Source organism: Periplaneta americana, chromosome 14, assembly GCF_040183065.1.
Source record: "Periplaneta americana isolate PAMFEO1 chromosome 14, P.americana_PAMFEO1_priV1, whole genome shotgun sequence".
NCBI lineage: Eukaryota > Metazoa > Arthropoda > Insecta > Blattodea > Blattidae > Periplaneta > Periplaneta americana.
Window position 1 is genome coordinate 49,315,161 of NC_091130.1, and position 962,500 is coordinate 50,277,660.

The 962,500-nt window shown below is 35.2% G+C and overlaps 2 protein-coding genes and 1 non-coding gene across 4 annotated transcripts; 2 read left to right on the forward strand and 1 right to left on the reverse strand.

Annotated features, from left to right (window-relative positions):
- Positions 1–140,473: 140,473 nt before the first annotated feature.
- On the forward strand, positions 140,474–724,701 carry LOC138712998 (glutamate receptor ionotropic, NMDA 2B-like). The gene is made up of 16 exons (XM_069844679.1): positions 140,474–140,498; positions 162,036–162,214; positions 167,268–167,455; positions 324,457–324,602; positions 336,728–336,811; positions 404,435–404,615; positions 521,566–521,710; positions 534,924–535,153; positions 582,299–582,446; positions 605,360–605,543; positions 658,277–658,386; positions 667,854–668,090; positions 689,066–689,226; positions 702,117–702,298; positions 713,081–713,355; positions 724,291–724,701. The coding sequence occupies exons 1-16, from the start codon at positions 140,474–140,476 to the stop codon at positions 724,699–724,701; spliced, it is 2,886 nt and encodes a 961-aa protein (XP_069700780.1).
- A 65,814-nt stretch (positions 724,702–790,515) lies between these two features.
- LOC138713269 (glycerophosphodiester phosphodiesterase 1) lies at positions 790,516–813,069 on the forward strand. Of its 2 annotated transcripts, none has more exons than XM_069845232.1 (6): positions 790,516–791,302; positions 797,125–797,300; positions 797,655–797,760; positions 800,476–800,568; positions 803,376–803,605; positions 810,777–813,069. In XM_069845232.1, exons 1-6 carry the CDS (start codon positions 790,976–790,978, stop codon positions 810,928–810,930), a joined length of 1,086 nt encoding a protein of 361 aa, XP_069701333.1. In that variant the 5' UTR covers positions 790,516–790,975; the 3' UTR covers positions 810,931–813,069. The 2 variants fall into 2 exon arrangements, with proteins under 2 accessions (XP_069701333.1, XP_069701332.1); XM_069845231.1 differs by lacking the exon at positions 803,376–803,605 and adding an exon at positions 803,102–803,331 and having other exon boundaries at positions 790,926–791,302.
- Positions 813,070–833,212: 20,143 nt separating this feature from the next.
- Positions 833,213–833,285, reverse strand: TRNAY-AUA (transfer RNA tyrosine (anticodon AUA)). Its single transcript has one exon. It is a non-coding gene; the product is annotated as a tRNA-Tyr (tRNA).
- Between the last annotated feature and the right edge of the window lie 129,215 nt (positions 833,286–962,500).

Consider the following 962,500-nt stretch of genomic DNA (forward strand, 5'->3'; position numbering starts at 1 on the left):
ATATTCATGTGGTATGTAACGGATTAGTTTGCGTATATCGTCAAGCTCCTCTCTTTGAATTGGCACGATTTTGTCTAGGATTGCCAATGAAGAATATACATATGGTATTCTCCTTTGTACTTACAAGCAAACATTCTCATGGGGGCATATAAAAAATATTTTTTTTCTTCCATCATTTTAATAATGTCAGAAGAAATGCGTACACAAATTTTGGTCACTCAAGCGCAATTACAATGAATATGAGGAAGGTGGGATATGATGATAGATTAATCTTGCACAGGATAGGGACCGATGGCGGGCTTATGTTACGGCGGCAATGAAGCTGCAAGTTCTTAAAAAGCCATTTGTAAGTAAGTAAGAAAATAACAGATTTTAAAACTGAAAATCAAACTGACTCTTTTTACGTAGCCTATTATATGTCAGATTGTTTCATATCACTATTATACCGACTTATTGAGAGCACAGAAAAGAAAATTATCGTCTGAAAATTGGAAAAATTTATATTTCGTACACAAAGTACAACTACGGACAAATTTTGACATACACAAAATGTACTTTCATTCATTCATTTATAGTGTTCTACCCAAGGACACGTCTTTTACTGCAAACCCAGCAATCTCCAGTCTTTCCTATTTTCTTCCTTCCTCTTTGTCTCCGCATATGAGCCATATATCTTAATGTCGTTTATCATCTGATATCGTCTTCTGCCCCGAACTCTTCTCCCGTATGATGAAGGACCGGTAGACCGGAGAGAAATTCTCTCCGGGACAGGGATTCGAACCCGGGTTTTCAGTTCTACGTGCTGACGCTCTATCCACTAAGTCACACCGGATTCCAATTCCGATGCCGGATTTAATCCTCTCAGTTTAAGCACCACCTCTTACTTTCCCTTTATTGGCCAACCCTTATGCACTCTGTCACAGATGTGTGACAGTGGGACAATGTCCAACACATTAATGTGCAGAGGTGCACTCATTACGAGTGACTAAGTGGCCGGGATCCGACGGAGTGCGCATCGTCTTAAATCACTGAGTGATTATATGCGCATATCATATTGTTGGGATTACCGAAGTACAAATCATATTTCCGTCCAGGAATTCTGCGTTATCATACGATAAAGGATCGGTGGAGCGGAGAAAAATTCTATCTAACATCGGGATTCGAACCCGGGATTTCAGTTCTAAGTGCGGACGCTCTATCCACTAAGCCACACGGACTCCAAATCCGATGTCGGATTGAATCCTCTCAGTTTAAGCTCCACCTCTAAGTTTCCCTTTATTGGCCAACCCTCATGCACTGTGTCACAGATGTGTGACAGTGGCACAATGTCCTACACACTAATGTGCAGAGGTGCACTCATTACGAGTGAGAATTTTTCTCCGCTCCACCGATTCTTTATCACATGATAACGCAGAATTCCTGCACGGAAATATATGTACTTCGGCACATCGCAACAATCTTCTCCCGTAGTTTTTTTTTTTGGGGGGGGGAAGGTAAATAAGGTAGTTTCCCGTTGCTTTCCGCACACCATTCTCTCTTTCTCATCTTAAAAGATCCCAGGGGGCCCCAGCGTGGAGGTGAGGAGAGTAGATTTGACTAATTAGGCCCTCCGGACTTCACCGAAATACGCCACGAGGGTTAAATATCTGTTCTATCAGTGTCTTTCACCCGATCAAAGACCGGGAAATCCCAAATAGCATTTGCTCCCCATAAAATGTACTGTGTGCTAAAATATCAATCAGCCCATTGTATGAAAATTGGGTAATTATCTATATTAGGGAGCTCAGTGTTGTCAATCTATAGCTAGTGATATCAGGAATTATCTAGATTGCATGGGATTGTTTAATAATATCATGGTAATTATGCTAGGTTAGGTATGGTTTGGTTTGTGCCTGTTTGCAGTTGGAGAGGGACGAAGCCCTCAAGATTTATTATGTAAACAGCTAGTCGCATAAAGCCACGTCATTTAGATAATTACCGAATTATTCGATATTTGAATCTTTCACGCACAATACATAGCATACCTCTGATTGTAGGCTTCACAATGCACTCAAATTCATTAAATGTGGTATAAAACATATATATTTTTATAGATGTTGGTATTCCGAAAAAACTAGTTCGATTAATTAAAATGTGTCTCAGTGAAACGTACAGCAGAGTCCGTATAGGGCAATTTCTGTCGGATTCTTTTTCAATTCACTGCGTGCCAAAACAAGGAAATGCACTATCATCTTTACTTTTAAACTTCGCTCTAAAATATGCCATTAGGAACGTTCAGGATAAGAGAGAGGATTTGGAATTGAACGGGTTACATCAGCTTCTTGTCTATGCGGATGACGTGAATATATTAGGAGAAAAACCCACAAACGATTAGGGGATTAGGGAAAACACGGGAATTTTACTGGAAGCAAGTAAAGCGATAGGATTGGAAGTAAATCCCGAAACGACAAAGTATATGATTATGTCTCGTGACCAGAATATTGTACGAAATGTAAATATAAAAATTGGAAATTCGAGGTAGAAAAATTCAAATATCTTGGAGCAACAGTAACACATATAAATGACATTCGAGATGAAATTAAACGCAGAATAAATGTCGGAGATGCATATTGTTATTCGGTTGAGAAGCTTTTGTCGTCTAGTCTGTTGTCAAAATATCTGAAAGTTGCAGTTTATAAAACAATTACATTACCAGTTGTTCTGTATGGTTGTGAAAGTTGGACTATCACTTCGAGAGAGGAACAGAGATTAATGGCGTTTGAGCATAAGGTTCTCAGGAAAATATTTGGGCTGAAAGAGATGAAGTTACAGGAAAATGGAGAAAGTTACACAACGCAGAACTGCACGCATTGTATTCTTCACCTAACATAATTAGGAACATTAAATCCAGACGTTTGAGACGGGCAGGAAATGTAGCACGTATGGGCGAATCCAGAAATGCATATAGATTGTTAGTTGGGAGGCCGGAGGGAAAAAGACCTTTGGGAGGCCGAGGTGTAGATGAGCGGGTAATATTAAAATGGATTTGAGGAAGGTGCCTGCAGCAGAATTTTTATATTGGGTTTCAAAATTTTAAGATGAAAAACTATGTTTCAAAAATTAATTTTGGAGATACTTTTATGGAAATGTAGGGGGGGGGGGGTTGTTTTTTAAAAAGTTTTAATGTGTATTCCAAATATCATGTTTGTAGCGTTAAGAGTTCCGAAGATATAATTATAACCTTTCATATGAGAATGAAGGAAGCGATTAAAGCTCCGGGACACTGCAATAAAATTTTGTCATTTAAAATCCCTGTGCATTAGAGCTTTAAAAATGATGTCACAGCAGCTAACAAGGTCATAAATGCGCATTAAATGTTACGGTAAACATTGGTAAATTCGTGATAATTTCATGAAATTAATTTAAAATGCAAATGTGTAAATATATACTTGTTCCGAATTTTTCATCTAAACGACGATGATTTGCTGTACAAAATATGGAGACATAAAACATTGGGCACGTTCTTGAACTAGTACCAAAAACCACTTTTACAACTTAAGCTAAAGGGTTGGTTATTTCGTGATAACGTTGGTAATTTCGTGATATTACATTAATAATTTCGTGAGAGGCAGAAAAATTGTGGAAAAATTCATTAAAGTCAACTGAAATTCTCATTTATTGTTACAAGACTTCAAACGTAGTAATTCCGTCTAATATTCATAGCAAGAAAACATAGAAATACATATCAACACATAATAAGAATGAAATCAAAGTAAAAATTGAAATTGAAAAGGGATCTTCTTTGCCCTGAAAAGGTGAACACTTTTATTACGGACTCTACTATAGCCTATATTAATTAGGGTAACTCTAAAAGTAAAGCATAACATATGTTTAAGAATTATATTTTTATCCTACAGCTTTGCTATTTTCACAGAATGTAGATGCATCCTTCAGGAACAAAATGTCACTTTTCCACATAATCCCTGTCCCTTTCAACTGCCTTACGTAACCTAGGAACGAGGGCCTGTAGACCAGCACGGTAAAAGTCTGGACCAACACATCTGAGCCACTCTTTAGCAGCGTGTACAAGGGAGTCATCTTCTAACCTCGTTCAGCGAAGGGATCCTTCAGTTTACCAAAGAGATGGTAATCGCACGGTGCCAGTTCAGGACTGTAAGGCGGGTGTTTCAGTGTTGTCTATCCAAATTTTCTGATCTGGTCTGTGGTCTTGTGACTGACATATGGCTGTGCGCTGTTGTGCAATAGCAGAACTTCCTGCTTCTCCCGATGTACTAATTGTACTACTTGTAATACTAATTGTAATTTTATTCTTCATATTATAGTTGGAATCTCCTGGTAGAGGGGCAGAGAAGGCCTGACGGCCTTATCTCTACCAGGTTAAATAAATAAATAAATAAATAAATAAATAAATAAATAAATAAATAAATAAATAAATAAATAAATAAATAAATAAATACTAATGTCGTCCAACACGACTCAGTCGGGCTTGAAGTTTCTTGAAAGTTGCAACATACGCGTCAGAATTAGTGGTGGTTCCGTGTGGCATGATGTCCACAAGGAAGTCCTTCTGAATTGAAAAACACAGTAGTCATAACTTTTCCTGCCGAAGATGTACTTTTGAATTTCTATTGTTATGTTATGTTTTATTTAACGACGCTCGCTACTGCAGAGGTTATATCAGCGTCGCCGGATGTGCCGGAATTTTGTCCCGCAGGAGTTCTTTTACATGCCAGTAAATCTACTGACATGAGCCTGTCACATTTAAGCACACTTAAATGCCATCGACCTGGCCCGGGATCGAATCCGCAACCTTAGGCATAGAAGGCCAGCGCTATACCAACTTGCCAACCAGGGCGACGAATTTCTATTTCTTTGGTGAATTTGCATGATGCCATTCCATTGTCTGCCTCTGTCTCCGGTCCAAACTGGTGAAGCCATGTTTCATTTTCTGTCACAATTCTTGCAAGTAAGTCATCTAGCACTTATCATTGGCACTTAGCATGATAACAAATCAAACAGAAGCTACACCGAACCCATTGCGTGTCGCTTTTCTTTTTTGTTATCACATCTTATCTTCAGATTTCTAAAATTCGTATTGTAGTACAATTTTTAAAATAGTATAAAATGTAACGCTTAATGCTCAACAAAATTTCGCCTCAAATAGCTAAGATTTCTATCATTAAAGCTAAGCCTATATGGCGACTGCAGCTGTATCTAAAATTCCAAAAACATTTCCTAAAATTTCATAAAGATACAATAAATCTTTGTACCAAGTATCATATGCTTACCTTTAGTAATAAGCCTGTAATGTAATTACAAACATACACACACTTTGTACGCCTGAGAAATCGACGCTACCTTGCTCTCTCCAAACATAAAAGCTCACTGAAGCAGTTACAATAGTCACACAAAGCATAGCTGTATGTTTCTGGAAACCGGACAACATAATAATCCCTTGGCGGAAATTTGAATCTCGTAAAACCATTGGTTAGGTCACGAAAGAGCAAAGAAAAAGTATCATGAAATAACCACTGTCACGAAATTACCATGTTTACACTATTTAATATATTTTTTAACACATTAAAAATTATTTTAAATAAAACATATGAAAACGTACTGGTTTTCTACTATATTTTACTACCCTTATTTCTCCTTTAAGTACATGTCCACCAGATCTTTAAAAATAGGTTCGCAACACCTGACAAGGGCATAAATTCTCATTAAATTTTATATAACAATACTATTTTTCACATTCTAAGTGTATTTTAAAGCAAAGAATTCATTTTATGAATATTAACTGGTTTTCCACAACATTAAACCATACTGCCTCCACAAAATTTTGGTCAAGTCACTGAATATTCTTTCAGATATTAAGGAACATTACTTAACCTTTATTAAAAGCACGTGCATTTATGTACCGTAGATCTTAAAAATTGTAAACAATAGTATTAATATTATGATTACAAAAATCACTAAAATAGTAAATCAGTATTGTAAATTTTTCACTCCTGTGTGCGTTGTTTTCAACAATAATGAAGATTTCGTTCAGAAAATAATTCACTTCTTTCTCCGGCAGTATCAACGTAAGTAATGAAACCAGACTTTCTCCTGAAAACTGACAAAATGATATATTGAACGCAATAGCTATAGATAGTTATCAGAATTTAAATTTACTTCCATGAAAAGTAGAGCAATTGTAATGTTTCCACGGTGAACCATCCCACGCATTGATTTTCTGAGAATTTTTGTGTGCTTGTGCCATACAATGAGGGTTGCCAGGAGACCAGCATCGACTGTCATAACGATTGACATCGTCTAAACAGAAAGTTGCCACATCTGAAAATATGACATGTCTCATATGTTTTGAGTACAGCCCGGATATTTGGCAAAATGCTTTTTCTTACTGGGTGCAAGTAAATCATTATTTTCATAGATATAAATGTGAATAAATCAAAATGAAAAGGCCAATTTTTATTTGCCTATTTTGCCTTTTTTTACTAATTCAATAACAAATGCCTTTTTTTTGTCATTTTAAAACAATATGTATTGTTTATTTGAAATTTTCTAATTAATTTGTAATGTAATCTATATGAAATGTAAATATGTGAAACATGACCACCTTTACTAACAATAGTACCTAAAAGTAATTTATTTCGGTGCTTAATATTCTAATAATCGTGCTAAAATAATATCTAATCTTAAACTTGGTGAGATTGCCAAAGATAAAGAATGTTAAACAGTGACATTTAATGTGTGACATTAAAAATGTCTTACAAAAAATTGTTTACAATAAACTGAAATTTACAGTAGATAATGTTTTACAATAATTAAAATTTGCAGTACGCCTAAAATAAAAAATACAGACAAAAATAAAATGTGTGTGCCTAATGCCTACCTACTTCACTTTGCATAATTCGGGTTCCGCATACTGCGGATAGATGGCAGGACTGTGACCCATTTACAAATTGCACACCACTTTGGCGGGCCACGTTATGCATGATGTGTATCTGTGAAGAGTTAGCCTATGTCTTGTACTAGAGTGAATGTATGTTAAGTGTTCGTGTAAGTGTAGTGTAGGGAATGAGTGAGAACGATGATGAAGGGAGAAGGGAAAACCCGGTGCCGGCACGTAGCCTACTCCTGTCGAATAGCACCATGGGGGCAACCAGATTTAACGTCCTCATCCGACGGACGAATCACTATCAACAGTGACATATGCCTAATGAGAAAATTCAATTGTAATTTGAATTTAAGTACAAGTGTCGCCGTAAAATCTGTAGAAAACCCTTCAAAGCTATCATAGAAATTTCTTTAGTATTGTTGTTGGCACTCCTAATTTATGACAGAATGACACTAATTGGTTTGTTATTGGTGTAATATGAATAATGATCGACAATCCATAGTTACAAATATAATATTGTCATGTCTTCACAGAACCAACGATCGGATTTATAATTTTGAATATTAAACCCGTTCCCATAGAAGTTGTAACGTATAGGTATCCTATAAGCAAAACTCAGCTCGGTTTCCTCGCGGCGCGCATGCTATACTTCTCTTTACTGCCCGCAATAGGCGTGAGAGCCTACTGGGAACGGGAGCATATATCATCTGCGCGAGACAGTCACGTCCGCTGGTTTCTGCGCACTGAGTTTTCCTTGTTGGGTGCCTTTAGCATTTTGAATTGTTTACTTTCATATTTTCAATTCTTACTGTTACAATTTTGTGCTACATGTGTTTATTATTGTAGGAGAAAGAAATTTGAGTCAGGAACAGTCAGATATTTTCAGGTGACAGAAGGTATAAGATCGGTTAGCTAGAATGCCTAAATTCAGTAAACCATTGCAAAGTAAATTTCATGCTAACGTTAATGAATTTGGTGCCCATGTGTTTTCAACCGATGGAACAGTTATGTTATGAAAGGTTTGTGAAAAGACAGTTAATCACAAAAAAAAGTATTTTATAAGTCAACATGTGTGAACTATGAAGTAAAAATGTGATTTATATAGATATAATTTAAACTATATTGTTATGTAGATAAATACAATATAATATTTGTTACTCAGTCAAATGGCAAATCAATGTAAAATAATGACTTATATTATATGGTCATTAAGTTTTATACACATAAATTACATATTGCAACGTTTTCACCCATTCAGGCATCTTCAGGCACAATTATACAATATCTCAATATCAAACTGTATAGTCATTACATTGGTGGTAGATAAACTGTTTAAAATTAATGATGTACAACATCTCTTAATTAAAATGTAATATTACAGGTCATAAAATTAAAATAATATTAAAATTGGAAACAACGTAGTGTTATGATTTAAACTTCATAATATTCTGTGAAACTCTTGTTCAGCAAAGTCCAATGATTGATGGGTCTACTGAACAAGAGTTTCACAGAATATTATGAAGTTTAAATCATAACACTACGTTGTTTCCAATTTTAATATTATTTTAATTTTGTGACCTGTAATATTACATTTTAATTAAGAGATGTTGTACATCATTAATTTTAAACAGTTTATCTACCACCAATGTAATGACTATACAGTTTGATATTCAGATATTGTATAATTGTGCCTGAAGATGCCTGAATGGACGAAAACGTTTGCAATATGTAATTTATGTGTATAAAACTTAATGACCATATAATATAAGTCATTATTTTACATTGATTTGTCATTTGACTAAGTAACAAATATTATATTGTATTTATCTATATTAATTGACAATCTAAACAATTTTCATCATGCTCTCTAAGTTTATATTGTTATGTCTTTCTAAAATTTATAATACCCTTTTGTTAATTTATTAAGTCTTTTTCACTTTTGGTCTAATAGATTTTTGTTTTTTCTTTACGCTTCTGTTTCGTTGAATTTTTGTACTGTCCTCAAAATTGTTTCGTGTGTTTTGTTTATATCTGGGTGAACGTCGTTGTACAAATCAAATACCTGTTGTCTTTTCTCATTACGTCCGCATAATAAAATATCATTAGTATGTCTATTCTATCCATTTTTGTTAAGAAAATCATGATCAACGATTTTGAGCTCAGAAATAATAGCACGTCTGTTCTTTCCCTTTCTATCAAGATAACCATAATGAATGATTTTGAGCTAAAAAATTAAAAACGTTATTACCATTAATTATTTTTTTTGTGGTTCTCTTTCCATATTATTTGTGTATCGTTTGGTTTCATGACCTACTCTATCTACATTAACACATTACTTATTTGCATATGATTTTATGGCTGTTGAATATATTTTATTAATATTTCAAAGATTATTCAGTGATATGAATAAAATGTTTATGATTCCATGCATGAAATTTAAAGCAGACTCAAAATACGTAAAAATGAATATAGAGTGCCACTTATAAAACTTTGTTACACACTGTATGCCTATGTTATTAAAAACACATAATATTACTCTCTTTCCAACTATATAACTTTCATAACTTAACATGCATGATGAAAATAAAATTAAGAAAATCATGTGTATTTTTCCATACGATCAAAGCATGTGGCAAAGAAACAAGGTGTGCCTGACAAGAGGAGGGAGAAAAAGAGTAACTAAAGAAGATACAGGTTAACATTAGTGAAAAATACTGGATATAATATGTTTTATAGTAGCTCTTCCTTGTATTATGACATATGATTGATAAATACTAAGTAATCAGCAACTCCTTTCAAGTGTTTGAACATGTACAGTGAGAAAGAAGATAAACTAATATGTGAAAAACGAAGCATGCCGGCTCTGTATTCTCCTAGGCTCTGTGAGTTTCTTATGTTATCGGTTACGATTTCAGTGAACTTGAGATTACTGACGCAAATAAGCAGCGGTCTTCACTGTCACATGGCTTATATTACGAGGCGCATCCAGAAAGTAAGTTTCCCGATTTTTTTCCCTTGAAAGTAAACGTAATTAGCCGTGTCAATTGCGCATGCGTAACAGATCTATGACGTATCAATCATATGCCAGCCGGACAGGTCCCGCCTGGTGTCAGTAGCGTGGCAGCAGTGGTCCGAAATGGAAGCTCTTATTCCTTCTCCCGCCGCCTGCTAGGTTCGGTCGGTGATAAATTCTTTAATGCACAAAGCATTGCGTCAATTGAAATTCATCGGCAGCTCTGATGGGCCGAACATCATGAATTAGCAGATGGTGCATCGCTGGTGTAGGCAGTTTTCCGAAGGTCGTCAAAGTGTCCATGATGAAGAGCGCAGTGGGCGACCGTCCCTCATCAATGATGATCGTGTTGAGCTGGTGCGGCAGTGCATCATGGAGAACCGTCGCTTCACGATTACGGAGCTGAGCAGCCATTTACCGCAGATATCGCGATCCTTGTTGCATGAGATTGTCACTAAGCACCTGCTGTTCAAAAAAGTGTGTGCCAGGTGGATGCCGAAAAACCTGACACCCGAAAACAAAATGTAACGTTTAGGAGCAGCACTGACATTTCTGCAACGGTATCACGATGACGGCGACGAGTTCCTCGACAGGATCGTCACGGGCGATGAGACTTGGATTTCGCACTTCATCCCGGAAACCAAGCAGCAGTCAATGCATTGGCGGCATAGTGGATCTCCGGTCAGGACGAAATTCAAACAGACGCTGTCGGTACGGAAAGTGATGTGCACGGTGTTCTGGGACAGGAAGGGCATTCTGCTCATTGACTTCCATCCAAGAGGTGAAACAGTGAACGCTGACTGTTACTGTGAAACACTGCGAAAATTGCGACGTTCCATTCAAAACAAGAGGCGTGGAATGCTTACTGCAGGTGTTGTGCTCCTCCATGACAATGCTCGTCCACATACGGCTCGGCGCACAGCAGCTGTTTTGACGGAATTTGGCTGGGAGTTGTTTGATCACCCACCCTACACTCCTGATCTTGCTCCCAGCGATTTTCACATTTTCTTGCACCTCAAGAAATTCCTGTCCTCCAGTGAGCGTTTTGGCAACGACGAAGAGCTGAAGACGTCTGTCACACGCTGGTTCCATTCACAGGCGGCAGAGTTCTACGACAGAGGGATACAAAAGTTGATCCCACGATGCGACAAGTGTCTCAATTGTGATGGTGGCTATGTTGAAATATAGCTGAAACATGTACCTGTTCCCAATAAATGTTTTCCTGAAAGTGTGTGTTCTTTTTTTTAATAGGGAAACTTATTTTCTGGATGCGCCTCGTATATTCCCCGCTGATCTTGAGGATTGTAGGATATTATTAAAATATGTACGAATTCATAAGACAAATCATATGAAGTTAAAATTAAACTTAATTACGTGACAGAATCAACAAAATTACGTGCAATTCAAAACTCAATTTTAAAACTATCTACTTATAAAATCGAATTACGTACAATTCATAATGAATTTATATGTAATTTTGCTAGGATCTACAAACAAGAATTACATATAACTGGGTTACGCGTAACCTTCCTCCAACTGTGGTTAAATTGTATTTTATATCGGGTTATTGAAACTAGTGGAATTACACTTCGTGGAATATCACTCGAAACAACAAATAATAACACAGATCAGAGTTGGGTTGCGGTTGTGCTGAATCCTTAGACCGAGCTGGATTGTAGGGAGCAAGTATGTGTTGCTTACGTCAAGTAACAGTAGCGAAACAGATTCTCTGAACGCGAGTTCCATTCCAGCGACTATCCTTGACGTTCCACATTACCATGGATTCCCAAGTGACACTTAAGTGCCTATACAGGCTACGTGCGACACCAGGGTTTGAGAGAGCAATGCGAGAAGTCTTCTGGCAGCCGTATTAAACAATAGTTTAACAAACGTGACAGCAACCTGCATTCTAATGCTCGAATGTGCTGTTAAGGCAAGCATACAAAATTAATAATCTTAATAATAATAATAATAATAATAATAATAATAATAATAATAATAATAATATGATATGATATGATATGATATGATATGATATGATACGATACGATAAGATACTATATGATATGATATGATATGATATGATATGATATATGATATATGTATGTGTATGTATTTATTCACACTGCAAGTGGGCAAGCACCCGGTGTCAGTGGTATACACAATATAAACAATACACAATAAAATGACAATACACAATACAATAAGAATACAGAATACAATTTAACACAATAATTAGAATTAATAATAATAATAATAATAATAATAATAATAAAATAACCTAATTAATAAATGAACCTACTTTTACAATACAACCTTCATATGTATAGGCTCTACATATGTATAGACCCTACATAAGTTTCACATTGGTGCTGATAATAGTCTTTCACTTTACTCTCGTCTCACTCACTGTAGTGGCACTATGACGCATTTCACTGACACTTTAGGACACATTTCACTGACACTCTAAGTCACATTTCACTGACACTATAGAACACATTTCATTGACGCTATAAATTATCACTGATCGGAACTATTCACTGCACTGTAAAACCATAACTTCACTGACTCGCCTCGCTTCACTGATACAACAGCTCAAATAAGACAAATAATTACTCCCTTATGCATACTTATAAACAGGAATACATTTAAGCTGAACACTTCTAGTCTAAGACACTCTTACACGCTATTTTTAAATAATTTACAATTCAAACCAAGGGAGTAACTCGTCAGGCTAAATAAATACATGTCATCTTAAATATTAAATGTTAAATGTCACCTTAATTTTAATTTGCACTTTATACACAACGTTTTAAGTTATTCTTGAATATCCTTAAGGAAGGACAGCCCTCAAACATCGCTGCAGGTAGGTCATTCCAATCATTTATAGTTCTATTTAAAAATGAGAATTCACCTACATCCGTTTTCTGTTTCCTACATTTGATTTTAAAATCATGATCGTTCCTACCATGATATGATATGATATGATATGATATGATATGATATATGATGTGATATGATATGATGTGATATGATGTGATATGATATGATATGATATGATATGATATGATATGATATGATATGATATGATATATGATATGATATATAATATGACATGATATATTGATATGATATGATATGATATGATATGATATGATATGATATGATATGATATGATATGATATGATATGATATGATATATAATGACATGATATATGACAGGACACGACACAACACGATACGATACGATACGGTACGATACGATACGATACGATATGATACGATACGATACGACATACGATATGATATGATATGATATGATATGATATGATATGATATGATATGATATGATATGATATGATATGATATATGATATGATATTATGTATGATATGATATATGATAAATAATATGACATGATATATGACAGGACACGACACAACACGATACGATACGGTACGGTACGGTACGATACGATACGATACGATACGATATGATACGATACGATATATGATATGATATGATATGATATGATATGATATGATATGATATGATATGATATGATATGATATGATATGATATGATATGATATATGATATGATATGATATATGATACGATAGACGGGACGCGATATGATATAAGATGTGATGTGATGTGATATGACTAGAGCCCGGATTTCCATGCAAATGCATGTTTTTATTCAGTATAGGTAAGCTTTACAAATTTTCAAACTTTGCAAATACTGTATTCGTTTTATTACTTATCGATTCCAAATAACCCTACCTTTTCCGTACATTTTTGCAAAACAATATTACCTTACGTATTCCGTCGAAAAATACAAGAGCCCAAAAAACGTTTCTATAACAGAAGTTCAAAATTTCTTTCACCAGTGTCCATATGCATAAAAAATGTCAACATTCATGGCTGCGAATTCGAACCTTTCAATATATGGATTTAGTTTGCTATTAGCAATGACTTATCACTTCTCTATTCTTTCATAAATTATACTTAATTTTCATATTCATCCAGTGATTAACATTACAATTTAATTTACTTGCTTTAATTTTATTATTATTATTATTGTAAATTAAATTTACTTCTGTTTATTCCCTATTATTGTATCACTTGTGCTGGGCTATCATTGGCCTATGGCTGTTGACGAGTACATTAATATTATAATAAATAAATAAAGTAAAAATCAACTTACAATAAGTAATTAAGGTGAAAGAAGTGATAAAGTGATAATTACATACTTTTGCTAAATCACACTTATGGTTTAATGTTAGGTACGGTACCCAGAATCATCAAAAACTTGAATTTTTTGTTTTTAACGGAAATGAATTCTGTCAATGTTCTTGATCAAGAATATATATAGTTTTATAATGTTGCGATGTGTTTAACCTACAAAAAACAGATTTTAATTGAAACGGGCGTCTCTTTAAATCAGAAGTGCTACGCCCCTTCACTGAAATGTGCAAGCGAAAACGTTGTGTAGGATGTAAATACCAGTAGTGATAGTGTTGTAAATTAACAATAATGATGTAGGCCTAAATAGTAGTGGTAATATTATAATTAGTGTAGATTTGTAAGTAAGTCAGAAATTGATGTTAATTTTTAAACGCAGTTTTCTTAAAACAACATTTTTATGTAAGTATATATGCACCTACTTTATATCTCAGAAACTATTAATGTTACAGAGTTGAAATTTTTCACGCTCATTGTACATCATATAATAACTTAATGGTAGCACTTTTACATTGATATAACATGTATTACAATATTTAGATATATATATATATTTGTGTTGAAAATTTCAGGTTTTTTTCGGTAGAATTTTTATAAAATTTATATATAAATTTTTAATTGATAAAATCGAGCTAGGTCTATAATTTTGGTTGTGAACGTAGATAAGTATATTATAAACATGTATGAAAAATTTTAGCCATGTACATTGACCAGTTTTCAAGAGAAAGGTGCATATTTTAACATTTTTTCTTCTTCTTTCATTTGAACACAATTTTTTAAAACTCAATTATAGCAGTTAATAAAACAAACTAACTACCAATATAATCCTAAAAGCATGTAGAATAACATGTAAAAATTTGAAAATAGGGTAACAGATTTCAAGCGCAATAATTAATAGGTCCCTAATAGAAACAACAACAACCAAATTTCTTGGCTTAAAAATCGATGTGTTCAATTTGATAAATCGTATTAAAGAACTTACCCCCTAACTAAATTCAGCATGTTTTTCTATTAGATCTATGCAAAAAATAGTAAATATCAATACCTTAAAAACAATATACTTTGCATACTAAGTTTTGGAATAATATTCTGGGAAAATCCCACAGATAGTAATACTGTAGTATATTTCTACTACAAAAGAGAATAATTAGAATAATAGGGTCTAGTAGATGCCAAATCTAGGGAAACATATCGGACTATTTTCAAAAACTTAGAAATAATGCCCATGGCTTGTCAGTATATTTTTTCGCATGCAGAGAAATATGGGTTTGTTAGTGTAAATCTTCCAAGTCGGAAAATCGTCGTATCTAGGGCTAAAAACGCGATTTTGCATAAACGTTAATAAAATCTATAAATTGAAACCGATAGTGCTACTTCTTTCAGAAAGTGTTTAATATGTGTTTTATACAGTATTCTATCACTCGTTTGGATTTTCCACTCAAACAAAATTTTTCTGAAAATTTAGTTTTTGCGAGATTTTAAGCTTCATAAACATGAATAAAAATTACAAATCCCATCGGATTTTTCTAATTTCTTAAAAAAAAAAAAAATGTTAAATTCGAATGTATGCACCAATTTCTATCAAAACATTCATGGTCGCATGCGGAGAAATATGGGCTTGTTAGTGTAAATCTTCCAAGTGGGAAAATCGTCGTATCTCGAGCTAAAAATGCGATTTTGTATAAACGTGAAAAATATCTATAAATTCCAACCGATTGTGCCAATTCTTTCAGAAAGTGTTTTATATGCGTTTTTATACAGTATTCTATCACTTGTTTGGATTTTCCACTCAAAAAAATCTTTTATAAAAATTTAGTTTTTGTGAGATTTTAAGCTTTATAAACATGAATAAAAATTACAAATCCCATCGGATTTTTCTAATTTCTTAAAAAATATATTAAATTCGAATGTGTGCGCCAATTTCTATCAAAACATTCATGGTCGCATGCGGAGAAATATGGATTTGTTAGTGTAAATCTTCCAAGTGGGAAAATCGTCGTATCTCGAGCTAAAAATTCGATTTTGTATAAACTTTAAAAAGATCTATAAATTGCAACCGATTGTGCCAATTGTTTCAGAAAGTGTTTAATACGTGTTTTATACAGTATTCTATCACTCGTTTCGATTTTCCACTCAAATACATTTTTCTGAAAATTTAGTTTTTCGAGATTTTAAGCTTTATAAACATGAATAAAAATTACAAATCCCATCGGATTTTTCTAATTTCTTAAAAAAATGTTAAATTCGAATCTATGTATTAATTTCTATCAAAAGATTCATAGTCGCATGCGGAGAAATTTGGGTTTGTTAGTGTAAATCTTCCAAGTGGGAAAATCGTCGTATCTCACCTTTTATACTTTCGGAGAAATAACCACTTAAAATCAGCATTGCGCAGTATGAAAACACCTAGACTACCTTGTCCCTTTAAGTGACTGAGCTTCAACAGGTAACAATTGAGAATCATTCCTGCCAAACACTCTTGTTAAAATGTTAAGTACCATCACTCAGTCAGCAGTGCCGGTGTAGGTCTGCAAATTCGTACGATGGAAACATTGAGAGCCTGCATAAAGCGAAATGGAGCTGTGCATCTGCCTACTCTTACATGAAGGTAATTTGGAGGTTTGTTACCACACGTGCCTAACGAACTGGGTACTGATGTCAGACAACGTTTATTAAGCCATGCTTGTTTACCTGCCGTAATCACGACTCGTTGGGCACGGTATGTTAACTACAGCCAGGGCGTTTCAGATAATTAGTTTGTGCGAACCCAGCGACACTACAACGAACCCTTTAGAACAGAAGAACATCATCAAACATGCACTTTTTTATGTCACAACAGATTTAATTAACAGAAGTTGCTTACATAAATGCTATGATGGAAGTTAACCACTAACTGCTGTTCTATTGCAACAGGTCTGTCCGAATGATTGTTATCTACAAAGGAGTAACTTGTTATAAAACGCTTATATTTACATTTTAATTAAAGATTTAATGCGAATTACGCCCTAATTAGTGTTGCATTACTAGATACTAGTAATTATTCTGTTTTAACGTTAATAGTTAAATAAGGATGATATTATTGAAAAGCGCTAACATAATCAGATAATGCTCATGGTATAATAATAATAATAATAATAATAATAATAATAATAATAATAATAATAATGGTTTATTTTAACTGGCAGAGTTAAGGCCATTCGGCCTTCACTTCTACTCAACCAGTATGATAGAAAATTACTACAATGCTATGAATATAACATGATTAATACAATACAATACAATACAATACAATACAATACAATACAATTCAAAGCAATACAATACTACAATACAAGACAATATAATACATAATTAATATGTACCCTACAATGACAATTCTTTTCATCTTCACAACACCAATAAAATAATTATGTAATAGTAATAATAATAATAATAATAATAATAATAATAGTAATAGTAATAGTAATGATAGTCATGCCTAAATTAAATTAAATTATTAAACTCGATCACAATTATAACTTCAATTTGACTGCGCCCGTAAGAAATCGTTTAGCCTTTTCTTGAAAGTGGTTATTATCTGGCAGCCCCTAATCTTCTGGGGTAGAGAATTCCATTCACGGGGGAATGAGACAGTAAAAGAGGATGAATAGTGGGATGTTCTATGGGCAGGAATTGCTAGGATTTGGCTCTACTGTGACCTGGTGTTTAGATTGTGATTGGAGGATAAGTAGTTAAACCGGGAACGAAGATAATTTGGAGTAGAAGTGTGGAGAACTCGAAACAGAAAAGAGAGCGAATGTAGTGTTCTACGGTTACTAAGGTGCAGCCAGGATAAAGATTTGAACGAGGGTGTAATGTGGTGAAATTTGTGAGCATTGCTGATGAATCTGACACACATATTGTGCACACGCTGCAGCTTGTTCGAAAGGTCAGTTGTCAAGTCTGTTACGTCGCAATAGTCAAACAGTGGTAGTACGAGGGTTTGCACTAAAGTCTGTTTTAATTCTGGCTGGAGGACGTTTCTGAATGGGTTAAGAGAATGCATGGTATAGCACATACAGTTCTATGAGAATATCAGAGGAAACTTGTTAATTAAAGAGTATCGCCACTGACGAAAGGCGAAGAACTATAAATCAATAATAATAATAATAATAATAATAATAATAATAATAATAATAATAATAATAATAATAATAATAATTATTATTATTATTATTATTATTATTATTATTATTATTTATAAAGCTACATTCAGTTAAAATATATAAAAAATAACTTAGGACACTTTAGAATCCACCTCTTCAATTATATACATTAAGATAATTCAATTATTGAAAGAAATTATGAAAGAAACCATGATTGAAGGGGACAAGTCAAGAATGAAAGAAAGAAATGAAAATTGAAGGGGAACATATGCAGAATGGAAGAAAGAAGTCAATAATGAAGAAAAGAAATCAAGAGTGAAAGAGAGAAACTAAGATTGGAGGGGCATGTCATGCAGAATAAAAGAAATAAATCGATAATGAAGGAAAGAAATCAAGAATGAAAGAGAAAATGATGGTTGAAGAGGGAGATAGTCAATGAGAGAAAGAAATGAATAGTGAAGGTAATATATCAAGAATGAAGGAAAGAAATGAAGTAGAAATCAAGAATGAAAGGAAGAACAGAAGGTAAGAAAACATTAATCAATGAGTTAAAGAAATCAGAAATGAAGGAAAGAAGTGAAAGAAATCAATAATGAAAGAAAGAAATGAAGACCGAAGAAGAAAGATATACAGAATAAAATGGAGAAGATATGTAGAACAAAATAAATAAATAATGAAAGAAGAAACGAAGATTGAAGGGGGTGAGATATACAGAATAAAAAAAAGGAATTAACAGTGAAGGAAAGAAATCAAGAATGAAGTAACGAAATCAAGAATGAACTAAAGGAATGAAGAATGAAGGAAAGAAATCAAGAATGGAACAAAGAAGGAGATAAGGGAAGAAGGAATTAAAAAATGAATGAAAGAAAAAAAAAAGAAATCACGAATGAAGAAAATAATTCGAGAATAAAAGAAAGAAATGAAGAATGAAAGGAAAGAATGAAGATTGAAAGAAAAATACAAAAAGAAGGAACGAAATCAATAATGAAGGAATAAAGGTAAAAATCAAAAAGGAAAGAAATAAATAAGACTGAAGGGAAAAATGCAGAATGAAGAAAAGAAGTCTAGAATGAAGGAGAAAATTCACAATTAAAGAAAGAGATCAATCGTGAAGCAAAAAATAAATAATGAAGTAAAAAAAGAGAATGGCATACAGAAATGAAGACTGAAGATACAGAGTAAAGAAAGGAAGAATGAGGGAAGTGTAGGGAAAAATGATTGATTGATTTGTTGGTTGATTGATTGATTGATCGATCGAAGGAAAGAAAATGAACAAATAAAAATGGAGAGAAATAATAATGGAGGAAAGAACGAAAGACTGTAACTATTGACGAAAATATTACAGAAGAAATTAAAGAAAAAATGTAGAAATATATGAATATGAAAGGTGTGAATGAAAATGGAAAATAAAAAATGGAGAATAAAAGAAAAAGGTGGAAGAGAAGAAAGAAGGAAGACGGAAAAAACAAAGTCATAAATTACAAAACAGAAGTCATAAATTACAAAACAGAAGTCATAAATTACAAAACAGAAGGGAAGGGAAGGGAAGGGAAGGGAAGGGAAGGGAAGGGAAGGGAAGGGAAGGGAAGGGAAGGGAAGGGATGGGATGGGAAGGGATGGGAAGGGAAGGGAAGGGAAGGGATGGGATGGGAAGGGATGGGAAAGGAAGGGGGAAGGGAAGGAAAGGAAAGGAAAGGAAAGGAAAGGAAAGGAAAGGAAAGGAAAGGAAAGGAAAGGAAAGGAAAGGAAAGGAAAGGGATGGGAAGGGAAGGGATGGGAAGGGAAGGGATGGGAAGGGAAGGGAAGGGAAGGGAAGGAAAGGAAAGGAAAGGAAAGGAAAGGAAAGGAAAGGAAAGGAAAGGAAGGAAAGGAAAGGAAAGGAAAGGAAAGGAAAGGAAAGGAAAGGAAAGGAAAGGAAAGGAAAGGAAAGGAAAGGAAAGGAAAGGAACCTTTATACACGACCCTTTAAAACAACGGTCTATCCAAAGTTCATGTTATAAGTGGAGCAATGGAGGTAATATATGAATAAATAAAGTTAAAGCTAGACTGTACTCATTATTTACATTACACAATGTGGCTGGGATCCAACTTCGGTACTTTTGGAGAGAAGTCATCAGCTGACACGAAGAGGGTGGTGCACAATATTCTAAATAAGGCACTGCGGAAACTGGCACTGTTTTCTCATAATGTATTTTCTTTGACGTTCTTTAAGGAGTTCAGAAAACTGTGGGGAGCAGCATTCAACCCCGATATTTCAACTTTCTAAGAAACTCGTATATTTCATGCATTTCTTTTCTTCCTGTACTTTGACGTCCTCCCTGCTGTGACAGGAATCCATGCCTTTTTCTTCGATCTCTATGTCAGGTCTGACAAGTCCTTGTTATTATTCTCTACAGATCAAACTGAGAGGTTGCGACACATAACAGTAAATGCAGCAAGAGAAAACATAACTTTTGGCTCCTCCCTCGCAACCCTATTTCGAATGTAAAGGCCTGGCCTTAATAGGGGGGATAGGTGAAATTTATATTTTCTACAATTTTTAAGCTACATACTTTTTTTTTTTGCACATATCATTCTCCTACTAAAGATAAAATTGCATATGAGGGGATGAGAAGCAAAGGGGTATAAGTGCACTGAAGTTATTTGTGAGAAAATGTGGTTGAAAGTATTTAAGATTTCGTAAATTCCGTGAAATTTTTTATTTCAATTTTAGTGTGCGGTGTGGTTAAAAGATGTAATCCTTTGCCACTAAAAGTTTAGATGTTTTAGCCTGCTCTGGATGCATTTAATTCATGTTCTTATACCTTGACCAATACTACTTCCGACTTGACAACTTACAGAGAAGGGGAAGCAGTGTTGTCATGTTGCCCACCTTTCGTGTAAACGAGCGCGCTGCCGATAGAGTACAGTAATGAACGGCTGACATAAACACAGATATTTCTAACCAATTTGTTGAACACTAGGCATTAAAATTGGCGCACATTATTATTTTTATTAGTCTATTATTATAAGTAGTAGTAGTGGTAGTAGTCTTCAATGTAATACCGTTAGAAAAGCGTCGAAGGGACTGTAAACTTAAAAACAGGTTTAAATTTAATACGAGGCATTTACTTTTATGAGTGCCGGTATTCCTCAATGTAATATTGTTAGAAAGACGTTGAAAAAATTGTAAACTGTAAAAATATTTAGGATTAAAAATCTACACGGCCTTATTTTCCAATATCGATACCAGTGCTCTTATTAATTTTAACACAAACAGCAGTTCTCATTACGACTTGCGTCAAAGGTAAAAGAGGCCCGCCATTATCTTTTTTCGCTCTCAAAATACTCTCTTACATTACACACCATCTCTCGCTTGATTCTTTAACGAGGCACCTTGTCCTATATTCTACGTTCTCCGCCTGTCTTTCCTTCCTTCCGACATTGCACAAGTTACCTGTTCAGAATATCTCGCAGAAACTAGAAAACATACACTAGTCACACACTCCACCAATGACAACGAAGATAATATGTGTAATATAATTTTAACACAATACTTATTGCTACACTAAAACAATAATACAACAAAATAACATTTTAAGGGGAGAGGATGGTATTTTTTAAAACCTTTTTTCTATTTGGTGTAAAATATTAATTTTTTGTATGTAGAGAGCTCATAGCTGTAGCAACTCAACCAAAAATAAATATTTTGAAAAAAAAAATTATTTGGGGGCTCAGATTTGAAAAAAATATACCCAATGCAAGATTTTACTAAAACCGATATATCTAAACCATTTTTAAAGATACATTGATCCAGTTTTTTGCAATGTACTTGCAAAAGCATGATCTGTCTGTAACAGAATTTTGATATTTGTCCTTACGTTTGTAAAATAAACAATTAAAATTTAATAACACTTTTCTGATTTCCTTTCTTGCAAACAAACGGACGTAGTTTTAAAATGAAATCAATTAACAAAATTATTTACAGAGAAATGTTTCTTAATAGTCTAAAGAATGTGTGTTCTAAATTTAAAGCATGTATCTTTAATAGTTCAGAAGTTATATCCATTTTTGTCTGGCAATGTAGCAAAAAAATGAAGTTACCGTAAACGATTAAAGGGGGCAGGAAGTTTAAAAATGGCGTCTCAACATCCGATAAGGGCACAAATACACACGAAATCTTATGCAATGCATTTCACACATATCAAAGAGTATTTTAAAGAATTTTTTTTAATTCAATTTACAGGAAACAATAATAAAGGGGGCGAGTGATTTAAAAATCCATAACGCAGGATGTTCAAAAATGGCGTCTCAACATCTGATAAGGGCACAAATACCCACAAAATATTATGCTATGCTTTCCACACATCACAGAGTATTATAAGAATTGTTTTTTAACTTACTCATTTTTCACCAAAAATACCATCCTCTCCCCTTAATTTCACACAAAGCACGCGCTAATCTGCCAACTCAAAGTCATATATAACGTCCTTGTTCCGGCTACTGTATTCACCACTAGACCGTGGTATTCACGTCCAACTTGTAAACATAGACAAGGCAACACCGTCCCGTTATCATGCTTACGCGTCTCTCGTGATTCGTTGATTTGAATGGTTGCCATGGTAACATGCCACAACTTCAATTTGTCAGGTCGGAAGTGGTTTTCAACAGACCATAGAAATGTCACTTGTACCTCTTTGATTCTAACCCCCTCAATATCTTTCATCATTCTCAGTTAAATATATTTTTAGATATTAAAATTAAATACGAGGGTCGTTTCATAAATAATGCACATGTTGGTAGAACTGTGAAGTGGAAGAAGCAACACCAATGCAAATTACGTCAGTTGTAGTTGAAGGCTTGAGAACAAGCATGTGTGTTCGTTTCGTCCATAGCATACTATGTGTTTAGGTAACAAGAGCTAGAAATGGAGCCTACACATGTCTCGGGTATTGTGACAATAAAACTGAAGATTAAAGCTCAAACCTTTACATGGCAAAAGTCCCACAGAAATCCACAATGTTTTGAGTGCAGTTTGTAATGAACTAAAGTAGATCGAAGTACAGTAGTTTCTCGTTGGGCTACTCGTTTTCATGCTGATCGTGTCAGCATATACCAGGAAGGTCAAAAACATCAACAGACGGACAAAGTGTGAAACTTGTAGCGGATACTTTTGAAGAAGATCATCTAGGGACGTAAGCTACGGGGATTCCACAACTTCAGAATTCAGTATTTTCACAAATGATTTGAGGAAGACACAAATTTCTGCGCGATTGGTCCGTCACTATTTAACTGCTTACAGCAGTAAATTTTTTGGAAATATTCAACATTTTTTTCTCCATTACTGTGTCTTGTACAATAATGGAAATTGGTATGAGTAAACACTGTCCTTCTGCTATATGAAAAAAGTACTTTTACTCGTAAAATTCTTATCTTTTTCATGGTCTGTCTCTTTTATTTTATTTCTTAAACTCTCGTTTACAATATAATGCTCTTTCAACTACTTTCCTTAATAAATAAAATACTGTATATATTTTTTTATTTTGTGTTACAAGAAAATACTGATATTTGACCATTTTTAAAATTAATTTATTTTTTATCAGACAATCTATCAAAGGTACAGAAGTGATTTTGCATTATGTTGTAGATATGACATGGATACATATACACAAACAATTTCATCGTGAAATGTTGGATAGTTCTTGAGTTATGAGGGAAATGCTTCATCACTGCACAGTGAACTGCCACCATTTTGAATTAAAAAAAAATATATATATATATTTTTTAAATCATAAGAATATCTTTTCATATAGCAGAAGGACAATATTCTACACATACTAATTTTCATTATTTTACAAGATAAGTTGGATACTGTAATGGATGAAAATAATTTGAATATTTCCAAAAATTTACTGCTGAAAGCTGTACCTAACCCCTTAACAGAAACAGAAACGTCTGAACATTGCAAACTTACGGAAACAAAGATTCGACGTTGAAGGTCAAGCATTTTTTCTTTATATATATATATATATATATATATATATATATATATATATGTTTAGAATTGCCGCTATTTATAAAGAGCGAAATACATACTTCGAGCCGGGGTTGAAATCAGAGTCAAATGAAAATTGATAAATGAGTTCTATTCAGTCAATACTTAACATAAAACACAATAAAACATGTTATAACAACATTTAAACAGATTTAAAAACAAACGTTTTCGCCAATTTTGATTGGCATCTTCAGGTCGTGTAGGTCGAATAGAACATGTTATAATAAGTGAACACTTGGAATATGACGTTAAAAACAAAAGTTAAAACTGTAATTCACTTAAAAACAGAGAATAGAACGTAGCAAAAAGCCACCACGACGTGTGTAGAAGCACTGTGTTGAAAGAGGCGTATGTGACCCAAGGGAACAGCAAAACTCTTCTGTCATTGCAGGTACAGTTTTCAAGACAGATTTGAAGATGCTACGAACAGGTCGGTCGTGTGGCCGGTTATGGAAAGCAGGAAAAATCCTGTAAATTGCAGGGATTGAATGAAAGAGTATTTAGAAGCATTTAAGTATTATTTAAATCTTCTAAAACAATGCTTACAAAAAATTGGAAGAACGTCTTGAATCCATGAGGGCGGCGACACGACTGAACTTTACATTAAGTGGTAGTGTATGAAGAAAACTGTATACCTGGCAAGACTAGTGGATGAGTGAAAGTTAGTTGCGTGTGATCTTAAACAGCGGGTTATTTGAATTTGGGTATTGTTCGTTAAGGAGCGGGCTATCATTATTATTATAATAGGTGGTAATGTATAGTTCCTCCGCAGCATTCATATAATTATGATTGTTAATAGTCTTCAAGACATGAAGGGTTTCTTCTATGCCAGTGAGTTCGTGATTAAGGGAAATGAGATGCGTGGCTTTTTGCTATGTTCTATTCTCTGTTTTTAAGTGAATTACAGTTTTAACTTTTGTTTTTAACGTCATATTCCAAGTGTTCACTTATTATAACATGTTCTATTCGACCTACACGACCTGAAGATGCCAATCAAAATTGGCGAAAACGTTTGTTTTTAAATCTGTTTAAATGTTGTTATGACATGTTTTATTGTGTTTTATGTTAAGTATTGACTTAATAGAACTCATTTATCAATTAACATTGAACTTAACGGAACCAATATGCCTTTAAAATTAAGAGTCAAATGAGTTTTTGCCACGTAAAGATTCGATATGATGATGATGATGATGATGATGATGATGATGATGATGATGAAACTCTAAATTATTACTTTTATTCGCCTCACATTTACAACGAGATACTAAAGAACCTTTGCATCATTGTCATATTTTCCTCATCTTCTGTATGCACGTCATTACAACATTTTCTGCAGTCAAATTCGTCAGAAAACGAAAGCTTTTTGGCAGATCTCCTCAGTTTTGGGACCAACAAGAGGAAGAGGTCACTTCAACCGATCAAAGAGTCTCGTAGCCGACATGAGGCAGGGAAATCAAAAGGTTCACTTTATCCATATGCAACTTTAACCACAAAGCGAACATGAACTACAGTCTACCTGCATGTATTGTTCTGTCTCCTATGAAAAAGCTCCATAGCGGTAATTCGTGTGCGATAATTACGTCACTGTCGTCTGTGTTACCAAACGTATGTTATTTAGGATTCCGTGAATTATATATTACTAGATGTAATGTGGTGAAGATGTGTTTTAACCATGCATTAAAGTGCACTAGTGAATTCAAAAACGTCGTAACTCCACATTTTGACGAAATTAGCTTTACATCACATACAATATACTCGTATATAGAAATCACTTTAGATTCGTAATTTTACGTCCAGATAACGTTCCGAATCCAAACGGAAAATCTGCATTAGGGTGGTCTTAAATTTGTGTAAAATAATAGCCGAGATCACCTACAGATTGCTCATCGATATGTTAAAATCGGTTGCACTTTGAAGAGAACAACCGCCAGGATTGCCACCCGTCCGCCGTAAACGAACACGAGATGGCAGTACAGTTTCTAATGCAATTCAAATGGGAGTTATGACGTGACTCCTTATGTAATAACTACTGGCTGTTCATTTCAAAGTGTGTCATGGCTCGCTGTATGCCGTCATGTGGCTAGTCGATGAGCCTAGAGAATTCAATCTTCCTACACTTCCGCAGAGGTGCATTACTTATGTGCCAGAGAAGTTGCCTAGCAAGTACGGCGTTCACTCAGAAGAGTACTTACCGATACGTACGGCGCATATTTTTGCCCAGCATTTAAAAATTAGTGACTGAAAGAAAACTGAGAACTCATTTATTCATAATGTTCTGCTCAAGGATTGGTCTGTCTTTCACTGCCATCACAGCATTCTCCAATCTTTCCTATTTTCTGCCTTCCTTTTAGTCTCCGTATACGATTCATGTACCTTAATGTTGTCAATGGTCTGATACCTTCTTCTGCTCCGAACTTTTCTTTCGCTCACCATTCCTTCCAGTGCATCTTTCAGCAGGCAGTTTCTTCTTAGTGAGTGACCAGCCAATTACTTTGTCTCTTTCTGATCATTTTCAGCATTATTCTTTCTTCATCTACTTTTTCTATCACAGCTTCGTTTCTTATTATGTCTGTCCATTTCACTCGATCCATTCTTCTCCATATCCACATTTCAAATGCTTCAAATCGTTTCTCTTCACTTTTTCGTTATGCCCATGTCTCTGCCACATATAATTCCACACTCCACACAAAGCACTTCACTAGTCTCTTTCTTAGTTCCTTTTTTCCAGAGGTCCGCAGACGATGCTCCTTTTTCTATTAAAAGCTTTTTTGGCCATTGCTATCCTCCTTTTCATTATCTGGCAGCAGCTCATGTTATTACTTATAGTACACCCCACTTGAAGCTGTTCACTTGTTCCACTGCCTCATTTAGAATTCGGAACTTTAACTTCTTCAGTTATTTAGATACCGGAGTTCATTTTACAAATTTATACTCCACATTCTTTGAATAGAGCATCGATGTACAAATTAAATTTATTTATTATTTATTTATTTATTATTTTGCTAATATGTAACATAAATTATAAAATATACAGAGAAACTTTAGCTCGCCCCTGAAAGAGTAGAACTCGTGTTCAGGGGCGGATTCCTGAATTGAAATTAATAATCATACAATACAATTATATTTAATAATTATACAATACAATTTTCAATTATAGTATATAAATTTTAATTTACAATTTTTCAATTTTTATAAAATCCATATATAACTTTTTTAATTTAATACTAGGACTATTCGAATTGACAAGATTAGGATATTTAAATATAAATTTGTTATATATTTTTGGGGCTAAATTACTACTATGATTAAGTACTGTAACAATGTTGCATTTTGGTTCAAATAATCTTAAAGAATTCATACCTTTTGTTTCATAACTATGAGAATACAATTCAAAATTATTTCGATTTTTATGTATGAATTTTATTAATACAATATAATAAATTTGTCTTACGTTGTTAAGTACATTAAAGTCTATAAACAAATTTTGAGATGGAAAATCAATAGGTTTATGAAGACATATTTTAATTATTTTCTTCTGAAATAAATAAAGTTGATTAAAATTGGATTTAAATGAGCTACCCGATCCTATAATTCCATACATAATTACCGATTGGAATAAAGTTAAATATATTGTGCGTAATAAACATATTGACAAGTAATTCCTCAATAAAACGAAATAATATACTATTTTACGTAATTTATTACAAAGGTAATTAATGTGTTGGTTCCATTTTAAATGATTATCGAAAATTATGCCTAAATACTTAACTTCAGAGGACTCTTTAATAATCGGACATTGACACTGTATAAGACAACAATCAGAATTATGTAATTTTATACTTAATATAGATGTAGGAGGTTTGTTACATTTTTCAGATAATGAGAATGGTATAATGATGGTTTTATTTTCTTTGATAGAAAGATAATTTATGTCAAACCATTTTTTTATTAATTTAAGTCCATTATTTGAATTATTATATGCATAATGCCAGGTTTTTCCACCAAGAAGTAAAACTGTGTCATCTGCATAAGAATAGTCAACACCATTGTATTATTGTAAGTCAATTTTTAAAAAGTCATTAATATATATTAAAAATAAAATAGGGCCTAGAACTGTGCCTTGGGGAACACCTATATTAATAGTTAAAGGTTCACTTGAATAATTGTCAATTTTCGTTATTTGAATTCTGTCGTTAAGATATGATTTTATTAAGTTTAGAGCATTACCTTTGATTCCTAATAAATCTAATTTCTCAATTAAGATGTCATGTGTCACTGTATCAAATGCTTTTCTTATGTCCAGGAAAATACCAATACATTTGTTACCTTGATCAAATTCTCTAACAATTTTTTTAGTAACTTGATATACTGCATTATCTGTACTGAATTTTTTTCGAAAGCCAAATTGATTATCACTTAATATATTATGTTTATCAAGATAGTTCCTTAATCGAACTTTAATACATTTTTCTAGTAATTTTGAAATACATGAAAGTAATGATATTGGTCTATAATTGTTCATATTTCTTTCGTCTCCTGTTTTAAAAATAGGTTTCACAATTGCATTTTTTAATTTATTTGGGAATTTGCCATTTAGAAAACATAAATTAAAAATATGAGTTAGAGGTTTGGCAATATAATTTATAAATAATGCCAGTGGTACTATAATCCTTGTTGGACACTACCGTTTATAGTAAAACATTTTTACAAATAAAGGCGAAGGTGTTTGTACATTTGAAGAATGCCCCAAAGCTAACTACTGAATCTCCTCTAAAAAGTGTCTTTCGTCCTCGGAATACATCAATGCTATCAAGATGTCTTGCAACGTCACCGCAGTGAGATCTGTCCCTAGCAGAACCTTCAGTACTACCCGTTGTCGCCATCCCGGCTGCAGCGAGACTGAAACATTTGGCCACTTACTGGGGTTCTGTAAGAAGAGAGAGCTACTGCGTAACAACCGACACCATCGTGCCCGTACAGGAATTGCCAACCTGCTAAGAAACAGAGGATGGGAAGTACGTGAGGAGATTCATTGTGTGTCTGAAAATGATTCTCATAGAAGAGTCGATATAATTGCCATCAATAGAGGAACCCAGAAAGCGATGGTCTTAGACCCTACGATTTGCTCTGAACGAGACACGAATCCAGCACTGCAGATAAATGAAGACAAACGAGCTAAATACGTACCTTGTCTTCCATACCTCAGTGAAAAATATGGCATTTCGCTTTACAACTAGGATGTTGCAGGCTTACGATTTGGAGCGAGGGGTTGTTTACCAAAATTTACATGTAATATTCTTAAAAACTTTCAAATTCCCTTTTATGAGGTTCAGAAGATTGTAATGGAAATTCTGAAGGCTTCTCTTCAAATTGTACACTATCATCTATATGTTAACACGTAAATTTTTGTTTTAATGTACAAATCGAATCAGTATTTTGCTCGTTTCATTTTCCTTTATCTTTTATAATTTGTTAATTCCGGATCCCAGTGGTCAACCTCAATTGAGGACGGATGATTTGAAATCTTAGTAGTATCCTTGTGAATACACATTTTCGTTTTTCTATGGAGACTTCTTATTGCTCGTGTGGTGAGGCAGAAGGCCCTTATCTTTCCAAATATATTCCATAATAATTGTCCGTTATGGTTATTAAAGACTTGTTCCAAATAAAAAAAAACAAACTAGGCCTAGTTCCTAAATGAAAATTTTGTTCCATCCGAAGTAAATTTTTCAACAGTCTAATCTCACTGAGGTTTCGATTTATCCAGAGAAAATCAAAACTGGAGTGGGATTTAATTGACTATTACACGATTAGAAGAAAGTATATAAAGATTTGAAGAAATGAAGTACTCTAATACAATAAAATGTTAATTGACTTACTGAAATTTTATTTCATTAATGTTAGCTTCACCAAAACGTTTGAACGGAGCCGCCATTTTCAGTTGACTGTCTATGCTGGAAACGAATGACGATCACAAAGCATGCTTTATAGTATCGTAAAGAATTTGCAGTTTGAAATGTTGGCAAACAAAGAAACAAATGATAAGGAGGTGATAGAAACAGAAGAAAGTATGTAAACTTTATTTGAAATAAATAGTACTCTAATACAATAAAATAGATATTAATTGACTTACTGAGATTCTATTTCACTAATGTTACCTTGACCAAAATGTTTGACCGCAGCCACCATTTTCAGTCGCCTATCCATGCCGGAAAAAATTACGATCGCAAAGCATATTTTATAGTACCGTAAGGAATTTGCAGTTTGAAATGTTGGCAAACAAAGAAATATGCTAGGGTAGTGATAAAAACAAACAGATGCTAGGGAAGCGATAAAATTAAACAAATGCTAGGGAAGCGATAAAATTGTGCGATAAGCAACTATGATTGGTTGAAAGACGTCCTTTTGTAGCGTTTTATTGATCAAAAATAGTATGACGTAATAAAAGTGTAATAGCGTAAAAATACCATCACTGCAAAATGTTTCGTTTCTGAACACATTCTCTTCCTCCGAATTAATATTGTGGATATGCATTGAGGATTCTTAGTTAAAGTTCCGTAATGACTGTATAAGCTGCATTTATTAGACGAATGCCGCTATAGTTCATACATGGAGATGGGAACGATATATCGGTTTTTACGAAATACCGATATTTTCGTTTCGATATATCGGTATCGAAATTTTGATTCAATATATCGTATAATATATCGGTTTTTCTCATAAATTTATCGCTTTTTTTTTCTGGAATTATTATCATTATCAACAACTAAATATATACTATAGTCCGTCCCAGGAATCTGTAGAGTATAAAGACGAAACAACACCTCTGCGCAAGTGGTATGTGGGAGGGCTAGGGCCAATGATCGCTCTGAGGGGAAGTGTTGATTGCTTGCAGGGATTAGATCATTTCTATCTGAACTCTGCTCTACCTTCTATCATGAACATCTTACCCCTTAGCGGCCTCGAGCTGATGCTGCCCGCAATACACTCCGGCACAGATAGACTGCGCCCCCATATGTGTGATGTTATGTACTCCACAGGTTCCTGGGATGAACCATAGACAACCTCGATAATTCCCTGAGACATAGCGCAGTTGCATAATAAAACTGTGCAACCTTTAAATGTCCAATCCAATCAACACCTTGCTCTGATTGCCTGGACTGGGATTGGAATTCAAAACTGTTTAATATGCAGCACCAAATTCAAAATGCAACGTGTCAGAACTTGAGACTAAAACGGGAGATTTATCTAGAATACTACTGTCTTAGTATTAATTTTATCCAAGGCAGGAGCAACTGCCACTCTGAAAAGGAATCGTCCGACTTCAAAACGGCTATCAAAACTTTTATTTCTATGTTCTAAAATGGAAAGAGAAACAAGGATTTTAAACCGGTATAGTCGACCTGGGTAGCGCGTCGTTAGCTGCAGGTCTTCTGTGCCCGAGATTGCGGGTTCGATCCCGGCCCAGGTCGATAGCATTTAAGTGTGCTTAAATGCGACAGGCTCATGTCAGTACATTTACTGACATGTAAAAGAACTCGTGCGAGACAAAATCCCGGCACATCGGAGACGCTGATATAAGCTCGGCAATTGCAAGCGTCGTTAAATAAAATATAATTAAAAATGATTTAATACCATATGACATTTGTTTACAGCTGTACTGAGATTCTGTCTTCTTAGTATATCTTTTAGTGCATAAAAATTCTATTCCTATCATCACCATTGATGTTTGGAATGTTGAAGTGTAACAGTAACTTGTAATGGGAACTTACAAAAGAAAGATTGTATGATATCAATTGTGAAGTTAAAACTTGTAACATTGTAAGTACTGTTTACTTATATTTAAAAATGATTACGTTGTCAGGTAGAAAATATCATTATAATTGTGTCCTGGACTGAATCCTACATAAAATTAGAAATTTAATTTTATATCTTTTCCATTATATCATTTAAGCTCACCTTACCTCCACCACAATTTTCATTTAGGTTAGGAACTAGATAATATGGTATTGAAAATGTGTTGTTTATCGTTACAATTTTACATTTATGCTTTTGATTGTTACGTTGTTAATTTCAATGCTAATAAGGAATATTACACTTTAAGTAAGTTTATTGTAATAAATGTAGACCTGAAAATGTAATTGCTTTAGTATCTATATTAATTTTCTAACGGAACAACGATATTTTCCGTAACCTATGAAATTATAAAGTTATTGAATGAATGAATGAGGGGGAAGTGGGAGGAGAAACTTTAAAGGTACGTGAAAACACTTCCTTGCAAGGGGGGAGTTGGGGCTGTGAAAAACTAAATATGTGAGTTCCAAGCCTCTTGGCCACTTGTCTCACTTCGGGTTTCGCCGCCCCAGTGAAGGTGCGCTAGAAATTTCCAGTGGGTAAGCCGAAAATGGACGTAACTGATTAGCTACAACATACGGGGGGGGGAGGAGGGGCAGAAGTACAGCGACCTGATCCGGAGGAGAGATGCGATGGAGGAGAAGTCTAGGCACGAAACGGTAATAGCCAGTTTGGCTGTTTGAAGATTCGAACGCGTAGGGATTAATCTTACAATAGCCAATTGGCTCTTTGATGATTTTTCTCAGATCAGGAGACCAGCCAATTGGCTCTTTGATGACTCCAGTGATCTGTACAAGGGGACGATTGAATTCTGTTAGGGCCCGAGTTCGATGTGAATAATCATTAATTTTGAGCCGTCACCAATGTCTGGCCCATTTCTTTTAGGGCTCATCCCGACATTTGTCTTAACGCCTTAGGAAAACCACGGAAAAACCTTAGGCAGGATGAGATAAAGTTATTATCTTCTCGTGGATATTTAAGTACTCGTCCCGGACCGACAAGAAAACACTACATAGAGTGACTCATAGTCTTGAACTGTATGCGTGCTTCAAAATCAATAACTTATACAGGAAGGAACGTAAGGTAGTACATTAATTTTATTGTACGATGTGATTCCTTGAAATAGCCTATAACGAACAAAAATCTATAATACAATTTTGCTTGTTTTTGCGAGTTTTTGAAGAAATAATACTTTTATGCCGACATTTCGATGGCGAATTTTAGGAATACTGTTTAAAATACGGTTTAATTTCTTGTACAGGGATATAATTTTATTTTTACTTCAATTTTTATTGTACCTGAGTTTATGAATGTACTTCGCTCCCCCCCTTCTACTAATGAAGTTCAACCGTCCTCCACACAGATCCAAGACCACATGTACAGTCATAGTAGCCTTACGGTCATAGTAAACAGTACGTTCCAAAATATGTTGGCGTTTTCCAGTAATGAAAGGGCTTTCAATATTGAATCATTTTCACACAGGTACTCCCGTCCATTTGCTTACGTCGCATTCCGGTTTTCCTCACCAGCTTCTATTCGCCTCTCTGTAAAGGCTAGTGGCTGGGCTGTCTTAGCTCTTTTCTGAGAACATTAATTACTGTTAGGAATTGGAGGTCTACGTAATATTATACCCATACAACTGTTTAAAATAACTCATATAAAAGGGCCTCGTTAAGTAATTAACTGTCACGTGATTTCCTCCCTTTCTACGATCCTGCGACATAACCACTTGGACGGACAGTAGATAGCATGTCTGAGTAATTTTATATTTTCGGATCGAGCAGAAGTGAAGATTGAATTTGCTGTATGTAAGGTACTCTTTTACAAATTAGGTACAAAATTATTTCAACATGAGTTACTAGTACGAAGGACGAAACTGGTAATTGGAATTACACACATTAGAACTGAAGCCTGTATCGAAATGAACGGCCAACATTTTGAAAAATGTATTTCATTATCCATATTATGATTATCTTTCAATGTAACTTCATTCTCTATAGCGTACGCTAATGTGCTATAGACAGTATAATATACACTGCATAATGAATATGTCCCCATGGACAGCTCAGTTCGTGAGTAAAAGCACTCATTGTTAATACTGTACTGTATTTTGATTAAACAAAAACCTAATGGAAATTATCAAACTCAAAAGCGTGATATTTCCTAGTTTACGTAAATGGATGAACTACTTTTCTTCCCTCCTATACCTAGTAAAGTGATTTGTTTTATATTACGCCAGTATCATCGAACTCTAGTCGTGGAAGGGGGTAGCAAACGGTGTTTCCGGTTTTGAAGCTTGATCCAAAGGTATAGCCAGGTTAATATTAGCAATGTTAGTAAAAATAAAATGATGTCCCTGTATAACAACGAAGAGAACGTTTATTATGTTCACGTTGAAGCAGTATTTTAAATAGAAAATTCACAGATTTCGAACTAATCGATTGAAGGAACATTGGAAACATTGATTGTCGGGTCATGTACAGAAGATCTAAAAGTCTGGCATCGCTGTCCGGACGGCAGACAGTTTGCCTAGTACTCGCAACTGATCAGTTGTTGTGATGTTTACATTATATTAGTGTGCAGTTAGACATACAGCGATACAGTTTAGTTTATTTAAAAACTACGAGAAGCCAGAGTTCACAAATCGTGAGTACTTAGACATGATCCAGGCTACGGAAGAAATTCGGAACAGTGAAGAACTACTGGCCAGAGTTCGTCATAATTGGACTAGAAGATGTGAAAGCTGCACGCACGCTGATGATGGACATTTTGAACAGTACCTGTAAGATGTGAGTGGAATGTGGTTTACAGAGTTTATTACTCTATATTTCATTATTAACGCCTAGAATTAGTGATTTGTAAAACAACAAACTGTAATGTTAATTACATCTTGTTCAGAAAGTTACATCAGTTTTATTTTTTCATTAATTGTAACTGAAACTTCAATCCGAAGTGTTTTCACTAATTTGGACATAATTTCCTAATTTTCACGTTATTTAATATTATTGCTGTACATATTACTTGCTTACATTAAAATTACTCGTATTACGCCATACTTAGTATGGAATTGTTAGTGCATTGCATTGTAAGTTGATCATTCTGCATTCATTGTTGAATTGCGCCAGGACACGAGCTATTTTGTTCATTCGGGTTATTCATTTACATTTTCTGACATTAAATTACACAAACTAAACAAATAACAGTTACGTCCCTATTCCGAATTTACGTAGGTCATTTTTGTGCGAAGATTTGGTCCCCAGATTAGCTCGCAAAGCATTGTACCGAAGCTCAGTACAAATTTTGTGCTGCCGTCCTCCCCTCACCTACTGCAAGATACACGGTGAAAGGTAGTTGAACTTAACCCACTCCCTTCAAGTCGCTAAACGCATGGGTTGTGGGGTGCTACTTATGCGGCGTTGAGACATCTTGCAATTACCGTCAGCGCTTTCGAAACACTTGTAATTATCTCACTATCCCTAAGTCCTATAATTTTTTTTATTTGACAAAACTTACTCTAAATAATGAGGTCTATGGCTCCTGTCAATTAATGTACTACCTTACCTTCTTACCTTCCACCCTGTATACGGAATTAAGTTTATGACTGTGATATGTGGAAAATATGGGTATTAGCGACCCGTACTCCAATAAGAGACACGAATAGTATTTGTGTTATAACTGCAGTGCCTGGGAAAAGTGACATAAGTCAATTTCCACAAACCTTTTTTGATAATTTATTGACAACTTACACTGGTTTATGTCGATTTGATTTTTTTCTGTATGGATTATTGTAATGGGAGAAATACTTATCTCTCTTTTTCCAAGCGAGCGAATTAACATAACGTACAGTAATGAAAAGTGAAAATTAAACAGGAAGAAATTGTGTACCAGAAATATAATTGCAATTATTTGATTACCCTATTCACAAAGGCCGTACGGTGATAATTAGAGTCCTGCATTTGGTTACCTAATGCATTAGTGTAGTTATGTATGGAGTGCAGCTGCTTAGTTCAGGTCTGCTGTTCGGTGAACATACCCACACAAAACAAAGCTATGTGGTTGGAAATGAGTGCTCCAATAGAATTTCTTAGCATGCACGTCATTAGGAAAGAAGAAAATGTATTTTATCAGAAAGAAGAAAAAAATTTTTCATTTTAAACTCTCGAAATTGATTGTAATGTATAGAGACTCGTAAAACACGCACTCATACTGTGTTCTAAACAACAATATTCACTTTGCTGAAATTCGTCAGGACAAACTATTGCCGAACTCTGTACAATGTACAGCTTGATTTAGGGATTTTGGCTCCTGCAAAAAGTAAGTAGGAAGACTAAGAGCGAGTATCACTACTGGCGGGCAGGGTCGCATAGGCCAGGCCGCACAGTCATAATACCCAACAATTTCTTCTTATCGTGTCGCTGTACACTCCGTTTTAAAAACATAATATAATCTTTCACACATCCTGTTACTAACCACTACGTCTGTTGACTACAGAGTATTCGGAACTAAAATTGCAGTACAACCCTTATGGAGCACGTTGTTGCGAAGTCAACTGCAGAAGAATGCGCGCAAGAGTGGCTTAAGCGAAACGTCACAACTACTGTATATAAGCTTATCTATGAAACGTTTCTTCTTAATTTGAGAATCAATTTTACACCCTGATAGCTTATAGGCTTATATCTTATTTTATCTTGCACAAGTTTTAATTTAAGAAACTACGCACAAGTACAAACATACACACAAAATTACTATCCTTGCTTGTACAGGGACATCATTTTATTTTTACTAACATTTCTAATATTAACCTAGCTATATCTTTGGATCAACGATTAAGAACCGGAAACACGTTTGCTACCCCCTTCCACGACTGGAGTTCGATGATACTGGTGTAATATACAAACATATCACTTTACTAGCTAGGTATAGGAGGGAAGAAAAGTAGTTCATCCATTTACGTAAACTATGAAATATCGCGATTTTGAGTTTGATAAATTTCATTAGGTTTTTGTTTAATCAAAATACAGTATAGTATTAACAATGAGTGTTTTTACTCACGAACTGAGCTTTCCATGCGGACGTATTCATTATGCAGTGTATATTATACTGTCTACAGCACATTAGCGTACAATATAGAGAATGAAGTTAAATTGAAAAATAATGATAATATGGATATTTAAACACATTTTTGAAAATGGTGGCCGTTCATTTCGATACAGGCTTCAGTTCTAATGTGCATATTATCGCACTATAGACTATTGTACGTAATTCCAATTACCAGGTTCGTACTTCGTATCAGTAACTCATGTTGAAATAATTCTGTACCTATTCTATAAAAGAGACCTCACGTACTGTAAATTCAATCTTCACTTCTGTCCGATCCGAAAAGATAAAATTACTTAGACATGCTATCTAGTGTTCGTCCAAGTGGTTATGTCGCAGCGTCGTAGAAAGGGAGGAAATCACGTGACAATTACTTAACGGGGCCCTTTTATTTACGTTATTTTAAACAATGGGTATAATATTACGTAGACGTCCAATTCCTAACATAAATTAATGTTCTCAGAAAAGAGCTAAGACAGCCCAGCCACTAGCATTTACAGAGAGGCGAATAGAAGCAGGTGGGGGAAACCGGAATGCGATGTAGGCAAATTGAAAATGATGCAATATTGAAAGCTCTTTCGTCACTGGAAAACGCGAACATATTTTTGGAACGTACTGTTTACTATGACCGTAAGGCTACTGTGACTGTATATGCGGTCTTTGATCTATGTAGGACGGTTGAACTTCATTAGTAGAAGGGGTGGGAGTGAAGTACATTCAAAAACTCAGGTACAATAAAAATTGAAGTAAAAATAAAATGATTTCCCTGTAGTATATAATTGGATATATGGCACTATAAAATTACTTATGATCGTCAATGCACGTGACCGTTTCAAAATTGAAAATATGTATATAACTGCATGATCTCCATAAGGCAAAATTCGAATGTGTGTACGTTGTACGATAGCTGCAAGAGCTATCTCGGCGCGTCAAAACGAAACAGAACAGATATTCACACTTTCCTAAATCATAAATCTGGAACTAAAATATGAGCTACAGACTTGGGGTTTGTTTTAAAAATAACTTCCATCTTCGAAGGGCATTTCTCCCGCTTTGACGCCATGTATAGACAACACCGAAGAAAGTTTTCCGCTGGCTGACTTTTTCGTATTTTCATGTAAAAATTTCTGACTATGACTAGAAAGAAAGAGACATTCTGCATTTTGTTATCATTCAATTGTAGATATTTTAAACTTACTCTACGTACGTGGAGAGTGAATGTCTCTTTACAAAAGAAATCGCACAAATGTGGTATGCAACAACTTTACGTCGCAGGGTGGAATTTTTTAATAAACCAAGCTGCAATGGTGTACCCACTTTTAACTTGGGAGCTTTAAATTTATTACAGGAAAGGCTCAAGGCGTTGAACTGTAGTTTAATTAATGTACTGTAATTATAACAAGAGGGTGATTAGTTGGTACAAAATAAACTTTCTGTATTGTAATGAAATAATAAACGTAATGACATCCCTAATGAATCATTATCAGCACATACTAATAATAATAATAATAATAATAATAATAATAATAATAATAATAATCATGATCATCATACCCTAGATCATATAAAGCCTTATAGGCTTTGACGGTAACAACTTTTGTCAGGTTTACTATGCAGCCATCTAGTTGTTACATAAGGAATCATGTCACAACTCCCATTTGAATTGCGTTAGTGACTGTACTGCCATCTCGTGTTCGTTTACGGCGGACGGGTGGCGATCCTGGCGGTTGTTATCTTCAAACAGCTGCCAATTTTAACACAGGAATGAGCTATCTGTTATGGTATATGGGTACGTGATCTGGGATCATACTAATCGTAACCAGTAGATCTATCTTTTTTCAGCTGCAGAATAGAGTTTGCAAGCGTCACTCTTACATTTATGGTGCAGGGCCTAACCCCATCTGATTGAGTTCTTTACCAATTTTTTCCACATATATTAGGTAACTCGTCCCAACTAGGATTTGAATACAAACTGCTCGTTTCACAGTTAGGCATGCTAATCGCTACTCCACAGCGGTGGACATGTGAACAACATACTCTAAAATATTTAACGTACAGGCGTAACGTATAGTTTATTTAAAAATATTATTAATAAATTTAAAAAAATTCTAAGTATGCCTTTTAAGGAACCCTGAGATTCATTGCCGCCCTCACATAAGCCCGCTATCGGACCCTATCCTGAGCAACACTAATGTAGCCTCTACAACAGGAAGCGTCAAGTGACTACACTCTCGTTCTTACGTACAAACCCTCAAGCCCTTACGTACGGCTGCGGGCAAGGGTAGCTGCTTCCACAGTGGCGGAGCTAACAACTTATACTGTATGTGAACCGAATTTGTGACAAGAATGTAAATTAATTTCAGTTTTTAATTGAAGCACACTTTCACTGATAATACTGCACTATACTGAAAACAGTACTCTATACAATTTGGTACAGTTAACTAACTGTATATACGAAATAAATATTTGCATGTTTGCACAACATTGAAACAAAACAAAATATACACTTTTATACAGATTAACATACTACGAAATAAAACTGTTCACTGTTTGTCTTCTTCTCATTGCTATACAGTTCAATTAACAAAATAAAACAACAGTACAAACGTTGTTATTCAAATCTCTAATAATAGTACTTTTTCTTATACATCAGAGATCCTCGGCGATTTTTGCAGTTTTCTGTTACTAAGCAGCTTTTCAATTCGTGGAGCTATTGTTTTAGTACCACCCAATCGCAAACATGCTTTCAAGTGTCCAGTGTTTCGCATACGTAGGTTGTCCCGAACATTCACAACGTTCTTGCAGCGAGATTGTGCAGTTTAGGAAATCTTTCCCGTGGAAAACAAATATAGAAATGGTTAATACTTTTTCTGTTTTGATACTTATCCTTTAGCTCAATATCATTTTGTAAATCAAATATTTCTAATTGTAGTTCAACAGAAATATCGAGGACACTCACTGGAAAAGGTGTTGCAAATATCTTAAATTTTTGTTCAAGTTCTCTATTTCCTATATTTACGTTCGAAGTCTTCGCATAATTGCTGCATTATTCTTGTATATTCTTCCATGTCCAAGGCTTCTAACAGGTGTCCATGTACATCCATAAATAAGGCAATTTCATTCCTAAGTGGGAGAAAACTTTTCCTCGACTTAACCATACTTACTGTTAATATCATCAAGCAGTGCCCTGAACTCCCTGTGATTAAGTTCTTTAGACCTCATGAAATTAATTGCTCGCACAAAAACATCCATTACATTGCTAAGGTTAATGTTCTTAGCACATAAATATTCTTGGTGCAAAATGCAGTGCACCGGTGCCCCCAAGCGACCTCGATAGCTTCCACCACTGATAGACTGCAGTGTACAAGTGTACTGCCCGCAGTGGAAGCCGTAAGCAGGCCTGTACGCCCTCTCGCGATCTTGAGTCGACGTGGTGGAGCCTGCTCTACAATCAAATCCCATCTCCCTGAAATCCATTTTAATACCAACCTCCCATCTATGTCTCGGCCTCCCTAAAGGTATCTTTCCCTGCGGCCTCCGAACTAACACTCTATATGCATTTCTGGATTCGCCCATACGTGCTACATGCCCTGCCCATCTCAAACGTCAGGATTTAATGTTCCTAATTATGTCAAGTGAAGAATACAATGCGTGCAGTGCTGCGTTGTGTAACTTTCTCCATTCTCCTGTAACTTCATACCCTCTTAGCCGTAAATATTTTCCTAAAGACTTTATTCTCAAACACCATTAACATCTGTTCCTCTTTCAAAGTGAGAGTGCAAGTTTCACATCTATACAGAACAACCGGTAATATAACTGTTTTATAAATTACAACTTCCAGCTTTCTTGAGAGCGGACTGGATGACAAAAGCTTCTCAGCAGAATAATAACAGGCATTTTCCCACATTTATTCTGCGTTTAATTTCCTCCCGATTGCCATTTCTTTTCGTTCCTGTTGCTCCAAGATATTTGAGTTTTTCCACCTCTTCAAAGGATAAATTTTCAATTTTTATATTTCCATTTCGTACAATATTCTGGTCACGAGACATAATCATATACTTTGTCTTTACGGGATTTACTTCCAAACCTATCGCTTTACTTCCTTCAAGTAAAATTCCCGTGTTTCCCCTAATAGTTCGTGGATTTTCTCCTAATATATTCAAGTCATCCGCATAGACAAGCAGCTGATGTAATCCGTTCAATTCCAAACTCTCTCTGTTTTCCTGGACTTTCCTAATAATAATAATAATAATAATAATAATAATAATAATAATAATAATAATAAGAAGAAGACGAACAAGAAGAAGAAGAACAAGAAGAAGAAGAACAAGAAGAATAACAACAATAATAATGCCACTGTTTGCACAATGGATTAATTTTTTCTCTGAAATATTATAATTTTTATTCTTCAATATTTAAAGTTCCTTTGAAATGACCCCATATTTTCTTATATTCATTATGATGCAAGAAATTTAATGTTATATCTTTAATTTCGTTACGTAATAAGTAGGGCTGAAAAAAAGAATTGGTTATCAGGTAAACTGCATTACAAAATGCTTGTGTACAAGCGTAACTATTAACGGTACAGTCCGGTCCGTATGAATTAACTCATTATAGAATTTACATTTACAGGATTACGTGTGTTTCAAATTAATTAACTCGGAACAAATATTACATTTACAAAAAATATCATTAATATCAATGAAGTCAAACACAAGGCTTAAGGACCTTACTAATAGATGGTAATTATACACAGTATTTAAAGGGTGTAAATGATATGTTGTTATTGAAGTGTTGTATCAGTGAAGAATTATGTTGTGTCAGTGAAGTGTGTTGTATCAGTGAAGAAGTATGTCGTGTCAGTGAAGTGTGCTGTGTAAGTGAAACGTGTTCCTGTCAGTGAAGCTTTATAGTTTATAGTGGCAGTACAAAGAATTTGAACAGTGAAATGTTTTTGAAGTGTTAGTGAAATCAGGATAGAATCAGTGAAATGTGTCGTAGTTCCAGTGCAGTGAGTGAGTTGACAGCGAAATGAGTGTAATGTTGAAAGGTACTTGGCAGATATGAACATATACTCGTGGGTTTTAGTTCGATCTTAGTTTTATGATACAAATTAGAATATTTGAAATCTTATTTTAAGTGATCGTTTCATTTAATTTAGTGTATTCCCTGTTGTTATTATTATTATTATTATTATTATTATTATTATTATTATTATTAATTATTAGTATTATTATCAATTGTATTTTTAATTAATAAGTTTATTATTGTCATTATTGAGTGTAATTAGTTACCACTGCCACCGGGTATATACCCATTGCAGTGTGAATAAATACATACATACATACATACATTTTCCCCATGTTCTGAATTCAGTCGCCTCATTATCTGTTCTTTGTTGGATTTTTGTTTCGGCATTATGATACAACCTCACGTCACGTAGACAGGTCTACTATTGAGGAGTGTCGAATGTTCATTTTCTGTGCTCCTTACAGACAATATAGACACCCTGCAACGAGACCCATTTTTTCAAACAATGTAAGCCTATATAGAAATTATTTATTACCCTGATACCAATACTTTTCTTCAGCCTTAGTAATAAGAATTCATCTTTGGAAATTAATTCGGTTATAGTTTTCTTTCACGATGTCTAGATAAACATCTGACCAGATTAAGTACGCAGGGGTTATACATTACTTCTATACATTACTGAACATTGTTGTAGCTTTCAGGCTATATAATTTGCGTGGAAACAGACATGTAATTCCACTTGTTGTGACCTGTAGTTAACGTCACATAGCTGCGGTACATACCTCACTTAATTTACTGCCTACAACACATACTTTGCAATCCTAGTACTCGCGTGGCACACATGCTGCATTGCTATTCCGTCTAATGTACATCTATATATCGAATAATACACTATGAATCCTTGATCTAAAATATGTTTAAGCAAAAATATTACTTTAAATCCAAGTTTAAGTTTATTAATATTATGTACTACATATCATTTGTATTTTTATCGTTAATGCTGTAAATGCACCGAGTTCAAACTTGGGAATAAAAGTCTTGCACTTTAAACTACTTGTTTTGTAGCAAGCATAATCTTATTTTTCTTCTTTTGGAGGGTTAGACTATTCAGTTCCGATACTCATTTCTTCTTCAGTACCTAAATCCCTTTCCATTTGGAGCGTATTTCACGGATGTTGTAGTTAGTCTATTTTCTTACTTTCTAAATTTTTACTCCATAATATAAAGTTTTCTGCCTAATATTGATTCCGCCTGTACAAAAATTCTTGCCTCTCTTCTACATTCCACATTCCTTTTTTTCTACAGAGTGATTTATATAGAATTAACACATTTTTTCCTTTAGTTATTTCAAAACGAATGATGATAGCCACAATTTGTTATACCTCAAATTTAGAGCATATTTTGGAGATTACTAACCTCTAAAGCAAATGTTGAAAATTCTTTATTTAATCGGCTGGAAATTTGTTTAATGACCAGTTTTTAACGTCATATTAAAAAGGAGTTTTGATTCCCTGTCACGAGATGCGCAGATGTTGTATTATTTCTTCTGTATATTTATTGTCATCAAAATTATTATTCTTTCAGAGATCCAGTTGTTTCCAATTTGTTTACCAGTCCCAGTATTGTTTCTTTGGGGGGACTACGAACACCAAATTTTCTCTGGTATGCAATTTGAGTAGCTGTAATTGAAATCGTAATCCTGTATTTCTCCACAAAGAAGAGACGTTGATTTAATGTGTACTGCGTTTTCAGTGACTAAAACAAAATGTCGAAAACAGCTGCCAACAATAAGGAATACAGAATAAACATCTGCGCATCTCGTGACAGGAAATCAAACCTCCTGCTTAATTTGACGTTAAAAACTGATCAATAAGTGAATTTCCAGTCGATTAAATAAAGAATTTTCAACATTTCCTGTAGATACATTTAATGTACCGAAGTACATATGATATTTCCATGCAGATATTCTGCGTCATCATACGATGAGAGAGTAATGGAACGGAGAACTAGTCACTCATAACGAGTGCACCTCAGCACATGTGTGGACTTCAGTCCTACGTTCATAGATGTCTATGACGTAGTGCAGAAGGCGGCCACTAGAGGGAACCCAAGAGTTGGAACTTAAACTGAGACGATTCTGTCCGACGCCGGGGTGGGTATCCGGTGTGGCTTAGTGGATAAAGCATCAGCACGCACAGCTGAAAACCCGGGTTCAAATCCCGGCGCCGGAGAGAGTTTTTCTCCGTTCCATTACTCTTTCATCGTATTCCCTGTAGAGGTTAGTGATCTCCCAAAGAGACTCTACATTTGAAGTATAACAAATTGTGGCTAGCATCATTCTTTTTGGAATAAAGAAAGAAAGAAAGAAATGTGTTAGTTCTATATGAATCACTCTGTATCTTGTAGGGTGTATTCCAAAGTACTTCTTACAATAATTTCGTTTCAAGAGTCCGAATTTTTGCTTTATTTTTTTTTTCTGTTCCTACTGTATTTTCGCTTCCGTATGTTAGAACTGGCACTGTAACGCTGTTGAAACCCCCTATACGATTTAGCAGAACATGAGAGGATACTAAAGACTATGGTACTGGAGCTAAATAACAGTTGTGAGCACTATAAGATGAAGATAAATGCAAAGAAAACGAAGACCATGGTCACAGGAAGAAAAATAAAGAAGGTAAACTTGCGAATTCGAAACGACTGTAGAACAAGTGGACAGCTTCAAATACTTGTATTGTAGGCCTACTGTAAGATGCCAGGAAGTCCAAAGGAGGATAGCAATGGCAAAGGAATATTTTAATAAACAAGGAGCATCTTCCGCGGAGCTCTGGAAAAAGTACTAAGGAAGAGACTAGTGAAATGCTGTGTGTGGACTGTTGCGTTTTATGGGGACAGAAACATGGTCATTACGGCAAGATGGAGAGAAGCGACTAGAAGCATTTTAAATGTGGATATAGTGAATCAAAGAAAATGGAAAGAATATCTTTTTCTTGCAGTTCTCAGATATCACTGAACAACGAATTTTTACTTCTTTTCTTGCTCCGAAATAAAAATAAGTGAATATTACTAATATGTGTGCCCTAAATCTGAATTTAAAATCCACATTGCCCCATCACGTACCATTTTCCGGAGAAAGTGAATTTAATTTTTTGAATGAAAAACTTCTCTTTTCTTATTTTTCACTGCTACTGATAAAATTACAACACACTAGGGATTCAAATGCTCATAATACTTGAAAAATGTGTAGTGGATACAAAGATGATGTTACATAGTTTAAAACAGAAAAAAAAAACACAACAATAAAAATATGTATGCGTATGATGTGAAAAATCTCGGAATTTAAACTTATCATTTAAAAGAATTTTCTGGATGACTTCCGTTTATAACTAGATCCGGGGCTGTCTTTACAAGGCACTAACAATAGTCTGCAAGCATGCTGGATGATGATCTTCCTTTATATCGCCTTTCCATTTCAGATATTTATTGATGAAATCTTTCCCCATGCTCGTCGCTTACCGCTCCAAGGTTAGGAGGAAAGAAATCCAAAGGAGAATGCAAAAAATATATTTTGAGAGATATATTACACTCCATTTTGTCATATGCACTTAACATGGTTCCTACAAATTCGATGTAGTTGTCTTCCCTAGAATTCCCAAGGAAATTTGAGAAAACATTTGAAAGCATGCCATGCCATTTTTTCTATAACGGAAAGTTTTTCCTCAAACAGTTAGCCATAACTTTGTGAATTTATGGACCGATGAAAATGCCATGTTTCAATTTGCCTTCACTCGCACTGGTAAACGTTTCTCTTAAATACTGAAAACCACATTCTTGTTGGTTCACTGTGTAGATCTCACTTTCAACAGTTACTAAATTTACTGTTTACTTATTAGAAGCACAAAATAATATGCCAACCACAACACATCGGAAAAATATTCATAAACTCACAAAATGCATTAGCTTTAGTTTTGGTTTACAACCCCCAACCCACGCCGATGTTTCCTGGGGGAGCGCTTAACGAAAAGTGATATCATAGTAGGCCTATATCTAAAAAACGAAGAAGAGAGATACTTTTTCGGATTCAGCGCACAACAAACCATAGGGGACATATTATTTTAAGTCGATGCAAAATTCTTGTTGTTCAGTGTATCCTTCGTTTTACTTACTTACTTACTTACAAATGGCTTTTAGGGAACCCGAAGGTTCATTGCCGCCCTCACATAAGCCCGCCATCGGTCCCTATCCTGTGCAAGATTAAGCCAGTCTCTATCATCATACCCCACCTCCCTCAAATCCATTTTAATATTATCCTCCCATCTACGTCTCAGCCTCCCTAAAGGTCTTTTCCCCTCCGGTCTCCCTACTAACACTCTATATGCATTTCTGGATTCGCCCATACGTGCTACATGCCCTGCCCATCTCAAACGTCTGGATTTCAAGTTCCTAATTATGTCAGGTGAAGAATACAATGCGTGCAGTTCTGTGTTGTGTAACTTTCTCCATTCTCCTGTAACTTCATCCCGCTTAGCCCCAAATATTTTCCTAAGCACCTTATTCTCAAACACCCTTAACCTATGTTCCTCTCTCAGAGTGAGAGTCCAAGTTTCACAGCCATATAGAAGAACCGGTAATATAACTGTTTTATAAATTCTAACTTTCAGATTTTTGGACAGCAGACTGGATGATAAGAGCTTCTCAACCGAATAATAACACGCATTTCCCATATTTATTCTGCGTTTAATTTCCTCCCGAGTGTCATTTACATTTGTTACTGTTGCTCCAAGATATTTGAATTTTTCCACCTCTTGGAAGGATAAATCTCCAATATTTATATTTCCATTTCGTACAATATTCCCGTCACGAGACATAATCATATACTTTGTCTTTTCGGGATTTACTTCCAAACCGATCGCTTTACTTGCTTCAAGTAAAATTTCCGTGTTTTCCCTAACCGTTTGTGTATTTTCTCCTAACATATTCACGTCATCTGCATAGATAAGAAGCTGATGTAGCCCGTTCAATTCCAAACCCTGCCTGTTATCCTGAACTTTCCTAATGGCATATTCTAAAGCGAAGTTAAAAAGTAAAGGTGATAGTGCATCTCCCTGCTTTAGCCCGCAGTGAATTGGAAAAGGATCAGATAGAAACTGACCTATACGGACTCTGCTGTATGTTTCACTGAGACACATTTTAATTAATCGAACTAGTTTCTTGGGAATACCAAATTCAATAAGAATATCATATAATACTTCCCTCTTAACCGAGTCATATGCCTTTTTGAAATCTATGAATAATTGATGTACTGTACCCTTATACTCCCATTTTTTCTCCATTATCTGCCGAATACAAAAAATCTGATCAATAGTCGATCTATTACGCCGAAAACCGCACTGATGATCCCCAATAATTTCATCTACGTACGGAGTTAATCTCCTCAAAAGAATATTGGACAAAATTTTGTACGACGTCAACAAAAGTGATATTCCTCGAAAGTTACCACAGTTGGTTTTGTCCCCCTTTTTAAAAATAGGTACAATTATGGACTCCTTCCATTGTTCTGGTACAATTTCCTTTTCCCAAATAGCAAGTACAAGTTTATAAATTTCGCTATATAATGCACTTCCACCCTCTTGTATTAATTCTGCTGGAATTTGATCGATACCTGGAGACTTGTACTTTTTCAGATTTTCTATCGCAATTTCGACTTCTGAAATCGTGGGTTCGGGTATAAATGGCTCAGCAGTTTGTATTTCAATATCGTCTCGATCATTTCTATTTGGCCTATGTACATTTAGTAGTTGCGCAAAATAGTTTTTCCATCTGTTTAGGATTGATGAAGAGTCTGCAAGCAAGTCACCATTCTCATCCTTGATCACGTTTACCCTTGACTGATATCCGTTCTTAAATTCCTTTATACCCTTATATAAATCTCGAATGTTTTTATTCTTACTATTTGTTTCTACCTCATTCAGTTTTTCCTTCAAGTAACCTCTCTTTTTATTCCTAAGTGTACGACTTGCTTCCCGTCTTTCATTGAAATAATTATCTCTATTCTCCTCACCTGGATCCTGTAAGAATTTCAATTTTGCCTGTTTCCTTCTTTCTACTACCATGCAACAATCTTCATCAAACCACGGTTTCTTTTTCTTAGTTTCATAATAACCTATGCTCTGCTCAGCTGCAATTTTGATACTATCTCTGATATTTTCCCACACGCTATTAACATCTAATTCTTTCTCAACTTCGTCGGAACTTTCTAAAGTGGCAAACCTATTCGAAATTTCGACCTGATAATTTTGCTTAGCTTCCTCGTCCTTTAATTTCAAAATATTGAATTTAGTAATATTAACTTGTTGCTCTACTCGCTTGGCTACTGATAATCTTTCTCTTAATTCTCCAATCACCAAATAATGGTCAGAATTACAGTCTGCACCTCTGAAAGTTCGAATATCTACTATACTAGTATGTCTCCGTTTATCTATCAAGATGTGATCTATTTGGTTGTGTGTCAATCCATCTGGAGAAGTCCAAGTATATTTATGTATATCCTTATGGGGGAATGTTGTACTTTTGACAATTAAATTTTTCGATGTGGCAAAGTTGACTAATCTAACTCCATTGTCACTACTAATTGCGTGTAGGCTCTCTTTTCCAATAGTTGGTCTAAAAATATCCTCCCGTCCTACTTTAGCGTTGAAATCCCCCAATAAAATTTTCATATGATATCTAGGGAACTGATCAAAAGTATGTTCCAATTCCTCATAGAAGCTATCCTTTATATAGTCGTCTTTCTCTTCTGTTGGGGCGTGAGCATTTATAACTATGATGTCGCACCATCTACCCTTAAGTACTAAATATGATAACCTGTCACTGATAAATTCGACCTTTTTTACTGCTGATTTTATTCTTTTATGTACAAAGAATCCTGTTCCTAATTGGTGATTATTGTTTCCTTCCCCATAATACAACAAGTAATCTCCTATTTGTGATATGCCATTCCCATCTAACCTAACCTCTTGTACTCCCACAAAGTCTATTCTATATCTAGCTAGTTCTTTTGCTACTAATGTTACCCCTCCTGTTCTATAAAGACTAGTTACGTTCCAAGTGCCAAATCTCAAAACCTTATTCCTTTGCTGTGGTCGTGCCAGAGAATCAGTCCTATTCCGAGGCTTACTGTAGGAGTTCGTAACAAGCTGTTTTTTACGGTGATGGGTTGTTAGCCCTTCGCCCAACCCCCAAGCTGGAGGACCACCCCTTATCGGCTGTCCACGACTGCTTATTCAATATATTCGCAGCTACCCTCCATATCTGGAGGCCGTCTCCTCTATCCGCAACCTGAGGACGCGCCATGCCGTGGTGATAGGGACCCACCATACATGGTCCTTCGTTTTACTAAAATATATAAATATATATATATATATATATATATATATATATATATATATATATATATATATATATATATTCCTGAAAAGAAAAATTTTCGAAACGCCATGACATTTATTTTTATGTCACCTGCAGTGGAAATTCGACCTGAAACTCGTCAGAAGAGTACATCATTAATTTCTCCTTCATTTAAAATGAAGTCCGTGTTTCTGATTATTACATCTGGCACTCCGAAACAATTCTTTCCCATTTTCACATACGTTACATGAACATTATCCCAGTAACACATTTCCTGAAAGTAATTCCCCCCCACTTAACTTATTCATTATCTCCTTCATTTAACCGAGGCGTACTGACAAAGACTGTAAGGCGACATTTTCACTTTGTCTCTCGCTACAAGAAACTGCACATTTCTACAATTTGGCACCACGTCTCCTTGAAACCAATTTCATTTCGTATTCTCGTGACCTAAGGGAAGGCAAGCGACAAACGTTTTGAAAGAGAAATAAATATTTAAAAAAACTCAATTATAATTCTTTGTTATAACTGCTTTCTCAAAAGAATCAATTATGCTCTCCTTTCTACCTTGCGAGTATTAAAAGAACCAACGCAGCCTATAGATTTAAACGTCTCTTTCAAATGAAGACAATCTTCAGTTCCTAAAGCTATTGTTTTATATGTCTACATCTCCAAGGTTCGCGTCGAAGAAGACATTTCATCAAACCTCCGATGTTATCGGCGAAATTGTCTCTCTCTTTCTATCTCTCTCTTTCATCTTCTCTGAGATAATTTTAATTATCGAATATTAAAAAGAAAAAAAAAATCTATTTTTGACTGATTCATTGATCTATGTTTACTGTGTTCGAGAAAGAGACACTTATCTCTCATGACACAAGTTTGTCACCTCCCATGACATTCTTCTCTCGTGTATATTACTGTACTGACAATTTATGTTATATTCTCTCAATATCGGGTCAGTCATCTGTACTTTATTTGTGCGAAACTATACAATCTGAAATTTCGAATCTGTAAACACAATGGCTATAAAAAAACTGAAGTACAAAAGACAACTTTGGCTAAACACCATCTCTGCTACTTAGGGCGTACAGCCATTAATGGTAAACTTGAGAGTTCCAATCTCACACGAAAAGATGTTCCTTAATTTACGTGTATCTATGTGAAAACTAAGAAATATTCCAATCAATTCTTCGCTAATGATTCTGCGCCATTCCAAATTCTTCCAGAAACCTCAGGATATTAGGCTAGATCATTTAACCTTTTGAAACACAGAACTCTTAATTAACAAATTTGAGGTGGATATTGATGCAATGAAATAAAACACATCAAATAGAGATGAAATTTGCAAACAACTTGTATTTTCATAAATTTGAATACAAATTAGGACATTAAAACAAAATAGAAGGTGTGGTGGATTCAAATGTCATAAAAGTGCAGCACTTACACATGGTGCTAGTATCGGCCCAAGACTTTATAATAAAATTACAAACCATTTTCTAAATTTGAAATATTTTAAAATTGAAGCTTTTAAAAAAGAAAATTATAAACTTATTCATGACATCTAATATTAACAAATGTGTGTATTTTTTACCTTTTATTTCTGTCGACTATATTCATGTTTTTATTGAATATCACTGGTTTGTGTCTGATTGTCAATTTATATCAATGTGTTTTTTTCTCTCTCTTTCTCTTTCTTCTATTTTTTTTTTTGCTCTTGTGTGTTATTTATTGGTTTGAATTAAGTTACTGTATTTAGTAAACTGTCCTTGTAAATTTTATGTTATATTATTGGCTAAGATCACACCGTACACGAGCCTGGCTCTTACGGTACTGGCCAGAAACATTTTTGTTTTACAATTTCAATTTGTACTAACTAGCTAGCTAGATGAATGAATGAATGAATGAATGAATGAATGAATGAATGAATGAATGAATGAATTGATTAATTAATTAATTAATTAATTAAATCACAATGCCTCAAAGGGTTACAAGAACAAAATGTCTGCCGCTTGCAATTCTAGTCGAAACTTTGCTACTTGTCGGGTTTAGTATATTGAAGATATATCGTGAACACCTTGTATGATCAATCTTTTGAGCATGTATACAGAGTGGAAGCAATATAATTGTGCAGATTTTAGCAGCGTATTCCTTGGATAAAGTACAACAAAAAATCCAATACCATATTAGTCCCAAATTAATACTTTTCTCACAAAAGAACAATTTTATCCTTAATGTTAATGTTAATGTTAATGTTAATGTTAATGTTAATGTATGTATGTATGTATGTATGTATGTATGTATGTATGTATGTATTTATGTTTGTATGTATGTATGTATGTATGTATGTATGTATGTATGTATGTATGTATCTTATATACTAGCCAATTGGCTCTATGATGATTCCATCGATCGGTAAGAGAGGTACTGTTGGGGAGTGATTTTGTTTAGCTCAAGTTATGACAAGGTCATTTCAAAGCGGTTGCACTATCCAAGGAGTCTCATAGGGTGCTGCTATTCATAGACATTTCGCAGCACGCGCTACGAGCGTACTAAGCTAGCCCCGGCTATCCACTGGTTACTTGTACAGAATTCAAATCATATCCTATCGCTAACACTGGTTTATGAATACGAAAAACGCTGATCATCCACCGGAAGCCCGCGCCATAAATGTCTATGAATACGGCCCTTTGAGTTTAGACGTCACTACCGAAACCTGGGAGTGACGCCGGCCTCCCTGTCCTCCTGTCTCAAAAACATAAAGGAATGAATTATTTTTGCAAGTTCAAAGGTTTTATTGCCATTAATACAATACATATTAACACACACACACACACACACACACACACACACACACACACACACACACACACACACATATATATATATATATATATATATATATATATATATATTAATGGCGGCTGTGAACAGCTTATAACGAACTTTTATCTTTGAAGTCCAACATCCTACCCACTCTCAACTGAACTGTTGAGGGGCAATATAATAATTATGCAGTGGTTGGAAGTAATGGTACATTCTTCACCAGTTACAATATTGAAGAAAGACCAGCCAGCAAGGTAGTAATCCTCCCACGCTTTTTCCTTTAGACGACAAAAGATGTTAATTGTATTCAATTAGAATTAGAGTCTCGCTGAGCGGAAGAGAAGGTCTACTGGCCTTAGCTCTCCCAGATTAAATAAATAAATAATTAAATTATTATTATTAAATTATTATATTATTATTATTATTATTATTATTATTATTATTATTATTATGTTAGTACAGTAATTTAGTTTATGCTTTGGCATTGTTTGTGAAGTTCGTAGTGTTGTACTGTGATGGCTATTGTGGAGAGCAAACGTAAGGATTTAAGCATTAAAGAGAAAGTTTCAATTATAGAACGTTACGAAAATTGACTGAAATGAGTCAACGTAATGCAGCAATGGATGTAACGGCCTCACAGACTCGCAAATGGAAGGAGAAGAGTAAGGGGCAGAAGAAGGAGATGATGACGATGCCAATGAAAAGACTCAACCGCCAACGAATGCTGAAACGCGGCAAGCATTAGATGCTTTGCGACGTGATGTTAAGTACAAATGAGTGGACTTTCGAAAACATCATGAGCATAAAAGATTCATTAATTAACTCCTGCGAGAACATAAAAAGTAAACAACAATTTATGACAATTTTAACTGATTGAAAGAATTAATTATCAGTGATACAGTGTTTATAACTTAGTTATATTAATGATTGTAGTGTAATTATAAGAGCAGTCCAAAGTCTCTATGCGGGAACTATGATCAGAATTAAAAAATGGAAACAGATAACTCAATATTAATATCGAGATAAACCAAGGAGTCAGACAAGGATGCCTTGTATCACCTGCTCTTTTTAACATAATATACTGACGATGTCTTAAGAAAATAGCAACATATTTTAACACAAAATTTTAAAGTTGATAATACAAAACTACATAGGCTTCTTGTACCGATGATCGGGCAATAATAGCATCAGACAAGTATAGTTTACAACGAGCCATTTTTCAACTAGAAAAAATTGCTACTGAATATAATTTAGACATATCACCTGGTAAAAAAAGTAATGGCATTCTGTGGGGAAAATCCAATAAGACCAAATATCGTAGTGAATAATCATCAGGCTTCGAGACTTTGGACCCGATACAATAAGTTTACTGTGCATGTACTATAGGTTGTTGACTCACTGCAGGTAGTGAAAGGTACAGATGTGTTAAGGTAACAACGTTGCTATTTAGAATAGAGTTGGATAGTATGGGGAAACACACACAATATGTACATTCTGAAAATAAATATACATTACACAATGACAATGTCAAGAGAATATGAAAAGCATTTATTCTCCTGTATTTTATAAGCATTTGTGATTAATTATACCCAGTGTTAATGGTGAAAATAAACATGTATCAATTTTAATTTCTTCATCTATCCTATTGGTCGTATTTAGAAAGTGCAGTTACAGTACCGAATTGCAATGTACTACAAGTTACATTTTCAGTGTCTCAAACGTAAATCTTTTTCGGTTATCCGCCAAATACAGTTTGTACTGTGAAAAGCTGCGCTTTACGTCGCATGACGTGATAGGAGAAAAACGAAAAAAACTAACATCATTGCAGTCTCTAAGAGACAGTCCTTTATTCTCGGGTGACTCCATGTCCAATAATTTGCAATTTATATTACACAATGTTCCATATCCGTTATTTTTACATAAAATTGGTTTACACTTCTGTTTTACACGTTCAGTAACCGCTGTACTTGGTGTCTCGTTAATTCTTTGTGTCATTTCCACAATTAATTTGAGGGCTTCCGGCATCTCTTGCTCTGACTTTTCTAACCGTGTAATAGTTTCAGACACAGTTTGAAAATAGGTTTGTATGAAAACCAAATTATTCTTCAGAACCTTCAAATCTGGAACGTTTTTCTTTGCGTATTTGTCGGCATTCATTCTACAGTATCCCCACCCACTGTAGCCTACGCTTTACCTCTATACTCAGTACGCCGTTATGCGGATTTCCCACTGAACTGCTCTATTGGGTCCGAAGTCTCGAAGCCTTATAATCATTTAGTAGAACAGGTTATGGATTTCAATTACTTGGGAGTTTTCGTAGGTAATGACAGAACGAAAGATGTCAATAGAAAACTAAATTTATGCCAAAATATCTGTCGTACTGTTAGAAGGAAATTAGCAAGTGTGCGAAGAGAAACCCTACTTAAATTCTATAAAGTTTTAGCTGTACCGATTCTGGTATATTGCTCTGAATGCTGAACCGTAAACAAAAATTTAGCAAGACGAATAGAAGCAGCTGAAATTAATTTTTTACCGACATGTGGCAGGATAAACACTTTTGGATAAATAAAACAATGAATATATCCATAGAGAATTACGAATAGCATTATTAATAAAATTTATTAATATAGACATCTGCTCTCAAAAAATCTGAAAGTTACAATTTATAAAACAATTATATTACCGGTTCTTCTGTATGGTTGTGAAACTTGGACTTTCACTTTGAGAGAAACAATTTGAGAATAAGGTGCCTAGGAAAATATTTGGGGCTAAGAGGGATGAAGTTACAGGAGAATGGGTAGACATAACGGCTCGGTTAGAGTAGTAGTAGTAGTAGTAGTAGTAGTAGTAGTAGTAGTAGTAGTAGTAGTAGTAGTAGTAGTAGTAGTAGAGTTTAAGAAGGGCGCGTCAGCTACTATGGCTATTTGCGCCCTTATCTAAAATTCTTAATATAACAAAGACATAAATAATATAATAATCAGAGTGCTAAAAGAACTAAAAAGCGTTGTCACGATAAAACGAAGCACACAAATGCAGTATACATAAGGTGATTTCTACAGAATCACAAAAGTGAGCAATTCTACCACACTAGGTGGTATTCAAGACGAACAAATAAAACAATAAAACTAAGGCCACCAGAGATAACTTGTGAATCATATTTTAAAACAATAAAATTTTATAAAATATTCGGATGTATAAAGTCCGAAATGTCAACAATGTAAAATCAAATATAAAACAACAAATGTCCGGATATAAAGAGTCCGGAGGATAAGTAAAACAGATCAATAAAAAACTAAATCACCTTATCCAAACCTGTATTTGATAAAAATCTCAGAACTGCATTTGTACAATTAAAATCATTTCCAAGAGCGTCACGTAATGTCGGCCGAATTCCATATTGCCTCCGTGCATGGTCATATTTCCTGCAACGCAATAAAAAGTGTTCCACCGTAAGTGGAACATGGCACATATCGCACTCCGGCTGAGTTCGCCACGTAGGAGATGGCCGTGTGTCAGATGACAATGGCCAATCCTCAACCGGGTGAGTAAATCATCCTCGTGTCGCGACGCTCTTGTAGACGAATCCCAAACTCGAACAGTATTCTTTACATTTCGTAATTTGTTTCCATCTTGTGCAGACCATTCTCCTTCCCATTGCCACCATATTTTATATTTCAAGTAGTTTCGAATGTCCTGCCACCTCTCGCGCCAATATACCAGAGAGCCATTCAGTGCGCCAGCCCTGGCTGCAGCATCCGCGGCCTCATTTCCTGGAATCCCTACATGACCAGGAATCCACACTACTCCAATCTCATAATCAGAGCAAAGGAGAATATGGAACAGCTGCTGAGTTCTTGAGACAAGCGGATCATCACAATTAAAAGACTGCAAGGACTGGATGGCACTTAAAGAGTCGGAACAGATAAGGAATCTACCCCGAGGTTGCCTAATCAAAAACAATAAAACTCTGTAAAAAGCATAGAGTTCAGCAGTAAAAACACTAGTATATTGGCTTAGTCTGTATTTAAATGTCTCTCCATTTGTAACGAAGGAACAACCAACACAACCATTTATCCGGGATCCGTCAGTAAAAACTAATGAATAATTTGGATATCGGGATAAAAGTTCACTAAAACGAAGTCTATAAACAAAAGCTGGTGTAAAATTCTTACAACATCGGCTCAGACTTACATCAAACATGGGACGTCGCATAATCCACGGTGGAGTGGTGGTATGCTCGGTTAGAGAAGCCAATGTACTATGGTAGGAACGATCATGATTTTAAAATCAAATGTAGGAAACAGAAAACGGATGTAAGTAAATTCTCATTTTAAATGGAACTATACATGATTGGAATGACCTACCTGCAGCGGTCTTTGAGGGCTGTCTTTCCTTAAGGAGATTCAAGAATAACTTAAAAAGTTGTGTATAAAGTGTAAATTAAAATTAAGGTGACATGTATTTATTTAGTCTAACGAGTTACTCCCTTGGTTTGAATTGTAAATTATTTAAAAATAGCTTGTAAGAAGGTCTTAGAGTATAAATGTTTAGTTTAAATGTAGTTCTGTTTATAAGTATGAATAAGTGTGTAATTTATTTATTTATTTATTTATTTATTTATTTATTCGAATGACAGGTACATAGATAACTTATCTTTTACCTAAACACAACCTCAAGATTAAAAAAAAATAACTTAAAATTAAATCTAAAGAAGGAACTAAACAAAATCCTTGAAGAACTAAAAACTAAGAACTAAACAGAGGCATGAGGCTTCTCGCTTCCCGGTATCTGGCACATTCAGTCAGTGATTTTAGAGCTGGACAGCGTTGGAGATGATCCCTATTCATCGCTTCTGGAAGGTCACAAAGGGTACAGGTTGGATGTTGATAAATACGGAAACGGTGGAGATGCTGCGCCAAGCAGTCATGTCCAGTTGCAAGGCGGAAATGCGCGACTGCCAATCTTCTTGGTCCGTTAGGTATTGATAGAAGGCCCCTTCTCCAGTGTTTGTCATATGTTCTTTCGGCAATCTGATGGGAGTGGATGTTGTGGGCAACTTTTTTGATGTACAATTTTATTGTCTGGAAGGTGTTGGTTTAGGAGATGTTTGTAAAATTTTAGCACCTTTTTTTGCCAAGGCATCGGCCTGCTCATTGCCAAATAAGTTGCAGTGCCCGGGGACCCACTGTAGTACCACGATTTTGTTTTTGCTTGTAATAGTTGTATGGCATTTTGACAGTCTTGGATTGATGAAGACTCAGGGTCTGAGGAACCTACAGATTCTATGGCTGCTTTGGAGTCTGAGTAATTGTTTGTCTTATTTGAACTGTTGTATCAGTGAAGCGTGGTGAGTCAGTGAAGTTATGGTTTTACAGTGCAGTGAATAGTTCTGATCAGTGAAAATTTATAGTGTGTTCTATAATGTCAGTGAAATGTGTTACATAGTGTCAGTGAAATGTGTTCTAAAGTGTCACTGAAATGTGTCATAGTGTCAGTGCAGTGAGTGAGATGCGAGTAAAGTGAAGGGTTATTATCAGTACCAATGTGAAACTTGTGTAGGGTCTATACATATGTAGGCCGTATTATAAAATTAGGTTCATTTATTAATTAGGTTATTTTATGTATTATTATTAATTGTAATTTTTGTGTATAATTGTATTGTGTATTGTATATTGTAATTTTATGGTGTATTGTTTATATTGTGTATACCACTGCCACCGCGTGCTCGCCCACTTGCATTATACATACATACATACATACATACATACATACATACATACATACATACATACATACATACATACATACATACATACATACGTACATACATACATACATACATAGAATGGCCACCAACGTAGCTCGGTCGGTTAAGGCGCTTGCCTGCCGATCCGGAGTTGCGCTCGGGCGCGGGTTCGATTCCCGCTTGGGCTGATTACCTGGTTGGGTTTTTTCCGAGGTTTTCCCCAACCGTAAGGCAAATGTCAGGTAATCTATGGCGACTCCTCGGCCTCATCTCGCCAAATATCATCTCGCTATCACCAATCCCATCGACGCTAAATAACCTCGTAGTTGATACAGCGTCGTTAAATAACCAAGTAAATAAATACATAGAATGGAGAAAATTACACAACACGGAACTACATGCATTTTATTCGTCACCTGACATAATTAGGAGCATTAAATCGAGACATTTGAGATGGGCAAGGCATGTATCAGGTATGGGCGAATCCAGAAATGCACATTGAGTGTTAGTTGGGTGGCCGGAGGGAATAAGACCTTTAGGAAGACCGAGACTAGATGGGAGGATAATACTAAAACGGATTTGAGGGAGATGGGATATGATGGTTGGGACTGGATTAATCTTGCTCAGGATAGGGACCGATGGCAGGCTTATGTGTGGACGGCAATGAATCTCGAGTTCCTTAAAAGCCATAAGTAACATAGACGAAGCTGGTTTGAACATGTTAATAGGATTGATTATGAAAAGCTGCCCTACAGAATCTTAAATTACAATCACAAAAGACACAGAAGCCCGGTTCGACCAGTTAAAAGATGAAGTCAACAACTGTAACAGGAGCCGAAACAGATCACTGAGTGATCTAAACTATGATAGATGATGATGATGATGATGATGATTTTTTTTATTTTATTGGGTTATTTTACGACGCATACCAACATCTAGGTTATTTAGCGACTGAATGATATAAAGGTGATAATGCCGGTGAAATGAGTCCGGGATCCAGCACCGAAAGTTACACAGCATTTTCTCGTATTGGGTTGAGGGAAAACCTCGGAAAAAACCTCAACCAGGTAACTTGTCCCGACCGGGATTCAAACCCGAGCCACCTGGTTTCGCGGCCAGACGCGCTGAACGTTACTCCACAGGTGTGGACGATGATAATGATGATGATGATGATGATGACGATGATGATGATTGTAATTTTAGGCTATGAATATGAATGAATGTATATTAATTGTCACCAAAATAATATACAATTTGTGTATCATTAATTGTTAATGGTAATCCTGTTACTTTTCTATTTTCCAGGAAACCACCCTTAAGTACATTTTACTCTTCATAAATATTACTATATATTCTATACTACATGTAATCATTATAGTTATTTATTAACAAAAACTCTTTCCATTTGGTTACTGTTTCATATATTATATTCATATGTTTATATTTCAGTTTTCCCTTCCCTTTTTTCTTCACTTTATACACAAATTTTCCGAGTTCCCTCAATTTTATTCCGTTTACTGTTCTATACAATTTCTTATATGCTATTTCTACATTTGGTTTTAGTAATTAGCCTATTCCTAAATAAAAATGTTTCTTGTTCTTTCATTTTCTGGATAAAACAGCAAAATATGTAATACGTCTTCTCTATTACATAAAGGACATTGCCTATGTCTTTTCCTACGTCTCTTCTTCTATTTTTAGGGTCCAAATTCCCCATCTCCACCACGCTGGTCCCATCCTTTCTTCCCTGTTGTTAACTTTTGTATATTCTTCCTGTCCCCATATGGTTTTCATTGCGTCTGGCTGCGAAACCAGGTGGCCCGGGTTCGAATCCCGGTCGGGGCAAGTTACCTGGTTGAGGTTTTTCCGGGGTTTTCCCTCAACCCAATACGAGCAAATGCTGGGTAACTTTCGGTGCTGGACCCCGGACTCATTTCACCGGCATTATCACCTTCATATCATTCAGACGCTAAATAACCTAGATGTTGATACAGCATCGTAAAATAACCCAATAACATAAAAAATAAAATACGATTTTCATTTCTTTGTAATTTATTAAAGATTTTAAATTATTTAAATTGCTAAACATTTCCTGTCCCACTATCTCGTTACTCCTCTCCATTATAATTTTACCTATCAAATTTATATTAATTTCTCCAAATTCTTGTCATAACCAATTTAATCCTAAAGTGCTTACATTATTTTCTAATTCTTTTATCCAATTTGACTTAATTTTCATCGTTTGTAGGTATCGTAAACACCTTTTCAAGATATCATTTTCTTCTTTCTCCACGATATAACCCAAAAATTTAATTTTCCTAACTAATATTGTTCCCCTACTACCCTCCATCCCCATTTCCAATCTGGTTGCTATATTTGAGGCATTCCATGGGATCCTTATGAATATGTAGTAAATATAGCAATTTTAGTTTTAATTTTTCGGATACTGTTATGAATTAGTTAATGTTATCACTATATAGCCCGAATGTTTAGGTATTTATAGGCACTAAAATAGTAAAATAGGCATTTATTAATCATGGAAACAGACAAAAAATAGACAAATACTTAATAAACTATCCCATACGGTACTCGCTTTCCTTGGTTACATGTCACAAGATGTTTTTTAAGTTGTCAACTGTCCTAGTGAGCCGCCTGTTAGAGAGAACGTTTTCCATAGTGGAAAAAATCTTTCTACTTCTATTGAAGTGACTGGAGCAAACTTAAGACAGCTTATTTCAGAAGGACTGTCTTTACTTTCTTTCAGAGATCGGGAAAATCCGACTGTGTATTGTCTCAAAAAGAGGGGTGTGAGAAGGGATTAGAGACTTTTAAGTACGCGTAACTTGTGCGTGCAAGCGACAACAGTAACGGGACCTGGAGACTTGCTTTTAATACTTCCCTCATCTCCTTTCTTTCGCTGATAAACCCCGAAGTGACCTGAGCACTGAGGATTATACTGTTCAAACATCTTTGTTAAGTGACATAAAAGATGTAATCGGTAGGGGAGAAAAGTTTACGACTTCTTGGAGACATATGTATTGCTGGAGTATAAGATTCTCAGCAAATATTTATGTGAGGTGAATACATATTTTTAATTTGTACAACAGTTCTTTATTGTTTTTATATAATTTATGTGCGGTTTATTTTAAATGCATTAAAAATATAGAAAATGTATAGTAACGACGTAAAAAGGCTAAAAAAAAAGGCCTTTAACCTTAAAATAGGCAACGGGAGCTAAAATAGGCAAAAAAGGCAAAATAAAAATTGAGCCTATCGTCCCCAAACGTGTGGAAACGTGTTTATCTCTAATAGGTCTTTCATACATACACTCAGTTTAAAAAAGGCATTTTGCCTAACATCCGGGCTCTTGTTATGAGATTATCTGGATCCCAGAATGATCATAATAAGCGGTATTCGCTGTATTCATGAGAAAAAAAAACACATTGAGATAAAAGGATGGGGGAAAATGATCAGGAAGAGACTGGACAGATGAGTAATATGATTGAGTGTGGATTTATGAGTGTGAGGGCTTGAGCGAGTGCGAGAGAATGCGTCAGCCAGCGACTGAACGAGTCTGATTGTCAGCGCACCTGCTGCCGTCGAATTTAAGTGCGGGCGATCCTATTGCGCCACGTCGTTATTCTGGTCTTTTGGCCCGTGTTTTGATTACGGTTGAGTGGACGGACAGAGATGTGGCGTTGTACAAAGGGCGGCGACAGAGTCTGAGCTTTCCCAAGTCCATTAGTTGAGTGCGTGGTGGATGGATAGAGAGCGGTGACGACACGACTGATACAACGCAGTGACGGCCTCAGAGCAACAACGGAACATAGCGCAGCTCTGGACAGTTCTATCCGTACCATGCGGTCAGACTGGGTTGCCAAACACCACGGAATTGAGAAGTAATATGAATGCACTGGAAGGAATGTGAATGGGAAAAGAGTTCGGGGTAGAAGAAGATATCAGATCATAGACGACATTAAGATATACATGGTGTTAAAAAAAAGTATCCAATATTTTGGGAGGTGATAGTATAGGAAGGTCATGAGCAGATGGATATTTTACTATGAAACTGTTATTAGAAAACACAAAGAATTGAATATTGAGACACATATGGCTTTTGTCGATTTCAAGAAAGCCTTTGATAAAGTAGACAGATCAAGGTTAATACAAATTTTAGTAGACGACAATGTTCCACAACAGTTTATCCACAATATTCATAACATATATAACCAGGGGCGGTTCTACAATAACGACTGCAGAGCTGCAGAACCGCCATTTAAATGGACCTGAAAAAATTAAAAATGTAAAACGTGATTTTATGTAATCTAGTTCACTGTTTCATTTATTTTACAAATTCATTTTCCTTCGATTCGATTCGGTGGCTCCTTCTGTAGGTGCCTTGAACTACTCGAGAATTTTAGCTGTAGTGTACTTTTCGGATCTGTGATCGGCAGCTGCTGGAGCTCAACGTAGGATAGTCGGCAGCAGAAAACTGGTTTTCTTCACCGTCCCATAAGGCTGCATTAGAGCTGCAACCGAAGCAGATCTCTCCGAACATACAAAAAAGAACCGTCAACACCCTCATCTCCTTATGACCTGCGTTAGAACACATATGCTTCTGGACTACTGTATATCATTACAGTGCCAGTGTGTTATAGTACTGTGTGTGTGGTGTGATGTGATGTGATGTGATTAGTCAGTGTGTGAAAGAAATATTTTATATAAAAATGAATGGAATGAAAACTTAATCGACCAATCCTTTTCGAAATTAAAAGAGAAATTGCAGGTTAACTTAAGAAATTAGGACGTCCTACACAAAAAATATTGAAATTTCTGGAAAAATTCGAGGAAATCGTGTAGCCTACTAATCATTTTAATACCGAAATATGTAATGGAAACGATTGGTTTTTTGCTGCGCTCATGAAAACGCTTTCTTCCCCATCCATGTATTCTGTTTAGAGGAGAAAATACATGGATAAACACCTGAGCGAAGGATTTAGTTAATTTGGCTTAAAAATCTAGAAAAGCTTGTGGGGCACATTTCCACTACGTGACTAGTTGTACCAGGTGGGAGAGGTGTAGCGCACGGATGGTTGGAGTACAATTTCGGGTGCACAGTCAACTTCGAGAAAGGGCTGTAATTACACGCTTTATTCGATTTAGATGCAATAAACAGCACGCGTTTGCTAAATACACTATTGTTCATGAACAACTGCCAACCTTTGTAACCGCGGGCCGCTACTGTATATAACCAAAATAAAATAGCAATTAAACAAGATGGTAAGCTATCATCTTGGATACCCATCAATACTGGTGTAAGACAAGGATGTGGATTATCACCCATTCTCTTTATTATTTATATGAACCGAATAATTAAAGAGTGGAAGCAAACTCGCCATGGATATATAAAAATTAACAGACACCTTAAATTGGATTCAATTCTCTTTGCAGATGATTTGGTATTATTAGCACTTTCAGAAGACGACCTCCAAAGGTCAATATATAATTTGCAGCAAGTAGCATCCACATACAATATGGAAATTTCAACAGATAAAACAAAAATTATGGCATTCTGTGGGAAATACCCAATACAAAGTAAAATTTGTCTCGATAATAAAATATTAGAAAAATGTAATAGTTTCCCATATTTAGGTTACAATCTTTCCATTTTTGAAGAATTGGACATATCTCAGAAAATTAATAAATATACAAGAGCTATGGGCATTATAAATAGTGTCATGAAATCATCCTTGGTTCAGAAACACACCCGCATACATCTCTACAACACATTGGCATGACCGATGCTCAGCTATGGCAGCGAAGCATGGACACTGAGGAGAGCAGATAAAAGCAGAATAACGGCTTGTGAAATGCGATTCATGCGAAGAACAGCGGGCTATACTAAATGGTATCTGAAAAGAAATTGTGAAATTTTAAAGGAACTAAAAACTCAACCAGTTTTAGATTACATTGTTCAATATCAGTCTAATTGGAAACATCATTTGGAAAGAATGAGTAACAGTAGACTCCCAAAGGCAATTTATGATTATGTACCACATGGCCAAAGATCTGTGAGTCGTCCTGCTAAGAGATGGCGTGAAAATTTTATGTGAGACCGTAACAGGCCTTGTGGCCTAACACTTGTCAGGCAGAAGAAGAAGAAAAGGAAAAAATATCTAATAAACATGAGCACTACAACACATACTTTCTGAAATCTGAACTGTTCATAGGAGGTGCTCAGGTGACGTCAATTCATGACAATGCATTTTTCTGCCCTACAATGCAGCACATTACCATATAATCATACTTTAGTTGACACCTCTGGCATGGAATAATGATACATCGCAAGGAATACTGAAAGCAAAGGTTTGGTTGCGGATATGAGCGGGGTTCAGCGGTGTTGGTGTTGTGAATTTTCGTAATCAGCATGTGTAGGATGATGAAAATCCCCATGCAGTTGAAGAAACAATGTATCAGCACCGATTCTCAATCAACGTATGGGCAGGCGTTCTTGGCGATAGATTAAGGGCAATAATAATAATAATAATAATAATAATAATAATAATAATAATAATAATGTGTTATTTTCGCTGGCAGAGTTTGGGCCATAAGGCCTTCTCTTCCACTCAACCAGCCTTAATCAATACAATACATAAATTTAAATTGTAAATATTTTCACTACACTTAAAAGGTTCTCCAGCAATAATCTTCACTACACATTTATTTAAATTTAGATAAATCTATAACGTAAAGTAGTAACTTAATTTATGAGCTAATTTAATTCAATGAAATATAATTAATTTTATATTTGAGATAGCTAGTAAAATGATGAAAATTAATTTAATATAAGCTTACTAGGACTATGTTACAGGGAGAATATATATATATATATATATATATATATATATATATTTCTATTTCTATAATGAGAATATTAATGTAATTGCCATTAGAGGTTTTGTGAATCTATTTAGAGAAATTAAAGATAATAATAATAAGAATGGACAGATGTTAGTTTCATTATAAGTAACAAATATTAATCAGCAATTCATCTGTTAAGTAAGAATTTATGTAATTTTGACCTAAATGAAGCTATTGTCCAACAACCCCTTATATCACTCGGAAGCGAGTTCCAATTTCTAGCAACTGAAACTGTATAGGATGAAGAATATAAAGATGTCTTGTGGTAGGGTATAATGAGTAAATTGTTATAATGAGATCTTGTACTTAGCTGATGATATGCGGATAAATTTTGAAAACGAGAAGCCAAATATATTGGGGTAGCGGTGCGCAGAATTTGAAACAAGAGAACAAGAGAATGCAGGGCTCGTCGATCGCTTAGCCTTAGCCAAGACAGAGTTTGGAAAGACGGGGAAACATGATCATACTTACGAATATTACAAATATAACGGACGCACGCATTATGCACACGTTGTAGCCTGTTGCTTAAATTTTCATTTAGGTTACTTAATATAATATCGCAGTAGTCAAAGTGTGGCATCACGAGTGTTTGTACAAGGATTAATTTTAATTTATCAGGAAGAAAGTTCTTCAGTCGCTTTAATGAGTGAATAATGGAAAATATTTTTTTGGAAGTGTGATTCACTTGTTCATTCCATTCCAGGTGACAATCCATATAAATACCAAGGTTCTTCACAGTCGTACTGTATGGAATAGTAGTACTATTTACAATTATCGGTGGCAAATTTTGTTTGTCACACTTCGATCCTTGATGTTCTATTAAGATTGCCTGCGATTTACTTGCATTTAAATTAAGTCCGTGGGTTTTCGACCATATGGATACAGAATTCAAGTCATCATTAACTTTAGTTATGGTGTCATTTATGTAGTTAGGTCGAGTATGCAGATAGATTTGTATGTCATCAGCATAAATATAGTGTCGGCAGGATGTTAGATTAGAAGAAATATTATTAATATAAATAGAAAATAGTAAAGGTACTAGGACAGAGCCTTGTGGTACGCCAGTCTTCGTGGTACGCCAAGTGGAATAACGATTATTAATAGACACGCACTGTTGGCGTTCACGAAGATAGGAGTCCATCCACGCTAACGCATTATCAGAAAAATGCAGTACTCTTAATTTTGCAATTAGTAAGTCAACATCTACAGTGTCGAAGGCTTTGGAGTAGTCAAAGTGTTAGTATTGTGATCTGTCCTTTGTCTAAAGCTTCACGTATATCCTCAGTCACTTTAAACAGTGCAGACGATGTGCTGTGTCCCGTTCTGAAGCCTGATTGGTAAGGGTCAAGAATATTGTGAGTATTGAGGTAATCTATCAGTTGTTTGTGCACAATTCTTTCCAAAGCTTTTGAGAGAACAGGAAGAATACTAATTGGTCTATAGTCATTAGGTGTTACAGGTAACTTAATTTTAGGAAGGGGACGAACAATAGCCTTTTTCCATATGTCTGGGTAATGTGAAGTCATTATAGATGCAATGAATATATGGGTTAGTGTCGGAAGAAATATGTCCATAATTTTGTTCAGAAGTTCTATATTTATATTGTCTACTCCTTGTGATTTTGACTTGATGCGCTTTAGTGCTGATTTTATGTCAGAAGGTGTTATGTAGGAAAAGAAGAACTTGTCTCGTGCTGGGGCGGGTGTAGAGATTAATTCATTAATAGTCTGTTGTTTCGTTGCGGCGTCAGGTGCGTGGGTAGTGGTGGATGTGAAGTAATTGTTTAAATCATCTAGACAAATAGTATTGTCTATTTGTGATTTAGATTGTCCCAGTCCCATTGACCTAACATTTCTCCACATATCGGATGCTCTAATATCAGGTTCAATGAGGCCATACGTGCTACTACAGAGGTTAACTGGGACTCGTTATCAGGACTTTCTTATTTACGTATTGCCTACCTTGCTGGAGTATGTGCCATGTCAGCAAAGACTACAGATGTAGTTCATATGTGATGGCACACCAGCACATTTTTTCCGAAATGAGCGTGAACACCTAACGCTGACATTTCAGGACCGCTGGATTGACTGGGGAGGCCCCACACCTTGGCTTGCTCGTTCCCCAAACCTAAACCCTTAGACTTTTGGTTATCAAGAACAACCAGGTCAATTTCAAAGAGTGCGTGATCCCTTACGTCGAAGGACAAAGGAACTGCCACGCCACATTTAACACCTCCTACAAACAAGTGTTCAGATCTCAGAAAGTATGTGTTGTAGGACCATGTTTATTCGACATTTTATTTTTGTTTTGATGTATACTGATACCTCCTAAAATATTGGATTTTTTTTTTTTAAGATCCTATATATGGATCATATGAGGAAACGAAGAGGAAGGCAGAAAATAGGAAAGATTGAAGAAAGCTGGGTTTGCAGTGAAAGACCTGCCCAATGAAATGAATGATAAATGCAACCCGCACACCATTATCGCAGAGAGAGGGGTGGAATGGGTATCTCCTCAGGCAGTGAATGACGAACTGTGACCAGAAAACAAAAACAGTATGATATTCCTCTATGTGAGGGAGCAGAACTGAGGCTTTTTCAGTACTCGAGGCTACGACAATCAGATTTGAGGCTCTCCCGGGAGCCGAGTACGGAAAGGTGAGGTGTCTTCGGTTCTTGTAGCGAACAGAGCGTGGCGCGGGCCATGTAAAGGCGAGATATTGGCGAGATTTGCGGACTAAAGAGAAGAAATTGAAATATTTTTAAAGAAAAAAAAATTCGATGTACCGGAATTGGAAGATGACGTTTGGTGGCAAGACTTTGGATTCCTGTCCGACATGTCTACCAAATTAAATGACCTTAATGTAAGTCTTCAGGGAAACGTTTCGCTGGTACCAGATTTACGTGACAGTCAAAGCGTTTAGTCTTAAACTGTCCTTGTACAGCATACAGCTAAGTGCAAATAATTTAGAGAAACTCCCGACACTTCGATTATCTTGTTCATCTTTGGATTCATCCAAGAAGAAAAATGTTATGAGTCATTTGCACAGTCTGTCTGAGGAATTTAAGCAACGTGTCTGTGTTTTTGATCGAATGACAAAGAAGTTTTTACTATTCACTTCCTCTTATACAGCAGATCCATTGTCCCAGGATTATTCGGGAGATTTTGCTTCAGAAACTTATAAAACTACAGTGCGACTCTGCATTGGAAGATAAGCAAAAGACATCAACGATTGACGAAGTTTGGGAAGCTACTGCAAGAACGCGACGATTTCTTACGTTAGGTGCTTTTGTTGCAAATGTGTTTCCATTGTTAACGACGACTTATGTTTGTGAAGCTGCATTTTCATTAATGAAATTAACAAAGTCACACATTCGTAGCAGAATGTTGGACAAACACTTGTCTGATTATATTCGGTTGATGATGGCTAAGAAAATTGCTGCAGTCCAGAATTGTGGAAATGACTAACAGTGAAATATATGGAAAAGTAATATTGTTAAGTTGTACATATACCAATCCAAGTCATAATAGTTATTAAAGCAAATATGAAAAGTCTCCTTGAAAAGAAATATGCGTTTAATATGATGTGTCGCATACGAGATGTACTATTAGATTGAAAAAGCTATTGTTCATTTGATGATACTGTACAGTAAGAAATACTACTGTATTATATTTTATATTTGCTGGAGTCACATCTTTGACAATTTTCCGCATACAAATAGTTTTCCCTCAACATAGAAGGAAGATTTCTTTTGATAAACTAAAAAAGTACATTATTAAGTACTGTAACAGGTCCAGAGATGTATCATATTGTATTTGATTAGTTACTTCTATACGTATGCATAAATTATTTTAGACTTAACTTTACGAATATTCTAATTTGACAATTAGTGTATTTTTACATTAATTGTTTACTCTGTTTTTGTTCTATGGTCATGGACCATTTGTACAAAGACAAGTTTGGTTACCACCTGATTCTAGGCTACATGTTTGTTGTGCTAGTTTTCTTGACGTTTAGAGATGCGTTACTACTGTTAATTTCGTAAAGATATAGTTCAAGCTCACACAACTTAACAGTTTTGGTACAAACTTCCTAGCTCTGGTTATTACCTATGTTAACTTTTTTCCCTCCTATTTTGTATTTTTAGTGTCAATAATAACACTTTGAAATTCCTTTTCCTTTACAGAACGAAGAATTACATTTGCTCGGATCAAATATCAACATATTTAAAGCACAAAACTAAAATTATTTTAATAATTTATTACCATTTTTATTTTATTTTATTTTATTTTATTTAACACGTTCCCTAAACTGGGATTGCCTAGAAGATAAAGTATACCATTTACAAAACAAAATTTTGAATATTATATATTACATGGATAATTTGTTATGAACATAAAACCAATGCAAGAAAGAGAAAAAGAAAGAAATTACAGTGCAATGTCTTTTCTGAGGTGATTTGTTAACAATACAATCGAACCTTTCAACGCAAGTAAACAAACATTGGTAATTATAGATGATGGATGGCAAATGAAAACCTTACAAAAATCAACAAACTGCTTCGGGATGGATCCTCTTGCTCCGACCATCAAGCCTATTACGTCTATCTGCTGTAATTGATATTTCTCTTGATAATACGGGATTGTTCGTTCATAGATGAAATGTTTTTCCTTGTGGACATCTTGCGATTGGCTGTTGTAAGTCTCGAACGAACTGTAGGGTCAATTATAAAACCTCGCCGATGGTCCTGGAAAGCGATATCTATCCTACGAGTGCTGCCGGTGGTTGATAGACCATGAACCTTTTCAAAAACGGTAAACCCCGTATTACGTAGTGCTTGAGCAATGACGCTTCTTACTTTGTGGTGTCTGGTATTGCTTAAGGCCTCGCCATGCGGGCAAGAACGTGTGGGAGAGTTTCAATCTCGCTTGTCACAATGATGGCAGCGGTTGTTGTCCATGGTTCTCCCCGGTATGGCACGAGCTGCTTTCTTAAATTGACTGACTTCATCGGCAATTAAATCAATGGCTTTCGCAAAGCGCGCTGTGAAATATTTCGTACAAAACAATTATCTCGAAAAGGAAGCAAAAACGAGCAAAATTGTTTTAAACTTTTTTGAATGAAATATCTCAAAGAATAATCCCCTCAAATTCATTTCTTTGCTCCGGTTCAATCTGTATACGTACATCATCACACGAGAATCGGTTTTCGAAATGGTAAGTGAAGACCATTGATAGTAATACGCGAAGAGATAATGAATGGAACATATGTGATATTGGGAACATGTGACGGTATTCAACTTACGCCCACTAATTTCCTACAATACCTGGACTAGAATGGAACCCTTGCGTCCTTCTTCTGCTGCGGCGCTACCTGACGTTAAATGAACAAAGAGAATTCACACAAACTCTCATAACAGAGAAATGTTTCAACTAGCACATTTATTTGTTCAGGCGCCACTTGAAAGGACTTTGTGACTGGAGATCAAAATTAAATTACATTAATTGTCATCTTGTGTTACGAATACAAATATCATTCACAGACTTTATTTCATTAAAACAACGTATTATACGATTTGATGTTGTTTAGCCAGACCTCAGTTTATTATCTCATTTCTTCCACAAGAGATCAGGATTTCAATCCCTGGTAGATTCAATGGGATATTCTGTCAACGGAAACAAAAACGGAGCTGTAATGTCCGAATAATTCAACTGTTCCTGCATCTTTTATATCTGGTAATTTTTGTTTGCAACACTCAGTTTTTTTTATTACTTCTCTCTCTCTCTTCTTAAATGACTTAAAACTATGCGCAGAATGACCACGCACTGGTCTAAAGTTGCGTTGTATGCATATAACTGATTTTGATTTTGTGAGGCATAAAACATAATAAACTTTTGTTCAATCGTTGCTATAATTTTCAAATTCGTTTAACAAATGAATGTGTTTATCCGCAACAGTGGTATTGTTTTGAAACGTGAAGCTACATTTTTCCACTGATCTCTAAGTCGAATTGCGACTGTTTCTTAAAACGACTAAACCACTAATCTGACTAGTTAACACGGAAATCAGAGAAAAGTCGAGTAAATTTCGTTCCTTAAATTTATTGACAAGCTTGTCAAGTGACTGTATTTGACTAATTTGACAAGTAAGATGACATGTCATAATATAGCATTGCTTCATAAAATCAAAGGCGAAAAGAAAATTATTTTTGATGCATATTCGTACAAAAAATAACATAAGATTGAACAACTTAAAAGTTGAAGAAAATTGCTCTGTTTGCTGATAAGGCATTAACTTGAATTAGCTACATTTAAACGCTCTTCGAACTTTGTTTAGATCAGGCATGGGTACTACGTCCCCGTGCGGGCACTACATAGACCAGGGCTGGGCACATTACGTGATTTTGAGAAATGAGCGCTTTGTGCTTTAAAGAGCGCGCCTTACGAGCGCTGTGACGTAAGCATACTGTACGTCATTCAGTGTCGGTGCAGTGGTGACTCTGCAGTATGATGGCGAACTTTGAAGACGGAGCTTCCGCTCATACACTAAAGCGTCATGCTATTCCCAGTGCTTTTAATGTATCATGGGAGGAGGAGTTCTTTTTGGAAGAGAGCAGTGGATTAGCAAAGTGTTTAATTAATTTGGCATAAAACACTTCAACTTATTAAGAAGTTCAATATTCAGCGACATTATTCTTTACAACATGCTACTGAATATGACATAAATTAATACAACTTAAAGAAAATGTTTCTCAGGCACATTATATTAGAGTATCTATTTGATATTTACATTGCATTATAAGTTATTATATATTTAGTAATACATCATTTTAAATTATACAAGTATTATGATATATCATAATATAGTATATTACAGTTCATGATATATCATATTATATATCATGAACTGTAATATACTATGCTATGATATATCATAATATTTGTATAATTTAAAATTATATATTACTAAATGTACTATAATAACAATATCGAATAGATACTCTAATATAATGTACCTGAGAAACATCTTCTTTAAGTTGTATTAATTTATGGTCATATCATATCATATATCATATCGTATCGTATCATATATCATATCATATATTATATATTAACAGGATGACAATAATGCACTTAGTGAATCGGCTATGAGAATTAGCTACAAAATTTGCCACGAAATTGCAAAGGAATTGAAAACACTGGACGAAGGTGAATTCATAAAGCGATGTTTAATTATATTGGCAGTTGAACTCTGTCCACAGCAAGTAGGGGAAGTGGAAGCCATATGTCTGTGTCGTAAAACCGTGGTGAGGAGATAGCAGTATGTGTGTATGGGTTATGTAAATAAGCCTAATGATTTGTGCGTGTGCATAGAGCGAAGTTTATTTCATTAAATTAACAAGAGTGTTATAAATTCTGTAATGTACAATGGATTGATGGAATATTCTTATAAACTATTATGTACTGACAGACTGAATGACTAGAACAACCGTGGCTCTTGTTATATTAATGCAGGGAAGGTATCAGTAATGCGAGTCCGCCACTGCGTGAGCGTTCTGCTCTGGCTTGGAATTGAAGTGCCTTGCGGAGCGAGAGCAGCTCTGGCCGACTAAATGGAGCCGCTCTCATGCCCGGCCCTGACATACACCATCCCTTCATCTCTCCCTCCACAAATATTCTACACTAACAGTCTTATTAATAAACCGTGTATAGTTTTTATACGAGACTTATGCAGAGTTGAGACAGAAAACGTTACTAATAAACCATGCATAAGCGTTGGATGTATAAATAGTCTGTAACTATACAGTGGGAATTGCTTTGCAGTAGTTATATACACGAAGCCCCTTGTTGAAGCGTTGTATATAGAGACAAAATAGCCGCCCCTCTAACAGCTGTTCGTATCGACTGTCATTTTATGATGATGGTTGTCTTGTAACCACAGAAGAACAAACCAAAGAGCACAGAATAATTAGAATGATATTGCTGCAGCTTGTACTCTTTGACCAAAATATAGTATGGTAATCGATTAGAGCCAGTTGTACTATCGATACTTAACACGTCACACTAGAGCGCTCTACCGGATGCAATAGAGAACCTCAGATATTCTATTACCTTTCGTAACGAAGTAATGACGAAACTATGACGTAGCTGTGTAACAGTTGTACTGTTATACACGACGTATGTAATGATTATTAGTAAGGAATTTACACACGACGTATAAATGAGCTACTCACTGTATAAGTATAATACAGTTAAACGTCTGTATATAGAGTTTTTATTAGTAAGACCATAAGTAGTCGCCTGGAATCTGAAAGGATAGCGGCCATTAGCTTCGTCTGTAAAACAGAGAGTGCACATGCGCGAGCATATACTACCTGTACTGCTTCTACTCATCGCGTGACGTCACTCATGCTTACAGATCCCAGGCGGTAAGTGTACATGTCGGCGTGTGCATACAGTAAGCAGAGGTTGAACTCGGTACAATAGCGTTCTAATCAGGGGTGTGTAAATTAGTGGAGTATGGGGAATAACGTGTAGATTTTTTGTTTTAATGTCCAAGAAACATAGGAACAAGCCTAATTTGTTATTATGAATAAAGGTAAAGCTCAATGCCTCAACTGTTCAGCTGAGATTTATATAAAACATTATGATATCAAACGACACTTTGATCTTAAACATAAGAAGGATTTTTGCAAGCTTAAAATTACAGGTAAAAGTTTAAAATAAGATCGTTAAAAATGGTTTGTTTAATGAATTATTTGTTACATGCGATAAAGCAATGTGTTATTTTAATTTAATTGGTTGCATAAGTTTATATAGTGAGATAGTTTTCAGGAATTTACAAGAATAATTTGTTAATGAAAAAAACCAACCCACAATCACTACCAGTTGGAAATGAGTACGATCAATTTATCGTATTTCAAACACATAGGTAAGTCATCGAGAACAATACCCTTTGTCAAATGTCAGTTAAAGCCGGAAAGGAATTGTATGAATTATCAAGTCTCATAACTTACGTAATTTCGTAGCTTAGATGCTAGCAATATTTGAATCCACATATGTCTGCGTACAAAGTTTTTTCTCAAATGAACCTGATGAAAAACATTGCGCGCGCACATCTAACAGCCTATCATCTCGTAACTGCTTTACCTTTATGTAGTAATCGTATTCATCCTAATACAAACAGACTCGTCCTGACTAAACAGTTCAGGCGATCTACAGCTTATAAGTTATTATTTGCAATGAGTACTAAGCCATATTTACTATGTACTTTTACAGGTTTTCCCCTTTCCAGTGGTTGCTTTATGTTCCTGTTCCAATTCTCCATGATGTTCTATCTTGCCACAGTCCCTCAGCTATTCAGTTTGTTGTCTTAATGTCGACATCAGTAACCTCAATACGAAATATATTATATGAAATAGTTATTACGTGAAAGAGGACCTAGAATTAAATATAAATATGTCTGTTGTAAAAGAATAATTGGATGAATATAACAGCATGGACGATTTATATACTCTTGTTTATTGTAAAATTAAAAGAGAATTTAAAATTTAGTAAGTAAATAAGATTTAAGGTTTAAAATAAACGCGATTGGTTGAAACTTTCACTAAAACTAGACGTAAGTGCAAGTTAAACCAACATAAATTGAATAGCTGTAAAATAGAAAAGTCGTTATTAAACTGTATATGTTTTTTTATTTACGAAGGATATTTAAATTAGTTATAATTTTTTGTGTATGTAATATTTTCTTGTGAACTATTAATAAATTATTATTATTATTGTTATTATTATTATTATTATTACTATTATTGTTATTTTAATTTTTTATTTAAATCTCAACGGAAGATTTACGGAAGACAGTGAATTATAAAATATATACTCCATTTTATAACTGTGAATTAACTCCGCCAGGTCTCCAAGTATTTCTTGGAATCTGCATTCAGTATCTGAGTTAAGCAATATTGTAAGCACTTTAATTAGCATAACATGTAGGTTTAGTTGTATTTCTGTTTGAACTAACCATACATAATGGATTAAACAGCAGAGGCGATCAATACAGATCTTGAGTGATACCATCCTGATGCTGCAGAATACATTACTAGTTCCGAAACATTAGACATATTTAATCTAAATTTACGGTTGAAAATCTATTCTTTACTCATATGAAACCGAATATTATTGAAGTGTTCGGATTTCTATTTTGTGAAATCGTATCATTTGTTTGTTTTCTATTTAATATTTAATCTTCCTCAACTTGGTGAGGTTGCAAAAGACAAAGAATGTTGAAAAGTAACATTTAAGATGACATTAAAAATGTCTTACAACAAATTTGTTTACAATAAATTAAAATTTGCAGTAGATAATGTTTCTCATAGTTAATGAATTTCTTATTTACTGTACATCTTATCAGGTCTTCAAGTCATAATATTATTGTTATATCCTCTTTCTCTCTTACTGCTTATTTGTATTTGTGTTACCTGTGCTTATCAAAGTTCCTCTGTGATTCTGTTGATCATATAGGATATTAGAATGTAATATAATTTTCGTTATTTATCTTCACTGTTTGTATATGCTATCTGGTAGGATGAAAAAGAAGGACCTATGGCCTTAATCCTGTTAGATTAAATACAAAAGAAAATAATTAACAAAATAAGTGAAATAAATAAAAATAAATAAAATAAAATAAATAATCAAATAAATAAGTAAATAAGCAAGTAAATAACTAAATAAATGAGTAAATAAATAATTAAATATATAAATAAAATAAATAAGTAAATAAATAAATAAGTACATATTAAACAAATAAACAAATAAATCTTAATATATAAAATTGAATGTGGGTATGTATGTATGTGTGTGTGTGTGTGTGTATGTTCCCTATACAAATCTACACGCTTTGACCGATATGTGCCAAAGATTGCACATTTAACCTTCATAACCAGGAGAAGAACATAGGCTACATTAAAATTGTGCAAATGGAAGTTAAATGAATTAAAATTATAAAAAATAAAAATAAATAGATCAAATCTTCATGCATAATATTAAAATACAAAATCTTCTACAGTCAATTGTTTTTTAATATTGTCTGTTGTATTCAACATCGACTTTCACGAGGCCATGGAAATTTTAACACGAAATTAAATTACCCATACATTGTTGTTACAGATCATGAAGGCTAAAATTAGATAATTCATGCATTATGTATCTTTACGCAGTCCAGGACCGTATTATGAATTCCTCGATGCAGTTTTGTAGATAGTGAGCAAACTGTTTCATACAACTGAATTCTAGAATTCTTTGAAACTACAAGGATTGCTACCACATAATTTAGTTAATAATGAATTACCAATAGTAATATTTACCCACCAAAATTATGCACGAATAAGAATTGGTGTGAAAAACTCATACGAAACTTAATAGAATTGGCAATATTAACTGCAAAAATAAAAGGAGATGTTTTTATTCCACGTATTGCTAGGATACTTATTCAATTTTAAGCAACTGCAATTTCAATGCCACTAGCATTTGTAATGGCCATATTAAAATGAAGTTCAAGGACAGTCGCTCAAAGTTGCAGACATTAACTTAAAAACTGCGTGTTTCTCACATCAACTATATTTTATACAAAGAAGTGAAAAAAAAAACAAAACAAAACAAAAATTTACACATATCAATAAGCAATTCAATGATACTTTTGTCATGTTGCTAATGTAGTATGTGAATGTACATAAGCCCACTGAAAATAACATTGTATTCATTCTCAAAATATTGTTGTTCACGTTGCAAATTTAGTATGTTAAGCGTTGTGGAAATAAAAATATCTTAATTTCTAAAATACCGGTAGGTCTATACGTTTCTCTCTTAGTCTTTATGTTAAAAAATAACTTATTGTGAGTTTATATTGTATCTGTATTCTGTGTATAAAATTAGAAAAAATATATGTTCTGAATTTATTAGATATAGTTTCAAGTTATATTAAAAAACTGGGTATGATATAAGTGGGTGTACAGCAGTCAAGAGCTAAAAAAATCTTCCAATATAAATTAAATTATATATGCATACATTGATTCGATGCTGAAACTGATCAGAAAGAGGAGAAGGGATTATATTTTCGTTGGGTTTTACTTTGTTTATAGTTTGATTTTTCTATTACTTTATTTGTATTTCTGGCGGTGTGAAAGAGAAGGCCTAATGGCCTTAACTATACCAAAATAAATAAAAACAAATAAATAAATAAATAAATAAATAAAAATCAATTTAAAACAACAGTTTAACGTCAGGCACATAATGAAATGTTTTCTTTTCGGTGCCTGATTTACAACTGTTTTAAATTGACTTAACCCTGGCAGGCATTCGGCTAAGGAGTTCATTAATTCATGTAAGTGACGTTAAGTAAAGATTCATCTTTATGGGCGAGGAAAGCATAGTAAAGACAATTCGTTTTGGTTGTGTATAGTTAGGTTTCCGAGATTTCCGAAAATTGAATAACCTGTTTAATTAAAAATAGAAGCAGAAAGGAAAACCCAGGCAACACCGGGTGCATTCAGCTAGTATTACTATAAAATAATTAATTAATTAATTACATCCTGTACTATTCTGCAAGGTTGTCAACTTAAAACAGCCACATGCGGAAAAGAAATGAAAACGCAAAAACTTCTCTAGTACAATTTTTCCAGTGGTGACTTGTCCATAAGAGCTAGAGCTGCAGCTGCAGCTGCAACCTCCCCCCCCCCCCCGATATTTTAAGGTATACCTGCACAAACAGCGCTCAACGAGCACGCGCGCTCTTTCCGAGCGGGAGAGCTGTGTTTACCGCTCGCCGAATCGGAGAGGAAGGTACTTCAAAATGACATAGACTTGCTATAGATAGAGGAGAGGGAAACGACCACTCAACTATCTAGTGGAGTGCAGTGCGTATTCTCAGTAACTGTTTCACGTTGCTTACCTACTGCTACAGTACGGTATGGAGGAATCTAAAAGACGGAAAAGTAGTCATCAGGCAAATTCTTTCAATGTTGCATTGGAAAATGCTTATTTTTTCATAGCTGCTGGAGGAAATACTCAGTGCTTTATCTGCCACAACATTTTTAAAGATAGAAAGAAACATAACATAATGCGTCATTACGAGTCCAGACATAAAGATACTAAAAATATTAATCTTCAACAATTTTAATATCTCTCTTCAGGGAAAAGGCCAGCTCAGTTTGATATGTTGAATAAATTACGGGATTTGAGTCGTAAACTTACACTTTTCGTAAGTCAGTTTCGGGAAGGTAATATGGCTTACTTTCGAACGATAGAAACTGCTCGTGATGAAGCCAAGTTAAACGATTATATGCAAATATTAATTGAAATTCAAAATGAATTTAATTCTAGGTTCCAAGATCTTGTCTTAAGGTCCACACCTGTGGAGTAACGGTTAGCGCGTCTAGCCGCGAAACCAGGTGGCCCGGGTTTGAGTCCCGGTCGGGGCAAGTTACCTGGTTGAGGTTTTTCCGGGGGTTTCCCTCAACTCAGTATGAGCAAACGCTGAGTAATTTTTGGTGTTGGACCCCGGACTCATTTCACCGGCATTATCACCTTCTTCTCATTCAGACGCTAAATAACATAAGCTGTTGATAAAGCGTCGTAAAATAATCTACTAAAAATCTTGTCTTAATTGGAAAGAAGTTTAAAGTTATCATAATAAATTCTTCAACACCAGTTGAAACAATGCCATATAAGTTACAGGTGGGCCTGGTTGGCGCAGTTGGTATAGTGCTGGCCTTCTATGCCCGAGGTTGAGGGTTCGATTCCGGGCCAGGTTGATTGCGTTTAAGTGTGCTCATATAACCTCAGCAGTTGCGAGCGTCGTTAAATAAAACATAACATTTAACGATTTACAGCTCGGACGTATTGATCTTCAATGTGACCTAAGGGCTAAAGATCGTTTGAATAATACTACTAGCCTGGTTGAGTTTTACAAGACTAAACATTAGCAATAATATCCACGACTACACAGGCTGGCTGTGAAAATGATTGCTATGTTTGGCTCAACATTTATATTTGTGAGCAACTGTTTTCTATAATAAACTTTAATAAAGGCAGGAATCGAACATCTGTAACGATCATTACGATCAGTAGGCTACTGTTCCTTTCAGCTGCCAACAGCATAAAACCTCGTTTTCATGTACTGATAAATAAAAATATAACAAAATGATATTGTACATTTAAGTAGGTATAAAATTTCTATTATTTCTGTAAAATAAATATTTCTGTATTAATTAATAAGTCCAAGATAGTTTTGCAAACACTGAACGGGAATTCATTTCATAAACACTCGTACTGGTACTTCCCTTTTGTGTATATTTTGTACGAGATGACCCCTTCTTCCAGTCCACCCTATACTGAGCGCAACTAATATCTGCATTCCGCTCATGAACTGTGAGCCGGCTCGGAGAGCGGAAACCTTGTGCAGGCCTGTTTTAAAGGAACACTAAGTACCGTATTTGAATAGTTTTTGGAAATTATGTACTGTATATTCTTTAAAGATAGATCTATATAAGTAAATTCTTATATTTGCATTCTGCAATACTTTTTTTATAACTGTCGTGTAGATAGTTGTGTTTGTGTACAACTGTTGAGCTGTATACAGTTCGGGCTGTGTATGTCCTTCCTAGAAAGAACTTCGCGTAGCATCTGGGCGGTAAGTTGACAGAAAGAAGTGAGGAAGAATGCTTCTAAATACGGCAAACGAGGATTTGCATTTAGTGCAGCCCGTATACGGATATGGATGGGTTCCTTAATTAAACATATGTACGGTATCGGCTCTGTACCAATTACAAGCCCGAGGATTCTGTACTGTGAACTCAGTTACTCCCTGTATAATGGTAGATATTCTTTTTGTAAAGCATTGCATCATATGATACCATATTTCAGACATCATATTTAGTAACATCTACGTAAGAGTTTCTTAAACTTTTTTCCTCACATTACTTTAGTGTGGCCCCTGTTTTAAGATGTAGAGTACAATTTTAGAACACAGCCATATAAAATTTAATTGCGTTTTTTAAAGCAAAATAGTCGAATGTTTAAGCTTCCATAGAACAAATTTATTATTATTATTACTAATGATTGATAAAATTGACAAACTTACAAGTGTTAATTATATAAGCACGTGTGGCTTACAGCTGTTTCGGTGTATACTATGTGCATCATCATCAGAGCCTACTAGATACTGGCGTCATCTTGATATCGCTGCCTGTTGTAGGGTTGTGTTTGCGTGTTGAAAAGTGGACTCAAATAGTGAGTGTGTTCTGAAATTAATATGTGTGTTGAGAATTTGATTAGGGTGTGTTTTAGTGTGTTTGTGTATTTCATATTGTTCTAGTGTGTCGAGTTTTTGGTTTTTGGGTTGTATGTGTAGGATTTCCATGTCTGTATTTATGTATTGTGTCCTCTGGTTATTGCTTTAATGTGTTCTTTGTAGCGTGTTTGGAATGATCTGCCTGTCTGTCCAATATAGAACTTGTCGCAACTATTACATATGAGTTTGTATACGCCTGTGTGGTTGTATTTATTGGTTTGTGTTGTTTGTGTATTGAGATGTCTTTGCAGTGTGTTTTCTGTTCTGTATGCTATGTTGTATTTCATAAATACAGACATGGAAATCCTACACATACAACCCAAAAACCAAAAACTCGACACACTAGAAAAATATGAAATACACAAAGACACTAAAACACACCCTAATCAAATTCTTAACACACAGATCAATTTCAGAACACACTCACTATTTGACTCCACTTTTCAACACGCAAACACACCCCTACAACAGACAGGAATATCACGATGACGCCAGTATCTAGTAGGCTCTGATGATGGTGTACAATATACACCGAAACAGCTGTAAGCCACACGTGCTTATATAATTAACACTTGTAAGTTTGCCAGTTTTATCAATCATTTGTATTTAAGTGTTAAAAGTAGTGTACCCAAGATTCAAGATGGATATTATTATTATTATTATTATTATTATTATTATTATTATTATTATTATTATTATTATTATTAGACAGCGGAAAAAGTCATTCGGATGTGAAGGTAACTACAATGCGAGTAGTTTGTCTCGTCAGATGGTTGTTGTTTACGTAAGCACAGTAGGTACACTCGAGGCGCGTGCGGATAGGCCTACAGGTCGGGGAAAATGTAAATTGACACACGGATTAATCACTGAATATTGGTTGTACGTTGATATAACTATTGTAATAGCATATTGTCATAGCTACTTATGTGAAACGAACAATTCTGATGATGAATTGCAGTATAAATATTACGACAATTTACATATACAAACAAATACACATACTACTATCTACTTACCTCCAAAGAGGGAAGATAGTCATGTCATCCCACGTCCTGGGTCGGATTCACATTGCAATGCACAACAATATACTTCCGAAAGTTATCCAATATGAATTTTTCTCCGAATTCGTAAACAATGTTTGTATTGTGAAAACTTCTTTCAACATCACATGATGTGATTGGAGCATATTTAAAGTATAACACGTCAGTAGTGTTGATTCCTAGTTCATTTAGCTGTTATAATTGTTCGTTAACAACCAAAGCACGTCTGATGGAACACACTGCAGAGTAACCAACATTTTTTTCAAGAACACTATTAAACTGAACACAAATGAATATGTTTACGTATCTCAATGTTCTCTGTTCACGTACGGACGAGGACTGACTGAGAACGCAGAGTGGCAGTTGTTTTCGGTGTTCGGTTGGTGCTCTCTGCGGACGGTACCGTGTTGTAGCTACTTGGGATACGTGCACATCTCATGCGTACAGTACTTGTAAACCGTAAACATGACTTTTATTTGACTTTTTCCGCTGTCTAATAATAATAATAATAATAATAATAATAATTATTATTATTATTATTATTATTACTATTATTAAGGCCTATTATTATTATTATTATTATTATTATTATTATTATTAAATTCATGGTCCCATTTACTGCTCTTCGGAACCCTAGGGACTATGAGTCCTCGACTGAAAATTACTAGTCTATATACTATAGCTAGTCGGCGAGGTATGAAATGAAAGAGGAAAGGAACTGACCACCCTACCCCATTATCTCCTGGCCCAGTTCTGAAAAACCAAGTCTTGAACGAAAACAACATGAACAAGATTAGTTCCGAAACCGTCACACTAATGGATTAGAAGTCTTTTTAAACATCATAGATTTTTAACGTTTAAAATAAAGACGATGAGGTGTAGTTTGGAGCATCATGTGTCAACGGAACGATAGAGGAAAGCGAGTAGATTCAGAAACTACTGTTAACAAAATTTCATCCAAAAAATGGATACAATAGTTTTTGGAATCTGATGCTTCATATCTTCGGTATGCAATCCTGGTTTTCGGCATAAAGACACCAGTAACGCTCACACTTGCACTAAGAACAATTACCCCAAAACCTTTCCAGATATTTGCCTCCACTTACTAAAACTGTAGCTCTCTGTTATCTTCTACTTAGAATTCGTGGATTCAAATCCAACCGAGGGCGATGACATTATTTAGCATGTCATCCTTCGCGCAAAAGAAAGAGAGCTTAGATGTCCTTGTACATTTATGGCAGAGAATGAATTCTGGTTTTTGAATTAGTAACCATCTCTCAACACAGAAAACCCACATGCGCTTGTTTCATCCTCCTACTGTAATTCATTCAGTTCTTTGTCTGCTACAAATTAGACTCATTCTCTCTCATTTTATATTACATTAATTCATTCATTCACTGTATCCTGTCAAAGGGCAGGTCTTCCACTGCAAACAGAGCATTCTCCAAATATTTCAAGGTATTCACTTGCTTTACTGCCTCATTTAGAATTCGCACGCTTAACTTCTCTATTTTTCTTCCGATAACCACAATCTTCGTTTTCCTTGCATTTATCTTCATCCCATACTGTTCACAGCTATCATCTGGCTCCAGTACCATATCCCTTAGTATCGTCTCCTCTTCTGCTAACAACCCCATATCTTCTGCAAGTCTTGTGCACGTTATTCTTCTTCATCCTAGTATCACTTCTCCCATGTTGTGAGAACAGTTCTTCACTAAATTCTCCAAGTACATGTTTAACAGGGAAGGTGATAAAGGGCATCTTTGTCGTAGTCCTCTCCCTATTTCACTTTCTTCTGATTTTCTTCTCCTATCCTCCCTTTGACTTGTTTCGTATAAAAATTACTGAACAGCCTCTCTCTTTCCAATCAACACCTGTTTTCTTCAGGATCCCCATCAGTTTATCCCAATCCACTCTGTCAGACACCATTTCTAAGTCCACAAATACTACCATATACTTCTTTATTCTTCTATAGGTATTTTACGTCGGCTGTTCGCAGCAGTACAATTGTATCTCTAATGTATTTTCCCTTCCTGAAGCCAAACTGCTCTTCTTCCAACTGTTCTTCTATCTTAGAGCATAAACGTCGATTCAGTATTCGCAAGAGAATCTCCGCCTAGTGTGCTATCAGACTGATAGTCCTGAGCTCATAGTTAATAAATGTACTAATTTACAACAAAAATCAACTTTGTTGGGAAAGAAAATGATTATAATCCATACTACTGTATTATTCTTTTCTCAGACTCTTAAATGACACCAGAGTTCAGAAAAGTCACTGTGAAATAGGGTTTTCAGGTTACCTTATTGTGCGGAATGTCCCGAATTTGAGCCATACCTGTGCATGGTTATTTATACAGTACGAGTAATTGTTATTGCATTGTGTACTCTCCAACCACGAGAAAGTCTTTGCGGAATGAAACGCAGCGGGGTAATGCTGTGAATGAAAGTTGATGTCATAAGGTCACACACGTGGGTACTCATATCTCTATTGGCTCGCTCTTACAGCACAAACAATAACATTGTTACAACACACATTTACACTACCCTAGTTACAAAATTAGATCACTGTTAATCTCCAGGTCTTTTAATCCCTCCATGTAGGAAATAACATATGCAGGAGAGCGCATGGTTTTTAAACTGACATTATAACGATAATATTATCTACTTAGCTCCAATAGATAACGCAATAGTAAGCACATTCCTTTCACGGTTGATCTCCTGGTTGGAGAACAGTAGTATATGTGAAGATGCGAAAAATTTCTCAAACGAAAATGAGTGTTTCTACTCCGCTTGAAATAAAGAAGATATCTTGCATTTAAAAAACATAATTTTCATTGAATAGTTCTATGAACACTATCTTTAAAATTATCTCTTCTCCAACTACATCATTAATGTTCCTTGTAAATTTTATGAATACTAATAAATTAATTGTTAGAAACACAATAGCTTACATGGTGCTTCATCCTATTAGTACTCTTTTACGGGTGGGACAAGTGCTGGGGACTACTCTCGCACGTAAGTCGCTTGGATGGATCCATTGTATTACCCCGGAAGAAATGGTATGCATAGCCTAAACGTCTCCACGCTATAGATTCCCCTTGTGGTCGCCTCCGAACTCCCCTACAGCTTATCTCTCCGAGTACGCTTCACAGCGGCCCCTCTACCTCGGTCCCATGAGCATCCATTAGCTCAGGGAAGTGTCCACGGTACATAGCACTACCACCAGCAAATAGTGATCACTAGAGAGCGCATTTGGGGTTTGTAAACCGTAAGGCTGCAACATCGATTATAGCAGCACGTAAGATAGTACAGTATACTGTCCTCACACAGTCAGAACCACAACTAAACTTAGCGATACAGTCGTTTAAACTACATATTTATAGTGTTCCGTGATTACACTTTAAAATATTTAACCACCTATTGCTTACATTTTACATTAAGTTATCACGTTTATTTATTCACAATATACACAACTCAATGTGTTACAGAAATATACAGAGTGTTATAGAAAAGTACCCAATATTTTAGGAGGCGACAGTATGTATCAAAACAAGAAAATAATGTCTAATAAACATGGATCCTGCAACATATACTTTCTGAGATCAGAACACTTGTTGGTAGGAGGTGCTCAATGTGACGTCCATTTATGGCAATACACTTTTCTGCCCTACAATGCAGAAGACTGCCAGATAATCATACCGCAGTTGACACTCTTGGCATGGAATATTGATACGTCGCAAGGAATACTGAAAACAAAAATTTGGTTGCGGATATGAGCGGAAATGGTGTAGTGAATTTTCGTAATCAGCATAAAAATCCCCATGCAGTTGAAGAAACAGACATCAGCACCGATTCTCAATCAACATATGGGCAGGTGTCCTTGGTGATAGATTAATAGGACCATGCGTGCTACCACAGAGATTAACTCTGCAGTGCCTGGGAAAAGTGACATAAGTCAGTTTCCACAAACCTTTTTTGATAATTTATTGACAACTTACACTGGTTTATGTAGATTTGATTTTTTTCTGTATGAATTATTGTAATGGAAGAAATACTTATGTCTCTTTTTCCAAGCGAGCAGGTGTTCCGTAAGTCAATAAATTATCAAAAAAGGTTTGTGGAAACTGACTTAAATGTCACTTTTCCCAGGCACTGCAGACCTGGGAATCGTTATCAGGACATTCTTATTAACGTATTGCCAACATTTCTGGCGTATATGCCATGTTATTAAAGACTACAGATGTGGTTCATGCACGATGGGACACTAGCACATTTTCTCCGCAATGTGCGTGAACACCTGACGCTGACATTTCAGGACCAGTGGATTGATCGGGGAGGCCCCACACCTTGGCCTGCTCGTTCCCCAAACCTAAATCCTCATAGACTTTTAGTTATAGTAAATTTCAAAGAGTGCATGATTCCTTACGCCGAAGGGCAGAAGAATGCATTGCCATGAATGGATGTCATATTGAGCATCTCATATAAACAAGTGTTCAGATCTCAGAAGATGTGTGTTGTAGGATCCATGTTTATTAGACATTATTTTCTTGTTTTGATGAATACCAGTACCTCCTAAAATACTGGATACTTTTTTAAATATCCTCTATATAATACACATATTTACAATGAGCAGACAGTTAACCACATAAAGAGAATATATATTATCTTACTTTGCACTAAACGGAGAAACAAATGCAGCTTCAAATACCGAGATTTATTTGTTATACCAATCAGTGTTGCCAACTCAGAATTCCATTTACCGCTGCACAAGCTTAAAAAACCGCTAAACTGTAGTTGAAAAACTCCAGATTTTTCTTAATACAGCACTTCTAAATTTGAAGTACAAACTGTACAGTTTTAGGAACTGGAGAATTTTATAAAAAAATGTAGACTAAATTATGGAAAGTGTGTATCACTTCGTAGGCTCTATGTTCTATGCAAAATCGCACGGACAATTAAATCTGAATATTTTGCATTCAATATCACCTTACACCATTTACATCGAGCTTTCCAACTATCACCGGCAACTTCTTCCACCCAATCTTTTCACACATTATGTTTTTTGACACATTTCTAAACTTTTTTACGTATGGAGTTTTATGCAGAGGCGGCTTTTCAGGTGAATCAAGTGAAGCACAACTTCACGTAGAAATTTAAAAAATTAAAAAGTTCGCTTTAGATTTACTGTACATCACAATGCGACTTATTTTATGATATTTATGTTTATGTACGTTCAAAAATCGCGCCACGCTGAAGAATTAACGAACGTAGCGCCGGTGAATCCACTTCTTGCGTTGCGACTTTCTATTTCGCTTGGTTCGTAGCAACAAGACTCCGATACGTTTAAGTTCTGCGCTGGTGAAGTGAGCTCCGTTCTTATCCTGTTGATGTTTCACTCAGCTGTGGTTACCATGGAAACGAGCCTAAACCCCTCGCCCCCCAACAACAGTTAGGATCATGGCTTTGTGCAGACGTGAAATAGTAAAAGAGACGAATTCACAACGTTCCGCCAATCAACAAGGGGACAAATCAGAGTAGCCAATTGTAACAATGAAAATTACAGAAATTTAAAAGCGTACAATTAATTTCGCCCATAGGAAGTATATAATAAATGAATATGTTTGTAATTTTTAAAACTGGCTTGCTAAAGAAGCAAGCACGAGTCTTAAGGAAAGTGAAAATGTAATATAAGAGGAATTGAAAAAAAACTTGGTTATGTTGTCAGCGTTTTACTGTTGTAGCCTATATACAAAGTTAAATTTTGCCGCGGTTACGTGAGCGATTGTCCATTAAGATCGCATTGTGATTAGCTCATTAGTTTCTCGACTGTTCTTATTAGGCCTACATTAGATATTATTATTAATTTAAGAGTGATATTCATAGAATCAGTGTGCTTTACGAATTTAGTGCCGTTTATATTATCAGTAAATGGACACTGTGTAATACTTGTGAAATGGAACCACACAACGATAAGTTATTGTGTGTAGTGTTTTAGAAACTCAGTTTTTCCCGTTGGACTGATGAAGATAAGAAGGATGTGTTGGTTAAAGGAAGGCCGACTCCTGTACTGGACAAAAACAGAACTAAAGTAAATCCATCTACCAGAAAAAGTTACACTAAACACTTCAACAATGATTGGTATAGTGATAATTCATGGCTGTGTGGGTGTGCATATTTAAATAAATTATTCTGCTGGCCGTGCCTTCACCTTGGCGTCAATAAACACAATTGGAATAAGGTAGGATTCTCAGATTTGTTCAATATATCCCGTAGCCTTCGCAAGCACGCGGACGGCGGAACATCTAAAATGTGCGCTAGGACTTTAGCGACTTCAAAAAAATCTTAACACAGAAGGAAATTGTGAACAAAATTATGAAGAATCAACCTTTCCACGACGATGTGACCGATAAATTCGCTGCCATGAAGGACGGAAGGATTCAAGTTGTCTTCAAAAAATAGGTATGATTACGTATTACTGTTAATTTTTTATTATTTTATTATTACTAGGCCTATCTTCATCATCATCATCACATCAAAGTCACGTATTTTTAATAAACTGGCACTTAATATACATAGGCATATAGGGTAAACATTGGTAATTTCGTGATAATTTCATGAAAACTAATTTAAAATGCAAATGTGTAAATATATCTTTATTCCGATTTTTTCATCTAAAAGAATATAACTTGCTGTACAAATCTGGAGACCTAAAAGATTGGATACTGTCTTGAATATAAGCTGAAAGGTTGGTTATTTCGTGATAACCTTGGTAATTTCGTGATATTGCATTGATAATTTCGTGAGAGCTAGAAGAATTGTGTAAATATTCATTAAAGTCAAATTAAATTCTCATTTATTGTTACAAGACTTCAAACATAGTAATTCCGTCTAATATTCATAACAAGAAAACATAGAAATACATATCAATACATAATAAGAATGAAATCAAAGTAAAAATTGAAATTGAAAAGGGATCTTCTTTGCCCTGAAAGGGTGAACACTTTTATTACGGACTTTACTATAGCCTATATTACTAGGGTAACTCCAAAAGTAATACATAACGTTTGTTTAAAAATTATATTTTTATCCTACAGCTTTGCTATTTTCACAGAATGTAGATGCATCCTTAAGGAACAAAATGTCACTTTTCCACATAATCCCTGTCCCTTTCAACTGCCTTACGTAACCTAGGAACGAGGGCCTGTAGACCAGCACGGTAAAAGTCTGGACCAACACATCTGAGCCACTCTTTAGCAGCGTGCACAAGGGAGTCACCTTCTAACCTCGTTCAGCGAAGGGATCCTTCAGTTTACCAAAGAGATGGTAATCGCACGGTGCCAGTTCAGGACTGTAAGGCGGGTGTTTCAGTGTTGTCTGTCCGAATTTTCCGATCTGGTCTGTGGTCTTGTGACTGACATATGGCTGTGCGTTGTCGTGCAATAGCAGAACATCCTGCTTCTCTCGATGTCGTCGAACACGACTCAGTCGAACTTGAAGTTTCTTGAGAGTTGCAACATACCCGTCAGAATTAATGGTGGTTCCGTGTGGCATGATGTCCACAACCAAGAGTCCTTCTGAATGGAAAAACACAGTAGCCATAACGTTTCCTGCCGAAGGTGTACTTTTGAATTTCCATTTCTTTGGTGAATTTGCATGATGCCACTCCATTGTCTACCTCTGTCTCCGGTCCAAAATGGTGGAGCCATGTTCCATCTTCTATCACAATTCTTGCAAGTCATCTAGCACTTATCATTGACACTTAGCATGATAACAAATGAAACAGAAGCTACACTGAACCCATTGCGTCTTCGTTTTCTTTTTTGTTATCACATCTTGTCTTCAGATTTCTAAAATTCCTATTGCAATACATTTTATACTATTTTAAAAATTGTGACACTTAATGCTCAACAAAATTTCGCCTCAAACAGCTAAGATTTCTATCAGTAAAGCTAAGCCTATATGGCGAATACAGATGTATCTAAAATTCTAAAAACATTTTCTAAAATTTCATGAAGATATAATAAATCTTTGTACCAAATATCATATGCTTACCTTTAGTAATAAGCCTGTAATGTAATTACAAACATCCACAAAATTTGTATGCCTGAGAAGTCGACGCAAACTTGCTCTCTCCAAACATAAAAGCTCACTGAAGCAATTACAATAGTCACACAAAGCTTAGCTGTATTTTCTGGAAACTGGACAACATATGCAATCCCTTGGCGGAAATTTGGATCTCGTAACACCATTGGTTAGTTCACAAAATAGCAAAGAAAAAGTATCACGAAATAACCACTGCCACGAAATTACCCATGTTTACCATACATGATTTTTGTTGTTATAAAATTAAAAGTCGACCCAACACTGCTGCACGTACTTTTTACGTCATGAGCCGCCACTGGTTTTATGTGGCATATTTCTTCAAAATTGAATGAAGTACATCAAGAATAGACACTTCGGAAACAATCACATTCACAATCACACCAGTCCGTTCGAAATCTGATTTCACACTGAGCTGGAGACGTGCCTGCCGACAATGAGTACTATGGTTTTAAGTTTTAAGTATGCTTATGTCTGTGTTACATACGGAATGACAATGCGGAATGACAAATTTAAAAATATATAAGACGACATTAAGATAGATCATAATTATGAGGAGACAAAGAGGAAGACAGAAAGTAGGAAAGACTGGAGAATGCTGGGTTTGTAGTGAAAAATCTGCCCATGGGCAGAACAGTATGAATGAATGAATCATAATATAATTATCATAAATTAAAATAATTGAGATCAATTCATTTACAAAACCAATGCATACAGTTTAACGAATATGGCATACCTTGTTTGCACAACAACAGAGGCAGGAAATGGATGTGGTTGTATCAAATCGAGTTAACATACAGTAGAACATTGATATTTTATACTCGTACAATGAAAAATTGTGATAATACCATATTAATCTCTGCTCTATGATTAACTAATATTGTTGTCGACAAGTAGGGGAAGCTCGGCAAATTTGGCAATATGGGAAAATTGGCAATATTCTTGTATTTCGTGTATTGCCAAATTTCCTCCAGAGTTTTAAGAAGTTCAGTGACACCTTCATAGAGTGCAACATCTGACTGTACTTTTAGTTTTTGTTTCATCCAAATCTGCGCATTATAGTGGTAGATATTGCTACTAATAGAAAGAAGTGTTGAATACTTTCTGTTGACGTGGTGGTTGTGTGGACGTGTGTATACAAAGACGGAAATAAAGTGTTGTTCATTACCTACGTTTGTTTGTGCATTACATATCAAAAGCTGAGATTCCATATTATAAGGTAAGCCATTTATATAATTAATATTTTCTGTTAATAACTCATCAGGCCTTAGCTCGTTTTATGTTCTTCTTAGCAAAAAATGTCTTCTCCAGGGTAGTGTGAATTAGCCATTTTCTTTTATAGTGATATACTGCTGTTCTTTTTTAACAAGAATGTGCACTCGATGGTAAAATTTAAGAGTAGGGACGTCTGAGGGATTTTTAGTCTTCAATGCAGCACTGTGTATGGTGTGTTGCAGATATGCCAAGGGAACGAGGACATTATTCTGAAAAATATTCCAAAGATGATTTGCGGGCTGCGGTTGGGAGTGTTTTGAAAGTTAGATGGTCGAATTATAAGGCATCTAAGAAGTACAATGTGCCATTTAACAACTTAAAGAGGATTCTGTATGCATCCTCAGGATCCGATGACGTTGTCATTCCCAAGAAAGGACGACCCCTAGCTCTAACCGTTGAGGAAGAGCAAAAACTGGTGACATATGTAATCAAAATGCAAGAACTTGGATTTGGGCTATCGGCAAAAGAAATTTGAAAACAACCCTTCAATATAATTAATGAGTGGTCAGAAAAATCCATTCAATTCTTTTTTTCTTTTTGCTTTTGTTTTGTGTTTATGATATTTAGTGACTTATTGTCCCAGTAATTTAAGTCTTATAAACCTTGTACCACTGTTTTATTTGGAAAAAATTACTTTATAAGCCTATTGCCGAATTACCCCTGTGATATTGGCAATTTATCCTGATGAAGTACCAAACCTGGAAACATGTCATTTGTTATTTATTAGTATGTTACGTGTAAAGTAATTTAGATTTGTAGAATTTTCTTTCAGAGGTTTATTGGGATTTAATGTTTAAACACATTCCATAATAGAGGAATATTTAATTTCAGAATATGCAACTACAAACTGTGTCAAAATACAAATGTTGCCAAATTAGACGAGTCTCCCCTACTTATAAAACAATTATAACATCTTTACAGAAAAAAAAAATTAAAAATATCGTCTCCCTCTGCCCTGATCATGAAAAAAGCCAAATAAATAGCTAGCCGCTGATGATAAAATTCTGTTGCTCACCATAGTCCTGAAAACACCAGATTTAGCTATAAAACCGCTGACTTGGCAACACTGATACCAATGTTTTGGTATAAAGGTAAGTATATGATACAAAATCAAGTAAGGAAGTACGCAAATAAAGGAAATTACGATGAGTAGGAGTAAAATGCTGTACGTAGCGCAATGTACAAATAAAGAAGTGAAGACGTGCAGATGAATGTGAGAAACTAAGAGAGGAAGAAGAAATATGCCAGCAAGTGTAGAAGTACGGGAGTAACCAAAGAACTGTCGAAGAATGGCAAATAAATGCTACGAAATCACGTCCACTACCAATGAGTTGTGAGCGTAAAATCAATGTATCTGAGAGGTGCAACTCCACTCGCACTCCTGACGTCATTAAGTCAGTCTGTGTAGTAAACTTGTATTCTCTGAATACGCACCCATTTCCATTTTTTAATGATCACATGCCACAGCGACCAAGTTCAGTGGCGGCCCGCACCCGACTCCATTATTCTAGTAGGTTATTTTACGACGCTTTATCAACATCTCAGATTATTTAGCGTCTGAATGAGATGAAGATGATAATGCCGGTGAAATGAGTCCGGGGTCCAAAACCGAAAGTTACCGAGCATTTGCTCATATTGGGTTGAGGGAAAACCCCAGAAAAAACCTCAAACAGGTAACTTGCCTCGACCGGGAATCGAACCCGGGCCACCTAGTTTCGTGGCCAGACGCGCTGACCGTTACTCCACAGGTTTGGACGCCGACTCTACATCGAAGCAAGCCCGAAATCTGGAAAAAAAAACGGAGTTGATGATGAAAGAGGGGCAGTGTAATTATGATATGGCGAAATGAGTCCGAGGTCCAACGTGGAAAGTTATCCAGCAATTCTGAAGGGAAATCTCGGAAAAACCTCAACCAGGCAACTTTTTCCAACCAGAATTTGAACGTGGGCCCGCTCCTTTCACGAACAGACATGCTAACCATTACTCCACAGCGGTGGATTTCAGTGATGTAAGACTAAATTATTTTCCCTTATACAGTATATCCGCAGAAACCCTTCGTGATTATAAACAGCTAGAATTTCGTAACGGTGTCCATTAATAACTTTATACTAGTCTCATGAGAAAGAACGACTCAAAGAATTGAAGCAGTGAGATCAAAAACCATTCAAGTCCATTTACACAAGTTTCGAGAAAAATTAAATAAAAAAAAAACGCTTTTATTTCATTTCTTGCCGAATTATTATTTTTTGCACGTAATATTTCTGGTTGTTTCAGAGACCAAGACAAAGTAGTATACCAACTTTTTAAAAGCGTAACACTTGCAGAAATATACAAAATTTAATTTCAAATTTGCAAAAAATGAATGACCAGAAGTGGACTTGAATGGTTATTGATCTCACCGCTTCAATTCCTGTTTTGAATATTGCGGTATATCTAATTAGCGGCAAAAAGAATAGATGGTAGTAGAAGCAAATAGAAGTTATTTTTAGTAGGTTATTTTACGACGCTTTATCAACATTTTAGGTTATTTAGCGTCTGAATGAGATGCAGGTGATAATGCCGGCGAAATGAGTCCGGGATCCAGCACCGAAAGTAACCCAGCATTTGCTCATATTGTGTTGAGGGAAAACCCCGAATAAATCTCAACCAGATAATTTTCCGCGACCAGGAATCGAACCCGGGGCTACCTGGTTTCGCGGCCAGACGCGCTAACCGTTACTCCACAGGTGTGGACTAAAAGCTGTTAATATGGATTTCCTTTGTTCGAGTTTGCCAGGCTTTTATTATTGTTGTATTGTAGCAAATGTTAGTGAATATCTTAACAAACAATTGGCAGGATGGTGACTGGGCGCGTTAGAGAGCAAGACGTCTTCTGCAAGTGGCCACCGCGGTCCCCCGACTAGAATGTCTGTGATTTCTTCTTTTGGGGTAACATAAAATATTGTCATCTACTGTATCATCGCCTCAGACTCTTCAAGAGCTACGACATTGTATCTTCGGTGTCACAGAGTGTATTCCAGTAAATATGTTGGGTCGCGTGTGGCGTGAGTGGGAATATCGTTTTGATGTATGTTCTGTAACACGTGGGGTGCATATTGAGTGTTTCTGAGGTTTGCACTATAAACATTTTAGTTTTTTTAGTGCCATCATTTTCATGTACAGTAGTGGCAAAAAAAAACTTGACCGACTCTTGTAGCTGATTTCAGAGCCTTGTTCACTCCAGAGCACGATAGACTGGTAACTAAGACTTTCGTGGTTCGAATCCTGCCTGGGAACGAAACTTGTTTTTGTTCCTTATTCAAATTTATTCCCAATGCTTTTCCATTGCTGGTAAAATTCATGTTCTGGGAATAATAAGTTAATTAAGTAGTAAACTATCGCTGCAAATCGAAAAATATTGGGAATAAATTTGGATAAGGAACAAAAAAAAAGTTTCCTTCCCAGGCAGGATTCGAACCACGAAAGTTTTAGTTACCAGTCTATCGTGCTCTGGAGTGAACAAGGTTCTGAAATCAGCTACAAGGGTCGGTTCGGCCTTTTTTTTTTTTTTTGCTACTGCTGTACATACGACTACGTACAGAGACGATATACACGTTTATAATCACGGAGATTTTCTGTAGACACGCTGTATTATGTTTTAACGATCTAGTATATGCTCTGAGATGGTTCTCACTAATTTCTCTCTCTTAGAAGTTCCTCTTATTTTCGAGTTAAATATTGCAACTGTGTCTTATTTACATTCTGAAGACCTGGCAACTCTACTGTGGAAGTTAAAAGTGGTTTCTGAGAAGACAGGAGACATTCGTTGTTAAAAACCTAGTCGCCAGATATGTACAATATCGGTATAATGATTAGTGCAAAAGAGTGTAATAATATGTGTTTACAAAGTCAATTTTCAGTACTCAATAATTCCTGGAATGTTCATCGTTAATTTATAGATCAAGTTACAGTGCACTTAAAGCTAATTTCGTTCCCTGGAAAGTGCTGTTAATTAGTAATTATATAGATATTGATTCGATTACAATTACAGATAAATCACATTACAGATCAGTAAGTTTGCCCAATGAACGTAATAAATGTGTTTGGTAAGGCATTAAGCTGAAAATATATTCCATTATGTATAAAATAAGAGCTAAAACTGTTTGAATTGTGACATTACACAAAACAGACAGTTCTATTCCCTATACACTGGCGTTCGAAGATATCTGACCTAGAACTTTACGCTCGTGTTAGCGAGCTTTGTAACCACGGGATAAGACAGAACGAAAGATGGCTATAGAAAATGGACAAACTTTGAAATAGTTCCGATAGTTCTCAGTAGGTGACATTATTAAGACGGATAAAAAAGTGTTTTGGGTAAAGGTTGGTGTAGATTAAGTATGAATTATTCTCAAAATTGACAATATCAGCGTTTTCCCGTTAAAGCTAATGTTCTTTAAAATAATAATAATAATAATAATAATAATAATAATTATTATTATTATTATTATTATTATATATTTATTTATACTGACAGAGTTAAGGCCATAGGGCCTTCTCTCACACTCTACCAGGTCACAAAGTATACAAGCAGTTAAAAAAAGTTAAAGAACAGAATACTAACATATTACAAATAATAATAATAATAATAATAATAATAATAATAATAACAATAATAATAATAATAATAATAATAATAATAATAATAATAATAGCATAACAAAATATACACTAAACAACATGAAAATAATACTGTGGCAACCATGCTGGAAGGTTCTCGCTGCCTCGGGAGTCGAACGCGCGTCCGGCAGAAGGGAGGGAGCGCGGGAAGGAATGCGGCGGAGAGAGGAGACACAAGTTGGCGGGCGCTGGGCCGCGGCAGAGAGGGGGGAAGGAAACCGACTGCAGCGGAAGTAACGAAACGTCTGGAGATCGATTCTTGTAGCAACTTCGGGACACAGTACATTCGAGAATGTGTGACCTGATAAATAGAAGGGGCAAGTGAGCCGCAGAGTTTACTTCAGTTGAGCCATTCTGGTTAGACAGTCAGCTGCGAGAAAGCTAGTTAGCGGAGACGTATCCAGTAGAAGTCTTGGGTTCGAAGTAGAGTGAACTTAAGTGAGTACTGTGGCAGCGTCCAGGCGAGGGCAACGCGTCCGAAGTTCTTGGGTTCGAAGTGCTGTGAACTGACTTTGGAAGTCTTGGGTTCGAAGTGCAGTGGACTGTTATCTGGAAGTCTTGGATTCGTCGTACCGTGAACTTGAGTGAGTGAGCTAGAAGAACTAGCCAACGCGAACGAACTGTGAACTGAGAACTGACAGTTTTGTTTTGTAAATAGTGCTTTGTGAACATTGATTGAAATTAGGAGTACATTGTTGTTCTTCTCAATAATAAATGTGAATAGTCATTGTCGTTCTGTGGACTGCAATAACGACTACTGTGTTGCAGTGTTGAGTGGAATACCCATTGTTGACGGGTGTGTGGTTGTTGTAAATAAAAGTAACATTATTGCTGAGTTAAAAGTTACAATACCATAATAGAGAAAATAATGAAAAATATAGTTCTAAAGAATGGATTATTATAAAAACAACTTAGTTAGTACAAATAGTTAATAGGAAAAACATAATGAAGAACGCAACAAAATGAAATATAATAACATAATAATAAGGAAGGAAAATACGAAAAATCAAGTAAAATCAACAATAAAGAGGAAATGATAATACATTCATCCGGTGAACAAGAGAACAAAAAGAAGAAAGGAAGAAAAATAAATATATATATTTTCACATAACATTCAGAGAGAAAAAGAGCTTATAATTGAAAGGAATCTGAATTGAAAAAAAGTGCAATTTGAGTTTATTTTTGAAAATACGAGGCGCGTCCGTAAAGTAACTTTCCGACTCCTCCCACAGCTTGCAAACCATATGTTGCGCGAAGCGACTGCGTGTGCGTGATAGAGTAATGTCCTGGCATGACGCATGCGCTAGCGGAACTTCCCGAGTGTTCTCAGTAGCTTCGTTGCTTGGTTGAAGATCGACGTTCCTACTCCAGTTCCCGCCGCGTGAAATGCGGTCAGTGATAAAGTTTTTGAATGCACAGGGCATAGCGCCGATTGAAATCGATCGTCAGATGTGCCAAAGGTTTTCATCATTTGGATTGTCATTCTGTTCCCCATGGATCCCACCGGCATCTTTTGTCTTTATATATATTTTTTGCCGAACTCTTTACATCGTTGTCGTACACTATTTTTTGCGCGTAATACCGACTTAATTTATTTTCATGAAATATTCTTCCTGTACACAGAGGCCAATATTAAAAGAGAAAACACAAAATCTGTAGTCCTTTTAACTCTTAGTGGACACTTTTCCAGGCGGAAGCTGACTTTTAGTATACACTTTCGAACCATTCGTGATCACATCGTGATCTGATAGTTGTTCTTCTGTAAACTCTCCGAAGATAGGTTGGAGCATCGTGATACCAGTAAGGCATCACTCATAAGGCAATTAAGCTAGGAGATAATGGGGTAGGATGACTAGTTCCTCTCTCCTCCACTCCATACGACTAGTAACATCTTTCACTAATTATAGCCTACTTAATATGATCTGACACTTAATTACTTACTTACTTATGGCTTTTAAGGAACCCGGAGGTTCATTGCCGCCCTCACATAAACCCGCCATCGGTCCCTAGCCTGTTCAAGACCAATCCAGTCTCTAGCATCATATCCCACCTCCCTCAAAGCCATTTTAATATTATCCTCCCATCTACGTCTCGGCCTCCCCAAAGGTCTTTTTCTCTCCGGCCTCCCAACTAACACTCTGTATGCATTTCTGGATTTGCCCATACGTGATACATGCCCTGCCCATCTCCAACGTCTGGATTTAATGCTCCTAATGATCTGACACTAGGCTATATTACTATAATACTCATTATGTATATGTTACATTTCTCCAGTCAAATTATTTTATTCGTGTGACTATAAATAATTAATCTATTTAAAATAAACGCTTGCCAAGTGAATTGTCATGGCTTTTTATTAAATTACTTCCATAAAAATAATTTATTACATCTTGGAGAAAATCATGTAAAATTATTTTTTACTACGCGACTTAAATAGTGTATTATTTATGTAAAATATATATAATGTACAAATCAAGATTTCAGGTATAACTCCCTGTAAAGTTGATTTGAATAATTTCGAGGGAAAAATTGTTCCGGAGCCGGGTATTGAACCCGGGACCTTTGGTTTAACGTACCAACGCTCTACCATTGAGCTACTCGGGAACTCTAACCGACACCGACACAATCTTTCCCTCTATATCCACAGACCTCAAGTGGGCTGACAACCGTCAAGCAACCAACTTCGAGTGCACACTAACTCTGTGTGACTTAAATTGTGGTTTTCTGTTCACGAACAGTGACGTATATTATGCAAATCAAGATTTCAGGTATAACTCCCTGTAAAGTTGGTACGTTAAACCAAAGGTCCCGGGTTCGATACCCGGCTCCGGAACAATTTTTCCCTCGAAATTATTCATATATAATGTAATTTATGTGGCCAACCTGCATGCAGGTCTTTGGAAGCCAGTGACTGATGACACAGAATCTTTCCAAGGACATTAGGCATTCACTGAAGAGGCTTATCTACCACTCATCCCCTAAAAGGAAATACGCAAGGTTGATCTATGACAAGAATTGCCATTGGAATTTAGAATGGTGCATACCTTAGGAAGATCACTCCTGACAAAATGTCGCCGTATTTTACGTTGCTGTTGTTTGGAAATGCACATAATTCCAAAATAAGGACAGTTACAGTTTGTACCTCCCATACGAGTTGGCACGCTATTTGTGAGTCCATAAATCCTTGGAATTGCTGTCTGTTCACAGAGAAAATACGAGCACTTGACCCACAGTACATTGCGACTCATCAAAATTAGAGCACGCAAAATATTACGTAGGCCTATTAGGTTACCATTTTGTATGTGGAACGTAAACAACGGCGCTGCGATCTTATGTTGTTACTCTGTGCGAGAGAGAAAAACATTGTCTATGACTAGAATAAGAGAGCCATCGTACTGCAGAAATGACTGCCGTTCCACAAAGAGAAGGGCCGGGTAATATCTGCAGGTGAACGGAATTTGTTTGCGAATAGATGAGACATAAATTTTACCTCATTGCAATCTAGTTACCGGTATAAATTAATCAAAGATCGTAGTTTCTTCTCGCCTGCTACGGTGTTTTCCTGGTGATCGAACGCAAGACATTCCTTGTACACAGGGTGTAAGGGGTATAAGTGCCGTCCTTTTCACAGTCGTCGGGGACAGTCTACAGCAGTAGTGGCGAGCACGTGACTCGAGAGACATTGTGGTTCGCAGTGATAGCTCTCCATTTCGCTTGCTTCTAACCTCCGCCAACCCCCACCCTCTCACTCACTGGAGTCAAATTCCGTTCCATTTGTATTTGTCTCTGACCTGCGAGTGGCATATGTCTCTCTCGAAACCATGTACGAAAGTTTCAAATAGGATGGGTGGACGCATTTTTTTGCTATCAATATGATGAGAATATTGAATGTATGATTTGTTCACAAGTATTACGAGGATAACGATTGTATAACATAAAACGGCATTATACTACAAGTTACTGATGAAACATTAAAAGGTTAAGTGTTATTGTTGTTGTTATCATCATCATCTTCATCTTCATCTTCATCTTCATCTCTGTACGTCGACCCTTTTTCAGCAGATTTACGAATAATGCGGTTATCTCTTCAATCTGAACTCAATGATTTACTATGTGATGTCAAATTAAAGCTAGATGTAAGGACTTGACAAATGTTGAACTTTCAAATCTTTGCGAAAAAATAAATATCCGAAGCTTCGTTCTTTCGCTTGCTCTGTTGAAGCCATGTTCGCTACAACTTACGTTTGTGAATAATTATTTTCAACAATTAAAATAGTAAAAACCAAATTTAGATCACGACTGACAGACAAATACCTTCGTGATCAACTACGACTGGTAGTAAGTGACATAATTCCTGATTTTGAAACTTCGTCGCAGAGACATTCTGAAGACAGTTAATTTTAGGTTGTGATATTGCTAATTTATTGTTCATTTCTTTCTTCGTTACACGTACTAAACATTAGTTTGTATAAAACTGTACTGTATAAAGTTATATTTAAGTGTTTGACGTAAGGAAAATGAAAATCCGTTAATAAGTCAGACAGTTTCTTCACTTCCCCTTCGGGTGTCCGCCAACATCCATAGGTGCTATGCACGTTGCAGGTTACACAGTGGCTCGGCGCACGATTACATTTTCGCCACCGCTGGTGTACAGGATCAAAATATGTCCATATAACTTGATATTTTTCCCAGAAAAAATATTTCTTCTCTTATTTTATTCGCGTTATACTGCTTATATTGTTAGTAAAATTACGAAAACAATTACATCAGTAGATATATGTAGCAAAGACTTAATATTAGTTTAAATACGTAGGCCTATTTGTGTGTTCTATTACGTTTCCGTGAAATTAAATAAAATTACATGCTTAAATTTTTTAATATTCTGGCGTGAGAGACGTGGCAACGTGTTGAGCAGGCAGAACTCTGCACAGACGTATGTACATGTCACCTGAGTTCTTCCTGTCCCTGTAACCTAACATTACCTACACAACCTAATCTAACCGAACCGAACCTATTGAATGGTTTTATTATTTTCAGTCCATGACATCATAGGAGCAGTTCCTTTATATTATAAATTTTGTTGTTTATATTAACGTTTTCATCGGGCCTGCGACATCATCAGTTACATTCTTACATTATCCAATATGTAAATTTCATTTTCAATGTGCACAAGCATAGTGAATATCAGATATTAATAAAAACAAAGGTTAAAAATTAAAAATTAAAAGATACAAAGTAAAAACATTTAAAATATGTGCTACGAGCTTTCAGTTACATTTTTGCAATTATTTTGACCTGTATTTGTGACTGATCATGCAAAATTTGTACAAGTTATTAATCTCATTAGTGTGAGTGAAGACTCGTTTACAATTTTTATTTACCTGATGTGAAATGTATAGACCATGTTACATTTTGCATCTATGTTCGTCATTTAGTGCGGTATTGTTTTGTGGTTGAATATGTGGTTGCTCTCATGTGTCTGTATGTTAAGGTTTATATTTGGAATTATGGGCCGATGTTGAAATATTATCTAAAATAGAAGAAATATTACACATGTATTGAATTAATTAAGCAAGGACTATCCTGCCAATTATCTGTCCTAAATCCATCCATTAACTGGAAATTAAAAGGGTATGGTAAAGACAAAGTTTTAAATAATGCATCTGTTTGGATAAATTGAATTCGTCAACATAACGTGTTGTCACCCACGGCGTAATTCCTAAATAATGCAGCGGGAGACCACAGGGCTTTATGCCTCCACCAAGTTATTCATCCCCAGAGTGTAGTTAGGGGTTACGATTCACAAACCACTACATTGTAACAGTGTCGAAATTTGATGTCAAATGATGGAAAACATGACGCAGATTAAACTTCATACATATGTAATATTTTATGCAACATAATTCAATAAAAGTTAATGAAGCGGAAACAAAAATTAATCATTTACATATTTGACTAGATGACATTGATATGCAAGACTGTAAAATTTGTAAAATTAAAGCGAGGACATGCGTCTATGGTGTAAAACTATAAAGCCTGGTCATCATCAAAGCTCGGAACTTGGGGACTTGTGTCTTTGAACGTGGCTAAGCGACCGGACTTCAATGTCAACAAACTCCCGATTCCAGCACAGAGGTACTGTCAGGTCTGCTATAAAAGTGGTTCCTGGCTGGAACAACATAATGATAATATTATGATAGGTTGAAACACCTAATGTTATAGCATATATATATATATATATAAACATGCAAAATACATCAAATTTACAGTTCTGCTCTGTACATTTTATTACAGTGTATGACTACATGCATTCGAAGATTTTTGAACCCATAAATTCTTCGTCTGTTAGTTAAACATGATTTGAAACGAAGGAAACTTATTTCCACGTCACATGAAGTGACGGGAGCAAACTTAATTTTTTTATTTTATTTACTTTAACTAGCTACCTAGTGAGTAAAAATTGCATTTATAAAATAAAAATGTTTCTAGCCACTATCGTAAGAGCCAGGCTCGTGTACGGTGTGGTCTTAGTGAATAATATAACATAAAATTTACAAGGACAGTTTACTAAATACAATAAGTAACTTAATTCAAACCAATAAATACAACACAAGAGCAAGAATAAAGAAGAAAGAGAAAACGAGAGAAAAATACACATTTAATATAAATTGACAATTCGACAGAAGCCAGTGATATTCAATAAAAACATGAATATAGTCGATAGAAATGAAAGGTAAAAAAAGTACATTTGTTACTATTATATATCATGGATAATTTTACAAATTTCTTTTTTAAAAGTTTCAATTTTAAAAAATTTGAAATTTGGAAAATGGTTTGAAATTTTATTATAAAGTCTTGGGCCTAAATAAAATACTGAATATTTTCACTGTCACTGTTTCCTGTTCGATTTTCAGCAGATCTCGTATCTGAGAAAGATAAGTATAGCCTAAATTTTTCTCGCAAATAATTTTCAATTAGTGTATCACTACTAGTGAAAGTCCCTCTACGACTTGATCCGTGGCTATGGACAAATTTTCCATCAATTTAAAGGACTGCAATATCTTTCAATGAATGCCCGTTTCCAGCTCTAGTTTATGTGTGGCACAACTTACAAAATATAAACTCTGCATTAGAAGGAAATAATGTATCTCCTCAGAATTCCTCCACGAAATTCTGTACCTAAAATTTAAGAAATGTATCTTCAAACTTCCATAACACCCATTCGAATAACACGTATTTTCTCATTCCTCAGACAGACCATTTACCTGTAATTATCTTAATGTCATTGGCTTCGACATGACACAGTTTCCTCGTCCGTCTTCCTGTCATTCGATGTGACCACTTTCTCAGTACATACGACTGTCCCTGAGCACTTGCAGCTTGAGCTTTGTGTACGCTGTACCTGTAACCTTACTCAAGCGCACGACACACAAGTCCCTAAGTTCCGAGCTTTGGTCATCATATAAGCGTACGTAAATCGTACCAATAAGAGATATTAATCTTCCGGCTGGCGCGAAGGCGCACGGTGTGTGCCATGCCGTGATTTTCCGGTTGTGTGTGGAGGGGGTAAGTTCCTAATTCTTCTGCGCGCGCCTATTCCTCCATTCGAGTGTTCGCTTTGTATTAAAATATAATAATAATAATAATAATAATAATAATAATAATAATAATAATAATAATAATAATAATAATAAAGCGTATGAGAACGCTCTTTAAAATATTCAGTCAACATTATAGAAAAGGTCGTTGTTAATGAAAAACTGTGTGGCGCACAGTGTGCTCCGCGCGCCTGGTCGTGTCACCAGAAAAGACGCGCCCGGCGAAGGGCTAAATATACATCTTTAAAGTAACAGCACAGTCTACTATATACAGTCGCGAAGCTTGAGGTGATTGTTTGCAAATCTCGTGATAAAGCGCTCCAAGCGGTTAGTAACTAGAAACAATAGACTGTCCACGGTCGACTTTGGACTGTGTCGTATTTCCATCGAGTGCTAGCTCATTGCGTATGTCACATTGATGCTTGTGAAATGTTCGTTATTGGTTGTAATGAAAATGTTAATGGCTAAAATACAATTAATTGTAATAATAATACGTATTTTACTAGAGACGCAGAAAAATTAAGTTTTGTTTTAATGAAATTTATTGATCACGTTTTATTTTCAATTTTGGTGGGATTATTATTGCTTAGGCATACTTTTTTTTCAAAGGATATGTTTTTAATTATAGCTGTTAATTTTGTTGTTATTTTTATTTGTTACTTTACTAGAGACGTAGAAAAAGTCTGTTACAATAAAATTTATTTCCAATTCTGGTGTGATTATTATTGCTTAACCTCATCCCACTTTATTAACTACGTAAGCCTACACTACATGTATCGGTACACGTAAGTTACTCCATTAATTCATATTTCCATTATTATTGCTGTAAAGGGAAATGCAAATTAATATTTATTGGTTTCATAGATAATTATCGCCATAATATTGAATGAGTGAAGCGATTATAGTAAATTTCAGTTCGTTTTGCACAAACAAAAATAATATTAACATATTTCTTGCAGGTATCTTCGAGTTTATGGTGGAATTTAATATACTTCATTAAAATAATAAATTAACTTTATGCATTTAATATTTCAATAATGGAAGGAAGGTGTTAATTTTTCCAAAAGAACACGACAACGAAAGTGTAACATATTTTGTCGTCTGCTAGGAGAGAGATCTGCGATGATGAGGCGATAGTAGCGAGCCTAGTGGTGGGCAACTACCCATGTTGGCATTTTTACTACATATTGAGCTACGCGACTGTATATAGTAGACTATGGTAATAGACCTTAAGAGAAACGTCAACAAATTAAACATTTCTGTAAGTACCATAAAGGAATCTGGACTACTGTAAAACAAGAAATTTGGTTTAAAGGCGGGATGAAATATTTTGTTCTACTAAACCGAAAGTCTCAGTTAGAATTTATAAAACAGTTATATTACCGGTTGTTCTTTATGGTTGTGAAACTTGGATACCGGTTGTTCTTTATGGTTGTGAAACTTGGACTTTCACTTTGAGAGAGGAACATAAGTTAAGGGTGTTTGAGATAAGGTGCTTAGGAAAATATTTGGGACTAAGAGGGATGAAGTTACAGGAGAATGGAGAAAGTTACACAACGCAGAACTAGACGCATGTATTCTTCACCTGACATAATTATGAACATTAAATCCAGACGTTTGAGATGGGCAGGACATGTAGCACGTATGGGCGCATCCAGAAATGCATATAGAGTGTTAGTTGGGAGGCCGGAGGGGGAAATACCTTTAGGGAGGCTAAGACGTAGATGGGAAGATAATATTAAAATGGATTTGAGGGAGGTGGGATATGATGATAGAGATTGGATTAATCTTGCTCAGTATAGGGACCAATGGCGGGCTTATGTGATGGCGGCAATGAACCTCCGGGTTCCTTAAAAGCCAGTAAGTAAGTAATCCCAAAGTTCCAAATAATTAATCTAACAGCCTATATAAAGAAACAGAATTAGTGACGGATATCAAGTTTAGGAGATTTGAATAACTGGACCATGTGATCCGAGTGAAGAAAATGAGAATTTCAAAACTTGCATATTAGATTCAAAACTAGACAGCAAGAGAAATGTTGGAATATTAAAGCTAATATGGTTCACATAAACAACTCTCAGTATATATCCATAACTATGGATGGATAACTTTCGTAACTACATTACAGCAATGTGCACAGTAGGGAAGCAGTTTCATTACGTGCTAAAGTTTGCAGCGGAGTTGTGCTGTTCAGTGAGCGGTTTTTAACATGGCAGAATTTAAATCTCCCAATCACACGAAGTTCAATACAAAACTTCAAAATTTACTGGTAATCATACAAGCCTATCTTCAAATGAAGATACATATTACGTGAAAATTATGGACTGTGCTTGCATAATGCAAAGAAGGAATATTATTTCAGGGACGCTGTAATACAATTATTTATATGGAATACTTTTCTTTGCATGGGGGATACAACAATCAAGAGACACATTCTAGTTTAAAATTTGACTCAAAATAGACATAATTTTATACTTTCTCGACCTATGTATGATGTTAGTATGCTTCAATATTCCTTCAAACAATTGCCTGCAGCAGACTTACTGCTGCAGTCCAGAAATATAGAAATGACTGATGCCGCGAGATGTGGAAGAATAATTCTTTGGTCGGCGGGAAAAGGCACTTAAGTCAAAAAGAATAATTTTTCAGGAGAGACTTTCTTTTTAATTTACTCTCAACTGAATATATAAGTATAATAATGAAATTCGTGTATGTTGGTTAAAGTAAAGTCCTTTTCAATTTAAAATACAAGAAATGTTATTAATTAAAAAATTAGAAAAAATACTAGACTTATGTGATTAGGTACATTAGAAAAATCGACTTTTTTTTTCTTACGTGCCTTTCCCGCCGACCAAAGAATTATTATTCAAATATATACACCAATGTGCAGAAGTTCCAAACAGTCATTAAAGCAAAAAATGAAAAGTGTTCTTGAAATGAATCATAGGTTTAATGTGATACGGCATATACGAAATGCACTATCATATTCACAAAGTTGTTGTTCACTTGGTGATACAGTAATGAGTACTATATCTGTAATGCTCGGGAAAAGTAGCACAATTCAAAAACGTTAATTTTACAGGAGAAGGAAAAAAACTGTCTTCACACTGGTTTATGTCGATTTGATTTTCTTCTGTATGAAATATTGTAATGGGAGAAATACTTATGTCTCTTCTTCCAAACAAGCAGATGTTCCGTAAGTTGTCAATAAATTAATAGAAAATGTTTGTAGAAACTGACTTACGTATGCCACGTTTCCCAAGCACTGCAGATATTATCTATTTCATATTTGCTCCGGTTATGTCTTGTGACGTAGAGCGAACATTTTCAGGATAGAAATATTATTTTTCTGAACATAGGAAAGTATATCCTTGATAAACTGAAATGTAAATTATTATTAATTTTAACAACGTTAGATTCATATTAATTATTACATATTTTGTTTGTTATTCTTATACTTTATGTATGGGTAAATTATTTTATATTGAAAATTACAAAGAGTGTAATTGCCAATTATTGTTTTTTTACACAATATTAATTGTTCATTTACTATGAACGAAGAAACGGTATTAAACCTGTTTCAGAATTAGCTGCTACTATATGACAAAGCATAAAATTGCTACTATAATAATAATGGCTGTGATAATGCTTGGAGCGAAATAAGTAAATTAACAGAAATATCAGGTAAAAATTAAAATCCCAGGAAACGCAAAAGAAGGGAGTTTTGTTTCGTCTCTCAGAAGATAGTCAAAGTGTAAAATTCTATATATATATATATATATATATATATATATATATATATATATATATATATATATATAGTTACAAATATCATGAATCCTTTATTTTCTTTTCTCGTTTTGGATATTTATTCTCTTTCCGTTCATCACGTAACTGCAAGCTATTATGCGATCCATTTTAAACTGCAACACGATTCGGTTCGGTTCGGTTCGGTTCGATTCGATTCCACTAGATGTGAGCGGCGGCAAACGTTTCTTTTCGATTCGATTCGGTTCGATTCCGCTAAATAGGAACGGGCCTTTTGGTGGAACTTTAAGAACTGTAAAACCGAAGAAGAAGAAGAAGAAGAAGAAGAAGAAGAAGAAGAAGAAGAAAAGAAGAAGAAGAAGGTTCCTAATTCGATTCAACCAGCAAAACATCAGTGCTCCTTAGTGGCAGTGGGTCGACGAAGTACTAAACCTTATTATTGGACAAAAAAATAAAATTAAGTTTGAATGTCATCATATATGTAGGCCTATTACATTCGAGATATTACCAAATACCTTACTATAATAATACCGGACAGCTGTATACTAGCAGCAGTGAGTGCGAAATATCGCGGACCTGACATGTAGCGGAGCGGCGTGGAATTACGTCCACAAATACAATTATTAACATAGCGGGATTCGGACTATTGTTTAAAACGTGAGTTACTAATGCGGAATAATATATGAAACACTTAAGAAATGTTGAATAGTATTTAATGTAAAATTATTATCTTATATTAAAGCTGTATATTATGAGAAATATTGCATTCTTCATATTACTTTCCGTAATTGTTATATATTTTTTCTTTGATATAGTGAAACAAAATCAGTTCTGATATTAGGAATGAATTTACAATAATGCTTTATATACGCATTGTTCACAACTGCAAAGATAAAATTGATAGTAGTTTGATGCTTGTAATAATTAGTAAAGGGATGTGAACAACAATAAAACTTGATTTGATAAAACCTTAAAATTTCCGATACCGTGCATTTTAACTTCTATACATTTATTAGGTCTAAATAAAAAAAGCTAATTTGTATTTTTCTATCAACACAAAGACGAAGGAATTAGGCCTACTAAAGACCGTTGTTGACTCACGTTTTATGATCCCTCGGAAATCGAAAGTACGATGTGGAGCACTTTGTAATGCTGTAATTTTGTAGCAATTATTATAAACAGCATATATACGCCCTGACATTTTAACACAGCACTAATATTGATAAAACTACAGTATTAACTAGCCCAGCAACAATATACATTGCAGTTGATTATAACTTGTTTCGCGAGTATCGCCACACCGGCCGCCTAGGTAGCAGCACCAGCGTCGTTCGCGCGTAGAACTGCTAGCTGTCTGGTATTATTATAATAAGGTATTTGATATTACTACTTGCTTTAGCAATGAATGTTATTTTAGTTGCTTTTCTAACGATGCTGTATCAACTACTCGGTTATTTAGCGTCGATGTGATTGGTGATAGCAAGATGATATTTAGCGAGATGAGACCGAGGATTTGCCATAGGTTACCTGACATTCACTTTGCAGTTGGGGAAAAGCTCGGAAAAAATTCAACCAGATTATCAATCCAGGTGGGAATCGAACCCACGCCGAAGCGCAATTCCGAATCGACAGGCAAGCATCTCTGCTGACTGAGCTACGCCGGTGGCTCAGCGAATGTTACATTTAAATTCTTACACTGGTTACGATAGAAATTAAAACTTCAAATTCCTTGTTTTATTTATTTTACAATTTTTTTTTTGTTTCAGATAAGTACGCTATAGTAATGATATATAAAGGTTTATTATCAATCTTAAGACTTATCTATTTCGATTATATTAACACGTAATGTTTTACATGTTAAGTATCAATATAATATTTGTATTGACATTTTCGCCTGATATGGCATCTTCGGATACAGTTTTGGCAATATCTATTTCGTCTTAATTAAGCAGTAGCGGACAGCTGATGAGAAGTGGTCCTCCAGCTTGGGGGTTGGGCGAAGGGATAACAACTCATCACCGTAAAAACAGTTTGTTACGAAACCTTCAAATAATAGAGACTGGATTAATCTTGCTCAGGATAGGGACCAATGGCGGGCTTGTGTGACGGCGGCAATGAACCTCCGGATTCCTTAAAAGCCAGTAAGTAAGTAATGTTCATTTATCTATGTTCACTTATAGTTATGTACGAAATTATAATTATGGTCATGTCAGATGTTAAATACATAAATTGCATTAATAAACACTTAAATTAGTATTGTTGTTAGGCTTATTTTCACAAAGTTTTATTCATATGTTGTTATGTTATCTACAAATATTTGATATTATTACCTTGTCTAATTATTTGAACTTATATATTATAAGAACTACAATTTCATTTATTAATATCGTTAGGATGTTCAAAATTAGTCTAAAATTGTCTTAGTTATCAAAATGTTACGTTTCTATTGTATATTACCTATGGTTATATAAATAGAAAAAAAAACAATTCTCAAATAAATTTCCATTTCTAAGAAATATAAAACATAACGTTAATACCTTTTTACTTGAGATTGCACACTTGATCTCAAACATATGAAAAGAAAATTCCTAGCCTTTTAATAAGGGCCTAGTAATTAAATAAAGACTGGGGAACGGATTATTATACACTGAAAGGTAGAGATGATGTTTCAAATGGGGTACTTGATCGTTTATACCTATATAACAGTTGTAAAAGTAGATAAAAGTTCAGTCAGGTATAAACAACTGTGGCGATTCAGGGCTGCTTGACGTTCGGGACTTCGGGAGTGATCAATCTCGGAGTCTCGAAACACTCACAAGCAGTCTTTACGTCAACGACGTGACGTATAGAACATTGTCGTTCGGGTTTTCGGCTTTGCGGGTGCTGTTAGTCTTGCTTTCTCGATCGTTGTTCATCTCTAATTTGTATGATATATTTTGTGCTCACGACTATTTTGTTGTATATGATTTTTAACCTTTATTTCCACTATTATTTGTCATAAGTTTGGTGGTTTATAAAAGTCTTCTATATTTTTGTAAGAATGTGAAGGAGATCAACATAATTTATTAATGATGCTCTTGTTTTATGATTATTCTAAGATGGTTCTCATCAAGCGGTTACTTGCGATTATTTTAAATCACTTAAACGTTTCACTCAATTATATGGATTTTATTAATCCCTTGTCATCCCTTTTTAAACAATTCATTCGCTAAGAACGGACCTTGAACAATTTTGGAAGAAAATTCTTGTTATGGATCACAATATAGACGACCGAAGCAAATATAATTTAAAAATTGAAGTCGCAACGGAGTCCAGTGGTCGAAGAAGGAGATTTCGATGTGAATATTGATAATTATGATTTTAATGGTGATAAAATAATTTTAAGATAGTGTTCATTACGTTTTAAACACAAATTTCACAGAGATTAATATTCTGGGATGAAATATAACGAGGTATTAATAAGTTACTGCAAAATGAACTTCATATATTAATTCTAAAGCGATGCAATGATAGAAATCAACACCACGTTCTGGAAGCAAGAGATATACAGATGTAGTGATTTGCTGTAAGCTCGTATCAAATTGGAATTACGAGGTATTGCGGTCATTTCGCTATTATAAGCTTGCAAGGATGTTGATAGCTTCGCTCCATTGATACTGAATACCGATACGTTGGCTTATACCGCTTCATTCCGGATCAATTCATACCGTGACCTATAAAGCCAGGGATTATTTAACTCACATTCGTTTTCCGTGACATCGGAAGGATAAAAAAAAAGCCGTTAGTGGGTATGAATGTATATCCGAAATCACGAAATGCTGCATAAAGTTTGCGGAATAAATTACAATAATTCTTAACATGTGGTCATTTATTGCTCCTGTGAAAATTACCTGAACGGAATTGATGGGTTTTAATTATTATTGCTATTCATATCTTTACTGGCTTCATTGTTTCATACATCCCTGGTGAAACAGCGATTATTATTGTTCTATATAGCCGTTTTCACAATACAAAATTCTGTCACATAATTTGGATATAGCAATAGACATCCAACAAGCAAAACTCAGTGCGCAGAAACCAGCGGGCGTGACTATCTCACGCAGATGACGTATGCTCCCGTTCCCAGCATGCTCTCACGCCTATTGCAGGGGAGTAAGAGGGGTGTAACATACGCACCGCGAGGAATCCGAGCTGAGTTTTGCTTGTAGAATACCTAATACTACTGCAAGGTAAATCATGGATAGTATGGATAGTCAAGTAATTTCGTAGGATAACAAAATAGTGAACAATTTTTCTCAATCTAATGCAAAGACATAGAATATGTTTATCCCGACGTAAGTGTTGGTCGATCATTATTCCGAGATACTTAACTTGAGGAGATTCATTTGAAATAGAACAGTTACAATTACAAAAATAAAAATTGGTTGTATGGATTTTTAAATAGAAGAGCGAATCAGGAGATTTCATAACAGATGTTAACGAAAATAGTGCAATCGTAGTTTTAGTACGATTTAAGACAAGTAGGTTGAATGAAACCAATTTTTAATCAATGTAATGCCATTATTTGCATTAAGGGGTTAGATACAGCTTACAGCAGTAAAATGTTTGGAAATATTGAAATACTGTAGGCCTATCTTGTGCAATAAGGAAAATTGGTAAGTGTAAAACACTGTGTTTCTGCTATGTGAGAAAAAAAATATATATTTACGATTTAAAAAGAATTATTTATATAGTTTTTTTCAAAATTAAAAATAGTGACAGTTTATTGTGCAGTGATGAAGCGTTTCCCTCATAACTCATAAACTTGTTAACTTTTCATGTTCTCTCTCTTTTATTTATTTCTGAAACTCACGTTTACAATATCATGCTCTTTTAACTACATTCCTTAATAAATAATATACATTTTTATTTTGTGTTAGAAGACAATACTGATGTTTGATCATTTTTAAAATGAATTTATTTTTTATCAGTGATCTTGTATTATATTGTAGTTATACCACATGCACAAATACACACAATAAATTCCATCACAGAATGTTGGATAGTTTTTGAGTTATGTCGGAAACGCTTCATCACTGCACAGTGAACTAAATTTTGAAAAGAAAAAAAAATGTAAATAATTTTTGTTAAATCGTAATTTTTTTTCATATAGCAGGACAATTTTTCAGACATACAAATTTTCATTATTGTAAAAGATACAAGAATGGAAGAAAAAAATGTTGAATATTTTCAAAATTTTACTTGCTGTAAGCTGTACCTAACCCATTACGGTAGGTATCATCTCATCACTTTGAAAGAGGAACAGAGGCTAAGGGTGTTCGAGAATAAGGTGCTTAGAAAAAATATTTGGGGCTAAGAGAGATGTACTTCAGGAGAACGGAGAAAGTTATACAACGCAGAACTGCACTCATTGTATTCCTCACCTGACATAATTAGGAACATTAAATCTACACGTTTGAGGTGGGCAGGGCATGTAGCACATATGAGCGAATCCAGAAATGCATATAGTGTGTTAGTTGAGTGGCCGGGAGGAAAAAGACCTTTGGGGAGGCCGAGACGTAGATGGGAAGATAATATAAAAATGGATTTAAGGGAGGTGGGATATGATGTTAGAGACTGGATTGATCATGCTTAGAATAGGGACCGATGGCGCGCTTATGTAAGGGCAGCAATGAACGTCCAGGTTCCTTGAAAGTCGTTCGTAAGTAAGGTATCACCTCAAGTTTTTCCTGCAAAAATAACAATGAATCATTGTCTCCAATGGCGATTTTAATACTGATAATAATAATGATAATAATGATGTCAATAATGATATAATATGAATAATGATGATAATAATAGTGATGATGTTAATAATGATAATATGAATAATGATGATAGTAATAATGGTAACGATGATGATAATAATAATACCAATAATTATGATAATAAAGGTGTCTATAACAATGATGCTGATTACAAAGGTGATTATAATAATAGTAATAATAATAATAATAATAATAATAATAATAATAATAACATGGTACTACTACTACTACCGATGATAATAATAATAATAGTAATAATAACAATAATAATAATAATAATAATAATAAAATTTAAAGCACGACTTTTAAGGAACCTGAGATTCATTGTCGCCCTCACATAAGTCCGCAGTACCTATCCTGAGCAAGATTAATCCAGCCTCTACCATCATATCTCACCTCCCTCAAATCCATTTTAATATTATCCTCCCATCTATGTCTCGGCCTTCCCAAAAGTCTTTTTCCCTCCGGCCTCCCTACTGACACTCTATATGCATTTCTGGATTCGCCCATACGTGCTACATGCCCTGCTCATCTCAAACGTTTAGATTTAATGTTCCTAAATAGTAGTAATAGTAGTAGTAGTAGTAGTAGTAATAGTAGTAGTAGTAGTAATAATGATAATAATAATAAACTAAATTTTACAATTAAAAATCTAAACATAATTGCTTTTTTTTTTACGAACAATGGATGTTCGAACATGATGAATACTTAGTTACAATCTTCATCAAATTCTTTCTATTGTACTGTACGCAACGTGCAGCATTTAGATAGCTGTAAACACTGGAACTGCACGTAATTTCCCGCACATCTTCCATAATCACACCCTCCGTTGAACCAAACTGATGACTGCATCATCATATATTCCGGAGAAACGTATCCTTTGATCCATGACACAACTATAGACACCTAATTGGGGCTGTGCATGCCAGTGTTCGGAATAGTAATGACTGCGTGCAGGAGTGGCCCAAAATACACTTAACCAGCAGAATAATTATGTAAAACAATTGTTACGAAAATGTCTCATATGCGTTCTTTATCTTTGCGAATGATAATATGTTTTATAACACCTTAACGTAAAGTGGGTCTTATACAAACAGCAGATTGTATATTAAGAGGCTTTTGCTGAACTCTGTTAAATAAATAAACAATTGAATGTTCGTTCAGTTAAGTACTTTACCACACGGAGTGAGATTCATTTTAAGTATCACTATAATAAAACTTGCTCTAAAATTTTATTAAACAGGAATAATACTCAACATTGTTTTATTAGTGATGTTTGCACTCTATGCAGTATTTATGGTGTTATTAGTAACATAAATAATGTATAGGCTATAACTGGAAATTGTAACGAATTAGAATTTAATATATTTTACACATAATTAATGCTCAACTTGTTTTATTAGTGATGTTTACACTCTATGCAGTATTTATGGTGTTAATAGTAACGTAAATAATGTATAAGCTATAACTGGAAATTGTAACGAATCAGAATTTAACATATTTATACATAATTAATAAAGCCTACACAGTGTACTTAAAAGAATATAGCATTTATAGTCGTTATATTATCACTCATATGAGGCGTAGAAAGTGTTTGTAGGCTCAAATGAAAGAGGAAAGAAGATTGTTTTAGTTGTATGCATGCGCAGATACTGTGTAACCACCAGCTCAGCGTCCCTGGCTGGAATGCGGCGACTGCCTGCTAGTAAGACAAGGACAGAGCTATGTTGTTGTGAAACATGCATGCTACTACCTGAATAGAAAATATTACTCACATTGTATTGCTCATGACGAAAGTGGTGTTACTAGATCCGATAGGTCCGACATGCGCAGATGTGAAGAAGTCTGATCATCACTTGTATCACAGTTATCACTATCATCACTATCACTATCAGTTCTGAAACCGTTTCCAGAAATGATAATTATGTCGATAACATCAGGTAGTCGTCCATCTGTTTCCCAGTATGAGTCCTCCAGTTTCTTCACGTGGTCACAGCAGCGTTTCCAGTCGTCTTTCGTTTTGGACGCTATTGCATATTTTGCAATATTATTCAGCGCCTGTAACGACAAGTCGCCTCTAACATTATTTTCTCGCACTATGTGCTTCATTTGTGCCCAAATGAGTTCAATTGCACTAAGTTCACACATCTAAGGGGGTAGTCGCAATACAGTATGACCATGTGAAGCAAGCATGGTGTCTATTTTATAGGATTTCTGCGCTGGTTTGTTTGCAAGAACTAATTTGTAAAGGTCTTCCTTCCGCGTGGATAAGTCACAGTGCACATTTTTATTCTGCAGCCATGATATAATATCCTGTTTCACAGCACACCGTGATGGAACTTTGTCAATTTGGATACTGTGATATGGAGCGTTATCCATAATCACTACAGCTTGGGAAGGGAGATTTGGAATTAGTTTTTCCGTAACCCACTTCTCGAAATTAACATGGTTCATTTGACCAGTCCAGACCTGTGGAGTAACGGTCAGCGCGTCTGGCCGCGAAACCAGGTGGCCCGGGATCGATTCCCGGTCGGGGCAAGTTACCCGAGGTTTTTTTCCGGGGTTTTCCCTCAACCCAATATGAGCAAATGCTGGGTAACTTTCGGTGCTGGACCCCGGACTCATTTCACCGGCATTATCACCTTCATCTCATTCAGACGCTAAATAACCAAAGATGTTGATAAAGCGTCGTAAAATAACCTAATAAAAAAATTTTAAAAATTCATTTGACCATGATAGTCACCAGTAGACGTACCTGCCTTATAAATCAACTCAGCATTTTGAATGAAACCGTTGCTACTGCCGCATGAACAACGATTAATCTGTTTTTGGCATTTACGTCCATATGAATACCTATATCACTATCATCTTGCCAACATTTCCTGAAAGTCAAGTTACTGTCGATCCAACTTTCGTTCAAGTAAACCAGCTCACGGCCATCTTCCCTATAACGCCGAATTTGAACTAAATATTCGTGCCGCCAACTCAGAATATCAGGTCTCTCTAATAACACTTTACGTTGACTTCGACATTTTTTCCACTTAAATCCCATCCTCTTCATAAGAGTTTGGAGAGATGATTTACCCCATGGAAAATGTATTTTCTGTCGAATAATGGGCAGCAGTTTCTGCACGGTTGGAACTTTCTTCTCTTTTAAGTAGATGTCGTGTACAGTCCTGCGAATGACACATTGATCGAAGTCATCTACTTGCATTGTCGTATGAGGTGGTCTAGTTTTGCGTTTCTTTCCTGGAGTAGACAGAGGTTCATTAGAAGAATTTATTTCTCGCAATTTATTCTCTTTACGTATATTTTTAATTGTAGTTTCCGATTTATTGCAATATAATGCTGCCCTTTTTGTTGCCTGATTTATAGGAAATGAAAGAGCATTATTCCTAGCTTCTTCATCGCACTGCTTAATAACGGAACTGATAATTTCGCGGCCTTCGGAATTGATCACTTTACGCTTCTTTTCTGGCGGCATTTTAACATTACACCGTTTCAATATAGCTTACTATTTTATTTATAAGTCACAATCACAAATAAACACAAGAAGAGAAAAGAGAAAATGAAAATACACACATTAAGAACCACACTATCGCTATATAGCACGCTGGCCTGCTGGTTGAGACAAGTGTTTTTGCACGAATACTACAGTCACCACTACCCCAGCTAACGGTACTGATAATCTACCCCTTACTTCCCCAGCTCTCAGAGGTGTCGAGCTGCTGGTCAGACAGTAGCTTTCCTTTGTTTCGTTTCCTTGGCAGCGATAATAACAAAGATGGCGACTCCTCAACAGAAAGCATTTTGTTTTGAAGTTTGAGAGTTGTAAATCGGTTATAACAGTTCAATTTGCGTTTCCTAGACAGTTCAGACGTCATCCCACAAATGCCAACAACATCCAACGATGGCATAAGCCAGTGATGTCAAAGCAAGCGCATTTTTCTGACCTTGACGTCGTGCGCGGGCATTAAGCGCTAAGTATGCTAGGAGGAATAAGCAGCCCGTTGGATTAAGAAAACAGTGGTGCACAAACTTCAAACGGAACGTGAAATTTTATGTCGTTATTTTTATAGCCTATGGCTTCTTTCTGTTTGTTATTTTCTATATTGTCTGTAAAACAGAAGTACTAACACCTATTTCTTAGCCTAATATTGCAGTTGTGGTTTAAACGTTAATAACATAGTAAGGAGTAAAGAAGGAATATTCACACAAATTCCATAATAACTACAACTATACTGTACTGAGTGAATTAAACACATCATTCATAAAGAGTTATCCCAAAGAAAGACACTGAATATGAAATAAGTTGAAATCGATATTGATGGTATCTTTAGCCTTATAAAAGTAATCAAAACAATATTATAGTACAAAGCAAAGTTGCCTAGGTATATGTTTTTTTTTATTTTATTGGGTTATTTTACGACGCTGTATCAACATCTAGGTTATTTAGCGTCTGAATGATATGAAGGTGATAATGCCGGTGAAATGAGTCCGGGGTCCAGCACTGAAAGTTACCCAGCATTTGCTCGTATTGGGTTGAGGGAAAATCCCGGAAAAAACCTCAACCAGGTAACTTGCCCCGACCGGGATTCGAACCCGGGCCACCTGGTTTCGCAGCCAGACGCGCTGACCGTTACTCCACAGGTGTGAACTATATGTTTTAACTGTAACTAATATTACATAATAAAACTCTTATCGCATTATGCTTTTAGGTGATATTGGTGCGCAACTTTGTGTTATCAGAATAGGCTATTAAATTATCTCGAAATCTGCTGAAACTATAGAGCTGACGTTTTACCAACACATAGGCACATATCTTTTGTTTGTGATGTAACAGTATTTGCTTTGTTAATTCATTTCCTTACAAACATTTTCCATACGAATATTTTCAAACATTTTAATACACTAATTCAGTAATAAGTATTTACGATATATTAGATTTACGAAAACATTGTTTTAGTACCTGTAAGGCTACCAAACAAACATACGTGAAAATTTCACTTTTCTGTAAAAAAAAGTTGAGAAAATATTCCTTTTGAATAAAAAAGCAAACTTGTGAAAAATGATCATTAAAATTAAAACTTACATTCTTATAATGCATTTATACTTCTCAGACAAATCTAAAATTAACATGGATACAGTTTTAATAAGTTCTTTTCCCTTCATCCATTGAATCAGTGCTGGCCATCCCTGTATATAGCTCGACAAAGCGGCATATACTACCTCTTTCGTCTGTCTCTTTCCTTTCCGCTGTAAAGCGCTCAGGCTCTCCTGGGCTCTAAAGCGCGCGCTTGCTCCTAAGGGCATCAGTTGACATCACTGGCATAAGCAATTGGCAATGACCGGTTGTCTGTGTAAAGGTAAAAGTGTGGGACGACCAAGACTGTCTGAGGAGAATGTTCAGCGCGTTCGGGACTCTTTCTTACGAAGTCCTAGAAAGTCAGTTAGGAAAGCTAGTCGTGAACTTGCAAAGTCAGTGATGACCAGGCTTCGAGACTCTGGACCCGATACAATAAGTTTACTGTGCATGCACTATAGGTTGTTGACTCGCTGCAGGTAGTGAAAGGTAGAGATGTGTTGAGGTAACAACGTTGCTATTTAGAGTAGAGTACGGTAGTATGGGGAAACACACACATGTACATTCTGAAAGTAAATATACATTACACAATAACAATGTCAAAAGAATGTGAAAAGCAATTATTCTCCTGTCTTTTATAAGCATTTGTGTTTAATTATACACAGTGTTAATGGTGGAAATAATCATGTAGCAATTTTAATTTTTTCATTTATCCTATTGGTCGTCTTTAGGAAGTGCAGTTACAGTACCGAATTGCAATGTGCTGCAAGATACATTTTCAGTGTCTGAAACGTAAATTTTTTTCAGCTATCTGCAAAAGTTTGTACTATGGAAAGCTGCGCTCTACGTCGCATGACGTGATAGGAGCAAAACGGAAAAAAAACATCATTGCAGTCTCTAAGAGACAGTCCTTTATTCTCGGGTGACTCTATGTCCACTAATTTGGTGTTTATGTTAAACAATGTTCCATATCCGTTATTTTTACATGAAATTGATTTCCACCTCTGTTTTACACGTTCAGTAATCGGTGTACTTGGTGTCTCATTAATTCTCTGCGTCATTTCCTAAATTAATTTGAGGGTTTCCGGCATCTCTTGCTCTGACTTTTCTAACCGTTTAATAGTTTCAGACACAATTTGAAAATGGGTTTTTATGAAAACAAGATTATTCGTCAGAACCTTCAAATCCAGAGCGTTTTTCTTTGCGTATTTGTTGGCATTCATTCTACAATACCCCCACACACTGTACGCTTTACCACTATACTCAGTACGCCGTTATGCGGATTTCCCACTGAACCGCTCTATTGGGTCCGAAGTCTCGAAGCCTAGTGATGACAGTATGGAAAATCTTAAGAAGACGCTTTACATATGCGTCCCTACCGTCTACAATTGTTACAGCCTTTAAAGCCTATTGACTACGCTATACACTTCAACTTCGCGCTTGAAATGATGCAGCAGGAAAATGATGACTTTCTTGATTGTGTTGTGTTCAGTGATGAATCAACATTTCATCTTGGTGGAAAGGTTAACACGCACAATGTCAGAATCTGGGGATTGGAAAATCCCCATGAATTCGTACAATCCGAACGAGAATCCCCAAAACTTAATGTGTTTTGTGCGCTTTTCCAACGAAAGGTTTATGGACCGTTATTTTTCGTTGAAGCTACTATAACTGAACTTACAATTTAAACTAGAGATGTTACTCTTTCATTTAATATGAGTTTTGTTATGTCACAGTTAGTTAGTTTAAGTTTCATTAAACACCTTTAAAATCGCTATATACTTTTATATACATTCTTCGCCGATGACTTATAACTTTACATTTACTCCCGAACTTTTACAATCAATGACTCTGTGACCAGAATTAATGAAGATCTAGTACCTGTAGCTCAATGGGCCCAAAATTTGGACTCAGACTGAATCGAAACAAATCGCAAACTATATAATAATGACACACAAACGAGCATTAAACATTGTATCGAACGCGAAAATAAATAATGAATAACATAATCACATTATAGCAAAACAGTAAAAAAATAGGGGTGTAGGCCTATTTAGATTCAAATTTAACTTTTCAAAGTCAAGTGACCTACGTATATACTATAGAAGAAAATTTTCATATAATTCATTTCCTCAAACACTTGACCAACATTCCAGCTCTTAGGCTCAAAAAGAATCTCATTCAAACAATAGTGATGTCACATGGAAAAGGTTTATAAGGAAATGAATTAAAAAAGCAATTACTGTTACATCATAAACAATGATATGTGCCCATGTATTGTAAAAACGTCAGCTCTATAGGTTCATCAGATTTCGAGAAAATAATTTAATATTTCGATGATAGGAAGTTGCGCACTAATATCACCTTAAAATCATAATGCAATAAGGGTTTTGTTATCTAATATTAGTTACAGTTGAAACATATATCTAGGTGACATTGCTTTGTACTGTAATATTGTTTTGCTCAGTTTATTGATTACTTTTATAAGGCTAAAGGTACCATCAATATCAATTCCAACTTACCATGTCATACTTAATCCCTTTCTTTGGATTATCACTTTCTTTATGAATGATGTTTCATTCACTTAATATAGTATAGTTTAACTACTATGATATTTATAGGAATATTCCTTCTAAACCCTTTATTATTTTATTAACTGCAATATTAAGAAATTGGTATTAGTACTTTTGTTTTACAGACAATACAGATAATATCAGACAACAAATAGACATATAAAATAACGACATAAAATTTCACGTTCTGTTTGAAGTTTGTACATCACTGTTTTCTTAATTCAACAGGCTCCTTATTCATATACATAATCCTTGCTCCTTCCATATCTAGCGCTTGATGCCCGAGCACGACATCAAGGTCAGAAAAATGTGCTTACTTTGACATCACTGCTCTAGAACATAATGGAACTGATGTTAGGATGAGGATTGCTATGTTTTTATTTTCTCCATGATATCTATGACCTTGTGCACCTTAAATTCATGTCAGAAAGGGTTAATTTTAGGATATAACTGCTTTTGCTAATGGCCAACTCGACTGTACTTTATTAATATAACCGGAAAATTTAGCAGTGCATATTATTGCACAAAATACTAATTAATGAATTACAACCAAGCGACAAACAATTCTTTCTTGTATGTTCAAAACCACGGACCGACATATAATGTGAATTGGTCAAATGATATTGTGTCAACCTGTAACAGCGTAATAATAATCTCAAACGCATGCCTCTGACCTACAATCAGCAGACTTCATCGGGTTTCCGAATATCATAAAAGCATGGTTGGAAATTGGCAGATTTGATTAACTCGAATGAGAAATTTCAAAACAGTATTGACAATTACTGTAAATGAAAGGTGTATGGCACATATGAATTCGATATGAGAAAAAGCAATTAATTGTGATTAACTATATACTATGGAGACTAGCTAGTTTACATAGCTTCTGTGATTCGAACATATTTTGATAATTATCATTTTCAATGACTGGAGATTGAATTCGTTGTATGAAATTGAATTGTTCAACCGCTTGCATATTTATCAGTAAGTATTTGCATTTGTTTATACTATATATCACCTCTTTGCCGACGACCTACAACTTTACATACATTCCAGACCCAATACGATCAATGAATCAATTGACAAGTTGAATTGTGACCTAGCCACTGTCTCCACTTGGGCGGCCAATTTCGGACTCGCACTTAATCCAAGTAAGACTCAAGCTATAATTATTGGCCATAAAGCGTTTAGTTAACTCTTTTAATAACAGTAATCATTCAGTTGTCAACCTTAACAACACGCTAATCTCGTATTCATCTGTCGTAAAAAAATCTTGGCTTCTGTTTCGATAATAATCTAAATTGGAATTTTCAAGTCAAAGAAAAGATAAAAAAAATCTAATTAATTGATTACCTATCGGACTTACTCGTGTTAATTATATAAGAATTGTGCGGGTTACAGCTGTTACAGTGTTTCACGCACTATCCTCAGAGCCTACTAGATCTCGGCCTCATCTCGAACTTTTCTGCCTGTTATGTGGGTGTGTTTGATTGTTGAAAGGTGTTGAAGAGTGGAGTCAAATAGTGTGTGTGTACTGAAATTGATCTGTGTGTTGAGAATTTGATCGGGGTGTGTTTTAGTGTGTTTGTATATTTCGTATTGTTCTATTGTGTTGAGTTTTTGGTTCTTGGGTTGTATGTGTAGGATTTCCATGTCCGCATTTATGTTATTGTATGTATGGTTAGCATTGGTTATGTGATCGGCGTATGTAACAGAAAGCAGACTACAAAGACATCTCAACACACAAAAAACACAAACAAATAAATACGACCACACAGGTGTATACAAACTCACATGTATTAGTTGTGATAAGTCCTACATAGGACAGACAGGCAGATCATTCCAAACACGCTACAAAGAACAAATTAAAGCAATAACCAGAGGACACAATACATCTACATACCCCGATCACATAACCAATGCTAACCATACATACAATAACATAACTGCGGACATAGAAATCCTACACATACAACCCAAGAATCAAAAACTCAACACACTAGAACAATACGAAATATACAAACACACTAAAACACACCCCGATCAAATTCTCAACACACAGATCAATTTCAGTACACACACACTATTTGACTCCACTCTTCAACACCTTTCAACAATCAAACACACCCACATAACAGGCAGAGAAGTTCGAGACGACGCCGAGATCTAGTAGGCTCTGAGGATGGTGCGTGAAGCACTGAAACAGCTGTAAGCCGCACAATTCTTACATAATTAACACGAGTAAGTCCCTAGCTAATCTATTAATTATATTCAAGTGTTAAAAGTAGTGTACGCAAGATTCAAAATGGAAAAAAAATCTGTTCCTCCATTCACTGTTTGAGTCGCTTAAGAAACTTCTTGCCCAAGCAAATAAAACTTACCCTACTACAAACCCTAGTAATACCGCACTTCGATTATTGTGACGTTTTGTTAAGTGACCTAAGTTCTGATCTGTCAGTCAAGTTACAGCGAGTTGAGAATATGTGCGTCAGATACGTGTGCAACACCCGACGATATGATCACATATCACCGTCCTTCGCAAATCTTTCGTGGCTCCGACTTAAAGAACGTAGAACTTTACACTCTTTGTCTTTACTCTATCGAATTCTGAACACTTCAACACCAAATTACATTTCGTCGCGTTTCTCTCATCTATACTCTAACCACGACGTAAATACCAGATCACTTATCTGTGGAACGTTAAGTATATCACTTCATAGAACATCTCGTTATTCATCATCTTTTACAGTATCCACCTCGCGACAATGGAATTCCTTGTCACAAAGTATTAGGGGCTGCAAGACAATAAACACTTTTAAAAGCAGCTTAAAAGATAACCTTCTTAGCATTTCACTCAAATCATACTGACTTAAACTATCACTGTCTACATTCTTACTCCTTTCTTTAGACATGCATCCTGATAGTGCTGTATTTTCAAAATTGTCTCATAATAATCTATTCCTATTATCTAACATTCATTCATTCATTCATTCATTCATTTTATTCCATAGATCTTACATGAGCAATGAAGCTTTAAGATGTGGAACAAGTCAAAATTTTACAATATTACAATTATAATTTTTACAGTTTTACAATTTAGTAATTTTCCACAATTTTTACAATTTTGTGCAATTTTTTACAATATTTTGGCGAGATGTAGTGAGATGAGGTGAGGTCCAACGATTCGCCAAAAGATTACCCGGCATTAGCCTTTTGGTTGGGAAAAACCTCGGAAAAACCCAACCAGGTAATCAAATTATTATTTGAAATATATTATTATTATTATTATTATTATTATTATTATTATTATTATTTGAAATATATTAACATTGTATGTATTTTAGCTTAATTCTGCTACATAGTTTGTATTTCATGTTTAATTAATAGTTCAAAGCATTTTATTGTTTAATTCGTAAATAACTCCTGTATATATGTAACTCTTATCTAAATCAAATTGTTCAATTCTTTGTAAGTTCATATGTATGTATAGTTTTGCTGGTTGAGTGGAAGAGAAGGCCTTACGGCCTTAACTCTGCCAGCTAAAATAAATTATTATTATTATTATTATTATTATTATTATTATTATTATTATTACGATCATCATCATCATCATCATCATCCTTTCAGGGTTTAAAACTCAAGATTTTTTCCGTCTCTCATTTTCTTTCCATCTTGTCCTAGGTCTTCTGATTGTAGTATCCTCTGGGTTGATAATCACATATTAATTTTGATAGCTTCCATAACTGTGATTTACCCAGTTTTGTCTGTAATGTGTTAATTTATGAGTAAATCTTCTAATATTTTATTCGTCGTTTAGGATCTTGCCTGTTAACTTCAATCCTTTCACAGTTCGTAGAAACCTCATATCGGCTGTCTCAATTCTTTTCAGGTCTCTTATATTAACTACCCATGACTCACTTCCATAAAGTAAAGTTGGTAAATCCATATCATTATAAAATTTCAGTTGGGTTTCTTTTCTTGTTTGAATGTTTTTTTTTAGCCTTCTCCTAACTTAACTTCTGTATCATCTCTATAATTGGCCACCATACCCTTTATCTCTTGCCTTACTTGCCTCATGAGTGATGTCTTATTTATGTCACTCAAGAGGTTCAAACCTGTCTTCGGACAGTTGACTAAATAACAACAACAATCTGTTTATCATAATATGTTATTAGTGTACAAGATAGTTGAAAGACGAGACTTGTTCCAAGACGATATCCAATTATGATTTTACATCTAATGGGGTATTTGCCTCAATCTTGTTTGAGATTTTTATTCGTCTTGATTACATACCTTTAACACTTTATTTCATACTGTCTCATCCCATTATTTTATGGTCTTACAAAATGGGCGACAAACAGAATATTCACAAAAGGGACGCCACTATCACTAACATATGAATAAACCATGGCAAACTTAATTAGTAACTTAAAAATTAAACAAGTGGCTTAGTGGATAAAGCATCAGCACGTAGAACTGAAAACCCGGGTTCAAATCCCAGCGCCGGAGAGAATTTTTCTCCGTTCCATTACTCTTTCATCGTATGATGACGCAGAATATCTGCATGGAAATATATGTACTTCGGTACATTAAAATAATATATATGATATGCGTAAATCACTTCGTGCATTAAGACGGCGCTTATTCCGTCGGATCCCGGCCAACTAGTCACTCATAACGAGTGCACCTCAGCGCATGTGTGGACTTCAGTCCTACGTTCATAGACATCTATGACGTAGTGCAGAGGGCGGCCACTAGAGGGAACCCAAGAGTTGGAACTTAAACTGAGAAGATTCTGTCCGACGCCGGGGTGGGTATCCGGTGTGGCTTAGTGGATAAAGCATCAGCACGTAGAGCTGAAAACCCGAGTTCAAATCCCGGCACCGGAGAGAATTTTTCTCCGTTCCATTACTCTTTCATCTTATAAACAAGTGAAGGTACCGTAGAAGTGGATAAAGTCAGTCAGGGTGCCTATAATCGATCATTTGCGATTATTATTGAAAATTATTCTCTCAGTTACTTGTTACAATTTTGTTATGCTGGCTTTATTGCCTGACATTGCAAATGTCAGCGAGAGGGACCACAAAAAGCCTGCGCATGCCAACAATGGGAACACAGTGTCATTACCGTTAAAGTGAAAACTGTTATTCTCAACTTTTTTTCTCTTAAACGAAAACAAAGTCATACATACTCTAAATCAGTGGTCGTCAGCACTCGCTGAAATGTGCAATGGGTACGCGGTCCCGTCCCGTATGCACCGTCGTGCAACAGGGAGAGATAGACAGCATACCCGCTAGCAGCTACGAGAGCACTATAGTGCATTGCGTTTTCCGCGGGTAAGAGAGGCTAGCCCCAGCGTGCTCTGTGCTGACGACCCCTGCTCTAAATTATAGTCAGCAGTGAAAGGAGACAGTAAGTATACATAGGCCTAAGTATTTTTCGTTGCGATTGTATACTGAAATAACAGCTTTGCAGTTCGTAAATATAAGTATTGAAACTTTTTATTTTAAGAAAACTTATACCTTTGTAGGGTTAAGTCGATCATGCTATCGACCTACTCGAAGCAGATAGGACCAACAGAAAAAATAATTCACCGAAATACCTCGAACTAACACTTATTGACAGAAAAGTGTCATAGTATAGCTTATATTGATGGGATAGTGGGAAAAGAGGAAGACGGAATTATGATGAATTTCTTGCGTAAGAGAAGTGCTGCCAAAGAAACATATTTTGTATATCCCTCTGTACCTGACGATGGGAACAACATAGTTTCTGAAGTGACTGCTAATGACATGAGGAGGGGAAGATTTCAAATAACATCTGACATAAACCTAAGCAATGGTGAATAGCATTTTAGATTATAATTGAAGTGTGGTATTTAAATGCAAATTTTGAATTCTTAAATCTTTGTTTATTGGTATGTGAAGTATTAAAATGTGTTTTTATGTTTTATAAATTGGTAATCATAGTCAAGTTTTTAAAGTGTACATCTATAGGCCTAATTGTATCGAATTGTACCAACATAGTAAGAAAAGATGCACTATATAATCCTATATATTGTAGATTATTATTGTTTTCTACACCCCTTATAATAAATAAAATATATGTAAAACACTTAATTTGTTTTTAAAAACATCAACAGTGATCGACTTCACTCTGCAACATTTTAAAATCGATCTCAAACTAAAAATCTGGTGATCGATTTTACCCTACTTAAGAGGTAACTTCGATCACAAGTCAAATAAAAAAAATCGGTCTTTGATAGATTGTAATTCGTTTCTTGTAGCGTGCCTTTCATGAGTGAAGGATATGACGACAAAATGCTATATTCTTAGGAACTTCGCTCCATTGCATAACCTCAATATCATAAAAAATGCAAAATTCTGATCGACTTTACCCTCTTCTACGGTACTCAATAAAAATTATACAGACAAATTTCCCTTAATACTTTCAAATTATTTTATCACATTCCAAAAGTTAATGTATTGCATTTAATATTTACATTAAATGCATGCTGTATTTGTGTTTAATTTTCGAAGACAGGATTCGATCTGAATACAAATGATTCCTTCACCAATATAATTGACACTCTAGGACACAGTGACACTGATATTGGGCCGGCCCCTCATAAACATGTGGCATCACATAGATAATGAGCTTAATCTTGAAAGATTTTTGAATTCATGACCATCCTTCAACATTTAGTACATCAACATTTACTACAACTAATATCGACAAATATACTTTAAAGTCAAGAAAATTTATTGTTTTTCAAAAGAATGTTTTTCTGCTGGTATTTTACATTCAGCATATTAGAGCCGATAACCATAATCATGAAACAGCAGTGAACAAGAGCTCAGGCTTTCTTAGTATAAGCTTTACCTAAAACAATCAATGCCAAGATTGTATAGATTGTGTACACAATGAACCACGCTGGAATGACTTTCGCATTGAAACTGCTGCTTCCAGTACAATTGTATCTGCAGTACGGTTAAAACTCCGGATTCAATGCTTGTGTATATCACCCGAGACAATCTATTTTACTGTACTCCACAGAATAAATTCACGGGCATAATCTGGACCAGCAACTCTCATCATATTCTGTGTAGTCGATGGAATTCTATTTATGTATTAAAATTTAGAAAGGGACGGGAGATGACTCATTTGTGAAGTGTTCGATAGAGTATGAGCAATATTTATTTGAAGCTGATAAGGAAATGTAATTGTTATATTTAGAAATACATTTAAAATTCCCGGAAGAAAATCCAAAATATGTTGCCTTACTGCATTGATGTCACAGCAAGAGCATTTTTCTGACCTTGACGTCGTGTGCGGGCATTAAGCGCTAGTATGGAAGGAGGAAGGATTATGTATATGAATAAACATCCTGTTGGATTAAGAAAACTATTGTGTACAAACTTCAAACGGAACGTGAAATTTTATGTCGGTATTTTTATATGGTTTCTTTCTGTTTGATATTATCTATATTGTTTGTAAAACAAAAGTATTTACACCAATTTCTTAATATTGCTGTTGGGTTTTAACCTAATAAAGATTTAAGATGAATATTCACATAAATTTCATAGTAGTTTAACTATACTGTACTAAGTGAATGAAACACATCATTCATAAAGAAAGTGATAGCCCAGAGAAAGAGATTGAGTATGACATGGTAAATTGGAATTGATATTGATGGTATCTTTAGCCTTATAAAAGTAATCAATAAACTAATCAAAACATTATTACAGTACAAAGCAAAGTTATACGTATATATTTTAACTGTAACTAATATTACATAACAAAACTTCTATCGCATTATGCTTTTAATGTGACACTGGTGCGCAATTTACTATCATGAGAATATTAAATTATTTCTCGAAATCTGCTGAAGCTATAGAGCTGACATTTTTACAAGACATCGTCACATATCGTTTGTTTATGATGTAAAAATAGTTGCTTTCTTAATATTCATTTCCTTACACACATTTTCCATGCGAATATTATCAAAATTTGTAATGCACTATCTTCAGTAATACATATTTACGATATACAATATTAGATTTACGAAAACATTGTTTCAGTACCTGTAAGGCTACTAAACAAACATATATGATAATTTCACTTTTCTGTAAAAAAAAATAGAGAAAATATTACTTTTAAATAAAAAAGCATTAAAATGAGAACTTACATTCTTATAATGAAATTATACTTCTCAGACAAATCTAAAAATTAACATGATGGATACAGTTTAATAAGTTCTCTTCCCTTTATGCATTGAATCAGTGCTGGCCATCCCTGTATATAGCTCAACCAAGCGGCATATACAGACGTGGACAAATTATTAGACTAAATTAATTATATGTGCAACGAAGCTGTATTTATCGGTAGAAATAATTAACAAAAATGTATTTTGCACAGATATAATGAAGAGAAAATTGAGTATTGAGGTTATTAATATTTTGTGAACATTCCCTTATTCTTTATTAACACGTTGATTTTGTCAGGGATGCTGGAAACCGAAGTTTGACACTTTCTTTGAATATCAGCATCATTTAGCCAGATATAAGACGGTGCTTAAATGAGTTCATGTTTTGTTGTAAGCCTCTTTTTATTCACTTCCTTCTTCAGTATAGATCACAGATTTTCAATTTCGTTCATGTCCGGTCTTCTTGCAGGCCATAGGATAATATCTTCTGAAGTATATAATTAAAACACCAGTAGTGCCAACATAGAAAAAATATACTTAACCATTGGAAAAATATACCACAATATATGAACAATCATATTTACAACAATAGAAACCCTGTGAATTACATTGATAGTTGATATGACGAATTATATTATGTTTCCAAGAAAAAGTTTTAGTATAATAATTTGTCCACGTCTGTACTACCTCTTTCGTCGGGCTCTTTCCTTTCCGCTGTAAAGCGCTCAGGCTCTCCTGAGCTCTAAAACACGCGTTTGCGTCTATGGGCATCAGTTGCCATGACTGTCTTACTGCGTCTTTAAAAATATGAGAGTTTATATTTAGAATTTTTATTTAAAATGAAATAAACATTGTTATCATTAGTGATAATAGTAAGTCTTACAAGAGAATCTTATAAAATAATCACACTGGAATATATTGCGAATGAATCAAAGGCAAATTTTGAATATTGTTGATCGATACGAAAATTATCACGAAAACAGTTATGTCGATTTCCATCTTCGGGCAATAAGTTATAAAATTAAATTGTACACCGAAGATGTCTAGGATGTTTGTCAAGAACAAGCGTAAGAAAATGTGTATCAGAAAGCTATTTAAAAAAACGAATTTGTATAGAATTTTTAATGTATAGGTAGGCTACAATAAACGAACCACAAATCTTCCTTCAATACGTTTTATTTAATTTAAAATGCATGCCTGATGTTATTGGATGTGGACGGAAATATATCATAGGCGGGAAAATAAAGTGGACAGATTTATCGCTCACGAGAGAAAAATGGACAAAGTAGCAGTGGACCAAATCTATGAGTGGAAAAAAATAATGACGACTAATACGTTTGTGGACGGTATACAGTGAACAAAATAGTAGCGGACATCAATAATTGTGGACTGAAAGTCATAGTGGACATAAATATTTCATGGACGATAGAGAAATGTGGACGAAATTTCAATGGACGTAGGGTCTGGGGAACTCTTTTCTCATCAGCTATGTCTGTAGGACTATAATATAGACATATCTTCGACATTCTTTATTATATTTTTATTATTATTATTATTATTATTATTATTATTATTATTATTAGGTTATTTTACAATGCTGCATCAACATCTCAGGTTATTTAGCATCTGAATGAAATGAAGGTGATAATGCCGGTGAAATGAGTCCGGGGTCCAGCATCGAAATTTTCCCAGCATTTGCTCGTACTGAGTTGAGGGAACACCTCGGGAAAGAACCTCAGCCAGGTAACTTGCCCCAACCGGAATTCGAACCCGGGCCACCTGGTTTCGCGGTCAGACGCGCTAACCGTTACTCCACGGGTGTGGACATTATACTGTACTACTACTGCCAGTGAGAGTGGGTAATTTTCTAAAAGTGTCCCACGATGGTTCATAGTAGACAATGACTTAACTTACGACTTGTAAACAAATGTATTTTCGTCTGCTACAGCGTAAGGCCTGTCGAATCCAATTATAGGATATTAGAGAGTCTGAGAGGAAAAGATCAATTGACGGAACTGACGTATAGAGTCCTGCGTTTGGTTATCTAAAGCGTCCAAGCGACCCGCAACAGTGTAGGTATGTAGGACTTTAGATCGGCGGCACTAGACCCTACTACACAGTTCAGGTCTGCTCTTCGATGAACATGCGAAAACAAAACAAAGCTACGCGCTTGGAGATCAGTGCTCTAATAGGAGAATTTAGTAGACAGCTATCCATTAGAGAACAACATGTATTTTCTCAGAATTTGGAAGAAATTTTTCGTTTGAAACACTTAAAATGTTTACCGTCATAGATTGTAATGTGCAGACACTCAAAAAGCATACACTAAATATTTCAAATTAGTGCTGACATTTATGTTCTTTTCATTTCTTAGTTTCAACCTTTAATTAGCTGTAAAGTATCTAAATGCGTTTTACTTGTTGCAAAAATCGGGGGTAGACAAATTCCGAGCAACATGTAGACACGGCGACTCAAATTTTTATGTGGTGCCTGATTTGGTTATTGAATCCAAATTTTGTTTAAGACTTCGATTTCTTTTATGTCACTACGACAAATACATAATGTTAACAAAAGTGGTTGTAGGAAGAAATTTGAATATGCTTTTTAAATCAATATTATTACATTTGTTCCGCATCTCAAGTTATTTTCACTACATAGCTTCGGAGAGTCTCTGAAAGCGTGTGTTTGCATTGAATATATATATATACTTTAATATATTTTAGTAAATTTTATCTTTATCTTAGCTCGAATGGTTTTTCTGATTGCATGTGAGGGCAAAAATAAAGGGGCAGGCTCTCAATAATTTTTAATTTCGTCTAACCGCGGTAAAATAGTAATATACGTTACAAGAGCGGTATGTTGACGTTTTCATGGTCGAGGAAAAGATTGAAAAAGCGAAACGTAGTTGAGCTTTTTTTAATTTCCGAGAACATGAAAACAAACATACTGCTCGTGTATCGTACATTATTTTGTGCGAAGATCGTTTATTACATACCTGAAAAACGAATTTCTAATTAGTTGCAATGAAATCTCCATGTTGGTTTCTGTTTAATGACGGCAACTTCGGAAATCCAAAATATCTTTCTTCAACATTGTTGCTATAAAATGTTTTCTGTGTTTACTATACTCCAGCAGGCCGTGATATACGTCTGTCTTTCCCCCCCCCCCAGTCTATAACTGCGAACTTAAAACAAACGGTAAGGTTATGTAATGATTTATTTTTCATTTTAATATTTTAAAAATATTATTTATATAACATATTGCAGTAATAACATCCGCATCTGGAATCTTGTTGGTTTTTTTCACGGCTTCCTTAATGTTACTTGTATCAGGAATGCAATAAGTTTCGTGGAGTAGTAGACTTTACTTAATTTTTGAAAATATTTAAAAGCAATAATTAACATTGCAATTTAGGTGAAATTGCAGTGGTAAGTTTCCAATTTATAATTATTACTATGCTAAACGTCTCTAAAAATAATGTGTTAAAAGCCTAAAGCAGTAAAATGAATGTCGCGCTTAAGCGGTAAGAAGAGGGAAATGGTTATGTGTGTTGCGTTGGGAATACTGAATGTGGTATTTCACACTTACCGCGTATTGGTTCTGTGCGGAAAACAAGTAAATACGCACGATCTCGCACAAAATATATTTTATTTCATAACAGCTATCTTTAAATAAATACTTCCTTGTTATTGTTGTTATTTGCTCTCCGTTGTACAATAACGGTTAGCATGCCTGACCGTGAAACGAGCCGGTCCAAGTTCAAATCCTTGTTGGGAAAAGTTACCTGGTTGAGGCTTTTTCAGGAGTTTTCCCTCAAACCATTAAGAGCAAATGTTGGATAACTTTCGGCGCTGGACTCTGGACTCATTTCGCTGGCATTATCACCTCCACATCATTCAGACGCTAAATAATCATAGTAGTTGATAAAGTGTCATAAAATAGGCAATTAAAGAAATTATTGTTATTAAATCCCAGTGGTATTTTGTACATAGGTACCATTTCTGTTTTCCGGTTCCAGACTATCTCCAAGAAGGCGACTGGCCAAAACGGTATCTCAGATCAAAATCAAGTAGTATGAAACACTAAGAAACGGAAACAAGCGACGGGAGGGAAAATGAAAGTAAATGAGACAATAGATGAGCACGGAAATGTAAAAAAATAGAAGGAAGTTATATATTTAAAATTAAAGCCATAATATAACTTAATGTAACCATTACCGATACGTTACTTGAAGCAAGCAAAGCGATAGGTTTGGAATACCTATGATTATGTCTCGTGACCAGAATATTGTACGGAATGGAAATATAAAAATTGGAAATTTATCCTTCGAAGAGGAGGAAAAATTCAAATATATAGGAGCAACAGTAAATGACACTCGGGAGGAAAATAAACGGGTAACAAATATGCAAAATGCCGGTTATTATTGGTTAAGAAGCTTTTTTCATCCACTCTGCTGTCAAAAATTTGAAAGTTAGAATTTATAAAACAGTTACATTACCGATGTTCTGTACGATTGTGGATTCTCACTTTGAGAGAGGAACAGAGATTAAAGGTGTTTGAGAATAAGGTTCTTAGGAAAATATTTGGAGTTAAGAGGGATGAAGTTACAGGGGAATAGAGAAACTTACACAACGCAAAACTGCATGCATTTTATTCTTCATCTGACATAATTAGGAACATTAAATCCAGACGTTTGAGATGGACAGGGCATGTAGCACGTACGGGCGAATCCAGAAATGCATATAGAGTGCTGTTGGGAGGCCGGAGGGAAAAAAACCTTTGGGGCGGCCGAGATGTAAATGGGAATATAATATTAAAATGGATTTGCGGAAGATGGGATATGATGATGGAGACTGGATTAATCTTGCACAGGATAGGGACCGGTGGCGGGCTTATGTGAGGGCGGCAATGAACCTGCGGGTTCCTTAAAAGCCATTTGTAAGTAAGTAAGTAATTATTATTGGTACATCAGTGTCTGAGTAATACTTCTACTTGTTGTTAACGCAGGACATCTTTACATTTTTTTATGCTCGACCATGCAAAAATGTAGTAATTATACACCTGGTAGCAGCAGACCTTTAATGCATATCATTAAAGTACACCTCCTCATTAAAGGTCAGGTCTTTCAGCCAATGACGACTCAGGTTACAACTGTTCAGCCAATGACAGGTCAGCTTTCTACCGTTATAAAACCGCAAGTATCGATTATTCTCGGATATGCAATCGAAAGAGAATTAGCGAAAAGTCACGGAGGCTGGAAATGCAATACTGTCGCAGAAGGTTATGTTCTATTACTATAATAATTAGCGTTAATTGTAAATAATAATCAAATAAATTCAATTTGTCATCTCGTTTTTCAATGTCTAATTTAATTTCAATGTTATCTCTGTAGGTTCTTATGGCCTAGCAAGGTCAATGTGGACATCTGTTCCTCGGAAAAAATCAATACTTTCGCGTCTGCGCACATCTCACAACATACGGGACATTGCTAAAAAATTAATAATGTCAAGTTAGAAATATGGTCGAGCATAAAAAGTCGTATGAAACTCGCCTATAATGGTAATTAAGAAGCTCGTATGAAAATTATGAAACTCGCTTGCGCTCGTTTCATAAATATCCATACTCGCTTCTTAATTACCTTCATTATAGGCTCGTTGCATAATGTACTATTATTGTTACAAGATTCGTATTTCTTAATTTAACAAGTACTCATTAAATTTTGGGGCGCGCTTTGGTGTCGCAGTTAAGGCATTACCCTGCAAAGCCGAAAGGTCGTGGGTTCGATTCCACATTGGGGTAATGGATTTTCTCCATTGATCGAATCCTTCCGGCCTTACTGTGGCCTTATGGTTTATTCTGCCTCTAACCGAAATGAGTAGCAGGAGTATTTCCTCGAGGTAAAGGCGGCGAGCACGTAGTAGAGACATCCCTAGTGCCATTAATGCCGACTGTAAATGTGGGAGCTTAACCTCCATTACCTTCTGGGTCGACTTTATGTTTAGCATTAAAACTTAAATTAGTCTATACACAAACAATAGGCCTATTATATAAGTAACATTTCATTATCATGTAGCTATAGCCTACAGAATCATATTATGAACTATTATTAAAATTCCATTACTAGCCAAATAATTTTACTAATAAGATTAGTTCATGAATTACATTAATTAATATCAAACCATGTTTGTTATTACTTAGTTACTATACGAGATAATAACAAAGTTAATTTATCTCACGTGAGCAACATATAGTCTGTCACACTAATTGCATAACGCTGCAGGCTTAACATTAAAAGTTTCATCAACCTCCTATCTCTGTCGACCAAAATTCGAAAATCCAGTCTACCTAGATTGGTGTACGTTAATCTACAAATACAATCAAATTCCTAAAAATTGTTTGTGGACCTACAAAGGAAGAGCGTACAATGCTTTGTGTGATATATATTTCGATTGCATTTGATCATTTGCTGTGTTACATGTTGAACGGATCATATGAAAATAGGCATTTGAAGAGTGTGATGAGTAAAACGGCATTACTATTACCATTTATCTTTACTACAACAATATACAGAGTGGAAGGAAAAATACGTTACATTTATATTCAGATGTGGTTCCAAGGAGTACGACGAATAAATTTGTATAGAATTTATATTTTGTTACATTGCACATTTTAGAAAATAAATAATACCTGTAAGTTATTTACGATTATGTTTTTGAAGTAGTTTCATCATAAAACGTACATGTTTTAATTAATCATCCACGAAGGTTTGTTCATTCATTCATTTCTTTCATTCATTCATTCATTCATTCATTCATTCATTCATTCATTCATTCATTCATTCATTCATTCATTCATTCATCCATCCATCCATCCATCTATTTATTTATTTATTTATTTATTTATTCATTCATTCATTCTGGTGTAGTTAAGGCCATCAGGCCTTTTCTTCCACAACACCAGGAATACAAATACAATAATAGAAATAAACAGAAAAAAAAACTATATACAAACTAAAGCTACACAAGAAATAAAGAGAGAGAGAGACAGAGAAAGAAAACACTATACACAAAGTAATGCCACACAAAAATATACGCAGGTTGCAGTCACACAAACTTTAGATGAGTGATTAAGTATCATAATTAATTGTATCCTAACTAATACTAGTGGAAACACTAGTAATGCCCCACTTCGATTATTGTGATTCTCTACTGACCGACCTCAATGTCAACCAGTCGCAAAGATTACAACGTGTTCGTAATTCTTGTGTTCGCTTCGTCTGCGATATCTGTCGCGCTGACCACATTACCCCATCCTTCCAAACTCTAAACTGGCTACGGCTTAACGAACGTAGAAATTTTCATTCTCTTGTTCTCCTTTTCCAAGTCCTTCACACCTCTACACCTACCTACCTTGACTCCCGTTTCAGTTATCTGTCATCATATCATAATCTCTTCACACGCACGCAAAATAGCCTCATACTAGCCATACCAACACATAAGACATCGTCGTATTCATCATCATACACAATCTCGCTTTCGCGGTTGTGGAATACCCTACCCAGTGACATCAGAGACTGTCGGAATTTAGTAGCGTTCAAAAGCAAACTTATTAAGCATTTTCTTACTGCGTAGTGTAGGTTTAATTTTTACTTAGTTAATAAAAACAATTCTCTCTCTTCTTAATTTTTACAATGAACTGTCTAGCTTTTATTAGTCTTTTAATTTTTTAGTAGTTTGATTTTTATTGTATTTGTAAATTCAATATTAATTGTAATTATAATTGTAACTGTATTCTTAATATTGTAGTTGTAATCCCCTGGTAGAGGGGAAGAGAAGGCCTAATGGCCTTATCTCTACCAGGTTAAATAAGTAAATAAATAAATAAATAATAAACAAGAAACTTGGAATTTTAATCTAGATTAAAAAAGAAAAAGAAAAAAAACACAAATCAATACTTCTAGGAATACCTAAAAGCATTAACTAAGACAAAATTTTCCAATTTAATTTTGAATTGTGATAAAGTCCGGCAGTTCATGACGTCATTAGGTAACGAATTCCAGAGGCGAGGTAGTTCTACAGTATAGGAAGATGAGTATACAGACGTTCTATGATGAGAGATAGAAAGAAGTGCTTGATGTCGGTTTCGAAGAGTTGTAAGAAATTGAAAGCGCTATAACAGATAATTCGGAGTAGAAGTATGCATGATCCTGAATAGAAGAGACAATGAATGTATTGCTTTTCGTTCCTTCAGACGCACCCATGAAAGTAACTGGAGGGAAGGCGTTATATGGCCAAATTTACGAGTATTGCAGATGAATCGTTTGCACACATTATGAACACGTTGTAGTCTCATCGTTCGGGCAAAAGTCAGGACAGTTATTTTAGTTTTCAAAGCAAAATGGTGATATCCAGGGTGCGAATTAAGATTTCTGATGAGGAAGGGGATACAGTCCTATATAGAGAATAAACATACATAAAATTATTATTATCCTCATTCGATACGGCTCAACGCTTGGTCGCACTGAGTTGCTTGTCTTGCATCTTGATCATAATAATAATTATATCCATGAGCAGGCTTAAGATAAGATGTGTAATTCCTAAGTTATTGATTGTTGTCAACTTGCCGGTGATGATAATATATCAATACTATTTTCTTTGCTTACTTTATACTTTATAATAAAGTAGCTATATTTGTATTAAAATAATAAAATTATATTTTCTGAGGGTGGAATAGAAGTTATCCCTCGAAGGAATGTTAATATGAATTGATGAGAGGGGGATAACTTTCCAACAGGGGGGAATCCCCCACATACCCCCCCCCCTGTTAATTCGCATCCTGGTGATATCACGAGATATAGTATAGCACCCATACTATGTAGTATGTGACCGCATCACTAGATGGCAGTGTGATGTATGGTTATCGCGAAGAGAGCAATGTGAATTCAGTTGTGAGTCGACCGCCGTTCCGTGCATTCATAATAAAAGCATCTGGTCCCATCACTACGGGAATGACAATGTGAAATGGTTATCGAACTAGAGAGCTGTATTTTGAGTAATGCATAATGCAGTTGTGAATCGACCACCGTACAGAATGACTGTGACAGAATGAGTCTTTAGGATGGATATGTGTGCTGTAATGCTATTCAAACTACCGTAAAGGACACAAGTAGGGTGATGCTGTGTAGTTCATGGATGATTGATTACTACACTGCCCTACTAATACGCATACCCTGCCCTTTCATTTGGGAATTTATAAATTTCGAACTACGTCCTCATTCTCTCAAAAAAAAAATAGTTACCATAACTTATGATCCAGCCCTTGTATAAAGATATTTCATATTCCTCGCAACTGCAGTACCGTGGCTGTGGAAAGCCGGGAACGTTGCAGGCAGGGTATCTCATGTTAGCTTGTTTACAACTGAGCTAGTATGTTTAATAATCTTCCTTTGTCTCTTTAATTGATTCCCTTTAATTATGCTCTACTGTACTAAGTTTTCCACCGCTGTACCTCCTTAAATGAGCCGTTCAGAGCAGAAGTGGTTTAAGTCAATTTTGACTTACACCACTTTTGCTCTGAACGGCTTAAATAAATAATATACAAAATACAATTCCTACTTTCTCTTTCTTTTTTTTTTCTCTCTCTCTCTCTCAATCTCTCTGTTCATCGTATATATATTTACAGGCAAAATATATATTCATGTCATTTAAATTTGTATAATAACGACCGAATCATTAGCCTAGTTTATATGAGCCGTTCAGAGCAAAAGTGGTGTAAGTAAAAACTAACTTACACCACTTCTGCTCTGAACGGCTCAAATATTGATAATTGGATCTATATTCATATGGCATTTCTTCTTCAAAGTGTCATATAGAACAGATATTTAGTTAATCACCCTGTATATTTAATATTTACATATTACTCTTTATATTACTGAATTTAACACATTTTATTAAATTTATATTCTTGAAGAGAAACTCAGGAAGCACTTTGCCAGTATCGGTGGCAATATTGTGAAGAATTGTGCTTAACCAACGAAGAGTGTGACTACTGCATATCTTATCTGATCTACATAACTTTCCATTCCTTCGCTGAAACATCACTCCTAAGTATAAACTTGTTAATGGGACAAACTAATGATATTGAACATTGTGTTTAATAACTGGCTTGCTGGTGTGAAGGTTAAAACTTTGTTACGAGGTCATTCGTTACGTCGTGAAACGAAATTAGAGATGAACAAAACTAACTGCAGCTCTCGCTCACTGTGTTCGTTGCATTTGTCTTCCCAGTCTTGACTCATCATCAGGCTTCGAGACTTCGGACCCGATAGAGTAGTTCACTGGGAAATCCGCATAACGACGTACTGAGTATAGTGGTAAAGCGTACAGTGGGTGGGGGTACTGAAGAAAACGCAAAGGAAAACGCTCCGGATTAGAAGGTTCTGACGAATAATTATTTGGTTTTCATACAAACCTATTTTCAACCTGTGTCTGAAAAGTCAGAGCAAGAGGTGCCGGAATTCCTCAAATTAATTGAGGAAATGACACAGAGAATGAATGAGACATCAAGTACACCGGTTACTGAACGTGTAAAACAGAAGTGGAAATCAATTTTATGTAAAAATAACGGATATGGAGCATTGTGTAATATAAACAGCAAATTGGTAGACATAGAATCATTCGAGAATAAAAGACTGTCTCTTAGAGACTGCAATGATGTTAGGTTTTTTCGTTTTGCTCCTATCACGTCATGCAAAGTAGAGCGCAACTTTTCACAATACAAACTGTGTTTGGCAGATAACCGAAAAAGATTTATGTTTGAGACACTGAAAATGTATCTTGTAGTACATTGCAATTCGGTACTGTAACTGCACTTCCTAAAGACGATCAATAGGATAAATGAAGAAATTAAAACTGCTACATGTTTATTTCCACTGTGTATAATTAAACACAAATGCTTATAAAACAAAGGAGAATAAATGCTTTTCACATTCTTTTGACATTGTCATTGGATAATGTATATTTACTTTCAGAATGTACATATGTGTTTCCCCATACTACCGTACTCTACTCTAAACAGCAACGTTGTTACCTCAACACATCTCTACCTTTCACTACCTGCAGCGAGTCAACAACCTATAGTACATGCACAGTAAACTTATTGTATCGGGTCCAAAGTCTCGAAACATGCTCATCATTCTCGGCGCTTCGAAATAGCATTTGGTCGGCGTGGAAAGATTTCGTAACTTTGCATAACATACATCATTGAAATAAATAAGATAAAAATGTTTAAATGAGACGAAAAGACAAAACAGAACAGTATCTTAGTTATCAAAATGTTCTGTTCTATTACATGACATTACATATGGTTATATAAATAGAAAAAAAAACAATTCTCTAATAAATTTTCATTTTTAAGAAACATAAAACGTAACACTAATATCTTTTACTTGAGATTGCACATTTGATCTTAAACATATGAAAATAAAATTCCTAGCCTTTTAATAAAGGCCTGATATTAAATAAATACTGGGGAACGGATTATTATACAATGAAAGGTAGAGATGTTTCAAATAGACACTTGATTGTTTATACATATATAACAGTTGCGAAAGTAGACAGAAGTTCAATCTGGTATAAACAACTGTGGCGATTCAAGGCTGCTTGACTTCAGGAGTCATCAATATCGAGTCTCGGAACACTCACAACCTACGTCAAGGAAGCAACGTAATACAACATTGTCGTGCGGGTTTTCGGCTTTGCAGGCGCTGTTAGTCTCGCTTTCTCGATCGTTGTTCATCTCTAAACGAGATGCAGGCGTGCGCCGTATCTCATGGTAAGAATCATAAGGGGGGGGGGGTTAGTTTCCTAGCCAGCTGCAAGTGGAAGAGCAGCGATGGAAGAAAGACTTGCAGTTCACTTTCTTTTTCTCCTGACGTGCTAATTGGTTTCACGAGATAATGAATGACCTTTCCCCTGAAATAAATCACAATTTAGAATGCGAGGTACATTCCTTATCGTATTATTCTTTTTTCAGTAAATAATAAAGGAAAAAAAATATTTAGAATAAATTTTAAATTACACAAAAACATTTTAGAATTAATTTTAAATCACTGTTTTATTAAGTGTTTGCGTAACAGCTTCAAACAATAAATATTTCCTTCATAGAGCCATTTGATTTAATCTGAATTTTTAAGGATAAAATGTATGCGAATAAATTCACCTTTTGCTTATTAGAACATGAGGGAAGGTCAAATAAGCAGTTTCCGTGAAAAAAAAAATGATTTATTTGGTATTAGAAAAAATGATAAAAATGTGAATTTTCTCGGAAAATGACAAAAAACTTATTTGTGAATTAAAATACCTTTTTTTTCTCCATTTTAGTAGGTTATTTTACGACGCTTTATCAACATCTTAGTTTACTTAGTGTCTGAATGAGATGAAGGTGATAATGCCGGGGAAATGAGACCGGGGTCCAGCACCGATAGTTACCCAGCATTTGCTCATATTGGATTGAGGAAAACTCCGGGAAAAACCTCAACCAGGTAACTTACCCCAACCGGTAATCGAACCCGTGCCATCTCGTTTCGCGTCCAGACGCACTAACCGTTACTCCACAGGTGTGGACTTTTTTATTCTTCGTATAAGGATTAAACAAATGGTAATTGTTTCAATCTAAAAATTGTAGCCAACGAAAATTTGTTAAAATCTATTCTTAAATCATCGTTTTATGTAGGCCTAATATATTCGCAACGGCTTCAAATAATGTATTTATCCTTTGTAGGATTACTAAGTTTCATCTGTATGTTCCAAGACTAAATGAATGTGGACAAAATTCGTCCATTACTTTACCAGAAAATGATATAAGTTCAAATAGGCAAATTCCATGCCACAAAAAATTTGTTTCTCAATTAGAAAAGAAGGTGAAGATGTGTATTTGAAACTATCGAATTGGTAGTTATTTGTGAAATTTAAATATCTCATTTATGCTTCGCATGACGAGTATACAAATCATAAATAAAAACATAAACGAGTAGCTTCTAAGTTCAATAAAATCTCTATCTCGTTTCTTCTGGATAAAAATAACCCGCATACCATTCACAATTTCCCAGAGATAATCTCTGTTGAATTCTGCATATTGTGATGTTAAATTTATGTAATTTAATACCGAAATTTTCTTTTTTGTTTCCGTTCTAAAGATAGATAATTGTTATGGAAGAGTTTCTGTCAAATACACATTTTACTCTCTTACATTTCCTACCCTCAGAACTTCATTACGAAGTAGAATTTAATGACAAAGTGATGAACGGAACGAGGAAAAACGGTAGTAAAATTTTAATGACTGTGTACATCGTTACGATGTAAAATAAAGAGAACAAAAGATGAACAAGCCGTAGCCATAGATAAGTCAACAATGAAAGAACCAATTAAATCCTTTAAGTCTCGGACGACTATTACGTCAGAGTCTTTGTTCACAGCTTTCTATCGGCAATGCTTGCTTGCTCTCAAATTATTATTAAAATGCATTGTCTCTTTTCAAAATTAACAATCAAACTCCTTTATTCTATAAAATGAGTTTCTTTATAAAGATCGATATAGTGCATGAATCACATAGTTTCTTTACAGTCTAATATAATATAATTATGTTGTGTAATTCATATTGATCGTATCGCTATGCTGGAGAATTACCACGGTAGCTTTGAACCGTGCCGTTACGTTTACCACCAAATTTAACTACATACACAATGTTGCCAACATAAGAACATGATTTTGGTGTCGTTAGAAGGAGAAATTTATTTCTTTTTCTCTCTATCTCCTTCATTCTGAACATTACTGAGAGATAGCACCACTGTTACTCTTATCTATTGCAATGATTTTTCCCTGGACCACCAATTTGCTTGGACGACATTTCTACATAGAAGATTAAGACAGATCTTACAAGCGATCTCCAGTTATTAATAGTATGGTCATCAAAATAGTGTGTCCATTTTATCTCTAACTAAAATCTCTCTCGCATTTTCTTTTGTTTCATCACGGCCAAATGGATTTATCTCTTCGGTATCGATGTTTCTAATCAGTTATGGCCCTTATGACAGTTTTTGTTTCGTAATATTAATAGACGGTAATATAATTAAAGCGGTGAATAATTTCATGGCCCCTAAAAGTTTTTTTTTCCGTAAAAGGATAGGTATTTTCTCTAGGCCACAAATAAAACTGCAACGCGGTCATAATGATGTATTTAATGTTTTGGCGAACATTAACCGGAAATTTACTTTCCGTTACTTAAATGATATTCATTGAACCACACCTTTTCCCTCCTTATTTCGTTTTTATAACCTACTTTAACCCTTTGAAGCGCAGTGGTTACAGTACATAACCACCTTTTAAATTTCAGTTTCGTGCCCATTTACAGTGTAATTTTTATTTCAAAACTACTGCGCTGCGTTGACTGATCCCTAGTAACTGCAGAAGAATTTTATTTTCCCTATATTTGTGTTGCACCACTAAGATAGCCGATGTTGTTGTGTAAAATTGGAGTGTGGAAGACTCGCTACGTGTTTTTATTTCAGTTGTATGCTAAAATATCACAGTTACGTAAGTTTCTATTTAGTATTATTCGTCTTTCGGTTTTTTAGAACATATTTCAGTAACAAGATTGTAATTTCTTCGACACATGTGGCGTCAATATAGAAATAATGTGGTGGTTTCAAAACGTAACCACTACGCAAACAGGGTAGTTATGCTTACCATATCCAACAAAATGTTCCATTTTTGTGTCGGCTTATTCATCATGGCTACAAGGAAGAGATCGTTGGTGACAATCACAGTGTTTTTGACAACTTTTTCACAAGTTTCACATGATACAGTTAGACATGGGCGTATTGGTTTACCACACGACGAAAGAAGAGACAGCGACATGAAACGTGATGAGAGTGATGCCGTACGTCATATGCTGGAGTGTTCTGGCTCAAGTGGAAGGATAGAAGGTCCATTTTTTTCCTTTCTAATTACCACGCAACACATGTGAAGTGGCACTTTGCCTTCATGAAGCCAGAAACTGTTTCCTTTTGTAGCATTCACAATAAGTCTGAAGACATTGTGTTCTGCAGTATTGCATAGTGGTTTTACCATGAAACCACCCATTTTCTGTGTAAAAAATGGAAGTTTTTAAAATTGGAGGCACTTCTCTTAGACAAATAAAAGTTTAATTTGATTGCAAACACAATTTTGTATTTCCTTCCCAAATGCGTGCATCAAAGGGTTAAGATCTTACTACATAAGCATTTTCTATTAATGCATTCAAAACATCGTCGTTGTACGGCATAAATCTTGCACTTGACTAATAGAGTGATTTATTTAAGAATATAGTCGTGAATTTTACTTCCACCATTTCGATTGTCTTCTGTTTGACACGGCTCGGTACGGCCCGGTGACTAGTGGCCAGCGAGTAACGTCGACTATCGACATTGCTCTGCCGTGGGTATTATCCAGTTGTTCCATTTTAGGTAATAGCGATACACGTGACATTCTTCAGAATTATTTTCACTGTTATACAAGGTGGGTCCGTCAAACGGAATGATTTTATGGGAGTATACTGTTCATATGGAGAGGGTGAGAATGAATACAACCGTCTCTTCTCTACCTACTACTTCACAATTTATGACTCCTTAGGCGGTGATGTCACTATTTCCGCGATCCTTAGTAACCAAGTTGTTTGTCTCTACTATGTTTTGTTAAATGCTGCTCATCGTTACTGCAAACTGCAATTAATTAATATCAATGGTCATGAGAAACCTCTCCATGTCCAAAAAGTAACGGTACGGTGCTCTGTTTCATCAACTGGAATAATCAGCCCATTCTTTTTTGAGAATGAGGCCGGAAATGCAGTGATTATTAATTCAGTGCGATATGTTGAAATGATACAGAACTTTTTTACGTCACAACTTGCCCATTTTTGAATCAATGAAAACGCATTGTTTCAACAGGACGGAGCAACAAGCCACATCGCAAGAATTTCGATGGATGCTGTGAATGCTTTGTTCCCGGGCCGCGTCATTTCTCGGAAAGGGGTATCGCTTGGCCGCCTAGGTCACCTGATTTGACGGTATATGATTTCTTCCTATGGAGACACCTCAAAATGAAGGTGTTTGGGGGCAATCCTCCCAGAACAATTCCAGCCCTAAAACAACGTATACGAGAAAAGGTCGCTGCTATACCTGTCAATATGCTGAGAGGGGATATGCAATAGTTCGTGGCCACACTCGAAGAATATGTGCGTTTCAATGGAGGTCACTTGGTTGACGTAATTAAGATATTTTTTTTTCTTGTTGCATACGTAATGGTTATTCATGTACTTGTCATTTCTACTCATTAAATTGATATAATAGTAACTTTTCATTCTTTATCTGCGCCTTGAATTCTTTCTGTTTCACTGGCTCGCCCTTTATTTACCTTTCCAGATACCTAAAACAACATATTTAAGCAAAATAAACTCGCGAAATTGCACAATGCTGCAGGCTTAACATCGAAAGTTTCATCAACCTGCTAGCGAAATTTGGATTATTGTGAGAAATATGTCAATAATAATATACAGTATTGCCGATATTACCTATATGCCGACGACCTACAACTTTACATACATTCCAGACCCAATACGATCAATGAATCGATTGACAAGTTAAATTGTGATCTAGCCACTGTCTCCACTTGGGCGGCCAATTTCGGACTCGCACTTAATCCAAGTAAGACTCAAGCCACAATTATTGGACATAAGCGTTTAGTTAACTCCCTTAATAACAGTAATCTTTCAGTTGTTACCCTTAACAACACGCTAATCTCTTATTCATCTGTCGTAAAAAATCTTGGCTTCTTTTTTGATAATAATCTAAGTTGGAATTTTCAAGTTAAAGAAACGATTAAAAAAAATCTGTTCCTCCATTCACTGTTTGAGTCGCTTGAGAAACTTTTTGCCCCAGCAACTAAAACTCACCCTAGTACAAACCCTAGTAATGCCGCACTTCGATTATTGTGATGTTTTGTTAAGTGACCTAAGTTCTGAACTGTCAGTCAAGTTACAGCGAGCTCAGAATATGTGCGTCAGATACGTCTGCGACATCCGACGATATGATCATATATCACCGTCCTTCGCAAGTCTTTCATGGCTCCGACGTAAAGAACGCAGAACTTCACACTCTTTGTCTTTACTCTTTCGAATTCTGCACACCTCAACACCAAATTACCTTTCGTCTCGTTTCTCTTATCTATACTCTAACCACGACATAAATACCAGATCACTTACCTGTGGCACGCTAAGTATACCTCTTCATAGAACATCTTGTTATTCATCATCTTTTACGATATCCACCTCGCGTCAATGGAATTCCTTGTCACAAAGTATTAGGGGCTGCAAGACAACAAACACCTTTAAGAACAGCTTAAATGATTACCTTATTAGCATTTCACTCCAATCATACTGATTTAAACTATCACTGACTACATTGTTACTTTTTTCTTTAGACATCATCCTGATTGTGCTGTATTTTCAAAATTGTCTCATAATAATCTCTTTCTATTATGTAATATTATTTGAAATATATTAACATTCTATGTATTTTAGCTTAATTCTGCTATTCAGTTTATTTCAGTGATTAATTACTAGTTCATAGTATTTTGTTGTTTAATTTGTAAATAACTCTTGTATACATGTAACTCTCATCTGAATCGAATTGTTGAATTCTTTGTAAGTTCATGCATATGTATATACACTTTTTGCTGGTTGAGTGGAAGAGAAGGCTTTACGGCCTTAACTCTGCCAGCTAAAATAAATTATTATTATTATTATTATTATTATTATTATTATTATTATTATTATCATTATCACGAAATATGCCCCCCTCTATCGCAAAAACTACGAAATATGCAGCAAAATTTTATTCTATACTGTTAAAAATCACGTTTGTAGCTTTTGTTTCAGTTAATTTGTCAATCACTTAGTAATGGCAGTGTTTCTACAGTCTGATCTGTTTGGGTACGGATAATATTAATTGATTATTATGAAGCTATTATGACAGCGGGAAAAATTTCTTGATTGGTTATATTATGATTCAAAGATGGGAGTTTCCATATATGACAATCAAAAATGCATAATCTGAAAGAAGAAATGAAAATTGTAGATGATAAAAATAGCTACTATAAATCAACAGCGGGCACAATATGTTCTTTGGTATGCTAAATTTGAGAGTGTTAAAAGAGTTCAAAGTGAATTTCGACGTGAGTATGGTGTGCGTAATGTACCTAAATACGATTCCATAATGTTGTGGTATAGAACATATGTAGAAACAAGTTCTGAGCTTAAAGAACATGCAGGAAGACGCAGGCGAAACCCAGTGCGAGAAGCAGCTATCTCTTGGCTTGGTCCCAAACTCCCCAGATCTAACCCCTCCTGACTTTTTCGTGTAGGGTTTTGTTAAAGACCTTGTCTATTCACAGAAATCCAGGAACATCGATGATCTGAGAGTAAAAATTACTCAAGCTTTTCAACAAATCACCCCTTTTATGTTACAACGAACAATGGCTGAATTGAATCACCGTTATGAGTTGTGCAGGGCGCGCAATGGGGGTCATGTTGAGCTCTGAGGAATCTTCCATATTTCAGTGTTGTATGCACAAAGTAAATGTTTTACGGTATTTTTATTTTATCCATACCCAAACGAATCACCCTGTATATTTTCTCTATGGATATTGTGTACACTCATTTTTACTCTCTCTATGGATATCGAAAAAATGATTGATTTCTATAGTCGAGCAGCTACAAAGCTTGACGAATACGGTATATAACATACTGTATACTATTTCTCAATCTTCGCTGCAGTATGTTATGCACCGAATGCTACATTTTGAAGGGAAGAGGTTTTGGAGGATTAGTAGAGGACCACGATGTGATTTGGTGTGAATTGTTTGCAGGCAGTGTGGTTCCTGCATTTAATGTTGACAGTCAGAGAGGCTTTAGTAAGCACACAAAAATACCCACTGGAGCACAAATCTTCGTGTACACAACATAGAAACCATGCTTAGTTTATATTTTGGGGGTTCTGATATGTGTAAGCAAAAAGAAAAAAGTAACAAAACGTTTTATATTCAACGCAACATAATACATAAAACTGACAACTTATTTCACGAAATACCTATCGAATTGACAACATATTTCACGGAATACCCATCGAAATGGTAGCAAATATAACACCGAAATCATGCATTTTATTTGACCAAAAATTACGGTCCCTAGTATTTGGACGTTACTATTTATTTTAATAATTAATAGTTATTCATGTATTACTTAAAGTAAAGTTACAGATCTTAAATTTAGCTTTGATAGGAAATATGATGATTTTTATGGAAACATCAAGTTTTTGGGCATTTTCATTGAATGCGGTTTGGGCTGGAATAACCACATCATTATGATTTCTGGCAAAATATCCAAAGGTATATTCATGTTAAGATGTTTGTCTAAATCTGTGGATAGAAAAGTGCTATTAACTGTATATTATGCATATGCTCATAGTCATCTTCAATATAGTATTTTATTATGGAGGAATATTATAGTTCCTCTTTCAATATTTTCAAATTACAAAAGAAAGCTGTGAGAATTATTTGTGGTGTTGGCCAAAAGAACATAGTCTCAAGTCTTCCATCGCTCTATAATAAACTCTAGTGTTTGTTATATTTTAAATTCAATATTAATAATTTTTCATTGAGCTTGAATTATCATTAACATCATACCAGAAACAGTAATTAATCGTATATAAGATTTGAATTGTGCAGAAGTTGAGGAAGAGTTAGATGTTAATACCGTGTGGGAATATATAGGAGATAATAACAAAATTGCAGCTGAACAGAGCATAGGTTATTATGAAACTAAGAAAAAGAAACCGTCGTTTGATGAAGATTGTTGCATGGTAGTAGAAAGAGGGAAACAGGCAAAATTGAAATTCTTACAGGATCCAGATGAGGCGAATAGAGATAATTATTTCAATAAAAGACGGGAAGCAAATCGTACACTTAGGAATAAAAATAGAGATTACTTTAAGTAAAAACTGAATGAGGTAGAAACAAATAGTAAAAATAAAAACATAAGAGATTTATATAAGGGGATAAAGGAAAACTTGGACTCTCACATTGAGAGAGGAATATAGGTTAAGGGTGTTTGAGAATAAGGTGCTTAGGAAAATATTTTGGGGCTAAGAGGGATGAAGTTACAGGAGAATGGAGAAAGTTACACAACACAGAACTACACGCATTGTATTCTTCACCTGATATATGTAATTAGGAACATTAAATCCAGACGTTTGAGATGAGCAGGGCATGTAGCACGTATGGGAGAATCCAGAAATGCATATAGAGTGTTAATTGGGAGGCCGAAGGAAAAAAGACCTTTGGGGAGGCCGAGACGTAGATGGGAAAATAATATTAAAATGGATTTGAGGGAGGTGGGACATGATGATAGAGACTGGATTAATCTTGCTCAGGATAGGGACCAATGGCGGGCTTATGTGAGGTCGGCAATGAACCTGCGGGTTCCTTAAAAGCCATAAGTAAGTAAGCAAGTATGGTGAACGGGAGGAGAGTTCGGGGTAGAAGAAGATATCAGATAATAGACGATTTTAAGATATATGGATCAAATGAGAAAACGAAGAGGAAAGCAGAAAATAGGAAAGATTGCAGAAAGTTGGATTAGCAGTGAAAGACCTGCCCTTGGGCAGAAAACTAAATTAAATGTTGAAAATTATGTCCAACTTTCTGGATGCAAGAATCAAATCGGAGAAACTTGCATATATATTTAGGGAAGAATGCAACCAAGTCCTAGGAAATCTTCAAGCCTATCAGCACAGGAATGCGACATGTCACAAAGATCAGCATTTAGAGGACTGAAAATGCAGCTATTTTATCCTTATAGAGTTACAGTGGTTTATCGATTACAGCAAGAGGATGAAGCCATTCGCGTGGATGTTGTAATCGGCTCATGAGGATAATGTTGATCCATCTCAATTAACAATGACGGACGAAGCTTGGTTCCATTAAGCGGTTATGTCCATTCTCAACATACAAGGCACTGGGGTACTGAATAGTCCTCCTGTACAGCATGAAGTCCCTCCTCACGATCAGAAAGTTGGTGTGTGTTCTGGAATATACTGCACGCCCCATTTTCTTTTTTGGCACAGTCCACTCACGTTATGTGCGAGACATACTAAGGCCTTTTTTTTCAATATTGACTGTAGATCAAAAACAATATGCTTATATTCAGCAGGATCATGCCACTGCACGTAGAGCTGCTATATTGGTGTTCATTTCAAAGTATGTCATAACGTCACTGTTGTGAGTCAGCGATTTGAAGCGAGTTTCAGCTTTTATATCAGAGAAGTTGCCTATTAATCAAGGCGTTCAATCTGAACTTGAGAACGTGTACGGTATAACTTGAATGTCGTAGCAATAGACGGCGGTCTGTACGGTCTGTGTGCTACCATAACCTCTTTCGAACTGTGTTTTGCGGGGGCAAGTCGTCACAGGGTATTTGTTATCATCGATTGTGTACGGCAACATTCCACAACACAAATCAAATGCTCCGTGTCCATGTTGACCGTCGAAGTTAATGTCAACAAATACGTAAGTAATCGTCTTAACCCTCTCCCCATATCCCGACAGTAAGAAAAAAAAAACTCATCTCAGTACATGTTTCCAAACGGTCCACATTTCTCCCACTATCTGGCGTTACCGTACGTATCGGTAAGTACTCTTCAGAATGAACGTCGTACTTGCTAGCCAACTTCTCTGGCACATAGGTAATACGCCTCTGCGGAAGTGTAGGAAGATTGAATTCTCTAGGCTCATCGGCTAGCCACATGACGTCATACAGCGAGCCATGACACATTTTGAACTGAACACGCAGTATTGTTAGAAGAATTAGAAATATGTTTGATGATCGCGTAACTGTGAATGTTCTTCAGCTCGTTCTCTGGATGTAAACGTTTTCCATTTTTATCTGTGAGGGAATTAAAAGCAGAAAGTATATGAGTCGCCCATTTCCAGAAACCGTTAAGTCCACAAAAATTCAAATTTGAGTTTTGTACATCATCTGATAACTGGCATTGTCTTACACATTTTAAGCCACATTTACAGGTGTTATAGACGTTGTTTCCTATTCAAATTTACGACTGAATTTTTACTACAGTTCCAGAACCCGTTAAGTCCATGACTGTTACAGGTCCATAAAACTTTATGTCCATAAGTGTATACAGGAGCAAAGCCTGTTAAGTCCAATGGAAAAAAATTGCATTATAGAAGATACAGTTTCAATCAACGTTACACTCACACTTTTTTAATCCACCATTTCTGCTACAATTAATAAATAAGAACCACATTATGTCAGGTATGCAATCTCCTGGATAGCCAAAGAATCTCCAAAAACTACCAAGAATATTATTCTACTTTTCCTTATTGTTGACCATTCGTTTATACCTACCGATAGAGTGTTTGGTCACGTAGAGGAGCAAGTTAAAGCAAGAAGCCTTATCTTGAAACCTACTGACTATGAACAAATTATATTAATCAATTTGGGACTATAGTAAAACTGGGAACAGATGTACAGGTGTCTGATTGCAAATCAGCTGTCAAAGTTACAGTAAAGCCTTTTTCAGCTTGGACTTTCCAGTTAAAGATGTTAAAGTAACATTATTAAGAAGAAAACCACTACGGGCTCAGTCAGTAACTCTTCAAGGTCAGCAAAGCTGCAACCTTGATGATGGAGTAGAAAAACGTATCTGCAGAAGAGAAAATTCATTCATGGAAACTCAGCCCACAGAAATTGAAAAGGGTGTAAAGCTAAACAAAGACAAAATGAAAGATATCACAACCCACTTAAATAAACACAATGGGCCTGAATGGAAGAGTTACGAGGATCTTCTATTTTACAAACATTTAACACAACAGATAGGAGTTGAACAGCCAGAAGAATAGTGAAATAGGTGAACTACCAAATCAAGATGATACAATGATAAACCTTTAAGTGAAAAGTGTAAAATAATTATGATCCATTATAAAAACAGAATCATAAAAAATATATTTATTTTCTTAGCTTTTATCCACGTTATCGTATTAACTGTTATTTTTTTGCTAGTGATAAACCGATGCTAATATACTAAAGTAACAGACTAATTCTATTCTACGTTTTTTTTAATAACAAATCAGTAATTAAGTCACTTTTATTTAAAATGTCTTGAGTATTCTCCCTTGTTTTGTGCCATCTTGAATACACTTCCAAAGCCTGTTACATCTCAGTTACAGAACTTAACACCGTTAAGTCCAACTTAAAATATTTAATTAAAAAGAAACTATTACAGTATAAATTCAGTACTTTATGTAGATCAGATGGAAATAAATTACCATATAAAACTAAACAAAGAAATTACAGAAAAGCGAATTTGGAAACAAATGACAGTTTTTCCTGATTTCTGTAAAATTTTGTTGGAAGGACTTAACAGGATCGGAAATGGACGACTCATATGTGAACAATTCAGAAATGCTTGAAGAACTGGAGAATGAAATCAGGCGAGTGCTGAATAAAATTTCAAATAGAGATTTGCAGAAAGTGCTTCAGAATTTTCTATACCGATATGATTCTTGCACCCAGAAGAATAGATATTATTTTCAACATATGCTTTAATGAAATGTAAGATCAGTAACGGTTTTCTTATTACATCTTATCGTGATTAATTTGTACGAGATTTTAAATCCAGGTCATCAACATGCACCACCGATTCGTTTTCTTCCTTCGCGAGGTGCGGTCGGATCTCTCCACTGAACAGTCGCATTACGACTGATTATGTATGCCGAACACTGCATCTGTATACACATCTTCTCAATTTTATTAAATATGACATTATATTCGTGCATGTATGCGGCACACTTGCTTCGCGCTAACTTGATATACAGGAACATCATTTTATTTTTACTTCAATTTTTATTGTACCTGAGTTTTTGAGTGTACTTCACTCGCACCCCTCTACTAGTAAATTTCCAACCGTTCTCCACATAACCAAGGCCGCGTATGCAGTCAGAGTTGCCTTACGGTCATAGTAAACAGTACTGAGTTAGTGAGTATAGAACGTTCCAGAAATATGTTCGCGTTTTCCAGTGACGAAAGAGCTTTCAATATTGAATCATAGTTTCGCACAGCTATGTCGTCTATTTCCCTGCGTCGCATCCCGCCACCCGCTTCTGCTCGCCCCTCTGTAAAGACTAGTAGCTGGGCAGTCTTAGCCCTTTTCTGAAAACATTAATTTCTGTTAGGAATTGGACATCTACGTAATATTACACAACTGTTTAATATAACTTAAATAAAAGGGCGTCGTTAAGTAATTAACTGTCACGTGATTTTCTCCCTTTCTACGACTTTGCGACAAAACCACAGCAGATAGCATGTCCGAGTAATTTTTCTTTTCGGATCGAGCAGAAGTGAAGATTGAATTTACAGTACGTAAGATACGTACTCTTTTATAGAGTAGGTACAGAATTATTTCAACGTGAGTTACTCGTACGAAGGACGAAACTGGTAATTGGAATTAGGTACAGTAGTCTATAGTGCGATAATATTCACAAAAGAACTGTAGTCTGTATCGAAATGAACGGTGTCGGGTAGAGTTTCCGGGTAGCTCAGTGGAAGAGCGTTGGTACGTTTAACCAAAGGTCCCGGGTTCGATACCCGGCCCCGGAACAATTTTTCCCTCGAAATTATTCAAATTAACTTTACAGGGAGTTATTCCTGAAAGCATAATTTGCATAATACACGTCACTGTACGTAACAGAAAGCCACAATTTAAAGTCACACAGAGTTAGTGTGCACTCAAATGTTGGTTGCTTGACTGCTGTCATCCCACTTTGAGGTCTGTGGATATAGAAGGAAAAATTGGATTGGTGTCGGGTAGAGTTCCCGGGTAGCTCAGTGGTAGAGCGTTGGTACGTTTAACCAAAGGTCCCGGGTTCGATACCCGCCCCCGGAACAATTTTTCCCTCGAAATTATTCAATGTGTTTTAATATCCATATTATGATTATTTTTCAATTTAATTTCATTCCCTATATTGTACGCTAATGTGCTGTAGACAGTATAATATACACTGCATAATGAATATGTCCGAATGGATAGCTCATTTCGTGAGTAAAAACACTTATTGTTAATACTGTACTGTGTTTTGATTAAACAAAAACCTAATGAAAATTATCAAACTCAAAATCGCGATATTTCCTAGTTTACGTAAATGGATTAACTATTTTTCTTCCCTCCTATACCTAGTTAAGTGATTTGTTTGAATTTTACGCCAGTATCATCGAACTCCTGTCGTGGAAGGGGGTAAGGTAATCCAAAGGTACAGCCAGGTTAATATCGGAAATGTTAGTAAATATAAAATGATGTCCCTGTATTATTTATAAGTGAGATGACGTCACAGCAGACTATGTAACAGTCTTCTTCAATAGATAAAATTTATTAACAATTTAAATCGGTGCCATATCCACTCATGGCTCGTGAAACAATTTTTGGAATTCTCCAAACACACTGAATACAAAATTCTGTAGCATTGTCATTGTAGTAATACTGACTATATGTTGCACAACAGGTTTTCTTATTGTCCTCTACATACAATCGAGCATTAGATTGCTTCCATCTGTGAGAAAGTCTAACTTATTTTTGCTGTTCAGTCTCCTTCTGCTGTTTCCTATAGTTTTCACACGATATTAACGTTTGAGTCTTGCAATTTTCTTACTCTTTTGCCACTAGATGAAGTGCTAGCAGCAGATCTGACGACAGTTCCTCAAAGGAAGTATCAGTAGGTGAGGAATTAGGCAGGTCTAAATGTCCTTGTGCAGATGATGTCTGTGGTGTTGTTGGTGGATTGGTAATGTCTTCTTCAACGCTAATTCACACCAATTCTCGGCTAGAACCAGATCTTACTCAAACATGTTAACCTGCAGTATGTCAGAATGTCAATTCTCTTACGCCATTAATTGTTAATCCACATAGCCTTTAGGATCAAGGCGAAGAATATGTCTAACTGATTGGTCTTCCATGTTTGTATCGAGAGTTGTGACCTTCCCTATTTGTCCGATATCAATGAAAATTAAAATATACAGTTAAATTAAGATTTACTGAATGGAAGATGAGTCGTTTCATGCATTCAGACAGACACACAGAGAGAAAAACAGATATACGGACAAAGTGGCACTAAAAACTCTATAAAGAATTATAAACTTTCCTAAGACAAAAAACACAAACATTTTTATAGAGACAGTCCTTCAGGTCATATAGCAAAATCGACAGACGTCGAAATCTTCCCAAAACACTATGCCAAAATCTCCTCTAGTTACACCTTCATTCCAAAAGACGACAGCAATCTCGAAACATAGATAATTTTTTTAGAATAATCACTTTGGCCCCTTTACTAACCTGTAAAATGTGTATACGAGGCGCATCCAGAAAGTAAGTTTCCCGATTTTCCCCTTGAAAGTAAACGTAATTAGCCGTGTCAATTACGCATGCGTAACAGATCTATGACGTATCAATCATATTCCAGCCGGATAGGTTCCGCCTGGTGTCAGTAGCGTGGCAGAAGTGGTCCGAAATGGAAGCTCTTATTCCTTCTCCCCCCGCCTGCGAAGTTCGGTCGGTGATAAAGTTTGATAAAGTTCTTTAATGCACAAAGCATTGCGCCAATTGAAATTCATCGGCAGCTCTGTCAGGTCTATGGGCCGAACATCATGAGTAAGCAGATGGTGCGTCGCTGGTGTAGGCAGTTTTCCGAAGGTCGTCAAAGTGTCCATGATGAAGAGCGCAGTGGGCGACCGTCCCTCATCAATGACGATCATGTTGAGCTGGTGCGGCAGTGCATCATGGAGAACAGTCGCTTCACGATTACGGAGCTGAGCAGCCATTTTCCGCAGATATCGCGATCCTTGTTGCATGAGATTGTCACTAAGCACCTGCTGTTCAAAAAAGTGTGTGCCAGGTGGGTGCCGAAAAACCTGACACCTGAACACAAAATGCAACGTTTAGGAGCAGCACTGACATTTCTGCAATGGTATCACGATGACGGCAACGAGTTCCTCGACAGGATCGTCACGGGCGATGAGACTTGGATTTCGCAATTCACTCCGGAAACCAAGCAGCAGTCAATGCATTGGCGGCATAGTGGATCTCCGGTCAGGACGAAATTCAAAGAGACGCTGTCGGTACGGAAAGTGATGTGCACGGTGTTCTGGGACAGGACGGGCATTCTGCTCATTGACTTCCTTCCAAGATGTGAAACAGTGACGCTGGTTCCATTCACAGGCGACAGAGTTCTACGACAGAGGAATACAAAAGTTGATCCCACGATACGACAAGTGTCTCAATTCTGATGGTGGCTATGTTGAAAAATAGCTGAAACGTTGCTGTACCTGTTGCCAATAAATGTTTTCCTGAAAGTGTGTTCTTTTTTTAAATAGGGAAACTTACTTTCTGGATGCGCCTCGTACAATAATTTGTGCATTTATTATCACGCATGTCCAGTCAAAGTATCCTAATAAACTAAAGATGGTATCTTATATTTCATGATCGAAAAGAAAAATGTAACTCACATGTATTGCGTTTATTCTCTTCTGTGAACGTAAAATATAAGTTGGAGCCACGAGACTCACTTACACAGAGATCACAAACACAAACACAGATTTCATATAGTTCGAACTTTTTTCAAGAACAGTGCTCACAATGGCTTACTTACATACTTACTTACAAATGGCTTTTAAGAAACCCGCAGGTTCATTGCCGCCCTCACATAGGCACACCATCGGTCCCTATCCTGTGCAAGATTAATCCAGTCTCTATCATTATATCCCACCTCCCTCAAATACATTTTAATATTATACTCCCATCTACGTCTCGGTCTTCCCAAAGGTCTTTTTTCCCTCCGGCCTCCCAACTAACACTCCATAGGCCTATGCATTTCTGAATTCGCCCATACGTGCTACATACCCTGCCCATCTCAAACGTGTGGATTTAATGTTCTTAATTATCTGCTCAGAATGACTACTTTTCTTAAAAGTGTCGAGATCTCCCAGAATGATCCTACATTTTATGTCTAGCGCAGGCAGGTAGGAAATGTTATTCAGCGTTAAAAGCAAAGAATTTAATGAGAAGCATAATAATATAATTATTAATTATTAGTAAAGAGAAATATGTCCTAAATTTTTCTACTCGGGCAAATTTTTATTGTAAATATAATATTATATTATGCAAATAATAATTAATAATTTCTCAGACAAAGCAAAGTTGAGACATACGACTATTACCTACAACTTTTAACACTTCATCTTCTGCAATAAATAAAATTTAAATATCATAAAATTGATTTAGATTACATGGTAACTGTGTGTCATTATTTTAAATACTATTCAACTACAAAGTTGTTCATACAGGATGCAAATGTAAGTTAATATTCTCTATTTACCAATCTACCTACCTTATCTGGAAGGAACATACCAGAGCGTTGTGTGTTACATTGTAAAATGATATTTACTTATTAAGAAGAGGAATGTATGGCGTAATGTGAAGATGCGTTTAATTGATATCGAGAGGCAAGAGATTGTGCTCCAATGTTCGGAAAAATCCTCACTACATTTACAATCAGATCTCATGCTTAACTGGGGGAGGTGTGACTAAATAAATTCTTGTAACAACGACAGTAGAGCAGGTTTAGCGTGGCTAAGATTGGGGTATGGAAGGGTAATAAAATTGCCAACGAAGAAGGGGAGCGTCTTTCCTCGCTTTGCAAAGAAAAGGACTCCTATAAACATATTTTATTACAGTGTGTCGAATTGGAACATGTACGGAGAAAATATCTACCACCCTCGATGCTAAGTCAGAATAGGAGTTCGCTTGCATGTCTTGACCTCATGGGGATTAGAGAATGGGAACAAAAGACTGGATTGTTCCTCTTAAAGGCGAGAAAGATTAGAACTTCAGTTGTTGAAGTTTGTGACGCGAACTGAGGAAGGGATAACAGTATTTACCCAACTGTACACTTTTATGTCTTTTAGGTCAGGATATATTATACAATGTGTTTTATTGTGCCATATCCATTTTAATATGTGTGTTCTTTTAGAGAGTAGTTGGATGTAATCATAGGTGGGGGGGAACCTACAAAGGAGGACTTGTTTTGGGTACAAAGCACGTACGGTCAGAAGACCCGTGCATTGGATTTTAGAGACAATTATGATATGCCTAATATAAAATGTGTATGTATAATATTACTCAATAAAGCCATCTATCTATCTATTAAGAAGACTATAACAATTTAGTTTTTGCCAGTGCCCTATTGAAAGCCTATCACGGTTCTTTTAGTCTCATTTGAGTTATGGAATTTTTCTGTGCAGTGTCCTGCAAAATATGTTCTTCTTCGTCTTAAAAAGCTCTGCGTATTCTTAAGTTTGTGGCCCAAAGAGAATGCTGTTCAATTAATTTAGAATTACGTTCCTTCATTGCATACGTTTGCTACGTGATGTTCGTATATGAACAGTTACATAAATATGATTATGGTAATATGGTACATTCTCAAGAGACTAGAAAAAAACATAATCTAAATGTAAATTAGCCAACAGCCATTTCGTTGTGGATATGAAAGCTTTTAATAAAATTCCTCCTAACATTAGAAATATTAATAATAAAATTTTTTCAAAGCTGAATTAAAAGACATATTCTGTAGTAAAAGCTTTTACACAGTACACAAATATTGGTATTTAATGTATATTTAACTAATTAGTATGTAAATAGATTCAATTTTGTATTATTTAATGGATTTTAAATAAACTAAGCTAAACATTATGAACGTTAGTTTATCTCGTGTATTTGAGCAATAATTTACCCAGTTTTAAATCTAAGGAGATATCTATAGTATGTATAAAGCTTTATAGGAGATGATGAAATTCATTTTGTAACAGTACAAAACTAATTACACTTTTTACATATTATTAACTACAAATACCGCTGACATTAAAACTCGTTTCAAAATATTACGGTAAAAAGTTTTGTTTTTAGAGTAGAAACGTGACGAAAAATCGCAATTTGAGCTTTGTTACCGTTTTATCTATTATGTATGTATCTTGTCTTTCTCTTACACGTTAGCCAGAGCTTCATATCTGATACTCACGGATCATTAAACTTTAATTTTCCTAATGGTTTTCTAGGCAAGGATTTACTTTTTTATTATATAAATATCACGTCTCCCGATATGAATTACACAACAGCACAATGGAAGACGTGGAGCCTCCTCGGTAACGCTTCTACCAGAATTAATGAAGGAATTTAAACCCGCCGAGCTCTGTGATACAATTCAGAGACCACTTGCATTTAGGAAGGTAGCTAAAAACAGATTTGAGGCTTCCAGTGTAATTATAATACCATTTGGATGTAAGGCTCTTCTATATACGATTTATTAAGCAAAGTAAATATGAAATTACAAAAATGCAGGGTGACTGAGTAAAAGATGCATTATTTCCATGCAAAATATTTAGGAATAATTTATTACAGATAAACATTTAAGATAGATTATGCCTATTATAACTTGTCTTTATTCAGATTACATCGCATTATTTGAGTCATATAGAAATCAAACTGCATTTCCTCCAAATTTATTAAAAATGCAAGTAATATTTGCACTTGCCGAGATATGAAAGTTTGAATTTTGCTAAATTTGTGTGCCAGCCAAAGGTGTTCCTCCCACTTAAAAGGACTGTCATTAAATATTTTTTATCCTGTTTAATGATAAGAATGTTAGATAACTCCTGAAGTAACGTAAAGTGCAAATTATTATATTATCAACAGTAATCTAACTAGAGGTTTAGATTTATCTAGAGAAAATCAAAACTCGAATGGGATTTAATTGACTATTACGCGATTAGAAGATATTACATAAAGATTAGAAGAAATAAAGTACTCTAATACAAGAAAATATTAATCTATGCTAATAATAAATCTGTAGCCAAAACTGTTCTGGTAATTTTCGATTTTCCAAAAATAATTGGTATTAACATGTATAATTAACCATCCTGAAACCGAAAATCGCTTTTTTTTAATTTTTGTTTGTATGTCTGTCTGTCTGTCTGGATGTTTGTTACCTTTTCACGCGATAATGGCTGAACCGATTTATATGAAAATTGGAATATAAATTAAGTTCGTTGTAACTTAGATTTTAGGCTATATGGCATTCAAAATACTTTATTTAAAAGGGGGGTTATAAGCAGACCTGAATTAAATAACTCGAAATATCTCGCTTATTATTGATTTTCATGAAAAATATTACATAACAAAAGTTTCTTTAAACATAATTTCCGATAAGTTTTATTCTATACAAAATTTTTATAGGACTGATATTTAATGAGATAAATGAGTTCTAAAACTACAATAACAACGCCATTTAAGGCGCTGTACTGAAATAAAAACAAATGACTTCGTCTATAAGGGGCCTTGAACAACAACAATCGAAAGCTATTAAACATAGCGAGAATGTTTCTGTGTTTGCATGAAGTAATATCGAAAGCTAATTAATTGTTTAATTATTATTTCACCATTGGAAAATGTAATTTCTCTAGATGGACATAATTCTACAATGTTATTACAGTAACTTCTGAAAGATAAAGCAAGTAATATAAAGTAAACACATTAAAACCAAATGATATGTCACTGTTCATTAAACAATGGTTGCATGTAATAACAATTAAGAAACATGCTAAAGGAATTGTCATTGCACCAAATGATTGCTCTCTGGATCAAAATGATCGCATTTTAATTAATTATTTAAATAAAATTTAAATTAAGTAAGATATTAAACGATTTATCCTTCTATCAATCAAGAATGTTCCCTGGATCAAACGTACTATTTTAATTATGTAATTACTTTATATTTATTTCTAACAGGTGCAGCGGAGCGCACGGGTACGGCTAGTTCACTTACTAAAATTCTATTTCACTAATGTTAGCTTCACCAAAACGTTTGAACGGAGCCGCCATTTTCAGTTGACTATCTATGCGGTAAACAAATGACGATCACAAAATATGTTTTGTAGTACCGTAAAGAATTTGCAATTGAAGAGTCCACTGCAAGAATGATGGATGTCACTTTCTTGTCGAAAATGAACCAAGATGTCAATGCACAGCTTAAGACATATAGAATGTACATAGAGAGTTATATGGCATTAACACTGATAGTCATTGTCCAGTAATGATCGGAAAATCACATTTAAGCTTTGAGCGCCAAGCATTTCAAACTTTCAATTGCTTCTCCTGAAAAATGTATTCCAAATGACATCCATCATTTTTGCAGTGGACTCTTCAATTTAGAATGTTAGTAAACAAAGAAACTAATAATGAGATAATAAAATAGAAGAAAATATATAAAGATTAGAAGAAATAAAGTAGTCTGATACAATAAAATAGCCATTAATTGAATTACTAAAATTCTATTTCACTAATGTTAGCTTCACCAAAACCTTTGAACTGTGCCGCCATTTTCAGTTGATTATCTATGCGGGAAACAAATGACGATCGCAAAGCATGTTTTATAGTACCGTAAAGAATTTGCATTTTGAAATGTTGGAAAAACAAAAGAAACAAACGCTAGGGATGAAGGATGGGTAGAACGGAGAAAAATTATCTCCGGCACCGAGACTCGAACCCTGGTTTTCAGCTCTACGTGCTGTCGCTTTATCCACTAAGCCACACCGGATTCCAGTTCTGATGCCGGATTGAATCCTTCTCAGTTCTACCTCTCACTTTCCCTTTGGTGGCCTACCCACATGTACTGTGTCACAGAATGCATGACAGTGGCACAATGTCCAACACACTATGTACAGAGGTGCTCTCATTACTGGTGACTAAGTGGCCGAGATCCGACGGAATGAAAGCCGTTTTAAATCACAAAGTGATTACCTATGCGTATCATATTATGATGTACCGAAGTACATAATTATGATATTTCCGTGCAGTAATTCTGCGTTACCATATGATGAAGGATGGATAGGAAAGTTATTTCTGCACTGAAATATCATGTGAACTTCGGTACATCATAGTAAAATGCTACGGAAATGTTGAGAACAAACAAATGCTACGGAAGTGATAAAATTGTAGCGATAAACAGCCATGATTGGTTGACACACGACCTTTGGTACCATTTCATTGGTCAAACTTAGCATGACGTAGTACAAGTGTAATAGTTAATGTAAAATAAATTAATTTGTAATATAAATTAGAATACATCAAAGTTTTACTCACATACTATTGTTATATTTCTGTTACAGGGATTCTGGACAACTTGTGCAAGATTTTCATTGCTAGCAATGTGTCCACCATCTTGTTTCTCACTAATTACGAGACCTACGGGAGGGAGACCGCATCGGCGCAATACTTTCTACAACTAGCTGGATACCTCGGGATTCCGGTGATTGCTTGGAACGCTGACAATTCAGGACTGGAACGGGTAAGCGACACTTTAATTAATACAGATGAAAGTAAAGAAATGGATGAAAGTCCCTTTTAATTTGGAACAAAATAACATCCCCTCTCACATACATTACACAAATTTACAGAAACAAATACCTATCCTTAATTTTGTCCCGTCTCTACAAATTACACATCCAATAAAAACATATTGCATTTCGTTTCATAAAGATGTGTCTAATCCAGTGTTGTCAGATTTACTTCAGACAAAAATGTCTACAGATGTTCAAAAAATCCCCATTATAATTTAAAAAATTCCTACGATGGTCAAACCAAAGCTCAATGGTCCCATTTGGTATCAATTTATTAATTCGGCCAATACAAGATGGTGGTAAATAGAAAAAGTTGTTTGTACTTACAGTTATAATTAGACTTGGGCTTCCTTGCCATTTGCCACCTCTCTTTCACCCAGTGTCCAAAAATGTCGTCCTTTCTTTGGCCCCGTTTCTATATGCTTTCATTAAATAATTGAATCATTTCTTATGTTAGAGGATAGTCATAGCACACCTATTTCATGTTGCGTATGTCTAGTTCTACACGCAAAAATGGTAAAACAGTGCCCGACAACAATTAAATTATTTATTTATTTACTTATTTATTTATTTACTTATTTATTTAATTATTTATTTATTTACTTATTTATTTACTTATTTATTTATTTACTTATTTTATTTATTTATTTACTTATTTATGTATGTATTTATTTATTTATTTATTTATTTATTTATTTTAATCTCAGGCACCATAGAAAATACGGGTTCCACAGAAGCATTAGAGTGCCACAGAAAAAGAAAAAGTTTGGCAATTTTCGCTACATATTGAAACATGAGTTGAGATTTCAATTTTGACATTCTTCAATTTCTTTCCAAAATTGCAGAACTGGTAGCTTTAAACAATTATGGCGATTTTTTCGGCAAAGGAAAAATTGGGCGAAAGCAAACACTTCACTTGCTCTCTTAATTAACAAATTTGAGGCAAAAATAAATTTGGAAATTGTACAAAATACTGTAGTCTGACTTTGCGAATAGAGAAGCAGACAAGCTCTTATGTGACTGTGACTTTATGAGTGAAAGACAGAGAGAGAGATATTCCTGAAATGCTGCTGAATCCACAGACCAATACAGTATGTTTATTTGTACGTTAGGCTTCTTGCTGCATTTTAAGAGCATATAATTGTCCCTGAGCAATAAACAGGCAAAAAAAAAACACACACATATACACACACACACACACACACACACACACACACACACACACACACACACACACACACACACACTGAAAATCCTTACATTTCTGTTATTATTCTTTAAAAATCCCTACATCCCTTTTCGTGTGAAAAATCTCTACGCCGAATAATGAATCCTTGCACTTATCAACACTGGTCTAATCCATTATGCTAAAGTAGTAGTTCAAACGACTACCCAACAATACTGCACATTGATATAGCATAATTTACAGAATTCAATAAAGAATCTTTAATAGAAAATGAAGAATAACAAATATTGAATTGAAAGATAGGAAATGGGAGAAGAAACTTTAAAAAGTACGCGAAAACGCGTCCTTGAAAGGGAGTTTGGGGCTGAGAAAACTGAATATGTGAGCTCCACGCCTGTTGGCCACTTGTCTCACTTCGTGTTACGCTGCTTCACTGAAGAAGCTCTAGAAAATGTTGAAGGAAAAAAGTCGAAAATGAACGTGGCCTATTAGCTACCACGTACGGGGCGGAGGGGGCGATGTGTTAGAGGAGCCGACTGCAGGATCGGAAGAAGGTTCAGTAAGGTTCAGTGACCTTTTTCATATTCAACTAAACAAATCCAGTATTTTGTTTCGTCTTATCCGTTCCTTTTATCATACGCCATTTACCCACATCTAAGTGATTTAGTCAGGAGGTAGCTGTATTCATTGGGATCTTCAGTTCTCTCGGAAAGACAATTATCCAAAACTGAAAACTTAACCCGGCGGATCTCGCACATATTTTCCCTACGTAAATGCTCGCTCCGGGACTGTCAGACCCAATATAGTTATTAAAAAATGATGATCTTAAGGTTATTATACATTTTTTTTTTGGTAAATGAGAGTTTAACTATGTTAAACAGTACACAGTAACGTAGAATATGTACATAAACTATGTATTTGTTCTGAGAGTTAATCAATGAAAGGCGAAACCGTCTGCATCCCAACAAAGTGGAAATGCTTATTTCAATGGGAAACCTCTCCTTGGAGCAATGGTCACATGTTTAAAAAATCATATTACCGGTAGCTAATTTTGGGACTAAGAACACATTATGACATTGTGTGTGATTAGTATGTAATTCAGAATCAATTAGTATGTATTATTAGTTTAATAATTCAGTGCACATTTAGATATTAATTCAGAAATATATTTAGTTTATAACTAGTGCTGTTGATCGATCAAAATATTTAATCGATTAACTATTTCAATTTAATCGATTAATCGAGTTTTGATCGAGTTGAAAAAATGTTTTAATATACTGTAATACACAATTATTATTAAATTTAACTTGTGTTCAGTGATAAGCATAAGTATTAAATATTGTATATCTGTATATCGTTCGTCCAGTTCAAAAGTGCGACAACGAAAAAATTGCCATTTTTTAGTTATTTATACTACTGAAAGCCCCTTTCGGAGCTCTTTCCAATTCAGTATTGAGATAAGTTACATTTACAACCAAAAAAATAAAACGAAATAAACTGCTTTAGAAATAATTATAACTATGGACTTTACTAATTCATTATTAGTACATTTCGATATGTATTAATAATGAACTGGAAGATTTTGATATACTCGTCCTGAATACTGACTCATTTCTAATTGTCGTGGTTATGAACCAGAACTCTGTTCCTTTCTAGGTGATTTATTTGAAACATTCAACTGAAGATATCTCAAAACTTGTTTCTTTGAGTTGTCGCACTTTTGAACCAGACAACCGATAGATATATTGTATCGTTATATTACAAAACAACTATTTCAATTACTTACTAACATATTTATTATGAGGCTTATAATTTATTGTGTCAATTTCTCCTGAAATTTTTTAGACAAACATAAATAACAAAAAGTATGAAGACACACCTAGTTAATACTGCCCCATTCATGATTTTAAACATGTGAGTGCATTCATACGCTCCGAATTAAGTGCCGCTCTACGTTTAGTAACAGTGTTCCCTGCATCACTAAAAACGAAAAAACTTTTGTGCGAGATCGTGCGTATTTGCTTGGTTTCCGCACAAAACCTACCTGCGGTAAGTCTAAAATTCCACATTCAGTATTCCCAACCGAACACACATAACAATTTCCCTCTTCTTACCGCTTAAGTGACATATTGATTTTACTGCTTTAGGCTTTTAACATATTATTTTTAGAGACGTTCAATATAGTAATAATTATAAATTGGAAACTTACCACTGCAATTTCACCTAAATTGCACTGTTAATTATTGTTTTTAAATATTTGCAAAAATTAAGTAAACTCTACAACTCCACTAAAGTTACTGCATTTCGTGATGCATGTAACATTAACGAAGCCGTTTGTTTTAAGTTCGCATTTATAGACTGGGGGAAAAAAAGACAAACTATATCACGGCTTGCTGGAGTATAGTAAACACAGAAAACATTTTAAAGCAACAATGTTGAAGATAGATATTTTTGTTTTCCAAAATTGCCGTCATTGAACAGAAACCAAGATGGAGATTTCATTGCAACTAATTAGAAATTCCTCTTTCAGGTATGTAATAAACGATCTTCGCACAAAATAATGTACGATACACGAGCGGTATGTTTTCTTTCAATTCTCGGAAATTAAAAAGCTCAACTACGTTTCGCTTTTTCAAACTTTTCCTCGAACATGAAAACTTCAACATACCGCTCTTGTAACGCATATTACTATTTTCTGTCAAGTACTTCTACACGTTCGTTCAATTTAAATCCAAACATTTCACCGAGTTTACCTCTGAAATTCTCATATGATATAATGGAGTTTACACTTTTCACAAACCACAGAAAACTGATTTTTTTTCTTTATCAAACTAAACACACAACCTTCATATACAAACTCAGTACAGAAACTGCAACTGCAGTCGAAACAGAAGATTGGCCCCTATTGCAATCTAATTACCAGATTTTAGAAAGAGAAGAAGGTAGTTACGCTCTCACTTGCACACAGTGTAGACATGGCTATTTTATAAAGGATGAGGGGGCGATTCCCAGAAAAGTATGAATTTCATATGCTAGGAAGATGAGCTGACAATAAGGTGGAAGTTTTCTTGGAAAACCATAAAACTTAATAAGGGTTTCGTATTGTGTTTCAACTTTGAATAGAGGTAGACTAGGTCACTGTCCTCATATCTCCATCTCTTTCTGAAGTGATTGTGCAAAGATTTTAACTACTCTACCTGGTTTACAGTTAGAAAATTACAATACTATTGTGCTTTTAAGTAAGCAATTTCCGAGAGAGAAATATTGTCGAAATTTTAGTACGCATTTGTATTAACAAAATAATAATTAATATCAACTACAACCGATTAATTTTAATCGACTCGATTATTCGATTAAATAAATTGATCGATTGATCGATTAGATTAATCCATTAAATCCCACAACACTATTAATAATCAATTTTACAAAAAAAAGTTTGTAATGACTATTGATAGTAGGCCTATCTAGTCTATAGTTTTGATTATAACTATCGATAGTAGGAAAAACTATCGATAGTATCGATAGTACGAGAGCTATCGTAAGTGATTATCTCTTAAGGTAAAGATGCTAAAGAGCTGTCACATTAATACCTTTCAAAGCGCAGCTGTAAAATAGAAGATGAAGTTCATACAGACATATTGACCACTAATGTAGCATTGAGTAGTACTGTACATTCGATTACATTGTAGGAACATATTCCCCAAAGTGAAAAATGGACTTCCTGTGTTCCAGTGAACCGACAGGTAACAAGCTCAAAATAATCCTGTTACTCACCAACACGGCTTCAACATTTTAGTTCATTTTCTTTTTCCCAGAGAGCATCGCAGTCAAGTCTCCAGTTGCAACTCGCTCCATCCCTGGAACACCAGACAGCTGCCATGCTGGGCATCCTGGAAAGATACAAGTGGCATCAGTTCGCCATTGTTACAAGCCAGATAGCGGGGCATGACGACTTTATTCAGGCGGTTCGAGAGCGCACCATGCAGATATCGTCGCAATTCAAGTAAGTATGATATTGCCACACCACACAAAGGCCTACATCTTTATTACAGCGTCTTTTAACTGATATCGCTTTGGAACCAATGCAGCAAAATTATACTTCATCGTTGTTGTCATCATCATTTTCACCATCATCATTATCATCACAAACGACACAAATTTGCACAAACTCCGCTTCCATTTGCGAATAAATTTACAGTTATTTTGTAATTGCAGCGTTTTTGAGTGAATACGTTTGTAAGTTCGGTCCAGTACTAGGTTGCCATCGCAGAAGGACGACTGAAAGATTTTCAGGCAAATTTTTGTCGCACCTACAATTTCTAAACTACATCACATATTCCTATGCAGTAAACGGAGATCGACAAATGAAGAATCAATGTAGCCAATGTGACCTTGAGTTGGAGCCGGTGACGTTATCTAGCGATACGCGGATGGAGGGAAGTTGCATGAATTGGTGTGTCGCGCGCAGGCACTGTAACTCGAGAATGCTAAGCGATAGAATGTTCGAAATGGTGTCAAACGATTCGTAACGAACAAGGCTACAACCTCAATTGAGCAATAATCGGCAGTAGACAAGTTAAAATTGGAAAGTCGCAATATCCAGTCATATGCAGCGCAAGTCGGCGCGGGCGTATAAGCAATGGGCAACAAATGATAGCGTACTATGGTTACTATAGCAACATTCATGTTTACTCCCAATGCATGCGGTATGGCTACCCCCAGAGTCCCAGCAAAGCTGAGATGTGCAGAGGTTTTCAGGATATCTGGAAAGAGGAGATGACTGTTACTGCCGACGTTAACCTTGAAAGCAATTTTATCAGCGACGTATTCACGCATAGAAATTGCGCCTGCATCTCCGGATTTTTTTCATCGTCCCACTTTCGTTCTCAATCTATGTTGAAATTAAACATCTGATACAGAAATAACAGAGGGTGCGAGATCACGTTTCCTAGATGAGCTAAAAACTGTCTAATTCAGCGGTCATCAGCACAGAGCACCCTCGGGCTAGCGTCTATTACCCGCGGATAAGAGACTATATTATGGTGCGCCGTAGCTGCTGGCGGGTATGCTCCCTCCCTCTCTGCCTGCTATACGTCGGGGCATATGATGTTGCACCGAATACCCTTTACCCATTTTAGCGAGTGTTGACGACCACTGGTCTAATTAATGGACAAAATAAAAAGTGATACGGAATTTATGAAGTCCCTTGGAATGCATCAAACACCTTTTTTACTCTTAGTATGTAATTTTCAGGTTAGGTAAAGATGAATGAATGAATGAATGAATGAATGAATGAATGAATGAATGAATGAATGAATGAATGAATGAATGGGGAGAAAAAAGTAACGTAAATTAAAAGTACACGAGTTCGCATCGTTGCAAGAGCTCTTGAGACTTATCTTAACATTTGTGTGAGCTCCTACCTATAATTATATGGTCTGGCGAAATAAAATGATACGATTTATTTTGAGCTTCGCATTAATTTTAGGTACACGAATCATATCGCCAGGTAGCAGTAGTACTTGCTTATTTCAATTTGGTGCCCTGAAGCGACGGTTGCTCCGAGGAGGGTGGGGGGTAAGCACATTCGAGGGGGCGGAGCGTAAAGTTGTAGCTCCGCTTAGTTTAGTTAGCATCATGGAGTGGATGAAGGTGGAGCGCGCGTTCACTGTCGAGGCATACTTTTCTAACGGTCGCTCAATCATCGCCACGCAACGTGCATTCCGCACCCATTTCAATATTGCGCCCCGTGGTCGTTTTCCTGGCCGACAGTCGATTGTTTCATGGGTAAACAACATCAGGGAAACTGGTAATGTGAAGAAAAGAAAACCTGGGCTTCCACGAACAGCAAAACATTGATATGGTAAGACTTTCTGTTGCGCGATCCCCTCGGCGCTCTGCTCGCAAACACGCAGCTGCTCTTGGGTTGTCTGCTCGTTCTGTGAGGCGAATCCTTCATGAAGAACTGAAATTTCATCCCTACAAATTGGCGGCAACACTTCCCAGGACGCCTCATCTCCTTGAGGGGCGATCTGCACTGGCCTGCACAGTCGCCTGATTTAGCCCTCTGCGACTATTTTTTATGGGGCTATCTAAAATCACTTGTTTACAACGATCGTCCTAGGACCCTGGCTCATCTGAAGAACAACATTCGTCAAGCTGTTGCCAACATAACCGTCGATATGCTGGAAAGAGTTGAACGAAACTTCCGACTTCGATTAACGCAGTGTATTGAAAATAATGGACGCCATCTGCGTGATCTCATATTTAAAACTGTGTAAACATAAAATTTACATGTTGTACTTGATGTTGTTCAAAGAATGAAATATATATCTGCATTATTTTTGGTTTAATTGAATTTCTAAATAAGCAAGTTGCTCTGCCCCACCCTGTACTTCATGACGCCTTTTATATCGATATCAGACACAACAGACGCAGGAACACTGTACACGCTCGCGTCTTGTTCGTTCTGACGCTTGGCTTTAAGATGTTGCCTATAATGTATACAACGCTCAGCGAAAGCGAATGTGATATTATCTCGTGCATAATTAATTATATCCTCTACATCACTGGTCGTCAGCACTCGCTGAAATGGGTAGAGTGCAAGCGGTGCAAGAAATTAGGCCTATGCTTCGTCGTGCAGAATGGATAGGGAGACAGCATACCCGCCAGCAGCCACGATTGCACGCTGGTGCTGTAAGTGACCCGCGGGTAAGTGACGCTAGCCCAAGAGTGCAGTGTTCTGGCGACTGCTGCTCTACACGATGGTAAATGTCACTTAAATCTAGGTTGTATAATACAAATCTGGCTTTCAGGTAGTAGCTCCCTGTAAAGCAAGTTCGAATAATTTCGAAGAAAAATTGTTCCGGGGCCGGGTATTGATGATCCCGGGACCCTTCGCTTAGCGCACGAATGCTCTCCCGACTGAGCTACCCCAGGAACCATACACGACACCATCACAATTTTTCCTTCATATCCACACAACTCAAATGGGCTGACAAGTCACACAGAATTTGTGTGTACTCAAAGTTTGGTTCTGGCGTCTTGTCAGCCCATTTGAGTTGTGTGGAGTTATTGAGTTATTTTACGACGCTGTATCAACATCTATGTTATTTAGTGTCTGAATGAAATGAAGGTGATAATGCCGGTGAAATGAGTCCGGGGTCCAGCACCGAAAGTTACCCAGCATTTGCTCGTATTGGGTTGAGGGAAAACCCAGGAAAAAACCTCAACCAGGTAACTTTTCCTGACCCGGATTCGAACCCGGGCCACCTGGTTTCGCGGCCAGACGCGCTGACCGTTACTTCACAGGTGTGGACAGTTGTGTGGATATAAAGGAAAAATTGTGGCGGTGTCGTGTATGGTTCCTGCGGTAGCTCAGTCGGGAGAGCATTCGTGCGCTAAGCGTAGGGTCCCGGGATCGATACCCGGCCCAAGAACAATTTTACCTTAAAATTATTCTAGGTTGTATAGTTTCTGACATAGGCTATAAGCGTTGACCACGGTGTGTCGAAAAGTGTCACGTGTCGTTTTCAAACTGTCAGCCACACCTCGGTGTAAAAGAATAGGAGTATCCACGTCAAAATGTTATTTTTTAAAACCAACATATTACAGTGTTAGAATATTATTTCGAGTTTCAGGAAAGAGGTGATGTTCTGTAAAATTCAGCGTTGAATTGTATACTTTTTTGAAAAGAAAAACATTAAAATCCTAACAATTATAAGAGAAAACTCCAATCGCCTTGTATCGGTGAGTATGTGCTGCTACGATTTATTTTCTTAACGCTGCACCTCTAAGTACAGAATACTTCGTATATGGCGACGTAGAACGTACAGAATCATTTCCTGTCACAGTGTCGCCTGTCCTACACACTGATGTTCAAGGCCATTTGTCTGGTACTGCATGCGTACAGTTCACCTCAGTCTGTTGTGAGCTTCCACAGGGATTACTAATGTCATATTCTAGAGAAAAGTTAAGAAGTAAAGGTGATAGTTAGAGTCCTATGTTTGGTAACCTAGAGAGTCTGAGGAATCCGTAAGAGTGTAGATATGTACGAAGTATAGAGCGGTGTATATACTTTAGGTCTGCTGAGATATTATTGCTCTAATAGAAGGATTTGGTAGCGAGTACTTCATTAGGAAAGGAGAAAATTTATTTTGTCAGAAAGGAGGAATTTTCCATTTGAAACACTTAGAATGTTTACAGTCAAGGCTGGTTCACAATAAACCGGGAACGAGAACCAGAATGAAAACGAGAAGCAGAGGATGTGAATATGAAAATTTTTGATTCACAATAAACCGAGAATATAGACGACTATGCACATCGATATGCATGTCAATAACGATATGTAAAGTCGATATTACGCATTCTGATGTTATTTGTGTATAATTGACCAATGAAGTTCTCTCATGAGTACAAGACAGCCAACATAAACACAGGTTAACCAACTTCGAAATTTCAACTGAAATATTTCATTTGGTACGGCGCTATAAATATGCCCATGCATCTTTATTATCACAACCTATTTTAAGTCTACCATAACGTAAAATAATTAGAGAAGAAATATTTGTAATAGAACAAAAATGAACACAACAGTAGTTATTGAATTTAAGCATGAATATGTAGTGTGTAATACAACCAATACAGTAATAAAATATGATTCACTTACGATCGGTGTTCAAAGATGCAGCTATTGAAAGCTACGTATTCTCCTTCATTTTCTCATCTTTATACGAGGCGCGCCGCTTATCGTAAACGTGAGGATTTTCCTCAACACTCAATATTAGAATCTCATCAAATAAAACTTGCTCCATGATGCACAGCACAGAACAAAATAATGCATAGGTTATGTTACGGTCTTCTTGCTACAAAATATATGACGACAAAATAGCTTTTAGATGAATCTAGTGGGCTGTCATCGGAAACGTGAACGCCTAAGTTGAACCTTGGCCAACTCTCCGTTCCCGATCCTGGGCTCCGGCAAGCTTTTCGTTAATTGTGAATGCTCACATTTAAATGTACACATTTTAACAATTTTACCGTTTTCGTTTTCGTTCCGATTCTCGTTTCCGGTTTATTGTGAACCAGCCTTTACTCAAAATGTGTAGGGACTTGTGAAGCAAGTAGTCAGTGTAAAAGATTTTGCTTTTTACTGTGATTTATTGTATTATTGTAATTTCCACTATTTATTTATTTGTTTACTTATTCATTTATTTGTTTATTTATTTATTTTTTCATTAATTCATTTACTCATTTAGTCATTCATCCATCCATCAATCCATTTATTTATTTGTGTATTTATTTATTTATTCATTTATTTATTTATTTGTAGATGTGTACATATTATAGGCTGTGTCCAGTTACAATGTTCACTTGTAAAACAAGCCGATTTGATGCACTACACTATGGAGAATATGACTAAAGAGCCCAAGAATGTTTTCGTCAAGGTGGTGCTCATCTGTGGAATGTGATAATCAAACGATGAACATAGTGCTGAACTCCTGTATTTTGGCTATGAGTAGAGGGCGAATTTTTAGACTCGTTTAGCATAGACTGAAACATTTCCTAAATTTACATAGTTTTAGGCATTATCTTCGCTCAAGAATGTTTTGTGTTGCACACATTTAGGGATTTTTACATAAAATCGCTGCAACCTACCTTATTCGAACCTAAAAATCAGAGGACTGGTTATGAGTTACATATAGTGCTTAATAAATGTGCTTCTTTCATTCCTAGAATTAGTCATTTGAAATGTGTCCCACCGATATGGTCCACTCTGTAGTGTAACTACATCATAGGTGTAAAAATGTGACTCAAAGAGTGATTTCCCCTCATTACCTCCTCCTATCGATTTAGGTGCGCGCGATGGATTTGGAGGGGGATCGCATGGCTTCGACATAAACAACCCCTCTCTCAGTGTCACATCAGTGCATTAGGCTGGTAAGGATGGGGATAATACGTCACGCACGATTTCTCTTCATTTACATCCTTGAATTACATGAATGCCTACTATAAACTGTGAATTGTAATATTTTGAGGTAGGCCTAATAATCTAGAATAGGGCCTAATAAAGAAGGTCGAAAACAGAATAATTAATTTAATTTAGTAGTCTGACCCAATATTTTGGGTTTGCCCTGCGACATAGAATAGCTCACAATAAAATTTAAAATGAAAAATTATACAAACCGGTTTCAGACAAAAGTGAATAATACATAAGAAAAAAAATAGAACCACCTGTAATTTAAATTGAATGTACACCATAAAGATGCTGACGAAATATCGCTACAGAAAATTTTATTATGGTGGTGACAATGGCATCTTGAAGATCTCTCGTCAGCTTGTATTTTTCCCTCCACTTTATAAAGGCTTTCGGAATGGTGCCTCTCGCTCCGAAGAAGAGACCGGTAACTGTGAATTTTTCTATGTTGTATGTCGCCGATAGGTACTGAATCGTGGGCTCGTAGATCTTCTTTTTCTCTTCGTTCACTTCAGATGGTTGAGTGGCTGAGATTTCAAATCCGATGGTAGGATCAATTATTTCGGCTGTCTGTTTATTCCTATTTACAGCTATGATATCGATCCTACAATTGCTTCCATCATCAGCAATACAATGAACTTCTTCGTGAACGTATACTTTTTCTACAGCTCTTGCTGATAAGACAATGTTTAGGGAGAGCTATATCAGGTTTGCTACAGCGGTTTGGCAGGAAATCTCTTCAAAGGCTTGTTTTACACTAGGCCTATTTATACTATTTTTATGCTCCAGTGTTCTAGTACATATTATTATATGTTTGTAAATTTAAAAAATACTTCTCCACATTTATACGTTCTAGAACAGTGTTACTCAACCGTCGGGCTGGCATCAATTATACCAGACCGCGAGATATTCTTCTGGGTTTTGTCATTTTAGTATTTCTCACGAATAAAATATATTTTATAGTGGACACATTCTTAGGAGAATAATTTTCGTAATTACATTGAAAAGTGCCTCCTACCGGAAATTGAGATAGTTTAGGACAACAGCGGAGTACATAGGAATGGCCAGAAAAGAATACGATCAAAATATACAAATTTACGTAAAATTTTATGGATAAAATTATTCGAACTTTTAAACGTTTTGAAGCATTTGTCAAAAATGTATTACTTCATTCATTCATTAATTCACTTATAGTTCTCTGCCAAAGGACAAGTCTTTCAGTGTAAACCCAGCATTCTCCAATCTTTCCTATTTTCTGCCTTTCTTTTTGTCTCCATGTATGATTCATATATCTTATGTGTGTGTCTATATATATCTTTGAGGGGCGATCATAAGAGTACAAGTCAATTTTTGGCGAAATTGAGATATGTACAGTTTTGTCATCATCGGCTCGATATCTATGTCTGGTAAAAAGAGTACAAGTCAAAACCTGCTGTAGAACGCCACATTCTCTGATGCACATAAAATAAATCTTCAAAATCATGTACGATGTTAAACAGTTTTTTTTTTTTGCTCTCCTGTAAAATAAGATTTTTTGACTTGCACTCTTATGATCGCCATCAAAGATATACATACATACATACATACATACATATATACAGGGTGATTCACGAGGATTTATGGTCACATATGGCGTTTATTTCCGAAGACATTCTGAGCAAAAAATGTCATATAAACATTTGAAGAGTCCACTGCAAGAATGATGGATGTCATTTGGAATACATTTTGCAGGAGAAGCAATTGAAAGTGTGAAATGCTTAGCGCTCAAAGCTTAACTGTGATTTTCCGATCATTACTGGACAATGACTATCAGTGTTAATGCCATATAACTCTCTATGTACATTCTATATGTCTTAAGCTATGCATTGACAGTCTTGGTTCATTTTCGACAAGAAAGTGACATCCATCATTCTTGCAGTGGACTCTTCATTTGTCCTGATCTCAATATTTTCAAGTTACACTAATTTGAAGTTGTTTGTAAAATACCTTTTTTATTTAGTTTTAAGGGTAAAAGAATATTACAAATAGAGAATGAAATATTCAGAAGTAACATTTCTTCAATTGGTTAGTGTTCTGAAGCTTAAAATGTGTTGTCAGTTGCCTTGTACAGAGTTTGTTTTTCAATTTTTAACTAAAAAATACATCATTCTTACGCACTTAACACAAATATGGTTACAAATCATACGACTTTAGGAACTTGATTCTTTACAGTTTAATTATGCATCCTAATGTACAGTCTTGAAGAATTTACAAGATTGGCGTGATTTGTAGCAATTGTTGGGATAAATACGTAAGAAAATGTAATTTTGTAGTTAAAAATCGAAAGAAAAAAAAATCCGTACGAAGCAACTACGGAACTCGCAATATAATTTTAACTTCAGAACATTAGTTAATTAAAGAAATGATACTCCTGAATAGTTCATTCTTTATCTGTAATATTCTTTTACTCTTAAAACTAAAAAAAAAAATGGAATTTTACAAACAACTTCAAATTAGTATAATTCTACAAATATTGAGATTAGGACAAATGTTTGTTTGAAATTTTTTGCTTAGAATGTCTTCGGAAATAAGCTCCATATGTGACGATAAATCCTCGTGGATCACCCTGTATATATTATATATTATTAGTTAATATTACAATTGACCACAAGCTTTTGATATTGATGTAGGCTATAACAAAATGAAAGACAATAAATTTCGCTTTGAGGCTAGAACGTTCGCTATTGAAGTGGAAATTTTATTGGCCCATGTAACACTTTTGCGTTGATGTAGAGTTATACAGAAAATCAATCAGGCGCAAAGTTGATACAGAAGGAAACAGCTGCTATAGAGAGAGACAGATGACAGACAGACAGACAGACAGAGAGTATTGAGTTCGAATGATACCACGTGCCCGCGTATATGTAGGTTTAAGAGAGAGAGAATGAAAGAGTCTCCTTGAATGAGGTAAAGCCATTCATTCAGTCTGAAGAAATTGCAGCCAGTTGAGTGACCAAAAGCTAAAAACATGCAGCAGACTTTCCCTGGTCTACGCACTTGTTCCAGTTAGGAATGACTCACCCAGTTTCACTTTGTAGACCACAACTTTTACTGACGTGAACAGTTTTAATTGATTACAACTTTCCATTTCCAGTCCATCGCTATGGTTACGCTTCTTCGGTGCCAGGGTTCGATTCCAGCCCACATGCAGATACATCTCACTACAATTTTAACCACAACTGCTATGGTGCTTTGTGAATGTGTTACAAACTTGAAAATATAAAATATAAAATTTATCTCTATTACAGTCTAGGATAGCGGAAGGTGAATGAAAAGTACAGGATGTTTCAAAAGTGATGATCAATAATTTACAGAAGTAAAGTGCAAACTGAAATAAGCAAGAAAAAAGCGATATTTCCTTAGGCAGAGGAGGGCCTGTACCGTGGCCTCCTAGATCACCGGATTTAATCCTTTGGTCTCCTAGGTCACCAGACTTACATTCGATTAGATTTTAGTGTTCGGGATCATATAAAAAGCATGGTTTACACTTCTGATGTCAATATACTTCAAGAATTACGGTTTCGGATTGAACTTTCCTTTCAGCAAAAGAGGAATGATCCAGGACTGCCCAAGAGGATTCGCGTATAGGAGCATAACGTTGCGTTCAGATCCATGAACAGCATTCGAATATCTGTTTTAAGTAGAATTCAGTTAGAGATGCCTACGTCTGCTCTTAGTCAGCGAGATATCTCAACAAAAAATGTTCATTATCTCGACAACAGTTAATTTGCGGAGCAATGAGTATTGGAGATTCTTTGTTCGGGTTTGTTTGTACTTTTCATCTGTAAATTAATAACCATCACTTTTTAAAATCCCTGCGCAGGCATTAATAGCTGCAGGGATATCTGTCATACGTGCTTGCCGCCTTTATCTCCAAGGAAAACTCCCTGGTACTCACTTTATAATTTATATATTTGTGGTTGCGATCGTGTCACATCATTTCCTAGAAAAGATAATGATATGGTATTTAAAGTTAGAGGAACAGACTTGCATTCTTGTATGAATTGCATTTCTTACACTGTACAACATGAAATTTGTCCTTTTTTATATTATATATATATATATATATATATATATATATATATATATATATATATTCGATGTATTTTGTGGTCGCAAAAACGAATTTGCAGTTGGTTTTTGTCCAGCATGTACTGGTTCTCCAAAATAAAAAGTTATTTAATGTTCGTGAAATGCTGCACTACTTTCACCTTATGGGATGCAACATGTCACTGAAAGTACACTTTCTTGACAGCCACCTGGACTTGTTTCCAAACAGTCTTGGTGCTGTAAGCGATGAACACGGTGAGAGGTTTTCATCAAGAAATATTTACCTTCGAAAAGCGCTTCGTGGAAAGTGGAATGCAACTATGCTAGCTGAATATTGCTGGTCACTATTAGAGAGATTGCAGAACTGCCTACAAACGTAAACAATAAAAAAATACTTTTTATTTGTGAATTTTGACCAAACAAACGTTGTTTTATGTGCTAGTGTAACAAATTTGTGTAAATAAGAGAAGTGAGTGTACCATAAAAATGGTATGTGTTAGAAAATTGTAGTTTTCAGAAATGAACTCAGCACCTCTCATTTAGTTAAAATTATAGTTTCATCTAAAGGACTGAAACTAAGTTTAAATTTGTTGTCTAGTGTTATTTCTCTTATCACAGATCCAAACTACGGGCTCTCCAGCAAACCAATTCAGATGAAAAACAATAATTCCACTCTAAATGCTTGTACAGATAAATGGTATATATTCAAGAGGAAGTAAAACAATAATCATTATTAATGCTATACATAAATCGTATTAAATTTATGTCACAATCATTTTCACTCTTATAAATAAGAACCAATTCTTTAAAAAAATAACAACCAATTCTTTAAAAAATAACCAATTCTTTAAAAATCTTAATGTGACAACACCCAACTCAGAGCATAAATGTTTCTTCCAATTAGAGAGAACGTACCTATCCTCTGTCACATTTTCATCTTAAAGATTACACAGAAGTGGCCAAATTATTACACTAAAGTGATTACATATGCAACAAAGCTGTACTTATCGGCAGAAATGATCAATAAAAATGTATTTTGCACTGAAATAATGAACAAAAAGTTGAGTCTGGAGATTAGTAATATTTTGTGTACATTCCCTTATTAATAATTGATTAAATGGCGATCTTACTCGTGTTAATTGTGTAAGGATGCGCGGCTTACAGCTGTTTCGGTGCTTCTTCACACCATCCTCAGAGCCTACTAGAGGATGGTGTGAAGAAGCACCGAAACATCTGTAAGCCGCACATGCTTACACAATTAACACGAGTAAGTTCGCCATTTAATCAATTATTTATATTCAAGTGTTCAAAAAAATGTGTACGAACGATTCAACATGGATTCCCTTATTCTTTATTAATATTCTGTTTTTTTTTTTTTTTTTTTTTTTTTTTTGGCAGGGATGCTGGATAACAAAGTTTGGTACTTCCTTTGAATATGAGCATTATTTAGCCATGTATCAGACAGTGATTCAATGAGTCCATGTTTTGTTCTATTTTTTTTTTAGTTTCTTTTTCGGTATAGACTACAGATTTTCAATTGGGTTCATATTATCCTTCCTATTTGCAGGCCATGGAAGAATAGGCTGTTGAATATCTTCTTCATTATTCAATTAAAACACCAATACTACCAACAGAGTTAGACAAAAGATATCCTGCCGTTGGAAAAGTATACCAGAAGATGTAAACAACAATTCAGACTCTGTGAATTATAGTGATAGTTGATATGACGAATTATATTATTCTTCAAAGAAAAACATTTTAGTCTAATAATTTGGCCACCTCTATATTGTCGGTTGCAACTTTGTAAATCGCTTTTAAATTACACTATTTGTGTGAAAAATTAAAAGGAATTTTTAATATGAATCTTTGAAAATTTCACTTGTAGGCAAATTTTCAAACTGTCCTTCATTCGATATTGTAATATCGAGGGGAAAATAAATTAATTTCTCCAGCAAGAATTCTATTATATTAAATGTAATAAAAATCGTTATATTGCATATTTTATAAAATTTCTGTCACTGTTTCATTAGACTATTATTTGCATCCATTTCCGGGTTACATGAATCAGCAATGGCGTAATTAGAAACTCCATTAATTGTGCCTCAAAAGGCACGTAAACTCATTATTGAACATAAACACAAAATAATTAAAGAGTAAATAAATATTAAATGAAAAGCAAACAAATAAATTTCTCAGTTATTATATATGATAGCAGAATTCATAATTTTAAGAGCATATTGAAACATCTCAGCTATAACGTAGTAATACACAACAAACTCGTGAACACATTTGTGAACCCCAGCTGTTCAAATTCCAGTGCTAAATATATCATTCTGATTTAATTGAAACTACCATCCGAGCGACGACATAATCGCCGCAACATAACCTCTATTTCATTTTAAGATATACGGCTGTCACACATGTGGCAACGTCGTCAACTGAATTCACCATGGAATTTTTTTTAGAGCATACCGAGATAAAAAGAAAATAGTAAAACTGTGTATTTTTCTTGCTGAACTCAACCAGAGATCGATATTTAACTACCGATGAGCAGAATCGAATAATTCTAAGAATCGACTCATCTGTTCTCGAATAATATTAATAAGCGAATAGTTTATTCGACTAAAAGTTCTGGAATACTTTTATCTTTTGAATAACGATTTGATTAATCAACCGGTAGCATGGCGGAAACATACTATGTTTCCACCATGACCGGCAGGTTCTCGCTTCTCGGTTCTGTTATCCAACATCCAGCATGACAGCGATAACCATAGCAGTGATATCAGTGTGTTATGCAAGCACAAGAGTTTATAATAATAATAATAATAATAATAATAATAATAATAATAATCCGTGGCGCTACATCCCACGAAGGGACAAAGATCGACCACCAGGCTGCTGGCCTCACGGCCACATGCCGAAGCAAAGGTGGACGATCATCCAACCAGAATGGAGGTATCGTGTGGTTAGCACGATGAGCCCCCCAGCTGGTTTGCGTAACCGGTTTTCGCTACCTATCGTAGCTGCCCAAGTGCATCACGATGCTGGGTGTTTCACCGGCCCATTATACTGGCCGAAATTTCATGAGAAAATTTCTTCCCCCATGAGGACTCGAACTAGTGGGCATTCCTTAACGCAAGTCCCAGACAGGATGCCTTAGACCACGACGCCACGGCGCGGGACACAAGAGTTTATAGCTTTTATTATTCTAATCACATGCTGTAGTTATCTGCAACTCCCGATACGGATGTTGTATTTCTGCATTACGTCATTAGACGATAGTAAGAAAGACGAGAGAGAAAGAGAGAGAGAGAGAAAAACGATCTGGGACAAATCTTTATTGCACGCAACTACCGTGAGGTTAGCCCAGGGGTGCTCAACCTTACGAATACTGCAGGCCATTTTTTTAAATGTTTTTTGGAGGGCCGAAGATATCCTCCAATAATACAGTAACAATTTACATAAATGTCTTGCTAATTAGTGGTTACTGTAATTTATAGTAATTAATAATACAGGTCTGTTCAAATATTTTTTCAAATTTTTAAGTTTGAAACTCTACTATCAGGCCGCAGCAAACATAGGTACTGGCGGGCCGCATGAGGCCCACGGACAGAGGGTTGTAACCCCTGGGTTAGCTGAATGTATACGATTAATAAGCAATCGGTGTTCTCGAGAACTTTCTTCTCTATACTGTTTATTTCAGTTCTCATTCTTCACTTCTCGAAACATCTACCATCTGAGCAAAGTATTCGAATATTTCTGTACCCGGCTCTGGAACTATTTTTCTCTTGAAATTATTCGAATACTTATTCACGATTCGAGATCTATCTCGAGAACTTACAAGAATCAAGTAATTTGTATTGTTTTATTCGAATATGCTCATCACTAATATTAACACAAATCCATATCTGGCATCAGTTGAATAATGTAATGTAGGGCCTAATGTATTTGTTTAAATATGTTTTCAATTTTATTAAATGCTAAAGTGTATTCGCTCGTGCATATCAGGAGTTTCACAATTATAGGTACAAACAGCAGAAATTGCTAGAAGACAATGAAACAAGACAAAAAAAGTCCTAACAAATATAGGTCCGGAAACTAACGGTTGGTTTCCGAGATATATCGTCACTGTGGCCACCAATATAATACACTTCACATATTTGCAACCTCGCAACTTCATTCCTTACTTCGCAGTCTTAATAGTCGTGCGTACCTCCATTTTTGCAACATGAACTACGCGGCCTATTGGCAGATAGGCTATACTTTCTTGGGAAAATCAGTTGCTGTAGGCAATACATGACGGAGCACCGGCTCACTTTCTTTTGAACGTTCGGGAGTTCTTACGCAAAAGCTTTCATAAGTGTATTGACAGTGGCTTACCAAAACCATGGCCTCCCACGTCCCCCGACTTCAACCCCTGAAACTTTTTCTTTAATATATTTTAAATATTTTGTGTTTTCCAATCCTATTGCTAATGATAACGAACTCTGGAAACGCACTGTTAGTGATTGTCAACGAATTCGAGACACGCCAGGGAAATCCGAACGTATACGATTGTCGATGAGGAAACGTGCTTATACCTCCCTTATCGTGAACGGTGGTCATATTGAGCACATATGAAACGCTCTTTTTCTCCAATGCATTTCGGATTTGATTTTACCCCAGAGCACCTCTACTGACGTGACAATAATCCATAGATTTCGGAAACGACTGGTTTCTGAACCTATTATTATTAGGACTTTTCACCTCATTGACCTCTTCATATCTATAATAATTATGAAACAACATCCTGTAGGCCTCGCCAAGCTTAGATGGCCTCACTCACATTACTCTTCAGAATTGTGCCCGACCCAAAACGTAATAAATCATTCAGTGCATGACTGTAATGTAGCATTGTTACGCTTTTTTAATAGAACTAGCCAAGAAGAAGAAGAGGCATATGTAAATTGCAAAATATGAGAAAAAAAAACTATCCACGTACAGTCGCCGCACAGTCCCTCTCAGGTGAGAACCGACGACACACGACACAGACCCGAATAGTTCCCGTAGAGCAGCGGTCACCAAAGCGGGTGTCGTGATTACATCGTGTAATCAAAGACATTCATACTGATAAGGTAAGTTTCCTGTACATTGGTCTCTGTCTCGCTTACGTACTGAAGGTAAGCAGTGTCGGTACCATGTCGCTCTACAAACCCTCTGTCTCTACGAGCAGGAACAGAAGGTTTCGTACAGAATGAGAAGAGGAATATTTATTCGCTGCTCTGTCGGAGAAAATGTAATATGTTGCTTTGGTCAATGCTTCAATTTGTAGTAGTATATAGAAGCGACATTACAGGCCATTACGCTGAATACACAGGCAAAATAGGTATTATTATTATTATTATTATTATTATTATTATTATTTATCACGAAGTGTTACCATAATTCTTATATACGTGCCTCAATATATTATAGACCTACATCTTCCCTTCTATGGTAAAATACTCGTAATTACTACGCCATATCTCCATTTTAATTTACTTTCTTAATTTTCTGATGACTATTATCAGTTATTTACTAGTTATTGATTTAATAATAATAATAATAATAATAATAATAATAATAATAATAATAATAATAATAATTTATGTATTTTATTGGATTATTTTACGACGCTGTATCAACATCTAGGTTATTTAGCGTCTGAATGATATGAAGGTGATAATGCCGGTGAAATGAGTCCGGGGTCCAGCACCGAAAGTTACCCAGCATTTGCTGGAATTGGGTTGAGGGAAAAACCCCGGAAAAAACTCAACCAGGTAATTTGCCCCGACCGGGATTCGAACCCGGGCCACCTGGTTTCGCGGCCAGACACGCTGACCGTTACTCCACAGGTGTGGACAATAATAATAATAATAATAATAATAATAATAATAATAATAATAATAATATTATTATTATTATTATTATCATTATTATTATTATAGAGAAAGTGATTGAATATTACGTGCTAGTGTGTTAATGAGACGAGCTATTAAACTCCAAGAACTGAAATCAGCCTTAAATCATCGTCATGAAGAGAAAAATGACATAAATAAATATAAGGAAGCCAGCTATCTAGTCGCGAACGAAATGGTGGCTGAAATAATTTGTCCAATGAAAGTTGTTAATTGATTTTGAAAAACTGCGCTTTTCTCGACTAAATATTCAAAAGAGAATTCAGGAAATTTGTGATTGTGTTAATGAGGAATATTTATAAAAGGCAAGAAAATTTGTATATACTTCTAATTGGTGCTTTATGACAATAATGACATTACTGATACAGCAAAGCTTGAGATTTTTATTCGCGAGGTTGAAGAAGAACTAAGAACCACCGCTGGTTGTACTGTCCGTTACTCAGGAGAAGACGAGCGGAAAGAATGTGACCTTCTTGACTATCGCTGTTGATTATTATAAACATCGCTCAGATAAGCATCCCAGTAGCCAGGTTATTACTCGTGCAGGAAACATGAGTAACAATGCGTATGGAAATTAAAGCTAAGTTGAACAGAAGGAGACCTAATGTTTCCGCTTACTGCAGTACAAATATTGCACGTGTTGTCGTACGTTATCTGTTCACATCCCTTCCTCCTCAGTTCGCTCTCGTTTTCTCCTGAGTCACCGACAGTAATTTTCATGCCATGTACCTCTCCCTCGTCTCCTTACTTCATAGACTGTCTCTCGCGTGTAATCACTACCGTTCGAGTTTTGGTAACCGCTGACGTACTCGTAGAGTGAAAATCGACCTTTGAAAGTTAGTATGCATATTTCTCCGTTATCGTCGCTTGTGTAGGCCGAGACATAACAACACAAGTCAAAGAACAAATATTTATTTTTATATGAGGAAGGCGAAACTTCCAGTTCTCTATCAGGAATGCAATCCAGTCCAATACAATTGTAGCTAGAAACGCTACCAGTTAAGCCATATCAAAACAAACAATAAAACGAAAACACGATATTGTCCCCCCTTGATGATTTATTTATTTATTTATTTATTTATTTATTTATTTATTATTTTGCAAATAACTGAAACATAAAATATAATATATACAGAAAAACTTTAGAGTAGAACTCGTGCTCAGGGGCGGATTCCTGAATTGAAATTAATAAGTATACAATACAATTTGTCTCATGTCTACTGTTCAATTATAGTACATAAATTTAAATTTACAATTTTTCAATTTTTATAAAATCCATACATAATTTTTTTAATTTAATACTAGAACTATTAGAATTGACAACATTAGGATATTTGAATGTAAATTTGTTATATATTCTTGGGCCTAAATTACTACTATTATTAAACACTGTAACAGTGTTGCATTTTGGTTCAAACAATCTTAAAGAGTTCATACCTTTTGTTTCATAACTATGAGAATAAAATTCAAAATTATTTCGATTTTTATGTATGAATTTTATTAATACAATATAATAAATTTGTCTTGCGTTAAGTACATTAAAGTCTAGAAACAATTTTTGAGATGGAAAATCCATAGGTTTATGAAGATATATTTTAATTATTTTCTTCTGTAATAAATAAAGTGGATTAAAATTGGATTTAAATGAGCTACCCCATCCTATAATTCCATACATAATTACCGACTGAAATAAAGTTAAATATATTGTACATAATAAACTTATTGACAAGTAATTCCTCAATAAAACAAAATAATATACTATTTTACTTAATTTATTACAAAGGTAATTAATGTGCTGCTTCCATTTTAAATGATTATCGAAAATTATGCCTAAATACTTAACTTCAGAGGACTCTTTAATAATCGGACATTTACACTGTATAAGAAAACAATCAGAATTATGCAGTTTAATACTTAATATAGATATAGGAGGTTTGATGGAGGACTATTCCCAATTACATCTGAGAAATATAATATTACGGTGATACAATGCCGTAACCCGCGGAAGGATATTAATTGCACACAACACAGTGTAAATCCAAGTACTGGACCAATTGATTCCACTTCCTCGTCTGCAAACCAATTCTCGAACGGCGGATATTCCGATGGCGTTATCTGCCCCACAGACACTGTGGTAACAGGTGCAATTCAATAGCACACCGCAATTTTGTGTCAATACTATTGATTCCCATATCAAGTTACAATTGTCTAACTAAATGGCAATACACGGAATGTTCGGAAACCCCTCAATATCAGCATTTGGGCGGCGTATACAGTGTGTTCCACTTACTAACTTTATGCCTGACATGAAAAATTTACTAAGAAATAGGCCTAATTTTATGCCTATGAGTTACTGACACTATTGAATGTGTTATCATTACAGAAAATCCCAGCATTCCGGAATTCATCGAGTTTAAGTGATTTTTGCTTTATTCTAAAGTCCATCCACTCTTAAAGTGATCCTAACATAAACAAACCCCAATTGTATCCTTCCGCCATTCGCGCCGCAATTAGTCACATTGACAGGGAGCACGTGTGACGTACATAATTATGGCGTGTGATGTAAGTACGGTACGCAGTATATTAGCGTAATAAACTAAGTAAAATACAAATACATACTCTACATAGAATTACTTACTATTAATAATATTAATAATAAGTTAGTAAGTTTTAGCAGAACAATTAGTAGTTTGAGCATCAACATTTTCATCGGAAAAGAAAAAATAGGTATATCTCAAACAACCCCAATAATTAATGGTCTTTCGGATCACGATGCTCAACTCCTAAGTATAAATATTAACACATCATCAAAAAAACCAACTAAAATGAGATTCAGAAATATAAACATATATAAAATTTAAATCCTGTCCAAATTCAACGTCGCAAACTTCTAGCGCAATAATTAACAATAGATCCCTATTAGAAACAACAACAACAAAATTTCTTGGCTTAAAAATCGATAATGTGTTAAATTGGAAAAATCATATTAAAGAAATTACCCCCAAACTAAATTCAGCTTGTTTTACTATTAGATCTATGCAAAAGATAGCAAATATCAATACCTTAAAAACAATATACTTTGCATACTTCCACTCGGTAATGAGTTTTGGAATAATATTCTGGGGAAATTCCACAGATAGTAACAATATATTTCTATTACAAAAAAGAGTAATTAGAATAATAGTAGGTGCGAAATCTAGGGAGTCGTGTAGGACTATTTTCAAAAAACTACAAATAATGCCCATGGCTTGTCAGTATATCTTTTCGTATGTAATCGTGAAAACTTTGTAACTAATTCAACAGTTCATAGCATAAATACACGTCAAAAAAATGACTTTCATACTCCATCGGCAAGTCTATCGTGCTATCAAAAAGGAGTGCGTTATATGGCAGTAAAAATTTTTAATAGCCTCCCTATCGATATAAAAAAGTGAAACTCAAAACATAAGATTATTTAGGGCCAAATTAAAGAAGTACCTAATTTCTCACGCCTTCTATTCTGTAGGTGAATTCATGACATTCAATAACACTTCATGAAATTGATACTAAAACTATGTGTTGTACTAGTAGACTATATTGTAAATCTCGTCTGTATATATTTCATCTAGACTGTGACTATAAATTAAGATTTTATAATAGTACTAAGTTTTTTGACTTGTTCCATATTCTTGCTGTAAGCATGTATGAATACCATGGAATGTTAACAAATACAATACAATACAGTATATTATATACACGGTGAGAGGGCATAACATTGAAAAAAGTGCTATGATCGCATTGTGACACTATTATTGAAAAACTGCCCTCTTTTCCGTTGGCAGACCGTTGATTAAATTTGAAGTGATTGTTGCCAATGTCATTCATATCCTTTTCATTGTGCGTTTAAGTTCATGTACTCTTTTAAAGAGTGATGAATAAAATTTACCGGGAGTTACAATCTTACCAGTTTTTATTTTTTCTTTCCGAGCACTATTAATAATGCTTGTACACGACACACCGGTAAACTCAGACATTAAATTATATCTTTTATCGGAAGTTCTGGATATTTTTCACTGAACTTGTGAAATACATTTAAAATAACTGTTTTTGGCCACTAGTCAAAGGTTTGCTGATTTATGTTTTACAAATTTAGTTGGCGACACTGCAACAGAAGGCTCAGCACCTTCTCCCATTTTGTTGCATCACAAGCGACTGAAGTGCTACTGCCCTCAAATCCGTAATACCTATGTAATAATAATACATTATGCAACGAGCCTATAATGAAGGTAATTAAGAAGCGAGTATGGATATTTATGAAACGAGCGCAAGCGAGTTTCATAATTTTCATACGAGCTTCATAATTACCATTATAGGCGAGTTTCATGCGACTTTTTATGCTCGACCATGTTTCTAACTTGATATTATTAATTTTCTTTGTATCTGACCTTGGCCAATGTCCCGTATGTTGTGAGATGTGCGCAGACGCGAAAGTATTGATTTTTTCCGAGGAACAGATGTTCACATTGACCTTGCTAGGCCGTAAGAACCTACAGAGATAACATTAAAATTAAATTAGACACTGAAAAACGAGATGACAAATTGAATTTATTTGAATATTATTTACAATTAACGCTAATTATTATAGTAACAGAACATAACCTTCTGCGACAGTATTGGATTTCCAGCCACCGTGACTTTTCGCTAATTCTCTTTCGATTGCATATCCGAGAATAATCGATACTTGCGGTTTTATAACGGTAGAAAGCTGACCTGCTGTCATTGGCTGAACAGTTGTAACCTGAGTCGTCATTGGCTGAAAGACCTGACCTTTAATGAGTAGGTGTACTTTAATGACATGCATTAAAGGTCTGCTACCAGGTGTATAATTACTACATTTCGGCATGGTCGAGCATAAACTATTTTAAATTGTAATTATTGATCTCAGAGTGATTAGGTACATTTTATAATCATTTCTATGTTATGGATATTATTATTTCAATTATGGAAGAATAACAAGTATATTCAGGGGACATATTTTTAATTCAATGAAGGGATCTACTTTTTCGCGCGCTTATTGCTTATACATTGTGCTTCGGTGCCATAGCCAATGAAACGTGAGGTGGTAACATGGGTTTGTTTTGGCGCGGATCACTTTATGAATGGATAGGGTTTAGAAACCTTAATAATATGTCCTCTAAGGTCTAAGGCGTCATGTGTAGGACTTGCGGTGCGGAGTGAGTGCTGGTTCGAGTTTTCAACGTCAAATTTTCTTATGAAATTTCGGACGGTACAATATGCGACCGCGACACTGTTATGAATTTAGGGAGCTAAAGTGAGTAGCGAAATCCGATTTCACAAGATAGTTATGACCATAGATAGTAAGTTCGTACCAAAACACTAGATTTCAGTTGAGTACAGCGAGGAGTAGCCTATAGATGTCACCCGCGCCTCGCCCTGCTCAGAGTCCGTGGATATACCAGAGTAGCGCAATCACCGAGGCGGCCGCCATTGTTATTCCTTTTCATTACGCGTGGGATAGGAATATTTAAAGTAAAACTCAGATATTTTTAATTTGAAGGGCAAAAACTTCTGAAGGATCTTCTTACATTTTAGAACATTATTGTCAGTCAACATACTAATGTATAAAAACTTTATTTAATAATTATTACAGCATAAATATACATTTAAGTGTTCAATACACTCCTTCATAAACGTCACAGTATAAGTATTACAGCAGCATGAACAAAAATTCTGGACAAAATAGTATGAATTTTTGAAAACCTAAATTTACACAATTTAAAATTACAAATTAAAAGTACAAAATTTCATAGATCTACCTAGAATAGTTTAGAAAATTGAAATTTCACATCAGTCTAACCTTAATAGGGTTTCTAGTTTCTACGGTCCTTGTATTTTCCAATCGAGCCAAACAATACACTCTTGTCTCAAGAATGAATTCAGAACTTCACAAATATATTAGGCTATGTCATTCTTGCAAATAGCAAATAGGATTTAATTCAGAAATGCTTGATTTGAAAGGGAGAAGATGGTAAAAATTTGACACTGATCCTAATTGGTACGTGATTTTCATTTGTTTTATGTAGAAATATCGTTGCTGAAACAACTTTAATTCTAGATTAGTTTAATAAAAATATTTTGGGGCCCAAACTTTGAAAAAATAAATATCAAAATACAGTCATTCATTAATCTCACAATGTATGCTCGCTTAGGTAGCGGATCGTTCCTTTTTATATTTATAGTCACTGGTTTCCTTTTTCCTTATTTCTTTCACCCTGTCACAGAGAAAACAAATGTGCCTTTTTTTTCAGTTCTCTGTGAACAGTTCTGAACACAGCAGAACTGCATTTTTTCGCATTTAAATTACTTTCTTTCCCTATACAACTGTATACTGCATAGCGCGCGCTGGACTAACAATGGCGGATTTGTCGGCATTTGCCGGCTCAAACGATTGCGGTACTCTGGATATCCACGGACTCTGGCCCTGCTCCCGCTCGCTACAGACAATACGCAGGTCACATATATTAGGGGTTACGAAGTTTATAATTACAAATTATTGTTTTTTTATTAGTCGTTTATTATTTTCTTGTTCTAAGGCTGTGGACGATTGTAGCACATGTTTGGTTACCACCCGGCTGTACATGTCTGTCGTTCTGGTTCAATGACATTGAGAGTTGCGCTACTACTTTTCATAGTCCAAGCTCACACAACTTAACAGTTTTGATACCAAGTTCTGGTTATAATGATTATATTATATTTATTTATTGGTATACCTATTTGATTACATAGCAAAACTTAATTTATGTACCAAAATTCACACATAGAACAGCTTTTCCAGCCAGGATCAAAATATTTAACAGCACCTCATACAGAAGCCAATGCTGTACGAATACAAATAGGTCTCCTGAAAGCGAAGTATAATTTTTTCGCTGTAAGAAAAATCCTAATGTAAACAATAGCACGTGACTGAAGTGAGGCTTCATTGGCCGCTGTTTGGCGCCATAGATTCTCAGTATATGTTCCCGCCTACTGTTGTACATTCTGTTTCCAGTGGCGTAGCATGAAATTTTGAGCACGGGAAGGTAACTCAAATTGTCTTTCATGCAATATGAGAAAACGTATTACAAAAATACAGTCTTAAAATAAATAGTAGTCAATGTCAAGTCAGCAGTCGAAGATTGGTTGGAACATCGTAAGTAACACCAATAAGGCATGACCTCAAATGGTACGTAGTAAAATATGATTTCACGGTTTACACATATCTCTTAACAAATAGACACGTATACGTATAACATTAGCTCACTCCCTGTCATACTTAGAGAAATCACAATATTAGTATCATTACGTAAGTATGCGTCTGTCTTTTGGTTGTGTCCTTCATTGACAGCAAGGGAGTCGGTCATTTGTTTTTTAAATCACACTTTTGTTCGTAAGTCAGTCTTGATAATATAATTCTCCTAAAATATTCAAGTAAATTAGTGTCAGGAACTGATATTTCGCTCATTATTTATTATATCAGCCACAATGCACACTAACACCTCAACTGAACACAACTGACGAAAAGGGATAACTCGGAAACTACTTATTTTAAATGTTAAAGCTAGCTTCTTACGAGTCTTGCGACTAGGGTAGTTTAGTTAGAAAAGGATGGAAAATCTGCGGGATGGATTACACAGAAGAAACCAGTCTGCTTGGAAGCTGGTGTGTGCAGGTTTCTTGTTTACTGCTGCATCACAAATCATCCTGAGCTGCCGCATCACAATATTTAACGCGTAAATATAAATTCTATTAAAATTAATAAATAATTTTCTCCATAAACTGCAGGTTTATTATGAAATTATTATTAACTGGGGAAGCTAAGCTTTTTAGCTTACATTGACGCTACGCCACTGTGACTGTTTTATGTTAAACATTTCCCGTTACTCATCAAGTAGGTCTAACCTCACTACTATGCATTCGTTTGCTTAGGAAACATTTATTTTATAATTACTATAATTAAATTATTTTTAAGTCTTATGTCTTCACAATGGACAGTTGAGGATGCAAAAGCCATACTTCAGTACCACGTGCTTACGTGAACAACTACGAGCTCAAGTGACGCCAGCTTGTTACAAGAACAGACTACCTAGGTATTACTGTTGGTATTCATCCGCGTTCATAGTACATAACAAAATATAAAAGTAAGTTTTCTTTTACATAGCGTTTTACATATCATTAAAGTTAAATGTTTCATCGTATTTAACAACTAGAATTCAATGTTTTATTTTCAAATAATACAAGATTGTGGTTTCCAAATACGAACTATACTTTCCTGCGTCATGGGAGTGTTTCGACTGGGAGAAAATGAAGGGTATGGCAGCAACGTGCTTATGTTTACATTAGGATTTTTTCTTACAGCGAAAACAGCTTCATTTTCAGGCCAAAGGGTGTGCTGTTGGGGTAGTAGCGAGCCACGGTAGCACGAGGCTTGCCATAGCCACCAGTAAGTAACCTTGACATCCCGGTCAAATGCAAGGAATTAGATCTTTTTAGGTTCCGATAAGGTGAAAAGGCAATTTTAGATACTAACCATCGGTCTATAAAATTTAAGTATGTTATTTGTTTGTTCATAAAACGAAAAGGCAAAGTGACATTTCGAGAGTAACAAGATAGCAACCCAAGAATCTAGGGCTTGGTTACGACTTAATTTACACTTTCCATACAATAACAGTAGAATATGCCCTTTATCGCCTACCCCGTTCATCATCTATTTGGAGGATTTAGTGAAGAACTGTTTTCAGAACATGGGAGGAGTGATAGTAGGAGGAAGAAGAATAAAGTGTGTAAGATTTGCTGATTATATGGCGTTGTTAGCAGAAGAGGGGATAATACTAAGGGATATGCTACAGGAGCTAAATGACAGCTGTGAGCAGTATTGAATGAAGATAAATGCAAACAAGACCAAGACCATGGTCATAGGAAGAAAAATAAAGAAGGTAAACTTACGAATTATAAATGAGGCAGTAGAGCAAGTGGACAGCTTCAAATACTTGGGGTGTACTATAAGCAGTAACATGAGCTGCTGCCAAAAAGTCAAAAGGAGAATAGCAATGGCAAAGGAAGCTTTTAATAGAAAAAGGAGTATCTTCTGCGGACCTCTGGAAGAAACTAAGAAAGAGACTAGTGAAGTGCTTTGTATGGAGTGTAGCAATGTATGGGGGCAGAAACATGTACATTACAACGAAGTGAAGAGAAGCGAATAGAAGCATTTGAAATATGGATATGGAGAAGGATGGAGCATGTGAAATGGACAGAGTAAGAAACGAAGCTGTGTTGGAAAGAGTGGATGAAGAAAAATTATGCTGAAACTGAACAGAAAAAGAAAACTGGATTGGCTGGGCCACTGGTTAAGAAGAAACTGCCTACTGAGGGATGCACTGGAAGGAATGGTGAACGGGAGAAGAGTTCGGGGCAGAAGAAGATGTCAGATGATAGACGACATTAAGTTATGTATGAGGAGACAAAGAGGAAGGCAGAAAATAGGAAATACTGGAGAATACTGGGTTTGCAGTGAAATACCTCTCCTTGCGCAGAACACTATGAAAGAATGAACAATAGAATAACGATACAGTTTCGCTCCATTCACAATTACTACATTACAGTTTAGTTTAAATGATGTGATGCTATCGCTCACGATACTGTAGGCCTAATGAAAGAATCTCGCTCCTTCTTGGAACGGCGGCGTTCTTGGAATGAAATATTTTATCGTCATGAGCAAAGTGAACAGTAGGCTATCGTAGCAAGAGCGTTATGAAAGTGTGCAGCGAAGGATTTTCATTTCTTGTGTACTAGTCAGCGGTTCGTAAATGTGGCCCAGAAGAGAATAACTGGATCCTGAAAGCATTATTTAAAAAGTTGTGACTGCGAAAAACTAATATTTTTGTTCATCATGTAGCACAGCATTGTCAGAGACAGCCTAAACGGAGCGGAGCGCTCCACTATAACTCGTTGCGTGCTCCGGTGCTTCCACAGACATAAGCAAGTTCACGCTCCTACTGGACGTCTCTAGCACCACAACCGGTTTCGGAGCTTACAACTCTGACACTACTGATGTAGCAGCTTAGGGCAGTGTTTCTCACCCTTTTTTTATGATAATGCCATCTGGCCTACTATGAAGAGTAAAGCAGTGATTTTCAACCGGGGGGACCGTGGCCCTTAAGTGGACCAAAGAGCAGTTAAGGGATGAAATGGGTGAAATTTCTATTTTGTACAATTTTTAAGATAGGGATTTAATTTTGTTATACTTTTTAAATCATTTACTTTATCTTAAAAAAGTCTGGAATTTTGTTCCACAGTCTTCAGAACATGTAGTAAAAATTTGAACTTCTTAGATGAAATTCTTTGCGATTTTGTAGTACTGTTTTCAATGTGAGTAAATGCAGTAAAATTAAAGTGTTGAAAAATGACTTCAGGATGTCGATTTTCTGTCACGAGAACTTGTTTATAATTATTGTGAAATATAGGTAACTAAAGCATGAATTCTGAGGACGATTTGTTGACAAAATTGGCCAGTACAGAAGTGAAAGATCAATGATTTTATTATTTCTGCAAAAATCAAAAATGGGTTTTATTCTCAAAAAATTACCAACGTATCACTCATCTTTTCCCTTCATTGGGAATTGTAAACAAAATAATAATAATAATAATAATAATAATAATAACAACAACAACAACAATAACCAAAGTAATTATATCTATTATTATTATTATTATTATGATTAATATTGTATTTATTACGAAGAATAATATTATTGCCAAATATTATGCCCATAAACCCTTCTTCTCTCAAGGCAATATCTCTCAGTGAGCCAAGCAATTTTATTGATGGGGGGACAGCCTGAGAGGTGAATGAAGACGTAGGGTTATCCCTTGTATTGACGTGCCGACAGCTATATTATAGATAGCAACCCTACGTAAATGCTCCAGAGATTACATCATGTGAACTCTGATATACAGAGGTGGCTGCAACACGATAACGTCATCAGAGGTTACTATGAAATCCCATCAGCCCACATACAAATTGGAATCCGACGATTCTGAGCACCATAACCAATTTGAACTAAATAATAACTCAGGACCAGTGGCGGTGCGTTATACGAGTTCAATAGTTCAGAGAACCCCCCCAGGACAAACAAGGAGAAACTGTTTGTTTATTTGTAATTTACATTATAATTCTTTGTTTCTTGCTCATCTTCAATAAGTTTACTTGCGGCTGATGTATTTTTGTCGTATGAAAATCTATGATCCGCATAGATACCACACAAATACGAATATATGCTTACGAGTGCTTTCGAGGTTCAATTTCTCCTCTGAACCTTGTCGAGTCAACTTCTGGACTTGTGTGCGGGGCGAGAGGTAAGGGGAAATGCTGCATGGCAACCGTGTGGTTGCGCTGGTGTTTGGTACCAGCGCAGCTGTAGTCACGTGATCGTGAGACAGCCGACACGTGAAAGACTTCGTGATGCAAACCGGAAGTTAGCTCCAATCTGTAGCTGAGATTACGCTTTTAGCACATGTACGTGTGTGTTATTGATCGTTGTATATATTAATGGTTTCTTATAGTCCTTTAAATGTCCATTTAGTCTTTCTTGGTGTTTTAGTCTTAGCCTAATATATTCATCTGTCAGTGTGATCAGTGTTCGTTCCTAAACAAAATGAATAATGTTCAATATATTTTACAAACAATTTTTTAGTTTTAATCTTCAAAGATAAGTGTAAAATAAATAAGTTTGGAAGGCCGTTACCTCAACTCGATTTAAAGCAAGTACAAACAAGTGTAGGTAAGACATTTTTCAGGGCTTTCAATGTAAAAAAAAAAATATGAAAGAAACAGCTGGATTTGAGGTTGTGAATCTATAAATCAATTATTTTATTTCCCGTGCCTGCTATTTGTTAAGGTTAAAGATACGAACTGAACATGCATTGGTGTGTCCGATTTAAGCCATTTGATACTGAAAATTAAGAAGTGTGAGCAATCCATCGCTCATAAAAATTTTTGCCTAGATTTATTAGTCCTTGAAAAAACAGAAATTAGACAATGGCTCAGCTCAGCTTTCAGGCAGAATATTGAAAGACAGAATGATAACGTAAGGAAAAATTGGTAGGCCTATGTCCTGTCAAAGATAATTCATCATCATTATCATCATCATCATCCTCATCATAAAGCTCATCTACTTTAAAGAACTGTAGTATTTTTTTTATAATTTTTCAGAAATGAGATATTGTTTAAATTGTTGGAAAACTATGTAATATCATAAAAGTAGTGAATCCTTTGTCATTTTAGACACAAACCGCCACTGCTCAGGATCCATTCAGATTCTAATAAATTAATATCTGGAGTTCTCTCTCTCTCTCTCTCTCTCTCTCTCTCTCTGGTGACTCTTCTTTTAAACAAAGTCAGATGCTTCATAATTCACAAGTTACTAGTAACAAGAAAAAAATCTCCTCTTTGTTTACTGTTAAACTGTAGTCCTCTGAGTTGCAGTGATTTTCACCACAGCGATATTAAAAATTCTGATGGATTTAAAGGGAACTGGGTAGAATATGTTACCAAAAATATGCAGAAATCACATTTTTGATTAAGCAGATGTACTTAAAAATGCAAATTGAAGGGTATGTGTAATTTTATTATTCGTTTTGTGCAATGAAGTTCACTTAAAGACATAGGCTTTATAGGTAAAGAACAAGTAAGAACAAGCATTGTCGTAGGTGATTCTATTTTAGAACAAGTAGAACATCTTAATTATTTGGGATGTCATGTTACTTATGAAAGTCCTAATGATGTAGGCAATAAACTGCAATGGTATCAGCAATTAGTATGGACAATTGAAGAAAATGTAATGAAGAAGGTACGGAAATATATAATTTTAATAGTACATTATGCAACGAGCCTATAATGATAGTAATTAAGAAGCGAGTATGGATGTTTATGAAACAAGCGCAAGCGAGTTTCATAATTTTCATACGAGTTTCTTAATTACCACTATAGGTGAGTTTCATACGACTTTTTATGCTCGACCATATTTCTAACTTGAAATTATTCAGATAAGTTACATTTTATTGTATCTGACAAGATCGGAAGTGATCTTGTTCTAGGTCGTGAATTGTGAGATGTGCGCAGACGCGAAAGTATTGATTTTTTCCGAGGAACAATAATGTCATTGACTTTGTGTAATCCCGTTAAACTTGGTATAACCTTGATTACTGAATTCGACATTGAAAACCGAGATGACAAATTTAATTTATTTGAATATTATTTACAATTAACGCTAATTATTATAGTAACAGAACATAACCTTCTGCGACAGTATTGGATTTCCGGCCTCCGTGACTTTTCGCTAATTCTCTTTCGATTGCATATCCGAGAATAAGCGATACTTGCGGTTTTATAACGCTACAAAGCTGACTCGTTATTGGCTGAACACCTGTAAGCTGAGTTGTCATTGGCTGAAAACAACTGTACTTTAATGAGTAGGTGTACTTTAATGACATGCATTAAAGGACTGCTACCAGGTGTATAATTACTACATTTCGGCATGGTCGAGCATAAAATTATATAAAACCATGGCACTCTCAACATTATTATATGGCTCCGAAATATAGACAATTACAAACCAACGGAAGAAATAAATTGAGCAGCAGAAATGAGATTACTGACAACTCTTGCGGGACTTTGGTCGGAAAACGAACCTCAATGACGCGTGTTAACCCACCATTAATTTTTTAGTAGGTTATTTTACGACGCTTTATCAACATCATAGATTATTTAGCATCCGAATGAGATGAAGGTGATAATGTCGGTGAAATGAGTCCGGGTCCAGCACCGAAAGCTATCCAGTATTTGCTCATATTGTGTTGAGGGACAACCCCGGAAAAAACCTCAACCAGGCAACTTGCCGCGACCGGGAATCGAACCCGGGCCACCTGGTTTTCCTGCCAGACGCGCTAACCGTTACTCCACAGGTGTGGACAATAATGGAATAAGACAGACTGTTACAGTAAACGGGGAGCGCTACTACAGCATGTTACAGAACTTCGTCATCCCTAGACTGAGGAATCACGATATGGAAAACATAATCTTCATGCAAGATGGCGCTCGACCCCAAATCTTTATCCCTGCAAAACAATTAATTACACAGCTGTTTGGCGATAGTGTCATCAGTAGGCACTTCCCAACAATGTGGCCTCCGCGATCTCCAGATTTCAATCCAGCCGACTTTTGGTGAGGGGTTACCTTAAAGAACGAATTTTCCTGACATATTCAACAACGCTACTGCAACTCAAAGATGCCATCTCGCAAGAAATTGCCAATACTCCTAGACATTATCTGCAAAATGCTGTGCATTGTGTCGCAGACAGAATGCTGCACGTTGAACAAGAGAACGGCGGATATCTTCCCAATGTTTTGTAAACCCCGTTGTTTGCCCAACACTGTGATATTTTTGCTTTTTTCTTATCTCAAATATTATAATATTTATAACGGTTTAATGATTGAACTGACTTTTGAAATACCCTATACATTTCAACAAAATTAGTGATACGTCGTTTTCATTTAAAATGTATCACTATTTCCTACAAGAAAAGAGTGAAGTAAGTCGCTTTCGTAAATGTGTGTTATATATTTGTTTTAGTCACCAGATTATTCCGAACAATGTTTTAATTCCAACATAGAAGTGCCCGACTCCTGCGGTGGCTGAGTGGTCAAAGCTTCAGTCTGTCACTCAGGCGGCTCGGGTTCAAATCCCGGCCAAGTCTCGGATTTTTCATTTAAAAAATCCATAGTGACACTTGTGGCGAACAAGGTCGCAGTTTGGTTTTCTCGGGATTCTCCCGTTCTTCCACATATTAGGCATCTACATCATTCCGTCATCGTTTCTCCATTTCGTCATCATTTCTCCATTTCGTCATCATTCTATAGCATTCCCCGAACGGCGGCTGGCGACGCAGGGAGGGGCCTGGCCTGGGTACGCAGCGAACCTTAGTGTAGTAGGCCGGTGTGGGTTTGGGAATGCGCCTAGCTTTAGTGTTAGCGCAATAGATCATAAAAGTTCACAGTCTTGGGTCATAGTGGCACCAGGGGGCATACGCAAGGGAGGTTACCTGGTTTGAACCCCTCTTTACCTAAAAAGAAAAAAAAAACATATTTAGATTTGATTATTTATTTCTATTCATAATCATCATCCCTTCTCTAATTTTTCATTGTCAGAGTAACAAAATCTACATCGACATAAGGCATAGTCCCTGTGCTTGGTGCTGCGGCACGTTCGTGTTATAACAAGGCTATCTTTATTATAGAGACCTACAGCCTAGTACCGACCTTGTAATAAAATGAAGCCGACACAAAATGAAATTTAACTTAAGCATATTTAAAAGGCTGTTTTTACAATATTCTGCAGTGCAGATGTTAAAAATATTGTGCATTAATTATATTCTAAATATAAACTTCACATTATCGTTCCGGACTCTTTGATACTGTATGTCTAAGCGACCGCAAAGCTCAATTTTACAATTTCTTTTCAGCAAAAAGTCGCTTTGTGATTCTCGCGAGGTTAGCGAAAATTTTACATTGTCAAATGACATGAGCATTTTCTATTATACAAAATCAAATTTTGTTAAAAATTGGATGTCTGTTAAAAAAGATTTCATAAGAATGTTCTTGAATATGTTCTACCAGAACATAGCATAATATTAATAAATATAGTGTAACATAATAATAATAATAATAATAATAATAATAATAATAATAATAATAATAATAACACAAAATTTAAAATACCAACAATATAAATTTTAAACAATTTTAATAATTGACAAAATTCAACTTACGTCACTGAGTGCCCCTCTCCTGAAAGTTCCATTCCATTCTATCGCAGTAGAAGCTAAACATTGTTTGAACAACCTTCAAATCGATGGAACTGAACACCTAACTTCTACGAGAGGAGTAATAAACACCAGAAAAATTAGGACCGAATTACGCCAGCGAGGTTGCAACTTACCTCAAAAGGGAAAAGGCGTTATTCTGTACAGTGAATTCACTCCCTCTAACAAATGGATAACTAAGCCCGATGGAATGACTAGCGGTGAATGGAAGGAGGCTATCAAGATGACTGCCAACGTAAGTGCTGTAAGAGCCAGACCAGGTAAGTCTCAAGACAACCACTGCAGGCGATGCCTCAGTGAGATAGAAACCCTTAGACATGTCCTGGGAGCCTGCCCTTATGGCGAAACATTGCGTATACATAGGCACCATGCAATTAGAACTAAACTGGCCGATGCCCTTAGAAAACTAAAATACACCATCTCTGAAGAAGTCCACGGAACTGCCGACAATGGCAGTAACAGACGAATTGACATAATCGACATTAGCGAATCCCAGTCTCAGGGTATGGTAATCGACACCACCATCAGGTTTGAAACGTATAAAGGACAGCCTGAAGACGTACATGAGGAGAAACGAGCAATCTACGTTCCAACCATCCCGTATTATAAAGATAAATACCAACATCACGATATCAGTGTTACGGGATTGATGTTTGGAGCAAGAGGAACGATACCTAATTTCTCTTCTCAATTCTGTAAGATCCCAGGACTGCACAAATCGTTTCTGAATGAACTGGCCCTCCTCATAATTAGAGTGTCAGTCAAACTTTTACGGAACCACCTATATGGACTCTAATTCAGTGTACTGAAAAAACTGACGCACCATTATCATTTTTCTTTCTCTTAGTAGCTTTCATTGCTTCTTTACTTTTAATTTTTTTTTATTCTGTATACTGCCTTTGTTTGTTTGTTTATTTGTTTGTTTGTGTACTTATTTACTTATTTTTCTTACTCTGTTATATTTCATCATCTATTTGTACTTGTATTGCTTTGTATGCTTTGTCTAATGGCAGCCTCTAATTTGAGGAAGCTCTAGTAAATAAATAAAAAAATAATAAATATACCGTAAAATAATAATAATAATAATAATAATAATAATAATAATAATAATAACAATAATAATAACACAAAATTTAAAATACCGACAATATAAATTGTAAACAATTTTAATAACTGACAAAATTTTATGTACGCCACTGAGTGCCCCTCTTCCGAAAATTCCATTCCATTCTATAGCAGTGCTCTCTAGAAGTCTCTGTACTACCCAGAATTGAACAACACTATTGTATTGTATTGTATTTATTAACATTCCATTCTATTCATACATGCTTACAGCTAGAATGTGGAACAAGTCAAAAAAACTTAATATTATTATAAAATCTTAATTTATAGTCACAGTCTAGATGAAATATATACAGACGAGATTTACAATATAGTCTACTAGTACAACACAAAGTTTTAGTATCAATTTCATGAAGTGTTATTGAATGTCATGAATTCACCTACAGAATAGAAGGCGTGAGAAATTAGGTACTTCTTTAATTTGGCCCTAAATAATTTTATGTTTTGAGTTTCATTTTTTATATCGATAGGGAGGCTATTAAAAATTTTTACTGCCATTTAACGCACTCCTTTTTTATAGCACGATAGACTTGCCGATGGAGTATGAAAGTTATTTTTTGACGTGTATTTATGCTATGAACTGTTGAATTAGTTACAAAGTTTTCACGATTGCATACGAGGAAGATTATTAATGAAAAGATATACTGACAAGCCATGGGCATTATTTGTAGTTTTCTGGAAATAGTCCTACACGATTCCCTAGATTTGGCACCTACTATTATTCTAATTACTCTTTTTTGTAATAGAAATATATTGCTACTATTTGTGGAATTTCCCCACAATATTATTCCAAAACTCATTACCGAGTGGAAGTATGCGAAGTATATTGTTTTTAAGGTATTGATATTTACTATCTTTTGCATATATCTAATAGCAAAACAAGCTGAATATAGTTTGGGGGTAATTTCTTTAATATGATTTTTCCAGTTTAACACATTATCGATTTTTAAGCCAAGAAATTTGGTTGTTGTTGTTTCTAATAGGGATCTATTATTAATTATTGCGCTAGAAATTTGCGACGTTGAATTCGGACAGGATTTAAATTGAACTATGTTAGTTTTGTTACAATTTAATACTAATTTATTGACTGAGAACCAGTCACATATTTTGAAGAGAATTTCCTCTGTTGAAGATTGGAATGTGTTGAGTTATTAGCTGTAATTACTATACTTGTGTCATCTGCAAATAATATGGGATGACCTACATCTTTTGTTAGGGGAGCAAGATCATTTATAAACACTAGAAAAAGTAGGGGACCTAATATTGATCCTTGAGGAATTCCATTATTAATAGTTCCCCATGTCGATGCAGATTTCACAGTTGTATTGATTTCAACTATCTTTATAATACGCGACGTAGCCTACTTAATTTAATAGGTTCGGTGTCCGAACTTCCATCCCTACTAATGATTCATACCCTATTACAAAGATACGCATTTACAAGGGAACTCTGCTTCATGTAATCATTCTAACAGAATGAATTCATTCAGCACTTACTGAAACAAATATTGCTGCCGGTCTGCGGTGACTCAGTTTCTTACCAGTAAATATCCTCTCGCTCTCCGACAATTTATTCGTATCCAAATACATTATACGAAATGTTTACTGGAATATCCCTTATTTCGTTTAATTATAATAATATTCCACGTGTTTAATAAAAGTTTAGTCAGAGATGTATTAACTTCTCTATGAAAATTAACCATAATATTGTGATGCAGAGAATACTCACAGGGAAATATTTGTGTGAAATCCCTATTATTTTAAATTCATCACCAGTAAGCTCATTTCAACATATAATATTCAGATTTATAGGATTTGTCAATTAAAAGCTTTCTGAAAGCAATGTATTCATCTCGTGAAATAATAATGGATTTACATAATCTGTTCCACTTCATGTAAAATGTAAAAATTATGAGTACATAATTATTTTCCATTAAAGAGTTTGAGTTTAGCCCAAGTTCTGGGTTCCTGCCGGAAGGGATAATTACTGAAAATTGACCGCCATAATAAAATTCGCATCAATGTTTGCCAATGAACTTCGCCGGGCTGATAAGCATCAGGTGTATGAGGAAACTGGGTGCCCTTTCGCCGACGGATCAACTAGAAGAGCAGATATCATTGTTTTAGACCGAAAAAAAAAACTGTGGACTCATTCTAGATCCCACACTCCGTTTTGAGAACAGCGAGGAACAAACTAGAAAAGTCTGCAAAGAAAAACAGGCAATTTTTCTGCCATTATGCAGTGATTTGGAGACCAAATATAACATCAAGACATGGGACGTTATAGGAATTATGACTGGGGCTAGAGGCACAATCTCACGGGAGTCCTTAGAAGTCTTCCGAAAATTAAAAGTTCCTGACAGCATCCTGGAGATGATATCCTCAACTACACTGAAGTCATCGATTTGCATAATTAATCATAATTTATATTCTTTATAAAATGTAATTTGTGTTGTAGCCTAAATTGTCTCTTGTATTTCCAATAAATTTTTCAATGATAATCTACCTAACTAGAGTTTCTATTAAAAGAAAACATTGAATTAAATAAAATATATTAATTTAAAATTGATTAGGAGGCCGATCACTGAACAACAGGAATTTTTCCCCGACTTAAAACAATGTGTCCCTTATGGTTTGATGTGCACTGAATCCGAAAATGCTTCTCTTTTCTTCGTATCACGTAAGGTTTTTAAGATATACTATGATTTCACTTATCGATAAGCGCTCCCCCAGAAAACATCTGGCGCGGGTTGGGGGTATAAACCAAAACTAAAGCTAATGCATTTTATGAGTTTATGACTTAAATTCCGGTTTCTTATGGCTGTTGGCACGTTCTTTTGTACTTCTAATAAATAAAGAGATATTGGTCCCTTCTATTAAGTAAATTTCATAACAGTTCAAAGTGAGGTCTATGCAATGAACAAACAAGGGTTTGGTTTTCAGTATTTCAAGGAAAAGTTTACCAGTTTGAGTGAAGGAAAATTAGAATAGGGCATTTTCATCTGTCTACTAATTCACAAAGTTATGTCTGACCCTTTATTTGAGGAAAAACTTTCTGTTACGGAAAGAATGGCACGGCGCGCTTTCAAAGAAGTTTGCTCAAATTTCCTCGGAAATTTTAGGACAGAGAACTACATACAACTTGTTGTGGAAACCATGTTAAGTGCATATGACAAAATGTAGTGTAATACGTCTCTCAAAATAGACTTTTTACATTCTCATTTGGTTTTCTTTCCTCCTAACTTTGGAGCGGTAAGCGACGAGCATGGGGAAAGATTTCATCAAGAAATATCTGAAATGGAAAGGCGATATGAAGGAAGATCATCATCCAGCATGCTTGCAGACTATTGTTGGTTCCTTGTAAAATACAGTCCCGGGTATAGTTATAAACAGAAGTCATCCAGAAAATTATTTTTATTGTAAGTTCAAATTCTGGGATTTTTCTCATTATGCGCATGAAATATTTTTATTGTTGTTCTGTTTTAAACTATGTAACATCATTTTTGTAACCAGTACACATTTTCAAGTATTATGAGGAATTTCGAATTCCTAATGTGTTGTAATTTTATCAGTAGCAATGAAAAATTAAAAACAAATAAGTTTTGCTATAAAAATTCAATTCATTTTCCCCGGAAAACAGTACGTGGTGGGGCAATTTGGAATTTAAATTCATATTTAGGGCACACATATTACTAACATTCACCCATTTTTATTTCGGAGCAAGACAATAAGTAAAAATTTGGTGTTCAGTGATTAAATCCTGGTTGAGACGGCTATCAAATATCTATGTGATGTGTTTTACGCAAAAATTAAATTTCATTAATGCCATACAAACAAAATCAGAAACAGATAGGAAGGAATATAAATATAGAAGTGCTATAGTTAAAAGAGAGATACGAAAATTAAATAGACAAAGTTGGGACATTTATATAAGTAATATAGAATACGATGTACATGGAGCACAAACAATGGCTTATAAAGCCTTAAAGTATTTGAATAAAGAAGAAAGAGATACTGTAGCACTAAACAATATAAGGACAGAAGATTGGCTTCAATATTTTAAGGAACTATGGACAACTCAAAATTATGAGACAAATTTGTATGATGACAACAATACTTCTGTTCCAGAGCCTGTAAGAGATGTCGATCTCATCGAGTATGAGGAAATGGAACAAATCCTACAATCCTTCCACAACAATAAATCTCCAGGTAGTGATAACTTAAACATAGAATTATTGAAATATGCCTCAAGAAGTATAAAACAACGCATATTAAATATATTGAATATTTGCTAGACAACTTATAAAGTGCCAGAAGAATGGGCAAAAGCAATAATAATCCCAATATACAAAAAGGGGGATCGTGACAACCCTAATAACTATAGGGGTATCAGTTTATTAAACTCCGTATACAAATTGTATGCAAAAATATTAACTCGACGCCTAAATATTATTAGTGAAACAAAACTAAATGAAGTACAATGCGGGTTTAGAAAAGGAAGATCATGTTCTTACTGTGTTTTTGTGATCCAGCAGATAATTCAGAAAAGAAGGGAATTTAATCTCCCAACATATATATTGTTCATAGACTATGAAAAAGCCTTTGATAAGGTCTTAACGAACAAATTATGGAAAATATTGTATGAAGAAGGATATCCCAAACATTTGGTAAATATCATAAAAAGCTTATATGAGACAAAATATCGATAAGAGTAGGTAATCAGATAAGCAATTCAGCAATAGTAAACCAAGGTGTGAAGCAAGGTTGTCCGCTATCTCCAACATTATTTAATATATACCTCAATAAAGCCATAGAAGAATGGCAGAATAAAATAGCATTTGGTATAAATTTAGGAACAACTGTATTAAATACAATGCTTTTTGCCGATGATCAAATATTGATCGTAGAATCTGAGGATGATCTACAAATGGCAACTTACCAGCTCCAGCTAATAACAGAAGGATATAACCTAAAAATTTCTAATAACAAAACTAAAACAATGGCTTTCAGAGGACTTAACCATAGGCGATGTAAAACAGTTATTAATCAAGGAACTATACAACAGATATCTTCTTTTAACTACTTAGGCTGCAATATATCTTATTTGGGTGAACAGGATGTTAACAGTAAGCTGAGCAAATTCCAACAGATGTGTGGAACAATAAGAAGAACTTTAAGAAATAAAACACAGCGCTCAACACAATTAAAATTTTACAAAACCCTAGCAGTTCCATTATTAACTTACGGCTCAGAAAACTGGTCATTAAACAGCGCATCAAAAGAAAAATCCAAGTAAGTGAAATGAAGTTCCTACGAGGTGTTGCAGGTTATACTTTATTGGATCGTCAAAGAAACGAAAATATCCGACAATTATTAAATATTTTTAATTTAGAAGAAAAGATTAAAAATCAGAAACAAAATTGGTACCAACATATTACAAGAATGAGTAATGACAGATTACCAAAACAAATTATGGATTATGCACCAACAGGATATAGAAATGTCGGAAGACCGAAAATAAGATGGACAGATGATTTAAGACTTGAAGACGGAACAGGCATTGGCCTGTTCCCTGTAGCTGAAGAAGAAGAAGAAGAAGAATAAGAAGACGAAGATTAATGCCATTAGCTCTCGCTTCATCATTTTTTTCTTCTTCTTTCTTAACTCTGATCTCCGTTCTTGCTATATTAATCCTAGAATGCAATCGTACGTACAATAATTTTGAAGTATAATGGGTATACAGCTCACCCTCACTACTTTTCCCGCCAAGCGAACTCCTCTTATGCCTTCATCTATCAATTGCTATCAGTCGTGACAGCAAGTCATAACTTTGACGCTCAGCTGAGTTAATAATATAAGATATATTTGAAAGTGTACGTCATATTTTCGTATCAATAGTATTAATAGAACATTTTCTATCAGTGCAGTTTATTTATTTTCTTATTAGTGTGTTTTATTCAACGAAATAACACTGAATGAAAACTTACGTGATGATGCTGACACAACTCTGAAAATTATAGATTAAAAGTTCAGATGATGGTGCTAAAGGTAATGTAAAGGCTGAATATGAAGCTTGTAACAGTGACAAGAATCCAAACTACACACCGGGCTGAAGTTGCAGCTCAAAGATAAAAAATTAATGGATAATACCGTAGGAAATATGGAGAATAATTATAGAAAAGAAGCGAATGGAGAAAGAAGAAAAAAAGAAAGAAAGCAGGAAAAGGGAAACTCACCATGTATTCCTCTACCGAAGAAAAGAAATGAATTAATAAAATTATTGTATTCTGAAATATCTTTTGTAGTTAGATTTATATGGTTTTTTGTTTCCTGTAAATTTATTTTGATATAAATAGAAATTAGAAACAAATTTTTTTATTGGGTTATTTTACGACGCTGTATCAACATCTAGGTTATTTAGCGTCTGAATGATATGAAGGTGACAATGCCGGTGAAATGAGTCCGGGGTCCAGCACCGAAAGTTACCCAGCATAATTAGAAACAAAAAAAAAAAACTAAACTAAAGAAACAAAATAAAAATAATATTCATAAATATTTTCTTATAGTTAGGTCTATATGATGTTATATTTCATATAAGTTTATTTTCATGAAAATAAATATTAGAAACAAAAAAAAGTGATTTAAACAAATAGAACTACAAAGAAAAAATAAAACTTATATTCCGAAACTAATAAAGAGCCTATTACGTCATTTTTACGTATCGATAAGGGAACTGTCCACCCTACCCCATTATCTCCTGGCCTAGTTGCCTCATGAGTGATGCCTTATTGGTGTTATTTTTGAGGTTCAAACCTGTCTTCGGACATTTGACTAAACAAACTATAACATTACAGTACTACACAATGGCGACAGCATTCTAGGGTTAAATTCCGTAAAAATAAGTACATTATCACAGATCAACAATCATTTTTATAGAAACTGAATTTTTCTCTCATACCATTTCTTTACAAAATGCGCAATAACATATCGCATGAACTTATGACGTGAAAAGTCTGCATACGACATACAAGTAAAGAAAAACCGTTACTTTTGACAACATCGTGTCTCATGATTTTCAACGTGTATCTGATGATGATGATGATGATGATGATGATGATGATGTGATGGTGATGATGAGATGATGATGGTGATGATGATGATGATGGTCCTACATAGTGCTATTACCAACAACGAATGACGACATATCCACGGGGTCCAAGTTGGATTGGGTGTACTCATCCTGCCTGTAAGTAATATTGAATTAATCCTTAATTCCATCCTTACATAATCTGATAATTCTTTTTCTGCTGTATGGATTAGGCTTCAAAACCTGTTCCAAATCAATCTTCACCCAGTTGCTGTGCTGCCATACAAAGTTTATTTGCTTCATTGTGCCTCTAGGGAAATGAGCAGTGCCTCAGAAACTGGTTTCGAATATAGTCTGTTTATATTTGTTTCAATTTTAAATATACTTTCTGTGCATTTAACAGTAACTAGTGGGGTAGGCCTAATGAAATTCGAGCTTCAGTCATGATGATCCTTCTAGCCGAACAAGTCAGACAGCTATTAGTTTACTAGTAGTGTAACAGATAGCGCATAGCCTGTGTAAAATACTTCATGTTACATTGTTACGTAATAGGGATATCTTATGCGAAGTTTTACCGTTAGATGGCAGGAGCGTTCCATGCGGTACAGGGCTATATTACGTCATATGCAACAGTTCCTTACGTTCTCCCTCTTGTTTTTTTTTTCTGTGCGTGTCAAAATTATATTTACAATTATTTTGTATAACCTAGTATAATTTAATGTAATTCAGTATTTTCTTACCTCATAATATAATTTAATTTACAATAAATAATAACGTAAACTTCTATAATACTGAGCTGTTCTCCTTAAGAAATGGATGGGGAAATTTGCAGTATGCAGATTATAGATTTGAGTAAATTGAATGTTTATGAAACTAAACGAGAACTTTGAGAACGAGGTGCACGAATAAAAAAATAAGGGTCTTTGTCGAAGGTCAATATTACCTCTTTAACCATAAGTATTGTAAGTAGGTACCGTACTCGATAAACAGGATATGCAGCCACCAATGTCTTTTTTTATAGGGAAGAAACTATGGAGCTTGAATTCTTCGTAGTTTTTTTCTCTAATTGCAGAAAGAACAAATGCAATTTTTAATAGTATGATACAACATAATCGCAGTAGTATCACGATTATTCGTGCGTTTTGTAGGTTAAGGACACGCTGTTTTGAATACTATGTATGATGATTTTGAAAATTTGAAGTTAAAACATGGTTTCAACAAATTACAGGCCTATATATTTATTTTCAGTACGGATCGTCCTAGATAATAAACTTCCCAGTTCATTGAGAGTTTACTGTAGGCCAAGTACCGTTCCATTCTAAAATGCAGTCGTAAACTTCGGGGACTCCTTCAAATACTGCATTGAATCTAAGCTAACATAGTTTGCTGTCGAGGTTGCATAATATGTTCTTTTTTTTTCTTTGTCCTCTTCCAAAATGAAACTGTAGCCAGTAATTCCTTATTTGAAGTAGTTATTTTTTTAAGGTTGAAAGCATACATTCAGAATTTTTCGGGACCTGACTGAAGACAAAAAGCTTTCCCTGGTTTTTACATATAGGAACACAACAAAAATTTGACATTTTGAGTTGTTTTTAAGACTATTTAATATACTAATACACTACGTAAATCCTCAATGTTTATATATTGGAAAACAAATGCTCACGCAAAGCGCATCCCTCAAAGTACACGCGCGCTATCTATTGGTGTTAGTTCAGGATATCCCTATTGAGTAGTCCCCATTTTATACCTTTCCGATTAGCAGTAGTAATAGTTGTACCAGTATCACTTGTGCAATGGTGTTCTACAAAACCATTTTGGGGCAACATGCCTAAGATTTGTGAAGTTCTACGTCAATGGACTTATATAATATGCACATTGATGACACATCATGTGATTGGTTTCTTCTCAGAATCGAGGCTAGAAGAGGCCTAATCATTATATCAGCCAGTCATAATTCTTTCAACACGCAAAACTGTCCGTCCTCGTTAGAGCTTTCTTTTCAAACTGAGGAAGTTTCTCCGGATTGGATATCTCGCTATTCCAAAATAACTTTCGCTCCGTGTTACTAGCACGACGTCACATGTCACCATCTCGGCTGCCACGGAGTTAGAGACGTACGTGACCCGAAGAAAGGTCTGACGCGAGAGCAGATCATTTTAGAAGAGTGACGAGGGCAGGTCAGAAGGAAATTCTACTCACAAATGCACACACCGAAAATACTAAAGAAAATAAATAGCAACTAACTTGTACTGTTAAAATTATTTACCAATATAAATCCTTAAGCAGTCGAGTGTTTTCATTTAATCATAGATTTCTGCTCAGGATCTGTCACTGCAAACCCAGAATTTTCCATTATTTCCTACTTTCTACCTGCCTCTTAATATCTGCATACGATCCACATATAATATTCCCTCTCATCTGATATCTTCTTCTACCTTCTTAGCCAGTGACCCAACCAATTCCTTAATATCTTCCTAATCAGCTTCAGTATTATTATTTCTTCACCCACTCTTTCTAGCACATTTTCATTTCTTATTCTATCTGGCCATTCTTCTCCATAACCACATTTCAAATCCTTCTAATCATTTCTCTTCACTTCGTCGTAGTGTCCATGTTTCTGCCGCATACAATGCCACAGTCCACATAAAGCACTTCATTATTCTCTTCCTTATTTCTTTTTCCAAAGGCTCGCAGTAGATGTTCCTTTTTCTATTAAAAGTCTTCCTTTGCCATTGCTATCCTCCTTTTGACTTCCTGGCAGCAGCTTATGTTACTACTCATAGAACACCCCAAGTATTTGAAACTGTTCACCTGTTTGTTTTACTGCCTTATTTCGAATTCGCGCGTTTATCTTCTTTATTTTTATTAATATTATTATTATTATTATTATTATTATTATTATTATTATTATTATTATTATTATTAAATATTAATTCTTTATTTTTGTTTTGTCAGTCATGATCTCAGTTTTGTTTGCACTTATCGTCGGCTGATGCTTTTCACATTTCTCACTTAGCACCAGTAGAATATCATTTAGTAACTATCTCCTCTCCAGTTAACATCTAGAAGTGTTCTAATATTATTTTTTTTGTAGCTTTGTTTAGTAGCCTACCATGGATATCCGCCATTTTAAGAATCTTCCTTATTTCGTATATGAACGCTTGTATAAAGCAATATTTTACTAAAATTACTGCATTTTAATTTAGCTGTATTTATTTCGACCAATTCGTTTAGAGGTTAGCAACAAGAAAGTCTCGCATTCAATTTCCGACCTGTCTATCTTTTGATGTCGCGTAACTCCTAAACGAGGTATCGGAGAACATGGAGTGTTGCACGAAAAATGATCCTTACTGCGTGATCTATCGATCCCCAGAGTTTGTCGGAGAGGTCCTGGTTTTAATTGGTCATTTTATGACGATTTATCAACTGCTATGGTTATCTAGCTTCCGTGTGAGATGAAGGTGACTATTCAACTTATAGGATAAATGTACGATATTGGCAAATAACGTTTCAGAACCCCCTTAAAATCAACCAATCACAGTTTTGTTTCTTAATAAGACGCCTCGTACAATACTTCACAGAAAATTAAGTAATGCCAGCAAAATTTAACTTTGAAAATTATGTTTTCAATAACTGTAACTTAAAATAATAAATAAATGAGTGTAAAAACATTTCGTGTTTTTATTCTGTTAATGTAACATTTCAGTTTATCTTACTTTTGAGGTTAAGTATTGTTGTTTCGTATTTCCGCTCGAAGTAGTTGGCAATAGTATTTAGTATGCCATAGTAGATAATAGTTTTTTAGCTTTATTACAAGGAAACATAATAATGTATTATTGCTGTGTTTTATAAGAATTATTATCATTTACGTGTTTAATTCGGTTTTGCGTGTAATTTAATTTTATTCGTTCAATAATCTTATTCAACTGCACTCATATTTTCATCATATTAACATAATTTCATTCTTCTTTCGGTCTCGTGACATTTATTAGGACTATTTCGTGAATAAAATAACAATGTAAATAATATATCCCTGAAATTCGATCAAAAAATGTTAATAATTGTATATTTACGAATACTTAACCTATTCAGACATTGTTAAGTTGAAATAGATGAACAGATGAATACTTCAACAAAGGAATTCGATATTATTATTCAGTAATGCCAATTGAGAAAAGCGAAATACATGTTTAACAATGCTAATTACATGTACAGCACGTTTCTCTTATTATTATAACATAAATACATTTTCATTATCTGCTGAAATCACAATATAATTTAAAATCTCGTAATTTAATTACAGTAACCTGATAATAATGCTTATGTATTCACAGCCAGACATGTTGCTACACAGTGAAGACATCTCTGTATAGATAATTAAAACACGAATTTTATTTCGCTATACGAAAGGCAGTTTGATCAAAGACCTTGTATATATTACTATACAAGGTCTTTGTGCTTGATATGCGATGATGTTACATAAATTTGAACATCTGATTTTTCTATTAATTGTTTAATTTCATTCACAAAATACAAATTTTATGGGCTACAATATAGGTTAAGTTACCTGTGGGAGCAGGACCAATATTAGCTGTGCCTTATTTCGACCGTTACTCGTGCTACAGGAAAGCATTTTTATAGCTCGACAAACGCATTCTCGCCGTAGTGTGTAACGTGTAACGGATCTAAATCTGCATCTACACAGTTCAATATTCCAATCGCGTATGCGTGCAATCTGGAAAGAATCAAGTTTAAAAGGTACGTTCAATTAAGATGCATGAAGATTTTGTGTCTATATGGTGCGCCGTTTTGAATGTCGTCTTCACTACGTAAATATATTAATTAATATTAAATATCAATATTGCATTCATTGCTTTAAAGTTAAAAGAAACGTTTAACCGTGTAGTTGCATCTTAAAGTATTCATGATCATCAATTTACGGGGAAACAGTTGGCGACAACGACTAAACAAAAGAACGACCATGCGATAAATTTATAGCGGTAAATCTAGCTGCAAAAGTTATCGCAAAGTGTGATTGTGATTGGTTGGAATTCAAAATTTCACTACACCTCACTGGTCGAAAATGGAATGACGTCATATAAACGAAATAGTCAATAAGATGAAACAGCACTCGTGCAATTACTACAGATAATGCTAGCGAGATGAGTCCAGGGTCCAGCACTGAAAGTTACTCAGCATTTTGTCTTAAATGGGTTGAGAGAAAACCCCGGAAAAAAACTCAACAAAAGTAACTTGTCTGAACCAGGATTTGAACCCGAGCCCGCTAGTTTCAAGGTCAGACGTGCTAACCGTTACTCCACAGCGGACAGAGGTCCTGAAGTATTATACTCGAATCCTTTTCTAGCAACAAATAAAAAGATCTTAATTATAGTTCACTATGGGACTGTAGGCAGTCGATGCAAGTATTCCCGACGACGCTTATCCGGGAGAGGTCGCTACATATAGTATCGTTCGGGTGGTCGCATGCCCAGAATTTTGCTGACACTAGCGCAGCATTGGATTTTTCCTGTTATATAGCTTTGAAAGGGATGAAATATCGAACTGAAATAAGAACACGTGTTTTCTTAAGATTTGGGGCTATCTTTTGACGTATCACAATACCACATAGTTTGTTGGAAAAGAATGTCTACATCTGTTATAACACTTCTCGACTCTATTTATGTTTAAATGGCTTTTGTACTGCAAAATACATGTTTTTGTTTTCTTTGAGGAAGGGATAATTTTCCTGGCGAAATATCTGCATCCAAAGGAAGGGTTAGAAACTTTTAAAAGGAATTACGGTAATAAATAGAGATCGGAAGTTAAGGCACTAAAAATGGTATTTTAGCCTCCTAAAAAGGCACTAAAAATTGTATTCCGGGCACCTAAAAGGTAATAAAAATGAAAATTTAAGGAAAATTAACCACTGAAAATTTATTCCACACACACTTAATCTGGGCTATTTCCTTACACGATGTTTTAATTAAATGCCAGTATTCGCTTTTCTGTTCATTACTGTACTCCAACCACGAGAAAATCTTTGCGGAATGAAACGGAGCAGGGTAATGCTGTGAATGAATGTTGATGTCATAAGATGTCATAAGGTCACACACGTGGGTACTCTTATCTCTATTGGCTCGCTCTCACAGCACAAACAGTAACATTGTTACACACATATTTATACTACTCTAGTTACAAAATTAGATCACTGTTAATCTCCTGGTCTTTTAATCCCTCTATATAGGAAATAACATATGCAGGAGAGCGCATGGATTTTAAACTGACGTTATAACGATAATATCTATCTACTTCGCTCCAATAGATGGCGCAATAGTAAGCACATTCCTTTCACGGTTGATCTCCTGGTTGGAGAACAGTATGTATACACAGTAAATTAACATAACACTGCATGACAACTTAAAAAAATTAGATAAGTGGTATTTGTCCTACAGAATGTTTAATTTAGTGTGCACTTATTCGTCTCCATGTTCATAATTTGAATGACAGTACACAACAAGCAACTTTTCAAGATTAAAACACTCGCTCTTGTAACGTCTATTGGATAAAATCTGTTTATATGCCGAAAAGGATCTCTCAACATGCACTGAAGTGACTGGAACATGCTTATACGGTACCATCCTGGACACATTAAACCCCTCAGGAAGCTTACCACCGGTCCCACTTAGAACTTTATACACAGAATTAATGGTTTCATATCCAGGATTTCTTGAAATAACACTTTTTAGCTTCTCATATATTTGACCAGCATACTTGCTAGGAGCTACACATAATCTTGTTCTTTGCATTCAAAAACAGGGACATGGATTCACAAAATGACAGACTGCTGGATTCCAGTTGTTGAATGCTATCTGCTACAAAAGTGAAATGCGCATCGATATATATGCTAATTCTTTTTTGAGTCCTTTTTCATGAAACACACACTGAGCTTCTTTCATTGACAGTGAATCATTCTCTGGAAATTCCTTAACAATTAGTGCTATTTGTTCAAAGGTATTAGCATAGTATTTTACTGCTCTCAACCTCGTAACAATAGGCTCAGGGGATAGGGGAGTGTCAGGTAACTTCTCTCTAAATACAAAGATAATCCTAGACTGTGTGCTTCAAACAGATACGTCGTCTATGTTATGCAAGACAATAGATAATAAAGTATATATAAATAAATAGATAATAAAGTAAACCGTTATCTGAACTCAAGACTGTGACTGGTCGGTATGAACGATGGGACTAGTTAGGTAGAGGGTCTTAAGAATTCCATTACAATAGTATCCGAAATCTTTGTATAATATAAGAACTATCAGCTTTTTTTTTAGTTTCGAACAAAAAAATTAATAATGAGTTCTGTTAACTATACAGGGTGTTTCCGGGCTAGTGTCACAAACTTTCAGGGATGATGGGGAAGGGCACACGTATGAATTTGAGATAAGGAACCCTGGTCCGGAAATGACTGAGTCGAAAGTTACGAGCAAAAATAGTTGTGTGGAAATGAAATAATTTTATTCCTCTGTACACTTTATTTATGTGTATTTGTCTGCACATCTTACACATACTGTATTCATCTGACGTTGCTTACGTTGTCTACTTACAGTATTCCGTTCAGTGAGCTGTCTGTAAGGTGGGGACAGGAAGCTACACTAAAGCAATGCAGATAGCGTAATGTGTAACGGACATGGTCGGTTCTGATACGCACGTCTGTAGACAGCAGTTTATGTGTATAAGTTGCAGTGTCCAGTCGATCAGTCCTAGTGAAATGGATAATTACACGAGAGCGGAATATGCAGACATGAATTTCGAATACCGATGAGCCAATGGGAACAGTAGACAAGCTCACAGATTGTATTGGGACATGCACCCACGTAGGAGACATCCGGGCCATACCATCTTTCCACGACTGTTCCAAGGGATAAGGGAAGGAGGGCACGTGGTGCCAAATTACAATTCCATTTCCACACAACTATGTTTGCTTATAACTTTCGATTCAGTCATTTCCAGAACAGGGTTCCTTATCTCAAATTGATACATGTGTCCTTCCCCAGCATCCCTGAAAGTTTGTAACACTAGCCCGGAAACACCCTGTATATGCCTAACAAAAACGGGAAAAAAGAACAAATAAAAACAAAAAAGACACAAACTGTGAAGAAAAGCCAAATATAGGCAACATAAAACTTCACCACAACATTTGATTTTTCGTGATTCGCATACATAAATTAACAGCCTTAAAATACGTACATTCAAACAAAATAGGTATTTTCCTTAACTTCCAATCTCTAGACAAAAAAAAAAAAAAAAAAAATAAGGTTAGAAAATCATTCACTTTACGAAGACATGACAGTAATTATTCCATCATACCTGAGCTACTGACAAATTTTTCTAAAGAGTTGTATCTTGTATTGTTCGAAAAAGTTCTTCTAGCAGGTAATAATCAACACAAAGTCAGCTAGAAAGAGGGACAAACATTCAACTCCTACCATTATATACATCTTGATTACACAACTTTTAACACTGTATCACTTTTATTTTAGTGGGTTATTTAACGACGCTGTATCAACTACTAGGTTATTTAGCGTCGATGAGTTTGGTGATAGCGATATATTTGGCGAGATGAGGCCGAGGATTCGCCATAGATTACCTTGCATTCACATTACAGTTGGGGAAAACCTCGGAAAAAACCCAACCAGGTAATCAGCCCAAGCGGGGATCGGACCCGCGCCCGAACGCAACTTCAGACCGGCAGGCAAGCGCCTTAACCGACTGAGCCACGCCGGTGGCTCACTGTATCACTTCGGAATATGTATGATAAGAACTTTCTTGTGTTAAATTTTAACGTACCTTGTTTAGATGTTCGACCTATTTTCGGTCATCTTCAGAACTGTTCGTTGTTGGTCTTGGCGCCTCTTGTTTCCTGTGAGGGTACGTTCGTGGTGTAGAGTCAAAGAGTGTATGTGTTTTGAAATTGAGTTGTGTGTTGAGAATATTGTTGGGGTGTGTTTTCGTGTGCCTGTATATTTAATATTGTTCTAGTATGTTGAGTTTCTGGCTTTTTGGTTGGATGTGCAGTCTTTCCATGTCTGTGTTGATGTCTCTGTAGGTGTGGTCGGCATTTGTGATGTGTTCTGCATATGTGGAGGTGTTAACATAGGAAACTAGAGGCGCCAAGACCAACAACGACCAGTTCTGAAGATGGCCCAAAATAGGTCGAAACATGTTAACAAGGTACGTTAAAATTTAACACAAGAAAGTTCTTATCATACATATTCCTTCCATTTTGCGGTGATCATAATTTCAATTAGATATTTACCAAAATGCAGATAGCGACCAGCGCTGGATTAAGTATATGAAAGTCATGAAAGAGAAGACTTTTGTGCCGCTTCTTCCAGTTCGCAAGAGAGTTGGATTCAGTACATCAATCGCTATTGACAGAGTTGTGCACACGTATTCTCAATTCGCATACACGCCGGCTGGTCTCATTGAGTTGCTAACGTCCGCTTCATTACATGTTTACGTTTTGAATTTTGATGGGGGTGCTCGTTAGCACATAGCTGTGGTCTCCATAGGAATGCCATGCTTACCAGAGTTTACGCATTGCCCGAAGCGTGCATTCATAAACTATTGTTTTCATTGCTGTTAGCTTACTTCCTCTAGTTCGCTGTATAACATTCTCACGATAGACCATTTCCACCGTACATTGGATGATAAATCAAGCGTACAGTATAAAGGCGAATAATTCCCCAATCTTTACTGTGGAAACATATTTAAAAAAATAAAATCCTTAGGCTCATATTCATTCATTCATTCATAGTGTTCTGCGAAAGAGCAGGTTTTTCACTGCAAACCCCCATTCTCCAGTCTTTCATATTTTCTGCCTTCCTTTTTGTCTCCTCATATGATCCACACATCTTAATGTCGTCTGTAATCTACCTTCTTCTGCCTCGAACTTTTCCGCCGTTCACCATTCCTTCCACTACATCCTTCAATAGGCAGTTTCTTCTCAACTAGTGACCCAACCAATTCCTTTTTCTCTTTCTGATCAGTTTCAGCATCATTCTCTCTTCATCCACTCTTTCCAACACAACTTCATTTCTTATTCTGTCTGTCCACTTCACACTCTCCATTCTTCTCCATATCCACACTTCAAATGCGTCTATTCGTTTCTCTTCATTTCGTCGTAATGTCCATGTTTCTGCCCCATACAATGCCACACTCCACACAAATCACTTTACTAGTCTCTTCCTCACCTCTATTTCCAGAGGTCCGCAGAAGATGCTCCTTTTTCTATTAAAAGCTTCCTTTGCCATTGCTATCCGCCTTTTGACTTCCTGGCTACAGCCCATGTTACTGCTTCTTATAGTACACCCCAAGTATTTGAAGCAGTCCACTTGCTCTACGGCCTCATTTAGAATTCGCAAGTTTACATTCTTTACTTTTCTTCCTATGACCATTCTCTTCGTCTTATTGGCATTTATCTTCATTCCATACTGCTCACAACTGTCATTTAGCTCCAGTAGCATATCTCTTAGTATTATCTTCTCTTCTGCTAACAACGCCATATCATCAGCAAATCTTATACACTTTATTCTTATACTATCACCCCTCCCATGTTCTGAAAACAGTTCTTTACTAAATCCTCCAAGTAGATGTTGAACAGGCTAGGTGATAAAGGGCATCCTTGTTGTACTCCTCTCCCTATTTCACTTCCTTCTGATATTTCTTCTCCTATCCTGGCTTTGACTCGTTGTTTCATATAAAGGTTACTAAACAGCGTCCTCTCTTTCCAATCCATACCAATTTTCTTTAGGATCCCCATCAGTTTATTCCAATCCACTCTGTCAAACGCCTTATCTAGATCCACAATTACACACACACTTCTTTATTCTTATCTATGTATCTTTCGCCGATTGTCCGTAGCAGTCCAATTGCAGCTCTCGTATCTTTTCCCTTCCTGAAGCCAAACCATTCTTCTTCCAACTGTTCTTCCATCGTAGAATATAAACGTCGATTCAAAAATTTGCTTGTAACGAATTTTAAAGCCTTAGGAGACAGCAATTTTTTTGACATTACTAGTATTTATTTTTCTTCTCTCTTTTGTTTCTTTTTACTGCATCTCCGAGCACGAGCTCTGCTCATTCGGGAGGTATTATTATTTAGTCCTTTTTGCTTTTATTACTACACTGAAACCTCTGTATGTTATACACTTCACTATATTGCACATATTTTCTTGGGGACGGACAAATTTCTATGCTTTCACATGGCTAATATATCCTCTATGTTGGACATCCCTTAATCCTGGAAACTCCTTATATAGTAGTTCTATCTTGGACGATTTTCTCGTTCTATTGTTAATTTTTGCTACCTGTTTTGAGTTGAGTTTTATTGAACCCATGTGTTTTACAAGAACTATTAGCACAGTGAAATGAGAGGGGGTTTTCCTTGTATAGTACAGCAACTGTGAACCTCTTTCTACTTAGGACCTCAATGTTAAATTCATGGGAACAAAATTGCAGTGGGGAAAGAAAAAGAGTTGCAAAATTATTATTGACGAACTAAATGACAAAGTGTTTGAGAACTGCAGGTCCTTAACATTATGTACAGCTCGATTCAGCGTTAATGGCCCCTGCCCTTGGTTGTTTGGCTAGTGAGCGAGTTTAATCACAAATGTGCTTAGGAGGGGAAGAGGGAAGAGGAAGAATGAAAATAATATCTATGCTCGAAGCTGAGGGACACTCACGTCAAGAAAATATAAGTTATCATGACATTGTTTAGTCAACAGACGTAGTGGTTAGTAACGGGACGTATGGAAGAATATTGTATTTCAAGTCGGAGTATAACGCGACATGATAAGAAGGAAGTGTTAGGTGTTATGACTGCGCGGCCTGACCTGTGTGACCCAGCCTGGCAGTAGTGATGAGTAACTCGCTCTTAGTCAGTCTACTTACTGTTCTCCAACCAGGAGATCAACCGTGAAAGGAATGTGCTTAATATTGCCTCATCTATTGGAACGAAGTAGATAGATCATATTACCGTTATAACGCCAGTTTAAAAACCATGCGCTCTCCTGCATATGTTATTTCCTATATGAAGAGATTAAAAGACCAGGAGATTAACTGTGATCTAATTTTGTAACTAGGGTAGTATCAATATGTCTGTATCAATGTTATGGTTTGTGCTGTGAGAGCTAGCCAATAGAGATAAGAGTACCCACGTGTGTGACCTTATGACATCTTATGACATCAACATTCATTCGTCTCATCCGGCGGAGACTTTCTCGTGGTTGGAACACAGTAGTTTTACAGGGGCCAAAAATCCCTGAATCAAGCTGCACAGTAATTTCCTTTCCATTGCATGCTGAAAACATTTTTACTTCCCTCTACCTTGGACACCCCGTTAGGTTGGACAATTTTTTTATTGAACCATACGTGTCAAGGTTAGAAACGTTTCACTGGATTTTGTTAAGTCCATTTATATACGCTTTAACATCTGCGATCATATCCCGTATTATCTTTAGCTATATCAGTAGGCCGTTTTACTATATAACTGAGTTCCTGTTTCTATTGTCGCTTGTTATAAATGGTTTGTATTCATGTAACTGATTTTAGATTTTATTGTTTATGATATTGGTTTCAGGCAGTGGATAAATCATGGTATGTAAATTTCCATTCCGGCATTTGCCTTTGTGACTGAGAGAAACCATGAAAAACCCCAGTCAGAGTGGTCAGTCAGGAACAAGCTATGTATACAGGATCAGCCGTAAGTAATGTAATTAATTTCTGGGTGTATTCTTTGTGATATTTCAAAGAAAAATGTTTAATACAATTTTATTTTTCTCGTTTTTGCTTCCTTTTCGAGATGAAAATTCTTTATATAAAAATTGCATAGCGTGTTTTTGGATAGCCATTGACTAAATTCCCAATAGGCTTACAAGCAAACGTTCTGATGGGTACAGATAAAAAAGTTACTTTTTTTTCTTGTACTATGTTAATAATGTCAAAAGAACTGCTTATATAAATTTTGGCCTCTCGACCGCAATTACGAGGCCGTCCAGAAAGTGATTTTCCATGGGGCCGTTTATAGAAAAATGCACAATTGTATGGAAATATTTATTGAAACAGGTACAGCAATTGTTGAGCCATTTGTCAACATATGCCCCATTGGAATTGAGACATTAGCCATGCAATGGGATCAATTTTTATGTCGTAGAAGTCAGCCGCCTCATATCCAAAGCTCGGAACTTGGGGACTTGTGTGCCGTGCGTATGAGTAAGGACAAATCTCACGCTGCAAGTGCTCAGGGACAGTCGTATGTACTAAGAAAGTGGTCACATCGAATAACAGGAAGACGGACGAGGAAACTGTGTCATGTCGAAGCCAATGACATTCTGAGAATTACAGATAAACGGTCTGTTTGAGGAATTAGAAAATACGTGTTACTCGAATGGATATTACACAAGTTTGAAAATATATTTTTTAAATATTAGGTACAGAATTTCGTGGAGGAATTCGGAGGAGATACATTATTTTCTTCGAATGGAGAGTTTATATTTTGTAAGTTGTGCTACACACAAACTAGACGCTGGAAACCGGCATTCATTGAAAGACATTACAGTCCCTTAAATTAGTGGAAAATTTGTCCATAGCCATGGATCAAGTAGCAGAGGAACCTACCGTAGAACAAATTGAAAACTATTTTTGAGAAAAATTTAGGATATACTTATCTTTCTCACATACGAGATCAGCTAGCAATTGCTGAAAATCAACAGAACACAGTGACAGTGAAAACATTCAGTATTTTAAGTTTGCTCCCGTCACTTCATGTGACTTGGAAATAAGTTTTTCTTGTTTCATATCAGCGAAGAAGTTATGGGTTTGAAAATATTCGAATGTACGTAGTCGTATACTGTAATAAAATGTACAGAGCAGAACAGTAAATTTGATATATTTCTCATGTTTATTTTTATTATATATGCTGTAAAATTACGTGTTTCAACCTACCATAATACTATCAATATGTTGTTCCAGTCAGAAACCACTTTTATAGCAGACCTGACAGTACCTCCGTGCTGGAAGCGGGAGTTTGTTGACATTGAAGCCCGGTCGCTTAGCCACGTGCAAAGACACAAGTCCCCAAGTTCCGAGCTTTGCTCATATCGGAACCAGCGTTTGACTGCGTCTGCATCTCTCTCTCTGTCGATCCCATGATATGAGAAATGTCTCAATTCCGGTGGAAAACATGTTGAAAAATAACTCAACAATTGCTGTGCCTGTTCCAATAAATTCGTCCAATGAAATTGTGTTTTTTTCTGTTAACGGCCCCTCGCGAACTTATTGTATAAGCCCTTCTTTTGACATTATTAACATGGTGGAAAAAAAAAATTAACTTTTTTATCTGCCCCTTCAGAACGTTTGCTTGTTAGTCATTTTAAGACAGCAGTGTATTATACTAAATTATTGAAAGAATTTTAGTTTTGTTCTATAAATGTGCAGAAATCTGATCCGAACAAAGATACGGGTAACATTATAAAATTCCTCTGCAGAACGAAAAATTACATTTGTTCGGATCAAATTACTGCACATTTAAAGGAGAAAACTAAAATTCCTTCAATCATTTACTATCGTAATACACTAATCTCTTAAATTAACTGAGCATATTGGGAATTAAGTCAAATGGCTATGAAATGTTTCATACAAAACATTTTTTATCTCGAATGGGAAGGAAAAACAAGCATACAGTAATTGTATTAAACCTTTTTATTTTAAGTATCTCAAAGAATAAACCCCTGAAATTAATGACATCACTTACGGGTCAACTTGTATATTTACCAAAATCTAAGCTAATTTCTAGTGGAATACTCATTTTACTGAATTCGAGTCAATTTCATCGATATGCGTTGACTTGCTGTTATTATGGTTTCCATATCGTATATTAAAGGCACATTCTTATACAGGGACATCATTTTATTTTTACTTCAATTTTTATTGTACCTGAGTTTTTGAATGTACTTCACTCCCACCCCTTCTACTAAGGAAGTTCAACCATCCTCCACACAGATCCAAGACCGCAGATAGTAAGCAGTACTGAGTTACTGAGTATAGTACGTTCCAGAAATATGTTCGCGTTTTCCAGTGACGAAAGAGCTTTCAATATTGAATCATATTTTCGCACAGGTCCTGTCCGTTTGCCTACGTCGCATCCCGATTTCTCCCACCTGCTTCTGCTCGCCCCTCTGTAATAGCTGGGCTGTCTTAGCTCTTTTCTGAAAACATTAATTTCTCTTAGGAATTGGAAGTTTACGTAATATTATACAGCTGTTTAATTTAACTTAAATAAAAGGGCCTCGTTAAGTAATTAACTGTCACGTGATTTCCTCCCTTTCTACAATCCTGCGGCATAACCACTTGGACGGACAGTAGATAGCATGTCTGAGTAATTTTATATGTTCGGGTCGGGCAGAAGTGAAGATTGAATTTACAGTACGTAGAGTAGGTACAGAATTATTTCAACATAAGTTACTAGTACGAAGGACGAAACTGGCAATTGGAATTAGATGCAATAGTCTATAGTGCGATAATATGCACAAAAGAACTGAAGCCTGTATCGAAATGAACGATTTTCAAAATTGTGTTTAAATATTCATATTATGATTATTTTTCAATTTAACTTCTTTCTCTATATTGTACGCTAATGTGCTGTAGACAGTATAATATACACTGCATAATGAATACGTTCGCATGGATAACTCACTTTGTGAGTAAAAACACTTATTCTTAATACAGTACTGTACTTTGATTAAAGAAAAACCTAATGAAAATTATCAAACTCAAAATCGCGATATTTCCTAGTTTACGTAAATGGATGAACTACTTTTCTTCCATCCTATACCTAGTAGAGTGATTTGTGTTTTACGCCAGTATCATCGAACTCCAGTCTTGGAGGGGGGAGCAAGCGGTGTTTCCGGTTCTCTAAAGGTATAGACAGGTTAATATTAAAAATGTTAGTAAAAATAAAATGATGTCCCTGTATAACAGAACAAATAAATGGGAACTAAGAAAAGCATAGACAAAAAAGGAGAGAGCAAGAAAGAGTACTATAAGTACAACAGATGAATAGGTGAGCTTAGTTACTACGATTCGGTTGACGAATTCAAATACTATATTAGGCTTATTACTACCAACACAAATAATAGTAATAATAATAATAATAATAATAATAATAATAATAATAATAATAATAATAATAATAACCATTCCGGTTGAAGTAACAGTCCGGATTGTAGTAAAAATCGTCAATGACCACGGGAATATACAGACAAATATACAGACACAAACAACAACACCGTCGGCGAAAATGGAACCAGCAGCTGACGCACACAGCCGCTAGCGCTGCAGAGTGTCCGATCGAACAAGCCGGCCTGCGGTTCTCAACTCTTTGTCGACCACAATACAAACAACTCGACGACACAGCAGAGAGGCGGCCCCAAGCAAGGCTGAACTAGACACACATGTCTTCTCAGCCAATGAGCCAAGTCTGTCCTACTCGGACATTCTCAACAGCATATTGCCAGGGAACCGATCGAACAAGTGTAGTGTTACATTTACAGTAAATAGCAGGGAACATAGCATGTGAAGTTGATGGACGCTGAGAAAATGTTACTTCGACATTTACGTGGGAGAATGGACGAACGGACTTTTGGATGGACGCACTGAAAAAAAAAAATTATAGACGCGTTGATGGAGATCGTATGGCTGTTGGATGAATTAGTTAATATTAATGGGTTGGTGAGAAGATGCTATACTGTTTCCGCTGTAAGAAAAATCCTACTGTAAACACAAGCACATGGTTGTCATACCCGTGATTGGCTCACAGTCGAAACAATCACACGATTCAGGAAAATATAGTCTGTATTAGGAAAGTATCATCTTGTATTGTTTGAAAATAAAAAATTGAATTCTAGTTGTTAAATACAATGATACATATAACTTCACTCTCATGTAAAACGATATGTAAAAGAAAAGCTACTTTTATATTTTGTTATGTACTATGAACGCGGATAAATACCAACAGTAATACCGAGGTAGTCTGTTCTTGTAACAAGCTGGCATCACTTGAGCTCGTCGTTGTTCACGTAAGCACATGATACTGAAGTATGGCTTCTGCATCCTCGGTGTGTGTGGTTATTAAACATAAGAGTAGGAACCCTCTCAAAAGCGGAGAAAAACAAGTAGGCCCTAGTCTTAAATATATATAATAACTTATGTGAATTTTAATTACAGTAATTATAAAGTAAATGTTTCCTAAGCAAATGAATGCATTGTAGTGAGGTTAGGCCTACTTGATGAGTAACGGGAAATGTTTAACATGAAACAGAATATACAACAGTAGGTGGGAACATGTACTGAGAATCTATGGCGCCAAACAGCGGCCAATGAAGCCTCACTTCAGTCACGTGCTATTGTTTATATTAGGCTTTTCCTTACAGCGAAAGGATTATAGATGCGTTAGAGAAGTTCGTGGCCTGACACACAGATGGCATTGAAAACGTGTCAACAATGCCGCCATTGTTAGCGGCCATTTTACATTAGTTCCAGCACGAAAAATCACAATTTTCTGTTGACTACGTTTTGTGTAGTTTAATTTTGAAGTTAGTGCGCCGAACAGATTGGCAAAAATGGCTAATATCGAGCTTCGTTCTGTCCTTAAATATTTCTTAAAAAATGAGTCCAACAGAAATTAAAGCAGACATGGATGGGACCGGTGCCCACAAAGCATCGTGATGTACAGTAGTGGCAAAAAAAACCGGACCGACAATTGTAGCTGATTTCAGAACCTTGTTCACTCAGAGCACGATAGACTGGTAACTAAGACTTTCGTGGTTCGAATCCTGCCTGGCAAAGAAACTTTTTTTTGTTCCTTATTCAAATTTATTCCCAATACTTTTCGATTGCAGCGATATTTTACTACTTAATTAACTTATTATTCCCAGAACATGAATTTTTACCAGCAATCGAAATGTAATGGGAATAAATTTGAATAAGGAACAAAAAAAAGCTTCCTTCCAAAGCAGGATTCGAACCACGAAAATCTTAGTTACCAGTCTATCGTGCTCTGAGTGAACAAGGCTCTGAAATCAGGTAGAAGGGTTGGTTCAGTTTTTTTTTGCCACTACTGTACTTGGGGAGCTACGATAGGTAGCGAAATCCGATTACGAAAATCAGCTGTAACGGCTGGGGGATCATCGTGCTAACCACACGATACCTTCATTCTGGTTGAATGACCGTCGGCATGTGGATGTGAGGCCAGCAGCCGGCTGGTCGGTCATGGCCTTTCATACGCTGTCGTGCCTCGGATTATGGATGTTACACTGAGGGAATCCGCTTAAATGTTTTAGACTGTGAATAAATGGGTGGCACTATTTAAACATGGTGGAGGGAATATGGAAGACGACCCCCGCAGTGGACGTCCAGTAACAACAACAATTGAAGAAATGTAGATAAATTCTACGATGACAGTAGAATGAAAATGCGGGAAATTAGCAAGGTTATACGTATCTCAACTGAACGGGTGCGTCATATTTTAGTGAAAGTCTTGGGGATGTCCAAAGTCTCCGCAAATGTGGGTTCCGCGTTTGTTAACACTGCAACAAAAGCACATCCGATGTTAAATTTCGAGTGATTGGCTGGCTCGATTCGAGAAAAATACGCCCGAAATTTTGAGGCGGTTTGCGATTACTGATGAAAACTACTACATACTAGAGACAAAACAGCAATCGAAACAATGGAAGCACAGTGATTTTCCGCCTCCAAACGAAGCAAAAGCTGTTCAATCAGCTTGGAAAGTCATGGCGTCCGTGTTCTGGTCTCCTAAGGGGATAATCATGATTGACTATCTAGCAAGAGAATATTAGTCAAACCTCCAGCAGCACTTGAAAGAGAAAATTCCCGAGAAGAGACCGGGTAGGCCAAAAATAAACTGTTGTTTCATCACGACATAGGCGGAGTTATGGGGGGGGCCATGGGGGGCACTGCTCTCCCCCAAACCTGGCCGAACTCTTTTTTTTTTTTTTTGTTCTATTAACATTAGAAAATATCGAATTTAAAAAATTTCTGTTGCTTTTTTATCTGATCAACTTTCTGTGCTTAAATTTACGAATTAATATCTTCAGATCTTGTGTTTGGACTATAATATTTATTTTAAATTTCTGAATATATAAGAATTTCTATAAGCCTACTCATTTGAGGAATGGAAGCACTGTACTGTTTTTTGTAACAGCCTGTACTGATGTGTTAGAACTCTGCAGTGTTTAAGCAGCCACTTGAAAAAATATGAATAACATACTGCACAACAATGCAGAAAAAAGAAAAGTGATCCCGGTATAATGTGTAAACTTAAAGACGAGATTAAATAAAATAATTAGAATTTACATATTATTTGATATCTCGCTTTTTTAAATAAACAGATAAAGTAAATGTAAAATTGGTCCACCGCTGTTTAGTAATGGTTAGCACGTCTGTCCATGAAACGAGCGAGCTCAGGTTCAAATCATGGTTGGGACAAGTTACCTGGTTTGGGTTTTTCCTCAACCAATTGAAACAGAATTGCTGGGTAATTTTCGGTTTTGGACCTCGAACTCATTTCGCCATCATTAATTCACATATCATCCATACAATAGCCCGGGTTAAATTCACGGTGCGGCGTGCTGTACTTGTACAAGAGCACTGCCGTTCGGCTACCCAATCATTCACAGAATAGGAGTGGTAAGCACAACAAGCCTCAGGCTGCAGTGCAAGCCTTCGGGTTTCTCCGAGAGAAAAAAAAAGTAAAATCGTCTGTATATTTTTTTTAAATTGTACTTTATTTTACAATACCTTTATTAAATGATCATATTCCGACTTACTGTACAAAGGTCAAGCTATAACGGGGTGAGGAGATAAATGATGTCCTCCATAATCTCGTTATATCGGGATTGTATGGTTTTGCTTTGCCCCCCCCCCCAAGGAAATGGTTCTCTCTCTGCCTATGCATCACGACAATGTACCTGCTCACACGTCTGCAATCGCGGTTGCTAAACTACACTAACCACAGTTCGGATTGTTGTCGTACTCCCTTTCCCTACTCACCAGATCTCGCACCCCAGACTTCTTTCTTTCCCAATTCTCTAAACTTACTTACTTGGCTGGGAAGAAATTGTCGTCAAATGAAATCGCAGCAGCAAAAGAATTTTTTGCAGACCTCCGAGGAATTTGTGTTCAAGGAACGTATGTCAGCATTCCAGCATCGGTGGACCAAATGTGTGAATAACAGGAGGGATTATGTGGATAGATAAAATTGTTTCAGAGTAATCCTACTTTAATTATTGTGTCAGGCTATGAACGTTTCAAGCAACCCTCGTCATCATCATCATCATCATCATCATCATCATCGTCCTATTCAAGTACTAGACCTAGTGATCTGTTACGATCTCAATGGTCTCATGCCATCTTTTTAATGGTCTTCCAACAGATCGTTGTCCAGAAGGGCGGTAATGTAGCACTGCCTTTGGCCTTCTTAAATCCACCATTTGAGACTTCACTGTAATTGAATTTTCCGAGAATAGTTTACAAGACTATCGCCAGGTAAGTCCAGTGGTGGAGCTGTCACCTTATATAGCCTCTGGACAGACATTACATGGCATTTCCTCCATGTCATTGGAATAGCTATACCTCTGTAACTCTGTCCCCAGAGCCTCGTTAGTTAAAGCAGGTTGCACCACGAGCAGGTGAGGATGGGAACTGGGTAGGAGAGGCTATTTGAGAAGTATTGAGCGTATTCCGAATCTCAGCAATCTGATGGCATCACGGTGTTTTGAATTTCAACGACGACGTCACTGATGCTCCACCGGTGTCGCACCGGTTCCATCAGCTTGCAGAGGTGGTGGCAGTATCCATCAGCCCCCATCAGTGAATCTGATTGGTTCTTGTATAGGGCGGGAATTAGCAGACGAATGACATCGTGCACTGTTGTGTCATGGCGGTGTGTTCTGCTTTAGTTCTGCTGTATTGTTTGTAATGAGCACAACGTAAAAACAATATGTTAATGACTTATGAGCGAACATGTCAACGGACCAGTTATTACTACCGGTTCAAGAAATAAATTGTTTATGCTCTCTTTTCTTTGAACGAGATGACAGTGCGGAAATTTCGTAAAATCTTGCTAGCGTAGCACAGACAACAACTTGTATAGTCGCCATGATAGCCATCGAAGCATCCAGCAGTTTTGTTCCTATTTCGCTGCAGCGTGACGTCATTGTTGTCCACCGGTCCGGTGAGATTCGGAATACGCTGATTACTACCCTTTACGAACTAGAACCCACGTATATAGATAAATGCATTGGTGAGTGAGTGAGTGAGTGAGTGAGTGAGTGAGTGAGTGAGTGAACTGATGGACGGTGTATTTGTACATTGATGAGTAGTTTGAAAGATGATGGACTGAGCTTGGATAAATCCGTAGATGTGTGGTTGACTTGATGAATGGGATGAGCATACCAATATTTATGATTGAGTGAACAGATTGATTGGTAGACGAATGGATTGATTGATGGATGTATTGGTGAATGAAAGAGTGGATAGACAAATAGACGTATGGATTAATATCATTAATTTATTAACAAGAGACAGAAATTTTTAGGAAGATAATTTTAAAGTTTCATGTATAACAGTGTTATTCCGAGGGCCTTCAACAGTGATAGAATGTGAATAGACCTCCAACCCTATTCGCCAGTTATTTAATGAGTGCAGTAAGAGTGTAGGCTATATGTTAAAGTTATCTGTGCTAATACCTAAGTCGTTATAAGCCCGAAAAAGGAAATGTGTGAATTTATAACAATGTTTTAAAAAGGAGCATAATATCTTGCTTCATAGTCCATTTTTATATGGATCAGTCTTGCGCTTTATGAAAATCGCAGAACGTCTCAGAGAAGTCTAGTAGTCTTCTCTGAGAAAGAGGAGAGCTGTTGCTGCAGAACTGCCGCTTCTACATAATTACTTGACCTAGTAGAAAATACACTTGAACCTCGAAGTTTACTACAACATGTACCATAGAGGAGAGATTTAATATATGAGGATACGGGGAAGGGAGCGAACAAGCAGAGTGTAAACGCATTTCTCGGTATAGTTAAGTGAATCAAGCAGAAAGTAACAAACACACTTGGACTTTGTAACCACTAAGGGTGCTATTCATAGACATTTCGCAGCACGCGCTACGAGCGTACTAAGCTAGCCCCGGCTATCCACCGGTTACTTGTACAGAATTCAAATCATATCCTATCGCTAACACTGGTTTATGAATACGAAAAACGCTGACCATCCACCGAAAGCCCGCGCTAAAAATGTCTATGAATAAAAATGTCTAAGAAACTTAAAGTATACCTATCTCTATCGTTTATGTTTATTATGTTTAACCTACTTACTTATTTACTTACTGGCTTTTAAGGGACCCGGAGGTTCATTGCCGCCCTCACATAAGCCCGCCACTGGTCCCTATCCTGAACAAGATTAATTCATTCTCTATCATCATATCCCACCTCCCTCAAATCCATTTTAATATTATCCTCCCATCTACGTCTCGGCGTCCCTAAAGGTCTTTTTCCCTCCGGTCTCCCAACTAACACTCTATATGCATTTCTGGATTCGCCCATACGTGCTACATGCTCTGCCCATCTCAAACGTCTGGATTTAATGTTCCTAATTATGTCAGGTGAAGGATACAATGCGTGCAGTTCTGTAACTTTCTCCATTCTCCTGTAACTTCATCCTTCTTAGCCCCAAATATTTTTCTAAGCACCATATTCTCAAACACACTTAACCTATGTTCCTCTCTGAAAGTGAGAGTCCAAAATTCACAACCATAAAGAACAACTGGTAATATAACTGTTTTATAAATTCTTTCAGATTTTTTGACAGCAGACTGGATGATAACAGCTTCTCAACCGAATAGTAACAGGCATTTCCCATATTTATTCTGTGTTTAATTTCCTCCCGAATATCATTTATATTTGTTACTATTGACTACAATAAACTTACAAAAATCATAACATAAAAATCTATGTGTTATCAACTTTGTTACTACAAACAATAAATGTACCTTCTAAAATTCTGAAATATAAAGCTCCATCCATTGTCGCTCAAACAATATTGCACAGAGTAAAGCTTCCTCCTATACAGAGTTTAAGGGGTATAAGTGTCGTCCTTTTCACAGTCGTCGGGGACGGTCTACAGGATCAAAAATATTCCTACAACATAGGGTCAAAACTTGATAGTTTTCCCAGAAAAAAATATATATGTCTTTTCTTATTTTATTTGCGTTATACTGTTTATATCGTTAGTAAAATTATGAAAACAATTACATCAGTAGATATATCTAGCAAAGAGTTAATATTAGTTCAAATAAATATTTGTGTGTTCTATTACGTTTTCATGAAATTAAATAAAAATGCATGCTTACATTTGTTAATATTCTGACGTGAGAGACGTGGCAACGTTCAGCAGGCAACGTGCCAGTCGAGTTCAAGTTCCCTGTCCATACTCTACTGTCGAGCGGATGGCACTTCAGTACAGGGTATTCGATAAACAAGTTACAATGTCATTCACAGTTTAGAAATATCATATGTTATTAATTTATGGAGAAAGTCGTCGTACTTCAAGTGAGGCAAGAAGGATGTATCGTCAACGTTTTCCTCAAAGAAGGTTACCTAATCGGCGAAATTTTGTAGCAGTTTCTCAACGATTATTATAAACTGGGAGTCTCTCACTCCGTTTTGAAAATCACACAACGAGAAATTTCTTTAAAAATGATACTGCTCTACGGAAGCGGGAGAGATTAAAATTTTGCATTAGAGAAATAGTCCGTGTGATTTTATGCAGTAAACCATTCGGGTGCTATTCATAGACATTTCGCTAGCCCGCGCTACGAGCGTGCTAAACAGAATTCATATCATATCATATAGCTAACACTGGTTTATGAATACGAAAAACGTTAGTTCGCTGATCATCCACCGAAAGCCCGCGCTAAGAATGTCTATGAATACGGCCCTTATTGTTTTATTTTTTAGACGTACAATAAAAAAATGGAGTAATATTGCTACATGAAATTTAAATTTAACATGATGTTCTATTAATGAAATTGAAAGTGGGTATTTGCTGCTCATTTTATTTAGACAACAGTATTGTTGTGGTCGCTCCTGCATTAGAACAGACCATCTGTTTTGTACCCATATGTCTGCACCCGCTTGACCTGTATGTTTACTTCTAAACACTCTCCTCCGTGCTTGAGCTGTACTATGTACTTCTAAACTCCCTCCTCCCCATCAAGCAATGTTGTAAAACGTATATTATTGTAAACTTTAATAATTAGTTAAATATTGCAATTAGAAAAAAATTGCAAAGACATTTTTTCTTCCTTATGACATTATTAATCATCAGTTAAAATATTGACACTTATATCCCTACACTCTGTATAATTAAGTAAATAAATAAATAAATAGTAAGTAAATAAATAAATACGTATTTATAAATATTTGCTTTTTGGCATTTTTTCTTTATAGAATACATTTTGTCTTTGTTGTGGTAAAAGCATTTTTATACAGGGTGATTCAAAAGTCACGCGACATAGGACATCTCCGTTATTAGTGTAAGTACAAAAAATAGTTTCAAATAAATGTTTTAGATATTGGTACGTGTAGTTCATGTGCAAAATTTTAAGAAAATCATAAGAGCCATTTTTGAGAAAATTGCAACAAACCTGTTCGCGTTTCAAGTAAAGTATCAGTTTGGTTAGGAAAAACGCGTCCAAAACTGAGATGTCACATCTCTGGAGCGTACTAAACTTAAATTAGATATGTGGTTTAAGTCGCGCGCCGTAATTAATAAATTGTGTTTTTTGTGTAGACAGGTGAGTAAGTGCTAGTTTCACCAATGAACCGGGTAGTAACAGAAAATGTACACAATTCCTGAGAGGGTGGAAATGGTTCTCATCCATGCGGAAGGCCTGAGTCTACGGGAAACAGCAGAAGAATATCACAGACGTCATCCAGATCAACCTACCCCACATCACGGAAGCACTCGTCGTTTAATGGAACGGTTCAAGACAGCAGGCAGTATCCACGACAAAAAAAACGTTCAGGGCGGCCTCGTAGAGCAACAGGGGATGCAAACGCAACTAGTGTACTAGCTAAGCTGGTAGTCAGTCCATCACGGTCAGCCAGGAAAGTGGCGGAAGAATGTGGCACCAGTCAAGCGTCCGTGTCCAGGATACTATCCGTCAATCATTTCCATCCCTATCGTATGCACTTTGTGCAGAAACTGCATGGGGATGACACAGATATGCGGGTGCAATTCTGTGAGTGGTTTCTTGAACGACGAACGAACCAGCCAAACCTTGAAGCTGATATTTGTTGAAGCGATGAGGCCTGTTTCCATTTGAACAGAACAGTGAATCGACATAACGCTGTGTACTGGGCAACCGAGAACCCCCACATAGCTGTAGAGGCTCATAATTAGTTTGACCCAAGATTAAATGTGTGGTGTGGCATACATGGGGATGTTGTCATCGGTCCCGTGGTTCTGAACAACAAACTTACTGCTCCAGTGTACAGATAGCATCTCGAGGCTGCCCTACTTGGATGATCTGCCCCTAGAAAGAAGATGTGGGTTTTTCTTTCAGCAGGATGGAACACCACCGCATTTCAGATTGACAGTTCGCGAATTGCTGAATGAAGTTATCCCTGGGCGTTGGATCGGTTGCAGGGATCCAGTGAAATGGCCGCCTAAGTCGCCAGATTTAACGCCACTTGACTTTTTTATCTGGGGACATCTCAAGTGTGTAATTTGCAGCAACAGACCCCAAAAACTGGATGAACTGCAGGAAAATATCAGGAGAGAATGTGCACAAGTAACACCTGCAGTGTTACTTAATGTGCGGAGCAGTTATCTCAACCGTGTATGGATGTGCCGTCAACAAAATGGCCACCGATTTGAACATTTACTCCATTAATGTGCCTGTGGAACAATTACACAGGTCGTGAAAGTCCAAGTGCTAAAATGTTTCAGTTTGCCATTGTGACTCTCAACTTACTCACTTGTCTACACAAAAAAACACAATTTATTAATTACGACGCGTGACCCAAACCAAATTTCTAATTTAAGTTTCGTACCCTCCAGAGATGTGACACCTCAGTTTTGGACGCGTTTTCCCTAACCAAAGTGGTACTTTACTTGAAACGCGAACAGGTTTGTTGAAATTTTCTCAAAAATGGCTCTTACGATTTTCTTAAAATTTTGCACATGACCTACACGTACCAATATCTAAAACATTTATTTGAAACTATTTTTTGAACTTACACTAATAACGAAGATGTCCTATGTCGCGCGACTTTTGAATCACTCTGTATAATTATCTCTAATTGTGTCCGAGATATGCCCTTCAATGTGCGCAAATCTCGCTTCATCAACTGCTTAAATCTACTCTTTTTCGCTCGCTTTGCAAAAAGTTCAAATATACATTTGTTTCCTTTGAAATCTCAAAACGTTATAGATATATTAACGAAATTTTGAATGCTTGTGTGTTTTTCACATCTTGACAACCTAGACTATATTGTTGCTTCTTTTACTAATATTACTCCTGAAAAATTTTAGAGCAGCAAATTTTATAAAAATTTAAGACGAATATTTTTTTCAAGAAATAAGAAAAACATTTTGAATTATGTTATTCATTAGATAATTACAAATAGTTAACATTAAGACTAATTTAACATTTCATTAGATTTGTGGATAATTTGCACAATTTTCATCAATATATTTTGGAATGAAATACTGTCAATTAAAAACAATTATTCGAATATACTGAGATATATTATGAGTACGCATTATTCATTCATTTAATCATTATTTATTTATTTACCTTACTTAGAAATGGATTTAAGGAACCGGGAGGTTCATTGCCGCCCTTATATAAGCTCGCCATCGGTCCCAATTCTCAGCAAGACTAATTCAGTCTCTACCATCATATCCAACCTCCCTCAATTCCATTTTAATATTATTCTCCCATCTATGTCTTGACCTTCCCGAAGGTCTTTTCCCTCAGGTCTTCCAACTAACACTTTATACGCATTTCTAGATTTACCCATATGTGCTAGATGCTCTGCCCATCTCAAACATCAGGACTTGATGTTCCTCATTATGTTAGGTGAAGAATACAATGCGTCCAATTCATTTACCTCTCTAATTATTTAGGTATTTAATTATTTATTTATCTATTTCCTTATTCGTTTACTTATTTATCTACTCATTTCTTTCTTTCTTCCTTTCTTTCTTTCTTTCTTTCTTTCTTTCTTTCTTTCTTTCTTTCTTTCTTTCTTTCTTTCAATCTTCCTTCATTCATTTGCTATTCAACAGCTTTGGCCAATAATAATCCAGCACAAATATAATAACAGTGATTACAGTGACAGTAACACAATAAAATAGAATATTAATCTCTAATAGTAATATAAATATAATAAAAATAAAATATTAACAATTGAAGACTGGTTTACAATACAAATTAAAGATTGTGACTTCACTATGGACATCTAAGTTTAAATATTGAATGCATCGAAATCACAGCTATGCATGTTAGCTTTTCTAATGCATCTGGAGACTTGAAAAAGAGATTTGAATTTCTAATATAGAAAAGTTTGTGAGCTCTCATATTTTAATTGGAATGAGGAAGCAGAGATTACTCAATAAAAACCCACAGGTAATTTCTCTTTGATGTCTTACGTAGGAACAAATATCTAATAGTAATAATAATAATAATAATAATAATAATACTTACTGGCTTTTAAGGAACCCGGAGGTTCATTGCCGTCCTCACATAAGCCCGCCATTGGTCCCTATCCTGAGCAAGATTAATCCAGTCTCTAACATCATATCCCACCTCCCTCAAATCCATTTCAATATTATCTTCCCATCTACGTCTCTGCCTCCCCAAAGGTCTTTTTCCCTCTGATCCCAACTAACACTCTATATGCATTTCTGGATTCGCCCATACGTGCTACATGCTCTGCCCATCTCAAACGTCTGGATTTAATGTTCCTAATTATGTCAGGTGAAGGATACAATGCGTGCAGCTCTGCGTTGTGTAACTTTCTCCATTCTCCTGTAACTTCATCCGTTTTAGCCCCAAATATTTTCCTAAGAACCTTATTCTCAAAAACCCTCAATCTCTGTTCCTCTCTCAAAGTGACAGTCCAAGCTTCACAGCCATACAGAACAACCGGTAATATAACTGTTTTATAAATTCTAACTTTCACATTTTTTGACAGCTGAGTAGATGACAAAAGCTTCTCAACCGAATAATAACAGGCATTTCCCATATTTATTCTGCGTTTAATTTCCTCCCGAGTGTCATTTATATTTGTTTCTGTTGCTCCAAGATATTCGAATTTTTCCACCTCTTCGAAGGATAAATCTCCAACTTTTATAGTTCCATTTCGTACAATATTCTGATCACGAGACATAATCATATACTTAGTCTTTTCGGGATTTACTTCCAACCCTATCTCTTTACTTGCTTCAAGCAGAATTTCCGCGTTTTCCCTAATCATTTGAGGATTTTCTCCTAACATATTCACGTCATCCGCATAGACAAGCAGCTGATGTAACTCGTTCAATTCTAAACCCTCTGTGTTATCCTGAACTTTCCTAATAGCATATTCTAGAGCGAAGTTAAAAAGTAATAAAAAGTAATAATAATAATAATAATAATAATAATAATAATAATAATAATAATAATAATAATAATAATAATAATAATAATAATAATAATAATAATAATAATAATAATAACAATAACAACAAGCAAATAAAGTTTAATAGTACAATAGCTTTGTAAAATGAACCATTGCTGTTTCTGAAGGCACTTTTTGGCCCGCCCATTATTACTTCCATTTTCTGGCCGGCTCAAATGGAAGTTTGCCCATCATTATCCTTAGCTCACACATTTCAACACTGGAAGTCTGGAGATTGGTATGATTGTTTGCTATGTACAAAATATTTTGGAAATGATCTCTTCAAGCCCATAATTGCACCATTATGATGGCAACACTACCTTCGATCTCAGAGTTATTTATAACACGAGTCCAACCGTACTTAAATACTTGAATTCCGAATGAATAGGAATACCTCATCTCGTTCAACTCCTCCTATGTTGCACACTAACCTGTCAGTAACTTTGAATGATCTCATCCTACACACCGTATACCTCCTACCTAATCTACAGTCACTGATGTGTTGTGATGTATAATTTACCAGTCCTACCAATTACTTAGGTATGAGACAACTCAGTCCCTGATATTCACAAAGCGATCTCATTGTCTGTTTGAAGTTTCAAGACAATTCAGTTGGTTCTACAGTATATGCACCGCTGCCAATCCACTTAATGAAATAGTAAATGTTGAAACAAAAGACAAGGAGAGTAAGAAGCGAAATATTATGAGGTTGTGGCGACAAGCAGTACCTTGTATCTAGGAAATATAGTTGACAATGTACAGTACATGTAAAGAATAATTTTCTTAGAGCCATTAAGGTGTGTACTAGAATAAAGGAATCTTGATACTACTCGTGCTTTAAAGTAAAACATATCCTGGGCAACGGAATGAATGAATGAATGAATGAATGAATGAATGAATGAATGAATGAATGAATGAATGAATGAATGAATGAATGAATGAATGAATGAATGAATGAATGAATGAATGAATAAATGCATAGATGGATGGATGGATGGATGGATGGATGGATGGATGGATGGATGGATGGATCGATAGGTGGACAGACAGACGGACGGACGGACAGATAGATAGATAGATAGATAGATAGATAGGTAGATAGATAGATAGATAGATAGATAGATAGATAGATAGATAGATAGATAGATAGATAGATAGATAGATAGATAGATAGATAGATAGATAGATAGATAGATAGACAGATAGACAGATAGACAGATAGACAGATAGACAGATAGACAGATAGATAGATAGATAGATAGATAGATAGATAGATAGATAGATAGATAGATAGATAGATAGATAGATAGATAGATAGATAGATAGATAGATAGATAGATAGATAGATAGATAGATAGATAGATAGATAGATAGATAGATATACGGACGGACCGAAAGACAGTCAGATAGATAGATAGATAAATAAATAAATAAATTCATTATAAAGTAAATAAATTCATTATAAAGCACGTTTCGTCCATGTGAAATTTGTGGCTCATTTTTTTCAGGTACTGTAGTCTAGTAATCTTCACTTTTTTGAAACGCCATTAATGGCTGCCTCAATAATTGTATCAAATATGTTCCGTTTCTTTGATTTACTTGTCGTTATTGCTTTATGTATGCGTCTTCTTGAATTTTCTTCAATACTTCCATGAAATCATACAGGCTATATTAGGATGGTCAGCATTGAATTCCTGGTTGAATTTCGCATGAAACGATTCGCAGCAGTTTGTAGTCCGGTCTCCTATATTACCAAAGTCAGATTCACAGCACAAGAACCGTTCAGGAAAGAATATCTCTCCACACCCGGGAGCCGATTCGACCGTTCAGGTAAGATTTCAGACTAGGAAGCCAATATCACCATGAAGTGTAGCCACGTGAGCCCACACAGTTGCTTTCGGGCGCGGGTTCGATTCCCGCTGGGGCTGATTATCTGGTTGGGTTTTTTTCCTAGGTTTTCTCCAACCGTGAGGCAAATGTCAGGTAATCTTTGGCGAATCCTCGGTTACATCTCGCTGTCTCCAATTCCATCGACGTTAAATAACCTCGTAGTTGATTCATTCACTCATTCATAGTGTTCCGCCCAAGTGCAGGTCTTTCACTGCAAACCCAGCACTCTCCGGTCTTTCTTATTTTCTGCCTTCCTCTTTGTCTCTTCATATCACCCATATATCTTAATGTCTTCTATCATCTGATAACTTCTCCTGCCCCGAACTCTTCTTCCGTTCACTATTCCTTCCAGTGCATCCTTCAGAAGGCAGTTTCTTCTCAACCAGTGACCCAGCCAATTCCTTTTCCTCTTTCTGATCAGTTTCAGCATTATTCTTTCTTTATCCATTCTTTCCAACACAGCTTTGTTTCTTATCCTGTTCGTCCATTTCACACGCTCCATCCTTCTTCATACACCGTTGTTAAATAGCCAAGTAAAAAAAGTACATTTACAATATATTTTTATTTGAAATTTGTGGTGCCTCTTATCGCCAAGAACATCTTATAGTAGCAAATAATGGATTATACATTACAGGGGATTCTAGAAACATTCTCGTGGTATTCGCTGGTAATATAATTTCCGTACTGCAGTCAGGAACTTCGAACTTAAGCAACCGAAGCTTCTGATGTGTTAGAAATATGAATACTCCCTTAATGATACGTAGGTGCTTTCTAAAGTTCGGTCGAAGGGATTCCGATCCATTTAAGTAATCCTGTTAGTAAGTTTCAGAATGCGTCAGAGAGTTTGTGGTGAAGATTTTAAAGCCGAAATGTCAGAATAATAACATTCTAATCGTCGTTATTCCTTCAAAATGCGTATGCGCGTTCACCAAAAAAGTCAGAAACATTTTCCTGATATCTATATGTTCAGTGTTCGCGACAATTTTTGGTTAAATTAAAAAAATATATACTTAATATTCATAATTTTTAAGTCTGTATGAAAGGAGGAAATGAAGCACGTCGAAGAAAGGAAGATCGTCTACAATAATTTCATGACTTACAAAAACAAATGAGGATCTTGGTCTGTTTCGTTTTCTCTTGATTCAGAAATCTGTAACTACAAAAAAAAATCTTAGAAATTTCACAAAACTTAAAAATTAATCCTGAATCTATCACCACTCGTTTCTAACACTATTCTAATACTTTCTTAAAAGAGATAATATTAAAAATATTAATATTTTATAACAAAATAATAAGTAAATTAGTTACTGAATAAGTTATGAACATTCTGGTAAACAGCCATACCAGCGAAACTGGGAATTCCAATGAAAAAGTTTTTTTTTTTTCAGAAATATTTGTTTATTATTAATGTAAGACATCTATAAGTCTAAGACAAGGACACAATTTGTCTCCGCTATTATTTAATATCTATATGGACGATATTCTCCGAAGATTAAAAGAAGAAATACCACTTGGAATTAAATTACATAAAAATAATACACATATGCTACTCTTTGCAGATGACATGATATTAATTCAAAGTAATGAGAATAAGCTACAAGGTAGTACCTATGCTTAAATTCAATAATTATCCCAAGATTATAATTTTAACATTTCAACTGAAAAATCAAAGATTATGATTTTCAGAGGAAAAACCATAATAAGATCAAAGATAGTTTCAAACAATAAATTAATAGATCAGGTTGGAAATTTTAACTATCTGGGTTGTAATGTAACATATAAAAGAACAACGAAGAAATAAGGAATAAACTAAATAAATTTCAACACATTTGCGGAGTAATAGCAAATAGGCTACATTAAAAAGAAAAACTCGAAGGGAAACAAATCTAAAATTCTATGACGCAATAGCTATTCCGGTTTTATTATATGAATCTGAGAGATTAATTACAAAGAGAACATATTGGAATCACATATAAGCTGCAGAAATGAAATACCTTCGAAAGTAAAAGGATGTAGGCTACTAGATCAGACCAAATTAAAAATGAAGATATACGAAAAAAGTAAATATATTTTCGTTGAATAAAAAAATGAAAACATATAGTAAAAACCGTACTATAACACAGATTTTGTTCACTGCGCTCTTACAGTGTCATAAGCGGATTTTCTTAGAAATTACTTGAAGAGTTGTGAGATCTATACCTTTGAATTTATGAGTGAATACATCATGGGATTTCCTTTGTTAAAAGAAGAGTTTTCTTGCTGTGTTTATGGTCCAAATTGTTTTCATTGTTAAGTACTGACATTGTATACTTCTTGGTGGAAAAATATATGCCTATCAATGCACCGATTATGTAACAGAGGCTTATCTTGGGAGGTTATTTTCTTAGCGTTTTTCTCATTCCACGAGGCCTTTTTTTTCTATGCTATAACAACACTCTCTAGTGGAAGAAATATGCATAAATCGTAAAATATTTGTGTGTGTGTGTATGTATGTGTGTGTGTGTGTGTGTGTGTGTGTGTTCATAGCATCTCTGGTATATTGTGCATGTCGAGAATGTTGCAGATGGCAGATAATCAACTGTGGAAAAGAAATACAATTTAAATTATATGAAAGAGACTATTGATTGTATCTTAAACAAATGAAAACTGCGCAGAGAAAGCTCGTCTTTTTCTTGGAAAGTTCGACGAGAACCAGAAGGGACCAAAGCAGCAGTCAATGACAATGACATTTCCAGCTTCTCAAGTGAGCTAAAGACTTAGATAACGAAACAGCATCATCTTCAGGAACCAAACAAAGAAGATCTGTGCTTAAAGAAAATCCGAATGATAAGCTTAATGATTTGTTGCGATCTTGCTCAGCAAATTTCGAGGACGGCAAGCATGGTGAAAGATGGAGTCAGTGTGTCAGTTATGATCAGTGTTTCACAAAGGTCTTTCAAACTACCGAAAGAACTTTAATTGTTTGGGTTGTAGGTATGAATCTGACTGAGGAATTTAAAATTAGACTAAATATGCCTATATCTTTTGAATTTAAGGACTAACACGAAAATATTCTTGAACTATCACGAAATTATATCAATCCTTCTAGAGTGCTAAATTGTTTTGTTTGTATGTATTGCTTCTTTGTAAATATTGTACAAATTTGAGGTAAAAATGACTACATATAACTTTCTGGAACTTAAAAATGTACATAAATTAAAAACACTATTTTTAACCTTATTTTTGCACTTAATATTTAAGGAGAAAAATTCGCTCCGGCGCCGGGGATCGAACCCGGGTCCTTGGTTCTACGTACCAAGCGCTCTGACCACTGAGCTACGCCGAATTCAATCCACAGCACCGGATCGAATTCTCCTTCTTCAATGTTTTCCCTTCTGTCTTAGTTAGCAGTGCATAATAACTGCGGATTCCCGGCCAACAAGTCACTCAGCTGAGTGCGCTCCTAGTATAATGGCAGTTGACATTGGATACACGTCAACATAATATATATTATATGCCTAACTTGGAGTCAGGCCATAAAGGGAAAACATTGAAGGAGGAGAATTCGATCCTGTGCCGTGGATTGTATTCGGCGTAGCTCAGTGGTCAGAGCGCTTGGTACGTAGAACCAAGGACCCGGGTTCGATCCCCGGCGCCGGAGCGAATTTTTCTCCTTAAATATTAACTGTAAATATTACAGATAAATTCTGTAGGACAAATTAATATAATCTATAACATTCTTATTTTTGCACCAAATCCTTAGTATCACGAAATTAGCCAAGTCTGCCCTACTAAAAGAAATTTCTTGAGAAATACGTAACGTATAGAAACAGTCCACCGCTGTGAATTAATTTTTAGCATATTTCACCAGGTTCAAATCCTAGTTGGGATAAGTTACCTGGTTGGGGATTTTCCGAGGTTTTCCCTCAACCAATTGAAGTAGGTATTGCTGGATATCTCACGGCGTTCGGGCCTCGGACGCATTTCACCATTATTAATTCATATGCCATTGTCATAGCCTGGGTTAAGTTCTTGGTGCAGCATGCTGTATACGTTCCAGAGAGCAATCGTTCGGCGACAATTCACAGAACAGGAGTGGTAAGCAGAAAAAGCTCAGGCTGCAATGCAAGTCATCGGGCCTCTCTTCCATAAAAAAGTATAGAAATACTAGGAATGTGTGCCAATGTCTCAGTGCGAGACACTTGAAAAACAAATTTTAATTGCAAAATCTTTTCACAGAAATAATTTTACCGTCATTCAATTAGTCATACTGTAGTGAAGACGCTCACTGCGTGACACATTAATGTTATTGGCGGTTCAGAAAACTTATTTTAATTCTACCCCTCGTTCGTGCATCTCCCCTTGGAAACAATTTAACTCATGCGTGTTCTTCGTGCGCAGAATACTAAAATATGCAGCGAAAGGGGAGAAGCAACTTTCAACAAGCGGGCCACATTGTAACACTTGGTTATTCCACAGGATTTGTATCTGTAAAACAACATAACCCTTCTCTTTTATAATTTATGTAATGGCGCTTCGTCAAGCCCACTGCGTACATAAAAATGAAAGGCACAATTTGTTAATAATGTATTTCTTCAGAGGACTACTGAGCGCCGAACTAATACTTTAAATGTTTTAAATAAAAGCTATAGAAAACTTAGACGTATATTATTTTGTTTCACAATAACTGACTTGGGAATTATTAGTAGTAGGTGGAAAGATCGCGCCGTGTTGAAGTAATGTAAAGAGAGCTTCATTGTAGAGCATAGGCGGAGAGGGGGGGGGCAATGCAAAACCATAGAATCCCCATATAACGGGGTTATAGAGAACATCATTTACCGTATCTTCTCCCCACATTAGAGTTTGACCGTGGTACAGTATATCGGAATGTGATCATTTAATAAAGGTATTTTCTGTGGGCATGTTTCTTACAGTGTTACATCCATATCCACGATATTTTGGACCGAGTTATATAGGACTTGAACTGTAGCGGTCTTACTAATAAACCGTGTATAGTTTTTATACGAGACTTATGCAGCGTTGAGACAGAAAACGTTACTAATAAACAGGCTTCGAGACTTCGGACCCGATAGAGCAGTTCAGTGGGATATCCGCATAACGGCGTTCTGAGTATAGTGATAAAGCGTACAGTGTGTGGGGGTACTGTAGAATGAATGCCAACAAATAGCCTACGCAAAGGAAAACGCTCCGGATTTGAAGGTTCTGACGAATAATAATTTGGTTTTCATACAAACATATATTCAAACTGTGTCTGAAATTATTACACGGTTAGAAAAGTCAGAGCAAGAGATGCCGGAAGCCCTCAAATTAGTTGAGGAAATGACACAGAGAATTAATGAGACACCAAGTATACCGGTTACTGAACGTGTAAAACAGAAGTGGAAATCAATTTTATCTAAAAATAATGGATATGGAACATTGTGTAGTATAAACAACAAATTAGTGGACATAGAGTCACCCGAGAATGAAGGACTGTCTCTTAGAGACTGCAATGAAGTTAGGTTTTTTCGTTTTGCTCCTATCACGTCATGCGATGTAGAGAGCAGCTTTTCACAGTACAAACTGTGTTTGGCAGATAACCGAAAAAGATTTATGTTTGAGACACTGAAAATGTATCTTGTAGTGCATTGCAATTCGGTACTGTAACTGCACTTCCTAATAGGATAAATGAAGAAATTAAAACTGCTACATGTTTATTTCCACCATTAATACTGTCTATAATTAAACACAATTGCTTATAAAAGACAGGAGAATAAATACTTTTCACATTCTTTTGACACTGTCATTGTATAATGTATATTTACTTTCAGAATGTACATATGTGTGTGTTTCCCCATACTACCGTGCTCTACTCTAAATAGCAACGTTATTACCTCAACACATATCTACCTTCCATTACCTGCAGCGAGTCAACAACCTATGGTACATGCACAGTAAACTTATTGTATCGGGTCCAAAGTCTCGAAGCCTGCTAATAAACCATGAATAAGCGATGGATGTATATAAAATCTGTAACTATACAATGGGAATTGCTTTGCAGTAGTTTTACAGTCTTACTAATAAATCGTGTATAGTTTTTATACTAGACTTATGCAAAGTTTAGACAGAAACGTTATACTAATAAACCATGCAGAAGCGATGGACGTATAAACAGGCTGTAACTATACAATGGGAATTGCTTTGCAGTAGTTATATAAACGAAACCCCTTGTTTAAGCGTTGTATATAGAGAAAAAATGGCCGCCCCTCTAACAGCTGTTCGTATCGACTGTCATTTTATGATGATGGTTGCCTAGTAACCAAAGAAGAACAAACCAAAGAGCATAGAATAATTAGAATAATAATACTGTGTCTTGTACTCTTTGACCAAAATATAGTATGGGAATCGATTAGAGCCAGTTGTACTATCGATACTTAACACGCCACACTAGAGCGCTCTACCGGATGCAATAGAGAACCTCAGATATTCTATTATATTTCGTAACGAAGTAATGACGATACTATGACGTAGCTGTGTAACAGTTATACTGTTATACAAGACGTATATAGTGATTATTAGTAAGGAATTTACACAGGAGGTATAAATGAGCTACTCATTGTATAAGACAGTTAAACGTCTGTATATAGAGTTTTTATTAGTGAGACCGTAGGCCTACTACAAATCATAATAGGGCATAGGTCAACTTAAAACAATCTCCCTCTTTTTTTTCTCATATACAGAAACATACGCATGCATCAATAAAACTACATAATAGAGCTAACAGAAACGTTTTTTGTATGAAGCTTACCTTCCTGAAGATATATGAAATGTAAATTCTAATTATTTTATTTAATCTCGTCTTTAAGTTTACACAATATTATACCAGGACCACTTTTCTTTTTTCTGCATTGTTGTGCAGTACGTTATTCATGCATCTCCAAGTGGCAGCCTGAACACTTCTAACACATGAGTACAGGCTGTTACAAAAGAAACATTACAGTGCTTCCATTTCTCAAATGAGGTAGGCGTATAGAAATTCTTATACATTCAGAAATTTAAAATAAATATTATAGTCCAGACACATGATGTGAAGACATTAATTCATAAATTTAAGCACAGCAAGTTAATCATAAACAAAAGCAATATTTTCCAGCGTTAATAGGAAAAAAAAAAAAAAAAAGAGTTCAGACAAGTTTGGGGGGGCAGTGCTCCCATGCCCCCCCATAACTCCGCCTATAATGTAGAGTTTCGGAAATAATATATGTAGAAAAGTTACATATGGATTTATACCAAAATTCATCTTACTAGATTACAATATTTATTTATTTTCTTATTTATTAATTTTATTTATTTATTTAATCCTATGGATTAAGATATATTTGTCCAAAAATAACAATATAAGTAGAAGAGTTAGAATAACAAATAAGAAGGTAAACCTACATATAGTTTACAAGTTGCATACACCTACTTAAACGTAATATTTAAAATAACTATTGCATAAATAACTAAAGCTCATTTTTGTTATAATTTATTGAATAATTTCAAGGTAAAAATTATTTTACGGCCGGGCATCGAACGCGGGAACTTGGCTGAACGCGCCAACGCTCTACCGAATGAGCTAACCAGGAACTCTCCCAGACCACGGCTCAATTATTCCCCTTACACTAACATATTTCAAGTGGGTTGACAGAACGTTAGAGCCCAGCATTGTGCGACTTAAATTAGTGGTTTTCTGTTACCTAACGGTAACAATACCTGGCTTTCAAGGTATAGCTCTCTGTAAAGCTGACTTGAATAATTTCATGGGAAAAATTGTTGTTATTATTATTCGATTCCCAAAATTGACAAAGAACTATTGAACCTAATACATCACAATAAAAATGCGTTTACAATTTCATAAAAATACAGGAAGTGAAACTGAGAAAATATCTACAATGGCAAGATCTAACAAATAATATTTTGAAAGAAGGACAATATTTATTTTACATTCTTATACCGTCTGATCCGTTTGGGAAGATATACAAATAAAATCGCTATAAAAACTATGTCAGCGGTGATGCAATAGTTCTTTACGATATCGTATTACAATACGAGATTGGAAAGTTGTCAAACCAGGTCCTAGGTCTCGCTTTGTAACCAGTTGGGTATTGTAATATGAAGTTACAATAAGTATATCATACAACTTTTTTTCACATTGATAAAAAATTATTGTTTTAAATAAAAGTAATATTATTTTTATTAGTTTTGAACATGTATTTTATAGAGAGGCAATTGTATTATTATTAGTTTCATTATTATTAGTTTCTTCCTGCGAGAGGCGATTCGTTTATGTTTGTTTTATTAGTTGTGAACACGATAGGTTTTTTTACAACAGAACAGCAGTAGCACGAGAAATAAACAAACATTGTTAAATGAGTTCAAACGAGGATTCAGATATTGAAAATGCTGCAAATTCTGCAATTGAATGTTTAGTACCATCGAAATTCTGCGTAAAATATGAAGTTCCGTAGCAGAAGGATATGTGGAAATATCTGTGGAAAAAAAAAATAGCTCCTAAAATAAAGGAGAAAAGTACCAATATTTCCACTATTCAATCTTCGTCAACTGCAGGAATTAATATAGCAAATTGTGAACATATTGTTGTCAATGTTTATAACAAATAAAATAATTTCCATTTAATTTAATTTAATTTAATTTAATGTGTGGTTCACATTACGCAACCAGTTAGGTAACAGCAGTATCATTGTCTAATTGCGTAATATAAGTACCATTATCTAACTAGTTGCGTAATGAATGTGTTTACAACATTTTTATTAGTGGTGTAAAGTCCACGCCACATACGATGAAAATTATTTCAGTTTTAATCTAACTAGTGGCTTGTGCAGCAAATGCTGCAAACTAAGTTCACTAGACGTTCAAATAAACATTTTTCAGATTTATTTTCAATGAAGAATAACAGACATTCTGAAAGTTATTTGCTTCCATAATAATGAAAGATGTACTCTCTCTCGAACCAATACTGAAGAGAACCACGCATATAAATATCTACACCACACTGCCATTAACTATATGAAAAAGACCCAACCCTACTTGATTAATAACTATAAAAATATTTGATTTTTAATAATATTATTATCTTACGTAAGTTTTATAGCTTTCAGTAACATATACTGTATATACTATATAGCCGCCACTCAGTAGAATATAGAAATCAAAACCTAATTTAAGTTATTCTCTACATCTACTTATATAACCCCAAAACGTTTCACTTTCATATCATCAATATAACATTAATATGTATAATTAATGAAAAGTAGTCACATCACGGCATTAACTACAATAATATTTCATTTCTGATGGTAATAATATCATCAAACCACCTCAAGTTTTGTAGTTTTTAATATCCAATACACAGCTGTACCCAGAAAATTACACACCACAGAATCGAACCTGTAAATAATTTTTAGTAAGTTAAGTTTTTAATAACCAATTTAATTTGAGCTCTAAATATGTCAGCATTCTTGCAGATCATGGCCTTCGTGTAATATTGTTTACTGTAGTGTGTGTTTTGTTTTATTCTGAAATGTAACACGGCCGACTTGATGCTAGCTTCGCTTCTCCTGAATGCAATTAGCTAGTTCTCAAAACTGACGACAGATAGATTTTGGAAAATAGGAAAATTATGTAGGAAAATTGACATTTCACTGAAAACTACTATTTTTCCGAAAAACTTTGGGTTCCAAGCTTCAAAATGAGGGGCCATTTATTAAAATCTGTTCAAGCGTTTTTCCGTAATTTCCATTACGAGTTCAAATTATATATATATATATATATATATATATATATATAGATGTTAAAACAAAGGAGTTTCGTATAATTTTTACGAACAAAAGTAATCAGATCGTCACTTAGCAACGAATGAATAAACAAAATGCTGTTTAGTCTACTATAAATTGTTTGTCTTTTTTCATCTTCAACTTCTACAACGAAAGAAGCTAATTGAATGTTGCATTATGCAGAATTTGAAAATGTAATAACAGAAGAATTATTTATCATCCAGGGATAGACTGCAGGCAATTTAAAGCCATAAATACAGAATGCATGAAATTTATGGTATGTAATATAGTCTACTCGTATTCCAGGAAGTTTCTGCATTTCAACTACTGTACTTGGGATGACATAAAACAGTAGTTCTTCAAAACAATGAAGTGAAGCCTTGGTTGGAAAACAAGAAAGGATACTCAAATTAAATATAATAAAAAATTGAAGGTTCTCGTATTAATTTACGTAATGAAAGAAGGGCACAAGCAAGAACTCGATTAAGAAAGAAAGAAAGATCGAGCCTTTGGGAATGAATTTGTGCGATTGCTAAATATTCCTCACTAGATAACGAAATAAATTTAACACATACAAACTAAGGATAAAATGAAGAGCACTGGAAAGTTTCGCCCGAAGGATTTTAATTGCACGCAGCGCTGAATAACAGAATGTCTTATTATCTATCTACAGAAATGTAAGTTCGCTATGTCTATCATTGCAACTAATAAGCAATAAAATGACAAAAAACTGACTAAACAAGCAAAAAAAAATTCCTACATGACAGGAAGATAATTAAAATAATAAATTTAAATTAAGAAAAAAAAAATATGGAGATGGTTTGAACTATGAGAATTTCGTTTTAGCAGCGTACGGGTCTCGTTCATTCTCATGTTAACGTGATGAAGTTCTTTTTATAAAAACGTTTTTATGTATCCTGTAGCTGATTGTATTTATACAGGGACATCATTTTATTTTTACTAACATTTTTAATATTAACCTGGCTATACCTTTGGATCAAAGCCGTTTGCTATCCCTTTCCACGACTAGAGGTCGATGATACTGGCGTTATATTCAAACAAATCACTTTACTAGGTATAGGAGGGAAGAAAAGTAGTTCATCCATTTACTAAACTAGGAAATATCGCGCTTTTGAGTTTAATCATTTTCATTAGGTTTTTGTTTAATAAAAATACAGTATAGTATTAACAGTGAGTGTTTTTACTCACGAACTGAGCTGTCCATGTGGAGGTATTCATTATGTAGTGTATATTATACTGTCTACAGTACATTAGCGTACAATATGGAGAATGAAGTTAAATTGAAAAATAAATATATATGGATATTTAAACACATTTTTGAAAATGGTGGCCATTCATTTCGATACAGGCTTCAGTTCTAATGTCCATATTACCGCACTATAGACTATTGCATCTAATTCCAATTACCAGTTTCGTCCTTCGTACTAGTAACTCATGTTGAAATAATTCTGTACCTATTCTACAAAAGAGTACCTTACGTACTGTAAATTCAATCTTCACTTCTGCCCGATCCGAAAAGATAAAATTATTCAGACATACTATCTACTGTCCATCCAACTGGTTATGTCGTAGGGTCGTAAAAAGGGAGGAAATAACGTGACAGTTAATTACTTAACGAGGCCCTTTTATTTAAGTTATTTTAAACAGTTGTATAATATTACGTAGACGTCCAATTCCTAACAAAAATTAATGTTCTCACAAAGGAGCTAAGACGACAGCCCAGCCACTAGGTGGAGAATAAAAGCTGGTGGGGAAACCGGAATACGACGTAGGCAAATGGACGACAGTACCTGTGCGAAAATCATTCAATATTGAAAGCTCTTTCGTCACTGGAAAATGCGAACATATTTTTGGAACGTACTGTTTACTATGACCGTAAGGCGGTGTTGGATCTGTGTGGAGGACGGTTGAACTTCATTAGTAGAAGGGGTGGGAGTGAAGTATATTCAAAAACTCAGGTGCAATAAAAATTGAAGTAAAAATAAAATGATGTCCCTGTATCATAATGCTGGCAAAGAACCTTAATTACACAGAAATCGTGTGCCAAAAACATGTTATACTTACAACTTACGATATTTTTATATATTTCCATTGTAGTAAACATTTACTAGTAATAATAATAATAATAATAATAATAATAATAATAATAATAATAATAATAATAATAATAATGTCTACAATGCTGACTTGTCAAATGGAAGTCTCGACTACGAAAGTGTCTTTAGATCCTTGTTGCCCGGAAGCAGACTGTTTGGCATCTCCTATCCACACGACCACCGAACTCTTGTGCGGAGGGTGGGTGCGTGCGTGCATGTGTGAGTGATTCTTGTGCAGTGTCGAGTGTGTCAACGGGGTGCGACATCCAATATTGGCACTGCTTCCACGAGATCGGCTTCCATGCTTCACGGAATCAACATGCAGCGATTCTCGATTATTCGACCAATTTCTTTCTTATTACATGCTCTTGTGTTCGCTGTGTGTTACGTAACTTCAGCTGAACCAGAACGCACTTGTCAGTAGAAAACAACTGTATGTTTTGGTCTTCACTATGTCTGCAACTTTTAGATAACCAAACAAGTATTTTAATTACCTGGAACGCTATATTATAAGAGTTCCGACAGATTTAAACAGAGGAAAGAAGAAAAGTTGGATAGATGCTCGTATTTGCGTACATACGGGGGACAGATGGACAGACGAACAGACAGACAGACTAAATAGATAGACAGACAGACAGACAGACAGACAAACAGACAGACAGACAGGCAGGCAGGCAGGCAGATAGATAGATAGATAGATAGATAGATAGATAGATAGATAGATAGATAGATAGATAGATAGATAGATAGATAGATAGATAGATAGATAGATAGATAGATAGATAGATAGATAGATAGATAGATAGATAGATAGATAGATAGATAGATAGATAGATAGATAGATAGATAGATAGATAGATAGATAGATAGATAGATAGATAGATAGATAGATAGATAGATAGATAGATAGATAGATAGATAGATAGATAGATAGATAGATAGATAGATAGATAGATAGATAGATAGATAGATAGATAGATAGATAGATAGATAGATAGATAGATAGATAGATAGATAGATAGATAGATAGATAGATAGATAGATAGATAGATAGATAGATAGATAGATAGATAGATAGATAGATAGATAGATAGATAGATAGATAGATAGATAGATAGATAGATAGATAGATAGATAGATAGATAGATAGATAGATAGATAGATAGATAGATAGATAGATAGATAGATAGATAGATAGATAGATAGATAGATAGATAGATAGATAGATAGATAGATAGATAGATAGATAGATAGATAGATAGATAGATAGATAGATAGATAGATAGATAGATAGATAGATAGATAGATAGATAGATAGATAGATAGATAGATAGATAGATAGATAGATAGATAGATAGATAGATAGATAGATAGATAGATAGATAGATAGATAGATAGATAGATAGATAGATAGATAGATAGATAGATAGATAGATAGATAGATAGATAGATAGATAGATAGATAGATAGATAGATAGATAGATAGATAGATAGATAGATAGATAGATAGATAGATAGATAGATAGATAGATAGATAGATAGATAGATAGAGTAGTAGTAGTAGTAGTAGTAGGTTTATTTTGCCTGGGAGAGTTAAGGCCATGAGGCCTTCTCTTCCACTCAACCAGGTTTCAATAATATACATGAAATACAAAATTAGATTACAAAACAACACAAAAGAAAATACCTTAGAAATTACATAATATATAGTAAATATTCAAGTTCAGTTACATAATAGTCAAGATTGGATACATAATATATAAAATAAAGTAGAAAATTACACATAATCAAAATCATTTACATAACATAAGGGGAATATACACACTCACACTTACACTCACACACACACAAACACACAATTTATAAGACCTAAAATGCTCGAGATAAATTCGACGATTAATTCACTTGACATATATTATACAGTTAATATACTAATAGGAGAATACATGTGGGTTACAAGACATAAAATGTTGTTTAGCAACGTCGTACTGAATGGCATACAAATACAAATGATTAAGTAATATATCAAGGTAATATAAAAAAGAAAAGAAAAAAAAAGAAGAGAGAGGAGAAAAAAAAACAACTTGGTCATTTAAGACTATTTAGAAACTTCCGCAAGAGTCTAGTTCTGTTCATTAAAAACATTTCTAAGTAAAGTGTACTTAAAAGATTTTAGACTCCGACTTCTCCTGATTTGCTGTGACAAGGAGAAAGGAACGGAGTCAAATTTATAGATGTTAAAAAAATGTTATGTTTTGTTTAACGACGCTCGCAACTCCCGAGGGGAGATATACCTTTCGCTTTCAACACTGTTTTTTTTTTCAGAATCTATAGGTACTTTGCAAATAAAAATGTGCATACTTAATAGCCTACATACAGCTCCTGAAGCCAAACATTTTATTTTTCAAGCTATGTATTATTTCCAAATGAGTGAAATGTAGCCTGTATCTTCTTAAGCTAGATAATTAATTTTTTGCCTACAGCAACCTTTTGTTATTATGAGTATCAGTCTTTTTGATATTACTATTTTTTTTTTATTCTGACATTTTGAAAATGTATTTATTCACACAAAATATCAGTTATAAACCTGAAAAAAATTAAACAATATCTTTGATAGGCACATAATTTAACACCACTACCATAATTTGAATTTTGAATGTATAAGTGACCCAGAATATGAAGTAAAAATTTTAATTTCTTAGCATAAAATTTGTTGGAGCATATAGTATTTCAATTGTGAGTAAATGCTATCAAAATAAAAGTGTGGAAATATTATTTTGAAACGTCGATTATCAGTCGTGAATTGTGAAATATAACTAAAGCATGAATTTTGAGGACGATTATGGGCTATTGATAAAATTGACCAACATATAAACGAAAGGTCACTGATTAAAAAACGAATTTTTTTTCTCGAAAAAGTGACCAGAATTTCACTCATCTCCTCCCTTAATTTTGCCTCATTACATATGTTTCTGTGAGATAAAACTGGTCGGGCAAGAGTTTTATAAATTTTGATTCATATACTCCTTTGAATTAATGATAGTTTCAAAACTGTATTTATTTTGCATAACGTTTTTATAAAGAAACTTACAGCAGAGTCCGTATAGGCCAGTTTCTATCTGATGCTTTTCCAATTCACTGCGGGCTAAAGCAGGGAGATGCATTGTCACCTCTACTTTTTAACTTCGCTCTAGAATATGCCATTAGGAAAGTTCAGGATAACAGAGAGGGTTTGGAATTGAACGGGTTACATCAGCTTCTTGTCTATGCGGATGACGTGAATATGTTAGCAGAAAATCCACAAACGATTAGGGAAAACACGGAAATTCTACTTGAAGCAAGTAAAGCGATAGGGTTGGAAGTAAATCCCGAAAAGACAAAGTATATGATTATGTCTCGTGACCAGAATATTGTACGAAATGGAACTATAAAAATTGGAGATTTATCCTTCGAAGAGGTGGAAAAATTCAAATATCTTCGAGCAAGAGTAACAAATATAAATGACACTCGGGAGGAAATTAAATGCAGAATAAATATGGGAAATGCCTGTTATTATTCGGTTGAGAAGCTTTTGTCATCTAGTCTGCTGTCAAAAAATGTGAAAGTTAGAATTTATAAAACAGTTATATTGCCGGTTGTTCTTTATGGTTGTGAAACTTGGACTCTCTCTTTGAGAGAGGAACAGAGATTAAGGGTGTTTGAGAATAAGGTTCTTAGAAAAAATTTGGGGCTAAGAGGGATGAAGTTACAGGAGAAAGGAAAAAGTTACACAACGCAGAGCTGCACGCATTGTATTCTTCACCTGACATAATTAGGAACATTAAATCCAGACGTTTGAGATGGGCTGGGCATGTGGCACGTATGGGCGACTCCAGAAATGCATATAGAGTGTTAGTTGGGAGGCCGGAGGGGGAAAAAGACCTTTGGGGAGGCCGAGACGTAGATGGGAAGATAATATTAAAATGGATTTGAAGGAGGTGGGATATGATGGTAGAGACTGGATTAATCTTGCTCAGGATAGGGACCAATGGCAGGCTTATGTGAGGGCGGCAATGAACCTCCGGATTCCTTAAAAGCCAGTAAGTAAGTAAGTAAGTAAGTAAGTAAATAACGTTTTTATAAATTTGGTAATTTCATTTCGTATCTCAAGGTCATGTTATTATTATTATTATTATTATTATTATTATTATTATTATTATTATTAATTATTGCTTTTATTAGTTGTGTTTATTATTAGTTGTCATTATTGAGTGTAATTAGTTACCACTGCCACCGGGTATATACCCATTTGCAGTGTGAATAAATACATACATACACATACATACATGTGTAAATGATAACGAATATCCAAGGTAGTTAATATAGTTCACCCTTTTTAATAATTTGTTACTGAGGTACATTTTGCTGGGTATATATATTTTCATTTAAATGCATACACTTTGGATGTATCGTATGGCATTCATATCACAATTTCTAGTTATTTCCTCTAAATTATGAAGTAGGTATTATTTGGAGGCCACCTTCAGAATTAGCAAATAATACTCGGTCGTCTCATTCTAACACAGTGTTTAAATTGAGTCTATGTGTAATTGGTATATTGCTATGAGATAGCTGTCTCCATTCTTTAATTATGGTATTCATATAAATTATGAATAGCAAAGGGGATAGTCCGCAACCTGTTGAACTCCTCGGTTAATTTGTTTACAGAATGAGAGATTTGTTTACTTTAACAGATATTAAATTGGTTCTGTGTAAGTTAGATACGCTGATAATATTGTTTCAGTACTCCATCATTATGTAGAATTGTAGGTAAATTTTCTCTTTTAACTCCACCAAATGCCTTAAAGTGATATATAAATGCAATACGTCTATCCATGTTAAATTCCCTATGTTTTTCGATTATAATTTCAAGAGCAAAGAGTCGAAATCGTCGGACTGATGCAAGGCCTTAGTTTAATTAATGTATACTGGGTATAAGGGGTGTAAGTGCCATTATTTTAACTGATTTTATTATTCATGTCATAAGGAAGAAAAAATGTCCTTACAATTTTTTTCTAATTGCAATATTTAAGTAATTATTTATTAAAGTTTACAATATTAGACGTTTTGCAACGTTGCTGGAAGGATAGGAGGGGGTTTAGAAGTATACAATACAGTTCAAGAGGGGAGGAGGAGGTTTAGAAGTACACAGTACAGCTCAAGCGGGTACAGGCATACTGGTACAGATGCTCTGTTCTAATGCAGGAGGGGACCATGACAATACTGTTGTTTACATAAAACGAGCAGCAAATACAAACTTTCAATCTCATTAATAGAACATTATGGTACGTCTAAAAAATAAACAGCACAAAATCACACAAACTGTTTTTCTAATGCAACATTTTATTCTCTCCCGCTCCCGTAAAGCATCATTTTTAAACAAATTTCTGGTTGTGTGATTTTCCAAACGGGGTAGAGACTTCTAGTTTCTAATAATCGTTGAGAAACTGCTACAAAAGTTCGCCGGTTAGGTAACCTTCTTTGAGGAAAACGTTAACGGTACATCTTTCTTGCCTCACTTGAATTACGACGACATTCTCCATAATAACATATGATATTCCTAAACTGTGAATGACATTGTAACTTTATCGAATACCCTGTACTGAACTGTCATCCGCTCTGCAGTAGACCTATGGACAGGGAGCTTGAACTCAGCTGACTCGTACTTACGTCTGTGCAGAGTACTGCCTGTTGAACGTTGCCACGTCTCTCACGCCAGAATATTAACAAACCCAAGCATGCATTTTTATTTAATTTCGCAAAAACGTAATAGAACACACAAATATTTGTTTAAACTAATATTAGGCCTAACTCTTTGCTAGATGTATCTACTGATGTGATTGTTTTAGTAATTTTAGTAACGATATAAAGCAGTGTAACGCAAATAAAATAAGGAAATAATTTTTTTTCTAGGAAAACTATCGAGTTTTGACCCTATGTTGTATGGACATGTTTTGATCCTGTAGACCGTCCCCGACGACTGTGAAAAGGACGGCACTTATACCCCTTACACCTGTATATGTGTCTATATGTTATATGTCTACAAATGTGTATTTATTTTTATCATTAGTCTACAAGTTTCATTTTGTTATGATTAGTTTAAATTATAAACTTAATATACTCTATGTAAAATACTTACTTACTCACTTACTTACTTACTGGCTTTTAAGGAACCCGGAGGTTCATTGCCGCCCTCACATAAGCCCGCCATTGGTCCCTACCCTGAGCAAGATCAATCCAGTCTCTACCATCATATCCTACCTCCCTCAAATCCATTTTAATATTATCTTCCCATCTACGTCTCGGCTTTCCCAAAGGTATTTTGCCCACCGGTAATTATTTTTTCCTAAGAACCTTATTCTCAAACACCCTTAATCTCTGTCCCTCTCTCAAAGTGAGAGTAGAGTTTATAAATATGGAATAAATACTACTTCATATGCTTCTGAAACAATTCATCAGACATATAACTGATTTCGGCATCCTTCTCTCCAGAGTTTGAAACGCAGAACCTTGTGTTTTAGAGCAATACGAGCACAACATTATAAGGACAAAGAAAGTACAAGGAGAAGAAATGAAGATACAGAGAGAGAGAGAGAGAGAGAGAGAGAGATATGAAGCAGAGGTGAAGAGGTGAGAATAGTATTTGAACGCTGCAGCTTTCGAACATGAAGCCCAAACACAATCTACTATCCACAACATAGGCCTGGTGTAATTGAGATGCATCCGAACTCCATGTGAAGCAACAAATATGCCTCAAACAATGGGGGCGGCCTTTACATTTGTATCGGACTACTGCACCAAGTATTGTCACGTACCGTTAGTGATTCACTACAACAGAGGCAATGGATTTCCATCAGAGCATAGCTTTGCTTTGAAGAGCTGGAGTACCAGCAACCAAAACCAAACCACAGCGACCAAAACATTGCATCGCATTGTCTTCTTGTTATCTTGCTCAATCTCGTATCAGACTGTTGATTACATAAATGTATTACTTCCCATTAAGTAATTAGTAGAAGGTTGAGGACTAAAACGATTAAAATTACTTTTGTGCGAGATCGTGCGTATTTGCTTGGTTTCCGCACAAAACCAATCCGCGGAAAGTCTAAAATTCCACATTCAGTATTCCCAACCAAACACACATAACAATTTCCCTCTTCTTACCTCTTAAGTGACATATTGATTTTACTGCTTTAGGCTTTTAACATATTATTTTTAGAGACGTTCAATATAGTAGTAATTATAAATTGGAAACTTACCACTGCAATTTCACCTAAATGCTGCTATCTATAGTGATTCTGCTTCAACTTCGACAGAAACTGGGAAATCAATATTCATGCAAAAAATTTCACAATATAAAAAACTGGTGGTGGTGCTCCAGTGACTGAATAACTGCACAAATGTAACAATTAATTTCAATGTGCAGAATTAGATGTCAAAGATATTTTCCATTTCTAAATATCTCCTCGACCGGCAAAATTAAGCTTGCCGATGTTATTACTGCAATATGTTATATAAATAATATTGTTAAAATATTAAAATGAAAAATAATCATTACATAACCTTACCGTTTGTTTTAAGTTCGCATTTATAGACTGGGGGAAAAAAAGACAGACGTATATCACGGCCTGCTGGAGTATAATAAACACAGAAAACACTTTAAAGCAACAATGTTGAAGATAGATATTTTTGTTTTGCAAATTTGCCGTCACTGAACAGAAACCAAGATGGAGATTTCATTGCAACTAATTAGAAATTCCTTTTTCAGGTATGTAATAAACGATCTTCGCACAAAATAATGTACGATACACGAGCGGTATGTTTTCTTTCAATTCTCGGAAATTGAAAAAGATCAACTACGTTTCGCTTTTTCAGACTTTTCCTCGAACTTGAAAACTTCAACATACCGCTCTTGTAACGCATATTACTATTTTCACATTCAATAATCAAACTTTCCGCTTTTTCCCTAAATCAGAAAATAAATGTATACGGTCTATTATACAGCGATTTCATTTCGAAACTTTCCAGTCTATGTAACTAATTATTTAAATTGTATTCAATTTATAAAAAACCACGTCAATTTAGATATTTAGGGGGAAGTTTGAAATAAGGCTTACTTGCATTTGAACCGATTATTATTGAAGGTCACATGTCCACTTTTTTTAAAAATTGAGTTATGACCATCACTGTATTCTTTTTAGTGTAGCGCACTGTTTGCTGAAGAAAAGGCACAAGTATGTGCACTCTGCCGAATGTTACAGTGTAAAGAAGTTTCCATTTAGTATTGAAAGGGCACGTGTCCAGGACATGTGACGTATCAGTAATAAACTCTCTTCTTTTCCCTTCATTTTTCGCATGATGTATAATATAAAATCTCATGATTCCATTCTTTGTTTACAACAGTTACAAAATGGCGAGTACTTGAATTATTAGGAAAAGCAGTGCTTAAATATTAGAAAATATACTTTCAAATTTTACAGTTGTCAATGATGATTTTTGATTCTAAGTCCCCGGGTACAGTGGTTGCATATGAATATATTGATGGAGCAATGACACATACATTAAAGTTGCTGCAAAGAACTAATGCGATGTATCCTAATGATTTGAAACTACTTGAAAGTGAAGCATATTATGGAAAATTTCCAATAAATAAGAAGAAAGTTGAAGACGTCAGGAAAGTCATGCAGTATGTACAGTAGTTCCTGAATATCTTCAATTTTATGAAGAAATTCTCCAGTGGCCGATAGAAGAAAAAAATAATAAAGATGACTGAAAACTTCAGAGGAAGTGTTTAATGAAGAAACTTAAAAGCTTTTATGCTTTTAAATTGCTTTTTCAGAAATAAGAGATATTGCCTTAGCAAAATAATGTTCTTAACAGTTAAACTCTTAAATATTTGTTAGTGAGTAGTAGTTAAAACACATTTAAGAACATAAACATTCATTTCATTATGTTTGACTTACTGTTTATTATTAAAAGGGTACAAGTCCATCATAAATATAATTTTTTTACAGTTAAGTTTTAGTGGTGTTACCATTAGTTTATGCATGTATATGTAACTTTACACCTTTGTCGCCGAATAAAATTATCTGGTTATACTAAAAAGAACCATTAACAAAATAAACAGTTTTTTTATTCTCCTGCAAAATTGACAAAAGTGGACATGTGACCTTTCAAAAATAATTGATTCATTTTAGATTTCACCTCCCACACCGCAGCCACCCCCACTTTGAAATTTCAAATGGTACCCCTTTTTTTATACTTAAATATTAAAGAGCATTCAATTGTTCATACACATTATTCATTTGTTTTCGCATCTTTTGTTTTCTATCGTCGCCTGCCAACCTCTATTTTTGTTATCAGTTGATTGTAGAATGAAAATACAGCTTATTTTATGTAATTTCCTAAATGTAATCAATAAGAATGATCTATGTTCTCTCTTAAAGGGTATACACCAATTTAATAGTAATATGCGTTACAAGAGCGGTATCTTGAAGTTTTCATGTTCGAGGAAAAGTTTGAAAAAGCGAAACGTTGTTGACCTTTTTTTAATTTCCGAGAATTGAAAGAAAACATACTGCTCGTGTATCGTACATTATTTTGTGCGAAGATCGTTTATTACATACCTGAAAGAGGAATTTATAATTAGTTACAATGAAATCCATCTTGGTTTCTGTTCAATGACGGCAAATTTGCAAAACAAAAATATCTATCTTCAACATTGTCGCTTTAAAATGTTTTCTGTGTTTACTATACTCCAGCAGGCCGTGATATACGTCTGTCTTTTTTTTCCCCCAGTCCATGATGAGTCTGGAATCTTGTTGATTTTTTCACGGCTTCCTTAATGTTACATGCATCACGAATGCAGTAACTTTAGTAGAGTTGTAGAGTTTACTTAATTTTTGCAAATATTTAAAAACAATAATTAACAGTGCAATTTAGGTGAAATTGCAGTGGTAAGTTTCCAATTTATAATTATTACTATATTGAACGTCTCTCAAAATAATATGTTAAAAGCCTAAAACAGTAAAATCAATATGCCACTTAAGCGGTAAGAAGAGGGAAATTGTTATGTGTGTTAAGTTGGGAATACTGAATGTGGAATTTTAGACTTTCCGCGGATTGGTTTTGTGCGGAAACCAAGCAAATACGCACGATCTCGCACAAAATAATTTAATACATAAACACAACTATTACATGGCATGCTTAATACGTTTTTGTAGCTTTATTCTCTTCAGCTCTAATCAACAATAACAACAATCCAGGTTGCCAGGCGACGATAGAAAACAAAAGATGCGAAAACAAATTAATCAAATGTATAAACAATTGAATGCTCTTTTATATTTAAGTTTAAAAACATACGGGTGCTATTTGAAATGGCTGCGGTGTGGGGTGGTGAAATCTAAAATGCAATTAAGCCTGATTTCCGACTTCTCCCTCAATATCTAAATTGACGTGTGTTTTGTGTGATTGAATTCAATTTAAACAATTAGTTATTTAGATTAGAAAGTTTTTAAATGAAAGTCCTGTAGTTATCACTTCGCCCACCAAATAGCATGTTTTGAAAAATGATAGACTACAAAGCATAAATAACAAAATTTGTCTTCATCGTTTCTCATTTCTTTTACTCAGAAACTACATGTTCAATTCGATTCATATTTTGCACAGATGCTTACTATACTGTAATACACTAACTAACGAAAAATTATATTGATAAGTTTTAAGACTCATTCATATTGCATGTTTAGTACATTATGCAATGAGCCTATAATGGTAGTAATTAAGACGCGAGTACGTTTGTTTATGAAACGAGCGCAAGCGAGTTTCATAATTTTCATACGAGCGTCTTACTTACCATTATAGGCAAGTTTCACACAACTTTTTATACTCGACCATATTTCTAACTTGAAATTATTCATAAGTATTCATGTTATGGTTATGTGAGGAGCGGAACTGCCCTTCTAAATTGTGAGATGTGCGCAGAAGCGAAAGTATTGATTTTTTTCGAGGAACGAATGTCATTGACCTTGATATAATCTAGAGAATAACATCAACATTAATCTTGATATAACCTGGAAATTGATTTAGAATTAAAAAACGAGATGACAAATTGAATTTATTTGAATATTATTTACAATTAACGCTAATTATTATAGTAACAGAACATAACCTTCTGCGACAGTATTGGATTTCCAGCCTCCGTGACGTTTCGTAGTTGTCTTTCGATTGCATATCCGAGAATAATCGATACTTGCGCTTTTATAATGCTACAATGGTGATTTCTCATTGGCTGAACAACTGAACTATGATGAATAGGTGTACTTTAATGAAGTGCATTAAAGGGCTACTACCAGGTGTATAATTACTACATTTCGGCATGGTCGAGCATAAAAATATTTTGATAACTTTTTTTTCATTGGAAATGTTGAACATTACAAATATTTTTTACATTGTGGTAATGATATGAAATTCTCTCTCTTCTTCAGATTTTAATATATTGCTTCTAACATGTGTAAAAAAATGTTCACAATTCTAGCTATTACAATTTTTTAGAAAACGTATATTAAAAACCAATGTTCTGTAGGTATACCGTAAAAAACGCAATTTCAAAGAACTCATCAACATACCTAAACAATTCATCCAATTAGAATTAAATTTTTGTGGCAAATGCAATATAAAAATATACATATTTATGAACATTTGGCCATTATTGAAATATTATGTTTTATTTAACGATGCTCGCAACTGCAGTGGTTATATCAGCGTCGCCGGATGTGCCGGAATTTTGTCCCGCAGGAGTTCATTTACATGCCAGTAAATCTACTGACATGAGCCTGTCGCATTTAAGCACACTTAAATGCCATCGACCTGGCCCGGGATCGAAACCGCAACTTTGGGCATAGAAGGCTATACCAACTCGCCAACCAGGTCGACTGGCCATTATTGGTTCAGTAGTTTCCATGATAAAAAATGTATACGGTAACCCTTTAGTTTTGGTCACTTTATCTGTCCTTCTCCCTTTACATTTCTTGTGTATCTCTAGAGTCAGAATATAAAGAACATTTCATCTGTCTCCTAGTATATATGAAGTGAAATTTCTATAGAAATAAAAATACAAAAAATAAACAATGGAATCAATATGTATGTTTTTTTTTCTCGTAAAACAGCAGAATATACAATTTTCATAAGAGGGATGGAGATATGTTAGTAGCAATTAAAATACAAACATAGAAACCAATAAGCTAAAAAATCTTTGATGAATTCTAACGGAATCCGAAAATTAATGTTGAATTAAAGATCAGGCGAAAGGAGACGGCCAGGAAGACAGACGAGGCCTAAACGTATCTACAATAAAGTCTATTTCGTGAAATGATTATCATGTGTGTATTTATTGAACCTGGTAGATATGAGACTATCAGGCCTTCACTTATCATCCATCAGGGGATTACATCTGCAATTTTATGTATACGATTAAAATTACAATACAGTGTAACTTCCCAATAGCGGACACCACCAGGGAAAAATGTAATGTCCATTATTGAGAAGTATCCGCTATTTAGAAAATCGTTGGTATGTATACAGTACATTAAAATTTCTCATACATAGGCTATTCAACACTATATTTTACAGTATAGTACAGTAGACAGTGAGACTGTGAGATTGTTAACAGTATTCATCCAGAGAGAAATCGTACCAGTAAATGTTTCGTAAATGAAATAAACATCACTAACCTGAGTTTTTCCTACATTAAACTTTGTGGCCAGCTCACGAACACTTAATTTCTCCTTCTCACTATGCTTTACAATATCCACTTTCTCTTTTAGTGACAAACGTTTAGGTTCTTGTAACATTTTTAATGTGACTGTACTTCCGAACTCTCATCTTGACAAACTAAGAAAGTACGGACTGCTCACGTACAGTATCACAACTAACAACTGTGCTGCTTACCTTCAATAAAGTACAAGAACGTTCAAACGCACGATAATGATTGTTGCAAAGAATTTCGTTTAATTTACAACAGTCTCTTTCTTTTCTTTTTTTTTTTCTTTCACGCTGTCCGTTATTTGGAAGTTTTAATTGTTGTTGGGAGATACATTTCAGTGTCCGCGTCCGTTATTGAGAATGTCCGCTATTTGGAAGAATTTTATCATAAGGCCCAATGTTATTTTGCAGGGGAATTTTAAAATGTCCGCTACTGAGAGGAGTCCGCTATTGGGAAGTGTCCGTTAAGGGAAGTTGCACTGTATAATTTATAAATAAAATAATTACAAATCAATTTAACTATTAAAATAGTACCTGATTAATTACAAGAAAAATATATCCATGGTATTAATTACTGCACTTAACTTTTGTTTGAAATAATTTTCGTTTGGCGCCAAAAAAAATGTTATAGGATGAACAAGCTAAATGGGACATTCTGTATATATTCATTACATCACTGAGTTTGAATATTTTCACTTATAGCTCATCAGGGTAATAAGAAAAGTATTACCATCATCATCATCATCATCATCATCATCATCATCATCATCATCATCATCATTCGGTCCCAAAGAGTTGAGCCTAATTGGACCGTTTCCTTCAGAGTTTTTAATAATTTTAATGACCATAAGATATTCACAAGTAGCAGGATTCGCTAGTCAGTGTGTCAGGATGACGTTCGTCCACTATCGATTAGTGAAACCTCCATATTTGTATCCTTTATTGAGAGACTAGTAATTTGCCGTCTCTGCAATAGCTTTAAATGGTATAATCGTATTCAACCAACAATACCTTTCAACACTACGTCGTTCGCATTACGATAATGTTTCATTTACAATTAGAATGGAAAAATAATAGTTGGAATGTTCGACGCCTGTAATGTCTACATAATGGTTTTGCATTCAGATTAATTTTCTGTGAAATGGAAATACGCTTCCCGCTCTTCATGAATGCTAATGGCCTTATTGATGTCCAATTTACACCTCTGTACCTAATCGAACTTGTTTCCAGATTCATTTCAAAAACGGAAAAAAAAAAAAAAAAACAAAACTTATAAGATCACCAACATGATTCCTTTACATTGAACTGTGTGGAAAGAAGATAGGCTAATCTGACAGATTCATTCATTCATTCATTCATTCATTCATTCACTCATTTACTAATTCACTCATTTATTAATTCACTCACTCATTCATTCACTCACTCATTTATTCATTCATTCATCCACTCATTCATTCATTCTCTCATTAATTCACTCATCCATTCACTCATCAATTCACTCATCCATTCACTCACTCATTCACTCATCCATTCATTCATTCATTCATTCACTCATACACTCATTCACTCATTAATTCTCTCATCCATTCACTCACTCATTTACTAATTCACTCACACATTCATTCATTCACTCACTCATTCACTCATTTATTTATTTATTTATTTATTTATTTATTTATTTATTTATTTATTTAATTTTATTGCTAGTAAGTTTGAAATGAATACAAGTTAATACAATGTAAGATAAACTAGCCCACTCCTGAATGAGTAAGACTCGTGCTCAGGAGGGGATTCCATACAGACAAAAATATAATTAAAATTGAGAGTGAATACAGATTAAAAAGTGTTTAATATGTTCAGACTCAAACTATAAATCCAATACATTTTTTTTTTGTTTTATAAATTTGGAGAGGATTCGTGGTTAAAATAATATTAGAATAAAATTTGTTTAATAATCTGGGACCTTGACTCATGCTATGATAAAAAGCTGCATTGCTTTTACATTTAGGTTCAGACAAACGCAGAGAATTCGTATTTTTAGTTCTATGTGTATGTATATACCTTTCAAAGTTATTAAGATTTCTGTGAAAATATTTTAATAAAATAAAATAATAAATTTGTTTAATGTTGAAAACTTTGAAATGTTTAAACAACAATTCAGTTGAGTAATCTTTCTGCTTTCTTTAAACAAATTTTTAATACTTTTTTCTGTATTAAAATTAACCGATAAGGATTGGATTTATAAGTTCCACTCCAACCTATAATACCATAGTACATAAATATAGATTCAAATAATGCTAAATAAATTATACGTAAATAGTCAATTGACAAAATATTTCTTAGAACAACAAAATAATATAATGTTTTACGTAATTTATTACGACTTTAATGAATATGATTATTCCATTTTAAATTGTTATCCTAAAATACTAAAGTATTTAACCTCCTTAACTTCATTAATAACTGAGGAATTGAAATTTATATGGGAACGGTTAAAATTATGCAATTCAATTTCTAAAATAGATAAAATTGGTCTATTACCTTTATTATTTATAGAAAATGGGATAGCTATTGTTTTATCTTTATTAATTACAAGTGAATTTAAATCGAACCAATGAAAATATATACTAAAATGTCTATTCATATCGCAATTATTTTTTCAAATTGAGAAACTTAGTTCAGAAGAAATTCTCAAATTTAAGGAATTTTATTGCATCTTGTCTTCAAAATTACACATGCTTTGTCACGAAATACTTTAAGATTTCAGAAAAAGTTTAACTCTTTATTATGTTGTCAATGCTATTCCTGTCTGCAGTTTATTTTCTTCGGTCATTTTCCAAAATATACCGGGTGTTTCAAAGTTACAGAAACAAACTCAGGGATGACAGAGAACAATGAAACAAGGCAAAGAGCCCTGATGAACGTAAGTCCGGAAACCAATCTTTTCCGACATATGTCACCATTGTGACCAACAACTGAATAACCTTTGCAGGGAAAGGTTGCCTAATTCCGTGACACATTTAATAAACTCTATATTTATGCCAAATTTGTACTAAAAATTTTCCAATAACACCTAAATGACGTTATTTGGACCTTTAACTACAGTTTTTACAACATTCAGTTTCACAAGTTTGAGATATAGTATATGATTCTTCATTGTTATACAGTGGCTCCTAAATGCGTGACAGGGATCGATATTCCGTGATAGTGGTTTCCTAATACCGTGAGGGATATCCTAATTCAGTGATATAAAGTAATCCTCATTAACTGCTGAGAAAACGAACGTGTATTTGGAAAAACACCTTAAAGTCATGGTATATTGTTTTAATATGGATTAAGCAAGAAATTACAACATAGAAAAAGGGCCTAAGTGACAAATTTCATACAAAATACTTGTGTAACTACAGGAATACATATTCTATATTAATATATTATAAACAAAATAAACTGAAAGTTAAATTCAATACAACATTAAATTTGAATAAATTTAATTATAACACAATTAATTATAATTATTTATATTTCTAAGAAAAACAATAATTAAGTTAAATATATGCCGTATTATTTTATTGTAATTATAATTAATGTTTTCTATAACTCATTTCTATTATTATTTCCATGAACTATTTTCTTTCATAGACATTAATTTTCACAATTTATCGTTGTCATCACTGGTCGAGTGAGTCAGGAGGGAGAAATAAGAAAATAAATTCGAAAATGGGAAAGCTTCTGTAGCATTGTTACTGTCTCATAATGTCTAAAAAAAACCATACACATTGATTCAGCTGACTATAATCTACAGTAATATATCATTTATATAACGCTATGTTAATTCTTACCTAAAATATAAAATGTTTCTTCTGGAGCGGTCACAAGAGAAAGAAAAACTTAGGCTACTGGTCAACTACCTTTCACTGCACAAAAGCTTTTGCAGTCGACTGCTTCTATTCAAAAGGCGGGTAGTCAATAGAGTTGAAAAGAAGACATCTCCTGGCATCCGTTAGGTATTTCAAAAACTTCAAAGTCAGAGACACAACTCCATGGTAGTCAATTGAAATTTTATCACGGGATTAGAGGTATCACGGAATTAGGCACCTTTATCCTAAATTTGCAAAAACATTTCTTAAAATAATTTAAAATGTATAAAATAAGTAAGTAATTAAATTCCTAACTAATAACTGTCCTTTCGAAAATAATTTCACTTTGATTTTACAAAAAATGTGAAGTTTATTTTCGTTGTTCCGTAAAGTTAGGTTTTATGAGTTGTGACAAAGTTCTCCCAAGTTGCGATATGCTACGGCTTCTTGTGACTGGAGCAGCATCTGAGAAGTCCTAATCAATAAACAATTTCTTATCTTATCTTTTTTTTTAAAAAAAAGCACACTCTTTGACAACGCTTGGTTATTAAATGGACGCTTGGACTATGAATGTACAGTATTTTGCAAAGTATCTGCTGAATCTGCAAATATATTCTGGCTATCTGTGAACAGAATAGTATTTAAAGATGTATCTCCTAAAATAAAATGTGTATTTTAAACTTTCTGTCACTACTTAATGACATTATCGATATAGAAATTAAAGATTATAGGTGAAAGATGACACCCTTGTCTGACACACAGTTTAATTTTCCTGGCTTATGTATGTATGTATGTATGTATGTATGTATGTATGTATGTATGTATGTATGTATGTATGTATGTATGCATGCATGTATGCATGCATGTATGCATGTATGCATGCATGCATGTATGTATGCATGTATGTATGTATGTGTGTATGCATGTATGTATGTATGTGTGTATGCATGTATGTATGTATGCGTGTATGTATTTATTCACACTGCAATGGGTAAATACCCGGTGGCAGTGGTAACTAATTACACCCAATAATAGCAATTAATAATAAACGCAATTAATAAAAATACAATAATAATACTATTAATAATAAATAATAATAAATAGTAATAATAATAATAATAATAATAATAATAATAATCCCAAATTAAATAAAGCACGATCACTTAAAATAACATTTCAAGTAAATCTAATTTGTATCTTAACTCGAACTAAAACCCACGAGTATAGTATGTTCATATATGCACACGTACCTTTCAACACTACACTCATTTCGCTGTCTAGAACTGCGACACATTTCACTGATACTATCCTGATTTCACTAACACTTCAAAAACATTTCGCTGTTCAAATACTTTGTACTACCACTATAAACTATAGAACTTCACTGACACAAACACACTTCACTTATTCTTCACACTTCACTGACACAACACACTTCTTCACTGATGCAACACTTCAGATAACAAAACATTACAAAGCTTCATTAACAAATTTTACCAAAACTGTTAAACCATGAAAGCTATGTAAAATCCGAATAAAGATTTTAAAATCTCATTTTTAATTGTGTATTTTACTTGCATTATATGTAGATTTAACTATTGTATTTTGGGCATGACAAGCGATTGAAGATGGGGAGTGAATGAAAATTGTTACACATTTTCTGTAATTCTGTAACAATATAAGAAATATTCCTTGTGGAAAGAAAAGAATTCTATAGATAGAAAGCTGTTTACTTACTCTTTAAATTCCACATAGGTTTGTGTTGTTTATCTTTTGCAGATACTCAGTTATTGATATAACCATGTTACCCACCAACGTGACTTACATTTTGTGTCTAATGCAGGATCATAGGTAAACGTTACTCAACTAAAAAAGAACTACATTAAAAATAATGCCTCTAGTATTATAATATGCAAATTTAATATTAGTTGGTGTATAATATTCACATTTCCTTACATAATTAAACATTTTCATTTTGCTCGCGCACCTCGAAGTCACATCCCTATGAAGACATATTTGTGTGCACGTCTTCTCCTATTGCAAAAACCTTAATTTTGTTTGAAATGTAAATAATACAAATATATACGCTGGAACTTGCACTTCTCATTTCTCTTTGACTCGATGTTAATGACCAATTAAAACTTTTTAGCACTTTCATATTTCAAATTAATTACATTTTAGAGGATGAAATCTAAACAGTAAAGTTTCAAATAGAAATACACAGTTTCAAAAGTTAGAAACAAACTAATAGTTAATTCATATTAATGTATTTTATATAAACATGACCAGTATTTAATTACTTCTGTTTAACAGACATGTAGGAAGGGCGAAATAATCAGTGCTGTTACCTAAATTCATTTCATGCACACTGACGTTACAACTCCTCGACAGATCACACAAGTGTCATGGTGTACAAGAAGATTGTGAGATATGTTTCTCGTGCCATTCTTATTCCACCATTGCTCCAATATTCACTTCACTCTTTCTGGTAAGCTTTGTACAGTACGATTATTTAATCCAGATAGTCGCCGATAATGTGCGAGTCCATTAAGTTAGTTCAGGTTAGTCTATCGCCTGAAGTAAGAACGATCGGATGTCACGCATGCGGTATAAGGTTCGTTCCAACAAGCGGTTCATGGCTCAGTTCATGTAGGGTTCCTGTACCATCTTATGCGCATGCGCTAGTCGAGCATCTGCTATGGGATTGAAACTGGACTGGACGCTGTTGGAACGCTTTCGCGGATCGTTATGTACTAAATCCAGAGATGCTATAACTGTGATCATCTTTGCTAAGAACGGGATGCTTATTATTATCATTTCGCATCTAATTCTAATTGCAGAAAATAGAATTTAGATCATTTTCTATTAGAAGTTGACAAAAAGTATGGAAGGCAAGAATTCCGCTAATTCAATGGCGTGTACTGGGGGATTCTCATCTAAAAATAGTTCTTTTTTTTTAATTATTAATTTATGTACGTTATTTATTAATACTTTTAAACAAAGCTGCATGTTGAAATTGTAATCAACTATTTCAATACCCAAATAATTTCCATTCCCTTTCTTTTTGGCGAAAATTTAAATTAAATCTCTATTTTATTATTCGCCTGCACTGCCACTTTTCATCTTAACCTCGTTCATGTGAACAGTCGAGCATGTCTTTCTTCAGTATCCAGGAGACGTTGGTGAGCTTATGCGCATGCGCGTCTCGCGTACTCTTCCGTACATGCCTCAATCCGCGGACTATTTCCGACCGTTCCGAACCCGTGTCAAAAGCTTGTTGGAACGCCCGACTGCAGTACATGTTTCCGGTTCAGGACTGGTTCGGATTGTGTTGGAACGCTTTTTCTGTACTGCGCATGCTCACGATAGTTACGGACGGTTCGTGACTGTTGTTGGAACGAACCTATAGTGTTACGTTTCCAGTATAGTTAAGCTGTACTGCATTCCTTTACCAACCGCTCGCCCTTATCTCTACTCCGGACTCTCCCCACTATTCCTATTACTTCCCCTCTTTCGCGTCGCTGAGCCGTCAGGACTAAATAATCGGTCTGTACTTCATATTAATAAGATCTTTATCTGAAGTCTACTTTATAACTAAGGTAATAATATTATACCACAACATGAGGATATTAGGTTAGTTGTGCTTAGACTGTCGTTACGTCATGAATGACGTGAAGCCTGAGGTATGGCCAGGTTCTAACTGAAATGTGTTTTGTATCGCAGCATTTGAATAGGGAAATGTTTCTCGTGCGTAGGCTTCAGCGTTGTGCTCCGGCAATTGATTTGTTTACATTGCACTGCGATATTGGTTAACAACATAAAGCTACAATCTCACCTTGTTAATACCAAGGCAGAATTCCCTAACAAGCACCAGCACTCTTTCAACAACGAACACACTATGCATACCTAACCTTGTAGTCTCTGTGAGTATATTCCTATCTTTAATAATTATAAGTCATTAATTTAAAATTTCACTGAGTATCTTACGGTTGTAAACTAAAAGATTTATGATTCGACTATGGTTTATTTAACGACGCTTGTAACTGCCGAGGTTATGTATGTATTTATTTACACTGTTAGTGGGCAAGGTTAAGGGTGTTTGAGAATAACCTGCTTAGGAAAATATTTGGGGCTAAGCAGGATGAAGTTACAGGAGAATGGAGAAAGTTACACAACGCAGAACTGCACGCATTGTATTCTTCGCCTGACATAATTAGGAACATTAAATCCAGACGTTTGAGATGGGCAGGGGCATGTAGCACGTATGGGCGAATCCAGAAATGCATATAGAGTGTTACTTGGGAGACCGGAGAGGAAGAAGACCTTTGGGGAGGCCGAGACTTAGATGGGAGGATAATATTAAAATGCATTTGAGGGAGGTGGAATATGATGATAGAGACTGGATTAATTTTGCACAGGATAGGGACCGATGGCGGGCTTATGTGAGGGCGGCAATGAACCTTCGGGTTCCTTAAAAGCCATTTGTAAGTAAGTTAGTTAGTTAGTTAGTTAGTGGGCAAGCACCCGGTGGCAGTGGTACAAATAATATAAACAATACATAATAAAATTACAATACACAATACAATTAGATACACAATACAATTAGAATATATAATACAATTATACGCAATAATAATAATAATAATAATAATAATAATAATAATAATAATAATAATAATAATAATACATAAAATACCTTATTAATAAGTGAATCTAATTTTACATTACAACCTACATATATACAGACCCTACATAGGTTTCACATTGGTACAGATAATAATCTTTCACTTTACACTCACTGTACTGACACTATGAGACATTTCACTGACACTATATAACACATTTCAAATAATAATAATAATAATAATAATAATAATGATATCAGCGTCGCCAGTGTGCCGGAATTTTGTCCCGCAGTTCTTTTACATCCCAGTAAATCTACTGACGTAAGCCTGTCGCATTTAAGTACACTTAACCTCTTCAGTCCTGTTGTAGCGTATACTATATATAATTTCCTTTTAATTTTTTTGAAATATCTTGGATACTTTTGAATTTTTGAATAATTAAATTTGATAGAAATGTAGAGTATCACTTTTGCAACATTTCTATACCAGATTTATATATTAGAATTTAAAATTTTGGGGCAGCATAAGTCAAAATTGCCCCAAAATTTGATTTTCTGTGAAGACTTGATTTGGGATTTTTGGAACCCCAGAATGATTATGTGACTTTTTTTTCAATTTAAAAAAATATATAGGTTCGGGACTGAATGCCATCGAACCTGCAACCTCGAGTATACAAGGCCAGCACTAAACAGACTACGCTATCCAGGGCGACAAAAAAAAAGTTATGAAAAAACATGAAATTATACAGGATGATTCACGAAGATTGTGCCATACTCTAGGATATCGTTCCTGACATCACTGTGAAGAAAAAAAAATTAGCCTTTATACGTGTCCGGTTTTGAATAGTTTTGGATAAAATTACGGTTCCTCCTTCTGTAACAAACATCCTTCCGAACTTCTCTCTTTCTCTGAACGTATCGAGCTGTGTGTGTTAAAGTACACCTGATAGCAGACACACACAGTCTCAACCTAGTATCCGAACAACGAAAGTTAGGAAATGCGCCGCGTGCAGTTCACACTCGGGCGATTTTACGTATTGCTGCGGAAGGTTGGGGTATTTGAAAACCGGTTTTAATACATATTTTTTTCAGACGAGTAATAATGTGAATGTTCTTTAATTAACTCATAATATACTGAGTACCATTCTCGTAAATAATTTAAATGCTTAAACTTTCATAATTTTCTCGTTTATGTTTATTATTCAGGAGAGTGTAATTCATTCAATTTTTAAAATACTACGTGTATATATGAATTTTTTCATCACAATGACGTCGTAAAACAGATCGTAGAGTATAATCCAATTATCGTGAATCATCCTGTATATACTGTACATATACACAGAGGGGCCCAAAATGTATACACACTTCTAGGTACAAAATATCTGCGTAAGAACTTAATTACTAAATTGACACAGACATCAGGGGATGGCTGTGAGACATGTTCAGCAACCAATTTCACAATAAGTGCTTGAAGTGCTCCCCAATAGCATCCAGACAATTTTGAGTTCGATGAACATGTGCAACATTAATCAGTATGTCCATTGCGATGATTGCGCACACTTCAATTTCTTCATGAAGCTCCACTAATGGTTTTATGTGACACATCACATCCTTTAGGAATTCTCACAAGTGAAAGTTGAATGGAGTTAAATCGGGTGAGTATGGAGAATGTTCAATAGCACCTCTTCGTCCTATCCTTTGACCTGGTACGGTCATGATAATAATGTGGTGGTGCGCCATTTTGTTTGAAAATAAAATCGCTCATTCCTGTACAGTGGACGATTGGCAGGTAAAATGAATGTAGGCCTACTGTACGAAGCATGTCGAGGTGCACAACGCCAGTAACTGTTCCTTCAAAAAGAATGATCCAATTACATCTCTGGCCACACCAGACACTGAGTCTCAGTAAATTCACTCTTTGTCTGCATGAATGTGTGGATTTTCTCGAGCTCAGTACACACAATAACAGTCATTCACTCTATCATTCAGTTTAAATTGTGTTTTATTAGATCAAATAATTTTGCTCGCAAATTCCTCCTTTTGTTGTACCCTGAATTACAAACATGCAACCATGTTTTGTTTACTCTCCTATCAGTTTGCATTGTTGGCTCTGGCATTTATGCGACTATCATTGTCTTTTAATAGAATATCACAGTAATTCAGTCAAACATAGAGTGTTCATAATATAACTTCTGTGAAAATGTATATAGGCCTACATCTTTTTTGGGCTCCTCTGTGTGTATACAAAGGAAAATTTCAATTTTTGACGGTGGTACTAGAGCACTTTATTATACATCGTATTTCGTAAACTTTTGAGGGGTTAAAAACATTATAGTTACTATGAACTTATCTACGTAAAGATGCATTTTTTTTGTCCTACAGAATACGTCTGTTACGGTAACAATTAATATTAATAATAATCCGTGGAGCAACAGCCCGTGAAGTGCCTAGACCGACCAGCCGGCTGCTGGCCTCACGCCCACATACCGAAGCAGAGGTGGACGATCATCCAACCAGAATGGAGGTATCGTGTGGTTAGCACGATGATCCCCCCCAGCCGTTATAGCTGGTATTCGCATCCGGATTTCGGTACCTATCGTAGCTCCCCAAGTGCATCACGATGCTGGGTGGGCACCGTTCCCATACACTGGCCGAAATTTCATGAGAAAACTTCTTTCCCCATGAATCAATTAATATTAAAGGAGAAAAATTCGCTCCGGCGCCGGGGATCGTACCTGGGTCCCTGGTTCTACGTACCAAGCGCTCTAACCTTTGAGCTACGTCGAAGTTCAATCCATAGCACCGGAACGAATTCCCCTTGTGCAGTGTTTTTCCCTTTGTGCCCCGAATCCAAGTTCAACATGTATGTTGGTTAACAACTATCTAAGGATGCATATTACCTACAGTACGTATTGAGCTCCGTGACTGTATATACTAGACTGTTATACAGGAACATCATTTTATTTTTACTTCAATTTTTATTGTACCTGAGTTTTTGAATGTACTTCACTCCCACCCCTTCTATTAATGAAGTTCCAACTGTCCTCCAGACAGAACCAAGGCCGCATATAGTAAAGAGCACTGAGTTAGTGAGTATAGTACGTTCCATAAATATGTTCGCGTTTTCCAGTGACGAAAGAGCTTTCAATATTGAATCATATTTTCGCACGGGTACTGTCCGTTTGCCTACCGTCGCATCCCGATTTCCCCCACCTGCTTCTGCATGCCCCTCTGTAAAACTTGTCTTAGCTCTTTTCAGAAAACATTAATTTCTGTTAGGAATTCAGTGTATACTCCGCGTTGCAGTCAACTTATCGATCCCCAAGATGCTATGTCTGGTAATCACTGACTTAGTAGTATGAAATTCCAAACGCAGAATGATTTCTCCGTGAACCCGTGTAGCAGCCATTCACAACAATAAGGAAAACGAGCTGCAGCTGAACAAAACAAAACGTCCTAGCGGCAGGAATGTGAACTCTGGGCTTAACAAAACATTTGGGCCGTTTATCTTCACTGAACTGAAAACTTTGAGTAGTATTATTTCCCTGCGTAGTATTATTTGTATATAATTTTTCCTTTTAACTGTATGTATTTAAAATATTGGAGATTCATGGTGGACACTCTGTATATAAATATTTATTTAATGATCGGAACAAAATATATCTATGTATATTACTAGACTTTCAGTAACAATTAAATTATATAAATTTGTTAAAATAAGACAGTAAAAGTATTCCTAACACAGTAGATGGAAATCTTGGAAATTGCAGGTGAACCCAAATGTAACTAGTTGTTAGTTTCACAGGTTCCACATTCTGTTCTATTAAATTTTATGTTTAATGTGATTAACGTGAAATTGCCGAAGGCATAATTGAATACATGACAATTGTAGGAGCCCGAGGTGAAATGAAATGTGCAGCAATAATGAGTAATGTTTTATTGCTATAGCCCACATAACTGTGCGAGGGAAGTTCTATAAATTTAGTATTGGACTGGGAGCTATACATTCATGATGGAATTAAATATTTTAATTGCCTCAAATACTTTGTCATAATTCGCCTTTTTACTTGAATCCTGTTAGCTTGAATGATGTACGGATCAATATCGATTCCATTATCGAAGGTTACATTCCTGGTTACATAATATAATAGATTTTATCGTATCTCGATTTTCAAGAAGTCATCTTTCATACGAATACCAAGAACCAATAATAATGAAATGCAATATACAGAGAGGAATTTTTAACGCTATGAACTTCGTCCAGAGAACATAATTATTAACTTCTTTTCTAAGTCGCAATAATTTTCTTTATCTTTATCTTATCGAAATACCTGTATAGCCTACTTAAAACTCGTGCCCTTTCGTTGTGGTATTGTTGGCCGTAATGACGATGGTGATAATTATAGTCGCGACGCTTTTATTCCCGGCGTGACTCCTCCTCTTTGCTTACGTCTTAGGAAGTGAAGGCTCTATAAAGTCTAGGTCGGTAGTATCGTTCGCCATTTTTGTTCTTTCGTTGCCGAGCTACCAGACGAAGAATCTATTTGCCACACCGTTAAACATTATCAAGTCGTAGCTCCTATGATAATAAATCAATCACACTGTCATTCAGCATATAATTGAGCGGGAAATAACGTCCTCGTTTGCTTTCTGTTAACGCCAACGAAAGAGCCAAAATGGTGGGCGTTTATATTAAGTATTTATCGAGCGTTAGGAAATGTATAACGTCTTCATCAGCGAATCACAAGACGCACACGTTTAAATATAGCCGATCTGCAATGTGATTGGCTGCCGGAAATAAGAGCGACGAGACTATAGGGACTGTATTACGTCCCAGGCCGTACAGAGATAAGATTAGTTGTTCCTAGACTATATTGACGTGACGTCATATTTTGCACGAGAGACAGGTAGGCTACTATTAGGGAACATTTACGTTTTGTTTGTGATGTAGTTGACAATCTATTCATGATTAAAAATTAGACCCCTCAGACTGTTCATAATGCATTCTAGTCATAAAGAATGATACTGCGATGATCTTTCCTATAATTTAAATTATTTATTCGTTTATTCATTTGGTTTATTTTTACTGGCAAAGTTAAGCCTTAGGCCTTCTCTTCCACTCAACCAGTATAGAAATACATAGCAAATATTATAAATAACTGCAATACAGAAGACACTGGACTAACAATAATAATTTAAATTATTTATTCATTTATTCAATTGGTTTATTTTTACTGGCAAAGTTAAGCCTTAGGCCTTCTCTTCCACTCAACCAGTATAGAAATACATAGCAAATATTATAAATAACTGCAATACAGAAGACACTGGAATAATAATAATAATAATAATAATAATAATAATAATAATAATAATAATAATAATAACAATCGTAATAATAGTAAAAGTAAAATATATATGTGTTAAGATACCTGGAATTCTAAGTGTTAAACAATAAAATTTAGTGTTAAATATAATTTGGATCTAAGGAATGATTAACGTAATGAAAGAAAATTGATATATTCAAAATAAAAATCATCTTCTACGGAAGTTATATTTGTAGAAAGATCATATTCTAGAGACGAAAAGCAGTTTTTTTGATAATCTTCTTTTGATATGTGAAAGCCCTTTTGCACTATGTACACTAGAATACGCTATTTTTACTATTGAAACTATCATAAAGAATATAGGCTTACATTGACTATTACACTTTTACTACGTCACACTACTTTTGACCAATAAAACGGTACGAAAGGACTTCTTTCAACCAATCATGGCTGCTTATCGCACAATTTTATCGCGTCCCTAGCATTTGTTTAATTTTATCACTACCCTAGCATTTGTTTCTTTGTTTGCCAACATTTCAAACTTCACTGGTCTGGACGTCAAAAAACAGAAAATTACAAACCACTCCAGTCGATGCACAGTACTTTCAAATATGACTCGCATTGGCATTCAAGAACAACAAATTAATAAAGATCACTGGTCATATATGAAGAGCACCATTCGGAAATTCTGAATAGGCCTAAGTTGAGGGATACACCATGTACATCAATGAGTTCACTTCTTTTACGCACACGTCCAATATAACATCAACTGAACCACCAACCACTAAAACATTCAAATTTGAAAACTGTACTTTCAATAATTGTTTCTTTTAAAATTATTCATGTTTATTTTTTATTTCATCATCGTTAATTAAAACGTTTCTTGTTTATTTAATCATCCCCAGTTAAAACTTTTCTAACACTTGTTTATATTATTTAGGTTATGTTTGTTATAGCTTCTGCTATATGATATTATGGATAGTCACGTATCAGAGATTGTTTAATACTAAGGTTTATTGAAAATCATCTGTCAAGTGATGTTGATTACTGGTATCCGGATGATTGAAGTGGAATGTAAATGTTTTAATAAAAATGAAACTGAATCAACAAAGCCTTCTTGACTAGTAACCGTCCACAGCGTTCAATGAAGATTCTATAATTGGCACAACTGATAACAAGAAAACATAATCATAAAACACTACTGCCATCTAGCGTAATGTTGATATGGTACAATAATACATTTGAAGGCAGTTGTATTATTGTAAGTCAATTAATATTTTATTGTATTGGACTCCTTTGTTATTTATAATCTTTATATACTTTCTTCTAATCGTGTAATAGTCAATTAAATCCCACTCGAGTTTTGATTTTCTCTAGATAAATCAAAACCTCTAGTGAGATTACTGCTGATAAAACACATATGAATGAATGAATAGCCCGGTAATGTCCCGTGTAGGGCAAAGACCTCCTAAGAAAGGGATGGCTCGATGTATCTTACTTGGTGAGCCATTCCAAGTAAGACTTGTGGCACTTTGATCTATGTCACTGACACTAACTTTCCTCTTACAAACTGTTTACATTTTAGATTGTACAATGTTGACTTAAGTGTTACTCTAGTCCCTTCCACTTTTTCCTGTCTCTTGCTATTCTTGACCACTGTTTTCCGGCCCTCGTTGCGAGTATGTCTGCCCATCTGCGCCTTGGTCGTCCTTGTCTTCTCTTCCCCGTGTATGGGTCCCACATTGTAGTTGCGTACGCCCATCTTTCTGGATTTAGCCTTGCCACGTGTCCTCCCCACTTCCATTTTAGCTTTGTTGCCCTTTCCAAGACATCCGCTTCGCTGGAGAGGTTGCGTAGTTCTTCGTTTGAGATCCTGTCGTGGAGTGAGATATCCAGTGTCTTTCTCTGCATTTTCCTTTGACATACTTGAATGGATTGTTCGAGTTCATCAACTAACGACCACGTCTGGCATCCATATAAGAGTATTGGGAATATGCATGACTCGAGGACTTCGAATCTAAGTTTTCTGTTGATGGATTTTTCGAGTATTATGGACTTCAGGCTCCAGAATGCTTTCCAGGCTGCAGATGTTCTCATGTTGATTTCTTTCTTTGTGTTCTGTCGGAATGTGAATGTCCCAGGTATACATATTCTATTGTGTATTCTATTTCTGTTGTGTCTACTCTACTGGGTATCTCTGGTGCGTTCGTCGTCACTTTGGTTTTATTTTTATTCATCGTGAGTTCTATTTCTTTGCTTTTTACGTGCAATTCTTGTAACATTTTTTGCAGTTCTCTTACTGACTTGGCGAACAGTATTATGTCATCTGCAAAGCGTAAGTTTGTTAGTCTTTTCCCATTTATATTTATTCCGCTTTTCTTCTTCCAAGTTTATTTTCCTGAAGACGTCTTCAAGCACACAAGTGAATAGTTTAGGAGAGATTGGGTCGTCTTGTTTCACTCCTCTCTCGATTTGGAATAGGACGCTTCTTGATCTGTGTTGATTTTTTCGTAGCTATGTCTGTATAAGTTCGCGAGGATGTTAGTGTATTTTCTGTTTACTCCCTGGTTGGTCAATGCTTGAATTACGCTCTCGTGTTCCACTGAGTCGAAAGCTTTATTGTAGTCGACGAATGCGAGGTATAGGCTGATGCTGAACTCGTCTGCCTTTTCCAGGATTTGGTTGACTGTCTGCAGGTGGTCTGTTGTGCTGTATCCTGTTCCGAACCCCGCTTGTTCTGGGGGCTGGTTGGCGTCTAGGATTGATGCAGTCGTGTAGTTATAATCTTGGAGAAAAGCTTATATATATTAAACACAGTGTTATTGAATAAAACACCTTGCATTGCAATACACAACACTGTACACAAAAGTGTAAATAATGTGTGATCAGTATAGGCCTACATTCTTTATGATAGTTTAAACACTAAACATAGCGTATTCTAGTGTACATAGTGTAAATAATGTAAATTGTAAAAAATTAAAATTATAGTTTATTTAACGACGCTAGCAACTGCAGAGATTATATCGACGTCGCCGGTGTGCCGGAATTTTTTTATTTATACTTTTAAATAGAATATGACTCAATATACATGTTTGAAAATGTTTGACTTATGGGGTTTCTCAAAATCTGGTAAATATTTAACAAAACAATCCCTTTATTTCATGAATTAATCTAAAATTTTGTCAAAATAATACGAATTTGATTCTCAAAACCAGTCTTTAGAAGCTGACTTGATAATTTTTGCTTCGTATGAACAAATTTTACTCTAACCTGTATGAAATGTTATTAAGGACATGAATAATAAGGTTCTACAAGAAATAATCTAACACAATAATAAATTACACAAAAGACAACAAGATTATTCTAACAAATACAAAATTCAGACACAAAATAATTAATTTACTAAACAAAACAGGTTGCGTCAGCCTTTTCACTGACTAATGGATCTTCTCCATGACAAAAGATTTTTAAGTGGACATGTCACAATAGAAATAGTGTTTGACTTGTGGTATTTTTTATACAAAATGGTACATCCACTCCTATGAAAGAGGCATTAGCAATGAAATCAATTTTGTTAACACTTGACTTATAGAGTTTCTCAAAGATCCGATTCAATGTCCACCTTTGAAAGAAGCCACGTATGTCAAATATCTGGGTATCATTATTGATCAGAATTTAAAATGGCCTCATCACATTACTTATCTTTGTAAGAGGCTTCGTAAAACAATTTATAAATTCGTTAATCTTCGATGCTACTTACCTATTAGAGTTCTACGAAATGTTTATTTGGCCATTATTCAGTCTATAATTCAATATGGTATAATTGTTTGGAGTGGAAGTACAAAAATTAATCTTAGTCCGTTAAATTTACTACAAAAACGAATAATTAAAATTTGTTTGAAGAAACGTTTCGATTATCCAACTAAATTAATTTATTCTGAATTTAATGTATTTAATATTGAGCAAATTTATAAGTATACGCTGTTAAAATTTTATCATAAAAATCGTAATAAGTTTGTATTACAGACACACAATTATGACACAAGACGAAATATTAATTCAACATTAGTAGAACCTAAATGTCTCACATCTGCTGGTCTAAAGCATAGCATAAATTTTGGCCCTCGGTTTTACAATGCTTTAACTAAATTACACCCAGAACTTCTAACATGTAACCCACTAACATATAACAAGAAACGTGTTAATATCTTCAATTTGATTAAATAAATTTATAGCCTATGTGTATGAATTAATCAACCTATATTATATTTGTATTCTATAATTTTGAAATATATATTAGTCCTACTTTTCTCGTGCGATATTATTCTTCTCTAGTGTTAATATTATATTATGTAATTCCATTGCCGCTGTAATTATATTTTAGTTCCTATTTTATTTTACTTATTTATATTTATTATTGTTATTTTTTATTTTAATATTATATCTGAACTGCGACCGAGCACGAGCGCTGCTCATTCGGTCTCAAATTTTGTTAATACTACTGTATCTTCTTTTTTTATTGCTTGTATTATTTTATTTCTATTTGTCTTGTTTTGTTTTTTAATTATATTTTTTATCCTGTATATTTAAATTTAAATAAAAATTTATTCTGTATATTTAAATCTAGATTTAAATAAAATTTAAATTTAAATTTAAATAAATTGTCATTTAAGCCATGCGGTAATGACAGAAATTTAAATATTAATGGTGAATATGGCGATTATAGAAGTAAAGATGATGATAAAAGGTTTACTATAATGATAGTGTTGACGATAATAGCAATAATGTAAATTGTGATGAATAATTGTCATCTAAGCCATGTTGATAATAATGGAAATTAAAATAATATTGATGAATCTGGTGATTGTAAAAGTAACAGTGGTTAATGATGGTGATTATGACAGCAGCAAAAAATGATGACGATGATAACAATGATGAATTTTGTGGGGGTAACAATAATAACTTTTATCTAATCCATGGTGGTGATAATGAAAATTATAGTAGGCCTAATAATTATGAAAGTGAAGGCGGTGATAAAACTGAAAATTATACAACTACTAATGGAAAAAATAAAAAGTTGAATATAACAATGATGAAACTGAAAACGATACAACAAAAATGGAAAAATAAAATAAGTTGAATATAACAACGATGAAACTGAAGATGATATAACAAAAAAATTTAAAAAAAAAGTTTGAATAGGCTATAACAACGATGAATCCGACGATTAGAACTTTAATGTTAACAATTGTCAAGATGAAGAAAATAGTATGAAATTGACGACTATAATAATGATAATGAATATGTCTATTGTATCTTGATGACAATAATATTAAGATGATAATAGCACTTGTGAAGATAATGGTAATAATTTATAAAGACTGGATTTTAAATGGAAAATTTTTCATCGAAAAAGGACAAAAAAAGGGGAAAGTTATAGCCAAAAAAAGGACTTGAAAAAGGACTATATTACTACCCAAAACACACTTCAGCACATTCATGGATACACATGGCACACAAAATCTTACATTCATCTCTTCACAACCAACATAAGGAAAGTATTGTATTTTATAGGGCTATAGTCAAAAAAGGACTTCTAAAAGGACTATATTTCTCCCTCAAAAAAATGCTATTTTAATTTGAAAACACACTTCAGCACATTCATGGATATACATAGCACATACAAGCTTATATTTATCGCTTCACAACATAAGGAAAGTGTTGTATTTGATCACATTCAACATTTCAATATGTTTCAATATGATTCTGCCTCTTTGAATCCAGAATGTCTTTATTAACAGAAAATGACAGCTCAACATCAACTGAAACCAGAGGTGAAAATTTTCTTTTTATCCTGAACTCTAAATCAGCACACTTTATTAGTTTATCAATGTCTGAACTCAGAAGAAGAATGATATTTATTTTCGCTTGCTCAGGAAGTTATAGACCTATCGGAAAAAATACAGGAAAATTATCTAAATGTTTGCGATAGGCTATTCTGTCAAAAAAGGACCAAAATAAGATATGTTTTTTTTAAGGGGAGAAAAGAGAATATGGACTAAAAAAGAGGAAAATAAGGGAAGTGAGAACCACATAATTTGGTCGGTGGAAGATAGTTTTAAAGATCGTAATTATTTCATGTTTCGTTTTAAAATAAAAAAAAAAAGATGATTCCCTTTAAAATCCGGTCTAGTAATAAAGAAAGTGAAAAAGTTAGGCAATGATTGATGATGATTGTAGTGTTGTAATTAGTAAGAAGAAAAAGATAGTAATGATGAATATGATAATATAGTTTATGAAGGGTTCATAACCACAGTGGACCAAGCGCCATTTTTTAAAAACGGGGAAAGCAAGGGTTAAAGTTAAGTGAATACCATAGTTTAATGAAGATTAATATATCATTTAGTTTTAATGTGTATTCTTTATATTACTTGCTATACAGTATTTTTCCATTGGATTACGGTAATAACTTCATTTTAACCCTTCTTTTCTACGGTTTTAGTAAATGGCGCTTGGCCCACTATGATCCGGACTCTTCATATATGAAGACGAAGATAGTGGTAATAAAAACGGTTATGACAATAATAATAATAATAATAATAATAATAATAATAATAATAATAATAATAACAATAATAATAATAATAATAATAATAATAATATAGCAATTGGGACAGAATTGAAGCTCAATACAAAGATATTATACATCTTGATTACACAACTTTTAACACTATATCACTTTGGAAAACGTATTATATATGTTTCACGTGTTAAATTTTGTTACCTCGTTGACATGTTTTGGCCTGCAGTTAACAACCAGTTCTGATGATGGCCGATAGCAGGCCGAACCATGTTAACAAGGTAACACAAAATTTAACACGTGAAAGACATATAGGGGAGAGTTGGGTAGTATCGGACATCGGGTAATATCGGACAGTGAGTTTCTTTCATCTTCCACCAGATGATAGTACCTGAATGGCATGGTTACGTTTCTGTGATGTCGCATACAGAAACGTAACCATGTCATTCAGATATTACAATCTGTTGGTAGATGAAAGAAACGCACTGTCCGATATTACCCATGTCCGATACTCCCAACTCTCCCCTAACACGTTTCACAAAGATATCATTGTGTATTTGATATAAATGAGGTTGATAATCATACAATGATGAAAATTGTTTTATACGACACTGTAAAATGGCTCTTTATTAATAATTATCATGTTGTGAATATTTAATTTATAAAGGTGAACTCATATTATTTTTTTCTCATTTTTAAAGGGTAGGTTTGAAATTAATATTACTACGCAGAGCTACACTTCGTAACAATAATTTGTCGAAAACGGCATTTACACTTTATGTGTGTGATACATGACATATCAGAGCCAGAATAAATTGTAAATCCCTTTTATTTTGCGCCGATTACATTACGCGTAATCCGATAATTGAAATCCATGTTTTTATTTATCCGTCCACATATGCTGCCCTCTATGAATGTTATCTCGTCCAGATGCTCACGTACTGATGGGCAGACAGATTTGCTGATTAGGCACGGTGATGTTTCAATGCATTTCGTATAAAAATGCTCTGTTGGAGGAACAGTGTTTCGTAACATAATATTTATATAAAGTTGTCGATAAAGGACGGATGTATTTATTGTGAACAATTGAATTGCAATAATTCTTATTTTAACATAGATTTATATAGGCCTAATAAACTTAATAAACTGTGTTATTTGTATTGGGGAGCAATACGAATGTTAAAAAAGAAAATTTGAACAGTAGCCATCGCAGAAAAACAAAATAATAGAAGTGCACGGCGCATGTTACGACAGGGAAGCAGAGAACAAATGTTGCGCTCCTGGTGGTCTGGCTGTGAAGCTTAACATTTGAAAATTTTAGCGCGATATTGGTGGTTTTGTTGGTCAAATTATAAAGATTGTTAAAGATGAATGTTATTATTTTTGTGTGTTTATGTTATTTAATTAAGGTAATAAGTAGACAGTGGATGCGGGATGACTTAAGGAAAAGTGAAGTTGTTTAGTATCAGAGTATATGGCACGTGCCGCGCCGTCCGTCTTTTGTGTACCTGGCGAGTACAGCAGCGTACAAAACGAATGTGTGCAGTTGTGTTATCCTGCTCAAGTATTTAGTACGCGTTGAATATGTTGTGCTGATCCATTCATAATGGCAAAACGTTACATTCGCTCAGAGATACGAAATGCAATTAAGAAGTATGAGAGTGATATTTTATGTATTAACGAAGACAATATCATGTGTAATGTATGTAAAATTGAAATAAAAACCAGAACAACTCAGGCTACAGAGAAACATTGCAACATTACATCGCACAGGAAATGCGTTGAAATGAAACCTGAGGAACCATCATCATCATCATCATCATCATCATTTAGTTGTGCTGGTCTAACGACACGTGCAACATGATGCTCAATACAAATATTCCTCTAAAGAAATTGAGTGATCCCCATTTTAGAGGCTTTCTTCAGAAATTCTCTCGTTACAAAAACTGTTTAAGCGATAGGCGAAGACGATTCAGTTTCGACAACTTACGAGAATATATCGTCGTTAACTGCAACGCTGGTAATTGCATCAATGATGACGAGGGCTGAACCTTGCAAGGTATGTACTACAGTACGTTATTTTTCTTTTTCTTCTGACTGTACGGAGATACAGTAGCATGTTGACGTCGTCTGTTTACGTTTAAAACCTGTTCAGCCAATGGTATGAATGAAAAAAATGTAACATAATATATATAGTAAATATGCACTTACATTCAACGATAAGTCATCCCGCATCCACTGTCTAAATAAGTAAAAATTTCAACAGAACAAGTATAAATAAAATATTAGTTGTTCTGATGAAATGTTCACTTATTTTGTTAAATAAATAAAATAAACATATAAACTCATAAAATAGTCATCAAGCTCTCGTCTATTTTGTTGTTGTGTGTGCTTTCTGTTGCCTATGGGATATATCTCGTATACAACTTTGTTCCCAACTAGCATTCAATCAGAAAATTCCATTGAAACGTTTAGCGCTTCTGGTGATCGGGCAACAAAACAATGGACTGCACAGTCTTGCTACCGGAAACTCCTTTCTCAGTTTTACCCCCTGGTAGCCATGGAATCAACGGTTGCGGTATATATTAACGTAAATCAGTGTTGCCACTTTTGGTACAATTGTACGAATCTGGTACAATTTTAAGTGATCTGTATCCTGTTACGTAGAACTACTTCTTTGGTACAATTTTAAATTATTTGGTATAATCTGTAATTTCTTCTATTTTCTTTGTATGAAAACAGACATTATTATCAGGCTTCGGCCTAGGGACACAGAGTAACCAGTATGAGGTTTAGAGTACACGGAGTATAAATGACGTCATGACCCGTATGCAGTCACCCGACTGCAACAGCACAGGTGGGTTCGTAATGTTCATTACCGTTGTTTTTTACTTTAGTAGGTTATTTTACGACGCTTTATCAACATCTAATGTTATTTAGCGTCTGAATATGATGAAGGTGATAATGCCGGTGAAATGAGTCCGGGTTCCAGCACCGAAAGTTACCCAGCATTTGCTCATATCATTACCGTTGTGTGTAGGCCTATTGCTGCTTGGCTGCGGTTCGTGTAACAGGCTTCGACGTAGGGACACCTGTATGAAGGTTACAACTCACGTTAATACTTTAATGGCAGACATATAGGAACGTATTCATAGACATTCTTAACGCGGGCTTCCGGTGGATGATCAGCGAACTAACGTTTTTCATATTCATAAACCAGGGTTAGCGATATGATATGAATCCTGTACAACTAATCAATCGATAGCCGGGGCTAGTTTAGGACGCTCGTAGTGCGGACTAGCGAAATGTTTATGAATAGCACCCTTATTATCTACACTAGGAATGTAATGTATATACTGCATCTGTACAGGCTGAAATATATTTTGTGCCACACTGTGACGGACTCTTTACATGTTGAGACACGAAGCAACGGCGCGCTTCATCTGCCACTCCACTCGACCAACACAACACTATAGTCAGTGCGTTCTAAACTTCATGCGTTTCTGTGCCCAGCACCAAAGCCTGATTATTATTACTGGTTTTAATAAAGTTGGAAAACATTTGATTGCTACCAAGTTGTTAGTACCAACGCTGTGATTATTATTGGCAGCCGATAATGAGATTTACAGCCCACTTTAAGGTCAGCACATTAACAGATAATGTAAATAACTAGAAATCGGTATTGAAGTTTTCTCTTACGTTCGCCTCTTGACCCATTGGCCATTGTTGACGTAGATTACTACGACAACTGCCACTGTAGCAAAAGCAGTACTTGTCTAGTTATTATGGTGTAATTTGTCTGTAGTTCTATGTATTGTACCTAGTTACTATTTGTTTCTTTTCTTTTTATTTTGCTACAATTCGGAATATAGTATTTGTCGCAATGTATAGGCCTGAACACTATTTATTTATGACTTTGTTATTTTACCAACTGTGGCAACGTTTGTATGATTACCAATCTATTCCAATTGTACAGGGACATCACTTTATTTTTACCAACATTTTTAACATTAACCTGGCTATACTCGGAAACACTGTTTCCCCCTTCCATTACAGGAGTTTGATGTTACTAGTGCAATATGTAAACAAATCATTTTACTAGGTATAGGAGGAGAGAAAAGTAGTGTATCCATTTATGTTGTAGGGAAATACGATATCACGATTTTCAGTTTGATCATCACTTTTACGGAATTTATCAAAATACAGTAGAGTAGTAACATTTTTTTTAAAAACTCAACTTTTCAGGCGGCTATGTTCGTTATGTAATGTCTACTTTATTTAACATATTAATTATTGATGTTATCATACAATATAGAGAGTGCATTTAAATTGAGGGGGTCATAAGTAAAGGGCTGTAAGTGCACTTAAGTTACTTTTGAAAAAATGGGGTTTAAATATTTAAGCTTTCGTAAAATCGGTGAAATTTTTTATTTAAATTTTAATGTGTGATGCGATTAAAATATCCCTTTGCCACTAAAATTTTAGATACTTTTGCTTACACTGGATGCACTTAACTCATGTTATTATAAATGTCACTAGCATTCCTTTGCTTCTAGCCACCTCAATTCAAAAAAAGCTAATCTGAATTTTTAAACAAGTTGCTGAAAATGGTTGCCGTTCATTACAATGCAGACTTCAATTCAGTACGCATATTATTAAAAACATTTTGAAGCATATTCTCTGAAATTGAATTTATCGTTTCTTGAATATAATTTTTAGTACGATATTATTAATATAGGTTCTTTCTTCTATAGAAAACTCAATCATATTTATGAAACACACTATAAACTGCAGTGTTTGCTTCACTGCTTGAAGACTTCGAATGCAACAGCGGCTGTAAGTTTGTGTGTCTGACATTAGTGAAGGGGAGAGAGTGAAGTACATTCAGGAATGCAGGTACAATAAAAATGCAAGTAAAAATAAAATGATGTCCCTGTATATTGTTGAGCAATGGTTGTCATCAATATTAAAAAACTAAAATAAAGTTTCTGAGTTTTTTAAATGTTTGTGATTTTCTTTGTTAAAATAAAACATGTTTGGAGATACATGTATTCCATATTTTCGTAGCCTTCTTTGTCTATGCTAGGTCTATGTAAATGTATTCATGCTCTTTTTCCTGTATTTGTAATTTGTATATCTGTCTTCACGAGAAAATTGGGCTGGTACAATTTTGGTACATTAGGCTATAGAAAAAAATCTGTACAATCTGGTAATATTTTCAGAGAAATCTGGTCCATTTTATTTTCGGCCAGTGGCAACACCGACGTAAATGTGTTTTTATTCATAAGTTAACTGAATAAAATATCATCAATGAGAGCCATGATGTTATCTCTACGTAGTATATTCGTTAAACATGCTGTAACAAACCTTTTACTAACGAGCATTCATTTTTTTTCATAGTTGCAGAAATATCACATACACATTTCATCGACCACCGTTAGGATTTGTTATCAAAACTCTAGTCAAATCATACTTTTCATGCTGGAGCGTAATATAGACCATCACAATATCGTATTGTTACGAACACTGCCAAAGGCAAGCTTTTCGTTAAGCGTTCTGTTTCATATAGTGCTAATTTCAATTGTTTATATTGTGTAGTTCGTGTTATTAATTACTAGTTCGAAAATTATTAATAGCTTGGCATCATACAGCATATAGTTTGCACATTTAGTGAAAAATACCCATTCAATTACGAAGTACGTCACCAATATTAGCTCCCGGCGATTGAATTTTGACATGATTGTAATCTATTGTACCCAACATCGCCTGGGAGGTTTGCTATATTATAAAATTCTTGAATAATTTCAGCACCTTCTCTTTTTCAAACACAATACAGGGTATTTCAAAAGTGATGGTCAAAATTTTATGGCTCAGAAGTAAAAACGAAAACAAGCAAAATAGTTAGAGTAAACATGGGTCCGAAAATTAACCGTTTATGAGATAAAAGCCATTTTTTGCTTGTTGGGGCCGCCAGTGAACCGACCGTCTGGATACGGTAAAGAGGCAACATTCATGCTTCGTATGTATGTTGCACTCTCTCAATCCCATTTCCTTGTAAGTGTGAGACGATATCTAAACATACAATATGGTGAGCGGTGTATACATAGATGAGGATCGATACCTAGATCACAGGATTTAAATCCTTTGGATATTTGTGTGTAGAGTTATACTAGTTTACGGCAATCCTTCGAAGAGGCGAAAAAAAAAAATTCAAATATCTTGGAGCAACAGTACAGTAGCCTACATTATGCAACGAGCCTATAATGGCAGTAATTAAGACGCGAGTATGTTTATTTATACTTTTCATACGAGCGTCTTAATTACCATTATAGGCAAGTTTCATACGACTTTTTATGCTCGACCATATTTCTAACTTGAAATTATTCATACGTTTTCATGTTATAGTTATGTAAGTGACGAACGGAACTGACCTGAATTGTGAGATGTGCGCAGACGCAAAAGTATTGATTTTTTCCGAGGCACGAATATCATTGACCTTGATATAACCTAGAGAACATTAGTCTTGATATAACCTGGAAATTGATTTAGAATTGAAAAAGGAGATGACAAATTGAATTTATTTGAATATTATTTACAATTAACGCTACTTATTATAGTAACAGAACATAACCTTCTGCGATAGTATTGGATTTCCAGCCTCTGTGACTTTTTGCTAATTGTCTTTCGATTGCATATCCGAGAATAATCGATACTGGCGGGTTTATAACGGTACAAAAGTGATTTGTCATTGGCTGAACAACTGAATTATAACGAATAGCTGTACTTTAATGAGGTGCAGTAAAGGGCTACTACCAGGTGTATAATTACTACATTTCGGCATGGTCAAGCATAAACAAATATAAATGACACTCGGGAGGAAATTAAAGTCCACACCTGTGGAGTAACGGTTAGCGCGTCTGGCCGCGAAACCAGGTTCGATTCTCGGTCGGGGCAAGTTACCTGGTTGAGGTTTTTTCCGGGGATTTCCCTCAACCCAATATGAGCAATTGCTGGGTAACTTTAGGTGCTTAACCCTGAACTCATTTCACCGGCATTATCACCTTCATCTCATTCAGACGCTAAATAACCAAAGTTGTTGATAAAGCGTCGTAAAATAATCTAATAAAATAAAAAAAGGAAATTAAACGCAGAATAAATACGGGTAATGCCTGTTATTATTCGGTTGAGAAGCTTTTGTCATCTAGTCTGCTGTCAAAGAACCTGTAAGTTAGAATTAATAAAACAGTTATATTAACGGTTGTTCTGTATGGTTGTGAAACTTGTATTCTCACTTTGAGAGAGGAACAGAGATTAAGGGTATTTGAGAATAAGTTTCTCAGAAAAATATTTGGGGCTAACAAGCAAACATTCTGATGGGGCAGATAAAAAAGTTATTTTTTTTTCTTTCACCTTGTTAATGTCAAAAGCAGTTTTATGCAAATTTTGGCCACTCGACTACAATTACGAGCGACATAAAATAATAAGTTCGCCAAAGGCCGTTAACAGAAAGAAAACACAATTTAATTGTAAAAATTTATTGGAACAGACACAACAATTGTTGAGCTGTTTTTCAACATATTCCCCACCGGAATTGAGACATTTATCATATCATGGGATCGATAGAGAGGCGCAGACGACTGTCAAACGCTGGTTCCGATTCCAGGCAGCTGACCTCTACGACACAAGGATATAAAAATTGAGTCTCAATTCCAGTGGAGGATGTATTGGCAAATAGCGCAACAATTTCTGTATCTATTTCAATAAATCTTTCCATGCAATTGTGCTTTTATTTCTGTAAACAGCTTCAGGGAAAATCACTTTCGGGACGACCTCAACATTTGTATAAGTACTTGTTTTGACATTATTAACATGGTGGAAGGAAAAAAAATTTTTTTTTTATCTGCTCCCATCAGAATGTTTGCTTGTAAGACGGATGAAGTTACAGGGGAATGGAGAAAGTTACACAACGTAGAACTGCACGCACGCATTGTATTCTTCATCTGACATAATTAGGAACATTAAATCCAGATGTTTGAGATTGGCAGGGCATGTAGCACGTATGGGAGCATCTAAAAATGCCGGAGGGAAAAAGACCTTTGGGAAGGCCGAGACGTAGTAGTAGTAGTAGTAGTATTTTATTTATTAACCTGGTAGAGATAAGGCCGTCAGGCCTTCCTTGCACCTCTACCAGGAGATTCCAACTATAATATGAAGAATAAATTTACAATTAGTATTACATTTACAGTTACAATTACAAATAAAATTACAATATTAAATTTACAATTACAATTACAATAAAAATTAAAGTACGCAGAGATTACCTGACTAATGAAAGATAGATAAATTATCATAGAAAAATGAAGAATATTTTATATTTATTGAATTACAAATTAAACCTAGAATAACAAAATTGTACAGTGATGAGATTATCGGATATTGAAATATTTTGTGATAGATTAAAGAAACTATTTACAAGAAATCAATTACTGGCCAAGTGCCTAGTTAGTTTGCTTTTGAATTCAATTTTATTTCGACAGTCCCTGATGCTAGCAGGTAACGAATTCCAGAGTCTTGGCAGGGCTATTGTGAAAGAGGATGAGTATGAGGATGTGCGATGAGATGGTATTGTTAGTATTGTTTCATGACGAGAGCGTGTGTTCAGATTGTGGTAGGAAGAAAGGTAAGTGAAGCGAGAAGACAGATATGAAGGAATAGAAGAGTTCAAAATTTCGAAGACGAAGAGAAGTGAATGTAAATTTCTTTTCTTATCTAGTTTAAGCCAACCTATTGCTTCCAGGGATGGGGTGATATGCTCATATTTACGAACATTGCTTACAAAACGTACACACAAATTATGAGTACGTTGTAGTTTCGTTTTGTTGTCGCTGGAAAGGTCAGTCAGTAAAATGTCAGCATAGTCAAAATAGGGAAATACAAGGGTCTGCACAAGGGACTTTTTTTAAGCAAGAGGAAAGATGAACATTTATCCTTTTTAGCATATAGATAATAGAATATACTTTTCTGCAGGTTTCTGCAGACGTAGATTGGAGGATAATATTCAAATAGATTTGATGCAGGTGGGATATGATGGTAGGGACTGGATTAATCTTGCACAGGATAGGGACCAATGGCGGGCTTATGTGAGGGCGGCAATGAACCTCCGGGTTCCTTAAAAGCCGTAAGTAAGGGTTATACTAGTTTACACAACAGACATCACCACACATGAAGAATTACAGCATCGGATTGTAGATGCCATCCAGCAAATGAAGAAAGACTCAGGATTGCTGTAGCGCATTCGCGGGTATTTGAGGAGAAAACTTGACAGATGCATTCATATGCAAGGTTAGCATTTTGAACACTTGCTGTATAATTCTTCAGTTAACATGTTCATACTCTGCTGTACCTTGTTCGAACTGTACTGCACCTTGTACATCCACAAATTTACTGTGGTTTAAACAATTTTTTTTGTATGATCAGTCACATTTCTGTGGTGTTGAAGCCAACCAACATTATGAATTTTACTGTCTCGTAATTGATAAATTAAATTAAATTAAATTATCACTGATTTTATTGCAATTAGTACTTAGTACTTAGCGGGTCCCAATCAACACAAAATAGCATTACCTCGTAAACGGTTAATTTGAAGACCTGTGTTTACTGGAACTGTTTTGCTTCTAATCATTTTTACTTCCCATCCCTAAATATTTCACCATTACTTTTGAAATACCTGTATATTCGTCGCCTTCCACGCGTAAAGACGTAACTGAAAAAAGTAGATTTTAAAAACACGCCGGTATGCAAATTACGTATATCTGAAATCGACTTTATTGAGTTATGTTTCGTCGTGTGGCAGCCGATACCCGACTTACCACTCCGCTTGCAGTTACCTTCGAAATGTCTACGGTATCCCTAACAGTAAGATGAAATAAACATGAAATATATACATCTTGATTACACAACTTTTAACACTGTATCACTTCGGAATATGTATTATATGACTTGCTTGTGTTAAATTCTATCGTACCTGTTTTACATGTTTCGTCGAAACATATATAATACATATCCCAAAACATGAAATATAAAATCTTAAAACATAAGAATTAGTTTCTGCTTTCTATTGGTTGAGAATTCTAACCTATCTTCTTTTTCTTCTAACGCTTTTGCTCCAACCATTCTAGATATTCTATCTTTTCTACAAAATGTTGTTCACATAAACTAACATTCATTTGTTCTTGGCATAATTTCTTCTTCTCTTTTACAATTTAAATAAGGAGAAAATTATTATTCTGCTCTGAAAATATGTTCTGTATCCACCATTTTGAAGAGTGACTTACAATTTAGGTTATGAAAAAAAATTATGCTTTATTTAACGACGGTTGCAACTGCAGAGGTTATACCAGCGTCGCCGGTGTGCCGGAATTTTGTCCCGCAGGAGTGCTTTTACATGCCAGTAAATCTACTGATATGAGCCTGTCGCATTTAAACACACTTAAATCCCATCGACTGGGCCGGAATCGAATCCGCAACCTCGAGCATAGAAGGCCAGTGCTATACCGCTACGCTACTGAGGTCGACTTTAGGTTATGAATGATGGGCACTTAAATTAGCAGGGGATTGAAACAGTTGAATTTGAGTATAGTGTCCCCTTAAATTAACGGGAGATTTAAACAGTTGTTAACCTTAACAGAGGCTGATGTAACGACATCTTCGATAAATATTCTGTTAAAATCACTAATGGTTGTTGATATAACTGGCCATCAGGCTATTAGTCTACTGTCAACAAGCTAAGAGCGCCTTTATTTGTAGAATAACATTTTATACATCTTGATTACACAACTTTTAACACTATATCACTTCGGAATATATAATTTCTTTCTTTCACGTGTTAAAACTAGGTTATCTTGTTGACTTGTTTCAGCCTGTTGTGAGCTATCCTCAGAACTGATTGGTCCTGGTTTTTGCGCTTTGTGATTGTGCTTCCTGTGTGGGTATGTTTGTGCACTGTAATGTGGAGTCAAAAAGTGTGTGTGTTCTGAAATTGAGTTGTGTGTTGAGGATTTCATGGGGATGTGTTTTTGTGTGTCGGTATATTTCGTATTGTTCTAGTGTGTTGGTAATATCAAGAAACCTTTATTTAATGTAGAGATAGGTAAGTAGAATTATTTTGATAATTGGGTATTTTGATAAGGTTAGCCGGTTAATTACCGGCTATTTTCCTTGCCAATTTAATCTGATAACCGGCAATTTTCATCACTAGCTCAACTGCATGTAATTTGAAAAAAAAAAAAAAAAAAAAAAAAAAAAAACGTTTATTTTATTTGTACTCTCTGAAATTAGTCCTGCAATTGTTTCGGGGGGCCAATCCTAGATAGGGTACTGGTTACTGCCTTTCGTACTTAATCTGTTTGTTGACTCCGATTCAACTGTCAATGTCTATGCTTATCTTAATCGCTCACTTTCTCTGATTGGGGGTATTACAGAATTTCAAACGGCGAGGAATTTTGATTTCAGGCAGAGACACTAAGGCAGACGGACAGATTTGGAAAGGAGACAGACAGACAGAGATGGACGGACAGACAGATTGTCTAAAACCAATTTTTTTTATTATGATGGATGCAAAAAATGTGTATTGTCATAAATATCTCTATATCTTGTTTTTATTACAAATTTACTTCATGTAAGAGAAGAAAACGTACGAAGGAACAAATGAACTAGCAAACAGACAGAAACATAGATGAATACGAGTAACTCATTACTTCGTGAATGTAGTATCTGAAACCGTCTGGAAACTAATGGAAGGTTGTAATTGCTGTAAGCAAAGCATAGACAAAAAATGCTACAGTGTTCATATTTGCAATGTTTTTTTTATGTTTTGATATTAAATTGAGGTAATTCCTGTACGGGTGATTCCTAGTACGTCAGAGTGAAATGAAATCTACTCCCATCTCACACGCAATTAGTTAAATGGTTATTTCATTTCATTGCAGCTTCCCAAGCAAGTTTTCAACAAAATGCAATTTCATTAAACTAAATTAGGCTAGATGTAACAGTAGTGTTATTTTATAAACATTCTGCCTAAACAAGACAGGAAATTGTGAATGTGCTGTGGCGCAGACGTACACTTTCCGCTGAGCATTCCTTTAATCGGATCATGTAGTGGTTCGAATCCGAGTATTTTTAGTAAGTGTAATTTGTTCTTTATTCTCTGATTTCTTTGGCTCTCTCTCTCTGTCTCTCTCTCCCCCTCTCTCTTATTTTGCTTAAAGTGCTACTGTAGCCGCCAGATTTCTTTTCTATATTTGAAATTCATAGCATTTGTGGAAGAGCGTGTTAGTTTTATGTTACTGATCAATTTAATGTCATTAAATTAAATTATTGCCAAATCTACAGCAAAAGTAGTTTTTCAGTAGGTAATGTAAGCAACTGAGGGGTGCTCTGCAATAACAAGGCATGTGTAAGAAGTGGGATTTTGACAGTAATTAAAAGTAACATTATTTTCATTAACAAAGAAAGGCCTTTGTCCCGCGCCGTGGCGTCGTGATCTAAGGCATCCTGCCTAGGACTCACGTTACGGAATGCGCGCTGGTTCGAGTCCTCGTGAGGGAAGAAATTTTCTCATGAAATTTTGGCCAGTGTATGGGACCGGTGCCCACCCAGCATCGTGATGCACTTGGGAAGGTACGATAGGCAGCGAAAATCCGGTTTCGCAAACCAGCTATAACGGCTGGGGGGATCACCGTGCTAACCACACGATACCTCCATTCTGGTTGGATGATCCTCCACCTCTGCTTCGCCATGTGGACACGAGACCAGCAGCCAGCTGATCGGTCTTGGCCCTTCATGGGCTGTAGCGCCACGGAATTTTTTTTTAAGAAAGGCCTTTGCAAATCTGTGTTTTTGAATTAGTATTATTGATAGTTTATATGTATAAGTTTCATATATTATTCGTCAAACCCTCGTTGTTGAATTTGTTGTTTTGATACATTAACAGTAAAGTAACTTGCACTCTCACTTTGAGAGAGGAACATAGGTTAAGGGTGTTTGAGAATAAGGTGCTTAGGAAAATATTTGGGGCTAAGTGGGATGAAGTTACAGGAGAATGGAGAAAGTTACACAACACAGAACTGCACGCACTGTGTTCTTCACCTGACATAATTAGGAACATTAAATCAAGACGTTTGAGATGGGCAGGGCATGTAGCACGTATGGACGAATCCAGAAATGCATATAGAGTGTTAGTTGGGAGGCCGGAGAGAAAAATACCTTTGGGGAGGCCGAGACGTAGATGGGAGGTTAATATTAAAATGGATTTGAAGGAGGTGGGATATGATGATAGAGACTGGATTAATCTTACTCAGGATAGGGACCAATGGCGGACTTATGTGAGGGCGGCAATGAACTTGCGGGTTCCTTAAAAGCCAGTAAGTAAGTATGTAACAGTAAAGTACTCCGACTTATCTTGCTATTGCAGACATAAGATACAACTTGCCTTGTTATTTCATATCCATGAGAACATTACGGATTCTTTCTAAGGTTGCTAAATGTAATATGGGTTAAAATATAATACACGAACATTAAATTGTTTAAGAGTTGAACTTTATTTTCATAATACACGTTAAATATACATTACATTAGATAAGAAAATATAACATGTATTTTCTTGTGTATCCCATTACTTTTAGGTGGTGGGTAAAAAAAATGTTGCATCTCAAAATCAAAATACAGTATATCCAAAAAATTGCATCACCTTATGAATTTTATTACATTATTGTTTCCAAAAAGTTTTCTTCACATTGATTTTATCACTTTACGAAGGAATATTTTATATCAGTCTGTATTCAAGCTCGGATTCATCACTTCCAGAATCTAGTGCTTCTGACCGAAGTGCATCTTCGAAAAGCTTCCGATAGTACCACAGTCTAGTATATACAGTCACGAAGCTCAATACGTAGTAAATATGCATCCATAGATAGTTGCTCACTACTAGGATCGCTACTATCGCCCCATTACAGACAATGAGAAATAGTACCGGGACAGTCTATTGTTCCTAGCACCCTCAAAACTCGAGCTTCGTGACTGTATATACTAGACTGTGACAATACTCTTTGCTTCCTTCAGTAACGTCCAAGCGGCTGCACCGACACTAGAGCCCTCTACTGTCAACGTAAGGTAACTGCGACATAGTCATATTATAAGCTGTGCATAAGCAGTATGACATTTCATACTCGCCACCAATGTGATGGAACAGCAAGATAAGTGCATTTGCTTTGTATTTCTAATGGTGACGACTATAGCGAGGTATGTGTACATATTGCAGAGCACCCCTCAATTATAGGCCTAGTTCTCCTAGTTTATTCACAAATAGTTACTGCCAATTACTTTAATCGATTTAGTTTAACGTAAAATATATTAAATGGAATTTCAGAATGGAACCGAAGAAACGTGTGGTATGAATGTGTTAAGGTTTACATAGTGTTTAAAAATAATTTATTCTGGCTCTTCGTTACCTTTAACTCTGGAAAACACTTTAACATAATATATAATTGTCATTTTGCATAGCAAAAGTACAACAAAAAATTCCTTATATTGACATTGTATTGCTGAACACAGCTAACGTTAGTATCGTTGGCGATTGGAATTACATGCAGCCACGTACTAGAGATAAGTCTAAGTTGAATCATTGTAACACTGACTGCCGTGTTTCAGCTATCAATCTTAAATGATTTAACTGGTCTGTATGTGCTCTACAAATATCTTCCAGTAAACGACCTAATTTACATAGTCAAACCAGACGCTTCGTTTATAATGTAATCAAGTATTGTAATGAATAAAGAAAAGAGAAAAGTGCAATAGTTATTCCTTTGGGCAATCTACACATCTCATGGTGTATCTTGATACTTGGGTGATGTCAGTGGACTTCAGAAATAAAATATTAACTGACGCTCGTGTCAGGCAAACTAGAAACTACTGATACAACTGATGTGATGTAGCTAAAGTGTAAAAGCAGTGTTCACTTCGCTCGATATGTACCGCGAGATGTATACAAACCGTGCAGGGGTTACACTTAAAGCAAATAAAAAGACAGTATAGAAAATTATAGAAACGGAATAAAGAGAAGCATGTACAGAAGGGATACACCGAGGTCGAAAAATAAGGAATCAAACAATTAAATTGATTCATAAAACATGAGCAAGTCCACCATTAGGCAGAGGTTTCAATGATATCACTCTCTTAACAAAGACATGCCTGAATAATTTCAAGGGAAAAATTGTTCTGGGGCCGGGTATCGAACTCGTGACTTTTGGCTAAACACACCAACGCTCTACCAACTGAGCTACCCAGGAACTCTACCAGATACCGACTCAATTTTTCCCCTTTATATCCACAGACCGTCAAGCAACCAACACTGAGTGCTCACAGACTCTGTGTGACTTGAATTATGGTTTTCTGTTGAAGTAGGTTCCTATTAGATAGATGTATCGATTAGAGCATTTCTCAAACTTTTTTGAAGTGGGGACCACTTTTTAAAGTCAGAACAGTTCGCGGACCACCTTACTCTTGTTCCCTTCCAAAGCAAATTTATAATTTTCGTAGCATATTTTAATGCCAGTATACTTATATTTTAAAACTGAATTAAGGTTCGGTACTTTGGTTCTCTGTTATGAATTCGTGGTCCCTGGCTGGATTACAGGCGCGGCGCCAGATGTGCAGGAAAAATATATCGAGAAACAACACGTATATAGCGCTTTAAAAAGTGGAGTAGAGTGGGTAAGGTGATAAATTTCATAAAATGCAGTACTAGGAGAAAAAGTGAAATTCGATTGTCATGTGCCAATCTATGAGATTTTAAGCCATAGTGTGATACGAAATTCGTTTGAATTTTATTTTTTCTTCTGTCTTTTTTGAAGGACCACAAGGGCAGACCTCGAGGACCACAGTTTGAGAAACGCTGGATTAGACCAAAACGTCTTTTACCTCTTTTATTAGATATCTTGCCATTGGACCCATTCTATTGGATCTTCTCTCATTATACATCATTTCTTCATATCTTCTTATTGTGAAATTACTGCATTCATCACTGTACAAACTTTCAAATCCTGAATTTAGTTTCGTACTGATGTTGTGCAAGATAATCTCGTTAAACTCACCATGATTTGAACCTGGGTTCTTGGCGGAGAAATTCGAATTTTTAACCGTTCACCTAATAGTCTCACTTGTATGTTACTAAATAAACCATATTTAAGAAACAACTTAAAAATCAAAATTGTTATATAAATACGTACAATTGTGTATCTCTGTTTTTAATAGAGCGGCAACCAGGATATGTCAATATGTGTGGAGTGCTGTATAGCCTCTAGGGACAGCTCTATTTTCTACCTCTCCCATGGATGTAAAGAGAAATTGAGATCAAATGAAAATTTAACACTGGCAGTGAATGCATTCCCTCTTTGCACGGTAGATGCGACGTTCCGAAACAGCTCTGGTCAATAGAACCACGTCACAACTCACACTCCTGTCAAACAGGGGAGTAATGACATCATGGCACGGTGCTTTGTTGAGAGGGTCAAGGCTCGAACCCCCGGTTATTGTCGGGAGCAGTGTCCCATTAGCCTACAAACACTAGGTCTGAGGAAGAAGGATATAAGAGCCCACCTGGTACATGTTCGTCATCAATAGGGCCTGGTAGTTCATGCCCTAAAATCTACTAAATATGCATGCAAATAATCTGTCCTTAAAAAGTTCAAAATATGTCGACAAAATATGCAGTAATAAATGAAGAGAAATTAAGTTTCCTGAAACAGTACGAACGTTAATGAATGTGAACTTACATTATTATTTAGATCTTGAAGCAAAGGTGGTTCCGTTGCCTAAACTCAGAAGATTTGCAGTTCACGATCAACGCGTGTCTGAGGTTTTCAATTGAGAAACTCCACCTGTTATCTCTGAAGATGTTTCTGTATCGTGTAAACTTCTTTCCATGTCACACGAGATTATAGGGACATACTTAAATAATGTTAATTGTTTCGTACACAGAGATAAATCTTCTGGTGAAACGAAGGATTTTCGTTCCAAAATGTCTAGAATATAGCACAACTATTAGTATTCAGTACTTTTAAAAATAATGTTAGTCACTTTTTCCGTCAGGAATAGAACTCAGATTACATCTAGCTTCTTAAAAAGCGGCTAGTGACAATGTAAGGGAGTTCCACAGTTTCCATCGACTTGATTGCTTTTGGTAAACCGGAAAAATGAGCAGAGATAAATACCGTGCAAGATTCCTTTACGACTCATTATTTTCTAGTAAATCCTGAGCCGTCTCATTAGACACAACTATACTGGAGTCCAACGAATTAACCACTTTTCCAAGTGCTTACAGATGCTGAGCATAATATAGGCCTTCATTGAGCCACGTTCCCATCGGATTATAAGTGCTAGTGATCTAAATAGCTGAACTCTTCGATGGGCATTAAAAAAATTCTTTATGAAGGCATTCAAGTCAGCGACCTAGCCCATGATGTTTGAGTGTTAATATTTCATCATGTGATTCACACATTCTATGTCTCACACGGCTCTCGGCATTTTTGCGTTCGCGAGACAAACAATTTTGTAAATCTTACAAATATGTCGTACAGATTTTTTGGTTTCTTATTTAACGACGCTGTATATCGGCTACTCGGTTATTTAGCGTCGATGGAATTGGTAATAGCGAGATGAGACCAAGGATTCGTCACAGATTACCTGACATTCGCCTTAGGGTTGGAAAAACCACGGAAATTAACCCAACCAGGTAATAATCAGCTCAAGCGGGAATCGAACCCACGCCCGAGTGGAACTCCGGATCGGCAGACAAGTTCCTCAGGCGACTGAGTTACGGCGGTAGCTCTTATAGGTCTCAAAGTATTGAAAATATTATAAAAATTACAAAAATATACAATACACTTATATACAACATAAAACCTTCCTTAAAACTAAAAAATTAATAATTTCATATAATGTGTAGGCTTAAGTATAATTATACAGGGACATTGTTTTATTTTTACTAACATTTTTAATATTAACCTGGCTATACCTTTGGTTGAGAACCGAAAACACCGTTTGCTATCCCCTTCCGCGACTGGAGTTCGATGATACTGGAGTAAAATACAAATAAATCACTTTACTAGGTATAGGAAGGAAGAAAAGTAGTTCATCCATTTACGTAAATATCGCGATTTTGAGTTTGATAATTTTCATTAGGTTTTTATTTAATCAGAATACAGTACTGAATTAACAGCAGTAAGTGTTTTTACTCACGAACTGAGCTATCCAGTTGAACGTATTCATTACGCAGTGTATATTATACTGTCTGCAGCACATTAGCGTACAATATAAAGAATGAAATTAAGTTGAAAAATAATCATAATATGGATATTTAAACACATTTTTTAAAATAGTGGCCGTTCATTTCGGTACAGGTTTCAGTTCTTTTGTACATATTATTGCACTATACACTATTGTACCTAATTCCAATTACCAGTTTCGTCCTTCGTACTAGTAACTCATGTTGAAATAATGCTGTACCTACTCTATAAAAGAGTACCTTACGTACTGTAAATTCAATCTTCACTTCTGCCCGATCCGAAAAAATAAAATTACTTTGACATGTTATCAACTGTACGTCCAAGTGGTTATGTTGCATGGTCATAGAAGCTGGGGAAATCACGTGACAGTTAATTACTTAATGAGGCCCTTTTATTTAAGTTATTTTAAACAGTTGTATAATATTACGTAGACGTCCAATTCCTAACAGAAGTTAATATTTTCAGAAAAGAGCTAAGACAGCCCAGCCACTAGTCTTTATAGAAGGGCGAGCAGAAGCGGGTGGAGCAAACCGGGATGCGACGTAGACAAACGGATAACAGTACCTGTGCGAAAATACGGTTCAATATTAAAACTCTTTCGTCAGAGGAAAACGCGGACATATTTCTGGAACGTACTACACTCACTAACTCAGTACTGTATATAGTAAATATATGCGGCCTTGGTTCTGTGTGGAGGACAGTTGGAACTTCGTTAGTAGAAGCGGTGGGAGTGAAGTACATTAAAAAACTCAGGTACATTAAAAATTGGAGTAAAAATAAAATGATGTCCCTGTATAATTTTATCCCTTCTAATTTCACTGTTACAACTACTACTGTTACTACCACCAGTGCAGCTACTAAAACTACTGCTACAACTTATACTATTGCTGCTACTGCTATTGCCGTTACTACTACTGCTATTACTATTACTGCTACCACCATCACTACCACTACCACAAAAATTTCTACTGTTACTAAAATTATCTCCTCCAATCTGGCAGCAGTAACCGAATGATTGTTTCCGTCCGATTCCGTGGCGCGAACAACCTATGAAGGACCGAGGTCGACCAGCCGACTGCTGGTCTAAGGTCCACATGCCTGACCAGAGGCGAACGATCATCCAACCAGAACGGGGGTAGGTAACGTGTGTTCAGCATGATGATACTCCAACCGTTACAACTGGTTTCTGAAACTGTTTTTCGTTGGCTGTAGGAGCTCCCCAAATTCATCACGGTACTGGATTAGCACCGGTGCCATACACTGGCCGGAATTTCATGGAAGAATTCCTTCTCCATGTAGACTCAAACGACTATGCATTCCGTAACGCGAGTTCAGGCGTGAGGCCTTAGACTACGACGCCACAGTTCAGATCCCCGTCCAATTAGGGTCACAATAATGAATGTTGAGTAGAAAATCAGTCACCCATGTTTTTGTGAACTGAAATGGAGTGTCTTTGTGGAATGAAAATGTGTACAGTAATAAACGGTAGAACCCTGAGAAAAGCCCTCGTCCTTCTATATTGTCTATCACAAGCATCACTCCAGGTTTCGATGGGAATCGAACCCCGATTCGCTGACTAATAAGGCCGCTATCTAGAATAATTGACATATCTGGTTGTGTAATGGGTTACTTGCAAATAATTGTAACTTGTATAAAAAAAAGTAATGCTTTGAAGTAGCGGTTAAATGAAACAAACATAGCGGAAATAAAATTCCGGAAAGGAAATGTAAAGAAGTGGAGGAAATGTATCACTCTACCATGAATTATACAGTTATATTGTACGGTCTGCCGTAAATAAATGAAAACGCTCTACGGAAAGTAGGACGAAAATATTCACAGAGCTGTGAATGTTTCAAGCGATAACGTACGCTATACAAAGCCTGAACTCCGAATATAAAATATAATAAAGGTGAAGCAACAACCCTAATCCAACTAGAAAATCATTCGAATTAAATTTGTGGATAAGCATTTTATTATATTAGCATTTTATCACAAAGGCGTGAAATAACTTCAGTCAAATGAATCAAAATTTATTTTAAAAATGTGGTTTCTTTCCTGACGTTTTATCGCGGTCAGCTGAATTTGACAATTAAGATATGAGAATTCAATTAATATACGCAAAACCTAACTTACAGTGTTAAAATTATCAACAGAATTCCAAGTGTGCTCATTTGGAGATATCAACCAAGTTTCCTCATGTATTTCCGAAGTCACTGTACTGACAACTTCCAATATCCGAACAAAGAGTTCTTAAAAGCGTGGTTAGTCCCTACCACAAAAAATGAAATAAACTGACAAGGGATGTCTCCGGGTGCGAACATCGAACACAGATGAAACTTGGTTCACCTTACTAATTTGAGGGCGCTGGATCTTACGGTGATAGACTTTCCTGTGTGAAGTCAACCTTTTATCCTGCAGCGTCATCTAAGGTTCGGAAATTCAGTGACACTTTTGGTTTGTCTTGAAGAGAAACGCAATTGCGAAAATAATCTTAATGGACACGAAAATAAATGAATAAAGATAAAAGTAGCTATATACCATTATATTCTTAATTCTGTAGGTGTGGAATGTCAATAAAATAATCGAAACACCAGCATAGTCAGTAACAAAAACAAGTTACAATTGCAAAGTCAGCACATTCACTATCATCAGTATCTTTCTATTGTCATTTGAGCATTCCACATTGAAACTCAACGTCAATCACATTTCTGAGTGAGACAGTATCTACAGTTTTGTATGCAGCTGCCTACCATGCATATAGAATCATAGGTTGGTATACCGGTTCAAATAAATGATTATAAATGACGGAATGAAGCTTTATGTTGAAGCATCTGTCATAAAAGTTTTGCTGGTTCCGATCAAGTAAAGTCTACCGATCTTCTGAAATAAACTTTATACTGGCGGAGAAAGTACACATTCAGAGGCTGAAAATAGCTGCATATCTTTAGAGGTATAATCTCTAGAGGCGATGTTTTTTCAGAAATTGTATCGTGCAAAACTTTTTCATCTTTGTGACCATACCAAGAGGGCAGCCAGCACTTGGGAAAGAAACCTGGCGATAATAGGAAAAGTGAGTTGTCTTCACTAACAACAGCCAAAACTTGGGAAAGAAACTTGGCGATAATAGGGAAACTAAGTTGTCTTCAATATCAGCACTCAAACTTGGGAAAGAAATCTGGCGATAATAGGGAAAGTGAGTTGTCTTCAATATCAGCAGTCAAAACTTGGGAACGAAACGTGGCGATAATAGGGAAAGTGAGTTGTCTTCATTATCAGCACTCAAACCTTGGGAAAGAAACATGGCGATAATAGGAAAAGTCAGTTGTCTTCAATATCAGCACTCGAAACTTGGTAAAGAAACCTGGCGATAATAGGAAAAGTGAGTTGTCTTCAATATCATCAGCCAAAACTTGGGAAATAAACCCGGCAAGAATAGAAAAATTGAGTTGTCTTCAATATCAGCAGCCAAAACTTGGGAAAGAAACCTGGCGATAATAGGAAAAGTGAATTGTCTTCAATATCAGCACTCAAACTTGGGAAAGAAACCTGGCGATAATAGGAAAAGTGAGTTGTCTTCAATATCAGCAGCCAAAACTTGGGAAAGAAACCTGGCGATAATAGGAAAAGTGAGTTGTCTTCAATATCAGCAGCCAAAACTAGGGAAATAAACCTGGCGATAATAGGAAAAGTGAGTTGTCTTCAATATCAGCAGCCAAAACTTGGGAAATAAACCTGGAGATAATAGGAAAAGTGAATTGCCTTCAATATTAGCACTCAAAATTTGGGAAAGAAACCTGATGATAATAGGAAAAGTGCGTTGTTTTCAATATCAGCACTCAAAATTGCGAAAGAAACCTGGCGATAATAGGAAAAGTGAGTTGTCTTCAATATCAGCAGCCAAAACTTGGGAAAGAAACCTGGCGATAATAGGAAAAGTGAGTTGTCTTCAATATCAGCAGCCAAAACTTGGGAAAGAAACCTGGCGATAATAGGAAAAGTGAATTGTCTTCAATATCAGCAGCCAAAACTTGGGAAATAAACCTGGCGATAATAGGAAAAGTGAGTTGCCTTCAATATTAGCACTCAAAACTTGGGAAAGAAACCTGATGATAATAGGAAAAGTGCGTTGTTTTCAATATCAGCAGCCAAAACTTGGGAAATAAACCTGGTGAGAAAATGAAAAGTGAATTGCCTTCAATATCAGCACTCAAAACTTGGGAAATAAACCTAGCGATAATAGGAAAAGTGAGTTGTCTTCAATATCAGCAGCAAAAACTTGGGAAATAAACCAAGTGATAATAGGAAAAGTGACTTGTCTTGAATATCAGCAGCCAAAACTTGGGAAATAAACCTGGCCATAATAGGAAAAGTAAGTTGTCTTCAATATCAGCAGCCAAAACTTGGGAAATAAACCTGGCGATAATAGGAGAAGTGAGTTGTTTTCAATATCAGCAGCCAAAACTTGGGAAATAAACCTGGCGATAACAGGAAAAGTTAGTTGTATTCAATATAAGCAGCCAAAACTTGGGAAATAAACCTGGCGATAATAGGAAAAGTAAGTTGTCTTCAATATCAGCAGCCAAAACTTGGGAAAGAAACTTGGCGATAATAGGAAAAGTGAGTTGTCTTCAATATCAGCAGCCAAAACTTGGGAAAGAAACCTGGCGATAATAGGAAACGTGAGTTGTCTTCAATATCAGCAGCCAAAACTTGAGAAATAAACCTGGCGATACTAGGAAAAGTGAATTGCCTTCAATATAAGCAGTCAAAACTTGGAAAAGAAACCTGGCGATAAGAAGAAAAGTGAATTGCCTTCAATATCAGCAGCCAAAACTTGGGAAATAAACCTGGCGATAATAGAAAAAGTAAGTTGTCTTCAATATCAGCAGCCAAAACTTGGGAAAGAAACTTGGCGATAATAGGAAAAGTGAGTTGTCTTCAATATCAGCAGCCAAAACTTGGGAAAGAAACCTGGCGATAATAGTAAACGTGAGTTGTCTTCAATATCAGCAGCCGAAACTTGGGAAATAAACCTGGCGATATTAGGAAAAGTGAATTGCCTTCAATATAAGCAGTCAAAACTTGAAAAAGTATCTGGCGATAATAGGAAAAGTGAATTGCCTTCAATATCAGTAGCCAACACTTGGGAAATAAACCTGGCGAGATGTGACTTATCCATTTCACTACTTTTATTTGCGGCGACTGCTATGTTTCCGTGAGATTGGAAAAACTTCATCGATATCTTTTTACACCCTCCGTCAAAATTCCCCTTCAGTCTCTTGGAAACACATATACAATTTTATCGCTATTTTGCCACACATAGACACATCAACATTAATTACTTAGCTGTGGATCATCTTATTTAGTGATTGGGCAGTAGAGACTGTTGCCTTTTCTCCCTTGTAAAAAAAAGTATCCCGGGACGAGTTCACATAATTAAAGCCACTGTGATCCGTATTCCAAATTCATTCAAAACAAACCAAAGATGTCACTGAATGCTTTAATTTAGATGCCGCTGCAGGCTAAGCAGTTGACTTGACATAGGAAAGACTATCATCACGAAACTCAGCGTCTTCAAATTAGTATGGTAAAAGCCAGGTTTCATCTGTGTTCAAGTGTTCAGAGCCAGAGGCATCCTTGTGAGTCTCTACCTAAAAAAAATAGATAAATTGTGTCCCGAACAATGAAAGATTCTAAGTAAACTCAGTCCCGGCTAAATTTCGTCAATAAAAAATCTTTCCTGTAGCATTTTTCACACTAGGAACTGGCAACCAACTTTGCTGGTAGGAATACTAGCTAACATTTTGTCACATAAGCTAGTCTAAATTAAATTCTTATTCTAAAATTATAAAAATCTAGGCTACTTTCTACAAAAGTACCAAATTTTGTGTCGTAGTCTAATAATAAAACAAAAGGCAACTTCACGAATTATAAAAATTGTAATTTCATTTGCAAAACATAACATTTTGTAAACTGTAAGGCATATAGAAATGATGCCGTTATTAAGCGACAAATTATGTGACTTTTATTGGACAGATTATTCGTTTTCCAGCTTAATTTCGCGATGCACTTCGTTCCATCGAATATGGACAGAATTTGGCTGTACATGAAAGCTAGAGGGTTTGGGTTCTGATGGGATAATCTCCATCACTCGTGATCGATCCACTCAAGCTAAGTAGCATGTGGTGTGGTGTCGTTAAACAGCACAAACTATATCAATCAATCACTCTTAACGCTAACACTGGACCAAGATACAGCACCTGTAGGCTCAGTTTAACATTAATTCCCCTGCCTGTGAGAGCAAGTCTATGATGATTATCAGTTTTGATGGAGTGTAAATGATGTGTGCACATCCTGCTAATGAACATTTTTGTTTACGGATTAAACTGTCAGATTGGCTGCGAATTTGGTTTTCAAACTAACACGTAAAGGATTAGTGTTATAAAGTCATTACAGCGATATTTTAAACCGTAAATTGATTCTTTACTTTACATCTAAAATGTAAACGTATATGGACTTCATTTACGCCGAATTAAGGATTCAGTTCTTGCATCAGTAGTATTAATCATCAGTAGCAGCTAATGACGGTTTTAGCTGTATATTTTATTCAGCGTGAAAATTTAACGTGCGCAACAAATGATCCACTAATTTTGTCTGCTGTCCTCTATCACGAACCAAGATCTTTTATATCCTGTAATTCTACAAAACGGTATCCATAACTTTGCTTGCCCCACAGAGGATGCAATGATAAAAATGTTATTATCTAATGTCCACTGTCGATCATGAATATAAATCGATTCCGATGTTTCTTCCGTGGAGGGAGTAAGGGTACGTACACGTTGGAGCAACGATAAGCGATAAGAGAAATGATATAGCAACGCTTGGTATTATCAAAGAATCAAGTGTTCATATCGGAGCAACGAGAACGCGGGAAGCGAACATTTTGATTTATCAGTAGAAGATATTCTATGCATCCACTTAATGAGAGAAGATATATAGAAAGTATCAGCTGCCAAGTTCAAGGTTAATATAACTTAAATACATACAAAATTAAAGTCGTTTCTCATCCCAAAGATAGTATAAATTCGTTGTGTTGTGATTGGTTCTTGTGATCATATAGTCCACACCTGTGGAGTAACGGTCAGCGCGTCTGGCCGCGAAACCAGGTGGCCCGGGTTCGAATCCCGGTCGGGGCAAGTTACCTGGTTGAGGTTTTTTCCGGGGTTTTCCCTCAACCCAATACGAGCAAATGCTGGGTAACTTTCGGTGTTGGACCCCGGACTCATTTCACTGCCATTATCACCTTCATATCATTCAGGCGCTAAATAACCTAGATGTTAATACAGCGTCGTAAAATAACCCAATAAAAAAAAGTGATCATATAACATAGGACGAATAAATACACAGCTGATCAATTTGTCAATATCTACAATAATTAATTTAATAAGCCGAAATAATAATAAATCGATTAATATTCGGATATATTGATAATCACCGGTATTAATACAGATTAATATTATCTTAATCAGAGATCATATGAACGACAAGAGTGAAGAAAATGGAACTTTGCTTTTTCGTCGCTTTTATCGTGTATCTTCGCTTTTATCGTTACTCCAATATGCACACCTCAATAACAATGCATGCTTCATTTCTCTCTGATATAGCATCGCTGCTTCTTTTGTCGTTTATCGTCGCTCCAACGTGTACGTACCCTGGAGTAAGCCTTAGCCTGCCAGCTTGCAGCCAGTTTTCTGGCAAGCCGTCTGCTAGAATCCCCGCCTACTGCACGCTGTACTTGCATTGTACTCAAGGAGAAGAACGTGTATTGGAATACTTTACATAGATAATTCTTATATATCCAGTGTGTATTAAATTTTCAGATATCCATACCACTTATAGCCTACTAATGCATAGGCGTAGTTATTTACAAACAAGATGAGCTTTTATGCTGCTTTTCACTGCAGTAATAGGACGTCAAGAAAGGGTGAAAAAGTGTCATTTCACATGTAAGAAGACTGAAGGTTTATTATGTAAAATATAATATAGATTAGCTGTAATATAAAGAAAGTGTTATAATACATTGTAACCTATAACGTTTTTAGGAACAATAATATGAGACATCCGGAGAAAATAATGGGCGGCTTCGAATTTCCAAGACTTTCGATGCCGGCCACATCTTGACAATGAGCACATATTCAACCGTATTTGCGAGATTATAATACGCACAATTTTTTGACAAAATGGCGTCTTGAAAACTGGAATCCATATTAATTTGCACTGAAACAATCACACTCGAACAAATTAAAATTAACACTCTATTTGTGTTAAAAGATAATGGTGAGAAACAACCGATAGAAACGGCCATGGCGAGTTCGTGTTTTCTCGTCTTTTGTGCACTGTTCATTCACAATTTCTTGTCCTTTTTTTTTTTTGACAACAATCACTAATAAGAAAAATATTTTTATGCTCGACCATGCCGAAATGTAATAATTATACACCTGGTAGCAGTCCTTTAATACATGTCATTAAAGTACACTTATTCATTAAAGTTCAGGTTTTCGATTATTCTCGGATATGCAATCGAAAGACAACGAAGGAAACGTCACGGAGGCTGGAAATCCAATACTGTCGCAGAAGGTTATGTTCTGTTACTATAATAATTAGCGTTAATTGTAAATAATATTCAAATAAATTCAATTTGTCATCTCGTTTTTCAATTCTAAATAAATTTCCAGGTTATATAAAAATTAGTTCATGTTATTCTGTGGATTATAACAAGGTCAATGGCATTATTGTTCCTCGGAAAAAAATCAATACTTTCGCGTCTGATAACACATCTCACAATTTACGAGCGATCACAAGGTCACTTCCACTCTTCAGTTAGATACGAATAAAATGAATACTTCTGAATAATTTCAAGTTAGAAATATGGTCGAGCATAAAAAGTCGTATGGAACTTGTCTATAATGGTAATTAAGACGCTCGCTTGCGCTCGTTTCATAAACAAACACACTCGCGTCATTATAGGCTCGTTGCATAATGTATTGTTAACTACTAGAATGACTATAATAACATTATTTATTTTACTATGAGATTTGATGAATTAAACTCTCAGCAATTATACCAAAAGAATTCATAAATAATTTACTGAAAAATTAGTAGCATGATGAAAGTCATTGTTAATCAGTGTTCTGATACCAACCCAGACTCTGTGCAGGCCAGTCCTGATCTCAGGCCCATTGAGCACCTTTGGGGCGAAATGGCCCGGCGATTGAGGTCTCGGGAGATGCGGCCAACTTCCATAGTCCAACTGAGTGCCATGTTGCAGGAGGAATGGCTACGCATTCCAGTGGATATCGTACACAAACTAGTGGAGAGCATGCCTGACAAGGTGGCTGCTGTTATAGCAACAAGAGGTGGTACCACGAGGTTCTAAAGGGGCAAAAACAGTGCCCAATTACTTTTTGGTAGATAGTATATATATATATATATATTAATTTAGACTATTTGTAATCCCTTGGGGTTGCCTCTATCATGTTCGAACATTGCAGACACTATTTTAAACAGCTTAAGGACTTGCGCACATATGTAGCGATTAATTTTTCATGTGCAATAAGGCGAAGTTTGTAATGTCTTGATTTTCTCTCTCACGTTTGAACATTACACAATATTACGGCTTAACGAACGTATCAATTTTCATTCTCTTGCTCTCCTTTTCCAAGTCCTTCACACCTCTACACCTACTTACCTTGCCTCCCATTTCAGTTACCTGTCATCATATCATAATCTCTTCACACGCACGCAAAATAGCCTCATAATAGCCATAGCAACACATAAGACATCATCGTATTCATCATCATACACAATCTCGCTTTCGCGCTTGTGGAATACCCTACCCAGTGACATCAGAGACTGTCGGAATTTAGTAGCGTTCAAAAGCAAACTTATTAAGCATTTTCTTACTGCGTAGAGTAGGTTTAATTTTTACTTAGTTAATAAAAAAATTTTTTTCTCTTCTTAATTTTTACAATGAACTGTCTAGCTTTTATTAGTCTGTTAATCTTTTAGTACTTCGATTTTTATTGTATTTGTAAATTCAATATTAATTGTAATTATAATTGTAATTGTATTCTTAATATTGTAGTTGTAATCCCCTGGTAGAGGGGAAGAGAAGGCCCGATGCCTTATCTCTACCAGGTTAAATAAATAAATAAATAAAATAAATAAAATAATAATAAATATTAGTCAGTCCACTTTGAACATATGCTTATATATATATATATATATATATATATATATATATATATGTTTGGTTTATTCAAGGGTACGCATATTTCTTGTGTATGTTTAGTCATATTAATAACAAGAAAAATTACCTATACTCATTAAAGTACGTAACTTTGCTAGATATGTGCCTGACATCCTTATACGACTAAAGCATAAAGGCGCAGGGAGATGAGGAACTAAGGAGAAAGGCACCGAATATATGTAAGGAAAGCGAAAAATTGAACAAACGTGAAGGGAGCTTCGGTTCTACAGAGACTCGGAAAACATGAACCGAACATAAAACCTCTTATCGGTTTTCAACGAACTCGCTTATTTTAGTTTACATGCTTCTCTTCCACGTACGGTTGGAATGCCTATAGAGTAGGGCGAAGTTTGTAGTACAGTGCAGCTCCACAAATAGACGCTCACTCTCGTATAGTTCACGATTCAAGGTTAAGTCAATTCACTCTGTCCCACACTGCACAGGGATAACCAGTTGAACCAGTGCAGTAGTGTGCAGATACTCGTACACGTTGGCAGCAAGGCAGGGAACAAAAAATGTGTACTTATGTTGAAGCCGAAGTTACAACTATTGGAACGGTTTAAAAAATGTGAATGAATCAGAGCCATCGCTCAAGAATTTGACATTTCGATTAGAACAGTGCATGGCATGAAACAAATTTATTCACCTAAATACGAGGCATTCTGTAGTAATTACAAGAAGCTTTATTATTATAAGTTAATTGTAGGATGAAAACACAGCTTATTTTGTGTAATTTCTTCAATTTAATCAATAAGGGTGATTTATGTTCTCTCTTGAAGGGTATACACCATTTTAAAATAATTTAATACACAAACAGAACTATCACATGAAATGCTCAATAAGTTTTTATAGCTTTAGGGCGGAATTCATAGTCGTCACTTATAAATGAGTGAACCCTTAAGTGGTTACTTATACTCATTTCTAATTCACAGTTGTCCCTCATTCACATAATGAGTGATTACTTAAGTGAGCTGATCTGTACCCTTAAGTGACCACTCATTTTCAAAATGTATACTGAGAATGATTTTGAGGATTTTGTGGAGTTTGTTGAACGAAATGAGGAAAATATGTGTCCCAAAAAGGTATATTAGAGACATGGAGAATCCTCTGGAAATGTATAGTGAACTGAAATTTAAGAAGCGATATCGTTTTCAGATCAATTCGAAGTTCTTGCTCTAGCCAAATTGATCGTTATTTATTTATTCATTCATTCATTCATCATTCATTTATTTATGTATTTATTTATTTATTTATTTATATAACAGGGCAAAGCCCCAATTACAATAGACAGTACAGATATTTGTTTAAAAAAACATAGAATTGCATATAACATGAAAAGAAGAGATAAGGCAGATACAAGGTTAATTACAAATTAAAAATTAAAAAAAACAAGTAGATACTACCTAAATAAAAGACACAGGCCTAGATATAAATGAAAAATACTAAATAAAAATAAATTAAAAGGGGTTAAGTATAGATATCATAGCCAAAAATATAAAATGTAGCTATAATTGGCAAATTATAAAGTAAATATAACACTATGTTAATAAATTCAATATACAGTATTATATAGTAGGCCTAATAGGCTTAATTAATTTATTTAAGAAATTCACTACTACAGAACACGTGTTCCAATTAGTAGGATATCTGATTATAACTATGACTAACACGCAACTAGAATTTAACATAGCATGAAACTATTGCTGTATATAACTTATTCAGTACAATAATATTGATAACTCGTTGTTATAGCAACTCCACATGCAGAGCTGCTTTCGATTAGTTCAATGAGAGTCAGCTTTTGTTATGACGTCATGTCCGGCAGCAAACACTTGTTACTTAAGGGTTCACTCATTTTTTAAGTGACGACTATGAATTCCACCCTTATTCTCTTCAGCTCTAACCAACAATAACAATAATCCAGGTTGCTAGGCGACGATAGAAAAGATGTGAAAACGAATGAGGTGTATAAACAATTGAATGCTCTTTCGTATTTAAGTATAAAAATATGGGGGTGCCGTTTGAAATTTCAAAGTGAGGGTGGCTGGGGTGGGAGGTGAAATCTAAAATGCAATTAAGTCTGGTTTAAGACTTCCCCTTCAATAACTAAATTTGCGTTTTTTTTTTTTTTTTTTTTTTTTTTTGTTTAAATTGAATTCAATTTAAATAACTAGTTACTTAGAGTGGGATGTTTTGAAATGAAAGCCCTGTATGTAGATACATTTAAGGCTCATTCACAATGAAAGTTAAACGTAACGTAAACATTAACATAAGCACATAACATATGCCACAAACTTAAGTAGCCAAGGCCCATTCACAATGAAAATTAAACGTAACGTAAACATATCACGTGTGTGGAAACAAACATACCGAATCAACAAAACTACAGAATCTATTACATAAAAATGGAGAATTGCACAATGACTGATGATGTAGCTATTAAATTTATGTTTCTAATAACTACAATGGCATCAGTATATGGCTTTCAATACTTGAAATCAAAGAAACGGAGATGTAAAATAATCAACTTTTCGTCATATGATTCCATGTTGCGCGCTTAGCTATCATCACGGCCAATAGATCAAAGTATTGCCTGTAGGCAAAGCCCATGAGATGTTAAACAAAAAGTGAAAACACGCTTTCCGCTTGTGTACTGTTTCCAAATCGCATAAACATAAGCATGAAAGTTTGGAGTTTGCAAACTTTCATGTCAACGTCTTATGATTAAGATTAAGTTTATGCTTATGTAATTCATTGTGAATGCTTTCATTAAATAACATGGACACAAGGTTTTATGCTTACGTTATGTTTATGTTTAATTTTCATTGTGAATGGGCCTTTAGAGAGTTTTTCCTCCAGAAGTTTGTTTTATGTTTCAAATGCATCACGTATATTATACTTAATCACGAAGTTGTTTTGTTATATATTTTGCATATACTACAATATATTATTTTAAATTATGTAAGTTAATTATTTATGTTTCGGTCCGCACGCCGTAAAAAACATTGTACAGCCATTATATTTACCAATGTCCGCAGTACTCCGTAGAAAGACAGAGTTCGTACCTCGTCTCGCACACGTACCATTGATGTGTCTAGGCCTATTTGTGGAGTTCCACTGTATCTTGATATCTCCCTCTCATGTTCGAACATTGCATGACACTAGAGGTATACTGTTGGGTGAATTGGAATTAGGACGTGAAAAATTTATTCTTGTCACACATGATTAAAGTTTCATTTGCAACGAAATTTCAATATAACATTTTGTAACCAAAATGTTACCTCCTGTCACATTGCGGAATATTATAAAACACATAACTGGCTGGCTATTTTGTTGGACGAGACAATTAATGTTCGAACTAAGCGAAAAGTTAACTTCTCGGAAATCTGATATGACATTTCAACATACGAGTATGTGATTGACACGGAAGGGAAAAATAAATATCGTGTTGGAATTGAAAATTTTTCCTTTCATATATCGAATACAAAAATTTATATTTCAGCGGAAATATGTGCTTCGAATGCACAATAAAATTCAGGATGTCTTATTAATTTCGTCATTTGGAACTTCTAAGGAAAGTTATAATGAGTATTAATGACCATTAAGGGCTTAACTTACGTACATTGAAATGAGGAGGAATATAAAGGGCAATCGACGTGAAACAAATCGAGATTAGACTGTATCAGAAACACAGCCGCCATGTTTTATGCGTGAATACGCCGCAGATATTATCATTAATGTACCGATACACGTCACCAGTAACAATCAACGGCTCTTATTTCCAGATACCATATCCGTTATGGTGGAACTCCTGGGAGTAGCCATCTCGTATGCTATGAGAGTAAACATGTCAGTTGCTATAGTAATCATTGTGCTTTATCGTTTGCTACCTATTGCTTAGACGTCCGCTCACATTTGCACTGCATATGTCTCGACATTGTACATTTTTCTCTCTGCTCTCAAATTCACTCGCAAAATTTCTCCAATTTCACTTTCTGACTGCTGATTGTTGTTTAATTAAGGTTATAGCAAGGTTTGTTAAACGTTTGACATCACTGCGAACGTTCTATCGCTTCGCATTCTCCAGTTGCAATGCCTCGGCTTTCCCGTGACGCGCCAATTCGTGCCTTAGCTTCCCCTCTCCCGCATATCGCTAGGTGACGTCACCCTCTCATGGACCTTGAGTTGGACACATTGCCTTCATCTGTCGATCGCCGTTTACTTCATTGGAATATGTGTAGTAGTTTAGAAATTATAGGTGCGACAAAACTCGCATGAAAATGTGTCGTCGACTTTCTGAGATGACACCCCGGTACTGGACCGAACTTACAGACGTCAAAAATACTTTATCACATTTTCTTTTATGTATAATTCGTGTATAGTCTTTTCCAATCATCATATCAACTCCTGACAAATAGGTCTACAACAGTATTTTCCATTCTTCCGCCATAGTAGTACTCGAAGCCACACAGGTAGTCCTTTTTAAGGTCACTAAATATAGCAGCCGATACATGGATACATTATTCCCATTGTCATAATAAAAATTAACAGGTGCACAAGTCAGAATTCACACGTTTGTTGCAGACTGGACTAACAGTCCGATTAATCCAGCATTCAACCTGTGAGACCTAAGCAGATGTTTTGACACTGGTGACGGAAATACCAGCGTTGTAGTACGTAGTACACTAAAATGTGTAACGCTCAAAGGAATACCGTAGGAATTATTACAAATGCTAAATGAATTTCAAAATCGAAAATGAAATGCCTGAAGCCCATAAAACAAATTTTATTTCTTACAAATAAGGTCAAGTAACTTAAAAATGTCCAGGTCATATGGAAGCACGGCTTAACGTAGAAATTTTCATTCTCTTGTTCTCCTTTTCCAAGTGTTTCACACCTCTACATCTACCTACCTTGCCTCCCGTTTCAGTTACCTGTCATCATATCATAATCTCTTCACTCGCACGCAGAATAGCCGCATACTAGCCATACCAACACATAAGACATCATCGTATTCATCATCATACACAATCTCGCTCTCGCGCTTGTGGAATATCCTACCCAGTGACATCACAGACTGTCGGAATTTAGTAGCGTTCAAAAGCAAACTTATTAAGCATTTTCTTACTGCGTAGAGTAGGTTTATTTTTCACTTAATAAAAAAAATGTTTCTCTCTTCTTAACTTTTACAATAAACTGTCTAGCTATTATTAGCCAGTTAATCTTTAAGTACTCTGATTTTTATTGTATTTGTAAATTTAATATTAATTGTAACTATAGTCTAATAATTGTATTCTTAATATTGTAGTTGTAATCCCTTGGTAGAGGGGAAGAGAAGGCCTGATGGCCTTATCTCTACCAGCTTAAGTAAGTTTAAATAAATAAATAACACCTAACGAACGTGCACATTGCCTCTTCAAAACATGTGCTCAACCTTCTTCATTTGCAGGACGAGTAACATTATGCAAACCCTCCAAGAGGCATTTGAAAATAAAATTAAGAACATGGGAAGATAATACAAAACGACTCTAACGAAAATAACTTATACTTCCTTATTGTAAAAATTCTATTCCTTAATCCCTTTTCAATATGACTCTTCATGCTTTACGTACTTTCCTATAATATTGAGAAGACATAGACTTACAGATTGCAGAAATATTTGGTTTCCTGGATTTAGCACGCAGCAATTTTATACCATCACCCCCATTATAAAACTGACATTTAAAATTTATAAAGCAGTTACACTTCCAGTTGTTCTGTATGGTTGTGAAACTTCGACTCTCACTTTTTTGAGAAGAACAGACGTTAAGGGTGTTTGCGAATAAAGTGCTTAGGACAACATTTGTGGCTAAAAAGGGATGAAGCCACAGGAGAATGAAGAAAGTTACACAACGCAGAACTGCATACATTGTATTCTTCACCTATATTAAGTAGGAACATTTAAATCCAGACGTTTGAGATGGCCAGGGCATGTAGCATGTATGGGTGAATTCCGAAATGCATACAGAATGTTAGTTGGAAGACCGGAGGGGAAAAGACCTTTGTGGAGGCGAGACGCAGATGAAAGGATAATATTAAAACGAATTTTGGGGCAGTGGGATATAATGGTAGGGACTGGATTAATCTTGCTCAGGATAAGGACCGATGGCGGGCTTACGTTAGAGCGGCACAGAACTTCCGAGTTACCTAAAAGGCACTTGAAACTAAGTAAATGTATTATTATAGGCCATTATACTTACTTACTTATGACTTTTAAGGAACCCGAAGATTCATTGCCGCCCTCACATAAGCCCATCATCGGTCCCTATCCTGAGCAAGATTAATCCAGTCTCTACAATCATATCCCACCTCCCTCAAATCCATTTTATTATTATCCTCTCGTCTATTGCCTCCAAACTATCACTATATGTATTTGTGGATTCGCCCATACGTGCTACATGCCCTGCCCATCTCAAACGTCTGGATTTTTATGTTCCTAATTATATCAGGTGAAGAATACAATGCCTGCAGTTCTGCGTCGTGTAACTTCATTCCTCTTAGACCCAAATATTTTCCTAAGCACCTTGTTCTCAAACACCCTTAACATATGTTCCTCTCTCAAAGTGAAAGTCCAAGTTTCACAATCATACACAACAACCGGTAATATAACTATTTTATAAATTCTAACTTTCAGCTTTTTTGAGAGCATACTGGATGAAAATTACGATTATTATATTATATTATATTATATTATATTATATTATATTATATTATATTATATTATATTACATTATATTATATTATACTTACTTACTGGCTTTTGAGGAACCCGGAGGTTCATTGCCGCCCTCACATAAGCCTGCCATTGGTCCCTATCCTGAGCAAGATTAATCCAGTCTCTATCATCATATCCCACCTCCCTCAAATCCATTTTAATATTATCTTCCCATCTACGTCTCGGCCTCCCCAAAGGTCTTTTCCCCTCTGCTCTCCCAACTAACACTCTATATGCATTTCTGGATTCGCCCATACGTGCTACATGCCCTGCCCATCTCAAACGTCTGGATTTAATGTTCCTAATTGTGTCAGGTGAAGGATACAATGCGTGCAGCTCTGCGTTGTGTAACTTTCTCCATTCCCCTGTAACTTCATCCCTTTTAGCCCCAAATATTTTCCTAACCTTATTCTCAAAACCCTCAATCTCTGTTCCTCTCTCAAAGTGAGAGTCCAAGTTTCACAGCCATACAGAACAACCGGTAATATAACTGTTTTATAAATTCTAGCTTTCAGATTTTTTGACAGCAGACTAGATGACAAAAGCTTCTCAACCGAATAATAACAGGCATTTCCCATATTTATTCTGCGTTTAATTTCCTCCCGAGTGTCATTTATATTTGTTACTGTTGCTCCAAGATATTTGAATTTTTCTACCTCTTCGAAGGATAAATCTCCAACTTTTATAGTTCCATTTCGTTCAATATTCTGATCACGAGACATAATCATATACTTAGTCTTTTCGGGATTTACTACCAACCTTATCTCTTTGCTTGCTTCAAGTAGAATTTCCGCGTTTTCCCTAATCGTTTGAGGATTTTCTCCTAACATATTCACGTCATCTGCATAGACAAGAAGCTGATGTAACCCATTCAATTCTAAACCCTCTGTGTTATCCTGAACGTTCCTAACAGCAAATTCTATAGCGAAGTTAAAAAGTAAAGGTGATAGTGCATCTCCTTGCTTTAGCCTACAGTGAATTGGAAAAGCATCAGATAGAAACTGGCCTATACGGACTCTGCTGTAAGTTTCACTAAGACACATTTTAATTAATCGAACTAGTTTCTTGGGAATAATTATATTATATTATATTATATTATATTATATTATATTATATTATATTATATTATATTATATTATATTATATTATATATTATATTATTAATCTTGATTACAGACTTATCAATTAAGATTTGGTAAATTTGTTATATTAACAACTTTCCTGTGTTAGTTTCACATTATCTGGTAATTTACCTTATTTATTGACAAGTTTCGGCTTGATATTGGCGATTTTCAGATTTATAGTGAGATCCTTGGTCGTTTCCGGCTTCTTCTAATAGTGTCTTTGTGGAGGGTGCGCGTGTTTATGAGCTGTAGTGCTGTGTCGAACAGAGTGTGAGTTCTTAGATTTAATTGTGTACCGTATTGAGAATTTGATGTAGATGTGTTTTGAATGTATGTTTATTTCGTACTGTTCTAGTGTATTTAATTTCTAGTTTTTCAGTTCGACCAAAACTACGGCAACATACTGTAGAAGCAGACATATAAATCTCACATATTCAACAGAGAATCTGTTAGAACGAATAGACTATAATAACGCAATCATCGAATGTAATATGTATTTATTTGGTAGCCTACTTTACGTACATTACATGCTTGGTCACCATTAATAGAAAATATTTTGCAAACAACCATATCTTGTAAAGAAAAGGCTCTATTAATAATATATTATTTCTAACAAAATCATTTTTGTAAATAACCGTAAGATACAGAAATAAAAATTAAAAAAAATTGCACCAAAGGTCATGATAATATGAACAACAATATGAATAACGATATAAATAACACAAAATACAATAATTGGGAAGCATACACAATCAGAATCTAGAAAATTAGGCTACAAATTGAATTTCATAGCCTGGAATTTTCATGACACAGGGGGGATAACAAAATCACTCCACATGAATAATGCCGATTACTTCTTTCAGCAGATTTTATAACTGAAGACATGACTGCAAGAATTAGATAATGACCAAAAGAAAAGTTCCGAGAAAAATGAGAAAAAGATTTTACAACTTTTAAAATCCAGAATCAACTAAATGTTTTTATGCTCGACCATGCCGAAATGTAGTAATTATACACCTGGTAGCAGTCCTTTAACGCATGTCATTAAAGTACACCTACACATTAAAGTTCAGGTGTTCAGCCAATGACAAGTCAGCTTTGTACCGTTATATCGATTATTCTCGGATATGCAATCGAAAGACAATTAGCGAAAAGTCACGGAGGCTGGAAATCCAATACTGTCGCAGAAGGTTATGTTCTGTTACTATAATAATTAGCGTTAATTGTAAATAATATTCAAATAAATTCAATTTGTCATCTCGTTTTTCAATTCTAAATCAATTTCCAGGTTATATCAGAGTAATCTTCATCTTATTCTCTGCCAAGGTCAATGACATTCGGCCTCGGAAAAAATCAATACTTTCGCGTCTACGCACATCTCACAATTCAGGTCAGTGCGCACATAACCATAAGAAGACCTAATTTTAAATAATTTCAAGTTAGAGATATGGTCGCGCATAAAAAGTCGTATGAAACTTGCCTACAATGGTAATTAAGACGCTCGTATGAAAATTATGAAACGATCGCTGGGCTCGTTTCATAAACAGTCATACTTGCGTCTTAATTACTACCATTATAGGCTTGTTGCATAATGTACTATTACAAAGACTGAAAGTGTTCTGTTATGTGTGTGGATTCACAAAGTTTTGAAGCTGTGACATATGTAAATATGAAAAAAAAAAATTGGAAAATATGTGGTGGATATATCCATTTCTTGCACTCAAATAGTTTACAAGGTTTAAGAAGTAAAGTTATGATGCCAAATAATATTGCAACTTTATTTATAATGACAATGTCATACCTTAAAAGAATAAATAGAACCTACAGAAAATATAAATGCAAAAATATTATTTTTATTTCAAAGTGGACATAAGCGTGTAGTTAACTCCCTTAATAACAGTAATCTTTCAGTTGTTACCCTTAACAACACGCTAATCCCTTATTCATCTGTCGTAAAAAATCTTGGCTTCTTTTTTGATAATAATCTAAGTTGGAATTTTCAAGTTAAAGAAACGATAAAGAAAATCTGTTCCTCCTTTCACTCTTTGAGTCGCTTGAGAAACTTCTTGCCCCAGCAACTAAACCTTACCCTAGTACAAACCCTAGTAATGCCGCACTTCGATTATTGTGACGTTTTGTTAAGTGATCTAAGTTCTGAACTGTCAGTCAAGTTACAGCGAGCTCAGAATATGTGCATCAGATACGTGTGCAACATCCGACGATATGATCACATATCACCGTCCTTCGCAAGTCTCTCGTGGCTCCGACTTAAAGAACGCAGAACTTTACACTCTTTGTCTTTACTCTTTCGAATTCTGCACACCTCAACACCAAATTACCTTTCGTCTCGTTTCTCTTATCTATACTCTAACCACGACGTAAATACCAGATCACTTATCTGTGGCACGCTAAATATACCTCTTCATAGAACATCTTGTTATTCCTCATCTTTTACAATATCCACCTCGCGTCAATGGAATTCCTTGTCACAAAGTATTAGGGGCTGCAAGACAACAAACACCTTTAAGAACAGCTTAAAAGATAACCTTATTAGCATTTCACTCCAATCATACTGATTTAAAATATTACTGACTACACTGTTGCTTTTTTTCTTTAGACATCATCCTGATTGTGCTGCATTTTCAAAATTGTCTCATAATAATCTCTTTCTATTATCTAATATAATTTGAAATATATTAACATTCTATGTATTTTAGTTTAATTCTGCTACCCAGTTTATTTCAGTGTTTAATTAATAGTTCATAGTATTTTGTTGTTTAATTCGTAAATAACTCTTGTATACATGTAACTCTCATCTAAATCAAATTGTTGAATTCTTTGTAAGTTCATGCATATGTATATACACTTTTTGCTGGTTGTGTGGAAGAGAAGGCCTTACGGCCTTAACTCTGCCAGCTAAAATAAATCATTATTATTATTATTATTATTATTATTATTATTACTATTATTATCAGTCAAAATATGAGGCATCAGTTTCCGCTTCATTTAAGGCAACTTGATTACTAGTAAGATCATTGTACCAACTCATATGCACAGGTGGTTTGTCTTTCTGTGCCAGTTTCATTATGTCATATTTCTTGGAATCCAGTGGCAATTTAGCAGAATATGCTTTGGGAGCATTAAAATCTGGAGTCTTGTGAGCGTGGGCTATTTAAACATACAAAACGTGTTTCGGACAATGTTCCTCTGATCAATGGAAACAGATACTTCTCTTCCTTCATAAATGATATTGCGGTATAGACTTATTGTAAAGAATTCTGTTGCATTTTTTATTATTTTCTTGAAGAATGGTGCCATATGCTCTTAACATTAAGATGATTTCTTTTTGCGCCCTAATAACTAAGAAACTGTTGGATGCAGAATCCATAACGTTATACCATTATTTTGGTAGAAATAAATAATATTTCATCCTTTGAAGTTTCTCGATTTGTGCAAATGCCCTATCACAAGGCATGAATGAATGGCCCGCTCAGGAAAATGGTGGTGTATTTTTACAAATCGCCCCAATGCTGCAAGCCAACTCAAGAACTGGACCACCACAGAGTTTTAATTTTGGCCAGCACAGTTATCCGTAAAGATATGCCGTTCTTTCACTTCCTTGTTTTAAGAGTGCCACAATCTCGCTTGCTCCCTTTTTCCCCAATATTTTCATTATACATGTAGGCCTACATTTTGGAGTGTCCACTTTTACAAGAATATATTCCCATATTAAAAATCCACATTCATTGCACTGTGAATTTCAGTTTTTACCATCTTAGAAATCCAGATTGACTGTAGTAGGAAGTAGATATGGTCATTATCTTTTTCTTGCATTCAAAGAGGAAGTAACTAAAAATACGTCTCTTTTTGACAAATGTGTACACTTTTAGTGAATAATTCAAATGGTATCGTATAGAGGGAATCCTCAACAACACAGATCACATGAAAACTCATTTTCACCAAATGTGGTCATTATATAGTTCTCGCATTCATGTCATCAATTATTAATTTGAAGAGTCCACTGCAAGAATGATGGATGTCATTTGGAATACATTTTGAAGGAGAAGCAATTGAAAGTTTGAAACGCTTAATGCTCAAAGTTTAACTGTGATTTTCCGATCATTACTGGACAATGACTATCAGTGTTAATGCCATATAACTCTGTATGTACATTCTATATGTCTTAAGCTATGCATTGACAGTCTTGGTTCATTTTCGACAAGAACGTGACATCCATCATTCTTGCAGTAGGCTCTTCATTTGTGTTACTCTTATTTAAAAATGTTAGTAGGCATATAACGGACAAATACGTGGAATTTCAAAAATAAATATGGGAAAAAATGAAAATAATATTGGAAAGTCATCAGTGGGATAACCCTATTACCCTCCCTTGGTAGCAGGAGGGTTACTTTTGTCCTGGTTCTAAGCGATTAGCATCATTGTGCCTCGTCTTGATGCGTTCCGGCTGTAAAGTAGCCCTAGTACTCAATATTTATAACACTGCAAATTGCTGAGATTCCTGTGTTGCTTCTTTTTCCAGGATGTCAGTGATGAGCACCCTCGTCCTGAGCAACGCATCGGACTTGGCTGAGCTCTGCAATACAGAGGCCCGCATCATTCTTCTATATTCGACCCGTGAGGAGGCCAGAAACATTATGGCAGAGGCCACGAGGCTCAAACTAACAGGTCGGTGCATTCCGGAGATACTCAAAATCAGCCCCCGGGCGACCCAGACATCAAACAAATTGTTTAAATGCCACGCATATGCCGAAACGATGCCCTATGAAATATGTATTACAGTGGAAATGAACCAAAATCAAGACTCAGAACTGCGGTTTTGTAACTGATCCCAGAACTTCAATAGCTGGTACCTGAATCCGATAACGGTCAGTGCGTGTGATATTTGTGGTGACTACCGCAGTATGCGCACGCTAAAATATAAACTACAACAATGCTGTACCAGATATCCCACATATTTCTCATATGGCGACACAATAGGGAAAGTGAATTGAACTGCCATACTGCAAATAATTCTAATTTAGCAGATAACATAAACCCCTCAATATCAACAAAAAAATTTTGGGTTACACTACACTACGGTTATCTTTACCTCTGTTTGAGGTTCTGTCTGATATGTACAGTTCCTCTTAAAAAGAATGAGACGACTCTTGGTCGTCGTAAGTTAAAGTTCTAAAGCGCGGTTCACTCGATATCGACGTAGCCAGGAAGACATCTGGTCGTGCATGCGTAGGCCTATTTTCACCCTACTCCAAAGTGCACACCAGTGAAAATGTTATCAGTTGGACGCTGACGACTTACAACTTTACATTCATTCCCGAACTTGTACAATCAAAGACTCTGTGACCAGAATTAATGAAGATCTTGCATCTGTAGCTCAATGGGCGCAAAAATTTGAACTCAGACTAAACCCAGACAAATCACAAGCTATAATAATGGACCACCAACGAGCATTAAACAAAATAGATCTAGCCACTGTATCAAATACAAAATAAATAATACTACAATTACATATAGTAAGACAGTAAAAAATTTAGGGGTATATTTAGATTCAAATTTAAATTTTCAAAGTCAAGTGACCTACATATGTAAGAAAACTTTCTCCATAATTCATTCCCTCAAACAATTAACCAGTGTTTTACCTCTCAGCCTTAAAAAGAACGTGATGCAAACTTTAGTGATGTCCCACTTCGATTATTGCGATTCTTTATTCGCGAATCTAAATACTGATCTTGCCCATAGACTACAGCGTGTTCACAATATCTGCGTTCGTTTCGTTTGTAACATTAGAAAATTCGATCATGTAACACCGTCACTAGAATTGTTGTCTTGGAGTCCACTTAAAGAAAGAAGATTCTTCAACTCTCTCTTATTACTATTTAAAATCATCCACACCTCCACACCCTCCTACCTAGCATCTCGTTTTGTTTACCTTTCACTACCTCGAACCCGGAACATGTACCTTCTCTCTATTCCTCTGCACAGAACATCCTTCTACTCATCATCTTTCAACATATCTATTCCACGCCTCTGGAATTCTCTCCCTGACCACGTCAGAGACTGTCGGACAATAACAAAATTCAAATTTAAATTAAAAAATCACATTCTAGTTCGTGGAATTGCTTGTTGAACACATGTCAGGTTGCGCAACTTCACCTTAACCCATGACATATAGTAAATATTGTAACTATGCTGTTGTAAAATTGAAAATTAATATGTACTGTATTTATTATTATTATTATTATTATTATTATTATTATTACTACTACTACTACTAATGCATATAGAGTGTTAGTTGGGAGACCGGAGGGAAAAAGACCTTTAGGGAGGCCGAGACGTAGATGGGAGGATAATATTAAAATGGATTTGAGGGAGGTGGGGTATGATGATAGAGACTGGCTTAATCTTGCACAGGATAGGGACCGATGGCGGGCTTATGTGAGGGCGGCAATGAACCTTCGGGTTCCTTAAAAGCCATTTGTAAGTAAGTAAGTAAGTAAGTACTACTACTACTACTACTACTACTACTACTACTAGTATTATTATTATTATTATTATTATTATTGTTATTGTCAGTTATCAATATCATCATTGCAATCTCTGTTTTCTTTCTTTTTGTTGTATTAGCTCGATGAGAGCACTATAATGTACTTTTGACTCTGTTGACCCTCTATAGGGCTTTAACTTAATTTGTATCATTTTCATCAGTGTTTGTATTTCTTTTTTGTATTTATATGTGCTATCTCGTAGGATGGAAGAGAAGGCCTTATGGCCTTAATCCTGTCAGATTAAATAAATTATTGTTATTATTATTATTATTATTATTATTATTATTATTATTATTATTATGTCTGGTGTAGGTGTCCTTTTACGTCCTTGAACGTTTACCTTTAATGAAAGATTGAAATATACCGTGTAACACGAAAGTCATTCACCAAAGTGGAAATAGTAATATGCGTTACAAGAGCGGTATGTTGAAGTTTTCATGTTCGAGGAAAAGTTTGAAAAAGCGAAACGTAGTTGAGCTTTTTTGATTTCCAAGAATTAAAAGAAAACATACCGCTCGTGTATCGTACATTATTTTGTGCTAAGATCGTTTATTACATACCTGAAAGAGGAATTTCTAATTAGTTGCAATGAAACCTCCATCTTGGTTTCTGTTCAATGACGGCAAATTTGCAAAACAAAAATATCTATCTTCAACATTGTTGCTTTAAAATGTTTTCTGTGTTTACTATACTCCAGCAGGCCGTGATATACATCTGTCTTTTTCCCCCCAATCTATAAATGCGAACTTAAAACAAACGGCTTCCTTAATGTTACATGAATCACGAATGCAGTAACTTTAGTGGAGTTGTAGAGTTTACTTCATTTTTTGCAAATATTTAAAAACAATAATTAACAGTGCAATTTAGGTAAAATTGAACGTCTTTAAAAATAATATGTTAAAAGCCTAAAGCAGTAAAATCAATATGTCACTTAAGCGGTAAGAAGAGGGAAATTGTTATGTGTGTTCGGTTGGGAATACTGAATGCGGAATTTTAGACTTACCGCGGATTGGTTTTGTGCGGAAACCAAGCAAATATGCACGATCTCGCACAAAACAATATTAAGGGGTTAGTACAGCTTACAGCAGTACATTTTTTGGAAATATTCAATATTTTTTTCCTCCATTACTGTATCCTGTACAATAATGAAAATTGGTACGTGTAAAACACTGCCCTTCTGCTATATGAAAAAAAAATTTCCGATTAAAAAAAATATTCTTTTTTTTTTTTTTTCAAAATTCACTATGCAGTGATAAAGCATTTCCCTCATAACTCATAAACTTGTTAACTTTTTCATGTTCTCTCTCTTTTATTTTATTGCTGAAACTCATGTTTATATCATGCTCTTTCAATTACATTCCTCAATAAAAAATAATTATTTTATTTTGTGTTAGAAGAAAATACTGATATTTGACCATTTTTTAAAATGAATTTATTTTTTATCCGACAATCTATCAAAGGTAGAGAAGTGATCTTATATTATATTATAGATATGACATGCATAAATACACACAAAAAATTTCATCACAGAATATTGGATAGTTTTTTAGTTATGTGAACAACGCTTCATCACTACGCAGTGAAATTAATTTAAAAAAATATAAATAATTTTTTTTAGTTCGTAAACATATTTTTCAAATATAGCAGAAGGACAGTGTTTTACACATACTAATTTTCATTATTGTACAAGATACAGTAATGGAGGAAAATAATGTTGAATATTTCCAAAATTTTACTGCTATAAGCTGTACCTAACCCCTTAATTTTGAAATGACAAATGTAGGCATATAGCAGACAGCAAGGAACATTGTAAGAACCACGACAAAGACAATAAGGATCACGACAAAGATCAGGACCATGGTTACATACAAGAAACACGACAAACACCACGACGTGGATTATGCCAAGACATAGACCACCATAAGAATTAAAAGGACCAGGACTACGAAAAGGACTATTAGAAAGACAACAAGGACCACGATAAAGATCAAAATCATGACCATGATAATATACTATGACAAGAAACACAACAAATACCACGACAAGGATTACAATAAATACCACGACATGGACCACGAAATTTACCATGATAAGGACTATAACAAAGACAACAAATACTTATTAAGGACCATGACAAAAGCAGCAAGGAAGACAATAAGGACTATTACAATGCCAACAATGACGACAATAAAGACAACACAGATCACGATAAGGGACATGTCAAAGACAACAAGGACTAAGATCAAAAATCACGATAAAGATCACGATAAGGGACATGTCAAAGACAACAAGGACTAAGATCATAAATCACGATAAAGTTCACGATAAGGGACATGTCAAAGACAACAAGGACTGCTACAAAATAATAAGGATCACGATAAGAACCATGACAAGAAAAACAAGAACCAATATAAGAAACGCGATATACATAAGACAAGGGCCATGATAATAATTGGGAATTAGACCACGATAAGGAGAAGGTTCATGATAAGAGTCACGACATGAACCACGACAAGGACCAAGAGCATGATAAGCATCATAACAAAGACAACAAATACCACGATAAGGACCATAATAACGACCACAAGACAAGGATTACGATAATATTCAATAGTCAGAGGAAGAACAATTGTTTGCATGCTCTCAAGTCTGATTAGTGTAATATGTAGCTAATAGGCGATTGCATGCAATGGAGGGGGAAAGGAACTAATCACCCTACGCCATTATCTCCTAGCCTAGTTGCCTCATGAGTGATACATTATTTGTGTCACTTATAAGGTTCAAACCTGTCTTCGGACAGTTGACTAAACCAGTGGTTCCCAATCTTTTTTGACTGACGATACACTTTACTGAACGCCCATGATATCGCGACACATTTATTGTTATTAACAACTAGCCGTACCCGTGCGCTCCGCTGCACCTGTTAGAAATAAATATAAAGTAATTACATAATTAAAATAGGACATTTGATCCAGGGAACATTCGTGTTTGATAGAAGGATAAATCGTTTAATATGTTACTTAATTTAAATTGTATTTAAATAATTAAAATTCGATCATTTTGGTCCAGAAAGCACTCATTTGGTGCAATGACAATTCCTTTAACATATTTATTAATTGTTGTTACATGCAACCATAGTTTAATGAACATTGACATCATTTTGATTTAATGTGTATACTTTATTTTAGTTGCTATATGTTTCCAATGAATTATGGAAATAACTTAATTTTAACCCTTGTTGTTTTCTACGTATTCAGTAAATGGCGCGTGGCCCACTATGGTTCTGAACCCTTCAAATAACTTAAATTATATTATATCAGAAGTTACTGTAATAACATTACAGTATTATGTCCATCTAGAGAAACTATACTTTCCAATGGTGAAATAATAATTAATTATACAAATCGGTTAATTTAGCTTCCGATATTACTTCATACAAAGACAGAAACATTCTCTGTAGGCTATCTTTCACAGCTTTCGATTGTTGTTGTCCAAGGCCCCTTACAGACCAAGTCATTTGTTTTTTATTTCGTTACACGGCCTTAGATGGCAGTTATTTTAATTTTAAAACTCATTTATCTCGTTAAATATCAGTCCTATCAAAATTTTTCAAAGAATAAAACTTATCGAAAATGATTTTTAAAGAAACCTTTGTTATGTAACATTTTTCACAAAAATCAATAATACGCGAGATATTTCGATTTATTTAATTCAGGTCCCTTTATAATCCCCCTTTTAAATAATTTATTTTGAATGCCATATAGCCTAAAATCTAAGTTACAACGGACTTAATTTATATTCCAATTTTCATCGAAATCCGTTCAGCCATTATCGCGTGAAAAGGTAACAAACATACAGACAGACAGAAAGACATACAAACAAAAATTTCAAACAAGCGATTTTCGGTTTCAGGGTGGTTAATTATATATGTTAGGACCAATTATTTTTGGAAAATCGAAAATTACCAGAAAAATTTCGGCTACAGATTTATTATTATTATAGATATAATAATAACAAGCACTGCTTTTCCTCTGGAGAAAAAGGTGGTGGAACTCAGTGTAGAATATTTTATAGCGAATGGGGGATTACTGTTCACTGCACGGGAATTTTGTCGTTTTTAATCCCCTTTTTGTCCAACTAAGACTTTCAAGGTCTAAGTGGAATTCAAAGAAAAATTATATTAAAAACATAATTATTAACATATTTCTGTTGCATGACAAAAAATGCAATAAAAAGGTGCCTGAACGCCGATACAGCGCGTTCCGCCAGAAAAAAAGTACCTGTCGATCCGAAGGTGCGCTAGGGCGTGGGTTCGATTCCAGCTTGGAATGATTACCTGTTAGTTTTTTCGAGGTTTTCCCCAACCATAAGAAAAATATCAGGTAATCTATGGCGAGTCCTTGGCCTCATCTCGCTACTACCAATCTCATCTACGCTAAATAACTTAATAGTTGATACATCGCCGTTAAATGACTAAAAGAGACGTCTCACTAGGTTTACTATGCAATCTTTTCCATGCTTTAATACAGTTGTTTCTTGAAGAACAACATGGCAACTTCGCTGGATGGGGAGGAGGGAGTTTACAAGTACGCGGTACAGCTCAAGCGGATACAGACATACCGCCTAATATTGTAACCTTTAATAATTATATATTATTACAATGTACCGAAGCACATATGATATTTCCATGTAGATATTCTGCGTCATCATACGATGAAAGAGTAATGGAACGGAGAAAAATTCTCTCCGGCGCCGAGATTTGAACCCGGGTTTTCAGCTCTACGTGCTGACGCTTTATCCACTAAGCCACACCGGATTCCACCCCGGCGTCGGAAGAATCGTCTCAGTTTTAAGTTCCAACTCTTGGGTTCCCTCTAGTGGCCGCCCTCTGCACTACGTCACAGATATCTATGAAGCTAGGACCGAAGTCCACACATGTTCTGAGGTGCACTCGTAATGAGTGACTAGTTGGCCGGGATCCGACGGAATAAGCGCCGTCTTAAACCACGAAGTGACTTACGCATATCATATATATTATTATAATATACCGAAGTACATATGATATTTCCATGTAGATATTCTGCGTCATCATACGATGAAAGAGTAATGGAACGGAGAAAAATTCCCTCCGGCGCCGGGATTTGAACCCGAGTTTTCAGCTCTACGTGCTGACGCTTTATCCACTAAGCCACACCGGATTCCACCCGGGCGTCGGAAGAATCGTCTATTATTATGCAACGAAATTCTACGCGAAGATTCTCTTGCGAATACAGAATCGACGTTTATATTCTAAGATGGAAGAACAGTTGGAAAAATAGCAGTTTGACTTCAGGAAGGGAAAAGGTACGAGAGATGCAATTGGACTGCTACGGACAATAGGCGAAAGATATCTAGAGAAGAATAAAGAAGTGTATGTAGTATTTGTGAAGTTAGAAAAGGCTTTTAACAGAGTGGACTGAAATAAACTGATGGGGGGGGGGATTCTAAAGAAAATTGGTGTGGATTGGAAAGAGAGAAGATTGTTCAGTAATCTTTACATGAAACGAGTGAAAGTCAGATAGGAGGAGAAATGTCAGAAAGAAGTCAAATTGGGAGAGGAGTACGTCAAGGATGTCCTTCATCATACCCCGTTCAAAATCTAATTGGAGGATTTAGTAAAGAACTGTTATCAGAACATGGCAGCAGTGATAGTATGAGGAAGAAGAATAAAGTACATAAGATTTTCTGATGTTATGGCCTTATTAGCAGAAGAAGAAATGATACTAAAGACTATTATAATACTGGAGCTAAATGACAGCTGTGAGCAGTATGAGATGAAGATAAATGTTAATAAGACGAAGAGCATGATCATAGGACGAAAACTACAGAAGATAAACTTGCGAAATGTAAATAAGACAGTAGAGCAAGTGGACAGCTTCAAATACTTGGGGTGTAGGCCTACTATAAGCAGTAACACGAGCTGCTGCCAGGAAATCGAAAGAAGGGTAACTATGGAAAAGGACGTTTTTATAGAAAAAAGAGCATCTTCTGCGGGCCTCTGGAAAAAGAACTAAGGAGGAGACTAGTGAAGTGCTTTGTATGGAGTGTGGCATTATATGGGGCAGAAACAAGGACATTACGGTGAAGTGAAGAGAAGCGAATAGAATTATTTGAAATGTGGATATGGAGAAGAATGGAACGTGTGAAGTGGACAGACAGAATAAGAAATGAAGTTGTGTTGGAAAGAGTGGGTGAAGAAAGAATGATGCTGAAACTGATCAGGAAGAGGAAAAGAAATTGATTGGGTCACTGCCTGAGCAGAAACTGCCTACTGAAGGATACAATGGAAGGAATGGTGAACGGGAGAAGAGTTCGATGTAAAAGAAGATATCAGATGTTAGACGACATTAAGATATATGGATCATATGAGGAAACAAAAAGGAAGGCAGAAAATATGAAAAACTGGAAAATGCTGGATTTGCAGGGAAAGACCTGCCCTTGGGCAGAACACTAAATGCATGTATGCTTAAATGAATGTATAAATAAAATAATTAACTTGCGATATGACCAGAGATGTTAAAGCGAGTAAAACAGCCAAAAAATAAAAATAAAATAAGCTGATTAGTATGTCTCCAGAAAAAATATAACAATGTTTACAGAGAAAGTGACATTTTATTTAAATTAATTCAGTTGAATTGGTGACGTATTACCCTCCTATAAACAACATGTTTCCATAAATCATCAATAATACCCTCGTTAATATGTTTCCCGTTATCTATTCTGACAACATGAATCCGTTCCAATGACATAAAATAATTATCACCTTTATAATCACGCAAATTGTTTACTTAATAACCTTTAATCTGTGGGCATTACGAATCTAACACATGCTAACGAAACGATGGCAGAGGACGAGTAGTTCCTAATGTTCCCGCATGGATGGATATCTGTATTAACTGAATGCAAACTATGTAATAATTCCATTAATCAATACCATCGAATTTTTCTTTAGTTCCACTAGAAGTTCCACCACGACCTGAAATTATATTAAATTATTTCACGATCTGAAATTATGTTGAAAAATATTAAATATCTCAGCAATGCTCACTCGCACTCAAAGAGACGCTCCGTGCTCTGTTTACCTACTTAGATAAAACACGCGGAGCAAGTCCACTGCAATCGGCAAGCATGTTTAGGTAAAGCATAAAAGTCAAGGAATATTATGGGCAGTAAAAGTCGATCTTACTGGAATGGGTGCTTAAGAGTTGTTAATTCATTATAAAAAGTGAATCTGATACAACGGTAATACAAATTTAATTTAATTTTGTAGAATATACTGTATATACCTATAAGATTAAAATAAATAAATAAATAAAAATAAATAAATACATAAATAAATACATGAATAAATAAATGAATAAATAAATACATGAATAAATGAATAAATAAATGAATAAATACATGAATAAATAAATGAATGAATAAATGAATAAATAAATGGATAAATAAATGAATAAATAAATAAATAAATGAATAAATAAATGAATAAATAAATACATAAATAAGTAAATGAATAAATAAATAAATACATAAATAAATAAATGCATAAATAAATAAATACATAAATAAATACATACATACATAAATAAATAAATACATAAATAAATATATACATAAATAAATACATGAATGAATAAATGAATAAATAAATGAATAAATGAGTAAATAAATAAATGAGTAAATAAATAAATGAATAAATAAATAAATAAATAAATAAATAAATGAGTGAGTAAGTAAGTAAAGAAATAAATAAGTAAATAAATAAATATTACTGGGACAATTTCATCAGTTTTTTTTTCTTCCCTCTTTTTTTTTACTTGGTTATTTAACGACGCTGTATCAACTACGAGGTTATTTAGCGTCGATGGAATTGGTGATAGCGAGATGATATTTGGCGAGATGAGGCCGAGGATTCGCCATAGATTACCTGACATTTGCCTTATGGTTGGGGAAAACCTCGGAAAAAACCCAACCAGATAATCAGCCCAAGCGAGGATCGAACCCGCCCCCGAACGCAACTCCGGATCGGTAGGCAAGCGCCTTAGCCGACTGAGCTTCCGTTCGTTCCAATATTCCTTGCACATACAATGAAGCATAATTATGATCGCACTGCTAAAAGACCACCGTTCGCCATTTCTGTCAAAAACGAAATTTACGTCTCGCCATGCGCCACTTCCAACTTCTCGAAAGGGCTGTAGAAATACTTCACGTTCTGTTGAGTTTTCTGCCTCCGATGCTCGACGCAAATTGGCGTCTGAAAGTACAGATAAGGAAACCAGGGAGACGTGAAGCTGGATAAATTAACTTGCAATCATGGACCCAGATCAATACGAAAACACAAGCCTTTCGTTCATTTCTTTATTCTGTGTGGGGAGCCACGAAAACAATGCATTTCTACCACATTCAAGGATAATAAATACAACCCATCATTATAAAGGTGTAATAGACTATAGTAATCGTTACTGTTTTGTTATCATTTTTGTGATTATTATTATTATTATTATTATTATTATTATTATTATTATTATTATTGTTACTATTATTTCCTACAAATCTTTTTGATGGTAGTTTAAATTATGGAAATGGGTTATTGGGAACTTTTCTCATTCACATTCTTACTCAATCCTACAAACAATGCATGTATTCCACCGTCCAATCAAACGGTCAGATACAAAACCGTCCTGTCCGAGAGAGAATGTCCGATGCAGTATGCTGTGGCCTAGTTGGACTCCTTGTAGATCTATTTAAAATACGTATATTCAAGAAAAGTATCGCATTCGTAAGTTACAAATTCCTTTTCAAGTCTGTCATGTTTATCTTTATTAACTAAAATATTCAAGAAACATCTGTTCTGTGTAAAATATCTACAACTTTTACATGCTTCAGAAATTCAGTCTCAGTTATTTCTTTACTTAGTTTTCCCTCCTGTTTTAGTAATAAATATTATATTTTCCCGTGACAACTCTGCTTTTCCGCAATAATTTTCCCTTTATCCGTAATTGTTGGAGGAAATTTGTAATATTTTTTTAAATATTTTGCACCTCTATAATTCTAATTTTCTTTTAATCTTATCATAATTGTTGAGGCAATTTGCGGATATGTTACCAAAAAATTTCCCAGCACAAATATTGTACCATAACTATTTCATCTAGTTTTTAATTCTATGAGAAATGTATTGTCCACAGCCAATTTCAAATGGAATCCATACGCAAAAATCATGTCTTAGGCATTAATATATCTGCGGGAGCTGCACATATCCAGAGAAGCCACTTAGGCTTTAATAAGCGGACTGCGGGTCACCGAGAGAGTGTAGCTCCCTAGCATAGATGGCGTCTTGGTGAGTCGTGGAATCGATGGCGGCATGGAGTTCTGATTGAGGATGCAGCAGATTCAGGCACATGAATTGCGAACAGATGCCATCGATCTGAGGATGCTGCAGAATAACATCATAGGCAGGCGGAGGATCAGGTCTCCAGTCAGAACTGGATGCTGTGGCTGAATAGATACGATGGAACCATGCAGTGAATCACGCGCTTGAAGAGCGATCCTAATGGACTTCAACAATCTTTCTAACATAAGGAGGTTGCGCAATAAGCCTAAAGCTGTGGTGCTTTGAGAAAGAACAGACCATATGACCTACCATAATTCTTGAGATGATGATGATGATGATGATGGTGGTGATAATGGAATGTAATCGGATGAGAATGGAGGCTGGAAAAAGCATCTATAAGGTAACGAGTTACAGTCAGTAGCGAAATCCGGTTTCGTAAACCTGCAACAACGGTTGAGGGGGACTCATCTTGCTGATCACACGTCACCACTGTACTGGTTGGATAATCGTTCACCTCTGTTGAGATATGTGAACGTGTGACCAGCAGTCGGCTGGTAATCCTTGGTCTTTCATAGGGTGTCGTTCGACGAATATTTTATTTATTCAGATGAAAACCAACGCATTGAAACAACATCTACAGTATGATAATTGAACCCGCAACTTTATTGAACACACTATAATCTTTTGTACAGTATTTCTGCTCTGATTATGGACACCGAGTTTACGGAATCGATTATTGATGAGCTGGGTTGTATAACTTGAGATAAAGAAGGCGCAGGGAATAACTGATAAGGTTGTGTTTAAATAATAAAATTAAATGTCATATGTTACTGACTATTCTTTTCTTAATAAAGATTGTTCTGTTTCTTTTTCAGGCACGAACTACCTGTGGCTGGTAACCCAAAGTGTGATAAGCGACGTGATGGAGGGACCGAAAGAGTTCCCAGTTGGCATGCTGGGTAAGTGGAAGTCGTTATGTTTTTAATTTCCAATCAGGAAATTCCACATATACCAGCGTTGTTATACTTAATCCCACTTAATCATAACAACCTATAAAATGTTACGTATACACGCCCGTTTCCAATTGTAACTTTTATACAGCCCTACACAAATTGCGATCGTCCATCAACGTGGGAAAAATATGGCCAGCAATAAAATTTATAGCGGTGTGGAATTACGTACGTTTTTTGAACACTTTACAATAACCGTAATAAAAGAGAGCAATGACACGGACCACACTTTCTATTTGCTTTTCGTACCCATATCGGTACTTTACACGAAGCCTATATTTTGAAATTTTTCAACGTTAACTACACGGACATGGTAGGGGTCCCATGAAGTCACGTCTGTCAGCATGAAGATAGACAGCCATAATGACACAGAACAATACAGAACTTAGAAATCATGGGTATAGCGAAAAGTTTAGCGAGATGAATTTTTGCGTGGGTTCAAACACCAATTGGGGTGATTATCTGCATGGAATCTTTTCTTAAGGTTTAAGTACTTTTAAGTATACTGAAAAATTGGTGAAATTCAGTATTTTTCTTCCTCAGCAGTGAATAAATCTCAAACTTGAAGTTTTTTGTTGAATATACATTATTTTTTAAATTGTTTAGTATTTTTCAGATTTAGTGAAACTATTACCATTACGGGTTATTAGAAATACAAAATGGCGCCCTAACTTCCGTTTATTTAAACGGGTTCGCTGACAACTCAAACAGTTTTTAAGATATTGCAGTGAAAATTTGAGTAGAATTTTATTTTATAATTATGAACAAACCAACCTAGCACTATTGGTTTAACACTTATAATTTATTTGCTTTCAATATTTTTGACCTAATGAAATTTTGAAAAAACTTAACTTTAAAACAAAAATTAAAATAACAAATATATCTTGTGAAGATATTTCAGAGATTATAGGTAGGTGGTATTGTTCCTACAAAAAAATAAAATAAAAATAAAAAGTAATTTGCAAATATTTACATTAGTGTAAATTATCACGGAAACGGCATTTCAATGCATGAAATGCAGTTGCCATTTTGAATTTCTAATTACCCGTAAAGATAATAGTTAATTTAAATCAGAAAATGCAGTAAAATATCATTAATCCGCACTAATTGGAAGGATAAGTTGACCGGTTTAACGAAAGTCCGGATTAACTGAAATAACCTAAAATAATAGTAGAAGGTGTATTAAAACTTCGTTTACAGCAACAAAAAAGTTTATTATTTTGTATTTAAAGGGCATAGGCCTAAATACATTATACAGTACAGTAAAACGTAAAGCAATATATACTTAAACTTTAAACATTTTTTTTCTTTTTTTTTTTTGTGTAATCGATAATAATATTTATGCTCGACCATACCAAAACGTAGTAATTATACACCTGGTAGCAGTCCTTCAATGCATGTCATTAAAGTACACCTACTCATTAAAGTACAACTGTTCAGCCAATGACAAGTCACCTTTGTACCGTTATAAAACCTCAGCCAATGACAAGTCAGCTTTGTACCGTTATAACCGCAAGTATCGATTATTCTCGGATTTGCAATCGAAAGATAATTAGCGAAAAGTCACGGAGGCTGGAAATCCAATACTGTCGCAGAAGGTTATGTTCTGTTACTATAATAATTAGCGTTAATTGTAAATAATATTCAAATAAATTCAATTTGTCATTTCGTTTTTCAATGTCTAATTTAATTTCAATGTTATATCAAAGTTAATATTTAGTTTACTCTGTAGGTTCTTATAGGCTATTAAGGTCAATGTGGACATCTGTTCTTCCACCATGTTAATAATATCAAAAGAAGTGTTTATACAAATTCTGGTCACTTGACCGCTATTACGAGGTCGTGCAGAAAGTGATTGTCCCCGGGGCACTTTACAGAAAAAAAAACACAATTGCATGGAAGGATTTATTGAAACAGATACAATTGTTGCGCTATTTGTCAACATATTCCGCACTAGAATTGAGACATTTGTCAAAACATGGGATACATTTTTGTATCCTTGTGTCGTAGAAGTCAGCAGCCTGGGATCGGAACCAGCGATTGACAGCCGTCTGCACTTCTCTGGCGACCCCATAATATGACAAATGTCTTAATTTCGGTGGGGAATATGTTAAAAAAATAGCTCAACAATTGCTGTGTGTGTTCCAATAAATTTTTCCTATGAAACTGTGTTTTCTTTCTGTTAACGGTCCCTGGCGAACTTATTTTTTACGGCCCTAGTAATTGCGGTCGAGTGGCCAAAATTTGTATAAGCACTTGTTTTGACAGTATTAATATGGTGAAAGAAAAAAAATAACTTTTTTATCTGCTCCAATCAGAATGTTTGCTTGTTAATTCCCCTAGTGATACAGTGCATGAGGGTTAGCCACTAAAGGAAAACTAAAAGGTGGAACTTAAACTGAGAGGATTCCATCCGGCATTGGAACTGGAATCCGGTGTGGCTTAGTGGATAAAGCGTCAGCACGTAGAGCTAAAAACCCGGGTTCGAATCCCGGTACCGGAGAGAATTTTTCTTCGCTCCACCCTCATTCATCAAGTGGTAACGCAGAATTCCTGCACAGAAATATCATACGTACTTCGGTACATCACAATAACATTACAAGGAATGGATCATTTGGTATAGCTATGAAATCCTCGCTATCATTCATAAACAACGAGGATCTTAAATCATGTGACAAGCATGGCCGAGGCAACTACTTCAGACAACAAAACAAACACAAGAGAAACATCAGTGGTCCCTTCGGAATACAAATGAATTCTGCAATTTCATACCGGAAATTGAATCCACTTCCGCTCCATTTGTATCGGAAACGTCGTTCAAATGATCGCAGAAGAAACATTAAATATAAATAAACAAATTCCATGAAAAACATCTTCCTAGGGTCCATCAGCCCTTAAAATGAGAAGGCTAGTTGTAAGTGCAGAAAGGTAGTATGTTCAAAAAATTGAAAAAAATTGAGTTTGATATAACCTTCATTACGGACAAAGGTATTTTGCCCTACCTTGAAGGAAATGCAGATACAAATGTTTATGAGAACAAGATAAAATCCCACGACTGACTATTCCGAAAGGTTTATTTTGCCATTTCCCACAAATTGTGATTTATATAAAATGCATAAAAATAAATTGTAAACTTACTCATCGATATACATCAGTATAATCTCCATCCATGGATGCATACCATGACAACAACGGCACGAGAAAAATTACGATGATTATGAAGAAGAAATTAAGATATCCTACACTATGACAATGATATCGATAATGAAGACGTGACAGCGATGCACGTTATGACATAATTACGTCGATTGAAAGTACATTATGCTACAGTAATGATGATGATGATGATGATGACTAGAATGATATAATAATGATCGTGGTAACGTGGATTATGATATAATAACGATGACATGAAAACAGATAAAGATGGTATGATGATGATGATGATGATGATGACATAGTAATGATAACAGCAATGAACAAAATGATTTACTGATATAGCCTACATAATTAACCTATATAGTGATGATAATGGCAATGCACAAAATGATGCAGTGATGTAGATTATGATATAGTGACGATAACGGCAATGCATAAAGTGATGCAGTGATGTAGATTATGATATAGTGACGATAACGGCAATGCATAAAGTGATGCAGTGATGTAGATTATGATATAGTGACGATAACGGCAATGCATAAAGTGATGCAGTGATGTAGATTATGATATAGTGACGATAACGGCAATGCATAAAGTGATGCAGTGATGTAGATTATGATATAGTGACGATAACGGCAATGCATAAAGTGATGCAGTGATGTAGATTATGATATAGTGATGATAACGGTAATGCACAAAATGATGGAGTGATGTAGATTACGATATAGTGACGATAACGGCAATGCATAAAGTGATGCAGTGATGTAGATTATGATATAGTGATGATAACGGTAATGCACAAAATGATGGAGTGATGTAGATTACGATATAGTGACGATAACGGCAATGCATAAAGTGATGCAGTGATGTAGATTATGATATAGTGATGATAACGGTAATGCACAAAATGATGGAGTGATGTAGATTACGATATAGTGACGATAACGGCAATGCATAAAGTGATGCAGTGATGTAGATTATGATATAGTGATGATAACGGTAATGCACAAAATGATGGAGTGATGTAGATTACGATATAGTGACGATAACGGCAATGCATAAAGTGATGCAGTGATGTAGATTATGATATAGTGATGATAACGGTAATGCACAAAATGATGGAGTGATGTAGATTACGATATAGTGACGATAACGGCAATGCATAAAGTGATGCAGTGATGTAGATTATGATATAGTGATGATAACGGTAATGCACAAAATGATGGAGTGATGTAGATTACGATATAGTGACGATAACGGCAATGCATAAAGTGATGCAGTGATGTAGATTATGATATAGTGATGATAACGGTAATGCACAAAATGATGGAGTGATGTAGATTACGATATAGTGACGATAACGGCAATGCATAAAGTGATGCAGTGATGTAGATTATGATATAGTGATGATAACGGTAATGCACAAAATGATGGAGTGATGTAGATTACGATATAGTGACGATAACGGCACTGCATAAAGTGATGCAGTGAGGTAGATTATGATATAGTGATGATAACGTCAATGCACAAAATGATTGAGTGATGTAGATTACGATATAGTGACGATAACGGCAATGCATAAAGTGATGCAGTGATGTAGATTATGATATAGTGATGATAACGGCAATGCACAAAATGGAGTAATGTAGATTACGATATAGTGACGATAACGGCAATGCATAAAATGATGGAGTGATGTAGATTATGATATAGTGATGATAACGGCAATGCATAAAGTGATGCAGTGAGGTAGATTATGATATAGTGACGATAACGGCAATGCACAAAATGATTGAGTGATGTAGATTACGATATAGTGACGATAACGTCAATGCATAAAGTGATGCAGTGATGTAGATTATGATATAGTTATGATAACGGCAATGCACAAAATGATGGAGTGATGTAGATTACGATATAGTGACGATAACGTTAATGCATAAAGTTATGCAGTGAGGTAAATTATGATATAGTGACGATAACGGCAGTACATAAAATGATGCAATGAGGTAGATTATGATATAGTGACGATAACGGCAATGCATAAAATGATGCAATGAGGAGATTATGATATAGTAACGATAACGGCAATGCATAAAATGATGCAGTGATATAGATTATGATATAGTGACGAAAATGGCAATGCATAAAATGATGCAGTGAGGTAGATTATGATATAGTGACAATAACGGCAATGCACAAAATGGTGCAATGAGGTAGATTATGATATAGTGACAATAACGGCAATGCACAAAATGATGCAGTAATGCAGACTATGATACAGTGACGATGACAGCAATGCATGAAATGATGTAGTGATAATGTAATAGTGATAGTAATGATGTAGATATGAAAGTGACAAAGAGAGAAATACAGTTAATGATACAATATTGTTGGAACTGATAGATTATGACATAGTGACGATGATATTAATGTAGATAATGATGTAATAATGATGGTAGTGATGCAGATTATGATATGACGGTGAGAACGATGCGATTAAACATGATATAATAATGATGACATTGATGTTGTTTGTGATGTAATGTTAATAATGATGTTTTAGATTAGAATATAATGACGATGACAGCAATGAAGATAACATTATAATGATAAAGATAGTGAATTCATGGTGTAACAGTGGTGATTATAGCCTATAGATTATGATATTACAATGACGATGATGAAGCTGTATATTGAAAAGATAGTTACGATGACAATGCTGTCCATAAAGATGATAATGATTACACTACTCAACAAGGTTTTCATAACATGGACAAGAATAACTATTTTTATGTAATTTGTATGTCCTGATTACGAATATGGCATTGAAAAGTGCCTACACGTCACATTTTTTTTTAGAAACTTAATTTTTTAGTTAGCGAATTGTATAAAAATTTGTTAAAACCTAGCCACTTTGAAAGAGGTTCTTTTCTTTAACGTAGATTTTTACACAATTAGCCTATATATCATTTTCATTCTTTTAAGGTATACCATTTGAAACATACTTTCACTTTTGTTGGTTGAATGAGTGTTACCCTTCGCGGTGGTTTATTGTTTTATTACCCTTATTATGCAGCTGCACGAAGGGTAGGTTACATCTGGCTATAACGGTAAAGGAAAGGAGGAAATACGGTCGCTATTGCATTGTTAGACAAGAAATGAAAACGTTAGTGATTAGTTCTGATTGTGGAAGTGTTGTGAGCGGTACTAGTTATTCTATAATAGTGTTAAATGGATAGCAATTATCGTACAAGTAAAATTTTTCCAAATAGTTTCTGCTTTGTTTGTGGGGAACTAACTTTAAAATCACAACGTCGATCAATTACAGACAATGTAAAAAAGGCATATTACTTGTATTTTGGCTGTAAAGTGGGTGAACAGGACAAAAATTGTGCTCCATACGTGTGTTGTGTAACATGTTACGTGAAGTTAACAGAGTCGTTACGGGGGGAAAATAACATGTCTTTTACTGTTCCAATGATTTGGCGACAGCCTACCTGTCATCTGGAAGATTGTTACTTCTGCATTACCAAACCACAGGGATTTTCAAGAAAACTGAAGACCAAATTGTGTACCCTAATCTCCCACCAGCCATAAGACCCGTGCCACATTATCCTGAACTTCCTGTCCCTATCCCTCCGCCCAGTGGGGAAGATTATGTCATTCCAGAGGAACACGAACTATCAGAATCCTCAGACTATCCTTCAAATTCCGCTGATGCCACCTGCATTCCCGAACATCGTAGAACACCATGTCTGATACGACAGGCAGAACTTAGTAACCTAGTTAGGGATTTAGGTCTTTCCAAGCAACACGCTGAACTATTAGGTTCTAGATTACAAGAATGGGACTTATTAGCAAAAGGTACCAAGATTTTCATGTTCAGAAAACGAAACGATAAACTGATTAGTTATTTTGTAATGGAAAATTCTGTTTGTGCCTGCAAAAATGTGAACGGGCTTATGGATGAATTAGATATTGAATATACTGTAATCCAGAAGAATGGAGACTGTTCATCGATTCATCAAAACTACGCTTAAAAGCAGTTTTATTGCACAATGGCAATACAAAACCTTCCACGAGTGGCTCATTCAGTCACTATGAAAGAAACTTATGAAAACATGTCACTAATATTGAATGCAGTAAATTGTAATGAAAATTGCTGAGCAATCTATGGGGATTTGAAAGTAATAGTTTCGTTGCTTCGATTACAATGAGGGTTTACTAAGTTATGTTTTTTTATGTTTGTGGGACAGTCGAGGAACAGCACAACATTATGTGGTAAAGAACTGGCCTATCAGACAAGCTTATATTCCTGGTGAGCATAATATTAAAATATCCTCCGCTAGTGCAACGTGAAAAAGTACTTCTTTCTCCACTGCATATAAAAATAGGGCTGATGAAAAGTTTTGTGAAAGATCTAGATAAGAGTGGAGAAACCAGCATGTAGGCCTAAATTTTTTGCATCAAAGGGTTTTAGGGAATCACAAGGCAGAAAATTATCGCCAATTAATAGAGACGTTACTAAGAAATTACAAAAAAATGGTTTGCAGTGTGTCACTGAAGATCCACTTCTTACATTCACATTTGGACTTCTTTCCTGAGAACTTGGGGACTGTAAGTGATGAAGAGGGAGAGCGATTTCATCAATACATTACTACAATGGAACAACGGTATCAAGGAAGATGGGATCCAGCGATGATGGGCGATTATTGCTAGTTTTAAAAAGGGAAGCTTTCAATTCTCATAAGAGAAAAAATGAAAGTATTTTGTCTTTCTCTATTTTATTGCACGAAGTGTGGTTTTTATAAGTCTTAATAGCTGGTCAGTTATCAATGTATCAGTTTTATCATATCTAAGCTGCCCTTGGAAATTTTCACACAAAAATGAGAACAAAGTAATTTTTAATGGGTAAAAAATTCTGATTTTTCAATATATCAATTAAGTATCTATAACACAAAAACGTGACGTGTTCCGAACTTTTCATTGTCATTTTCGTGCTCAGCGCATGCCAATTAGTTAAGATCAGCCTATTTTATTAATGTTATGGAAAAAAAGTTCAAATTTGTTGAGTAGTGTTATCAACAGTAATCTCACTAGACGTTTTGATTTATCTAGTGAAAATCAAAACTCGAGTGGGATTTAATTTACTATTACACGATTAGAAGAAAGTATATAAAGATTAGAGGTAACGAAGTACTCCAATACAATAAAATATTAATTGACTTACGAAAATACAACTGTCTTCAAATGTATTATTGTACCATCTCAACATTACAAATATTACGCTAGATGCATGCTAGATGGCAGTAGTGTCTTTATACAGACACTGTAATGATTACTATTCAATAAATCTTAACATATTAAACAATCTCTGATACGTGACTATCCATAATATAATATAGCAGAAGTTCTTTTTATCCTCTCAGAGCAGAAGCTATAACATAACCTAACTAATATACACAAGTGTTAGAAAAGTTTTAATTAACGACGATGACATAAAAAATAAACATGAATAATTTTAAAAGGAATAATAATGAACAATTTTCAAATTTGAATGTGGTTGGTGGTTCAATTGATGTTATATTGGACGTGTGCGTAATAGAAGTGGAACTCGTTGATTTAGGCCTACATGGTGTATTCAACTTATTCAGAATTTCCGAATGAATAATTTTAAAAGGAATAATTATTGAATGTACAATTTTAAAATTTGAATGTGGTTGGTGGTTCAATTGATGTTATATTGGACGTGTGCATAATAGAAGTGGAACTCGTTGATTTAGGCCTACATGGTGTATTCAACTTATTCAGAATTTCCGAATGAATAATTTTAAAAGGAATAATTATTGAATGTACAATTTTCAAATTTGAATGTGGTTGGTGGTTCAATTAATGTTATATTGCACGTGTACGTAATAGAAGTGGAAGTCGTTGATTTAGGCCTACATGGTGTATTCAACTTATTCAGGATTTCCGAATGGTGCTCTTCATTTATTTGTAAATCGGATTTCAGAAGATGCAAAGGTATGATCAGTGATTTTTATTAATTCTTGTTCTTGAATGCCAATGCGAGTCATATTTGAAACTGCTGTGCATCGACTGGAGTGGTTTATAATTGTATATATTTTTTTGACGTCCAGACCAGCGCAGTTTCAAATGTTGGCAAACAAAGAAACAAATGCTAGGGACGCGATAAAATTAAACAAATGCTAGGGACGCGATAAAATTGTGCGATAAGCAGCCATGATTGGTTGAAATACATCCTTTCGTACCGTTTTATTGGTCAAAAGTAGTATGACGTAGTAAGAGTGTAATAGTCAATATAAAATAATAATTATGAGAACAGCGGTAATGACTTAGCGTTGATATCAGGGATGACTACGATGTGACGGTAGGTAACAGAAGCGAGAAGGCAACAGCGTCCTAAATTTCTCTGTTCCTCCATGAACACATTCTTCCTTAGTTGAAGTACTTTTCCCTGCACTTAGGCCTATTTCTCCCGCTCAGTAACTTTCCTTTAGTTTGAGAGACACCACGTTCCATAGACAGGCAAAGTAATTGTTTTACCTGTCCTAACTTCACGTCTCTAGAAACACGACGAGACTGTAGTATAGAATTCTCTCATCTGAGTAGTAGAAGCACGCACTTCATGCGTTAATTTCCTACTGAAAATTCTCATTTTACTCAAAGTTGTTGCTTTGAGTAAAGTTGCATGGAGAAGACCTTCAACGTTCACCACGTCTGTTAATACAAATGCATAATTCATGCAAGAACTTGCAAGAAACATTAATTTCATCCATTCTTAGCTTAGCAATTGAATCGGTTATTGTTGAAAGGAACCAAGTCCACTTTTTAAAGTTTTGAGATAATCGAAAAAAAACTGTTTCGTGGATAATCTATCGAAGATTAAACCAATATATATTGTGCACATAAAATATAAGCATACAGAATTAGTTTAGACTCATAAAAATATTCACACAGGCATTAGAATCTTTCTAATCTAGGAAACACGTCATTGGACTTAGTTCCTTTCAACATGGAAATGCTCTATTTATAAAAATGTAAACACATTTTGGCCTATAAGAACAAATTGGGAATTTATTAAATCACTTGTAATGCATGTCTTAAGGAAAAAAAATCAACTATGAAACATGTTACTTGCATGGTGCAGTATAACACATTATTTTCACAAAATACAAATAATATTTACAGTAGTCATACACCTTTGTAATAAGAATAACTCAGAAAACAAAACAACGTTTTTCAAATATCCGTACTATTTGATTGAATTAACCAATATTCTTCTTGGGTAAATACAGAACAACAGTACAAATAAATTACTGTTTTCAATAAAGTAGGTTTTCTTTTTGTTCTGTTGGCCATTGCAATATTTCATCATAGAACTCTTTGCTATCTCCTGATGAAGTAACATAACGATAAACTTTCCTCACATCTCCTAGTTTGCTTGTTTTGATTGGAACTCGTCCTTCAGGATAGGCTTTCTGTAATAGGCTGATAAGATTACAATTTCTCGTGTAATCCGTCTTCCATTATCTGATAATATTTCAAGTACAGAATAATCAAATCTGAACATTTAATGCGACAAACTACTAGTAATCAACAATCAGTCTCTGCAGACTCATAAAACCCGCGAAATATTGGAAGCAGAATATACTGTTAGCACAGGGCCGCCAACCTGGAATCTTCGTCGTTCCGTGTTGAAAAGCACTATCTACAGGAGTTAGTCCCTTTCAACACCGAATGACAAGATTGACCATCTCAAATAAAGCACAAGGAATATGAGTAATAAATTCGTTCCAACACCAACAGATGCAGCTTGCTTTCTACATTACAAATCGATAAAAAAATGTAATTGACAAAAATGTGGACTTAGTTCCTTTCAACAACGAACGATTCAATTACATTCACCGGTTTTACCTATCTGATTTTCAACGAATGTCATTTATTTGCAGTCTTCCGATAGGCATACAGCTTCAGATATTTAAGATATTGCTCATAGTTGTAAAGATGAACAAAACTAACTGCCGCTCTCGCTCGCTGTCTTCGTTGCATTTGTCTTTCGAATCTCGTCTCGTCATTCTCGAAATAGCATTTGGTCGACGTGGAAAGATTTCGTAACTTTGAATAACATACCCATACAATCATTGAAACAAATAACATTATAAATGTTTGAATGAGACAAAAAGAAAAAAAAAACAGAACAGTATCTTAATTATCAAAATGTTCTAGTTCTAGTATATATTAGGCCTACCTATGATTATATAAATATAAAAAAATAATTCTCAAATAAATTTGCATTTTTAAGGAACATAAAACATAACATTAATATCTTTTTACTTGAGATTGCACACTTGATCTCAAACATAAGAAAAGAAAAATCCCAGCCTTTTAATAAAGACCTAGTAATTAAATAAAGACTGGGGGAACGGATTATTATACACTGAAAGGTAGAGATGATGTTTCAAATAGACAACTTGATTGTATATACATAGTTGCCAAAGTAGATAAAAGTTCAGTCAGGTATAAACAACTGTAGCGATTCAAGACTGCTTGACTTCGGGAAAGCAGTCTTTACGTCAAGGACGTGACATAATACAACATTGTCGTGCGGGTTTTCGGCTTTGCGGGCGCTGTTTGTCTCGCTTTCTCGATCGTTGTTCATCTCTAGTAGGTACAGGGTGCGTCTGAAAGAACAGATGGATTTCAAACTGTTGATGTGCAGCGAGGGGAGGGATAGGGTGGGGGGGACCGTGACTGTTGAGTTGGCGGGAGAATTCAGTTTCAGTTCAAAACATGGAGTGGTCCTACGTACAACGTGCATTCGTCGTACAGACAATTTTGAAAAATGGAGAGTCTGTGATCGTTACTCAATGAACTTTCAGGACTCCTTTCGAGATCTGACGTCACGCTACGATTCCAACTCGGAATACAATTTTGCGGCTTCATTTCGTACCAAAGGTTCAACTTTAAAGAAGAAATCACCTGGACGACCAAAGAGAGCGTACACCTGCAAATGTGGAGACAGTCGGTTGTCCGGTCACCTCAACGATCATGTTATTGCTCTGGAGTTGTCCGACGCTATGGTAAGACGCATTTTGCATCTAGACCTTAAATTCCACGCATACAAGGTGGCAATTCTGCAACAACTTAATGCAGGAGATTGTAAGAACCGTGTTGATTGTTAACGTTTTCTCACGAACGTGGCCCTTACCACCGTTCTGTTGACAGTGACGAAGTCCATTTTCACCTCTCCGGCTGTGTCAATAAAAGGAATTTCCGTTATTGGGTAGGAACCAATCGTAATGAATTGCACGAGAAACCTCTTCACAGTGAGAGAGTTACTGTTTGGTGTGCTGTAGCAGAATTTAGTGTTTGGGGGCCTAAGTTTTTTTAGAATGATGACGGCAGTGCAGTAACCATTATAGGTGCTCGTTACGTTCAAATGTTACAAACTTTCCTGCAACCAAGGTTGAACGACCTTGCTGTTGATGTTGAGGACATTTGGTTTCAACAAGATGGGGCTACTGCTCACACTACGGGTCAAACAATAAATCTCCTACAAGAGCTCTTTCCGGGGCACATCATCTCGCATCGCGGCGACATTCCTTGGCTCGCATGTTCACCTGATCTCGAGCTCTGCGACTTTTTTCTTGGGAGCCATTTGAGCGGCGGAAGTTTATTAACATCGACCACATCGCGGCAATCCCGCCAGCTATGACTGTGAGAGTGATGGCGAACTTCAGAAAACGCTTCGATGCCTGTATCGAAAGTCAAGGACATATGGATGATGATGTATTTCATAAATAAACTGCATGTATTGATGAGTTTGTTGATAGCAATAAATTTTTGATTTGATGAATTTATTTATTTTATTAGGTTATTTTACGACGCTTTATCAACAGCTTAGGTTATTTAGCGTCTGAATGAGATGAAGGTGATAATGCCGGTGACATGAGTCCGGGGTCCAACACCGAAAGTTACCCAGCATTTGCTCATATTGAGTTGAGGGAAAACCCCCGAAAAACCTCAACCAGGTAACTTGTCCCGACCGGGAATCGAACCCGGGCCACCTGGTTTCGCGGCTAGACGCTCTAACCGTTACTCCACAGGTGTGGACGATTTGATTAATCCTTACAATTTTCTAGCCCTGTGTAATTTATCCGTTCTTTCTGACGCACCCTTTATATGTCCAAGAATTCTTTATTCACGCTATTTTCGTCCACCTATAAGCTTAGTGGTCGTCCATAGGAGACAAGCTTGGAGACCGTCACTTTTAAGCGATCCGACCACCCCCCCTCCTCCCGCACTAGAAGGTACAGTATCATTCGTCTTCAAAACATTTTCTGAACGGAAGTTATTGTATTATAAAAGCGCAGCTGGATGAGTGAAAGTAAGTCAACGTTTTCAGTTAGTAGTGCAACGAACAATTCTGCTGTGTGCGGACTCTTCCGCAGTGACGTCACTGAAGCCTCTAGTTGCTCTGTCCTCGGTATACAGCTCATCTAGGGAGAAGGAAATCTGACTTCGTTGATCTCTTACATCTGTATTACGAGTAGAGAGAAGTGTGTGTTAGCGGCGAAGTTACCAGACTGCTGAAACTTCCAATTTAATTTTCTAATTAATCGTGCATTTAATCACAAAACGTATTCTAGGTCTTCTATTCATATAACTGAACTCTATCGTCCCTTTCAGAATTTATTATTAATTTCTCCGCTCTTAAACTATTTCATTCCAATTCTGGTTTCGCTCAGCCTTCATGCTGAAACTACCTAGTGTGTGCTGAAGCCTGTGTCAATATACGGCAATGTAGCGTACTGCATTTATATGACAGTACACGTATCTCCATGGAAACGGAAGGTGCGTCAAGTAAACCCGCTGGGATGTGTGTGATGCCGCTGTGGAATCAGCCAGCATCCCTATATCGAGCACAAATGCGAGTGCGTCATCTCCAATAAAGAGACGACAGGGAAACATCAACAAAGGATAGTCTAAAAGAGTTTGGCTATTTAAATATGACATATTTTATTGAGATGAAGAATTAGCGAAGAGTAACAACTGGATGTCTTAATGACATAATAATAATAATAATAATAATAATAATAATAATAATAATAATAATATTAATAATAATAATAATAATAATAATAATAATAATAATAATTTTTATTTTCCCTGGCAGAGTTAAGGCCATCAGGCCTTCTCTTCCACTCAACCAGGATCAAATCACATACAGAAAAATACATTCCGGTATACAAATTTTAACTTAAAATAATAATAATAATAATAATAATAATAATAATAATAATAATAATATTAATAATAATAATAAAAATAATAATAAAAAGAGAGATTGAATACATATACACAATCAGTATTAACTTAATAATAATAATAATAATAATAATAATAATAATAATAATAATAATAATAAAAATAAATATAATAAAAAAGAGACTGAATACATAATCACAAACAGAAAAATACACTCTAGTATACAAGTGTCGATAGTTGAAGTTTTTAAATGTGTTAATTGACAAATATCCTAAATAATTGCTGATGTAGGCCTATAATATACAGAATCGAAGTCAAATGCTGTGCAGTAGAATAGGCCCTACATTAAAATAAATAAAATATAACGCGTTTTGTAAATAAGTGCATGGTTCATTAGAAAACGAGGTACGTCATTTGGTAACACAGCATCGCCGGGCTCACTTAATAATACACACAAGAACTCTGGCCAGAAAAGCAGCATTCCGTCCCTTAGTCACTATAGCAGGGTTGCGAAAATACCTTCCTTACTTATAAATGGCTTTTAGAGAACCCGGACGTTCATTCCGCCCTCATAAGCCCACCATCGGTCCCTATCCTGAGCAAGATTAATCCAGTCTCAAGCAGCACATCCCAGCTCCCTCAAATCCACTTTAATATTATCCTCCAATCTAAATCTCGCCCTCCCCAAAAGGTGTTTTTCCCCTCAGGTCTCCCAACTAACACTCTATACGCATTTATGGATTAACTCATACGTGCTATATGCCCTGCCCATCTGAAACGTCTGGATTTAATGTTCCTAATTATGTCTGGTGAAGAATACAATGCGTACAATTCTGCGTTGTGTAACATTCTCCATTTTCCTGTAACTTCATTCCTCTTAGCGCCAAATATTTTGCTAAGCACTTTATTCTCAAACATTCTTAACCTCTGTACTTCTCTAAAAGTGAGAGTCTACCATACAGAACAACCAGTAATATAACTGTTTTATAAATTCTAACTTTCAGTTTTTTTTAAAGCAGATTAGATGACAAAAACTTCTTAACCGAATAATAACAGGCATTTCTTATCTTCGTTTAATTTTCTCTCTCGAGTGTCATTAATAATATATTGTTATTGGTGTTGCAAAATATTTGAATTTTTCCACCATTTCAAAGGATAAATTTCCTAATTATATATTTCCATTTTGTACTATGTTGTGGTCACGAGACATAATCACATACCTTTTCGGGATTACCTTCCAAACTTATGTCATTACCTGCTTCAAGTAAACTGCTCGTGTTTTCCCTAATAGTTTGTGTATTTTCTTGCAACATATTCACGTCATCCGCATAAACAAGCAGCTGATGTAATCCGTTTAATTCCATATCCTTTCTGTTTTCCTGGACTTTCTCAATGGCATATTTCAGACAAAAGTTAAAAAGTGTACGAGGTAGTGCATCTTCTTGCTTAAGGGATTAGGTACAGCTTACAGCAGTAAAAGTTTTGGAAATATTGAACATTTTTTTCCTTCATTACTGTATCTTGTACAATAATTAAAATTGGTATGTTTAATAATAATAATAATAATAATAATAATAATAATAATAATAATGATTTATTTAACCTGGCAGAGTTAAGGCCATACGGCCTTCTCTAACACTCAACCAGGAGTAAAGACTGCGTTACAAAAACACTACAAATTTACAAATTACACTACAATTTTACACACAAAACTGAATAAGATGATAATAATAAAAAATAAACAACAAATAAGAAGAAATCAGACATAATATATAACATACAGAAAGAAAGAAAAAAGCATAATAATATGTGAACAGCAGGTCAAAATAAATGAGGCATACAAAAAAAAGACAATTATTCATAATAATAATAATAATAATAATAATAATAATAATAATAATAATAATAAGAATAAGAATAAGAATAGTAATAATGATGATAATAATAATAATAATAATAATAATACTAATAGTAGTAATAAAATAGTGCAGTACAAAGTATACAGTGAATACAATATTTCTAAGTACACACAATAAGGAAAATTAAGATTATATATAGCTCAACGTATCACATTAGAGATATAACATTATCGGAAAATATGAAAACAAAAATATAAAATAAGTTGAATATCATTAGAACATAAAAAAAATGTGAATACGTGGAAACATGCAATACAACATTTGTCATAATAGTAAGTTAGTTTGGCAACTCGTCATAAGATAATTTTCTAACTTGGATTTGAAAGAATTCAATGTTCGGCAGCCCTTGACTTCAGGCGGCAGAGAGTTCCAGTGACGAGAGGTAGCAACAGTGAAGGATGAGGAATACAGAGACGATGCGTGAAGTGGAATTTCTAGCGTGTTATCGCGTTGTGATCGAGTATTAATATTATGATAGCGAGAGAGAGTATGAAATCGAGCGAATAAATAATAGGGGGATGAAAAGTGCATAATTCCATATAAGAGAGAAAGTGAGTGCAGATTTCTCCTCTCATGTAACCTAAGCCACGATAACTTCTTGAAAGAAGGTGAGATATGATCATAGTATCGAACATTACAAATGAAGCGGACGCACGCGTTATGAACACGCTGTAGTTTCTGAGCGGAATCAATCCTGAGATCACTGAACAAAACGTCGCAATAATCGAAGTGAGGTAGAATGAGTGTCTGTACCAGCGTCTGTTTTAATTTAGATGGATAATGATACAATCTTTTTAGTGAATGGAGAATAGAGAATGCCTTCTTACATGTATATTTAATATGCGTATCCCAATTGAGATTAGATTCGAAATGTACTCCGAGATTTTTGACGGTAGAGCACTGTCCTTCGGCTAGGCTATATGAAAAAAATATTTTTACGATTTAGAAAAAAATTATTTATATATTTTTGTTCAAAATTCAAAATGGTGACAGTTCACTGTGCAGTGATGAAGCGTTTCCCTCATAACTCCTAAACTTGTTAAATTTTTCATGTTCTCCCTCTTTTATTTTATCGCTGAAACTCATGTTTACAGTATCATGCCCTTTCAACTACATTCCTTAATAAATAATATTTTTTTATGTTGTATTAGAAGAAAATACTGATATTTGACCATTTTTAAAAATGAATTTATTTTTTATCAGGCAATCTGTCAAAGATAGAAAAGTGATCGTGCACCACATTGTAGATATGATATGCATAAATACACACAAAAAATTCCATTACAGAATGTTGGATAGTTTTTGAGTTATGTGGGAAATGCTTTATCACTGCACAGTGAACTGAATTTTGGAAAAAAAAAGAATGTAAATATTTTTTTTTTTTTCAAATCGTAAAAATATTTTTTTTCATATAGCAGAAGCACAATGTTTTACACATAGGTACTGGTTTTCATTATTGTACAAGATATAGTAATTGAGGAAAAAAATGTTGAATATTTCCAAAATTGTACTGCTGTGAGCTGTACCTAACCACTTAAGCCCACAGAAACTGGCCTATACGTACTCTGCTGTGTGTTTCACTGAGACTTTTCACAATGAATATTTGATGACTAATATAACTCCATTATCATTACTAGTTACGTGTAAGCTCCTTTTTCCATTAGTCGGTTTAAAAATTTCATCCGTCTTAATTCAGCAATGAAATGCCCCAATAAGCTTTTCATGTGGCATCTAGATAATGATCAAAAGTGTACTCCAAATCCTTATAGAAACTATACTTTATATGGTCGTCTTTCTCTTCTGTAGGGGTGTGAGCATTATTACAATGATATCACATTACCTACATTTAAATACTGAATACGATAAGCTGTCACTGACAAATTCTACATTTTTACTGCTGATGTCATTCTTTTTGTGAATAAAGATCCTGAATCTAATATTGATAACTATTTCGTTTATATGACGTCATTCCATTTTCCATCAATGAAGTGTAATGAAAATTTGAATTCCAACCAATCACAGTCACACTTTGCGATAATTTTTGCAGCTAGATTTAGGTCGCTATCAATTTATCGCATGGTCGTTCTTTTGTTTAGTCGTTGTCGCCAACTGTTTGCCCGTAAATTGATGATCATGAATACATTAAGATGCAACTACACGGTTAAACTTTTCTTTCAAATTTAAAGCGATGAATGCAAGATTGATGTTTAATGTTAACTTAATGAATATATTTACGCAGTAAAGACGATGTTCAAAACGGCGCACCATGTAGACACAAAATCTTCATGCATCTTAATTGAACGTACCTTTTAAACTTTATTCTTTCAATATTCTTCCCAGATTGCACGCATACACGATTGGAATATTGTGTAGATGCAGCTTTAGTTCCGTTACACACTACAGCGAGAATGCGTTTGCCGAGCTATAAAATATGTTTTCCTGTAGCACTGAGTAAGGCACAGCTGACATTGGTCCTGCTCCCATAGGTAACTTAACCCATAATTGTAGCCTATAAAATTTGTATTTTGTGAATGAAATTAAAGAATTAATAGAAAGTCAGATGTTCAAATTTTTGTAACATCATCGCATATCAAACCCAAAGACCTTGTATAGTAATATATACAAAGTTTTTAATCAAACTGCCTTCCGTATGGCGCAATAAAATTCGTGTTTTAATTATCTATACAGAGATGGCTTCACTGTCTAGCAACATGTCTCGCTTTGAAGACATAAGCATAGCTATATAGCTGTCCCCACACATATTACTTACTTAGTTCTCGGTGTAGTGTGTAAAGTAATTACACTTCCACATCTACATTTTCATCTTCTAATTCCAAGTCCATTGTAGGCTACCTGAAAAAATTACATTCCTTCATTCAGATTTGATAACTGCGTTTTCAACAATTCTTCATTTAATTACTGTATTAATCAGGATACTGTAATTATGTTATAATATCTTAAATTAAATTATGATTTCAGCAGATAAAGAAAATGTATTTATGTTATAATAATAATAATAATAATAATAATAATAATAATAATAATAATAATAATAAGAAGAAGAAGAAGAAGAAGAAGAAGAAGAAGAGAAAAGTAATTAACATTGTTAAACCTGTATTTCGCTTTTCGCAATTGGCATTTCTGAATAATAACATCGAATTTCTTTATTGCAGTAATCGATATTCATCTATTTCAACTTCACAATGTCTGAATAGGTTAAGTATTCGTAAATATACAATTATTAACATTTTCTGATCGAATTTTAGGGATATATTATTTAGATTTTTATTTTATTCACGAAATAGTCCTAATAAATGTCACTCGAGCTCTGAGATTTCCCAGATAAATCTCAGACCTTTCGTGACATTACTACAGATTATTGTTTCTTTCCCGTAGTACAAAACGTAATTTCCTATTGGTAATAAGAAGTAATCAATTGCACTGGATAATCATAGTAGTGTCACTTGAGTATTGTCATTCTTCGTACAACATTACTGAAACTTGTGTAAGGAATTATTAAAGGAAATTATCTGGGACATGAGTGGGAAAACATAGGCCTGATCGATATGGGATATAACGTTCAACACTCGGTTACATCATAAGGACCCAGTTTCTAAAAAAAAACATTAGTTGTGGTATTAGCGGTATTGATGTTTCCGTCACGGGATTAAAAACCCAGAGCCTACATCGGTGGTGGTAACCGTTGTTCGTCGTTTAAAGTGACACTGACGGATGATGATGGATGACACAGCATCCACATCTTCACATCCGCACAAGGAGACCTTCCTTCCCTCTTAGTCTAAGCACTAACTTCAGGAAAACGTTGTATTTACATACCTAATTTAGGGAAGACACTTACAGCTTCTCCGTCCATTCGCTTGTTGTTTAAGATGAGATGAGCTAGCTGAAGACCACTCATTATTTAATTGCACATTAATACTACACTATCATCGTACCGGTAATAAATTACTGCAACATATAATTCCTATTCAAAGTGATCATAACCATGATTATAGTAATTATTATTATCATAATATAAAACAATACTAGTGATTATGATCACGACAATCATGCTGCTGATTATGGTTAGGGTAATCATAGTCATAATTACGGTCAGGACAATCATGCTCTTACTTATGGTCACGACAATCATTCGTAATTCTGGTCATGACAATCATACTCGTGATTACTGTAACGACAACCATGCTCGTGATTATGGTCACCATAATCATGGTCGTGATTATGGCCACGACAATTATTTTCGTGATTACGGTCACGACAATCATGGCCGGGATTACGTCATTAGGTCACAATGATAGTGATTATAGTGACGACAATCATGCTCGTGATTATGATGATGACAATCATGCTCGTGATTATGATGATAACAATTATGTTCGTGATTACGGTCACGACAATTATGGTCATGATTACGTGATTAGGTCACAATGATAGTGATTATGGTGACGACAATCATGCTCGTGATTATGGTAACGACAATCATAGTCGTGATTATGGCCACGAAAATCATGATCATGATAACGTGCTTATGTTCACAATAATCGTGATTATGGTAACGACAATCATGCTCGTTATTATGGTGACGACAAACATGGTCGTGATTATGGTCACGAAAATCATGGTCATGATAACGTGATTATGTTCACAATAATCCTGATTATGATAACGACAATCATTCTCGGGATTTTAGTCACGACAATCATGGTCATGATTACGTGATTATGGTCAAAAGATCGTGATTATGGTTCCGACAATCATACTCGGGATTATGGTCCCGACAATCATACTCGTGATTATGGTCATAACAATCATACTCGTGGTTATGATAACGACAATCATGCTCGTGATTATGGTAACGACAATCATACTCGTGGTTATGGTCATGACAATCATGCTCGTGATTATGGTCACGAAAATCATGGTCGTGATTATGGTCACAGTGCTCGTGATTATGGCTACGACAATCATGCTCGTGATTATGGTCATAACAATCATACTCGTGGTTATGATAACGACAATCATGCCCGTGATTATGGTAACGACAATCATACTCGTGGTTATGGTCATGACAATCATGCTCGTGATTATGGTCACGAAAATCATGGTCGTGATTATGGTCACAATGCTCGTGATTATGGCTACGACAATCATGCTCGTGATTATGGTCACGAAAATCATGATCGTGATTATGGTCACAGTGCTCGTGATTATGGCTACGATAATCATGCTCGTGATTATGGTCACGAAAATCATGGTCGTGATTATGGTCACAATGCTCGTGATTATGCCTACGATAATCATGCTCGTGATTATGGTCACGAAAATCATGGTCGTGATTATGGTCACAATGCTCGTGATTATGGCTACGATAATCATGCTCGTGATTATGGTCACGAAAATCATGATCGTGATTATGGTCACAATACTCGTGATTATGGCTACGATAATCATGCTCGTGATTATGGTCACGAAAATCATGATCGTGATTATGGTCACAATGCTCGTGATTATGGCTACGACAATCATGCTCGTGATTATGGTCACGAAAATCATGATCGTGATTATGGTCACAGTGCTCGTGATTATGGCTACGACAATCATGCTCGTGATTATGGTCACGAAAATCATGGTCGTGATTATGGTCACAATGCTCGTGGTTATGGCTACGACAATCATGCTCGTGATTATGGTCACGAAAATCATGATCGTGATTATGGTCACAGTGCTCGTGATTATGGCTACGATAATCATGCTCGTGATTATGGTCACGAAAATCATGGTCGTGATTATGGTCACAATGCTCGTGATTATGGCTACGATAATCATGCTCGTGATTATGGTCACGAAAATCATGATCGTGATTATGGTCACAGTGCTCGTGATTATGGCTACGATAATCATGCTCGTGATTATGGTCACGAAAATCATGGTCGTGATTATGGTCACAATGCTCGTGATTATGGCTACGATAATCATGCTCGTGATTATGGTCACGAAAATCATGATCATGATTATGGTCACAGTGCTCGTGATTATGGCTACGATAATCGTGCTCGTGATTATAGTCACGAAAATCATGGTCGTGATTATGGTCACAATGCTCGTGATTATGGCTACGACAATCATGCTCGTGATTATGGTCACGAAAATCATGATCGTGATTATGGTCACGATGCTGGTGATTATGGCTACGACAATCATGCTCGTGATTATGGTCACGAAAATCATGGTCGTGATTATGGTCACAATGCTCGTGATTATGGCTACGACAATCGTGCTCGTGATCATGGTCACGAAAATCATGATCGTGATTATGGTCACAATGCTCGTGATTATGGCTACGATAATCATGCTCGTGATTATGGTCACGAAAATCATGGTCGTGATTACGGTCACAATGCTCGTGACTATGGCCACGACAAGTGTGCTAGCGATTATGGACCCGAAAATCATCCTCGTAGGACTTATACACCGTCGGAAGGCAAAATGCTACTAATAAACAGAGTACAAGCTATTACAATTACACATACTATTCGTTATACAACCTATCCTCCTAGTATAAGCCTTTCACAAGATGGCCGACTCCGTAAACAGCTGGTCGTTTATTTCGTGACCTAGTTCGAAAGTTAAGCTAAATATTTCCTGTAAAGAATATTACATAGTCAAAATGAAAAATATAAAGGATTATTTAATGGATATATCGAGCATGAATACATTGATGATAAAAACAATGGTGGCAGTAGAAAAATAAAACAGTAAAAACTCGCTTTGATCCAATGTACATTAAACGGTGAGTATTTTAAAGGAAAATATAGATTCTCCAAGCAATATATACGCATTATTGCCGATATTGTAAAAGAAGATATGAAGCAGGTGGATCCATGAGTTGAGAACTGCAAGTTTTAACAGGACTTCGCAGTCCTCGCTCATAGGCAAGAAATGAAGTACTATTGACTTAATTTTAAATAGACCCAGGCCTTTGAATATGGTGACCATATAGGCCTAGGCCTATATTCTGTGCCCTTTTTCTATGTTGTAATTTCTTACTTAATCCATATTAAAACAATATAACATGACTTTAAAGTAATTTCCAAATACACGTTTGTTTTCTGAGCAGTTAATAAGGATTATTTTAATATCACGGAGTTAGGATATCACTCACGAAATTAGGAAACCACTTTCATGGAATTTGGATCCCTGTCACGGATTTAGGAGCCACTGTATAACAATGAAGAATTATATATTATATATCAAACTTGTGAAACTGTTGGCACTGAATGTTGTAAAAACTGCAGCTAAAGTTCCAAATAAAGTCATTTAGGTGTTACTTGAAAATTATTAGTACAAGTTTGGCATAAATATAGACTTTATTAACTATGTCACGGAACTAGGCAACCTTACCCTACATGTTACGAAATTGTAAATTGGAGACTATCTTAAAAATCTGCAAAACCCAATTAAAGACTTCGAAAGGAAATCTAATTTTAAATTCTTTAATCGTAAAATTTCTACTACACAACATGAATCTTTTGCTCATCTCTAACAGATATTCCTATTACAATATATACTCGTAGGACTGAGATTACCTTTAGTGAGGATTTCAAACGGACGTTCCACATTCTTAGTCTTTCAATTTGAAATTAAATATCTCCATGGAGACTAGCTAATATAGCTCATATAGTACAAGATTGGAGAATCTTACTCCAAATTAAAATAATATATAGCTTACCGAGAAACGAGGAACATGATAAAGCATGGCAGCCGATAAGAAATGAATGCAGCAAAAATCCTGGACCTAATTAAGTTTTTTTTAAGAATGCCAATCATCTCTAGGCAAATGAAGGATCTGTATAGCAAGGTAAAGTATACTTCTGGGATATAAAAAAATCTGTGATGGATATTGAAGCGCTAAGAGAAGAAAAGGAAGGGATATGCCATTTTTATAAGGAAAATAATTTCGTACTTCTTAGAAGCGAAAATATTTTATACTTGGTAGTAGTTCTGTGCAGCGGAATAAATTGATTTATAAGTCTGGAGAATATGAGATATTTCAGTAAAGCCTTTAAGTTCCAAGACGCATTACAGCTTCAGCAATGCATTCAGACTGACATTTAAGCCCACTGGGTCGTTAACGACCCAGTGATTTTAATTTGTATAAAATATCCCGGTAGTGTTATATTGTGACTTCTATAAATTAGGTTGGTAACTGAGAGTGTTGTCTTGAGTTATAAACATCTGTGTTTGATTAGTGCTGCACCATTCACATTTTATTTGAAACTATCCATCAGCTTGCTTAATTGACTAGGATTCTGCAGCACATAGCTGATAATTTCTATTTGTTGGCATGGAGTGTGGCTCATTGTCGAGCTTCTGAATACGGATCTAAAACATCAAAATGTAAGTGATACAGTATATCCTGATAGCATTGTAACAGTTATAGTAATATAGCAACAATGACAATAGTTTTTTAGAGTGGGTCGTTAACGACCCAGTGGGAAAATGAGAGGTACCATTTGGTCACTTAGTAATATTTCTGTTTATATGATTCTTTTTCGTTAGTTATAGTTTATTTTTGTTTTGATATACTAGGAAGGGACTGAAAACTCATGAAATAATATCTGAACTTGAAGCAACAGACACGAGGAGCATATCTGGAGAAATTGATGTTTATATTGCACCACCTGTACATGGAGAAAGCGATGGGGATTCTGGAGATGAGGAGTGTAGTAATCCAGACTGCTTGAGGACATTGTTGGAAGCAGAAGCTGAGGTAAGGTTTTCAAATGAAACAAGCGATGATGAAAATGACTCCCCTGAGTCTACATTGGAGGCTACGGTATTGTTGGAAGTAGAAGCTGAGGTAGAGGCTACAACTAAAACAAGAGGAGATAAAAACTATAATCCAAGATCTGTACTGAATACAAAATATATTCCGCAGTGGAAGAAGGGTCAGACCCTCCCTAATTTTCCACCAGTTTATAATCCTGTCCAGTCAAGTCATCCATTATCACTTTCTAAAGACAGTCATCCAGCTGAATATTTTGACAGTTGTTTCAAATGAGTTTGGCGTGCACCCTATAGAAACAGCAGATCGGTACTGAGCCAAAGAAGAGGATATCCATTACACAATCCACCTCATCAAGAAATACAATAGTTTTATGGCAGGTGTTGATCAGATGGATCAAAACATAGCAGCATACAGAATTGGAATAAGAGGGAAAAAATGGTATGTTCCAATTCTTTTGTGGATGTTTGATGTCGCAATGAATAATGCATGTTAACAGCAAGATCAACAGGAATTTCCTTGGATAATTTGTCATTCAGACGGACAACTGTAATTGCTATGATGCAGAAATATGGAACACCAGTATCTTCACCGGGGCTCATAAAGCATCTGAATGTGGGAAATATGGTCGCAGGTCCAGCACGTCGCAATGCTGGACGCTTGCTGGCGGTTGGGCAGCCACGTCGCCGATGCGCTGTCTCCAAAAACAAGACTACTAAACGCTGTTCCAAACCTTCATGCCCAGCTCCGCTTCATGACAAGTGCGTCAGAGAATTTCATACATAACATGGTAATTATGTGTTTGGATAATATTGAGTCATTTATATTTTATTATACGTATTTTTATGACTAAACTTTATGTGAATATTTACTTCTGTACTGTAAAATTATAAATTTTACATGTAAAACATCAATAAAATGTTGATTCAATAACACAAAGAAATAATATCCACAATTACTGTCGTTACATGTAGTAATTTAGATATAAATAAAAAGAAAGAAAAAATGTATATCAGATTTTCCCACTGGGTCGTTAACGACCCACTCTGAAAAAGGGCCTAAATGTAAAGATTCATCTGTGTTCGCTCATTTACAATTAAAAATGTATAAAAACAAAAACTATGTGTGAAATTCACAACATTTGAACAAAAATAAAGTTACGGGCATAAATGAGTTAAATGAAGGCAAGATATGACTGATCATTAGAGGGCGGATTTTTAGCATATTTGCATAGGGAAAACTCGGCTAATTCCGCAGTACGGGTAATTTCGCAGTAGTGCATATATGATTTTACTGCGGCTTTACAATAGCGTGAACGTAAGTTTTGAGAGGCTGTCAACAGGAGGCATGTCCTCTGCAGTACTACAGAAAAAAAATCAAGGATATTGGTCGACACCTCTGTCGGCAATACAGTGAAACATCGAAAGTTGGATGTTTTTCGTGTTTTGCTACACAGCTGTGAAGAAAGTGAACATTGTTACATATATATTGTTTCTTTTATATTACTTTCATAATGTATTTCATAATTATGTACGACTGCGGAATTAGCAAAGTCCTATTGCGGATTTAACCGCACTGTTACGGAATTACCCGAGTTCTTTTTCAATTGTAATATATGTACAACTAAATATATTTTCATTTTAACAGGTCTCTTTATCTCATTTGGTAATGAAAGGTTTCGTCCATGTCTACATACCTTGATAATATTTTTCAATAAACATTTTGATAAAAATATGATAGATTTACTTCTTAATATTGCGGAATTAGCCGAGTCTCCCCTATTTTACTCCCTAATTACAAATCATATGCTACCATTATATAATTCACTTTCTTTTTCAATTTTCTGAGGAGCTTGAAACTTCTAAAAATATGCAATAAAAGAATTTATTGTCGCATTATTTGAAATTCAACTTACCGAAGGACAGACAATGAGGTCCACGCGAACACCGGTATGAATTCAAGATGTTATAGTCTTCACTTATGAAGAGAATCGCTGACTATACAAAGATGTAACTGTAATACAGCATGTAAGAAGATCACGACACAGAGTATTTTGACTTTCTTAGATGTGTAGGAGGGATGATGAGTGAAATTTCTATTTTCTACAATTTTAAGATAGGCTACAGACTAAGTTATAGCCTATATTTTTTACACTTCATCCCCTGCTAAAAGTATTCTTGCACATAAGTTTTATTACGATTTAGACAAATGCTTTTGAGTTATTCAGATTTATGAAAATTTCCCTGCATGTTTCCAAACATTATATCTCCTCTTACAAAATTTAAGTTTTATGTATTACTCTTTTTCTTGGAATTCTAATACGCTTAGAAAAGAACTAAGTATCAGAATTTTAAATTTATATCTTTAGCGTGATTCTTAAGTAGGGTAAAGTTACCTAATGCCGTGATACCCCTAATACCGTGATACTTTTTTTTAACTGAATGTCAGTCAAAGCTTTGCCGCTCGATCATAGCGCCAGACATCTTTCTCTAAAGAGTACATCTTTCACCTACTTTTGAGACATCGGTGAACTTCCTAGCAAGATGCCCAATCCCGTGATAGTCAGTGAAAAAAACGTATCACGGAATTAGGGGTATCACGGCATTAAGCAACTTTACTCTGCATGTACAGAGACATCATTTTATTCATTTTATTTTTACTTCAATTTTTATTGTACCTGAGTTTTTTAATGTACTTCACTCCCACCCCTTCTACTAATGAAGTTCAACCGTCCTCTACACAGATCCAAGACTGCATATACAGTCATAGTAGCCTTACGGTCATGATAAACAGTACGTTCCAAAATTATGTTCGCCTTTTCCAGTGACGAAAGAGCTTCCAATAATGAATCATTTTCTCACAGGTATTGTCGTTCATTTGCCTACGTCGCATCCCGGTTTCCCCCACCAGCTTCTATTCGCCTCTCTATAATAACTAGTGGTTGGGCTGTCTTAGTTCTTTTCTGAGAACATTAATTTCTGTTAGGAATTGGACGTCTACGTGATATTATACAACTGTTTAAAATAATTTAAATAAAAGGTCCTCGTTAAGTAATTAACTGTCACGTGAGTTCCCCCCTTTCTACGACGCTGCGACATAACAACTTGGACGGAAGTAGATAGCATGTCTGAGTAATTTTACCTTTTCGGATCGAGTAGAAGTGAAGATTGAATTTACAGTACGTAAGGTACTCTTTTATAGAGTAGGTACACAATTATTTCAACATGAGTTACTAGTACGAAGGACGAAACTGGTAATTGGAATTAGGTACAATCGTCTATAGTGCGATAATATACACATTAGAACTGAAACCTGTATCGAAATCAATGGCCACCATTTTGAAACATGTGTTTAAATATCCATATTATGATTATTTTTCAATTTAACTTCATTCTCTATAGTGTACGCTAATGTGCTGTAGACAGTATAATATACACTGGATAATGACTACGTCCGCATGGACAGCTCAGTTCGTGAGTAAAAACACTCATTGTTAATAATGAACTGTATTTTGATTAAACAAAAACCTAATGAAAGTCATCAAACTCGAATTCACGATATTTCATAGTTTACGTAAATGGATGAACTACTATCCTTCCCTCCTATACCTAGTAAAGTGATTTGTTTGTGTTTTACGCCAGTATCATCGAACTCCAGTCGCGGAAGGGGGTAGCAAACGGTGTTTCCGTTTCCTAACTGTTGATTGAAAGGTATAGCCAGGTTAATATTAGAAATGCTAGTAAAAATAAAATGATGTTCCTGTGCAAACATTCTGGGTAAAATTAACTAAATGTTCCATAAAACTTTTCCTATAAATCCTTATTTTCAGAGTTACGATGCATAATGCCCCATCTATCTAGGCTAAAAAACATGGGCTACTAAAGTCTTCGGAGTACGGCATTGATGACGCACCATGGCCAGATCGGTCTCAACTGCATGGAGTGGGGGTTGAGGAGAACGTTCTGGAAATGTTACGTGAAGATCCGACTGTATGTACACAACAATTTAGTGACACTGTAGGGATTACCCAATCAACTGTAAGGCGTATGCTTCATTGTTGGAGTACCGTAAGCCATTTGAACTAACGACAGAATGAATGCGTACTTACGACACGTAGTGACAGTAGGAAGTTCTACAAAAGCTCTATAAACTAAAGATTACTGTAAACACTGACCTATCACGTCAGAATGAACTGTAGTGGGGTATACGAATAACAAACATCTACCGCAGTCATTATGTAGGCCAACATGACACATTCGAAAGCTTTACTGACCCATGTTTTTAATGCTAGCAAGATAGAACATTATAAATCATAACTCTGAAAGCAAGAGTTTGCGGGAGGAGTTGTATAGAAGATTTTAGTCTTATTCTTCCTTTTACATTACATCCACAAATTTTGTACAGGTAGGCTACTTATGAATCACCTGGTATAAATGGAGAGAAAATTAAAAGAATGTATGTATTTTATTTTTTTGTTTGAAAGTATTTACTTTATCAAAAAATGATGTCGTGTTTGGTTAACCATAGTCTGTAGAACATCCAGTAAAAATTTAATCTTCCTCGCATGAAAATTGTAAGAGTCCTTACACTTAAAACATGTCGAAATGTGGTGAAAAAAATTGTGAGATAACAGCTTGTGAAGTTGGCATGGAATTCAAGCTCAAGGGTGCTGCCATTTAAATATGGCGTAATTTTTATGCTTCCAAGTGCCGCAAAGTGCTGAAACTTGCTCAACATGTAAGATATTCCCCATTCATTTTCCACAAAAAAAAAATGCTATTTTAGACTGAGTATGATCAAAATTTCACTCGTATCTCCCCTTAAAGATAAAGACTCAAAGAATTGTATTCTCTGTAGCATTCTTTAAAATTCAAATCTGTGAGCAGACAATGAGATTTACGCAAATTCGAGAATGAATTCAAGATGTTATAATCTTCACTATGAACAAAATCGCTAATTGTGCAAAGGAGTAGATGTAATACTGCATGTAAGCAGACCACGGCAGAGAGCATTTCGACTTTCAAAGATCTGTAGAACATAATAAAGAAGTGATGATGGAAGATTGGAACAGAGATGTGGACATTGTGCCAATGTCATATGTCTATGACGCAGTGAATGAGGGTTGGCCACTAGAGGGAACCCAAGAGGTGGAACTTAAACTGAGAGGATTCGATCCGACATCGGGATTGGAATTCGGTGTGGCTTAGTGGGTAGAGCGTCAGCACGTAGAGTTGAAAACCCGGGTTCAAATCCTGGTGCCGAAGAGAATTTTTCTCTGTTCCACTCTTCCATCATCATATGATGACGCAGAAATTCTGCACTGAAATATCATATGTACTTCGGTACATCGTAATATATGAGAAAGAAGACTGAGAAAGAAGACTGAGAAAGAAGGCTTGGTAAACAATATCGAAATAAATTTTAATCTAAACTCACAAACAAGAGCAGAAGAAGAATTTCGCCATTGGATATATCTAATTGCAAGTCCTTGCAATTTTTATATCGACCAAAAAGTATAAGAACCGGTAGATTGAATTAACCGGAGACACAGTTATAACATAAACCCTATTTTTAGAATCACATAGGGCCATTTAACTTATTAACTGTTTAATATGAATGAATGACAAGGAATTGCTTTGTTGACTCAATTCTAGAATACACAACTTCCATGTTTTTTCAACCCTCTTTATACTTCGAGTTTAATGTGCGAATGAATGACAAGGAATTGCTTTGTTGACTCAATTCTAGAATACACAACTTCCATGTTTTTTCAACCCTCTTTATACTTCGAGTTTAATGTGCGACAAACACATACACAAAAGACGAGTTTATCGTATACAGTACAGAAACGACATATTGCTGAATTCCTCCTTGGGGAAATCTCGCTGATGTTTTCTATCGACTGTGTTGGAAATTCAGCACAATTCAGAATAACGAAATTTTACTTACGTTTTCTACAATCGCACAATTCTTTCTCTAGTCAGCTGCCCGTTTTGAAAGTAATTAAAACTACGTAATATGGATGCAATTACATATCAAATTAAAAGCTTCTTCAATTATGAACTAAAGAATCAATCACTAATACTTACTTACTTATGGCGTTTAAGGAACCCGGAGGTTCATTGCCGCCCTCACATAAGCCTGCCATCGATCCCGATCCTTAACAAGATTAATCCAGTCTTTACCATCATATCCCACATCCCTCAAATCTAGTTTTATCTTATCCTCCTATCTACGTCTCGGCCTCCCAAAAGGTCTTTTTCCCTCCGGCCTCCCAACTAACACTCTATATGCATTTCTAAATTCGCCCATACGTTCTACACGCTCTGCCCATCTCTAACGTCTGGAACATTCGTCATCTTGGGAACGAAACGGAAGGTCCACGGGATATTTCTGTTAACGACAGAACTGTTCCTCAATTTTCTAGGCATCTGATTATCCGAGATTTAGTTATGCCTGTGACATGCATCATTTTCCAATATCAAAGTGATGTCCTGTGTTGCTCGATGTGGAAGTCCGGTATCATGCTGAATCTATCTCACATGGGTTTATTAGAGCGGTGGTAAACTGTACTGGAATTCACTTCCTGTATGTAAATTGCACTAATTGTGCATGTGCTAAATTGAACTGGATGTTGTAAATTGCACTTCTCATTTTATTAAGTTTTTCCCAACATTTTTTCCCGGTCTGTACAATCATGATAATCGATACATCGCCTTGCTTGAATTTGATAGGATTTGTTTTGATGAACTCACTCCTTCATGACGTAGGCTTTTTCTGAGTACTATTAAAACTGATGTTTGTTTTTGAACAGACTCCAGTCACTTTAGTTATGCGTACTCCAACGGTCGGAATGCCTATTGCTACTCTTGCTGCTTATTGAAACTGATGTTTGTTTTTGAACAGACTCCAGTAACTTTAGTTATGCTTACTCTAACGGTCGGAATGCCTGTTGCTACTCTTGCTGCAAATTGAAATTGATGTTTGTTTTTGAACAGACTCCAGTCACTTTAGTTATGCGTACTCTAACGGTCGGAATGCCTATTGCTACTCTTACTGCTTATTGAAACTGATGTTTGTTTTTGAACAGACTCCAGTCACTTTAGTTATGCATACTCTAACGGTCGGAATGCCTACTGCTACTCTTGCTGCATATTGAAACTGATGTTTGTTTTTGAACAGACTCCAGTCACTTTAGTTATGCTTACTCTAACGGTCGGAATGCCTATTGCTACTCTTGCTGCTTATTGAAACTGATGTTTGTTTTTGAACAGACTCCAGTCACTTTAGTTATGCTTACTCTAACGGTCGGAATGCCTGTTGCTACTCTTGCTGTAAATTGAAACTGATGTTTGTTTTTGAACAGACTCCAGTCACTTTAGTTATGCTCACTCTAACGGTCGGAATGCCTGTTGCTATTCTTGCTGCAAATTGAAACTGATATTTGTTTTGAACAGACTCCAGTCACTTTAGTTATGCGTACTCTAACGGTCGAAATGCCTGTTTCTTGCTGCATACTGAAACTGATGTTTGTTTTTGAACAGACTCCAGTAACTTTAGTTATGCGTACTCTAACTGTCGGAATGCCTACTGCTACTCTTGCTGCTTATTGAAACTGATGTTTGTTTTTGAACAGACTCCAGTCACTTTAGTTATGCATACTCTAACGGTCGGAATGCCTATTGCTACTCTTGCTGCTTATTGAAACTGATGTTTGTTTTTGAACAGACTCCAGACACTTTAGTTATACTTACTCTAACGCTCGGAATGCCTATTGCTACTCCTGCTGCTTATTGAAACTGATGTTTGTTTTTGAACAGACTCCAGTCACTTTAGTTATGCGTACTCTAACGGTCGGAATGCCTATTGCTACTCTTGCTGCAAATTGAAACTGATGTTTGTTTTTGAACAGACTCCAGTCACTTTAGTTATGCATACTCTAACGGTCGGAATGCCTACTGCTACTCTTGCTGCATATTGAAACTGATGTTTGTTTTTGAACAGACTCCAGTCACTTTAGTTATGCTTACTCTAACGGTCGGAATGTCTATTGCTCCTCTTGCTGCTTATTGAAACTGATGTTTGTTTTTGAACAGACTCCAGTCACTTTAGTTATGCTTACTCTAACGGTCGGAATGCCTGTTGCTACTCTTGCTGCAAATTGAAACTGATGTTTGTTTTTGAACAGACTCCAGTCACTTTAGTTATGCTCACTCTAACGGTCGGAATGCCTATTGCTACTCTTGCTGCTTATTGAAACTGATGTTTGTTTTGAACAGACTCCAGTTACTTTAGTTATGCGTACTCTAACGGTCGGAATGCCTATTGCTACTCTTGCTGCTTATTGAAACTGATGTTTGTTTTTGAACAGACTCCAGTCACTTCAGTTATGCGTACTCTAACTGTCGGAATGCCTATTGCTACTCTTGCTGCTTATTGAAACTGATGTTTGTTTTCAAACAGAATCCAGTCACTTTAGTTATGCATACTCTAACGGTCGGAATGCCTACTGCTACTCTTGCTGCATATTGAAACTGATGCTTGTTTTTGAACAGACTCCAGTCACTTTATTTATGCGTACTCTAACGGTCGGAATGCTTAATGCTACTCTTGCTGCTTATTGAAACTGATGTTTGTTTTTGAACAGACTCCAGTCACTTTATTTATGCGTACTCTAACGGTCGGAATGCTTATTGCTACTCTTGCTGCTTATTGAAACTGATGTTTGTTTTTGAACAGACTCCAGTCACTTTAGTTATGCGTACTCTAACGGTCGGAATGCCTATTGCTACTCTTGCTGCTCATTGAAACTGATGTTTGTTTTTGAACAGACTCCAGTCACTTTAGTTATGCTTACTCTAACGGTCGGAATGCCTGTTGCTACTCTTGCTGCAAATTGAAACTGATGTTTGTTTTTGAACAGACTCCAGTCACTTTAGTTATGCTCACTCTAACGGTCGGAATGCCTATTGCTACTCTTGCTGCTTATTGAAACTGATGTTTGTTTTGAACAGACTCCAGTTACTTTAGTTATGCGTACTCTAACGGTCGGAATGCCTATTGCTACTCTTGCTGCTTATTGAAACTGATGTTTGTTTTTGAACAGACTCCAGTCACTTCAGTTATGCGTACTCTAACTGTCGGAATGCCTATTGCTACTCTTGCTGCTTATTGAAACTGATGTTTGTTTTCAAACAGAATCCAGTCACTTTAGTTATGCATACTCTAACGGTCGGAATGCCTACTGCTACTCTTGCTGCATATTGAAACTGATGCTTGTTTTTGAACAGACTCCAGTCACTTTATTTATGCGTACTCTAACGGTCGGAATGCTTAATGCTACTCTTGCTGCTTATTGAAACTGATGTTTGTTTTTGAACAGACTCCAGTCACTTTAGTTATGCGTATTCTAACGGTCGGAATGCCTATTGCTACTCTTGCTGCATACTTAAACTGATGTTTGTTTTTGAATAGACTCTAGTTACATTAGTTATGCGTACTCTAACGGTCGGAATGCCTGTTGCTACTCTTGCTGCATATTGAAACTGATGTTTGTTTTTGAACAGACTCCAGTCACTTTAGTTATGCGTACTCTAACTTTAGGAATGCATATTGCAACTCTTGCTACTATTGAGAGAGGAAAAGAGTTACTCGTTATAAACGATTTTAAATTTTACAAAGATAATGAACTTAAAGCTGGTGAAGTGAAGTGAAGATATACCTACACTCCGAAAGTGTAATGCGAAAATATATACGGTAGGAAACAGTAACATTGTTAGAACTCAATTAGTACAGAATCATGATAAAGAAGTGAATAAATCAGAACGGCAACTTGTGAGTGCTATTGAAAAACTTAAAGCAACGGAAGACATATCTCCGCGGCCGAGCATTCCATAGTAATAATTCTCTTGACAATAATGATTTAAATTGAATAAAAAGAAATGCGTATTATGCACGCAGGAAGATATATCCGAAATTACCAGGCAATCGTAACGAAGCTCACGGTGTAATACTTTCAAAGCGCGTTGTAACTAATAAAGGAGAACAGTTTGTGCTGCATACGACAAGGATAGCGGTATTGTTATTTTTAGTTTTTATACAAATTTGGTACTTTTACTAAACTGTTTTTCAGTGTATTTTGATGGAACTTTCAATTATTGTGGTAAATTTTTCTGCCAAATGTTTACTATTCATGGCTCCGTTAATGGTCACTACATGCGTCTTGGTTTAAGTAAAAAGTATGTTGAAGATTAGGATAAATCCAATTTATTAAGACTATGAAAATTCTAAAAAGTTAGATAAATAGGTACTTACATAATTCTCTCTTAAGTTGGGTTCTGTATGTTCAGTCTTCTGAGTCCTGAAACGAAAGAAAAAAATTTTTGTTATTTATTCCTCTCTTAAATTGAATAAATATCCGGAACGCAAGTCCTCCGGGAAGGACTTTAGACCGTGTGTCCCATGTCGGAGTTTTCCGTCGCGTTAAAGACCTCCAAGTCTAAATTAGAGCGTCTGGACTTATTTTATCATATCTCACGTCCCAATAATTCCTCAGTTTCATACTAGGTGGCATTTGAGACGATGAGCTTACCTCTTGTCCCTCTGCCCTCTGTCGGCAAATAAGTGTAACTAAAATTCCTCTTAGGTATTGAAAACTCCCCTAGGGGATACTATGTTCCGACTCCGGAATTATGGACCAAATGAGGATGAGGATGATGATGATGATGATGATGATACGGACTACACATTAACCGTTTACTACAGAGTCCTCGATATATGACGCCACGGAACGTAAGGAACGATGATCGTACAATGAGTCAGTGATACGCGCCGAATCTCAAGTGTTTGTTGGGTGTTTCATCCGTGCAGTTCCCCTCAGTCTATTGTGAGCTACTGAAGGGATTATTCATTCGTCTGTAATATAGTGCAAGATATTATATCTTTTCTAATTGTTTGAGAATGGTACATTGCATATTGGAGCGAGTTTTTGCAGTTTTAAGTTATAAAAATTAACTTAAGTAAATATCTGACAAATCATTTCAACGTGTGGCAAGAAGAGGTTCTTTGAATATTTCAGAACAATATTTGGAGATGTCAAAAAGACTACTGAAGCAGAAGGAGAACACTTTGAACATCTCATGTGACACAGATAAGCACTCATATTCATTTTAATTTGTTTTCTCTGCTAAACAGGTTTTACAAACTGAAGTTATTATCTATAAACAGCGACCGATTTCGCCGTGTCATCGTCGCACTCTTTGATACTCAAACTTACACGCTCCCCGCGTGTTTGTTATTTTACTTGTGTGTTACTCGCCGAACCAAATGTTTTAAAGAGTCTTTATGGTCAGTGGAAGGGGAGTTCTAGACCAGCATTCATATCTTATCTTCACCTTTGAAGCGTGTCGCATATCGGACGACTTGTAAAGCCTTGGTTTTTCTGAACCGACGCATGCGACGTGCGAGGTGCGAGGCCTGCGTCGCACAAATACGGACTACACGAGAGATAGTGAGTGGTTTCTATGGCTGCGAGGTACACAGATCTTGCATCTCGCAGTTATAGAAACCACTCACTATCACTCGTGTAGTCCGGATTTGTGCGAGGCGGGCCTCGCACCTCGCACGTCGCATGCATCGGTTCAGAAAAATCAAGGCTTTAGAAACAAAACAATCAACTAGTGTTGAAGGAAGATTTGCGAGTGTTTACGATACAAGCAGACATTAACTCTTTGACTTGCCGACGTTAACCATTTGAGTGAGACGTTGATAAAATGTAAAATCTTTTAGAAACATAGTTATAATAATCACTTTCATGTGTTGAAATAAACTAAGTTGTGAATTACAATTAATTTTGATGATAGCTTACAGAAAACAAACTAGTTAATGTAGTTTATTTTAACACGTGAAAGTGATTATAATTTTATTTCTAAGTGATATAAAGCGTTCAAAGTGTGTACTTAAGATACGTAATCTCTATCTTAATGTAATAAAACGGTATTAAAAAGATTTCAATTGTTGTACTGAAGTGTTTTATTTACTGTTTGATTTTATTGAAATAAGTATTTTACATTTTTATGAAAGAAATCACTATAGCATTACATAACTTCAAATATATACAAATGAAAAAAGACGGTAATAACTGTGCAAGGCATATAACAGATAACTGAAGGGTTCAGAGCCATAGTGGATCAAGTGCCATTTATTAAGAACCGAGAAAGCAAGGATTAAAGTTAAGTGAATATCATATTTTAATGAAGATTGACATATCGTTTAGTTTCAATGTGTATACTTTATATTACTTGCTTTATGTTTTATGGAATTATGGTAAGCATATAATTTTAACCCCTGTTTTCTCCGTTTTTAATATATGGCGCTTGGCCCATTACGGCTCTGAACCCTTCAATTCCACTATGCTTGCGATATCGCGGACTCAGAATGACAAGGTTCTATCTGACATTTTTAGCAAAATTGAGATTTTTGTTGCATTGAATTCTGCTACTTCAGAGCTATCTACCATATAAATTATATGTTGATATCTCAGTTGTTGTTCGTGATAAAGTTAGTTTGAAAATGTTCTTATCTGCATTGATTTTGTTAACAACCGAACTTTTAAAATGCTCTCCTGTAAAATTTACTAAACACTAGATAGAACCTTGTCATTCTGAACCCTCGATATGAGGGAAGGGTTTTACAGTGTAATTCATGAGGAGTTACCGTCACTTACGGAACTCATTTCCGAAGACATTCTCAGCAAAAGATGTCATACAAACATGTATCATAATCTCAATATTTTCAGAGTTACACTAATTTGAAGTTGTTAGTAAGCTACAATTTTTCTTTAGTTTTAATGGTAAAACAATATTACAACTATATATACTCAGTGTTGCTACTTGAAATTCACAGCATTTAATAGAAGAAATACAATAATAAAAGCATAATAATTGAGACAAGTTTGAATAGAATGAGCATAATAAATAAAACAGGTGATATTAGTTCAATTACATATGATGAGTCAAATTAAATTAACAAGTAAAGTGTTAAGATAAGTGGAAACAAAGTACGCTCAGTCCTTTTCATTATAAGATATTATAATGATGGTGTCAGAAATCTTGACGAGTTTCAATATGTTTATTGCCAGGAGTCGAACGCAGTAGCCAACCGTTCTAGAAGTCATCCGACATAAGTTATAGTACGACATAAAAAAATAATTATCAGAAATGGAATGTAACAGACTGGTGTGCAGTAGATATAGCACAACAATACTACTATTTATTGGTTCGATTCCCCACTTGGGTTGATTACCTGGTTGGGTTTTTCGAGGTTCTTCCCAATCGTAAGGTGAATGTCAGGTAATCAATAGGGAATCCTTGGCCTAATCTCGCCAAATACCATCTCGATATCACCAATCCCATAGACGCTAAATAACCTAGAAGTTGAAACAGTGTAGTTAAATAACCAACATTTAATACAAGACATTGGAATATGTATTATATGACTTTCTTTTGTTAAATTGTATCGTATCTGGTTTACATGTTTCGACATATTATGGGTCATCCTCAGAACTGGTCGTTGTTGGTCTTGGCGCCTCTTGTTCTGTTTCCTGTGAGGGTGTGTTCGTATAGTGTAATTTGAAGTCAAAGGGTGTGTGTGTGTGTGTACTGAAATTGAGTTGTGTGTTCAGAATTTCATTGGGGTGTGTTTTTGTGTGTCTGTATATTTCATATTGTGTTTAGTTTCTGGCCTTTTGGTTGGATATGTAGTAGTTTCATGTCTGTGTTGATGTCTCTGTAGGTGTGGTTAGCATTTGTGATGTGTTCTGCATATGTGGAGGTGTTTTGTAATTTTGTTATGGCTGACATGTGTTCTTTGTAACGTGTTTGAAATGATCTGCCTGTCTGTCCTATGTAGAAGTTGTTGCAGGTGTTACATTTGAGTTTGTATATGCCTGTGTGGTTGTATTTGTTTGTGTGTTGAGATGTTTTTGTAGAGTGTTATTTGTTCTGCATGCGATGTTGTAATTTAATTTCTTGAATGAGGTTGCAATCTTGTGTGTGTATTTTTGTGTTCTTGTGCTTGTGTTGTATTCTTATGTTTTGTCTTACGTATTATGTTGTCTATTATGTTAGGGTTGTATCCGTTTTCTTGTGCTATGTATTTGATTGTGTTTAACTCTTCATCGTAATCCTGATGGTTCATTGGTATGTTGAGTAGTCTGTGTACCATTGTTCGGAATGCAGCTTGTTTATGTTGTGTTGGGTGGTTGGATGTGTTGTGTATGGTGTTGTTGTTGTGGGTTTTCCGTTTACCTTGAATCTGTGTTTGTTGTCTACTTTTGTTATTGTGATGTCTAGAAAATTTATGGATTTGTTGTTTTCAATTTCTAATGTGTAGTGTAGCTTTGGGTGTATTTTGTTTATGTGTTGATACAGGTTTTGGATCTGTCTTTTGTTTTCTTTGTATAGTATTAGACATTGTATTAACTTGAAAGGCTCCCAGAAGAAAAATACATCCTCAGGATCTGCTACTCAAGAAAATGGTTTAATATAGAACCCACACGAATCAAGAAACATATGGAAAGATTTTGTTAGTATTATGTAACTGACTACTACGATTTATTTCAAATCATCCGTCCTCAAGTAAGGTTGACCACTGGGATCCGGAATTAACAAACATAAAAGAAAAAGGAAAATTAAGCGAGTAAAATAATTATTCGATTTGTACATTAAAACAACAATTTATGTGTTGACATATAGATGATAGTGTAGAATTTGAAGAGAGGCTTTCAGAATTTCCATCACAATCTTCTGAACCTCATAAAAGGGAATTTTAAAATATTTAAGCATATAGCTGAAGTTGAAAATATGGAATGTCAAACCATTAGCCGCGTAATGTCAGGACAGCAAACATTCTCAATATGAATGTGTTAATGATATTCAACAAACTGTGTCATTAATGACAGAGCTATGTTGTTTACCCAATATTAATTGTGGGAGTGTGATTGTTTGCTCGGTGATCTGTTACTACGCAAGCAAAACCGTGATTAACAGAATTCTCTGTAACGTATGAATTTGGTTACCTAGGCAGTTATACTTACCACTTAATTGGTTGCTAACGAACAACATACCTCTTTCAATATGAATGTAGAGGCTATTATGCTACATACTCTAATAATTCTGAAATACAAAATCCTTTGAATTGGTTTATTTTATATATTAAAGTGCGATGGTTGTCTAGCTTCAGAATGAATTTTTTTTTAGTTGGTTATTTAACGACGCTGTATCAACTACTAGGTTATTTAGCGTCGATGAGATTGGTGATAGCGAGATGATATTTGGCGAGATGAGGCCGAGGATTCGCCATAGATTACCTTGCATTTACATTACGGTTGGGGAAAACCTCGGAAAAAACTCAACCAGGTAATCAGCCCAAGCGGGGATCGAACCCGCGCCCGAACGCAACTTCAGACCGGCAGGCAAGCGCCTTAACCGACTGAGCCACGCCGGTGGCTTGAAATGGTGATAGTGCCAGTGAAATTATTAATGGAAAAACACCGGGAATTCAACTTAGAAACACATATTGCTTTCCTTGACTTGGAAAAAGCATTTGATAGGGTGAACAGAAATAAATTATTAAATGCATTAGCCACAGACCATGTTCCACAACAACTTATAGCAAACATATATAATATCTATAAAACAAATCTATTTGCAGTCAGGTGTGACAAATTATCGCACTGGACAGAAATTCATACAGGAGTAAGACAAGGCTGCGGCCTTTCACCGTTGCTATTTATTATTATATATATATATATATATATATATATATATATATGAATCAAATAATCAGTGAATGGAAACAATTGCGTTATGTATATATACAGCTCAATACACATTTACAACTAGATTCATTACTTTTCGCAGACGATTTAGCTCTGGTGGCATCCTCAGAAGATGAATTACAACGTTCAATTTTTAGTTTTAACAAAATTGGAATTAAATATGATATGAAAATCAATAAAGAAAAAACTAAAATTATGGCCTTCTGCGGAAAATATCCTGTGCCTAGCAAAATATGTTTAGATTCAAGAATATTAGAAAGAGTTAATTATTTTACATATCTCGGATACACATTATCTTTTTTTCGATGAAGTAGACATTTCACAGAAAATTTCTAAATATACCAAAACAATGGGAATAATTAACAACATTATGAAACCTTTCCTAGTACAAAGGCATACTTGAATTCGCCTATACAAGACGTTGGCGAGACCTGTACTTTGTTACGGCAGTGAGGCATGGACATTGAGGAAGAAAGACGAAAGCAGAATAACGGCTAATGAAATGAAATTTATGAGATATACAGCGGGATATACGAAATGGGATCACAAACGCAATGAAGATGTAATGGAAGAATTACAACTAGAAACTCTAATTAATCACGTGCAACATTATCAGAACAACTGGATAAATCATCTGCATCGCATGCATTGAGATAGAATCCCAAAAGTCATGCTCCACTATCATCCAAACGGGAAGTGATCTCTCGGTCGTCCAAAGAAGCGATGGATTGAAAATTCAACTGTGAGATCGTAACAGGCCATTTGACCTAATACTTGAAGAGAAGAAGAAGAAGAAGAAGAAGAAGAAGAAGAAGAAGAAGAAGAAGAAGAAAAGAAGAAATGAGTTCAGGATCCAGCGCAGAAAATAGAAAAGACTGGAGACTACTGTGTTTGTTGTGAAATACCTGCCTCTGGGCAGAACGCTAAGAATGAATGACGTGACCAGACGTCCTCTTTTGTCCGGACATGTACTCCTTTTTAGGCCTCTGTCCGGAGTCCGGACGGATTTAAAAAAAAATCAAGAGATGTCCTCCTTTTCTTAGCTCGTATGCCTGATATTTTGAAATTATCTGATTTGACGCCTTTTTCAAGTACCGTAATTTCACTCAACTATGGTCAAATATCTCATCACTTTTTTAGATTTCTCAATGTAATTTACAAAATAAAACTATTAGAAGAATATATTTTGTTGATATCAACTTTAGAAAGGTCAGGAATTAACATCAAACCCTTTTTTTATTCGAAATGTAGATAGTATATGGAACATCTTTTCATAAACTGTGGACTATAGTTGTGTTATGAAGTCACAACTATAGTCCATTGAATATATCCTAATATAAATCGCTCATGGACTACAGTTGAGAGGATGTTTTGCAACTGTGTCATACAGCAGTCAATAATTTTTAATATAAAATACAGATTTTGCAAAACACAGTGAGAAAAAATTATTTCTTAATTTTAACACAACCGCTGTTTCTTTAAGAAAAATACAATTTGTATCAAATAATGAAATCAATATGAAACCAAAAAAAAAAAAAATTAAGACAACCATTCTTAATCAAAATCAAACATTCTCAAACAGATATATAATCAGTTTTTTTTTAACTCCATAGACCTTCAAGTTCAGGCAAATGGAAAAGCTTCCTTTTGCTACTTTGGCTTACTGATAGATCGTTTAATATCTTTTAAGGATGTTTTGAAATATCTTCGAGTGTCTCTTCAATGTCTGACAAGTTCAATGAAGATCTGATGCCAAGGAATATCCATCTTCATCTTTCACGGTAGAACTCTCTACTGCCTTCCCCTTGCAATAACCTTTGTTTCTGCTTGAGCAAATTGCAATTTTGGAGGTAGATGGTAATGCAAAATTTTCAATATCTGCTGCTGAATTACTTTTACTTGACTCAACATCAAGTTTCTTCTTTCTCCTCTTTATGATGTTCCTTGTTCTATTGCTTGATTCGTTGTCATTTCTATATATTTTATGAATGTGTCTGAAACAGCACTTCCTTCTGGGTTTCTGACTTTAGGATCAGAACATGATGGCACACTTCCTAGAACTTCAACTGCACAAGGAGGAAAGATTCCAACTTTCCTGAATCCAACTGCAAATTTGTTTGCGATATCGGAATACAGTAACTTTATTCCAGAGCTTATTTAACAATGGACGAAATACATTTTTGGAATCTGTTGGCATGCTTCTTCCATCTGGTGTCCCTTTTCACTCGTCAAGTATTTGCCGCCAATGGTGTTTCAATTTCGAAAACAAGTTCTGTTTAGTGGTTTCATCAGATCGGTCACATTTGGAGACTGCAAAACCTGTGATAATTCATTCTTGTGACGTTCTGAAAAACATTTTGCCCAACGTCTTCCAGGTAGATTCTTAGTGAATGCTGGTACTTTGCGGTCTTGGCTATCCAGGTACATTTTCACATTACACCTGAAGTAGAATAACGTTATCAGAAATCCAAGATTGGACATGGATATAGCATGTTCGACGAATGCACGATGCTTTTTTTTTCTGAAGACAAGAAGAACCATTGTCGATCAGGTGAGTTTAGTTTATTTTCATGCAGTGCTCTCGATTTAGGTAGTATAGAACTACGAGGTATTTTGTACTTTTCTGCGGCTTCCCGTTGCGTCGTACTTTGTTGGCGACATCTTTTATATAAAGATCCATACTTCTGTCACCATATAGTTTATAGGACCTTCCTGCCAACTTTCTACGAAAAATTTTGTTTGGTGGCACCATCAGAAGCTATGAAAAATATTCTGTAATGTAAGAACCGAAACCAGAAGTCGGAACACAACTATGGTCCACAAAAATGATGGGACCATAGTTGAACTTCAAGTACCATTTTTTATTATTCTTCTAATAAATATGAAAATACATATGCAACTGTAAAAATATTCATTAAATGTATGTAAATACTAAATTACCTGTCATATAGACCATCAAGAACACAGAAATTCTTGTTGTGGTAACTGATGGCAGAGAAAGTTTCCAGTGGACGAGGTAACATGCAAAACCTAACTCCAATTGACAGTTGACTAGCGAGAAAACATGGCAGACAGGATGCGTTTCATAATCCTCACAATATTACTATATCTATGCTCTATACTTCAATATTTAAATAATCACTAACTGTCACTAGGAACTGAGATATCATTGTTTTCGTTAGCGCGTATGTTTGGATCATAGTTGTGGCTTAGGACCATAGTTGTGTGAAATTACGGTAATTTTCCTGTAGGTGGCAGCAGCATCGACGGACTATACTCTTTGCCAAATGGTCATATCTCTCTTTGCTCCTCCTTGTAATGGTCGTTGCTCACAGGTAGCTAGTAAATCGATGGTTCAGTATAATTTGAAGGAATTTTCTTGTATGTCATTTTACAAATACTTTCTGAGCAAACCCAAGTTACTACAACAAATTGGATCTTCGGAAAAGTATCTCCAACAGGATTAAATATGGAGGGTATGGGGAAATATAACAGTAACCCTCTTTTCATATCTTCGTTTATCTACTTTAAATTTGTACGTCTGGAACATATTAGAAAGTAATTTTAAATTCACATTTTGCGCTGCGTCTTTCATGTATTTTGATAAAGATTATCGCTCCCTTCCTTTAATATGACGGCGTCAGAAGCAAAGGGGTATAAGTGTACTTAAGTTATTTTTGAGAAGGAGTGAAAGAAAAGCTTTCGTAAATATCGTGAAATTTTAAATCTTTATTTTAATGTGTGAAGTGATTAAAATATATATCTCTGCCACTTAAAATTTTAGACATACTTAAATAATTTGTTTAGAAATGACAGTTGTACCCCTCTGCATCTGACCCCCTCATATGTAGCTAATAAAATTGTAAAATGATTTTATATTAAGTTTTATCATGAGTATGCTGTAATAAAATAGATATTGACATAATTTTAAGTATAATATAGGCCTAAGCCTAAATCTAAATAGATACTTTCTGTTCTCTTTAATAATTAGGCCTATAGTTCCCTTGGCTTTCATATGTAGCTAACTGTAAAATCATTTTTATTAAGTTTTATCATAATTATTTTGTAATAAAATAGATATTAACATACTTTTAAGTATTATATCAGCCTAAATTTGTACTGTAAATATTTCCTTATAAAATAGATATTGATGTAATTAAAAATATAATCATCACCATCATCCTTCACGGATTAGGCCTCAGTAGACCTGTTTCGGCCCCATCTAGCAGTCTCCTAAAAGGTATATCCTCAAGGTTTATACTGCATCATAAATTTTGAGATTCTTGAATTTTCCATTCTTCTTACATGATCTAGCCAATTGAATTTGTATCTGCTGATTTTTTCTTCTATTGACTCTACTTCCAATTGTTCTAAAATTTCTTCATTCCTTTTACGGTCTAAAAGAGTATATCCTGCTGTCCTGAAAAATTTCATTTGTGTTGCTTTGATTCTGTTCATGTCTTTTTTCTTTAATGTCCAAATCTCGCTTCCGTATAAAAGGGAGGGTAATGGTAATGTATTATATATTTTTATTCTTGTAGATTTTTGTACTAATTTAGCTTTTAATGTAGCCTATTGTTTATTATTTGTAGAATTTGTGTAAATTTGGTAATTTTCATGTTCACATCGTTTTCATTTTGATAAGATATTTCACAACACAGATAATTGAAATTTTGTACTTGTTCGAGGCATTGGTTATTGTGTATTATCTTACTTCTGACTGGGTCTTGTCCTTTTGATTTTTGTGCTGAAATTTCCATCCCAAAATCTTTTAATATTTTATTTAATGTATATAATCCTCTTTGTAAATGTCGAATAAAAGGTCTCTTCGGACTTTATCAAAAGCTTTCACAAAATCAATAAACGATATATGGGTTTCTAAATTAACCCATATAGCTTTTATTGATTTTGTGAAAGCTTTTGATAAGATATAAAATATAATATAGGCCTAAACCTAAATCGAAGTACATATTTCCTGCCCTCTTTTTTCGAACAATGTCCTGCTTTTTGAAGCTTTGTGTCCTCTTTTAATCGATATGACTCTGATCATCCTACGAATGAAGGAATAAAATAACGTACTTCTTAAAATACTATACTTAAAAATATAAAAACTTGGAGTTAATGGTATTCAAGATTTACAATAATATTCAATAATGAAACTTGAAGTCTCTAGCCGAATCTTCGAGAATAAGTCGGCATGCTTTCGATTTGCAATACGGAATGAACATTGGTTTGATTCTCATGCAGGAAGAGTTTTTCTCATAAAATTTCAAGCAGTGTATTGAATTAGTGAACACCCAATATCGTGATTAATTTCAGGGGTTACAGTGTGTTTCGATCAGTTCTGTTCAATAAAATTAATAAAATAGCCTGTAGCAACAAAGGGACGCAAATGTATTAAGACCCTTTAATGAAATGTAAACAATTGACATTATTGTAATTATAATTATTTTCTGGATTCCGTTCTTGAAGAAACTTTGGGTTTCCCGCTGATATATCTCCTCTGATATAAACTTCCCGCCTCTCAATTCTTCTTTTAAAGGGTCAAAAGTTAAAAAACGTCTGTTAGCAGTACATCGGAACAGGAATCTTGCACACACTGGTTTCTATCATTAACTTTGCTAGGTCTGGTATCGCCTTTGAGTAGACTCACGCCTCTAGAAAGTCTCCCAAATCCCTTGAACTTGATTCTCTGTTCAGTTCCCGAAATAGTTTCTCTACTATTAAAATAGACTGTTTTATTTTCGCTGGAAGAGTTAAGGCCATAAGGCCGTCTCTTCCACTCAACCAGCCATAATCAATACAACAGCAACAAACTTACTTACTTACTTACTCACTTACTTACTGGGTTTTAAGGAACCCGGAGGTTCATTGCCGCCCTCACATAAGCCCGCCATTGGTCCCTATCCTGAGCAAAATTAATCCATTCTCTATCATCATATCCCACCTCCCTCAAATCCATTTTAATATTATCTTCCCATCTACGTCTCGGCCTCCCTAAAGGTATTTTCTCTCCGGTCTCCCAACTAACACTCCATATGCATTTCTGGATTCGCCCATTTCAAACGTCTGGATTTAATGTTCCAAATTATGCCAGGTGAAGAATACAATGCGTGCAGTTCAATGTTGTGTAACTTTCTCCATATTCCTGTAACTTCATCCCTCTTAGCCCCAAATATTTTCCTAAGCACCTTATTCTCAAACACCCTTAACCTATGTTTCTCTCTCAAAGTGAGAGTCCAAGTTTCACAACCATAAAGAACAACCGGTAATATAACTGTTTTATAAATTCTAACTTTCAGATTTTTTGACAGCAGACTGGATGGTAAAAGCTTCTCAACCGAATAATAACAGGCATTTCCCATATTTATTCTGTGTTTAATTTCTTCCCGAGTATCATTTATGTTTTGTTTATGTTGCTCCAAGATATTTGAACTTCTCCACCTCTTCAAAAGATAAAACAGCGACATATATATTCAAATTACGAATATTTACAATACACTAAAGATTCTCCGGCAATATTCTTCAGTTACGTTTTAACGACTAGTATATGTTTATTTAATTTGAGATAAAACCTATTCGAAAAAATAATGACTTTATTTATGAGCTAAAGTAATTCAGTTCAGTCTATATGCAGTATGTAAAGAATTATAATTAAGTTGAGACAGCTAGTTGGTTAAATTATGAAAATTAGTTCAATAGATGTTTACTAGAACTATGTTATAGAGAGCAAAACATATATCTAAAATATATTTATATACTTAATATATACCGTGTCCCGCTTAGAGGGATCGAGAAATAAGTGGCAATTTGAAGTATAAATAATGGTTTTATAACATGATTTTTTTGTACAACTTTATGTAAAAACACTCCGAGTTTCCGAGAATGGTCACTGCAACTCGATGTGTGTGCCTCGAGCTACCCTAAAGACATCCAAAAGGTACTCAACCTTCTGCCAAGTGTTCCATAACATTTGTGGAGTGATTAGCGCAGCTGCATTTATAATGCGTTGTCTCAGTTTTTCCAAAGTGTCAACTGTATCACGTTGGTACACAACATTCGTCATAAAGCGTCAGAAAATGGTCAATGGGCTTCAAGTCGGGTGACCTAGGTGGCCAGGCAAGAGTTCTCTTCCGATCAACCTATTGTGAAAGTTTGCACTCAAGAAGCCACGCACTGCTCCATAGTAATGGGGTGGAGCCCCATGTTGCTGAAAAACTGAACCTGGAAGAGTTGATCAACAATAAAAGTTCTGCACATGTCCAGATACACATTCCCTTTGATTGTCGCCTCGATGAAGGAGAATGGTCCCATGATGAAATATTCTACTCAATGGCACCAGGCTTGTTTCCACAATAAACGTTAGCACGCATGCGCATGAACATGCAACTGTTTTTAGACCATTTGTGCATAAACTTGGACAGTTTCTGCATCTTGTCAGATGTAAATTAAAAGAATATCTTCATCCGGATTTAAATGGTGAGCATTTATTTCTCGATCCCTCTAAGTGGAATACAGTGTATTAATGTAATGAGATTTTGCCATTAGAGTTCAGTATTCTAATTAGAGAAATTAATAGTAGACCTAATAACAAGAATGGACAGATGTTAGTTCCATTGTAACAAGTATTAATCAGTAACTGATCTGTTAAGCAAGAATTTATGTAATTTTGACCTAAATGAAGTTATTGTCCAACAACCCTTACATCACTCGGAAGCAAGTTCCAATTTCTAGCAACTGAAACTGTGTAAGATGAAGAATATAAAGATGTCTTATGGTAGGGTATAATGAGTAAATTGTTCTGATGAGACCCGGTACTTAGCTGATGATATGCGGATAAATTTTGAAAATGAGAAGTCAAATAGATTGGTTGAAAGAGTAATGGAACGGAGAAAAACTATCTCCGGCGCCGGGATTTGAACCCGGGTTTTCAGCTCTACGTGCTGATGCTTTATCCACTAAGCCACACCGGATACCCACCCCGGCGTCGGACAGAGTCGTCTCATTTTTAAGTTCCAACTCTTGGGTTCCCTCTAGTGGCCGCCCTCTGCACTACGTCATAGATGTCTATGAACGTACAACTAAAGTCCACACATGTGCTGAGGTGCACTCGTTATGAGTTACTCTTTCATCGTATGACGACGCAGAATAACTGCATGGAAATATCATATGTACTTCGGTACATTAAAATAATGTATATGATATGCGTAAATTACTTCGTGATTTAAGACGGCGCTTATTCCGTCGGATCTCGGCCAACTAGTCACTCATAACGAGTGCACCTCAGCACATGTGTGGACTTTAGTCCTACGTTCATAGACATCTATGATGTAGTGCAGAGGGCGGCCACTAGAGGGAACCCAAGAGTTGGAACTTAAAAATGAGACGATTCTGTCCGACGCCGGGGTGGGTATCCGGTGTGGCTTAGTGGATAAAGCATCAGCACGTAGAGCTGAAAACCCGGGTTCAAATCCCGGCGCCGGAGAGAGTTTTTCTCCGTTCCATTACTCTTTCATCGTATGATGACGCAGAATATCTGCATGGAAAATCATATGTCCTTCGGTACATATATATATATATATAGATTGGGGTAGCGGTGCGCAGAATTTGAAATAAGAGAATGCAGGGCTCGTCGATCGCTTAACCTTAACCAAGACAGACTATTAGATATTTGTGAGGCTGAAAGCGAAAAGGGACCTCTTGTCGCAAATTTAAGATTAAGAGTTTATGTTATTTTCAAATTCAGCATTAAAAAAAAAAAAAAAAAAAAAAAAGATACCAAATTTATATTTATAATTATTAAATTGAGTGAGTTATTGCAGTTTGAGTATTTATTACGGAATTGAGGTGTTTTGAAAAAATAAGCTTTAAAATTTTACATTGTCACCATCAATGTAATTTTACATATTTACCAAACTTTCAAACCGATATGAGCTTCAACGCAACAAACTAAGCTATAATAATCGACAAAATACTGAATTCAATATTTTCGACCCTAACCAACCATTTTGCTTGTACTGAAAATTTTACGTCTCTGACAAGAGGTCCCTTTTTGCTTTCCGCTTCGCATTTGTTTGTACCCTCCATTGAAAACTTCCCTAACGGTGTTTCAAGAGTTGAGGGCATAATCGAATATGCTACAAAGAAGCTGAATGATGTTTCGAATGAATTCCATGAAGGATTTTGAACGGATATATGGACGTTGGTAAAATTTTATAATTACCCAAGGGAACCACTTCAGAGGAAAGTATGGTGCAGTTGCGATAATATTATTGATTTTTATTATAAAGAATACCAGGAACTTTAGATCCTTTATAGGCTTACATGTACGTTTTGTAAGTACAGGGACACCATTTTATTTTTACTAACATTTTTAATATTAACCTGTCTATACCTTTAGAGAACCGGAAACACCGCTAGCTCCCCTCTCCAAGACTGGAGTTCGATGATACTGGCGTAAAACACAAATCACTCTACTAGGTATAGGAAGGAAGAAAAGTAGTTCATCCATTAACGTAAACTAGGAAATATCGCGATTTTGAGTTTGATAATTTTCATTAGGTTTTTCTTTAATCAAAGTACAGTACTGTATTAAGAATAAGTGTTTTTACTCACGATGTGAGTTATCCATGCGAACGTATTCATTATGCAGTGTATATTATACTGTCTACAGCACATTGGCGTACAATATAGAGAAAGAAGTTAAATTGAAAAATAATCATAATATGAATATTTAAACTCAATTTTGAAAATGGTGGCCGTTCATTTCGATACAGGCTTCAGTTCTTTTATGCATATTATCGCACTATAGACTATTGCATCTAATTCCAATTGCCAGTTTCTTCCTTCGTACTAGTAACTCATGTTGAAATAATTCTGTACCTACTCTACGTACTGTAAATTCAATCTTCACTTCTGCCCGACCCGAAAATATAAAATTACTCAGACATGCTATCTACTGTCCGTCCAAGTGGTTATACCGCAGGATTGTAGAAAGGGAGGAAATTACGTGACAATTAATTACTTAACGAGGCCCTTTTATTTAAGTTAAATTAAACAGCTGTATAATATTACGTAAACTTCCAATTCCTAAGAGAAATTAATGTTTTCAGAAAAGAGCTAAGACAGCCCAGCTATTACAGAGGGGCGAGCAGAAGCAGGTGGGGGAAATCGGGATGCGACGTAGGCAAACGGACAGGACCTGTGCGAAAATATGATTCAATATTGAAAGCTCTTTCGTCACTGGAAAACGCGAACATATTTCTGGAACGTACTATACTCAGTAACTCAATACTGCTTACTATCTACGGTCTTGGTTCTGTGTGGAGTTGGAACTTTCTTAGTAGAAGGGGTGGGAGTGAAGTACATTCAAAAACTCAGGTACAATAAAAATTGAAGTGAAAATAAAATGATGTCCCTGTATTTGTATATTCTACATCCAGTCACAGTCCTTAATGTGCACTTTACACTGTATGTACACTTTTATCTTCTTTTTTTTAGAATTACTCAATTTTCGCTTCAGCATTTGAGCTACCGAATGTAGTCGCGACCAAATAAATTCTAAAATATACAAATGGAACAAATACAACCACACACGAACACGTACAAACTCTTGAAACGAATGAAAGACATAAAAGAATTCAAAATATAAACAATGTGAAATACAAACATTGTACTTTATAATATATGCACAGAAAATGGAACTAAACATCAGCGTAGCTCAGGCGGTAAGCGCGTTGACTGCTGATTCGTAACTGTGCTTGGCTGTCGCACAATAGATCAAAACGCAAACCTAGCTCGTCAATTAATACCGCAACTTTTTTTTTATGCAACAGAATTTTATGAAATTTTATACAGGAGTTATAGGTACTTACTTACTTACTGGCTTTTAAGGAACCCGGAGGTTCATTGCCGCCCTCACATAAGCCCGCCATTGATCCCTATCCTGAGCAAGATTAATCCAGTCTCTACCATCATATCCCACCTCCCTCAAATCCATTTTAATATCTTCCCATCTACGTCTCGGCCTCCCTAAAGGTCTTTTTCCCTCCGGTCTCCCAACTAACACTCTATATGCATTTCTGGATTCGCCCATACGTGCTACATGTCCTGCCCATCACAAACGTCTGGATTTTATGTCCCTAATTATGTCAGGTGAAGTATACAATGCGTGCAGCTCTGCGTTGTGTAACTTTCTCCATTCTCAGGAGTTATAGGTAGCAATAATTATTTTTTTTTGTATAAACCCTCATTACATTACCCCTTTATAGGGGGGTTTTAGAAAAATTAAAATCTTTTGTAGGCTATCTAACATGTTTCACTAAATTTTTACAGGAGTTACAGGTAGCAAATATTTTTTTCATGCACAAACTCTCATTATGTTTATGTAAGAGGAACTGTCCCATTATATGGGGATGGTTTTAGACAATTTTTTCTTCCAACATATTTTAATGAAACTTTGTAAAGGAGTTACTGGTAGCAAATATATTTTGTGTATAAACTATCATTACGTTTGTATAACATAAATTGTCCCACTGTAGGAGTTGGTTTTATACTTTATTTTTTTCTCCGATGTACGATATTTTCGTGAAACGATATACAAAAGTTACAGGTAGCAAATATGTTTTTTGTAAAAACTCTAATTACGTTTGTGTAAGAGAAACTGTCCCTTTGTAGGAGAAGTTTTAGATATGTGTTCTCCTATCTAACATATTTTCATGAAAGTTTGGAGAGAAGTTTTACTTAGCAATTATTATATGTGACCAGTTGCAGGAAATTGAACCTAAAGTCGGGTATTTTTTGTGGTTTCAAAAAGAGGATGAAATACTGAGCATTTTAAAAAATTCATGGTTCTAGGTCTTATAGTTTTTAATATATAACTTATTGAAAGTTGATATTACATTATGTACTTTTCGAGAAAAATGCAAATTAAAATTTCCATCTGTTTTCTTAACAACTATAAGAAAGATTTAGATATTTAAGATGCACTGTGTAAAACTACGTCCTAGTTTAGTATGTAAACAAAACCTACAGGGAGCGCAAGATGTCGAAACATAGGGTTGGTCTAAGTAAAACTGATAAATTTTCTCCTATCTGAAAGGCCTCCTTCTTTAATGAGATTTGTAAAAAAAATCAGTAATTCCTATTTCCTGTTTATTGATCCATTTATGAGGAACTAGTTTGTAATACTTTATGTGGGCCACCGTGTGCATAAACAGCACAATTTACAAATTAAGTAAAATATGTTACATTCGATGCCGACCTCCGTGGTCCTAAGGTTACTTATCTATATTCTGAATTCGAGATTCGTGGGTTCAAATCCGACCAAAGGTAGTGAAATCGAAAAGACTATTAAATCCTTAGCACGGTTTCCACCAGGAGGGAAGTAAAGCTGGAAGACAAGTGTCGTAGAATTCCGGCTCTTAAAAAAATCTTGTCCCTGATAGAGGACTTTAGGCAAAATTTGTACTCTCATTCACGTTTATTTTCAACGCCTAATAACAGCTGCAGATGAAGGCGTTGATAAAAAGAACACTTCCAAATGTCTTATGAATTGACTAGTAGGGTGGAGTGAAAATATGAAGTTTATGCAATCAACTTGTAATACTAGGGAAAGGTTGTGGTTTGATATCATAAAGAACAGTGTAACATATTTATTCTCTAGCTTAATACAGGGACATCATTTTATTTTTACTAACATTTTTAATATTAACCTGGCTATACCTTTGGATCAACGCCGTTTGCTATCCCCTTCCACGACTGGAGTTGGATGATACTGGCGTAATGTACAAACAAATCACTTTACTAGGTATAGGAGGGAAGAAAATTAGTTCATCCATTTACGTAAACTAGGAAATATTGCGATTTTGAGTTTGATCATTTTCATTAGGTTTTTGTTTAATCAAAATACAGTACTGTATTAACAATGAGTGTTTTTACTCACGAATTGAGCTGTCCATGTAGACGTATTCATTATGCAGTGTATATTATACTGTCTACAGCACATTAGCGTACAATATAGAGAATGAAGTTAAATTGAAAAATAATCATAATATGGATATTTAAACACATTTTTGAAAATGGTGGCCGTTCATTTCGATACAGGCTTCAGTTCTAATGTGTATATTATCGCACTATAGACTATTTTACCTAATCCCAATTACCAGGTTCGTACTTCGTATCAGTAACTCATGTTGAAATAATTCTGTACCTACTCTATAAAAGAGACCTTACGTACTGTAAATTCAATCTTCACTTCTGCCCGATCCGAAAAGATAATATTACTCAGACATACTATCTACTGTCCGTCCAAGTGGTTGTGTTGTACTGTATTGTATTTATTAACATTCCATGGTATTCATACATGCTTACAGCTAGAATATAGAACAAGTCAAAAAACTTAATACTATTATAAAATCTTATTTTATAGTCACAGTCTAGATGAAATATACATAGACGAGATTTACAATATAGTCTACTAGTACAACACATAGTTTTAGTATCAATTTCATGAAGTGTTATTGACTGTCATGAAATCACCTATGTCGTAGGGTCGTAGAAAGGGAGGAAATCATGTGACACTTAACGAGGCCCTTTTATTTAAGTTATTTTAAATAGTGGTATAATATTACATAGACGTGCAATTCCTAACAGAAATTAATATTGTCAGAAAAGAACTAAGACAGCCCAGCCACTAGCTGGCGATTAAAAGCTGGTGGAGGAAACCGGGATACGATGTAAGCAAATGGACGACAGTAACTGTGCGAAAATGATTCAATATTGAAAGGTCTTTCGTCACTGGAAAACGCGAACATATTTTTGGAACGTACTGTTCACTATGACCGTAAGGCTACTATGACTGTATATGCGGTCTTGGATCTGTGCGGAAGGCGGTTTAACTGCATTAGTAGAAGGGGTGGGAGTGAAGTACATTCAAAAACTCAGGTACAATAAAAATTGAAGTAAAAATAAAATGATGTCCCTGTATTTAGAGGTGTCCCAAGAGCACCATATTTTGAAATTTTCACAAAATTTGGAGGTTCAGATTTTTTAGTGAAAGAACATTCTCCAGTGGTTTAATTTGAATAGGATAACAGGAAAATGCTTTAAAAATACATGTTAACAGACTCTGCATATTTTGGTCCCCTGTTATTTCATCTTGAAGTGTCACAGAAACGTCAATTTATAAGAAAATTGGGCATAATCACAAAACTCGTAGGTATGATATACGAGGCGCATCCAGAAAGTAGGTTTCCCTATTTAAAAAAAAAAAGAACACACACTTTCAGGAAAACATTTATTGGCAACAGGTACAGCAATGTTTCAGCTATTTTTCAACATAGCCACCATCAGAATTGAGACACTTGTCGTATCGTGGGATCAACTTTTGTATCCCTCTGTCGTAGAACTCTGCCGCCTGTGAATGGAACCAGCATGTGACAGACGTCTTCAGCTCTTCGTCGTTGCCAAAACGCTCACCGGAGGACAGGAATTTCTTGAGGTGCAAGAAAACGTGAAAATCGCTGGGAGCAAGATCAGGACTGTAGGGTGGGTGATCAAACAACTCCCAGCCAAATTCCGTCAAAACAGCTGCTGTGCGCCGAGCCGTATGTGGACGAGCATTGTCATGGAAGAGCACAACACCTGCAGTAAGCATTCCACGCCTCTTGTTTTGAATGGCACGTCGCAATTTTAGCAGTGTTTCACAGTAACGGTCAGCGTTCACTGTTTCACCTCTTGGAAGGAAGTCAATGAGCAGAATGTCCTTACTGTCCCAGAACACCGTGCACATCACTTTCCGTACCGACAGCGTCTGTTTGAATTTCGTCCTGACCGGAGATCCAAAAGCTAAGCCGCCAATGCATTGACTGTTGCTTGGTTTCCGGGGTGAAGTGCGAAATCCAAGTCTCATCGCCCGTGACGATCCTGTCGAGGAACTCGTCGCCGTCATCGTGATACCGTTGCAGAAATGTCAGTGCTGCTCCTAAACGTTGCATTTTGTGTTCGGTTGTCAGGTTTTTGGCACCCACGTGGCACACACTTTTTTGAACAGCAGGTGCTTAGTGACAATCTCATGCAACAAGGATCGCGATATCTGCGGAAAATGGCTGCTCAGCTCCGTAATCGTGAAGCGACGGTTCTCCATGTTGCACTGCCGCACCAGCTCAACACGATCATCATTGATGAGGACGGTCGCCCACTGCACTCTTCATCATGGACACTTTGACGACCTTCGGAAAACTGCCTACACCAGCGACGCACCATCTGCTTGCTCATGATGTTCGGCCCATAGACCTGACAGAGCTGCCGATGAATTTCAATTGGCGCAAAGCTTTGTGCATTAAAGAACTTTATCACCGACCGAAACTCGCAGGCGGCGGGAGAAGGAATAAGAGCTTCCATTTCGGACCACTGCTGCCACGCTACTGGCACCAGGCAGGACCTGTCCGGCTGGCATATGATTGATACGTCATAGATCTGTTACGCATGCGCAATTGATACGGCTAATTACGTTTACTTTCAAGGGAAAAAATCGGGAAACTTACTTTCTGGATACGCCTCGTAATTAATGAAATTTCATTTTTCTTATGTTGCAGAGTATTTAAATCAGAACAATGGCTCTAATTAATACAAGAAATCTGGTCTTCTGCCCTGTATTCGTAATGCTGGAGGGGCTAAACCCATCACAATTACCCACCTATCATGATGTAATGAAATATTATCTATGGTCAAAAATGAATTTATTGAAACCTGACTTAAAATCAAAAGAACCTATTGTTGGAGAGATTTCAGAAAGAGTTAAGGGAACTTTGCCTATTATCGCACATGCGCCTAATATCGCACCCCATGGTTTGTGAGCTCAGAACAGGCATAAGACGCTGAATGGAATAGCAGTTTTTTCAATTCAATTAAGGGGAGCGTTAGCGCCCGCAGATGGATTGCTGCGAGCTTCAATACATATTACACGCCTTGAGGTTTCATTGGGTTATCGTCTGGAAGGTTCGATTTAGTTCTCTAAATATCTGGAATATGTTTAATTAACAAAGATTCTATACATTGCAAATAAAGCTTTGAGGTATAATTCCCTGTAAAGTTATTTGAACAATTTTATTTTCCCCTCGAAATTATTCATTCTATACCTTGATAGCTGAATATGTAGTTATTTACTGTCAAACACATTGTATCAGAAAATCTTATAATTTCCGTGTTGTATTCGTATGTTATTAAAAAAAACATGTTTTGCGCTTAAATACAACAGATATATAATAAATCTATACTAATAATAATTCTGTAGCCCAAATTTTTCTGGTAATTTTCGATTTTCCAAAAATAATTGGTCCTAACATATATAATTAACCACCCTGAAACCGAAAATCGCATTTTTGAAATTTTTGTTTGTATGTCTGTCTGTATGTTTGTTACCTTTTCACGCGATAATGGCTAAACGGATTTCGATGAAAATTGGAATATAAATTAAGTTCGTTGTAACTTAGATTTTAGGCTATATAGCATTCAAAATACATTATTTAAAAGGGGGTTATAAGGGGGCCTGAATTAAATAAATCGAAATATCTCGTTTATTATTGATTTTTGTGAAAAATGTTACATAACAAAAGTTTCTTTAAAAATAATTTGCGATAAGTTTTATTCCTTGAAAAATTTTGATAGGACTGATATTTAATGAGATAAATTAGTTTTAATATTAAAATAACTGCCATCTAAGGCCGTGTAATGAATTAAAAAACAAATGACTTCGTCTATAAGGGGCCTTGGACAGCAACAATCGAAAGCTATGAAAGATAGCCTACAGAGAATGTTTCTGTGTTTGTATGAAGTAATATCGGAAGCTAAATTAACCGATTTGTATAATTAATTATTATTTCACCATTGTAAAGTGTAGTTTCTCTAGATGGACATAATGCTATAATGTTATTACAGTAACATATAATATAATATAATATGTAATATTATATAATATAATTTAAGTTATTTGAAGGGTTCACAACCATAGTGGGCCACGCGCCATTTACTGAATACGTAGAAAACAAGGGTTAAAATTAAGTTATTACCATAATTCAATGGAAACCTATAACAAGTAAAATAAAATATACACATTAAATCTAAATTATGTCAATGTTCATTAAACTATGGTTACATGTAATAAAAATTAAGAAACATGTTAAAGGAATTGTCATTGCACCAAATGAGTGTCTCTGGACCAAAATGATGCATTTTAATTATTTAAATACAATTTAAATCAAGTAACATATTAAACGATTTATCCTTCTATCAAACACGAATGTTCCCGGGATCAAACGTCCTATTTTAATTATGTAATTACTTTATATTTATTTCTAACGGGTGCAGCGGAGCGCACGGGTACGGCTAGTATGTAATAAAATTTGTTTCTATACAATAAACTTAACATTTGTCCTATGTATTTTTCACAAAATGAGGGGTGCGATATTAGGAGCACTATTTCTCTTAATACCGTTTTTGCAATTTTTCTTTTGTACTTGAAAACAAATGCAAAATAAAAGTAATTTTTAAATTTGACCTCACTGATATAAGTATAATAAACCCGTATTAAGAATCCGTATTTATTTCAAATTTATGTAATATATTAATATTTGAAATACTACTTTTTCAAAATGGGTGCGATATTAGGCACAGTTCCCTTACTATCAAAAATAAGGAAATCTGGGTAAAGGCATCTATTCCGACAGTCAGACATACAAGAATAATACTACTGGTTCGTGCTTACCATGATGAATGCAGAAAAATACTGTATACTGCAACCCCAATTTAGAGTCTTCCAAATAAAGTTTAAGTATGTGATCTTATAGCATTTCACTAGCTACATAATGAAAAACAAAATAATAGAACAAATATAGAATAAGGCAAAAAAATTATGATTTTAAGAAAACTTCAAAGCTCTTGGGGCACCTCAAAAATTAAATATAGAAACTCTATATTTTTCACATTCGTAAGTTAAATGAAAAGATAGATTTTTGCGACCATTACATTTAGGAGAAAGGTAAAAAAACAAACAAACAAACAAACAAACAAAATAATTCATGTACAGTATAGATTCACTCCACCCTACTAACTAGTATAAGGTTAAATTTCACTGTTTCATGGAGAAACTCATGGTCGGTTCGTCAAAAATCGCTTTTTAGTATTAGAGATAAGAGAACATTAATTTTTGTAAAAATACAGAAATCGATATTTTGAAGCAGCGCATATTTCCTATATAAGCCTACTATCTGAAATGAGAAAGCAAAAATCATATCAACAGCTGTTTCGATTTTTTAAATGATGTAATGAATATACTTTATCAGAGGTTTCCACGTCAGTTATTTTAAACACAGCAAAAATTTAACACTCGGGACAATAAACAAACAGATAATATATGATCAAACACATACCAGAATAAAGGCTACATACATTATGTGATTGTATATCGCAAATAAAAAATCGTCAATGTGGAATCATCTATCTCAAAATAGTAACGATAAATCACATAAATTTTGTAATATAAATTCCCTCATCATAAACATTAAAAATGCCGGCACCAAAAGTAGTACAAAACAGAATTAAAGCAATAGAAGCAATGAAGAGAAATTAATATTTGAAAAGCGATAAAAAAAATGTGCGTATTTCACCGATTATAGTTCACTGTGCCGTTAATCTTTCAATTGCATTTTGTATTAAATATTTAAACACGTCATTATATGCACATAGATACTTCCACTCACTTCAAACAACCCATTACCATAATAAAATGTAACAAAAGCTTCGCACCATTAAATGAGTTTCAACTTTTCCATATCGGTGTCATATCACAGTCTACTATATACAGTCACGAAGCTTGAGTTTTGAGGGTGCTAGAAACAATAGACTGTGACGGTACTATTTTTCATTGCCTGTAATGAGGCGATATTAGCGATCCTAGTGGTGAGCAACTACCTAATGCTTGCATATTTATTACATATTGAGCTTCGCGACTGTATATACTAGACTGTGGTCATATTACGAAAGGCAATGTGTGGTAAACACTTAGAGGATATTTCCGCCTCTTCTGTCATATTTCTTCTTCTTATTCTTTAGTTCTGATGGTGATGGTAGTAGTGATTATAATAATAATAATAATAATAATAATAATAATAATAATAATTATTATTATTATTATTATTATTATTATTATTATTATTATTATTATTATTATTATTAACGTATAAGAATATGAATATGTTTGGAAAGTACACAAATCACTTAACTTAAAAATATTTTGTACAATCGGACACTTGTCAATTTATACAGAGTGACAAAGGGTTTTAAATTGGCGGCGGGAGCATCCTTGTCAAGCTCTCTCAAAGAGAGACTTTGCACTAGTAGGGTAAGGTTTGGCTACATCGCACCACTTTAGCATTTATAATTTTTATTGAACAATACAGCTTTTATTTTCTGCATCCCTTTACAGAGATGCATTCCCAGAACATTTACCTTTCATGTAAAAAAGAATCCTTGAATTTGATTGTTTAATTAAAATGACATGCCACATGTCAGTGGTGCCATTTAGGCAACTAGTTTCCTAAATAGCACCTGCGGTTTCTTAAATCGCACCTCTTTATCTGCAGGGAACAGGATGAAGGAAAGTTTTTAATATTGGACTTATTGAAGAGTATTTGAATGAATAATGTAATAAATTCAAATTACAAGTTTATTGAAATTAATGAAAGAGAGCAAGGCATGACTATCTAACGAAATTTATAAGCTCGTACTTGCTATTTTGGAAAAAGAAATTGTGCCAGAACAATGGAAGGAGTCCATTATCGTACCTATCTTTAAGAAGGGGGACAAGACTAACTGTAGTAACTTTCGAGGAATATCACTTTTGTTGACGTCGTACAAAATTTTGTCGAATATTCTTTTGAGAAGATTAACTCCATATGTAGATGAAATTATTTGGGATCATCAATGTGGTTTTAGGCGTAATAGATCAACTATTGACCAGATATTTTGTATTCGACAGATAATGGAGAAAAAATGGGAGTATAAGGGTACAGTGCATCAATTATTCATAGATTTCAAAAAGGCATATGACTCGGTTAAGAGAGAGGTTTTATATGATATTCTTATTGAATTTGGTATTCCCAAGAAACTAGTTCGAATAATTAAAATGTGTCTCAGTGAAACGTACAGCAGAGTTCGTGTAGGTCAGTTTCTGTCAGATGCGTTTCCAATTCACTGTGGGCTAAAGCAAGGAGATGCACTATCACTTTTACTCTATAACTTTGTTCTAGAGTATGCCATTAGGAAAGTCCAGGATAACAGAGAGGGTTTGGAATTGAACGGGTTACATCAGCTGCTTGTCTATGCGGATGACGTGAATATGTTAGGAGAAAATCCACAAACGATTAGGGAAAACACGGAAATTTTACTTGAAGCAAGTAAAGCGATCGGGTTGTAAGTAAATCCCGAAAAGACAAAGTATATGATTATGTCTCGTGACCAGAATATTGTACGAAATGGAAATATAAAAATTGGAAATTTATCTTTTGAAGAGGTGGAGAACTTCAAATATCTGAGATCAACAGTAACAAATATAAATGATACTCGGGAGGAAATTAAACACAGAATAAATATGGGAAATGCCTGTTATTATTCGGTTGAGAAACATTTATCATCCAGTCTGCTGTCGAAAAATCTGAAAGTTAGAATTTATAAAACAGTTATATTACCGGTTGTTCTGTATGGTTATGAAACTTGGACTCTTACTTTGAGAGAGGAACAGAGATTATGGGTGTTTGAGAATAAGGTGGCTTAAGAAAATATTTGGGGCTAAGAGGGATGAAGTTACAGGAGAATGGAGAAAGTTACACAACACAGAACAGCACGCATTGTATTCTTCACCTGACATAATTAGGAACACTAAATCCAGACGTTTGAGATGGGCAGGGCATGTAGCATGTATGGACGAATCCAGAAATGCATATAGAGTGTTAGTTGGGAGGCAGGAGAGAAAAAGACCTTTAGGGAGGCCGAGACGTAGATGGGAAGATAATATTAAAATGGATTTGAGGGAGGTGGGATATGATGATATAGAATGGATTAATTTTGCTCAGGATAGGGATCAATGGCAGGGTTATGAGAGGGCGGCAATGAACCTGCGGGTTCCTTAAAAGCCAGTAAGTAAGTAAGTAAGTAAGTAAGTAAGTAAGTAAGTAAGAGTAACGCATCTTCACTTGAAATTGAAGAAATAGAGCGTAAATTACGTAACATTGAAACTTTCTGAATGCGTTTTTTATTGTTACACAATTGCCATGTGCTTCACCAGGCAGTTCAGACTGTAAACTGCGTCACTTTTCTCCATGATTACTCGAAACCACCTAAGAACTGCTTCATGATATAGCTGTCTGAAATGATTTGAAGATAGAAACATCTAAAGGCTGGGCCTATGAATATTATGACGAGGAAGCTGAAACAGGAGCGTACCATTTTCCCGAGATAATCTAGCTTATAAATTTTTGGAATGGGTCGTATAGGTGGACATACAGAAGCAGCACTTTTTTCTATGGTAGGTTTGAGTGGCAAATAAAATGTTTGAGCTATTCGACAAATAGTTCACTGTTGATGTAACCTGATTCAGAGCAAACAAATAACGATCCTGGAGTAGCACCAGCTGATAATGAAGGATGCACTGTTTGACGTTAAAAATTATCACAGGTGGCACAAACTACCTGGAGCTCTTTACAACATACACTTGTTGTATTAACGCTCTTTTCAACACTTGATATTGCACCCACCTGATGCATTCCTAGTTCAGTTAAAATTTTTGGGGCCTTCTTTTGTACGGTTAGAATTGCTACAGTTGCTCATATCGCACCGGTGCGAATTAGGCACCTACAAATTGGTGCGAATTGAGAAACTACGCCATAAGTTATTATTTCCTTCATTCTAGTCTATAATCACCACATGTTCGAAAATCCTACTAAGTTAAATGTTCTTTAATATCTCTTTAAACGAATAACATCTTAAGATTATGAATTCCTTTGCATACAAATCCGTTATTTAGTTCCAAAACGGTAGCTAAATATACATCCACCTGAGCGATTATATTAGATACACTATCACCACGCTGCTGACACAGCGAAGTGTCAGAAATCAAGTGACATGGTGGAAGTTCATGTGGTAGGTTGTAACAATACCACTAGATGCCACACTACTACAGTAATTTGTTTTAAACTAGCAGTGGTGCGGTTTAGGAAGCGGTGCGATTTATGCTACTCTACCTTACTAAATGAAGTACTAAAGACTTGCGTAAAACCTGACACACACAAAAATGGCTTCCAAGCAGCTGGTCTTTTCCCATGGGATCCCGACAACAATGACTTCACAAAATGTTTAGGAAATGAGCATAGTGGACCTGAAAATTCACAGTTAAGAGATTGTGAAGGAGTTATTGAAGATAGGCCTAACCAATCTTTGACTTTTAGAGAATTCTGTGAAGTTGTAGGACATGAGCGAATGTCCAAATTCAAGAATATTGGAAACATTGTTGAACAGGAAGAAAACAGTGAAGAGTTCTATGATCTCTTCAGACTGTACGAACTATTTGCTAAAAAGAATGAAAAAGATTTTGAAAGAAAGGGGACACCTGTAGAACCAGAAGAAATAACGGTTGATAGCATGAAAGTAGTGACAGATGATGAAAGAAAATCAGTCAGAAGATAACGAAGAACTAATTGAAAGACAGTTATGCAGTCAAAATCAAGTGGATGCATTAGAAATAGCAAGCAACGAACATTTCCAGACAGAAGAAGTGGATGCTAATATGAATATTCAAGAAGATAACTTACTGAAGAGACCAAAAAAAAGTCTCAGAAATGAAGAAAAGAAAACATTGAGACGATCAGAAGTCCGTACATTGGAGGTTTGCTTGATATGGCCTGGAACTCCAAAAAGAAAAAAACATTTATAAAACTGAAAGAATGGCATACGTTTTAACATCGAAGAAATGGAGGGCTCTTTTTAGGAATAAAGAAGAAAAGAAAGCAGAAGAAGAAAGGAAAAAGGGAGAGAGATAAAGGGAAAGGGAGATGAATAATGGAGGGAAAATAGCTAAGCCTAAAAGAAGTGTTGAATCAACAAAACACGTAAAAGATTGGAGAAAAGTTACTGAGCTGTCAACATTGAGACCACAAGAGAATCCAAAAGACAGTAGTTTAATAATTGTGAGCCTTTCATATGACTAAAATGTTCAAGCAACTACTAGCTCTGGTACTGGTACAAACATATTACAGAAGAGTAAGGACACTTCAGAAGAGCCGAATAAGATCCTTTCATCAGGACTCTGTTACACATGCGGCAGGCTTAAGATAAGATGTGTAATTCCTGAGTTATTGATTGTTGTCAGCTTACCGGTGATGATAATACATCAATATTATTTCATTTGCTTACTTTACACTTTATAAAGTATACTCGTATTAAAACAATTATATTTTGTGAGGGGGATAGAAGTTATCCCCGGTAGGGATGTTAATATGAATTTATGAGAGGGGGATAACTTTCCAACGGGGGGAATCCCCCAATCCCCCCCCCCGTTAATTCGCATCCTGATTACCTCTATTACTTCAACTTCCCAAAAAAACTTAGGTACACATTTTTCTGTTATCTTTATCTCCTTTTGGGCCCTCAAAGGTCACATCATTCGTTAGATTATCATCATCATCATCATCATCTTCATCACGGCATAAGCCTTGTGGCTCGTTCCGTCTTCAAGAAAACTGATCCGACCATCTCATCCGTGGCCTACCGACATTTCTTCTACCTACAGGTTTATACTTATTTATTATTTGTGGTATACGATCTTCATCCATTCTTTGTATATGATCTTGTCATCTTTGTATTCAATGATTGTTTCATTTAGACTCTGAATTTCCAATTCTTTTCTAACATCTTCATTCCTCTTTTTGTCTATGAGTTTATAACCTACCACCTGTCTCAAAAATTTCATCTCAGCAGCCTCTATTTTCTTCTGTTGTGAGACAGCAAGACCCAACTTTCACACCCATAAAGCAAGTTTGGGATCGCCATTACTTCGTAAAGTTTTAACAGCGTTGCTCTATTACAGTTTTTAAAAGTTCTTTTTATTGTACCTCTTTGTGTTTGGAATTTGTTTAATTTATTTTTCACATCTCTATTGCCGGTATATGACACAATGTAACCAAGATAATTAAAATCACTTTGTTGTTGGGTGGGCTTATTATTTATGCAAATTTTTGCTCTTAACAGATCTCTTCCTCTAAGAGTCATTATTTTCGTTAGATCTAGAATGGAAAGTAATTTTTGGTAGTCAATTATCCTGTATTCTTCCAATGTCCTGGAACCAATCTCACTGACGCTTATGTGCGGAAGATGATACAAAAATTTAGTACGCATACAAATAGTGACATTGAGGGTGTACATAACACAACTTCGTGTTTCTGGCGCTAGGCGTCGTGTCCAGGACATGAGAAAGGTCACGTTACGGCATTGAGGTATGTCACACTTCGAAACAAAGCCCTGTTATTACCGTAATTGCTATGGCCAGTGAGGTATGCCACACTTCGAAACAACAGTACTGCTATCACTGTAATTACTACGACAATGTCACATGGGCTAGTTCACTAAACGAATCAGTTTTCTGCGAAATGGTAGCCAACCCCACACAACAGTAATCTGATGGCAAGTAAAGCGGCGATAAAGCGATGTCTAAACTTGATTACAATATTCTTAATGCATCGTCCTTTTCATAAAAGAGAAGTCGACCAACGGCAATCCCGAAGAGTAAAACAAATGGATTATTATAGTTAAATCTTAATAATAATAATAATAATAATAATAATAATAATAATGATTATTTATTTTAGCTGGCAGAGTTAAGGCCGTAAGGGCTTCTCTTCCACTAAACCAGCAAAAAGTATATATAAATAAGTATGAACTTACAAAGAATTCAACAATTTGATTTAGATAAGAGTTACATATATACAAGAGTTATTTACAAATTAAACAACAAAATACTATGAACTATTAATTAAACACTGAAATACAAACTATGTAGTAGAATTAACCTAAAATACATAGAATGTTAATATATTTCAAATAATGTTAGATAATAGAAAGAGATTATTATGAGACAATTTTGAAAATACAGCACTATCAGGATACAAGTCTAAAGAAAGGAGTAACAATGTAGACAGTGATAGTTTAAGTCAGTATGATTGGAGTGAAATGCTAAGAAGGTCATCTTTTAAGCTGTTTTTAAAAGTGTTTATTGTCTTGCAGCCCATAATACTTTGTGACAGGGAATTCCATTGTCGCGAGATGGATACTGTAAAAGATGATGAATAACGAGATGTTCTATGAAGAGGTATACTTAACGTGCCACAGATAAGTGATCTGGTATTTATGTCGCGGTTAGAGTATAGATAAGAGAAACGAGACGAAAGGTAATTTGGTGTTGAGGTGTGCAGAATTCGAAAGAGTGTAAAGTTCTACGTTCTTTAAGTCGGAGCCACGAAAGACTTGCGAAGGAAGGTGATATGTGATATAATAATAATAATAATAATAATAATAATAATAATAATAATAATAATAATCAGTGGCGCCACAAACCTTGAATAGCCCAGACCGACACTTAATAAAAATAATCCGTGCGCTGGTCTCACGGTCACATGCCGAAGAAGAAGTGGACGATCATACAACCAACTAATCATATGATTAGCACGATGTTCCCACCAGCTGTTATAGCTGGCTTTCGTAACCAGATTTCGCGACTACCTATTGTAGCTCACCAAGTGCATCACAATGCTGGGTGGGCACCGGTCCCATACACTGGCCGAAATTTCACGAGATAATTTCTTCGCCCATGACGATTCTAATCAGAGCGCATTCCGTACCACGAGTCCTAGGCTGGATGTCTTAGACCATGACGTCACGCCGCGGGACAAACCTTACTTAAAATCTTGTTTATTTTTCAATATAGTAACAAGAACCCTGATTTCTATACAAAATAAAACAGTAAAATATGAACTGAAGTATACATGAACTGTGTCATTACATACAAAAACAAATAAATTAAATCCAAATAAATTCTTTGCATTTTATTTGCACTGATTAACGTTTGTTTAAAATTTATTGCATGAAGTTTTGGTGATGACAGATAATATATATAGTATATTATGATTAAACTGTTTAGTTTAGTGCAATTAAAGTGTAATTTACCGACATAATTATAATAAGTCTGCATGATTATTATGGTTTTTTATTGACGATAGCATTATTACAATAATTCAGTTGTCGTTCTATTAATTGAGTGTGAATAATTACGATTATGATTATATGAGGAGCAATTGGATTTTCACAGCTACTGAAACAACAGATGATACAGCATGCGGTACCCAGTTCAGTACATCAATCCCTGTCGTTCTTCAACAATAAGAGCGTTATAAAACAAACAAATTTCTTTAAAATTTTTGACTCAATGGGTTACGTTTTCTTATTTGTTTCAGGAGTCCATTTTCGTACAAACGACGAACATTTGGTCACCGAACTTTCCAGAACAGTACGAGTCTTCTTAAAAGGTCTGGAACTTCTAGCACTGGACGACGGAAATGAAGTGACCCTCAGTCCGCATCTTTCTTGCGATGGGAGGGGAGAAGCGCGATGGAGACATGGCGACAAATTCTTCAGGTTAGTGCAACATTCAACTCTAGAATCATATATCTATTCTATGAGTATTTAATGTAAGTATATGTTCATTTAACCCATTCTGTCTTTAGGTATGTGAAACTGAAATATAATAAATAATTTAATCATTTCTTGATAAGTTAATACGAAGTTAACGAGGTAGAAAAGCTCTTTACGTTAAAAGAATGATACGAACAATCAGCATTCTTGACAATAGGAATGTGAATCCTACGTGCCTGTCGCATTTTCTTTAAGGAAATATTCCTTGCATTCATTTTTGTTAGAGGCTGAGTATACTCAAGGACCATAGTGCGGCCTAAATGATTATGTCAGTGAAGGAAATCGATATGTAGTTTATAGATGTGCTATGGTTTCATAAAATTTCATCAATTTTTTTCAGTGCAATGATTTTGTATTACTGGTACCATTAAATCTACTGGGTATCCGAATGAATGAATGAATGAATGAATGAATGAATGAATGAATGAATGAATGAATGAATGAATGAATGAATGAATGAATGAATGGATGAATGAATGAATGAATATACAATAAATACCCTTAAACAAGCGAGTTAATGAAATAGCATACACATGTAAGAAAATATTTCGTTGCACCATGTTTTAAACCACATGTGACAATTACTACCATTTACCCTAAAAATATCCCTATTTACACGCTTATGATACTACATTTTGAATCTTGCTGACAAATGTAATCCATAACCTAGATCAAAATTCACAGCGTGCTTATAATATGTGTATAAGATTCATATGTCATACGCACAAATTTGATCTTGTAACGCCAGCCTTCGAGTCAGTGGCGTAGCCAGAAATTTAAGATGGGATGGACCACGTTTTGGGAACAACACATGGCAAATTTGCCCATATATTATGTTTGTATGCAACGAGTTAAAAAAGAATTATAATTATTATTGTTTAAAATTATGAGATTCAAAATCAATTCAGACTACCCAAAAGTTGTTATAAAGGAAAATCCACAGTCAGTACAGTGTTAAGCTTACGGCCAAGGAATACTACAAGTACGCTACTCAGTACTGAAGAGTACATGGTAACATGATAAGAGAGCAAGCAAAGGTGAAAATGTGGATTGTTGATAGTATTAACTTCTCTCCGTCAGAGATTTATTTTATGTAATGTGTTTGTCCGCGAAGAAAGTTTCAGGTCATCATATTCTGTAGGCTTGCAGACTTGGTTTTACATACCGGGTCTGCAGACAAAATTTTTGTGAAGGTTTCGCTTTTTTCCAGACAGATATATATCGTATTGTTCATTCACTGTTTAGTATATTTCTTCTTTCGTTCATTCATTCTTCTGTTTATTCCTCCTTTCCTTCATTCACTTTTTCGTTTACTCCTTTCGTTCATTCACTCTTTTCCTATTAACTTTTTCGTTCATTCACTCTCCTCTCCCCTCATACTCACTCTTCTGTCCTTTCTCAAACTCACTCTGCCGTCTATTCACACTCACTCTCCTATCCCTTCACACACTCACTCTCCTATCCCTTCACACACTCACTCTTCTCTCTCTTCACTGACTCACTCTCCTGTCTCTTCACACATTCACTCTCGTGTTTCTTCACACAATCACTCTCGTGTTTCTTCATACATTCACTCTCCTGTCTCTTCACACATTCACTCTCGTGTTTCTTCATACACTCACTCTCCTGTCTCTTCACACATTCACTCTCGTGTTTCTTCACACATTCACTCTCGTGTTTCTTCATACACTCACTCTCCTGTCTCTTCACACATTCACTCTCGTGTTTCTTCACACATTCACTCTCGTGTTTCTTCATACACTCACTCTCCTGTCTCTTCACACATTCACTCTCGTGTTTCTTCACACATTCACTCTCGTGTTTCTTCATACACTCACTCTCCTGTCTCTTCACACATTCACTCTCGTGTTTCTTCACACATTCACTCTCGTGTTTCTTCATACACTCACTCTCCTGTCTCTTCACACATTCACTCTCGTGTTTCTTCACACATTCACTCTCGTGTTTCTTCATACACTCACTCTCTTGTCACTTCACACACTCACTTTCATGTCACATCACACACTCACTTTCCTGTGCTTTCACACACTCACTCTCCAGTTCCTTCACACACTCACTCTCCTGTTCTTCCACACACTCTTTCGTGTCCTTTCACAAACTCACTCTCCAGTTTCTTCACACACTCACTCTCCTGTCCTTCCACACACTCTCTTTCCTGTGCTTTTACATACTCACTCTCCAGTTTCTTTACACACTCACTCTCCTGCCACTTCATACACTCATTCTCCTATCCTTTCACATACTCACTCTCCTGTCACTTTACACCTTCACTGTCTTGTAATTTCACAAACTCACTGTCCTGTCACTTCACGCACTCAATTTCCTGTCCCTTCACATATTCAGTCTCCTGTCCCTTCACACAATCAATCTCCTGTCACTTCACACACTCAATCTCCTGTCCTTTCACACACTCACTCTCTTATCCCTTCACACATACAGTCTCCTGTCCCTTCACACACTCACTCTCCTGTCACTTTACACATTCACTCTCCTGTGACTTCACACACTCACTCTCCTGTCTCTTCACACACTCACTCTCCTGTCCCTTCACTGACTCATTCTGCTGTCCTTTCATACATTCACTCTTATGCTTGTTCACACATTCACTCCAGGCGATCTCACAAGCAGAATTCCAGGGGTTTCACAACGGGTAACCTGACTGGCGTACCAACTGGTCTTCCACGACCTATCCATTTCACTGTGGTATAACTCTGAAACAGACACTTTCAGAAAAACTGTTACACGGTAATAAGTCTTGTAGTTACTGCTATATTACACGCATATAATATTCACAATTACTTCTGAATTACCCTGTTGAGTTTTAAACTAGAGAAGTTTCAAGGAGTTCCGTTCAATTTATATTAGCTTGCCTATCTCATTAAGAGGGAAAAGAGCAAAGAAACAACGCAAAAAAAATTGTACAAATATAGAAGCTTGAGCATCCGGAGTAGATGAAACAGAATTAACTCCATTACTTTTCAAATAAATAGACTGAGTTTTGATTTCCTATTCATTCAGTAAAAGTTTTTACGCATAAAGAGGGTATAAGTTAGATATTTCCAATTATATCCCTTCCATTATTAGAAAGGGAGTATGCAATCTCAAATAAATCGCCATATCCATTTTTAAATCAACATAGAATTACAGAGTCTAAAGAAAATGCAAAAGAACAGCGAACACCTAGGTTAAAGTACACTGGCTTTCAGCCATTCACTTTAAGTGACTTTAGGCAAGGATGTCGTAGTGAGAGTTTTAGTATAGCCTACTCGTTTTTAAACTTAAGTTTGAATATACATTACGTCGTTTAACGTGAGAATTTAGGTTTGAATAATTACATTATCATTTTTTATTTATTTTTTATTAAACTAAGCATGGATACGCGTGGTAGTATCTCGATTATGGTATTGGGTTACAAACCAAAAGGTCGCGGATTCTACTCTTGATGGGATCACTGGGTTTTCCCATTGATCTAATCTTTCCGGCAGTACTATGGCCGTGGGTTTCTTCATAATGTAAGAGAAAGAGTGTGTTTGAATGCAAAGGAGACTACTACGTAAGATTGGTACAATTACTGCTACGTGAAAGCCTTAAAATCTCGCCAACCTAAGAGTCTTTCTAAGTCTCATCTGAGATAGCGTTGCTATTGTATGAAAGTATAGAAGGTATTCTCATTTCGCAATTCATGGACAAGTACTTCAGACATTCGTAAACCGTCTAAAATCTAACTCCCTCATTTTCAAGCAATAAAGAGCGCTTGCCGATGTGAAGTTGTGAAAGTGTACTCCCGAATTTTAAGGTTAATACACTGGTTTGTATATCCTTGGAAAGAAAAAGTGATTCCTGGCGTTATCCTTTTATGTATAGTTGTGGCAAAATAACCTCACCGACTATTGTAGCTGATTTCAAAGCCTTGTTCACTCCAGAGCACGATAGACTGGTAACTAAGACTTTCGTGGTTCGAGCCCTACCTGGGAAGGAAACGCTTTTTTTTGCTCCTTATTCAAATTTATTCCCAATACTTTTCGATTGCAGTGATATTTTACGACTTAATTAACTTATTATTCCCAGAACATGAATTTTACCAGCAATCGAAAAGTATTGGGAATAAATTTGAATAAGGAACAAAAAAAAAGTTTCCTTCCCAGGCAGGATTCGAACCACTCTTAATTGCCAATCTATCGTGCTCTGGAGTGAACAAGGCTCTGAAATCAGCTACAAGGGTCGGTCCGGTTTTTTTGCCAGTATTGTACAGCTACTGTATTTCTTCTAAAGTACTGGCCCTCATCACATATATAACAGATTGGCATCCACATGTTAAAAACGGGAACATGTGGAAGAGAATAACCACCAGAATCGCCACTGTCGATTGGTAACGACCACTAGATGGAATTACAGTTGCTCCATGCAATTCAAATGAGAGTTATAACGTGACTTCTTTTGCAGTCGTTAGATGGCAGCCTAGTGAAATTGATAAAAGTTTTTGCTTTCAAAGTCTATAAGGTTAATAAACCTGTTACATGTGATCTGGTGTATTAGACAGATTTTGCTTACAATCAGTACCTATCACCCAGCAAGGAGAACTTCCGACTTGGCCTTGGGCTCTTCAGTTGACCAGGTGCATGTTTATGTTACAATACGATGACGTCACAGCGTTGTTGTTGCACATATTTTCCGCGTCGAAGTTCTCTTTGCCGGGTAGTACAAGTGGAATTAACACTGCGCATTTTGCACATTAAATACCAGATCAAACAGTTTTTACTGTAAAGAAAAGTATTTAAATGCAACGCAGAATGACAATTTATTCCACATCGAATATACTGTGATCTTTTGAACATCTTACTGGCATTAAATGATGTAATTTAAATCTTACAGATATTATTCAAAAATTCATTTTGCATGAAGAAACTATTCTAGATAAATCACCGACTTTCCCAACGTTTGAAAATCTCCGACCTCCATCTACTCGTAGACAGCAGGAATAGAGAGGGGTTTGACGTCTTCTAAGCCACGCCAAGCCAAGCCAAGCTAAGCTAATCTAACATAACGTAACCTTTCAGTAAACCTTTACAATAGCGTTATCAAAAAAAAAAACCGGAGAGCAAGAAAAGGTACCTTCTTTGATAATTTTTGAATATACGCAACGCATGCCAAAAAGTCTAAAACTAACCTAACCTATCACTGATTCGTATATGCAAAGCATATCAAGCGCCTAAACTAACCTAACCTAGCATGTCACATATTTGTATATGCAAGGTATATGAAAAACTTGAACTAACCTAACCTAACGTAAGATAGCAAAACATAACGTAAAAAAATTCTAGTGTACCTTTCGAAATGTCACGCTAGGTTATGTTGGTAAGAATGAAGAAACAGTTGAAAACAGTTGAAAGTATATAATAATAATAATAATAATAATAATAATAATAATAATAATAATAATAATAATAATAATAATTTATTTTAGCTGGCAGAGTTAAGTCCTTCTCTTCCACTCAACCAGCAAAGAGTATACATACACATGCATGAACTTACAAAGAATTCAAGAATTTGATTTAGATAAGAGCGACATATATACAAGAGTTATTTACGAATTAAACAACAAAGTACTATGAACTATTAATTAAACACTGAACTACGAACTATGTAGCAGAATTAAGCTAAAATACATAGAATGTTAATATATTTCAAATAATGTTAGATAATAGAAAGAGATTATTATGAGAAAATTTTGAAAATACATCACTATCAGGATGCATGTCTAAAGGAAGGAGTAACAATGTAGACAGTAATAGTTTGAGTCAGTATGATTCGAGTGAAATGCTAAGAAGGTTATCTTTTAAGCTGTTTTTAAAAGTGTTTATTGTCTTGCAGCCCATAATACTTTGTGACAGGGAATTCCATTGTCGCGATGTGGATACTGTAAAAGATGATGAATAACGAGATGTTCTATGAAGAGGTATACTTAACGCGCCACAGATAAGTGATCTGGTATTTACGTCGTGGTTAGAATATAGATAAGAGAAACGAGACGAAAGGTAATTTGGTGTTGAAGTGTGCAGAATTCGAAAGAGTAAAGACAAAGGGTGTAAAGTTCTACGTTCTTTAACCCTGCGTTAGTCTGGTGGGGTCTCTCAGACCCACTGGAATATTTTTTGCTCTACCTATTGGACAGTTTGTAACACTGAATCCCCACCTCTTCTGAACCTTTCCCCCGCCTTATAGAAGGCATCACAGTACAGGACAAATCAGTGAGACTTGAGTCATTGGAGAGTTATTGACAGTTATTTCCGTTCCGGGTTTTGTAGACCCCACCAGACCAACGGCGTCACCCGCGTACACTTAGCGAGCCAAGGTAAAGTTGTTTTTAAATTCATTCGTGATTGCATTATTTTGTATTTTTACACCATAATGTGTGCTTTTAACTTTATAAGTGTTTTTAAATCGATTTTCGAATACTTGTTTCAAATATTTATTTTCGTTTTCGTCTCGTTCAGATGGAGGAAACGGAAGCAGTTCGTGTTAGAAAATTGTTATTGGAAGTTGAGAGTGAAGAACAGGAAGAAAATACTGAAGGTGGTGCTTCGGAAAGTGATGGCTGGCCGCACAGTGAGACTGAGAGTGAACATAATACAGAGTCCGAAGAAGATGCTGACTCAGTAGACGAAGATATTTCAGAGATAGAAGAGAACTCTACGGACTTCTACCTTGGTAAGGATGGAGAGACGAGCTGGAGAAAAGTACCACCCCCAGCAAATACAAGATGTCGCTCTCATAATATTATTAGATGTCGCCTACCTTCAGTGAAAGGAAATGCAAAAAATTGTAAATCACCTGAGGACTGTTTCGAACTTTTCTTCACTGACGATATATGGAACATAATTTTGGAAAATACAAATAAGTTTATTGACAGTGTTTCGGATAATTACAGTGAACATAATAAATATAAAGTGAAGCACACAAATATGTCAGAAATGAAAGCTGTAATTGGTCTTCTGTTCATGGCTGGAGTTTTCAGATCTAACAGACAAAATTTAGACGATTTGTGGGTTGCAGACGGCACGGGCATGGACATATTTAGAACCACAATGTCTTTGCAACGGTTTAGATTCATCCTGCAGTGCTTACGCTTCGATGACAAATCAACAAGAGCTGAGAGATCCAAAATTGATAAGTTGGCACCAATCAGAGATGTTTTCGAACATTTTGTTGCCAATTGTAGAAACAACTACACGGTAGGAGAAATAGTAACGATTGATGAAAAACTTGAAGGATTTAGGGGCAAGTGTCCATTTAGACAGTACATTCCCAGCAAGCCCCGCAAATATGGCATTAAAATATTTGCCCTGGCAGACTCCAGAACATTTTACTCAAGTAATCTTGAAGTCTACACAGGAAAACAACCAGAGGGACCCTATAATTTGAGCAATTCTGCAGATGCTGTAGTGGAAAGACTGATATCAAGAATATCAGGCTCTGGAAGGAATGTCACTGTTGACAATTGGTTTAACAGTGTTCCTCTGGCTACCAGACTGTTGAAAGACCACAATCTTACACTTCTTGGTACTCTAAGAAAGAACAAGAAAGAACTGCCTCCAGAATTTGTCCAGACCAAGAACAGACAAATTCATAGCAGCATGTTTGGCTTCAACGGAGACATTACATTAGTTTCCCATGTCCCAAAGAAAGGCAAAGTTGTTCTTCTTCTTTCTACCATGCATCATGACGATAAAATCGATGAATCGACAGGAGAACAAAAGAAACCTGACATGATAACCAGTTACAACACATTCAAAGGCGGGGTCGATACAGTAGATCAAATGTGCGCTACATATGACGTCTCTCGTAATTCGAGAAGGTGGCCTCTAACAATATTTTTTGCACTTCTGAACATTGCTGGAATTAACTCACAAGTAATATATCTTGCCAATACACAAACAGACATTAGGCGACGTCTGTTCTTGAAGACACTGGCATTGGGACTGTTGGCAGAACACCGTGAACAGCGCGCGACTTCCACTAGTTTACCTAGAGAACTCCAGATGAAGCTGAAACGGCAAGCAACTTCCATACAGGATGGACATAAGGAAGAAAAACGCAGGCGGGAAGGAAAAGGGAGGTGTGAAGTATGTCCACGAACAAGAGATCGTAAAACAAAGTACGTGTGTAAAAAGTGCTCGAAGTTTCTGTGCATTGAACATATTACACCTATGTGCGAAGAATGTGTATATAATAATGAGGATAATGACGAAAGTAGCTAAAGAAACTTGAAGAGACTGATTTGAGGATAGTTATGTACTTTATTTTAACTAATTGTACTGTATTTGTATGCATCACAAACTTATTACAAAGTATTTGCAAGATTATTAGAACTTTATGTGAAGTAGTAATTTAGAAATATATTTGTCCGATATAAAATTAATTTAGAATATTTATTTGTATTTTAGATTATTCTTGATGCATGTACAATTCATTTATATGAAAATAAATCCATTTTGATATTATATGCAGTCCTTTTAAACTAAAAACAGTATCGGGTGTATGAGACCCCACCAGACTAACGATGGGAAAAAAAATCACCAGACTAACGCAGGGTTAAGTCGGAGCCACGAAAGACTTGCGAAGGAGGTGATATGTGATCATATCGTCGGATGTTGCATACGTATCTGACGCACATATTCTGAATTCGCTGTAACTTGACTGACAGTTCAGAACTTAGGTCACTTAACAAAACGTCACAATAATCGAAGTGCGGCATTACTAGGGTTTGTACTAGGGTAAGTATATAAGCGGAGTACGAAGGGAAGTACCTAGTTGCTAGAGCCGAAAGAGCATTTTCCGAAATAGTTGAGTGAAACAGCACTTTCTATTCCCATTTTGTTTTATTTTAGCACCTTTTCCCCTTCATTTTTCGTATAAAATTCCCCCAAAAACTCTAATCCTGGTGATTTAATGATAATGCTAATGATAATGGCAAGGAAGACTACGACGGCGATTAGAAATTGTTGCAAATATTCTCGTTGTTGATTTTCAGTAAGGTACATGGGGACTCTAGCATTCATATACAAACACAGGAAATTGCAATAGTGTAGTTTAAACCCGCGACATAACCTGAGACAGCTGCAGTTTACACGGGCAGCCGCAAACTTTTCATTCTTCCTTGTATCGCCCGTTGGTTTGCACAGGAACATGTGGTGCTCGCCACAATTACAGTCACTTTGTCATCACTAGGTACATATTGCACGTCCAGATATCACATGACCAATTGTTACAGCAATTACAGCAGCGGTGTGCACCAATTTTATATATGCATTAAAGTAAATTATTATGTTTGACTGTTTTGAATGTGCTGCAGTTGACACAGGTAAATGTAAGTTACTCTAGAAGAGAGAAAAAAAAGAACTACTTGATAAAGAATAAATTTCCTTTTTGAGTATGAATGCGTACATTCAATACCGTATTTACTCACGTAATAGACGCACATTATTTTTCTATAATTTTTGGATTAAAAATCCATATTGCGTATTATATGCGAGGAAAACATCTTAAGGTAAAAAAATCATAACTCCCTCACATCCCATGTGATAATCACAGCTGGCTTCGACATCGGACATTCACGTAATATATATTGAAAATGATCGATTGCACGACTTCAAGAGCATCGATATATCGAATGGTTGCGAACAGTAAGAACATAAAGTGCGTAACATACGAAATGAATAAAAATGTAGCACAGTGTAACCTACAACTGAATACAAATAAAGCAAAAACTAGGTATACTTTGTGAAATTAATACTAGTATTCTTATCTTAATCACTATCGGTTCTGGATTCAGTATAAGTGTCAACCTCTACTAAAGCATCACTTCCATAATCTTCTACTGCACAATCACTTCGACAGTCAATGTGACATGAGCAGCATTAATATCGAAAGTTTTTAAACTATTAAAATGAACCAACAACAATCCATTTTTTAATTTTAAGAAGAACCAATAATAATAATAATAATAATAATAATAATAATAATAATAATAATAATAATAATAATAATAACAGTTTATTTAACTTAGCAGAGTTAAGGCCATACAGCCTTCTATAACACTCTTTGTTTTAAAAATTTAAACATGAGAAGTGCATCCAACATTATGATTTCATATTACCACAGTAGCAATTGAAAATGTAATGCGTATACATTTTATGGGAATTTTATTTTTCCTTACATATTATTGTCAAAAACTGAGGTGCGTACATTATGCGATGGCGCCTATTAAGCGAGTAAATACAGTAGTAGTTATTCGTGTACTGGAATCGAAATGCTTCACCATATTTTATATTCATAAACAGATAATGACCGGACACCGTATTCGTAACAATGAGGAATGAACAGATCCGGTGACATAAGGAAAAAAATCAGTGCCATTTGAAAGAACAAACAGTTCAACATAAATCAACTGTAGTGGGATGTACGAAAAACAAACGTCTAAAGCAGTAGCTATGTAGGCGTACGTAATCATCCGAAGGCTTTACTGGCCCATGTTTTTTATGCCTAGCAAGATAGGACACTATGCATCATAACTCTGCAAGTAAGGATTTACGGGAAAAGTTTTACAGAACATTTTAGTTTTATTTTACCTCTACATTACACCCACAAAGTTTGTAAAGATACTTATGAATCACCCTGTATATGTAGTAGATATATGGATTTATTGAGCAATATTAAACATACAGATGTACTATATTCTCACAATTTTCTCTTAAGTCCAATGCACGGGGGTCTTCTGACCGTACTTGCTGTGTAGATTTCACCCCCCTCACCTATGATTAGATCCAACCACTCTCCAAAAGAACACACAGATTAAAATTAAAGTGGCACAAACAGAACATATTATACTGGGTGTTCATTTCAAAGTGTGTCATGACGTCACTGTTGTTGGGTCACCGATTTGAAGCGAGTTTCAGCTTATATGTTAGAGAAGTTGCCTATTATTTAAGGCGTTCTTCAATCTGAACTTGAGAATGTGTACGGTATAACTTGAACGTCGTAGCAACAGATGGCGGTCTGTACGGTCTGTGTGCTACCATAACCTCTTTCGAACTGTGTTTTGCGCCGGCAAGTCGTACGCAGGGTATTTGTTATCATCGGTTGCGTACGGTAACATTCCACAACACAAATCAAATGCTCCGTGTCCATATTGACCGTCGAAGTTAATGCCAACAAATACGTAAGTAATCGTCTTAACCCTCTCCCCATATCCCGACAGTACGTATTTCCAAACAGTTCACATTCCTGCCACTACCGGCGTTACCGTGCGTATCGGTACGTACTCTTCAGAATGAACGCCGTACTTGCTAGGCAACTTCTCTGCCTCTTAGGTTATACACCTCTGCGGAAATGTAGGAAGATTGAATTCTCTAGGCTCATCAGCTAGCCACATGACGGCATACAGCACGCCATGACACATTTTGAACTGAACACCCAGTATAATATATCCTAACCTAAAACAGGAATAAAAGTATATAATTGAGTAGTTACCATTATCTCTTCGTCACTTGGCATCACGAACTTCAACAGCTTTAGTTCTAATTTTTCGGTATGCATTTAGTGTGCAGGTATTTATGCAATTATACATGGTTTATCTTACAGTTCATTGTTGTAGGCCTACGCCTTATTTGCTTACTTATTCACTTATTTATTTATCTACTTATTTACTTGCTTCTTCATTTTCTTACTCATTTACTTTCTTATTTATTGACTTATTTACTTACTTATCTATTTACGTAGGAGTTTCCTCACTTCTGAGGTTCTTGTGCACCAAAAAAAAAAAAAAAAAGATTTCATACACAAAAATTTCAAACATAGTAGGTTATATTAAAGATATTTTTATTAACTTGTCCTACAGAATAATATCTGTAATATTGACAATTAATACTTGAGGAGAAAAATTCGCTCCGGTGCCGGGGATCGAACCAGGGTCCTTGGTTCTACGCACTAAGCGCTCTGATCACTGAGCTACGCCGAATTCAATCCACAGCACCGGACTGAACCCTCCTTCTTGAATGTTTTCCTTTTTGGCCTGACTCCAAGTTAGGCATATGTGTTGACGTTTTTATGTCCAAGTCAACTGCCATTATACAAGGGGGTTACATTTTGAAAGGAACTTCTACTGGGATTGTTTCAACTTCCTTCCTCAAATTTCTCTGTCTGATATTTTTTCTTCCCTGACTCCATCTTTCTGCATACTTCTTTACACTTCGTCCATCCATCTCTTTGATAACTGCCTTTTCCTCTTCTGTTTTATACCCCTCATTCTATAACTGCTCTCGGAATTGTACTGTCGGACATTCTTCCTACATATCCATACCAATCCAGTGTTATTTATTAAATTTTTTCAAAATATTTGTTTTACATAATAATTTCTCTTATTATAATATTTGAACTGTCTTCTTTTTTTATTCGTTACTGAGCGCCAGTCCAAAGTTAAAATGGTTGGTTGAAATACACCAGAATTTAGTAACTTCTTATAGAGAAAACGTACGTAACACTCTTTATACATAAGAAAATATTACGTTAATGTTACTATGCCAAAAGCAAGTCGGTTAAAAGAGTACCAAAATTAAATTATTAACAAACGAGGTCCCTTAAGAAAGTCTTGTTCAGTTGGACTGGATGCAAACAAGAAAGTCAGATATATATAAATACGACAGTTGATGGACAGATAAGAACATGCCTGAAGCAACGAAAGTTGACGAAGTCATAACAGAACTGGATATTCATATTATATTTTATTACAACAAATGATCACATCTTTCACTACCACAATGTAGTAAGTCGTAGTATCTGATTAAATTTTGTTTGTAAGAATTCTCCGAGACTTATTGTATGAAATCGTAAAATATGTTTAAATTTTTTAATTAAGGAAAAAGAGCTGTCAAAATATTTTTTCATTAAAGATTTTTTTTACAAATTTCTCATTAAAAATCTAGTAACTTTATGTTCTAAAGTTGGCTTCCTGAAGTTACTAGATTAATGTAGCGGAGAAGAATTTTAAACGTACATAAACATTCATTTTATCTTCAAATCCACTTTTTCGTATGTTTACTTTTCTTCATTCAACACCAATCTTTTTATGCCAAATATTAATCAATCTATATGAAACTTTTCCTGCAACTATTTATGATGTAGCTGCATGTTTCTGTGCATTTATTTTGTAAGAAATGCTGCTAGTTTGTTATTTTTGTAATTAATTATAGAACAAATAGGATTTTCAAAAGTTTAAAAACATTTTTGAACACCAACACATTTTCAGAACCACGAAAATCCAAAAACATACCAGGTTAAAAGGATATAAAGTTCTAGCAAGACCTGTCCTCATGTATGGTAGTGAGGCCTGGACTGTCCGAAACTCAGATTTTCAACGCCTAACAACTGCGGAAATGAGATTTCTAAGGAGGACTGCCGGCTACAGCATCCTTTACCACAAAAGGAATAAACTAATTACAAAAGAATTGAAAATTACACCTATTTATGAACATCTCAACCACTATAGACAAAAATGGCTTAACCATGTCAATAGAATGGACCGTTCCAGATTCTCAAGACAAATTCTCCGCTATATACCACATGGAAGACGATCTTTGGGACGCCCCATGAAAAGGTGGACGGATACCATAACAGGCCACTAGGCCTAATACCTGCAAGGACGATGATGATGATGAAAAACATTTTTGAATGCAAATAAATAAGATAATTCATAAAATGAATGCATAGAAATGTTTCTGTATGTCTTGTGAATGCAAACAAAAAGGCAGCTTAAAAATTGAGATATTCTACAAAAAAGTTGGGTTTCAAAATGTTTCTAAAAATATAAAAAATAAAAAATCAAATCCAAAAACATTTGGGAGATCAAAATTTATATTTTGTTAGTTCTTTACATAGTAAAAATACTCTCAAAAGTTTGTTGAAAAAAATGATTAGGGAAAAAGTTGTCATTTTTAGTGGAGTCCCCTTAATTTACGGATTATACACTAATGATTTTATTTACAGATTTAGTATCATTGCTGAAAATGTGAACGAATTTGTAAGAAAAAGGTGAGAAGAAATGTACTACCTACAAACATAGAAGAACTTTTTACGTTACTTTAGTTGCAAGGTTTTGACGTTTTCATATTAGATCTGTCAGCAGCATTTGATATAATCCTCCTAGAGACAGTTATCCTTGGGGGAGAGTATGATAGATTATGAAAGGACCATGTCATCGCCTAATAGCTATGTTCTTAGCCTCCCACCAAGCCATGTAATCCTCCTTGTCCAACCCATCGAATGTCAGTCCTAATGGAAAACTGTACGAAGCTTGGTCGAAGCTGAAGAGATAACACAGAAGATGACTACTTCCTTTGTAAGAAACCTGCAGAATTCCCGTACATTTAAAAAAACACTATATATGAGATCCTGTAAATAACTAGATCTCCACGACAAATGAATGAATGAATGTGTGAAGGGCAGAACAAATTAAACGTGAAGTATTTAAATATTAATAGAGACATAAAATGGATAAGCAATAAAGGAAACAAATGAATTAGGTAAAAGAAAAGGAATAAAGGCAAAGAAAATATATAAAAGATGATGCAATAGAGAAATTTAGTTTGGTAAACGAGTCACTTCTCTTCTCTTCATCGTAATATCCATGTCTCTGCCCCATACAATGCCACATTCCACACAAAGCACTTCACTAGTCTCTTCCTTACTTATTTTTCAGAGGTCCGCAGAACATTCTCTTTTTTCTATTAAAGCTTCCTTTGCCATAGCTATGCTCCTTTTGACTTCCTGGTAGCAGGGATCTTAACAAAGAAAGACAACACGCTTTAAAAAATCTTAATATCTCTGAAAATGAATTTCCGAAATTAAAGACAGAACAGCAACTGAGAGAAATCCTAAGGAAAAAGTCTTTTTCTTATGGTGTCAACGGCCGCATAAGGCTAAAGTAGTCAGTTTTTATGCGGAATGTCCTAAGGCAAATTCCTGGATATTTAATAAAAAATATATTAATGCGGTGAAGATGTCATGCAACCTTTCTGGAGTACGGTCAGTCCCAGGTAGAGCATTCAACACAACCCGTTGCCGCCACCCAGGCTGTGACAATACTGAAACACTAGGACATGTGTTGGGTTTCTGCCGAAAGACTGAGTTACTGCGGAACAACCGCCATCACAGAGTAAGGACTAGGCTATGCTTGCTGACATCCTAAGACAACAAGGATTAGAAGTCCATGAAGAACTGCATTATATCTCGGAAGATGATTCAACAAGACCAGCAGATATTGTTGTCATTGATAGAAAAAAGAACACAGGAACAATGCTAGACCTGACTATCAGGTTTGAAAGAGATGCACAACAGCCAAAACTTACTGATGATGAAAAGACAATCATTTATGAACCTTGGATTCCTTATTTTAGCAAACAGTATAACATCATGACTAATCGTTGGTCAATACACATACTTCTTGGAGTTCGTGGTACCATCTCCAAATACACCTATAACCTTTTAAAATCAAAGGAATTCACATTTTAAAATGTTGAGAAAATTCTTAGAGAAATTCTAAAGGATTCAATTCAAATTTTGCAATTTCATCTCTATTTCAAGTAATATGATTGACTTTAATTTTCTTTTGAAATTTATTGTATGTATTTTCATTGTAAACTTTTATATATGTATTTATTTTCTGGATCCTTGTGGTCACCCTTACTTAAGGGTAGATGGTTTTATTTTATAAATCCGACCTGTACTGACTATTCAATGTGGACATTTAATATTAAAGGTTTTACTTTTGGAATTTAGAAGAGAAGAGGAGCATTCTAATTCGAAATGTTTGTACTTGTTTAAATTAGTTCTCTCAACGTATATTAACCTTAGTAAGAGGGTTGTGCGCGCAACAAATATGAAAACCATCTGTCATGCACCGAGCGCTGCAGCTCATACAGCTGTGAGTTCTCTTTGCATTCATTACGCACGAATTCAATGCTATTCCAGGTCGAAAGACCTAATGATTTATTCTGCATATTTCACGAATGAGATACTGTACTTGAAATGTTGTCCTATTGTCATACAGAAAACCATTACCATCTGATTTATCGTAAATTATGTTTCAATTGTATAAACACTATGCAAACTGAACACCTAATAGAGTAATCATAAACCAATCATAGAAGATAAATTTAACACGGTTGAATTTCATTCAACATGGTATTTGTGAATAACTTCAAATAAAACATCACTCTTTATCAAGTTCAATTGAGGACCTAACATTCTAAATGTGCTAACTTTCTGAGATATTGATGAAATACACACTGCGACATGCATGTTGAGATACCTACAACACCGTATTTGGCGCACGAATGAGTCTCTTACAGTTGAGCTACGACAAAGACAATTTTGCATGATATTCTCATATGGATGTTCCTCCCTTAGATCGAATAAAATTAAATTAAAAAATTGGCACTTAGCACATTTTGAATGTTAGACCATCAATTGCTGTCATAATAACGTTAACATTCTCTCGACTATTTATCAGTCCGTTTGCTGTACTTGATCTTAAGGAAATTTATGTTAATGATTATTTCTTAAGTTTATTAATAACTGAGAGTTATGGAGTTCCTCACTGATTTGTTGTGAAAGCAATATTGCTAATGATCAGTGACAAGCCAAATGTCGCAATATGAAATTGAGGATATTGTCATAAAATGAGCGAAATGGCTTTATAATAACTATATATCAGATAGGTTTATCCAAATTCATTTATAACCTAGAATTCACTGGCAATCATGAAGCGAAAGAATCTTGAGAAAAACTGATTCCCTAATCTTTCCCGAAACGTCCATCAACGTCGAGAATCGAACCAGACTTCACAGAATAAGGAATGAGCTATGTAATTAACACTAAACGGAGTTGTAATATTATACTGTTAATAACTCTCACTTTACAGTCTTTATTCATAGCTTGATTTTTATGTCACTGAATTATTACATAAAGTTCTAAGACATGGAGTCTTATGGATGGACCGTTACGATTTATTTCAGTAATGTGGGCTACTTCTATCTCTTATATGAGGCGTTCAGAGCTAAAATGGATAAAGTCGCTACTTTTCATAAACCGAGTTTAATTCATTTTCTGATTATCTGAAGTTGGATCTTCTACGAGCAGTAATGGATCAAGTCTTAATTCCAAGCATTCGCCGGTAGGTGACACCAGTCATTTTTGGCTCAGATTATTTGTTCACGATGTTCTCAGCCATAGTGGATCAAGTCACCAAAGTGTTGCATCAGTTAACATCACAATTGTTTATATTTTATACATCTACAATTTGAAAATGGAGCAATAAAATTATTGCTAGTGAAATTAGATAACCCACTAGAGCAGGGATGAGACGATATTAGCTCCCAATCATGGTAGAAGAGCTCGACCTTGATCACGAGCGCATAGCGCATCCGCTATATAGCGTCGTAACGTAGACATCAGGAATGTACAGTACATGCACATGCAGCGAATAAAGGCAGCAACTATTACAATAACTTGCGTTACTAAATTTCTGTCTATGTAATAGGACTAATTATTCAGTTATTTAATATACATGTATATATATATATATATATATATATATATATATATATATATATATAAACAAATCGCAAAGGGAAGGGTTTTTTACGAACAAAAAGAGAAATAGGAAAAGTTAATTGTATGTGAACCATTTTCTTGCTAACAGCAATTATTTATTATGTAAATACTTCACTTCATTGGTTAGGAGAAACTAATAGGATCTACCTGCTCCACGTGTATGATCTCTAAGCACTTTTGAGTATTTGTTGAAAAAATAATAATGACAATATTGATTGAAATAGAGTATATTGATTGTGTGATTGTAAAATGTAGTCCTTACTCTCCAGTCGTCATTATTTAATGAGTTTTCTCAGAGCGATTTGTGAGATGCACGTAACACGAAAAAACAAATTGATTAAATTAAGATATTGAGAGCCATCGTAATTTTTGGGGTCAATCATTTAAGGGGATATGTATGATTTTTAAAACTTCCACAATTTTCGGCCAAAATTTGTGAAATGTAAACTATATAAACAGATCTATAATAATATTATCTGTACAAAATTTGGTACAATTAGGCCTAATAGTTTTGAAATTATATTTTTAAGTATATTTTTATATTCATGTTACTAAAAAGCTCCTTGCATCAAAGTTTTCAAAATGTTTAGTTCATATTTGCTCAAAATCCTGAAAATAGTTATTGGAATAAAAGTGAATTAGCTTTTTGAGCTTAGTAATAGTATAAGTTAAAGTGCAATCAAAGATAAAATATTATTTATAAATTAAAGAAACACGTAGTCTAAGAAAAGTAAATATCCAGAAACAAGCAATAAATAAAACATCAACAATACATTTAAAATAAAGAAATAAAAGGAATCTAGATACAGTCTACTGACTCAAATGTAAATTAATTTACCTTTGATGTCAATTCCGAAAACAATTTATTTCTCTCTCTCCTGAACAATGCCTATATTTTTTTTTTCATGTTGCGTCTCATAATGCCGTTTTATGTTGCTTTTTTGCAAATTATATATTTTTTACACAACAAACACTGGACTTCATCACCATGTTCGAAGGATAAATATTGTATCTTCCACTCTTCCTTGAAAGCTTGAAGCGCTTCAGTTCCGTCATGATGCGCTATGTTCTAAGATCTGTACATCCTTTAGCAATGTTTACAGGTAAAAGAGCTCCGCGCGCGCGCAGCGGGCAGAAAAGAGCTCTCGCTCTAAAGTACTAGTCGCCATCGCAAGACTGCACTAGAGCAAGTTAACTTTAAGTGCTATTATCTCAAAACTACGTCTCATGGACTTTATCCACTTTAGCTCTTAACGCCTTATATATCTGAATGGTCACTCTATGGAATAAAGTGATGCATAAATAGATATGAATGCAGTAACATTGAAAGAATATAATGTTTATGACTATTAAATGCACACACGATTGCGTTTGCTCTCTGGAACTATGTTACAGTTTATGGAAAATACATGGATTTGCATAATTCATTCCCGGTAAGCCCTCTTTTAGTTTACACAGAAATGAGGACAGCGTAATAAAGTCAGCATCATGCTCATGTCAAGGGCCCGACAACACCACACAGCAATGTACAGTCTGCCGGCACGAAATAGGGTGACCGCGAACTGGGGCAACATGGCCTCGTTGGCAACGACTGACGCTCGAGTGAGGACTCAAAACTTTCAGGCAGGGAGATAATTATATGTTGCAGAAATGGTTTAAACTGTAACACATTTCGAGAAAGTAATAAATAATAAAGTTATTAATCTATACATTTATTTAATAGTTATTAGTAGAGCCCGGAATTTTAGGTGCTAAAAATTAAGAATGACACTGAGTGTAGATGAATATGATGTGGTGCCCGTGAGGAGGGTTTTAAGCCTAGTTCACAGGAGTCCGATATGTAATAATAGACAACAGAGTCACAAGGACTGCGTAATGTATCTTTTAAAACCGTGCGGTAATTTGTAAGTGATAGTTAAGAGGATTTGATACCTTTAACGGTACCAAAAGGAAAATACTGAATGACAAGAATGACGTGTCAGAGAAGTGGGGGCATGGCTTCTATTTTATGAACTATACCGAGGAATAATATTAACTTTCAGCAACTAAAATTCCAGGCTTTGGTTATTAGTAAGGCTATATAACCAGGGATGTGGACTTTTAAGCGGACAAGGTAGTCTAGGTTTTTTCGTACTCCGCAATGCTGATTTTAAGTGGTTATTTCTTCGAAAGTATAAACGGCGTTATTTTCTAATTTTTACGCGTTACTCTACATGCTTTTAGGATTATATTGGTGATTAGTTTGTTATGTTAACTGCTATAATATTGAGTTAAAAAAAAATTGTATTCGAATGAAAGAAGAAGGGGGGGGGGAAGTTAAATTCATGCACCTTCTCGTGAAAACTGATTAATGTACATGGTTAACATTTTTCATATGAGGCACTCAGAAGCAAAGTGATACAAGTGGCATTTAGTAAGTTTTGAGATAAATGACTTTGAAGTTGAAAAGGAAATTAAAAAATCTGTTACAGAACTATGTTGCTATAAATTTACAGTTGTGTATGTTGGTGCCTATATTTTTTAACTTCTAAATAGAAATTATTTATTCTAAAACATTTTAGGTAAAATAGGGTCCTAAAGTCACTTGTATTATTTTGCCACGAAAATATTTTTGTGGAGAAGTTAATATAAGTGCAACAGTTTTCAGTATTTCTATATTATTTAAAACAACAACAAGAACATTGCTTACCACATTCAAACATTCCTGTCTTAACAGCATTTGAGCTTTCTGATTATCATATTATAACACAAAATGTGTCTGTGTAACCGAAAGAATCCCTCAGTCAGTCTTCTTAAAGTATCCAGCTGTTTGCTGACAACATAAAATCCACTATAGTCTATTCATTTTTGTTTTTCATGAGAAGTGAGAGGTATTTTGAACGTTGTTCATTATATATATATATATATATATATATATATATATATATATATATCTGTTGCTATCAGCCAGAGTAGTCAATATATACTGCAGAGCTGCAATTGGTATTGATGATTTTAATTTACTTCTTTTGTGATTTATGGATGAACAATATAGAAGAATGTGATCCAAATCTTCATCGTGATTATTACACCACAGACAAGTAGGAGTATCAGAAAGGTGAAATCGGTGTAGGTACAATTGTCTGACAATGTGACCTGTTCTGGCTCTTGTTAAAAATGTTTGAACATGTCTGGGCAAGTTTTTGTACATTTCCAGGTCATTTGGTTTCTTTTGAACAGACGGTAAAATTTTTCCTTTTTCAGAAGAGGGCCAATTGTTGATCCATAAGTATATAAAATGATACTTTACTGAAGCAAAGGCAATGGATAGAGATATCACTTGAAGAGGTCTTGGTAGCAAATATGTTGCCTGTTTCGCAACGTTATTGACTTTCTCGTTTCCAGGTGTACCACAATGACTAGGTATCCATTGAAATGTTATATCCTTTTAGAGTTTTTTTTTTTTAGTTTAATTAGTTGTTTCTGAATTGGAATAATTCTATGAGTGTATAGGTTTGGTACATATTTAACTATATTAAATATAGCTTCCTTGTAGTTGGTAAGTATGCATATAGACTTTTCAGAAATTTGAGTAACACACTGAAGAGCAGCATCAATAGCTAGCAATTCAGTGTCAAGACGGAGGAGGATGAACATGGTATGAAGTAACTTTCTAGATATTTTGGAATATAATACCCTGCTCTTGATGTCCCATCATCAGGATTTAGAGATCCATCTGTATAAATTTGAAGATGATCCTTTATGTGCTGCAGAGTAGTTCCATGGCATCTAACTTAAGAATGTATGGAGGATCATTTTTGGGATGATTTCCTGGAATTTGTATGCTATGTTCTGGAATTACCCATTTCCATGGAGGAATTTCACAACTTAAGTTTTAAAAATGAGTGTATCTCTTATATAGACTGGTATTTCTTCTTTGTTTATTTTGTAGAAAATACACAGGATATTATCTGACAGTTTGAATAACATCTGAGATCTGGATGAGGCTTGCAATTTTAAATGTATTTTTAGATGCTTTTTGCATTCAATTTCTAGGGCAACAGTTGATGTCGTTTTTAGTTCTCCGAAAGAAGAGGGTTAAGAAAATGTTTAATTTTAAATGTAATTCAGCCTTAGTCGCTGTTCATTACGTCACTAGCCTCATCTGAAGAACTCGCATCTCTCTCTGCTGCAACATCTATGTTTCTGTCATGAAGTGCATCTGTAGGACTCCTACCGCGAGTATTCCTTGAACTTTCTCTTCCACGCACTATTCCACGGCCTGCAGTCCTTATTATAAGACCATCCTTCATGCTTCAGCTCATTAAATAGAGAGTAGTGTATGGGTGGGATGAATTTCTTTAGCTATTGCAAGTTGCTCCACTTAGCCAAAGTTATCCTTATTGAATCACTGTATAGTTGGTCCAGCTCAATGTGTGCAGGCCTTCCACGAAGATGTTTCGAATATGTAATATGTTACCTCCCTCCATTGTGCCAAATGAATTAGTCATAAACAGAAGAAACGCAACAACACTATGTAAACAAAGCACTTATATTAGTTTGCCTCTCAATCAAAACTCTGTATGCATTGTAATACAAGAGTAAGGCCAATATGGAGCAGCACTGACTGGAACTGCACTTATATTACTTTTTCTCTGAACAGAAGTGACGTTAAAGATTTAAAATATACACTTATCTAATTTTTTTTTTTTAATTTCACTTGTATTACTTTGCTTCTGAGTGCCTCATATATATTTTCAATATACTTATCTACGGTCACTAGTAAAATTATTGATCTAGCTCCATTTTATCAATTTTTTTTAAATAATATGCTTTTATAAAAATTCTACCGATAATAACCTGAAATTTACAACAGAAAAATATATCTAAATCTTGTATACATATTATATCAATATAAATATGTTACCATTAAGTCATTATATGATGTGCAATGAGCATGCAAAATTTCAGCTCTGTAACCACTAATAGTTTCTGAGATATAGGGTGCATATACTTATACTGCACATAAAATGTTGTTTTAAGAAAACCGCGTTTAAAAATTAGCATCAATTTCTGACTTACTTACAAATCTACACTAATTATAATGTTACCGCTACTATATAAAACTGTATATATTCTTGATCAGGAAGAATCAGAGAATTTATTTCCATTAAAAATAAAAAATTCAATTTTTTATTATTCTGAGTACCTTGTCCCCTTAAAAGCGACAGTGATTAGAATGAAAATTATATACTTAGCAGGATGGAAGTAATATAACTGTGCGTACTTTAACAGCTTATCCCTTGCATAGACTATTACAAATATTCAAATACCACTCATTCATTCATTCATTCATTGTTCTGCCCAAGGGAAGGTCTTTCACTGCAAACTCAGCTGTCTTCAATTTTTCCTATTTTCTGCCTTCCTCTTTGCCTCCTTATATGATCCATATATCTTAATGTCGACTAACATCTGATATCTTCTTCTGCCCCGAACTCTTCTCCCGTTCACTATTTCTTCCAGTGCATCCTTCAATAGGCAGTTTCTTCTCAGCCAGTGACGCAACCAATTCCTTTTCCTCTTCCTGATCAGATTCAGCATCAAATACCATATTACTCGCAAATTAATACTTTTCTCAGAAAAATAATTTTTTCCTAAAAGTTAGCAGTATTTTATTCGATAATTACCATCCGTACGATTCTGAATTCTACTTTTATTATTAGAGAAACTGATAGGGAGTGATTTATCTCTTTGAAGTTTTAAATAAATGAACGGTTTTATTGCAAGTTAAATAAAAATGAATATCAAGTGTCGTTATTTCCTAACCATTAGGAAGTCTGGCAACCGTGCTTCAGTGCAGTACGGAATGCTGCTTGTTATTCAGACCTGAGTTCGTAAAATGGCTGATTGGTCACAATTCATCACATTGGCCAATTCTTGAGTTGACTGATGTAGGTTATCGTGAATTAAAACGTTCTGTGTTCATAAAAAGTCGAACTGTGTTCCTGAAGTTGAATGTTTCATGTTAAAATATCTCTCTTTGAAACGAGGAGACTATTTTCGTGCCGTACTTTCTCCAATGGCGTTCTCCTCGTAAACGTCAGAAATGGTTCTAGCGGCCTCCGATGCCTTTATTTCTCAGTTAAACTTGAGCAAAAGGATAAGTCGGAAACGTTCCTTTTTAGTATTTAAGGGACAATGTACTCCATTAAGGGTTAAAAAAATAGAATTTATTTCTTTTATTTCATTAAATTGACTTTCTTCTTTCATTTAGTGAAGAAATTTTAAAATACCACCAATACTCTTGACATGACCTAAAATGTAGGGACGTAGCATTTAGCACTTCACATCTTGGGTAAGATTTTCGCTCATTTCCCGTAACTTAAATTTTTTTAAACCGTTTCCCTGATAACTCGTACAATTTTTTAGATAATATAATTAAATTTTGTAAGCATATGTATTTCACACAGAAGAATAAAGTTGCCCTCTATCACTGTAATATTTTTATTAGTTCTTATGTGCAAAAAAGTGAAAATGTTTGGTTCGTCGAAAAAAGTGAGAAAAAATAGTTCTCATTCATGTTTCAAATTATATAAGTAAAATATTGTTAGACAATCATTTTAATAAATATAGTAAAAACACTTTAAAATATTGAAAATTGTATGACATGTTTGGGTTTTGCTAATGCAAACTGTACTAGCCAACTTAGTGAACTTAGAGTATACCGTACGTCAATTTATTTTTAATTCAAAAAAATTTTTAACGATGTATAAGAGTTGTGTAAACAATACACCAAATTTAGAATGAAAGGAGTTCAGGTTGAGAAGTAATACATTAATAAATTTAGACAGGCAAATGGTGCTCATGACACCCTAACAATCCATGTTCTTTAGGCCATAATTAATACAAATTTTAAAAAACTGTACAATTTAAAATGTATTCTGTAATACAACATTGTGCCAGTACAATGACAAACAATAAATCTCCAACAATTTTTATATATGTAGGATGTAAGGGGTATAAGTGCCATTATTTTAACTTAATGTCATAAGGAAGAAAAAATTTGCTCACAATTTTTTTCTAATTGCAATATATAACTAATTCTTAAAGTTTACAATATTAGACGTTTGGCAACGTTGCTGGATGGGGAGGAGGGAGTTTACAAGTACACGGTACAGCTCAAGCGGATACAGACATACCGGTACAAAACAGATGCTCTGTTCTAATGCAGGGGTGGATCGTTGTTTACATGAAAGAACAGCAAATACAAACTTCCAGTCTCATTAATAAAACTTTATGGTAAATTTCCATTCTATTTAACAATATTGGCAATATTGGTCTATTTTTTATTGTAAGTCTAAAAATAAACAATAAATACTGCACGAAATCACATAAACTTTTTTTTAATGCAAAATTTTAATCTCTCCCGCTTCCATAAAGCAGTACCATTTTTAAAGAAATTTTTGTTTGTGTGATTTTCGAAACGGGATAAGAGGCTCCTAGCTTCTTACGGTCGTTGAGAAACTGCTATAAAAGTTCGCCGATTAGGTAACCTTCGTTGCGGAAAACATTGACGGTACATCCTTCTTACCTCACTTGAATTACGACGACTGTCCCCATAAATTAATAACATATGATATTCCTAAACTGTGAATGACATTTTAAGTTCTTTATCGAATACCTGGTACCGAACTTTCATCCGCTCGGCAGTAGACCTATGGACAGGGAGCTTGAACTCAGCTGACTCGTAGGTATGTCTGTGCAGAATACTGCCTGCTGAACACGTTGCCACGTCTCTCACGCCAGAATATTAACAAATTTAAGCATGCATTTTATTTAATTTCACGAAAACGTAATATAATACACAAATATTTATTTAAACTAATATTAACTCTTTGCTAGATATCTACCGATGTAATTGTTTTCGTAATTTTTATACCATTAAGTACGAGAATCGTGAATCGGGTCCCGGCATAGCTCAGTTGGTTAGAGAGCACTCAGCGCGCACAGCTGAGAGGTCCTGGGTTCGATTCCCGGTGCCGGTACGAATTTTTCTCGTACTTAATGGTATAAAAACAAACATACTAGTCGAGCAAAATATAATGAGGTGGGCGAGACCTCATTCATATTTGATACATATATGATGTTAACAGTTTAAAGAAACTGTTGTTGAATATGGCCATAAAGTCATGTAATATGCGCTCCTGTACATATATGACGTGCATCGTCTCAAGTGCAGGCAGTAAGGCCGTAACACGATACTACGAGAGGAGTTCGGCCGGCGTCGTGAATCGGGTCCCGGTATAGCTCAGTTGGTTAGAGAGCACTCAGCGCGCACAGCTGAGAGGTCCTGGGTTCGATTCCCGGTGCCGGTACGAATTTTTCTCGTACTTAATGGTATAAAAAGAAACTGACTAGTCATACTAGTCGAGCAAAATATAATGAGGTGGGCGAGACCTCATTCATATTTGATACATATATGATGTTAACAGTTTAAAGAAACTGTTGTTGAATATGGCCATAAAGTCATGTAATATGAGCTCCTGTACATATATGACGTGCATCGTCTCAAGTGCAGGCAGTAAGGCCGTAACACGATACTACGAGAGGAGTTCGGCCGGCGTCGTGAATCGGGTCCCGGTATAGCTCAGTTGGTTAGAGAGCACTCAGCGCGCACAGCTGAGAGGTCCTGGGTTCGATTCCCGGTGCCGGTGCGAATTTTTCTCGTACTTAATGGTATAAAAACAAACTGACTAGTCATACTAGTCGAGCAAAATATAATGAGTTGGGCGAGACCTCATTCATATTTGATACATATTTGATACATTTCGTAATTTTACTAACGATATAAGCAGCATAACGCGAATAAAATAAGAGAAGAAATGTTTTTTTTTCTGGGAAAACTGTCAAGTTTTGACTCTATGTTGCATGGACATTTTTGATCCTATAGACCGTCCCCGACGACTGTGAAAAGGACGGCACTTATAACCCTTACATCCTATATATAAAAGCCTTATTGCCAAAAACCGCTACGAACTTAAGCATCGAGCTGGTGCTACGTGAGCTCCAAGCTTGATGACTAATTTTCTGACACCGTGGTTCACTGTTTCAGTGAAGGAACTTCGGTAAACATCGAGAGCATGGAGTCGCAATGTGACGTAACTTCTTAGGTAATATGGGCAGAGACAGGACTCTAGACAAGGAGTGACGGACCGCATCGGATATCGCCGCCAGGGTTATATCAGCGAGAGGTGTGGAGTGTAATCCTGTGTGGTATTTGCGGTCGAACACAATGGCCACATGAGTTACGACGCTAGGGATGAGTTTGGATTCGGACCACAACTTTAATAAGATATCTGTCTAGAATGTTGTTAAGACAAAATTTTCACATTCTGGATGTAGAAGTGAATACTTTAATGTACAATGTGTTTCAAAGTTGATGGTACACATTTATTGATTCAAATTTAAAATTCAAATTTCTTCAACATTTTCGTAAAAATGGTGTGATACAGACCAAAGTCACCCGAAATGAGCAAGAGTGCAATCCAGTAGAGCAAAAGTTAGGACTTCGCCTTCATAAATATATATTTAGATAATATCAGTAGAGTATTAACAATATTAGAATAATACCGACGAAAAGTAATACCAATAAAACTAGTACTTAAGGCTTTTAAGGAACACGGAGGTTCATTGCAGCCCTCACATAAGCCCGCCAACGGTCCCTATCCTGTGCAAGATTAATCCTGTCTCTATAATCATATCCCACCTCCCTTAAATCCATTTTAATATTATCCTCCCATCTACATCTCGGTCTCCCCAAAGGTCTTTTTCCCTCCGGCCTCCCAATTAACACACTATATGCGTTTCTGGATTCGTCCATATGTGCTACATGCCCTGCCAATCTCAAACGTCTGGATTTAATGTTCCTAATTACGGTATGTCAGGTGAAGAATAAAATGCGTGCAGTTCTGCGTTGTGTAACCTTCTCCATTCGCCTGTAATTTCATCCCTCTTAGCCCCAAATATTTTCCTAAGCACCTTTTTCTCAGATACCCTTAATCTCTGTTCCTCTCTCAAAGTGAGAGTCCAAGTTTTACAGCCATACAGAACAACTGGTAATATAACTGTTTTATAAATTCTAACTTCCAGATATTTTGACAACAGTCTAGATGACGAAAGCTTCTCAGTCGAGTAGTAACAGGCATTTCCCATATTTATTCTGCGTTTAATTTTCCCCCGAATGTCATTTATATTGGTTACTGTTGCTCCAAGGAACTTGAATTTTTCCACCTCTTCGAAGTATAAATTTCCAATTTTTACATTTCTATTTCGTATAATATTCTGGTCACGAGACATAACCATATACTGAGTCGTTTCGGGATTTACTTCTAAATCTATCGTTTTACTTGTTTCAAGTAAAATTTTCATGTTTTTCCTAATCGTTTGTGGATTTTCTTCTAACACGTTCACGTCATCGGTATAGATAAGAAGCCTGATGTAACCCGTTCAATTCTAAAACCTCCGTGTTATCCTGAATTTTCCTAACGAGTTACTCCCTTGGTTTGAATTGTAAATTATTTAAAAATAGCTTGTAAGGGGGTCTTAGACTAGAAACGTTCAGTTTAAATGTAGTTCTGTTTATAAGAATGAATAAGGATGTAATTGTTTGTCTTATTTGAACTGTTGTATCAGTGAAGCGTGGTGAGTCAGTGTAGTTATGGTTTTACGGTGCAGTGAATAGTTTTCATCAGTGATAATTTGTAATGTCAATGAAATGTGTTCTATAGTGTCAGTCAAATGTGTCATAATGCCACTACAGTGAGTGAGATGAGAGTAAAGTTAAAGATTATTAACAGTACCAATGTGAAACTTATGTGTGTTGTAATGTAAAATTAGGTTTACTTAATAATTAGGTTATTTTATATATTATTATTAATTGTAATTATTGTGTATAATTGTATTATGTATTCTAATCGTATTGTTATTGTATAATTGTATTATGTATTGTAATTTTTTTTTTGTGTGTTGTTCATATTGTTTGTACCAATGCCACTTGCAGTGTAAATAAATACACATTTATTCTAGAACGAAGTTAAAAAAATAAATGTAATAGTGCATCTCCTTGCTTTAGCCCTCAGTGAATTGGAAAAGCATCCGACAGAAACTGGTCTACACAGACTCTGCTGTACGGTTCACTGAGACACATTTTAATTAATCGAACTAGTTTCTTCGGAATACCAACTCCTATAAGAAAATTTTATAAAACTTTCCTCTTAACATAGCCATATGCCTTTTTGAAATCTATGAATAATTCATGTACTGTACACTTGTACTCCCATTTTTTCTCCAAATATCTGTCGAATACAAAAAAAACCTGATCAATAAGAATAGATGCATTAAAGAACGTATGTTTCAGCCTAAGTTAATGAGCCTAAAAATCCGAGGCCTAGTAATAATTGAAAGAGATATGAGCGTTATAGTCAATATTGTGACAGAAGCTATACACGGAAGAGGGTGAAGATATCAGAGATACTTAGGCTGCTGCTGAAAGCTTTCTTGTACACAAGTGAAGTCTTAGCTGCATCCCTGGGATTATTACATAGATACAGATTATGTCAGGAAGGCTTAAGTCCCTCAAGACCTGGTAAGCGGACCGGCTCAGCGTATGCCCTTTAACAGCTAATGCTCGAGGTACTTAATGCGCAAGTAATTCTCATGAGGTGGAACTTGCTGTATATAGAGGAACACCATTTCATGTTAAGGTTAAAGGTAGCATGTCATATGGCGGGGAGGAGGAATTCACAGTGAGTTGCGATGGGTGCACGCCAGCTCCACGAAACAAGTGACCTCAATTCCCTCTGCTGAATTGGGAATTGAATTCCTTACGTATGTTTGTAATTGAACAAACTAAAGGAATTTACTTCCAACTCACTCTTAAGGTAGAGTCCTCAGAATGATCAAAGTGTCGGATTTGCAGATCGGAGATGTGGCTTAATTCCTAATGCGAGAAAGACGCGAAATTTCTTCTTAATAAATCGAAAATTGGTTTAACAATATGGTTTAACAGACGTTTTCAAGGGTAACGCATAATTTAAATTAAAATTGAATGAAGTGATTTTGAACAAAAAGCTCAGGCACGTCAAACCTTTGGTCAGAATGCTGACTTCTAAATCTGGAGGTCCCGGGTTTGATTCCCGGGCTAGACTCTGTCAACTTTTCTCGAAGAAAAAAAATTGACAGAGTGTGTAGAATCTGCAAAATTTGAATGAGTGTGATTGTGAATGTGCCGGGTTAATATTAATTAGCCTATCTTCAAAAAATATAAAATACAATACCGTATATCAGTACTGACGCTGGGTAGTAACCTGAACTCAAGTTTCAGTGTCACATTATTGACACGTAACTCCATCAGTTAGCACAACTATAAAGCATTAATAGGCTACTTTTTTTTTTTACAATATGACAATTTATTGCAAACAAAAAGAATTACATACATTAATAAAACATTTTACAATACTATTGTAATACTCGTATATTCTTCAAAATTCAAAATTGATTCAAATATATATTACAAATTGTTGTATATGAATGGAATGCAATGGAATTGACACGAATGGCCCAGCACTGCGACCTAATGAGATCGATTGCGCTAACCCTGGATATGGAATGAGTTGCATGCCATAGATCTCCTACGCGCACCACCCTAACCACATGACTCCCTTCCTTCGGCAAATTCCCCCAAGGCCTCCCTGTCGGTCCGAGGCGAAACTCCTCCGAGTAGGTCCGCCTCGGGTGCTCGTTGCAGAAGCCATCCAACATCACTGAACTACATTCCACGGAGGCCGGTCGAGAGAGCTAGCAGCTTCGGGAGGCCGCCGGTAGAGTGATCTGAAATCGCCTGATAAAGTTACCTGATATTCATCCATAAAAGTGAGGGAAAAACCTCGAAAAAACCTCGTCCAGGCAACTCGTCCTAACCGAAATCGAACCCGGGACCGCTGGGTTCGGAGTTAGACTCGCTAACCTCTCAGCCACAACTGTGGACAATTATTGTATAAATACAATTGTAACTGGGCCACACCCGAAAACGCAAGATGCTTGAGGTCGGGTGTGACCAATAATGAAAACTGGATAGAAGACAAAATAATAATAATAATAATAATAATAATAATAATAATAATAATAATAATAATAACAATAATAATAATAACAATCACAACTGTGATTAAACTTTCAACTGTAATTACACATAAAATTTAAAAAGAATAAGAAACAAAAAAAAAACACGAACAAAACAAACAGATAAACGGTACATAGCCTATACATAAACATACTAAGTTAAGAATACGACATTCTTAAAGTGACAATAAATAAAGGATAAGAATTTACATTATTATAATTTTAAAAACAGTTCAAGCACTTGTTTTTTTAAATAATGTATTGTTTAATAATTTTAGTTTAGGATTCCTCTTTATAAAATTATTATACAATCTTGGACCGTAATTAGAACTGTGTCTTAGATCTGCTTTAGTCTAATAGATGCTATAGGGTTAACGAAGGAAAAATACGATAAATCTTATGTTTAGAAATGAATATTTTTTATGGAAATAAAATATTTTTTAGAATATTGTTTTGCGAGTTATTATGTCATCCAGAACATTTGAACCGTTTATTTGAGAAACCACACAAGTCAATTTTTATCCAAATTAAGTTTATTACGATTCTGACATTACGTCTGTAAGGGAAAGAAAAGCTCACCTAAATAAGGTTAAGTGTTGAGATCATGACAGTTATTTTCCTGAACAGGATGAAATCAAAATATTTTATGAAGATATATTTTTCTGGCCTAGTCGTAATAGAGATAGCGGACATGAGAGACCGGGACTTCAATAAGAAATCTGTGTTTTCACATTGAAGCTTTATTGAATTTTCTTATCAAATTGTAATATGAAAGACAGAATACATTATGTACTAACTTTGTATCTAAATAGCTTTTGTTCTCATTAACTTACACGCAAAATAAATACAAACTATTGCAGCTTTTACTAAAAGCATTTAGTGTATCTGAGAAACAACACATGTCCACGAAATTTAGGACATCGTGGCGCTCTCAAATACGAGTAAAACTACACGTTTATTCAAAATATAAAAACATATTGCAATTCATACGTAAAATTAACCCTAAATACATTATATTTATAACATACAGACAGTCTTTGCAGTTTTCGAAAAAAGTATAGCTATGGGCATGTATGGTTTCTCAAGCAACCGATTCATTTTTAAACGATACCCTATACTTTATTAATGTCATCTGAAAGAGCATATTTTTATGTAATATTTAATTTGTTTTGTACAGAAACTCTATGATTATTTTACTATGACTATTACACTTTTACTACGTCACACCAATAAAATGGACCAATAAAACGGTACGAAAGGACGTCTTTCAACCAATCATGATTGCTTATCACACAATTTTATTGCGTCCCTAGCATTTGTTTAATTTTATCGCATCTCTAGCATTTGTTTATTTTTATCACTACCCTAGCATTTGTTTCTTTGTTTGCCAACATTTCAAACTGCACTGGTCAGGACGTCAAAAAACAGAAAATTACAAACCACTCCAGTCGATGCACAGCACCTTCAAATATGACTCGCATTGGCATTCAAGAACAAGAATTAATAAAGATCACTGGTCATATATGAAGAGCACCATTCGGAAATCCTGAATAAGTTGAGGGATACACCAAGTACATCAACGAATTCACTTCTTTTACGCACATGTCATCAACTGAACCACTAACCACTAAAACATTCAAATTTGAAAATTGTACTTTCAATAATTATTTCTTTTAAAATTATTCATGTTTATTTTTTATTTCATCATCGTTAAATAAAACGCTTCTTGTTTATTTCATCATCCCTAATTAAAACTTTTCTAACACTTGTTTATATTATTCAGGTTATGTTTGTTATAGCTTCTGCTATATTATTATGGATTGTTTAATACTAAGATTGATTGAAAATCATCTGTCAAGTGACGTTGATTACTGGGATCCGGATGATTGAAGTGGAATGCAAATGTTTTAATAAAAATGAAACTGAATTAACAAAGCCTTCTTGAATAGTAACCGTCCACAGAGTTCAATGAAGATTCCATAGTTGGCACAACTAATAACAAGAAAACATAATCATAAAACACTGCTGCCATCTAGCGTAATGTTGAGATGGTACAATAATACATTTGAAGACAGTTGTATTTTCGTAAGCCAATTAATATTTTATTGTATTGGAGTACTTTGTTACTTCTAATCTTTATATACTTTCTTCTAATCGTGTAATAGTCAATTAAATCCCACTCGAGTTTTGATTTTCTCTAGATAAATCTGCTCGTGAAATCAAAACCTCTAGTGAGATTACTGTTGATAATTATTTTGTTGATATACCGGTATTTTGTTAGGTCTTGTATTATGGAGGCAGTTTAAGTGCTAAAATTAACATAAAAACGATGTTTCTAACAGAAAAAATCTTAATGTCTCAGATATTCTCATGTTCCCTGAATTTCTCTTCCATTCTACTCAGAGTTGACAGAGAAATAGCTGACCAATTTGCATGAGTATCGTTAAAAAGTGTTCGTACCTCTTCATGTATATATCTTTTATCAACATATCCTTTCTTCATCAGAATTTCAATTCGTTGAATAGGTACAGACTTTGAAAGATGATACTAAGTTTCACATTTCTTTAGTACGAAACATATTTTGATGCATGTAGAAAGAAAGTGGGTAAATTTAGTTGAAATTTTCCTCCATCACTTCCAGGAAAATTTTCTCGTAGTTGCTTACACCATAATCTTATTACACCCTTGAGCACGGCTCTACTTAATGAAGAAGTTGATGTCCTTTCAAATTACAAGGAAAAATGAGAGCTCTTGCTGTAATTCATACTCATCTAATAGGCTGAACATAGCGAGCAGACACAGAAAATGATGGCCGCTAGCACCACGCTGCTTTTCCCGTTGTAGTTAGATATATATTCAAACAAAAACACGAGGAAACATTGTCGGATTAACATGACAACAAAAGAACTGTCACATAAAGTGATCCATATAAACCTTCACAATTTTAGTTAGATATAACTAGAGCCCGGACAAATACCCCGTTGCTTGCAATGTGTGCGCGTTGCGAGTATAGCTTGTCTGGGAGTAGTAGAGGTGGACACAATCCAGGTAAACTGGAACTGTAAGCAAAAGGGACAGAGGTGTGTGAGTAGCTAAATACATTAGAGTGTAATTATTAACAAGTGATGTGAAACAAATGTATAATAGACTATATTAAATAAATGTAGTTTACATTATAATAATCATTAGTTTTGTACATTTGAAAACATAACAAATTACAACATATGAATATACCTAGTAAATAAAAAAAGTTTTGTACAATTCAAAATATACAGTGCTATAAATTCATTTGTATTGTCATCTTTTTCGCCAAATACATTGCAATGGTTAATCAAGAGAAAAGGACAATTTATGAACCAACTATCCCTTATTACAAAACATCATATAAACTCAGGGATATAGAAGTCATCGGATTAATGGTGGGCGCTAGAGGGACCATAACAAAACAATTCGTGTCATTATGTCATAAATTTTGAGTCCCAACAACAACAATTAAGGAAATTTCTATTATAGCTTTGAAGGGTTCTCTTCAGATTTTACGGCGACATTTGTATTTTAATTCAAATTACAGTTGAATTTTCTCAGTCTATTTTTTATCTGTATTTTTATAAATTGTCATTATGTGAAATATTATCTACTGAAAATTTTAGTTTCTTGTAAACAAATTTCTTGTAAGACATTTTTAATGTCATTTTAAATGTTAATGTTTAACATTCTTTGTCTTTGGCAACCTCACCTAGTTGAGGAAGATTGAATTATTATTATATATTATATACAGCTTGTTAATAAAGTATGGAATATTGCTAATAACCAGACAGTGTATGCGGAATGACTTAAGGAAGTTGTTTCGTATCGAAGTATATGGCACGTGCCGCGTCTTCCGTCTTTTGTGAACCTGGCGAGTACAGCAGCGTACAGAACGAATGAACCCCGGTCCGTTCATAGTAATATTGCAACGCAATGTGTGCAGTTGTGTTATCCTGCTCAAATACTTAGTACGCGTTGAACAGTGTTGTGCTGATCCATTCATAAAGTCGAAGGCAAAACGTTCAATTCTCTCAGAGATACGAAATGCAATTAAGAAGTATGAGAGTGACATTTTATATATTAACGAAGACAATATCGTGTGAAATGTATGTAAAATTGAAATAAAAACCAGAACAACTCAGGCTATAGAGAAACATTGCAACAGTACATCGCACAGGAAATGCGTTGAAATGAAATCTGGGGAATCATCTAAATCCTCATAATTTAGTTGTGCGGGTCTAAACGAAACGTTTTGCAAAGACAATTGCAACATGATGCTTAGTGCAAATATTCATCTGAAGAAATTGAGTGACCCCCATTTTAGAGGTTTTCTTCAGAAATTCTCTCGATACAAAAACTGTTTAAGCGATATGCGAAGACTATTCAGCTTCGACAACTTAGAGAATATATCGTCGTTTACTGCAATGCTAGTAATTCCATCAATGATGACGAGGACTGAACCTTGCAAGGTATGTACTACAGTACGTCATTTTTCTTTTCCTTCTGACTGTACGGAGATACAGTAGCATGTTGACGTCGTCTGTATACGTTTAAAACCTGTTGAGCCAATGGTCTGAATGAAAAAAATGTAACATATAGTAAATGTGCACCTACATTCAATGATAAGTCATCCCGCATCTACTGTCTACTAATAACCATTCATATATTCATTTTATGAAAAAATACCAAAAAAAAAACAAAAACAAAAGTTGTTGGATATATCTAAATAAAACTTATGGCTGTGGTCTCACAAAAGTATTGATTCATGTACAAGATGTGGCAAAAAAATAACACTTTTTAAATGGCACCCTATATTAAATTTTACATATTTTAAATCTCCATTCAATTTTACATACAAATAGAAGTATGACCTAGCATAAATGATGAATACTCTCTTGTAAATGTTATGGTTCTTTCAAATAACGTAACACAAAATAAATATGTGTATTCATATGGAGTAGGCCATGAAATGAACAAAACAATGTGCACCTTCAAATTATGGTAGAAGAGTAATGGATTTACTCAACCAAATGTTCCCTGGTAGATGGATTGGAAGAAGACGACATATTGAATGGCCAGCTAGAGCACCTGATCTCAACCCATTGGATTTCTTCCTGTGGGGTTTAACTAAAGTCTAGGGTGTATCAAATAGACCGAACAGTAGCCTACTGAAGACCTGAAATTAAGGATCGATAATGAGATGTAACTGATCACTCCTGAAACTATGAGAAAGTCAATGGACTGCTTTCGTGATAGACTGGGGCATTGTTTGGCTGTGAATGGTTCTCATTTTGAACATTTGTTATAGTTTTAAACATTCTCTGAAACAGTTATGTTATTGTGTTGTTTCTTTCATGATATGAATACACACTTTTATTTTGTGTTATATTATCAAATCATTTGAAAGAACCGTAACATTTACAAGAGCATATTCATCATTTAGGCGGAGTCAAACTTCTATTTATATGTATGGAGATTTCAAATATGTGAAATTTAACATAAGGTGCCATTTAAAAAAAAGTCTTATTTTGCCATACCGTGTACATGAATGAATACGTTTGTGAGACCACAGCCACAAGTTTTGGGTGGATATCTCCAACAACTTCAGTTTTTGGTATTTTTTCATAAAATTAATATATAAAGAGTTTTAGCAATATTCCATACTTAATTAACACACTGTAGGCCTATATGCAAATATAGTTTTTTTTACATTTAAAAATGAAGCTTCTCCTCCTGTTGTCTAAACAGTGTTTATAACATGAAAAACTTCGCTCCACACCACATGATGTGACGGAACGAACAGAAAATATTGTAGATCAAGTTCAAAAGTAGATAGTGTTTTGTGAGACTCCAACAAACAATTTTATAAGCATTGTAGCATAATCAGGATTTGGCTCAAGAACGGTTTTTCTGTGATACGCCCAGAAGCTGCTCTATCAGTTTTTCTGATGAAGTTCTTCTACAAGTTGCAGAGCATCAGGTATTTGAATATTTGTCGTTTCTAAACTCTTAATTATTTTTGCCACATCTGCAAATTAGTTTTTAAAGAATAACACATTTTCATATAGCTTTATTGAAACAAACGATTGTGTATTTCTTATCACAGAGCTATTTTCAGTATTACATTGTTGCTTTAACGATTACAATAAAATTCTGAATTTACAATGGAATTTTGTCTATTAAATTTATCCAATAACGACTTTAATTTGGCAGCAAGTGATGTTTCTAACATCATTGAAGTTTACGTAGCCGCACAGTCGAGTATAAACACGAGACGACTACAAAACAACGTTAACCTGTTCGTACTGCTGTCGTACCAGAGACTATACAGACCCGAGTCAGTTTGTGACGTATGACTTCACGAATAACTAAGCGCGTCGTAGGTAACTTGATTTCTTCTTCAGTAAATACATCCCTAGCTCTAGTTAAACCTCCGAATAAGCAAAACCGTGATTTAACTTCTCAACTGTATAGTAATCGTGGCAGGATAAGACTTATCTCCCTCCATTTCATAGCAAATGTTGGAAGTGTCATTAAGCTTCATGCAAACAGAACTGTATCAGTCGCACTATATTCTATGCCGTTCGCTAAAGTGTAGGATTGTCATTGTTGTTCACTTCATTCCTGATGTATTCTCGTATATAAGCAAGTCTTCTTGCATGATTTACGTACAATCTATTCTTTAGGTAGCCTCAATGGAAGAAAGTCTTGAGAAGTTAGGTCCGGAGATCTGGGGGGGCCATAGATTCTTTAAAATTATGCGATCACCAAGGAAGCTGGTTATGACCTTCATGGACTCGTTAGATGTGTGTCTTGTAGTCAACTTGAGATCGTTAAATTGCTTCACGAATTCCGCACAGATGCAACCGTAAACTGCAATGTACTCTGCCTCATCAGTGATACTTCAGGCAGACACTGCATACTAGACCCCAAACTTTTCAGAATGTAATTTTGTTGTGTGTAACATGGGAATTTTCGTTGGTTCAGTATTTAATGTTCCGATTGTTGTCATAGTTTGTCAGGAGAAATCGTGCCTTATTCGAGAACTATGTTGCGGATAGAATAGTTGAAACTGACACTACAAGAGACTAGAACCATCGGCAATATCGAACTCTTTTTTCATTCCTTCAATTCTTGCACTGCATATACTCTGTACGGCAGTAAGCTCATTTACTTGCTGCTCTGTAACAGGTGATATGTGAGTAGCCTCCTCCTGGCTTAATCAGCTCAACGCTTTCTGTGGAGGGCGGATTAAACGATGTCGAACATCATCTACACGATTTTGAGGCATTGCAAGCCTATGTTTACTACCATCGCTGAGGAGAAATCCTGTTGTTATCAGCTTTCTTACTAAAGACAGAATTGTTTGCTTGCTTGTAACATCAAGCACACCAATTTCTCTTCAAAATGCCCTTTGCGTTTTAACCAACGAATTGTAATACATCAAATAAACACGCTATACAAAAAATGAATTTCTAATTCATCAGCATGCACACTTTCCAACAATATACGAGAGAGGACGATCAACAGTTGGTTATTCAGACATGATCAAATAGAACTGATACACCCAGAATCACCAATAAAGTGAAATCGAATTTGAATTTCAGAATAATTTCCGCAAGCAAGTTTACAATTGTTCAAATGGTAAAGGTTTATATAAGTATATACACTCACACACAGTATATATCGGCGGTTTTCAATCTGTGGTTCGCGGACCCCTAGAGATCGAGACGGGTGATTTGAAAAGAGGATTTGTTGTCAAACGGTATTCTAACTAGACTTAACTTCATCATGTTCCCTGATTTTTTATCAGCTTGCTCGAATACATGTTATTTACCTCAGACTTTTGACGGCAAGCAGTACACTTCCTAAACATAGAAAGGAGAGATTACATACATTAAAAATAAGAAAATACAAATCTACGTTAAGAAAAGGTTTAAACAATTTATACATCTTATTTGGAAATATATTAAAGCAGAGTCCGTATACGCCAGTTTCTATCTGTTGCTTTTCCAATTCACTGCGGGCTAAAGCAAGGAGAAGCACTATCACCTCTAATTTTTAACTTCGCTCTAGAATATGCCATTACGAAAGTTCACGATAACAGAGAAGGTTTGGAATTGAACGGGTTACATCAGCTTCTTGTCTATCCCGATGACGTGAATATGTTAGGAGAAAATCCACAAACGATTAGGGAAAACACGGAATTTCTACTTGAAGCAAGTAAAGCGATAGGTTTGGAAGTAAACCCCGAAAAGAGAAAGTATATGATTATGTCTCGTGACCAGAATATTGTACGAAATGGAAACATAAAAATTGAAGATTTATCCTTTGAAGAGGTGGAAAAATTCAAATATCTTGGAGCAACAGTAACAAAACATAAATGACACTTGGGAGGAAATTAAACGCAGAATAAATATGGGAAATGCGTGTTATTATTCGGTTGAGAAGGTTTTGTCAACTAGTCTGCTGTCAAAAAATCTGAAAAACAGTTTTATTACCGGTTGTTCTTTATGGTTGTGAAACTTGGACTCTCACTTTGAGGGAGGAACAGAGATTAAGGATGTTTGAGAATGAGGTTCTTAGGAAAATATTTGGGGCTGAGAGGGATGAAGTTACAGGAGAATGGAGAAAGTTACACAATGCAGAACTGCACGCATTGTTTTCTTCACCTGATATAATTAGGAACATTAAATCCAGACTTTTGAGATGTGCAGGGCATGTAGCATGTACGAGCGAATTCAGAAACGCATATAGAATGTTAGTTGGGAGACCGGAGGAAAAAAACGTTTGGGAAGGCCAAGACGTAGATGGGAGGAAAATATTAAAATGGATTTGAGGAGGTGGGATATGATGATAGGGCCTGGATTAATCTTGCACAGGATAGGGACCAATGGCGGGCTTATGTGAGGGCAGCAATAAGTCTGCAGGTTCCTTAAAAGCCATTTGTAAGTAAGTAAGTATTTGGAAATATAATTCTGGGACGTATTAAAAGTACTAATTTTACATAGCTTACTGCTTTATATTGTAAACGTGTGGGTGAGTGATCGGAAGGGGGAAGGAGAAATTTTAGACACATTACAATGAATGTAATATTAATTATTTCAACCTTTTCCAGGATGCTCTTTCGAATGGTGTATAAATTGTTGGCAAGTTTTCTTAACATTGAGTGATGTTCCCTTGATAGTCCAATATTATTTATTCTGTATGTTGTAAGAGCTTTCTCAGAATAACCAACTTATATTGAAATAAAACTTCAAAAGCGCGTTTCCGGAACAAAAGTAAAGCGAAAGATTTTGAAATAGAGGCACAAAGTTGTATTCTTTCAGTTTTCTCAGAAACAATCTTAAATAGAAACATCGGCACGAGAGTAAATGATATTCTCATCAATAATATTAGACATTATAAAAAGTAAAGCGAAAGATTTTGAAATAGAGGTACAAAGTTTCAGCTTTTTTTTTTTAGTTTTCTCAGTAACAATCTTAAATAGAAACATCGGCACGAGAGTAAATGATATTCTCATCAATAATATTAGACATTATAAAAAGTAAAGCGAAAGATTTTGAAATAGAGGCACAAAGTTGTATTCTTTCAGTTTTCTCAGAAACAATCTTAAATAGAAAAATCGGCACGAGAGTAAATTATATTCTCATAAATACTATTAGACATTATGTCGATGATACAGTCATCATAGCACATAAAGCTAATTTTATGTCCTGTTAAATGTTGTAAGTCGAGTAATACAGTAAGTCATAAGCAAAATGAAACCGAATCTATGATTATTAGCAGAAAGTTTTCTAAAATGTGATTACAAATAGTAAGATAATATAAAATTAACAAATTTTAAATATTTAGGAAGCATTTTAGATGATAAATGGGACTCAGAAATGAAAATAAAATACAGAATTGGAGAAACCAGAACAATCTTCTTAGAACTGGAAAATTGTTAACCATCAAAAGTTCAACTTTGAACTTACAGTTAGGTATAAAATGCTCAAGTGTTATGTTTGGTCTACTCTTCTTTTTGGCTTTGAAACGTGAACATCAAACTAACATCTACGAGTATAAGTAAATTCAAAGCATTTGACATGTGGACTGTGAGTTGGATGCTTACAATATCAAGGATGGAGATGTACTTAGGTGAAGAGGATATGAAAAACGAGAATTATTTACTGAAGTCAGAAAAAATCCTATTGCGGATACACTTAGAGAGGAAAGAAATACACTTTGCAACGGTTTGTACAAGGCGAAGTTGAAGATAAAAAGAGAATTGGACGTAAACAAGTCTCATGGCTATGCAACATTCGTCAATAGACCGGGCCGCATTAACTTTTTAGTTACTCTGCAATGCTGTCAGAAGTAGAGAACTAGTGTTACTGGAATAAATTAGAAATAAACTGAAAATAACTATGCATGGCATATCAAGAAGAGTTGGTTGTTTCGCCGTGTAAACGTTGTGAATATTTAACTATATTTCATTTTGTTATAGCTTACGTTTCAATACTTAAAACTACATGACTTTTTTGCTTATCCTCCGTCTACTCTTTAAATATGAACTTCAAATTCTTATACATTTGAAGAGTCCACTGCAAGGATGATGAATGTCATTTGGAATACATTTTGCAGGAGAAGCAATTGAAAGTTTGAAATGCTTAGCGCTCAAAGCTTAACTATGATTTTCCGATCATTACTGGACAATGACTATCAGTGTTAATGCCATATAACTCTTTATGTACATTCTATATGTCTTAAGCTATGCATTGACAGTCTTGGTTAATTTTCGACAAGAAAGTGACATCCATCATTCTTGCAGTGGACTCTTCATTTGTTTACTTCTTAAAAAATTAATAACATATTTAAGTTTTCAATAATAATTGCAGTACGTGCACATACATTGGTATAACTTTCTCTTTTCCTATATTCCTGATTTCAAAGTAATTTTAATGACATAACCTAAGGAGTTATTTATACTCACTTTAACATCTCTGGTCATTTTGAGAGTTAATCTTTGGTTGAAATCCGAAGGCCTGTATACTATTGTTGAGACTGGTTCTATTGTTGTGAACTAGATGGCGACTGTATATGTAGGCCTATTACTGATTTGTTATGAATATGATTTCGATGATAAATGAGACCGGTGATATTCAGGGATGTTGTGGCCCGAATTTCCTGGCATTTTCCTTACGATTGAGGAAAAACCTCAACCAGGAAATTCAACACGACCGGGAATCGGAGGTGGTCCCTTTAAATATTATGGTCTTGGGTATATTTTAATTTCCTTAATAAGTAAAAAAATTATATTTTTTCTCATATAATGATATGTAGTCCGAATAATTTTCATTCTGATAGGGTAAATTGGTATGATTTATACATCCGGTAAGATAGCCTGAAAATTTCGTAAGTATAGCTGAAATAGTTCTTATATAAAGTATACTGATAACTTGAAAAACATAAGCTTCGGAAAGCAGGTTTTAAGGTAAAGGTAAACAGGATGAATCGTAAGTAATGTCATTAATTTCAGGGGGCTATTCTTTGAGATATTTCAAACAAAATGTTAATACAATTTAGTTTCTTTTCGCTTCCTTTTCGAGATAAAAATTGTTTAAATGAAACATTATTTTCATAGTGTGTCTTGGGAAAACAATTTAAGGGAGCAATGTACTCGTATTATGATAATAAATTATTCAAATAATTTCAGTTTCATCCTTTAAATGTGCACAATTTACTCCGAACAAATGTATCCTTGAAAAATTCCTTTGTAGAACGAAAAGTTACATTTGTTCGGATTAAATTTCAGGACATTTAAAAAACAAAACTAAAATTCTATCCGCCTATTGAAAATATTTGTGGCACCCTCAAGTTGCACAGTAAATCAGTAGGCCTAATCTTAAATAATTGACATCATCATCCTCCTCCTCCTCCTCTTGAAGCAACAGCCAACAAGGCAATCACAATTGTGTCCATGTCAACATCAAACTCGCGAATTTCATGATACTCCTAGCGAGATGCACAGAATGACGGTCTGTTAAAAACCACGACAGCGCACGCCACGCATATGTAAATCGTTTGGTTTCACGTTGTGCCGCATCACGTCCACGCAGGCTTCATTGCGTGGTTGTTAAAAACCAAGTCTTTACTGCGTGATGTGAAGGTGCATTTCTGAAAGCCCTAAATTTCAAAGATTGTTGCTACATGACGGCCGATTCTTGGAATTTTGTTAAAACCCAGATTTTAATAGGGACCTGGAATAAACTTAACGAATGGAAGAAACTACATTTCTCCAATACAGTAACATGTTGCTCGATTGATTTTCATTTTTGACCCGATCATCCAGATTTCTGCATATCCGGATCAAGCCAATCCCCTATTAATCCGGATAATTGGAGTTCCACTCTACATCAATCAATTTAATTAATTCTGTGGCGCATACATAAAACCGCAACGGCCTCTTCCGTGTCTTCTGCCATGGTAACCATTCTTCCAAAACGCACACCGAATAGTTTGATTACTGATCTTCGTGTTTGAAGAATCTTCAATCGTGACTTGAATTTATGGAACACTTATTCTTAGATTTTTGGCAACTTGATTAAAACTAATCTCTCGTCACGTGAATTTAGGAATTTTTGCTTGGTTTTTTCTTGCCAAGTTATTCCAAGTTTCATGGTTTCGAAATTTTTCTACAATGTATTGTACTGTAGAATATGTTTTATGCACTACTTTACCTCTTTTCCTATACGAATAGCCCTTCAGAGCCAGGCGAACAATAACTTACTTTAAATCGCAACTGAGCTCCCTACGACGCACAGTGTGCAATTTTTCCAGTCTAGGTGGACAAAAATCAAATTTCGACTTGTTTAGTTAGGCATAGGTGAATATGAATTCATGTTCTTCAACATTTGGAGAATTTTGTGAGAAATAGCTTTTACTGTTTTAACAGCAGCAAGCTATATTTAGAAGGGTATGAACAGTGAGTTCATCCTAACACTTCTTGCTCCTGTTCAGCCGTAGACAGAGAGACTTACTGTATGGGTGAAAAAGAGCCAATTCATGGTGATTTATTGTGTTATGAGACATGGAATCTGTTCAGATAGGTACGTTATTACTAATGTAACTTCAATTACAAGTTTGTGAAGTATTATTCTTCTTACAGAAGCGTTTAAATATAACAATTGAAAAAAATATTTCTTTAAAGTTCTCCAAATATAATGTGAGTTTTAATATAGCCGGTCACGTCCGGTTACAACATTTCTTTTACCATTTAGTACATCATTATATAGAGTGTTGAATCCTTGTTTTAAAGTTTGCGCGTTCTTGCGCATTTATCAGTAATTAATTTTTTTCAGTGGTGGGACATAAGGTAACTTTTGCATATTTGGCTTAACAGCAAAAAGAATCATGGAATAAGGAAACTTTTAATCACTTGAGAGTGTTATAGACCTACAACATTATTCACATGACATCGAAATCAGGTTAAAAATACGTTGGACACATTTTTATCTAACCTTAACGAACTCACAGTGAATCAGAACGCAAATCACTAGCTGGACAAAATTAATAACTTCTCTGCATTCCAACGGATTGTTACGAAACTTTGTACATGCCTTACAGGTGGCGCACATGTTTTGTGTACAAACTCTGATTACGTTTGCACAAGAAAAATTACCCCTTTATAGCGGGTGCATTTAAACAAAATTAACTTCTCTCCTATCCAACGGATTTTTATGAAACTTTATACAAAAGTTACAGGTGGAATATTTTATTTTTGTCTACAAAGTCTGATTATATGTTTCATAAGAAGAACTGTCCCTTTATAGTGGTGCATATAGACAAAATTAGTAACTTTTTTCCTACAGGTATATAATATATTAATATGAAACTTTGTATAACAATTAGGCCTACAGGTAGCATACAGATGTAATGAGAATTTGTACATAAAATATATGCTACCTGTAACTCCTGTACAAAGTTTCATAAAAATCTGTTGCGTAGGAGAAAAGTTAATTTTGCGTAAATGCACCCCCTGTAAAGGGGCACTTCCTCTTCTGGAATAGTAAATATAGTCTGTACACAAAAAATATATTCTACCTGTAACTTCCGTACATTGTTTCATAAATATCTATTATAGGAGAAAAGTTATTATTTTAACCTAAAACCACCCCATATAAAGCGGTAGTTCCTCATACACAAATGTAATCAGAGTTTGTACACAAGAAATACGTGCTATTTATAAGGTCTGTACAAAGTTTCATAACAATCCATTGGAATGCAGAGAAGTTATTTTTTTTCCAGCTAGATTTGCGTTATTGCACACTGTGCGACACCCCATTGTACACAATTCTGAATGACAGACTAACAGCAAGTGACCTCCACTGAAAGACAACCCCATGCACAATGCATGCTTGTTTACTATGCATCTAAACGTAACAACCCCTTGTCCGTGGAGTAAGTGTACAAACAACAGTGTCACAGGAGATTCACGGAATATGTAGTTTTAAATTTTTATGTAACATATGTATGTAAATTAATGTTATTCATGTCACTGTGTTCGTGTTTAACTAATGAAACACAATGAATTTAGTTTTATTGATATAGTTTGAATTTTATGGTTATTTCAAAGGTTAGTTTAATAATGTATGAGGTGTACAAACGACACTGTTATATACTGTACATGACCAAAATATTATACTGTATTAAATTTTATCTGTAGTAATGTCACGAGAGGCCTGAGATTTATCTGGGGAAATTCAGACCTCGAGTGGCATTTATTAGGACTATTTCGTGAATAAAATAAAAATGTAAATAATATATCCCTAAAATTCGATCACAAAATGTTGATAATTGTTTATTAACGAATACTTACCTATTCAGACATTGTGAAGTTGAAATACTCGTAGATGAATATCGATTACTGCAATAAAGAAAATCGACGTTATTATTCAGTAATGCCAATTGCGAAAAGCGAAATACAGGTTTAACAATGTTTATTACATATACTGCACTTTTCTCTTATTATTATTATAACATAAATACATTTTCATTATCTGCTGAAATCATAATTTAATTTAACAGTAACAGTGGGGACAGCTGTATACCAATGCTTATGTATTCACACCAAGACATGTTGCTACACAGTTAAGTCATCTCTGTATAGCTAGGCCTAATTAAAACACGAATTTTATTACACCATACGGAAGGCAGTTTGATGAAAAGACCTTATTATTACTATGCAAGGTCATTGAGTTTGATATGCGATGATGTTACATAAATTTGAACATCTGACTTTCTATTAAATGTTTCATTTCATTCACAAGATACAATTTTATAGACTACTTATTGATTATGTTACCTATGGGAGCAGGACCAATGTCAGCTGTGTCTTATTTCGACAGTTACAATCATTGCTACACGAAAGCATTTTATATAGCTCGACGAACGCATTCTCGCTGTAGTGTGTAACGGAACTAAAGCTGCATCTACACCGCAGGCAGTGATCTATACAGTTCAATATTCTAATCGCGTATGCGTGCAATCTGGGAAGAATATTGAAAGAATAAAGTTTAAAAGGTACGTTCAATTAAGATGCATGAAGATTTTGTGTCTACATGGTGCGCTGTTTTGAACGTCGTCTTCACTGAGTAAATATATTAATTAATATTAAATATCAATCTTGAATTCATTGCTTTAAAGTTGAAAGAAAAGTTTAACCGTGTAGTTGCATCTTAATGTATTCATGATCATCAATTTACGGGAAAACAGTTGGCGACAACGACTAAACAAAAGAACGACCATGCGATAAATTGATAGCGATAAATCTAGCTGCAAAAATTATCGCAATGTCTGACTGTGATTGGTTGGAATTCAAAATTTCATTGCACTTCATTGGTCGAAAATAGAATGACGTCATATAAACGAAATAGTCACTAATACTCGATGGTAACGTTAGTGAATGTTTTTGCAACTCTATACATATGACGTACAGTATCTGTATAATCATTTAGGATTTAAGAAACAAAACATTCGTTCTTGTAACCTAGCATTAGTGTATTAAAGAATAAATATTAAAGTATTCTAAACATATCAACAAAGGAACAAAGTAGAGGTGTAAAATTTTTAAACGTTTAGGTAGACCTGAAAATTACGAGTGACGTTGTTTACTGTTTAAGAGATGCTCTTTGATCCTCCCTCCATCAAACTGACAACTTAGCCTCTCTGGAGGAAGCCTCCGGCTTGTAGAGCCACTCTGAAAGTAGCCCACACCTGTCAACAGACCGTTACAAGCACGACAAAGCAATTGTTGTGCACTTCCAAAATGCCTCAACAGACTATTCCCATAGTTACTGAATCATCTATTCATAAGCTCTTCCTTTCAGAAAACAGTTTTACTCGTGTTGACAATTTTATCTTCTCTCCTCCTATGTCTATGTACAACATTTTTGACGTCGATCTAGGTTCTTACATAGGAATAACTTTACTTTCTTCAATAGACTGTGTCTTTCTTCCTTCTTCCTAAATCTAAAAAAATAACAATTAAATCACACTCACGATTTCTCTGTAAGAAAGTATTTTCATTGCTCCTCTCTCTAAATCACTTGCGAAATCGTCTGCCTTTTCTCATAAAAAGAGACATTTTGCAATCGCTAGTGATGCCCCATTTTGATTGCTGCGATTTTCTTTTGACCCGAATATACAGTACTTCAATTCGAAGAGCCAAAATTGAATTTCTGACGCACGAGAATACTTCAACTTAATTAAATGGTCAAATGAATGTTTGAGAGAGCCGCCAATTACCCAAAATTTGAAGGATAACGAAACGAACTTGAAATGATGATGAGAATGGGATCTATTATGGAGATTTACAACTTTCCCTGTCACTTTCAAGCATTTTAGCAACATATAAAGCTGAAAGCTGAAGCCTTAGCGAGCGTTTATTGTCAGAAAGCTATAGATGGATTTATAAGAAGCAGTTTAAAGTCTTGTTGTTGTACGGCTCATTTTAAGAAAAACAGACCATTTTTTTTCGATATCTAGTGCTTTCGCGCCACCTGAATGAGGTGTCTACAGAAACTAAAACGTTACCGATACATATCTTCTTACTTAACCAATTGGTTTTCGTATATTAAGAAAAAGCTTTGTTTTCTGTTTATCAGTTTTTTTCAGTATTTTTCTTGACTTCACCGCTATTCATTCATTCGCTTGCTTGCTTGCTTGCCTTACCTTGCCTTGGCTTGCTTGCTTGCTTGTTTGTTTGTTTGTTTATTTATTTATTTATTCTGGTGTAGTTAAGGTTATCAGGTCTTCTCTTCCACACCACGAGAAATACAAATACAATAATAAAAATAAAAAGGAAAAAAAATACACTATAAACAAAGTAAAGCCACACAAAAATATACACAGGTTGCAGTCACATAAACTTGAAATGAGTGATTAAGTATCATAATTAATTGTATCTTAACTAATTAACTAACATAGTTTTGCAATTCATTTTTTAGTTTTTAGAGAAGTCTGTATTGCATATTAAAAGTATTTATTTTCAGTCACTGACTTCACAACATATGTTTAAGGTGTTAAACCTTTACATTACATGTTTAAAAGATGTATAAACGTTTTCGTTGGTCAGGGCCAACATCATCAGATACGAAGTACATTTCGGTAATATCAATAAAATCTAAATAATTTCTACAAATACAATACATATTTAGTGACATGCAAACTGAACCTTATTAAAATCAACATGGTTATGATACATTTTGACATTCTTATATGACAGCCCTTATTGTCAATTATTTAAAATACACGTGTAAGTTGCAAAGTATATATATGTTTGCAAGTCTTCACACATTGAACAATGAAGTAACTTGATGTAAAAGAATAAAAAATAAAATAATAAAATATAAAACTAACGTAGAAATGTTGTGAATGTGAAGAGTTGCAAATTACAGTATTTGCATACATTTAATGGGAAACAGAAATATGAACACAATAAATGTATTCAAATACTGTAATTTGCAACTCTTCACATTCACAACATTTCTACCTTAGTTTTATATTTATTTATTTTATTTTTTATTCTTTTACATCAAGTTACTTCATTATAATAATTACATTTACATCCAATAACATCTATCAGACGTGGCAAAAACAAAATCACTCCTGTGTGTGTGGGGGGGGGGGAGAAAAAAACACTTACCTACAACATTTATATTACATTTTAAAGCAAGTTTTGTAGTTGTACTATGGAGAGGTTAGTTAAACACTGCAAAGTTTTGAAATGATTAACATCTATGATGTTACTACACAGTTCATCACTGTAACAAGAACGAATGTCTAACGCTCGGCTTGTACCGTTCGAGGATTTATCACTCGTGACAATTTTACCCATCATGCATGTACGCTACCTATCGGATTATGCTATGAACTACTTGGCGCTCGAGCGAAAACGTCCGATGCAGACCTCTGATAACAATGCTTGCACAGACAAAATTAATATAAATTGTGCATATTTATATACAACTGAATATAGATTAAGAATACTTGGAGTCATGATTCGGTAAGGAAAATATAGGAATAAAATCCATACGAGTTAACAATAGCCTACGAGGGCATGAGTTTTCCCATCCCTCACCCATAATTCATATCATACGATAGCGTGGAATCGAATCCTACTTTCTTTTGTCGAGAAGCAGGGAAGCACATAGGCTAAGTAATGTATTTGTCGGGAGTACAACCTGCACCGCTACGTTTCTGTCCCTTTGAAGTACACCGGTGGACATAACTGTGCTTAAATACAAACTCGTACGAGGAATTGGATTTAATGAACGACCCAAGGTGACTCCAGACAGAGACGGAGCAAAGGATATGCACGCCAAATAGCCTCAGGTTATACTTTGCTACAGTTTCAAAGTTACCTTTGCTGTATTTGCTCTTCAAAAGACAGCTTTCTGCTCCATTAACTCCCCAAGGAAAAGGTCACACTTGCTCCTCTTCTTTCAGTGTTTTATAAAGAGAATGAGAAATACAGAAGGCCGCATTCCCCTATGGCTTTATTTCACTAAAGAAGCAACAGAACATAAAAAATGGGTTAATGAACGAGTTCGTTTAAATTACGTTAGAACCTCCACCTTTACAGCCGAAAAATATTAAAATTTAATGTTTTTACAGTCTCTTTTTATATGAACTATGAAGAGAAACTATTTGATTAGACTATACATACAGGTTTTAATAATCCCTGATACTGAAGACTTTGCGTTAGACACATCTTCTGCCTATTTGAAGTAGGAGGGTTTTTTTTCTTAGATCAGGGATACAGAACTGGCGAGAGAGGGGTGGAAAGCATGGGGAAAGCGTTGGTTCCCCGTCCACAGTCGTTGAATGACGGTATCGGTGGCCCGTACGCAATCATATAAGACAGACACTGAATACAAATCCCCTCCCCTACCAAGTCAATGACGCAGGGATGGAAGGAAGGGGTAAGTGACGTATCCGATGAGTGACGCAACGCTACAATTGTCGCCTAGTTCTGCAAGCCTGCCTTAGATGAATGCAAACAAGATGAAGACCATGGTTGTCGCTAGAAAAATAAATTGCGAATTCTAAATGAGGTAGTAGAGCAAGTGAACAGCTTCACGTACTATAAGCAGTAACATGAGCTGTAGCCAGGAAGTCAAAAGGAGGATAGCAATGACAAAAGAAGCTTTTAATAGAAAAAGGAACATCTTCTGCGGATCTCTGGAAAAATAACTGAAAAAGAGACTAATGAAGTGCTTTGTGTGAAGTGTGGCATTGTATGGGGCAGAAACATGGACATTACGACGAAGTGAAGTGAAGAGAAGCATTTGAAATGTGGATATGGAGAAGAATTGAGCATGTGACAAACAGAATAAGAAATGAAGTTGTATTGGAAAGAGTGGGTGAAGAAAGAATGATGTTGAAACTGATTAGAAAAAGAAAAAGAAATTGGTTGGTTCACTGACTGAGAAGAAACTCCCTACTGAAGGATGCACTGAAAGGAATGGTGAATGGGAGAAGAGTTCGGGGTAGAAGATATCAGATGATAGACAACAGTAAGATATGTGGATCATATGCAGAGACTAAAAGGAAGGCAGAAAATAGGAGAGATTTGAGAATGCTGGGTTTGCAGTGAAAGGCCTGCCCTTGGGCAGAACACTTACGTATGTATATATGGAGGAGGGATCCGAGGTCTTGCAATGCAACTTGAGGCTTATTGTGCTTACAACTCCTATTCACTGAATGACCGGGTAGCCGAACGACTGCGCTCTTGAACTGTACAAGTACAGCACGCCTTACCGTGAACTAACACGGGCTATGGTATGGATGATGATTATGATGATGATGACGATGATATGTGAATTAATTAAGGCAAAATGAATCCGAGGCCCAACGCCGAAAGTTACCCAGCAATAGTTGAGGGAAAACCCCGGAAAACCCCCGACCAGGTAACTTGTCCCAACCAGGATTTCAATCCGGGTCCGCTCGTTTCACTATCAGAGACGTTAACCGTATATCAATTTTCTTTCATAATGTTAATCGTTCCTTCGATCCAAATTCTTTTTTTACATTAAAAAACTTAAAATTGTTTGACGACACGTTAAAAGTATTAAATTTTTTAAAAAAGGTTATGGACCTTAGACATAAGGCCCGTTTCGACGCCGGTTCTGCGTCATCTTCAGTGTCCTACGAACGATGTTCCTGTTGATCTTGCATACTGCTATTTGCATTCGTTAGTTGTAGGGGTGGGGGTGTGTTGCTCCCATGGTGGGGGTGGTTGTTTATGTGGTATGTATCATGATATCAAATAATGTGTGGGTATTGAACTGTCATTGTGTAATAAGTATATGTTGTGGGTGTGTTATTGTGTGTTTGTATATTTCGTATTGTTCTAAGATGTTTAACTGTGGACTTTTTGGTGTGATGTGTAGAATTTCCATATCTGTTTCTATATTATTGTAGTCATGATTATTGTTTATAATATGTTCTGCGTAATTTGATGTGATGTAGGGTTTGGTTATAGCTTTAATGTAGTCATTATATCTTGTTTGAAAGGTTCTTCCTGTCTGTCCTATGTAAAAATGTGGGCTACTATTGCATTTTAGTTTGTAAATCCCAGTTGAATTATATTTATTTGAATGTTTGATGTGATTATTTAGATATTTCTGTGTTGTGTTATTTCTTTTGTATGCTATCTTGTATTTTAGTTTTCTGAATGAATACTATAAGAAATAGTTTTACATTAAATTGTACTCGTTCAACTCTTAGAATTACATGTAACTAAACACATCAAAATTTAGTCTTACATTAATTATTATTGCATATTATTATTATTATTATTATTATTATTATTATTATTATTATCATTATCATTATCATTATCATTATCATTATTATTATTATTATTATTATTATTATTATTATTATTATTATTACGACAATGTTGTCTGTACTATGTTATTCATATTTTCTATGTATTTTTAAACTGGTTGAGTGAAAGAGAAGCCTTTATGACTTTAACTCTGCTAGTACAAATAAATCAAATAAATAAATTAATTAATACATTGTAGGAAAGGTTATCGTAGTATCAATCTTATCACTAGACTGCATTTTCAACAGTCTCCGAAGTCAAGTTTTAAATTATTAATAGAATATCAACTGCATCACAAGATGCAAATGTTCACTTATACAGGGACATCATTTTATTTTTACTTCAATTTTTATTGTACCTGCGTTTCTAAATGTACTTGACTCCCACCCCTTTCACTAAAGTCCTTGCTAACGTCAGTCACACAAACTTACGGCCGTTGTTGCTAGCAGTGAAATAAACAGTACAGAGTATAGTGTGTTTCACAAATATGTTGCATTTTCTATAGAAGAAAAAGCTTATATTATTAAAGTTTATTTTCACAGAAGTATGGTGTGTAGCATAACTGAATTTATCTGTGTGGACTGAGCACAAGTGAAGATTAGAGTTACCGAAAGTACGGCACCCTATAATATGGTACGGTACTTAACAGCATTATTTAAACAAGAGTTTTGTTTTACTGTTTGTAGATATGAAGGACAATGATGGAAACTGGAATTACAATATAACCGAACGTGAACAACAGTTTTTCTGTTTTTTTCCACAATTTCCTGATTATATCATTACGGAATATTTTCGTAGAAATGTCATTAATCTGGTAGATAAATTTAGAGCAACAGAGTGTACAGAAAGGAAGAAAAGTGTAAGATGGCCAACAAAGGTGACAGAAGATGCTGTAGAAGATGCTAGAGAAAGGATGCAGCGAGGTCCTAATAAGTCGGTCAAGAAGTTAGCTGTAGAAATTGGGGTTTTTTACAGAAGTGCTCACAAAATTCTCAGGAATAAATTAGGTTAGTAATATGCTGAATAAAGTAGACATTACATAATGTATATAACCGTCTGAAGACTTGAGTTTGTGAAAACAAATTGTTACTATTCTACTGTTTTTGATAAAATACTGTAAAGTAATGACCAAACTGAAAATCGTAATACCGTATTTCCCTGTAACATAAATGGATACACTACTTTTCTCTCCTCCTATAGCTAGTAAAATGATTTGTTTACATATTGCACTAGCGACTCCAAACTCCTGTAATGGAAGGGAGGGGGGTAACAGTGTTTCCGAGTATAGCCAGGTTAATGTTAAAAATGTTAGTAAAAATAAAATGATGTCCCTGTAGTACCTGTGTCATGCGCCAGCATGACGTCACGCCAATACAGTCTATGAACAACCAACCTTACTCCGTATGCTCTGGGACAGAATACGGTCCCTAATAATGACGATGACTAGGCTTAGTATTCCAGCTACCTAAAGACTGAAGTTAAAGACACATTGGGTATATAGTACGCCGAACACGGGTAATGAAACGGATAAGGATGTAAACAAACAGGTCGTCGCTGCGTGTTCATGGAGGACAGTCAACTCCCGACATTCTGAAGCTACACTAGTAAACACATGCTTGAGCCGTGATGTTCATTTTCGTCGTGATCTTTGCAGTGAACACAGTAATAACGTGCATTCTTAAGTTACGGAACTTGCACATATGCGGATGTCAATAGAAATTATTTTATATTGCAAGAAATTCTTTCAATAGCACATGACGTTATTGGTGCATGATGTAGTACAAGATATTCCTATTGTCTGATATTTTTTCGTGTTTCATTAGGATATTGCATGTCGTTCATCACTGAAAACCCACTAATTTTCTATGTACTTTTCTAGAAATTCCTTAAAATGCAGATTATTTAATTTATTAATTATTGGAATGTTGGTACTGAACAACATGGTAGGCTACACAGATCCATGCTAAACGTAGAGTTAATATGTTCATAATTTTCGGATTGTGATGGTACTGGTTCTTTTGTATTACGTTCAACACACTTTCTGTGCCTTTTGGTATTGCAGTGTCTTTCAGTTTTTGTCACTTTTACGTTTATTTTACACAATTTATATGTAATGCTGTATATATTGATAGTGAAAATATTAGTTCAAATATCCTCAACTATGCCCTGCAATATTACACACTTGAGTGTCTTACCGAAGGCATTTTACCTCTGCAATGAACCTTCAATCAGCCACAAAGACATTATTTAAATAATACGACTAGTAAGAGCAGTGATCGATAAGACTACTCACTATGCCTGCGTCCTGATTTTGACTTTCTAGAGAAGGAGGGCAGAGGATGCGTAACTATTTCGTATACGAACGTACTTATACCTGTGTTTTGACGTAAACTATACTTCGAATGAGGCAACTTCATTCCAGTTTATAGGTAGCTGGAATACGAAGCCTAACGATGACAATGAAGGGTACACGGGAAAAACGAACAATATCACATTTCCATTAAGGGTGAGATAGTGACCTATTTCAATCTATTACTGCAAAATTTATTGATGTTTCTACTTGAAATGAAGGAAATGATGAGTGTATCCGTGGTTTTAATTCTCCTTTAACATTTTTGGTAAAAAATAACACTAAAGTTTGTAGTAATACAGTGAATTAGGTAATGACATCACCCTTAACAGCATTGTGATATTGTTCGTTTTTCCCGTGTACCCTTCTTAATATGAATGATGATATTTTCTTTCTGAATTTTTAATTTATAGCTTTCAAAAACTTTAAAATCACAAAATACTGAATAAGTATCTTATACTAATTGGCTTTTGAACAATTTATATGCCAGAATATAGGCATTATCTCAAAACGTTCCCTTGAGCAAAATATACAATATTGTAATATCCCGTATTCATGATGAGAAATCGGTGGTGGGAAGATGCATCTGTTCAGAACCTTTGAGTATGGTTTGAGGTTACAGCGTGTAGTTGGGACCGATACACGGACATCTGTGCATACCACGCGCAATCCTGTAATGAAATTACAGGAGAATCGCATCATACACCAACTTGAAACTACAAAGGCGAAGAGGATGCGGCACTGCCTTAAGCGACGGATGTTACAATGCTAATATCTGCGACATACATTCTAGCAACTCAACCTAGCTCCGTGGCAATCAAACGATAGAAGCAAAAGACATCTCTAAGTACAAGAGTTCATTATTAATAAGACTCAGTATTTCCGTCTTTCCTTATATGTCAATACTTTCAGCTATAGAGACGATCAAAATGACAGGGAAGCCGAAATTCACGAAGAAAATCTACCCTACAGATATCCCCCTCTCCCTCCATTCCTCCTCCCTCCTCCTCTTTGCAGTTACGGCCTCTTTAGAGCCAGTACTTGCCTAACTATTAAATACCAGTCTTTCCTATCCTGAGTTCGTCTTCTCAACACGTTATTCCCGGTTCTTTAATATCTTCCTCCACATACGAGATGTGATCATTAAATTCCGAGACCTGTCCCATAAATGGAAATAAAATTACCCGATTTAATTTTGGCTGTCATCCCCTTCAAAGTGGTTCCCTTGAGCAGCTATACACTGATCCCAGGGCGTCAGCCATTTTTGGAATGCCTCCTGGAAGTCGCGTTCTTGAAGCCTGTCAAGCACCTTCTGCTATTCGCGTTGTATCTCCTCCACAGTGCCAAAAGGGCGATCCTTTATATATTATCATGATGTACCGAAGTACATTTGATATTTCCGTTCCGTCGGATCCCGGCCACTTAGTCACTCATAACGAGTGCACCTCTGCACATGTATGGACATTGTGCCACTATCATACATCTATGACGCAGTGCATGAGGGTAGGCCACTAGAGGGTACCCAAGAGGTGGAACTTAAACTGAGAGGATTCAATCCGACAACGGGACGGGAATCCGGTGTTGCTTAATGGATAGAGCGTAGCACTTAGAGCTGAATACCCGGGTTCAAATTCCGGTGCCGGAGAGAATTTTTCTCCGTTCCACTCACCTTTCATCATATGACGACCCTTTAGCCCGAATCTGGTGAACACGGGGGTGAGGAACGACAGCCATCTTTCGGGTGCAAAACTGGCGTGTTGTCAGAGCTCTGTGAGCTACGGCATTGTCATCAACTTATCACGGAGCATCCATTTGTTCTCTGTCCAGAATTGTGGTCGTTCATGTTCAAAATGGACCGAATTCAGAACATGGGGAAAATGTGTTTACTCCTTCAGGGAAAAATTAAGTCTTTAGTTTTGTACGTTATTTTACTAACAAGGTCATCATGCCGGAATACAAATCAACCGGAACACTTGTCTCGACACTCTGCTGTTTGCTGACGATCGAGTTATCATTGCGAAAACAGAAGATGAACTGCAACGAGCCGTCCACAACTTACAAATAATTGCCTCAAAATTTAATATGGAAATATCAACCGAAGAAACAAAAAACATAGCCTTTTTAGGAAAAGATCCAGTTCCATCCAAAATCATTATAAATTGCACATTAATAGAACGTGTGCATTCATTCAACTATTTAGGTTATAATCTATCATACATTCACTGATGATGATATAGACAACAAAATCTCAAAATTTCTAAAAATTGCTGGAACCATCAACAGTGTATTCAAACCTTCCCAAGTACAAAGACATACAAGGCTGAAAATCTACAAAACTCTCGTACGACCAGTTTTGGCTTATGGCAGTGAAGCATGGACACTAAGAAAATGCGACGAAAGACGGCTAACAACTCCGAAATGAGATTCATGCGAAAAACTCTCTTCTCGACCATCATCGGAACAGAAATATTCTGAAGGAATTAAAAATTGACTCTATTGTCCATTATTTGCAGCAATACAGGCTTCAGTGGCAGACACATGTCAAGAGGATGGATCGCTCTAGATGGCAGATTTTATCGTATGTCCCAAGAGGTCGAATAAATTTAGGAAGACCTAGGAAACGCTGGCAAGAGACCGTAACAGATCCACTAGGGTCAAACACTTGAAGGCTGATGATGATGATGATGATGATGATGATGATGATGATGATGATGATGATGATGATGATGATGATGAGATGATGATGATGATAAACAACTTAATTGATAATAATGATATTTTTGTAAACTTAATATTTGTTCCGAGTTAATTAATTTGAAACATAAGTAAACCTGTAATAGTAATATGCGTTACAAGAGCGGTATGTTGAAGTTTTCATGTTCGAGGAAAAGTTTGAAAAAGCGAAACGTAGTTGAGCTGTTTTAATTTCCGAGAATTGAAAGAAAACATATCGCTCGTGTATCGTACATTATTTTGTGCGAAGATCGTTTATTACATACCTGAAAGAGGAATTTCTAATTAGTTACAATGAAATCTCCATCTTGGTTTCTGTTCAATGACGGCAAATTTGCAAAACAAAAATATCTATCTTTAACATTGTTGCTTTAAAATGTTTTCTGTGTTTACTATACTCCAGCAGGCCATGATATACGACTTTTTTCCCCCCCAGTCTATAAATGCGAACTTAAAACAAACGGCTTCCTTCATGTTACATGCATCACGAAATGCAGTAACTTTAGTGGAGTTGTAGAGTTTACTTAATTTTTGTAAATATTTAAAAACAATAATTAACAGTGCAATTTAGGTGAAATTGCAGTGGTAAGTTTCCAATTTATAATTATTACTATATTGAACGTCTCTAAAAATAGTTTGTTTAAAAGCCTAAAACAGTAAAATCAATATGTCACTTAAGCGGTAAGAAGAGGGAAATTGTTATGTGTGTTCGGTTGGGAATACTGAATGTGGAATTTTAGACTTACCGCGGGCTGATTTTGTGCGGAAACCAAGCAAATACGCACGATCTCGCACAAACGTAAATTCTAGAGTCTGTGTGATGTATCTTGTCTCACTGTGAAAAGAGAGAGAAAGGAGATATGTCTTACTTCGTCTGTATCGTTATGGCAATGGGGGAGTGAAGCGGTGCCGTCCATCCATCCAGTGGCAGAAGGGATCAGTCGATACATTTTGTAGTGCAAAATAAAATTACAAAATTTCTCTCTTCGTATTGTGTAGTTCCGTCACTGAGCTTGTCTTTCAAGAAATTGAGTTCCGGTAGCCTGTACAATAACAAAATTTTGAAAGGAATCCTGAAAATTTACAACCCTCCTATAATCTCCACCCTCATTTGAAGGGACTTGGTTTTATTGCTACTAAGACAAGATAAACCTTACCAGGTATAGTATGAGTTCATTCATACGGAGCGGACTGTACAAACAGCCGCTATCGTAACTAGTCTTGCGTGCACACAAGCATTCTGTAAACACAGAGCTCTACGTACGATGCAGCGTAGCCTACAACTAATACTTTTTTTCAGCCCTAGTAATAAGACGTATCAGTGTGCAAAATTTGAAGGTCCTACGCAACCCTTTCCGTGTTGAACGTTATACTCCATTAGATTTTCTATTGCCTACTCTAAGTTCGGTCTGATGTGTGAAAGCCACCGAGATTTGCGTTCAAAGGATCCTTCCTAAATAGTGAATATTTCTCCTCACTCTTCGTAGAGTGTGGAATAGCAACAGGTTCCCTCTCACAGAACACGCTGGAATTACCGACGACTGGATTGGTCCATCTTGTTACATGTGATAGATGCAACTCCTATATTAAATCTTCACCTCACAAAGAAGCCAGCCGCGTGGAATTTATGCTTTCAAGTGGCAACTGGACTGTGGAGTTGGAATGGAGATACAATGTGTCCAACTAGGCGGACTAAGCGTTACAACATGGCACTGTCGTGAGTCGCAGGACAATAGGAAGTAGGAAAAAGGGATAAAAGGTAGAAGATATGAATGTAGTAGAAAATCAGAATCACAAAAAATTAGAAAATGTAGGTATGTTATGATGGTGATAACATAAATTTATCAATACCGCTGATAGTAGTTATGTCGGTTGAGATCGCATAGATTATAATCATGATATTTGTGGTTCGATTGCAATGACGATGTATGTCAATTTACATAGACTGATATATGATTACCGTAATAGTTACAATATGATGACGAAAGTGTTGATTAAAAATCATTATGACTTTATGAGCGTGATTGTCAAACGATTATATCGAGTGTGATTGACAAATTCTTTAGATTCTCAAGCGTTTACGATGAGTACGATTGTCAAACGATTAGGGGAGACTCGGCTAATTCAGCAATATTAAGAAGTAAATCTATCATATTTTTATCAAAATGTTTATTGAAAAATATTATCAAAATATGTAGACGTGGACGAAATCTTTCATTATCAAATGAGATAAAGAGACCTATTAAAATTCAAATATATTTAGTTGTACATACATTACAGTTGAAAATGAACTCGGGTAATTCCGCAACAGTCCGGATAAATTCGCAATAGGACTTGGCTAATTCCGCAGTCGTAAATAATTATGAAATACATTATGAAAGTAACGTAAAAGGAACAATTTATATGTAACAATGATCACTTTCTTCACAGCTGTGTAGCAAAACACGAAAAACAGCCAACTTCCGATGTTTGACTGTATTTCCGACAGAGGTGTCGATCAATATCCTTGATTTTTTTCTATACCACTGCAGAGGACATGCCTCCTGTTGACAGCCCCTCAAAACTTACGTTCACGTTATTGTAAAGCCGCAGTAAAATCATATATGCACTACTGCGGAATTACCCGTACTGCGGAATTACCCGTACTTCGGAATTAGCCGAGTTTCCCCTACAACAACTGCGACTGTTAAACGATTACGGCAACTGCTGGTTTTCGTGTAATTTTAATTTAAAAACCGTTAATTTCAAGTCACTGAACGATGCGAACAGATAGCAATGTTATAGTCAAAAAGGGAGTTGGGAGGTAGTTCATCTAGGGAAACAGACCTGAGTTCATTGACCTCTTACATCTGTATTACGATAAGAAAGGGCAGCGTGTTGGCGGCGATGTTGCCAGACTGCTGAAACGTCCCACTCAATATTCTAATTAACCGTGAATTTAATCACAAAATAGGTTTTTTATTCATTTAGGTGTGCCCAATCGTTCCTTTCAATCTTCAGAATACTTCACGAGTAAATAAGTTTGTAACAAATAGAAATCAGACAAGTTGTGTTTCACGTGAGCTTTTTATACTCTTGTATTTCATTATTAAATACTTATCGTTTATTAGTGACGTTTGTTCTATTCTACGAACTGTTAAACTTACTTGTAACTCATGAAAATTTTTCTATTCGTAAACGCTAGGTAATAATTAAAGTGATATCCATAGTTTATGCTTATAGTTTAATTTTTTCAGCTGATTTTAATATGTCCTCAAGAATTAGTAGTGAAACTGATAAACGTTCACAATATTTTACACACAGAGAAAGAATAATCTGTTCTATTTTTTAACTGGAAGAGCAGTGTGGGATTCGGGTTTAATGCAAAATTCTACAAACGAATAATAACAGCTATTACTATTAAAAGCAGCTAGCGCACAAAAAAGGATGAAGAGACAAATTGCGCTGTCGCCACATAAGAAGAAGAAGAAGAAAAGAAGAAGAAGAGACAAAGTGCACTTCAAACTCACTCCTGAAGTATCAGCTCTACACTCCTGCTCTCTGGCAACGGTGATTATACCACCGTCTCCTTCCCGCTGATGAAGCTGTAAACAGAGAAAACCAAAATTGTAATTTGTTTATTAGAAACATTACGCTTGCTAAAATTTCTTTCATTGGCGATATTTAATAATCTACGATTTCAGAAAATCAATGTAATGAAATTATTGGATAAACGAAATTCAGAAGAAAATCACAATTCCACTACCGAGCAAGAATCTGACAACTGATTACATACAGCTGATTGGCTTGAAACGCCAAGTGACCACACGCATAGAAACTTACCAAAATGGGGTCACCTTGCAACGCGATCGATATAATAACTACTCCAACACTACTAATATATTCGCACAACGAAAGCTCTTACCAACATAACCCAACTCCCTCAAATCCATTTTAATATTATCCTCCCATCTACGTCTAGGCCTCCCAAAGGTCTTTTTCCCCCCTCAGGTCTTCAAACTAACTCTCTATATGTATTTCTAAATTCACACATACGTGCTACATGTCTGCCCATCTCAAACGTCTGGATTTAATGTTCCTAAATATGTTACACGAAGAATACAATGCATGCAGTTCTGCGTTGTGTAACTTTCTCCATTCTCCTGTAACTTCATCCCTATTAACCCCAAATATTTTCCTAAGCATATTATTCTCAAACACCCTTAGCCTGTGTTCTCCCTCAAAGTGAGAGTCCAAGTTTCAGAACCATACAAATAATTATTATTTTAGTAGGTTATTTTACGACGCTTTATCAACAGCTTAGGTTATTTAGCGTCTGAATGAGATGAAGGTGATAATGCCGGTGAAATGAGCCCGGGGTCCAGCACCGAAAGTTACCCAGCATTTGCTCATATTGGGTTGAGGGAAAACCCCGGAAAAAAACCTCAACCAGGTAACTTGCCCCGACCGGGAATCGAACCCGGGCCACCTGGTTTCGCGGCCAGACGTGCTAACCGTTACTCCACAGGTGTGGACAACCATACAAATAAAAAGTAGTATAAGTATTTTCTAAATTCTAACTTCCAGGTTTTTTGAGAGAAGACTGGATGACAAAATTTCTCAACCGAATAATAACAGGCATTTCCAACGTTTATTCTGGATTTAATTTCCTCACGAGTGTCATTTATGTCTGTTACTTTTGCTCCATGCTATTTTAATTACTCCACCTCTTCAAAGGATAAATTTACAATTTTTATATTTCCATTTCATACTATGTTCTGGTCACGAAACATGATTACAGTATATAATTTGTCTTTTAGGGATTTACTTCCAAACGTTTCCCTTTCGTCTGATTACCTGATTGGGTTTTTTCCGAGGTTTTCCCCAACCATAAGGCAAATGCCGGGTAATCTTGTGGCGAATCCTCGGGGCTCAACTAATTTCACTACAACTCGCCAAAATATTGTAAAAAAATTGTAGAAAAGGGTGTAAAAAATTGTAGAAAATTACAAAATTGTAAAACTGTAAAAGTTATAAAAAAAATATGTAAAAATTTTAATTGTAATATTGTAAAATTCTGACTTGTTCCACATCTTAAACCTTCATTGCTAATGTAAGATCTATGGAATATAATAAATGAAATGAAAAATGAAAAAAATTACTTTCTTCAAGTAAAATTGCCGTGTTTTGTCTAATAGTTTGTGGATTTTCTTCTAACATATTCACGTTATCCGCATAAAGAAGCATGATTACAATTTATTAATTATTATAATAATTATAATTAAAGTAATAATATAATTATAATAATAAACATACTATTAGTTATAATAATTATTATAGTAATAGTAATTATGATAATGATACTAATCATTATATTAGTTATAAGAATGATAACAATAATAGTAATGATAATCATCACCGTCCTGGCAGGTATTAAGTCGAGTGCCGTGTTACGGTCTTGTTTTCTGTCCATCTCTTTTGAGGTCTGCCAATCGATCTTTTTCTCCTCGATCGATAAAATTTAAAATTGCCTTTGGAAATCTGTAATGATAATGAGAATAATCATAATAATTTTAATAAGAATTGAAATAGTACTTGTAATTATTATTATTATTATTATTATTATTATTATTATTATTATTATTATTATGAGTACAATAATAATTATTATTATGTTAATTATAATAATACTTATTTACTAATTATTGTTATGTTATTTTGCTGTTCCTTGATATTAGATTCAATATTTCGTGTTTTAAAAATACACAATCTAGAGACAAATGAGGTACAAGAAGCAAATATTCATCCGAGCAAGCATATAATTTTATACAGTATAAAAGATAACAGCCAAGGACTACATGTTACCCTTTGAGCATTACTGATGTTAACCCAATTAACATTCATCCAAGCGAAAGTGACTGTGGCCACCATCAGTCGATGAAATATTCCCCGATCTGAGTGCTACAAAGTTTCCGCGAAGATGCTCGAGAGATTATTCAAATGATGTAACCAAGAATGTGGCAGCTACCAGGCGTCTTTGTGTAAAACATCAAAAGGCTTCTAACACAATGGAATGATAGCTCTAAAGTCTTCAGAAAGTTTATAAAAGTTCAACATTTAATCACTCGATGGCGGAAAGTTCACGATTCACGTCACTATTGACTGCCTACATCAACTTCTTTGTGTACGCATCATGATCGTTTTTGATCCAGTAATTCACTTCCAACACGGTAGCCACGACTGTTGTCGACACTTCTGCTGGACTTACTGATAACTATCTGCATGTGATCATTTCGATTAACTCTTTCTGACCTTCTCGTGAACTTTCCTTTCCTTGCATATGCTCGGTGTTTTCTTCTTAGCTCCTACTCTCCCTGCGGCTTTATACTTCAGCCGTATAAGGATGTCAGGCACATATCTTGCAAAGTTACGCATAGTAATGAGTATAGGTAATTTGCCTTGTTATTAATACGACTAAACGTTCACAAAAAGGTATAAATAAATCAAACAAAATATATTTAAAAAACGCACATGCTGGTAGTACTGACTAGTATTGTGCAATGTTGAAACACGAGAGAGGAAACCAAACAAACTTCGTCTTATTCCACATGAAAATCTAATCGCAAAGCATGTGCCCAAATCCTTAAGCAGTTTAAAATAGTGTCCTGCAATGTTCGAACATGAGAGAGGCAACCAAGACATTACAAACTTCGTCTTATTTTATATGAAAAACTAATCACAAGATATGTGCTCAAGTCCTTAAGCTGTTCAAAATAGTGTCCTGCAATGTTCGAACATGAGAGAGGCAACCAAGACATTATACTGTAAACTTCGTCTCGTTTTATATGAAAAACTAATCGCAAGATATGTGCTCAAATCCTTAAGCAGTTTAAAATAATGTCCTGCAGTGTTCGAAAATGAGAGAGGCAAACAAGAAATTACAAACTTCGTCTCATTTTATATGAAAAACTAATCGCAAGATCTATTCTAAAACATGAAATGGTGGGTGTAGAACATCGAATATTTTATAACAAGGTGGAACAAACACGACAGGCCTTCTTCTGCAGAGCGAACATAGATAAATGTCGAACTTTGTGATATTCGACTAACTTCAATCGAACGTAGTGCCTGTAATGCACGTCCCTAGTACTTTCATCATCCGTATAGCCACACAAATATTGTCACCGAACAACTGTGATTTATTTGAATATTATGTAAAGAATGTAGTTATAGCTATTTTCCGTCGGTAATTGGTATAGTAACAACAGTCATGTATTTTTTAAATATAATGTGATGTACCTATACGCGCGTATATTTTTGTCGATGTTTAATCATAGTAATAAAAATTACCTGTCTTTATATCTAAATATATTTTCACGAGATTTGTTCCAAAATTATTACTCAACTGAAAGCGTGAAGGATTCGGAGGAGAGGATAGGAGAAGCCAGCGAACTGAAAGGGCACATATTATTATCATAGAAGGCGCAAGTTCGAGCGACCTGTGAGAGATTCGGTTCTTCAAAGCAGACTTCGGTTCTTGTCACGCTCGACAAACTTGAACCGAACATAGAGCTCGAAATGCACGACACTAGTCTTGTCCATCAGAGTTAAACATGCAGGGTACTGTATAATAGAGAGATGCATAAATTTCCTACCCGCACAACTTTTGCATCTAGAATATCGACGCAATGCGAACATGCGGCTCTTATGTATTGTATTTCCGAGTATAAAAAATAGATTTTTTTGTTGTATTATTTCATAATCACGTTGTTTATGGTATGTATGTAAGTATGTATGTATGTATGTATGTATGTATGTATGTATGTATGTATGTATGTATGTATGTATGTATGTATGTATGTATGTATGTATGTATGTATGTATGTATGTATGTATGTATGTATGTATGTATGGATGTATGTGTATTCAAATATTTATCCTGGCTGCGACTCAATGACCGTAGAATTCTTCATTCGCTGTCTCTTTTGTTTCGAGTTCTCCACACTTTTATTCCAAATTAGCTTCGTTCCCGATTTAACTACTTATCCTCCAATCTAAACACCAGGTCACAGGAGAGCCAAATCCTAGCAATTCTTCCTCATAGAACATCCCACTATTCATCCTCTTTTACTATCTCAGTTCCTCGTGAATGGAATTCTCTACCTCACAAGATTAGGGGCTGCCAGACAATAACTACTTTCAAGAAAAGGCTAAACGATTTCTTACGGACGCAGTCAAATTGAAGTTATAATTGTGATCGAGTTTAATAATTTAATTATATTTAGGTATGACTATTATTATTATTATTATTATTATTATTATTATTACATAATTATTTAATTGGTGTGTTGGGAAAATAAAAAGAATTGTCATTTTATTATTTTAATTATGTATTGTATAGTATTGTATTAATTATGTTTTGTTTATAGCTATGTAGTAATTATTTTGTATCATACTGGTTGAGTGGAAGAGAACCGAATTGCCTTAACTCTGCCAGTTAAAATAAACCATTATTATTATTATTATTATTATTATTATTATTATTATGTACGCACGCATGCGTGAATGTTTATGTATGCATGTATGTATGTATGTATGTATGTATGTATGCATGCATGCGTGTTCAGTATCTATGTCATCACCAAAAAATCCCAAGTAAATTGATTTGGCTAACCGTCTGCCTCTCTTTCCATCCGTCCGTGCGAAGAATTTTCTTAATATTCAGCGACTATGGATCAATAAGTCATCCTATAACCATGCACATGGAATAATATTAACATTAAATTTCACTAAATAATTTATATTCGAAACAAACTTCTGACTTTTGCTTCGACTGAGGTACTAACCAATTTATTACATTAGACAGATTTGGAATTTTTAAAGTATTCCAGTAATCTTGAGTTATTTGTACAGGTTGTATATCCGCTCGCATAGCCTATTCCAATATCAATGAAAGACACGTATGTACTCAAAACCAACTGGTGCATGTAATTGTGATAGCAACTGATTTCACACTTGTACGAGTTTTATGCGCAAACCCCATCGGTCTTCAGGTCAATTTGCCTCAGGCGTGAAAAAATACTGGATCCTGTTGTCGCTTCCAGCAAGTCACTGCCTTTTCTAAGTGCTTTAATAACCGGTATTCAATGTGTTCATAAAAACATGCTGCTATAAACAGTTTTGTAAGTTTATATGTCATATATTTAAGAACTTGTAATTAATTCAAATGTAGTAGATAAGTGTTAATTTTAAGTAGCAAGACTGGGTTACCCACGTCAAATGTATTCTTATTATAATAATATAAACTATCACTCTATAACTATAGCCTAATGTAGTTTCGGGTCAAATAGGATTAAATAAATGAATAGCTAACTAACTACCCAACTAAATAAATAGCTAACTAACAGCCAACTAAATAAATAAATAGCTAACTAACTAAATAAATAGCTAACTAACTAGCCAACTAAATAAATAAATAGCTAACTAACTAAATAAATAGCTAACTAACTAGCCAACTAAATAAATAGCTAACTAGCCAACTAAATAAATAAATAAATAGCTAACTAACTAAATAAATAGCTAACTAGCCAACTAAATAAATAGCTAACTAGCCAACTAAATAAATACATAAATAGCTAACTAACTAAATAAATATCTAACTAACTAGCCAACTAAATAAATATATAGCTAACTAACTAAATAAATAGCTAACTAACTAGCAAACTAAATAAATAGCTAACTAACTAGCCAACTAAATAAATAAATAGCTAACTAACTAAATAAATAGCTAACTAACTAGCCAATTAAATAAATAGCTAACTAACTAGCCAACTAAATAAATAAATAGCTAACTAACTAAATAAATAGCTAACTAACTAGCCAATTAAATAAATAGCTAACTAACTAGCCAACTAAATAAATAGCTAACTAGCCAACTAAATAAATAAATAGCTAACTAAATAAATAAATAGCTAACTAAATAAATAAATAGCCAACTAATTAGCCAACTAAATAAATAAATAGCTAACTAACTAGCCAACTAAATAAATAAATAAATAGCTAACTAAATAAATAAATAAATAACTAGCCAACTAAATAAATAGCTAACTAACTAGCCAACTAAATAAATAAATAGCTAACTAAATAATTAAATAGCTAACTAAATAGCCAACTAAATAAATAGCTAACTAACTAGCCAACTAAATAATTAAATAGCTAACTAAATAAATAAATAGCTAACTAACTAGCCAACTAAATAAATAGCTAACTGAATAAATAAATAAATAGCTAACTAAATAGCTAACTGATTAGCTAACTAAATAAATAAATAGCTAACTTACTAGCTAACTAAATAAATAAATAAACAGCTAACTAACTAGCTAACTAAATAAATAAACTACTAAGATTTCAAATCACCCGTTCTCAAGTGAGGTTGACTACTGGGATCCGGAATTAACAAACATAAAAGATAAAGGGAAATGAAATGAGCAAAATAATGATTCGATTTGTACATTAAAACAAAAATTTACGTGTTAACATATAGATGATAGTATAGAATTTGAAGAGAGGCCTTCAGAATTTCCATCACAACCTTCTGAATCTCATAAAAGGTAATTTTAAAGGATTTAAGAATATTACATGTAAATTTTGGTAAACAACCCCTCGCTCCAAATAGCAAGCCTGTAACATCCCAGTTGTAAAGCGAAATGCCATATTTTTCACTGAGGTATGGAAGACAAGGTACATATTTAGCTCGCTTGTCATCATCATTTACCTGCAGTGCTTGATTCGTGTCTCGTTCAAAGCAAATCGTAGGGTCTAAGACCATCGCTTTCTGGGTTCTTCTATTGATGGCAATTATAGGCTATCGACTCTTCTATGAGAATCATCTTCAGACACACAATGAATCTTCTCATGTACTTCCCATCCTCTGTTTCTTATCAGGTTGGCAATTGCTGTACGAGCATGATGGTGTCTGTTGTTACGCAGTACCTCTCCCTTCTTACAGAACCCCAGTACGTGGCCAAATGTTTCAGTCTCGCTGCAGCCGGGATGGCGAAAGCGGGTAATACTGAAGGTTCTGCCAGGGACAGATCTCACTGCGGTGACGTTGCAAGACATCTTGATGGCATTGATGTATTCCGAGGACGAAAGACACTTTTTAGAGGCGATCCAGAAGTTGGCTAACTAAATAAATAAATAAATAAATAAATATTTATTTATTTATTTATCTAACTAGCTAACTATCTAAATAAATAAATAGCTAACTGGCTAACTAAATAAATAGCTAACTAAATGAATGAGTAAATAAATAAATCAATGAATGAATGAATGAATGAATGAATGAATGAATGAATGAATGAATGAATAAATATATATAAACTAAATAAGTATATAAATAAATAATCAGTATACTATCACGTAACACGGCGTTATGTTCTTCCTAACACGTACATTTCGCTACAATTGCACAAAGCAAAGTTTTCGAGCTTCAGCAGTGGCACATGTATAAGACTAGTCACATTTCTATCGAATTTCAGAGTATTTTACCTCTCTCAGAGAGAACGTACGTTCTCAAACAAAATTTAGATCAACTAATTTGAAAATAAAGTAAGAGATAATTAACTTCACTTCAAAATTAGCAGTGTAATGTGACAAGTACAATCTCATTATGAACTCTACGCAACAACACACGAAACTCCTGCTCTACTCAAGGCAATGTCACGTAAATTGTCAGTGACAATCTTCTGCCATGTTCTTTTATGTTCAAAACTTCACAACTAACCCACTACAGTTGAAATAAATAGATTCATTTGCGGTAACCTCTCAACATGCTCTGCTTCCCTCTTGGCTCAGTTGGGTGTTGAGTGAGATGGCCCAAACTAGAAGTAAATGCGGCAGACTTTGTGATGTTATTCACGAGATGAAGAGCGCGGAATGATGCTGCACTGGAAGTTTGTTAGCGATATGTAAAGCGCAGTATTTGGCCTCCGAATAAACAAACATTGTCATGGGGGCAGATGATTGTTTTTCTTCCACCATGTTAATAATGTCAAAACAAGTGCTTATACAATTACGAGAGCTTTCCAGGAAGTAACTTTCCCTGGGGCCGTTTACAGAAAGGAAACAATTTCATGGAAAGATTTAATGGAACAGATACAACAATGTTAAGCCATTTTTCAACATATTCCCCTCCGAAACTGAAACATTTGTCATATCGTGGCATCAACTTTTGTATCCCTGTATCGTAGAAGTCTGCCGCCTGGGATCGGAACCAGTGTGTGACAGTCGTCTGTACCTCTCTGTTGATTTTAAATTTCGTATCATTACTTTTCTTTCAGCCTAGACTCGTCATGTTTATTAAAATGGTTGCATCTTCAATTTCGAGCCTATTGCTAAGGAAATAAAAGAAACACAACTCTCGGGCACCGATCTATGGCACTTCGACTTCACGACTTTTTATTCACAATGCAGGAAGTGGCATGGACGCCAGGGCAGGCCATCGTAAGCGGATTCACCTTTTCATATGAACCAATAACTTCACAAAAGTTTGACTTCTTCTTGTGAGGACAGCAGTTTTTTAAGACGAACACAAAACTCAAATTGGACTTTTACAGAATGGCTTGAATGGAAGACCTGTATATGACGTCAATGCTTTACTAAAGACCAAAATAGCGTACAAGCATTCAATAGATATACAGAGAGGTTTTTCCACCTATTACTTGTGTAATGGTATTTGGCGAGATGACTGTACCCCTAAAGTAAACCAGAATCGGTTTTAACTTCTTCCCCATAAATTTAATTTGTAAGCAATGTAAGCATTTCAGTTGAGAATAAAAAAATACAGCTGAATGACTTCACAAATAAAATGACTGATCTGATGATGACATAATTAAAAGTAAAATGAGGCCTACTTCTGTTATAATTTGTTTCGTTGAATAATCAAATCAAAACATTCGCGTCGCTTTTGAGTTCTTTCAAGATTTTTGCTTCCTATACGGACAATTTCATATTATACAGAGTGTCTCAGAAGGAATGTAAAATACTTCACGATAATTAGCTTGGGTTAAACTACATCGATTTAACCTGATAGGCCTATACTACAAATACTTAGCGGGTGGGAAGTTATTGAAGGGCGAACATTTAAATGAAGAGAAGCATTATATAGCCTACGTATTTCTATATTTTAGAAGATTGTGATATGATACGCGACTGAAAATTCTGCATCTTGTGTTGTTCCAATAAGTTTATTCCATAATAAGGTACAAAATCGGTAAGAAAATAAAATAATAATTACTTCACCCGAATAAGGACGTTTAGAGCAAAATGTAGTTCTGATATAAACTAATTTCAAGGTTTGCCAGTTGTCAGGTTGATCATAGTTGTGTTGAAAAAGTATAATGTAACAGTGAAGAAAAACTTTTTCGACACAACTGTGATGAACCTGACAGCTCACAAACATTGAAATTAGTTTATATCAGAACTACATTTTGCTCTATACGCCCTTATTCGGGTGACGTCCTCAATTAAACAACACAAATTAGTAAGGTCATCCTTCTTATGGATTGGATTCCATGAACTGTAAATTCATATCAGGTACCGGTACTGGTACCGGTTCTCTTTCCGATCTGAAAGAAATACTTGGTAGCTTGCCAGTTTTAGAAAACATCCGGTAAACAAGAGAAAAAACACAGCTTGATGGAACCCTTCGATTGGGAAAACGTCGTCTGTATTGCTCAACAATAGCTATTCCATTGCCATCACTAAATCCATAAAGAAAAAACATGTCTGCATATTCACTATGCGAATACACGAATTAAATGTCAAGTTAACGTGTATTCAGTTGTGTGTTGCTCAGGCGTTGTGGAGCTCAGATGCTGCCGTATGCGGAAGATCTGGCGCAACACGTCAAGTATAGTATACGGAACCGCAAGATGTTCCAGTATTTCTCCTGCTAATTTCTTCCCAACCATTAGACTTCGGACATAGGTATATCAGGTTAAATCGATGTAGATTAACCCAAACTACATTATCCTGAAGTATATTACATTCCAGTTGAGACACCCTGTACAAAGTATCAAACAAGTGCTTTACCCGTAGCAGCTTTTCACTAATTTGAATATTAAGTAAGGAATTGCAATTAAAACATATCGTGTGCTCGCCTTTAGTCGACAACGTTGTGAATACTGTACATGTATTTTCTCGAGTGCGTAATACTGAGAAAGAATCTCGTTATTACAGCATAGGCCGTAGAAGCACGGCTCTCTACTAATGGCAGTCGTTTAGCAGGATAATTGAGTTGTGAAGAACATAGAGTAGCTCCTTCCACGGTAAGAATATTACCTGCTCGCAGAACAAGAATGTAAAAGTACACAGAAAGCTAGGAATACAAAATATAGCCCGAAGGAGCGTGAAAGCAGAAGCTGGCATGCTGGCATTTTGAGTGAAGTATTAGAGACAACTTAAAATAACAACAAAAATGTTGTAATTCCAAGCATTTTTTCTATTTTTTCTCAGTACTGGAAATGTTTGTCACCAGAACACATACCTCAATGCTCTGTCTCTCTCCACCTTTAAGAAATAACTTTACTCCTATATTATGAGAAAGGTGAGCTTGTTTGTAGGAGTCAAATGTAATCACAGGTGCTTAACATGGGAGTGAGAATGAAGTTAGTAAAAATAACTGAGATGTACAATAAAACGAATAAACTTAAACACAATCGTCAAGATTCACCTATTTTCTCAAAATTATCAAATAATTAATTTGTATTTAGATATCTATCTATTATGTTGTGATATTGAAACATACGAAGGATAGGCAACTATAAGTTATCCCGATCTTATCCAGTTAGAAGAGATGCGAACAACAGAAATATTAACAATGAGATTGGAACATGAAAAACAAATCCTAGCTAAATGCAGACAATATGGAAAAATAAACTCATTAGATTTAAATTTAAAAGTCCTATTGACGTTAACGTTCAGATAATTGATGGCTGAGAACCAGACTGTTCTAAGTCCAACTTTTTGTAAGAAAGAAATCTGTTTTTCATTGTATTCCAGTTTTTGTCTGCATATATGAATCGAACAAAATTGTAAATATTCCTCTCCCTAAGGTTGCTATGAAGCTATTCCAAATTGTTTCATTAAGCTTTGAATGTCAGGAGCTTAAAATAGCTCTCCTGAAAAAAAAATAGTAAAATGGACATGGAACAGTCTGATTCTGGGCCATCGATACGTTAAGAAAAATTATATTACAATTCCAGTCAACAACTTATCAATAATCACATTATAATTCTTGGTTGTATCCACGTATATTTTCGATTTTGCAAGAAATCATCATCAGGTGGAAGCAACAAATTAGACAAATTGAACACAAGCGAAATGTAAAATATAAAATACATACATAATGAATAAGCAGTATAGGAATATTACCATATGTCAAAATATTAAAACAACTTATTACATTCAATGATAACATGCATTCAAGAAAGGATGCATATGCATACGTATCTTTTGGATTGTTAATAATCAGGGAACGGATTTATATGGACTAAAAATATATGAAATATGTAAATATATATGTAGTTATTTTTACCAAAATATGGAATTAAATATGGATTTTTACCAAAATATGGAATTAAATATGGACTTAAAATTATAAAAAAATGACTATGTACGTTAAATATTGGTACATTTTAATCAAACTAAACAAAAAATATAATGGACGTACCTTATCTTCCAATGTAGTTTCAACAAAACACAATTTTTATTGTCTGTTACCATAACAATAGGTTACAAACATTTCTTTCAAGTGCTGAAAAGTGAATCTTCTTCTATTGTCTCTGAGGATAGATTTATACTGACTAAAAGAGCGTTCGACGTCACAAGAAGTAACTGGTACATAATTCAATTTCACAATGTCTGCTGGGGATAAGTCCAAGTTAATCTTCACTGTTGATTCACCACTCATCACAGCAACAACCTTTTGTAGTTCTTCATATCCAGGGTTTTTTGAAAGTACAGTGTCCACCTTAGCTCTTACTGCATCTGCAACTTTACCTCTACCACGATTCAGTTGTTCCACAGTACTATTTATAATTTCAAAACTTTCAGATAGTGAAAGGTGCTTATTTTGGAGACTTTTGAGCGTTTTTATGATGCATGAAAATGTATGCTGAATGTGAGCTAAGTCATTCTTCACACTTATGTCACAGGTAACTGTTTTCGCAGTATCAATTGAGACTGCATCTTCAGAGTCCAATGCAAGGAGAACATTGTTAATAGAGTCTATATGTTCGGCATAATATTCAACTGCTTCTAGTCATGTACCCCATCTAGTTAAAATTGGCTTTGGTGGCAATGGAATTTCAGGGTACATTTCTTTCAACACGTTAACTCTACTGGGAGCTTTGAGAAATACTTTTTTCACTGATGAAATCAACAAATCTACTTTAGGGAAATTGTCTCTGACCACTTCTGCCACACGATGAAATGCATGCGCCACACAAGTAAAATGAGTCAATTTAGGATATACAACAGATAATGCTTGTCCAGCTTTGACCATATAAGGGGCAGCATCGCTAATAAAGAATAACACATTATCGTACATAATACCCTTTGGCCACAGGATACCCATAGCTTCGTTGAACAGTTTAACTATAGTTTTGTTATTGCACTTTTCTAGAACATCACAATGTAAAAGAATTCGTTCAGAATATTGTTCACTTAACAAACCGATAACTACATTACCAACAAGTCTACCTTCTTTGTCGGGAGTCTCATCAATGGAAACCCAAATTGAACTATCTTTAATTTCATCTCTTATCTTCTGTATTGTCTCATCGTAGATGGATGGAGCATACGTCTTCCTAAGTGTTGACTCATCCGGGATTGTATGTTGAGTATATTTTTCAAGGAATTCCCTGAAGACCTTATTCTTTAGTTTGTAGAGAGGAATATCAGCAGAGATGAGAGAACGGCACAGGTCGATGTTAAACTCAGATCTTACATTCGATGTTGTTGGTTGTGTTAAAAACAATTGTCTCTGCTTGGAATTTAGTTGTTTGTTGGCCTGATGTTTACTAGTTGTAATGTGTTGTTGCACCAGGAACTTTTGTGTAGATGATACTGCACACTGACACAAATTACAAAATAATATTTTATTGTCAGTTGATAAACCATCTTCTTTAAATTCTGAAATGTAACTTGTTAGTTTTGATTTTAAATTGACTGAATGACGTACTTTTGGCATATTTACCGTCTTTATAGTATGATTTACAAAACTGAACCTATGTGTACTCTGACTGGCATTTAACTGTTGAGCTGCACAACTGAAGTCTGTTAAAAATTTTAAATTAAATTAATACAGTTTTGTAACTTACTTTCCCATTGTTGATAGGACTGCTAATTTTCAAATAACTCTGATGTTAAAGGGATTACTGAACATGTGTTTAAATCTCTATTGTTGAAATGTATTTTTAAAAGTTAATGGAATTTTGTTTTGTTTTATTGTTAAACCTAATATAATATGGACTGTTTTATATGAAATATGGAAAATATATGGAAATTAACGAAAATATGTACTAAACTCTAAAATATGGAAAAATATGGAAAATAAAAGTAGGATTTTTCAACCCTACACATTGTGAAACATAAAGATAATGCAAAATATAAATTATATTAGCTTTATAAGTAAATATGTATTTACATATAAATCCTTTCCCTGTTAATAATACAAGAATATAAACGTAAGATACGTGTATGCTGTAAGTTAAAATTTAAAGGTGCCATATTTTGATGGTAGTTGAAAACTGAAGTTCTAAGGAATATTTTGTCACTCGAGTCGTTGAGGTTATTAAGACATGAAGTTGAAGATAGAGCGGAGGTAGATGTTGGAGTCAACTCATCGACACGTTACATGGTTTGTGACTCATGACTCACTCATTTATTATGTATGCATTTTATATTTTACATTTCACTTGTGTTCAATTTGTCCAATTAATTGCTTCCACCTGATATGATTTCTTGTAAAATCGAAAATATTCTTGGATACAACCAAGAATTATAATGTGATTATTGTAACAAAAGCTGTTTTTGTACCAATCTGATAAGTTGTTGACTGAAATTGTAATATAATTTTTCTTAATATCATTAGATTTAATTTTAACTAGACCGAATTATTCAATTTAAGCTCCAAGATATAATAACTTAAGGGGAGTTGGTCATTACCGCATGCAAAATAATGGTAAAAATAGCCTATCTTCTAGCAGTCATAAATATAATAGTCTACTACTTACCAGTGGCCTTTCATTTTTGTTAGCTATGTGTGTATACATATTAAGCTTTAAAATGAAAAAGAATGGTGGCTCTAGAGTAAATCTGTATCCTTAAATTAATTTTTTCAATTAAGCACAATTTTTTTTTATAAATTCACTACATGTCTGTGATTAGGTACACTCTATTCACTTATTATAACACATATTGAATTGAAAATTTGACCACTTACTGCTGCTAATAGATACTAAAACATACCCTACTAAAATTATTCATATATCTGTAATATTATGGGCATAGGGCTTATAGTAATCATCACCGTCAATAAATTAAAAAAAAATTGAAGATTAGTATAAGCCCTATGTCCATAATATTACAGATATTTTAATAATTTTAGTAGGGTATGTTTTAGTATCTGTTAGCAGTAAGTGGCCAAAATTGTAATTCAATGAGTGCTTGGTAAGTGAATAGAGTGTACCTAATCACAGGTATGTAGTGAATTTATATAAAACATATGTTTAAATTCAAAAATTAATTTAAGAGTAAGATTTATACTAGATTAACCATTCTTTTTTCATTTTAAAGTTTAATGTGTATACATATATCACTAAAAAAATGAAATAGCTGTGATAAATAGTATTATATTTATGACTGCTTGAAGATAGGCTATTTTTACCATTACTTTGCATGCGATAATGTCCAATTCCCCTTAATTCTTATAAAATTCATGTGAGAAAATTTAAGTAGGCGTATTCCTGGGTTTCTCTTAATTCATTCTTACGATACCATTAAGCGTCAATAAAGCACTGACTAGTGATAATAGTAGTCTATTATTTAATGTGAATCCGTGCGTTTTTAAAAACAATATAGGACAGTTTATTTGCAAAACCACAATAATACGAGGGTCATTTCATAAGTCAAGGCAACTACGAGCATATTACATCAGTCAATAAAGCTGCAGAAATAGAAATTCACTATGTGCGGTTGAAGGTCACTGGAATGTGCTTCGGAATGCTAGTACCAAATTGGATCAGGGTACAGCAGGCAATAGTTAAGGGAAATTGAAAGATACGTAAATAGAAATCATTGTTTTGTTACGCACAAAAGGAAACGAAGTACAGTGAAACCTCTCCTTAAGGACATCCCCAAGATATGGACATTCCTCATATACGGATAGATTTTTATGTCCCAACTGAAATAATATAGAAATAATGATAAATTTAACTCTCGTTTACGGACACACTCAGACACGGACACGGACACGGACACGGACAGCTGCTTCACAGTCCTAAAACTTTCTTTACTTCCTGACTGCGGACAGAACTTGGATTTCAAGACCTAATGTGTTACAAAAATGGCTACCACTAGCCCAGCCGGCTACCCCTTGTTAGCTGGAAGCGGGTGGATAAACAAAGTTATAAAATTTAACCTGTCTGATGGGTCCAAGGTTTCCGCGATCGTGAAATTGTATTCGACAAAAGTTAGGGTTAGTAGGATTATTCTCTTCACTTCAATCATTTGTTCTGTTTCGAGAGACATGGCACCTGAACATAAAGGTTAAGTTGAAAACTGTAAATTACAGTACTGCATAACTGTAGACCTACGATCTTACTAATAAAAACTCTATATACAGACGTTTAACTGTCTTATACTTATACAATGAGTAGCTCGTTTATAAGTCGTGTGTAAATTCCTTACTAATAATCACTACATACGTCGTGTATAACAGTATAACTGTTACACAGCTACGTCATAGTTTCGTCATTACTTCGTTACGAAAGGTACTAGAATATCTGAGGTTCTCTACTGGATCCGGTAGAGCCCTCTAGTGTGGCATGTTAAATATCGATAGTACAACTGGCTCTAATCGATTACCACACTACATTTTGGTCAAAGAGTACAAGCTACAGCAATATTATTCTAATAATTCTATGATCTTTGGTTTGTTCTTCTGTGGTTACAAGGTAAACATCATCATAAAATGACAGTCGTTACGAACAGCTGTTAAAGGGGCGGCCATTTTTTCCCTATATACAACGCTTAAACAAGGGGTTTCGTGTATATAACTACTGCAAAGCAATTCCCATTGTATAGTTACAGCCTGTTTATACGTCCATAGCTTATTCACGGTTTATTAGTAACGTTTTCTGTCTCAACTCTGCATAAGTCTCGTATAGTAAAACAGAATATAAGTGCATGGCACAGTACTGTATTTTCTTTTACCGGTCTTATCTAAGTTGCAAAGAATTTACTGTAGTATACTGTATTTAGAATTAAACTACAGTAATACATTTCATTTAGACGTGAAGGGATACATAATGCATATTATAAATTTACTGTTAGATTGGGGAGCCTCTCTCCCAATAAAGGACACCTTCCAGATGCGGACAGATTGTTAGGTCCCTTCGATGTCCGTAAATGAGAGGTTTAAATGTACATTACTCACAACTAACACCCTTCAAAACAATCACCCAAGGCTTCCACACATCTTTGGCAACGATGATGCAGGCGTTGAATACCATCGGCTGTGTGCGATTCGTCTAAGTCAGGTATGCTCATTTTCTGACTCCCGATTACGTTCTGTAATCACAACCTTCGAATGTAAAGCGTGCTGTTCCTCGTTCGAAGCTCGATGGATGACTGCGGAAGTATTTTATAAACGTACGAACAGTGCGGGACAATGACACAGTCAAAACCTTCTGTAAGTAAACGATCATTCCGTACAGTGTGGGAGGAAGACTATTTTTGTTGTGAAAACGTAAAGTGTTTACAATGTTGTAAGGTATTGTCAGGAATACTACTGAACAACATAAAACATTATACGCTCTGCCATCCAGAACATGCCGAAATGACAGGGAAGCTGTTTTCTGTAAATGTATTCATATATATCAACATTATTATTATTATTATTATTGTTATTGTTATTGTGGTGATTTTATTCCAACAGAAATACATGTTATGATAAAATAATTTTTTAGGGATGCAACATGCACTACAGTTTCAAGAATTGAAAGCATTTCATGATAGGCCAAACATTGAAGAGAGTCGATCAATTCAGAGTCTATGTTTAGGAGCAAGTTGTGTAGTATGTTGGGAATTAGCTAAGGCACTAAAAACTCTTCACGGATGGTGAACTTGCAAAGAAATCTATGGTGCATAAACAAAATATAGTTAATTACATCTCTGTATTGGAACAGCTCAAATATGAATTCACAGAACATAGATTTAATGATTTTAGACGTATGGAAAGTGATATTAATCTTTTTGTTAATACTTTCATATACATTTAATACAATCCGTGAGAGTGCAGTTCCAGGACGAATTAATTGATTTCCAGAGTCACGTAGAATTCAGAACTAAATGCAGAGAATATGACTTGCCAAGCATAGAAGTAGGCTATTCAAAAATGAACAAAACGCAATATCCCAAGGTGAGCTTATTCGCTGTCATTCGAAATACAGTAGCCTATGTGTGCAAACAATTATTTTCGAGAATGAAGGTTGCTAAATCCAAAAATTCAAACATAGATCCCGATTAACAGATGAGAATCGTTTGTGCATTGCAGTAAATTCGATGGAAAGAGATTTCCGATTACTTGCAGAAAAGAATAGGCCTACACATGTTGAATGTGGAATATGAAAATAACATTATCTATGATATAATAGTATCATAACTATATAAAATATAATAAATATTGTAATAACTGAATATTTCCTTTTTAAAATTCAGTTTATTATCCGTATTTGTAAGACAGTGAGAGCGATGCCACTGGCGGTGATGCAATGTAGTTGCGGAGCCCAGTCCTTACACTGTGTGTGTTATGCAGTGCAGTATCATCCGTGTAATCGGGGCTTTTACAATTTTGAGCATACCTGGTCTATGTGTTCGGGGCAGGAGGAGATACCACATGATAGATTACATTAAGATATATGAATCATATGGGAAGACAAAGAGGATGGCAGAAAATAGGAAAGATTCGAGAATTCTGGGTTTACAGTGAAAGACCTGCCCTTGGGCAGAACATTAAATGAAATTAAATGAATGAAATATCTCCTTACTTAACCAAAAATTACATAGAAAGACTAAAGATTTTTCATTAAACCCAAGCGATTTCAAAATGTTTCTGTCATTATTTTTATGAAATAAAGTGGAATGGCATAAGACTACGATGAGGTGGAATGTAAAGTTAAGATAGAATGCAATTTTGGTACTGGCCGAAACAGTAGAACTGCAGAAACATTTAAATCTTCTGATCTTGCCCAGTTCAAATATTTATTGTCGTCAACGCCAAGGACTGAACTCACGGTAAATAAATAAGTCCTTGCTCTATGAGCTACTAAAGGGGAAACGTGATCATTTTCATAGCAATAAAATATTAAAAACAGTTCGAATGGCTTGTTTAGAAATAAAAGTGTCATCAGCAATTCACTACAAATGAAAGAAGAATTTTTAAATTTTACTCTTACGGCATCTAGCCAAATGAGACACTGCCACAGTACCGGAGATCTGATATGTCTGTAAAATGGAAGCTATCGTAATATCTGTACTCGATTTTGCCGATGCGATGTGGACTGTACGCTTTGGGTTGGCTAGACCTAATCGATCGTAAGTTTCCAGGAAGATAACGAGGAGGAGGAGACCTCAATGTGCAATTTTTTTTCGATGTTATCCAATATAGGTATGTGAAGGTTACATATCGCACGGAAAATTCGAATTCATGTAGTACAGTAAAGGAACGGCTACGACATAGACGCGTCGCCAAGGGTAAACATTACAAATCAAGACAATGTATGGAATATCAAGAGATAAAAGTGTAGGAGCATTCCTTTACAATTCTGTATGAGTATCAGGGAATTTAATCTCTTTTGAATTCCATATAAATACAAATTTCAAGTCACTCGGCATACGAAAATTGGCATATGGACGTTTGACATACTCAAAATTGTGAGACATATATTTGCAATACGTTTATTTGGCATACTACGTTTTCATTCACAAAAATGTTGTATACAATAAATTTGGTATACCTTACAAACAGAAATAGAATGAATAATTTTGCTAATCTGGCTTTCAGGTGTAGCTCCCTGTGAAGCAGACTTGAATAATTTCAAGGAAAAATTGTTCCGCAGCCGGGTACTTTGTTTGCTCGATCCCAGGACCTTCGCTTACAGGCAATCCTTCTGATGGGGGCAGATAACAAAGTTAAAGTTTTTTCTTCCACCATGTTAATAATGTCAAAAAAGTGCTTATACAAATTTTGGCCACTCGACCGCAATTACGAGGCCGTCCAGAAAGTAATTTTCCCCGGGTCCGTTTATAGAAAAAAACACAATTGCATGGAAATATTTATTAAAACAGATACAGCAATTGTTGCGCTATTTGTCAACATATCCTCCACTGGAATTGAGACATTTGTCATACTATGGGATCAATTTTTGTGTCGTAGAAGTCAGCCGCCTCAGAACGCAACCAGCGTTTGACTGCGTCTGCACCTCTCTCTGTCGATCCCATAAAATGAGAAATGTCTCAATTCCGGTGGAAAATATGTTGAAAAATAGCTCAACAATTGCTGTGTCTTTTCCAATAAATTTGTGCAAACTTATTTTTTTACGGCCCTCGTAATTGCGGTCGAGTGGCCAAAATTTATATAAGCACTTCTTTTGACATTATTAACATGGTGGAAGAAAAAAATTTAACTTTTTTATCCGCCCCCATCAGAACGTTTGCTTGTTAGCACACGAACGCTCTACCGACTGAGCTACCCAGGAACTACACCCGACACCGTCTCAATTTTTTTCCTTTATATCCATGCAACTGAAATGGGCTGACAAGGCGTCAGGAACCCAACTTCAGTGCACACAAACTCTGTGTGAGTTCAATTGTGGTTTTCTGTTAACGTACCTACAGTGACGTATATATTATGCAAATCTGGCTTTCAGGTACCTATAGCTCTCTGTGGAGCAGACTTGAATAATTCACAGTCTTCTTCACAGGGATCTATATCTGAAAGGCAGATTTGCATAGAAATAGAATGAATTTAATAAATTTGGTATACCTTAACAGACATAAAATGATTTAATATGTTGCGAAATACGGGCATAGTAGTCGTATATTACTCGTAGATTAAAGTTATGACTACAAGCACTCAAATAGTCTAAAATTCTGTTATTTTGCTCGTATTGTTGGTAATTCACTGAAATAATCTTTAGCCGCATATTTATTCTGGTGTAATCCTTTCTCTATGGATCCTTTATCCCTCTCCCTGCATCAATGTGCGTCCATTGTTATTGTTGGTTCTTTGTTTATAATACAAATTCCCTGCATAAGACATCTGGAAACCGAATCTAGAAGTACGTATCAATTCACAGTCCATTTTAGTGAAGATTAGTATTTTTTGTTTATTTTAGTAGGTTATTTTACGACGCTTTATCAACATCTCAGGTTATTTAGCGTCTGAATGAGATGAAGGTTATAATGCCGGTGAAATGAGGCCGGGGTCCAGCACCTAAAGTTACCCAGCATTTGCTCATATTGGGTTGAGGGAAAACCGCGGGGAAAACCTCAACCAGGTAACTTGCCCCGACCGGGAATCGAACCCGGGCTACCTGATTTCGTGGCCAGACGCGCGGCCAGGTGTGGACGTGAAGATTAGTAGAAAACAACAAATATACTGGAAAATTTACCAAATTAAGGTACCTATGGCTTCCATTGCAACACTGAAAGTGAAGAATGTTATTATTTATTTCCTATGGAAATCGTTCCGCAACACCAATGAGTACCAATCAGGATACCCGGTTCGAGTCCCGGTTTCATATGGAAGCTTCTCTTAAAATTAATAATATAACACTGTCTTTTCTTATAAAAACAGCAGTAGGATAAATTGAGTATACTAAATGCCGTACAACAAATAAAATTTAGGTAGGCTAAACATGAGTAGGTGAAAATAAAGTACGTCAAAATTTAGTATGTTAAATGCCCATATGGCAATTTTTATGTACCAAGTGACATGGAATCGTAAATACAACTTCAGACAAAAAGCTGGAGCGTTAACTCTTCACGATGGAGGACCAGAATCAAATCCTCAAAAGAACGTAATATATATCCGGTAGAAGGGGACTAAATATATATCAGGTAGAAGGGGCTGAATCATGGAGGGAAGGTAAGCAAAAAGTCTAAAATTATTGCGGTTGTCTGTAAAAGGTTTTTTTTTTTTTGCAAGATCGTGCGTATTTGCTTGTTTTCCGCACAGAACCAATACGCGGTAAGTGTGAAATACCACATTCAGTATTCCCAACGTAACACTCATAAACATTTCCCTCTTCTTACCGCTTAAGCGCGACATTCATTTTACTGCTTTAGGCTTTTAACATATTATTTTAGAGACGTTTAACATAGTAATAATTATAAATTGGAAACTTACCACTGCAATTTCACCTAAATTGCAATGTTAATTATTGCTTTTAAATATTTTCAAAAATTAAGTAAAGTCTACTACTCCACGAAACTTATTGCATTCCTGATACAAGTAACATTAAGGAAGCCGTGAAAAAATCAACGAGATTCCAGATGCCGATGTTATTACTGCAATATGTTATATAAATAATATTGTTAAAATATTAGAATGAAAAATAAATCATTATATAACCTTACCGTTTGTTTTAAGTTCGCATTTATAGACTGGGGGAAAAAAAAGACAGACGTATATCATGGCCTGCTGGAGTATAGTAAACACAGAAAACATTTTACAGCAACAATGTTGAACAAAGATATTTTGGTGTTCCGAAGTTGCCGTCATTAAACAGAAACCAACATGGAGATTTCATTGCAACAAATTAGAAATTCGTCTTTCAGGTATGTAATAAACGATCTTCGCACAAAATAATGTACGATACACGAGCGGTATGTTTGTTTTCATGTTCTCGGAAATTAAAAAAGCTCAACTACGTTTCGCTTTTTCAATCTTTTCCTCGAACATGAAAACGTCAACATACCGCTCTTGTAACGTATATTACTATTTAAATATTCATATTAATAAAGGCGAATAGATGAGAACACTACAACAAGTATTTGAATAACTAGCAGTGGCGATTGAATGGCGATATTGTTTACATAACTGCATAAAATATTCAGTAAACTAATGCTACATAGAAGGACATTGGTGGCTGTGCATTTTCTCCTTCCCGCTTTAGTCCTGCTTGCTGAATGCACGGTTGACACGTCTTCTTGTCGCACACTTTGTTACCGATTTCAATGAAATTAGTTCCAAACTTTCAATGTTACCAACAATAAAGGACACATTTGTTGGTATTGTTTCTATAAATCCACCAATATCATCTCTCCAACGTACACTGTGTTCCTGAAATAAGCATTGCAGAATTCAACTCAAGTGCTACTTTCTTCAAAACGCTATCACTGTAGACCACAATGACATTAGACCTTTATGTTTATGTTCCCTCTTTGATTTATCTCTTCCACCCAGCATCAGTTTGTAATTCGTATGAGCTACCCCTCCATCCCCAGTCCTCAAACGTAGACTGACGTACTACGGGCTGAATTCAGCAGTGATTCAGCGCTACCTATTGCTTTGGACACGCCTGTACTATGAGGATAAGGTATAAATCAAGGTTCCCAAAACCAAGAAAGTTGAACAATTCAGAACATCGAAGGAAATAAACTGTCATTTTATAATGTTAAAATAGTTAACCAGCATACATTACAAAATACATTATTTTTATATTTTATATACGTGGGGTGTAACTTTAATAGTGGCAACACTACTGTAAAAGAGAAACGAGACGGAGTTAATTGTTGTCATTTCTACCACATGTTAATCAATGTCTGCCCTCCTCCCCCTAAAAGGACTCTTCCGACCGACTCAGAGCGCGTGCGCTGTGGAGAGTTGAAGTTACTATCCTGTTAGTTACAGCTCTAAGCGGTTGTGTTTCGCCATGTTTACAAAGCAGGAACAGCGGTCTTGGCTGAAAATTCAATCTGCCCGTGGTCGTACAGCACGACAATGTCATGATGGTATTGTTGAGGCATGTGGAGAGACGGCGGACTGTGACAAGGTGGGTTTCGAGCTTTCAACGAGGGGCGTGACAGCGTGGAAAACATGGGTCGGCCGGGTTGTCCGAGTGTTAGTGAAGAGGAAGTGCAAGCTCTCTATTAGACAACGATCGACGTGAGACGGTACGTGAGTTAGCCCAGGAGATAAAAATATCGCATATGACTGTATTCCGTATTCTAAAGAATCGCCTAAAAATGAGAAAAATTGCATCTCGGTGAGTTTCCTGGGATTTGACGGAGGCACAGCGATGGATACGATATGACACCGCTCATACTCATTTGGAGCGTTATGATCGTGAAGGAGACGATTCTTATGGCGTATTGTTGCGCTTGATAAGACATGGGCCAGGTCATACGAACTTCCACTTAAGCGCCAATCAAATGAGTGGCGTCATTACGGGTTACCACGCAAAACAGTGTGGTGCATCGTACCCCTACGAATGTGAAAGTTATGCTGATTGTGTGTACGACTGTGGCGGCGTCATCCTAACACATGCCGTCCCGCAAAGACAGAATGCTAACGCACAATATTTCGGTCATTTTTTGGAGCATAATCTGAGACTAGCGTTGTGAAGAAAGCGCCCACACGTTTTGCAGAACCCTCCCATCATTTTGCAGGATAACGCAAGGGCGCACACGGCACACCCTATAGCTGATTTGTACCGTCGCTGGGGGGTGGGAAGTGCTTTTCCATCCACCACATTCACCGGACTTAAGCCCCTGTGATTATGACTTAATCCCAAAGATGAAGGAACCACTTCATGACGTTCAATTCCGGACCGTTCCCGATATTCTGCAGGCAGTAGAGCGGTCCATCAGAAACATCAACAGAACAGGAGCTGCTACAGGGATACTACGACTTCCACATCGCTGGCAACGAGTTATAGACAATGCTGGTTACTACAATGAAGGACTGTAGAAGTTTCACAGATGTATATAAATTAATAGTTGCCATTATTAAAGGCAACCTATGTATCTGACCACAACGAGATTTTCCCTTTCACACAGAACAATAAAACAATAATTTTATTCAGTTGGAAAAACTTGTACTTCTGTTACTGGTACAAACTTTAAATTGACTCCAGTTAAAAAAAGAACGGCATTTTTATATCGCTATAAATTAGATTACGTCTGATGAGAAGGCAGACAGCAAAAGGAAAATGAACATAATTATCCTTCTTTAACATCTTTTCCTCAGATCTCTTCTGCTGGTTAAATTATTGAACTTTGGTCAGTTTTTTTAAGAAAACCTGGTAATTTTATTTATATGTTTAAAGTTTCGTTTAGAGAGGACAAGATTGCTGATTCAGGATAGCGATACAACAGTTCGACCTAGTAGGTAAAATCTACTCAAGCGCCACACCACAGCATCTGCTGGAGATCAAACACGGTCCCTTTGATGATAAGCTGACTAAGCTACGACTGGCCATTCATCTATTACATTACACATCGGTTTGAAAATAAAGGACTTTGAAAAGAAGCGCTTTCAGAAGCTCCTTTTTCGTGGACACAATGAGTGTCGAATAACAATAGGTCAGCTCTCTTGTAAGAATCCCGCCCTCTCTAACAATACTGCCTTTACACCCACACCACACGGCTATACCACAATGGTGCTACATACTCTGCACAGACTACAGTCACAGAACATCTGACAAATGTGCAGGACTTAAATTTATCTGTCACGGTTTCTGGCTTCGTAATGGTGATTTACACGCCAAAAAAAGAAAAAACAATAAATCCTCCAGAAGACAAATTTCGACGTAGGAAGGTAAAGTCAGGAAAGAATATACCGACTGAGTGACTAGAATTTTAATGCATGCAATTACTGAATTACTCAAATAAACCACTGTTATTATACAGCGTCTTTCGTAAGTCCGTGGAACATTTTAGAAATTCATCACTAGGGAGCGGATGCTGATGACCCAAAAATCTACTTAAAATTATCATTAAAATGCCCTTAAACTAATGGGAAAATAACATGAAAACTAAAAGAAAATGACATTTAAATATTATTCACCGCACTCGCACCACTCCCTCTTAAAAATTAGTCACCTTGTTTCAATGACTGCCCTGCAAATCTTGGAGAGAGGAGCCAACTTCCTAGAATTTGGCTAAGATAAAGAAAAAGAATATGCAACAAACTGAAGGTTTTAAGGGAAAACTATAGATTTTAATGAGGGTTTACAATGTGTTTCAATCAGGGGTGGTTCATGTCAGTGTCTTCATTCTCTGTCTCCTCATTCTTCCGCGCTTCTCTTTTGTTACCAGATCTTCCAGATGAGGGCATGTGAATGACAAAACAAATTGTGGGCGCAGCGTGCATTCTTGCAAACTTTGTGTTAAAAATACTGTCTACTACAGTAGACATCCCTTCCGAACCACGTCCTGTCCAGGACACGGTGAAAGTTTCTCCCCCTCCAAACATAAATTCTAAAGACACCCTCGTACCGACAAAAGAACAGTAGCGGTCAAAGCCCTCACTTAAACTAAGCTGTTGTCAAGCATTTTATATTACTTCCGTTGTGTGAAGTGAAGCCTTCAGTGGAATGAGGGATGGACTTTAGAGTCTGTTCCAAACTACAAAACTCAAACTTCACTGTTATTCACTTATTCAGTAGGTAATTACTACTGACCTATTTGGTTAGAAAATGATTTAACAGACCTATCGGTAAAGAAGAAAGTAAAATGCATTCCAAATTATGTAAAAGTTCTTCAAAGTATTAAAAATGACCAATAAATGCCGAAAAAAAATATAAAAATTATCTATTACTTCAATAAACGGGAAAAAATGCAATATAAGAAACTATTTTTTTACGTTGATATTATCATAGATAGGATTTCTATATTAATAGGCAGCGTCCTAATGTGAAAAATAAGATGACTTTTCATCAACATCCGCCCCCTATTCATCGCAAATAAACTACGCAACGGATACTAAATTTTATTATACTGAAATATCGGCAAACTCATCAAGTTCTTTTTTTTTTTTTTTTTTTTTACATATTTCACAGATGCTCAATTTTTTCCCTTCTGCTGATATGTTATAACCAGACTGCGGTCTAGGGTCACAGATTTGCGAGACTGAAGTTTGGAACGCACGGAGAATACGTGACATCATGATCAATGGAGTAGGATGGCACTGTGAGAGTACAGTTGGTTTCGTAAGAAATTACATTACCGCCTTTCTCATTCTGCTTGGCACGGGTCCTTGCAATAACCATACGTACTTGAGATCCTGTGAGTAAACAAGCATATTCTATTTATTTTCATTTATTTATTTGATTGTTTATATATGCATATTTGTGTTAGTGTTAATTTCGCTGTTTTATAATTCACACTACTGAGAAATATGTCGAAAATTAAGAGCACCAAGCGTTTCCTTCAGAACGAACTTATAGAGAACTTCGGAAAGGAATATTTTCTTATGAAGGGACGGAAAAAACTGAATTTTGCGAATTGTTAAAAAAAAAGTACAAGGACAGAATTCAACGGCTGCTCATATGAAACATGGTTTCAACTATTCTTCTCTAGTGTTAATATTATATTATATAATTCCATTGCCGCTGTAATTATATTTTAGTTCCTATTTTATTTTACTTATTTATTTTTATTATTACTATATTTTATTTTAATATTATATCTGAACTGCGGCCGAGCACGAGCGCTGCTCATTCGGTCTCAAATTTTGTTAATACTACTGTATCTTCTTTTTATATTGCTTGTATTTTTTTTATTTCTATTTCTCTTGTTTGTTTTGTAATTACATTTCTTTATTCTGTATATTTAAATTTAAATAAAATAAATAAATTTAAATAAACTATGACTTAAAACTATACAAAAAATTAATTTCTCAGTACCATTTTTACTAACATAAGCATGACTAAATTTAATCTGAAAATTACAGAAATTATTAAGGGAACTTAAGATAGGGTTAGATAATCAACTGCTAAATAATAGTCTTATATTATTATACTTGTGAATTTGGTTATAAATATTTTCAATAAATTGTGATTGTTCTTTATCATATAGTCTCTTGTTTTTGTAATCTGTGCTATTCTAGTGCTTATATTATTTGTTTATTTTGTTTTTTTTTCTTTATGCTTATCTACAATGCAGTTTTGAACTCCCAACCACGAGCGCTTGCTCATATGGGGGTAAATTCTTTAATTTATATATCTGTTTATGTAAATAATAATTTTTAATATATATATAATAAAATAATATAAGAGTGAAAACAATTATAGAACTCTATTCTTTCAAAAGCAGTGTAATAGCATAAGGCATATGAAAAATATTTCATTATACAGTCAAAACTGGTCTTCAACATAAAAAGCAGACAGAACATCAAAAAGTATTTCATCGAGATTTGTGTATAATGTTTGTAAAAGCCAACATCCCTTTCAACAATATTTAAAAGTTATTTTAAATGAAAGTAGAAGATACTTCTCTTTTGATACGTTGCGACCTTGTAATTCGGTGCGTTGAATTTTGAAGAAATGTATTTTTTTTCTTTTCTGCTCACATATAAATGATTATTTTATATTGTTAAAACTTGTACAGTATAATGTAAATTGAAACATGTAAAGTTAGGAAATAATGTTTGTACTAGAAATGCACTGTATATATTATATTTGTAAACGTGAACATTTATTTTGTGCCCTACTGTGACTGAATGTTTACATGTTAAGGCAAGGAGTAACTGCACTCTTACTCTCCTATTCCCTTCTATCTACACAACACAGTAGTCAGTTCGTTCGTAACTTAATGCGTTTCGGTACCCTGGGTCGCAGTGTGGAGATAACTGAAAATACATAATAATCCCACGCGCGTATCAGCATGTCAGACCAGACTAGATGACCAGAGCCACAGCAGTGGTGATACAGTTCAAGATTAGTGGGGAGAAGAGGCAGAAAGACAGTATCATTCACAAACCCCAACAAGAAAAAATCGCGGAGTTAAATCCGGGGATCGGGGTGACCACGGCATTAACGCGTCGTCTTCATGTCCTGTGTATTATATCCTTTATTGGAAATTTTGATTGAAACACTCTCATATGTGTTTGTGGTAGTGAACCAATCGCCTTGTTGAAAAATTTAATCATTACCCCTATCTGCAATCAGCTATGCCATCAGCCAGTTTTCCAACATGTTTATGTAAATCTGGAATTTCTCATACCATGTCTTAACAACGTTGAAAACAGATGCTGCCTTCTGGAATTCTGCTTTAATCATCGCTGTACAGTCATAATGGACGAGGCTGTTGAGTAGAAATTGCAACACTTAAAATGACTGCTCACGTTCACTTAACGCCATATATGCTATTACTGTCTCCTAGCGCCAAACTACGACAACTGTGAGAGAGGGATTTTCCTTTAAAAACTTGGAGAGTTCCTCTCTCAATCGGCGTAAGAACTACCATCATCCGTTGCGTAGTTTATTTGTAGTGAATTTCTAAAATGTTTCACGGACTTAGGAAAGACTGTGTATTTCTAGACTAAAACTGCAGTACGATACCCGGTAACTGCTTCGATAAACCGGGATTCGAATCACAGCAGAAAGCCGATAATATTATTACACCTCCCCTCATAGACACTGGACGTGCCTCTGTTCTCTTGCTTTCGGTTTGTGCTATCGCAAATGGCAACATTGTACTATACTGTCTACACTACTGAGGATTTCTATTGCTATCGCAAATGGCAACATTGTGCTATACTGACTACACTACTCAAGGAGTTCTATTACATGTAATGCGTATACGTGTATGACGGTTCACAACAGAGTTCTAGAGTCGGAAACAATTCTCGTGAGCGGAGGTGGTGTGCTATGGCGAAGGGTTAGGGTGGGACAAGACCACGTGCATATATGTCACTGGTTCGCAGGGCCATCTTAACAGCATTGTAAGCCCCAGGCAAAACACTGCACTGGGCTCTGCCTACACTATCACAAACAGGAGTGAGTTATTTATCAAATAAACTTGTGTTATTAACACCTCCAAGAAACTCAGTGTTTCAACATTTCAAAAAACATGATGTACAGCAAAGATTAATCAATACAAAAGTTTGGATAATAGAATCGCCCCATGCAGAAAGGGCTTCAATCACAAATTTTGGAGGGTGGGAAAAAAACAGATGTCGATGGAAATCATATCTTTTGTGCGAGATCGTGCGTATTTGCTTGTTTTCCGCACAGAACCAATACGCGGTAAGTGTGAAATACCACATTCAGTATTCCCAACGTAACACACATAACAATTTCCCTCTTCTTACCACTTAAGCGCGACATTCATTTTACTGCTTTAGGCTTTTAACATATTATTTTTAGAGACGTTTAACATAGTAATAATTCTAAATTGGAAACTTACCACTGCAATTTCACCTAAATTGCACTGTTAAAAATTATTGTTTTTAAATATTTGCAAAAATTAAGTAAAGTCTACTACTCCACGAAAACTATTATATTCCTGATACAAGTAACATTAAGGAAGCCGTGAAAAAATCAACAAGACTCCAGATGCCGATGTTTTTACTGCAATATGTCATATAAATAATATTGTTAAAATATTAAAATGAAAAATAAATCATTACATAACCTTACCGTTTGTTTTAAGTTCGCATTTATAGACTGGGGAAAAAAAAGACACACGTACATCGGCCTGTGCAGAAAGCTATTCAGCCCAATGCTTGGAAAGATAGAAGCTGAACCGTCAAGCTCAGGGTTCTATCACAGTCTAGTATATACAGTCGCGAAGCTCAATACGTAGTAAATATGCAAACATTAGGTAGTTGCTCACCACTAGGATCGCTAATATCTTCTCATTACAGGCAATGCAAAATAGTACCATCACAGTCTATTGTTTCTAGCACCCTCAAAACTCAAGCTTCGTGACTGTATATAGTAGACTGTGGTTCTATGCAGAAAGGAATATAGTGTACAGAATGTTTTCTTAGTTTTCTCAAAACTAGGTCTAATGGACTGAAGTCCTATCTGAATCGGGCGATTCAATGCGACATGAATTTGAACTTGAAAAACAAATTTGACAGACGTTGTTTTTTCAGATAAGTTAATTATATTAGGTTACTGTTCTATGCATCCTAACGTCGACCAACAAACATCACGACCTAGTTATTATTCACTTGCAACTATCATTCCTGGACACATAATTACAAAATACATCTTTACTAGAGCTCTGATAAAGTAACTGATAGCAATTATCAACATATATCACAGATGTAATTCTAACAACTTACCTACTTACTTACTTACTTACTTACAAATGGCTTTTAAGGAACCCGAAGGTTCATTGCCGCTCTCACATAAGCCCGCCACCGGTCCCTATCCTGTGCAAGATTAATCCAGTCTCTACCATCATATCCCACCTCCCTTAAATCCATTTTAATATTATCTTGCAATCTACTTCTCGGCCTCCATAAAGGTCTTTTTCCCTCCGGCCTCCCAACTAACACTCTATATGCATTTCTGGATTCACCCATATGTGCTACATGCCCTGCCCATCTCAAACGTCTCGATTTAATGTTCCTAATTAAGTCAGGTGAAGAATACAATGCGTGCAGTTCTGCGTTGTGTAACTTTCTCCATTGTCCTGTAACTTCATCCCTCTTAGCCCCAGATATTTTCCTAAGCACCTTATTCTCAAACACCCTTAACTTATGATCCTCGCTCAAAGTGAGAGTCCAAGTTTCACAACCGTAAAGGACAACTGGTAATATAATTTTTTTATAAATTATTCTAACTTTCAGATTTTTTGACAGCAGACTGGATGATAAAAGCTTCTCAACCGAATAATAACACGCATTTCCCATATTTATTCTGTGTTTGATTTCCTCCCTAGTGTCATTTATATTTGTTACTGTTGCTCCAAGATATTTGAATTTTTCCACCCCTTCGAAGGATAAATCTCCAATTTTTATATTTCCATTTCGTACAATATTCTGGTCACGAGACATAATCATATACTATGTAGTATAATTAGTTTATTCAACATATTATGTTTTTCCAAATGTTTTAATTGTATTTTGATTACTTTAGTTAACGTTTAACACATATATATTGTGCATAATATTTTATATTTCTGGTTCTTCAATATCGAACAATAATGTGCAAATGCCTCATAAATCACATATACATTCTGACATGCTCCTAAAAAATTCACAAGAGTTTCTAGTCTTTATCGCAATGTTATAATTCATGCATATTATAAATGTTGTTAACCAGATACTTTATAATGTGTTCCTGTTACGTTCATGAGACCTGATGATGCCGTAAGGCGAAAGCACTCGTCATATAATAAAATAATATTACATTATGCAACAAGTCTATAATGATAGTAATTAAGACGCAAGTATGGATATTTATGAAACGAGCGCAAGCGAATTTCATAATATTCATACGAGCGTCTTAATTACCATTATAGGCGAGTTTCATACGACTTTTTATGCTCGACCATATTTCTAACTTGAAATTATTCAGATGTATACATTTTATTTGTAACTGACAAGATCGGAAGTGACCTTGTTCTAGGTCTTGAATTGTGAGATGTGCGCAGTCGCGAAAGTATTGATTTTTTTCCGAGGAATAATAATGTCATTGACCTTGATGTAATCCCGTTAAACTTGATATAACCTTGATTATTGAATTCGACATTGAAAAACGAGATGATAAATTGAATTTATTGGAATATTATTTACAATTAACGCTAATTATTATAGTAACAGAACATAACCTTCTGCGACAGTATTGGATTTCCAGCCTCCGTGACTTTTCGCTAATTCTCTTTCGATTGCATATCCGAGAATAATCGATACTTGCGGTTTTATAACGGTACAAAGCTGACTTGTCATTGGCTGAACACCTGTAAGCTGAATTGTTATTGGCTGAACACCTGTACTTTAATGAGTAGATGTACTTTAATGACATGCATTAAAGGACTGCTACCAGGTGTATAATTACTACATTTCGGCATGGTCGAGCATAAAATATATTTACACTCAATGATATAATTCATTGTGTAAAACTGATAAGCGTAGACTGAACAGTAACCTAATATAATTAATTGAAAAACAAAATTTTGAGCATAAAAATAGTACTTGGTTGATAAATCAAAGTGACTGAAATAACACAGGTGTATATTATGAAATTACACTTACAATTACAATAGAAAAAGCTATGGTCATAAATAAATATGGTGACCATGTGCATCATTTAGTGTCTGTGAAGGTGCAGAGATCTTTAAGTTCTCAGCGAATTGGATATGTCTGCACTGTTTAACAGACTGATTTTTTCTCAGAATTATGCATAAAAGACGTTCATATCCCTCCTCTTTCTCTCTAAAAATAATAAAGAACTTCAGACTTCGTAAATATAAATCAAGTACGATTTCCCTCTCAATATTTATTCACTGGTCTCTTAAATTACACGTAAAAGAGATGGGCGATACTTTGGCATATTATCAGCTTTATGCTTTATTCCTTTGTTTTCTTTGAAAGCTACATTAAACGTTAAACAAATGAACAGAGATTATACCGCTGTGTTTTGTAATAAAATACAGCTGAAAACCAATATTAAAAGTTCCGTTTTATTTTTGTTGGTATTAGATTTTACATCGAAATAAAGAGAAAAGGAGCGATTGATGTATTATTTAATGTCAGCAAAATAAAATTAAATGTACGTATATAACCTAATTGATCTGTAACGAATCGGCTTTTTGTGATGTAATTTTACATGTTAAGAGCATTATAATCGATGTTAAACCAGCAAATAGGGATTATAAAGAATGGACACTGAGCGAATTTTCCTGTGTTTTGTTTCTCTGTGCGCCAGCGTTTAGTTCTACGTACTTTCCAGCGCAAGAGGTTAGTGTAATCGAGCATAGGCTAAGATAATAATTGAGAATAGAGTTGAGACGCAGGATTCAAACAACGCCTACCTTATTGCATAATCCAGTAACGCTTTGCTTCAAATAAATTCAAGTTAACAGCTTTTCCTTATTTCTCAGTGACGAAGTAGTTTTAATAATAATTTTTTTATATTTGAGATATAATAAATTATATTATAAAATAATATAATACAATATAAAATTATGTGAGGAGACGGCCTCCAGATATGGAGGATAGCTGCGAATATATTGAATAAGCAGTCGTGGACAACCAATAAGGGGTGGTCCTCCAGCTTGGGGGTTGGGCGAATGGCTAACAACCTATCACCGTAAAAAACAGCTTGTTACGAAACCTAACAGTAAGCCTCGGAATGGGACTGATTCTCCGGTCTTGCTCAGGATAGGGACCAATGGCGGGCTTATGTGAGGGCGGCAATGAACCTCCGGGTTCCTTAAAAGCCAGTAAGTAAGTATAAAATTATGTAACAAATTCGTTTAATATTTGTATAAAATATAATATAGGTATATGGTTTTACTTCTCATAAGAGTTTTGCTTTTTTTCCATTTTCAGTGCTATCAAATCATTACTTATGTTAATTGTTGTTGGGATCAACGTCTCAACTCTCATTATAAAGGAACTCTAGAGTCTACACATTACAGTTAATGACGGATTTATTATTTTATGGATCCAATTTATTTTATTTGAGTACATACTGTACCTAGATGTATTAATTATATGTGTTATATTTCCGCTGTGTCGACTGCTAGCTGGTGTGATGTCAGAGCCAACTCTAGGGAGAAAACAGAATCTCACGCTCTAGCTGGATTGAAGGTCATTGAAATCAGTCCGGCTACATCAAAGGTACCGACGCGAAGTGTCCATTCTTTATAATCCCTATTCGCTGGTTAAACATTACATAGCTCCCAAAATGTTACGAGGAAACTTTACAGTGTGTGAAAGTGAAAAACTGTGGGTGAACATTGACGAAACAACCGACTCAAGAGGTAGAAAAGTAGGACACGGTTTGTTGGTGTGTGAAAGAATGACAAAACTGCCTGTGAACATTCGTTTTTGCTAGTGTGTAAAGAAATGCCTGCAGCAAACCATTTCAGAGCAGCTACATTATTTAACGAAGCTATTCATTTACTATGGCCAAATGGAGTGAAGTATGATAATGTGTTACTCCTACTTACAGATGGTGCAGCGTATATGAAAAAAGCAGCTGAGCTGTCCAAAAATGATACATGTAACGTGTGTGGTCCATTCTCTACACAGGTTATGTGAAACTATGCGAGCTCTGTATCCCAAAGTGGATAAGTTGGTATCAAATAGAAAAAAGGTATTCGTTAAATCACCATCCAGAAATGATGTGTTCAAACAGAAAAATCCCGATCTTCCACTTTCTCCTTTGCCCGTGGTCACACGCTGGGGTACATGGCTAAGTGCCGTTGTATATTATGCAAACAATTTTGAAAGTTTTGCGTCTGTTGTGAATGAGCTGGACAAAAACGACGCTTCGTCAATCGATATCCTTCAAGATACACTGAAAGATGGTTGTTTAAAAAACGATTTCTCTTTCCTATCAGCAAATCTAAGCTTTTTGTGTGACACCATAAAAAAGCTCGAAACATCCACAAACCTGTTTTCTGAAACAGTTAGGGATGTGCGTGCCGTGGAAATTAAACTAGACTCGCTACCAGGTTCAGAAGTACAAGTACTAAGGGATAAATTCCAGAATGTGTTTGGGAAAAACAGTGGATATAAAAAAATGTGTGAAGTTGCTCAAGTATTGGAGGATGTGCCTGTAGGTGAAATTGAGGTGTTTGTGATATTTCTCTCTTTAAATATGCACTTCTGACGTTCTGTGATGTGTAAAGATCGTTTTCATAATATAAATCGTTGTTCAGAGTCATCGGCATGAATTTGTGATGGAGAATTTGGAGATGACCTTTGTTGTTCACTGCAATTCTCGGCCAACTACTAGCAACTGATAATTAGGTGTGGTTGGTGTTACCTAGTAACATTGTTTTAAGCTAAGTAAGGTATTTTCGTTATTTAAAAAGATATATATGTTTCTTTATTTTTTAGCAAATATTTTCGTACTTTTTAGCAGATAAAAAATAAATATATTTAAATTTTTAGCACATAAAAATCCCCTCCCTAGTTATGACGATTTACATTTTCTTGACATGAGTGTCCCTCAACTATCTGCGACTAAAATTGTACCCGTATGTTACAGAGCTAGCGAAAACAACTAGTTTCGTATGCACCACCTGTATAACCGATTAAAATTCTCCGACAATGTATGGATTTGACACACGACCTTAATTGTAATTGCATTCTTAATATTGTACTTGTAATCCCCTGGTGGAGGGGAAGAGGAGGCCTGATGAGCTTATCTCTACCAAGTTAAATATATATACATGCACACACACACACACACAAAAGAAGTAGACAATAAGTCAAATGGTCAGATTTTTTTTACAGTTTCCGTAAAAATGTGTCTTATTTAGTTCTGCACTAGAGAAAAATAACCTCCTACATAAATCTTGTTGTTGGAGACTCTCGGAGAAGAAAACATGAATGAATGAATGAATGAATAATGAATGAATGGATGAATGAATGAATGAATGAATGAATGAATGAATGAATGAATGAATGAATGAATGAATGAAGTGCATTTATTGATACACAATTATACAAACACGTGTACACAAGATCTTTCGAATGAGCCTGCACGGCACATTTTTCAAGGAAAACAAAAATAATACTACTGATCTTAAAATATTAAAACAACAATTATTATTGCTACTATTATTATTAATTACCATCATCATTATCACAATAATAACTAATCTAATTTCATACCAAATTACACAAAAAATATAATAATAATAATAATAATAATAATAATAATAATAATAATAATAATACTTACAAATGGCTTTTAAGGAACCTGAAGGTTCATTGCCGCTCTCATATAAGCCAGCCATCGGTCCCTATCCTGTGCAAGATTAATCCACTCTCTATCATCATATCCCATCTCCCTCAAATCCATTTTAATATTATCTCCCATCTACGTCTCGGCCTCCCCAAAAGGTATTTTTCCCTCCGGCCTCCCAACTAACACTCTATATGCATTTCTGGATTCGCCCATACGTGCTACATGCCCTGCCCATCTCAAACGTCTGGATTTAATGTTCCTAATTATGTCAGGTGAAGAATACAATGCGTGAAGTTCTGCGTTGTGTAACTTTCTCCATTCTCCTGTAACTTCATCCCCCTTAGCCCCAAATATTTTCCTAAGAACTTTATTCCCGAACACCCTTAATCTCTGTTCCTCTCTCAAAGTGAGAGTCCAAGCTTCACAACAATACAGAACAAGCGGTAACATAACTGTTTTATAAATTCTAACTTTCAGATATTTTGACAGCAGAGTAGATGACAAAAGCTTCTCAACTGAATAATAACAGGCATTTCCCATATTTATCTCTGCGTTTAATTTCCTCCCGAGTATCATTTATATTTGTTACTGTTGCTCCAAGATATTTGAATTTTTCCACCTCTTCAAAGGATAAATCTCCAATTTTTATATATCCATTTCGTACAATATTCTGGTCGCGAGACATAATCATATACTTTGTCTTTTCGGGATTTTCTTCCAAATCTATCGCTTTATATGCTTCAAGTAAAATTTCCGTGTTTTCCCTAATCGTTTGTGGATTTTCTCCTAACATATTCACGTCATCCGCATAGACAAGAAGCTGATGTAACCCGTTTAATTCTAAACCCTCTCCGTTATCCTGAACTTTTCTAATTGTATATTCTAGAGCGAAGTTAAAAAGTAAAAGTGATAGTGCATCTCCTTGCTTTAGCCCGCAGTGAATTGGAAAAGTATCAGAAACTGGCCTATACGGACTCTACTGTAAATTTCACTGAGACACATTTTTTTAATTGAACTAGTTTCTTGGGAATACCAAATTCATTAAGAATATTATATAAAACTTCTCTCTTAACCGGGTCATATGCCTTTTGTAAATCTATGAATAACTGATGTACTGTACCCTTATACTCCCATTTTTTCTCCAATATCTGTAGAATAATAATAATAATAATAATAATAATAATAATAATAATAATAATAATAACAATAATAATAATAATAATAATAATAATAATAATAATAATATATGTAAGATATGAAAAAACACACATTGGAACATATACAAACAATTCAATTCAATTCAATTCCGTATTAAAATTACAATAAATAATCCAAGTAATAAAATATAAATGTGAGGCATAAAAACGCATATACACACGCAATAAAAACAAACAGAAAAAACGCACAATAAATACAAAAAGAACATTATCCCCTAATTAACTTATACGCTCAGTGTTAATACTAGCCATTGCAAAGCTAATAAATAATTCTTCCCCTTATTTCCTCGGCTTCCTCCCCCCTCGGCCAGTTCCACCCTCAGCTGTCGAACTTTTGCAATAAATTTTTTCTACGCTCTCACAGAATTTAGCGTTATTTAATATATCGTATGTTGCCAAGTGGCCCCTGCTAGATGTAATGGACTCTGGCAGGAATCGTTTCTTCATAGTTTCTGTGGCTTCACACTCCGATAAAATATGTGATGTCTCGCCTCTACTGCAAAGAGGACATATTCTCACCCCCTCTTCGTTGATGATTTTAAGTGCCCTAGAAGAAAACACAGAGTTTGGGGAATATAATTAAATTAATTATTGAAGACTTCAGTGTTTCAAAATTTCGAAAGTTTATTATATAATCCTGTACATTGTGATATCGAATCCCAGCTAGGTCATCTACAAATAGAGTTTTGTGCACTTCAGTGTGATTAACACACCTCAGGTTACTGGAGTTGACTTATGGAAACTGCTGCGACCAGAACTTCATCCATTGCTGCGAAACACTGCTCTCTTTGTTCTTTTTTCGTAAGCACCCGCATATGGGAAGCTGCGTTTTATTCACTGACGCATGTAAAATCTAAGAACAAAGTCAGACTTTCAGATACTGTGTTATCCTATCACGTCATATTCTGCGAGCGGCAACCTCACAGTTATACAGGGTGATTCACGAGGATTTACCGTCCTTTACGGAGCTTATTTCTGCAGACATTTTGAGAAAAAAATGTCACATAAACATAGTATTTTCAGAGTAGGCCTACACTAACTTAAAGTTTTTTGTAAAATAACTTACATTTCTTCTTTAGTTTGGAGGTAAAAAGAATAATACAAATAGAGAACGAACCATTCAGAAGTATCATTTCTTTAATTGACAAGTATTATTAAGCTAAAAATGTGCTGTGAACCCCTTAGTTCCTTCATACAGATATCTTTTTCTATTTTAACTAGAAAATTACATTATTCTTACGCACTTATCACAACAATTATTACAAATCACACCACTTCCACAGACTTAATTATTTCCAGTTCAATTTTGCATCCTAATTTACAGTTGGAGAGTTTACAACGCATTTTAAAAAAATGTCGCCGTTCGCTTGAGTACACTTGGCCGCACGCTTGTGAACGGCTCTTGTCGCTCTACGTAACTGTCGCTCTTTGATTTCCGTAGCTCTCGCGCTGGCTGCTGACTGCATGCTGACCAAGATCACGCGTTGTTCACAGCAATGCGTTCCAATAACGAAACGTAACTCGGTAGATATTGAGAATAGGACCCATATTTATATGACATTTTTTGCTCCGAATGTCTTCGGAAATAAGCTCCGTAAAGGTCGGTAAACCCTCATAAATCACTCTGTATGTGGATTTTAAGTCACTGGTTTCCTATATTCGGGAAACCCAATATTCTTATACACTAATCTGATTTCATATGTATACAAACAATTGTTCTTCCTCTGGCACATAATAATTGATAATAGATGTATACATCATTTAAGATACATACAGGATTAACTGTAACCAATGTAATTAATTTCAGGGGGTTATTTTCTGAGGTATTTCAAACAAAAAGCGCAATATAGTTTCGCTCGTTTTTGCTTCGTTTTCGAGGTAAAACTTTTTTTTTTTTAATATTTCATTGCGTCTTTTGGTAAAGCCATTGATTTAATTCCCAATATGCTCAGTAAATTTAAGAGAGCAATGTATTAAGATAATAAATGACTGAAATAACTTCAGTTTTGTCCTATAAATGTGCAGAAACTTGATCCGAACAAATGTAACATGACATTTCTGCACATTTAAAAGACTAAACTAAAATTCTTTCATTTCCACATTTTTATATTAAAATATTTGTCTAAAAAATGGTAAATGTTTCAGGGAACTGTCTCTAACAAAAGAGAAATATTCAATTTTAAAAGTTACAAGTTTTTAGGCAAAGAGTGCAATAGAATTGCTGCCTAGTGCTCTTACAGGATGTTAAATCTTTAGCATGGCTTCCTTTGGAAGGAAAGTGCAGCTACTATAGGTCCCTTGCCATAGACAATTAGGTACGCCTTAATTTTCTGAAGAAATGGTAGCAAAATTGGGAGCATCTTGATTTTGCAAAAGAAAGCCATTAGAATTCTATGTCAATCAAACTATCTTGAACATTGTCGACCTCTTTTCAAACTATCACAGATATTAACTGTCATAAATTTATATATATATATATATATATATATATATATATATATATATATATATATATATATATATACGATCTAGTCCTTTACACTCCAAAAATATAGACAATTACTCATTAATAGCCAATATACATGATCATGAAATTAAAAATAGTGAACAAATTAATATTCCATACAGTAGATTACATAAAACTAGTACAAATTTTTCTGTCATGAGGATGAAATTATATAATAAGCTTTCCAGTCAATATAATAAGTTACCAACCAATAGTTTCAAAGCTAGATTTTATAATTGGCTTTTAATTAATCCTTTCTACTCTGTAGATGAGTTTCTTAACATAAATTCATACGAAATTGTTTTTTAATAAATAAAGTTATTTACATTTAGTTACAATTCTGCAGTGCCTTGGAAAATTGACATAAGTCAGTTTCCACAAACCTTTTTTGATAATTTATTGACAACTTACGGAACATCTGCTCGCTTGGAAAAAAATACATAAGTATTTCTCCCATTACAATAATTCATCCAGAAAAAAATCAAATCGACATAAACCAGTGTAAGTTGTCAATAAATTATTTAAAAAGGTTTATGGAAACTGACTTATGTCACTTTTCCCAAGCACTGCAGAATTATTACATTAAGAGTGAAGGGTTTTCATTAATTTTAGAGTTTCAAAATGTTTTGTGTTTTCATTCTAATTAAACTTTACTGTTTTCAATTATATGTGTATTTTCAAATGTATGTTTTCTTTCCTCTCTTCTGTATTGTGACGAAGCCTATCACTGTATGTTTAATGGGTTAATAAAATGAATTGAAATGAATTGAATTGATGGTGAACACAAAAGAACTTTGTCCCTGTTAGAGGACTCTGGGAACAACCAGACAGCCATTTCTCGCTCATGTTGAATTTTGACGCTCAATACTTCTACAATGGAAAGTGCCGTAAAATGAAACACTTAAACTACTGCTAAATAGGAGTAAGTTTGGTCTTAGAGATATAACAGGTCACTGCGCTTGTAAAGACACTTACGAGCCATGGGCATCACTAACAATCCTTCATGTACGCTAAGCTGCAAGGAAGAAAAAAGCGTTACACGTCCAGAGTCCAAAATTGAATTGAGCCAGACGCAAATACCTTGAGAATTCCTCCTTTGTTGCTAGAGATTAAACTAACCAATTTATGCAAATTTACATTTGCCTCTGAACTGCTTTGTAATTCCTGCAGAGAGGGCGCAGAGTGGCCAAACCTTTCAGATCTTAGTGCTTTGAGACCGTTTGTACGTCATTCAGTCTAAGAAGAACAGACAAGTGGTTGACATTGTACTTCTTTCAATTCCGAATACGGTGTTTTGAATGTTATATTTAACTTCGTCATTTATAACAGACCCAAAGAGCAAAAGCTTTTCTTTTCCTTCTTAAGCGACACTTGAACTGAGTTTTGAAATATTTACAATTTTAATTCGATATCTTTCATTCTTTAATAATTTGGCAGATGCATTAAGGATAAGATGTGTGCAAACTGTCAAATCAATCGGACTGCTAGTTTAGAAGTTAACTTTATTTTAATTACACAAATTAGTGATCCAATTAAAATGTTCCATGCGCATTACATTTAAATACAGCAAGTTCATATTTTTTCCAAACTCTGGCTCACTTAGAACATTTTAAAGTTGAGAAATTCATGACATATAAGTTTGTTTACGCACAATACATTTTTTGAACAAGGCATTTATTTATGAACAGTTTTTATTAACATAATTTTTAGTTACTAACTTTCAGTATAGAATATGTCAATAGGAAAGTTCAGGATAACAGAGAGAGTTTGGAATTGAACGGGTTACATCAGCTTCTTGTCTATGCGGATGACGTGAATATGTTAGGAGAAAATCCACAAACGATTAGAGAAAACACGGGAATTTTACTTGAAGCAAGTAAAGCGGTAGGTTTGGAAGTAAATCCCGAAAAGATTAAGTATTTGACTATGTCTCGTTACCAGAATATTGTGCGAAAGGGAAATATAAAAATTGGAAATTTATTCTTTGAAGACATGAAAAAATTCAAATATCTTGGAGCAACAGTAAGAAATATAAATGACACTCGGGAGGAAATTAAACACAGAATAAATATGGGAAATGCCTGTTATTATTCGGTTGAGAAGCTTTTATCAATTAGTTTCGTGCCAAAAAATCTGAAAGTTAGAATTTATAAAACAGTTATATTACCGGTTGTTTTGTATGGTTGTGAAACTTTGACTCTCACTTTGAAAGAGGAACAGCAAAGATATTTGCTCAAATTTCCTCGGAAATTCTAGGGCAGACAACTACATAGAACTTGTTGTGGAAACCATGTCAAGTGCATATGAGAAAATGGGGTGTAGTATGTTTCTCAAAATACACTTTTTACATTCACATTTGAATTTCTTTCCTCCTAACCTTGGAGCGGTAAATGATGAGCATGGGGAAAGATTTAATCAAGAAATATCTGAAATGAAAGGGCGATACAAAGGAAGATCATCCAGCATGCTTGCAGACTATTGTTGGTTCCTTATAAAAGACAGCCCCGGGTCTAGTTATAAATAGAAGTCATCCAGAAAATTCTTTTAAATGTGATTTAAAATTCCGAGATTTTTCTCATTAAACAAATGAAATACTTTTATTGTTGTTGTAAACTTGGCCACGTACTGGGGTTCTGTAAGAAGGGAGAGCTACTGCGTAACAACGGACACCATCGTGTCCGTACAGCAATTGCCAACCTGCTAAGAAACAGAGGATGGGAAGTACATTAGGAGATTCATTATGTGCCTGAAGATGATTCTCATAGAAGAGTCGATATAATTGCCATCAATAGAAGAACCCAGAAAGCGATGGTCTTAGACCCTACGATTTGCTTTGAACGAGACACAAATCACGCACTGCAGATTAATGATGACAAGCGAGCTAAATATGTACCTTGTCTTCCATACCTCAGTGAAAAATATGGCATTTCGCTTTACAATTGGGATATTGCAGGCTTACTATTTGGAGCGAGGGGTTGTTTACCAAAATTTACATGTAATATTCTTAAATTCTTTAAAATTACCTTTTATGAGATTCAGAAGATTGTAATGGAAATTCTGAAGGCCTCTCTTCAAATTTTACACTATCATCTACTGTATATAATTAACACTTAATGTTTTGTTTTTATGTAGCCTACAAATCTAATCCGTATTTTGCCCGTTTCACTTCCCTTTATCTTTTATGTTTGTTAATTCCGGATCCCAGTGGTCAACCTCACTTCAGGACGGATGATTTTAAATCTTAGTAGTAAACTGTGTAACGTCATTTTTGTATTCAGTAACACTTTTTTCAATTATTATGAAGCATTCTGAATTCCTAGTGTGTTGTAATTTTACCAGTAGCAGTGAAAAGAATTTTTTTTTTTTTCACAAAATATTCAATTCATTTTCTGCGAAAAATGGTACGTGATGGGGCAATTTGGATTTTAAATTCAGATTTAGGGCACACAATTAGTAATATTCACGTATTTTCATTTCGAAGTAAGACAAAAAGTAAACATTTGCTGTTCAGTGATAGAAAAATACCCTGCTGGCTACAATAGCGCGTACGATCTAATCTCAAACCCATAATCGGTAAAGGACAAAAATCTTATACTGCTGCTGTCTTCTGCCAAAATGAGTAGAGGATTTTCATTTCCTTAGGTTGGCATGCCTGAAGTTAGGTGAGGATTGATGTAGTCTCATTTTCAGCACTCCTGCTCGTTACCGTTGTCACTGCTTTCAATTCTTCCCCGCCATTACCTCGCGTCTCGTCTCTTCTCCTGGACCATCGTCCATCATCCGAGATTCTCAACACAGGCAGGCAGCCCACCTCACTTCAAGCAGCATACAAAGTCTAGTGCGATATAGATTTTATGGCCTTTACACGCTGGTGGAAGAATTATGCACGTTGCACGTTACTGTAGGTCTAAGTTTCAAACACCGCCAACAGATATTAATACCGACATCACATAAATTTACTTTGTAATTTAACAACGGTCACCTAATGACGCGACGCAATACGCAATCTTAATTAGGACCTTGAATCTATATCTGCATGGGCCAGAAAGTTTGGTTTGACTCCCAATGCAAGAAAATCACAAGCAATCCTAGTGGGACATCAACGTCTATTATGCAACATTACTCCTGCTCTTCCAGTCAAGTTAAACGACACAATAATCCCTTTTGATTCCTGTATTAAAAACCTTGGAGTTTACTTTGATACGCATTTAAACTGGAATTACCAAGTAATCCATATTATCAAAAAAGTGCTTTCCATACTACATTCTTTAAACAGCATTCGAAAATTCCTCCCGCTATCACTCAAGAAAATACTAGTGGAAACACTAGTAATGCCCCACTTCGATTATTGTGATTTTCTACTGACCGACCTCAATGCCAACCAGTCGCAAAGATTACAACGTGTTCATAAATTCTTGTGTTCGCTTCGTCTGCGATGTCCGTCGCGCTGACCACATTACCCCATCCTTCCAAACTCTAAACTGACTACGGCTTAACGAACGTAGAAATCTTCATTCTCTTGTTCTCCTTTTCCAAGTCCTTCACACCTCTACGCCTACCTACCTTGCCTCCCGTTTCAGTTACCTGTCATATCATAATATCTTCACACGCACGCAAAATAGCCTTATACTAGCCATACCAACAGATAAGACATCATCGTATTCATCATACACAATCTCGCTTTCGCGCTTGTGGAATACCCTACCCAGTGACATCAGAGACTGTCGGAATTTAGTAGAGTTCAAAAGCAAACTTATTAAGCATTTTCTTACTGCGTAGTGTAGGCTTAATTTTTACTTAGTTAATAAAAAAAAATTCTCTCTTTTTAATTTTTACAATGAACTGTCTAGCTTTTATTAGTCTGTTAATCTTTTAGTATTTTGATTTTTATTGTATTTGTAAATTCAATATTAATTGTAATTATAATTCTAATTGTATTCTTAATATTGTAGTTGTAATCCTCTGGTAGAGGGGAAGAGAAGGCCTGATGGCCAGGTTAAATAAATAAATAAATAAATAAATAAATAATTTCCTACAAAATTAAAGTGATATACAGCGGGTACTGGAACAGATACATTACGTAATAAAAGAGTAACGAGATTTGAGGAAATGCCTTTGTATTGCGTGTAACGTCTGCACAGAAATTACAATTGAAGGAGTGAGAATGATATAGCCCTAAGCTACACAAACAAAATTTTACATTAGAGCGTACTGAAAGTTTAGAGTCCAATGATATTAGGTGCGATATCATAATTTCGTCATTTACTATATACGTATACTTAAGTCATTTGTTGAATAATTTTTATATTCTACTGGTAGCTTCTTCCTAGGAGATAACAAAAGAGATTGGACTCGAAATTAATATGGATAAGACAGTATTTATGAACACGACAAAAAATAGGATAAGAACAGAAGAAAATAAGATGGCTTCTATTGGCTCAGAGCAATTTAAGGAATGTAATGAGTTTAAATACTTGGGTTCAGTGGTTACATGGGACAATGATTGCAGTAAAGATATGAAAGCTAGAATTTCAGCAGGGAATAAATGTTATTATGCCTTAGGCACAGTATGAGAACTAGGTATATTTCTAAGCAGACAAAATTACTAATATACGAAACAATAATTAAACCCATAGTGGTTTATGGGTGTGAATCATGGACCATGACTGAACAGTAACAACAACTTAGAATATGGGAAAAGAAATTTCTGGGAAAGATTTATCGTCCTGTTAAAGAACAAAATAACCGGAGAATCCGTAATAACTTGGAATTAGAACAAATATATAAGGAACCTAATATACTCGTAGTAACTTCGATAAACATTAGAAGACTTGAATGGGTGGGTCAATTAATTAGAACGAAAAAATGGCGAAGATGATCTTCACCGGAACACAGGAGGGAAAGAGAGATAGGGGTCGTCCCAGATTGAGATGGTTAGACTGTACTGACGAAGATTTGGGGAATGTGGGAATAAGGAGATGGAGGAAGAAGGCAGAGGACAGAAGTGATTGGGCTATTGTTTTAAAGGAGGCTTTAGCTAAACTATGAGAGCTGTATGCCAAAAGCAGAAGAAGAAGAAGAAGAAGAAGTTCCTTCATATATATATATTCATATATATATATATATATATATATATATATAAGAAATGAATTCGCACAAAAAATCATTTTTATGCCATCCTAGCATTATAAACACATTGTTACTACATCCAATATGGTGCGTAATCGGCTTATTATAGCATGCGTGGCAATAATAGCAATGACGTATTCGCTATGACGTAATACCGGAACGCTAAGGTAAGCCTATAACTAGAGTTTGTAATACTTGCAATGTCATCTCATTTCTCTTTATTCCATGCCAATGCCAGGCACAACTAATCGATACGAACATATTATGATGACTTTGTGACCTATGGATGCCGAATTATTTCATAGTTTATTTCCTACAATTTAAAATGTTATGATCCCATAAAGTGTTGTATCCAGCTCGTGGATAATGTTATTATGACACTCGTGAAAATTGTCGCACGAACGATAATCTCATACCATAACCATCAAGATTATCCAATAAATAACTATAGTTAAAAGTGAGACTTTGGACTGTCTCATTCTCACCCTTTCAATTTGATGTAAGGTCTAAGGAAGTTTAGTGAACGGACTGGAATAATCTATGAATAATAGTCAATCTTATAATAATAATAATAATAATAATAATAATAATAATAATAATAATAATAATAATTCATTACCGTCCTCATATAAGCCCGCCATCGGTCTGTATACTGAACATGATTAATCCAGTCCCTACCATCAAATCCCACATCCCTCAAATCGATTTTAATATTATCCTCCCATCTACGTCCCGACCTTCCCAAAGGTTTTTTTTTCTCTCAGGCCTTCCAACTAAAACTCTAAATGCATTTCTAGATTCACCTATATGTGATACATGCCCTGCCTATCTCAAACTTCTGGATGTAATGTTCCTAATTATGTCAGGTGCAGAATGTAATGTGTGCAGTTCTACGTCATGTAATTTTCTCCATTCTCCTGTAACTTCATCTCTTATAATAATAATAATAATAATAATAATAATAATAATAATAATAATAATAATAATAATAATGTATCAAAACGAAATATACTCGTACTATAAGGAGGACAACTAAGGAACTAAAGTATTGCTCTGAGTCGCATATAATAAAATAAACAATTAACTTGTAGGCTACACTTTATACAGGGTGATTCAAAAGGTAAGGTCAACCGCTGAGGAGATGATTCAGGGCGACATTTATAGCAGGAAAGTCCTTTGTAAATTTTATTTATTTGCAGTCGTTCCAGAGTTACAGCAGGTCAAACAGTTAATTCACGTCTCATGATACTTACAATTAATACTAATTTACTGTTAGTTGTTTTGTTCTAAGGCCTGTTTACAAAGCATGATTTCTACCATTGATGGAATGACAATTGAACACACGCTGTGTAATGTGATTGGCCAGCACGGTCTCCTGATTTAACGCCTCTGGACTTCTTTATATGGGATTTATTAAAAAAAGGTGTACTCTACGGAGACTATAGACAGAGATCATCTGCTCCAGCGAATTAATACAGCTGCAATAGACATCAGACTACGAAACGGGCTGTTAGCTCTTGTGTTCGCGTAGGCTTCCACGGCTGGTGTACATGGTCTGTGGATAAGCTTCGGGGCTTCTATCGCGTTGTAACTCTGAAACGGTTGCAAATAAATAAAACTGACAAAGGATTTTCCTGCTCTAAATGTCGCCTTCAATCACCTCCTCACCGGTTGACCTTACCTTTTGAATCATCCTGTATAAAATATGTTTTTCATCTGTAAAGTATGTGCCAAGTAGTACGTCTACTTTTAATTGTATCATGTACTTCTTTTTTTATTTTTGGTTTATTCGGGTCTCAAAAAGTACATCATATTTTTTTGTTATTTATAAACTATTATTTTGTAAAAACAATTGCTTCCATTTTGAACATAACACAAGAAACTGTTCCGTGTAATATCAGTTTACCATTATGGACAATAAAGGGGCCATGAATTAAGCTAAAGTTTTGTCTATAATAATATTTAACCCTTGACTCCCTTATTTTCCATAGTGATAAATTTATACACTGAAGCATCTCTCTTTGTCATCTACACACATTGCGCTGCTAAAAAAAATTGTTTATAAGTGACAAAATAATATGATTTTACTTATTCTGAGACCTGAAGAATCCAAAAAAATAAAAAGAAGTACATAATTAATATAAGTTAATTTCACAAACAATTTAATTGGGCACAATATTTAACATCCTGATCCCCTTAAAAAGGAGTTCCGGCAAACTTATAAGCATCAAAGTAAATCAAAGTGTTCATAAAGTAATATCTAAGCCAACTCTGAAATATGAGAGCTAAAGAAAGCTTGTTTGACTGCGCGATAAAAAAAAAGCCTAGTAGCATCACAGATGTATTTTATGAGCTCCTTGATTGATGCAACGAGAAAAGATGTAATAAAAAGGAAAATGCTACAGAGAAAAGTGGAAGAAAAGAACCGTAGTGCATAGCTAACTTCGAAATATCAAAAACGATATCATGTTACGAGAGTAACACCACATGGATATTCAAGAAAATATAATACCAATCATCGTCAATAAATTTAAAAAAATAATTGAGGATGCAGATTTTTATAAGCTCCATGCCCATAATATTGAAAATATACAGAGTGATTCAAAACCTCTGCGAAAAAAACTCTGAGGAGTGATAGACCTAACAATAAGGAACCCTTTTTGTTAAACAACCTATGTCTTCTGACGCGTCGTTTCGAAGTTGTCGTTGAAAATATTTTGCGAGGGCGTACGTCAATGTATGCGAATGTGTGCACCCCTGTTTGTTTGTTGAGATGTTCATAAATCAAAAACGAGAAAGTTGTTGTTGTTGTTTGTTACGTTTAATACTAAAAACTCCATATTTATACTTCCCACGCCTTTCGACAATGTGCATCGTTCACATGATATAAACCTACAGTAGGCCTACTAACCATAATGTTTTAAGAAAACAGTTGATTTTCTTTTTGATCCCTTCGAAATCACAATCTAATATTTATTCTGTATGAATTTCCAACATCATATTACTGTTTGGAACATATGACCCTTGGGTCCAGAGACTAGAACGATAAGCACTATAGCGTTATTAAATTATGTTTCTTTTAAAGGAAACATGTGAATTTTTCTACTGCTTAAAATAATTATTTTATATAAATGCTGATGTAATCTAAACAATAACATTAGTGGGAAGAAAAAGAGGAGTTTGTATACCTCGAGAGAAAAGGCATGTAGGCATGCACAAAAACACATAAAATAATGCAATGTTACGGTCATTTTTTCTAAATATCATGTAACAACAAAATGTGAGATCATGTGAAAGTGTGTGTGTGTGTGTGTGTGTGTGTGTGTGTGTGTGTGTGTGTGTGTATCCAATGTCCACCGACTTCACTTACGTGATTCGGGTTCCACATATTGCGGATAGATGGCAGAACTGTGACCCATTTTCTAGTTGTACACCACTTCGGCGGGTCACGCTGTACATGATGTGTATCTGTGAAGAGTTATGTCGTGTACTAGGGGAGTGTATGTGTAAGTGTTCGTGTAAGTGTAGTGTCTGGAATGAGTGATGATGATGATGAAGATGAGGAAGGGAGACGGGGAAACCCTGTGCCGGCACGTAGCCTACTCCTGCCGAATAGCACCAAGGGGGCCGCCAGGCTTAACGTCCCCATCCGACGGACGAATCACTATCAACAGTGACATATGCCTTCTCTTCATACGCATTGCGGAGAGATTTGGGATATTGGTGCATAATCTAGTGATTAGAAGTTGTGCACCGCCATCTCTCCTAGGCCCGAGGTAGAAATTTTACATGAATCGAACCCGGGCCGGCTAGTCTGGAGACAGACACGCTACTACAGAGCAGAGCTAACTCGGCGGACATTTGAAAGTATGTAGGTTCAAAGACTTGATAAGAACTACTGCGTCGGTAGATTATTTCTTTGCTAAGGATTGTCAACTTGACTATAGGCCGATGCGCTCCTACGCGCCGATTAAGGAGAAAGCCAATTATATATAGTTCCTCGGTTCTGAAGCTATTAATGTGAAGTATTGTTAGTTGTAAACAATTAACTTCATTTACTCACGAAATTTAAGAAAAGATGTGCTCAAAATATCTGCCTTCTTGTTCCAAGTATTTATGAAACCTACTTAATAAACGGAACGCTTAAACATTTTAAAAATCTATGGAAAACGGATTACTTCATCAAAATTTATTTAGGAGGGGAAAAAATACTCAGCACCATGTGAAGGATTTCGACCCCATTCAATATATGAAGACATTGAAATAACGTTGTAAGCAGTTCAGAAGAATATGCCATCAGGAAGTGGGAGAAAAAACACGCAACTCCTTAGAGTGCTCCAAAACAGATAAAGCAAATACTCCTATCAAACATATGCTGGACGAAAACTATTAAGGTTCCAGAGAATGAAAACAAACTGTGATAATCTAAATTTTAAGGGATGCGATCGTTGGAACTGCAATAACTGTAGAGGCATCACCTTACTGAACTCAGTCTAAAAACTCTATACAAAAATAATAAGTCAGCTACTGAATTCACTCAGTGAAATGAAATTAGTCGAAACACAATGTGGACTCAGAAAAGGAACACCCTGCTCTATTTTTTTAGTGAAACAAGTCATTCTAAAGAGAAGAGAATTTAATCTCCCTCCAATATATACATTGTTTATAGAATATGAAAAAGCTTTTGATGAGGTCCTTACCCAAAACATCTAAGAAAGGCTAAGTTTATATAACAATATAGTGTCAAAAAAGTTCGTTTACAACGTTTCAGCGATAATAGAGGAAGTAAAAATAAACATCTTTTTCGTGTGACAAAAAACTCGCAGATGCGCCGTTTTGCCAGTAGGTGTCCTAAAAGGGTAGGTCGCTTAGCTTCCGTTAGATCTCTCACCAGTCTCTTATGTTTTGACTGTTTTGCCTGCAACACGTTGTAGGTGAATCGTGTTACAAACGCACTGGGTGGATTGAAAGAAAAGTAAGTTTGCATTCTACTAGCATTAGTATGGCCACCTCGATCTCCCGACCTAACCCTTATAGTTTTTTTTTTGTATGTGGGTAGATATGAGATGTCTGGTTCACTAGACCCAGATAAATACGGCAGAAGGATTGGTTGCTCGCGTTGTTGAAGATGTAGCTATTATTCGATGAACTCCTGACATTTTAAGCGTAGTCTATCAGACATTCCATAGTGCTCAGAAATCTATTGTGCATACGATGAAATGAAAGGCAGTTTGAACCACATTTCTGAACAAAATTTTTTCACATCACTGCATTCAGATATCAGATCTCTTCGCACCACATATTAACTCATAGCGTCGAAACGACAAGTCTAAAAGGGTTTTGTCACATAAAAAAGATATTTGTCTTTACATTCCTCTGTCACCCCTGAAATGTTGTATATGAACTTTTTGACTTCCTGTATAAAAATATAGGTACACTATAAAGGATACAAGCTAAGCGGGATGAATAGGCCTATAGTTAATCAAAGCGTCAAGCAGAGATACTTTCTATCACCAACACTATATATATGAGCTCCATATCCCTTAGCACCATCTACTCTTCTGCTAGCAACGCCATATCATGAGCAAATCTTAGGCCGTTATTCTTCCTCCTCCTACTATCATCCGTCTCATATTCTGAAAACAGTTCTTTGCTAATGCCCGATTTCTGGTACACCTCAGTTAACTCTCAGTTACTTAACTGCTCTTATAAATTTAACTGCACTGATAACTTTCATGAGTTTCCGGAAAGTTAAATGTAGATTTAGCAGCCTTGTAACTAACAGTTGAGGTAAATTCAAGTTCAGTATCTACTGTCATCCACAGATGTCTCCACTAGTATTTTGCTAGTGATTTTTTAGTTATTTATAGTTACTTTTGTTTGCAGAAGTTTTCAGCAGTAACTTGGCTCACAGGTACACAGTGAGCTCTGTACTAGTAGGTGCAAGGCTTTTTAATTGAAGAACCATGTGATAAGCGATAGTGTACTTTTACACTTCCATCTCAATCGTAATATGATTAAAAAAAATCAATAATTGTTGGTATTTGGCGTGATCATCGAGGTAAATAATACTAGTGAAGAGAGGGCTAGGTGTAACTTCTGCTTCAAAACTGCAACCATGTTCAGCTGTGGTGGCTATGGCAGCCATACCGATAAACATGTCAAAATATTTTAAATTCGTCCATATGAATGCTTTCTTGATTTCAAATCGACTTTTCAGAGTCCGAAATACCATTGGCATTTGTAGAACACCCAAGAACAGAATATTCCTCGACTGACGACATAGAATCTTTAGTAGACGAAAATTAAACTTGAGATGTTCAAAACTTTATTTACAAACACACATTATTATCCTAATATGTCATAGAAATTAAACATTTACCGTAAGTTACGTAAATAAAACGTCAATTTTTTTAAACTATACAGAATAATACAGTAAATCACTTTATTGTGATCTTTATTATTATTTAATATCGGTTATTATAGTTTACAAAACAGTAATGCAGTAGCGTCGCATGTCGGAATTTGTTCGAATCAGTACTAACAGCCAGGTAACTACAGGCCGAAGCACAGTTACCAGTTGAAGCACAGATAACTGTAAAGATGATGATAACTGTTGTTTCTGAAACTCATTTTAAACATATAAGCACGTTAAATAATAGATAACTCTGTATTTACAGGTAACTGTCTTTTCAGAAACTAGGCATAAATCTTGCAAGTAGATGCTGAACAGGGTAGGTGATAAAGGGCATTCTTATCGTACTCCTATTTCACTTCCCTCCGGATATTTCTTCTCGTATCCTAACTCCGACTCGTTGTTTCATATAAAGATTACCTTTTAATCCAGACCAATTTATTTTAATCATAAAAATTCATGTGTTCTTTCTTGCTAAAATTTGTCCATAGTATGAAAACATTTTATGCGATATAAAATACGAAACCCGAATTCGTTGAAGTAACAAGCTTTCCACTTCACGAACCAATAATGTTTTATATATTTATCTGTCCCTACTCTCTGTCTGTTTTTGTAAGTCTTTGTGCTGGAGGCTAGAAGTTCTTTATTAACCCTCATAAAGGTCAGTTTTGTTCACACAAAAGTGATGAAATAACATAATTTTGCTTAGTTTTCTAATGCATTAAATGAGAACAAAACCAATTTTGAGCCCGGGAACAAAGAACCAGGATGGTTAAACGCGGAGCTCTGTAACGCTTTGCTCATATACTTTGTTTACGTTGCTACAATAATATCACAATTTCATTTACTTCACAAAACAAACACTTTTATTACAGAACTTTTTGTTAAATCAGTGTTGTGAGGAGAGATAGCGAACTGCCCGTCAAATTCCCATGTCCCCAGGCTGGTGTTATACTCGTATAATCCAGATAATATGACATTTGTTATCATGCGCTTACACATTCTCATACTGGCTGGAACCCGAAGCTATATCAAAACTGTTCATATTCACGCCTTCAATATCTTGTTTCCCACTGATTTACATAATCTCCAGCTGACAATATTACACGTCTAGCCTAAATGTTCATCAGTATTCATATTTTCGCAAATGGGGAATAAAGGCTGACCCCAATAAACCACGAACGCGAATCAGAACGAGAATTGGGAGCAAAAAATGTGAACGTGAAGATTTTTTGTGCCAGATCGTGCGTATTTGCTTGGTTTCCGCACAAAACCAATCCGCGGAAAGTCTAAAATTCCACATTCAGTATTCCCAACCTAACACACATAACAATTTCCCTCTTCTTACCGCTTAAGTGACATATTGATTTTACTGCTTTAGGCTTTTAACATATTATTTTTAGAGACGTTCAATATAGTAATAATTATAAATTGGAAACTTACCACTGCAATTTCACCTAAATTGCACTGTTAATTACTGTTTTTAAATATGTGCAAAAATTAAGTAAACTCTACAACTCCACTAAAGTTAATGCATTCGTGATGCAAGTAACATTAAGGAAGCCGTGAAAAAATCAACAAGATTCCAGGCTCATCACAGACTGGGGGGAAAAAAAGACAGACGTATATCACGGCCTGCTAGAGTATAGTAAACACAGAAAACATTTTAAAGCAACAATGTTGAAGATAGATATTTTTGTTTTGCAAATTTGCCGTCATTGAACAGAAACCAAGATGGAGATTTCATTGCAACTAATTAGAAATTCCTCTTTCAGGTATGTAATAAACGATCTTCGCACAAAAAATGTATGATACACGAGCAGTATGTTTTCTTTCAATTCTCGGAAATTAAAAAAGCTCAACTACGTTTCGCTTTTTCACACTTTTCCTCGAACATGAACACTTCAACATACCGCTCTTGTAACGCATATTACTATTATTCAACAGTAATCTTACTAGAGGTTTTGATTTATCTAGAGAAAATCAAAACTCGAGTGGAATTTAATTTACTATTACACAATTAGAAGAAACTATATAAAGATTAGAAGAAACAAAGTACTGCAATACAATAAAATATTAACTGACTTACTGAAATTCTATTTCAATAATGTTAGCTTCACCAAAACGTTTGAACGAAGCCGTCATTTTCAGTTGACTGTCTATGCTGTAAACAAATGATGATCGCAAATCATGTTTTAGTTTGAAAGAAAGAATTTTTAGTTTGAAATGTTGGCAAAAAAGAAACAAATGGTAGGGAGGATATAAAAACAGAAGAAAGTGTGTAAAGATTAGAAGAAATAAACTACTCTAATACAATAAAATATTAATAATTGACTTACTGAAATTCTATTTCACTAATGTTAGCTTCACCAAAATTTTGAACGGAGCTGCCATTTTCAGTTGACTCTCTATGCTGTAAACAAATGACGATCGCAAGGCATGTTTTATAGTACCGTAAAGAATTTGCAGTTTGAAATGTTGGCAAGCAAAGAAACAAATGGTAGGAGAGCAATAAAAAAACAGGAGAAAGTACATAAAGATTAGAAGAGATAATGTATCCTAATACAATAAAATAGATATTAATTAACTTTCTAAAATTCTATTTCGTTAATGTTACCTTCCGGGCTACTTTTATTTTGCCCACCCTGTATAATTTTACGAATTTTCGGCTCTCGCTGGTCCCCTGAAATCCATCACTGATGCTCAGTGCCTACTGTACGTTTGTTTATAAAACAGTGTAATCGAAAAGGACGTGGGCGGAAGTTTCTGAGATCCGTTTCACTTCCCCGTTGTTCCCAGGGTTGATAGAAACAGTGACTTCAAATTTCTGTTTCGAAAAGCAAAATATTCTTAGAGTGCCTTCTGTCGTCATGAATCGACCATTCATCTGGAAACATAAACGGGTGTCATTACTGTGTGTTCTTACAAGTACAGTGAATAAGACTGCATTCTCGTAACGTGATATTTTAATTTGTTGTGCTGCAATATCTGCAGTTTTAGGCTGTTCCCTTATTTTATATAGGGCCACTCATTAGGTTATTAGAAAAGTAGTCGCCGTGAATTGTGCAATAAAGTTATTATAAGAACTGATGAAAATCCGAGACATTTACTTAGAATTTCTTTATTATAACTTTCAGGTATTTGAAGAACGTTACCATTGATGGCGACCGACAGCCGTCAACAGAATTTAACCAAGACGGACGACTGCGGGCAGCAGAACTCGTTATTGTGAATCTCAGACCGGGGCACGGGTCTGCTTCCAACAGCCGCGTTTGGGAGCCAGTAAGTATGTCTCATACAGTAGTTACTATCTAATATATGAGGTGATGATGATGATGATGATGATGACACGACGACGACGACCATCACCACCACCATCACCGAAATTCTCGATATCTTTCTCATTCATACGCCTTAACCAACATTAATGAACAGTACTGCAATATGAAAATATTTAATCTTCAGTCGAGGATAAAAAAGATAGATGCTTTACCACCACCACCATCTTTCTTACACATATTACACCCGGTAGTTTATTACATCTCTTACCACCATTTTCACGGTTTCCACAAACATTTCCCACCCTTTAAATGATAATTCAAGACATGTCGAGATAGACATCGTATGTGAAATTAGAGTTGAACAACGATCGAGAAAGCAAGACTAACAGCGCCTGCAAAGCCGAAACCCCGCACGACAATGTTGTATTACGTCGCGTCGTTGACGTAAAGACTGCTTGTGAGTGTTCCGAGACGCCGAGATTGATCACTCCCGAAGTCCCGAACGTCAAACATCCTTGAATCGCCACAGTTGTTTATACCTGACTGAACTTTTATCTACCTTGGCAACTATATATACATACACACACATACATAACACACACACAATCAAGTAACCTATTTCAAACTCGCTGTGTTCGTTGCATTTGAGTCTCGTCTCGTCATTCTCATGCGCATCTAGTCTCGCTCATCATTCTCAAAATAGTATTTAGTCGGCGTGGAAAGATTACGTAACTTTGAATAACATACATCATTGAAATAAATAGCATTATTATAAATGTTTAAATGAGACAAACATACAAAACAGAACAATATTTTAGTTATCGAAATCTTCTGGTTCTATTATATGATATTACCTATGGTTATATAAATAGAAAAAAAAACAATTTTCAAATAAATTTGCATTTCTAACAAACATAAAACATAACGTTAATATCTTTTTACTTGAGATTTCACACTTGATATCAAACATATGAAAAGAAATTTCCTAGCCTTTTAATAAGGCCTAGTAATTAAATAAAGATTGGGGAACGGATTATTATACACTGAAAGGTAGAGATGATGTTTCAAAAATAGGCTACTTAATTGTTTATACACATATAACAGTTGCCAAAGTAGATTAAAATCCAGTCAGGTATAAACAACTGTGGCGATTTAAGGCTGCTTGACGTTCGGGACTTTGGGAGTGATCAATCTCGACGTGTCGAAACACAAGCAGTCTTTACGTCAACGACGCAACGTATAGAACATTGTCGTGCGGGTTTTCGGCTTTGCGGGCGTTGTTAGTCTTGCTTTCTCGATCGCTATTCATCTCTAGTGACTACACATACACACACACACAACCGCACAGAGAGAGAGGGGGGGGGGAGGGAGAGAGAGATAGATTTATAATTGTTTCTGTGTTTGGGACATAAAATGTACTTTAACAACTAAGTTATGAAAAATAATAATACAGTTCGAATGGAAATATATATAGGGAAAGATTGAAGATGGAAATCCCACAAAATTGCTGGTAAAGACTTCAGTTAGTAGTCCGTGAGGTGTCGATTGATTAAACTGGTGTAAACTGTACAAAGCAGAACCTTTAGAAAGGATATGGTGGGATGCAGCCAATTCGACACCAGATGATCCTTGCAGCAGGCCAAATTACTTCTATAATGAGAGGAGCTTACAGTTGTAAAGAGATAGAACTCCGAGGTTGTCTTCATAGCACCTGTGGAAACAGAAGCATCGATCTCAAGCTTCTGTGAAGGAGAAAATGCCTTTTTCCTCGCAATTTCTCATTACCGACTTCATCTCTATGACCCTTCTTTCATGTTCGCTTAGTAAAGACTTCTCTTATCCATTAACCTAAAGCATTATTTCTCAAGTTCTTCGTTTACAGGATAGGTATTTCTTCTGTTTATTTTAATTTTCTCATCCTGCTTTCCTAACACTTCTCTTTGCTATCTCTTCGTCTTAATTTGTTTCGTTTGTTCCATATCTTATTATCTTCTCCTTTCTCCTCTTTATCTAATTTCTTGTATTTCTTTCCACTATTTCTCTCTGTATTTTTTCTGCACCTTCTATTCGTCTAATTCTCTCTTACACCTAATTTCTTCTCATATCACATTTCTTCGTATTATCTTTCACCCCTTCCATTCGCACTTTTTGATCCCCTTATTTCTTTTCATTCTTCATCTCTATAATGTATTTCTTCTACACCTTCTTTTCGCCTAATTTTCAACATTTTACTTCTTCTCATATATCACACCTCTTTCCTTCATATTATCTTCCACTTCTATTCGCCTTTTTTTCCATCCATTCTTCATCTCTATATTTATTCTACACCTTCTATCGATTGGTTTTCTTCTACACTTTATTTCTTCTAATATCTCACACCTCTTTCTTTTCACACATTATCTTCCGCATCTTTCATTCGCTTTTTTTCCATCTCTTTATTTCTTTCCACTTTTCATCTCCATATTTCTTCCACGCCTTCTCTTTTACATCGTTCTCTTTATCTCATTTTCTTCTCCCTCCAGTGTTTCCTTTCTCCTCTTTCTCTACAACTCATGTCCTTGTACAGACTTCTTATACTCCTTTGGTTACACATCTTACCTTTCACCTCATCTTCTTTTCCCTCATACATCAATACACCTATTTCTTTCTATGCATCTTATTTCCTTCCACTTCTTCTATTCCCCTTTACTTCCACCTCTTCATTCTTCTACATCTTCCACTTCATCTCATTTTTCCCTATCTCTTGTATCTCATTTTTACTATACTTTTCTCTTAAACATATTTTCTTTTAATCCTTCCTCACCTTTTTTTCTATGTTTTATTCTCCATTTTTCTACTCTTCTATTCATTTTTGTTCCATTTTCTTATTCAACTACATCTTCCCCATAATCTACTTTGCTTATGTTTTTTTCTTCTTCTTTTTCGTCTGCAAGGCTAGGCTATAAAGCCTGTTCCGACGCAAAGACATCTTCCGATCTCATCTTAGGTCGATCGATCGAACGTCGGCCATCTGGTTTATATAGGAATGCTTGTTTTGTTATTCTGCTGTTGTCCATTCTATCTACTCGTATGTGTTGAAACCACTGCCATTTCAATTTGTTAATTTTTTCTAATTTGTAAATGTTTAGTTCTTCTTGTATTTGAGCGTTATAAATATGGTCTTGTAATGTATACCCTGAAATATGCCTGAGAAATTTCATTTCGGATGTTTCAATCTTTCATCTAATTGATCTATTGAGGACGCAATAGAGGGACCGCCAGTACTTTGTAAAATCTAATTATAGTGTCTTTCCTAACTTTATTTCTTAACGTTCTTTGTATAGTACCGCACATATATCGAAATTGATTCAGTTTATGTTCTACGTCTCTTTCTTGTTCATATGAGATCCAACATCCCAAGTATTTAAAACTACTCATATGTTCTACTATTTCATTATCCAAAGTTATTTCAGATGTTATCGGAAATTTGTCTTCAAATACCATAACTTTTAATTTTTGAATAGATATTTCCAGATCTTATGTTTTTCCATCTCCTAATTCTTTCTCTCCAACATTACTCATTTTCATTTCATCTCCTCTTCTTTCTCTTCTGCTTCCCACACATAACCTTATTTTCAAGACCATAACAAGGGTATCGATGCATTTCATCTTATCGCTGCGCTCCCATTGGTTGGCGAGTCATTACTTAGCTGAGAGCGTTGTAGACACAAGGGCGTGCATATCCTGGTTACGAGACGGTATTCAGAGACGCGTCCACTACTACAGTGCTACTGCGTCTAGCATCTGTGCGGTGTATGAGCAGACGACAGCAGCACAACTAGTGACTGATGCAAGAAGGTATGTTCAAAGACACATTACTTTAATTTTCACTTTTCGTTATATAACGTAGTCGGTCACTTAATTCATACAGACATTTAGTATCGTGTGAACCGCGCTCTCTTGCATTTCGTTCCGTTGTTTATATCTGACATCTGGTATAGAGTCTAGAAAAGAGCACTTCAAAATAAAACAATACAGTTCGAATAATGCATCAGTTAGGCTACAAGTTTTATGAGTGTCGCACTTGATAAGTTTAAAATAACTGGCGTATTGATACCATTATTTAACTTCTTTACTTTGCCGTTAATGAAATTGATAAACAGCAAGATTAAATATATGAACAAATACCTCATAAGTGTGTAAGCAGTAAAATACATAGTACACGGGAACTGCAAGAAAAAAATTATAATAGAACACTCAGATAAAATTTTAGTTCTACTGTACCAATGGTACAACAAAAATTTTTAATACAATACTATACATACATACATACATACATACATACATACATACATACATACATAGATTCGAAAGTAATGGTCAAACATTTAGGAATGAGAAGTAAAAATGAAGAGAAGCAAAAAACTTCCGGTTTATCGTTTACAAGATAATGCCATTTTTTGCTGGTTGGGGCCGACAGTGAACCCAGGGCCTGGATACGGCAAAGCGGCAACATTCATGCTTCGTACGTATGCTGCACTCTCTCCATCCCATTTCCTTCCAAGTCTGAGACGATATCTAAACAGACGATATGGTGAACGATGGGTAGGTAGAGGAGGACCTGTACCTAGATCACGGATTTAAATCCTTTTTGTGTATGGATTATGCAAAAAGCTACAGACATCACCACACCTCTGGAACTGTAGCTTCGGAGTGTAGATATTGTTGCATCCGTCTGGAATGTTCTGGTTGCGCCAGGGAGTTGCGCGCGCATTTGGCGAGAAGGAAGGCGCGGGGAAACGGAAACACAGTACGGAGCAATGGAGAAGAAAAGGCGACTGTGACTGAGCGGAAGTAAGGAAGCATCTGGAGACGGATTGTTGTGGAGGTCCAGAACCTTCGCGACGCAGAACATACTAGATGTTCGTGGTAAATAAATAACACCGTGAGTTGCCAACGAGTCAGTCGCGACAAAAGTCAGTCAGTTAATCTTCAGTAAGTCTACAAGTAAGTCTTCGAGCGAGCAAGGATGCCAGCTTTCGAGAGCATCTGGAAGGCTTGGGTTCGTCGTGCAGGGAACAGCATCTGGAAGGCTTGAGTTCGACGTGCAGGGAACCCTATCTGGAAGGCTTGGGTTTGACGTGCAGTGAACTTGAGTGAGTGAGCTAGAAGAACTAGCCAAGGCGAACGAACTGTGAACTGAGAACTGACAGTTTTGTTCTGCACATAGTCCTTTGTGAACATTAGTTAAAATTAGGAGTACATTGTTGTTCTTCTCAATAATACACATGTATTATCATTGTCGCTGTGTGGAGTGCAATAACGACTATTGTATTGCTGTGTTGAGTGGAATACCCATTGTTGTAGAGCGAATTATTAAGAATAAAAGTCGCATTGTTGACGGGTGTGTGGTGGCTAAAGGAGAATAAACGTTACACCTCTAGAACTGTTGTAGCTTCGGATTGTAAATATCTTCCAGCAAATGAAGAATTACCCAGGATTCCTCGAGCGCATTCGCGATTCTTTGTAAAGATGACTAGACATACTATCCATTCAAGTGCATGGTCAGCATTTTGAACACCTTCTGTAAAATTCTTCAGTTACTATGTTCGTACAGGACTGTACCTTGTTTATCCACAAACTTTACTGTTGTGCAAACAAGAGTTTCTTTTGTGCATGTTCAATCACATTGCTGTGGTGTTGAAGTCAAATATGAATTTTACTGTCTCGTGTTTGATAAATTAAATAAAACTGTCACTGCTTTTGTATTCAGTGGGCCCTAACCAGCACAAAATGGCGTTATCTCGTAAACGGTTAATTTGCGGACCCATGTTTATTGGAACTTCTTTGCTTCTCTTCGTTTTTACTTATCATCCCCAAATTTTGGAACTTTTGAAACATCCTGTGTATATATTGGGTTTTAAGAACAAAAATTTCTCGTAGTTAGTAAGCTGGTGAAATCTTTTCCACAGTCGCTTTCTTCAGTATACATATTTATAGTATATGCAATAAATTGAAGGTTTTAGAATCGAGAGGTGACAGAGAAGACAAAATGAGATCTGCGTCATTAAATAATTTCATCTCGGCTAGCTAAAGGGAAATAATGCAAAGCAAATTCCCAGAACTTCGAAATAGAGACTACATTTAATTTATGCCAATTATAATGCACACTATGCATTTATAATTAAATGTAAAACGAAAAATATCCCGAAGTTTCAATCTGTAATTGTTTCATGTGAAATATAGTGTATTTTGAAATAGGATGAAAGAGAAACACACTCTGTGTATTCTGAGAATTATCCAATAAAATGTTGCCATTTGAAACATCAAAGGAAATGAAACTCAATCTGCAGGCCATACCTGTTTTGTAATTAAATGGATGCTTTACTGCATAAATGAATTGCTTTGAAGGAACACCATAGAGAACAGCACACTATTTAGAAATAGTCTTACTCCCTCATACCTGGTCTCAAGGATATACATTTCCTTTCTCTGAAAATATCAACATTACATGACCTCAAATAGTATGATTCACTTATACTTTTAATACACTACACATACCAGAAACAGGCAAACTGTATTACACCCCTTTCTTTCTTTACCGTTGAAAGCTTATTTTTATTTTACAAATTTTAATTTGTTACTGAACAAATCTGTATCAATCATATGGCTGTCGTGTCGAAGGAATTGACGGCAAATTAACTATTTCGCCATAAGATTCCGAGGATTCATCAAGGGATTAACAAACATTCTCCTTACAGTTGGGTAAACGCTAGGAAGAAAACCTAAGCAGAATTCCAATACACACTAGGAGAAAAAGTCGTCCTGCTAGTTTAAACCACGCAGGAGTCACTCGCAGGAAAAGTGTCACTAGCTATCCCCAAACCACGAAATGTATCTTAGGAGAAATCCCGCTAGTTACCCATTGACTATGCAAGAGTCCCTCATGAAAGGTTAGTCTCAACAGATTCTTGTCCATGTGTCTACGTGTCCGTAATCTTTAGAGATAGAGAAAAGTATTGCTAGCCTCCCACTATGCGACACAGTACCTATAGTTGCATAACGGGGGATGGAATTGAACAACGATTGACAATCTGATGCTGGCAGCTATAGTGTCTGTGTCTACGTCTGCGTCTGTATCTGTGTGTATGTATTTATTAAACACTACAATTGGGTATACACCCGGTGGCAGTGACATATAATATACAATAATAACATTACAATAAATATTAATAATATTTACAATAATAGTAGGAATAAAAAAAGAAATAAACGTAAACCTAATTCTAACTAAAATTAAATATATGAAATAAACCTAGGACTATAAATAAAAGTAAACCTAGGACTATAGTAGTACATTATGCAACGAGCCTATAATGGTAGTAATTAAGACGCGAGTATGTTTATGAAACGAGCGCAAGCGAGTTTCATAATTTCCATACGAGCGTCTTAATTACCATTATAGTCAAGTTTCATACCACTTTTTATGCTCGACCATATTTCTAACTTGAAATTATTCAGAAGTATTCATTTTATTCTTATCTGACTGAGGAGCGGAACTGACTTGTGCAGTAAATTGTGAGATGTGCGCAGACGCGAAAGTATTGATTTTTTTCCGAGAAACGAATGTCATTGACCTTGATATAATCTAGAGAGTAAACATAAACATTAACCTTGATATAACCTTGAAATTGGTTTATACATTGAAAAACGAGATGACAAATTGAATTTATTTGAATATTATTTACAATGAACGCTAATTATTATAGTAAAAGAACATAACCTTATGCGACAATATTGGATTTCCAGTCTCCGTGACGTTTCGCTAGTTGTCTTTCGATTGCATATCCGAGAATAATTGATACTTGCGCTTTCATATTGCTACAATGGTGCATTCTGATTGGTGGATGACCTGAACTTTAATGAATAGGTGTACTTTGATGAGGTCCATTAAAGGGCTGCTACCAGGTGTATAATTACTACATTTCGGCATGGTCGAGCATAAATAAAATTATGCTATAATAACGCTTACAATAGCAAAAGTAAACCCAACTTATAAGTACTTATAATGTTATGTTTTATTTAACGACGCTCGCAACTGCCGACGTTATATCAGCGTCGCCGGTGTGTCGGAATTTTGTCTCGCAGGAGTGCTTTTACATGTCAGTAACTCTACTGACATGAGCCTGTCGCATTTAAGCACACTTAAATACCATCGAGCTGGCCCAGGATCGAACGCAACCTCGGGCATAGAAGGCCAGCGCTATACCAACTGCGCCAACCAGGCCGATAGCTGTAGAGTTGATTCGAGAGAAATAACTCAGATTATTGGGCACTTTTAATTTGTATTGCTTAGCTATTAGTAAAGTTATATTTCTATAACAATCAAAATTAAATGTTAATTTACCTATTATTTATTTATGTAATGATGCGATATTTTTCGTCATTGTACATAGGCGCTTCTTAATTTCAGCTAGAGCACACACGATTCAGATTACGAACAGTATTTCAAATCAATGTTATTTGAGTGGCGAGTTCTGCACCAGACGTTTACAAGTATTCAACAGCAGTTGACAAAACACAAAATTCGACTAAACATAATTTATATTTCAGTCAATGGCTATACCTTTAATTAGTTCTTGGAATATTTCTAATCAATGTTATTTGACTAGCGAGTCTTGCACCAGATATTTCAAAGGCTTCAACAGAATGTGACAAAACCCCAAAATGCGACCCAACATACGAGTAATTTACATTTTATTCAGTGTCTGTAACTTTAAATAGTTTTTCGGGTTTCTAATCAATGTTATTTGTCTAGCGAGTTCCGCATCAGACGTTTTCAAGTCTCCAATAACAGCTGACAAAAACCCAAAATTCGCAACATAATTTATATTTTAGTCAATGGTTGTATCTTTAAACAATTCCTGGGATATTTCTAATCAATGTTATTTGACTAGCTGGTTCTGCACCAGATGTTTCAAAGGTTTCAACAGCATCTGACAAAAAATTCAAAATTCGACTAAACATAATACTGTATACATTTTATTCAAAGGCTATATCTTTTAATAGTTCTTGGGATATTTCTAGTCTATGTTATTCCACTAGCGGGTTCTGCACCAGATGTATCGAAAGCTTCAACAGCAACTTACAAAAACTCATCCACCAAACATAATTTATATTTTAGCCAATGGCTATATCTGTAAAATAGTTCTTGGGATATTTCTAATCAATGTTATTTGACTAGCGAGTTTTGCAACAGATGTTTCAAAGACTTCAACAGCAACTGATAAAAAAAACAAAATTCGACAAACATAATTTAGATTTTATTCAATGGCTATATTTTAAATGGCTCTTGTAATATTTTAATCAATGTTCTTTGACTAGTGAGTTTTGCATCACATGTTTCAAAGACTTCAACAAGAGCTGATAAAAAAAAACAAAATTCGACAAACATAATTTACATTTTATTCAGTGTCTATATTTTTAAATACCTCTTGGAATATTTCTAATCAATGTTATTTGACTAGTGAGTTTTGCATCAGATGTTTGGCTATGTTTTTAAATACCTATTGGAATATTTCTAATCAATGTTATTTGACTAGTGAGTTTTGCATAAGATGTTTGGCTATGTTTTTAAATACCTCTTGGAATATTTCTAATCAATGTTATTTGACTAGTGAGTTTTGCATAAGATGTTTGGCTATGTTTTTAAATACCTCTTGGAATATTTCTAATCAATGTTATTTGACTAGTGAGTTTTGCATCAGATGTTTGGCTATGTTTTTAAATACCTCTTGGAATATTTCTAATCAATGTTATTTGACTAGTGAGTTTTGCATAAGATGTTTGGCTATGTTTTTAAATACCTATTGGAATATTTCTAATCAATGTTATTTGACTAGTGAGTTTTGCATCAGATGTTTCAAAGACTTCAACAGCAGCTGATGAAAAAGAAACAAAATTCGACAAACATAATTTTCATTTTATTCAGTGGCTATATTTTTAAATAGCTCTTGGAATATTTCCAATCAATGTCATTTGATTAGCGAGTTTCGCATCAGATGTTTCAAATGCTTCAACACCAGCTGACAAAAAAAATTCGACCAAACATAATTTACATTTTAGTCAATGGATATGTGTTCAAATAGTTCTTGGAATATGTCCAATCAATGTTATTTGACTAGCGAGTTTTGCATCAGATGTTTCAAATGCTTCAACAACAGCTGACAAAAAAAATCGACCAAACATAATTTTATTTACATTTTAGTCAATGGCTGTATGTCCAAATAGTTCATGGAATATTTCTAATCAATGTTATTTGACTAGCCAGTTTTGCATCAGATTTTTCAAAGACTTCAACAGCAGCTGACAAACATAATGTATATTCTATTCAATGGCTATTATCTTCAAATAATTCTTGCGACATTTTTATCATTACAGCATCACTTGAATCAAGTGACTAAATCACTTTATTTACTGATTGCAGATTGTTACAGTAATATTTTAGTTGATTATTTAACGAAGCTTATCAACTACTAGGTTATTTAGCATCGATGAAATTGGTGATAGCGAGGTAGTACTTGTCGAGATAAGGTCGATGATTCTAAGAATTATGAAACAGCATTTTCTACGAGATCCATCACAACTTGAATTTATTTTCCAGCACTGAATATGTTCAAAACCAAATACTGCGTAGTTATTTTCAAGCGAACCATATTTTTTTTTCATAATTCGAGATTTCCAATACCATATCGTAACATTGAAGTGCATACAGTATTCTGGACACTCCAGACAATGTACAAACATCCAGTCTCTTGCCGGCAGTCGAGGACTCGACAGTTGTTTCTGCAAAATGTAAAAGCTGAACTTTATTTTATATGTGTTTTCAGGGTTTCAACAGTAATATCACAGGTGCTGATAGTTTTCTGATAATTTAACTGAGCTTAACGAAAATTTCTTGTCATGATAATAATTTCGAGAAATAATTATGTCTACCTCATCACAAGAAACGCGAGTTTAAATCCAAATGAAATTATCACAGAAAATTATCACCACGAATGATATATCCTATTCGGATAGATAATTCCCACGCTAAAAATTTATCTCATTGCATGAGTGCATTCCGTTATTTTTCTGTTAAAGCGATACGTAGGCCTACCTAACCTTCCGAAATATTTGAGAAAATAAAAATCTTGGCCTCTTTGCAATAAAATAAGTGAATATTTGTGATTAATATATTATTATTATTATTATTATTATTATTATTATTATTATTATTATTATTATTATTATTATTAAATCACCAGACAAATAGAAACCCTACTTTGCCACGGGGACTGTAGTTTGATACGTAGTAAAAACATATTTATTCATATATTGTACCTAGCATAATTAAAATATGGTAACAATGCATACAAAATTATTTTTAGAACAAATCTAGCTTTCGGGTAGTAGCTCCCTGTAAAGCAGGTTTGAATAATTTCAAGGAAAAATTGTTCCGAGGCCGGGTATAGATCCCGGGACCCTTCACTTAGCTTTCCTTCAAATTATTCAAACCTGCTTTACAGGGAGCTACTACCTGAAAGCCAGATTTGCATAATAAATTCGTTATTGGAGGTACATTAACAGAAAGCTACAATTATTATTAAAGTCACACAGTATTTGTGTGCACTCGAAATTGGGTTCTGGTGTCTTGTCAGCCCATTTGAGTTGTGTGGATATAAAGGAAAAATTGTGACGGTATCGTGTATACTTCCTGGGGTAGCTCAGTCGGTAGAGCATTCGTGCGCTAAGCGAAGGGTCCCGGGATCGATACCCGGCCATGAACAATTTTTCTTTGAAATTATTCAATTCTAGAACAATTAATATGTGCAGATACTGACCTATACATATACAAATATCCACAATTTTACTCAAATTAATCTTAAAAAATTTTATTAAACTCTTTGTAGTAACATTCTTCGCAAACTAATAATTGTGACAGAGCACAGACATAAATAAAATGTTACATTCTTAGAGGTGTGAAATCAAGGCAAATCTTCACACACTTCGCAGATAAAAGAGAGCTACTTATTTAAACCATTCATATATATAACTTTAACTTACAAGACATTACACTTCTAATTATCTATATCTTCTACCGATTATTCATCAAACCTTATTCGGCCGGCCATACTTGTTTTGATGCTTGTTATGATAGATATATATTTTTTTTTAGATTTTTAGATTTTATTTAATAATAACATAAATATAAAAACGTTACATTAAAATACCCCGAAAGAGCAAAGCTCGTGTAAGGGGACAGTTCTGTTACATAGATATACATACTTTGTAGATAAAATACTTAAGAAAAAAGCTCACATAAAGATGATAATAAAATTAGTAAATAATAATACTAGTAATAACTGAGTAAAAAAAGAGACGATGTTGAGATTGATTGATTAATATTAAATTATTATTAGTAGTATAATTAGTGCAGCTCATGTTGACATAGCAACCAAGATAAAATAGAAAAAATACACTTAGGATAGAAATAAACTTGTTTTACAATTCATGGTACATAATATGAATACAGGAAGGTCTGTCATATATTTTTTTTAAATTCTGGATCTGAAAATTTCATTGCTTAAAGTAGTCAATTCTGGATGAAATTTTATTATCGAATTATATAGACATGGACCATAATTTGTACTGTGTAGTGAAGCAGCAGATGTGAAACATTTAGGTTCAACTAATTTAAGAATTTCATTTCGTCTTGTATTATGAGCATGTGGCTGAGCTACAAATTTCATTCTATTTTTATGATAGAATTTCATTAAAGAATATTTATAAATTTGGTCAATTCTAAAAACATTCAATTCGGAATGGACCAAATTTGTTGGATAATCCAGTCGCCTTTTCAAACAAATTTTGATTATACGTTTTTGCAACATAATTAGAGGAAAAAGAGCAGTTTTTGTAATGCCTCCCCATCCAGTTATACCATATTGGATAACAGATTCAACTATAGCCAAATAAACCAAACGTAATACATGAGTAGGCAAGTAATGGCGAAGGTCGTTTATGACCGATACCACCGAAAAAAAAAACTGCGATCATTTTTATGTGATAATTAAGTGTTGTCCTATACTCCAATTGGTTGAAATTCAACGGGTTCTCAAAATCCATTGGTGAATAACTGTGTGCGTGAAAATTTATCTTAAATTAATAAATAATGTGTTCCATTTCTTCCTCAGATCGGAGCGTGGAAGTCTTGGGAAAAAGATGGTCTCGACATAAAAGATATAGTATGGCCAGGGAACAGCCATACTCCTCCCCAGGGAGTGCCAGAAAAGTTCCATCTTAAAATCACTTTCCTGGAAGAGCCTCCATACATAAATTTGGCACCTCCAGACCCCGTCACCGGAAAATGTACTCTCAACAAGGGTGTTTTCTGCCGACAAGCATCTGAAGCTGACCTCGAAGGGTAAGTACATTAAACCATATGGAAAATATCTAAAATGACATGTCTCGTTTCATTAATCATTATATAAATATTAAATACCCTACAGAATTTAGCTTCTTCTGTTGTCATTGGCGTAGTTATATTTTGAGCAGTTGGTAGATGTGCAACTCTGTAATATTTCTTCTAGAATCAATATTAATGTGGGCTGAAGAAAACTCAATAAATAAGTGTGGATGGCATAATGGACGAGCATTTAATAGGCTCACATTTTCTAACACTCTGTTTGAACAATTTTTCGGAAACGTATTCCCAAGTTTTTTTAAGAAAGTTGCAGTATGATCCTGCCTATTATTATTTTTCAGTTGAAGCTTGTCAATATCAGGATCAGCGTTTTTCTGGAAGTTAGATTAAGACAGAAATTCCTGCCGACTGGCGAACGCGTTCCCCAGGTTTAACTCCATTCGATTTTTTTTCTGTAGAAGCATGGAAAGTAATGCCTGGAAGAGGCAGAGGTGTAGAATTGTACAGCCAAGTACCTAAAGCCAATGCCTGTATTTTTAATAAGTCTGGACTATCTACATCTGAATGGGTAAAAGGTAAAAAAAAGGTAAAGGTATCCCCGTAATATGCCATGAAGGCACTTGGGGGGCATGGAGGTAGAGCCCCATGCTTTCCATGATCTTGGCACTAGAATGAGGTGATGTGGTCGGCACCACGCTCTGACCGCCTTTTACCCCCGGGAATGACCCGGTACTCAATTTTATAGGAGGTTGAGTGAACCTCGGGGCCGTTCCTTCCTTAAAATGAATGCCAATTTAGCAGCAGTTAGAGGAGTACCTGGTCGCTCTTTGGACATGGATGCCCGCAGACTGAAACCCTTGCTCACGTCCAAGGTCAGTGTAACAGAGGTTTACTCCTCCGAAATGCCAGACACCATCATGTTCGATCCTTAATTGCAGCTGCTTTGAAAAAAAAAAGTTTTAGAGAGTAGAAAAAGAACTTTTTTGCCTTGCTATTAATGGCTCCTCTAAACGTATTGACATTATAGCGTATTCCCAGATTACCAAGAAAGGATATATAATTGATCCTACCATAAGGATTGAAACGGGGAGTAGCCAGCCGGAGGATGTCAATCAAGAAAAGATCAACATTTATCTGCCAACAGTTGATTACTTCAAAGGAAAATACCAGCTTGAAAACATTGAGGTGATTGGTCTTTTTATTGGAGCTCGGGATTTGATTCCCAAGTTCTTTGAGAGCTTCAGAAAGACTTTTGAACTACCACAGACACTTACTACTAACATCATAACTTCAGTTTTGAAAATCTCTTGCCAAATTTTGAATCATATTCACTCTGTTTAATTTCTTTTCTTCACTTTATAATTCATATGTTTATTTTAATTTCCTGTCAACAAAATTTATGTAAACATTTAATATTGTAAAATTCATGTAGGAGAGTATACTGAGTCCTTCTGGGCTATCTCCAACGGGAGGCAGTTAACAATTTAAATTATAATGAAGAGTCTTTTCTACTAAAAACGAACAATTCTCTAAGAGTAGAATTAGGAATAACAGGCAAGTTGAATAAATTACATGTTTTAACGCTTGCATTCAATTGATAGACGCAATTTCGAGCACTTGACGAGTTAATTTTCAAAACGTATCTTGTCCACCTGATAACGAAAATGAGCTTTCTGTGTGTATACATTCTTCAATTATACTCCAACTCTACATGCAATTGTCATGATTTCGCTTCATAACGCCTCAAAACCACTAAAATATTCCGTTAAAAGTGACTATTTGAATCAAACTGACTCTTGTCCAGCTTTGGAATCAAAGAGTCTCATGCTCCCATTTTATTCTAAATGCATCCAACCTCTTTGGTTTCATAATGTCTCTTGCCTAGCTGGTAAGAAACTTTAGACATATACATTTTTTTCGTGTTCTCTCACAAAGTTATGGAAATGGACAAGGGTCGTTTTAAAACTAAGCTCCTCACTAGATGTAGATAAATAATGTTGCGAGGAAAATGTATCATGTTCACTTAAATATATTCCCTGATTTCATTAATCCCTTCCATCTCTACTAATTACAAATTGTTTTCGTAGAAAGCTGACAACGCGTTCTCTTCACAATAAGTTCATGAATGAATGCTTCAGTTTTCTTAGCCGTCATTAACCGAAGATAATTATAGAAGTGTTTATCCGACATTCTGATAGGAATATGTGACTTTGTTAATTTCATGAATGAAAATTCAGCTTCACAAACATAAGTCACAGCGAGCAATGAAAACACACTTGCAACAAAAGCATCTAACTTAGGAAATCGTCACGTTCTTGCAGCAGCTTTCCAAAATTCGTCAATCGTTGACGTTTTTTGCTTATATTCCAACGCAAAGTCGCACTATAGGAAGCAAAATCTCCCGAATAATCTTGGGACGATGGATCTGCTGTACGAGGAGAAGTAAATAGTAAAAGTTTCTTTGTAATTTTATCAAATCAGAGAAACGTTCCTTAAATTCCTCAGACAGGCTGTGCAAATGACTAAAAAAAATTTTCCTTTCTGACTGGATCCAAAGACGAACAAAATAATCGAAGTGTTGGGAAATTCTCTAAATTATTTGCACTTAGCTGCATACGGTACAAGGACAGTTTAAAACTAAATGCTTTGACTCTGTCATGTAAATGTGGTACCAGAGAAACGCTTTCCTGAAGACTTACGTTAAGATCATTTAATTTGGTAGATATGTCGGACAGGAATCCAAGGTCTTGTCACAAACGTCATCTTCCAATTCAGGTGCGACGAATTCTTTCTACTTTAAAAATCTTTCAATTTCATCTCTTAAGTCCGCAAATCTCGCCAATATCTCACATTTATATGGCCCGCGCCGCGCTCTGTTCGCTACAAGAACCGAAGACAACTCACCTTTCGATACGCGACTCCCGGGAGAGCCTCGAATCTGACTGTCGTAGCCTCGAGCACTGAAAAATTCTCATTTCGGCACCCCTAGTCTACATGTTGAAATTTTATGGAAAATGATTCTCTAAAGGTTAAGCTTACAAAATTTCCCGTTTTAAAAGTTGACTAGCATTAGGTTTGTGTCAAAGTAAACTTAAAATGACTCTGTATTATTTTATGCACGTAACTGTAATAAGCATAAAATCGATCCAAACTATTTGTTTAGCAATATCGTTCGATCTTAAAAAGCAAAAATCCGACGGCACTTACATGAAAATTAAAAAGTGAATTGTTCTGTTTACAATTTATTATCTCAATATATTCGGTATAATATTCACGTATGCCGGGTATAAATGGGATCTGTATATCAAAATAAGGAGCAAAGAGTAAGTTGGTAAAAATTGCATTATTTCATCTTTTAGAAAATGGGGTATAATTTACAATTACAGAAATGGGACGTTCCAAACTTTTTTTAAGAAGAAACGAACTCTAAGTCCATGCAAATAATTATCCCTTTTACAGTAATAAATGCCTCTGATTCAGTTCTGGCTGATATGTATAGTACCCCAAGAAAAGGATGACTCTTGGTCGTCGAAAATTAAAGTTCTACAGCGAGGTTCACACTATATCGACGTAGCTAGGAAGACAATGGTCGTGCATGCGTATACCTATTTTTATACTACTCAAAAGTGCACACCAGTGCAAAATGTTATCAGTTCTCTGTCTATTTCTAGTGAAGGTCTCTTTTTACGTCCTTGATCGTTTACCTTTTATGAAAATTTGAAATATACCGTGTAACACGAAAGTCATTTGCCAAAGAGGGAGAACAATATTAATTTTGAAATGACAAATGTAGATCCACTGAAAAGACAGCAAGGAACATTGTAAGGACCACGACAAAGACAACAAGGACCACGACAAGGTTAATATTTAAATGTAGTTATTTTAAATCAATTTCTTAATGCTTGTTGTTAAAACATTTTACATTTTTCAATTTCATTGTAATTGTTAGTTTTCAATATATACACATTTACACTGTATGTATATATATATATATATATATATATATATATATATATATATAAATGGTGTAATTACATTCATTAGATTAACGTTTATAATATTACAATTTGTAATTTTGTATTGTCTGTCATCATTAACACTTAATCTCAGGACTCTGTAAAACTCTATTTGAACGTTACTCAGACAAAAAAAAATCGTTGGTACAAACTAATAATCGAACCCGCTCTCTTCTACACAATACGCAGAACACTTAGCATCTGAGCTATTGATACAAGTTTGTTTTCATTTCTGTTCGGAGTGTCGATCTAGTCATTAAAATTCAAATGTCGATTTAACTACACGATTTATGTATATATTTATCTGTTATTTACGTCATATTACCATACTTTTTTCAGTTTTTGTAGTGCATTTCGGAACTATGCTAGCAACAAACCAAATAATCTGAATTTAAGCTACTCAAATTTTCGTTATCTTGTGTATCAGTGCTCTTGTCTCCGATCTTGCGCAGTGTCTTACATCTGAGACTTAAGAATACTCCATTGTCTCATTCTTTTTTGGGGGGGGGAACTGTATATCTATTACCAGGCAGTACATCTCACGTGACGATAGGTGTCAGAGGAAGAACAATTGTTCGTATGCATCTGAAGTCTGATTAGTGTAATGTGTAGCTAACCGGCGATGGATGTATGTATGGAATGGAAGGGGAAAGGAACTGGCCACCCTATCTCATTATCTCCTGGCCTAGTTGCCTCATAAGTGGTGTCTTATTGGTATCACTTGCGAGGTTCAGACCTGTCTTCGGACAGATGACCAAACAGCAACAGAAAGAAATGAAATAAACTAATCATATTTACAGTAGTGACTGAAAGGAAGCGAAACAAAATAATACTAAAATGAGTAAGTATTGCTTTAAGTTAGTCTTGCGATGTATTATAACTAATGTTTACAATATTTTAGGAGAAAAATTCGCTCCGGCGCCGGGGATCGGACCCACGTCCTTGGTTCTACGTATCAAGCGCTCTGACCACTGAGCTACGCCGAATTCAATCCAGAGCACCGGATCAAACTTTCCTCCTTCGATGTTTCCCTTTGTGACCTGACTCCAAGTTAGGCATATATATGTTGACGTGTATCCAATGTCAACTGCCATTATACTAGGAGCGCACTCAGTTGAGTGACTTGGCCGGGAATCCACAGTTATTATGCACTGCTAGCCGAGAGAATATTATAGATATATTAATTTGTCCTACAGAATTTATCTGTAATATTGACAATATTTTAGGAGAAAAATTCGCTCCGGCGCCGGGGATCGAACCCGGATCCTTGGTTCTACGTACCACAGCATAATAACTGCTGATTCCCGGTCAACAAGTCACTCAGCTGAGTGCGCTCCTAGTATAATGGCAGTTGACATTGGATACACGTCAACATATATGCCTAACTTGGAGACAGGTCACAAAGGGAAACATTGAAGGAGGAAAGTTCGATCCGGTGCTGTGGATTGAATTCGGCGTAGCTGAGTGATCAGAGCGCTTGATACGTAGAACCAAGGACCCGGGTTCGATCTCCGGCGCCGGAGCGAATTTTTCTCCTAAAATATTGTCAATATAGATAAATTCTGTAGGACAAATTAATATATCTATAATAATAATAATAATAATAATAATAATAATAATAATAATAATAATAATAATAATAATGTTTACAAGCACAGTATCTACGCACGCATCACTCAATAGCCCACAGAACTCTGTAAGATAGAAGAGCACATATCACATAAGAATCATAGAGCAAAACAAAAATAAATGTTATGGAATTTCTGCATGTCTGATAATGATGTACTGTAACTCATAAAAAAACTTTGAGAGATCTTTATTCTACACGGGAGAGCTGCCGCTTCTATATTTAAAGAACGTCCCAGATTTCTTTGTGAAAGAGAAGTACCATAAACATGGCAAGCGGAATGCACAAAGCCTGCTCGGTGCGTATCCACTTTAGCGCTGCGTGTTCTTGAATACAACCTCTATTTCATTTTCAGTCAAGTACAACAGTTGTTTGCAAAATCGTTTCACCTACTTTACATTCTCGTACAATAAAAACGGCATTTCATTGCAGTACTATGCCGTCAACTGCAGCTGCTGCATAATACTGTTTCATGCATCTAATAACACTCGCCTGTTTTGAGCCTAACAATTTATAAAAGTTGAATTCATAATGCACTTTACAGAAAATCACACCTTACTGGACATTGTGCATGTGCGCTCTATAGTCCACTCACATGTGAAAATAACCACTATAATGCAGTTGTGTTTTGTTTATTCATCAGTCTATTCTATGCGAATGCATGGCTGAATATAGATAAGCATTAATTGTGTGAGTTTTGAGTTTAATTATTGAATTAGGTCTCCAAAAAAAACTGTATGATTATTTCTCATGACCAGAACACAGTACGAAATGGAAATATAAAAATTGGTTATCCTTTGAAAAGGTGAAAAAATTCAAGTACACTAACAAATTATCGTTGATTTTATTAAACCTCCTATGTGACAGTACGGAAAATAATTTTTCAGGAGAAAGAAAAAATTAATTAAATAACAATAGGCCTACACTGAGCCTAGATGATGTCACATTTATGACCATTTTTTTCACCAACGTTTTCTACCGAATTACTTCATATTCTTACTTATGTAGGTCCACTGATTTTTAATTAATTTTTTCTTCCTCCTAAAAAATTATGTTGTGTAAGGTAATTCGGGGGAAGACGCCACATCTACGGTATTTCTTGGCTATACATCTCAAACCTGAAGTGATAAGCCAATACAAACAAATTTATCGTATTGTTCAATTATAATTTGCTCTGTATAATGATTGGTTCCTTTGCAAGTGCGTATATTGTTAACAATTTTTCATGTTAAAAAAACTCGCGTCAGGGTGGCATCTTCCCCCATATATACGGGGAAGATGCCACTTGGTATGGGGTAAGATGCAACAACATAGTAAATGGCATACATAAAATAAACATTGGAATATTTTACGTGTATTTTATTACAACTACAGAGAAACATCTATGAATTTAATTATAAACTTGTTTCATGAATATTTTGCAAAAATTGATTAATTAGGATACAATTATGAATGTTAGTACGAGCCTGCACCACATTTCATACACTGCAAATTATCACCACTCCAATCTTCGTGCAAGGATTTCTTGCATGCGGTGTACTGAATCCAATCACACTTGGAACCTGTCTTAGCGTAAAAGTGTCCAGAAGAAACAACAAAAATCACCTTCCTCATCAAAACTATTACCACTGTCATTGTGACTAATTTCGTCAACAGAAGAAGAAGAAGAAGAAGAAGAAGGAGGAGGAGGAGGAGGAGGAGGAGAAGAAGAAGAAGAACTTACAAGTCTCTTTTTCTTTCTTGGTTGGGAAGGTTTCTTTTTTTCTGGCCTTTTTCCGCATAGTTTCTCTTCTCTGTGGTGTAGTTGAGATCTACGCTATTTGTTTTTTACGGGCAAAAAATTTAGATTTCCTTACTTAGGAATAGGACTGATTGTTTCCAGAATTGAAATCCCGTTATCCTTTCTGATGGAAGCAACTATCGATGTAGGTCTACTGCCACATGCTCCGCTAGTGGAAGGACCTCGTGAACATGTAATAATGTTTGAAGATTCCATTCGTCATTTGAGAGTTCTATATGAAATGCCACACAACCTCGCTGCAGCGCATGACGATTTTTGTCCATACTTTAAATCTGCAGCAGCTCGAATTAAATCTTATTTTGACTAAGATGTCCAATCTGTTTTTATTTTGCAGTCTCAAGTCATCGTCTGCATAAAAATGAAATGTGAATTACATTTTTAATCATTAATAGCTTTGGCAAAGTATCAGAGAACATGTAAAATAATATAATGTCAAATATTATCAAATAATAACCTTCCCAAAACATAATTTACGGGTTAAATAATGTATTTCTTAACCATGTTGCGTCTTCTCCCAGTTACAGGGGAAAGACGCCACTCACACTTACTTGCCTACTGCCGCAAGGTTGTTGCCGTTGCTGCATGTCTAGTGTGCGTAACAAAATGCACAACTCACGTATATAGCAGATATTCCATTTAAAATAAAACATCAGTCTATGAACCTTAAATATAAGCAACGAAATATTATAAAGTGTGTACTAACCAGACTATATGCTCACAAGATCCAAAATAACGGTGATGAAAGACGATAAAGTAAGACAAATGCACACGCTACGTGTCCACCCCGTCAACACTCTTCAAACTAGAGGATCCGCGCTGTCAACTGCTGACACATAAAAGAACTGCAAAGAAAGTTGCGCCTTCCCCCAAGTGGCATCTTCCCCCCAATTACCTTACTACCACATAGGAGGTTTCATAAAATCAACGACGAAATATAAATGACACTCTAGGAAAAATCAACCCAGAATAAATATGGGAAATGCCTGCTATTATTCGATAGAGAAGCTTTTGTCATCCAGTCTGCTTTCAAAAAAGCTGAAAGTTAGAATTTATAAAACAGTTATATTACCGGTTGTTCTGTATGTTTGTAAAACTTGGACTCGCATTTTAAGAGAGGAACAGAGGTTAAGGGTATTTGAGAATAAGGTGCTTATGAAAATATTTGGGGCAAAGACGGATAACGTTACAGGAGAATGGAGAAATTTACACAACGTAGAACTGCACGCATTGTATTCTTCACCTGACATAATTAGGAACATTAAATCCAGACGTTTGAGATGGGTAGAGCGAGCAACACGTATAGGCGAACCCAGACATGAGGAAAAAGGCCTTTGGGGATGCCGAGGTATATATTTTTTTATTGGGTTATTTTACGACGCTGTATCAACATCTAGGTTATTTAGCGTCTGAATGATATAAAGGTGATAATGCCGGTGAAATGAGTCCGGGGTCCAGCACCGAAAGTTACCCAGCATTTGCTCGTATTGGGTTGAGGGAAAACCCCGGAAAAAACCTCAACCAGGTAACTTGCCTCGACCGGGATTCGAACCCGGGCCACCTGGTTTCGCAGCCAGACGCGCTGACCGTTACTCCACAGGTGTGGACCCGAGATATATATGGGAGGATAATATTAAAATTGATTTGAAGGAGGTAGATATGATGGTAGGGACTGGATTAATCATGCTCTGGATAGGGACTGATGGCGGCGTATGTGAAGGCGGCAATGAACCTCTGTGTTCTCTAGAAGCCATTTGTAAGTAAATAATAATTAAGTAATGGAGTGAGTGAGTGAGTGAGTGAGTGAGTGAGTGAGTGAGTGAGTGAGTGAGTGAGTGAGTGAGTGAGTGAGTGAGTAACGAAGTTTGCCTGGGGCTCTCTCTCAAGGACAAAGTTTTATTAGGTGCCGTGAATCGATGACTCGGACGTCCCAGCTTTACTTCCCTCCCGGAGAAAGCCATTGTAAGAATTTTATCAACGTTAGATCTATTGCATTCGGTTTAACTTTTAAAAGTAATTTCAATTCTCATGATCCAAAGTAAAAAGGGCATAAGCAAAAAATTACAAGTTTCGAATACAGCAAAGGCAAACTTTGAAATGATGGCTAATAGCATTATAATGGGCTATAAATCTGAAGTTCTGTATCATTATAGAAGAGAATAAACGTTATGGTCATCATACCATCTGAAGAAGTACATTTTGCTTTTGTAATCGCATGGAGGTCATAACTAATTTCTGTTTGCAGATGCATTAAAATTGTCAATATGTAGATTAATAAATTTAATGTATTTAGTGTATTTAGTTTACAGACTTATTTTTGGATAATTTTAAAATATCAACCATAATATATTACTGTCAATTTTTTTATCATTTTTATTCTTGTTGTTGCATTATTATTGTAACTCTTGTGCTATTCTATTGCTGGGTAGCACATGAATATTAATAAACAAATAAAGTATTATTTCGAAGTACCACATTACTACTCCAGTTAATATATTAGCTGTCATAACGTGTATCATTTTTACTCTTATTCTATATTTTCCATTGAGAGAAGTTGTTTCGTGTTATTTAAATGTTCAAAATATCAAGTCTTGTGGAAAGTGATTAAAAAAAATTAGTATGTAGCAAAAAACATATAAATTTCATCTGAATAAACGATATGAATCATCAAGCTTACAAAGTTGTACAGTTAGAGTTACGAGATGGAATATCTGGGACCGAGGACATCCGAGACTGAAAACTAGGACAAGATTAAATAATAACAATTGTCGTATTGCATAATAAAACTACTTAATATTACTATCATATTGTTCACGTGTAATAATAATTATAATACAAGCATTGTAAACAATGCAACTAATTTCCCAGTTCTGTCCTTCAGGCCGCAACATGGAGCTGGGATATTTACTTTTCAGTTCATTAGTGAAGCTACATTTCCGCTTCGACATTTTCAAATATAAATACAAATAAAATTTATAGTTTAGTTAGTAATTCGTATATATTCCATTGTGTCGAAATTAAATTTGTAATTATAAAAAATAAAAATAATTACCCGCTTACCTTCAACATGTATCAATGTCAGCTGTACCACAGTCTAGTATATACAGTCACGAAGCTTGAGTTTTTATTGTGTTATTTTACGACGCTGTATCAACATCCAGGTTATTTAGCGTCTGAATGATATGAAGGTGATAATGCCGGTGAAATGAGTCCGGGGTCCAGCACCGAAAGTTACCCAGCATTTGCTCTACTGGGTTGAGGGAAAACCCCGGAAAAACCTCAACCAGGTAACTTGCCTCGACCGGGATTCGAACCCGGGCCACCTGGTTTCGCAGCCAGACGCGCTGACCGTTACTCCACAGGTGTGGACACGAAGCTTGAGTTTTGAGGGTACTAGGAACAATAGACTGTGCAGTTACTATTTCGCTTTGTCTGTAATGAGGCGATAGTAGCGATCCTAGTGGTTAGCAACTATCTATGGATGCATATTTACTACGTATTGAGCTTCGTGACTGTATATACTAGACTGTGGCTGTACTGTAATGAACATAATAAGCATTCTCCACAGCGTGCCGCGTCACTTACAAAACAAAGGAACAACGTCTCGCAGCGAGACTCCAGAAAGCAATCAATTGTTCGTTTCGATATTTTAAACTCGTGAGATACAAGAGATCGTTGTAAACATTTCGGTCATTCAGTGACACCAACTTCTCCATCCGTAAAAAAAAAAAAAAAACACAATTTTATCCTAGTTAAGATTGTAACGATTCTCGGATGTGAGTGCGTTTTATAAATGCAATTTTAATAGGTACCTCTGCTGTTTAGAAAATCCTCCCGGACATCCCCGGACGCATTAAAAGCTAGGACATGTCCGGGAAAAATAGGACGTCTGGTAATCCTATGTATCGTGCAGTTCACTGAACAGAATGTTTTATGAAGTTTCTTTGTATCTCACACTTTCATCATAATGTAATAACATTGAATATGTCGACGGGATATCGATGGCCCAGAACCAAACTGTTCCAAGTCCATTTTACTATTTTTTTTCTTTCATGAGAGCTATTTTAAGTTCCTGACATTCAAAGCTTCATGAAACAATTTGGAATAGCTTCATAGCAACCTTACGAAGAGGAATATTTACAATTTTGTTCGATTCATATATGCAGACAAGAAGTGTAACACAATGAAGTACAGATTTCTTTGTTATAAAAAGTTGGACTTAGAACAGTCTGATTCTCAGCCATCGATACGTCAGTCCACCGATTTTAGCTTAATCTTCATCTGTGATCAAACTGCTAAAAACTATGAATTAGCAGGGAATCCGAACCAGAGGAAGGTGAGCAAGGTGAACGTGAAATCGTCCTGCAGGATGAAAGGGACGGTAGGGTACACTTCAATTAATAGGAAACCTATAATAATTTTCTCATTAAAGGCATGGTTCATTATTAAATTATATTGCAAGTTTCAGCTGTTTGGCAACATTGCCGCTAATACACTCCTCGTTCTCGTAAAATTGACGCAAGAGGACAACCAAATCAAGTCTGCTTGCCAAGGTGAACTACTCCCCACCTCCCTCTCTGGCTACTACGTTGCAAGCTGGTCACATCATTTAGTGACTTCAAATGAGATTTTTAAAAATTAAATGTACACGCTACTGAAATTCACTAAAAGGATAAATAATTATTTAATAGATTTTCTATCCATATAGACAAAAATCACGATCCTACTCGCAACAGTTACCGAATAAAAGTGTAAAATATTTGGGGAAATGATTTTTTTCTGAGAAAACTATGAACTTTCTACCAATGTGATATGGGCTCTTTTCTGTTATATATACAACATGAGCTATTCTCTCTCAAAATTTGAAGGTTTATTTCACTTCCACCCTGCATTTGTCATCGAATTAGAAGTTACACCCTAATTCATATCAACCATATAATTTTGCCGGTACTGTGCAATTCGTTCAAGTTCCTTGGGCTTGCTGAAGTTAACTATTAGATTAGGCAATTTTACAAAACCATAACATTTATCAAACCCACGAGCCGTGTTGTACCACATGTACATCAGACAGCTTCTATATTGTAAGCTCCATATAGAAAATAAATACTAGTATTTATATCCCGGCCACCGGTACAGTCTCGGAGTAACAATTGAGAGTCGTGATCCGAGTTTGCTTTCTAATTCTGCTTAGGTATATTACCTGGTTATGTTTTACACTAGGATTTCTTCAACTGTAAAACGAATGTCAGGTAATCTCACGCAAAACCTCGGACTCAACACACCAAATACCACTTCACTAACACCAATCTTAGGTACGGTAGATGATCTAATAGTTGATAACAGTGTAGTTGAATAACAGATTAAAATAATGTGTATATATCCTACTTACACAGCAACAAAATTGGGTAAAGCTAAAAAGAAGCACCTTAAACGTAAAGCAGTCTGAATATAAATTGTAATCCAGATCAATGTTTTTCAACGTTTTAGATAATGAGCCCCCTATTTCTCATACTTCTTTAATGCGGCCCCCTGGCCTAAGATGTAGAGTAGAATGTGAAACATAGTAATTTGAAATTTGGTATCAAATTTTCAGTACAGATAATGCAATATATCAAGTTACTAAAAAAATTGTTAGAGAATTTGATCAAGGTAACAAATGTATTGGTATTTTCCTGGACGTAAGAAAAGCATTTGATACAGTGAAACATGATATCTTAATTGAGAAATTATACTTATTAGGAATCAAATATAATGCTTTAAACTTAATAAAATCGTATCTTAACGACAGAATTCAAATAACGAAAATTGACAATTATTCAAGTGAACCTTTAATTATTAATATAGGTGTTCCCCAAGGCACAGTTCTAGGCCTTATTCTATTTTTAATATATATTAATGACTTATTAAAAATTGACTTACAACAATATAATGGTATTCACTATTCTCATGCAGATGACACAGTTTTACTTTTTAGTGGAAAAACTTGGTATGATGCATATAATAATGCAAATAATGGACTTAAATTAATAAGAAAATGGTTTGACATAAATTATCTTTCTATCAACGAAAATAAAACCATAATTATTCCATTCTCATGGTCTGAAAAATGTAACAAACCTCCTACATCTATATTAAGTATTAAATTACATAATTCTGATTGTTGTCATATGCAGTGTAAATGTCCGATTATTAAAGAGTCCTCTGAAGTTAAGTATTTAGGCATAATTTTCGATAATCATTTAAAATGAAACCAACACATTAATTACCTTTGTAATAAATTACGTAAAATAGTATATTATTTTGTTTTATTGAGGACTTACTTGTCAATAAGTTTATTACGTACAATATATTTAACTTTATTTCAATCGGTAATTATGTATGAAATTATAGGATGGGGTAGCACATTTAAATCCAATTTTAATCCACTTTATTTATTACAGAAGAAAATAATTAAAATATGTCTTCATAAACCTATTGATTTTCCATCTCAAAATTTGTTTCTAGACTTTAATGTACTTAACGTAAGACAAAATTATTATATTGTATTAATAAAATTCATACATAAAAATCGAAATAATTTTGAATTGTATTCTCATAGTTATGAAACAAAAGGTATGAATTCTTTAAGATCGTTTGAATCAAAATGCAACACTGTTTCAGTATTTACTCATACTAATAATTTAGGCCCAAGAATATATAACAAATTTATATTTAGCTATCCTAATCTTGTCAATTCTAATAGTTCTAGTATTAAATTTAAAAAGTTATGTATGGATTTTATAAAAATTGAAAAATTGTAAATTTAAATTTATATACTATAATTGCATAGTAGACATAAGACAAATTGTATTGTATAATTATTAATTTCAATTCAGGAATCCGCACCTGAGCACGAGTTCTGCTCTTTCAGGGGCGAGCTAAAGTTTTCCTATATATATATTATATTTTATGTTACGATTATTAGCAAAATAATAAATAAATAAATAAATAAATAAATAAATAAATAAATAAATAAAATAAATTAATTAAAAAAGACAATTTAATTTATGTTATTGAACACAAAATTGTCACATGTTTAAATCTTAAAAAGACTTAAAGTACTATTATTATTATTATTATTATTATTATTATTATTATTATTATTATTATTATTATTACTACGAGTATTACTATTATTATTATTAATAATATTTTGTTCTCGGACCTTCAGGCGGCCCTTCTTGACAATAATTAGATCTAAACTATAGTCACCCCCATTAATAGATTTACTTCTACAGAGTCACGATTTATTCCTTCTCAAAAATAGAAATGTATTCTTCTATAAGAAAAAGAGATTCATGAAAGTATAGTCATTTCAATTGTTTTTTCTGTCCAATAGATTAAACAATATACAGAGCGATTCACGAAGTGCTACACATGCTGTAGGAATAAGCTCTATAGGAAATTCGAGCAAAAATATGATATGAACGTGGGTAAAATTATCACTATTAGTTTGTTATTTATTTCCATAAGTTATACTGTGAACTAGGTTTGTAATTTGTTTGCGTCTTAATACAAACAGTAGGGTCTGCATTAAGATGTGCAGAGTTCCACTCTGACGTGATAGAGAGGTAGCATAGGTGAGGCGTTGTGAGTTACTGAGCTCATCACCTCACCTAAGCCGAGGCTACGAAATGCTATGAGCGCGATTATGTGTGTGGTCAAGTGCTATGATGTGCGAGATATATTTCAAAATCTCCTTTTTACCTGAACCATGGCCATTTTCTGATTAATCAAATATTTCTAATAATCTTTCTGTGCAGTTTTTATCGATTCCCTTTAACCCTGCTCACAACAACTTATATTTTCTTACGATTCGAACACTATAGCTCCTTAAATATTGTAATTGAACCTACTGTATGTTCTTATGACATTTTTGCTGAAACTACCTTTAGAACTCATTCCTAAAACGCGGGTAATATTTCGTGAATCACCCTGTACATCCATAATCACTTTCGTTCTTCCCTGTGGATTTGTATGTTCTGCAGAGGAAAATTTATGAATTCAATACCTTTAAAAGGATTCCTATCACGTAGACTTGGAAGATGTAAAGGAAAACTATGCGGTCCATTTTGAAGAAAGAAATGTTCTATCTTCATAAGCAGGCACCATTTTTATCAGCCAGTCTCTAAGAGCATGTCAACATTACAAATGCTTCCATATAGAGCAATCCGAATGATATCGATCTGGTGTAAAAGGATGTGTACACCTGCACGTTCTTCACATTTTATTACTTTCAGTGTAGGCAAGCTTTGGAACACGCACATGTCCAGCATCTCAAAGAAAAAATAACATCACCTTAGATCAGCGGTGGCCAAAACTCGAACTGCAGTGATTACATGTAGGGCTGGGAACGGAGCGGTTCGGCTCGGAGCAGTTACTGTGACGTCATTACTCGGTTGAACCGAGGACAGTACCGAGTACAAATTTGTGGAGGCAGATTTAAAATTTAGATAGATTGAGTCTATTTTAGAACGTACTTTGAAAGTGAAACCAAGCGTGTTTTAAAAGCGTTGTAGTAAAGCGCTTTCGCTTTGCCAATTGACGAGAAAAAAGTGCTTCTCTTCATTGCAAAATGGCGGTTGCAAATTTCATTTGCGTGATTACAACTATTTGCGGAGTTATTTTGTATGAAAGGCCTATTTAACTTTAATTGTTGTTATATATGACAGACGAAATAAAATTGATAAAATAATTTATAATACTAACAGCTAATAAATTAACATGTGATGTAAACGTTAAACGCTGCAGCTAAGTAAAAAAGAAGATAGAAAGAAACGGGCTCCATGAAGCGCTGCCTAAAACACTTAAAAATAACACACAGAATTATTTACTATTACGGAAAGCGGATAAAATAATCAATAAAACGTGGAATATTAAACTGAAGAACATAATGTTTACTTATAACATTACTAGCCTTCAATACAACCATGTTCTCTTTGGTGAAGAGTAATATTATTGATAAATTAAAGTAATTAGGTAACATAATTCGTAGAAATAAATACAAATAAATTTTGACTGATGAGGTAACACAAATTCAATAAACAGAAATAGAAGAAAAATATAATGCACTTTTTTTGTAACATATTTTAATATTAATCAAACACTCTAATATGATGATAATAATAATAGTAATAGTAATAATATTCTATTATTATTACTATTATTATTATTACTATTAGTATGTATAGTAATATGTTCAGACTGTCAATGTTCATTAGGCCCACTTGACAGGTCATATAATAGGATGAATTCCTCTTCAATACTAGAGGCCTTTCAGCCCGCCTTGGGGATAAGGAAATAATTTGTTCTGCAGCTGAAAATATTTAAATACAACAGTACCTACGTTGTTGTCTGCTAGAATTAAGTAAAACACGCGAACTCTGTTTGAATGTTTGAACTGACCGGTAACGGCTACGGTTAACCGAGTAACTTCGGTGCTCCGCTGCCAAGCACATAAACCGATAGAACCGAGTAACTCAACAGTTCTACTCGCTCCGTCCCCAGCTGTAATTACATGCGACAGACTGCCTATGAAGTAAGGAGACGGAGGAAAGGTACTTGGCATGAAAACTACAACCAGTGGTGGTTACTGTACTAACATCTTGACCAATTCTGCGGATAAAAATCTCAAACTTTGCTGTATCAGTAATGTCACTGCTGTCATCAAGAGCCAGTGAATAATATACGATTTTTCTTGCTTCTTTTTTTAACCTTCCTCTTGAATATAATCAGAAATTTTCTAAATTCTTCTCTCGATAGTCTACACTCTACTTGGTCGAGAAATTCGTAGTTTTTCAAAATTAAAAACTTCTTATGGACAAGTTATTTAAGCTATTTTATAATCATTACTCTTTTGAGAAATTCTGTTCTATTAAAATGCTTAAGAGCACGAGATATTTCAAACCACATTAGGTAGCTGACTTCCTTACATTTATTTATGTCATCTTTCTCTTCCTGGCTATGATTTAAGACATGTCAATTCCTGGCGTTTAACAGTTCGTTGGCACATAATATTGAATCAGTTTTTCTACAATATTATTATTACATGAATAACTAATAACTAGTTACCTCATCTAAAGATTAAGAAGATTAAAATTGAGATAAAACCTAATAATTGTATCCTTCTAGAATCTAGGGAGAAGATCTAAAAATGTCAATATTCATGCACGTACAGGAGAATTATAGAAACACAAACTTAGTGGTTAGTAATGATAATAATAATAATAATAATAATGCATTATTCAGCGTGCCAATTAATGTTTGTATATACTCCTAACTGAACCGTTGAGAAAAGTAAACATATTACATTTTATCCGACAGAACAACAAAAACGTTCTCCTCATTCTTTACGAAACCACCTCTTACTGCTCGTAGAGACAGAGTTTGTAGAGCGAAATGATACCGCCACTGCTTGCCTTCAGTACGTGAAAAAAACGCACAGCAATGTACAGGAAACTCCTCGTACCTGTTTGAATGTCTGTGATTACACGATGTAATCACGACACCCGCTTTGGTCACCGCTGCCTTAGATCCTTCCAGAAGTTGAAGACACTATCAAATTACAAGAATACCATATTCTTTAAGAACTTAACATCCAATGTTTTCAAGTTAAGTATTCAGCAGGGAATGCAAAGGATATGGAATCTACAAAATTCTCCGCATATGACGCCACGGAACATACAGAAACGTTGCCTCCCACAGTACGTCTGTTGTACACGGCGAAGTTCAAGGACGTTTATCGGGCGTTGCATATATGCAGTTCAATGCAATCTATTATTATTATTATTATTATTATTATTATTATTCTGAGCTACTGAAAGGAAAACTTATTCATACATAATGGACTGCAAGCTATTATAATATTTCCGTAATTGAGAACACTGAAGCGATTACTCATTCGTGCGTAGTATAACGCAAATTATTTTGTTTCTCCTAATTGTTCGACTGCACTAAGGGTTTACTCATTCTTTCGTAATGTAGTGCAAACTATTTTGTTTTTCTTATTGTCTGAGAACTCTGAAGGGATCATTCATTCCTGTGTAATGTAGTGTAAGTTATTGTGTATGTATATATATATGTATATATATATATATATATATATATATATATATATATATATATATATATTTGTTTACTAATTGAGAACACGGGAAGGATTGCTTATTCGTGCTTAGTAAAGAGCAAGCTATTGTGTCTTCTAATTGTTTGAAAAACTGAAGGGACTGCTTATTCGTGCTTAATGTAGTGCTAACTACTGTGTTCTTTGTAATTGTTTTAAAACACTTAAGGGGTTACACATTCGTGTGCAGTGTAGAGAAGCAATTCATTCATTCTTAGTGTTCTGCCCAAGGGGAGGTCTTTCATTGCAAACCCAGTATTTTCCAGTCTTTCCTATTTTCTACCTTCCTCTTTGTCTCCTCATATGATCCATATATACCTTAATGTCGTCTATCATTTGATATCTTCTTCTGCCCCAAATTCTTCTCCCGTTCACCATTCCTTCCAGTGCATTATTCAGAAGGCAGTTTCTTCTCAACCAGTGACCCAGGCAATTCCTTTTCCTCTTTCTCATCAGTTTCAACATCATTCTTTCTTCATCTTTTTCCAACACAACTTCGTTTCTTATTCTGTCTGTACACTTCACACGTTCCATTCTTCTCCATATCCACATTTCAAATGTTTCTATTTGCTTTTCTTCATTTCGTCGTGATATCCATATTTCTGCCCCATACAATATAACACTCCACACAAAGCACTTCACTAGTCTCTTCCTTAGATGCTGTTTCTATTAAAAGCTTCCTTTGCTATCCTCTTTTTGACTTCCTGGCTACAGCTCATGTTACTGCTTATAGTACATCCCAAGTATTTGTCCACTTGCCCTTCTGCCTCGTTTAGAATTCGCAAGTTTACTTTCTTTACTTTTCTTCCTATGATTATGGTTTTCGTTTTGTTGGCATTTATCTTCATTCCATACTGAACACAGGTGTCATTTAGCTCGAGTACCATATCCCTTAGTATAATCTCCTCTTCTGCTAACAGCGCCATATCAGCAGCAAATCTAATGCACTTTGTTCTTCTTCCTCCTACTACTACTCCTCCCATGTTCTGAAAGCAGTTCTTCATTAAATGTTCCAAGTAGATGTTGAACAATGTAGGTGATAAATGGAATCCTTGTCGTTCTCCTCTCCCTATTTCACTTCCTTCTGACATTTCTTCTACTATATTTCTTGTAATTGTTTGAGAACAGTGAAGGGACTGCTCATTCTTAAGTAGTTTTGTGCAAGTTACATTAATTCCTTAGTCTAAAACAATGTAAACTGCGAAAGAATAAAGGAAAAGCATTTATTGCAAATAGATACAGGCTGTGTAATGTTGCTCTCATAAGTGAAACTTCTCCAAATGCATTGAATTTCTTGTTTGTGTTGGGAATAAAATTTGTCGATTAGTTCCTATTCTTTCTCATATGATCAAGATAAATATTAACACACCTATAAATGAAATTATAGACCGAATAGATGATACTACACTTCAGATCTCATTAATGGCTGTGGAGCATAAATTACAAACGAAATAGAATAAATGAATATGTACAGACCCAGAAACCAAATTTGGGCCAACTGAATTTTCTGTACATATACTTTAGTATTGTCTCTGATGAAATAACAGGCCATAGCACTCAATAATAATATTTTGTGTTCTTTACTTCAATATAGAACAATATTAATAATAATAATGATGATAATAATAATAATAATAATAATAATAATAATAATAATAATAATAATAATAATAATTTATTTTTGCTGGCAGAGTTAAGGTCGTTAGACCTTCTGTTCCACTCAACCAATAAAAAGTATACATACATAATTATGAATGAACTTAGAAGCTACAAAGATCACAACAAGTTGAATTAGATAAGAGGTACGTGCATAGAAATGTTATGTTTTATTTAACGACGCTCGCAACTGCAGAGGTTATATCAGCGTCGCCGGATGTGCCGGAATTTTGTCCCGCAGGAGTTCTTTTACATGCCAGTAAATCTACTGACATGAGCCTGTCGCATTTAAGCACACTTAAATGCCATTGACCTGGGCGGGATCGAACCCGCAACCTTGGGCATAGAAGGCCAGCGCTATACCAACTCGCCAACCAGATCGACACGTGCATAAAAGAATAGCTTATGAATTACTGTAAACAATAAAATACTATGAGCTATTAATTAAGTAATAAGATACAAACTGTGAGCAACTAAACTAATACACAGAGAATGTTAATATATTTCAATAATGTTAGATAATGAGAAGAAATTATTATGAGACAGTGCTATCAGAATGCTTGTCTAAAGAACAAAGAATATACAGTTCAGACATTTTCTTGGCTTTATAGAGGTTACATAGTTAAGTTAAAAAGAATAGGTAGGACAGTTGTTGGAGGGTAACACTTTAATTTAGACTATGTTTTCTTCATGAATCGAAGTTATGAAGATTCCAATCCGTAAGGATGTTCGGGTTCGTGTACTTCAAGTGTAATCAAGAACTCTATCATGTTGTGCCAATAAGAAACTTAATTTAATACTGACCAAAACTTTCAGAATTCCAAATACGTTGTTGGAGTTTTTCAAGCACCATCAAGTCCCAAAGAGTATCATCAGGAACAACTAGTTTATAGAAAGTTAAAATGAAGGAAATGATTTCCGACACAAGAAGTTCTAAAATGAATGGTTTATATGAAACCAGCTAAGTTGAACGACAGGTCATATTACTACATTTTCTTGAAGTGCTTTCCGTTTTGCTTTGTCTCTTTAATGAAATGATCCTCAAAAAGCAAACACTGATATCACATCTACCATTCTTTAGTGTAATCTATTTTCTGACTTTCAGCTTCTAACCAGTTTGGAAGTGTTCATCACTCTTCGTTTGTCAGTTGAATTACAGAGCAAACAAATGGAATTAATGTAATCATTAAACTTGGTTTGGCTTGTTTACTATCCTCTATTGAATATAAGAAAACAGTGGTAGGGAGTCTGAATAAGTCCTTCACATAATTAAAGTCTTGCTGAAGAGTTGAATGCGATGTAAAAATAATGTGAATTGTACAGATTGAAATATATCAATTAAATATTTCTCCAAAGAATCCCACCAACTTGAAATAAAAATAGATTGAAGTCTTAAGTAAACTATAGAAAGTAAATCTCAAAATTCATTATTGTGGATGTTTCATCAGCTAAGGACAAAATAAAGCAACTAAACTTTATGAAGATGTACAGTTTATTTTAGCATTAGAGAGGCAATCCAAGTCATGGAGACAATTCTAGTTATCGGAAACCTTTCCTGATTACTTCAGTAAAGGCTGAAAAACTTTGTGCATTATATCCCAATATTTAAAATTTGCTTCACCTGTTGTGTGTTATCTCGCCATTCATTATCTTTTCTTCTAACAAGGAAAGCTCACCAATGATAATGGATTTTCTTAACGATTTTTTTTTCAAAATGTTCAATCCATGGCTATACATGTACACATAAACAAATCGCAAAGGAGGAGGGGAGGGTTTAATAACAATAAAAAAGATAAAATGTTTATTATAAACCACTTATGTTTACATTGAAAATAAACTTTCTTTTTAGATACACTAGATTTAAAATTAATTGTATTACGCCATAACTCTGGTGCATCTCACCATCGCTCTAAGAAAACTCAGAACACACAACCTGGAAAAAACAAATTCACTAAATTATGCTCTTGAAATGCCGTCGTAATTTTTGGGTTCTTTAATAAATTAAGAGAGCAAATTTGATTTTTAAAACGTCAACAATTTTCATCGGAAATTTGTGAAATTTAAACTACTGTACATAAACAGATTTACAATACTATCATCTGTACAAAATTTGGTGCCATTAGGGCTACTAGTTTTGCAATTATATATATATATATATATATATATATATATATATACTAGCCGTACCCGTGCGCTCCGCTGCACCCGTTAGAAATAAATATAAAGTAATTACATAATTAAAATAGAACATATGACCCAGGGAACATTCGTGTTTGATAGAAAGATAAATCGTTTAATATGTTACTTAATTTAAATTGTATTTAAATAATTAAAATGCGATCATTTTGGTCCAGAGACCACTCATTTGGTGCAATGACAATTCCTTTAACATGTTTCTTAATTTTTATTACATGCAACCATAGTTTAATGAACAGTGACATCATTTAGATTTAATGTGTATACTTTATTTTACTTGCTATATGTTTCCATTGAATTATGGTAATAACTTACTTTTAAGCCTTGTTTTCTACGTATTCAGTAAATGGCGCTTGGCACATTATGGTTCTGAACCCTTGAAATAACTTATAGGCCTATTATATTATATTATATTATATTATATTATATTATATTATATTATATTATATTATATTATATTATATTATATTATATTATATTATATTATATTACATTACATTACATTACATTACATTACATTACATTACCTTACATTACATTACATTACATTACATTACATTACATTACATTATATTATATTATATTATATTATATTATATTATATTATATTATATTATATTATATTATATTATATAAAAAGTGTGTTGATAACGGATGTACTCCCATAAGTAAGTATTTAATTTGTTACGGGGTCTCTTGAATCTCAGGAGGAAAAATTTTATTTTACAACAGCGCAACAATCTGCTTGGCTCATTGCCCAATTTTTTTGCATTGCATTTAATGCATATGTATTTTATGTATTTTAACACAATTCAATTGAGCATAGTTAAAATTTGGATTATAAAATACTGTAATGGAATGTTAAGTTAATATATTATTACTGCATACTAAATGAATACACTCTCGTTGTTCGTTAATTCTCTGAGATAAACATTATTTTATGAAATACAGGAAACGAATATACAGAATAGCCTATAAAGTTTCCTGTGCATAAGAAGCTATTTTAATCTTACCTGTCCTCAGAAGTTACTGTAATAACATTATAGCATTATGTCCATATAGAGAAACTACATTTTCCAATGGTGAAATAATAATTAATTACACAAATCGTTAATTTAGCTTCCAATATTACTTCATCCAAACACAGAAACATTCTATGTAGGCTATGATTCATAGCTTTCGATTGTTGTTGACCAAGGCCCCTTATAGACGAAGTCATTTGTTCTTTATTTCATTACACCGCTTTAGATGGCAGTTATTTTAATTTTAAAACTCATTTAACTCATTAAATATCAGTCCTATTAAAATTTTTCAAAGAATAAAACTTATCGGAAATCATTTTTAAAGAACGTTTTGTCATGTAACATTTTTCACAAATATCAATAATAAGCGAGATATTTCGATTTATTTAATTCAGGCCCCCTTATAACCCCCCTTTTAAATAATGTATTTTGAATGCCATATAGCCTAAAATCTAAGTTACAACGAACTTAATTTATATTCCAATTTTCATCGAAATCCGTTCAGCCATTATCGCGTGAAAAGGTAACAAACATACAGACAGACAGACAAACAAAAATTTCAAAAAATCGATTTTCGGTTTCAGGGTGGTTAATTATATATGTTAGGACCAATTATTTTTGGAAAATCGAAAATTACCAGAAAAATTTCGTCTACTGATTTATTATTAGTATAGATATATATATTTTTTTAATACAGGTCTATTTTATATTGAGGTCATATAAAAGGCTCCTTGCGTCAAAGTTTTGAAAACTTTCAGTTCATATTTGCTCATAATCCTGAAAATTGTTATGGGAAATAATTAATTAGCTTTTTGAGCTCAGTCTAAATAGAGAGACACAATAAATGTTTTAACTTTATGAATTTACCATACAACATATCAAAGTGCGATATGAATATTCCCCAAAGGAACTTAATATTCATATTTCATACACATGCTAATTAAATTTTATTTATCAACAATTAATTGATCTCTGTGAGAAATTTTAGACAAATATGATAATAACTGTTGCGTAAGAGCTTTTTATACAATAAACTGCTTAAAATTTTAAAGCCGAAAAAAAAACAGCATTAAAAAGACAAAAAAACATTTCTCTCAACTCACCGGACTTGATTATACGGTTAGATAATTTAAAATAGTCTCAAATATAATTACGATCATAAAAACAAAAGAAAAAGTGAATTTTCTTAATTTTTCAGCATCATTTCACCAGTGAATCCTTAAATGATAGTTGCACCTCTGATATCTAGTCTTGAAATCAAGTTCTCTCTTCTCCAGAATGTCTATGTCTGTGTTTGTGTTGTGTTTCGTAGTGGCATTTGACTTTTTTTTTTTACAAATATATTTTTTTGACAATAAAATACACAATTTGGTCAATTTTCAATTGTGTTCATTAAAGTGATCGGTACAGTGTAAGAGAAGGCCCTATGGCCTTAACTCTACCGTGTAAATAAATATTTCTTTAGTAGGTTATTTTACGACGCTTTATCAACATCTTAGGTTATTTAGCGTCTGAATGAGATGAAGGTGATAATGCCGGTGAAATGAGTCCGGGCTCCAACACCGAAAGTTACCCAGTAGTATAAATAAATAAATAAATAAATAAATAAATAAATAAATAGTATTATTATTATTAAAATTAAAATGCAATAAAATTAAAAAAAAAGAGTACAGTTGTATATGCACGTGTGCTTGTTTGAGCTTCTTTAATTATTAAAATCATACATGTTTCGGGATTTGCATCCCCATCATCAGTGATGGTGAAGACAGAGCGATTTGTCAACATCATTTCACGCAGGAGGATACCTACCTGAAATTGCTTTGTCTTCAACATCACCGATGATGGGGATGCAATCCCCGAAATATGTATGATTTTAATATTTAAAGAAGCTCAACAAGCACACGCATTCATACAAATATTGTATTGTTTTTTAAATTTTATTTTATTTTATTAATATATTTTTACTTATTAAACGCCGTACGACCATGTTCAATATATTAAAACTGAACCTTCTAGTGATCATTAAAATCTCTATTGTAATCTCGCTTGCGATCTATCATGGTCTACAAAGTTGTATGTTCTGTACACCCTCTCTTACTGCTGTAGTAACAATGTGTCTCGGACAGAAAAGCGCAGTGCCTGAGGAGAGAGCAAAAAAAAATTCGCGCTCGCAATGTCTACAGAGCGATCCAAAAGTCGCGCACATTAAAATTATAGTGTTTATATTTAGTAGTGCAGTTGTAAAATGCTATCGGCTACCGCCAGATAGCATCATGGGTATTAACAGCAACAAACCTAGACATCGTTGTGATGTGTATGTATACACTGACGCTTGCAGTAGTCTTTTGTTTATTGCCCGGCAAACATGTCGTTTTCCCAAGAGCAACGAGTTTTCATTGTTGAGCATTATTTTTCAATCGTTCTTAGGCACGTGTTGTAGACGAATTTCATATGAATTATCCGGATGTGGCAGTGCCTAACAATTCGACCATAACGAGATTAATCGCCCGTTCTAGGGAATGTGGATCAACTCTTCTGGACAATGATGAACGTGATTGTAGGTTCCAGCACGACAGTGCCACATGTCGCACATCTAACGAAACCATGCAGTTTTTGCGCGAGTTTTTTGGTAAGTGTACCATTTCTCAAGGATTATGGCCCCCACGTTCCCCCGATTTGACGTCCCCAAATTTCTTCCTGTGGGGTTATCTTAAAGGAAGGGTATACAAAAACAGGCCGCACACTCTGTAGGAACTAAAGAAGAACATAACAGCGGAGATTAACAACATCAGAGTACGCGTGCTCAAAAAAGTGGTCGCAAACATGGTAAAAAGAGTTTGTACATGCATTACTGAACGGGGCTGCCATTTTGAGCATATGTTGTGAAAAATGATGTAACTCATGTGAAAACTGATTTAATTAAACGCAATAAATTGATCTTTATAAATATATGTGAACGTATTATTAAGATGTGCGCGACTTTTGGATCGCTCTGTAGTAAGCATCGCATCCCTGATGTCTCTAGACATTTCTCTTGTGTGTGAATGCTTGCGCATACGGTGAGTTTTGTATTGCGTTCTTCAGAGGATGTGTCCATAGACACATATAAAAGTTATATCCAAATATAAAAAGAAAAACTTTCGAACAGAGGTAAAACCTAAATGAACTATAAACTATTTCTGAAATGTATATAATAACTTTTTTATGCATTTTGTTTATCCCCTTTCTGTATGTAATATAAACTTGTTATGAATGAATGAATGAATGAATGAATGAATGAATGAATGAATGAATGAATGAATGAATGAATGAATGAATGAATGAATGAATGAATGTTAGCCATGATGTCCCATGTTGGGCACAGGCCTCCTGTGATGAGATTAGAACCCCCTCGACAGGGATGGCTCTAGTGTACTCGCTTAGTCAGCCAATCCAGGCAAGCTTGTCGTGTATACTACTTTTCTGACATGGTTAATAACCCTGTTCAACTTTAACTAGTCTCAGCACTCTGTTCTTTGTTCATTTTTTTTCTTGCACTACACATATTACACTGACACTGGCACTTTGACAAACACTGATTGCTATTTACACTATTTACCTGACACTTTCTCAACAGTGACTTTACTATTTACAAAACTTATCTTACACTTTCACTAATACTGACTTTACTATTTACAATATCTTAACAATGATTACGTTATCTATTTACAATGACCTTCCCTAGTTCTCTGTTCGACCATTGTTTCCCCGCCTCTTTGGTAAACATGTCACACCATCTGAGCCATGGTTTTCCCTGTCCTCTCTTTCCGACGTAGGAGTCCCACATCGTGATTGCCTGGGTCCATCTTGTAGTCTCGCCACATGTCCCCTCCCAGGTCCACTTCGTTGCCGTGGCTCGTCCTGCTGCGTCAGTAGTGTTCGTCAGTCTTTGTAGTGTTTCGTTTGTCATTCTGTCTCGTAGCGTGGTGCCCAGTATTTTTCAAACTTGTAATATAAAAGAAGAAAGAAGAAACAGAAACAGAAGAAGATTCTTGTCTGGAATAGAAAAGAAGACCATGTGCAAAGAAGAGCATGAAGAGGGCCATGCTGAAACGCTCATTATATTTAGCACATTTATATGATCAGTTCAATCAAAATGGAATAACAATATATTTTTCTTGAATGTTATATTACGGAATATAGTGCCCTTCTAAAAAAAAATGTAGACGTCACGCAAGCTATCTTCTACTTAATTCGCAATTGCAATCTGGCTGCTCTATACAAACACGATATTTTACTGTTTCGATAAAAAAATCCTGCCTAAGTTTTTTTTAATGTTTTAACAGTCATTTTCAATTAGCAGAATGACGTTGTTGTTTGATGTAATTGTTCAATCTGTCACAATTCTACAACCGCAGCAATTCTGGGAATGTTTATAAATCTACAGACTTTTGTGTGGTAACGATGTAATTGGAAACGAGTATCATTATACATGGATATAATATAGGTTACCTTTATAAACAGATGTCTGTGAACAGACATCATCTATGTGAATCGTATAGACATTTTAAAAAACAGTGCCTTTTTGCATAATATAATTGGAATCAAAATGAAGCATAATTTAATTACTGACTATTTTACTTTCACTGCGTTGGACAAAAGTCAATTCCCCAGTTCAGTGTGTTTTAAAGAGAAAGTAATATTAAAGAATATTCATTGCTCTGGCCACACACGAGTATGTTTTTTAAGAACAGGGCTTTAGTCCAATTCTTTAATAACACGAGAAAGATAATAATGTACAGTCTTAGACACAAAAAGAATGACCACTCTCCTCTAACGTGAATTTGTCTAAGTCCACTTCGGGGAGCGCCTGGTTCACACGACTAAGGAAAGGATGTTTATTTTGCACCTAATTTACTCCTTGAGTATATCTCGTTATAGATTATTCATAATGACCTATAAACAGGCAGAAAAAGAAACAAACAAAAAAAAAACAAAGCGAAACCAGAGCGGAGTCGTGAATTAAGAAATTCCTTCATATGTAAACCTGAGCTCTCGCGGAATCAACTGAAGTCTTCCGAAAAGGACTTAGCGTATGGCAACGGGTCTTTTTTTGTCTAAGAGTGTACATCCCATTAGTTGCATAAAATATTTTATCAACGATCGTTTAAAATAGTAATTTGTGACAATTATTTTATAACTAGCCGTACCCGTGCGCTCCGCTGCACCCGATAGAAATAAATATAAAGTAATTACATAATTAAAATAGGACATTTGATCCAGGGAACATTCGTGTTTGATAGAAGGATAAATCGTTTAATATGTTACTTAATTTAAATTGTATTTAAAATATTAAAATGCGATCATTTTGATCCAGAGACCACTCATTTGGTGCAATGACAATTCCTTTAACATGTTTCTTAATTGTTATTACCAATTATTTTTGGAAAAGCGAAAATTAACAGAAAAATTTTGGCTACAGATTTATTATTATATTTATATTATACTATATTATATTATATTATATTATATTATATTATATTATATTATATTATATTATATTATATTATATTATATTATATTATATTATATTATATTATATTATATTATATTATATTATGTAAAAAGTGTGTTGATAACGGATGTACTCGAATTAGAAAGTTTTTAATTTGTTGTGGGAGCTCTTGAATCTCAGGAGGAACAACTTGTACAACAGCGCAACATAATCTGCTTGGCTCATTACCCAATTTTTTTGCATTGCATTTATTGCATATATATTTTATGTATTTTAACACGATTCAATTGTGCATAGATAAAATTTGAATTATAAATAATGCATTGCTAATCTAACGTACTATTACTGCATACTAAATCAATGCACTCTCGTTCGTTAATTCTCTGAGATAAAAATGAATATGTTCATAAACATTATTTTAAGAAATACAGGAAATGAATATACAGAATAACCTATCAAGTTTTCTGTGCATAAGAAGCTATTTTAATCTTACCTGTCCTCAATTCACTCACAAGTTACTGTAATAACATTATAGCATTATGTCCATCCAGAGAAACTACACTTTCCAATGGTGAAATAATAATTAATTATACAAATCGGTTAATTTAGCTTCCGATATTACTTCATACGATACAGAAACATTCTCTGTAGGCTTTCATAGCTTTCGATTGTTGCTGTCCAAAGCCCCTTATAGACGAAGTCATTTGTTTTTTAATTCATTACACGGCCTTAAATGGCAGTTATTTTAATTTTAAAACTCATTTATCTCATTAAATATCAGTCCTGTCAAAATTTTTCAAGGAATAAAACTAATCGAAAATTATTTTTAAAGAAACTTTTGTTACGTAACACTGTTCACAAAAATCAATAATAAGTGAGATATTTCGATTTATTTAATTCAAGCCACCTTATAACCCCCCCCCCCTTTTAAATAATGTATTTTGAATGCCATATAGCCTAAAATCTAAGTTACAACGAACTTAATTTATATTCCAATTTTCATCGAAATCCGTTCAGCCATTATCGCGTGAAAAGGTAACAAACATACAGACAGAAATACAAACAAAATTTTCAAAAAAGCGATTTTCGGTTTCAGGGTGGTTAATTATATATGTTAGGACCAATTATTTTTGGAAAATCGAAAATTACCAGAAAAATTTCGGCTACAGATTTATTATTAGTATAGATAAAAGTATCATCATTCAAAATTTAGGCTAGGCTTTCAGATCTATAGACCAAAATATGTTATTGATTGCCATGGCAACCAAATCTATATATATAATTTGAACTGGTAATGGAAATTACGGAAAAACGGCTGAACGGATTTTAATAAATGGCCCCTCATTTTGAAGCTTGGAACCCAAAGTTTTTCGGAAAAGTAGTAGTTTTCAGTGAAATGTCAATTTTCCTACATAATTTTCCTATTTTCCAAAATCCATCTGTTGTCAGTTTTGAGAACTAATTTTATCGAATCACGGCCGACTTGATTGAATTTCAGAACAAAACACAAACTACAATAAACAATAGGCTATTACACGAAGGCCATGACCTGCAGGATTGCCGACATATTTAGAGCTCAATTCAATTTGTTATTAAAAACTGATTCTGCAGTGTATAACAATTTTCTGAGTACTGCTGTGTATCGGATATTCAAATCTACGAAACTTGAGGTGGTTTGATGAAATTATTATCATTAGAAATTGAATATTATTATAGTTAATATCATGATGGATCTATTTTTCATTAATTGTACATAATATTGATGCTATATTGATGACATGAAAGTGAAACGTTTTGAGGTTATGTAAGTAAATGTAGAGAATATATTAATTTAGATCTTCATTTCTATAATTTGCTGAGTGGCTGCTATATATAACTACAAAACTTAAGTAAGATAATATTGTTATTAAAAATCAAATATTTTTATACTTATTAGCCCAGTGGGGTTGGGTCTTTTTCATATACTTAATGGCGGTGTAGTGTAGATATTGATATGTGTCATTGTCTTCAGTATTGGCTCGACAGAGCGCAAAAATTACAGTTCCTAAGGAAAGTTCAAAAGGTATTACTTACTGATAAAATAAGAGGCCTAGAAAATTTTGTAGTCTCCAGATCATTTCAGCAAGATCTCTTAGTAGGATAAAATGATTTTACGCTCTACATTTCAAGTTCTACATGCAGCAGCTATACGAAAATGTTACTGTTCGAAAGCTTAGCAAACCTGACATTTTTTTAATGATTTTACGCTCTACATTTCAAGTTCTACATGCAGCAGCTATACGAAAATGTTATTGTTCGAAAGCTTAGCAAACCTGACATTTTTTTAACTTATGCCTACAATCCACAATGACCTGAAATAGCTACCGCTATCGTCCTGACATTGATACTTGCGTTTTCGCGTTGAAACTCAAAAACTGAAGTTGGATAGGTTCAAGAGAAAGTATTTGGCCTAAAAAAATCCATTCAGAGGGAGTATGTTTCATTATTATGGAAGCAAATAACTACTAAAAAGACAAGTATTCTTCATTGAAAATAAATCTGAAAAATTTTTATTCGAACGTCTAACGAACTTAGTTTGCAGCAGCATTTACTGCACAAGCCACTAGTAATGTTTATAATATTAAAAATTATTGATGTCTAGCTTAGGAATGTATAAGAAATAGCGCGCAAAAGACCTTCGATTGTTTCATGTCCTACCTGGCAGTAGTATATTATTATGCTGTATAAATAGGAGTGGCAAAAGACAAAGGTGAACAAAACTAACATTATGAAATCGAGTTGAAATGACACTTTATATTTTTGTTTACACATTTTTAATTAATTCAGTACACTTTCTTAATATCAAAAGATGTTATTCACAACAATTTACCGTGACTTACGGAGCTTATTTCCGAAGACATTCTGAGCAAAAAGGTCATATAAACATTTTTTTGTCCTAATCTCAATATTTTCAAAGGTACACTAATTTGAAATTGCTTGTAAAATATATTTTATCTTTAGTTTTGAGAGTAAAAGATACTTACAAATAGAGAATGAACTATTCAGAAGTATAATTCCTTTAATTGACTAGTGTTTTGAAGCTAAAAATGTACAGTCTTGAAGAATTACAAGAGTGGCGTGATTTGTAACAAATTGTTGTGATAAATGCGTAAGAAAATGAAATTTTGTAGTTAAAAATCGAAAAAAAAAATTCTGTACGAAGCAACTATGGAATTCACAACAGATTTTTTAGCTTCAGAATATTAGCTAATTAAAGAAGTGATACTCCTGAATAGTTCATTCTTTATCTGTAATATTCTTTTACCCTCAAACTCAAGAAAAATGGTATTTTACAAAAAAAAATCAAATTAGTGTAACTCTGAAAATATTAGATTAGGACAAATGTTTGTATCACTTTTTTGCTCAGAATGTCTTCGGAAATAAGCTCCGTAAGGGACGGTAAATCCTCGTGAACCACCCTGTATAATGTACTGTACAATTTTGAATAACGAACAAAATGTTCCTTGTATATTACGATACGGACTGAATAACTGCGTTCACGTAGGCCTATACAACTTCGAAACTGCTGGAGTATTATATCATTAATGCCATAACAGAAATACTGTTACGTGAAAATAAACATTTTAAGATAAAATTTCGCCAGAATGTCTTCTTCGATTTCCGTCTCACACCACCCTTATTACATCTCGCAAAATGTTATTTAAAGAAGTAAAACTAACGATCGAATAGCTTGGCTCTTAATCCTGGATTTGTTAGGTTCTTAAAAACCTACCGGTACGTAATGTGCTGGTGAAAATCGTAATAGATTAATATTTTCGCTGGAAATGTACGAATCCTCGGACACAGTTCATAGTTCAAGGAATTGTAAAAGCTAAAGAACTCGTCATTATACGTACATTTCAGCAGTGCAGTTAGTGAAAGATCATTTAATCTTAGCAGCAACTCTGGAGTCAAATTTCCTGGATTTGCAGAATGTGTGCTATAGAAGACCTAAAAACTGTGTTCAATCATTTCCATATAATGTCCCTCAAAACTTCATTCTTTTAATAATGCAATGTTTTTCCTCATATTAAGGATACGATATCTCCTTTTTATTCCATACATCACTGCTCTACTTAACGTATGCATAGACAACCTTCGCACTGCTCTTGTTAGGTGGTTCCAGATTTCCATATAGCATAATAAAAGGGCTCAGACCTCCAAAACATCAATTTTTAGCCGGAGACTTTAGAATTTGTGAAGGAGGATGAATTTTAGAGACCAGAATTTGTTCCAACCCATTTTTATTCTTCTCTTAACCTCCTTCTCTGAACTTTCTTGCGATATATGATGAAGGATGGGCGGAGCGCACAAAAATTCTCTCCGGTAGCGAAACTCATGCATTGTGTCACAGATGTGTGGCAATGGCACAATGTCCAACACGGAAATATATGTAGAGGGTTATCATTTTATTTTTATTTAAATTTTTATTGTACTTGAGTTTTTGATTGTACTTCACTCCCACTCTCTCTACTAGTAAACTTCCAATCGTCCACCACACAGAACCAAGACCGCGTATGTAGTCAAAGTCGCTTATGATCTTAGTAAATACTATTGAGTTAGTGAGTATAGTACATTCCAGAAATATGTTCGCGTTTTCCAGTGACGAAAGAGCTTTCAATATTGAATCATATTTTCGCACAGGTACTGTCGTCCGTTTGCCTACATCGAATCCCGGTTTCCCCTACCCGCTTCTGCTCGCCCCTCTGTAAAGGCTAGTGGCTGGACTGTGTTAGCTCTTTTCTGAAAACATTAATTTCTGTTAAGAATTGAACATCTGCGTAATATTATACAACGGTTTAAAATAACTTAAATAAAAGGTAATTTTATCTTTTCGGATCGGGAAAAAGTGAAGCTTGAATTTACATTACGTAAAATACCCTTTTATAGAGCTCGTACATAATTATTTCAATTTGAGTTACCAATTCGAAGGACGAAACTGCTAATTGGAATTAGGTACAATAATGTATAGTGCGATAATATGCAGAAAAGAACTGAAGCCTGTATCGAAATGAACAGCCACCATTTTCAAAAATGTGTTTAAATATCCATATTACGATTATTTTTTAATTTAACTTCATTCTCTAAATTGTACCCTAATGTGCTGTAGACAGTATAATATACACTGCATAATGAAACGTTCGAATGGATAGCTCATTTCTTGAGTAAAAACATTTATTGTTAATACAGTACTGTATTTTGATTAAACAAAAACCTAATGAAAATTATCAAACTCAAAATCGCGGTATTTCCTGATTTACGTAAATGTATGAACTACTTTTCTTCCCTCCTATACGTAGTAAAATGATTTGTTTCTATTTTACGCCAGTGTCAATAAACTCCAATCGTGGAAGGAGATAGCAAATGGTGTTTCCGGTTCTCAACCGTTAATCCAAAGGTATAGCAAGGTTAATATTAGAAATGTTAGTAAAAATAAAATGACGTCCCTGTATTTCGGTACATCACAATAATATGATATGCGTAAATAATCACTTAGTGATTTAAGACGGCGCTCATTCCGTCGGATCCCGGCCACTTAGTCACTAGTAATGAGTGCACCTCTGCACATTAGTGTGTTGGACATTGTGCCACTGTCACACATCTGTGACACAGTGCATGAGGGTTGGCCACTAAAGGGAAACTAAGAGGTGGAACTTAAACTGAGATAATTCAATCCGGCATCGGAACTGGAATCCGGTGTGAGACTAGTGGATAAATATCAGCTCGTAGAGTTGAAAACCCGGTTCGAGTCCCGGTGCCGAAGAGAATTTTTCTCCGCTCCACCATTCTTCATCATAAGGTGTAGTTTGTTACGGTGTTCACAATTTAATCATAAAATAGGCTAATTATGAAAATTATTAAATATGTTGTAATTAGTTGCATGAACACTTAAAATTTGAGTGTGGTTGCTCTTCAGGCGTTGTACAGTAGTGGCAAAGAAACCGGACCGACCCTTGTAGCTGATTTCAGAGCCTTGTTCACTCCAGAGCACGATAGACTGATAATAATACTTTCATGGTTCGGATCCTGCCTGGGAAAGAAACTGTTTTTTGTTCCTTATTGAAATTTATTCCCAATGCTTTTCGATTGCAGCGATATTTTACTACTTAATTAACTTATTATTCACAGAACATGAACTTTACCAGCTTATTTTGTAATGGCTTTCGAAATGGACTACGTCAGCAGTTGAAACTACAACAATTTCAATAGATTACTCGCTATCTTGTGACTGCGGGCGTGGCATGCGCAGTGGCTCATTTCGGGGGCTTCGATTATTCCGTCGGTCTGGTTTTTTTTGCCACTACTGTACATGTTTCGGGGTTAGTTCTGTCCCATCCCCAGTAACATATTTACTGTAATTAAATTGTCGTGGTCTAGTGGACAGAACTCTGGTCTCATATGCAACCGACTTGAGTTCAATTCCTGCTCCGAAAACACAATTTCATTACAGTAAATACGTTACTGAAGATGGGGCATAACTATCCCCGAAACATGAGTAAAGCCTGAAGGGCAGTTAGACCCAAATTTCAATGTTCAAACAACTGTTCACAACTTATTTTATAATTTTAATAATGATTTTATAATATTTTCAATATTTTTATCCACTACAATGTACTCTAACAAGTGAACAGTAAAAATATCACATGTGTTGCTCTAGGATAGGACTTCGCAAATGCTCAAATTGCACGCGCGCAAATATCCGTGCAATGGTGCAATTCACGGTGCAACGAGATAAAGAGTAGGCCTACTGCCGTGACGTATCCAAATACATCTTCCGCGATTATTGCAACAAGTCTAGGGGTCGGAACTAGACAGCGGAGTCTGAGTCGAAAGATTACGCAATTTAACGATCGATCTTTTTTTGTTCTAACCTTCATAATAGTGTTGTTTAGATAAATAAAAAATACGCTTGTTATGTTTGTTTAGGCTATATTAGATAAATAAAATCTTAGATTGGCACAACATGTAAATATAATTGTGTGGTATCGATCACTGAACGGAGCTTAACTTTGTTTATTTTAAGTTTTACTCAACTTGTATATGTGAACAATTTTTTTCTGTCCTCAAGTGTACAGTAGTGGCAAAAAAAAAACGGACCGACGGAATAATCAAAGTCCCCGAAATGAGTCACTGCGCATGCCACGCCCGCTTTCACAAGATAGCGAGTAATCTATTGAAATTGTTGTAGTTTCGACTGCTGACGTAGCCCATTTCGAAAGCCATTACAAAATAAGCTGGTAAAATTCATACTCTGGGAATAATAAGTTGATTTATTTTTTATTTTATTGGGTTATTTTACGACGCTGTATCAACTTATTGCTTATTATTATTATTGCTTATTTAGCATCTGAATGATATGAAGGTGATAATGCCTGTGAAATGAGTCCGGGGTCCAGCGCCGAAAGTTACCCAGCATTTGCTCGTATTGGGTTGAGGGAAAACCCCGGAAAAAACCTCAACCAGATAACTTACCCCGACCAGGATTCGAACCCGGGCCACCTGTTTCGCAGCCAGACGCGCTGACCGTTACTCCACAGGTGTGGACAATAATAAGTTAATTAAGTAGTAAAATATCGCTGCAATCGAAATGTATTGGGAATAAATTTGAATGAGAAACAAAAAAAAAAAAGGTTCCTTCCCAGGCAGGATTCGAACCACGAAAGTCTTAGTTACCAGTCTATCGTGCTCTGGAGTGAAGAAGGCTCTGAAATCAGCTACAAGGGTCAGACCGGTTTTTTTTTTTTTTTTGCTACTACTGTACAAAAAAATTGCGGTCAAGTATTTCAGATGCTAATTTAAACCATATTCACAGGGTTTCTGTCGGTCGTATTATTTCTCCTGATGTCTGATTGTTGTAGTTTCGACTGCTGACGTAGCCCATTTCGAAAGCCATTAGAAAATAATCGGGTAAAATTCATGTTTTGGGAATAATAAGTTAATTAAGTAGTAAAATATCGCTGCAATCGAAAAATACTGGGAATAAATTTGAATAAGGAACAAAAAAAAAAAAGGTTCATTCCCAGGCAGGATTCGAACCACGAAAGTCTTAGTTACCAGTCTATCGTACTCTGGAGTGAAGAAGGCTCTGAAATCAGCTACAAGGGTCAGTCCGTTTTTTTTTTTTTTTTTTGCTACTACTGTACAAAAAAATTGCGGTCAAGTATTTCAGATGCTAATTTAAACCATATTCTCAGGCTTTCTGTCAGTCGTACTATTTCTCCTGATGTCTGATTGTTGTGATTTAGACTGCTGACGTAGCCCATTTCGAAAGCCATTAGAAAATAATCTGGTAAAATTCATGTTCTGGGAATAATAAGTTAATTAAGTAGTAAAATATCGCTGCAATCGAAAAATACTGGGAATAAATTTGAATAAGGAACAAAAAAACTTTCCTTCCCAGGCAGGATTCGAACCACGAAAGTCTTAATTATAAGTCTATCGTGCTCTGGAGTGAACAATGCTCTGAAATCAGCTACAAGGGTCGGTCTGGTTTTTTTTGCCACTACTGTACAAAAACAAAATTGAGGTCGAGTATTTCAGATGCTAATTTAAACCATATTCTCAGGGTTTCTGTCAGTCGTACTATTGCTCCTGATATAAACTGGTATCATCGCAAAAAAAAAAAAAATACGAAAGAAACATCAAAAGGCTACGTTTTGTGTAAAGTGTTATGTTTCTGTCAATAAAACAACATTCATGTTACCTCAACACACTTCCTGTCAGATATTACTTAATAAAAACAAAAATTGTAAATAAATATGTACTTACTTACTTACTGGCTTTTAAAGAACCCGGAGATTCATTGCGGCCCTCACATAAGCCCGCCATTGGTCCCTATCCTGAGATAGATTAATCCATTCTCTATCATCATATCCCACCTCCCTCAAATCCATTTTAATATTATCCTTCCATCTACGTCTCGGCCTCCCTAAAGGTCTTTTTCCCTCCGGCCTAACTAACACTCTATGTGCATTTCTGGATTCGCCCATACGTGCTACATGCCCTTCCCATCTCAAACGTCTGGATTTAATATTCCTAATTATGTAAGGTGAAGAATACAATGCGTGCAGTTCTGTGTTGTGCAACTTTCTCCATTCTCCTGTAACATCATCCCTCTTAGCACCAAATATTTTCCTAAGCACCTTATTCTCAAACACTCTTAACCTATGTTCCTCTCTCAAAGTGAGAGTCCAAGTTTCACAACCATAAATAACAACCGGTAATATAACTATTTTATAAATTCTAACTTTTACATTTTTTGACAGCAGACTGGATGATAAAAGCTTCTCAACCGAATAATAACAGGCATTTCCCATATTTATTCTGTGTTTAATTTTCTCCCGAGTATCATTTATATTTGTTACTGTTGCTCCAAGATATTTGAACTTCTTCACCTCTTCAAAAGATAAATTTCCAATTTTTATAATTCCATTTCGTACAATATTCACGTCACGAGACATAATCATATACTTTATATTTTCGGGATTTACTTCCAAACATATCTCTTTACTTGCTTCCAGTAAAATTCCCGTGTTTTCCCTAATCGTTTGTGGATTTTCTCCTAACATATTCACGTCATCCGCATAGACAAGCAGCTGATGTAACCCGTTCAATTCCAAACCCTCTCTGTTATCCTGGACTCTCCTAATGGCATACTCTAGAGCAAAGTTAAAAAGTAAAGGTGATAGTGCATCTCCTTGCTTTAGCCCACAGTGAATTGGAAACGCATCTTACAGAAACTGACCTATACGAACTCTGCTGTACGTTTCACTGAGACACATTTTAATTAATCGAACTAGTTTCTTGGGAATATCAAATTCAATAAGAATATCATATAAAAATTCTCTCTTAACCGAGTCATACGCCTTTTTAAAATCTATGAATAAATATATAAATAAATATGTAACTTACATTTATTTATTTCGCCGTCACGTATACAGTTTGCACTGACACCCCCTCAGTATTGTCTTGTTAATGCACGTGCAAAGTGCATTGCACTCTGTGAAGCACAGCTCTAGGAGTTGCAGTTACTGCGTGCAATTTCACTCGTGTGCTGATTTGAAAAGCTTAATTTGTTTTCGATTACTCTTTTCTTAGATTTTAAAATAATTTTATTAAACGGCTATAGGACTTTCTCTTTCAACTGAACTCAATTTATAGACTCATAAAAATTTTCGACTTTTACACAGCATTCTATATTGTGTTACGACACTTGTTTCAAAGCCTACAATATATTTTGTTCCCTTTTTTGTTCGCAAGTTTTGTTTTGGCAGCGATGTCGATTTTCAGCTTAAGGAAAGTAAATAAAGCCAGAGTGTCCGAGCTTTCCCCGTCACCATGAACAAACAATCTGTTTTAGCTTAAAGATATTTACAGACAAAATACGGTATTCACATAACATTCGCAAGACACGGCCTTCCTGATCGAGAACAGAAGACAGCAAGATCGATATGTCCATGTAACGGCCTTAAAGGGACAGCGGTACTTTCTTTCATAGGGTGATCATTTCTTTTAACGACGGTCTTTCAATTGCAGCGGCCATAAATTTCTGAATGCGGAAAAGCGCTTTAGATGCTGAATGAAGAGTAATGAATAAAATAACGGCAGTTGCGCACGAGAAATAAAAGATATCGACAGAACTATTTTAGAGTCACCAATGTAGCGCCTTTGCCTGCTGATGTGAGACTGCGCTCTGGCGTGGGTTCGATTACCATTTGGGGTTATTGCCAATCCCCAAGATTATACGCTTGTTGCATAAAGAAGTACTATATAATATCTACGCAGTAGGTCACCAACCCGTGTAAGTTAGGTTTTTCTTGGTGGAATTGGTTTTCACTTCATTTTTAATAGATAATTTATTCTATAGTAACGTCACAAGAGGTCTGAGATTTGCCGATAAATCTACGAGCGAAGCGAATGGATTTATTTGGGAAATCTCAGGCCTCGAGTGACATTTATTAGGGCTATTTCGTGAATAAAATAAAAACGTAAATAATATATCCCTAAAATTCGCTCACAAAATGTTAATAATTTTAGATTTATTAATACTTAACCTATTCAGACATTGTGAAGTCGAAATAAATGAGTAACGATTACTTCAATAAAGAAATTGAATTTTATTCAGTAATACCAATTGAGGAAAGCGAAATATAGGTTTAAAAATGTTAATTACATTTACTGTGATTTTCTCTTGTTATAACAGAAATACATTTTCATTATCTGCTGAAATCATAATTTAATTTAAAAATTTTATAGTATAATTACAAATAATATTATTAATACATTAATTAAATGAGCAATTGCTATGAACGAGTGTCATTTTCTTTAGATACAGTGGACATGGAATTAGAAGATAAAGTTGTAGAGGTAGAAGTAGGATTTCGCACTTTATTTAGTACAATGGATTCATGCTCATTGATTTACGTGGAAACAGTTGACGACACTGACTAAACAAAAGAACAACAATGCGTAAATTGATAGTGATAAATCGAGCTGCAGAAATTACCGCAATGTATGACTGTGATTGGTTGGAATTCAAAATTTCATTACACTTCATTGGCCGGAAATGGAGTGACGTCATTTAAAAGAAATAGTCTATATAAATTTATTGTTTTGAATTATTCGCGATGCCAGATTGAATCGTTTATTGTAAGAACACCACAACCGACATTTTTTACAAAATGCGTTTCTTTGTGGATTTTGATTGCCAGCATGAATACACATCTTTTGATATAAAATCCTTATATCTAACACGTAAAAAATTGGACAATAAAATATGCATTCATTGTAAAAACTCCACAAGTAACATCACATATGGTGTTTTTCAAAAAAACTACTCTGTCACACTAGCTGGCAGCAGCACTGTCGCACCCAACAGCTGATAACAGTCACAGCCGGATCAGTGTTTTGTTCTGTCTATTGCTGATTAAGTGTTTCCCTTACTATTATTATCTGTTTTGAGTATTCTGTTACAAGATGGTTAGTTCAAGTGATGAAAATTTTGCTAATTAGGATTACTGAGAACTCGTCTAAGTTCAAGGTAAAACGAGTCACAGCTAATGATATGGTTAACTTCAAAGCTTGGTGGCGAATATTTTATAAGCTATATAAAATGTCTGATTCATCTTATGGCCGTGGTGTACCAAAGGATAAAAAGATACATTTTAAAATTTCAAAGGTGAATGAGTTTTTTCACTGCAATGAACAGAAAGGTAAAGTTCTTTGTAAAGATGACAGCATTGTACCAGCAGAAGTATTCACCATTCGAATTCCTGAGAAAAGTGTTTGTGCTGAAAATTTACTGTTTGAATGCCAACAGATATAGCTTATAACAGCTCGAGGCTACCAATCAATGTTATAAAAAGTTGAGGACCTTAATAAGATTGTTCAGTACATACGGATGAAGTGAAAGGATTCTACACAGAACTGTACACATGGCCTACCACCCTACCACCAACAAAGATAGTAATGACAGTGGAAGCAAAGACTAGAAAAATAATAAGTCCTGATAAGAAAATGTCTGTTGCAACAGAAAAAACGTCAATTTCTTTTTTATATGGGGTACTGTAGTTTCTACATAGATGATAAAGTTTGTTCATATTTACTTTCATTCACTCTGATACTTGGAAAAAGGCAATACTTTGCTTAGTTTCAGTTTGTTTGTTGGAAAAACCGCATAACATTTTAATTAAATTAATTTTTGGGAGGACTTTACATATATTACAAAATACAACTAATGGTGAATAAACCTCATATTTATCAACTAATATCATTTCTTAAATAAATTTTGACATAAAAATAAAAGCACTGAAACTAAACAGTTTTTATTGATTTCCCAAAAGTTCTGTTTTTGTCACTTTATGGGGTTTTAGAAATACACGATTCAAATTTGTTGTGCCTGCGAAGAAGGTATACATGATGAACCTATGTAATATCATAAATTTCACGGAGTTATTCTTTGAGATATGTCAAACAAAACTGTTGCTTCTTTTTCGAGAAAAAAATTATTTTACATGAAATATTTCATAGCGTATATAGGGAAAACTATTGAATTAATTCCCAGTATCCTCAGTTACGTTAAGAGAGCGATGTCTTATGATAATAAATGATCGAAAGAATTTTAATCTTGTCCTTTAAATGCGCAGAAATTTGATCCAAACAAATGTAACTTTTCGTTTTGCAAAGGAATTTTAAAACGAAATGCACTCTGACAACGCTGTGAAGGTTATTGCCTGGAGAGATGCAGCTCGTGTATGCGAGGAATGGCTGAGAGAATGAAAAATGTAAAGCATAACACGATTGTTTTTAAAGACGGCTAAGGAAATTTGATTTCTTTTATGCAAGTTTACCTGTTACGACTTAAAAAATTCAAGTGGGCGGGAACTATTTGCTTACTTAGATTTTCAACGTAGAATACATACACAGTTGAGGCGTACACTAGTTCGACACAGTCGCCAGTCCCAATGCTGCTACATTAGTGCCTTTTTCCGCTAGTTCTACAGGATTTTAGATACGTAGTGTATCGGGTAAATTACGAAATGATGATGAGAATGAGCAGTGTTTCCAATTCAAGTTCAGAGAAAACCGCTACTCAAGAATGAAATTCCCCTGAATTCTTATGCTGTCAATGTAAAGAAATGCTTCTTTACGCTGTGAGAAGTTATATAACCGCTAAATTCTGTTTGTCAATTGCTCTTTTCCGTTCAATAACACGAATCTAAAATCCGGTAGAACTAGCGGAAAAACCACTAATTCTGATAGGACTGGCAGATGTGTTGTACTAGTGTACAGCATCAACGGTGTATTATACAATGAAAATTCAAGCACAATAGATTGAAAAATACATATTTTCAACAACTTTCTCCTCTTTCCATTTTTCGCTATTGCACTAATAACAGAGTCTTTCTGCATCGCTGGACTTTTAAATCTCTCTGTATATTGCGTCGTAGGCTTTAACAAATACTTTTGTGGAATACTGTTTGAAGAAAATGTTACTTACTTACAAATGGCTTTTAAGAAACCCGCAGGTTCATTGCCGCCCTCACATAAGCCCGCCATCGATCCCTGTCCTGTGCAAGATTAATCCAGTCTTTATCTTCATATCCCACCTCCCTCAAATCCACTTTAATATTATCCTCCCATCTACGTCTCGCCCTCCCCAAAGATCTTTTCCCTCCGGCCTCCCAACTAACACTCTATATCCACTTCTGGATTCGCCATACATGCTACATGCCCTGCCCATCTCAAACGTATGGATTTAATGTTCCTAATTATGTCAGGTGAAGAACACAATACGTGCAGTTCTGCGTTGTGTAACTTTCTTCATTCTCCTGTAACTTCATCCCTCTTAGTCCCAAATATTTTCTAAGAACCTTATTCTTAAACACCCCTAATCTCTGTTCCTAACTGAAACTGAGAATCCAAGTTTCACAATCATACTATAGAACAACCGGTAATATAACTGTTTTATAAATTCTAACTTTCAGATTTTTTGACAGCAGACAAAAGCTTCTCAACCGAATAATAACAGGTATTTTCCACATTTATTCTGCGTTTAATTTCCTGCCGAGTGTCATTTATTTTTCTTACATTTGCTCCAAGGTATTTGAATTTTTCCACCTCTTCGAAGGATAAATCTCCAATTTTTATGTTTCTATTTTGTACAATATTCTCGTCACGAGACATAATCATATACTTTGTCTTTTCAGGATTTACTTCCAAACCTCTCTCTTTACTTGCTTTCAGTAAAATTCCCGTATTTTCCCTAACCGTTTGTGGATTCTCTCCTAACATATTCACGTCATCCGCATAGACAAGAAGCTGATGTAACCCGTTCAATTCCAAACCCTCTCTGTTATCCTGAACTTTCCTAATGGCATATTCTAGAGCGAAGTTAAAAAGTAAAGGTGATAGTGCATCTCCTTGCTTAAGCCCGCAGTGAATTGGAAAAGCGTCAGATAGAAACTGACCTATACGGACTCTGCTGTAAGTTTCACTGAGACACATTTTAATTAATCGAACTAGTTTCTTGGGAATACCAAATTCAGTAAGAATGTTATAGGCCTATAGAACTTCTCTCTTAACTGAGCACAACGTACTTTCAACACAACTACTAACATCAACTCTTTCAACTCTTAAGAAAACATTTAAAACTATGGGCCTAAAAAAAAACTGAAGTATTAACCTCAATGTATAATAAAATTATCTTTTCTCTTTAATAGTAACAGTCATATGCCTTTTTTGAAGAAAATGTTATTTAAAATAATGAGTGCATTAGCATTTCAACTCAACTACTGTATTAAAGCCCTAGGACCAGTGTTGCCAACTTAGTTTAAAAAACCGCTATGAAACGGTGTAGAAACCGCTAAATTGCTATATTGTTTATAAATAATGAGATTATTTTCCCGCTGTAAGTGCTAAAATACCCGCTAAATCCCTATATCAGCAATAAAATTTCATACATTTTCCCCGCTAAACTAGCATTTAAAAACGCCAGATATAGCGGGAAAATCGCTAAATTGGCAACATTGCCTATGACAAGTTTGTTCATGACGAATTCAAGTAACAATGCAATGATCTCATAAACGGAATACTTGGAAATCTGTAACATGAAGTCAGGGTTGCCATACGTATCTACGACTATAGTCGTACGCTTACGACTATTTTGACTAATTGTACGAGGTACGACCGAACTCTAAGTCATACGCAATTTTGTACGACTATTTTACTGAAGGAACAAAATTATTTTGGAACTCACAATGTCGGACTATAATGAAAAAAAATAATAGTTTATTTGCCCCTTTTCTTCATTCAGTATGTCATTGACTTATATCCCTAAAAAAACACACACACACACACACACACACACACACACACACACACACACACACACACACACACACACACACACACACACACACACACACACACACACACACACACACACACACACACACACACACACACACACACACACACACACACACACACACACACACACACACACACACACACACACACACACACACACACACACACACACACACACACACACACACACACACACACACACACACACACACACACACACACACACACACACACACACACACACACACACACACACACACACACACACACACACACACACACACACACACACACACACACACACACACACACACACACACACACACACACACACACACACACACACACACACACACACACACACACACACACACACACACACACACACACACACACACACACACACACACACACACACACACACACACACACACACACACACACACACACACACACACACACACACACACACACACACACACACACACACACACACACACACACACACACACACACACACACACACACACACACACACACACACACACACACACACACACACACACACACACACACACACACACACACACACACACACACACACACACACACACACACACACACACACACACACACACACACACACACACACACACACACACACACACACACACACACACACACACACACACACACACACACACACACACACACACACACACACACACACACACACACACACACACACACACACACACACACACACACACACACACACACACACACACACACACACACACACACACACACACACACACACACACACACACACACACACACACACACACACACACACACACACACACACACACACACACACACACACACACACACACACACACACACACACACACACACACACACACACACACACACACACACACACACACACACACACACACACACACACACACACACACACACACACACACACACACACACACACACACACACACACACACACACACACACACACACACACACACACACACACACACACACACACACACACACACACACACACACACACACACACACACACACGCACACACACGCACGCTTTAAAGGGATAAAATATGTTTTGAAAATCAATATGGTGACTACACTTGCCATGCAAATCATAAATTCGTCATCTTGAGCTCCAGGTTTCATGTACTGTGCAATTATATCAAAGTAATACGAGTTCAGAGATCTGTTAACTTCATTGTGTGTTCAGCAATGGAAGTATGTTTTATGAATGAAATAGTACCGCGCTAGGATTAAGAAATCTAGACGCGCTGACATTTTAACGGTGTCGGATTTGAGCCGACTGCAGGTGGATTAATTTGATGTAATCATTAGCTGCCGCACTGATTAATATTAAATATCCGCCGTTGCTTCGGTCAAAGATAAAATTTTTGCTGGCTTTCAATATAATAATGTTTTTTAGTAGGTTATTTTACGACGCTTTATCAACATCTTAGGTTATTTAGCGTCTGAATGAGATGAAGGTGATAATGCCGGTGAAATGAGTCCGGGGTCCAACACCGAAAGTTATCCAGCATTTGCTCATATTGGGTTGAGGGAAAACCCCGGAAAAAACCTCAACCAGGTAAGTTGCCCCGACCAGGAATCGAACCCCGGCCACCTGGTTTCGCGGCTAGACGCGCTAACCGTTACTCCACAGGTGTGGACTATAATAATGTTGTTTCCGACCAAGCGTCATCATGCATGCTTTACCGAAAATGAGAGTGTTGATGAAGAAATGGTAATTTGAATGCTAAATGCCATTGTGGATATCAACTATAATTACTAAAATTCTTGATTGGATGAAGAAATGGATGCCGAAATAGGAAGTACTGGAGAATGCTGGGTTTGCAGTGAAAGATCTGCCCTTGGACAGAACACTAGTAATGAATGAATATAAATTTATAGACCTATGAACCACTTTTTTGGGGTGTTATGTGAAATATATTTGTACGCACTATCTATAAAATAGTAAAATGATGAATGTACGACAATTTTATGCTAAAGTACGACATTTTTCAAAAGTTGGTACGACGATTGAGTTTCATTAATCTGGTAACCCTGCATGAAGTGTGCTAATAATAATGGCCCGTAGAGCTAGGCTGAACATTGAGTATGAGTCCTGTTTTTTGTCTACCCTTCAGTCTGCCACAGTCACGACACACACAAACGCGTGACTGAAATGTTCTGCATGTTTCAGCGTTGACATTCCCACTGCGCATCGGAATGGCAGCTTCTATCAGTGCTGCTCCGGCTTCTGTATCGACTTGCTGGAGAAGTTCGCTGATGATTTGGGCTTCACGTACGACCTCTTCAGAGTGGAAGATGGAAAATGGGGAGCTCAGACAGTACGTGAGAATACATTTTGTTGTTTGCTTTGTTCCCGTTTTTGTTTAGCATTACACGTGCTGTAACAGTTCAATTAGATGCTCGAATGGCTTATGAACATACAGTGGCTGTTTTTTCGCTCTGAGAAACCTTTTCTCAGAGAGAAAATAAACAGTACAATGTAAACTGCATATGCAAATTTTTACTTTCATGTTGTTACTGCTGCTTGGAAGCCATAGTAATGGATTAGAATTTTACCTAGGGCATGGTTGTTCGCTAACAAAATGTGTGTTGTACAGGCCTATGTACTGTATATTAAGATGGGATAAACTGTTCATTTTAAGAAACGGTTTCGCCTGTAACTGTTTCATGAACGAAGCTGTTTCAAAATAACAGTTTCAAAGAAACAGTTTGATAAGAATATGTTTACATCAGTGTCAACTGTTCCAAGTGTTCCAACTGTTTCAACTTCTCATCTGCTTCAGGAACATGTTTCAAAGCTCTTCAATCGTCTTTAATTCAGGTGTTCAGTGTATTATGACGACGAAAGTCATTTTTCGTAGGTTACTGTTAAAGAGTACAGTAAATAACTACAATTCAAAATGAATCGATTATAGTAAAAATAACGCATATAACCCTAGGGGAGTTTAATAACAATAAGACATTAGCCGATAATGTTTTTGCGGTATATTAATAATTAACACTCTGTTTTTAGTAGGTTATTTTACGACGCTTTATCGACATCTTAGGTTATTTAGCGTCTGAATGAGATGAAGGTGATAATGCCGGTGAAATGAGCCCGGGGTCCAGCACCAAAGTTACCCAGCATTTGCTCATATTGAGTTGAGGGAAAACCCCGGAAAAAAACCTCAACCAGGTAACTTGCCCCGACCGCGGATCAAACCCGAGCCACCTGGTTTCGCGGCCAGACGCGCTGACCGTTACTCCACAGGTGTGGACAACACAAACTTATGTTTTGGCACCAAGAACAATCAATAGGCTGCTAATAATAATAATAATAATGATTAATATCACATTTTTTTAGGGAATTTGATTCGTACAATTAAATTGCGCTGTCCTACATAGGCTACAGTTGCACGAAGGCAGTGTGGAACATCGCTATTGTATCTACTTTCGATTGGAGGTCAATGATAACGTTACACGTGGTCTTTGCAGACAGCAAAGAACAGGAAAGCTGTTTAGAAATTGAACTGTTTATCTCTTGGAACCATGTGGAACGTTGAAGTGATCACTGGAGCAGTGTAACACTCTTGGAACTATTGGAACAGTTTCAATTGTGAAACAGTTAAAAAAAAACTGTTCCAGCTTTTTTAACCCATGTCGAGCGACGTACTGACCCCAACCTCACAAAAATCTCTCAGTATTTCTTTTAATATTAGTCTTAAAATTTCGAGATGAATATAAACTCAACATAGGTAGCCTACAGTGAGGGACATTATGGTGTGACCAAAACTACTTCCGACTTGACATCTTAGGCCCGTAACACACTTGAAGAGTTTTCGCTAGCGAGAAATGTGTTGCGAGAAAATTCAAAGATTGATGACATGGATTCAAATGGACGTGCACATACTGGAAGAGGTTCTCATTCGAGGCAAAAACCTCGCGCGAGTTTCTCGCTGGAATCGGTAGCTCAGCGAATTTTCTCGACACATTTATCAAAGATGTTTGACATTTATACTCTTTATGACGATTGAATGTAGAAAAATATATCACAGGTGGCGAATGAATTGTATTGTTTTTAATTGAAAATTAGGAAAGATGGCTGATAATTGCAGTCAGAAACTTATCAAACTTGTACGATGTCACCCGAAGGCCTATTTTTATGATACACGGGATGAAAACTATAAAAACACGAAACTTAAAGAAGAAACCTTGAGACAAATATCAGATTATCTGAAAATAAATAGGGCTATATTTTATTTTGATGAGATTTAACAGTATTAATTAAACATTTGAAATAATAATGTATCTATATGTCTTAACAGTTTACATAATTTTAATCAGAACATAGCAAAGAATTCTCTATCATATCATGAATGGCAAAAATCTGTAGTCCACTCAACCTGAAATAACGCCTAAACGTATTATCATTCAAATCGAAACCAGTGTCCAAAACTCGCCTTTATTTTCGTAAGATACAATGTGATTTCAGATATTTCTGGCTTTAATTTTAGGCCTACTTTTTCTTTTCATTAACAAAATTTGTTCATGTAACTCCATTTCCTAATCATCTGAATACTCAGATTCAACATAGCGTTCGTACGTAATTTGTAAAGTACGACAATATACTTACAGGTTATATATTTAAGTACGACAATATACGTAAATACATAACCTATAATATTTCCTCTAACGAGTGATTACTATAATCAGAAAAATGCTTTCTGCATGAAGGCAGTGTATAGAAAGATGATCATAGCGAGATGTGATCTGTGATAGCGAGAACTCGCCAAGTGTGTGGAGGAAGGCTCTTCGCCTCTTTCTCGCAACACATCTCTCGCTAGCGAAAACTCTTCAAGTGTGTTACGGGCCTTATAGAGAAGGGGGAGTAATGTTGTCATGTTGTCCATCTTACGTGTAAGCGAGCGTGCTGCCGGTAGAGTGCAGTAACGAACAGCTGACATGAACTTATACATTGCTAACCAATTTGTTCAATCCTATGCATTAAAATTAGTGTAAATTATTATTTTTATTAGTTTTAGCAGCAGCAGCAGTACTGGTATTCTTTAATGTAATGTAATATTGTTAGAAAAGCGTTAAAAGAACTATAAACTGTAAAAACAAGTTTAAATTTAATACGATACCTTTACTTTTATGAGTGCCAGTGTTCGTCCATGTAAAATTGTTAGAAAAGCATCTTGCTGGAAAACATTTGTATTTGTTACACTTTTCTCCACTTTTCCCTTTTCCCCAGAGTTTCAAGTCTTGAGGACCCTGCCTCATCTTCATCTACACGGCCTTTTTCTTTTCCAATATCAATAATTTTAACACAAGCAGCAGTTCTCATTACGACTTGCACCAAAGGTAAAAGACGCCCCCATTATCTTTTTTCCTCTCCATTGCATACATGGCTGACTAGCTACATATTACATTAATCAGACTTCAGATGCATACAAACAATTGTTCATTCTCTGGCATACCGTCAAGTGAGATGTACTGCCTGATAATACATGTACATATCAACCAGAACCCCAATCAGAAATACATGCCACTGTATGGCTCAGAAAATTAGACTATGAAAAGAATATCTCACTACTGGTAAACATTTAGCTTATCCACACTTCTTAATCTTATTCCTCTGAATAACATCACTATAATTCCAATAACACACATCATATCTCGTGGATATGACCTTGGCTACCTACTGCATTATGGGTAATACTACAAATCAAATTAACTAGTCTCTTCATAACGTAATGCTTAGAATGTTTCTCCTCTATGCTAATAATTAAGGGCCATATTATATCTCAAGGCGTACGGAGATAAGGTTAGTTGTTGGTAGACTATGTTGACGTTACGTCGTATTTGGCGCGTGGCACAGGTGCTATCAGGGAACTAGAGATGAACAACGATCGAGAAAGCAAGACTAACAGCGCCCGCAAAGCCGAAAACCCGCACGACAATGTTCCATACGTCGCGTCGTTGACGTAAGGACTGCTTGTGAGTGTTTCGAGACGCAGAGATTGATCATTCCCGAAGTCCCGAACGTCAAGCAGTCTTGAATCTCCACAGTTGTTTATACCTGACTGAACTTGTATCTACTTTGGCAACTGTTATATATGTGTAAACAATCAAGTAGCCTATTTGAAACATCATCTCTACCTTTCAGTGTATAATAATCCGTTCCCCAATCTTTATTTAATTACTATGCCCTTATTAAAATGCTAGGAATTTTCGTTTCATATGTTTGAGATCAAGTAGTGTGCAATCTCAAGTAAAAAGATATTAACGTTATGTTTTACGTTTCTTTAAAACGCAAATTTATTTGAGAATTGTTTTTTTTTCTATTTATATAACCATAGGTAATATGTAATAGAACCAGAATATTTTGATAACTAAGATACCGTTCTGTTTTGTCTTTTTGCTTCATTTAAACATTTATAATATTATTTATTTCAATGATGTTTGTTATTCAAAGTTACGAAATCTTTCCACGCCGACCAAATGCTATTTCGAGAATGATGAAAGAGACTCGAAGCGCACGAGAATGACGAAACTCGAAAGAAAAAAAAATTGTATATTGTAGTGTACGTAGAGTAAATAATTTTAATTTTAATTATTAGTGTAATTCTTAAAGCGGTCAATGTTTTATTTTGTCCTACTTTATGAAACAAGAGTGAGCAGTGAGTCAAGTACTTCGCTTGATAGATGCACGCGCGTCGTTCACGTAAAATAACACCATCGTTTAAACTGTTAACACAGTGAAGTCGTTATTTATTTAAGTTAAATAACTTAACAGTTCATCAGTGATTATATGTGTTAAAAGAGTGTATTCAAGAACGGAGAAATTAATGCATTAACTCTTTGCACCACAAATGTAATTTTGTATGTTTTTCATATCATGCATCATAACAAAGCTTCGATAAAATTTTGAAAAAAAAAAAAAAAAGTTGAACTCTGCACAATTTTAAACACAGATGGCACCTCTATGTATCCTCAAGGAGTGGTTGCATGGTGGAATATATATATTTACATATATGTGCTATACTTGTAAAGAGAGAAAAAAAACTGTGGTTCTTCTAAACAATCACTATGCTGCAAAGAATTAATGTGTCCGTGAAAATTAAATAAAATGACCTTGAAGTCAAGTGAACATCACGGGTGTAGCACTAATATGGAGTCCCACTCGTCCTTACCACGCATTGTGTAGGATGAGGCATAATACCGCATAAACACGTCAGCCGCTTCACTGTTAGGAAATGGAAGGGGTGGTACACCACGCTGTATAGAGTATAGATTAACAGTTACGCCTATTATTATGGTAGGATATTAAAGCAAGTGTTCATTAGCCTTGGCTTCATGTAGCTCTCAAGTGAAACATACTCGTTATCCATATCATCTCCCCGATATCAAATGTTCTGCTATTACACTTCAAGTGTAATCGGCATCCATTCTCATCATGAAGATAAAAACTTACTCCTCTCCAGTAACGACAATGTTTGCGCTTTGTGTTTCGTATCTATCAAAGGAAAGCTTTGGTCCTTTGATCATGCGCATTATTATTATTATTATTATTATTATTATTATTATTATTATTATTATTATTATTATTATTATTATGCGAAAAAATTACCATTTTTTATCATTACCTTCACCACCATCATCACTACCGCTTCCAGGTTATAAGGTCCATAACAAAATGTCCACAAGTACAAAAGGTCCACAAAAAAGTCTACAAACTAAATAGTCCAACATTTAGAGTCAAAGGGCCGTATTCATAGACATTCTTAGCGCGGGCTTCCGATGGATGATCAGCGATCTAACGTTTTTCGTATTCATAAATCAGTGTTAGATATATGATATGATATGATATGATATGACATGACATGACATGACATGAGACATGACACGATATATGATATGATATATATGATATGAATCCTGTACAAGTAACCAGTCGATAGCCGGGGCTAGTTTAGCACGCTCGTAGCACGGAATAGCGAAATATTTATGAATAGCACTCCTACATACAATTAATCCATGGAATTTGAAAAGCCCAACATCTATATATTTATATGTATATAATTTTTTTTTCTTTCTTATATTTATTGTGTAATAATGTAAATAGTGTTCATTTATCACTTAACGCCAATATGTATCCCACTGTGTTGTTTTTTTTATTATTAATCTTTTTTGTGTACATTTTATTTAATTGTCAGTTTCTGGTTTATCTAATTGTGTAAATCCTACTTAATTGTAAGCTTAATCTAATATTAATATGTATACTAATGTGTTTATTTTTATTTTTACTGTGTGCATTTTTTTTATTGAATTATCGGCTTCTGTTTTTATGTGATTCGTATTTGATTCTAGCAACATTAATATGTATTCCACTATGTTTATTTTTATTTTAAGAGGTAAATTTTTATGTAACTACCTCGTTTGATCTCATTATGTACCTAAATTGTATCAGTATGTAATTACTTAATTCCGATCTAGTTTTATGTTCAACTATGTAAGCAAATTTTAATCCTGGTTGAGTGTAACTCTGCCAGGTTAAATAAAGTCATTATTATTATTATTATTATTATTATTATTATTATTATTATTATTATTATCATAATTATATGGTCCACCATATTATAAAGCATCATACGTAAAGCTCCATCATACAAAAGGTCCATACAAAAACGTCCAGCATACAAAGTTCTTCAACAGAGATCAGTTACTAACTGTAATAATCTGTTGGGAATGACAATAGTTTTTCGTAGAAATTATGGTTTATTTAACGACGCTCGCAACTGCAGAGGTTATATCAGCGTCGCCGGTGTGCCGTAATTTTGTCCCGCAGGAGTTCTTTTACATGCCAGTAAATCTACTGACATGAACCTGTCGCATTTAAGCATACTTAAATGCCATCGACGTGGGCCGGGATCGAACTCGCAACCTTCAGTGCAGAAGACCAGCGCTATACTGACTACGCTACTGAGGCCGACTAGTGTTTCGTTGCTATAGCACTGATGAATCAGGAAAAGAATTACAAGTGAAGTTAATGCAATGTCGGAAATAATTTATAGCAGAAAAGGAAACCCATGTTGTTACATGATGATAATCTTTATCATTTTCATTCTGAGAATCGGAGAGGAGACAGAATATACTGGAGATGCTACGGCCGGAAGAACTGTAAAGGCTGGTTCACAATAAACCGAGAAAGGAAATGACAACGAGAACAAAAACGGAAATACTGTTAAAATAAATGTGTAGTAGAGCTTGGTTATAACGACATCCAAGGGACTTTGAAAATTATGTTGTTATAAACGAGTGTCGTATTAACCGAGATTCATATTATCAGTCTAGTGAGGTGGGAAATGAAAAATAATAAACATAATGAGGCTTATTTTAGATTTATGTATTCACTTTTAAGCATATCATGAACATAATAAAATACACGTACAATTATAAATACAGAATTCTGTATTAAAACAGTTTGTTCATTACTCACCAAACTTCTTTACTTAGAAGTAAAGTAATGTCATTTTACTCTGTTGTTTTCTACTTGCCCAATACACATTTTCTAAATTACGTTCTATGTTCATTATTTCAGTTGCAATTTCACTGCTCCCTTCCCTAGCTTCATAGAACATGTTCACAATAATTCTAATGGCTTCTAAAGTGTCACTCACTTCTTTTGGTGGCCATACTGCGTTAAAATGCGTGCACTTAGTGAAAACTTCCTGTCGAAACTGACCGCATGCAGGTACTATTAATACTGTATAAATTCGGCAAGTTACAATGGGATGGGGAATCTGCCTGCATTCCAGAGGTCTATGATAGAAGGGAACAGTAAAGAATTTGCCAGATTTCAACAAAATATTTCTTAAAATACTTTGGTTCTTAGAAAATTGTATTCCAAACTGAGGTTGAAAATGACGTTATATGCGAAGTAGACGCATATACGTTTGTCGTATTAAGCAAGGTACAAAAGCATATGTCTTATGGGAAATTAGTTGGGACCACAGAATATTTGACGTTATAGGCGAGGTGTCGCACAAAACGAGGTCGCTATAACCAAGTTCTACTGTATTTAAATGTGAGCATTCACAATTAACGAGAAGCTTGCCGGAGCGCGGGAACGGGAACGTGAAAGTTAATTGTGAATGCTCACATTTAAATACATTTATTTTAACAATATCTCCGTTCTCGTTCTCGTTGTCGTTTCCGTTCCCGGTTTATTGTGAACCAGCCTTAACGCAAGTTGTGTAACGAACGCGGACTTGGAAAATATAAGAATTTTAACAGAAGTACAGGGAAACATTTGCATCCACCGAATGTCACAGCAGCAAGGGTGAGGTAAGTGCTAAATGGGATAAGAAGAAGAGCAAGAGGAAATCCAACAGAACTTCCCGACTCCGTTGTCAGACAGGAACTTGCTAGAGTTCATAACGAAGAAATCATCGTAAGTCTTCCACAAAGAATTGCAGTAATCAGAATGGCTTCTTATCAGCAGGAGCTAAATCGTCCTCCATGGTCGTGACATCATTGTTAGGAACTTTATGTCCAATGAAATGTACGTATTTTGTTCCATCCTGTGTGAAACGCATCAAGCTTTTAACGTGAATACATCTTTAAAATCAGACCTACACATGGCACGCCAGGACGGAGACGACGATGTAACGTTTGTGGGGTGATCCATTCCGACACTATAACTTCGTAACTAATAACCAGACAGTGGATGCGGGATGACTTATCGTTGAATGTAGGTGCACATTTACTATATGTTACATTTTTTTTTATTCAGACCATTGCTGGCTCAACTGGTTAGAACGTAAACAGACGACGTCAACATGCTACTGTATCTCCATACAGTCAAAAGGAAAAGAAAAATAACGTACTGTAGTACATACCTTGCAAGTTCAGTCCTCGTCATCATTGATACAATTATCAGCGTTGCAGTAAACGACGATATATTCTCGTAAGTTGTCGAAGCTGTTTGTATCGAGAGAATGTCAGAAGAAAAACTCTAAAATGGGAATCACTCAATTTCTTTAGAGGAATATTTGCACTGAGCATCATGTTGCACGTGTCGTTTAGACCCGCACAACTAAATGATGACGATGATGATGATGATGATGATGATGATTCCTCAGGTTTCATTTCAACGCATTTCCTGTGCGATGTACTGTTGCAGTGTTTCTCTATAGCCTGAGATGTTCTGGTTTTTATTTCAATTTTACATACATTACACACGATATTGTCTTCGTTAATACATAAAATGTCTCTCTCATACTTCTTAATTACATTTCGTATCTCTAAGCGAATTTAACGTTTTGACTTCGACATTATGAATGGATCAGAACTACACTATTCAACTCGTACTAAATACTTGAGCAGGATAACACAACTGCACACATTGCGTTGCAATGTGGACCAGGGTTCCTTCGTTATGTACGCTGCTGTACTCGCCAGGTACGCAAAAGACGAACGACGCGGCACGTGCCATATACTCCGATACGAAACAACTTCACTTTTCCTTAAGTCATCCCGCATACGCTGTCTGCTAATAACATTTTGAAATAAATGTGGTTTCGTTCGATCGGGTATACGACTACGATGCGAGCAAGACCTTGAGTTGGCGCCGCGCATGTGCGAGGAACGGGTGGAGGCCCGCGGTGACGGTGGCAATTTTGGACGTGGGCGAAAATTTTCGGGCAGTATATCTCGCGATTACGGAGTTATAGCGTGCTGATTTTCGTGCCAAATGAAAGATCTTGTCTTGATGTGTAGATTTAAGTCGGACGTATTCAGGTAAAAGTCATGGTCTTGTTCCCGACACAGCCATACTTCGATATTTATTTATCCCAATGCAACAAGAAGAAATGAAATAATGAAAGCCTTACTGTCCGGGCTTTACTTACAACTTTGGGCCAACATTACAAGTAGCTCCTCACACGGTATTTTGTGATCAGCATGTAATAAGAATATTGCCGTTGAAGTCAACGCAGGATTATTTGGGTTGAGTGCAAATAATAATAATAATAATAATAATAATAATAATAATAATAATAATAATAATAATAATAATATATTAATTCCAAATGAATATTTTCCTCAGAAAGTAATGATTTTTCACTAAACATTAACAATGTTTTACTCGATGAGTATATATGACTCTTATTTTTACTTTTTATAGTTAGAGAAGCTGCAAAAAAAATTACCACTTTGCAGTTTTTCCATAAAATGCCAAATTAAATAAAAAGATTAATACTATCGTTATTTCTTTTCATTATGAAGTCTCGCAACCCTACTGCAGTAACGGACAAAATTCTGCTAAATTCAGACCTGAGTTTGTTTCTGTATTTGTAGGTGAGCAGGCGATTCGCTATTGCAAAACTGCGCAAATTTTCAGTCGAATTTTCTAACTAACTCTCCCGGTCCCAAGCATTTCAGCACCTTCCTTCTACCAAGCGGGATGGTTGAAATACCCAAGTAAATTTTTGTATATTTTCAGAGGTTTGAAGTTTTTCTTTTATTATTATTATTTAGTGACATATTAGATATTACCTTTATATAGTTATCTGTCTGTCTGTCTGTCTTTGCTTGTCTATCTACCTAGCTACCTACCTATCTGTCTATCTGCCTGTCAGTCCGTCGTCCGTTCGTCTGTCCCTCAGTCCTCCCTTCAATCCATCCGTCCGTTCGTCTGTCCCTCAGTCCTCCCTTCTGTCCGTCCGCCGTCCATCTGTCCATGCGTCCGTTCGTCCGCCTCTCCGTCCATCTGTCTGTCCTTCAGTGTTTCCGTCTGTCCGTCCGTTTGACCGTCTGTAAACCTGCCCGTCCGTCTATCCGCCCGACCGTCTATCCGCCCGCCCCTCTTTCCGTCAGTCTATCTGTCCATCCGTTTGTTCGCTCTTCCTTCTGTCCGTGCGTCTGTTCGCCCATTTGTCTATCCCTCTGTCTGTCCCTCTGTCCACCCGTCTGTCCGTCCGCCTCTCTGTCCATCTGTCCGTCCACTCTTCTATCTGTCTGTCCGTTTGTCCGTTCGTATGTCAGCCTGTCCCTCCGACTGTCTAACCGTCCGCCCGTCAGTCTGTCCGCTCTTCCTTCTGTCCGTCCGTCTGTCCATCTGCCCCTTTGTCTATCTGTCCGCCTGACTGTCTGTCCATCCGCCCGCCCCTCTGTCCGTCCGTCCCTCTAACCGTCTGTCCATCTGTCCGCCCGTCCGCTCCTCTGTCCGTCTGTCCGCCTCTCTGTCCGTCCGTCCGTGTGTCAGTCTGTTCTACCATCAGTCAGTCCGTACGTCTCTCCGTCAGCCGGTACAACATAAAAACAACTAAAATAAATTTTATGAATATCGTGATAAATTTCCGAGAAGAGGAAGAAAACATGCCGCACCATACCAAGCGGGATAATCTGCCTACCCCAGGCGGTTTTTAAACAATATTACTAACAAAATAGATAACAATAAGTATACAGTGCGTTATTGTAATGTGAGAAGCTTATTTAACAAACCCACAAAACCACAAATGCCAGTTGCAGCGCACATTGATTTTATACATAATTTTATAGCTGAAGTAGCCAGAATACCCCGCTTAGTATTGCGAGGGTTAAGCAAGTACGTCATTACATTTACAAAACACGTAAGTAAGTTTTTTATTTGTTTGAATGTACCGTATTACATTTCCCCATCAATCTGCGTAGCTATATCACTTCCACTCTGTGTATTGACATAATAATAACAATAATAATAATAATAATAATAATAATAATAATAATAATAATAATAATAATAATAATAATAATAATAATAAACCTTATCACTGCCACTGCGTAAAATTTAGACTAATATATCTCATCAAACCCTACCTAATCTTATCACTAACAGTGGTGCAACCTCTCTATAAGATTCAGAACGAAGGAGGCACAGAAATTTTTTTTCTGGTAACTACGTCACAGGCAAACGTCATGCCAATTTGTTGCCGACATTGTTTATTTGGTTCCATTTTATTATTATCGTAACGGCAAAGTTGAAAGCTGCGGTACTTTTTCCTCCAGTTAGCGGTTTCACAAACTCACTGTCAAAAATTTTGTTGAAAATTTATACATGTTATGTCTATTCTTGCCGGTAATTCTGCAGTTTCATATTACAAAATCTGAATACATCAACAATGAGAAGTGTACAATGAAAGACATCAAGATCAGATGTTGTGACAACTACAGCAGCTAAATTAATATTTACGTGGAAAAGTGAAATGTGTTTCAACCAATAGTTTTCAAGAACTTAAGCAGGTGGAATTTTAATTCAAAAATAGCCAACTGTCTGTTCCTTCTAGGTTCGTGAAGATGGCTACATTAACTGATCTGTTCGTTGTCTTTCGGTAAACGTAATATAACAATAATGCAAAAAATTGTAAGCAGGCATATAGCTATTTGAAATTCATATTTTCAACAAATACTGGTTAATGTACTATGATTTTTGTATTTTTCTGAAAAAGAAAACTTGTAAAAAACTGCATTTTGAAAGTCCACTCCTCAAATGCTGGTAATGTGACTGAGAATGTAAAGATATGAAACATGAGAAAAGAATCAGAATCTCAGTAGAACCGCGGAATAAACTGAAGTTAATCTGAAGTGAAGTCGGAAAAATCCAATTAAGTAAAAAATTGAAACTATGGGTAGCCTAAAGAAACAAACTAATCTCACCAATGCAAATCTAGTCTTTCAGGTGAAGCTTCCTGTAAAGCAGATTTGAATAATTTCAAGGGAAAAATTGTTCCGGGGCCGGGTATCGATCCCGGGACCTCTGGTTGAACGTACCAGCGCTCTCCCAACTGAGCTACCCGGGAACTCCACCCGACACCGTCTCAACTTTTCCCTTTATATCCACACAACTCACCAAGCCAAATACAATACAATACAAGAAGAACTAGCGTTACACTTCGTTTATCCTCACCGTGTATAGGTTAAAATGCACAATCCGACGAGTATTTTTACCCTTTACCGAAAATGCTACTATGATAAATCTGTAAATAAAAAATCAGCATTTTCGTAAAGACTAGTATTTCCTATGTACCACACATTCCTATAACACAAATGAAGTAAAAATTAGTAATTTACCATGGATGAAAGTAATCAAAACGGAGTAGGCATATTTTGCAGCAATAACGCTATGTTCAGCTCCGAAGGCTATGATGCTGGTTACTTTTGAACAAAAATAACCTACATCACTTCGCTTCCTTAGTTACAGTGAAGATCTCCGAAATTTAATCAAAATTAAAACCAGCCTGAAGAAACTAAATCCAATCAAAGTAAATAAAAATAAACTAAAGAAACTAGAACTAAGCTAAGGTGCATCCACACGGTACAACTTTTCTTTCAATTCTGCAATAGTGCACGAAACGCATTCAATTGTGCATGCCTTTTTCCACTAAAATTATAGCGCATGCGGCAATTGAAAGCTACCCATCGTCGGTGGCCGTGAGTAAATTGGAAATTGTTTTGTTTAGTGGTGCTAAACTTTTTAAGCTGGAAATAGCGGCAAGTACGATTAGCTTTATTGAAGGTTACCGCAAATACGGGATATTCAACCACAATTTTGGGAACCAAGTAGGCCTAAATATTGGGTTCATATTTAATATTTATTAATTTATATACGTAGTGAAGATGACGTTCAATATGGTGCATCATATAGACACAAAATCTGTATGAGTCTTAATTGAACGTAAGTTTTCAATTTCCGACTTTCATTAGCCTCCCCAAATTGCGTCTATACATGCATTGAACCGTGTATATGCAGGTTAACGAAACCTAAAGGTGCATCTATACGGTTCAACTTTTCTTTCAACTTATGGATTCAAGCAATGCATGCAAGAGTGAACGAAACGCATTCAATTGTGCTTGCTTTTTTCCACCAAAAATGAGATCGCATGCTGTAGTTGAAAGCTTCCGATCGCTGTTGGGTATTCTGTGCATATTTCGTTGAACAGTATCATGTAGCGAGCAGCTAAATGTTTTAGGTGGCCGTGAATAAACTTAAAATTCTTTTGTTTGGTGATGGTGTACCTTTTAAACTGAAAATGGCAGCAAGTACGATTACCTTTATTGAAGATTATCGCAAATACGAGTGCCTATGATGTGTTCAACCATAGTTTTGAGAATCAAGTAGGCCTAAGTATTGGTCTAATATTTAATCTGTATGCGGCTTAATTGAACGTGAGTTTTCAATTTCCGACTTTTATTATCCTCTCCAAATTACATAAGTACACGCACAGATAGTTAGCCTAGATGCAGCTTAACGAAACCCATTCGCATGTGTTGGTACTACTGCAGAATGAGTGCGCTGTACTGGACTATATGTGCATCCATCACGCGCATCTGCAGATGAGTATAATAAATGGCGTTAAGTCGTACCTGTATTCTAGATGTTGCTAGACTTCACTGACAAAGGTTTGACGTTAGCCATATTGAAATTTCAGACAAAATATAAATAACAAATATTGTTAGAGACAAAGTATTAAAAATGTAAAACAATAATCCCCACCTTACGTAATACAGAAAAAATTACTTCAATTGTGTCGGGGATATGCCTATAACAAATATACTGATGTCAACTAACTACAAATTCACTGTAATATAAATGAAAATTGTCTCGACTCACCAAGGCAGAAGTCGCGCAGAAAAATAACCTGATTTTCTACTTCAGGAGCCATGATGTCCAATCATATGACCAAAGCATTCTCTTCCAAAGCAAACTGCAGTCGTTCGTTATACTTGTTGTTCCACTCTTAGCACACAGTACACTTACACTTATGTCGCATTTTTTCATAAAATCTAGATACATTCTTGTATAATAGTTCGAATGTATTTTTTCAGTTTTTCACAAATTCTCGTCAGATTTGTGAAACACGTACATAATTTATAGAAACACATATTCACGAAACCGTCATTAAATCGAACTTAGCTCATAGCTCTATATAACAAAATACTCTCTTTCAAAATGCTGTGAAGAACGTACGTTTGTGGTGGTAGTCGTAAGCAACAAATTTTACAAAACACAAAAACGTCTAATAGAAAGTTACAGTCTTACAATATTATAACAACGCATATAGCCACTTCCACGAAACACCTACCATATCTCAATATTATTACATAAACTAATACGTTCCTTTTAAAGAGTCTGAATTTATTTTCCATTCTTTTTTTCACAATTCTCGACAGTAATGCAGAGTTGAAAAAATTCACTGGCGAAGGCTCCATTATGTCGTACTCGTGTAATATATGCAAAATCATCTCAATAAGTTCATTGAATTAGATTTACCACTCTCTTCGATTGAGAAATTCTTCCCATATTTATACGTCCAGTAGAAATGTCTTGTTATAATTTCTTACCATACAATGAAGTTTAATTCCATTTTCCTTACGTTCATAAAATTAATAGTAAATTTTCTGAAAGTAATTCATAAAAATAATATTGACACACTGCTTCTAGTTAATTTAATAAAACGCTGATAAATTTACTAGAAATATTTTGTTCAAGTAAGTATATTTTAGCAATGTTGTTATTAATCGAATTATTCCCATATCGGAGCTTACTCATTCAAAACAGTTTTGAGTTCACAAAATTATTCTTCATGTGCCAAACCTCGTCAAACTTAGAAAACACGCACTATTTCTTAGCATGCATACAACTCCACGCAGCTACTATTAATGAAATTCTTCTGATGTTGGCCTAATTAAACATTACACACACTATCAAAATCTTTAGAAGTTCTAGAAGGTTACGGTAGTAATTTTCTTCATTAATCCTTGCCAGTTTGAAAAAAAACACGAAAATGTCTAGTATAAATGTCTCAAAGTTTTATTCTTCTAGCACAAAATACGCCTACATTAATCGAAGCTGTTGCTCCAAACCGTCCGTTCACGCGGCCGCCTAAGTAAACTGGTTTCTGTTGGTTGCTATAAAAATAACTATTACCAACTTATGGGAGCATATTCTCTTCGTTTTAGAGTCTCCGTGCTACGTGAAATAAAGGCACTGTTGATATCAAATAGAGGAAAATGATGAGAAACACCGTGTGCTCAGGGCACCAATCAGCATTGTTCTACGCCCAGTTAACATATTACAGAGGAATACAACCCCTTAGAAATCTGCACGTCGACGTTTCAAACGATAGAAAGTTGCCAGAAATAACTATGCAGATCTTCCACGTCGTAGGATCAAGTTCAAATCTGATTATAAAATGATTAAGTTATGGTTTTCTCCTTAAATTATTTAACCACTAATCCACTGAGTGCTCTACTTTCACTTAATTTATAGCGTTTACGATTACAAAATTTTAGTTTGATTCTGGACAGGAAAGTGGAGATGATATTCTTCCACGGAGACTGCGTTAAGTTTTGCAGAAAGAAGCAAAACTAGGTTAACAGTGTGAGAATTTCGGTGTTACGATCCAGTGAGATGGGAGTTTCTTCAGCGCGTGTTCTGACTTAGATTTGGCAAAAACGTAGTTGTGGTCACATAATATACTTGTATCCCAGCAGTTTTGCCATACGTTATTCTACCGAACCCGTTAGATGACGTTTGAATTCCCACGATATCAATCCAAAATAAGTTGCACTTCTATCTATGATCGACGAATAAAAAGGTCCATTATCTTCAAATACAGAACATCCAAATTAAATTCTTTCTAGTCTAGAACATTTGAGTTGCCTGCTTGTAGTCCTATAAACACGAAATAATGATAAATACACTTATGATACAGTAAAGTTTCATTATAAAGAATATGCGTTTCTTTATAGAGCCAGTTGTACAATAACTAATATGAAATCAGAAAATGAAACTAACATTCACAGGGTTGAATTTGGTTTGTTGGTTGTAGGCTATAAATAATCCAAAATTATTTCGTCTTCAGTTAGTTAGTTAGTTAGTTAGTGGGGTTTAAAAAGGGCGCGTCAGCGAGTATGGCTATTTGCGCCTTATATAAAATCCTTCACAAAACGGAGATACAATGCATTAATCAGAATGCTTAATAGAACCAGCGTATACGTAACTAAGTATGGACACTTCGCGTCGGTACCTTTGATGTAGCCGAACTGATTTCAATGACCTTCAAGCCAGCTAGAGCGTGAGATTCTGATTTCTCCCTAGAGTTGGCGCTGACATCACACCAGCTAGCAGTCGACATATAATTAATACATCTAGGTACTCAAATAAAATAAATTGGATCCATAAAATAATAAATCCGTCATTAACTGCAATGTCTACACTCTAGAGTTCCTTTATAATGAGAGTTGAGACGTTGATCCCAACAACAATTAAAATATGTAATGATTTGATAGCGCTGAAAATGGAAAAACAAAACTCTTACGAGAAGTAAAACCATATACCTATATTATATTATATTATATACAATATTAAACGAATTTGATACATAATTTTATAATGTATTATATTATTTTATAATGTAAATTATTATATCCGTAATATAAAAATTATTATTACAACTAGTTTGTCACTGAGAAATAAGGAAAAGCCGTTAACTTGAATTTATTTGAAGCAAAGCATTACTGGATTATGCAATAAGGTAGGCGATGTTTGGATCCTGTGTCTCAACTCTATACTCAATTATTATCTTAGGGTATGCCCGATTACACTAACCTCTAGCGCTTGAAAGTGGAACTAAACGCCGGCCCACAGAGAAACAAAACACAGGAAAATTCGCTCAGTGTCCATTCTTTATAATCCCTATTCGCTGATAGGACTAAAAAGCGTTGTCACGGTTAAAACGAGGTTCACAAATGCAGTTTCAACACGATGCATAAAAATCATAAAAGTGAGAAGTTCTCAGACCCTACCTAGTATTTAAAAAGAAACAATAAAATAATAAAACAAATGGTATCAGAAATAACTTATCTAGCGCATTTCTAAAATACTCGGATGTAAAAGGTCAGAATGTCAAGTTTGTTAAAAAATATATACTAAATAACAAATGTAACCTCTGGATGTAAAGGGTACGGAGAATAAGTAAAGCGGGTCAATAAAGAACTAAATCACCCTGTCAAGTCCAGTACTCGATAAAAATCTCAGAACTGCATTTGTACAATTAAAATCATTTCCAACAGCATCACGTAGAGTCGGCTGAATTCCATATTGCCGACGGACATGGTCATATTTTCTACAATGCAATTAAAGAATGTTCCACCGTAAGAGGAACGTGGCATATACTGTAGAGGGACATCATTTTATTTTTACTTCAATTTTTATTGTACCTGAGTTTTTTAATGTACTTCACTCCCACCCCTTCTACTAATGAAGTTCCAACTGTCCTCCACACAGAACCAAGGCCGCATATAGTAAACAACACTGAATTAGTGAGTAGGCTATAGTACGTTCCAGAAATATGTTCGCGTTTTCCAGTGACGAAAAAGCTATCAATATTGAATCATTTTCGCACAAATACTGCCGTCCATTTGCCTACGTCGCATCCCTATTTCCCCCACCTGCTTCTGCTCGCCCCTCTGTAAAAGCTGGGCTGTCTTAGCTCTTTTCTGAAAACATTAATTTCTGTTAGGAATTGGACGTTTACGTAATATTATACAACTGATTAAAATAACTTAAATAAAAGGGCCTCGTTAAGTAATTAACTGTCACGTGATTTCCCCCATTTCTACGATCCTGCGGCATAACCACTTGGACGGACAGTAGATAGCATGTCTGAGTAATTTTATCTGTGCGGGTCGGGCAGAAGTGAAGATTGAATTTACAGTACGTAAGGTACTCTTTTATAGAGTAGGTACAGAATTATTTTAACATGAGTTACTAGTACGAAGGACGAAACTGGCAATTGGAATTAGATGCATTAGTCTATAGTGCGATAAAATGCACAAAAGAACTGAAGGCTGTATCGAAATGAACGGCCACCATTTTCAAAAATGTATTTAAATGTTCATATTGTCCACGCCTGAGGAGTGACGGTTAGCACGTCTAGCCGCGAAACCAGGTGGCCCGGGTTCGATTCCCGGTCGGGACAAGTTACCTGGTTGAGGTTTTTTCCAGGGTTTTCCCTCAACCCAATATGAGCAAATGCTGGGTAACTTACGGTGTTGGACCCCGGACTCATTTCACCGGCATTATCACCTTCATCTCATTCAGACGCTAAATAACCAAAACTGTTGATAAAGCGTCGTAAAATAACCTACTAAAATAATAAAAAAAAATGTTCATATTATGATTATTTTTCAACTTAACTTCATTCTCTATATTGTACGCTAATGTGCTGTAGGCAGTATAATATACACTGCATAATGAATACGTTCGCATGGATAACTCAGTTCGGGAGTAAAAACACTTATTCTTAATACAGTACTGTATTAAGATTAAACAAACACCTATTGAAAATTATCGAACTCAAAATCGCGATATTTCCTAGTTTACTTAAATGGATGAACTACTTTTCTTCCCTCCTATACATAGTAGAGTGATTTGTTTGTGTTTTACGCCAGTATCATCGAACTACAGTCGTGGAAGGGGTAGCAAACTGTGTTTCCGGTTCTCTAAAGGTATGGCTAGGTTAATATTAAAAATGTTAGTAAAAATAAAATGATGTCCCTGTATCACACTCCGGCTGAGGCTCGCCACGTAGGAGATGGCCATGTGTTATATGACAGTGGTCAATCCTCAACCGGATGAGTAAAACTTCTTCGTGTCGTGATACTCTTGTGGACGAGTCGCAAACTCGAACAGATTCTTTATTGTTCGTAATTTATTTCCCTCTAGCGTAGACCATTCTCCTTCCCATTGCCACAATATTCTATATTTCAAGTGATTCTGTAAGTCTTGCCACCTCTCGCGCCAATATATCAGAGTGCCATTCATAGTACCATCTTTGGCTGCAGCATCTGCTGCCTCATTCCCTGAAATTGCAACATGGCCAGGAATCCACATTACTCCAATCTCGGAGTCAGAGCTTAGGAGTGTGTGGAACAGCTGCTGTGTTCTTAACACAAGGGGGTTCGTCTTCATCTAAGATGAAATCTAACTTGCGACTTTTCTCACTTCAAATTAGCTTAACTTCTGTTAGGGGAAGCTAAATAATTATTTATCAAAATAAAGAAAAATAAATACTGCTCTTGCAAGTAAAATGGTGCGTGAAAATTATTTGAATTGTATGCAGAGAAAGGCCTGCTTTAATCATTATTATTTATTCATGTATAATTATTGCCTTGTTAAGTTTATTGGTTAAAAGGTTATGTTAGTTCAATATTCGACATTTATTTTGTGATTTTATAATACAAATATAGATATTTCAAATCACTTGGAATTACAATCGTGGAATTATAGTCTTCAGCAATTTGTTTCAAATTCTTCTTTCGTTAGTGGTAATGTTACCGTTAAAACGCGAAATCCGTCAAAAGCAGTTAAATATATTAAACAAAATACAAATTTACTACGGTGTCTAGACCTACTATAGTAAATTACTGTATGTTTTATTACAGTAGAATTTATTTTACTGCAGTAGGTTTATGAAACAAAAAATGGTAAATCCTAACTCGATTTACTACTGTTACTGCAGTAAATACTAAAGTAATATTTTATGAAATAGCCCCGTTTCATATGAACACATTATCAACACTTATCTACTTCTTTAAACTCTTTTAATCCCCTCTAACAAAGTGCTTTCAATACGCAAGCAACTTTATATTCTGAATCACATTTCTGCACTTCGGCAACAGCTAGTAAAGTGGATGTTAACCGATCAGTTCGTATACTAAAATAAACGATTGCATTGCCACGTATTTTTGATAAAATGATGTCACATGAATGACCGATAATATTAGATGATCCATTGCCTTTGTCATTAGACTTTTTTCTGTTTCAATCAATGTTTCCACTTCTAAAAAAGGACTAAACTTTTAAATGAAAATCAAATTGAGCATCTCCTATAATAATAATAATAATAATAATAATAATAATAATAATAATAATAATGGTTTATTTTAACTGACAAGAGTTAAGGCCATTCGGCCTTCTCTTTCACTCAACCAGTATGATAGAAAATTACTACAATGCTATGAATATAACAATTAATGCAATACAATACAATGCAATACAATACAATACAATGCAATAAAATACAATACAAGACAAAATAATACATAATTAATATAATACAATAACAATTCTTTTCATCTTCACAACACCAATAGAATAATTATGTAATAATAATAATAATAATAATAATAATAATAATAATAATAATAGTAATGATAGTCATACCTAAATTAAATTAAATTATTAAACTCGATCACAATTATAACTTCAATTTGACTGCGCCCGTAAGAAATCTGGGGTAGAGAATCCCATTCACGGGGTCTGAGACAGTAAAAGAGGATGAATAGTGGGATTTTCTATGGGCAGGAATTGCTATGATTTGGCTCTCCTGTTACCTGGTGTTTAGATTGTGATTGGAGGATACGTAGTTATAATGTTATTGAAGAAGTACCATCGAAAAATATTAATTTAGGAGCCATATGTTTTATAATTTGTTTACTTGTTTTGATGAATATTACAACCTCTCAAAATATTGAACGGTTTAACACTCTATATGTCCACGGTTGTGGCGTAACGGTTAGCTTGCCTGACCGTGAAACAAGTGGGCCCGAGTTCAAATCCTAGTTGGAATAAGTTACCTGATTGGGGTTTTTCGAGGTTTTCACTCAACCACTTGAAGCAGAATTGCTCAGTAACTTTCGGCGTTGCACCTCGGGAAAATTTCGCCTTAATTAGGATCATTTCATGAATCAACCATAATAGTTAGAGGTCAACCAGAAGGACATGACGGACGTGGTTCCGGGAATCGCCTGCAGGTGACATCTGTCTGCGGAAGCTGCACAAATCTCAAAAAGCTGCAGGGGCTTCAACAGTAACCACAGTCTAATATATACAGTCACGAAGCTCAATATGTAGGGAATATGCATCCGTAGATAGTTGCTAACCAGTAGGATCGCTACTATCGCCTCATCACAGACAATGCGAAATAGTACCAGCACAGTCTATTGTTCCTAGTACCCTCAATAACTCAAGCTTCGTGACTTTATGTACTAGACTGTAGGCTAAGTAAACTGCGAAAGACGGGGAGAGTTTAGGTCCCGCGGATAGATGGCGCCTAGTTAACGGATGCAGCAGAATATAAGCACATGAATTACGATCTGAGGAGGCTGCAGAGAAATATCACAGGGAGATGGAGTTGTGGACTCCTGTCAGAACTGTATGCTATGGCTGAATCGATACGATGGCACCAAGCAGTGAAGCACGTGCTTGAAGAGCGGTCCCAAGGACTTCAATATCACTTCAATATAAGGAGGCTGCACAATAAGTCTAACCCTGCGGTGTTTGCCTATTGGCACTCCTCCGAAAGGATGACACTCTGTATACACTAGCCGAACTCCATGTGAAAATTTCCTCCCACATGGAAAACTGACACGTATAAATGAATTCAATGAATAATAATAATAATAATAATAATAATAATAATAATAATAATAATAATAATAATCCGTGGCGCTACAGCCCGTGAAGGGCCTAGACAGACCAGTCGGCTGCTGCCCTCACGCCCATATACCGAAGCAGAGATGGACGATCATCGAACCAGAATGCAGGTATCGTGTGGCTAGCACGATGATCCCCCCAGCCGTTATAGCTGGCATTCGCAACCGGATTTCGCTACCTATCATAGCTCCCCAAGTGCATCACGATGTTGGGTGGGCACCGGTCCCATACACTAGCCGAAATTTCATGAGAAAATTCTTCCCCCATGAGGACTCGAACCAGCGCGCATTCCGTAACGCGAGTCCTAGGCAGGATGCCTTAGACCACGACGCCACGGCGCGGGACGAATATGAACAATAGCTCCTAATAATTTAGTAGAAAACGTTCTACAGACGTATAAAAGACTTGCCCTAGACTAAGTTTTTCATTATCGGAATACAGAAAATGAGTATTTCCGGGAAATTCTCTGATAGATGTTCTTGTGTGACACCATAGACGGTTCTATTGGGGTTGCAGTGCATAGAGCTAACTTACACAACTTCTACATCTTATCGGTCACCAGATAAATAAAAACCTAATCATTTGGGTCTGCAATTTCAACGTCTTCTCAGTGCTGGAACCAGTAAGAGATTATGAAACTGTGGGAAAAGTATTCAGTATAAACACTATGGCTGCAGTGTATGATGTCATTATTTCTGTTTCCCGCAGAATGGCCGCTGGAATGGGCTTGTGGCGGCCCTTATCAACCATCACGCTGATATGGTTATTACGTCGCTCAAGATCAATTTCGAGAGGTCGCAAGCTATCGATTTCTCGTTACCCTTTCTCGACACAGGAATTGCCATCGTGGTGGCTAAAAGAACTGGGATCATCTCTCCAACTGCATTTCTGGGTAAGTGACAAGTTTATATAAAATTCATTGACATTTATTTAAATTTTTTTTTTTTTTTTTTTTTTGCTTCATGAGCAAAAATTACTGTTTATAGTTAATTATTGAAGTGCCTTGAATCCGAATTTGTATTTATATTTTCTCCATCACGTCAGGTTTTCCTGAAAACTTTAAAATAAACAAACGTCAAAATTGGTGACGTTCATAATTTAAAAAATATATATATTTTAACGTGACATTTCACAAATAAAACTATACGAAAGGACGTGTTTCAACTAATCATGGCTGTTTATCCTACAATTTTATCAATTCCCTAGCATTTCTTTACTTTTATCACTTCCCTAGCATTTGTTTGTTTTTATCACTTCCCTAGCATTTGTGTCTCTGTTTTCCAACATTTCAAACTGCAAATTCTTTACGGTACTATAAAAATTGCTTTGCGATCGTCATTTGTTTCCCGCAATGATAATCGACTGAAAATGGCGGCTCCGTTCAAACGTTTCGGTGAAGCTAACAATAGTGAAATAGAATTTTAGTAAGTCAATCAATATCTATTTTATTGTATTAGAGTACTTTATTTCTTCTAATCTTTATATACTTTCTTCTCTTTTTATCACCTCCCTACAATTTGTTTCTTTTGTTTGCCAACAATTTAAACTGAAAATTCTTTACGGTACTATAAAACATGCTTTGCGCTCGTCATTTGCTTCCTGCATAGATAATTGACTGAAAATGGCAGCTCCGTTCAAACGTTTTAGTGAAGCTAACATTAGTGAAATAGAATTTTATTAAGTCAATATTTTATTGTTATAGTACTTTATTTCTTCTAATCTTTATGTACTTGTCTTCTAATAGTGTAATAGTGTGTTATATTCCACTCGAGTTTTGATTTTCTCTAGAGATTACTGTTGTTTATATAACTGTTTCTAGTTAATTAAAGGGTCCTGTATCCGAATCTGTATTCAGATTTTCTGTACCACGTCACGTTCTCTTCTGTGATTTTGTTTTAATAAAAATTAAATTCTAATTGGCAAAGTTCATATTTCTTTATTATTTTAACTTGACTATTACACTTTTTCTACGTCATACTACTTTTGACCAATAAAAAGGTACGGAACAACGATTTTCAACCAATCATGACTGCTTATCCTACAAATTATTATCCTAGTATTTGTTTGTTTTTATCACCTCCCTAGCATTTCTTTATTTACCAACATTGTACTTTCAATAATTATACCTTTTAAAATGACTCATGTTTATTTCATTATCCTTAATTAAAACTTTTCTATCATATATCTTGTTTATATTAATTTAGATTATGTTATAGCTTCTTCTGTATGAAATCATGGGTAGTCACGTATCAGAGATTGTTTAATATACTGGCAATTAAAGTGGAATGTAACTATTTTAATAAAAATGAAACTGAATCAACAAAGCCTTCAAGATTACTAATCGCCCATAGAGTTCATTGCACATTGTATAGTTGACACAACTGGTACCAAGAAAACAGCTCAGCATAACACACTACTGACATCTAGTGGAATATTTGTAACGATGAGTTGGTATGATAATACATTTGAAGACAGTTTGGTATTTTCGTAAGTCAATTAATATTTTAATGTATTAGAGAACTTTATTTCTTCTAAACTTTATATACTTACTTCTAAACGTGTAATAATCAATTAAATCCGACTCAAGGTTTGATTTTCTCTAGATAAATCAAAACCTCTAGTGAGCTTACTGTTGATGATGTAACCTACGTCTATATGACTGTCTTTAATACTTACTTATTTACAAATGGCTTTTAAGGAACCCGCAGGTTCATAAGCTAGCCATCGGCCCCTATCCTGTCCAAGATTAATCCAGCCTTTATCATCATATCCCACCTCCCTCAAATCCATTTTAATATTATCCTCTCATCTACGTCTCGGCCTCACCAAACGTCTTTTTCCCCCCGGCCTCCCAACTAACACTCTATATGCATTTCTGGATTCGCGCATATGTGCTACATGCCTTGCCCATCTCAAACGTTTGGATTTAATATTACTAATTATGTCAGGTGAAGAATACAATGCATAGAGTTCTGCGTTGTGTAACTTTCTCCATTCTCCTGTAACTTCATCCCTCTTAGTCCCAAATATTTTCCTAAGAACCTTAGTCTCAAACAACCTTAATCTCTGTTCCTCTCTCAAAGTGAGAGTCCAAGTTTCACGACCATACAGAACAACCGGTAATATAACTGTTTTATAAATTCTAACTTTCAGATATTTTGACTTCTCAACCGAATAATAACACGCATTTCCCATATTTATTCTGCGTTTAATTTCCTCCCGAGTGTCATTTGTATAGGATTACTGTTGCTCCAAGATATTTGAATTTTTCCACCTCATCGAAAGATAAATCTCCAATTTTTATGTTTCCATTTCCTACAATATTCTCGTCACGAGACATAATCATATACTTTGTGTTTTCGGGATTTACTTCCATACCTATCGCTTTACTTGCTTCGAGTAGAATTTCCGTGTTTTCCCTAATCGTTTTTTGGATTTTCTCCTAATATATTCACGTCATCCGCATAGACAAGCAGCTGATGTAACTCGTTCAATTCCAAACCCTGCCTGTTAGCCTGAACTTTCCTAATGGCATATTCTAGAGCAAAGTTAAAAAGTAAAGGTGATAGTGCATCTCCTTACTTTAGCCCGCAGTGAATTGGAAAAGCATCAGATGATGATAATAATAATAAAAATAATAATAATAATAATAATAATAATAATAATAATAATAATAATAATAATAATAATTTTAATAGTTTTATTTTCCCTGGCAGAGATAAGATGTGATATGTAATACTATATTTGTACCTACTGGACATCCATTGTTTTTATTTCTACATTAAACATTAGTTTCCTATGGTAATTTCTGTTTAGCGTAAGCCCATTCGTTTGTTATACAATAGATTTCTTAATAAATTGATTGTTCCCATTTCTATTGTACTGGTATTTCAGTACATTACACAACAATGGTACGTACAATTGTCCGGATTTGACTCCTAGCAAAGGAAGTTGAGAATGTATTCCATTTCCACCGGAGCGCATTAATGTACGCTACCTTTGTCATACAGTTCCCTGTGCTTTATGAAACGGAAGTTCTACGATGGATAACCACATGACAAGAATTACCGAAATTCGTAAATATTTAATGCTGATTCAAGTCCCTCACTCAATTAGAGAGAGAGAAACAGAGAAAGAGAGATTACTATATAATGTCAGATTCTTCAGCTTTTACACAATTTATTAATATCACTGAACAACAAGAATTTTGCTCCGATTTAAAACTACGTGTCCCTTATGTGTGCGCTGAATCCGAAAATGCATTTCTTTTCTTTGTTTCACGAAAGGTTTTTAAGATATAGCCTATTATGATTTCACTTTTCGATAAGCGTTCTCCCAGGAAATATCTGGCGCGGGTTGGGGGTTGTAAACCAAAACAAAAGCTAATGCATTTTATAAGTTTATGACCTATTTCCGGTTTCTTATGGTCGTTGGCATGTTCTTTTGTACTTTTAATAAATAAATAGATATTGGTCCCTTCTAGTCATTAAATTTCATAAAATTTCAAAGTGAAGTCTACGCAAGGAACAAACAAGGGTATGGTTTTCAGTATTTAAAAGAAAAGTTGGCCAGTTTGAAAAAAAAAATTATGTTTTATTTAACGACGCTCGCAACTGCAGAGGTTATATCAGCGTCGCCGGATGTGCCGGAATTTTGTCCCGCAGGAGTCCTTTTACATGCCAGTAAATCTACTGGCATGCGCGCTTTCAAAGATATTTGCTCAAATTTCCTTGGAAATTCTAGGGCAGACTACCACATCGAGCTTGTTGAGACCATGTTAAGTGCATATGAGAAAATGGAGTGTAATCCCTCATAATACACTTTTTACATCCTCATTTGGATTTCCTTCATCCTAACCTTGGAGAGGTAAGCGACGAGCACGGGGAAAGATTTCATCAAGAAATAACTGAAATGGTAAGGCGATATAAAGGAAGATCAACATTCAGCATGCTTGCAGACCATTGTTGATTCCTTGTAAAAGACAGTCCAGAGTCTAGTTATAAACAGAAATCATCCAGAAAATCTTATTAAATGGTAAGTTTAAATTCCGAGATTTTTCTCATTATACACATGAAATAATTTTATTGTTGTTGTGTTTTAAACTATGTAACATCATTTTTGTATCCAGTACACATTTCTTCAAGTATTATGAGGCATTTTGAATCCCTAGTCTGTTGTAATTTTTTCAGTAGCAGTGAAAAATAATAAAAAAGAAGTTTTTTTATAAAAAAATTCAATTCACTTTCCCCGGAAAATGGTATGTGATTGGGCAATTTGGATTTTAAATTCACATTTAGGTCACACATATTAGTAATATTTACCTATTTTTATTTCGGAGCAAGACAAAAAGTAAAAAATTTGTTCTTCAGTGTATTCGTTTTTCTTTGAAGAACGTAACAGAATCGGTATTATTATTTTTATGCACTTCCCGACGGCAAAGTATACTATTATATACTAATGATATACATTTAAATGGTTATTTTTTAACATTCGCCGCACTGGCTTTGTGCATAGTGCTTGTATGCGATTTCCATCCAAGAGATCTAGGTTCGATGTCTGGATTGGGCAAAGGAGGGATTTATCTTCCGTCCTTGGAACAGGATATTTTCTCATTCCTAAAAATAGATGACTCCATCTATTATCCTTTTTGTTTTTAATTTTATCCTTTAAATCAAATATTTCCGATTCATTTCTAAATGTGAGGTTACTAATTACTTCTCGTCGAGTAGAATACAGCCTGCAACTGACCTTAGAAATCTCATTTCAGCCGTCTCAATTTTCTTTGTATCCGATCCCTATGTATTTTTTTAGAGTACTGGTAATTCAAGGAAATGTAAAAATTAAGCAACTATTTGATTTTACGCAACAAAGGATCAGGGTAGATCGGAAAATAACGCACAACAATTATTTTACGGAATACTATTTTGGTTGAAAGTTATTAGAACTAGAATTAGAAAAGCCCGTTACATCCTTAGCAGGCAAGGGCCTCCTACCATCGGTAGGGCAGCTCTACTTTTGCTCAAGGGGTGAGCTAGTCCCTGTGGGCCGAGTCACTTCACTTCTCTTCACTTCTCCTCACTTCACTTCACTTCACTTCACTTCACTTCACTTCACTTCACTGTTTTGTGTTCTACTGTTACTTATTCTAAATCTAAAATTATGTCTTTCCACTTTTCTCTGTCTTTCGCAATAGGCGTCCACTGCGGTCCTATCACATCAACGAAGTCCTGTGCCCATCTCCTTCTTGGTCTTTCCCTTCCTCTTCTTCCCCTCCATGGGTCCCAGACTGTAGTGGCGTATGCCCATGTTGAAAGTTGGCAGATAGTTATTTTAAATCTTGCGCTACAGACAACAATGTTTCGCTAGGATGTCACCCTGGCTGAGCGAGGTGTAACTACTGAGTAAAAATGGCGCGTTTTCTACCATCGTTGACTTGTGAAGGGCAGCGAGATGTAGTCCGTTTTTTTTGCGAAAAACGAAAATTCGAGTTAAATCAACAGGGAAATATTGGAGAAGTATGGCGCTTGATTGGACCATAGCAACATCTCCAGGTGGTGCAGGTTCTTCGAAGATGTCCACCGACGAAGCAAGTTCCGGCCGACCAGTGACCGCTGCAACACCACCCAATGTCAGAGGCATCATTAAGGCGGCAATCACTCACCCTACAGTCTAGGCCTCGCACCGTCTGACTTTCACCTCTTCGCAACAATGCAATGAAGAAATTCCTAGGAGGACAACATTTCGGTTCGGAAGAAGAAGTAATATCAGTCGTGCGCAGGTGGTTATACGCCCAAAAAACGGAGTTTTATGAACAAGGTATACTAAATATGGTGTCACGCTGGAAGAAATGTGTCCAGAGACTTGGTTCCAATGTCGAAGAATAGATGAAACCTGTAGCTTTCTTGTGCATTAATTCGTTTTGCTTATCTATTAAATACGTTGTCACGAAAAATTGTTGTGTGTTACTTTTCGATCCACCCTCGCACAAGAAAACACCGTACAGAAAAACTTTACAAAAACACTTTTTATGTTGTATGCCAACTAATTTTCTTGCTTGTTTGGCACTAAACATGCCAATAATGTCTTCAAAGTTAATTTCATAAAGTATAACAATCTTCATGCCGAGAAAGGAAAGTCATATTAGATGATCTTGGTTCATGGTTGTTCTGAGACTATTATTTAACAACTTAATTTCTACTGGTTTATTTTACAACGCTTAATGAACTGCGATGATCATCTAGCATCTGAGTGAGATTAAGGTGATAATGCCAGAGAAATTAGTCCATGGCTCAGCGCCGAAAGTTACCCAGCATTTTCTCTTAATGGGTTGAGGAAATCCCAGAAAAACCTCAAACAGATAACTTATCCCAACCAGAATTTGAACCCGGACACGCTCGTTCCACGGTCAAGCATGCTAACCGTTACTCGATAGCGGGGAACTACTTCATTTTTTAAATTACGATGAACATCGGCGGGCATCACGCCACACAATTGGAGAAACTGGATGAAAACACGCTGGTCTTGTAATGAGAACGTCGCCATTTGAAGTATCGAAAACACCTCAACTGTCGCTGCAGCCACTCGAGTTCTGTGCGCCGTGCGATGCTGTCTGCTGTGTCACGGACAGAGTCGTGCAGATTGGTCCAAGCCCACGGGCTTGCCCACCGCTGACCGCAACGGGCTAAGCAGTGTTGCACGGAACTAGCCCGTGCCGTCACCCTGCACCACCGCACGGGTCGCGGCGGACTGCTTGTGGAGCGGTTTAGTGCGGTGAACTTGTTTGTATCAGAGCATAAGCCCAAGCTTCCGCTTCTATCAGTTACTTATGAATTGAGTTGGCGCGGGTTTGTGCTTGTGTGTACGGTTCGATCAACGATCAGCTACTGTTTCAAACATTCGATTTCTGTTTTTCAAGATGATTCCAAATAACGGTGTATCGTAAAGAAAATACAGTCTCTGTGAGGCAGCTATTACACTATCAAAGTTCTTTGACAAAGAATATTATAATAAAATATTACATCAAAAATCTTTAATAAAAGATAGGATTTGGGGTATATTACACTACATGAAATCTTTTCAGAAGATTTTATCAAACATGACCTAAAATTAGGAACAAATCTTTCCTAACACTTGTTCCATAACAACGAACACGCGTTCCGTGAATTTGTTGATACTAATATTTACGCGTTAAGTTTACAATTTGTTTATACTATTAGTTACGCGTTAAGTTTATAACACCATGAATAAATATCTGGTCAGGGGTTAAACTAAGAGAGGTATACATCTAAACGTATTGAAAGAGCTACAATGAGAGGACTTGAAAAAGTTATACAAATTATTATAAAATATTATTTACTTACAAATGGCTTTTAACGAACCCGCAGGTTCATTGCCGCCCTACATAACCGCGCTATCGGTCCCTATCCCGTGCAAGATTAATCCAGTCTCTATCATCATATCCCACTTTCCTCAAATCAATTTTAATATTATCCTCCCATCTACGTCTCGGCCTCCCCAAAGATCTTTTTCCCTTCGGCCTCCCAACTAACACTCTATATACATTTCTGGATTTGCCCATATAATATTAATAGTATATTATAAAAATTATTTATTTACATTTCATTTGCTTCATACTCCGATGTCAGAATTTCTGTGGTAGCAACAGTCCAGTTATATTTGCGTGCCGCCATATTTGTTTCACGGTATATAAATATTTTATCAAAGATAACAAGCTGCACTCACATTTAATAAAAGATATTTTATCAAAGCAACTTTTATAAAAGAAAACCCATTACACTTTTATATATTGTAAAATATATATTTTATAAAAAGATCTTTGCCAAGAAATTTTGATAGTGTAATAGCAGCCCGGAAAAACTTTATCACAGACACCGGCCGTTAAAATATACATTCTAAAATACAATCTCTTTAGAGAAAAAGTAGTGAAGGAGAAAATCGCAGTAAGAAAGTTTAAAAATACAGAGTCGGATGAAAATTTAAAAAAGTACCGTAGGGACAGTTTTTAAATCTGTGTTCGACAGCAGTGGAAAATATTTTAATTTTGTACTGTGTCCGGTGTGCTCATGCCACACATCAAGCGAAAGCACAACTAACACGCAAGCAGGAAAACAGTAGAATGCAATCAACTGCTGGGATGACGAGACGAGTGCTGAGGAGTGCGGTGGGCTAAGCTGGGCTGCGAAGCCCACCGCAACGGGCTAGGAAGCGGCCGCGCCAAGCAGTGTTGGTCTTAGGTGGTCTGGGCTGCTTAAGCATTAGGACTGACAGTGCTGCGCGGAAGGCCAATCTGCACGACTCTGGTCACGGATTCACAAAGAATGTCTGCTTCTTTTAAGCTCAATCGCATTTTTCTATCTGTTCCCAGTCCTGATAAAAAATTAGGAGACTTTATAACTTGAACGCACATTGTACATTTTTCCACTACTCTTTCACAAGATAAGTACTAATTTTCCTATATTCTGGAAAGCATTCCAGCGTCAGAAAATGTTGTTCTAATAATGCATTCCGTGAGGATTTCATAGAAGAACACTTCCTTTGGAAGGCTCTAGTTTTCTTTCAAGTACACCACTAATGCTACTAGCACACTTTAGTACGTGGCACATAGAATGTCAATGTTTGTATCTCATCAATGGCTTTTCTTTTTTGAACATAGTATCACAAGTGGGTAATTACTGCTCTTTTAAACGTTTAAATATTTTAAAATTCAAATATGTGCATATGAAAGGTCTGCATCGGACGTTTTCGCTCAAGCGCCAATTATGAGTAGTTCATAGCATAATCTGATAGGTAGCGCACATGCATGATGGGTAAAATTGTCACGAGCGATAAATCCTCGAACGGTATAAGCCGAGCGTTAGACATTCGTTCTTGTTACAGTGATGAACTGTGTAGTAACATCATAGATGTTTATCATTTCAAAACTTTGCAGTGGTTAACTAACCTCTCCATAGTACAACTACAGAACTTGCTTTAAAATGTAATATAAATGTTGTAGGTATTTCCACCCCCCCCCCACACAGTGATTTTGTTTTTGCCACATCTGATAGATGTTATTGGATGTAAATGTAATTATTATAAACTGAGAACACAATCACGATAATGCAAGAACTGTATCAAGTTTTCTAGTAAAAATAATAATAATAATAATAATAATAATAATAATAATAATAATAATAATAATAATAATAATAATAATAATCTCTAATAATTAGTGTATCAATCTTTGCGTCTGTAACAGTTGTGCAGCATGATTATTCGTTTTATTATATTTGCCGTGACGTAATCTCTGTACTAATATTGTTATTAATCTACTCCTATATCAATAATATTTTGTAAAACGCTTCTACATTGTCGCAGTATATAGGCGGAGAACTATGTACGGACCTATCATATTAAAATATATGTGGTAAATCAAATATTGAATAATTATTAATTAGCAATAATAACTGTATGTCGAAGTTTTTCATACTATTTTATTTATAACTTCATGTTCCTGTTTTGGTACGTTCCATTGACTGTTCCATTAAGCGTTTGTCATAAACGCAGAAAATAAAGCCTTATTTTTACCGTGTGAGCAAAACATATGTGTATCTTATCTGTCGCCTTCCATACAAGATGACACATGTCGGTGAGATGACCTTGTACTGTGCTTCTATTTATTACGAGCGTATCACAACCGATCGTATCTCACTCGAGGGTGCGACACTCGACCGAGTTCAAGCGAGCGTTTTAACTCCAATGCAGCACTCTGGTGCATACATTATGACCAAAAATTGGTTTTATAACATTTATAGACTCAACTAAAGTGTGGTTATCATATTATAAGATTAATTTCTAATTTTTAACATATTACAAGTTTTATTAATGTTATTTATTGTAAGCTAAAATGATTCACAATCACTCTAATATTCACATATAATTTTATAATGTTTTATACATGTTCAATTCTATAATATGCACAAATGTTTTTACTGTACGTCACTTGTGTTTACTGTGCCATTTATTGTGTTCACCTGAAGATGACTTTTTAAATAAGTCGAAAATACTTGTAGGAATATGATTTTCTAATGTAATAACACAGAAATTTAATTCTGTATTAATATAGATTGATAAGTTACAGATTGAAATTACACAGCTGTAATTTAATATGCAATACAAGAAGGTAAGTACAATAAAAAATAACTTAATATTTCCTTTCTTAGGGAGTTTAGTGGAACCAGCCTATTAAGACTCTGTGGCGATATTCTCCGTCCCTAAATTCGACACTGATCATAAATTATTCAGAAGCAAAGTTCACATAAAAGTAACATACTCTCTGCTAATATCAAATTTCATAGAATGTATGAATTACTGTTTCGTGTTTTTATTATTAGTTTTATATAAAATTATATTTCTACAGAATCGGCATAATACTCTAGTGACGTCAACATGTTTCACATCAACTCTCCAGAATTTTTTGTTTTTATACAGTAAATTTTACTTCACTCTAAAACCGTGTACCATACGTTAAAAAGTTTAAATTAAATACTTTCATTTTTTCTGTCTTTTCATTAGCGCAGAAAATTCTGTATATGTTCCAGTACAAAAGATAAAGTTCAGTTTATATTATACAAATATTTCCAGATTCTGACACAATGTGAGTCTCGAATATCATTTCGTGCCACGAAACCAATAAAACACAGGTACGAGCATATTAAACAAGAGTTCTAATTTAAAATCATATAGAATTTTATTATGAAACAATTTTATTAGCTGTACAAAGTTGCATATACTTAAAAAAACAGATACAATCGAGGATACGATCATTTACTTTCAATATAATCATATAACATACGAAACTAGCCAGATACATGTTAGTGCGCAAGTTTGTATTTGGAAATGTCCGAGGTCTGTGTCTCCAGACTAACCAACAAAGGAGCAAGCTAGGTTATTAAAATTAATATTATCGGTAAATAAATTCACGCTATCGAACCACATTAGCAACGACGATATAAGGGAGACACTAGATACAATTGTCTCTTCGACCTCTCGGTTCATCGGAAATTAATTAATTAATTTACTTATTATTAATTAATTAATTTATTTATTATTAATTTATTTATTTATTTATTTATTCATTCATTCATATATTTATTTATTTATTTTCCTTTATTTATTTATCTAGTTACCTATTTATTTACTTATTATTTCCTTATGATTTATTCGTTCATTCATGTGTATATACAGGGTTGTTTCCGATCTCTGATAACTAGACTTCGTTGAATTGCCACACGCAGCATGCACTCAGGTTGCCGATGTACGTAGTATAGAGGAGGTGAGCGACCTACCGGTGTCGTAGTATAAGCAGTTCATGTTAAGAGTTGTGACCGGTCCAAATAGATCAGATACAGCTAATGTATACCTATGTAAGCACTTGTTTTTGCATTATTGTGGTTGGAATAGTCAAAGCTTAACATTTGTTCAGTGCAGACAAGAATTCAATCAAACATACTACAATGAGAGTGTTGCTGTTCCAAATAAATGCCCCTGGAATACCCTTACCCCCGCAGCCATTCTTGACCCGTTGGGGAACGTGGTTGGATGCTGTTAATTATTGTGCAGAACATTACGACAAAATAATGGAGGTAACTGATGCATTGGATAGCACAAACAGTTCCGCCGTTGCAGCTGTAAAATCATTGCCTTCTGAACAGCTATTGGAAGATATTTTGGTCATCGATTCTTATTTTACAATTGTGTCCAAAGTATCATCCTGTTAGAATCGTCTAAATTACAACTCTCAGAAGCCCTTAATATAGTGTATAAAGTATCACAAACCGTTATTCAAAATAACAATTCACTAATTTCAGAAAAAAATGAAATGTAAGTTAGAAACATTATTGCTAAAAATTGTGCCTATACACAAATTCGTATTATAAATGATGTACTATCGGGTCACGACAAGATATCTGAAGTTGGTGTACTAAAAAGTAGTGACTTTCCGTTCTTCAAATATGTACGTACTACATCTGTGATGTTGAACGTACATTTTCCCAAAATAAAAACTGTTTATGTGACCATCGGAGGAGGTTACTTTGCAGTCGCTCAAAATGTACGTAATTCTTCACTGCAATGCACATATTCAAGGATGATGTGAGTATCTTACATTAAATTTTAAGAGTTAATATATCTCACTATAAAATAATTGTGTATTTACATGTTTAGACATTTCCTACTTCAATGATCATCCATTATATTTCTTGAATGCAGGATACAGATTTTATTGTAACCGCAGTATACTGCTCAGTGTTTACATTAGACTCATAGTCCATCCTTTGCATGCCCCCTTCTCATACAGTCTATACCGCGTGCGCAGTAAACCTTGCGATTCTCGTGGCAATTCCACGAAGTCTACTGATAACGAATTTGAATGACATCGTGTACGTCAGGAGTCAAACGACAGCTGAACTGTGGCGCGAGGTGACAGACCAGTTGTGAGTGATCTCTTAGTTAGAGTGCACAGCGACTCACAGCAGAAATTCCCAAGAAAATCGAGCCTTTTTTGGGAGGAGTACATAACAACCCTTTCTAATGCCAAGTACAGTAAGTGAAAATAAAATAAGCCTACAATAAACGAGGTTTCGTTATTTCCAAGAAAGGCATCTTCTGTGTACTTAATAAGATTGGTAAAGATCGAATGGAATTAATTTGTATCATCTCATGGGGTGCGGCGACTTGTGACGGGGGTTGATTTGCTTGCATTTCCCACTCTGGAATTAATTCCATCCGAGCTTAGCCAGTCTTATTAGCTACACACAAGATGCCTTTCTTGGAACTAACGAAACCAAGTGTTTTGCAGACTGCTATGATTTTCACGTAACTGTACTTGGCATCGGAAATGGTTGTTATGTACCCCTCCCAAAAAGGCTCGATATTCTTGGGCATTGCTACTGTGATACACCGTGCACTCTGATTACGAAATCACTCACTACTGGTCTGTCATCTCTCGCCGCAATTCAGCTGTCGGTGTGATTCCTGACGCACATGACGTCATTCAAATTCTTTATCAGAGATCGGAAACAACCCTGTATACATATATATTTTTTTGTTTAGTTATATGGTTTTGTTTATTTACTTATTTATTCATATATGTACATATATTTTTATAATATTCATTATTTATTTACATAAAAGTCTTCGGACACTAAAAATGATTATCTAGATTTTGTCAAATGCAATACTCAAAGTTAGAATTGAAAAATTCTTGTATGTTATAAAAGGACTTCCTTATGAGCCGAATAAACATTTCTAAATTCAACACTGCTTAGAGTAAATAAATATATCCGGGTATTTTATTAGATACTTTTATTGTCATTATTTCAAAATTTTCGTTGGGTTTCGCACAGTTCTCCGCTTCCCTCAACATTACAAATCTCAGTTCATACTACTCTCATCTTGATTTCATATAATTTTATAAAATAAACAATTGAATTCGAAGTAAGGTAAACGAGTTTCGGTGATGTAAGATGAATATCACCAGCCAGACTTCTGTTCAGATTACGATAATGCAGTGATGTCAGATAGCATAAGAAATGTCAGCACTGAAATGAGGAGAGGTCTTCGACAAGGATGTCCTTCATCACTCAATCTGTTCAACAATTACTTGGAGAATTAGTGAAGAACTATTTTCACAACATGGGAGGGGTGATAGTAGCAGGAAGAAGAATAAACTGCATAAGTTTTACTGATGATATGGCGTTGTTAGCAGAAAAGGAGACGATACTAAGGGATATGCTACAGGAGCTAAGTGACAGCTGTGAGCAGAATGGAGTGAAGATAAATGAAAACAAAACGAAGACCATGGTTATAGGAAGAAAAGTAAAGAAGGTAAATGTGCGAATTCTAAATGGGGACGTCAAAAGGAGAATAGCAATTGCAAAGGAAGCCCTTAATAGAAAGAGAGTATCTTCTGCGGACCTCTGGATAAAGAACTGAGGAAGAGACTAGTGATGTGCTTTATGTGGCGTGTGGCATTGTATGGGGAAGAAACATGCACATTACGACGAAGTGAAGAGAAGCGAATTGAAGCATTTGAAATGTGGATATGGAGAAGAATGGAGAGTGTGAAATGGACAGACAAAATAAGAAATTAAGCTGTGTTGGAAAGAGTGGGTTAAGAAAGAATATTGCTGAAATTGATCAGAAAGATAAAAAGGAATTTACTGAGTCACTGGCTGAGAAGAAACTGTCTACTGAAGAATGCGCTGGAAGGAATGGTGAACGCGAGAAGAGTTCGGAGTAGAACAAGATATCAGATGATAGACGACATTAAGATATATGGATCATATGCAGAAACTAAGAGGAAGGCATAAAATAGGATAAATTGGAGAATGCTGGGTTTGTAGTGAAATACGCGCCCTGGGAAGAAAACTATGAATAATAAAAGTCTCTGCCTATACTTCCGCATTCTCACAATATTATAAATATCTCATTGGCGAACATACAGATGAATTTTATGCGGTTAGTTAATGACGCTTAATCAAGTGAAAGGTTATGTAACATTGGTGGATTTGTTTATAGTGACATATAATTTTGGTGTTACGACATTTCACATTGAGAGCTCTCTAAGAATTATCTGACATTCGCCTTAAATTTGGTAAACACCTCGAGAAAAACCATACCAAGTAATTAGTGCAAGTGGAATCAAACCCATTCTCAAGCACAGCGTCGGATCACGAGACCAGCTTCTTACCTGTGAGCTAAGCTATTTGCCAATACATATGATCAAAAAATTATTATGAATAGGTTACAACTTATCATAATTCTCATTTTAAAAACATACTGAAAATTTCGAAGCGGTGTGAAGTCAGGGGTAAACAGTTACTAATTGGCTTGGCATATAGGCCTAGAAGTAAACTGAGAAAGAATCAGATGAAAAAAATACTAGGAAGACACAAGAACGTAATATTGTTTTACCTACTTATACCGAAACGTGATGACGTCAAGAGAATGAAAACAGTAATTTATATAATAATCACAGAAACCAAACATGAAGACTGAAAACAATTTATTATAGTAACTGTTTGAGTAACAAAATTATTTGCAGTATACTGCGTTTGTGTAGGCCTATGTGCAACAAATAGTGTGCTATTCATTTCGCCGGACGTGCTCTAATATTATAATATATGTGTTTATTCACACTGCAAATGAGTAATTACCCGGTGGCAGTGGTAACTAATTACAGTCACTAATTACATTAATAATAAATTAAAACTCGTAATATTAATAATAAAATATAATAGCAATATATAATAATATTAACAGAGAGCATCCTAAATTAAATGAAGCACAATCACTTAATATAACATAATTAATTAAAGTAAATCTAATTTATATCTTAACACTAAGTTCGAACTTAAACCCATGAGTATATATTATGTAATATGTTCATACTTGCACAAGTACCTTTCAGCACTGCACTCATTTCGCTACCAATTCACTCTCTGCACTGGAACTATGAAACATTTTACTGACACTATATTGATTTCACTAACACTACAAAAACATTTCCCTGTTCAAATACTTTGCATTGCCACTATAAATAATAAAACTTCACAGACACAAACACACTTCACTGACACAACACACTTCACAGACACAACACACTTGTTCACTGATACAACACTTCAAATAACAAAACATCAATTACACCCTTATTATTCCGTAGAATTGTACTTGCTATATTTACCTCAAATCGCTAGCCTAGACCCCACTACAAGCAATTTAGGATGTTCACTATAACGCACACCCTTTCATTATAAATCTATCTCATTTCTCTGCTAATATATTTCTCAGAATTTACTTTTAAGCTCACTGCGCTTTCACTACAACGCACTGCACACCCAATATAAATCACTGGGGATTCACTATGTTTCTCTGCTTACTCACTATACTTGTAAAACCACAAAATAGTGTGCATAATATATTACCATCTATTAATAAAGTTCTTAAGCCTATTTTTAAATACATTTTTGGTTATTGGTAAAGCCATTAGTAAGTAGGTAGAGCATTCCAGTCCCTGATAGTACGATTGAGAAAAGAAAACTTGCCAGTGTCCGTCCTCTGCCTTCTTTCCCCCAATTTATGTGAGTGGTCGTTCCTTGAAGAGTGATTTGGCGGCTGCATCCTATTCTTTATTTCTCTCCAGGCAGGCAGGCTCACCTCTGTATGTTTTGTACATTGTGCATAATCGAATTCACGTTCTAATGTCCCATGAAAACTACAGTAATATAGATAATGTTTCGTAATATGTGGCACTCACTTCATATATAGATATGAGACACAGAAACATTGACAAAAGTTTATAAACACATTTTGTGCCATGTGTCCTTGTTTCCTAGTTAAATCCAACTGAACAGTACATGCGCTCTATTCTTCGACCTGTTTTTCTGTGTATGCCATGGTTGGCCTGCGCGTTCTCCAGTCTTAAATCTATTGGACTTTTATTTTTGAGACCGCTTGTAAAACATTTGTTTATTCCCAATACTGAAATACTTTATAAGCGTATACATTACGGCTACCAAATTATCCGATACACACCTGGTATTTTTAAAGGATGTGACAATGCACGACACGACTGCAGACTTGCATTCAGGCTGAAGGTGGTCATTTTGAGCACTTTCTGTAATGGTAAGCAACTCCATAATATTAACGTAAAAAACAAACACGGATATTGTAATATATCATAGGAACGTGGAATATTTATCTGAAGTTACTTAAAGAAAAGGGTAAAATGTTGAAACTAAAAAACTGAGTAAAGAAACTCTAGCCTGCGGTATATACAGGGTGATTCACGAGGATTTACCGCCACTTACGGAGCTTATTTCCGAAGACATTCTAAGCAAAAAATGTCGTATAAAAATGTGTCCTAATCTCAATATTTTCAGAGTTACATTAATTTGAAGTTGTTAGTAAAATACCTTTTTTTCTTTAGTTTTATGGGTAAAATAATATTACAAATAGAGAACGAACTGTTCAGAAATATACTTTCTTTAATTGGCTAGTGTTCTGAAGCTAAAAATGTGTTGTTAATTACATTGTACAGATTTTGTTTTTTTTTTTCTAACTAAAAAAATAAATTATTCTTACGCACTTATAAAAATTGTTAAAAATCATACAACTTCAGGAACTCGATTCTCTACAGTTTAATTATGTATCCTAATGTACAGTCTTGAAGAATTTACAAGAGTGGCGTGATTTGTAACAGTATTGTGATAAATGCGTAACAAAATTTTATTTTATAGTTAAAAATCGAAAAAAGAAAAATCTGTACGTAGGAACTATGAAATTAACAACACATTTTTAGTTTCAGAACACTAGCCAATTAAAGAATTTATACTACTGAATCATCCGATATCTGTAATATTCTTTTACGCTTAAAACTAAAGAATAAAGGTATTTTACAAACAATTTCAAAGAAGTATAACTCTGAAAATACTGTGATTAGTACACATATTTATATGATTTTTTTCCTCAGAATGTCTTCGGAAATAAGCTCCGTAAGTGACAGTAAATCCTCATGAATCACCCTCTATAGTCATTCATTCATAGTGTTCTGCCCAAGGGCAGGTCTTTCACTGCAAACCCAGCATTCTCCAGTCTTTCCTCTTTTCTGCCTTCCTCTTTGTCTCCTCATAAGACCCATTATTACACTTCTTCTTCTTCTTCTTCTTCTTCTTCATCAATTCGTGGTATAGGCAATCAAATGCCTGTTCCGTCTTCAAACTCCTCCAACCATCGTTTCCTATGTCTGCCCATTGATTTTTCCTTTAGGATGATATTTCATTATTTGTTTAGTAAGTCTGGTATCTGGCATTCTATAGACATGTTCTTTCCAATCTGTTTAAAATCTTTTTCTCTTTCATTTATATTAAAAATTTCTAACTCTTCTCTTATGCTTTCATTTGTTATTAAGTCTCTCTTCTTACATCCCTTCACATTTCTTAGAAATTTCATTTCTGTCGTCTCTATTTTGCTTTGTCGCTTCTTAGTTAATGTCCAAGTCTCACTTCCATATGCCAGCGTAGGTACAGCCATGACTTTAAAAAATTAGTATACATTATCAGTTATTATAGTGTACTAAAATATAATGCAGTGGCGCCATGTATCGGTATTTCTTCGAATCAGTAATAGAGTCGACGGCAATTCGGAAGGCGGTAGTCTGCTAGCGTTTGCGTCGAGAGAGACAGATAGAGCAAGGCAGCGTACAACCAGAGTCTAGTATATACAGTAACGAAGCTTGAATTGTGAGGGTGCTCGGAACAATAGACTGTGCCGGTAATATTTCACATTGTCTGTAATGAGGCTATAGTAGCGATCCTAGTGGTTAGAAACTAGCTATGGATGCATATTTACTACGTATTGAGCTTCGTGACTGTATATACTAGACTGTGGTACAACATTGCCACACCGTACTTCACGCGCACTTGCAATACAAATAGCGCAGGAGAGAATTTAATTATCAAAAGACAATAATGACTTTAGCCGTTAATTACTGTAAGCATGACACCAAACAAACCCTCTTTCCTTCACTAACAATATTCTTTGCACGGTTCTCAATCCCACACCACATGCTTCTGCTGTCGTTTCTTGCGCGTTGGCAACGTTGCAGCCAGCATGAAAATGGCCGGCAGCGTTCTGCTCGTCATAGTTTTTAAAATAATTATGCACCTTAAACATTATTTTCCGCGTCTGCCTGTGCAATACTTGTCTTTTTACAGTCTCTTCTTCCATTTACTTATCTTACACACCAACAGTAATGTTAGTTTTACTTATTCATATATTGAAACACTCACACGTGAACAAACGAACTCGGGAAGTACTTGTTATAGACTGATTCCGACTAGTTCTATTGTACAAGCTTGTGATGTCACATATCAGAAATGCTACGGCGCATGTAGCAGCTGACCGCCTTCCGAAATGCCGTCTAGTCTAGCAGGTAACCACAGATCGAGGTAGAGTTAGATATTGCATCCTCAAACGGTTAACGTCGGCCATTGTTTCATGCTGAAGCTAACACCGCTCACCGCGTATTTTTTATCTTTACATGTTTCTCTTACTCACAGTGCCAGTTCCTATTATACAGAGTCATTTGAAGCAGTGGAGCAGAAGAATAAATTCAATATTCAGACATTATCTTCTCTATAGAATCGTGTCGCATATCGAATGACTTGTAATAAACAAACAATCGACAAGCATCTCTGATAACTGTAGAGTTGACGGTAACTGTTATTTCTGAAACCCACTTTAAACATATCACCTTGTTAAATCGTGGATGACAATATTATGAATGCAGATAACTGTACCGACAATAAAGAGTCCCAAATCGGTTATCTCCAACAACGTTGGCATTTTTTGGCCGACGAGATCGCCTGACTTCACAGTTTGTAATAATTTCTTCCTATCTGAAAAGCAAAGTGTATTCGAAAGGGTCTGAGAGCATCGGTAGATTTAAATCAGTCATTCATGAAAAGATTGTTGATATTCCTCAGGGACATGCTGCTCTGCGTTATGCACATTGTCTAAAAGTCAGGAATTTCTGCAGAGATTCAGTGGCCACTTACTATGTTTATGGGGCGGAAAAATGCGGGAAAATTAAATAAAGTACAAACGGACTTCCTGAAACGAATCTTGGAATTGGTAGAAGCACAGCTAATTGCGGGGTACTGAAGGAGTTTGGGCGTGAAAATGAAGCAATTCATATGAAAGTTAGGATGATAAAAGAGTGATTAAAATTATATTTGAGGATCAGTCGCTTTTACGATCGATTTGCTACAAAGTTCAACAAAGAGAGGGGTGGGGAAAAGGATGGGTTTATAAACTGCAGAGAGGGCTACATCGTATATAGAATGGGATGAGTGTGGGGAAAAAGGAGAGAATAACAGAAGGAATATATGGCGTAATGTGAAGATGATATCGAGAGGCAAGAGATTGAGCTCCAATGTTCGGAAAAGTCCTCACTACATTTACAATCAGATCTCATGCTTAACTGAGGGAGGTGTGACTACATAAATTCTTGTAACAAAGACAGTAGAGCAGGTTCAGCGTGGCTAAGATTGAGCATGGAAGGGTAATAACATTGTCAACGAAGGAGAGCGCATTTGTCCACTATACGAGGAAAAGGACTCCTGGAGACATATTTTATTGCAGTGTGTCGAATTGTAACATATCCGGAGAAAATATCTACCACCCTCGATGCTAAGTCAGAATAGGAGTTCGCTTGCATATCTTGACCTCATGGGGAATAGAGAATGGGAACAAAAGACTGGATTGTTCCTCTTGAAGGTGAGACAGATTACAAATTCAGCTGTTGAATTTTGTGATGCGAACTGACGAAGGAATAATGGTAACTACTCATGCCTTTTATGCCTGTTCTAGGTTAGGATATACAATGTGTTTTGTTCGTGCCATTTTAATTTTAATCTGTGTGTTCATTTGGAGAGTGATTGGATCTAATCATAGGTGAGGGGGAGAGGGTGAAACCTACAAAGTAGGACTTGTTTTACACAGAATGTACGATCAGAAGACCCGTGCATTGGATTTAAGGGATACTTCTAATAATATAGTACACCTGTATGTATAATATTGCTCAATAAATCCATCCATCCATCCATCCATCTATTTAGTCCACACCTGTGGAGTAACGGTCAGCGCGTCTGGTCGCGAAACCAGGTGGCCCGGGTTCGAATCCCGGTCGGGGCAAGTTACCTGGTTGAGTTTTTTTCCGGGATTTTCCCTCAACCCAATACGAGCAAATGCTAGGTAACTTTAGGTGCTGGATCTCGGACTCATTTCACCGGCCTGTCTGTCTGTCTGTCTGTCCACTCCATATCTACTATGTTTAATCTTCCTAAAATAACAGACCTATGGTGTATTACGTAATTAAAGTAACATATCTATAAAAGTGTACATAAATAACATTAAATATCTACTTTACCATTTGTACACTCCCAATTCCCTGTCGGACTCTTTACTTCAGGGTAAACAACCACAAAACCAATGAAACAAAGAGATCAAGACAGACGTTGGAAATTATACAATGGGAAATCGAAACAGGATATGAACAAAAACATGAACAGAAGGTATCTACACAATAAAGCTTCTAAATACAAATTTAGAATAGCAATCAATACAAAGCAATGGCTGTTTCGGTTTTATGAAATATTTAATATGTTAATTTACGCCGCACACAATGTATGATGTTCGATTTGTGGTCTGGTAACCCACACACGTGCCGAGTACTGCTCTCGGTTAATTACACGGCTGTGCAGCCTCATTAGCGAGCTTCAGAAGAGTCGAACTGATCCATCACAGCTCCTTATCCTGTCTAGTCATACAAGAAAGCACCAAACCCAGACAGGTTTTCAAAGTGTGAGACGTAACTCCCATGAGGCAGCTTGGTTCGGAGGCAATGGTAAATGAAATCAAGTTAAGTCAAATCGAATCAGAATCAAAATCAGAATCATATCATAAACTAAATCCAGAAAAATCACAGTCAATCATTGTGGGCCATTCACGTTTGTTAAGCGCTATTACCATACCAAATTTTTCTCCGATTAAAATATACGGCACCGAAATTCCGTTCAGTGAATCAGTAAAGAATCTAGGTATTTATATGGATAAAAGTTTAAATTGGAACATTCAAGTTGCAGAAACCTGCAAAAAAGTATTCTCATTAATCCACTCGTTTAGGCGATTGAAGAATTTTCTACCCTTTTCCATGAAAAAAATTTTAGTGCAAACACTCGTGGTGCCCCACTTCGATTACTGTGATGTTCTGCATACTGACCTAAGCGTTACTTCGGCGCAGAGACTACAACGTGTTCATAATATGTGCGTCCGTTTCGTCTGCAATATTCGCCGGGCTGATCACATAACACCATCCCTCGAAATGTTGTCCTGGCTCCGTCTGGAAGATCGTAGGAAAATCCACTGTCTTTCCCTTCTCTTTCACATATTGCATTTCTCCACTCCTGTCTATCTTGCGTCTCGTTTTCAAAATTTATCCACCCATCATAACCTAGACACACGATCACAACACTCCTCAATATTATCCATTCCCTCCCACCGAACATCCTCTTATTCATCTTCTTTCACTGTGGCTGTTCCTCGGCTTTGGAATTCCCTACCGAGTAATGTCAGGGACTGTCAGACATCAAACCAATTTAAGAATAGGCTAACGAAATATTTTTCAAACAATTCTTGTTAACAGTAATAGCTGTTTCAGGTTTCTCAATGTTTAATGCTTTTATATATATATATATATATATATATATATATATATATATATGTTATTCATATATTCATATATATATATCACAGATAAATATCTAAATTATTTCATTATTATTATTATTATTATTATAACTATTTTTACTAATGTTTATTGTTGTCACACTAACATTACTTATCCAACTTTCATTATTTACTTTCATGTTGTTTTATGGTCCAGATATTAATGTAATAACTATGTAAGCAATTGTATTCAAGTAGAATTAGAGTCTGGCTGGGCGGAAAAGAAGGCCTGCTGGCCTTAGCTTTGCCAGATTAAATAAATAAATTATTATTATTATTATTATTATTATTATTATTATTATTATTATTATTAGAGACCGTAATTTGTCCTAGAATGCTACAAGATTAAAGCCCGGTTTCTTCAACCTTTGTTAAAATCCACCTAACATAGCGTTAATTAACTCTTACTTAAAAGTATAAAATGCTGTTAAAATATTGCGTTTCTTCAACTTTACATTTCGCATTTTAACATACTGTTTGTTAATTCTCTGTTAGAACCAGAGCTTCTAGAGTTTAACCATAACCTATAACCAAGAATAGGCTCAATTCTGTTTTCTGAACTCTGACAACTGCGATTCTCACTTGTTTCCGGTTATTTGATTCAGAGAAGATAGAAGTCTTTCTATTCTCTGAGGTTTGATTTCTGCTTCTTTCCGTCGTCTGTATCACAGTAGAGTGGAACGGCGTATTGGTATTGCTGTTGTGATATGGAAAATACTAGAACAAAAACAGTATAAACCAATTATTATTGAGAATAAACATACACATGAATCTACGTTGAAAACAAAAAAATGAGGCTTGGCGGAAAATATGTATGAACTTCTGTTCTATCAAATCACAGAAATCATCCGCCGTATTTATACAAGGTGTATCTAAATTGGTGTCAAATATTTCGAGGATGTGTTCGTAACACAAAAACATTACAAAAGGTTCATATGAGCATTGGTCTCAAAATAATTTATTTCAGAGTTACAAGACAAAATTTAATCTTACAAAAATTGCTCGGAGTGGCTTCCTCCTGCTTCGATGTGTCCCCTAAACCTGCGTTACATGCTTTGGCGTACTCTGTTGAAAATTCCTGGAGTGTTTCGTATTTCGTCAAATCCAGTTTGGATACGCTCTCAGAATATCAAAATTAAGTACAGGAGTCGCATAAACCAGGGACTTCAAATGTCCCCAGAAGAAGAAATCCATTGTATTCAAATCAGGCGATCGAGCAGGCCATGTAATGAATTCCCTTCGACCAATACATCTTTGGGGAAATCGATCATTAAAAATTACGAACTATCAGACTGAAATGAGGTGGAGCAGCATCGTGTTAAAACACATTCGTTGGATGGCGTCCAGCACATCATCAATTAAATGATTCAAATCATTTCGTTCTGTTCATTCACAGAATACATTTTCTTCACAAAAAAACCATCAAACAATCAGCGGTCAATGAAGGGACAAATCCTTTAATAACTCCCTAACGAATGGTTTTCGGACCCATGTTCTTATTAACTTTTTAGTTGTTTTGATGTTAGGAACACGACCCCGAAATATTTGACACCAATTTAGATAAACCCTGTATATTCATGGATATCATTTTCTAAATAATCAAGATATAAAAGTTCAGCACTTAACGCACCAGCCATATTGAATACTTTTATGCTAACAGAGAGTTAAATAATTTAGCTGTACGAAATTGAGCAGTTAAATTAACATGGATTTTAACAGCCTGTTAGTACTAACAATAGTTGAAATACTTCAGCTGTTAAGTTTACAGTTAAAATGGAATAGCACACTGTTATAATTTAACGAAGGTTGAAGAAACCGGGCCTGAGTATTGCTAGAGTTTTCAATTTAATGTAGTATCAATTTATTATGGTTATTTAATTCACTACATTTTGCAAATGTTTAATGATTAGAACATGATTACCAGCATAAATAATGGAAAACATATTGGGGGTCCGTCAAAATGAATATGAACTTCAAGGAGTCCGTGACAGTCAAAAAGTTGAGAACCACTGAATATGATGAATCTATAAAAATGTGTTCTGATCTGAGAGTATACTAGAGGAAGTGTGTCTTCCAGGATACGAGATAAGTAATTTGGGCATCCCGGTTGCTTTCAATATTTTATTTCATTCCATATTAATTCAAATTCGTTCACAGAGTGCTGCATATGAGTTTGATCTGTCGCACTATTCAGCTATTAGAAGGACGTGGAAACTGTACAAAGGAGAATGGAAGAGCGCTTCACTGCTTCTGAATGTTGCTTTCATCCTACGTATCGGACATGATGATGTCTGTGACATTTGCTGCAAAGTTGTGTTGTGTGTTACATTTAAACATAAAATATAGTACTGTTACACATACACGAAGCTGTGACTTAGTTCACTGAATATATACACTTCCAACATGTTATTATAAATAACAAAACAAAGTTTATTCAGATATCTCCTTGACGTTGTATGAAAAAACTGTAGCTTCATTTGAAGCTCACAAATGTATGCATGTCTGAAAGCAAATTTGTAAAAGATTTTATATTAGCTTTACGCATCTCTTTTTTTTATAAGTTTCTATATACTGCAGACTAAATGATACAGTTATTAACACTCAGGACATGTTTACAAAAATAATCAAATATGTAACAGATGAAAAATTAAGCGAAGTATAATAATTGTCGCTTATAAAAATGTACCGTGCAAATTATTAACAATAAAAACCAACAAAACTCCTTTTTCTGAAGATAATCTTTTGGCACAGCTGCGTATAGTTGTTACAGACATTACTCCACATTTTGAACGTATAGCCAAAGGTTCAGATCAAGACGATTAATTTTCCTACTTCTGTTTTGTATTCTTTATGTTTGCGCAAGAGGAAATTCAAATACCAATTCAACAAACCACACTAAACTTGTGATTGTGTGTAATAAATGACAGTTTACTTCTGTGCAATGTTATATTGCCTATATTGATTTACTCGTACTTCGAATGAATTGTATCTGTTTTTCTGTACTTTAAATGCCACACTACAGCTGGATTAAGACACAGTAGGAATTATGGACGAAGATTATACAATTCAGTATTGAAAAATAATCCAAACCTAAGCAATTTACACATTCTCAATTTAAAAATAAAGTGAAAATGTTTCTATGATATTTGATAAATATTATTATTATTATTTTAAGTGTTACTAGCATTACATGTTACTAAAAATTATTGTATTTATCTGATGCATGTAAGATATTAGATAAAACATTGTAATAAATATAAATAGATCATTTTCTTAATTAATAACAGTGTATGTTTCCACATAAATGATTTTTTTAGTATCGCCACAGATACACTTTATTGTACTTATCACTATCTCTATCACTAGAGAGTTCTTAAAATTTATATTTTCCCCGCCTTTCATAAAATATTTTGATATGATACCTCTTGCAGCAAAGGGGAGATCTATAACTGAAACTTTATTAATATATTTCAGTATTATTTGTATTTCTCCTGGTAATAATGTAGAGTTTGACTCGTAGACACTTTGTTTTTTCAGCATTAACGTCCTATGATTGCATGAAAAGATTCGAAGAGAACGTCAGGATGTAGACCTTCGACTTCCCCCTACTACCAATAATGCATAACACAATATCAATACGGCGGTTGCTGTCGTCTGCGATACAAAGAAGTTTTTTGTTGATTATCGAGTTCGTTATTTCTTTTTCCTGATTATTACTTGCTTATATAAGTTGTGTTAACTCTTGCTAAGTGGTTTTATATTTTATTTTATCCGTCTTAGTTATTATTTTATTATTGTTAATATTTGTTTATTATTATTATTATTATTATTATTAATTTATTTTGTCATTTAGTCTGCTGTCAATCTGAAAGTTAGAATTTATAAAACAGTATATTACCGGTTGTTCTGTATGATTGTGAAACTTGGACTCTCACTTTGAGAGAGGAACATAGGTTAAGGGTGTTTGAGAATAAGGTGCTTAGAAAAATATTTGGGGCTAAGAGGGATGAAGTTACAGGAGAATGGAGAAAGTTACACAACACAGAACTGCATGCATTGTATTCTTCACCTGACATAATTAGGAACATTAAATCCAGACGTTTGAGATGAGCAGGGCATGTAGCGCGTATAGGCGAATCCAGAAATGCATATAGAGTGTTAGTTGGGAGGCCAGAGGGGAAAAGACCTTTGGAGAGGCCGAGACGTAGATGGGAAGATAATATTAAAATGGATTTGAGGGACTTGGGATATGATGGTAGAGACTGGATTAATCTTGCTCAGGATCGGGCGGCAATGAACTTCCGGATTCCTTAAAAGTCAGTAAGTAAGTATTATTATTATTTATTTATTTATTTATTTATTTATTTATTTGTTTATTTATTTATATTACTATCTTTGTATTATCTCCGTCACTGTTATTCTATTATTATTATATTATCATTATTATTATTATTATTATTATTATTATTATTATTATTATTATTATTATTTCTATCATCAACATTATTATTGATGTCTCTAAAATTTATGTAGACTCTACTGGACTGTATCCGAGCACGAGCATATGCTCATTTCGGGTATCTATTAAAATGTAGCCTACCATTTCAAATGTAAATTATGAATAAATTTGAATTTGAATTTTTAATTTGAATATGCTTGTTGCTTTAATTTTGCTCACCAATGTAGTAGAGCGGGAAATTAACGTTCTACTCTTTCGGAAGTTCACTATAATGCAGGGACATCATTTTATTTTTACTAACATTTTTAATATTAACCTGGCTATATCCTTGGATTAAAAGTCTAGAACAGGAAACACCGCTTGCTCCCCCTTCCAAGACTGCAGTTCGATTATACTGCCGTAAAATACAAATCACTTTACTAGGTATAGGAGGGAAGAAAAGTAGTTCATCCATTTACATAAACTAGGAAATATCGCAATTTTGATTTTGATAATTTTCATTAGGTTTTTATTTAATCCAAATACAGTACTGTATTAACACTTAGTGTTTTTACTTTCGAATTGAACTATCAATTCGGACGTATTAATTATGCTGTTTATATTTTACTATTAAAACACATTAGCGTACAATATAGAGAATGAAGTTAAATTGAAAAATAATCATAATACTGATATTTAAACACATTTCTTGAAAATGGTGGCCGTTCATTTCGATACAGGCTTCAGTTCTTTTGTGCATATTATCGCACTGTAGACTACTGTACCTAATTCCAATGACCAGTTTCGTCCTGCGTACGAGTAACTCATGTTGAAATAATTCTATACCTACTCTATAAAAGAGTACCTAACGTACTGTAAATTTAATCTTCACTTCTGTCCGATCCGAAAAGATAAAATTACTCAGAAATGCTATCTACTGTCCGTTCAAGTGGTTTTTTTTCACAGGGTCGTAGAAGGGGGGGATCACGTAACAGTTAATTACTTAACGAGGCTCTTTTATTTAAGTTATTTTAAACAATTGTATAATATTACGTAGACGTCAATGTTTTCAGAAAAGAGCTAAGACAGCCCAGCTACTAGACCTTACAGAGGGGCGAATAGAAGCAGGTGGGGGAAACCGGGATGCGACGTAAGCAAACCGACGACAGTACCTGTGCGAAAATATGATTCAATATTGAAAGCTCTTTCGTCACTGGAAAACGCGAACATATTTCTGGAATGTACTATACTCACTAACTCAGTACTGCATACGCGGTCTTGGATCTGTGTGGAGAACGATTGTAAGTTTACTAGTAGAGGGGGTGGGAGTGAAGTACATTCAAAAACTCAGGTACAATAAAAATTGAAGTAAAAATAAAATGATGTCCCTGTACTAATCCGTCACTGCAAAGGAGAAACAGGACTTCACCATTCCTTCAGTTTGGCGGTTAATGAACTGAATGTTATCCGGGTAGCTTTTACTATGGATTCGGCGCAAATTGTTTTCTGCCCACCCCTGTTCAAGAGCACCCACCACAAGTTTCACATTTTGTTCATCTGTTATTGTATTCGGCCTTCCTCGTCTATGCTGACACGACCATCATGAAAACGAGTAGCGCAACGAGGAACTGTACTACGACCCATGTAATTCACCACAAACTCCACTTAAAGCACTGTGGATTTCCATGGGGCTTTTGCCATGTAAACAATCTATCTTTAATCTCCAATTGTCTCAATAACCGAGACATGTGTAGGCTCCATTTCTAGCTCTCAATGCCTAAACACAGAGTATGTTATGGACGAAACGAACACACGTGCTTGTTCCTCAAGCCTTCAACTACAACTGACGTAACTTGCATTGGTATTGCTTCACAGTTCTACCGGCGTGTGCATTATATTTTATGAAATGACCATCGTATTTCCTTAGTCAAATGGGATATAACAAATTTAAACATACTATTGTACACATATTAAAGCTTTAATCTTGTTCTTATGAACTCACAATTTGTACACTAAAATTTTGTCCTGTGATGTTGAACGTCATTTTCAGTATCGAAAAGTATTCTTGAAGGTAACAAAATATGACAACAGATAACCTTGAAAAGTTGTTAGTTGCGTTTTGCCACCAGAAAAATTAATGTAAAGAAAGAAATAATTAAACATATTGAATCTTAATGTCAAATAAAAAAATGTCAATCTACCTGACATATCATTCATATTTTCTTTTTGGAAAGATAATAAACTCTTAAAAAGTGGATTTTGCTTGGGTTACACATTTCTTGTTTTATTATGCATATTTCAGATTTTGTCTGTGCATGTATATTCTGGCTCTACATACAATACTAAAATCAATTGCAAATATCACAATCCTGCTTTGGGACTCGGCTAATATGACCCAGTGGACCCTGTTGGTATTTACGTTTTATCTCAATATAAAAAAGAACTTTACTCGGGACCCAGTTGTTTTCTGTTTTACGACACTGTATCAACATCTTAGGTTATTTAGCCTCTGAATGAGAAGAAGGTGATAATGCCGGTGAAATGAGTCCGGGGTCCAGCACCGATAGTTACCCAGCATTTGCTCATATTGGGTTGAGGGAAAACCCCGGGAAAAAACCTCAAGCAGGTAACTAGCCCCGAACGGGATTCGAACCTGGGCCACCTGGTTTCGCGGCCAGACGCGATAACCGTTACTCCACAGGTGCGGACACCCAGTTGTTAGGCAGCCAAAATTTATTCTTCGTCTACATTGGATTTCAACGCTGAATGATCTGTGCAGTTTAATCAAATACTACTGCTTTGAAATTGCACAGTGTTACAAAATTAAAAAAAATTATAGTACATTATGCAACGAGCCTATAATGGTAGTAATTAAGACGCGAGTATGTTTGTTTATGAAACGAGCGCAAGCGAGTTTCATAATTTTTATACGAGCGTCTTACAGTAATTACCATTATAGGCAAGTTTCATACGACTTTTTATGCTCGACCATATTTCTAACTTGAAATTATTCATAAGTATTCATGTTATGGTTATGTAAGTGAGGAGCGGAACTGACCTTCTAAATTGTGAGACGTACGCAGACGCGAAAGTATAGATTTTTTCCGAGGAACGAATGTCATTGACCTTGATATAGTAATCTAGAGAATAACATGAACATTAGTCTTGATATAACCTGGAAATTGATTTAGAATTGAAAAACGAGATGACAAATTGAATTTATTTGAATATTTTTTTTATCCAATGCCACCAGGTTGTCTTTTCGACATTTCCGGTCTTCTCTCCTGGCTGTGGCTTAATTGTAACCCACTTCTGAGGTTGGGGCGCCTGGAAGGTGGAGTTTCATTACCCCGATGATGTGATAGGATGATTATGATAATGTATTGCCAGGAGAGGTCTTAAATCTAAACGTAACCTAAATTCCAGACCATGGACGAACACAGGAATAATCCCCTTTAAGGAAAAATTCCTGTGCTCTAACCGGGAATCGAACCCGGGACCTCATGAACGCTAATTATTATAGTAACAGAACATAACCTTCTTCGACGGTATTGGATTTCCAGCCTCCGTGACTTTTCGCTAGTTGTCTTTCGATTGCATATCCGAGAATAATCGATACTTGCGCTTTTATAATGGTACGATGGTGATTTCTCATTGGTTGAATAACTAAACTATAATGAATAGGTGTACTTTAATGAGGTGCATTAAAGGGCTACTACCAGGTGTGTAATTACTACATTTCGGCATGGTCGAGCATAAAATAAATAAAAACAGAATTTCATTATTATGATTTATTACTCAATAGCTTCGTTGAACCATTCTGCAGTTAACATTTGATTTTGCTCTATTAAGTAACTTTGTCTCCCACCAAGCCAGAAGGCTTTATGTGAACTCATAAGGGACACAAATACCAGGGGAGCAAGACCGAATGATGGCTGTGGCACAGTCCAGAAATTTGCAAACGAATTCAGAAATGTGAGGGGCGGGGCCAAGTCCGGGGGAAGCCTGGAGTTATTACAAGTAATTTAATACGAAGCCACCAGAACGTTAAAAGTATAATTTTATTGTATTTTTCTGGAGCCCTTGCAGCAATTCCCGCGCCATGCTGATGTGTTATGTTTATTCAGCAAGTCTAAATTGAGACTCCGGACAAAAAGCGATTCAACAATTCCCAGTAAGTTTAAATAAATTTACGCTGAACTTAAACTGGAGCCGAGCATTGCGGTCACTCCACTCGGAAGAAAACCCTTTGTCATTACTAACAGGAACAGGCCAGCAGGGATGCCATTTCCGGGAAGAACGCTGCCCATCAGCTCTTTTGTTGGAATATTTAATTCAAACTAGCATTGTTCTGCTTCATGCGGAATTCAATATCTATTCTACGTGGATTTTGATCGGATAGGAAGAGCTTGCGGATATTTTCCCTCGAGAATTATTTAATTGACAAGTACAGTACTATTTTTGTTATACAGAGCCCTTTGGTATTCAATACCTATCGACATGTTGTAACCTGTAACAATGTAATCAGTAGGGATGGAAGAAAGAATTTAAATACCGATATATTGATATTGCAATATATTGCCAACATAATATCGATAATCGATCTATATTGCTGAAAATATATCAATGTACTGAATATTAAACAATAGTAATATACGTTACAAGAGCGGTATGTTGACGTTTTCATGGTCGAGGAAAAGATTGAAAAAGTGAAACGTAGTTGAGCTTTTTTTAATTTCCGAGAACATGAAAACAAACATACCGCTCGTGTATCGTACATTATTTTGTGCGAAGATCGTTTATTACATACCTGAAATACGAATTTCTAATTAGTTGCAATGAAATCTCCATCTTGGTTTCTGTTTAATGACGCCAACTTCGGAACACCAAAATATCTTTCTTCAACATTGTTGCTGTAAAATGTTTTCTGTGTTTACTATTCTCCAGCAGGCCGTGATATACGTCTGTCTTTTTTTTCCCCCAGTCTATAAATGCGAACTTAAAACAAACGGTAAGGTTGTGTAATGATTTATTTTTCATTTTAATATTCTAACAATATTATTTATATAACATATTGCAGTAATAACATCGGCATCTGGAATCTCGTTGATTTTTTCACGGCTTCCTTAATGTTACTTGTATCAGGAATGCAATAAGTTTCGTGGAGTAGTAGACTTTACTTAATTTTTGCAAATATTTAAAAACAATAATTAACATTGCAATTTAGGTGAAATTGCAGTGGTAAGTTTCCAATTTATAATTATTACTATGTTAAACGTCTCTAAAAATAATATGTTAAAAGCCTAAAGCAGTAAAATGAATGTCGCGCTTAAGCGGTAAGAAGAAGGAAATTGTTATGTGTGTTACGTTGGGAATACTGAATGTGGTATTTCACACTTACCGCGTATTGGTTCTGTGCGGAAAACAAGCAAATACGCACGATCTCGCACAAATATACATACATATATACCCTATTAAAATACTACCACAAAAACAATAATAATAATTATCATGACCATGGTTACAGTACAAGAAGACAAATTATATAAAGTCCTTTGTTTGAACCCAAATGCAATTCTGAAGCAGGACTAAGGCACGCCTCAAATTTCGGCCCGAGGTTGTATAATAACTTCATTAAAAACATTTAAGTTTAGCAACTTCCAATAATAAATTATTTAAAAAGCAAGCACTTCAACTGACTTTAAACACTGATTAGTATTTTATATATATATTCACTTTTGTTATTTTTCATTTTTTCTTTACATGAATTAAAAAAAAAATGTTTTTCTAAGTTAGGAATCTTTCAATCTTTCGAAATTCAATAAATCAATTAAAACTAAAATATCATTTATGTATATAATAATTATTACTCCATTATATTATTGCATAATATTTTGCATTTATTTTACAATTGTATTATTTAATATTTTTCATTTCATTTTATTATTTGTACTTTCTAGTTAATCGAATCTTCTATGTTTACCTGATATAATTTCATTGCATTTCTTGTATTATTATTTTGATATTCATCACTTTACTCTGCTTACATATATTTGATTAGTTAAATTAAACAATTAAATAATTATTTTAGTGTAGGCTTAAACTTGCAATATTAGTATTTACTCGCGTAATTCACGCCATCGCATATTTCACGCACCCAAATTATTTACTATATAATTTAATAAATTAATTTCCTCGTATATTTCACGCGTTTAATATTCGTGAAATACTGTAACAAGTACATGCTGAAACTTGAAGTAATGAGGTGTGTTATGTTGAGGAGTCCTGAATGTACGGTATCTTAAATGCCGTAACGAGAGAGAGCATAGCAGTATTTGGGACCGGACAGCTACCTGTTATAGGCGCACCCTTGTCGTCTATGAAAGTCCTTTAAAAATACCGGTATAGGGTATTGACCTCCCCCTACCATTTGAATGGGGGTGGTTTGAAAGCTTTGTGTTGGATCGCATCAGTTGAGTTTGAGACTCGAAAAGGGAAACCTGTCGAAAGCCGTCTGTTAAAAGTTTTAACAATGAATGGTAAATCCCGATATTCGAGTCATACTGCGGCCTTCAAATTAAAAGTTATTGAGTATGCAGAAACACATGGCAACAGAGCAGCTGGACGTGAATTCACAGTTCCAGAATTTAATATTCGCTACTGGAGGAAACAAAAACAAGCTCTTCAAGAAACAAATGCATCGAGGAAAGCATTTCGTGGGCCAAAAAGTGGAAAATTCCCTGATCTTGAAGACACGTTACTAGGATATGTAAGGGAACTGCGTAGTTTTGTCATTTTTACCCTTAAAAATACCAGCTTGTGAAATTCCTCGCTTAATTCACGCACCCTTAATTTATAGATCGAAATTGCGGGAAAAAAGTGCGTGAAATATTCGAGTAAATACGGTACTTTTTCATTATTCGATGTAAACTCCACTCCCGGCCACAAGCTTTTGCTTCATCGGGAGTGCGAACCAAAAGTGTACCATTATTATAATCGTTCAAATAAATATTATTATTATATTATATTATTATATATCGAAACGATTATCGATATATCCCTATTCCGTAAGCAAATTAATAGACCGTAATTAAATCACATGTTCAGGTGTACATTTATTACAATAAACTACTAAAACCTTAATATCCCTTATTAGCATTGAAATTAACATCATAACAGTCAAAAGCATAAAAATATATCATAAAATTGTAACGATAATCAATATTTCAATACCATATTATGTACTTCCTAATCTAAATCAAAATTACGGTGGAGGTAAGGTGTGATTAAATGATACAATGGGAACGAGTGAAGTGAACTCTACATGGTTCAGTATTTGATAATAATAGTTTTAGTTTTTATTTTCCCTGGCAGAGTTATGGCCATCAGGCCTTCTCTTCCACTCAACCAGGATCAAATCACATACAGAAAAATAGATACCGGTATACAAATATTAACTTAAAACTAATATAAACGTAATAAAGTAATAAAGAGAGATTGAATACATATACACAATCAGTATTAACTTCAAAATAATAATAATAAAAAATATCTATACTAATAATAAATCTGCAGCCGAAATGTTTCAGGTAATTTTCGATTTTCCAAAAATAATTGGTCCTAACATATATAATTAACCACCCTGAAACCGAAAATAGCTTTTTTGAAATTTTTGTTTGTATGTCTGTCTGTCTGTCTGGATGTTTGTTACCTTTTCACGCGATAATGGCTGAGCCGATTTATACGAAAATTGGAATATAAATTAAGTTCGTTGTAACTTAGAATTTAGGCTATATGGCATTGAAAATATTTTATTTAAAAGGTGGATTATAAGGGAGCTTGAATTAAATAAATCGAAATATCTCCCTTATTATTAATTTTCATGAAAAATGTTACATAACAAAAGTTCGTTTAAAATAATTTCCGATAAGTTTTATTCTATACAAAATTTTGATAAAACTGATATTTAATGAGATAAATGAGTTTTAAAATTACAATAACAACGCCATCTTAAGCGGCTGAAATGAAATAAAAACAAATGACTTCGTCTATAAGAGGCCTTGGGCAACAACAAATGAAAGCTATTAAACATAGCCTACAGAGAATGTTTTTGTGTTTATATGAGGTAATATCGAAAGCTAATTAACCATTCACCATTGGAAAGTGTAGTTTCTCTAGATGGACATACTGCTATAAAGTTATTACAGTAACTTCTGAGTGAATTGAGGACAGGTAAGATTAAAATAGTGCATCAATTATTTAAATTAAGTAACATATTGAACGATTTATCCTTCTATCAAACACGAATGTTCCCTGGATCAAATGTCTTATTTTAATTATGTAATTACTTTATATTTATTTCTAACAGGTGCAGCGGAGCGCACGGGTACGGCTAGTATATAATAAAAACAGAGACTGAATACATAATCACAAACAGGAAAATACATTTTAGTATACAAGTATTAACTTTAAAAAATGAATTAATACATATGAATATAATCTCACAACTAAAGGAATAGTAGAATTAGTATGATCAGCACGGCACGGGTTACATTGAGACAATGACAATTACCTAGATATTAGTGTTAATGGAAAAATAAAGTAATGACTGTGTAAAATAATAATAATGATAATAATAATAATAATAATAATAATAATAATAATATTAATGATAATAATAAATAAATATTATACCTAAAAAAACTAATTCTGTGCATTTAAAATATTTCTAAACAACCTAATTTTAAACAAATGAGGACTAAAACTACCCTGATTCCCAGCGGCACCGAATTCCATGAGCGGCCCATGGCTAGTGAGAAAGAACTTGAGTACAGAGATGTCTGATGACGTGGTATTGATAGCAACAGATTTTGTTGTGAACGTGTATTACGATTTTGATGTGAAGCTAGGAGAGTAAACCGATGGCAAGGTAGTTGGGTGTGGAACCATGTATAATTCGATATAGCAGGCAAAGAGAATGTACTAAACGTCGATCTTACAAGCAGATCCAGGAGAGTCGTAGAAAATATTCCGATATATGATCATGTGGGGGGATACTGGAACAGGATTCAATTATTATTCTAATTTTATATAGGATTAAATCCAGAACACAAATATAATGCTCTTTTCACCTAACAACGTAATCATTTTTAAATATAAGCAAGCAGTACAAACTTCACAATTGATGTGATATAATCCTTCTGAAATAGGTCCCCATTGCAAGTTATTGTTACACTTGAACATTCCAAACATCAATGGTGATGATGACAGGGATAGAATTTTTATGCACTAAAAGATATAAGAAGAAAACAGAATGTTAGTACTAGGTTGTGCATAATATTCCTAGACGTAAACAAATATGGCATACCGGTATTAAATCCTTTTTCTCTTTCCATTTCAGAATATAGAAATAATAAAGTAAGAGCCAAAATGTGTAAAAAATTTCTAGGAATACCGGAGAATGCTTCTAACCTGGCAGCGTTACTAGAGATGGGAATCGATTAGAGTCTGGGAATTATTCTAGAAAGAAAAATCAAATATTTAGGTAATATTCTGTGTAGGAATGATTCGGCAGTTATGAAAACATGTATCTTCTGTATGAAAGCCGCTAATTGGAAATCGAATTGGCTGAAGGAGCTGGAACGAGAAATGCAGATTAGGTCTAAATTGGCTATGGAGAGAACTAGGGTCTATAAACACGAAAACTTTTGGAAGAATAGTAAAAGAGAGGGCAAACGAAACTTCGAGACAAGATATTTTTAGTAATATTAAAGACCTAGGATCACTAAAATACTATAGGGAGGTTAAGCAGTTTTGGGAACAGGAAGAATATGTTAGACTAAATTCAAGGGAAGAGAGAACAGGAATGGCATGGTGGAGATTAGGTATCTGGAGACTCAAGAATAGGAAAGGGAACGTAGAGAAGGATAAATGTCCTTTGTGTGGACTAGCTGAAGACGCAATGCATATTGCGCTAAAGCGCCAGGCAACGAATGATTTGAGACACAGTTGGGTAGATAAAAAATTTCTACAAATAAACGCTATAGTAGCTTATAAAAAAAATGAATGGTTACCTAAACGCCAGCAATTTGCATAAATTAGGAAAATTTCTTTTTAGAGTTAAAATTAGATGGGAAGAGAAAGTCAAAGCTCTAACGGAGATGGAATTATAAATGTTTGAGTAGTCACACGATAAGAAACTACGAAGAGTAGTCAATGAAGTTAACAGAATAATTCTTAAGAGATTGAGCATAAAATTTAAAAAACTAAGGTAGGAGTTTTAAATACAAGAGCTATACTTATTATTAGTTGTGTACCATTATTATTATTACTATTATTATTATTATTATTATTATATTATTATTATTATTATTATTATTATTATTATTATTATTATTATTATTATTAGTATTGTAAACAGAGGATGCTTATAGGTTCATTATGTATTAGCTTGTGTTATATTTGTATTGAGAGTGATGGCGGATTAAGAACTGGAATACATCTAATCCGCCATGACGTGAACAAGGATTGATGAAATAAATAAATAAATAAATAAAATATAGAAATAAAAGTTTTGATAGCAGTTTTGAGGTCAGACGGTTTCTTTTTACAGTGGCAGTTGCTCCTGCCTTGGAGAACATTAATACTAAAACAGTAGTAGTCTAGATGAATCTTCCGCCTTAGTCTCACATTCGCACACATTGCATTTTGAATTTGGTACTGCATATTATTAGACAGGGAAAAAGACCTTTGAGAAGGCCGAGATGTAGATGGGAGGATAATATTAAAATTGATTTCAGTGAGGTGGGATGTGATTGTAGAGACTGGATTAATCTTGCTCAGGATAGGGACCGATGACGGGCTTATGTGAGGACGGCAATGAACCTCCGGGTTCCTTAAAAGCCATAAGTAATAATAATAATAATAATAATAATAATAATAATAATAATAATAATAATAATAATAATATGCGGATGACGTGAATATAACAGGAGAAAATCCACAAACGATTAGGGAAAACACGGGAATTTTACTTGAAGCAAGTAAAGAGATAGGTTTGGAAGTAAATCACGAAAAGACAAAGTATATGATTACTGTATGTCTCGTGACGAGAATATTGTACGAAATGGAAATATAAAAATTGGAAATTTATCTTTTGAAGAGGTGGAAAAATTCAAATACCTGGAGCAACAGTAACAAATATAAATGATATTCCGGAGGAAATTAAACACAGAATAAATATGGGAAATGCCTGTTATTATTCGGTTGAGAAGCTTTTATCATCCAGTCTGCTGTCAAAAAATCTGAAAGTTAGAATTTATAAAACAGTTATATTACCGTTTGTTCTATATGATTGTGAAACTTGGACTCTCACATTGAGAGAGGAAAAGAGGTTAAGGATGTTTGAGAATAAGGTGCTTAGGAAAATATTTGGTGCTAAGAGGAATGAAGTTACAGTAGAATGGAGAAAGTTACATAACACAGAACTGCACGCATTGTATTCTTCACCTGACATAATTAGGAACATTAAATCCAGACGTTTGAGATGGGCAGGGCATGTAGCACGTATGGGCGAATCCAGAAATGCATATAGAGTGTTAGTTGGGAGGCCAGAGGGGAAAATACCTTTGGGGAGACCGAGACGTAGATGGGAAGATAATATTAAAATGGATTTGAGGGAGGTGGGATATGATGATAGAGACTGGATTAATCTTGCTCAGGATAGGGACCAATGGCGGGCTTATGTGAGGGCGGCAATGAACCTCTGGGTTCCTTAAAAGCCAGTAAGTAAGTAAGTAGTAGTAATAATAATAATAATAATAATAATAATAATAATAATACTTTTCATTATCATGAACACAGACAATATACGGTATATTTTTGTAAAAATATATTAAGGAATATTCATAGCGTTAATGTCAGGAAAATTTTTAATGTTTTAATGTACCTTAATCATTTTAAAATTGAGTGTGTGATAGACACGGTCATGGCTGATGGACGAATCAATTATTTACAATACGCTGATACGCTAATTAGCTAATCATACAAGTTAGCACAGCTTCCAGCCTCTGCTATCAACATGGAAATTCACACCTGGCACCCTACAAGCTGACGGCCGTCTATAGGCGTACAGCAATAAGAATCTCACCGTGTGCGCTGGAATTCTGTTCAACATAATAATTCCGCTAATTCTCTTGAGAATAATTATGTGACGTCACTAATCTATAAACTCTGGAAGATGTTAATGAAAATTTAATATGGAATTTTGTCTCGTCACAGATTTGTGCTTTCCCGAAATTCCGTCATTTCCCTGCGGTAAAAGTCAAGTCAACAAAACAGACAGGAAAATGTACAAAACGTTGTGAACACTGTCTCCTTTAGTTTATGTTTTCAGTTCAATTATACGTTACTTCCTCTTACAACAGAACTTACGTAACTGCACAATCATTCCATTCAGGACGAGGCCCAGAATTTAACGGAATTCAATTCTCTTGTCATGTTACTTCGTGTCCCAACGTCATAAAACATAGGGTGTTCAAACAAGCTTTACTAATAATTTTCTGACGAATCGTTAGCCTAAATACTATCAGCATCAGAGACGCGAGTTCAATTGCTTGGGATTCTAAGTTGAATTTTTTTGTGCGTAAGGACAATATCTGGGGAAGATTTTCGCAGAATATTCCTAGTTTACTACTAGGAATTCCAACAAAACTCCATTTAAAACCATTTTGAACCTATAATAATAATAATAATAATAATAGTAATAATAATAATAATAATAATAATAATAATAACAATAATAATAATAATCATGGATTTATTTAACTTGGCAGAGCTAAGGTCACAGGGTCTTCTCTAACACTCAACTAGGAAAGTAAAACTTTAATATAGAGAATATTACACATAGTGACATAGACTCTATATATTCTGCACGATGGAAAACGTCTATGACGGCTGTGATGTGCGTATTTTTAACACATCGCTACAAATGGGGGATGCTTTAAGCTTTAAACTGCACGATTAAGTTACTCTTCTCCGCAGAACAGGTAAGAAACCAGAGTTTGGAGCAACAGTAATTATTTATTTTCGATTACATAGGTGCAGTGTGTGGACATTAAAATAAAAATATTTAAGGAACATATCATCATTAACAGGATGCTTACATTAGCAATGGTTGGGTATATAAGGGTTTTTTTCTTAACTGACGCATATGAGATAAACAAATTGAATACCGGTAACAAGATTAAGAAAAATAAAAGTTCGTTGTAATATAATGATTAACTCACTTAACAAGGAATTATACACATTGTTAATGAGGACTAGGGTTTGGTACTAAACATTAAAATAAAATTAAGAATTGATAAATAATTGTGAAGGAACTCTATATCAACTCATTACCAATAACAAAAATGTGTTGAACTCGTTCCAAATTATTTTTCCTAATACATTCTATGTAAAATTTACTCTTCTTAAATCAATTTTCCTTAAATAAAAATTCATAAATCTAATATCATATTTGCTGGGTAACTTTCGGCATTATCACCTTCATTTCATTCAGACGCTAAATAACCTAGATGTTGATACAGTGTCGTAAAATAACCCAATAAAATAAAAAACAATATATCATATTTTTTTCCTAAAATATTTCTTCAATACTGCATTAAGAAAATTGAACATAATGTAATAACAGATAGAGATAACAATATTGAATTAAGGAAATTGGATATAATGTAAAAACAAATTTTATTTACAGTCAAATAGTATGTGTTAAGGTTCAATTTCATTTACAGTCAAATAGTATGTGCTGTGATTCAATTTCAGTTACAGTCAAATAGTATGTGTTGAGGTTCAATTTCATTAACAGTCAAGTAGAATGTGCTGAGATTCAGTTTCATTTACAGTCAAATAGTATGTGCTATGATTCAACTTTACTTACAGTCAAATAGTATGTGCTGTGATTCAATTTCATTTACAGTCAAATAGTATGTGCTGAGGTTCAATTTTACTTACAGTCAAATAGTATGTGGTGTGATTCAATTTCATTTACAGTCAAATAGTATGTGCTGTGATTCAATTTCATTTACAGTCAAATAGTATGTGCTGAGGTTCAATTTTACTTACAGTCAAATAGTATGTGGTGTGATTCAATTTCATTTACAGTCAAATAGTATGTGCTGTGATTCAATTTCATTTACAGTCAAATAGTATGTGCTGAGGTTCAATTTTACTTACAGTCAAATAGCATGTGCTGAGGTTCAATTTCATTTACAGTCAAATAGTATGTGCTGAGATTCAATTTCATTTACAGTCAAATAGTATGTGCTGAGGTTCAATTTTACTTACAGTCAAATAGTATATGCTGAGGTTCAATTTTATTTACAGTCAAATAGTATGTGCTGAGATTCAATTTCATTTACAGTCAAATAGTATGTGCTGAGGTTCAATTTTATTTACAGTCAAATAGTATGTGCTGAGATTCAATTTTACTTACAGTCAAATAGTATGTGCTGAGGTTCAATTTCATTTACAGTCAAATAGTATGTGCTGAGATTCAATTTCATTTACAGTCAAATAGTATGTGCTGAGGTTCAATTTTACTTACAATCAAATAGTATATGCTGAGGTTCAATTTTATTTACAGTCAAATAGTATGTGCTGAGATTCAATTTCATTTACAGTCAAATAGTATGTGCTGAAGTTCAATTTTATTTACAGTCAAATAGTATGTGCTGAGATTCAATTTTACTTACAGTCAAATAGTATGTGCTGAGGTTCAATTTCATTTACAGTCAAATAGTATGTGCTGAGATTCAATTTCATTTACAGTCAAATAGTATGTGCTGAGGTTCAATTTTACTTATAGTCAAATAGTATATGCTGAGGTTCAATTTTATTTACAGTCAAATAGTATGTGCTGAGATTCAATTTCATTTACAGTCAAATAGTATGTGCTGAGGTTCAATTTTATTTACAGTCAAATAGTATGTGCTGAGATTCAATTTTACTTACAGTCAAATAGTATGTGCTGAAATTCAATTTTACTTACAGTCAAATAGTATGTGCTGAGGTTCAATTTATTTACAGTCTAATAGTATGTGCTAATGTTCGTAAGTATGGCAGAACACGATTTTCATTTTCGTAATTGTAGTAATCGATGACAATATTTCTAATTCTTCTCTGAATTATTATTTTTTGTTGCTGCCTTTACACCTCTTCTCAAACTTAATTCCGATTAAATACTTTCTGTATCTGACTGTTCTTTTTTTAAATTCATTCAAAGTTGAATACAAATCAGGATGGTGTTTTCCAACGACCAGTCTAAAGTGATTGTGCCAGCCTTCACTGACATTGTTTGTCCGTTGTAAATTGTTCAAGGTGGCTTGAGAATGATTCCATTTCTTCACTGCATATCTTGGTAGAACCGCTCTTCGTCTCCCTCTAACTTGACGCCCTACTATGTAAAATTCTTCAAAGTAATCCATGATTGGAATCAAATCATCAGGTGCTTCGTGCTTAATAATTATCACCATCGTGACGGGTTACTAATCGCCCCTTACATTTCTTCCGTTTCGATTTGGAACATTCCCAATAAGTTTTACCTGCAGTAGGTGGCTTTACTCAATAATAAATATGGACTCCGTACACTTATTTTTTACCAACAACTCTCGGTTGCTCCATTACTTAAATTTTGTGTTACAAAAATGAATTCTTTTACTCAATTGCTCCAAAATGAATTCTGTTGCTCAGTTGCTCCAAAATTAATTCTGTTACCACAGTTTCATAAACAACAGTAAATAACAATATCCTGTTGCAATACTTAAATAAATTAAGGACAAACCATTAGGAATAATAGTTTTGGAAAAAGCTCTTAGGAAAAGTGGATTTGGAAAAATGGTTATTAGGAAAAAGTGTTATTATGAGAATCAGTTTAGGAAAAATGACTGAAGTAGCAAAATCTAGTTATTAATTTGTATTACATCTTTCCTCAAGTAGTCGTCCAGCTAATAGGCCTAAAAACAGTTATTTACTAGGTAGTGTGTTAGTGAATTTCGAAAAGAAATCTTTAATTTCTGCTCGCGAATGATGGCTGGAAGGGAATTAAAAATTTTGGAACATAAGTAAAGAAGAGATGATTCAAGAAATTGCGCTCCATGGAGAGTTTGAAAGGTCAGCCCTGATTTACATCAATAATTAAGCATTTTATTTTACGGCATTATTTTTATGAGAATAATGAACGCGAGAAGTTAATAATAAATTGGCATTCACTAGTAACCTAAGTGAAAACTACCAGACTTGCCAGTCTATGACTTCTGAAGAGGAAATCTCGGATGGGGATTTTAGAATGTTCACTTGTTGGTCTTGTTCCAGCTGGTGTACTATCCCTAGCTATTTAATAAGCCTTTCTGGCCTTTCTCTTCTCACATGGTTATTTCATCCTTTCTCTTCTGAATTTTACTCATATTCTAATATCCCGGTTCTGACATGTCTCTCTGATATTCTTATTGTGAATCCATTCCCTAAAAAGCGCAGTATTTCTCTTACAGTTATAATATATGTAGGCCTATGTTGTTAGTAATAATACTATTTTTTCGTTGTTTCGACTCCAGAAGTAATGACTAACCTTCCCATGGTTTTATATACTTTGACTCCGCTCAACTTTTCATAGTGAAAGTGAATTTCAATTCAATTAACAACATAATTCAGCCACACCTGCAAACGAAGGATAAAGCTAGCTGGAGAAGTTTTATACATCCATTTTTATTTCTTCACTTAGTTTAATGTATTTGTTTAGTGTTTCATTTGGAAAGTATTTCCATGTAAAATATAGGATATCGGGATGAAAAGTAATCAGATGTATCCTAAAACAAAGCAGCATTAGAACCAATGTTTCCTTTATATATTGGCGTAAATACATACTTTTTGTTAAATTAAATGAAGGAAATAATATGTTATCAAAGACAGCCATGATACTATCTTTACATAGTGATGAATAGGGACGGGATTTTTATGTAATATCAAGGTGTGAAATATGTACATATTTATGTAAGAAAAATAAGCTGAATATGTACCAAAATATGTAAAATCATGAAAATATTTAATATCAATATCTGGCAGACATAGGATAGGTAAGACTCTCCAGTTGTGATTTCACAGAGCACCCGACGTTTTTACCGCATTGACACATTACTATTTTTCCATCTGTAGTGAAAGCTTCGTCCTTTGCAATCCATGATTTTATTTTTGTCGTTGGGGTTGAAGATACAGGGTTCATGAAGGCAACGGTACTTTCTGAGGGAATTTTACAATACAAGGTAATTGTATGAGAAAGTTTGCCTTTTGTTCACTCATATTTATAGTGGGCAGTATGGGCTATGGGGTGAGTGCCTCTTTTACTTCCTGGAACTAAGAATGTTATGTTTCGTCCCGAAATATGTCCTTTCTTGCGTAGGTAAAAAAAGGCTTTTTAAATCTTTGTATTTCAAATTGTAAACTTCCCCAGCAGAAGTAAAAATGAATAAAATTCCCAAATATGTAGATTTATGTAATACCAAGCCATAATATGTAATGTGGGGTAAATATGTAAAAATATGTAGTATCAAATTTTAATATATTAACGGTAATTACAAGATTCGCAAAGATTTATTATTTATATACAGTTAGGTGGAAAGGAATATAATATGTAATTACATAAAAATCGGGTCCCTAGTGATGATATATCACTCAAGCTATTAATGTTAAACTGCAAACATTTTTTAACAATTACAAGCCAGTAATTTTCAATGGTAATTGACATGCCGATAGAGAGAGAGAAACTCTCCAAGTTTTTTTTTTTTTTAATAAGAAAAGCCCTCTCTTAGTTACCATGATTTATCGCTAGGTGGCAGTAGTTATCAATAATGGCAAAATGACGTTTACTAAACGTGAGCAATCGTTTTGTATGTTGGAATATGCAAGGACCTCGTCAAAGATTTGAAGTTGACGGTTTCGCTGACTTGCTCGTCGCGACGAAGCAACTTTTCACCTCTCCGGAAAAGTAAATCGACACAATGTGCGCATATGGGGAACTGACATGAGCGAGACTCACCTAAGGTGAATATCTTCTCTGTGATTTCGAAAGAGAAGGTGTATGGGCCATTTTTCTTTGTAGAGTCCATCATCACTGAGATGATTTACTTGGACATGTTACAAAACTGGCTGATGCCTCAGCTGAATGAAGACAGCAATGATTACATCTCTCAGGAAGATGGATCTCCCTGTCACTATCATAACAACGTGCGAGAGTGTCTTAATCAAAATTTGCTACACAGAAATAGAAGTTAATGAAGTGGCCACCACGATCACCGGATTTAACTCCCTGTTACTTTTTCTTGTGGGGGTTTGTGAATGATATTGTTTATGTGCCTCCGCTCACCGCTGATCTCCAGAAACTTCGCTACCGGATTACAGCTGCCGTGGCTCTGGTCAACCGTGACGTGCTTGAGCTTGTATGGGCAAGATGGATTACCGCATAGATGAATGCCGTATTAGCAAAGGTGGACACATTGAGCTTCTGTGAGGTGTGTAACAAAACTTGGAGAGTTTCTCTTTATTCTAGTGTAAAGTAATTTGTTATTCGTTGTGTAGTTTAGTAGTTATGAATTTTTAAAATGTTTCACGGACTTATGAATAACCCTGTATTACTGAAACTCAGAATATATACTGAATATGAAACGTCTTGAGCAGTAGTCCGTCTGCTTTGAACGAAACAATATCCTCAAGGCATTTTTCGACTGCCTCCGTGGTCTGTTGGTCAGATGTTGGCTTCCAGATCAGGAGGTCCCGGGTTCGATTCCCGGGCTCGGCTCACGGTGAATTTTTCTTGAAGAAGAAGAATTCCCTGGGTGTCTAGAGTCTGGAAATTTGTATGAATGTGAGTGTGCCGGGTTAATATTAATTAACCAATCATCACAAATATAAAAATACATCAGGACTGTCGCTGGGCAGCAACCTGAACACACGTTTCAGCGTCACATAGTTGACAAGTAACTCCATCTGTTAGCACAACCATAAAGCATCTAATAGTAGATGCTATAGAGTTATCAACAACGAAAAAAAAAAAAAAAAAGATCATTTATCTACTCTTTGAAAGTTCTTCCACTTTGGCAGTCTGTGTTAGGTGGGCCAGTCAAACGAAAGATTTGATGGGAGTATACTGTTCACATGGAGAGGGTGAGACTGAATAGAACCGTCTCTTCTCTACCTACTACTTCACAATTGATGACTCCTTAGGCGGTGACGTCACTATCTCCGCGATCCTTAGTAACCAAGTTGTTTGTCTCTACCATGTTTTATTAAATGGCGCTCATCGTTAATGCAAACTGCAATTAATTGAGAAACCTTCCCATGCCCAAAAGGTAACGGTATGGTGCGCGGTTTCATCAACTGAAATAATCGGCCCATTCTTTTTTGAGAATGAGGCCGCAAATGTAGTGACTGTTAATTCAGTGCGATATGTTGAAATGATACAGACATTTTTTTACACCACAACTGGCCCATTTTCCAGTGAATGAAAACATACTGTTTCAACAGGACGGAGCAACAAGCCACACCGCAAGAATTTCTATGGATGCTGTGAATGCTTTGTTCCCGGGCCGCGTCATTTCTCGGAAAGGGGATATAGCTTGGCCGCCTAGGTCACCTGACTCAACGGTATGTGATTTCTTTCTATGGGGACATTTCAAAACGAATGTGTTTGGGGACAATCCACACAGAAAACTTCCAGTCTTAAAACAACGTATACGAGAAGAGGTCGCTGCGATACCTGTCAATATGCTGAGAGGGGTTATGCAACAGTTCATGGCCAGACTCGAAGAATGTGTGCGTTTCAGTGGAGTCACTTGGCTGACATAATTTTTAAGAAATATTTTTTTTCTTGTTGCATACCTAATGGTTATTCATGTACTTGTCATTTATACGAGGCGTATCCAGAAAGTAAGTTTCCCGATTTTTCTCCTTGAAAGTAAACGTAATTAGCCGTGTCAATTGCGCATGCGTAACGGATCTATGATGTATCAATCATATGCCAGCCGGACAGGTCCCGCCTGGTGCCAGTAGCGTGGCAGAAGTGGTCCGAAATGGAAGCTCTTATTCCTTCTCCCGCCGCCTGCGAGGTTCGGTCGGTGATAAAGTTCTTTAAAGAACAAAACATTGCGCCAATTGAAATTCATCGGCAGCTCTGTCAGGTCTATGGGCCGAACATCATGAGCAAGCAGATGGTGCGTCGCTGGTGTAGGCAGTTTTCCGAAGGTCGTCAAAGTGTCCATGATGAAGAGCGCAGTGGGCGACCGTCCTCATCAATGATGATCGTGTTGAGCTGGTGCGGCAGTGCATCATGGAGAACCGTCGCTTCACGATTACGGAGCTGAGCAGCCATTTTCCGCAGATATCGCGATCCTTGTTGCATGAGATTGTCACTAAGCACCTGCTGTTCAAAAAAGTGTGTGCCAGGTGGGTGCCGAAAAACCTGACACCCGAACACAAAATGCAACGTTTAGGGGCAGCACTGACATTTCTGCAACGGTATCACTATGACGGCGACGAGTTCCTCGACAGGATCGTCACGGGCGATGAGACTTGGATTTCGCACTTCACCCCGGAAACCAAGCAGCAGTCAATGCATTGGCGGCATAGTGAATCTCCGGTCAGGACGAAATTCAAACAGACGTTGTCGGTACGGAAAGTGATGTGCACGGTGTTCTGGGACAGGAAGGGCATTCTGCTCATTGACTTCCTTCCAAGAGGTGAAACAGTGAACGCTGACCGTTACTGTGAAACACTGCGAAAACTGCGAGTGCCATTCAAAACAAGAGGCGTGGAATGCTTACTGCAGGTGTTGTGCTCCTCCATGACAATGCTCGTCGACATACGGCTCGACGCACAGCAGCTGTTTTGACGGAATTTGGCTGGGAGTTGTTTGATCACCCACCCTACAGTCCTGATCTTGCTCCCAGCGATTTTCACGTTTTCTTGCACCTCAAGAAATTCCTGTCCTCCGGTGAGCGTTTTGGCAACGACGAAGAGCTGAAGAAGTCTGTCACACGCTGGTTCCATTCACAGGCGGCACAGTTCTACGACAGAGGGATACAAAAGTTATCCCACGATACGACAAGTGTCTCAATTCTGATGGTGGCTATGTTGAAAAATAGCTGAAACATTGCTGTACCTGTTCCCAATAAATGTTTTCCTGAAAGTGTGTGTTCTTTTTTTTTTAAATAGGGAAACTTACTTTCTGGATGCGCCTCGTACTAATTAAATTGATATAATAGTAACTTTTCATTCCCTTTATGCGCCTTGAAATCTTTCCGTTTGACTGTCCCACCTCGATTACGCCATTGTCTAGCTGAAATGCCCCGTATTTCAAGCAGAGCAATCTCATACAGTATTCCATGTCTTGGTCAGTGTTTCATGATGCAGGTCATTTCAATCGATAACTGGGCATTGTAAAATTGATAACTTCAAGCAGAACAGTTCGTTGCTACGCAGACATGGCATTCGAACTACTAATATATTTCTTTGTAAGCACATTGTAGTATACTTCGCACACAGTAATATTAATCATAAAATGATAATTTTTCCGATATAGTTTGTTATAATGTGATGAGAAATGGAAACATACGGCACATTTTTCCGATTGCTAGGCCTCAATAAAAAGAAAAAATCATATATCCAATATCACCATCCCCCTCCGTCCTACTCGTCGCCTTGGTCACGATCGTCGATATCGTTACGATCGCCGTCACCTTTATCACCATCATCACGTTTGTCGTTGCAATAGTCGTCTTCATGATAGTCTTTATAGTCCAAGTGATAATTGTCTTCGTTCTCATTAAAATAATAATAATAATAATAATAATAATAATAATAATAATAATAAATAATTGATTAAATGGCGATCTTACTCCTGTTAATTATGTAAGCATATGCGGCTTACAGCTGTTTCTGTGCTACTTGACACCATCCTCAGAGCCTTCTGTGTCTCGGCTGCCTGTTGTGTGGGTGTGTTCGTGTGGTGAAGAGTTGTGTCAAATAGTGTGTGTGTTCTGAAATTGATCTGTGTTTTAAGTATCTGATTAGGGTGTGCTTTAGTGTGTCTGTATATTTCATATTGTTCTAGTGTGTTGAGTTTTTGGTTTTTGGGTTGTATGTGTAGGATTTCCATGTCTGTATTTATGTTATTGTATGTGTGGAGTCCACACCTGTGGAGTAACGGTTAGCGCGTCTGGCCGCGAAGTCAGGTGGCCCGGGTTCGAATCCCGGTCGGGGCAAGTTACCTGGTTGAGGTTTTTTCCGGAGTTTTCCCTCAACCCAATACGAGCAAATGCTGGGTAACTTTCGGTGCTGGACCCCGGACTCATTTCACCGGCATTATCACCATCATTTCATTCAGACGCTAAATAACCTAGATGTTGATACAGCGTCGTAAAATAACCCAATAAAAAATGTGTGGTTGGCATTAGTGTCCTGGACCAATACATTTACATATGCCGAACACATAACTAATGCCAACCACACATACAATAACATAAATACAGAGGACACAATACATCTACATATGCCGAACACATAACTAATGCCAACCACACATACAATAACATAAATACAGAGGACACAATACATTTACATATGCCGAACACATAACTAATGCCAACCACACATACAGTAACATAAATACAGAGGACACAATACATCTACATATGCCGAACACATAACTAATGCCAACCACACATACAATAACATAAATACAGAGGACACAATACATCTACATATGCCGAACACATAACTAATGCCAACCACACATACAATAACATAAATACAGAGGACACAATACATCTACATATGCCGAACACATAACTAAATGCCAACCACACATACAATAACATAAATACAGACATGGAAATCCTACACATACAACCCAAAAACCAAAAACTCAACACACTAGAATAATATGAAATATAAAGACACATTAAAACACACCCTAATCAAATACTCAACACACAGATCAATTTCAGAACACACACACTATTTGACACTACTCTTCATCACACGAACGCATCCACACAACAGGCAGCGAAGTTGAGATGACGCCGAGACATAGAAGGCTTTGAAGATGATGTCAAGTAGCACCGAAACAGGTGTAAGCCGCACGTGCTTACATAATTAACACGAGTAAGATCGCCATTTAATCAATTATTTATATTATATTATATTTATATTCAAGAGTTAAACGTAGTGTACGAAAGATTCAACATGGATTAATAATAATAATAATAATAATAATAATTTATTATATCAGGATTATCAGAACATGCATTTGTAAATGTACATTAATTACACTATATGAAAAAGAAGAAGTATAAATACAATAATAATGTATTAGTCACAGAAATAGACTTGTCTTTTTAAATTGGGTTATTAAATTGTGTTATCTAGCGTCTGAAGATGGTGATAATGACAGCGAAATGAGTCCAGAGTCCAATGCCGAAAGTTACCCAGCATTTGCTCTTAATGTGTTGGGTGAAATCTGGTCTTGAAATAAGTAATAAGATTAATATTAAAGAAACAACTTTTAGATAACAATAAATTCTTAAATATAAATCTAACCCCTGTACGAGTAAAACTCGAGTTCTGGGGCAAAATTTGAGCATACGTAGTTTGATATATTATTTCCAAGAAAGAAAGGTAATGTTATACTTACAATGAAAATACTCGAATGTTGTATTTAGTATGAATTTAATACTAGTAAAAAGCCAGGATGCAGCGAAGTAGAAACCCTTGGGCATGTTTTGGGTTATTGCCCTAAAGGAGAACTACTGAGGAACAATCGCCACCATAAAGTGAGAAGCTCCATCGCAACCACTCTTCGGAAGGCAAATGGGAGGTTTACGAAGAAGTACTTGGCTTAGAATGGGTCGAGAAGAGCAGACATTATAGCCATCGATCGCCGGAATCAAAGAAGCCTCATTCTTGACCCCACTGTCCGTTTTGAGAAGGATGATCAACAAGCCAATAACGTTAACGATGAAAAAAAAGTCTATTTACAACCAATGTATTCCTCACTTCAGTGAGAGATACAAAATGAATATTAATACATGGGAAGTGAAAGGACTTCTTTTTGGCGCTAGGGAAACTTCATTTAAGTTAACCAAAACCATTCTCCTTTCTCTTAAATTTTCTAATGAGGACATTAACAAAATTTGTCTAATGGTATTGAGATATTCATTATCCATTTTACACAATCACTTGTATAATACTATGTATTTTGTTTACTTCATTTCATTACTCTTCAATGTATTTTCATCTCATGTTTCTCCGAAATCAAATTGTACTTTATTTTTAAATTTATTATTGTTCCGTATTCTCTCCGCAATCATATTGTATTTTTAATTTAATCTCTGCTTTGTATTCTGGATCCTAGTGGTCAGCCGTAGATTTAGGCCAGATATCCCAAATTGTGGAATTTGTGTGTGTGTAGGTTAACTTGATTAAAAAAGAGTAGACTGAGAATAAAATGAATTTAAATGAAGTATCATCAAATCAAACGTATCATAATCATAATTAAAATATATTACTAAATATATGATAATAATTTAAATAGTGTATTCTACATATATCTTTTATTTTTAATTTGAATTTAAATGTTACAATTTTTTAATATATAGTCTGATTCGATTGGGTATGGACAATATTAATTTATTATTATAAAGCTATTATGATAGTAAGAAAAATTTCTTGCTGGTTATATGATGATTAAAAGACGGGAGTTTCAATATATAACAATCAACAATGCATAATCTGAAAGGACAAATGAAAATCGTAGAGGATTAAAATGGCTACTACAAATCAACAGCGGATACAATGTGTTCTTTGGTATGCTAAATTTGAGAGTGTTAAAAGAGTTCAAAGGGAATTTCGACGTGAGAATGGTGTGCGTAATGTACGTAAATACGGTTCCATAATGTTGTGGTATCGAACATTTGCAGAAACAGGTTCTGTGTTAAAAAAAAAAAAAACATGCAGGAGGTCGCAGGCGAAACCCAGTACGAGAAGCAGCTATCGCTTGGCTTGGTCCCCAAACTCGCTAGATCTAACCCCTCCTGTTTTAATCGTATAGGGTTTTGTTAAAGACATTGTCTATTCACAGAAATCCATGAATATTGATGATATGAGAGTAAAAATTACTCAAGCTCTTCAACAAATCACCCCTCTTATGTTACAACGGACATGGGCTGAATTGCATCACCATTATGAGTTGTGCAGAGTGCGCAATGGGGGTCATGTTGAGCTCTGAGGAATCTCCCATCTTTCAGTGTTATATGCACGAAGTATCAATAAATAAAGTTTAGTAGTAAATGTTTTACGGGGTTTATATTTATCCATACCCAAACGGATCACCTTTTAAATGCTTGGAAATCACATCATTATAAATTTTTAACCCATAGGTAAGGTTGTATTTTTTTTTTTTTTTTCAGTAATTGTGACGCATTTTGTCTCTTCAAAATATAATGTACATTTGTTCCAATTTTATTTCGTTTTCGACATCGCAGTTACTTCACGTTCTCCAAACTCCCCCAGGTTCAGTGTTAGTAAGTACAAAACCTCCAACCAGACCTAGACAGACAGCGCAAATGATAGAGCCGATAGATGTAAAAAGTAAACTAGTCCTAGCCTATTCCTCCCACCTACGCCCAATATTCCGCCATCAGTTAACCTGTATCTCTCCTGCTGGGATCCGAACTTAAAAGTCAACTAAAGACTGTCTGTTCTGTCACTCTGATGTAGTTAATTTATTCTTTCAGAGCCATTTGACTCGGCGATGTGGATGTTGGTAGCCTTGGTAGCTATACATGTCGCCGCCTTCACCATCTTCTTCTTTGAATGGCTGAGTCCATATGGATATGACGCCAAGGTATGTTCAATTACCTACTATATATACACAAAAAATACACGGACGATTTAGTAAGTCACAAACCGAAATAGCAACCTACATTTTTTAATGCGACGCCTGAAGCGATCACCGCTTGTTGGGTGTCAAGGTGATAGATGTACTCGCAAGCAGTATAAGTGAAACGAAGATGCAGCAGTTGCAAGATGGCTGCATCTCTGCACGAGCACTAAGTGAAACCTGTTTACAGACGTACAATGGGCAGCAGGTATAGAGAATGTGAACAGAATTTCCTCTACTAAACTTACCCACCAGTAAGTTAGTTCCCTTTCATAACTCAAATTCTTCAGGATGAAAACCGAACTGACTTATGCGGTACTATGAGAATATTTATTTTTCTGCGACAGCACCGTCAACGCGGACTACTTGGACCCTTAAGGTGTTACTTGAACTCAGAAGGAAAAAATGTTTTCGTCGATGTAAAATAACAGTTTGGTGTCGAAAGTTGTGGTTTTTTGCTCTGCAAACTTTCATCTGTACAAATATTTTCACCTAAGTTATTCCAATGGTAAGTAAACATGTTTTTCTTCTAGGTTCAAGTAACACCTTAAGGGTCCAAGTAACCCGCGTTGACGGTACGTAAAGTTGTATTTTACCCACTGTTATCAGTGCGTAAAGTAAGTCTTTAACACACTAGTGCGTAAAAAGTAAGTAAACACTTCATGCACTGCTATTAATTTTACGCATTGCCAAAGAAAATGCAATATTCAACTGATTTTAAGTTATCCATATAATTTTATTTACAACATTAATAAGAATGTTACGAGATAATAATGAAACTGCAGTTTATATGGTATTCCATAGCCTTCCTTATTATCCATGTATGTTGTCATTGTTACAATCGTTATATACGGTCAGTTACGTTTCATATTGTTTAACAAAAAAGTATCAATTTTATTATAAATATAAACATGAATATGAAATTTATAGTCTATTGAAGAAGTACACGGACAAGTTTTAATGATGTAATGATAACAGAGCAATAATAGAGTTTATATGCAATGCCTTCTGTATATCTCTATTTCTAGGATGACCAGACGTCCTCTTTTATCTGGGCATGTCCTCCTTTTTAGTATTTTTTTAGTCCGGGCGGATTTAAAAAAAAAATCAAGAAATGTTCTTTTCGTAACTTGTATGCCTGATATTTTGAAATTATCTGATTTGACGTCTTTTTCAAGTAATTTCCCTGTAGGTGGCAGCAGCATAGACGGAATATACTCTTTGCCAACGATCATAACTCTCTTTGCTCCTCCTTGTTATGGTCATAGCTCAGAGGTAGCTAGTAAATCGAGAAATCGAGGTGCGAATGTAAATCTAAATAGATATTTTCTGTCCTCTTTAATTATAGTTTTCTTGATTTTTATAAGTAGCTACTTAACTGTAAAATCATTATTATGTACTTCGGTATTTTGTAATAAAATAGATATTAACGTACTTTTTAAGTATGATAGGGGAAACTCGGCTAATTCCGCAGTACGGGTAATTCCGCAGTAGTGCATATATGATTTTACTACGGCTTTACAATAGCGCGAACGTAAGTTTTGAGAGGCTGTCAACAGGAGGCATGTCCTCTGCAGTGCTATAGAAAAAGATCAAGGATATTGGTCGACACCTCTGTCGGCAATACAGCGAAACATCGAAAGTTGGCTGTTTTTCGTATTTTGCTACACAGCTGTGAAGAAAGTGAGCATTGTTACATATAGATTGTTCCTGTTACGTTACTTTCATAATGTAGGTCATAATTATTTACTACTGCGAAATTAGCCAAGTCCTACTGCGGATTTATCCGCACTGTTGCGGAATTACTTGAGTTGTTCTTTTTCAACTGTAATATAACTACAACTAAATATATTTGCATTTTAATAGGTCTCTTTATCTCATTTGGTAATGAAAGGTTTCGTCGATGTATACATATTTTTATAATATTTTTCAATAACATTTTGATAAAAATATGATGGATTTACTTCTTAATATTGCGGTATTAGCCAAGTCTCCCCTATAACCTTTAAATCTGTACTGTATATATTTTATAATGAAATAGATATTGACGTAATTTAGAGTATAATATAGCCCTAAGCCTAAATCTAAGTATATATTTTCTGTCCTCTTTTTTTAGAACAATGTCCTCCTTTTTAAAGCTTTGTGTCCTCTTTTTATCTTTGTGAATCTGATCGCCCTATCTATTTCTAATATTTTCCTAAGCGAAGTCCTTGTAACACGATATTTCAAATCGATAGCGACTTAGAATCGACATTTCTTTTGCTGTCCATTGTACAAATTTTATTAAATAAAAAATTATTGCATTATTTATCTGTTTCGTGATGTAAATATAACACGTAACACAAATAACATTCATATTTACATTTTAGTCCATATTATTCCGAAGTTACATATGTAGGTCTTACTGAACAATAAGTATATGGGCGGTTTAGACGGCCATGAAATCATGGTCATGAATAAAACAGGCTGCAATTCCGTGGACACTTATTTCTTAATGGTTATTAGTTTAAACGGCCGTGAAATCATGATCTTATAACTTCTCTAAATTGAATTGTTCACTTAATCTAAATTTGTGCTATCGTAGAAAACATACTATAGTAGGCCTCTATGATACACATTCGTAAAGTTATCTTTTCGACTCTCGTGCTCGCAAACTTTACACTCGTGCCAAAAAAAATCTTTACGAACTTGTACCATAAATAATACTATTCTGGCCTCAAACTGTGCATAAATTTCATTCCCAACAGCATGTTGCGTCATACAGTCTCCTATAAGATTTCTCCAGACGAAATGCTAATCTTAAAGTTCCAACTCATAGTTCATTTATCAAGCTGTTATTTCTGAAGTGTCATTTGTAACCTAAAAGTGTTATTATAGGTGAACCGGAACATTTTAAACAGTTCCAGAAAAAATAACAACTTTCGTCATATCTAATGGTCAGTCTTGCCAGCTGTGACGCATTTCTAAGTCACTGACAGTGCGCACCAAACTCAGCTTTATCAAATGGCATTATAGTTGTTTGCTTCCGAAACCCGCCTGTGGCAATTCTATACTCATATGAATGCGCAGTAAGTCAACACACAACTATGACAACTGACACCCATACCCCGTGAGAGATTCGAATCAACAATCAGAGTTTCCAGGCAGTATTAAAGCTGAGCTCTTCAAGGTGTGTCCACAATAAAGTTACTAAACACTCTTCAGTAATAACGCTGAATTTAACCAGAGTTGCTAAGCAAAAGACATATTATCTCGTTTAGATATGGCTAGACCAAGGAACTTTATAAACTAAAAAAAAAAAATAATAAAACCCGATAATATGCATGAAATTATGTTGTAAAAACTGTTGATATATGCGTAAAAGAACTGAAATATTTGCAGTAAAAATACATTTTAGAGATTAATTTGGTTTAATAATATATTGTTATAAAAGGAAATAAGTTAAAATAATACTTGTCATCAAGCATCATTATTTTCATTAATATATTTTTCTACGTCCCGCGCCGTGGCGTCGCGATCTAAGGCATCCCGCCTAGGACCCGCGTTATGGAATGCGCGCTGCTTCCAGTCCTCATGGGGGAAGAAATTTTCTCATGAAATTTCGGCCAGTGTATGGGACCGGTGCCCACCCAGCATCGTGGTGCACTTGGGGAGCAGCTATAACGGCTGGGGGGATCATCGTGCTAACCACACGATACTTCCATTCTGGTTGGATGATCGTCCACCTCTGCTTCGGCATGCGGGCGTGAGGCCAGCAGCCGGGTGGTCGGTCTAGGCCCTTCACGGGCTGTAGCCCCACGGATTATATTTTTCTATAGGTCTAAATGTAGGATATTAATTATCCATTTTACATAGTCTACGTATTTGAATTGGTACATTTTTATCTTCCCAATTTTATTAACTCTTTTTTGCTTTTCACGTAATTATTATGGCAGTAAACAACCAACAATTTCTCCAGGTTCTCTACTACAGGGTGGGCAAAATAAAACTGGCTCGGAAAATATCCATACAGTCTTTCATCTTCTGTGAGTTGATCCACATATGGATTAAACAGATTCTGGACATATCGGTTAGCATTAATAGTTTCGTGAAAGAATCGTATTACGATGCAGACACCTGACATTGCGCACCGAACACCAATCTTGAGGTTATGCAACGGCTCTTCCAAATACTCATGTGGAATTACTGATGCATAATGGCGCATGTTCTGTGAGGTAACATACCCTGACAGGCTGAACCAGGCCTCTTCTGAAGAAACGAAAAACTGACGATCCAAAAGTCCTGATTTCACTTTACTCAGAAACCATGGGCAGAACTCAATACGTGAAGATTCGTCTGGACGCATGCACAACAGTGAATTTGTAGGGATATAGATGCAGGTCCTTTTTGATAATGTTTCGACACAAGATTCTCTTAATTCCCACTTGCACAGATAAACGGCGTTGCGATTTCGTCGGACTTTGTTCCAGGCTTTCCTGTATTCGAGGAATGTTTTCTGGTGTTCGAACTCTTTTCGAATAGTTACGGTTTTTATTCGCTACAGTCTTATACATATAAATTCATATATTTCATATATATTTTCCGCGGGCCAGTTTTATTTTGCCTATCCCGTATAAAACTTCTCTAATCTATCGGAAAAAGTTAAAAATTCCGAGAACGATCTCTCGACATCACATGATGTGATTGGTGCATACTTGTAAGTAGAAATGTTCCGAATTTCAGTGACTGTTTCACATCTTCCACTGAGAATATCAAAACGCTGGAGCATTTCTTTATAGCCGGAACTATTCTCCAATGCAGCCTTACTTAAATTTTGCAAACAGCGCTTACTTTGTGATTCTGGAACTCCTTTTATCTATAGTCGCGACACCGTTATTCCCGGCGTGACTCCTCCTCTTTGCTTACGTCTTAGGAAGTGAAGGCTTTATAAAGTCTAGGTAGGTAGTAACGTTCGCCATTTTTGTTCTTTCGTTTCCAGCTACCAGACGAGGAATCTATTTGCCACACCGTTAAACATTATCATGTCGTAGCTCCTATGATAATAAATCAAACACACTGTAATTGAGTAAATAATTGAGCGGAAAATAATCTCCTCGTGTGCTTTCTGCGAACTCCAACGAAAGAGCAAAAATGGCGGGCGATTATATTAAGTTTTATCGAGCCTTAGGAAATCCATATTGTCATCATTAGCGAATCACAAGACGCACACGTTTAAATGTAGCCGACCTGTAACGTGATTGGCTGGCGAAAAGAAGAGCGACGGGACTTATAGTATTTTACTTTTCGCAGCAGTTTCATGATATCAACAATATGTGAATTTATTGTCGCAGGTGTCTAAATACAATACATTCATTTTTGGTTCGACGAAATCAGAGAAAAAGTGTGAATGACATCTAAGCAACGCGTATTTTAGTCCTGGCCCCTGAAACATTACACTTACACGGCTAGTATGTACACAGAGCTAGTCTTATAATAAAGTGAGAACGATCAAACTTACATAGTATGGAGAAATATCCATTGTCGTCGCAGCAATTTCATGTCCTCAACAGTAATTGCTAATTATCGGGCTTATTTCTCATATAATTTTTATATTTCTTGGAAATTATTCTTATTTTTTCAGAGAGAAATTTTGAAATTAGGTAATAAATCGGGAAAAGAGGGAAAGATGTTAATACATGCAATTAAATACGCAGAATAAAAATATACATGCATTTAAAAGGGAAAACCATCGAAATATGCATTTATGCAAAATAAGGTTGGCTTCATTCGAACGTAAAGATCCACTTTTACTTTTTCAGTATGCTATATCAATGAAAATATGCAATTCTATGAAGTTCCGCTGTCTATATAAGACAAATTCCGTCGTATTCCACTACGCAACTAAAGAGTGAGAATAACTAAAAACCTTTTACTGATAGATTTAATCCCTAAAGTTTGTAATACCGCCAATGAAGAAAGACGGTGATGATTGAACATGAATAATCGCAACTGTTGTATGTGTTGTATAGCTTCTTGTTGGGTAAATTACGTCACGTCATAAAATGACGTATAGTATTATAACAAATGTCTGATATATGTGAAAAATGTCACAAATTGAAAGTTTAATCAATCGCCGTCACCTTCATCTCCATCATCGTCACATCATTAAGTTTGTCGTTGCAATAGTCCTCTTCATTTCAGTCTTTTTCTTCTTCTTTCCTTTTTTCTTTCCTTCATAATTCCTTTCTTTCCTTCCGTCTTGCTTTCCTTCTTTCCCTCTTTCTTTTTTCTTTCCTTCTTAATTCCTTTCTTTCTTTTCTTCTTAATTCTTTTCTTTCTTTCTTCTTTTTCCGTCTTGCTTTCCCTCTTTCCTTCTTTCTTACTTTTTTCTTCCCTTCTTAATTCCTTTCTTTCTTTCCTTCTTTCTTTCCTTCTTTCTTTCCTTGTTTCCTTTTCCCTTTCTTTCCCTCTTTTTCTTCTTTCCTTCCTTCTCTTTTCTTCTTAATTCGTTTCTTACCTTTCTTCTTTCCTGTTTTCTTTCCTTCTTATTTCCTTTCTTTCCTTCTTACTTCCTTGCTTTCCTTCCTTCATTCTTTCGTTCTTTCTTTCGCTCGTTCTTTCCTTGCTTTCTTTCTTTCCTTCTTTCCTTCCTTCTTTCTTTCTTTCTTTCTTTCTTTCCTTTGTCCTTTCTTTCTTTCTTTCTATCTTTCTTTCTTTTCTTCTTTTCTCCACTTGTCATTTCCTTCTTTCGTTAGTTCCTTCTTTTTTCGTTCGTCTCTTCTTTCATTTTTTCTTCTTCCTTTCTTTCTTTCTGCTTTCTTTCTTTCTTTCATTGCTTTTCGAATGCTAATTTTGGAGGTGTGTCCACTTCTCCCTTGTTAGTCGCCGAGTTGTAAAGCCCAAGCATAGGGGAGGAGTTTCCTAAACTTTACTTTTATAAGTTGTGTATATAAACTTGCAACATTTTATGTGACCTAAATAAGTTAGAACGCATCATCTACAGCGAAATGTTGCATGCACTAACTTTCCTTAAGGGATTACTGACCACGATGCTATGATGTGGGTAAAATGCACAAAGTTTCAGTCTCGTCTGCAGGACACTTACGGCTGGAATTCCTACCATTAATCTACTCGTCCGGAGCTACAGAACTTTACCGACCCTGACGCAGCACTAGATAAATACTTCAAGAATTATTCTGTAAAGGACCAGGGTTTTATCCTGTGTTTTTTTTACTTGGTTATTAAAAGACGCTGTATCAACTACTAAGTTATTTAGCGTCAATGAAATTTGTGATAGCTGATAGCATTTGGTGAGATGAGGCCATTACCTGACATTCGCCTTAGGGTTGGGGAAAACCTCGAAAAAACCCCAACCAGGTAATTAGCCCAATCGGGAATCGAATCCACGCTCGAGTGCAACTCTGGATTGGAAGGCAAGCGCCTTAGCAGAATAAGCTACGCCGGTGGCTTCACCCTGTGGTGAAAAAAGTTTAAATTGCATGGTTTTCTTGATTTATTTTCGTTTACAATCAAATTCAGTCCGTTTTGATGGCAAACTTCTATGTTCGAGGTACAAAAGAAAAAAAATTGTAACGTTTTGACATGAAAGGTTTACTCTGACGCTCTATGTACTATGACAATGACACTGAAAGAAGAGGAAATCGGAAGAAAATAATTACCAGGTACGCGATCGCGCGTCCTTGCAAGGGAAAGTGAAAGCAAGCTTCTAAGTGAGCTCCAAACCTGTTGGTCCTTGTTCCATTCCGTGATATAATGGAAACATAAGTGTAAGATGAACTTGGCTTTGGCGGTGCTGCTTTTCTCCCTCGACTTGACGACTGGGCAGTGGTTGTTGTTGGATTCGGCGGTAATAGCTATCCATGCTGTAAATTTTATTAATATAATTATTGTAATGTTATTATTATGTATTATATGATCCGTTCAAAGCAAAAGTGGTGTAAGTCAAAATTGGGTAATGAGGTTTAAAGTAAAAATTCTGTAAAATACAGCGCAAAGTAGCAATTAATATGTCCTTCTTGCTATCCACTAACTTCTAATAATTTAAATAAACTGAATATTAATTGCTACTTTGCGCTGTAGTTTGCAGAATGTTTGCTTTAACCCTCATTACCCATTTTTGACTTACACCACTTCTGCTCTCAACAGCTCATATATCACTGCCATCGAGTGTATACCCAATTGTAGTGTTAATGCATACATACATACATACATACGTACATACGTACATACATACATACATACATACATACATACATACATACATACATACATACATACATACATACATACATACATACATACAGAACATGGGGAAATTGTGTTTGATTTAATTGATAATATTTTTTGTAAATGTAATATTTGTTCCCAGTTAATTAATATGAAACATAAGTAATCCTGTAAACGTAAATTCTATTATGAATTCTTTCATACGGAGTGGACTGTACAAACAGCCGCTACCGTAACTAGGCGTGCGTGCACATAAGCATTTTGTAAACACAGAGCTCTACGTACGATGCAGCGTAGCCTATAACCGAAACTTTTTTTCAGCGTATCATATATATTATATCATACCATATCATATCATAAAACATATCACCTATCATATTATCATATATCATATAACAATATCATACACTATATCATATCATATATAATATGTTATGTTATGTTTTATTTAACGACGCTCGCAACTGCAGAGGTTATATGAGAGTCGCCGGATGTGCCGGAATTTTGTCCCGCAGGAGTTCTTTTACATGCCAGTAAATCATATATAATATACCATATCTCACCTATCATACACATATATCTTATAGCATACTGTCATACTTCAGCGAAATATCATTCATTCCCTTATAAACGTTCAGCTGCAATTAATAAAACTCATCTCCCTCAGTCGAATTTCAATCACATGCTGATAGATCACCCACTAACAATGCTGCTAAGTTTTGATGATATAATCACCCCTGCGGTTACTGAGTAGACAGATCTTCAGCCTGTCACGCAGACGTTCCGGGTTGCTGTTCCGGTCAGGCCTAAAATTTTTGGAACAAAAAATCCATATGACGTTTGTGGTGGACAAGGTCGCAGTTGGGGTTTTCTAGGGTTCTCCCTTTTCCCCATATTAGACATCTACATCATTCCGTCAACATTTTTCTCTATTTCGTCAAAATTCCATAACATTTCCCTAACGCCGGCTGGCGATGCACGGAGGGGGCTGGCCTAGGGACGAGTAGGGTTGTTTGCACGAAACTTGAGTACACAGCGAACTTTAGTGTAGCCAGCCGGTGTGGGTTTGGGAATGAGCCTAGTTTGAGGATTAGCGCAGTAGATCTTGCTGGGTCGTAGTGCCCCCTCCCGAAATTCCATTCCTATTTCTTATTTATAGCTGGATATCAACATTTACGGAACAAAGCTTGTGTTGTTCTGTGCAGATGACGGCGCCTAGGGAGCACAGGTTCTCGCTGTGCAGGACGCTGTGGCTGGTGTGGGCAGTGCTCTTCCAGGCGGCGGTCAACGTGGACTGTCCTCGAGGGTACACCGCTCGCTGCATGGCCAACGTGTGGGCCATGTTCGCCCTCATCTTCCTCGCCATTTACACAGCCAACCTGGCAGCCTTCATGATAACAAGAGAAGAGTTCCACGACCTCACAGGAATAAACGATACCAGGGTAAACGAACACTCGAGCCAGTATAAAGATAACAGCGGAGTGCAGACTTATTGTGAGCATGCACTCGAGGTAAAACCACAGTCTTCTATATAGTACAGTCACGAAGCTTGGGATGATTTTTTGCATTTCTCGCGATAGTTGCTAGCCGCTTGGAGCCCTGTGAGTACTAGGAACAATAGACTGTGTCACTGCCATTGTGATCTAATACAGGCCGTAAGGCAGACCATGTGACTCGCTTAACCCGATCACGAAGGGCGGCGTTTCAACCATATAAATTAATTGGAATGCATAAAGAGTAACATATATTTCTCTAAAATGTAATGTAATTGCATTAATAAAATTTAAAACAATGATTAGGAGATACTTCAGACATAATTCCTTGCGAGTTAAGGTGCAATATTATTTTTGGTGTGAAAATTACGTTGTTCGTATGTGTAATACCTGCCTTTATTACGAGTAAATATTGCGAAATTCTTGTACATTCATTTATGCACGATTCAATAATTTTCAGTTGCACCGCATGAATATTTAGATATGTTGAAATTATACGTTATGTTTACTGTACCAGTTTCCCCTTTCTGTCTAATTTTAGTAGTCTCCAATGCCCTGCCACTACATATGTATGTTATGTCATATGGAAATTATAGGTTATGTTTACTATATTTAACTTATATTCCTATATTCGCAATTATACATTATAATTAAACATAATGTCATGTATGACACCCGTCACATTCTATTTGTCTGTATTTTAATACTATAATTGAGAACTGAATTATTGTATTTTTCTATTACCTAAGACACGAAGTAACACAATCGTACGTATACTAATTTCATAGGAGTGGTATGGTAAATTTTCTGTCTACAATTAAGGAAAGTAAATGTGCTAAATTAAAACCACAATATAAATTCGTTTTTATTGAACCTCAAAATAGCTTCCATTCTAAACTTAAAATGTTCATGCGAACACATTATGTTAACACGTAAAATTCTCTTCACATTAAAATAACACAGTTTTGTAATTATTTCTGCAACATATTATGCAACAAGAAGTAAACGGAACTTATGGACACATTACACTAAATAAAACTTACCAATGATACGCAATAAAGTTATAATATAATATTTCACTGAGCTACATACATTGAAATAGAAAACCCGAAACATTACGGCCTGGTCTAGATCGAAAAGGCATTGACTGTGCCGTATTTCGCTTTGTTGTGAAAAGTTGTGTAAACTGTGAAATGTTCGTTATCGGTTGTAATAACTGTAAATGGCTAAAATACAATAATCTGAATAATAATATGGGACAAGGAGACGTTTGTGATACTATAAATATTGCAAGAAAAAGAGGTCAGAGTTATTCTTCATCCGAAAGATCCAGGAAGGTGAGTTTATAAAATATAATATATGCTTTATGAAAATAATATATAAACCTTATGTATTTAATATTTCAATATTTGAAGGAAGGTGTTAATTTCTTCAAAAGAATACGATATCGAAAGTACAATACATTTTATTATCTGCTGGGGAAAGGGTCTGTGATGAGGCGATAGTAGCGATAATGGTGGTTAGCAACTATCTATGGATCCATATTTCAACTGTCTATGTATGCATATTTAATAAGTATTGAGCTTCGTGAATGTATATACTAGACTGTGGTGAAACTGGAATTTCGTGCTGCACATAAATGGCCTCTTTATAAAATTCAATCTCGTTTTGTCCAAAATTGCATGAATTAATCATTTTTTTAATTTAAATTGTATATTGTTAACTGGAGATCTATCAATTTTTCGAGCATGTCAAGGTAAACAGATCCTCTTTGTATTAATCCAATGAAGAAGAAAGTGCCATAAGTTTCATTCCAAGCCATACATTGGTCTTAAACGAATAACTCTCCCATAACAAGAAACGTTGTTGTTTTCAGTAGCTCACATGCAACAATTATGACGATTTAATTATCCACAAATCGATGGCCCAGAACCAGACTGTTCAAAGTCCATTTTACTATTTTTTTTCAGGAGAGCTATTTTAAGCACCTGACATTCAAAGCTTCATGAAAAAATTTATATTTACAATTTTGTTCGACTTATATATATATATATATATATATATATATATATATATATGAGGCGTTCAGAGCTAAAGTGGATCAAGTCCATGAGACGTAGTTCTGAGATAATAGGACTTAAAGTTAACTTGCTCTAGTGGATTATCTAATTTCACTAGCAATAATTTTATTGCTCCATTCTCAAATTCTAGATTTATAAAATATAAACAATTGTGATGTTAATTGATGCAATGCTTTGGTAAATTCACCCACTATGGCTCAGAACATCGTGAACAAATAATCTGAGCCAAAAGTGACTGGTGTTACCTACCGGCGAATGCTTGGAATTAAGACTTGATCCATTACTGCTCGGAAAAGATCCAACTTCAGATAATCAGAAAATGAATGAAACTCAATTTATAAAAATTTGTGACTTGATCCACTTCGGATCTGAACGACGCATATGCAGAGAAGAACTGGAACACAACGAAACACATATTTCTTTCTTATAAAAAGTCGTACTCAGAATAATCTGGTTCTCAGCCATCGAAATGTGAAAAGTTGTCCCATCACTGAATTTTTTCTTTCTATACATCATGATTACATAACTTATAATACTGAGTCACTTCGGAATGTGTATTATATGACTTTCTTGTGTTAAATTCTATCGTACCTAGTTTACATGTTTCGATCTATTATGGGTCATTCTCAGAACTGGTCGTTGTTGATCTTGGCGATTCTTGTTTTGTTTTCTGTGAGGATGTGTTTGTGTGGTGTAATGTGGAGTCAAAGAGTGGGTGTCTTCTGAAATTGAGTTGTGTGTTGAGAATTTCATTGGGGTGTGTTTTTGTGTGTCTGTATATTTCATGTTGTTCTAGTGTGTTTAGTTTCTGGCTTTTTGGTTGGATTTGTAGTACTTCCATGTCTGTGTTGATGTCTCTGTAGGTGTGGTTAGCATTTGTGATGTGTTCTGCATATGTGGATATGTTTTGTAATTTTGTTATGGCTGTGATGTGTTCTTTGTAACGTGTTTGAAATGATCTGCCTGTCTGTCCTATGTAGAAGTTGTTGCAGGTGTTACATTTGAGTCTGTATACGCCTGTGTGGTTATATTTGTTTGTTTGTGTTGTTTGTGTGTTGAGATGTTTTTGTAGAGTGTTGTTTGTTCTGTATGCGATGTTGTAATTTAATTTCTAGGATGAGGTTGCAATCTTGTGTGTGTTTTTTAGTGTGATGTATTTTTTGTGTTCTTGTGCTTGTGTTGTATTCTTATGTTTTTTGTGATTATGTTTTATCTTACGTATTATGTTGTCTATTATGTTAGGGTTGTATCCGTTTTCTTGTGCTATGTATTTGATTGTGTTTACGTAGCTCTTCGTTGTAATCATTTTGGTTCATTGGTATGTTGAGTAGGTTGTGTACTATTGTTCGGAATGCAGCTTGTTTGTGTTGTGTTTTTATTTCTGATTACGAAAAATACTCTTTGGGCATTGCTATTTCTCTTTTATCATGTCCATTTCAAGCTTACATCAATTTTAAGCCTATTTCTGCAAAATAGTTAGGCTTAGTGACTTTATTAACAAACTGTATTATCGATTTAATATTTGTGACGAATTCTCCACATATTTACCAATAAAGTCAGTATGATGGACGTTAGAAACAAGAACATCATATTTAATTCACAGGTATAGGAAATAACGAAAAATCATGACTGACAGACAGCCGTTTCGAGCCTGACTGGCTTATATTGGGAAGCCAGAGGGAAAATGATATCAGTGAACTAATCCCCAGAGCCATTGCTTCATACCTTTCTCTCTTCTTACTATCCTTTTTATCGTTTTCTTCTTACTTTGTTTCATATTTTCTATCTTTCTACTTTTCTTCAAATCTCGCTTCTTCCTGCTCTTTTTCATCCTTTTCTTTCTTACTCTTTTTCCTCGTTAATTTCTTCTTACTGCTCTTAATATTTTCTTTTTGCTTCCCTTCGTCATGCTTTTCTTCTTCTGCTGTTCTTCCTCACTTTCGTCTTCTCCTTGCTCTTCAAATTTTTCTTTTTCAGTTGGTTTTCGTCCTTCTTTTGTATCTATTTTTCAGTCCTTCGTGTTATTCTTCATCCTTCTCCTTCTCTCCTCTCCATCTTCCCGTATTACAGTAGAACCCCGATTATCCGTCACCCTATTAACTGATTGGCGGATTATCCGATTGTCTTTCTCTAGCTCCTTTTTTATTTATTGCAGAGAACAAATGAAGTGCTGTATGTTATGTTAGTACATATTTGTTCTGCAGAGGGTTATTAATTATTACAAGCCTTTAGCCTTACACAGTATGCAGTAAGAATGCTTTCGTTACAGACAACAGGAACAGTTACTTGTGAGAGAGAGTGTTTTTTCCCTAACTTGTAAAACAGTCACTACATGCTTTCAAGGAAATTACCCCAAGAACTGTCAACCCACGTACCATTCAGACCTTATTCTTACTATTTGAGGAAGAACCTGCGACTCATTTCGTACCAGAATACGAGATTGGCGTTACAACTGTGCGCTATTTATTTTTAAAAAAGTACAAGAATAAAATACTGTACAAAGTACGAGTACGTAAATCTACAACACGAGACTTTTACTTTTCCTAACTTTCTGCAAACAACCATCACCCTTGGTCCTTAAAACCCGTCGTTGACAACGGTACTTAAATCACTGAAGTTTTGATTCATTACCTAGCATGTTGAACGTAACACCACTGAGGAATTACGAAATTGTACAGGGACATCATTTTATTTTTACTTCAATTTTTATTGTACCTGAGTTTTTTTAATGTACTTCACTCTCACCCCTTCTACTAATGAAGTACCAACTGTCCTCCACATAGAACCAAGGCCGCATATAGTAAGCAGTGCTGAGTTCGTGAGTAGAGTACGTTCCAGAAATATGTTCGCATTTTCCAGTGACGAAAAAGCTTTCAATATTCAACCATACGAGTATTTTCACACAGGTACTGTCCGTTTGCCTACGTCGCATCCCGGTTTCCCCCACCTGCTTCTGCTCGCCTCTCTGTAAAAGCTGGGCTGTCTTAGCTCTTTTCTGAAAACATTAATTTCTGTTAGGAATTGGACGTTTACGTAATATTATACAACTGTTTAAAATAACTTAAATAAAAGGGCCTTGTTAAGTAATTAACTGTCACGTGATTTCCCCCCTTTCTGGTGCATAACCACTTGGACGGACAGTAGGTAGCATGTCTGAGTAATTTTATCTGTGCGTGTCGGGCAGTAGTCTTCTTCTTCTTCTTCTTCTTCTTCTTCACTTCAAGGATTAGGTTCATGTTGAACCTGTTCCGGCGCCCATTTCGCTCTTGGTCTTCCTACATCTCGTCTTCCTTTTGGTTTATATCCCATTGCTAAAGCTGGCAGTCTGTAGTTCGGCATCCTTTGTAGATGTTCACACCACCTTCTGTTATTTCTCTTTAATTTCTCCAGCAATGGTTCCACCTCTAATTTCTTCCGTATATCTATGTTCTTCTTTTTATCTTGTATTGTACATCCTAGTGTACTTCTCATAAATTTCATTTCTGCTACCTGGACTTTTGATTTATCTTTTTCTGTCACTATTCTGGCTTCACTTCCATAAGTTAGCATAGGTACTGCGATTGTATTGAAAAATTTTATCCGTGTATCTTTTCTTGTTTTGTTTTTTAAATATCTATGGATTGTTCCACAGACATTTCGAAAGTTATTAAGTTTTTTATCCAGGTCTATATCCCTTTCATATGAAATGTAGCATCCTAGGTACTTAAAATATTTAACCTGTTCTATAATTATTTCATCGATTACTATTTTTGTCCTTATTGGGTATTTTCCTTTAAATGCCATTGTTTTGGTTTTTTGAGCTGCAATTTTAAAATTATATTATTTTGTTATTTTATTTAAAACATAAATTGATTTCTGTAATTTATCCTCACTGTCTTGGATAATTACTTTATCATCAGCATATAAAAGGGAGTTCAAGAAAGTGTTGTTCTTTAAATATATTCCTGGATTAACATAAGATTTCCATGTTCTAAACATGTCGTCAATGTAAATATTAAAAAGTGTCGGCGAGATACTACAGCCCTGTCTTACTCCTTTATTAGTGGGAATCGCTTCTGTCAAGTTTCCTCCTATCACTAAGCATACGCTGGTTTCTTTATAGAGAGATATAATTGCTTCCACAAGGTGTTTCGGGTATCCCCTTCTTATAAGTATATTCCATAGTAGTTCTCTATCTATATTATCGAAGGCCTTTTCCAGATCTATGAAGGCTAAATGTGTTTCACAATTAAACTCTCTTCTTTCTTCTATTATTCTTTTGAGTGTGAAAACTGCACCCATGCAAGATCTTCCTTTCCTGAATCCTACTTGTTCTTCTGATATCAAGTGGTCGGCTATTTTCTTTAGTCTTTCATTTAGCATTCTTGCATATATCTTGTAAGTGGTATCTAGCAGGCTTATCCCTCTGTAATTATTCGGATTTGTTCTGTCGCCTTTCTTGTAAAGTGAGATGACTTTCGCCTGGTACCATTCTTTTGGGATTTGTCCGAGCTTCCAACACATGTTGTACAGATGAAGAAGGCGGAGATGAAATAATATTCCTGCATATTTTAGTAATTCTGTATTTATACCATTAAGACCAGTTGCTTTCCGATTTTTTGATCGTTTTAAAGCTTCCAATAATTCTTCTATGGTGAGACTGTCCACTTCTTTGCAAGCGTAGTTATCTGTTGCTCCTGATTCTTCCTCGTTATACCACAATTTTTTGTAGTGTTCTATCCAAGATTGTTTATCAATAGCATTTATTTGTATATTTTCTCTTTCATTCTTATTGAGTGTTTTTATTACTTTGTAGGCTAATGACTGCCTACCATGCAAATCAATGCATCCAATAAACCTTTCCCAAGACTCTGTGTGTGCTTTCTTTATAATTGTCTTTGCTGCATTCCTGGCTATTTTATATTCTTCCCGATTGTCTTCTGTGGGACTGTTTAAATATGTTTCATACTTTTTCTGTTTATCTTTTATACAACTTCCTATTTCTTCTCTCCAAATCTTTAATCCTTTTCTCTTTCTATACTTTTTCCTGTGTCCCAAAGATTCACTTGCTGCCTTTGTTATTATTTTCTTTATGTTTTGCCACTCTTCTTCTATGTTATCACTTGTGGTATGATCTTGGAGATATGTGTTAATTCTATTTTGATATAGATTTCTTATGCTTTCAGTTTCTAAAAGATATACTTTATATACTTCTTCGTTCTTATTCCTTGCTTGTGTTATTCTTTCTTTCTTCCATCTTGTTAGAAGTTTTATGCGGGAAATAACCAGGAAGTGATCTGATCCTATATCGCTACCTCTTTTAACCGTTGTATCTTCTATATGTTTTGCTATTTTTTTGTTTCCAATCACATAATCAATTACAGATCTACAGCCTCTGGCTGCCCAAGTAAATTTATGTATATCTTTCTTTTTCTTGAATGTGTTGGAAATATTTAATTCATTAAAAGCTGCAAACTCTATCAGCTTTTCTCCATTAGAGTTTTTTACTCCTTCTCCACATGTTCCCATTACATTCGGTATACCTATATTTCCTACTCTTGAATTCATGTCTCCCTTTAGCAAAACTTCATATCTTGAATTATATTTATCCAATATTATTTGAAGATTTTTATAAAATTCATCTGTTTCCTCCTTTTTTCCTTCTTCTGGAGCATAAGCACCTATTACTACAAGGTAGCCTCTATCATGTTTTAATTTTATTGTAATAATTCTTTCGTTGATGTATTGACATTCTTTTATTCTCGATTCCCATTTTTTATCCACTAATATTGAAACTCCCTTTGCTGCTCTATAGTCTTGATTCACACCACTATAAAACATGGAATAATTTCCTATATATTTTGATCCTTTTAATTTCTTCTTCGTTTCTGTCAGCACAGCTACATTTATATGTTTATCTTCTAAGATTTTGGTCAGTTCAGATTCTTTATTTGCTATTTGAGATAATCCAATATCCATTTGCATTTTCCAGGTTTCTTTGCTATGGTCGTCATATTTTGATTCAATCCATTTCCGAGGCTAATATGGGCACTACAAGTAGCTTCATTTTTACGTGGGTGGGTTACTGGCCCTCTCCGCACAACCTCCATCCGGAGGGGGGGATATTATTTTGGACTTTCCTTGTCCTAGGGAGATTGCCTTCTCTACGGCTTTGAAGTCCCCCTCTCCATATCCCTCTTTAGGGTTCATTTCCTAACCCAAGGTGAGAGATTGAGCCTACCATTGTCTGCTCCTCCGCCAAATGCCGTTGGCAGACAATGAGGGACCACTTATCCCGGCGGTCGTCGGGCAGTAGTGAAGATTGAATTTACAGTACGTAAGGTACTCTTTTATAGAGTAGGTACAGAATTATTTCAACATGAGTTACTAGTACGAAGGACGAAACTGGAATTAGATGCAATATTCTATAGTGCGATAATACGCACAAAAGAACTGAAGTCTGTATCGAAATGAACGGCCACCATTTTCAAAAATATGTTTAAATATTCATATTATCATTATTTTTCAATTTAACTTCTTTCTCTATATTGTACGCTAATGTGCTTTAGACAGTATAATATACACTGCATAACGAATACGTTCGCATCGATAATTCAGTTCGTGAGTGAAAACACTTATTCTTAATACAGTACTGTATTTTGATTAAACAATAACCTAATGAAAATTATAGAACTCAAAATCGCGATATTTCCTAGTTTACGTAAATGGATGAACTACTTTTCTTCCCTCCTATACCTGGTAGAGTGTTTTGTTTGTTTTTTACGCCAGTATCAACGAACTACACTCGTGGAAGGGCGTAGCAAACTGTGTTTCCGGTTCTCTAAAGATATAGCAAGGTTAATATTAAAACTATTAGTAAAAACAAAATGATGTCCTCTGTAGTTTATGAAAATCTTTTATTTACGGATTATCCGATTTTTAGATTAACAGTTCAGTCCATCCCCATCATTACCACGGATAATAGAGGTTCTACTGTACTAATTTTCACCATTTCCTTATTTCTGCCCTTTTTCTTTTTCCTGCTCTTTATCTCTTCTTGCAGCCTCTTCTCTTTACTTCTTTACTCCCGCATAAGTTTTGTCGCATTCAGCGAGAGATATTTAGTTAAGGTTATGCATCATATGAGTATCTAACACCCGAGAAATAGGAGATTTCGTGATCGTCTGGTGTCTTTCATCTCACGGCAATAGGGAAATACAGACCGATTATTTAGTCCTGACAGCTCAGCGACGCGAAAGAGGGGAAGTAATAGGTGGAGTGGGGAGAGTCCCAGAGTAGAGATAGGGCGAGCGGTCGGTAAAAGCAAGCGAGCGAATAACCCAAACACCCCTTGGCGTAACTAAATGGACTCGCCTGTCCCACGCGTACATCTCCGGCGACTGTCAGGACTAAATAATCGTACTGTACCTCATAGCATAGTTCAGCACGCATAATTTATAGTATAGTTCGTATAACAATGTTGATTCATCTTATCTAATACAGATACTGAAGTAAAATCGAATCGACATCCTACATCAGGCATGTCAAGAACACGGGCAAGGTCACGAAATTTTGTCTATCATAGTGTACTTTGCGAGCGCTCTGGTTTGAGTGAGAGTAAGAGAAGCCCTCAGTCAGGGGTGTACGAAGTACAAGGAATAAGTTACTACAATTAATACTAGAGTATACATAGTCCTACTAGAATCATTTATTTAGGAAATGTTTGGACAATCATGTTAAATAATATTTCTTTGGAGGTATATTGACTATAATTCTCAATCAAAATTGTTTTACATTATAACACAAACAATAAGAAATAGTATGTGAATGACGATACCCACCCATGAATAAATGCGAAGTAGGCTATATCGTAACACCTTTTCAAAATTTTTATATATTGACGATTTTGTTTTCAAAATAAAACTAAAATAATTCAAATCTTTTTTCTTTTATACACATATGCAAACATCCGTGTTTATCGTTATTCGTGAAAGTTTCAATCTTCTACATTTTTGTGATGTTCTCTATAAATAATTCTTCCAATATCAGTTTTGCTGGAAATTGTCCTCACAATGGATTATGTGAGAATCTGTCAAACGTGGTCTTCGTCTAGTTTTGTTGAGATTCATTTGTGAAACAAAGATCTTAGAATTCTTAAAAACACAGCGATATAACTTCTAGTTAGGTGTAGTAAAATTTTCGACTAATAGTATCAAATGTTATATATTTTGCAATCGTTACTGAAAGAGGTCTTGTTGAATTTATAGCCGTATTGCTGAAATACGGAGCAGACGCTAATAAATCATGTGAAGAGGAAAAGTAATAGTACGTGTAATAGGAGGAATATTTGAAAGAATGAAGTGAAGAGGAGGAATAAGGCTAAAGTAAGGCAGAAATCTTAAGATGGATCATGACTTAACAATTATAAAATACACAAAATCGTTAAAACATATGTTTTGCACCCTTGAAAGTTTATCACGTTAGTTATTAAAGCATAAAATTTCTAATCTATATTATGTCACTGTTGGGATAAAACTCTAGATCATACCTGCACAAACAGCGCTCAACGAGAGCGCGCGCTAATTGGGAGCGGGAGAGCCGTGTTTCCCGCTCGCCGAAACGGAGAGCAAGATACGTTAGAATGACAGACTTGCTATAGGTAGAGGAGAGGGAAACGACCACTCAGTTATCTAGTGGAGTGCAGTGTGTAGGCTTATTCTCAGTAACTGTTTCACTTTGCTTACCTACTGCTACAGTACAGTATGGAGGAATCTAAAAGACGGAACATAACATTTAACGATTTACAGCTCGAACTTACTGATCTTCAATGTGACCTAAGGGCTAAAGATCGTTTGAATAATACTACTAGCCTGGTTGAGTTTTACAAGACTAAACATTAGCAATAATATCCACGACTACACAGGCTAGCTTTGAAAATGATTGCTATGTTTGGCTCAACATTTATATTTGTGAGCAACTGTTTTCTATAATCAACTTTAATAAAGGCAGACATCGAACATCTGTAACTGATGTTTCATTACGATCAGTAGGCTACTGTTCCTTTCAGCTGCCAACAGCATAAAACCTTGTTTTTATGTACTGTTAAATAAAAATATAACAAAATATTGTACATTTAAGTAACTATAGAATTTCTAATATTTCTGTAAAATAAATATTTCTTTATTAATTAATAATATTTCAAGATAGTTTCGCAAACACTGAACGGGAATTCATTTCATAAACACTCGTACTAGTATTTCCTTTTGTGTATATTTTGTACGATATCACCCCTTCTTTCAGTCCACCCTTATATAGCCAATATCTGCATTCCGCTCATGAGCTGTGAGCCGGTTCGGAGAGCGCAAACCTTGTGCAGGCCTGCTCTAGATCATATATACCCCAGATAGGTCAGCCTTAGAGGCTTTGACGTCAACAACTTTTGTCAGGTTTACTACACTGTCATCTAGTTGTTACATAAGGAGTTACGACATAATTCCCATTTGAATTGCATTAGCGACTGTACTGCCATCTCGTGTTCGTTTACGGCGGACGGTTGGCGATCCTGGCGGTTGTTCTCTTCAAAGTGCAAACGATTATAAACATAGCGATTATCTATCTGTTACATATATGAGCTAGGATAAAACCAAACAAATGCAAGAATCTGCCTCAATTAAATACATTTTACAAGCCTCTATATAGCTTTTCCCTATACTGAACACAACAACATATCATAACTTCTAATAATAAACATTTTACTTTGAGTGACAATATTTAATATATCCAATCCCAAAACTGTCTACATCCATTCTTAACAATTTTCAGGAAACGCCAAAAACTGATAACTTTTTTCCTAATTGTTTGCAGTGTTCGTCATATTTGAAGCTTATTTATGGAAGGAAAGAGGGAATTTAGGCACAACATTCATTAGAAAATTGCTAGAGACATTTAGGTAGAGGACGAAACCGCCATTATCTCAATTTATTTTAAAAACGGATTTAGACAATTTTGGAATTGGATGCTTCATTATTATATATCTTATACGGAAGAAATGGAAGGAATATAAACCGACATAACAGTCGTTGCAAACGTTGTTACTCGTAATAATATATATTTTCTGAGAAGATTTCAAAGCAGCTTTCATAAATATCTTGCTAACCATCGTTGAAGCGGAAACAAGGATGAAGAAGAGAGCCTCCTGAAAGCCAAAAGGTACCTAGTCCTTTTTCAAAGAGTTGCGATCGCTCTCGATATTGGACGCCTTCCTACAAACTGCTGTCCACATTTCACATCCCTGCAGACATATCGACTTGCACTTAAAGCAACGAATTGAGTTCGGCACATACGCACGTACAGGGAATGTTGCAAAACGTCTAATATTATAATCTTTAATAATTAGTTAAATATTTCAATTAGAAAAAAACATATATATACTAAACTAGGACATTCAATAAGTAATGGCAACAATACTGTAAATCAGCGCTCCTAGCGGTGAGCATCGGAATCTTTTAGTACGTAATAGAGGAGACATTGTTGCATAAATGTGGAATATTAAGTAACCATATTTTGTGAATACAGGAACTGTTTATGATTTGTATTAAGTAATACCGCCCTAAAAATGTTCAATATGTATGAACAAAGATACTTCATAAAAATCCAAGTTTCAAGATAAAAAATGCAACTCGGTGCTTTAGTGTATTAAAAGAAGCTCGTGGAAGATAAGTACTACCACAATTAACTATTACAAGATGGGTGGAATCAACACATTCACTTTCAATCAAAAGTTGACAACCAAAGAGATTGAGATCAATCAGTGAGAGATGTATCCAGATATGCTGCTGCAGATGAAGTCCGCCACCTCCCAAACATTTGGCAAAATATTTTTGAGATGGTACGGGACTATATTTGTAATATGTAATGCCAAAAGTAACCTAAATAAATTTAATGTCAAGCAGTAACTATGTTGCCATTACTTTTTGAGTTCCCTGGTATTAAATATGTAATCATTTTCATCCTATCATCTTCGACGTTAGGCCTTGATTGACGCAGACGTTTCGAAGAGTGGATCTCCCTTCGTCGTCAGATGAAAACCTACTGTGAGGATCATTACAAACAGCTAGCCTGTCTGACTGATGAGTCAAACGGATCAGTCAGACAGGCTAGCTGTCTGTAAGTTTTCACCTGACGACGAAGAGAGATCCACTCTTCGAAACGTTGTGCTACAATTTTGAAAATTAGCAATGGAAAAAGTCCAAACAGCTCAATCATTGAACGTTAAGTCTACATTAAATTTCTTACAGATAATGTGATTGCGGCTTGAAAGCTTGAATAACCAATCTTCATGCTAAGATTGAACAACAGCTACTGCTGATTCTAGAACTAGTAATGCGATTTGACTGTCAATCACTAATCTTCATAATTACACTGATATCCCTAATGTAATTTAATCTTATAATTAAGGATCGGATTCCTATGTAATTAAATATTACTTTTGCGTGTGGTAAAACACAATTAACAAAGTTAAAAATTTCGAACATGAAGTTTCAAGTTTAAAACCCGAATTTTATTTCACATAAAAACACATATTTTTACAAAAAAATTATGTAAATACATATTTTCAGGAAATCTATTATAAACACATAAATCTTGGAGTATTTTTACTTAAATGATTCTTTACAAGAACTTTTAAACATTTTAAAACTAAATCAATTATGTCATTCAGAAGTACGTTATCTTTTTTTAAGAATTCTTGGTTGCTTCGTGTTTCTATGGGCTGTGTGGTGTATCCGTGATCCATTTTTGTAATAGTTTCGCCTCAAGTTCTGAGAACTGCTAGGTAGCATATCAGTGTTATTATTAGAGAATAAATTAACATGGACAAGGAGGAGAGATCTTGCAACACATAATCAGGAATGTTTATTGTTGCTGAAGATGATTTCATTCCGAGCTTTGTTTGTGAAACACAACATTATTTAATTTAAACAAATCTCTCGCCTCTCGCTCATGTCCATTAAGTAAGGCAATACGTCTTGTTGTGATTCCCTGTTATCGGGCTTCGTCAATCGATATCCTTCAATATATACTGAAAGATGGTTGTTTAAAAAACGATTTGGCTTTCCTATTAGCAAATCTAAGCTTTTTGTGAGACACCATAAAAAACTCGAAACATCCAAAAATCTGTTGTCTGAAACAAGGAGGTGCGTGCCGTGAAAATTAAACTAAACTCGCTACCAGGTCCAGAAGTACAAGTACTAAGGGAAAAATTGCAGAATGTGTTTGGGAAAAACAGTGGATATAAAAAATGTGTAAAGTTGCTTAAGTATTGGATTGTGTGCCTGTAGGTGAAATTGACGGTGTATATGTTTGTGACGTTCCTCTCTTTAAATATGCACGTCTGACTCCTGTAATATGGAAAGATCGTTTTCACAGTATAAGTCCTTGTTCAGAGGTAATCGGCATGCATTTGTAAAGGAGAATTTGGAGATGACCTTTGTTGTTCACTGCAATTCTCGGCCAACTACTAGCACTCAAGTGTGGTGGGTGAGTACCTAGTAACATTTTTTTTCCCAAGCTAAGTAAGGTATTTTTGTCATATTTAAAATAAATATATATTTTTTTAATTTTATCAAATATTTTCGTACTTTTTAGTACATAAAAAATAAATATATTTAAATTTTTAGCACATAAAAATCCGCTCCCTACTTATAATGAACAAAAATCCTCTAATTGAGGTTTTGACTGATATGTAGGCCTACATCTATTATCAGGAAGTACGTATCACTTGACGATATATGTCAGAGGAAGAGTATTGTTTATATACATCTGAAGTCTGACTAGTGTAATGTGTGGCTAGTTGGCGATGTATGAAATGGAGGCAGAAAGGAACTGACCAAACTACCAATCTGCTCCATTATCTCCTAGCCTAGTTGCCTCATAAGTGATGTCTTCTTGGCATCACTTGTAAGGTTCAGACCTATCTTCGGACAACTGAATAAACAACAACAATGAACAAAAATGGATCAGCTTGCCATAAATAAACGTATAAGTATAAAAAAAAGAGTTAATTGTTTGCATCACTTCAGCAAAATAAATTATACACGCCATCGTGTTGTTTTTAGTAGGTACTGTAAAACAAACAATCGTATGTTTTTGTACTATTGCACTGGTGTACTTATTCACCGCTGTCACCTCTCTTGCGGGGAAAGAGGGGAAGAGTGCTTACACTGCGGGCCAAGTACTGTGGGGAGCTGGAGGTGCGGAGAAAGATGAATGGAGCACCGCTCTGTCTAGAACTGACCAGAGATAAAATAAGTTGTTATGAGTTTGGCCCTTATGACACTAAACAGATGGCATCACTGTCGCCATATGGTGTTTAATTATACTATGGCTGAAAATATCAACTAGTTTGAGACCAGCTCTGTGTCGGTGTGTTGTATAACTTTAAACTGTTAGTTTATATTTTAAAAGTTGATCGAATATTTTCACATTGGCTAGTTACTGTATTGTAGTTAGTAGTGTGTCATTATGTCGCTTTCTGCGAGCAAGAGTGGCGTTATGCTGGATGTTTCCTCTGTGTAGGATTGGCATTACTCCACTTTCTTACCAGAGCTGATCTCGTGAGCTCCCCACAGTATACACGACATAACTGCCTACATAAATGTGCTTTCCATATGTTCTCACTTGGTGAAGAGCCTGTAGACGTCGCCGTTTTATTTATGTTTACGGGAGAAGATGTCTAAATACGAAGTTGGGAGCGGAACTGACGGCACCAGAGTATAGGCACTCTTCTATACCACGAGCTTCTCCCTGGCAGAATGTCGATATCTTGAGTGCATATCATCTGACCACTTTTGAGTGTGGCGTAACCAGAAAATACCCAATTCACCAGGGATAAGCTGCAGGTCGACGTGTATTCCATCACTCTCAAGCCGCGGGACGGCTCGCCGCGCTGAATTTTGTAGTCTTGTGTGCATTTAGACTCCTGAGCTTCGAGCTAACCTGATTCGACGTGTATCCAAAAAGAAAACTCCAGCAGTACCTTCTCTTTATAATTTATTCACGGCAAAGTAAAAGCAACTTCCAGCAAAGTTTCGCAAACATCTCGAGAAACAAAGCAAACATATACAATTTACATAACTCAAGTACAACATGTGTGAGAAATATGTGCCTACAGCTGACGCACAAGTGGTTTCTGCGCTATCCATATTCATGGAAGGAAATTCTTATCATATGAAATATGAAAAGCCTGAAATCCCATGAGGGCAACGGCTTCCTACAGGATTGTAGGGTGAGCTGAAAGTCTACTACACTTGGGGAGCCAGTCCAAGAGAGCTTACACTATACTTACAAACTAAACACACAAACAAATTATATATGCTAAACAAAAAAAAAACTATACAGACTAAACACATAAATTATACAAGCTAAACACCCACATAAAACTATACAAACTGAACACATAAATTATAGTCTGAACACACAACTATCCACACTAAACACACAACAATTTTACAATTATACAGTCTTAACTCACACACAAACTAAACACACAAAAACCTATACAAATACCATAGTCCATGTTAAATTTCGTAACTTTAGAAATAATATGTTGCGGCAAGGTTAAATAGGCATATACGTAACGTAATTATGTTTAGCAATCCACAATATAAAATTAACAATAATAATAATAATAATAATAATAATAATAATAATGATGAAAATATAATAATAATAATAATAATAATAATAATAATAATAATAATAATAATAAATATCTGCGATCAGTCATTCAAAAAAATGGATCATCTGATTTGAATATAGAATGAAGAGTCATTGAAATAAATAAGCTAATTAGCATACTTAACCCAATCCTATGGAGTAGAAATATAAGGGATCTATTAATAAAATACTAAAATAATAATATATAACACAATAGTCAAAAGCATTTTATTGTATGGAGCCGAGGCTTGGACACAAACAAAAAAATATATACACAGTTTGATGATTACAGAAATGGATTTATCTAAAAAAGTTCGGTAAAAATTTCAAGAAGGGAAAAAAAAAAAAAGAAATACTACGATAACATAGGAAATGGATGTTACAAATGAAATTGTTAAAATGATAGAAAATGTACACTGATGTAGTTAGAAGTACAGACTATTGTGGTTAGAGTTGTGGGCTAAGATGATTATAGGTGAACACTGAGAGGTTTGCAGACTGGGTTGGTTAAAAGTGTGCTGACTGATGTGGCTAGATTAGAGATGCAGGCTGAGATGGTTAAAAGTGTGCTGACTAATGTGGCTAGATTAGTGGTGCAGGCTGAGATGGTTAAAAGTGTACTGACTGATGTGGGTAGATTAGAGGTGCAGGCTGAGATGGTTAAATGTGTGCTGACTAATGTGGCTAGATTAGAGGTGCAGGCTGAGATGGTTAAAAGTGTACTGACTGATGTGGCTAGATTAGAGGTGCAGGTGAGATGGTTAAAAGTGTACCGACTGATGTGGCTAGATTAGAAGTGCAGGATGAGATGGTTAAAAGTGTACTGACTAATGTGGCTAGATTAGAGGTGCAGTGCAGGCTGAAATGGTTAAAAGTGTGCTGACTAATGTGGCTAGATTAGAGATGCAGGCTGAGATGGTTAAAAGTGTGCTGACTGATGTGGCTAGATTAGAGGTGCAGGCTGAGATGGTTAAAAGTGCACTGACTGATGTGGCTAGATTAGAAGTGCAGGCTGAGATGGTTAAAAGTGTGCTGACTGATGTGGCTAGATTAGAGGTGGAGGCTGAGATGGTTAAAAGTGTACTGACTGATGTGGCTAGATTACAGGTGCAGGTGAGATGGTTAAAAGTGTACTGACTGATGTGGCTAGATTAGAGGTGCAGGCTGAGATGGTTAAAAGTGTACCGACTGATGTGGCTAGATTAGAGGTGAAGGCTGAGATGGTTAAAAGTGTGCTGACTAATGTAACTAGATTAGAGGTGCAGATGAGATTGTTAAAAGTATACTGACTGATGTGGCTAGATTAGAGGTGCAGGTGAGATGGTTACAAGTGTGCTGACTGATGTGGCTAGATTAGAGGTGCAGGCTGAGATGGTTAAAAGTGTGCTGACTGATGTGGTTAGATTAGAGGTGCAGGCTGAGATGGTTAAAAATGTGCTGGCTGATGTGACTAGATTAGAGGTGCGGACTGAGATTGTTAAAAGTGTGCTGACTGATGTGGTTAGATTAGACGTGCAGGCTGAGATGGTTAAAAGTGTGCTAACTGATGTGGCTAGATTAGAGGGTCTGGCTGAGATAGTTAAAAGTGTGCTGACTGATGTGGCTAGATTAGAGGTGCAGGCTCAGATGGTTAAAGGTGCAGGCTGAGATGGTTGAAAGTGTGCTGACTGATGTGGCTAGATTAGAGGTGCAGGCTGAGATGGTTGAAAGTGTGCTGACTGATGTGGCTAGATTAGAGGTGAAGGCTGAGATGGTTGAAAGTGTGCTGACTGATGTGGCTAGATTAGAGGTGCAGGCTGAGATGGTTGAAAGTGTGCTGACTGATGTAACTAGATTAGATGTATAGGTTGAGATGATTAAAGGTGCAGGCTGAAGTGGTTAGAGGTGCAAACTGATGTCGTTTAACGGTGCAGGCTACGATGGGTAAAGATGCAGATTAGGATGATCAGATTTGCAAATTATGATGATTGGAAAGTGGCTGATATGGTTAGGAATGGACAATGAGATGATTTTTGAAACTATGATTGCGATAGGGGCGATGGTTGAAGTGAGGATTGATATAGAATTTGAATTTTAATATGCGGAGGTAAAAGCGGAAGCGATAAAGAGTGGATGCGAATATTGCAGTTGAACATGTTGATTATGGATATTGACGAGATGGGATGGGATGGACGTGGCGATGAAAACTGAGACAACTGCTGAAGTCAAAATAACAGTTAGATAGAAATGCTGTTCACACTGACTTATAGATTAAGATATTGCACTTAAAATTACTTAGAAGTGAAATGGACTTGATGGTGGTGATAGTGGTTAGGCTATGACGATTATTACAATTGTTATTTAAATAGTTCTGTAGGTCGTAGAAGGAGCAAGTAGTTATTAATGTAAAGCAGCGGTGAACAAAGCGGGTGTCATGATTACATCACAGTCTAGTATATACAGTCACGAAGCTCAATACGTAGTAAATATGCATTCATAGATAGTTGCTAATCACTAGGATCGCTAATATCGTCTCGTTACAGACAATTCGAAATAGTACCGGCACAGACTATTGTTCCTAGCACCCTCACAACTCAAGCTTCGTGACTGTATATACTAGACCGTGATTACATCGTGTAATCACAGACATTCAAACGGGCACGAGGAGTTTCCTGTACATTGCTATGTGTTTCATTCACGTACTGAAGGCAAGCAGTGGCGGTATCATGTCGCTGTACAGACTCTGTCTCTACAAGCAGTAACACGTGGTTTCGTGAAGAATGAGAGGGAGAACTTTTTTGTTGTTCTGTCGGACAAAATGTAATATGTTTACTTTGCTCAACAGTTCAATTAGAAGTATATAGAAACATTAGTTACCACGCTGAATAATGTATTATTATTATTATTATTATTATTATTATTATTATTATTATTATTATTATTACTGACCACTAAGTATGTGTTTCTATAATTCTTCTGTACGTGCATGAATATTGATATTTTTAGATCTTCTCCCTAGAAGAATAAAATTTTTAGGTTTTATCTCAATTTTAATCTTCTTAATCTTTAGATGAAGGTAACTATTTATTAGTTATTCATTTAATTATAATATTGTAGAAAAACTGATTCAATATTATGTGCCAACGAACTGTTAAACGCCAGGAATTGACATGTCTTAAATCATAGCCAGGAAGAGAAAGATGACATAAATAAATGTAAGGAAGTCAGCTACCTAATGAGGTTTGAAATATCTCATGCTCTAAAGCCTTTTAATAGAATGTAATTTCTCAAAAGAGTAATTATTAAAATAGGTTAAATAACTTGTCCATAAGAAGTTTTTAATTCTGATATCTACGAATTTCTCGACCAAGTATCGAGAGAAGAATTTAGAAAATTTTTGAGGAAGTTTAAAAAGGAAGCAAGAAAAATCGTATATTATTCACTGGCCCTTGATGACAGCAGTGACATACTGTAACTGATACAACAAAGCTTGAGATTTTTATCCGCGGAATTGATCAAGATGTTAATACAGGAACCACCACTGGTTGTAATTTTCATGCCAAGTATCTTTCCTCTTTCTCCTTACTTCATAAGCTGTCTGTCGCATGTAATCACTGCAGCTCGAGTTTTGGTCACCGCTGATGTAAAGAGATGGTTGCCCTACACAGTTTGCAGTATCTCTATTTAGATAACGGAATTCGTTTTTTCAATAAAAAGTCAAAATAAAGTTATTATAACTATTCAGTCAAAATATATACCTAATTTATTTAAGTGACCCAAAAAGAAACAATTCCAATACCCTGCATCGTCAAAGAATGGAGATCATTACAAGAAACATGCAAACATATTTTACGTATCTACTAAAATTCCTACCAGTATTCCACATGTACATGATGCCAGGGCATCTGAAGCACAGTTCAATGATCTCACCTTTGTCTTTTGTAAATAGATTCAACCATACTGACAGGAAACATTTCAGTATAATTAAATTCAACATTTGTACTAGCCTATATCGCTGCATGTCTCCCTTGCCTTCCTCCTCTCCAACCGTAGACTCTGAACATAGTTCGCTGAAGCAGATATAAACAGTGGCTTACAAATTGAATAAAACTTTTAAGAGCTATGCAAATTAATTACAACTCAGCTGTATCACTTTGTTTGTATTAACAGTTGAGCAACCCTCACTCTCTGAAGCCGCCGTTTCGCTTCGGCACAATTCCTCACGGAAACACGGACGCAGTGCTCAGAAGAAACTTTCCAACCATGCATGCCTACATGAGGCCTTACAATAGATCTACCGTCATGCAAGGTGTTCAAGCGGTCAAAGAGGGGTAAGTACTCATTTGAAACAGTTCTCCGTTCCACCGATCCTTCATCATATAACGCAGATTTCCTGCACGGAAATGTCATATGTACTTGGGTACATCGCAATAATATCAAACTATGTTTCAAGTTGACTTTAAATTAATTAACAGCTTGAATTCAAATTTCAAGTGAAGTTGAACCTCTTTATACTTTTTACTTGACTTAAGGCAACTTAAGGGAAGACTCCACTGAAAATCATGAAAATTTTTCCATTTTTTTTTTTTTTTTTTTTTTAGCTATTTCACTTATTCAGAATTTATATTTTCATACCCCAAATGAATTCAGCTCAATTCTGATTAAAAATACTCGTATGTTTACACTTTTTAAATTAAGGCTGGAAGGGGGCGTGGAATTTAAAGAGCTGTCAAAATTGTTTTTCATCGAAGAATTCTTTTTTAAAATTTCTGATTACAAATCTAGTAACTTTTTGTTGGCTCCCTGAAGTTACTAGATGAATGTAGCGGAGGAGAATATTAATTTACATAAATATTCATTTTATTTTCAAATCTATTTTTCTGTGTTCATTTTTGTTGATTCAACACCAACTTTTAATGCCAAATATTAATCAATCTGGATAAAATTTTTACTGCAAGTATTTATGAGGTAGCTGCATGTTTCTGTGCATTTATTTTGTGAGAAATACTGCTAGTTTATTTTATTAATATTTTTCTTAATGCTGCTAGTTTATTTTATTAATATTTTTCTTAAGAATGCATAGAAACATGCAGCTACCTCATAAATACTTGCAGTAAAAATTTCATCCAAATTGATTAATATTTGGCATAAGAAAGTTGGTGGTGAATCAACAAAAATGAACACAGAAAAATAGATTTGAAAATAAAATGAATATTTGTGTAAATTAATATTCTCCTCCGCTACATTCATCTAGTAACTTCAGGGAGCCAACAAAAAGTTACTAGATTTGTAATCAGAAATTTAAAAAAAACAATTCTTCGATGAAAAACAATTTTCACAGCTCTTTAAATTCCACGCCCCCTTCCAGCCTTAATTTAAAAAGTGTAAACATACGAGTATTTGTAATCAGAATTGGGCTGAATCTATTTGGAGTATGAAAATATAAATTCTGAATAAATGAAATAGCTAAAAAAAATTTGGAAAAATTTTCATGATTTTCAGTGGAGTCTTCCCTTAAGCACACTTGAAACAACTTGGAAAAGTGTGAACGTCACTTGATAACTTGAATGCAAGGAGAAAAGCTCGGGAATTTTAAATAACAGCTGTTTTAAAAGCGTTAAATTACAGCTGATTGTTTTTTTTTTTTGTTCTACCGGGAACGTAAAAATAATAGGAAACAATCATTGTTGCCATATTTAGAGATAATTTTGAATCAGTCTCGACGACAAATTTTGTAAACTACGATTAGCAACTTTTCTGCTGATTTTTATATTCTTCCACTTTTTCCTTTCTTTTAAGTTAAAACATTCAACTGAAGTCATGCACTTCTTAGTTTTAGAAGAGGCATGGGTGCATGACTGAGTAGTCTAATGATTCATACGTGAAAGCCCTGAGCTCATATATTTGTGATCAGTGATCAGGGGTGAAAGATGCTGATTCAATGATTCTCACGGGTTAGGTCTCTCTCTCAATGCTACTACTCCAACTCCGATAAACGGTGGCAACTTTGATTGGCACGTGACAAGTCGCGAGCTCCAGCTAATTCTTGGTTCTTCCCCGCAACGCAGAGATTTTCCACTTCGAACTGACCCGAGGCAATTGAGTTTTGGAATTTTGTGCAGACAGTTCGTGTGAAGCAAATTAGACTGTAGTTTTTGCTGGTTTTAATATATTTTAATATTAGCCGTATCCGTGCGCTCCGCTGCACTTGTTAGAAATAAATATAAAGTAATTACATAATTAAAATAGGACATCTGCCCCAGGGAACATTCGTGTTTGATAGAAGGATAAATAGTTTAATATGTTACTTAATTTAAATAGTATTTAAGTAATTGAAATGCGATCATTTTGGTCCAGAGACCACTCATTTGGTGCAATGATAATTCCTTTAACATATTTCTTATTTGTTATTGCATGCAAATAATTAAAATATGATCATTTGGTTCAGAGAACATCCGTTTTTGATGCAACGATAATCCGTTTAACATTTTTATAAATCAGTCTTGAATGCATCTTTAATAAATCACTCCAAATTAATAGGCTGGATTGTGTACGAAGATAATTTTTCTGTGCGTAAAGATCTATTTTCATCTTACCTCATTCCTTATATGTAGTATTACATCCATCTAGAGAAACTACAAATTTCAAATAGTTAAGGAATTATCCAAATTAGCTTCTGAGATTACTTCATACAAACAGACAAATTTAACACTCTCTGTATATTAATATTGATAAACGTCAAGGCCGCTTTAAATAGACGGAGTCATATGTTTTAATTTCATTACAGCCATCGATGTCGTTCCTGCAATAACTCCTTTGTGACATATCGATTTTCAGATTTTTGCTCTATTAAATAACTTAAATAGTTATACAGCAAATAATACAATCTCCTATATGTAATTATATTTCTTTCTTTCGAAAATGTAAGAATTCACGATCTCCTATGTAGCACTGCCATAGAATGAATCTGTTTTTCCTTCCTACTGAAAAATTTTATATTTTGCACATAGGAATTACGGAACAACGACGCTATAATCTGAGGCGGCGTTGAAAATGTATTGTATTGTTATTTTAAAACTCTTGTATATCCTTAAATATCAGTCCTATCAAAATTGTGCTTGAAATAAAACTTATCGGAAATAATGGTTAAAGAAACTTTTGTTATGTAACATTTATCACAAAAATCAATAATAAGCGAGATATTTCGATTTATTTAATTCAGGCCCCCTTGTAACCCCCCTTTCAAATAAAGTATTTTGAATCCCATATAGCCTAAAATCTAAGTTACAACGAACTTAATTTATATTCCAATTTTCATCGAAATCTGTTCAGCCATTATCGCGTGAAAAGGTAACAAACATCCAGACAGACAGACAGACAGACTTAAATATCAGTCATATCAAAATTTTTCCTGGTTAAAACTTGTCGGAAATCATTTTTAAAGAAACTTTTGTTATGTAACATTTTTCACAAAAATCAATAATAAGCGACATGTTTCGGTTTATTTAATTCAGGCCCCCTTATAACCCCCTCTTTTAAACAAAGTATTTTGAATGCCATATAGCCTAAAATCTAAGTTACAATGAACTTAATTTATGTTCCAATTTTCATCGAAATCCGTTCAGGCATTATCGCGTGAAAAGGTAACAAACATCCAGACAGAGACAGACAGACTTAAATATCAGTCATATCAAAATTTTTCCTGGTTAAAACTTGTCGGAAATCATTTTTAAAGAAACTTTTGTTATGTAACATTTTTCACAAAAATCAATAATAAGCGACAGGTTTCGGTTTATTTAATTCAGGCCCCCTTATAATCCCCCTTTTAAACAAAGTATTTTGAATGCCATATAGCCTAAAATCTAAGTTACAACGAACTTATTTTCATCGAAATCCGTTCAGGCATTATCGCGTGAAAAGGTAACAAACATCCAGACAGACAGACAGACATACAAATAAAAATTTCAAAAAAGCGATTTTCGGTTTCAGTATGATTAATTATACATGTTAACACCAATTATTTTTGGAAAATCGAAAATTACCAGAAAAATTTCGCTTACAGATTTATTATTAATATAGATATACGTACAATTTACAAAGTGTTAGATTTTACAAAAAAACAAAATGTGGTCAAATGCTTGGGTGAAAATTTCTACACTTACAATTTTGCCAGAGAGTGTAGTGTCAATGACTGGATCAAGTGCAGTGTATTCACAATCAGCTGTTCCCACACCTTCCAGCTCAACATCACAGCCGTCAACAACACAACCTCTCCGCAGACTCCGCAGAAGAGAGTGACGACGAGGAAATTATATTTTTCTTCGCATATGTATGTTTTTCTTATCTTTATTTAGTGATATTTATTATTAATTTTTAGCGACATTTCTGGGGAGTTTTTAACAAATTTTGGAGATATTTAGCTACTTTTTGTTGAAAAGTTAGCGAGATTGTAGGGCGAAATGTTGGTAACAGTGGAAACAATAATAAGTGAAATAATGACGAAATATTTTAGTTTCTTAAATTGTATAAAACTTACGAAGGCCTGTGGATTATAGAAACTGCAAAGTTTTATGACATAAATGCAAAGGAAGCTTCCAAATTCAAATTCAAATTCAAATTTATTCACAATTTACATTTGAAATGAATACATATGAATATATACCCGAAATGAGCATAGGCTCGTGCTCGGGTACAGTCCAGTAGTCTACATAAATTTTAAAGAGATCAATAATAAAGTTGATGTTAGAAATAATAGTAATAATAGTAACAATAATAATAATAATAATAAATAATAATAATAATAATAATAATAATAATAATAATAATAGAATATCCGTGACAGAGATAATGCAAAGATAGTAATACAAATTAACTCATTAATAATAATAATAATAATAATAATAATAATAATAATAATAATAATAATAATAATAATAATAAAACAAAAATATTTACAATAATAAAATAAATACTAAGACGGATAAAATAAAATATAAAACCACTAGCGAGAGTTAACACAACTTAAATAAGCATATAATAACCAGAAAAAAAAATGAACTCGAAAATCAACAGAAAAGTTCGATGTATAGCAGACGACAGCAACCGCCGTATTGACATTGTGCTATGCATTATTGCTAGGAGGGGGAGCCGAAGGTCTACATAACTGCCGTTCTCTTCGAATCTTCTCATACAATCATGGGAAGTTAATGCTGAAAAACAAAATGTCTACGAATCAAACTGTTCGCTATTACCTGGATAAATATAAATAATATTGAAATATATTAATCAAGTTTCAGTTATAGATCTCCCCTTTGGTGCAAGAGCTATCATATCAAAATATTTTATGAATGGCGGGGAAAATATAAATTTCAATAACTCTCTAGTGAGAGAGATAGTGACAAGTACAATCAAGTGTATCTGTGGCGATGCTAAGAAATCATTTATTGGAGATATACACTGTTATTAATTAAGAAAATGATCTTATATTTATTACAATGTTTTATCTTATAGCAGGGGCGTATTTTGCGGGCTACCGGGGCTACCGGCGGTAGCCCAAGGAAATTACAAAAGAAAAATTTTATAATATAACATAATGTAATAATTTTGTATTATTAGTTTTACCATAGTAATTAAAATTAAAGTAATTGTTAGATATATTTTGTGTAATAATAGGGTCAGCGGTAGCCCAAACCCTTTAACCAGTATACGCCACTGCTTATAAGTTACATGCATCAGACAAATACAATAAATATTAGTAACATATAATGCTAGTAACACTTAAAATAATAATAAAATTTATCAAATATCATACAAACATTTTCACTTTATTTTTAAACTTAGGAATGTGTAGATTGCTTAGGTCTGGATTATTTTTCAATACTGAATTGTATAGTCTTGGTCCATAATTCCTATTGTGTCTTAATCCAGCTGTAGTGTGGCATTTAGGTTCTACCAAAAGAGTTGGGACAAAAAGGAAGGAAGAGTTCAATGAAAAATTGAACAGCAGAGATTTTAACGTGAACACAAATGAGATATGAAATACAATTAAAAACCATGAAACTGTAGATAGAGAAGAAGTGAGGAAGATAGGCGGGATTAAGAAGAGTGTTACTTGAAGGAATGAAATTTTTCGGTCGAAACTGGCATAGTTCAGTGTGGCTGATAGATTTTTTTGGGAACTTTAACAGCTTCAAGATAATCATTTTCAATTATGGTAAATCAGACCTGCTTATATTTTATTGTATTAACATTAAGAATTATTAAATATGCTTGAATATTTCACTTATTCTATTTGTAATGGTCAATGGTCGTGTATTTCTCTTACTAATCTAATTCTTAACCCATACTGAACAACGCGTATTTCATTTTTTAAAATGTATTTATCGTTTCCCTGGCACGGAGGCTTGCTAATACAGAAATTTCTAATTGCACAACTTCCATCGACGCCATTTTATCCTACTAGAAAACAAATTAACTTAATATGTCTGAACTGCGACTTGAATTCAGGTTACTTGAAAAGTGTGAACGAGGCTTTAGTGATTTAAGACGGAACTCATTCCGCCGGAATGGCCAACGATGAATCTGCCACTCAAACATTGTCTGTACAGGAGTTGTTTAATTTTATCGATTCGACTCTAAATTATTACTGTCTGATTGTAAGCTAATTACAATCAAAAACATCAGCCGAAGATATAAATAATTAACGCAGACTTCCAAATTACAACCACAGATTATCATTAATAAAAAGTATTTCAATGTACTGCAACCTTCCTCGCCGACGATCTATACAATTATCATCGGGATTTTGAATTTAATTTGCCTAACAGTAATTACTCCCATACAATTATAAAATAAATTCCCTCGATTCCACGGTCTAAGTTAAAATAGGAAAGCTGATGGCTTATGTACCAGAAATGTAAAGATTGACAAAATGCAACAGTACAACAGTTTACCAGACAAACTGTACCAACTCAGTAGCCAGTGGCTTTTGTTAGTGTAGTTGAGTCACTTTGGAACACTGGTTTACGATGGATAATCGTTCGAATCCTGGTGATCGCGAAATTGTATTAATGATGGACAAAATCCAGATTTGTAAAGGTTCTTATCAAGGTTTACCCGTTTCCCACTTTTATCTCATCGTCACTCTTCATTTCTATACCTAATATCATCATTACAATTACATTACCCGAAACGGTGCCGACGTGATGATAGCCAGGGCCTGATTTAGGCAGGAGTCAATGGTGCCTCTGCTCAGAGGCTCATGATTTTGGGGGCCTCAATATCCAGGAATAAGTTTTTTCAAGTGAATTATGCAAATGAAAAATAGATAACAACTCTCCCAACTGAAAATCAGAATTGAGATAATAAGTAATTACCTAATGAATTATTATATTAGAAAAAGCATCAAAAATCACTTTGTCTTAAGTTTAGAATCATAAGTTGATAGAGTTTAATGTGTTCAACTTGTGGCCACACACACCGTGTACAGTAGTGGCAAAAAGACCGGACCGACCCTTGTAGCTGATTTCAGAGCCTTGTTCACTCCAGAACACGATATAGATTGCAGTGATATTTTACTACTTAATTAACTTATTATTCCCAGAACATGAATTTTACCAGCAATTGAAAAATATTGGGAATAAATTTGAATAAGGAACAAAGAAACGTTTTCTTCCCAGGCGGGATTCGAACCACGAAAGTCTTAGTTACCAGTCTATCATGCTCTGGAGTGAACAAGGCTCTGAAATCAGCTACAAGGGTCGGTCCGGTTTTTTGGCCACTACTATACAGTTAATTGAAATTGTAACAAAAGGCCCATTTAAATAATTAATAATGAATTCAGCAGCAAAAGTCAACAACATTATCAGTTTTCATTGCATTGAGCGTTAAAAAAAGAGCTTAGTGCTTGTGTTCCTTGCAGCTTATCTAATTTCTGTTTGTATAGGACCATTATCGGTATTTAGTGGTAGTGTTATTTTTGTAGGAATGTCCATAATTAAAAATGGAATTCCCAAGCAAATTTGAATCAGGAGCCAATGAAAGAAAACGGAAAACTATTGAAATTCAACAACAGGGAAAAAACACTGATCATTGAGCCAGTATGTTCGTTCATATGTTACTAGCAGTAACTCCTTTACTCACAGAGATCTCCAGTTTCAAAAAGTTAAGAATATTTAACACAGACTAATAAAGATTTTGGGATACTGAGACAACAGTCCGCCACACTTACTAAATTATGGACGGCCAAGGTATTTTTTGTACAAGCCTAAGCCATAATTTAGGAAAAATTAACATTCCTTTCAAACTCCTGAATTACTGCACTAGAGAAAACAAAGAATAGTACCGGTACTACAACCAATGAAATCAGCTCTGACCTGTCTTGTGGCCACACACATTCACCGATACCTTACGTGACCACTTTATGTTTAATCCTTCTCCTCAAAATAGAGAATTAATAAAAACCTCTGTTAAATAAATACATGGTGAAAGGAGACAGGTGACAGAATTTAAATAAAATAAGATAGACCTAGTTACCATAAATATGAAAAGAGGGGGCCTCATGAAGAAAATTAAGCTCTGAGCCTCTGAAATTATAAAGCAGGCTCTGATGATAGACATACAGATGGCATGAGCCCGGATGGGCCATTGTACTCTTTCGGGGAGATGGAGACACTGCAGTGGAACTCCATCATAATTGTAAACACGTGCAAGATAAATCAACAGATGGTACCAGAAAACCAAATCAAGGTATCTAAAAGAGCGCTACCGTTCGAAATTCAAACATCATATCTACGATACGAGCGGTAAGGCACAATAAGTCAATTAAAGATTGCAGTACTAGCCTTCGAGTTGCACCTCCGTAACAGAGGAGAAGAACAGATATTTTAAAAATATCCCAATTCTGATCTGTTAAAAAACTAGCATCGCTCTCGCTTGCGTGGATTATCCGCTTTTGCGCGGTTATTAGAAATGTTGGTAAAGTACACTGCTCAGTCGATATAGGAGACAGCAAATGTTTATCTACTTAGATATAGCACGCGGAGCAAGTCCTCTGCAATCGGCAAACATTAAGTTTAAGTAGAACAAGAAAGTCAAGGAATATTATGGACAGTAAAAAAAAAAAACGATCATAAGGGAATGGGTGTTTAAGAGTTATTAATTAATTATAAAAAGTGAATCTGATACAACGTTAATACAATTACACATTAATTTTATTTCCTAGAATGTATCCATCTATAAAATAATAAATATATATAAATAAGCGAGTAAATAATTAAGTAAGTAAACAAGTTAGTAAATATACCTTAAACACTCCAGCAGAATGCTTAATATTTGCGCCTTTTTCAAGGCCTTCAATAATATGTATTTACTTTGCAAATCTAGTATTTCAGGTAAAGCTTCCTGTAAAGCAGATTTGAATAATTTCAAGGGAAAAATTGTTCCGGGGCCGGGTATCGATCCCGTGACCTCTGGTTGAACGTACCAGCGCTCTGCCAGCTGAGCTACCCGGGAACTCCACCCGACACCGTCTCAATTTTGTATTTACTTTGTCAGAAATACTAAGGCGTGAACTTGTTTGTGACATGATGCCTTACCGGTATGCGGGGTTTTGGATTCTCGTCATAACAAGAGACCACGTTGTACAGTCTTTCTGCTTTCTTTAGACTCAAACGCATTCTACTAAATCCGCAGATGAGCCAACTCATGTATTTGCCATAATAATTACCTCCCATTATTATGTGTAAAAATTTATAATTGAAGATGAATTTCTTAAGCATGTAGAAGTTGTAGATATCTTACACTGAAGAAACGTTTCATACATTGCTACATCGATTTAGTAGAATGCGTTTGAGTCTAAAGAAAGCACAAAACAGTAGAATGTGGTCTGTTGTGACGAGAATCCAAACTCTCGCATACCGATAAGGCGGTAAGACATCATGTCATAAACACTTTCAATTTGAGTATTTCTGACAAAGTAAATATTATTCAACGCCTTGAAAACAGCACAGTTGTTAAGGATATTGCTGGAGAAAGCAAGATAATATTTATTTTACTAGCCGTACCCGTGCGCTCCACTGCACCCGTTAGAAATAAATATAAAGTAATTATATAATTAAAATAGGACATTTGATCCAGGGAACATTCGTGTTTGATAGAAGGATAAATCGTTTAATATTTTACTTAATTTAAATTGTATTTAAAAATTTAAATGCGATCATTTTGATCCAGAGGCCACTAATTTGGTGCAATGACAATTCCTTTAACATGTTTCTTAATTGTTATTAGATGCAACCATAGTTTAATTAAGATTGATATATCTTTTAGTTTTAATGTGTATACTTTATATTACTTGCTATATGTTTCCACTGAATTATGGTAATAACTTAATTTTAACCCTTGTTTTCTACGTCTTCAGTAAATGGCGCTTGGCCCGCTATGGTTCTGAACCCTTCAAATAACTTAAATAGTGATACAGCATATATAGTGATATGTTATTATATTTATTTCTTTCGAAAATGTAAGAATTCACTATCTCCTATGTACCATTGACATGGAATGAATAAATGTGTTTTTTCTTCCTACTCAAAAATTTTATATTTTGCACATAGGAGTTACTGTAGGAACAACAATGCTATAATCTGAGGCGGCGGTGAAAATGTATTGTATTATTATTTTAAAAGTCTTGTTTATCCTTAAATATTAGACCTATCAAAATTTTGCATAGAATAAAACTTATCGGAAATTATTTTTAAAGAAACTTTTGTTATGCAATATTTTTCACAAATAGCAATAATAAGCGAGATATTTCGATTTATTTAATTCAGGCTCCCTTATAACCCCCCTTTTAAATAACGTATTTTGAATGTCATATAGCCTAAAATCTAAGTTACAACGAACTTAATTTACATTCTAATTTTCATCGAAATCCGTTCAGCCATTATCGCGTGAAAAGGTAACAAACATCAAGACAGACAGACAGACAGACAGACAGACATACAAACAAAAATTTCAAAAAAGCTATTTTCGGTTTCAGGATGGTTAATTATACATGTTAATACCAATTATTTTTGTAAAATAAAAAATTACCAGAAAAATTTTGGCTACAGATTTATTATTAGTATAGATTTAATCATTTATTTATTTAATCATTTATGTATTTACTTATTCATTCATTCATTCTTTCATTCACTGTAAGTGATAGTTGTCGTGTAGCTATATCTATATAATATGCTTTATATCTATATTTGCCAATAGGAGGGGGGAATGAGCATTTTGGGATTCCTGAAAACTAGACTTCGAAGTTGAGACATATTTACTCTCAAGTTAAGTACAGTTGTGGGGGGGGGGGGAAAAAAGCGAACCGACCCTTGTAGCTGATTTCAGAGCCACAGATTCAAATTTTGTTAGTCACAAAACACATCCATCTTGTATAATTAATTGTAACAATGAAATGTATTGCATTTGTTCGATCCTTATCGTCTTTTGTTTCCTTCAGTGCCTCAAATCTACAGACGAAAAAACATTTCTACCTCTATTCGGCAAAGATAACTGCGTATTTTTACATTAAATAGCAGTACATACCTCTGGCTTCGCTATCAATATTGAAATTACCACAGTTTGACACAATACACAGCACAGGATTCTTTTGTATGAGCTACAAGAGTCGGTCCGGTTTTTTTGCCACAACTGTACATACAGAATAGTACAGAATTTAAAGGTAGTCCCTCGTCAGAATACGTTGTATTATCGTCACTATGATATAGAAACGTAATATTTTTCTTAGGTCTATAAACAGTTATACTGGGCAATACTATTTACAAAGATACTTTATAACAATTTTAATAATAATAATAATAATAATAATAATAATAATAATAATAATAATAATAATTATTATTATTATTATTATTATTATTATTATTAGATTAGATACATAAAATTTGTAACTGTAGGCCTACATATATAACAAAATAAGAAAAAGAAGATGATAGGGACTGGATTAATCTTGCACAGGATAGGGAACGATGGCGGGCTTATGTGAGGGCGGCAATGAACCTCCAGGTTCCTTAAAAGCCGTAAATAAGGAAAAGAAGAGACATACACACAGTAAGTATAAGACATAGTAGGTGACAGAAACAGACTTGTCTGAAAATAAGAGGGTTATTGTAAAAGAAACAATATTTAGATCAAACATTTAGAAAAGAATATATTTTATTTCATATAAACCTAACTCCCGTATGAGCAAAACTCATTACCAAGAAACGAAGGTAATATTATTATACTTAAAATGAATATTTATAACTCTGAAGTATTCTATAAGAATTTAATATTAGTAAGAAGTCAAAATGAAAGTATTATATGTTAACTTGATATGAAAATAGAGTAAACTGAGAATCAAATTAATTAAAATGACGAAGGCTACCGGTACCACAAATAACAAGATAATTATTTAAAATATACAGTAATTATGTAAAATATAACATGTTAATACTAATTTTAATTACGTATCCTGAATAACTTCTTGGATTTATACGTAATAATTTTTAAACATAGATATCGGCATTTCAAAACATGTCATTATACATTCTTAGTTCATAATTAAGGCTGAATTCTTTTTGCCAGTAATTGTGGCTCATTTTGCCATTTCAAATCAAATTACTTGTTTCTACTTGTAGGACTTTTTTTGGGTGGGAGAAGAAATTTAATAATGTATATTTAAAAACGTGTTCCAATTGAACTTTGTTTTCAACATTTCAATGGCTACAAATAGTCCAACTGTCCCAACTTCAGTGCTAGTACGTACGAAACCTCCAACCAGGCCGGAAAATGTAAACAAGCCCGAGCATGTTCCCCCACCTCTGCTCAACACTCCACTATCAGTTAACCTATATCTTCCCGGCAGGTATCTGAACTTCGAAGTCTGCAGATAACCCACTAGAAAAGTTGGTATCTAATCATACACAGTTGATTCTCAAACTTCTTAAGACATTTCTTACAATTAGTCAGAAAGCTAGAAGTCGTTCCACCATAGTTGAACCATAGTCTTGTCATTCTGCACAGCTTACGTGGGCGGCAGCTCTTGGAAGTCTTACGGAGTAGACGCATTTTCGTCCACAGCGCATCCAAGGTCATACTTCAACCACCGTGGAACGGCTTCTAGCTACTACAATTTTGTAACATTCATACTGTACAGTTCTGGAGTGTTGTTGATGATTCACAGGAAGCTGGACGCCTTCATCTACGACGCAACAGTCCTCGAGTACCTGGTAGGGCAAGACTCGGAATGCGTCCTCCTCACAGTGGGCTCCTGGTTCGCCATGACGGGTTATGGGGTCGGATTCCCCAGATACTCCAAGTTCCGCGACTTGGTCAATCAGCAGCTCATGGAATATCGCGAAAATGGTAACGTAGCCTACTTCTTTCATTTGTTGTATTATATTTGATCTTATGATCACATTGTATGAACAAATATTTGATTGAGTACATTTTTGTAGTCTGCCAAGAGTATGGCGTGTTATTTGTGGATTTATCAGCAGTGAAATATTATGTTGCATTGTTGGTAACTTATACCGGGACATCATTTTGTTTTTACTAACATTTCTGATATTAACCTGGCTATACCTTTGGATGAACGGTTGAGAACCGGAAATACTGTTTGTTACCCCCTTCCACGACCGGAGTTTGATGACACTACTATAAAACACAAAGAAATCACTTTACTAGGTACAGAAGGGAGGAAAAGTAGTGCAGCCATTTACGTAAACTAAAAACTATTACGATTTTGAGTTTCATAATTTTTGTTGGAATTTTATTTAATCAAAATACAGAATGTATTGACAATAAGTGTTTTTACTCACTAACTGAACTATCCAGGCGGACGTATTCATTATGCAATGTATAGTACACTGTCCACAGCACATTAGCATACAATATGGAGAGTGCATTTAAATTGAAAAAATAATCAAAATCTGGATATTTTAAACAAACTCTTAAAAATGATAAACGTTGATTTCGATACAGGCTTCAGTTATTTTGTGCATATTATCGAAAACGTTTTTAAGTATAGCTTCTAAAATGTAATTTATTTTTTCTTGAATGTAATTCTTTAATTTTTATATTGTTGCAGAATGTTTAGCAAACATAACTGTTTTACAGTAACCCCAAAATAAATAGTGCAAAACACTCAAATCAGTCGACATGGTGGGCCATAATCCTGCGCCTGTTGAAATAATTCTCTACCTACTCTATAACAGAATACCTTACGTACTGTAAATTCTATCTTCACTTCTGCCCGATCCGGACAGATAAATTTATCCAGACATGCTATCTACTGTCCATCCAAGTGGATATGTCGCAGAGTTGTAAAAGGGGGGGGATCAAGTGGAAGTTACTTACTTAACGAGGAAATTTATTTAAATTATTTATAATATTACGTAGACGTCCAATTCCTAAAGCAAATGTTTTCAGAAAAGAGCTAAGACAGCCCAGCCACTAGCCTTTACAGAGGGGCCAGCAGGAAGCGACGTAACCAAACGGACAAACAGTACCTGTGCGAAAATATGATTAAATAATGAATCACTTTATTCACTCGAAAATACGACCATATTTCTGCAACGTACTATACTCACTCACTCAGTATTGTATAACGTGACCTTAACACGAATTTTACTGCTTACGCGGTCTTGGTTCTGTGTGGAGAACCGTTGGAAGTTTACTAGTAGAAGGGGTGGGAGGGAAGTACATTCAAAAACTCAGGTACAATAAAAATTGAAGTAAAAATAAAATGATGTCCCTGTACTATTTATTTCAATTTGTGTGAAGCTCATTCCAATCTTGGAAATAATTATGACGACTTCGTTGTTGTTAATAGCCCATATTCAACTTATAAAGGTAGGCACTGATTTGATTATATTTAAATACAGTCATGCAAATAAATGTAACATGTTTTAAAGTCTGTAAGGTTTCCAATTGTGGACCGTCCTTATTGAAGGCGTCGGGAAATGTAGTGATCTCATTCTAAGCAAAAAATAAAAACACACACACAAACATTCCTGCAGCACTGTGAATAAACCGAACGAGGAATTACTATGACGAAAGGAGTGATCCAATCGTCAGTAAGAAATGTAAATAATAAAATTATAAAGAAGCTTGGAATTACAATCAGATAGGAAAGAAAAAATGTAGCCGAAAATAAATAACTCCAAGAACAGATAGGGAAACCGAAGAAATCCAAAAAGGTAAATCGAAAAGATTCTAAAGAATAATGAAGTCACAGTTTCTACTCGAACTCCGCAGAGAGGATTGAAGAAAATGAAGATACTTCTAAAGAAAGCAAATTTGACTCAAGCAATGAAACAAATGATTGAAATGGGTCAAGAAGTATAAGAATTGGACAGAAGAAGACTGGAATAAGATACGCAAACATGTGCAATTATTACTAGGGACACTACAAACTACAACATTTATCCCGACAAAAGTAACTAGTTCTGAAGTCAAACAGAGGTGGCTCAAAAACATTCTCACAGTTTTCATTATCTAACACTTTTGTACAATGTGGGAGGCCTGTGAGGCCTATAATATAATCAAAGCGCAAGCCTTTGTCACGCCGGTTCCAACTCTAGAGAAATGTTCTCTCCATCTCCCCCAGTTCCCCAGTGACCTATGATCTCTTCGACTTCAAGGAATTTTCGCAGATGTCATCCGACATCCTAAGAGTACAATAACCTATTCGTAGATGCCGCACATGTGAAATAAAATTCTCTCCTTTCCAGACAGTCTATATCTCCCAATGCATTCCAGAATATTTTTTCGATTGTTTCTGTACAGAGTACGTGAAATTATCTGACGTAACCTTTGAGGTAATATTCGGGATAGAAACAAATATATTTAATTAAGTAACCATACGGAGTTATATACAGTTACGCTGAACCTATATTCTGACCTCGAGATCACTGAATTTGATATCCCTCAATTTTTGCTTATAGGAATACACGAAGAACTTAATTCTTCAGGGACGAGAAACTGTCGCTCTAAAGAGAAATACGTTATAACTTCCCCCCAGTCCCATCCAAATTCTTCAGAACCGGAAATGAGAGCTTCTCCTTAACAATTCTGCAATAAATGAGAAGCTGATTATTATTATGTATATTACTCTACCGTTAATATAAACTAATAATTGAACAAGTTCATGGGAGGTATTTTAAATGTTAGTCTTACTTATTTATGGCTTTTAAGGAACCCGATGGTTCATTGCCTCTCTCGCATAAGACTACCATTGGTCCCTATCCTGAGCAAGATTAATTCAGTCTCTATCATCATATCCCACCTCCCTCAAATCCATTTTAATATTATCCTCTCATCTACGTCTCAGCTTCCCCAAAGGTACTCGTATTTTTCCCTCTGGCCTCTCAACTAACATTCTATATGCATTTCTGGATTCGCTCATACGTACTACATGCCCTGTTCATCTCAAACGTCTGGATTTAATGTTCCTAATTATGTCAGGTGAAGAATACAATGCATGCAGTTCTATGTTGTGTAACTTTCTCCATTCTCCTGTAACTTCATCCCTCTTAGCCTCAAATTTTTCCCAAGTACCTCATTCTCAAACACCCTTAACCTATGTTCCTCTCTCAAAGTGAAAGTCCAAGTTTCACAACCATAAAGAACAACGATAACATAACTGTTTCATAAATCCTAACTTCCAGATTTTTTGACAACAAACTGGATGATAAAACCTTTTCAACAGAATAACAACACGCATTTCCGATATTTATTCTGCGTTTAATTTCCTCCCGAGTGTCATTTATATTTGTTACTGTTGCTCCAAGATATTGTATTTGAATTTTTCCACGTCTTCAAACGCTAAATTTCTAATTTTTATGTTTCCATTTCGTACAATATTCTTGTCACGAGATATAATCATATACTTTGTCTTTTCAGCATTTACTTCCAAACCTATCCCTTGATTTGCTTCAAGCAAAATTTCGTATTTTCCCTAATCGTTTGTGGATTTTCTCCTAACATATTCACGTCATCCGCACAGACAAGCAGCTGATGTAACCCGTTCAATTCCAAACCCTCCCTGTTAACCTGAACTTTCCCAGTGGCATACTCTAGAGCAAAGTTAAAAAGTAAAGGTGATAGTGCAACTCCTTGCTTTAGCCTGCAGTGAATTGGAAACGCATCTGACAGAAACTGAGCTATAAGGACTCTCCTACACGTTTCACTAAGACACATTTTAATTACTCGAATTAGTTTCCTGGGAATATAAAATTTAATAAAAATATCATATAAAACTTCTCTCTGAACCGAGTCATATACCTTAAGGTATACCGTAAGGTCAGGGATCCCACAGGGATCAGTTCTTGGCCCTTTACTATTTACAATTTATATCAACGACATATCAGAATCTCTAAAGTACTGCCGACACCATCTCTATGCAGACGACCTTCAAATATACATAAAATTCCACACTGACGAAATAAATGATGCAATAACTAAAATTAATGACGACCTGAACTCAATCTGCACATGGATACGGAAATTCCGACTTAAACTAAATCCAGAAAAATCACAGTCAATCATTGTGGGCCATTCACGTTTGTTAAGCACTATTACCATACCAAATTTGTCCCCGATTAAAATACACGGCACCGAAATTCCGTTCAGTGAATCAGTAAAGAATCTAGGTATTTATATGGATAAAAGTTTAAATTGGAACATTCAAGTTGCAGAAACCTGCAAAAAGGTATTTTCATTAATCCACTCGTTTAGACGATTGAAGAATTTTCTACCCCTTTCCATGAAAAAAATGTTAGTGCAAACACTCGTGATGCCCCACTTCGATTACTGTGAAATTCTGCTTACTGACCTAAGCGTTACTTCGGCGCAGAGACTACAACGTGTTCATAATATGTGCGTCCGTTTCGTCTGCAATATTCGCCGGGCTGATCACGTAACACCATCCCTCCAAATGTTGTCCTGGCTCCGTCTAGAAGATCGTAGGAAAATCCACTGTCTTTCCCTTCTCTTTCACATATTACATTTCTCCACTCCTGTCTATCTTGCGTCTCGTTTTCAAAATTTATCCACCCATCATAACCTAGACACACGATCACAACACTCCTCAATATTATCCATTCCCTCCCACCGAACATCCTCATATTCATCTTCTTTCACTGTGGCTGTTCCTCGACTTTGGAATTCCCTACCGAGTAATGTCAGGGACTGTCAGACATCAAATCAATTTAAGAATAGGTTAACGAGATATTTTTCTAACAATTATTGTCAACAATAATAGCTGTTTCAGGTTTCTCAGTGTTTAATGGTTACATATATCACAGATAAATATATAAATTATCTCATTATTATTATTATTATTATTATTACTACTACTATTATAATTACCATTATTATTATTATTGTTATTATTATTATCATTATTATTATAACTATTTCTTACCAGTGTTTATTATTGTCACACTAACATTAGTTATCCAATTTTCATCATTTACTTTCATGTTGTTTTATGATCTAGATATTAATGTAATAACTATGTAAGCAAATGTATTTAATTAGAATTAGAGTCTGGCTGGGCGGAAGAGAAGGCCTTAGCTCTGCCAGATTAAATAAATAAATTATTAAAATATTAAATAAATAAATTATTTTTGAAATCTATGAATAATTTATGTACTGTACCCTTATACTCCCATTTTTTCTCCAATATTTAAATGTTAGTCTAAAGAGAAGAAACTACACTTGTCTAGTGACCCTGTGCCATTCAGTCTGGCAGAGGCTGAGGAATAACTACACATTAAATTAACACAAGTACAAAACAATTCAGTACTGTAATTAGGTGTAGTGGTAAGCAAGGTTTTGTTTATAAAAATCTTTATCTGAAGAGGATTTCTCTAAGTAAGTTCACTTGCAAGACTCTTACTCAATGTGTTAAACTCAATGTAATGTGTGAGCAAATTTGTTCCACAATTAACAATATTATAACCGTGCTAACGTAACAGAATCTTACTTGGTTGGTGCTTGAGATTGAGGTCATGTGGTCTTCAACCGACACAATGGCAAGCTAGTGAAGAGGAATAGATATTATAAATTTTCAGCACCGCAAGAAAATTTATTAATTTTATAAATGCGCAGGAAAACCTTCTCCCTTATTTTAACAACAATAACAGGAACTCTGTGTTTGATTTAGTACAAGATGAAAGCTATGTAATAATAATTTAGTTAATAGTTACTAGAGTCGTGCACAACCGGTTACGAAAAATATAAATTATATATTGTTATTAAACGCCTGGCGCTGTAGTCAGTACGCAAAGATCTCCCATCTCGTGGAGTCTTTCAGGTTCGGTTTATCGAATATTCGAGTTGTTTCTCACTATCTGTGGGTGGAAGACAAAGGGAGACCACATTGAGCCTTGCAGAAGTTACAAGAGCCCTTGCAAGGAAGCGTTTATCATCGTGTAGGCCTACCATTTAGTAGTTAATTTTTCCTCTCTCAGTACAATCAATCAATCAATCATCCATCCATCCATCAACCATTCATCGATTCATTGATTCATTCAACTCTGGATTGATTGATTGTTTGATTGATTCAAAGATTGATTTATTAATTATAATTAATTCATTGATTCATTAGTTGACAGATTCGTTCATTGATTCATTCATTCAGTCCAGGTATTACAGTTGGGTACCTTCAAGCACAACAATATGCTTCGTGAAAGTACAAGAATTTGAGCTTCAGAGTACTTTTCTTTTTGTTAACAACACTCTATCTTCTTAAAAAATTGTTTTTAATTAAATAATAATGCAGCTCTTTATATATTATCAGCCACTGTTTTAGAGGTATGCATTTTCAGTTTAAAATGTAAATTATTACACTTTTTTATTTAAGTAGGTTATTTTACGACGCTGTATCAACATCTCAGGTTATTTAGCGTCTGAATGAGATGAAGGTGATAATGCAGGTGAAATGAGTCCGGGATCCAGCTCATATTTGTGTTGAGAGAAAACCCCGGAAAAACTCCAACCAGGTAACTTGCCCCGACCGGGATACGAACCCGAGCACCTAGTTTCGCGGCCAGACGCGCTAACCGTTACTCCACAGGTATGGACTGAATATTACACTAGAATGTAAACCTATTTGCTCTTCTCTTCAGTAAGTAATTGTACATAATTTATTTTATTCTTGCATTTATTTACGCATTAGTTTTCATATTCTGCATTACACTTTTTTCCTTTGTTGTTACCAGTGTCCATTTGCTCATTTATGTATTACTTATGGAGATAAGTGTATTAAAGTGTCCAATCAATAGTAATAAGACCTATATCAAGCATATCACGTTTTTTAATAAGACAAAGTAAATTTCCTTCGATTGTTATTCCGTTTGTACTCAGAAAATATCGGTTTCATGTATGATGAAGTGCGCCTGGTGTTCTGTCTAGCCTGCAAAATATAAGGGGTAACCCGTTGAAAATCGAATATTCGGTCAGATGCCCGACCTTGATGGATGTTCTCTAACCGGTTGAGTCTCAACCGCTGAAAGTGCTATTTTGCAGCTCTCTAATTGTTACGTTCTTAATGTGTATTTGATAGTTCAGTAATATCATTTACTTTACTTGAACGAAGTAAAATAACACGTGTAACATCAGTCTAATCAAGCCCGCCACTGACATAAGACACCAGACAAGAAAGCAGAGTGAATCAGTATTTACTCTAGTTGCAGTTATGGGTACTATTGTCCGTTGTAAATTGACCGGTGTTGATTCCACGAACTAGGAGAGTGCTATCGTGTGCTTGTAGATATCATATTGTTCTAATATGTTTAGTTGTGGACTTTTTAGTGTGATATGTAATATCTCTATATCTGTATTACGTTATTGTAATTGTGATTGTTATCAGTAACGTCTTCCGAGTAATTTTATGTAATGTGCTACCACAAGTACAGCACACCTCCACCACAGACGACATCAAAAACACAAAAGCAACACGAGCTGAAGCATTTGTAGTTCAAGAGAGTGATGATAACACGACACCTGTGTCGAAGTGGTACCGTCTGTCAATAATCTACTTATATTACCTTTTTTTAAATAGTTTTAACAATTTTAAAGTTTTAAGTCTTTAAAGGGGTTAGGTATAGCTTACAGCGGTAACATTTTTGGAAATATTCAATATTATTTCCTTCGTTACTGTTTCTTTGTACAATAATGAAAATTTGTATGTGTAAAACACTGTCCATCTGTTTTATGACAAAAAATATATATATTTTTACGATTTAGAAAAAAATTATTTATATATATATATATATATATATTTTTTTTTTTCAAAATTCAAAATGGTGACAGTTCACTGTGTAGTGATGGAGCGTTTCCCTCATAACTAAAAAACTTCTCAACTTTTTCATGTTCTTTCTCTTTTATTTTATTGCTGAAACTCATATTTACAATATAATGCTCTTTCAACTACATTCCTTAATAAATATTTTTTTTTTATTTTGTGTTAGAAGAAAATACTGACATTTGACCATTTTTTAAATGAATTTATTGTTTATCACACAATCTATCAAAGGTGTACAAGTAATCTTGCATCAAATTGTAGATATGACATGCATAAATACACACAAAAAATTTCATGACAGAATGTTGGATGGTTTTTGAGTTATGTGGGAAACGCTTCATCACTGCACAGTGAAATGAATTTTGAAAAAAAAAAATGTAAATGATTTTTTTAATCGTAAAAATATATTTTTCATATAACAGAAGGACTAATTTTCATTATTGTACAAGATACAGTAATGGAAGGAAATAATGTTGAACATTTCCAAACTTTTACTGCTGTAAGCTGTACCTAACCCCTTAAGAAAGTTTTATATTTATAATAAATGTTAAATTGAACATCAAAAGACAAAATTAATTCAAAATGTTTTTCATGATGTCCAATCCCTGTTACTTTAATATTATGAAATATTACCAATACAATGAAACGCAATGGCAAAACAAAGGAAGATACAATTTAGAGTTTAAACAGACCAATAATTTCAACTTTGACAGAAAGATAAATAAGGCAAATACCGTATATAAATCTGTCAAAAATGAATGTGTAAAATGTTAAACTGATATTATTCGTGCCACCTGTTTTCTGCTTTGTATAAACTTTCGCCAACACAGCACAAAGCGCATCTCTATTTAAAGTCCAAATGTAGTTCAGTGGAAGCTGTGAAGTTGGAGAGAGTGACCTATAAGCGAATGCTTAAAGCCAGTGACAGTAAGTCGATATCCACGCCGTGTCTGTCACAGCTAATTTAGTTTCGTGGGGGCGAACATTTGCCGGTATCAGAGCAAGCACTTAGAGCTTTAAAAATCCATGACCATCCCCATCATATCTCCAAGTTCTAATTTGAGAACCACAATGTTCAAGATGTCGCTCTATTAAAAAAAAAAAATCTTAACGGGTGAAACTCATATTACTAGTTTCATGATGTGTAATATAAAAATATGTGATACAACTCTGTTCTAAGTATTTCTGACTTTATAGAGAATTCCTGGACAGAGATTAACCAGTTACTTAAGAAGATCTAGTTTTTATAGTTGGTGGTGAACAAGCTTCTATAAATCGAAAAATATCTAAGTAAATTACATACATTACATTACATTACATACATACATGCATACATGCATACATACATACATACATACATACATACATACATACATACATACATACATACATACATACATACATACATACATACATACATACATACATACATACATACATACATACATACCAATTAAAGGTATGTGGAAAACCATGATAGTAATAAATATTTTGGAGAGACTTTCTCGTGAACAAGTCCAGATACCGACTGCTTAAAGTACCAATTAAAGACATGTAAAAAATCGTGATAGTATGATAGTAATAAATATTTTGGAGACTTTCTCCTGGGCAAGTCCAGATAATGACTGGTTGAAGTACCAACTAAAGACATGTGGAAACTATGAGAGTAAAAAATATTTTGGAGACACTCTCGTGGACAAATCCAGTTACCGACTACTTAAAGTACCAACTAAAGACATGTAGAAAACCATAACAGTAATAAATATTTTGGAGACTTTCTCGTGGACAAGTCCAGATACCGACTGCTTAAAGTACCAACTAAAGACATGTGGAAAACGATGACAGTAATTAATACAGTATTTTGCAGACTTTCTCGTGGACAAATCCAGATACCGATTGCTTCAAGTACCAATTAAAGACATGTGGAAAACCATGATAGTAATAACTATGTTGGAGACTTTCTCGTGGACAAGTCCAGATACCGATTGCTTGAAGTACCAACTAAAGACATGTGGAAAACCATGATAGTAATAAATATTTTGGAGACTTTCTCGTGGACAAGTCCAGATACCGACTGCTCAAAGTACTAACTAAAAACATGTAGAAAATCATGACAATAATAAATATTTTGGAGACTTTCTCGTGGACAAGTTCAGATACCGATTGCTTAAAGTACCAACTAAAGACATGTGGAAAACCATGATAGTAATAAATATTTTGGAGACTTTCTCGTGGACAAGTCCAGATACCGACTGCTCAAAGTACTAACTAAAAACATGTAGAAAATCATGACAATAATAAATATTTTGGAGACTTTCTCGTGGACAAGTTCAGATACCGATTGCTTAAAGTACCAACTAAAGACATGTGGAAAACCATGATAGTAATAAATATTTTGGAGACTTTCTCGTGGACAAATCCAGATACCGACTGCTTAAAGTACCACTAAAGACATGTAGAAAAGCGTGATAGTAATACATATTTTGGAGACTTTCTCGTGGAGAATCCTAGATACTGGCTGCTTAAAGTACCAACTAAAAACATGTGTAAAATCATGACACAATAAATATTCTGAAGACTTTCTCGTGGACAAGTCCGGATACCGACTGCTTAAAGTGCCAACTAAAGACATGTGTAAAACCATGACAGTAATAAATATTTTGGAGACTTTCTCTTGGACAAGTCCAGATACCGATTGCTTAAAGTGCCAACTAAAGATATGTGGAAAACCATGATAGTAATAAATGTTTTCCAACTGTTCCTAGGGGCAGCTGTGTCTCAGAATCTTTCATTATGACCTGTGGATGATCACCAGAAACATTGTTGCTTGCCAGGGGATCTGGAGCGACTGCGGCGCTTCTGGTTCACTGGCGCCTGCAACAAGCCGCTGAGCAAGGAGAAGCAGAGTCGCAGCGACCCGCTGGCCCTGGAGCAGTTCTTCTCCACGTTCCTGCTGCTAGGGTCGGGCATTCTTCTGGCTGGCATCCTTCTACTGCTGGAGCGAGCCTACTGCAAGTGCTACCGACCGATCAACAGACTACTCCACTACAAGGAACAACCCTCCACGCGCTCCGAAGTAGTCAAGGGCTGCTGCTCGCTTCTCAGCAGGGTAGGTGGCAATAACTCAATGTAGAATATCATGCAGCAAGAACGGTCGCTCTTAATACCTTTCAAATTTGGGTTCACTGAGCTGAACTCTGTCGAGGGGACTGGGTAGTTATGCCTGTGCGGTTGAAGAATTTCAGCACAAAAGAAATTTAGTTCAATATTTCTAGGCTTTTATTACTCAAGTGGGATAAAAATTTCCATGGTTATACCTAGGTATTGCAACTAGGTGCATGACGTGTATCAAACTGAAGTCGAAACCTACGCTGCGTACCAGTATTGGACTCTGTTTTGATAAACAACTCTATCGCAGCAATGCGGTGTTCAATAGACTAACTTTCCATCTCAACTAAACTCCAGAACGTACATAACACAAAGACACCCACTACAGCAGCGACATTCAGCGGGTATGATTTGTATTGCATTCCAAAAACCGTCAGGTGTTTTTGACGCAACCTGTACATCGACTCATTGCGTATACACACATACATAAGTTCATAAAGAATATTTGAGGAAATGTTGGAATGACAAGTATTAAAAATCATGTTTAATGGTTTAACGATTTAAAATTGTATCATGAAATTATAATATTAGGTTATAACTAGACAGCGGAAAAAATGTCAAATAAAAGACATGTTCACGGTTTACAAGTAGTATACGTATAGACTATGGCATGAGGTGTGCACGCATTCCAAGCAGGTACAACACGGTACCGTCCGCAGAGAGCACCACGCGAACACCGAAATCAACTGCCACTCTGCGTTCTCAGTCTGTCCTCGACCGTAGTTGAACAGAGAACATTGAGATACGTAAACATATTATTCATTTGTGTTCGGTAAAGTGATCATAATGCCGAAGACAGATGTTAAAAAACATAGAGTGTATTCTTTAATACAAAAATATGGTATCCAAATTTTTAGTAGTGATACTGGTGAAACAATTAAGTGTCGGTTATGTATGTGTGGATTAAAAAGATAACAAAACAATCGATAGAACAACACTCTAATTCACTGAAACACATGAAAAATGTTATTCATATGTTACAAGGAAATAAAGGTTCAAGTTCAAATTCCGCCTCAAATATGAAATATGACTTTTGACAGGATTTGTGACGAATGATGATAAATTGCAATATTCCATTCAAAAGGTTGGAGAATCCTTACTTTAAAGGGTTTATAGGAAAGTACACAAAATATCAAGCACCTTCTGAATCATCGATTCGAAAACAGTTCTTACCTGTGTGTTATAGCGGAGTTATAAATCGAATTAGGAATACAGTAGCAAACACTAACATTTGGGTTTCAATAGATTAAACCACGGACGTGAAGGGTATATACGTAGCAAATGTAATCGTTGGAATAATGTCACCTTATTGTCCGGGTGACACACTTGAAAAAGTCGACTATGCACAAATAAGTTAGACACGTTATTTGAAAATGCCATGTTGTATTTATGGCCTGATGGAATCAAATATTATACCTACACGCGCCTCTAGTGTACTTACTAAACAACAACCCTCTGACGAGTCAAAATACTCACGTTGTAGTTACTACGCGACCAAGGCGGGACCCGTCGTGGCAGAATGAGGAACTCCGTGCTCGCTGCGTATGTTTACTGCTAGAGTGTCGTTACAATGCCTAGCGTTTCAATTTGATCGCAATGCCGCGTGTAGGAAGACGTGTGTTTCGTAGCCAAGCGCGGAGCATTATTTATAATGCCATAAAGTTTTCTGATGAAGAAAAGACAACTGGTTTATTCTTACCTCTATCGAAGACAACAGAGCGTGCTACAGCTATTCTGAAGTTAAATAAGGAAACAATTAGTAGGATTAGAAAGGAAGGTAAAGAATGTGAGGACAAGGGTGTAGAAATATCAAATAGGTTGAATTAGACGACTTGGACGAATATGTCATAAGATTTTTTAGTTGGTTATTTAACGACGCTGTATCAACTACGAGGTTATTTAGGGTCGATGAGATTGATGATAGCGAGATGGTATTTGGCGAAATGAAGCCGAGGATTCGCCATAGATTACCTGGCATTCACCTTACGGTTGGGGAAAACCCCGGAAAAAAACCAACCAGGCAATCAGCCCTAACGTGTATCTTAAGAAGAGAAGTTCATAAATATTATGGTCTCTACAAAGAGCTTCCAACATTACAAAAATTGCATAAATTTTGTAAGAGAGAGATAGGTTTTAAAGGATGCAAGGAAACTTTACGAAAACTCATACTATCCGTGGGGTTTGCATTCAAAAAATGTAAAGATAAAAGGAAATATCTAATAGAACGTTCCGATATAAAAGCCCGTTATTATCCTGGACGAAACATGGTTCCATACCCATTACACTCTCTACAAATGTTGGCAAGACGTAATCGTGTCAGGAGGTTATACAAATAGCAGTGCAGGTCAACGACTTACAGAAGCCCATGCTGGTGGTAGTGATGGTTTTATACCGAGTGCTTTCCACATATATGACGTCCGGAGTCCGGCCACTTTAAAATGCTAAGGTAAGAAATGTATATCAAATGCAATATTGTATAAAATACAGTACCTTACTTTAGTTTACGTTACTTTCGATTCATGTTCCCTCCTTTACGAACACGGATGTTGTGGTGTGTTTTCTGAATAGATTCCTATGTGTGTAAGCACATGATAAAATAAAACTAAACAATAAAGTTAACTATATATACGAACATATAACAAATAAAGCGTGTTAATAATAATGAAACAAGAGCGCAGTTCAGCATGTCTTCATTTTGCATTTGATGCGGACTTTACAACACGGCCTGTGTTGTGAAGCGAATCGCAGCGCCACCAAACAAAACGGTTCCCGCCTTGGTCGCGTAGTACCTTCACATCCGAATGACTTTTTTTCCGCTGTCTAGTTATAACCAATATTTGTTTTGATCGAAATACCGTGCACAGACTTAATCACTGTAGGCCTACTTCATAACAATATCGCGCACCAGAAAGTAAAAATCAGATCAATCCCACATATGAGACAATTGCAACAAAATTACAATTGAAAATTTGTTTGAATTTTTTGCACTCATTCGAAAAATCATATTCTGAGCATGTAGTATATCCTGCAATGAACAATCAAATCCAGTCATAAATATCTTGTTTTACGAGGGATCCCACAAGCATTGCTATTATAATTATGACGTCGTCGTATAAATTAAATTTTTGTTTCGTCATGAACACCGGTAATTAAGGTCAATTATTACTGTTTTGTTCGATCATTGCCGTACACAGGAAAGAAGTATGTTTGCCTCACATCCGCTCACAGAGCGGCGTTAATATTTGTACATGCAGGGGTATTGATTTAAATCACACAGTAGTTACCAGGTTAATTAGAACCAGACGTTCTATAAATTTCACTGCACATTATCCGCTTTTGAAAATTAAGATCTATTTTTCAACGTAATATAATTGTTACGTATGCACTTTGTGTATAAAGGGGAAGTTTTATGCATGAATGAAAATGTTCCATACAATATTTCGTTCATTTACCAGCTTAGGCCTACATAAATACAGGGACATCATTTTATTTTTACTAACATTTTTAATATTAACCTGGCTATATCTTTGGATTAAAGGTCTAGAACCGGAAACACCGCTTGCTCCCCCTTCCAAGACTGGAGCTCGATGATACTGGCGTAAAATACAAACAAATCACACTACTAGGTATAGGAGGGAAGAAAAGTAGTTCATCCATTTATGTAAACTAGGAAATATCGCAATTTTGAGTTTGATAATTTTCATGAGGTTCTTGTTTAACCAAAATACAGTACTATATTAACACTTAGTGTTTTTACTCACGAATTGAGCTATCCATTCGGACGTATTCATTACGCAGTGTATATTATACTGTTACAGCACATTAGCGTACAATATAAAAAATGAAGTTAAATTGAAAAATAATTATAATATGTATATTTAAACACATTTTTGAAAATGGTGGCTGTTCATTTAGATACAGGCTTCAGTTCTTTTGTGCATATCATCGCACTATAGACTATTGTACCTAATTCCAATTACCAGTTTCGTCCTTCGTACTAGTAACTCATGTTGAAATAATTCTGTACCTACTCTATAAAAGAGTACCTTACGTACTGTAAATTTAATTTTCACTTCTGCCCGATCCGAAAAGATAAAATTACTCAGACATGCTATCTACTGTCCGGCCAAGTGGTTTTGTCGCAGGGTCATACAAAGGGGGTGGGGTAAATCACGTGACAGTTAATTACTTAACGAGGCCCTTTTACTTAAGTTATTTTAAACAGTTGTATAATATTACGTAGACGTCCAATTCCTAACAAAAATTAATGTTTTCAGAAAAGAGCTAAGACAGCCCAGCTACTAGGCTTTACAGAGGGGCGAACAGAAGCAGGTGGGGGAAACCAGGATGCGACGTAGGCAAACGGACGACAGTACCTGTGCGAAAATATGATTCAATATTGAAAGCTCTTTCTTCACTGGAAAACGTGAACATATTTCTGGAACGTACTATACTCACTAACTCAGTACCACAGTCTAGTATATACAGTCGGGAAGCTCAATACGTAGTAAATATGCAAACATTAGATAGTTGCTCACCACTAGGATCGCTAATATCGCCTCATTATAGGCAATGCAAAATAGTACAATCACAGTCTATTGTTTCTAGCACCCTCAAAACTCAAGCTTCGTGACTGTATATAGTAGACTGTGCTCAATATTGCATACGCGACCTTGGCTCTGTGTGGAGAACGATTTTAAGTTTACTAGTAGAGGGGGTGGGAATGAAGTACATTCAAAAACTCAGGTACAATAAAAATTGAAGTAAAAATAAAATGATGTTCCTGTACATCATTTCCCCTAAGACCTCCACAATTGAAGACCTAACATTCTAAATGTGCTAAGTGGCAATTTGTCAAATTTCATTTTATTCAATTTAAGGGAGGTATAAATTGTCTTTGTCATAGCTCAACTGTAAGTGACTTAATCGTGCGCCAAAAGACTGTGTTATAGGTATCTCAACATGCATTTCGCAGTGTTTTTTTCATCAATACCACAGAAAGTTGTGTTTTTGACATTTAACACATTTAGAATGTTATGTCTTCAATTATAGCTCTAGACCAAGATGTCTTATTGAAACCTCTATAATCATAAAAATTTCTAATTGAAAACTATGTTCCGATTGCCATGATGACACTTAACCTATAAATAACTTTCTACAGAGTTTTCTAGCTATACTTCCCCCCGAACAAAGGTATAATGTTTGTCGGTAAAATTCGATAACATCCTGTATAAACACCAGCAACACCAAAGCTCAGTTCTGTTATTATTCGTCAAGAATTTTACGAAGCCAGTCCTTGTAAGTACAGATAAATGGCTTAAAGTAAATATTTTCTTAATGGAAATGTTAACTCTCTCGAAGCAATCTTATTAAACGCAAGAAGATAAGCTTTTTTTAACTGACAGTTTAAAGGGTGGCAATAATCCTATTAAATGACCTTGTTTAGAGTGTTTTAAAGATGAAAATATTCACAAGAAATTAGGAAAATTACATTCGTAGAACACTTTTAATGGAACTGCCTAATTAAAAGACCATTTAAAGTAAAGATTAGAAGAAGCGGCTTTAAAGAAAGTATCATATTCCTGACGCTGACATTTCACTCAAGTTAGCCGAGATAAAAATGTTTTCAAATTACTTTGCCTTACTCTCTGAAAACGTGTAGTCTCTGACTACAGTAAGGCTGCCAATAAAACACTTTCAAGACTTGAATCTCTCTTAATCCTTCAATCAAGAGTACAGAGTAGATTTAATCATACAATTTTACAATAAAATAAATTCTTATTTCAACTATAGAGAGAGGTTATTAGATTTTAGATCAGTGCTTTCCAAACTTTTTTATATGGCGACACCCCAGCAAACTATGAAAATTTAGTGCGTCACCCTTGTCCCTCAAATTAAAGTAATTTATTCCACACATTAAATAAGCTACTTATACACCCTTCATAAAATTAATAAGATAAACATACATATTTCGAGTATTGTTAAAATATTATATGAGACAAAAGAAACATTTACATAGAGTTCTGAGATGAAGAAAACAATCAATTGCTCCGAATCAACAGACATAATACAGTTCGTTCTCTCATCGCAGCTTTAATCCGCCAGAATGCTTCCTATGAGGTTTATGAGGAGGTTGGTTGCGTCTCTTCTGATGGCTCTACTACTACTGATATCATCATAATTGATCAGCAGAAGGATAAAGGTGTCATTATTGATCCCACAATCCGTTTCGAGATGCATGAGCAACAACCACAAGAGGTGTGTCGTGAAAAACAAGTCATATATGAGCCTTGTTGTCAGCATCTTGGAGCACAATACCACATCACATATCGGACAGTTTTTGGGCTCATGTTGGGTGCCCGTGGCACGATCCCAGGAGAAACTTTAAATCAACTTAAACAATTTAAAATTTTTGATGCAACGATTGATGCCATAGGATCCCATGTGTTAAAATCATCTTTAGCTATGTAATTAGTAATCATTTGTACCCAACAAACTTTTATTGTAAATGATTTCCTATGTTTTCGTATCATTTATCTTAACGTTTTTTTTTTTTTTCAAATTCTCACACAATAGTTTTTAATGATTATTCTTTATGAATTGATTAGTAGGCCGATCTATTCGAACTCTTATTTAGGGCGGCTTTTTAAATTTATTTTTTACCCTTGGTTTCAATGTTTGAGTGGCTCACATGTGCTTGGCGAATCTTTTAATGTATTTCTTGTTTGGACGAATATGGGATAAATTCACTCGCATTTCTTCATCCAGCATTTTTAAACTGCTACGTTTCACTGTTTTGATATTGGACATCACAGAAAATCCTGCTTCGCAATAATATGAGGTTGAAAACTGCAACAAAACCACAAGAGCACGTTTAGCAAGATGCGGAAAATCTTCAAGTGAAATCTAGAATCTGTCCAAATCACCTGTTTCGTGTTTTAACCTCAAATTCTTATCATTTTTAATCTCTGCCAATTCTTCTTCTGCTAAGGAGAGTCCACTAACTTCAGAAGACAAAAATGGATTTCTTATCCAGTCATTAGCATTTGTGTTAAGATCTGGGAGTAACTTTCGAATTTATCTGTGAGTAATGTCAGATACTTGTAAATTGAATCTTTTATTTCGTTCTTCGAATCACAGTGAGATGTATTTGGGAATATTTCATAGCTGCCCTCTTTCACTTTCCGAGAACAAATTGCTAACTTGTCTCTTAAGGCAGATATTTTGCTCTGTTGCAGTTAAGATATTCTCATCCTTATCTAATTACCAGTTTCATCCTTCGCACTAGTAACTCGTGTTGAAATAATTTTGTACCTACTCTATAAAAGAGTACCTTACGTACTGTAAATTCAATCTTCACTTCTGCCCGATCCGAAAAGATAAAATTACTTAGACGTGCTATCTACTGTCCGTCCAAGAGGTTATGTCGCAGGGTCGTAGAAAGGGGGGAAATCACGTGACAATTAATTACTTAATGAGGCCCTTTTATTTAAGTTATTTTAAACAGTTGTATAACATTACGTAAACGTCCAATTTCTAACAAATTAATGTTCTCAGAAAAAAGCTAAGACAGCCCAGCCACTAGCCTTTACAGAGGGGCTGGTGGGGGAAACCGGGATGCGACGTAGGCAAATGGACGACAGTATCTGTGCGAAAATTATTCAATATTGAATGCTCTTTCGTCGCTGGAAAACGCGAACATATTTCTGAAACGTACTGTTTACTATGGCTGTAAGGCTACTATGACTGTATATGCGGCCTTGGTTCTGTGTGGAGGACGGTTGAACTTCATTAGTAGAAGGGGTGGGAGTGAAGTACATTAAAAAAACTCAGGTACGATAAAAATTGAAACAAAATTAAAATGGTGTCCCTGTACTTGTATACTATAAATATACACACATCTATGCGCCTGTCAAGGACACGTATCTACAAGGCAGCTAGGTAAGCAAGGGGTGACCAACGATTCTCTTACTTCTTTTCAGTTATTATGAGTTAATAGCTCAAAATAATGAAATATACCAAACAGTTAGCGACACCCCATAAACCTTCAGGCGACACCCAGTTTGGAAAGCTCTGCTTTAGATGGACAAACGGCTATGTCTTCTTATATAATTCTTATCCAGTCTTTGTTCCATCTTCTTTAAACAGACATTAAAAACCAAGTTAAATAAAGAATTTCCTTGTTCTAACACAATTAATTAGTGCAAATACTTATTAACGAGCAATCCACTCCAATATAAATATGTTTAGTAATAATCATTTCTTCGCTTCTTCTCTTTGCCATTCGCCTTTTTATTCAGTTTAATCTTTTACTTTATATTATTTGTTTGTAATATAGCCTGTGAACAGTGACAGCGCCAGAACTTTCAAATCGGGGGAGGGGGACGCTGGGGTGGGCACGCCAAAAAATAGGGAGGCTCACACTAAATATTTTGCTACTGCTCCACAATCCATAAACAGGAACAACTCTTCCAAAACAGCTTCTGGATTTGTCTTGTGTTGCCATGGAAATGTATTCTAAATTGTTGCGAATTTGAGTACTGCCTTGAATTTTAATGTGTGGCTAATAATTGTCTTTGATACCAATTTCAATTATGTGGAGAGTTGCCTCTGTGGTCAATTTTCTGTGGCGATTTGTCCCCAACCCATTAGGATTGACACGATTAGGACATTTAAATATAAATTGCAGATACAAGTAACACTGCGACAGTGGTGGTGGTGGTAGTGGTAGTAGTAGTAGTAGTAGTAGTAGTAGTAGTAGTAGTAGTAGTAGTAGTAGTAGTAGTAGTAGTAGTAGTAGTAGTAGTAGTAGTATTTTGTCTGGCAGTGTTAAGGCCATGAGGCCTTCTCTTCCACTCAACCAGGTTTCCAATATACATGAAATACAAAATTAGATTATAAAACAACACAAAAGAAGATACCTTAGAAATTACATAAAATATAGTAGAAAATTACAAGTAGTCAAGATCAGTTTTATAATATAAAATTATAAATAGTCAAGATCTGTTACATAATATAAGGACAATATAAATTAAAGTAGAAAATGACACATAATCAAAATCAGTTACATAACATAAGAGGACTATATATATATATATATATATATATATATATATATACACACACACACACACAAACACACACACAATTTATAAGATCTAAAATGCTCGAGTTAAATTCGACGATTAATTCACTTGAGATACCGTATACAGTTAATATATTAATAGGAAAATACATGTGGGTTACAAGACATAAACTGTTGATTAGCAAAGTTGTACTAAATCGCATACAAATACAAATGATTAAGTGATATATCAATATAATAAAAAAGGAAAAGAAAAAAAAAAGAGAGAGGGGAGAAAAAAAACAACTTGGTCATTTAAGACTATTTAGAAACTTCCACAAGAGTCTAGTTCTGTTCAATAAAAACATTTCTAAATAGAGTGTACTTAAAAGATTTCAGACTCCGACTGCTCCTGATTTCCTGTGACAAGGAATTCCAGGAACGGGCTGTGCGTAGAGATGGCCGATATTTCACTAACCGATATTTTGTCACAGGTATTTTTTGTCACAGATAAACCTGTGACTGATGACGGGAAATATCTGTGACAAAATATCGCTATCGAAATCTGCTCCGTATTCAGTACTCTGTGACTGATATTTTCTCCTCTACGTCATAGGTTTGCACGTGCGCAAGATACAATAACAGCAATCTGGCGGTAGTTTCTCCATCTTATTATAAATTATGTAGTTATTACACGATTTAAATAATAACACCATTGGTTATCAGTACTTAATCTTGTGTAAAATCCTGTCTGAACAACTGTTTTGCTTTGCAATTATTATCCAATGTTTTTCCGAATACTTATGTTTCATTAATTTTTATTCTATGACTCAATATTATAATGTTAATGCACGACTTAAAATAATTTATCCATTATATTATATACAATAAAAAGGATCAATTTTTAAAACGATTAGGATAATCATATAACCTCAATTTCTCCATACCCAACTACATTTAAAAATGATCAACTGGTTCAATATCTATAATATAACCTCTTGGCACATGAGGTTACCTTTTGACATGTTACTGTTCAGTTAGGTAGGTATTTACTTGTTAATGGTACATGTACATAATTTCTTTGTTGGATTTTCCCATATAAATCACTGATGAGTGGTGTGTATAGAGAAATCGTATTCATATTTCACTGCTCTTCAATATTTCCTGCTAATTTTTATCGTTGTGACAAAATATCGGTGCAATTCATGCTACGTATCGATATAAAATATCGGTGTGACAAAATCACCGATAAAAGTCACAGATATTCAATTGTCACAGTCACAGTTGTCACAGATACTTGAAAATGTCGTTTAAGCTCATCTCTAGCTGTGTGTATTGTGAAGGAAGCAGAGTAGAGAGATGTTTGATGATGTGGAATTGATAGAACAAGGTTATGCTGTGAACGTGTATCACGATTGTGGTGGGATGCTAAAAGTGTGAAGCGAGGAACTAGGTAAATAGGTGTGGAATTATTTAAAATCTGATACAGCAAACAGAGTGAATGAACTGAACGTCTCTCCCGTAAACGAAGCCAAGATAATTGAAAGAAATACTCGGAGACATGATCATAGCGACGGCTGTTAAAAATGAAACAACACAAGCATTATGAACACGCTGAAGCCTCAATGACAATTCAACACTAAGATCACTATACAAAACGTCGCAACAGTCAAAGTAAGGCATCACCAGGGTCTGTATCAAGATATGTTTCAGTTTAGAAGGAAAGAAGTTTTTCAGTTATCAGTTATCGATATGATTAGAGTTATTCCCTAGAGGACTTGAAGAACAATTCAAATCTGGAATGGTTTCCAGAGCATGGGCCGCAGCTTGGAGCCCGCCGCTCCCCCGAGACAGCCGCGGCGTCTCGTCCTAACGCGATGTCACGCGGCGGGATGTGACGAGCTGCTGGGGAGAATGGAGGCGGCGCTGGGGGCAGCGCAGCGCCGCGTGGCAGAGCTGGAGGCGGATTTACAGCTGCACGCGTCCGCCGCCATGTGCCAGGTGCACGGGCCGCGTCTCAACAGGAACCTCAGCCGTCCGCGGTCCAAGTCGTTGGCTTGGTCGTGGGGGAACGCGGCCGTCCACACCAGGCAAGTCCCTTGGTTGGAATTTAGATTCCTCAACAAAATACTAACTGGTAGGACTCCGCTGTGTCCGCATGGAGGTAGTACTGCACTAAATATCGCACAGTTAAGTCAACGATCACCTAGCGCAGAGTTGTAATAATAACACGTCTGCCTTGCATTTGGCACATTCTGGGTTCGGTCTTCAGAGCTGATTATCTTGCCTTGGGTTTTCGTTGTTTCCCAAATCTCTCCAGGCGAATATAGGAAGATTATTTACTATATAATGTGTCACGCAACCCTTCCTTCCCAATTCTATAACTCATTGCCACATAATTTCATGTGATTTCTCTTACCTTCGCAACAATTTTAACATAGAACTGCATAGCACGTCAGCTCACTAACAAATTCTAAACAAAACGCAAAAGATAATAATTTTATCAGGTAACTACTTAATAACATGTCAACTGACTAACAAATTCTAAACAAAGCTCAAAAATAATAATTTTATCAGGTAACTACTTAATAACATGTCAACTGACTAACAAATTCCAAACAAAACTCATAATAATAATTTTAACACAGAACTGAGAAACACGTCAGCTCACTAACAAATTCTAAACAAAACATAACGATAATTTTAACACAGAACTGATTGTGAATAACATGTGAACTCACTAACAAATTCTAAGTAAAACTCACAATTATAACAGCTGGACGGAGTTACGCAATAATAGACCAACCGACAACTTAACAAAATGAGATATTTGCACAAATCTGTTGAAGGCAGGCTAATTTAACTCGGAAAAAATCAAGAATGCGATATCTGAATTTTGCTGCTATTTATAAGTAACAATTCGTTTATAGCATAAAATTTATTTATTTATTTTGCTTTGAAATATTAATTCAACTGCTGGTCTCTTATCAAAAATCGATTAGCCTTTTTTTGGTATTATTTGCGCTATTTTTTTGTAATAGTATGAATGTTGTAATACTTCTTGCATAACATTTTCTATTAAAAAAAACAGATTTATTTCATTGGTCAATATATCGAAACAGGTTTTTGGCGCTTGGTCTTGTGTAACCCCGTCCAATTTTAACACATAATGAGTAAGATGTGTACTCACTAACAAATTTTAACAAAATCCACAATAATAACAATTTTAACACAGAACTGAGTAACACGTCAACTTACTAATAAATTCTAAACAAAACCCACAATAATAACAATTTTAACATAGAACTGAGTAACACGTCAACTCACTAACACATTCTAAACAAAACCCACAATAATAACAATTTTAAAACAGAACTGAGTATCCCGTCAACTCACTAAAAATTCTAAACAAAACCCAAAACAATAATAATTTTAACACAGAATGAGTAACACGTCAGCTAACAAATTCTAAACAAAACCCACAATAATAACAATTTTAACACAGAACTGAGTATCCCGTCAACTCACTAAAAATTCTAAACAAAACCCACAATAATAACAATTTTAACACAGAACTGAGTAACACGTCAACCCATTAACAAATTCTACACAAAACCCACAATAATAGCAATTTTAACATAGAACTGAGTATCCCGTCAACTCATTAACAAATTCTAAACAAAACCCACAATAATAACAATTTTAACACAATGAGTAACACGTCAACTCACCAACCAATTCTAAGCAAAACCCACAATAATAACAATTTTAACACAGAACTGAGCAACACGTCAACTCACTAACAAATTTTAAACAAAACCCACAATAATAACAATTTTAACACAGAACTGAGTAACTCGTCAACTTATTAACAAATTCTAAACAAAACCCACAATAATAACAATTTTAACACAGAACTGAGTAACACGTCAACTCACTAACAAATTCTAAACAAAACCCATAATAATAACAATTTTAACACAGAACTGAGTAACACGTCAATTTACTAACAAATTCTAAACAAAACCCACAATAATAACAATTTTAACACAGAACTGAGTAACATTCACTAACAAATTCTAAACAAAACCCACAATATTAACAATTTTAACACAGAATGAGTAACACGTCAGCTAACAAATTCTAAACAAAACCCACAATAATAACAATTTTAACACAGAACTGAGTAACACTCACTAACAAATTCTAAACAAAACCCACAATATTAACAATTTTAACACAGAATGAGTAACACGTCAGCTAACAAATTCTAAACAAAACCCACAATAATAACAATTTTAACATAGAACTGAGTAACACGTGAACTCACTAACAAATTCTAAACAAAACCCACAATAATAACAATTTTAACACAGAACTGAGTAACACGTGAACTCACTAACAAATTCTAAACAAAACCCACAATAATAACAATTTTAACATAGAACTGAGTAACACGTGAACTCACTAACAAATTCTAAACAAAACCCACAATAATAACAATTTTAACACAGAATGAGTAACACGTCAACTCACTAACAATGAAAACTGATAAAAAATTTTAACGTACAATTGAATAACACGTCATCTGACTAACAAATTCTAATCAAACTGACTGGTGTGACTCAGCGCCTCTCGGCGTCTTTTTAACTCCGCGATTACGCTTAAACTCTCACACTAATTAACCGCGCTCTGACGGCCTCGAATGCTACTAACAGTTCTGTATAAAGCTAACCAGAGAAATGCTAACTGAAAACTTTGGTTTATACCTTGTTCAATCTTAATTTTTATATTTATTAAAATCAGAATGTTTAAACGTACGTTAAGTTGCTATTCCAGAGAACGCCTCAATTCCTGACCTGTTCTTTTTTTTTTCAGCAACTACCCGGGGCCACATGAAGATTTTTACAGCAGATCGTCACGGGATATACGAAAGGACTACTTCGTAGAGAGCTACGGGGTGTGGCCCCCACCGGTGTAGGTATAGCTCCACCATCTTAAATTTCTACAGTAGACATGTGAAAAGTACTGTATGCACGGTAAAATATTTCTCCATTCTCTATACAGCTTAAATCCTTATGAGTGAGAGTATCAACATTATTAGAATTGTAATATAATGCAATATGCGGCAAAACAAACTGTACAGCTCATGCATTTTGTCAAGACACTCCCACCACTCTTCCTACAGAACTGCGCACCATATCGGATGTGTCTACTTACGAATTATAGCGGAATGGGTTAGTTTTTGCCTTGAACTCGGTAGACATACACCCGACTTTTCCTTCTACTACTACCCCCTTCACAGAAACGTTGTTCCCGTACTGCAAATCGCGAGTGTCTTGACAAAATTCATGAGCTGTACTGTACCCTTCGCCTTGCTATAGGTCTCACAAGCAGGGAATACCGACGGAAGGAATGCGAATGAAATAATGCGATAAGGAAGAGCGGGCGACAGGAAAGATCACGAGATAGCTTGAATGATATTCAAGAGTACAGTCGGAAGAGAAATGACATTGATAGAATCAGTCTTGCGTTATGATAGTTACATTACGACTTTAGTTTGTTCTACTGCATGTGAATACGTGTCTTGCATCGCACGGTATTATTATTTCATTCGTAAACGTACGTTGCACGTTTAATTAGCTTCGAATTTTTCTTTTTCTACGTTCTTCATTTCTACAGCAATGTCCTCATTTGTTCATCTTCTTGGAAGAGACAGTACTTCCATCGGCCCGAATTTCTCGCTCCCTCGGCGTGTCTCCATACACACGTCAAAACAGACAGCAACGCCACCATTGCTTTTCGGTAATCGTTTCTTGCGCGAGCTATACCATACACTGCATTATGTTCAATTAGTTATGTAATGTAACATCATCTTGTCCTTAAAATGTATCAATTAACTATAATGTAAAGTAGTGGGATTATAATGCTAGAGAAACAGAAGAGAAACCTCTTCAAAGCCGCTTCATCACCATGAATCTCTCAATACATGCCGAATAGCGAATATTAACATTTGTAGTGCGTGGCAAATGAAGCATTTTATTAACTTGTTCGTTACATTACACTACATCAAGTTTAACCTATTTATAAACTTTCCAATCTTTCAATACGAAGTGGGTCAGGATAGTAAAGAAGCAAACAATACACGGCAGAACAAAAGATCATATTATAAAAGCAAACATGTGATATCACCTCCGTATCAGTTCTAAAATGGACCACAGCGCCATTTCCAAGGGGAGCAATACAAAGACTAACTCATGCGATGGTTTCTGGAACGACTAGAACTAATGTAGTGAGAATTTCCACTGCAACACTATCTTTTGAATCGCTACTGTGAAATGTTTTGTTCGAGTTAAATATCAATTCTTTGCGTACATCATCTTTAACATCGCTGCGTCTCTACTGCGCTTTCCTTAATAAAGTATTATCTAATCTGTTGGAGATTTTATAAAAACTGTGTTTGATGTACGTCAATACCCACCGTCTTCCAAATATTAGATTCGAAAATAATAGGATCGTAGAAAGATAACTTGATTAATAGTTTAAGTTAGCTTACATACAAAATGTCTAAAAGTTTAAACTGAAGGTACTCTAAAAGATGTAATTCAGTCATAATTAATAATTAATTATACAGAGCGAACCGCAAGTAATTTTGTGCGAGATCGTGCGTATTTGCTTGTTTTCCGCACAGAACCAATACGCGGTAAGTGTGAAATACCACATTCAGTATTCCCAACGTAACACGCATAACAATTTCCCTCTTCTTACCGCTTAAGCGCGACATTCATTTTACTGCTTTAGGCTTTTAACATATTATTTTTAGAGACGTTTAACATAGTAATAATTATAAATTGGAAACTTACCACTACAATTTCACCTAAATTGCAATGTTAATTATTGTTTTAAATATTTGCAAAAATTAAGTAAAGTCTACTACTCCACGAAACTTATTGCGTTCCCGATACAAGTAACATTAAGGAAGCCGTGAAAAAATCAACAAGATTCCAGATGCCGATGTTATTACTGCAATATGTTATATAAATAATATTGTTGAAATATTAAAATGAAAAATAAATCATTACATAACCTTAACCGTTTTTTTTAAGTTCGCATTTATAGACTGGGGGAAAAAAAAGACAGACGTATATCTCGGCCTGCTGGAGTATAGTAAACACAGAAAACATTTTAAAGCAACAATGTTGAAGAAAGATATTTTGGTTTTCCGAAGTTGCCGTCATTAAACAGAAACCAACATGGAGATTTCATTCCAACTAATTATAAATTCGTATTTCAGGTATGTAATAAACGATCTTCGCACAAAATAATGTACAATACACGAGCGGTATGTTTGTTTTCATGTTCTCGGAAATTAAAAAAGCTCAACTACGTTTCGCTTTTTCAATCTTTTCCTCGACCATGAAAATGTCAACATACCGCTCTTGTAACGTATATTACTATTATGAATTTCAGGGGGTTATTCTTTGAGATATAAAAAAAAAGTTTAATATAGCCATAATTTTGCTCGTTTTTTCTTGGTTTTCGAGATAAAAATAGTTTTATATGAAACTTTTCATAGCGTGTTTTGGGAAAGTTATTGGTTTAATTCTCAATATGTTTAATCAATGTAAGAGAGCAGTGTATTATAATAATGTTTGAAATAATTTTAGTTTTTAGTTTAAATGTACATAAATTTGATCCGAACAAAAGTAACATTGTAGAACGAAAAGATACATTTGTTCAGATAAAATTTCTGCACATTTAAAAGACAAGACTGAAATTCTTTCAACCATTTCTTATAATAATAATAATAATAATAATAATAATAATAATAATAATAATAATAATAATAATAATAATAATAACAATAATAATTATTATTTATTTATTTAATCTGGCAGAGCTAAGGCCAGCAGGCCTTCTCTTCCGCCTAACCAGACTCCAATTCTAATTGGGTAAGTTGGCTTACAATAGTTATTACATTAATATCGAGACCGTAAAACGACATGAAAGTAAATAATGAAAGTTGGATAAGTAATGTGTGAAACAATAATAAACATTAGTAAGAAATAATAATAATAATAATAATAATAATAATAATAATAATAATAATAATGAGATAATTTAATTATTTATTCTGTGATATATTATGTAACCATTAAACATTGAGAAACTTGAAACAGTTATTATTGTTAACAAGAATTGTTAGAAAAATATTTCCTTAGTCTGTTCTTAAATTGGTTTGATGTCTGACAGTCCCTGACATTACTCAGTAGGGAATTCCAAAGTCGAGGAACAGCCACAGTGAAAGAAGATGAATATAAGGATGTTCGGTGGGAGGGAATGGATAATATTGAGGAGTGTTGTGATCGTGTGTTTAGGTTATGGTGGGTGGATAAATTTTGAAAATGAAATGCAAGGTAGACAAGAGTGGAGAAATGCAATATATGAAAGAGGAGGGAAAGACAGTGGATTTTCCTACGATTTTCTAGTCTGAGCCAAGACAACATTTGGAGGGATGGTGTTACGTGATCAGCCCGGCGAATATTGCAGACGAAACGGACGCACATATTATGAACACGTTGTAGTCTCTGCGCCGAAGTAACGCTTAGGTCAGTAAGCAGAATATCACAGTAATACACTGCTCTCTTAAATTAACTGAGCATATTGGTAATTCAATGACTTTCTCAAAACACGCTATGAAATATTTCATATAAAACAATTTTTATCTTGAAAACGAAGCAAAAACGAGCAAAATCGTATTAAACTTTATGATTTTAAATAGACTATCTCAAAGAATAACTCACTAAAATTATTGACACTACTTACGGTACACTCTATATAGGCTATAGGTACAGTAATTTATTTTTAAAGTACAGATTAATTCATATAAAACAAGTGGTTTTTAAATCTTCTTCTATCTGTTTGATGAAAGCTACGAAGATGCAACTTCTTTCTAAATGTAAAGCATCTCTGGAAGAATTGCTTACATTCAAATTGATCAGTGGTTGCCAAACGCCATTGAATTGTAATGTAATAGGAATGCAACCCGCACACCACGCAGAGAGAGAGGGGTGGAGTGGGTACTGTTCAAATTTCACGAGAGAATCTTTGTGCGGGGAGTGTGGTCCTTGCGGGGTAAGAGGAGAGAGTAAGCCAGTAACTCAGCGTTCTTGAAGGAGCAGGTGGATGTGAGTGGTGTCATTGGTCAGCTGGGACAAACAAGGCTCAGTCAATGGCCGGCCGGTTCACTGTCGGGGATAGGTTATAAGAGTGGGGGAAAAACTCACATTCCTTGCTGGAATCATCTCGTGAAATACGGACTGTATCTTCTCAGATAATGCAGGGAATGACAGTGCAAAGACGGACTGTGACCGGAAAACGAAAACAATATAATATTCTTTTACTTATTAGCTATTACTCCACCAAGGCGAGTGGAGCCGCGGGCGTAATGTGAACTATCGTGATGCGGTATTACGAACGCAGGAGCAGTAGCGCCACGGCTCCGGGCTGTAGGACTCCACTGGCCTTGGTCGAGTAATACACTTCTGTGTTAACTTCTCCATCTCCTATTTATTATTTTTGTATTGTTGTTGTTGTTGATGATGTTTAGTCAAATGTCCGAACAGATTTGAAACACATAAGTGACACCAACGTGTCACTCATGAAGCAAATAAGCCAGACGATAACGAGTACGATGGCCAGTTTCTTTCTCCCTTTGTATTATTAATAATATAGGAATGGGATGGGTGTGGGATAGAGGTATTAATAACAGGAGGAATATATGGCGTAATGTGAAGATGCGATTAATTGATATCGAAATGCAGTAGATTGAGCTCCAATGTTCGGAAAAGTCCTCACTACATTTACAATCAGATCTCATGCTTAACTGGGGGAGGTGTGTAACAAAGACAGTAGAGCAGGTTCAGCGTGGCTAAGATTGGGGGCATGGAAGGGTAATAAAATTGTCAACGAAGAAGGAGAGCGCCTTTGTCCCCTTTGCAGAGAAAGGATTCCTACAGACATATTTTTTACAGTGTGTCGAATTGGAACAAGTACTGAGAAAATATCTACCACCCTCGATGCTAAATCAGAATAGGAGTTCCCTTGCATGTCTTGACCTCATGGGGAGTAGAGAATACGAACAAAAGACTGGATTGTTTCTCTTGAAGGCGAGACAGATTAGAAGTGCAGCTGTTGAAGTTTGTGATACGAACTGACGAAGGGTTAATGGTATCTACCCAATTATACATTTTTATGTCTGTTTTAGGTTAGGATATATTATATAATGTGTTTTCATTTAGTATGTATGTTCTTTTAGAGAGTGGTTGGATATAATCATAGGTGAGGGGAGTGAGACCTGCAAAGTAGGACTTGTGTTAAGTACAAAGCGCGTACGGTCAGAAGACCCGTGCACTGAATTTTAGAGAAAATTACGATAATATAACATCTGTATGTATTAATAAAAGAAAAGGAAATATATTTCTTATTCATCATGTAACAAAACACGTAGGCTTACTTTAGATTAGCAGACTTTTGAAATTAGAGAAACGTACCTGCCTGATCATGAAGTTAGAAATTACACTGAATACATCGAAAAAACGCCGAAGCATTTTAGTCTGATTAAGACATAGAAGCTGAAACATTTTATTGTTTGTTTATTAATAAAATATGCAACTTACAGGTAAGGACGTGGCAATCTTTGCTATAAAATGAATAACGACATCTTAGAATGTACTTTTATACCTATTTAACATTTTTCAACAAAATGTATAGGTTACCTATTGAGACAAAGAGCAATTTAAAAGTTTTCATTGAATGACAGAAAAAAAAGATACAGAACTTGAGAGGACTTGAAAGAATGAAAAAAAAAAGGATTACAAACATGGCCTTACAATTTAAACTTAATGGAAAGACAGATATGGGAATACTATTTAAGAGACAAAATTGAGACCGGAAGAAATTGATAGATCTCATCTTCGAAAGATAGAAAAAAGAAAAAATTGGAGAAGGAAAACGAATCACTGTGCACATTTTAATTAGTTAATTAATTCTACAGTTTAATTTTCTAATGATAAAGTAAATCTCTTGTATGCTTCTATTTCATCTTCTGACTTCCATTCACATAATCCTTTCATTTCACCTGCAACTTCTCTTTCAACTGCCTCGCTAGTCCCAGTTGCGTAATGCCTCGACGTGCTGTTGAAATCCCCTGATTACATCCAGCACAAAATGTTTTCTTTTTCCTTTTTAAACTGTGTAGTAATACCCTTTTCTCTCTCTGAACAGAATAAATACCTTCTTAATTCCTTTAAATTGTTACAAAGAGTGTTTAAGGGGATGGGAAAACACAATGGTGATACTTAAAATACTTTATAAAAGCAAGGAGAAATGTTTTAACGCGAAAGGTGACTTTCCTGGTCCAACTAACGGTACGCGATAAATTCTTACAATGGTTATGCAACACTTTAATGAAATTATACTTTTGGAATGGTATTAATATTTGTGATGAAACTCTGCAGTACGATCTTACAATCATTTTCACTATCTCTGTTATTTTATTTTGTCCTTCAGTCAAGTACAGAGTAATGGCCAGTTTCTTCAAGTAATATTTAATTTTACTTTCCAAATGTTAAACTAGTAGCCTGTTTATTTTTAATATTTGTTAATATGTTTCCCATTATATATTCAGGATAATTTAATTTGAAACAATCAACACTTAACTATAATATTTGTTAGCACTATTTGAACTGCACGAAGGCAGTTAGTTGGTAATGATTTTGCACATATAAGGCAATTTTTTTAACTGAAATTATTTTTTTTAATTCTGTAATATAGAGGAAGTCATGAAAAACGCATAGAATCACAACCTGTTATAATAGGTCATAGGTGACTAATGTTCAATAATAATAAAATTGAGGAGTGTTTAGCAAAAACGTCAGTTGTCCAAAATCATATTTTTGTGGGAACTCTGAGAAAACTTCACAGCATCAACAATAATTGGCATTTGGCGTTGGTAATTGTATGAACACGGTACTACTACCAAGAGGGGTAATACATTTACCGATCTTTTTTAAGCATTTGGTATATTTAACAGTTTATGTTTTATTGACTATACAGAGTGATTCACGAGAATTTATCGTGACTTACGAAGCTTATTTTCGGAGACATTTTGAGCTAAAAATTTCATATAAATATGTGTCCTAATCTCAATATTTTCAGAGTTACACTAATTTGAATTTATTTGTAAAATACCATTATTCTACAGATAAAGAATGAACTATTCAGGAGTATCATTTCTTTAATTAGCTACTATTCTGAAGCTAAAAATGTGTTGTAAATTCCATAGTTATTTCGTACAGAATTATTTTCGATTTTTTACTATAAAATTACATTTTTCTTACGTATTTATCACAACAATTGTTACAAATCATGTCACTCCTATAAATTCTTGAAGACTCTAGACCTACATTAGGATGCATAATTAAACTGCACAGAATCAAGTTGCTAAAGTCGTATGTTTTGTAACAATTGTGATAATTGTGTAATAGTGATGTAATTTTTAGTTAGAAAACTGAAAAGCAAAATCTGTGCAAAGCAATTAACAAAACATTTTTAGCTTCAGAATACTAGCCAATAAAAGAAATGATACTTTTGAATAGTTTATTCTCTATTATTAATATTCGTTTACCCTTAAAACGAAAGAAAAAAAAAGGTATTTTACTAAAAACTACAAATTAGTGTAACTATGAAAATATTTAGATTAGGACACATGTTTATATGACTTTTTTGTTCAGAATGTCTTCGGAAATAAGCTCCGTAAGTGGCGGTAAATCCTCGTGAATCACTCTGTATACCTACATAAAATGTAAAACAATCGTCTTATTTAAAAATACAGAGTGATTCAAAAGTTCCATTCTACTTTGTTGAAAACATATACGAAAATTAATTAACTTTGTGACTGGTGACATTATGAGATAACATATTCAGTAAATTTTAACTTGCCTTCTTCTATTTAAGACCAACTCAACGCCTTATAGTTTTTACATGATGGGAAACGTATTTACAAGCAATAAAAGTCACAGTAATAATAATATGAATTGGAAATCATTTCAGTTAATTCTTCAAATTTAAATATTCGGATAACATCTGTACAATTACGAACATCTCAAATACATTTGTTTATACTAAAATAAAATCTTAAAAAAGAATTTTAAAAAGTTCTAAAAATAAATGAATAAAAATATAAACCTATTTATTCTTTCTTGACATTCAAATATTCGAACACCATTTATACTACAATGAGCATCTCGAAAAATACTGCACTAATAACTATTTCTAAAAAAATCACTTTTAGAATAGCATAACACACAGGAATATTAAACAGAAGAATAGGAAACAAAAGACCATGATAATATGAATATGCTGGCCGAGGCACTGAAGGAGGTAGGGTTTACAGTCCATCAAGAGGTGCAGGGACTAGCCACACAAGGAAGTGTTCGGCAAATTGATATCATTGCCATTAGAACAACTCGGCATACATTCTCGATCCCACCATCAGATTTGAGACACATGAAGATCAACCGCATGAGGTGGACAGTGAAAAGAAACGCATCTATGAACCAACAATCCCGTTCTATAAAGATAAATATAGCCTGTCCCACATTGATGTAATAGGTCTGTGGTGGTAGCACGTGGTACCATACCCTCCTTCTTTGCCAACAAATGTAAAAATCTAGACCTAACACACAGCATTGTGAAGGAAATAGCCATTAGTGCCCTCAAAGGATTGGTTCAAATATTGAAAAATCACTTGTATGGGAGTGATAATGGAAATTTCAAGTTATGTTAACCGATGGGTATTGATTGGTTTAGATATCAATGCCAATAAATCTGTAACTATTATTTTTCTCGTGGTATATGTCATTCAAATCATTCTAACATTTCTGATAATACTACTGTCCCTTGCTTACTGCAAATGAGCATAAACGCTACTTAGGTGTACATTTTTCTGACGTTTTGTATATTCGATTCCCTAACAGTTTCAAATGTAAATCATTTTACCTTTTAGGTGTGTTTTCCAAATTATATATTACGCTTTGTCAAACCTGGCAACATTTTCATAAAGGAAGCTTAATTTATATGCAATATAAAAGTGATATAAATAACACAAAATTTGGAAGCAGACAAACTAAAAAATAAAACAATAAAGTACAATTTCCATTTTATATCCAGGAATTTTCATGACACAAATTATTAAAGACGGTAACAAGATCACCTCACATGGAAAAATACGATTTACACCTTAAAGTAGATTAATTGTTGATCTTATTCTTAATTCAGATTGTTAGTAGACATAATAACGAACAAATACGTGCAATTCCAAAAATAAATATGGAGAAAAATGAAAATAACATTGAAAAATCATATGTGGGGTAATGCTATTATCCCTCCTTGGTACCAGCGGAATTAAAAGGTATTGTGCCACGTTACAGGAAAGAATATACCAAAGCTGTAATAAACTAACTCTCTATTTTTTTCTTTCTTGTTACAGGAGGATGCTCCGGAGAGAAGTAGCTGAGATCGAGACGGTTCTGTAGAAAAATAATTGAATGAAATCGTTCGCAGTTACTAAAAAGAACACATATTGTAAAAAAAATACAATCACTCACACTGACCAATTTTTAATTTAAAAATGGTAGATTACGATTGAAACTGCCTTAGTCGAGAATGAATGTCAAGAAATTTATTGAAATGAGATGTTGAAATATGTTAGAATTTGGAAATGTTTAAATATTTAGAGTTTCTAGCCGATGTAATGAACCTGGTTTAGGGGTCTCATGTGGTCGATGTTAAGTCCTTGAAATGTACTCGGAAGGTTTATCAGATAATCAGAATTTATATTAGGTTCTGAGGATTACGCGATGGCTCCGTTAAGATTTCAGCCTATCTTCGCACGTTATTTATGAATTCGCTTCACAGAACTTTGATGAACTGCACGACATTTCAAATATCGAGCTCTCACACATATCCAAATCACATTTATCGCTCGACACAATGCCACTGCAAAAATATAGCACACGAATTATTGTTTCCAATCAAGCAATTAGTACGTATTAATTCTCGTCTTGGTGTTTATTTACGGAGTGCGTCCAGAAAGTAAGTTTCCCCGGGGCCGTTTACAGAAAGAAAACACAATTTCATTGAAAGACCTATTGGAACAGATACAGAAATTGTTGAGCTATTTTTCAACACATTCCCCATCTCAACTGTGGCATTTTTAATACTGTAGGATCAACTTTTGTATCCCTGTATCGTAGAAACCTGTCGCCTGAGGTCGGAACCAGTGTGTGGCAGCCGTCTGCACCTCTCTATCACTGTGAAAATTCTAACAGGATAGGGATTTCTTGAGGTGTAAGAAAAGATGGTAATAGTTGGAAACCAGATCCGGGCTGTAGGCTGTTGCTCAAAAACCTCCCAACGGAACTCCTGCGGAAGATCTGTTGTGCGTCGAGCCGTATGTGGCCTAGCGTTTACCACCGTTTCTCACACCTGAAGAAATTCCTGTCCGGTCAACATTTTTGCAGTGACAGAGGTGCAGACAGCTGTCACACACTGGTTCCAATCCCAGGCGGCAGACTTCTACGACACAGGGATACAAAAGTTGATCCCACGGTATGACAAATGCCTCAGTTCCAGTGGGGAATATGTTGAAAAATAGCTCAACAGTTGCTGTATCTGATCCAATAAATCTTTCTATGCAATTGTGTTTTCTTTTTCTAAACGGCCCCAGGAAAACTTGCTTTCTGGACGCGCATCGTATTTTATAAAAGAAGAAGAGAACCGTTACCCGAATGACAAGTCTTTGCATTCCATTCTAAAGGCTCGGTTTTAAATCTCAGTGAGTCGTAAGTGGAATTTATGGTAGAAAAACAGTATTATGGTTTTTCTTGGGGCGAGCCTGATTTCCTACCCTGAATTTTTAAAATTCACAATTTATTATAGATTATCACATTTTTTTAGAAAGTATCCGAGCTAACAGCTACCACTGTAACGTGTTACGAAATATAAGGGCACTTAAATTATGTAAAAATACATAGATTTTGAAAATATGCAATTTTTGTATTTGAGTAACACGAAAACTATTCATCTGATCATAATAAAATTTATATGCAAGAATACTTATAGCAAAGGGATGAAGTGTAAGAAATATGATGTCTCTAACTTCAAGGGCAGCGAGGTATTTATCAGTGGCGTAGCATTAAATTTTGAGCAGGGGAAGCTAACTCAAGTTGTCTTTCATGCAATATGAGAAAACGTATTACAAACATATAGTCTTAAAATAAATAGTAGTCAATGTCAAGTCAGCAGTCGGAAAAAAAAATGAGTTGTAAAAAAAAAATATAGTCGAAGATTGGTTGGAACCTCGTAACACCAATAAGACACGACCTCAAATGGTACATAGTAAAATATGATTTCACTGTTTACACATATCTCTAACAAATAGACACGAATACGTATAACATTCGCTCACTCCCTGTCATACTTAGATAAATCACAATATTAACGGTCAATAGATACAATATTAGTATCATTACGTAAGTATGCGTCTGTATTTTGAGTGCATCCTTCATTAACAGCAAGGGAGTCGGTCATTTGTTTTTTAGATCACACTTTTGTTCGTAAGTCAGTCTTGATAATAGAATTGTCCTAAAAAATTCAAGTAAATTGGTGTCAGGAACTGTTACTTCACTCATTACTTATTATATCAGCCACAATGCACACTAACACTTCAACTGAACACAACTGACGAAAAGGGATAACTCGGAAACTACTAATTTTCAATGTCAAAGCTAGCTTCTTGCTACCAGTGTAGTTTAGTTAGAAAGGGATGGAAAATCTGCGGGGTGGGTTACACAGAAGAATGAGTGTAAGAAACCAGTCTGCTTGGAAGCTGGTGTGTGCAGGCTTCTTGTTTACTGCTGCATCACAATATTTAACGCGTAAATATAAATTCTATTAAAATTAATAAATAATTTTGCCCATAAACTGCAGGTTTATTATGAAATTATTAAGTTATTAACTGGGGAAGCTGAGCTTTTTAGCTTACATTGACGCTACGCCACTGGTATTTCTTATGTTGAAACATGTACTGACACTTTTGACAATACCTACTACAATATTTAAGATAGTCATACATAAATTTAACCACTGAATCTCGAAAGAAAGCTGAATTGAATGATATACAGTTCACTAAATTTAGAATATTCATCTGTTCTAAATAATTTGTTTAATTGTTGCAACTAGTCGAAAATATACTGAAACCCCAGGTCACATATAGATTCTCATTCCTACTTTAAAATCGGTTGCACTTTGAAGAGAACAAACGCCAGGATCGCCGCCGTCAACGAACACGAGATGGCAGTACAGTCGCTAATGCAATTCAAATGGGAGTTATGACGTGACTCCTTATGTAACAACTAGATGGCAGCATAGTAAACCTGACAAAAGTTGTTACCGTCAAAGCCTATAACGCAGAGCAATCTGGGTATATGATCTAGGCTGAAACATAAGATAACACAGGTACAAATTCCTGGTAAACCAATGATCTCATTGATCCTAAATTTTTATCAGAACTTGCATATACATACAGTTATAATAAACTCACTTTTTACTTAATTTGAGAAAGATTTGTTGGTTTTGTGATATTTTAAAACATTCGAGTTTGGGAAAAATAATTTTCACAGCATGTATAAAATTATGAAACTATCTTCATTTTCAAGTTATAAAAATAAAAATTGAGTTTCACTATTACAAGAAAATAAGTAAGATCTGGTAAAAATTTGAGACCAATGCCACCATTAAATTACCAAGAAAATGCACCTATGTGATCTTATGTTTAAGTATATTTTCCATTTTTTGCAACAATTAAACAAATTATGAAGAACATATTAATAATCTAAATTAAGTGCACTATAAGCCATTCAATTCACCGTTCTTTTAACATTCAGTGGTGAAATTTATGTATGATTATCACAAATCTTATGGTACATATTGTCAAAAGTGTTACTGCATGTTTTATCATAATTTTTGTATGCGTTCGTAACCCTCTACCCTTAAAATTGCAGAAAACAAATTTCACTCATCAATCCCCTTAAAAACTTTAGATGTCGGTGTTATCAGCGCTTATGTTTATTTTTATGGTCAATTCACAGACACTTATACTTAAAAAGCTTTTCAAGGCATTTAATATTTTGTTCGCTCGGTTGAAGTCGTAGGTCTTGCAGTATCTTCCATGTTAGAAACATTAGTACGTCTATCTTTTAATGATTTGTACCATTCAGAAACTACCGAAAGAGACGAGAAGTCTTCCTATAACTGTTCCGATGTCTTCTATAAATTTCAGTGCTAACGGTTCCTTTGCAAAGGGAAACTACATGATGTGCAAGGGCATTCCAGACGCGGGTGTCTTCCATTTTTTGTTTTCGACTTCTAATCGTTCACAGACAAAACATAAAAGTAGTAAAAAAAGAAAATTTTGTGTAATATCAAAGCCTTCCTAGGATTAATATGAGTAAATATTACCTTAATCCAGGGAAAAATGGAAGTCCCAATCAAATTTGAACAACCACATGAATTCAGAGAAAAGAAGCATACTCGCGTGGTATTGCTTCCACATGTGAATCAAGCAATTTATCTGTTACAAATTAGGAAAATGGGCTTATGAGGATAATTTCGATAGTAGAAATTGTACAATAAAAGAGAAAGAACAGTTTGAAGGCGACAAATTTACTAGATCTAACGGAAAATAACAAAGGATATAGAAAAAACGAATAAAAGTCCCAGAATTTCTATTTCAGAAGTTTTCAAGTATCAAAACAGGAACTAGGTTAAAATGTATTGCATCTCATAATAAAATTAATTTTAAAACCTATTAACAAAATCATACACGTTCCACTGAAACAAATATTGTTACAGTAATCTGTAATTTTGGAAACATATTTGTGATTCTTCAGCTGTTACAACAGTCAATTTTTAATATACGAATGTAGTACAGATAATGTCTATAGACTTTAATATATGGTGAATCACCCTACTATATGTATTAGAGATGAACAAAAGTAACTGCCGCTCTCGCTCGCTGTGTTCGTTGCATTTGTCTTTCGAGTCTCGTCTCGTCATTCTCGAAATAGTATTTGGTCGGCGTGGAAAAATTTTGTAACTTTGAATAACATACATCATTGAAATAAATAACATTATAAATGTTTAAATGAGACAAAAAGACAAAACATAACAGTATCTTAATTATCAGAATATTCTGGTTGTATTATACGATATTACCTATGGTAACATAAATAGAAAAAAAAAACATTCTCAAATAAATTTGCATTTCTAAGAAACAAAAAACATAACGTTAATATCTTTTACTTGAGATTGCACACTTGATCTCAAACATGTGAAAAGAAAATTCCCAGCCTTTTAATAAAGGCCTAGTAATTAAATGAAAGGTAGAGATGATGTTTCAAATAGGCTAATTGATTGCCAAAGTAGATAGAAGTTCAGTCAGGTATAAACAACTGTGACGATTCAAGGCTGTTTGACGTTCGGGAGTGATTAATCTCGGCGTCTCGGAACACTCACAAGCAGTCTTTACGTCAACGACGCGACGTATACAACATTGTCGTGTGGGATTTCGGCTTTGCGGGCGCTGTTAGTCTTGCTTTCTCGATCGTTGATCATCTCTAGAATGTATATACAGGACATAACTAAAAGGTATGTTAAATTTTACGAATATATTCCTCTCACATAGAGAATGAAAAAATGTTATATGAACATTGGCCTGGAAACGCTTTATTTCCTTGTTACAGACCTTTTTCTATAACCCTGTTTAAATTGCATGATGCCGTACATTTTGAATTAAAAATAGCATGCCACCTGGAAATCTGTCTTACAAGACGAGCTCAAATTCACTACGCTAGAACGGGCACATACACCAAACTGCCGTAACATTGAATCCCGAATGCGCTGATGAATCCCTGGAGAATATCATATTGTCTCATAGTCTTCCAAAATACGGGCTGGGAGGATTCTCTTCATCTTGCACCGGGGTTCCATGCACGAGCTCTTTTAACTTCCCACAAAATAAAAGTCTAGTGAGTTTAGGTCCGGAGAGCGGGGAGGCCAAGGAATTGATCCACCTCTACCTATCCCTCTGTCACGGATCCTTTGATTGGTTTGTTCAACAATGTGTCAACTCTGGGTTCAGTGCAATAGTGTTATTACACGATAGCTATGATGCCATAACATACAAAAGCAATATATGGCGCATCAATGCACGCAAAGATAATGCATGAATTCGTGCTAACGAGGGACATTTTGAGCACTTCCTGGAAGACATGTTGTATGCTATTCTTATTTAATAATGTACCACAATGTAGGCAGAGTTGTAGAAAAAGGGTAGTAACAAAGAAATACGGGATTTGCGGTCCTAAAATTTTGACTTGCCTTTTAGTTATATATTTTCCAAAGAATTCAATATAATCCTTCAGGAAGTAATTAATGATTTACATAAACCAATAAAGACAAAGCACACATACAGGCTACCAGTTATTTCATTTACGTCACATTCCACTTGAGCCACGACACATCTGTAAAGGCAGCCCCGGGAATAACTACTGTATACGCAAATTTCTGATATACAGAGTGTTTCTAAATTAGACCTACAAACTTTGGGATCGGATAGATAATTGTTTTCAGAACACTTTTTGTTAAGGAACAAATAGGCCGCAGTTTGAGTTCGGACTGTTAATTTAAAACTGCATTAAGTGTTTTTCATTTTCTTTTTTTTTTTTCTTCTTTCATTTGCTTTTTTCAGTATTATTAATAACTATTTCATTTATATGACGTCATTCCATTTTCGGCCAATGAAGTGTAATGAAATTTTAATTCCAACCAATCACAGTCATATATCGCGATAATTTCTGCAGCTCGATTTACCACTATCAATTTATCGCATTGTCGTTCTCTTGTTTAGCCAGTGTCGCCAACTGTTTCCACGTAAATCGTTCAGCATGAATCCATTGTACTAAATAAAGTGCGAAATCCTACTTCCACATCTACATCTTCATCTTCTAATTCCATATCCATTGTATCTAAAAAAAGTGACACTCCTTCATAACAATTGTTCATTTAAATTAATGTATTAATCAAGTTATTTGTAATTATACTATAAATTTTTTAAATTAAATTATGATTTCAGCAGATAATGAAAACGTATTTGTGTTAAAATAACAAGAGGAAAGCGCAGTACATGTAATTAACATTTTTAAGCCTGTATTTCGCTTTTCTCAATTGGCATTACTGAATAACATTCAATTTCTTTATTGCAGTAATCGTTATTCATTTATTTCGGCTTCACAATGTCTGAATAGGTTAAGTATTCATAAATATATAATTATTAACATTTTGTGAGCGAGTTTTAGGGATATATTATTTACATTTTTATTTTATTCACGAAATAGTCCTAATAAATGTCACTCGAAGTCTGACATTTCCCAAATAAATCGCTCGTGGATTTATCGGCAAATCTCAGACCTCTCGTCACATTACTATAGATGGTTTACTAATATAGTAATTCATTTTCAAATAACTGATTACACCTCAATCTCGTCCTGTAAGATCGCCCAATTAATGACGTAAATCCTTGTTGCAGTAAAATGACACGTCGCAGCTCATTTGTTCCCTAACAGAAAGTGTTTTAAAACAGGTTATTTATCCGATCCCAGAGTCTCTCGGTCTAATTTAGAGACATCCTGTATTTTGACGTCAACGTTTTATCGATCATGAGGTGATGTATGTGAAAATGAAACGATTGGAATTTTATAAACTATTAGCCAAAATAGAAGACGTAGATTTTATATCGTTTGTAATGTAAAAATTCAAAATATTTAAATCACACTTACAACTCAGTTACAATATACATGACTGATATACACTAGCAAAAATTTAAACTTTGTATCGGTACATCACAACAGACTGCTGAAATTCTCACACTTTAAAGAGTTGCGAAATCAAGGTATAAACTTAATCTGTCTATCTAAAACTGTTATCCCTTGTTGCTACAGATGTTGCACACGATGTCAGAAAGTTGCAGAATTCAAAATAAATACTGACACGTAATTTATTACACATGAAAATATAAGACGGGATCATATCAAACCATTTTCTGTCATGATTCCGATTTCATCTTAGACTGTCAAACCAGAGGACTGAAGGAATTAGTAACAAGTAAAGGGCAAACGGATGCGCTTTTACTTAAAATGTGCACTGTCTTAATTACAGGCTGTTCTCGTCTGTAGCCGACGACAGAAAATCTCTAAGTCATTATAGTCTAAGAAGCCACTAAATGTTCTCCCTTTCCTAAAATGTATCGAATCTTCTAAAAGGTATAAATTTAAGTAAAATTTTAAGTGTAAAACTAAAGTAACTTTATGTTAAAATAGTAACTAAATTGCTTGAAGCAATTAAAATAAAGAATTAAAAGCACAATTCTACTATAAACTATTTAATCCTATATCTATATTTATGTTTGTTAATTTAAGGACAGTGTTAATTAAAAATGATTCTCCCATTCCATATTCCATCTTTCTTTCTTTTGTAACCTATATTCAATCATTACCTGTTTCTAAAAATTCTTGTTTCCCCATCCTTACTTTTATCCTTGATAACTATAATTTTCCTTTTTTATCATTATCTTGTTTCTCTTTAATTATCATCCATTATTCTCCCTCCCCTCTCTTCCGCTTCTTCCCACTTCCTTTTTTTTCATTTTATTTTCCTTTCTTGTTATTTCTTTTCTTTCCTTCATTTTGTTTCTCCCTTCCTTGTGTTTCCATAATCGTTCAATGACACTTCTACGTGAAAACATGGAAAAATCATCATAAATCTGATAATATTTTAATTACTCATGCATTTTTTTTTTTTTTTTTTTACAAATGGTGGGTACTTGACTGTTCGTCATTCACCCTAGTACTCAAGTTCTGTTAAGTCTACACAAAATGTTAGTTTTTAACGTAGGCCTAATTTAATTTTTATATTATCTAGGGTAAAGGTGCCTAATTCCGTGATATCCCTAATCCCGTGATAAAATTTCAATTGGCTGTCATGGAGTTATGGTCTCTGACTTCTAAGTTCTTAAAATACCCAACAGATGCCAGGAGATGTCTTCTTTTCAATTCTATTGACTACCCGCCTTTTGAATAGAAGCAGTCAACTGCAGAAGCTTTTGTTCAGTGAAAGGTGGTTGACCAGTAAGTTTTTCTCTCTCTTATGACAGCTCCTGAAGAAACATTTTATATTTGAGGTAAGAATTAATATAGCATTATAAAAATTATATACAGTATTACTGTAGATTATAGTCAGCTGAATCAATGTGTATGATTATTTAAACATTATGAAACAATAACAATGCTACAGGAGCTTTCCCATTTTCGGATTTATTCTCATATTTCTCCTTCCTGGCTCACTTGACCAGTGATGACAACGCTAAATTGTGAAAATTAATGTCTATGAAAGAAAATAGTTCGTAGAAATAATAATAGAAATAAGTTATATTATAACTATAATAAAATAAGGGCATATATTTAACTTAATTACTGCTGTTGTTAGGAATATAAATAATGAGAAATAATTGTGTTATAATTCAATTTATTCAAATTTTATTTTGTGTCGAATTTAACTTTCACTTTATTTTGTTTATAATATATTAATATTTAATATGTATTCCTGTAGTTATACAAATATTTTCTATGAAATTTGTCACTTGGGCCTTTTTTTCTGTGTTGTAATTTCTTGCTTAATCCATATTAAAACAATATACCATGACTTTAAAGTGTTTTTCCAAATACACGTTTGTTTTCTGAGCAGTTAATGAGGATTATTTTAGTATCACGGAATTAGAATATCACTCACGGAATTAGGAAACCACTATCACGGAATTTGGATCCCTGTCACGGATTTAGGAGCCACTGTATAACAATGAAGAATCATATATTTTATCTCAAACTTGTGAAACTGTTGACACTGAATGTTGTAAAAACTGTAGCTAAAGGTCCAAATAACGTCATTTAGGTGTTATTTGAAAGTTTTTAGTACAATTTGATCCATTCAAACCTTTTAAAAATTACGTCACATTACAGCTGCAAGTCTTTATGCATTTTCAGATTAAATTTTAGCAAATTTATGATTTTTTCCATGAATTCAGGTACAAGTCTCCTTAAATCTTGTCAATTATTATCATTATCATTCTCATTGTTGTTATTATTATTATTATTATTATTATTATTATTATTATTATTATTTATCATATTGCAGAAAGAACGAGAAAGTCAATAAATCAGTTTTCAGTAACTTTTGTAAAAAAATAACGTGTATCAGAGAATCTAAAAAGTTTCACCTAATACAATCCACGCACTTTGTTGCACAAGATTGACGTCATTTCTCATTAAAACTATAAATACATTATATGACAAATATATTTTACTAAAAGACGTTTTAATGCCTGGAACATATCTGAGATTAAGTAAACATTCATGTCAATTACATGTAACCTAAAACTTCCATTTCAATCTCTAGTCAGTTATCACTATATCGAACATATTTGTGCTTTGTCAATTAAATTTTTTTTTATTATGGATGATTAAGGGATTGATAATTTTACACTAATTTATTGTCATTATGAAACATACAGTTGTTTTTTTATTGTTTGAGCAATTTTTTATATGAATTGAAGGCACTCACACTCAAAAATTGAGCGAAAATGCAATAAATTTTAAGATATTATTACTCGTATATCGCTGATGTATAATATCATTACTTAATTTGAAAAGTATGTTAAAAATAAATTTCATTTTAGGATTAAAGAAACAGCCAATTCATTCTGGAAACTGTACACAATACAAAACAATAAAAAAAAATCAAACTTGTAAGTAATTTGCAGCTGATTTCTTTTGTTGTAATACATTTATTTGAACAGCATTATTGGCGTTATTATTATTAGTGGATTTCTCTGTAGAATTACAATTTTATAATGTGTTACTAAAATACCCAGAAGGGTCTGAAATATAACAAAGATTTATGCTTTATTTATGTAAATGATCATTTATTCTCATTTTTTAAATTGATTATTTCAATCCATACAACCATCACTATCAAAATTTAGATGTAAAATATACGAGTGAAGTTCCACTACGTTCTCAATGCTTTTATGCCGTATGATTTTCCTAATTTCCACTCTTGACTGTTAATTTATTTTTAAAATTCTCATCTCATTAACAAACTGATAAAAACATGTCGGTTTTAATTATTAAATGTTACAATAATTAAATGCTAAATTTTTAATGCAAGAATATACAACACTAATACAATTAACTCGTTATTTTACATTATGCAAAAATGCGGACGGTATGCAGACAACAATAAAATAAGACGAAAAGCTGAAGATTCCGGGAAATATTGGTAACTCTAGTCGTAAAATTCAATCACTTATTTATTTCACAAACCACGATACAGAAAATGAACTTTAATATTAACAATATCCAGAGTGTTCGCATGACTATGTTAAAAGTTTCTAGTGTTGGTAGAGGAGAATCAGAAAGAATAATTTTCCTCGAGAAATTTATGTATGAAGTCGCATCGTTCAGACGCTAGAAACACATGCATATAATATGTCCACGAGACTCTCCAAACCATGCTCCAATTTGTAAATGCTGTATGAACGATTGGTAGCACAATATTTGTTTCTTGAAGTATTTCTGAACTATTTCCTTCATGTAATTTACAAGAAATAGTCTACATTCTTTACCAAACTGTGGCAGAAGTTATTCCAAGAAGTTACGTTACATGGAATATTCCAAATGGCATCTCCCGACCTTAATAAAAAGAGCAAAACGTAGCAGCATTGACTGTCGTAGGCTTTAAAAATTTCTAGGCATACCTCGGATCCTATCACAGGTAAACAATATTATTGCCAGAAAACAAGCGTTTCGCAAACAATTCTGTTGACATAACTTCACAAAATATAATCAAGCGGGCTTAAATCTGGGGATCGTGGTGGCCAAGAAACAGGGCATCCTCTTCTAATTCAGCTTCCTGTCGCTAACTTCAGTTACGCCATGCACAAAGTGCATCTAAAGTTCTAATAGCGTGTAATAAGCCACACTACCACAAAATATAAACTGACCTGGCTGCCTTGTGAATGAAAGCGACACGTCATATGACATAAGCGTAAATGAAATGGCATTTTACTAGTCAAAAGAACCTAAACGGTAATCAATCAAATCAACAGAGTGGTCAAAAGTTTTTCCTGGTTCAGCATATAGTCAAAACAATATATGGTGAGATACGAAGATCAAAGATGGCTGGCACTTCTATGCTACCAATCTTGAACCCAAAGCACTATTTCATAGATTTTATTTTTTTTATTTCATTGGGTTATTTTACGACGCTGTATCAACATCTCAGATTATTTAGCGTCTGAATGAAATGAAGGTGATAATGCCGGTGAAATGAGTCCAGGGTCCAGCATCGAAAATTACCCAGCATTTGCTCGTATTGGGTTGAGGGAAAACCCCGGAAAAAACCTCAACCAGGTAACTTGCCCCGACCGGGATTCGAACCCGGGCCACCTGGTTTCGCGGCCAGACTATTTCATAGAGTTTTATTATGTAATGTGGTGAAAACATTAACTTTACATGCAACTCGCTACATGAAAGAACAGTAATTATATCGAATGTAATTTGAAAAAAAAAAGTGGGCAAAACTTCATGTTTGGATTCAAGGTATGGATTTTTCCTATGTGTAGAAAAAAAACTGTTACATCAACATGAGCCCGGAAATGCTTGGTTTCTGAGTAGGGGTTGCAAGTATGATCATAATGTAATCCAGAAATATATTTGTTTACTGGAATTATTTTAATGAATTTCTTATATCGACTGTTCAAAATGTCCACCACCTGCCTCAATACTGGCCGCAGATCGCCGTTTCAACTGCATCCGAACATGCTCCCCAATTCCCGTCATAATTCTCACTGTCTGATAGCCTTTCAGAATCCACTGACTGAGAGTTCCTTCAATTTCCACAGAAGTCTAATACACCGGCTTTAAGTACCCCACAGAAAGAAGTGCAATGGGTTGAAATCCGGTGAGCGTGGAGGCCAAGCATATTCGAATCTGAATGAGACTACGAGCTGCGACCTGTATTCAGGCAGTATTCAGGCAAGATGTAAACATTTTTATCAGTTATTCTAAGGAAATGTAAACAGAATGAATCATAACGATTTCAGCTAACAAACGTACGTACTGGTGTGCACTATAATCATTGCGGAAGGATTTATATGTAAATAAATACGTATTTTTTTAGCTTATAGACAGAATACTTCAACTAAGACAAAAATTCCGAAGAAAAACACAGTAATTTGTATATGAAATTTTATTTCACATAAAAATACATATTTTTGTAATATTTTTATGTAAATACATACAGTATTTTAAATAATTTACTTATAAATGCATACATCGCCATTTTTCATTTTCTAATTTTAAAATCCAATCCAAAAACTCGCACATACTACGTATTAATGAAAAACTCAATGTGAATTAATTTCTTTCTTAAATATATTGTATGCTCAGTTATTTTTTATATCATATTCGTTCTGTCACACGTTATTACATTAGATTAATTGCATGATGATGTAAAATTTTTCTTGAAGTCGTATTGCATGTATGGTAGTGTGAAAGAGAACGCCACCAGAGTAAATAAATAAATAAAATAAATATTGCATCGTGACCTTGACAACACGTGCTCTTTAACACTTCCGGAGAGGAATTCCATATCTATGAAATGACGGCTGACGCAATGCATTCGACTCGAATATTCTCCAGTCGGAGGCGTAGGCCTGAATCATTCAGAACGTTTATGCAGTAGTGATATGTAAGCGAAGTGATTGGTGATATAATGCCGAAAGTGAAGTCAAATGTTCATTCCCGTTTGCAGCAATATGTTGTTGAATTTATTGTAATTTTACAAGAGACGGAAAAATTACTGTATTCATTGATAACGTTCTACCCAAGAGCGGATCTTTCACTGCAAACCCAGCTTTCTCCAATCTTCCCTATTTTCTGCCTTCCCTTTGTCTCCGCATATGATCCATGTGTCTTAATGTCGTCTATCATCTCATATCTTCTTCTGCTTCGAATTCTTCTCCCGTTCACCATTCCTTCCAATGCATCCTTCAGTAAGCAGTTTCTTCTCATACAGTCACCCAGGCAATTCCTTTATCTTCCTGATCACTTTCTTTCTCCCACTCTTTGCAACGCAGGTTCATTTATTATGTCTGTCCATTATTCTGGCAAAAATGTGGAAAATCTGTAAATTCGTATAAACGATCTCCATCTTGAAGCGTTTATCAGATAATAAACATAAAATGGCCGCTTCATATCTAACCTTTAGCCAAGTTTCTTTTTATGTGAAGCAGCTTCCACTTCATTTGCCCCCTTTTTCAAAAAGTTCTTAATATTACGCAGATTTATGCTAAGTTTTTCGTTCATCTGATATTCCTTTACGTATATAAATTGAAAAGTCCAGAATTTAAAAAGTTTCTTACAAAATATACAAATTTTGAAACACCAGAAGAACCAACATTAAGAAAAATCTATGTCCCTGTACTTTATGAAGAAATGCTAGGAAAGATCAGAGCAGAATGTGAAAATAAATACGGGTAAACATAGACGAATCACCGGACTCTAGCGGTAGGAAATTGGGAAACATTGTGGTAGGTATGCTAGAAATAATTCCCAAGCGGTGTTTTACAGTCTAGTATATAGTCACGAAGCTTGAGTTTTGAGGGTGCTAGGAACAATAGACTGTGCAAGTACTATTTCACATTGTCTGTAATGAGGCGATAGTAGCGATCCTAGTGGTTAGCAACTATCTATGGATGCATATTTATTACGTATTGAGCTTCGTGACTGTATATACTAGACTGTGCTACTAGCATGTGAAGAAATATCAGCTTCGAATCATGTAACGACAGCTCTCTTATTCAATGAATCTCTCTCCTTCTCCCGGTATCGTGCATTGTTCCGAGATCACCGACATCGGTTTATGATGGAAAACTAGGAGGAAGTCTTCATTGCTTACTGCAACAGCGAGCTATTTGAACTCACCACCACTTCAACATGATTGCCGAGTGATTTTTTATAATACATACTTAAAATTTTGTAATATTGAAACAAAAGATTTTTACAACTTTTATACAAGTTTTTCATTTTTAATAGGTAAGAAAATAAATATTTTCTAGTTTTTAGCACCTAAAAATCCGTTCCCTAATGATCATAACTGCAAGCTCAACTTAGAAACCAAGCATTTCCGAACCCATGTCGATATGTAACCATTTTTTCTTCCATACATATGAAAAATCCATACCCGAAGTTTTGCCCACTTTTTTCGTTACATTCTGTATTTGCACAATATATTATGTTGTATTATATCGCAAATATACACACAATACGACATCTGAATAAAATTGGTGTAATTAAATTAGAGCTTTCCTTGCCTGATTAATATCTCAAGAGGCAAGTAAAGAAATAGGTTTGGAAGTAAATCCCGAAAAGACAAAGTATATGATTATGTCTCGTGACGAGAATATTGTACGAAATGGAAATATAAAAATTGGAAATTTATCCTTTGAAGAGGTGGAAAAATTCAAATACCTGGGAGCAACAGTAACAAATATAAATGATACTCGGGAGGAAATTCAACACGGAATAAATATGGGAAATGCCTGTTATTATTCAGTTGAGAAGCGTTTATCATCCAGTCTGTTGTCAAAAAATCTGAAAGTTAGAATTTATAAAACAGTTATATTACTGGTTGTTCTATATGGTTGTGAAACTTGGACTCTTATTTTGAGAGAGGAACATAGGTTAAGGGTATTTGAGAATAAGGTGCTTAGGAAAATATTTGGGGCTAAGAGGGATGAAGTTACAGGAGAATGGGGAAAGTTACACAACACAAAACTGCACGCATTGTATTTTTCACCTGACATAATTAGGAACATTAAATCCAGACGTTTGACATGGGCAGGGTATGTAGCACGTATGGACGAATCCAGAAATGCATATAGAGTGTTAGTTGGGAGGCCGGACGGAAAAAGACCTTTGGGGAGGCCGAGACGTAAATGGGAAGATAATATTAAAATGGATTTGAGGGAGGTGGGATATGATGATAGAGACTGGATTAATCTTGCCCAGGATAGGGACCAATGGCGGGCTTATGTGAGGGCGGCAACGAACCTTCGGGTTCCTTAAAAGCCAGTAAGTAAGTAAGTGTCATCCTCAGGGCGGCCCGTCCTTAGGGGCCACCGGGGCCGTGCCCCAGCAATTTTCTTTTGGCATTTAAAATGCGTAAATTTTGTTCAGGACAGAGTACTGGATTCATAATTGTTTCAGTAAATTTCATAACACAGCGCAATGTGTGTCAGAGGGTAGAGGGACAAAGAAGGCCTGACGGCCTTATCTCTACCAGGTTAAATAAATAAATAAATACTAATACTAAAACGTCAAAGATTGTATGACACTAAATATTGTGAGCTTGGGCCCGCGTCAAAGGGCCCCACAACTTCAATCACTTTAGCGCTCAACTGCCATGATGCGAGATATGCAATGTTCGCTATCGACGGAGATTCACGAAGTGTTACGAATTTATCGTCACGAGTATAATACTTTTCGTTGGGGCCCGACGAGCTTGGCTCGCATGCCAGACGGAAGCGAGTCGCAGTTATTTTTTGTTCTGTGAGTCGCAGTGCCACTGAACAGTGAGTTAGTTCTAGAAATGTCCGTGTGAACTTTCAATAATGCATGCGAGCGAAGTGTGAAAATATGAATAAAGTGGATTACCTATTAAAACATCGTTTCTTCGTTAAAATTAGAATATAAACTTGAAGTTAAACGTTATAAATTTAATGAATTGTAAGAATTGAAGTTAAACGACTAGGCACACATCAATCTAATGACTTCAGTTTTACACAGGCGGATGGTATGAAAAGGAGAGCTTTCTGCTACTCGTGGTATACAAAGAAGTCCTGGCTAACTGTAAGTGACGAAAAACAAAGAGTATTTTGTTTTTATTGTCTATTGTTTAAATGATCAGGACGAAATTGAAATACAAACTGCTGAGCCATTTATACCCGAACCCACGCCTTCAGAAGTCGAAATTGCGATAGAAAATCTGAAAAAGTACAAGTCTCCAGGTATCGATCAAATTCCAGCAGAATTAATACAAGAGGGTGGCAGTGCATTATATAGCGAAATTTATAAACTCGTACTTGCTATATGGGAAAAGGAAATTGTACCAGAACAATGGAAGAAGTCCATAATTGTACCTATTTTTAAAAAGGGGGACAAAACCAACTGTGGTAACTTTCGAGGAATATCACTTTTGTTGACGTCGTACAAAATGTTGTCCAATATTCTTTTGAGAAGATTAACTCCGTACGTAGATGAAATTATTGGGGATCATCAGTGCGGTTTTCGGCGTAATAGATCGACTATTGATCAGATTTTTTGTATTCGACAAATAATGGAGAAAAAATGGGAGTATAAGGGTACAGTACATCAGTTATTCATAGATTTCAAAAAGGCTTATGACTCGGTTAAGAGGGAAGTATTATATGATATTCTTATTGAATTTGGTATTCCCAAGAAACTAGTTCGATTAATTAAAATGTGTCTCAGTGAAACATACAGCAGAGTCCGTATAGGTCAGTTTCTATCTGATGCTTTTCCAATTCACTGCGGGCTAAAGCAGGGAGATGCACTATCACCTTTACTTTTTAACTTCGCTCTAGAATATGCCATTAGGAAAGTTCAGGATAACAGGCAGGGTTTGGAATTGAACGGGTTACATCAGCTTCTTGTCTATGCGGATGACGTGAATATGTTAGGAGAAAATACACAAACGATTAGAGAAAACACGGAAATTTTACTTGAAGCAAGTAGAGCGATCGGTTTGGAAGTAAATCCCGAAAAGACAAAGTATATGATTATGTCTCGTGACCAGAATATTGTACGAAATGGAAATATAAAAATTGGAGATTTATCCTTCGAAGAGGTGGAAAAATTCAAATATCTTGGAGCAACAGTAACAAATATAAATGACACTCGGGAGGAAATTAAACGCAGAATAAATATGGGAAATGCGTGTTATTATTCGGTTGAGAAGCTCTTATCATCCAGTCTGCTGTCCAAAAATCTGAAAGTTAGAATTTATAAAACAGTTATATTACCGGTTCTTCTGTATGGTTGTGAAACTTGGACTCTCACTCTGAGAGAGGAACATAGGTTCAGGGTGTTTGAGAATAAGGTGCTAAGGAAAATATTTGGGGCTAAGCGGGATGAAGTTACAGGAGAATGGAGAAAGTTACACAACACAGAACTGCACGATAATATTAAAATGGATTTGAGGGAGGTGGGGTATGATGATAGAGACTGGATTAATCTTGCACAGGATAGGGACCGCTGGCGGGCTTATGTGAGGGCGGCAATGAACCTTCGGGTTCCTTAAAAGCCATTTGTAAGTAAGTAAGTATTGTTTGGTGGCGAGGTGCTGTGGACGTGAACAGGTTGCAAAGATGTAAAACATTTAAATGAGCGCATCAGAAAACAAGAAGAAAGTGCAATACATTTAGAAAATACTTGTAAGTTTAAACTATTTGGGACAGTAAATATCGCAGTACAAATTGATTCCGCAGTCAAATTTTCAATCCAGAAACGCAACGAACAGGTCACAAAAAACAGACATATACTAGCAAGAGTAATTGATTCTTTAGTATTATGCGGAACTCACGAATTATAACAGGGTTCAGAACGAAAATCAGGGATCTGCAAATCGGGAAAATTTCTTAGACTTGTTATCTTTACTAGCCAGTCTTGTATTGGATGAACACTTAAACAGTACCGGTACTTCTGTTCTTAAATATACTTTACATATTATACAATGAATTATTTGACAGTATGTATGATGTATACATCGAAGATCTTAAACATAACATTAATTCTACAGATTTTGTTGTTGTGTAGGCTGGCGAAACAACAGACATAACCTGCAAAAGCCAATTTGTTATTATTTTAAGATACATAAAAGGTTGTAAACTTGTGGAAAGGTTTCTTTCTTTCAAAGAGGTACCGTAAACAACCGCACGGCTAACGGTCTTAGCGAGGTTCTAAAACAAAGTCTACAACCTTTCAATTTAGAAAATAAACTCATATCTCAAGCATATGATGATGCTGCAGTAATGAGTGGTAGTTTTAGTTGTATTGTGCTGAGCTAATTTTAAGCAGAAGCAATTAACTAAAATGAAATAAAAAATTTTGGTGCATTATTTAACGTAGGCTATACCGCAAAATTTGTGAAATATCTGGCCTCACTAACAAAAATGATCACGAGCCGCCACTGATCATCCTAACAGTTGCAAAATGACTCATGATATCTGCAGCATGCATGTATCCGAGGAAGTGTTGCCAGTAGTGAAGTAAATCTAATAGAAAATCATTCAATTTAAGCAGGTGATCAAGTAATTGGGAAAAACCTGAGGTTACTACAACACGGACACAATTTTAATCGTTCTAATCGCTTATCACTAGACTGTAGAACTTTAAGCACTAAAAACCCAGGACATATGAATGCAACTATGCTGTAAAAACTAATGAAATATGCGTTGAAAATTAAAGCATATGCAGTAAGAAATACATTTGAGGTTTATTTAGTTTGATAATTAAATTTATGAAAATAATGTAAAATAATAATTGTCATCAAGTCATTATTTTTATTAAATCCATTTTATTTTCTTTTTCTTTAAGTGTACTATTTACTAATTGTACATAAATATTTGAATTCATATCATTTTAACTTTCTAATGTTTTTTTTTTAACTTCCTTTGCCTTTATGCGTGAAAGATACGCGCAAACGAGAAAAAATCCTAAACTAAAGTCAAGAGGGCTAGAATCAGAATTATCTCTACCTACTCCTCTTGACTGAAGTCTACTAAATCTTAGGTAAACAAATTCATCGGAAGTCAGCTTACATATTTGAACAAAAACTTTTAAAAAATTTAACTTTTATACAGTAAATTTATTTTTAAAAGCAACCCATGGTATAGGCGTCCAATTATTGATTTCTGTATTGCATGAATATACTTTATTTTTTCACAAATTTGCACAAACGGACATTATCACAAAATAGGTGCCACTTGAAACATTCCACGTTAAAATGACTGTAGGACACGCTTTCTTTTAATTAGGCAATGAACTTTATGCACTTTGCACAGCAATGGTATTAATAGGATATCATATAAACTCTTTTTCTTTTTTTCAATTTCCTTAGTATGATAGGTGGCGGTTAAACTTTTAAGCAGATCGAACACGCGCTGCTTCTTCGCTTGATTGTGCAAGAAAACTCGTTGGCGGATAAACTGCCTCTTGTTGAAATGAAAATTTACAATCCACGTGGCTTCATTGTTGCAGGTATTTAAATATATTCGGTTTTGATTCTATCCCTGATTACTTATATAAAAGATTGATCATCCCCATCTTAAAAACGGTAACATATGGAAGAGAACAACCACCGGGATCGCCACCGTCGATTGGGAACGACCGATAGATGGAAGTACAGTTGCTCCATGCAATTCAAATGAGAGTGACTTCTTATGCAGTACTGCACTCCAACCACAAGGGAATCTTTGGGGAATGAGACGAAGCGGGGTAATGCTGTGAATGAATGTTGATGTCATAAGATGTCATAAGGTCACACACGTGGGTACTCGTATCTGTATTGGCTAGCTCTCAAAGCACAAGCAATAACACTGATACACACATATTGATACTAACCTAGTTACAAAATTAGATCACTGTTAATCTCCTGGGGCCGTATTCATAAACATTTTTAGCGCGGGCTTCCGATGGATGATCAGCGAACTAACATTTTTCGTATTCATAAACCAGTGTTAGCGATATGATATGATATGATATGATATGATATGATATGATATGATATGATATGATATGATATGATATATGAATCCTGTACAAGTAACCAGTCGTTAGCCGGGGCTAGTTTAGCACGCTAGTAGCGCGGGCTAGCGAAATGTCTATGAATAGCACCCCTGGTCTTTTAATCTCTCCGTACAGGAAATAACATATGCAGGAGAGCGCATGGTTTTTAAACTGACGTTATAACGGTAATATTATCTATCTACTTCGTTCCAATAGATGACGCAATAGTAACCACATTCCTTTCACGGTTGATCTCCTGGTTGGAGAACAGTAGCTAGACGGCAGTATAGTGAAATTGAAAAAAGCTGTTGCTGTCTGTTATAATAATATGCTGCATATGATCTGAGGTTTTACGAAATCAGAGCACACCATTAGAAATAAGTTATCCAATATCGTCGCAGCAATTTCATGATCTCAAAATTGGTTTTATATTTCTTGGAAATTATTCATATTTTTAAGAGAGATAGGCTAAATTCTTATTTTTATCACGGGGAAAATTATGAAATTATATAATAAATCTGGAAAAATAAGGCAAGATGTTAATCCATTTAAATATGCAAAATAAAAATAGCCATTAGGAAAGTTCAGGATAACAGGCAGGGTTTGGAATTGAACGGGTTACATCAGCTTCTTGTCTATGCGGATGACGTGAATATGTTAGGAGAAAATACACAAACGATTAGGGAAAACACGGAAATTTTACTTGAAGCAAGTAGAGCGATCGGTTTGGAAGTAAATCCCGAAAAGACAAAGTATATGATTATGTCTCGTGACCAGAATATTGTACGAAATGGAAATATAAAAATTGGAGATTTATCCTTCGAAGAGGTGGAAAAATCCAAATATCTTGGAGCAACAGTGACAAATATAAATGACACTCGGGAGGAAATTAAACGCAGAATAAATATGGGAAATGCGTGTTATTATTCGGTTGAGAAGCTCTTATCATCCAGTCTGCTGTCCAAAAATCTGAAAGTTAGAATTTATAAAACAGTTATATTACCGGTTCTTCTGTATGGTTGTGAAACTTGGACTCTCACTCTGAGAGAGGAACATAGGTTCAGGGTGTTTGAGAATAAGGTGCTAAGGAAAATATTTGGAGCTAAGCAGGATGAAGTTACAGGAGAATGGAGAAAGTTATACAACACAGAACTGCACGCATTGTATTCTTCACCTGACATAATTAGGAACATTAAATCCAGACGTTTGAGATGGGCAGGGCATGTAGCACGTATGGGCCAATCCAGAAATGCATATAGTGTGTTAGTTGGGAGACCAGAGGGAAAAAGTCCTTTAGGGAGGCCGAGACGTAGATGGGAGGATAATATTAAAATGGATTTGAGGGAGGTGGGGTATGATGATAGAGACTGGATTAATCTTGCACAGGATAGGGACTGCTGGCGGGCTTATGTGAGGGCGGCAATGAACCTTCGGGTTGCTTAAAAGCCATTTGTAAGTAAGTATTTAAATTGAAAATCCCTCGAAATATGCACTGATGCAAAATAAAGTTGGCTTCATTCGAACGTAAAAACCATGATCGACAAAGGTCCATTTGGACTTTTCCAATATGCTAAATCAGTAAAAACATGCAATTATATGAAATCCCGCGGTTTACTTATCACCATTAAACTGTATGTTTCCGGACACAGGTTTGTCTTTATGCCAAATTATGTTCCCTTTGACGCCTCTGCTACCGCGAGAAGTTTATAATACAGTGACGCGAACACCCTACGTAAATCCATCGACTGTACATCGAATTTACTAAATCTTAATGGAAAAAAATTCATCAGAAGTCAGCTTACATATTTGAAAAATAAACACTTTAAAAAAATTTGAAATATGCGCAACTTCTATACAGTAAATTTATTTTTAAAAGCAACTCATGGTATAGGCGTCCAAATTATTGATTTCTGCATTGCATGAATAATTTATCTTGTGTTACAAACATGACATCGACGAAGTGTCAGACGTATTCAATTCCATCATTCTGCACATAATGAATTCTCAAGTCAAATAGTACTTGTAAATATTTGAAATCATATCAAAACGTGAAGGAACGACATCACACGAGGTTGAGAACGGACAGATCATTATTTGTTGTGTAAACACATCTCCGTACTGACTCGGCGCAAAAGGACTTTTTATTCATTCCACTTCTATATTACGCACATAAATCTAGACATTTCAGTTCTTTATTATTATGAACTGTATTCACAGACAACCATGTGTGGTGAATGAAGTTTTGTTTTCCAAAGTTTGTAGATATATTTAGAATAAACATCAATTTTATCTTGTATTCCGATGGTTTGATTACATGGTGACAAACTTTCAGTTGTATAGTTTAAGGTCCGGCAGAAACAAATAGACGAGTTGGCAGCGCTACGTAATACAACATTGTTTAACACAACAATGTATCGAGTAATTAATATCATTTAGTAATGATGGAACGTTGATTAAATGAATATCGAGTTTTTGCTATAAAATCATGTTTTAAGAACATTGACTAGGCTACACGAACACGTCTTTTTAAGCGTCACTTTCATATCAGAAGAAATGGGAACGTTTTAACTCGTCTTCCTCGTCGCCCTAGAAGCAAATACCTTACTATAATAATAGCAGTTCTGCGCGCGAACGATGCTGGTGCTGCTACCTAGGCGGCCGGTGTGGAGATATTCGCGAAACAAGCTGTAATCAACTGCAATGTATATTGTTGCTAAGCTAGTTAATAGTTTTATTAATTAGTGTTGTGTTAAAATGTCAGGGTGTATGTGTGCTGTTTATAACTGCTAAAATTACAGCATTACAAATTGCTCCAAATCGTACTTTCGATTTCCGAGAGTTTATAAAACGTGAGTCAACAAAATTCTTTATTAGGCCTAATGCCTTTGTCTCTGTGTTGATAGAATAATAAAAATTAGCTTTTTTATTTAGGCCTAATAAATAAATAGAAGTTAAAATATATTGGAAATTTTAAGTTTTTATCAAATTAAGTTTTATTGTTGTCCACATGCCTTTACTAATTATTACAAGCATCAGATTACTACCATTTTTGTCTTTGCAGTTATCAGCAATGGCTATATAAAGCGTTATTGTAAATTCATTCTTAATGTCAGAATTATTTTTGTCTCACTAAAGCAAAGAAAAAATACGCAACAATTAATTACGGAAAATAATATGAAGAATGCAGTATTTCCCATAATATACATCTTTGATATAAAATAATGTTACAGTAAATACGGTACTATTCAATATTTCTTAAGTGTCTCGTATATTATTCCACATTAGTACCTCACGTTTTATACAATAGTTCCATTTCCGTTATGTTAATATTTGTATTTGTGGACGTAATTCCACGCCGTTTCGCTAGATGTCAAGTCCGTGATATTTCGCACTCACGTCAATGCTGCTAGTATACAGCTGTCCGGTATTATTATAGTAAGGTATTTGCTAGAAGTTTACTAGTCCAGAAGTGGAGAGAGGGAGAATGACGTACCAGCAGAGTCCTCGACTATCTGTTCTTCAGCATTCACAAACCTTGGGTGTGTTGGACAGAAGTGTCAGGCACATCTTACATTATGATCTACATTTTCATCATTTACAAATTGTGCAAAAATTCCCATGATTGTCATACACGAATGCAGTATTCCGGAATTATCGCTTTGGTGACATACATTTAACCTGCACGGTCGCCTGATCCATCAGAAGCTGATTTCTCCCTGTGCGGTTACGTCAAGGTAAAAGTGTATCAAAAACGACCACACACGATACCAGATTTGAAGGGCAAAATTCGAACTGAAATTCAAGAAATCCCACGGGGACATTCTGCAAAGAGTGACGGACATTGTCAAGCGCCGTGCAAAGATTTGTTTCAGGTCTGTGGAACTCACCGGAGTGAAGTTATCTTCAAGAAATTAACGTAAAACTTAATGAAATGCTTTAGTGTATATTTTCAATTTGGTGTTCAATATTATTTTTCCAATTAAAGTATTGTTTTACGAATGATAGTCTAATTGCTTCTGTCGGATCCTATATAGTACCACGTTCATCTTCCTTTCTCTTAAATGAATAAGAAAATTAATAAAACTTGTAATATACAATTTTAAAATATTTTGTCATTAAATTTATAACGTTGATATCTACGGCAATACAAAACGCCCACATAATACACAGAGAGGCAGCGAAAAGTTACCGCACTAAGCAAGGGACGTCGGGGAACAGATTGCCCGCAACCCATTGCTCGACTCACCGGTAAACTGTAGCAGCACGAGCCGGCGTTCAGTTTCATTACGGTAAGCCTAAATTATTAGTTAAGAGTTAATGAATGAAGTTGAAAACTGATGTAAATTTCACCTTTCATCAAAGCAGCTGTTGAAAATGATGTCCAGCATTCTCGACATAAACGTTGCATCGTGTTAAAAAAAAATCCGGCTTTTTTTTTTTATTGAGTATAACAAGAACACATACATAGCTTATTATGTTGTACAATATAATTTTAAAAGTCATGAAACTACAGTCTGTGGAAAACAAACAATAACACAAGAATTTATTAAAGAAAGAAAGCAAAATATGAACAAATAGTAGGATAACAAAGTTTTGGGCAGAAAGAAGAAAAAGTTTGAAATCATGAAATAAATAAATCAACCGAGAATTAAAATAAATAATCTTCCCAAAAACGTTTTTTTAAACAATTCTTAAAACACTGGTAATTTGGTAAAATTCTATATTCTAAAGGAAGTTGGTTAAAAGTTATTAAAAATGCTCAATTCTTTTCGTTCCATAAGTTACTGAGCTATGCTGAAAAAAAATAAATTTCTCTTTGTTTTGTTAAATGAGTGCGTCGTTGTCATCTTCCTAACAAGTATTAGGCCGAGTGGCCTGTTAAGGTCTCAAACTAGAATTTTCAGTCCATATCTTCTTCGGACGACCCAGAGATCTTTTGCCATGCGAATGGTAATGAAACAGTGCTTTTGGAATTCTGCATCGATCAATTCGTTCGAGATGACCCTTCCACTGAAGTTGATATTTGCTAATGAACTGCATAATGGATTCTATTTCAAGTTCTTGCATTAAGTTATGTCCTCATTTTTTTATAATCCCAGCGAGTATATCCAGCTGTTGCTCTCATAAACCTCATCTCACTTGCTGTTATTCTACTGACATCTTTATTCTTCACAGTCCACGCTTCACTACCATAGCTTAATACTGGTTGTGCTAAGTTTTTATACAAGCCTATTCTTGTGTGTCTTTGTACTAGTGAAGGTTTCATGATTTTATTAATGATCCCCATTGTTTTATTATATTTGCATATTTTTTCAGCAATATCTACTTCATCATAAGGTGATAGTGTATAGCCAAGGTAAGCGAAAGTATTTACTCTATTATTTTATTATTCAAACAGATTTTACTTGGTACAGGGAATTTCCCACAAAATGACGTGATTTTCGTTTTTTCAAATGAGTGCATATATATTTATTAAACTGAAATATAATATTACTATGTATTACATTGTTAATAACTTTGTACATGAAAATAGCAGCACCTAATTTGATAATTGATTCAACTGGTAGAACGAAAGAAAATTGATATAGATATTTAACTGGAGTCAAATAATGAATTTTTAAATTCTTGTTTGAATATCTGCAAGCTTCTCCTCTGTTAATACCGTCTTCTGTCATTCTCTGTTTTGTTTAAAACAGACCCTAATTGTCGCCATTTTCTGAATAACTTGGTTATGTATTGTCTCCATTGCTAACGGTATCATCATACGATTTCTTCTTTAGAAGAAATGTCTCAACTACACTCCATTCGTCAACTAAACACTCCGTATGCTTCCCCGCTGTCCACGCACTCTCCCACCACTCGGGAATTTTAGGCCTACCGTAATGAAAATGAACGCCCGTCCGTGCTGCTACAGCTTACCGGTGAGTCGAGCAATGGATTGCGGACAATCTGTTCCCCGACGTCCCCTGCATTGTGCGGTAATTTTTCGCTGCCTCTCTCTGTGTAAAAGATATACGAGATAGGATGGACTATGAGTGAAGATTGGCACAACCCACATACTCTCAGGCCAATTATATGAGTCCAATTACTACCTTACATGGGCTGGAAATGACCGGAGAATTGTACCTGGAGTCCTCCATCAGTGATAGAGTTCTTTCATCTATCGTAAATCTATGCCAGGGACCTCCTAGTTTATATACCATCAGAAGGCAGCCGGAAATTTAATTGCCTTTTAAAATCCATCGCCCAATAATAATTAGATAATAAATTTAAACAGGCAATCAATCAATAAGGGAGAAAGGAGGAAGTGTAAAGTAGAATATACAAGAGTTAGCATTCTTACAAGGGATCTTGGGATTCAGTTTAAAATCCATGAGACCACTTGTCTCACTTCGTTCACATCGTAGAACTTCAGATGGCTGGATCAGCCATGCAGTTACCAGCAACAGCATGGCTGCCGCAGCCGTATCCGTCAACAGCCACCGCGCAGTCGCCGAGCCGAGGGAGGAAAGAAGCACCGCCAAAGCCAACTCCCTGATTCAAGCCTGAGATTTAAGAAACAACGCTAATGCCAAGACTCCATTGTCAGCATAGGATAAGTAAGTGAACGATAGAATTTGGAAATTCCAAATGTAGATATGCAGTGAGTTTTGACAGATCCATGGTCAAATTTTACTAAGGCTCATCCGATATTTGTCTCAACACAGAAAAACCGTGGAAAAACATAGACATGATCAGTTGTCTCAATTTAGGAGACTAGCCAAATATCTGTGAGATGATATAAAATATATCCCGTTTGGCCAAGAAGAGAAAATGTGGGAATGGGTATGTATTCTTCTTATCAAGGGAGAAAAGTAAAATGTGTTCCTAGCTTAGAGATTAGTTGGGGTGAGGCATGTTAGCCATCCTCGTTCTGAATATACCGTTACCATAAACTGGAGTAAACTTGACCGCTGGGATAAACTTGATCGTAAAGTAGATAATATTAAAATCACGATATCACATGCACTAAATATAGTATTTTTTATCAATATCTTAAGTATTTTCTTTTAATTGTCACAATTACGGCTGATATGATTTAAATCTTTCTTTTTTTAGTGATCAAGTTTACTCTAGGTCAAGTTTACCCCAGTTTACGGCAAGTGATTCAGTTGCTGATGACAACATCCGTCGCGCTGAAACAATGATGTATAACGTAAGGAATGGGACGAAATAGACTGCGTGGAAAACCACAAGAAACGAAGTTCATCTTACACTTTTGTTTCCATGGCAACACGAGTGACGTCAGACTAAACCTTTCATGTCAAAACATTGCAACGAGTTTTTCTCCAATAACAGGCATTACAAATTTTCTCTTTTTATAGGTCGAATATAAACTTCCACGTTTCAATTGTGAAATTTAAAATGAAGAAAAATGTCCATAGCTGATAGTGATGATGACGATGATGATCATGATCATGATGATATGAAGATGATGGCACTTGATTGGATGCTACAGAGAAATTGGAGTATTCGGAGGAAATACCTGTGTTATCTGAACCACGGACTTGCCCAAAACAAGTTATAAATTTAGGTTATATCGACCGGGATTTGAACCCGGGCTCCTGACTTATAAGTCCAGAGTGCTAGCCTCAAGTCACCCTGGCGGTGTAGACAGAAAAATTATAAGAGTTTTTATACACTTCAATGTTGTTGTTTAGTCAACTGTCCGAAGACAGGCCTGAACCTCACAAGTGATACCAACAAGGCACCACTTATGAGGCAACTAGACAGGAGATAATAGGGAAGGGTGGCCAGTTCCTTTCCCCCTATACACTTTAATAAATTTAATATTTTATTACCTCTGAAATATTTCAGTAAATCACTCTCGTGACATTTCTATTTTTTCATACCTTATATAAATACAATTGAATGCATTCATCCATAAATAAAAACTCTTTGCCACAGCTCTCAATTTACTGCAAGCAAAAAAGTGAACATGCCTGAGGGAAAAGCTTATGCTGCCGTTGCGTTTCACAATTTTTAATCAAAAGTTCATATGAATATGTATTACCTTTCACCACGCTAAATTACTCACGGTCGTATATTCAAGCCACAGAATTTGCGAATGTATTTACAAATCAAACGTTGAACACAAGATGACTAATTCTGTTACATACGCTGTAAACGGGCTGTATTTGCACTGATTATACAGTTTCTTTAAATCGCACGAAAGTGAACAGTAATACATTATTTATACTTCCACGATTAACACTTCGCCGCAGTGGTTGCCAAATGGCATGAAATTGTGTCGCGATAGAAATGCAACCCGCACACCAGTATCGCAGAGAGAGGGGTGGAGTGGGTATCTCCTCAGGGTAATGCAGTGAATGACAGTGCATAGACGGACTGTGACCGAAAAACAAAAACATAACAATATTTTTACTTACTTATTTACTAGTTGCATATACTTTATCCGAGCTAACTTTTCCCCCTTATTACTACCACTACTTGTCCATTAATTAATCTATTTACTTATTTATTTATTTATTTTTTCTTGTTTTGGTGTAAGGAACATGCTCCCAAGATTTGTCAAAGTATTTCTGAAACACCCAGTATACAGGATGTTTCTAAGGTGGTGTTACAAACTTTCAGGGATGATGGCAAAGGACACATGTATCAATTTGAGATAAGGAACCCTGGTCCAGAAATGACCGAGTCGAAAGTTACAAGCAAAAATAGTTGTGTGGAAATGAAATAATTTTATTCCTCTGTACACCTTATTTATGTGTATTTATCTGTACATCTTACACATACTGTATTCACTTGACGTTGTTTACGTTGTCTACTTACAGCAGGTATGCTCATTCTCTGACTCGCGATTACGTTCTGTAATCACAACCTTCGAATGTAGAGCGTGCTGTTCCTCGTTCGAAGCTCGACGGATGACTGCAGAAGGCAGTTCAAGTATTTAGTAAGGTACGAACAGTGCGGGACAATGACACAGTCATAACCTTTTGTAAGCAAACGATCATTCCGTACAGTGTGGGAGAAAGACTATTAATTGTTTTGCGTTCGGTAAAGTCTTTACTATGCTGTAAAGTACTGTCAGGAATATTACTGAGCAACATAAAACGACATTATACGCTCTGCCATCCAGAACATGCCGAAGTGAAAGGGAACCTGTTTTCTGTAATATGTATTCATATACCAACGTTATTATTATTATTATTATTATTATTATTATTATTATTATTATCATTATTATTATTATTGTGGTGATTTTATTCCAACAGAAATAGCCTACATGTTATGATAAAATAATTTTTCAGAGGCACTACAGTTTCAAGAATTGAAAGCACTTCAAGAAAGGCCGAACATTGAAGAGAGTCGGTTAATTCAGAGTCTATGTTTAGGAGCAAGTTAGGTAGTATGTTGGGAATTAGCTAAGGCGCTAAAACCCTTCACGGATGGTGAACTTGTAAAGAGATGTATGGTGCCTGAACAAAATATAGTTAATTATATCTGTGTATACTGGAACAACAGAATATAGATTTAGTGATTTTAGACGTATGGAAAGTGATATTAATCTTTTTGTTAATCCTTTAATAGTAAATTTAGTACAATCCGTGAGAGTGCAGTTCCAGGACGAGTTAATTGATTTACAAAGTAACATAGAATTCAGAACTAAATGGAGAGAATATGACTTGACAAGCATATAAGTATTAAAAAATTAACAAAGCGAAATATCCCAAGATGAGCTTATTCTCTGCCACTATGTTAACTACCTTTACCTCGACATACGTGTGCGAAGAATTATTTTCGAGAATGAAGGTTGCTAAATCCAAACAGATCCCGATTAACAGATGAACATCTTTTGAGTCAGCTGCGCATTGAGTAAATTCGTTGGTAATAGATTTCAGATTACTTGCAGAAAAGTATCCACACGTTGAATAGACCGCAATGTATGGTGCAATATGAAAATAACATTATCTGTGATATAATAATATCATAACTATATTAAATATAATAAATAATGTAATAACTGAATATTACAGTGTATATTCTTTCCTTTTTCAAATTCAGTTTATTATCCATATTTGTAACAGTATGAGAGCGATGCCACGGGCGGTGCTGCAATGTAGTTGCGGAGCCCAGTCCGTACACTGTGTGTGTTATGCAGTGCAGCATCATCCGTGTAATCGGCGCTTTTACAATTTTGAGCATACCTGACTTACAGTATTCCATTCAGTGCGCTGTCTGAGGGATGGGGACAGGAAACTACACTAAAGCAATGCAGATAGCGTAATGTGTAACGGACATGGTCGGTCCTGATATACACGTCTGTAGACAGCAGTGTATGTGTACAAGTTGCAGTGTCCAGTCGATCAGTCCTAGTGAAATGGAGGAGTACACGAGAGCGGAATAAGTAGACCTGATTTTCGAATACGGATGAGCCAATGGGAACAGTAGACAAGCTCACAGATTGTATCGGGCCTAGTACCCACGTAGGAGACATCCGGCCCATACCATCTTTCCACGACTGTTCCAAAGGTTAAAGGAAGGAAGGCACGTGGTGCCAAATTACAATTCCATTTCCACACAACTATTTTTGCTTATAACTTTCAACTCAGTCATTTCCGGACCATGGTTCCTTATCTCAAATTGATACATGTGCCCTTCGCCATCATCCCTGAAAGTTTGTAACACCACCTCGGAAACACTCTGTATATTTAATAATTCGAATACAAAATTATAATAGTAATAAATGTAACTGTAACTAGAAATTGTCTCAATGCATACTGATAAAAGTAATAAAATGTCAGTTCTGCCGTTTCTGATAGACGTTTTTGTTGTGATAAGCCTACTTGTAGCTGTAATAGGTCATTTTTCAACACTAGATGGCCAGAAGTTTAGTTTCGGTTCGTCAGTATGCAGTTGCAGTGAGCAGCGATTCGTAAGTATGCAGGCGAATGGAACACGTTCACACAGTTTAAAACAAAACAATGTTCATTAACAGTAATCAATTACGATAAAACCATTCGAATATTTTGACAAGTTTGTAATTAAAGGATTGTATTATATTCGTAGAATGGATTACATCTATTTCATTAATTAATCACAATTTTTGAGGTGACGCGATTACTCAAAACAATAATTTGTATTCCAATTAAAACATTTACGTAGTTTCAATCTTAAAAGAAATTAATAACGAAATGTTCCAGTTGTGTAATGATTCAGTGATTCATGTTACTAATCGTATTGATTCTGCGTATAGAATGTTGTTTGTCAAATAATTTGACTAACAATCCACTGTTAATTAATTAATGAAAATATTTACCAATGTATTATATTATATGGGGCCACACGACAATACCCGGCTGAGAGGAAGCACTCATATCTACAGAGTGAATAAAAAGTCTGGAGCCATATAAATACTCGTATCTTCCATATGCTTTATTTTCGATTAACTATAGGTGTTACCAGTATTTGTAACACCAAACGCTCTACCAGTGACACATTCGATTCTAGCCCTCAGCTATCTCAAAAGCCGCCATTTTGGATGCAACTTTGAAATTTTTAAATGGAAAAGGAGTCATGTACGTACTCAAAATCATCTGAAATTTCCTAAAAGAAACAATGGTGCAACCTGTTTGTGATATCTCTAATCGTTTTCAAGTTATTTAAATATAATTATCCTAATTACGCAAACATTAGTTACTGCATCTACAGATATTTTGTAACATGGTACAGTACTAAGGAGGCTTTGGAAAAGATATTTTTATGTAATTCTGGTAATTAACTTTTTCTGCTTTACTATTTGGTTAACCTGTGACAGTTTCAATGTATTGTTGTGATTATTTGAAGCTTTCCTATAACAAATTTATTGATTTTTGTGATGACATTATTGAAATAGGAAAGAATTGATGTCATTCTTCATTCTTGTGGGTTAAGCCACAGAAATGTGGTGCTCGTAAAATAATGGTTGGGTGTGGAATTTGGGGAAATCGTATTGTTGGACTGTATTCTATCGAGGAGAACCTGAGTGCCATTTCTTATTTGAACATGTAGCAAGAAAACATCTTTCCTCATTTACTAAAGGAAGAAGGTAGAATTCCCATCTTTTTTCAACAAGATGGCGCTCCACTCCACACGGTCTTGCTGTTCGAAACTATCTGGACGAACAGTTCCCTGGACTTTGGATTGGTCGGCCAGGCCTCCAGATTTAACAACCCTTGATTTTTTCTTTTGGGGTTACATAAAGAGCTTGGTATGTGAAGAGAAAATTGAGAATGTGGAACATTTAAAGAACCGTATCATTGAAGCCTGTGCTAAAGTCACCCCGGAAAGTTACAAAATGTTCTCTTTGATTGGAAAATCCGTCTACAAATGTGCATGGTCGAAAATGGACAACATATTGAGCACATTTTGTAGGATTTTCTTTTTGTATCATTGTAACAGTTATCATTTAATGGATTTAAAACGATTATTATAGATATCTCAAAACAGATTGCTTCATTGTTAATGCATTGGAACTGTCACAGGTTAACCAAACAATAAAGCAGGAAAAGTTAATTATCAGAATTCCACAAAAATACCTTTTCCAAAGCCTCTTTAGTACTGTACCATGTTACAAAATATCTGTAGATGCAGTAACTAATGTTTGTGTCATTATAATAATAATAATAATAATAATAATAATAATAATAATAATAATAATAATGGATTATTTAATCTGGCAGAGTTAAGGCCGTAAGGCCTTCTCTTACACTCAACCAGGATTATAACTTGCTTACATAGTTGAACATACAACTAGAGAGGAATTAAGTATTTACATACTGATACAACTTAGGTACATAATGAGATAAAAAGAGGTAGTTACATAAAATTTACCTCATAAAATAAAAATAAACATAGTGAAATACATATTAATGTTATTAGAATCAAATACGAATCACAAAAAAACAGAAGCCGATAATTCAATAAAAATGTACAAAGTAAAAATAAAAATAAACACATTAGTATACATATTAGTATTAGATTACAAGTAAGTAAGTAGGATTCACATAATTAAACCAGAAACCGACAATTGAATAAAATGTACACAATAAAAAATAGATTAATAATAAAAAACAACATAGTGGGATACATACTGGTGTTAAGTGATAAATAAACACGATTTACATGATTACACAATAAAAATAAGAAACAAAAAAAAATAAATACAGTGGAACACATTACATTAAATATTTGAAACGCGTTACGTCTGGCAGCTCATCATAAGATATTTTTCTAATTTACATTTAAAAGAAATTAAAGTTCGGCAGCCCTTTACTTCAGGAGCAGAGAATTCCAGTGACGAGAAGTAGCAACAGTGAAAGATGAAGAATAAAGAGATGATGTGTGGAGTGGTATTTCTAGCGTCTTATCATATTGTGACAGAGTATTTAAGTTATGATACCGAGAAAGACTGTGGAATCGGACAGATAAGTAAGAGGGGGCAGAGGTGTGCAAAATTCGGTATAAGAGAGAAAGGGAATGTAACTTTCTCTCTAATTTAACCTGAGCCACAATAATTTATCGAAAGAAGGAGAAATTTGATCGTAGTAGCGGACATTACAAATGAAACGAACACACGCATTATGAACACGTTGCAGTTTCTGGGATAAATCCACCCTGAGATCACTGAATAATACATGACAGTTATCTTTAAATAACTTGGAAACGATTAGAGATATTTCAAAACAGGTTACACATTTGTTTTTTTTTTTTTTCAGAAAATTTCACATGATTTTGAGTACATATGTGACTCCCTTACCATTTAAAATTTCAAAGTTTCATCCAAAATGGCGGCTTTTGAGATAGCTGTGGGCTAGAATCGATTGTGTCACTGGTAGAGCATTTGGTCTTACAAATACTGGTAACACCTATAGTAATCGAAAATCAAGCATATGAAAGATATTTATATGCTTCCAAACTTTTGATTCACCCTGTATTTTAATGTGTAGACCTACAGCTGATCAGCAGCTCGTAATTTGGTGCCCGCGGGGTTGGCGAGCCTGGACTCTGCGGCGAAGGCGTTCAGCTTTAAAGTCGCACGGAAACCACAACAGTGGGATGTAGAAGTTTGTCTATTGTCAGTTATTTGATGCCCATATTTAGGTGTAGGATCGTACATTACTTGACTCATAGTCACGAATATCTTCTCGTGTGCCAGTCTAAAAAAATGTATCAGATTTCGAGAAGGCCAGATATGGTAGAGGACCAAACAAAAGAAAATAATGAATAAACAAATAAAAAAGAAACTTAAGGACCTCCTACTACCGCAATAACATTCGAGGGAAAGCTGAAATAATAAGAAGAAATAAAAGAGATTGATAAGAAGCAAAAAAGGAACAAAAAATAATAATAGAGATCATTAAAAATAAAAAGGTAAGAACAAAAAAATCCCAAAAAAGAAGAAAATTAGGAAAAGGAGGAAAAACGGGAAGAAATAGAAATAAAAAAACTAAAAGGAAAAGGTACGAAGAAAAATATTGTATACAAAAGTAAAAGCTAAGATATAGGAGAGGAAGCTCCCCAGTGAATATAATAAATTACCAATCAATAGCTTCAAAACTAGATTTTACAATTGGTTATTAATTAATAATCCTTTTTATTATGTTCCTGAGTTTTTCAACACAAATTTGTATGAAATTGTATTTTAATAAATAAGTTTAATTGCAATTTAGTTAGTTTTCTTTAATTTAAAAGTTTCAAATTATTTCATGTTTTCATTGTATTATTTATATTTTACTGTTTCTTTTATTAGTGTTTTTTAATGTATTCTGACGAAGCCTAAAACTGTATGTCTAATAGCCAAATAAATTGAATTAAATTGAATTGAATTGAAAAACGGATGAGTAAACAAAAATAATGAGTATTAAAAGAAAATGGCAAAAAGAAAGGAAAATTAAGGTAGGGAAAAACTAGCAGTAAGTAATAAAAATGACAGTTGTTAAGAGAAAACGGCAAAACGAAAGGAAAATTAAGGTAGGGAAAAACTAGGAATAAGTAATAAAAATGAGAGTTATTAAGAGAAAACGGCAAAACGAAAAGAAAATTAAGGCAGGGAAAAACTAGGAATAAGTAATAAAAATGAGAGTTATTAAGAGAAAACGGCAAAACGAAAGGAAAATTAAGGTAGGGAAAACTAGGAATAAGTAATAAAAATGAGAGTTATTAAGAGAAAACGGCAAAACGAAAGGAAAATTAAGGTAGGGAAAAACTAGGAATAAGTAATACAAATGAGAGTTATTAAGAGAAAACGGCAAAACGAAAGGAAAATTAAGGTAGGGAAAAACTAGGAATAAGTAATAAAAATGAGAGTTATTAAGAGAAAACGGCAAAACGAAAATAAAATTAAGGTAGGGAAAAACTAGGAATAAGTAATAAAAATGAGAGTTATTAAGAGAAAACGGCAAAACGAAAGGAAAATTAAGGTAGGGAAAAACTAGGAATAAGTAATAAAAATGAGAGTTATTAAGAGAAAACGGCAAAACGGAAGGAAAATTAAGGTAGGGAAAAACTAGGAATAAGTAATAAAAATGAGAGTTATTAAGAGAAAACGGCAAAACGAAAAGAAAATTAAGGCAGGGAAAAACTAGGAATAAGTAATAAAAATGAGAGTTATTAAGAGAAAACGGCAAACCATTAAGAAAATTAAGGCAGGGAAAAACTAGGAATAAGTAATAAAAATGAGAGTTATTAAGAGAAAACGGTAAAACGAAAGGAAAATTAAGGTAGGGAAAAACTAGGAATAAGTAATAAAAATGAGAGTTATTAAGAGAAAACGGCAAAACGAAAAGAAAATTAAGGCAGGGAAAAACTAGGAATAAGTAATAAAAATGAGAGTTATTAAGAGAAAACGGCAAAACGAAAAGAAAATTAAGGCAGGGAAAAACTAGGAATAAGTAATAAAAATGAGAGTTATTAAGAGAAACGGTAAAACGAAAGGAAAATTAAGGTAGGGAAAAACTAGGAATAAGTAATAAAAATGAGAGTTATTAAGAGAAAACGGCAAAATGAAAAGAAAATTAAGGCAGGGAAAAACTAGGAATAAGTAATAAAAATGAGAGTTATTAAGAGAAAAGGGCAAAACAAAAGGAAAATTAAGGTAGGGAAAAACTAGGAATAAGTAATAAAAATGAGAGTTATTAAGAGAAAACGGCAAAACGAAAAGAAAATTAAGGCAGGGAAAAACTAGGAATAAGTAATAAAAATGAGAGTTATTAAGAGAAAACGGCAAACCATTAAGAAAATTAAGGCAGGGAAAAACTAGGAATAAGTAATAAAAATGAGAGTTATTAAGAGAAAACGGTAAAACGAAAGGAAAATTAAGGTAGGGAAAAACTAGGAATAAGTAATAAAAATGAGAGTTATTAAGAGAAAACGGCAAAACGAAAAGAAAATTAAGGCAGGGAAAAACTAGGAATAAGTAATAAAAATGAGAGTTATTAAGAGAAAACGGCAAAACGAAAAGAAAATTAAGGCAGGGAAAAACTAGGAATAAGTAATAAAAATGAGAGTTATTAAGAGAAAACGGTAAAACGAAAGGAAAATTAAGGTAGGGAAAAACTAGGAATAAGTAATAAAAATGAGAGTTATTAAGAGAAAACGGCAAAATGAAAAGAAAATTAAGGCAGGGAAAAACTAGGAATAAGTAATAAAAATGAGAGTTATTAAGAGAAAAGGGCAAAACAAAAGGAAAATTAAGGTAGGGAAAAACTAGGAATAAGTAATAAAAATGAGAGTTATTAAGAGAAAACGGCAAAACGAAAAGAAAATTAAGGCAGGGAAAAACTAGGAATAAGTAATAAAAATGAGAGTTATTAAGAGAAAAGTGCAAAACGAAAAGAAAATTAAGGTAGGGAAAAACTAGGAATCTATACTAATCATAATTCGGTAGCCAAAATTTTTCTGCTAATTTTCGACTTTCAAAAAATAATTGGTGTTAATATGTATAATTAACCACCCTGAAACCGAAATTCGCTTTTTTTTAATTTTTGTTTGTCTGTCTGTCTGTATGTTTGTTACCTTTTCACGCGATAATGGCTGAACCGATTTATATGAAAATTGAAATATAAATCAAGTTCGTTGTAACTTAGGTTTTGGGCTATATAGCATTCAAAATACTTTATTTGAAAGGGGGGTTATAAGGGGGCCTGAATTAAATAAATCGAAATATCTCACTTATTATTGATTTTCATGAAAAATATTACATAACAAAAGTTTCTTTAAAAATAATATCCGATAAGTTTTTTTCTATACAAACTTTTGATAGGACTGATATTTAATGAGATAAATGAGCTTTAAAATTACAATAACAACGCCATCATCTAAGGCGCTGTACTGAAATAAAAACAAATGACTTCGTCTACAAGGGGCCTTGGACATCAACAATCGAAAGCTATTAAACATAGCCTAAGAGAATGTTTCTGTGTTTGTATGAAGTAATATCGGAAGCTAATTAATTGTTTAATTATTAATTTCACCATTGGAATGTGTAGTTTCTCTAGATGGACATAATTCTACAATGTTATTACAGTAACTTCTGAAATATACTGGGTGTTCAGTTCAAAATGTGTCATGGCTCGCTGTATGTCGTCATGTGGCTAGCCGATGAGCCTAGAGAATTCAATCTTCCTACATCTCCGCAAAGGCGTATTACCTATCTGCAAGAGAAGTTGCCTACGAAGTACGGCGTTCATTCTGAAGAGTACTTACCGATACGTACGGTAACGCCTGCAGTGGCAGGAATGTGAACTGTTTGGAAATACGTACTGAGGTGAGTTTTTTTCTTACTGTCGGGATATGGGGAGAGGGTTTAAGACGATTACTTACGTACAGTATTTGTTGACATTAACTTCGACGGTCAACATAGACACGGAGCATTTGATTTGTATTGTGGAATGTTGCCGTACGCAACCGATGATAACAAATACCCTGGGTACGACTTGCCCGCGCAAAATACAGTTCGAAAGAGGTTATGGTAGCACACAGACCGTACAGACCGCCATCTGCTGCTACGAAGTTCAAGTTATACCGTACACGTTCTTAAGTTCAAATTGAACGCCTTGATTAATAGGCAACTTCTCTCACATAAAAGCTGAAACTCTCTTCAAATCGCTGACTCACCAACAGTGACGTCATGACACACTTTGAAATGAACACCCAGTATAGCAAGTAATATAAAGTATACACATTAAAACTAAATGATATGTCAATTTTCATTAAACTATGGTTGCATGTAATAACAATTAAGAAACATGTGAAAGGAATTGTCATTGAGCCAAATGATTGCTCTCTGGACCAAAATGACCTCATTTCAATTTATTATTTAAATACAATTTAAATTAAGTAACATATTAAACGATTTATCCTTCTATCAAATACGAATGTTCCCTGGATCAAACGTCCTATTTTAATTATGTAAATACTTTATATTTATTTCTAACAGGTGCAGCGGAGCGCACGGGTACGGCTAGTAAGTGATAAAAATGAGAGTTATTAAGAGAAAAGGGCAAAACGAAAGGAAAATTAAGGTAGGGAAAAACTAGGAATCTGTATTGTTGAGTATTTCAGCCACGCCGGTATCTTGATGATGATGATGATGATGATGATGATGATGATGATGATGATGATGATGATGATGATGATGTTTATGAATTAGTTCAAAACTATGTAAGAAGCCTACAGTACAATATTCTTGTGACGCATCTTCGGGTTTTGACGCGTCACCACGGAAGAGTTTGTTCAACAATCGAGCGTCGTAGAATAAGCCAAGTTCTATTCTCTGTGGTGCCAAGACCCAATATTGGAGTCGTTGACAAATGCAATTCTGTTCCATTTCCCGCAGTCAGGGAATCGGATTTCCCCTTCCTGCAGGTGACGCATGAAGCGGAATCAATTCCCATTGCGGGCGAGTCTGCTGATGAAATCAGCTTTAAATCACATCAGCACCAGCTCCCCCAGTAATAAGTGTTGATAAAAGACATTCTCGAGCCACACTTCGGGCTGGCTTTCCATCAGCCGCAGTTGGAAGATTCGCGCACTCAGGTACACACGCGGGTCCGCTTCGACGTCATCGTGGACACTGCTACAGGCTGGCTCTGCATTGAAATCCTAAACCAGCGTAATGGTTAAGATTTTCGTAATTCCCATCAACATTTTCATGAATTAAACCATTTCTCATTAATGTTCATATCTTAATCAGTGTTAAAAACTGACGCCTTGCTTTGTCTTAGGTTGCAGACAAAAGTCAAACTTCTCTACGCCATGGAGTCATATATTACAATATTATTTATTTTTTAGTATTTAGTCACATACTATTTTCACTCGTTCACATTTCCGTTCTACCATATACAGGGACATCATTTTATTTTTACTTCAATTTTTATTGTACCTGAGTTTTTGAATGTACTTCACTCCCACCCCTTCTACTAATGAAGTTCAACCGTCCTCCACACAGATCCAAGACCGCATTACAGTCATAGTACCCTTACAGTCATAGTAAACAGTACGTTCCAAAAATATGTTCGCGTTTTCCAGTGACGAAAGAGCTTTCAATATTGAATCATTTTCGCACAGGTATAGACGTCCATTTGCCTACGTCGTATCCCGGTTTCCCCCACCAGCTTTTATTCGCCAGCTAGTGGCTGGGCTGTCTTAGCTCTTTTCTGAGAACATTAATTTCTGTTAGGAATTGGACGTCTACGTAATATTATACAACTGTTTAAAATAACTTGAATAAAAGGGCCTCGTTAAGTAATTAACTGTCACTTGATTTCCCCCCTTTCTACGACCCTGCTGCATAACCACTTGGACGGACATTAGATAGTATGTCTGAATAATTTTATCTTTTCGGATCGGGCAGAAGTGAAGATTGAATTTACAGTACGTAAGGTACTCTTTTATAGAGTAGGATAAAATTATTTCAATATGAGTTACTAGTACGAAGAACGAAACTGGTAATTGGAATTAGGTACAATAGTCTATAGTACGATAATATGCACAAAAGGACTGAAGCCTGTATCGAAATGAACGGCCACCATTTTAAAAAATGTGTTTAAATATCCATATTATGATTATTTTTAAATTTAACTTTATTCTCTATATTGTACGCTATAGTGCTGTAGACAGAATAATATACACTACATAATGAATACGTCCACATGGACAGCTCAGTTCGTGAGTAAAAACACTCATTGTTAATACTGTACTGTATTTTGATTAAACAAAAACCTAATGAAAATGATAAAATTCCAAAGCGCAATATTTCCTAGTTTACATAAATGGATGAACTACTTTTCTTCCCTCCAATACTTAGTAAAGTGATTTGTTTGTATATTACGCCAGTATCATCGAACTCCAGTCGTGGAAGGGGTAGCAAACGGCGTTGATCCAGAGGTATAGGCAAGTTAATATTAAAAATGCTAGTAAAAATAAAATGATGTCCCTGTATTAATTCCTTTATATATTTATACTCTTTATTTATAATTATTTATTCACCTATTCATTAAATTATTGCTTCACTTATTTCTTTATTTATGGACAAATTTAGTTACATATTTGCTTATTTATTTTTTATTTATTCATTTTATGTACTTTTTTATTTATACAGGGTGATTCAAAACCCCTGCGACAAACTCTGAGTGACGATAGATCTAACAATAAAGAACTCTTTTTGCTAAACAACCTATGTCTTCTGAGGCGTCGTTTCGAAGTTAACGTTGAAAATGTTTTTGCGCGGGCGTATGTCAATGTATGCGAATATGTGCGCCCCTTTGTGGTTTTCTTTCTTCAAAATGGAGCGTACTACAGCTGTTTACCAGTTATCAGGTATTTCTTCTCCTTTTCAATGTAAATTGGAAGTAGTTATGCAAAAGGGATCCAACCCACAAACTGCAGCTATTAAGTTTTTTGGTTAAAAATGTTCCTTTTGTTTCAAAATCAATGTACCGAACTTTTTATTTTTTTCTACAGCTGTATCAGGAGATGTGTTGTATTATTTTTGTATAATGTATAATGATCCGTCACCTGCTTTTTGCTAACAATTATCTAAAAAATCAGGGGACGCCGATTCCCTCCCCAAAAGAGTATAGCCCTATTCCCTCCCAATTTTTTGTTGTTTTAATTCAGTGTAGTTCGATTCCCTCCATGTCTTAACCAGACACATAATTTTCAGTCCCACTTTACATAGACTTCTGACTGTCAATGATATAGCTGCAATAACTAATCCATACTCTTGTTGTACTTAACCTTCTACATAAAAACATTGGGACAGGCTTTGTAGCACATTGCATTGCAATATTGCGATAGATTGATCTGTCCGTTATCTAATTGTTCAGTTTGATTATTTAAATAGTTCATTTTTTGTTTATAAGTCTTTGTAGTTATACCTGGATGGATAACGGCAAAATTTATCTTAATTTTGGTATCTATCTGTACTTTGCATAAAACATTTTTAAGTTGGTTATTTAACGACGCTGTATCAACTACGAAGTTATTTAGCGTCGATGAGACTGATGATAGCGAGATGATATTTGGCGAGATGAGGCCGAGAATTCGCCATAGATTACTTGGCATTCACCTTGCGGTTGGGGAAAACCTCGGAAAAAACCCAACCAGGTAATCACCCCAAGCGGGGATCGAACCCGCGCCCGAGCGCAACTTCAGACCGGCAGGCAAGCGCCTTAACCGACTGAGCCACGCCGGTGGCTGCATAAAACATCTAAAAACACAAAAGTGTTGGAGTGTGACGTGTGAAAACAACTGTTAAATTTTGTGTGGAAACTTTCACTATTTATGTGTGTAAAGAAAGTGCTAATATTGTTGGAAGTAGTCGAGAACATTATTATGAACCAATATTTTCTATTTTTTTTAGCTAATTCTAGATGAAAACATTACGATGTTTCTAGATTCACTAACAGATGGACTGCTTACATGGACACTAGTGTACTTAGAGCATTCATATCTGCAACGATATGTAACCAAAGATAGACCATGACACCCACTCACCCATCCGCCAGACTTTACGGGAGGGAATCGGTGTATTTAATTCCAGTAGCTCCTTTTAGGCGCGGAGGGAATCGGTATATTTACAATTGCTGCGTCGGAGGGAATCGGGAAGAAAAATTAACCGCGGGAGGGAGTCGGTAGTCACCCTAAATATCACGATTTTGTGGGTTGGTTCCCTCTTGCATAACTGCAATTTAAAAAATGTAAAAACCTGAGCTTAAAAGATATTCCACCATATTTTATTAATTTATTATTAATGCAATCTATCCCAGCTGAAATAAAAAGTGTAAACATGAAAATGTGGTACAATTTTATGGCTATTTTATGTCTTCGCAAACGGATTAGGCTGTAGGCTACAGGTAGAAGAAGAAAACGGTGATTATAATGATGATTATAATTAGGGGGCGGATGTTGATGAAAAGTCATCTTATTTTTTACATTAGGACGATGCCTATTAATATAGAAATCCTTTCTCTGTTCTTATAAACGTAAAAAAGTAATTTTCTGTGTTCTTATAAACGTAAAAAAGTAATTTATTATATCGCATTTCTTGCATTTTTTGACGTTTTTGAACTAATAGGTCATTTTCATATTTTTTTCGGCATTTTTTGTTCATTTTTAATATTTTGAAGAACTTTTAGATTATTTGGAATGAATTTTACTTTCTTCTTTACCGACAGGTCTGTTAAATCATTTTCTAACCAAATAGGTCAGTAGTAATTACCTACTTAATAAGTAAATAACAGTGAAGTTTGAGTTTTAAACTTTGGAACAGACTCTAAAGTCCATCCCTCATTCCACTGAAGGCTTCACTTCACAGAACGGAAGTAGGCTAATATAAAATGCTTGACAGCAGCTTAGTTTAAGTGAGGACTTTGACTGCTACTGTTCTTTTGTCTGCACGAGGGTGTCTTTAGAATTTATGTTGGGAAGAGGGAAATTTTCACTATGTCCTAGACAGGACGTTGCGTCATCAACATGGTTCGGAAGGGATGTCTACTGTAGTAGACAGTATTTTTTAGCACAAAGATTGCAAGAATGCACGCTGCGCCCACAATTTGTTTTGTCATTCACACTCCTCATCTGGAAGATCTGGTAGCAAAAGTGAAGCGCGGAAGGAGGAGGAGACGGAGAATGAAGGCATTGACATGGACGACCCCTGATTGAAACACATTGTAAACCCTTTAAAATCTATAGTTGTCCCTTTAAAACCTTCATTTTGTTGGATGTTATTTTCCTTTATTTTAGCCAAATTCCAGGAAGTTGCTTCCTCTCTACGAGATTTGCAGGGCAGTCACTGAAACAAGGTGACTAATTTTTAAGAAGTTGTGGTGCGAGTACGGTGAATAATATTTAAATGTAATTTTCTTTTAATTTTATGCCAATTTTTCATTAGTTTAAGGGTATTTTAATGATAATTTAAGTCGATTTTTAGGTCATCAACATCCGCCCCCTAATTATAATGATTATGATGATGACAACATCATGAAACGAACAAATGAATGAATAAATGAACACACAAATAAATCAATGAAGCGGTTTGTCTTCAACTGTCACCACCTCAACAGAAATCATCTGCGTGAAACTAGCACACGAAATTCAGCAACCATCTGTGAAATTACTTTTGCTCCCGCTGTCTCCAATGCCCGATGTCATCAGCACGCACGACAAGGACAACGCGCCCTGTATTTGCATGTGATGTGCACCCAAATGAATCAGTACAAAACCACCCGCCGGAAATTAGTTGATTGCTGGTGGCGATAAAGCAAATTCGCGTGACACCTCCATTCAGCGAAACGTACCTTTATATATACAACAAACGGAATATGTTTAATGGAAATATACCTCTCATCGTCACTGGAAAGCTTGGACAGGGAGTCCATCAATATTGTATCTAGTGCTAATTCGTCACTCACAAGAAATTATTGTGAGACAAGTAGTCATTAGATCGTCACAAAAGTAATGACGGTTTCTTAAGTTTGGTGCTTCCAAGATATTAATGATTTTCTTTAGTTGGGCAATGGAATTTACAGAACGCTATGGTTGTTATCGCCTATCGTGAGCATGTGACAGACGTCAATAACACAGAGCAACAAATTTTTACTTTTTGTTTGCTCCGAAATATAAATAGGTGAATATTACTAATATGTGTGCCCTAAATCTGAATTTAAAATCCATATTGCGCCATCACGTACCATTTTCCGGGGAAAATGAATTGAATTTTTTATGACAAAACTTATTTGTTTTTAATTTTTCGCTGCTACTGATAAAATTACAACACACTAGAGATGCAAAATTCCTCACAATACTTGGAAAATGTGTACTGGATACAAAAATGATGTACCATAGTTCAAAACACAACAACAATAAAAATATTTCATGCATATAATGAAAAAAATCTCGGAATTTGAACTTACATTTAAAATAATTTTCTGGATGACTTCTGTTTATAACTAGACCCGGGACTGTATTTTACAAGGAACCAACAATAGTCTGCAAGCATGTTAGGTGATGACCTTCCTTTATATCGCCTTTCCATTTCAGATATTTTTTGATGAAATCTTTCCCCATGCTCGTCGCTTACCGCTCCAAAGTTAGGAGGAAAAAAAATCCAAATGAGAATGTAAAAAGTATATTATGAGAGACATATTACACTCCATTTTACCATATGCACTTAACATGATTTCCACAACAAGTTCTATGTAGTTCTCTGCCCTAGAATTTCCAAGGAAATTTGAGCAAACGTCTTTGAAAGCGCACCATGCCATTCTTTCTGTACAAAATAACATACCAATAACTATAATAAACTGTAAATAAGTCATAAACTCATAAAATACATAAGCTTTTTTTTTTTGTTTATACCCCCAACCAGCGCCAGATGTTTCTTGAGGGAGTGCTTATCGAAAAGTGAAATCATAGTATATCTTAAAAAACTTACATGATACGAAGAAAAGAGATGCATTTTCGGATTCAGCGCACATCAAACCATAAGGGACACATTGTTTTCAAGTAGGAGCAAAATTCTTGTTGTTCAGTGTAATTGTTAATACTAAGAATATATATGCACAATGGGCCAAAAAAAGGCACAAAATTTAAATGGTTTTATTCCAGTAGCTAATGATTTTACTTCAAAGTTCACTTCACAGGAAAATTTCACAGTCCTTGTAGACCGGGAAAGTACTTTAATATTTAATTTTTTACAATTTATTAAACATTATTTTTCATTTTTTGTAAAGTAGTGCGAAACCAAGGTTTCTAAAACCCTCTCATAGGTTGCATTAGTATCGAGCTTAATGGCGAGGGGTCGACGGGGAAAGGAAAGCAATTCTGACGTCACAAGATTGCTGAGCGCGGCAGAACAATATTGAAAACTCGAATGCTTCAAAGTAATATTTCGTATTTTTTCTTGTTTCTATTGTTTTTAATGCATTATGACAAGTCAAAGGTGTGCTGTTGCGGTATGCAACAATTCTAACGATAAAAATAAAGAGTTGTCTTTTTTTACCATTCCTAAAGATTTAGACATTAGAAAAATGGGTAATTGCGTGCAAAAGACAAGATAAATTCAATCCTGATACAAGCAGAGTGTGTTCTGATCATTTTAAAGATGATGATTTTGTTCTTGATTTTCGAGCAGCATTAATAAAAATAAACCAGAAACTACTAAATGTTAAAGCCTAAAGGTAAGTTTAATTAAATCACGTAGGTCTATGTAAGTAACCTACATTAAAATCAGCTTTGCATAATTATATTAGCTTCATCTATGTTAACCTTCAAATTATTTTCTTTCTTTTGTAATCTCTGCTGGGTCGTACACAACTTACAATTAACAAAACAATCATGCTACTTATACTAACAGTCGCATATCAAAGAGGTAGAGAGTTAGCGACTAATAACAGTGATGTTACTTCACTATAATTCTCATGATATTGATTTTATATTAACGATTTATGACATTTTGTCCTTATGGCATATTCAGTGAGTTAATCATAAAAGCCTCCTGTGAGAATTCATTGTTTATAGTGACTATTGCAAAGGAACCTGTAGCTGAAATTTCATTACCGATACATGACCCTTTTTTCCAAACTTTAGAATGAGATATTAAAAAACATTCGATGTTAGAATTTTTATAAAGACAAGACTGGAAACTAGCAGACGAAAACGGACGGCAGACACTGAGAGCAGAAGAATTGTTAAGAAATACAGAAAAATAATGCAGTGACAAGTGTAAGTACAGCTTTTATATACACAGTATAAACACTTTCAACGTATTTATTTTATTCCATGGTACGTACGCAATTGGTTTATACTCATTGTAATGTTTTTATTTCAGGCGATTATGTTTATAATGTACGTTGATGTCGCTGATCAATTTGAAAATAAAGGACCAATGAGCATGGACTCTTCGCGCGTTATCAGCGAACTAGCCATTTGATTGGCTATTAAAAAATGAGATAACCTATTGACTACATAGAAATCTTGGTGCAAAATGGATCGTTTATGCCAAATTAAGCATTATGGTCTTACGACTTCAGCAGGCCAAGCTGTTTGTTGTGCTATCATCATTTGTTTTCTTCTGTTTTGAGTTCTCATTTTGTTAATAATGGGTCGCGTAACGAAGACAAGATTTTCATTAAACATTTGCACCAATATGATAATTTACCTGCCCGTCAAATTGTAAGGAACTACGCTCAGCGAGAATGGCCTGTTTCAAGTGTTACAACGATTGATTAGCAAGATACGGACATGATATCCCTCCTGAGAGATTATTGCGTGAAAGATAGTCAGATTCTCTGATGGTTTCCGCTGGAGTTTCCAACGAGATCTTAATCCTATGGACTATTTTGTATGGAGTCAACTACAAAAAGTAGTTTACTACAAAACAAGAATTCGTAATATTGAACATTTTAGACAACGCCTTCTTGAATGTTGGGACCGGCTTGATCAAAGACAGATATCCAGTGCTATTGGACAATGAAGAAGACGCCTACAAATGGTTGTGCGGACAAATGGCGGTCACATAAAGCATAATTTTTAATTTTGATTATTTGAAAGATCATTAATTAGCTATCATTAATTTTACCAACATTCAGTTTCTCTATTTTGAAGTAATAAATTGTTTTCAAAAACCACATTTTTCGCATCATTGTGTATTGACCTCCATAAGCTTTCAACTGAGCCTCAAAAAACATAATAAAAAGTTCTGCTCATCTTTAAAATATACTCTTTCCAACAGTGTATTCATTATAAAATAATATTGTGTATTTCCGAAAATAGAGTATTTCTAATTTTGTGCATTTTTTTGGCCCATTGTGTAGCCTATAACAGAGGCGATGAAGTTTGAGATTAGGCTCTTTCTAAAGCTCTACTAGAAACAAGATTATAAAGCTGCTGCCTAAAATTATGTGAAGTTGAGGGTGAAAGTGTCGTTAGTGAGCGTGTAGCACAACGGTGGTTACAACGTTTTAATAATGGAGAAGGATACATTAAAGATTTACAACGTCCTGAAAGATCTAAAATATAGAATATTGAGAACATATCCAGAGTTTTGGGAGAAAATCCACAAAAGAAAAGTACTTGTAGGTTGTTAGAACAACTTTATGCTTCAAAAGATACATTACATCGCCACATTAAATCCAAAGTGGTTGAAAGTACAATTTGTAATTATAATTTGAATCGTTTAGCTGGTATACCTCGACGTTACCCTATTCAGAGAATCATACAGAAGTTGTAGATCTGTACCTCACGAATTGACAGTGAAAACCACAGATTGGATATCTGTCATCAGCTTATCACTAATCCAACGAATGATAGATTTATCAGGAGAATTATCACATGTCAATGAAAAGTGGATTATATTACCGGAATTCTGATACCTCAAAGCAATAACTTGATCCCCGTCAGCCAGCCAAATTCGTCGTTAACAAAATCGATTTGGCCTCAAAAAAATATCATGTAAAATTAATAATTATGTTTCATTTAACGACGCTCGCAACTGCCAAGATTATATCAGCGTCGCTGGTGTGCCGAAATTTTGTCCCGCAGGAGTCCTACACGCCAGTAAATCTACTAACACTTAAATGCCATCGACCTGGGGCGGGATCGAACCCGCAACTTCGGAAACAGAAGGCCAGCACTATACAGACTGCGCCACCCAGGCCGATAATGTCATGTATCTGGTGAAATTTTGAAAGTGTGATTCACTGGGAGTTCGTTCCAAATGAAAGTGCAGTCGATGCTATAACGAGTTTATGAAGTTTTGAGAGGTACCCGACATTATTTAATCGAAATAGAATTGTCTTCCAACAAGGGAATACAAGGAAAGCAAGGGGACATTTTTATGTGACAGTAAAATACCAGTTTACCCTCCTATACTTAGTGCGAAGAAATTCGTAATCCTACGTCAAAATCCAAGATGCTAATCGACTCAAGTGGGATTCGAACCCACATGCAAGAGCAATCTCGAATCACGAGTCACGGATTTCCCCACCGAATTCACCAGACATGAGTCTATAAGTTTACACCAGTTCTCGCAAAACATAGGCCTAACCACTCTTTGGAATCTTAACGGCTGTAGAGCGGTGTGTAAAGGTAAGCGTTCACTACATCGTATCGCACGCATCGGTCGAATCGCACGGATCGCAAAAAGACTATCTTTGCTGTAATTGTTATGTAACCGCGTTCACTACATCGTATCGGACGCATCGCCTCACGGCAAATCCGTCCACGTTTCTCGGATGGGCAACTTTTCCGATGCGTGCGATCATGGCCTTCTTTAATAAATCAATTTTAATTGGTCAACTGTTCAGTGTCGCGCCAAAATGGCAGACGGAAAACTTATTTCGCGTGTAGAAAATTGCGAAGAATTATATAATTTGAGGCGTTCCCATTACAGTAATCAAGTCATTTCTTGCAAATATATTATGTAACCAATATTTCTTTCGTTTCTTCCTCTTCAATTAAGACGCATGAAGCAATTACAAATTCGTATTCGCTAACAGACGTAATTAATAGACCTAACCTCAACTCCTCTGCTTTCAGTAATGTCAATATCGTACGACGTCATGTTTTAAACAGCTGATAGGGAAATCCGATGAGGCGATGAGGTGGAGCCGTTACAGTGAACGCACTGCACTTAAAATATCCGTTGCGTGCGATTCGTACGAGCAGTGCGATACGATGTAGTGAACGCTTACCTTAAGAGAACTTTCGCAAAAACATGAGCTTGATGTATTCCATCTACTATGCCTTTGGCAACAAGTCTTTAACATGATAGTAAACTAACGGTACATGTAAAAATATATAATATTGAAATACTCCTAAATTTAATGTATAAAACTCACTTTAAGAAGACATTAGCTGAGAGACTACGTGTTCATAATGTGTGCATACAATTCATCTACAATACTCGTAAATTTGACCATATAACGCCTTGCCTCCAGTTACTTTCACGGGTGCGTCTGAAGGAACGAAGAACAATACATTCACTGTCTCTTCTATTTAGAATCATGCATATTTCTACTCCGAATTATTTGCTATCGCGCTTTCAATTTCTTACAACTCTTCGAAACCGGTTTCTTTCTATTCCTCATCACAGAACGTCTTTATACTCATCCTCCTACACTGTAGAAATACCTCGCCTCTGGAATTCGTTACCTAATGACGTCAGGGACTGCCAGACTTCATCACAATTCAAAATTAAATTGAAGAATTTTGTCTTGTTTCATGGTTTTAGGTATTGCTAGAAGTGTTGATTCGTGTTTTTTACTCTATATAAAAATTCCAAGTTTCTTGTTTATGTTCCTTAATTATCTGGGATATAGTTAATTATGATACTTAATCAGATATCTAGAGTTTGTGTGACTGCAATCTGTGTATATTTTTGTTTGGCTTTTCTTTGTTTATAGTGTAATTTTTCTGTTTATTTATATTATTGTACCAGAATAAATAAATAAGTAGATAAATAAATAAATTATCGGGATCTTAATGAATCGATATCCCTCCTGACCGGCCTTCCCTCAGGCTTGCGAGTGCCGCTGCCTATGAGCGAGGCCGTCGTGCATCGCTACGTTGCTTCGCCACAAATCTCTCCCAATAGAAAGACTTCCAAGAGTGAATTTAATATATGGAAGGATCGAAGTGAACCCAAGTGTTACGATACATCGTTATTACAAACTTATATTGTTACTAGATGTAATAACTCAGTTTTTTTTGGGGGGGGGGGGTTAGGCTAAGCCTGAAAAGCCACTTATTATATGAAGGGTACACGGGAAAAACGATTAAGGTCCATCAAAAATCGAAATTGAGTTAATAATGCTATCTTATAGTGGAAAGGAAGTACTATCATGTGGTCTAGCTAGTAATAAGAAATCATCGTTCTTGACATTCCACTACGTCAATTTCTATTAAATACACACATAACAAAGTGTTAAGTGCTTAAACTTTAAAATTCGTTTTTCTCGAAACTTTCTAAAATGGACCTTGATCGTTATTCCCGTGTACCCTTCATATGTCTTTAGGAAGCCTGTGTTATTTGTATGAAAATAACACCTGATTCAATTTCTCGTCGGCCTTCAAATTGGCCGTTTTCTTTTTTCGTTTATGTCAGCCGTGGCGAAAATGTGATCGTGCGCCGAGCCACTGTGTAACCTGCAATGTGCGTAGTACCTATGGAGGGAGGCGAATACCCGAAGGGGAAGTGAAGCGACTGTCTGACTTGTTAACAGATTTTCATTTTCCTTACGTCGAGCATTTAAATATAATTTTATACAGTACAAGGTTACAAACTAATGTTTAGTATTTTATACAGTACAAGGTTACAAACTAATGTTTAGTATGTGTGACAAAGAAAGAAATTAATAAGAAAACATAGGACACATTATCACATCCTAAAATTAACTGTCATCAGAATATCTCTGCGACAGAGATTCAAATTCGGGAATTATGTCCAGTCGTGATCTAAATTTGGTTTTTACTATTTTCATTGTTGAAAATAATTTTTCACAAACTTAAGTTGTAGCGAACATGACTTCAACAGAGCAAGAGAAAGAAAGAAGCTTCGGATATTTATTTTTTGGCAAAGATTTGAAAAGTTCAACATTTGTCAAGTCCTTACATCTAGCTTTCATTTAACATCACATTGTAAATCTCTGAGTTTAAATTGAAGCTCTAACCGCATTATTCGTACATCTGCTGAAAAAGGATCGACATACAGAGATGATGATGATGATGATAATATTTTTTTTATTTTATTAGGTTATTTTACGACGCTGTATCAACATCTCAGGTTATTTAGCGTCTGAATGAAATGAAGGTGATAATGCTGGTGAAATGAGTCCGGGGTCCAGCACCGAAAGTTACCCAGCATATGCTCGTATTGGGTTGAGGGAAAACCCAGGAAAAAACCTCAATCAGGTAACTTGCCCCGACCGGAATTCAAACCCGGGCCATCTGGTTTCGCGGCCAGACGCGCTGACCGTTACTCCACAAGTGTGGATAATAATAATGATAATGATAATAATAATAATAATAATAATAATAATAATAATAATAATAATAATAATAATAATACAATTTTTCAATGTTTCATGAGTGACATGTAGTATAATGCCGTTTTATATTATACAACCGTTTTCCTTGTAATACTTGTGAACAAATTATATATTTAATTTTCGCATCATATTGGCAGCAAAAAAAAATGCGTCCTCCCATCCTACTTGAAACTTTCGTTTTTGTAGAGGTACATGGTTTCGAGAGAGACATTGCGACGATATGCCACTCGCAGATCAGAGACAAATACAAATGGAACGGAGTTTGACTCCAGTGAATGAGAGGGTGGGGTTGGGGGAGGTAGGAAGCAAGAGAAATGCACAGCTATCATTGCGAGCCACAATGTGCTCGCGAGTCACATTTTCGAAACGGCTGGTTTATGCGATGAATTTAGATAATAATTTATCTATAAGATACACTACAGTTAGGAACTTTGCTTCAGATTCTGGCTGATATGTACATCTATTATCAGACAGTACATCTTACTTGACGATATGTGTTAGAGGAATAACAAATTATTTGCATCATCTGAAGTGTAATATGTAGCTAGTCAGCAGTGTATGAAATGGAGGAGGAGAGGAACTGGCCACCCTACCCCATTTATCTCCGGGTCTAGTTGCCTCATAAGTGGTGCCTTGTTCGTATCACTTGTGAGGTTCAGACCTGTCTTCGGACAGTTGACTGAACAACAACAGTTAGGGATCTGTTATGTAATTCTTATTTTGGCTATTTCTTACATGCACATAAAATATGTCAAAGTTTTTAAAAGACTCGAGGTGTATTTTTTTTTTTTTTTTCAAGTTTTACGTCCAATTTGATGTGGAATGTCCAGTCAGGAGTGATTTTAAAATGTATTCACATAAAAAAACTTCAGTTTTAGCACGCACGTCTGTGTTTTTCAAATAGGTTTACTTCGTAAATGATCAATTTAAAATAATTTGATTTTAGCTTTTTAACGCACCTGATGGAAATTTTATTTTCACTTTGTGATGCCTCCTAGTAACGTACATTATTCAATTGCTTATTTCAAGTAAAGGAATATATTGCTGAAGTTAGGTAATTAGTTATAGTGCGAATATTGTCGTGATAATAACTTATTCGCACAAAATCTAAACACTATTACACCGTACATATATTATACAGTATACTCCGTTCTAAAATACATGTCGTACATTTTATTCAAGAATTCACACACAAAATAAATAACTACCTGCCATTTATTATACGGTAATTATTTTAAGACAGTACCGGTAGGCCTACATGTGTATAGTTTCTCACCTGCACACTACATTCACTTTTTTAAATTTCTATTTTTGTATATAAATGAAACAAAACATCGCGTTGTGAGATAAATCTCGAAGATTGTCCTGCATTTCGGTTCATAAGAGATCATTTGAATTATCTGTGGTATTGGTGTTGATAACTTTTAACGTGAAAAATCAGACAACTACAGTGTTGTTAGTTTGTATTACGTCAATAATTGTGAATTCTTCGATTAGTTTTATGAATAATATAGTGACCCATATAAATTTGTTGTAACCATTGGTGACACTCGAAATATTACGAAAGAAAGGTCAGAAAGATTCGTTGACTTTTACGTTTGTCAACTAATATTATCTGTGTTCCAACTTTCTATATCAAGAAATGAAGTTGAGAACTTTGTTGCCACCAGTGAGTTGGTTGCCACGTAGTAAAGAAGTAAAGACTTGTACGTATCACAACCCGTATGATATCCCTTCTTGTTTCACACATTTGTGCTTCAGGGCTGTCACCTAGGTGACACAGGAAGCCGTGATCAAGTAAACAACATGGCTGCTGTTGTAGATGTAATATGGAGCTGCATCAAGGCTTCATTTTATATTTACGGGTTTTGGCTCTATTCGTCAGAAATTATAACCTTTACTATTCCTACAGCAGGTATTGGAGCTATTATATTATTTATTCTAGTTCATATTGGAAGAATACCGCCTCCAGACCCTGCAACAGTAGAAGAAATTTTGGGCCAAGATCCTTTGCTGCTAGAACGTGATGACAGTAAGAAGGATATTAAAGATGGATTATATGTTATGAAGAGCATTGCACATAGAGGAGCAGCGTTAGATGCTCCAGAAAACAGTATAAGTGCTTTTAGACAGGTATGTAGAATAATATTGGGTAAACTTAACGGAGTAGGCTATTGTTTTCCGTATCATGACGTAAAGCAAGCCATATCTCAATTAGCTTAATTTCAACTTGTCTCAACCAGTAACAACGAAAAAAAAAAACAGTAAAAATTTGACACATTTAATGAGCTAAACTTTAAAACATATATGTATAATCCTATGACTCTTTCTTCCACATATTGGATGCAATGATTTAAATTAGAAATGTATCTTGATTACTTTGCGCCACCTCGAACAGCTTGGTGTACGTGTGAACGTCATGCCTATTATCAGTAGTAGTTAATATATTATCCTATGATGTAACTATATATAGGCCTTGGTACTAAATTGTAATATTAACCCAATAAGCTTAGTATAGGAAAGATGTGCTGTATAGCAGGGCCTACCGTATATTATTAATTTGTTTCTTCATAATCATAAACATAACAGCTTGTCCATTGTTTGTGATGTGACATTTTAATAATGTTGCACAAAATAATTATTCAAATGAAGCTTTATTTTTTTAAGCCAAGGTAGAATATCCACCGGCCACTGAACGAATATTTCACACTTTTATCACTGCCAATGTGGCACTATAGGCTAAACCAATTTTCGGCAATCTAATGTAAAAGACAGCCTACAAATATTTGGAAAGTTTCAGAGAAAATATACAAATTCATTCTTCTAACATGATTTTTTTGTTTTTAAATTCTGTAATTTGCTAGGAGACGACGTTAGATATAGGCCACTCTTACACTAAACCTGGAGTAATTTAAGCTTATTAATCAAATATGATTCTACGTACTGTTTTTTATATGCTCACCCGTATGTAATTTCTATTTTATACATATTTCATTGTTATTTTCCATCCAAAGATTATTAAGAACTATGAATATTACTTATGTCTCCTATCTTTCTTCAAATAGTGTTTATGTGCAATGTTAATTTTCATAAGTTAACAATGATGCAAATTGGGGGCAACATAAGAAATTATTGACGTTGGTTTGAAATAATTAATCGAAGATGCTTTGCTTATTGTTTATTACACGCATATTTGTATGTAATTTCTATAGATTACGTTTCTTTTCTATCCCGAGATCATTGAGAATGGTGAATATTATTCATCCTTGTTTCCTGTATTTCTTAAAATAATGTTATGTGGCATGTTAGTTTTTATTTGTCGTTATTTACGTAAATTCGATGCGCCAAAAAATAAAAAATAGTAATTTCGTACTCACTCCACATCCTGTATTCACATTTATTTTCAGTGATTTATTAAAGAATGTACCGATATTTAAAAGACTAATTTAGGAACATGTTACATAAATCATTCTTGTACCAAAAGAGAATGCTCCCCTGGACAAAATTATTGTAATACATTGTAGTGGTCTCTTATCCACAAGTAAGAGATGCTAACCCGAGATGTGCTGTGCCGATGACCGCTGATATATTGGATACAATATCAATTTAAGAAGCATATTAAAGAAATTATCCTTGCACTAAAATGTAGCTAATGAAACCTGGACAAAAATGATCATATTTTAATAAAATTATTTAAATACGATTGCATGTTCAACGAATTATCCTTGAACAAAAAAGGAAATTCTCTGGACCAAATGATCGTAGTTTAATTATGTCATTACTTCATACATATACTATCAAAATTGTAGTACGCCATTCCAGGGACACTATGCCAACACTGCGAAAACTACTGTAAACCCAGCCAAAATATCTTATATAGGCTATATGAGGTTATGTTATGTTAGATTTAGGTGTGTAACATTATATGAAAGGTTAGGTTAGGTTTGATTAGGTGCATAACATTATATGAAAAGTTAGATTAGGTTAGATTAGGGTGTAGCATTATATGAAAGGTTAAGTTAGGTTACATTAGATGTGTAGCATTATATGAAAGGTTAGGTTAGATTAGATGTGTAGTATTATATGGGATTAGGTTAGTTAGATTTAGGTGTGTAGCATTATATGAAAGGTTAGATTAGGTGTGTAGTATTATATGAGGTTATGTTAGGTTAGATTTAGGTGTGTAGCATTATGTGAAAGATTACGTTAGGTTAGATTAGGTGTGTAGCATTATATGAAAGGTTAGGTTATGTTAGATTAGGTGTGTAGTATTATATGAAAGGTTAGGTTAGATTAGATGTGAAGTATTATATGGGGTTAGGTTAGATTAGATTAGCTGTGTAGCATTATATGAAAGGTTAGGTTAGATTAGATGTGTAGTATTATATGGGGTTATGTTAGGTTAGGTTAGGTGTGCAACACTATATGAAAAGTTAGGTTAGGTTACATTAGGTGTGTAACAATATATGAAAGGTTAGGTTAAATTAGATGTGTAGTATTATATGGGGTTAGGTTAGGTTAGGTTAGATTAAGTGTGTAGCATTATATGAAAGGTTAGGTTAGTTATGTAGTATTATATGAGATTATGTTGGGTTAGATTAGGTGTGTGGTATTCTCATATGTTAGGTTAGGTTAGATTAGTTTGTAGTATTATATGAGAGGTTAAGTAGGGTTAGGTTTATAGTAATACCATTATTTTATGGTTGTGGATAGAGCAGTGCCGCCCTTTTGTAGAACTCGCACAACAGATAGGATCTGGGGAAGTTTGCTTTGAATATATGAGGGGATAGATAAGTGACAGGAGATCACAAGGCTAGAATAGATTATGTGAGGGGATTGATAAGTGACAGGAGATCACAAGGCTAGAGTAGATTATGTGAGGGGATAGATAAGTGACAGGAGATCACAAGGCTAGAGTAGATTATGTGAGGGGATAGATAAGTGACAGGAGATCACAAGGCTAGAATAGATTATGTGAGGGGATAGATAAGTGACAGGAGATCACAAGGCTAGAGTAGATTATGTGAGGGGATAGATAAGTGACAGGAGATCACAAGGCTAGAGTAGATTATGTGAGGGAATAGATAAGTGACAGGAGATCACAAGGCTAGAGTAGATTATGTGAGGGGATAGATAAGTGACAGGAGATCACAAGGCTAGAATAGATTATGTGAGGGGATAGATAAGTGACAGGAGATCACAAGGCTAGAGTAGATTATGTGAGGGGATAGATAAGTGACAGGAGATCACAAGGCTAGAGTAGATTATGTGAGGGGATAGATAAGTGACAGGAGATCACAAGGCTAGAATAGATTATGTGAGGGGATAGATAAGTGACAGGAGATCACAAGGCTAGAGTAGATTATGTGAGGGGATAGATAAGTGACAGGAGATCACAAGGCTAGAGTAGATTATGTGAGGGGATATATAAGTGACAGGAGATCACAAGGCTAGAGTGGATTATGTGAGGGAATATATAAAGCTACGGTTTGGCTACGACGATCTTCATCGAACGAACATCGCCAACGATTGAAATCGCCAGCGGTCATCGTCAGAGAGTGGTTTCTTTACCGGCGAACTTCGTAGATGGATAGTAAATTGTTTTATATAGTTGACCAAGTCTGATCAGCTGATAATATATGTGGATGACAATATGATAACGTTGTAATATAAGTTTTGCCTTGATAAACAAGTACGGATCTTTAAAGTACCGACAGTTAATGTCATGTTTAGAAATAGATATACAGAGGGGTCTTTTAATTCACTGATATTAAGACATCTTGAAAATGAACCCACCAATTTTAAGGAATATTTCAGACTTTCTTCCGAACAATTTCATTTCGTCTTAAGTTCAATTGAAAATGATATTGTAAAATTATCCACAAAATTTATTCACAAACAATAAGCCTAGCTGAAAGATAAGCATAACTTTAATGTAAAAAACCAATTATATAAACACTTTATTTTTACTTTTTACAATGTTATTTTTTTCATTTAGGAGCATTTATTTAGGCCATAATGTTACAAATAACAGAAATAATGTGAGGAGGTTTTTGCACTTCTCTCCTTTGCTCGGAATTCCATTTAATTTGCTATTTCACACTCTAACTTTTGCTTCAGTAGCTAAACCTGCCACATCGTGTATGTATCCTTCAATTATGAATCACTTTACTCAATTGTATTAACAGTTCTGGTTGTTGCAAAATTTTACTTTCATTTCGTTCGTAATTAATTTTAAGTATGTATAGTTTATTGTGCATAGTAAGATTACATATTTTCTCTCATTATTATTTATCTCAAGAATTCTAGACTTTCAGTTTATCTTCTGTAGGTCTATATTCTGTTGAGTGCCCAAGTTTTGCAACAGTACCGTATACAAGCCATTATTTTTTAAAACTTCAGTTGCTGTTCTTTTTGTTTTGGTTTTAAGGATATGTTTAATGGTGTAACACATATACTGTAATTTACCTGAAATCTTCTTTACCAGTATAATTGAGGGGCTGGGTGCAAGGAGGGCATTTTAGAGGATGTACCCTTTTCGAGTAAAATGCTTTATTGTGTTCTCTGATCTGTTATGCATATGATCACCACGTTGTAGTTCAATAGGCCTACTGTGATCACAGAGGTCAGGAGTACCCAAAATGTAAAAGCGTGCATAGATCACATTATTATGGTTTGAATTTTCAACATCAATTTTCTAAAAATTTGCATTTGAGAGAAGTGCCTTTCTTGGACCCAACCCCTCAGTTATAAAATGTATGATAATTCAGCTACTGTTACGTGAAATGAGCATCTTGATTCAATTTTTTTATCATCTTGAAAATTTTTGAAATTATATAAATAAATTCTAAATAATGTTCTGCTGACATTTCACATAAACAAGGAAAATAAAAGAGAAAATCTATACAATCAGTAGTGGCCCACGGTTACAAAAGTTGGCAGTTCTGCATGAAAAATAGCGTATTTAGCAAACGCATGCTGTTTATTGCATCTAAATCAGATAACGCGTGTAATTACAGCCCTTTCTCGAAGTTGACTGTGCACCCGAAATTGTGCTCCAACCATCCGTGTGCTACACCTCTCCCACCTGGTACAACTAGTCACGTTGTGGAGATGTGCCCCACATGCTTCTCTAGTTTTTTAAATCAAATTAACTAAATCCTTCACTCCGGTGTTTGTCCATGTATTTTCTCCTCTAAACAGAATACATGGGTGGGGGAGAAAGCGTTTTCATGAGCGCAGCAAAAAACCAATTGTTTCCATTACAATTTCGGTATTAAAATGACTAGTAGGCTACATGATTTCCTCGACTTTTTCCAGAAATTTCAATATTTAAATTTTGTGTAGGACGTCCTAATTTCTTAAGTTAACATGCAATTTCTCTTTTAATTTCGAAAAGGGTTGGTCAATTAGGTTTTCATTTCTTTCAATTTTAATATAAAATATTTCCTTAGACTCACTGACTAATCACATCACACCACCCACAGTACTATAACACATTGGAACTGTACTGATATACAGTAAGTAGTCCAGAAGCCTATGTGTTCTAACGCAGGTCATAAAGAGACGAGAGTGTTGGCGGTTCTTTCGTATATTCGGAGAGAACTGCTTCAGTTGCAGCTCTAATGCAGTCTTATGAGACGGTGAAGAAAACCAGTTTTCTGCTGCCGACTACCCTGTGTTGAGCTTCAGGAACTGCCGATCACAGATCCGAAAAGTACACTACAGCTAAAATTCTCGAGCAGTTCAAGGCTCCTACAGACAGTAAAATCTCGAATCGAAGGAGAATGAATTGGAAAAATAAATGAAACAATGAACTACATTACATAAAAGCATGTTTTATATTTTTAATTTTTTCAGGTCCATTTAAATGGCGGTTCTACAGTTCTGCAGTTCTGCAGTTCTTATTGTAGAGCCGCCCCTGTATACAATATTAATTCCTTCATGTTTCGCAGGCCAAAGAGAAAGGTATGACTGCAGTGGAATTTGATGTTGCTCTAACCAAAGATCAAGTACCGATAGTATTCCATGATGATACAGTGGATAGGATGACTGATGCTACTGGTAGAATAAACAATATGACCTGGGAAGAGCTAAAGCAGCTGGACATATCAGAAAAGCACCCAATGAGGTACCTAAGTTTATATCCAATTATCACTAAGTTTATGCCTTGAGAACTCGTGAAAATTTGGCCAATACATGGTAACGGTTCCCATCCATCATGGGAGGAAAGTGTAGCATAGCATAGTTCGGTTTAGAAAACTGGCTTCAACAGCTGGGAGGATCAGTGTGCTAACCACTTTTTACCCCCATATGTGGTTGGATGATCACGCATCTCTGTTGCCATGAAATTGGCAGTTGATTGGTAGGTCATGAGTGACTCTGTTACACCTGTTATGCTATGAATTATCATGTCTGTTGAGAATGCATTGTTTTAAACACTTCATCTTTAATTAAACTTATGTGTTTTAATTTTCTTGGATAGGCATAAATATGGAGGAGAACGAATTCCTTTATTTGAAGATGTTGTGAAAGAATGCCTTCATCTTGGTTTACGGATGTTTATTGACCTTAAAGGTGATGATTTGAAGGTAAGTTTCTGTTTTCCACAAAATTATACAGTCTTGTTTAATATTACGTATATTCATACGTGATGCATACATATATGAAGAGCCTTGAGCCTTCCCTTATACCACTTCATTACTACCCTCATCGATTTCACTCACGATTTATTTAGATATACAATATATGAGTGCTATAAGAATGGGGTGTTGCCCACTGTGGAAACTCTTACAAAAGTAATAAAGAGGGTGAGTATTTATGACCTTCCTTCCAGGACAGAAGGCTGTTATGTTTTGTCACAAGTATACACTCACACAGATTACTAACAGGACTGAAAAAAAAAAAATTGGATAGCAAAATAGGTTTGTTAATTAGAGTCCAACCAGGCTTTATTGAAAAGGACAAGAAATAAATAGATTATTTATTGTGAATCATAAGATAAAGAAGTACAGGTATACACAATTCTTAAATTACGTAGGCCTACTTACTTACTTATGGCTTTTAAGGAACCCGCAGATTCATTGCCGCCCTCACATAAGCCCGCCATTGGTCCCTATCCTGTGCAAGATTAATCCAGTCTCTATCATCATATCCCATCTCCCTCAAATCCATTTTAATATTATCCTCCCATCTACATCTCGGCCTCCCCAAAGCTCTTTTTCCCTCCGGCCTCCCAACTAAGACTATATGCTTTTCTGGATTTGCCAATATGTTCTTCATGGCCTGCCTATCTCAAACGTCTGGATTTAATGTTCCTAATTATCTCAGGTGAAGAATACAATGTGTGCAGTTCAGCGTTGTGTAACTTTGTCCATTCCCCTTTAACTTCATTCCTTTTAACCCCAAATATTTTCCTAAAACCTTATTCTCAAATACCTTAATCTCTGTTTCTCTCTCAAAGTGAGTGTCCAAGTTTCACAACCATACAGAACAACCAGTAATATAACTGTTTTATAAATTCTAATTTCTAGATTTTTTGGCAGCGGAGTAGATGACAAAAGCTTCTCAACCGAATAATATTTATTCTGTGTTTAATTTCCTTCTGAGTGTCATTTATATTTGTTACTGTTGCTCCAAGATATTTGAATTTTTCCATCTCTTCAAAAGATAAAATAATCTCCATTTTTATATTTCCATTTCGTACAATATTCTCGTCATGAGACATAATCATATAATTTGTCTTTTCAGGATTTGCTTCCAAACCTATCGCTTTACATGCTTCAAATAAAATTTCCGTATTTTCCGTAATCGTTTGTGAATTTTCTCTTAACATATTCACGTCATCTGTATAGACAAGAAACTGATGTAACCTGTTCAATTTCAATCCCTCTCTGTTATCCTGAACCCTAGATCATGTAACAGATAGGTCATCGCTATGTTAAAATCATTAGCACTTTGAAGAGAACAACTGCCAGGATCGCCACCTGTCTGCCATAAATGAACACGATATGACAATACAGTCACTAATGCAATTCAAATGGGAATTATGACGTGACTCCTTATGTAACAACTAGATTGCAGCATAGTAAACCTGACAAAAGTTGTGAACGTCAAAGTCTATAAGGCCAACCTATCTAGGCCTGAACTTACCTAATGGCATATTCTAGAGCGAAGCTAAAAAGTAAAGGTGCTTTAGCCCGCAGTGAATTGGAAAAGAATCAGATAGAAACTGGCCTATACGGACTTTGCTGTACGTTTCACTGATACACATTTTAATTAATCGAACTAGTTTCTTGGGAATACCAAATTCAATAAGAATATTGTATAAAACTTCTCTCTTAATGGAGTCATATACCTTTACGTACTGGTAAATCTAAATTCTTCAAACAGAAAAGTATATACAATAGTATGAAAGGTGACTTCTTTCTAACAAGGGGCCGAAAAGTAATAATTATCAACTATGCTAAGACAAACAAAATTACTTTGTCAAACATGCAATATGAAATATTGAAACATAATGCTTATGAGTGGAAACATGTTATTAATTCATAAAATAAAAATAAACTTCTTATTTCATCTGTTAACCCGTTTTCTTTTTCAATCAAAATACTGTCAATTTAAATACACTTTCATAGTTATGAGTTAATTAAGACCTATTGTAAGTATCTGCATTACAGAAATAGATGCTAATATGTGTGTGATGTAGCTTCCCCAAGGCAAATAATTGAAGTGATAAAATAATAATGTACTGTAACTTGGGGTCACTTTGCTCTACTATTTTATATTTTAATTAAAATAGGCTTAGAAAATTACATTTTTACGAAATTACTATGTTTTTGATAATTTTATTAACTAATTTGGGTTAAATAGAAGGTATTGATATTACTATGTTCAACAAAAAATACTTGGGTTCCTCCTATTATATTTTTTAAAATGTGGAGAAAAGTTACCTATATGATGGGGAAACTTTGCACCAGTCTTCAAAACCAACACTAAAAGATGGAATATTTGTTACGGAGCATTGTATGCCTTTTCTGTGCATTAGAACATAAGTCTGGTTTTCAGCATGTTGAAAATCCAAAATGGCAGACTGATAATGATTTACTGCAGTTCTGCGAATTTTAAGATGATGGTATTAATAAAACTATCCCAGAACGATACATCAGCTGATTTTAAACCTAGACACTGATGAAACCTTTTATTTAAGTGGAGCAGTGTATAACCCCCAGGAGCAAAGTAACCCCAAGTTACGGTACTATATAAATTATTTTTTAAAATTAAAATTGATTTTATGATTTCCACAGCTAGTACCTGTGATCCACAATGCATACAAGACTCATAAAGAAATGTACACGAGGGCTGTTGTGACATCTTTTAATCCATTCTTAATTTATTTGGTAAGTATTATTAAGATTTAAAAAATTTTTAAATAAAAAAATCATTCCAACTTTTATTTTTCTATGCTAAACACTGTCAGCTCACATTTAGCCCTCGCATTCAATTAAATATCCATGAACTAATAATGAATCATAGTGCAGAAAAACAAACAGCTGTGGCATGAAGCTAAAATTACTATTTTACTAGCGACAAATTACTAAATAATTAAAAAAAAAAAAAAAAAGTTATTTCCGTTGTATAAATCTGTATTTGTAAATTTGTTACCACAAGAACTAGTAATAATTACTAACAGTTTCATTTGTTTTGCCAACGAATTATTGCATAAAAATTTGTCATTTGTAAAATAGTTAAAATCGCGAGCACGTTTTCTACCAACCAGAGTTCCTGTTTAAAGAAAGATTTCGCGTGTCAAGAATTAAATTTGAGACATTGCTTGCTACTGCAGAACCTTATTTATATACTGCAGAGGAGTTTGCCACTAAGAGAAGGCTATTTTAAGAGTAATAAAACACTGTATTTTGAAAATGATAATTAAAAAATCAGTATTATTAATTTCGAAGATAATATGTAAATACATACCACAGCTCCTTTCCTAAAGTTCGGCCAACTTGTGTCTCTCTTATATTTCCAATCCTTATTCTATGGCACCATACCAATTAATTGAGCATATATGTGAAGTTCATCTCATTTATTTGAGTTTACTTTCTTTGTCAAATTGGAAGAAAACTGTCCAAATAATAAGTTATCCTTTTCTTCACTTAATTTATTGAGAAATATGATGCCAAAATATTTTGCTCTATTTTTACAACAACAATTTTATGAATAATTTCAAGGGAAAAATTGTTCCGGGGCCGGGTATCGATCCCAGGACCTTTGGTTGTACGTAGCAGCACTCTACCAACTGAGCTACCCAGAAACTCCACCCGACACCGTATCAACTTTTCCCTTTATATCCACACAACTCGCGTGGGCTGACGAAATGCCAGAGACCCACATCAAGTGCACACAATCTCTGTGTGACTTGGAATTGTGGTTTTCTGTTAACATACACAGTGACGTATATATTATGCAAATCTGCTTTACAAGGAGCTTCACCCGAAAGACTAGATTTGCAACAATTTTATGTGTCATAGGCTATGACAGTATTGTCTTTATTTTTTGTAATTAAATTAATGCAAAACTGAACAATATTTAAAACTGATTTTAGTATTATAACACCACTTTTTCAGCAATATTTTGAAACAGATTTTGTAAATTTGGCTGCCTTTCATTTGTAAAATATGCTAGTCGTGACAAATTAGTAAAACTGTGTTATGCAACACAAATTACTGAATTTTGTCATTTGTCATCTATACATTGGTAAATTGTCACCTGTCACTAGTTTCTTTTATGCAGTAGGCCCCTGGTGATAGCAGTTAGTTACAAATGAGGGACACTGCCAGCTTGCTCTTTATTCCAAAACTGGAAGGCAGCTGCAAGACATAGGGAAAGGTGAAGGAAGGAGATTGGGGAGGCCATGATCCAAAAACAGACTGAAGCACCATAGATAGATAGATCACCTAACTATGTTAAATTTTGTACGTCAAAAGTAAGAGGTAACTTTAATTGCTCATATTTTCTTCATTTTCTAAACAATCTTAAAAATCCTGGCACTGGCTTATTACACGAGAAATGAGATTTTTTGCATCACCATGGCAACGACTTCATTTATGATCATTCTAGTGGTCATGTTATCATTAGACTTTTCTGTAACTTGACCTGCAAGATGCCAGATATTAACCCAGCAGATTATTGATTGTGGGATTATCTGAAGGAAAGTGTGTTCTGGAGAAAATCTACGACAGCTGGTGAGTTGAAGAGAAGCTGTTACTTGCACAAGAACAAGATGGTGGACACATACAGCAGCAACGATGAAGTTATAGCAATGGATGGTAATGCAAAACGTCCTATTTCTTGTGTAATATGACAGTGCTAGAATTTTTAAGATTGTACAGAAAATGAAAATATGAACAATTAAAATACCAGTACCTCTTACTTTTGAAAAATCCTGTATAATTAGTATCGAAAATTGAAGATTTTATACATTGAAACCCAGATAAGCCCAAAAATGTTTTGTGATAAAAATACAGTATCACATTAGTTACTCTCAAAAATCGGTTAAATAATGTTGAAATAAACTGAAACAAGGAACATATATTTTCTAAAGCTAACAAATACTACCAACATTATCGCACAACTTATAAAATGTCCCTAACACCAACAATGACATAATATCCGAAGGCACTGCAACTGTCCGTAAAAAAGGACGGTGGGAAAATCTGGGTTAATAATTTCATATTAAGGTACTGCATATGTCGACTCTTAAGATAAAAATTCACATTTTTTCCTTAATGTCTTTCAAACTTTGGTGACATGATTCCTCTGAGTAAATTAAGTTGTTGTTTCTTGAATATGAATCAATTCATCACATAAGAGTTCCTCATATTTTGATGTCAGTGGTCATATGGACCTTGCATAATATGGCTTGTATAGATCCGACGTGGAGACCATAACATCACAAGTTCTTTGGCATGGCGACCACACGTGTATGCTTCCACATCATATTCTGGTGCAGAAGGAGAAGGTCGACCTCGCTACAACAGCCTACCACCGATGTTAGCAGCACGTTCTGTAGACGTAATCAACAAATGGGCATATAACAACTTATATCATCACATGCTGGGTCTCTCTGTCGTACTCCTTCACAAGGACGTCATTACATCGTGAGTATTTTATTGTTCTCCCCAATCCTTGGCCATGTCTGCAGGTCCGGCATCGAGATCCTGGTATCACCTGTATGCTTGCATGGAGATCGCATAGATTTGCAACACTCTTCTATAATGGCACCAAAGGAGATGGCCAATATAGGTATAAAGACCCCTTTCGTCATTACGCAGCTCGTTTTGTAGACCTGTTGGATGAGTGGGCATTGCACAATATTTATCACCATTTCCTGGGTGCATCAGTAGTGTGCTTATTGAGGGATACCATTTCAGCGTGAGTATAAAACATCTGCATGACTAAGTAAGCCTAGTGGAAGAACTGCTAATGTGCTTGTACTGTTGTCTATTCAAAATAATTGCTGCCCTCGATGTAAACAGTTATAGACGACTGTTATTGATTGCCAACCACAGCTCAATTATCGCTTATTAGATGCAAACTAATATTTGTGTTCAGGAACTACCTGACAGTCGAATATTGCAGTCAGGAGTAGACGGTCGAATTACAATCAGGTATTTCGAATTGGTTTGTACATGCACGGTCTCTTAGGGCCGTATTCATAAACGAGACTTTGGATGTAGACATCCCAAAGTCGACTTTCGTAGTAAAGTTTAACTTTGTTAAAAGTCCTATTCATAGACACTACTTCTGAGACTTTGACCTTGGTAAGTCGAGATTTGACGATCTTGTTCTAATGTTGGCAATCAAAATCACTGCCTTCTAAACGAATTAAATTAATAGATAGTTGAAATAGAGTAGGCATTGCCACAATCAAAGCCATCTTTTGAGTCACAAATCAATGAAACAATTGAACATCGGTACATGTTAAGCATTGTTGCTAACCGTTCTTGCAGCTTTACATAAGAATAATATTATTCGAGGGCTTATTGTGAAACTAAGTACAGAAATTGACATTTTTAGGTATTTACACCAATCGATAATGATTTGTTCTTCTACCTGGTCACAAAAAATCGTAATTCAGTTCGAACAGTCTTGTATGTAACACAATTCGTAACTACAAAACATGATGGTATAATTCATCTGAAATAGTATTGCCTGTTAAGAATTTTGTTCTGAATAAACATCTAGGTCTATTGTAGATACGTTAGTTTCACACTAAGCCCTGAAATTATTTCATTGTAAAATAATTTTGTTGTGAAGATACGGAAGATAAGATTCCACCAATGACAGACTATGGAAGAGACATATTATCCTGCTGACTGTTGGCTGAGTTACTCCCTGCATGTCTGCAAAAACTACTTAAAAATTATCTGAAATCAATATGCAGAAAACATTATTATGACGACCGCAAGGATTATAAATTAACTGCATTTCCAACTGTATAACCTATCATCTATAGAATTAAATAGTAAGAATCAATATTAAGCTATTAATCCTTATCTATAGCGTAAAATCGCGATGAAATAAGTTGTATTATTTTACATCTTGATTACACAACTTTTAACTTGTATTGTTTATTGGTGGAATACATAATCCTTTTTGATTATTCATCAATGAAAGTTGAAACATGACGAGGATATTTAATACTGTCTACTTATCAAATCTGTACCTTGATTTTAATTTCTAACCTATAATAATACGCTAAGGAACATGAGCAGCTTTAATCTCCTGGATGTCTTCAATATTCTCGGCAAATTCAACAATTTCCCAAATATCAGTCATTTTCCTTTTGTCACGAACGAAAGTCAAAGTCAAAGTCTAGATTATCGGCGACTTCGAAGTAAAGTCACGATTGAAGTTTACTTTCCTCAAAGTGTCGACTGTGAATAGGAAAATGGTGACTTTGTACTTTCCAAAGTCAACTTTGGTCCAAAGTCTCGTCTATGAATACGACCCTTAAAGTGCATCCACCACTGTGTTACTTTGTGAGACTGTATGATTATTTATCGTTTTGAAATATTAGTTGAAAATGAACATATAATATAGAATCCTGCCAGTTGTAAAGTTACTCCTGTATTTTACTTCCTTTGCCTCTGATTGAGGTTCTGGCTGATATGAACATCTACTATCAGACAGTACATCTCACTTGACGATATGTGTCAGAAGAAGAACAATTGAACGAAGTTACGCAATAATAGACCAACCGACAATTGAAAAAAATTAGATATTTTCATGCTATAGCCGTGACGCTGTTATTCCCAGCATGACTCCTCCTCTTTTCTTACGTCTAAGGAAGTGAAGGCTCTATAAAGTCTAGGTAGGTAGTATCGTTCGCCATTTTTGTTCTTTCGTTGCCGAGTTACCATACAAGGAATCTATTTGCCACACCGTTCAACATTATCATGTCGTTGCTCCTATGATAATAAATCAAACGCACTGTAATTCAGCAAATAATTGAGTGGCAAATAACGTCTTTGTGTGCTTTCTGCGAACGCCAACGAAAGAGCCAAAATGGCAGGCGATTATATTAAGTATTTATCGAGCCTTAAGAAATGAATAACATCTTCCTCAGCAAATCACAAGACACACACGTTTAAATGTAGCTGACCTGCAACACGATTGGCTGCCAGAAATTAGAGCGACGGGACTATAATTTAACTCGGAAAAAATCAAGAATGCAATATCTGAATTTTTCTCCTATTTATAAGCAAAAATTCGTTTATTGCATAAAATTCATTCATTTATTTTGCTCTGAAATATTAATTCAACTGCTGGTCTCTTATTAAAAATTGGTTAGCCCTTTTTTGGTATTATTTGTGCTATTTTTTGTAATAGTATGAACGTTATAATACTTCTTGCATAAAATGTTTTATCAAAAAAGATTTATTTCATTGGCCAATATCTCGAAACAGGTTTTTGGCACTTGGATCACTATTGCTAATCACCGTTCATTGTTTCTACGCATCTGAAATCTGATTAGTGTAATGTGTATCTAATTGGCGATTGGAGGGGAAAGGAACTGGCCACCTACCCCATAATCTTCTGGCCTAGTTGCCTCATAAGTGGTGCCTTGTTGGTATCACTTGTGAGGTTTAGACCTGTCTTCAGACAGTTGACTAAAATAACAAAAACAACAATATGTAAAAATTCTATAAATTCGTATACAAATGTTAAAATCACGCTACAGTCAATGCAGTGGATGTACACAGGTACTACCAGATCAAAAAGAAATATCAGTCATTTACGACCAAAAGCCTTAAGCTATACAGAAAACAGATAAAACAATGTAACTTATTTGTCCAGAGCACCTGTTAGCTAGGGATATTCCTTATACCATGAAAATTTCTATTTTGTCTTCCTCCATCTACTATTTTTAATATGTAGATGTGGTGTCGATCTCCTATCTATTTAAGCACATTTTGTTTCATACATCCAATTGGAAAATGGTTTCTCTTTTAATTCTATAAATAATGACCTCAATGATCTCTCAGTATGAACCATTTTACACAAAATTAATAACACTTAACAATGCAGCACATTCAAAGAACAACCAATATAGCGAAACGTACTGAGATGTGGCAAATCGATACCCCCTCCTCGGTTCCCCCTCAAGCTTGCGAGTCGAGGTCTTTAGCCTTTAGAGGCTTCTGCCACAAGCCTCGTATTGAACTCTCCATCCTGGAATGACTGTCTTAAAAGCCTCTTAAGAAATTCGCCACTGTTGATTACAGAAATTTCATATATTGATATTGGCATTGAGTGTGATAATAGATGTTTCATAAGCATTCAGTGAATCCATTAATGTGTTTACTGTCGGTCTGAGTGGCGCAGTCGGTAGAGTGCTAGCCTTTGTGCCCGAGGTTGCAGGTCCGACCCCGGCACAGCTTGATAGGACAAAATTCCAGCACACCGGCGACGCTGATATAACCTCGGCATTTGCGTCATTAAATAAAACATAATTTTAAAGTGTTTATTTGATAGCATTGTCTGGTAATCGTAATGGATGTCTTGAAGGAGAATTAACCATGGAGGGTTAGCATAGGAATAAAGTGACCTATTATTAGAAAATAATGAGACAGAATATAAAATGCTTTTGTTGATTTGAGGGCAGTAGCAATTTTGGTTAGACAATAGTATTCAATGTAATGTCAGTATAATCGGCCCGTTTGGGTTGAAGTGCTTAGAACTAACCTAACTTGTCCTTAGTTCCAGTCTCTTTCCATTTTTCTTCCTAACAAAAGATAAGGTAAGGTCACATTATGGTGACTGCAAGCTATAAAACTAATGTCGATATCTTTACTGCGTTTTCATCCACAGCACTTTTTCTTGAAGGGATTTCACATAAAATAGAATAATCATTCTAGCTGCAAACAGTCAACGAACTTCACTTAGAGCTGCCATTCAACCTTTCACTAATCAGTCATGAATACTGTGAATCTTAGAAGTCCAGGACGGGCCACATGTGACTCTCAACATTACGAAACTCTCAGGTGCAAGACTGGATGTTTGAGATTGTGTGTTTGTTAATCATCCAGGAGAAATGTACTGGTACGTGATCAGCAAAAATGACTGTTTAATGGAATTTCGACGATTATTTTGCTCATGCAATCAGTCATCAATCCTGTATAAGAATTTGTTCAGTTTCAACCAATCACAGTCATCTATCACTGTAATATTGTCGAAATAATCTTGTTGCACCTGATTCGTAAGTGTCTGCATATCGTCGTTGTTCCTGCAATAACTGCTATGTTCAAAATATAAAATTTTTCAGTAGGAAGAAAAAACACATTTATTTATTCTATAGCAATGGTACATAGGAGATTGTGAATTCTTACATTTCTAAAAGAAAGAAATATAATTACATATAGGGGATTTTATTATTTGCTGTATCACTATTTAAGTTATTTAATAGAGCAAAAATCTGAAAATCGATAAATATGTCACATAGGAGTTACTGCAGGAACAATGACGATATTGTCACATTTGATTCCTAATTAGTATGGAGAATATTTAGAAGGTAGTGACAGCTTATCCTCACTGAAACACTATGTACAAATTAATGAGAAACATCATAAGTTCGTTATAAACAAACTATGAAACAAACAAATCAACATCCTCTTCATCAAATACTTTTACTTTTAAAGGATGCCAATTCCATAATTGTATTGTATTTATTAACATTCCATGGTATTCATACATGCTTACAGCTAGAATATGGAACAAATCAAAAAACTTAATATTATTATAAAATCTTAATTTATAGTCACAGTCTAGATGAAATATATACAGACGAGATATACAATATAGTCTACTAGTACAACACAAAATTTTAGTATCAATTTCATGAAGTGTTATTGAATGTCATGAATTCACCTACAGCAGGCGTCTCAAGGCCAACGCATGAAAGTTGTTACAGAGAGCGAATGTAGATAGCGTAGTCAGCACAAGAGATAAGCGCAATACCCGAAGATAGCCGATCGCTGATTCATGTTACAAGCATGAGCGAGCTAAGTTGTAACTGTAGCGGGAGAAATGCCATAAAGCTGCACTTTTGAGTTGTATTGTCACAATAGACTGTTATTTTCGGAAGGAATAAAATTTCTTAAGTAGTTTGCAATAATAATAATAATAGTAATAAATTTATTTTCTAATGATATATCAATGAGTAAAAATAAGACATCTGAAGCATGAAGAACCATACATGTTACATAATTATTTAAGCACAAGGAACTGGCCATCCTTACCCCATTATCTCCTGGCCTAGTTGTCTGTAAGTGGTGCCTTGTTGGTATCACTTGTGAGGTTCAGACCTGTCTTCGGACAGTTGACTAAACAACAACAATACTTCATTTCTAGTAAATGGTTTTTGGTATCTCTCTCTTTTTTAAGTTTACACTATATTTAATGAAATAAAATTCAATTAAATAATAATAAAATTACAATTAAACTTATTAAACTTGTTGGTTGTTAAAGTACGTATTTTTATGATACGTCAATATTAATATATTAATTACAATAATAGTTAAATAATATAATTCGTGATGTTTTCAATAATTAAAAATAACCAAAACATCTTAGAAATTCACAAACAATCTTAAATCTGACCTCAAATTCCTTTCTCAAGTCCTCCAGTACTTTATTATGTTTGTTACATTGGTCTTGATTCAAATTAGGTAACAATTTTAGATTAATAAAATGGTAACAGTTACCCACTGAAACTTGCGACTCCCACAATTTCGCTTTCCCTATGACACTTTTATTTCTTCATACATTTGCGGTAATAAGGACATCCTTTCCTCGAAGATGGACACAACATCGTAGCGGTTGCAGATGTTTATTCAAACTTCGCGGTCAATGACGTCATCCGGAGATACACGAACTGCTCCCGCATCTTGTTCCACTTTTACATATAAAAATAGAGAGAGGAGGAAGTGCTCTGAGAAGGCCCTATTGAGACGTCTGACCTACAGAGGCGTGAGAAATTACATAAATAATTTTATGTTTTGAGTTTCATTTTTTATATCGATAGGGAGGCTATTAAAAATTTTTACTGCCATATAACGCACTCCTTTTTAATAGCATGATAGACTTGCCGATGGAGTATGAAAGTCATTTTTTTGACGTGTATTTATGCTATGAACTGTTGAATTAGTTACAAAGTTTTCACGATTGCATACGAGGAAGATTATTAATGAAAAGATATACTGACAAGCCATGGGCATTATTTGTAGTTTTTTTTAAATAGTCCTACACGATTCCCTAGATTTGGCTCCTACTGTTATTCTAATTACTCTTTTTTGTAATAGAAATATATTGTTACTATCTGTGGAATTTCCCCAGAATATTATTCCAAACCTCATTACCGAGTGGAAGTATGCAAAGTATATTGCTTTTAAGGTATTGATATTTACTGTCTTTTGCATAGATCTAATAGCAAAACGAGCTGAATTTACTTTGGGGGTAATTTCTTTAATATGATTTTTCCAGTTTAACACATTACCGATTTTTAAGCCAAGAAATTTGGTGGTGTTGTTTCTAATAGGGATCTGTTATTAATTATTGCGCTAGAAATTTGCGGATGATGATGATGATGATTAGCATTGCAGTAGAAGATATATATGCTGCCTTCATTTTGCACTAATTTAGATTTCCCTCTTCTATCAATAATTTTTATAACAAAATAAGTTATAATATATTAAATTAGGGTATGGTTGCCAGCTTTTGAAAATGAAAATACGGGAGATTTCGAAATGGTGCCCAACATGACCTACTACATTCTTTTTTTTTCAAATATGTTGTTGTTGTTGACTGATGCTAAGAATCTTGGATTTGTTCCATTCTCCATTCCAATAGTATTTGGTAAGCTGCAATGATAAACAGCATCTATTTTCTTTATTGCTGGGCATTATAGCAAATGTTCTTTATCCATGATGGAGTTCTGATTTCTACAGAGGGTTTTGTGTAGCTGATATGCTGCGAATTGTAATGCTTAATTTTGTTGATATATTAAAATGAAATACTGATATAAATGTTTTATTTTTTTCAGAGAAGTTGTTCGTCGCTGGAAGGAGCGTGGTGTAAGAGTTATGCCGTGGACAGTCAATCTACCTTTGGAAAAGCAGTACTTTTCCCGTATTCTTAAGGTTTCATATCTTACAGACACACTAATCGGCGAGGAGAATGGACTGAAGTTTTCTTGATTTCCCTTTATGTTGAAGTATATTGCATCTATATTATATTTAGTTCCTCCCAAGCATGAAGTCAAAGAATTTTATAAAGTTCATATTTGCATGTCTTCCATATAAATGGAAATTTGTATTAAATACGCAAATAAGTTATCATTTTTATCTGTTTGGTCAGTAATCTTGTGACTAAATACATTTTTCTATAAGCAGATTACACGACTCACAGATTTATTTGTGTATTGCTGATTTGAAATATTTATTATAGGTCCTTTACAGTCAAAAAGTTGTAAAAAATAATAAAAATAATTGTTATTAAAACCACACATATCCAATTTTCATTGTAGGATTGCATTTTAACTAATTCAAATTAATTCTTTGTTCATAAAATATGTTGGTTTATCTCGTATGCTCCAAAGCCTTGAAATTCATACAAGAGACCATCTTCAAAATATTCACATTGACTATACAGTAAATCCTCGATTTAACGGATTATTGGCGGAAAGAGTGTCAGTTAAATCGAAAGTCTGTTAGATCAACAATTTTTTAAAACAATAATATTTTGAAATATAATACTATAATTTGAACATATTAATGTTACATTCTAAATGTAGATACCATTTCTCTGATACCGACATAAATTAACAGATCACTACGTCATGCAGGACTAATGTACCTTTTTTATCTCAGTTTGCCGAGTTAGCTCTGTGGTAGCATGTCTGCCTATAGACTAGCCGGCCCAGGTTCGATTCCTGGCAGGGTCAGGAACTAGGAGAGATGATGGTGCACAACTTCTAATTACTAAATTGTGCACCAATATGCCTGGGTTAAAACCCAAATCTCTCCGCAGTGCATATGAAGGGAAGGCATATGTCACTATTGATAGCAGAGTGCGTCTGGCTGCGAAACCAGGTGGCCCGGGTTCGAATCCTGGTCGGGGCAAGTTACCTGGTTGAGGTTTTTTCCGGGGTTTTCTCTCAACCCAATACGAGCAAATGCTGAGTAACTTTTGGTGCTGGACCCGGACTCATTTCACCGGCATTATCACCTTCATTTCATTCAGACGCTAAATAACCTAGATGTTGATACAGCGTTGTAAAATAACCCAATAAAATAAAAAAAAAAAAGATAGCAGAGTGCTGCATTGGAGTTAAATCGCTCGCTTGAACTCGGTCAAATGTCGCATCCTCGAGTGAGATAAGATCTGTCGTGATACGCTCGTAATAAATAGAAGCACAGTACAAGGTCATCTCACTGACATATCTTATCCTATATGGAAGGCGACAGATAAGATACAGATCTGTTTTGCTCACACCGTAAAAATAAGGCTTTATTTTCTGCATTTATGACAAATGTCTAATGGAACATACCAAAACAGTAACATGGAGTTATAAATAAAATAGTATGAAAAACTTCGATATACAGTTATTATTGCTAATTAATAATTATTCAATATTTGATTTACCACATATATAATAGGATAGGTCCATACATAGTGTTCCGCCTATATACTGCGACAATGTAGAAACGTTTTACAAAATATTATTGATATAGCAGTAGATTAAAAACAATATTAGTACAGAGATAACGTCACAGAAAATATAATAAAACGAATAATCATGCTGCACAACTGTTACAGACGCAAAGATTGATACACTAAGTATCACAAGTAAGAATTTGTCCCACACATCATTCTTCATGCCTTCTTTAGGACTTAACTTGTATTCCTTGTTGAGTAGTTTCAACTTCACTACATCTTTTAGCTCGCTCTCCATTTTTGACAGTGTTCTTCTTGCCAGTAACAAGAACGAATGCCTAACGCTCGGCTTATACAGTTCAAGGATTTATCGCTCGCGATAATTTTACCCATCATGCATGTGCACTACCTATCAGATTATGCTATGAACTACTTGGCACTCAAGCGAAAACGTCCGATGCAGACCTCTGGTTGATAGTATCCGCAGTGTGCGGAACCCGAATCACGTAAGTGAAGTGGGTAGGCATTAATCACACACACACACATTTTTATCTCACTACATATGGCATGCTGAGACTGGTGAACAATCATCATGACCATTTCATGACACGAAATGACGTAATCGCGTCTCACCGGACTACATTTTATCTCATTATGTAAGACATTCTTCCACAAAAAAAATAAATAAATAAATAATAATAATAATAATAATAATAATAATAATAATAATAATAGTAATAAAAATATAAAGATTTGTTATATCGAGAGTTTACTGTATTTTCTTTTAATAGCTGTCACTGTCAGACAACAAAATTCCACTAATTAATATTTATAACATGCATTCCAAAACATTTAATTAATTTCCATATTTAAAATACAGAATCTGTGACAAATATAAATGGCAGTTTTATAAATCTAGTCGAAAATGATAAATTTTATACAACCGTAGAATATAGAAACTAGCATTTGTAACAAAACATAGCAAATAGCATTGATGTCTTGACAAGTACATTCCACAAGATTTCTTGATAGATCTGGTTTTTGTGAAAGTTTTGTTTTAGTCATAATACAGAGCAGTCGTCAAGAAACAGGTTTCATTCAGATAAATGCCATTGGCCTTTTACTGTTATAGATCAAATGTGACTGCCAAGGAAATAGTGTGTACATTTCTCCTGACTCGAGCGTAGGAAGGTTTTGTGTTGTGTAGTATGGACAGATAACACACTCTGAAGAGACATTTAGAGCATTAGTTTACAAGTGACTTCCATTCAGTGCAGTTCAGTTTAGTTCGTGGTAGTGCCGCGCACATTAGAACAGCAAGTCTTCATTTGTGATCAGGGTTGCCAGATTTTAGATTACTAAGGAGGGACATCCTTTTTCCATCATATACAGTACTTAGTTTTGTCTTAAAGAAAGAGTGATATGTATATGGGCAGAGTTGACATTTTCACGACTGTACAAAAAAAAAAAAAAAAAAAAGATTTCTCTATATACAGTTGAAGAAACTAATATGCATCTGAAAATTTCAATTTTAATAAAGAAACATATTGTAGGTACATGTTTCCAAATGCAAAACAATATTTATCTGATAAAAGAGTACTATTCAGTCGATACTTAACATAAAACACAATAAAACATGTTATAACAACATTTAAACAGGTTTAAAAACAAACGTTTTCACCAATTTTGATTGGCATCTTCAGGTCGTGTATGTCGAATAGAACATGTTGTGATAAGTGAACACTTGATATATAAAGTTAAAAACAGGAGTTAAAAATATAATATACTTAAAAACAGAGAATAGAACTAGCAAAAAGCCATCACGATGTATGTAGAAGCACTATGTTGAAAGGGGCATGTGTGATCCAAGGGAATGGCGGAACTCTTCCGTCATTGCAGGTGCAGCTTTCATGACAGATTTAACAAAGCTACGAACAGGTCAGTCGTATCGCCGACCTCATGGATTCAAGATGCTTTTCCAACTTTTTTATTTTTCCTGCTTTCCATAACCGGCCACACGACCGACCTGTTCGTAGCTTCGTTAAATCTGTCATGAAAGCTGTACCTGCAATGATGGAAGAGTTGCGCCATTCCCTTGGATCACACATGCCCCTTTCAACATAGTGCTTCTACATACATCATGGTGGCTTTTTGCTAGTTCTATTCTCTGTTTTTAAGTTATTATATTTTTAACTCCTGTTTTTAACTTTATATACCAAGTGTTCACATATCATAACATGTTCTATTTGACATACACGACCTGAAGATGTCAATCAAAATTGGCGAAAACGTTTGTTTTTAAACCTGTTTAAATGTTGTTATAACATGTTTTATTGTGTTTTATGTTAAGTATCGACTGAACAGTACTCTTTTATCAATTAACATTGCACTTAACAGAACCAATATGCCTTTAAAAAATACATATATTTATCTGGCTGAAAGTTACGTCACGTTTCTTTGGCATCTTTCTGAAGAGCTTGTGGTAATAATATGTTATGCCAAATTATTCAACTTTATTGGGAAACAAGAAGCAAAATGGGTTAAATGATCCCAAATTGCGGCCATTAGAAAACAAAAACAACAACAAATTATTAACTTAATGACTTAATTGTAATAGTTTTGTCTCATAGATTCCCCAGCTGTTTATTATTAATGGTCAACATGTAACTATTAAAAATGATTAATGAAATGATGCTAATGAAGACGAAATGAGTCCGAGGCCCAACGCTGAAAATTACCCAGCAATTTTGCTTCGAATGGTTGAGGGAAAACCTCGGAAAACTCCAACTTGTAAAGCACAAATTTCAAAAGATGGCATCACATGTGACAAAATATTTAAATTTCAGTGTTTATTAATTGATTACATGACATAACATTTATTGATACCTAAATTGATATTTATTTTGTGACTAGGCATATTACTGCTCCAAACCCATCATTTAACGTACAGTATACTTTCGCTGTTACAAACCTTACACTTGCTAAAATATTGTCCCCCCCCCCCCCCCAATGTGCATACCTACATTGTTAAGAAACTTAATTTGTTTAATGTAATTATTTAGGTCTAGAAGGAAATAGTTACTGTGTAATGATAAAATTATACAAGTAATGTTAATTTTCTAAAGGAGGGACTTTTTGCATCCCGTCTCGAATCAAAGCAGGACTCGGGATTTTTATATGAAAATCCGGACATGTCCCATCGAATCGGGACATCTGGCAACCCTGTTTGTGATACATATATTACAAAGAAATCGTACAAAAATTGTCGTCCGCTATTTCTACGAAAATATCCTGGCTTTCAACAATCCAGAATTTAGTGAAAAAAGTGAAACCGACTCATTTAAAAAAAGGTACTTAAATTTCATACTAAATTAAGAAAAGCTCGATTATATAGACTATAGACTAGAACAATCCCACTTACTATAAAATTTTCTCTTCTCTTCCTCTATTGGACATTTCCATTTATACGGGTCATCTGACTTAGCCTCCTCCAGACATCCCTATCCCCCCAAGAATTGTTACTCATCATTGTTGTCCATTCCATTCCTCTTGCATTTAAGTTGTCTCTTATCCGATCCAACCACTTCATTCTTGTCTTTCCATTGTTCTCTTCCTATTCTCTATTGTTCGCATTTCAGGAGACGATCTGAACAAGAAATGCGAGTTTTTCTCCCACTCTTACAACCAATCCTCGACACGGAACCGACCGTCCAATGACTGAGCCTTGTTTGTCCCAACTGGACAGATACCACTCCACCCACCTGCTCCTTCTAAGGCGCTGAGTTACTCGGTATGGCATAATTTTGCCCCACATTCGATTAGTAGGCTTAAGCATGGCATAGGTGTGTCCCGATTGAGATAGCAGAATGGACAGGACATAGCTGCATCCCGACAAAATCAGACAGCAGAAGAAACAAGGATATTATAGTGGGAGCTGCATTTCTTAACATGTATCTGTTTATTTTACCACATGGGCACGAACAATATTAATACATACGAAAGTAGTTGTCATGACACGTATTAAATAACTTCAAAATTTAAATATTATAGTGGGAGCTGCATTTCTTAACATGTATCTGTATATTTTACCACATGGGCACGAACAATATTAATACATATGAAAGTAGTTGTCATGACGTATATTAAATAACTTCAAAATTTAAATATTATAGTGGGAGCTGCATTTCTTAACATGTATCTGTATATTTTACCACATGGGCACGAACAATATTAATACATACGAAAGTAGTTGTCATGACATGTATTAAATAACTTCAAAATTTAAATATTATAATGGGAGCTGCATTTCTTAACACGTGTCTGTCTATTTTACCACATGGGCATGAACAATATTAATACATACGAAAGTAGTTGTCATGACATGTATTAAATAACTTCAAAATTTTAATATTATAGTGGGAGCTGCATTTCTTAACATGTATCTGTCTATTTTACTACAAGAGCACGAACAATATTAATACATACGAAAGTAGTTGTCATGACATGTATGAAATAACTTCAGAATTTAAATATTATAGTGGGAGCTGCATTTCTTAACATGTGTCTGTCTATTTTACCACATGGGCACGAACAATATTAATACATACGAAAGTAGTTGTCATGACATGTATGAAATAACTTCAAAATTTAAATATTATAGTGGGAGCTGCATTTCTTAACATGTATCTGTCTATTTTACCACAAGGGCACGAACAGTATTAATACATACGAAAGTAGTTGTCATGACATGTATTAAATAACTTCAAAATTTAAATATTATAGTGGGAGCTGCATTTCTTAACATCTATCCGTCTATTTTACTACAAGGGCACGAACAATATTAATACATACGAAAGTAGTTGTCATGACATGTATTAAATAACTTCAAAATTTAAATATTATAGTGGGAGCTGCATTTCTTAACATGTGTCTGTCTATTTTACCACATGGGCACGAACAATATTAATACATACGAAAGTAGTTGTCATGACATGTATGAAATAACTTCAAAATTTGAATATTATAGTGGGAGCTGCATTTCTTAACATGTGTCTGTCTATTTTACCACATGAGCACGAACAATATTAATACATACGAAAGTAGTTGTCATGACATGTATTAAATAACTTCAAAATTTAAATATTATAGTGGGATATGCATTTCTTAACATGTATCTGTCTATTTTACCACAAGGGCACGAACAATATTAATACATACGAAAGTAGTTGTCATGACATGCATCAAATAACTTCAAAATTTAAATATTATAGTGGGAGCTGCATTTCTTAACATGTATCTGTCTATTTTACCACATGGGCACGAACAATATTAATACATACGAAAGTCATGTTATGACATGTATTAAATAACTTAAAAATTTAAATATTATAGTGGGAGCTGCCTTTCTTAACATGTATCTGTCAATTTTACCACATGGGCAGAACAGTATTAACACGTAAGAAAGTAATTGTCATGACATGTATTAAATAACCTCAAAATTTAAATATTATAGTTGGAGCTGCCTTTCTTAACATGTATCTGTCTATTTTACCACATGGGCATGAACAATATTAACCTGTAAGAAAGTAGTTGTCATGACATGTATTAAATAACCTCAAAATTTAAATATTATAGTTGGAGCTGCCTTCTTTAACATGTATCTGTCTATTTTACCACATGGGCATGAACAATATTAACACGTAAGAAACACGTAAGGAAGTAGTTCTCATGACATATATTAAATAACCTCAAAATTTAAATATTATAGCTGGAGCTGCCTTCCTTAACATGTATCTGTCTATTTTACCACATGGGCATGAACAATATTAACACGTAAGAAACACGTAAGGAAGTAGTTGTCATGACATATATTAAATAACTTCAAAATTTAAATATTATAGCTGGAGCTGCCTTTCTTAACATGTATCTGTCTATTTTACCACATGGGCATGAACAATATTAACACGTAAGAAAGTGATTCTCATGACATGAATAAATAAATACATTTTAACAGTATTGATAATAAGTAACATCAAATCGAATAGCCTAAGATAATAATAAATCAAGAAAGCTGGTTGACTGTGGGGCACAACTATGCCATGACCTTTTCTCTACCTGTTGAGAATGAGGCGCATCTATGCTCACAAAACAGAAACCCATCTGCTGCATTGTAAATGACCGTGGAGTGCAACTATGCTCTGCTCGAGTTACTAGCTTACCCTTTCCTCTTACTGTGCAAGAATCATATTCCCCTCGCAGGGACCCTCTCGTAAAATTTGTACAGTATTCTCTTCTCCAATGCTCTTCTTGGTAATCTTTCTGGTATCATCCTTTTAACATGTCCGAGCCATTGTAAACTCTTTTTCTCAATATACTCTTGTAATTGTCCAACACCAACTTGTTCTCTAATCTCTGTATTCATAATTCTATCCCTTCTAGTCTTTCCTTCAGAACTCTGACCTCATGTCCAAGTCGTCAGAGGTAGACAATGCTCAAATAGGAGATTGTTTGTCAGAGTGATGTACAATGGAGACTTAGCCTTTGGTACCGCCAACATAATTGTGAAGGCCTAATAAGAACTCTGAAAGAGTAGCTAAAGTAGTTCCAGTGAAGCTGTGACAGGCGCAGCAAGCTGACACTGTATTCAAGCATGTTTTCAAGAGAGACTTATATAATATGTGAATAAATTGTACCTATAATGTAATAAGTCGCGAAATTTTATTGCCAAAACCTGACGAGCTGAATCACAGCTAAACTGGCTGCTACTTGCCCATGTCACTTTTCAATTGTTGTCATGCTACGTGAAACCTGTTTTCAGGTGTACACCCATTAGTAATATTAATTACTTCTAATTAGCTGCTGCACATATCTCAATTTTTTAGATGCATGTCAATTGAGAGTGCTACATTTCAGTTCTAAATTAAAAAATATTCACTTTTTTTTTATTTAAATTTTCTCTGGATTGCTGTAGTCACTTTTACAAATAAATAGATAACATAACTGAAGAGCCTTTTGAGAGATTTTCTGTCGTCCATAAATTCACAGCTTATTAGAATGAATTAAACTATAATGTGTAATGGATTAGAGTGAAATTTGTTGAGATTAGTTACGTCATTGAGCTTTGGAACTTACGAGTCACATAAGTAATATCAGTCTTATATGAAAATAGATATTTCATTTCAAGAAGTTGTGGACCAAAAGTGCCATCTGTTGCTGTAATACTAATTCCTTATTCTGAAGTACAAAACTGCTAATTTTCTTTGTGAATTATATTATATTAAGTTTACGTCTTTGGAAAATGTGTTGGTACTACTTTCAGGGTAAAAGTGAAACCAAAATGGGTTAATCTCGACTAAATAGTTCAATTTCAGTATGACATTTTATTTAAAAAGTATTGTGCACAGTCTTTAGAACAAGAATCATTATGAAATATTTATGCTAATTTCACTTCTCACACAAAAAGAATGTCTTGCCACAGAAATTAAGCTGCTACTACATTTTCAAGTCTGTTCTCTTTTTCTCTTCAAGAGAAGTAGCACCAATGTTAATCATTTCAAGCTCTTGATCAAATATATTGCCATTTCTGAGGTCTTTATATTAAATTTAATAACAGAAATAATAATAACTAGCCGTACCAGTGCGCTCCGCTGCACCTGTTAGAAATAAATATAAAGTAATTACATAATTAAAATAGGACGTTTGATCCAGAGAACATTCGTGTTTGATAGAAGGATAAATCGTTTAATATGTTACTTAATTTAAATTGTATTTAAATAATTAAAATGCGGTCATTTTAGTCCAGAGTGTAATCATTTGGTGCAATGACAATTCCTTTAACATGTTTCTTAATTGTTGTTAAATGCAACCATAGTTTAATGAAGATTGACATATCATTTAGTTTAATGTGTATACTTTATATTACTTGCTATATGTTTCAGAAGTTACTGTAATAACATTGTAGAATTATGTCCATGTAGAGAAACTTCACTTTCCAATGGTGAAATAACAATTAAACAATTAATTAGCTTCCGATATTTCTTCATACAAACACAGAAACATTCTCTTAGGCTTTGTTTAATAGCTTTCGATTGTTGTTGTCTAAGGCCCCTTATAGACGAAGTTATTTGTTTTTATTTCAGTACAGCGCCTTAGATGGCGTTGTTATTGTAATTTTAAAACTCATTTATCTCATCAAATATCAGTCCTATCAAACTTTTGTATAGAATAAAACTTATCGGAAATTATTTTTAAAGAAACTTTTGTTATGTAATATTTTTCATGAAAATCAATAATGAGCGAGATATTTCGATTTATTTAATTCAGGCCCCCTTATAACCCCCCTTTTAAATAAAGTATTTTGAATGTCATATAGCCTAAAATCTAAGTTACAACGAACTTAATTTATATTCCAATTTTCATATAAATCGGTTCAGCCATTATTGCGTGAAAAGGTAACAAACATCCAGACAGACAGACAGACAGACATACAAACAAAAATTAAAAAAAAGCGATTTTCGGTTTCAGGGCGGTTAATTATATATGCTAGGACCAATTATTTTTGGAAAATCGAAAAGTACCAGAAAAATTTCGGCTACAGATTTATTATTAGTATAGATGATAATAATTCACTGGTCAACAATGCTTTTTTTAAATGTACAATTCCTGCTGTTTCTTATGTAATGTCATCTGCTGATTCTAAATGAAGTCAGAATTTTTCTACCACCCACTATTTTTTTGTAATTTCAGAAAAATTGATTTATTTTTATTGCTATATATAGCCTTAACATTCTAATGGAAAGAAAATATTTTATTTTATTGCTTTAAAAATTGACCTGTAACTTTAGATCACTGTTGCCTGTGAAGTCAGAATTCATAAAAGTGAATTTTATTCTTCATAATCATAAGTCTGCGAGAATTAGTATTGATTCTCACTTGAGTTGAAACTTACAGTCATGAAACAAGTTTCATAACCCACGTTTCCTTTGTCCTAATATGTTTGCGGTTAATTAACTTTGAGAGCACACAGGTGAATTTTACTACACTAGTTAAAAGAGCTTACAAGTGTTCTTTTGACGAAAGGCACTGGGCCTCTGAAATCTGTTGTGCTCCATGTAATTCTATTAGCCTAATTGGTTGGCTAAAAGGATCTCATCATATGCCTTTTCCAGTTCCAATGATATGCCAGGAACCTAAGAATCATTCAAAAGACTGATACTTTCTAGGAACCACAAATCAGAAGATTACAGAGAACTTGTCAGCGAGCTGATTCATAACTATAACGTGATGGGGTATCATGCATCTCCCAAAATAACTTCTTGGATTCTCATCTATTTTTTCTTTCCTCAAAACCTTCGGGTAGTAAGCGACAAACATGGGGAGCATTTTCATAAGGATTTTGTTAAATGGAAAGAGCTACCAGGAAAAATGGAGCCCAAATATTCTGTCAGACTACTTCTGGCCACTCAAAAGAGATGTTTCTCAAGTGAAGTATAGCGTAAAATCTATTTCACACACATTTTAGGTAAAATGTTACAAGATATCAATACTAGAAAAGTCTGAAGTACATTTCATATAATTACTTAAAAACCCTGGGTGATAGAAAAATTTTGAAAACAGATCTGAAATCAGCACGAAAAATGCTATAAGAATCACACATTCTTTATCTTTAAAAATATATATATTTAATTTTGTAGACCAGTAGATTATAATCTAAGGCGCAAGAGCCAATGCCGGCTGATGACCTCACATCAACATGCCTCAGTTGACATGAACTATCATTCAACCATTATGGAGGTGATGTGTGGTCAGCAACAGGAGGATCACACTAGCTACAGTATTATAGCTACTGGATTTTTCTAAATAGTGTAGCTGCCCAAATTCATCATGCTACTGAGTGGACCAGTCCTATACACTGGTCGAAATTTCATGAGAAAATTGTTTCTCCTATGAAGACTTGAACAAGCATGCAAGTCATAGTAGGCATGATGCCTTAAATCACGTCACTACAATACGAGACATTAAATTTCATATTACCCTTACATACTTGGCAAAATGAACTAAAAGTGATGTAGCTACATTCATCATTTAAAAATAATTAATTTTCTAATTACAAGAAATCAACAAATAAATTCATTGAAAATGACATGTAGGAGAAATTAATACAAATAATGAAACAGAATGAAATTACAATTCTGTGAACATACTTGTTTATTATTTTCACCACACTTGCCTGTACATGAACATGTCTACATGTGATATCATTTTTGCAACTTCTGCCCTGAAATTAGTAGTACACATTTTCTCAACATGCTGGAAGTTCTTTAATAGAACATTATGGAAATTTAAAAGTCTGAATATGTTTTAGTCTAAAAGACTTAGCAATATCTTCTGCAGAAAAATGTTTAATATAATTTATTTAATATTAAATTATTACTGACTTAAGTTATTAAAGTGCTTCAGTTGTACTGGTATAAATCTTGTTTCCAGGTGCTGATATATTCATTATTATGTGTGTAGGATGTTCTATTTAAGAATAATATTCTTTTTTAAATCAAATGAACTTATGTACACCCTTTGACACGGAAACTGGTCTTGTTCAGAGACTAAGTCCCACTTTGGAAAAGCTCGGAAATCATCGTGTACACTGTATTTACACACATGCATTTTACATAGAGAGATTTGAAGCCTGGTTTTTGTAATGAGAAGAAAGAGCTCTATCACTAAGCTATAAAGGCTTTGTAGGGAATATGTCGTTTTGTGACATACAAATACATCGCTGCTACAACTTGACTTCAACCTTGGACCTCGATGCTTAATATTGCCCCATGTGAATGTCGCATTAGCCCGAATGACACACAAATTCACGCTACAGGAGAACAACTATTTTCCGTGTCAGAGGATATACATATTGATGAGAACTTCAAACATTCACAAATGTACTTTTTAACTCTTTTTCTGCTAGCATACAGATCTAGAAAGGAATATTATCATACAAATCCCTTATTCGAACGTCTTTGAGATGTAACACTTTAATTTAAATTTTAATTGGTACCAGTATTTATAAATACTCTGATTGCATGTTTTTTCGGCTTGCTGCTGTCGAAAGACTTAACAAATGAGTGGTAATATTCAGAAATAAACTATAACTCATTTTTAATCAGATGTTTTAGGCATTGATTTTCGATGTAGGACACTGATCTGTAGTCTCAGTGAAGTGAAGTGAAATTTCTTTAAATTTCTTTAAGCTCGAGCGAAAATTCTTTCAGATAGTCTTGATTCCTGCTGTTATATTATCACTGCATAGTGAAAATATGCTTGGCATTTTATCCACCACATCTTCTGGCCCAGTGCTGTCATGGAGGTTATATGGAGCCATACACCGTGTGGGAACCTACAATTTTTTTAATTGATCATATGGGGAAAAGAAAATTTTGTGTGTATGGAGCCATATGGCTTATGGGTGCCTAAGTTTTGAACATAGAGATCTTTACAATCTTAGATCATCTCTTGCTGTTCCTAATGTATTTTGTTTGATGTTCATAACAAAAATTGTCCACCTCTGCAGCACTGGAATCCAGAATTATATGAAATAATGGTTGAAAAACAAGAAGTGCTGCAAATACACACTCCAAAATTCATCAAGACAAGTGTGCATATACGGTGGTTCTACATGGTGTATTCTTTAAATCAAACTTTCTGTACAATTAAAATGTAAAGCAAAACAATTTCTTTACTACTTCTTTAATATTAAAAAAAAAATCATTAAATGACAGTCGGAGAAATAGAGAGAGGAGAGTAAAATATATTTCAAGGGAGAAAACAAAGGGTGGGGCATATGGCCAAGAAAAGAATTACCATGACACCACTGTTCTGGTCCATACTAGAGGTATTTGCTACTAGGAAAAGAGTTACAATTCGTAAAGAGTAGCATTGTCTAATCTTATATTTAAAGGAACATCCTATATTAAATGACCAATTTTTGTTAGTATAGAAAATGCTAATGAAATATAGAATAATGTGTTCTGTATAATAATTGAATACTCCCCCACAATAAGGGTCTAAGGTACATTGTTTCCTCAGTCACATGTACTCTTATTCTGTGGGAGTATTCAATTATACTTTGATATGAACAATGTGAGTCACAAATTAAGAGTTACACTAAAAAGAACCAATATAAATCATATTCAAGCTGTGATTATCGTAGCAAAATGAGATTTGTGAATTTCATGGAAAAAAGTCTGTCTATCGATAAGGTGCACTGAAGAAAATATACTTCAGTTCCACAATAATTATTTCTTGCTGACTGTGTAAATGGCAGCTTATTTCCATTTTTGTTCTATTTATGATTTTTATAAATACCTATCTGTATTTAAACAACTTATTTAAATATGCGCCAAAGTTATGAAGCAACATTAAATATGTCACATATGAAAGTAATATCATGAATTAATTTCTTCTTTTGTTGACATGGTTCATCTCTAAGTAGAGTAAATCAATACCTGTAGTTTGGTTAACCTGTTTTGAGCAAGCTACTCTTTAGCAAGCTGCAGTTGGTAGTAATTTCCTGTCTTAAGAGCTGAATTTAATTCTAAATCTGATCCTTATTTATCCTTATATAGATTTTAACAGCTAGTTTTATTATTAACACTTGCCTGTATCTTTCACTCGATATGTACATACCCAAGTACTGTATTATTCTTCATTGTCATGAAATGTTTTTCACTCCAACAAACGTCAAAAAGTTTTGACATCTAGTTTTATTATTAACACTAGCCTATATCTTTCACTCGATATGTACATACCCCAAGTATCATTAATATCATTTGTGTAATGAAATATTTTTCACTCCAACAAACATAAAAATGTTTTGGCAGCTAGTTGTACTATTAACACTATTTCACTCGATATATATTATGTACCCTAAATATCATTTATGTCATAAGTATTTTTCACTCCAACAAACATTGATTATGATGTGAGATGGGTGGAGAGTTGTTTATGAAGTATTAGCACAATTTTATTAAATTTGTTACAGAGGTCGACAGTTTCAATCAGCCTAAGAATTTGTTGGGATTAGCATAAACAAAGCTCACTTAGAGCGCAACTATCATGGTGCTCATACTTCACTACATTAATCAGAAACTGGCTGTATTCACCTTGCAGCATGTTGTTACTCTTTACTCTGTACTTAGCTAATTGCTTCCGGTAGGTCAGTGGTCAAACGATGGACTTTGTTTATTTATATACTTAGATTCTAATGAGGAATGTGATATTTCTCCCTCCTCTCCCCGATGGAAATTATTTTGAGCAACCCTTATAAATTTTTAGATGTTTTCAGTGATTGAGTTCTGATAAAGTCTTTAAAGATTGCAACTACTTACTGTATTTACCTGTGTAATAGACGCACTTTTTTTTTTCCCCCCCGATTTTTATAACAAAAAACTATGATGCGTCCTTTATGCGAGGAAAAAATGTTACCGGTAGTGAAAAATAAAAACACGTATTAAAGATGCGCCAGCTCGAATGCTGAAATAATGAATAGAATACGTAACAATATATGGGCCGCAACTAATTTATATATCAATCGTGTCGCACATAAAACGATCCATAGTTTGCAGCAGTTGTATAAACATGATAATTTGTAATAATGAATACAGCGACAATAAGACAAGACACTTTATTGTTATTGTTAACACTAGCCTTACTTCATTCACCATCAGGTTCAGCATCTTTGCTATCATTTGTTATATATTCATATTCCTCTATGCGTCTATTATGCGGGGATTTTTTTTTTTTATTTCAACGCGAAAATTGGGGTACGTGTATTATGCTCATACATTCATTACATGGGTAAATGCGGTATATAAATTTTCTCTAGTATTTTAGCACTAAAGATAAGTTCTATTCTCAAGGTAGTGTCATTTGAGAGCTCGAAGATTTACTTTCTTATTTGGGCTAGCCCAGCATAAAGTTCAAACAAAGTAAGAGTATCTTCTTCCAAGCCTTGGTGAAACATGTAAGTAATTCAGGATTGCAAAACCCATAAATTTCATTACAATTTAATGTTGACTATAGCAGCCTTGCAACTAGGGTGACCAGATTCACATTGATAAAAAGAAGATAGAAAGCTTAAAAAATGAGAACTTTTAGAAAAAAGAGGATTTAGGCCTAGGCCTATATTATACTTTAAATTACGTCAATATACATTTTATTACAAAATATTTACAGTACAGATTTAGGCTTATATCATATTAAAAGTATGTTAATATCTGTTTTAAGTCCTGCGCCATGGCGTAGTGGTCTAAGGCATCCTGCCTAGAACTCGCGTTACGGAATGTGCGCTGGTTCGAGTCCTCATGGGGGAAGAAATTTTCTCACGAAATTTCGGCCACCCAACATCGTGATTCACTTGGGGAGCTACGATAGGTAGTGAAATCCGGTTACGCAAACCAGCTATAACAGCTGGGGGGCTCATTGTGCTAACCACACGTTCCTCCATTCTGGTTGGATGATCGTCCACCTCTGCTTCGGCATGTGGCCGTGAGGCCAGCAGCCGGCTAGTCGGTCTTGGTCCCTCGTGGGCTGTAGCACCACGGATTATTAATATCTGTTTTATTACAAAATAATTATGAAAAACTTAATAATAATTATTTTACAGTTAGCTACATATTAAAGTCATGGGAACTATAATAAAATTATTAAAGAGAACAGAAAATATGTATTTAGATTTAGGAGGAGCAAAGGGAGTTATAATAATAATAATAATAATAATAATAATAATAATAATAATAATAATGATTTATTTTAGCTGGCAGAGTTAAGGCCGTAAGGCCTTCTCTTCCACTCAACCAGCAAAAAGTGTATATACATATGCATGAACTTACAAAGAATCCAACAATTTGATTTAGATGAGAGTTACATGTATACAAAAGTTATTTACAAATTAAACAACAAAATACTATGAACAATTAATTAAACACTGAAATAAACTGTGTAGCAGAATTAAACTAAAATACATAGAATGTTAATATATTTCAAATAATATTAAATAATAGAAAGAGATTATTACGAGACAATTAAAATACAGCACAATCAGGATGATGTCTAAAGAAAAAAGTAACAATGTAGTCAGTGATAGTTTAAATCAGTATGATTGGAGTGAAATGCTAATAAGGTTATCTTTTAAGCTGTTCTTAAAGGTGTTTATTGTCTTGCAGCCCCTAATACTTTGTGACAAGGAATTCCATTGACGCGAGGTGGATATTGTAAAAGATGATGAATAACAAGATGTTCTATGAAGAGGTATACTTAGCGTGCCACAGATAAGTGATCTGGTATTTACGTCGTGGTTAGAGTATAGATAAGAGAAACGAGACGAAAGGTAATTTGGTGTTGAAGTGTGCAGAATTCGAAAGAGTAAAGACAAAGAGTGTAAAGTTCTACGTTCTTTAAGTCGGAGCCACGAGAGACTTGCGAAGGACGGTGATATGTGATCATACCGTCGGATGTTGCACACGTATCTGACGCACATATTCTGAGCTCGCTGTAACTTGACTGACAATTCAGAACTTAGGTCACTTAACAAAACGTCACAATAATCGAAGTGCGGCGTTACTAGGGTTTGCACTAGGGTAAGTTTTAGTTGCTGGGGCAAGAAGTTTCTCAAGCGACTCAAACAGTGAATGGAGGAACAGATTTTTTTTATCGTTTCTTTAACTTGAAAATTCCAACTTAGATTATTATCAAAAAAGAAGCCGAGATTTTTTACGACAGATGAATAAGGGATTAGCGTTGAATAAGGGATTATGATAGTTGGAAAAGAGTATATTCTGTCGTTGCTGCTGCCACCTACAGGCAAATTACTTGTAAAGGCGTCAAATTAGATAATTTCAAAATGTCAGGCATACAAGTTACGAAAAGGAGGACGTTTCTTGATTTTTAAAAATCTGCTCGGACCCCGGACAAAGGCCTAAAAAGGAGGACATGTCCGGACAAAAGAGGACGTCTGGTCACCCTACTTGCGACATAAACGTTGTTCATTTATGTGTGTTTCTTGCTCAACTGAAACTCCTAACAAGATACCATGTCGAACTAGAAGGTGAAAGTGATTAATTTGTTCCTGTATTTCTTTTTCATACTGAATTTGAATACAAATGTGTTACGTTAATGTTGCTTCAGAATGATACAGTATTTAGTCAGGACTCTGACATAACAGAACATACTTTAAGTTACCATTATGTTCAAGTAAAAAAGTTTGAAATACATATCTGTAACGAGTTTTAAGTTTGTATGAGAAACCTGTCGTTTGGATGTAAGAAGAAGACATTATGCACTTGAATTTGCAGGACAAGTTGAAAGCTTATGAGAGGAATATGGAGTAAGTGTTCTAATATGGTGTGTGGTTTTTCTCTTTCATAAATTCTTTGTGAACTATGAAACTTGTTCAAGTGCTTTATTGCGAATATATGTAATTAACCCATACTAATTTATGATGCATCATGTGGTTAGTTCAGGTGCCTTATAATGGATTATGTATTGTTCTCTAAATTACTTCTTTATACTGGTATTATAATTTATAAGATGTATGAGGTCGATCTAGAAAGAATCCAGCTATTTAGAAAAAAAGTAGCCTACCTAGGAGAATGGTATTCTCGCCTCCTTCAAAGTATTTTTCTTGAGATTTCACACACTTATCTCAGCGTCCCTTCATTTTTTAAAACAATTTATAAAGCCTTCTTTTGAATTTCCTTCACAGAATGCAGTCTTCTCAGGTGATTTTAGTCTTTTTAAAGGCCAGAAATTCCAGAGAGCCAAATCTGGGCTGTATGGGGAATACAAAAAAAAAGTACAAAAAGTGAATTCTCTCTGCTCTTGAGACAGAATCGGAATTGCATTTGCTGCCACATAATTCATGCCAAGATCCTCCATCAGAAGCTTAAACAATAGTCCATGGAATCAACAGATCTTGTAATTCTTGCACTAACAGTTGCAAATTTTTATTGTTTGCAGCTCATGTGCATTCAACTTTTTAACATGGAAAATTTAAATTGGCACCTATTCGGAGAAAAACATCCGTTACAGTTTTTTTTGTAATACTCTATGTTCATCCTGCTCCTTAATGGGAGTGCCCTGATACAACCTGCAACGAAAATGCTTGCTTGATTGTTGACTAATAGACTAAACAAACATGGATACCTCATTAGCAATTGGGGTTATGAAATCTGAAGATGTTTTGGAAATAAAATGCTAGTACAATGTTGTTGTTTTTCTCTAATGGCCGCAATTTGGGATCATTTAACCCATTTTGTTTCTTGTTTCCCAATAAAGTTGAGAAAAGTTTTTATTTTGTTGTGTTTCCTTGTTCAGTGCAGTATATGTGAATAGGTGTTCTCTTCCCATAGATTAACCTGGTAAATTGCGTAAGGGGCATTCTTCAGTATTAAGGATTCCAATTTTGCAGAGATGTGCTGCAAGGCAGCCATGATCGGTGTTCAATCTGAAGGCGGCAACAACTTCTTTTCCTGGTTTTAAGCTACATGTTTGCTAAAGTTTGTTGATAACTGTTGATCAATTTTATGCAGTATTTCTGCTTTTGTTTTGGTTTTAATTTTGATGCCTAATGAGTGTGTACTCAAAACTTTGTTTTGTCTATGCAGTTTTGTGCCTTTTTTTGCTAATTCAGCAGCAATTTCATTCCCACTTATGCCAACGTGTGATGGTATCCATTGGAAGTGTATTTTCTTCTGTAAGTTTTCTAGTATTTTTATTAGTTTTCGGATTTCATTAATTTTATTTATAAGAGGCAATTTGTTTGATGCTATAGCTTGTGTTGTAGCTTTTGAATCGACTAGTAAGACAGTATTGCGAAACATTTTCGGTCTACATATTAATTGCCCTAGAGCAAAGTAGAATAACGCATTAATTTGTAATACTGACATTGTTAGCGCTTGCTTTACATTTTTTAAATATTCCAATATTTCAGGCCCTTATCTTTTCCACATACTTCGATTGTTGATAGTGAAACGTAATTTTCATACATGTCTATATTTTTTTACGTTTCTTTTTCTGGGTCTGCAGAAAATATCACTCAGTTCATAAACCTGAGAATCTAGTTTCATTAACTGTTCACTGAGAAACTGTTTATAATCGCAGAAATAAAATTTCCAGACAGTAACATCTGATACTCGTAATGAAATTGCATTAGGACACTGCCTTCTTCATTTAGTGCTACACAGTAATGTCATGGTCTTCAGAAAAATATATTTAGTCTATGAAGAAGGTCATGATTCCAGCATACATATCCAAAGCTCTCTAAAGCGCTTTCAGAATAAGAAGGCATATAAGGCGGAGCTAGTTCAGGCCGGTCTATCTCGACTAGCCAGTAACAGTGGAGCGGTGTTGCCTAGTTAAATCGTCGCGAAGTCTCGCTGAAGCGTCGCGTATTAATTTATTTCTTGCGCGCACAATACTTATGGCTAGGAATGAATTTTAAGCTATGCCATTCGATAGAGCTACGAAATCTGAACTCAACAGTACAAGAATGACAATTATATGTCAACTGGTTCGCGTGTTATCGCTTTAAGACTAAACAGAGATATCCAACTTACAACATAGAACATATTTTGCTCTGAAGTCCCTCTCTGTAAACGAAGATAGATTCTGTTTATTTTCAAATTCAGACGTGGATTAAAACATCTGTTATACGCGAAAGAATAGTTCTACACTCACAGGTGAGGAGTATAATTGTATTTTCAGTATATACTGTTTATGATGCAGTGCGTGTCAGTTCTTCACAAACAAAGAATCTGACTGCAGAGGCGTGTGGTTTAGATGTACATACGTTATCTCGTATTCTCGGACAGGGCAAAGAGACAATTCAAATACGTGATATACCAGTATTTACCTCTCCTGGAAAATAACGCAAAACAAACGTGTTAATTATTTGGACGATTTTCAGAACCGTGTATTACTTCATCGTACAATAATTAAAATAGATTACATTAGTAGTATGTGTTAGCAGTGCCATTATAGAACGTGGAAAGTAAGAAGAAAGCTGAGAAAAACCACAGATACGATTTTCATTTATCATTGGAATATTATACGTGGTATAAGACGAAATATTGCTTAAACGTATGAGATATTTGGTTGATATTGTAAACGTAAACACCCCTGCCTCTTTTTCGATGAGTTATACGAAGAGCATAAAAAAAACTTTATAAGATAAGCAATTTAATTACATTTCACTTTTAAAATAAATATAGGCATGCTAGAAACGAGAAGATTTTACAATCCCAAAACTCAGTTTCTATTTTAAAAACCTCGCGTTATACATAATATATTACATTTTATACGTTTTTTTTAATATACAAATTTACCTTAAATATATTAACGATATTATTGGGTTACGGTTTTCACATTCACTTCTATATAACTACCTTCACTAGTAGGATATGCCACAGGCCAGAGTGATAGAACATAGAACCCTGGACCTCTAGGTAGGTATAAGCCTGAGGATTAAATTAAATTAGATAGGCTTGATTTAACAAAGTAAAAGAAAGTAATCTTCAATTTCAATATGAGTACTGAATAGACCTACCTATGAACAGATATGCTTATATTCTTATAGCCGGATTCTTAGCCAGAATATAGAACCTTGGACCTCTAGATACGTAAAAGTTAGAGAATAAAATAAAATTAGATAGACTTAGTTTTACAGAGAAAAATAAAATAATCTACAGTTTCAGTATGAATACTGAATTATGTATGAACACATAATTATTATGCTTACGTTGCATTATAGCTAGATTCGTAACCAGAATATAGAACCCTGGACCCTAAGTAAGGTATAAGCTAGAGAATTAAATTAAATTATATAGGCTTCATTTAGCAGAGGAAAAATAAATTACTTTTCAACTTCAATATCAATACTAAATTACGTTTCTACAAACATGTTTACGTTTTATTATCGCTAGATTCGTAGGCTGCCCCTACAAACAAACTGTATCTCATCTTTCCTCTGGAGAAATAAACAATAATAAATTGAGCACTGCTGTACAAGAAAGTCTAAACATTTGGGTACAGTTTCTCGCCCTCAATTATTTCAGGAGAGAATTTCCACATGTCAGATAGTGTAATACAATATGCAGCATTCCTTTTTTTAATGAAGACATTCTTTGTCTGACATTAGCAAAGTAAATTTCTACATATCTGTCACTTTATTTCGCAAGTTAGTGACTCCAAGATCTACTGATCTGTGAAGCGAAGAATAATAAAAATTGAGATGAAAATTACTTCAGTAAGAGTAATAATATTTAAAATTACACACAATGAAGGAACGGATCTCGACCTGTCCTCTCGCTTGCAACGAGCAGCGACTGATAGTTTCTGTCCTTATCTGTTGCTGCCTTCCACGTCTCGTACACCGTGCATCGTCTGACAACGCCGTATTGCTGCTAGCACTCGATTGGCGTAGGCCATATGCCTTCTTATTCTGAAAGCCCTTTAGTGTGTAGTTTACAAGTCAGCTAGTTGCTAGTTACTGGCATGTAGTATAGACTTGAGTTTTGAGACACGGCTTTAATTATTCTTCTTGAAGCAAAAACAGCAGAATTTAGACTATGTCTCAAAGCTCAAGTCCATACTACACATTAGGGAGATTTGGACATGTATGCTTGAAATACAGTCTTCTTCATAGACTATTTTTCTAAAAACTGGCATCACAGTGCAGGACTGAATGAATATATGTGGAAAATTATAGATTTATTAATTTGTCCTACAGAATAATATCTGTAATATTGACAATTAATATTTGAGGAGAAAAATTCGCTCCGGCGCCGGGGATTGAACCCGGGTCCTTGGTTCTATGTACCACGCGCTCTGACCACTGAGCTACGCCGAATTCAATCCACAGCACCGGACCAAATCCTCCTCCTTCAATGTTTCCCTTTGTGGCCTGACTTCAAGTTCGGCATATATGTTGACGTATATGTCCAATGTCAACTGCCATTATACTAGGAGCGCACTCAGCTGAGTGACTTGTTTGGCCGTGATTCCGCAGTTACGTGCACAGTAATCTGTACAGACATATGCACTGCAGCTATGAGAATATTATAGATTTATTAATTTGTCCTACAGAATAATATCTGTAATATTGACAATTAATCTATAATATTCTCATAGCTGCAATGCATGTATTCGTACAGATTACTGCGCACTTAACTGCGGAATCCCGGCCAAACAAGTCACTCAGCTGAGTGCGCTCCTAGTATAATGGCAGTTGACACTAGACATATACGTCAACATATAGGCCTAACTTGGAGTCAGGCCACAAAGGGAAACATTGAAGGAGGATGATTCGGTCTGGTGCTGTGGATTGAATTCGGTGTAGCTCAGTGGTCAGAGCGCTTGGTACGTAGAACCAAGGACCCGGGTTCGATCCCCGGCGCCGGAGGGAATTTTTCTCCTCAAATATTAAATATTAATTATGTGGAAAAGATAAGAGCCTAATATATTATTATATTACAATGATGTTTAAAAAATTGTAGAGAAAGTACTAACAATGTCAATGTTCAAAGTTAACATGTTATTCTACATTACATTTATAATATTTCACTTTCAAAGCATCTTCAGATTTCATACCCCATGAGGTATCCATGTTTGTTTAGTGAGCAAGTCATCAATCAAGCAAACATTTTCGTTTACTAACTAGTACGGACTTGATTGCTATACACTATGTAGTTTTGAATCATGACTACTGACGTCTATTCTTGCTTCTTAGACAATTATCTAGGTCAGTTCAGCCGAAAATGTAGCTTTGAGACACGATTTGATGTGATTTAGTACTTCTTCCCCAACCAATTTTACCATATTTAAGTATAGACTCAAATATTGCTAAATCCTTAAAATATGAATGCACTAATAATTTGGGAGACCATCGGAGCACGATGACTCAAGCTCTGAGGAAGCAAACTTCAAATCCAGTGTAATCCTGAACCCTGCAATCCGATTTGAGTCTCATAGTGGCTAGCCAGAAGAGGTTGATTTTGAGAAAAAGTCTAGGCATGATCCCATATTCGATTATGAAACACTAAAATACATCTAGACAATTTGACAGTGTTGGAGTGAGGGAAACTATTCCAAAATTTGTTTGCTAATTTCTGGACATCAGTGGGACTAGATAAAGCACTCCCTCCTTAGATTAGCCATTATTGCTATTGAGGAGTCGGTTTCAATTTTGAGAAACAGTCGTTTTGGATTTAACATTTAATTTGTTTTATTTGATGTAATGGTCTCGGCTTTCCAATAGCGTACCACTTCTGTGAGTGACTGCATGTAAAGACATATTGAAAGGTGATGGCAGTCCATTATTTTTTACTACTGTACGTAATATAATTTAATTCATTACAAATGAATGGGTTATTTATGAAAGGGCCTAAGTCATTATTCTATGGAAATGAGTTTGTAATGTAATAACTGCTCTTTGGGTGTAGATACATCGATTTAGATATGAAAAGGACTAAGTTTCACACTCTAATGCTTTGTAGAATTTATGATACAATTTTTATTTGAGTCTTTATTTAAAAATTTCGGTCTGTAAGCAGTTTTTCTTAAGTTGCTAACAATTTAGTATTCAAGACTTAGGTCCTTTCATAAATAAACCATATTCTTCATTGCACTTTTACCTCACATTTCTCAGCAAATTAAATTATACTTTATTTTTAAATTTATCCTTGTTTTGTATCCTCTCCACAAATGAAATTGGTTTTTTGTATTCTGGATCCTAGTGGTCAGCCATAGATGTCGGCCAGATGTCAAAAACTGGAAACTACTACTACTAAAAAAAAAAGTTGTAAATCTTATATTTTAGTTTGTAAACGAAATATTATATATTCACCCAATGTACAGTAATTGTTTATAACACGCCGTTCTTGTGGCAATCCTTTAATAAGGGAAGTTTGTGACAATAAATTACTTTACATAGGACGTGAACTATAAGAGCGATGTATCTTAATTTTGAGAATGAAATTTATGTTTGTGTTTATTGCAGAACACCAAAACTTTTGTTTTCTCTGCTGTTATTTCTAAATTGTAATACAATTTAATAAATATATAGTTCTCTGTAAATCATGTTATAATTTTGGTAGAATTACTTGGGCATCTGCAATTAATGATACATCCATTATTTTTAATTGGTTTATTTTACAATGCTTTATCAACTGTGATGGTTATCTAGCATCCGAGTGAAATGAAGGTGATAATGCGAGCAAAATAAGTCTAGGTCCAGCGCCAAAAGTTACTTGGCATTTGTCCTTAATGGTTTAAGGGAAAACCTGAAAAAACCTCAACTAGAGAACTTGTCCCAACCAGGATATGAACCTGAGTCCACTCATTTCATGGTCAGACATGCTGTTACTCTACAGCGGTCGATTTATACACACTATTCACAGTTACGTTTGAGAAATAAGAGATGTTATCATTACTTTAATTTACTCTGGATAATGTATAGTACATTATGCAACGAGCCTATAATGATAGTAATTAAGACGCGAGGATGTTTATGAAACGAGCGCAAGCGAGTTTCATAATTTTCATGCGAGCGTCTTAATTACCATTATAGGCAAGTTTCATACGACTTTTTATGCTCGACCATATTTCTAACTTGAAATTATTCGTAAGTATTCATGTTATTGTTATGTGAGTGAGTGCAATAGCCTACCTCATGCATTGTGAGATGTGCGCAAACGCGAAAGTATTGATTTTTTTCCGGGAAACGAATATCGACGACCTTGATAATAGTAAGGTAAACATTGGTCTTGATATAACCTTGAAATTGAATTCGACATTGAAAAACGAGATGACAAATTGAATTTATTTGAATATTATTTACAATTAACGCTAATTATTATAGTAACAGAACATAACCTTCTGCGACAATATTGGATTTCCAGCCTCCGTGACCTTTCGATAGTTGTCTTTCGATTGAATATCCGAGAATAATCGAAAACCTGAACTTTAATGAATAGGTGTACTTTAATGACATGCATTAAAGGACTGCTGCCAGGTGTATAATTACTACATTTCGGCATGGTCGAGCATAAAAATACATAGGTTAACTGATTAAAACTAAAACGTTTTTGAGAGTATATACTGCTCTTTCCCCTATATACTGCTCTTTCCCCTTTCTGCCCACATAAGACTTGTTAATTTCATATGATTATTCCCAACAAATTGATTATCTGAGGCATCTGAATAACATTTTATTTGTGTGTTTATTTTTTAAGAGTACAATCTATATACACAGTATTAGACTAACCACTATAATTTCATGAGTATGGCTGCTAGCTATGTATAAACAAATAGCACTGGCAAGGTTTTTGGTGATGGCAATTATTTGTTGTTAAAATAAGTTGGTTTGTGTTTGTCTAAGCATAAATGGTATTGAACACAGATAAATCATTGCAAATCTGTTTCATTTGCAACTGGATTTTATTTGTTGTATAATTAAGTGTATGATTTAAATAAATTCTATACAGTGACGTGTCTTTTTATTGCTTATTATTAGTTGAAACAGGAAGTTTTTGAAAGAAGAACCACATAATTTGAAAGTAAATATTCTATCATCGCTTTCTCATTTGAAATAAGTTTTAAAAATTATCGTTACCCCTGTAATATTCACAGAACTATAAGCTGAAGAGGAAGGAGTAAACGAGAATTAACCACAGTCGTGTCTTTTTATTGCTTATTATTAGTTGAAACAGGAAGTTTTTGAAAGAAGAACCACATAATTTGAAAGTAAATATTCTATTATCGCTTTCTCATTTGAAATAAGTTTTAAAAATTATTGTTACCCCTGTAATATTCGCAGAACTACAAGCTGAAGAGGAAGGAGTAAACGAGAATTAACCACAGTCTTAAGGTACAGTAGGTGTTCACTTATCGGAATGGATCCATACAGTGAGTTCGGATTTTTATTCTTTGCACTATTTGAAATGGAGCATCCCCCACTTGGCTGTATCGCTTCTGTCCACATGACGGATTTCGTTCAGAATTGTGGCCAGAGAATCAGTGGCGATTCCTCCAGGAAGGATATGAGGATGATCCTACATTTTAATTTCGTGCCTCTGAGGATAGAAAACATTTTAATTACAGATTTTGATTTTCAATGCATCCCTACGTAATAATTTCCTTTAAGCTTCCACTTTCTATCATGAGTTGTCGCCACTGCACAGCTCAGAAATAATTTCCGAGGAACCATCCAAATATCTTACAACAAACGGTATTTCTAGCAGTGAAGTTAGTAGACAGGTGAGGGTTCGGAGGGTGGGGTACGGCTTGAGTTTAATAGTGTTTGAGGATATGACCGCGTATCCTAATACTACGACCCTTCTTTCTGGGTGATGGAGACCGTGTCAGAGACTACAATAAGAATTTTCAAGTACCCTTCTAGCCTCCTTAAATGCAGTTCATTGGTCATTTTAAAAGAATAGAATAAACGAAATAATAAATAATTTAAAATGATATAAAAAAACAAAATTACATAAAAATAAATAAAATAAGCTATAATAAATACAAGAATTAACAGGACTTCCAGATGACAGGGCAGCCGAAAGAATATCTGAAGTTGTATTTGATCGTTTAGAAGAATTTAACTGTAGCAAGAAATTAATTGCGCAAACGTAGGCCTACGACGGAGCATCAGTAAATAATGAGCAGGACATTGACTTAAGAGTCATCTTCGCAACTAAAAAGGAGAGGAGAATCGAACTTCACTACTAATAAATTGCCAGTTCCAGAATGGTGAGTCAAAGACTAACATAGGCCTACTTCTATTGATTTTGCATGCTCTATTATTATTGTTATTATTACCGGTATTATTAATATTATTACTAATATATTATTATTAATATTAGTTTCTGTCTTGGTCATCAGTCGTCAATCTCATACCCTACATACAAAAAATATCATGAGTCGCCACTGCAGAGAATTCTAAATGGATTTCCGTACAGTCCAAGATCGAAATAAAAAAGGTCATAGCAAATATATAGATTGCAATGTCTCCAGTTGCGGTAATATTGAAAGTAAAATGAAATGGATGACACGAAGCTTATTGTATTAAGTGCAAAGGGCATATGGGATGAGAATGGACCAGGTATGTCCTTAGTTTATTTCAGTGTCACAGCTATTAATTTTATTTCCAGTTCAGAACACTACAATGAAATAATGCACTCTAGCGGTAAAATACAACACTATTTGATGATTAATTTGGAAATGCGGACAAGTGAGCGATACTATAATAAATATCCGAAAGCACCAAACGATTTTTTTTTTTACGATAAATGTGCGCCTATCTTAAGGGTTACAATAAAATTAGGTAAGCATTTTGCGAGTGAGGTGAGCAGGGCCTGAAATGTTTGTTCTCTTTAATGTATCCAAGTCTAGTGGAGTTCACATATAATTACTTCCTTATATGGTCGTCTTTTCAATGATGGCAACATTAACTGATATCACCAAAGTAGGTACAAATCATAATCCTATGTACTGAAACAATAATAATATTTACTTGTTTATTTATTTATTAATTATTATTAATTAATCACGTCTTGGGTTACTGCCATCATGGAGAATTGCTCCGAATCAACAGACATGATACGGTTCGTTGTCTCATCGCAGCTTCTATCGGTCAGAATGCTTCCTATGAGGTTTATGAGGAGCAGTGACGTCGCCAGGATCAGAGCAAGGGGGGTGCGGATGGCATGCGAGCTGTAAAAATGTGGTACATAAAAAATCCAAAATGTTCTTTCATGCACTTGCGCGCATACTATACATCTGTTTAATAATAATAATAATAATAATAATAATAATAATAATAATAATAATAATATTATTATTATTATTATTATTATTATTATTATTGCTCATCACATCCATTACGATACACTAAGGGACGTAGTTTTTACACATCCAAGAAATTGTTTGTTTTTGTTCTTCAAAATAATTTATGCCTAGTATTTTGTTAATAAATTACCCTTTGGGGTGCGGAAAGGGGTGCTCCGATTTTTATGGGGTGCTTGCGCACCCTTTTGCACCTCCTAGCGACGTCCCTGATGAGGAGGTTGGTTGCGTCTCTTCTGATGGCTCTACTAGACGTGCTGATATAATCATAATTGATAGGCAAAAGGATAAGGGTGTCATTCTTGATCCCACAATCCGTTTCGAGATGCATGAGCAACAGCCACAAGAGGTGTGTCGTGAAAAACACGTCATCTATGAGCCTTGTTGTCAGCGTCTCGGAGCATAATACATCACACATTGGACAATTTTTGGGCTCATGATCCCACGTGAAACTTTAAATCAACTTAATTTAAAATTAGGCCTACTGATGCAACGATTGATGCCATAGGATCTCATGTGTTTTTTATTTTTTTTATTTTAGTAGGTTATTTTACGACGCTTTATTAACATCTTAGGTTATTTAGCGCCTGAATGAGATGATGGTGATAATGCCGGTGAACACCGAAAGTTACCTAGCATTTGCTCATATTGGGTTGAGGGAAAACCTCGGAAAAAACCTCAACCAAGTAACTTGCCCCGACCGGGAATCGAACCCGGGTCACCTGGTTTCGCGGCTAGACGTGCAAACCGTTACTCCACAGGTGTGGACTCTCATGTGTTAAAATCACCCTTAGCTATAATTAGTAATCATTTGTACCCAAGAAAGTTTTATTGTAAATGATATCCTATGTTTTCTTATAACTTATCTTAATGTTTTTTTTTCTTTCAAATTGTCACAATTGTTTTTAATCATTGTTCATTATGAACTGATTAGTAGGCCGATCTATCGAACCCTTATTTAGGTCGGCTTTTGTTAATACAACAAATATATTATGTCTGGCAACATGAAATTCACTGTTTTGACTAAACAGTTTACGATTCATGAGACCTAGTTTGAAATAGTACCTGCCATAGCGTGCTTCACGGATAGAGAAGGTTTGTCCACAATAGTGTTAGAGGCTTCTTGACCACATTCCTAGAAAACCCCCTATTACTGCTTCTGAGGATTGAAAAAAGTTACTGGTACTTACGTTTCTATTTTAGTTCCTACTGTGTACTGATGCTACAGTTATGACCAGTTTGCTATTTGAAGTACCTAGTTTGGTATGTATTGTGGTCATGTGAACAATGAAAATAAAAATTATAATTTTTCCCTTATGCTTAAGTATAAGTATGGTGCATTTGTTTGACTTAGAATTTTGCTTTTATTATTATTATTATTATTATTATTATTATTACTACTACTACTACTCCACTACTACTACTACTACTACTACTACTACTACTACTACTACTACTACTACTACTACTACTATTATTATTATTATTATTATTATTTCTTACTTACTTACTTACTGGCTTTTAAGGAACCCGGAGGTTCATTGCCGCCCTCACATAAGCCCGCCATCGGTTTCTATCCTGAGCAAGATTAATCCAGTCTCTACCATCATATCCCACCTCCCTCAAATCCATTTTAGTATTACCTTTCCATCTATGTCTCGGCCTCCCCAAAGGTATTTTTCTCTCCGGCCTCCCAACTAGCACACTATATGTATTTCTGGATTAGCCCATACGTGCTACATGCCCTGACCATCTCAAACGTCTGGATTTAATGTTCCTAATTATTTCAGGTGAAGAATACAATGCGTGCAGCTCTGCATTGTGTAACTTTCTCCATTCTCCTGTTATTATTATTATTATTATTATTATTATTATTATTATTATTATTATTATTATTATTATTATTAAGTTCATAAGACGCACTGCAGGAGTCACCAAATGGGACCACAAAAGAAATGATACCCTGAAAGAACTCAAAACCGAACCAATATTACAATATGTAAACAATCAAAGAAAAAAACTGAGAAATTTATGTCAGAAGGATGGATAGAACACGCATCCCGAAACAAATCCTGCAGTATGCTCCCCGTAGTAGAAGTATGTTGGTCGCTCAGCTAAAGGCTGGTTCACAATAAACCTGGAACAGAAACGACAACAAGAACGAGAACGGAAATATTGTTAAAATAAATGTATTTAAATGTGAGCATTCACAATTAACTGTTGTGAATGCCCACATTTAAATACATTCATTTTAACAATATTTCCATTCTCGTTCTCGTTGTCGTTTCCGTTTCCGGTTTATTATGAACCAGCCTTTAGAGACGGACCGATGTGAGACCGTAACGGTCACCTGGTCTAATACATGTTTTGTATTATTATTATTATTGTTCCTGTATTGCTATTATTTTTATATTTATTTGTGTTCTTATACTGTTTAAGTCGTAGAGGAAGCCTCACAGCCTTAACTCTTTTAGTAAAAATAAATCTATTAAATCAGGTATGCTCATTCTCTGACTCCCGATTACGTTCTGTAATCACAACCTTCGAATGTAGCGCGTGCTGTTCCTCGTTCGAAGCTCGACGGATGACTGCGGAAGGCAGTTCAAGTACTTAGTAAACGTACGAACAGTGCGGGACAGACACAGTCAAAACCTTCTGTAAGCAAACGATCATTCCGTACAGTGTGGGAGAAAGACTATTTTTGCTGTACGTTCGGTGAAAACGGAAAGTGATTACTATATTGTAAGGTACTGTCAAGAATACTACTGAGCAACATAAAATTACTTTATAGGCTCTGCTACCCAGAACATGCAGAAGTGATAGAGAAGCTGTTTTCTGTAATATAGCCTATTTTCATATACCAACATTATTATTATTATTATTATTATTATTATTATTATTATTATTATTATTATTATTATACCTATTATTATTACTATTATTATTGTTATTGTGGTGATTTTATTCCAGCAGAAATAGATATTTTGATAAAATACTTTTTCAGGGGTGCAACGTGCACTACAGCTTCAAGAATTGAAAGCACTTCATGAAAGGCCAAACATTGAAGAGAGTCGAACAATTCAGAGTCTATGTTTTGGAGCGAGTTAGCCTATGTAGTATGTTGGGAATAAGTCACTAAAACCCTTCACAGATGGTGAACTTGTAAAGAGATGTATGGTTCCTGAACAAAATATAGTTAATTATGTCTCTGTACTGCAACAGTTCAAATTTGAATTCACAGAACATAGATTTAGTGATTTTAGCGTATGGAGAGTGATATTAGTATTTTTGTTAATCTTTTCATACATTTAGTACAATCCGTGAGAGTGGAGTTCCAGGACGAGTTAATTGATTTACTAAGTAACGTAGAATTCAGAACTAAATACGGAGAATATGACTTGACAAGCATAGAATTATTTAAAAAATGAACAAAACTAAATATTACAAGATGAGCTTATTCGTTGCCACTATGTTAGCTACCTTCGCCTCGACATATGTGTGCGAACAATTATTTTCGAGAATGAAGGTTACTAAATCCAATCATAGGTCCCGATTAACAGATGAGCATCTTTAGCGCATTGCAGTAAATTCGTTGGAAATAGATTCCCGATTACTTGCAGAAAAGAATGCAGATGTTGAATAGACCGCAAAGTAGACTGCATGGTGGAATATGAAAATGATATTATCTATGATATTATTATATCATAACTATATTAAATATAATAAATAATGTAATAACTGAATATTACAGTGTATACGCTTTCCTTTTTCAAGTTCAATTTATTATTCGTATTTGTAAGAGTGTAAGAACTATGCTACGGGCGGTGCTGCAATGTAGTTGCGGAGCCCAGTCCGTACACAGTGTGTGTTATGCAGTGCAGCATCATCCGTGTAATCGGGGCTTTTACAATTTTGAGCATACCTGAATTAAATAAATAAACATTAAGATGTATGGATCGTATGCGGAGACAAAAAGAAATGCGGGCAATGCTGAGTTTACAGTGAAAGACCTGCCCTGGGACAGGAAACTATGGCGATGATGATGACTGTCCGCTAAGTTGTATGTATAAAACTAACAGGGCAGAAGTTAAGACTATTGTGAGGCATCATTGCTTGTAGTGTTCATTTTCTTAGAAATCGTCGCCGTCTGTGGTCTCGCCATTGCCATGATCAGAGGACCGAAGGAGATAAATCCATTTAGCATAACATCTTCCGAGAGGCACGTAAAATTGAAGATTCGTTTCGTACATTTAAGCTTAGAGCTCGTAAAATATTCCAGTCGCTGACAGAGGGCGCCAGGCAAAATTTGTCGGTCATTTCTCGTCCACGTTCAATTTCGACGCTGAATAACGCCTGACGAACAAATTACAACTGCTACCAACACCAGAAGTCATTCTACACACGTATTGCATGATTACACAATCGACTTTCTGTACGTAAAAGAAAAAGAACAACTTCATTAAAAAATATCCTCACTGTTCTTCAATGTCATTATGTTGGAAGAATGGCCATCAACTTGATAAGAGATAAAGGCAGAAATACAGAGCAATAATTTAAAATAGAATAGCGATTGTCTTGATTATATTCTTTAGTTTGCAATAATAGGCAATAATGAATATTTACTTTATTATTAATTTTACAACAAAAATAAAATTAATGTTGCCATGGATTCAGTGTAATCTTCAAAATGCTTCTGTATGTTATAATAGATTAATACAATAACCCACATATCCAAACTACTATATTGATACGTATGGCTCAAGAGGACGAAGGATTTATACGAAAGGTAAGGTTTTTATTTTCTTAATCACCGTAATGATATTACTCGACCAAGGCGAGTGGAGCCGCGGGCGTAATGTGAACTATCGCGATGCGGTATTACGAACGCAGGAGCAGTAGCGCCACGGCTCCGGGCTGCAGGACTCCACTGGCCTTGGTCGAGTAATACCAATATATACCAATATACTATTATTTTGTTGTAAACAGTCAGGCTTATATTTACTAATGGACAGACTCGGCAGTTGCCCCGGGGCTGCAGCATTTAAGGAGCTGCATCCTGCATACGTTACATTAAATTATATTACATTAACATACTTTTTAGTTGGTTATTTAACGACGCTGTATCAACTACTAGGTTATTTAGCGTCGATGAGATTGGTGATAGTGAGATGGTATTTGGCGAGATGAGGCAGAGGATACGCCATAGATTACCTGGCATTTACCTTACGATTGGGGAAAACCTCGGAAAAAACCCAACCAGGTAATCAACCCAAGCGGGAATCGAACCCGCGCCAGAGCGCAACTTAAGACCGGCAGGCAAGCGCCTTAAGCGACTGAGCCATGCCGGTGGCATACATACATACATACATACATACATACATACATACATATAGTGCAATGTATGACAATACAAATACATTTACAATCCTTTAAAAATATATAGTAAGTGAAATAGAACGGATACATATAACAGCAAGGTATAACAACATTTCGAAAAGAGAAAAACAAGCTCACAATGTAGAATGTTACATTAAAACAAATCTGATGTTAACATACGATTGTTTACTCCAGAAAATTCGGCTGGCATATAAATCATAAAACAATCTGTATGCTTCAATACATTCACAGTGATAATAAATTTCATATTAATATGAAATCTTTGAAAATAGAAATCAAATTAATTAGTACAACCAAACAAAAATTGAAACACAATAAAGTTTGGTGGCAGTAATTTACATTTAATTCGATCTGAAACCATGGGGAAAACAGCTCACTTGTTAACGAGTCTGAGGTACCAATCTTCCAGTAGTCATCCCACTTTTTTATCATGTTCTGCATTAGTTCTTTAAAGAAGAAGAACGGAGATTTGTTTTGAAATATGTATTCTGAACGTCAATTTATTGTCTAGAATAATCCCTGTATATGACATGATTTACCAATTTAATTTCGTTGTTATTCATTTGTATTTTTGGTTTTCAAATTTTGACAGCAGCAATAGCAGCATGCACCAGTACAAATAGCAACAACAGAAACGACACCACCACAACTAGCAACGACAGATGGGACACCAGCATAATCAGGAACAACAGAAGCTACAACGATACCAGTACAATTAGCAACAACAGAAACGACACCACCACAACCAGCAACGATAGATGGGACACCAGCACAATCAGCAACGACAGAAGCTACAACGATACCAGTACAATTAGCAACAGAAACGACACTACCACAACCAGATGGGACACTAGCACAATCAGCAACAACAGAAGCTACAGCGATACCAGTACAATTAGCAATAACAGAAACGACATCACCACAACCAGCAACGATAGATGGGACACCAGCACAATCAGCAACAACAGAAGCTACAGCGATACCAGTACAATTAGCAATAACAGAAACGACACCACCACAACCAGCAACGATAGATGGGACACCAGCACAATCAGCAACAGAAGCTACAACGATACCAGTACAATTAGCAATAACAGAAACGACATCACCACAACCAGCAACGATAGATGGGACACCAGCACAATCAGCAACAACAGAAGCTACAGCGATACCAGTACAATTAGCAATAACAGAAACGACACCACCACAACCAGCAACGATAGATGGGACACCAGCACAATCAGCAACAGAAGCTACAACGATACCAGTACAATTAGCAATAACAGAAACGACATCACCACAACCAGCAACGATAGATGGGACACCAGCACAATCAGCAACAGAAGCTACAACGATACCAGTACAATTGGCAACAACAGAAACGACACCACAACAACCAACAATGGTAGATGGGACACCAGCACAATCAGCAACAGAAGCTACAACGATACCAGTACAATTAGCAATAACAGAAACGACACCACCACAACCAGCAACGATAGATGGGACACTAGCACAATCAGCAACAGAAGCTACAACGATACCAGTACAATTAGCAACAACAGAAACGACACCACCACAACCAGCAACGATAGATGGGACACCAGCACAATCAGCAACAGAAGCTACAACGATACCAGTACAATTAGCAATAACAGAATCGACATCACCACAACCAGCAACGATAGATGGGACACCAGCACAATCAGCAACAACAGAAGCTACAACGACACCAGTACAATTAGCAATAACAGAAACGACACCACCACAACCAGCAACGATAGATGGGACACTAGCACAATCAGCAACAGAAGCTACAACGATACCAGTACAATTGGCAACAACAGTAACGACACCACCACAACTAGCAACGATAGATGGGACACCAGCACAATCAGCAACAGAAGCTACAATGATACCAGTACAATTAGCAATAACAGAAACGACATCACCACAACTAGCAACGATAGATGGGACACTAGCACAATCAGCAACAGAAGCTACAACGATACCAGTACAATTGGCAACAACAGTAACGACACCACCACAACTAGCAACGATAGATGGGACACCAGCACAATCAGCAACAGAAGCTACAACGATACCAGTACAATTAGCAACAACAGAAACGACACCACCACAACCAGCAACGATAGATGGGACACCAGCATAATCAGCAACAACAGAAGCTACAACGATACCAGTACAATTAGCAACAACAGAAACGACACCACCACAACCAGCAACGATAGATGGGACACCAGCACAATCAGCAACAGAAGCTACAACGATACCAGTACAATTAGCAACAACAGAAACGACACCACCACAACCAGCAACGATAGATGGGACACCAGCATAATCAGCAACAACAGAAGCTACAACGATACCAGTACAATTAGCAACAACAGAAACGACACCACCACAACCAGCAACGATAGATGGGACACCAGCATAATCAGCAACAACAGAAGCTACAGCGATACCAGTACAATTAGCAATAACAGAAACGACACCACCACAACCAGCAACGATAGATGGGACACCAGCACAATCAGCAACAACAGAAGCTACAACGATACCAGTACAATTAGCAACAACAGAAACGACACCACCACAACCAGCAACGATAGATGGGACACCAGCATAATCAGCAACAACAGAAGCTACAGCGATACCAGTACAATTAGCAATAACAGAAACGACACCACCACAACCAGCAACGATAGATGGGACACCAGCACAATCAGCAACAGAAGCTACAACAATACCAGTACAAGCAACAACGACGACAAAGGCGTTTACGAAAAGATCTTAAAGGGAAATGGAACGGATGATGGTGACAAGAGTGCAATGAGGAGTCAATGTATTAAAGGAATAATTAATTATGAAGGAGATTAAGTCTCTTAATATCTATTACTTTATTAATTACTGAAGATATATATTCAAGGTAGCGTGTTAATAAAAATACGGAATGCATGTTTAATTTTTCATAAATACTGTATATTTAAAAGAAAATTGAATAGTCTATTAAAATGAATTATTCCCAAAAGCTAGTACAATTAATTAAAATGTGTTTCAGTGAAACATACAGAAGAGTCCATTATAGGCCAGTTTCTGTCTGACGCTTTTCCAATTCACTGCTTGCTAAAGCAAGGAGATGCACTATCATCTTTATTATTATTATTATTATTATTATTATTATTATTATATTATTATTATTATTATTATTATTATTATTATTATTATTATTATTATTATTATTTTACTTTTTTCTAGACTATACCATCAGAAAAGTCCAGGAAAACAAGGAGGTTTGGAATTACATCAGCTGCTTGTTTATGTGGATGACGTGAATATGTTAGGAGAAAATCCATGCGGCCTCGTTTGACAACTTTCCAATCTTGTATTGTAATACGAAACGTTACGATACTCGTATCGTAAATAACTATTATAAAACGCGCATTTCTAAAGATGAGATCAAAATTTATCACGTAAAATTTGAAAAATCCAAGCACAAATAACAAAATGGTACAGGAATTTTTCCCTGAAAAGACTTATTGAACACCTTCCACTTTGCACAGTCTGCTCCAAAAGCTACATAATCGTCTTCAAAGTATACTGCATTCTCTACAACAAATATATCTACATTTAATAAAATGCGAAGTTGAACGCGAACAGTGCCTCGCAAACAACTTGTGATTCTGTATGACATTAAGCCATGTAACAGTTTAATGGTTTGTGTGTAACTTCTAGGAAGAATGAAGTAACATGTACACAATTACCTTGTCTCGGTTTCAGATATTTCTTGACGATGATAACAAAGTCTTATATAAGAATGTAGCTAAGAGGGCCCCTCTCATTCCAGTCAACACGTCTTCACTTCGTTTATTCTTTTATTGTTGTACTTTCACGTCCACGTCTAATGGGTATGAATCGCGAACAAGTAACATTGGCAATGCGGAGATTTATGCAGTCAAATACAGGGTGCAACAAAAAGGTATGTCAAAACTTTAGGAAAATATTTCTCAAGCGTAGAGGTTGAAAATATGTTATCATATGTGTCCGGAAACGCTTTATTTCTGTATTAGAGCTCATTTTCTACAACTTGGCGTACATATCATGAGAAACACACAGGAACATACCACATGAAACATTGCGTTACTAGAAGTGTTCAAAATGTTCTCCATTAGCACGAATGCATGCATCAACCCACAGTCGCATTGCATCCCAGAGACGCTGCTATATCTCTGTAGAATGTAGGCCTAGTATTGTTTCTCAGCCTTCCACAATACGGTCGCAATGACTCTACTCTTGCACCGGGATTTCATAAACAGGAACTTTCAAATGCCTCCATAAGTAAAAGTCTAGTGGATTTTAGGTCCGGAGAGCGTGGAGGCCAAGGAATTGGTCCCCCTCTCCCTATCCATATGTCACGGAACCTTTTATTTAGCAACCGACGCACATAGGCACTGAAATGAGCAGGAGCTACATCGTATATAAAGCCCATGTTTCTTCATATTTCTAATGGCACATTTTCGAAGAGAATAGTTAAAGTATTCTCTACGAACACTTGGTATGTTTGTCCATTTAGCCTGGGCGGAAGAAAATGACGCCCCAACAAAATGTCACCAACACTACCTGCCCCAAACATTGACAGAGAATCTTTGTTGATGATGTGAGCTCTAACACGGAAATAAAAAGTTTCCAGACCCATGTTTTATATATCAATTTTTATCCTCTAAATGTGAGAAATATTACCCTAAAATTTTGACGTATCTTTTTGTTACACCCTGTATTCATTAGCGATTTGAATTTCATTTCTTCTATAAAAATATGAACGTATTATGGAAAGTTAACTAGAAGTAGAATATTGGATACACGTTTGTCTTCAGGACAAGAAGAGAGAAGTTCCTAGTGGTTTGAGTCTTTAAAAATAGCTAAATCCACGTGACTTCCCAACAACTGGGAAAAGAAGACAAGATATTAACAATGAACACACAGAAAAAAATAAGTAATAAGGAATACACTGGCACGTAGAATACATCACTCAGCTTCGGGAATGAAACCATTGGTGCCAACTTTTTGAAAACATTGAGTGGGCTCAAACACTTCAGGTGTAAGTTAAGCTAAATTTCATAAGTAATAATGATAAAACGACAAATTATTGGGTGGGCTCGGACCCCACGAGCCCATATAAGTTGGCGCCACTGCATTAAACTACAATAATTGTGTTTATTTGAATGTTTTATTTTGATTTCAATTTACAAATGGAAAGCATTGGTGTAAGAGAAGTACAGTGTGTCCGCAGAAATATTCCGGGGTTATAAACTGCTATAATTCTGTCACTATATGTTTTACGAAATTCATACAGGTGTCATTAAAAAGAACAGCTCAAAGAATTTCAGGAAATGTGTAATTGATAATTGTTAGCCGAAACAACAGATGGCAGCACAAGAAGAAAGAAAAACGTGGTTTCCGCTATTTCCCGTGTCATTAAGGCATTGTTGGATATAAGCAAATTGTGCTAAATGATCTGAATGTGAAGAAGAGGAAGTGCTCCATCTTATTGGAAAAGAAATTCGTTGCCTTCTTCTTCCAGTTGTGGAAACACAGCCACTCAGTAAGCATATCAAGATGACTCATACCGGTGACAGTGTTCTCTTGAAAGAAAAATGGGCCAAACACTTTCCGTTTCGAAACGACACAAAACACATTTAGCTTAGGGGAGTGACTCAACCTTCAAAATGAAATGTGGATTCTCGCTCCCCCCAAATCCTAACATTGTGCTTGTTTACTTTTCCATTGACGTGGAACGTTGCCTCGTCACTAAAAACGAATGTGGTTGAAAGGTCTTCATCATCCGCCATTAGTGTTGACAAATTTTCACAGAAAACACGTCATTTTGCATGGTCATTAGGTTTCAATTTATGCGCTAATTGTTGTTTGTAGGGGTGAAATCACAGACGAGAATGTAGGACCTGGAAACGAGAATGCCTTAATGCAGCCGCGGCGAAAATGCGACTAACGAGCACATTGTGGGTCGCAGTGCTTTTCTCTCGCTTCCTACTTACAACCCCCACCCTCTTACTCACTGGAGTCAAACTCCGTTCTATTTGTATTTGTCTCGGACCTGCGAGTGGCGTATCGTCGCAATATCTCTCTCGAAACCATGTACCTCTATAAAAAACGAAAGTTTCAAGTAGGATGGGAGGATGCATTCTTTTGCTTACAATATGATGAAAATATTAAATGTATTTGTTCACAAATATTACAAGGAAAACGGTTGTATAACATAAAACGGCATTATAAGTTACTACATGTTACTGATGAAACATTAAAAGGTTAAGTGTTATTATTATTATTATTATTATTATTATTATTATTATTATTATTATTATATCATCATCTCTGTACATCGATTCTTTTACAGCAGATGTACGAATAATGCGGTTAGATTTTCAATTTAAACTCACAGATTTATAATGTGACGTTAAATGAAAGCTAGATGTAAGGACTTGACAGATATTGAACTTTTAAAATCTTTTGAAAAAAATAAATATTTGAAGCTTCGTTCTTTCGCTTGCTCTGTTGAAGCCACGTTCGCTGTAACTTACGTTTGTGAAAAATTATTTTCAACAATGAAAATAGTAAAAATCAAATTTAGATCACGACTGATAGACAAATACCTTCGTGATCGATCAACTACGACTGGCAGTAAGTGACATAATTCCTGATTTTTGAAACTCTGTCGCAGAGACATTCTGAAGACAGTTAATTTTAGGTTGTGATAATGTGTCCTATGTTTTCTTGTTCATTTCTTTCTTCGTTACACGTCCTAAACATTAACTTCCCCTTCGGTTGTCCGCCTCCCTCCATAGGTGCTATGCACGTTGCAGCTTACACAGTGGCTCGGCGCACCACGGCTGCCTTAATGCATTGCGAAATAGCGGAAACGGCGCGTTTTTCTTTCTTCTTGTGCTGCCATCTGTTGTTTCGGTCAACAATTATCAGTTACGCACTTCCTGAAATTGTTTGAGCTGTTCTTTCCAATGACACCGGTATGAATTTCGTAAAACACATAGTGACAGAATTATAGCAGTTTATAACCCCGGAATGTTTCTGCGGACACACTGCAATTTTATTAATGAAGGCTATGCAAAACAAATTTCCTTTCTTATGAAGCAATATTCCAGAAATAGTTCCAGCTCAATAAATTTTTCATTTTGGCATACCTACATGGAAACTGCGGTGCACCGGAAACTGCTACTGTATGCTCATAAGGCCATTCCAGCAATGTTTTCACTGAAACAGCGTATTTCCAAATTCCAAGGTAGGTGCAGCAGCATAATATTCCCTGCTGAACTCTGAGTAAGTAATGGGAAATAGTATTCAGTGTTAATGAAAATGGTTTACGAATAACAATCATTAAAACTGTGTCAGAAACTCGTGAATAAATTTGTGAAATTGAATAATACAGAAAAGTTCGACACAGAAAAATTTTTTCGGTTTTCTTGTTCGGCGAAACTCCTTTCTCGGAAAGTATTGAAGTCATAAGCTCCTGGGCCACTAGTTCATTGGATGATAGGCTAGACCATTTCCTTTTTCTATTGAATTGTCTAGCTCATGCATATTTTTGTAAAACATCAAAAATTGATAGTAGGCCTATATGAACAGATCATGGTTTCCTGTAGTTTTTTAAGAACAAAAATAATTAATTAACCTTACAAGTTTTATAAAATGTTCTACTGTACTAGTAGTTAATTTAAACTTTTAATTTGAAAACTATTTTTTAATTCTGTCACATAGGAACTTTTGTAACTGAGTAACTCTTTGGCTTTCACATATTAAATTTTGTTTATGCATGTAGCCTATAGTCGTATTTCCTCTTGTTTCGATATTTTTTAGCGTGTTGCGTCATTTCTTTAGGGGAATCCTAAGGTAGGCCTATTTACTGTAACTACAACAACTCTAAGTTAATTTAAGGTTGATAAATATTATTTAAATAATTGATGAACTAGTGGACTTACTCGTGTTAAATATGTAATATTTTTCCGGCTTACAGCTGTTTCAGTGCATCACGCACCATCATCAGAGCCTACTAGATCTCGGCGTCATCTCGAACTTCTCTGCCTGTTAGGAGGGTGTGTTTTATTGTTGGAATGTGTTGGATTGTGTAGCCGAATAGTGTGTGTGTACTGAAATTGATCTCTGTGTTGAGGATTTGATCGGGGTGTGTTTTAGTATGTTTGTATATTTCGTATTGTTCTAGTGTGTTGAGTTTTTGGTTCTTGGGTTGTGTGTGTAGGATTTCCATGTCCGTATTTATGTTATTGTATGTATGGTTGGCATTGGTTATGTGATCGGCGTATGTAGATGTATTGTGTCCTCTGGTTATAGCTTTAATGTGTTCTTTGTAGCGAGTTTGGAATGATCTGCCTGTCTGTCCTATGTAGAACTTGTCGCAACTATTACATGTGAGTTTGTATACACCTGTGTGGTCGTATTTATTTGTTTGTGTTTTCTGTGTGTTGAGATGTCTTTGTAGTATGTTTTCTGTTCTGTATGTTATGTTGTATTTCTGTTTTCTGAATGAAGATGCGATCTTATGTGTGCTTTTGTTTTCATATGTTAGTGTGATGTATTTCTTGTGTTCTTGTGTTTGTGTTGTGTTTTGTGTATTCATGTGTTTGTTAAGTTTTTGTTTTGTCTTCTTTATGATGTTATGATATTATTTATATTAATAGGGGTTCGCTTAATTCAGATCGTTGTGAAAGGGACTCGCGAGTCAAAAAAGTCTGAGAAACACTTTTATAGAATAATGGAGAAATGGAGAGATTATGATGGAATGACGTAGATATCTAATTTTGGAAAACAGAAAAACTCCGAGAAAAATCCTCAATCGCAGCCTTGCCTATCACAAGTGACACTACGGATGAGAAATCCTAGGTCAGACCGGGACTCAAACCCGGATCACCTGCATGACAGGCTGAAGACCTGAGCATTTAGCCCAAGGCCGGGCATGAGAGCGGCTCCACGGCCAGAGCTGCTCTCGCTCCGCAAGGCACTTCAATTCCAAGCCAGAGCAGAACGCTCACGCAGTGGCGGACTCACATTACAGCTTGCATTAATATAACAAGAGCCACGGTTGTTCTATTCTTTCAGTCTGTCAGTACATAATAGTTTATAAGGATATTACATCAATCCATTGCACAGTACTAACTTTATAACACACTTATTAATTTAATGGAATAAACTTCGCTCTATGCACACACACAAAACATTAGGATTATTTACATAACCCATACGCACAAACTGCAATCTCCTCACCACGGTTTTACGAGACAGGCGTATGGCTTCCACTTCCCCTACTTGCTGTGGACAGGGTTCATCTGCCAATATAATTAAACATCGCTTGATGAATTCACCTTCGTTGAATGTTTTCAATTCCTTTGCAATTTCGTGGCAAATTTTGTAGCTAATTCTCATAGCCGATTCACTAAATGCATTATTGTCATCCTGTTAATATATAATGTAATATAATATAATATAATATAATATAATATAATATAATATAATATAATATAATATAATATAATATAATATAATATATGATATAATATGACCATAAATTAATACAACTTAAGGAAAATGTTTCTCAGTTACATTATATTAGAGTATCTATTCGATATTAATATTGCATTATAAGTTATTATAGTACATTTAGTAATATATAATAACTTATAATGCAATATAAATATGAAATAGTTACTCTAAAATAATGTACCTGAGAAACATTTTCTTTAAGTTTTTATATTAATTCTGTGGTGTTTGGGTAAAGGGGTATAAGTCATTTTTTTTGTCCAGGTGGAATTTTGTTCCCCAGATGAACACACAAGTTAAATTATACAAGTGGGTGTGTAAAAATCAAAGAATACAAGCAGCTGATGTGTTTTATTTGTGTAGAAAATTATTTGTAATAAAGGTTCCAAGTTTAATTTTCATTTATCTCCGAACTCATTTTTATGACTTATCTCCCTTTACCCAAACACCACAGAATTTATAGCATTCATTACCAACATATTTGTCATATTCAGTAATATGTTGTAAAGAATAATGTCGTTGGATATTGAACTTCTTAATCAGTTGGAGTGTTTATGCCAAATTAAATACTTTGCTAATCCACTGCTCTCTACCAAAAAGAACTCCCCCTCCCATGATACATTAAAAGCATTGGAAATAGCGGGACACTTTAGTGTATGAGCGGAAGCTCCGTCTTCAAAGTTCGCCATCATACTGCAGAGTCACCACTGCACCGATTCTGAATGACGTACAGTATGCATACGTCACACCGCTCGCAAGACACGCTCTTTAAAGTACACAGCGCTCATTTCTCAGAATCACGTAATGTGCCCAGCCCTGATTTAGCCACAGCAGGGAACTATTCTTGGCTTTCTTGATACCATATTTTCGATCTACAGACTTTGTGGTAGTACGTCGGCGGTATTGTCGTGGGCCAGTGATATATTGAATCGACACGTGAGCCTGCCCACTCTTTCAGTTCTAGAAACGTCCACAATTCTTATCGTACCGGTAATATATTTTCTCAAGAGTTGAAAACATATTAAAGGCGAACTTGAAAAAAATTCTGCTTTTATTTTTCTGTATTTAAAGAAACAGGCGTATATCTACAGACAGTAAAATTACGACTACAACTTCCGTCTACGATGAAGGTCACATAATATGATTACTGCCTTCTAAATTCCATTGTCCTCTGTCAGATTTAAAATCGTGATCTGAAGTCCATGCGCGAGTGCAAAATTCCTTTGTGCGAGATCGTGCGTATTTGCTTGGTTTCCGCACAAAACGAATCCGCGGTAAGTCTAAATTTTGACATTCAGTATTCCCAACATAACACACATAACAATTTCCCTCTTCTTACCGCTTAAGTGACATATTGATTTTACTGCTTTAGGCTTTTAACATATTATTTTTAGAGACGTTCAATATAGTAATAATTATAAATTGGAAACTTACCACTGCAATTTCACCTAAATTGCACTGTTAATTATTGTTTTTAAATATTTGCAAAAATTAAGTAAACTCTACAACTCCACTAAAGTTAAGGAAGCCGTGAAAAAATCAACAAGATTCCAGACTCATCATGGCGGCTACTTTGAACGAAGGAGATGTGGATCTTGAAGTTGAAGAGGCTTGGAAACAAGGCTGTGCTTCTCTGGTTCCCGACAAATCCAGGGCAAGGTATGAAAGAGCCTATAGCCTAATATATTCACAAATTGGTTGGAAGGGAAAAAAGAGAAATTAGTGAAAAAACAATGCTTGCTTATTTCGTGAAAAGGACCACAACTTTGAAATCTGCTAATAGTATGTGGTAAATCATTAAATCATCACATAACCTTACCGTTTGTTTTAAGTTTGCATTTATAGACTGGGGGAAAAAAAAAAGACAGACGTATATCACGGCCTGCTGGAGTATAATAAACACAGAAAACATTTTAAAGCAACAATGTTGAAGATAGATATTTTTGTTTTGCAAATTTGCCGTCATTGAACAGAGATTTCATTGCAACTAATTAGAAATTCCTCTTTCAGGTATGTAATAAACGATCTTCGCACAAAATAATGTACGATACACGAGCGGTATGTTTTCTTTCAGTTCTCGGAAATTGAAAAAGCGAAACGTAGTTGAGCTTTTTCAAACTTTTCCTCGAACATGAAAACTTCAACATACCGCTCTTGTAACGCATATTACTATTGTCACACTCATGTTCAATTGTTTAATTTCAGTGAAGCAAAAGTATGTCTTTCAATTCTAAAATTAGAAAGGCAGTTGTCAGAATACGATATGGCATATCATATCATATCATATCATATCATATCATATCATATCATATCATATCATATCATATCATATCATATCATATCATATCATATATCATGTCATATCATATCATATATCATATCATATCATATCATATCATATCATATCATATCATATCATATCATATCATATCATATCATATCATATCATATATCATATCCGAGGATGGCAGTAACAGACGAGCGGATATAGTTGCTCTTAATAGACAAAAGAAGAAGGCAGTAATATTGGACCCAATTGTACGGTTTGTTTGAGAAGGATGTATCACAAGCATTAGCGGTTGATCAAGAAAAACAAGTCATTTACAGCCCATGTGTTCCTCACTTGAATGAGAGATACAATGCAATTGATTACACATGGGAGATGAGGGGTTTGCTTTTTAATTCCCGCGGATCGGCGAATAAATATACTACTGACATTTTAAAACAATAGGCTATGATATGACATCCCAAGATATTAAAAATGTTTGTTTAATCTTTTAAACTTTCTAAATTGCATATTGTACTATGATTGCTATCTACTGATTGATTTTCTCTCTATTCCATATATGCATTTTTTAATTGTTTTCCGAACCTATATGGTCATCTGTTATGACAGGCGGATTTTATTATTATTGCCAACCGTCCGGAATTTTTCCAGATTGTCAGGAAATCAGTCCTCTATGCAGGAAAAAAATTACATTGTTTTCAGGACGCTTAATGTCCCGAATTTTGTTCACTGCAATATTATATTCTGAAATTTCATTATTAGAGATCCGACGTGCTTTGCAATGGCTACCAAAGACTTTTTATAATTGCACTTTTTGATTAAAAGAAACAAAGAGTTTGTAAGTATTATAAGCTCTTTGGATAGAGCGAGTTCGTGGCGCTCATTGGTGACATGGCTTGGTAGTAAATCAGCATTTGAATAACTTGAGTGATTCTGATGTGCAGCTCTTTAAGAAGGATATCAGAGGGTCATTTACTATTTGAAAAATTGTTTGATTACTATTCTTCACTTTCTAAGAAAATCACTTTTCTAAGCTTAATTATACTTTCACATTCAGTGTCCTTACTGAAATTGTGAGTATATTGAATGTTAATATAGAACTGTACCTTACAAATGGTGACGCATTGTACCAAGAAAAAGATTGAAAAAGATGATGCCGATACTGAAATATCTATCAACTCCTCAAGAACACTGGGACACTGTTTTGAAAACACGTAATGTGCCAAACTTAAAGAAAATTGCTGAACACATACATACTCTTCCAATTACCAATGCTCGTGTGAAGCGAGTTAAAAAAAAAAAAAGAAAAATCTCTGGACTGACAAGAGGAACCAGATGAGGCCAGAACTTGTAAATCAGGACTCTTAGTAAAGACGACCTTTAATATGTCATGTAGACAATGTTTTATTATATTTCAACAAATAAAAAACTTATAAAGAAAAACAAAGCAAGCAACAAGAATTCTTTCAAACAATGTTAATGTAGTGGGTGTAGAGATTTGTATACTTATCAACCGCTGTATTTTTCAATGTGTACAGACTTACGGCATGTTCTTTAACATAGGGCTACACCGCTGCAACCACATAATAACACGAAAGCAATTCTAACTGATTAATTGAGCGTCAAAATACAAGTGTATTTACATTGAAATTCATTATAAGTATATGTGCTTTTTTATTCCTTTAATGTATCCTGAATTTCCGTTCTCTAGAATTGGCTATCCTATATGGTAGTACTTACTTACTTCCTGGCTTTTAAGGAACCCGGAGGTTCATTGCCGCCTTCACATAAGCCCGCCATTGGTCCCTACCCTGAGCAAGATTAATCCAGTCTCTACCATCATATCCCACCTCCCTCAAATCCATTTTAATATTATCTTCCCATCTACGTCTCGGCCTCCCCAAAGGTCTTCTGCCCTCCGGCCTCCCAACTAACACTCTATGTGCATTTCTGGATTCGCCCATACGTGTTACATGTCCTGCCCATCTCAAACGTCTGGATTTAATGTTCCTAATTATGTCAGGTGAAGTATACAATGCATGCAGCTCTGTGTTGTGTAACTTTCTCCATTCTCCTGTAACTTCATCCATCTTAGCCCCAAATATGTTCCTAAGAACCTTATTCTCAAACACCCTTAATATCTGTTCCTCTCTCAAAGTGAGAGTCCAAGTTTCACACCCATACAGAACAACCGGTAATATAACTGTTTTATAAATTCTAACGTTCAGATTTTTTGACAGAAGACTAGATGACAAAAGCTTCTCAACCGAATAATAACAGGCATTTCCCATATTTATTCTGCGTTTAATTTCCTCCGAGTGTCATTTATGTTTGTAACTGTTGCTCCAAGATATTTGAATTTTTCCACCTCTTCGAAGGATAAATCTCCAATTTTTATAGTTCCCTTTCGTACTATATCCTGGTCACGAGACATAATCATATACTTAGTCTTTTCGGGATTTACTTCCAACTCTATCTCTTTACTTGCTTCAAGTAGAATTTCCGCGTTTTCCCTAATCGTTTGAGGATTTTCTCCTAACATATTCACGTCATCCGCATAGACAAGAAACTGATGTAACCCGTTCAATTCCAAACCCTCTCTGTTATCCTGAACTTTCCTAATGGCATACTCTAGAGCAAAGTTAAAAAGTGAAAGTGATAGTGCATCTCCTTGCTTTAGCCCACAGTGAATTGGAAACGCATCTGACAGGAACTGATCTATACGGACTCTGCTGTACGTTTCACTGAGACACATTTTAATTAATCGAACTAGTTTCTTGGGAATACCAAATTCAATAAGAATATTATATAAAACTTCTCTCTTGACCTAGTCATACGCCTTTTTGAAATCTATGAATAACTGATGTACTGTACCCTTATACTCCCATTTTTTCTCCAATATCTGTTGAATACAAAAAAATCTGATCAATAGTCGATCTATTACGCCTAAAACCACACTGATGATCCCCAATAATTTCATCTACATATGGAGTTAATCTTCTCAAAAGGATATTCGACAAAATTTTGTACGACGTCAACAAAAGTGATATTCCTCGAAAGTTACTACAGTTAGTCTTGTCCCCCTTCTTAAAAATAGGTACGATTATGGACTCCTTCCATTGTTCTGGTACAATTTCCTTTTCCTAAATTGCAAGTACAAGTTTATAAATTTCGCTAGATATTGGCCCTTCCACCCTCTTGTATTAATTCTGCTGGAATTTGATAATATAAAAATAAATATTTCAATAATCTCAGATGCGAGCCGCCACGATAGTCTTATAATCGTGTGTATCCGAGTTCGATCTCCTGTGTACCCTCGATTTATAACTTGTATTGGGCCAAGTCCGTGGTCCAAGTAACATCGGGGATTTCTCCGGGAGCTCCAGTTTCCCTGTGATTTCAAAAAATCTCCATCATAATCTCATCTCATCTCATCTCATCTCATCTCATCTCATCTCATCTCGAGTGTATCGTAGACCAGCTTCCTATGGCACACCCTGGGCAACGACTCTGTCGGTAAATCGGTCTACATAATTGGCTTCATATGAGCCAGTGACGTAAGTCAAATATCTGCCATTAGTAAAAATAAAATACTCTCAAACGAGTTCTTGTGGAGACTCTTTTTTGCCACGTACCAATAAAATTGTCAGTTTATTAATTGACTGAAATAATTACTACTTTCATAAAGATGGGTACACACTAATGTCATCGGCAGTAATGAATCAGGCACCACTAGTTTGACGTATGTATTTGTACGGATCCTACAGTAATGTCCTTATTTCTTCCGTTCTTTTCATTTTGCAAAGCAAGATAATTTTCAGAAAGTAGTCTATGAGACATTAATAACATTATTTCTCGGTATATGTAAATTATAATTCTTACACACAGAATATTGAACGAAATTTAATATTTGCAACATATTTGAATATTATCTACTGGAGTCGTATATTCTCCTACCTTACGAAGAGGAATATGCGTCCTTAATGCTCGCCAGGGTGTCCTGTAACAAAGTAACTACAAGTTAAAAAAGAAATTGGAAACTCAGATATTATACAGTACCGTCATTTCCCATAACTATGGTCTTGGAACACAACTATAGTCCACGATATAACCATTCAAAGATCATTGTAGAAGTGACATAGACTGTTCGTAAATAGCTACAGTGACTTGACTGCAAACTACAGTACAGCAAAAATAAAGGTAAACGAGTTATTATGTTATGGAGTACAAAATTTAAGTGGTTGTATCGTGGACCATAGTTGTGTTTCAGGACCATGGTTATGAGTATCTTATAATGTCAATTATGGTTAGGGGGACCAGACGTCCTCTTTTGTCCGGAAATGTCCTCGTTTTTAGGCCTTTGTCCGGGGTCCGGGCATATTTAAAAAAAAAACAAGTATTGTCCTTCTTTTCGTAACTTATATGCCTGATATTTTGAAATTTTCTGATTTGACGTCTTTTTCAAGTAACTTGTCTGTAGGTGGCAGCAGCATCGACGGAATATACTCTTTGCCAACGATCATAATTACTCTTTTTACTCCTCCTTGTTATGGTCGTTGCTCACATGTCGCTAGTAAATCGAGAGATTGAGATGCGAATGTAAATCTAAAAATATATTTTCTGTCCTAATTATATTTCCCTTGTTTTTCATATGTAACTAACTGTAAAATCATTATTATTAAGTTTTTTTCATAATTATTTTGTAATAAAATAGATATTAACATACTTTTAAGTGTGATGTAAGTCTAAATCTGTACTGTATATATTTTGTACTAAAATAGATATTAACATACTTTTAAGTGTGATGTAAGTCCAAATCTGTACTGTATATATTTTGTAATAAAATAGATATTAACATACTTTTAAGTGTGATGTAAGTCCAAATCTGTACTGTATATATTTTGTAATAAAATAGATATTAACATACTTTTAAGTGTGATGTAAGTCCAAATCTGTACTGTATATATTTCGTAATAAAATAGATATTAACATACTTTTAAGTGTGATGTAAGTCTAAATCTGTACTGTATATATTTTGTAATAAAATAGATATTGACATACTTTTAAGTGAGATATAAGTCTAAATCTGTACTGTATATATTTTGTAATAAAATAGATATTGACATACTTTTACACCCAGAACTTCTAACATGTAACCCACTAACATATAACAAGAAAATTAGAAACGTGTTAATATCTTCAATTTGATTAAATAAATTTATAGCCTATGTGTATGAATTAATCAACCTATGTTATATTTGTATTCTATAATTTTGAAATATATATTAGTCCTACTTTTCACGTGCGATATTATTCTTCTCTAGTGTTAATATTATATTATATAATTCCATTGCCGCTGTAATTATATTTTAGTTCCTATTTTATTTTACTTATTTATTTATATTATTATTATTATTTATTTTAATATTATATCTGAACTGCGACCGAGCATGAGCGCTGCTCATTCGGTCTCAAATTTTGTTCATACTACTGTATCTTCTTTTTATATTGCTTGTATTATTTTATTTGTATTTCTCTTTGTTTTGTTTTGTAATTATATTTCTTTATTCTGTATATTTGAATTTAAATAAATTAAAATTTTAAGTGTGATGTAAGTCTAAATCTGTACTGTATATATTTTGTAATAAAATAGATATTGACATACTTCTAAGTGTGATGTAAGTCCAAATCTGTACTGTATATATTTTGTAATAAAATAGATATTGACATACTTTTAAGTGTGATGTAAGTCTAAATCTGTACTGTATATATTTTGTAATAAAATAGATATTGACATACTTTTAAATGTGATGTAAGTCTAAATCTGTACTGTATATGTCTTGTAATAAAATAGATATTGACATACTTTTAAGTGTGATATAAGTCTAAATCTGTACTGTATATGTCTTGTAATAAAATAGATACTAACATACTTTTAAGTGTGATGTAAGTCTAAATCTGTACTGTATTATATTTTGTAATAAAATAGATATTGACATACTTTTGAGTGTGATGTAAGTCTAAATCTGTACTGTATATATTTTGTAATGAAACAGATATTAACATACTTTTAAGTGTGATATAAGTCTAAATCTGTACTGTAAATATTTTGTAATAAAGTAGGTATTGACGTTGATTAAAGTTTAATATAGGCCTAAGTCTAAGTACATATTTTCTGTCCTCTTTTTTCGAACAATGTCATCCTTTTTGAAGCTTTGTGTCCTATTTTTTATCGATGTGAATCTGGTCACTCTAATTATGGTGCAACAATGACAACCCTTGGAGTTTTCCTTCTAAAGTGAGATATTGGGGTAAAATGACACTAAATTCAATTACCGGCCATTGGAAAATATATATAATCTTGATTACACAGAGCGAGTCACACTTAACGGACCGACACTCCTGCCGTCTCTCAGTACTATAAACTGGCATGAGGCCAGCTCTCGCGGATAACGTTCTTGCCGTCTCACAACACTACAGTCTGGAAAGTGATCCTCCGCGTAACTAATGGATTATTTATTTAGGGAAATAGAGATAATCTTATCTGAAACAATCTATATTTCTCAACATAATTCTTCCTGCGAATCACACACTTGGTCCACCATTGCTACAATGCTGCTATGCCCTCCTTGAACACAGATTCCTTGAGGTCTGCAAAAAAAAAAAAAAAAAAAAAAAAAAGCCTTCTGTTGCTGCGATAACCTCTTCATTTGATGAAAATTTCTTTCCAGCCAAGTGAGCTTTAAGAAAAGAAAGAAAGCTGACAGTGCGAGATTTAGTGAGATGGGGATTGCGGCATTCGAACCGTACTTCGAGCAGTTTAGCAACCGCAATTGCAGACGTGTGAGCAGATGCATTGTCGTTTTTATTTTATTTTATTTTATTGGGTTATTTTACGACGCTGTATCAACATCTAGGTTATTTAGCGTCTGAATGAAATGAAGGTGATAATGCCGGTGAAATGAGTCCGGTGTCCAGCACCGAAAGTTACCCAGCATTTGCTCGTATTGGGTTGAGGGAAAATCCCGGAAAAAACCTCAACCAGGTAACTTGCCCCGACTGGGATTGGAACCCGGGCCACCTGGTTTCACGGCCAGACGCGCTGACCATTACTCCACAAGTGTGGACTGCATTGTCATGATGAAACAACACTTTGTTCCTGCCCTTACCTCGCGGCTCTTGTTGTGAATTCTCCCGTTTAGTTGCTGCAGGAGATTTGAATAATACTCTTCTCCCCTTTGCAAGATAGTCATTCACAATTGTCCCCTAAGAATCCCAGAACACGGACGCCATGACTTTCCCAGCCGATTTAAGAGCTTCCGCTTTCTTTGAAGCCGGAGAATCACTGTGCTTCCATTGTCTCAACTGATTTTTTGTCTCTGGCAAGCCCTATGTAGTGGATCCAGTTTTCAACAGTGGTCACAAACCGCCTAAAAATCGGGCGTATTTTTCTCGACTCGAGCCAGGCAATCCCTCAAAATTTGATATCTGACGTGTTTTATTTCTACATTTTAAAAAACGTGGAACCCACCTTGCGGAGATCTTGGACATGACCAAGGCTTTGATTAAGATGTGGTGCACCCATTCAGTTGAGATACGCATAACCTCGCTAATTTCCCGCACTTTCAGTCGACAGTTATTCAACACAATATCGTGGATTTTTAATATGATTTCTTCACTTGTTGCTGTTACTGGACGTCTACTGCTGCTGCTCGATTATGTTTAAATAGTGTCGCCCATTTTTAACAGTCGAAAACGCTGTAGCGGATTCCCCCAATGTAGCAACAATGTCTGCTTTAATTTGTGTTGGACTCATTCCCTTTTTACGAAATATTTACTGACAGCACGAAGCTCGATATTTTCCATTTTTGACAATATGGTCGGCGCACTAACTTCAAAATGTAATTACAGAAAATTTAGTAAACAGAAAATTATCATTTTTCGTGCTTGAACTAATGTAAAATGGCCGCTAAGAATGGTGGTATTGTTGATACGTTTTCAATGCTATGTGTCAAGTCATCAAACGCTCCTCGTATGCATCAATCTAATAAGAATTGCGTATTAGGGTAGATGAGAGTAATTGTAAACAGGGGTAATTGTAAACAAATGCTATAAGAAATACAAAATTGTCAATATAAAAATTTTAATTCAGGGAATATTTAAATTAACATGTTGGTTAATCTACAAAGCAGTTTGGCACCACATATGAGTAACTGCTTAGTTGTGAACGAATGTTTTGTAAGAGTCTACAAATAAAAGTTGAGAAAGAATTTTGCTTCACCTTCATTTTTGGCATTGTAAGTAAACGTACAGTGCTATTTTTTAAGAATATGTTGTTTTTATGAGTATAGTAGTTAACATTTATTACAATGGTTTTGAGATCTCCCATAACCTCAGTGCATTAAATTATGACGTGTTTACATTTACCCCATAGTTTTAATTGCTTAGGGGTAATTGTAAACATGTTTTACTATGGTTACATTTTGTACTTTTCAGTAATCAAAGAGACCGTCACCCAACTACACTGTAGAGGATTTAGAGAGGATTGTTACAGATGTGAAAAATAATAACTACAGTTATCGTGAAGCTCAGGAGAGGTACTGAGTTCCTATATCGTCATATATCATAGGTTAAAGGGACGAAATGTACCAGTGACTAAAATTGGAGTTGGAAGGAGTACAGCTCTTTCTTCTGAAACAGAACAAAAAATGTTCAGTGCCTGATAGCCCGTGCGAAAATTGGTGTTTACAATTACACCCTCTCAAAGGGGTAAATGTAAACAGGTGGGGTAAATGTAAATCACAATTAAAAGATGAAAAAGTCAACCTTATTATTTTAAAGCCATGTTCAGGGAAAAGAAAGATCTAAAAATAACACAATGTTTCTTTGTCATACTTACCGTTACTGAGGGTTGTGTAATGTCGAAATATATTTGAAATCGGTGAAAAGTGTTTACAATTACCCTGGTCTATCCTATAGAGAAAACCATAGTCAATGTTGTTACATGGATTCAGAGTAAATAATTGAATTGTATTATTGCTTACGAATTATAGTAAACCTCTTAATGCGAGTATCATTTGCAACACGAAAATGAAGTGAATTATTGTTTAAAACATACCCGCACAAACAGCGCTCAACGAGCGCGCACGTTCCTTCGGAGCGGGAGAGCCGTGTTTACAGCTCACCGAAACGGAGAGGAAGATACGTCATAATGACATAGACTTGCTATAGGTAGAGGAGAGGAAAATGACCACTCAGCTATCTAGTGGAGTGCACTGTGTATTCTCAGAAACTGTTTCACGTTGCTTACCTACTGCTACAGTACAGCATGGAGGAATCTAAGAGACGGAACATAACATTTAACATTCAACGATTTACAGCTCTAACGTATTAATCTTCAATGTGACCTAAGGGCTAATGATCGTTTGAATAATACTATTAGTCTGGTTAAGTTTTACATGACTAAACATTAGCAATAATATCCCCGACTACACAGGCTGGCTGTGAAAATGATTGCTATGTTTGGCTCAACATTTATATTTGTGAGCAACTGTTTTCTATAATCAACTTTAATAAAGGCAGACATCGAACATCTGTAACTGATGTTTCATTACGACCAGTAGGCTACTGTTCCTTTCAGCTGCCAACAGCATAAAACCCCGTTTTGATGTACTGATAAATAAAAATATAACAAAATGATATTGTACATTTAAGGGGATGAGCTACTGAATTTTCTAATTTCTACATTTTAAGAGATGATGTATTGAAATTTTAACAGCATATTATGATCATGATTATGAATTAATCAAGAAAATTTCAATGATCTAAGTCAAGAAATAACTCTTTTAAAAATAAAATTTGAAAATAACATGTTTATTTTGGAAACCATTTTTTGGAATCTAAAACAAGAGTTTTCTATGTTTTTTATAGTGCATATTGTAGCTGAAACACAGGTTGTGGTAATGGAGCATTGGAATTTAGCATATGAAGAGTAAAATAAAAAAAAACATGACATTTCTTCAAAAACGGTCATTTTTCAGTAGCGCATCCCCTTAAATAGCTATAGAATTTCTATTATTTCTGTGAAATAAATATTTCTTTATTAATTAATAATAGTCCAAGATAGTTTTGCAAACATTGAACGGGAATTCATTTCATAAACACTCGTAATAGTACTTTCTTTTGTGTACATTTTGTACGAGATCATCCCTTCTTCCAGTCCACCCTTATATAGAGCGCAGTCAACATCTGCATTCCGCTCATGAGCTGTGAACCGGCTCGGAGAGCGCAAACCTTGTGCAGGCCTGGTTTAAAATAAAACATGAAAAAATGTATGTCTTCTTGACACCAATTATCTTATCTACCGAGTTCTCCACAAAACTTTCCAATGAGCCTACATCAAATCTCCCACTCCCTCGCGATCAACTTTTGGATTGGGGCGTGAGGTTGGAAACACTGGAAAGAAGCTTATTGAAAGGCGTCACTGACCCAGTAACACCCGGTAGACCCGCACAAGGTTCCCTGTCTTTCTTGGAAGAGTGTGATGATCAGACAAAAGCCAAACTGACCTTGTACATGGAGAGCTTTAGCGTGCAGACCGATAGTCAGTTACAACGTAGCGTGTGGTAGAGACGGGACACGAACTCGACAGTTACAAGTTCGTCCACATTTCGACAAGATCTGGCTATGAAATCACGAAATGTCCCATGCCTCTCCCCTATACGTTCTTCCTTCTTCAGAATGTCACAGCAATACTTCCGTGATAAATTTTACTATCCCAAAAAATCACTGAAATCTGCAAGCCTGAGTGAAGGTAGGTATTGCAGACACTAAAGCATGGTATTAGAGCTTTCTAGATAATCATAATTAAAGCTTATTTCTTTAAGCAATTAATGACAACTATAATTTATAATTTTATACATAATAACTAGAGCCCGGATGTTTAGGCATTTATTTTGGTTAAAATAGGCAGGCATACAGGCACTAAAAATAGTAAAAATAGGCAGTGAAATAGGCATTTATTATTCATGGAAACAGACAAAAAAATAGACAAATGCTTAATAAACTATACCATACGGTACTTACTTTCTTGGTTATATGTCACAACAAGATGTTTTTTTAAGTTGTCAACTGTCATAGTGAGCCGCCTGTCAGAGAGAACGTTTTTCATGGTGGAAAAAGATCTTTCTACTTCTACTGAAGTGATTGGAGCAAACTTACAACAACTTATTTCAGAAGAACTGTCTCTACTTTCTTTCAGAGATCGGGAAAAACAGACTGTGTATTGTCTCAAAAAGAGGGAAGTGAGAAGGGATTAGAAACTTCAAAGTATACTCTATTTTTTTTCATGGAGTGCAGTTTCATAGAAAGGACTTTGCCGACAGACCTTCTACTGCCCCCTACTAATTGGTTGTCATAAATAAATGTCTTTCTTACTGTAACGGAAATCTTGTCTTCTCCTGTCAGTAACCAATCACAACCCTCGTTCAGAAGAATTGACAGACTCCCGTCAAATTCAGTGGAGGAAGAGTTGCTGCATCTTTTCCGAATTCCAAGAATCCCGTCAGTCTCATTTCGAGAGTCACCAGGATTGTGGCAACTGTGCAATGTTGGGACGAGGGGACAGGATGGAATTGTCAGAGGTGTTTGTGTAGGAAGTCATAAATCTGTAAGTGGGTGTTCAAAGGAGCCACCGAACTGCACTCCTTGAAATAAAATAGAGTTTACGCGTGACTTGTGCGTGCAAGTGACAACAGTAACGGGACCAAGAGACTTGCTTTTAATACTTCCCTCATCCCCTTTCTTTCGCTGGTGAACCCCGAAGTGACCTGAGCACTGAGGGTTATACTGTTCAAACATTTTTGTTAAGGGACATAAAAAATGGAATCGGTAGGGGAGAAAAGTTTACGACTTCTGGAAACATATGTATTGCTGGAGAATAAGATTCTCAGCAAATATTTGTGTTACGTGACTTTATATTTTTAATTTGTACAAACGTTCTTTTTTGTTTTTTGATATAATTTATGTGCGGTTTATTTTAAATGCATTAAACATATAGAAAATGAATAATAACGACGTAAAAGGCTAAAAAAAACATTTAAGCTTAAAATAGGCAACGGGAGCTAAAAAAGGCATAATAAAAATTGGGCCTATGTCCCCAAATGTGTGGAAACGTTTTTATCTCTAATACCTAGGTCCTTCATACATACACTCAGTTTAAAAGGCATTTTGCCTAACATCCGGGCTCTATTAATAGCACTATGTACATTTACATACTATCGTGCCATTCTATTATTGGTTAAAGCCAGCGTTTCGTCATCGAGTGAAGAAAACAGGTTAACCGTGCTATTGGGTATACGTAGAAGTTAGCGCACGCACAAGACTCATTCGGTATAGTAAACGCTGAAGATAACAGAAATAGTCTGATTGAAATAGTTTTTTGCCGACCTATGTAGGAAACTGAAACATACAGTCACATCATAAACACACAATCCATCCAATCTCACCAGACTCGATTGCAATAACTATTAGTAAAGGTTTGCATGTTTTGGTGGACGAAGATCATGCCAATACACAAATTGATGCATCACATTTTATGTAAGCGCGAGTAACTTCTTGTGAAATTGGAAGAAGTCTTCCGAAGTTAGCCTCCACATAAGATCCATATTTCTTAATGGATATCATTTGATATCTTGTTCTGCTACGAACTTTTCTCCAGTTCACTATTCCTTCCAGTACATCCTTCAGTAGGCAGTTTCTCCTTAGTTAGTGACCCAGCCAATTCCCTTTTATCTTTCTGATCAGTTTCAGCATTATTCTTTCTTCACTCACTCTTTCCAACACAGTTTCATATCTTATTCTGTCTGTCCATTTTACACACTGCATTCTTCTCCATATTCACATTTCAAATGCTTCCAGTCGTTTCTCTTCATTTCGTCGTAATGTCCATGTTTCTGCCACATACAATGCCACAATCCACACAATGGTCCACACCTGTGGAGTAACGGTCAGCGCGTCTGGCCGCGAAACCAGGTGGCCCGGGTTCGAATCCCGGTCGGGGCAAGTTACCTGGTTGAGGTTTTTTCCGGGGTTTTCCCTCAACCCAATACGAGCAAATGCTGGGTAACTTTCGGTGCTGGACCCCGGACTCATTTCACCGGCATTATCACCTTCATTTCATTCAGACGCTAAATAACCTAGATGTTGATACAACGTCGTAAAATAACCCAATAAAATAAATCCACACAAAGCACTTCACTAGTATCTTCCTTAGTTCTTTTTCCAGAGGTCCGCAGAAGATACTATTTTTTTCTATTAAAAACTTCCTTTATCATTGCTATCTTCCTTTTGACTTCCTAGCTGCAGCTTATGTTACTGCTTGTAGTACACTCCAAGTATATGAAACTGTCCACTTTTTCCATTGCCTCATTTCGAATTCGCATGTTTACATTATTTTTTTCGTTTTTTTTTTCCGGTAACCATGGTCTTCCTCTTGTTTGCATTTATCTTCATCCCATACTGCTCACAGCTGTCATTTAGTTCCAGCAACATGTCCCTTAATATCGACTGCTACTCTGCTAACAAAGCCATATTATCAGCAAATCTTATGCACTTTACTCTTATTCCCTCTACTATCACCACTGCCATATTCTGAAAACAGTTTTTCACTAAACCCTGCTAAACAGAGACAGTCCTTCTCCTGTTGTGACTTTGACTCGTTTCATATAAAGGTTACAGAACGGCCTTCTCTCTTTTCAATCCACATCAATTTTCTTCAGTATTCCCATAAGTTTATTTCAGTCCACTCTATCAAATGCCTTTTCTAAGTCCACAAATACTATATAGGGGAAGGTGTTGTACCTTGGGTCATTTTTACATTTAGTTTCTATTTTTACCATATTATGATTATTAGGTTCTCCAAATTATAAAATAAGATGAAGCTACTCTTTGAGATATCATTGGTAATCTTTATTTACGAATTTAATTACTCTCATAATTTTTATATTCAATTAAATGTATACGAGTATAATGGACCAAGGTACAATATGAGGTTGTACCTTGGGTCACCCGATGTTGTACCTTGGGTCACATTATAAATTTAGCCTACAAGAAACGAAACAAGAATACAAATTGTGGATAAACTTAAATATGAATGCAAAGTGTACATATTATCTAAAAATCACGAAACTTCTGGAATATAATAGGAAACAAATTAAAGATACAATTCTTTTGCAACATGTTCATGCAATAATGCATTTTAAGCAGATAACAAACACAAAATCGATCTACTTAACATCATAATTACTGAAATCAATTGCGAATTGTAGTTGGGAAGTTTGTCTCTTAGATGAACCTTGTTGGTAGAGAGGTGGTATGTCACTTAAAGGCACACTATATTCATCATCTTTCGCCATAACAAACTTGGAGTCAGGAAGTTTTTTCAGAAATTGGACTTCCTGACTCCAACAAGTTTCTGTTGTGTCCGTTAGTATTAAATTAACTAATAATTTATAATTATTTGTACACTTCTGCTCATCATCAGTTCAATGCGAACGGAACATCATGTTTCAAAAGTTAGGTTATATTCTAACAATAATCTAATATACCATTCGAACAAGAAAGAAGCAAAGATCTTACCTTACTATTGGAAATGTCTTGAATTATAACACAGCCCCGTAAAAAAATTAAAAACACACTACAAATAAAATACTTTCTGAGATCAAAAACAAATTTCTTCACAAAGAAAGCAAACCACTGTATCTGAAGATCACGAAGCTTTGTGAGAGGACTCTTGTGTACAAATATGTAACTTGATTGTAATATTTCATTTTTCAAAACACATATGGCAGAGAAATGATGAATGGCCCAAGGTACAACACCTTCCCCTACACTTCTTTATTCTTCTCGAGATATTTTTCGCCGATTGTTCGCAGTTGTTTCTTAATAATGCATTTTTAAATTTATATCACTGAAAGATATTTTGTGCATTTAGGCCGAATAATTGCTCGATACTTATGTTTTGTTCACGTGTACCTAAACTGAAGTTAGTAAAATTAATTAATTAATCTATTTATTATTATTATTATTATTATTATTATTATTATTATTATTATTATTATTATTATTATTATTATTATTTTGTAAAAGTCGTTTTCATTTTCATTTCGTAGTCTGTTTTGTAATAATTAAATTCTACCCTACATTTTCTCCCACGAAATTGTATTATTTGGTTAATGTAGCTACACACAGAGAAATCGAGAGTAGGGGATCCATGGCAAAGTTATATTAAGAGCCCGCAGTTTTCCGCTAATCGGGAACCACTGGCGTAGATCATACAGTAGTCACTGTACACGTCAAAAGTCAAAAGAGTTATATAAATATGCTAATAAACATTGCCAACATATTATGTTAACATTTACAGTGTTTAACTTCGCTGTTGGCGCACCTAAAATCCAGCTATTCCAGTAAAAATAGTTTTGGGTCTGTAAGTCTCTCATACTTTCATAGCAGATCCCACATATGCCAACATTCTGCACATTCTCTCGGCCGGAACAAGCGTGACATTTTAAACGACGACCCAACTAACACTGTCATCCTCTTTAATATCCATCATACGGGAAATAGCCTTGACCTTTGCGTAATCAATGAATGCATGAGTACGATGGAGTGAGTTTACTGCCGTTTACCTCTAAATGTTAAGAGGTACTGCACATTCACATTTGCTTTAATTATGTGTATCCTATCGAAAGGGCGAGTGGTTGTGGGAAACTTTTCGATGCATCACCAAGGTCATTACAGTGTGTTCTGTAACATGAAAGGTCATGAGCGGTCCTGCAATAAATAGCTCATTCGATTTCTCCATAAATCATTTTCTCTTTATTTCCTCAGAAATATTGTATCGGTCGCGACACAATGATATTTTTATTTTTTATTTTATTGGGTTATTTTACGACGCTGTATCAACATCTAGGTTATTTAGCGTCTGAATGATATTAAGGTGGTAATGCCAGTGAAATGAGTCCGGGGCCCAACACCGAAAGTTACCCAGCATTTGCTCGTATTGGGTTGAGGGAAAACCCCGGAAAAAACCTCAACCTGATAACTTGCCTCGGCCGGGATTCGAACCCGGGCCACCTGGTTTGACACAATGATATTAATTATATACATATATATAGGGTATTTCCGAGGTGGTGTTACAAACTTTCAGGGATGATGGCGAAGGGCACATGTATCAATTTGAGATCAGGAACCATGGTCCGGAAATGACTGAGTCGAAAGTTATAAGCAAAAATAGTTGTGTGGAAATGGAATTGTAATTTGGCACCACGTTACCTCCTTCCCTCAACCTTTGGAACAGTCGTGGAAAAATGGTATGGGCCGGATGTCTCCTACGTAGGTACTTACCCTGATACAATCTGTCTACTGTTCTCATTGGCTCATCCGTATTCGAAAATCAGGTCTGCTTATTCCGCTCTCGTGTACTCCTCCATTTCACTAGGACTGATCGACTGGACACTGCAACTTGTACACATACACTGCTGTCTACAGACGTGCATATCAGGAACGACCATGTCCGTTACACATTACGGGATCTGCATTGCTTCAGTGTAGTTTCCTGTCCCCATCCCTCAGACAGCGCACTGAATGGAATACTGTAAGTGGACAATGTAAACAACGTCAGATGAATACAGTATGTGTAAGATGTACAGATAAATACACATAAATAAGGTGTACAGAGGAATAAAATTATTTCATTTCCACACAACTATTTTTGCTTGTAATTTTCGACTCGGTCATTTCCGGACCAGGGTTCCTTATCTCAAATTGATACATATGCCCTTCGCCATCATCCCTGAAAGTTTGTAACACCACCTCGGAAACACCCTGTATATCATCATCATCATCATCATCATCATCCAGAAAACAGAGGGCAAATGCTAGAACTTCCTTTACTTGTTTACAACTGCGAAACATAGAAAGTTAGGCCTACCCAAAAGAATATAAATCAACTTTATGTCTTTATAAACTATTGCTTACGTCGAATTATCGATATAAGCTGGCCGGATATCGTCACAAATGATGAACTATGGGAAGTAACAAATAAACACCCAATTGAAATTCAAATAAAGGAGAAGAAATGGCGCTAGATCTGACATACGTGAAGACAACCCGCTTCTTCATCAAATTAGGACCAGGATTTATGTACAAAGTATGAAATATCCATAATAAAACAAGAGATACGCAAAAAAAACATACAAATTCCAATTTTTTGTAGGGTTTACTATCTTGCTAAAAAAAACGAAATGTAAATACCTATGTCAAGTACGTATACATATGATTTTTTTTTATTTGACATTAAAATTATTCATTGTTGTTGTTGTTTAGTCAACTGTCCGAAGATAGGTCTGAACCTCACAAGTGATACCAAGAAGGCACCACTTATGAGGAAACTAGGCCAGGAGATAATGGAATAGGGTGGCTAGTTCCTTTTCCCCGCCATTGCATACATCGCCGACTAGCAACATAAATTGAGGCGTTCATAGCTAAAGTGGATCAAGTCACAAATTTTCATAAATTGAGTTTAATTCATTTTATGATTATCTGAAGTTGGATCTTTTCCGAGCAGTAATGGATCAAGTCTTAATTTCAAGCATTCGCCGGTAGGTGACACCAGTCAGTTTAGGCTCAGTTTATTTACGATGTTCTGAGCCATAGTGAATCAAGTAACCAAAGTGTTGCATCAATTAACATCACAATTGTTTATATTTTATAAACCTAGAATTTGATTACGGAGCAATAAAATTATTGCTAGTGAAATTAGATAATTCACTAGAGCAAGTTAACTTCAAGCCCTATCATCTCAAAACTACGTCTCATGGACCTGATCCACTTTAGCTCTGAACGCCTTATATTACACTAGTCAAGCTTTGGATGCACACAAACAATTTGTTCTTCTTCTGATACATATCGTGAAGTGAGATGTAGACTACTGCCTGATAATAGATGTATATATCAATCAGATTCTAATGTACACTTTATTTCTTTCTTTGGGGCCTACATTACTTTCTCTGGTTGCTAAAACACAACTAACAATTTTTTAAGGTCTTTGTCACTTAAATACTCTCTTCGTCAAATAATAAAAATCTTTTTAGGGTTTAAAATTTTTTAATTTAATTTGACAAATTATTTCAGTTCGCAGTTCGCAGTTCGCAGTAATAAGTTTTGTAAATTTATGGGAATTTGATTTGGTAATTTCGATTTTTATTGGTAAAATTTGTGCCTACTTCCTGGTAATTCGATTTTTTTATTAATATAAGATATTATATATAAATTAATTATTCAAATAAAATAACCTAATTTCTATCATTTTCATCACGGTCACTATCACAAACTCCGACTTCATCTGAAAAGGTCATCGTCAATATCATTCTTCATGTTCATCGTTACTACCTTCACCTTTATCGCGGTCTTCGCCATTATTTTGATCTTCACTATTGACATCTTCAAGGTCATTGTAACTATCGTCATCTTTATCACGGTCATCTAAACTATCATCTTCATCATGGTCATAGAAACTATCATTTAATTACTGTCATCGTCACTGTTTTCGTCTTCATTATCTTCATCTTCTTCAAAGTCATCGTCACTATTTTCATCTTCGTAGTCGATATCGTCATCTTAATCACAGTCATCAAAATTATCATCTGCATCACGGTCATCATCACTACATTCATCTTCATAGTTCTTAATTATGGTCTTCAAAATTATCATATGTATTTATCAAGGTCATCGTCACTTTCATCTTTATAGTCATTCCCGTCATCTTCATCACGGTCATCGTCACTATCATCTTCAAAGTCATTCTCGTCATATTCATCACGGTCATTGTCACTATCATCTTCATAGTCAATATCGTCATCTTCATCATGGTCATCGTCACTATCATCTTCAAAGTCATTATCGTCATCTTCATCACGGTCATCATCACTATCATCTTCAAAGTCATTCTCGTCATCTTCATCACGGTCATAGTCACTATCATCTTCAAAGTCATTCTCGTCATATTCATCACGGTCATCGTCACTATCTTCTTCATAGTCATTCTCGTCATCTTCATCACGGTCATTGTCACAATCATCTTCAAAGTCATTCTTGTCATCTTCATCACGGTCATAGTCACTATCATCTTCAAAGTCATTCTCGTCATCTTCATCACGGTCATCGTCACTATCTTCTTCATAGTCATTCTCGTCATCTTCATCACGGTCATTGTCACAATCATCTTCAAAGTCATTCTTGTCATCTTCATCACGGTCAGTCACTATCATCTTCAAAGTCATTCTCGTCATCTTCATCACGGTCATCGTCACTATCTTCTTCATAGTCATTCTCGTCATCTTCATCACGGTCATTGTCACAATCATCTTCAAAGTCATTCTCGTCATCTTCATCACGGTAATAGTCACTATCATCTTCAAAGTCATTCTCGTCATCTTCATCAAGGTCATAGTCACTATCATCTTCAAAGTCATTCTCGTCATCTTCATCACGGTCATAGTCACTATTATCTTCAAAGTCATTCTCGTCATCTTCATCACGGTCATTGTCACAATCATCTTCAAAGTCATTATCGTCATCTTCATCACGGTCATAGTCACTATCATCTTCAAAGTCATTCTCGTCATCTTCATCACGGTCATAGTCACTATCATCTTCAAAGTCATTCTCGTCATCTTCATCACGGTCATTGTCACAATCATCTTCAAAGTCATTCTCGTCATCTTCATCACGGTCATAGTCACTATCATCTTCAAAGTCATTCTCGTCATCTTCATCACGGTCATCGTCACTATCTTCTTCATAGTCATTCTCGTCATCTTCATCACGGTCATTGTCACAATCATCTTCAAACTCATTCTCGTCATCTTCATCACGGTCATAGTCACTATTATCTTCAAAGTCATTCTCGTCATCTTCATCACGGTCATCGTCACTATCTTCTTCATAGTCATTCTCGTCATCTTCATCACGGTCATTGTCACAATCATCTTCAAAGTCATTCTCGTCATCTTCATCACGGTCATCGTCACTATCTTCTTCATAGCCATTCTCGTCATCTTCATCACGGTCATTGTCACTATCATCTTCAAAGTCATTCTCGTCTCTTCATCACGGTCATCGTCACTATCATCTTCAAAGTTATTCTTGTCATCTTCATCACGGTCATAGTCACTATCATCTTCAAAGTCATTCCCGTCTCTTCATCACGGTCATCGTCACTATCTTCTTCATAGCCATTCTCGTCATCTTCATCACGGTCATTGTCACTATCATCTTCAAAGTCATTCTCGTCTCTTCATCACGGTCATCGTCACTATCATCTTCAAAGTTATTCTTGTCATCTTCATCACGGTCATTGTCACTATCATCTTCAAAGTCATTCTCGTCTCTTCATCACGGTCATCGTCACTATCATCTTCAAAGTTATTCTTGTCATCTTCATCACGGTCATTGTCACTATCATCTTCAAAGTCATTCTCGTCTCTTCATCACGGTCATCGTCACTATCATCTTCAAAGTTATTCTCGTCATCTTCATCACGGTCATAGTCACTATTATCTTCAAAGTCATTCTCGTCATCTTCATCACGGTCATTGTCACAATCATCTTCAAAGTCATTATCGTCATCTTCATCACGGTCATAGTCACTATCATCTTCAAAGTCATTCTCGTCATCTTCATCACGGTCATAGTCACTATCATCTTCAAAGTCATTCTCGTCATCTTCATCACGGTCATTGTCACAATCATCTTCAAAGTCATTCTCGTCATCTTCATCACGGTCATAGTCACTATCATCTTCAAAGTCATTCTCGTCATCTTCATCACGGTCATCGTCACTATCTTCTTCATAGTCATTCTCGTCATCTTCATCACGGTCATTGTCACAATCATCTTCAAACTCATTCTCGTCATCTTCATCACGGTCATAGTCACTATTATCTTCAAAGTCATTCTCGTCATCTTCATCACGGTCATCGTCACTATCTTCTTCATAGTCATTCTCGTCATCTTCATCACGGTCATTGTCACAATCATCTTCAAAGTCATTCTCGTCATCTTCATCACGGTCATCGTCACTATCTTCTTCATAGCCATTCTCGTCATCTTCATCACGGTCATTGTCACTATCATCTTCAAAGTCATTCTCGTCTCTTCATCACGGTCATCGTCACTATCATCTTCAAAGTTATTCTTGTCATCTTCATCACGGTCATAGTCACTATCATCTTCAAAGTCATTCTCGTCATCTTCATCACGGTCATCGTCACTATCATCTTAAAAGTCATTCTCGCCATCTTCATCACGGTCACTGTCACTATCATCTTCATAGTCATTCTCGTCATCTTCATTACGGTCATCGTCACTATATTCATCTTCATCGTCACTACGTCATCTTCAACACTCACTTTTTCCTAGGTCATCTATCGTCACTATCATCTTCATCATGGCCATTGTCACTATCATCTTCAAAGCCATTCTCGTCATCTTCATCACGGTAATCGTCACTATCATCTTCAAAGTCATTCTCGTCATCTTCATCACGGTCATCGTCACTATCATCTTCATTGTCACTATCACCATCATCATTATCTTCATGTTCGTCATAACTATCGCCATCTTGAACATTAATGACATCTTAATCATATAAACCTAATGGTTTCTCTTCTTAACGGTTTAATGAATCCATTATTTTGATAGAATAAAAGTATAAGATTCGCCCGAATGTTGCAGCTAACAAACTTCTTTAGAACAATCATCCCTAACGACTAATAAAACATCAAGTGTCTTGTACTATTGGTATTTTATCTTTATTCATTTTTGCATGCTGAGTTAAAGGCTAACTTTCTTGAATAACACGTTTTCTGCTCCGCTATACCTGTTGCGACATAGCAGGAGTGGCACTTGGCTTTAAAAGTATCACGTTGCTTGCCAAATCATTCATCATTGATAACCTGGCTGCAATAAATTTCCACACTTTACCTTGCACTTTACATTCGAGATAAAAATATGGGGCACATAACTCTGAAAGACATCCAACTTGAGCTTTAACATGATGTATTTTCTTGATACGTTTGTTTATTTCGTGGTAGAATCGCATGCAACAGGCGGGTCGCGTGTCTCAGGTACAAAACGCAGGAGCTGTTAATTAAGGCACGGGATTCACGTCTGAACTCGATATTTATTCACTCTCCATTCATCTATACCAGATTATGTGGCAGAGAGTGAGTGCTAGAAGGACATACGCGACATTTCAGTTATATCAGAACCCGAGAGACGAGGGGCTATAAAAAAACATGATCGCTTTGGAAAAAAATAAATACTAAGTACGAACTATATATGTGTAATGCACGAGATTGTTAAAATATCGGCGAGGTAACACATTCTTCTTCTTGTTTTTGTTGTTGTTTTTCTTATTATTATTATTATTATTATTATTATTATTATTATTATTATTATCATCATTTATTATTTATTATCCTTATTTTCCTATTTACTTATTTATTTATTTATTTACTCACTCATTTATTTATTTATTTACTCACCCATTTATTTACTCACTCATTTATTTAATTTAATTTAATTTAATTTTAATTATTTATGTAGTTATGTATTTATGTATCTATGTATTTATGTATTTGTGTATCTATTTATTTATGTATTTGTGTATCTATTTATTTATGTATCTATTTATTTATGTATTTATGTATCTATTTATTTATGTATTTATGTATCTATTTATTTATGTATTTATGTATCTATTTATTTATGTATTTATGTATCTATTTATTTATGTATTTATGTATCTATTTATTTATGTATTTATGTATCTATTTATTTATGTATTTATGTATCTATTTATTTATGTATTTATGTATCTAGTTATCTATGTATTTATGTATATATTTATCTATGTATTTATTTATCTATTTATCTATTTATTTATTTATCTATTTATCTATTTATTTATTTATTTATTTACCTACCTACCTACCTACCTATTTATTTATTTATTTATTTATTTATTTATTTATTTATTTATTTATTAGCCTGACCCAAAATTTTGGGTTTACCTTGGGACACAGAATAGCTCATAATTAAATTTCAAATCAAAATTATGTAAACAGGTTCGAAACAAGAAATTAAGACATATAACAAAAAGAGACCTAGTACAATTGGACCACATTTTGCAGGAAGGAACCAACCCACATGATATCTAAACTAAGAAAAATGCACTTTAAAGTTAAACCTGAGTGAAAAAATCACAAATAAATGTAAATGCATACTTATTGTTTTAACCAAAAGGGTATTATATGTAGGATGTATATTTGTTCAAAATTTGAATCCTTGGAATTATTTCATTATTGAGACATTAAATCTGTTTATGGGTTGGTTCCTTTCTGCAGAATGTGGAACAATTTAAATTGTGTGTACACTATAAAGATGCTGGCGAAATACCGCTATGGAAAATTTTATTATGGTGTTGACGATGACATCTTGAAATTCTCTCTTCAGTCTGCATTTTTACTATTTAGGCCTACTTACTTACAAATGGGCTTTAAAGAACCCGGAGGTTCATTGTTGCCCTCACATAAGCCCGCCATCGGTCCCTATCCTGAGCAAGATTAATCCAGTCTCTACCATCATATCCCACCTTCCTCAAATCCATTTTTATATTATCCTTCCATCTATGTCTCGGCCTCCGCAAAGGTCTTTTTCCCTTTTGCCCACCAACTAATATTCTATATGCATTTCTGGACTCGCCCATAAGTGCTACATGTCCTGTCAATCTCTATTATTATTATTATTATTATTATTATTATTATTATTATTATTATTATTATTATTATTATTTTTATTATTATTATTATTATTATTATTATTATTATTATTATTATTATTATGTTTCGCTCTATCATGTAATAGACACTAATGGTCTCTACTTCGATTCTCGACAGAGGAGGATGCGTTAATACCCTATCTCCTGCAAAATGTTAGGTTTTATGTTGTTCTAAATGTTGATCTTATGTCATGCTGTTCACAAGACAATCAATGTAGTTTCACTTCTAGTTAATGTCTAATGTTAGTTCTAGCCCTGATATTAGTGTGGATGGAAAAATTTAAATTGTTGGCAACTTAAAGAAACATTGACATTACGACGATGTGAAGAGAAGCGAATAGAAGCATTTGAAATGTGGATATGGAGAAGAATGGAACGTGTGAAGTGGACAGACAGAAAAAGAAATGAAGCTGTGTTAGAAAGAGTGAGTGAAGAAAGAATGATGCTGAAGCTGATCAAGAAGAGAAAAAGAAAGTGGTTGGGTCACAGGCTGAGAAGCAACTGTCTACTGAATGATACACTGAAAGGAATGGTGAACGGGAGAAAAGTTCGGGGCAGAAGAAGATATCAGATGATAGACGACATTAAAATACATGGATCATATTAGGAGACAAAGAGGAAGGCAGAAAATAGGAAAGATTGAAATAAGCTGGGATTGCAGTGAAAGACCTGCCCTTTGGCAGAACAATGAATGAGTGAATGAAAAGGTATTGTGACAGCGACGTGAGATTCGAACTCACGACCAGCGTCCCGCATGAAAGCAGATCGCACAGGCTGCACGGAACATTGAGTGACGTCGCGCGGTGGAGAGAAGAGAGAGGGTGTATTACGTCACGCGACGAGTTTGCGCGCGCATCTGGTGCTGGTAGAGAGGAGAGGGCTCTGGATTTCTCTGGAATGCCATCTCTAGAGACGGGTGGAACCTTCGAGGTTACGTCGCTGTGGTTATAAATTACGGTCGTGAAGGAACGACAGCAGTTTCAGAGTTTTCAGTTATTCAGTCAGTGAGAAAGCCAGAGCAAGCAAGCCAGCCGGAGTTCGACTCGAGTGTGCGTCCGCATCTGCGTCAGCATCCGAAGGCCTGAGTTCGAGTGCAGTGGACCGCAGTTGGAGGGACCTGAGTTCGAGTGCAGTGGACCGCAGTTGGAGGGACCCGAGTTCGAGTACAGTGAACTGTCTCTGAAGGTCTGTGGTTCGAGATACTGTGGACTCGAGTGACTGAGATAGAAGAACTGTAAACTGAGAACTGATAGTTCTGATTTGTAAATAGTGCTTTGTAAATATTAGTTAAGATTAACAGTTCATTGTTGTTCGTACTAGTCCAAGTAAATTGTCATTGTCGTCGGTGGAGTGCTATAACGAATATTGTGTTGAGTGAAAATCCAATTGTTGACGAGGGCGTTTAAGGCGAATTGTAGAAAGGAATTATTGTTGTGACGAATAAATTACATTGTTGTAACTAATAAAATTCACAGTATTATACAGAATGTTTCAGAATCCATTACGCGATATGATATTGGTTTTTGAAAAATTCTGTTATATGTAGCCTAAATTGACTCATGCCCTATATCCATAATATAATCCTCTGTAAAATTCTCTAATAAACTTCAGATTTCCTTACTATAAATTGTGGAGTACTACAGTAATTAACATTAGTATTACCCCCATTTATTATTTTCACTGATACCTGTACAAAAATAGTGTCATGAATGTGTCAATTTTTTTTTTGTTATGCCTTTCACACTTTTTGTAACACATTGCGAAAAATATTGCTGTCCATAATTTACTTTCTTGTACATTTATTATTATTATTATTATTATTATTATTGTTATTATTATTATTATTATTATCATTATTCATTAGCCCTTATGCCGCTAAGAGTCGGGGCATCTAGTTTTGTCCATTTCATCCACTCTTCTCGATCTTGACTCATTCTCTTCATCTCCATCTTTGTTTTTCCAAGCTTCATACCAACTTTTTCTATTCTATCCTCCCATGTGTTTCTCGGCCGCTCTCTTCCTATTTTACCCTTTACCCACATTTCCATCACTTGCTTTGTTTTCCTGTTCTCACCCTTTCTATTCACAAGTCCAAACCACTTCAACTGATACTCTCTACCACTTCACAAATTGCCTTTTTTTTTTGTTTTGTTTTACAGTGACTATTACACTCTTACTACGTCATACTACTTTTGACCAATAAAACGGTACGAAAGGACGTATTTCAACCAATCATGGCTGCTTATCGCACAATTTTATCGCGTCCCTAGCATTTGTTTAATTTTATCGCGTCCCTAGCATTTGTTTCTTTGTTTGCCAACATTTGAAACTGCGCTGGTTCTGGACGTCAAAAAAAATATATATATAATTACAAACCACTCCAGTTGATGCACAGCAGTTTCAAATATGACTCGCATTGGCATTCAAGAACAAGAATTAATAAAAATCACTGATCATACCTATGCATCTTCTGAAATCCGATTTACAAATAAATGAAGAGCACCATTCGGAAATCCTGAATAAGTTGAATACACCATGTAGGCCTAAATCAACGACTTCCACTTCTATTACGTACACGTGCAATATAACATTAATTGAACCACCAACCACATTCAAATTTGAAAATTGTACATTCAATAATTATTCCTTTTAAAATTATTCATTCGGAAATTCTGAATAAGTTGAATACACCATGTAGGCCTAAATCAACGAGTTCCACTTCTATTACGCACACGTTCAATATAACTTCAATTGAACCACCAACCACATTCAAATTTGAAAATTGTACATTCAATAATTATTCCTTTTAAAATTATTCATGTTTATTTTTTATGTCATCGTCGTTAATTAAAACTTTTCTAAAACTTGTGTACAGTTTATTAGTTAGGTTATGTTATAGCTTCTGCTATATGATATTATGGATAGTCACGTATCAGAGATTGTTTAATATTAAGATTTATTGAAAATCATCTGTCAAGTGACGTTGATTACTGGGATTCGGCTAATTGAAGTGGAATGTTGCATTTTAATAAAAATGAAACTGAATCAACAAAGCCTTCTTGACTAGTAACATTGCCATCGTGTATAATAGTATAAGAGATCGAAAACTTCTCGACGAGAAGGCATTACTCACTACTGCCATCTAGCATGCATCTAGCGTAATATTTGTAATGTTGAGATGGTACAATAATACATTTGAAGACAGTTGTATTTTCGTAAGTCAATTAATATTTAATTGTATTGGAGTACTTCGTTACTTCTAATCTTTATATACTTTCTTCTAATCGTGTAATAGTCAATTAAATCCCACTCGAGTTTTGATTTTCTCTAGATAAATCAAAACGTCTAGTGAGATTACTGTTGATAATTTATAGTGTAATTGAAATGTTATTCTATAGTGTCACTGAAATGTGTTCTAAAGTGTCAGTGAAATGTGTCATAGTGCCAGTACAGTGAGTAAGATGAGAGTAAAGTGAAAGATTATTATCCGTACCAATGTGAAACTTATGTAGGGCCTATACATATGTCGGTTGTAATGTAAAATTAGATTCACTATTAATTAGATTATTTTATGTATCTATACTAATAATAAATCTGTAGTCGAAATTTTTCTGGTAATTTTCGATTTTCCAAAAATAATTGGTCCTAACATATATAATTAACCACCCTGAAACCGAAAATCGCTTTTTTGACATTTTTGTTTGTATGTCTGTCTATCTGTCTGTCTGTATGTTTGTTACTTTTTCACGCGATAATGGCTGAACCGATTTCGATGAAAATTGGTATATAAATTAAGTTCTTTGTAACTTAGATTTTAGGCTATATGACATTCAAAATACATTATTTAAAAGAGGGGTTATAAGGGGGTCTGAATTAAATAAATAGAAATATCTCGCTTATTATTGATTTTTATGAAAAATGTTACATGACAAAAATTACTTTAAAACTCATTTTCGATAAGTTTTATTCTTTGAAAAATTTTGATAGGACTGATATTTAATGAGATAAATGAGTTTCAAAATTAAAATAACTGCCATCTAAGGCGGTGTAATGAAATAAACAAATGAATTCGTCTATAAGGGGCCTTGGTCAACAACAATCGAAAGCTATGAATCATAGCCTACAGAGAATGTTTCTGTGTTTGTATGAAGTAATATCGGAAGCTAAAATAACCGATTTGTGTAATTAATTATTATTTCACCATTGAAAAGTGTAGTTTCTCTATATGGACATAATGCTATAATGTTATTACAGTAACTTCTGAGTGAATTGAGGACAGGTAAGATTAAAATAGCTTCTTATGCACAAACAACTTGATAGGCTATTCTGTGTATTCGTTTCCTGTATTTCTTAAAATAATGTTTATTTCAGAGAATTAAACAAGAGTGTATTGATTTAGTATGCAGTAATAATATGTTAGTTTAGTATTCCATTATTTTATAATCCAAATTTTAACTATGCTCAATTGAATCGTGTTAAAATACATAAAATACATATGCATTAAATGCAATGCAAAAAAATTGAGTAATGAGCCAAGCAGATTATGTTGCGCTGTTGTAAAATAAAATTTGTTCCTCCTGAGATTCAAGAGACCCCATAACAAATTAAAAACTTACTTATCGGTGTACATCCGTTATCAACACATTTTTTATATAATATAATATAATATAATATAATATAATATAATATAATATAATATAATATAATATAATATAATATATAATATACTGGAATGCTTTACCTGCAGACTTACTAAAGGCTTTACCAACAACCAAAAATGTATTTAAAAATAGGCTTAAGGACTTAACTAATAGACGATAATTATATACAGTATTTAAAGGGTGTAATTGATATTTTGTTATTGAAGTAGTCTATCAGTGAAGAATTATGTTGTGTCAGTGAAGTGTGTTGAGTAAGTGAAACGTGTTCTTGTCAGTGAAGCTTTATAGTTTATAGTGGCAGTGCAAAGTATTTGAACAGTGAAATGTTTTTGAAGTGTTAATGAAATCAGGATAGAATCAGTGAAATGTGTCGTAGTTCCAGTGCAGTGAGTGAGTTGACAGCGAAATGAGTGTAGTGTTGAAAGGTACTTGTGCAGATATGAACATATCATACTCGTGGATTTTAGTTCGAACATAGGTTTAAGGTACAAATTAGATTTACTTTAAATGTTATTTTAACCGATCGTGCTTCATTTAATTTAGGATGTTCCCTGTTGTTGTTATTATTATTATTATTATTATTATTATTATTATTATTATTATTATTATTATTAATTATCACTATTATTATTAATTGTATTTTTTTATTAATTGTGTTTATTATTGTCTTTATTGAGTGTAATTAGTTACCACTGCCACCGGGTATATACCCATTGCAGTGTGAATAAATACATACATATATACTGACTTACTTACAAATGGCTTTTAAGGAACCCGAAGGTTCATTGCCGCCCTCACATAAGCCCGCCATCGGTCCCTATCCTGAGCAAGATTAATCCAGTCTCTATCATCACTCCCCACCTCCCTCAAATCCATTTTAATATTATCCTCCCGTCTACGTCTCGGCCTCCCCAAAGGTCTTTTTCCCTCCGGTCTCCCAACTAACAATCTATATGCATTTCTGAATTCGCCCATACGTGCTACATGCCCTGCCCATCTCAAACGTCTGGATTTAATGTTCCTAATTATGTTAGGTGAAGAATACAATGCGTGCAGTTCTGTGTTGTGTAACTTTCTCCATTCTCCTGTAACTTCATCCCGCTTAGCCCCAAATATTTTCCTAAGAACCTTATTCTCAAACACATTTAACCTATGTTCCTCTCTCAGAGTGAGAGTCCAAGTTTCACAACCATACAGAAGAACCGGTAATATAACTGTTCTATAAATTCTAACTTTCAGATTTTTCGACAGCAGACTGGATGATAAGAGCTTCTCAACCGGATAATAATACGCATTTCCCATATTTATTCTGCGTTTAATTTCCTCCCGAGTGTCATTTATATTTGTTACTGTTGCTCCAAGATATTTGAATTTTTCCACCTCTTCGAAGGATAAATCTCCAATTTTTATATTTCCATTTCGTACAATATTCTGATCACGAGACATAATCATATACTTTGTCTTTTCGGGATTTACTTCCAAACCGATCGCTTTACTTGCTTCAAGTAAAATCTCCATGTTTTCCCTAATCGTTTGTGTATTTTCTCCTAACATATTCACGTCATCTGCATAGACAAGAAGCTGATGTAACCCGTTCAATTCCAAACCCTGCCTGTTATCCTGAACTTTCCTAATGGCATATTCTAGAGCGAAGTTAAAAAGTAAAGGTGATAGTGTATCTCCCTGCTTTAGCCCGCAGTGAATTGGAAAAGCATCAGATAGAAACTGACCTATACGGACTCTGCTGTATGTTTCACTGAGACACATTTTAATTAATCGAACTAGTTTCTTGGGAATACCAAATTCAATAAGAATATCATATAATACTTCCCTCTTAACCGAGTCATATGCCTTTTTGAAATCTATGAATAACTGATGTACTGTACCCTTATACTCCCATTTTTTCTCCATTATCTGTCGAATACAAAAAATCTGATCAATAGTCGATCTATTACGCCGAAAACCGCACTGATGATCCCCAATAATTTCATCTACGTACGGAGTTAATCTTCTCAAAAGAATATTGGACAAAATTTTGTACGACGTCAACAAAAGCGATATTCCTCGAAAGTTGCATACATAATATAATATAATATAATATAATATAATATAATATAATATAATATAATATAATATAATATAATATAATATAATATAATTTAAGTTATTTAAGTTATTTGAAGGGTTCAGAACCATAGTGGCCCAAGCGCCATTTACTGAATACGTAGGAAACAAGCGTTAAAATTAAGTTATCATAAATCAATGGAAACATATAGCAAGTAAAATGAAGTATACACATTAAATCTAAATGATATGTCAGTCTTCATTAAAGTATGGATGCATGTAATAAAAATTAAGAAACATGTTAAAGGAATTGTCATTGCACCAAATGAGTGGTCTCTGGATCAAAATGATAGCATTTTAATTATTTAAATACAATTTAAATTAAGTAACATATTAAACGATTTATCCCTCTATCAAACACGAATGTTCCCTGGATCAAATGTCCTATTTTAATTATGTAATTACTTTATATTTATTTATAACAGGTGCAGCGGAGCGCACGGGTACGGCTAGTTATTAATAATTGTAATTATTGTGTACAATTGTATTGTGTATTCTTATTGTATTGTGTAAGCAATTGTATTGTGTATTGTATAATTGTTTTGTGTACTGTAAATTTTATTGTGTATACCACTGCTATCGGGTGCTTGCCCACTTGCAATGTAAATAAATACATACATCTTCTCGTATTATCTCATTTCATATCCTGTCTCTTCTAGTTTTTCGCGTTATTCTTCTCAGATATTTCATCTCTATCTAACTAAAATAATTTAACAGGCACCAATATGAGAAGATCAACTTTTGCTTACCGAGTTTCACACAAAAGGCGTGTATCCTTAATTATAAATTGTACGATTTAAGTAGATATATAGTATGTAAATAGTTTATTATAATTTCAATAAAATAACTTTCGTTAATTATAATAATTTTTATATTAGTTTTCTATTTAAGAAAATAGACATTTAGAATTGAATAAAATGTTAAACGTATAAGCTATTCAAAAGCCACGAAAGATCTGGAAGTCATCCAATTTTGTTAAGAAGTAAATTTGTAGAAAAATGACACACAATTACAGAATTGTACTTCTGCCTTTCACAAATTTCAAACTAAACTTGAACATGAGTTTCTGTCTTGCAAAGCTGACTCTCTAGCAAGTCAGTTATTTATAAAGCTGGTCAAAATAAAGATCTGTAAATAATTAGTAACAAGTAAATACGAAACTGCTCTTTGACTTATCGACAGGGAGGAGACTCTATTATTATTCTTAATTCTGAATGTAGTAAGTGATGCTGTATGGCTGCTGCCACTGGCGTGTTCGTGAAATAGTTGCTAGGTCGTTGTCTTGAAACTACCTCATAGACTATCGGCCGAAGATCCGGGTTCGAGAACCTGGGATGATCAAAACTGCAGTGAAGCCGAGTTCATACTATGAGTGTTTTCTTTTGCTTTGCTGCATCTATTCAATGCTGCTTTACAACTCAACAGGTAGGCCTACTATGCAGATATATTATTCAGAAACTGCCGAAGAAAACTCTTTTACATCAATATCTTGAATTGCAAATGTCCGCCTACACAACTTCGAATAAAGCTGAAATGTTAAATCTAGGCCGTAAAACAAAAGACAAAAATTTCCTGCTACAAGTCATTTCATGTAAAGTTGTCTCTGGCGTACACATAGGCCAAAACAGGAATACAGAGAATTTGCACGTAGTACACTATTACACGTGATATTTTTTTCCCCCAACAAAGTGCCATGTTGATTCTTTCTGCGTCCCAGTGTCAGTGTTGAAGACGTTCCTTTCAGTCAGAGTGAACCTTCTGGTTATTTTTACGTAGAATATGTCTTTGCTCGCACTGCAATAGGGACCCAAACTCAGATTGTATCACGGAATTAGACGAGATTATAAACGTCTACTGTGAGAGAGCTAACGGAGATATCCTAATAAATCACATTGCACTTCAGAGTATAGAGACGACGTTTCTGACATGCGCAGTTCGAGCGGTGTCACCTGTGATGTGGTCAGCGCCTCGAGAACAGTACATCATACAACTTTCATTTTGTTATTCGATTCAGAATTGCAAGCTCTGCTAGTAGAATACAATTTATAAACTACTTAAAGATTAATTTTTTAGTCCTACAGAATTAATCTGTTATGTAACAATGATTATTAGGGGAGAAAAATTCGCTCTGGCGCCGGGGATCGAACCCAGAACCTTGATTCTACGTACCAAGCGCTCTAACCACTGAGCTACGCCGAAGTTCAACCCACAGCACTAGATCGAATCTCCCTCCTCTAGTGTTTTTCCTTATGTGGCCTTACTCCATGTTCGATATATATGTTGAACTATATTAAGTCGACTGTCATGGTACAAGGAGCGCACTCAGTTGAGTGACTTGGTGGCCGGGATTCCATAGTATACAGTACCTATATACATATGTACTGTTGGGCGAAGAATCTACTTAAATATTAATTTTTTAGTGTACAGAATTAATCTGTTATGGTAACAATGATTCGGCGTAGATCAGTGGTTAGAGAGCTTGGTACGTAGAACCAAGGACCCGGATTCGATCCCCGGCGCCGGAGCGAATTTTTCTCCTCTAATAATCATTGTTACCATAACAGATTAATTTTGTAGGACTAAAAATGAATGTTTAAGTAGATTCTTCGCCAAACAATGCATATATATATATATATATATATATATATATATATATATATATATATATATATATACTGTGAATCCCGACCACCAAGTCACTCAATTGATTGCGCTCCTCGTATAATGACAGTTGACTTAATATATGTCAACTTAGGCCTGGCCTATATGTCGAACATAGAGTAAGGTCACATAAGGAAAAACACTAGAGGAGGGAGATTCGATCCGGTGCTGTGGGTTGAACTTTGGCGTAGCTCAGTGGTTAGAGCGCTTGGTACTTAGAACCAAGGACCTGGGTTCGATCCCCGGTGTCGGAGCGAATTTTTCTCCTCTAATAAATCAAACATAAAGTTTAGAGAAGTTTGAACGAAATCATAAATCTTTACGTTAATGTTTGAGAAGTTCCGCGTAAAAATTAATTTCTGCACGCCGTATAAAATATGTATTTAAAATGCATAATACATGTCATAAAATGTAAAATATGAAAAGAATTCAAAACTTGCTGCAATACATTAATAAAGTTGTTAAATTGTTACTCGAGTTTCCAGGCTAACAGCATGCATTACTTGCGGTAATTCATTCGAGTACTTCATATCAAGTCTTCATTCCCTCTATCCTTTGAAACGATACGCAGACAGCACATAGTGTTTCCGTGTATTTTTTAGCTACTCGCCGCGCCGGTACAGATCCCAGAGTCTACTGATCATCAAAGGATTTCGGTGGTTTTCATCATATCAATGTAATTAATTTGATTTGTAGTTTTCATTCAAATTACTCATCTAACTAAATAAAAAACAAATTTTACAACATATAATAATTTGTTTTTCTGTTATTTCTATTGCGAACGTTTTCGCCTCAATGGCATCTTCAGACATTTTCGTACAATATCTAAACATTTGTGCATGTCAATTGAAATATTTAAGTTACATATACAGAATGGAAGTGAAATAATCCTGCAGATTGAAAGATACGATAGGATACACGTAAATAAATAGAAAACCTATATTACGTTTTGTGATTAAATGCACGGTTAATTAGAAAATTAAGTTTGAAGTTGCAGCAGTCCGGCAACATCGTCGCTAAACACTCTACTTGTATACAGATGTAAAAGGTCAACTCGGCGAGTATCCGTACATAATGTAAATTGTTCAGCTGTTTTTAATTGCGTTCTAACTGTTTTATAATTATGACATATCCATTGTACATAATATTTTGTAATTCTGGTTTTTTCGTATTAGACAATGATGTACAAATACTTTAAAAATCACATATGCACTCTGACATGGTCAGTCTAGTTAGCGCACTTGGTATAACGCTGGCCTTATATGCCGGAGGTTACGGGTTCGATCCCGGGCCAGGTCGATGGCATTTAAGTGTGCTTAAATGCGACAGGCTCATGTCAGTAGATTTACTGGCATGTAAAAGAACTCCTGCGGGACAAAATTCCGGCACACCGGCGACGCTGATATAATCTCGGCAGTTGTGAGCGTCGTTAAATAAAACATAACATTTAACAACTCTGACATGCTCCTAAAAAACTCATCTGAGTTTCTAGTTTTTGTCGTAATGGCACAATTCATGCAAGTTGTAAGTTGTCAACCAGATATTCTATAATGTGTTTTTGTCATATTCAGTTGAGACCTGATGATGTCGTAAGGCGAAAGCGCTCGTCGTAAAATAAAATAAATATATTTTAGGTAATTGATTAACTAGCGGACTCACTCGTGTTAATTATGTAAGTTTGTGCGGCTTACAGCTGTTTCGGTGCTTCATCACACCATCCTCAGAGCGTACTAGATCTCGGCGTCATCTCGAACTTCTCTGCCTGTTATGTGGGTGCGTTTGATTGTTGAAAGGTGTTGAAAAGTGGAGTCAAATAGTGTGTGTACTGAAATTGATCTGTTAATCAATTACTTATATTCAAGTTTTAAAAGTAATGTATGCAAGATTCAAAATGAAATATATTTTATACTCAATGATACAACTCATTGTTTTAAGTGATAAGTATTGACCGAACAGTAACTTAATATAATTTATTCATGTTCATCAAAATCTTGTTATGTTCAAGATTGAAGTGCCGTCTGATATTATAATGTTTTATATATAATCTTAACTGAGGAGTTGAGAAATTCAAGTTTACCTTTATTCAAAGTAACAAAATAGTTTTGTTCCCATGTTTATTTGAAATTAAAACAAAAATTACAATTTACTCGCCATATTCCGCCACTTTACACACCCCTGATTAGAACGCAATGAGTTTAACCTCTGCTTAATGTACGCACACACACAGACAGGTAGAATATTTGTGGAGGGAGAAATGAAGGGATTGTGTACACAGTGATATGCGGTAACACAGTGCCCATGCCTGGCATAGAATTACTAAAATCACACATACCCAGTGACCAACGAATTCATTTCAATACTAGCCAGGAATCGAACATCCAGAAATACTATCAGTTAAGGCACATAGAACAGTTGCATATCCCTGGATATTCAATAAAAAAGGTATGTCATCATCTGAATATATTAATGCGGTGAAGATGTCATGCAACCTTTCTGCAGTACGGTCAGTCCCAGGTAGAACATTCAACACAACCTGTTGCTACCACCCAGACTGTGACGAGACTGAAACACTAGAACATGTGCTGGGTTTCTGCCGAAAGACTGAGTTACTGCGGAACAACCGCCATCACAGGGTAAGGACAATGCTTGCCGACATCATAAGACAACAAGGATTAAAAGTCCAGGAGAAATGCATTGTATCTCGGAAGATGATTCAACAAGACGAGCAGATATTGTTGTCATTGATAGAAAAAAGAACACAGGAACAATACTAGACCCGACTGTCAGGTTTGAAAGAGATGCACAACAGCCAAAACTTTACTGATGATGAAAAGAAAATCATCTGTGAACCTTGCATTCCTTATTTTAGCAAGCAGTATAACATCATGGCTGATCATTGATCAGTACACGGACTTATTTTTGGATTTCATGGTACTATCTCTAAATACACCTATAACCTTTTAAAAAGTCAAAAGGATTCACATTTTACAATGTCGAGAAAATCCTTAGAGAAATTCTAAAGGACTCAATTCAAATTTTGCAATTTCATCTCTATTTCAAGTAATATGATTCACTTTAATTTTCTTTTGAAATTTATTGTATGTATTTTCATTGTAAACTTTTATACAGAGTGTTTCCGGGCTAGAGTTACAAACTTTCAGGGATGATGGGGAAGGGCACATGTATCAATTTGAGATAAGGAACCCTGGTCCGGAAATGATTGAGTCGAAAATTAAAAGAAAAAATAGTTGTGTGGAAATGAAATAATTTTATTCCTCTGTACACCTTATTTATGTGTATTTATCTGTATATCTTACACATATTGTATTCATCTGACGTTGTTTACGTTGTCTACTTACAGTATTCCATTCAGAGCGCTGTCTGAGAGATGGGGACAGGAAACTACACTAAAGCAATGCAGATAGGGTAATGTGTAACGGACATGGTCGGTCCTGAAATGCACATCTGTATACAGCAGTGTATGTGTACAAGTTGCAGTGTCCAGTCGATCAGTCCTAGTGACATGGAGGAGTACACGAGAGCGGAATATGCAGACATGATTTTCGAATACGGATGAGCCAATGGGAACAGTAGACAAGCTCACATATTGTATCGGATTAAGTACCCACGTAGGAGGTATCCGACCCATATCATTTTTCCACGACTGTTCCAAAAGTTAAGGGAAAAAGGGCACGTGGTGCCAAATTACAATTCCATTTCCACACAACTATTTTTGCTTATAACTTTCGACTCAGTCATTTCCGGACCATGGTTCCTTATCTCAAATTGATACATGTGCCCTTCGCCATAATCCCTGAAAGTTTGTAACACCACCTCGGAAACACTCTGTATATGTAGGCTATTTGTTTTCTGGTTACTTGTGGTCACCCTTATTGAATGGCAGATTGTTTTATTTTATAAATCCGATGTGTGATGTAAGGTTTGAAACAAAATTATTGCTTACAATTTTGAGAAATAAATCCCTGGCTGCTCAAATATCCCAAGCTATCTACTGCCTCTTACTCCGTTGTTGCTCGTGCTCGCGTTGCGTGACCGCGACTCGGTTGATGCATGGCCCCGCTCCGCTCCCGAGCAGACAAGTTCTATTCATTACTACAACAATAATAATGAGTGATTTAACGCTCAGCTGGGAGCGTGATTGCAACCAGTAATTCATACAGCTCCCGTATTTGAAACTCTTATTTGTTTCTCTTACTTAGGAGGGTAAAATGGAGTCAAGTACTCTTCAACGGACCTTACCTTGAACGTAGAATAATTCATTATGAAATAGCGAATTATATTTAAAGCTTATATATTATGAAACAAGCCAAGGAATTTTTCTTATACTGTATTTATTATTCAAATACGTGGCAGTCCTTGAAATATAGTCTGCGCCACTTCATAAGGAAATACGAAATTACATTGGAGATTAGGAACGAAGTCAGCCTGATCGGTATGTTTCTGCGCATGTAATCAATTTGCTTCTGTCTGTTTCTGGAAATTAATAAAATTCAGCGTTTGTACTCCATGTCTCAAAATATTATAATATACTATTTTGCTGCATGTCCTCAACGAATGGAACAGTTACTACATTTATTTATTTATTTATTTATTTATTTATTTATTTATTTATTTATTTATTTATTTATTTATTTATTTTAGTGTAGTTAACGCCATCAGGCCTTCTCTTCCACACCACCAGAAATACAAATACAATGACAGAAATAAAAAGAAAAATCACACTATAAACAAAGTAAAGCCACAAAAGAATATATAGCTCACGCAAGAAACGATTACAGAAAACCAATGGTGGCGTTGCTGTCTGCTTTGACGTGTGTATGTAGGCACGCCCAGAGGGGAGAGGTGCGAGCCGATGGAAGTACTGTCTCTTCCAAAAAGATGAACAAATGAGGACATCGCTGTGGAAATAAAGAAAGTAGCAAGAGAAAAATTCGAAGCTAATTAAACGCGCAACATATGTTTACGAATGAAATAATACCGTGCGATACAAGACACGTACGTATTCACATGCAATGGAACAAACTAAAGTCGTAATGTAACTATCACAACGCAAGACTGATTCTATCGATGTCATTTCTCTTCCGACTGTACTCTTGAATATCATTCAAGTTATCTCGTGACCTTTCCTGTCGCCCGCTCTTCCTTATCGCAGTGTTTGATTCGCATTCCTTCCGTCGGTATTCCGTACTTGCGAGACTATACATAGGCTGCAGTCACACAAACTTTAAATGAATGATTAATTTTGGAGCAACAGAAACAAATATGAATAACACTTGGGAGGAAATTAAACACAGAATAAATATGGGAAAAGTCTGTTATTATTCGGTTGAGAAAAAGTCTGAAAGTTATAATTTATAAAACAGTTATATTACCGGTTGTTCTGTATGGTCGTGAAACTTGGACTCTCACTTTGAGAGAGGAACAAAGATTAAGGGTTTTTGAGAATAAGGTTCTGAGGAAAATATTTGAGGGTAAGAGGGATGAAGTTACAAGAGAATGGAGAAACTTACACAACGCAGAACTGTATGCATTGTATTCTTCATCTGACATAATTAGGAACATTAAATCGAGACGTTTCAGATGGGGAAGGCATGTAGCATGTATGGGCGAATCAAAAATGCATATAGTGTTAGTTGGGAGGCCGGAGGGAAAAAGACCTATGGGAAGGCCGAGACGCAGATGGAAGGATAATATTAAAATGTATTTGAGGGAGGTGGTATATGATGATAGAGACTGGATTAATATTGCACAGGATAGGGACAGATGGCGGGCTTATGTGAGGGCGGCAATGAACCTGCGGGTTCCTTAAAAGCCATTTGTAAGTAAGTACGTAAGTAACTAGTTAAGGCATCAAGCCTTCTCTTCCACAACACCACAAATACAAATACAATAGTAATACTCCTGGTTGAGTGTTAGAGAAGGCCGTATGGCCTTAACTCTGCCAGGTTAAATAAATCATTATTATTATTATTATTATTATTATTATTATTATTATTATTATTATTATTGAAAATAAAAAGAAAAATCACACTATAAACAAAGTAAAGCCACACAAAAATATACATATGCTGCAGTCACACAAACTTTAAATTAGTCATTAAGTATCATAATTAATTGTATCCTAATTAATTAACGAACATAAAAAGAAACTTGACATTTTAATCTAGAGTAAAGAAAAATATAAATCAACACTTCTAGCAATACCTAAAAACCATTAAATAATACAAAATTTTCCAATTTAATTTCAATTGTGATAAAGTCAGGCAGTCCCTGACGTCATTAGATAACGAATTCCAGAGACGAGGTATTTCTAAACTTAAAATGAGTGATTAAGTACAATAATTGAATCCTAGTTAATTGACAAGGCTAATGTACAGGGTGTTACTAATAATAAAAATAATAATAATAAAAATAACAATAATAATAATACTTACTTACTGGCTTTTAAGGAACCCGGAGGTTCATTGCCGCCCTCACATAACCCTGCCATTGGTCCCTATCCTGTGCACGATTAATCCAGTCTCTATCATCATATCCCACCTCCCTCAAATCCATTTTAATATTATCTTCCCATCTACGTCTCGGCCTTCCCAAAGATCTTTTTCCTTCCGGTCTCCCAACTAACACTCTATATGCATTTCTGGATTCGTCCATACGTGCTACATGCCCTGCCCATCTCAAACGTTTGAATTTAATGTTCCTCATTATGTCAGGTGAAGAATACAATGCGTGCAGTTCTGCGTTGTGTAACTTTCTCCATTTTCCTTTAACTTCATCCCTCTTACCCCAAATATCTCATGCCACCATGTTTTAGATTGCTACCAGTGCACTTCATTAGAACCAGGTACCCAGCTTCGAAGCCGTTAGCCCTGTGAACTTACAATATATTTATTTTCCCCTATTATCATAATACAGGGTTGTTATCTAAGAAATTAGCAAGTTCTTTGTGATAGTAGAAGAGAAAGAGAGGGGGAAGGGAAGTGGTCCGTGGCGCATTTCTTTTAGGCCTCATCCCGACATTTGTCTTCTTGCTCAAGGGAAACCACGGAAAAACCTAGAGCAGGATGAGATGTCGTGCTGACGACAAGCCAATTGGCTATAGTGGGGTCGGAATATGTTGAGAAGACCCGTGTCGATTGCTTTTGACTGCGTTGTACTAAGCTACGCCGGCACTACTCCTACCTGCATAGTGATGCGTGCAAGAGTCCTCGGTTCATAAACATTAGCTATACTACATCGCGCGTTTCCCTGTAAGCAATACTTTCTCCGGGGTCTGATTATTACAGACCACGGCCTCTCAGCCCGGAAAATGAATCTAGATCTATAGACTCCGGCCGTGAAAGCCTACACTACAATATTATTATTATTATTATTATTATTATTATTATTATTATTATTATTCCCTCTCACTCTCTCTCAATAGTAATAGCAATTTTCTCCGTTCATTCCCTGGTGATTCGATTCGCTCCGAACAGTCGTCATTCGTTCACAGCGTCTGAGTGCAAGCCCGCCTTTGGTTCGCAGAGCTGACCAGGACCGGATGAGTGAATGAATCAGTGTGGGTCGGATCGGGGCGGCCACCTCTCACTACTCCTACCTCTCACAGGTGTATTTCCTTCAAACACTCGAATAATTTATTAGCGTGGAACAAAAAAGAAAAGCCATACCGACGAAACCAGGCTAGAAGCGGGTTTATTACGAGCTGAGTGGTGTAGTGGGCTGTGAGGAGGTGAAGCGTAGTGACAGCGTCCTTCTCCGCCTCTTAAAGGACAGGCAGATTCCATTGGGTCAACACCTGCCCACTTCAACAGTTTACTTGTCATTCACAATTCACATTTTTCACGTCGCATCCCAACATTTCTTCAGAAACCTTTGCATGTCAGCGACCCAGCGTACCTCGCTCATTCAGGCAACTTCATCACTCAACAAAGAGCCGTTTGCGTTAGTTTACTTCGAGTAATTGAATCGGTCATTGCAGAAAGGTGATAAGTCATAAAATCGTACTTTTGAGATAATCAATAAAAACTGTTTTCTTCTTCCAATACTGGAGTAATCATTATAAATCTTTTTTCTTACTCTGTTTATGAATAGTGAAGCACAGGGACATCACTTTATTTTTTCTAACATTTTTAACATTAACCTGCCTATACTCGGAAACACTGTTATCCCCTTCCATTACAGGAGTTTGGAGTTGCTAGTGCAATATGTAAACAAATCATTTTACTAGCTATAGGAGGAGAGAAAAGTATTGCATCCATTTATGTTACAGGGAAATATAGTATTACGATTTTCAGTTTGGTCATTACTTTACAGTATTTTATCAAAAAACAGTAGAATAGTAACAATTTTTTTCACAAACTCAAGTCTTCAGGCGGTTATATGCATTATGTAATGCCTACTTTATTCAGCATATTACTAACCTAATTTATTCCTGAGAATTTTTTGAGCACTTCCGTAAGAAACCCCAATTTCTAGAGCTAACTTCTTGACCGACTTATTAGGACCTCGCTGCATCCTTTCTCTAGCATCTTCTACAGCATCTTCTGTCACCTTTGTTGGCCATCTTACACTTTTCTTCCTTTCTGTACACTCTGTTTCTCTAAATTTATCTACCATATTAGTGACATTTCTACGAAAATATTGCGTAATGATATAATCAGGAAATTGTAAAAAAAAAAAAAAAGAAAGAAAGAAAAACTGTTGTTCACATTCGGTTATATTGTAATTCCAGTTTCCATCATCGTCCTTCATACCTACAAGTAGTAAAGCAAAACTCTTGTTTAAATAATGCTGTTAAGTACCGTACCATATTATAGGGTACCGTACTTTCGGTAACTCTAATTTTCACTTGTGCTCAGTCCACACATATAAATTCAGTTATGCTACACACCATACCTGTGTGAAAATAAACTTCAATAATATAAGCTCTTTCTTCTATACAAAACGCAACATATTTCTGAAACACACTGTACTCTGTACTATTTATTTCACTGCTAGCAACAGCGGCCGTAAGTTTGTGTGATTGACGTTAGCAAGGACATTAGTGAAAGGGGTGGGAGTCAAGTACATTTAGAAACGCAGGTACAATAAAAATTGAAGTAAAAATAAAACGATGTCCCTGTATAATACATGATGTTAGACATCTGACATCTCAAACACTTTTGTTTAAAGTTGTTTAATCGAACCATGACTTATCCCCTTTCTGCAAGGAATTGTTAAATATAAAAGAAAAAGAAATATAATTTACAATTTTGGGCTAATGTAATATTTGAAAACAAACTAAATGTTAATAATTTCAATGATAAAGATGTTTTTGTGTGTAATCACTACATTACTGTCATCATTTACGTAATTATTTTTGCATTTTAATCATTATTCCTACTACAGAAATGTACCAATATGTGATTTTATACCACAGTTTTAAATCAAAACTCTACTTTTAAACTAATACTCAAAAACTGCATATAGGAGAGCAAAATATGTACACTAAAGTACTACACAAAATCATTTGTTTCAACTGTTATAGAGTGCATTGTTAGACGTTGGAAGCCACGTACAGTTGGGACGTTCGTTCTGTGCCGGTGAGAATCATATGGTAGCTAGCCTGTGAGCCTACACTCTCGCGCATGCGCAGAATATGGCAAGTGGCCAGTCTCGCAGAAAGCCTTGGCTGTGTAACATCGTCCTGCCACGTGCGTGATAATTGCTGTTTGCTAGTTTAGTTAGTTCATATTCATATTGTTTATTTATTATCGTGGCAAATTGCAGTTGTGTGTGTTTGTGTAGACTAAAATGCCTCCTATTCAGTCTAAACTTGGCGCAAAAACACTGCATAGCCAAACTCGGGAAGGTGTGAACAATATACATTCTTTCATGAAGAGTGAAGCAGCTTCTGGAGACTTTTTAATACCGCTGAAAAAGGTGCAAGAACGAGTGAGTGCAGCAACTAAAGTGCCCGAAAGAACAATAAGAAAGATAATTAAAGAAGGGAAACAGTGTGAGGAAGAAGGGACCTCTTTTGGAACGCCCGGTAAAGTTCATCGTGTACCGAAACGCATCACAGATGTTGATGATTTTGATAAAAGAGTTATACGACAGACAATTTATAATTTTTATATAAATGACAAAACAGTGCCCACTGTCAGTAAACTGCTACCTAAACTAAAAGATGCCATAAACTTTAACGGGGGTAGTACAAGTTTAAAGATCATTTTACGTGATATGGGGTTTAAATGGAAGAAGACAATAAATAATAAAGCGGTGTTACAGGAAAGGCATGATATTCGAGAACAGCGCGTATCATATTTACGCGCAATAAAGAAATACAGAGAAGAAGGTAGGCCTCTAATATACGAGGATGAAACGTATATTCATAGCACGCATACAAGACCAAAAAATTGGAGTGATGACAAAACCTCAGGTTTACTGGCGCCTATTTCGAAAGGACCTAGGCTTATTATTGTTCATGCAGGGGGTCGAGCGGGTTTTGTACCTGGCGCATTTCTGATGTTTAAATCGAACAGGAAAACTGGAGACTGCCATCATGAAATGAATGCCAACAATTACCAGAAGTGGATAACGGAAAAGTTGATTCCGAATTTGCCCCCTAGATCTGTTTTTATAATAGATAACGAACCTTACCATAACGTGCAGTTGCATAAAGCTCCCTCAAGTAATTCAAAGAAAAGTGATATGCAGGACTGGCTTAGAAGAAACAATGTGCAGTTTCAGGAAAATATGCTGAAAGTGGAGCTTTACGGGCTCATTAAAACACATAAGCCACTTCATAAAACTTACGTGATTGACAATCTCTTAGCTATGAATGGACACTGTGTACTCAGATTGCCGCCGTATTCACCTGAGCTAAATCCATTGGAATTGATTTGGGCAGATATCAAGCAGTGGGTAGCCGGTAAAAACACAACTTTTAAATTAGAGCAAGTGATGAAATTGTGCCAACAACGGGTTGATGACATCAGTGTAGAAAAATGGGAAAAAGTATGTGAACATGTTGAAAAAATCGAAGATGAATATATTGAACAGGAAGGAATTATGGAAAATGTAATTGAAAGCTTCATAATTACGGGCGGAGACAGCAGTAGTGAAAGCGACGACGATGAAGATGATGATCACGACGACAATGGTGGTGATATATCTGGTATCGAAAGTTTGTCTGATGATTAGATATATTGATTACGTCTGTTTCTCTTCATTGCTATATAATTGAACCATGTATATCATGTTATGTTTATAATCAGTTTGTATTTATTATGATAACACGTGTGATGTGATAAGTGATACTGGAGAACTGTGAGTAGAATGCGCCGTTCATCGCACATCCTGGAACCAACTGCGCATGATGATGTCACTACACGCTGCAGATCCCAGCCGAGGCGGTAAGTCACGTGTTTCTATAAACTCACTCTGTTGCTCAAGATAACCAAGCACACCGGCACAGAACGACCGTCCCAACTGTAATTTGTAGATTCCTTGTCACATCTTCGTAAAAGAAAGTGTGTTCCAATGGAATGTATTGCCTCACATTCGATACGTCTCCAAGTTTTTTTTTCGTATTAATGGGAATTTTCCATTTGTATGCTTTTGTGTAGCCATTACTGAGAGTCCAGAACCTGGTTTTTTCATACAGAATCTGTTTCCTCACTTCACTACCAATGAACAAACTGGTAGTCACACATCCTGGATCATCTTTAGAGTAAACAAATTCACTGAATTGTGCTGAAGAAAACATATTCTTATCTTTCCCTTTCTTCCTCAGTGTGTCTAATGAGCAGGTGGTTTTCTTGTAATACTCTGGCCACCAGTATTTAAAATACAAAATATCATCAGTAGTAACTGATTCTACAGAAAATCTGTTGTGTTTGCCTGGTGGATCAAGGTATTGTATTGGTCTGCCGCATATACCCTGTCTGTCTTCCTTAGTTTGCGCTTCACTACACCACAGTTACAGTCACAGGGAAGAAATGAATGGCCTCGTTGTGGAAAATAATGGATGATTTTGTTAAATATCCCCATTTGGTCAGTGCAAGCAACAATCGAATTAATGTATGGTTTTTATTTTGCCCTTCATAGTTATCAGAGAAAAGATACAATTCCTAGACTGAAGAAGGGACATTATTTTCAATGTAGTTCGTAAGGAACACACTTCATTTGGAGATTTGTGGCCTATACCTTCATGATAGGAATAGAAGTGCACCGTATGGTCTTTGAAATTGTGAATGTTGAAAATTGATGACCCAAAGTTGCGTCTAAACAAACAAAGAGTAGTTTCTTACCCACATTGTTCTCCTGTCGTACGGGCTGCTACAGCCTTCCCAATGGAATTGACGTTCCAAAGCCTTCAGTTTATTTTTCTTATTTACATCTCTGCGGTAGTTAATTTCATTGCGTTTACGTTTACCACTAATAACACAGTTTTCTTCCCCTGGGTCACTTACTACTTCTAGCTTATCTGTCATTTTCCTTATCAGCTGATGGGCGCGTAATTTATTAGATCCGCGGCACTCAGTTGCATCACGCCGTCAGTCAGTGCAGAAAGAAGGTAAGTCGCTGACTTGTCCCCTTTCTGCAATGACTGCGCTGCTTATGTTACTCTGCTTTGCGTTGAGAATGAGCAAATTTGTCCCATTTCTGTATGGAAATGTGTGTCTAACTCTGGAGAAAGCAATGGCACTCTTAACTCATTTTCGCGTTTTTCATGACTTATCCCCTTTCTGCAATGACCGATTCAATTCGATTTTCTATAACCAAGGACTTTTTTTTATTATTAGGTTGACGGGTAAGTTCCACTGCGTAAAAAATTTTAGCCTTTTTTTTTTGCGCTGGCCATGTGATACATGTTTTCTATATAATCTGACCCTCCTGAATACGAATATGACAATAAAAACCAGTTGTTGGTTACGGTTTTTGAGAAATTTTCGAATTTACATCTATTCAAAATACTGCTTTATATAATGACAATAAGGTTAAATCTTTACTGTTCAGAAGGTTGCAGCTTTCTTTTTCTGCATTTTATTTTACACTGGGCATCAGGTACATCACATCTGATGTCGACCAGAGTCAGTGATGTAGACAATTTTTATCGTTACTTTTCAATAATGCAATAGTAAGCTATTCACGGTAACAATACCGACAATAATGACATTCTTAAAATGTTTCTCGTACAGATCTCGGATTATATCTCTGCCGATCAGAGGCCGTTAAATTTCAAATGGCTTATCTTACAACGTGGGCGTCAGCTTATTGAAAAGCATTACAGCTTTTCTCCCCTCTCCTCACTTCCCCACCGCAAATGTGACGTTGCACAGAGGCAGAGGTAAAATACGAGATCTGTACAAGGCCCTCTACGTGAATCTATCAACTATAAAGCAAATGTACATAGCAGGCCATAAAAATTTTACATTTAGATAATATTCAATAATTTTACATTACTTTAAAAAAAAAGCGGATAAAACTTTATACGATACATACGTCGTAACTTCATATTACAATACTCGACTGGTTACTGCAGGCCTCGTTTGACAAATTTCCAATCTTGCATTGTAAAATGAAACGTTACGACATTAGTATCGTAGTAGTAAATTACGATACAAAATTGGGAAGTACTTTTTACAAAATCGAGGAAAAGTTTGAAAAACGAGCAGAGCGAGTTTTTCAGTTTCCGCCATTTTGTAGTGCACTTTACAAACATGTATTGTACAGTATTTTTTTGCACGATGTATATTCTGAAAATAATATTTTAAAAAATCTTAACATAGAGTACCTACGTACTTTAGACTATGAACAGCTGATTCTCAGCAAGAAGTTCGTTATAGGTGTCGGTAGATGGCAGGAGTGGTTATAATTACAACCCTAGAGCAATTATTTGTAATATTTCAATATACTTATCTAGGTTGGCAACTCTGAATTCAGTAAAATCAACTTTCAATAGTGGCGGCCGTTTGCTGTAACGACGAAAAAACACACTATTGTGCAAAAATAACTATTACTGTATCTATATTAGTTTATTTTATATTGCCTGTAGTAGTTGGTTCCGGTTAAGTGGAAGGGAAAGCCTGATTGTCATAACTGTACAAGACGAATAAGTAAATAAGCAAATAAATAAATAAACAAATAAATAAATTCATTGTCTCTCTATTTCACCGCTGCCTTGGAGATGCCGAATTAAATCCTCAGTCAACAAACCGATTATACAGGTTGATTAACGAGGATTTACTGTCACTTACGGAGCTTATTTCCGAAGACATTCTGAGCAAAAAATGTTATACAAACATTTGTCCTAATCTCATTATTTTCAAAGTTACACTAATTTGAAGTTGTTCGTAAAATACCTTATTTCTTTAGTTCTAAGGGTAAAAGAATATTACAAATAGAAAATGAACTATTCAAAAGTATCATTTATTTAATTGCCTAGTGTTCTGAAGCTAAAAGTAAGTTGTTAAATACTTTGTACAGATTTTTTTTTCAATTTTTAACTAAAAATTACGTCATTCTTACGCACTTATCACAAAAATTGTTACCAATCATACGACTTTAGGAACTTGATTCATTACAGTTTAATTATGTATCCTAATGTATACAGTCTTGAAGAATTTACAATAATGGCATGATTTGTAACAATTTTTGTGATAAATGCGTCAGAAAATGTAATTTTCTAGTTAAAAATTGAAAAAAAAAATCTGTACGAAGCATCTATGGAATCCACAACATATTTTCAGCTTCAGAATACTAGCTAATTAAAGAACTTATACTCCTGAATAGTTCATTCTTTATCTTCTTAATATTATTTATTTATTTGTTCATTTGTTCATTCGTTCATTTATTTAATTTGACAAGATTAAGGCCCTAAGACCTTCTCTTCCATCCTACAAGATACACATATAAACACAAAAAAATACAAACACTGATGAAAATAATACAAATTAAATTAAAGCCCTATAGAGGGACAAAAGAACACTACAGAGCTCTCATCGAGCTAATACAAGAAAAAAAAGAAACGAAAACAGTGATAGCAATGATGATAGTGATAACTAATGATGATAATAATAATAATAATAATAATAATAATAATAATAATAATAATAATAATAACTGCATTACATATTACAGAGGTGTGAAAATTATTAGAATAATCTTAATTTTAAAGGTTTTTTAATAGTTCCTTCACAAATATTAATTGAATTGATGAATATTGGTATATATTACTATACTGATGTAGGATAAATTGTCTACTGACAATGCCGGAAAGCATTGTTGTACATGGTATTTTTCTTATTTTACAATTGTTATGGGAATTCAGAAATTATTATATTATGTTGGCGGAATTGGAAACATAAAAAATTATATGCACAAAACAGATGTATACGTTCATTTGAACCTTCACAACAATGTAAACGCAATGAACAATTTATTTAAAGCATTTCTTAATTAATTTCTTATGTTTCCAATTCCTCCAACATAATATAATAATTTCTGAATTCCCATAACAATTGTAAAGTAAGAAAAATACCAATGTACAACAATGCTTTCCGGCATTGTTAGTAGTAAATATATCCTACATCAGTATAGTAATATTATATACCAATATTCATCAATTCAATGAATATTTGTGAAGGGACTATTAAAAAACCTTTAAAATTAAGATTATTCTAATAGTTTTCACACCTCTGTAATTGTCAATTTTACAACGGCATAGTTACAATATTTATTAGTTACAATATTTATTATATATTATGGATTAAGCCGAAGTTGCGCAACCTGACAGGCGTAAACAAGCAATTTCATGAACTAGCATGTGAATTTTTAATTTAAATTTGAATTTTGATATTGTCCTACAGTCTCTGACATGGTCAGGGAGAGAATTCCTGACGAGTGGAATCGATATTCTGAAAGATGGTGAGTAGAAGGATGTTCTGTGTAGAGAAATAGAGAAAAGGTACATGTTCCGGGTTCGAGGTAGTGAATGGTAAACAAAACGAGATGCTAGGTAAGAGGGATTGGAGGTGTGGATGATTTTAAATAGTAATAAGAGGGAGTTTAAGTGTCTTCTTTCTTTAAGTGGATTCCAAGACAAGAATTCTAGTGACGGTGTTACATGATCGAATTTTCTAATGTTACAAACAAAACGAACGTAGATATTTTGTAGTCTGTGGGCAAGATCAGCATTTAGATTCGTGAATAGAGAATCGCAATAATCGAAATGGGGCATCACTAAAGTTTGGATCAGTTCTTTTTAATATTCTTTTACCCTTAAAACTCAATATTAATGGTATTTTACAAACAATTTCAAATTATCGTAGCTCTGAAAATATTGAGATTAGGACAGATGTTTATATGACATGTTTGCTTAGAATGTCTTCGGACCAGGTGACCCGGGTTCGATTCCCGGTAGGGGTAAGTTACCTGGTTGAGGTTTTTCCGGGGTTTTCCCTCAACCCAATATGAGCAAATGCTGGGTAACTTTCGGTGCTGGACCACGGACTCATTTCACCGGCATTATCGCCTTCATCTCATTCAGATGCTAAATCACCTAAGACAGTCATGTCAATTGATGTCCATAGGAGCAAGCGCGCGCTTTAGAGCTCAGGAAAGCCTGAGCGCTTTACAGCGGAAAGGAAAGAGACAGACGAAGGAAGTAGTATATGCTGCTTGGACGAGCTATATTCAGGGATGGCCAGCACTGATTCAATGGATAAAGGGAAGAGAACTTATTAAAACTGTATCCGTGTTAATTTTTAGATTTGTCTGAGAAGTATAAGTGCATTATAAGAATGTAAGTTCTAATTTTAATGCCCATTTTTCAAAAGTTTGATTTTTTTTATTGACAAGAAATATTTTCTCAACTTTTTTTTTATAGAAAAGTAAAATATTCAGATATAGGCCTATTTATTTAGTAGCCTTACAGAATGTTTTCGTAAATCTAATATACTGTAAATATGTATTACTGAAGATAGTGTATTGAGAATTTTGAAAATATTCGCATGGAAATTATTTGTAAGGAAATGAATTAACAAAGTATTAACTGCTGTTACATCATAAGCAAAAGATATGTGCCCATGTGATGTAAAAATGTCAGCTCTATAGCTTCAGCACTTTTCGAGAAAATAATTTATTATTCTGATGACAGGAAGTTGCTCACCAATATCACCTTAAAAGCATAATGCGATAAGAGTTTTGTTATGTAATATTAGTTACACTTAAAACATATACAGTACCTAGGTAACTTTGCTTTGTACTGTAAGATTGTTTTGATTAGTTTATTGATTACTTTTATAAGGCTAAAGGACCATCAATATTAATTGCAACTTATCATGTCATACTCAATCTCTTTATTTTGGGATATCACTTTCTTTATGAATGATATGTTTCATCCATTTAGTACAGTATAGTTGTACTACTATGGAATTTATGTGAATATTCCTTCTTAACTCTTTATTATTTTATTGACATTTAAAACACAACTGCAATATTAGGAAATTGGTATTAGTACTTTTGTTTTACAAACAATATAGATAATATCAAACAGAAAGAAGCCATATAAAAATAACGACATAAAATTTCAAGTTCCGTTTGAAGTTTGTGCACCACTGTTTTCTTAATCCAACAAGTTGTTTATTCATAGACACAATCCTTCCTCTTTCCATACTTAGAGCTTGATGCCCGCGCACGACGTCAAAGTCAGAAAAATGCGCTTGCTTTGACATCACTGACCTAAGATGTTGATAAAGCGTCGTAAAATAACCTACTAAAATGAAAAAAAAATGTCTTCGGAAATAATCTCCGTAAGCGACGGTAAATTCTCGTGAATCACCCTGTATATCTAACAATGATGCTAATCACTTCAAGATGTCAGTCAACCATTGTCTTCTTAGCCTTACGCGACCTGTGGTCCGTCGATTGGATACCTTCAAGTTAGACCTATAAATCAGGCAAGTGTAACATCTATCACGCATGGGTCAGCATGCTGTGTGCGGCCCACGGGTTGTAAACCAAGCCGCGGGAGGTGTTCCATTACGGCTGTTACTCAGTCTGCGACTGCCGTCAAATCCCACTCACGCGTCTGGTACCTATTCTAATGCGCGTCGCTCCATTGTTTTCAAACTGGACTGCATACAAACTGCTGACAGCAGTTGGCAGCGACTTCCTTTTTAAGACCACTGGGACAATCTCCTTACCAAATTTGGTTTCTGTAGAAAGGGAGGAAAAAATATCTAAAGAAAAGAGGGTTGTGAAGCAAGTTGGAATATATTTTTTTCTCCCTAGAGATTTATTATCATATTGGGGAATGGTAGATGCCGACAAATTTATCTCACGTGTCAACAAGTAGAATTTTTGGAAAGCTTCCGAGGAATTTGACGGGTTGTGTTAGATGTTTTGTTCCCCGTCTTGTATTCAAGTCTCGCCATATAATAGTCGGATGTTTACATGGGGAAGCATTGGTCCGGCCGAGATGATGCCTATCTTCAGTAGCACGTACAAGCGCGGTTTCATTGCCGACATTGCTACAGTATGTGTCAGAAATCACGAAACGACTGTAAAAACGTTATTTCTCTTCCAATTGCCTACTGTTCTCAAAATATTTGAAGTGAAACGACTGACAGCTTCTCTCATATCGTAATTCAGAAGAGAAACGCGTAGGAATTTAAAATCCTCAACATTTTTTATTCAAGCCTAATGTCACCTTCGAAAAATTCATGTACTACAAACTGCTACTAAGGAGCAAAAAGGGTATATTTTTTGTTATAGATCTGAAAATTTTCCTACAGAGTAAACAGAGAAATTCTCATGTCAGTACTAGAAGGAAAAAAATATAGGTAATGCCCGAAAAGTTTTGATTTTACTGAACAATTAAGTGAAAAATTTGAATAATTTCGAGGGAAAAATTGTTCCGGGGCCGGGTATCGAACAATTTTTCCCTCGAAATTATTCAAATCAACTTTACAGGGAGTTATACCTGAAAGCTCGATTTGCAAATTAAGTGAAACTTTGTTTGCGAGTACTTATATCTGGAGAAAATCATAACTCGTGTGATATTCATTTCATTTTATTTATTCCAGTCCACAGACTTTATATTGGTACCGTAGAAGAGGGTAAAGTCGATCAAAATTTTGCAATTTTTTTAATGATATTGAGGTTATGCAATGGAGCGAAGTTCCTCAGAAAATAGCATTTTGTCGTCATATCCTTCACTTATGAAGACACGTTACAAGAATTGAATTACAATCTATAAAAAACTGTTTTTTTTATTTGACTTGTGATCGAAGTTACCTGCTTAAATAGGTAAAGTCGATCACCATTGAATTTATAGTTTAAGATCGATTTTAAAATATTGCGGAGTAAAGTCGATCACGGTTTATGTTTTTAAAAAACAAATTAAGTGTATTACATATATTTTATTTGTTATAAGGGGTGTAAAAACAATAATAATCTTCAATATATGCCTATAGCGTTATATAGTGTATCTTTTGTTACTGTGATCATACTATTCGATGCAATTAGCCCTATAGATCTCCTCTGTACAATCGTGACTATGATTGTCAACTTATGAAACATAAAAACATATTTTAATACTTCACATACCAACAAACAAAGATTTAAGAATTCAAAATTTACATTGAAATACCACCCTTCAATTATAATCTAAAATGAAATTCAACATTGCTTAGGTTTATATCAGATGTTATTTGAAATCTTCCCCTCCTCATGTCACTTTAGAAACTACGTTGTTCCCATAGTCAGGTACAGAGGGGTGTACAAAATATGTTCCTTTGGCAGTGCTTCACCATAATTTCGTCTTCCTCTTTCCTCACTATCCCATCAATATAAGCTATACTATGACACTTTTCTGTTTATAAGTGTTAGTTGTAGGTATTTCGGTGAACAATTTATTCTTCCTGCTGGTCTTATCTGTTTCGAGTAGGTCGATGGCATGATCGACTTAACCCTACAAAGGAACAAGTTTTCTTAAAATAATAAGTTTCAATACTAATATTTACGAACTGCAAAACTATTATTTCAGGATACAATCTCAACGAAAAGTACTTACGTATACTTCCTGTCTCCTTTCACTGTTGACTATAATTTAGAGTTTGTAAGACTTTGTTTTCATTTAAGAGAAAAAGTTGAAAATAGCAATTTTCACTTCAACGGTAATTACACAGTGTTCCCATTGTTGGCATTCGCAGGCTTTTTGTTGTCCCTCTCGCTTACATTTACAATGTAAGGCAATGAAGTCAGCATAACAAAATTTTAACAAGTAACTGAGAAAATATATAATTTTCAATAAAAATCGCAAATGATCGATTTTACACCTACTGATAGACTTTACCCACTTCTACGGTACTAGCTTTGAGATGTGGGACAAGTAAAAAGTGACAGTTGATAGGGAAACACTAATGGTTTCATATAATATCTATAAAGGAATAAAAGTAAAGGAATTATGATACAATAACAGCGAAGCCCAATCTCTTCTCTTAAGACCAAATGACGTTCACAGCGTCGCTTTACTCCACATTCTTAGTTTGGAGGCATGACAGTGTATGAACCACTTCTCCTTCGATCGTCCCGGGTTCGATTCCTTGTCGGGACGAGTTGCCTGGGTGAAGTTTTTTCTGGGTTTTTCCCTCACTCCTATGGATGAATATCAGGTAACTTTATCAGGCGATTGGAACCCCACTTATCTTCGCCACTTCCTTTCCTCCCCCATCATCATTTCCTCATCATCCCATTTCTGGTTTTTCAGATCACTCTACAGGCGGCCTCCCGGAACTACTGGCTCTCTCGACCGGCCTCCGTGGAATGTAGCTAAACGACGTTGGATGGCTTCTGCAATGGCACCCGAGGCGGACCTACTCGGGGGAGGAGTTTCGCCTCGGACCGACAGGGGGGCCTTGGGGGAAGTTGCCGAAGCAGGAATGGTATATGGATTTCTGTTAGCTGTAGGGACCGGTCGTTAGGGAGTCATGTGGTTGGGTTGGTACGCATAGGGGACCTATGGCATACAACTCATTCCATATCGAGCGTTAGCACAATAGATCTCAACAGGTCGCAGTGCTGGGCCATCCGTGCCCCCCCCCCTCACTTAAATTCCATTCCATCCCTCTTCGATCACTCACTCAGTAATGGCTGATTGTAATCAATTTTTACCGTAAAAGTCGCTCTGTTAGAAAAACATGTAAAAAATTATGAAGAAACTATATGACACTTTCGAGTCCAAATTTCGAGACTTGAAAACAATGAGTATTTTTAACAAACCGTTTAATTTTTCTCGCAAAGATGCTCCGCATGATCTGCAAATGGAACTAGTTACTTTATGCTCGACCATGCCGAAATGTAGTAATTATACACCTGGTAGCAGCCCTTTAATGGACCTCATTAAAGTACACCTATTCATTAAAGTTCAGGTGTTCCACCAATCAGAAATCACCATTGTAGCAATATGAAAGCGCAAGTATCGATTATTCTCGGATATGCAATCGAAAGACAACTAGCGAAACGTCACGGAGGCTGGAAATCCAATACTGTCGCAGAAGGTTATGTTCTGTTACTATAATAATTAGAGTTAATTGTAAATAATATTCAAATAAATTCAATTTGTCATCTCGTTTTTCAATGTCTAAATCAATTTCAAGGTTATATCAAGATTAATGTTTATTTTACTCTCTAGATTATATCAAGGTCAATTACATTTGTTTCTCGAAAAAATATCAATATTTTCGCGTCTGCGCACATCTCACAATTTACGATATATAGCACAAGGTCAGTTCCGCTCCCCAGTCAGATAAGAATAACATGAATACTTATGAATAATTTCAAGTTAGAAATATGGTCGAGCATAAAAAGTCGTATGAAACTTGCCTATAATGATAATTAAGACGCTCGTATGAAAATTATGAAACTCGCTTGCGCTCGTTTCATAAACATACTCGCGTCTTAATTACTACCATTATAGGCTCACTGCATAATGTACTATTGTAGAATTCTATAGCCATTAAATATTATTAGAAAGAAGATTGGGACTTGTTTAAATCTTTGCCCAGCGAAACATTTTCCAGATTGCGAAAGTTTGCTGCAATTTTAATGACAATATTTGGCTCTACATACACAATAGTATCTCTGAACAGATGTTTCGAAAATAAATCATATAAAAAGCCAGTATCATAATAGAGTAGGGCACAATCATTTTGTCGATCTTCTAAGACCCTGTTGTTCATCCTTTGCGGCAAACATTGATGAAGTTGTTAGAAGTAAACAGTGCAAAAAAGTCAAAACGTGTAATTCTTATAAAAGAGAAAGTATGTGTCACCTCATTGACACTAATTTGTTTCTTGTACCCTGCGCTAGGCTTGTGTAGGTTATGTGTTTCTTGTTTTTTCTGAGTTTTCTTATGTAGATAATTTTAATGTAAATTTTTATCTTGTAAGTTCGCTTGTTCAAGTTTTCAGAGTGAGAAACTGATGCTGTAATCTTCAGCTTACGTGCACACGCAGATGAATAAATTGATAAGTCCATTGAAAACTGGAATACGCGATGCTCCTTTGTCTCTATTTTATTGCATCAGAAGTGCATTTAATTCTCGCAAGAACACTACAAGACTAAATCCTCTTACCTGCCTATATGTTTTATTTTCCACAGCTTCTCATTTCTCGCACAGTTTTTTCCTTCACTTTCCGTGTTGCAGTAACAGAACATGACGTCAGAGGCCTATAATGTGTCAGTCAAAAAGAAGATAAAGTATTCTTCCAGTCTTCTGCCGCACGACTTCGTCCAGAGGTTCTGTTCTAACTCGTTTGACCTTTAACCTCTACCAGGGATCTCTGCTCATTGCGTCTGCCTCCTCCTAGATTGAAAGTAGCGTTCTTTTTGCAGCCGTTTTTCTTCCAACCAGTCTGGACGACCTTTCCACTTTTGATTATTACTTTTTATTCTAATTTAGATGCTTAAAGTTTTTTACTAACTCAAATTTATTCACTAAGTACTGCGTTTTGACTGCACACTACTTCGCGAAAACAAAATATTCTCTTTACTTTGGTCTAACAGATCATAACAGCAGAAACTATAATTAGAAAATCGTTATTGTTCCTGCAATAACTCCTATGTGACATATTTATCGATTTTCAGATTTTTGCTCTATTAAATAACTTAGTGATACAGTAAATAATAAAATCTCTTATACGTAATTATATTTCTTTCTTTCGAAAATGTAAGAATTCACAATACCCTACGGCTGCCATGCGATGAATAAATGTATTTTTTCTCCTACTGAAAAATTGTATATTTTGCACATAGGAGTTATTGCAGGAACAACGATGAAATATTACCGGAGGACATGTGATCATTAGCGTCCATGTATCTAGTTTCCGGAGACAAATTAGCTTCGTCGAGAGATCAATAGATTATGGACTGCAAAAGTTGAGGTTTCACCCTTCAAGACTCGCACCACACAAGGATTTAATCCGGGTCTATTTGCCACCATTACATAAACAGAAACGAGTAAGAAAAGGATGTCCCTTGTCACCAACATATACATATATATATATATATATATATATATATATATACATATATACAGTGCGATCGAAAAGTCCCTCCGCAGCTCTATTAGTTCTAGTAACTCCAAAATAAAACCCTGTAGAAAGTTGGCACTCCCTGATTCATTCCCATTTGACAACTTCACACCCCAGTCAATCATATATTTAGCGGCCAGTGCTGCCACTTGAATTCTCTACCAAATACACTTGAATTCTCTGACTGGTGGATTCTCGGCTATACAATCACTGCGGAGAGACTTCTCGATCGCACTGTGTATATATAGTATATATACAGTATCTACTGCACTGTAAGCATCACCTTTACGCAGACGATTTACAAATCTATATCCATACAACCCCTGACTCACTCAATGACGCAATACACAATCTTAACGAGGACCTTGAATCCATATCTGCACGGGCCAGAAAGTTTGGTTTGACTCTCAATGCAAGAAAATCACTAGCAATCCTAGTGGGACGCCAACGTCTACTATGCAACATTACTCCTGCTCTTCCAGTCAAGTTAAACGACACAATAATTCCTTTTTGCTTCCTGTGTTAAAAAGCTTGGAGTTTACTTTGACACGCATTTAAACTGGAATTATCAAGTAACCCATATTATCAAAAAAGTGCTTTCCATACTACATTCCTTAAACAGCATTCGAAAATTCCTTCCGCTATCACTCAAGAAAATACTAGTGGAAACACTAGTAATGCCCCACTTCGATTATTGTGATTTTCTACTGACCGACCCCAATGTCAACCAGTCGCAAAGATTACAACGTGTTCATAATTCTTGTGTTCGCTTTCTTCTGCGATGTCCATCGCGCTGACCACATTACCCCATCCTTCCAAACTCTAAACTGGCTACGGCTTAACGAACGTAGAAATCTTCATTCTCTTGTTCTCCTTTTCCAAGTCCTTCACACTTCTACACCTACCTACCTTGCCTCCCATTTCAGTTACCTGTCATCATATCATAATCTCTTCACACGCACGCAAAATAGCCTCATACTAGACATACCAACACATAAGACATCGTATTCATCATCATACACAATCTCGCTTTCGCGCTTGTGGAATACCCTACCCAGTGACATCAGAGACTGTCGGAATTTAGTAGCGTTCAAAAGCAAACTTATTAAGCATTTTCTTACCGCGTAGGGTAGTTTAATTTTTACTTAGTTAATAAAAAAATATTCTCTCTCTTCTTAATTTTTACAATGAACTGTCTAGGTTTTATTAGTCTGTTAATCTTTTAGTACTTTGATTTTTATCGTATTTGTAAATTCAATATTAATTGTAATTATAATTGTAATTGTATTCTTAATATTGTAGTTGTAATCCCCTGGTAGAGGAGAAGAGAAGGCCTGATGGCCTTATCTCTACCAGGTTAAATAAATAAATAAATAAACAAATAAATAAATATATATATATTCATTCAGTGTTCTGCCCAAGGGCAGGTTTTTCACTGCAAACCCAGCTTTCTCCAATCTTTCCTATTTTCTACCTTCCTCTTTGTCTCCTCCTACGACCCATAGGGGCCTATATCTTAATGTCGTCTATCATCCGACATCTTCTGCCCCGAACTCTTCCCCCGTTCACCATTCCTTCCAGTGCATCCTTCAGTAAGCAGTTTCTTCTCACCCAGTAACCTAATCAATTCCTGTTTCTCTTTCTGATCAGATTCAGCATCATTCTTTCTTCATCCACTCTTTCCAACACAATTTCATTTCTTATTCTGTCTGTCCACTTCACATGCTCCATTCATCTCCATATCCACATTTCAAATGCTTCTATTCGTTTCTCTTCATTTCGTCGTAATGTCCATGTTTCTACCTCAAACAATGCCACACTCCATACAAAGCATTTCAATAGTCTCTTCCTTAGTTCTTTTCCAGAGGTCCGCAGAAGATACTCCTTATTGTCTTTAACTGATCGCAGAATCCACCAATCAAAATTTAATCTACTGTAGTTATTTCTAGAATAAGCTCATGTCGTGAGATTGTTCTGTACAGGTTTAATTTAAGCCATTTCGTGCTGACAATTTAGACACTCCAGTCACTTGGGCAATACGTTTAAGTGATTTTGTTGGTGTGTGTTCTTATCGTTCACCTACCTCAGGCATTCTCAACCTGTGGTCACGAGCACCATGGTGCTCTTTTAATGGTCTTATGCGAATTAAAAAGTGTTCGCGAGCACGAACGGAATATGCTTTTTTCAATTCAAAATTCGTTGTATGAGCGAGAACAAAATAGTGTTCCTATCCGTCCATTACAATATCTTAGGAACCTGACAGGTCATCTCGTTTTTCATAGTATAGGATTCTTTCAATTAAGTGTAGATTTAATCAGTAAAATCAAGATTATGCACGAACTTATTATTCGTTCCGATGCTAAGACGTGGAAACTTAAACTGAGAGGATTCAATCCGGCATCGGAACTGGAATCCGGTGTGGCTTAGTGGATAAAACGTCAGCAAGTAGAGCTGAAAACCTGGGTTCGGGTCCCGGTGCCGGAGAGAATTTTTCTCCGCTCCACTCATCCTTCATCATATTATTACACTTACTAACAAATGGCTTTTAGAGGACCCGAATGTTCATTGCCGCCCTCACATAAGCCCAACATCGGTCCCTATTCTGAGCAAGAGTAATTCAGTCCCTACCATCACATCCATTTTAATATTATCTCCAATTTACGTCCCGGCCTTCCCAAAGGCCCTTTTCCCTTCAGGTCTCCCACCTAACACTCTATATGCATTTTTGAATTCACCATACGTGCTACATGTTCTACCCATCTCAAACGTCTGAGTTTAATGTTCCTAATTGTGTTACGTGAAGAATATATTGCATGCAGTACTGGGTTGTGTAACTTTCTCCATTCTCCTGTAACTTCATCCCTCTTAGCCCACATATTTTCCTAAGCACCTTATTCTCGTACACCCTTAATCTCTGTTCCTTTCTCAAAGTGAGAGTTCAAGTTTCACAATCATATAAAACAACCGGTAATATAACTGTTTTATAAATTTTGTCACTGTTTTTAAAGCAGACTATTTGACAGAAGCTTCTCAACCGAATATTTATTCTCCCGTTTTCATACTCTCTCTGGCTATCATAATATTAATACTCGATCACAACGCGATAAGACGCTAGAAATTTCACTCCACACATCATCTCTGTATTCCTCATCTTTCACTGTTGCTACCTCTCGTCACTGGAACCTTGAAATCTTTCAAATCCAAGTTAGAAAATTATCTTATGACGAGTTGGCAAACTAACTTACTGTTATGACAAGTGTTGTATTCCATGTTTTCACGTATTCATTACATTTTTTTTTAATATTCTAGTGATATTTAACTTATTTTATCTTTTTGTTTTTATCATATTTCCCAATAATGGTATATCTACCATGTGGTAACATGAGCTATTATAATCATAATTTTCCTTACTGTGTGTACCTAAAAATATTGGGAATATGTATGGTAAGACTTTCCTGTGTTAAATTTCAACGTACCTCGTTTACATGTTTCGACCTATTTATGGTCATCTTCAGAACTGGTCGTTGTTGGTCTCGGCGCCACTTGTTCTGTTTCCTGTGAGGGTGTGTTGAATGAGGTTGCACCCAAAGCTACACTACACATTAGAAATTGAAAACATCAAATCCATAAATTTTCTAGATATCACAATAACAAAAGTTGACAACAAACACACATTCAAAGTATACAGAAAACCCACAACAACAACACACACATACACAACACATCCAACCACCCCACACAACACAAACAAGCTGCATTCCGAATAATGGTACACAGACTACTCAACATACCAATGAACCAACAAGAATACAACGAAGAGCTAAACACAATCAAATACATAGCACAAGAAAACGGATACAACCCTAACATAATAGACAACATAATACGTAAGACAAAACATAATCACAAAAAACATAAGAATACAACACAAACACAAGAACACAAAAAATACATCACACTAACATACGAAAACAAAAACACACACACAATTGCAACCTCATTCAAGAAATTAAATTACAACATCGTATACAGAACAAATAATACTCTACAAAAACATCTCAACACACAAACAACACAAACAAACAAATACAACCACACAGGCATATACAAACTCAAATGTAACACCTACAACAACTTCTATATAGGACAGATAGGCAGATCGTTTCAAACACGTTACAGAGAACACATCACAGCCATAACAAAATTACAAAACACCTCCACATATGCAGAATACATCACAAATGCTAACCACACCCACAGAGACATCAACACAGACATGAAACTACTACACATCCAACCAAAAAGCCAGAAACTAAACACACTAGAACAATATGAAATATACACTCACGAAAACACACCCCAACGAAATTCTCAACACACAACTCAACTTCAAAACACACACACTCTTTGACTCTACACTATACCACAGGGACACACCCTCATAGGAAACAGAACAAGTGGCGCCAAGACCAACAACGACCAGTTCTGAAGATGACCCATAAATAGGTCGAAACATGTAAACGAGGCACGTTGAAATTTAACACAGGAAAGTGTTACCATACATATTCCGAAGTGATACAATGTTTAAAAGTTGTGTAATCAAGATGTATAAAAATATTGTGTTGCGATTATTGTCTTATATTTTTATATTTTGCAAGTCTCATTTATTTTCACCTACTGTTCACATTTTATTGTGCATTTTCTTTTCTTTCTACGTATTATTGCCTATATTATGTCTGATTTCTACTGACTTGCTGTTTACATTATGTTATGATTATCTACTTGAGTTTTGTGTGTAAAATTGTAGTGTGCTTTACTTTGTAAATTTGTAGTGTTTTTCGTATCGCAGTTTTACTCCTGGTTGTATGTTAGAGAAGCCCGTATGGCCTTAAGTCTGCCAAGTTATATAAACCATTATTATTATTATTATTATTATTATTATTATTATTATTATTATTATTAATAGGAAGCATTTCCCATATTTATTCTGCGTTTAATTTCCTCTCGAGTGTCATTTATATTTGTTAACTTACTGTTGCTCCAAAGTATTTGAATTTTTCCACCTTCCCAAAAGATAAATTTCCAATTTTTTATATTTCCACTTGTATCATGTTCTTACTTTCTACAGCATTATTGGTCCAAAATCCTGACATTAGATTAGTAAGGACAGAATAAGTAAAAAAATCTAATTCTTGAATATCGATGAAGATGATAATTATTATTGTGGTGGTGGTGGTGGTGGTGGTGGTGGTGGTGGTGGTGATGGTGATGGTGGTGGTGGTGGTGGTGGTGGTGGTGGTGGTGGAGGTGGTGGTGGTGGTGGTGGTGGTGGTGGTGGTGGTGGTGGTGGTGATTGTTATAATGTTGGACTTTGGATGCGGCAGTGTGAGGACGACAGTAGAGGTGCTAGCCGACAGGTACGATGCAGTTTTGTGACACACCTTCAGGATTAGTTGTGGTCTCGCTATTGTAATACACGACACGGTTCTGGCTGCACCCGTAAATCTTGTAACGATAATAGACAACAAGAAAACACCCTTGTCCGTCACACCGCAGACAGCATGTCCCCAGTCTTTACAGTGTTTTGTCATCTGATCATCAGGTAGAAGACCGTCATACGAACTTTCCCCCTCAAAGATAAAAATGAATCGATAGGCAGAAACTTCGACTCAATACTGCTAAATTCTTGTGTCGAAACTCGTAGTAGCAACTTAAAATGTTGCTGCCACTATAAAGTTTCATACTTGACGCATGTAACTAGATACTAAATTGCACTACTTTTCGTCTTATCTCTCAGAAGGGTATAAAAAGTCCTTTCGCAGTGCGACCTTAATGTCTACCGTACTATCCGACCACGTTTGAAGAGAGAGACTAGAATGTGTAAACTTTAAGGGCCGTATTCATAGACATTCTTAGCGCGGGCTTCCGGTGGATGATCAGCGAAATAATGTTTTTCGTATTCATAAACCAGTGTTAGCGATATGATATGAATCCTGTACAAATAACCAGTCGATATCCGGGGCTAGTTTAACACGCTCGTAGCGCGGGCTAGCGAAATGTCTATAAATAGCACTCCTAGTATTGAATAAATTTTCACGGATGTAATAGATCAGAATTGAAGACCTCGGTGCAAAAAACCGGTCAAGTTCAAAAACGAAAATTTTACAGGAAATAAAAACATTTTACACAAAAATTGAACCTGCATTAATTTCAAACTAATTTTTACACGATAATTTAGGAAATTAGCAGGTTTTTTAATGTGGTTACTAATATTCTCAGTTAGTTTTCTTTCGTCCATGGATTTTTTTAAATAGTGGACTTGAATGTTTTTGTCCCGAAAATACAACAGATTTCTTTGTCATGTTTGAACTTCATTTATTTCTTGTTTGAAAACAAATTACGAAACTTACTTCAGTCACAGGTTAGTTAACGGTGAGGGGTTAATCAATGTATATTATATATTTTACTTATAACGTATATTATATATTTCAATCAATTATTATTGTGAATAATTCAAGGGAAAAATTGTTTGGCTGAGCGCACCAACGCTCTACCGACTGAGCTACCCAGGAACTATACCCGACACAGTCTCAATTTTTCCCTTTATATCCACACACCTCAAGTGGACTAGTAAGAAGCCAGAAATCCAACTTTGAGTGCACATAAACTCTGTGTGACTTGAATTGTGGTTTTCTGTTAACGTACCTACAGTGACGTATATAGTCTATTATGCAAATCTGGCTTTCAGGTTTAGCTCCCTGTGAAGCAGACCTGAATAATTTCAAGGAAAAAGTTCTTCCGGGGCCGTGTATCGATCCCGGGACCCGCCACTCGGATGCAGTTCCTAGGTAGCTCAGTTGGTATAGCGTTGGCACGCTCAGCCGAAGGTCCCGGAAGCGATACCCGGTCCCGGAACAATTTTTCCCTTGAAATTATTCAAGTCTGCTTCACAGGGAGCTTTACCTGAAAACCAGATTTGCATAATTATTATTGTACTTTATTTTAAAGCTTAAAGTGTTTAGTACAGCCAATAACAGTAAGCTTAGCATAATAGTGCTTTTAACTTGGCTATTTAACGACGCCGTATCAACTACTAGGTTATTCATCTTGGATAAATTGATGATAGCGAGATGGTATTTGGCAAGATGAGGCCGAAGATTCGCCACAGATTATATGACGGTGTCGGGTGAAGTTCCTGTGTAGATCAGTCAGTAGAGCGTTGGGGTGGGGATCGATACCCGGCTTCGGAACAATTCTTTCCTTGAAATTATACAAGTCTGCTTCTCAGGAAGCTTTATCTGAAAAAGTAGATTTGCAAAATATATACGTTGCTGTAGGTACGTTAACACAAAACTACAATTTCAAGTCACACATAGTTTGTGTGCACTCCATGTGTGTTTCTGATGTCTTGTCAGTCTACTCGAGGTATGTGAATATAAAAGGAAAAAACGAGACGATGTCGAGTGAAGTTCCTGGGGAGCTCAGTCAGTAGAGCGTTGGAGCGCTCAGCCAAAAGTCCCGGGATCGATACCCGGCCCCGGAACAATTTTTCCCTTGAAATTATTCAATATTGTTCTTCCTTTGGCACATATCAAGTGAGATGCACTTCCTGATAATAGATGTATACATATCAGCCAGAACCTCAATCAGAGGTAATACTTATTGTATACCCAGGTATATGAAACTGTCCATTTCGAAGGCGCAAATTTATTTACCTTCTTTATTTTTATTCCGATAACCATGGTATTCGTTTTGTTTGCATTTATCTTCATTTCATACTGCAACAGCTGTCATTTAGCTACAGTAGCACATCCCTTAGTATCATCTCCTCTTATGCTAACTATACCATATCAGCAAATATTAAGCACTTTATCCTTCTTCCTCCTACTATCAACGCTTCCATTTTTTGAAAACAGTTCTTTACTAAATCCTCCAAGGAGAGATGTTGAATAGGGTGATAAAGGACATTCTTGTCGTACTCCTCCCCTGTTCCACTTCCCTCTGACATTTCTTCTCCTATCTTGACTTTTATTCGTTTCATACAAATATTACTCAATAGTCTTTTCTCGTTCTAATTCACACTAATTTTTCTTCAGAATCGGCATAAGTTTATTCCAGTCCATTCTATCAAAAGTTTTTTCCAGATCCACAAATACTACATAGACCTACACTTCTTTATTTTTCTCCAGGTATCTTTCTAATACTCCTCACTTTAATATACTGTATTTAGGTCTAGAATTCGGTCTCTGCATTTTTTCAATGAACAAACGGTTTTCCTTATTGTAATACTTGTTCCAGATACCACACGGTAATAAATACCACCTTTTGAAAAATAGCAAACTGATGAAGGTACATGGTATTCATTTGATTTTTCGAAGAGGAAGTCACATGATCTCACGTTTTAGGGTGAGGACTACCTCACAGTAGCCGGGAAAGCTTATGACTGTAGGCTACACGCTAAGAAGCACCATTTTGAGGCTTAAATTACAGAGTGGCTTCTAGTGAAAGGGTTTTAACGTGGTAATCAACGGTTGGAGTAAACTAGCAATCAAGTCCTGGAAGCGAATGAGTGTACATTTGCTGAAAACGAGACACCGTTTATCCTGCGACATGGTTACTGGAATATTCTTTTCTAACAGTGAACACTACCTTATGAAAGAAAACAGAGAAGGCCAGGTCCAAGGTCGGTTTCTCTTGTGGTGTAAGCCGGAAAGGAAAGTAATTTGTATTATGTTCCAGCAGCGAAAGAAAATATTAGAATATCTCTCCTATATAAGCATGTAGATACCTGAATTCACCTTTCATAAAGAACGTTACAAGCACTAAAACGTTTAAATCGTATTGTTAACCCTTAAATTGAGAAAGTATCCTATAGGATACAACAGGTTAATAGGCTATCTATATATATAATTTGAACTGGTAATAGAAATTACGGGAAAACGGCTGAACGGATTTTAATGAATGACCCGTCATTTTGAAGCTTGGCATCCAAGGATTTTTAGAAAAATAGTAACTTTCAGTGAAGCCTTAGTTTTCCTACATCATTTTCCTATTTTCCAAAATCCATCTTTCGTCAGTTTTGAGATCTAATTGCATTTCAGAATAAAACAAAACACACTCTACAATAAACAATAGGCCATTACACGAAGGCCATGACCTGCAGGATTGTTGACATATTTAGAGCTCAAATTCAATTGGTTATTAAAAACTTCAAGACTTACTAAAAATAATTTACAGGTCTGATTCTGGTGTGCAATTTTCTGAGTACAGCTATGTATTGGATATTAATATCTACAAAACTTGAGGTGGTTTGATGACATTATTACCATTAGAAATGAAATATTATAGTTAATGCCATGATATTATTGCGTAAGATAATAATATTGTTATTAAAAATCAAATATTTTTATAGCTATTAAGCAAGTAGGGTTGGGTATTTTTCATATATTTAATGGTGGTGTGGTGTAGATACTTATATGCGTCATTCTCTTCAGTATTGGCTCGAGAGAGCGCAAAAATTATAGTTCCTAAGGAAAGACGGTATTACTTACTGATAAAATCTCTCAATTAATATCACTCAATAAAAGAATTGTATTCCAATGGATACCATCCCATTGTGGAATCCTGGGAAACGAGAATGCGGATGCATTAGCAAAGAAGGGAAGCACTACTACTTACAGACCTGTTACTAAATCTACATATTACTCTGTGAAAAGATTTATTAAATCTACATGCTTAGACTTCAACAAACAAAATTTGATAACACAATCTCAAGGGAAAAAATGGAACTCTCTGCATCACAATCCACAGTTAATTTCCGATTTACCACGAAAATCGTCTGTAGCTGCATTTAGATTGGCAACAGGCCATGATTGTTTGGCCAAACACCTGCATAGAATTGGAATATATCAGTCCCCTAACTGCCCATTGTGCAACTCAAACCAAGAAATGGATTCGGAACACCTCAAAATCTGTGCTTCAGTGGCTGACTATGATAATATCTTTGAAAAATATTGGAGTGCAAGAGGTCAAATGACTTTATTGTCAAACGCCTGGCATTAGAAAACAACAACAACTTACTGATAAAATAAGAGACCTACAAAATTTTGTAGTCTCCCGATCATTTCAGCAAGATCTCTTAGCAGGATAAAATTATTTTACCCTCTACATTTCAAGCTCTAAGTGCAGCAGCTATGTCTATTGTTCGAAAGCATAGCAAACCTGACTTCAACTTTCACTTACTTCACAATGACCTGAAATAGCTATTGCTTTACTCCCACATGAAAAACCCACTGACATTGTTACTTGCGTTTTCGCGTTGAAACTCCAAAACTGAAGGTGGATAGGTTCAAGAAAGAGTATTTGGCATAAAAAAAACATTCAGAGGGAGTATGTTTCATTATTATGAAAGCAAATAACTTTCAAAATGTCTGGTATTTTTCACTGAAAATAAATCTGAAAAATGTTTATTTGAACGTCTAATGAACTTAGTTTGCAGCATTTGCTGCACAACCCACTAGTATGCTATAATTTGTCATTGTTTGTTTGTTTGTGTACTTGTTTACTTTTTTCTTACTCTGTTATCTTTCATCATTTATATTGTTTTGTATGCTTTATCTAATGGCAGTCTCTAATTTGAGGAAGCACAATAAATAAGACTGCCTCCGTGGTCTGTTGGTCAGCATACTGGCTTCCAGATCAGGAGGTCCCGGGTTCGATTCCCGGGCTAGGCTCTCGGTGAATTTTTCTTGAAGAAGAGGAATTCCCTTCGTGTCTAGAGTCTGGAAATTTGTATGAATGTGAGTGTGATTGTGAGTGTGCCGGGTTAATATAAATTAACCAATCATCACAATATAAAAGTACATCAGGACTGTCGCTGGGCAGTAACCTGAACACACGTTTCAGCGTCACATTGTTGACAAGTAACTCCATCTGTTAGCACAACCGTAAAACATCTAATAGGTGCTATAGAGTTACCAACAACGAAAAAAAAAACAATAAATAAATAAATAAATAGAATAAAAAAATAGTAGGAAAATTAAAATTTCACAATACTATAATATTGTACAACATATAAAATATGGACATTGCGATAGTTGTTTTCTTTACAGTCCGGAAATATTTAATCAATCACTAAAAGCATTACAGAGACTTTGTCGTAACGAGTAAATAGGCCTAAGTTATAAGTATATAATATATAATATAATACTTGTACATTTGACGCAAAAATAAGATAGAAAGAAATCTAAATATAATTTTTTGTATAAAATATTATCTAGTAATGAAAAAAAAATATATTTCTAAAAATATCTATCTATCTATACTAGATACATTTTACAAGAAAAATAGTTCATCCAAAGGGCTGGACTAGGGAAGTGTATCCAAAACGCTCATTGCATTTCCACGTTGAATTGCAATACTTAAACGTTGACGCAAGTAAGTAGTGCAACGACTATCACCGGTAATGGAGATCAAAATTTTGCCGATTTGAGATACCAAAACTTTAGCGTCATGACTCCAAGGACCGAAGGTCTCCGCAGCAAAGGGGACAAAGATATAATTGTCTAAAAGATGAGCATATTTATTGACCTTCTTCTTCACGGTTAATTCAGCAGCAGATTGTGCGCGTCTGGAGGTATTCGGCAAGTGAGATGGAGCTAGAGTGTCAACGCAAGTGGAGTCCCAAATCAAAGATTTTCCTCTAGACCATAGGATTAAGGTGAGACCATCGGGTCGTTTACCATCCGCGCGACTAATACTTGGTGGTTCCAAAAGAGACGGGATGCCACAAGAAGTCAGAGATCTTTTAATTTTATCATTGAATGATGTATGTCTGGGAATGCGACCCTTGCTCCTCGCACAACTGAGTGCATGATGACCGTAAATATCAGCAATTCCTCCGCAAATACATTGGTGTGGCTGGCAAAGTTTACACCCAAGGCGTAAAGCCATTGCGATTTTAAAGGATGTACTATCCATTACAGTACCGATGTGAGGAGAAGGTAATGCGTGTAACCAAGCTCCAGACTCACTCTCTTGAAGAGCTAGGAGACGTGCAATGTCTTGTTCGGATTTGAAAGAAGAAAGGAGTTTATCTAAAATTTTTTGGGAAGAAATAATGTCCCACTGCAAACTAGTGTGAGAAAGGAAGTTTTGCCAATTCAAGGGTTAAGTGATCAATACGCTTCCAGGGTAAAATGTCCATTCCAAATTTGTAATATACTGAGGATATACTGAGTCCGTAAGGGCTACCCTCAATAGGGGGCAGTTTAGTATTATTATTTATTATTTAATAGTATGGAAACAGGTAAATTCAACGCTCTTCGAATTTCTATTACGAGTAGGCCCAACTATTTGTTGGGGGGGGGGATAAATATGGAATCTGTGCATCTCCGACCTCTTATAAAATGCAAATAATTTTGATGAAAGTACTTTCTGGTATGGATTTGTGAAAAAGAAACACAAATGAAGACACTCAAGAATAGTCCCAAAGAGATTTATTTTACAGTTTCATTATTTTTTTAATTCTGACACTAGTAACACATGGTAGGGTTCCCGAGACTTCGGGTGACTACGGCACATAATCGAATGCAGGAGAGAGTCTGATCAAAATTAGAAATGTAGATCAAGACTTCTATCCATCCTTAAGTCTGCGGTTTAACCGCTTCGTGTAATAAATTGTAAAGAGCAAAAATATTAGTGTTAGCCTATATTATTCTTGTATATGTCATAGAAATTTAACAGCTTGATAGGTAACAAATGTAATGAAGGCAAGTTAGTCATAGAAAGGGAGGGAACAAACAGAGGTTCTGCCGCATATGCTGTCACATCTATTAATCTATAGGCTTTTCTGCTGATTAGACGGTTCTTTTCATGTTTCTTCTGAGCTGCAGGGTTTTGTGACACGTGGGCTAACAGGAATGGGCATTGTTCCGCCAAGTTTTGCACTGAGACTCTGAACCTAGACTATCGAATGTATAAAATTGTAGTACTCGCATAAAAGACGAAAGTTGAAAAAAATAAGATTCGTATATTGGATGTACTTACGTTCAGCAAAATAAAATAAATATTTACTCTTTTGTGAACATGCTACATTCATGCAACAAATTACGATGAGATGGACCTTATCATGGAGAGCAATATAGGATACTTCACGTCTGAACACCGTGTTCTACTCAATCTGCATCCCATGTTTTACCTGAGAGAGATCCTGGGATTCTTGCGACCACCGGCATCTCCCTTGTTAGGTATAAAAGAAGGAATTTACACCTTCGGGGTATGTGGGAAGGGTTTTCTAAACGACTAACCCTCACCTTTCGACCCTTATAAATGATACATCATTTTCTTTAATATATTTTAACGTGTTCTGATGTAAAAACGAAGGGAAACATTGCATTATGGTCTAGCGGTGTACACTTCTAATTTCAAAGGCTATTATTTAAGTTATTATGACTAATATTACACTATGCTTCCCAGTTTTTGAAGTCTTGTGGCTGAATTATCATACAAGGTGGGCCAAAGAAACGGAAGATTTTAATTTTGTTGCTGGTATTACATCGATTACTTTAGTTAACTTAGATTCATTGTCATCGTTTAGCCTGATTGTTGCAATTTATTAAACATGGAGCATTGGACTGGTGAGCAACGAGGATTTGCTGTAAAATGTTATTATCTAAATGGTCAATGCACAGGAGTTGCTCGTAGGGAGTTTCGCCGCCACTTTCAACTCCGTTGTCATGATCCTGTGCCATCTTCACATGCGATTAAAACCTGGGTTTGCAATTTATAAGAAATAGGCTCAAAATAAAGAAGAAACCTTCATATAAAGAAAAAACTGCCAATGTTCGTGAGCAAACTGTTAATGCAGCTCGTTATGTGTTGATTCAAAATTTTTGAAGTGGTAAATTGAGAAGAAGAAAGTTTTGTATCAACAGATCTACTTGCTTTCAGCAAGACGGTGCAACAGCACATTCTGCAGCCATCTCTATGACGGAAATGCAAAATTTGTTTGGGAATTATGTCATATCGAGAAATGGAGACATTTCCTGGCCTTCACGATCCCCAGATTTAAGTGTATGTGATTTCTTTTTATGGAGTATCTAAAAAGTAAAAGTATACGCGAACAAACCGCAAGACATTGAACAACTGAAGACAGTAATTCGTGAAGAAATTTCAAACATCACAGTCGAAATGTTGCAATGTAATGAGAAACTTCAAAGAGCGATTACAGGAATGTATGCACATGGATGGAGGACATTTAAAGGATGTCGTTTTCAAGTAGTAGTGATTACATGCAAATGGCATATCATATTCTATATTTTCAAACAATATATTTTAATACAATATCTAAAGTTTTATTTCATTATTTAAAAAATCTCCCTTTCCTTCGACTCGCCGTGCACTTAAAGGAAAGAACACATTTATTACATTGCGTAACATGTGCAAAATGTTTTTTTTTTATAATACTATACCGTAATGTGAGAATTGCCTACACGACTTTTTTTAAAGACATACCTGTGTCGCACTGAAATAAAATAATTGAAGATGAGTGCCGGAAAGTTAATTATACAGAAATGGCATTTTACATAATTTTAACGCAAAGAGATTATAAAGATTGTAACTTACAATTTGAATATATCAATATTATAACTCAAAATTAACGAACATTTTAACATTATTAAAGACTTCATTAAATTAGATTTTTCTAGTAAATACGCCAAATAAGAGTAGCAGCAGCAGCAGCAGCAGCAGCAGCAGTAGTAGTAGTAGTAGACGTAGTAGTAGCAACAGCAGCAGTAGTAGTAGTAGTAGTAGTAGTAGACGTAGCAGTAGCAGTAGTAGTAGTAGTAGCAGTAGTTGTAGTAGTAGTAGCAGCAGCAGCAGCAGAAGTAGTAGTAGGAGTAGTAGTAGTAGCAGTAGCAGTAGTAGAGTAACAGCAGTAGCAGTAACAGCAGTAGTAGAGTAGCAGCAGTAGTAGAGTAGAAGCAGTAGTTGTAGCAGTAGTAGCAGTAGAGTAGCAGCAGTAGCAGCAGTAGTAGCAGTAGTAGTAGTAGTAGTAGACGTAGCAGTACTAATAGCAGCAGTAGTAGTAGTAGTAGTTGTAGCAGCAGTAGTAGTAGTAGTAGTAGTAGTTGTAGCAGCAATAGTAGTAGTAGACATAGCAGTACTAGTAGTAGTAGCAGTAATAGTAGTAGTAGTAGTAGTAGACGTAGCAGTACTAGTAGCAGTAATAGTAGTAGTAGTAGTAGTAGTAGTAGCAGTAGCAGTAGTAGTTGTAGCAGCAGTAGTAGTAATAGTAGTAGTAGACATAGCAGTACTAGTAGTAGTAGCAGTAATAGTCATAGCAGTACTAGTAGTAGTAGCAGTAATAGTAGTAGTAGACGTAGCAGTACTAGTAGCAGCAGTAGTAGTAGTAGTTGTAACAGCAGTAGTAGTAATAGTAGTAGTAGACATAGCAGTACTAGTAGTAGTAGCAGTAATAGTAGTTGTAGCAGTACTAGTAGTAGTAGCAGTAGTAGTAGTTGTTGTTGTTGTAGTAATATTTTGCTAAAGAATTAAAAAATAAAAAATAATTCAGAAACAACAGTTATTTCTCTTTCATCCCAATGTAATAGTAGTTGTACCAGTTCTAATCACAATATCTCCGTTATTATTCTGTCTGTGAAAGGAATAAAACTAAATTCCATACTTGATAGCTATAGAAACAGATATTCTCGGTTAACTCGTGATCCCAATATTTTAATTATATTACATATATAAATGTATTAGATTTTATATAAAAATTAGTGAAAAAATCAGGTACAAGCTTGAGGCTAAAGAGCTTTACAGAACATCACTCGTGATTGTTACGCACGAGTCGGATCGAACCACTAGTGAATTAAAGCTTCGCTTTATAAGCTGTACAAGTAACTATTGTTTCCATAAATATATTCCTCTCTAAATACATAGTTTGACATGGCTGAACTTTTTGTTCAAAATTCCCTATAATAAATGTGTTATTGTTTAAAAGCTATAGTATAGTTATTGTTGCGAATGTGATATGTAGCCTATACCTCTTCATTTTTCTTTGATGTTTTACAATTTCAATGCACTTACTTCTCTTCTTGTGCATTCAGGTAATTCTTGTCCTGTAACAAATACATCTTTTGAAATATTCGTCTTTTATTCCTACCGGAATGCACATCCTTTAACATCGATGTAGAAACATTCTGGTTATAAATCCCGTCTCCTTGTACATGGGTGAAGATTATAGTATGGTTAGGCCCATATGCAGTAAGTTATGTTTACCCGAGAATCAGATACAATCTCTCAAGCAAAGCCGTATTGTTAATGTATGTCTTTGTGCATGTTGAGTAAAATCCTCCATTACTCACGCAATATTTATGAAACTGATAGTTCCCACCAAGAGCTCGAGTGTGCAATCCAGACTCCAGACACACTCGACTGCCCGTTTCAGAAGCATTTCTTATACTGCGTCGCACTTACGCCCTTTATTTAACAACATTGTACCAACCAGCAAATATTATTCATTAATTCTGAGACCTCAGTCCTAAATTTATGAACAAAGTTTTAGTGAATTATCACGTTGTTGTTCAGTTAACTGTCCGAAGACAGGTTTGAACCTCATAAACGACGCCAATGATGCAACTAAGTCAGGTGATAATTGGGTAGGTTGGCCAGTTTCTTTCTCCCTCAACAGAGGAAATTCTCTTCAAAATATGTGACTGGTTCTCAGTCAATAAATTAGTATTAAATTGTAACAAAACTAACATAATTCAATTTAAATCCTGTCCAAATTCAACCTCGCAAATTTCTAGCGCAATAATTAACAATATATCCTTATCAGAAACAACAACCGCCACATTTCTTGGTTTAAAAATCGATGATTGTGTTAAATTGGAAAAATCATATTAAAAAAATTACCCCAAAACTAAATTCAGCATGTTTTGCTATTAGATATATGCAAAAGATAGTAAATATCAATACCTTAAAAGCGATATACTTTGCATACTTTCACTCGGTAATGAGTTTTGGAATAATATTCTGGGGAAATTTCACAGATAGTAACAGTATATTAATATTACAAAAAAGACTAATTAGAATAATAGCAGGTGCCAAATCTAGGGAATCTTGTAGGACTATTTTCAAAAACTACAAATAATGCCCATGGCTTGTCAGTATATCTTTTCATTAATAATCTTCCTCGTATGTAATCGTGAAAACTTTGTAACTAATTCAACAGTTCATAGCATAAATACACGTCAAAAAATGACTTTCATACTCCATCGGCAAGTCTATCATGCTATCAAAAAGAGTGCGTTATATGGCAGTAAAATTTTTAATAGCCTCCCTCATCGATATAAAAAATTAAACTCAAAACATAAGATTATTTAGGGCCAAATTAAAGAAGTACCTAATTTCTCACGCCTTCTATTCTGTAGGTGAATTCATGACATTCAATAACGCTTCATGAAATTGATACTAAAACTTTGTGTTGTACTAGTAGACTATATTGTAAATCTCTTCTGTATATATTCATCTAGATTGTGACTATAAATGAAGACTTTATAATAGTATTAAGTTTTTTGACTTGTTCCATATTCTAGCTGTGAAGCAATGTATGAATACCATGGAATGTTAATAAATACAATACTGTACAATACAATATACATCACCAACTAACTACATATTATGCTAATCAGACTTCAGGTGTACAGTATACAAACAATAATCGAAGGGCTTCCTGCAAAAAGGGCGTGAATCCACTTATTCGTCAGGTTAATGCTTTGCTCCTTTCATACGTTAAAAAATATGCCCGATCTTTTAGTGCAAGAACGATGTGATTCGGAGCATTTGTTAGTAAGTTACAGTGGAATTGCAGATTGTTTCGTTGTGAAAAGGAGGCAGCTCCTGGAGCTATTTACCGAGTTAACCGTAAGTAGTGTCATTAATTTCAGGGGTTATTCTTTGAGATATTTCGAATAAAAACGTTCAATAAAATTGTTCTCCTTTTTACTTACTTTTCGAGATAAAAATTGTTTTATACGAAATATTTCAGAGCGCGTTCTGGGAAAGCCCTCAGTTTAATTCTCAAACTGTTCAGTCAATTTAAGAGAGCAGTGTATTATGATAATAAATGATTGAGAGAATTTTAGTTTTGTCCTTTAAGTGTGCAGAAATTTGAGCAAAACAAATGTAACTTTTCGTTCTGCAAAGAAATTGTACAATGTTACATTTTGATGGCAATAATATAACACTGAAAAGCATGGACATGTTTTGCGATAATATAAAAATGAAAATCATGGAAATGAGTTGCGATACCAGTACTGTAAAAATGGAAACCATGGAAATATTGTGCGGTATTATTAAAATAAAAACCATGGAAATGTTTTGCGATAACATAAAAAAATCATGGTAATATTTTTCGATAATATAAATATGAATACCATGAAAATGTCCTAATCTGTTAATTTACCACTTTTACCTTAAAATTTGCTTAATTAACTAATCCTATAATATATATGCCTAAGTGTTATTCGCTATAATTAACGCAATATTCTTTCAATTATTTTTTCCTAGAACCAAACGGTCTAATTTTCTACCTTATTTTTCTTTTATGTTGAATAGATTTTATTTTATACAAATAGAAGCTGAAAGCACGTATGGGTGAATCCAGAAATTGATATTATAGAGTGTTACTTGAGAGTCCGGAGGGAAAAGGGCCTTTGGGGGCCCGAGACATAGATGGGAGGATAATATTAAAATGGATTTGGGGAAGGTGGGATATGATTGTAGAGACTGAATTAATCTTGCTCAGGACAGGGATAGATGGCGGGCTTGTGTGAGGGCGGCAATGAACCTCCGAGATTCTTAAAAGCCATAAGTAAGAATCCGGGACTACTGAAAATTATTCTATTACAGAACTTCTCGGGAATGAAATTAAATCAGCTAACGAAATTTATATAGAATTTTTTTTAATTCACTACTTTTTATTCTCTATCACACCCTAAGATGTGAAAAAAAAATTATTTAGAAAATAGTTTATCTATAGTTTTAAAGATTTATTATGATACGCATATTGGGAAATACAAACACAAGATAGGAGGAATGGAAGTTAAATAATTATGTTGAATATTTTGCTAAGCTTTTACAATTACTATACATATCCCCAGCCTGAGCTGGACAACGGAGCTCTAATCGTTCGCATTACGTAGCGCTTGGATGTCACCATATTAATAGCGCATAATGTTTCACGTTATTTTATAATCCTCCAGTCTTGTCTACAGCAGGGGCGGCTTCCGGGGTAGTGCTCTCGTGCCATGGTACTGCCTAAATTAAATATAATTAAATCTTATTTTTAACTTAAATTCAGAGCGCTATAAGATCACAAATATTATAAAAAAAATATGGATTTATCATGGAGTGAATCTAGCAGAACATCGATTTTAAACTACCGCGCCGCGCCGTGTCAGAGTAACAATGCCGTTCGCCCGCTCATGCGCTGCTGTATGGCTGTACAATGTACATATCCTTGTCATTCGAGCCATTGCCAACTCTGTATGGGCATGCGCAGAAGTGTTTTGTAATTCATTCTATGGAGCCTTACGGTGGTGCAAAAGGCAAGGGAAAATATCTTATCCGTGCCATTCAGTTGACAACTCGACTCGAGGTGGCAACACTAAATAACGAATATTTGTTCCATGCCAGGGCTAACTATCTTCCCAGCAAATACGTTTCTGAAAAGAGCGCGAGCATAGAGAAAACAGTGCGGTATCTGGCGTCATATAATTATGCATGTAATTGTGCTGTGTTGATGAGAAACAATAAATTATATGTAAACTAAATACTCCATTATAAAATACTCTTTCTTCATCATATGAAGATAAACAGAAAGTAAATACACATGGAAAGATTAACTCTAGATCAGGCATGCACAAGGTTTGCGCTCTCCGAGCCGGCTCACAGCTCATGAGCGGAATGCAGATATTAGCTGCGCTCTGTATAAGGGTGGACTGGAAGAAGGGGTGATCTCGTACAAAATATTTACAAAAGGAAGTACTGTTACGAGTGTTTATGAAATGAATTCCCGTTCAGTGTTTGCAAAACTATCTTGGACTATTATTAATTAATAAAGAAATATTTATTTTACAGAAATAATAGAAATTCTATACCTACTTAAATGTACAATATCATTTTGTTATATTTTTATTTATTAGTACATCAAAACGAGGTTTTGTGCTGTTGGCAGCTGAAAGGAACAACAGCCTACTGATCGTAATGAAACATCAGTTACAAATGTTCGATGTCTGCCTTTATTAAAGTTGATTATAGAAAACAGTTGCTCACAAATATAAATGTTGAGCCAAACATAGCAATCATTTTCACAGCCAGCCAGTGTAGCAGTGGATATTATTGCTAATGTTTAGTATTGTAAAACTCAACTAGGCTAGTAGTATCGTCTTTAGCCCTTAGGTCACATTGAAGATCAGTAAGTTCGAGCTGTAATTCATTAAATGTTAAATGTTACGTTTCATGTTTTAGATTCCTCCATACTGTACTGTAGCAGTAGGTAAGCAACGTGAAACAGTTACTGAGAATAGGTCTACGCTCTGAACTCCACTAGATAACTGAGTGGTAGTTTCCCTCTCCTCTACCTACAGCAAGTCTATGTCATTCTGACGTATCTTCCTCTTCGTTTCGGCGAGCGGTAAACACAGCTCTCCCGCTCCGAAGGAGCGCGCGCGCTCGTTGAGCGCTGTTTGTGCAGGTATGCAGGTAAATATGTAAATAAAAGACGATAAAATGTTTATGCAAAAAACAGATTTGTTGATGTGATATTAAAAATTCTTTCTTTCATAACCTCGTGCTCTTTTTGAATGCATCTGGCATTGGTCTAAGAAAGGTGTGATGGATTTAATTCACTTGTGGTAGCAAGATCCCCAATTTCAGACAGAAAGTCATTGAACTCTTTTCTGAAAATTACAGGAAAATAGAATTCAAGTACAGAACAGTTTAGAAAACTTCAAATTGATTATATTAATGTATTACTAGGTCTATTATTATTATTATTATTACTATTATTATTATTTATATATACAGTAAAACCTCTATTATCCGTGGTAATGAAAGGGGTGGACTGAACAGTTAAGCGAAAAAATCGTATAATCCGTACCGTAAAATTTTTTCGTAAATTAATACAGGTCTCGTGTTGTAGATTTACATACTTTATACACTTTATTGTTAATTTTTATTAAGTCGCGCAACACCAATCTCGTACACTGAAGCGAGATGAGCCACAGTTTCTCTTTCCCCGAACCACTCAATTATTTCCGTTTTTTTCGGTACTTAGCACAACACGTTTTCTTTTGATACTCTTGGAATATATTTTATATAGAAATTCTACAGTACGGCAACTCTAACAGCAGATCATACTCTGTAAGTGTCAAGGTTTGTAATAACATACTCTAGAAAAAATACGTACTGGTACTAATATAACGTATATTAGTACTTCATACACATGAAGAAGACAGACTATATATGTGCCTGTAGCAAAAAAAAAAAAAAAGCAAGAAAAAGATAGTCGGATAATCCAGTAATCGGTTAATAGGGTGACGGATAATCGGAGTTCTACAGTAAAATATTTACGATATAAAACGATACATTATCGTTACTTTTCGTTTCTGACACTACCCAGACAAAGTGGCTTTAGCCGCCACTGGTCTACAGGTACCAAACCAGCGTCCTGCAACGATAACCCTGTGCTATATCTTTGTATTATCAAGGGCTGAACCATAATTTAAACCTCTAAATTACGGCAATGATTTCTATTTCGTCATAGCTTCACGGCTCCACGTTGTTTCCCAGCATCATCTGGAAGTATTTTGCATATTCTATATTTCTCTTTAGATAATTTTTGTAGCTGATAGATGCACGGTCATCACACAAAAAATAACAACAATCACACTGTCGTTGGGTTGATGTTCGTGCAACGAACATTTTGTAGGCATTTACATTTCTCGGGGGCGACTTGCCAACTGTTTCTCTTTGAAGTTTCCTACAAACATGTTTATTTTCGCTGTCACGTCGGATGCTGCTCTTGCAAGATGAATGGATTTATGCATACTCAAGGAAGATGAATGTCATTATTTGCATGGGGCGGTGGCGAAGCACTTCTTTATTAGCCAGGGAGACTGGCGAAGCTTTGCAAGCTGGAGAAAATGTACTTAGCTCCGTTTGTCTCCTTAAATTCTCCAAATATGTAGATAACTTCTTTTGAGGATCGTAACCAGCAGATCGGCATGTCTAAGCAATTTTCCAAATTTTCTTGGATATATTATACATAGATATCTGTACATGTCTGTGTGTGTTCTTGGACTGAGTCCAAACATTTTTTTGCAAGTAGATAATTATCACATTTGTTACCGATCATCAGACACATGGTCACAACATGATACTTTAATATAATTTCGCCTACTTTTTCACTAATGACAAAAGTATCTTACAATTCATTTTTTGATTTTTCAGATAAATCAATTCAAGATTATCATTTATCATTTATTTATCATTTGTTGCAAGTCGGCGAAACTACATATAAATCAGTCAAATTGAGCATTTCTCATACCAATATCAGATTCTTATTACCTATAACTCATGATCAATTATTTTTTCATGTTGCACATTTATTTATTTTATTTATTTAAATTTACATATACAGAATAAATAATATAATTACAAACAAACAATAGAAATAGAAATAAAATAATACAAACAATATAAAAAAGGAGATACAGTAGTATTAACAAAATTTGAGACCGAATGAGCAACGCTCGTGTTCGGTCGCAGTTCAGATATAATATTAATAGGCCTATAAGAGAATATAAAATAAAATAAAATAGGAAATAGAATTAAAATTACAATTACAGAAAGTATATAATACAATATTAATATAAGGGAAATATAGAAAATAAAAAAATAATAATAAAAATAAATGAGTAAAATAAAATAGGAAATAAAATTTAAATTACAACGGCAATGGAATTATATAATATAATATTAACACTAGAGAAGAATAATATCGCACGTGAAAAGTAGGACTATATTTCAAAATTATAGAATACAAATATAATATAGGTTGATTAATTCATACACATAGGCTATAAATTTATTTAATCAAATTGAAGATATTAACACGTTTCTAAATCATTGTTATGCTTATTACTGTTAATACCTTATTACACTTATATTTTATATATTTATTATTTATTTATTTAATCTGACAGGATTAAGGCCATAAGGCCTTCTCTTCAATCCTATCAGATACCACATATAAATACAAAAAAGAAATACAAACACTGATGAAAATAATACAAATTAAATTAAAGCCCTATAGAGAGTCAACAAGGTCAAAAGAACACTATAGAGCTCTCATCGAACTAATACAAAAAAAAACGAAAACAGAGATAGCAATAATGATAGTGATAACTGATAATAATAATAATAATAATAATAATAATAATAATAACAATAATAATAATAATAACAACAAATACATTACATATTAATTGTCAATTTTACAGCAGCATAGTTACAATATTTATTATATGCCATGGGTTAAGCCGAAGTTAGGCAACCTGACAGGTGTTCAACAAGCAATTCCATGAACGAGGATGTAATTTTTTAAATTTAAGTTTGAATTTTGATATTGTCCGACAGTCTCTGACATGGTCAGGGAAAGAATTCCAGAGGCGTGGAATCGATATGCTGAAAGATGATGAGTAGAAGAATGTTCTGTGCAGAGGAATAGAGAGAAGGTACATGTTTCGGGTTCAAGGTAGTGAAAGGTAAACAAAACGAGATGCTAGGTAAGAGGGTGTGGAGATATCGTTAAAAAAAAAAAAAAAAGAGAGAAAAAAACATTTTGAATATCTGATGATGCCATATAGGCGGAAACGTTAATATATTTTCTTCTGCAAGATGTATTAGCAAATAATAATTTGCAACAAATGATAAATCATATGATTGAGAAACTTTAAAATAGATTTATAAAAATGACAAAAGCGTCTGAATGGATTTGAGGCAATAGTAAGTTTTTAAATAAAGATAAAACTGCTATTATTTTATTTACTTTGAAACGTGTAACTTATCTTGTGGACCTTTTGCAATTCTGGTATTCTATTTTTGTGTGTTTACAATGATAGTAAACTCACTTAGGTAATACTGTATAAATTGATTATATAACAGATTGTCTAAAGTTATTTGTTTAATTCGAAATTTAAGAGATTGTCTGTATTCCTCCTTACTTTGCGAAAAATATATACCTTTATTTCCCGTAACTATGGTCCTGGAACACAACTATGGTCCACGATAAAGGTATTCAAAGAACATTGCAGAAGTAACATAGACCGTTCGTATAGGCTGCGCCACCGGTTTTGGCATGTGAAATAAGTAATGGGAATCTTAAGTGCGAGCGTCTTACTTTTGTAGCAGTCTATGGGTGATAAAGCTTACAATTGTGATTGGAAGATTGTTTATGTGAAGTGTATTTAGGAGCAGGTATCATTCTCAGCTGCAGTGGCAACAGAAGCTCACTGACTGAACATGTACTCAAGGACACACCGCAGGAACGCTAGCGTAGGGAAAGTTAAGTGCGAGTATCTTACTTTTGCCACAGTCTGGGCAGCAAGACCGACAACATTGTGGTTGGCAGATTGCTGATGTGACGTGTATAGGAGGTGGTACCATTTTCAGCTACATTATTAATAGATGCTCGCAGATTGTGCATTGTACTCAAGGACACGCGCCAGAAACGCTGGCGTCAACAATAGATAGCTGCAGTGACTTGACTTCAAACTAGAGTACAACAAAAATATAAACGAGGTACTACGTTATGGAGTACAACATTTTAATGGACCATAGTTGTGTTCCAGGACCATTGTTATGGGAAATGACGGTACTGTATTTTCTCGAATACCCCGCGCACCTTTTTCCGAAATATAGCCTACAAGCATAATACAGAAAATTAAACAACGAACTAAGAAGAAAAACTGATAAAACAAAAAGAAGACTGGATGAAAGAGAAATAAGAATATTTTACTTCGCGGTACATTAAATCATATCTTCCATTTCTCTCTAGATCCTCTACTTCTTTACATTATTATTATTACTACTACTACTACTACTATTATTATTATTATTATTATTATTATTATTATTATTATTATTATTATTATTATTATTAGCTGATGATATTAAAATTTTTCGAAAAATCAATAGTGTTGCTGACTGTCAATTTCTTCAGGATGACATTAATTCAATTACCAATTGGTCAGTTGATAACGGGATGATGATTAATGAATCCAAAACTTACGTAACATCATTTTCAAGGAAAACCTCTACACTAAAATATAACTATCATCTAAAAAATGTATTAATTAACAGAAAAGATTGTATTAGAGACCTCGGTGTATTAATTGACAAATTATATTTTCACAACAACATTGATTATATTTATAACCATGCAATAAGAATATTAGGAATAATTCGGTCAATTACTTATTCTTTTTCAACACCTGACTCTCTTTTAATACTATGCTATACATTAGTGAGATCGAAACTCGAATATGCGTCTGTAGTTTGGAACTCTATTACTAGTTCTGATTCGGCAAAACTGGAAAATATTCAAAGGAAATTTATTTCATTATGTTCGTACCGATTCCTGCCTAATAACTCTGAGTATAACTATGATAAAAAATGCGAGCACTTTAAATGTCGAAGCCTGTATGCCAGACGTCATGATCTCGATTACTCATTCTTATGTAAGGTCCTTAAAGGTGACATTAATTGTCAATCTTTCTTAAACAGTGTCAGCCTTCGTATTCCTATGAAGGACATGAGACATCACAAACTCTTCTATATTAGAAATTCTAAATCTTCCTCGCCGGTCTCCAGATGTATTAAACGTGCTAACTTACATGTAGGCGATTTCGATCCGTGGCAATGGATTTAGAATATGGCAATGTCTTTGCTAATAGTATTTGCATAATCCATATACACAAATTGGTAATACGAATCAACCCCTTTCCCTAATAATTTATAGTTTTAATTCTTGTAAATTAATTATTGTAATCAATGTTCTTTATTTTGTTGTTAACACAAGTAGACTAATTTTTTAATAATTTCAAGGGAAAAACTGTTCCGGGGCCGGGTATCGATCTCGGGACCTCTAGTTGAACGTACCAGCGCTCTACCAACTGAGCTACCCGGGAACTCCACCTGACACCGTCTTAACTTTTCCCTTTATATCCACACAACTTGCGTGGGCTGACGAAACGCCAGAGACCCACATCGACTGCACACACTCTCTGTGTGACTTGGAATTGTGGTTTTCTGTTAACGTACACAGTGACGTACATATTATGCAACTCTAGTGTTTCTGTCTTATTCAAATCTGCTTTACAGGAATCTTTACCTGAAAGACTAGAGTTACATAACAAGTAGACTAATTTGTACCATAGTTGTTCATTTTAATGTATTCATTGTATCAATGTGCTGGACTTTTATTGGCCAATGGCTGTTGTCCAGCACATAAATATCAATAAATAAATAAATAAATCATCATCATCATCATCATCATCATCACTATCGTAAAGCAAGAGAACCAACAGCTTAACGGGTATAACCCCCATTCTCCTTATGAAGATAAAGTCATCTGACAGCCGCGCTAGGTCCAAAGAAAACAAAACCTAATACTGCTGAGTATGTATGTCCTAATTGAAGCTATTGCATCCCCACAGTGCACGAAATAAAGAAAGCAGCGTTCGTACAGCTGTTTGGCGGTGAAGCTAACAACAGTGCGCCGGTAGACACGCAATTGTCGCGGCCATGTCAGCTGTGACAGTGCCAAATGCACGGCAACCACCAGCTGGCCCGACATCTCTTTCTATGTGAGAAGAAATCTCTAGTTTGCTTTTTGCCCTCTTCATCAACTTTTTGTTCCCACCGTTTAGATTGCACAGCACGCTTCGCGTTCTTCAAATTCCTCGCAGGCAAGGTTTCGGAGTCTTTGAGAAAGGCGTTCCTTCGGCAGACTTGGACTCGTTTTACTGACCTTTATCGCATTCTGTTAACTCATTCATAATTCGCCTAAGTTTACACCATTCAACTTGCCTCTTCGTGTCCGTAGACCATGGGATTATCAGGATTGCCGCCCGGGGCGACTCGCTATGTTGCTGTATGCCGCATTATTAAGAGCTTAATGAAATAATGACTATCTTCAACATAAACAAACAAAAATAAAGTTCACAAAAGAGGAGAAAGGAAAGACAATAATATATTTAAGTAGACAGAAAGAAAGAGAGAAAGGTAATGTATACAGATTAAAGAACGAAAAATGTTAGAGTAAATGAAAGAAGAAAGGGCAATGAAAAAAGGAAAAAACTGTACTAGTGAAAAAGAGGACGGGGTAGTAAAATAGGAAACGGTAGTGATAAAGAAAGTTGTAATGAAAGAAGAAACGATAATGGAAAAAAAACTGTGGTGAAAAGGGAAGCTCCAGTGGAAAAGGAAACGGGTAGTGCAAAAGGAAACTGTAGCGAAAAAGAAAACAGTAGTGATATGGAAACAGTTGTGAAAAAGGAAACGGTAGTGAAAAAGAAAACAGTAGTGATATGGAAAGGGTAGTGAAAAAGGAAACGGTAGTGAAAAAGAGGACGGTAGTCATAAAGGCGACTCTAGTGGAAAAAGAAACGGTAGTGAAACAGAAAACAGTAGTGATATGGAAAGGGTAGTGAAAAAAGGAAACGGTAGTGAAAAAGAAAACAGTAGTGATATGGAAAGGGTAGTGAAAAAGGAAACGGTAGTGAAAAAGGAAACGGTAGTGAAAAAGGAAACGGTAGTGAAAAAGAAAACAGTAGTGATATGAAAAGGGTAGTGAAAAAGGAAACGGTAGTGAAAAAGGAAACGGTGGTGAAAAAGAAAACAGTAGTGATATGGAAAGGGTAGTGAAAAAGGAAACGGTAGTGAAAAAGAGAACAGTAGTGATATGGAAAGGGTAGTGAAAAAGGAAACGGTAGTGAAAAAGGAAACGGTGGTGAAAAAGGAAACGGTAGTGAAAAAGAGAACGGTAGTCATATAGGCGACTCTAGTGGAAAAAGAAACGGTAGTGAAAAAGAAAAACAGTAGTGATATGGAAAGGGTAGTGAAAAAGGAAACGGTAGTGAAAAAGAGAACGGTAGTCATAAAGGTGACTCTAGTGGAAAAGGAAACGGTAGTGAAAAAGAAAACAGTAGTGATATGGAAAGGATAGTGAAAAAGGAAATGGTAGTGAAAAAGAGAACGGTAGTCATAAAGGGACTCTAGTGGAAAAGGAAACGGTAGTGAAAAAGAAAACAGTAGTGATATGGAAAGGGTAATGAAAAAGAAAACGGTAATGAAAAAGAGAACAGTAGTCATAAAGGGACTCTAGTGGAAAAGGAAACGACAGTGAAAAAAGAAAACAGTAGTGATATGGAAAGGGTAGTGAAAAAGGAAACGGTAGTGAAAAAGAAAACAGTAGTGATATGGAAAGGGTAGTGAAAAAGGAAACGGTAGTGAAAAAGAGAACGGTAGTCATAAAGGGACTCTAGTGGAAAAGGAAACGGTAGTGAAAAAGAAAAAAGTGGTGATATGGAAAGGGCAGTGAAAAAGGAAACGGTAGTGAAAAAGAGAACGGTAGTCATAAAGGGACTCTAGTGGAAAAGGAAACGGTAGTGAAAAAGAAAACAGTAGTGATATGGAAAGGGTAGTGAAAAAGGAAACGGTAGTGAAAAAGAGAACGGTAGTCATAAAGGCGACTCTAGTGGAAAAGGAAACGGTAGTGAAAAAGAAAACAGTAGTGATATGGAAAGGGTAGTGAAAAAGGAAACGGTAGTGAAAAAGAGAACGGTAGTCATAAAGGGACTCTAGTGGAAAAGGAAACGGTAGTGAAAAAGGAAACAGTAGTGATATGGAAAGGGTAGTGAAAAAGGAAACGGTAGTGAAAAAGAGAACGGTTGTCATAAAGGCGACTCTAGTGGAAAAGGAAACGGCAGTGAAAAAGAAGACAGTAGTGATATGGAAAGGGTAGTGAAAAAGGAAACAGTAGTGAAAAAGAGAACGGTAGTCATAAAGGCGACTCTAGAGGAAAAGGAAACGGTAGTGAAAAATAAAACAGTAGTGATATGGAAAGGGTAGTGAAAAAGGAAACGGTAGTGAAAAAGAGAACGGTAGTCATAAAGGCGACTCTAGTGGAAAAGGAAACGGTAGTGAAAAAGGAAACGGTAGCGAAAAAAGGAAACGGTAGCGAAAAAGGAAACGGTAGCGAAAAAGGGAACTGTAGTCATAAAGGAAACTCTAGTGGAAAAGGAAATGGTAGTGAAAATGAAAACGGCACGAAATGGAAATGGTAGTTATAAAGGAAACGGTAGTGAATCACATATATAGATTGCTTATTCCTACGTTAAACTCGGTTGCACTTTAAAGAGAACAACCGCCAGGGTCGCCACCCGTCCGCCGTAAACGAATACGAGATGGCAGTACAGTAGCTAATGCAATTCAAATGGGAGTCATGACGTGACTCCTTATGTAACAACTAGATGGCAGCATAGTAAACCTGACAAAAGTTGTTACTGTCAAAGCCTATAACGCAGAGCATATATATAGCCTATAATATATAATATAACATATTTCAAGTTCGAGGCACTAGAGGCATGTATAATCCCAGTTTTGCTATACGGCTGCCAAACTTGAACACTGACCGAGAGACAACGCTCAAGTATACAAACATGCCAGAGGAAGATGCAAAGGAAAATACTGGGCACCACGCTACGAGACAGAATGACAAACGAAACACTGCAAAGACTGACGAACACTACTGACGCAGCAGGACGAGCCACGGCAACGAAGTGGACCTGGGGGGGGGGGGCATGTGGCGAGACTACATCAGACAAGATGGACCCATGCAGTCACGATGTGGGACCCCTACGTCGGAAAGAGAGGACAGGGAAGACCACGGCTCAGATGGTCCGACATGTTTACCAAAGAGGCTGGGAAACAATGGTCGAGGACAGCAAAGAACAGAGTTTTGTGGAAAGAACTAGGGAAGGTCATTGTAAATAGATAACGTAATCAGTGTTAAGATATTGTAAATAGTAAAGTTAGTATTAGTGAAAGTGTAAGATAAGTTTTGTAAATAGTAAAGTCAGTGTTGAGAAAGTGTCAGGTAAATAGTGTAAATAGCAATCAGTGTCAGTATAATGTGTGTAGTGCAAGAAAAAAATGAACAAAGAACAGTGCGGAGACTAGTTAAAGTTGAACAGGGTTATGAACCATGTCACAAAAGTAGTATACACGGCAAGCTCGCCTGGATTGGCTCACCAAGCGAGTACACTTGAGCCATCCCTGTCTAGGGGGTTCTAACCCCATCACCCCATCACAGGAAACCTGTGCCCAACATGGGACATCATGGCAAACATTCATTCATAACATATTATGATCTACGGTAATACTAATCCGTCAATGCAAAGGAGAAACAGTCAGGACTTCACCCCTTCCTTCCCGGTTAATGAACCGGGTTGCGTTCGCTATGGATTCGGCTCAAATTGTTTTCTGCCCACCTCTGCACTGGTTGCATAAATAACTATAATACTAGTTTAATGATGTGGCATATTATGCACGATTTGGCTAAAGATAAAAACTGTTTATAATACTGGTGTACAAAAAATAAGTCATTTGCGTATTTCTAACGTATATAAGATAACAGAAGTAAATCTAAATATTGTAACTAAGCACTGCGTCAAATATAAACGCATTAAATTTCTTACAGGCTTATATTTTTGTGTATTTGTATTTGCAATAACCGAATAAATAGAATAGATTTACTTTTTAACTTATATACGTTATAGGGAGAATACCCGCTAAGAAGACGCATATACCAACACCCCATGGTATTTTCTAAACTCCGAACGCTTTTCTACAGGGTGATTCATGAGGATTTACCACCACTTATGGAGCGTATTTCCGAATACATTCTGAGCAAAAAAGTCACATAAACATGTGTCCTAATCTCAATATTTTCAGAGTTACACTAATTTGAAATTGTCGGTAAATACATTTTTTCTTTAGTTTTAAGGGTAAAAGAACATTAGAAATTGAGAATGAAGAGTTCAGAAGTATCATTTCTTTTCTTTAATTGGCTAGTGTTCTGAATACGATGAAAGAGTAATGGAACGGAGAAAAATTCTCTCCGGCGCCGGGATTTGAACCCGGGTTTTCAGCTCTACGTGCTGACGCTTTATCCACTAAGCCACACGGGATTCCACCCCGGCGTTAGAAGAATCTTCTCAGTTTTAAGTTCCAACTCTTGGGTTCCCTCTAGTGGCCGCCCTCTGCACTACGTCATAGATATCTATGAACCTAGGACCGAAGTCCACACATGTGCTGAGGTGCACTCGTAATGAGTGACTAGTTGGCCGGGATCCGACGGAATAAGCGCCGTCTTAAATCACGAAGTGATTTACGCATATCCGTTCCATTACTCTTTCATCGTATGATGACGCAGAATATCTGCATGGAAATATCATATGTACTTCGGTACATTAAAATAATATATAGTGTTCTGAAGCTAAATATGTGTTTGTAATTGATTTCTACAGATTTTGTTTTTCAATTTTTAAATAAAATTTACATCATTCTTACGCATTTACCACAAAAATTGTTACAAACCATACGACTTCAGGAACTTGATACTTGACAGTTCAATTATGCATCCTAATGTACAGTAGTGGCAAAAAAAACGGACCGACCCTTGTAGCTGATACAAAAGAATCCTGTGCTGTGTATTGTGTTAAACTGTGGCAATTTCAATACGGATAGTGAAGTCAGATAATGTAAAAATACGCAGTTATCTTTGCCTAATAGAGGTAGAAATATAATATTGATGCCAGATGAAAATAAAACTCTAAAAGTTTTTTCGTCGGTAAGTTTGAGGCGCTGAAAGAAACAAAAGACGATAAGAATCGAACAAAGGCAATAAATTTCATTGTTACAATTAATTATACAAGATGGATGTGTTTTGTGACTTGTAAATTTTGAATCTGTGACTCTGAAATCAGCTACAAGGGTCGGTCCGATTTTTTTTCCCACTACTGTACAGTCTTAAAGAATTTAAAAGAGTGGCGTGATTTGTAACAATTTTTGTGATACATACGTAAGGAAATGTAATTTTGTAGTTAAAATCTAAAAAAAAAAAGAATGTAGACCTACTACGCAACTATGGCATTCACAGCACATTTTTCGCTTCAAATATTAGTTAATTAAATAAATTATATTCCTGAATAGTTCATTATTTATCTGTAATATTCTTTTACCCTTAAAACTCAAGAATAATGGTATTTTACAAATTAGTGTAACTCTGAAAATATTCAGATTATGACACATGTTTATATGACCTTTGCTCAGAATGTCTTCGGAAATAAGCTCCCTAACGGACAGTAAATCCTCGTGAATCACCCTGTATAGCATGATAACCGATGACGACGGTAAGAAGGTAATAATTTCCTTCCTCCCTCTACATAAAATTTCGTCTAATTTATTCCAGCAGCTCACGACTTACACATGCGTATTAACAACAGAATGCAACTTTTTCTACAGCTGCCAATAATTCTTGTGTCATGGTGAACATCAGAAACCTTGAAAACCCGATATATGTTAGCCCTGCGTCACACGTACCCACGAGAAGGCGCCAATGGCGAGGAATTCGCTCGTCTGATGTTAGTTTACCTCCAATAACGCTGTTTCCGTTGACGCCATAATTTGCTGTAATTGCTCAATTGACTTGGACAGACGACTAAACACACAGTAAGAACATAATTGGACATTATATATCATGCCTCTTTACTTCCATAATAATCCCCCGACTTCTGGATCGACGTAAAATGGTCTGTTAGTAAACACTTCAACTACGTAATGAATTGCGTTCAAAGAAAAATACAACCGATCTCAGTTAAGCTACGCAACCTGCTCAATTATTCGCTTTTTCTTGCTTAATACAATCTTTCACCGCATTGGCGCTACTTATCATTTGTATGTATGTATTTATTTACAATGCAAGTGGGAAAGCACCCGGTGGCAGTGGTATACACAATATAAACAATACACAAAAAAAATGATAAGCAATACACAATAAATTTACAATACACAATACAATTATACAATACACAATACAATTTTATACACAATACAATAAGAATACACAATACAATAAGAATAGACAATATAATTTAACACAATAATAATAAAACATAAATAAAATACCTAATTTTACATTACAACCTACATAATTATGTATAGGCCCTACATAAGTTTCAATAGTCTTTCACTTTACTCTCATCTCACTCACTGTAGTGGCACTATGACGCATTTCACTGACACTTTAGCACACATTTCACTGACACACTATAACACATTTCACTGACACTATAGAACACATTTCATGGACGCTATAAATTATCACTGATCGGAACTGTTCACTGCACTGTAAAACCATAACTCCACTGACTCACCTCGCTTCACTGATACAACAGTTCAAATAAGTCAAATAATTACACCCTTATGCATACTGTACTTATAAACAGAACTACATTTAAACTAAACATTTCTAGTCTAAGGCCCTCTTACACGCTATTTTTAAATAATTTGGCGGAATTTTAAATTAAGAGCCATGCCAATGCTTGATGCTTAACACGTTACACCAAACGAGGCTAAAGTTCTCGAGAGAAAATTTACTGGTAAAAATTAGGAATAAATTATGATTGGAATGACATTATTCGAATAAACACACACGAATGTTTTCTTCTTATTACTATTTTTCCTTATAAGCTCCATGGTGTCGTCACAGCGTTGGAAGATACTCGGAGAATTTCTTCAACTTCCATATGTTCCTCGCTAAAATGTTCTAACACAGGCATGTCAAAACCCTGCACATCGTGCAGTCGCGCACATTGTGCACTGGTCTGCGTGCAACGTGCAGTTCCTATTCCCCTACCTGGAGAGAGTGAATCGGCTTGGAGGGGAACGCGACAGGGCTGTACAGTACCTATACAGACGTGGATAAATTATTAACAAAATTGACGATTTTTATGATAATTCTGTTTACAAAATTTGACTTTTCAATTTCGACTACAGTTGATAATTTTGCATATTTCTATCATTACAATAGACAGAAATATGCAAAAATGTCAACTGCAGTTTAAATTGAAGAGTTAAATTTTGTAAAAATATATAATAAAAACCTTCAATTTTGTTAATAATTTGTAAATTAGCATGTCAACTACAGCCTAAATTGAAGACTCAAATTTTGTAAAACTATAAAATAAAAATCTTCAGTTTTGCTAATAATTTGGACATATCCAAAATGTCAACTGTAGTCCAAATTGAAGAGTTAAATTTTGTAAAAATATATAATAAAAATCTTCAATTTTGTTAATAATTTGGAAATATCCAAAATGTCAACTGTATTCCAAATTGAAGAATCGAATTTGTAAAAATATATAATAAAAACCTTCAGTTTTGCTAATAATTTGGAAATATCCAAAATGTCAACTGTATTCCAAATTGAAAATCGAATTTGTAAAAATATATAATAAAAATCTTCAGTTTTGCTAATAATTTGGAAATACCCAAAATGTCAACTGTATTCCAAATTGAAGAATCGAATTTGTAAAAATATATAATAAAAACCTTCAGTTTTGCTAATAATTTGTAAATATGCAAAAATATCAAATGTAGTCCAAATTAAAGAGTTAAATTTTCTAAATATATACAATACAAATCTTCAATTTTGCTAATAATTTGGAAATTCGTAAAAATGTCAACTGTAGTCTAAATTGAAGAATCACATTTTGTAAAAATATATAATAAAAATCTTCAATTTTGCTAATAATTTGTCCACGTCTGTAGTATCAGATCAGCTTTTGTTTCAGTAACACAGATCAGTACGGGTGCTCATTGAGCTGTGATTGTGAATGCGTTATGGAAAATAAAGTGAGGAGTCCACAGATATAACGAAGAAGAAAAATCACGAATCATATAACGTAACTGTTATGATGTTTTCCTCAGCCAATAGTAATTATTTTAAAATGAAAGGCTTTCATCATATCATGTGGACCTAATAGTGATATGAGAATTTAAATCATATTAGTAAAGTTCTCAAAATATGATATTCGCCTGCTCTTATTTCTTAATTAGTACTCTCACGGTAAGACAAACATGACAATGATGTTGTTTTGGAGTCTGTACTAACACAGCCATCAATGGTTAGACGACTTACAACTTTTATTTGATAAGCTGATAAGTGATGAGAATATAGAGAGGAATACATGTGAGGCTCTTGAGGTTGTAAGGGAAGGAAGAAAGCAACTATTTGTAAGGCGGAAAAATTTTCTAGAAAAATAATACATAATGGCGAATTTTCCACCTCACGTTACTATATTATCTAATATACTTACGTTAATAAATCTTTAAACCTGACATAAAGAAAATGTCCTTGCTTCACAACTTGTGAACTACTCTTTTAACTCAGTTCAGTAATGCTTCCAACTTGCTAATACTTGCTCTCAACGTTTTCCAAATAAACTATATATAAATTTAAATTCAAACTTAATTTATCCAATTTATTAATAATAATGTGAATTTATATTGATATACAGCAAGGAAATGATTCCAGTATAAAAGCCTCACAATGTCTTATTGCATGTAATTGGGAGTAAAATATTTTCTTTCTTAGCATTTGTGCACCAATGGTCCCAATAATGCTTGAGGAACAATGAAAGAGTATTACTTTGAAATAATCAGTACCTGCTACGTAAAATACGTTGTTTCGAAATTACTGCAATATTTATATTTTCTTCAAATACTGTATACAAACTATGTAAATAAATTATTCTTTACAAACGAATGCATTGTGAATTGTAACTGAGTAAGTCTATTGTTTCTTGTGTTACAATTATTGTCAAATATAGACACTGACAATAATTGTGTTTTTTCCTTCTGCTAAGTATGTTTATAATGTCCAAATGTCAATTTAATTGAACACTAGAAGCGCAGAATAGATTCTTGTACATCCCTCCCGCTAAGAACTGGTAAGAGCAACACGTGAATGATGCAATCTGCACAGACCGGCGTTCCGCGCACATACACTGCACTTTCAGTGTCTGATTTTTGACATGCCTGTTCTAACACATGCTTCCAATTGTAGATGATATACAAGGTGTTAAAAAGTATCCAATATTTTTTTAGTAGGTTATTTTACGACGCTTTATCAACATCTAGGTTATTTAGCGTCTGAATGAGATGAAGGTGATAATGCCGTTGAATTGAGTCCGAAAGTTACCCAGCATTTGCTCATATTGGGTTGAGGGAAAACCCCGGAAAAACCTCAACCAGGTAACTTGCCCCGACCGGGAATCGAACCCGGGCCACCTGGTTTCGCAGCCAGACGCGCTGACCGTTACTCCACACCAATATTTTAGGAGGTGATAGTATGCATCAAAACAAGAAAATAATGTTTTATAAACATGGGTCCTGCAACACATACTTTCTGAGATCTGAACACTTGTTCATAGAAGGTGCGCAATGTGATGTCCATTCATGACAATACATTCCTCTGCCCTTCTGTATAAGGAATCACGCACTCTTTGAAATTTGTTTTAATACTTTAATAAGAAAGTCCTGATAACGATCCCAAGTTAATCTCTGTGGTAGCAAGTATTGCCTTATTATAGTCTATTACCCCTATTAATCTATCACCAAGAACGCCTGCCCGTAAGTTAATTGAGAAACGGTGCTGATGCCTTGTTTCTTCAACTGCATGGGGATTGTCATCAGCCTACACATGCTGATTACGAAAATTCACAACATCGTCTCTGCTGAACCCCGCTCATATCCGCAACCAGACTTTTGTTTTCAGTATTCCTTGCGACGTATCATTATTCCATGCCAGGAGTGTCAACTACGGTATGATTATCTGGTAGTCAGTTGTATCGTAGGGCAGAGAAATGCATTGCCATGAATGGACGTCACATTGAACACCTCCTATGAACAAGTGTTCAGATCTCAGAAAGTATGTGTTGTACGACCCATGTTTATTAAACATTATTTTCTTGTTTTGATGCATACGATCATCTCCTAAGATATTGGATACTTTTTTCTTTACACCCTGTATAGGTTCTTCCAGAAGTTTAAGGACACCCCTTCGAAAGGGATGTTTCACTCCTGTCCTTATATGTCCTTATGTGAAATCCCCTGATGTTTATGAAGGGATGAAATGCCTGTGAAAAATGAAGTTTTTTTACTACAAACCTGTTCTCTCTATCTTTCAAACTGTGGATTATATAACAACTTTTCTGTTATGAAAACTTACTGAAAAATTACATTTTTTGTAGGAAAATAATTAATTACTCCAGAAAGGATTTATTTAGATCAATAAATTTTGGCATAGAGTTAGATATTATCTCAAATCATTCTTCCACATCCCAATAATCTGCCACTTCATGTCCACACTCCTGAATTTCGACTCATTTTCACTTTTTTTCATAACCTTTCCACACTTGTAGCAAACTCCACAACTGTTTACTAAAATAGAGGGAATAAGGTGATTGACCAGTATTAATAACTCCCAATGTTATGATGTAAGTTGCAGTGACGGTGCCGGGTGAATTTGCTGCGAATTTTAAACTCAAGAGAATTTTAGAAAATTATAATTTTTCCTAAAGAAACAAATCTGGGTTTTAATGACTGAAAGAGGTGTCACAATTTGTTCAAACAAAAAGTAATATTTGCACAAGAAGCCCTTCATATATTTCTAATTATCCCAAAAATTCAATTATCTTAGTACATTTATTCTGGAGTAATTAATTTTACTCCTACAAAAAATGTAATTTTCCAATAGTAGAAAATTGTTATATAATTCACAGTTTGGAAGATAGAGAGATTGAGTTTGCAGTAAAAAACGCCATTTTTCACAGCCATTTTGTCTCTTTATAAACGTCAGGGAATTTCACATAAGTAAATTACGAATTCAGTGGTGTTGTAATTCCGCAAGAACAATGTTGTAAATACCTAGGAGTCAATTTAAACTCCAAACTTTCTTGGGGAGAGCATGTTGATAATGCTACGGGTAAAGCATGGAGGGCACTTCACTTTATTTTGAGAATCTTGAAATGGGCTAGCCTCATATCGAGGGAAATAACATATCTAACGTTAGTGCGACCGTTAATGGAATACGGAACTACATGTTGAGATCCCTATAGATTATATCAGATAAATTCCTTAGAAAGAATCCAGTATAGGGCAGCTAAATTAGTTAAAAATGAAAGAGGAGACGGGAATGATACGATAAAAGAACTTAAATGGGAAACATTGGAAAAAAGACGTAGAAAAACTAGAATAACATCATTGTATAGAGCACATTTAGGTCAAAAAGTATGGGTAGACATAACAGCTCGGTTAGAGAAGCCAACGTACTATGGTAGGAACGATAATGATTTTAAAATCAAATGTAGGAAACAGAAAACGGATGTAGGTAAATGCTCATTTTTAAATAGAACTATAAATGATTGGAATGATCTACCTGCAGCGGTCTTTGAGGGCTGTCCTTCCTTAACTAGATTCAAGAATAACTTAAAAAGTTGTGTATAAAGTGTAAATTAAAATTAAGGTGACATTTATTTTTTAAAGTGACATGTATTTACTTAGCCTGGCGAGTTACTCCCTTCATTTGAATTGTAAATTATTTAAAAATAGCTTGTAAGAGGGCCTTAGACTATAAATGTTTAGTTTAAATGTAGTTCTGTTTATAAGTACGAATAAGGGTGTAATTGTTTGTCTTATTTGAACTGTTGTATCAGTGAAGCGAGGCGAGTCAGTGAAGTTATGGTTTTACAGTGCAGTGAATAGTTCCGATCAGTGTGAATTTATAGTGTCAATGAAATGTGTTCTATAGTGTCAGTGATATGTGCTATATAGTGTCAATGAAATGTGTTGTAAAGTATCAGTGAAATGTGTCATAGTGCCAGTACAGTGAGATGAGAGTAAAGTGAAAGATTATTATCAGTACCAATGTGAAACTTATGTAGGGCCTATACATATGTAGGTTGTAATGTAAAATTAGGTTCACTTATTAATTTGGTTATTTTATGTATTATTATTAATTGCAATTATTGTGTATAATTGTATTGTGTATTGCATAATTGTATTGTGTATTGCATAAATGTATTGTGTATTGTAATATATATTTATTTTATTTATTTAACCTGGTAGAGATAAGGCCATCAGGCCTTCTCTTCCCCTCTACCAGGGGATTACAACTACGATATTAAGAATACAATTACAATTATAATTACAATTAATATTAAATTTACAGACGCAATAAAAATCAAAGTACTAAAAGATTAACTGATTAATAAAAGCTAGACAGTTTATTGTAAAAGTTAAGAAGAGAGAAGCATTTCCTTTATTGATTAAGTACAAATTAAACCTATTCTACGCAGTAAGAAAATGCTTAATGAGCTTGCTTTTTAACGCTACTAAATTCCGACAGTCTCTGATGTCACTGGGTAGGGTATTCCACAAGCGCGAGAGCGAGATTGTGTATGATGATGAATACGATGATGTCTTATGTGTTGGTATGGCTAGTAAGGTGTAGTGCCCAATATTCGTCCCCTTGCCTAAATTCGTCCCCCAAAGTATTTCACCCATAATGTGTCGCACCGTGGTGATGGTCAGTAGAGACTATCCCTCTTTATGCAGTAGCAAGCGTGCTTTCAGTTGGAGCGAGTTATTGTCTGTTTAGTTGTTATTTAAGTTTTAAATATCTGGAAGGTGAAAAACTATTCTTCTTATATATTCTCAGCAGTATTTCACAGCCTAAGTTACGTATTTTATAACATTTTTTGCTTCTATATATAGAGCAAAATGTCTAGTATAAGAATATATATTAAATGAACCGGACATTGCAGCGTGCTTAGAACGAGATGCCGCCATACTTTTGTGGTGCACATGCCCAAATTTCGTCCCCCAGAACGTGTCTAAATTCCGTCCCCGGGACGGATTTCGGAATGCTATTTCCATATGATGTAATTTCAGTACGGCTGTTGTCATTTATATTTCTAGTTGCCTTCAGATGGGAAAACGGAAACTATGGAGCAAGGAGGAAATGATAGAAGCCGTAAAACCTGTTAGGGAGAAAAAGATGGGCTACAAATTGGTATCTAATCGACATCAACCTACCCAAGTGACAGAACATCAGGAAAATGAACCTGAAACTTCAAATTCTATGATCAGTCCAGAAGATATTCGGAAAGTTCCAGTGATAGAGCCATCGTTTTCCAATAGGCGTGGTACAGCATTTCTAGTAACGAGTACACCCCATAAGAACAGTGTTCACACAGGAGCAGAAAAGAAAAGAAAAGTTAATGAGTATGAAAACCAAAAACAAAAGCAGACGAGAAGAAATCTTAACGTCGACTTCTGTACCACTATCGCTTCACAACCTGCAGCCTCAGTTTCAACCAAAAGAAGTGCACCGAAACAAACAAAAAATGAACATTTTCTGCGAGTCTTCTAGCAACAGTGGAAGTGATGATGAAGACAATAATGATGAAGATGTAGTATTCCCGTTATGTGGGAAAAATTTTCATATCATAAACAAGGACAGAAAGGGATCAAATACACGGAATGCTGCCATTGGTCCCACGAAATGTGCTCATCTTGTGAACACAAAAAATTTATTTGTGACGTGTCTGAATGAGTGAAACACAAAATTGAAAGGTTTTAGTCCTATCGGACGTAATGAACAATTTGATGTTAGGTTAAAAAGTTAAACTGTAATTTTTTTTGGAAGTGCTAAGAACCTTAAGAAAATATCACATGAAGGAGTTTTTAATTTACAAAATGTAATTTAATTAATTTTCTGAATGCTCTCTTACATACTTTCTATAATAATTAGTCATTAATAAACATTCTTGGTGTTCTATGTTTTTATTTCATTGTACTGTTGAAATAATTGTCATTCAATATGTTAAAGAGTATAGGGGACGATATTTAGACCGCTTCATTGAAATGGAAAAAATTGCATAATTTCATTCTTCATGTTTTATATTCAATTTGATTCCAAATTTATGAATTTAGAATTCTGTGTCTTGTAGTTAAATGTTGAAAGTTCTTAAATAGATTAGTTTCAAGTTTTCAACTTTAATGGTATATGAATGGTGAGACAAAACGAAATGAGGGACGATAAATGGGCACCCTACCTTATGCGACTATTTTGCGTGCGTGTGAAGAGATTATGATATGATGACAGGTAACTGAAACGGGAGGCAAAGTAGATAGGTGTAGAAGTGTGAAGGACTTGGAAAAGGAGAACAAGAGAATGAACATTTCTACGTTCGTTAAGCCGTAGCCAGTTTAGAGTTTGGAAGGATGGAGTAATGTAGTCAGCGCGACGGACATCGCAGATAAAGCGAACACAAGAATATTATGAACACGTTGTAATTTTTGCGACTGGTTGACATTGAGGTCAGTCAGTAGAAAATCACAATAATCGAAGTGGGGCATTATTGTGTATACCACTGCCACCGGGTGCTTGCCCACTTGCAGTGTAAATACATACATAGGTCTGCATACATGCATACATACATACATACATACATGACAGGAGTGAAACTCTATTTCGAAGGGGTATCCTTAAACTTCTGATAGAACCTGTAAATACCGACAGAATTGTATAAAAATACACAGCGGAAATTTTGGACCCAAAATATATAATGCATTAATTAGAGCTTACCCTGAGCTAAGTACACTTAACACACATAGATTTAAGAAACAAATCAGATTAATTATTTAATTGTTTAAGGTAATTGAGTTAAAAATTGATACTCTAATATTCATATACTTTTGTATTTTCTATTTGTATACAGACCCTTTTATTACATGCTGTAAGTATTTTACCAATGAACTCTCTTAATTTTGTGATATATTTTATATAACTGATCTGAATTGCGCCCGAGCACGAGCTTCTGTTCTTTCGGGCTGCAATCCCTAATGTAGCTCAAGAGTAAAGTATTAAATAAATAAATTCAAATTCAAAATACTGTGGCGAATAGAATCCATTCATAAGAAAATGATATTATCGTATTCGACGGCACTGTTTAGGTAGGTCTGCTTTTCTGAAGTGTCAGAGGAAAATTACCGTATAGAAACTCAAGCAGAATACCAGCATAAGAAGTCGAATTCCTGTCCTCTTAAATTCAACAGAGTGCTTAACTATCCCTTTCGGTCCGAAGAAAGTAGTAACTTATGAGAAAACTAGACGTTTTAAATTTAAATACTTCACAATTACAACAAGAGAAATAAAAATATCGCAAAAAGAAAGAGAACGTGTAATAGGATACGGCAATTTCGTCTCGATAGTAAACACTTCATGAGAAAGCTGAGAGGGGGGGGGGGGAAGAGCTTTATTATGACAATGGACCCTTACGCGTAATTGCTTTGCTGACACATAATGCACTCCGAGTTGTAAATTAATATTCTGTATGTGCACTGCAATCAGTGATCCATTACAGCATAGGAGTAATAGCCTATATCTGGTTAGAAAGCTTGTAGGTTGTTTGAAAGAATATGCCACTTCTTCCTTTACTTCTTTTGGGTTCTAATTTACAAAAGCATGGCGTAATACTTCACAATTAAATTTTGTTTGTAACAAATACAGTACAAATCAAGGAAAGTGTGTTCACAAAAATACTTCCAAAGTCGTGTTGTAAGGATCTAAGGCAAGGTACCTCTTTCACAACTTTTCACTATACCGGGTGGGCCATTTAAGGGAAGACTCCACTGAAAATCAGGAAAATTTTTCCAAATTTTTTTTTAGCTATTTCACTTATTCAGAATTTATATTTTCATACCCCAAATGGATTCAGCTCAATTCTAATTACAAATACTCGTATGTTTACACTTTCTAAATTAAGGCTGGAAAGGGGCGTGGAATTTAAAGAGCTGTCAAAATTGTTTTTCATCGAAGAATTCTTTTTTAAAATTTCTAGTAACTTTTTGTTGGCTCCCTGAAGTTGCTAGATGAATGTAGCGGAGGAGAATATTAATTTACATAAATATTCATTTTATTTTCAAATCTATTTTTCTGTGTTCATTTTTGTTGATTCAACACCAACTTTCTTATGCCAAATATAAATCAATCTGGACGAAATTTTTACTGCAAGTATTTATGAGGTAGATGCATGTTTCTATGCATTTATTTTGTGAGAAATGCTGCTAGTTCATTTTATTAATATTTTTCTTAGCAGCGGGAACCTGCAAGTGTATTGCAGAAGATATTCGTGTGGTATTTAGCGGGGAGTTTTGGGATGTACTTATTAGCTTGAACTGCATTCATTTTCCTGACTGGCTTGCGTTCAGTCAACTCTGGTCAAACTCTGGTCGGTATTTTAATTTCAGAGGATCGTTTTTCTAGCTGTGATATAACTAAAAGCCTACCACAATATACAATTAGTTCAGTCAGTTGGTTTTGGCTTATGTTTTATTTAGTTATTGCAGTAGAACGAATTTAAAGAATATGGAATTCACGATGAAGGCACCCATTGTTGTGTGACGTTTGAGGGGTGGCCAATTTGTATGTAACGGCTATGTGTGTGCTGAGTGATGGTTATGTCAAGGTTGTATGACAAGATGGATGCCAGCGTGGGGAAGTACCTACCTATGTAAGGTAATTAGCTGGATTTGATTTACGTTACTCTGTGAAGAAGATATTTTCTGTGCTACGAATTTATTTTGCTTGTTCAAATAAATAACTGTGTTTTACATAGTGAGTGTGTGTTGTCACTTGACTACCTCGACACGCAGATTACCATCCTGATCATAACGATTCATGGCAGGGTTATTTTATCATTTAATTGTCTTATATTCCAACTAGCAAGATTAGACGATTAGATAGATAGAAAGGCCGAGAGCGCCTCAGTCCAGACATATTCAAGTTATTTTGTTTTCAAATAGGATAAAATGGAACAATGGGAATGCATCGAGAATAAGGGGAATACAAGGATAACAAGGGGAATAAATGGAGAACAAGGAAGGGCGTTGCAATTTTATGTGACCATCAATTTACAAGTTACCCCTCATACCTAGCGAGGAGAAGTGTAGTTCTACGTATAAACACTCGTATCTAGCTCATCATCACTGAAAATAAAATGAAACTATACAAAATCAAATTCTGATCACACTCCAACCGCTATGGAAGCCTAAACTCTCTTATTAGCAGGGGGCGGATGTTGATGACCTAAAAATCTTCTTAAAACGGTCAATAAAATCCCCTTAAAATAATGGAAAAATGACATAAAATTAAAAGAAAATAACATTTAAACATTATTCACTGTGCTCGCACAACAACTTCTTAAAAATCAGTCACGTTGTTTCACTGACTGCTCTGCAAATGTCTGAAAGAGAAGGCAACTTCCTGGAATTTGACTGAGATGAAGGAAAAGAGCATGCAACAAAATGAAAGTTTTAAGGGAAAACTATAGATTTTAATGAGGGATTATAATGTGTTTCAATCAAGGGTGGTCCGTGTCAGTGCCTTCATTCTCCATCTCCTCCTCCTTCCGTTCTTCACTTTTGTTACCAGACCTTCCAGATCAAGCCCCTACAGTCTCGGCTGCGCGGAACGAGGAAACCGGGGCAAATTGAACGCTGCGCTTGCCGCCATGATGTAGGAGAGCAGACGTATAATAGCAGTACGTAAATCACACAATTTAACGCTGTGATGATCTAAAATTGACAGATTATGTCCATTTTCGACGTTTAACGTAAAATTAGGACGAAATAAATATATTCAAAGTTTCACTGATATGGGTCAGAGCATTAAAGGAAAGAAAATACGTACGCAGCATTTGGTAGAAAATATGCTCATACATCCATAAATAGGCCTACACAATACACATTATAGAATGTATACTTTTACGTTAATCGGTATATTGTTAGGTTTCAGAGAATGGAAAATTATATTAACATACATTACTCTTAGACCACAAGACGTAAATACATGCACCTCGATTACACAAGTTATTATAATCAAATTCCTAAGTGAAATAAATGTGTGATAATCAGTATAGACCTGTTGTTAAGTTTTAGAGAATCGAAAATTATATTGCCGGTACTTTTAGACCACAGGACATAAGTAACCACGCAAAATATAATGCGCAAAGGTAGCAAAATTGCATTGCATTTATAAGTCATTCTTCAATTAATAAAGGGAATTCTATCAATTATAAAAAGTAGCCTACCGGTACCTAATACATTGCAAATAATAGGTAACTTGAAGACCTAAAAACTAAACATAAACACATTATGTAAAAAAACATACTTTTTATGAGTGGATTTCTTTACATAATATATTGTTATTTTAAATAAATTAATATAAATCATTGCTTGCGGAATGATAGTATGTAATTTTATGTACATATGTTATATCAATAAGATGGCATTCCTTGCTTTTTTAATAATATATATCCGGCAAAATATAAACGGGTTATTTGTATGTGAACTATATGCATTTATAACCCCCCCCCCCCAGTGAAAAATAATGCACTAGGAATATCTGCAAAAACAAAACAACAGCAAAAATTGTTGTGCAAATGACAGCATAGACCACTCACAAATACAAAGTAATTTTAATGGCCTAAGGGGTGGTGTCTCAACCTACAAAAAACAACCTCTATTAAGTTACAAAATCTGCTACAATGTAATATTAAATGTTTAAATATTTATACACTTAATTAGGTAGATCATGTTTATTTGCTGTTAAACGCCAAAAGATGGTTGAACAGAAAATAATAACTTTTCTCTCCCTCCCCCCTCCTAGAATCCCATTAGTGATATTTAGTTCCCACAGGAAATTACAAGTATGTATTCATTTCCTTAAGTCTGAAACATAGCATGTTCTCCAACAAGATCAAACCCATGGCTGGCTAATTTATTAGTCTAGTTAGGCCTATACATAGTGATCATGAACCCTGAATCATAAGTCCCCAAAGTAGGCTTAGCTATTATAGCCATTTATTTATTTCGGCCCTACTTACTTAACCATCTATAGATTTTGAATCGATTTTTATTATCTTGCAGATAAATTAATTTACATAATAAAAACAAAAAGTTATCTTTCCACTAATTGTGTTTAATAACTGATGTGTAAGTCTAAATAACTCACTCAGTGGGATTTCTCTACAGTCTGATATACTTGTTCTAACAATTAAGTATTCTTTATTGTCGTAAATTACTGATTGATTTTTAATGATATTGATAGTGTAACAGCAGAGATAATATATCGTACCTCTTGCAAATAGCTTGGAAAATTAAACAGGTATGGTACAGCGTAATCTTTCAAAATTCTATTGCCATTACTTTTCCAAAAGTCTGTATCTTTAAAATGAGCCGAACACAATTTTACACTAGGTGAACGCACAAATTTATCTCTTTTAATAGCAACAAGCCACTTTTCAGGTAGCTCGGGCTTCCTGTTTACCGCTGTTTCTACCTATTTAATGGCGGCGTAAACATGCGCAGACTGGTTTCAATTTTGGACAGCACACCAGCGCTCCGTGTGAGTCTAGTATACTATATAACGTCTTTGTTCCAGATGGGGAGTGTAAATGACAAAACAAATTGTGAGCACAGGGTGCATTCTTACAGTCTTTGTGTTAAAAATACTGTTTACTGTAGTAGGCCTACATCCCTTCCAAGCACAAATTCTGAAGACACCCTCGTACCAACAAAAGAACAGTAGCGGTCAAAGCCCTCACTTAAATTAAGCTGTTGTAAAGCATTTTATATTACTTCTGTTGTGTGAGGTGAAGTCTTCAGTGAAATGAGGGATGGACTTTAGAGTTTGTTCCAAACTATAAAACTCAAACATCACTGTTATTCATTTATTCAGTAGGTAATTACTAGTAGGACCTGTTATTCATCTGTTTGTTTAGAAAAAGATTTAACAGGCCTATATGTAAAGAAGGAAATAAAATGCATTCAAAATGATCTAAAAGTTCATCAACATATTAAAAATTGACCAAAAAATTCCGAAGACTGTAAAAATGACCTATTAGTTCAAAAAAGTCAAAAAATGCAAAACAATGCAATATAAGAAATTAATTTTTACGTTGATATTAACACAGAAAGGATTTCTATATTCGTAGGCATCATCGTAATGTGAAAAATAAGAAGATAACTTTTATTTATTTTTATTTTATTTTATTTTAAATCCACCACCAACAGAAGCAGACTTCCAATTACAGGTGGCTTACACAGATGTATACACAAAATACATAATAAGAGAGAAAAAAACAACAAAACAAACAACACAAACGAAAGAAAGAAAACACATAATGGTAATAGATGCTAGAATATAATATTACAGTTAATATAGTGCCAAATGTCAATATAATGATGCAAAATTAATTAAAAACTTGAGTAAAAACATTATAATACACTTCTTCATAATTTAAATATTTAAGGAAATACAATGCTTTTTAATATTGTATGAAATTTTTCAATTGTTAAACTGAAATCCAATTGAGAATCACAGTTTAAAGACAGAGAGTTGTAAGTATTACACATAACAAACGATGGAGAGTTCCCAACGTAACACACATAACAATTTCCCTCTTCTTACCGCTTAAGCGCGACATTCATTTTACTGCTTTAGGCTTTTAACATATCATTTTTAGAGACGTTTAACATAGTAATAATTATAAATTGGAAACTTACCACTGCAATTTCACCTAAATTGCAATGTTAATTATTGTTTTTTAAATATTTGCAAAAAATTAAGTAAAGTCTACTACTCCTCGAAACTTATTGCATTCCTGATACAAGTAACATTAAGGAAGCCGTGAAAAAATCAACAAGATTCCAGATGCCGATGTTATTACTGCAATATGTTATATAAATAATATTGTTAAAATATTAAAATGAAAAATAAATCATTACATAACCTTACCGTTTGTTTTAAGTTCGCATTTATAGACTGGGGGAAAAAAAGACAGACATATTACGGCCTGCTGGAGTATAGTAAACACAGAAAACATTTTATAGCAACAATGTAGAAGAAAGATATTTTGGTGTTCCGAAGTTGCCGTCATTAAACAGAAACCAACATGGAGATTTCATTGCAACTAATTAGAAATTCGTCTTTCAGGTATGTAATAAACGATCTTCGCACAAAATAATGTACGATACACGAGCGGTATGTTTGTTTTCATGTTCTCGGAAATTAAGAAAGCTCAACTACGTTTCGCTTTTTCAATCTTTTCCTCGACCATGAAAACGTCAACATACCGCTCTTGTAACGTATATTACTATTTATCAACATCCGACCCTTAATTGTTAGCTACAGTTACCTGTTCGATCCTGCGACCGTGACTTACACATTCGTTCAAGGCTAAGTTAACTGAAAGTCAGTGCATATCAGCTACTTTATGATTCCAAACCCGTATCGAAAAGTTAACCAAAGGGCTTATAAACTTAAGACCCCGGAATTGGAATCGCAGACGAATTAAACACAAAAAGAAGCAATTTTCAGGTTGCCATCGAAGTATTCTGTAGCAGAAAAGAACTACGTAGGGCAGGCTATCACTCTGTTAGGATGCGTCGAGGCGAGTAGGTTGCTATTGCTTGGTTACCGATGACATGCACATTCTGGGAAGTGTGAGGGGGGGCAAGGAGATGGGAGACGTATTCAAACAACACAGTCTTGCTTTTGCTTGTGGTGGTGGTTGTTGGTATCTCCAGAGGGCCTTGTCCGGTCTAGTCTAGCGGCTTCCAGATGGCCGTGACTATGGCAGGGATTCTACCATATACATGTTGTATATGTACAAGAAGAAATCCCACTCCAACACTTTTATTACCACGTTTCGT

Bases quoted from the DNA above. Each gene is read 5' to 3' on its own strand.
- LOC138713269 (XM_069845232.1), top strand. From the start codon at position 790,976: ATGGCTGCTGTTGTAGATGTAATATGGAGCTGCATCAAGGCTTCATTT. The intron at 791,303-797,124 runs GTATGTAGAATA...CATGTTTCGCAG, and splicing joins GTATAAGTGCTTTTAGACAG to GCCAAAGAGAAAGGTATGAC. The intron at 797,301-797,654 runs GTACCTAAGTTT...TTTCTTGGATAG, and splicing joins TCAGAAAAGCACCCAATGAG to GCATAAATATGGAGGAGAAC.
- LOC138712998 (XM_069844679.1), top strand. From the start codon at position 140,474: ATGCAGGCGTGCGCCGTATCTCATG. The intron at 582,447-605,359 runs GTACGTGAGAAT...TGTTTCCCGCAG, and splicing joins GAAAATGGGGAGCTCAGACA to AATGGCCGCTGGAATGGGCT. The intron at 689,227-702,116 runs GTAAGTACTCAT...GATGATTCACAG, and splicing joins GTTCAAGCGGTCAAAGAGGG to GAAGCTGGACGCCTTCATCT.